The sequence below is a fragment of the Meles meles genome, chromosome 5 (genome assembly GCF_922984935.1).
Source record: "Meles meles chromosome 5, mMelMel3.1 paternal haplotype, whole genome shotgun sequence".
Lineage (NCBI taxonomy): Eukaryota > Metazoa > Chordata > Mammalia > Carnivora > Mustelidae > Meles > Meles meles.
This window is the reverse complement of record NC_060070.1, coordinates 73,870,304-74,978,625: the sequence shown is the minus strand read 5'-3', so window position 1 is coordinate 74,978,625 and position 1,108,322 is coordinate 73,870,304. Positions and strand designations below refer to the sequence as shown.

Genomic DNA, 1,108,322 nt, shown 5'->3' with positions numbered 1-1,108,322 from the left:
GTAATAATGTAAAAAACCAACTTTGTATCTTTGCCCTTATATCCCTGTGTTTTTGTAGAATGGATATCCAGACGTCAATACTGATTGAAGTATATATTCCTTTAATTTTTTCGAAAATTTGCCCTTTTACTTTCTAAAATGTCGTTAATACATTTTCCTACAAACAGTACATGAGAAAAATTATTGTTCCTTCTTTTGTCAAAACTAGATATCTTTTTAATTGTTGCCATTATGTTACATAAAAAAAACTGTAGGTCATATTTATTTAATACACATTTCCCTAGCATTTAGTAATATTGAGCATCTTTTTATATATTTTTTATATTTAAATTGCCTCTATCTCTTTTACTTATTTTTAGATTAGATTCAATTTTACTTACTGACTTTTAGGAGTTTTTTAATATTCTGAATAATAATTTTTCTACATTCTTTTTTTTTTTTTTAAGATTTTATTTATTTATTTGACAGAGAGAGAGATCACAAGTAGGCAGAGAGGCAGGCAGAGAGAGGAGGAAGCAGGCTCCCTGCGGAGCAGAGAGCCCGTTCTACATTCTTTTTAAAATGTTTTCTTCAGACTGACTTTTGCTTTATGACTTTATGATATTTTGCACAAAAGTTTTAATTAGTATGCCCATAATTTTTTAATCATTGTGTCTTTAGTTGTTGGGGTTTGTATCTAGCTTAGAAATGTCTTCCCATTATAAAACTATAATTAAATTTCCCTGCATAATTTCATTTCAAATACAATTTTGTTTTATTTTTACTTTGAACAATCAGTTGTTACAAATAGATCTGGAAGTTATTTTTGTGAATGATGTGAAACTGATTTAAGGATGTTTTAAGTAAATGGATAAACCATTATCCTTTCTCCAATGGCCTGATAATAGTAATGGATGTCTTCTGATGATGATGATGATGATGATGATGATGATGACGACAGTATCTTTGATTGTTATCTAGGATTGTTTAGTCTTTCAAGTGTTTTATGTGAATTAACTAATTTAATTCTAAAAATAAGTAGGTAGTGTTATTATCCCCATTTTACACATTAGGAAAATTAAAGTTTAGTGAGATTAAGTAGTTTTCCTAAGGTGACACAGCCAGTTAGTGTTAGAATCAGATTTGAACCCAGCCAGGCTGGCTCTAGAATGTATGCTCTTAGCTATCAGGCTATGTTTATAATACCCTAAATTCCAATAATAATAGATGTCTTTTCTGTACTAACCACTTATATTGTTGATCTATTCCTATGTTAATGTATGCTACTTTAATTACTCTAAATTCAAGATCATTCATTGGTATATGGTAAGGCACATCCCACATTGTCTCTCTAATATTACACTATTTTTACATAAGAACATAAGCTATTCATTGCTTTTGGCTTTTTAAAAATTTGTCCTTAACAATGTTTCTTTTCTTCCTTTTGTTAGGTTTTGTTTTGTTTTTATTGTTGTAGTCTTGCACTTTTCTTTTGGTTTAATTTTCAGGTATTCCAAAATATTTGTTTTAGTTGTAAACAACATATTTTCAATGATATTTTCTGATTATGTATGAATGTAATTATGTATGTAGGAAAACTATAATTAGTTGATTTTTGATTCTGCCATGTAGCTGAAAGATCTTGTAAATTCTGTGTTTCCAATTACTATTTTAAATTTCTTTTAGAAGTAAAAACCGTGGAGATCTTTTGGCTTTCCTTAGAAATGAAGAATATAAAATTGTTACACAAATGAATAATTTAAAAAAGAAAGACACAGAGGACTATTATGTTTCTTGAATTTACCCATTAAAGCAACTAAATTTTATGTATTTTGAGCTAGCCTATGTGGGTGTGAAACAATTTTCTTCACTTGAATTTTTTTCTTTGCTGTCCTTTTTTTTCTTTTACATAAAAAGTTCTAAGAAAAAAACCTATATGTCAATTTACATTATTATGATAATTTCAAATCTTGCTTAATCAACTAAAAGGTTTCTCACTCAAAGAAAAAACATTAGCATTGTGTAATGATTCCTTAATGATTTGTCAATCTCAGCATCTTTAAAAGGCAAATTCTTCATCCTATGAATGTCAATGATGGTGTGAGACAACCTAAAGAGTATTTCATCTAAAGTACAGACACACACACACACATATACACACACATGCATGTATGTACCACATTAATGTACACCTCTGAAACATGAGGAACAAAATCAGCAAACGACAAACTGGTGACAGCTATTATGAATAAAATGCTCCATTTTGACCAAGACCATCTTACCAGGAGATGACAACTAGCATAACAGCAGGTTTTAGTGGTTTATTAAAATATACTACTGTTAAAAGAGTTCTTCTTCCACCAGTGCCCACAGTTCTTGGTCACACAACTTCAAAGAATGAAAAGGTAGACCAGACCAAGTGGTGGGCAGCAAAGCAAAGTTTACTGAACAATAGTGAATTTATAATACAAGCGTGCCCAGGAAGGAGGGGACCCAAGAGGGTTGCCACTATCCTTCATCACTACCTTTGCAGAATACCTCAAACTTGATCGTGTTTCCAAACATTGCTATTTTAAAAATCCTTACCACAAAGTGATAGTGGTTTAAATCAGAAATATTTCAGAGAAAATTAAAACAACATGCGGTGCCTGATAAAAGGAATATTTACATCTGAACTCTACCAAGGGACTTACTAATATTTTCCTTTAAATAATTAAATTCTATCTTCAGATAATTAAGAGCTATTACTAATGTGAAACTGATGATATAGCTTTGAGTAGAGTTGATCAAAATCAAAAGAAAGGAAAGAAAGCATTTGTAAGGGGAGCAAATAAGAGAAGAGGAGGCAGATATTGGAGGTAAGGGATCGTATGGTAGAGTAACGGAAATGTGTATACCAGGGAAACAACAGATAGGAAAGAGGAAGCAAATGGGAGACAGCACTTGGAAAAAAATAAAATAGATTACTTGATTGATGATTATATGGAAACAGAGAAGCAAGTTCAAAAGCTAAGTTGAAGGAGAGGTTTCTATCATTTATAAAAAAATTGTGTTAGACAAGAACATCTCTTTTTATTCAAGGCACTGTAAAGAGAATGAAGTTTCATTGGAAAAAAAAATTCTTTCTAAATTTCCCCAACAATGTACATAATAAATTATGTTTTCTCCATATAATGCAATTATTTTGGTTGTTGTAAAAGAGAAAATATTCACAACATATTTAGTTGTAAACCAGGTGATAAAATTATGTATTGTAAAACCCATCTAAAAAATATGTTGTGTAAGTATGCTCAGTAGAATGCAAAATATGTTGACACCCCCCAAAAAACCCAAACCCCCACACATCCCATAACTCATAGAAATTGCACAATATATGTGCAAATACTACATTTGTTTGATTTTAAAATCTAAGGACTAAAATTCAAGACCAAATATTTGACTGTCTCTTGAACATTTAGTGGATTATTATTTTGGGCTGAGAAGAAACACACACACACACACACATATGCACACACATATATACATACACATATTGCATACAATTTCATATACATTATACACACACACACACATCCTAAAAGGGTGAAGTGTTCTGTACTTTTGGGGAGACCTCCTTACCCTCCCCTACTCCTTCTCCAAAAGCATTTTAAAATAATGTAAGATGGTTTATAATATTGATGCATAGTTATTTATTTATTTATCTTTTTATTTATTTTAGAGGGAGAGAACAAGCTGGTGTGAGCCAGGGAGAGGGGCAGAGGGAGAGAATCTTAAGCAGGTTCCTCGCCTGGCGCAGAGCCAGATGCAGGGCTCAATCTCACAACCCTGAAATCATGACTTGAGCCAAAATCAAGCGTCAGATGCTTAACCAACTAAGCCATACAGGCACCCCATACCCATGCATATTTTATAACTTTCTCATGATATTTATTTAGTGTTTTTAAAGTTCAGAGGAAATTAATAAGATCAAGCTCCTGCTTTCAAGTTGACATTCCACAGTATAACTAATACACGTCTAAGAAACTATACATGTAAGTGCAAATCTGGCTACTGCTGATCTGACACAGGTGCTGGGGAAACTCATGGGCAAGGCACTTAGTTAAGGAAAGTAACATGGAATATGCAAACTCAAGCGATCTTGAGCCATCTATTGAATTCCCGTGGCTGATATGATCTCTTTCCCCTTTAATTCTCATGTCTTATGGTTTTCATTTTTTCATTTAGCACCTATTTAAAATCTCTTATACCCCACTGTGAAATGGTAACAGCACTCAATGAATTTTCAGCATATGTTACAAGAGTCTTGAGAACAAGGGCCATGTTTTGTTCATAGTTATATCCCTGATGTACCTCTGTACCTATTCACTATTCCTTGCTCACAAAGGTAATTTATTCATAAACATCTGCATTTTTGAATTATATTGTTATGTTACCTCAAATAAGTATATTATTTTTCTCACATAGATTGTTAGAAATGTATGAGGAATCTTACATGTTTTCATATCCTTCCAGTATCTAGCTCAGGACTTTGCAAGTATCATAATAGTCATAAATATCCTCAACTGAATGAGCTTTGTGGCTTGGCAGATGGATCAAACAGAGTTACATAGGAGATACAGACAGGTAGGGAAGGAGCCAAAGTGAAACATGTACAATCTTTCTGTTAAGGAGTAGTTGGTATCTTCAGCCCTTCTCCAATATCAGTTAGTAGAAACTCTGTCTTTCCAGTCACTTAATTCAAAATCTTTGAATCTTCTATTTCTCCTCACATACCACCTCAAGCAATCATGTAGTCCTGTCAGCTCTAAATACATGAATTCCAAATAGACCCATTTGTCATCACTTGCTGCTAACCACTGCAACCCAAAGGAAAATCATTACTTACCAGAAAGGATCTCCCTGCTCCCGCCTTTGTTCTCTTTCTTATATGAGTAATGTTCACATGGTGACCAGAGGGATCTTTTCAGTTATAAGTCAGGTCATATCACTCCTCACTCAACCCTTAAAAATAGCTTGCCAATTCTCCCAGAGCAAAACCCATGGCATATACGTGGCATGAGCAGCCCTATATGCTCTGGATCCCCTGTTCTCTCTGTCCTGCCCTCTTTTCACTCTCCCTTTACACTAGCCTCTTTACTCTTCCTTAACACTACAAACACATCCATGACATAATTTTTGAAGCACTGTTTCCACGCTGTTAAGTGTCTGGGTGGTTTAGTCTGCTGAGCGCTGGACCCTTGGTTTTGGCTCAGGTCTTGTGATCTGGCCTGGATAGTGGCTCTGTGCTTGGCATGAAGTTGGCTTCAGATTCTCTCCCTGTCCCTCCCACTTACTCTCACTCTCTCTCAAATAAATAAATACATAAAATCTTTACATTTTATTTTTAAAAAATATTTTATGTATTTTTTTGAGAGAAAAAGAGCATGAGTGACAGGGAGGGGCAGAGGAAGAGGGACAAGAACCACCCCCCCAACTTGGGGCTCCATCCCAGGACCCAAGATCATGACCTGAGGCAAAGTCTAGGTGCTTAGCCAACTGAGCCACCAATATAAGAAATCTCTTCTCCAAAATATTAGCTTGCTTCATCTTCATATCTCTTCTGGTCTTTTTCAAATGTCACCTTTTCTGACTGTCCCAACATTTTGACTTCTTTATACAAATATATGTCCATTCAACAATCTCTACCTTTTCTATTGCATTTTAGTTTTTTCTTCATAGCACTTAGTTCCATCTAACAGTTTCTATATTGATTTGTTCCCTGTCTGCCTCCCTGCTCTAGAATGAGAGGTCCAAGATGGTAGAGCTTTGTTTTTTTTCACTGCTCTATTCTTGTGACTCAGGAAAGAGGACTATAGTACGTGCTCAAAAGTGTTTTTATTTATGGAATGAATGAATGAATGAATGAATGAATGAATGAATAAAAAGTAAATGCATGAATAAGAAAGAGAGAATTGATGGAGGTTTCAAATGTCAAAATAGAGTTTTGCTTTGATGTGAAAAACAACAGAGGTCCTCTATGGGTGGTTGAGGAAGGAAGTCAAGGTTACCTGCAGTCAGAGAGAGAACAAATTTGAGAAAGACAGAGAGTAAGGGAGGGATTGTTGTAATCCAGTCTGAGGTCACTGAAATCTGGTTTGGGAGAATAGTTATGGAAATGGAGAAACAGCAATGAATTCAAATGGGACAAAAAGTGAATTGGCTGAATTAATAACAGTGGGTGGAGGGAGGTAGTATTCTTAGACATTCCAAACACGGTGACCTTAGAGAACAGTTGTGCCACTACCAACAAGAAAGAAGTTGGAAAGGATGACACGGCTGTTATAGAGAAAGGACTATGGTTAATGATAGGGTTTTGTTTTTTTTTTTAACTGCAGTGGCGTAGAGAAGAATGAATGAAAACTTTATAGTCTTAAACGACTTTTTCAAACCATGTTTTACTTTTGTATTTCATATTCCTCTTCTGTATATCAGACAGCTGTAATTTGACTTGTAAACTAATTAGCAGAGGAGTGATTCTGTACTTCTCCAAGTTAATTTAGGGTATGTTCCTACTGGATCTGAAAGAGTATTGAAACTCAGAGGTGAGCTCCCAGGTTCTCTTTGGTCTTACCACCCCAGCGAATGGATACATTTTAATGTGCTTTCAGAGACAGCACATTGGGATTATGGATTCTCAAGGTCCTACATTTGTACACTGAGATACAGAAAGAGAGAGAGAAAGACCCAAACTGTTTTCTTGCTTTGCACTAAAACCCCAATATCTTTGTTATTTTCTTTAGTATTAAATTTCTGAGAATGTAAGAAATACATGTCTGCCCTGTTGGTTTATAAGGGGGTAATCAAGAATACTGTAAGTTTATGGAATAAAGGCATACTACTTACCTGCCCTTCAAAACCTGTAGCAAGATGTCTGGAAGGGCTGAGCCGTCTAGTCTCGTAAGACTGAAGTGATGGTTGTAAGAAATAATATCCATTTGCATTTCTGGGGGAGTTGTATCCCTTCAAGATTCTAATTGTTCCTAATGGATCATAAGCTTTGAATTTATTCTCCCTATTTTGGGAGAATTACATACCATGATATTATTACTTACAATGGTAGATAGACTTGAGCAGATATTAGGTTTGGTTGCACTTTTGAATGGATAGAATTAAGTCACCACCTTGATTAGTAAGAATTCTTTGGTCAAAGTGATGATAACTCAATTCAAATACCTGTGGCAAAAAGGAGTATTTCCTGGAGGGACATTTTGTTGTCAAGTGTGGTTAAACGTAACTCATCAGCCTCTGGGAGGGCAGAACTGTCAAGTGACTGATGCCAGGAACAGCTGGTACTGGGGACATGAACACTACCAGGACTCAATCTTGGCCCCTTGTTTCTGCTTCTCTGTTGTTCATTTTTTTCCTATTTAAGACCAGCTTCCTGCCCTGCTTCTCCAGCACATGCAGGAAGTACTAGTTAGCTTTCTCCAATTCCAGTTTGAAAAAAATCCCAGGAGAGGATGCTGAGTTGTTTTTAGGTTCGAGGTTCACCCTTGCCATATTCACCCAGATCCCAGAGGTCATGATGTGGGGTCCTGCAAGAGAACCAGGAGTCTTCTGGTCATTTCATAGACGGGAAAACACAGATGAGGCATAAGGAGGATAACTGACTTGTTCAAGGTCATTAAGGAAGTACAATATTATTTCATCAGTGTCTGTAGAAGTCATTAAATAAATATTAATTATCATTGGACTTGCAATCATTAAAAAAGAGCCATACTGAAAGAACCTAAAACAGCAGCAAAACCAAGGAAAGTAGACTACATTTACTAGGTTTTATAGTACCATCTAGTGGTAATCTAAGAAATTTCATCATTGTTCCTATTTCACACTAATAACTGAGCAAGATATATTTTGCTTCATGTAATATTTAAAAAGGCACCATAAATGGGAAAAACATTTATAATCAACTATGTATACATTTTATGGGCCCAGCAAGAGAACAGCATATATTTATTTATTTACTATTTATTCAGTTTTTCATTTTTCTGAAGATCGATTGATTTATTTATTTGAGAAAGAGAGAGAGAGAGAAAGAGAGAGGAGAGGGGCAGAGGGAGAGAATCAAGCTGACTCCTGGCTGAGTGCAGAGTGCAATGTGGGGCTGGATCCCATGATCCATGAGGCCACGACCTGAACCAAATGCCAAAGTCGGGCACCCAACCAACTGAGCCACCCACGCACCCTGAAAACTACATATATTTAAAGGATTTTTCCAATTTATATTCAAGAAATCAGCTTTCTAGTGCTGTTGTTGATAATTATCTTGAAATTTTAAGAAAATTGGGATAATTTTTCTCATAAAAAGTAGGCATTTGCTCTCAGCTTCAGTATAAAGTGAGTCAGATTTTAAGGTTTGCAACAGTCTGGGATGTGAGCCCTCTTTCTGGGAAATAAATAGTTGTTAATAAGAATGAAGTAAAAAAGGGAGTGCTAGGGGTCCTTCCTGAGGATGTTCTCACGTATCCCTCAGGAGGCCCTGGAGTTTCTCTGGGTTTGTTGCTAGGATAAGACTAGAGGGAGGCACAGGGCACAGACCAGGCCGGTCAGACTGCTTGTGAATCATGTTCACTCTGGTCCCAGCAACAATTTTGATACAACACAGCCATGCTCTTCTCTTTTATACATGCGATATTCAATAACATGATTCTGGCATTTTTAAATTTCTACATATTACAACACAATTTTAAGGTAAGGGAAACCTGATAGCCTTTTATAAACATATTAACCATTTGACTGAAAATTTTTAAGATTATGTTTAGTTCATCATTTGATGATTTTTAGTATAAACTTACACTCCTACTGCAGAAATATTTCTGGTACACATGATCACTTAATTTGTCCCTGGAGCACTAGACCTTTAGTAAGAGATTTTACATATCTTTAGAGAGTTCTCCAAGCCATGTTCTATAAGATGAAATCAAGCCAATATTCATAACTCCAGGTTTTTGGCGAGGTCATTCAAATCTTGATATGCTCCACAAGGGAAAAGTCATGAGAACCTCCATAACTCAAACATGTTGTTTTCTTATCTTGAGGTAACAAGACTTGATCATATGTGGAAAATATTATTATACCTTTTCCCTGGGTAAAAAAGAGCTGCTTCTCCAGCTAGCTAATTAGTTTAACCTTCAATTCCTGTATCAACCACCAACACGGGAATAGTTTTTAGTGATACTGGTAAACTAAATGCTAATGGATACAATTGATTTAGTAAGGTTTACAATTAGATACACTTTGAGAGTTAATCACACTTGTATGGAAGGGAAAGATTTTTTATTTTATTTATTTTTAGTAGACTCCATGCCCAGCAAGGAGCCCAAACAGGGCTTGAACTTACAACCCTGAGATTAAGACCTGAGCTGAGACCAAAAATCGGATACGTAACTAAAAGCACCCAGGCATCCCTAAAAGTTGTTTTGTTGCTGTTTTAATGGAGTCTCAAAACAAAATATACCTGTAGTCTTTAACGTATTTCTTCATGATAAATTCGTGGGTGATATATATCACTAGTATATCTGGAACATTATTGAAACCATCTGGCTTCCTAGTATGTAATTTTATCTTTATTTTTATATTTTTAAAATATTTTATTTATTTGACAGAGAGAAATCACAACTAGGCAGAGAGGCAGGCAGAGAGAGAGGAGGAAGCAGGCTCCCCGCGGAGCAGAGAGCCCGATGTGGGTCTTGATCCCAGGACCCTGGGATCATGACCCGAGCCAAAGGCAGAGGCTTTAACCCACTGAGCCACCCAGGCGCCCCTGTAATTTAAAAATGCATCAGGTTAACCATAATTTTTAAAATGTTTCACATGTAGTAGAGAAAGTAGCAGCTCTTGCAGTAATTTCTCCTTTAACTCATTCTTCGCTTGTAGAGAAATTTGGAGGCAACATAGAAATCTCCTGGGAATCATCATTCATCAACTTGCAGAGCCTGGAAGAGTAGCTTTTGGTCAGATTCTCCTGACTGGGTGAAGCGTGCTAGAGAGCCCTTCTATATCCAAGCAGGAGGAAGGAGTCTGGGCCATCTCAGAAGCATGTTAGGTAACCTTACACAGTGAAGAGAATGAATGCTGTTGTTTACTTAATTTTCATGACAAAGCATAACTTAATTCTTATCTCAGTCATAGATTCTTCTAGACTGCCCTGCATGGCTACTGGTCAAGTGTTTCAGGGCAAACGCTAGCAGGACTATATTTGTGCAGACGCTGAGAAAGGTTTAACTGAAGACTTAAGGGAGAATTGTTAGAACAGCTCTATCTGCTCAGCCGCCAACACAACAGCAAAGTCTTCATTTACTTGCATTGAGAAAGGTCCCAATTTTAAGACCATCCAATAAATTCTGGATTTCAGTGGGTTCCCATGTCTCATTTTTCTAATGTCATTCTCATGTTTAACAGGTTTTTTAAAATAACAAAAATCTTGATACGTCCATTATTAGTTTCTGCTCTTGGTGACATAATTTGATAAGCTTCTCTCAATCTGGGGCTATTCAGCAATATTTTATTTCAGTATTTCTTCAGTTACATGTTTTCATTAACTCTCTCAAAAACTTTTTTCTCTTTTGCTTTGATGTAGAATTTATTTTTCTGAGGTACTGATCTACCGTGACTTTTTTTTTCCCATTTTATTTATTTTTTTCAGCATAACAGTATTCATTGTTTTTGCACAACACCCAGTGCTCCATGCAAAACGTGCCGTGACTTTTAATTACTTAGACCAATATACTCATTATCCAAACAACCCAAACTGGTTTGAAAGTTCTTTTTTATTATATACCAAATTGTTTCAAGTATTTGGGTCAATTTCTGTTATTTTCTTTTCTGTTCCATTTCTGTTTTTTTTTTTTTCTTTTCTGTTTGTTCTTTAATCATTACCAGTGTCTTGTTTACTTTTCTACTTTGTTTGGTTTTATATTTTGTTTTATTTTTCTCAGGTATAGGAAAGACTTAAATTTTCTCCTTTTGTTCCAGGAACATGCCATTCCAAACTCTCATCTGCACTGATAGTTCTTTATTTGATTTTCTAGGTAAATTATTTTATTGCTTGTAAATAATAAATTTGACTCTCCTTTTTTCATACATATACCCTATTGATTTTTTTCTCTTTTTATTCCTCTGTCTTGCCCTCCCTTTCCCCCTTTCTTTCTTTCATATTCTTTCTTTCCTTTTTCCATCCCTCCTTCCTTCCCTCTGTTTCTTTCTCTTCCTTCCTTCTATGCCTCCATTCTTTCTTGGTTAAAACTTTCTAAATGATGTTGAATAACAGTGAGCAATGGTGCAGTCTCATCTTACTTATATTATTTGTGATTTTAATGTGATTAGCTAGATAAGTTTTTGCTCTCTTTTTCAATAAAGTATAATATTTGTTGTTGGCCTCACTTTCCAGGGTACCATCTGGGCCAAGTGCAAGAAAGGAGTGATAGAGCCTGAGGACCAGTTCCTATAAGACATAAATAGAGTAAGGTTGAAAACTGCCTTTCCCGGGGCGCCTGGGTGGCTCAGTGGGTTAAAGCCTCTGCCTTTCGCTCAGGTCATGATCCCAGGGTCCTGGGATCGAGCCCCGCATGGGGCTCTCTGCTTGGCAGGGAGCCTGCTTCCTGCTCTCTCTCTCTCTCTGCCTGCCTCTCTCCCTACTTGTGATCTCTATCTGTCAAATAAAAATAAATAAAATCTTAAAAAAAAAAAAAGAAAAAAAAAACTGCCTTTCCTCTCCTCACTCATCAGGGGCCTTGCTTCAGGTTAGGCTTCTCTGCACTCCTCTTACCTTGGAACTTAACTGTCTTTTCAGAGCTTTCTGAAAACTCTCCATTGATTCTGCTAGTGAACTCCTGGATGGTTTGCCATTTACCAAGCTAATTCATCAGTATAATGTCTTTCAGAAATGACTTGAAGTCACCCTTTTCTGATTTTTCTTAAATTGTTACAAAATATCTCTTTGGATTGTGAATGGAAATTAAGTAAACAAAGCAGTTCAGCCAACTAACTTGAAATGGTTAATGGTTCTTTTGTAGAATAAAATCTATCATGTTCGATTCTTAAGTGTCAAAACATAAGTGAAACTTCTCTTAAGTAATAAGGACAGATGGAAATAATACATTGAAACTCAGTTCCTCTCCACATCAGTGTTGGTAGCTTGCTTTAAAATGTTATTCCGCTCAACTTAATTAACACTGAATTAAGAACAGTGATTCCAAAATGAAATTATGAATATAAATTTGTTATCTCTTTCCAAAAAAAATGAACACTAAGCACATGTGTTGAAGGAGTTCTTTTTATTAACATTGGTCTATGAATTATTTTCCTTTCTTTTTATGTTGGCAAAGAACCTTCCTAAGAAGCAACATTGAATTTTAGATCAACACTGCATAGTAATTAGGGGGAAAGGTCCTCTTTTATTACTCTCTCTGAATAATAAGTATTTTTCCAGGAGAGGCACTATAGATTTGTGTATATCAATGCCTGATTTTTCAACAGATTTGCTACTCTGATCTATGTTTTGCAACATTCAGTCTTACTGTGTCTTTTACAGTGAAATGTCATCATTGTTTGCATTACATTTTTGGCAGGACAGTGTTGTTACATTTCACAGGAATTGTGGGAAGTTGAAAAATGAGGGAGGTAAAGTTGTGTAAGAAGCTTATCCTTGGAGTCTTGTTTTGCTGTGTAGAAAATTTGCTCTTGAGCATGATGAGAGATATGAAATATTTCCCAACGCCTTGATAAAGTTGAGTTTCTCACAGCAGAGGGATTACACACAACAATAAGAAGCTCTTTTCTCAGTTGTTTCTATGCTTTTAAACTTAGTTCAGAATTCAGAATGAGTTTGATTGCAGCCTACAATCTATACCACTGCACCCCACCCTTGTTCTCTTGCCTCCCTTCTTCAGACAAGCCATTTTCTTATTTTGTTCCTTCAATAGAAAATAGCACTTTGGTCCCTGACAGAGAGAACCAAACCTGTTCTCTCTGTCAGCCCTCCATGCTCAGAATCTCTCTGGTTTTTCTTTATTTATTCAACTACTTCTCTGATTTCTATGACTCATTCCTCTGGTTTTCCAGGTAAAAATTGGTTGATCTGGGTGCCTGGGTGACTCAGATGGTTGAGCGTCTGCCTTCAGCTCAGGTCATGAGCCTGGGGTCCTGGGATTGAGCTCCATGTAGGGCTCCTGGGATCGAGCCCCATGTAGGGCTCCCAGCTCAGCAGGGAGTCTGCTTCTCCCTCTCCCTCTTGCTTATTCTCTCTCTCTTTCTCTCTCTCAAGTGACTATATAAAATCTTTAAAGAAAAATCGGTTGATCTGTCAAACTACCTCTAAGTCTATCCATGGACTCCTATCTCTCTATGCTATAGTCTCACATTAACTCACTATTGTGAATCTATGTTAAATATGTGACAGTAAGAGAGGTGTTGTTTTTCAGGGGCTGAATACTTGGTTTGACATCTTTGTCCTGAACAGCCTGGAAGTTTACCCTTGTTCCCATGTTTTCAATCACACTGAAGCTGATATATGACTAACATGTTATCCAAATGTCATCTCTTCTCCAGCTTCAAATTGAAGTTAATATCTCACAATTCTACAAAGTACCCAAATGACACAGACCTTGGTTGTAAGGTTGGCCATTCTGTAACTTCTCAGGCTGATGGAAATTCTTTTCAAGAAGGGAGCTGCGTACCTTCTGCTGGCAAGCTGCCTCTCTGTGGGGGATACACTGCTGGTCGAAAGGCTCATCTTTTCCCTAGAACTGTTTCTTCTTCCACATGGTGGGGGCCATCTCTAGCTCACTCTCCTGATTGATACATTATTACAGCTTTTTAAGTAGGGAATGTCTCTTGCAAACAAGTATGCCTGTTAAAGAACTATAATATTTCCATTTAGTGCATGGTTCCTTACAGGGTTGAGTTGGGTCCTCATTTCTTGTCTTCTCAATGAAAGAATTCAGTTGAGAAATATTGACAGTGAAGCAGGAAAGAGGCTTTATTGACGGAAGTGGAAGTAGACTCTCAGGAAGGGATAGTGGGCAGCTTTGCAGACGGCAAATATGCTCTCCTTTTGTTTTCCAGTCCCATGTAGATTCTTGATGGGGGATGTTTCTCAGGTTTCCTCCCTTTTATGATTGACAGGGATTCCTTTTCACAGGGTGCTTGTGCTGGCCTGCCATTTTCCCATGATCCTCTTGAAAACCCTAAGGGGAGGGAAGGAAACCACAGTGTAAATAACACGGTATTTATATGTTAATTATGTTAATGCCAGGATACCTGAAGGTTCTTTCTGTGCATGTCCATCCTTCCAGGATGATCCTGTGGTTGTTTATGTCCTGGTTATTAGGATGTTGGTGACAACAGCCTAGCAAATTCTGAGGAGGGCTTTTGACTAATACGTGTGGTCTGCCATGGAAGCTGGCCCCATCTCATCCCCCTGGGTCCTCTTCTGCTCATGCCTAAACTTTCTACCTAATAGTTCCATTTCTAACCCAATGTGTGATTTGGGGCAAATCATGTCTCTGGACTGTACCTCAGTTTCATGAAATGAGTGTTTTGAGTTATATGATATTTCATGTCAGTTCCTGTTCTAAAATGTAAAACTCTCACTCCTCTCAAAGTGCTTCTCTATCATTTATAGCTAATTATCATGGTCCATTGGCTGCTGGGAGAGGGAAAAAGGCAGGGAGGGTAACTGTTCTTTCAAGACGTTAGAATTAAATCCTAATACAAGTATGTATTTTATTTTTCTCCTCTAGAACACTTCATTTTTATTTTTTAATATTTAATAACCCCTTCACTCATTTCTTCCACCCTCCAACCCCTCTCTGCCTCTGGCAATTATTAGTTCATTCTCTGTATCTGTGAAATGTTCTTTTTTTGTTTGTTTTAAATTCCCTATATTAGAGAGATCATATAGTATTTGTATTTCTTTTACCAACTTACTCCACTTAACATAATCCTTTGAGATCCAACCATGTTGTTGTAAGTGAAAAGATTTCATTCTTTTTTATGGGTGAATAATGTTCTATAGGGGTGTATGTGTATGTATATATATATATGTATATATATAAACATTTGTTTATCCACTCATCCACTGATGGACATTCAAGTTGTTTTTATACATTGGCTATTATAAATAATGTTGCAGTAAATATGCCAGTGCATATATCTTTTCAAGTTAGTGTTTTCATTTTTTTCAAATAATTACCCACAAGTAGAACTGCTGAATCATATGGTGGTTCTATGCTTAATTTTTTAAAGCAATTCCACAGATTTCCATAGAGGCTGCACCAATTTAGATTCTTACCAACAGTGCATGAGGGTTCCTTTTCATCCATATGCTTATCAACACTTGTCAATTTTTGTCTTTTTGATCATTGCCATTCTAACAGGGGTGAGATATCTTATTGTTTTGATTTGCATTTTCCTGATGATTAATGATTTCCTGATGACTAATGATTTCCTGATGACTTCTTACTTTGATTCCTTACTCTTTATCTTTGTGTATCTAGGTTTTTATTTTGTGGTTACCATGAGACTTACATATAACAACATATCTATAACAGTCTATTTTAAGTTGATTAAAAGTCAAGTTCAATCCCATTTCAATACTCAACTTTTTTACTCTCCCTCCACACTTTTTGTTTTTGAGGTCACTTTTTGCATCTTTTTAATCCTGTGTATCCTTTGCTAATTACTGTTATCATAGTTATTTTTACTACTTTTGTCCTTCAGCCTTCATGCTAGCTTTGAAAGTGATTAAACTACTACCTTTACTATATATCTACCTTTCTACTGAGATTTATTCTTTCACATTTTTTGTTACTAATTAGCACACTTTCCTTTTGATTAAAAAAAAAAACCCTTAATATTTATTGTAAGGCAGGTTTAGTGGTGATGAACTCCTTCAGCTTTTCCTGCTTGGAAAACTCTTTCCATCTACTTCAGTTCTGAATGAGAACATTGCCCGGTAGTGTATTCTTGGTTGGGAGTTTTTTCTTTTTCTTTTATTTTGAACATGTCATTCCATTCCCTTCTGGCCTACAGAGTTTCTGAAGAGGTTCTGAGTATTTTGAGAAATCTGTGGTTATTGTTATGGGAGTTCTCTTGTTTTTCTCTAGCACAATCACTATGTTGTACACCTGAAACTAATGTAACATTGTGTGTCAACTATACTTCAATTAAAAAAAGTTGTTTTTGTCTTGCCGATTTTGATTCCTTTTTTTGTCTTTAAATTTTAACATTTTAATTATAATGTATCTTAGTGTAGATCACTTTAGTTTCCTCTTATTTGGAACTCTTTGGAATCCTCAGATCTGGATATCTCTTTTCTTCCCTAGGTTAGGGAAGTTTTTAGCCATTATTTCTTCAAATAAGTTTCCTGTCCATTTCTCTTCCTTCTCCTTCTAGGAATCTTATAATGCAAATGTTAGTCCACTTGATGTTGTGCCATAGGCTGCTTAAGTTATCTTTACTGTTTTTCATTCTTTTTTTCTTTCTTCTGCTCTGATGCATAAGTTCCATGTCTTTGCCTGTAACTTCACACTTATAGATCATTTTATTTATCTAATGATCAAAAGTTAAAATAGTGGCCTATACTTCCTTCAAGAGGATTTTATTAATCCAACTGGAATGATAAGTTTCCTTAGGGGAAATTATACACAATCTAGGCTGCGTTTCCTAACATCAAATTCCAGATGGTGGCTGACATGTTTAGACTAAAAGATGATCCACATTTTATTGATCCTGAGTGAGAATGGCAGACCCTGGGTTACCAGAAAGTGAGGAAAGCCAGGAAGTCAGAAAAGGTGGTTGAAAACCACTATGTTTCTAGTAACTGGTATGAAGACCTTTATACCTTAGATGTCTAGGAATTCCTAATGTGTTAAAGTTTTTATAGTCTCTGAGTAGGATTTGAAGTTATCTAATTCCTGAATATTCAGACAGCATCAGAGATGAAAAAGCATCATTTGATTGAAGTTAAAACACAGGCAGTTTGTTTGTTTGTTTAACCATGCATTTATTAGTCAAAAATGTCTGTGCAAAATGGAACTGGAATTTCTGATTCTCTGGAACTCACCCTATTTGAACAGTGGAGTAGAGTTTCTGGTTTTTGTTTTGTTTTGTTTTGTTTTGTTTTTTTACTTCTTCTCATTTGTCCAGGCTGCCATCCCTTGTGGACCACTAATCAAGTAGGCCAGTTATAGAGCCACTGGGAAGTTCAGAAGTTGTGGTATGTCAAAGGAAGGACAGTAGCATAAAACAAAGCTGTGGGATGCCAAAGCCAAATATTGAGATTTCTGAAGAAAAGACACCTTGTTATAATAACTGAACTTAGATGTCTTAGGAAGATGGAGATACAGAAATGGAGTAGCAATCTTTGCCACTACTCAGCGAGTCTTCTTGTTTGAGCCGATCTGATGCTGTTAGGCCACTTTAAATAAAATCAATTTATTTAGAAACCAAAAGCTAAAATTCAGACCAACATTTTTGGAATCATTTAAATGCCATACAGTTCATCTTAATTAAAAACTTAGAACAGCCACTGATTTCTGTACATTGACTTTGTATCCTGCCACGTTACTGAATTGCTGTATGAGTTCTAGTAGTTTGGGGGTGGAGTCTTTGGGGTTTTCCATATAAAGAATCATGTCATCTGCGAAGAGAGAGAGTTTGACTTCTTCCTTGCCAATTTGGATACCTTTTATTTCTCTTTGTTGTCTGATTGCCGTTGCTAGAACTTCTAATACTATGTTGAACAAGAGTGGTGAGAGTGGGCATCCTTGTCGTGTTCCTGATCTCAACGGGAAGGCTGCAAGCTTTTTCCCATTGAGGATGATATTTGCTGTGGGTCTTTCATAGATAGATTTTATGAAGTTCAGGAATGTTCCCTCTATCCCTATACTTTGAAGTGTTTTCATCAGGAACAGATGCTGGATTTTGTCAAATGCTTTTTCTGCATCAATTGAGAGGACCATGTGGTTCTTCTCTCTTCTCTTATTGATTTGTTCTATCACACTGATTGATTTGCGAATGTTGAACCAACCTTGCAACCCAGGGATGAATCCCACCTGGTCATGGTGGATAATCTTTTTAATGTGCTGCTGGATCCTGTTTGCTAGGATCTTGTTGAGAATCTTTGCATCCATATTCATCAGTGATATTGGTCTGAAATTCTCCTTTTTGGTAGGGTCTTTGCCTGGTTTGGGGATCAGGGTAATGCTGGCTTCATAAAAAGAGTCTGGAAGTTTTCCTTCTGCTTCAATTTTTTGGAACAGCTTCAGGAGAATTGGTGTTATTTCTTCTTTGAAAGTTTGGTAGAATTCCCCAGGGAATCCGTCAGGTCCTGGGCTCTTGTTTTTTGGGAGGTTTTTGATCACTGCTTCAATCTCATTACTAGATATCGGTCTATTCAGGTTGTCAATTTCTTCCTGGTTCAATTTTGGGAGTTTGTAGCTTTCCAGGAATGCATCCATTTCATCTAGGTTGCTTAGCTTATTGGCATATAACTGTTGGTAATAATTTCTGATGATTGTTTCTATTTCCTTGGTGTTAGTTGTGATCTCTCCCTTTTCATTCATAATTTTATTAATTTGGGCTTTCTCTCTTTTCTTTTGGATTAGTGTGGCCAATGGTTTATGTACAGAAATCAGTGGCTTTCTTATACACTAACAATGAATATACAGAAAGGGAAATTAGAGAATCGATTCCATTTACTATAGCACCAAGAACCATAAGATACCTGGGCATAAACCTAACCAAAGAAGTAAAGGACCTGTACTCGAGGAACTACAGAACACTCATGAAAGAAATTGAAGAAGACACAAAAAGATGGAAGACTGTTCCATGCTCTTGGATTGGAAGAATAAACATGGTTAAAATGTCTATACTGCCTAGAGCAATCTATACTTTTAATGCCATTCCGATCAAAATTCCACCGATATTTTTCAAAGAGCTGGAGCAAATAATCCTAAAATTTGTATGGAGTCAGAAGAGACCCCGAATTGCTAAGGAAATGTTGAAAAACAAAAACAAAACTGGCGGCATCACGTTACCCGATTTCAAGCTTTACTACAAAGCTGTGATCACCAAGACAGCGTGGTACTGGCATAAAAACAGACACATAGACCAGTGGAACAGAGTGGAGAGCCCAGATATGGACCCTCAACTCTATGGTCAAATAATCTTCGACAAAACAGGAAAAAATATTCAATGGAAAAAAGACAGTCTCTTCAATAAATGGTGTTGGGAAAACTGGACAGCGATATGTAGAAGAATGAAACTCGACCATTCTCTTACACCGTTCACAAAGATAAACTCGAAATGGATAAAAGACCTCAACGTGAGACAGGAATCTATCAGAATCCTAGAGGAGAACATAGGCAGTAACCTCTTCGATATCAGCCACAGCAACTTCTTTCAAGATAAGTCTCCAAAGGCCAAGGAAACAAAAGCAAAAATGAACTTTTGGGACTTCATCAAGATCAAAAGCTTCTGCACAGCAAAGGAAACAGTCAACAAAACAAAGAGGCAACCCACGGAATGGGAGAAGATATTTGCAAATGACAGTACAGACAAAAGGTTGATATCCAAGATCTACAAAGAACTTCTCAAACTCAACACACACAAAACAGATAATCATATCAAAAAATGGGCAGAAGATGTGAATAGACACTTCTCCAACGAAGACATACAAATGGCTATCAGACACATGAAAAAATGTTCATCATCACTAGCCATCAGGGAGATTCAAATTAAAACAACATTGAGATACCACCTAACACCAGTTAGAATGGCCAAAATTAGCAAGACAGGAAACAACGTGTGCTGGAGAGGATGTGGAGAAAGGGGAACCCTCTTACAGTGTTGGTGGGAATGCAAGTTAGTGCAGCCACTTTGGAGAACAGTGTGGAGATTCCTGAAGAAATTAAAAATAGAGCTTCCCTATGACCCTGCAATTGCACTGCTGGGTATTTACCCCAAAGATACAGATGTAGTGAAAAGAAGGGCCATTTGTACCCCAATGTTTATTGCAGCAATGGCTACGGTCACCAAACTGTGGAAAGAACCAAGATGCCCTTCAACGGATGAATGGATAAGGAAGATGTGGTCCATATACACAATGGAGTATTATGCCTCCATCAGAAAGGACGAATACCCAACTTTTGTAGCAACATGGACGGGACTGGAAGAAATTATGCTGAGCGAAATAAGTCAAGCAGAGAGAGTCAAGTATCATATGGTCTCACTTATTTGTGGAGCATAACAAAGAACATGGAGGACATGGGGAGATGGAGAGGAGAGGGAGTTGAGGGAAACTGGAAGGGGAGATGAACCATGAGAGACTGTGGACTCTGAAAAACAACCAGAGGGTTATGAAGGGGCGGCGGGAGGGGGTGGGGTGTGGTGGGAGGTTGAGGAACCAGGTGGTGGGTAATAGGGAGGGCACGTACTGCATGGAGCACTGGGTGTGATGCCAGAACAATGAACACTGTTATGCTGTAAATAAGCAAATAAAAATAAATAAATTAATTAAAAAAAAAACTTAGAACAGAATTACAACATTTTTTTAAAGTGACTACATAAAGATCTTTTTAAACGTTATTGATATTGCTTGGAATTTACCCTTTAATTTTGTCTTGGCCAGTCTTGCTAGAGGTTTATGGGTCTTAGGGACCTTTTCAGAGAATGAGCTCTTATTTTCGCTTATTTTTGATATTGTTTTCCCATTTTCAGCTATTTAAGTCTATACTCTCATTTTCATTATTTCTTTACTTCTAGTGCTTTAAATATAATTTTGTCATCTTTCTCTAATTTCCTAAAGTAGAATTGTAGGTTATTAATTTTGAATTTTTCTAATTTTATTTTTAAAATATATGCATTTATAGTTATAAATTATCTTCTAAACATCATTTTTACTGTATCTTATTAATTTTCATTAACTGTATTTTTACTTCAGTTTAATCCAAAATATATTTTAATTTCTTTTGAGTCTTTTTGTTTGACCTCCATATTTAGAAGTGTATTGTTTAATCTCCAGACATTTGGGGTTTTCCAGTGAACTTTCTGTTATTATTTTTAGGTTAATTCCATTGTGGTCTGAGAACATAGTTTGTCTGCAATTTATATTTTAAATGTGCTATGTACAAAAATAATAAAAATAAAAGCAAAATTTTAAAAGTTGGAAATAAAGAATACAGAAAATAAATGAAAGCCTTTTGAAAAGATCAATAAAATGGATAAACATCTAGTAAGGTTAACCGAGAACCAAAAAAAAAAAAAAAAAAAAGGAAGAATAAGAAGAAAGAAAGAAGAAAAAAGAGAGAGAAAAAAAATTACCATATTGCAAATGAAAGAGGGATCATCACCAGTGATCCCATGCACATTCAAAGAACAGAGAGGATAACATGAATAACTTTTCCCACAAATTTGATAACTAAATTAAATGGACCAATTTCTTGAAAGATGCAAAAACCAAAACTCATTCAAGGAGAAAAAGAATAACTTTAATATGCCTCTATATATTAAAGAAATTAACTTCATAATTTAAAATCTTTCAAAAAAGAAACAGATCTAGATGGTTTCACAGGCAAATTCTATTCAAACATTAACAAAGAAATAACAGCAATGCTCCATAATCTCTTCCCAAAAATAACAGAAGAGGGAACATTTCCCAATTCATTTTATGATGTCAGCATTACCTCAATACCAAAACCAGATAAAGACACTACAAGGGGGAAAAAACCCTACAGAATAGTATTTCGCATGAACATAGATAGAAAAATCCTAAACAAAATATTAACAAATCAAATCCAGAATAAAGAGAATAATATATCATTACAAAGCAGTGTTCACTGAACAAATGCAAAGTGGGTTCAACATTCTAAAATCAATTAATGCAATAATTACATCAATAGGCTAAAAAAGAAAAATCATATGTCATATCAGCAGATATAGAAAAAACATTTGACAAAACTCAATACCCATTCATGATAAAAATATCAGCAAACTAGGAATGCAGGGAAACTCCTTAACTTGAGAAAAGATATGTACAAAAAAAATCTACAGCTAACTCAATCGTGACAAACTAGATTATTTTCTTTGTAAAATAGGGTAGAAAGTAAGGATGTCCTCTTTCACTACTTAACATCTTACTGGAAGTCCTACTTACTGCAATGAAACAAGAAAAAGAAATAAAATACATACAGATAGTAAAAGAAAAAATCTTTATCTGCAGATGACATGATGCTTTATGTAGAAATAAACAAGTATATCAAGGTTATACAATACGAAGTCAATACATAAAAGTCAATTTCTTCCCTATACTATACCAATAAATAATAGAAATTAGAAATTTTAAAAATACCAAAAAAACCAGCACTAAAAACCCGAAATGTTTGAGTATAAAAATCTAACAAAATATTTATGGATGTGTATGTGGAAAACGCCATAAACATGCTGAAGGGAATCAAAATGACCAAAATAAATAGACAGGTAGTCCATGTTAATTCATTGGAAGATTCATTATTGGTCCCAACTTGAACTATAGATTCAAAGCAATTGCAATCAGAATCACCGTAAGCTTTTTGTAAATATTAATGATCTGTGCTATTTTTTTTAAAGATTTAATTTATTTGTTTGAGAGAGAGACAATGAGAGACAGCATGAGAGGGGAGAAGGTCAGAGGGAGAAGCAGACTCCTCATGGAGCAGGGAGCATGATTTGGGACTCGATCCCAGGACTCTGGGATCATGACCCGAGCTGAAGGCAGTGGCTTAACCAACTGAGCCACCTGGGTGCTCTGATAGGTAATAAATTAACTAATTTAAATTAATAAATGAAGGAAGCTAGTCTGAATAGACTACGTATGGTATGATCTCATTTATGTGACATTCTCAAAAAGGCAAAATTATAGAAATGGTAAACAGATCGAATGTCATAAGTTTGGGGAGGGGGGAGGATTGATAGATGAAACAGGATGTTTTCGGGTGGTTTAATTATCCTGTATGATAATGTAATAGTGGATACATTATGCTATGCATTGAACTTCATATCACAAAGAATACATTTTACCAAATTAAAATAAAAGAAATTGACTAAAAGTTTGGGAGACACCAGGATGGAATGCAAACTGCTACATTATAGAATTATGAATACTCTCACTAAAGGGTATGAGGTCAGAGGGTGATAACTGAAGTCACTGTGGAAATGAGTGGAGACCTTTAGCTCCAGTAGTATGTAAACACTATACTCTAGTTGGCAACATTATTTCCCATGGGGATATGGGTTAGCAATTCTAAAATCACTGTACACATGCTGGAATTGAGTAATTGAGTAACTGGAATTGAGTAACTAATTAAATGAGTGGTGGATAGTGGGAGTTAGGTTTCTCATTTTTATAATGAGAGACTGTAGACAAACAAAGGAAGAGGGCTAAAACTGTGTGTTGTAATAGATCAGAAGTCAAGACATCAGTATGAACTCATGCTTAGTTTAATATAGATACAGGTGACTATAGAAATCTTTATAGAAACATGCATTAGTATATATACATATTTTTCCTCATCTGTCAGGTAAGAGGACCTAGAAGTAAGGACAGCTTGGTAGTAGAGAGACACCCAGGGCCCACATCTTCGTTTCTTTTTTCTTTTTTTTTTTTCAAGATTATTCATTTATTTATTTGACAGAGAGATCACAAGTAGGCAGAGAGGCAAGTAGAGAGAGAGAAAGGAGGAAGCAGGCTCCCTGCCAAGGAGAGAGCCTGATGTGGGATTCGATCCCAGGACCTGAGATCATGACCTGAATGAAGGTAGAGGCTTAACACACTGAGCCACCCAGGCACCCCTGACATCTTCATTTCTAATTCTATTCTTCAGTACAAGGAAGCGAGGTTTCTTGGTGGAATGGCTGATTCTAAGACTGGGGAAGGAAACATACATGGTAAGCCTAGAGCATTCCATGGTCCGAGAAAGCAAGGAAGTGCTCCAATCACTACCACCCCCTCATAAAACAAAACAAAGAGCAGAAAAACCCTGCAACAATCATGAAACACAATGATATAGATATGTCAAAGAAGCATAGGAGCCAATTAGAATAGCTCCCTGTAGTTAAAGCTGAAACAGTTTGAGGGAAAAAAAAAATAGCAGAGTACTGGATTAAATCCAAAATATGAAACAAATATTAATGAGTCTATACTGATATAAACAAATGTGTGATATAAACATAAGTGTGGGCTGTGCATGGTGACTCCTTTCAAAGAGAACAGGAAAAGAAAGGAGTAATTTTACAATGGAGAAAACTCACAAATATGACCTCAACCAGCTGATCAAATTTAACACCAGCAGTGACGTCCTATTGATAGTATGTACACTTGACATGAAGTCATGAGAGTGATACTGTACCTATGTGATCTCCAAAATCCATAATCTCAGTCTAACCATGAGAACTATCATACAAACCTCAACTGAAAAACATTCTGCAAAATATCTAACCACTCTTCCTCAAAACTTGCAGTCATCAAAAGTAGTGAAAGCCTAAGAAACTATTACAGTCAAAAGCATCTAACGGAGACATGCGAAATAATTGTAATTCTAAATGAGATCCTGGGACAGAAAGAGTGTAAGGTGAACACTAAGAAAATGAAGGATAGGATATGCTTTAACTCACCAAGTACACATCTGTATAGGATGACCTACCGTTTTCTGGGTCCAAGTTTCAATTCTTTAATTATCCTAACCACAGTAAATTTTCCATTTCTCTCTTATATAGGTTACTTCTCCCCTTCAGAGGGCCACTTAGGGAAGTTCCTTACTGGGGTACTCTTTGTCTTGCCTGAGCAAGCAAAAAAAACTCAGTGTTCATTTTATTGATGGAATTGTTGACACTCTTTTAAAAAGAGATACCAGTGAGTGAACTGGTTAGCTTTTCTTCATCCAGATCAGGGTTTCTCAACCTTGGCACTATTGACATTGTGGGGTGCTGTTCTGTGCACTATGGGACACTTAACTGCACCCCTGGCTTCTGCAAATAGATGCCCATAGCACCCTCTCTTTCAGGTATGGGATTACTAAATGTCCCCTGCTTGGCAAAATTAACCCATTGTTGAGAACCACTGGTTAAGAGCAACACGGAGCTTGAAGTGTCCATGATAGGGTCTCTTGAGTCCCTGTTTCTGGCATCTGCTGTTCTTAGTGAGTAGCAAGTAACTCCACAATAGCAGAATATTTATTACTTTCCCCGATTTTTGGGTTTTGTCCTAGCCAGCAATCTTCTGTTGAGTGATACGCAAGGTCACCACGTTGTGAACTGAACGTTTGTTGATGGAGCTCCCATCCTTGGTTTGTGGTCTGTTTGTACATTAAATTTCCGTAGGGAGAATAGTTTGTCACCAGAATTTGAAATATAGCATTAGTGGGCGTCTCACTCAATCTGTGCCTAGTCTATTTGCCCCCTGCATCTTCTCCCCATCTCCCATGATGTATAGACAGACCAGAATTGGCCAAAACATTGACTAAAAGTCTGTTGCTCTGTGTCATGTCTTTTATGTTAACTTTGTAATATCTTGCTAACTTACCTCCTGATTCTATGTTAAATGTCAGGGAAGGGGTGTCTCCGAATTCAAAAGCATCAACAATCCCTTGAAGGGAATCCCAGTTCCTAACAGGTATATTCTTTACATTTTAATTTATGTGCTGATTGGTTTATCGTGGCAAATATATTGCTGAAATCATTTTGGAAAAGAGCAACTGAAGGAATTCTAGAAAAAAATATTTCTCCCAAATTAAAAAAATATGTTGATCTCTTAAGAAAAACGTTTTTTCTTCTAAAGTTGATCTTACTAACAAAAGGACTTTAACTGAGTCAAGTTAGTGGCCGTGTTTTAAAATATTACTATATAAGAGTCTATATCACACTGGGAAAAAAGACTGTGAAGCTTTCTCTGTGTGTTACAATCTCATTGGCCACCTGTGTGTGGCCAGGCTCAACCACATGGCCTTTGCTCTACAAAAGTTAGTCTGTGAGGATGGGAGAGGTCGCCCTCTCTGTAAGAGGTGGCCCTGACCAGTCAGTTTGACAGTCGGTTTGATTCTCGATGCTTGGCGAGAAATAAAGCTTTGCTTGACCTTTGCTTTATATAAGTCTCACTCCTTTGATTAGCGACCCAAGACAGATAATATCCCCAAATTTGGTAAATACTTAGGAATTAGACTGGGTTGATACTATCTCCTGATTTTCTCATAGTTTTAAGATAATGTTAACTTAATACTACAGTTTAAGCAAGAAATAAAGTTATATTTTTAGAGACACCTGGACAGGCTAACATGACTTTGACAAAATTTTAGGATTAGGAACATACAAATATATGTGTTTAAGGAAATTGAATTATAATAGCCAATATCTTTATAAAAGGGATTGATTCTTAGAATTTGTTTTTAAAATATTTTAAAAATAATAATTAGTCTTCTTATTTTCTGACCATCTTAATTCAAGGGCAAACCATATGCTCAACTCATAGTAGATTCAATGAAGACACAACTGTATCAGAAAAATCTAATAATAATAATGATTTTTGTATCATTGTTGAAATATCTGGTCCACATCACAGAGAAAAATTTAATATCCATTCCATAGTATACAAGGGCATTGTATAAATCCTTAAGGAAAAACCGGATAGAAAAATAGGTTGAGAAATCAAATAGGCAATTAATCCAAGAGAGAAGAGCTGACTGAAAATCATTTGCAAATGTTGTTATTCTTACTAAAGGGAAAACAAAACAAAAAAAAAAAAACAATTAAAATTGTATTTTATCAGTCAGAACTGCAAAGATTATAACACTTTATAATAGCATTGCTCAGAACTCTTGGAGTGTGCAAATTAATCAGTAAGTGTAGTAGTATACATCCTTCCTTAAGTTCTATGTGATAATGTCTCTCAGAATTTAAAGTTATATATATTTTGACTTAAAGGAAAAGGTTTCCTATTGCAGATAGGTATTTTTTTATTTAGTAAGTGTTTATTGCCAACTATTTTGTGTCAGATATTATATGACATACTGGGAATAAAGTGATAAATAATACAAAACTTTGTAACTGTTTGATAAAAATTTAATCAAGTAGAATTTTAAAGATCTAATTGGCATTATTTTGAATCATGAGTTGGGCAGCATTCCATCTAGCAAGGAGGGAAGAACTCCACCCCCAGGGAGTTTGGGGATTGGGCCTTTCTTGGCTTACTGATTTGGGGCCTTAACCTAAGTGGTGCCATTTTGGGCTTGCAGTTTTCTTTTTAACACAACCAATTAAAATTTCCATGCTATGAGGCTGGTTTGTATGTACTTGCAATGTAGTTTGTTGTGAAAAATTGAAATGACTGGAGCCATTTTAAAACAGAGCAGGAATGTCCTTTGCAGAGAACAGCCCTAGTCTGCTCTGTTTGAACCGGGCCAAAACCTTTGGACTGGGCAAAGCAGCAATTGTTTCAAGTAATTGCTTGAGAAGTCCACAAGAATGATGGTTGTAGACTTTCTGAAAATAAAGTCAGTAGTTGATTAATGGAAAACCCAAAGTAGCTTAACTTGTTACCACCTGTAGAAAAACTTTTTTTCCTCTTTCGTTCAACTCATGTAATTGCTCCCCTTAACTTTTCCTCACAAAACTCCTTGTTTTCAACCTATAAGCGGGAACACTAAATTTCCACCTGAATCTCTGCTCCCTGAATTGCAATTCTTTAATCTCAAATAGATGCTCATTTGTCTCTCATTGCAGTTCTTTATTTTCAGGTTGACATTCTGTCAACCGGAAGAACAAAGTAAATCTACAAGTACTGGCATTTAAAATACATTTATTAATATCTCTAGATAAACATATAAGATTAAATTACATGTTACAAAAGTAAATTGAAAAATCGTATGATAATATATATAATGTCATTTGGGTGAAAGAAATTTAAGGATGTGTCAAAAAGAATATGAGGACTATCTACTGAAATTTTGCCACCAAATTGTTAAATAGTTTTTTATTTTTATTATCATCAGATCACATCTCAGCCTTTTGGCTAAGATCAAGTATATTTTTATTACCATCGGGATCACTGGCCTAAATCAATGAATAAATAATTAATCAATAATTAATTATATAATATATTAATTATATAATATATAATATATTAATTAATAATAATTAATCAAGGTTAAATTTTTGATAATTTAATTGCCTGCTTTCTGAATAGTATTATTCTTTAATTTTTTTCTCCAAATAGCATGATCAGAAAACCATGTTAGAAACAATTAATAGAAAGACTTTGCATGTAAAAATCAGTCTTTAAATGTCTTCAAGGTGTAGTAAACCTAATATATTCATAGTTATTTAACCTTTGGCTGTTGGGGGTCGCAAGGAGGGGGAGGTTGTTGTGGGACGTCCTCAAAACTTAGAATTAAGTGCCCCTGGTTGTTTCTCTTTCCTGCTTTTCAGCTGGGATCCAGTACCTGCTCTCTTCTGCCACATGGTGGCAGCATCTGAACACTGCTGCTCATTTCCTCTCGCTCATGCACACATTGTCAGGTAAACGGATACTACAATGTGATTCAGGGCGTATCTAATTAAGAGCTCTGTGCCTGGACCACTAGTGTCCTATGTCATGTCTTCCTATTAAAATACTGTCTGTCCTAAGAAAATAGTATCTAGCGTTTCATTGCCATGTATACAAATTAAACATATTTTAGAACATTTTAACTTTTAGAAAAACTTTAACACTAATTTAGTAGCCTTCAGAACAAATTTTTGTAGTCCTCGTGCTTTCTACAGTTACTTGTGCTTTTTGGTTTGTTTTTGTTTTAGAAGATTTAGTATTCTTAATTCTTAATTCACTCCTGCTGTCTCTTATTAAAAAGAAAGGTAAAATATGGTTCATGTGTTTTCTGGGGAGGATGAGTAAAATAGGGAGAAGAACTCTTTTAAGGTAGTATAGTTTAGTTTTAGAAAAGGTAGTATAGTTTAGCTTGCCACCATGTGAATGTGTCTGTAGGAAGGATGATACAAAATTTTCATATTTACCATTCTCTTCCTGGTACCTAGAGTGGAATGAATGAATAAATTAATCATGGCCTCTTATTCACCGTTTGATAACTCACCTTTCCTGGAGCTGATGTTTTGATTAATCCTTAATATCGTCATAGAATGATACTTAAAATTATTTATTAAAGATACTTCTAAAATGGACTTGCCTTTTAAAAAATATCTGTAGCACATGCATTAAATGTTCATTGTAAAAAATCATTGAGGGGCACCTGGGTGGCTCAGTGGGTTAAAGCCTCTGCCTTCAGCTCAGGTCATGATCCCAGGGTCCTGGGATCAAGCCCTGCATTGGGCTCTCTGCTCAGTGGGGAGCTTCTCTCTCTCTCTCTCTCTCTCTCTCCCTCTGCCCTCTCTGCCTACTTGTGATCTCTGTCTGTAAAATAAATAAATAAAATCTTAAAAAAATAAATAAAAAAATAAAAAGTCATTGAAAGACTTCTGCATTAGTTTCCTACAGTTTTGTTTCACCTGTTAAACTTGTAGCTCACAGTGAGAACATTGTATGAGATGGCTGTACATCCACATTGATTAAAAACATCCACAATGATTAAAAAATCATTGGGTCAATTAAGATTAAGAAAGTATGTCTTTGTGTTAGACGTTCCAAATTTCAGTTTTACTCACTTAAATCATCTTGTCCAAGATACTTAAATTATTTAAAAATTTAGTTTCCTAATGCATTAAAATAAAATTTGCTTAAAAGCCTGAGCTTTAGGAGATGGAGTAAGGAGCCTTTTTACCATTTCTGTTTTTTTCCCTCATGGCAGTTTAATTCTGCCTTTTATGGTGGGGGAGGTCTTCTCCCTCCCCAAGCTTTATTGAGATTTAATTGACCTGTTATATTGTGTAAGTTTAAGGTGTAAAATATGATGATTTAATACACATACATGTTGCAAAATGATTACCTCAATAAGATTAATTAACATACTCATTGCTTCACACAATTATCTCTATTTTGTAAGTATGTGTGGTGAGAACATTTAAGATCTATTTTCTTAGCAACTTTCAAGTACATGATATAGTATTCTTAGCTGTAGTCACAATGGTATGCATTTAATCTCCACAAATTATTTGTTTTATAGCTGGAAGTTCATAGTTTTTGACCAACATCTCTCTATCCCCTCCAACCCTCAGCCCTGGAAATTACCATTCTACTCTCTGTTTGTATGGGTTCAAGAAGTTTTCTGCCATTATTCTTTTAAATATACTTTGTCTCTTTCACCTTTTCTTATAAAATTCCCATATAAGAATTTTTTTTCATTGTGTTTCATAATTCCATTCACCTTTCTTCATTTTTCATTCTTTTTGCTCCTCTGACTGGTTAATTTCCAATGTCCTATCCCTCAGGTTGCTGATTCTTCTGCATGGTTGAGTGTATTTTTGAAACTCAGTATTGAATTTTTCAGTTCAGTTATTGTGTTTGTCAATCCAAGATTTCTGTTTTTTCTTTTTCTTTTCTTTTCCCTAATGGCTACTATTTTCTTGTTGAACTTCCCATTTTGTTCATGAATTCCTCCCTCCCAATTTCATTGTCTGTTTTCTTGTAGTTCACTACACTTCTTAAAGATGATTATTGTGAATTCTTTGTCTGACAGTTCATAGATCTCCATTTCTCCACTCAGTTATTGGAGCTTTATTAGTTTCCTTTGGTCATGTCACATTTATCTGAATTTTCGTGATCCTTGATTTCTTTTTTTTTTTTTTTATCCTTGATTTCTTATGTTCGTATTTGTGCATGTGAGTAATGTGGCTTCTCTTGCAGACTTTGCAGATTTGCTTTGGTAGAGACAGTTCTCTACCAGTTAGCTCAATTTGGGTTTCTGGGTAAATGTCTTTGGGCAGGTGGGCATTGTTATTATGGTCTGTTTTGAGGGGAAGCAACTATCTGATGTCTGAGGATGCAGACAGAGAGATAGGCCTCTGGCTGATTGGATAGGGCTGCTAGCCTGGTTCCCTACCCACGTGAGGCTCTGGCCTGGGCTTCGTGGTTGCCTGGACTCTGTGGTCAAACTTACCAGATGGTTGGGATGGGGTACTATAGTAGTTGGGGCTATGAATTAGCTTCCTTGTGCTGACAGAGCAGCAGGTCAGGGCCCAAGGCCTGCACAGCTCATTTTTGGGGACCTGAAACCCCTGGTTAGATGAAGCCACTGGTTTTGCTCTGCAGAAGGGCTATGCTCTCTGTTCAAGTGCCACTGTACAAAGGGTTGTTGAATGACTACACAGTCTTCCATGTGCTCTGGTTAGGTTTCCTGCTCAGAGGGGCTGAAAGCTATACTAGCAATGACTGGGGCTGGGAATTGTATTCTCTGCCCAGGCACAGTGGGAGAAGCAGCTCTAAAGTTGATAAAGCTCTCTATTGTCTTAACTCATGCCGACCCACACCCCACATTCTGTGGTTGTACAGGACCAGAGGCTCAGCTTTGCAAACTATTTCTCTATCTACCTTTCTCTGAACTTGCATGCTACTGGCCACAAAACATTCAGGTGTTTTTTCCTGCCCTTCTGATCTGATGGGGCTGGAAGACATTCTCCACAGCAGGTGGGACTATGTCTTAGTCCCCTTGCCTGAATGGGAGGGGGAGGGGATCCTCCATGCTACACTCCATTTCCCAAACAGGCTTTCTGGCTGGGCTGGTCTGAGCTGGGCTGGGATCTACCCTCAGCTCAGCCTTGACTATGAATTAATCCCCTGCCTGTGTTGTAGTAGGAAGAGAAATCTCCATTCTTGGTGCTGGCCTTGCTCTAGGGTGGATGTGCTCTATCCACTTGCCACTTAGCTCAAATGCCCTTGGGTTGCACAGTTTTCTGGATTGACACCAGCCCTCTGGTTAGATGGAGCTGGAAGGAACTCTCCCCATGGGTGGGGCTGTGACTCACCGCCTTACCTTGGTGTGGGCAAACTGAGCTCTAGAGCCACAAAACCCCTTGTCTGAGGATCTGAATAAGGAGATCTGCACCCCACCTAGTTCCCTGGTCAGCATACCCCTCTCCACATGAGCAAAGCTGCTGGTTGGGATTACTATTTGGGGACTGCTGGTATGAACTTTGTCTGTCAATCTCCATGTGCTGGTTATTATAAGCCCTCCCCACTTCTCTATCATAGTGAGATTCCCAGGGGCTGGCCCCCCCCCCCCAAATTTCTCTGCAAACCCTGTGGGTAAGATCAAAGGAGGGCTCCCAGAAAGTGACCCACAATGATGGGAGAGGCTAGCCATTGCCTCTGTTCCTTTCTCCCACTGGAGGAATGAGAGGCTCAACCAAGGCCACTCCATGTGGTGCTGTGCTGGCCTGGGGAAGGGGCAGAGGAGTCAAATGTAGCCTCTTCTCTTATCTCCAAATGTCTCTGGTCTCTGAGGTGCAAGTGGGTATTTCACCCCCACCCCAGCCTTACCTCAGTGGTATCTTATTCTTGAACAGAAGTTAGTTGTTCTTCTTGTGAGGGGAAAAAACCACGAGCTATCTATGTCACCACCATCTTGGTGATGTCATTCTCCCTATACCACATTTTCTTTCTCCATTCATTTGTTGATGGACATTCAGGTTGTTTCTGTATCTTGGTTATGGTGAACAACACTGCAGTGAACATAAAAATATCTCTTCCAGACAGTGATTTTTATTTCCTTCAGATGTAGACCTGGGAGTGGGTTTTCTGGATCCTATGCTAGTTCTATTTTTAATTTTTTGAAGAACCTTCATGCTATTTTCCATAGTGGCTGCAGCAGTTTGTATTGTGATGGGGAGGCTCACATGGGAGTGAGATTTCTGTCTCTCCCCAGCAGTAGATCTTTCCTTTGTATCAATATACATCATGTACATGAAGGGGTTTTTGGTCCCTTTTCCAGGGAAAGATGCCTTTTTTTTTTCTTTTTCTCCATCAGCAGCAAGCCACCTTTTCCTGTGCCCTGGAGACAAGAAGGTTTTCTGCCCTCCTGTGGCATCAGAGGATTTGTGCTTCATATGAGATAATGGCCTAATACTGTACCTATCTATCAGCAGCAGACAACAACCACTCACAGTTCTAAACTATGGAGGGAACTCCTGTAGGTCTCCTGGCTGGCACCACATCATTTTCATGAGCTATGTGAGGAAGCTCAAAGAGAAGAGTTGCTGAGTGAATCTATATTCTTATCGTGCCAGAAGACCCAGAGATACTAAACTGTCTCATTTGCTCACAGAAAACTTTTTGTTAACATTTCAAGATGACTGGGTAGCTCAGTTGGTTAAGCATCTGCCTTTGGCTTAGGTCATGATCCCAGGGTCCCCGGATTGAGTCCTGTGTTGGGCTCCTTGCTCAGCAGGGATCCTGCTTCTCCCTCTGCCCTTCACCCTGCTAGTGTTCTCTGTGTTCTGTCTCTCTCAAATAAATAAATAAAATCTTAAAAAAAAAAAGAATTTGACATTTCAGTTGTTTGCCTCTTCCCACATTCTGGCTACCACTTCCTACCCGGTGCCCTCCAAAGACAAGACTGTATATCTCATCTTTCCCTGGAAGGGCTTGATATTCTCTAGAATTTAGTTCACTTCATTGCCTTTGATTGCATTTCTCCAATGGGTTCAGATTAAGCTATGGTTTTGTAGATCATATGATTTTGTTTCTTACTGTGAGAGTGATATTCTCATATGGCTTCTACCCAAGCATAACAGAACTCCTGCATGTTTATATGTAGAGTATCTTGGTTACCTCAGTTCATTGAATTATTAAGTAATGTAAAAAAGACACCGCTTTTGCTATATAATCTAAAATATAACAGTACATGGTATAGAAAAAGTAGAAATCCTGAAGCCCTTTCCTTTTTACCCCAATATATGTTCAGGAAAGAAAAGAATAGCAGTAAGAAGTCATATGCCATAATTCTTTTTTTTCTCCTAACTTTTATGTTTTCAAGATTTATAAAAACATTCAGATATATTTGAGTAAACAAAGGTCATCAAAGGATAGCTCTGTCTAGCACAGAGGGAAAACTGACTGGAGGAAATCTCATAAGGAGGCTTCTGATGTGGTATGGGGTGAGAGAGGCTAGTGAGACAGGTCTGAGGTGGCACTCTTGCTTCCTACTGGGAGCAGAAGGATCAGCAATTGTTGCATGAGGAGACACAGAAACAAATCATCCATGGCATGAAATTGCATAATTCCTAAAGGTCAGAGGAATGAAAAGGAAGGTCTGTTAGCAGAACTGGTAACAATCTCTAGGCAAGAAGAGAGGTGAGAAATCTTTGTCATCCTACTTCTTCCAAGAAGGAAAAGTTTATTATTTTCCTTTTCAAATTTTTATTTAAATTCTAGTTAGTTAACATACAGTGCAATATTGATTTCAGGAGTAGAATTCAATGATTCATCACTTACATACAATACCCAGTGCTCATCAGGACAAGTGCCCTCCTTAATATCCATCACCCAACTAGCCCATCCCCCAGCCCACCTCACTCCATCAACCTTCAGGTTGTTCAGGTGTTTAAGAGTCTCTTACAGTTTGTTTCCCTCTCTTCTTTTTTCTCTTGCTTTCTTTCCTACCCTTCCTATACATTCACCTGTTTTGTTTCTTAAATTCCACATATGAGTGAAATCATATGGTATTTGTCTTTCTCTGACTGACATATTTTGCTTAGCATTATACACTCTAGCTCCATCCGTGTCATTGCAAATAACAAGGTATTGTTCTTTCTGATGGCTGAGTAATATTCCATTGCGTATATGCACCATATCTTCTTTACTCATTCAACAGTCAATGAACATTTGGGCTCTGTCCATGGTTTGGCTATTGATAGTGCTGCTATAAACATTGGGGTTCATGTGCCCTTTTGAATCTGCATTTTTGTATCCTTTGGGTAAATATCTAGCAGTGCAATTGCTGGATCACAGGAAAGAAAAGTTTAAAATTTCAGATAGACTCTAGCAGTTTATTTCTCTAAAAATGACTCATTTTCTGACCATTTTGAGTGGGTATAGCAGAGTCTGAAAATATTTCATAGCTATAATAATGATAAAGTAATTCATTTTTAAGGCCTTATGCACTAAAGAGGCAATTTCGGCAGGATTTGGTTGATATAAGTACAATATGTAGATGAAGTGATCTGATACTTTTTTGAGATCTTGGATAATTAAAAACAAATGATATACTCTTTCATTGCTAGAGATACTTAAAAATAAGAATTTCTAAGATGATCTTATGTTACATATACAGACCTCTACCAGCCATCTACGATATTCAGCCATCAATATTATTGATGACCCATTATATAACTCCCTGAGTTTGAGCAGTGATGACAATAATAAAAATAAAAAAATAAATCAAAGGTTGCAGGGAAGCCACTGAACCAGAAACAAAGATGTCTCTTTTCCGGGGAAATTTTCTATACAAAATTAACCTTTTGAAGCTGAAAAACAAGAGGGATGAATTAAGAGAAAAAAAAAAAACAACACACCCATAAACACAATAAAGACACAAACTTAGAAAAGTGGATTTTAACATGCTAGTTTCAAGTGTAGTGCCCATTTATAGCAGAAGTGCCAAAAATGCATTAAAAGTGACAAAAGCTGTATAGCTGATTAAAAACACTAGCGATCAGCGGTGATAAAAGGTAGAACTCTGAGTATGCTCTGAGCAGCCTGGATATAATTGGCAAAACATCTAAAAAGCTCATTGTTTAAGCAATCCTGGTCTGAAAATGGGCCATCCACGATCACATGCTTGTGGCATTGGACGAGCAGAATGTGTTTGACTACATATAATAGCACCGCACATCCACAAGCTAATTCAGGTAGAGCGGGTTATGAAAACATGAACAGTACAACAGAACGTGGAGGCACTTCCTTTGTCATCATGACAAGCCAAAGCAGAATACAATGAAGTACTGTTACCGGGATCTTAGGTTGCTCGCAAGCGATAGAATGTAACAACGTAACATAAAGTTATAATAAATTGAAGCAAGAGAAAAAAAAAAAACTAATGTCAACTTGAAAGTCAGGCAGAGAATATTCCCAATGGGCCAATTCATACATATTTTATAAAACAGGACTCAATAGGACAATTGGCAAAATATGCCTCTTATAGAACATGAATAAATGCCTGAAAAATGAAATTGTTAAAAAAATACATTTTGCCGATATACGGTTGTAGAGATAAAGTTGAAGAAGCAGAGAAATTATCATTAAGCAGTATCACTACTTTCTAATTTATAAAATTCAGTAAGAAAATGCTAAATAGGCTCATAAGAAAAAGTGGGCAAAAGATAATAATAAATACAAATGGCTGATAAGCTTATAAAAATGTTTATCATCACAAGATTAAAAAATGAAGATGAAAATTTTTTTGATTTATCAAATTAGGGGATTACGTCTAGAAACTGAGACCAGTGTTAGACCTAGGGGAGAAAATAGACACTGTCATTAGCAGCTATAAGGCAAATTATTGCAGATTTTTTTCAGAACAATTTATGTATGTATCAAAAACCTTAAAAATGTTCATGTTCTTGGATCCAGAAATCCCAGTTACAGGAATTTATTTAAAAGACATAATTGAGGGGCACCTGGCTGGCTCAGTAGATAGAGCATGTGGCTCTTGATCTTGGGGTTGTGAGTTCGAGCATGTTGGGTGCAGTGATTAGTTAAATAAATAAACTTAAAAAAGAGAGAGACATAATTGAGCATGAGTAGTAATATAGACTGGCATGTAGGGAAATTGGAGAAAGTTCTAATTAGATTTCAGTTTTGTTTCCTTTTCCTACCAAAATGCTGAATTTGGATAATTCCTGGCTCCCTCCTCCAAGATTAACCTATAGAGAAAACACCAAGAAAAAAAAAAGAAAAATGGAGAAACTCTGGAGTGACTGTGGTGGTGATGGTGGCTTTTACCTAGAGCAGGAGGCAGCCAAGCAGAGAGAAAAAGAACCTACCTTAATTCCTGCCATTTACTAAGGAAGAAATCAGGGCAGCATACAAGACACCTGCTTAGGAGTAGCTGAGGATAACAAGAGGGAATGGATTGACTTCTGGAAGTCACATCCTCATGTTTCTTCTTCCAAACTACCTGGATTGATCAACTATTATCCTAAAGAGAACCTCTTCCATATTCTGTTTCTCTCTGGGGAACAAAGGATAAAATCCTCAACTGAAAAGTTGTTTTACTAGGTAAAAAGTGACTGATTGGGGTTTTCTGTTGAGGTTGCCTTTTTCTACTTAAGGCTTATCTACTACTCACCCACAAATGCAGTCTGATACTATACAACAAATGGAATTAAGTTTCCAGGAGAACATGAGCTTACAGACAAAAATACAGTGGGCAGAGGTATTTCAAAGGAAAAGTGATATACTGGATCATGGCTTACATTAGACGTGAAATCATTAGAGTAAATGGTAAAAGAAGTTGTAATTAGCTTATAAACATACTGAACAAGAAAAGACATTACTAGCATAACACAATAAAATATAAAAAAGGACCCAACAGAACATTGGGTATGAGAATTACAATGGCTGAAATAAAAAACACACTAAATCAGATAACAGAACGGATACTCTTGATGAACAATTTTATGAAATTGGAAACCAGATGATGAAACGTTTACAGCGATGAAAAAGACAGAAAGAAAATGTTAAAATAAAAGCTAAGAAATAGGAAGACTGCGAATACCCAAAGAAAAATGGGACCAAAAATGTGTTTTAAGATATTCAGATAAAAAATACATTTCTCAGAATTCTTAAAAATGAGGGAAAACAAAGTAAAGTAGAAAAAAGGAGGGGGAAAAATAGAAAGTCATACTTAGATATATAATAACGAATTTAAGAATATAAAAAATCATGATACAGTCTGAAAACTTGCAAAGAAATATCAAATTGCATATAATAATCAAGTGTCTTAGATATTTCACCGCTAAGTGCATACAAAGGGACAATGGAGTAGTGTTTCCACAGCAATGAAGTAAAACGCTTAGATCCTAGAATTTTATATGTAGTCAAACTGTCAATTAAATTTCAGGAAATAACTAAATATTTTTTCTGAGCTCTAAGACCTTCAAAATTTTACACAAAGACTAGCATTGAATAAGTTTTGGATCAAGTATTTTAAACAAGAGAAAGGGTAAGTCCAAGAGATGTTGCCAGAGATCTATGAAGTTCATGTGGGCAAATGAATAAAATTAATCAAAACCTTGGTAAAATTTCTTTTTACCAAAGATAAATTACAAAAGTTTATATGTGTATAATGTACATTATAGATATATAAATATATATGTACATATTTTATATACCACATATTTATATATAAGCCTAACTTAAAATACATGTATATAACCAAAATGAAAATGGTAGATAGTATCAACATGATGGGACCTGGAGGGGTTGGAGAATGAGTCAATATATTATTGAAGTAGGCTATATTTTTAAAGTAGAGAGAAGTCTCAAATTCTGATAAACTGTGAAAAAAATGAAATAAAAAATTAAGATGGTAGGAATAGATGAACCAGAGAGTTCTTATATCTATAATATAAAATAAAATAATCTCTACAACATAAATTATTATTAAGATAGGAGACAGTCATTACATATATATTCAATCACACTGGAACACTTGATGAAATAGATAAATTCATAGAAAAACATTTACCATAACTTACTTAAGATGAAGTATAAGGCTTCAACCATCTTTTCACTATTTTCTTATTTTTTTAAGATTTTATTTATTTATTTGAGAGAGAGAAAGAGACAGAGTGAGAGAGCATGAGAGGGGAGGTCAGAGGGAGAAGTCGACTCCCCATGGAGCTGGGTCCTGATGTGGGACTCGATCCCAGGACTCTGGGATCATGACCTGAGCTGAAGGCAGTCACTTAACCAACAGAGGCATCCAGGCACCCCTTTTCACTATTTTCTAATTTAAAAAGTAGTTAAACATTTTCATACATAAGAAACAGATTGTAAGGCAGGTTTTGCAAAAATTTTAAGACGCATATAATTCTGATTTTGTTTGAACTCTATAATGGAATAATGGATTAAGTGAGAATACTCTCAGTGTATTCTAGAACTGTGCTGTCCAATATGGTAGCCATTAACATATGTGACTATAGAGAATGAAGCAAAATTCATTTCCCCAGTAACATCAGTCACATTTCTAAATGCTCAATAAATATCTGTGATTACTGGGCATCATACTGGACGTCACAAGATAATAGAACTTTCCCATCATTACAGAAAGTTCTGTTGGGCATTGCTTTTCTAGAGATCAGAACCCTAATAACAAAAACAGCCAAAGCTATCACGAGAAAATAAAATAAAAAACCCATTTTACCTATGAATATAGATGCAAGTGTCCTAAGCAAATCATTACCACATTAAGTTAAATAGGAACTAAAAAGAGAAAAAAACATAACAGGTGTAACTAAAGAATATAGGGATTGATTAATATTAGAAAAAATCATATCTGAAATTTTTCATGTTAATAGATTAAATAAAATGTAATTATCCAAAGGTAAAATAAGATATGATAAAATTAACATCTGTTTGTGATTAAAAGAACAATTAAAATTTAGTAACTGAGAATATAAAGTAACTATTTTTAACACTGGTAAAATGTGTCTACAAAAGATTAAAGACTATCATCTTCTAACCATGTTAGACAAGTTGGCACTGAATTTGTCTTCTCTTTGTAAACACCTGAAAAATGAAACAAAATAAACAGTAAATGTGGTTTTGGACACAGGGTCAGGAAACACGGTACTGCTATCCCCAAGAAAAGCAAAACACACAGGATGAGCTCTCAAGGTGCCCAGGCTTCCTGCCATGAGGCACTTTCCTGACCAAAGGGAAAATAAGGGGAGCCCAAGCAGAACATGGCAATGTTCAGGAGGTAGAGAACAGAGTTTACAGAGGGCAAGAAGCTGGCACTTGCATCATAGAGCATCAGAGAGGAATCCAGAAGGCTGTATAGAGTTCCCTGGAGGTTACGCCTTGACACAACCTAGATGAACATAAGGTGAAACGTCAAAGGGCTGGACAAAACCAGCCCCAGCCCCAGGTAGCTGAAGCTTAACAATACCCAAGAAGAAAGGGCACTGGACATGATATTCATGTGGAAAATATGGAAGACCTTTTTCTTCATTAAAGAAAAAAACCCTTTAAAAGGTAAGTGACTGTTTAAAGCAAGAATAATAATTAGTTGGCATGGGTGGTTTATAACACATATAGAAACCAAATGTATGACAAGAGTAGCATAAAGGCTCAGTGAGGGTGGGCCTCTCCCACTGGGTCCCAGACTCACCATGACTAGGTGAGAAGGAAGTACATGCTCAACCCCTTACCTGAAGTTTGGGGGATGCATTTCTTTTCCTGCCTCCCTATGGGACCAGAAGTCTCTACTGGTCTGTGTATCACATGTGGGGCAGGTGCAGAGGGAGAGGGAAGAAATGACCAAACTGGTATGAGAGGGGTCAGTGCTTCGCGGCAGATGATGGTGGCAAGCCCTAGACAGTCCTCTGGTTGGGTCCAGTTGAGAGATTTCTGGTTACTGTGACCGTGTGGGTAAACTAACAAGCTGAACTGTCCAGTGTATCAGTATTTTCATGCCTTAAAACTTGAGAAAAGTTATTTATTTCTGTGGAGTACAAACAGGTCTTCAACTTCTGTTGTACCTCAAATTACTACTCTTTATTCTATTTATTTTCAGCATAAAGATGAGCAATGGACAATGAACATGGAGAGGTTTGCAGAAGTGCATGTAGTATTGTAATTGGTGTAGGTCCTACAGGGCTTTCTGCAGCTGTTCCTCTAAAGCATGGCTACTAAACACGAAAAGGACATCTGTGTGTGTCTAGCAGAGAACGCCATTCAGAGCATATAATTCAGAGCTCAGACATTCTCAGGAGCTTGCCTTGATTCATGTGCTTTTGAAGGACTGTTTCCAGACTGGAAGGAGAAAGGGACTCGACACTTTTGTAACAAGAAGTCAGTTTTGGAATTTTAACAAAGAAATATATAATTCCTAGGCCGTATCTTTTAATGTATAATCATGGCATTGTAGTTTACACTTAAGACATTTGGTGACTTGGATGGAAGAACAAACAGAAGCTCTGGGTGTTGAAGTATACTTACCTGGTTATCCTGCTGCTGAAGTCCTTTTCAGGACACTCAGCATTGTAAGAACACACAATTTTTTCAAGTGCTATTGAAATATTCTGTAAGATAGACCATATGGTCGACCAAAACAAAAAAACAAACAAACAAACAAGCAAAAACAACAGCGAGCCTTGATATAAAAAAGGCTTTAAAATGTGTAATATATACCCTATACAAGAACTCATTCCAGAGACTATAGAACTAAATTAAAAATTAATTAAAAAAGATATCTGTGGGGCGCCTGAGTGGCTCAGTAAGTTAAGCTTTCAACTCAGGTCATGGTCCCACAGTCCCAGGATCAAGCCCTGCATCAGGCTCCCTGTTCAGTGGGGAATCTGCCTCTCCCTCTCTGCTTCCCCTGCTTGTGTTCCCTCTTTTGCTGTCTCTCTCAAATAAATAAATAAAATCTTAAAAAAAGAAAAATATCTGGAATATCCTCCCTAATATTGAAAAAAATTACAACACACCTTTAAATATTTCATGAGCTAAAGAAACAAGCATAATGTAAATTAGAAAGAATTTGTTCAATGAAAATAAGTACAAATCATTAAAATTTGTGAGATGCAACTTAAGTAATGCTTAGGAGAAAGTACCCTTGTATACTCATAAAACTTACATTCTTATGTGAGAATTTTTAGAAGGCTCACAATTAATGGCCTAAACTATCTTCTGAAACTATGAAAAGGACATCAAATTAAACACAAGTTACAGTAAATAAAAAGGAAACACTAAAAGGTATAAATCAATTAAATATAAAATAGGTGAACAACAAAGAAACTCAACAGAACCAATGAATTTCAAAAGTCAATACAATTGATAAATGTGCAGTTTGATTGTGAAGAAAAAAGAATAGAACACAAATTACTAATATCAGGAATGACGAGATATCACTACTTATTTTACCAATATTTAAAAGATAGTAACACAAGGGGCCCGGTTGGCTCAGTGGGTTAAAGCCTCTGCCTTCGGCTCAGGTCACGATCCCAGGGTCCTGGGATTGGGCCCTACATCAGGCTCTCTGCTCCGCAGGGAGCCTGCTTCCTCCTCTCTCTCTGCCTGCCTCTCTGCCTACTTGTAATCTCTGTCTGTCAAATAAATAAATAAAATCTTAAAAAAAAAAATAAAAGATAGTAACACAAAAATTTGTGCAAGTTTGAAAACCAGTAAAATTGATAACTTTTTTGAAAGATTTAAACACAAAACTGGCACAGAAATAAATAGAAAATCTGAATAGTAATATGCTAAATAAAGAAATGGGAAATATAATTAAAAAAAATCTTTCTCTGCACACAATAAAAACTTTCCAGGCCCAATGTTTTCGTTAGTGGATTCTCTCAGACATGTGAGGAAAGAAAAATACATTCTTCCCCAAACTCTTTCTGAAAATAACGGAAGAGAGTAATTATCAAGTCACTTAGGAGGATTGTCTTACCCTGTTATCATCAAAAACAAGAACAGGAAATTACAGTCCAATGTGCCTCATGAGCAGATACAAACAAACTAATTGTAACATTACCAAATTGAACCCGACAATATATAAAAAGGGTCCCTGGAGCTTCCAGGTTGGTGAATGCATGCAGGGGCTGGAAAGGTGTCGCATCCTGAGCGCAAAGAAGCTCCAAACCCCCGCCCCCACCCCAATATCTCGGCCAGATGCATCTTTTCCATTTGGCTGTTCCTGAGCTGTATCCTTTATAATAAACCAGTAAATGTATATGTAAAAAGGGGGGGGGCTCCTACATTATGGACAAATATAGTTCATCCTAGCCTAGTAGCTTAACTTGCTCTTTGAAAATTAACTAATATAATTTATTATATTAACAGGATTTGGGGGGGGGATGTAAGATCATCCTCATAGGTTTAGAAATCCCACTTGACAAAATTCAGCACATTTTGTGATTAAAAATAAGACCAGGAATAGAAAGTTACTTTCACAAAATGAAAAAGTACATCTGTGAAAAATCTATGGGTAACATTTAATGGCAAGGATTGCATTTCACTTAAGACCGGAATCTAAGGAAAAATATCCACTCTTACCACTTCTGTATTTTGTTGGATGCCCCAGGTAGTACAATAAAATAAGAAAAATTAAATTGTGTAGATTGAAAAACAAAAAACAAGTGTCTTTATCCTCAGACAACATGATTTTGTAGATAAGAATACTAAGAAATCTTAAAAAAGAAGTTACTGCTTACATTTAGCAAGACCAAAGGATATCAAGGTGAATATACAACGTTTAATTGTATTTCTCCATACTAGCAATGAGAAACTGGAAATTACATTAATTTTTAAAATCTGCTTACAATACTCTCCCAGACATAAAATTTTTAGGGATACATGTACCCAAATATTTGCAAAGATAAATACTGACAACTGTAAACATTGTTGAAATTACGGAAGACTTATTCATAAATAGGTGAAAAGATATACCATGATTATCAACTAGAAACCTCAATGTTGTTAAATTTTCAATTCTTTAATTAAGTCCAATTCTAATTAAAATCCCAGCAGACTTTTCCTAGAAACTACAAAAAAGTAAATTTGTTAGGAAGAAATAGCAATTATAAGTTAATTAACTTAAAATGATAAATATATACACCTTTATGAATAGAGCACCAAAATAAATAAGACAGAATCTAACAAAATTAAAAGAAGAAATTTACAATTCAACAACATTAATTGGAACTTCAGTACCATACTCTCAATAATGGAGAGAACAAGTAGGAAGAAAATTAAGAATGACCCAGAAGAATTCATTAACATCATCAACCAATCGAGCATAATTCACACCTATAGAACATCACCCAACAGCGGAATTACATATGGAATTGTAATTGTTAGACACAATTAAATCTCATTAAGACTTGATAAGTCATGGAATGCATCAAATAAAATAGGGTCTACAATGGAAGCACCTTGTGAACACCAACACTTTATACTTTAGGTTGTGTGAACATGGATTTATTTATTTATAATGATTGTTTATACACCAAACAACATCATGAGAGCCAGATGGTATCTAAATATAAATTACAACACAACAATATTTAAAGTGCTCATCTAGTGGTCTAATACCTGAGCTTAGAGGAAGAAGAATTCTCCTGTAGATATGGAAAACTGCAGACAGGAGAAGGGATTGTGCTGTGTGTGGAAGGTAGGTTAATATTTTTAAAATGGTGATCAGAAAGGAAGCTAAATACCATGCAGAAAAATGTATACTAATCAAGAGGAAAGACTTCCTTTAGCGTCTATAGGAATCATAACGCCTAGTTTGATTGAGAGAGCTGTTTCAAAAGTTTTTTTCTTGTGTGTTGTGTTGTTTTGTTTTAGTAAGCTCTGTGCCCAACATGAGGCTTGACTCATCCAGGGATCAAGAGTCCTATGCACTACCAACAACTCAGCCAGTGCCCCTCAAGAAGTTTTTAAGGTCCGGATAATGGCACTTCCGAACACTAAGCTAAAATATTGGGAGTTAAAGAAGGTTGATAGTAAGTCTTAAAGTCCTAAGGAAAATGACTTAGAGATTGTGGTTCTATGCAATGCTCTTAAACTGACTCATCAGTAATTCTTCTAGTCATTTCCAAACACCTTATAGTTATTTTAATGGTGAAACATTAATTAATTGCATCAATGTCCCAGTCTTTAATATTCCAGAATTTTGCAGGTTTTTCAGTTTCCGTTTAGAGTATTCCTCCCCTAGTTTCCTTGGTTAATGTCTGCTTATCCTTGACTATACTGCAAAGTCTTCCCTGACTCCTAGTTTGGATTAGGCCTTTTTCTTATTTCCTAGTCTAGATTAGGTCCCCTTCTTATTTATTGCATTATCTCAAGAACATAGTTTATATAAGAAGAATGATTAGAATTCACTTAGGTACTTTGTTATTAATTAATCTTGGTTTAATTGTCTAAAGTAAATATTAAAAACTAAAGATAATCCTATGAGAAACTTCAATAAAAATCGTATCTAATAGTGCATAACGTGATTTTTTTTCCAGAAGTGTTCTGTAGGTTACTGTGAAGTTTCTTACCAACAATAAAATATCTAACTAGTATGTAAGACTGTAACCATGCACCTGTTCTGAATTTCTTAACTAATAGGAAGAGTGCCAACTTGATGTTAATATTAATACCATAACTATGAAGAGAGTTTTGATGATGATGACGATGGTTTTCAATGGGAGGGAGAAAAATTGAGTTTGATTACCTTGTGAATATGTGTAATAATTTAATTGCCAACCTTGCAAAATGTGCTTTTATTAGTGAAAACATGGTTATGGAAGTTGATTTGAAAAGAGACTGCTTAGTGGGGTGGGGGTAGGGAGAGGGTGGTTGGGTTATGGACATTGGGGAGGGTTATGTGCTATGATGAGAGTGTAAAGTGTGTAAACCTGGCAATTCACAGACCTGTACCCCTGGGGTTAATAATACATTGTATGTTAATAAAAAATTAAATTAAATTAAAAAAAAAAAGAAAGAAAAGAGACTGCTTAGACAGAAATCTGTGCTGAGTAGATAGAAGGCACTGAAAGAAGTTTTAACAAAGCCTGCCTATTAAGTGTTGCTCCGTACTTGAAAGTCGTGTTCCTGACACATCCTCAGATGTCTAATATTAATCTAATGATAATGGTCATGCCAACAGTGGTAAACTCTATTCCTTAATGTCCTCAAGTGACCAGAATCAATGATATTTAGTGTATATATCTAAATATATCTGTATATATTTATGCATATACGTATATAGATCTTGGATTAAACCTGAATTACATTTTTTATGAATAAGATGTGCTAGAATATTTATAGTCAATATTTATCCTACCATCTTATTTAACAGTCTTATTTTATATAAATGAATCATAATGCTATGTATAGTCCTTATTTAACTACTTGAGTGTGAATGCTCATACTTTCATTACATATATTTTAGTGTGTTTGATTACAGGATATTGTCTCGGACTATACTTAAGGTTATAAAACACAAATATTACCTTTAAATCTGAAAATTTTTTTTAGTCTGAATTACTAGTATGTTTGTATCAATTGCCTATTGCTATGTTACAAACCACCCCAAAACTTAGCAGCTTGAACAACATTCCCTTATGAGCTCAAAATTTGAGGGTCCACGGTTAAGGTTAGGCTTAGCTAGGCAGATTTCTGTTAGTCTTATCTTGGCTCAGTAATGTGACTTTGGCCAGCTGGTGGCTAAATTGAAATTGGATGGTCTAAAATGACCTCTGTTTTGGTAATTGATGGGTTGTCGTCTGATTCTCCACCATGTGCCTCTTCCGCAAGCTAGCTGGAGCTTGGGCTCACATAGTGTCTGCTCTCTAAAAGGCCAAGAGCAGAAACTGCAAGGTGTCTTAAGGTCTGGGCTGAAAAGTGACTCACCATTGCTTTCACTGCATTCTATTGGTCAAAGCAAATCACAAATCATCTAACACTTCCACCTCCCCCAGGCTTACACATGTCAAGTAAAAGAAAGTGTGAAATACCACTATGGGATCTAAACAGGCTGACTCTCCCTGAAGAATGGCACGTCACAAAGGGAAAAATCTAAAGATGAAGATGGAGAGAGACTTAAAAGAAATTGTCTGGCAAACGGGCTCCCAACATAAAACACAAAGTATCATTACGGGAATTCCAATTGTGGCTCACTGAGTGCAACCATAGTAACAAAACAAGTATCACATCCCCACTAAAGGACTAACAGAAAATTCCGTGTGCCCACATTCAAGCAAAAACTATTTAATTCTAGTATTTATCTCAAAAACTATTTGTCATTTTCCAGCTTCAGTATTTCCTTGCCCTGAGATGACCTAAATTCTGATAGCTCAGAATTTGTACAAAGACAAATTAATACTTGTTATTCCTTTTGCTATGTTGCCATGTTCAAAAATTTGAGGCGTAAGAAAAGTCAAAGAAATAAATGTACTCTAAAGCTACAAAGAAATTGGCATCAGACTCAGAAATATCCTGGAAGTTTAAGCCATTTCAAAAGGAATTTAAATATGTAGATTAATATGTTAAAGTCTCTGGAGGAATAGGTGGTCAATATAAGCTCATACAGGTAATTTCAGCAAAAAGATAAATAAATGGGAAAGTTAAAAATCAGCACAGTAACAGAGATGAAGAATGCCTATGACATGCTCATCAAGACACTTTGCTGAGGCAACAAAAATTGGTGAACTTGAAAATGGGTGACTAGAAATTACTCAAACTGAAATGAATGAAAGATAGAGTACGGGAAAAACAGAACAGAAAAAACAGAATGGGGTGGAAGAAATATCTGAAGTACTAATTGCTAAGAATTTTCTGGAATTAATGAAAAGCATAAAACTGCAAACTCATGAATTACAGAAAATAGCAAACAAGATTCATAAACAAATAATTAGTATATTACATTCGAACTGCTGAAAATGAAAGACAAAGAGAAACTCCTGAAAGTATCCTGAGGAAAAAAGATAACATCAGCCGTTAGTCTTCAGAGTGACTGAGCTGCTCCTTCTATCCCTGACCCTCCTTACTCTGGCCTATTCAGAATACATCTCATTTGCTAAAGAAAATGAAATTAAGAACTTTAAAGGGGTTACCTACTGCAGGCAAAGCACTGTGCTAAATCATAGAAGATTTGTGAAGGGCAGAAGTTGAGCTGACATAAAAAGTATGATAGTATTAAGTGGAGATGAAAAGGGGAAAGACACAATCAGAGAGTGAAAAGAACAAAATAGCTTATTCAAAGAAACAATGAATGCATTGTTTCTATGATACAGAGAACAGCTGGACAAGGTTGCAAAGCTCACAGGTAAGCAAACTGTTGTAGTCTTGGCTTGGTCAAGTGGACGGTAGGGTTTAAAGGAATGTTTTGAGTGGTCATAATAAGATCAAGGCAGTGCTGAGACTTATTCAGAATGCAGTGTAGAATGGATTGAACCAGGAGGGCAAAGGTTTAGGGGCAACAGTACCCCAACTTGTCAGTGTTCCAGGAATGGAGTGGTAACTCTTAGAATTCAGTTGTCAAGAATGTAAGGTAAGGTCAGCAATTAAGAAAGGGTGGGGGGAGATTTCAAAGAGATAATCAATAAGACTTGTAGAAAACTGATGGGAGTCATGGGGACAGTGCCCTCTATCAAGAAATAAGAGTTAGATAATCAGAATCATGTCAGTATGATTTATTTTGCACTTTCTTCTTTTTTCTTCTAGGATTCCATACTGGTGTCTAGTGATAGTCCCCTGTTGTGGCTCCAGATCTTACAGAAAGTTTACCCTGCACCAGTCAGGGTACATTTTTACTTTAAATACGTTTAGAGTCTATAATTTTCAATACATCCATGTCTCTGTTCCAAAGAAGATGCAGTTTTGGTGTTTTTTGTTTGGTTGTTTGCTTTTGTTTTTCCTTTTTCCCTTTATAGTTCATGTCGTTAAGGGAGGGACTAAAGATAACTTTGCACAGGAGTTAGTAAAATCCTCTTTCAGACAGACAGAAAGTATATCCAAGAAATAGTTAACCAGGAAAAATATGGCCTGTATACTATACAATTACACTTGTATAAATATATTTTATGTGATTAAAAATGCTATAAAGTGTATTTTATGTGCTCTTAAGTATCAGTCAGGTAAGTGTTTGGGGATATTTTATTTTAGAAAAGTCAACCATATATTCTTTTTTTGACAATTTGAAATTGTCAAATTGTCTCAGAACTTTTATTCATTACTATGACAAGAAACCTTGGGCTTTATATACAAAAGAACTTTTAAATGTTTCTACTGTTTGATCAAACATGGAGAATAGAAGGATGAAAGCTTCGAAGTAATTCAAGAATATAGTCAAATCACGGATAAGTCAGGCACATACTCAGAATATGGAGGTGGGTCAAATATATACTCAACCAGGATATTTATTATCATTCTAATAAAAATGGCTTTAAGATTTTATTTTTTCAAGGGCTCATACTCTTTCTCCCTTTGTCTGCATCTTTTCCTCTATGTTTCCCAATGACTGTACAGAAGCAGAAAATGGTTTTATTGTCTTTGTTTTGCAGAAAAAATTTAGAATGAGAGTCCCCAAGTTCACACTGCTAGTGCAAGGTTGAAACGAGGACACATGTCTCCTGGCTTTAATTTTCTGGCAGTTTCCACAAATGTTTGTCATTTCACACTTTCAGTCAGCATTATAGGCAAAGAATCTTGACAAGTGCCTTGATATGAATAAAAGGCTGAGTTGCTTAAGCACAATTTCTTTCTTAAATAAATTTTTTCCTGTAATACAATTTGCATTATTATTTTGTGGCACACTATAGTATAGCCTACAAAAGCCTTGGCTTTGACCTCAGGCAGACCTGGGATCAGACTTTCCCATCTGCATCCTGAGTGACTCTGGGTAAGTGCTTTGATCCTGATAAGCCTCAGTGTCCCTATTATGAAGTAGGTATTAGTGTTCATCTCATGTGAATCTTTTGGAGTTTGAGTTACTGTATGTACGCATGTGCTTCAAACACAAATATAGATGACTTGTTTTCATGTTCGTGCTCCACATTTAAATACAAATTTCCTGGGATGCCTGGGTGGCTTAGTGGGTTAAGCCTCTGCCTTCGGCTCAGGTCATGATCTCAGGGTCCTGGGATCAAGCCCCACATTGGACTCTCTGCTCAGCAGGGAGTCTGCTTCCCCCCACCACCACCACCCCGGCCTTGCTGCCTACTTGTGATCTCTCTGTCAATTAAATAAATAAATTTTTTTTAAAAATACAAATTTTCTATCCAATAATCGAATCCAAATTTTCTATGTTATCACGAACTTCCAATAACTTGAAACAGTAATAATTAGTGGATATAAGAGTAGGTACCCTATGTCTAGATTATAGTTAAGGAAAGAGTCCGAAAGATACTGAAAGATGTCATTAGAGTGTCAGTTCAGATTAGTAACAAATCCTGCAAAAAACATTATCTTGTACAAGATAAAATTTCTTTTTCTTTCTTTTTTTTTTTTTTTAGAAACAGTAGTCCAGAGGTGGGTGTCTAGAGCTCCATGAATATCAGAAACCTAGGTTCTTCTATGTTATTGTTCTGGCACCCTTTTCACTACTTCATAGTCTAAGAGGGTTTGTCAGTCTCAAGTTATTCCAGCCAGTGGAAGGAAGAAGGAATAAATAAGAGACAAATTGTCATTTAAGGAGGTTTCCTGAAAGTTGCAACATCACACTTTGGCTTACCGTCCATTGGACAGAACTTAATCACATAGTCACATCTTGCTGTAAGTGAGAGGAACTAACATAACCTTTTTCCTGGAAGGACTGTCCTGCACTAAAACATCATTGTTGCCTTACCAAGAAAGAGGGAAAATGACTATTGGTGTAGGTACCTAGCAGTCCATGCCATGATAAATTGAATATTCACTTGGGGCTTACCTGTAAGCTTCTAATTATTTTCTCTTTGACTAGTTCAATACGCCTGCCTATACTGTTCAGAGTTTTCTGGATTCGAAAATCCAGTTTCTTCTATTGACTTTATGATTTCTTGTAGTATCTTTAACAAATATCTTGCTTCAGTATTCTTATTTTCCCACTGTATGTAGGAATCCAACGCCTGTCACATCCATAAGGACTGCGCAGATCTATTGTCTGCAAAAATAATGTCTCTTCCTCACTGACAATTTTATACCTCTAATTTCTTTATCTCTGCTAACTTAATTGTATGGTATCTGCAAAGAAAAGTTAAATGATTTTAATGATAGTGGTTAATTTTTATCCTATAGTTGACTTTAAAGGAAATACTCTTCAGAATTCTCCCATTAAGCATGATGTTGGCATTTGTTCTAGAAAAATATGTCTTATAGTATTCATCCATATGTTAACTTTTTTATACACCTGATCTTAGCCAAAAGGCCGAGAAGCAATTGTTAACTTTTTTATAAAGATGGAATATATTTTCTTGATATACAGAATGCTTGGGTTCTTGATCCAGATTAAAAAATAATTTTTGTCACTTCCCCTTTATATTAGTATATTTGGAATGTGGAATAATCAGTGATCAGAAGACATTAGGATAAATAAAATGACAGGAGTAAAACAGTTATATCCTGTTGAGGGATATTCAGTGTGGAGCATGCCAAAAGTCAGCCTCACTTTTGGCCTGTGGGGAAACAGAGACTTCTAATGATGCTACAAATTAGACTTTCCAGATGTACTGCTTATTTGTGAGGACATTATTTTTACTATGTGGAGGTGAAACCCAAATAACTGTGATGGAAATAAGAAAGTTGTTTTTGTCTCAGGTCAAATCCAGATGTAGGGACTCAGTTACATTTCATGCTCACACAGCCTTCCAGGATTCTCACAATCTCCAGCTTTGCATTCTGATAACATCAAGATAATATCATTGTCCATAAGCATTGAAATGGAATTGTAGCTATCACATCTACAACCCAAGCCACAGCATAGAGGAAGGGATGAAATAGTGACCTTTCCCTTTTTTAAAGAGCTACATGGACACCATTTCCATTCATGGCCCAGTGGTTGGCACTTACTAATGTGGTTCCTTATGCAAGGGATACCTGAATTGTAGCCTTAATTCTGGATACCCATGTTCCCAGCTAACAGTCCAAGGATGAAAGAAAGCTGGGAATTAACTAGAAGTTTTTGCCAATAGACTGGTTTGGTCTATTGGATACATAAGCTCACTGCAAGCTTCTTCCTTACAATAGAAACTTCTACTAAATGGAACATTCTTTTTTTTTCCAATATAGATTGACACATTATTAAAATCCTGGTATATCGACCTTCATATTATTTGTGCAACACATTAAAGCTTTTTTTTTTCAATGATAAGTGAGTACCCCAATATCATTGGTGATATAGTTTGTAATCACAATGTAGGTTAGGAAACCCTGGAAGGTGCTGTTGAGAGTAGTCCTATCTATAATAATATAGGCCAACCTAACCTATTTCTGAAAGACTTTATTTATTTATTTGACAAAGAGAGAGAGTGAGAGAGATGTTGAGAGAGGCAACACAAGCAGGGGTATGGGAGAGGGAGAAGCAGGCTCCCTGCTGAGAAGGGATCCTGACACAGGGCTCAATCCTGGGACCCTGGGATCATGACCTGACCTGATGCTTAAAAACCGAGCTACCCAGGCACTCCCAGGCTAAAAACTATTTTTTAGATTCTGACACGGAAGCAGTTACAAAATTCAACTATTTTATATGCTAGCTAATATATCAATTTCCTTTACATTACCCCCCAAACACTAGTTCAATAGCCTCTGCATGGGGGAAAACTCAGTCCTTTAAGGCAGTCCATTTCTTCATAATGAAATTATAATCACAGAGAATTTCTTTTTTATGTTCTTGAAACTTATACACCTGAAATTAAAACCTGTTAGACTTTGTCTTATCCTCTAGGGTCTAGAGATACCTAATGCAATATGGGGGCTAGAAGTTTTTATATTCACTAAACATACCAAATAAATGTTTAAAATGTTTTTTCTTAGCATTTGGGGAGAGATAACTAATGGGTATCTGAAGGTTTTCCTTCAGGGACCTCTGTTTAAATATGTTCTAGAAGACATACAAGATTCAGCATGTAATTATATTCATGGCTAAGGTTCTTATTGGGATATAGTAAGAACTCACAGCTGAATGAAAGGGGAAAAGACACAGGCAGAGTCTGGAGGAATGCATATGTAGATTTCTATATGCTATTTCCCTTCCATGAGAAGTCACACAGAGCACAGTTTTCCCCCAGTAACAGAAGGACAGCATATATATGTTATGTTTCTGTCCAGGGATGCCCACTAAAGAGGCAATACCTAAGCTGCTTCCTGGGGGCTGGGCATATATGAAAGTTCCAGACTCTGCAAGGAAAGCAGGTGTTGAGCATAAACCATATGGTTTGCACAGTCTAGGTACAGTGAATCATTCGTCATTTAACTGTTGACTAGGAATTTTGAGAGCCAAGTAGACAGATGCCAGCCAAGGGCCAATCTTGCAAGTCAATTTTTTTAAAATAATAACCTTTTCAGGCTTGCTATATAAATTCTTTTCAGCAGACATAGGTAACTGCCAATATCTTTAAGTTTCTAGATGAATAAGGTCAAGATATACGTGTAGGAGTGTATTTAATTTAATAGGCATAAAAACACAATGTAAACTTCATAGCAGTTTTTTGAAAGTGTTTAGAATATTTATTTATTCAGCAATAAAAGTTTCAAAAGCTTGGGGCACCTGGGTGGCTCAGTGGGTTAAAGCCTCTGCTTTCAGCTCAGGTCATGATCCCAGGGTTCTGGGATCGAACCCCACGTCGGGCTCTCTGCTCCGTGGAGAGCCTGCTTCCTCCTCTCTCTCTGCCTGCCTCTCTGCTTAGTTGTGATTTCTCTCCGTCGAATAAATAAAATATTAAAAAAAAAAGCTTGTTTGGACTATCATGTGAATAACAAACTATATTGATAAATTTACTATCAATAAATCAATTTATTATTTAGCAAGAGAAGCACCCTATTTTCATTGGTAAGGCCTTTCCATCTTCACTCTGTCATCTTCAGGGAAAAGAACAAAAAGTGTTGACATACTGAGATATATGCAAATACCATGACTTCTTCCTCCATTTCCCAATAAAAGCCTGGCCACAGTCTCAGTCCCCAGCTTTGGTACAATGGCTTTCCTTCCTCCTTGGACCTGTGTGCTAGTTGGTTGCTTTTCTGCTTCTCTAGCAGGAACATATAATATCTCAGATCTGTATCCCCTGCTCTGGAAGAAGAGTCCTGGTCAGCTCAGTGACTACAGGGTAGAGAATGGAATGTACCTCATTGATCCCTGGATATACCCTGAGAGAATGGGGATGTACAAAATCCTAGTGAACAAGACAGCGAGTTATTTTGAAAACATTGTAGCTAACAATGAACAAAATATTTTATGGGGTTTACCTCTCCAGCATGGCTGGCAATACAGAACAGGTAAGAGTGACTCTTGTTTTCATCCTGATGATCTACTAATATGATCACGTAGTAATTGGGAAGTAAGATTCTGTATATACCATAGCATGTTTTTGAAAATTGATTCTCTTCTTTTTCCTTTTTCCCCTCATAACCATATTTTTCCACTTCTCCTCCATAAATCCTTCTTTTACATGCTTCTGTCTTGTCTAGAATCCACAATGAGGCATAAAGGATAGTTGCCAAACACAAAAAGTCTTCATATTAAGTCTATTGAAATCTATTGAGCATACTTCAAGTATTTATTGAACTCCTGCTAGATGCTAGATGCCATTCGAAGCACTTAGATGAACAAAACACTCAAAAGGATATACATTAAAAACAGAAGGTGATGTCAAATTAACTTGAATTTTTTTGAAGTCCCAATTGTGATTACCTATACATGGAGATAGGGCTGATAGGTAAGGAGTGCCATCTTGTTCATAAGGATGTTTCTCTGCAAATGATTGATTCCTCTTGAAAATACATTCTAGTGTTTAGTTAGGAGATATGTTGTGGGCCAAGGATTCATAAATTAGATATTTTTGTTCTTGCCAACAGAAGAAGCTCATGAAGGAGTTTATCCACACTGATAATACCACCAATAAGGAAATATGTTCTTTTCCAATAGAAAAAATATGGAGAGTAGATTATGGTGGATCTTAAGTCTGAGCAGTGGTCATATTCAGGAGCTCCTGAGGAGGACAAGTCATGCTTCTTTGTTAGGGAATGTCCTGAGACCCAAATCTACTCCTATTTATCTGGCATTCCTGGGGGTCAAAACAACTCTTGTCCAAGAGAAATCATTAATATAAAGTCTACTATGGGAGTCATGCCACCCTCAGGGGAGATACGGAGTCTGAATGAGCTGGTAGATTAATGCTCTTCTTTCTCTTTCTTTTCATTCACACATCAGGATCAAGTCTGACTAAACTCATCCATTGATGAGCTGATAAGTGTCCAGCATTTACAAAGAGCAGTGGAGAGATGCGGTGTGAATAAGTACTTTCAGACAGTTTCCCTGCCATCAAAGAATTTACAACACAAGTGAAATAGGAAAGATAGCAGAAATTAAATAGAAAACAATAAACAATAACTCTTGGATAGACATTAAAAGTGCAAAACAAGGGCCAGAGTGGAGTCAGCTGGAGTAAACAGAAAAAAATGAATTTAATCTGAGACTTGGAATGTGGATGAAATTTTACTGGGGAAATAGAAATGAAATCTACTAGGAAATAAAAGAATGAGCCAAAGCAGTGTTTCTCAGTCATGGCTGCATATTGAAAATAACTTCCTAGTTAAAACAAAACAAAACAAAACAAGTGTTTAAGTCCACCTGAGAAATTCTATTCTAATTTGATAATATTGGAAATTAAGCCAAAGGACAAGACCTGGAAACAAGATGACATAGAAACATGTGCTTGACTGTAGGGTGGGGGTGTGTGTGTGTGTGTGTGTGTGTGTGTGTGTGTGTGTGTGTGTGCGCGTGTGTGTGTGTGTTTAAGGAAGGGACAAGAAAAGGAAGGGAGAGAGGGATTGAGTGTGAGGAACTTTTTGGGGACCAGTGAAAGAAGAAGAGACCAAATTAAAGCAAAATATTTATTGATATTCAAGAATTAATGTTAGTATATAAAAATAATCCCTGCACCCTCTTTTTTCTAGGAAGATTAGCTGATCCCAGACAAAGGAAAGGCTGTGGCTATGAATCGGGAGATCATTTGTGTATCTCTGTGGACAGCTGGTGGGCTGGTAGGTTCATTTATTTTTATTTTTTAAAAATATTTTATTTACTCAACAGAGATCACAAGTAGGCAGAGAGGCAGGCAGAGAGAGAGGAGGAAGCAGGCTCCCCACTGAGCAGAGAGCCCAATGTGGGGCTCGATCCCAGGACTCTGGGATCATCACCTGAACCGAAGGCAGAGGCTTTTAACCCACTGAGCCACCCAGGTGCCCCTGGCAGGTTCATTTAAATGGCAAAATAGGTAATAACCATTCCCAAGGAAAGTATTCAACCTAAAATCTTAGGGACAGAGACAAAACAATACTATTCCTTTGTAAGAATGAATCTATTTCATCATGTACCTTGTGGCCTTTATGCCACATTCTAGAATGTAACAGCCATAATGTCAGTAATGATTCCTCAGGACACATACAGCTTTTCACAGAAGGATTGAAACAAGGAACTGCAAAGGACCATGGCCTCTGAAAGCCCAGCACTGGTAGTCAGGTGGGAGGTCCCACGAGAGACGGGGAGTCTCCAGAATGAGGAAGGATGAGAAATGAGAGAACAAGCAAATAGTGCTTTGCCTCATTTTGTTCAGACCGAATGTGTTTGACTTTAAAGCCATAAATGTGTCAGAGTAGTGTACCACAAATCATTTTGTCAATCCGTAATCGAAGGCTCAGTCAAATATTTAATACAAAAATAATCAAAAGGTTATTTTCTAATTCTTTAATTCTATTTTGTTTTTTAGTAGTAAGATTAATTTCCACATAATTTCTTAGAGATATTTCCCAATAACTAGAGACAAGAATATATTAAGTTTCACTTTCTTGGATTTACACACATCACATAACACCTTTACATGTTTTTCTAATACTGTGCAGACTGGTTCTTTTCAAAGACCCACAAACAGTCATGGCCATGGATGTAGAACTCAGGCTTCTTTATTCTCCAATTGATTTAGTAGTTTGGAGTGGCATCCTGTTCCACTGGGGCGTAGAATTGCATTCATAAGTGCATGTCTTATCATAGACAATGTTCCGCATCACCAGTGAGAATCAGTATAAGCTTTATAGCCATCTAAATTAGAATGTCTAAATCTGATGGAATAGATTATATTTAGAGAGAAATAAAAAAGTTAATTCATTGTCAATTTAATTATCCAAAGATCAACTGTCAACACTTACCCAAAAGTTTTGCTTTGAAAACCCAATATAAAACAAGGACTTTGTGATATCATGGTTGCACATTAACTTGGCTAAGTACAAAGTACAAAATGTTAACAATATAGCCACATTAAAATGTTTTAGAAAAGTATTGTTATGATAAAGCTTTAGTTAGAGGTGTATCATTCTATGCACAAATAAGTAATTTTCTTCCTTTTTTACTTAACACTTTGAAAAAGTGGATATTAAGTAATATTAAATTAATATGAAATGTCAATGTTAATTTTTATTTAAGATATAGACAACAGCTTGAGTCTATATTTATGATTCTAGGTTTATTAACAAAAGCTATGTGTATGATCCTTAGGGAGATTTTAAAATTTTTTTGGTAGTGACTAACTTTTTGGTTTCTGGACCTGTGATTTTTGCGTACTGGTTTAAATATTACTTAAAAATATTCTCTATCACATTTGTTAGTGCTTGTGGTAATAATAAGTATTTTTGCTGTTACAGATATGAATTACTTTCTAAGTGCATTACCTTTCCTTGCTGCGGTTGATTCTGGCATAATGGGGATATCATCAGAACAAGTCATGCTTTTGCCACCACCTAAGGATCAGACGAATTTTTGCCTTAATGTTTCTAGTTGTCAATCATTCTTTCCTGAGATAATGAGCAAGTGGAATGCCTTTTACCAGGTTGCTTTCTTAAGTTTTATAATTTATTTTCTTAGGAGGTGATAAGAGAATTTCCTTTTTTGTAAAATGTTTTTTGCCTAGGTCTTTGTGTTCATCATATAATATTTTCCTAAGTGCAAAAATGTAAATTGTTATGCAAATTATATTATTACTTTACAGTGGGGCATTATGTGCCATTAACACCCTCTGAACCAATACAGCATTAACACAAAGTCTATCCACTCATTTAACTTAAATTGTACATAAATGTGAGAGCACAAAATGTATCTTACTAAATGAAAAGAGTATTCTGCTAATTGAACCTGCATGGCACCCAAAGGTTAACTCTTGGGAGAAATACAATTATAGAGTTTGTTTTTAGAATAGTCAATTAACTTATTTCAACTGAATTAATAAATGATCATATATAGGCAGAACTAAACAATTATGTGACAATCAAAACCAAATATTCAATAAGCAAAATGCAAACATTGGCTAAACATAGAAGTGGGCTGAGGTCCACAATAAAAAGATAGATTTACTAGTTCTGTAGATTTTTAATTCACTACTTTAGATATGATTGAATTAAATACCCTAATAAAAATTTCCTTTTTTTCTTAATTTTAAACTTTTGTGGTAATTTCTACTGTGGTTGCAGAAAAACAAATTGACAAACCAAAACCAAAATCCTCCTGGCCAGTATAAAATACTGACTCTTGTAAAAATTGTTGCAGCTCATTTCTTATAGGTGCATTTACTAGTATTACTTATAATAGATATTTATTATACTCTGTTATGGAGTGTTATTCACTAAGAGCCTGCATAGTTCTTAGAAACAAAAATTCTCCTCTCTTGTAGAATATTTCTAGCTTATATATGGGATTCAATGAAATGTTAAGGAGAGGAATTGTTATATTTTCTCAAATACGAATAAATGTCTCCTTTGCTATAGCATTTGCAGTATCCTTCTAGTAGCTTTGAAGACCTGTTGAAGTACTTCTGGGCTGCACATGTTTCAACCTTGGAATATGCTAGTAAAATATTTGAAGATAGGTAAGAATGGATCCCAAATCATTTCTATTTAAGATGGTAAATGATTTTGGCCTTACTTATGCCTTTTTATTCCTCTTCTAAAGTGATGATTAATCTTCCTATTAAATAATATTATTCACTGAGTATTTTAATGATGAAGTATAACTCTTTTAGAATGATTAGATTAAAAAGTGTCTTATGAAGAAGGGGTAAAATTTTGTGGGAAAAAAAAACCCCATCTTGTACTAACCAACTGATAACTAACAAAACAGCTGGCCAACCAACCAACAAATAAAACACACAACCAATTTCTCTATATAAAAAAAAAAAAGAAAAGAAATTTTCTTCATTATTTTGACCATGGGCACATCATATGGTAGGTACATACTTAAGGAAAAAGATAAACTAGCATCAGGATTAGCACACAGGATAGCTTAGAAGATTATCAAGCCACTCTACATGTTACATCTACATGTTACACTCTATATCTCGAGTGCTTAGTTGTGAATGATAATGTATTAGTCAGGGTTCTCCAAACAAACAGTGCCAAAAGGAGATAGTGTTAGATAGATGATAGATAGATAATAGATTAATAGATTAGCTAGATGATAGATAGACAGATAGATAGATAGGTGGAACCAGGAGAAGCCTATCTTTCAGTCTGAAGACCATCAATCAAGAGAATTCTCTTACTTTAGGGAAGGTTAGACTTTTGTTCTAATACACCTTCAAAAGATTGGATATGGCCCACCCACATTAGGGAAGGCAATATGTTTCACTCAGTCAACTGATTTTGGAAACTAAGATTTCCCAAAAAAAACCTCACAGAAACACCCAAAATAATGTTTAACTAAATACCTGGGCACCCTGAGGCCCAGTCAAGTTGACACATAAAATCAGCTATCATGGACACTGTCTGAGGGTGAAGTCAACCACTTTGAGCGAAGTGTGGGGTAGAAATCTGGGTATGGTAAAAAACAGGAACCAAAAAATTGGGGTTCTTGGTACTGTATAAGTAGACTGGTAAAGCCAGGCAGGCATGAGTGCCTCTTAATTTCACTGGTTGTTTCTCCCACTGACTCCCACTGACTCCATCAGTTAGGTAAATAAATCACGTAAGTAGCAGATTCAAAGCACGTTTCCTCCTTTACCTCCTTTATTTTTTTTTTTAAGATTTTATGCATTTATTTGACAGAGAGAGATCACAAGTAGGCAGAGAGGCAGGCAGAGAGAGTGAGAGGGAAGCAGGCTCCCCGCCGAGCAGAGAGCCCGATGTGGGACTCGATCCCAGGACCCTGAGATCATGACCTGAGCCGAAGGCAGCGGCTTAAACCACTGAGCCACCCAGGCGCCCCTTTTACCTTCTTTATTGATATGGTTTCAAAAACGAGATATTAAGTTAGGCAATGGAAGAGTTTTCTCCTGGGGCAGTATCAGTGATAGGATTTGGGGCTGCAGTTGTAACTCAACTGCTTTTTCTATTCTGATGACAGGAAATAGGAATGAGATTATTAGACAACGATTGCCAACCTCAAGATATGACTGATAGCAAGTCATTGCTCTAGATTACTTTTTTCATTTACAGATTTCCAAGTTCATATACAAAGATAAATCACTAGAGAATCCAACTTTGTCCCTAAGAAATATAAGAGTACTTCAGTTAAATTCAAGGAGATTGAAGAAACTTTTTTCTTATAGGCACATTTCCTGTCTCCTGTGGACTTAGACTTAATCTTATTGTATTTATTCCTATATATGTAATGGAACTGCTTTTGAAAGAAATATCATATTTTTAACGGGTGAAATTTATTTAAAAACTCCAAAATCACAGAGCATATGAATTTTTGGTGAATAATCTTAAATATTTACATGACTATTTTGATCACAAGCATATGACCTAAAATTTTTTTTCTGATAGTGTTAGAAGCACTTTCCTCACTAATTATAACCAAAAAATTGCTTTTTTAATAACTCTTTTTATTCTCTGAAATTTGATCCTTCTAACTTGACCTTCTATTTGGGTATCAACAAATGACTCTCTCAAATGAGTTTTTTAAACAGTTACTGTTTCTCAAGTACAATAAGTAAAAGAAATTTCACGAAGTATCTTAATATAAGATCTCACCTGAAAACACCTCCTTTCTTTAGATCCCGAGTATGTAGTTGAGCTGTTTAGGAACTTTCTTAAAATGTTATGGCCAGGGAGTAGCAGGGCTAGTATTCAAATTTCTCATGACTCCATAGCTCATTTTCTTATCTGCAAGCTGTACTGTCTGCAAGGTGCATGGCCTACAAACTCATTTGATGACGTCAGTAACTACCAAGGTTCTTCTTCCCTTCTAAAAAGATATTAAAAGCTATTAAACAATAAAAAAATGCTTCCATCTTTTCAATATATAATGAAGCAGGAATAAAATATAATATTCACTTCCTTGATGAAGAATCTTTCAGTTCTGGGGAGAGATGAACCATGCAGGCAATCACCTAATTGAACAAAATATCATTCTTACCTCTTCTCCCTCCCTCTAAGTAGGTTAGCAGGCAAGTGAGTGTGATCAGGGGCTCCCCGTCCTAGGAGTTAGAATAGTGGATGGATGGTCCTTAGACCATCTATGGGAATGGTCTGTGGGAAGATCTTAGCATCTTCCCACAGCTGCTGCTATCTCTATTTCAGGAATTCTTCAGCGATCCATCCATCCCTCCCTCCCTTTCTCCCTCCCTCCCTTCCTTCCACCCTCCTTCTCTCCCTCCCTTCTTTCCTTCCTTCCTGTTCCTTTAATTCACACATTGAATTCAGGTGTGCTTTCTTATTTTTTTGTTTTGGATCACTTTTAGTTTGTATATTATCCACTTCTTATATGTCAATGATTTAAAGAGTCATGAGTTTCTATGAGATTTTTTCCATCTCTTCCACCAAAAATAAATAAGTAAATGAAACAACTGTATCCAGGGAGAATACAACTATAACCACTGGTTACTTTGATATTTGGTACTATATTTCTAAAAATAAAAAATCCTATAACATTTCCTGATTTGTAGATTTAAGTATAATCCTTTTTATCATGACCATAGAAAATAACCACTTAGTTCCCCTCACCTGCACACCACACAAATTCTTCCCACTTCTCACTTTCTCTGCATGATTGTTTAGTGATTTGGATTGGGTCAATGTTCAGTGGCTACATTATTTTAACTATTAATTGCTCTTCATATCACATGTACTAAACTGATTATAATTATTTTCCTTTGTTATCTTATTCCCTTTAGCATTGATAATTTTTTGCCCGTTTTTGTTTACTTTGTATTGTACACAATGCTAATTACTTCAAGTTGGCAAACCAAGGAAGTTTCTTCTCAACATGTTTAAAAGCATCTGGAATTATATCAATTTTTTCTTCTTGAAGATATTTCTTTTGGAGCTGTTGACCTGTTCTACTTTGCCTAGGTGGTCTGAGAGGATTCTTAGGTCTCTAGTATCTTTGTACTAGATTTCCTTTGTCTCTTCTTTGAGTTGAATCGCCCATTTCCAATAGCCTGTATCTTTTTATTTCTTGGATTACTTTATTTGTTAGGACTTATGTACTAGTCGATTCAGAACAGTTGTATAAGAAGAAAAAACTGTGGGTAATTTGCAATCTTACAGTATCATTATTCTATCACGATTTCTGACTGAGGCTTTGAGTGATTACAGAAACCTAGGCTGGTAATACTTAAGATTTTTGAAGGCATATCTCCATTAATTTTTAGCTTCAGTTTCATTGTTGAGAAGTCTGCAATTTATTAGGTGTGTTGCCCTGTATTTCATTTTGTTTTCTTCACGAGACTGTAGCACAGGTGATAACTACTAAATCTCAGTGTTATAGACAAGTGTTTGTTCCTCACCTGTTTAAGATTCAGCTGGGCAGGTCTGCTGATCATTCCTGGGCTCACATCATGTTAGCTGATTTTGATTGGCATCCCAGGGTTGAGCAAAGCGAAGCTCTGCTCTACTTGTCTTCTCATTCAAGGCAAGAGAGAGAAACCAAATTGTGAAAACATATTTCAGGCTTACAGGGTGTCAAGTTGGCTAATATCCTATTGGCCAAATGAAATCTTATGGCTGAACCAGGATCAGAAAGTTATGCCTCTCTCCTTCCCACCTCCTTCCAATGTAACAGGGAAGGGGCATTGGGAAAAAAACCAGAGATAGAAAGAGTTTGAAAAGCTGAAGACATGTTTGCAATCTACTACATATTGGGATATTTCCTTCAAATCTCATATGTTACTTTTTTAGGTAAAAGAATATAATAGGGTATTTTCTTTACATGAGACAATACTGAACTCTGTATGGTCTACATATACTTAAAACTGTTGGATCTTGGATCCTAAGATTGATTGGTGCACATATATCTGTATTTTAAATTAAAATGAGTCTCTTAAGGTGTACTTTTATTTTTTTTACTTGGCTACATCTTAACTGAAATGTTAGATGAATTGTCCAATAACACATTCAGTTAAATCATTTGAAAGGATTCCATTTAATCTGACTTTGCTTATATGCTTTTGTGCCTTGAACTGGTGCCCTCACCTCTTTCCTAGTGTTTATTTAAGCCGTTGTTCTTAGGGCTTGATGTTTATCTAAGCCATTGCAGTTTATTTAAACCATTGTTTCTCACTTGTGATGAGCACTGGGTGTTATATATAAGTGATGAATCACTAAATTATACTCCTGAAACAATATTACACTATATGTTAATTAACTAGAATTTAAATAAAAACTTGAAACTAAAAAACCAAAAACAGAAATAAGAAAATAATGAGGTTGAAATTCTGAATGGACTAATTAAAATTGTACCTGTTTCCACTTGTCTTTTAGGCTGGAGTATTATTCTAAACCAGAAGCAAATTTTGGAAGAAATTGGTGTGTGGCTGTGAAATATTTAGCTGCAGCCCTCTTTCCAACAACTTTGGTCAGAACGTATGAATTCCAGAAGGGCCTGCCTCCACGAATACTTGTTAATGGGGATAGAGCCCCCTTCATCCATGACTTTACTGACTTTCAAAACATGGTTCTTCTTGTTCTAAGTTTTCTTCGCCAAGTGGATAACTCTCCAGGTAAGAGCCTTGTAAACAATACCTTAAAGAAAATTAATATTTCAGTGAATAAAGGAAGAAATAATGATTTTATTGGATACAAAGCTCATCATAACACATACTGTCAAAGAAAGTAATGATTTTCCATGGGTATCCATTTCACAGTTTTTGGTCCTTCTAAGGGTGGCCTGTCCTTTCTTATGCATCTTTATTGATCCATGAAGCCATCAGACAGCCTCTAGTCCCCTTTTCATCCACAAACCCAGGTACAGTCTTTTGCTGCTATTATAGTATTCCTTTTTAAAAAACCTTACACACTGCTCTTAAATTTAGAAAGAAAAAAAAAAAAGAAATCTCAAAAGAAAACGTGCCATGATTAATGGGAAAAACTAACAAATTGACTTATGTGAGCTCACTTGATCTAGTCTTACTAGCTGTGGATGAAATATTCTGCTACAGCCCCTCAACTGTAGGGCTTCCTTCAGAATGAAAAACAGAAGGAACCTATAATTGTACCTTCGAATTACCACATCATCTCAATTTTCTAGATATGGTCTTATGCAGTGAACCAAGATGAAAACATTAAATTTAAATAATTAAAATATTACGATTTTTAACCCCTCCTAAAGAATCTGAAAGATACAAAAGCAAAGTAAACATAAATACATTAAATATATGTTTTGAAATCTTATTTGTATTAATTTGAGTAAGAAATAACCCCAAACATTTAAGACTTTCATGCAATGGCAGTTTCTTCTTGCTGTAGTAATGGTTCCAGTGAAATATTCTCAGTCAATGGCCGTTTCCCTTTACACAATGAGTAGAGGAGTAAGTCCCCTTCTATCCATGCTTGTTCCAACCCCTGACTTCTATATAATCTACATCCCACCAGCAGAAAGATGCTCTCATGTTTGGAGAAGCAGTGGGGTAGGGAATTAAACTGTTGTCTAAGGACTACCTTTGTGTGACAAACTATACCAAGAAAGGAGAAGCATGAATTTTGTTAATCTCCTGCCAAATTATCAGATGGCATAAATTGCATAGGCTTGAGTTGTATAAGCTGTATCTTTCCTCTTAAGATGTACAAGGTGAAGAACTGAGTGGAGAGTGAAAGTTATTTCATTTAAAGCTTGAAAGTACCATCATACAAGATTTTATTACAGATTAAGTTTTACTGAAATTTGGCTTTGTGTCACAAGTTTGAATTGCTTTCACAAAAAAAAAAAAAATGGGAGAGTAAATGTTGAAAGTTACTGGTGAAAAAATGGTGAGCCTAGATAGAGTAATTGTATAGACCTTATATAACGAGGTACTTACTGTTGTCAAGTTGTCATTCTCATGGCAACCACTCTCCACTGACACTCAGAATTCAGTCTGTATCAAAGGCCTTGGAGTTTTCAAATAAGCAGAGAATAGAGAAAACAGATATATTGAAAACAAAGCATGAGTGAAAAATAAATACTGATACTTTAAAATGAGCATTTTCAGTTAATCTTTGATAGAAACATATGTATACATTTACAATAAAGTTTAAAAGTGTCATGTAGCTACTTTTTAGTCTCCAGAAGGATTTTCCACAAGAAACTTAAGCTAAGTACATTAAATTTAATCTACAAAATAAAATTAACCTTTTCAGGCTTCAAAATAGCTTTTTAACATTTTTGCTGATGGTAAGAATTGGCATGGAGTTTTAAATTTTTAATTATGTAAAATTCTGAACCATCTCTTTATATATAGTGGCATCAAGTTTTAATCCTTGACTATACATATTCTAAGAGTAAAGTTCATATTTAAGTTGAAAGATAACATTAGGTGTAAATTATAAGAAAACAAAGCTTGCCTAGATTTTCTTACTTTATTTCCACATGGGTGATATTTAAAATGAATAATGAAGACTGCATGAAGATTTAAAACTGTCAAAAGCTGATATTCATGTTAATATAATTTTAAAATGCTTTTAAAAACTTGTTGAATTTCATGATTCAAGACTGAGGCCAGCAGCCCCTTTTGCTGCCCCTAACCTGACCAAGAGGTTTGTTACCTCCTACTCTTTTGCTGCAATGGTCACTACCTCTTCCTTTCTTTGAATGAGGACGACTGTTCGCTGAAGTATGATATATGGTTGGGTGAGAGGAAATGAACTTGGGTATCTCAGAAGCTGCAGTGAAGATGGTGACACAGGAAGCTCCTGAGCGTACTCCTTTCACGGACACCAAACTGACAGCTACAGACAGAAAAGTTCACTCTGAGAGAAATCCAGAACCTAGCTGAGTGACTCTTACTCTTTGGGAAAAAGAGGAAAAAATCCACATCAGTGCAGGAAGGAGAGGCTGAGACACAATCTTGCCATAAGCCCCAGCCATGGTGAAGCGACACAGAATAGGGAGAGATCTCACAACTCCCAGCTTCTCCTTAAGGAGTGATGAGTTTGGACCCCACATCCATCCAGCCATCCAAACCCCAACTTCTAAGATTTCCATGTGAGAGATGCATTCTCAAACATCTAGCTTTGAAAGCCAGCGGCTTGGATCCACAAGACCCAGAAAACTATAGCAAACTAGGAGACAATTCTTGAAAGGTTTGTGCAGACTCACTGTGGCAAATTCCCAAGGGTCCAGAGCAGAGGCAGCAAACAGAAACACACCCAGTCTTTTCATGAAAGAAGGCTGTTTGTTCATTCTAATAGTTATGGACTGAGGGGCAGCTTTCCAATTTAATACTGCAACACTATAGAAACCAGGAACTTGGTTTCTATACCAAGATGGTGTCATCTTGGCATTCTCTCTTTATTTTGTTTCAGATTAAAGGTATCTCCTGGAAAAGAACTTGCACACACATCTGTGCCATGTTTTTTTCAGAGGATACCCCTTGATTGCATGACTCCAATGGCCAACAGGGCTTAATTAAATTGATGGATTCCATAGGACTATAACAAATAAAAACTGCTACCTGAGGATCCAGCTTAAAACCATCTGGCATTCATGTGTTGACTGAGCTCTGCCTCTTTGGGACACTGATAGGTCTTGGCCCACCTTCAGCTACTGGGGGCCATTAAGAACACACTACACAGTCTCACAAAGAAATGAAAGACAGCCAAGGGGAAGGGCAGGGTTGAATGGTAAGATTTATCTTTTATACAGAGCCCTCTTCTTCAAAACTGGGAGAAGCGGCTGTTTTGTCTAATTCATAGAAACCAGCACAGAAATGCAAGGAAAATGAAGACACAGAGGAATACATTCCAAACAATAGAACAGCATAAAACCTCAGAAAAAGACTTTACTAAAATGGAGATAAGTGATTTACCTGATAAAGAGTTCAAAACAATGGTCACAAAGATGCTCTCTGAGGTCAGGAAAACAATTCGTGAACAAAGGAAAAATTTTAATAGGGAAATATAAAATATAAGAAAGTACCAAACTGGGGCGCCTGGGTAGCTCAGTGGTTTAGGTCGCTGCCTTTGGCTCAGGTCATGATCTCGGGGTCCTGGGATCGAGTCCCGCATCCTGCTTCCCTCTCACTCTCTCTGCCTGCCTCTCTGCCTACTTGTGATCTCTCTCTGTCAAATAAATAAATAAAATCTTTAAAAAAAAAAAAAGAAAGAAAGTACCAAACTGAATTCACCGACCTGAAAAAATATAATAACAGAGCTGAAAAATTCAATAGAGAGCTTCAACTGCAGTTTGGTTGAAGTGGAAGACAGGATCCAGAACTTGAGAAAAAGACAGCAGATTTCATCCAATGAGAGGAGCAAAAAGAGAGAAGAATGAGAAAGAATGAAGATAGGTTAAATACATGTATAGAACAACATCAAGTGGACCAATACTTATGTTGCAAGGGTCCCAGAAATAGGAGGGAGAAAGGAGCAGAAAATGTATTGAAAGAAATCATGACTGAAAATTTCTGTAACTTGGGAAGGACACAGACATCCAGATTCAGGAAATCTAGGTTCCAAATAAGATGAACCCCAAAAGACCTACACCAAAATACAGAATTAAATTGTCAAAAGTTAAAAACAAAAAGGGAACCTTAAAAGCAATAAGAGAAAACTCATTTTGTACAAGGGAACCTCCCCTCCCCCCATAAGACTCAGGAGATTTTTCAGGAGAAATTTTACCAGTCAGAAGGGCAGCATGAATTATTTAAAGTGCTGAAAGAAAAAACTCCCAACCATGAATACTATACCTGGCAAAATTTTTCTTCATAATTGAAGGAAAAATAAGGAGTTCTCCAGACAAACAAAAGCTGAAAGTGTTCAGCACCAGTAAACTGGCTTTATAGGAAATGTTAAAGGGGCTTCTTTAAACTGAAACAGAAGAGTTGCTAATTATAACAAGAAAACATACGAAAGCATAAATCCCTCTGATAAAGGTAAAATACAGTTAAATTCAGGATAATCTAATGTAATGGTGGGTGTTCATAACCTATAAACTTATAAATGAAGAAAAACAATTCCATTTACAATTATATCAAAAAGAATAAAATATCTAGAAGTAAATTTTATCAAGGAGGTGAAAGATCTGTACACTGAAAACTGTAAGAGAGTAATGAAAGAAATTGAAAAAGACACAAGTGAATGGAAAGAAATTCCATGTTCATGAATTAGAAACATTAATATTGTTAAAACAGTCTACAGATTTAATGCATCATGTATTAAAATTCCAGTGTTGTTTTCCACAGAAATAAAATGATCCTAAAATGTGGATTCAACCACAAAAACACCCTGCGTAGTCAACGCAGTCTTGAGAAAGATCAAACCTGGAGGCATCTCACTTACAAATTTCAAGCTATACTACAAAACTATAGTTAGCAAAACAGTAAGGTACTGGCATAAAAAGAGATATATAGATCAATGGAACAGAAGAGAGAGACCAGAAATAAACCCACACATATGTGGTCAGTTAATTTACAGCAAAGGAGTCAAGAATAAACAATGGGGAAAGGACATTCTCTTAAATGAATGGTGCTGGGAGAACTGGGCAGCCACCTGCAAAAGAATGAATTGGGCCATTATTTTACCTCAAATGCAAATAGATTAAAGACTTGACAATGAGATCTGGAGCCATAATCCCCTAGGAGAAAACAAAGGGTAAGCTCCTTGACATTGATCTTAGTGATGAGTGTTTGAATTAGACATCAAATGCAAAGGCAACAACAAGAACAAAATACAAATGGGACTATATTGAACAAAAAGGAAGCAAAGGAAATTAACAAAAAATTAAAAAGGAAAAAAAAAAACCCCTACAAAATGGGAGAAATTGTTTGCAAATCATATATATGATAGGGAATTAATATCCCCAAAATGTAAACAATCTGATTTAAAAATGGGCAGATCTGAACAGATATTTTTCCAAAGAAGACAAAGAGATGGCCAACAGATGTTTGTAAAGGGGCTCGACATCACCAGTCATCAGGAAAATGCAGAGATCAGGGAAAACCACAATGAGATACCACCTCATACTTGTTAGAATGTCTATTACTAAAAAGACAAGTAACAAGTGTTAAGGAGAATGTGGAGAAAAGGGGACCCTTATGCACTGCTGGTGGGGAAAGTAGATTGGTGCAGTCACTATGAAAAATAGTAAGAAGTTCTCAAAAATTAAAAATAGAATTATCATATGATCCAATAATTCCACTGCTGAGTATTTTTCTGAAGGAAATTAGGTCACTGTCTCAGAAAGAGATATGCAGCCCCAGATTCAGTACAGCATTGTTTACAGTACCTAGGCATGGAAACAATGTAAGTGTTCATAATGGGGGAAGAAAATGTGATGTATACATATATGTATTCATACATATGCATCAATTATATAAAATGGAATATTGTCAGCCATTAAAAAGAATAAAATCCTGTCCTTCACAACAACATGGATGAAACTTGAGGGCTTCATGCTAAGTGAAGTAAGTCAGAGAAAGAAAAATACTGTCTGATCTCATTTTAGACAGAATTTATAAAAAATCAAACTCATAGAAGAAGAGAGATTAGTGGTTTTGAGAAATAGGGGGTAGGGGGTGGGTAAAATGGGCAAAGGTGGTCAAAAGGCACAACTTCCAGATATAAGATAAATAAGTCATGGAGATGTAATGTATGATATGGTGACTGTAGTTAATAATATCATGATTATGTATTTGCGAGTTGTTAAGGGAGTGTATCTTAAAAGTTCTAGTCACAAGAAAAAAATCTGTGACTATGTGTGGAGACAGATGTTAACCAAAGTTATTGTGGTGACTTTTATTATATATATATCTAAATTTATAAAATTACATTGTACACGCAAAACTAACGATGTTATATGTCAGTTATATCTCAGTTAAAAAAAATTAATAGGTTTTAAATCTGATAATCTATTGCATTAAATTGAAAGAGCACAGTGGGGTGCGATGTAAGGTAAAGTGGTTAACATGCAAAGTTAAGGGGTTAATGCCTATTTATTAAACACCTACCATGTGCCTGAAGTTGTGTCAGGTGCTTTTCTCCCCCTTGTCATATATAAATATCAGTACAATACTTTTATAAAAAATATTGCCACGGCTGGAGCTGACCATTGACATTTGGCCTTCAAGAGACACTGCAGAGCTGGTCCTGCTCTCAGCCAGTCGCCCAGAGTAGGGCAGTGGAGGGAATATAAATGTTGGAGTTGCCCAAAATGAGGTGAATCCAAGTACCCATGTAATGACCAACCAGGGTAGGTGGCCGACATATGTGTCAGCAGTTGGCTTGCTTCGTATTGTCTTCCTCAGTAGTCTCTTCTTCAGTGATTTTAACAAACATTATACGTATTCTGGGATGTATGATTTTTGCATGCAATCAAAGAAATACCTTTTGAAACTCCTGACCAGGGTGAAGCAAAGCTCCTAACTCCCTGGGAGCAATGGACTGTGGAATGCAGTTTATATCTGCACGGATGTTTTGTACAGTTTTTCCAGTAATTCTATATTGTCTGGCAAGCCTGTATACAAGGTATGATCCAATTCACTTCATCCTAAACACAGCTTCTCTCCTGAGTTGCTATTTCCAAAAATGCTAAAGTTACATGGTGTTTGGTTGGTTGGAATTAATAACTATTAAAATGTTTTGAAGCCGAACAAAGTTTTTATAATAGCTCCTGAGTTTTCTGTAAGGAAGGAATGGTTGGTAAACTGCACTGTTTCTGTGATAATGTGAAATGAGAGGTATTTAATTCGAGGACCAGTTGCTGGTTCTTCACATGCTGTTATGAAGTGCAGATTTTTACTAGATGATGCCTCTGTTCAATGTATCTGGGATCTCTCTGAAGAGAGGCTTTATAGACAGGCCAGGCAGGCCCAGCTTATAAACTAAATGGCTATAAAGTGAGGGTGTAATGGATAAATTCAAGGAAATTCCAGATTTATAAGGAACCAAGACCAGTTTAGCTTGTAATGAAAAGGATTATGTTAGGAGAAGAAAATTTACAATCATTTTGTCATGGTCAGTTTAAGTAGACTTACATGTAAACCAGAATCATCTCTTCACAAGTTTATTACAGATTGTTTTGATTACCATGTATATTCCCCTTGCATTATTTAAAAGGAAATATACGCTCTTGTTTTATACCAGCCAATCCCTACCTTTTCTTTTCTTTCTTTCTTTTTTTTTTTTTTTTTTGCTGGCTCCACATTGAGTTCATTTTTACATTTATTAAGTTACTGAGTTAATGAAGTTCCACTGTCATGACTGGTGTTAGAAGGCTCTGGGCATCTTACAAACAGCCTGGGAGTCAGTTTTCTAATTGGGGAACAAAGTGGCTTTTGCTACCTTTCCATTCACAAGGCAGCTAAACCAGTTAAGAAAATAATTTGTTTCCCCCTCTCTCTCTGCCTGCTTCTCTGCTTACTTGTGATCTTCTCTCTCTGTGTCAAATAAATGAATAAAATCTTAAAAAAAAGAAAATAATTTATTTCAGAGTTGAAGTATATGGTAATTTAAAGGCCTCTGTTTATTTGGTTGATCCATCAAATTGTTAAAGTCTGCCACTTTTAGAAAAGGAAATAAAATGAACAATGATATAGCTGACCTGTGGTCTGGCAGAAACCACTTCTCCAGCAATAATACCAGGTAAATAATGGAGTGGGGTTTTTTTTTAGCAGGTTCAAAGTAAAAGAAAACATCTTTTCTTAGTCCTCCTGCTCCAACCCCCATATTTTGCCCATTAATATTTACCTTTCAGTAATACATGAGTCTTTGTAGGTAAACCAAAGTGGTAACTATTAAGCAGCAATTATACTGAATTCTTGACTTATAGAAGCTTCTCATAGTTGCTGATGTTAACTCCAAGAAATAACTACATAATACTTCGAGAAGTAAATATGTCAAAAAACAAAGTTCTGATATGAGATGAAACTGAAAAACCTAGTAACATTTGTAGATGAAACAGTGAAATGAGTTTTAGACCAACATAAAAATCAATTTGTTTCAATAAACTGATTTTTTTGGGGGTAATGATCATTGTTTTGTATTTCAAAAGTATTGAGTTTAGAAATCAGTTGTATGATAATGCCTTTGTATATTTGTCTTTTCCCATGCATTTTTAAATAACCAGTAATCTGTACTTTATTAAAATTGACTGACTCAATATTAATGAAATTAGCCTAACTTCCTCACTAGTTTAAACAGAAAGAAGAGAAAAAGAGCTATTTTAGTTCTTGGGACTTCACAACAGATTAGCTCTAGCCAACTGAGAAACCAGAGCCAAATTCTCTCACTCTCCAATCAGATAACATGCTCCATCTCCATGGAAAGGACTAAACGATGTTAACGAGAATAGCTCTTCATGGAAATTAATCTTTCCATCCCTAGAGTGTAGGAAGAAAACAGAAGTAGATCTGGGACCAAGCATTCTGGACACTTTCAAACTATTAATTCTCGTATGTTAACAGATCTAACCTGAAATATTTCTTCTCTTCAAAAATCATTTTTAAAACTTTTATTTTTTCTTTATTTTTAAATTGTTACTTTTACTGATTTATCTTAAACTATAATGTAGTCAAACTTAAAAAGTCTAAGTGCATCAATACATTAAATGACAATTAAAATCTTCTTCCCCACCTCTCTTCATTTATACCTCTTGGCTCTTCACCAGTTTTCAAAAGTGGTGCAAATTGTGTTTGGACATAAAACAGTGTATACAAATGGATAAATAAGACCTGTGCTGTTTGCACAAATGAAATCATACTCACTGCTTTGCACTACATTTTTTTACTAGAAAATTTTCTTGACGCTCTTTGATATCAGGGTGTATTGATCCAACTCATTCTGTTTAAAGGATATGTAATGTTTCATTTAATAAATTTACTATAACTGTAGAAATTATTTTCTGTTATAAACTAATGGTAATAATGTAACAATTGTATTTTATGCATGTTTTTCTTGGCAGAGTTTATTATTTTACCAATCAATTTGTAGAGAAGAAATGAATTAAAGTCAGTGAGTCATATATTGCTGAGTGATACTTAAAATAGTTTTCAGGAGTTTCGTTTTGTCATAAAGCTGAATTAAGGTTTTTGTTTTCTCTAAATTGCTATCATATAGCAATTTCTCTAACTTACATTAGTTTCTTATGTAGAAAATGCTACCTCACTGTTGTATTAATTTTTTAACTTAAATTCATTAGCCAACATATAGTACATCATTATACAACATATAGTACAACACATAGTACATCATTAGTTACAGATAGAGAGTTCAATAAGTCGTCAGTTGCATATAACACCCAGTGCTCATCACATCATGTGCCCCTCTTAATGAGCATCACCCAATTACACCATCCCCCCACCCGCCTATCCTTCCAGCAACCCTCAGTTTGTTTCCTATAGTTAAGAGTCTATAATGGTTTTTCTCCCTCTCTGATTTCTTCTTATTCAGTTTTCCCTCTCTTTCCCTATGATCCTCTGCACTGTTTCTTACATTCCACATATGAGTGAAAACATGATAATTGTCTTTCTCTGATTGACTTATTTTGCTCAGCATAATACTCTTCAGTTCCGCCATGTCATTGTAAATTGTAAATAGTAAGATTTCATCCTTTGTGGTGGCTGAGTAATATTCCATTGTATACATGAACCACATCTTTACCCATTCATTGGTTGAAGATCTCAGCTCCTTTCAGTTTGGCTACCACGGACATTGTTGCTATGAACATTGGGGTGGACGTGCCCCTTTTTTTCACTATATCTGTATCTTTGGGATAAATACCCAGTAGTGCCATTTCTGGGTCATAGGGTAGTTCTATTTTTAACTTCTTGAGGAACTTCCATACTGTTTTCCAGAGTGGCTGTACCAGTTTGCATCCCCACTAACAGTGTAAAGAGTGTTCTCCTTTCTCTACAACCTCGCCAGTGTTTGTTGTTTCCTGACTTGTTCATTTTAGCCATTTTGCCTGGTGTGAGGTGGTATCTCATTGTGGTTTTGATTTGTATTTTCCTAATGGTTAGGGATGTTGAACATTTTTTCATGTGTCTGTTAGACACATGAAGTTGTATGCCTTCTTTGGAGAAATGTCTGTTCATGTCTTCCACCCATTTCTTGAATAGATTATTTGACTTTTGGGTTATCTGATATGTCATTTGCAAATATCTTCTCCCATTGTGTAGGTTGCCTTTTAGTTTTGTTGATGAATTTACAATTCTTTTGATGTGTTTGTGCACTTTCTTAGTTTTCTGATTATTTGTATTCCTTAATTAATTTTTGTATGAGTTTGTCAATGAATTTTAAATTTAAAAACTTCATGTGTATAATTATCAAGGAACAAATACATAATTTTTATATGCAAAATACATAGTTTTTTTTAAAAAGATTTTATTTATTTATTTATTTGACAGAGAGAGATCACAAGTAGGCAGAGAGGCAGGTAGAGAGGGAGGGGGGAAATAGGCTCCCTGCTGAGCAGAGAGCCCAATGCGGGGCTCCATCCCAAGACCCTGGGATCATGACCCAAGCTGAAGGCAGAGGCTTTAGCTCACTGAGCCACCCAGGCACCCCACAAAATACATAGTTTTATTTAAAATAAACATTTTAACAACTAAGTATTAACTTGAATTTACATGTAATAATTTTATATCTTTTCCAGGTTTATTTTCATTGACTGCATGGAAAATTTTAATGAAGACAGATGCAAGGAAGGAAGTTCTAGAGCTTTTGCAAATAATTCTTGAAATCTTTAATCCAACATTTCTGAATGTTCCCAATGTTTAATTAGTGAACTAAAGATGAAAAATTCTAATTTGTTGAGCAACAGTAATTTCAAAATTTTAATATGATCATAACCATATAGTTTTCTTGTTTCTGATTTTTTGATTTATGCTCATTTGTTAGGATTTTATCCATGTATTCTAACTTTAAATTCAAATTAATGCTATGATTATTTTGCTTGATTAATAATTCTTGAGTTTTAAAATTTATCAATGCAGGGGCGCCTGGGTGGCTCAGTGGGTTAAAGCCTCTGCCTTCGGCTCAGGTCATGATCCCAGGGTCCTGGGATCGAGCCCCGCGTCGGGCTCTCTGCTCTGTGGGGAGCCTGCTTCCTCCTCTCTCTCTCTGCCTGCCCCTCTGCCTACTTGTGATCTCTGTCTGTCAAATAAATAAATAAAAAAATCTTAAAAAAAAAAATTTATCAATGCATAAAATGTTTAGGATCTAAAGAAAATTGTATTAAGCTATCATAATCTATGAAATCAATAAACAGACATTAAATTTATATGACTCTTTTGTTGTTACCCTATATAACCTAATTACATGAAATTTAGAGGAATATGTCTTGCTGATTTATAACCAAACTCCAAACATTTTAAAATAAATACTGACAGTCAACTAAAATTTTTAAAACTCATTAAACAGAACTGACAGAATACGTACCTGATTTGTCTTTCTGTGTGTGTGTGTTTCCTGTCCTAGGGTCCACACTTGATAATGAATGCTTCAGTGTCAAGTTCATCAGTGTTACTCTCTTTCAGGAGAGTGGTGACTTCCAGGGCTGAAATGAAGCTTTTGTATGTAGGTTTTCCCAGGGCCTCATCCACAGACTGAATCTATCCTCTAACTGTTGGAAAAGGAAATGCTTCTACCCTTGCTCTCTTTCTGATGTAAGTAATGTCCATATCATGACCAGAAGCATCTTTTCAATTAAAAGTCAGATCATGTTTCTCCTCTGCTCAAACTTAAAATGGCTTGCTCTCTCAGAGTAAAACCCACAACATATATACATGTGGCTCACACAGCTGACAGGATGTAGTTGTATTAGGTCTCACTCCCTCTTTCCCACTCTCCTCCCACTATCCCCTTTCACCACAGCCTCCTTGCTCTTCCTCAAACACTGAAATGCACTCGTGACTCATGATTTTTAGAACATTGTTTCTTTTCTGTCAAGAATGCTCTTCCCCGGGGCGCCTGGGTGGCTCAGTGGTTTAAGCCACTGCCTTCGGCTCAGGTCATGATCTCAGGATCCTGGGATCGAGTCCCACATCGGGCTCTCTGCTCGGCAGGGATCCTGCTTCCCTCTCACTCTCTCTGCCTGCCTCTCTGCTTACTTGTGATCTCACTCTGTCAAATAAATAAATAAAATCTTTAAAAAAAACAAAAGAAATCCTTAAAAAAAAAAAAAAAGAATGCTCTTCCCCCAAACCACTGCCTGCCTCATCTCTCCACCTCTTACTGCTCTTTTTTCCAATGTCACCTTCTTTGACTGTCAGGATATTCTTTGACTTCTTTGTGTAAATTTGTTCCCACACAGTAATCTCTATCCTTTTTATCCTGCTTTATTTTTTTCTTCATATCACTTGTCTCCACCCATCACATGCTCTATTAGTTTCTTTGTCTCTTGTCTGCCTTCCTACACCAGTGTAGGAGCTCCGTGATGGTAGAGCTTTTTTTCTATAATAGCTGCATCCCTAGGACTCAGGACAGAAGTTTTGGTAAACACTCAATTATAGTCTTGTTTGGATGACTACATGAAAAATAAAAGAATGTTTGAATAAATAAAAAAGAATTGGTGGAGCTTTCAAATACTAACCCGAGTTTTGTTTTAATATGAAAGCCACAGACATATGCTATGGACACTGAAAGAAAAGAGCAGAAATTACCTGATAATCAAAGTGCATAATAAATTTCAGAAGACAAAATCAGAATAAGCAAGGAATTGACAATATCCAATCTAATCACTAGTATATTGTTGAGGAAAATAGTTACAAAAGCAAAGAAAAAGTAAAAAAAATCAAATGGGACAAAAAAGTAAATGACTGCATTAACTAATAGTGGGTAGAGGGAAGGAGCATTTCATGGACACACCTAATACCGTAATCTTTTGAGAAGTGTAAAGTACTGGGGCCATTCCCACAAAGGAAGAATTTAGGAAGTCACGCTTGTTTGTGAGAAGTGACCCTTCTGTGTATGGGGTGGGGAGGGTTAGTCTCAGTCCTGGTCTAATACTTTTTAAAAATACTTTTTAAAAAATCATTTTGAACCCATAGTACACTTTACTGCAATGATGCAGAAAAACTGAATGAATAGAAATTTTTTCAGTAATTAAAAAAACAGTGTTTTTTAAACCATGCTTTTATTTTTTATGTTATTCCTACACGTATCAGCTAACTGTAATTTGATCTGTATATTCATCAGTAGAGGAAAGATTCCATACTGTTCTTAATTAGTTTAGAGTATGCCCTTTCTGTGTTTAAAAGAGGCATAAAACTAATAAATGAGTCTCCATTTCCTCTCTGGTCCTATGTCCCAGTCACATTCTTATTTTAGGACTCTGCTTTTGCAGGCAGCACATTGGTATAATGGAATCTCATGATCCTACACTATTTCCATTGGAACAAAAGAAGGAAAGAGAAAGAACCAGAGGAAGAGGTCATCTGAATTGGTTTATTGCTTTAGGATTGATTTCACACAAGAACTAAGTCTACTGAAATCCCTTTAGTCTTGAATTTCTGAGTTTACATATCTGGGAAATATATGTTTAACTAATTGGTGTACAGGGATTGAAATCAGGACCCTTATAAATTAATGACGTCAAGTCACTCTGACTCACCTATCTCTAAACTAATGAAATCCCAAGGAGCAGAACGTTTGAAGTGCTTAGTCTTACTGTTCTTGAAGCCATGCACCCATTTGCAAAGTGCTTGGCATTTCTGGGGGCATGCATCCCTTCAACATTCTAACTCATCCTGATGAACCATAACCTTTGAACATATTAACTCCTTGTCTTACCTTTTGGGTGAGTCTTTTTTGGTATTACACCCATTACTGTGAGAATTAAACCCAAACAGATTATGGGATGACAATTTACACTCAGCTACACTTTTGATAGAAGGAGCAATTACCTGGGTTAGTAAGAGTTCCTTTCGTTAAAGTGACGATAATCCAAACTACCTGAGGCAAAAAGGGGGATCTAGTGGAGGGACACCTTGTTGTCCAACGTGATTAAAGGAGAGTTTTAAACAATCTTTGAGCCATGAACACTTCCAGGACTCTCTATCCCAGCCTCTTGCCTCTGCTTCTCTGTTTTTTAAGCTTCATTTTCTTCCTATTAGAGGCTGCCTCCTTGCTCTGCTCCCTAGCACCTGTATCCCACATGTTGCTTCTCCTTCTACTAGGAGGCACTGTCTGGCTTTCCCCAATTCTAATTTGAATAAAGCCCCAGGAAAGGATACTGAGTTACTCTTTTTAGGTCATAGGACTACCCCTGGTGTATTCAGCCAAGGCAAAGAGCCCATAGTGCCATGACTAACCCAGCCTGAGTCTGGTGCTGAATCCTGGACTAGTTAATATCACAAGAGATGTTGGGACTTGGAGATCAGATCTGAAATAACATAACAGCTCCCATTCAAACCATGTGGCCTACCTAATGGGATAGGGAGACCGCTCCATGATGTAGGAGAATGTTAACCTAGAATTGCCGGCAAGTGAGCCCTGTGACTACATTCTGAATATGGAGAGATTTCAAGGAAAATGAGAAGGCCTTACTGTTTCTCAAAAATTGGTGTCTCATGTGAGTGGGTTTTTGAAATTCCACACTAGGGATCCATGTATTTCTTTGATTTAAGGAAGCATCCATACTAAAAAACAGGTAGGGACACCTGGCTGGTGCAGTCTGTTGAGTGCCCGGCTCTTGGTTTACCGGTCCAGTTATGATCTCGGGATCATAAGATGGAGCTCCTCATTGGGCTCTGTGCTCAGCCTCGGAATATGCTTAGGATTTTCTCTCCCAGCTCCCTCTGCCCCTCCCACCCCAACATAGGTTTTAGGGAAAAAAACCCGAAGATCTATTTTTGGGGCAATGTGCCACCACTCAGAATGACCTGCTTGAGGGTTATCTTATTCCACCTGTTTTCCTTGCTGGCAGAATCTGCCTCTCTCCGTAGAAGCTGAAAATGTTCCCTGAAACTACTGTCCTTTTCGGTTCATGCTGGGCGCTTAATAAATGAAGTACTGAGTGGTTATTGGAGATTGAAGGCTTCAGGAGCCCCAGCCCAGCACACTGAGAGACCATGTGCCTGGGAATTAAGTCCACAGAGTTTGGAGTCATGCAGATATTAGTTCAAGTCTCACTTCTGATCTTGGGAAAGTTAAAATTTGGAAAACATACACATGTATACACATTTTATATCAAAGTGTCTGATAGAGTATCTGGCAAATAATAATAGTAACAAATCTATTAGTGTCAAGGACTTCTCTAAAGGCTTACATTTGTTCACTCGCCTCAGTATCACAACAACTCTTATGAGCTAGGTAGGTACACTTACTATTTACATTTTATAGACAAGGAAACTGAGAACAGGGAGGATAAATGACTTGTCTAGGTCACTACTGGGCCATGTCTTTAAATAAATATTAATTATGATTAGACATGCAATCATTAAGATACAATTTGGAAAGAAACTAAAACAAAATGGGGAAAAAAAAGAATATATTATATTTAGGTTTTTGTTGTACCATCTAGTAATAATCAAAAGAATCTCATCCTTTTACATATATCACCCTATGTAATAACTGAGGATATTTTATTTTGCTTAATGCAGTCTTTAAATAGGTATTATAAATTGGAAATACATTTACAATGACATGTTTACATATTTTATCAGCCCAGCAAAGAAAATAGCACACATTTCAAGGATCATTCCAATTAACATTCTAGAAACCAGCTTTCCAGTGCTGATGTGGATAATAACTTTTAAATTTAAAAAACATTGGCATATATTCTCTTGCAGAAAATAGACGTTTGCTCGCTGCTGCAGAATAAATAAGCCCGATTTCAAGGTTTGCAACACTGTGGTTGATACGTGAGCCTTCTTTCTGGGAAGTAAATCACAGCTAACAACAAAGTAAGAAGTAGGTAAGTGCTAGGGCCCTTCCCGCGGATGTGCTCACTCCTCCCCCAGAGGGCACTGGAGCTGCTTTGCAGTTCTTAGCTATAGGGTAAGAGAGAGGGAGCCACAGGGCACGGAACTGGCCAGCCAGCATGGTTCTGAATCCACCTGTCCACCAGCAATTTTGATACAATGCAGCCGTGCTATTCTCTTTTATAAATGTGGGAATTATAAGAGCAGGATTCTAACATTTATCATTTCTTCACAGTGCAGCACAATTTTAATGTGATACCTGACAGCTTTATATAAAATATTGATTTTGGTTTGAATATTTTAAAGATTATATCTAGCTCAACATCACCTGATGATTTTTAGTAGCAACTTATATTTATATTGAAGAAATAATATTTCATAGTGTATGTGATCAATAAATTTTCCCTGGAGGACTAGACATGTACTGAGAGCTTTTACGTGCAGAGAATTCATCATACCATGCGCTAGAAGCCTAATATCTGTCTACCATTCTTTTATCTTGTTATTTGATTAGGTCTTTACAATCTTGATATTATTAGATAGCAAGGAGGAAAAAAAAAGAGAAAGCAGGTAACTTGTACATGACGTTCTCTTTCCTTGAGATAATGATACTTGATGTGTGGACATAATTTTTTATCCTGTCCCAGGTGAAAAGAAGATGTTACTCTAGCTTGCTACAATTACTTTAATTACCAATACCTGTATTAAATGTCAGTAAGGGAACAGTTATTTGTGGCATAGATAAACTAAGAGCTAATGAATGTCATTGTTTGCAACATTTAAAAGTTGATACATTTTGAATGTAAATCTCATTAGTGTCAAAAGAAATTTGAGGTTTTTTGTTTTTTTTTAATTTTTTTTTTAATTTTTCAATTTTATTTATTTTTTCAGTGTAACAGTTGGGGAGAGTTGAGGGTTTTTTAAGGGTGCCTTAAATAGGAAATATATACATGTGTCATCAATATATTTTTAGTTGATATAAATGTTTGGATGATAATGTATTTCATTAAATAAATCTGTTATATCACAGAATCATCTGGTATCCTGCAGTTCTTTAAAAATGTATCACCTTAATAAAAATTTTAAAAATGTTTCTTTGGGATATAGAAAGCAGCAGCTCTTGCAATATCTTCATTTCTATCCCATTCCCTCCTTCAAGAGAAATTAGGAAGTGAGCAGGAAATCACCCGAGATTTATCAGAAATCAATATTAACATACACACACTCAGAGCTCAACACCTCGAGAAGCCCAAAAGCATGACATTTAGTCATATTCTCCTGATAGGGGAAAATACACTGGAGAGCCTTTCTGTGTCCAAGCAAGATGTAAGATTCCTGACCATCCTATAGGTATGTTCCATAACTTACAATTAAAATTAATTGAGCACCATTATTTGCCATTTTTTTTTTTGGCAAGACATAGATTAGCCTGTTCTTGGCAATGACCAGAAACAGTTTGGCAAATTATTCAGGGACACAAGAGACAAGTCAGCTCAGGTATGGCTAGAATAAGATCTAAGCAGGTGTACTGAAGAGCGTGGGATTATCTGCTCATCTTTATCACACTGTCAGAGTCCTTCTCCAAGCTCTGGTACAGTGGGTTTTCCTTGTCTGGGTTAGCTGTGCCTGGTCCTTCCTCTTATCTGAGCTGAAGGTTTAGAAACACAAGGGCCTCTGACTCCTTCTCATGAGAGAATATATATTTATATGTGTGTGTGTGTGTGTATCTATATCTATATCCATATATCTATCTCTATCTCTCTATCTCTCTATCTATCCTATCTATCTATATCATCTATATCTACATATCTATATCTATATTTTTATCGATTTGACAAGAGAGAGAGAGAGAGAGATCGATTACCAGCAGGGGAGCAGCAGGCAGAAGGAGAGGGAGAGCAGGGAGCTGGGCACAGGGCTTGATCACAGGTCCCTGGGATCATGACCCGAGTCAAAGGCAGATGCACAACCATCTGAGTCGCCCAGGCACCCCGAGGGCAAATATTTGAAAGGAGAGGTTTATCACGTCCACTGACAATACTGACAAGATCCCAGGCTTTAGCGGAGTTGGGTTTATGATGGAAACCACATTGGCTTCTTTCCCCAGACCTTTTGTAGGATAATTTGAAACAGGGAATGGGAACAGGGTGAGGGTGTATTCTAATCCATTTTATGAACCACATCTCTGATGCATATGGCCTTGGTGTCCCTCTGTGTAGGATTGACTCTGCCAATCGGTGTCTTTAGATGAGGGTCCTGATACTGATATCTCCCATACAAAGATCCCCCGGAGACATCACAAAATTGTCTTGATCTCCATATCCATTTCCCATATTTTCTGCAATACTATGTTTCTTGCTGGAAACCCACAGGACTATCTCCTTCAGGAAAACTTGTAAACTATACTATTGTAAAATCTGCCATGCTTCCTGCAGACACAAATATTTCTATCCCATATCTATCTTTTCTTCCATATTAAGTTCCTGGAACCCCATGTAACTCTGTCTTCTACCAAGATGTGGGAGATTATTCTTCACCAAGGTATTGTACAATGGAGAGACCAGTCTATCCACTGAACTATTGTTCTAGTTCCCAGAGACTGAGATTAGGGCTTTTGCAACAGGTGATGGTTCATTTTTCCGATACCTAGCTTTTTTTTCCTGGAAACAAGTGTAAGACAAACGATAGAAAGTTAACTTTAGGAAATGCAATGTAAATCAGAGGAAGAGGCAGAGATAATTTTTGCATAAAAACTCGGGAATTATACTATAAAGAGGCCCTTTTTTGTCCTTACTTGTTCTCCCACTGCTCCACCCATAACTCTAGGTCCTTGGAAATTGATGAAATTGAACACTTGACAACTTGTACCAGGGAAGGCTGAGGAGAAGAGGGATGAACTTGGGAGGAAGTAGAGGAATCGAGGGACATACAGAATTATGATCAGTGGAACCAGAAAGGAAGTTTCCTTATTCTCTAGTAATTACAAGAGTAGCGTCCATGTTGAGTAGCCTTAAAACCCAAAGTCTCAAGTCCTTTGGGACTGAACATGGTTTGTACAGAGTAGAAAAGTACTTCAGATATATTGATGTTGAAGATGTGATTCAAATCTGAATCCAAGGATTGTTTAACACATTCCTCTAGACTCCAAGTGTGTGATAAAGAAACCGATTGTTCAATATGGGAGTCTAGGGACACCTGGGTTGGTTTTAGCATCTGCCTTTGGCTCAGGTCATTATCCTGGGGTCCTGGGATCCCTTGGTCTGTGTTGTTGGACACCCTGCTCAGTAGAGTCTGCTTCTCCTTCTGCCTTTGTAACCTTCCCCAATGCATGGGTGCTCTCTCTCAAATAAATAAATAAAATCTTTAAAAAAAATATGGGAGTCTATCTTCCCTCTTTTCCACATTTAGTCCATGGAACCATATTATATACTTTTATACAACACTCTATTAATCAGGTACCATCCATTTCCTCTTGGGCTCTTCCAATGCATGCCAGGAAGAAGAAAACTGGATAACTACATTTCTAACAGGTTTTCCTCACCCTTGCTGCTGTGTCGTGAAAGACTACTGGTAAGTTTCACCAATCCTCTTCTAAACCAGCTCTTGGACACCTTGATCTTTATGCAGCCAGACCTCTGGGGAAAGCACAATTACATTAATATCCAAGAGAGAAATAGAAACATACTTCTAGAAATTTGTGAATAACACAAGTTTCTAGAGATACCTTTTGTGCTCTGGTTTCTTCTGATAGCAGACGTACTAGAGTTGGCTTGATTGTCATAACAACCAGAAATCACTGCTTATCTAAATAACACATTTTACAAGCTTCCTTGCATGGCTCCTGGACCAAGTATTCTGGGAATATTATAGCAGCACCATATTTGGACCCAGACTGAGAACTATATATCTGGAAGACTATACCTGAATTTTCCTGAATTGCTCCCTCTGTTTGAATCACCTGGAAAACACAAAACAAAATCTTAATTCACTTGCAATGAAAAGACCCCCGACATAGTAAGAACAGCCACTAAATCCTGGATTTCAACAGGTTTCCACATCATTTTCCAAATTTACTTCCATGTTTTCTGTTTTGTTTTAATGAAAAAAAGAATCTTGAGCAGATCATAATTGTTTTCTACCTTTGGTGACATTAACTTCAAAGGGTCTTTTAACTTAGGGTTATTCATCAGGATTTATTCTAGTGTTTCTATGATTATGTATTTTTCAAACTCTCTGAATTACCAAAAATTCAGGTTTTTTGCATTGATACATGACTAATTTTTTGAAGTAGTGATCTACCATGATTTTTAGTTATATAGTCTAAACTTTATTGAAAGATCAAACTGATTTTAAGCACCACTTTTATCCTATACCAAATTGTTTCACATACTTGGGCCAATTTTTTAAATCTTTTTCTGTTCCATTTATCTGTTCTTTCACCATTGCTACATATTTTGTTTAGTTTTCTGATTTCTTTCTTTGGGTTATCTGTTTTCCCCTCAAATACAGGAAAGCCTTAACTTTTCTATTTTGATTCTAGGAAGCAGTGGCTGTTTTAGCTCTTTCATCTGTGTTAACGTTTCTTTATTATCTTTGACTTCCCAGGTACGTGATCTTATCACAGGTAAATAATCATAAATTTGATTCTTTCTTTTCCATATTTAAACCCTAATGATTTCCTTCCTGTCTCACCCTCTGAGCATCCTTCCCTCCCTTCCTTCCTTCTTTGGTTAAAACTCCCTAAATAATATTGAACAATAGCAGGCAATTATGCAATCTCATCTTGTTTATACTGTATTCTTCACAGCCTAAATGTGTACAATTCAGTTTGTTTTTCCTTTTGCTTTATCCTTTAAACAAGTATTTGGTACTGGTTTCATTTATTTGTATGTCTTCTGTGCCAAATGCAAAATGGGAATGATAGCCTGTGAGCCCCAAATGGTGTGTGTAGGGCAAGGTTGAGAACTCCCTTTTCTCTTCTTCACTCATCACCTACCCAGCTTCATGGTAGGCTTGTCTGCGTTCCCTGCACCTTAACTGTGTTTCAGATCCCTCTTAAAACTGTCCATTGACTCTCCAGGTGGGTTGCTGAACTGCTGGGTGGCTTGTCATTCACCAAGTTAAATTCATCAATATCATATCTTCCAGATATTGCTTGAAGTCATCTTTCTCTAATTGCCCTAATCTCATTTCCTTTAGAATTTCAATAAGAATTTATTTAAAAATTCAGTTCAACCAACCACTTGGACCAGTTAATGGTTCTTTTAAAAATAAAATATATTCAATTCTCTCGTATTGAAGCATAAATGAGTCTTCCCTTAAGTAATACAGACAGATGGAAATGAAGCATTAAAACTCAGCTCCTACCACACATCAGTGATGATAGCTCCTTCATAATTGTTATCCTGCTTGGCTTAATGAAGAATAGTAAAGAGGTTTATTTCCAGGGTGAAAATACATATATGAATAGGTTGTCTCTTCCCCCCAAAAACTGAAAACTAAGCGCTCGTGTTGAAGGAGTGCTCTTCATGCCATTTATTCTCCAAATTCTTCTTCTTTTTTTCTTAGGTTGGCAAAGAACCTTCCTAAGAAACAATGATGGGTTTTAGATCAACACTGTACACTAATTAGAAAAAAAGAACTCTTAATACTCTTTGTGAAAAACATGTATTTACCCAAGAGGACCACTGCAGGTTTGTACATATCAGTGCCTGATTTTCAAAAGATTTCATACTCTGATCAATGTTTTGCTACACTAGGTCTCATTGTCTTTCACAGTGAAATGTCATCATTGTTTGAATCACATTTTGGGCAGGATGGTGGTCTGTTACATTCCTTAAGAATCAACAGAGGCTGAGAGAGAAGAGAGAGAATTCTTTTTACCTACGTTTTACCTATGAAGCTGTCAACCTGAAAATGAAGAGCTGAAATGAGAGGCAAAGAGCATTTATTTGGGATTAAAGAATTGCAATTTGGGAAGTATGGATTTCCGCAGTAACCAGAAAAGTTATCTTCCTCTGGGGTGAAAATAGGAGTTTTGTGAAAAAGAGGAAGGGGACAACTGCATAATTTGGATAAAAGGGGAAAAAAGTGGTCTATTGGTACTAAGAGGCTGAGCCACTTTTGGTGACACACAGATTGATTATTCTGTGTGTGTTATCAAATGAAACTATTCCTGGTCTTCATTATTAATTTCTCTGTCTTCAGAAAGTCCATAATCAACAGACTTAGGATTCAAGATGGCTAATGTCCTGTTAACTTTTCACACAATTGCCTAAAACAATCGCCGTTTAGCCCAGTTCAAAGGTTTTGGCCCAGTTCAAAGATGGGTAAGGCAGTTTCTTCATGGTGTTCTCTCCAATTCTGTTTTAAGATGGCTTCAGTCATGTCAATTTTTCACAAATTTTATCCTCAAAATATCTCCTGGTTTTTCTTTCTCTTTTTTTTAACTGAAGCATATTTGACATGCAATGTTAAATTAGTTTGAGGTATACAACATATTTGCTTGATATTTTTTTACTTCACTCAACTTGTTCTTGGATTTCTATTATCCAGGTCCTTGATTTCCAAGGTAAAAGCTGATTGATCTGTCAAACTGCCTTTAAATCTAGCCATAGTCTTCTTTTTCTTTCTGCTTTAATCTCCCATTATTATGGCTCTTTGCTAAAAATGTGATAGTATGGAGAGAAGATGAGGGAAGAATAGGGGACCTGTGTTTCATCGGGTCCCTTGAATTCAGCTAGTTATCTATCATCTTATTCTGAATACCTGTGAATTCAACCTGAGATCTAAGAAAAGAATTTCTGCAATTCTACAAATAGAAAAGTGACCACTTCTTGCAAGCTAAGAGATGTGGAAATGACAGGATATGTCAGAAGATAAGTTGCAGAGGGAGAGAGTCTCTGTAAGCTGGCTACCGGAAAGTGATATAGCCCTGGAATGCAAAATCAGAACTTTTAGAAGTCTGCTCCTGTGAGGGACATCCCTGCCTGAAATGTGCTCAGATGGCAAAGCAGGGTAGAATCCTAGGTGGGACAGTGTAGTCTCAGGATCCTTGGGGTCACAGAAAGAATGGGGTTCCTTAGTGTAGCAGAATCCATAAACGTTAGAGTAGGAGAGCGGGCTATAATTACTGAGCCTTGAAGAGGCCTCTCAGCTAGGTGCTGCCATAAATCAGAAAGCAGGGAATGATCGGGTGACCACTGTGCAAGTAGGGGTCCTGAAAGCAGCAGAAATGGGGGAATCCTCCTCTTTTCCCCAAGAGGAGTGACATGGGTGCACACAGGATTGGGAAACTGCTCCTGGGCAGGGGGGAGTGAGCAATGGAGCCTAGGTGAGCTCATCCTCCCTCCCCTGGGGGGAGTGGTGTGGTTGTGCACTGCAGGAGTCAGCAGAGTTTGGTGTACACAAAAGAGATTGACTGCTTTTCCCTGAGGGTGCACTGAAGAGTGGAGACTGCTATCATTCGCCTCCAGGGCTGGAAACTGGAAATCGGGTGGTGCCATTTTAATTTTTTTTTTTTTAACATCCTTTTAAGTCATGAGAAAACCTTCAGGAAAGAAAGCCACAAAGAACAACTGGAAGCAATTTACGCTGAGCCTGACCCCCAGGCAAGGGGTGGTGCAACTGCACCCCAGCAAAGACAGCTAAGAATCAGTGCAGCAGGCCCCTCGCCAGGAGATCAACAGAAACATCAGTTGAATACTAAGTTTATGGGTCACTCAGAACTGAAAAACTCATATGCTAGAGGAAAATAGCATAAAGAATTGAAGCTTCTTTCTCATGAGTCTTTACTCTTTCAGTTTAAAATTCTCTTTTATCTCTTCCTTTTTCTTCCTTTTCAACTAGTTTCTTATTTTATCAACTCTTTGTTTTTAAGTCTTTCTTAAATTTTCATTTTTATATTTACATTTGTAGATATTGTCTTCATTTTTGGCTTCCTTTCACTTATATATATACATATATATAGAATATATTTTCTGTATTTCTATATTATATATATATAAAATATAATATACATTTTCTTTTCTTTATCATTTTTTTCAGTATTTTCTAACAGACCAAATACACCCAGGACCAAGTGGACCACCCCGTTTGGTCCACTTGTGAAATTATATACTCCCTTCCCCCCAACCTTTTTTCCCCTCTTGTTTTGGTTTCTAACCTCTTCAGATTTGTCTAGTGTGGATTTCTCTGGGGTCTTGGTTGATATTTTTTATTTTGTTCTCTCATTCATCTATTCTTCTCTGAACAAAATGACTAGAAGGAGAAATTCACAGAAAAAAAAAAAAAGAACCAGAAGTAATATTCTCTGCCATAGATCTAATCAATATGGACATAAGTAAAAAGTCACTAATCGAATTCAGAATAGTGATTATAAAGTTACTAGTGGGCTTGGAAAAAAAGGATAAAAGACATTATAGAACCTCTTAGTGTGAAAATAAAATCTAATCAGGCCAAAATTTAAAATGCTTTAAATGAGATGTAGTCTAAAATGGATGCTCTAACAGCTAGGGTAAATGAGGCAGAAGAGAGAGTCAGTGACATAGAAGACAAAATGATGGAAAAGAAAGAAGCTGAGGAAACAAGAGAAAAACACCTAATGGACAATGAGGGGAAGTTATAAGAAACTGGCAATACCATAAAGGAAAACAATATTAAAATTATTGGGGTCCCAGAAGAAGGAGATGGAGGGGCAGAAGGATATTTGAAGAGAGGGAATAAGGCCACCCGGTTACTGTCAATTCATAATTTTCCAGATTGCTAGTAAATTAAATCCCGGCCATGTATGTGTTTTATTTTTCTTTTCTAGATAATGTAACTTATCTCCACCCAGTGATTAAAAACTGAAATAGCAACCCATACATGGAGAATAAGGGGATTTTATTACCTCAAACCCAAATGATAAAATTCCTTGGGAAATGTACAGTGTATATAGGCCATGTTTCCTAACAGCTGGTACAGATAATGGCTGTCATGGTTGGACTATAGGATGATCCTCCCCTACGAATTCTTGTGGGAATGACAGGGGTTTGCCTGTCATTGTCATTGTCTTGTGGGGTTTACCTATTTGGCTAGAATGTCTGAAAGGAAGTTAAAAAAAAATCTATGTTCTGGAAGACAATAGAAAGAACTTCTTTCCTTCAGATGAGTTGGAATTCATTTCTTTCTTTTTTTCTTAACTGAGATATAATTTCCAATAATATTATATTAATTTCCTGTGTACAACATAATGATTTGATGTTTGTATATACTGTCAAATAATCACAATAAGTCTAGTTAACACCCATCACCATACATAGTTACAGAAATTTTTTCTTATATGAGAACTTAAAAAATTTACACCCTTAGCAAATTTCAAATATGCAATACAGTATCAGTAACTAGTTCTAGTTCTAGAACTCTGCTGTAACTAGCGACTTCCCATTCTTCCTTCCCCTCAGCCACTGACAACCATCATTCTATTCTTTGAATCTATGATTTGACCATTTTAAATATCTTGTACAAGTGAAATCATGCAGTGTTTGTCTTTGTGACTAGCTTATTTCACTTAACGTAATGTCCACAAGGCTCATCCAAGCTGTTACATATTACAGAATTCCCTTCTTTTTAAAGGTGAAATAGTATTCATTGTATATGAATGAGACATTTTATTCATCCTTTCATCTATTGATGGACACTTAGCTGATTTTCATATCTTGGCTACTATGATAGTGCTGTAACGGACATGGAAGTGCTAATATCTCTTGAGATTCCGCTTTCAATTTTTTTGTATAATTACCTAGAAGTGAGATTTCTGGGTAACATGGCAGTTCTATTTTTTATATTTTGAGGAATGTCCATACTGTTTTCCATAGTGACCTCCCAGTTTGCATTCCCACTATGTGCACGAAGGTTCAAATTTCTCCACATCCTCGCCAGTGCTTGTTATCTTTTCTCTCTCTTTTTTTATAGTAGCCATCCTGACAGGAGTAAGATTTCTTATTATGGTTTTAATTTCCATTTCCCTGGTGATTAGTGACATTAATCATTTTTCAAGTTGAAATATTCAGATGCAACAACAAAATTTTATAAACCAAAGGCTAATTTATAAAAGTACTATTGTTCGAAGTTACCCTTTGGATTTTTATTTTATTGCACATTATTAGAAGCATTTAATTAAAGGGATGGGCCACAAATTCCAAAATCTTTACAAAAAATTTTCTTGCAAATTGGAACCTCATTAAAGTTTCTATATTACCAAAGATAAAGGTCCTAGAAAGATAGTAAAGATATTAAAAAGTTATATTTTTCTCTCCAAATGTTGACAGTTTGAAAACAAAATTCAATTTTACTAATTTAATTAGTGCAAAATTAATGTAAGTTGATACACGTTTTAAAATAAAAACTAAATATTGATATTTAAAATTAAGTTTTATGTTTTGATACTAAGACTTATAAGAAACAAAAGTATGTACATGAATAATGCTCTATACATGTAATCACAATTAAATAAATGATAATCCATAAAACATTGAAATATCATTTGGTAAGATTGCAAGCCTGTGTTTTCTTATAGTCCTTGCCTCTCTGATACATTGTGGTATCTATCAGTGAGGGTCCAGGGATTTTCCTGTAACTGCCATTTAATAATGGTTTAACTGATACAAGAAAGACTCATTATTTTGTTTTCTTTCCTTAAGTACTTCCTCTCTCCCTTGTTTGTCTTCACTCCCTTATTCAGATTCCTTTCCTATAGTAAGTGGTGTGATTTTTTTTTAAAGATTTTATTTATTTATTTGACAGATAGAGATCACAAGTAGGGAGAGAGGCAGGCAGAGAGAGAGAGAGGAGGAAGCAGGCTCCCTGCCAAGCAGAGAGCCTGATGCGGGGCTCAATCCCAAGACCCTGGGATCAAGACCTGAGCGAAAGGCAGAGGCTTTAACCCACTGAGCCACCCAGGCGCCCCAAGTGGTGTGATTTTAAGTAGATCCTAGTGTCAGAAAAATCAGAAAAATTTCCATTGAAAAAAAATCCCTGGAGGGCGCCTTGGTGGCTCAGTTGGTTGAGCAACTGCCTTCAGCTCAGGTCATGATCCCGGACTTCGAGGATGGAGTCCGCATCGGGCTCCCAGCTCCTGGGGGAGTCCGCTTCTCCCTCTGACCTTCTCCTCTCTCATGATCTCTCTCACTCATTCTCCCTCAAATAAATAAATAAAATCTTAAAAAAAAAAAATCCCTGGAAGGGTTTAGTTTTGCTAGGGAATGGAGAAGGCAAAGATGTTTTTACACAATCATATTGAAAAATGGAAATTTTCAACCTAAAAAAATATAATTAAAAATTTTAAAATTCTTTTTTCTTTTTTTAAATTATTATTTTCAATTAGCCAACATATAGTGTTTTGATTTGGGTCTTCTGGATTTATATGCTGAGATGGAGTTTGGGGTACAACACATTTATAGAGACTAACAAACCAGAAGGAAGAGGAGAAGTAAGTAGAATTGGACAGAGATACAAGGCAAACTGTGATGCAGACCCTCCCCCTACCCAAAGCCACAGCCAACCCAAGAGAATCTTGGGGGGCATATTGCTGAGTATAGGCTTGCATAAGAGAATAGAATCCATGGGAGCCTCAGACTTAAAGTCACGTCTTATGCAATAAAATGTTCTTCTCCATGGGTCTTCCTGGGTATTTGCTAGAGTTTGGGGACAAGGCAGGGACTGAAAATGCTCCTTCTTGGTGTGTGCCTGGAGGAAGGGAGACTGCCAGAAAGGCACACCCCACTCAGAGCTTTCTCCTCATATCTATTCAATGGCACAAAATCCTTAATCTGCTGGTAGAGAGGCAGCAAGTCTGACTGCCTTATTCAGCTGGGAGAAGGCACAGAAAACAAACAAGAACAACAACAAAAAACCTAGCTCTGTGGGAAAGGCAGGGAATCAACCTGACTTTAGCTCATTAGAAATGCTTACCTTTAAGTGGGGTTCAGTCACTGCTAAAGTTCTGGCTTGGAGAGTCAGCAATGCAAGACCTGACTAAGGCCCAGGATGAACCAGGACAATGGAGAATGACTTATCCCAGGCTAACAAGCATCAAACTTATAACCTTAGAGGAAGAGAAAAAAACATAAAAAACCATAAAGAGACCTTCATTGTGGCACAGGCTGATGCAGAAAAAAATCTAAAGCTGAGGGAGCATTGTTGAGTAGAATTTTCCTGCAGTCCTGTTTACACCTTAACCACAAGAGAACATTACAGAGTAGTGATACAACAACAAAACAAAAGAGCTCAACCCTTGGCTAGAATTGCTCACCTCTTCCCTCCCCAGTTCTGAGCATAAACACTCTTTATTCTGCTTTCTCTGGTCTTGCACATGTGTTGGGCTTTCAACCAAAAATTATGAGTCACCCCCAAAAAATAAGAGGCACAGAAATCAGCAGAACCAGTCACTTAGGACGCAGATGTATGTGCGTCCCTAGATGGCAGGGAATTTAAACTATAATTATAATATTAAAGGTTTTAGTGGAAAAGAGAGATAATTGCTCAAATAAATGGGTAATTTCAACAGAGAGATTAAACCCACGAGAAAGAGGCAAGGAGAAATATTAGAAAAATTTTTAAAATTACATGGTAATAGAGGTGAAAAATGCCTCTAATGGGCTCATTAGTAGAATCTACATGGCTGAGGAAAAATTAACAAACTCAAAGATAAGTCAACAGAAATTAATCAAAATGAAACTAAAGAGGAAAAGAGTAGAAAACCAGAACAGAACATAAAGGAGATTTGTGATTAAACAATCTAACATTGGTGTACTTGCAATCTCAGAAGGCGGAAGGAGAGAAAATGGTGCAGTAATGTTTGAAGAGATATTGGTGGAAATTTTTTTTTAAAATAATGAAAAATATTAATCCCTTAGAGCTAAAAATTTCCAAGAACACCAAGCAGAATTAATATTAATATTAATTAATTAATATTCCTCCCAAACACACCTGGACACATCTTACTCAAAGTGATGGGACCCAAAGATAAAGAGAACATAGTGAAGGCTGCTAGACAGAGAAGCAAATTACATAAAGAAGAATAAGTGTAAGGATTCCAACAGACATCCTATCAGAAACCATCAAGTCACTAGACTATAATGTGAAATATATGCACTAAAAAATTGAGAAATAAAGATTTTCAATGAAACAAATGAAAGCCAACATGACTATCATGCTACTATTGCCATTACCACTACCAACAACAAAATGGAAGCCACCGCCTGAGGTACTGCATTACAGAAGATGGTAAAGGAAGCTCTTCAGACAGAAGGAATTTAATACTATACGGAAAGTAAAAAACAAAAACAAAAACAAAAACCCCACAAAACACTGCTAGATATGATAAAAAGCAAGTTAAGTATAAAATGTGTGTATTTACTAGTAATTTCTCTAAAAGACAATTGCCATTTAAAGAAAAATTATGGCAACTTGTTTATCCCATATGTATAAGTAAAATTTGTATCAACAGTGCAAAGAATAGGATGAAATGGGAATATTCTAGTACCACACACAAAGTGACACAATATCTGATGGCAGACTAAAGTTGTGTGTAACCATCCTAAGCACAACAGATTGTTACTTTTTTTTTCCATTTTATTTATTTTTTCAGCGTAACAGTATTCATTCTTTTTGCACAACACCCAGTGCTCCATGCAAAACGTGCCCTCCCCATTACCCACCACCTGTTCCCCCAATGTCCCACCCCTGACCCTTCAAAACCCTCAGGTTGTTTTTCAGAGTCCATAGTCTCTTATGGTTCGCCTCCCCTTCCAATTTTTTTTTTAAATAAACATATAATGTATTTTTATCCCCAGGGGTACAGGTCTGTGAATCGCCAGGTTTACACACGTCAGATTGTTACTTTTAAATAATTTGTATTTTTAAAGTGGCATGAATAGCAAATAAGCAAATAGTAGAAATAAAATGAAATCATAGAAAAAATACTCACTGCAAAAAAGAAAGGTAGCAAGAGGCAAATGTGATAACAAAGGGACATACTTCTTAGCTATAGGTAGTTTTAATTTAAACATTTAAAATTATAGTAACTGATGTATAGTAATCAATGGTCTAGTCATAAAAGTTAAAGACACTGTTTGGATAGAAAAATCAAGACCCAATTACATAAGATGTAAGCATAAGATAAAGATAAAGGTAATATAAGAAAATAAGATAATCAGGAGATTAATGTGGCATAAATTTCAGTCTCTAAAATTTTCTACTTAAAAGTTTAATTTTCTTAAAGCAATAATGCAAATATGAGACCACAAAAAAACTTGCATTTTTGGAGTCTTCTTTCATAGATGTTTAAGAAAATATGTAAATACAGATATGTCTTTCAAATATATTCTGTATATATTTCCTGTAAATTTTTCAATATTTGACCTGAACGTCAGGTGTGGGTGGCCATCTGTGAATAGTCTGGACATAACTGTTGAGTGCATATGCTCTTTTGCAAAAACAACTCACTCACTCTCTACATAAAATGGTTGATTTTACTCTGTGACTATATTAGCCTTTGTCCACAGCTCATTGGAGCTAGTGTGCATAACTAACAGGGAAATCAGTACAGGGAGTACATTCCACCAGATGAAATCTATCTCCAGGGACTCTGTGCATTGACAAGAATATGAGCTTACAGCCATAACTTGTAAACTGATGTAGACTCTACAGCTTTAGTCAGAAATGATAAGTCATGTACAGATGGAGAAAGGGAAGCAGTCTGTGTATAGCAAGGAAAGAATAAATATAACGCCCAGAAAGAAAAAGAAGTGAGTTCACATAAAACTGAAGAATATATAAAGACAACTTTGTTAGGTTTGTGATGACTTTTTAGCTCTTGTTCTAACAGCCAATGAAAACCATTTGTTCTTTGGTCCCACTGTTTCCATGCAGTATTTTTGTACTCTTTACATAAATCTTTCTCCCTTTTTGCTTAATTTTTTTTTGCAATTTCACTCCATGAAATTGAATTACTCTAATTTTTAATTAGTGGAGTTGTTAACAATTAAGATATTGCCAACCACCATTTCAGGTATACAATCCATTCCTACTGCATCACAGCCATCAATAGAAAACACACCTATTACTTTGTAATGATATACTCAGAAATTTATTGTGTGTTTATTGCTATGCAACTATTAGGTGTCATTTTCTTACATCTATCTTTGTTTCTTTTCATTATGTTCAATTAGCCAGCATATAGTACATCATAAGCTTTTGATGTAGTGTTCAGTGATTCATTAGTTGCACATAACATCCAGTGCTCAAACCAAAACGTGCCTTTCTTAATACTCACCATATGGTTACCCCATTTCACCACCCACCTCCCTTCTGTAACCCTCTTTGAATGCATACAGTACAGTGATAGTATTATGAATAATGTGGTATCAAAATAATGACCCCCAAAAGATGTCCATGTGTGAACTCCAGAACACATGAAGATGTTCATTTAGATGACAAAAGAGATTTTGCAGATGTGATTAAATTAGGATCTTGGGATGGGAGGATATCCTGGATAATTTGGGAGAGCTCATTATCATCATGATGATCCTTGTAAGTTAAAGAAGGGAGGCAGGAAGATCAGAATCAAAGAGAAATTTGAAGATGCTGCTCTACTGGCTTGAAGATGAAAGAAGAGGCACGAGCTGAAGAGTGAGGACAGCCTCTAGAAGCTGCCGAAGTCAGGAGACTTAATTCTCCCCTGGTGCTTCCAGAAAAAACAAGGCTTTATCAACCCCTTGAGTTTTGTATAGTGAAATCCATTTTTGATTTGTGATCTCCAGAACTGTAATATAATAAATCTGTTATATTAGATCCTCCAAGTTTATGGTAATTTGTTACAATAGCAAAAGGGAAATAATACAAATGATTAAAAGTTATTAGCAAATGAATATGATTTCTAGGAATGGTAGAGTTGTAGTTTGTTACATGTATGTTTCATGCTTTGGGCTTTCTGGAGTTTTGATTCAAGTTATCTTATTGGTGTCTTATTCATCCAACCTATATTTTGTATCACAATTACTGTATTGTAGGTTTTAGATTGGATGCTCATTGCCTTTTGGTTATTAAACTAGCCAATTTTTAACGAGAGGGTATTATGCTGAGCAAAATAAGTCAATCAGAGAAAGACAATTATCATATGATCTCTCTGATATGAGGAATTTGAGAAGCAGGGTTGGGGGGCTGGGGGATAGGGAAGGAAAAAAAATGAAACAAGATGGGATTGGGAGGGAGACATACCTTAAGAGACTCTTAATCTCACAAAACAAACTGAGGGTTGCTGGAGGGTGAGGCCAGGTAGGGAGAGGGTGGTTGGGTTATGGACATTGGGAAGGGTATGTGATATGGTGAGTGTTGTAAAATGTGTAAGCCTGACAATTCACAGACCTGTACCTCTGGGGCAAATAATATATTATATGTTAATAAAAATAATTAATTTTAAAAACTAGCCATTTTTTAAAAAAGTTTTTATTTATTTGAGAGAGAGAAGGAGCCGTGGGGAGGGGCAGAATGAGAGAGAGAGAGAGAAGCAGACCTCTATTGAGCAGGAAGCCCAATGTGGAGCTCAATCTCTGGACCCAGAGATCATGACCTGAGCTGAAGGCAGAAGCTTAACCTACCGAGCCACCCAGACGCCCCAAACTAAGCCAATTTTTAGAACAAAAATCATGTGGACTCTTCATTCATCTTCATTTCTTTCCCATAATTTTCATTTATTCAATAAGTATATTGAGGTACAGGAGAATCTGATAAATTGATTGGGATTAACCAGTTGACACTGGTTGGAAAATGGCAGAGCTTAGATGTAAACTCAAGTCTTTCTGATATCAGTACTGTATTATTTTACCATACAATCTACCTGTTGGCTCAATTTATTCATTTTGTTTTACCAAATAGTTTGTTAGTGAATACATTTTGCCTGTAGTTGGAGCCCTATGTAAAACCTACAGCAAGTAAAACCTGTCAGCAAGCTATGGAAGGAAAGTCACCAAGAGGACAAGCAGGAGGGAAGCCACCTTCCTGTCAGGACACATTGTTGCCTCTTAAAGGAGATAAATTTGAAAAAAAAAAAAAAGGAGGGGGGAGAGAAATTTACCCTCTGTGACCCTAAAGTGCTCATAATAAGTATGAACTAAGAAAAAGAGAGAGAGAGAGAGAGAGATATGAGAGGAACATAATTTTTCTGAAAATAACAACCTCCCAAGGTATTGATGGATCAGGTAATACATCTAAACCAATAGTTCATTTTTAAATGTTTTAGACATCTAAATTCATCATCCAAATTTTATTTAAAATCTTCTGCTTCTTACCTATTGACCATGAAAATCTATTCCTCTAAATTTCACAAAACTGATTTAGATAGAATAACATCCAAAATTCCAATCAGGTTTTATGACCTTTATTAATTTAATCAGCATTTGTCAGTTATTCAACTGAATCTACATTAAAAAGTATACATTGTAATTGTTGGTACTTATCCACTAATTATTAATTAAGCAAATTAATGGCAATATATTAATTCAAACTTTAAAATATAGACAGACAATGACAGAATTATGCAAACATGCAACATCTAATTTTGGGGAATATCGTTCTTTGAGAAATTATCATTGTAGATTTTTATTTTATACAATTTCCAGAAGCATTTAATTAAGAGTGAAGGATAAATTCCAAAATCTCTAGAAACAGTTTCCTTGCAACTGTTGACTTCATTAAAGTTTTCCATAAAGTTAAAGATAGTGTTCCTAGAAAAATAGTAAAGATATGTAAGAGTTTTAGCTAAAATTTTAATTTTGATCCCTAATGTTGAAATTATCTAAAAACAAAACTCAGGGGGCACCTGGGTGGCTCAGTGGGTTAAAGCCTCTGCCTTCGGCTCAGGTCATGATCCCAGGGTTCTGGGATCGAGCCCCGCTTCGGGCTCTGCTCAGCGGGAAGCCTGCTTCCTCCTCTCTCTCTCTGTCTGCCTCTTTGCCTACTTGTAATCTCTGTCTGTCAAATAAATAAATAAATCTTTAAGAAAAATAAAAACAAAAATAAAAACAAAACTCAGTATAATTAGTATAAAATTAGCATGTTTTCATATAAATTCTTTAATAAAACAATATTTTGTTCTTTAAAATTATGTCTTTTAAATTTTGCCTTCATATTCAAACTTCTACATAAGTTTACTAAAGAAAATAATGGATACAGCAGTGATTGAGGGAATGAAAACCTGTAAAAAAATGAGGTGTCATTTTTCTCGTATCAGATTCTTGAAAATTAGAAAGTTTGTTAATATTCATTTTTGGTGTCTTGAAGAAATATGAACTTTAATAAATAATTTGTGTTGTTTTGTTTTTATTCTTATTTTGACAAGAATGTAATCCATAGCACACTGTTTAATTGCCACTTGGTAACACCTGATCCATGAATTCATTTCTAGTAATATAATCTATCACTATCCCAACAAATTAAACTAATTAAAGTACACAGTGAAATTCACTTTTTCACTACCTAAAACCAAAAAGAATATCAGTCCACTCAATGGAAAGTTATATATTATTTAGAGACTAATGTGTGTCAATATTTGCTGACTTGCTAATATCTCAAATACATACAGCTACTGAAAAATTTATAGCACAGAACAGTGCCATACATATAATCTCATTTATGCAAACAGCACAGTTTTTAATCCAATTATTTGTTTATTTTATATCTATTCACTACCTCATGTAAATGTTTTTTGGTAGGAATAGGCCTAAAATTTAAACAATTAGAATCAGGAATCAAGGAATTAAGATATGGAAGTTAAAAGATGATGGAAAGAGGATAAATTTTACATGCATTTAATAACTCTGCAGCATTTTTAGTAACAGGCATATATTGGACACATTATTAAAATAAGTATAAGTGAAATTATAGTAAAAAATGAAATATTATTAAGAATTGGAGAAAAGGTGTTTAGTAATGTTATGAATTTTCAGTAAGACAGATGTATCAGAATGGATTGATAAATTGATGAGCAAAAAAAGAAATACATAAAAGTCATGAGCCTGGAGCTACTGACCTTTTTTTTCTATTGATTCTCTGTTAGGAAGAGCATGTTTGTTTCCCATTGCTTTATTTTATGTGCAACTATTTCCATTAATATCCCTGGACTCTTGGCTCATCCCTGGGCTCTTGGCTCCCCATGGAGGTTCCTGATTGGTGGCAGACCAGTGCTTGGAGCTTATATGTCAAAAATCTCAAGTCTCAAGAATCACTCATTTACCTGTTGTTCTACACCAGCAGTGAGGCAGATCAGACATACGAGTGGTCTGTTTTGCAGACTAAACTCTCCCTGCATGGCTTTTCCCAAGTCTGGTTGTGGAAAATAAATATTTTTTTAAATGTCAAAATATGGAGATGTGAAGACTTAAAAATATCAGGGCACAACAGCTAAAGTATAAGGAAATGCAGTCCAGTTTCCAGTGTCATGCAAAAGCTAAAATGTTCTGACCTCAAAAACGTAGCTGAATGTTATACTAAAAAGTTGGTTCAGTGTATGTTTACTGACTATACATCAAACATTACTGACTATACATCAAACATGTTCAACTGCAGAACTATTTTTATTAATGGTATCCTATTTTTTCTATTCTTGAATTAATTAAAAAATATCTGCTAAGGCTTAAAGCACTGTTTCTGAATTCTGAGTATCAATGAGTGCATGCAATTAGTAAAGGAAGATAGGAAACAAGGTAGCTAATTTAACTACATTCCAACTTGTCTTTGTGTTTTTGTTTTTGTTTTTTTTTTTGTAGCCCATAGAGTCAATTCAGAATTCCTTAACAAATCCAGAGCTAATTGTAGTAAAACAGGAATTAAAAAAAAAATCTAGAAATCTGTTGTGCACAATCTTTACAATATGATTAATTTTAGCCATCCATTCTGTGCCTCCCTCTACCTACTAGGCCAGTAGAGTTTGTTCATATCATCTGAGCCTACATTTTACTTTCTATATCTGACAATGTGGCAAAGATGACTGGCAATCAATACATTTTGTGATTCTGCTAACAGTGGGGCTCAGGCAAGAATTAACTTTCCTAAGTCCCTCCTATGCACCATCTAGTTGGGCTGTATTGCCATTCTTACCAAAGTTATGTGAAATACAAATATTTCTGTATGTCACTTCTATTTTGTCACTTCTAGTCTAGGCTTTTCTTTTTTTTTAAATTTTTTTAAATTTTATTTATTTGACAGAGAGAGAGATCACAAGTAGGCAGAGAGGTAGGCAGAGAGAGGAGGAAGCAGGCTCCCTGCGAAGCAGAGAGCCCGACGCGGGCCTGGATTCCAGGACCCTGAGATTATGACCTAAGCCGAAGGCAGCGGCTTAATCCACTGAGCCACCCAGGCGCCCCCTAGTCTAGGCTTTTCAAAGAGGGGCCCTCTTAAGCTAATTCCTTAGAATTACTTTATAAGGTGGATATAGTGAAGCTGTGAAGGAGGATGGAGACAGAGATGGAAAGATCCTAGGTCTCTGAATTACCATGGAAGAAAGCCTCCTACCAATTGAGTTAATATCCTACATCATCATTATGTGATCCAGAAATAGAATCCTTTGCGTTTTCCAACTACAATTTGAAGATTTGTTTATTAAAACAGTGAGTGTAAAAAAAAAAAAAAAACAACAGTGAGTGTTACTCTAAGTAATACACATACAAGTTTTACATTTAAAATATAGTGCATTCATTTTTATTTTGACTCATATCTTTTTCTGATTTCTGCTTTAGAGAATATCAGTGGAACATATAGACACACACACACACACACACACACATACACGCATAATTTTTTTTCCTCAGTAAAATAAGGATAAATGGTATTTTGGAAATTGAATGACAAAGTAATTTTCAAATTTACCTTTATGTAATTTCTTCTATGTTTTCCATTATTGGTAAATGTAGGATTTTGAAATTTTGAACAAATATACCTTCTTCAAAACCAGAATTTTGGGGGGGGTCAAGTTTTTTCTTTATGTCTACAATCATAAATGATGAGGATGAGGGAAGTTCATAAAACAACTTATTTAATAGTTCTGTTAGTCATGGCAAGTGTCATTATTTGTTTAGTATCTTTCTCTTTTAAAAACAAAAATAAGATAAAATAGTAAAATTTATCCAAGGAAGAAATAGAGATTTCCATTGTCTCCTTGTCAAATTAGTGTGTGGTGATATTGATCTGCTTTGTGTAAGGGTCCCAGAGGAGAGGACATGCTAAATAAGGGAGGGCCTGTAATACATGCTCATTAAATGAAGACAATCATAAACCCATAAGGATTATTGTTAAAACTTTGAAACAGATATCAGTATGTATGAAAGCAACACAACATAAAGAATTCACACACACAAAAAGTTCTCTGTTTCTCTTACCTGTATACTATGCACTTTGTGGAGAAGATTTAGGGCAAACAGGATTGTGTTTTGAAAGCCACAAAATCACTGATAAAGGGGACTTCATCTCCACTAACAAGCATGCATCTTGGCAGCTCCTTCTGGAATTCATATGTTCTAATTAAGGTTGTAGGAAAGCGTGGTGGAGCTAAATAATACACAAAGCCCAGCTTCTTGCAAAATCAGCTTCTTGTTTAGAATAATATCTTAACCTAATAGATAAGTGGGGAAAAGTATGAATTTTGAATTAGTCTACTCAGAATTTTGTGAACTCAATTTTCAAAATAGATAATTTGTTCAAAATGACATTATTCTACTTTTTAGAGTATAGATCATAGAAACTTGGTGTTGATTTTTTTTACCGCCTAGATATTAAAATTTGAAGAGATGATATTAGGATTTTAAATTTGGAATTACCATCTCAAAACATGTGTGTTTTTAATCATATTTTTCCCTTTTCATAAAGCACCTATATTACTTACATAAACTCTGAAATGCAACCAAGTCTCATTATTTTAAAACGTAAAGATGGAGCACCTGCGTGGTTCAACCAGCTGAGCCTCCCACTCTTGGTTTAAGCTCAGGTCATAATCTCAGCATCATGGGACACTCAGCAAGCAGTCTGCTTGGAATTCTCCTTTTCCCTCTCTCTCTTTCCCTCACACTCTCTTTCATTCTCTCTAAAGTAAGTAAATAACTAAAATACAAAGATAAAAGTCAATGAAAATTGGGAAAATTTATGCTGAAATTAGGTATCTCTTAAAGAACATATAACATATAATCTTCATTTCAGGCAACCACTAAAAATGAAGTAACAGAATTTTTCTTGCTTTTTAGGTAGTTTTTTTTTTCTGGTCATGTATACTAGAAAGCTAACTTTTCTTTCTTTTTTTTCAGGTATACAATGTAATGCTACTAGAACTCATACAGCAATTCAGTAATGTGGCAGGATATAAAATCAATGTACAGAAACCAGTTGCTTTCTTATATACTAACAATAAAACACAGAAAGGGAAATTAGAGAATCAATTCCATGTACTATAGCACCAAGAACCATAAGATACCTGGGAATAAACCTAACCAAAGAGGTAAAGGATCTGTACTTGAGGAACTACAGAACACTCATGATAGAAATCGAAGAAGACAGAAAAAGATGGAAGACAATTTCATGCTCATGGATCAGAAGAATAAACATTGTTAAAATGTCTCTACTGCCTAGAGCAATCTCTACTTTTAATGCCATTCCGATCCAAATTCCACCGGTATTTTTCAAAGAGCTGGAGCAAACAATCCTAAAATTTGTATGGAATCAGAAGAGACCCCGAATTGCTAAGGCAAAGCTGAAAAAGAAAAACGAAACTGGTGACATCATGTTGCCTGATTTCAAGCTTTACTACAAAGCTGTGATCACCAAGACAGCGTGGTACTGGCATAAAAACTGACACATAGACCAGTAGAACAGAGTAGAGAGCCCAGATATGGACTCTCAACTCTATGGTCAAGTAGTCTTTGACAAAGCAGGAAAAAATATACAGTGGAAAAAAGACAGTCTCTTCAATAAATGGTGCTGGGAAAATTGGACAGCTATATGTAGAAGAATGAAACTCGACCATTCTCTTACACCATACACAAAGGTAAACTTGAAATGGATGGATAAAAGACCTCAATGTGAGGCAGGAATCCATCAGAATCCTAGAGGAGAACATGGGCAGTAACCTCTTCGATATCAGCCACAGCAACTTCTTTCAAGATATGTCTCCAAAGGCAAAGGAAACAAAAGTGAAAATGAATTTTTGGGACTTCATCAAGATCAAAAGCTTCTTCACAGCAAAGGAAACAGTCAACAAAACAAAGAGGCAACCCACAGAAGGGGAAAAGATATTTGCAAAATGACAGTACAGACAAAAGGCTGATATCCAGGATCTATAAAGAACTTCTCAAACTCAACACACACAAAACAGATAATCATGTCAAAAAATGGGCAGAAGATATGAAGAGACACTTCTCCAGTGAAGACATAGAAATGGCTATCAGACACATGATTTTTGTCTATATCGTGAAATGATCCCCACAAGTCTAATTAACATTTGTTACCAAACATAGTCATAAAATTTTTTTCTTGTGATGAGATTAAGATTCAGTCTAAATATGCAGTACAGTAATATAACAATAATGACTGTGCTATATATTACATCCCCATGAACTACATATAACTGGAAATTTACACATTTTGACCCCCTTTACCCATTTCACCCAGCACTTCTCTCTCTATATATATGCCATTATAATATATGATACCATTGTAATATATATGATAGTATTATATATTTTTATCTATTCATGCATTGATAGATAGTTAGATTGTTTTCATAGTCTAGCTATTGTAAATACTACCACAGTGAACATGTATATCTTTTTATATTAGTGTTTTCATTTTCTTTAAAAAATACCTACTTATGGAATTGCTGGATCATATGGTAGTTCTATTTTTAATTTTTTGAGGAATCTCTATACTCTTTCCCATGGTAGTTGCAATAATTTATGTTCCTGCTTTTTCTTCTTACTGAGAAAAAAATTTTAATTTCAAATTTTTAGTGAATGATTTTATCTATTTTATTTATTTATTTGTTAATCTCATTACTTAATTTAATTTAGAGAGAACACAAGTTGGGGAGGGGAGGGACAGAGGGAGAGGGAGAGAGATAATTTTTTTTTTTTTTTTTTTTGAGAGAGAGAATCTTAAGCAAGCTCCTCACCCTGCTTGGAGCCCACTGTGGGTCTTGATTTCACTAGGCTGAGATCATGACCTGAGTTCAAATCAAGAGTCAGACACTTAACCAACTGAGCCACCCAGATACAGCTGTATGTATGTGTATATATATAGATAGATATACATATACAAACACATAATTATTCTCTACAGATACATATATCTATATAATCTGTATCTATTTATATATATCTATATGTATAATATAGATATATAATCTGTATCACCTGTTCTGGCAATCTTCTGACCATGTAAACAACTTGCTATTTTGAACTGTGCTTATTCCTTTTGAACCATTTTACATGCTGTTTCTTGTTCATTTTGCCCTATGTCCTTCAAGTCTTATTATGGAAGTTATATGGTTTGTTACATTGCCCCTGGAATTACTCTAAGTAATACATACATCAGGGTCTAGGTATTATGGATTCAGAAAGCAACTAGAACATATCCTCCAGTTAATATCTGTGAAAAAAAAAAAAACATACCTGTATATACATGGTTCATTTCATATAGAGCTATGGGAGTATAGATGATGAAATAACAAACTGTCCTTGATTATAGAAAAATTGGTAGGCTGTCCATGCTCTTATCAAATTGCAGCCAACTCTCAAATTTAAGGAGAAAACATGAATACATAAGGATATTAAGTTAAGGGTCACACAATTTTAATAGCAGCACAACTAGACATTGTATAGATTGTGGGAGAGCCAACAGGACATAAAAAACATATGAAGACATAAGATTTTCAGTTCTCTCCAATATTTGCCTCAGAGTGGAATTGCTGAGTCATAAATAACACTCAGTTAATATTTTGAGGAATTGTTAAACTAGTTTCCAAAGTGGTTGCACCATTTTCCATACCCACAAGCAATTCTAAATACTCTATACCCTCTCACACTTGTTACTGTTTATCTTTTAGATTTTAGCTAATCTAGTGTTTGTAAAGTGGTATCTTATGGTTTTGAATTTTATTTCCCTAGTGCCTAATGATTTTTAGCATCTCTGTATGTACTTATTGGAGAAATACCTCCTCAAATCAATTTTCCATTTTAAAAAATTGGGTTATTTGTCTCTTTAAATTGAATTATGAAATATTTAAAACATATTTCAGATGCAAAACTCTTACAGATATATGATTTGCAAATATTTTTTCCCATTCTGTTTATTGTCTTTCACTTTCTTGATGGTATCATTCACAGCACCGAAACTATTAAGCTTGTAAGAAATGTATTTTATCTATTTTTATCTTTTGTCCCATGTGCTTATAGTGTCTCATCTTAGAAGAAAATGACTAACCCAAAGACCAAAAGCTTTAGTCTGAAATCTATAGGCTTAGCTCTTACATTTAGGTCTATAATGCATTTTGAGTCAATTCTATTGTTTTAGGAGACAAACTTCTTTCATTGTATGTGGATTGCCAGTTCCCCCAGCACCATTTGCTGAAAAAATTATTCTTTACCCATCAAGTTGTCCTACACTATTGTTGAAAACAGCTTTTGTTTCTGGACCCCAATTCTATTGATCCATATATCTATTATCATGTATCAACACTCTGTCTTAATTACTGTACTTTTGTAGTAAGAGATTAACAGAGATTGCATTGAATCTCTGAGTAAGTTTAGTTGCCATTTAAACAATATTAAGTCTTCCAATCCGTGAACACAAGAAGATTTTCCTTTAAATAGTTCTTTCATTTCTTTCAAAAATACCTTATATTTTTCAGTGTATCCAAGTTCTACAGTTCTTTTGCTAACTTGATTTCTATATATTTTATTTTTCCTGATAATGTTGTAAATGTATTTGTTATCTTAGTTTCATTTTAGGATTTTTTTAATGCTAGTACATGGAAATATAATTAATTTTTGGATGTTGACCTTGTATCCAGCTAGGTTGAAGACCTCATACATTAATTATAACATTTTTAGTGGATTTCTTAGAGAGAAAGTATTATTTCTTCTCTTCCTATCTAAATTACTTTCATTTCTTTTTACTGCCTAATATTCCTGGTTCAAACCTCCAGTGAAATCTTGAATAGATGTAAGAATGGGCAACCTTGACTTGTTTCTCACTTTAAGGAGAAAGCATTCAGTCCTTCACAATATGAAGTTAACTGTAGGTTTTTCTAGAGGCCCTTTAACAAGCTGAGAAACCTTTTTTCTATTCCTAGTCTTTTTTTTTAATGCTTTTATCATAAAAGAGTGTTGTCAAATGCTTTTTCTACATCTACTGTGATGATTTTGTGATTTGTGTCCCTTATTCTATTAATATACTGTATTATTTGGTTATCAGATACTAAATCAAATTAGTATTCTTAGAATAAATTCTATATGACCATGGTTTATTCTTTTTATACATGGCTGGATTCTGTTTACTAGTATTACATTGAGGATTTTTATGTCTGCTATATTCACAAGAAATGTTGGCATGTAGTTTTTGTGTAATGTCTTTCATTTTACTATCCAAGTAATATTGCCAATTTGTTTCAGTTCTTATGTCTTGTGTCTTTGTCCTCTTTTTCTTCATTACTGCCTTCTTTTGTGCTAAATGGATATTTTCCAGTATAAATGTTTTTCCCCATGCTTTCTTTTCTATCATCTCTCTCTAATATATCTACATTTTAACTTCTTAACTCTTCCTTTTTGCTGGTAAGATTACAATTACTATCTATCTTGAAACAATTTGGTTCATATTAATAGTAACATATTCTAACCATTTACATAAATTTTGCTGCAATACAGTTCCATTTCCACTCTCCTGCAGGTCTGCAAAGCTCTCTTTATTTTTCTTCATTCTTTTTTCTTTTTGTTCCTCACACTGGGCAATTTCAATTTACCTATATTCAAGTTTATGGATTTTTTTCTCCTGCCAGCTTAAGCCTGCTTTTGAATTCCTCAAGTGAATTTTTCATTTTTGCTATTATAATTTTCAACTGCAGAATTTCTATTTTTTCTATAAATTCTACCTCTTTATTCATAACTTCTACTTAGTAAAACATTGTTGTCAATTCACACTTTCCTTAAATTCTTTAGACACAGTTCCTTTTTTTTTAAATTGAGATAAATTTTTTTTTTATTTTCAGCATAACAGTATTCATTGTTTTTTTTGCACCACACCCAGTGCTCCATGCAGTATGTGCCTTCCCTATTGCCCACCACCTGGTTCCCCAACCTCCCACCCCCCCGCCCCTTCAAAACCCTCTGGTTGTTTTTCAGAGTCCATAGTCTCTCATGGTTCATCTCCCCTTCCAGTTTCCCTCAACTCTCCTATATTTATTTGCCATCACATCCTTTTTGTTTACAGACATCAGTTTGTGTTAAAACAACCTTAAAAAAATCTTGTACTGCTGAATTCATTTTGTTTTATTGCTGTTTTGTGGTACAAACACACTTTTCTTCATATATTCCCCTGCTGCTTGTAACACGGTTTTGAACTTTATCCAATAAGACATTTCCCATCACTTTTCTCTTTATCATAATATGTCCTCATGTTTGACATATTGGTGAATAGGTAAACTGAAAAAGCCTTTGATGAAAAAGATAGTGTAAGATGGAAAGATTGTTACCATATTAAAATAACATTTTTTTCTTTTCTTATCTTTACTTTTCTTTTTTTCTTTTCTTTCCTTTTTTAGAGAGATAGAGTGTGAGCAGGCAGGGAGAGGCTGAGGGAGACAGAGAGGGAATCTCAAGTAGGCTCCATGCTCAGTGTAGGGCCCAGCATGAGGCTCAATCTCATGACCCTGAGATCATGACTTGACCAGAAATCAAGAGTCAGATGCTTAACCAACTGAGCCCCCCAGGTGCTCCTAAACAAAATAACTTTACATCCATTCTTACCTATTTTGAAAATTTTTACGAGCAACCTCTAAAGATGAGACATGTGCAGCCCATAAGTACTCCAACAAGTCATCAAAGCTACTTTGTGCTTTGATGTGAATTTACATGCTGCCAAAGACAAAAAATGTTATTGATATTTAGGCAATTATAACAATTTGTCTTCTTGAAAATCAATTCTATTTACAAATATAATTTTTCAACATTCTAAGTAAGGGGAAAACATTTTTTTTCTAAGAGTTCAGGTATGAAAGATTTAATGCTAAACACTTCCTGAAGACATTAATATCAAGCATTTTAATTACTAGTGATACTGGATCCATATGAAAGGAATAAACCATGTGTTTTTAGAAATGTTCAGGATTTCACACTGCTCAGAACCACACCTTTAGTGTTTTATGCATTTGTTTTTCTCTTGCCATGCAATGAACTTCCCATCAAGTGTCAAGTGCAGGAGTGTTTTATCTAATCATATGCAATTTAATGAACAAAACTAAAGGGAACTGAAGAGAACTAAAGGGAAACCCATCTTTAGTCATATACTCTTTCACTCATGGCACATTACTTTGGACATCAATATTTGATTCTGACTGTTAAATGCTAATTCAGTCAACTCATATGTGATTTTTTTTTATCAAGACAGTTGAAATAAGCTGATCAAATTCATTACAACTTATTACACAATTGTATTTCTAGACCAGTTATTGCTCAGTTGACCTGAAATTATCATGAGCTAGGATACTTCATGCACTGTTAAGTCATAATTTCTCTGGGCTCACATGTGTGTATATAATTTATTTGGTATGAGAATAGTAGATGGCATGACCTTGATACAGAATTGGTAATGAGGATGTTAATGAGGTATGATGTCATGCAGCAATCCACTCATACTAATACTGTTGTGACCACAATAATTTCATATTAGCAACTTTTTTCATTAGGAACAATTGCTCAATGTATTAAAAAAAAGCTACATTAAGTACTATTCAAAAATTATCTGGCTACCTTTGAAGAGTATTAATTAAAACACTAGGGTCACCTGGGTGGCTCAGTCAGTTAAGTGCCTGCCTTTGGCTCAGGTTATGATTCCAGGGTCATGGGATCAAGCCCTGCTTCAGGCTCCCTGCTCTGTGGAGACCCTGCTTCTCCCTCTTCCTCTCTGGTGCTCTTCCTACTTGTGCTCTCTCTCTTTCTGTCAAAATAAATAAATAAGATCTTAAAAAAAAAACTAAAAAAAAAACCTGGTAAAACTCATTCCTCTTTTTCATTGCTTCTGGAAATGATGAATGGCAGTTAGAAATATTGTAACAAAAATTCATCTGATCCTTGGATGGTGGCAGAAAGGTGACCTTGTCTGATGATATCCCCATTATGCCAGAATCAACCGCAGCATGGAAGGGCATTGCAGAAGATAATAATTAAGGTCTGTATAAAAAAAATTATTAATATTGTTAACACACAAAAGAGTCTTTTTCAAAGTAAAGGAATCTATTACAAAAGTAAGCCTAAAGATCTAGAAATGTTGTGAAACTTAAGTGGTAATTTTGGGAACTTTGGAAATTTTATCAGAAATTTCCCCTAGTATTTTATGCAATTTGAATATGCTTCTCCTAAAAACCATATTTTCAAAAAGCAAAATTGATACATCTTGTAGATTTATTATTTTAAATCAGACAATAATTGTACTGGAATTTTAAAATATTAATTAAATTCTAAGGCATAGTAAGTGAAAAATTTAGAAATTAGTAACAGAATTAACTAACTAGAGTCTAAATAAAAACTTGAAACAAAAAAATTAGTAGCAGAATTCTATACTTCTCTGTTTTTATTTTAAATCTGAAAATCTGATGTAGCTTTATAATATTCTAATATTTAATCTAGATATTTCTCTTGTTAACAAGGTTTTATCTGATAACATAACAAATTCTTATTTCTGTCTTATGTATTTAAATCAAGTTTCGAGGTTACTGATTTTCCCTAATTGATATTTTTATAATTGGTTAAACTAACTGGTAAATTTAAAAAATACTTAACTCAAGACTCATTTTCAAAACATCCAGATTTGGGTCAAACAGATGTCTTATGCAATGATTCTGGTTTTGGTTTTTGTTTCTTTAATTGGAATCCTAGGTTAAATTGATTTTTTATGGAAAGGTCATCAGTTTGAGGTTTGACTGTCACATTGAACTCACCAGCCCACCAACTGTCCACAGAGATACACAGATGATCCCCAGACTTAAGGCCACAGTCTGTACTTTGGGTAGGATCAGATAATCTGCCTAAAAGAGAGGAAACCCAGAGTTGAGTTTACTAGGCACCTTTCTAAGCTGTAGATACAATACGTAACTAGACACAATATGTTTACAGGAATAAAGAATTGTATCAGCCTTCCCATCACTGTCTTTCCTTCGCTTCATGACTTTCTGTTTTCCATCTCCCATTTATATTTTTTCCTTTTCCTTGACATCTGTACAATGCTCTATTCCCTCTCATAGGCTCTATTTTTTTTAGCCTCTGCAGTCTGTGTCTTACATTTACTAACTACTCTTTATTTTCAATATTAGGGAGTGACTATTCATGTATAATAAGCAAGATCCAGGCTCTACTTGCTTAAAATCAAATCCTTTTTCATTGCTTACCTACCTACTGTTTGACCCTGAATAAATAACTTCTGCAAGCCTCAGTTTTCTCATGTACATACTGAAAGACTAGCAATAATCACTTCATAGAGGTTCGGGGTTGTTAAATGAAGGGCACAAAAAAATGCTCAGCTCAGAGAACATGTGCTTCCATAAACATTAGCCATTATTGTATTTTTATCTCTTTTTTCTTTGTCAGTCTCTCTCATCTCCTACTTTCAAAACATCCCATTCTGTTTCATTCACACTTGAGTTTTTTGTACCTTCTGCATATACTCCCTGCAACTCCCTTCAACTATCTCTGACTTTAAGCCCATCTCTTTCCCTGTTTCCACCATTTTCAAACTGGCTTATTCTCTTTACTCCTGCTAACTTCTGTTATCTCTGGCTTCACCCTCACACTGTCTTGGCTCTTCACTTGCCAATCCAGCTTCTCTTTTGCCCAGCTACTGGGTACCTCCCCTTCTTTTCTCCCAGTGCTCTTTTCCTGCAACATTCACTTATTCTTCTTTCTTGTTCCTCCCCTGTGTTCACTAGATCATTTCTTTTCACCGGTTCTGTTTCCCATGAACCTGTGTTTTTTCCCTTTTACTTTTTCATTCTGGTTTCTCATTTGGCTCTTCTTGACCTGCTTACCCTTCAGTGGGCAAGAGGAAAAACCTGGGTAATTTCTGTTAATGCATGGAAATTTCTCAAAATTGTTATTCCTCTTCTGAACTGGAATAATATCCAAATATGTGAAACCTACCTCTCCTGGTTCTTAGGTTTTGCCTCATCTGGGAGTTTTGAAATCTGTTTCTAAGACTCTCTGTCCTTTTTAAACCACTCCATCTTTAAGGATGTTTGCCCATGATGCTAATCTAAGGATTTCCTTATGTTGTTAACTTCTCTGTCTTCTCCTCTACAGTCCTCCTTAATTAGGAACTCCACATCGCCTCCAACTGCACATGCCTGGGACTGAGCCCTTGACCTTGACAGTTAAGGAAGATTGCACCCTGAATTTCCTGTTAAGAGTTTCGCTACTGTTCTTGACATCTTCAGCACTTTCCCCTTCTTTACAGTTAAGCTGGGCCTGCTTACTGCTGTTTTATCTTCTGAGGAACTTTTTTTCTTTGTCTTCCCATGGCAAAAAAATACATCATTCTCAATAAACTTGACTAAAACTATTTTCTGTCATACCCATTTTTCCAGAGAAAAATTAATGTTATATTTGTTACTATTCAAATCTAATTTTTTGTTGTAAATTTACTGTATTTTTTCAATTATATTACTTCTGTAGCATACATTATGTATCTCCTGTCCTCCCAACATTTCCGTTTTTGTCTTTTTCTCACATATACCACGCTAACTCCAAACTCTGTCCTTTAGTTCATTCTATTTCTTTCTTCATGGATTGCTTTTTTTTTAAAGCTCTTCAACGTTCTTTTTTCCAAGATTTACTTCAAATCTTACTCTATTCCCAGATTACTCTAACTCACAACATTCAATTTATTCTAGTACCTAATGCTTCAGCTCTTTATTATCTTATGGCTATATCATTTCGAACTCTCCTTTTTTCCCCTTTTTCTTTTTTTAATTTAAATTCCATGAGCCAACATATAATGCATCATTAGTTTATGATACAATGTTCAACAATTCATTAGTTGCATATAACACCCAGTGCTCATCACATCAGGTGCCCTCCTTAATGCCTTCTTAACTATGCTGCGAGTGCTTCAACAGCAAGCAATGATATCTACTACTAATTTCTTGCATGCTTGCCATAGTCTTCCCTTTTTTCATCTATTTTTCTCTTTGGTGTCACTGCCTTATCCTGCTTCAGACTCCCAGTATTCTCTTCCCAATTCAAACATTATTCTAATTAAAATTTTGGCTAACCAATAAAAATGAAAAATACTGACATATGCAACTAGGCAGATGAATCTCAAAATAATCGTGACAACTGAAACAAAACAGACTAAAAAAAGAGCACTCAACTGTCTATATGGAAATTCTAGATAACGCTGTCTAAACTGCAGTGATAAAAAGCAGATCAGTGGTTACTGATGAAGTTGAGGAGTGAGGGGCGTGAGAAGCTAGAGGAGTGGGAGGGCTGGGAGAGACCAGACTAGGGAAGTCCTTGAAGGTGAGAATACAAAGGGGAAAAGAAAATTTTTAGAATGACTTATATGTCCACTATCTGTGCTGATAGGTTCAAGGCTATGGATATATATCAAACTTCCCCCAAAATACATTTTTAAATGTGCCATTAGTATGTTTATTGTATATAAACATATATTGTATATAAATATACATATATTGTATATTGTATTTAAATATAAATATATTGTATATAAACATATTATATATTGTATATAAATGAAACTATATATTTTTTAAAACCTCTGCTAAGCAACCTAGAGGCACTTAAAGTGTTTAAGTATTTTGTAAGCGTTAGATGCTTATTACTAAACTAAATCATATTGCTTAGGAGCCCAATTAAAACTGCCCAGTCTGACTTTAAAGACATCTCTTTAACTGACCCTCTTCGATCATCTTAAATTTACCACCCACTACTCTTTCACATTCCAGTTCTCCTGCCAATCTGGTAGTCTTCTGGTTCAACCTGCTATCATTGCCATCTTTGTAATTTGTATTCCAGCACTTTTTTCTAACAATGTCTCCATCAAGCTCTTGGGCCCTACTTTCTTCCCATGATATTCTCAGCCCATAGGTGTCACTCTCCTTCCTGAGCTACTCTTGTATTTACAGTTCTTATCTCATCTTTGAGACATAACATACTGTTGGTGAAATACTTTTATGGGCTAATTTCATAACCTGTATTTCTGTTTTGGTTTTCTCCGGTCATATTGCAGAGTTCAACTCAATTAAATACGAAGTGAAATTGAAGTGAAATTAGCCACTTAAGAAACAGCAGAATCTCTTATGTTGTATTCTAAAATGAAAATGAAATTTTAAAAGTACCGTATCTAATATTCTACTTCACTATTCACTCATTACTGGCTCCAGGACTGAAAACTTTCCTAGGAATAGATGTGTGCACCCTTTGGGGGAACTGGTTATTTTTTCCAGTGGACTTGATGTTTAAATGGAAATTATATTGGATGTCCGGAGATTCCCTCACAAGCTTGGTTTTAACGCTAGCTTAGAATGTCATCACAGACCAGACCTACAGTCTCTTCGCACCTTAACTGTTCTGTTCCTGTATGTACTCTTCACTGCTTAGAACTAGGCAGACAAGAGGTAGTCCATAAATACTTGCTAAAAATTAAGAAAGAGATTATGCAAATGTTGGAAAAGTCATAGGAAAGTGAGAAAAAAATTAATTTTCAAAAACATGATGCTACATAGTATTCCAATTGTGTATATATATACTACATCTTCTTTATCCATTCATCTGTTGATGGACATCTAGATTCACAGACCTGTACCCCTGGGGATAAAAATACATTATATGTTTATAAAAAAAAAATTGGAAGGGGAGGCAAACCATAAGAGACTATGGACTCTGAAAAACAACCTGAGGGTTTTGAAGGGGTGGGGGTGGGAGGTTGGGGGAACCAGGTGGTGGGTAATAGGGAGGGCATGTATTGCATGGAGCACTGGGTGTTGTGCAAAAACAATGAATACTGTTACGCTGAAAAAAAATAAATAATTAAAAAAAAACAAAAACATGATGCTAAATGTACATGTACTACTTCCTAATCAATTCACACTTAAAGGGTCATTGTGATGAAAAAGAGACTTTCTTACCCATATGATGTACAGGCAGTCCCCATAAAATATTTTGTTCATTTTCTGGTGAAAATTTTGCAAAATACTTGGTTGTCTTGTTCAGGAGGATTTTATATGACCCCAGTCTATCGGGGTAATGCCAGAAGTTAATGGTGTACTTTCCATTTTCTGTCTTGTACTCACTGAACTGACCAGGACTTTCTTTCCACAGAGGGAGATACACATCAGAGATATTAGATGCTTTTGTTAAAGAAGCAAAAATACAACCAGTTATTACACAGACCCAGGAAAGATGGAAAGCCATGGTGTTTAGCCTGGAGATTGACATTATGGCAAGATCTTTATTGGGAAATAGAAGAGGAAGCTATATTGTTTTTCCGCACCTTGATTCATCAACACTTAGAATTCCCTTCCATGGCAGTAAGAAGGTGGAGGTAAACAAATGCCTTACCAAACAGATTAGGATACCTCCCTTGTTAATCATCTCCCAAGTAAAAATTGTTGATTATATATTAGTCTCTAGAATTTTTAGTAATTTTTAGCAGAAATTTTTTTAAAGAGGATTTGAAAAAAATTTTTTAAAGACTTTATTTATTTGACCGAGAGAGATCACAAATAGACAGAGAGGCAGGCGGGGGGTGGGGGGGGAGAAGGCTCCCGGCTGGGCAGAGAGCCCGATGTGGGGCTTGATCCCAGGACCCTGGGGATCATGACCTGAGCTGAAGACAGAGGCTTTAACCCACTGAGCCACCCAGGTGCCCCTAGCAGAAATTTTTTAGTAAGACTTATTTTTTTTCTATCTTTTTGTCTGTTTTTCATATTAATCATAATAATAAATTGTATATCCTTCCCAGAGTTACTTGAATTTTAAAGGACAGCTGTTTTTATCCAATTTAATCTCTAATTAGCGGGATTTCAGCCACTGGTTAACTAACAATTTTTGATAGTTTTTTAAGACTTTTTAGTGATATTTGGGACTTTATCAGCTCTCCTTGAAATTTTAGTCCATGTGTAAGTCCATACTTGTATGTCTGGGATGTCAACCCAAATTCCACGTTAGCAGAATCTGAGCCAAAGATTTATGTGTGGGCCATTGGTTTGTGGCTATAGAGCAAAAGTACAGGAGGGAGGAAAAAAAAAAAAAAAAACCAGAAAGGAGGAAAAGTAAATACAAGGAGAGACTATCAGTTAGTCTCCATTAAGGGCATGAGGTGCTTAATGTTTTCTAGAAACTAATGAGGAACACTGGCCTTGAGGATGGAATTGAGAAGCATTTGTTCTTTTTTCTTTTCTTTTCTTTTCTTTCTTTCTTTCTTTTTATTTTTTTTTTTAAGGATTTTTATTCATTTGAGAGAGAGAGCACAAGAGAAGGGAGGAGTAGCAGGTGGGGAACAACCAGACTCCTTGCCAACTGCAGAGCCCGAGTGAGGGCTGGATTCCAGGACCCTGAGATCATGACCTGAGTCAAAGTCAGATGCTTAGCCAACTGAGCACCGGGACCCCAGCAAAGCATTTGTTCTTATCATTCCCTGGTCAAAGGTGACTCACAAGTAGAAACGCTCCCGTAATTCTGGTTACACAGACCTGTGAGGTAAGTGGATTCTTGCAAGTGTCTCAGGCAGCAACAGTGGCGCAGAAGCCCAGGGCAGTAGATACAAAATAAAAGTAGATACTGCAGTTAAGTTGCACACTGCATGCGTGAAGCAGGTCAGAGCTTGGTGTGGAACTATCCTAGCAGCAGTAGCTACAGTCAGCAGAGAGGATAAGAGGATTCAGGAGTGATGCACAGACATCAGTTCAGAACCGTTGTACTATGACCTGATCATGAGCCATCATTGGGAATATGCAGGCCATGGACTCTTGCAGACCCAGCCCTTCTCTATATGCAGGTGCTGTGTTTTTACTATAATCACAGTGAGTTGCCAGGGAATTCTTTGTCAGATAATTAATCCCAAGCCTCAGACTTCATTCAGTGGATATTTATTGAGCAGTGTCCTTTCTCCTGGTGCTCCATCACCACTGGTCGGCCATGGTGAACTGGGTAGGAGAGATGCTTGTCTTTGAGAAGCTGAACAAAGGATTACTGTTAAAGAAAATAATCTTTAGTGAATGTAAGGAATTTGAATATGTAATAGAAAAATTTTACCTTCTTCTAACTCAGCCCCTTCCCTTCCTTTCTTTTTTTTTTTTTTAAGATTTTATTTATTTATTTGACAGAGAGAGATCACAAGTAGGCAGAGAGGCAAGCAGAGAGAGTGAGAGGGAAGCAGGCTCCCCGCCGAGCAGAGAGCCCGACGCGGGACTCGATCCCAGGACCCCGAGATCACGACCCGAGCCAAAGGCAGTGGCCTAAACCACTGAGCCACCCAGGCGCCCCCCTTCCCTTGGTGGGGGGCTTCTCTTTCTCCCTGTTGCATCCATTATTAGCATAGAGAATGACAGGCTGATATGCCAGTCAGTTCCAAGTCTTATAATCTCTATGGCAGTTCCAAATCTTATAATCTCAGCATTGCTTTCCTGTGGTGCAACCTCATTGCACGCCGAGGTGAACACCTGGCCCTTGTTGCAACACCCTGTGGAAATTAGGGCATGAGGAGCCAGCACCAAGATGTTCTATGAGTTATGAATGTCTGTTTTCTGATCCAGAGGCACCTTGTTTCCTGCCAAAAATTGTATATACATGAAATAACAAAATACACAAATAAACGTATGAAATAGTTCTTGGATATAAGGAAGAGATTCCGTAAGGGACAGAGAGCTGATGGGCACATGAATATATTAACCAAACCACATGCTCAACTGGGAAATATCTGAAACAACTTTTTTCCCCTTAATGGAAGAAAGTGGTTGAAGGTGGTTAAAACAAGTAGCCTAAGTGAGAGTTTTGGTTTTTCTTTCTAAGTGGAGCAAGAACACGTTTATAGATACTGAAATTAGTGTTGATTTTATGCAGAAAGAAAACATTAGAAGTTTATTGTCTGTGCTCCTCCTCAGGCTGGAGAACAGACGAGGAAGTTCTAAGAGCTGATATAGGGATCTGTATGGGCTAAAATCATAAACCCATGGAGGCTTTTTTTGTTTTTGTTTCTGTTGGTTTTGGGTTATACTTTCTTTCCAGATAGGGAAATAGATTAAGTAGTTGAAAAAGCTAAACGGAGAGCTTTAAGCGGGCTGAAAACTCTAAGTGTGATACTTTGCTCCACCTTGAAGATAAAGAGGAATTCTTGCGGGTTTGGAGACCCGTTCGCTGCATCCCACTAATCCTCTGCTTCCTCCCTGCATGACCTCAGCTGGTCCAAGAATTAGAGGTGGAGACAAAGTCTCCTTGTCCCTCACAGAACCGAAGACCCTACTTATACTGAGGAACACCAAAGGCAGGGAGGGACTGAACTCTTTATAGCCCTTTTGGATACTGGGGTCATGCTCAGTCCCATGTGAAAAAATGATGCTGAGCAGAGGTGGCCAAAGCTATGGACTCTAGAGTGGAAACCACAGTACCAGGTGAGAGAGCAGAAATAAGGAGCTTCTGAACCAGAGGACTTTCTAGACACTGAAAAGTACACAAATGAAGAACCAATGAGGAGGAAAGCTTCTCCAATAGCTCCAACCATCACCTCTAGTCTAACCCACCTGCCAGTTCCTGCTTCCCTAAGTCCTAGGTAGGAGATAACAGTGTCCTGCAAGAGTGATTGGATCTCTTGAAGTAAGTTGAACTGATAACAGATCAGTTTGTAAGAAATTTTTATCAGAAAATAATTCCTAAGCCTCACACCTAATTTCACAGGTGTTTATTGAGTGGTGACTTTTACTCTTGGTGCTATATCAGCACTGGTCTGCCATGGTGAACAAGGTAGCAGAGATGACTGTCTTTGAGATGTTGTTGGTTCACAACCTTCTTAGGAACTTCCCCCATATCCTCTGAAACATGAGGAGAGCAGGGAGAAGTGGAAGAAGGAGACAGGCCACTCAAGGTTGGTAGATAGCAGCTTTCCTAAGCAGTGGAAACTTACATAGGAGGCTTGTTTTGGACAGCAGCAAGATAAATGTATCCCTGCATCCAACTCCCAAATCTTAAAATTTATGAAGTGGCCTTAACAGGATTTAGTCACTTTTATCATGTAGGTGTTTTCAACACCTACATCCCTTTCTCATGACAATGTCCTTGGAATAGTCTCTGGGAGTGGGAAAGGCAAATGTAACCCATATTCCAAGGACAGAGGGACAGAGGTGGGGGTGAGGAGCTGCTGAGGCTCTGAATCCAGCTCATGGGTCAACTGGTGGTTACACTTTTTTCCCCCATGTCTTTAAAAATGTAATGTCTCAAAAAAGAAGGTCATTTGATTTGTAATAGATGAACTTTTCCTTAAATTTGACTTTTTTCAAGTTTTATTGAAGTATAATTGACAAAATTTGTATATATTTAAGATATATAATGTGATACCTTGATCCATATACATATTATAAAATGATTACTACAGTTGAGCTGATAGCCATCCATCACCTCCCATAGTTACTGTTGTGTGTGTGTGTTGACTAAAGATCTATTCTCTTAGCAGATTTCAAGTATAAAATGTACTATTGACTATACTTGCCGTATTGTACATTAGATCCCCAGAACTTACTCATCTTATAACTGAAAGTTTGTGCCTTTTGACCAACATCTCCCCATTTCCTCCACCTTCCAGTCCCTGGCAACCACCATCCTACTCAGCTTAGGTGAGTTCAACTTTTTTAGATTTCACATGTGAGTGGGGTCACGTAATAGTTGTCTTTCATGTGTCTAGTTTATTTCACTTAGCATAATGTCCTCCAGGTTTATCTATGTTGTCACAGATCACAGATCCCCCTCTTTTCTGTGGCTAAGTAATATTCCACTGATAAGTTCTCACAATTTGTGTTCTAATAGAAGGGAACTAAGTGCATATGCAATGCTGGAAGACTGCAAAGGAGGAGGAAACCTCTGAATGTCTAAGAATCCTGACAGTGGAGCAAGAATGGCTATGCATCATTCATTAGGTCTGAAAAATGTTTCTTTTTCAATTATGATATATTTAATAATATTATCTTAGTCTTTTAGGCAATATTGGCATTGCTAATCCTAAGAATTCAGGATGGCATTTTAAACAACCATGAATCTAGATGTAATGCTTTTTATTTCTTCTGGAAGAGGGATGTTGCTTTATTTTTTCATTTATTCTTTGACTAATTATCCATTTACTGAACATCAGATAAGTGCAATATATTAAGGAGAATGAGAATTTTAAAGGAATCAGTTCATGTTTTTTTTTTTTCAGGAAAAAAATGTCTTGAGAAAATTATGAGCAAAGAATTATGGAAGTTCAGAAAAGGAGTGATATCTGTAATTTTTAGATAACAATGGTATCACCAGATAAGAGAAGATTTTAGGGGTGCCTAGGTGGCTCAGTCATTAAGCGTCTGCCTTCAGCTCTGGTCAGGATCCCAGGGTCCTGGAATTGTGCCCTGCATTGGGAAGCCTGCTTCTCCCTCTTCTACTCCACTGCTCATTGTCTCTTTCTCTGTCAAATAAATAAATAAATAAAATCTTAAAAAAAAAAAGAGAAGATTTTAAAGATGAGATTGTATATGAGTTGGAACTCTTACACTGAATTCTATGAGTAATAAATATTCTGTCTTCTGATTCAGAGGTATCTTGATTCATGTCAAAAACTGCAGATACACAAAATAATAGAACACAAAATGACACACATATGTACATGAAATAATTCTTGGACACACACACAGCTTTAATTTTATTTACACACAATAGCTTTATTTTATACACATAGCTTCTCTTTCCATGTAACTTGTTCAACTCTGGTAAGACGTGTTCCAGAAGCAGATGAAAATACACTGTGGTAAGAAGAATACAGTGATATGCACAGCATGAGGGAGAACTTATTTGTATGTGTTCAGTTGAGTTTTAGGCATAAGTTGGAGCTTGGTAGGGTACTAGTTCAAATTTCTGTTCTTCCACAAATCTTTCATGACACCCATATTGCTATGTACACAAACAGGCCTTCCTCCAATGTATCTGATTGCACTTGCCATTAGCATATAAGAACGTATTCTGGATATATTGTAAGTAGGCCAGTAGCAAAAGAAAGAAAGCACTCAATAACTCTTAATTTTCTATTCCAAAGAAATTGTTCTGGACAGAAAAGCTATGTCTAAACTTTTTTGTTGCCCTCCAGAGTTATTAGTTCTCCTGATATATGCCAGTTTCACAAGTCTTAAAATGAAACTTGATGTCTATTGGTGATCCTCGCACTGGGTAAAGACACAGGCCAAGAAAAGTTTGGCTACTCATTGTTAAACATCTACTTACGCAGAATTTTAATATGACTTGGCAGTGAAATCAGTTGAAAGTTCATTTAGTTGCCAATATTTTTTCTTGGTTGACTATTCATAAGTACCTAATAAATATTTTCAACTACATAGTCTTTGTCAAATCCAATATGTCTTCTAGCATTCTTTCTGGTGAAATGTCTTCAAATTTACCCAAAGTTGGTGTTTTGTATAAAGGGATGACATAGTGATATAGATTCATGCTGACACTGAAACAGAAGTAGCCAAAGAATTATTTAAGGACATCACCGTAATTTTCCAGGACATGAGATGGTTTACTCTATCACAGATACCAGGCACAAACTAGGATTCCTTCACTTTGGTTATATCTCTCTTGCAAAATTGAATAGAGATAGTATAAAACTGTAACTAACCTGTTTGAAGGGGTACAGTCTTCCATCAGAGGTGTGTGCAAGTGTGTTTGTGTGTGCATATGTGTGTATGTGTTATATGCTTTTAGGTTCGTTTTTTATGTTATCACTCAATTTTGCTTTTCAATCCAAATTAATTTAATTTTATTTATTTTTTAAATTTAAATTCAATTAGCCAACATACAGTACATCATTAGTTTCAAATGTAGAGTTCAGTTACCCATTCCCTCGCCCACCTCCCCTCCAGCAACCCTGTTTGTTTCTCATTGTTAAGAGTCTCTCATGGTTTTTTCCTCCCTTTCTGATTTAATTTTATTTTTCATGTAAATTCTTAATATTTTAAACCAAAATAGTGTAAGAAGATAGACTTAAAGTTTCGTTCCTTTTCCTTTCCCTCTCTCTTTCCAACCTATTTCCAGACTACAGAGTTTCTGGTTTAACCATTCTGAGGGAGTTTTATCTTTTTGTAAAAAAGATCTATCTATTTATCTATCTCTGTATTTATATACTTATCTCTTACTTTCCCTTTATTTTTTCTACGAAATGTAGAATACTATATATACTCTTTAGCACCCTGATTTTTTTCACTTATTTTTTTTCTGAGAAATTATGTCCTCATAAAGATTTTGCTCAACTGATAAAAAAGTTTTGTTTTGTTTGCTAATACTTAGTACTTCTCTGTATGGATGTTCACTACTTTATCCAACCAATATCCCATATATGGCCATTCAGATTTTTTCTTAATATTTTTCAAACACAAATAATAGCATGGTGAATAACATTGGATGTATATTGTTCTGTCTTCCATTTCAAAAGAGGTCAAAATTCTAAGTAAATTCCCAAAAGAGGGATTGCTTGTTCAAAAGATGAGTGCATAGGAACTTGTGGTTCTGGAATACAAACACATTTCCCCACTCCTCTGTATCTAATAAAATGCCTAGAAATTACTCTAAAGATTGTAAAAAAAAAAAAAAAAAAAAAAGGAGGGGGGCCCTGAAAGCTGAATAGTAGAATGTAAACTGACTAGAGACTTCAGGATTTTAGAAATGACATTGTGCTGAGTTCCATGGGTTTTCACTTACCTCCTATGTAACCCCCACACAGGGGGAGACCTGCAACCTGGAACTGCCAACAGGAAACACAAGAACAACAAGAAAAATGCTCTCTCTGGTCAAGCACTAGGAAAGGGAAAACTCAAGAGAGACCTAGTGGAAACCCAACCACCCATTTCACAACCTGAACACTTCCAGGCAGTCTAAAGTACAGGTAGGAGCAGGAGCAGTGGCAAGAGAAGATTCCAGGTCATTCCAGCTCCCACTCCACAAATAAGGCATGAGTGGGTGGTCCCATCCTCCAGTTGGCCTGTGACATGATACCCCTCTGTGTCCCTATGACCTTCACACCTGCAGTATCTGTACGTCCCTCAGTGACATTAGGTGCCTCAAGGAAGTGACTTCTGTTCCCGTAGATGGGACCAGTAGAGTTTGAGTGGGAGCCCAACAGCATCAGAACACAACAGACCAGAAGAACTTTGTAAAACTTGAGAAAGTTAAACTGTCATTGGAACTAAGCTCACAAAAGTGGACTGGAATCCATATGCTAAGCCTAAACAGGGTGATTTCTTGCTAAAATGGTTTATATAGGATTAAGAGTATCCTAACATGATAATCAGAATGTCTAGTATACAATCAAAATCATCGGACAGAGTAAGAACCAGAAAAAGCACCATTTTAACAAGAAGCTACACTCAACAGATGCCAATACTGAGATGAATCAGATGTTGAAATTATCTGCCAAGAATTTTAAAACAGCTATCATAAAGATCCTTCAGGCCCTAAGGGACATTTGTAGACATTCCACCCAGTAGGAGTAGAGTAAAAATTCCTTTCAAGTGCCACAAAAATAGATCATTGCCTGGACAATAAAATTAACTTAACAAACTTAAAAGAATTTTTAAAATAGAGAGTATGTTCTCTGACCACAATGAAATTAAGCTAAAAATCAATAACACAAGGACAATGGGAAAATCACCCAGGACAGAAAATGAACAAGCACAAACCAATTGCATTTCTATACACTAAGAAATGTAAACTAATTTCTGTAAAGTGCCATTTACAATCACTCCAAGGAAAATGAAATACTTAGGTTTACATCTAAAATGAACATGCATTATGAAAGAAACTTTAAAAAATGACCTTAATACTTGTAAAGATATACCATATTCACTGTTTGGAAAACTCAATATAATAAAGATGTTAGTTCTCTCTAAATTTATCCATAGGTTAAACACAATTTCTACCAACATCTCAATAAGTTTCTTTTGAGATGTAAACAATCTTATTCCAAAACTTATATGGAAAGGAAAAGCCCTAAAATAACTAAAAACTCTTTTGAACTAGAATAAGTGGGAAAAATATTTCTTCCTGGCTTACCACGTAGCCAAAGTAATCAAGTCAGTGTGGTGCTATTAGAGGAATAGACATATGGATCAATAGAACAGAATAGGAAAACATGAAATAAATCAGCACAAGTATGTGCAAATAATTTTCACAAAGTTGTAAAAGGAATTTAATGGTGAAGGGATAGCTTTTTGAATAAATAGTGCTGAAGCATTTGGACATCCATAGGCAAACAAATGAACCTCAATCTGATCTACATACCATATAAAAAAATTAACTCAGTGTAGATCAAGGACATAAATGTAAAACTATAAAACGTCTAGAACAAACATAGAATAAAATCTTTGAGACCTAGAACTAGGCAAAGAGTCTTAGATTTGACTCCAAAAGCATTTAAAAGTGAAAATCCGTAAAAGGAAATTGAAAAATTGGATTTACTAAAAATAAAAAAAAATTGTGAAAGATTCAATTAAGATGATAAAAAGTTAAGCCATACGGCATCACGTTACCTGATTTCAAGCTTTACTACAAAGCTGTGATCACCAAGACAGCGTGGTACTGGCATAAAAACAGACACATAGACCAGTGGAATAGAGTGGAGAGCCCAGATATAGACCCTCAACTCTATGGTGAAATAATCTTCGACAAAACAGGAAAAAATATTCAATGGAAAAAAGACAGTCTCTTCAATAAATGGTGCTGGGAAAACTGGACAGCGATATGTAGAAGAATGAAATTCGACCATTCTCTTACACCGTACACAAAGATAAACTCGAAATGGATAAAAGACCTCAACGTGAGACAGGAATCCATCAGAATCCTAGAGGAGAACATAGGCAGTAACCTCTTCGATATCAGCCACAGCAGCTTCTTTCAAGATATGTCTCCAAAGGCCAAGGAAACAAAAGCAAAAATGAACTTTTGGGACTTCATCAAGATCAAAAGTTTCTGCACAGCAAAGGAAACAGTCAACAAAACAAAAAGGCAACCCACGGAATGGGAGAAGATATTTGCAAATGACAGTACAGACAAAAGGTTGATATCCAGGATCTATAAAGAACTTCTCAAACTCAACACACACAAAACAGATAATCATATCGAAAAATGGGCAGAAGATATGAACAGACACTTCTCCAACGAAGACATACAAATGGCTATCAGACACATGAAAAAATGTTCATCATCACTAGCCATCAGGGAGATTCAAATTAAAACAACATTGAGATACCACCTGACACCAGTTAGAATGGCCAAAATTAGCAAGACAGGAAACAACGTGTGTTGGAGAGGATGTGGAGAAAGGGGAACCCTCTTACACTGTTGGTGGGATTGCAAGTTAGTGCAGCCACTTTGGAGAACAGTGTGGAGACTCCTGAAGAAACTAAGAATAGAGCTTCCCTATGACCCTGCAATTGCACTGCTGGGTATTTACCCCAAAGATACAGATGTAGTGAAAAGAAGGGCCATCTGTACCCCAATGTTTATTGCAGCAATGGCTACGGTCGCCAAACTGTGGAAAGAACCAAGATGCCCTTCAACGAATGAATGGATAAGGAAGATGTGGTACATATACACAATGGAGTATTATGCCTCCATTAGAAAGGATGAATACCCAACTTTTGTAGCAACATGGACGGGACTGGAAGAAATTATGCTGAGCGAAATAAGTCAAGCAGAGAGAGTCAAGTATCATATGGTCTCACTTATTTGTGGAGCATAACAAAGAACATGGAGGACATGGGGAGATGGAGAGGAGAGGGAGTTGAGGGAAACTGGAAGGGGAGATGAACCATGAGAGACTATGGACTCTGAAAAACAACCAGAGGGTTTTGAAGGGGTGGGGGGGGGGGGTGGGAGGTTGAGGAACCAGGTGGTGGGTAATAGGGAGGGAACATACTGCATGGAGCACTGGGTGTGATGCCAAAACAATGAACACTGTTATGCTGTAAATAAACAAATAAAGGAATTAAAAAAAAAAAAGTTAAGCCATAGAAGGAAATTGACCAATTGGACTAAAAAATAAAAATAAAAAATCCACTTCTGTGAAAGATTTTGTTATGAGGATGGAAAGATAATCTACAGACTGAGAGAAAACATTTGCAAACCACATATCCCACAAAGGACTTGTACTGAGAATATATTTTAAAAATTCTCAAAACTCAACAACAAATAATCTCATTAAAAATGGGCAAAACAAGATGGGATTGGGAGGGAGACAAACCATAAATGACTCTTAATCTCACAAAACAAACTGGGGGTTGCTGGGGGGAGGTGGGATTGGGAGAGGGGGAGGGGGCTATGGACATTGGGGAGGGTATGTGCTATCGTGAGTGCTGTGAAGTGTGTAAACCTGGCGATTCACAGACCTGTACCCCTGGGGATAAAAATACATTATATGTTTATTAAAAAAAAAAATTGGAAGGGGAGGCGAACCATAAGAGACTATGAACTCTGGAAAACAACCTGAGGGTTTTGAAGGGTCAGGGGTGGGAGGTTGGGGGAACAGGTGGTGGGTAATGGGGAGGGCACGTTTTGCATGGAGCACTGGGTGTTGTGCAAAAACAATGAATACTGTTACACTGAAAAAATAAATAAAATGGGGAAAAAAAAAACAAAAAAAAACAAAAAAAAATGGGCAAAAGACATGAACAGACGTGTTACTGAAGAAGAGTGACAGCTATCAAATAAGCACATTAAAAGATGTTTAACATCATTAACCATTGAAGACATTGAAAATTAAAACCACAATGAGATATCACTAAACGTCCATTATAATGGTTAAAGTAAAAAAAAAAAAAAAATAGCGGTAACACAAATGCTAGTAAGGATACAGGAAATTGGACCTTACATATGTTGCTGTTGGAAATGTAAAATGAGCAACCATTTTGGGAAATCGTTTGGCAGCCCTTGACTCTGGGAAATAAACTGAGGGTTGTAGAAAGGGAGGTGGGTGAGAGTTGGGGTAACTGGGTGATGGGCATTAAGGAGGGCACTTGATGTGATTAGCACTAGGTGTTATAAGCAACTAATGAATCATTGAACACTAGACCAAAAACTAATGATGTTGGTTAATTGACTTTAAATTAAAAAAATAAAAATGAGTTATGTTAACATGTAGTGGGTTTACTTTTGCTATTCTCAAATGAAATAATAAATATTTCAAAAAATAATATAACTAAAGATGAACTTACCATAGACATATGACTCAGCAATTAAATTCTTAGGTACACATACCAGGAAAATGATCATTTATTTTAACACAGAGAGTTGTACACACATATTCACAGCAACTTTATTTGTAATAGCCCCAAGCCATAATAGCGAAAAACCCAAATAGCTTCAGGGGATAAATAAAAACAAATGGCACATCTCTGCCATAGAATACTATGCAGTAATAAAAAGAAACAAACTATAGTTGACCTTTGAACAACATGGTCTTAACTGTGCAGGTCCACTTCGATGTGAATGTTTTTTCAATAAATACTTTGGAAAATTTTTTGGAGATATGCAACAATTTTAAAATTCTCACAGATGAACTACATAGCCTAAAAATAATGATAAAATTTTTTTAAAAGTTAAGTATGTTGTGAATGCATAAAATTTATGTAGACACTAGTCTATTTTACCATTTGCTAGCATAAAAATACACAGATCTATTATAAAAAGTTAAGATTTATCAAAATTTACACAAATACTTACAGGCTGTACATGTTACCCTTCCCAGTAGAGAAAAACGTAAAGAAAAGTGAAAATGCAGTATTAAATCATAACTATAGGTACAAAGCTACACCAGCAGAAATGAAAAGTTTTCACTTTAGTGAAATATCTTTTTATCTCACACTGAAAATGCAATTTTTATATGGGTGCAGGATTGCTGTAAGAAAGGGATACCTATAGATTGCAATTTGATTTGCAAAGTTATTATATAACACTTTTAGCAAAAGGAAGGTGAAGAATCTAAAGCTGGAAAATTTAATTCCAGAAAAGGATGGTTTCATAATTTTAGAAAGAGGCTTGGCTTAAAAAAAGGTCACAATAACAAGAGAAGCAGCTTCTGCCCATCAAGAGGCAGCACACAGTTTCCAGGTTTTATTAAGAAAATCATTGAGGAAGGGGTGGGGAAAAAAAATCATTGAAGAGAAAGGATATCTGCCTGAAGAGCTTTTTAATACAGACAAAAAAGTGCCCTATACTGGAAAAAATGCCACAAAGGGTATATTTGTTAGTAAGGAAAAGAAGTGAGCACCAGGATTTAAGGCAGGAAAGGATAGGCTACCTCTACTGTTTTGTGGAAATGCAGTTGGGCTTATGATCAGGACTGCCCTTATCTATAAAGTTGCTAACCCCTGATCCTTGAAAGAAAAGGTAAACACCAGCTGCCAGTCTTGTGGTTGTACAAGATGGCCTGGACAATAAGAGCACTGTTTCTGCACTGGTTCCATTGATGTTTTGCCTCTGAAGTCAACAACTACCTTGCCAATAAGGGACTGTCATATATATACACATATATACATATATGTATATATAGGTAATTATATATATAATATATATGTAATATATATTATATATATAATTTTATATATACAATTATTTATTATTAAATCTCATAAGTCAAAAGCTGAGTGTTAGTTACCTTGATGGGCTTGCTCATATTTCTGCAAGTTTTTAAAAATTTTTAAATTTAATTTTATTTTTTCAGTGTTCCAAGATTTATTGTTTATGCACCACACCCAGTGCTCCTTGCAATACATGCCCTCCCTAATACACACCATCAGACTTGCCCATCCCACCCCTCTTCCTTCCAAAACCCTCAGTTTGTTTCTCAGGGTCCACAGTCTCTCATGGTTCATCTCCCCCTCCGATTTCTCCCAATTCACTTTTCCTTTCCTTCTCCTAATGTCCTCCATGTTATTCCTTATGCTCCACAAGTAAGTGAAACCATACGATAATTGACTTTCTCTACTTTACTTACTTCACTCAGCATAATCTCCTCCAGTCCCATCCATGTTGATACAAAAGTTGGGTATTCATCCTTCCTGATGACGGTGTAATATTCCATTGTATATATGGACAATATCTTCTTTATCCATTCTTCTGTTGAAGGGCATCTTGGCTCTTTCCATAGTTTGGGGATTGAGGCCATTGCTGCTATGAACACTGGGATTCATATGGCCCTTCTTTTCACTACCTCTGTATCTTTGGGGTAAATATCCAGTAATGCAACTGCAGGGACTGTCTTTTAAAGGTCTTTTGATATTGGACAATGCCTCTCACTACTCAGAACCTTATGAGTTCAACACCAAGGATGTCAAAGTGGCTTACTTGTCTCCAAACATAATGTCTCCAGTTCAGCCTCTAGCTCACGGGGTCATGAGGACCTCATTATACACAATGCTTTATAGAAAGGATTGTCCATGTTATGGAAGAGAACCCCAATGGGGAGAACATCATGGAAGTCTGGAAGGATCATACTATTGAAGATGCCAGTATTGTTATAGAAAAAAAAAAACAACACATGAAAACCATCAACCACCGACAACAAATTATTGCTGAATAAAACTGTGTCCAGATGCTGTGCATGCCCTCACAGGATTTATAATGGAGCCAATCAAGAATATTATGAAAGATAACATGGATATGGAAAAAGAAAATAGTGGGTTAGTAAAGAGTTTCAAGATATGGATCTTGGAGACATTCAAGAGTGAATAAACCCCACATCAAAGCAATTACCAGAAGACGACCTGGAGATGAGTGCTTCCAAACCAGTGCCAGATGTTAAGGAAGGAGACAAAGAATTAGTGCCAGAAAACAAATTGACATTAGACAACCTGGTAGAAAGTTCTGTTGCTTAGGACTGCTTTTGTCTTCTTTTATGACATGGACTCTTCTATGGTATGGACACTGAAACTAAAGAAGACAATGGAAGGACTGGTATCATCTAGAAACGTTTTTAAAGAAATGAAAAAGAAAAAAGTCAGACAAAGATTATGATTTATTATATAAAGTTATACTGAGTGTGCCTGTCTCTCCTGTCTCCCCTTCCTCCTCCTCATCTCTTCTTGCTCTGCCATCTCTAGGACAGCAAGATCAACCCCTCCCTGCTCTTCCACTTCCTCCTTCTCCTCAATCCACTCACTGCGAAGATGAAGGCGATGAAGATCTTTATGTTGATGAGCCACTTCCTCTTAAATAATCATCTTGCCATACCTGCAAATAAACTTTTCTGTTCGTAAACTTACCTGTTGTGAGTGTGACTGTCTGTGTGAAAATCTAATAACTGTATGGCAAGAATTCTATGGGACATTTTTGTGTCATGATTTTCATCACTTGAGTATTCATCATGCAGAAAACCATGTGTAAGGCTTGTATGGAAGTGCACAGCCTACCCTTACAGAGGCAAAAGGTAAGTGATATTTAATATAAAATTAATAATGTATTAGTTTTCTTACTGTTTTATACCTTTGGTTTCAAAGAATTACATTGCTGTACAGTATGCCCCTCTCTCTTATAATTGGAAAAACTGTATATCAGCCTATGGTCATAGGTTTTTTAAAAAGTGTAGCAATGTTTCCAGTATTGTATTATGAATATTACTATAATAGTGTGTGCCATAATGATTCATTCACTAGTGTACACGCTAGACTTCCATGAAGAAATTGTATCAATTACACGATGCTACCATCAAGCAATAATATTGCTGCTTCTTCATTATCAACACATGAATCATTTACTTGTAAATAAATTTAAATTTCTTTTTCATGCTATCTTCTGCTTTTTATATTTAGTATTAGTAATACATATGACATCTACAGTGTTTTATATCATAGACAATACTGTGGTAGATACTAACAGATGATTTGACTTATAAACAGATGATGTAAATTTATGGCATTGATAAATGCAGAACAGTAAATGTATTTTCTCTTCCTTAGGATTTTCTAAATAACGTTTTCTTTCTCTAGTTTACTTTAAGAACACAGTATTTGTTATATATAATATACAAAATATGTGTTAACTTATTGTTTATTTTATCAACAATGCTTTTGGTCAACAGTAGACAATTAGTAATCAAGTTTTTAAGGAGTCAAGTTATATGTGGATTTTTAACCATGCAAGGGGTTGGCACCCCAATCCCTATGCTGTACAAGGGTCAACTGTAAGTATAAACAACAAAACTGTAACAAAAATCAGCTGCTGTTCATTCTTCCTAATAGCAATTAAAAAATGCATTTTAACTGCTTTTGAATTTAAGAGAACAATTACATTTTAAAATGACGAAGATATTTGGTGTATTGCACTTGACATTTTTCTAAGAATTGAGATTCCCATAATGAAAATATAAATTATTTTGTATATTATTGTTATTGTAGTAATTATAGTAATAATTATTGTAGTAATATCATTACTATGGTGTGATATATCATTATTAATTATTTTCAACAAAGTATTGTCACATACTCACCCATTCCTTTCTTCACAAATTAAACATATAGCTACACCTCTTGAAGGATGGAGAAAGAGGTGTTTAGTTTAATTGAAATTTCAAATCCAGAAAGGCTAATTCTCTGTGTAGATATGATGGTGAACTTGGTTTTTGAAGATTTGATCAGAAACAATTTTTGGTACTTAAAACTGAAACATTAGTTGGCCAAAAGTAGAAAGTAGACAAGGTCTAAATTTGATTATGAAAACATGTTTATTATGCTTTTTTATAGCCATGTTTTGGGGGGATATCTTGGATTAAATGCTATATTTTTTCCTCAGTTCGGACAAATTCTATTCTTCTAGCAGAAAAAAAACACAAGCATGTCCCCCAAAATCTGGTTCTATCTATCATGAAAACTGATCCACTTTGAAAGCATTTCAGCTCATTCTCCCAGATACATATTTATTTATTTTTTTAAGATTTTATTTATTTATTTGACAGAGAGTGAGATCACAAGTAGGCAGAGAGGCAGGCCGAGAGGAGGAAGCAGGCTCCCTGCTGAGCAGAAAGCCGGATGTGGGGCTCCATTCCAGGATCCTGGGATCATGATCTGAGCCTAAGGCAGAGGCTTTTAACCCACTGAGCCAGCCAGGCGCCCTCCCCACCCCATACATATTTAATACCACTGAAATGATTTCCTGTGTTTTAAACATAAAAGGTTTTATATGTATGTGACAACCACAAATGGTGTTCTTCCCTCATTTACAGCATTGTAAAATTATATGTGTACAATTTTCAGTGAGAGGGATTTTACTGTTGCACAAATATTAATCAGATTCTCCCCCTTGGTTTAGCATTCACAGGCATCTTCTAGGAATTTGATTACTTTGTTACAGGGGTTTGATTATTTTGTTACAGGGGTTGCAGTAGAGAATTTGAAAGAGTAGAGGAAAAAGGTATTTTTTCCCCTACAGGAAAAAATAAACAGGTAAATATATAGTCCCTATGGAGTGAGAAGTATGGAGGAAAAGGAAGTGATAAAGTCAGCTCTGGGGGCACAAGGAAGTCTCCTGAAAGATGTCATATATCCCCAGTCTTAAAGGATGAATAGGATTTCATCTAATGGAAATTAACAGCAGAAATAATATCACATAAAACAATTTACAAGGAAAGCTCCTGCTGCATGTCTGGACAGTCAAGTGGACCCACGTAAGCATTTACATAGTTGCAACACTATTCACTCACCTTAATATTTATTTTTTTTCTTAAGATTTCCCTTGAAGAAATTCTGTCTTTTGGATTGGAAAAACTAGCTTTTGGGTAGATTGCCACTTGAAAACTGTTTAAGAAGGAATTCAAGTTCTACTCAATGGTGCTTCACATTCTTGATTTTAGCAAAGCAGCTCTACTTGAAAGATTACCAGATTCTAGCAGAAATTTTGCTTCAGCTTCTTTGCTTTTAACTCTATGTTTTGAGCATTATTTAGTCAAGGCTTTAAACATTGGTTTTATTCCATTATACTATATGAGAATATACTATATTCTCATATATACAATATGAGAATATACTATATTCTCATATATACTATATGAGAAAAATAAGTAAAAATTAAACATTTGATGAGAAAGTCTTTAGAGATTTAAAGTTTTAATAATCTCATTTCATGTTTCCAAAGATGGAAGCTTAAATCACCAACATCTTCCAAAATAATCATTCTACTGAGTGGACTCATATCCTTGATTTGATGGCAGGTACTATCTTATTTTCCTACTCAAAAATTAGGGAAGGTGAGATTCAGAAAAGTCAATCAGTATGCATTTATTTCTACCTTTTTAATATTCGAATATTATGAAACAGAATAAGCAAAAAGCTGGCCCATCTTTGTGGACTGAAACACTCATTCCTATAATATTGATACAAAATCTTTTTCTAAAGGACCTATCACAACGGATTCTTGTTACCGGAGTTAAATACTCCTTCATAGTGGCTTTGCTACCTTAAAAGACAGTGTTGTCTGATTTATGTTTCTAACACAAAACACCTGATTCTACATGTTCCCCAGATTCTTTTATACATTTTACATTGTATGGCATGCATGGGTAACAAATTAGACGTTTAATCACACATATAAATCATTGTGATACATCATTTTAAAGAAGGAAGTGTGACTTCCTCTAGAAATGTCATCCGATGTCTGCAACAACGGTTCCCGGGCACGCTTAAGGCTCTCCTGAAATCATACTGCTCTCTCCATGGGGTGCAGGCAGCATGTCTCCTGGAACATGCCCTTTGACTGACCTGGAGGTAATATGTAGCCCTTCTATTCCTTTCCTGGGGCTCATTACTTTTGCTGCCTCGATTGCTTTTGAACAGAAAAGTTAAATACAAAACCCTGCTGAACAATGGAAGTAATAATTACAATTTTTTTTATCAGAATTTTGCCCATCAAGTTCTGTAGATTTCAGACATAACCAAAAATCCTTTTCCCAAATCCTACTGTTCTGTACCAGGCCTTCCCCAGCTCCTCGGTTATGTAGCAAAGGAAGAAACAGAAGCACACTATAGTTGAAAGTTTGAACTGTTCCAGAATAAATGTACCCTGTTGAACCAAGCTAAAACAGGATTGAATCATTTGTAATCCTCTTGGCAAAAATATCCAAATTAATATGGGTATGAAAGGTGGAGGTTATACATTAAAATTTATATTAAGAATCACTTTTTAGATATCATAACTATATTCCAGACTTGGCTGGTACAAACTCTTGCCTTTTAAGATATAATTAAAAGAGATTGAGTGGGAAAAAAAAGAGATTTAGTGGAGAATTCAAAGTATTTTTTTTTTACTTTGAGATGTTACAAGTTTTAGCTTTTTATACGTTGTGATTTTACTGAAAGTGTCAGATTAGGTATCGTGTCTGGAAAACATTAGTGAAGAAATATAAGGTATAGAATTGTCCAATCACTATGCTGCACACTTGAAACTAAAATAACATCATATGCCAACTACACTTTAAGAAAAAACAGTGAAGTATGGATGCCTAAAAGGGAGAAGCAAGCTTTCGAAAAATAGGGCCGCTTGGATTTATGAACTAGATGACTAGCAACATCTAGTGGTCATTCCTATAATCAACCCCGCTCTTCATTTCTCCACTGTTGCTTAGAATTCAGTCATATGACAAAATTTAGCAGGTATTGTGAATTAAGTAAAATTAAAAAATTAAGCTGTTGATGACGTGATTTCTCTGGTGCTTCTGTTCTCAAGGGCCAGCGTGTCTGCCATCTGCCCCTTGCCAGACCGTTCACTTCTGTATTGAAAGCTTTCCAGGACTTCAATAAAATAGTACATGCTGTCTGCAAAATAATAATGTTACTTAATTCTTTTTTTAAAAAAAAGATTTTATTTATTGGTTTAAGAGAGAGAGAGGCCATACAAGCAGTGGGGAGGGGAAGAGGGAGAAGTAGACTCCCCACTGAGTGGAAAGCCCAGCACTGGACTCAATACCAGGACCCTGAGATCATGACCTGAGCTGAAGGGAGACGCTTTAATGACTTAGTCACCCAGGTGTCCCCTCTAATGTTATTTAATTATTAAGATATTATATTTACAGTTAAATTATGTATTTTACATTTTATTTTAAAATAAAAAAATAAAATAAGGCTACCTGGGTGGCTCATTCAGTTAAACGTCCAACTCTTGATTTCAGCTCAGGTCATGATCTTGGGGTCATGAGATCAAGACCTGCATCATGCTCCTTGCTCAGTGGGAAGTCTGCTTGAGATTCTCTCTCTCTCTCTCTCTCACTCCCTCTGCCTTTCCCCTGTGAAATAAAGAAATTTTTTTTAAAAATGAAATAATAAAATAAATAACAGGAAACAACATAAACTGCAATCTAAGAAGTTGGCTTTAATACACTTATATAGTATAGATATACAATACCCATACTATTATTTACAGCTTTTGGTATATGAGCTATAGAATTTAATACATTGAAATGTGAGAGTGTTACTTGTCATGAGAAGGGTGGTAACTTTGCTAAACCCGGGAGACTGGTCTTAATTTTGCCAACTTTAGCCCTAAAAGTTAAACTAATATTTTAAGACTCCTGTTACAGAATCTCCGTTATTTTAACTGATTAAAATGGCATGCATGGATTTTGAACCATTGTTTATTTTACTCAACTGTTGGAAATCAGACAATAGGAACAGCAGGTTTCAAACTTTGAATACACATAATCTGGCAGAGAGGGCTCATATACATACAAAGAAGTAATAATAGCTGATAATTACTTGGCAACAAAGTATTTTATTTAATTTATTTAAATAAATTAAATAAAATTAAATTAAATAATAAATAAAATAAAATTAAATAAAATAAATAAAAAATTTTTATTTAATTTATTTAAAATAAAAAATGAATACCAATTAAAAATTACTAGGAAATGGATGATTACTATTAACAGAATTCAAATGCTTTAAAAGATGATATCATTCAAATTTTTATAATATTTATTATTGATACTGGAAACAGAAGCAGGATTGCAAGCTAAAAACGGAGGGGAATGAAGAAAGAGACTGATGTTGACCGTGTACATTTCAAGTACCAGACACTGGGTGGCTCCTCGTGTGCATCAGCCATCTCTAAATCTCCATGACACTTCTGGAGACAGATGTCAACAGCTGGGCGACCCACCCCATTTTATAGGGAAAGAAATGTACTCCTGTTCCTGTGATCATACAACGGGTAAGTGACAAAGGTGGATCTGAATTCAGTTCACTCTGACTTCAAAATCAATGCTATGGTAGAGAGTGCTGCTATAAACATCTAGGTGCATGTCACCCTTTGAATTAGTATTTTTGTATTCTTCGGATAAATTGCTAGTAGTGCAATTGCTGGATCATAATGTAATTCTATTTGATCTTAGTACAATTAACATAGTCTGGGTTATTTCAACCCTTTAAAAGATTGCCTTATGACCCAGTATGTAGACAATTTTACATAGAATGTATTCTCTGTATGTCCACTTGATTAAGTTAATTAAAACTTTTTTAAAAATCAGCTTGTTCGGTGGTGGGTAATAGGGAGGGCACGTTTTGCATGGAGCACTGGGTGTTGTGCAAAAACAATGAATACTGTTACGCTGAAAAAATAAATAAAATGGAAAAAAATCAGCTTGTTCTATGATAGAGATTGGTATATTAAAAATCACCCATTATAATTGTAGAACTGCCTATTTTTTAAATTTCTCGTGAAATTTTTAGCTTTATCTATTTTAAACCTAAGATATAGAGGGTTTAAGTACTTACAGTTGTTAAATTTCTATTAATGTGTTAAATTTATAGTCTAATTTTTTTATTGTGACACATAACCATTTTATCTTTGACATTGATTTGGCCTTAAATCTTTTTTTTAAATCTAATTCCAATAAAGCTTCACTAACATTCAAAGAAAAAAAAACTATGCTTTCAGTGCTTATCAAATTTTCATATATGTACACTAAAAGTAAACTCTGGGCAAAATGCTCTAAATACAATATCAACAATTTTTAGTTCTCTCATTTTTTCACAAGCCTTAGGAAAAAAAAAATAGCTCCTAGGTCACATGTTGTCTTGAAGGCTGACCCACTGCTCAAGTCTGACTTTTATTCATCAATGAACAAATTTCTTCATTTCACACTTTCATTCAACTATTATGTTAAGCATTCACGAGACTGGAGAAAGCTTAAGATACAAATCTAAGTTAAAGGCAACATAGTGTATTGAATTTATACAGCATTAGAGATTCATCTATTTAAAAAAACAACAACAACCATGTATTGTGTATCTACAATGTGACACGGCAGATACAAAGACCTGAATACCGGAAATCACTGAAAATATTCACAAGTATGCACAACCCTGAAGACACATTGTACTCTATGTACTATATATAGTGGTTGAGAAGAGGTAGGAATGATGACGTCTGCTTGAAGAACGTCTTGCAGAACTTACAGAGATGTTTGAAGTCTGCGGTACACTAACCTGATTGAGATGGAATGGAAGAGGAGTACATGGGAAGGCAAGAAAGAAATTGAGAGACGTATATGGCCTTGAAACATAATTAGAAGGTAATACTACATGGTGGGTAATGACTCTTCATGGCTTTAGAATAATGAGAAATAGACATCACTACTGAGATGCAGGAGAGTTTGATGCAGTGAGAAGAAGCTCTTAATTTCTTAAGTTAATGTTAACTTAACAACTCTTAACACATTAGCTGGTCTAACCTGACATGTTCTCTTTCCACGACATTGTTCCCTAGCAGTTACTAATCATTCATTTCCTATTTTGGCAACACTTTCTATTTAATATAGTTGAAACACTGTTCCTTAGTTATGTTGAAGCTGTAGTGTGTTTATTGCCAAAGTTAATAATATGTCTATAATTTAGACCCTCAGTCATTGCTTTACATAGTGGCAAGGAACCATAAAAAATGTACAAGATGACGTTGCGCAGTGATCTTAACTGTCAATGAGAATTTTAAAAATTGTTCCATGATCTTGGGGTGCCTGGGTGGCTCAGTGGGTTAAAGCCTCTGCCTTCGGCTCAGGTCATGATCCCAGCGTCCTGGGATCGAGCCCCGCATCAGGCTCTCTACTCAGCAGGGAGCCTGCTTCCCTCTCTCTCTCTGCCTGCCTCTCTGCCTACTTGTGATCTCTGTCAAATAAATAAATAAAATCTTAAAAAAAAAAATGTTCCATGATCTTAACAAATTTTGCCTAAACATGAAAACAACTTACTGTCAGTTAAAAATACGTAAGGAAATGAAAAACAATAGTAAAACTCATATTTGTCTAGTACACTGTAAGTGAAAGCATTGGGAACATTGAGAACTAAGGTGTCCTATTTCTTTGTAAAAGGCGTACCAAGAATAGTGTGGCCAGTCCTTGCCCCCTTCTCCCCATGTCTCTTACAATGCAGAGTGAGCATATCTTGGTGAATTGTCATTTTCCTTTCTAACTTTGAATGACTTCCAGTGTTGCATCCTTACAATGTGGTGAAATATCCCAGAAAGCTCCTCTAATGTGCAGGTTTGTGCAGTCTCCACCTCCTTCGCTTCCTCCTCCTTTATGCTGCTCCGTTGGCCGTCACCAGGTTGTTCAGGCTGCATACCTCGAGTCTCCGAGGCAGCCAAGTCAACACTCCAATAGTCAGCTACACTTCCAACTGCATTCACATCTGACTCAAATTTTCCGGCCAGTGTCACTGCCTTTCCTTTCTTTGCTGCGTTCTCGTTTTCGTTGGCGTCTTTGACACCCATTTTGAACTATCTAATTTTCTAAATGTCAGTTGAGTTTATCACTGGGAGACCAGGGAGCAACACAATTACATGCGTGGCTGTCCTGTGTGAACACAAAGAATGACAGATGTGCCGTGAGTGAGCAGCCTCCAACATATTTCAAAAGAAATGACGTGATTAGCCACTGATCAATATGTACATGTGTTCTTTACATAGAGAATTGTGGAATGAAGAGCTAGTAGCCCTGTTTGCACTTTGTAAACATAGCTCATTGACTGTGATGCTAAAATTTGAACTGTGTTATTAGGGGAGTGTTATTATTTGGTATTATTTAACTAAACCACGGTAGCTGAAAATTATGCAGTCACACAATGCAAGACACACACACACACACACACACACACACACACACACACACACAGGTTTAAGCACACCAAGAATGGGGAACAACTGAAAATCTTATATGCAGCTGATTGAAATGAACATAGGATAATTTGGGGAAACATTTTGAGAGTTTCGTAAAAAGTTAAATATATACCTACTGTATGACCCAGACATGTCATTCCTAGATATTTACCCATCAGAAATAGAAGCATATATAATAGAAGAACTTGTAGACAGTTGTTCCTAGTAGCTTTATTTGTAATAGCCAAAAACTGGAAATAATAAAAATGTCTATCAACCTGTGGATGAACAAACAACTTGTGGTATATCCACACAGTGGAACACAGCAAGACAAAGGTTAAAAATTGTATATACGCAATATAGCATGTATGACTCTCAAAATAATTACACTAACACAAAAGTAAAAGAAAAAAGTATAGACTCTGTGACTCCACTTATAAAAAGTTTGGAAAAATGCAAACTGATTCATAGTGATAGAAAGAGGACAGAAAGCAGTCAGAAAGAAGTGACCGAGAAAAGTAAGACCAAATCAAAGGTACATGAAGAATTTCTTGGCATTATAGACATGTTCATTATGTTGATAGAGATGGTGGTTTTAGGGTTTAAATATGTGTCCAAATTAATCAAACTTTCCATTGTAAATATGTGCAGTTTGTCTGTCAATTATATCTCAACAAAGCTGTTGTAAAAGTAAATATATAAATATACTTCATTTTTCTTTGTCTTTTACTGTCATTAACTTTGCATATATTTTAAAATTGTGTTGTTTTACACTTGTTTAATGGTGTTATAAATTAACTGAAATAAATTTGGTTTAGCCATTCCTTGAGGCTGTGGACTGTGGGCCATCAGTGAAGGATCTCAAGACGGCTGGGTGAAAACTTGTTCTAAAGTTTCATTGACCGGGTGACTTTTGGAGAAATCATATCCTGAAACCAGAAGGCCATTTTTGTCTCCCCAAAATCCTGGAAAGAGACACCTACCTCCAAATTGGCTACTATCCCAAGAAACCACCTGCTATCGCATGGGCTTACTAGAAGGCCAATGTGGCAAATGCTGGGTTGGTAGATGACTTTGAGAAGACATTTAACGCCCTGAAGGTTCCTGTGCCAAAGGTAAATAACTGTTGGGATGGATGCTGAAGGAAAAGAAGATGTGAACAATTGTGCTGACTTTTTGTCTTTCTCAAAGGCCAGAATTAAGAATATAAAAAAGAGCTGGAGAAGATGAAGAACGTAATTCCATTTGATTAGTTGACCATTGAAGACCTGAAGGAAGTCTTCCCAGAAACCAAATTAGACAAGAAGTATTCCTATTGGCTTTAGAAGCCAATTGAAAATATATAAACTTGAGTTGCGGAGAAAGCTCTGGCCCTCATATTATAAATGCTGGACATTAAAAATAAAGATATGATACATAAAATAAAGTAAATTTGGTTTAACATTTTTCCAAGAATTTGTTCTGATCTTTTGTGTTATAAGACAAGAATTAATTATTGATACAATATAGTTTAAGTTCCATGCCATTCTTACTATCCAGAAAATTTCTAAAAATAAGTAATGAAATCTGTAAGATTTTTAGACTTTTTACCTTAATTATGTGCCTAATAGATCCATATAATTTTATCTTTAAAAGTAGTTAAGGAAATCTGAAAGATTATTAAGCTTTTTATCTTAATTGAGATCAGTGTAATTTTATCATTAAAAGTATTAATAGAGCTGCCAGCTGTTAGAATAGGAACCTAATTGGTCACAGAAACACTTAAAAATAAAAACTGAGCTTCCTTTTTTCCAGTGGGGAGTTTCCAATTACTTTAGAGAAAATAAATTAGGGTAATTTAAAATATAGATTATAATTCTGGGCATATTATTCAGTTTAAAATAAAATAAAAAATTTTACTAAAATTCCCATTTATGATTGGTTTAAATATACTCTCCAGAAATGACATAAATGGTTGGTATCCTAAAATGAATTTACTGAGCAAGACATTTGAAATAGTATTTTTAAATAAGTATCAGTAAGTTTTATACTTGCAGAAATCGGGGGGTAACATAGGCCTTCTCATAATTTATGAGAATTATGCTCCTCATAATTTATGTTTAAGCCTATGTTTTGACATCACTGAGTCAAACTTTAAGGTGGACACATCTATGAATCAGAAGAGAAGCAGGTAGGAGACAAGGGGCCAAATCTAATCATTCATGCTTTCTTGTTGCTGTTGCCAGATGGTAATTGGGTGTTTGTGGCCCTGATTGTGGTTAATGGTGAGGTATTCTTGCAAATAAAATTAAAATTAACACATTTACATGCATAGTTCACTTTATATAAATTGAAGAATAAGTTTAAAAATATCAAGTTTCAGAAGCATTAAAACTGTTAGTTGTTAGTTTTGGCATATGATTCTGTGGAGTACTGTTAACCTCACCCAGAGGCTGGAATGTTACCGTATCTTAGTAATGTTGCTTGGCATTTCCAGTGATTAAATATTTGCTCTAAGCTATAGTTCTTTGTAGCTACTTTAACAGAAGAAGTGCAAAAAGAAGACAGGAATGTTGTTGAATACCCCAACATGAAATCAGAAACTGATCTAAATCTAATACAGCCTAAGCAATATCAAAATCAAGGTGACAAAATATTTTCACTGTTGAAATGAGGGTATAGGAAACAACATGTACCCTAAAAATTCATCTTAATAATTCAACCAACATTAATGCAACATTTTCTATGCCTGGAATATTTGTCTCAGAACAAAGATCAAGATTATGGATGAGGACAATTACTGCCTTTTGTGTTGTAAAATTTGATTTTAAGAATAATTAATGTTAAACAATAAATAATTGCTTTATTATCATTTAATTTTAATGATTTTTATTTAACATTTATTTCATTAATGTTCCCTTCTTTAACTTTTTTCTAATAATCAAATACCTATTTCAAGTAGATATTTTTACATTTTATCACAAGATATTATCTCTTAAGAATAATAAATCATGCATTTATTATCATCTCTTTATTTTTTAACTAAAAACCTCTGAAACTAAAATTCTGTCACACAAAATGATTTCCTATTTATTATTATGGGCATTTATTGTTATTTTCAAGCATATGGATAAATTAATCATTTTAAAACATAAGAAAAACTTGTGATTTGGAGAATTCCCTAGATTCCCCACAAATTCCAGTTTCCTATGCCCAAATTCCCAGTATTAGTATCCATATGGAATTTGAAAGCACCTTGTTAGCAGTTTACAGTCCTGTATATATAGAGTTATTCGAAGTCTAACTTCACCTTTAATTTCCATGACTTGTATATTATTAGTCCTGGGTTATCTAGTTGTTCCAAGATTTTAAACCCATGTTCAAAATTTCCCTTCCCTATACTTTGTTATGAGAATATGATGTAGTAGTATTTTGAGTACATCTTTTCATACATATATCAAAATGAAATAACTCAGTTACTCAAAACATTCTACAATGACAAAAATCACCAAAAGTAACATAAAACAAAATACATGGTCTAATTCTCACTCTCATAAATGAAACATATTTGTAACAGACTCTGATAAAGTGAATTAATATTTTAGACTTTTAGGATCTAAATGAGAAAAAATATATGGATATATTTTACTTTTTAATACTTTAAATATATGAACCAGTAATCCAGATGAAATTATTATCAGGGAATTATTTCCATGTAATGAGAGATGAGAAAAGATTTGGCAATTCTCCTCCAATGGCATAGTATGAGTCTAGTCAAGGATATGACCACTTAAAACAGTTTTGCCACTAGTTCACTATCAACCCCTAACTTAGAAATAAGAATTCCTCACGTATCTTAATATTCATTGTAAGTACGCAGACCAAGCTTGAGGTTTCCTCATATTGTACAAAAATAAATAAAAAGAATTCAATTAAATATTAGGGTTATGTCCAAAAATGTATAAATACCGTTATTTGTTAAATACTTTGATAACACTGACTAAAGAGTTTAGCTTTTACTTTTGAATACTGCATAAGATAAGAATTTGGCATACATTGTAGAAGGCATTTATTTTTAACAAAATGATTTGGGGGCATCTTAAGAAACATGCTGAAGAAAATGTGTTTCTTATCTTTTATTAGTATGTGGGATAAATATATGAAAATATTTATGAGATTATCCCAAGGGAAAAATGCATTCCAGCAAGATAAAAGTATATGCCTACTAACAGAGTAGTAGAGCAAAGGCAGAGCAAAAGTATGTGCCTAACATTACATACAATAAAATAAAGTGCTTGCAGGGGATTATAATGTGCACTTTCAAGGAGGTTTGCTGAATATCTACTTCCTTTGTTAGCCACATCAAATAGCAGGGTTTTACTTATATCATTTTTCTTATATTTATTAGGAAATATTTCATATATACAAAAACCTAAATATAACATGATATAATATACATATCAAATGAATACATACAAGAATAAAAAACATACACAGACACACGCACAGCATAAGAAATAGAACATTACTGATATACTCGAAGTCCCTTAGGTTCCCATCCCAGTCCCTCTTCAAATTTCATTGTAGGTTAAGTACTGTTCTGAAACTTATTCTTGTCATTCTCTTGCTTTATCATATACATGCAACAAAGCACAAAACTGCTACATGTAAAGCTCAATGACTTTATATCTATGTGTATGCTCATGTAACCAGAATGGGGATTAAGATATATTAACATTTCCTGTACCCCCAGAAAGCTCTATTGTATCTCTTCCCAGTCATACCAACCCCAATGCTGCAAATAGCATACTTCCTTCTATTAACATAAAGTGGTATTGCCTGTTCTTAAAATTAATATAAATGGAATCAGAAAGCATATAATATTTTTAGAGGGTGGGGGAAGAGCAGAGGGAGAGGCAGAGAGAGAGAATCTTAAGCAGGCTCCATGCTCAACACAGTGCCCAATGTGCCCAATGCAGGGCTTGATCTCACAACCTTGAAGAGATGACCTGAGCTGAGATCTAGAGTCGGACACCTAACTGACTGAGCAACCCAGGTGCCCCCAGCATATACTGACTTCTACTATTCAACGCTGTGGCTTTGAAATATATTCATATTGTGTGTATCATAGCACTCACATTGTTGCTGCCTCATTTTCCAGGATTTGTCTGGTCTACAGCTCATGGGCATGGATTATTCCCATTTTGGAGCTGTTATGAGTAAGGCTGATACAAAAATATTTGCACCTGTCTTATTGGTAGTCTAATGCATTCAGTTTTGTTGGATTTACACCTATGAGTGGAAATTCTGGGTCAGAGGAAGGTATATGCTTATTTTTAGTAGATACTGCAGTTTGCCAAAGTAAATGTATCACATTAAACTCCTACCAGCAATATGTGTGAGCTCTGATAGCTCCACACTTTCTTCAAAACTTATTCTTTTCATTTTTTTCTTTAAATTTTAGCCATCTGGTGGATTTGTAATGGTGCATGTCATTGTGGCTTTAATTTGCATTTTCCTAAAGACTGCTATGATTTTGAGAACATTTACATATGCTCATTATCCATTTGGATATCCTTGTACATGAAATGCCTGCTTAAGTCCTTTAACTTCTCTTAAAATTAGGTTGTCTGCCTTTTACTTAATGGTTTGTAGGAGTTATTTTTGTGTTTGGGATATAATTTTTATGTTGAATGTATATACGCAAAAAATCATCTCCCATTCTGTAAATTTTCTTTTAACATAACCATTCCTTCTTGATACTCAGATCTTTATATCTGGATTTATTTTCTTTCTTAGAGTACACCCTTTGTGTAGTCTAGTACTGAGAATTCAAGTCACTGCAAATCCTGGTTTTGATTACCTGTGAAAGTCTTCATTCTTATTTTTTAAAATTATTTAATTTGGTTCACATTTCTTGAGAGTTTTTCCCCTAGAACCCTGGCTTTTAGCTTCTGTTTTGACCTTAGAAAAGTCTACTGTTTTCCCAATTATTGCCCTAGCCTTATCTTTGTACTTATCTTCTCAAATTTCACTATAATATGTGTTGGGAAATTACTTTTTTATCTTTCTTGAGATAGGATACTTTTAATATTTGAGAATTAGAATCATTTATCAATTCTAGAAAATTCTCACATATCATCTCTGAATATCGCTTCATGTCAGCCTTGTACCACTCTCTTAATTACATAAATGCAATGCTTTCTTGAACTCATCTCGACATCTTTTAACATCTCTTTTACATTTTGTATTCTCCTTCTTTGATGCATGTTGAATGTATATATGCATAACTTAAGGTCTACAATCTCATCAACTTTCTCTTCTGTTGTGGCTAACTTTTAAAAAAATTATTATATATTTTTTGTTTCCTTTGTACTCTTGCAAGGAAAACACCACTGAATCTCACTTTCAAGTTGCCCATCAAATATATGAGACACCATAGGTTCACCCAGCATCAAGTTTATTCAGCTTTAATAAAGGGGAGAAAGCAGATAGGAGCACTACGTGAGAAGGATAACTCTAGAAGCTGCAGACACTCAGGTGCAGCATCTCATGTGCCCAATCATTTGCATTCTTCTAAGAACTGACAAGAAAGTGGTAAGAGTGTCAATCACATCAGTGTAGGGAAGCCAGAGAGGCTAGAGCCCCTCAGTACAAGTATCTTTCTGGTCACCTAAAGCGGTATGTAGCTAGCTCCCATTCTTTAGCGTGGCTTCAGTACCTTAATGACAGAGTGTGAAACAAATAAGAATAACAGCCATGCAGAGAGTGCTTGAGTTTATCCTTTCCTAAAGTAGATCAAGTAATAGATGGAGTCTTCTGGCCCAAGTCTATTTCACGGTAAGCTTACTGGTTCCATAGATACTACCAGTGGTCGTTCCCTCATTTCTCAAGTTATAATCAAAATAGACATACATAGTGGCTCTAGGAACCACAGCAATGGTCCCTTGCTCTGTGGAGCAAGAGCTATTCTAGTAGAAAAAGCTGAGATGAATCCTTTGAACCCCTTCCTCACTTTCTTCTGACCAATATTGTGAACATAGAACAAATCATATCCCACGTGTATTGGCAGAAATCAGTGCCCCCCTAAAAGATTTGAAGATATATAATATGTTAGATAGGAATAATCCTTAGGGAGGAAAGTCAAATGAACTGTGGAAGGAGATAGGAAGAACCAAGTGGGGTTGAGGTTATAATTTGAGTAAGTGTCTTCTGGTCAGGCATTTGTACAGAACCCAAGGGACTGAGGTGTGTGGATATCTGGTCAAAAAGCATTTCTCACAGAGAGAAAGCAAATGTGAAGGCCTTGAAGCCAGACTGTCATGGCATGTTTCATAAGCAGTGGAGAGGCCATCATGGCTTGAGATCGTTGACTGAGAAGAGGCCAGAGAAGTGACAGCAATAAATCATGTGGGACTTTGTAGGTCATTTTAGGAATTTGGGCTTTTACTCTTGAGCGAGGTGGGTAGCAATGTGGTGTGAAATAATATGTGTGTTTTTTTAAAATATGTGTTTTAATGAGATCATGCTGGCTACGTCATTAAGAATAGACTGATTGGCAGCAAGAATAGGAGACTGGCTATGGGGTTAGTACAAGTGGAAGCTGTAGAAGTGGTAAAATTGTGGAAATATTTTTATACTTTCATTCTATTAGATTCAGTTGTTAGTATCCCAGCTTCTTGGGAGATATTCCCACAAATTTCATATATCATCTTCCCTTTAGAAGGACATGTATCTTGAGCCTTTGGATAAACATCCAGAAGTCTCATTAATGTTGACTTTGATCTTAAAACAAACGCTTTTTATATTAAAATCCTGATTATAAGAGCCAAACACATCTCAAAAAAAAAATTTACCTTTGTTCATTTCTCACTCCCTTCCATCCCCTTCATAAAATTGCTTGCCTGATTCTATTAAGAGGAGGGCAATATTAGTAATTGGGAGTTTGGGCAGCTATCTATACAGCCTGACCGTACAGTGAACTTTGGTCATTGTGTCCAGCATTCTGGGTCCCTGTTTGTGGCAGAACGGCAAATTCTGGGTCCCTGCTTGTGGCTTCTTTAACACAGGAGACCTTCTTCTTAGTGTGAAAAGCTGAATTTAATTCCAGTTAAAGAATTTTTAACTTAGTTTTTATAGGATGAGTCGTTCCACAGTTAAACATGATAAAGGACACACATACACACACACATACATATACACACAAAAGAAAGTTAGAAAATTTATTTTCAACCTTCCAAAATTTTCCACAGATGAACTTGACATTGATTAACACTTTTCAATAGCAATAGCCCTAGAAGCAAAGTACCTAAAAGGATTTGTATTAAGTTAGAGATGTTTATAGATGATGTCCCCTAGAAAGACCCTGTTGGTGGTTTCTGACCCTGTTGGTGGTTAATGACCAAACCTAAGACATGCACTCTCTTGATTTTCCTATCAAAGGACTGTACTTACTAAAAGTATTAATTTAATTCTTCTCATATACCAAATGAAAACCACTAATTATTCAGTTTTCTGAAAACAGAAAATTGGCCATGAATTTTAGAAGTTTGTCAATATTGCTCAATTGAGAAAGGATTCTCTGTGGAATTCAAATGTGGGGACGTAAGCTTTGAAAAGTTCTTGTTCTTATGGGCACAAACCAGCAAAATAAGTAAAGGCGAAACCATCTCAGAAAATTCAGAAGTCATAAATAACAAACTATAACATCACTTCGAGTCACTAAATGATCTTTAGGGTACTGAAAATCAGAATTCATTTCTGCTTAAAAAGAAAAACAGGTAAGGGGAAGTAAGCTATAATCAGAATATAAGCATTGTGTGAAAGATCTCTTACTGTGATGTTGTTTTTTTTTGTTTTGTTTCCTGTTGAAAAGATGTTTCATGATTTGTTGTCTTCCAAAATTCTTTGGTACTAAACCAATGAATAATTTTTCTATCTAATATAAAATAATTATGAGATGGGGATTAACCAACAGTTTTTGTGTGAAGTATGACCTATGAACAAAGCCCAAAGCTTGCCATTAAATTCCTGTGTAACTAACAAGATCATTTCTCTGTCTCTTCATTTTACTAAGGGCAAAATAGTATTGTCCCTCTATACTTAATACATAACAATACATAAATGAGATTGTTTTCTTATAATCTTAACAAGCATCCATCTAAAGTGTTATCTAGTATACAGTACATTAAAAATACAGCATATTATCAGATTTTCAATGATACTGCAGTTATGAACTCTGGTTGTAAGGAGTTAGGGGAGAAAGTTATAGAGAATTCCTGACTCATGGTAGTTTTGGCTGTTAAGCCTCAAACACTTATTTACAAACAAACTGAAAATGTGAAATCAAACTAATTTTCACAGCTCCAAGGAGATCAGATAAGATACTTAGGTATCTTAAGTCACTCTCAGATATAATTATTTTTAAAGTTATTTTTAGCACAAATGATGATAATTCTAGAAAAATGGCAAAACAAATCCTGAAAACTGAAAATATTTGGTGAGCTTTCATCCTATTTTCAACTGGTTTTTACTCAGAAACTGAAAGATAAAATTAATTTTCAATTTTCTCATGAGTGGAAGGGACAATAAGAACTGCAAAAAAGTATGCACATTAAATAAATATGTCCTAAGTAACAATACAGCAATATATACAGATTTGGGCACAATAGAATAGACTATGTGAATTCCATATCATAGGTTTCTCTTTAAGTATTATCTGTTGAAACTTTTGAGGTTGGTTTTTTTTTTTTTCCTTTGCAGTGGCCAGTTTCTTCTGAGGTCTGTTGGGGAATAGTTCTCTTCACTTGAAGGCTAAGCTTACTTTTCCATTGCAACATTTATGTTCACTGCCCAGCTGGCTTCAGTGGCATCTCATTATTTTTGATGTTTTTTACTTTTGAAGATTTCTGTAAATAAAAAAAAATAAGAGGGGTTCATCGGAAATATGTATTGGAAGTAGCCAAGAAAGAAACTATGTGCTTTCAAATACTGTTTATAGTACACTCACAGGCATGTATGTTTTTTGAAAAATAATTGGGAGCACATTAAGAAGAGGCAAACACACAAAAACAAAACTGAAGTAAACTAGACTAAACAAGGAAGAAATGTAAACTCAAGGCAGAAATTTCTATGAGGTAGGACATAATACCTTAAATTTGCAAAGTGTTACACAGTGCTTTTCTTTACATTTTAGTTAATCTTTTTTTTTTAATATTTTTTTAATATTTTATTTATTTGACAGAGAGAAATCACAACTAGGCAGAGAGGCAGGCAGAGAGAGAGGAGGAAGCAGGCTCCCTGTGGAGCAGAGAGCCTGATGTGGGGCTCGATCCCAGGACCCTGGGATCATGACCTGAGCCGAAGGGAGAGGCTCTAACCCACTGAGCCACCCAGGTGCCCCTACATTTTAGTTAATCTTTATAAAAAACTCCAGTATGCAGATAGCATAAGGTAAAAAACTGAATCTGCAATGAAGAGACCTGCCCAGCAATCACACAGCAAATAAGAGACTGAAGCTTGAGTGTGCTCTAAAAGTGTCTGATTGCAGGGGCACCTGGGTGCACATCGGGCTCTCTGCTCAGCGGGGAGCCTGCTTCCTCCTCTCTCTCTGCCTGCCTCTCTGCTTACTCATGATCTCTCTCTGTCAAATAAATAAATCTTTAAAAAAAAATAAAAATAAAAAAAATAGAAGTGTCTGATTGCAGATGCATCACCTTGGCTGTGTCACGATGCCTGCAGAATGGAGGCCAAACCTACTGGAGTTCTAAAGACTGCAGAGGAGGAGAAGAGTAATGATAAACATCAAACTGAACAGGTCTCAAGCATAAACAGAGTGACCTACCCTCTCATGAGCATATTCGGACTTGACATTAATGTACAATAACATCATATCAAACCCTCAAGGAAAGCAAGCTACACTGCAGATAGGAATTCTGTGTGTTCAAGCAAGACACTTCATTCCATTCCATTATGGCTTTGTGGAACATGGGGCATGGGTGGTTTAAAAAAATTCTAACAGCATGCACTATAATGGTCAAGAGGTACAGAAGACCAGTCCTCTGGAAGTCCTCCATACTTCCATTGTACTAGTGATCTGTTAAGTGTTAGTCACATGACTCTGAAGAAGAACACTCTGAGGCTCTTGACTCTGAGCTTTCATCTCCCCTCCTTCCCTCTTTCCTTTTCTTCCTCTTTTCCCCTCCATTTCTTCCTTCCTTTTTTCCTCCCTCCATCTCTTTCTTCTTCCTTTTGTTTTTTCTTTCTTTCTATTCCTCCATATCTCCTTTTCTCTCTCCTCTCCTTTCCCCTCCCACCACCCCCTTCTTTCATTCCTCCCTTCCTTCCTCTCTCCCTCCATTCCTTCTTTCCTTTGTTCTTTCTTCCTTTTCTGCTGTATACTAGCTTTATAATCTTAAAGAAGTTACCTAGCTTTCATGCACCTCATTTCCTCATCTTTAAAATGAAGAAGGGGAAGGGATAATAATTCCTATTTTACAGGGTTATGACAAAGATTAAATGAACCAACAGATGTAAAGAATTTTACATTTAACACTAAGAAGTTTACTGTCTCCCCAACTGTTAGCTATTTTTATTATAGGTGTGAAATATAAAGACAAAATATAGCTTCGTGACCTCTGAGGAGCTCATAGACTAACTGGGGAAGAAGAAAAGAGATGTCAAAGCAGAAAGAAGTAGAATTTCTCCACACATCATGTTAATTTCCCTGGAAATCTCAATTTATGTTCTTGTGTCAACACTTCCCAGTGTTAACTAGGGCTGGGTTTGGGGATACATGGTGGGATGCGGGTAGTCAGTGGTCTAAAGAGAGAAAGCCTGGATTCCATGGTCTTCTTGATTTTATTCTCATTATCTGCTAGCCCCAGCTGCTACCTTTAGATTTTTAGGTCTTTCTCACATCACAAACAGTAATAAAACTACCCACCATCGAGTATACATTATAGATGAAAGAACACGGGCTTTTTAGGCAGTATGCCCAGATTTAATTCCCACTTCTATCACCTACAATCTTTGTGACTTTATCTGTAAAAAGGGATAACGACATTATTTCTCCCACAGTATTGCTTTTCTTGGGAAAGGGGAGGAAGGGGAGGAGGGCAAATAAAATCAAGATATTGTAGGACAGAGAAAGGGAATCTGAAGAACTAGGTTTGATTCCTGATTCTAAGACTTACAGACTGTATGTCTGGTGGAATGTCTGAATTCCATTTCTCTATCAGAGAATGAGTTGTGATAGTAATAAGTGAATCACAGAATTGAGGAAATATCAAATGAAATAATGGTCCTGCAAGTGCTTTGCACAACATAAAGTGCTACAGAAATATTACCTGCTATTATCATCTCATATTCACAGAAAACTATAATAAGCCTGAAGTCTGAAAGTTCAATCTGTCATCTTGACAGTTATTAGTCTCACTCTCCCTTGTCAATAAACTGATTTAAGATAGGTCATAGTTAAGCAGAAGAATAGGAGGTGAGGGAATCAGAATAATCAGATTATCTCAATATAAAATAATAAAATTTAAATAATCTTTGTTTTGGAAGGGACCTTACAAGTTGCCTTTCCTTGCCTGATCTAGCCCAATCTTCCATCTAGTGTCAGAAGTCCCCAAATAACACTTGTGTTCTTGTGGCAGATTCAGGGTGACAGAATGGATTTTACATTGAATAGAAACTGAGTTCTTTATTGTGTTAAATTGTAAGAATCTCAATGTGTGCAGGAACTGATTTTCCTGACAATAATTTAGATTTTAAAATTCAAATTGATTTAAAAGCTTCAACTCTTTCAGCATTCATCAACTCTTTCTTTGGGAAATGTGACAAACCTAACATGGAGGTGATGTTTCTTACATTGAGTTGAATATTCAGATTGCTTTTGAATTCACATTTACTTAAATAATCAAATTAACTGAGGGGTGTGGAATCGAGTACACTCCTTAGAGATCAAGCCAAACACTTGATCCACAGAAGGACAGATAAACAATGCAGTTTAGTTTTGTTTTTCTCTCTAAAAAGTATCCTCTGGTAGTTAAAATCTGCATCTTTGTAAGAATAGCCTACTACTCAATCCACAAAATAAAGCTTTATATGCGTAACATTAGATGAATTTTTTTGAATGAGAAGATTAAGGTGAAAGGCCTCCATTTCCTCTTACTTTATAAAAATCAAGTTCAAGTATATCTAAAATTGCCTTACATTCTCTTCTAGAGCCAATGCTTCCTAAAGAGTGAATTTGAACCACCGCTAGCTAACCACCACCTGCTCACTTTCCTTTTCAGGAACTTTGGGATCCAGTCGCCTCAAATTGCTCCAGCTGATGATGAACAGTAGAACCTGAAGCAAAACACATCTATTTCTTGGAGGGGGCAACTCAACTGCAAAATGCAATTTTCTGGAACCTCTTCTGAACATTTTCAACTGGATTTTCACCCATATACCTGATGAAGTTCTAGAACCTAGGTGAGGTTCGGTGGGCTGAGGTCCAGAGCCGATGACCAAGAAAGAATTCTTGAGACATCTTTGGTGCAAAATGGTGGTTTATTAAAGCATGGGGACAGGACCCGTGGGCAGGAAGAGCTGCTGCCCTGGGTTGTGAGGGATGGCAGGTACCCTGCGGTTGGGGGAAGGTGAAGAGAAGGGAGGTTTCAACGGAGTTTTCATATGCTAAAGAGGGCCTATGAGGTCTTGGGAGTATCCTGGAGGTCTTCCAGGGATACCAGATACCGGAGTCTTTCGGCTTAATCAATGTTGTCTTTTGGCAAGCCATTAATATCAAGATAGTTGGGAGATTCCTGGTGGGATGTCACAATCCTGCTATCAAGCATCTTTGTTAGTGAGATTTAGGTTCAGAAGAGATTTAACTTTATTTACATTTCCTCCTACCTCAGCCTCCTTCAGTTTTGTGTATGGAGGGAGGGCTTGAGGAACTGAGTTATTTGCCTCTGGAAATTATCAATAGCACAAGGTAACTTCTTTGTTTGTAGATCTCTAGGACATTTGTAAACCAAGGGGAACTATTTGTTTCTCTCTTATGGTGGTCAGGGGTGCCTGAGGAATGCTACACATATTACCAAGGGGAGCGGATGGAGAGAGGGGAGTGGATGGAGAGAGGGGAGCAGATGGCGAGGGGGTGCAAGGTGCCAGCTTTTGCTTTGTCCTCAGCCAGCCTCCTGCTCCCTCATCATACCTACCCACTCTCACAACAGTACCAATCCTCTCCTTGCCTTTTCTTAGGATCTTTTGTATTTAAATCATTGGTTGAGATTGAAATATCTGCTTTATTCTTCCTCTCATCATATAGCACCATTTTCTGGAGGCAAGTCTTATATTTATATTCCTGGCAACTGTTTCTGCACACAAGAAATGTTTGATGGTTCTCACACATTATCTGCCAAGTTCAAAATGGGAGTCTGGGTCTCATTTCTCTGGTCAAGAAATATTTACAAAGAACCTACAATAAGGCAGACACTCTTTTAGAACCTGAGGATACAGCAAATTGATACAAATCCCTGCCTCCATGGTACTTTCATGTGGGAAAGGTATAAAGTAAAGAAGTAAAATGTACAGTATATTGGATGGCATATGGGAGACAGGCAGCCCCAGACAGGAAGGTTAGAATTTTAAGTAAAGTCTCTGTAGAAGGGATCACTAAGAAGGCAATGGCTAAGGAAAGACCTACAGAAGATGAAGCTGGAAGTCATGTCACTCTCTGGGGGAAGATTACACCACTTGAAGAAAACAGTCTGGGTAGTTGTTGAGGATGGAGCACACCTCTAGTTTTGGAGAAACAGCTGGGGGGCTGATGTAGGTAGGTAGTGGGAAAGGGGGAGAAGTAGAGAGATCTTTGGAGGGTTTGGTAGAAAGGTGTTATATGATCTAAGGTTTTCACACACTCTCTCTGGCTGCCATATTGAGAATGGATGGTATGAGACAAGGGCAGAAACAGACTGACTAGGAAGGAAGTTTGTGGTACAAGAATCCAAACAAGAAATAATGATGACTTAGATTTGGTTGACAACAGTAAACATGGTTAAAAAAAGAAAAAAGTCATATTCTAGATATTGCTTGAGGATAAAACCAATAGGATTTGCTGAGAGAGTGGGTGTGATGAGTGGGAAGAGAGAGTTATTCATAATCCTTCTACCTCGTTGTTTTTCCAAGTGTGGTCCAAAGACTCCCTGCCTCACAGTCTTGCAAAAGACATGTCAAAAGAGATTCTTAGTTTCTACCTGGGAACTACTGAATCAGACTGTTAAGAGAAGAGTTTGGAAAACTTTTATTCTAAAGGGTCCAAAAGTAAATATCTTAGGCTTTACATATGGTTTCTGTCAAAATCACTCAATTCTGCTGATACAGTATAAAAACAGCCATAGGCAACATTAAATGAATGAGTGTGGCTTTTGTTGCAAGTCAACCTTATATAGATAATGAAATTTGACTTTCATGTAATTTTCATGTGCCAGAAAATATTTTTTTTAATCTTTAAAACACTTAAAAATGAAAAAACAAAAGTTCTTATCTCATGGACATACAAAAACAGGCAATGGGACAGACTCTCCCACTGCTAGTTTGCCCATTTTTCTCTAGAGAGCAGATTCCAGGAATATGTATTTTTAACATGCTCATTAAGTGACGTTTTTTATACACAACAACTTAGAGAATCACTGCAATAAGTTTTGAGAGTTATTGTCATCTGTTCTTTTTTCTTTTGCTTTGTTCATTGGTCAGAATAAAAACAGATTTCTTTAATAAAATGAGAAACAGAATTGGTTTGGAATAATGGATAAAAGCAAGATCCTCATCTGCCAACAAGAAAAAAGGTTAGAAGTAAAGAAAAAGGAACTGAAAGTTAATTATGAAAATAATTAGGGAATTGGGGAGAGACTCAAAAACTTGTTTTTTAGAAGTAAACTATAGTTTAAAAATGCATTTATTAAAATGAAATCTTGCCATTTGCGACAACGTGGATGGAACTAGAGGGTATTATGCTTAGCTAAATAAGTCAATCAGAGAGAGACAACTATCATATGATCTCCCTGATATGAGGAAGTTGAGAGGCAACATGGGGGATGTGGGGGTTGGAAAAGAATAAATGAAACAAGATGGGATCAGGAGGGAGACAAACCATAAGAGACTCTTAATCTCACAAAAACAAATTGAGAGTTGCCAGGAGGAGGCCGGTAGGGAGAGGGTGGTGGGGTTATGGACTTTGGGGAAGATATGTGCTATGGTGAGTGCTGTAAATTGTATAAACCTGGCGATTCACAGAACTGTATCCCTGGGGCTAATAATATATTACATGTTAATAAAAAATAAAAAATTATAAAAAAACATACTGTAAAAGAAAAAATGCATTTATCATTAAAAGGGATCAATCAATGATTTGTGCATGATTCCATAAAAGTCAAAGGCAGAGGTCACCATATGTATCTAGTTTCCTGTTCTACACAGGTTAAGGTACTGTCATTGGTCTGGAGAACAGTAGGATTTTGCCCTATGAAAGAATACCACCTATCATAATTTGCACACCACGCATGCAGCTCATCTCTGCTTGTAAGCAACCTTGTGGTTTAGGTCTCAGATAGCATATGAATTTGCACCACGACATCTCTTTTTTTTGCTTGATCATCTAACATTTTTGATTGCTCTTTCTCTCTAGTGTCACACTCAAATCATAAGAAAATATAGGGGAAACAAGAAAAAATTAATTGACTTAAACAGATCTCTTAACCATAATCATAGTATGAAAATAGGGATCATTTTGGGTTTAAAAAATTGACTTTGATTTTTCATTTAGTATTTCTCAACTTCATCCCTCCTTTGCTGTCATTCTATTCTCTTCTTTGTCTCAAGATTTAATTCACCAATGTTTCATTTCTGAGACAGAATCAAATAGAAATTGACAATATTTATTTCAGAGAAAATAATTTTCAAAAATATAACTCAAGTGCAGTGTCAAGTCCTAATAGGTAGATACAAAACTACTAGCAAACAGCCTTTGGGTTATCTCAAGAATTTATTGGTGAAAAAAATAATAGGTTTCTAAGCATTTAGTGAGCATTATGAAGACTATACGAGTGGAGTGAACAGAAAAAGGAAGTGGAGAAGAAGACAGGACTTCAAACAGGCTGCTCAATAGTCCATCCTGGTCTAACACTCCTGACTCCTGACAGCTGGAAGCTATATTTCTTCAAATCTCTGTTAGATTCTGTAGTAAACCCACATGAGATGTGGTTAATATGATGCCACAGCAATCAGTACAGTGCTAACCAAAAGCTGTTGATTGAGTCTATGATAACAATAATAGTAAATTTTTTGTGTCTACTCTGTGCCACTCGCATTCACAATTTCATGTGAGGCAGGCATTTTTATTCTCGTTTTACAGATAAAGAAACAAAATCACAAGAAAATGTGACACTCTTCAAAATAAGAGTTCAGTCTCAGGTCTGCCTGATTGCAAAGCCTGCATATTTCCCTCTGTACTTCACTGTCCTGCAGAATGTTTCCCCAGTGATTGATGTTCCTGTCCAACCACAGATTGAGGATAGAGTGGAGTGAAAAGAAAAGAGAAGAAAGAAATGAAATGACATGAAAAAGATTGTTTGCTTTGAGAAGTGTTTTTTCCTTTTCCGTATGGTATATGATTTTACTTTTATAATTAAGATTCTGCTGATGAGATCTCCCATTGGGGAAGGCTGACGAGTCCGATTTTTCATGAAGAACAAGCACTGCAGGAAATAAATTAATCTCTAGGGAAGAAGAGGGGCAAGACTGTCAGTACTCACACAACTGCCTAATAGGAAATGATATTTCAAGATGGTTGAAAGAATGAAATGACTATGGGTTCTCCTGCCAGCATATTCTTTACATTTAAACCTTCCTGAGAAGAGGGAAGTAAATTGCTCTAGAATGAAGAGCAACCTTGTAACATTTCACTTTGGGCTGTCAGTACTTCCAAGCTAAGACAGTATTCCCTAGAAACGGGAAAGAAACTCTACCGTGTCGTTGTTTTGTCTGTATGATGAAAAATCTGCACTGTTGTTAAATAGAAGGATGAATAATATACCAGATTTTTTGATGACCAGTTTGAAATTATCCAACATTTTATGTAACAGGCTTTCTAGTCTTTGGAGTAAAAGTAATTATTGTGCTTGGAATTACACACTATTTACAATAATGCTGAATTATTGAAGGGTGCTTTTATTAAGATCGTGAAACAGTAAAATGTTTTATGATATCGAAAGTACCTGTCTCTTGATGGCCTGTATTCTGTCATTCATCAGTCAAGGTCTTTAAGATGGAACACTGATCTTGTCTAATTCTCAAAGTCGTTCTCATAGAGAACCACCTCATGTTTTATTCCTCATAATATATGTAAAATCTGAAGTTTAGATTAAATATTAAGGTTAAGTTAAAACCCAGTATAAAAATTGGGGTGGCACCTGGGTGGTTCAGTGGGCTAAGCATCTGACTCATGATTTCGGCTCAGGTCATGATCTCGGGATCATGGGATGGATCCCCAAGGCAGGCTCTGTGCTCAGCTGGGATTCTACTGAAGATTCTGTCTCTCTCTCCCTCTCCCGGCTCACTCTCTCTCTCTAAATTAAATAAATAAAATCTTTAAAATTCTTTATTTTCCTGTGGATCCATTCTTCATTTGTAGCTTCTACTTTGACCTCAGTGATGAATTTTTCCATGGAGCTTGTCTTCTCTCCCTCATTTAATGTACCACAATATGTAGCTTCCTACCTGTGGTGAATTACTTCTATGTGAATCTTGCTTAAGGAAGACCAACAGTTGCATCGCTCGATGGTTATCAGAATAGACCACAGAATCCCATGCATTCAGAACTGACAGGGCACAAAGATTACTTGGTATGCTTCCTATTTGGGTGAAGAAAGTATAACTCAGGAAAATGAAATGGTCTATGAAGGGCAAAACATCTAGCTGTGGCAGAGCAGGGACTAGACCTTAAAGTATGTGGTTTTTGTTTTCTGGCCTAAGGCTCTTCTCACTACTTGACAAGTTGAATTTATGGAGGATATAAGTCATGGCATGAGTTTAATCTGAAGATGGAGGAATAAATAGAATGACATCTGAAGTTTCAAAAGAAAGGAAATGTTATTTGATAACTTTGTTCAGGATCGAGTATAAATTTTGTTCAGTGGAGAACATTTATGTAGGGCAAAAACAAATAAGCATATTTAAATGACTATCTTTTCTGGCAGAGTGCAGTTTCTAAGAGGCACAGAAGGAGGAAACCCCTGTTCAGCCAGTCAGACCACCAGAAGCGATCTCTGCAATTCATGAGTGACCTACATAATAGTCAGGTCCTCTTTACAGCTTGATGGTCATATTCTGATACCATGAGACTTTGTCCTCAACTGAAGGAAGCCACCTCACCCACAGCCCTTCTCAGAAGCTGCAGTATCCAGTGATTGAGTGATGCAGGGGCTATAAAGGCCTGGCCCCCTCCCCTCAACACAGCACAATTCCGAAGAGCCACACCAGCTCCAGGGCTTCGGGTGGGATCAGCAAAGGTCTTTGTCATGACTATATGATAACTCAGCTTCCCCCTCTGCCCAGACCTGCTTTTGTCCCTCTGCTTTATGTGTGGTTTCTGAGATCATTTCCCAATAAATGTCCCAACCAGGGAATGAGGCATGAAACAAGTCGCTGAAAACAAACATTGGGTCTTCACACATGTTGTCTACCAAAAATAATAACCAGTGGAGTCCTGTGCTATTCCTGAGCTACTGCAGCTGGGGGAAGGTGGGGAAGTTGTCCATTAGGGAAGGTCAGGACTTCCAGGCCTCTGCAAAATTGCACTATTTCTTGGACTCAGACGAGTCAGTGACTCATCTTCAAAGAAGGGTTCCACTTGCTATCCATGACCACGGAATTCAGAGGCTCCGTGGAGTTCCCAGGAGGATATAATTTTCAAAGGGAAAAAGTGCCAGCAGAAAATGAGGAACCACAACAGCCACAGCACGTGGGCACAGCCAGCACCGGGCAGAAGATACCATCCGGAAGCCAAGTTCTTCTTAGCAACCAGCTCATAAAGATGCAGAAGTTAGTTCTAACAGCTACGCCTCAACTGGAGCCTGTGATGTCCTATACGAACTTTAACCTATTTCCTCTAATGTAGTCTTCAAAATAGCCGATGGTGTAGTACTGTTATTAACCCGATTTCAGAAATAAAGAGACAGAGACATTAACAAATTGCTCGTGGTTTACCACTCGCAAGTGGGAGCCGAGATTTAAACCCAGCAGTCTGAGTTCAGACTCCAAATGTTAGCCACTTAATCATCCTACTTTCAGAGGACTGTTCTTTTAGTAATTTATGGACAAAACAATGTACAGACTTAGTAACAAGGTTCCTAAAATAAGATGTGGGCATTGCCAAGCTGCCAAGCAACCAGAGTGAATCAAGAACCCACAGAAGAAGGTCATGCAGGAGATGGGGTGAAGCCTTTTCATCAGTTGCTTAGGGAAGAGGAGCTGGGCCTGATGGCGTGATCCTGAGGTGCAATTTATTGCCCTCCAGGCTGCAGTAGAGCAAACTCTCCTCGCATGGTGTGCGTGCAGCCACTCACAGCGAAGCTTCTAGTTATTTCTGTTCAATTCCAAAATAAAGAATTTCCTTCGGTATAATTATTAGACATATATGTGAATTGGTTCTATGTCATCTAACTGAAAGAGTAAGATCTGGGTGTCCAGAAGGAGCAAACCTGGGGAAGCAGCACCCTGGTCTTAATAAGATTTTTGGTTTTTGTCCGGGATGTACTACAAAGACTCTAAAATTGCCCTTCTCACCCAAAAAGAATTTAGGAAATAACTGACTTATGTCTAAGGAAGAAAAGGGGGAAAGTTCAGAAAGGGTATCATTTGCTCCTCCTGAACTCCAGGGTGGCTACTGGATATTCTGAGATTAGTGAATTAGGGAACATGGTAAATGTTAAATAGAGTTCCAAGGAGCCTTTTTTTCTTTTTCTTTTTGCCAAATAAAGACACATATATTGTATTGTACAAGACAAAAACAAAATTTGAAAAATTTTATTTTTGTTACACCTGACTTCTGTATTTTTACATATGGAATTGTTTTACCCTCTAATTCCTAATGAAGACAGATTCTGTAATTGATTGTAATTGCAAATGGGAAAGAAAGTGAAGCTATTTCCCAGATGAGCATGATAAATAATTTCTAAATAAATGCATGTCAAAATTAACCTAAATAGGGAAATGTCATTTTACTCTTCTTAAATAAAGTTAAGAGTCTCACTTGCTTAAAACCACTACTATAGGGGCACCTGGGTGGCTCAGTTGGTTAAGCATCTGTCTTCGGGTCAGGTCATGAGCCCAGCGTCCTGAAATCAAGTCCTGCGTTGGGCTCCCTGCTCAGCGGGGTGCCTGCTTCTTCCTCTCCCTCGACTGCTTCCCCTGCTTGTGCGCTCTTTCTCTCTCTCTCTCTCTCTCTCAAATTAAACAAACAAACAAATAAATAAATAAAATCTTAAAAAAAAACCCCACTATTGTAATTCCAGGTCTTCTTTTTTCTTAAGCCACCACTTACAGGCAACATGTTCCAGCAGGTGCTGCCCTGGTCTGGAACACCCCCGGCACTATCCATCCAGGGGACAAATCTGGGGCTGTCCCACACCAGCCCGGAAAGACGCACACACAGGATAGATCAGATAAGTTTCCCATGATTGAAACAAAAACTTTGATCTCAGGAATTTTACTATCTGGTACTTTTTAGGATCCATAATCGTAAGGGGGAAAAAAAAGTTTTCGATGAATTAATAATGGCTTGAGACTCAACACGCTGTAGCAATATTCACTGCAGTACTTGTTTCTTTATAGTCATGCTTGATTAGTATTTGAAATTTGCAGGAATTGCAATATGCATGGTTTTCAAAGCCCTTTCCAGGATTTCATTTTTATCACTCGACAAGAGTCAATGAAAAGGCAATAAGAAAAGCTCTATGGGATATTTTTATACAAGTGTCAAAAGCCAGTAAGCTAACTACATGAAAGAACCCAGATTGAACAGACAGAGTTTGAGCAGAAACACTTCAGAGACTTTATATCTAGTATTTTGACTTTTACATGCCCTTGGAGGGGGAAAAAAAAGAAAAAGTGCTAGCTACAAAACCAAATAAGGAGGGGAAAGGAACAAACCATATGCTTAAGAATAATTACAATTTCCATTTTCCTACAAACGGAATGTGAAGTTTCAAAGATAAAGTGTGATAGAAATTGAGCTGCTTTGGTGTGTCTAAAATATATCCAAGAAAGAAAATTCTCATTTCCCTTGCTAACTCATCCCAGATTTCTACAATATAGAAGTTAGTCTGAACGTTGTCAACTTCTCCAGAAGTCCATTTACTCTTATTTTGCTTTTAGTAGAGATAAAAAATATCAGATCATCTCATCTCTAGAAACAAAACTATTGTAATTCAAATCTACATTAGGTTATTTATCTGACACATCTTTAAGTTAAGACATCTCAATTACTATAACCTTTTCTCAATCCATTAATCCTTTTGTTAATTCTACCAAAAATTTAAAAATATTACTGTCACGATAATACAAGCAATATTAAACACTTCTTGGCCATGAAAACCATAAATGAGAAAATGCTAATAAAAAGGAAAAATGAACAGACCTATCATTGTGTTTAATATTATACTGCACTTAAAACTACATTTCTTGGGCACCTGGGTGGCTCGGTGGGTTAAAGCCTCTATCTTTGGCTCAGGTCATGATCCCAGGGTCCTGCTCAGCAGGGAACCTCCTTCCTCCTCTCACTCTGCCTGCCTCCCTGCCTACTTGTGATTTCTGTCAAATAAATAAATAAAATCTTTCTTCAAAAACTACATTTCTTTTTTTAAAGATTTATTTATTCGAGAGAGAGAGAGAGTGCACACAACAGGGTAGGGGGCAGAGAGAGAAAGAATCTTGAAGTAGACTCCCCAGTGAATGCAGAGCCCACCACTGGGCCAGATCCTAACACCTCAAGATCCCAACGTGAGCTGAAATCAAGAGTTGGCGGGCACCCAGAAACCCCTAATATATTTCAGTGAGATTTGTAGTTGAGGCAGTCACGCTGACAGAGCCTTATATTCCAAGCAAAGTGGAAGTTAGAATCTGTAAATTAGGCTTGTGGCATGTAAACAATTAAAACCAGTAACATGTGGCTTCACTGACCTGTGGTTACACTGGTGGCTGCTAGTTGAGCTGCCCCACTCTTGCTTCTTTCTTTCTCCAATTCGGCCAAATTACTTTGACAACCAACTGGTACTTTTGAATCCAGGCCAGCTTGATTTGAGCGCAGTTTTTTGGATATGTCTACATGGAGACTCTGAAATGACACAGGCCAGAGTGACTGATTTCACAAGTAAATTATCAGTCCAAAATAAATGCTTCCCAGAGATATGACAAGGATAAACATTTATCATATGGCAAGCTATGTTTGTATATCTGAATCAGAACATTCTATATGTCAAAGTGACTTACAAGTTACACTTTCATCAATATATTTTGGTAATCTAGGCATGGAATTTTTGAAATGATCTAAGTGACCAGAATAAGTCATCTCAGACTCAGAAAATCATCTTCAAATCCCATTTGAGTATATCATTTTCTTCTTGTGAAACTTAGAAGATATTTTTCATTTAAAACATTTTCACTCAGTTTTTATTATTATAGTTAAATTATCCAGCATTTCATTATATATCACATAATTACATATTGTATAATGAAGAACAGGTTTCATTTCTGCATTATCTGTAGACTTTTTATAAACCAAATCATAACATCTAGTTTAAATTAACCCACATTTGTATCAGCATTATTCAAACTTGACAAAGCTCCTCCAATAGTTTAAGAATAATAATTCATCCTAACAATGAATTATTAAGGCACAACATCAATGGACCTTAAAACACATCTCCCATATAAGAGATGTCATAGTGTTTGATGTTATTCTATCATATTGTATGCTTCAAAAGAATCATCAGATAGGAGCAAAAACTAAAGACATAAGTAGGAAGTGGAACTTTCAGCACTTTGCTTCATATCCAAATTCAGATTAAAAATTTTTCAGTTTAAATATGGCTACATAGTATTCAAGATTCATGCAGTCAAATTTAGCCAGTCAACTTTGGCCATCCATATCAACCATTTTGGTTCACTAAAGGATAGGATGATGAACATTCTCCTTAAGTTCCTCCTACAGACCATGTGTAGCATTAAATTTATTAAAAGCTTCGTTAGAAGCTAGATTGAAAGGCTTTTAAAGTTTGGAAAGGGTCAATAAGGAAATTACAACCCACCATAATTAAATAACTGGCCCAAATAAACAGAATGAATGGTGCCGAGCCTTAAGGATATGTCTCCCAACACTTAAGAGTCCAGTGCTCTTCATGCCACTCTACAATCCATTTATTCATTTACCCATTCAGTGTGGTGGACTGGTCACACTGATGGCCCTGGTTCTTCACTTCTCTCCGTATCCATGTCCCCTCCATGTAATTTTGCCATGCCCTCCTACTCTGACTTTTGACTCATACATGTGACTTCTCCTGGATTAATAGGATATTGGCACATGGACATAGACAGAGACTTGAAAGAAACTTGCACAAGTGACTTTGATCACTCTTGTCCTTTTACTATGCCATGCCTAGACTAGATGCTGGAAATTCGGCAGGACAGAGAGTAAAGTCAGTTTACCCTAGGCATCAGAGCTGAGACAATCAACAGCCAATGGAACCCAGATATCTGGATGAACCCAGCCTAGGTCAGTTGAAACTAAGTCAGGTCAGCTGAACCCCACAGCTTCAAGGACTAAATAATGTGGTTTTAGCTAAATGCAGTAAGTTTTTCTGGTGAGTATGCAACACTGTGTGGCAACAGATAAATGATATCTCCAAGAGCCATTTATCTATAGAATCCCAGATACTGGGTATGAGGAAACAAATGTAATATATAAAATGTAATATGTAAATATGACATAATCTCAGACGTTAAATGGTTTAAACACAGTTTCTTAAATTGTTTAAGTGGAGAATTAAGCTAGAGTGTGTGGGATGTGTGAGTGCCTCAGTCAGTTAAGTCTCTGCCTTTGGATCAGACAATGATCCCAGGGTCTTGGGATTGAGTACCACATCGGGCTCCCTGATCAGCAGGGGTCCTGCTTCTCCCTCTGCCTACCACTCCCTCTGCTTGTGCTACCTCTCTTTCACACATACACACAAATAAATAAATAAAATCTTTTAAAAATACGAGTGTGGTAAGTCACTTGTAGATAATTCTCAAATTCCTTCTTTAATAACAAAAGTTGAGATCCAGATAATACGACAGAGGGTAACTCAAAAGATCAGAACTTGAACATCAGCATTGATCAAAACAAAACTACTACACCTGCTTATATCTGATTCATCTACAGCCCACAAAAAGGTAAGTCCATCACTCAGTTTGAATTTTTAAATTTATTGTCAGGCCTGACACATAGTTTGTCTTAACACATAGCTTTGAAAAGAAGCAGATTCAACCAGCATTTAAGTACTTTCCTGATTTTGATATTAGATGCCTTTGGAAAGTATATTATTATTATTTCAAATGATTAGATGAGTATTAAATCATAGTTTTTCAGTACTAAGCAATAAACTAGATTAAACAAGAAATGTAGCTTCTTGCTTTTTCATAGCAATTTCAATCAATATTAAAATTTCAATTGACAGGATTAAAACAATTAGCAATTTCAATTGATAATATTAAAACATCGAGGGGAAAATGTAAGGTCATGAGAATTTCATGTATTATAATATACCCCAGACTTCAAAGAAGAAACACAGAATTTCAATAAAGTTCTTAAACTTGAAATCTGTAACTTGAAAGGTTGAGCAGATCAAGACTGATTGATCATAATGGGTTAAATACTACACAGGCCTGGAGCATCTGGGTGCAAACCTCTGGCAGATTGGATACTTTATGAACACATTAACGTTTCAATAATTAAGAACCCCATTTTTCTAGAGGCATCCCTACAATGGGGTCTCCTCTATCTAGTCAAGCCATGTCAAGTTTTCCACTCTCTCCTTACCTTTACTTGGTACAGATGGGCTCCTGTTCCCTAGTCTTAATGTAGAGGGAGGTAGATGTTTCTTAAGCTACTGACCCTGTCATATTCTCTCAACCTTGTCTACTTATAGTTAGTCCCTCCCTCCAGTTCCCTGGTTCTCCAAACCATTCACAGATATCAATTTTCCCCATGATGCTCCATTCTTCACTGCCCAATCACCTTCCATTAAGCATCAATCCCTTCCTCTTTCTCTCTCTTCTTTCTTATCCCTTGGATTTCTCCACAGTGCCTTCAGTACTTTGCTCTGTAGTTTGCAATTTTCACTGCATATTCAGCTTTGTTTCAGAACATTGTCTCTACCTCTCTACCTTGACTAAAATTCCATTCTCCATTGAAGACAGTATTTCTCCTGCAAACAAAGATGGCTGCTTATTCCTCCACACCCTAGATACTCTCAGGTTGGTGATATTCTTACTCATTGTACTGTCCATTTCTTTCCCTCTTTGCTAAATATCCCTGCTTCTTTGATATTCCTGCCAGCTAGATATGCACCATCTCCCCTCTTGCTGGAACCAACTATCTACTAATCTCTAGTCACAATCCATCCTTCGTAAAAAGACTAGATCATAGTTTTCCCTTCTAGCCCCAAGATCCTGTTTGATGTTCACATCTACACAGACATTCTACTCAATATCCTGACTGGATTTCTTTATTAAAAATGAACTTTTCATTTCTCTACCTTAGACTTTCATCCCCAGAATCACACCTGAAACCTGTCGTAACCTCTTCCACCTCCAAAATGACTAAGTGTGTTCCTCTCTCACCTAATCTCCTATCCTTTATTGTCTGTAGTCCAGCCAAGCTCCCATCTCCAATACTGCTTTTTCCACCAGGATAGTTCTTGGGCCTCACCAGAATCCAAGCTCCACTCACCCCTTTGCTTTCTCTATATCCACCAGCTTTCTAGGTTCATTTTCCTTTGTTCTCTACACAATATCCATCCCACTTTGAAAACTTTCATCTGGCCAGTAGAGTGTCGGACTTAATGCTGCTTTACCCCTCAGCAACATTTGACATGTCTAGTCACTCCCCTTCCTTGGCCTTGGTGTCCCTACTACCTCTCTCACTATTCATTCTTAGTCCCTTTTTTGGTCTGACCTTCTTTACCTAAACAATTGACTGTTAAGACTTTCTCAAAGTTTTGTTATTGACCCAGTTTTCTTTGTACCATCCTGGATAATTCCAATAATCACATGGCTTAACTTACTGTCTATGTGTTTATGACTCCAGGGGTAAGGAGAGATTTATTAAATGAGATGACTCTACGCCTGTGCGCCATGATCAGCACTCTAGATTCTGATTCTAATGTCTTTTAGCTCTACCCTTACACCACTCTTCCTTCCTATCTTAAGGCTTAGCTTTTCTGTTTGCCTAGAACATTCTTCACAAACTCTTCCCCTTAATTTTACTAAGTAAGTCTCAAATTCCTGCAGGTTTTCCCTCACCATGTAGCATTAGCCAGCACCTTTGTTCTCTAGTCTTTGAGTATCTTGTAGTGCCGTGATGCAGTTTTCACAATATAATTAAATAATACCTGGTTTAGTGTTTAATGTCTGTCTCTCTGGTTAAAATATAAACTCACTCAGAATAAGGAATATGCTTGTCCTATTCGTTGTTCTCAGTCCTTATTGCAGTATCGCAGTGCTTTTTAAAAAAAATTTTTTTAAAGATTTTATTTATTTATTGAAAAGAGAAAGAGATAGAGCATGAGTGGGGGGATGGACAGAGGGGGAGGAAGAAGCAGACTCCTTGCTGAGCAGGGAGCACCTGTGGGACTTGATCCCAGAACCCCAGGATCAGGACCTGTGTTGAAGGCAGACCCTTAACTGACTGAGCCACCCAGGTGCCCCTAGCTCAGTGTTTTAAATATAGTAGTTATTAAATAACTACATGCTAAATTAATGGAAAAATGCATGAATAAATATAGACTTAATTTTTATGACTTTTTCTTTGGCTAGTCTATCAATGGATACAACAACGTCACACGTTCCTATGTTAGAAGTAATATGCAGTCACTTTTAACAGTAGCACTTAGCATGTATTTGAAAGGAACACATATTTTAACTTGTTTGATCTGTTAAAAAAACACACATTGCAAATTTTGTGGTTTTAAATAAATTCACTGTTGCAGTCCTTGCAAACACTATACGGTATCCCATCTATTTCTGTGGCTCAAGTTACATTGGTTACTATCTATGAAAATTATAAATCAAAGAATGGTTATATTAGAGAAATTGAGAACTTAGTATGTATACACATTGGCCCCATATTCCCTAGGGAAGAAATTGTGACCTGACAATAATGGAAGAAATAAAACTCTGCCAGGTACTACTTCAATGATGTCAAGCCTTCAACCTGAAGATTAAGTTCAGAGGAAAACGAGAAAAATAAAATGTGTGCAGAGAATAGAGAGGAATAGAGATAAATTTGAACTGGCACACATCAAGTCTTTCTGATCATTCTATAGGTGTAGTTCAAAAATAAACCCTGTTTATTTTGTGTAATTTTGACTTAACTTGTCATTGGAAATGAGTCGTTATAATCCTGCCTGTTAACATAAAATGATTATTGAATTATTTTTCATGTTATTCTTAGCTTGGAATTTGTATATTGCTTTTAGGGTTCCTGTTGAAAGCAATGATCCAATTATAAGACACTGAATAGTTTTCCTATGAAGGAAGAAAGGAACAAATAAATATTATCCCCCCAAAATATTTTCTTTCTTCAAATCCATCTTTCATCTCATACCTATGGCCATGTTGTTGGGAAAAAAATCATCCTTTTCCAAACAATTCATTGAGATTCCAGATTCGTGATTACATTCGTTCATGTCCCTTCTCCCCAAGGGCTAACCTCTTTTTTTTTTAGAAAGTCACACAGGGCCTGTCTTGACCCAGGGACTAACCGTCATTCACATTTTAAACAACACAAAGTATCCCAGATAACATATTTTACTTTTTACTTGGTTAAAAAAAAAAAATCAATCACTCTCCTAACAGACTAAAAAAAGCGTCCTCTTTTCTCCTTATATAAACAACTGCTCCTTTCCACAGTCTGTACTGTTTCACTTCAGAAAAGTGAATTCAAGGGATATGTGGGAAGACATTTCAAGTGATATTTGGGAGGAAATTTCTCATTAAGTAACTTTCTTCCTCAGAATTAAATTATACTTAAGAACAGTGGTAACAGTAATTCAGAAACTATATATTAAAATAAATAAATGAAGTTCCAAATCCAATCATAAGAAACACAGGTTTGAATATTCAAATTATCATTCCAGGAGAACATGTAATCCTCTATGCATCTGTCTTTTAATGTGTATGTGTGTTTTCTCTTTTGTTTGTTATATGGTTGAATCACCATAAATAATTCAGAAGATTATTAAGTGGTTTAAAAAAACTAATAAATTTCTCATGGTGCATTATAAAGACCCAATTAAATGGAGGCAAATGTTTGGTTTTTCTGAGGAAAATATTTAAACAAGCAAGAATCTAAACTGAAAAATAATTTGAAGTTGATCATCCATATAAACAGTCCTCTCTTTCAGACAATAACTTGAGGTTTCATAAAATCATCCATCTATACTAATAAACTGTCTTTTATGCAGAATATGTTCTTTTTTTAAAAAAAAGATTTTATTTATTTATTTGATGGAGATCACATGTAGGCAGAGAGGCAGGCAGAAAGGCGGGGGAGCAGGCTCCCTGCTGAGCGGAGAGCCCGATTCCGGGGCTCGATCCCAGGACTCTGGAATCATGACCTGAGCTGAAGGCAAAGGCTTTAACCCACTGAGCCACACAGGTGCCCCGAATATGTTTTTTATACCAACTGCAAGAGAGGCCTTTTGAGCTTGTCCCTCCCAATCCCGACAAACCATCTTTGGCACCTTTCCTGTCCCTTGTAGCCTTAGGGGGTTTGCCCAGTGCTGTGTTTGGCAGGCTTCATTTCACCAGTGCATCAAAAGCCCACTGTCACCTCTCCCACCTGTCCCAGAGTTTCAGCTTGTGGCCCTCCCATGTGAGACTCTTTGCTAGTATCCCTTACCCTCTTCAGCAAGGGCTTCCCCTACCCCGCTTCAACCAAACACACCTTCTTCAAACGGGACCATGCTGGCTGGACTCTGAACTGGCAGCTAACTGGGGACCTCGGTAATAACAGATCATGTGGCTTGACACTTAGACACTCTCGGCCCAATTGTAGGGAACTAAGTGGGACAGATCCCTTTCTCCCCTGCTGCAAGTACCACCAGAAGTTCAGGACATTGAAGATTTGGGGTCTTCTATCTGCCCTGCTCTTTCCCTTGGATCAGAGAAGAGGCAATTGGCCTATGGGGGGAAAGATGCCTGTATCTGCTTCCCTACTTGCTCTGATGAGGAAAAAAAAATGACAGCTTTCCATCTCAGCCCTTCAAGAACTTCTTCTACCTGGCGAATTTACTAGACCAGATCTAAGAAAACAAATCCCTTCCTGCTGGAACTACTAGAGAACTGGAACTATCATCAGGCATCATATATCAAAGATTATACTATGTTCCCTGGGAAAGAAATCATTCATTGTTAAGACTCCTTTAAACCCTTATTTTCAAAGACATCTTTCCAGAACATATCATGTATTAGGGAAAGATATTATTAGTATGCGCATATTTCAGTTGCTTCTTTCTCTATCTTCCCTGCTGAAAACAGGGAACTAAATAGATTGACTTCTAGAAGTCCCAGCATCCTGATTTGATGTTGATTTGACCACCCTCTTGGGAAAAAGCAAATCCTAGCTCATGAGAGCAGGAAGAACTCAATACAATCACACACTGTGTTTGATTTAAACAAGTTTAAGAATTTTCCTTCAGAGTACTCAGGGTAAAGAACCTCTTCACACCCTTTTGTCAAGCTCAATTCGATCTGCCTCTTGCTATTCTGATCTTCTATAAATTTAGCCATAAATGAAATGGACACTTGAAGCAAGGCTTAACCAATATATCTTTATTTGAAAATGAGGCCAGAAGAGACAGCTAATCTGTACATTTATTAATCTTAAGGAGATAAATGAGAGGTCCGGCTGCCCTCAAGCCCTCAAAGACGTTAGCAACGTCACTCCAGATAATGGACAAGCATGCCAAAGGGTTTGCTGTATCAGAGTTGCTATGGTCAGGGCATTCCCTACGAAATGCCAAGGTCAGCTCACTTACAATGATTCATGGACACTGGAATAATTCTGCATATAAATAAATTTTCTTCTTTCTCTTTATTTTGTCTTCCTGCAAACTGTAAAATTACTAATTCCCATAACTATTGTTCGAACTTTCGTAGCTCCTATTTTAATTGGAAAATCGTAACTCTTAGATGCTGTGGGGACAATCTGTGGGCAAAGGGCAGGAAAATTAATCTTGGTCTGAATTAGAGAAACAGAAATTAGAGTAGAATAAAGTATGTGACATATTTTTTGTTTAGATTAGTTTTTTGTGCAATTAGTTTTTAATCAGTAGACATATGAATAGCATTTGAAAAGTATCCAGCAGAGCAACACTTGCTGCAGATGGCAGATGGGAAAGGCAGTGTACCATATAATAGTTCTGTGTCTAGGAAAAGTATTCTAAATTCATTTCTTAAAAAATTACATTTGAAATCATCTTAACCTTCTGGGTATGAAAACACAGGCTTCCATGTAAGTCTTTGGAAGGTATCTCTCCTGGCAACCTGATGTAAAACACTGCTATATTATTATTTGAGTTAGAAATGATTTTGATGAGTATGATTCATCTAACCCTTATGTTGCCTGGTTATATCTAGGTCCTCAAGTGTTCTCAGTTATCTGAGGATTCCTCTTTTAGCAAACTTGCAGTCACCGCCTGGCATCCCACAATCTTAGGAAGTTCTTTAATCATGTAATTGATTGAGATTGTGACCATCTGAAATCAATTCCCACAGCTTTCCCTGGCTCGTCTTAGAAACGCACTTGATCTCTCATCTTTCTTACAAAGGGTACTGTCCTCTCTAAAGTCAGTGCCTCCTCCTTTGACTGCGACCCTCCCCCCCACTCCCCCTTTGACTTTATCAATTACTCTGCTCACTTGCATTGTACTCGCTGACCCTGCTCTCCACTGCCTCATTCATTTTCTGCCAAGCTTTAGTAAGAGTAATCTATTCTTCCTGGACTTTTTCTTTCCCTCCCACTCACTTAATATCTGGGTATTTATAGAGCACAATCTGGTTTCTGTTCTTACCACTTGACTGAAAATATTTCCGCCAATAACTTTTTAGCCATCAGTCATAAATCCCATGGCCTTTTCTCAGATCTCACAGTTCCTGAGCTTTCTGCTGAACGTCACTCTGATAACCATCTCATCATCTGAAAAAAAAAAAAAAATTTCCCCTCAATCTCCAGTAACACTGTTTTCTCATCTTCCTTTTATCTCTTGGATCCTTATTCACTCATCTGTTTTGCCATCTTTTCTCTTTCCGCCAACCTCTAAATCAGTGATCTCTGAACTACTCTGATTGCATGTGCCTAATAAAAACTTGAAGCATAAGACATAAATGCCACACATGTATATATGCATAAAATTATGTATGTGTGTACTCTACTAACATATATAATTAGGCATATTTACTCTACTGATAATATATCATGTGCATTACAAAACAAATTCAAAGTAGACATTTTAAAATAATAAAGTCGATTAAAGTTGAAGTAAAAATATTTTAAGCAAAATTATTTATTACTAGTATTGAGAGACATGATTGAATCATTTTTGTTATTTTTTAAATCTTGATTTAACACTTTGTGATACAGCAATTCAGTAGCTTGTTTCATAATTCAGTGGATTGCTATACTGGGTTTTCGTGGCTGTCACTGCTAAAAATGATACTTCACAAAGGTACACAGATCCAAATGAGAAAAGTACATTGTTAGTTGCTGTAAGTCATGATAAATCTTTTCAATGATGCCTACTAATTTTGCAAAGACACTGTTGAAATTGGCTAGTAAATTCCTATCTTCCCTGATGTCAAAGTGATGGTTAATGAATTAATATTTAACTATTGAATTTTTTAAAGGATTTTTTTTATTCACTTGTCAGGAAGAGAGAGCGAGCAAGAACAAGCAGGAAGAGCGACAGGCATAAGGAGAAGGAGTCTCTTCGTAAGCAAGGAGCCCCATGTAGGACTCGATCCCAGGACTCTGGGATCATGATCTGAGCCCAAGGCAGATGCTTAAGTGACTGAGCCACCCAGGCATCCATAACTATTGGATTTTTAAATTCACTATTTATTTGAAAGAGAGGGAGTGTGCGCTTGAGCAGGGGGAAGGGCAGAGGGGAGGAGAAGAGAGAGTCCACGAGCAGACTCCCCAGCTGAGGGCACAGCCTGATGCGGGGCTCCATCACAGGACCCTGAGATCATGTTCTGAGCAGAAATCAAGAGTCAGCCACTTAACCGACTGAGCCATCCAGCTGCCCCTAACTATGGAATTTAAAACACACTGAAGGGGGCGCCTGGGTGGCTCAGCGGGTTAAGCTTCTGCCTTCGGCTCAGGTCATGATCCCAGGGTCCTGGGATCGAGCCCCACATCGGGCTCTCTGCTCTTCAGGGAGCCTGCTTCCTCCTCTCTCTCTGTCTGCCTCTCTCTCTGTGATCTCTCTCTGTCAAATAAATAAAATATTTAAAAAAATAAATAAATTAAAAAAAAAAAAAAACAAAAAAACACACTGAAGGGGTCCCTGGGCGGCTCAGTCAGTTAAGCGTCTGCCTTCAGTTCAAGTCATGATCCCAGTATCCTGGGATGGAGCTCCACACTGGGGTCCTTGCTCTCGGGGGAGCGGGCTTCTCTCTCTCTCCTGCCTGCTGCTCCCCCTGCTTGTGCTCTCTCTCTCTCTCTGCCAAATACATTTTTTAAAAGATTAAAAAAAATAAATAAGGGGCGCCTGGGTGGCTCAGTGGGTTAAGCCGCTGCCTTCAGCTCAGGTCATGATCTCAGGGTCCTGGGATCGAGTCCCACATCGGACTCTCTGCTCAGCAGAGAGCCTGCTTCCCTTCCTCTCTCTCTGCCTGCCTCTCTTGTGATTTCTCTCTGTCAAGTAAATAAATAAAATCTTAAAAATTAATAAATAATAAATAAAACACACTGAAATTCTGTGGAAGATTTTATAAGTGGTTAGAAATTCTGTTTGCAAGTTTTTAAAGTTTGCGAAATGAGAAGTTACATTGTTTTTAGCTATGGAAGCACAGAACATCAGAAATATTTGAAAACAACTCATTTTCGAAATATTCTAGATAGGATAATTGATTCTTTTGTTACAGCTGTTTTTGCTCCTTTTAACTGAAGGGTCAGCTCCAGTACCTATGTGGGCATTCCTCTAGATGCTGACTGCTGACAGGCCCCCATGGATAAGGTAGACAAATTTGAACAGTCACCTTTTTGTAAAATAAATTTTACTATTAGTACATCTTTAATTTGGAGAAAAATGATCTGTCACAAGACAATCAGCAAATCTTTAAACAGTACAAAAGTGTACCACAGTTACTCCTCATCTCACAAAGTATCTGAGGGTCCTACTATACTTTATACTTTTGTTTCTATAAATCAACCTCCTATTTAAAATATTGTCCAGAACTTTGTAAACTTCTGGTTACAATTTCTTTGCTGTAGGAACTTGTCTATGATGACACTGGGAATACATTTCAGAGGTGGAGTCATGTCGTTAATCTCCCTTTACAATCACCTTTCGCAGTCTAGGCAGCGCCTTTGCTCTAACAGCAGTTGTGCTGACTCCGTTCACCCATAAGGCGATGCTTCTGCTCAAGAGGTCATTAAGGGATAGAACAGTGGTTTTTCCCATGCATTAAAAAAAATACCTCATGGATTTTATTATTGAAGCATAGTCTAGCAGATACAATGAACACAGACATTGGGGGGAAACCGAGCTCTCATGCAACTTTGCAGAAAATCTCCCTTACTGAGTCATTTGTTCACACAAATAATTGTAAAAGCTAACAGTTATTTTGTGCTTACCAAATTCCAGGTACTATTTTGTGCCTGTTACCTATATGAGCTTATTGAATTCTTCAGCATTTCTTTCCCAAGCACCTTCCAAGAGTATTTTCAGAAAAAGAAATGGTTTTGTTTTTCACCATATTGCCTCTTTGTATTATTTTAGCTATTTTAAGGGAGGACTGGTATACTTAATAGTATGAACTGGGTTTTTTTTCTTCATCTCTATTTAAAATCTCAAAAGAGTTGAACATTAATTTTAGTGAGGTTTGAATGTAATGAAGTACTGGATTGGTTACAACATAATTACAAACAGCACTGAAAAACTGTAAACAATTGTCTTCACGTTCTTTTTGCTGAGTTTGAAAATATATTGTTAACCATGAAGGCTTCAATTTCCATTTGTTAACATCACATAACACAGTATAAACTATGGTGAAATTCATTGTCACTGAGGATATTTGTAAGTCTTCATTTCAATTATCTTGAAATTTTCAAATTTTTGGCTAACATCTTGATGGGTATGATTAGTTCATCTTCTTTTTTATAAAATTTTTTTTTAAGATATTATCTATTTATTTGACAGAGAGAGATCACAAGTAGACAGAGAGGCAGGCAGAGAGAGAAAAAGAGGGAAGCAGGCTCACTGCTGAGCAGAAAGCCCGATGCGGGACTTGATCCCAGGACCCTGAGATCATGACCCGAGCCAAAGGCAGCAGCTTAACCCACTGAGCCACCCAGGCACCCCTGATTAGTTCATCTTCTTATAGTTTTTCCTCTTAATGTGGCTGGTGGAGAAATGAGAAGTGTGAGAATTGTCAATTCTACTTTTCTTTTTTATTGCTGTTCATATCATATCACTTTTGTTCATATTATAATATTTTAACAAACTTATCTTTGGAAGTATGTAATACTTTTAGAAAAAGCATGACTAATGACAGCACAGTGACTTGATACACACTCAATTCATCTGTGTACGTACAACTGAGATCTAGAAGTAGAATATTGGTAGGTCCCAGCAGCTCCATCATGCCTTAACCCATCACATTTCCAACCCCTCCGCCCCAAAGCCAACTAGTATCCTGACTTCTAATGTCACAGATTAGATTTCTCTCTTGTTTGGAAGTTTTATATGCTCTAAATCTTAGAGTATATTCTTTTCTGTGCCTGGATTCTTTCTTTTTATCTCTAACATCAGAGTAGTCCATTGTATGAATACCCCAAAATTTATTTATCTGCTCTACTACAGAAGAACATTCGAGTTGTTTCCACTTTATAGCTATCATAAAAAATGCTACTATGAATATTTCTACACATGTGCTTTTGTACACATACGTAAACTTTTTTTTTTCACATATGCATAAGCTTCTGTGGCTTTTTTTTTTTTTTTTTTGGTAAGCACTTAATTGTTGGGTGAAAGTGAGTATGTATGTCTGCCTTTAGTAGATTCCACAAAGTGGTTTTCCAAAATATATTCTCACTGGGAGTACACAAACTTCCAGTTTCTCTACAATTTTGCTATGATTTAGTACTGTCCAACTTTTCACTTCATCATGCTACAATTCTATAGTATTACCTCGTCGTGGTTTCCATTTACATTTCCCAGATGACAAGATTAAATAGCTTCAGTGTTTTATTGGTCATCATGAAACACCAATTTTGTGAAGTACTGTTCAAGTATTTTGCCCATTTTCATTATTGGGCTGTCCGTATTTTTGTCACTCGTTGGTAAGAGTTCTTTACGTATCTGAATACAAGTCTTTGTTAGTATGCTTTACCTGTTTTGCAAATAAGCTTCCCCCTCTGTAGCCTGCCTTTTCACTCTCTTAATGGAGTCTTTAATAGTATCATCTTTGACGGATGGGGGTTTTTGTATTTTTTAAAAACACTTGTCTATTTTGTCAGATTCAATTTTGCTTGAAGTAGAGAATACAATTTCCAAACAACTTGACTACACTCATTCAATCTACAGCATAGTGTGATGCTCTCAAATGAAGGGGGCCTAGTCAGGCTCCCATTCCCAGATACTCTCTGGAAACAAAAATAAGATCCAGTGGCCAGAACTGCTCTATATTTTTAGGTAACAATGATCATCAACAACTGGTAATTTTATTAAAAAAAATACAAACAAATAACAATATCAGCAACAAAAATCACCAGATGCTATGAATCTCTTGATAGAAAAGACACAGCACTCAGTATGGAGTAGTTTTCCCAGAAAGTCAAACCTCAACCTATCAAGTTTCAAAATGTAATTCTTAATTCACAGGCAAACAAGTCAGAAGGACATCTCAGTAGGAAGCAACTCACGGGCAGAACAACTCCAGAATATATGACATAAAGAATATATATATTTCTAGAATATACGGCATATGAAGAAACCGATAGACAAAAATCATATATGACGGACGAGAAATTGAGGAATAGAAGGTGTTTGGAAAACAGCAAAGTGCACTAAAACATAACAGTCCGTTTCTACACAAGCTGCTCTAAAAAACTCGCAAAAGAAAAACCATTTCCACCCCTCCTCACTGGCAATCATGATCAGCAGAATTCATGTTTTGGGAAACTCTATAGAAGGAAGCCAGTTTCTTCAACCAATTTGAAAAAACATAGGAAGAATTCTATAGGTTAAAAGAGACTTAAAACGTGTCATTCAATTGCAGTGTGTGTACCTGACTTAGATCCTGATTCAAACTGTAAGAAAACATTTTTAGGAGACAACCAGGCATATCTGAATTCTAACACGAGATCTGATATAGTTAAGAAACTATTGCTAACGCTTCCGGGTATGATACCTATATTGTTTGTTTTAAGAATCACCTATGTTTCAGAGGTATCCAGCTGATAAAATTAAATGAAATGATGTCTGCTTTTATAGTCAGCGGGGCTGAGTAGTGAGGGATATAGGTAGAATAAAATTAATCTTGAGTTTATAGTTGACGAAGCTGGATGATGGGTGTCTGGAGGTTCATTATGCTAGTCTCTCTACCTTTGTATGTACTTGAAATTTTCCAGGATAAAAAGTAAAAAAATAGCTTGGTCTGACTTGAGATCAAGACAATAGCAGACTTATGTACAATGTGAGGACACACAAAAAATATACTGTATGGCAGAGAATAGGCTATAGTTCCTTGAGTCATCTCATCTGCCTAAATTTGGAGTTGGGTTAGCACTGACTTGGCTAGTATGACGTTGCTGGATCTCTTACACTCTCAGAGGAACATTTCAGAGACTTGACTTCTCCTGAAGCTACACAAGAAGCTGCAATATGGACAGCAGTGCATGAGTTGGGGGAGGGGACGGGGTCAGAGAGTAAGGTTGCAAGGTTAGCAGCAAGGCTGCAAGGCCTGGGGGGATTTGCTGGTGGACAGTAACACGGACCAGATCCTCCCCTGTGACCAAACTCACCATTTAACGTGGCATTTGCTTTTGGTTAACTACAGGGAATAAAGAGAGAAATGAAGAATGTTTGGGCCCAGCTGTCTTTTCCCATCTATACCCGAATTTCTCACTTTATAAAGAATGAAAAATTTAGACCTATCCCTTGGTATTTTAGTAGTAGTGAAAGTATTGAGAAGAAATTAATTTTATTATGGTGTTCGTATATTGAGCAGAGATTTTATTTATTTATTTACTTACTTATTTTTATTTTTTATTAACATATAATGTACTATTTGCTTCAGGGGTACAGGTCTGAATCATCAGTCTTACAGAGTTCACAGCACTCTCCACAGCACATACCCTTCCCAATGTCCATAACTCAGTCACCCTATCCTTTACCCTCAGAACCCCCAGCAATGGTCAGTTTGTTTCCTGAGATTTGTCTCCCTCCCTGATCCCATCTTGTTTCATTTTTCCCTCCTTACCTCCCAGGAACCCCCCCACCCCAACCGCCTTGCCTCTCAAATTCCTCATATCGGACAGATCATATGATAATTCTCTTTCTCGAGCAGAGAGATTTTAAATTCATACTTAAAAAATACTGACTATGAAATGTCGTTCACACACACACACATCGAATGCATATATACATACCACTTAAAATTCGACAGAAATGTTTCAACTCACTCCCACGTTACTTTGAAAAGAGAAAAATTCAGTAGACAGTAAATTGATGATAAGGGATATTTAAGAGCCGAGCATTTGTCGATATCTTTACAACACTAAAATCTAGCCTCAGGATCATATAAGCACCCTAAATACATTAAAACCTCTACACAAGTTCTGTGTGCAATCTGTCATTATCATCTGCCGAATTAAAACTCAGCTGACAGGCAAGCTATAACAGTCAAAGCTGAGAAATGCAACTCAAGTGCTAAAGGATTAAACAATATTCTCAAATGCAAACCAGACTAGAGTCGAGGCTAAAGGCTCCTTGTTTTCAGACCTATGTCCAGATTCTTTTTCTTTCTTGCCATTTTATTCATTTCTCCGTATTCTTAACCTCCCAAAGTTGTCAGCGTTGTGTATTACGTTGCCCTTATTGTAATTATAGAGTTTATCTCAGTTTCTGAAAACTAGAAAGTGATGAGTAAGGAAAACTGAATAACCAGATAGAATAAAAGCAAAATATCTGTCCGTTCCTTCTTTTTTTCCTATGTCGGAGAAAAGGTAAAACAACAGAACAAAAACAAGAGAACAACTATAAGCCTATAGTTATTAATTAAAGCTTGACTCAGGTGGTGTTTAATTTAAAATGTCATTTCCTTTTGCGTTAAAGGATAGGCGGTCAACAAATACTTGAGAAAGCAAGGGGGGGCTTTCGACTGTATTTTAGCAGTAACTGCGTGTCCCCACCAGATGGCAGTCTTCCCCAGACCTTTGAAGCTGCCTCCAGAATCTAGCTATTCACGGCTGACAAAGCAGTGAGATTTTATCTAAGTACCCGGTTTGAATATGGGAAATCTGCCAGGACTCCGTGGCTCCAGGATTAAATGTCTCTTATTTGAAAAGAGACTTCCATGGGCAGAGGTTTTTATTTATTTATTTTTTTTAAGTCATACATATTATCTTCGGGAAAAAGGCTATTTACATAAACTTGAGGCTAAAGTTGAGCTTCTCAGGATCTCAGTTGGCACTTTTTTCTTGATGCTCAGCACCCCAAGAGGCTGGTAAATGCACTCGTGAATGTTTCAGAGTATTGTATTTCTTAAACCAGAGCCAAGGAAGAAGTATTCAAATGCCACCCATATCTCAAGTGTTCTCATCTAATCTCAGCTCCTAGAGTATTTACTTAAAACATTTTCATTTTCTTGGCAAGGAGCTATGTAAATACATTCAATTTTACCTTTTTTTTTTTTTTACATATATCCTTGCGACATTTTGACTAATGTGTTAGGTTTGAGAATTTTACTCTCAAATATATCATATCGTGCATATGTGCACAAATATATCATAAACTAATTCTAGAATAAAAGGCTTATCTCAATAACCAGTGACATTTGCACTCAGGAATTATAAGCAATTGAGAATTCATCTACTCCCTATATTCCTAGAGAGAAACCTGATGCATCTTCCACTTTCGTATTTTTCATTTGTGTTTCTAACAAATTCATATCCTTGGTACAGATCAGTATTAGTGCACTCCTTTTTCAATACAGGAATTCACACAAGGCTAGATGCTATCTATACCTTAGATAGGGAGCAGGTTAGGAACATTCTCACAGGGTGCCTGCACAGGGCAAAAGGTGAGGCTCTGGGAGACTTCTCAGGCAGGAAGAGCATGATGGTGATTCAGGGAGGCACATCAGAGGTGGGACTCTGTCCTTATTACCTTGGCTTTTTCCTACTGGAGGGCAGCAGAAAATGTTATCTCCAAATAGGACAACTGCAGGAGTTCAGGACAGGTCACCCCCAAAGATGCCACTTTGGGATATTGATTACCTTGAGCTGTAGGCACTTTAAAAAAAAGAAAGCAAATTGCAAGGAGAGACTATCTCTGAGCTCCCTTTATCTTCCTAGAGACAGATCCTCCCATCGACCATAAGACTAACTTTTACCACAGAAGAGACTAGACGGTGACAACACACCCAGACAAAGTTTGTCACAAATTGCCACGCCTCCCACCTATTTTTGTAAAGGCCCATTCATTTTCCCTAAAAGTTATTTTTGAAAATCATTCTTCCTTAAGAAGCCTGAATCATCTAACCCTTTTGGCCATTAAGATGGTATTTAAAACTGAATTTAGAGCTACCTGTGTTACTCGGTTTCCCTAGGTATCTCCCTCATATAACATGAGGTCTACATGTTGGTAAACTTCTGTTTTCCTCTTGTTAATTTGTCTTTTATTGTATGGGTCTCAACCAAGAACTCAGAAGGGGAGAGGAGAAATTATCTTCCTTCCCCTGCCCTACTTATACCTAATAGAAAAAAGTGCAAGCCAGTGAGAAAAACTAGGGGTAAATTCCACCCTGCCCTAGATTCTCATTCTCTCATTCTCTCCTCTCGACCTGACTCCACACAATGCAGCATGCTGCAGATCTAGAGATCTATTTTTCATATTTCATATGCATAATATAATGCAAGTATTAGAATTCAGTATAACTTTTGTTTAAAAAAAAAAAAAAGTACTCATTACCCAGAACTAAATTCACAGCCATTCACAGAGAACAATTCTGTAATCCAGTTGCCAAATAATGTAGTGTATGTGGATACAATTATGTATAAAAAAGGGAAATTTTCTATGGATGGGGAATTTGGGACAAAATTACTCAGGTAAACAATGCAACAAGGAGAAGCTATAGTATTATTCATGGTAGTTGAAAACAAAGAGTTCTATTTCAAAAGTGAAAAGTCATACGCTTTTCTTATAAAATTAGAGTTTTTAAAAAAATGCCTCTATATTTAAAATGTATTTAAAATTCCTCTATAACTCCTATCCTGTAGCCCGAAGGATTAATTCCAGAACGCTTTCTGTGACCTTTAAGATGAGTCTACAACTCCATTTCATGGTTTCCCCTTCTCTGCTTTTGCTCTGTAATTTCCTGAGTAGGTTGTGAGTTTCTTATTTTCAAGTCCATCCTGCTAGATAGTATGATCCTGGCTATTCTTCTGCTTGCTTACCTTTGAAATTTCCAGTGAGTCCTTGAGAGAAATATATATATATATATAGATATAGATATTGACATTATTATTGATATATATTGATATATATTGATATATATATTGATATATATATATACATATATATGTATATATACATATATATACATATATATAATGACTTATATATATATAAGTCATATATATATCATATATATGTGTTATATATATATATATTATATATATATAAGTCATATATATCTATATATATATAGATATATATATTGATTAATGAAGTCATTATATATATATGTATATATATATAATATATATAATATATTATATATATATAATATATTGATATATATATATTGATTAATGAAGTCATTATATATATGTATATACATATATATATATATCTATGTATATACATATATATAATGACTTCATTAATCAATATATATATATCAATATATATATCAATATATATCAATATATATCAATAATAATATCTATATATATATCAATATATATATGTATATATCAATATATATATCAACATATATATATAATGACTTCATTAATCAAGATATATATATCAATAATATATTGATTCATATATAATATATTATATATATATAATATATATTTATATATATATTTATATATATATTTATATTTATAAATATATTATATTTATATATATATAATTATATATATCAATATATATATCAATATATATATCAATATATATTGATATATATATCAATAATATATTGATTCATATATAATATATTATATATATATTATATATATTTATATATATATTCATATATATTTATATTTATAAATATATTATATTTATATATATATTTATATATATAATTATATATATTATATATATATAATATATTGATTCATATATAATGAAGTCATTATATATATATACATATAAATATATATATATATATAATGACTTCATTAATCAATTAAGTAACTCATGGATAGTTTTCTGACTATGCTATTTCTGTAAAATTCCAGAACACCTGGGAAATATATGCCTATTCATTTTTCCCTGGGAAGTTCTGGAATACCTGTGTGTTGCATTAGTTCCCTGGGGCTTCTGTGGCAAACTACTACCAGCTGGGTGGCTTACAGCAGCAGAAATCTCTTCTCTAAGACTTCTGGAGGTCAGAAACTTAAAATCACAAGGCATCAGCAAGGCTGGGTGTCCTCCAGAAGCTCTGGGGGAGAAACCCTTTTTGCCTCTTACAGCTTCTGGTTGTTGACATTCTATCGCGTCCCTTGGGCCCTGGCCACACGACTCCAAACTCTGCCTCCGTCTTCACGTTGTCTTTTCCTCTATGGTTTTGCGTGTCTAAACCCCTTCATCTCCTCTCTTGTAAGATATGCATAGCAGTGTGCAGGGTCCACCAGTTCAGCCAGGATAAAATCCTCCTCTCAAGATGCTTACTTTAATCACCTCATTGCCAGAGAAGGAGATACTCATTCTTTGGCCATATAACGTGATAGTCAGATTTTCAGGTGATTAAAGTGTAGGCTACTTTTTAGGGACCACATATAACATACCACAACCTGAGAGTAAATAATTGAGACTGTGAGGATACAAAGTCAAAACTGGGTTCAGGCTACCTATCACCAACACTATTTTCTTCGAGACCTAAACCCAGCTGTTTCTATACCTCTGATATGGAACCTTTACGTAGAGTACTCAGGTGGATTGCTAATGTGAAGGGAGCTTTAAATAAACTGACATTTCCTAGAGAACAAAGGGATGCAGAAGACAAAAGTAGAGAAGACCCTGCAGATAAAAGGTAAATGGGGAGACAGATCTGCTCAAGGCCCTCTGGCCCTGCACAGTGGCAGGCCGGCACTGTGACCATCTGGGGATGAAGACCTCAAATGCATAGAGTCCAGAGAGAATCATTTGGAAGGTGATCCAAAAGGTGCCTAAAAAGTCCAAGATGAAAAATTAATTTTCATTTCCCAGGAATAAAAGCGTTGAGAGAGCAAGAGCGAGCAAACTGGGGGTAAAAATAAATAAAAATTAACTCCAGCTACCTCGAAGGGCTCAGAACAAAGGAAAAAGCATCCTGTGGGAAGGCAGAAGTGCCATGTGAAATGCTTGGGCTTGGGCAACCTCTTCAGCGCCATAGGCCTCACAAATTGTTCCAAACACTAGAACTAAAATAAGGTTTTATATGAATCTGCAATCTGTCTGCCACTTTGCCAATATTCTTACACTCTGAGATTCCATTATACTAATAGTTAAAAACACAAGGGGGTTTTGCTACCTTTCGCTGAAGGGCTCACATTCATACCGAGCAGACCAGCCTCGGTTCAAGTCACATTCTGAACAGCTAGTGCCCGTACTGATCTTTTCTGGGGTCATCTCTGGAAGCATGGGCATGTAAGGATGGGGTTGCAGGGGGAACCACTGGAGAAGGGCTCCCTGGACCCTAAGAGAGAAATTCACCCCGATTCCTCCAGGGGAAGAAGTATGAAAATAACAGAGCATTGGCAATAAGAAACTCATTTATTTTTATCACAGCAGACATCTAAAATCACTTAAAAGTACCCATATAATTAGGTGCTGGAAACTCAAACATGAAGCAGGGTTCAAAACAGATAATAGAAGAAAAAGTAAGGACGGCGTTTGTGACTGACTCCATGATTGAAGTCACCAGTTTGTCACCCTGGTTAATGACAGTATCTTCTCAGAAAATACGACTGGTCTGGAAACCTCTAGTGGACTTGAACATTAATAAAATCTCTATTGGATATAAAGTTCAAATTCTTCGTAGAGCCCAGCGATTAAAAAAATAAAACAAAAGTGATTAATTAGGTGATTTTAATTAAACTCAGTTGCATAGCCAATCCAATTGATTCTTTTAAAAGTGTCTCTTAATTGGTCTAAAACCTCCCAATGTCATTAAAAAATGGTGACTGTAAAGGCCAGCCCCATTTTGCTGAGTTGCTGCAAACACACGTGAGGTCATAAACAACTTTACCATTTTTTTCCTTTTTTTTTTTCTTTTGCTATCTGAAAACTGAGCAAGTATGTAGTTACTTATGGCTGTGGAGAAGTGGATGACCTATTTATTAAAGCAGTCTGTGATGGACACAGCATTATTCCCTCAGACAGCATTTATGAGTTACTAGGACTCCAATATGCAAACTAGAAAAAATTTACTACAATATTTTTTAAGAGAAAGGAAATAGGAATTTAGGGAGTATTTTATTTTGTGTGTGTGTGTGTGTGTGTGTGTGTGTGTGTGTGTGTGTGTGCATGTATACATATATTATATTTCCAGCAAGGGTTCAAACTAAAAATCAAAAGCCTTTTAATAATTTTGCTCTTATAATCATGTTTGAAAATATTTCCACCTTTCTTCCTTCATCATTTGCACATGTTTGTTTGCCTATACCTGAAAAGTACTTAAATTTTATAGATACCATCTATGAGAAACCAGTAAAGTCCTACAAATATTGTAACTCTGTAGAAAATTCAGTTATAAACCTGGAAACCTACTATTCAACTTCTCTATTTCTCAAAAACATGTAGTTAATAGACACAGAAGGAGGAAAAGATAACAGTATCAGACACAAATTCTAAACATTTGGGCAAGATCACCATTTTCCTTAAACTTTGCCAATAAGTCTTCTGGTGTGTTTTCAGTACTTTTAAGGGTCAAATAATGACCTTCACCTCACTTAAACATAAAAGTATCAATTTTATTTCCTTTTGGATTTCATCTGATCTTGAAACTAGTTCCTTGAATACCATTGTTTGCTGTTGCTTATCAAATTCCATTTACAGTACTGACTTATAATCATAGAGGAGTACTCTCCCAGATATGACACACATTTTATTCCATAATAAAATAAAGATGGAAATGAAGTGAATACGGAGGATAAGCCAAGTAAGGAATGATTTCTTAAGGCTTGAAGCGTAAAAAAATTGGAGACACAGCAGAAAGTGGTCAGCTAGGAATTCAGAAACTCTTTTAACCAGCTTCTCCAATTCCCTAAGTGACTTATGAAGTCACTTATGTTTCTTCTGCTTTTCAGTTAATCCTTTACTATACCAGCTAATTCTCATAACAGATATGCTGATCTGATCTATTTCTTAGTCTGCAAAATGGGAATAACAGCTACGGGCTGGCCAAGATAATGGGTCAAGGTTACATGGGGCTGGTCAGGCTAGATAAGAGAAGAAGAAAACATTGGAAATCAGATACTTTCTGTCAGATGACACTTAATCCCCAAGCAAACAATAATAAGACCAGTGAAAAAGTACCCCCAAAATGACTGCCACAGAAAAATTAAGGGAAAACAATTTACAGAAGTTCTTTGCAGGACAGACACATTACTTTATGGGAGGGAAGAGGGAAGAGATACAAATCACTATGGAAAACAGTGTGGTGCTTCCTAAAGAAATAACATAGAATTATCATTTGAACGAGCAATTCAACTTCTGGATATACATTCAAAAGAACTAAAATCAGGAACTCAGATAGGTATTTGTACACCAATATTCATAGCAGCGTTATTGACAATAGTGGAAGCCACATAAGTGTCTATCAACAGATGAAGGGATAAACAAAATGTGGAATATCCATCCAGTGGAATAATGTTCAATCTTAAAAAGGAATACAATTATGCCACACATTGCAGCATAGATGAGCCTTAAAGACAGTCTGCTGAGTGAAATAAGCCAGACACAAAAGGACCCAAAAATATTGTGTAATTTCACTTATATGAGGTACCTGGAGTAGTCAAATTCATATAGACAGAAAGTAGAAGGTGATTGCCAGGTCCGGGAGGATGGGGGAATAGGGAGCCACTGTGTAATGGATACAAAGTTTCAGTTTGGGAAGATATAAAAGTTCCAGAGATGGATGATGGTGATGGTTGTACAGCAATGTGAATCCATTTACTGCCACTGAATTTTACACCAAAAATAGATAAAAATGGTAAATTTACACTGCGTGTATTTTATCACAATGAAGAATATTTCTTCCTGAGTTTTACAAAGTTGATTTATGAAAAAGGCTACCATAGAAGAAGAGAGCAAATTATTTTAAAGATAATACACAAGATATGAAAGGTGAGAGAAAGAGAAATTGGGCCATTTTCTTGAGGAAGGTCTGCATGCTTATGCATGGCCCAGAGAGGGCTACAGGCAAGAAGCACCTGTAGGTTACTATCTTCTCCAGATTAAATAATGAGATCTCCAGATGGCCAACAGACACATGAAAAAGTGCTCCATATCACTCGTCATCAGGGAAATACAAATAAAAAACACAATGAGATACCACCTCACACCAGTCAGAATGGCTAAAATTAGCAAGTCAGGAAATGACAGATGCTGGCAAGGATGCGGAGAAAGGGGAACCCTCCTACACTGTTGATGGGAATGCAAGCTGGTGCAACCACTCTGGAAAACAGCATAGTTTCCTCAAAAAGTTGAAAATAGAGCTGCCCTACGACTCAGCAAACACACTACTGGGTATTTACCCTGAAGATACAAATGCAGTGATCTGAAGGGGCACATGCACCTAAATGTTTATAGCAGCAATGTCCACAATAGCCAAACTATGGAAAGAACCTAGATGTCCATCAATAGATGAATGGATAAAAAAGATGTGGTATATATACACAATGGAATACTATGCAGCCATCAAAAGAAATGAAATCTTGCCATTTGTGACAATGTGGATGGAACTAGAGGGTATTATGCTTAGCAAAATAAGTCAATCAGAGAAAGACAATTATCACATGACCTCCCTGATATGAGGAAGTTGAGAGGCAACGTGGGGAGTTTGTGGGATAAGAAAGGAATAAATGAAACAAGATGGGATAAGGAGGGAGACAAACCATAAGAGACTCTTAATCTCACAAAACAAACTGAGGGTTGCCGGGGGCGGTGGGGGGGGATACGGGAGAGGGAGGGGGATGGTAGTTGGGTTATGGACTTTGAGGAAGTTATGTGCTATGGTGAGTGCTGTGAAGTGTGTAAACATGATGATTCACAGACCTGTACCCCTGGGGCTAATAATACATTATATGTTAATAAAATAATGAGATCTCAGTTCTGAAGACAGTTTTACTTTACAGCCTCTTAATTTCAAGTTTATCACATGGCTGCTGATCTTCAGAGCACCAAACACTCCAGATACGAAGTCTAAGCTAGAGAAAATGTCATCACCCTCATTTTTTCTCCCACCCAAAGCCAAATTAAATGAGAAAGTCAGCTTGGCATTTAGAAATTTGTGGACGTGAATGGAATGAAGGAGGTTCATGTTAGAAATATGCTTGGTGGTTAAGAGGAGTTAAAGAATGAGATATTTGGAAAAAGAATAGAGCAGAATTATTTTGTTCAGAGGATCGGCTATTCAGTCCTTAAATGTAATGGGGATGGAGTATAAAAGATTTCCTAAGCTAGAGTCTCTTAAAGAAAGGTGTACTTGTGTTTCTTAGTTGCTATTGTATTAGCTTTGTGGGCAGATGCTGAATTCAAACAAAACTCAAGACATCTATCTTATTGTGCCCCAGGCTACTTGACATACGTGATGATGAGGATGATGATTAAATCAATTCCCTTCATAAATCTTAGCCTAAATTTCCCAGGTACATAATATATCACAAAAGCAACTCTTGTATTTAGAATAAGTTCTATTGAAAACAATGTATAAATAGTGAAAAGCAAATCTATGTTTTGCAATATTATTTTAGTCATTTCTGTATTATGCCTACAGGTGTTCCCTTAGGTAAAAGAACAACAGCTCACTAGTTTTACTTCCAACAATCTAATATGTTACCCTTTGAAAATTGCTTTTGGCCCAGAAAAAAATAAAAGTAGATAGTGAAGACAAATAACTGAGATTTTGAAATAAAACTTTTATTACATCATTGAAATTGACCAACCTTCCAATATCTGATATAGGTACAATGACCATAGTTGCCCCTAAAACACTGGATTTTTCATTGCCTGCTCCAGGCAATTATTCTCCAATAAGTTACAGAAGCTACAAATATCTTTATTGGATTTGCCAGAATCATCTGGACTTACCTCAGGAAGTTAAAGAGGGGTTGATCTTTCAGAAATTTCAGTGGAAAGAAAATTTGTCGTTAGTAGTCTCTCCTTTGCTCATTCTCCCTTCTTCAATTCCCCAAATCCCCTTATTATCTTCATGTTATCCCAGACCCTTCATACTGTATCAAATGTATAACTGACAAATATGAGAAGGAAAGAAAAACATAAAGAAATAAAACACAGTGGTACTTACATAAGGATGGCTCCTGAGCTTTAGAGATATTTAAGCAGAACCCACTCCTTAACTTCACAAAGAAATCAGCCAAAGTGACCAAAACAGCACTCTTACACATTCTAACTAGGGACAGCTTAAATTATTCCCTAATCTTTATTAAATGCAATTTGGAGACATGTATCAAGGCCTTTAAATATTACTGTACCCTTGACCGATAATTCTACTTGTGGGAAATATGCCTAAGTAACTAATCTTAAACATAAAAATTTTTTTTTAAAGATTTTATTTATTTATTTGACAGAGAGAAATCACAAGTAGACAGAGAGGTAGGCAGAGAGAGAGAGAGGGAAGCAGGCTCGCTGCTGAGCAGAGAGCCCGATGCGGGACTCGATCCCAGGACCCTGAGATCATGACCTGAGCCGAAGGCAGTGGCTTAACCCACTGAGCCACCCAGGCGCCCCAAACATAAAATTTTTTATACAGAAAAATTAGAAATAATCATTCAAAAGACAATTAAAATCCCAAGTAATGCAGAGTAACTAGGGAAACTATAGTGAATCCATAAGGTATTTATTGAAAGCCATTTAACAAGGGGATCTACAATACTTATAAATATCTTCATGCTATAATTCATATGGAAAAAAACAAATAATAGTGCAGGTAATATTATAGAATATGTTTGCATTATGGTATCAAATTATAAGTACTGACCTCTTGGTGTCAACATAATAGATTAGTAATTTACCCTATAGATTTGGATTCCAATTCTAATTCAACATATTCAACTATGTTACTTAAAGTCAAAAGTTTTTAACATTTTGTCTAGGTCAATTGTCCTATATTTACAAATGTGGGTAGAATGGTCAAAGATTATTCAAACTACTAGAATAGATTTGGAAGTATAAAATGCCTAAAGTTAATACCCATACTTAGAACATTGAAATCACTTGTTTCAAGTTCAGTTTCTATCCAGCTATTTCTTTATTTCTTCCCAAATTATTCTTTTACCCTCTTCTATTTCCAACAGGTAATATTCTATGAAAAATTATTAGGTTTGGTTACCAGTGAGAGAAAACCCAAAATACTAGTGTCTCAATGGAGAGACTGTATTTCTTTTTCACAGAAAAATACATCAGAGGTAGTAGACTGACCAGGGTTGATACGAACTGAACAGTGTCAGGCTTGCAGGAGTCTCTGCCTCTCTCTTTCCTTCTCACTCTCCCTCATTTAACACCCTCAAACTCTTGCTTCCTCCTCCTCAAGACCCACTCACAGCTCTAAGTCGTCACTGTCACTCCAGGAGCCACGCCCCCCCCCCCCATTTTAGAGACACTTCTTGGCATTTATGAATACCATGTCCTGCTTCTATCTGACCAGTCATCACTTTGCCACATAACCAACCTAGCTACTAGGAAAAGCTGGGAAATACACTATTTAAACTGGCAGCCATATCCTAAAAGCCCAGGATTCTAGGTTACTGAGGGGCAAGTGCAGAAGAACAATTAGAAAACCATCAGCAGTCGGCTACACAGGCCTTACTCCCTACTGTATTCTCATGGCACCTATCACAGTGCTTTGCACAAGGCAGATGTACAATTAGTATTCCACTGATAGTATTTTTCAAATTTAATTTGACTGATAGATACTATCAGTCAGTCACAAATTTGGGAACAGGATCTAGAAATGCCACTTCTAGTCATATATATATATAAATATATATATATATATATATATATCAAGTAACAAATCAAGGATGTGCTTAGGAATTTAACAAAATACACTGCTTATTAAAATATTCTCTTCAAAAGTAAAAAGTAGGAAATAATAAATGGCCAACAATATAAGACTGATTATGTAAATTATTATATATCTCTAAAACATAATATTATACATGGGAAATGTTGGCTTGATATTAAATTAATTGAAAAGAGCTAATTACAAGTCAGACTGAGCAGAGAGTAAAGAAACTGAAAGGAGATTTATCAAAATTATTAAGGTAATTAGCTAAGTAATGAATCACAGGCAATTTTATGTTCATGTTTGTTTATCTCTTTTTCAAAATATTTTCCTCATATATGCAGAATCTAAAAAATAAAAACCAATAATAAGCTCACAGAAACAGAGAACAAATTGGTGGTTGCCAGCAAGGGGGCTGGGGAGTGGGTGAAATGGGTGAAGGGAGTCAAAAGTACAAACTTCCAGTTACAAAATACATAACTATAACAATACTGTGTTGCATATTTGAAAGTGGCTAAGAGAATAAATTTTAAAAATCTCATCACAAGAAAAAACATGTAACTGTATTGTTACAGTATACACATATACAGTATAGTTATACTGTATACTGTATATAGTTATATAGTATAACTATAGTTATACTATACTATACTATATTATACTGTAGCTATGTATGTTCAGATGGATGTTAACCAGACTTATTGTCGTGATAGTGTTATAGTACATGTAAATGTGAAATCATTATATTGTACACCTGAAACTCATATAACGTTTTTGTCAGTTATACCTCAGTATAAAGAAGGAAACAAGGATATTAATTTCAGTTTTGTTACTACTACTACTATATAGTCTTGGGAGAGTCACAATTTCTCATATACTTAGTTTTCATGTTAACCAATTATAATATATGATATTTATATCCTTTACTGAATTAAAAGTTGAGATACGCTCTTCAGATTATTTCACAGAGAAAAGCAGCCTTGGACTGAGAGCTAGGAGATTAAATGTCCATTCTCAGTTCCAGTCCTAATTTCTTATTGATTCTAGGCTAGACAATGTATTAGGAGCTAATAGCATGTCTGTATATGAAGAAGTGGGATATGACAGACTCCAAAGTCTCAATGAGTTTAATATTCCATGATTCTTTGAGTATGGCCTCTATAACAATTTCATATGTCAGAATATTGCCATTGGCAAAAATTTCCTCATATGTAAAAAAACTTGATCCAGCTCTGATGCCCTGTTGAATCTAGAGCTCACTGCAGTGTGAAACCTATACTTCATCTGGAAAAGCACATAATTATTCAGTCTATGCCCCTCACAGTGTGTATAACTTCTCTAAGTCTCCCTTGTTCAAAGATGACAAGCACATAAAAATGTATGGTGATTGTAAACTGACCATAAGCCAAACAACTGAATTTGATATTTATTCAGACCCCAGGATTGATGCTGTCTGTGTCAAGTTAATGGGGAAGAAAAGTCTTCATGAAGCTGGATGTGAAGCATTGCACATCCGCAGCTTATTCTGAAAGAAGATTTGAAACAGAAAAGAATGATTCATATTCATAAAAAAGGCTTTATCATATTTTCCATTCTCCCTTAGGATCTTTGCCACATGTTCCCCTTGCCTTCACGGGAAGTGGCGTCTCTAATGAAGCAAGAAACGTACAGGTGAGTCTGAAATAGATGCTGTGATAGGACCAGAGACTTTTTAGAGAATTTGTGAAAAGAGGTTAAGACTCCAATTAAGTAATCGTATTTTGTAAGACCCCGACAAAGCATTACCAGGCCACAGGTTAAGTGTTCCTGGACCTTCCTAGATTGAACATGAAGTTTAAGCCATAAAATAGGCCTCATCCCCTGCACATGCAGCTGAACTGGAAGTTTATTAGAGCATCACACAGCATGGAGAAAAGCGGCCAGCTCCACTGACCACAATAATACCATGTCATTAGTTTTGCAGAACACAGAGATAGATCTGGAATTTTTAGTAGATCAAGGGATTAAGAAAAAAGCACTTTGCTTGATATTTTCTGGGGGCACTAGTAAAAAGCCATTCCTAACCTCTATTCATTTCTTTACAAATGAGGGGCATGGTTTCCTAGAGCACTTGAAAACACTCATCAGAAATGTTCTGCATAAACAAAGTGTCAGTGTTCTCATTATAATCACTGTTATTAAATGATATTACCATGCTCTGTCTAGGTCTCAGCCCACAAACTTTATTGGTTGTGATAAGAAAGCTGTCCTCACAAGGAAGAGGAAAAATTACAGTTGTCTTTTTCCAACTAATAGCATGTTCTGATCACCTGCAGTTGAAAAAACAATTTTTTTCTCAAGTGGGAGAAAAACAAAGACATATTTTAGTTTAGCTATCATTCTTTTGAGACACGCATAATTTTTTGTCAAAGTCTTGGCCTACATGGAAAGTATCCCTTTACATACACATTTTAAGCACAAATTCTGTTTATCTGTGTTTATATGTACCTCATACATTATTTTGTATGGTTACTGTGAAAAAGAAAACACAAAACAACTAATTAATTACAGGCACAATTTCATGAAAGCCTGATCACAAATTCTAAACCAGGATGTAGATGCATCATTAATATAAGAACTGTTCTTCCAACATACGTTTTGATTTGGATTTCCAAACAGCAGCCCAAAATATGACTAAACTAGATCTTTTTACCTAATTTAAGACAGGAAAAACTTGGTTCATTCTAAGACTGACTGGAAAATTATTCATATAATTTTAAATTCGTGGTTAAAAATTATGCAAAAGTTAAAATATTATAAAGTAGCCGCTTAATATTCCTTTCACATCATTTGAGTGCTTTACAAATGTTTAAATTACTTAAATACTATGCAAATTAAGTGCTTTATACAAGCAGTCGCCAACTTGTGCAGGGATTGTATTCCCACACTTGAATAAAGTGATTTGGAGAATTTTTCCATAAAAGCATTCTCAGGCATATGCTGAGGGTTTAGGACTTCTTCACAACCGTGGCTTTAATGTAGTTGAACTTTAGTACAAATATTTTTAAACTGATATTTAACCCATAATTCTTAATGGTGAAATGTGTATGAAGTTGAAAGTCAGGGGGCTGTGGTCCCGTGATGCTGTCATAGATCCATCTTATTACGGTCTCTCCACTCTGTCATTTTTAGCATGTCAGTTTTGTCCATCAGCCACTTCCTCCATGGACACAGGACAGCTACCAGTAGCAACTCAGCAAAATGCTTCTTAGTTCACATCCACTGGAAGACAGGGAAATCTCTCCCTCAACTAAGGAATATAACGTCCTCCCTTCAGTCCTCCTGGACAACCTTGCAACATGTGCTCACCTCCAGACCATAATGGTTTGTCAGGGAAACTGCCTTAACTGAATCATGAAGTAACCCTGGAACTCAGGACAAAGGTTTCCAAAATGAGAGAGTTGTGTTAAAAAGATGGAAGAGAGCAATGGGCTTTGGGATTTAGGATGCAGCTTTAGGGATTGGGGAAGAACAGCACTAGAGACCGTAAGAAGAGATGAGGAAAGAATGGTGAATGGTAACAACTGTTCAAATCAGTGAATTCTTTGTAAGTTATCTGTTGACAGTTTAGGGAATATTCATATTTTCTTAATAAAATATGTATGTAGGGTCATGTTTCCAGAAATTATTGCAACTAATTGGAGAATCTGCCCAAAAAATCAGGCTAAGAATTATCCTAAAACGCCATCACATCTGTTCTTTTCAAAGGCTTCCTTAAAATCCTGGTTGCTGGTATGGAAGGTTATCTTTCCTCTAAAACTGTCAGCATCTACAGAACATTTCTTCCAGGAACACATGATGCTCCAAATTTTTACCTGGCATTAGCATTACCATTACCCGTTAGACTACACAATTTGAGGTTATAGCACATGATAGGCAATGACTCCCTAAATAAAGATGACCCAAATACTTTTCAAATTAAATGTTACAGGGAACTGGTTAGTTTGGCATCTCAGTCTGAGCAAGTTGGGTTTATACTGAGAAACCAATGGAGATGTCGAGGAGCAAGAATTATGATGTTTCCGATACAATGTTTAACATTTTATGTTTTGATTCAAAATATACATTTTTTCTCATCATCCTACAGAATGCTGGAAGGAACCATAGAGTATAACAAGATACCATTTTTTAAAGTTTTTTTTTTTTTTAACCTTTGGTATCAATGTACTATAACTTTAAATTGTGGGTTGTGCAAGCATTTGCCACAAAGTAGTAGTAGAAAATAAGGAATATTCTCATCCTACATGTGATGCTTTAGCTATCAATATCCAACACTAACTCATCTAAGTATAAAAAAGGATTCATGACAGGTAACAAAGGTATGTCCTGAAATAATGCCCCCCTCCTTTTTTTTTTTTTAAAAAGGAAAGCTCTATCATCATTGTCTTTTTAAAAAAATAGGCATTTTATTTCAACCCTGTTCAATTTAACTTTCAAGATATCTAAATGTTAAACTATCAGTATGCAAGCAGGTACACATTTGTATGATTTCACAAGAACGATTGTACAGAGTGGCTGTCAGTTTAAAAAGGGAGCACATAAACATCTCATTAACTTGTAGATCAATACCACAAATGCAACTATAAAATCATGGACAAATTTTATTATACCTAAGGTTATTACTAATCAATTTCACTTTTTGCAGAAACAAAAAAAAGATGGAAACTCTTGTCTGACATTCTCTAACAGAATACTTCCATGACTAAATTCAATTTTATTCAAGATGGTTGTATGCCCATTGCCTCTGTTGGCTACTTTTAACAAGATGATAATAAGAATAAAGAGGTGAGAATGATTAACATACAAACACTTCAGAAAGCATTCGGGCATTTTTAAATGAAGTTTTTGGCTATTTCCTCTGACTCCTCTGTCACTCAATGGCATCCTCTAGTATTAGTAATTATTAATTACTTACTAATATGACGACTACTTTATTTAGCTGAAGAAATAAAGTTTAGAATGATACTGTATTTTCTAGTATTTTAATATGCTAGTTGAGTTCATTTCAAAAGTGAGTTTTATCGAGTGGGTCACTTTAGCTTTTGTGAGGGAGAAGTAACATCACTTTGAATTCCAAAATGTGCGTGCTCTGCAGCCCAGTTATTTCTATCCTAACAGAAAATGCTGCTACAATTAATCTTGGGGTTTTTTTTTTTCCTGTTAAGTGGACAATATATAGTGGCTTTTTAATTCAGACATTTCTTGGTTAGAATGTTTCTGCTGGGGCACCTGCGTGGCTCAGTCGTTAAGCCACCGCCTTCGACCTAGGTCAAGATCTGGTCAAGCGTCCAGCATTGGGCTCCCTTCTGGCGGGAAGCCTGCTTCTCCCTCTCTCACTCTGCTTGTGTTCCCTCTCTCGCTCTCTCTTCTTTCTATCAAATAAATAAAATCTTAAAAAAAAGTTTCTGCCTACTTGTGAATTTTGTGGCAATAATAATAATAATAATCAAATAGTTTCATAATAAAGAAATGGTCACTACCTTATATTAGAAAGAAGTAGGAAGTCAAAATAATCTGTACTACAAGAAAAAAAATTCTTCTGTTCAATAATAGATCTTTATAATAGAACTTTCTGTGAAGATAGAAATGGTAGCTATCTGTGTTATTTACTATATTAGCCACTGGCTACATGTGGCCATTGAGTAGTTGAAAGGTGACTGAATGAAGGGACTATATTTTTAATTTTAGCTAATTTGAATTTAAATAGCCCCACATGGCTAGTGGTCATAGGAGCCATGATCTATGGTGTAATATGTTACTGGTTTCTACAATTTCAGAATTACTGATAGAGCTAACTAAGCCTTTGTTAACATATATAAATGTATTCTTGAGTAGGCAAAAATGTACTAAAAATGTTATAATCTCTAAAGGCACTAATATGTTTGGGTACTTTATATTTAAAGAGACATCAATTTACTTCTTACATATATTTACATAAATATACACACATATATGCATGTATATGTTTATTAGTATCAACTGTATTTGCTTAAATTAATTGTGATATCAAGAATCATCAATCTTTAGTACTTTGCAATAATATAGGTTTGTTTCCGACTCTTGTTTTTCAGGATTTAGTTGTAAGTGGGTTCTGGGACCAAGTTAAAGAAGGGGCTACTATCAAAAAATTACCAATTTCTTGGCAGAGAGAACAGTGGTGGAACCAAACAGGCTCTCAAAGTTTTTGTTTGCTCATTTGAATTTAAATAGCCCCATACGGCTAATAATAATAATGATATTATTATTATTAAATTCAAAGCTTTTGTTCGGAAGTGGCATATGTCACCTGTGTCACATTTCAGCAGCTAAGTCAAGACACATGGACAAGCCTGATATGAGTGGTGCTGAGACTATTATCTTCCTTCAGAAATAACCTGGTAGAGAAGGATCTGATCGAGAAGGGCAGGAAATATCTTGACAATAATATAATTTATTTTATATATATTTTTATTTTATATATTTTATTTATATATTTGTATATCATATATTTTATTTTATATATTTTATTTTATTTTTATATATTTATTTTATATATAAAGATACAGATATGGATACACCACAAATATTATATATTTTATTTATATATTTATGTATATTATATATTTTTATATATTTTATTTTATTTTTATATATATATATATATAAAGATACAGATATACCACACATGTATAAGTATACATATATGCTTACACAGTTTCATTACAAAAGATATTTGAATCATATACATATATATAACAATTATACATAAAACCAATGTAATGTCAAAAAAATGAAGAATTGAGAATACAAGAAAAATAAGATATAGTCAAAAAAGAAGAAGTATATAAATATCAAATCACAGGCCCTTTACAATTGGTAGAGTTGGATTGTAAAATGGATTCCAAACTTTCTAGTATATTAAAAGAGGGATACATAATAATTTCTTTCATTTATATCAATGATAAGACAAAAATAAATCCACTTGCTAGAGAAACAGCTCTTATTGGTAAAACAATTTATGAAAGCACTATGTGATAATGAAAAATATTACCTCAGAATAAATATATCCTAAATACATACCACTACAATAAATAAATAGCCCTAATGCCTAGTAGGCATTCAGCAGATATATACTGAATGAGAAGAAAAGACAAGACAAGACAAGACAGAAATGTCATTTCCTGTAAAAGTAACGTGGAAAATTACTTAATGTGTAATGTTAAGGCTCAACAAAATAAAATATCTTTTACAAGAAGGCAAATATATAAACAATTATATGACTTGAAACAAGTTTAGCATGTATAGAAGAATGAATGGACAAATCATTTATGTAAGAAAGGAAGAATTATTAAATCATTTCATGGAAAAAAATGATTCTTTATTGGTTAAGTAACATCAGAATCATAATAAAATTTTACGAGAATGTTTAATCTAAATTGTACACTTTAAATTGGATACTTGGGTAGTTGGTGTAGTTCTACGTACATTTTAAGAACTTATAAAATACCTAACTATCAAAAGAATTCAATGCTAGAGATGCCAACAAGTCTCAAAAGAAATGTACTAAAGGACAAAAGGCATATTAGATATTTCCTTATAAATATCTATGTGCTACATACAGAAATTGGTTATAGTGTCAGAATCTAGGAATTTCCTAAACTAAAAACGTTTAATATATTAAATAATAAATTTATGTTAAACTTAAATAATTGCAAATAATAAATTATGATAATATTATGCCTATTTATGTTATATTTATTTATTCATAATAAATTATAATTAAAGAATTAGAGAGGGCTTCCTTTACTTAGCTCATTCTCTCTTTATATAGGTCTGCATTATCCAGTATATAACTACTAGCTGCATGTGGCTACTGAATGCTTGATTGCCAGTATGAACTGAGATGTAAGTATAAGATAAACACTACATTTTTTTAAAGAAGCTTTTAACTTAAAAGAATGTAAATGATCTCACTAGTAATTTTATATTGATTACATATAAATAAATGAAATTACTTATATTTTATAAATAACAGACTAAAGCATATAAATCAAATTAATTTCACCTTTTTTGTTTTTTTTTTAAATATGGTTACTAGGAAACTTAAAATTGCATATATGACTAATGTTTGTGGTTTACATTATAGCACTAATGAATGGATAATTCTGAGAGGAGACATGATAGACCAATTTTACACATTCTTAAATGCTGGTTCAATTTAGATTAAATTTAGAAATAGATAAACAAGAGCACAAATGTATCTTATCACAGGGCAAGACACAGGGAAGTGTGCAACATAATCTGTATCCTAAGATTGGCTGACAGAGGCCTCAATTATTGATAACATTTACTGAGTGCTTACTAAGTACCTGATATAGTACATACGCCATCCCATTTAATACTCATAAAACTCCTATGAGGTAAAGACTAAATCAGGACCACAGGCATTTCCTGTATATTTTTCCATGGTCATTTGCCAAAAAATATATAATAATAATAGTTATTATTATTATTATTTTGTATTTAGTTAAAGTCTGCAAACTTGGGACTCTTTTATTTCAGTATCTTTCCTTTAGTTTTGAGATAGAGTTAATAGTAAAGAAATGTTAAAACATTAAAAAGTAAAGGTGGTTAGGGAATGTATGCTTGCAGAAGAATCCTGTGATTGACAAGATTAAAACATAAAGTAAACTAATTATTAAGTAAGGAGAGAGAGAGAGAGCATAGCCTCAGAGAAGGACTAAATGGGACTAGTCCATTGACACTTTTTAAGACCCTATTTCCTAAAGTAATGCACTTGGTTAAGATCTCGGACAAGCCCCAAGGAAGGGTATTGCATGCTGGCCTTAACTGGAGGCAGTGGTAATCACTGGTAATTACAATGTGAGTCAGTAACAGATTTGTGCATTTGTTTTACTCTGCATTCTCTCACTCCATCTTTGAGTATCTATATTTTCTCACCTTTTATTTAAAATTTCCAGAAGTTGTTCTAAGTCCACTTTTCTTGAAGAGACTAGTATAAAGGTTATTGTTTGTTTTGCTTTCTGTCTTCCTCATTATCACAAAATCAGAACCCCCAACTGCAATAGGAGTTTATACTATGTTTTGTTCTGACATCTCCTTTTGTATGGGCCACCACTAGGGAAACCTCCTTAACTGTGAATTTTAAAGCTTCAGGTAAACTACAAGTGTCTCATAAATCTAATCCTGTTATAGGAGACCCTTAAGGGTCTCCCACTCTTAAGGGATACCCCCTGAGACTTTCAAGAATTCTCAAAGTCAAGAGTACTATGATGGCACATAATTTATTCCTTAACAATCCAAAATGCAGGGGAAAAAAGTATGTAAGTGGATCTCTTCAGACACTTAACAGTTCTACAAACACAAGGCCAAAATCATGTACGGAGCTGTTTGAGAGATAAGAACTGTTCTTCTTAGGTCTCTTATACTGCTCACCAACATTATCACCCAGTTATTTTCTGGAAACTATTTCACAAAGCAACAAAGTTTCCATCATGTCATGAGTGTAACTATTTAGAAGATGATGAAGAGAGAACAATTAAGCCCAAATTGACATAGTTTGCCAACTAGAAAAAATGGGGTGGGAAGATAACCCCAACCAACTTCAAAGCATGAGATTCAATTTCAGTTGTGGTAAATCACAAATTATTACATGTTATTGTGCCTAAAGATTGTTTGCAAAATAATGAAAAGAAATTTGTTTAAGACCAAATGTAAAGGATTATTCAAGCAATTTAATTGAAATTGAATTGTATTGTGGTATATTTGAATGCTAGTTAACTATTATAGCATTCCTTAGAAAAGTATGTAATTATTATTAAACCTTATTTATGCAATCTAGAGCAAGGTTTTATTGAGTGGCTAATGTAGAAGCAAATAGATCAAAATTTCGTACCCAAAATTCAGAGCACCTGCTCACATGACCTTCCAATTTGTGGGACATATTTTAATCACTCTTTCATTTTCTCTCTCTATGGTCGGTTAATATAAGAATTCTAATAAACTCTTAATCCTCATCCAATGAGCCCATTATCTCTCTGAGTTTTAGCCCTTCTAATAACTGCTTATGTCTTTGTGATGCCCACCAGAAATCCCCTAAGTGAATTTCACACATGCCATGTAGCTTTAATGTTTGTCTGATGCAATAACCAACAGATTTATTGAATGCAACATGAACCATGAATCAATATTTGTCTTTGTTTTAAAAAAGGTTTAATGATTCTATTGATAAAAAAAATAGTTGGTTGTTAGACACATATTTAGCCCCTTTTCTATTCTACTTCTAGAAATAAGAGAATTCCCTTCTCAGGTAAGCAAAAATGTAAAATATGTTCTTCAACAGCTTCAATATAACAATTGATGAGTTCTTTATTAATGGCTTATGATAGAACCTCCAAATGTTCACAGATAAATCTCCCGCTTTCCTCTTACCATCTCTTTCTCTGAACCATAGCACATTAAAATGCACACAAACACAATTCCCTCTATTTAGTTCTGCACCTAGGTATTTAATGATTTTTCCATTCATACAGATTATAAATTGGTAGAATACTATGTTCCTTTCATTTAATTAGAGAAGTGCATTTGCAGAGTGAAATAAATGTTAGCTAACATTATTTGTATTCCAGGGATTCATTTTCCATCCCTTCTAACTAACTTAAATGCCATGCTGCGTTTCTGGATTCGTTAACAACTCCAGGCACATTTCCCTCCACTTGCCTCTGTCAACCCAGCAAGCTGTTCCTTTTGACTTCAAAGTGTGAATATTTTTGCTTCATCATCAGTTTTGTAATCTGAAGGGAGAGTTGGCTTACCTAAAAAGAAACCATACTTTCCAATGAAAACAATAGAATAGGGATGTTAATTACCACTTCCTTTTAAAATATGTATGCCTTTTCCTCCAAAAAGAAAAAGACAAGGGAACTTTCTTTTGTAAAAGAATAAAAGCAAAGTGTAAAAGAGATCTCCAAACAGTGTTAATTATATTTTTAAAATTCAGGGTATTAAAATTACAACACAATATCAGCTGAATTATTTATGCATTCAGACAATTATTCAGATCAGAAATTGAACAGTTTCAAAAATATTAAAATGTTGCTAAACAAAAGCTCCCAAGTTGCTCATCATTTCTGCAAAGTTGCCTGGATATACCTCAATGCCCGATGTAAAAGTATCACTTTGTATTCATTGTATTGGCTTTGCTTTCTACTAGCGGGTTCTAATTGTTTTGGCAGTTCTGATTTTAGCTTCCAATGGCACATAATCCATCTTGCTTGCTTACCACATAGCCAACCATGAAGAATCTTTTCACCTTACAGAACACAAAGTTGAGTTGAATCTAAAATGCAAATACTACAGTGTTTCAAATACTTATCAGAAAACAACATTCATTTCCAATTCACTTTACTGACTTTTTTCCCTAAGTGACTCTCTAAATTTTAGTCAACTTATGGCTCTGCAGGAAGATGGAAACATTCATTATACTTGGAAGAATCATTTGATTTCTTAAAGCTATACTTCAAATAAAAGGTTTAATAAGGAAATAAATAGACTGAAATAAAACTACTATTTTTTAAGGCTCCCATTGAATTGGGGAAATCATTAGAGTTAGTGCTCCAGAGCTTTTTTCACTTTGTTCTAATCAGTCATTTAAATTTCTAAGTTAGTTATATTTATTATGAATAAATGAAAACACATGCTAGTATCTGAGGACTTACATGCTTGGCAGTGTATAAAATGTTTTCTTGCAATATCTTCTTTGATCTCCCCCAGGAACTTATAAGGTATATATCATCTCTCCATTTTATAAGTAAAGGAAGACTGGCACAGAAGTGAAGCAACATGTTCAATGTCACTAAGCCCATACGCTCAGGCTTTGCTCTCTACTGCCAATCATGCTTATTTCCTTGGCTTAAGAAGATTTTATTTCTGCTCCATTAGATAAAGGACCTTACAAACTACCTTTATATTCTATAGTAATTACTAACCTCACATTGAAATTTGGAACTGCAGAAGTGTTTAATTATTTATGGTTCATCTAAGCATAGTTTAATTATGGTTCACCTAAGCATAGTTTAAAACCAAAGATGGGATTTTTTTAAGTTGCACTTTGGATTTTTTCCCATTCTTTTTATTTCTGCATAATTACAAAACGAATACATGCATAGCCTTTACTTCACTATTTCTCCCTACCCCCCTCTCCAGGGTCACTGCCTTCAGAATAATATGTGTGTATCACATCATATATATTTATCAGAATACAAGAAAGATCATATGAAAATAAGTAGTTTTGTTTTGTGATTTTCTCAATAAATGGAAAATACTGTGTATTTCATTCTGCAATTTTATTTCTTCACTTAATAATACGTCTTGGAGAATTTTCACTACATCTACATTTGTCTCATTATTTCAAAATACATAGTATGGATATTTTTAGATTATATAATCATTCTTCTATTAATAGATATCTATATTGCTTTCATATGTTTATTATTTGGAACAATGCAACAATAATTGTTCTTATGAATGCACCCATGGGCGAATTTTCTAAGACAGACAGTGGTAAGTGGAATTGCTAGGTCAAAAAGTTATTCATAAGGAGCAGAAGAGAAGTTATTTCTTCATATAATATGATTAATTTTTTATCTTTCTTTTTTTTTATTTTGTCCTTGATGAATTAAATAGCTTATTTTAAAATTTGAATAATTTTTATCTTTATTAGGATTAACAACTGCTTTATGTATTTATTGGTCATTTTTATTTCTGTAAATTTTCTATTCCTATAATTTGCTTATTTTTTTCAAGGAGTATTGTTCATTTGTTCATGGAGGATTTTTAAGGAAGATTCCATATATTTGAGCTAACAAAGTATGTTATTAAAAATTTAATTGTTAAAGATTAAGTTCTTGGAGTCATTTTTTGGTAAAAAAAAAAAAAAGAAAAGAAAGCTTGGATGTGATGTCTTCATTTCTGTATAGCCAGAATCACTCGAATATTTTCCATTCCATAGATTATACTCTTCTTTTAATAAGTATTCTTTTCAATAGATTTTAATTCCTATGGCTTTTTTTCTGAAAACAATAGCCATATCTTTTAATTCTAATGTGATTTTGATGTTTCTACTCCCAGAGAAGTCTAAAAGCGTAAGCAGTTTCGTGAATGATTTAGAGATCCAATCTTTTTGCTTAGGTGGTTCACTAAAAGGGTAGGAAAACTCAGTCTTCAAGGAATTCTTATCCTATAAGAAGTAAAATGCATTTATTGGACTCCTCTTGGCTCTGCCAGTCATGAACTACTTAACAGACAAATGAAGTTATACTAAGTCAAGTGGATAATACTGGATAAGTTCCAGAACTCAAAGTCTGTCTTCATATAAAGATATGCTAATTCAAATGATATACCTAAAGTCTTGAAGTTACTTATAGCATGATTTTGAGGAGAGAAAAATAATTAAGAAGCTAGAGGTAATTCCAAGATTCTGCTGGTAAGAGAATAGAACTTTGACCTAAAATGCACTTCCTTGGGGAACAAGGCAAAGAATCTAGCTTGTTTTCATGGTCTCACATAATTAAGCTAATGTGTGAGCCTCAAGACTTAGAATGTTTCTGTCAAGGATCACTGTTTCTGATCATCACACATCCTCTGGATATAATTCAGTGTGACCACTAGCACCGCAAGTTGTACACTAGAAATATCCAAAGGAAGAATTCACATTTTTAGAATGTGCATGAGCCTCTTTACCCCATTTTCTACCATTATACAGAAAACAGTTAAAATATGCAGAGAGATCTTAAAATTCTTTATGTATTATAAAAAAAAAATTACCTGTTTTCTCCTGACTGAGAAGCAGCTACAAATTTATACTTCCATAAAGGATTTTAAAGGATTTTTTATTGACAACAAGAAGATTATGGATAGTTCTATCACACACAGGACATCTGGTATCTTCTTCCTTGCCAAGATCTATAAATGGCTTAAATTGTCACTTAATATAGTAAAAGCCAACTTTTTTTGAAGCCAAACAATAATAGTCAACATAGCAACAACCGTAGAAGACTCCACTATTAGTGGTTATAGAATTATATGCCAGAATAAAAGGTTTAAGATTAACTCAAGTTCAAAGTAAGACTACAACAATAGCCAATTTATTCATTTTATTATATAAAATCTTACATCTTTATACACAATTTATGGCTTGTATACATGTCTTAGCTATCTACTGCTGCATAACATATCATCTCAAAATGTAGTGGTTTAAAACAGCATTTTGTTATCTCCACCATTCTGTGAATCAACAGGCCCAGTTCCCTATCATATTATCTGGTCTGCAATGTCTAAGAATGCTCACTACAGGCAGAGGACTTTGGTAGAGAAAGTCAGGCTCTGCTGGGATGTTGGACATCCTGGTGGTCTCTCCAACAAGATAGCGTTAAGTTCCGGGTATGACTTCCCCAATGGGCTGCATGAAAAAATCATCTCCCCTCTCTCCCAGGGCCTTTCCCTCATAAACTCCTTAGATTAGACTCCTGAAAAGCTTAACAAAACCTCACTCTTCTTTGGTTTAAATTGAGCAATTTAAACTTAGCCTGAGAACCCCAAAGTCCTCCACCCAGGGACACTAATTAAGGCATGTGCCCCACTCCTCCCAGTTCTCTTTGCTGCACCTTGCTTTGACCTCCCGTGTGGTCTCTCCAGGCTTGCTATGTATTTTCTCAAAGACTTCTCTATTTCAATTCTCTTGTGGTCTTTTGTTGAACCTCAGCTGACCATCTGACACCCTAGTGTTTAACTTAAAAAATGTTAATCTAATAAAATTACGACAGAGGCCATCTTTGGAGAATAACTACCACAGTTCATCCTTTGGCCAAAGATAATACCCATCTCTTCTCCCATTGCCAACATACACTTACCAGACTCCCTAAACCCTCAAAGATTCACCCCATTTCAATCTCTGGATTACACTTTAAGTCCAGGTTCACATGATATAAGGTTCTGCTGTAGTTGAGGTTACTTGTGGGGGACCACCTCTTGATCAGAAGACAAAGCACAGTCGCCATTTCACTTCGCTCAGAAGGCAGGGGTCTGTTGCTTTGGACCCAAATATGTTTTCTGGGTGGTCCTTCTTGGCTGCTGGTCCTGTGATCTGGAGTTTTGACGCTACACTCTCAGTCATTTTCTTTTCTTAAGAATAGCTCACAGGTGCCTGGGTGGTTTAGTCGGTTAAGTGTCTGCCTTTGGGTCTTAGGCCTTTGATCTCAGGGTCCCGGTGTGAAGTCCCTCACCGGGCTCTCTGCTTACAGAGGAGCCTTCTTGTCCCTCTAAATCTCCCTCTGTGCTTGCATGCTCTCCCCCCTCCCCAAATAAATAAATAAAATCTTCTAAAAAAGGAAAAAAGAAAAGAAAGAAATAGCTCGTGTTTGCTGCTGAATAGTGTTCTCAGCCTGTTTCCTGCCAGGAAGAAGTTTGGGGCTCAAAGCCTTTTTGTTTTAAATGCTCTGTTCCTTTCTGTCCCAACGGTTATAATTCTTTTAAAACCTGTGGATTTGTTATGTATAAATTATAATGAAGTTCACTAGACAAAAGTGACAGTCACGTGTTTTCTGAGTGGGATCTTTATTTTGGGTCAGTAGTGAGGATACGCAGGCTCACAGCAGAGAAGGTGAGTATGTTTTAAGAGACTTAGATGTAATTTCTACTGAGAGAAAAAAACGAGACATTCTTTTACAATTTTCTGAAGCCTCAAGAAAGTTCCAGTCCCCCCTTTGGTCTCATCTTGAACTAGAGGCCACAATACTTTACCGGTAGCATTCTGGCTTTAGTATTTTTTCCTAAATTAAAAAATTTTATTTTCTATTATCCCCCAAGCCAAATTATTTCATACCTGTTTGCAGTGAATGCCTCCCACCGATGGAACAATCAATTTTGCATTTCTAGATTTTTATATAAAGAAAATCATTTATTGTTTGCTCTCTGTCTTCTCTGGCTCAGCTGCATGCCTTTGGGATTGACTCATGCCTTTGTATTCCTTTTCATTGCTAAGTAATATTCCATTATATGGCTATATAACAGTATGTTTATCTATTCATCTGTGAAAGAATATTAGGTTGTTTCTTGTTTGGAGTTACAATAAATACAGAAGATATAAATATTTATGTACATGTCTTTGTGAGGATATATACTTTATACTTTCATTCCTCCTCAGTATTTTCCTTCAAGTCAAATGGCAAAGTCTTACAGAAGATTTATACAGAACTTCTTTTAAAAACTTGTCATCTAGGGGTGCCTGGGTGGCTCAGTCAGTTGAGCATGAGCTCATGGCTCAAGTCATGATCTCAGGGTTGTGGGATCAAGTCCCACATTAAGCTCTGTGCTCAGCAGAATGTCTGCTTGAGATTCTCTCTCTCTCTCTCCCTTCTTCTGTGTCCTTCCCCCATGCTCTTTCTTGCTCTTCTTGCTAAAATAAATATATCAATCTTTTTAAAAAATCTGTCATGTGGTTTTTTAAAAAGTTGTATCATTTAATTCCCATAAGCATTGTATGAGAGTTCCAGTTCCTTCACAAGCACAGCAAAAGCTGATCCTGTTAGTCATTTTAACGTTAGCTATTTGGTAACTCATTGTGATTTAATTACTGACAAAGGTGATTTTAAATGTAGAGCAGTTTTTTGGTTTTTGGTTTTTTCCCCAAACATTTATGAACCATTTTGTTTTTTTTTTTGTTTTTTTTTTTTTTTTTTTATATTTTTTTTTTTTTTTTATATGAACCATTTTGAATGCTTCCTTTGTAAACTGGTCAAATTTGTTTTTCTTTTTCTTTTTTTTTTTTTCAGTTGTGTTGTCCTCTCATTGTTGAGTTGTAAGATATTTTTTTAATGTATAAGAAATACACATGTTTTTTAGATACATGTATATAATATTTTCTCTCAGACTAGGGCATTTCTTTTCATCTTTAATAGAGTATCTTGAAAAGAGAAAACATTTTTATATCTGGTGGCAATCAACTTAACTTTTTAAAAATGGTTGATTCTTGTTGTTTCCTATTTTTTAAAAATCTTTGCTTCCCAAATTACAAATATTTTATTTTTGCTTCTAAAAATTATGTAACTTAGGATTTTTGATTTGGGTTTATGACTCATCTTAAGTTATTAAGTTATTTTAAGTTATTTTTTGTGTATAGTGTGAAGTTAAGGTGGAGGTACATTCCTTTTTCCCAGGAAATATCAAGCTGTTCCATAAATACCAGTTGTTTCAATACCTTTGATAAAAAGATTATCTATTTCCATTGAATTATGTTGGCACCTTTGTCGAAAATCAGTTGACTATTTATGTGTGTATTTCTCCGCTCTTTCATGCTGCATTGATTTTAGGCTTAGCCTTATTCTAGTACTATAATGTTTTGATTACTGTGGCTTTATTAGTAGTATTGGAATGAATTTCTATTTTTATGAACTCAGCTGAGTTTTTATTGGGATTGAGTTAAATGTATAGATCAATATATGTTATACATTATAAATTATTTTTTCAGAATGAAACATCTTAGAAAGTTTTCTATCTAGTGTACTTCTCTCTTTTAGATCTGATTTGGTGTTATCTTTAATATATGAAAATATTTTTAAAATGTAATAGTTAAAATATCTCATTTGAGTATTAAAGATGAAGAAAAATTGCTGAACCAATATAGGCATTTTTCAAAAATCAGAACCTTAAGAATACTAAGAAATATAGCCCAAAAGAAAAGAATATCTTTAATGAAGGGGATCATTAGGAATATTGTGCTTTATATATACATATATATAATGTATATATTATATTTATTTATTTTTTTTTTAAGTAGGCTCCATGCCCAGCATGGAGCTCAGTGTGGGACTTGAACTTATGACCCTGAGACCAAGACCTGAGCTGAGATCAAGAATCAGATACCTAACGGACCACCCAGCTGCTACTATTATGCTTAATAATAACTTATAGAACAATAGGCAAACAATAGGTAAATAATAATTTATAGAACAATAGGCAAATAACTAATTACTTTTCATAATTAATTACAATTGTTAAATTTTCTGAACTGGCCATTATGACTGTACATCAAACTTATTCATGGAATTCTCATGTGCTTTCTCTGATAGGCTGAAATTTGCTGATATTTAAGGCACTGAAAGAGCCCTATCCACTCTCCCTTAGTAGGGAATGGCGTAAGGAAGCATATTTGTCATAAAAATTTATAACATTTTATTAAAAACATCAGCAACTGATAATTCTAGGTATTTCATAAAATATTGTAAATTTTATAGTTAGCACCTGAGGCAGTCCTCTCAAAAAGTGCTATTTTATAAACCATGTTAAAAAAAAGTACAAGGAGGGGTTGCCTGCATGGCTCAGTGGGTTAAGCCTCTGCTTTTAGCTCAGGTCATGATCTCAGGGTCCTGGGATCAAAACCCGCATAGAGCTCTCAGCTCGGTGGGGAGCCTGCTTCCCCCTCTCTCTCTGCCCTCTGTGTCAAATAAATAAATAAAATCTTAAAAAAAAAATGTACAGGGGCTTCTGGGTGGCTCAGTTGGTTAAGTGTCTGCCTTTGGCTCAGGTCATGATCTCAGGGTCCTGGGATTGAGATCCTGCACTGGGTTACCAGTTTAGTGGGGAACCTGCTTCTCCCTCTCCCTCTGCTCCTCCCTCTCCGTTCCTCCACGTGTGCTCTCTCTCTCAAATAAATAAAATCTTCAAAAAAAAAAAAAAAAGTACACGCATAAACAGACTTATTTTTCTGAGGTAACAAAAGGCAAAATTACCCTGTTTTACTATGGTTTTCATCCTGCTTATCTGAACAGTTAGTATAATCATAATGTCTTAAACAGCTTGGCCATTGGTTATTGTTTCAAAAGGCTTCCAGGAATATTCAATATAATAGAATCGAAATCAGGATCTCAAAGAGATAAATGCATTCTCATATCCATTGCAGCACTATTCACAATAGTCAAGATGTGAAAACAAGCCAAATACCCATTGGCAGGGGAATGGACAACGAAAATGTGGTATATGCATATAATGGAATACTGTTCAGCCTTAAAGGAGAAGAAAATTCTGCAATATGCAAAAACATAGTTGAATCCTGGGTACATGATACTAAATGAAATGAGCCAGTCATAAAAAGAAAAATACTGCATGATTCTACTTATAAGCAGTATTTAAATACTCAAATTCATAGAATCAAAGAGTGGAATTATGGTTGCCAGAGGCTGGAAGGAGGGGAAAATAAAATTATTAATCAATGAATATGAAGTTTCAGTTAAGGAAGATGAAGAAGTTCTAGGGATCACCCATACAACATTGTACCTGTATTCAATAATACTGTATTATACCCTTGATATGTTAAGAAGGTAGGTCTCTTGTTAAATGTTCCTACCACGGTAAAGAAAATTTTTTAAAAACCTTATTCTCAGATTATTGTCACTGTTAAACCAATCTGGGAGCTCCCTGGAAAAGCTCCTTTTATAGCCTGACTCCATCCAGTCTGGGAATGGCCCTATCACTAGACAATTATTGAAAACAATCAGCAGCAATTATTTAACATTGCATCTTCCTAAAACCGTGATACAGTTTAAGATACAGGTGAAGTCTCCATATTCTAAATACCCTCAACTTTCTTGTTTGATTTATCTCTGACTCTCTCCAGCACTCTTGCATGAATACATACTCCCTCCAAACCTCACCTTCTTCCTTTAGCCAGAAAGCCAAAATCTTGCCTATCTATTCATGCAGATAAAAAGCCCCAGAAATCACTAAGCCATGGCGTTGCGCTGCTGCAGTCACCATGGTTTTCATATGACATCATCATTATAATAGTATGTTTCAATGAAATTGAAATAGTATGTTTACATACTATTATATACTATATATATACACATATATAGTATATATATGTATATATATAGTATATATATAATATATATATACTATTACTCCTGCAAAGGAAATGCTTTTCCCTGTTCATCTCAACAGTCCTGCTGTGTGTGTGTGTGTGTGAAGAACTCCATATTTATACACACACTATTTCTGGGGTCTCTTTTTTGAATGTATCAGAGAGAACAAATGACATACAGAATATCATCACAACTAACACAAAATGTGTCTCATTCCTTATCAGTACAAATATCAACATGGCATAAGTCTCATAAAGGGAAGACATCAGTGTTTATTCTGAAATTTAAGAGTCTGAGACAATGTTCTTAAGATAAGAAGTCAGTCTGCCACAGTGTCAGGTAGATAGGTAGTTGGAGGATAGATGATGATTGATGATAGATAGGCAGACAGATAGATAAATATCCTGACAGGAAACACAAAGGTTCTTTAAAAAAAATTTATTTATTTATTTGACACAGAGAGAGAGAGATCACAAGTAGGCAGAGAGGTAGGCAGAGGGGGAGGGGGAAGCAGGCCTCCTTTCTGAGCAGAGAGCCTGATGCGGGGCTCGATCCCAGGACCCTGAGATCATGACCTGAGCCGAAGGCAGAGGCTTAACCCACTGAGCCACCCAGGCACCCCAAACACAAAGTTTCTAAAACAGAACACAGTTTATTCTCACAGAGCATCTTAGCACTGGTGAGGCTATAAAAGGCATCACTACTAAAATCATTCTAAATAAATGGCAATAATTGGCTAATTATTTAGGGGAAACTGAGGATTTTGCACAAACAGAAGGACTGTACCACAGACTCACAAAAGTATCACACTCAGAGCTTGACTGGCACACTGCCCCATCCTCCCATCTGGAGAGGGAGAGGCTTTTATTCTGAGATATAAGCAACTACTACAGGAGAGAGAAGTCTCTGAATCTCTCTGAAGGAATATAACTACCTTCCAGAACATGTTTGCTATTCGATCATCCTTTAACCAAATTTGCCAGTGGTCATTGCTCAGAATGTTTAGACCATGAAGAAACATGAAAGCATTCACAGAGACTGGCCTTTCAACAATCAGATCTAGGGATTGAAGCTTAACAGTCTAGTGACCTTTACTGATTTATTTTACTACTTACTATTACTGAATAATGAAAAGTTCGGTAGGCTAATGTGTAAATGGGAAAAAAAATAAAATGCTTTCTTCACCATTATTGAAATTTTGATTAAAGAAATCAATGATATTCATAATTATTGTCTTACTCTAAGCTACCTGAACTTTTAGAGTTAATCACTTACTGGTAGTAACCTGATACTAAAATATATTTTCAGACTGTAGTTCTCATTTGAAAATAAGGTGTTTTTTTTTTAACATTTTTATCCCTAAATCTTTTCTTGAAACTCACAACAAAAACAATCATGCTTCAGAGATTCTCTCTTGTTATTACTGAATAGGTAATACATTTTTATATCTTACAAATTCTGTTCAGACCAGGTTATTTTACTTGATCCTTGTTACCTTCTGCCCACTTGCCCAGAATATGGCAAAACATTAGAAAAATAAAGTTGACTTTATTTACTTTGATATAGCAAAGATATTTTCAAATACATTTCAAAATCAAAACAAAATATCTCTAATATCTAGGTCACACTTTAGAAATAAAACTTCAGTGTCCTGAGCATTACTAATGTTAATCATTTAGGACCCTCTCACAGCCATTGTGATTTTTTTGAAGATTTTATTTATTTATTTGAGAGAGAGAGAGTGAGTGAGCAGGGGGAGAGGCAGAGGGAGAAGCAGACTCCCTACTGAGCAGGGAGCCTGACAAGGGGTTCAATCCCAGGACCCTAAGATCATGACCTGAGCTGAAGGCAGACACTTAACCACCTGAGCCACCCATCTGGGTGGTTCATCATTAACTAGAAATGATAGAGTTTGGTTAAGCCCTTAGGCAGAAAAGGAGAGGTCTGGAGAGAGAACAACCTCTCACTATGAGAGCCCCCATAGTGATTCTTTTTAAAGTATAAATCATATCATGCCACATCTCTGCCCCCACTTTTGACGGCTCCCCATCTTAGTCATAGAAAAAAATCAGAGCCCTTTCAATGGCCTAGAATAGCTTTCATGGTCTGACCATCTCGAGTGATAGCTGTTTTCTGTTTCTTTTATTTTGTTGTATCTACACATTCCAACTAATTGATGGATGATTTGATAAATTCAGTATGATTGGCATGTAGCCTAGAAATGTCCTAGAGTTATTTAGCTCTGCACTGAAACTGAATAAATTCTGTATGTAATCCAACTGGTTTCCCCTGGGAGGTTTTTTAATTGTCATGAAAATGTGTTCTCTTGCTCAGCCCCAGACAAAGACTTATTAAACTTCTTTTCAGGACAGTCATACACTCATGCAAGACATGGTATCTGAAGTACAGACTATCCCAGGTCTAACAAAGGAGCTAAGCTGTGTACATCAATATTAATATTTGCAAAGTAGCAAAAGAAAGAAATGAAATCCTAAGTAATTCAAGGGAACTGTTGTGAAGATTGCTTGATTACTTGCCCAAATGGAAAATTTTCCTGAGTGAAGTTAGGAATATCTAGAGACATAGTTCTGCTCTATCTCAGAGGAAGACAAAGCAGCAGCAGAGCGACACTAATTTTATAAAGTTCAAACAAAAAGTTAGAAGTGATGCCTATATACATACAGGTATACTGGCATAGCATAGTCTTTGGTTACCTGGTTAGCACAAAGAACTACAGATTCAGTGCAGATCCAACTAGGAAAATGGCATACAACACCTGTCTCCCCCAACAATGTGTCAGCAACACCATTTTTGTGTGAAAAGAAAAATGTGGTCGTTTCTAAACTTATGCTACTAATGTACCTATTCACAATGCCTTTCAACTAGAGGAAGTGATTTTATTTCAAATCATGAAATTTGCATACAAAATTGAGCTTTCAGGTGAGGTCTCATAAATTCCCTTTTGATAGGGTTTTTCTTTTCTTTCTTTTTTTGTTTTATTTTGGTTTTTTTTTTTTGTTTGTTTACAATATGTGTTATTTCTTTGGATTTTGTCTTTACAACCACCTTACGATGAAAGTACTGTTGCTCTGCTCTGTCCATGATGAAAACAATAAGCACGGATATAAAGCAAGGAGAAATAGTGCAGAAAAGTTGCTAGAGATGATCATACACCACCTTTCTGGGAGACACCACAGGACCATAAGGAGTGCCTGGACTCTCCTGACTACACTGGCTGCACTCTAGGAACTTTGGGCAAGTCTCTTCAGCTATGAAATGGTGACAGTGATCCCTATATCACAAGGTCGTGTTACAGGAGCTAAATGAGGTGAAGTACACAAAGCCACGGTCTACTATTATCATAGTTCCTAGGAAAGCACAATTTAAAACATGTGTGTGGGCATATGTACCAATAACCCAAGTGCTAGAAAATTCTGAGAATCATCATTTTGGACTGAGTTTCTGGCTTTCTCCAAATGCTTCTCATTTTGAACTATTTCCTGAAAAGCCTATGTTGCCAATCAAATCTGAATTACTGCTTACCCCTACAGACCACTTTCTTGAAGACTGATTACCTTTTAACTATGATTTGAGATTTAGTTTTCATAATAGGAAATACCAGTTTTGCAGAGTGGCCTGGCAGGGCTCTATAGAACGGCTTCAGTCAAGCTGACATGCGCTTTTATTAACCATATTTCCTGTAGCTGCACAGACAATGAGAAATCCACTTCTGTGAGCAGAACCAATTATAGCTGAACAGGTACACTTTTTCTCCAGTCTGGTCATGATGTCAAATGTTTGATTAGAAAGGTCTTGTGCTTTCAGCAAAATGGGGGTGAATTTCTTTCCATTTGCAAGAACAAGCTATGTTTGCCTTTCATTTCATAGTCTCTTAGTATCTTAATTCTGGTCTCTCAATGTCAAATAAGAGTTGCAAATGCAACGCCCTTGAGATGGGGAAACAATATTGCTATATGTGTTTCAAAACAGACTGAGCCAGCTTCTGGGTGGAATAAGCAGCACTAGGGTATGAATCAGATGTACTGTGGGATCTAAGAGAGAAGAGAGACCAAGGTGCACATGAACACTATGTTCCAGCGGAGGCAATATGGGGATGGACCTGGTAGCCCTGGAGAGGAATCTTGAGAAGACTGTCAAATATAGGGAAATGTTAGCATGAAACAGATAAAAAGGCGCATGGAAATATTGCCTGTGCGTATATAATATGGTGATATGACCACAGCAAATCAGGTTTTAGAAGTGCAGGACTGAAATAAGGAAGGGCAATTCTAAAAAGAGGCAGTTTGGGGGAAAATCCTCTCATGGAAGGTTGAAAAAAAAAAAGAGAGAGAGAAAATGTAGGATTCCCACTAAATGTAGGATTATAAAGACAAATTAGGCTACATGAAATCAAGCATTACAGACAAAGGCCCCTCTTCAGCTGCCCAAAAGAGAAACTTAACAGAAATGTCAAGGATGACCACCATCTCCCCAAAATACTGTAAGCTCATTTTTGGACTTCCTCTTCTCTTAAGAATTCTTCAGCTATAGAAAAGCAATCTGTTGATATTTCAAGGGTCTCAAATGAAGATTTTTCAGTTACTTTTAACTCTTTACTGACCAGAGTATAAATACAGAATCATAGATTGGTAGAATAATTAAGCTAAAAAAATCGATAATTTACTCTAACCTCATTTTACAGTCAAGAATGAAGAATGTGAAGATTATCCCATATCCCATGGCGAACCAGTAACATAGCCAGGATAATAATCACATCCTCCTGATTTCTAGACAGTATTTTTTCCCCCACAGTTCTCTAAAATTAAATTTTCAATATTTTCAAAAGAGAATTATACCCATATAAAGTCCAAGAGAAGAAACTTCTGTTAATAAAGAGAATCTAGGTAGGGATAAGCTAAATTTAAAGGGTCAGCAGCAGAGAGTTATGAAATGAAGATTCTTTATTGAAAGTAAGAGGAGAAAAATGCAACCCAGAAAGAAAAACCTTTTGCTTTGTACTTTAATATACATCTACAACTAACCATTGCTGCCCTGTAGCTGCCCAAGAAAGCATCATGTATAGCAATGTCCCCCTAGTTGGTTTCCCTGTTTCCATCCTTGCTCCCCTATTAACAGCAGCACAGAAGTAGAATGAGTCCTTTTAAACGTAATTGTCACTCCCCGACCCAATCTTCCAATCGCTTCTTGTCTCATAAAGTTAAGCCAAAATTACTACATTTGACCTACAAAGACCTACACAATTTGCTTCCCCCATTTTTCTCTCAGAACTCATCCTCTTTTGTCTCCTTGGTCATTATATTCCAGCCATTCTAGCCTTCCAGCTGATTTTTGAATATGTTAGACACACTCCTGCCTGCCTCAGGTTTGTACCATCTCTTTCTTCTGCCAGAAGTACTTAGCCCACTCTGTCGGCATAGCTCATTTTATCCATTCAAGTCTTTGGACAAGTGTCCTGTTCCCAGTAAGGGGCGCCATAACCATCCTATTTAAAGTTATTCTCTTTGCCTTACACTCTTAATGCTACTTATCCTGCTCTATTCTTTTGTACATAGCACTTATAATGCACTGCCATTCTGTATTCTTTACTCCCACTAGAATGCAACATGACATAGAGTATCAAGCCATTTACTAAGATGTTTTGTTATTGATGTACATGCAGCATCTAAAACAGTACCTGACCAAAAATTACCTGCTGAACGACAGACTTTGCCAAAAACAGATGATCCCTACATTAAAACCCATAATCTCTGGTTTTACTCAAATGAAAATACAGAAGTTCTACACAGGAGATAGTACAACACACCTAACTGTTCCTAACTCTGAAGGGAGAGGTTTAATGTAAAGAAATGGCAATCTGAAGAAATGTCAGAAATACATCAGAGATTGTTATAAAGACAGTGCTCACTTCAGCAGCACATATACTAAAATTGGAAGGATACAGAGGTGAGCATGGCTCCCCATAAGGATGGCATGCAAATTCATGAAACAGTCCATGTTTTTAAAAAATGTTATAAAGATATACAGGACTTTTATTACAAGATTTGATTAAACGGAGTACTAAACCCTTTGCCAAGATGGTAAAATAAAAATTCATATTCTCCCAAGTTAATATTTAAGTTTAATAAAATTCTGATCAAAACCCCCCACGATGTTTTCACAGAAATTAATGAAGTGGCTTAAAAGTCCATTTGAAAGAATGAGGAGCTGAAAACCTAAATAATTAATGACAAGAAGAAAAAAATGTATACCGTTATTATAACATATTAGAAAATACGATTTGTGAGCTACTGATTTTAGAAAAGCCAGGTAAACCAAAGAAATAGAATTTAAAAAAAAAATGAGAAACTGCCTTCGGAACAGATGAGGAAAGAATAGTCGAGTAAACACCTGGAACTGGGAAAATGGTTTAACCATCTGTTTAAAAGAAGTTTTTTTCATACAACACATAATATACAAAGTAAACTCCTCATGAATTAGGATTTAAAAATCAACAACAAACAGATTTAGAATAATTATAAGTGGGTCCGATTATAAGGCAAGTCAAGCTCTCCAAGCTTAAGATTACATAACTAAATTATGAGATAAGCATTTTTAATGCATTAATAATTATAACATTGCTGTTATTAAAAAGCAAAGAACCCTATGCAGTCATCAAAAGAAATGAAATCTTGCCATTTGCAATGACGTGGATGGAACTAGAGAGTATCATGCTTAGCGAAATAAGTCAGTCGGAGAAAGACAATTATCATATGATCTCCCTGATAATGAGGAAGTGGAGATGCAACGTGGGGAGGTTTGGGGGGTAGGAAAAGAATAAATGAAACAAGATGGGATCGGGAGGGAGACAAACCATAAGAGACTCTTAATCTCACAAAACAAACTGAGGGTTGCTGGGGGGAGGTGGGTGGGGAAAGGGTGGTGGGGTTATAGACACTGGGGAAGGTATGTGCTATGGTGAGTGCTGTGAAGTGTGTAAACCTGGCAATTCACAGACCTGTACCCCTGGGGCTAATAATACATTATATGTTTATAAAAAAAATTTTTAAATTAAAAACAAAAAAAAAGCAAACAACCAATATGAGGTAATCCTAGAAGGAAAGGCACTAATTCTGTGAGATGAAAGCCTAGAGAGGATAAGGGTCAAGGATTAATCATTATTAGGGTTTAGGACTTTCACTTTCTGTTCCTAGCTATTATCACCAGATCTTCAGCAAGTTCATTTCTACCCACAAATGCACTGTTAAGCGGCCCCCTGAAAAATCAAAGAGAATAAATTGAATTCATAGTTTGGGGTACTAAAGGCCAGAGCAATATGATGCAAGTTGGATCACCACTACTGAGTCAAAAATAACCATAAGAGACTATGGACTCTGAAAAACAACCTGAGGGTTTTGAAGGGTCAGGGGTGGGAGGTTGGGGCAACCTGAGGGTTTTGAAGGGTCAGGGGTGGGAGGTTGGGGGAACAGGTGGTGGGTAATGGGGAGGGCACGTTTTGCATGGAGCACTGGGTGTTGTGCAAAAAGAATGAATACTGTTACGCTGAAAAAATAAATAAAATGGAAAAAAAAAAACATGAAGTAAGAGTGAAAAGTGAAAAGTGATCATAAAGGGTGGCAGGAAACTTTTGGAGGTGATGGACAGCTTTATGGCATAGACTGTATTGATGGTTTCATGACTGTTTACTTATTACTAAACTCACCAAGTTATGTACATTAATTATGTATAGCTTTTTATGTCAAAAATATAAAATGAAATAATAAAATCCAGAAAAGAAAGAATGAAGAATAAGAGAAAAAAGGAGACCAAAGGAGAATATATAAACCTCTTACATAAATTTTGGAAAGTAAAGGAGGAGGGCACTGGAATGCCAAAAATTGTATGAAATTGGGGCTTTTTAAATTTTATTTGGACATTAAAAAAACTTGACATCCAAAAGAATGCCTGGAAATAACTGCATTTCACACACCCACATTTACATACTCATATACAGAGATATGCACACATGGGTGTACAAACACACAAACTTATATAAGCATTTATTGAACAAATTGGACTTGATAGGATGTAAGAAGGAACCAACTTCATTCTTATTCTTTTATTTCCCTTCAAGTTTCTATAAACTGGTGCTTGTTCTAATTCTGCATAAAATCTGAAGGCAATCCCATAGCTTTGAGGAACAAGTAGTTTATAAAAATCCACATTTTTGAATGAGACACTTAGATCCAGTCCAGTTTAGTATAATAAGCAAAGCTCAAAGAGCTTCTCTAATTAAAAGCATCTTCCTGTAGTAGCTTAATCTCCCTTGAGGCTTCCAGACCTACAAATAGAGAAGAAAGTATGGTTGACTTCTTGATTATTGGCTCTTTCCATCTCCTTCCTCTACTCACTAATTTCTTTTTTACTTCTCCAGCACAGGGTCTAAGAAGAAGAGAGAGTAAGGAGAAAGGCTACACAGTCTTGGGTTGCTCTTATCTCTGTAATTTGGCCATGGCAAATGTTAAAAACTGACCCCATCCATTCCTGGGATACTATAGTAGATTACTTGGAAACCATCCCAGTTGGGAACCACACTGTAACATCTTGCCCAAGGCTAGCTACTTACAACAATCACCCTCAGGTCCTGGACTTCAGGAAATACATCTATTGTGTAAGGTCCCTTCCCCTCTCTCCAGTTCACATCTTGTCTCTAGAGAACCCATTTGCTCCGCCATTGATGGAAGCAAAGTTTACTCTTAATATCATTTACCCTGGAGGGGAAAATCTCCAGTTTAGAGCCTCTCACATTTAGACTTTGTAGATATGGGTCAAATGTCAGTTCTTACTTTCCTCAAATTCCCACAGCCCAATGACAAGGCCCTCAAACAGATTACTTGAAGACCCCATCACGTAACTTGAGATAAGAAAGAAAAACTCAACTTTCTTTACCCATAATGTTGGGGATAGAATCTCCACAGGGTATGATTAACTCTCTGCAAAACAAATCTTTCCTCAACTTTTTAACTTCTTAATCTTTCTCTTTCTTGCGGTGAGCAGAAATGCTCTAGCACTTACAGAACATTTGTTCCTGGCTTCCAATGCTTTGGCTCTGACTGTATGACCTTCACCTTTCAAGTCTTGCATAGATAGTCTAGCAACGTACTTGTGGAGGTTCATGGGCTCACCTTCAGTTCTGAGGTTTGGGACCTCTGGAATAATTTCAGGGCAGAGTCAAATGTAACAATATGTTAGACTACACACATGTATATGTATGCATGTATGTACATATATCACTTTACCACAGATACAAATGCAAAATCATACATGTATGTGTGCCTGAGGCTATATGTTAATGAATAATGGAAGTACAATATTTATGGAAAATATATTAACGTGAAAAAATTACTAGTGACTTTTTCTTCTTTTGTTTTTCTCTATTTCCTAAAATAATATGCCTTACTCTTAAAACCATTTAAAAAGTATATCTGTATACAAACGCATAATAATGGATCCTATTTTTAAAATGCAATCTTGATTTCAAAATAAAAGATTACTGAAACAGAATGAATAACCCAGAAACAGACAAATATAAAGAAATTTATTATATGCTAAAGGAAATATCCGAAAATTAGAAAGAATTACTTAACACATGGCATAGATATATTTTGGAATTACCTTCATAATAAAAGTCAGATGGGAGCTCAATAGTGTATAATACATATAAATATATATACACACACGCAGACATATATGCACACCTATATACACATATCTATGTATGTATGCATATCTGTGTGTGTGTGTATATATATATATGTATATATATATATATATAAAGTATATATATGAAATCAAATTCTAAAAAAAATTAGAACTAGGGGCACCTGGGTGGTTCAGTCAGTTAGGCATCCAACTCTTGATCACAATCTCAGGTCATGATCTCAAAGTCTTGAGATCAAGCCCTGCATCATCAAGCCACGCTCACCACAGAGTCTGCTTAAGATTCTCTCTCTCCCTCTTCCCCTCCCCTGACTCACAGACACTAAATAAATAAATAACATTTTTTAACAATATTAGAACTAAATAGAATTGAATTGTACTGGATCAATTTAAAAAGTTTAAAAACAATAAGAATAAGCATAAATGAAAAGGTCAACAGGTTTGGCTTTGCAAAAATTTCATAATTCCACCCAGAAGTATTAAAAACCAGTAGTTTAAAAATATCCCAAAATGTGACAGGTTTGCAGAATATTTTTAATATATGGACACAAAGGAGTTTACTTAGAAAAAAACCACTTTCCTCCCTCTTCCATTCCTCCCTCCCAGAAATATTTATTGAGTGATTGTTCTGAACCAGAAGCTTTAATAAAATACCAAGGAATCATAAATAAATATTATAATACATTTATATTATATATATTATATATATAAATAAATTTATTTATTTATATTTACATCTATATCTCTAGGCCTAAAGAAACAAAGTATCTAATGGGTCTGACAGATAATAAGAGAGATGTTCTAACACTTAAAGGTAAATATTATGATAGCAGTTCACAAGGCCTGTTATGGAAACCCAAATTAGGAGCACTGAACAAGGACCCGCGAATTAGCAGATGGGAGGTAGGGTGCCAAGGAAATTTCCTTAGAATAGGTAATAAGAGATAGTAACTTAGATGAAGGACAAAGGATAGTTTAGAATTCTAGCTCTAACACTTACTGATAGCTCTCTTTCCATGGGCAATTATTCTCTGTGCCTCAGGTCCCTTGTCTATAAACCGGAAATGATAATAACATTTATATGGACATGGAAAGATTTTAATAAGAATTATTTAGTTATTTAGCATTTAGTAAGTCCTTAATAACTGGTTGTTAAAAACAAACAAAAATTAGGGGCGCCTGGGTGGCTCAGTGGGTTAAAGCCTCTGCCTTTCGCTCAGGTCATGATCCCAGAGTCCTGGGATCGAGCCCCGCATCGGGCACTCTGCTTGGCAGGGAGCCTGCTTCCTCCTCTCTCTCTCTGCCTGCCTCTCTCCCTACTTGTGATCTCTATCTGTCAAATAAATAAATAAAATCTAAAAAAAAAAAAAAATTAAAAAAAAAAAAACAAACAAAAATTATAAAATGCCATTTGGAAAGATTGGGAACTCAGGAGAGAATAGTCTTTGCAAACTGCAAATCCACTATGGTAAAGTATAAATGTGAGGTATGGCATGGAGAGAAGTAAGGCTTGAGAATGAAATAAGGGACAGATAATAAAAAATTTAAAGGAGGGCGCCTGGGTGGCTCAGTGGGTTAAGCCGCTGCCTTCGGCTCAGGTCATGATCTCGGAGTCCTGGGATCGAGTCCGCATCGGGCTCTCTGCTCAGCAGGGAGCCTGCTTCCCTCTCTCTCTCTCTGCCTGCCTCTCTATCTACTTGTGGTCTCTCTCTGTCAAATAAATAAATAAAATATTTAAAAAAAAATTTAAAGGAAAGTCACAAAGAATGTTTAGCAAGAGAATCACACAGTAAGATTTTTCTTTTATAATGTTAACTGTATCAGTGATGTGGATAATAAATTTGAATATAATATCACCAAACATAAAAAGACTAATTAGGAATGGTCTCAATAATCCAGAAGAGAAATGATGAGAACCTGAAGTAGAGCAGTATATATTTAAAAATGTTAAGGAAGTAGAATCCATAGGATTCAATGACTGATATGTGGGAAGAGGCAAAAATAGGAAGGACTGTTCCTAGATGTCTGCTTTAGGCTACTCAATAGATGCTAGTGACCTTCGTAAAGATCAGAAACATAGAAGAAAGATTAATATGTTAATTTTTTAAAGATGGTATAGCTGTCCTTTTATTGTTCAGTATTATCTGGTTTCCCTCTACTTTGAGGGGTAAGGGAAAGTTATACTCACCCTAAAATAGACATATACTGCAATTTTCTATAATTAAATGACTTCTTTTGTCTCATATTTTGGATTTCCTCACAGAAGTACATCTTGTTTTTCCTCGTGAGCTACACACTCTCCAGTTTCATCTCATCCTCTCACAGAACTTCATTTACCATTTATATTTGCTGACACCTGAATCACCAGATTCAGCCTGGAATTCTTTCCTCAGCTATAGACCATCATCAACTTCATACTAGACATCGCAGCTCAGACATCTCACAGACATTTTAAACTGAGCATACTTTAAATGAAACTCTTATCTTGCCCCTGAAAAACCACCCTTCTATCTGCGTCTTGAGCTCCTTTTTTAATGAGTTTCACCACCATCCATGGTGATGATGCTTACATCAGAAATCTGGATATTTTCCTTATTTTGTGCCTTTCTTATTCCCTACACTTAGTTAACCATGGATCATATAAACACTATCTCCTAAAACCTCTTGAATATTTGTCTTCCAGTCACAGAGGCAGTCATTGCTCTCTGTCTGATACTGGTAGTTTGGCTTTCTAATGTTCTACGACTTCTATCTGAATTGATTATCTGCTCTATAATTAGATTTTTCAAAATGGACATTTAAATAGATTTATTAAGGTATAATTGATGTTTTCACCATTGTAAATGTACAATTCAATGAATTTAATAAATGTAAAGGGTTGGGCAACCATCCAGGTGTAGAACAATTTCATCATCCAAAAAATTCCTTCATGACTGTTTGCAGTCCATCTCTAATCCTACCCACCTAGTCAACCATTTACCTGTTTTCTGTCTCTATAAACTTGTCTTTTCTAAATGTTTTGTATCTAAAACAGAAATTTTATTATTATTTCCCTACTGGGAACTCTAAAATACCCTCCATTTTTCCTCTATCCTCTTATAGAAAGTACAGATTCTTTAAAAAATAGACCAGTTTAAGGAAGGACTAGACTTTTTTTTTTTAATATGGAATACAACTGATTTTGTTGGTCTTCATTCTCTTTTGTGCTAGAGGAATGCACCATTTCTTTTAGGAGGGTGAGGTGAAAATGGGAACTAGCTTGTTTCAGGTGCTAATGTTTTAGCTGTGGGCTTAATGGGGCACTAGGGTCTATTGTCAAAAAAGGAGTGGAAGTTCAGGAAAAACAAAACAAAACAAAGCCAAAAAACAAAAAAACGGTAACTCGTGGCAAAATAGAAAGGAAGAAATGACTAAAAAGTTGAAAGATAAGGGATGGTGGGTGGAGTTCCCAAGAGCAGAGTTAGCAATCTTTAAGAGATTAGCCCAGGAGAGAAGGGTCTATAGTCATACGATCACTTCATGGCTGAACCAGGCAAAGGAGAGATCTAGTAACAGGAAGACTGAGCCCTGAAGGCTGGGAGGGCACAGTGTGGCAGAGAACCTAAGAAGTTGATATTGAGGGAGTTGAATTCCTCACCTGGAACAGAATAATTGACAAATGAACCAAACTAGTTATGAGCCTGAACTAAGAAGCTTGGTAATGACACACTTTTCCTGATTCGGCCCTATTTGCTCTTCCACCCTCATAATATCGCTCTACACTACAGCCATTATAAACCTCTCCAGGATCCTGATAGAGTTATGTCTACACACTATCACAAACACCTGAGACTCCTTCTGGCTGGATCACAGTAACCATCACTGTACATCTAATTGATTTACTTGTCTAAACTCACTTACTTCAACCGGACATCCAAATATCCTTTTCTGAGCTCAATCCCAATTTTTGATACATCATAATAAACTGTCCCCCAAATCCATGCTGTCTCCAAATAAGAACATTCTTGTCTTCCAGTTTTCATAATGAAATTATCTTCCTGTGTCTAATCCATTAGACAGAAAGTCTTCTGAGTTTAGACACTGTGCTTCATTCTCTTAATGTGTCTCCAGTGCTTATCATAGCAAATGGCATGCAATTAAGGCTTTGCATCTATGGAGCTAAAATAAGTGTAAACAATTATAATAATAATCATTATCTTAACATTTTAAAATAATTACAGATATAAATAATTAAAGAACATTTTACATGCAATATACAATTATAGTAATATCTAAAGAAATGCAAACAATTTAAAATCTTTTTTAAAGATTTAAAATCAATTTAAAATCTTTCTCCTCAATCTTTTATTGCAATTACATAGTTCTAGTTTTCTCTATGTAGCAGTAATACACTCTGAATTTTTCTTGGCTTAATAAGGATGTGTCCATTATTCTGAGCTCTTTAACATAGTGATCCATATTAGTCCTCTTTTCATTAATAAGGTCATCTCTCCCTTGTTGAAGAAAAGTCTTGATAGTCTTTCTCGACCTTGTGTTATCACCTACTTGGTGTGGAATTCCAAAATGACTGGTCCTAGTCCTTGTTTGCTGTCCAGCTCCTGACATTTATTTCAGTGAACTTTAATTGTTACTAAAAGTTTTCTGCTGATGCCAAGAATGGCCTTAGGCCTTCCGTAAAATTCTAACATCTCTTACATAGTTTAAGGTACTCTCCAACTTTTTGCCACTGAAGCAGTTAAAGAAAAAAAATCCTAAGCATGATAAACCAGCATTTACAAGAATAACATCAAAAGGAAGTGTCTGTCCTCCCCGATCACTTTTCTGACCTCTGATAATTCCAACAGACCAGACACAATGTCACAGACTATGATTTCTCAAAAACCGAACTTTCTTTAGAAGATGACATCTAAGCACATTAAAGTAGGTTTTAAAGGAAAAATATGAGTCTACTTCCAGTTGCTTTTCTTAATAAATCCATACATGTGACTAATTCTGAGAGCATTTTATAGGTATAAAATAAGGAATTTGTGAGTAAGGATGGGGACTTAAAAAGTGAGCCTTCAGAGAGAGGATACTAAGGATTAAGCTCTAAAGCACTTAAGATACTTACAGTTAAGGGAGACCACAAGAGGGAGAGACAGTGAAAAATCCCAGGGGAAATTCAACCACTACAGTACAAGAAAACCAGAAGGGTACAATGTTCCAGAAAACAAAGAATGGATTTCAAAAAGGAGGGAGTGTTCAACTATGCCATTTACTGTTTTGTATTCAAATAATATAAGGACTTTGGACACTAACCCTTTATTTGATACATCATTTGCAAAATCTTCTCCTATTCAGGAGGTTGCCTTTTAATTTTGTTGATTATTTCTTTCACTGTGCAGAAGATTTTTATACTGATGTGGACCCAATAGTTTACTTTTGCTTCTATTTCCCTTGCCTTAAGAGACATTCTAGAAAAATGTTGCTATAGCCAGTGTCAGAAGCATTACTGCCTGGCTCTCTTTCAGGATTTTTATGGTTCCAGGTCTCTCTTTTAGGTCTTTAATCCATATTAAGTTTATTTTTGTGTATGGTGTAAGAAAGTGGTCTAGTTTCATTCTTCTGCATGTGTTTGACAAGTTTCCCCAGCACCATTTGTTGAAGAGACTTTTTCTTATTGTCTATTCATTCCTCTTTTGTTGAAGATTAGTTGACCATATAATTGTGGACTTATTTCTAGGGTTTCTATTCTGTTCTATTGATCTATGTGTCTACTTTTGCATCAGTACCAAACTGTTTTGATTACTAAAGTTTTGTAATATAACTTGAAGTCTGGAATTGTGATAATTTCAGTTTTGCTTTTCTTTTTCAAGATTGCTCTGGTTATTTGGGGTCATTTGTGGTTCCATACAAATTTTAGAACTGTTTGTTCTAGCTCTGTGAAAATGTTGTTGGTATTTTAATAAGGATTGCATTAAATGTGCAGATTGCTTTGGGTACTATGGACATTTTAACAATATTTGTTCTTTCAACCCATAAGAATAGAATGTTTTCCCATTTCTTTGTGTTGTCTTCAAGTTCCTTCATAAGTGTTTTATAGCTTTCAGGGTACAGGTCTTTTACTTCTTTGGTTAAGATTATTCCTAAGTATCTTACTGGTTTATTTTTTTTACAGATGTGAATGAGATTGATTCCTTGATTTCTGCTGCTTCATTATTGTTATACAGAAATGTAACACATTTCTGCATATTGATTTTGCATCCTGCAACTTTACTGAATTTCTTTATCAGTTCTAGTATTTTTTTTGGTGGAGTTTTTCAGGGTTTCTATACATAGTATCATGTTATCCACGAGTAGTGGAAGTTTTACTTCTTTCTTACCCATTCAGTTGCCTTTTATTTCTTTTTATTGTCTAATTGCTGTGGATAGAACTTCCAGTAATTTGTTGAATAAAAGAGTGAGAGTGGACATCCTTGTCTTGTTCCTGTCCTTAGGGGAAAAGCTCTCATGTTTTCCCCATTGAGTATGATGTTAGCTATGGATTTTTCATATATGGTTTTTATTATGTTGAGGTATGTTCCCTTTTTAAGAACTTATACAACTCAGCACCCCCAAAATAATCCAATTAAAAATGGCAGAAGACATGAATATTTTTCCAAAGATGTACAGATAGCCAACAAACATATGAAAAGATGCTCAACATCACTTATCATCAGGGAAATGCAAATAAAAACTATAGTGAGATATTTCACATTTGTCAGAATGGCTACAATCGAATATACAGAAAACAAAAAGTGTTGGTGAGGATGTGGAGAAAAAGTAACCCTTGTGCACTGTTGGTGAGAATGCAAACTGGTCTAGTCACTGTGGAAAGTATTGTGGATGTTCTCCAAAAAGTTAAAAATGACTACTCTGTGATCCAGTAACCACACTACTGGGCATTTACCCCCAAAATACAAAAATACTAAATCAAAGGGACAAAAGCATGCTGATGTTTACTGCAGCATTATTTACAATAGCCTAACTATGGAAGCAGCCCAAATATCCATTGATAGATAAATGGATAAAGAAGGTGTGAGATTTCGTATATACAAAATCACTCAGCCATTAAAAAAGAATGAAATCTTGTCATTTGCAATGGCATGGATGGAGCTAGAGAGTATTATGCTAAGTGAAATAAACCAGTCAGAGAGACAAATACTCCATGATTTCACTCATATGTGGAATTTAAGAAACAAACCAAATGAGCAAAAGAAAAAAAAAAGAGAGAGAGAGAGAAACCAAGAAACAGACTCCTAACCTTAGAAAACAAGCTGATGGTTATCAGAGAGGGAGTAGATGGGGGAATAGGTGAAATAGGTGATAGGGATTCAGGAGTGCTCTCATCCTATTGAGCCCTGGGTGATGTATGGAAGTTGAATCACCATATTGTACACCTGAGTCTAATATTGCACTGTATGTTAACTACACTGGAATTGAAAAAAAAAATATGAGAACTAAGGACTGACCACAAAATTTGCCAACCAGAACACACTACATACCTCTCAGTCTTATTCTTCTCATCTGCAAAATAGGGATACAGCATCCATTTCATAAAGCGTGTGAAGGACTAAATAAGATAATAATACATGTTAGCACCTAACATCATGCCAGGAACAGAGGAAGAGCTCAGTAATGGGCAAGTAGTTTTTTAATTACAGAACACTGAGCAGCTTGGATCATAGACCTTGTGATATTTTATTGAATGCAGGATGCCTCTCAACCCTGTGAGAGCAAATTTGGCTCAAGAAGAGTCTAGTGTGAATGGAAAAATACAGAAATGATTACAGCTCAGGGGGTAGCTAGAACCAGAGACAATGAAGAGAAAAATATCTTGGGCAGGGCAGTTCCCATCCTTTGATTACACAATTCACACGACTTTGTGTTTTATCCTATTTCACAACTAGTAAGCATGCACTTTTTAAACTTTAGTTAAGGTTTGGGCGGTGCCTGGGTGGCTCAGTCGGTTAAGCGTCTGTTTTCCGTTCAGGTCATGATCCCAGGGTCCTGAGATTGAGCCCCGCATTGGGCTCTCTACTCAGCGGGAAGTCTGCTTCTCCCTCTCCCACTCCCTCTGCTTGTATTCCCTCTCTCGCTGTCTCTCTCACTGTGTCAAATAAATAAATAAAATCTTAAGGTTTGGAAAGCACTTGGAAATGACAACGAATTTCCAATAAGGACAAATGATATATAAAGTTTAGTGATCTAAGTAAGTTTAATATCACAAGTTAAAATTACTTTTTTCTCTCTTACACTAGAACAGATATTTCTTGCTTTTATATATTGTTTAATTCCACAATTTTACAATCAGCACTTTTCAATTCTTTGAATAAATAACAATAGACTTATTATACATTACTTGTGGTCTATGAGATATAGATACACACACACACACACACACACACGTATATATATATATATTCCATTTGGCTAATTTTGTTGTCAATGGCCATATATATATATAGATAGATCTATATAAACATAGACCACTATATATATATATTTTTTTTTCCATTTGGCTAATTTTGTAGTCAATGGCCTTATGATCTTATAGGATTTCCTCTTATTTTTTTCTCTCCTCACCAGATTTTAAAATAGCTATGTGATTGGTTCATGGTAAATATCTTAAACAATGGCATGTCTTACAAAATATCTAAAAGCAACTTGTTTTATTAGAAGTGTATATTGAAAACTAAGCACTAGGTAGACATTTTCCAAGACATGATGATCATATTGAAGTTAGATTCTGGAAAAAGTATGATAAAAAAAATTTTTAGTGCTATAATAGGCTGGCTGAAAGATTGTCCTTAAATAATGCATTAGCATGAATCATATCTTTCTCTGAATTTTTAGAGTTTTTATGGACCTCTAGTCTCTTAAATTCTATGTTCATTTTTACTTACTACTCTCCTCTAGTAGTGAGATAAATCTTTTTCTTCTTCAGTTTTCTACTTATCAAATTAAAAAAAAATACTGATTTTAGGAAGACTCTCTTTAAGAATTCTTTCATAGTACTCTTGTGCTCATTTTCTATTTTAACATTTACCCAGAAAATTTGGTTTGGGAAATAAAACATAAATGTTTTCATTTATATAGGCCTGGAAACACCACCAAAAGATTAAAAGTAATGGTTCACTTGCAAGAAACTGAGTTGTAGCAAAACTTATTTGCTTAAATATATAGCCTATGTTTTATCAATTTATTTCTAGGTAAGGTTTTTATTCTAAAATGAATTCAGAACTGATATAGAAATGGAAAACTCAAATAAATCAGATTTTGAAAATGCAAAGCCAGCTGGAACTAACCTAACCTCCTTTAGATTTCTCCAACTACTCATTAGATTTTTTGAAAATTTAAAAAATGAAATTGAAGGAAGTGAGCTCAAACAACAGAACTTAAATATCTAGTGAGCCAACACTCAACTCAATCAATCAATGAATCCCTATAGGGATTACAGGAAGTGGGTAATTCACATGCCCTTACTTTATACATACTGTGCAGTCAGCATTTCAAATTACTGATTCTTCAGTGATAACCGGTCATTTCTAAACAGGGATTTCCAGGTTATGAATGTTTTTTAAAAATGAAAACTAACCTAATCTATGTGAAAGCCAGAAATCTAATGTGAAATGATTTACTATAAATTTCTTTCAATCATTTTGCCAATCCACTGGAAAAATAAACAAATTTTTAAATGACTTTTTTTTTGTAGCTAAAAAATAATAACCACTAACACTAAAAATGTGATAATCACATATGTGGTGATGTATTTAGTTCTTGACTCCACAGATGGGAGAGGGAGGCAAGGAGCAATATTCACTAATGTTTTTCATCAGTCTTTCCTCACTCCCCTGCTGAGAATATTGTCAGTTGAAAATTCAAAGAGGGCCAAAAGTTTGGTTAATTCAAGTATTTCCGAGTAGGATTATACTTCAGCCTCGCAGAAGGAAAACAGTGTTCTTTGGACATAAACTCTCTAGAGAAAATAAGTATTTTATTATTAGTTGAGTAACATTCATTTTTTGGTTGACATTTCCTAAAAATCAGGCCATCTCTCCTTAATGCCTGACTTTAACTAATTTTTTTCATTTAAAAGTCATTTAAGCCATTCTTTGGCTATCCAGCTGTAAGTATTAGTACAGTATATATTATACCAGAGGAAAACTTTAAAAGTTCTGTTTACTGTCTCACTTCCAGAAGCACAAAAAGAACCTATAACTATTCCACACTTCCTATTGAGTACAGAGTTCTACCTGCAGGGTTTCAGCTAAAACTTGAGTTTGGCTAATTTTCAACTCAGCACTTCCTTTATGCATCCTTTCCCTTCTCCATCCTCTTTTTTTACTTGCTCCTACTCTAGTTGACTGTTTACAGGCTCATGCCTTTAAATTAGGCTACAGATCTTGGGCAACTCAAAACCCATGGTGTCTTAATCCGTATGTGCTTTAACCTCGAGGACAGCTCAAATATCTGCTGGAAATATGCTAAATTTGTCAACATTTTAAAGGAAGATCATAAGTTCCCTCTTTCTTATTTCTCAGATTTAAAATCCCAGCTTTTTATGTATGTCCATGTTCCACCATTTTTTGCCTTTGGTCTCTGAAGACTGCTAAGACATTACTTTTCCCTATTTGCAGGGAAACAGACGTACAGCTTCTATGTTAGATGGAGAGAATGCATCACGTGTAGATAATCTTCAGAACTGCAGAGTTGGTTACAAACCCAAACACTCTTAATGTCTTTACACTCCAACAGGTTAACACAAACAAAAGCACAGGATATAATACTATTCTCTAACAATCTATATTTACCCTAGGAGCATGGTTCCTTTAACACTTTTTAGCCACTAACTGTCACACTGGATCAGAAGTGAGTCTTAGCACCCATTAGCAGCTGGTGAAGTGTTGTCTTTGCACCTCCCAGAAACTACTGCTTCCCTCTGTCTTTTTCAGCTCTCACTCTAATTCTGGTACCGGGCTTGTTTTCTGCTCAAATCACACCACCTTGCCATTACTGCCTCCCTTGCTCCTTGCCTTAATGTCTCCTGTGGGAGTTCTTGCTCGACAGAAATCTAGAAATTCCGGCAGCAAAGTAGACACTTGGGCATTAAATGGCCAAACAGAGTTAGTGAAATGCAAGATTTCTGGTCCCAGGTGCAGTCTCTGAAGGAGTGGAATATCTCATCTTTCAGCCAAAGGTTTGTTTTTCTATCTGGTTATAGGCCCTTTCATCAGAAGACAGAAGTTACATTTCTCCTATGTGGCATTCAGAAGTCATAGCCATATATATCCACGACAGGCAAAAACCCCAGTGAGTACATGTTCTTTCAAACTATCTGAAACTACTTCTGACATAGGAACTAACCCTCAGGAAAGGAGAGTCTACCCCACAACACTGACATTTAGAAAACAATTTTAAGCCCAGCCATTTATTTAGCCATTTTATGACACTGTTCTCATCTGATAAGAAACAGAATGCAAAGATCTTAAAGATGTTATGTCTACACTGTCCTAAGCCCAAAAAGAATGTTGAGGGGTCACTCAGGACATTCTCATCCCTTTGTTCAGAACCCATCCATTATCCCCCCTAACGGTTATCACGTTTTCAAAACAATAAAGTCCTTCCATGGAAAACTTCCCATGTCTCAAGATGTGCTGTTATCTCCGGGGATATCTACCGCCCACACACCCTACACCTGCCCCTGCTCATATCCATATTATCATTCTCAAAGCACTACTACAGTCGATCCTTCCTTATTCTAGGCATTGCTCAAGCTAGAGAGCAGTTGCAATTCTATCCTGGAAAACAGTTCTTTCTATTTACCTGTCTCTATAACCTGTCCTCAGACAGTCTTAATTTCTAAACTTCTTAGATGAACCTGTAGGATTCATCACTGGCGGTGGATATCTGTACTCTCAGTTAACACATGCATCCATCCTGTTGTTTCACAGCGCAAGAAATGATCTCGGAAAAGTAATGACCCACTGGGAAGGCATAAGTAAACTTACATAATGAGGAATCCGATATTCTTATCTACATATAGAATAAGGTATTTTAAGGAGTTAAGTGGGTTTGAATATTTAAACTCTGAACAGACCTCCGCGTTTAAAGCAATATTCCATATGCAAGTTAAAATCTTAGAGGCTTGTTTTCAATGACTGGTTCCTGCCTGTGGAGTATAAAAAGTGTTTTAACCGATCACTTCTAAAAGCATACATAGATAGAAGAGCTTTAATGTAGATATGAGAAGAAACATAAAAGAAATATATGAACGGATGACACTGTGGTGATAAGAAATAGTTGGTTGCAAGACTTTTTAAGTAGATTATGCAGAAACTGACAGAGCTTCTGTTTATATTTCAAAAATGATCTGCTAAGCAGATTTCTATCTTCATGGTAAGAAAAATTGTTGAAAATGAGGTCAGTAGGTCTGAGCACTGGTAAATTGTAGCATTCTCTCCCATTTTAAAGTGATTTCAGAGAAAATATAATTCTTTATCTACTACACTAGCATTGACGAAACTACTTATATACAAAGAATTATTGACCCTTCTCAACAGACTGATAAACTTTCAGCTGAGCTCAAGTGTCCCAATAATATCTCTAACCTAGGGTTTCTTAGCTTCTGCTTTCACCTTTTAGGGGACAAGGAATCTATTTCCACATATTACACACCAAAATTGTCTTCCCTTTGACTCTTAGCCAATATTATGATAGAAAATAAGAATGTATTCTTTGGGGGCACCTGGGTGGCTCAGTGGGTTAAACCTCTGCCTTCGGCTCAGGGTCCTGGGATCGATCCCCGCATTGGGCTCGCTGCTTGGTGGAGAGCCAGCTTCTCCCTCTTTCTCTGCCTGCCTCTCTGCCTGCTTGTGATCTCTCTCTGTCAAATAAATATATTTTTTAAAATTATATTTAAAAAAAAAGAAAAAAAAAGGAATGTATTCTTTGCCACAGAGTAGCTCCTTAAATGTATACAACAGTATTATTCAAGTTTAATCCCATAGTTCCCTCAACTATTTCTCAGATGAAAATGGCTTTGGGACTTTTTAACATCTTAACAAATAACTCAACATTTAACAAACTTCTATGACTCAATATTCTTTAAAGTAGGATTCAGAGGGGTGCCTGGGTGGCATAGCTGGTTGAGCATCTGACTCTTGGTTTCGGCTCAGGTCATGGTCTCAGTGTCCTGAGGTCAAGCCCCATGTCAGACTCCATGTTCAGCACAGAGTCTGCTTGAGATTCTCTCTTTCTCTCTGCCCTTCCCGCTTGTGTGTTCTCTCTCTCTCTCTCTCTTTCTGAAATACATAAATCTTTAAATTAAATTAAAAAGTAGTGAGATTCAGAAATAGACAAAAGAATCCATTTATGGTCTGACCAGTGAACTAGCAATTAGTGATTATTAAGTTGATCTGGAATCCTACACCTATGAATTTAGTCAAAGATTGCATTAGTTTTATTTTAGTAACTGTAAGATAGTAGGAAATGTATATACTGGTCTCTATCCTTGGTTCCTGACACAGAGGTCCTAAATCCTTCGGAATTTCCTGAGTAATAGGAATATTTTCTTATTCTAACGAGGTGACTCTGGATGGAGGCTGTTCACCAGAAAAATCACCCCATAATTAGAAGCTTGGAATTGTCAGCCCATCCACCACTGTCCACTCTGGAATTCTGCAGAGAGGAGAGAGGGACTGGAAATGGAGTTAATAATTGATCATCCCTATGTGAGGAAGCCTCCACAAGAATCCCAAAAGTATGGGATTTGGAGAGCTTCCAGGCTAGCAAACATTTCCATATACCAGGAGGGTAGTGTATCCCAACTATACAGGACAGAAGCTCCTATGTTCAAGACCCTACCAGACCTTGCCCTGCATATCTCTTCCTCTGACTATTTATCTTTATTCTTTATCACATCCTTTAATAAACTAGTAAACCCAATTTCTGAGTTCGCTGAGCCATGTTAGGGAGCTCACTGAACCTGAGGAGGGGCTTGTGGGAACTCCATTTGTAGCCTTCTCAGATGGAAGTTGTAGGTAACCCGAGGACCTACTACTTGCAATTAGCATCTGAAGTGGGGGTCAGACTTGAGGGACTGAGCCCTTAACATGTGGCATCGGATGCTATCTCCAAGTAAGTAGTTTCAGAATTGAGTTAAGTGGTAGGACACCCACTTGGTGTTAGCAACCTGTTTGGTGTCAGAAAACTCACATATCTGGTGTCAGAAGTATTGTGATTGTGGCATTTGTGTGAATAAAAAAGAAACTGAGGAGGGGGTCTGAGGGTTTCTCCAAGTCAGTAACCTAGGTATAACTTACTGTTTTGTGAGTTTCTCTCCTAATAAAACACTTGGATCATTTTCATCTGACATTCTGTGAAATGACATTTTTAAAACTTGTAGCCCATATTTTTTTCTATGAATGCTTTCTTAGTAGTTTAGTTTTTAGTTTAGTTTAGTGTTCGACTCCTTCCTTTCTGACTGTAATGGATATCTCCAGTTCTTCACATACTACACACTTATCTCTACCATTTGAGACATAGTCCTCATTCCTTTCCCACTAGTTTTGACTGTAAGTTGGGACAGCCAATGAATCGACTGAACCAGGAAGTAGGCAGGTACTCCAAAGTCCCCCTCTTTTTAAAATGGAAACAAACAAAGAGATGATATTCTTCTCAAGTGGTGAGACTATATGATGCTGGAACCATTATCATAGTGTGCCTTGTATGAGTAAAACTAGTCTGTGAAAGTAACTCTGTGATGAAAAGCAAAATCTACTTTGGCCACATTCAAAATTCTCCTTCCAACTGTCCTTAGGACAGTTAGCTGTACCTTTACGTTCTCCATGAGTACATGAGCTGATAAATTCATTTAAAAGAAAAAGAAAAGCCACTTTGCCAAAACAAAAACAAAAAAACAAGTTCTAACTTAAATATAGATTTTTCTATGCAAAATTTTTACTTATTCCTCATGCTTAACTTCTGTCTTATATTAGCTTTCTATTGCTGCTGTAACATAAACTTGGTGCCTTAAACAATACAAATTGATTATCTTACAGTTCTGTAAGTCAGAAATCCTACATAAGTCTCACTGGCTAAAATGAAGGTGTTGACAGAGCTGAGGAAGATACAAAAGACTGGCTGAATCTTTCTTGGTCATCGGCTCCAGACCTCACTCCACCATACCTCACCTATATTCCAAAACCACATCAGAGCTGTGTTCCTTTCTGGAGGCTTTAGGGGAGGATGTTTTCTTAAATTTTCTAGCATCTAGAAACTATCTGCCTCCCTTGACTCAATTCTCCCTTCCTTCATCTTCAAAGCCACAACACTGTCTCCCTGTGACCATCTCCTGAGTCACATCTCTCTGACCCTGACTTCAACTGGGAAAGGTTCTTTTAAGGATCTGTGACTAAGTGGGACCTATCTGGTTAATGCAGAATAATCTCCTCATCTCAAAGTCCTTAATTTTGAGCACATGTACCAAGTCTATTTTGCCATCTAATGTAACATAGTCACAGGTTCTGGAAGATTAGGCATGAACATCTTGGGAAGGTATTGCGGCAGGGGGGTGGGGGGGGGAATTATTCTACCTACCACTAAAAATGAGACCAGCATTCCATCTCTTACATCATTCCATTCAGCAATAAAAATATATTAAACAGTAGAAATCAGACACACTCCACATTAATAGCAGCCTGTTAATCAACATTATTTGGGAACAATTTTTTAATTTAAAATGACTCCTTCAAGATTGTTTTTTCTGGAAAGGAAATTTCTGCTCCTTTTATCTTTCTTCTGAAGATGAGCTTGAAGATTCTTTCCAAAATCCAGCATACACTCAGAATACACTCTTTGAAATGTAGAATTAAAAGTATTTTCATACCCACATACTTGAAGCCTGAGGCTGCTATCATTCCTGAGTATAGAGAGTAAACACAGCATCTCTCTTTGTTTTACTAATTGCTTTGTTTCCCCAAGCTGCTCACACAACATCTGCCAGGCCAGAATGCACTCCTTCCACACACCACAGCACCACTGCCGGCCAGATAAACGACCTAACACTCCATGGTGTACTGACAAGTGCTTTCCAGGCACACAGCAGGCAGTTTTCAAGAAGCACAGGCTTTAAGTAGAAATGAAGCTGAAACCCCTCCCTTCCCCAAATCTTTCCAATGGTTATGGAGTTGTTGATTCTGTTATGATCTCACACTGTCTGCAATTTTATTGATTTTGTTTTTCAATAGAACTGTTAAAGATTACAATCCTCAGATAGGCAGAATGTGGGCAGATGCTCATATGCTCACACACAGTTCTGCCAAGATATTTTTACATCTTTTTGCACATAAAACAAAATGAAGACATGTGTTATAGATGCATGCTACTGGTAACCCCCCTGAAGAAGGAGGTTTATTGTATGCTCATTTCCTGGATGAAGTATTAAAACAACTCTACCTAGAAAAAAGAACAGCACTTCCAAAATAAAAGAGGTTTGCTTCTGAGACAACTTATCAAACATTCCTAATTACCAAGACCCATTGAGACGGCAGTTTGGGTCATCATATCCAAATGTCATCCCTGCTATTTCTAATTCAATACAAACTTCTTGTCACATCTACTGGTTAAGCATCAAAATACAAAATGCTGCAACAGCTTATGCTCTGTTGATGTTCATTCATCTACTGTGCATCAGAAAGGCTCATTTCAAATATGGCATGAAAGAAAGAAAAGTAAGCAAAAAACAAACCCGGAGGAGACTTGAAATAAATTGCCTCAAGAAAAATGCTAAAAAGGAAAAACTACAAAATCATAGCCTTACCTTGGGAGACTTAAGCAGACCCACAGCCCTGTTTTCTGCTAATGTGAACGGGGTTAGCTTTGTTTCTTCCACTGAGGGATGTTTGGGAGGGCGAGGTGGGGGGTGGGAAAAAGAGCCTTCATATCTTCGCATCATGTAATACTGTTCTTCGGTGATCTCTTCAACCAGACTCCTGACGAGAACTGATCCTGTGTCCCCAGAAAAACTATTGACTAGCTGAACAGTCATATTTAAGCGGCTGACAGGAATTTCCCAGCACTCCTTGGGGCTGGCAAAGTCACTTATGAGTAGATAAGAGTCTGTGATAGCTTCCTCCAGCCGCAGTCCTGGTGTAGCAGCCAAAATGTCTTCTTCGATGGAAAGATCTCTCACAGATACCTTCACGTTGAAGGGCAAGTGGAACTGTGCACAGAGCTCAGAAATCTGGTACTGTTTCTTATCGTGAATCACCTCTACGAAACCTCCTTCCATGTACAAAGGGAGCAGTGTTGCCTCATAGGATTTTTTGAGGATTTTTTCACAGGCCAGTACATTCACCACTTTTTTGATTCCCTCACAAAGGACTTCAGTCGTCTGTGAGTGATGCACTAGAAACTGGTCCCCGACAGATACGGATGATAGCTCATCATGAGGGGGATGAAAGGCTTTGGTGGCCACCACGTGGAGAGGCTCCTTTTCACTCTTTGCTATCTCAAGGTCATAGGCAGTTGGGAACTCCCGAGGTCGCCGCTTGAATTTGCCTTTATAACTAGTGGGGATCAAGAAGTGCCTTTTAGGAAAATTGCTTCGAATTTCTGAGGCTAAGATTCTCGATGCCTGGTACTTTTTGTGGATCACAATGGTTTTCCCAGGCTGTAAAGTGTTTCTGGGCAACTTGTTTCCCTGAGGTGCCTCTATGACTTCAGCCACTATGGGGAACTCTTTACTGGTCATTTCAAAGAGATCTTGTGTAGATAACAGCTGAAGAAACCAGTTGGCGTCATAACTGTCAGTAATGTCTTTGACTTCAACATCTAAACTGGGGAGGATGCGAACTATATCCTTTCGGACTGAAAGAAAAAAAAAAGATTATGACATTTTGTCCATCAAAATATTGCTCTGAGATGGTATTAGAATCCTTACTGGCGTCATAGATAAATTCCACTGGGGAAAAAAATCAGACATTCATGATGTAGCACTTCTTATGTGACTTTCATTTTTTCACATTTTAGAATGAAGTAGATCGTATGTAAAATCAATTCCCATAAGCTCACTGCTCAGCTTACAAAAGAGATATTAAGTTGTCCCTTCCTTGGAGCCCTATGAAGCTTATCAAAATTTCATCCGCCTCATTATAACTTAAGGATAACTATTTTCCTGATTCTAGAGTTAATCATTCTCCTGTTTTTAAAATAGTTTTATCTTACATAACATAGATAAATATATGTGCATATTTATAAGTATATATCTGTTTGTATATATCTTTTTCAGAAGGTTTATAATATCATTTGAAGTCATGCTCTTGAGCTCCAGCCATAACATATGAAATTATCTTAAAAGAAATTTTCAGTACTTTGAATAAGACCCTTCCTGCATAAGGCCCAAGACAAACATTCTTCATGCAAAATTCCATTCTCTTGCAGAACAACACTGCAAGATCATGGGACATAAGATACTTCAGACTAACATATGGAAGTAAACAACAAGATGCATGCTTTTCCAATGTGAAAGTTATTCTTTCTCTGCTGATGTTCCATTAACCTGGATAGAAAAGGGGAGTCGCAGGATGGGTCACAGAGAAGCCCTTCAGGGGTCTTAGGTAAGCTGGTGGGTACTAACCAGTGTATTCTTTTCCTAATGTGGCACTGAGGACTAATAAATCTCAAATTCTTTCTAAGCACCCACTATCCTAGAAGTCTTTGTTTGAGACTAGAGAGACACTTAAAATATTGCTCTAAAATTATTTATCTGCTCTCCATGCAATATCCCACATAGATTGTTAAAATGGTCTTGAATTAGAAATACAGTTTCTATTAACAGAGTTGTATAATGATTTATATTTTCTCGACAGTTTCCTACCATGTAATGTTTTATAGCATTTTCACAATCCACTGTTGTTTCCCAATATCTCCAGCCATACTTCTATCAATACAATTTCTTCCTTGCATGCTTTTGAAAACAAATAATTTGGAAGATTCTGAAAACAGAATTTTCTCCGTTTTATATTTTAACTTTATGCAGCATCTGGAAACTATAACTTTATAAGTTGTGTTATATTATCTGCACATACTGTGTAACAGAGTTCCTGAAGGCATAACATGAAAAAGCAGTATTTTATATTCTTGACTAGAGAACAGAAAAAAGGGGAAAAAATCAATGGTTGTCTATAGGACGAAAATCTATAAAAATGCTTCATTAAAAAAAATTAAAAAGAAGGCTAAAAGAACTTCTTACCTTCACCAATTCATTGTAAAAAATTTAGCATACCAAAACTTTTTTAAAAAAAGATTTTATTTACTTATTTGACACAGAGAGAGAGAGAGACAGAGAGAAAGAGACAGAGAGAGAGAGAGAGAACGAGCACAAGCAGGGAGAGCAGCAGAGGGAGAAGCAGGCTCTCCTATGCAGGATTTGATCCCCGGATGCTGGGATTATGATCAAAGACAGACGCTTAACCAACTGAGCAACCCAGGTCCTCCACATACTCAAAGTTTTAAGATTATTGCCACAGGCTTCCCTGCATCTGAAGGTAATTTTAAAAACTCTATGATCTCAGCAAGTTGGATAGAAATTAATGAGGTCTAAAAATTGTAGCACTAGCATTAGGTAAGCATCATAGTCTCATGCCATTTCTCAAGTTGAGGGAACAGTGAAACATTGGTAGAACAGATATCATTAAGGGCTTTCTGCAGGCTCTGAACTGATCCATCAGAACATAGGGACCCTAATGTAACCTTGGTCCCAAACTATATTTGGGCACTACAGGTATTGTGGGTATAAGAATCTATGGTTATTTTGTTGACCAACATATCCCAGTGTCTCAAATAGTGCCTGGTATATAGTAGGTACTCAATAAATGAATTGAATAAATGAAAAATTATTATCAGAACAATGTCCTTGACTGAGCATTAAAGGATGTGATCTGTTAAATAAGTAGAGTTCCACATAAAATTTACTTGGGAAAAAAATTTTCTACTGCTAATACTCTTGTTATTTGTCATAGAAGGTATTGTATATATCATTTAAAACATGCCTCTGTGGGTTGTAGTTTATCTTATTCAATGGCTTTTCTGGTGCAATAAGTATTTTTACTTTTATTGTTTAATTTCTGTAGAACAACAATCTAGACATTTTAAGGCATAAAAATAATAACAATGAATGTGCCTTAGTAGAAGATTCAATAAGGAACAATAGTGCATGCATTGAAAATCAACAACTCCTCTTTGATCCATCAGAGAATTGAGGTTACAGAGCAAACCATCATCCCCAAAATGAGAGAAATAGGTTAATACACATTTACTGCTTATTGGCAGCAAAAGCTTCCACTGGATTCAAGAACTAGTAAGAACAATTTAAGAGTAATTGACTACTTGCTGGAGACAAAGCCTAGACAAGTTTAAGAGATAAAACTTCTGGGGTCCATGTTTAGGGGGATTCCCCCCACACTTTCTTGTTTATTCCCAAGAGACCACCAGGTTCTCAGGGTGAAGATCAGAGAATAGCAGGATATTATCCTGCTATTATCTAGCAGGATATTATCCTGCTATTATCTAGCAGGATAATAGAAAAAGTCACAGCATTCAGTTTTCCTTAAAAAAAGGTCTGCCCTCAAGGAAAACTATTTTACCACAGCCTAACCACCTTGGGTTTTACCAGAGTTGAACTGACGTAGGGGAAGGGAAATACCCAATTACAACCTATCTTTCCACATGGGGAAGGGAAATACCCACTTCCAGCCCCCACTTGCCATATTCTATCTCATCTAAGGAGGCATGGGGAAGAAAGCTGAGAAGCACTTGTGAAGGTCTTAGGGCACAGTGCCATGAAAAGACTCAGACCTAAATACAGGATTATAGAATGCATCTCTTCCCCTATACCATAATAACCATATCAACAGGATTATAACTGAAGCATTTATATTTCTGTTTAAGAAGTGGTCTCTAGGAGAAGTAGCAGGCTGAGACTACATCAGGTAGCAGGAGATCAGCTCGATAGCTTATCTAAACATTGCAAACACCTACAAATCCAACGGGAGATCGAAGAGAAGAAGAACAGCAATTCTAGAAACAGAAAATCAACCACTTTCTGAAAGGTAGGACTGGAGGAGAAGTGAATCCAAAACGACGGGAAGATAGACCGCAGTGGGAGGGGCCGGCTCCTGGCAAGTGGCGGAGCAATGGAGCACAAAATCAGGACTTTTAAAAGATTGTTCCACTGAGGGACATTGCTCAAGAGGCTGAACCAGGGTGAAGCCCACATGGGGTCAGCATGGCCCCAGGTCTCACAGGGTCACAGGATCGGGGGTGTTGGAATGTTGCAGAGCTCACAGGTATTAGAACGGGGAAGCCGGCTACAAAGACAGAGTCGAGGACTGAGCTCTCAGCTCGGGGTTACCTTGAACCAGTCGCAGGCTGGGTGAGCTCAGAGCGCGGCTGGAGGCTGGGGATATGGGAGTGATTGGGTGCTGTTCTCTGGGGGTGCACTGAGGAGTGGGGCCCTTGGCTCTCGGCTCCTCTGGGCCAGAGACTGGGAGGCCGCCATTTTCATTCCCGTCCTCCGGAACTCTATGGAAAGCGTTCAGGGAACAAAAGCTCCTGAAAGCGAAACCGAGTGAATTACTTATTCCGCCCCTGGTAAGGGCGGTGCAATTCTGCCTCGGGCAAAGACACTTGAGAATCACTACAAAAGGCCCCTCCCCCAGAAGATCAACAAAAAATACAGCCAGGACGAAGTTCATCTACCAAGGAAAGCAGGTTCAATACCTAGGACAGCAGTGGAATTCCAGAGGTGGAGAAAGCAAAGCACGAAACTCATGGCTTTCTCCCCATGATTCTTTAGTCTTGGGTTAATTTAATTTTTTTTCAATTTTTTTTCTTTCTTTTTTCTTCTTCTGCTAAATTTTTTTAAACTTTTACCCTTTTCTTTTTTAACATTTTTAAATAGTTTATCTAATATATATATTTTTCTTTCTTCTTTATATTTTTTCTTTATTTGTTTTCTTTTTTAAATTTTTTTCTTTTTTTTTTCTGAACCTCTTTTTATCCCCTTTTGACCCCCAAGATTTGGGGTCTCTTCTGATTTGGTTAAAACGCATTTTCCTGGGGTCTTTGCCACCCTTTTAGTATTTTATTTGCTCCTTCATATACTCTTATCTGGACAAAATGACAAGGCAGAAAAATTCACCACAAAAAAAAGAACAAGAGGCAGTACCGAAGGCTAGGGACCTAATCAACACAGACATTGGTAATATGTCAGATCTAGAGCTCAGAATGACAATTCTGAAGGTTCTAGCCGGGCTCAAAAAAGGCATGGAAGATATTAGAGAAACCCTCTCTGGAGATATAAAAGCCCTTTCTGGAGAAATAAAAGAACTAAAATATAACCAAGTTGAAATCAAAAAAGCTATTAATGAGGGGCAATAAAAAATGGAGGCTCTCACTGCTAGGATAAATGAGGCAGAAGGAAAAATTAGTGATATAGAAGACCAAATGACAAAGAATAAAGAAGCTGAGCAAAAGAGGGACAAACAGCTACTGGACCACAAGGGGAGAATTCAAGAGATAAGTGACACCATAAGACGAAACAACATTAGAATAATTGGGATTCCAGAAGAAGAAGAAAGAGAGAGGGGAGCAGAAGGTATATTGGAGAGAATTATTGGAGAGAATTTCCCTAATATGGCAAAGGGAACAAGCATCAAAATCTAGGAGATGCAGAGAACCCCCGTCAAAATCAACAAGAATAGGCCAACCCCGTCACCTAATAGTAAAATTTACAAGTCTTAGTGACAAAGAGAAAATCCTGAAAGCAGCCCAAGAAAAGAAGTCTGGAACATACAATGGTAAAAATATTAGATTGGCAGCAGACTTATCCACAGAGACCTGGCAGGCCAGAAAGAGCTGGAATGATATATTCAGAGCACTAAATGAGAAAAATGTGCAGCCAAGAATACTCTATAGAGCTAGGCTATCATTGAAAATGGAAGGAGAGATCTAAAGCTTCCAGGACAAACAAAAACTGAAAGAATTTGCAAACACCAAACCAGCTCTACAAGAAATATTGAAAGTGGTCCTCTAAGCAAAGAGATAGCCTAAAAGTAGTAGATCAGAAAGGTACAGAGACAATATACAGTAACAGTCACCTTGTAGGCAATACAATGGCACTAAATTCATACCTCTCAATAGTTACCCTGAATGTTAATGGGCTAAATGCCCCAATCAAAAGACACAGGGTATCAGAATGGATAAAAAAACAAAACCCATCTATATGTTGCCTACAAGAAACTCATTTTAAACGCGAAGACACATCCAGGTTTAAAGTGAGGGGGTGGAAAACAATTTACCATGCTAATGGGTCTCAGAAGAAAGCTGGGGTGGCAATCCTTATATCAGATCAATTAGATTTTAAGCCAAAGACTATAATAAGAGATGAGGAAGGACACTATATCCTACTCAAAGGGTCTGTCCAACAAGAAGATCTAACAATTTGAAATATCTATGCCCCTAACGTGGGAGCAGCCAACTATATCAACCAATTAATAACAAAATCAAAGAAACACATCAATAATAATACCATAATAGTAGGGGACTTTAACACTCCCCTCACTGAAATGGACAGATCATCCAAGCAAAAGATCAACAAGGAAATAAAGGCCTTAAATGACACACGGGACCAGATGGACATCCCAGATATATTCAGAACATTTCATCCCAAAGCAACAGAATACACATTCTTCTCTAGTGCACATGGAACATTCTCCAGAATAGATCACATCCTGGGTCCTAAATCAGGTCTCAACCGGTATCAAAAGATTAGGATCATTCCCTGCATATTTTCAGACCACAATGCTCTGAAACTAGAACTCAATCACAAGAGGAAATTTGGAAAGAACCCAAATACATGGAGACTAAATAGCATCCTTCTAAAGAATGAATGGGTCAACCAGGAAATTAAAGAAGAATTTAAAAAATTCATGGAAACAAATGATAATGAAAACACAACGGTTCAAAACCTGTGGGACGCAACAAAGGCAGTCCTGAGAGGAAAATATATAGCGGTGCAAGCCTTTCTCAAGAAACAAGAAAGGTCTCAAGTACACAATCTAACCCTACACCTAAAGGAGCTGGAGAAAGAACAAGAAAGAAACCCTAAACCCAGCAGGAGAAAAGAAATCATAAAGATCAGAGCAGAAATCAACAAAATAGAAACCAAAAAAACAATAGAACAAATCAACGAAACCAGGAGCTGGTTCTTTGAAAGAATTAATAAGATTGATAAACCCCTGGCCAGACTTATCAAAAAGAAAAGAGAAAGGACCTAAATAAATAAAATCATGAATGAAAGAGGAGAGGTCACAACTAACACCAAAGAAATACAGACAATTATAAGAACATACTATGAGCAACTCTACGCCAACAAATTTGACAATCTGGAAGAAATGGATGTATTCCTAGAGACAAATAAACTACCACCACTGAACCAGGAAGAAATAGAAAACCTGAACAGACCCGTAACCAGTAAGGAGATTGAAACAGTCATCAAAAATCTCCAAACAAACAAAAGCCCAGGCCAAGACAGTTTTCAATGGAGAAAAACTGAAAGCTTTTCCATTAAGGTCAGGAACACGGCAGGGATGTCCATTATCACCACTGCTATTCAACATAGTACTAGAAGTCCTAGCCTCAGCAATCAGACAACAAAAAGAAATTAGAGGCATCCAAATCAGCAAAGAAGAAGTCAAACTATCACTCTTCGCAGATGATATGATACTATATGTGGAAAACCCAAAACACTCCACTCCAAAACTGCTAGAACTTGTACAGGAATTCAGTCAAGTGTCAGGATATAAAATCAATGCACAGAAATCAGTTGCATTTCTGTACACCAACAACAAGACTGAAGAAAGAGAAATTAAGGAGTCAATCCCATTTACAATTGCACCCAAAACCATAAGATACCTAGGAATAAACCTAACCAAAGAGGCAAAGAATCTATATGCAGAAAACTATAAAGTACTCATGAAAGAAATTGAGGAAGACACAAAGAAATGGAAAAATGTTCCATGCTTCTGGATTGGAAGAATAAATACTGTGAAAATGTCTATGCTACCTAAAGCAATCTACACATTTAATGCAATCCCTATCAAAATACCATCCATTTTTTTCAAAGAAATGAAACAAATAATCCTCAAATCTATATGGAACCAGAAAAGACCTCGAATAGCCAAAGGAATATTGAAAAAGAAAACCAAAGTTGGTGGCATCACAATTCCGGACTTCAACCACTATTACAAAGCTGTCATCATCAAGACAGCATGGTACTGGCACAAATACAGACACATAGATCAATGGAACAGAATAGAAAGCCCAGAAATCGACCCTCAACTCTATGGTCAACTCATCTTCGACAAAGCAGAAAGAATGTCCAATGGAAAAAAGACAGCCTCTTCAAAAATGGTGCTGGGAAAATTGGACAGCCACATGCAGAAAAATGAAATTGGACCACTTCCTTACACCACACACAAAAATAGACTCAAAATGGATGAAGGACCTCAAGGTGAGAAAGGAATCCATCAAAATCCTTGAGGAGAACACAGGCAGCAACCTCTTCAACCTCAGCTGCAGCAACATCTTCCTAGGAACATCGGCAAAGGCAAGGGAAGCAAGGGCAAAAATGAACTATTGTTATTTCATCAAGATCAAAAGCTTTTGCACAGCAAAGGAAACAGTTAACAAAACCAAAAGACAACTGACAGAATGGGAGAAGATATTTGCAAACGGTATATCAGATAAAGGGCTAGTGTCCAAAATCTATAAGGAACTTAGCAAACTCAACACCCAAAGAACAAACAATCCAATCAAGAAATGGCAGAGGACATGAACAGACATTTCTGCAAAGAAGACATCCAGATGGCCAACAGACACATGAAAAAGTGCTCCACATCACTCGGCATCAGGGAAATACCACAATGAGACATCACCTCCCACCAGTTAGAATGGCTAAAATTAGCAAGTCAGAAAATGACAGATGCTGGTGAGGATGCGGAGAAAGCGGAACCCTCCTACACTGTTGGTAGGAATGCAAGCTGGTGCAACCACTCTGGAAAACAGCATGGAGGTTCCTCAAAATGTTGAAAATAGAACTACCCTATGACCCAGCAATTGCACTACTGGGTATTTACCCTAAAGATATAAACGTAGTGATCCGAAGGGCCACGTGCACCCGAATGTTTATAGCAGCAATGTCTACAATAGCCAAACTATGGAAAGAACCTAGATGTCCATCAACGGATGAATGGATAAAGAATATGTGGTATATATACACAATGGAATACTATGCAGCCATCAAAAGAAATGAAATCTTGCCATTTGCCACAATGTGGATGGACCTAGAGAGTATCATGCTTAGCGAAATAAGTCAATCGGAGAAAGACAACTATCATATGATCTCCCTGATATGAGGACGTGGGGATGCAACATGGGGGGTTAGGGGATAGGAGAAGAATAAATGAAACAAGATGGGATTGGGAGGGAGACAAACCATAAGTGACTCTTAGTCTCAGAAAACAAAGTGAGGTTTGCTGGGGGGAGGGCGGGTTTGAGAGAGGGGGAGGGCGGTTATAGACATTGGGGAGGGTATGTGCTATCATGAGTGCTGTGAAGTGTGTAAACCTGGCGATTCACAGACCTGTACCCCTGGGGATAAAAATACATTATATGTTTATTAAAAAATAAGAAATAAAAAATTAAAAAAAAAAAAGAAGTGTTCTCTAGGGGTGCTTCGGCTGTTCAGTGGGTTAAGACTCTGCCTTCAGCTCAGGTCATGATCTCAGTGTCCTGGGATGAGCCCTGCATCAGGCTCTTTGCTCAGCAGGGAGCCTGCTTCCCCCCTCTCTTTCTGCTTGCCTCTCTGCCTGCTTGTGATCTCCATCTGTCATATAAATAAATAAAATCTTAAAAAAAAAAGAAGTGGTCTCTACGGAAAAACAACAGGGAGACAAAAAACAAGGACACTGAATAAAATTTTAGCCTCCAACATCTATTGATATAGAAAACAGTAAACACTAACTCACAGCTAGAAAAACATAAAACCTCATATTAGAGGCTTTTTGCATCAGTTTCTTTTATCTGATACATCGTGTCTGATTTAAACAAAAAAATTACAAAGTCTATTAAAAGAAAAAGAAAAACAATGTTGTCTGAAGAGAGAAAGCCAAACTCAGATATGCAGAGATTTTGGAATTTTCAGACTGGGAATTTAGAATATGATTAATATGCTAAGAGCTCTAATGAAAGAAAATGGCAGAAAAGATGGTGTAATATAAGCAGAGAGATGGAAACTTTTGTAAAGAATTGAAAGGAAATGCTAGGTATTAAAAAAACATACTAACAGATATAGAGAATGATTTTGATGGGTTCATCACTAGAGTAGACATGGCTAAGGAAAGAAATCAGAGAACTTAAGGATATACCAAGATATATCAACAGAAAATTCCCTAACTGAAAAGTAAAAGAAAAAGAATGAAGGGAAAAAAAGGAACAGAGTATCTTAGCACTGTGGGGTAACTACAAAAGGTAGAACATGCACACCACAGTGATGACAAAAGGAAAACAAGAGAGAAAAGAACAGTAACAATATCTGAAGTAATAATGGTAGAGAATTTTCCAAAATTGAGGAAGCTCGAAAACAGCAAGCATGATAAATACCAGAAACCCTACACCTAGGCATATCATATTCAAAATTAAAAAAAGAGAGAGAGAGAAAACGTGAAGAAGCCAGAAGAAAAGAAAATCTTACCTGTAGAAGAAGAAGGATAGAAATTAGATTGTACTTCTCTTCAGAAAGCATTCAAGCAAGAAGAGAGTAAGTGGCATACTTAAAGTGTTTAAAGAAAAGAAACTCACCAACTTAGTATTCTATCTCCAGCAAAATTATCTTTTAAAAGTCAAGGATGGCAGAATATGACACCCCAAAATAAATCACTTTGGAATCAAGATTATTTTGAGTTGGGGCGCCTGGGTGGCTCAGTGGGTTAAAGCCTCTGCCTTCAGCTCAGATCATGATCCCAGGGTCCTGGGATCGAGCCCCACGTGGGGCTTTCTGCTCTGCGGGGAGCCTGCTTCCTCCTTTCTCTCTGCCTGCCTCTCTGTCTAGTTGTGATTTCTCTCTGTCAAATAAATAAAATATTTAAAAAAATATATTATTTTGAGTTAAAGGCACTTGATAAAATATCAGGTGCAAGAAGGATATTCTAATCTTTACTTTTCTTCCTGAAAACAGGAGACAAAACTCCGATGTGAAAGATGCCCTCCCTATACCAAGAGAGAAGAAACATCCTTCCACAGGGAGTTAAAGCCAAGTGAATTCTGTCCAAACAGACCTTGTTAAACTAATTCGTATCTTCTTCTAGTCTCCCCACAATACTTAGTTTAGTAACTTCTCCACAGTTGCCTCTTTCATTCAACCCAATATAAAAGCATGTAGGTTTTGCCTTTTTGGGAGTCTTCCCTCCCTTTTGAGGACTCCCCTTTCACATAAAACATGTAAATCTTTTCTCTATTTAATCAGTCTAAGTCAATTTAATTCTCAGGCCCAGCCAAAAAGCCATAAGAGATTATTGTTTCTACATATTTTTTTTTAAAACAAGTTTGTCAATTCCAGCCCTGCAGTTTCTCTTCAACTGACATTATTATTTAATAATAATAATTCTTTTATTTGTTGGAAATTTTCACTAAGTTTGATTTCTTTGTCATTTACTTTCCAAGATTATACTTACATTTTTCTTAAAAGTGTTTTCATATCTGATTGCTCAGTGAATTGTTTTGTTTATATTTTTGTATCACATTATGCTCTATATAGTGATTATTAGATGCACTAATAATTTCCAAACTTTGCCTTATTCTAGGCTTTTAAATTAAAATTTTCTTTATAGTTCATCCATTTGGTCTCAATTTTCTTTATGAATATTCTATGAATTATCTTTTTTTTCCATTTATTCAGCTTCATTTCAACTTAAGAGATTATGCCATCAATTTCATTTTCTTAGATAGTTCTTCCCTGGTTCTATCGTTGTTTGTATTTATGAATAGAGAAAGTGCCTTTTGGGTTGCTCTCTAACATTTGTAGCAGAAAAAAAAAATCATCATGGCCTTCACTCAGAAATTAAGAGTCATTTAAAATGAATATACTTATATTTACTATGGGCTAATTTATAATAGTTTTCCTTTCGTATTTTTATTTAATTTATAAAAGCTATGAGAAGTGACTAGCAATTTTCTTATCTGGATGACACACGTCAACAAGGTTCTCCAGTGATGTTCGTGATGGTTATTATCTATCAACTTGACTGGGCTATAGTACCCAGTTACTTAATCAAACACTATTCTAGGTGTTTCTGCAAAGGTATTTTGCAGATGTGGTTAATATCTAAATCAGTTGACTTTGGGTGAAGGATGTTACCCTCGATAACATAGGTGAGGCTCATCTAATCATTTGAAGGCTTTAAGAGCAAATACTGGAGTTTCCCAGAGAAGAAAAACTGTTGCCTCAAACAACTTCTGCCTGAGTTTATAGCCTGCCAATCTGTCCTATGAACGTTGACCTTATTAACCCCCATAATCATATGTCAAGTCCTTAAAATTAATTAATATGCAATTTTGTTTATATTATACAACATAATTATATATAATGTGATAAATATCTTCGGTTTTTCTGGAGAACACTGGTAAAATATTTACAGTTGGTAGTATAAGAATAAATATTTACAGTTGGTAGTATAAGATAAATAAATACACATATAAATTGTACCTTATACTGCTTGCTGTTTGATATTTCTATTAGCAATAAGATTACTTGCCTAAAGGAAGAAAATGAAATGGAAGTGGATTAAAGTATTCATTGCTTCTAAATATCATGTTAAGTCACAATATTTTCATAGGCACATTAGGAAAGCATCACTAATAAAAATTGAACCTGTTATACAAATATAAATGATACAACTTTGGTGCCCTGAAGTGAATATTCTTTCTCCTTAGCTATTAAATTCATAAATATGTTATCATAATAAATCATATCTGGATATGGTGAGGCAGAAAACTTTTCTTGTTACCTAAATAGGAACTTTGTACTATGCAGTATGTGTGTGTGTGTGTGTGTGTGTGTGTGTGTGTGTGTATATACATACATACAGAAACAGATATTTTAGTTGCTTCATTAATTCATGTATTTGATTTTTTTAAAAGATTTTTACTTATTTGACAGAGAAAGAGAGATTATAAGTAGGCAGAGAGAGAGGGGGAAGCAGGCTCCCCTCTGAGCAGAGAGCCCAATGCAGGGCTTGATCCCAGGACCCCAAGATCATGACCTGAGCCAAAGGCAGAGGCTTTAACCCACTGAGCCACCCAGGCGCCCCTCGTGTATTCAATTTATTCAATATTGAACATTTACTTATCTCATGCATTGAGAATATAAAAATAAATACATAAGAAACTCACTCTGATATGCTTATAAATTACTGAAAATTATGTTTTAATAAAAATATTGTTTATAAATTGTTCTTCTCTTTTAGCAAAATTAGCAACCAGTTCTCTCAAGATTATTCTAGGTCCAGAAAAAGTTCTGGGCTGGTACTAGTTTAAGTAAATAGTGAGTTTATAGGTGAAATATGTGTCTTTCCATCCCCTCTTTTTTTTTTTTTTAAGATTTTTTATTTATTTGTTTGATGGAGAGAGACACAGAGAGAGAGGGAACACAAGCAGGTGGAGTGGGAGAGGGGAAGCAGGCTTCCCGCCCAGCAGAGAGCCCGATGTGGGGCTTGATCCCAGGACCCCAGGACCATGACCCTAGACGAAGGCAGACGCCTAACGACTGTGCCACCCAGGCACCTCTCCAACCCCTTTTTTCCTCAAATTTAGCATAAGGGCAAAAAAAAGAAAGAGAAAGAAAAAAAGAGAATAAGATTCAGCAAATCTAAGAGATATCTACAACCCTTACATGGAATGAAGGTAGAGCACAAATGGCAGAATGGTCAAAATTTGGTAGAAAAGAAAAAGGAAAGCCTATGTTCCTAAGAAGCCATAGTACAATGGAAAGCTTGTCCCATGAGATTTCAAAAAGGCTCATAAATTGGAGACATAAGGCTCTTGTGACCTGTGGATGAGAGTCTAGGGGGCAAAGGGGTTATTTGAATGTCTGAAGCGTGGTTAACTCCAGGTCTCCAACTCTATTCTGGGGAAGACAGGTGGTCACGCCTATGACCTCTCTCTTTGCAGGAAGCAGTTGATGCAGAGTCACAGAATCTGGAAGCTAGGCACAGGCAATCAGGGAAGTAACAGGGGGACTGAAAGCAAAGAAGTTAAGTCTAACCCTATGGGGGAATGGTGAAACCCTCAGCAAATTCCCCACTCAGCTACAAAAGTTTCAGAAGGCCCACAAGGTATCAGAAAGATTCTTCTCAGATGAAACTGAGCAAGTCCTAGAGGAAAGACTTACAGAGCCTGAATTTAGGGAATGCTCTGATGACAGAAGTTGGCAAAATTAAACCTAAAATTCAGAAACAAAGGGCTATTATGTAAACATGCCTCACTTGTAAATTAAAAAAAAATTAGTGTCTCACATATAAATATGAACAAATGGCAAATAAGCACCAGGCATTTGAGGAAAACAGTTAATGAGAGTGACACAGAGCAAAACTTCTTTTTTTCCTCTTGGGGGAGGGAGAGAGAGAATCTTAAGTGGGCTCTATGCCAAGCATGGACCCTGACTCAAGGCTCTGATGACCCTGAGATCATCACCTGAGCTGAAATTTAAGAGTGGGACACTTAACACACTGAGCCACCCAGGAGTCCCAAACAGGCAGATAAAATGCAAGGAACACAGAAAACTTTAAGAAACTGTAAAATAGTCTCAGAGAGATAAGATATTGCATTCTTAAAACAAGAACACAGTAATATTTAAAAAATGATGTAAGAAATAACTCTTGGAAATTAAAAATATGATAGCTGAAATTAAAAATTCATTAAAACAGTTGGAAATGTAGTTAAGGAATTTTCCCTGAAGGTAAACCAAAGACAAGAAAGATGTAAAATAGGGAAGAAAATAGTCCTAGATCAGTATGGGAACTTCAGCAAAAGATCAGAAGTTACAGAACGAGAAAAGAGAAAAAAAAATAGTCGAAAGGAAATTATCAAAGAAATTATCTAAGAAATGAAATATCTGAGTTTCCAGACTAAAAACTGCCATCACAGTGAAAGAACAGGACCACCCAGATGGTTTTAAATGGAAGTCTCAAGACAACCCTATCATGGATTAAATGTTTTCATCCCCCAGTATAAACATATTGAAATGCTACTCCCCTCCACCAGGAAAAAAGAAAAAGAAACCCTATTCCCCAGTGTGATGGTATTACAAGGTGAGGTCTTTGGGAGGTGATTAGAATTTGATGAGGTTGCTAGGGTGGAGTCTTCATGAAGGGGATGAGTGTTCTTCAAATCCTATATAAAGTCAATGCCTTGAAAAATTACACTACCTTTACCTTATTTGGAAATTCAAATGTAAATACAAGAAAGCAGAGACAAAATATTTAAAGTAGTTACCTCAAAGTAGCAGAACATGAGGAAAATTTGGGAATGGTCAAGGGATCATTTTGTTATAAATCCTTTTGCCACTACTGGACTTTTTGACTTTGATAAATATTGAGATTATTTTTAAAAATAAAATGAAAGAAAGAAGTCATCTCAGGGGGGCACCTGGGTGGTTCAGTGGGTTAAGCCTCTGCCTTTGGCTCAGATCGCTATCTCAGGGTCCTGGGATCAAGCCCCACATCGGGGCTTTCTGCTCAGCGGGGAGCCTGCTTCCCCCCATCTCTCTCTGTCTGCCTCTCTGCCTACTTATGATCTCTCTCTGTCAAATAAACAAATAAAATCTTAAAAAAAAATTAAGAAGTCATCTCAGAATACTAATCAACCAATGTTTTTATTTGTTTGTTTGTTTTTTGCTATTGTTTATCACCTATTATTCAAAATTCAGATACTGCTTTTCTGGTACCACCTTTCTGTTTGTGTGATTCCAACCTTCAGTTTATAAATGAGTTGATATGTCATATAGCTAAGCAAAAATGGTACCCTTAAATTTTGGAAGGCATTGACGTTTTTACCTAAAACAAAATGCAGCTTTTTCGATTCTTGAAATTTTCATCAGGAGAAAAGTAATTATCAATCTGTACATCAAAACATAAGACAATTAAGAAGTTTTAACAAGCAAGATTTCTTATTTTTAGTAACAACTTTAAATAGATGACTCAGTTTTTCATTTGTAAATATTATGCATTCCAATTGCCACATTAACATGAATTTTATCTTCCAATGAAAGACACAAACAGATCTTACTACGACTTACATGAGACTAGTAGTTAAAGGTCCTGGGTGGTTATTTATATCTATTTTCCAAAGAGATAGAATGTTATACAAATCATGAAATGTATAGTGAGAGTCAAGAGGGGCTTCAGGCCTATAATGGGGATTATGACCAAGAGTTTCCAGGAACTAATATTTCATGTAAACATGCCCTGCTACTTTTTTATGATGCCTAAATTTTCACATCAATAACATATTAAAAACCTAACACCAGGAGTAGAATATGTTATATTCCTTCTTTTCTTTATTTACTTACTATGTTCTCTTTTCAGCAAATCAATATTTCAAACCTTCCCATAGTTCTCAGTCTTTTTCATCTTGCTTTTACCCCTAAGGTTTCTCTAAAATTTTCTAGCCTGCCTCAGACCTATTCTTCTCCTTGTCCCTTGAGAAAGGGAGGACTTGAGACAAGAGGGTTTTCAAATATGACTAAACTCCAGGCCATCGGAAAGTAACTTAGCAAGCGATATGCTGTTGACTTCAAGGCAAGTTTGGAATCTTTTAATATAAGATAGAATAATGTAAAACAAGACCACAACTGATTTTAAAAAATAGCCTACATTTTATATTTAGAAGAAAAATGCCTACAACAGTAATTTTTAAAATTGGACTTTTTGTGTTGGGACACCTGTCCTCTATTTCCAGAGAATATTCTGCAGTCAGTACACGTGCAAAGCAGTACCATAACAGCATCTGTCCTGAAATTGTTATACAAAAAGAACTAATGTTTAAAATAATCCCTAAGAAAGTAAAGACCCAAAAGAAATCAAAATTTGCTTTAAATACCATTAAAGAATGGAAATTAGACTAAAATATTTTGGAAACGATGCTAACTTAACCAAAAGCATTCTTCTGGGGCCTTGGTTAGCATGAAACCATACATAAGTCCATCTAAACAGTTGTGTTAATATGTCCTGTTCATTTGTCAATGTTTATATTTAGTAAACTGTATCACCATCCAACTAGTAGATCAAGTCAGCAGCCTGCAGATCAGGTTGACTTCTTTCCTCCTTCCAACAGACCTCCAAATCTTGTTGGTTGTACTTCTTAAATACCAATTAGGAACAAGTGTTCTGCTGATATCACTATTGTGCTAACCCCCCAGTACCCTGCCATACACCCAATGGCCTCCTTACACTCCTCTGTCCTGTCCCTTCCACTGAAACCTTTTATTAATTTGCCCTTTGGACCCCTTAACATGTATGTCAAGACTCTCCATGACTGATTCCACTACCCCGTTGCATGTTTTGATACTTGTCTCAACTGATCCTCTCTTTTCTCACACCAGCTATACTGAAGCTCCAATATCTTGCTTACTTGCTCCCCTAGAAATTGCTATCACTTCCTTCAATGTTGTCTCCTTTTTCTTTGCCTTACTGTCTCCTACTCATCCTCAGGTCTTAGTTTAAATGCTGTTTCCTCAGAGAAGCCTTTGTTGATCTCTAATCTAAATTCATAAAATGCAGTAGCCACCTTATTCACATGCTTACGTTCTGAGTTGGCCTACATTTGCAGCTGTGTGATAGGAGATGCCAATGGTTTTAAAAAATTAACAAATTTTAAAATGAGAAAATGCTATATCCATTTTTTATGAAAAGTGAGGAAAACTCAATTATCAATTTCAATTACACATCTTGGGACAGCTAACAAAACACTAATGTGAGGTCTAAAATTTGCTGCAACATCCATTTTTTGTCATATTAAAAAATGATCATGCTGTGGCCTCAATTTTTTACAGTATTAAAATATAATCACTACTTGAATGGAATTCCTTCCTTGTAACTTTAATTCAGATGAATTAATTAATTTCTTGTTAAATCACTTACATGTAACAAAATTTAATACGTAGTTCTAAAACCTACCCAAAGATTCACAACAGTTTTTTCATATTTATGTAAGTGACCAACAACCAACAGTATTTATAGGAGCAGAGATAATTAGAATTTGAGATATCCGAGGAATAACCTTTGACTAAACATTTTTACATACTGCTTTTTTTTCTCAAGTGTTATACACAGTACCTTAATACAATCTTATTTCATTCTTAAAACAATTCTAAGAGGTAGGCAAAAGAGGTATCATCATCCCCTTTGCAAAGTCACAGTTTAACGGCTCACTCAAAGCCACCAACTATTAAGTTACTGACCGAGAGTCAGAATCCAGGACTCCTGACTACCTACAGAACTCTTTGCTCCATGGTTGCTCACTTAGTGCCATGATCTTGAAAATTCAAAGTATTAATTCCTTTAGGGTTAAAATGGTCTCTCCAGCTATTCCTATTTTTAAATACAAATAATAATCCTATAAATAGTATATATTAAAACACACTTATGTGTGAATTAATTTGTCACATCATTTTCCCTTGAGTCAGAGGGACTCCTAACTAGTAAGATTTATGACCAGTGGTGGCTAGCTGGGGGAAAAAAAAAAAAGCTATTACAAAAAAGCAGTAAGGGACATATTAAGGAAACTTTGCATCCTTATCACTTTGCTGACCACCTTCATACAAGAAAGGCTCTTTCTAGCCAAATATACTCTATCTTTAAAAGTAGCTCTTTTCTGACCATGTTTAACTGGCAGTGATAGAAATGAATTAGTAGTGGGGCGCCTGGTGACTCAGTGGGTTAAAGCCTCTGCCTTTGGCTCAGGTCATGATCCTAGGGTCCTGGGATCGAGCCCCACATCGGGCTCTCTGCTTGGCAGGGAGCCTGCTTCCTCCTCTCTCTCTGTCTGCCTCTTTGCCTACTTGTGATCTCTCTCTGTCAAATAAATAAATAAAATATTAAAAAAAAAAGAAATGAATTAGTAGTTTAACCTGTCTGCACCTGCCAATTACTGCATTTACATTTCGATAGCACCCCACAATTTACAATATGTATTTATATATATTCAATTTGACCTTTGCACGAAATACATGGTTTACTTATTTACAGATGAGAATCTAACTCTCAGTGGTCTTAAAGGACAAGTCGGGGACAGGGTCACATTCTTCAAACTCTAAAGCCTTCCTCCTTCCCAAATCCCACAGTGCTCACCCTCATAGAGCATCATTCTCAGTGGATACTTACATTTCATCACACCTTGAATCTCATAAACAGGCTTGAGAACCAGAGCGCCATAAAAGCCTTTAGGGAATGGATTTGTTAAGTCCCACTTATTTGAAAAACCAGTAAGCTTCACCGTTCGTGTTCTGTTCTTTGGGATCTTCCATTCAACAATCTCCTTTAGGGTATAAATATGTTCATCTTCACACTCATAGAATTCTCCTTCTTGTGACAAAGGTAAAGTAAATGAGTGATTCTGTTGATTCCTTACCACTCCACAGTTCACCATTATTTCTCCACTGATCTCTTCAACTGAGTTGAGCATGATTTGCTCACCATGTTTTACAATGAGATTGTCTAGCTTTAGATCCTTCTGATGATAGAAGCAAGGATGCCCTAGTCTACTTGATCCAATGTGAATGGTCCTTGTTATTTCTTCCATAGTAAGGTATGGTGTTTTATCAGCCACAATCTTAAAAAGACCTAAAAACAAAAGAATTATGTAAATTAAAGAGAGTTCTTACAATGAAAGTTCTCATAAGAAAATCACAATGAGAGAGTTATAAAACAAATACAATGTAGCTTTTTAAAAGTAATGTATTTGTTTTAGTCCTGAATTTTTCAGGTCAAATTGTAATGTATTAGTTGAACGTTATTGGGTCTTTGGATCCAGGCAACACCAATGGAAACAAGGGGGAAATACCTTGAAATAGAAAAGCCCTGTTCCTAGAAGTGGGAAATATGAATGAGATACTGACTGTATCCCATGACCTGTGTAATCTTCAGTAAGACATTTAATCTCTTAAAATCAAATTTTCTATTTTCAATGTTTAAATTGAGAGGATTGGATTAGATCATTGTTTCCATAAGTTTATTTTATGGACATACCAAAATTAAAAGATATTCCAGAAGAAAACTGTTTGATGGTCAAATTAACAATCAAAAAGTTATATACCTGGAAGGAGACAGTTGTGATGATTATATAACCTGGTGAATGTACTTAATGACACTGAATTGTACATTTTTAAAAGTAAATTTTATGTTATGTGTATTTACCTACATATTTCCAATTAAATACTTCTCAGAAACTTTTGATGCCTTGCAACTCCCAAGAAGAGAATATAACATGTAGAATTTTGAAAATTTAATTGTAAACTCTTGGGGAAACATCCATTAATAAATTATAACATACCATGATATATTGGTGCTCCATGTAACTATCCTTTAAAAAATGTCAGGTTAGGCAGCTCCCCTTGATTGAATACTCTTGGTGATATATCATTCTTTTCATTGCTTCTCTAACTTTGCCATAGTTTCACTATTGGAAATTTTTTCTTCTAATTCTATTGGGATAATCACTGATACAGTGAAATTTTACTGTTTAAGATATAGCTATTGAGGCTTGCATGTTTAATTCTCCTCTTTCAATTATGTTTATTTTATGGGCACATCTGCTTTGTAGCATTTTCAGAAATGACTTTATTAAAGAGGTTTTAATAAATTCCAGAGAAAATAAGAACAAAGAAGAAAAGTAGGTAATTGCTCTCTTAACACAAAAGTAAATGAATGACAGTATTATATACTAGCAAGAATTAAGAAGATAGATCATCTTGCTAGATACTCATTAGACAATGAGACAATCCTACTGAAATTCAATATAGCTAGAAATTATTATCATTTATTAGTTTACTCAACAAATATATTCCAATTAAATTCATCTACATATCAAATAATTATTAACAGATTATAATGTCTCATGTCTATGATGGGTTACTACACAAATGATCAGTTATTTTTGTAGCTAATCTTTGCTGAAACAAAAAAAGGATTTGGGTTATTTTTAGACATAAACATCCTGAAAAAGTCCCAGTGATGCAATCCTGGCAAAAAGTAAAGTAGTATATGTAATCTGTCCTGAAAACTTTAGAAATTTGACTAGGGTTCACTCACTGTATGGTGTGTTTGAAGACAGTGAAGCAAAGAAATATTGACTTTGAGGGAGCTTCTTATTTTATTAGATCTTGTATCAGGTAAAATCCAGTAAGAGAATATTCTTGAACTCTGATAATAAATGAATTTGTGTGTATGTGTGCATGTGCATACCTATGTTTTATCTCATTTGTCTGTATGTGAAGATTTGTTTCTAAGAGCCTACAGTCATTATCAGGGTATATAACATTGAGCAATTTTTGTGAAATGTTTTTTTAAAAAGCTAGCTAGAATCTCATAAATGGTAGAGGCACATAGTTTTATTCCTTTTCTAGATATATTGATGACATAAGTCACAGAAGAATTAATTCAGCATCTTCTTTCTTGGGGAATTGTGTTCACCTAAGGTAATAACAGACCTAAAATGTTACAAAGCAGAAAAACCTGAAATCCTAAGGGCCACCATTTATTTCAAATTAATCAATACTTCAGAGCTGTCTTGTTGGATGTCTCTATTGCAAGAAAAATCTGTCTATGAACCTGTGTGTTTTCTCTTAGAAGATGATTAAGTATACAGTTTAACATATTAAGTGGTAAACATAGGACGATATCTTTGATTAACTTATTTCTTTATCTACTATTGCCACCAATCCAGAGTTTATCCTTCTAAACAGCCACTTGATACTATACAAAGGCAAGTTTTTATATATGTGTGTATATATATATATATATGATGCAATATTGAAACTTTAATTTCACAATAAACTAAAGTATCATAAGCTTGATCAGCTTTATATTTCATCAATTTTTCTTCCATCTTTTCACAAAGAGTACAAAAATTTTACACTGGAGAAAATATAATTTGCTGTTCATCGCCCCTCACCCAAAACACAATTCAGGAACTGAGGGATCATAGGGTGATTATAAAATAAGGTAATATGTAAACTTCATAAAGCAAGCTACAAAGCAGAAAGAAAATATATGGCAATTTCCAAATTTGATTGTCACCTATTAAAATAGATATTATTACTTTTAAATTAGGATAAATTCATAAAGAACATGCATTTGAGAAACAAAAATTATAATTGGTCTATTGAAAATTAACTGATGAGTGAATTTAGTCTTTAAGATCTTATCTCTGAAACTTAAGTTTTTGGAGACACTAATTTTAACCAATTCTTAATGATCCGCCATTTTAGTAGTAGTAACAACTGAAATTTGTTTGGAAATTCACAAGATTGAAATATTTTTTTCATGCATCATTTATCCTGACAATAATCTTTTCAGGACAATATAACAAATGTTATCACTGAAGGATATAAAAATGGTCATGATTTTCATTGTCATGGCTCTAGAATCTCAAATCAGACCTTTGGCATCCAAGTTTTATGTTCTTGCCACCGTACTAGGCTGCCTCCCCATCCTGCACATAACTCACAAGGACATTGCTCAGGAAAACATGTTTGTTCTTGTTCACAAAATATGTATATGGGTCTCATTACCCATTTCTCCCTTTGCATTTATCAGCCTTTCCAGAGCCTTCAGTGTAAGAAGAACAAGAGTAATTTCCTGATTCACTGTGCATAATTTACGCTCATCAGATTTTTTTCTACCTTTTAAAATTTTTTTAAGTAGACTTCCTGACCAATGTGGGACTTGAACTCACGACTCAGAGATCAAGAGCTATATGCTCCACCAACTGAGCCAGCCAAGCACCCCCACAATATAAAAAAATATATAAAACATAAGATCACCATGAAGATTTTACAATCATTTTCATAGACTAATATCTAGCCTGCCTTGCTTTCCCAGTTCCAACCAAAAATATTCCCTCCACCTCTGAGATAAGGAATCTTAGAGTGAACTCTGCCTACTAATTCTCTGAAAGTAATGGCCCAACACAGGGTAAATAATCAGTCTGTTTTGTAAAAGCTTGGATGTGTCCTAATTGTTAATTTCCACATCCCCAATTCTAAATCCTATGGTTCCCTCTTCCCAGGAATACCCAAGAGATAAAAATTAACATTCAGTAACAGTCATAAATCTTTCCCATTCACTCAAAAACACTAATTATTTTGTTAAAGTTAAGTTGAATGATCTGTTGAGAGGTAAGTGGTAAGTGTCAAGTATGAAATATGTACACATTTTTCACATTGGATGGCACGATAAAAGCCATAGGCAATACCCCTAACTGAAATCTCGCTATTCAGAACATAATACAACTGAGCTATGACAGAGGAGAGGAATCAGGCAACACCTAAGAATGCCAAGGACAAAACAGTAGCACCAGATTGCTGTTGTATACAGTAATATAGCTATGTTATGTACAAAGTTACATGCATTGACTCACTGGAATCCTTGAGTCCCCACTAACCAGATGTTTAAGAAGTAGAAAGGGGAATTCACAGGAGAGTGGTGATTATATGTGCTTAGCTGAAAGGATAAAAAGCAATATGTATTGCCACATATGATAAAGTCCTCAAAAGACCTCAAAAGACTGCATACAGATGTGTAAATTGTATTATTCACATACATCATCAAAATGATCACAATACTGTAATTGAGAGGAAAGAAAGGTAACCAAAGAGGTGAAAGACCAATACTCTGAAAACTATCAAACTCTGGTAAAAGAAATTCAAGATGATGCAGAAAAAATGGAAAGATGTTCTATGCTCGTGGGTTGGAAGAACAAATATTGTTAAAATGTCCATACTACCCAAAGCAATCTACACATTTAATGCAAGCCCTATCAAAATACCAATGTGCATTTATCACAGAACTAGAACAAATAATCCTAAAATTTGTATGGAACAACAAAAGAACTCAAATAGACAAAGCAGTTTCGAAAAAGAAAAGCAAAACTGTAGATATCACAATTCCAGACTTCAAGTTATATTACAAAGCAGTAATAATTAAAACAATATCATACTGGCATAAAAATAGACACATAGATCAGTGGAACAGAATAGAAAATCCAGAAACAAACTCCACAGTTATATGGTCAATTAATCTTCAACGAAAGAGGAATGAATATACAATGGGAAAAAGACAGTCTCTTCAACAAACGGTGTTGGGAAAATTGGACAGCAACATGCAGAAGAATGAAACTTGACCACTTTCTTTCACCATACACAAAAATAAACTAAAATGGATTAAAGACTTAAAAGTGAGACTTGAGCCTCTGCCTTTCACTCAGGTCATGATCCCAGGGTCCTGGGATCGAGCCCCGCATCGGGCTCTCTGCTTGGCAGGGAGCCTGCTTCCTCCTCTCTCTCTCTCTGCCTGCCTCTCTCCCTACTTGTGATCTCTATCTGTCAAATAAATAAAATAAAAATCTTAAAAAAAAAAAAAAAGTGAGACTTGACACCATAAAAGCCCTTGACAAGCATACAGGCAGTAATGTCTCTGACATTGACCTTACCAATGTTTTTCTAACTATGTCTCCTGAGGCAAGGGAAACAAAAGCAAAAATAAACTATTGGGATTACATCAATATAAGAAGTTTCTGCACAGCAGAGGAAATAATCAACATAACTTAAAGGCAAACTACTGAATGGGAGAAAAATATTTGCAAATTACATATCTGATAAAGGGTTAGTATCTAAAATACATTTAAAAAAAAAAACTTAAAACAACTCAACACCCAAAGTACAAATAATCCAGTTAAAAATAGGCAGAAGACACAAATTGACACTTCTTCAAAGAGAACATACAGATGGTCAAAACACAAATGAAAAGATACTCAACATCACTCATCATCGGGGAAATGCAAATCAATACTACAATGAGCTGTCACACTTGTCAGAATGACTTAAATTAAAAACACAAGAAACAAAAGTGTTGGGAGGATGTGGAGAAAGAGGAACTCTCTTTCATTGTTGATGGGAACGCAAACTGGTCCATCCACTGTGGAAGACAATATGGAGGTTCCTCAAAAATAAAAAATGGAGCTACCTTGTGATCCAGGAATTGCACTACTGGGTATTCACCTCAAAAATACAAAAATACTCATTCAAAGGCATACATGCACCCCTATGTTTATAGCACTATTTATAATAGCCAAATTATGGAAGCGGCCCATGTGTCCACTGAGAGATGAACAGATAAAGAAGGTGTGGTATGAGTATGCACACATACACACACACGCATATATGCACACACACATACACACACATAAATATATTATTCAGCCCTTAAAAAGTGAAATCTTGCCATTTGCAGCAACATGGATAGAGTTAGAGAGTACAAGGCTAAGCAAAATAAGCCAGCCAGAGAAAGACAAATATCGTATAATTTCACTCATATGTGGAATTTAAGAAACAAAACAAATGAGCAAAGGAGAAAAGAGAGAGAGAGACAGATGTCATAAAACAGACTCTAAACTATGGAGAACAAACTAATTGTTAGCAGAAGGGAGGTCAGTGGGGCAATGAGGGGAAAGGGTGATGGAGATTGAACAGTACACTTACCATGATGAAAAAAACTAATAAAATAATGAAAAAAACAAAAATAGGATTATTAAAATATGCAGCTTAGAATATGCTGGAAATGTATATGCATATTTAATTTTCGGAATTGCAGTGTGAGGTAGCTACAAATAAAACACATACATTTTACAGATAAAAGGACATGAAAGTTTGAAAAGATGCCATAAATCCTCTATCTCCCCATACCTCACAAGATACATAGTAGGTTTTTATGTCTCTAAAGTTCAAGGGCTTAATCACAGTTACACATTTCAATCTTTCATTATTATTATAAATTATAAACTGTTTGTTTAGCCTTTCATTAGCTAATGAAGAAAGTTTCCTCCCTTTGGTTGCAGAAAATCTTAGAGCTTTTTAAATCAAGCAACATAAGAAAATGAACTTCACTGATATTTAAGATGTTGATTGGCACTAGTCTCATCTGTCCATGTGTCAGATGGCCAGGTACCTGGAGATGCAGTAGAGGCCTCTGAGGGAGGTGTGGAGACTACATAAAGTGAGGGGTTTGACAGGGCTACCACACAGGCTCATGTACTTCCAGTGTGTGGCAGGTCACGTGGCCATATTTAAGTGGGTTTTAGAATACGTTATCACAGTTTTTAAAGAAAGTAACTCAGACAAAATTGATAAATGCCTTTAAACATTACTTGCAAAGAACCCATATATTGAAAATAAAACCAATATAAACACAGGTGAGCAACAAAGAAATGAAAGAGTTGACATTTCTACTCTTACTCAAAGTTTTCTTCAACCATATTATGAGATAAAACAAGAATACACTATGGGGCGCCTGGGTGGCTCAGTGGGTTAAGCCTCTGCCTTCGGCTCAGGTCATGATCTCAGGGTCCTGGGATCGAGCCCCACATCGGGTTCTCTGCTCAGCGGGGAGCCTGCTTCCCTCCTCCCTCTCTGCTTGCCTCTCTGCCTGCTTGTGATTTCTCTTTGTCAAATAAATAAATAAATAATCTTAAAAAAAAAACAAACAAGGATACCTAGTCTAATGATATATAAAGTGGCTGGAACTTCTTTAACATCTCAAAGTTATCAAAATGCGGGTTCATTTCCATGATCATCACAAAGAAATTTGCCTTTAAATTGGAGGTAAAGATATGTCAAAGATGCACACACAATTTTGAATAAATACATAGATATTTGAGATGCATGTTCAAAAATTTCTAATTAACTGAGCTATATGAAGAAGAAGATTTGGAGATGAACCAAACCACTACACATTTGATTATGTGTCTTTTCTCTGCCAATGATGTGAAGTGCTTCTCACTTATTTTTGTGGGTGTGTGCTTCCGCGTCTTTAAAAATTATAACTGCACTCTCTCCCGCAGTCAAATTATTAACATCCTTGTTATTTTAAATGTATCTAAATAGATTTCCCATTTCTCATGCTTCCTGTGGCTTTTCTATCATTTTGTTATGTTTCCAAGACATTTTTTAGGTCAGCATATCCTACAAAAACAACTTAATCCAACATTTCCATGAGAAATTCTAGCTCAAGCATCTTTGACCAACTTCAAACTGAAATGGGGTGCATGAAATATCTTATCAAGGCAAAAATCATAATCCTGAGCAAAGTATTGAGATATATAATAATAATAATAATAATAATAATGTCCAAATTGTGAGAAAGTTCTCTAGATTTCTCAGAATCAATTATCGGATTATTAAACATCTTCAACAAATGAATGATTCCAAAAATCTTCATAGACAAAGACAGAAGAGTCTTGATAGAACAGCAGAAACAAGAAATGTTAAGGAAAGTTAAAGTTCATGATAAGAAAATTTGGCCTAATAATATACTGAGTCTTTGGGAAGGCAGGATTCTTATCAAAGATGGCAACTGCATCTGTTAAATGTTAGAGGAGATCAAGTGAGACTGTAGAATTCCTGTGTTTGAACATCTTTACATTTACAATGGGATCAAAATTGTCTATAATAGCTATTAGCTATTAATAGTTCTTTTACCTGGAGATAAAAAGAATAAATCATAAAACTTTCATTCATCTTTATCTTTTTGGTTCAAACTTTGCATTAAAAAAAAAAAAGAAAAAGCAAACAAGCAAAAACGTCTTTTTCCCAATAACACTTAAACTCCTTGAAAGAACTGACTATGTAATATTCAATACATTTGGGTTAACAATCTACATTAATAATGTTAGGCCTTGAAATCAAATGATATAACTTGATGTCTATGCCTAAAGCTTTGTTATAGTCTTGGGTTACTAACAAATGGGGTACTTGGGTTACTTGTTCATGTTAAAGCTTCTCTCCACCAAGCACTGAGGATGAGTAACAGTCTAGGAGGAGGTGAGAGAATGTGAGAACTTCTCAGAAACCTTAGCAAGAGCACAGCTCCTTGGACTGTGCAGGGCATTGCTCCTTGTATTCTAAGAAGACACACAGAGGCATCGGGACTGGAAAGAACCGCCACAGACCTCAGCCACCCCAAAGTCTCTCATTAGGCTTTTTTTGGAAGTTCTTCAGAAATACTGCATATTTATTATTCCTGACTTTGGGTGACTTTAGGCAGTAGAGTTTTCAGGACAAGCAAAACACAACTATCCCAATAGTAAAATGGAGTGGCTTTTAAAAATGTTAATTATTCATTTCAACAGCCTGGGTTTAATTCTGGCTTTAGTCCTTGCATCACTGTGTAAACTCAAAAACTTACACCCCCCCAGGGCCACAATTAATTTCTTTCTCTGCATAATGGAGAAAGTTATATCATCTACCTCATAAAGTCAATGTGATGATTAAAGGAGCTGATACGTGTAACATGCTTACACAGTACTTCACACATATACATAGCAAACACCAAAAAAGCAAAATAATAAGTTATTCTTTCTCCTTATTTTCTTTTACTCTGGAATTCTAATCCTTTGTGGGATGGTTAGAAGGTCAGAGAGATCAGTATTTATGGGGCCAAAGAGGACAAAGTAAATATTCCAATCTGGATCAAATCAGATGAGACAAAATATGTAGAATCCACAATGTAGCATTTGACACAGACTGAGCAAAAAATCCTAGCAACAATCATGTCTACAGATTTTGTCAGAGTGCTAGAATATGGAAATCAGCCTTAAGTGACCTCTTAGGGTGGACTGCTTTTGCTCTGAAGAGCTTGTCTGACCCCATGCTTTGATAAATTGCTTAGAATTTAACCACCATAATTTTATGTCCATAATGAGCAGATTATAGGGAGATGTAAGCACATTTTAAATGCAAATATTGTGCTGCTTGTAGTTATTCATAAGGTATACATTATGCACAGCTACTGAAGTTCCCTTGAACAAAAGAAACAGCAATATGCCAAGGCATTTTTGGAAGTGTGTTTTATTCATGGCCCTGAAAGGTAGTTGAAGCCAACTGACGGAGGAGGATACCCTCCCTCTTATTTTAATGATCTTAATTTTGCTAATGGAATGTTAGTGGAAGGAGTTGGGGAGCCATGTGGCGCTGATTGCGTTTTTCAGTATTGCTGTTGCCTACAAATTAAATGTACCTAAGTAGCCACCTGTTTATGCTTACGATTATGTAAAGCCCCATATGTTTCCCTCTCTACACATGGGAGGTAAATATTGAAAAAATTATTCTGGTGTGAAGGGTGAAAACAGCAGCAATTCTTCTTTAACTGTCAACATATGCTGTGGTATTTCCTTTAATGTTGTGCTTTGTCTGACATATTTGCTGATTTTTACCATGCAATGTTCAAAAATATCTGTTACTCATGGTTATATGAAACAATTAAAAATCAGTTTACATTAAATTCAAATTAGGAAGAGATATAATTTCCTGATGTAACCATAAGTTTTAAATGGATCTCAGAGCTTATGATTTAAATAGATTTTGATTTGCACAAAAAAGAAAATGGAACTTCTTCTTTTTTTTTTTTTTTTTTTTCTAAATTCTCCAGCATATAAAAAGGAACATTTTCTTTCTAGGCACATCCTTTTGCTTCCATATTACTAGGCAACAAAAAGCCAACTTGAATGACATGAATTTGAAAACTGGCAATGGGTTCTTCAGATAGTTAGCCTACCTCTGTACCCACTGGATTTGCTCTGGAGAGCAGCTTGCTGGATCCCATACAGACGATCTGACCTGGTACCCGGTCAGCAAGAGTTCCTGAGAAGTTCCGAGATGAATTTCCTTAGAGTATTAAGAAATCTGGTGCAGAAATGACTATGGAACAGCCTCAGGCTATTCAGAGATTGGCCCAGATGGTAGCTAGCTGGAAAGACCAGAGAGACTGGACTTGCTATTGTTGATATTTTAGTCAGTGAAGATAAATGAATTAGAGTTTTATATGGTTTATATGAGATCAAGAGGAATTTAAATATCACAGTCTAGCAGCCTAGACATAAAAGCCCCTAACTTCTCTTTCTTTTGCAAAGAGACACAGAATGTGAGAGAAAAAGATGAAAACTAACCACACCATCAAAAACTAAGAATAATACCCTAAATGCCCCCAAAACCAGAAGAGTTACTTTCATAATGATGCATAAAAATATATAAATTATATATAGCTTTATGAAATATATATATTTATATATATAGAATCCAAAATATATATATTATATTATATATATATAGAATCCACTATATATATTTTTTCTATATGTGTATATATTCATATATATATATATCATAAAGCTAGAGCTGAAGTAAGAACCCATGCTGGGTGTAATGAAACAAAGCAGCCACTCTAAATTTTTAAAAGATAACAATTAAAGTAATAATAAGAATTTTTATAATTACTTTAAAATTATAGAGTAGTTTCTATAGACCAATGTTTGTAGTATGCACTTAATGATCACTTCATTTCATTTATTTATTTCTTGGAAGAATTTTATGACATAAAGAGCACTGATATTAATTTCATTTCATTTCATTTATTTCTTGGAAGACTTTTATGACATAAAGAGTGCTGATACTTCCTAACTCTATAAATAAGGAAATTAATAAACTGATGCACTAAAACACATCAAGGAGATCATCCAGTCTTAAAATTTTGGTAATTTTTTTCAATCTTGACATACATTTAAAAAAAATTTTTTTTTAAGATTTTGTTTATTTATTTGACAGACGGAGATCACAAGTAGGCAGAGAGGCAGGCAAAGAGAGAGAGAGAGGAGGAAGCAGGGTCCCTGCTGAGCAGAGAGCCTGATGCAGGGCTCAACCCCAGAACCCTAAGATCATTACCTGAACCAAAGGCAAAGGTTTTAACCCACTGAGCCACTGTGTCCCTTGACATACATTTTGATAACTACAGACAGAAATATTTTAACACTGAAGCTATATCATATACATTCATTTGGATTCCACTTGTTTCATTAAACACTGGCCCATGATTACACCGAATGTTTTAAAATATTTTTCCTAAGTATGATTTCCAATGACTGTAAAAACGTCGTAAGGAATGTATCATGCTTATCTTTTTCCGCACTATTGGGCATTTAAATTGATTCCATTATTTTGCTATTACAAATAATTCTATGATGATTATTCCCTTAGAGTTTATTTTAATATGTGGAACCACTGAATAAAAGGCCCTTTTGCAGGCAGACTACCAGTTCCGGGAGACCAGGGATCAAGACTTAAAGTGGATCTCTGTCATCAATCACTATCTTTGTACATGAACAAAAGGAACATTTTGCGAATTGAGTAGCAGATGGCTCTCAAAACAGAATATCAAATTTACATTCAGAAAGGTTATAACATTCTATATACCCTTCAGCTGGGTTTGAGAGTCACCATTTGACAGTATCTTTCTCAATTTTATTATCATAATTATAAACCTTAGTTAACAAATACATGGAAAAGTTGTCATTATTGTTTTAATTTACACTGACTCCAAACTAATTTATAAGTGGTTATAAGCCATGTGAGTTTCTTCTGTCCTTTGTCCAATTAGTGTTTCCCAATTGATGTTATACTAGACTATTTAATTGATTTTTTTTTTTGTTTTACATTTTAGTGCTATCTAGTCTTTTGGAAATTGTGTCAGTTTGTTATTAACCTTTTTTTTTTTTTTTACTGTTTTTACTTTTCTGGTATGCAGAAGTTCCACTTTATGTAATAAAATACATTGTTTCTTTATGGTTTTTCATTATATTTATAATCTGAAACTTGTTTCAAATAAAAGTTTTACTTAAAATGTAACCTTTTCATCTACTTCAACCTTCCTTTGCTATGTGGTATTAAGATAATGATCCAATTTCATTTTTTTGTTCTAAATTGATAATGATTCTATGATAATTTACTAAATAACTCTTTCCCTAACCTCAGATGTGCAGTACTAACTTCATCAAATAGAAAGTAACACTCCATATTAAAGTCTTTCTCAGAGCTATAAACAAATGCCCAAATTCAGTCACTAGAGTCAAATTCAAGGAATTACTTTGATGCTTCTAATATCTAGTGCCACTGTTATTAATTCATTAATTCAACTTTTGATTTTCTATAAGTAACATAGAATAACATAACATAGTATAATTTACTAAAACTTCATAATGGGCTTTAATATTTGCAAGATAACTATCCTTATTTTTTTTTTCCATTTTATTTATTTTTTCAGCTTAACAGTATTCATTCTTTTTGCACAACACCCATTGCTCCATGCAAAACGTGCCCTCCCCATTACCCACCACCTGTTCCCCCAACCTCCCACCCTTGACCCTTCAAAACCCTCAGGTTGTTTTTCAGAGTCCATAGTCTCTTATGGTTCGCCTCCCCTCCCCAATGTCCATATTTTTAAAAATAAATATTTTCTTGGAAATTTTCACTTGCTCATTTTCCCAAATGAACCTTAGAATTAGCTTCATAAGAGCCAACAAAATAATAATTATGATTATAATAATTACGACTATATGTGGAAATTATGCTTACCATTGTGTTAATCTCACAAATTAATTCATGTGCAATTTATACACCCACACACACAAAACATTGTTTTCTGATTCAAGCACCTAAAATGTCTTTTTATTTCTAATAAATAAGAAAGCCTTTACAATTTTTTTAAAAATTAAGTAAATCATAGGTTAAAGTATTCTAATATTTCTTACACTAGTTTCTAAAGATATTAAACTTAGTTGTTCTGTATTTACCTTGTTATTTTAAGTAGATTATCCTTACAAATTCTAAATGGTGATAACTGGAAAGTTATAACTGTGTTTATATATTCTTCTATATATAAATATATATTTGTGCATGTACATGTTTTGTATATATTTGTTTTCTATGCATTTTTTATTCTGTCATCCTGCTAACTGCATCTGCACTGCTGACAATGCGACCTTCTGCCACTCTCTGTCAGGCCTTCCATTTTCTAGGATTTTAAACGTTTTTAAACTCATGTTGTTAAAAACAAATGAACAAAAAAGCTGAGATAGGGATACTAAAAACTAATGAATTACATACTTTAAACAGATGAATTTTATGCTATATAAATTATAGCTCAATAAAGCCATTAATTTTTGAAAATCAGAGGGGGAAGGAATAAATAGTTAAGTAGTAGATTCAAAAAAGCAGTTAGATTGGTCCTTTCATTAGGTCCTGGTGGAATGTTAATTGGCAGAGTATTTACAGGATGTGATTTGACAGTACACATCAAAACCTTTAAAAACATTTTTATTTCTGAACTCATAATTTCATGTACATGAAATTATTATAATAAGCAGAAGTGCAGACAAAACCGGTTAAAAGGCTGCTCATAATGGCATAAATTGTAGAAGTGAACATGTTTGGGATGGATTTATTAATTATGGTATATGCATGTGAAAGACTATTATAAAGAAAATAAAAATTATGTTCTAAAGAAGAATGACATGGGCAAGTCCTCTGAAACAGGCTTATTTCCCATCACATTAGAACATATGTCTATTTGTATGCATGTGTATAATGTACTCAAAAACAAAGGAAGGAAATGTACCAAATATTAATGCTAGAAAGCTCTGATGATAAGATTATAGGGAACTTTTATTCACTTCCCTGCATTTTCTCCCATTTTTTAAATCTTCAAATACCCAAGATGTATGTAGTATTTGTAAAATTGAAAAAAATCAATATATTTTATAACTTTAAAGAGTTGTGTTCCTTATGTCCAAACAAAAACTTGCACATGGATGCTTACAGCAGCTTTATTCAATTGCCGAAACTTAGAAGTAACCAAGATGTCCTGTAGCTTCGCCAGTATGGATAAATAAACTATAGTACATACAGACAATGCAATATTATTCAGCACCAAAAGGAAATGCGTTATTAAGCCATGAAAAGACATGGGGGAAACTTGAAGGCATACTGCTAAAAAGGCTACATACTCCATGATTCCAACTGTATGACATGTTGGAAAAGACAAAACATTTTGGAAACTGTAAAAAGATCAGTGGTGCCAAAGGTTGTCAGAGAGGAGGGATAACTAGGAGATGCACAGAGGATTGCTAGGACAGTGAAAATACTTTGTGATACTTCTGTAATGATGAATATATGTCATTATACATTTGTCTAAACCCACAAAATGTACAACATCTAGAGTGAACCATAATGTAAACCATGAACTTTGGGTGTTTCTGATATATCAAGGTAGCCTTATCAATTGTAACAAGTGTGCTACTCTGGTATGGGGTATTGATAATGGGGACTATGCAGACTTGGGGGCAGGGGCATATGGGAAATCTGTGTACCTTCTGTTCAACTTTGCTATGAACCTAAAGCTGTTCTTCAAAATAACGTCTATTTTAAAAAAGCTTTTGTTCCAATGGCAGACCTGCTAAATCATTAATATGTAATTTTGTATAAATACAGTCATGTGCTTTATCAGTGCTCAGTTAAGAGAGTCAAGGAATTGAAGACCTATGTAGACAATGTTTTAAGGACAACCTGATTCCTCTCATCAGAGTCCCTTTATGGTGATACCCTGGAGATAACACTATAAGAACTTTAGAGGAATTATGCATGTAGAAAAGGGGGATGGGAAGAGCAAAACGTGATGAGACAGATTTTTAGAAGATGTACATAAAATAGTAATACCATGAAAACTTATAGAACAGTGTCAGTTGTAGAAAAACCCATTTTAAAATAATCTTTATGACAAAATTCTGGTCTGATGCTAAAATGTACAAAGGTGAGTGAAAAGAATATTTTAACCTAGAACTGCAAAGTGTCTTTGTCTTCCGGATAATATACATTTTCGTTATCCAAAGACCAAGGACTTAGAGAAATAATTTGATCACATGCTAAAGAATAGAAGAAAAATAGCCAACACCCCCCCCCCCCCCACAAAGGAACTGAAAATTAATATAAAATTCTGAATTCTTGTGTATTTAGATTACTTCAGATTTTCTTGCATAGTATATGCAAGATATCCCTTTTTGTTTAGGAAAATATTTTGTATAAAGACATAGCTCAGTTTATTTTGCCTAAGTGAGCACAGTGGGAAGAGATGCCTTAAGAGAAGTTGACCCAGAAAATTTGGAAGAATACCCCATGAGTCCCTGAATAGCAAATTATCCAAAAGGCAAGGAGCCCTATTTCAGGCTTCTCTGAATCATATGTCATCATAACATCCAGATGGAAAAATAAGAGCAATTTGTGCCCTATATCTTGCTTCTTTTAACAAAAGTCCTTCACACAAAAAGAAGATAAAAAGGTTTTTCAACTATAAAGCTGCTAAATATATTTTAGATACTTTTTGCATAACACTTTTCCTATCAGGTCCTTTTAGAAACTGATATTTTAGGGGCACCTGGGTGGCTCAGTGCGTTAAGTCTCTGCCTTCATCTCAGGTCATGATCTCAGGGTCCTAGGATTGAGCCCTGCATTGGGCTCTGTGCTCAACAGGGAGCCTGCTTCCCCCTCTCTCTCTGCCTGCTGTTCTGCCTACTTTTGATCTCTCTTTCTCTGTGTCAAATAAATAAATAAAATTTTTAAAAAGAAACTGATATTTTAGTCAAATAAAAAAAATGCCTACAATCATAAGATGGCTAAACATAAAAAAACATGAAAGATTTAATTATTTCAATGGTATATAAAACACAAAATGAATGACCACTGAAAGTATGATATGTTGTCTAGCAATTAAGTATACAGTTTCCCAAATGAAACAATGGGAAAACTCATTTTGAAAAATGTAAGTATTTTTCATACGGCATAAAATAACAGGTTTCATAAATTTTAGTCATTTAATCTTAATTGATTTCTTAAAGAAAAAATTCTATTATTAATCCAATTTTGCCACTTTTTTTTAGTACTTTTCTGTATTTTTCACATTTATATTTAAAATTATTTTAAAAGAATCTTACTGTTCAGAAGAGATAGAGATATTCTGGGAGCTAATTCTCCATGACATGTCTACGTGCTTCAGAAGCTAGAGGTTTTGTTTACTGACCAGGAGAAACAAAATGGAGAATTTCTCTCTTCTGAGAGACATTCTGAGATAGCAAAGTCTTCTTCCTTCTCCCTAACAAAGAGTTTCTTACATTCCAGGATAATAAAAAGAACGTTTTCCTAGTAGGCAAAGATTGGCAGGTTTCCAGCAGTCCCTCACATTTTTGAGATTTCCTAAACTTGGTGTTTTTATGCCATGCATTTAGTACCCACCTGGTCCTCCTCTATTGTCACCCCCATGAGACATGGAGCTCAAGGGACACTAAGACATGAAGATAATGCTGTCTGTTATGCCATGAGAACTAACCTGCTACATTCATTTGGGCTGTTTCATTACTGACCCTATTTATGGAAGAGCGGCACATCAGCATGGCAGCTACAACGTTACTTAGGAATAGATTGTCCACTTGACATAAAATTCTTTTATCCCTTTATCTGATAGAAATTCTTTTCAGTAGGAAGCACTGCCTTAAGCTTGTCTTTAAAACATGGTTTAAATACATTAAAATTATGAAGGAAATTTTATATTTAATGAATTTTCTAATAGTCATCTAAAAATTCCTATTTCGTGTTATTTTAAGAGAACAATCAGTTTAGATCCTTTTAGTATTATAATGCTTACTGCACAGAACAGAAAAATTAGAAAGGATGACACATATCCAAGGGATCTGTGGATCTTCATCCTAACACTGATGCTGGTTGACAAAAAGACCATTTCACTCTTCTTCTATGATTAAGCAAGAAGTGCTTCAGAGCACAGACTCAGGAGCCTTACTGTTTATACCCGTATTGGTACTGTCCAATACAACACCACTGTTAGAGGCATTGTACTGAGCGTTTGAAACATGGCTACTTGAAATTAGCATAGCCTGAACTGAGATGTACTATGGGGGGGAAATATGTCTGGATTTTAAAGACTTGGCAAGGAAAATGCAAAATATCTCAATAATTTTTATAATGATTATATGTTAAAAAGATAATATAGTTATAGATTTTAATAAAGTATTTAATTAAAATTAATTTCATATGTCTCTGGCTCTCTCTGTTTTTGTTTTGTTTTGCTGTTTTTTAACTTATTTAAATATCTGTGCCCGGTAGCCTTCATGATAGCCCTCAGGAATTCCTGCCTGTTGGTAGTCACACCCTTGTACAGTCCCCTCCTAGAGTGTACCAGCAGTTCTCTGGGCAATCAAAAGAATATAGCAGATGTGATAGTATATCATTTCTGAGATTAAGTTATAGAAGACTAAGATTTCTATCTTGGGTTTTCTCTCACTCTCAGGTCATTCACTCAGGAGGAATTTTATGGAGTCTGGATGTGTGGAAGAACTGAAGCCTCCTAGAATAGCCACATAAATGAATTTAAATGAATAAACATGAATGTATAGTCTCACATTATATTTTATATTATATTATATTAGACAGTACTAGCATACATTCATCGCAACCATTTACCCACTATTTGGTCTTGGGCAAGTTCCTTGTTTTCTTATATGTAAATGTGAATTCATTTTATATATATATATATATATATATACACACACATATACATATATGTATATATAAGTGTATAATGTTTATATATATTTATATATAATACATATTGTATATACAAAAATATAAAACATATATTCATTATATATAAACACACATATATATTATGAATAATATATACATACACATAAAAGTGTTTAGAACAGTTTTATATGTAAAAGTTTTTAGAACACTCTTCAGAAATCATCAGGATTCTAATTTGAGTATGTGTAGGGTAGTAGAGAATGTTCCATCTCTAAGTTTTACTATCACATGCTTCCTCTCTCCAGCAATATTATTCCTATACAGTAATAAAGTTCATAGAATTTTAAAATTCAAACAGAAAACTTCACTGTGGTTATGTAATTTTAGCAGTGGTTTTACAGATGCAACCACAACCTTTCTTGGACATGGTTTAGAGACACATATGTAAACTTGCTTTGGTGGGAGGAAATGGGGACTCTGATTATCAGAAAAATGTATTTCTTCTTTGTAACACTTCCTCCCAGGAAATTCATTATGGCTAGAGATGGCAGTTAGTATTCATGCTTCATAAGGATCCTGCCAGGAAATAATCCACAAATTTGGAACTTCACTACAACCCAAACATTACATCAGTTACTAATCTATGGGGATAATGTACTTTACAACCAAATATCAATGTATTTTTGTTGTACTTGGCAAAAATGGCACATTTTCTAGCTCAGAAAAAGTTTCAGTTAAGAGTGCTGTCTTCTAAAGGAAGAAATCAAAATTTTTAAAGTAGTATGTTTATATCCATAAAGAACTTAAATAATTGTTTTTTATTTTTTAATATACTGAACAGTTTTTGAAGTGACAAAATAGAGACATATGGAAATATAACATTAACAAAGCATGCAACCAGGGATATATATTGCAAGTTTAGTTCCCCATTCACATTTTGGCAAAAATCAACTTCCATTTGCACCCTAAAATTATCCTTATAAAATCTCTACAAAGGTTTCCTTTCTTGACTGTTTCTTGAGCTTCCACTTACTGGAGCTGCATCTCTAAAGCTATATTTACTGATTAAAGTCTGGGTATCTTTTTACAATAGAGCATCTTTATTTGCAAAGAAATCATTATAAGCAACCTTGCCAAGTTTATGACCACCTTCCTCAAAACTTTCAAATTACAATGAGAAATTAAGGATCTCTGTTAATATACTTTAACATAGTAGGGTAGATGATGTCAGCAAATATGGTAGAATAAGGACCTCTGAAAATTATCTCTTCTTTACAAAAGCAGTGGAGAAACTAGTTAAAAATAAATGGTCAGAATTAATTTTTTTAGAACTCTGGAAATTAGCCAAAGGATTGCTGTAACCTAGGGAACATTTATTAAAGAAAAAAAATGGTTAAATCTTGGTAAGATCAGCAAATTTTTTGACATTTGAACTTGCAGTATTCCATTCCTCCCACCCCTTCAACTTCATACTGAAAACTAGTAGCTTGCAGTCATGGCAAAACCAGCACTGCTGCAGTCACAAGAGGGAGCAGAAAGGAGCTAGAATTCTTTCAAAGTTCATTCCCAGATAACTGTTATTTTTTGATATGTCTGGTAACTCCCTGAAAGATTCTACTTGCAACATTATCTTTATTTGATCTCATTTTGAGCTCACTCAATAGGAAAAGACAGTATTTGTCAAAATAGTATTAATATTTGATAGTATTTGATAGTATTTGTCAAAAACAATAAGAGATAATTATTTAATTGTTGTGGCTGCCTGTAGTCATGTATAACAGTTGGGGGAAAAAATAGGCTAACCAAAACAGTTTAAAAGGAAAAGCTGAGCAATGAGATATCCGTAAGAACATTGGAAAGTTTTGATATATTCCTGGTAATCTAGAAGACCATATACATATGCAGGACTGTGCACATGCCTCAGACTGTATGTTCAGGAAAGACCTGAAAAGGTCCTAAACTCTCAACTCTGGCTGACTTTGAGGCTCCACATGAGCAAGCAAGTAAGAATTTTTACCTGCCAAATTGAGTGTTGAAGGCATGCCTTCCAATGAACACCGACCCCTCAACAAAGACTGGGAGACCTCCTGGTTCCAGTTGTTTAAGAAAATCTGTGCCAAGGCATTAGTTACCCACTAAGCTAACTGAGCAGAGACTTCAATGGCCCCATATGATGAAGAATGCAGATTTTACAGATACAGTTTAGAAAAGCTACTCAACAACTTGCAATAACAACAAGCCCTGAGATGGGGAGAAAATTAAATTTTTAGAATCTTCACATTATATTGTTTAAAATATCCAGCTTTCAACAACAAATTATGAAACAGGCAAAGGAACAAGAAAGTGTGAACCACCCACCAGGGGGATGGGGGGGTGGCAGGGAACAGTCAATAAAAACTATTTCTGAGGGGAAGCCCAGACATTAGATTTCCCAGAGAAAAGAGTTTAAATAAACTATTTTAAATATGATCAAAGAAATAAAGAAAACTACATATAAAGAACTAAAAGTAAGTATGAAAATGAAGTTTACCAAATAGAGAATATAAATCAAATTTAAAGATAAGTCAGGTGGGATTATTCAACTTGAGAAGCAAAAATAAAAAAGTGTAAAGAGAAATGAAGAGTCTCAAAGATGTATGTGACACCATCAAACATATTTATATGGGAATAATGTGTGCTCCAGAAGGAGAAGAAAGAGAAAAGCATAGGAAAAATATTTAAAGAAATAAGGACCAAAGTTTCCAAATTTGATGAAAAACAGTAATCTACACATTCAAAAAGCTCAACACATTCCAGGTAGGATAAACTTGGAGACTAATGTCATCCTGATCAAGCTACTGAAAACCAGACAAACAAGGAATTTTGGAAACAGCAAAAGAAAAGAGATTCATCAAGTACAAGAATTTTTCAATAAGATTAAAAGCCAATTTCTATTCTGAAACCATGAAAGCCAGAAATCACTGGGATGACATAGTTAATGTATTGAAATAAAAGAATTGTGAACTAATTCTCTATTCCAAAAATTTATCCTTTAAAAATGAAAGTTTCTCAAAAAATTAAAAACAGAAATACCATACGTTCCAATAATTCCACTACTATTTAGCCAAGGAAAATGAAAACAATAATTCAAAAAGATATATGCACCGCTACATTTATTGCAGCATTATTTACAATAGCCAAGACATGGAAGCAACCTAATAGTTCATAGACAGATGAATGGATAAGAAAGATGTGATATATATGTGTGTATAAAGATTATATATATATATCTATATATATATAGATATATATATCTCGCAGCCATATGAGATTGTGCCATTTGCAAAATGTATGGACTAGAGGGTATTACACTAAGTGAAATAAATCAGATTAAGAAAGACAGAAACCATATGATATTGCTCATATGTGAGATCTAAAAAACAAACAAGCAAACAGCAGAATCAGACCTATAAATAGAGAACAAACTGATGGTTGCCAGAGGGAAGAGTGTGTGTTGGGGTGGGGATGTAAAATGGGTGAAGTGGAGTGGGAAATACAGGGTTGCAGTTTCAGAATGAATAAGTCACAGAAATAAAAGGCACAGCATAAAAAATATAGCCGGTGATACAGGGAGCTATGCTAAATACAACACAATGTATGAAATTGTGGAGTCACTATGTTTTACACCTGAAATGAATGCTAACATTGTGAGTTAACTACACTCAAATAAATAAATAAATAATAAAATGATGGAGAAGTTCAGATATTTACAGGCAACAAAAACTGAGAGGCTTTATTACTATCAAATGTACCACATAAGAAATCTTTTTTTTTTTAAAGATTTAATTTATTTATTTGACAGACAGATCACAAGTAGGCAGAGAGCAAGGAAAAAGCAGGCTCCCCGCTGAGCAGAGAGCCTGATGTGGGGCTCAATTCCTGGACCCTGGGATCATGACCTGAGCCGAAGGCAGAGGCTTAACCCACTGAGCCACCCAGGTGCCCCCCACATAAGAAATCTTAAAGGGAGAAGCACCTGGGTGGCTCAGCATGTTAAGCCTCTGCCTTCCGCTCAGAGCCCTGGGATCAAGTCTGCATCTGGCTTTCTGCTCAAAAGGGAGCCTGCTCCCCCCACCCCCGCCCCTCTGCCTGCCTCTTTGTATGTCAAATAAATAAAATCTTTAAAAAAAATTTTTTTTTAATTTTTAAAAAAAGAAATCTTAAAGGGAATCCTTCGGGCTGAAGGACATAAGACAATAACTTTATTCTGTATCAAGAAATAAAAGTAACTATAAATGGAACTATAGAAGTAAATATAAAAGAAAATTTACGTGTACTTTTTATTTTTAAATATTTTGTCCTAATTTAAAAGACAATTGCATAAAGAATAATCATAAATCTATGTTGATGGACACATAATCTTTAAACATGTAATTTTTATGATAATAACACCTAGAAAGATAGGATAGGGAATAGAACTACAAAGAAGCCAAATTTTATACACTACTGAAATAAAATTAGTTAATCCAGTCTAGATTGTTATAAATTAAGACGTTAATTTTAATCCCCAGGCAACCACTAAAAAGTAACTAAAAATGTATATGCTTAAAAAAAAAAAAAGCATTGGGCTTCTGGGCTCTGGCCTACTATACAAAAAGTCTGGAAGTTGGCACTCTGTCCTACAAAAAGTAAAAAGCCAAACAAACTAAAAAAATCAACAACTATTCTTAAATCTCTTAGAGAAGTGAAATCAGAGGATAAACTGATGCCTCTAAAATTGAAAAGACAGATAGGCAAGTACAGAGAACCATAACTTACCAAAGAAACCTATATAAGAATGAATACCAGGCTAGGAAAATTCTAAACTATAATTGCTGAATTGTTAGACACTCAGAATGGACAAGTCTGAGAGTAAAATATCCAGGGTCCTAGTGATAAAGGAGCTCCCATAATTTTATAAATTTTACCCCTAGGTCTTGACCAGACTCTCACAGTAAATATGAGAGAAAAATCTCCTCATACTTCCATCAGGGGAAAGGTTAAAAACAAAATTTTTTTTTCAAAATAAGTCAGAACAATCTATTCTTCTTAATAAGCCTTTCCCTTAAAAGGCACTATTGGTGTTTTATTAGGACTAACTGACCTGGGAGAAGGAAAATATATAACTAACACCCACTCTAGCCTTCCATTCAGAGAAAATGTGCAGCTAAAGCCCACTCTAGTCTTTCCATTTAAGGAAGTAGAAATACCCAGATCCGGCCTGCTCTTGTCTTCCACATGTGAGAAGAGAAATGCTCAACCCACTGTAACCACCCTTTCCCACTCAAGGGGTGGGGAACAAGACTGAGAAACACTTAAGAAGTTCATGGTTCAGAGGTACAGGACTGTAAAAATACTGATATCTAATCGTAGGGCTATAGAATGCTTACCCTCCTACTACAACTTATTGTTAGATTACTAAAGTCTTATTAACAACAGTGTCTTTCTATCCAGTTCATCATGTCTGGCTATCAAGAAAAAATTACAAGGCATACTAAAAGGCAAAAAAGACAATTGAAGAGACAGAGCAAGCATCAGAAGCAGACTCAGATATGGCAAGGATGTTGGGGTAATCAAACCAGGAACTTAAAACAATTATGATTAAGATGCTAGGGCCCAAGTGGATAAAGCATAAAAGGTGGGCAATGTAAGCAGAGAGAGAGAAACCTAAGAAAGAACCAAAATGAAATGCTGAAGTTCAAAAACACTATTAACAGACATAAATAATGTCTTTATTTGATGGGCTCATTAATAGACTGGAAATAGCTGAAGAAAGAATCCCTGAGCTTGAGAATATAACAATAGAAATTTCCAAAACAGAAAAGAAAAAACAAAACCAAAAATACAGAACAGAATATCCAAATACTGTGGAACTACAAAAAAAAAAATGTCTAACATAATCATAATGGGAATACCAGAAGGAAAAAAAAAGAGAAATAAGAATGGAGGAAATACTTGAAGCAACACCTGAGAATTTCCCCCAAATTAATGACAGGTGACCAAAAACAGTTCCAGGAAGCTTGGGAAACACTAAACTGGATAAATGAAAACAAACAAACATAAAACACCAACTATACAGGAATATCATATTTAAACTGTAAAAATCAAAGATAAAGAAAAAATCATGAAAGAAGCCAGAAGAATAAAACCCCTTGCCTACAAAGGAACAAAGAATTACATCCAACTATTCAGAAACCATGCAAGCAAGAGACTGGGCTGAAATATTTAGTGTTAAGAGGGAAAAAAAAAAACACAACTTAGAATTCTGTATCCTGAGAAATAATTCTTCAAACATAAAGGAGAATTTAAGACTTTCTCAGACAAAAAACAACTAGGAATTTGTTGCCAGTAGATCTGCTTTGCAAGAAATTCTTCAGAGAACTGAGAAGTTATTCGGGTGAGAAATTTGGAGCTACATAAAGAAAAGAGAAGAAGAACATCATCAAAGAAATAAGTGATGTTTTTCTCATTATTAATTGATCTGACAGGGGTGCCTGAGTAGCTCAGTCAGTTAAGTGTCTGCCTCTAGTTTAGATTATCAGCCCAGGGTTCTGGGATCAAGCCCCACATTGGGCTCCTTGCATGGCAGGGGAGTCCACTTCTCCCTCTACTCTCCCTCTGTGCTCTTGCTTTCTCTATCTCAAATAAATAAATTTAAAATCTAAAAAAACCCAGTTCATTATTAATTGATCTAACAGATAAAGGCTTATTTTTAATAATAATATCAACAATGTATTTAATTATGTATGCTTAGGTATAGATATACCCTTGTGTGTGTTTATGTATACGTGAAATAAAATGACAGGATTGGTACAAGAGATAGGAGGAATGAATTAGGAATAGTTTGTTATGTCTAAGATATGTTATCTTAGGAATATGGTCTTACTTGAAACTAAACTTGTCTTAATTGTAAATGTATATCACAAATCCTATGGCAACCACTAATAAAAGCTAACTTAAGTATAATAAGTATAATGGCTATGCTAAGAACAGAGAGAAAATGGAATCATACAAAATGCTCAAATTAAACCCACAAAAGGGGACACCTGGGTGGCTCAGTTGGTTAAGCCGCTGCCTTCAGTTCAGGTCATGATCCCAGCATCCTGGGATCGAGTCCCACATCGGGCTCCTTGCTCAGCGGGAGGCTGCTTCTCCGTCTGCCTCTGCCTGCCACTCTGTCTGCCTGTGCTCACTCTGACAAATAAATAAATAAAATCTTTAAAAAAAAACCCACAAAAGGCAGAAAAATTATGGAAGACAAAAATAAGAACAAAGAACAAAGGCAACAAATAGTAACAAATACTGTAGACATTAACAGAACTATAGTTGACCCTTGAACATCATGGGTTTGAACTATGCAGGTCCATTTATACACAGGTTTTTAAAAACAATTTATTTTCTGCAGCTTACTTTATTGTAAGAATACAGTATATATACATATAACCTACAGAGTGTGTTAATTAACTATGTTATTGGTAAGACTCCCAGTCAATTGTAGGCTATTAATAGTTAAATTTTTAGGGAGTCAAAAGTGATATGTAGATTTTTAACTGGGTGGGGAAAACTCTGCGTTGTTCAAGGGTTGACTATATAGCAATAATGACTTTAAATGTCAATGGTCTAAGTACAACAACCAAGAGACAGATTATCAGAGTCAATCAAATAACAAGATCCAATTATATATTTCCTATAGGAAATCCATTTTAAATATAAAGACACAGGGGCCTGTGGGTAGCTCAGTTTGTTAGGCATCAGACTCTTGGTTTCAGCTTAGGTCATGACCTCAGGGTCATAAGATTGAGTCCCGCATTGGCTCCAGGCTCAGCATGACGTCTGCTTGAGATTCTCTCTCCTTCTCCCTCTTATTCTATGGATCGGCATTACTCTAATACCAAAACCAGACAAAGATATTACAAGAAAAACTACACACCATATTTCTCATAAATGTAGATGTAAAATCTTCAATAAAATATTAATAAATCAAACCCAACAATGTATAAAAAGAGTTAAACACCACAACCAAGTGGGATTTATCCTATTATGCAAGGATATCTATGAGATATCAAAGAAAAACAGAGGAGGGGAGGGAGTCTCCATAAGCTGGCTACTTAGATTTATCCCATCTGAGAGACAACTAATGTAATTCATCACATTAACAGGTCTCAGAAGAATATATATTCATATCAATAGACACAGGGGAAAAAAGTGACAAAACCCAACAACCACTCAGAATAAAACAAACAACAATAACAACAAACTTCTCAGTAATTTAGAAAAAACCAAACTACCTCAGCTCAATAAAGAAAATCTTTAAAAAAAAAAAAACCTATGGATAGCATACATTATGTTAAGTAAGTAGTTTTCTCGCTAAGGTCAGGAACAAGGCTGCCCCCTCTCTCCACTTCTTTTCAACATTGTTCCAGAAATCCTAGCTAATACAATAAGACAAGGAAATAAAAGGTATACTGAGTGGGAAGAACAAAATAAAACTATGTTCACAGGTAATATGGTTGTCTATATACAAAATCTGAAAGAATTGACAAAAAAACTCCTCAAATTAATAACTGAGTGTAGAAAGATTATAAGATAAAGCATTAATATGCAAAAGCAATCACTTTCTTATATACTAGCAATGGACAAGTGGATTTTAAAACTAAAAACATAATACCATCTACATTAGCACCCCAAAAACAAAATACTTAGGTGTAGATATAACAAAATATGTACAAGTTCTATGTGAGGAAGCTTACAAAATTATGATCAAAGAAATCAAAGAAATAAATAGATATTACATGTTCAAAAATAGGAGAACTGAATATTATTAAGATGTCAGTTTTTCCCAACTACATCTACAGATTCAATGCAATGCCGATCAAAATCACAGCAAGTAATTTTGCGGACATTGAAACTGATGCTGTAATTTATATGAAGAGGCAAAAGACCCAGAAGAGCCAACACAATACTGAAGAAGAACAAAATCAGAGAACAGAGTAGTGTCAGTTCATCTGATACTACATTTGATAAACATTAAGTTTATCAAAACTTAAGATAAAGCTACAGTAATCAAGATAGTGTGGTACTGGTGAAAGAATAAACAAAGAGATCAACAGAACAGAACACAACCCAGAAACAGACCCACATAAATCAGTCAAATGATCTTTGACAAAGGAGTAAAGGCAGTACAATGGAGAAAAGAAAGGTTTTCTTTAAATGATGCTGAAACAACCAAACATCCAAATGAAAGGAAACAAATATGGACACAGATCTTACACCCTTCATAAAAATTAATTCAACATGGATCATAGACCTAAATGTAAAATGCAAATCTATAAAACTTTGAGAAAATAACTAGAGAAAATCTAGGTGACCTTGGGTGTGTTGATGACTTTTTAGTTATGACACCAAAGGCACAATCTATGAAAGAAATACTTGATTAGCTATGCTCCATTTAAAAAAAAAAAAAGTTGTGTTCTGTAATTAATACTAAATGAAAGGACAAGCCACAGAATGGGAGAAAATATTTGCAAAAGACATATTTGAAAAAGCACTTATATCCAAAATATACAAAGAACACTTAAAATTCAACAATAAGGAAACAAATGACCTGATTAAAAAGTGGGCAAAACCCTGAACAGACATTTAACCCAAGAATATATACAGATGGAAAATAAGCATATGAAAGATGCTCAACATCAGATATCATTAGGAATTGAAAATTAAAACAATAATGAGATACCATAGGTATATATGTATTAGAATAGAAAAAGTCCAAAACACTGACCCCACAAAATACTGATGAGGATGTGGAACACCAGAATCTCCCATTTATTGCTGGTAGGTAAGCAAAATGGTGCAACCATTTTGGAAGACAGTTTGGCAGTTTTTTTTTACTAAATATATTCTTACCATATGGTCCAGCAACTATGTTCCTTTGTACTTATACAAATGAGTTTAAAAATTACATCCACACAACCACCTGCACATTGAATGTTTATAGTATTTTTATTTATAATTGCCAAAACTTAAAAACAATCAAGTAGTTCTTCAGTAGGTAAATGGCTAAATGATCTGTGGCACTTCCAGACAATGAAATATTATTTAGCACTAAAAAGAAATGAAGTATAAACCATAAAAATAAATAATGGTATTTTGATAACAGGGAAGCTGTAGCATATTTGGCCATAGCTAGTTGATGGAAAAGCTCTGTACCTTCTGCTTGATGTTGCTATGAACCTCAATTGCTCTATAAAATGAAATTTTAATTTAAAAACAGACAGGGAAGGGAATTAAAATGGTACACTAGAAAATGTTCATTTCACAAAAAAAAAAAAAACCACACAAAAAAAAGCCTAAGACATATGGAAAACAAATAGCAAAATGGTAGATGTAAATCCTACTTTACCAGTAATTACAATAAGTATAAGTGGATTAAACAACATTCCAATTCAAATGCAGATATTGGCAGAACAGTTTTAAAACATCATCTGTTTGCTGTCCACAAGAGATACTTCAAATTCAAAGACATAATAGTCTGAAAGAAAAAGAATTTAAGAAGATAGAACAGGGATTAAGCAAGATGGTGAAAGAGTAGGGGACTCTATTTCATCTGGTCCCTTGAATTTAGCTGGGTATCTATAAAACCATTCTGAACACCCCCATGAAGTCAGCCTGAGATATAAGAAAATATATATGCAATTCTACAAGCAGAAAAGCGACTGCTTTTTGCAAGGTAAGAGGTGCAGAGTCATCAATCTCAGAGCCATCAATCTGTGGGGAGATATCAAAGATAAACAGAGGGGGGGTTGGAGTCTCCATAAGCTGGCTACTAGAAAGTAATATAACACCAGAGTACAAAATTGGAACCCGTACAAATCTGTTCCAGTGAGAGACATCATTTTCTGAAAGGGAGTCAGGGTATGAAAAGTGCAGAATTCTGGTTGGGTCATTGTGATCTCAAGATCCCAGGAGACACAGAAAGAAATAGGGGTGCCTGAACTGGTGGAGTGCCCAAGCAGTGGAGCAGGGAAACTGGTTATGGTCAGCTAGTCCAGGAGGGACTTTCAGGTCGGGTTGCCATAAACCTCGAGCCAGGACAGTCAGATGACTGCTCTTTGTCTGAGCACCCTGAAAAGGACTGGAATGTGTGGGCCATTTACCATCCCTTGGGAAGGCTGAAATGGCTGCACCCACGACAAGGTGACAGCTTTCAGGGCAGTGGTAACCCCTGGAAAGGACAATAAGGAGACACTCAGCTGTGACCCAAGAGCAGCAGAGCAGCCTGCATGTGTGAGCCTGCAACTGCTAGCAGTCCCAAGGACACAAAGGGCAGTGGTGCCCCAGGAGGTGGTGGTTCCCCAGGAGGACTACAGGGGGCTTGCCCTGCAAAAGTCTATGGAGTTTGGTACACACAAAAGTGAAATATGTTTGTCTCAGAGAATTTATTGAAGAGGGGGGACTGCAATCTTTTGGCTCTCCATGGGAGATCTAGAATAGCCATTTTTGCTCTGACCCTCTGAAGAAGAGCAGAAAGCCTCTGGAACAAAACCCACACAGAAAACTAGCTTATGCTGAGCAAAGCCTCCTGACAAGGGGTGGGGGAACTCTGCTCAGGTAAAGACACCTGAGAAGCAGCACAGCCATCCCCTCCCCCAGAAGACAGGCAGGAAGCACAGGTGGACTACAACTTTATGGATCCCACAAGACTGTAAAACTCCCGCACCAGGAGAAAATAGTATAATGAGCTCCAGGTATTTACTCATGACTCATTTATCTCTCACAAAAATTTTCCTTTTTTTTTTTTTACCTTTACCCATTTCAACTAGATTTTTATTTTACTAACTTATATTTTTAAGTCACTTTTTAACTTTTATTTTTTACATCTACATTTTATAGATATATGTGTCATTTTAGTCCTTTTTTCACTCTACTCAATTACATATATATGTATATATATGTATAGAGAGAGAGAGAGAGAGAGTTTTGTTTTCTTTCAAATTTTGGGATGTAGTGTCTTCTAATACAGAGACCAAAATTTAATCAGAAACAAGTGGTGGATCACCCTGCTTTGTCCAACCTGTGAGAATAGTCTCTCTTCCCCTCACCCCCTTTTTTGTTTTGTTTTGGTTTGGTTTTGTTTGCTTTTCCGTGGTGCCTTCCAACTGCTTCAGATTTGTCAAGGGAGCACTTTGCTTGGGTCATGGTTGATATTTTGGACTCTGATCATTCAATTATTCATCCTTCTCTGGGCAAAATGACTAGAAGGGGGAATTCACAAGAAAGAAAGAACCAGAGACAATGTTCTCTGACATAGAGCTAATCAATATGGATATAAATAATATGTCAGAGATGGAATTCAGGATAGCAATTATAAAAATTAATAGCTAGGCTTGAAAAAAGCATAAATGACAGTACAGAAACTCTAAGGGTGGAAATGAGATTGAATTAGGCCAAAATTAAAAAGTCTATGAATGAGCTGCAGTCTAAATTGGATGCTCTAACAGCTAGGGTAAATGAGGCAGAAAAGAGAATAAGTGATCTAGAGGACAGACTGAAGGAAAGGAAGGAAGTTGGGGAAAAGAGAGAAAGATAATTAATAGTCCATAACAAAAGGTTTTGAGAAATTAATGATACCCTGAAGCAAACTGATGTTGGAATTACTGGGGTGCCTGACAGGGTGGGGAGAGAGAGCGAGAGCGAACCAGAAGGTATATTTGAGCAAATCTAGCTGAGAACATCCCTCCACTGGGGAAGGAAACAACTATTCATGTCCAAGAGGCATAAAGGACACCTCCCAAAATCAGTAAAAATAGATCAATACCTTGACATTTAAGAGTGAAGCTTGCAAATCTTAGAGAAAAAGAAGCTATCCTGAGAGTAGCTAGAGAGAGGGGTTCCTTACATATGGAGGGAGGAACATCAGAATAAATCCGACATATCCACAGAAATCTGGCAGGCCAGAAAGGGCTGGCAACATACATTCAGGGTAATAAATGAGAAGAGCATGCAGCCAAGAATACTTTAATCGAGGAAGGCTGTCATTCAGAATGGAAGGAGAGATAAATAACTTCCAGGACAGACAGAAACTGAAAGAATTTGTGACCACCAAGACAGCCCTGCAAGAAATATTAAGGGAGCTACTGTAAGCAAAAAGTAACCCTAAGAATAACATAGACCAGAAAGAAATAGAGAAAAATCTACAGAAACGGGGAATTTATAGACAATACAATGACACTAAACTCATATCTTCCAATAGTTACTCTAAATGTAAATGGGCTAAATGCTCCAACCAAAAGACACAGTGTATCAGATTGGATTTTAAAAAAGCAAGAAACATTCATATGCTGCCTACAAGAGACCTATTTTAGACATAAATACACCTCCATCCTGAAAGTGAGCGGGCCAAGAACAATTTACCATGCTAACGGACCTCAAACATAGCTGGAGTAGCAATACTCATATAAGATAAATTATATTTTAAACCAAAGACTGTAGTAAGAGATGTAGAGGGACACTGTATAAAGCTTAAAGTGTTATCCAGCAAGAAGATCTAATAATTGTAAATATTTATGCTCCCAACATGAGAGCACCCAATTATATAAACCAGTTAATAACTAAAATAAAATAATATAGTAATAGTAGGGGACTTCAACACCCTACTCACAGCAATAGTCAGATCATCTAAGTGGAAGATAAACAAAGAAACAAGGGGTTTGAATGATACACTGGACCAGATGGACTTCATGGATATATTTAGAGTATACCATCCTAAAGCAACAGAATACACATTCTTTTTGAGAGCACATGGAATATTCTCCAGAATAGATCACATATTGGGTCATAAGTCAGGTGTCAAATGATACCAAAAGATTGAGATTATTCCCTGCATATTTTCAAACCACAATGGTTTGAAATTTGAAATCAATCACAAGAAGAAATTTGGAAGGAACTCAAACACTAGTAGGTTAAAAAGCATCCTGCTAAAGAATGAATGGGTCAACCTGAAAATTAAAGTAGAACTTAAAATATTCATGGAAACTAATGAAAGGGGAACATATTTGTTTAAAACCTCTAGGATATAGCAAAGGTGATCCTAAAAGGGAAGTACATAGGAACACAAGCCCCTTCAAAAAATTAGAAAAATTCCACATACACAAGCTAACCTTACATCTAAAGGACCTGGAGAAAGAACAGCAAATAAAACTTAAGCTAAACAGGGGAAGAGAAATAATAAAGATTAGAGCAGAAATCAACAAAATAAAAACCTGAAGAACAGTATAAGAGATCAACAAATCTAGAAGATGGTCCTTCAAAAGAATTAATAAGATCAATAAACCTCTGTCCAGACTTATCCAAAAGAAAGGGGAAAGGACCCAAATTAATAAAATTATGCGTGAAAGGGGAGAGATGATGACCAATACCAAGGAAATACTGACAAATGTAAGAACATACTATGTACAACTATATGCCAACAAATTAATGAACAACTATATGCCAACAAATGAAAGAAATGGATGCATTCCCAGAAACTTATAAACTAACAAGGCTAAAACAGAAAATCTGAACAGACCAATAACCAGCAAAGAAATTGAAGCAGTAATCAAAAACCTCCCCAAAAATAAGAGTGCAAGGCCAGATTTCTTCCCAGAGGAATTTTATCAAATATTTAAAGAAGAATTAATACCTACTCTACCGAAGCTGTTGCAAAAAATAGAAATGGAAGGAAAACTTAAAAACTGATTCTATGCGGCCAATCTCACCTTGATCCCAAAACCAAAGACCCCATCAAAAAGGAGAATGACAGACCAATATCCCTGATGAATATAGATGTTAAAATACTCACCAAAATATTAGCCAATAGGATCCAACAGTACTTTAAAAGGATTATTCACCATGACCAGGTGGGATTTATTCCTGGGATGCAAGGGTGGTTCAACATTCACAAATCAATCAACGTGATAAATCACATTAATAAAAGAAAAGACAAGAACTATATGATCCTCTCAATTGATTCAGAAAAAGCATTTGACAAAATACAGCATCCTTTCGTGAATAAAACTCTTCAAAGTATAGGGACAGAGGGAACATACCACAAATTCATAAAAGCCCATCAACAAAGAGCCCACAGCAAGTATCATTATCAATGGGGAAAAACTGAGAGCTTTTCCCTTAAGGTCAGGAACATGACAGTGATGCCCACTCTCATCACTGTTGTTCAACATAGTACTAGAAATCTTAGCCTCAGCGATCAGACAACAAAAAGAAATAAAAGACATTCAAATTGGCATAGAAGAAGCTAAACTCTCTCTCTTAGCAGATGAAATGATACTTTATGTGGAAAACCCAAAAGACTCCAACCCAAAATGGCTAGAATTCATAAAGGAATTCAGTAAAGTGGCAGGATACAAAGTCAATGCACAGAAATCAGTTGCATTTCTATACACCAACAGTGAGACAGAGAAATTAAGAGAAATTACAGAATCAATCCCATTTACATTTGCACCAAAAACCTAGGAATATACCTAGGTAAAGATCTATACTCTAGAAACTACAGAACACTTATGAAAGAAATTGAGGAAAACACAAAGAGATGGAAAAACATTCCATTCTCATGGATTGGAAGAATAAACGTTGATAAAATGTTTATGCTGCCCAGAGCAATCTAGACGTTCAGTGCAATCCCTATCAAAATACAGAGCTGGAGCAAACAATCCTAAAATTTGTATGGATCCAGAAAAGACCCCATGTAACCAAAGGAATGTTGGAAAAGAAATCCAAAGCTGGTGGCATCACAATTCCAGGCTTGAAACTACATTACAAAGCTGTGATCATCAAGACAGCACTGTACTGGCACAAAAACAAACACATAGATCAATGGAACAGAATAGAGAGCCCAAAAACTGGCCCTCAACTCTTGGCTCAATGAATCTTCAACAAAGCAGGAAAGAATTTCCAATGGAAAAAAGACAGTCTCTTCAATAAAGGGTGCTGGGAAAATTGGGTAGCCACATGCAGAAGTGAAAGTGGACCATTTTCTTACACCATACACAAAGATAAACTCAAAATGGATGAAAGATCTAAATATGAGACAGGAATCTATCAAAATCCTAGGGAACATAGGCAGTAACCTTTTTGACCTTGACCGCAGCAATTCTATGCAAGACATATCTCTAAAGGCAAGGGAAATAAAAGCAAAAATGAACTATTGGGAGTTCATCAAGAGAAAAAGCTTCTGCATGGCAAAGGAAACTGTCAACAAAACTAAAAGGCAACCTACAGAATGGGAGAAGATATTTGCAAACGACATATCAGATAAAGGCCTGGTACCCAAGATCTATAAAAAACTTCTCCTATCCCCCTACCCCCCCATGAAACAAGATGGGATTGGGAGGGAGACAAACCATAAATGACTCTTAATCTCACAAAACAAACTGGGGGTTGCTGGGGGGAGGTGGGATTGGGAGAGGGGGAGCGGGCTATGGACATTGGGGAGGGGAGGTGAACCATAAGAGACTATGTACTCTGAAAAACAACCTGAGGGTTTTGAAGGGTCAGGGGTGGGAGGTTGGGGCAACCTGAGGGTTTTGAAGGGTCAGGGGTGGGAGGTTGGGGGAACAGGTGGTGGGTAATGGGGAGGGCACGTTTTGCATGGATGTTGTGCAAAAAGAATGAATAAATAAAATGAAAAAAAAAAAGAAAGAAAAGCTGTATTACACACACACACACACAAAAAAAAACTTATGGAACACCCAAAAAACAAATAATCTAGTCAAGAAATGGGCAGAAGACATGAACAGACACTTCTCCAAAGAAGACATCCAAATGGCCAGCAGACACATGAAAAAATCCTCCAAATCACTTACCATCAGGGAAATACAAATCAAAACTACAATGGCATACTACCTTACACCAGTTAGAATGGCTAAAATTAACAAGACAGGGAACAACAAATGCTGGTGAGGATGCAGAGAAAGGGGAACCTTCTTACACTATTGGTGGGAATGCAAGCTGGTATAGCCACTCTGGAAAACAGTATGGAAGTTCCTCAAGAAAGTAAAAATAGAGCTACTCTAGTACCCAGCAATTGCATTACTGGGCATTTACCCCAAAGATACAGATATAGTGGAAAGTAGGAGCACATGCACCCCAATATTCACAGCAGCAACGTCTACAGTAACCAAACTGTGGAATGAGCTTCAACAAATGAATGGGTAAAGAAGAATGAGTGGGTTCATACATACAATGGAATATTACTCACTCATCAGAAAGGATGAATACCTACCATTTATGTCTATATGGATGCAACTGGAGGGTCTTAGGCTAAGTGAAATAAGTCAATCAGAAAAAGAAAATTATCATATGGTTTCACTCATATGTGGAATGTAAGAAACTATACAGATGATCATAGTGGGTAGGAGGAAAAACTGAATGGAAAGAAATCAGAGAGGGAGACAAACCACAAGAGACCCTTGACTCTGGGAAACAAACCAAGGGTTGCAGAAAAGGAGGTGGGTGGGGTGATGGGGTAATTGGGTGATGGGCAGTAAGGAGGGCATGTGATGTGATGAGCACTGGGAGTTATAAGCAACTAACAAATCATTGAACACTATGTCAAAAACTAAATGATGTACTGTATGTTGGCTACTTGAATTTAAATTAAAAAAAAAAAAAGATAGAACATGCAAGTAGTAACCAAAAGAGAACTGTAGTAACTACATTAGTATCAGACAAAATAAACCTTAAAACAAAAATTTTACTAGAGACAAAGAATACTATAGAACAATAAAAGGGCCACCTTATCAAGATGAGATAACAATTAAAAGTACATATACACTTAACATCAGAGTCCCAGAATACATGATGCAAAAGTTGGCAGTAATAGTTGGAAACTTCAATAACAGTTGGAACTTTCAATAATGGATAGATCTAGACAGAAGATTCTCAGGGAACTGGAAGACTTGAACAACACTATAAACCAACAGACGTCTGTAGAACAATCCACCAAATAACAGCAGAATACTCATTCTTCTCAAGTGCACATGGAATATTCTCCATGTGTTAAGCCATAAAACAAGTCTGAAAAAATTTAAAAGAATTGATAAAGTATGTCTTCTGACCACACTAGAATGCAGTTGAAATAAATAACAAAAGAAAATTTGGGAAATTCCCAAATAACAAAGGATGTTTAAAATATATATTAAAGTACTTTTGGAGTTTGATATCTAACTAGGAGTTTAAATTGACAGTTTTAAATACAGTGTAAATAAAGAGATGTTTCTGTTGAAATTAATTTAAAAATGTTAATGGCCTTAATTTCTCTTTCTCCCTAGTGCTAACATAGAAGAATTACTTCTATACTCGATCTTTCATCATCACCTCAGAGACCTCTTTGAAAGAAAGTATTCTGTAATCATCACTAATCACTTTTCCCCTCCACATTAGTCCTGATCCATACATTAAAACTAGCTTTGTAAATAAATTTTTCTAATTGTTGCTCAATTATGCAAGCTTATCATGTCAACTGAAGACAAAAAATTCTAAATGGTAACTCCCCAAACTAAACTGCTAGTCAAAAGCTAAGTGGGAAATTGGCTTTACAGATTTTAGATTTGCCAATTTCCATAATCAGGTGAGCTAATTCTCCAAAATAAATATATAATATATATTCTAAAATAAAAGAGGGGGAGGTGGGGGTATGGTTTGTCCCAGTAATAGGTATTAAGGAAGACATGTATTACATGGAGCACTGGGTGTTATATGAAAACAACGAATCCTGGAACACTATATCAAAAACTAATGGCGTACTGTATGGTGACCAACATAACACAATAAAAATTTTAAAAAGACTAAAAATTAAAAACGAAGTGTTTTCACTACTCTCGTAAGAAACACTCCTTCTACTAGAAGATTCTAGTCATTTTAACTTACTAAATATTCATATACATCTTCTCCTAAACACTGTGGGGATCATAGCAATAAGTCAGATTCAGATTCTGTTGTTAGCAATGTTGTAATCTGTTAAGCAGTAGTCCACAAATGACTTCAATTACATTCAAAATGTAATAAATGCAATCATTAGGACATGAAAGACTATAATTATTCAAAAAGGGAATTGTTACATTCAACTAGAATACTCAGGGAAAGCTTTTCATAAATCAATGGTCTGCAACCTTGACTGCTTATTAGTATCGTCCTGGTCACTTTAAGATACTTTGGTAACCAGACTTCATTCCAGACCAAATAAATCAAAATATCACAGGCGAGTGTCCTGAGCATCAGGATATTTTAAACCTCCCTAGGTGATTTCCAGTGTGCAGCCATGTTTGAGAACCATTGCTATAAAAGATGGGGTTACATAAGGAAGGAGTCATTAGAATTGAAAACTAGGTAAAATTCCAGTAGAAAGGAAGAAGATACTGGAACATTTGGAATAATCCTCTTCTCACATAGCTAATTTATTTTCATTCTCCAAATCTAAGCTCAAGTATAACATTTTTCAAAAGCTTTGAAAAACTTGACTCCACTTGATAATAACAGTATAAAACCTGACACTTGCTATGTGACAAGTACCATTCTGAACACTTCAAATATATTTCAATGTTCAATCCTCTCCAAAATACTAGAAGACAGATAGTATTATTATAACACCCATTTTAAATGAGAGGAGAGTAAGTAATTTGGCAAGGTTATACAACTAACAAATGGCAGAGTTGAATTCAAATATATGTAATGACTCCAAAATCTATATTCTGAAACATGACCAACAGGAGTTAGATATGCCTTATCAAGACTCTCATGGAACTCACGCATATCTCTCCTCCCCCTCCTCCCCCCATCCCCCTCCCCCTCTCATCCCCCTCCCCCTCTTCCTCTGGAAACCAAGGATATTTCAATCACACCATGAATCACATAATATTTTAAGTGTTTCCTAGATTTTTCTCCTCCACTAGCCATTCACTCATTTCACTCATTCATCCATTCAATAAGTGACTACTGAAAAAAATGCTTGGTAATATATATAAAGTCACATATGTCATACTTTATTTGCCAAAAAGTTTTAATCTGGAGGAGAAGTCAACAAATTAAAGTCCACGGGCCAAATTCTACTGGCCAGCTATTATTGTAAATACATTTTTATTGGACCACAGTTACATCCATTGGTTTATGTATCATGTTTAGCTTCCTTCATGTTACAGCATCAGAGTGGAATGGTTGTGACAGAGATCATCTGGTGGCAAAGTCTAAAATATTTGCTATCTGGTTCTTTATAAAAAACATTTGCCAACCTCTGGTCTGGAGAATAAGACCAATAAGAAAATCATCAATGACTACCCAATGCTATTGGCAAAAAAGATATTGGGAACATAAAAGAGAGATACCTAGAGTAGGTTAGGGAAGCAGCAAAAGCATTACAGAGGATATGGTATTTGAGCTCATTTTGGAAAGTTGAGTAGAGTTAACTAGACAAAGAGGAGCAACCAGATGTGTCAGTAAGATCAGACTCAGAAGTTTAGCAGTGATCCAGGGAGCCAGATTCTACTTACAATAGGAATAAAGAGAGTACATATATTTAAGAGATATTAGTCCTACATAACTTTGCGAAATATCTTTGATTTCCTCATTCTCACTGGCATAGTAAGTAATGCATACAGTTAGAACTCATTAAGTATTTGTTAACAGATAATATTAAATCCTAAATGAAGAATATTTATTAAAAAGGGGAGAAATAATTTACCTTCTAGTAGTCCTTATAAAGCACTGATGTGAAGAAAAATGAACCCTCATGCACTATTAGTAAGAATGCAAATGGGTGTAGCCACTGAGGAAAACAGTATTGAGTTTCCTCAAAAAAATTGAAAACAGAGCTTCCATATGATCCAGTAATTCCACTACTGAGTATTTATCCAAAGAATACAAAAATACTAATTTAAAAAGATGCATGCACCCCTATGTTTACTGAAGCATTATTTACAAGAGCTAAACTATGGAACTATGGAATCAGCTCAAGTGTCCACTGATAGATGAATGGATAAAGAAGATATGGTCTATATGTATATATATATATACACATATATATGTATATGTGTATATATATATATAGGAATATTATTCAGCCATAAAAAGGATGAAATCTTACCATTTGCAATAACATGGATGGATCTAGAAAGTATAATGCTAAGTGAAATAAGGGAGTTAGAGAAAGACAAATACCATACGATTTCACTCATATGTGGAATTAAAAAAACAAAACAAATGAAATAAAGAAAAAAGAGACAAGCCAAAAACAGACTCTTAACTATAGAGAATAAACTGATAGTTACCAGACAGGAGGTAAAGGTGGGTGACTGGGTGAAACAGGTGATGGGAATTAAGAGTATACCTATCAGGATGGGCACTGAGAAATGTATTAACAGCTGAATCACTGTACTGTACACCTGAAACTCATATAACACTGTATTTTAAAAAATAAAAAAGAATTCTAGTTTTTTTAATCCATTACCCTAGATTGAAAAGAAAGCTACCACTTGTTTTCAACTATATAGATGCATATTAACCATAGCTTTATAAATGTGAAATAATTGCAATATACTGTACCTGGAAAATTCATAGGCAGCTCAAATGGTTGTAGAGACTCACAACCCTCAATGTGTTCAGAAATTTCAGCTATGATCTTCTTAATTTTGAGACCAGTAACTTTAATCACTTCTCCTGTTGACAAACAGCATTCATTTCCAAACATTTCATAAATGGAACCTTAAAAAAAAAAAAAAAAAAGGAAGAGTTAAAACAGCTTAAAAAAAAAAAGAATTAAATCAGGGAGGATGAAGTAGGAGTCTAAAGCTTCATAAAAGTGTTTTTATTCAGTTCCTCTCCTAGCTACCTACTAAACAGGAATTTAATCAAGCTTGGCAAAATGGACAGAATGTACCAAGAAAAATATTAGATTTTCACTTCATCCACTGGGCAAAGTATAAACAACCTTATTTTTGTTATTATTGTAAATTAGATTTATGGTTTCCTCAGTACCTTTAGCTCATCATTCCAAGGTCAAACTACAAACATACCTTCCCTTGCTGGGATTTATGATCTATTTTTGCTGGGTCACTGAATTAGGCTCATATGAGTCAACAGTGATCTAAGTATGTATTGCCAACAAGGTTGTAATACAATCCAAGATTCGAAGACAGAGCCTATACACCAGAGCCTTCCTTATATTAAGAGCATCGTATCTATTTATTAAACCTGTTTCTCTTTGTCATCATGAATATAAGACTTTCTGTTCATTCTCTCTCTTGATTTTTGACAAGTTGGAAATATCTCTTGGTATCTTTATGGCAATAGGGGGCAGAACAGCCCAGATAAACTGAAAAGCTTCATTTCAGTTCAGAATTTCAGTCTCTTTCCTAACAAACCTCTTACCATAGATACTAAAGCTAAGCTTTTCACCCGTTTACTTTCCTTTTAGATCTCCTGATGGAAGAAGAGTGAACAGTGAAATAACCAGAAAATGAGCAACAGAAAAGAGGAAAGGCAAAAATCTGGATAATCTGCCCAAAGTAAAAAGAGAACAACTCCAAAATTACATCTTTAATATTATTACTTTACAACTGAGCATTAAATGAAAGGTTGATGTAAAGAAACATTACAGAACTGTGGGGATTTAAACATATCAACTTTTCCCTACCTCCAATATAATTTATATCCTTTTTACCACACTAAAATGTGAACAATAGAAGTATGAGATTTCAGGTTGGTTTGCTTTCCAAATTCTTCTCTATTGAACCCCCTCTCACAGAATCTTACCTCATACATAGCGCCTAAAACATTTTTGTAGCATTAATGATTATCATAAAAGTTATTAAGCCTGTCATCCAATCTAGCATTAAACAACTCCATGATTGTATCAGAGTGTCAGCAGGAAACAGCGGCACACTCAAATTAGAATAATTTAAGGAGATTTTAACAAAGGGGCAAATTACACAGAGGCACAGCCAGTACTAGGTAACACAAGAAAATAAATATTCTGATCTCACTCTTCTCTCTCCCTCTGATCCTTTGCCAGGGTACCCTCCTTTGGCCAAAGTAAGCCAGAAGCCAGGGGACAAGGGAGCTACTGATGCCACCACAGAAGTCAGCCTCCAAGGTAGAGAGTGAAAATGGAAGTCCAGCACACCATCCTTACTGCCCATTATTGAATGAGGGCCATTTTTGCAAACATGCTAGTATATCTGCTCCCCAATTTCTGAGTATGTACTTCCATAACTCTCTGCTTTTCTAATACTATTCCCTTAACTATATATGTGTTATTAACTCTCATTAATTCCCAAATACGGTATTGTCAGCTATCTCCAATCTTTTGTGGAACAACTGAGGTATTAAAGATAGCAATAAATCTATAGTGACATTTTCCTCCAATAAACTTAGAACAGTTATTTTCTATGATCCTCATTTGGCAATTAATCATATACTAACATTTTATACCTTCAGTATTATCTCATCCTGTACTTAACTTTTTATGACTTTAGTTTTTATTACTCTCAATTCAATTTAAACTTCATGAAAGACAATATTGCATCATATTATTGCATAACTACAATATACCAACTGCCCTTCTTTATTCATTCAGTAAACTTTAATGGAAACCTACTATGTGTCAAGCACTGTGATTAGCAGTAGGTAACAGAGATAAAATGCATAATCTTTTCCTCCCAAAAAGTGCTATCCTGAAGCAAGGAAACAAGTAAACAGTCTCGACAACAGATTACAAGAAAGTTATAACATAGGAAATACAGGGCATTGTGGGAGAATCCTGGAAGCATTTAATTAAACAATTACAATGTAGAGATATTAGGGAAGGATTCCTGAAGACCACAGCTGAGCTGAGGGTTTATTTTTTCTTTTCTTTTTTCCTTTTCTCAGATTTATTTATTTGTTTGAGAAAGAGAGAGAACATGGCCAGGGAGGGGGAGGGGTAGAAGGGGCAGAGGGAGAGGGAGAGAGAATCTCAAGTAGACCATGTGCTGAGCATGGAGCCTGCCATAGGGCTTGATTCCAGGATCTTGATATCACAACCTGAGCTGAAACCAAGAGTCAGACACTTAACTGACTATGCCACCCAGATGCGCCAAGTTGAGCTGAGTTTTAACGGAAGCAACACAAGATGTTGGGGCAGGCAGAGGAAATAGTATTTGAAAAGGTACTCAGATGTAAAAGAGCTTGACACATTCTGGAAATTTCAAGTATTTCGTTATGTCTCAAATGTAAGTAAGAATAGGATAAGAAAGGAGACTAGAGAAGAAAAAGAAGTCCAGATCATACAACATCTTTATGAGATTACCAATAAACAAAAAGGTCAAAGTCTGATGCAAAGTCAGAAAACCTAAGTTTTCTGTTATCATGATCCAGGAACTAATACCAATTTAATAAGAGGTCATATGTATCTAGGTGCTTGCTATCCAAAGTGTGGTCAACTGCAGTACCTGGAAGTCTTGTTAGACTCTTGGCCAGACCCCAGGCGTGCTGAATCAGAACCTGCATTTTTAACGAGATCTCCAGATGAAAGCAGCGATCTGGGTTACAAATGCATAACTGAAAGTCTCTGTCTTGAGACTGTTGCAAAACTAACCAGAAAAGGAAGGACATGCCAAACAAAAGCACTCAGTGTCATTGAGGTAAAAGATGTTGTAAGTGGGGACAAGTAAAATGAAAGATTTTAAGTAGGGAATTGATATGATAAGATTTTTCTTTGTCACATGAAATAGAATATTAGCTGAAGCCTATTGGGCTCAATTTCAATGCAATGAGTGTCTAATTGTAAATGTAAAGTATATCAAACTGACTGACTTGGAATGCCATCTTTCTCTCAAAGGTTCCACTGGAATTCAAAATTAAAAGATGAATTTATGTGAGATTACTTATCAATTTACAGGAATAGAGGCCAGAGAATTCTAAGAAGAGAAAACTCTATTTTAGTCACCACACAAGCTTTTGACTCTTCAGGTCTCTTTCCAAGAATCTCTAATTTTGGTAAAAAAAAAAAGTCACCTCTTTTAGTCATATAAGGAAAAGAACCTCATGCAAATACTAATCTTTTACATTTATCTTTAATTATATGTGACTTTCAATTTTCTCTACCCAAGTATGACATTAATTCATTTTTAATAAAGAAAGTGGTTGCTGATACACAACACTTAGAAGTTATGTCCATGAAAGGAGACAAGAACATACAGCAACTTCAAATCCCTGAAACTTGAAGGGTTCCTGTCTTTTGTTATCACCAATATAATGTCTCCTAAAATATATTTTTTCCTCAGTGAAAATATAAAATGGTTAATTTTTAAAATAGCCAACTTTCATAATCTTAGAACAAGCAAATATAACATATGTAATTGCTTTTTAAAAATTTGCTGATATGTCTGAACTACATGTTTATGTATAATACAGATGTAGATATTAAAATAGTTTTCATTTCATTTCAACCATGACATGTATTTTGAATATGCAAATCTAAAATCTATTAAATCTTTATAGACTGATTCTTCCCAAGTCAGAGCATATGTATTCAGGATAATGCCAAACATCAGAGAAAGCTGGAACAAAGCAGGCTGTTTTCAGTGATCAAACATTGCCCCTGAAGGCTGTAATGAAAGAGCCATGTACCTTTGAAATCACCTTTCCTGTAATGCTACTTTGCTCAATAAAAATGACACATTAATATCCTTTTATGAGCTCATCCCTTATTTGACAATTCATACAAGGACTGCTGTGATCACACTGGAACAGCCAAGACAGTTGGTTCAATAGATTTTCCTCCATTTCCGATAGAAAGTTTAAAACTTACCTTGTTTAGAGGCTCTTTTTCCCCTTTTCTCAAGATGTACCCATTCCTTCCATTCTTCACTGCTTTCCCCTGTCCTACCAGGCCTACTCACCCTCTTACCTCCCCACCTTTCAAAGGTCAATCAATCCTGAAGATTCAGCTCATATCCATCATCTTCTTCAAAGTCTTTCTTGATCCCTACATCTTTGTGAGAATTAATTCTCTCCTCCATCCTCTAAAGCAGTTTGCATATATCTCCATTATAGTCCCTATGTGATTATTATCACAGCCTGCTATTGGGATATCATTTCTATCCACTGAAATTATGAATTTTTAGAATTTATCATGAGTTCCTAGAGATATCTCTTAACTATATTTATACCCATCCTCACAATCCACACAACTAGTAATACAGTTTTTGACACTTAGTAGATCCTTAGTGAACGTTGAATTATACATAGCTTAACTTTACTGTAAAATGACAATAAATTATTGTGAAGTAGTAGAAAGCATAGTCAACCAAAGCTTTGGCACGAGTTATGTTTTCTTTTGGTATGTTTAATAGCAAATGTATAAGCATATATGAGATTAGTTAGACAAGGCATATTAGAATGGACTATTCTAATATGAATCTCTTACTTATTAAGTTTCCCACTTTACCATTAGGTTTACCATTTTTATATTGCTGAACTTGAGCCTGGTGCTCATGAAATAATCTGAGATAGGTTTAGAAGAGTTAAGAAATTACATGTGCAATGCTTGGTTGATATTGTATGATAGTGTATATAGGGCCATGTCAGATTGGTATTGCCGGTGAAGATGTGTCTTTGCTCCTCATAAACAGGTGTGATTATTCTTTCTTTGCTTAAGGGTTGTGCAAATTACCAAGAAGAAGCATTCCCACAAAGGAAACATATAAGTGTGAAATAATTTTATTATCAATGCTGCCCCTAGACTTTGTGGTTGATAAGGCATTCAGAGACCATTATAGTAATAAATTCAATTTTCCAAATGAATCTCTAGATAGTTTACCATAGGCATAAAGCTTGAAGTGGCCTATGACTGTGACAGACATTTACATAGCCAGCCAGTCTTCCATAAAAAGACTGTCTCTATCCCCTGTAGAGCAGAGCAAAGTTATTCTCACTGTACGAAGAATATGCCTAAAAATAGACAAGCATGATATTGGAATGCACTGTGGAAATAAATAAGCATGAAACAACAGTCTTTCAGTTTTACTAGGGCTGGATTCTACCAGTTGACACTGGATATCCACAGTGAGGTGTATAAATCTGAATGTTGACAGGAAACGATCTCAAAAGGTCATACAGGCTCTCTTAACCCATTGCTAAAATACCAGTATAAAGTATACTGGTGGCCATCATCAGATGCCCAGCAAAACGTGGGCATCAGGTAGTAAGAAAAGTGATGGCCACACTAATAAAAATTGAGGTATAATAATCTCTCTCACTTCTAAGAATATGGGGTTCTTCTTGTGAGGTGGAAATTGAAGTGTTATGCAGGAAGTCAAGCCTAAACACAGAAATATGCTAGAAACTGTAGTGAATGCTGTTGAGTCTTAAAAAGTATAAACATGAGGGATGCCTGAGTGGGGCAGTCAGTGAAGCATCCAACTCTTGATTTTAGCTAAGGTTGTGAGCTCAGGGTTGTGAGATCAAGCCCCACTTTGGGCTCCACACTCAGTGGGGAGTCTGCTTGAGATTCTCCCACTCTCCCTCTGCTCCTGTCACCGTCCCCATGTTCTCTCTCTCTAAAATTAAAAAAAATAATTTTTTTAAGTATAAACATGGAAGAGTAATGAAAACCACAACAGGCTGGAAAGGCTGAGGCCTGAGAACCAATATAGCAAATTAAAATAGTAGTGAGTCCAGAAATTAGAAAATGTCCGCTTTTCAATCAGTCTGTGTGATGTGTGTGGCACTTAAATGACTAAGTTTTAGTGGCTGAGGAACAAAAATGCATAGTTTCAGATGCTAGCTAAAAACTTGATATTTGTCTAATGGCAGAATCAATGTAATAGATTCAATAAACTGTGATGAAATTTTGCATTTTGGGTATTAGGACAGAAGTCATCATTGTGTCTCTTTGTATTAACAATTATCAGAGCAAAGGGATTTGGGATGTGTATCTATGAAATGAATATCCCTCCTATACATCAATGAAACATTTCCCTATGGTGATGAAACAAATCAATGATTCTACATCTCTTGACACCACCATTGACCAAATATTCCCCATGTTTTACCCAAGTTTTAACCCTCAAAATGATATCATAAATACTATTACAATTTTTTATATGAACAATGTTTCATTGGGAGCTGACTTATTATTTTAGGAAGAACTTGGTTTCAAGTACATTTTATGTACTTTAATATAATGGCCTATGCTTTATATCCTAAATATTAAATATAGCTACTACAGACCTCTATAGCCATTTAAAATAATAAACCTGTTCTCTTCATCTCGTTTAATGAATATAAATATACTGATTGAATTGATTATACATGGGCTCCAATGCACTGTAATGTGTTCATCCAATGCATAAAAATTAAGCTTCACTGTATTATAAATTTTCCTTAAGTTCATTAGCTTTGAACACCTCATTAAGTATTCTGCTTATGAAATATGGTTTAGACATTGAGAGTAAAGGTTTAGAAACTTTTATAAGAATTTTGAAGTTATTTTATGCCCACTGTATTAAATAATAAAAATATGTTTGTATTATGAATGTTTTTCATTTTTTAATGTTTTAATAATAACCATTCATATTGCATCTTCTTAAAGTACCAGTCCATAATGGATTGGGAAAACAAAGAAATTGGACCTTCAACACAGTAGTTTGACCCTAAGCCATTAAGTACAAATGTATGACCATAGTCAGTGCAGGAATCAGGAAGTAGTCTTAGAAAGTTTGAAAGTTAGAGTGAAATTTGAACACACTGGAAAAAGAAAGTTATAAATGAATAGACTAAGTCCTAAGCAGTATTATTAACTAATCTATCTCAATGTCACCAGCTGCCTGAGTGCCCTGACTAAAAAACACAGGAATTTTAATCAACTTGACAGTAATAGTTCTAATTGAAAATTATTACATTGGCTTTCTAATTTGTACATTATAATCTTCTGATTGTATGAGGCAGTGCTTGAACCTAATTGACCCTGGATGCTTTGAGGTTTTGGACCTACACAGCTAAGGTTCAAAACCCTGAGCAGGTGAAGTCTCTAGGGAATGAATTCCATGAGTTCTATCTAACTAGAGTGCCAAGTATTCCGCACGAGAGAGATGGCAGACATCTAGACTATATTATACCATTTTCTCTTTCCAGCACTAGTCACCCATGGCACATTTCCAGCTGAATCAAAAATGAGGCCTAATAATCCTCCTCAACGTGAAGTTCCAGGTGACTAACCATCAAGTGAAGACAGCATACTTCAGTATGCTGTATGAATTACTTCCAGCCCAGTCCTGCACTATGACACCTTGCTTTAAGCTTCACTGGCTGATGAGATAGATAGATAGATAGATAGATAGATAGATAGATAGATAGATTTTTAATTATTTTTATTTTATTTTATCGCTATTTATTTTTTATATTATTTATTATAGTTATTTTTATTATTTTTATTTTAAAGATTTTTAATCCTTGTTAAGCTAAATTTTTAAAGGATTTTATTTATTTCTTTGTTAGAGAGAGAGCACAAGTAGGGGAAGCAGCAGGCAGAGTGAGAAGCAGGCAAGAAGTCTGATTGGTATTCTATTCCAGGACCCTGGGATTATTATCCGAGCTGAAGGCAGGCGCTGAACCGACTGAGCCACCCAGGCATCCAGATTGAGCTAATTTACTACCACAGGCTTAGTTACAAGAAATCTGGCAGAAGAATACAGACTCCCTGAATCCATCTATTTTCCCAGGGCAGCTGTCTGTATTGAGGTATAAAACACTTAACTTGATAACAATCGCAACTTCATGTAGCCCGATAGCAGCCACAGGATATGTTTCAATTTCATTTACGTCTCCAAGCACAGTGCTGCAAATTCTAAAGATCTCTTGAATCACTGAGTTTCAGTGTCAGACAGGAGCTTAAATACCATCTTATCCTATCAATGTTATTACAAAAACTGAGTCCCTGTACAATATCTCTACCAAGTAGTTGTCCAAACTATATATGAACACTTTCACTGATTGAATTCCAACTATTTCAAGGTAAACTACTCTACTTTTGAGCCATTCTGACTGTAAAAAAGCTCTGCATTTTATTAAGTGCAGTATGTGCTCTTATAGGATATACCCATTAGAACTATTTTTAACCATTGATATCATACAGAAAACATTTCTTTTTTTAAAAGATTTTATTTATTTATTTGAGAGAGGAGAGAGTATGAGCAGGGGAAAGGGCAGAGGGAGAAGCAGACTCCCCTCTGAGCAGGGAGCCCTATGTGGGGCTCAATCCAGGACTTGGGATCACGACCTGAACCAAAGACAGATGCTTACCCAACTGAGCTACCTAGGTGCCCCTTTATTCTTCTTCTTCTTCTTTTTTTTTTTTTAAGTGTTATTTATTTAACTAAGCTGTATACTGAAAGAGGTCTCGAACTCATGACGCCGAGATCAAGTCACACACTCTTTGGAATTAGCCAGCCAGGCATCTCCCATTTAATTCTTCTACAAAGCAGCCTTAAAATATTTGAACATGGGACTGTTCAGGTTTTCTATTTCTTCCTGGTTCAGTTGTGGTAGTTTATATGTCTCTAGGAATGCATCCATTTTTTCCAGATTGTCAAATTTGTTGGTGTAGAGTTGCTCATAGTATGTTCTTATAATTGTCTGTATTTCTTTGGTGTTAGTTGTGACCTCGCCTCTTTCATTCATGATTTTATTTATTTGGGTCCTTTCTCTTTTCTTTTTGATAAGTCTGGCCAGGGGTTGATCAATCTTATTGATTCTTTCAAAGAACCAGCTCCTAGTTTCATTGATTTTTTCTATTGTTTTTTTGGTTTCTATTTCATTGATTTCTGCTCTGATCTTTATGATTTCTCTTCTCCTGCTGGGTTTAAGGTTTCTTTCTTGTTCTTTCTCCAGCTCCTTTAGGTGTAGGGTTAGGTTGTGTACTTGAGACCTTTCTTGTTTCTTTTTTTTTTTTTTTAAGATTTTATTTATTTATTTGACAGAGATAGATCACAAGTAGGCAGAGAGGCAGGCAGAGAGAGTGAGAGGGAAGCAGGCTCCCCACTGAGCAGAGAGCCCAATGCGGGACTTGATCCCAGGACCCCGAGACCATGACCCGAGCCTAAGGCAGCGGCCCAAACCACTGAGCCACCCAGGCGAAAGGCTTGTACTGCTATATATTTTCCTCTCAGGACTGCCTTTGCTGTGTCCCACAGATTTTGAACCGTTGTGTTTTCATTATCATTTGTTTCCATGAATTTTTTCAATTCTTCTTTAATTTCCTGGTTGGCCCATTCATTCTTTAGAAGGATGCTGTTTAGTCTCCATGTATTTGGGTTCTTTCCAGCTTTCCTCTTGTGATTGAGTTCTAGTTTCAGAGCATTGTGGTCTGAATATATGCAGGGAAAGATCCTAATCTTTTTATACCGGTTGAGACCTGATTTGTGACCCAGGATGTGATCTATTCTGGAGAATGTTCCATGTGCACTAGAGAAGAATGTGTATTCTGTTGCTTTGGGATGAAATGTTCTGAATATATCTGTGATGTCCATCTGGTCCAGTGTGTCATTTAAGGCCTTTATTTCCTTGTTGATCTTTTGCTTGGATGATCTGTCCATTTCAGTGAGGGGAGTGTTAAAGTCCCCTACTATTATTGTATTATTATTGAAGTGTTTCTTTGATTTTGTACCACAACTGAACCAGGAAGAAATAGAAAACCTGAACAGACCCATAACCAGTAAGGAGATTGAAACAGTCATCAAAAATCTCCAAACAAAAAAAGCCCAGGGCCAGACAGCTTCCCAGGGGAATTGCACCAAACATTTAAAGAAGAACTAATTCCTATTCTCCTGAAACTCTTCCAAAAAATAGAAATGGAAGGAAAACTTCCAAACTCATTTTATGAGGCCAGCATCACCTTGATCCCAAAACCAGACAAGGATCCCACCAAAAAAGAGAACTACAGACCAATATCTTTGATGAACACAGATGCAAAAATTCTCACCAAAATACTAGCCAATAGGATTCAACAGTACATTAAAAGGATTATTCACCACGACCAAGTGGGATTTATTCCAGGGCTGCAGGGTTGGTTCAACATCCGCAAATCAATCAATGTGATACAACACATTAATAAAAGAAAGAACAAGAACCATATGATACTCTCCATAGATGCTGAAAAAGCATTTGACAAAGTACAGCATCCCTTCCTGATCAAAACTCATCAAAGTGTAGGGATAGAGGGCACATACCTCAATATTATCAAAGCCATCTATGAAAAACCCACCGCAAATATCATTCTCAATGGAGAAAAACTGAAAGCTTTTCCGTTAAGGTCAGGAACACGGCAGGGATGTCCATTATCACCACTGCTATTCAACATAGTACTAGAAGTCCTAGCCTCAGCAATCAGACAACAAAAAGAAATTAAAGGCATCCAAATCGGCAAAGAAGAAGTCAAACTATCACTCTTTGCAGATGATATGATACTATATGTGGAAAACCCAAAAGACTCCACTCCAAAACTGCTAGAACTTGTACAGGAATTCAGTCAAGTGTCAGGATATAAAATCAATGCACAGAAATCAGTTGCATTTCTGTACACCAACAACAAGACAGAAGAAAGAGAAATTAAGGAGTCAATCCCATTTACAATTGCACCCAAAACTATAAGATACCTAGGAATAAACCTAACCAAAGAGGCTAAGAATCTATATGCAGAAAACTATAAAGTACTCATGAAAGAAATTGAGGAAGACACAAAGAAATGGAAAAATGTTCCATGCTCCTGGATTGGAAGAATAAATATTGTGAAAATGTCTATGCTACCTAAAGTAATCTACACATTTAATGCAATCCCTATCAAAATACCATCCATTTTTTTCAAAGAAATGAAACAAATAATCCTCAAATTTATATGGAACCAGAAAAGACCTCGAATAGCCAAAGGAATATTGAAAAAAAAAGCCAAAGTTGGTGGCATCACAATTCCGGACTTCAAGCACTATTACAAAGCTGTCATCATCAAGACAGCATGGAACTGGCACAAAAACAGACACATAGATCAATGGCACAGAATAGAGAGCCCGGAAATAGATCCTCAGCTCTATGGTCAACTCATCTTCGACAAAGCAGAAAGAATGTCCAATGGAAAAAAGACAGCCTCTTCAATAAATGGTGCTGGGAAAATTGGACAGCCACATGCAGAAAAATGAAATTGGACCACTTCCTTACACCACACACGAAAATAGACTCAAAATGGATGAAGGACCTCAAGGTGAGAAAGGAATCCATCAAAATCCTTGAGGAGAACACAGGCAGCAACCTCTTCAACCTCAGCTGCAGCAACATCTTCCTAGGAACATCGGCAAAGGCAAGGGAAGCAAGGGCAAAAATGAACTATTGGGATTTCATCAAGATCAAAAGCTTTTGCACAGCAAAGGAAACAGTTAACAAAACCAAAAGACAACTGTCAGAATGGGAGAAGATATTTGCAAACGACATATCAGATAAAGGGCTAGTGTCCAAAATCTATAAGGAACTTTGCAAACTCAACACCCAAAGAACAAACAATCCAATCAAGAAATGGCAGAGGACATGAACAGACATTTCTGCAAAGAAGACATCCAGATGGCCAACAGACACATGAAAAAGTGCTCCACGTCACTCGGCATCAGGGAAATACAAATCAAAACCACAATGAGACATCGCCTCACACCAAGCGATGGCTAAAATTAGCAAGTCAGGAAATGACAGATGCTGGCGAGGATGCAGAGAAAGGGGAACTCTCCTCCACTGTTGGTGGGAATGCAAGCTGGTGCAACCACTCTGGAAAACAGCATGGAAGTTCTTCAAAATGTTGAAAATAGAAGTACCCTATGGCCCAGCAATTGCACTACTGGATATTTACCCTAAAGATACAAACGTAGTGATCCAAAGGGGCACGTGCACCCGAATGTTTATAGCAACAATGTCTACAATAGCCAAACTATGGAAAGAACCTAGATGTCCATCAACAGATGAATGGATAAAGAAGAAGTGGTATATATACACAATGGAATACTATGCAGCCATCAAAAGAAATGAAATCTTGCCATTTGCGATGACGTGGATGGAACTAGAGGATATCATGCTTAGTGAAATAAGTCAATCGGAGAAAGACAACTGTCATACAATCTCCCTGATATGAGGATGTGGAGATGCAACATGGGGGGTTAGGGGGATAGGAGAAGAATAAATGAAACAAGATGGGATTGGGAGGGAGATAAACCATAAATGACTCTTAATCTCACAAAACAAACTGGGGGTTGCTGGGGGGAGATGGGGTTTGGAGAGGGGGAGGGGTTTATGGACATTGGGGAGGGTATGTGCTGTTGTGAGTTCTGTGAAGTGTGTAAACCTGGTGATTCACAGACCTGTACCCCTGGGGATAAAAATACATTATATGTTTATAAAAAAAAAAAAGAAAGAAAGGATGAATACCCAAATTTTGTAGCAACATGGACGGGACTGGAAGTGATTATGCTGAGTGAAATAAGTCAAGCAGAGAGAGTCAAGTATCATATGGTTGCACTTATTTGTGGAGCATAACAAATGACATGGAGGACATTGGGAGATGGAGAGGAGAAGGAAGTTGAGGGAAATTGGAAGGGGAGGCGAACCATAAGAGACTATGGACTCTGAAAGACAACCTGAGGGTTTTGAAGGGGCAGGGGTGGGAGGTTGAGGGAACCAGGTGGTGGGTAATAGGGAGGGCACGTATTGCATGGAGCACTGGGTGTTGTGCAAAAACAATGAAAAATAAATAAATAAATTTTTAAAAAACCAAAACAAAACAACAACAACAACAACAACAAAATGTTTGAACATAGCTGTCACAGTTGTCCTTTCTAACAAAGCTGTCAAACAACTGAAATATGTTCGGGGCCACTCCTCAGAGCATAGGCTGCCACATTATATAACTACTTATAGCACCACTTACAAGGATGTGAATGGCATTCTCAAAGGTGCGTAATGTGTATCCTGCCTCTCAAAAGGCATGCCCTTGTGCATGCCAGGGAACGGTCCATCATGTCTATTGAGGATGAAACTGGCCACAAAACTAAAATTCTTTGTGCAAGTAATAAGGCAGCTATTTCACACTAGCAACGTTTGGCTTTACCAACCAGTGAGTCAAAGTAATTTCTATAAAAGAAAAAGTTAAAATGTCCTACAGCTGAGTAGTAAATTTAAGCAAATAATTCCTCACCAGTAACTGGATTCCTCTCTGTATTTCTTCTACCATTAAAGCCAGGACATGAAGTTTATTTCTCCAGTCAAGGAGAGAGATTTAGTCTCCTTTTATTTAGGTGTGAGACACAAAGAATTTTCAATACTTGGGGAGATTATAATCCTGAAAAGAGAGATTTTACTGGAAGAAGACAATGTTTTTTTTTTCTTTTTTCCCACAACTGCCAAAATCTTTGTATGTGACTTAAGAATCAAATAATGGAAGATTATCATATTGTAGATTGTAGACAAGGGAGACTCAGTGCATGACATAAAGGAATTGTCTGGCTGCAAAAGAATTAGGATTTTTTTTCAAATTGCAAAGATGAAAAAAAAATCTAATACCCTATTTTTTTATTTCCAAAATTTGCTCTTTGTGCCATACCAGGAAACAAATTAGTTTTGTAAATCAAAGCTTTTGATTTATAAAAGCTATTTCTTACTGAGAGAAGTAAAAGCCAGGTTTTAAAGAGAAGGTCACAGAATTTATGCTTTGAAGGTAATTTGTAAAGAAAATAGAGGAATCCAAGGCTGTCTTTTGAGAGGCTACTGGGAAGAAGAGAGTTGAGTTCAATGGAGAATCATCTTGGAGATTAGTTGGGGAGAGGTACAGAGACATCCATAAGCAGCCTACCCAATGTCCTTTATGATCAACTCCAGGAATCTGTAATTGCACTCCCAGATAAATCGCCATTATAATAAATACTACATATACATGAAAAAAAAGCCCAGTTTCTCAGCTTCTTACATCTTTTAAGGTCCTTCCTCAATGAGGCCTGAATGCCCAGTAAAAATTAAGTCGATCCATACTTACGGAGGTCTTTATGTCCACCTTCGGGTTTGACGACTTACTAGAAGGACTCATGGAATTCAGGAAAGCTGTTATACTTACACTTATAGTTTATTATAGACAAATGTTACAGATTAAAATCAGCAAAGGAAAAAGACACAGAGGGCAGAGTCCAGGAGACAAGTTTCTAGTTGTCCTCTCCCAGTGGAGTCACATGAACAGAATTTAATTCGACCAGCAATGGTGGATGACAGCATATACAAATTATTGCCAACCAGGGAATTTCACCTGAGGCTTGGTGTCCAGGGATCTTATTTAGAGGTCAGTCAAATAGGTATGGAGTATCCATAAGACTGACCTTAACTACTCAATGTTCAGCAACCCCCTCAGAGGTCAAAGTAATACAGCATGTCCCAGGACCCCAGCCGAACAAGAACTGGCATTCACCATAAGCCACATCATTAATAAAGCCATCTAGAATAGCCCAAGTTCCAAAGTATACACTCTTATTAGGCAGGATATTCCAAAGGAGCCAGTCAAAAGTCAACCCTTTCTTTAGATTATGCAGAATTTGAACATCCAAAGGCTGTTGAGTTAACCCTTTACTATACACCATGGATCAAGATCTTGTTAAAGCTTGTCAGAAAAAAGTTGTCCAAGACTTGTATAGAGCAAAAAAGAGTAAGAGCTGTCCTTCTAGTGGAAAGCTGAGTATCATCTAGCAGACCTTTTAGAAATTGTCGGATTCTATAGAGATATGCATCTTTGAATGGCACTAAATTGACTTACAGAAAATTGATAGAAATGTAAATGTTATTTAGCTATAGCAATGCAAGTGATTATTTTCCACTTAAATAAAAATAAATTTCCCCACTATACATACAATTGACCTATGCCTTGTACAAAGATAACCCTAAACATTACATATTCAAGGATAATCAGGTTTGAATACTGGAAAATTCATTTCAGCATTTCTGATTGTATTTTTGAATGTGTGTATGTGTGTTTTCAAACTGGTTTTAATATATCACCTGTCCTCTCATTTACTGAGTTTAATAAAATCTTTCATGTGTTCATTTTATGTTTCAATGAGTGATGTTTTTATCTTTGTGAAAAAATTTATTTTATCAACCTCACATTAGTTGCACAGTGTTTGCATTCTCTTTTCAGTATGTTTACTCATTTGTAACAGAGAGTAGGATCCTTGTTTCCCAGAAGTGCACTGATAATCTGATAAGGAAAGTATTCAATGCCTATATTTGGGTGGAAATGCAGTGGTGAAACTCACTCCCCTTACATATGTAAAGTGTTATGTATGACTTATACTGAAAATTTCCTTTCCTTTTTTTTTTTTGTTTGCCCTGCTTTCCCATCCCCTGTTTTCTGATTTACTGAAGAATTTAAAAAAATAATTGATAGGTGAAGAGAGACTAAAGATCTATATTGTCTCCAAAATATATTAAACTACTCTAATCCTTCTATAAAGTACAATATTCATTATAAGGTAACTATCCAAAATGTCTATAGTTTTACTCAGTGAATAAAAATTTTATTTTTTTAATTTTAATTTGAGTTAGTTAACATGCAGTATTATATTAGGTTCACATGTACAGTATAGTAGTTCAACACTTCCATACATCACTCCGGTCTCATCTGGACAAGTGGACTCCTTAATCTCCATCACCTATTTGACCCATCCCCCACCCTCCTCTCTGGTAACAAAGGGTTTGTTCTGTATAATTAAGAGTCTATTTCTTGATTTGTTTCTCTCTCTGTTATTTTTTTCCCTGTGCTTATTTGTAAAAATTTTAAAATAAGCACTGATTAACATCATTATATAGTTATGTGACTTTAAAATATATTTTTTACAGATCAAATTATTTTTCTTATATGTTTTATCATTAAAAAAGTCTGCAGCAGGGGCACCTGGATGGCCCAGTTGGTTAAGCAACTGCCTTCAGCTCAGGTCATGATCCTGGAGTCCTGGGATTGAGTCCCACATCAGGCTTCCTGCTCAGCAGGGAGTCTGCTTCTCCCTCTGACCTCTCCCTTCTCATGCTCACTTTCTCATTCTCTCTCTCTCAAATAAATAAATAAAATATTTAAAAAAATAAAAGTCTGCAACAGATTAAATTTTAATATAATTTTTAAGAATAATATTTTTAAATTTTATGTTCAAAAGAGACTGAGAAATTTTAAAACAAGAAAATTCTAAAGTACATTCTAAATATTAAATCACCCTATGTTAAAGAGCTCACTGTCCTCATATCTATGAAGTTTTGAAAGCAATCACACTTAATTGAGATGACAGGTATAATATTTAAAGAATTTCCAGTATTCAATCTTATTAATCAGTAACTATCATCCACTGAGAACCTATACAATTCAGAGTGCACAATACCAGAAAATAAAATACAAAAAGCCAACCGACCAACCAAATAAAGAAAAACAAAAATCCCTTTAGTTTAGGTTCTAGATAACTAGAAGTGAAAGGCACATACAAATGGTAAAGAATGAAAAAAAGTGAGCTAGTAATGGTAAAGAATGAAAACTAGGGCTAGGCACAGAGAACTGTGGCTAAGCTTACTAAAGTTTTTTGATATTTAATAGAATTAATAGTAGCCAAGGGAAAAAAGGGGGGGGGCTTCTGTGCTATAGAAAAGGAAATGTGACTACTTTCTTTTTGAAGACTGTTCCTCTCTTTTGGGTGGGAAAAAACAAACAAACAAATCATGAAGAGCTCCTTTACTTATATAAGTCATTATTGTTGGAAAAGCTCTGAGGCAACCACTGACTTCCATGCAGCTGTGCTTAGCCAAATGATTTCTCTGTAATATTAATTGATATGTTTGAGGCAAAAGTGTTTCCTCTACACTGAGAAACAAAATAATGAATGATTGTAAATTCACCCCAAGAAGCTCAGTTCAGCTGCTGAAGCAAACTGCAAAACAGTTGCTTAAACAAACAAACAAACAAACAAAAATATGTCTATTTCTCTCTCAACAATTCAGTGGTAACTTGTCAGGATTTACATGAAGTCATTATTGGTTCCAGCTTTTTCTATATTACAATTCTCACCTCTTCAACATGAGGCTTTCCTGTTAGGTTCTAAGATGGCTGCTCCCACTCCTAATAACATGTCTAAATCTTCAGTTAGTGAGAAATAAAATATGAAAGAGAGACGGAGAAAAGGAGGAAACATTTCCATTGTTTTACTGGCTTGCAATAGAAATTTCACACTTAAATACTTTAACAACCCTTGGCCAAAACTTAATCAAATGTCCCAAACAGTTATCTTTAACTGGGCAGTTGTGTTCACAGATGAAACCTTTGTTACTACAAAAGGAGAGAATGGATATAGTTAGGGGGACAGTTAACAGACTCATCCAAAAGGCGAGGGAAAGATATGTATATTTCATGATTTAAGTTAAGCTGCATTGTGACTGTAAATCTTATATTGCCAGGGTGGGGAGACATGTATTTTTCTTTGAAACACCAAATCTAGGAGGTCTGTTGCTGAGGTGAGAGTGCAGATTGGAATTTCAGGGCTAATCTTTATCTCTTTTGAAAAGATATAACTATCAAACACACACACACACACCAGCACATGCATAAAATTCCTCTCTTCATTCATTCATAGGCATTTAATTATGTAAAATTCACAGATAAGAATTCCTCTAGAGTCGGGTTAAAATTGAGGATCTGTCTTTAAGAGATGTATGACCTCAGGCAGTATCTTCATCTGTAAAATGGAGATAGTGCCTCAATTTCCTTATCTTTAAAATGAGAATAGTAACATTACTTTAAATAGTTACTTTGAGGATCAAAGAAGATAATTTTTTGATGCATATGGATCAGCACCTGGCATCTATATAGGGCTTAACAAGTATTAGCCATCACTGACATCATCATTATTATTCCCTATGATGTTAAAACCAAACAAATCCATATAATGTTATATTATTATAAGCTGGTGTGATTTTTCCTGGCCAAGATGAAAGATAAGTGTGCTCTTATAGATGAAGGTAGGGCTTTCCCTGAATTAAAAAGTCACTATTCCCTTTATCATCCTAAGAAAGAGAAGATTGTGGAAGAGAAAATAGAAACTTGAGAATGGCAATAAAGCTTATTCCCAACTTGTATCAGTGAAACTTGGTATGCTACAAATTTACAAGGGTGCCAAAGAATTGATTTCCTCATTCCCTGAAGTGACCAGTTGAGGTGGGTCTGAGATGACCATTGGCTTTGGCTGGTAACCTCTGGTTGTAAGTTGCCTTATCTATTTTCCTCATGTGTCAAATAAATATTGCTATTATGTATATGTGTCTGACATAATTTAAGGAGTTGGGAGGAATGGTCAAAGAACACTCCTAATGGAAAAGATAAATGCTCTCTCTCATATGGAAGTTGTTATGCAGGGAAGGTTACAGGTCTACAGCCATTAAGAAAGGCACCCTGAAAGACAGTTTATTTGTGTCTTTATCAAATTATTCATTTTTCATTTTTAATCTATTCAACAAATTAATTGAATACATGCTGTGTGACAGAAGAATTATGATAAATTCTAATGATATAATGTTATTTGCTCAATGGTGAGCAAATGACATGCAGACTCAACCTTCATGAAATTTTTAATATATTAGAATGAAAGATATTAATAAAAGAATCATACAAATACATGATTAAAAAATGATAATTCAGGGGCACCTGGGTGGCTCAGTGGGTTAAGCCTCTCCCTTCGGCTCAGGTCATAGTCTCAGGATCCTGGGATGGAGCCCTGCATCGGGCTCTCTGCTCATCAGGGAGCCTGCCTCCCTTCCTCTCTCTCTGCCTGCCTCTCTGCCTACTTGTGATCTCTGTCTGTCTATGAAATAAATAAATAAAAATCTAAAAAAAAAAAAAAAGGTAATTACTATGAAAGAAAATTTCACAATACTAGGAGAAGGACCCTGGGCTTCTGGGCTCCTTGAGTGTAATATCTGTAGTATATTTATTTGTTAAACCATTCAACAAATATTTATTGAGTGTCAAGCATACTAATCTCAAGGTTACAGTAAAATTTTATTAAAAGATTGCAGCTGGGACTTCTGTTTCTGGGAAGATGAAGTGGACATAAATTTTCCTAACCTCATATATCACAGTCTTAAAGGTGAAGAAACTGGCAACCTAGAAATGCCAATGGGTACAGACAAAAACAAAACAAAACAAAACAAAACCTCCACAAATCCTGTTCTCTCTAGCTAAACAATCAGGAAAGGAACAGCATAGTAAGAAAGAAAATCTTTTGACAACTACCTTATACCACAGAAAAGAATTTGGCTCACACAGGAAAGAATGTATGGAGATCTTAGAATTCCACCCTTGATTAGTGTAATTAGACATTCACCCACCCATTGCTGGGATGATATCAAGAAAGATAGAGTTGAGATGGGACTTACATTATTGTGAGCCAGTAATAAGCCCCTGATCCCTGTCAGGGAAACCATGAAAACAGTCTGGACTTTCACCCTCACCCATGAGTATTGAGGTGCCCTCTCCCCTCACCACTGGAGTGATGTCAAAAGATGTCTACTGAAAAATCAGGACTTTCACTACTGTCCAGTGTAATGAGGCACCTCCCCAGCATAAGGCCATGTGAGTTATAATAATGAGGCACTGCCATCCCTCTCATCGAGTGGTGCCAGTGAAGGCCAAATGAGGAGCCAGTGCTTCCACTCTGGCCAGCAGGAAGGAGGATAGCTTCCCCTTCATGTGTCAGGAGAGGATAAAGGGGGAGACTGAACTTATAAGCCCACCTGACAATAATGAAGCAGTGCACTCCATGCCTGGTTGGAGAAACAAAAACCAGAAACCAAACAAAAAACTAGAGATATAATGTTGATTTGAGCCTTGATATATCAATGTTACATTAAATGTAAATGGTCTAAATGTATCAATAAAAAGACATAGCTTGATAGAGCAGATTTAGAAACATGAATTGATTATATATTAATTCCAAGAGACTTATTTCAAGTATAACAATAGGCAGGTTGAAAGAAAATGGATTTTCATTCAGTTCAGTTTATGTGTATATATGTACACACACTTTATATATTATATATGTATACAGTGATGTGTATATATGTATACACATGAACTGTATATATGTGTATATATGTGTATATGTATATACATATGTATATAAATAAGGTGATCTGAAATGAAAATGAAAATACAACACATCAAAGTTTGTGGAACACAGATAAGGAAGTACTAAGCAGGAAATATATAGTACCAAACGTTTATATATTAAAAAGGGCAGGGGCACCTGGTTGGCTGAGTCAGAACACAAGCAACTCTTGATCTCAGGGTTGTGAGCTCAAGACCAATGTTGAGTGTAGAGATACTAAAAAGTAAATAAACTTTAAATAAATGAATGAATAAATATGATAAATAAATAAAAATTTAAAAGGGCAAAAAGTCTCAAATCAATAATATAAGCTCTTCAGGAACTTGGAAAGAAAAATAATTTAAAAAAAAAAAAGAGAGAAAATCAATGAACCAAAAAGAAGATTCTTTGAAAAGATCAATAAAATTAACAAATCACTAGCAATTCTGAAAAAGAAAGAGACAAAATACAAATTACCAATAAGAATACTAAAACAGAGGAGATAGCTACATACCCTCTGGCAATGTGCAGAAATTTGTTGCATTTCTATGCACCAGTAACAAAGTAGCAGAAAAAGAAATCACAGAATTGATCCCATTTGCAACTGCATCAAAAACAGTAAGATACCTAGGAAAAAACCTAACTACAGAGGTAAAACATCTGTACTCTTGAACACTATAGAACACCTATGAAATAAACTGCAGAGGACATAAAGAAATGAAAAGCATTCCACGTTCATGGATTTGAAGAACAAACATTGTTATAATGTTTATACTACCAAAACCAATCTACACATTTAATGTAACCCCTATCAAAATATCATCAGCATTTTTACAGAACTAGAACAAACAATCCTAAAATATGAATGGAACCACAAAAGACCCCAAATAGTCAAAGAAATTCTGAAATAGAAAAACAAAACTGGAGGCATCAAGATTCTGTATTTCAAGCTATATTACAAAGATTTAATCATCAAGACAGTATGTTATTGGCACAAAAACAGACACACATAGATCAACGGAACAGAATAAAGAACCGAGAAATGGACCCACAACTACATGGTCAACTAATCTTTGACAAAGCAGGAAAGAATACTCAATGGGGTGGAGGGGGGAACCATTCTCCTCAACAAATGGTGTTGGAAAGCAGGGCAGCAATATGCAGAAGAATGAAACTGGACCATTTTCTTACACCATACACAAAAATAAATTCAGAATGGATGAAAGACCTAAATGGGAGACAGGAAACCATGAAAGTCCTAGAAGAGAACAGGGGCAACAATCTCTTTGACCTTGGTCATAACAACTTCTTACCAGACACATCAACACAGGCAAGGAAAACAGAAGCAAAAATGAACTACCCAGACATCAAGATAAAAAGCTTTGCACAGCAAAGGAAACACTAAACAAAATTAAAAGGCAACCTATGGAATGGGAAAAGATATTTGCAAATGACATAACTGATAAAGGCTTAGTATCCAAAACCTATAAAGAACTTATCAAACTCATCACCCAAAAAACAAATAACCCAGTTGAGAAATGGGCAGAAGATTTGAATAGACATTTTTCCAAAGAAGACATAAAATGGCCAACAGACACATGAAAAGATGTTCAACATCACTCATCGTCAGGGAAATACAAATCAAAACCACAATAAGATATCACCTCACACCAATCAGAATGGCTAAAATTAACAAGTCAGGAAAAAATAGATGTTGGCAAGGATGTGGAGAAGGGGTACCTTCTTGCACTGTTGGTGGGAATGCAAAGTGGTGCAGCCACTCTGATAAATAGTATGGAAGTTCCTTAAAGAGTTAAAAAGGGAATTACCCTACAATGTAGCAGTTGTGTTACTAGGTACTTACCCAAAGAATACAAATATACAGATTTGAAGGGGTACATGTGCCCCAATGTTTATAGCAGCATTATCAATAAGAGCCAAACTATGGAAAGACCATAGATATTTACTGACTGACAAACAGGTAAAGAAGATATGGTACACACACACACACACACACACACACACACACACATACACACACACACACACAGGAATATTACTCGGCCATCAAAAAGAATGAAATCTTGCCATTTGCAACAATGTGAATGGAGCTAGAGTGTATTTTGATAAGCAAAAAGTCAGAGAAAGACAAATTCCATTTCACTCATATGTGGAATTTCAGAAACAAAACATGTATATATGGGAGGGGGATAAAAAGAGAGGGAAACAAATCAAAGGTGACTCTTAATGATAGAGAGCAAACTGAGGGTTGATGGAAGGGAGGGAGGTGGGGGGGTGATGATGGGTGGTGGGTATTAAGGAGGGCACTTATTCTGATGAACCATTGAATGGTACTCCTGAAACCAATACTGCACTGCATGTTAACTAGCTACAGTTTAAATAAAAATGTGAAAAAAATTTTGAAATGACAAAACCATAAACATGCTTAACAGATTAATGTTTGAAAGGGGTTAAGGAGGGGATGGGGGAAGTGGGGAGGAAATGGGTGCGGCTATAAAAGGGCAACTTGAGTAATGAGATAGAAATATTCTGTATATTGAATAGATCAATATCAATATCCTCACTGTGATAGTGTTCAATTACTTTGTAAGATGTTACAATGGGGGGCGCCTGGATGGCTCAGTGGGTTAAAGCCTCTGCCTTCGGCTCAGGTCATGATCCCAGAGTCCTGGGATCGAGCCCCACATCAGGCTCTCTGCTCTGCAGGGAGCCTGCTTCCTCCTCTCTCTCTGCCTGCCTCTCTGCCTAGTTGTGATTTCTCTCTGTCAAATAAATAAAAAATATTTAAAAAAAAAAAAGATGTTACAATGGAGGGAAACTGTGAAGGATATGTGGGATCTCTGGATCACTGCTTATAGTTGCATATGAATCCACAATGATCTCAAAATAGTTTGACTTAGAAAGTGTGTGCATATCTGCAATCATCTCAAAATAGTACAATTTAACTGAGTGTGTGTGTGTGCGCGTGCGTGCTATGCACATACTGCACTGCAACTTTCCACATCAGTGACAGACTGAGAAAGCCTGAGTCGAACACAAACACATTCAGACAAGGTAAAGTGGTAGAAGCAGCCAAGAAAATTTATAACCACAAAACTGCAGTAAGTCCTTAGGAGAGTGGTAGCAGAGGTAGAGGCAGTGGGTTATATTAATATTAGAAGACATGTGAGCCTCTTTCACCTTTGGGGCTCCCTGAGAAACTCTGGAGCAGCACCATCCAATAGAGCTTTCTTTAGTGATGGACATAGTATAATGTAAGCTATCAGCACTGCAGCTAATAGCCACATGAAGTTCATGAGCACCTGAAATGAAACTATTGACTAAGGAACTTAAATTTTAAATTTACTTAATTTTAAATGTAAATTGCACCATATGGCTAGTGGCTTCTATACTAAATAGAATTTCCTTTTCCTACTAAGGAAAGGCGGCGGGGGGGGGTTGCTTAGAAGAGAGCCTAGATTTTGTTGTGGATAAAGTGATTCAGAGCTCCGTCAGTTTGGGCATCCTTTTAGCACCTTGATTGTCCTCTCATGTTAATGAAGTCAGCAACAAACAAGTTAGAGTAGACTCTCTTATACATGTAAGTAGTTAAAATGTGATTATGGCCAAAAGGAGTCAATCTGGATGGCTGGTTATTAAAAATGATGGAAAGGGCATTCCGGAAAGAAAATATATCACTTTTCAGATTTAAATTAACAGGTGTTAAAGGATTATCCGACGTCAAATATCTTTCCAAGATGATCTGATTACAAAATAAAAAGTCAGGAGTTGGAGAAAACTTGACAGTAATTTGAACTGCAGGCAATGCAGTGCTATGACTCTACGATAGCTTTCCCAGGAGCTGCTTGCAGAGTCACAAAAGACCAGGGGCAATGAGACGTGTTACAGGTACCGCTGGACAAGAGCCTGAATAGAATGGCAGCTGCAAACCTGAAATGGCCCTCCATAAACTGGTAAAAGTAGAAAAATGAGCCAAAATGACTTCCAGACTGTGAAGCTGGGGCACTGAGTGAATGATGATTAACAAGAAGAAAAAAACTGGCAGGGGACCAAGGAGCTCAGTTCTTGATATATTGTTTCTGTTATCAAATGCTCATCCTCAAGCAGAGATGGTCCCATCTAGTTCCTCTTAAACAGCTCTTTGCCAATGGGCTGCACAAAAACTAATCAGGAAAAATTAAAAAATCCAGATTCTTGCACTATACTTTAAGAATTCTAAATCTGATTCTCTGGGGTGGAACCCAGGAGAATTTTTTTTTTTTAAGATTTTTTCTTTTTAATTTTTAAATTCCCCAGTAGATTCCAAAGTTTACTTGGGTTTGTGAAATACTGTTACAAATCAGTAACTAGGTAAAGAGGAATCCAGACTACATATGTCAGCCTGAGAAATCCTACAAATTTAGGACTTAGATAAAACTCTAAGAGCAAAACCAAAAAAGCAACTCTAAGGATAAATCTCCACTGAGAGCTAGAAGAATAGAGTATCTGGGACATGTATGAAGACATGACCATCATGTGCATGTCATTTATTTCAAATACTTCAGTATAGACAGTGAGGTACCTATGTGTATGCTCATTAGTTTTAACCTATAGCCCCCCTAGGGAAGACATGAGGAACGTGTTAACATTTGAAGCACAATAATCAGAAATATAAACTCAAGGTGACTAATTAATACACAAAAGATTAATCTGAAGTCCATATTCTTTAAACAACTACCACAGGTCTCACCTACACTTATCTCCTATTAACACAGAAGTTTCTTTTTTTTTTTTTAAGATTTTATTTATTTTTTAGAGAGAGAGAGAGAGAGAGAGATCACAAGTAGGCAGAGAGAGGGGGAAGCAGACTCCCTGCTGAGCAGAGAGCCCGATATGGGGCTCAATGCCAGGACCCTGAGATCATGACCTGGACCAAATGCAGAGACTTAACCCAATGAGCCACCCAGGTGCCCCCAGAAGTTTCTTAACTAGAAATATGAATATTAGTAATACTACTTCATTGGTGAAATGAGTGATGTTGAAACTATGTTGATTAATTCTAAAGGTAACATGGACATGCCTGCCTTGCAAAGGGGTAAAAGAATCTAGTAAGTTCAACATGGGCTCTATGTTTCACAGCCCTGATTCAGTGGCTGATTCAAAGCCGTTCTGACATTAATTAGAAAGGTAACTGGATTCCACTTCTGGAATATTGCTGACATCTCTAATGAACCATTCCTGCAAGGTGTTATCAGAGCTTGTAAAAAGACAAACAACCAGGCCTACATCGAGCTGACACCCAGGTCATATAACTGTTTTTATGCCTGGCTGCAAATAAGTGTTTCACATTTCACAAAATTTGATCTAAGGTTTTATTTTACTGCACGTGACCATGTGTTTCCAAGGACTGAGGGCAATACATGTTTATCAAAAATAACCTAATAATGGTGAGTGACCAAATCAATTCTGGTCAGTTTGCAACAACATTCATATTCTCCAGCGGGATTAGTATGATTTTTTAAATTCTTATTACACAGCATGAAATTAATATTCATCAATGGTTTACTTTAATAAGTAAGAGCTGCTAAATTTTTTTTTGAAGATTTTATTTATTTGACAGAGAGAGACACAGGGAGAGAGGGAACTCAAGCAAGGGGAGCAGGAGAGGGAGAAGCAGGCTTCCAACCCAGCAGCAACCCAGCTTCCAATCCAGCAGGGAGCCTGATGCAGGGCTCCATCCCAGGACCCTGGGATCACCACCCAAGCCAAAGGCAGACACTTAACTGGCTGAGCCACCCAGGTACCCCAAAAGCTGCTGAATTTTAACGGAGCGGTGAGCCTGTGTTTTTCTTTAAAGCATGATATTTTCTTAATAATTCTCCTTTTCTTTATTCAAAGGAATATAAATTAGAAAAGCAACTAGCATGAAGCCCAACAGTAAAAACACAATGCCATAGGTCACTTGTTAGATGAATGGCATCAATCACTAGTTAATTTCACTGTCAAATTTTTAATGAGAATTTGCAAATGAATGGCTCAGTATTCCAAGTAAGAAGAAAATGTTCTTAGTAGCAGAAATTAAAATTTTCATTCTTACTTCTATCTCTAGTGGTTACTTCTATCACTCATATAAGTTTTAAAGCATGTGTTACAATAATAAGTAGCTTATTAAATGTCCACTTTAAAAAATCTACTTCAAGATAATACTTTTATACTGAAAAAAAGAAACCTCCCTTAGGCACATTATCTGAAAGTTCAAATGATCTAATAGTGCACAAAAACTGTGGCAATCCAGGAGTGATCACAAAACCTGTCGAGCATATGTTACAAAAAAGCGTGTCCTGACATGGAATAAATGCACAAAAACATAACGTTAGCTAAGTGTCTGCCTCTATAAAACAAGGTTCGTTTCGTTGCTCTAGAATGCTGTCTCATTCTAAAAGGAGTAGATTTACTAGAAATGTAGAAAATTACGTTTTAAAAAACCGGCACTTTATTCGGGGACAGGGTGTAGGGGAAAAAAAAGAAAACGGATCCTTAGGGCTGTTAGGGAAGGAGGGTGAGTGAGCTGCTTCAGTCTGCTGAGGCGGCTGTGCCTGCGACACCAGGCGGGAGGGGCGGCAGAGGCGGGGCAGCCGCATCCCGTCCGCCCAGCCTATGGCTGGTATTTCAGGAGCTGGAGCTGTCCGCCCAGTGCTCGGGTTTCCGACCTGACGTGTCTAGCTGAGCTGGTCTTCCAGGATTTACAATCTGCCGTCCCCCGGGCCGGTCCTCTGTTTCAGATTTTCCCCCGGGGGCCACGGAGGTACAACTGCAGTAACCTTCCTCCGGAGGTCTTAATCTATGACTCCTGAGCCCACTTCTGCCCCAACTCCTGGCCGGGTCTAATTGAATCACTACGGTCATAACCACCGCGTTCTTCTGATTTTTTAAAAGAACATAATGCCTGTATAGTTGATCTGGAATATATATATTGGATATATTTACCAATGCTCCTTAACAGTAAAGTACTTTGAGTACCCGTTATGTACTGTAGTAAAACATGCGGGGGGGCGGGGGTGGTATAAAATAAAACCCAGTGTTTTCGTTCAAAGAAAGCACAAATAAATTAAGAGAACAATAATGGAGATGACACCTACTGTATAAATATATTATACAATACATTACTGTCAAAGACCTGTATATCTCTCCGATCTCATTTGACTAAGGTACAAAGGGGAATGGAAGGAAGAGAGAATGGGAAGAGTTAAGGGTCAGCCTGTTTCTGACCTAAGACAAGTTCAAATTTCCATCATTTTCAAGATTCTATAAATTCTTTTAACATGCTAAATCGCTGCAGATTTTAACTTCTGTAATAAATTATATACACTATATTTAAATAGAATTTTAAATTACTATGGTATTAATGTTCAAAAGCAGAGTGGTTTCTGACAATGAATGGTTAATTCAAAACTAACATGATTTGATTTCAGGAGTTCTGGAAAAAAATTGTTGAGGTATGTTTTAAGCTTTTCCTGATGTCAATTGAGAAGTCAAAAAAAAAAAAAGTACTTGAGTTTGTGGTTAGAATTGGCGCATTGTTTACGGGTTAGGTGTTCTTTCCCTAACTGACACAAATGCTGAATCACTAAAACCAACACTTCTACCCTAGACTAAAACTTTTAAAATCTAATTACTGTTCAAAAGAATCAGAAAATTGGATAGCCAATTTCATTACACAGATTGGTAGAAAACTTGCTCCATTTTCCAGTAAATTATTTTTCTTTAACAAAGTTTTAAATAAGGACCATTCATTACCATTTAAAAAGCATTATTTCATGTAAAAAAAGATATGTTTCTTATTTAAGTAAATGCCATCTTATGGCTTTTAAGTCTTAGTTTTTAAAAAGGGAAGTGATTCTAAATATTTACTGGTAGTAAACAAAGCAGATGTGCTAATTAAAATGTAAAGTTTTTAAATTCAAGAATTTGGACGTTGCACCAAAGACATTTCTAAAAATAATTTTTCAGATTTTTTTACACATTACTTGAAGTTACTTTCTCTTCCATTCTCAATACTTATTCACTAGTCACTTAGCAGTGCCTAAAAAAATTAATCAGTATCATAATATACAAAAATATTTGTATACATAATATACAAAAACATGAACTACCACACTTAAGGCAAAATTTCTATATTCTCTTCCTTTTGTAAATCTTGCTCAATGTGAAATAATTGAGACCAATAATTTTTACCAATTAAAATGAATTTAGGAGGGCGCCTGAGTGGCTCAGTGGGTTAAGCCTCTGCCTTTGGCTCAGGTCATGATCTCAGGGCTGCATCTGGGCTCTCTGCTCAGCAGGGAGCCTGCTTCCTCCTCTCTCTCTGCCTACTTGTGTTTCTCTGTCAAATAAAAAATAAAATCTTAAAAAAAATAACAAGGTGGTGGGTATTAGGGAGAGCACGTATTGCATGGAGCACTGGGTGTGGTGCAAAAACAACAAATACTGTTATGCTGAAAAGAAATTAAAAAAAATAAATAAATGCAATCAATCTGTAAAAAAAATAAAATAAGATAAAATGAATTTAGGAAATTAATATCCCAAACCAAAATGCCCATTTTCATAGCATCTGAAAATCTAGCAGACAATACAATTTTTACTTAACCTCTTGCTCAGTCATTTCTTTATACTTACAAAATGAAGTAAGCATGTGAATAATCTGTATTTACATGATTATATGCAAAACATATGCCAGCATTCCATTTTTTAACTTTGTATTGCATAGTCAAGATCGGTACTTAACAATAAATAGGTTAGAAATGTTTAAGTGTGAATACTCCACTACAGATGTGAATAATGTACTCCATTATACAAAAATGTCCACATTTTGGAACATCTCCACTTAAGTAAACAACACAAAAATTTTTCTGGCAGTTACTTTGCTCTACAGCTTTTGTTTGTAATACAACTGCAATTACTCTTCTCTGAGCTGCTTTTGTTTGTTGTTAATGTACCTATTTTAGGACTTTCTCCTAAAATAAGCCCTGTTTGAGCTAAATTTTAAGGAAAAAAGTATTCCATTCAAGCCCACAAACCAAAAAGCATTGAACTTTTAAAATTCTTTTACATTTTGAAACTTCAAACATTTTGATTCTTATTTTTTTTAATGTAATGTTTAATTTACACTGAAAGGGTACCTTCTCATTGACCCATAGTGTATGGCCTGAAGGCATTCTAGGAGCCAAATTATACAGTTAACTGAGGTGTCAAGTCCGAGATAACAAAACAAGGTTCCACAGTTTTCATAGAAAAAAATTCAACATAATTTCAAACAATATTACGCTGTAAAAGAATGTAGCTACAAGTGTAATTTTTGCATATTACCAAATATAATTTCAATTCATATTTTTTAATGAAACTAAATATTTAAGTTTTCTGAATACTCACTTTAGTGTCCAGCTATATATGCCAGTGGCAGAAACAAAGCAGATTTCCATTTATTTCATAAATCATTATCAATTTTAAATTTGGAGATATAATGAGCTTTACCTCATTTTAAAGCTCTGGGTGCCTGGGTGGCTCAGTTAGTTAAGCATCTGTCCTCAGTTTGGGTCATGATCCCAAGCTCCTGGGATCAAGCCCCATGTTCTCTGCTCAGTCGGGAGCCTGCTTCTCCTTCTCCCCGCTCAAGCTCTCTCTCGCTATCTCCGTCTCTCTCTCTCTCTCTCTCAAATAAATAAACAAAATCTTAAAAAAAAAAAAAGCTTAGATATAAAAAGTTTTCAATTTTCAACATCTGTGAACTTGTGCTGTCCTAACTCTCAACCACAGTTTCATGACTGTGAAGCTCAACAGAACATGTTACAAACATGCAGAAAAACCCCACTTTAGAAATATTGTTTTCTTGTCTTTAGTAAATATTTATACATATACTGGGCGGCCCAGATGGCTCAGTTGGTTAAGTGTCTGACTCTTGGTTTCGGCTCAGGTCATGGGCTTGGGGTCATGAGATCATGAGATCCAGTCCCACATCGGGTTCCTGGTCAATAGGAAGATTGCTTGAGAATCTTTCACTCTCCCCTTCCCCCAGACCCTCCCCATGCTGTCGCGTGCACACGCTCTCTCTAAAATAAGTAAATAAATCTCTTAAAAATACATAAATAAATAAATATATAAAGTATAAATTCATGTAGATAAATACTGGTATTCTGTTTTGATTTGCTAAAATTCTTTTTTAAAAATGTGGCAGGCCATATTTCCTTAGATTTTTGTATAATCTCATTCCTCATAAGACCACATGAAAGACTATCACTGTTGTGATAGTGGTTTCTCAAAAAGAGAAAAAAAGATTTTTTGTGCCTGAATACTTTAACCCCATGAAATATGAATAAATGCTTATTTTTTAAAATATTTTATTTATTTATTTGACAGATAGAGATCACAATTAGGCAGAGAGGCAGGCTGAGAGAGAGGGGGAAGCAGGTTCTCTGCTGAGCGGAGAGCCCGATGCGGGGCTCGATCCCAGGACCCTGAGATCATGACCTCAGCTGAAGGCAGAGACTTATTCCACTGAGCCACCCAGGCGCCCCTGAATAAATGCTTATTGAAAGCAATGCCATAATTTTCAGATTTGCCCTGCTTTTACTATCATGTCCTTAGCTGAGTAAGCCTAAAGAAAATTAAGTTCAATTAGCCATAAATAATTATGTTGGCATTAAAACAGGTGTAATTTTTTGCCATATGAACTCTCATATATGCATCAAATCCATAAAAGTCATGTTCATATAATGCACAATTCACTAAGTATCATTATTCACTGTACTTATTCAACCATTTTTAGAGTTAATTATTTAATGTCATACTTATCAAATTACAATCACAGTCATTAATCAGTAATAAGTTATTAAAAACATGGATGGTCTATAATGATAGGATTCACTACAGAATTTCATAAGCTCTTCGGGTGAGCAGAGCAAGAAAAAAGCCCTAAGTTTTATCCTTGGGCCAGAGGCAAGTGATAATGGCAAATAGGTGGTGGTCTTGAAAATGGAAATAATAATAATCATCTCACAAGATACCTCCAAGGATTAAATGTCTTTATAAACATTATGAATTATATTTACACATATTAACACTAAATTTGTGTACAGATAAGCATATATAAAGTTTCATTTATTTGCATATGTCATGTTAGATATATTTAGATATATTTATGGATAGACAAACACATATAAAATATATTTATATATGAATTACATACACTTACACACCCAAATCTATATACAAAGGGCAGAGCACAGTGCCTGGCCCATAATAAGGCTTCAGGATATAGGGCTACCATTAAAATTAATTACCTACCATAAACCATGTGCTGAAAGCAAACATTTATCCCTGACACTCTCTTAATCTAGTGCTTTATGCCATTTCTTTTCATCATTGAACTACCTTACTTTTTCCTGCTTCTCCACCAACACACAGGAGGATTTGAGGGTTTGGGGGGTTCTGTTGTTGCTGTTTGGCTTGACACGCTCCTCCTCTGTCCACACCTCCAATGTGGTCTTCACTGAGACCCACATATTTCTTCGGACCTGACATAGGGACTATAGGACAATCCCTGAAGAAACAAGTCTTCTTTCATCCACTTACGAATTTGTAATGATAAACCTGGTAATTCTACTACTCCTTTTAAGTCAGACATAACGTTTTTGATGGTCCAATATTCATTTGCATCTGAACCTTCTGTGGCAGCTTTAAACTCATTGGACTCTAACTGAATCATGCCTCCATCTTCAAAACCACTGCTGCTCTTGTAATAACTCTTCAAAGTCATATTTTTAAGTCATCTACCACATTTACTTAATCCAGGAACCTCAGGTCTGTCATCAGCTCCTCCCAGTTGCTCACTGCTTCTCATATACTTTCAAGTTCAGAAGACTGTACCCAAAAAGACCAACAGATTCTGTCTAGTCCCCATATTTAGAGCTGCTTTTAATTTCTGGTGTTTGTCTTACATCTACACAAACTAGCATGGATGGGGGGGGGGTTGTTGTTTTTTGGGTTTTTTTTTTTTTGCCTTTTTGACTTTTTGTAATCAGAAAAACACACTACAAAGTAACATCTTTTAAAAGTCCTATTGATTACAGAATAAATTCAGTATCTTTATTACAGTTCAGAAGCCATTCAAAATACGTCCGTAATTACCTGATTACCTACTATTCCCTGAGCTGTTCCTGAGCCATATTTTGAATGTTCAAGCTTGTAAAACACTCTAAGCACTTTTCTCTCATTCTGAGAACTTCTTACTTACCTGCTCATCTTCCACATAGGCTGTAGCACGAAGCAAAAAATGCCACCACCTCCTGTCAATCTTTCTCGGACTTCTTGGGTCATAAGCTGTGCTCTCCCCAGTGTTCTCAAAACAGTTCTTGTCTAGTAGAGCACCTTTTGCATTGTTTCATAAATTTTAAAAGCGAATTTTAAAATTTTAAAAACCAATCTCCTTTTACTGACTTATGGAGTTCTTAAGGACAAAAGCCATATTTCATTCTTTTATAGAAGGAAGAAAGAACAGAAGGAAGAAATGAAAGGAGATAGATATGTAATTTTAAGAAATAAGTTCCATGATTTTGGAGGGAGAAAAATAATATTTTTATATTCAAAATATGATGCTTAAAAGTTTTATCTCCCAAAAGGGGAAAAACATCTTCACAATATTTAAATTTTGCTATAAGAAACATATTTGAACATTGTATTTATGGACTCATTGAAGCAAAACTATGCTCTGACTTCTGCAAATGTGTGGTTTTATCAGCATTGTCCTTCTTGATAAAGAGTGAGAAAAATGGGTGATGGTGTCTAAATTCATTGTGAAGAGAATTCTAGCATTGTTTTAGTTGTTTTCCTAATTTAGATTGGTATGTCCACATTCCCGATTCTTTCAAGAGTAAATTGGAATGTACAAAGGCCCTTATATGGGGCTCTGCATGATTTCCTCTCTGATATAATTTCTGATCACTCTCCTCTTCCTTCCAATCTCACTGGTTTCTCACTTTTTTCCCTGAAATATGTGAATACATCCTTGCCATAACATTTTGCTGAAGATGTTCCCTAGGCTTGGAAAGCCATTCACCCAGATACCTGTTTGAATAACCCTCTCATTCTCTCAATTAGAGTGAACATTTTCTAACCTGAGTTGTTCCTGTGTAGAGATTTGCTTAGTTCTTCCATTACCTGAATTTAAGGCTTTAGAAAATTCGAGCTAACTCAACTAGATCCTCGATGTAAAGATAAGAAATAAAACTCTTCTAAAAGAAAACTATGCAGTAACGGGTTGAAATGCTCAAACCCTGGACATTCCAAAGAAAGGACTAGCCCTTTGACAGGCTTCTAAGAGATAAAACCTAAATCCTTGGAGTATCCTCCCTGAAAATAGTATTTCTGTACATCTGGATTCTTGGACTACACCAGATAGTATATGATAACAATGTGATTTATGACGAATGCCTGTTTTTATTCACACTGTTTCACCTGACCTTTACAGAGACTGGAGACTCAGTAGCTAGGGTCTGTTAACAAATATTCTCTGCCTGCGTGACTGCTCCAATAAAAACCCTGGACATGAAGGCACAGACGAACTTCCCTAAACTGGAGATACTCTGTGTTGTGACACATTAGTGCTACGAGATTTAAGTACTTTCCATATACCTCCACCAGGAAAGGACAACTGGCAGGTTTTGCCTGTTTTCTCATGAACTCTGCCCTATATTATGCCATTTTCCTTTCCTGATTTTAATCTGTATCCCTTCCCTATAATATACTATAACTGAGTATAACAGCTTTACTGAGCTCTGTATTCCTAAAAAAATCATCAAAACTGGGGGTCATCTGGGGAACTCCTCCAACATAAAGCATAGGGAGAAGCTTTTGTGATCTTGGGTTAGTAACATGAGAATAAAAACATGAGCCCTAAGGACAAAAAAAATTGATAAATTTGACTTCATCAAAATTTAAATTTTGTGTTTCAAAAGATGACATTAAGAAAATATTTGCCATTGTATACCCAGAATACAGAAATGATTTTATACAGATTTTTATATAAAAAAATAATAATTTTTTAAAAGATTTTATTTTTTTGACAAAGAGAGAGACACAGCGAGAGAGGGAACACAAGAGGGAAAACAGGCTTCCCACAGAGCAGACAACCTGATGCAGGGCTCCATCTCACCACCCTGGGATCATGACCTGGGCCGAAGGCAGCCACTTAACTGACTGAGCCACCCAGGCATCCCCCCAAAAATAGTAATTTTGTATACAGAATAACTCAATAACAAGAAGACAAAGACAGGCAAAAAAATTTGAAGAGATATTTCATTTTAAAAAGGACAAATTGCTATTAAGCACAAGAAAAAAAAAGTTCAACACCATTTGTCATAAGAAAATTAAAATAAAACTACAGTGAGATACTATTGAGCAAAATATAAAAAACAGACAATACAAAGTTTCAGTAAAGATTTGGAGAAACTGAAAAATCTTAATACATTGCAAATGGAAATGTAAAAATGATACAGTATTTATAGTATCTCCAAAAGGGAATAATACAAGAGTCCTTTTACTGGGTGTTGGAAAACAAAAGTGGTCTATCCATACAATAAAATACTAATAACAAGGAACAAAATACCTCTATATGCTACAACATGAATGAGCCTCAAAAATTATGCTAAGTAAAAAGAGCTAGATGCAAAAGACTAAATACTGTATGTGAAATGTGAAGGAAAGGCAAGTCTATAGATGGAAAGCATATCAGTGGTGGCCTAGGGCTGGAAATGCAAGTGACCATCATTAAGAAAGAGTCCAAGAGACTTCTTTGAGGAGATGGAAATGGTCTACAATCAGTGGTTCTTGAACAACTCTATAAATTGTACTAAAAAATCACTTAATTGTACGCTTATAATGGATGAATTTTATAGGCTAGAAAATTATACATCGATTAAACTGCAAGAAAAACCTTGTAGGAAGAGACAGAAAAATAAACAACAAGTGACTTACATGGTATGTAGGAAAGAGATGTTCCGCTACGAACAAAATGAGGAACATGATAAGAGAATATAGAGAAGGAAGATGGTAAATTTGCAGTATCAAATAGGGTGGCCAGGGTAAGCCTCATAGATAAAAGAGCTAGCCAAGGGGTGCCTGGGTGGCTCAGTGGGTTAAAGCCTCTGCCTTCGGCTCAGGTCATGATCTCAGGGTCCTGAGATCAAGCCCCGCATTGGGTTCTCTGCTCCATGAAAAGCCTGCTTCCTCCTCTCTTTCTGCCTTCCTCCCTGCCTGCTTGTGATCTCTGTCTGTCAAATAAATAAATAAAATCTTAAAAAAAAAAAAAAAAGAGTTAGCCAAGGTGGCATCCGGTAAAAGAGCTTGCCAGGAGCATGGAAGAGCATGAGCATAGTTTTAAGTTAAGAGCACATCCTTGGGCGCCTGGGTGGCTCAGTGGGTTAAGCCTCTGCCTTTGGCTCAGGTCATGATCTTAGGGTCCTGGGATCGAGTCCAGCATTGGGCTCTTTGCTGGGTGGAGAGCCTGCTTCCTCCTCTCTCCTCTCTCTCTCTCTCTCTGCCTACTTGTGATCTCTCTCTGTCAAATGAATAAATAAAAAAATCTTTAAAAAAAAAAAGAGCATATCCTCAAGTCTGAGGAACAGTGAAGAGGCTGGCATGGCTGGAAGGAGACTGCTAAACAGGAATTCATATAATTAATGGGAGTAAGGAGGGAAAAATAGAGGGCCTTATTACTCATTGTAAAGTTTTTACTTAAAAAAAAATGGAGAGCCATTGGAGGCTTTCTGCCAGGAGTGGCATAATCAGATGTACAACTTCAAAGTGTGACTCCGGATACTATGTTGAGAATAAATTTTAGATATGAATGAGTAGAAGCAGGGGGACCTGAAATTCAGCATATATTTTGATAATCCTGGCAATAAATTATGGTGGCTTAAACCAAGGAGCTTGTGGGGGAAAAAACAAAACATGGGAAAAGGAATTTTGGCATCAATTTTTCTCTTTTTTAAAGTTAATTCCAAATTTCATAAATATTAGAATGCATAAAATATTAATAGTATTTCTCTGATGAAGTAATTGATAATTTCATGTTTCTGCATTTGTCAATTTGCCAGTCATGTGTATACACTATTTCTATAAAGCAGAAAAACCAACTGTCTCAAAATCCAGTTCATTGAATGTGATCATAATGCAAGCAAACTTCCTTTTTTGCCAAATTTTTAAGTCAAAATGGTTACACAAGTGAGGCAAACGGTGATAAACAGTAATGTTAACAATATGGAGAGTAGCTAAAGAAGCAACGGACAATGTTTCCTGACCCAGAATGGTGAACTCACTTTCCCATGAACATGCAGTAGCATTATTACCAAGTAACTTTTCTGGCATTACAGGACTGTCTCCTTTGTATGTCTGATGTTTAATTTTTTTAAATTGATAATAAGTACAGTTCTAATCATAATAAATATAACCTGTATCAATCAGGGAAGTTAAGATTATGCTCATATAACAATATCAAAGTCTTAAAGATTTAAACAATAAAGGTGTATTTTTTATTCCATTACATGTCCACTACAGGTGGATGAGGGAAACCTATCTAATTATTATAGTCATTTAGGGACCCAAAGTGTCAAAGATTCCATTTTGACATGGTCTACCACAATGAAATATGTTAGATTATGAACAGGTTCATAAAACATCTCCCTCCAAATGATATACATTACTTCTGCTCTCATTCCATTGGCCAATACAAGGCCTATGGCTACAAAAGTCAGGAATTATAATCTTATAATGTACTCTAAAGGGAAAATTGGAATAAATGAATACCATTTTTTCTTTCTTCTTATTTGTTCCTTGGTGATAAACTATTCTTTCAAAGAACTGAACATGATAAGGTGACACAAGTCAAGTAATCTACAATTATAATTATTCATGAACTAGCTTACCCAGGCTTTAATCTGGGATTTATGATGACACTTAACGTTATCTCCTAACACAGATCTCTAAAGTAGGCTACAACACTCCATAGAGTATTAAAGATGTGAGGTAAGAGAATAAAATATGGGCTTCAATTCATGTTCATTTCTATATTAAACAAATAGGAAAATTAAGTTATACTAGTAGTTAATATAAGTGTTTCCTAATATTTAACTTTTTTTTTAAAGTTTTATTTATTTAAACAATCTCCACACCCAATGTGGGGCTCAAACTCACAAACCCAAGATCAAGAGCTGCATGCTTTTCTGACTGAGCCAGCCAGACATCCTTCTAATATTTAATTTTAAACTTTACTAATATTTACTATTAAAAAATCCTACTTTATTCCTACATCAAATGGTCACATGACAAAAATAGGCTACATTATACTAAGATTGGGAATTCCAAAAAATGAGAGTTAAAAGAATTGTCCTAATCAAGAAAAAGGAACCTTTGTGCACTGTTGGTGGGAATGTAAACTGGGGCAGCCACTGTGTAAAACAGCATGGAAGTTCCTCAAAATATTAAAAATAGAACTACCCTATGATCCAGTAATTGCGCTACTGGGGGTTAACCCACAAGAACATAAAAACATGAATTCAAAGGGTTATATACACACCCCTGTGTTTATGGCAGCATTATTTACAATGACCAAGATATGGAAGCAGCCCGTGATGACTGTGGTATAAAGATGCGGTGTATGTACAATGGAATACTATTCAGATTTCAAGAGTGAAATCTTGCCATTTGCAACAGCATGGATGGATCTAGAGAGTAAAATACGTAGTCAGAGAAAGGAAATGCTGTATGATTTCACTAATCTGTGGAATTCAAGGGGAAAAAAAAATAAACAAAGGGAGGAAAAAAGAGAGAGAGAGAGACAAACCTCCAAACAGACTCTTAACTCCAGAGAACAAACTGATGGTTATCAGATGGGAGGTGGGTGGAGGTGATCTGGATTAAGAGTACAGTTATCTTGATGGGCACCAAGTGATATATGAAACTGCTGAATCACTCTATTGTACACCTGACACTAATGTAACAGTATATGTTAACTACACTGGAACTGAATTTTTTTTTTTTAAATTGTCCTAATCATTCATTGACTTGCAATACTTCCATATAATGGATTTTTTATGCATCAAGTTAAGTTGATTTAAGAATTATTATAATCTAATTTTAACTATACTAACTCACAAAATAGACAATAACTTTTCAAGAGGCTCACAAAGACACTTGAGAATTGAAGACTACAGAGCCCATCAAGAAGAAAAGGGCTGAGTGACACATCTATTCCTAGTACTAACTTGTCATCAGCTGCATACAACTACTATCTAAAGAAGCTGCCAAAATCGGATTTATGAAGAGTATTTCACATATAGATTGACAGTCACCAACAGTAATGAAAATCTGCTCTAAGCATATGCTATATATAGTGCATATTGCTAATTTTCTCTTTACTTCTCTTACACTTTTTATTACAGTGTATGTTTTAGAATGACCATAAATGTCAATAAAGAAATGCACATATAAAGGGTACTTGTTCATTTTTTTTTAAACTGATGAATTCTATGATCAAATAAAGTCCTGATCAATTAAGTCACAGATGGGGCATTCCAGCCATGAGATCATTCTGTGGCCAAAACTGGCTTTTCAATTGTCTACCTGAAATTTCTACATGGATAAATAACAGATATTTATATGTCACATGACCACTACAGAGCTTTTGCATTCCCCACTGAAGCCCTCTTCCCCTGGTCTCCACAACCCCTCTATCGAATGCACAAACATCTATCTTCTCTTATGACTTTCCTTTCTGCTTTCTTCTCTATGTTAGAGGTGACAGGAATATTTTTCTACTCCCCAGACTAAGCTCTTTTTGGTCTCCAGATGTTTACACTAGCTTTTCACTTTGTCCGAAACATTCAACTCCTAGATCTTTTCTTGGCTAATTGTTCCTCAACCCTCAGGCCTCTGCTCCTAGATCAGTTCTTCAGAGTGGCCTTTCCTGATCACTTTATGTTACAGGCCCCCACTGGCTTCCCCACCTGCCAGAAGAATACGTACACCTAGAGCCTTCAAGGCCTACACAATCTGTGTCTACCCACATCCTCAGCCTCATCCCCATCAGCCTCCCTTCAGCTTCTTTCTCACCGGCTTCCTCCGAGTTGCCTGATTAGATGAAGAAAGGGGTTAGGTGGTTTGCACTTGCTCTGTCCTCTATGGGAATGTTCTTCCAGATCTGTGAAAGGCTTATTTCTTCAGTTTATTCTGGCCCCTGCTCAAATTTCATCTCATCAGAGATACTTGCCTTAATCATCCTATCAAAAACACATCCCTGGGGTGCCTCAGTGGCTCAGAGGGTTAAGCCTCTGCCTTTGGCTCAGGTCATGGCCTCCAGGTGCTGGGATCAAGCCCCGCATCAGGTTCTCTGCTCAGCGGGGAGCCTGCTCCCCAGCCCACACTCTGCCTACTTGTGATCTCTCTCTGTCAAATAAATAAATAAAACATCTTTAAAAACAAAAACAAAAACGCATCCCTTCTGTCTGCCTGTTTAGTTCCTAGGTAGTTTTCATGGCACTTGTAAATATTTTAAATCAATCACTTGTTTGTCATTTGTTCAATGCACTGGAATATAGAATCCAGTAGGATAGGGGCTTTCTGTTTTTCCCCCACTGTAATTCTAGCCTGTTGAGCAATACCTCATCAATATTATCATACTATTCCCTACTGAGCTTCACTTGATATTTCTCTGTAAAACAAGCTGTTAGGATCACTATAGTAGAATCATTATCCTTGCTTTATATAATTATATTTTAAGTTAATTTCTAGGAGTCAGATGTTTATACATATTATATATTGACAAATACTGCACAATTGATTCCTAGAAAGTCTATAATGGTTTACATACCCACTGATCATGCCTCCTCTCATTTCTATACATTCATGCCTACAAGTTTTGTGAATCTTTTTGATATCTGTGATCTCAGAGGTGATTAAGAATGATTTATTACTTATTAGCATTTTATGATTAATAAATTTGAAAAATTTGGGGGCGCCTGGGTGGCTCAGTCGTTAAGCATCTGTCTTTGGCTCAGGTCATGATCCTAGGGTCCAGGGATCAAGGCCGGCATCAGGCTCCCTGCCCAGCGGGAAGCCTGCTTCTCCCTCTCTCACTCTCCTTGCTTGTGTTCTCTCTTTTGCTGTCTCTCTCTCTCTCTCTCTCTCTGTCAAATAAATAAATAAATAAATCTTAAAAAAATTTTTGAATAAATAAAATAAATTTGAAAAATTTTTATATAATTTCTGGCATATGAATTGCCCTTTACATATTTTTCCATTTTAAAATTCTTATTCATTTTTTTTTTTACCAGACAGAATAGATTTTATTTATTTATTTTTTTTCAGCGTAACAGTATTCATTCTTTTTGCACAACACCCAGTGCTCCATGCAAAACGTGCCCTCCCCATCACCCACCACCTGTTCCCCCAACCTCCCACCCCTGACCCTTCAAAACCCTCAGGTTGTTTTTCAGAGTCCATAGTCTCTTATGGTTCGCCTCCCCTCCCCAATGTCCATAGCCCGCTCCCCCTCTCCCAATCCCACCTCCCCCCAGCAACCCCCAGTTTGTTTTGTGAGATTAAGAGTCATTTATGGTTTGTCTCCCTCCCAATCCCATCTTGTTTCATTTATTCTTCTCCTATCCCCCTACCCCCCCATGTTGCTTCTCCATGTCCTCATATCAGGGAGATCATATGATAGTTGTCTTTCTCCGATTGACTTATTTCACTAAGCATGATACGCTCTAGTTCCATCCACGTCGTCGCAAATGGCAAGATTTCATTTCTTTTGATGGCTGCATAGTATTCCATTGTGTATATATACCACATCTTCTTGATCCATTCATCTGTTGATGGACATCTAGGTTCTTTCCATAGTCTGGCTATTGTAGACATTGCTGCTATAAACATTCGGGTACACGTGCCCCTTCGGATCACTATGTTTGTCTTATTCATTTTTGTTTATTGTTTTTTAATGATTTTATGAACATTTATGCATTTTTTAATAAAGAAGTTTTCTATTTCACAAGTTCAGTTTTTCATTTTTTAAAATCCCTAGTTTAATATATTCTTCTATGGTTTCTCTGAGTGTTTTTATTGTTAATGTTTTAACTTTTAATGTTTTTTTCTCCATATTTAATTTATGTTGGTACATGTAACAGCAGTGGAATTCAGATTAGTTTTATTTTACATTTTAGAAATTATTATTATTATTTTTTGAGATTTTATTTATTTATTTGACAGAGATTACAAGTAGGCAGAGAGTCAGGCAGAGAGAGAGGAAGAAGCAGGCTCACTGCCCAGCAGAGAGCCCAATGCGGGGCTCGATCCCAGGACCCTGGGATCATGACCTGAGCCGAAGGCAGAGGCTTTAAGCCACTGTGCCATCCAGGCACCCTGATCTTAGAAATTATTGATCAGCTTTCCCCATTATATATCAACATATGGCAATCATAATAATAGTTAAGATTTCCTGTAAGATATCTATGGGCCAGTCATTTTGCTAAGTATTTTACGTACAATAGCTCAATTAATCTTCGTATCAATCTTCAGGGTTATGATGAAGTCCATTTTTCTTGAAAGAGGGACAGAGAAAATGTCAAACATTGTAAGTTGACTGTGAAATCATCTCTCATTTGTAACAGCCAGGAGGCAGAGTCTTGAGTTTTTAACCTAATTTTATGCATCATATCAATAGTGCGATTTAATATGAGCAACATATTATTAGAGTATCATCCTGCCTATTATTACTGTGGTTAAGTGGGAGCATTCAAACCAGTGCCACTTTTTCTCAAGTTCCCTCAAACCTTTCTTCTCCCAAAATCTCCTGTCATGGAATCATAACCACAAGATAGGCAAACCCTGGTTCGACTTTTTATACTACTAGAAGAAGCAAAAAGAATACAAAGAATATGTTTCCCTGAACTAAAAATAAGACACCAAAATACTGAGTGTAGATGCTTAGAAAAAATATTCCAAAAGAAAACTGGAAAAGTCATATTATTATCTAACAAAATAGACCTTAATAAAAAAATCATTTGGGAAAAGGATGACAAAAGTAGAGTAAGAAGCTATAACCCTCATTAACATAAGCACATGCAACAACTCAACCTCAAAAATAAAAGAGAGAAATGAGGAATGGTCTAGACAAGTGAACAGAAAAAGGATTTCTTTTATATAACCCTTTCAGAAAATGATAAAGCAGATGAAAAATACACAATGAGAGCAAGATTCAAAAACAAAACAATGAAAAACTCAAGCTACTTGGTATATATGGGGAAATGTTATACCAAACAATAAAACATATGCTTTCTTTGAACACATGTGAAATACTTCCAAAGTAGGTTATGTCATACCATAAAGTGATAGAAGTCTTAATCAATTTCAAAGAAACAATGTAGTACAGATTATTATTTTCTAACAGACAACAAAATTATTAAGGGCAAAAGAAAAGCTAAGAATAGCTAAATAGCTAAAGAAATCCCATATTATCAGTAAATAAATAAAATAGTCATTAGATTAAAAGGAATAAACTGTGAGCTGCATAATCAATCCTACCTGACAAAATTCACAAGACACAGTTAAAGAAGTACTTAAAGGAAAAATTACAGTTTTAAACTACAACCAAGAGAATCATGAAATGTCTTTAAAACGACTACTGATTCAACCTAGGATACTAAAGAATAAGCAAAGGAGCAAAAAGAGAAATGAAAGAAAATAATGAAAATCAAGTCGGAAATCAATGAAAGAAGCAAAAGAAGAGGGCATATTAACAAACCAAATTCTGATTTTCCTCCCCAAAATTCTGTGGTCAGTCAATAGTTCTTATAGGGGAGTCCTACCAAACTTTAAGGAAAAATTCCAAAGTTTTTTTTAATTACCCAGAAAATAGAAAACAACAAAAATCTCTATAGCTAATTTTAGGAAGTTAGTGTTGCCTTGAATTGAAAACAGATGAATTTATTGACTCATTTCAAATGTGATTAAATGTAAAAATCTTAAATATCAATTCTACAATTGTATTTTGAAAATGTATATATAATATGAAAGGATCTTCAACTTGAAAATTCTTTTTTTTTTTAAAGATTTTATTTATTTGACAGAGAGAGATCACAAGTAGACAGAGAGGCAGGCAGAGAGAGAGAGAGGGAAGCAGGCTCCCTGCTGAGCAGAGAGCCCGATGCGGGACTCGATCCCAGGACCCTGAGATCATGACCTGAGCCGAAGGCAGCGGCTTAACCCACTGAGCCACCCAGGCGCCCCGAAAATTCTTTTTTTTTAAGATTTTATTCATTTATTTGTGAGAGAGAGAGAGAGAAAGAGCATGAGTCGGGGGAGGGGCAGAGGGAGAAGCAGTCTCCCCGCTGAGCAGGGAGCCCCATGCAGGACTCCATCCCAGGACCCTGGGACCATGACCTGAGCTGAAGGAAGATGCTTAATCCACTAAGCCTTCCTAAAAATTCTTAAAAAAAAAAAAAGATTTATTTAATTTATTTTTTAGATTATTTATTTGACAGCGAGAGAGAGAGAGCCCGCCTGTGCATAAGCAGGCAGAGCAGCAGGCAGAGGGGAGGAGAAGCAGGCTCCCCAATGAGCGGGGAGCCTGATGGAGGACTCAATCCTAGGACCCTGAAATCATGACCTGAGCAAAAGGCAGAAGTTTAATTCACTGAGTCACCCAGGCACCCCAGATTTATTTTTTTTTCTGAGAGAGAGAGCATGTGCATGTGAGTAGGCACGCAAGTAGGAGTGGGGGTAGAGAGAGAGAGAGATTCTTCAAGCAGACTCCCTGCTGAGCACAGAGCCCCATGCAGGGCTTGATCCCAGAACCCTGAGCTCATGACCTGAGTGGAAACCAAGAGTCAGACACTCAACTGACTGAGTCACACAAGCGCCCCTCAACTCAAAAATTCTTTAAAGGTAATGTACATTAATAGACTAAAGAAACCAAAGTACATTATTATCTTAATCAATGAAGAAAAAATATTCATGGAGTTCAATATCTATTTACTATGAAAATACCTAGAAAGCAAGGAATAGATGAAAACTTCCTTAATTCAGTGAAGGTTAAATACCAATCTTAGAACATTAGGCTTAAAGAAATTTTTTATGTATTTTCTTTATGATAGGAATTAGACAAGTATTCCCATTATTGCTTAAATAGTTTTGAAGGCCCTGGCCTACAATATAAAGATAAGGGGAAGAAAAGGTTGCAAAACATAGTAGGAAAGAGATGCAACTCTTGATACTTTCTACTGGTATCGATATCTATTGGTTTTAGGAAAACCAACACAATAAAAAAGATAAGCTATTAGAATTAACAAGAGTTCATCAGTACCACTGATATTTACTTGATTCCTCTATGTCAGTGATAGTCCATGAGAAAACAGAAGAAATATGATTATCAGTCAATATAGCAATACATATATATATGTTTACATTTGTGGATTCTAGAAACTAATCTAGGAGACATTTTATTGAACTCTAATACTTTATCTAGATGGGTTTTGTTTATGTTTTAATGAGAGAGAAACTATGCTTGCACATAGGAAGACCTTACTATTTAAAAATCTGAATCATAATTAAAAGATCTCTATATTAGAAATCCCAGGTCAGAATGGCTTCATGTGGAAGTCTACTAAATATTTAAATGAGAAGTAACACTAAATTTGCATATTTTAGAAGACCCCATCCAAGAAATTCTATTAATGTCAACATAACTCAGTACAAAAACATGGTTAGGAAACTATAAGAAATAAAAATTATAAGCTAATTTCGTTCTCCAAAAGAGATACAAAAATCCTAAAAGAAAAAAAAAATTAGTAAACCAAATTTAGTGCTATATGACCAGGTTAGTTTTATTCCACAGGGAAAACGTTTATTCAACATTTTAAAAATCAATATATACAAAAAACATATAATCATCACAAAAGTCACAGAAATAATATGTGATAAATTAAACATACATTCATGACTTAAAAAATTATCAGAAAATGGAAACTTATTTAACTTAAAACATACTTCAGGATGAATTACTGAAACCTCTTTGTGGTTGTGCCTTTTTTATCATTATTCCTATTCAGTATTATAGTAGAAGCACTAGTCAGTTCCTTAACTGAAGGAAAAAAAAATACAATAATTGGAAGGAATAAATAAGATACATCAATATTCATATAATAATAAATCTGTACATAACAAATCAAAATAACCTAAAGGTATTATTTTTAGAATTCAAAAAACAAAGAAAGAGAAAATGAAAGTTTCAAAAGATATTATTTATAATGGAATGAAAAAGTCAAATTAATAATAAAAGGAGGTACAAGAACTCCACAAAAAAAAAGCTATAAAATGAAAGGAGATCTATATAACTAGATATCTATACCAGGTTTACGGGTCAGAAGACTTAATTTAAAATGATGCCAAGTCTCTCTCAAGCAAGGCATTGCTAAGCAAAATGCCAAGAAGACTTTTGTGAAAGTTGATAAGTTAATTCTAAAGTGTAAACAAAAATTCAAACTGCCCAAATTGAAGGAGAATAATAAATTGGAAGAACTTATTCCATAGTATAATTCTCAAATTTGGCTGCATATTATAGTCATCAGGGATATTTTACAAAACCTGATGGTGATACTGTATCTTTTACATAATCAAATCCTTATCTTTAAGGAGAAATCCAGCATCGTTATTTTTTTATATTTTCCAGGTGTTTCATGTGCATCCAAATTTGAGAGCCACAGCTTTTGCAACATATTATCATATACAATATAAATTATGTATTATTCCAAATATGTGTTAATTAAGATAGGGTGAAACTAATGTAAGGATAACAATTAGTCGAATGGGACAGAATAGAAGCTATGGAAAGAGACCCACACATGTATGGACACTGTTTATGACTAATATAGCACAGTAAAGCAGTAAGAAAAAGACAGTTTTTCAATGAAAGTCATTGCACCAATTGGTTCTATGGAAGAAAAAAATAATCACTGATCGCACTCTCAAATCATATACAAAAAATATCAATTCTAGTAGACTGCAGATCTAAAGGAGGGAGTAAACAAATAGGATAGATGCTAAGAGAACATCTTCATGAACTTAAGGTAAAGAAAATCTTCTTTGACAACACACAAAAAGGAAAATAATTATTAACTGACTACACTAACACTAAAATTAGAAACTTCCATTCATCAAAAGCTGCCATTTAAAATATAAAATGTCAATCTATAGACTAAGAGAGGATATTTGCAACACAAGTTGATGACAAAAGGTCAGGACCCACTATATATATATATATATATATATACACACACACACACACATATGTAAGTGTGTGTGTATAATCAATAAAAAGAAGTTACAAAATCCAATAAATAGATGAGCAAGGGACATGAAAAATGTTATCATAAAATAGCATTTCTGGGGGCACCTGGCTCAGTCAGAGGAGTGTGCAACACTTGATCTCAGATTTGTGAGTTTGAGCCCCACGTTGGGTGTGGAGATTACCTGAAAATAAAATCCTTAAAAAAATAAAATAGTATTTCCAAAAGGCCAATAAACATATGAAAATGTGACCAATCTCATTAGTCACCGGGGAGATTCAAACTCAAACCATGAGCTACCATTATACTCTAACCAGAATAACTGCAATCACAAAGACTGATAACATCAAATGTATTGCCAAAGACGCAGATTACTTGGGACTCCCAAACACATGCTGCTAGTGGGAATGCAAATTAGTATAACTACTTTGAAAACCTGTTTTACGTATCTATCAAGGCTGAACATACACATACCATATGACATGGCAATTCCACTTATGTATATACCCAAGTAAATGCACAGACATGTGAACACACATGTACAGACATGTGAACATGCTTGTACAAGAATGTTCATGACAACGTTACTGGTAACAGCTCCAAACTGGAAATAATCCAAATGCCCATGAGCAATAGAATGGATATATAAATTGTGGTATAGTTAACTAAGAGAATATTATACACATTAAAATGAATAAGTTATATAGAACATCATGGACGGATTTCACAAAGATAATGTTGAATATATATGCCAACCAAAAAAGAACACATACTATAATTTTTTCACTTATGTAAAGTTCATAAATGGACAAAAGTCAGGATAATGGTTACCTTTGAGGAGGATGGCAGATAATGATTGAGAAAGGGCACAAACTGGGGCTTTTAGAATATTTGCAATTTTCTATTTCTTGACTTGAGTGTTGGCTCTATAAATGTGTTTACCTTGTGAAAACTCATCAAACTGTACATTCTTTTCTCTTTCTTATTTATTTATTTATTTATTTGACAGAGAGAGAGCGCGCACAAGTTGGCAGAGCAGCAGGCAGAGCAGCAGACAGAGGGAGCTTCTTGCTGAGCAAGAAGCCTGACATGGGGCTCATCCCAGGACCTTGGCATCATGAGCTGAGCTGAAGGCAGTTGCTTAACCAACTGAGCCACCCAGGTACCCCTGTACATTCTTTTCTCTTAACTGAAGTATAATACAGTAGTAAAATATTTAAGAATGATGATAGTCAGAACACATGGAGAAATAAGCTATCTTCTTTTGTAAGACTTAATATAAAGATGTTAAATTTTCTCAAGTTAATCTATAAACTCAATACAACCTGATGAAAATTCTAGTAGAATTTCTTCGGTAACAAAATTAATTTCTTTGAAAACACAATTACACGTCTATGAATAGCTAAGTCGACATAGCAAAAAGGAGTAAAAACAAGGGTCTGGTCTCTACATGAAATATATTACAACGCTTAGCCTGGAACCATTGTTACACACATAGGGTGATTTGAGAACAACCGAAAAAAAAGACGAGTGGAGTAGAAGAAATATTTCAGAGACAGACTAATCCAGATGTGAGCTCAAATATGATTTAAAGTAGCAACACAAATAAATTGGGAAAGATGACTAGCTTAGTAAATGGTACTGGGAAATCAGGTTTATTATATGGAAAAATCTAAAATTGGATCGCTCTACAATGTATCACAAAGTGTCTTCCAAGTGGATTAAAAACTAAATGAGAAATATAAAACTGTAAAGTTGATATACAATAATAAAGAAAAATATCTTTGTAACTTCTCATGCAAAGCTTCAAAAGCACAAACCATGAGACAAAAAAAAAAAAAAATGATTTGGGGCCGGCTTAGGAACAAAGATACATTTCATAATATGGTCTGATTCCACATAATTAATTTACAAATGAATTCAACAAAACCCTATGTCAAGCTGATAAGGACAGCAGGTAGGTGTGTGTATGTGTGTATGAGCTAGATCTGACATTTGTCAATCTTTATTTCATAATATAATATCTAAAACACTATTCTATCTATGAATGGGACAGATTTGCCTACCAACAGTTATTTAACTTAATTTCCCAGTAGTTTTTTTGAATCTAATTCTACCACTCTTGTGACTAGAAATGTTTATTTTCCTAGAAAATAACTCTTTGTCTTACATGTTTTCAAACTCACTCCTTAAAGATTCTAAGGTATATTCCGTAGGATTTAACATTCCTTTAATGAATTAATACAGTAAGTCACTTCAAAACACACTAACTTATTATTCAAGAATCTTAGCTGAACTCTAACTTTTCAACATAGATTCTTACAAATCATTTTGATTAGCAGATATTAATTTCTATGCCTTCAAATCAGAATGTCATTATTTAAGGAATTAGAGGAGTTAGGCCACTACAGAAAAAGTGAAAGAAATGTTGGCATAAGCAACACTGCAAAGTGGTTAAGAGTTTGGTTAGTTTTTCTTTCTAAACACTTTGTTTTTAATCGCTGTTTTATTAAAAAAAAACACTAAATTTTATTTTGCATATTCTAGAGATATAAACAGGCATAGTAACTCTTCACTCTTGGAGTATAACCCATTTCAAAGAAGAGACATGTTGGACTGTTAAGAGGCCTACAAAAAAGCTCAAAAAGCTTCACTTAATTCCTTTTCCTTTACCTACCCCGGTCTCCTATCTAGTTTATTCTCTCTAGCACTCTGGGATTGTAACCACCTATCCGTTAATTACTTTCTCTCTCTTGTGATCACCTTTCTTTCAACAGAACTCACATATTTTCTATTAAAATTTCCCCTCCAGTTCCTTATTAGCAGTTTCTAGCAGCCAAGGGAGAAGAGGGTGCTTACCTTCAAAATAGATGCCTGACTGGACTTCTAGGACCCTAGGAAGGGTCCTGAGGTCAAGGGAGTGAACAAACTCTTCCAGGGACAATGCCATGGCTTGGGTCTTGCACAGTTCAAGCACTTACAGAAGCTCCTGCCTTCTGGGTGCCACTTGTTTGCAAATGTTGTCCCTGCTGGTCATTCCTCTTTCAGGCAGGCAAGGATGTCACACTAGAGTCCCACTAGGGTGGAGTAGCTCTATGTGGGGAGGACTGTGAGGAGGGAAGGAGGAGGAAGGGGACAAAAGGTGTGACAGCTCTTTTGTTCTCATTGTGGCTTCATTTCCTTCTGACACTGAAGCAGAACAGGATGGGGGGGGGGCGGTGAGCATGTCTGAACAGACAACGCCAAAAAAAATCAAGAGTTGGTAAGTAGCTCACTCTGTCTGTTGCCAGCCCAGGTGCGCCTCTACAACACTGGCAAGACTGTTGGGAGTTAGGGCTGCATGTGGCTTTTTGAACCAGAAAAGAACAGGAATACAGGACTAGAGTCTAATCTTAAAATGGCACCATGTTAATTCTTTATGTCTTTAGCTCATTTCTAAAGTTTGGCTTTGTGCCTTATTTGCATACTCTCAGTGCTTTCACAATAAATTTGGTTACAAAAGTGCTCTGTGTCAGCTCTTTTGAGAAATCTGATACTCTGAAGAGAGAGGATCGAAACCACTTTATATTGTTCCACATTAAAAATTTTGCTGAATCTTAAAGGAGGGTGGGGGAGGGACACAATATGCAAAATGATACAGTAAGTTAATCCAGTAGGTTAATACGAATTTTCTAATCACTACAGAATAGTGAAAGTATCTAAATCTGTTGTAAGGAAACTGGGTTTCCTGGGTTTAACTCTCTTTAGATGTATAGGTGACTTCAGCCTTATTGTCTCTGTTCGTCATTTGGCTCAATTATTAAATGAAAAAAAAAAAAAAAGTAGAAGGAGTCAATGAATCAAGCAATTTCTCCCCAGACTAAAATTCTGCATTTCAGATTCTGTGGTCCAAATAGTAGGGAGCGGGAAATGTCCAAAGTCAAAGAAGCAAGAGAACCCTTGTTGAAACAGATCCCTTAAAAATTCCCCCTCTCAGGGGTGCCTGGGTGGCTCAGTGGGTTAAAGCCTCTGCCTTCGGCTCAGGTTGTGATCCCTGGGAGAGAACCCCACATGGGGCTCTCTGCTCAGCAGGGAGCCTGCTTCCCCCTCTCTCTCTGCCTGCCTCTCTGCCTACTTGTGATCTCTGTCTGTCAAATGAATAAACAAAATCTTAAAAAAAAAAAAATCCCCCCCTCTATTCTTTGTATTTAGCACAAACAATGTTTTATACCTAGTTTATACAACTCAAGTTGATATTTTCTTTCCTTTTTTTTTTTTAAAGATATTATTTATTTATTTGTCAGAGAAAGAGAGCACAACTGCAGGGGAACTGCAGGCAGAGGGAGAAGCAGGCTTCCTGCTGAGCAAGGAGCCCCCATGAGGGACTAGATCCTCATGACCTGAGCTAAAGGCAGCCGCTTAACCAACTGAGCCACTCAGGCATCCCTCCAGTTGATGTTTTCTAAGTCTCTTTAAGGATTAAATAAAGGAAGACTCGTTAGTATAGATACAGGTGAAAGATACTAAGAAACTGCACATTCTCCTTATAAACTGGGGACTCTGACTATCTGTTGGGAAACTGTTATAGCTTCAGGCTGCAGAGTATAGCTAGACCGAGGGGGTCAGGGCTCACCCCAGCTCCACCATTCCCTTCACATAAATGACCAGGCAATAAAAACACAACCTTATTGTGATATAGAGCTTACAAAACTCTTTCAGCTAAAATCATATTTGACATTTGCAATAATCTGCTTGGCTTCATTTCTTTCTTTACAAAACTAGAATTTATGGGGTCCGATTCATAGTTTTTCACTAGTAGCTTCTACTTCCTCACTTGGAACTATTTTGTCCCAAAAATCTCCCAAACTTGATCAGTCTGCCTCCTGCACACCCAAGCTCAGGCTCTTCAATTGGCTGCAAATACTGTTTACAACCTAATAGCATATCTTACATTGCAGATCATAGTAAAAAAGGCTGCTGACGGCTCCTTAAAAATCATACATCTTTTAGAACTGGTGCCACAACCAATTTCATTTCAAACTTACTCCAAGCTAGATTTTACTTGCTTTTTTGTTTGTTTGTTTTTATTTTTGTCTTTTAATTTTCCCAAATCAACTTTCTATCTTACTAGCCAATAAAGCCTTTTTGAAACATCACCTGTATCTTAGTTATCTATGCTATCCCTGCTTCTGTTCTTCCAACAGATAACCCTTGGTTTCCGCTATAATCTGATTCTCTTATGTTACCAATCTTAGTTAATGACACTACCATTCTACCAGTTTCCCAAGCCAGAAGGTTGCATCATGGGAGAAGCCATTTCTGGCCTCTGAATCCCTCAATCCCTCACTGTCACTCATTCTGTTCTTGTTCTGTATCCCCACGGTTACTACTTTAGTCTAGACAGAAATCACTTCTGACACCGTAGGCAAGGAATTCGTGACATGAACACCCAATACAAAACTGACAAATAAAAATTTTGAGAAGGTACTTGAATCTAAAGTGGATGACTACAGCTGAACAACTGAAACAGTAAATTACAAGTGCAATAATAATGATCTCATATTAATGAGAGCTCAGAAACAAACCGGAGTACAATGATTTCCTATATGGAAAAGGTGAAATTCCAACGCAGTAGAGAAAAATGTTTTATTCAACAAATAGTTGTTAAATATTTTTTTAAATAAGCTAGTTCCCTAACATTCTATGCACCAAAATTAAATTTAGATAAGTTTAAAAGTTAAGCTTAAATAAAAATAAAACAAAGGAGAAAAGAGAAAAATGTCTGAAGAAAGTAAGGGAAGAATTTTTTAAAGCATTTAATGCAAGGAAAAGACTAATAGATTTGATGACAGACATAGGAAATATGTCTATAAATCAAAAAGAAGCTTTAACAAAATAGAAAATACACACACACACTTTAAATTAAGAAGTGATGTCTGGGATGCATGCACATATTAAGTGATATGCAAATAAAAAATATTCAAGGCCTTCTGCTTCTGGCTATGAGCTTGTATCTGACCAACTCTCCAACCAACGGCAACAAGAATAGTTGTTAGGGCCAATTTAATGTTAAAACCTGTTTAACTATTAGGGCCTGCTTAGCCAGAGCGACTCCATATTGCCTAGGTAGCTGTATTGTTGTTTACATCCACGGACTTCATTCGGGAATAAACACCCCCGTAGTTCCTGGTATGGTGCCGGGTATCAATTCCGGGAGTAAACGCCTTAACAACAGAAGCCACATACCTTGGGTCTGCGGTTATGCCCTATAAAACCAGCCTGTGAGATTGGGAGGGGGTCACTCTCTTCAGAGGCGGCCCTGGCCGGTCAGTCTGACTTCTAATGCTTGGCATAGAATAAGGCTTTGGATAACTTTCACTTTGTCTCAGTCTCATTCCTTTGATAACGGACCCCAACTGTAGTGAATGGTTTTATGACACTCTTGTTTTAAGGAATAGGAGAGCTATCAGAGCAGTTGGGACTTGAGATGCCAAAACCAGAAAAACAGGGAAACACAATGAGAGGAACCCAACCTCCCACCCCTTTTTTCCCCCTCAAGGCATGTGTGCATTAATATTTGGCATCAAAAGAGAAGCTGAGAAGCAAAGCGTACCTGGTGGTTAAGGGGGACAGAAGCCGAGTTGAATTTCTAGCAGTTTCAGATAGCTAAGGAGATAAAAAATTGGAATTTGGGGCTAGCAAGACATCTAGGGAAACAGAAATGAGTAGTTTAGCACCATTTTCCCCCTTCTGGGTTTCGCGCATTCAAAACCAGCATAGAGTTGATTGTATGACACTGGTTAGAAAGTGATCTGTAAAAAGCTGACAAAACCAAGCAGCACTTTCTGGGGTCTCATTGGCGGGAAAACACACCCTGCTAAGGGGGAGGAAGGAGCTCTGGTAAATACCCTGTGTTTTTGGCTGGGTTCCCTGAAGCCTAGTCCCTATAAGAACAAACGGGTTGACTATAAATAGGCCTTACAATATTGAAGGCCAGATCAAAGTTAACCTCAACCCCTGATTGGATTAAAGCGATCTGCCCCATTTGAGATGCGGGACAAAAGCAAACACCCTATCACTGGGGAAAAGCAGCCAGAACTTCTACAGTATTTTAAACACAAGGTCTAGGATTTAATAATTTAAAAAGCTCAGATATGGAGTTATGAAGCGTGCAATTTAAAATAATTTTGATTAACATGTTGGAAACTAAAAGACAAGGAGAATTTCAGTACAGAAGCGCCATCTATTAAAAGTATCAAATTAAATTCTAGAGTTGAAAAATAACTGAAACGAAGACTTGTGGACATACGGTAAGAGAAGGTTGGTAAGTGGACCATCAAGGAAAGAAGAAAATAGTCTCTATTAAAGAGAGATAAAAAGAATTCAACATATAAGAACAGAAGAGACATTTTAGCCACCGTGAAAAGGTCTTATGTGGACCTTGCCTCCTCACATGGAAGGGGAGACGGCATAGAGGTAGAAGCAGTATTTCACGAGACAATGGCTAAAGGTTCTCCAACATGGTCCCGGGTGCAGCCCTGCGGTGGGGGTTCCCGGGGATCCATCTCTTGCTACAACAGTGTGGGGGGATGGGGAACAAACTCGAGGCCACCCCTTCCGGCAGCCTCGGGCCACCCTCCAACCTCTTCTCCAGTCGCAACCTCCAGAGTCATTGTTGCAGCCATCCCCTGCCTCCAGGACCAGTCAACACTGGTGTTTTGTTTTCTTTGTTTTGTTTTGTTTTTGTGCACTTCGCTCCTCACTGCCATCAACCATGAGCCCCAGATTCACGGGAATTATCCCAGCGACAACACGCATCTGCGGGGCTCCTACACCTGCCTCTCCCTGGGCCTCTGTTCGCCTCGTGACGAAGTGGCTCTGAAGGTCTCGGGCCATGTCCTCTGGCGTCGACTGAGAAGTGGGAGGCCTCTGAGCTCTCCCAAATGCAAAACCAGCTCGGAAACCGCGCCCTCTTCCCGGGCCTGCATAAGCTGCCCCAAGACAAGAGGTAAAACCCAGGCCGCCCCGCAGCCGCCACGGTCCTGGATGAGAACATGCCCCGGGCGCGGGGCATCTGCAGGCCCTGGGTTCCGCCCAGGCAGCCAGACCCCACCTCTGATTCCCTGAAGAGTGGCTTTCCGGTTAAGAGGCGAAAAGCTTCAGGAAGTAGGCGGCCACCCCACTCTCCTCTGCAGGCTGGCCTAGGCCAGTCTCTGGAAAGGCTCAAGGTCAAGCAGGAATTAGGAGTCCCCAGAGCCCAGCGGGCCTTGAAGGGTGCCTCTGGCATTCCCCTGGTGTTAGGGCTTCTGCCTGAGCCTCTCCCTTCCGCCCCTGACAACTTTTTAATGACCCTGGAGCCCTTTCCCTAGCCAGGGGTCTCCCTAGCCAGGAGTCTCCCTAGCCAGGGACCTCCCTAGCCAGGGACCAAATGGAAACAAGGCAGCTTTTTTCAGGGGGGATAAAAAAAGTGTACAAGGGGACCAGTGCAATTCAAACCTGTGTCTTCAAAGGTCAATTGCACTCAGTAGCTGAGAGAACAACCATGTATTTAATTCTTAAAACCCGTGTTTTGCTGAGGATGCAGTATATTGGCCTGTACTACAAACTGATGTGATCTATTTTGAAATCAATTTGATCTAGTAATTTTACATTTAAATGCAATCAGATAAAGATTATACACACAAAGATTTATTTATACCATTCATTGAAGCATTTATTACTTTTAATGGCAAAAAAAAGGGAAAGAAAACTAAAGTACAAGTATAGAGTTTATTTATATGTTATTCACATGATTATATACTAAGTTGCCACTAAAAAGCATGTTTTCAAAGAAAATTGTTGACGTGAGAAATTTGCCAGCAACGTAATGTGAAAAATTGAGGATAAAGGATAAGCAGCATAGAAAAGAAAGTCTGGAATAGGTACTAAATTATATATTTTTAATATGCTTGTGTGGTTTTGTTTAAAAAAAATTAAAAAGATTAAGAGTCAATGAAATAGTTTTCTTTTGAATAAATAAAGATTACTTTTTTAATTTTGTAATTTCTAACACCTTCATTTCGCTGTTTTCACCTAAGCTACCTATTACTCTATCCCTCTTTATTACATTTGGTGGACATTTTTATTCTTTGTCTTACCTTTATACGCATGACCATGCTCTTTACGTTGAAATGCTCTCTTTACTTGGATTCCCTCAGTTTTCATTCTATTTTTCTACTTGCCCCACCTAAGTCAAATTTGCAGTTTCCCTTTTCTCTGCTTTTTAAATATTGTGTTCTTGCTTGTATTTACTTGGGGGTAGTCAACTGCAATTTCTATCTAAAATGCAATGTATAAGGTAATATGAAGCACCAAAAGGGCCAAGTTTAAAAAACAAATTTTCTTGGACAAAGGGCCTTATGGAGAACAGGCTGTCCCATCCCTTGTTGTTGTTGTCAGGAAAAAATATAAGGCCAATGGTCCTGGTTTTACAAAATTTTCAAAAAAAAAAAAAGAAAGAAAGAAAGAAATGGGGGTACCCAGGTGGCTCAGTGGGTTAAAGCCTCTGCCTTCGGCTCAGGTCATGATCCCAGGGTCCTGGGATCAAGCCCCGCATCGGGCTCCTTGCTTAGCGGGTAGCCTGCTTCTCCCTCTCTCTCTGCCTACCTGTCTGCCTATTTGTGATCTCTGTCTGTCAAATAAATAAATAAAATCTTTAAAATATAAAAATAAGGGAAAAAATCAAAACTGATGTTTTCCTTGTGAATTCACTTTTACGTGCAACTAATTCTCATTTCTGAAAGTGATGGCCAAGTTAATATTTTTATGTGAAATTGCTTGATCCTTTTACTAAAAATTTGCGACTTATTCTCAGAAAAAGGAAATGATAACCGAAAATCAATCAAGGGGCTGTCCATTATGACCTCCGACCTGTACCAGAAGAATGATGGCTTCTAAGTCTTGTCTCTGGCTCTAATTCTTTACTGAGATCCCAACCTGTATAAGACCTTCTGGATATTTTTCAAATTTTATATTCAACAAGCACAAAATTGAACGGTTCATTTTTTCTGCTTTCTCCACCCCCTCCAATCGCCTATACTCTCTGTCTCAGGAAACGGCAACAAACTTCATCCAATTTTGAAGTCAGAATCCTGGGTCTTTTGATGACATTTTCCTCTCTGTCATACCCTCTATCAAACAATCAGTGAGGAAATCCAGGTCTATTGCTAGGATATTTTTCAATACCTCTCCCCAAGGCCACTGGCACCTATGTAATGAAGGCCACCACCATCTCTTGCCTACATGAGGGTAAAAGTTCTTAGTTCTTAAACTTCCTTCCTCACTGTGAAGTCCGTTTGACCTTTCTAAAGTATTAATCTGACCAAATTCCTCCCTTCATTAAAACACTTCTTTGAAATGAACATAACATTTTTTTTGTCAACTATACCTCAAACAACAAAACTTTCGCAGGTTAGACTTCAGCGGTTATTATCTGGAGACTGTTGCAATGAATAGATTGCAAGTGACAGGAGCTTGACTCAACTCAAACAGTGTGCTCCATACAACTTGTGGCCACAACCTGTATGAGACATTTGGTCCTTTCATTTAGGAAAAGTTGGAATAAATACTTGTGGCTGAAAGCTTTTGTTCTCAGGTAAGCATCACCAGGGTTTGAGGGCATCTCTCTCAGAAAGATGCATTCCACATTATTCCGGTAACTCAAACATGCTTGGAAATTTCCTGCAGAGAAAAATCTCTGTTCAAACACTGAGCTAGCCCCTTAACGATTTTATCAAAGAACAGAGATGACCTTGCCCATTAACCAACCTAAAAGGAAACGATAGAGTTATAGTTAGTCATCATCCCATCATTGCCAGTCTTATCTGCCCTAAGAGAAGTATGTTGGAGAAAAACAAAGAAAAACAAAGAAAAGCTAAAAACAAGCTTTGCTCAAGATGTTCATTCCTTTGTTAAACACTCAGAACCTATTTTCCTAAAAACTGAGTACAACTAGATGAACACAAAAAACAAATAAGAAAACAAAAACTCACTACATAAACTACAAAACAGGGGTTTAAAACCAATATTTGGGGCACCTGGGTGGCTCAGTGGGTTAGGCCTCTGCCTTCAGCTCAGGTCATGACCTCGGGGTCTTGGGATCGAGCCCCGCATTGGGCTCTCTGCTCAGCTGGGAACCTGCTTCCCCCCCCCCACCCTCTGCCTGCCTCTCTGCCTACTTGTGATCTCTGTCTGTCAAAAAACAAAAACAAAACAATAACAACAAAAAAAAACTTAAAAAAAAGTTAAATCCAATATTTGAATATTTGAATATTATGAGATAATACTTTTTAAGAGGAGACTAAACTTAGAGATGGATCATTTTGACTGGTATCTAAGCCTCTTAATTTTCTAAAACATTCTCCTCATAGTTTATTTCTGAAATAATAAAAAAGTAAGCCTTTACTAGAAAAAAGGAATTGCTCCCTAATGTGGAAATCATTGTTTCAAGTCACTGATGTGTTAAGAACCAATTCTAGGGGCGCCTGGGTGGCTCAGTGGGTTAAAGCCTCTGCCTTCGGCTCAGGTCAAGATCCCATGTCCTGGGATTGAGCCCCACATCGTGCTCTCTGCTCGGCAGGGAGCCTGCTTCCTCCTCTCTCTCTCTGCCTGCCTCTCTGCCTACTGTGATCTCTGTCAAATAAATAAATTTTTAAAAATCTTAAAAAAAAAAAAAATAAAAAGAACCAGTTCTAACTACAGGATAAACTGATTCCAGGCGATCAGACAACATCATCAGGGCATCAGGTTCAGATTTCTTATGCATGGGTTGCATTTCAGGGAGGTCATGCTGCTTTGGCAACACCTGGCAGCTCAAGACTTATATCGGCATTGATCCAAGTGCAATGGAAAGAGTACTCCTTTCTCCTACTTATACCAGGAAAAATCCCAGGATAAGCTGGGATTGATTCACTTTGGGTTACATGTTCATCTTTCAACCAGTCTTTGTGACTGATGAAATGAAATATGCTAGTTGCCCAAGTCAAATTCATATATTTTTTATTAGGCTGTTGTCCCTGCTAAGTCACAATAATAGAGTTGGGAGAGGACAGGTCTCAAAGGAAGTGCAGCATGCTATTACCAACAAAAGGAGAAATTGGTGTTTGATGGGCAAATTCATAATATACTTACCATAAGCGTTCCCGGTGCTATATATGGCTTCCTATTTGCAGTACTTTGATTACCACATTCTTCCATCTCCAACTGGAGATAGAATTATATACATTCTTAATTTATAATTTAGTGTAATTTCTAATTTAGTATAATTATGTACATCCTTAATTTATAAATATGAATTATTTTAATAATCCAGAAAGTATTTTAATAGTCCAGAAAGAAAATTAAAACCTGCTACAAAACTATTTAATTATCTTGTCAAAATCCACATAGGCATATCTTTAAAAGGACTGCTAAATCAAAACCTCTCCCTTCTCCAGTTACTCTGTGTAAATATCTCACAACCTGTGAGTGTGTGCCTTCCTCAGGGCCTCATTTTCTAAGCGCCACCTTCTAGCATTCTAATTCACCTTTTTTTTTTTTTAAATATTTTATTTATTTGACAGAGAGAAATCACAACTAAGCAGACAGAGAGGAGGAAGCAGGCTACCTGCGGAGCAGAGAGCCCAATGCGGGGCTCGATCCCATGACCCTGAGATCATGACCTGAGCCGAAGGCAGAGGCTTTAACCCACTGAGCCACCCAGGCGCCCCTCTAATTCACCTTTTGAATGAAGCTCAATGCAGGGCTCGCATTTCTTCCCAGGTAGGTTCATCATGGTGGTTACCCTTTTTTCAACTCTAATGCTTGTTTTTTTTCTGCAAACATTTGTTGAACCTTCTTCTCCATCTGTCATTATAAAAGGCACTGAGAAAATAAATAGCCCTTAAATAAGATTACATTTTAGTAGACCATGCACACAGCTTAAGAATCATGATCTAATATACAAAATTCTCCATAGAGATGAACAGGCTACTCTATGGGAACACACAGGAGGGACACTCAACCCTGGGACTTGAGAGTTAAGAATGGTTTCTGCTAGGGACAGTGTTCCTGAGCTAATTTTAAAATTCAAGTGGTGGTGAGCTAACTAAACCTGCTCACAGGATTCTGCCTATTACCATATAGTACAGAGCAAGAGCACAGGTTGAAACGGGAATGTTGCAAAGAAGAATGACCTGGATATTGGCATCATGTGACTCCTGCACGGACATTGGCCTGGCTGTAGAACTTTCTTCAAAACCTTTCTTCAAAACCGTAATGACTGACCAAAAAGAAAACCCCTTCACTCATGAAATATATTCCATTCTCTCTCTCCAAATAGTGAAGTTTCTGTAATGCTATAACTCTACCATTTTCTCCTGATGTTTATATGGCATTATTTAACAACTCCAATATGTCTGTAGAAAAGATATTCCCATTTCACCAGGTCTTTTCTCCTTTTCATATATTTGCTATATCTGAAAGATAATCAGGGATGTCATTTATATATAAGTGTGATAACATACTAGAGTCTCTGAGGAACAATTCAATCCTAAGCATTCGAAAACATAAATTTTAAAAGAGTCACAATAATTTCTCATTACAAATTAAATGTTAAGTTTCAACCACTTTAAAAGATCAGGGCTTTCTTTTCAGACCTAAAATTTTTAAAATATATTAAATATAAATGATATTGTAAAATAAAATCTAGAGAAAAATCAAATACTAAAATGTATGTTAAATATAAATTATTTTGTTTGGCAAATTTAAGTAAGGTTATGTATTTCTTTAACCCAAGTCAGTTTCATGAGCAATAGACCTTCTGTTTAAACTGTCATATATATATATCATGAGCTTAATAGCCATGGACAAAGCTTATCCATTCCTTTGGATGCCTTACTCAAATCCTGAAGCATGTACTTAGCTTAACAGGGTTGAAAAGCTATGGAAGTCACCTTATTATTCCAATTTTCCATATCATCTTGGACTCAGAATCCCTTATGTCCAGGACTAGTTTGAGAAGTTCTCACTGGAAACCGGAAACTTTCTTTGAGAAAACTTCAACCTCTTGACTATGATTTGCTTCCATGGTCCAAGTTGATTATTAATAGACACAATATATAACTGAAAGACATTTAAAAGCTCTAAGCAAATGCAAAAAAGAAAAGCTATGATCTTCCTGAAATTATGACAAATGTCATATGCCTTCTGGTACTCTAGAGCAGAACCTTTCAAACAAAAATAATTTTTTCGTCTCACAAAGTCCAATCCATTTAGTATGGAAGTTAAGGCCTCCAGGAGCTGGCCTGAAGTTACCTCCTTTCCAGTGCTTCTGTTATGAAACCCATGTTTAAGTGACATGAACCTCATTCTTTAGGAACATGTCCCTTAAATAATGGGGAAAGATGGCTCTTGCATGTGTTTCCTAGCATTCTAACTAGGTGATGCATCCGGCCCTGATTTCTGTCCAACCTCAGTGGCCACAGAACTGCAGGGCTCTTTCTGGCCAGGTCAGATCATAGCCCAGTCCTGACACTTGATATAAAACAGCTGGATAGATAGTGAAGTAAGAACTGATTCCTCAGAGAAAGGCAAATAGTTCCTGGGCGTGGGAAAAAGTGTCTCCTCCATTCATCATTTAAGTTCCCACTAGAATTCTTTTACCTCCCTGAAGGCTTTTTTGATCTTTAAAGTATTTTCGAAAATCTCTGTTCTTTCAAAGAAGTTTCAGTAACCGACCATCTCTTACTACCTGGACTTTTGTATGCTTTTCTCTCTTTCTGGATTTAAAATTCTAAGGGGAAAGCTCTGTGTCTAATTCAGCTGCATGCACTTCATAGCTCCAAGCACTGTGCTAAGAATATTTCCCAAAAGAACAAATGAATGGCTTTTCCGTATTTGTTGTATTTAATGGAATAATGTGAAGCTGATCCAGGTCAAGTTCTGCCTCCACCCTCCTCTTCTTTTCCTCAACATAACAGAGTAAATTCCTGATCAAACCCCAACACAGGCCAATGCTAAGGCATTTGTCTCACCAAGAGACTTCTCTGTTGAAGTAGGACTATAAATTTAGGTTTTTAATCCCCAAAGCACTATTTACTCTGCATTTGAAGTAAATATTGACCACATAAAGATGCTAAATATTTTCCTCCTGAGTAAGATTTTATAGCCCATACCTTAGAATTCAGTCACATGTGCTATATTCCTAGACTATTGTTATTGAATTGGTAATGACAATCAAGGGCTGTGTTATTTCTTTGGACTTAATCTAGAGGAAATATTGCTCTCAAACTCCTTCCTAAACAGTACAGAGAAATGGTAGATGCTAAGTCTTATACTGCTATTCCTATAAAGGTCTATCTGTGAAAATACTATGAAAACTGTATATTCCATTTTCTTTTCACTTTGTAAATCTCTACAGCATGAATCCCTTATATTATCCCTGTATATTATTTCACATAATGATAGAGTTTAAGGAATAAAAGGAACCTCAAAACATAACTGTATGTCCTCTACAAAGTCTTATTTTGTTAGAAGTAAAGTAGTATTATAAATAAAATTCCAAGTACAATATTTTATAAATGCACATAATTTGGTTATCAGAAGAGTAACTGACTTTGACTTTCTTTATATATTACCAGTGAACCTAATAATCGCTAATTTTTGTTATTGGATTCTTTTTAGAATCAGCTACACTTTATTTTTTTCCAGCTTTACTGAGGTATGGTTGAGAAATAAAATTTGAAGTTGTACACTGTGATGTTTTGATAAATGAACACATTGTGAAATGATTAATGCAGTCATTAATACAATCACAAACATATCCATCACCTCAAATAATTACCTTCTTGTGTGTGTGATAGAACACTGGAAATCTACTTTCTTAGCAAATATCAAGTTACAATACACTATTATTAACCATAGCCACTATGCTATACATTAGATCGCTAGAACTTATTCATTTTATAACTGAAAATTTGCACTTTTTGATCAATATATCCCCTTTTCTGCCACCCCTAGCCCCTAGTAACTATCATTCTACTCTCTATCATAATGACTTCAACTTTTTTTTTCTTTAGATTCCACATATAAGTGAGATGATGTGATATTTATCTTTCTGTGTTTGGCTTATTTTACTTAGCATAATATATTCCAGATTCATCCCTGTTGTCATAAATGGCAGGGATTTTCTTCTGTTTTGAGGCTGATTCAAATGGAATATGATTATATATATTACATACCTCACATTTTTTAATCCACTCCCCCATCAGTGGACACTTAGGTTGTTGCCATATCTTGACTATTGTGAATGAAGCTGACATGAACATGAGAGTGCAGATACCTCAAGATCCCATTTTTATTTCTTTTGAATATATACCTAGAATTGGGATTGCTGGATCATGCGGTAATTCTAATTTTTTTGAGGAACATCTATTCTGTTTTCCATAATTCTTGTACCCAATTTACATTGCCACCAACAGAGCACAAAGGGTCCCTTTTCTCCACATCCTCACCAGCACTTGGTACCTTCTGACTTTTTGATAACACTCATTCTAATAGGTTTGAGATGATATTTCCTTGTGGTCTCCATTTGCACTTTCTGATGACTAATGATGTTGAGCATATTTTCAGAAACCTGTTGTGCATTTGTGTGTTTTCTTTGGGAAAATAACTATGGGTTCATTTACTGATTTTTATTTTTATTTTATTTTTATTATTATTTTTTTAGTTAAGCCCTCCCCTCAATGTGGGGCTTGAACTCAGAACCCTGAGTTCAAGAATTGAATGCTCTACTAATTGATCCAGCCAGGTGCCCTTCATTTGCCCCCCTTTTTGGGGGAGACAGATTTATTTATTTATTTTTATAGAGAGGAGAGAGGGGTATGGGAAGAGGGAGGGAGAGAACCTCAAGCAGGCTCCATGCCCAGTATCGAATTGGATACAGGGCTCCATCTTATGACTTTGAGATCATCACCTGAGCCAAAACCAAAAGATGGATGTTTAACTGAGTGAACCACCAAGGGGCCCCTCATTTACCCATTTTTAAATTGAACTTTTTGGTTTTTTGCTGTTGAGTTGTTTGAGTTCCTTATATATATGCGGTTATTGCCCCTTAGGCAATGGATAGTTTGCAAATATTTTCTCCCCTTTGGTAGGTTCCCTTTTCATTTTGTTATGACTCCTTTGTTGTGCAGAAACTTTTTAGTTCTATGTAGTGCCACATCCTTATTTTTTCTTCTGTTGTTTGTGTTTTTGGTGTCAGATCCACATCATTGCCAAGACCAACATCTAGTAGGTTCTACCCTATGTTCCCTTCTAGGAGTGTGATAGTTCAGTCATTAGGTTTAAGTCTTTAATTCATTGTGAGTTGATTTCTGTGCAAGATAAGGGTCCAATTTAATTCCTGTGCATGCAAATATCCAGTTTTCCCCACACCATTTATTCAAGATACTACCCTTTCCCTATTGTGTATTCTTCACTCCTTTGTTACAAATTAATTGCCTGGGTATGTCTGGGTTAATTTCTGAGCTCTCTATTCTGTTCCTTTGGTACATGTGTCTTTTTCTATGAATACTGCACTTTCTTGCTTACTATAGCTTTGTAATATCATTTGAAATCAGGAAGTAAAATGCCTCTAACTTTATTCTGTTCAAGATGACTTCTGCTATTTGGAGTGTTAGGCGGTTCCATACAAATGTAAGACTGTTTTCTCTATTTTAGTGAAAAATGTCATTGGAGTTTTGATAGGGATTTCATTGAATTTGTAGATTGCTTTGGGTAGAATAGATATTCTAACAATATTAATTCTTCTAATCCATGAACACAGGCTATCTTTCAATTTATGTGTGTCTTCTTTGATTTCTTTGGTCAACTTGTTATAGTTTTCATTGTATAAATCTTTGACTTCCTTGGTTACATTTATTCCTCAGCACTTTATTTTCAACTCCATGTTACTTTAATTTTACATATATTAAAATCCCACTATAATAGTACCTGATTGATGGACCCATTTTTGTCCTTTTCATGGGAAATCTACTTTTAGAAGAACCACAGAAAAACGTTTTAAAGCTTTTGTTGGAGTGCTGAATGGGGTTTATTTTACTTCCCTTTTGGAAACAAACAAAACTGAAAACAGACTTTAGAAGCAACATGATCATGTTGTTTCATTTGGTGTAGCTGAGCTAAAGAACATAACTGTGACTATTACCTAAAAAGCTAAAAGTAGAGCCTACCATCACCTTCCACCAAGCCTAGAGTTTGGAATTGACAGTTAAGAGAGTTGAAATTTCAGATTCTAAATTCAGGAAAATTCAGAGCCTCCTTCGCAAGTCAGACTTTCAGGCCTATCTCTAAAAAACAGGCCTCAGGCCCTGACTTGGTTAGGCTTACCAATTAAAGGCAAGGCGGAGAAAGACAGAGTGATCTGACTGGGGCAGGAGCAAGAGACAGACAGAGGGGGAGAGAGACAGGCAAAACCTCACATGAACCTTTATCCCACTCCTACCAAAAATGAAACTTCTTTTATGGGAGGAATAAGTAGGGAATAAAAATGGGTAAACTTTTTCTCCAGCATTTAAAATGGAGTGCAGAAGTTCCTATTTTATATGAAATGGACATCTAGAAAGAGTCAGAAAATCAGCCCTATATTTGTTTAATTTTAAAATTATTTTATATTAGAAACTGAGAGAAAGTGTTAGAAGGAAAATCTGTATTTTTTTACATTGCAATTAAATTCCTTTATTGAAAAAAATAAACTTAAGGAAAGAGTCAGAAAGATGACCAAAGCTAGAACCATATCCTCTCTGTGGGAAACTTAAATGTTGAGAGCAATAAGACAAAGGGAGTAAGAAAAATAAAATGGATGGCCTTCATTCATTTCAGTGGTTTGGATAAAATAGTTAATTCCTAAGTATAGCAATGTTAGCTTCTAAATCTTGTACTTTCGCCTTCTGATAGAATCAGTGAACTCTTCAATCTGCTTAAAATAAATCTCTTTGCATAAATGAAACAAGATGGGGTCGGGAGGGAGACAAACCATAAGAGACTCTTAATCTCACAAAACAAACTGAGAGTTGCCGGGGAGAAGGGGGTAGGGAGAGGGTGGTGGGGTTATGGACATTGGGGAGGGTATGTGCTGTTGTGAGTGCTGTGAAGTGTGTAAACCTGGCAATTCACAGACCTGTACCCCTGGGACTAATAATACATTATATGTTTATAAAAAAATAAAACATTAAAAAAAATAAATCTCTTTGCTTAAACTAGTTAATTTCTGTTGCTTGTAGCCAAAGATCTTACATAATATGCTACGACAATTGTTTCAGATTGCCACATAGCACAGGACAAGATGGAGGCCATTAAATTGATGGACAGGTCAAAACACCTAGTCTCAAAGCTGCTGATAGGAAACAGAGACTCTCAGGCCAGGACTAGAACTGAAGGATTTGATTCTGCAATATCATTTGTTTCAAAATCCAGTCCACCTCTGGTCCAAGAAATGGAAATAGACACAAACAATGGAAAAATCTTAAAGGGTTGTATTTCTAGCAAAAACAAAGCCTGGAAAATGACAAAGTATTTATAATCCCAAATCTCACACACTGTAGAGGAAGAGTTACAAAAATGGGATAGTTTCCAAGCCTTCCCCAGAACCATCTCAGAAATGGTCTGGAAGTCAAAGTCAAGAGAGCAGAGTGGAGTCAGTCTTCCAGTTACATTTTGGGACTGTAACATGGAACAGCTTCTTCTGGTAGCAACCTCTGTATTATTTATTCCTTTAGTTGTGAGCAACATGTAAGAATGATAATTAAAATTAAAAAGGTGAAATTTATTAGGAGGATAACATATATAGAATTGATCAAATACTCCAACAGCACAGGAACCAAGCAGCATAATCGGGAATGGATAAGCACTATACCTAGGCTTTCACATTAATCCTGAAATCATTAGTTTTAAATGCTTCCCTGAGTCAGTTCCTCAGGAAGAACATTGTTTCAGATATTTTTTTTAATCTATCTGCCCAACCCCTGCACATAATTCCCTTCTTCTTGGAATGAACTGCCGGGAACCCCCTCTCAGTGATATTATTATGATCACTTTGTGGACCACAGTTGACTGAAGACGGACCAACACCTATCCAACTGGGTCAATGAGATTCTCTTCACTAGAATTTAGAATTTGATCTAAAAGACATGCTAGAAATTGGGAGATGTCATTAAAGTGAGAATTTTTAAAGAACTAACCATTAATCCTTGTCTCCAGGATTTGTTTTTCCTGGTTGCCACATTCAAAAGGCTTAATTGTTCAACATTCCCTTGGATTTCATGAGATGTTATAATTATTTCTAAAAAAAAAAAAAAAAAGGTTCTCTTTCTGTAAGTTAGCATGAGTCAGTTTATGGCATTGATAGCTGGAGAAACCTAACCCCTACACTGACTAGTTAAGTTTCTTGTTGTAAGATTTGGTGTTGATGTTTAAGGAGCAGGCCTAGCTGCAGTAACATTAGAAGCCAGCTTCTTGGATAGGCCCTAATCGCAGGATAGAGAGTGCCTCTTTGTTAATTCCAAACTGATGCTTGAGACGCCAAAGGAGAGTCTCCCACCATTAAAAATAAACAAATAAACAAATAAACCCATGTATAACACATTCCCTGAGATCAGCATTTTAATCCTAAAGGAAGAAGAGAATTATCAATCTGAGTCTGCTGGTGACAGTAATTTTTTTAGAGAATTTTTTTTTTCTGGACTAATCTCCTTAATTGGCTATCTCGAAGAAGAAATCCCTGAGAGTATAAATATGACCAGTGATAACTGTGGCCCTCAGATGTCTGTAAGAAAGGGATTATTCCACAAAAAGCTGTATGTTTGATCAGATACTGGTGTTAAGAATCATTATCTGTGTAAGGGCATTGGAGTAGTGTAAGTCTTCCAGTGTCCTGGAGGAAAGAAGGGAGCCATGAAGGACCCTTCACCCCTTACAGCAGCAAAGGAGACCAATGCAAATATAAACTTTGTCAATGTAAATATAAACTTTGAGTCTTCGGAATACACCATTTGTGAACCTGGTCTGTCTACAAAGGGCATGGAGCTCTTAAATCTTGGTATGGTTAAACTCAGATTGGACCAGACTTGGTATTTCCTGCTGTGTTAGCTGAAAAGTAACAGTCCCCAATTCCAGTTAGAGTAATCTGAAGAGTAAAACTATTACAAGGTTTCAGAATTGTTTAAAGGCAGGCTTGCAGTTGGGGAGCAGGTGAAAACTAGAACCACAAATCAAAAAGCCATCTGGAACTTAAATTGTCCTCTCTCCATCTTTCGTTTTTATTTTCTCTGCCTGTCATGAAAAAATGTAAGTAACCCTCCCACGTTCACTCAGCCAGTTTGTTATAGAGGCAGAACTGCAATTCCAAGCTTCCGACTTCCGGTTTTGAGCAATTTTACTTCACTGAACTCTCAGCCATGCAAATCTAACTCCTTCCATATTTTACTGACTGGTAAATTGCCCCAAGTGAACAGGTATTAACTGAGTTTCAAGGAGTAGTTGCATGAAGTCCCATATATGCCCCTCCTTTCACCTGTCTGCTGCTTTTCCAAAATAGTGTAGTAGGTGGAGTCATTGACCAAGAAGTCACCTGGTCCCTCCAGGTCCCTCATTAAGCAGACTGTAAGCAAGTCATTTAAACTCTCCCAAGTCTGGCTTTCTTGTCTTTAAAGCAAGGTAGTAATCGTATCACCCATGGAGTATTGCTGTGAAACTAAAGTGAAATATTGCACACACCTGACGTCCAGTAGCGCACCAGCACGTGGTGAACCTTTTGATGGTACTAGAGCTGTTAGTATCGCCATTCCCATGTCAGTCCTCCCATCTCCAGTTCGAAACAGGAACACCACCACCGCCTGGAGCATTCTCCAAGCAAGATATTTACATTGATAAAAACAATCTTTTAGTGTCTTGGTGGAGGTGGAAATGAGGGGAAGAGATGAACTGACATTCATTTGCAACCGAATGTGGGAGTCAAAGTCTTGTTTCCCAAAGACAATGGCCAGTATTTCTGGGCAGCTGTCGCACCTCCCCAATTTGCACAGATGCAACAGCACCTGCTGAATTAACCTGTGGCATTTGCCAAAGCCAACCTCTGCCAGAAACAAATTTCTTTCCTCCTGGCATGTTGAATAAGAGATAGGAATGCATTAAACCTTTACTGAGACACTTCAAGATGGTCTCAGGTAACAGGAAGTGTTTTGAGATTTATTTGGCATACTTTAAGTGCACATAAGACAGCAGGAGATATGCAGGGAATGTTCCTGAGATTTTTTTTTCTTTTCAATCAGCTTCCTCTGTGACTTTTACACTGTAATTTATTTTTAAAGAGGCATCACAGTTTTCTGGGTGCCATAATAAAGCTAAAATAAATGTTTTCACCCAGATAAGCACTATTAAAAGGAAAGGATACTGAATTCATTTAAATACATTTGCAAATGATTGATTTTCCCAAGAGAGTGTACATATTCTATTTCTTTAATTATTCTTGAAGTTTTGCCTATCAACTGACAATTTCCTACAGAAGGGAAGCAAAACAGCCTGGCTTTCCTGACAGCAAAGAGTTATAATAATACTAGAATGAAAACAGGTTTGTCACTTTCTTTATCTGTTCTAATGTCTGAGTTTTGGGAGTCAGAAATGAAATAACCCACCCCTCTCTAGTGAACACAATTGCTAAGAATATATTAAACCGAAAATTAAATTCAAAGTCAACTTTCTCTAGTTTTTAAAGCTTAGGATGCTCATCTTTAACTGTAAGTAACCAGTAGGGTAAGTTATACAAAATTAGAGTAAAAGGTGGTCATACTTACTTTACTCTTGTGACTACTTTAAAGCTTCTCTAAAACCCAGCTCCTGCCTTGGTGGTTGTTGATAGCAGTTTTCTCAGTAATACATAAGTAACCCATTAAGCTCCCCCTAGCTCTTTTGCTTAACCTAGGTCACCAACCTCAAATCTTCCTATCTTAGCATAGTTCTTTCAAAGCCATGGTTTCTTTCTTGTCATTGAATTTGGTTCAGATCTCCCTGAACCTGGTCCTCCCCCAAAGGCCATGATCTCTGTTGAAAAGTAGTGTTGGTTACACAACATTTTGAATATAGCTAATGTACAACATTGTGATTTGTTCACTTAACCATGGTTTAATAACAGTAAATATTACATTATGCATATTTTACCACACACAAGAAAAGTAACTGTCTCTAACTTTATTCCTAGGTAGCAGAGGGGCTTTTATCTCAGAGGACCCTGGCCAGTAGAGTCCACCTATTTGTTTCCAACAGGTCCACCATCTCTATCTTTGCATGCCAAAAGCAAAAGCTTTTTGTGCTAAACATAGGTATACAAAATACATCTATGTCTTTATACCCTTTCCCTTCTCCTTCGCAAGATGAATACATTTCCCCCCTGGTATCTATGTGGACTTATGACTCTCTTGAAACCAACTGAATGTCATAGATACCATGCTGTGTAAATTTTGAGGATAAATGATTAAAAGCAATTCCTCTTTCTTACTTGCTCAAACTCTCAGGTTAGCTTCCTCAACTACCACGTAGGCAGTCGAAGTATCCTGGGGCCACTATGCTATAAGGAAGCCCAAACTAATGAACACAGAAAGACCAATGGAAAAGCTCAAACACTGCAGGAAGTCAGAGAGATGTAGCCCTCAGCTGTTCCAGCTTCAGTCACTCTCTGACCACAACTGCATGAGGCTTCTGAGCCAACACTATACCCTCAAGCCCTTCCCAAATCCCAGATTCACCAAACCACAAGAGGTAATAAAATTACTGTTGTCAGTTTGGATCCATAAATTGTTATAGAGCAAATAGAGAATTGGAACAGAATTTGGTACTCGAAAGTGGATGCCATAATAAAACCTAAAAATATGTGACACTGGGTTTAAGACCAAGCAGACATCAGAAGAGCCTTGATGAGACTGTTAAGCTTAAAGGACCTGGAGAAAAGTTCAGCGGAACCTTAAAATATCTCAAGAAGCCTATCTGTGGAATCATGAAGAAGAGGAGGAAAGTATTATTAGAAGGATAAGGAAAGAAGATCCTTCCATGTAGCAACAGAAAGTTGAGCAAAGCTGTCATCTGAGGTAATGTGGAAAATAGCAGATGTACTTAATGAACTTGATGATCTGGCTAAGGAAATTTCCAGGCAGAATGATGAGAGTGATGCTTGGTTTCTTCAAGCTGCCTATCAAAAAATGAGAGAAGAGATGAACTAAAAAACAAATTCTGCAAATTTTGAGTTGGATTTAGAAAAGATCCCCAAAATAGGCTTTTTGGTTAGCAAAAGCTTCTCAAAATAAGAAAGGGTCTCGGGTCAAAGATCAAATCCAAAATGCCACTATAGGGTTATCAGAAAGACCTAAGTCAGGGCCTCCTGGCACCTTTCAGACAGACAAAAGCGCCTCAGAGGACCTTAAGGTCATGGCTCTGAGTTAGACAAAGATATTCCTGAGAGTCTTAGAGCCTTGTCCCTCATCAGCCTCTCAAGTAAACCCAAGGTGGAAAGGGGCTTATCCTGAAGAAATCTGTGGCTGTGGCTTTGTCTACTGAGATAAATTAGAATGAATAGCCAGGAAGCCTCTGCAACAGTTCAAAAAAATAATAATAATATTTGAGAAAACTGAAAATTAAAAGAGGTTTTTGAAAGTGATCCACTTGGTAGCTTCTTGTTTGTCTTTGAGATTTTGTGTATCTCTGAGCAGGAGCCACAGAGAGGCCCAGTTCATGAGAGAAAGTCTCAGGAGATGCCCCAGAAAGGGTCCCTTTTGTTAACTGGTCATTCAACTAATTATTGTCCAAAGTCAAGGATGTCTCACCCACATCATCAATTAAAGGGACAATGTGGAATTGTATTTAGTTTGGGAGCCCAGATACCTGTATCTGAAGGGAAGCAAAAACAACAAAATAGAATTGTACTGAGATTGGAAATAGAAAAGCAGAATGTGAGGACCAAGCCAAGCTCATAACCCAAAAGTAAAGGTACAGTGAAGCAGAGTGGTCCTGGGATATTAAGAAGAAATACCTAAAAACAGATCACTGTAAAAAGATTTAATATGCCTACGTATCTGGTTCTAACTCACCCTCTAGAAGCCCCTGAAGGTCAAATCCACATCTTTCCCCATAGGGTTTTAATGAAGTGGATATGGAGGTATAATTTTGATCCCTAACCTTGAGGCCCTAGGAATGGAAAGGGTTTTAGACACAAACATCACATTTTTCTTTCTTTTTTTTTTTCACAGAAAACCTCATGTCTGATTTCATAAATTCAAAACTTAGCATGATACATTTAATTGTAATTTCTTTCTCGGCCTAGGTAAAGTTCAATCTGAAACAATTTCAGAGTGTTTCATTTTAATGATTGAAATGTGTATTCAATTCCTATAAAAATCCAAAGCTCCATTCTGAATGCAGTTGACATTCTCCAGCACATCATTTAAATCTCTCCTAGTAATTTTCTGCCTTCTGTGAGACAGTGATATTACATTGCCTCAAGGCATTTTGCATATTTTGTTGATTTTAACATTTAAAGTCCTGGTGGTTTTTACTCTCTCATTATGTCCCTGTTCATGTCCCATATTCCCCTCTACTCCTCCCTAGAGAGCAGTGAGAGAGTTGAAATAATTTGTGTGAGTTTAAAAAGCAATTTCTCTGAGATGGGGACAGATGAGGGTTTGAGACAGGAGCACTGATGAAGATGGAAGAAGTAAAGGAAGTTTGCTCTGGTTACGATGGCCATGAGGATACAATAATTGAGTTCTTCTACCTACCATGTAGAAGTTCTCAAAAAAAGATGGAAACTGAATATTAGAGTCACTTTCAGCATTTAGGGAAACAAACGAGTTTGTAAAACCACTATATTATTTGCAATTTCTTAGGCAAAAAAAATAAGACTGGCATGGGGTAAAACTAATAGAGTATACCAGGTCTCTCACCTTTCAAAGGTAAACTCTATTGAGGAGAGAAGAAAAACTTGAATGAACACAAGAGAGAAGAATAAGCTCATCTGATCAAAAGGCAATGTCAAGAACCATTATATCTATTATAAATTTTCAAATACCTCCATTCCAATGTATTACAGAAAAGAACCTGTCTCATATCAAATGATTACTGTATCTATGTATTGCATATTTTACTTACATATTTGATAACTTAATGTCTAGACCATGATGCGTAATGCTAGGAAATTTTACACTTTATATAGTAATATTCTTTATAAATATTTTCATTGTTAATCTTAACCCATCATTTCCTCTCATTCATCTTTCTTTTGCTTACATCTTTTTCATTTATCTATCCATCAATCCACCCACCCATCCAACACCTACTGAGGAATGCCAGTGTGGTAGATTCAAGATGGTCACACATTTTTTGACCCTTTCCAATTGAGAGCTAGGATCTATATCCCCTCCTTTTGAATCCAGATCGGTTTTGCTACTACTTTGACCTATTAGAATGATTGGTCAAACTGAATTAAAGTTGCTTCATCTTTTTTGAGCCAGGACTTAAAAGATTGGGGCTCTTACTTCCTACTTGTCCGGGGATGAGTCAGTCACCTTGTGAGAAGTTCAATGCCCCTGAGTCTACCATGGTATGAGGAAGCCCAGGTTGGCTAACATGCAGAGATCACATGGAGAGAGATGACCAACTAGCCCTTGAGATAGACATGAGTGAGGAAGCTTTCTGACCCCAGCCATAGGTCATCTGACTGCAAACATGAGTGACCCTAATAAACAACCTACCACAGTGTCTATCAACACTCAGGAGAGATAAAAATAATATATTGCTATTTGAAGGAACTATGTTTTGGAAAGGATTATTATACAGCAATAACCAGGACAACTATTGATCACATGGAGTGTTGGGAGCATACAAAGATAAGGAAAATAAGAACACTTCCCTCAGGAAAACAATAGAAAAAATTTTTAATTCACATAATAAGAAGCATTACACTTTTTTTTTTTTTTCTCTCTCAAGAGAGAACACACACATCCCAGACAGGGGAGGGGCAAAGGGAGACAGAGAGAGAGAGAGAATCTTAAGCAGGTTCCACACCCAGTGTGGAGCTCAAGGACAGTCTCACCACCCTGAGATCATGACCTGGGTTGAAATCAAGAGTCAGATGCTTAACCAACTGTGCCACCAGGTGCCTCACTTCTTTTCATGGTTAACTAGAGCTAGAACGAGGTGTCAAAACAGGCTCACTGGTGAAGTAAAAGAGAGAGGTGAATTTCACTGTGTGATTTAGATTATCTGAGTCTTGGTTTCCCTATCTGTAAATCTTGTAAAGATTAAATAGATCAATCACGCACAATACTTAGACTATGGTCTGGCCCCATAGTAAATGATCAATATGTGTTAGCTGCTATTATTATTACTATTTCTGTTATTATCAGCAGTACCAGTGGCAAAGACACCTCCATCCTAAGATTAACTAAAAAGGCCAATAACTTCTCATGTTAGTTCTGCTGGCCCTTTGTGGGAAACAGATCCATAGTTAGGCTTCTGCATCCCATTCTAATGTTCTTTTGAGCATCTTTGACCTTCAATAGCCTCCAAAATGTTGTAGTGTTGTATTGCCTTACATCATGCTAGTCTGTCTAAAATCATTGTTTCTCAAAAGTACATAAGGGGAGACATTATGGCATAATGTTTAAGAGTGGGTTCAAATCCTATTTTGAACATACATTGGTTGTGTGACTTTCTGTGCTTTGGCTCTCTCATCTTCGAAACAAAACAAAATTCTTTTTCTACCTCAAGAAGTCGTAGAGAGGATCCAGCAGGATAATATGTGTAGAGTCCTTAGCATGTATTGTGGAATAAATCTTGCTATTATGATTATTATTATTATTACCACTGGCAAGTACAAATAATACAGTCTCTACTACATGCAAGTCATTTTTCTATATTATTAATGAGCCATTCTATAGCCTTTGATCATAATTATTACCAGTGCTATAAGAAAACTGAGGTTCAGAGACAAATTACTTTCCCACTGCCCGCTAGCTACGAACTTAGAAAGTCGGACTTTAGTCCACTTCTGTCTGATTTCAAGCCTCATTCCTTTGCTGCTATGTCATTCCTTCCTTCTTGAAAACACAGTAATATTTACCAGAAACAGGAATTAATATACATTCTTACTTTATTTGGGTTGCCAGATTTATCAAGTAAAAATTTTAAAAAATATTCGTTTCTTTAACTGAAATTCAAATTTAACTGTATGTGGTAACCCAGTGTTTTTCTGTCTTTAAACTTAAAAGCATTTTTGCTTTTTTCCTAGCCATTGAAAACCAGAGATCTTGCCTTTTGCAACTTACATTTTCATTTTGTTAGATGAAATTTGGTTGAGGGAAGAAGCACATTTTTGTAACAGATGTCTCCTACCCTTAGAGTCACAGATTATTACCCAAGCAGTTTGGAAGTGCCCCTTGGAGAAAAAGGCTTTTCCTCACTCATGTTTGTGTCTTCCAACAGTATCTATAACATATCTGGGCACTCAAACAATGCTTGTGGAATGACAACAGCCGTCAAGGTTCCTAGGGGTCCTTCAGAAGAAAGATTTGAGCTGTTAGAAAATGTTTACTACCAAATTGTGTGCATGGCAAATATGAAGCAGCAAGAACTTTGTGTAGCTGTTTGGCAACTTAGAAACTGACATTCTCTTTCCCTTCCACGACCAAAAGAAACACCAAATCCATTTATCCAAGCCTTAGGTAAATCCTTTGACTGCTTCCTTATCCATGTTGAAGCTCTAAACTGTTAAAATAGACTAATACTAGCATACCTAAAATGTTAAATACTTTGGACCAAAGTTTGATTCAAAACTATCATAGCAGGAAAGCGTCATCATCATCATTGTCGTCATCATTGTCACTCCTATCTGCCCACGGCATCATCTTTAAGATTCCATTCCGTGAGAACATCATAAACTAAGGAAACACTTTGGAGCAAGCCAGAGAAGTACTGACTAAAGCTCAAGCACAGGCATAGACCGTGGGGCCCCAGGAATAAAGTTACCACAAGAGACAAAAACAGTGTGCTTGGACAGAAGGAAAAGAAAAAAAAATTGATCTGTGAACTGGAAAAAATGGGAGCTCTGACTCAGAACAGGCTGGAGAAGTACATGCATCTAAAAAACTATAATCCTGACAGACTTGGCCAGCTTTTGCCTGGGGATCTCTGGACACAGTACCTCAGGAGGGGTGGGGTTATCTGCTTTGCCCAGGTCAAGGATCTGAAGTAGCAGCCATCAGAGTGGCAAGAGATACAGAATAATCCAACCCCATTGCCATGAACTTGACCATCCGTGACGGTATAGTTGACCTTTGAACAACAAAGGAGTTAGGGATGCCAACTGCCAATGCACTCAAAAATCCGCCTACAACTTCTGACTTCCTAAAAACATAACGACTCAACCAGAAGCATAGCCAATAAAATAAGCAGTCAATTAACATATTTGGTATGTTGTATGTATTATATGCCATAGTCTTACAATAAAGTAAGCCACAGAAAAGAAAATGTTACTAAGAAAATCGTAAAGAACAGAAAATACATTTACATCACTGCCCTATATTTATTGAAAAAAAAAAAATCCACTTGGAAATGGACCTGCATTGTTCAAACCTGTGCTGTTCAAGGGTCAAATATATGTATTTACTGTGGACAATTCTCTGCCTTATATGATCTTGTATAACTTACTTAACTTCTCTGTGTCTCTATGCTCTCATCTGTAAAGGGGGGTTAAAAATAATACCTATGTCACATCTGTCATACAAGCTAAAGTTAAGGAACAATATTATAAATGCTTACTGTTAGTATTACTATTTTTCTGTAGGCACTCTAGTATGCAAAGACATTACTTTCTTATACTAAAATAAGCTGTAGTCTTGGGACCCCAAAATAGCCTGGGTCTGGAATTCAAGGGAACAAAAGGGAGCTTTCCTTTTGAAAGCCCACCTATCCTGGGCAGTAGGAAGAAACACCTAATTCTTCCAGTCTACCCCTCCAATTCTGACATCAATTCTCAGGCCTAGGGTCTAGCAGAATGCCAGAACACCTCAAAAAAACCCCAGAGTACAATGGGTGTAGGGCATTCTCCAGTCTCAGAGCATGCTCTTTGGGGCCAGCACCAACTCTGGGATCTGGAGTGAAGAGGACTGGCACCCCTGGCCAATGCTAGACACACAGGAATTCCTGAACATGGAGGGGTCAGAAGAGTCCCTGATGAGGGTAGGCAGCTGTTTAAGTTTTACCCTTTGACCTGCCATCTCAAAGTATCATTCCGCCCACCCAACTGCATGGACACAGAAAAGAAAATAGTACTACCAGGTGCCTGGGTGGCTTAGTTGTTAAACAATTGCCTTCGGCTCAGGTCATAATCCCAGAGTCCTGGGATCAAGTCCCACATCAGGGTTCCAGCTCCATGGAGAGTCTGCTTCTCTCTCTTTCTCCTCTCTCATGTGCTCTGTCTCAAATAAATAAATAAAATCTTTAAAAAAAAGAAAATAGTACTACCGATTTTTTTTTTTCTATAAGGAAAAGAGGGACCTGTGGACAATGCATGAAAAGATACACATTGCTGGGGTAAAGAGAGGAGAGTAAAATGTATTCTATAAATCACTGATATGAAATCTTCCTGTATTTTGCATTTTAATTAAGGAAAAAAGGGACACAACCTCTACATCTCCTTTTTCAGGACCTGATCCATTTCTTTACTAGGTTTTGGAAGCTTAACTTAGATTATTTTTATTTTTTCATTCATGCAGTATAGCACATTTTTAATTGTCACCAAATCCTGGATATGGCTAGGGTGAGAAGTTTGATGATAGCAGTGCGTGACATTTGATTTTTTTAAAGAAATTTCAGAACATTCTTTTACCCTTTGAGTAGACTTTGTTTAAATTGCTAAGAATTTATTCAGAAAAATGAAAAACCAAAAGAAACAAAATAATTTTCTATCTGTTTCTCAACAATTTTTTTCTCCTGTTGATTCACCTTATTTTTGTTTGGCTGACTCACTTTTTCTCTGAGAGTTGGGAGCCTAAAGTAACTAACTACTTTAATGTTTTTTTTGCTCAAAACAAAAATCCAGAAAATAAACAAACCACAGTTTCCTGGCTAGAGCACATTTACAGAGATTTATTTTTTTCTTTCCCCATCAGCACTTATCACAAATACAGTACTTACAATTCATAAAATGACAGCATGCACTGCTCTTTTCAACACTTTCAGAAATACATTTAGTGGTATGTTTGTGGATGGCAAAATGATGTCAACACATTTATCCATCTGCCTTTCTACTAAATTGGAGATCAGCACAGGGTATTTGATGTATACCGTGGATTATAAGTGCTGTCCTCAACATTTCTGAAAATGGGTTACACCAAACGCTATAAACATGAATTCACGATACTTTATTTAGAATTGGAAAACCACAAATATCAGAATAGCTTATTCTATATTGATCCTTTTGTGGAAGAGATACAATCTTTGGAGATTATGTTGGCTAGAATTTTCTCTCTAAAGAAACAAAGCAAACAAACAAAATAGTGAAAGTCCTTTTTCTTATCGAGAAGCACTTGCAAGTTTTCCTAGGAACAAATAGGTAAGAGCTCATCACATGAGACTTCTATTTCTACTTCTGTGTATAATGTGTGTGTGTACGTGTGTGTGTGTGTAATTTTGAAGGTTTGGGGAACTGCTGAGGTACACAGAACTTGAGGATCCAAGTTCTTCAGCCACCACGTAAGTAGTCCAAGTACCCCTAGGCGACCATGCTGTGAGAAAGCCCAAACTAGACCCCAGAGAGAGTCCATATGGAAGGCCTGAAGACTACCTGAGGAGGGAGACTTAAAATTACATGACAAGCCAGTACCCAGCCGTCCCAGCTTCCACTCCCAGCTCCACATCACCGTCTGACTGAAACCTCCTGGAAGCCTCTGAGCTAGGAACTTTCCAAGTTTTTACCCACAGAAACTGAGAGATAATAAAATGATTCATGTTGTTTAAAGGCCCACACGCGCGTGCGTGCGCATGCACACACACATACGTGTGCACGCACACACACAAGATAGAAAACTGACATTTCCCTCAGGGCACTTGCCAATTTTTGGAGCATAGTGAGAGACCAAGAATCTGGATGCAGAGTCTAACCAAGGGCAATTGCAAAGAGGCAAAGAACCCTGAGAACTTTTTAGAAATCAGGGTGCTGAAGAGACAAAACTTTGGAGACTGTCAGGCAGCCAATATTTATAATTAAAAGATGGGTTTTACACCTTATTGACTGCTCTTCCCACCTCACACCCACAAAAATGGCTACATTGAAAAAGACTGATGATAACAAGTATTGGTGAGCATGTGGAGTGGCCGGAATTCACATACACTGCTTGTGAGGGTTGACAGCGTAACAGGCACTTTGCAAATCCATTTGGCACTCAGTATCTGCTAATGGTAACCAGATATATTCCAGTCCTAGATATGCTCTTAAATATACACTTAGCAGAAATGACTACATCTACTCATGAAAAGAAAGGTACACTAGGGCATAGCAACGCTATCTGTAATAGAGAAAACCAGGAAACAATCCAAATGGTCATCCCATTAGAATGGACGAATAAATGATGTTATGTTTGTACAATGAAATACTGTGCAGTCCTGAAGGTGAATGAGCTACTTCTATATGGAAATAGCTTAACCTAACAAACATTATGTTGATTAGAATAAAGCCAGACACAAAAGAATTCCTTCTTTTGATTTTATTTATATAAAGCTCAAAAACACACAAAACTAATCTGTGCTTATTGGGTATTTACCCCAAAGATACAGATGCAGTGAAAAGAAGGGCATCTGTACCCCAGTGTTCATAGCAGCAATGGCCACAGTCACCAAACTGTGGAAAGAGCCAATATGCCCTTAAATGGATGAATGGATAAAGAAGATATGGTCCATATATACTATGGAGTATTATGCCTCTATCAGAAAGGATGAATACCCAACTTTTGTATCAACATGGACAGGACTGGAACAGATTATGTTGAGTTAAATAAGTCAAACAGAGAGAGTCAATTATGGTTTTGCTTATTTGTGGAGCATAAGGAATAATAACACGGAGGACATGGGGAGATGGAGAGGAGAAGTGAGTTGGGAGAAATTAGAGGGGGAGATGAACCATGAGAGACTGTGGACTCTGAGAAACAAACTGAGGGTTTTGGAGGGTAGGGGGTGGGGGGATGGGTGAGCCGGATGATGGGTATTTTGGAGGGCATGTATTGCATGGAGCACTGGGTATGGTGCATAAACAAAGAATTCTGGAACACTGAAAAGAAATAAATTAAAAAATTAACCCCCCCCCAAAACCCAAAAAACAAAAAAACTAATCTATGCTGTTAGAAGTTGGGATAATGACCTCTGAAAGGGTAGTGACTGGCAGTGGTCATTAGCAGAGTTCTGGGTAGCAACATTCTAGTTCTCGACCAGTTGCTAGTTCCATGGGTATTTTCTCTTGCTGAAAATTTATTGAGCTTTACACTATAACTTGTGTCTACCAGTATGAAGGCCATACTTGAATAAGTAATTATTTTTAAAATGTAAGACCTCACCTCTACATTTTTATGAGTTTTATTTCTGAGAGTTTTCCAGGTTTTCACAGTGAAGAGCCAAGATATATCCCTTCATGGCTCTGGCAGGGGGAGGAAGAGTAATCATTTTGAAAAAGAAAATACAACTATCATATTCTACATAACAAAGGCCTACTCTCCAGGGGCAAAGACTTTACCAGAGCCTTCTCCCAGGTAAAGTTAAGAGCTTTTACCTAACTCCTGCTACTTCTAGCCTGGAGTGGGTGTGGGGATTGGGATGGGGGCAGGGGAAGGGAAAAAAAAAAAACACTTGTAACAAAATAGGATGGCGGAGAAGTAGCAGGCTGAGACTACATCAGGTAACAGGAGATCAGCTCGATAGCTTATCTAAACATTGCAAACAACTACAAATCCAACGGGAGATCGAAGAGAAGAAGAACAGCAACTCTAGAAACAGAAAATCAACCACTTTCTGAAAGGTAGGACTGGTGGAGAAGTGAATCTAAAACGACAGGAAGATAGACCGTGGGGGGAGGGGCTGGCTCCCGGCAAGCGGCGGAGCAACGGAGCACAAAATCAGGACTTTTAAAAGTCTGTTCCACTGAGGGACATTGCTCCAGAGGCTAAACCAGGGTGAAGCCCATGCGGGGTCACCGTGGCCCCAGGTCCCGCGGGGTCACCGTGGCCCCAGGTCCCGCAGGGTCACAGAAGGATCGGGGGTGTCGGAGTGTCGCAGAGCTCACAGGTATTAGAACAGAGAAGCTGGCTGCAGAGACAGAGCCGAGGACTGAACTCTCAGCTCGGGGTTACCTTGAACTGGTCGCGGGCTTGGTGAGCTCGGAGCGCAGCTGGAGGCTGGGGATATGGGAGTGATTGGGTGCTGTCCTCTGGGGGCGCACTGAGGAGTGGGGCCCCAGGCTCTCGGCTCCTCCGGGCCGGAGACTGGGAGGCCGCCACTTTCATTCCCGTCCTCCGGAACTCTACGGAAAGCGTTCAGGGAACAGAAGCTCCCAAAAGCGAACCCGAGCTGATTACTTACTCCGGCCGCCGGTAAGGGCGGTGCAATCCCGCCTCGGGCAAAGACACTTGAGAGTCACTACAACAGGCCCTTCCCCCAGAAGATCAACAAAATATCCAGGCAGGACGAAGTTCATCTATCAAGGAAAGCAGGTTCAATTCCTAAGACAGCAGCGCAATTCCAGAGGAGGAGAAAGCAAAGCATGGAACTCATGGCTTTCTCCCCATGATTCTTTAGTCTTGTGGCTAATTCAATTTTTTTTTTCTTTTTTCAATATTTTTTCTTTTTTTTCTTTTTTCTTCTTCTGCTAAATTTTTTAAAACTTTTACCCTTTTCTTTTTTAATGTTTTTTGACTAGTTTATCTAAATATATATTTTTTTCTTTTTTATATTTTTTCTTTATTTGTTTTATTTTTAAAATTTTTTTTCTTTTTTTTTCTGAACCTCTTTTTATCCCCTTTCTCCCCCCCACAATTTGGGGTCTCCTCTGATTTGGTTACAGCGCATTTTTCTGGGGTCTTTGCCACCCTTTTAGTATTTTATTTGATCTTTCATATCCTCTTATCTGGACAAAATGACAAGGCGGAAAAAATCACCACAAACAAAAGAACAAGAGCCAGTACCGAAGGCTAGGGACCTAATCAACATAGACATTGGTAATATGTCAGATCAAGAGTTCAGAATGACGATTCTGAACATTCTAGCCAGGCTCGAAAAAGGCATGGAAGATATTAGAGAAACCCTTTCTGGAGATATTAAATCCCTTTCTGGAGAAATTAAAGAACTAAAATCTAACCAAGTAGAAATCAAAAAAGCTATTAATGAGGTGCAATCAAAAATGGAGGCTCTCACTGCTAGGATAAATGAGGCAGAAGAAAGAATTAGTGATATAGAAGACCAAATGACAGAGAATAAAGAAGCCAAACAAAAGAGGGACAAACAGCTACTGGACCATGAGGGGAGAATTCGAGAGATAAGTGACACCATAAGACGAAACAACATTAGAATAATTGGGATTCCAGAAGAAGAAGAAACAGAGAGGGGAGCAGAAGGTCTATTGGAGAGAATTATTGGAAAGAATTCCCCTAATATGGCAAAGGGAACAAGCATCAAAATCCAGGAGATGCAGAGAACCCCCCTCAAAGTCAACAAGAATAGGTCCACACCCCGTCACCTAATAGTAAAATTTACAAGTCTTAGTGACAAAGAGAAAATCCTGAAAGCAGCCTGGGAAAAGAAGTCTGGAACATACAATGGTAAAAATATTAGATTGGCAGCAGACTTATCCACAGAGACCTGGCAGGCCAGAAAGAGCTGGCATGATATATTCAGAGCACTAAACAAGAAAAACATGCAGCCAAGAATACTCTATCCAGCTAGGCTATCATTGAAAATAGAAGGAGAGATAAAAAGCTTCCAGAACAAACAAAAACTGAAAGAATTTTCAAACACCAAACCAGCTCTACAGGAAATATTGAAAGGGGTCCTCTAAGCAAAGAGAGAGCCTAAAAGTAGTAGATCAGAAAGGTACAGAGACAATATACAGTAACAGTCACCTTACAGGCTAATAATGGCACTAAATTCATATCCGTCAATAGTTACCCTGAATGTTAATGGGCTAAATGCCCCAATCAAAAGACACAGCGCATCAGAATGGATAAAAAAAACAAAACCCATCAGTATGTTGCCTACAAGAAACTCATTTTAGACGCGAAGACACCTCCAGATTTAAAGTGAGGGGGTGGAAAACAATTTACCATGCTAACGGGCATCAGAAGAAAGCTGGGGTGGCAATCTTTATATCAGATCGATTAGATTTTAAGCCAAAGACTATAATAAGAGATGAGGAAGGACACTATATCCTACTCAAAGGGTCTGTCCAACAAGAAGATCTAACAATTTTAAATATCTATGCCCCTAACGTGGGAGCAGCCAACTATATCAACCAATTAATAACAAAATCAAAGAAACACATCAATAATAATACAATAATAGTAGGGGACTTTAATACTCCCCTCACTGAAATAGACAGATCATCCAAGCAAAAGATCAACAAGGAAATAAAGGCCTTAAATGACACACTGGACCAGATGGACATCACAGATATATTCAGAACATTTCATCCCAAAGCAACAGAATACACATTCTTCTCTAGTGCACATGGAACCTTCTCCAGAATAGATCACATCCTGGGTCACAAATCAGGTCTCAACCGGTATCAAAAGATTAGGATCATTCCCTGCATATTTTCAGACCACAATGCTCTGAAGCTAGAACTCAATCACAAGAGGAAAGCTGGAAAGAACCCAAATACATGGAGACTAAACAGCATCCTTCTAAAGAATGAATGGGTCAACCAGGAAATTAAAGAAGAATTGAAAAAATTCATGGAAACAAATGATAATGAAAACACAACAGTTCAAAATCTGTGGGACACAGCAAAGGCAGTGCTGAGAGGAAAATATATAGCGGTACAAGCCTTTCTCAAGAAACAAGAAAGGTCTCAAGTACACAACCTAACCCTACACATAAAGGAGCTGGAGAAAGAACAAGAAAGAAACCCTAAACCCAGCAGGAGAAGAGAAATCATAAAGATCAGAGCAGAAATCAATGAAATAGAAACCAAAAAAACAATAGAAAAAATCAATGAAACTAGGAGCTGGTTCTATGAAAGAATCAATAAGATTGATAAACCCCTGGCCAGACTCATCAAAAAGAAAAGAGAAAGGACCCAAATCAATAAAATCACGAATGAAAGAGGAGAGATCACAACTAACACCAAAGAAATACAGACAATTATAAGAACATACTATGAGCAACTCTATGCCAACAAATTTGACAATCTGGAAGAAATGGATGCATTCCTAGAGACATATAAACTACCACAACTGAACCAGGAAGAAATAGAAAACCTGAACAGGCCCATAACCAGTAAGGAGATTGAAACAGTCATCAAAAATCTCCAAACAAACAAAAGCCCAGGGCCAGACGGCTTCCCAGGGGAATTCTACCAAACATTTAAAGAAGAACTCATTCCTATTCTCCTGAAACTGTTCCAAAAAATAGAAATGGAAGGAAAACTTCCAAACTCATTTTATGAGGCCAGCATCACCTTGATCCCAAAACCAGACAAGGATCCCACCAAAAAAGAGAACTACAGACCAATATCCTTGATGAACACAGATGCAAAAATTCTCACCAAAATACTAGCCAATAGGATTCAACAGTACATTAAAAGGATTATTCACCACGATCAAGTGGGATTTATTCCAGGGCTGCAGGGTTGGTTCAACATCCGCAAATCAATCAATGTGATACAACACATTAATAAAAGAAAGAACAAGAACCATATGATACTCTCCATAGATGCTGAAAAAGCATTTGACAAAGTACAGCATCCCTTCCTGATCAAAACTCTTCAAAGTGTAGGGATAGAGGGAACATACCTCAATATTATCAAAGCCATGTATGAAAAACCCACCGCAAATATCATTCTCAATGGAGAAAAACTGAAAGCTTTTCCGCTAAGATCAGGAATACGGCAGGGATGTCCATTATCACCACTGCTATTCAACATAGTACTAGAAGTCCTAGCCTCAGCAATCAGACAACAAAAAGAAATTAAAGGCATCCAAATTGGCAAAGAAGAAGTCAAACTATCACTCTTTGCAGATGATGTGATACTATATGTGGAAAACCCAAAAGACTCCACTCCAAAACTGCTAGAACTTGTACAGGAATTCAGTCAAGTGTCAGGATATAAAATCAATGCACAGAAATCAGTTGCATTTCTGTACACCAATAACAAGACAGAAGAAAGAGAAATTAAGGAGTCAATCCCATTTACAATTGCACCCAAAACTATAAGATACCTAGGAATAAACCTAACCAAAGAGGCTAAGAATCTATATGCAGAAAATTATAAAGTACTCATGAAAGAAATTGAGGAAGACACAAAGAAATGGAAAAATGTTCCATGCTCCTGGATTGGAAGAATAAATATTGTGAAAATGTCTATGCTACCTAAAGCAATCTACACATTTAATGCAATCCCTATCAAAATACCATCCATTTTTTTCAAAGAAATGGAACAAATAATCCTCAAATTTATATGGAACCAGAAAAGACCTCGAATAGCCAAAGGAATATTGAAAAAGAAAGCCAAAGTTGGTGGCATCACAATTCCGGACTTCAAGCTCTATTACAAAGCTGTCATCATCAAGACAGCATGGAACTGGCACAAAAACAGACACATAGATCAGTGGAACAGAATAGAGAGCCCAGAAATAGACCCTCAACTCTATGGTCAACTCATCTTCGACAAAGCAGGAAAGAATGTCCAATGGAAAAAAGACAGCCTCTTCAATAAATGGTGCTGGGAAAATTGGACAGCCACATGCAGAAAAATGAAATTGGACCACTTCCTTACACCACACACGAAAATAGACTCCAAATGGATGAAGGACCTCAATGTGAGAAAGGAATCCATCAAAATCCTTGAGGAGAACGCAGGCAGCAACCTCTTCGACCTCAGCTGCAGCAACATCTTCCTAGGAACAACGGCAAAGGCAAGGGAAGCAAGGGCAAAAATGAACTATTGGTATTTCATCAAGATCAAAATCTTTTGCACAGCAAAGGAAACAGTTAACAAAACCAAAAGACAACAGACAGAATGGGAGAAGATATTTGCAAACGACATATCAGATAAAGGGCTAGTATCCAAAATCTATAAGGAACTTAGCAAACTCAACACCCAAAGAACAAATAGTCCAATCAAGAAATGGGCAGAGGACATGAACAGACATTTCTGCAAAGAAGACATCCAGATGGCCAACAGACACATGAAAAAGTGCTCCACGTCACTCGGCATCAGGGAAATACAAATCAAAACCACAATGAGACATCGCCTCACACCAGGCGATGGCTAAAATTAACAAGTTAGGAAATGACAGATGCTGGCGAGGATGCGGAGAAAGGGGAACCCTCCTCCACTGTTGGTGGGAATGCAAGCTGGTGCAACCACTCTGGAAAACAGCATGGAAGTTCTTCAAAATGTTGAAAATAGAAGTACCCTATGGCCCAGCAATTGCACTACTGGGTATTTACCCTAAAGATACAAACATAGTGATCCAAAGGGGCACGTGCACCGGAATGTTTATAGCAACAATGTCTACAATAGCCAAACTATGGAAAGAACCTAGATGTCCATCAACAGATGAATGGATAAAGAAGAAGTGGTATATATACACAATGGAATACTATGCAGCCATCAAAAGAAATGAAATCTTGCCATTTGCGACGACGTGGATGGAACTAGAGGGTATCATGCTTAGTGAAATAAGTCAATCGGAGAAAGACAACGACCATATGATCTCCCTGATATGAGGACATGGAGATGCAACATAGGGGGTTAGGGGGATAGGAGAAGAATAAATGAAACAAGATGGGATTGGGAGGGAGACAAACCATAAATGACTCTTAAACTCACAAAACAAATGGGGGTTGCTGGGGGGAGAGGGGGAGGGGGTTATGGGCATTGGGTAGGGTATGTGCTATCGTGAGTGCTGTGAAGTTGTAAACCTGGCGATTCACAGACCTGTACCCCTGGGGATAAAAATATATTATATGTTTATAAAAAAAAAAATTGGAAGGGGAGGTGAACCATAAGAGACTATGGACTCTGAAAAACAACCTGAGGGTTTTGAAGGGTCAGGGGTGGGAGGTTGGGGGAACAGGTGGTGGGTAATAGGGAGGGCACGTTTTGCATGGAGCTCTGGGTGTTGTGCAAAAACAGTGAATACTGTTACGCTGAAAAAATAAATAAATTAAAAAAAAATCAACAAAATATAAAAGAAAACAGTACAAAAGGAAGAGAGGAACCAAAAAGCTACAGGACAGATGGACAATATTAACAAATTAGCATTAGTAATGCTAGTTACTAATTAGCATTTCTTATTAATAATTTTCATTTTTAATAATTTTCTTATCAATAATTTTCTTTTCTTAACAACAATTACTTTAAATAAATGGATCAGATTCTCCAAAAAAAAAAACCCAGGAACACAGGCTCAGTGAATGGCTGAGATTTAAATATAAGATTATAGGTCATTTTCCCTCCCCTACACCTTACTTACCACCACACCAACAGGCTGTCACAGTAACATTAGATCACAGTTAAGAGCTGCACTGGACAGACTCTATTGAAGACTTCTTAGGAAACCCAAGACAACAAGGAGTGAGGACACTAGAAAAATCAGAAGCCAATGGCACCTATAGCTAGCTATTGCTAACATTAAACACAGCCCAATTCCTAGACAGACTAACATAAAACCTCAGATTAAGGCCTGTTTACCTCAGGTTCTATTATCTCATGTCTAGCCTTCAACAACAACCAACAAAATCACAAGACATGCTACAGGGTAAGAAAAAGGAGGGTCTCCAGGCTGGACCAAGACATAGTTTTTTTCATTTTTTTTTTTTTTGTTTTTTGTTTTTTAAAGATGTTATTTATTTATTTGACCGAGACACACAGTGAGAGAGGAAACACAAGCAGGCGGAGTGGGAGAAGGATCATGACCTGAACACAGACGCTTAACAACTGAGCCACTCAGGCACCCAAGACATAGTTTTTACATACAGTATAAATTGTCTCTGAACAACTGAATTAATCTACGTGCATTGAGGTAATTTTTCTTCATTGAATATAGGGCTTAATTACCTGTTTGAGTTATAATAATACTAAACTTTTAAAGATTATAATACTGAATTTAATTAACACATTGTCTGTTAACATGTTGAATAATATTCTTTACCTCAGCTCTCTGATCAAATGTCATGTTCTCGGTGAGTTTTTCCATCACTTAAAGTAGTGGCACTTCTCTACATTCCTGATCTGTTATCCCTGCTTTACTCTTCTTCATAGTTTTTTTTTTTTCTTCATAGTTTTAATCTTTGTCCAACACATTGCATATCTCACTCAATTGTTTATTGTTTGGCCTTTCCCTACTAGAATGTAAGCTTCATGAGTGTTCTCTGTTTTATTCATTACCCTTCCCACTTAACCTATGATGGTTAAGTGTTTGGTAAATATGTGTTGAATAATGAATAAATGTACAGTCCATCAGTATTTATCTATACTTAGATAAATACACCAGATCATATGATGCTGGCTAACATTGATTGAATTCTTACTGTGTACTAAGAACTGTGCTAAACAGCCGTGGATTTCACATGGGTTACCTTTTTTAAGCTTCACAACAATGCTACACATCAGTGCTATTAACTTCTCCATTTTGCAAACTAAAAAACTGAAAACAAAGAGATAAGGTAAATTATCCAACATCTTCCATAGATAAATTGGACATTTTTTTAAATCTCTTAGAACTTTGGTTAAATTACCAATATTATAAGCCATAAATGATAGGAACTCACTCACTCTAAAGAAGAACCAACATACACATCTCTGTAAGATCTTTTTTTAAAGATTTATTTATTTTAGAGAGTGTGAGTGGGGGAAGGGGCAGAGGGAGAGAGAGAGAGAATCTCAGACAGACTCCCCACTGAGCACGAAGCCTACACAGTGCAGTGAAGAGACTGATAGCTTTACCTGTGTCTCTAGCATTTGGAACCATACATGGACATAGCAGCATGTCTCTAACTTTCACCTGGATAATCCTGAAATTAAACTGATAGCAGAAGTAGCTTCTGACGGCAGGGCCCAAAGATAGGGAGCCACACATAACCATCACTCCCAATCATTTGCTATGACAGAGCAGGGATTAATCCTAGTTAAAGTACCCCACTTATGAAGGGGGCCTTTTGGGGCAGCAGAAGCTCAGCAGTCAGAGACCATGGAATGAACCCACCAGATGAAGGACCTGAGTTGAGCACAACCATATGTCAGTCAGAGATCAGATATCACAAAACCAGGCCAAAGTCCTCAAACGTTCTCTAAAGAATGAAATGCTCCACATACTGACTGTTGGATGTCAGCTCCAGAGTAACTGTAGCCAGCTTATCAGGGGTAGCCAAGAAAAAACAAAATTACAGGACCAAAGAAGCAAAAGATAAATGCCTAAGAAATTTATACCCAGTTCTAATTTTTTTTTTCTCCTTCACAGTGTTGGTTTGGATTTCTTTTACATCAGGCAAGAAGGAAGAAGACTAAGTGAACAAACTCTACACTAATGTAAGACCACAAGCCCAGGTCAGCATGAGTTGGGATAGTAAAGGGAGTTGCTTTTAACTGGATTAAGATTTAAGTCATTGTGGTCTGTTCTGGAATTTATAACTCCTAAACTTTTAATTGAAAGTTCTCAGGAAGCTATGGGATCCATCTGCCTTGGATATCATCAAGAAATGAAGGCAAGATCAAATCATGTATGTTGAAAGTGATAATGAAGAAAAATTAAACTTTCCTGTTGTACTCTACCAAGATTAGATGATTCTATATATGTTACAAAGACAGCGTTCATACTATATATATTCTATCAAAATAAATAATCAAAAAGGAATATAAAATAATTCTCATGATCTCCAAAAACTCTAAAGTATGGCACTGTCTGGACTGAAATCAACTTCCTATTTAGTATAAAGGGTTTAGGCTTGTAGTGTCAGTCCTGCCACAAACAGGTTATTTTTGACACAGAATCCATGCTTAATCTCACTCAACTCAACTCAATTTTGCATCTGCTCCAATAGCCGTATGTGAAATTAAAATATGTAGTAAAGATTAACACAGTAGAGAGAACATGATGGCATATCCAATCTGCTAAGATTGTAAGATTATCAAAATTACATGTGAAGGGATTAACATACAGTGTTATGTTAGTGTACAATATGATGATTCAACAGTTCTATGCATTTCTCAGTGCTCATCATGAGTAAATGTACTCTTATTCCCTTTATCTATTTCCCTCATCTTGCCACCTATACCCTTCTGGCAACTATGAGTTTGTTCTCTATAATTAAGAGTCTGGTTTTTTTATTTATCTTTTGTTTGTTTATATGTTTTGTTTCTTAAATTCCACATATGAGTGAAATCATATGGCATTTGTCTTTCTCTGGCTGAATTATTTTACTTAACATTATATTCCTAGGTCCATCCATGCGTGTTGCAAATGACAAGATTTCCTTCTTTTTTTTTTTTAAGGTTTTATTTATTTAACAGAGACAGAGATCACAAGTAGTCAGAGAGGCAGTCAGAGAGAGGGGGAAGCAGGCTCCCCGCTGAGCAGAGAGCCCAATGCGGGACTAGATCCCAGGATCCTGAGACTATGACCTGAGCTGAAGGCAGAGGCTTAACCCACTGAGCCACCCAAGCGCCCAAGATTTCTTTCTTTTTAATGGCTGAGTAATATATATATAATATGCATATTATATATATATGTATAAATATATATATATATATGTGCACTACATCCTTTTTATCCATTCATCTGTCAATGGACACTTCACTTAGTTGTTTCCATATCATGACTATTATAAACAATGCTGCAATAAACATAGGGGTGCATATATTTTTTCTGATTAGTGTTTTTTTGTGTTCTTGCGGTAGTAGAATTACTTGATCATATAGTAATTCTATTTTTAAGTTTTTGAAAGACCTCCAGACTGTTTTCCATAATGACTGTCCTGATTTACATTCCCATCAACAGTGCATGAAGTTTCCTTTGTATCCACAACCTCACCAACACTTGTTATTTCACTTGTTTTGATTTTAGCCATTCTGACAGATGCGAGGTGATGTCGCCTTGGGATTTTAATTTGCATTTCCCTGATATTGGTGATATTGAGCGTCTTTTCATGTGTTGGTTGGCCATTGGTGTATCTTCTTTGGAAAAATGTCTATTCAAATCCTCCACCCATTTTTTTAAAAAGATTTATGTATTTATTTGAGAGAGCATTATGGGAAGAGGCAGAGGGAAAGGAGAGTGAGAATCTCAAGCAGACTCCCCTCTGAACACGGATCCCCCCACCCAGGGCTTGATCTCATGACCGTATTATCATGACCTTAGCCAAAATTAAGAGTCAAGCTTAAATGACTGAACCACCCAACCCCCCAACACCCATTTTTAATTTGGATTTTTTTTCATGTTGCATTACATAATTTTTAAAATATTTTAGATATTAACCCTTTTATCAGATATGCAAATACCTTCTCCTATTCAGTAGGTTGTTTTTTCATGTTGCATTACATAATTTTTAAAATATTTTAGATATTTTTATCCCCAGGGGTACAGGTCTGTGAATCACCAGGTTTACACACTTCACAGCACTCACGATAGCACATACCCTCCCCAATGTCCATAGCCCCCTCCCCCTCTCCCAATCCCACCTCCCCCCAGCAACCCCCAGTTTGTTTTGTGAGATTAAGAGTCATTTATGGTTTGTCTCCCTCCCAATCCCATCTTGTTTCAGTTATTCTTCTCCTATCCCCCTACCCCCCATGTTGCTTCTCCATGTCCTCATATCAGGGAGATCATATGATAGTTGTCTTTCTCCGATTGACTTATTTCACTAAGCATGATACGCTCTAGTTCCATCCACGTCGTCGCAAATGGCATGATTTCATTTCTTTATATGTTTATTAAAAAAAAAAATTTGGAAGGGGAGGCGAACCATAAGAGACTATGGACTCTGAAAAACAACCTGAGGGTTTTGAAGGGTCAGGGGTGGGAGGTTGAGGGAACAGGTGGTGGGTAATGGGGAGGGCACGTTTTGCATGGAGCACTGGGTGTTGTGCAAAAAGAATGAATACTGTTACGCTGAAAAAATAAATAAAATGGAAAAAAAATATTTTAGATATTAACCCTTTTATCAGATATGCAAATACCTTCTCCTATTCAGTAGGTTGTTGATGGTTTCTTTCATTGTGCAAAAGCTTTTTGTTTTGGTGTGATCCCAATAGTTTAATTTTGCTTTTGTTTCCCTTGCCTGAGAAGACATATCTAGAAAAATGTTTGTATCATGAATATCAAATAAATTACTGCTTATGCTTTCTTCTAAGAATTTTGTATATGTATTTATACACATACACATACATATATAAAAGGCATTTTATATATGTATGTGTGTGTGTGTGTGTGTGTGTATGTGTGTATATAAGCGTATGACCACAATCATTGATTGAATGATGCCAGTCCCTGTACAAAATACTTGACTCATTTAATCTTCACAGTCAACCCATGAGGTGGGTATATTATCATTCCCACATATTTCACATATGAGGAAACTGAGGCATACAAAGACTTAGAAACTTGTCACCCAGTTAGTAGTTAGCAGATAGGATCTGAGCCCAAGCAATCTGGAATCAATGTATGCTTCCTTTAATATTTATGTAAAAAGGATGCCTCTAGTGGCAAAGCAGAACTAGTCAAAATTCTTTAAAAGTAGTTATAAAATTATAAGAGTTGCTCCCCTGTGTTTTCTTAAGAGCCCAGAACTCGTAATGCCAGAGGTGTCAGTTTTGAAAAATTTCCTCTGTCCAAAGTTGATTATAGCATTATTATAAAATTCTCAGTGCTTATCTCCTTTGGATCTTCAAACCCAGTATGGTGGGCAGGGATTTCTTTAAAGTCAAATTTAGCTGGAGGGGAAATATTAATCATTAAAGGTGGACTGGCCCCAAAGGCTTAGTGTTTCTGTTCTTTTATCTTTACACTTACTTCCTGTAATACAAATATTACAAGATGATCTATTTTCTTTTTTCCCTTTTTTAAAAACCTAAATATATATTGGTTTCATACTTTTTATTATTATTTTAGTAACCCTCTAGTTGAAACAAATGTGAAATGCTCGGAAGTAATGTATTCACTCCCTCAGCTACTAGGAGTATTGCTGGCAATGGCTCCCAATTGAATTTATCTCTAGCAATTATCCTTGGCTGAAAGAAGTAAGCTCAGTCAATATTAAGACATGTCCTTGAGGGCTGTTTGAATTTAATAAGTAGTCAAAGTTATGGTACAAAGCTCTTGATACCCTTGGCTCAGTTGAGACAATTCTGAAAGGCTATCTCAGTTTCAGAAACCTCTGTAGCATCAGGTGAGGCCTCTGTTGCAACTTATTACAATTCAATTTTATCCTCTGCCCTATTTTGACTCCCTCATCCCTAACTGGTGAGGTTTCTCAGTAAATGCACTCCCAATAAAACTGGATGCAAATCCCAGAGTCTGTTTCCTGGGGAATCCAACCTAAAAGAGGTGGTACTGGGAGCATACCTAGGAAGCAAACTCAAAAATGTGATTTTGGAGCTAGATATTCCACTGACCACGTGGCAATAAAAGCCCATCACCAGAGGTAGGTAGTGTGCTCATAGCCCCTGGCATGTATTTGCACTGGAACTCTTAAAATTTTTACCAGTGGTGCACAAGGATGAGCTATTGGTCAAATGGAATGTGCTGGCAGGTGCAGTATCTTAGGATTTTGAGTGTTTGGGGGAAAATAATAATTATAAGAATGATGGAATCAGTTATTGCTGGGTTAATGGACATAGTGGGAAAAATCATGAAAAACTGATGGTAATTAATCACTAGCACATGGGAGAGTGGCAAAATCTGTATGGTCTCCTCGACACCATACAGAGACTCTCATTTCCTTTAGCTAGAGAGCAGAAAAAGCTGAGAGTCAGACCTCGAACTTACTTATAAAAGGATCTGCTCCAGAGCAGGTTGAATTCTTAATCCCAGCAGGTCTAATATGCCAAGAGCAGGGCACTGATTAAGAGAGAATGTGACCCTGAAAGTTGGAATGGGTACATCTGGGGAAATGTACTAAGGATCCTGAATCTCCAGAGTCCTCAGAACCACTAAGCTTCTTCACCAAAGGTTAGATCCCCTCCTTCTGGGTAGTCTGCAGCCAGTGATTAGTCAAGGCAGGCCTGTAGAGGCCGGGCCTCTTTGCCTCAGTTGGAGCAATTCTGCAACTCTGAAGGGCCATCTCAACTCTGCTGAACACAGCCTAGGAGATCCGACATTTACTCATCTAATATTCAAAAGTGTCATAATCTATTTTCTCTATTTCTCTAGCCTTGACATAAAGAAAACCCCTGCAACAGCTCCTTTTAATATGAAACAATGCATAATCTTTACCAAAGCCACCAATTTCCTGTACCTTTAAGCCTCTTTGTCTCATCTCAAGAACCGCAAAACACTATCATTAACAAAAGCCAACAGTATTTCTCAACCTAAATTCAAATTTGATTTTTCAGTTTAAGTTTACTATAAAAAACATCTTCAGAAGAGTGTTGTTAAGAATAACTTTTCATTGACAGCAAAATAAAGTCCACACTCCTGTCATGTTAGGTCCTCCATATTTTAAATTAATCTTCAGCTAAACTGACTGATGGTTCACTGATATGTCTTGTCCAAGAAAGGGACACTCTTGGGGGTGCTCTTCTCTCTTACAACTCTCCCACCCATTAGACAAACCCATCTCTTGAGTCATCTCTTCTACCAGTTTTCATGACTAACAGCAGTCATGAAAGTGTCTCCCATTGCTCGTGGGAGAAAACCCTAATCCTCAAGCCAGCTCAGAAGGTCCTGTACAGCCTGCCTCCCCCAGAACCCAGCTTTCTGTTGTACCTTGCTCTCTATAGCTACACTGGAATTGTCTCTCTTCATACCACCATGTTCTTCCTCTTAAAGTGTTATTTGCATACCAGCCCTCATTCCTCTGGCCTGAAAGCTTCAGTCCTTGCCTGGTTAATTCTTACACTTTTAGATCTAAGATCAGTTTTCCCTTCCTCAGGGAAACTTTCCCTGATTCCCCCAAACAGATAAGAATTCCTTTATTATACACGCTCACAGAACACATCATTCCAGTCACGGCTCTAGCGAGGCATGAGTTAACTTTGTTTTCCTTATTGATTTCAGGGCTTTTCTGATTGACACAGTCAAGGTCTGGGTAGATCAGAAATACCTTCTTGAGGTGTTCCCAGGAGGAAGGGATGGAATATAGGAAAGCAAGGCTTACACAAGTCTTTGGAAATTTGGGAAGAATGAAGCCTGGGGGGAAGCTACCATTAGAATTCAGGAAATTATAACATGCAATAGTTATGATCTCCACTGGGCTTCATGGCTAATTCACAAGGGAATACCTAGAAGCTGTTGACAAAACCTGCTCTCAGCTGTCTGCCAAAGCTCTGAAGTTTCTTATACTCTTTAGAAAAAACTATCTTGTGCTTCTTTTCTTTCTTCTAAGTCTCTTATGAGTACCCTTCATTAGTGAAATTGAATCTACAGGAATTTGGGGCAATCCAGTTCCCAGGTTTCTAGATCAGGTTTGACCCTTTTTTTTTTTTTTTTTTTTTTTTTTTTTGCAAAAGACCAGAGAGTCAGATATTTTAGGCTTTGTCATTATAGCTCAGAAAGCACACAGAGGTGCTAAAATTTGAACTTTTACATGTCATGAACTCTTATTTTTATTTAGATTTCCCCTGAACCATTTAGAAATGTAAAAACCATTCTCAGTTGGGAAGCAGTACAAAACAGGTGGCAGCCTGAATTTGGTCCACAGGCACTTTTTTTTGCCAACCTTTGTTCAAGAGCCAGCAAAACAAGTAGGGTGGATATGGCGACAAGCCAACAGACAACCTAATCACTGACTAATAAAACCATGATGATTTTAGAATCTCAATGAGGCCATAGGCATGAGTTTGCCAGAAGAAGTGAGGAGTAGAAGCAGATGTCGGGACACATCACTTCTGAGACGTACTCATGGCTTCTTGACCTGCTCAGGCTCAGTCTTCTATGTACCAATCACATTTCATACTGGAATGCTGCCGCACACACCCAAGTTCATAATTCCGTAGACCAGAGGACACTCAGATGTTGATGGTAACTGTTTTTATAGTCCATTGTCATAGCCACTGGTGTTCCATTCCGTAGTGCGCTGCTCTTTTCCGGTAGTGGCAAATTCAAAGCAGCTCATAGTAGTTGGCAGACAACAAAGTCGCCTTTCTCCAAAATCTCAGGGATCTGCATTATGACGTTCCCAGTACTGGCTACACGTTTACCCCTTTCTGCCACAAATTCTCTAAGCACCACTCACTTAGTCTGCTGGGTCAAAGGCCTAAGTGGCAGGGCAGTCTGTGCAGAAGCATGGACCTGATGCAGAATCCTTGCTGCACATAGAGCTTAGAAAAAGCCTTATCTGGTAGATGGACTAGAGCAGTACACCCATATACAATCTCTTAGATATCCTAAGTGCTAGGGCCCTTTTGCTGTGGGTTATGCAATATGAGATAGCGTATCTCTCACTGAAGAGGGAATATCTTGATATTTCTTAGACCATTGTCCTATTAGATACTTCATAAATATCACAAGTCTGTGAACGTTCACTTTTTTTTTTCTCCCTTCCTCAATCATGCTTTTTCTTCCTAAGGCATCTAGTTGCTAGTTTCTTCCTAAAGACATGGCCAAATTAATACGCCCCAACATGATATTCTGTTGCATATCAAAATGATCAAGGTCCCTCCAGACCAGAATAACAGCTATTCAAAGTACCTGCCTGCAACAGTGAGGTAAAGAGTTTGCATCCAAATGTAAATCAATGCATATCTCCCTCATCAGAAAGATTTGCTAAGGAAAAAAATCTGTGACTGGACCTAAACATACATAGTTTCATGTTCTGGTGCAAACTCTTTAATTCATTGGGGACAAGCAAGAAGCAGGGACCAGAAACCAGTTCACAGACGACACCTTGAGGATCTACAAAATGACAGAGATCAGATAGAGCTTTGATAAAAGACAGCAAAGTGTACTGCTGAGCCACTGGACAAAGGTGAGATGTTGCAGGTTATACTTACTGATGGAAACTAAAAGGAAAGTATTTTGCTAGAGCAATAGGTTCATATCACATGCCAGGGGCAAACTGTTTTAGTAAAAATACCAGCTATAGCTTGCCCCAGGTTACTAAGTTCCCATTTCCCTCTGGGGAAGGATGCACTCATTAAATGTATGCATGACCCAACTCCATAACCCAATTTGATGGACTGTGTCTTAGAGCCACTTCTGGAACCAATTACCGTATCAGTCAAGATTTTGACAAGAAATGGAAGGTATACTTGAGCAGTAAATTGAGGGATTTAAAAAAAAAAAAAAAAGATTGTTTACAGTGGTGCTAGTAAGTTTAGGAGACTGCAACAAAGGTTTCTAAAGCACCCAGAAAGTAACAAGAGCTGAAAGTCACTATCATCCATAGACCAAATCATAAAGCATGAAGCAGTGTTGCCGGAATCAGGAGAGCTAAAACCATGGGGTGAAATGCTACCCTCCAGGAGGCTGGTAGAGGAATGTAGCCCCTATGTAAAAGTGGACCAGCAAAGGGAAAGCACCATTACTTTTTCTCCCAGCTGATCTTCTTGCTATTGGTGCCTTGCAACACCCAATTCTGAGTCAGAAAGCAAGGGAATCCTGGTGATGCAATCACAAGAGGTTAGCCTCCCATGACACACAGCCAGGTAGAGAAAGCCTCTGGAGAAGCCAGCAGAGAAAAACACACGCACTCATGAAAGGAAACAGAGAATAACATGCATTCATTCACAAAAGAAAGTTTTGATGATAAAATAGGTTCTATTTCTACAATCCAGTACCATAAAGCAATTAAAAAAATGAACTAGCTTTCCAACATAAATACAATTCAAAAACATAATAAGTGAAAAACAGAAAGCACCTGCAGGATATCCACACTATAACATTTATATAACCTTTGAAATCCAATAAAACCATGTTTTATGGAATCATAAATATGTAGAAAAAGATGTTCTGGCAGTAACCACTGGGGATGCTGTTCTCTATACATCACTGTTATGGGTTGAATATGCCTGAAAATATCCTCTTTCTACCTTCCTCACACTTGAACAATTTGGTGAGGTGTATTAGTTATCTTGCTATGTGTTGGGGGTTCAGTTGCATCCTCCAAGAAGGTATGTTGAAGTCCTAACTCCCAGTACCTCAGAATGAGAACTTACTGGAAAACAGGATCATTGTAGTTGCAATTAATTCAGTTAAAATGAGGTCATTATGCAGTAGAGTGAGCCCTTAGGCCAATATGACTAGTCTCATAAGAGGAGAAGAGACATGGGGACACTGTGTGAAGGTGTAGACAGAGATTGGGAGTGATGCAGCTGCAAGACAAGGAACGCCAAATATTGCTAGCAAATCTCCAGAAGCTACAAGAAACAAGGAAGGAGTCTCCCCTACAAGGTGTCAGAGAAAGCATGGCCCTGCTGACACCTTGATTTTGGACATCTAGCCTCTAGACCTAAGACAATAAATTTCTGTTGTTTTAAACCACCCAGTTTGTGGTACTTTGTTGTGGCAGTCCTGAGAATCTAATACTAGAATCTAATCTCAGGACTCTTCCCCAGAGTAACTGATGTGCTTCTGGGCCATGAGGCCCCTTTAGGTAGAGGTGGGCATTTCGATCTTTCAGTCCAGGGTAGTCTGCTTTTCTCCTCCCCTGGAATGACTCAGGTCCCAGATGTGCAGACACAGTGTGATCCAGAAACCCAGCTTGGCTATGGTTCTCTATATGCCTTTCAGAAAAGCCTCTCTGTTTCTGATTGATGAAATTTTCATTTCTAGTTTTCATAGTAGGCTTGGTGTTTATAAAATATGTTTATATGCTGCTATCATTTATCTGTTTAGACTGGAATAGAGAAAGATTTTGTTTATGTTCAATCAGTGGTATTGAATTGGATGAATTGCCATAGTCTACTTAGACCCAGATTTATTTTTTGTTTCTGATGGTCCTGAGTCATATTACTTACTAAAGAGCTCATTGAATTCATGAATACTATAAATGAAGTGCCAAAGTACTTAGGAGAATGAACTACCCAGTGTACTCAAAGGATAATCCTGGAAAGTGCCAAGGACCAGATGCCTGTGGGTTTCATTTATTTATTCTGCTTTTTTAGAAGAAGAGACACTGTATGATGTTGTGGGGAAAACGTCAGAGAAGAAAGAAGAAAACTGGATCCTAGTTCTGGCTTAAATTATATCTAACAAACATTTATTGGTATCTTCCATGTGCAATGCAATGCAGTAAGCTCTGGATTATATAGTATGAAGGTAAAAAGAATGGGAAATTTAAATGAATAATATCCAAACTCTTGGCTCTGGCTTACCATGCCCATATGCTGGACCACTCTGGATGACCTCACTCTGTACCCCTCTCCTCAATGTGCTTCAGCCTCACTGATCACTTTGTCATCATTGCAAACACCCAACTTCTTCCCATTTGGGGGCCTTGGATTGAAAATGTCCTCTCCTTTATTCTCCACAGTGACTGATGTCACTCGTAATGCCATCCATTGTAATCCTCTGCATAGCGCTTATTACTATCCATTTGTCTTGGTCATCTGCTCTATGTATTTTTTGTCTTTCTGTCCTTTCTACCTGGTTTTACTCTTTTGGGCATGGTTTTGGAAAATCAAGATTTTGATTAAAATCCTATCTCATATTTCCTTCCTTTTGAATACTATTGCTATTCTGACAGTCAGAAAAGAAATAAGCCAGAAAACGGTACTTTCTCTGCTTAAAAAAGAGATTATGGACCCAGGTGTTAACGACTATCTAATATTTTCCTCTAGATTGTATAAGTAGGAAGATGGCTTTGGTAATTTGCCACTGGGGAGTGGTTGAAAAAATTTTAGTCCCGTGTTGGATAAATTGAATCACTTGGGAGGGATATATGTGCTATGGCATATCCTTTGGTCGACTGAAGAATTTCTGCCTTCAAGCTTCATCTCCAAGGAAGCTTTTCTTTTCTTGTTTTGTTTTTTTTAAAAGACTTATTTATTTTAGAGAGAGTGTGCATGTAAGCAGGGGGAGGGGCAGAGGGAGAGAGAGAATCTTAAGCAGGCTCCCCACTGAGCGTGGAACCCAAGGCGAGGTAAATGTGGGGCTTGATCTCACAACCCCGAGATCATGTCCTGAGCTGAAATCAAGAGTCACATGCTTAACTGACTGAGCCATGCAGGCTTCCCTTCAGGGAAGGTTTTCAAACTGATATACAATATGACAACCAAGACATAGACATTAATACAATTCACCAAACTTACTCAGATTTACCCCGTTTTACTTTTACTCTTTTGTGTGTGCATGTGTGTTTGGTTCTATGCAATTTTGTCACATGTGTGAGTGAGTTCATGCATCACCACCATAGGCAAGATACAGAATGGTTCCATCATCATAAGGATCCCTGTGCTGCCCTTTATAACTACATCACCTCCCACTTACTACCCCACCCATTTTCCTAATCCTTGGCAATAACTACTCTGTTCTTCATTTTTAAGATTCCGTCATTTCAAAATATAGCATAAATAAAATCATACAGCATATACTCTTGGGATTGGTTTTTTCACTCAGTATAATTCCCTGGAATTTCCTCCCTTCCTACCTTCCTTCATTCCTTCCCTCCCTCCCTTCCTTCTTTTCTCCCTTCTTCTTCTCTCCCTCCTCTCCTCCCCATCCCTGTCTCTCTCCTTTTTACTTTTTCTTTCTCTCTTTTCAAAGAACTAAGAAAAACATACTTTCTTTCTTTCTTTCTTTCTTTTGGTGTCTACTATAGCAAGGTCTCAAAGAGCCCAAGCAATCTGTTTTTTGTAGAAATCTCTTGATCAGATTTCTTGACTTTGACCATCTTCACCTGCACAGGGCATTCAGTTGTCACTGTGGCACACAAGAAACAGTTCTTTTTCTTTTTTCCTGCTTTGCAGACATTGGCAATACTCAGCGGGTGTTCATCATTTGGTGTAAAAATGTCTCTTTGAAATGCATGCTTGATTGCTGTCATTTTTACTCAGTGCAAAGTGGGACAGAGCCCAGCTGTGCCAAGGTGGGTCCTCCAAGACAGAGACAGGACAGGGTTGAGAGGCCACCAATACTGGGATGAACCTGTCAGTTCCCTGGAGATCCTTTCAAGTTGTTACCTCTATCAGTAGCTTGTTCCTTTTTATTGCTGAATAGTATTCTGTCTTACGTATGTACTGTAATTTGAATAACCAATCACCTATTTCAACATCTCTGGACTGTAGTTTGGGGCTATTACAAATAAAGCCGCTATGAATATTTTTATACAGGTTTTTGTGTGAACATAAGTTTTCATTTTTCTGGGGTAAATGCCCGGGAGTGGAATTGCTGAGTTGTATATGATTCCATATTTAATTTTGTAATAATCTGCCATACTCTTTTCTAGAGTGGCTGTTCCATTTTTCCATTTTCCATTTCTACCAGCAATGTACACACAATCCAGTTTCTCTGTGTCTTTGGTAGTGTTTGGTGTTGTCATTATTTTTTATCTTAGTTATTCTGCTGTGTAGTGATCTCTTAATTTACATTTTCCTAATGGCTAACAATGTTGAACACCTTTTCTTTTTTGAAGATTTATTTAGGAGCACCTGGGAAGCTCAGTCAATTGAGGATCAGCCTTTGCCTCAGGACATGATACTGGGGTCCTGGGATCAAACCCTGCTTCAGGCTTCCTTGCTCAGTGGGGAGCCCGCTTCTCCCTCTCCCTCTGCCTGCTGCTCCCTCTGCTTGTACACGCGCACTCTAGCTTTCTCTCTCCCTCTCTCTCTGTCAAATAAATAAATGCAATATTTAAAGAAAAAAAGATTTATTTATTTATTTTAGAGGGGAGAGGCAAAGGGAAGGAATCTTCAAGCAGACTCCCCGCTGAGCTGGAGACAGATGTAGGCGCTCAATCTTACATCCCATGAGATCATGACCTGAGTAGAAATTATGAGCCACCCAGACATCCCTGTTGAAAAACTTTCCATAAGCTCATTTGTCATCTGTATATCTTCTTCAGTGAGATATCTGTTCACATCTTTTACACAGTTTTTAATTATGTTGTTTTTTTACTACCAAGTTCTGAGAGTTCTTTATATACTCTAGATGCTGGCCCTTTTACCAGAATGTAGTTTGCAAATAATTTTGTCTAATTTGCCTTTCATTCTCTTCATATGGATTTTCCCAGAGTAAAAGATCTTAATTGTGATGAGGCCTAAATGATCACTTTTTAGTTTTAGGGATTATATTTTGGGGACAAGTCTAAGAATTCTGCTTGTCGTAAATCTGGAAAATTTTTTTCTATTTTTTTTTTCTGTTTAAAACCAATATTGCATTTTTCTGAATAACATGCCAAAATAGTAAGCTTTAACATTGGATAGAGCAATTTTTCTTACTTTTTAATTCCTTGTCAAGATTGTCCTTCTGTATGAATTTTAGAATAAGCTTGTCTGTATCTATAAAAATTCTTGTTGGGATTTTTATAGGAATTACATTAAACCTATAGATCAGTTTGAGAAGAGAATGGTTTTTAGTTTTTGAAACTTTCAATGCACAAATGAGTATATCTCTCAATTTATTTAGGTATACTTGATTTCTTTTATCAACATTTTATAATTTTCAACATGTAGATCCTATAGATATTTTAATAAGAATATATCTAAACATTTCATTTTCAATAGAACAACTGTAAATGGTATTATATTTTTCAGTTTTATGAGGTTTATTGTTAATATATAGAAATGCAATTGATATTTTTATATTGGTTTTGTATCCTGTGAAATTATTTAACTCATTTATTAATTCTAGGGCTTTTTTTTTCTAGATTCTCTGGGACTTTCTGCATAGACAATCAAGTCATCTGCAAATAGGGGTTATTTTAAGCTTCAAATCTGTGTGACCTTTGTTTCTTTTTCTTGTCTTATTGCATTACTAGAAATTCCAGTACTATGTTGAATAAAGTAGTGAAAAAGAACATACTTGCCTTGTTCCCAGTAGTATGGAGAAAGCATCCAGTCTTTCACCATTTATTGCAAAGTTAGCTGTAAGTTTTTTAGATATTATCAACTTGAGGAAGGTTCCCTGTAGAGAGTTTTTCTCATGAATGAATGCTTTCATTGAATGCTGTTTCTCAGTCAATTAGTTATAATCATGTACCTTTTTTTTCTTTAGCTTGTTGATACATGGTATATAACATTGACTGATTTCTGAATGTAAAACCAGTTTGCATATGTGGAAATAATTTCATTTTGTTATGTGCATAATTCCTTTTAACTTTGTTGGATTCAGTTTGCTAATATTTCATTGAAGAATTTTATTTTAATTATTTTAAGATTTTATTTATTTGATGAGAGAGAGAAAAAGAGAGGGAGAGAGTAGCAGAGGTAGAGAGAGAAGCAGATTCCTTGCTGAGCAGGGAACCAGATCTGGGGCTTGATCCCAGGATCACAATCTGAGCTGAAGGCAGACACTTAACTGCCTGAGCCACCAGATGCCACACACTGAAGAATTTTATATAAGATTCATGAGACATATTCATCTGTGCTTTTGTTTATTATCATTTTTGTGCTACTTTTGTTTGTATATTTGAGACCTTATCTCATTTAATTAATATAAGCATTTAATTCTGTAAATTTCCCTCTCAGCAGTGCTTTAGTTGCATATCACAGAATTTGGTGTGTTGTACTTTTAAAAATTATTATTAACATATTATGTATTATTTGTTTCAGGGGTACAAGTCTGTGAATCATCAAGCTTACACAATTCACAGCACTCACCATAGCACATACCCTCCGCAATGTCCATAATGCAGCCACACTATCCCTCCCCTCCATGCCCCATCAACCCTCAGTTTGTTTCCTGAGATTAAAAGTCTCTTATGGTTTATCTTCCTCTCTGGTCCCATCTTATTTAATTTTTTCCCTCCCTACCCTTCACGAACCCCTGCCCTCCCTCTCAAATTCCTCATATCAGAGAGATCATAGATAATTGTCTTTCTCTGATTAACTTATTTTGCATAGCATAATATCCCCTAGTTCAATCCATGTTTTTGCAAATGGCAGGATTTCACTTTTTTTTTTAATTTTATTTATTTATTTGACAGAGAGAGATCACAAGTAGATAGAGAGGCAGGCAGAGACAGAGAGAGAGAGGGAAGCAGGCTCCCTGCTGAGCAGAGAGCCCGATGCGGGACTCGATCCCAGGACCCTGAGATCATGACCTGAGCCGAAGTCAGCAGCTTAACCCACTGAGCCACCCAGGCGCCTGGATTTCACTTTTTTGATGGTTGCATAGTATGCCATTGTATGTATGTATGTATGTGTGTGTGTGTGTGTGTGTGTGTGTGTGTGTGTATATATATCACTTCTTCTTTATCCATTCATCTGTTGATGGACATCTAGGTTCTTTCCATAGTTGGCTATTTTGGAAATTGCTGCTATAAAATTCGGGTGCACATGCCCCTTCGGATCACTACATTTTTATCGTTAGGGTAATACCCAGTAGTGCAATTGCTGAGTCGTTGGGTAGCTCTATTTTCAACTTTTTGAGGAACCTCCATACTGTTTTCCAGAGTGGTTGCCCCAGCTTGCATTCCCACCAATAGTGTAGGAGGGTCCCCTTTCTCCACAACCTTGCCAACATCTGTCATTTCCTGACTTATTAATTTAAGCCATTCTGACTGGTGTGAGGTGGTGTCTCACTGTGGTTTTTATTTGTATTTCCCTGATGATGAATGATGTGGAGCAATTTTTCATGTGTCTCTTGGCCATCTGGATATCTTCTTTACAGAAATGTCTGTTCATGTCCTCTGCCTATTTCTTGATTGGATTATTTGCTCTTTGGGGGTTGAGTTTGGTAAGTTCTTTATAGATTTTGGATACTAGCCCTTTATCTGATATATCATTTGCAAATATCTTCTCCCATTCTGTCAGTTGTCTTTCGGTTTTGTTGATTGTTTCCTTTGCTGTACAAAAGCTTTTGATCTTGATGAAGTCTCAACATTCATTTTTGCCCTTGCTTCCCTTGCCTTCGGCGATGTTTCTAGGAAATATTTGCTGTGTCTGAGGTTGAAGAGGTTGCTGCCTGTGTTCTCCTCAAGGATTTTGATGGATTCCTATCTCACATTGAGGTCTTTCATCCATTTTGAGTCTATTTTTGGGTGTGGTATAAAGAAATGGTCCAGTTCCATTCTTCTGCCTGTGGTTGTCCACTATTTGTTGGACTGTCTTTTTTCCATTGGACATTCTTTCCTGCTTTCTCAAAGATCAGTTGACGATAGAGCTAGGGGTCCATTTCTGGGCTCTCTATTCTGTTTCATTGATCTATGTGTTTATTTTTGTGCCAGTACCATGCTGTCTTGATGATTACAGCTTTGTAATAGAGCTTGAAGTGTGGAATTGTGATGCCACCAACTTTGGTTTTCTTTTTCAGTGTTCCTCTGGCTATTCAGGGTCTTTTCTGGTTCCATATAAATTTTAGGATTATTTGTTCCATTTCTTTGAAAAAAAATGGATGGGATTTTGATAGGGACTGCATAAATGTGTAGATTGCTTTAGGTAGCATACACATTTCACAATATTTGTTCTTCTAATCCATGAGCATGGAACTTTTTTCCATTTATTTGTGGCTTCCTCAATTTCTTTCATGAGTATTTTATAGTTTTCTGAGTACAGTTTCTTTGTCCCTTTGGTTAGGTTTATTCCTAGGTATCTTATAGTTCTGGGTGCAATTGTAAATGGGATTGACTCCTTATTTTCTCTTTCTTCTGTCTGGCAGTTGGTGTATAGAAATGCAACAGATTTCTGTGCATTGATTTTGTATCCTGACACTTTAATGAATTCCTGTATGAGTTCTAGCAGTTTTGGAGTGGAACCTTTTTGGTTTTCCATACAAAGTATCATATTATCGGCAAAGAGTGAGAGTTTGACTTCTTCCTGGTTGATTCAGATGCCTTTTATTTCTTTTTGTTGTCTGACTGCCAAGGCTAGGACTTCTAGTACTATGTTGAATAGCAGTGGTGACAGTGGACATCCCTGCTGTGTTCCTGACCTTAGGGGAAAAGCTCTCATTTTTTTCCCATTGAGAATGATATTCACTGTGGGTTTTTCATAGATGGCTTTGATGATATTGAGGAATGTATCCTCTATCCCAACACTGTGAAGAGGTTTGATCAAGAAAGTATTCTATACTTTGTCAAATGCTTTTTCATCCTCTATTGAGAGTATCATATGGTTCTTGTTCTTTCTTTCATTAATGTATTTTATCACACTGATTTAGTTGCAGATGTTGAACCAAACTTGCAGCCCAGGAATAAATCCCACTTGGTCCTGGTGAATAATCCTTTTAATGTACTGTTGGATCCTATTTTGTACTGTAATGTACTGTTGGCTAGTATTTTGGTGAGAATTTTTACATCTACGTTCATCAAAGATATTGGTGTGTAATTCTCTTTTTTGATGGAGTCTTTGTCTGGTTTTGGAATCAAGGTAATGCTGGCCTCATAAAATGAGTTTGGAAGTTTTCCTTCCATTTCTATTTTTTGGAACAATTTCAGGAGAAGAGGTATTACTTTTTCTTTAAATGTTTGGTAGAATTCCCCTAGGAAGCAGTCTGGCCCTGGGCCTTTGTTTATTGGGAGCTTTTTGATGACTGCTTCAATCTCCTTACTGGTCATGGGTCTGTTCAGGTTTTCTATTTCTTCCTGGTTCAGTTTTGGTTGTTTATATGTCTCTAGAAATGCCTTCATTTTTTCCAGATTGTCAAATTTGTATATTGTGTATTTTGTAAATTGTGTATAGTTGCTCATATGTTCTTATAATTATTTGTATTTCTTTGGTGTTGGTTGTAATCTCTTCTCTTTCATTCATGATTTTTTTTTTTTTTTAATTTGGGTCCTTTCTCTTTTCTTTTTGGTAAGTCTGGCTGGGGTTTATCAATCTTATTAATTCTTTCAAAGAGCCAGCTCCTAGTTTCATTGATTTGTTCTACTGTCCTTTTGGGTTTTATTTCATTGATTTCTGCTCTGATTTTTATTATTTCCCTTCTCCTGCTGGGTTTAGGCTTTCTTTGCTGTTGTTTCTCCAGCTCCTTTAGGTGTAGTGTTAGATCGTGTACTAGACAACTTTCTTATTTCTTGAGAAAGGCTTGTATCACTATATATGTTCCTCTCAGGACCACCTTTGTTGTGTCCCAAAGATTTTGAACATTTGTGCTTTCATTTTCATTTGTCTCCATGAATTTTTTTTCAATTTTTCTTTAATTTCCTGGTTGACCCATTCATTCTTTAGTTGGATGCTCTTTAGCTTCCGTGTATTTGTTATTTCCAACTTTCCTCTTGTGATTGAGTTCTAGCTTCAGAGCATTGTGGTCTGAAAATATGCAGGGAATGATCCCAATCTTTGGTACTGGTTAAGACCTGATTTGTGACCCAGGATGTGAACTATTTTGGAGAATGTTCCATGTGCACTAGAGAAGAATGTATATTCTATTGCTTTGGGATGGAATGTTCTGAATATATCAGTGATGTCCATAGGGTCCAGTGTGTCATTTAAGGCCTTTACTTCCTTGTTGATCTTTTGCTTGGATGATCTGTCCATTTCAGTGAGGAGGGTAATGTCCCCTACTATTATTGTATTATTGTTGATGTGTTTCTTTGATTTTGTTATTAATTTGTTTATATAGTTGGCTGCTCCCATGTTAGGGGCATAGATATTTAAAATTGTTAGATCTGGGCGCCTGGGTGGCTCAGTGGGTTAAGCCACTGCCTTCGGCTCAGGTCATTATCTCAGGGTCCTGGGATCGAGTCCCGCATCGGGCTCTCTGCTCAGCAGCGAGCCTGCTTCCCTCTCTCTCTCTCTGCCTGCCTTTCTGTCTGCTTGTGATCTCTTTCTGTCAAATAAATAAAATCTTTAAAAAAAATAAAATAAAATAAAATTGTTAGATCTTCTTGTTGGACAGACCCTTTAAGTATGATAGAGTGTCTTTCCTCATCTCTTATGATAGTCTTTGGCTTAAAGTCTAACTTATCTGATATAAGGATTGCCACCTCAGCTTTTCTTTGATGTTCATTAGCATGGTAAATGGTTTTCCACTCCCTCCATTTTAAATCTGGAAGTGTCTTTGGATCTAAAATGAGTGTCTTACAGAGAGCATATCAATGGGTCTTATTGTTTTTTTATTCATTCTGATACCCTGTGTCTTTTGATTGGGGCATTTAGTTCATTTACATTCAGAGTAACTATTAAAAGATATGAATTTAGTGCCATTGTATTGTCTGTAGGGAGACTGTTACTGTATATTGTCTCTATTCCTCTCTGGTTTGTTACTTTTAGGCTCTCTCTTTGCTTAGAGGACCCCTTTCAATATTTCCTGTAGGGCTGGTTTGGTGTTTGCATATTCTTTCAATTTTTGTTTGTCCTGGAAGGTTTTTATCTCTCCTTCTATTTTCAATGACAGCTTAGCTGGATATATCCCTGACTGCATATTTTTCTCTTTTAGTGCTCTGAATATATCATCCTAGCCCTTTTTGGCCTGCCAGGTCTCTGTGGATAGGTCTGCTGCCAATTTAATATTTCTATCATTTTATGTTACCAACCTCTTGTCCTTAGCTGTTTTCAGTGTTTTCTCTTTGTCACCAAGACTTTTAAGTTTTACTCTTAGATGATAGTGGGTGGACCTATTTTTATTCATTTTGAGTGGGATTCTCTGTGCCTCCTGAATTTTGATGTTGGTCCCTTTGCCGAATTAGGGAAATTCTCTGCTATAATTTGCTCCAATATACCTTCTGCCCCCCCCCATTCTTCTTCTTCTGGGATCCCAATTATTCTAATATTGTTTCGTCTTATGGTATCACTTATCTCTTGAATTCTCCCCTTATGATCCAGTAGTTGTTTGTCTTTCTTTTTCTCAGCTTCTTTATTCTCCATCATTTGGTCTTCTATGTCATCAGTTCTCTCTTCTGCCTCATTTATCGTAGCAGTAAGAGTCTCCATTTTTGATTACACCTCATTAGTAGCTTTTTTTATTTCAACTTGGTTAGGTTTTAGTTCTTTTATTTCTTCAGAAAGGGATTTTATTTCTCCAGAAAGGGATTCTCTAGTATCTTCCATGCTTTTTTTGAGCCCAGCTAGTACCTTGTTAATCGTCATTCTTAACTCTAGTTCTGAGACATTACTAATGTCTGTATTGATTAGGCCCCTAGTTGTCAGTACTGCCTCTTGTTCTTTTTTTCAATGGTGAGTTTTTCTGCATTGTCATTTTATCCAGATAAGAATATACACTTACCAAATCAGAAGAGTCCCAAAACTGCAGGGAGAAGAAAGGAGGAGAAAAAGAAAAAAGAATAATATATTATATATATATATAATATTATATAATATATATAATTAGATATATCTATTATATCTATATCTATTTATTATATAACTATATATTAGATATGTCTAATATATATATATACACACACACACACACACACACATATATATATATATATGAGACTGGTGAATAGAACAGAGCCACAGACCTGATTTTCAGTGTATTTTGGCCTGTTAGAAGAAACTACCTCCCAAAATTTTAAAGAAAGAAAACCTTATATATATATACAAAAATAAGGGTAATCACAATGAAGGGATGAAATACGACTGTAAAGATGAAAGTTAAAAAAGATTCTAGAAAAGGAATTGATAGGTAAGAAGTTGGTTGAAAAAAGAAAAAAAAGGTGAAAAGAATGTGATCAGGGTGGAGACTAGAACAAAGCCATGCACTAGATTTAGGGTATATTTTGATCTATTAGAAGAAACTGTATCTCAAAATTTTTTTTTTGTAAAGATTTTATTTATTTGACAGAGAGAGATCACAAGTAGATAGAGAGGCAGGCAGAGAGAGAGAGAGAGGGAAGCAGGCTCCCTGCTGAGCAGAGAGCCCAATGCGGGACTTGATCCCAGGACCCTGGAATCATGACCTGAGCCGAAGGCAGTGGCTTAACCCACTGAGCCACCCAGGCGCCGCTGTATCTCAAAATTTTAAAGAAAGAAAAACCTATATGTATACAAAAAATAAGGTTAAATACAATTAAGGGATAGAATATGACTATAACAATGAAAATTTAAAAAGATTTTTTAAAAGTTAAGATAAAATAGTTTAAAACATAAAAATAGGAAAGAGGAAATTTTTTTTAAATAGAATAAGAAAAAATAAAATTAAAAAAATTTTAACTTTGAAAGACTAAGGAATCATGGGGAAAAAACTATGAATTTTATGTGTGGCCTTCTCCTAGCTCTGGAGTTCCGCAGATTGGTGAACTTGGTCTTGGCTGGACGTTCTTGCTGATCTTCTGGGGGAGGGGCCTGTTGCAGTGATTCTCAAATGTCTTTGCCAGAGGCAGAATTGCACCTCCCTTGCCAGGGTCCAGGCTAAATAATCTGCTTGGGTTTGCTCTCTGTATCTTTTGCTCCCTGAATGCTTTCCATGCAGTTTGGAGGACAGAAATGAAAATGGCAGCCTTCCAATCTCCAGCCCTGTAGGAGCTGGAAGCTCAGGGCCCCACTCCTCAATGTGGCCTCAGTTAAAAGCAGTCCATCCCTCCCACCTCCCTGGTCTCTGGCCACTCTCCAAGCTCACCCAGCCTGTGACCAACCATTTCTATCTCAGGTGCACGGCCCAGTTTGGAGTCTCCGAACCCACCAGATGCATGCTCCTGCACTGTTCCTCCCAGAGGAGGAAGGAGGGGAATCTCCCTGGATCTGTGACTTGTGGGGTCCCCGCTTGAAGAGCAGTGGTCTGACTGTGCCTTGGATCACGGATTAAGGTAACACTGAGCTAAGAGCCCACTCCACAGCTCCGTTTCTGCAATCGGCTTCCCGGGTCTGACATCTGAGAGCCACCCTCAGACAACCCTGGTCTTTTTGTGACCTTGTGGGTCCTGAGACCACACTGTTCCCGCACAGGTTTCACTACCACACCGCCCCCCCACCCCCACCCCTCTCCAGCTTAGGCTTTGGAGCGACCTCTCTTAGTGGAGCAGACTTCTCAAAGTTCTGATTTTGTGCTCTGCTGCTCTACTGCTTGCCAGGAGCCGGCCCCTCCTTCCGTGGTCTATCTTCCTATATATTGCCTTGGATTCACTCCTCCACACAGCCTACCTTCCAGAAAGTGGTTGCTTTTCTGTTCATAGAATTGCTGCTCTTCTTCTCTTCAATCTCCTTTTGAGTTTGTAGATGTTCAGAATGATTTGATATCTGGCTGAACTCCTGGGATCTGATGATATTTAGGTCTTACACTCCTCTGTCATCTTGCTTCTCCCTCTCTACTTCCTTTTTGTTTGTTTGTTTTTCTGGTCTGTTTCTTAAAATTCCCTTTGAAGGGGCGCCTGGGTGGCTCAGTGGGTTAAGCTGCTGCCTTTGGCTCAGATCATGATCTCAGGATTCTGGGATCGAGTCCTGCATTGGGCTCTCTGCTCAGCAGGGAGCCTGATTCCCTCTCTCTCTCACTCTCTCTCTCTGCCTGCCTCTGCCTACTTGTGATCTCTGTCAAATAAATAAATAAAATCTTAAAAAAAAATTTTCCTTTGTAAACTTCTTGTCCTATGAAATATTTAGTAGTGTGTAGCTGAATTTACATATGTTTAGAGATTTTCCTGTTGTTTTCCTGTTACTGAATTTTAGTTTGATACTTTTCTGGTCAAAGAACAGAGTTTATAGAATTCTTTTCAGTTTGTTGAATTTTTAAAAAAAGATTTTTATTTATTTATTTGACAGAGAGAGGGAGCTAACAAGCAGGGAAGCAGCAGAGGGAGAGGGAGAAGCAGGCTCTCTGCTGAGCAGGAAGCCAGATGCATGGCTCAATTCTAGGACACTGGGATCCTGATCTAAGCTGAAGACAGTTGCTTAACCAACTGAGCCACCCACGTGCCCTCATTGAGGTTTGTTTTATGGCTCAGGATATAATCTCTCTTGGTCATGTTCCATGGCTGTTTGAAGAAAATGTGTTCGGCTGTTCTTGAGTAGCATATTTTAAATTTTTCAATTAGACCCTGTCAGTTGATTGTATTGTTCTGATCTTGTATGTCTTTGGTGATTTTCTATATACTAGTTCTATAAGTTGCTGATAGGAGGGAGTGTGGGGTATGAAGTTTCTACATATAGTTGTGGGTTTGTTCATTTCTCTTTGTTTCATGCATTTTGAGGCTCTGTCGCTTTGTGTGTATGCATTTAACATCATTATGTCTTCTTTGTGGATTGATCTTTTAATCATTATGTAACATCTCTTTATGTAGTAATTTTATTTGATCAGAAGTCTATCAGATATCAATAGTAGCTACTTAATTATTTTCAAAATTGAAAGCTTACATAGCATATCTTTTAAAATTCTGTTACTATTAGCCTACCTATTTTATTGAATATATAGTGAGTTTCTTTTATGTAGTTAGCTTCCTTTTTCTTAATCCAATATGACAATCTATTTTTATATTGGCATACTTAGACCATTTAAGATAATTATTGATACATTAGCACTTAAGTCATTCGATTATTTGTTTCCTGTTTATTTTATCTAGTTCTCACTCCCATTTCTCTTCCCTTAATTTTCTGTGTTATGTTAGCATGTTTTAAGATTCCATTTTGATTCATTTATAGTGTTTTTGAGCATATATTTTTTTTTTTAAGATTTTATTTATTTATTTGACAGAGAGAGATCACAAGTAGACAGAGAGGCAGGCAGAGAGAGAGAGAGGGAAGCAGGCTCGCTGCTGAGCAGAGAGCCCGATGCGGGACTCGATCCCAGGACCCTGGAATCATGACCTGAGCTGAAGGCAGCGGCTTAACCCACTGAGCCACCCAGGCGCCCGAGCATATATCTTGACATAATATTCTCAGTGGTTTCTCTAGGCAGTTTAATATACACATGGGACTTGTTATAATTTAGTGGTATCGTTATTTTATCACTTTGAGTAAAGCATGGAAACCTTATTTCTTTTCTTTTTCTTTTTTTATTTTTAAGATTTTATTTATTTATTTGCCAGAGAGAGAGAGAGCGAGAGAGAGAGAGAGAGAGAGAGAGCGTACAGGCAGGCAGAGTGGCAGCAGAGGCAGAGGGAGAAGCAGGCTCCCTGCTGAGCAAGGAGCCCGATGTGGGACTCGATCCCAGGACACTGGGATCATGACCTGAGCCGAAGGCAGCCGCTTTACCAACTGAACCACCCAGGCGTCCCAGAAACCTTATTTCTATTTAGTTCCCCTTTTCTTCCCCATTTTGAAGTAACATTTTCTTGAGTATCATATGGTGTTATAATTTTTGTTTCAATCATCAAATGCGATTTGTAAAACAGATATATGAGGAAAATGATTTTCTATTGCATGTACCCATAATTCTGTTCTTTCCACGGTTCTTCCTTCCTTTCTGATGCTTGAAAGTTCCTTCCATCCTTTTTGGTTGTTTGAAGAACTTGCTTTAAACATTCTTTAAAAGGAGGTCTAGCAATGAATATAACAGAAGCCAATGGCCTGGAAATCTCCTAATATTTACTATCCGAAATTTTCCCATTAGACACATGATGACTCTTGGCTTTATTTTTTTTTTAAGATTTTATTTTTATTTATTTGACAGACAGAGATTACAAGTAAGCAGAGAATCAGGCAGAGAGAGAAGAAAGCAGGCTCCCCGCTGAGCAGAGAGCCTGATGCAGGACTCGATCCCAGGACCCCAAGATCCTGACCTGAGCCAAAGGCAGCAGCTTAACCCACTGAGCCAGTCAGACGCCCTTAATTTCTTAAACTTAACAATAAGAGCATTGGATTTGATAATCTTAAATATCCCTCTACCGTCTTTCATTTCATGAAGGAATCAATCATGATTTCCCATGTGAGGGAATATTTTTTCCCACAGTGACCACATTTGAGCTCAGAGAATACAGAAGTTGACATTGGAAAGTAAATAAGGAACACTTACTCACTTTATCATACTAAGAACTAACCGGAGGGTGTAAAGAAATCAAATTCAGTCTGCTGACTGTGCTTCAGGTAACTTGATTTATGGAACTGGAGTTCAAGTTCCTACAGTGGTCTGACAAGAGCCCATACTGTTTTGCACCTGCCATGGAAATCAGCCTGTACCATTACCATCTGGAAGTGTGGCGCTTCCACAAATGCTTGCCTGCACTTGTGACTAAAACGGGTCAGGCCATCCCATGGCTCACAGACCAAGCACTTTCTTTTGACGTTCTCAGTACTGTAAGAATTATTTTCTAGTCATCATTTTGGGGCTGCTTATTAGGTGTGAAATGTGTGATTTACCTTCTGAAATACACTCTTTTGCATTTAGTCCAGGTAGGAGGGAGCAGAAAGAGATATTGACCTTCGTTTTTTTTGTTTTGTTTTGTTTCTTTTCATCTTAGGGGTCAAGACTCATCTACACATATTTTTAAAACAGAAAAGAATGTAAGAAGAGAAGGTAAATTGGATAAGAATAAATACGAAAAAATAGTCATGATAGCAGTTTTAAGAGAACTAAAGCTTGCATTTCTTTAAGAATATTTTTAGAAGGTTGAATGGTAAAACAACAGGTATTCTACAATGGAAGTCAGAACTGGGAGACTGTGTTTCTTCCAGACCACATCAGATGCAGCTTTCTGACAAGATTTTTTGTTTTTGTTTTTTTTTTTTAATTTTGCACAGGGTTGGGCCAGAGGTTTTTTTGTTTGTTTGCTTTTGAATTATTGGTTGTTAACATTCAACGGTCTTTCAGAGTCTATGTAAAAATGCAGTGTTCCGCACTCTTGAGAGATGAGACACTGTTGGGTCCATATTCTCATGCAGCAAACGCTGCTGGTAGGTAAGTATCATTTTCTTTAGGCATCACATTTGCTTTCGAGTCCAAGTTGGGGTTCGCCTCACCACATTGTTTCCTCTGGTTCCCATACCGAATAGCAGTTGTCAGTTATCATTAATCTTATTATTTTGTTTTTTAATAGTAAGAACTGAAGATGGCAGAGTAGCTCTAGTATCCATTTTTCAATCAAAATTGGGAAAAGGAAAGCTTGGGGAAATATTTTAAAAAAGATTTTAGTAAGTAACCTCTACACCCAATGTGGGGCTCAAACTTACAACCCCGAGATCAAGAGTTGCATGCTCCAGCCACTGAGCCAGCCACGGGATGTTGTTTTGATAAAAATGGGAGATCTATTTTTGTAGAAATGAGAACTATTTCTATTAGAAAACGCATAAGTTAAGGATGTCTGTTTTAATAATACAAGAATGACCATTCTGAAATCCCTGTCCTGTTTTCCCCACTCACAACCTCTATTGGCCCTGCTGGCATTTGAGTTTGCCTCTTTTATTTCTCAACAAATAACAAGTGGATGTCATGCTGGTCTTATTTTTGTCTGCTCTTCCGGTTTGATTTTTTTCTGAGACCAGACAAATAGTGGGAATGTATGGCCTTTGCTTGTCTGCACATCTACCATCTATTTAAGAAAAGAACTCTTTGGTGACTCAATTTAAATATTCTTGTTCTTCATATTCTGTCTCTACTTAGATTGCATTTAAGTACGGAAACATTAAAAAAAATGTTTTTTGGCTTCCGTGCTATGTATCTCCTAAGGGCATCAAGACTAAAGCTTATAAGACTAATAAGACTGTAAGACTCATGAGACAATTACACATCAGAATCAGCACACAATATTCTGTGTTAGATTTCAGGTATTGTAGCTTTTCTACAATTGCCTAGCACCTCATGGGAGATGGTATCTGTCACAAAATCTCTCTCCCCGAGCAGACTTTGACATTAAAAAAGGGACTTTCTGGTCCCCAGTAGCGACTTCATGTTTGCTTCAATGGTTTAGAAACCCCTTCTACTGGTTTCTTACAGGATTTGATAACAACAGTATATCTCTGTGTTTGTTTTCTTTCAGGTTAGCATTTCAATTCACTCTGGAGGAGGCTGAAGTTCAGAAGTGTTATAGATCTATCATCATTGATTTTTGGACAATTTATATTCCAGAAGCCACTTATAGCTTACTTAAAGTAGATCCCAAGACAGAGCTTTTCCTTTTAGTTTCAGAGAGATAATATTCTAATACTCTGCAGACCACTTGAATAGACCAGAGTTATGAACAAATTCAGATAATATTGCTCCCATTCTGAGCATTCCCATTCCCTAAGCTGTGGGGAAACTTTATGAAATAACATGTAAGTAGAAATTATTATAGGAGGCACAGCTGGCCGTCTTTGGTCTTCACATAGGAAAGTATTGAGTAGAATAGCATGTTGCCCCTACATCAAGTAGGGGGGTGTTTACTAAAACACTGAAATGTGTCTAGGTAGGCTGTGGAGTTTCTGCCTGTGGAAATATTTTGTAAGTATTCTACATATTGCACTGGGGTAGGGGGCAGAATATTGACTTTTAGCTATTTTGTTATGAAAAAGGACTGCTTGCTGAAGTGCACAGAAATTAAATTAAAAATGTAGAATTGTCACTTTCCTATTTAAGTTAGGCAAATCTCAAAGGCATTCTTCCAAAGCTAAAAGATTATCTCATATTTCTAGTTGAGCTAGTGATTTCTCTCCTGCATCCTAATATTTCTTGTCGTCTACTATGTTTTTTAGATGCCAGGAGCCTCTTCCCACCATTTTCTAGCAACAGAGTGGATTTGAGAGGGAGCAGCTGTTGACGTCTGCCTTCCAAGCTTATTACATGAGTACCTGGAACTCAGGAGAATCTCAATAAGGGGAGGATTGAACGAGCACATTGACACATCACTTTAGGGATAAATATGTTTCTTCTCCCTCTTTGTCCAGGCAAAAAGATCTTTCTCTCAAAATGAGATCATTTAGTTGTGATACAGCAACACATTCACATGAAAACCTTTTCTCCAAAGACCAAATATTAGAAAAAGTCTACACAGCTCAAACCAGAAGCCTCAGTTATTTTCAGAGGATTTTGTTAAAACTCATAAATTCCCAAGTGTTTCTGTGTCTCTTCCAGCATTTCCTTAGTGATAACATCTAAGAAGAGGATTATAAAATTTAGCTTCATAACTGCCATTCAAGGAATAACTGATAGGGAGGTAAGAGGCCTTTCACTGTGAAAAGCATGACAACTTTTAAAAGTTGTGCCAGGACATCGCCTGCCCAGAGGGACACGGCTGAGTGGGACATGGCCGTCAAGCGCAAGTCTGCTCAGGGAGTGCCACAGGGTACTAAGTAGGACTTTCTGAACAGGAGTTTTGAGGAAAAGAGATTTATACCTCCCCACATTGTCTCCTGCTGGAACGGCTTCTGTGGTGCCCCCAAGGAAGCAAACACAGAACTTTCTTGTCAGAGAGAAGGAGGAATCTTTTTGTTCTTTGCTTAAATTTTGGAGGCCACACGTACCCAAGAGTATTTACGGTGATTTCGGTGAAGTGTGGACACAATCAGGTGAGAGGAAATGAAATCAGGGTTACGCAGCAAAGCAGAATCCTCTGTAGGATTAACGTCCTGAAAGTTATTGGGTAAAGTCTGGGAGGAGCTTGTGGATTTTTTGTTAAATGCATCCATGTTTAAATGTAAATTAGTCTTTCCAGGAAAAGATAAAATTTCTTTGTCTAAATTCTTACTAATGAAAGTCACAAATGTTCTAATAATGTACACAGCAAATAGAAGTTTGAAGATACCCATAGTGAGACTTTATGAGAAAATCAATTAATGAGGAACAATAAGAATGAAGTGCCACATTTTGTCATGCCATTGGGGAAGCAGTGTGTTTAGTGGAAGAGAATGAACTGCTCAATCAGACTCAGATATGAATCTGCTGACAAATCATTTACTTTCTCATTAGCTTCAACTGCAACATCCATAAAACAGGAATGGTACTTACTTCTCGTTTGCTATAAGAAGTATGAAAATGTGTATTACATAAAAAGATAGTGATGTACATATATAGCAATTAAAAAAATTATGTCAATCCTCTGGCCTTTTCCCCTCCATTCATCTGGACTCGTTGATATTCAATTAAAAAAAAAAGATACTAGTGCTTGGGGATTCATTTTACTTTTAACAGAATTTTGGGGGTATACTAGTATCAAGGAGAAGAGGTTATTTAATTGGGAATGAAGGCATGAAAATTAAGAGAAAATAGGTGCAAACAATTGTTGTAATTATAAAAACTTTATTTCACGCTTCCTTTAGTTAAATCTTTATGAGCACCATGTCATGTACTGGCAATCTAGGAGGAGAGGACTGGAATGCTTTAGTCAATAACAAACTGCAAGCTGATGATGTGAAGTTACAGCTACAGGGAGCATCTGAGCAAGACCACATTTAGAAAGGTTCCCTTGCCAATCCCATGACAATGCACAAACAGGAATCTGGCATCGATTTGTTCACACTTCCCATGGCCAGAACCCAGAGCTTGTGCATGTAAACATCCAAAGAAACACTCTATCATCTTGACAGTTTACAGTTTGCTGAAACTTGACTCTGAAAGCGTGAATGTTGCCATCTTGTTTTCTTGACCAGTGCTTGCTCATAGGCTGACAAAATCAACTCCTTTAAAATTTAAATGATGCTTAAAGGTGTGTTCAGCATTGCGAAAGTCATCAGCAAGGCCTTTGAATGTGTGCAGTTCTCAAGTATGATCACCAAACCATGATCTACCTAATGAAATTGTGAAAAACTACACATTTTCAGCAAAACGTTTGAATTTGGTCCTATATTAAAAGACCCAATTGCCAAGGTGTTTTACATAAATTTAATTCACGAGCATGTACACAACAGAATCACTATAAAGAACATTGCTTCCTCATTTATGAATAAAAAGTTTATCCTCTAGTTACACTAAAACATACAAAAAATAATCTACAAAAATCGTTTACAATTGATTTTAGTGAAAGAAAAAGCTTTCTTCAGAAAAAAAATGATCGTGTGGTGGTAGTATTTTAGCCATCAAAAAGGAATGTAAGTAACCAATAAATATAATGTGCTTTCTCCATATAGACATATTTACACTTGAGTCTTTGGCTTATGTTTTTTTTTTTTTTCTCCTAAAAAGAACTTTAAATGATCCAGCCATCATTGCACATCAAAAGAAAATAAGCCAGTTTATATATATTTATATATTTATATAGAGATCTGCTACACTGGAAACATATAAAAAATGAACTTTACTATGAATTTGCACAGCTTTTCATACTTCTGCTTAAAGGTTTAACATCTTTTATCTAAAAAAAAAGGGAGAAAAATGCCACATAGAAAGTATTAATTCATGCAACATGTGGTGTTGCCAGGCGAGAACCAGGCGAGAAAAAGCTGCGTATTCACTGTACAAACACTGATAAGCTCTCATTGGAATCTGTTCTTATTAAATATAATTCATGTGGCACGAAATGTTGATGCTTTCATACAGTAATAGAAACTAATTGAGTCCTTTTTATTAAGATACACAACTTCATAAGAAAAATACTTTCACTTCTCGAATGTAAAAGCCTCCCACCCCCCACATTAAAATCTTTCTGCACAACTGTAACAGGTACAATGGCTGCTGGCTCAACAGACGAACAGGCTTCTGGGTGGACGCACTCTGAGGTCTCACCCAACTAAGAAGATTCCAGGTACTCCAAAGCGACATCATAGCAGAAACGGTACTGCTCCTGGAAGAGGCAAAAACATAAGAGTTGAGAAAAGTTAAGAGAAAGGAGACTAATGTGAACCATTGCCACCAAATGAACACCTAGCCACCGCTTAAAATTATTCAAAAATTACCTATTAGTTTTCCTATATAAAGTTTTCCTATATAAAGAAGCTTAATTTCATCCATGTTTTATGTTTGAGTCTAATGCTTCTGTTTAAAGAAAAGGAACTCGATGTAAAAAGATATATTATCTTTGCCTCATATTTTCTATTAATTTTTTGAAAATCTCCAGTATTTTTTTATCCAGTTATAATAGTAAAACCTGATCACTACAGAAAAATTGCCCAGTATAGGAAAATAAAAGCCATCAGAAAAAGAATTCCATAATTCTATTACTAGAAACAATTATTGGTAGACTACTGCCTGAGTTTTGCTCTAGTCCTTTTTAAGGCATGGTTGAAATAATAATTATTTTAGACCAAATATAATTACCCTCACAGCTTTGAGAATACAAGCTTATATTTCATTTTCCTTTAACAGTTATGTATCTTTTTCTTATGTTATTTAACATTTCTTTTCATACTACATAGAAGTCTAACATACAGATTTGACTATTAGATTGTTTTTATTTTCTCTTTAATAGAAATAAATGCTATAGTGAACATGTGCAAATATTTTCTAAACGTCAGGTAATTTTTCTTAGCAGGAGGGAAAAAAAGTCATTTTAAGCTGCCATTCACAATTTCAAGTTCTTAATTTTTGATATAGCTTTTCATTTGTCAGAGTATTTAGGTAAATTTTAAAAAATGGTTAGTGGTTTTAAGATTTTTTGAGCTTATTTATATCTGAAAATTTATTTCTGCTGTCTTTATATATTTAAGACAACTTGGTTGACAAGTTCAGTTAAAACTTCCTTTCCTCGGGGCGCCTGGGTGGCTCAGTGGATTAAGCCGCTGCCTTCGGCTCAGGTCATGATCTCAGGGTTCTGGGATCGAGTCCCGCATCGGGCTCTCTGCTCTGCAGGGAGCCTGCTTCGTCCTCTCTCTCTGCCTGCCTCTCTGCCTACTTGTGATCGCTCTTTCTCTGTCAAATAAATAAATAAAATCTTTAAAAAAAAAAAAACAAAAAAAACAAAAAAAAAACTTCCTTTCCTCTATCTATGCACTTCTCCATTATAAGAATTTAGAGAAAATCAGACTGTATTACAAGTTATGACTTATAATACATCATTAAAAACTTCTCAACTCAGTCCAAGTGGATAAAATTCAGGCTGGAATGGAGAACAGTCTAAAATGCATATTATTTCTAAAGAGAACTTCCAGGTGTCTCCAGCAATAAACGAGGATAATAAAAAACTTCCCCAAGAGATCTTTATCAATCCTACCTTTAATTATCAAGTAGGTGTGATTTAAATTAGCCTACCACTGTGGCAAGTGCATCTGAAGAGCCAAAAAGTGCTTGAAAACAGTTATGTCTCTTTAATCTGTCATTAGCAATTTTGTTTACACTCTAAATTTTCTTACCGAACTTGTCAGTTCAATTCAGCAGCACACTGAACTCATCATTAACACTGATTAAACACAAATCAGAGGGTAGGAGTTCAGTCAGGATTAATGGGACATGAATGTAAACATACACAGAAACTTTTTGGAAGGTTCTAGAATGGCTGAATTAGACTAGAGATTTTTCTTTTTCCTCCCTAAGTTATTGTAGGAAATCAGAGTTAAATTTGGAGGTAAAATTTGAATTCTGTTGGAGAAGTGAGCCCACTGAGGAATTTAAGAAGACACGATATTAGACACAGAGGCAGAATTTACATTAAGAAACCTTCAGATAGCAAAGAATCAAAGGACATAACCACTACATTCTGTAGGAAGACTTGAGAGTTCTACCTCAAAAAATCCTTCAGATCCACCCCTCTTTCTCTATCTCCACTGCCAGTACTCCAGTCAAAACCAACATCACCTTGTCCCAGACAACAGCAATAAAACCTAAGGGATGAGCTGGAGAAGGGACGGTTTGAGGGGTCTTAGAAGGGGGAAACGTCTGTTACCACTTGTAAAAGTGAAACGGTATAAATGTATCTCTTCAGATTTTGTCTCAGGAAGCAATGTACTTTTTGTGTGAACAATCCATGAGCAGGAAGTGGTAAGAATACTTTAAAGGTTTATTGAATTGCTCATTCTAGTTATCTGATCATCTTGATAATGTAGGGCAAGCAACAATTTTGCCTTGGTTTTTCTGGTTTACTTTTGTGTGAACATAAACTAACTACGCAGCTGCTCCTGACCTTATCCCACCATGTACATACGTGTAACCCACAGACATCTCTCTTTAGAAGTAAAGTGTGCTCGAGGAGTTTAACTTTTCTTTCTTACTGTTCACACAGCTCCACCCAGCTGAGCTCCCACATACCCATTCCTACCAGCTCTTATTTTGCGAGCTGTGGTCTGATTTTATGAGCCCTGGCAAATTCGGGTGGCACCATCTGAACCACTCACTCTAATTTGTAAAAGCTGAAAACTGTCAATGATGACAGTTTAAAATTTATGATTTGACCAGAAGTGAAGAATTATAGGAAATGACTAAAATAAATATCATTTGCCAGTTAAGGACAGACATTAGGTGCCTAAGTGCTGATACAACTTGGGAATATATCCGTTGGATGACTGCTTTACCAGTTAACCTAGATGCTTTAAGAAATTAAAAATAGACAAGAAGAAAGACTAGAGAGTAGAATTTATTCTTATTATAGATCTATTTGCTGAAGCTTCTTACAGCAGATATTTATGGTCTATCATAGGAAAAAACCACAATTCTATACATTTCCCAAATCAAGTGAAAATAGTTTTCATCACGAACATTTGTGATATGTGATTAGGATTCTGTGGGTAGAGAGAGATACTCAGCAGTTCATCAGTTAGGCAGGAAAGTCCCCACAAAGACTCACACATCTTATTCCCTTGGGTGTATGAAGTCAACCCAGTGAGTAGGTTAGGATTGTCTAATGTCTCTGTTCCCTTCTGTGCCTGAGACTCTTGACTCACCGGGGCTTCCACCATGTTGGGCTTGCTGTTCCTCAGGGTCTTGACTGCATGGAACACGTCCACCACATTTTGCCGCTTCACCATTTCAACAACAATGCCTATAGCACAGAACATACCGCTTCGCCCACCGCCATTTCTGGAAGCAAAGAAAGCCAGAGCATTTTTTTTTTTTTTAGAGAATTTTTTTTTTAAGATTTTATTTATTTATTTAGTCAAAGAGAGAGAGAGAGCACAAGCAGGCAAAGTAGCAGGCAGAAGCAGAGAGAAGCAGGCTCCCCGCTGAGCAAGGATCCCGATGTGGGACTCGATACCAGCACCCTGGGATCATGACCTGAGCTGAAGACAGTGGCTTAACTGACTGTGTCCCAGCCAGGGCATTTTAAATGGCAGCTTTTGGTCACCAGAGGTCACACAATCTTATAAATTGAGGAAATGAAAACATGATCTTTATTTTTTTTTTCCATTTTGTATTAATTTTGCTTCATTTGTGTGCATGTATGTGTAGAGGGCAGAGTGCAAGGACACATGAGGATGATGTCAGCTCTGTAGCTTATGCTTAGGAACATTCTGGAGCCCCCAGCTGCTGCAACTTTTATCCCCAGAAATTTTGGTACATTTGTACACTGTGTACGTTAGGAAAGTGGTTCTGAGTAGTGTTTGAAAAGAGTTTAAATCATGTGACAACTATATAATAATCAATTTTGAAAAAATATGAAAATGAAAGTTGGTAGTTAATTATAGAATCACGAGACAGGATGATTATTTAAAATGCTATCGATGGAGATCCATAAGATCTTTTATGTGGAAAACATGAAGTCTAGTGAGGAAATGAGCACCAAAGCCCCAGCACGGCCAAGCTGAGGCGCCATACTCACAGGCAGTGGATGATGGTTCGGCCCTCCCCTTCCTCGCACTCCTCCTGCCATTTTTCCACCTGCAGTATCAGTTTCAAAAATGACCGTTTGGAGCCTGGCACTTCTCGGTGAGAGGCCCACCCTAGATACTGAAACTGCTGTACCATCAGATAACCTTCTTGTGGCTGTAGAGGGAAAAGCATTTTTCTGTAAATAAGTTGGGACTAGAATTTTTACTAAAAAGTAAAGGTGCATAAAAATTTATACCATGACACAAATGCCATTTACACCGGAATGAGTCTAGATGGTAAGTCCAAAATAGGTACATGCTAGTACAGAAACATTCTAAGTTACAGAACCAAGAAACATGAGAATTACTTTTACATAAGCTTCTCCCCTGCACCCCATATCCAATAATCAATCACACTTCTTAAATAACTTTCAGATCCTTTCTACTCTTTATCACTGCTGACATCATTGCATTGGCCCAATCACCAGTTATGATACTTGCTTCCTAGTTGATCTCCTTGAATAAACTTTGATCTCCTTCCAAATCGTTCTTACTGCAGCATCATGATTATTTTGAAATGCAAATATGATCTTGTCATTCCCCTGCTTTAATGGCTTCCAAATGATCTTACATAAAATCCAAATTGCTGCAGTGGCTTAAAAATTCTTACATGATATGGCTCCACTTCCTTCCCATTTATCAAGTCATTTCTTGCCTGGGAACTTTGCACAAACTCTCTATTTGGTCTCGAAGATCTTCTTCTTTCTTGTACCTCTTAATCTCAAATACAGTGACAAATTTGTCTTGGGTTTGCCTGGGGCTCTTCTGGTCTTTGAACTGAAATTTGTGTGTCCTGGGAAACCTCTCTGTTCTGTGAATGCCAAGATAGTTGGTTCTCCCACCGCCCCAAAGCTCCTATTGGTTTTCAAATTTTGCCTGAAAGATCACTACCCCAATGAAATCTTCTCTAGTCAGCTGTGTCAGATAACCCAGACATTCTGGATTTTGTCTTTTGTCTAAAATTTCTCATATTTGTAAATAAATGATTATAGAATGAGTTGTTCAGTGCTTGTCTTCCCTGATAAAATATGAATTCTTTAAGGATGAAGAAATCTCTTTCTTTCTCCCCTAAACTCTATATTGCTAGAACCTAGCAAAATACTGTATCGAAAGAATAGTACTGTTGAGTGAATGAAGCAAAACATTAAGCCCCATATGAAAATGTAAGAAAGAATTTGCAATACATGAGTAAACTGTATCATAAGGCATCAGATCTGAATTTCCATATGGCAAGGGCTCACACATCACAAGGACCTACTAGTACAGTACCCCAACTTCTCATTGGTGCATATTAAAGATCTCATGAAGTACATGATATTAAGTGAGACTGGGAATAGAAAAAAAAAATTAAGCACTAGTAAGAACCAGAACACCAAACATAGAGGAAGATAAATAAACAAATACGCTGACAAAAAGACAGATTTCAGTTTCCATCCTTAGAATATTCTTCACACAAACAGCTCAATAAAAAGACAAGTCTTACTTTCTTAGTTTAGCAGCTATGGTTTCTCAGCGAAAATATTACTAGAACCATAATGGAACAGATGTGCAGACATAATGAGACTCCATTTAAATTAACATCTAAGATATGCATGAATATTATGACATGATTTGAAGTTATCTTTTTTTTCCACTGAAATGAGCGACAGAATTGGCGAGGACTACATCCTCTGCTTATAGTTATACATATAGCCTTATTAACCAGAAACACATATAGCTATTTCGATATGAAAACACTGAAACATGACAATCTGAATTACACACTTAAAATAATACACATATGTAAAGCTGTTGAGCTAAAAACAGAGTAATTCTCTTTAAAAAGAGAGTAATCTCATGGAAGTTACTAACGATTTCTTTTCAAATTCTGCTTGTTATTTGGTTACACAATCTAAACAGTTTTTATTAGTTTTTTTTTTTTTTTTTGAGGAGAGACCCTAGACTTAATTTGTCTTTTAGTGTAAAATATATGAAGACTCAAGGAAAGAAAGATTTCTAAACACAGCTGCTGCTTTGCTCCTGGGAAAAGTGGTACCAGTGCTGGTTCTACAAATCTGGGCAGAGCCAGATACTGATATGTATAGGGAGATGAAATTATAGGTAGAAGGGGAATCAATGGTGGCTGTGATTTACCTTTTCTCCTCACGTGTGGGGTTCTCCCTTATATGCAATAGTGACATGGAACCTGTCTATAATGGCTGATCTGACATATCCCTTCCTCCTGAGGTAAAGCTTTTTATTCATCATCATCATTATTATATCTTTATTTTTCAATTATATGCCTTTTCTGGGCTGGGTATCAATACTAGTATCACATGTAGTTGACCTTGACCAAAGTCTACATATATGCAGAGACCAGGCTCAGACCATCGAACTCAGTTGAGTTAGTGCATCTGATTTTAGTTTCCAGATGTAATAAACTAAGTAACTGACCAGGAAACCCAGCTTCCTGCATTCTGCTTTCCTATTTTTAGAATGTATTTTTCTTCTAATACTAAGATATAAGATGATTACTAGCTTTGGAACTGATTATGCAACACCTTAGTTCCACTCTTCTTGGTTCCAACACCAGACTCCTGTCTGCTTGGAATTGTGCCCCAGCATGGTTATGATCAGTTGCTCTTGATCAGCTCAGGTAAAATATTAAGGACTTACTCTTGTTAGATTGCATATCCTAAAAATCCGGTTTATCACATCACAATCCATTGAACAAGACATACATTCCACTTGGATAGGGCCGTATCTTAACATCCCTTCCTCTGGCCAGTACTGAGGGCAGCCCTAGATGATGAATGTTTGGGAGGAAAAAAAAAAAATGAGCATTATTTTTCTCTATTGAGGGTAGTATGAAGTGGACTTTAACTTTCATTACTACTTTATTAAGTTGTCTGTGACTACACAAAAGCAACTCATAGCCACTGACCTGGGATAAGTCGACTTCATTCAACATCACGATGGAGGTACAGCCATAATCATACACTAATCTCCAGAAGTCTTTCACAGTGTTCGGCAGAGGGTATTGTGTGACGATGAAAGCAGCTGGTTGCCTGTAACTCTGTGAAGAAACAAGGGAAGTGGGAAAACATAAGAATTTAAACTGAATGATCAGTTGTACAAGCCAATTCAAAACATTTCCGTGTAGGGCCAGGTGAGCAGCTCCACGTGGAGAGGGAGGCAGACGCTATGTAAGCCATAGAATAACAGATGTGGGCTGCTGGAATGTACTGGAGCTAGTATGTGTCGATCTGATGGCAGGACTTCAAAGTCTCAGCAGCAATTCAAGTTAAGACTTTAAGTTTTATTTTGTTGAGAAAAGTAAACATAGGACAAAAACAAAAGAAGAAACTCAAGAACTTCTTAAGGTTAAGATCCTCCATGAGGTACCCATCCCATGGGCTCTTTCAGATTTTCAAAGCTAATCAATCTGAGAGGCTGAAGGCACAAAATTCCCCGGTGTATGTGTACATCCATCTGCATGTATCTATCCACCCATCAAAATCTATCAACATATACATCTATTATATATATTTATCTGTGTATTTTTATATATTTCATATATTGTATATTTTATATGTATTATATACTTATATATTTCACATATGTGTGTGTGTGTATATATAAAACTGCTGGGTTCTCTTCCATTTCAAATAAGAAAAACCACATATGCTTCAAACTTGTGTGCTTTTATATTATATGGATATTATCAGCACATTCTGCTCATCTTGCAGGACCATCCCAGTTTCCTGGACATTTCTAATGCATATTAATGGTCAGAATGACAGTTTCAATCACTTAAGATTTTTCTTAAACTAAAATGCACTTCTTGGTGAAGTGTATTCCCTCCACCGTAAGGGAATGGCTCCTTTTTTACGAAGTGCCCCCTGACTGGGACATGACACATTATCTCTACCCAGAAGAAGAGGGTATGCTCATCGGACCTGGGCAACCTGTCATTCTGCAGATGAATGATCTGTATTTCTATGTATTAAATAGTTTATTAAAAAAACAACAACGAGAAGTAGACAGATTTCCTTCATGTGGATAAAAATTGTCAGTGATCCCCTAACTCACTTTTACCACATAACTCCTTAAATCTTTCAAGTGTCTTAAATGTTAGTGTAGAACCAGATTCCCAAACATTGATTATATCGCCATTTGGGAAATACTGCTAACCATGGCATTTAACTCCATGGAAGACTGTGGGATAAATCCGAGTGCTGACAGTTCAAATGGCTGCTTCTGAATGACCTCAGGCCTCACAGAGTTACACCTGCACCTGAGGTGAGTGTCTCCTAAGAAAGGTATGAAGGCTCATCAAAAAGGGTCAGGAGAAGAATAAATGAAACAAGATGGGATTGGGAGGGAGACAAACCATAAATGACTCTTAATCTCACAAAACAAACGGGGTTGCTGGGGGGAGGTGGGATTGGGAGAGGGGGAGCGGGCTATGGACATTGGGGAGGGGAGGCGAACCATAAGAGACTATGGACTCTGAAAAACAACCTGAGGGTTTTGAAGGGTCAGGGGTGGGAGGTTGGGGCAACCTGAGGGTTTTGAAGGGTCAGGGGTGGGAGGCTGGGGGAACAGGTGGTGGGTAATGGGGAGGGCACGTTTTGCATGGAGCACTGGGTGTTGTGCAGAAAGAATGAATACTGAAGGCTCATCAAAAAGGGTCAGGAGAAATAAGTAAAACTTCCTTCTAATCATATGTCTGTTCCATGGGAAGGTGAGCTCTTTATTCAGGTTTTGAGTCACAGGGGAGGGGAGATGGATAAGATGATGTGAGAGGATAGAGTTGCTTTCCTAGATCCTTCCTCTGTAAGGACAGGAGCACATCTGAGGCTTTGAAATCACAGAATCCTCGGCCTTACCTCCGAACTCTTTACAATCATGGCACAAGGGTGTATAACACTGAGGACGTTGCTAGAGGACAAGGGGAGCGGGGAGTGCTGATCAGTGAACCTTGTTCTTATAAGACAAACCAAACCTAACTTTTCTGAGGCCCCCAACTATACTATTGAATCTAGTGGATGGTCTCAATTATGAAATATATCTATGTTAAATCATAAGGAATTAAGCAGAGAGTAGAAAGAGGTAGAGAACAAGTTTCAGTCTTCATATTGACTAGAAAGCAACCTGGAAATGAAGAAAAATTTGACAGCGATCGATGCCAAAGAGAAAAAATGCCTCAAACATACACCTCATCAATCTCTTTCCTAATGGTATTTTCTCCTTCCCTTTTCCACACAGTCTTTTAAAATTCCAAAACTAGACTCAGAAACAAAAAGATCTTGTGTGTTTTCTCTGTATTTAGTGTATTTGTCTTTCCAGACAATTAAAATGGGAAGAAAAGATACAGTGAGGACCCAGTGTGATTTCAGTGGATATGATTAATGGTCAGAACTTTTCACTTGAGCTTGTCTTTAGACTATTCTGCTCTGCAGCATAAAAGGAGCAAAATAACTGACTAAAAGACTGGTATCAGAAGTAGAAAGTAGCCTTTCTAAGTCTTTAGTATCAGAAGCTAATTTGGGAAAATGCAATAGGAGTAATATTGCAGAAAGTATAATTATTAGTCACACAGGAATGGCCCCTGACTTCTAATTTCTCCTGGCTATGGTTCCACATATGAAAAGGCAAAACCTAGAAAAGTTTATAAATGAAGATGATGAGCTGTTTAAAAGGATTCTGAACCAGGAGAGCCTTTTACTTCTTTCCATGGTAACCCAGCAAGGTAGCCAAGGACTGACTTAAAACTCTCTCTCCGTGTTGTTCTGTCTATGAGAAGCTAACCTCCTAAGGAAGTACGCTACCTTTTATACTTTGTGATGGCTGGAGTGGGGCAAGACAGTTCTTTCATTAATGATGGACGTATTAACAGATATCTTTGATGCTTTCCTAGCTGTTTATAAAGGATCTCTATTAATTACTGGCTGATAAAAATAAGTTAGCCATAAATTACTGGAACTTTAAATGTCAGAGATAAAGATTTCCCAAATTAACACAACTTCTATAAGATAAGGCATTATGTGATTATGTGGTTTAAAAAGATTCATTCCTCACTTAACAATACACGAGCATGATTTTCTTTTCTGAAAATAATTGAGATGAAAAATATTTCCATGTAGGTATTTCCTGTACAGAATATCATAATATTATAGTTCCTAAGAATCCCTGTAGGGAGAATTCAAAATCATTCTCCGAGAGAAACTTGTATTTCAATGAAAATTTCCAATTTTCCTTTCTAGGCCCTTTTAATTTTCTTGAAAAGAAAACAAGCCAGTGTTCGTCACATTACGTAGCTTTTCACGACACTTTATCCTAACAAAGACGGCAGTCTCTTACGTCCATAAGAGCAGCATTGATGTAGTTACTACTCTCCCCATCAATTGTAATTAAAAAAGGCAGACATCTGTCAGGTGGCAGCATGTCCATAAAACGATTCTTGTCATGATTCCTTGGCAGGCACGCTATACTGCAGTCTTCAGCTTGTAGTCGAGGGGTGACTGAATTTAAAGTCTAAAAAGAAAAGGGACCATAGGTTAAAACCAAGTGACCCATTTAATAGCACAAGGCAGATCCATCTAGGATCTGGGAGGCCAAGTACAAAGTGAAGGATCTGTACAAGCCAATAGCATTTGCCATGATGACAGGCTGATAGACTTTGTAGTTAAAGCTAATGAAGCCTGAGAAGTGACAAAGAAACAATACACACATTGTTCACTGTGTTTCCTAAAAGGAAAAGGGAAGCTGAAAACCATTGCTACCTACAAAATGCAGTGTCTAACCAAAGAAAACAGAGTTAGAGTGGGCCATAATGATGACCCATCATCAAAGTTGGAAACTATCATTTGTAGTAATGTTTTGCCATGCCGTATTTGAAGACAGGCTGTAACATGCTAGAAAGAGCACTGCACAAAGGATCAAAGTATGAGGTGTCCAGAGCTACTCTTGACTTCACATTCACACACCTTCAGGGATGTCTTAAGGGCAGTAGAAACACTTGGGGTTATATAGGGACAATGTTTAGTACAAACTTCAGCTATTATTATTAATATGCTTGATTTCACATTGTGAGTGACACAGGTTAAAATCCATATGACTGCATATAAATACACACAAATCACCAAGTTTGACTTTTATGATACCTTTGTCCATACCCCTCCCTGAGTCTGAACTCATTTCAGAGACAGCAGATATGAGCTCATTACTACAAAAATGACTCCATAATATGTAAAATGAAAGAGATAGATATTATAATTAAAATAGGGTCAAAAATGATCAATTTGACATAAAAGACCTTCCTTAGAGGAATTAATAATGCACAGAACACACTGTAATAAGTTGCTCATAAAAGAAACTCTAGAAATAAGTAAATACCTGGAATTCATCTTTGAGATGTGAAGAGTTAGTCTGAGAGTCTATTCTAATCATATCAAAATATGCAGCTTTAAATTCGCAGACAGGTATGGCAGTTTCTCCACATAAACAGGCTTCTAGAATGGCATCATGAATAAAAATGTACTGTTCCTAAGAAAGAAAAAAAAACTATTTTAATAAAAATCCTCTGTCATCAAAGGTAGAGGATACAGAGAATTTTCTCTATATAGAAACATTACTAATGATATCAATATTTTCCTATATGACTTGATGAGGTAATACTGATTCTATGTGAAAAACATTTACTGTTTTTGATAAATGTTGGAAACCAACAACAACCAAAAAGAGGTCATTAGAGATCACAAGCAACATACCTCTGTCTGGACCATATTGATACGACGAGATCTTAAGGCTTTGACACAGTTGTAGATGTCCACAACACCCTCTCTTTCAGCCATGTCCAGCATGATGTCGATCACAATGTAACAGCCAGTTCGTCCAGCACCAGCACTGAAACAAATTAAACGAATCTGAAGAAGTGCAAGATTTACGTTCTTGTAATCTTATTAAATATTCTTTTCGACTGTCAGTTGGAATCAAATTGATTCAACAAACTGCAAGATGTAATTTGTATGTGTTATATAAACACTTATTTCATGTACAAATAACTTCAGGTAGAGTATTTGTTTTGGTGCAAAATGAAGACGGGAGCAGGAGTTTGAAATTAAAATGATAGACTCTGGATATCAAATTGTGTTTTAAAAATAATGTACGTATGTTGTTCAAGTTCCATAGCTCTCATAAAGTCTTCATTCTCTGGCAATCCAGGGCACATGATTTCAAGCTCATAGAAGTGACAAAGGGGTGCATTTGGGCTTTAAAATTTCACCTCAGAAATACTCTTACTCATATACTTGTGCGTCCTCTGGCAAAATGCAAGAATGCTGGCTTACTGTTTCGGTCTGACAGACTCTTGTATATACCAAGGCAAAAAAAAAAAAAAAAAAAAAAAAAATTCCAAAACTTTTACTGGGAAATCTGAGGAGTCAAAATTCAGAGGAAGTGTGGGATGCCTGGGTGGCTCAGTGGGTTAAAGCCTCTGCCTTCGGCTCAGGTCATGATCCCAGGGTCCTGGGATCGAGCCCCACATCGGGCTCTCTGCTTTGCAGGGAGCCTGCTTCCTCCTCTCTCTCTGCCTGACTCTCTGACTAGTTGTGATTTCTCTCTGTCAAATAAATAAAATATTAAAAAAAAAAATCAGAGGAAGTGTTAATCATGAGGGTGGGGAGGGAAATGGTTATCAACAGGGAGGAGACCAATAGGAGAAAGAATATTTGAATATTTGAATGGTGATCTGAAGGAAAAATGAAAATGAATAGTTAGGTATAGAATATAATTCTTAACAGGTCACAAAGACAGCCACTATCTTACTGTATTCAATTCAGTCACTGAATCTTAATATACTACTGATTATTTTATCTTTTGGAAATGTTTCTTCAATTTTTAAAAAAGATTTGATTATTTTATAGACAGAGAGTGTGATGGGGAGGGGCAGAGGGAGAGAGAGAATCTCAGAGACTCCCTGGTGAAGGGAGCCCAACGTGGGGGTCAATCTCAGGATCCTGAGATCACGACCTGAGCTGAAATCAAGAGGCAGATGCTTAACCAACTGAGCCACTCAGGCACGAAAATCGGTGGTGCAAACAAGATATAGTTGGGATTTGGCGGGGGTGGGTGGGATTTCACTTGGTAGTCAGCCTCCTCTTTTTTGTATATTCATGGATACCTGAGTAAAAGTGAAAAATGACACTTCTGTTTAAGAAGTATCTGAGAATCTTGGAGCACTTCTGAAGCAGGCAATTCATAGGGAAGTAAACCTCTATGATAAGTCAAGACACTCCTGAATTGAAAACCTATTTATCTCATTTTCTAATGCATAGAGGGGCTATTAACATTATACTTTGTTGTCCAGATTTAGTCACTTCTCTCAAATACACTGTTCTTTAAGAAATTTAATTAAAAGATATTGTGGGTATCTCTCTCTTTTTCTTTTTCTTTTTTCTTCTCCCTTTGCCTACCATCTTCTCAATCACTGTTACCAGGGTTTGAGACAGGAAGGTAATTGAAGAGTACATCAGATTTCCTGAGGAGGGTTGAATTGAAGATTTTTTTTCAGGGTACACAGTATCTGATCCTTATGGGATCCCTTATTTTTATGTCATTCTCTGGGCTGTTCTCCCTCTTCCATACATGGTCATTTAAATTCTGAATAGATCGGATTTTCAGGAAAAAAAAAAAAAAAAAAGCTTAAGTACAACCTATTATGTTGCTTGGAGGGGACAGCATTTGAGAATGGTGTGCAGCATTTAGGAAAAGCTTTTCAGATTAAGTACATACTTTTCTGTTCCCATCTCCAAATGAGGCCATGTAATTTGCTTTTAGTGTCTCTGAATGCTTGTTTTAAGAGAAGTTTCTAATCAGAAGGAAGCCTGGATATAGTGTTCACATTTTTCTGGCATATATTTGCTGGCTCTCACTGATGTAGTTTTCAAGGTCCTCTGATGGATGGCTTTTTTTTTTTTTTTAAATTCTTAAATAGCTGTTTTATAGCACAAATTCTTGCAATTTAGGCCATTTAGTAACTCTGTATGCCTCAAATTTAGTTTTAAAAGCTGGGCTTCTATTGGGAATTTACTAGATTGGCAAGAAATCTGTATTTTAACCTCCCATTCCATACAATATGGGATTTGCAAAAGTGATAAAAAAAAGACACAAAAAACCCAGACACAGATGTTGCCACTAAAACACAGAGATTCCACACTCCCATTTGTGAACAACACTACACATATTAGGATGAATGTATTTATTTTTTAAGTTTTTATTTTATATCCTCCTTTGAGCTAACTTTTTTTTTTTAAACCTTACCCGTAATATCATAAACCGGAACCTTATAAGCATGCACTAGTTCTATGCTTGAAGGCCTTGTCTTCCCACTATAAAGAAGCTGGCCGTATACAGTCCAGAGTGTCCGGTCCAGTACTCACCTGCAGTGCACAACGATGGGGCCGGCACTGGGAGGGTTGGAGAACTTCACTCGCCGGATGAAGGAAAGGAGCCCTGTGGCATGGTAAGGTACTCCGTGGTCAGGCCAGCCGGTGAAATGGAACTGTTTCACTTCGCGGATCTCATTGTAGCCCCTCTGTGCAAACATGTAAACAAGCGTGTTCAAAAGTGCCCAAAGAAAGCCATTCAACACCAACCACAGGCACTAGACCTGGCTGCCAATGGAAAACAAAAACAAAAACAAAACAACAAAAAAACAAAGAATCTATCAAAGATCAGGATTTTTCTGAAAAAGAATGCTGGCCTGACATGGTTGGGGAGCTTACCTTATTGTCAGACACCTGCCAAAGAAAGAAAATTAGAAGTCTTGCTCAGTTCTGTAACTCCGTGTAAATTTTTATTTACCTTGACAGTTTGTTCCTTACTTGGAATGACAACACATAAAATTATTAGGAGAAAAGGAAAAAAAAAATGGGAAAGCTAAAACGCTGCCCTCTGGACCCGAGGCACTGAGTTTTCAAGTGGTGCATAAAAGCAACTTTCTCGCTTCTCACCTCAAAAAGATTTTAATGCCTTGCTTATCCATGTTGAAAATGGTTTTGAAGCCCAGCATGCAGGGATTTTCCAGGACAGAACTACTTTAGATTCTTTTGTAAAAAGAGCTGGCTAAACTTCTTTAGGCAAATGATTTTTCCTAATTCTGTGAAATAATGCAGCACCAAATATTATTTATAGTAACAAAAATACAAAATAAAAGGGAACCATCACGAGTATGGGTGCTAAGATTCTCAACAAGATCCTAGCAAACAGGATCCAGCAGCACATTCAAAAGATTATCCACCATGACCAGGTGGGATTCATCCCTGGGTTACAAGGATGGTTCAACATTTGCAAATCAACCAATGTGATAGAACAAATCAATAAGAGAAGAGAGAAGAACCACATGGTCCTCTCAATTGATGCAGAAAAAGCATCTGACAAAATCCAGCATCCGTTCCTGATTAAAACGCTTCAAAGTATAGGGACAGAGGGAACATTCCTGAACTTCATAAAAATCTATCTATGAAAGACCCACAGCAAATATCATCCTCAATGGGAAAAAGCTTGCAGCCTTCCTGTTGAGATCAGGAACACGACAAGGATGCCCACTCTCACCACTCTTGTTCAACATAGTATTAGAAGTCCTAGCAACGGCAATCAGACAACAAAGAGAAATAAAAGGTATCCAAATTGGCAAGAAAGAAGTCAAACTCTCTTCGCAGATGACATGATTCTTTATATGGAAAACCCCAAAGACTCCACCCCCAAACTACTAGAACTCATACAGCAATTCAGTAACGTGGCAGGATACAAAGTCAATGTACAGAAATCAGTGGCTTTCTTATACACTAACAATGAAAATACAGAAAGGGAAATTAGAGAATCGATTCCATGTACTTTAGCACCAAGAACCGTAAGATACCTGGGCATAAACCTAACCAAAGAGGTAAAGGATCTGTACTCGAGGAACTACAGAACAGTCATGAAAGAAATTGAAGAAGACACAAAAAGATGGAAGACCATTCCATGCTCTTGGATCGGAAGAATAAACATTGTTAAAATGTCTATACTGCCTAGAGCAATCTATACTTTTAATGCCATTCCGATCAAAATTCCACCAGTATTTTTCAAAGAGCTGGAGCAAATAATCCTAAAATTTGTATGGAATCAGAAGAGACCCCGAATTGCTAAGGAAATGTTGAAAAACAAAAACAAAACTGGCAGCATCACGTTACCTGATTTCAAGCTTTACTACAAAGCTGTGATCACCAAGACAGCGTGGTACTGGCATAAAAACACACAACACAGACCAATGGAACAGAGTAGAGGGCCCAGATATGGACCCACAACTCTATGGTCAAAAAATCTTCGACAAAACAGGAAAAAATATACAGTGGAAAAAAGACAGTCTCTTCAATAAATGTGCTGGGAAAACTGGACAGCTATATGTAGAAGAATGAAATTCGACCATTCTCTTACACCGTACACAAAGATAAACTCGAAATGGATAAAAGACCTCAACGTGAGACAGGAATCCATCAGAATCCTAGAGGAGAACATGGGCAGTAACCTCTTCGATATTAGCCACAGCAACTTCTTTCAAGATATGTCTCCAAAGGCAAAGGAAACAAAAGCGAAAATGAACTTTTGGGACTTCATCAAGATCAAAAGCTTCTGCACAGCAAAGGAAAGAGTCAACAAAACAAAAAGGCAACCCACGGAATGGGAGAAGACATTTGCAAATGACAGTACAGACAAAAGGTTGATATCTAGGATCTATAAAGAACTTCTCAAACTCAACACACACAAAACAGATAATCATATCAAAAAATGGGTAGAATATATGAACAGACACTTCTCCAATGAAGTCATACAAATGGCTATCAGACACGTGAAAAAATGCTCATCATCACTAGCCATCAGGGAGACTCAAATTAAAACCACATTGAGATATCACCTTACACCAGTTAGAATGGCCAAAATTAGCAAGATAGGAAACAACGTGTGTTGGAGAGGATGTGGAGAAAGGGGAACCCTCTTACACTCTTGGTGGGAATGCAAGTTGGTGCAGCCACTTTGGAGAACAGTGTGGAGATTCCTCAAGAAATTAAAGATAGAGCTTCCCTATGACCCTGAAATTGCACTACTGGGTATTTACCCCAAAGATACAGATGTAGTGAAAAGAAGGGCCATCTGAACCCCAATGTTTATAGCAGCAATGGCCACGGTTGCCAAACTGTGGAAAGAACCGAGATGCCCTTCAATGGATGAATGGATAAGGAAGATGTGGTCCATATACACGATGGAGTATTATGCCTCCATCAGAAAGGATGAATACCCAACTTTTGTAGCAACACAGACGGGACTGGAAGAGATTATGCTGAGTGGAATAAGTCAAGCAGAGAGAGTCAAGTATCATATGGTCTCACTTATTTGTGGAGCATAACAAATAACATGGAGGACATGGGGAGATGGAAAGGAGAAGGGAGTTGAGAGAAATTGGAAGGGGAGATGAACCATGAGAGACTATGGACTCTGAAAAACAACCTGAGGGTTTTGAAGGGGCGGGGGGTGGGAGGTTGGGGAACCAGGTGGTGGGTAATTGGGAGGGCACCTATTGCATGGAGCACTGGGTGTGGTGCAAAAACAATGAATACTGTTATGCTGAAAAGAAATTTTTAAAAAGTGAAAAAAAAAAGGGAACTATTACTGTTATGTCTCTTTCCTATTGGGTTAATTTGATAGAATTTTCAATGAGCACTTCAAAGCTTTTACCCTTTGGTTAAAGCAGCCTGTAGATTGTGTTAGCGCAGCTCAGAGAGCATAGATAGAATGCTACGGAATTTATTTTTAAGAATCCACATTTGTAACCCCACAATAATCTATATAATGCCAATGGCTCTGTGAGCTATCTGTGATATCTCCATCTCACTTGTTCAATCAGAACAGTGAGAAAAATGTCAGGAAATAAATGAACCAAATTGAGAAAGGTTAGATTCTGTCCTATATGGATAGATAACCAATAGCACCAAAAACTTGGAAGCCAGTGATCAGGTCTTACTATTCTTTCTAGTTCCAATTCCTACACAATACCCTATACAAAGCGGCGCTCAACAGATAATTATAATAATGACAATGATAAACACTCTCATGGAATCATGAATGGAAAAATCACCTTTTTTTTCTTTTTCTTTTTCTTTTAAAGATTCTATTTATTTATTTGACAGAGAGAGAGATCACAAGTAGGCAGAGAGGCAGGCAGAGAGAGAGTGGGAAGCAGACTCCCTGCCGAGAGGAGAGCCCGATGTGGGTTTCAATCCCAGGGCCCCGAGACCATGACCTGAGCTGAAGGCATAGGCCTAACCCACTGAGCCACCCAGATGTCCCGAAAAATCACTTTCTTTACTACTTTTCAAGTCAACTCCAGTGAGTAAGATCATAAATTTTTCCAAGACCTGATTTCAGACAATTACCTTACCTCCTCCATATTAATCCACCACTGGAGGTGCTTGCCATAAGGGTCTTGCTCTTTTTAGTAAACTTCAGTTAAAAGTTCTTTTTAGTATCTGGTGAGGCACGTTCCTTTACTGCTCTTTCTATTTAAATCTTCCTGAGTCATTTTCAAATATGTGATTTAAAACAAACAACCCCCAAACTACTCTTTTACAGTTTTAAATAATAAGACAGATTAAAAATAAAAATCCAGTGATGTTCTAATTAGTATGACATTAACTACAGAAAGTGGTATGAACGTAAAACATTCCCATTCTGGGCCATAGTGCGTGTCTCTACTTATTGATTCACATCATATTTTACGTCCTTTAATACACTTTTGAGGATTTAGTCACTTAGGACTTCTATCTTTGTTGAATCTATTCCTAGATACTTTAGAATTTTTTTATTACCGTGAAAGAGATTTTTTAATGTCTACTACTGTTTACTGCTAATATACAGAAAAGCTATCATTTATGAATATTTATCTTGAATTAGCCACTTCAATGATTAGTAGTTCCATTTTAAAATATTTCTAGTTTTCTTGGTATAAAATCATTTCTTGTTAAAATAGTCTTATCTTTTCTAATAGTTAAGCAATTTATTCCTTTAGTTGTCTCATTTCATTTACTAGAACTTCCCCCAATTTTGAATACTAGTGAGACCGATAATCCACATCACACTCCTGATTACATAGCCATACCTTTAGGATTTTCACTCCTTAATATGCATGCTATTAGTTACTGTTGAATCACCTTTATAATGCTTAAATAGCCTCCTTATTTTCCTATTATAGATTATTTCTATAAATGTCTTTTAAGCAAAAATAAGTATATTACAGTATCTATTAATAAAACCATATGTTTTTGGTCTTTTGACAAAGATGCGATGAAATGTTTGGCTAGATTTCCTACCACAGGTGTAATATCCTTGCATTCCTAGAAAATAGTCATTATAGATCATGTTGTGACATTTTCTTAATTCACAGCTGGGCTTCAAATTTTCAGTATTTTATTCTGAAGTTTTTTTCAAGCATGTTCTTGAATGAAATTGGCCCGCAAAGCTCTTGTGCACACAGAGAGAGAGAGAAGGGGCGGGGGTAGAGAGAGAGAGAGAGAAAGAGATTTAAAAAAAGACAGAGAGGAGAGAAGAGCTTGAGAGAGTGCCATCTTTACCTGTTTCTGTTATCACAGTTATGTTAGCTTTTAAAATATATTTATTTGGTTTTAACGGTCTATGGTCTAAATAGTTTTATTAACATAGGCATTAACTATTTTTTAAAACTTAAAGAAACCTTAAACTATAAAGTCATAGTGAAATTTCAATGATATATTTTAAGATTCTATTTTCTTCTATCATCTGCTCAGGTTTCTAAGTCTTCTTGGGTCAAATTTTTAGAAATCAGTGTTTGCTAGAATATAAGGGTATTTAGACTAAAATCTGTCTCCAAGTTTACATGTAATATTTTTACCTATTTTCCAATACCAAGTATAACTATAGTTATATCCTTTTTGTGTTTTCTAAGATTGCATAGTTTTGACTGTCCCTCATTTAGAATTGACAGTGGTTACTGATCTTTTCAAGAAACCAGCCTTTTGATCTTACTTATTCTTTCCTGTTGGTTTTTGGGTTATATTTGGCTTTTTTCTTTTATGCTATTGATTCTTCTCTGATGTTCTAGTTTTGTGATTTTTCACATGATTCTAGACCACCTTTCTAAACAGAAATCATTTATGTATTTAATGTGTATCCTGGGGTTTACAAACATAACTGGCACTTGAATAAGTATTTGTGGAATGAATGAATGAATGAATGAATGAATGAATTTTATAGCATCAGCAAAACAAATCTTGATGGGACTTTATGAGAAAAAAAAATTTTCCATAAACATATTTTAAAGAAAGAGAATTTAGGGTACTTACCCTTTCTAGAGTGAATGTCCTAACTACATATTCAGCAAGTGGCTCCATTTCCACACAAGTTACTTTGAAGTCACCATAAACTTCAGTATCATCAGGCCAATACTTGTAGCATTTAACCTAAATGACACAAAGGGTATATACATGGGCTTGAATATACATGAACCAAAATGATTAATTCCAGTGGTAACTCCTTACGTTATAATAAAAATATGGTTAAAAAAACTATATATGAGATGAAAGAGTCTATTACACAATAAATAGAAAAACGTTGTATAGTCTTATTATAATATACAAGCCTGATGATGCGATTAGAATCTAGTATAAAATCAAAGTTTCTTTCATTACTCAATAAGAAATCAAATAATTTTCTCAGCCAAGGAGCACTCCGTTGAAACGATCTGCATACAAATATTTAAAACAATATAGTGAGTGTTATTTTAAGTTTGTTAGGTTTGGCTACTCAACTTACACTCATGTTTTGTGAACAAGGAAAAAAAATCTTTTTTGTCTTACCCGGCCAACCTCAACTAAATTTGTAACCATCACAATGCAGGCAGACTGTTCTTGCCAGATCATTCTCCAGAAATCATATACTGTTTCATGAACAGGGCCTTTGAAGAAATTAATTTGAATATTATGTTATCAGAGAAATTTTGTGGTTAGAAGAAATAAGTGGTAAGAAGTATACATAAGGCACAAATCACAGTAAACTAAATAATCCAAAAAATAATATTAAAGGTCTAATACAAAATGTCACTGAAATTACTTAAATTCAGTTTGTATCTAAATTCAAAAACATACGCATATACAACTTTTTTTTTTTTTTTCAATTTACCTTCTATACTTCTCATGAAGAAGACATCACTAGATTCTAGGATATTTATACCTGTCACTAAATTAGTTTGATGTATCTTCAAATACATGTTAAAAATAGGAAGCCTTATTCCACTATCAACCAAACAGCACATATTACCAATTAAATATACCCACATCATTTATAAAACAGTGCATGTTTAAGGGTTAATGAAGAAATATCCATACATATAAGCACAAATGCCAACCTTCTATTACCATCTCCAGACTACGAAAGTGTCTACTGGGTTATACTCTGCTCAGTGCCACAACCAAACCTAAAACATTGTACACCTTGGATGATCTTTTGATTTTAAAGAGCTTATAATTCAAGTATCTTTAATCCAAAGATATGTGAGAATACACAGAAAATAATCTCTGTCAAAACAGCAAACAGAGCTTTTGCCCTGCCTTCCTCTTCTAAGAAATAAATAGATATATAGGTTTCTCTTCTGATGGCCAGTGGTCAATCTGGAGAGATAACTAAAGGTGCTTTAGGAGGCTCTCATTCCCCAGGATGCCACTATAACAAGATTCCTCTGCCTTTTTCTTATTTTCTACACAGAATGAACTTGATGGAGTTCCCTTTAGCCCTTCATTTTGTCTCAGTCTTGACTTGTAAAAAAAACTTGCTGAAAGACAGTCTAACATCTCATTATAACAGTATCAATCTTGGATGATATACTCCATTCCAGGACCACAGACCCTGCTACCCACCACCCCCCCCAACCCAAAAAAGGCCACTTATACAAGGTAAGACCTCTCTAGCTCTTTTTTTTTTTTTTTAAAAGATTATTTATTTATTTATTTGAGAGAGAGAGAGATCACAAATAGGCAGAGAGGCAGGCAGAGAGAGAGAGAAGGAAGCAGGCTCCCTGCTGAGCAGAGAGCCCAATGTGGGACTCGATCCCAGGACCCTGAGATCATGACCTGAGCCGAAGGCAGCGGCTTAACCCACTGAGCCACCCAGGCACCCCAAGACCTCTCTAGCTCTTATCAAGAGTATTCCTGTGTCCAACTCTAGTGACTAGTGTGCTCTGGGACATCAGAATACCAAAACCCAGACCACACATCAGCAGCTTCTCTTTTATTTTAATTAAAAAACAAAGCAAGCTTTAATTTATGTGTTTTACACAGATAAAACAATTTGTATTATACAAATGAATAAAGAGTAGTCTTACTCAAATGATCTGATCTTTTTTTTTTCAGTTAGGTCAGATAAAATGGCAAAAAAACCGCAACCCCCATGCCCAAACCCAAATCGACCCCATATGGATGAATAACCAAGTTTGGTTGCTCTAGAACATTTAGAAAGGCCATGTTTTACCTTGAGTTGCAATATAGTGGCTTGGTCTCTGGTAACCCTAAAATAGGAGAGCATATTGGTTATCATTTTATATCAGTATCAGAAATAAATGAATGAAGGCATAAAAAGATGAAGACAACCACCTGTTAAGATTAAGTTATAGTAAAAAGTCCAGAAATGAGCAGTGAACTCAGAGTTCACTTCTCAAACCTAGGTTATCTGAAAGGTAAACATAAAACAAAAATTAAATGTTTTAAGGGCTCAGATTAGAATATGTATTGCATAATTGAGTTTTGTTTGCTAGGGCATAACCTCGTAGATATTGTTTGGTTTTACTAAAATGTTTATGCCTTCATGTTAATCTTTAGTCATTCACTTCTAGCAAGTTGTGTTCAAAAATATTAATTCTCATCTTATCATCCAAAAGTACAACACACTGCATTACAAATGGACAACGACATATTAGAACCATAAAAAAATAACAGAACATTCCAATGTTAGAGCTGGACAATGCATGTGTGCATTCAGTCAAAGTCCTGCTGAGCTATTTTAGAGAATATTCCTGTATATAATATGTTCAGGAATCTGCCAAAACTATTTTGTGTGTGCTGATAATATTAGTTTACACACACATAGTTACAGGTACACACATATATAGGGAAAGAAGAATTTTAAATAAAATGCATCTCATCCTGAACAAAAAATTTAGCACTTTTTTTCTTTTTAGTAAGCCAAGAGCTTTAGATGGTTAAATATTTAATACTGTTTCAACAAAGAAATTATTTTCTGGTAAGAAATAAGTTGTTAGTTGCTTTTAATTGATTTGAATTCTGGTACATCATGAGTAGCACAACTGTTAACGGTATCATAGAGTTAAGCTTTGGGTTTGTTTTGAATTTATCAAAGGACTTTAGCAAAAGCCTCTGGTACAATTTGTCCACATCTGGTGTGGGCAACTCGATGAGCATATTAATGCACATAAACTGAGATCTCCAATCTAAGACTTAATAGCCTAAGCATGATACTGATGCCAATTTGGAAGTTTTCTCTTCTTACACCAAATAGTACAATTTTTCATGGAAAAATTTTTTCCAAGCTCTATAAGGATTTCATCTCCCGTTTTTCATGAAAAATTTACCAATTACAGAAGAGTCTTAAATGTAATAAACTAACGGGAAAGGGAACATTATGGAATTGTGCTGTAATCAGCCAAAATACACTGGGGTCTTAAAAGAACGACTGGGTAACAACACAGTCTCATTTAGAACACAGTTTTACCATATGAACCATAAAGTAGTATTATAACAAGGCTCCAGTGTACATGTCTTGGCAGAAATCCAAGGTTAAACTGAATAGGTAAGAACAAGTACAAATTTGTCACAAAACTGTTGGAACTTTTTATTCTAAAGAATGGACCATTAGCTTACTCTTTTGAGATGTCTGATAAATTTAAAATATTGAATAAGAGTCAAATGATGATAAAATTTTTACCAATATACTGAGGCTGTATGTAATAAAACTAATTAATTCAAAGCTATCAATGATGACAGTTCACAAAATAACTACAAAACATGAACTTAATAAATGTGACAGAGGTCATTGCCTATTTATGGAGATTAGACAAAGTCGGGGCCTAATTTTTGTATGTTTTATAGAAATATAAATGTGTACATCATATATACTGCAATATTTGATACTTCTACCTTTTGCCTTATAATTAGTGCAAGTCTTAAACTGATTAATCTCAGCACACCAAGGACTGAATTATTTAAAAATAGCTGATGTTTTATGAGTGCTTTGTATGTGCTAGATTTTGTGCTGAATGTTCAACATGCATTACTTTATTTATTTCTCATAACAGAATGATGAGGTTCATACTATTATTATCCCCACTGTAGAGAGAAGGAAATTGAGGCACAGAGAAGGGAAGCAACAGTACCAAGATTCCCAGCACGATTTTGAACCAGGAAATATGAAAAATGAGCCTGTCTTTCTTACACGTAATGTAGTATTATTACTTCCTTGACAATATTTTGTCTTTGATTTGCTAACTACTTTCCATTAAATCAACAATTTGCACATAGATATGCTTGTAACCAAAATGTAACAGTGAAAATCTGTGACCAAAACCGCTTTTTGGTTTGCATGATTCGATATATATGTGTGATATGCGTATTTTACAAATGCAATTTAGTAATGATTTTGCCTAATTAATTTTAATACTTTAACAAGCCAATACCACACACCACAAAATAGTCTTCCTACCCATTTTTAACATCAGAAGTCAAATGTCAAATGTCAAATTTCAGAAACACTAATACACATCATACTATCCAGCTTCTCACATGTTTAGGGAAGGGGAAGAATAAAAGCCAGAAACAGAAATCAACAACAAATAAAACTCGAGTACATCATAACTTGTCAAAAGCTAAAAATGGTCCTGTTTTTCTAAACATAGCAAAGGGAAGGAGGTAAAATAGATCTTCACACATGTAAAGGAGTTACAAAAAAATGAACATAGATATACCGTATGAGGCTAATTAGGTGAAGCATGCAGAGGTAACTAGTATTAAGCATTAGTAAGAACTGTAATTAAGAGTAGTTATAGTAAAGATTTATAATAGGGTGCTGTTATTTACATATAGTGGTACTTACATCCCTGTACAGCCAAATCTACAGCCCAAACCAAAGTCAGGTGTGAAAGAAAGCACAACAACGTCAGTGAGTACTAGGACGTAGAACAAGGAAAAGTGTACAGTTTGTTCTTTATTTTAAAAAGCTAGCAAACACTTTATAGGCAATAACAAGCAAAAAGATTCAGGTGGATAAGCCAACAAATTGGGCTCACCGAACTATACAAATACTTACATCTATATAGTTGGCATTAATGTAATCTGATGAAGGATCATCCTCGACAGGTTGCAGAATTACTCTGGAGTGGTCATCTACGGTTTTTAAACAACAAAATAAAACAACAACAACAACAACAAAATAAAGCTATTAAATTTCCCCTCTGTTCCTCAGTAGAAAGTTAGAGTAATTCAGGGGTTGTTGATAGCTTCTCCATAATAGAGGGCTATTCAAATTTCCTTAAAGGAATACAAGAACTCTTTTTTCATTGTGTTATGTTAGTCACCATAAAATACATCATTAGTTTTTGATGTGGTGTTCCAAGATTCATTGTTTATGTATAACACCCAGTGTTCCATACAAGAGCTTTGGTGAGTTCCCTACTTATTATAATATTCTGTTAATAAAGCTTCAAGGACTAGCATCTTCATAGTTGGTAGGTTTTTAGGGAACATGGGAATGTCAGATGAATCATCATTGGATTTGTCTAACTGACTGAACTTGTTGTAACTTCTAATTCTGCTTCTTAGACATGGTTTGAAATGGATGGGATCCATTCCTGCTGCTGTGTACAGAGAATGAGCTGGAGAACTAGAGAGTGAATTTTGAATCTCTGCTCTCAACTACTTATTTCTTGAAAGTCAAGACTGAATTCTGATGTATTTGGAAGATATTTTAAAATAATTTAAAGTAAGATTTGAGTGGGCCAAGTATATCACTAGCTAGTCACAAACTAAGCTATGCTACTTTCCTTACCGCTCCTGTGGTTTCAAGGATAACCAATTTATTTATCCCAGGCAAACACCCTGAAGACTTAATGAAGTCCCTAATGACAAGTAACACGGAGTGGCAGGAGTTCAGCCATTGGCTCCAAGGAAGACATAAAGGTTATATGGAAAGAATAACACTCTCACCTTGAATGTTTGGTAGAAGCGTTACAGCAATTTGTCACTGAAAAGACCTTCCTTTTTCATTATCCTGATATTCTCAGCTGTCAATAACACCCCCATGCATTTACATGCAAACGTAACATCAAACAGCACGTTATCTCCACAGGCTGAAGAGTCTGAGTCAATTTAATTAATGAAGATGACGACAACTTCAGAGTCACTGCCAACAGCCAATGCTGCTTTAATATTAAATAGATCACTTTACAAACAGATGTGCCACCCTCTGGGATTTTTCTTAAAGTTTAAAAGCATGTAAGGAGGACTTGCCACTATTATTTATCTTCTACACACAATATTTACACTCACCAAGAACTGTATGAGAACTTACATGCTATAATGTTTCCATATCGATTTTTTGCTCTATTTTGATCTTTTTTAGCTACATCCCAAGATGCGGACTGTCCTTCAAAGAAGCTCTGGGAAAAGAAAAAGTAAGAAGAAGACTGAATTTAACTCCTTTTCCTGGATCAGGTTTATCTGTTCTAAAGACCAAAATAATAAAAGCCACTCTTCTCAGGGAGGAAGGGAGTACTAGAGGAGTAAACAACTTCTCTTTTCAGATCTCAAAGCTTGTTTGTTGGTCTCCTACTTGTTCATTTTGGATTGGACTGAGTTCAAAATGAGGACAAAAAGCAACTTTAGGGGAAAAAAAAGGAGCTTGAAATGATTTCAAATTTAAGATTGCTGCAACTCTGAGAAATGGAAGTAGAGAAAGCATCAAAACGTCAAAACTACCTTTAATGAGTATCTTTCAAATGTTTTTCTCTTAGCATTTGTAACAGGAAAAAGAAAACCTGTTTTCCCCCATAATTATTCATTAAATCATGTGCAATACATCACATTTCAGTTTCTTTGAAGATCATGAAAAGGACTGAGTCTCTACAACAAGGGACCATATGAAGATTAAAAAGAGTCCCCATATCCAAGGATATTGGAACAGATGAATTTGCTGATTGATTTAATTACCATATGCAGCAATTCGAAATATGGGTATAGATTTCTTTTTGCAGTAACACTTAAACTTTGCTCAACACAGGAAATGGGGTCTTCAAAGAATCAACGGTTTTTGAAGTGAGGTACACAGGAATACACACGAAATGAAGAAAAAAACCCAGCTCTGGCAGAATCTTATAATTCCTTGCACTATTCTGTGGCCACAGCACAGTGTTTCCGGTGTGTCTCTAAAACCAGCTTTCAAAATTCACAGCTAATTTTATTTGCTCCCAAACTGAGGTATACAAGCCATCTGCAATTAAAATACAGAGTTCAGAAGATTCTTCATGCAGTCAAACTCATTTTAGATGGTCTTTCAAAGTCAAGCACTGCTTGGATTCTTTCACTTTAAATGTGTGTACACGGTAGTTTTGAGTATGGCGGTAGAAGAGCTTCCTTCTATGCCCGAGGCTCACGCTTCTCAGTAAGTGCCAAGTGGCAAAGGAAATTTGTCCTTTTGGCTATGTTATGTTTATTCAGATGTTCAGTTTAAACCACTTCCTGGGCAGTATGACTTATACTTGTATTTTGGATTTAGTAGGAAGGGGAAATCAAGTTGGAAGAAGAATCTCCCACATCCTTCTTTTGGCTTCTTAAAATTGTCTAGATTTGCAGTGCTCTGTTTTTCTTCCTGGCCACTTTCAACCAATAAGCCACAAAGAAAACTAAGAGTGACAAGCAGTACATTTAGAACACAAAGATCAACCCCACTTCTCAGTAGATGGCCAACAAGCAAAGGGGCAGAGAAGTACCTCCTGCTTCCATCATTTAACTGGTTGAATCTGTAATGATACATTGGGACTCAAAGGGTCCTGTTAATGGATTTTCCAGGGGTGAAAGATAAGATCTAACATAGGGGTCTTTAAATAGCCCAGTACAATTCTGGAATCCAACATTTAAGAGTTCTTCAAGTGAATTTTGACCCAGAAAGTGCCCTTTCTTTCAATTCTGTCTCCCCCTTCTCCCTGCATACACATTTGAGGATATTCTCAGAGACCCAAGATTAGAGTCTACAGAGTAGATTCCCCTCCTTGTGACAGGAAAGGGGGGGAGGGGAAGTCCAATTCTATTCTTATCATTAGAAATAAAATTTAACATAACAATGAAACTTTCACCTCATATTCCTCTTTGAACCCATAGCTGTCTGATGTCTTCATGAGATTAATGTGCTGCAGTAAGTCGGCAACCCTGATGGCTGGGTGCAGCTGTCCCGTCTGGTAAGGGGATTCTGTCCCCTCACAGAGGTAGCGAGGCACATCTAGAAGACGACTGGACTCTGCTGTGGCACTGTGGTTCTCATCTGGTGGTTTGCAGATTCCAGAAGATTAAAAAAAAGACAAAGTTATCTTGTTTAATATGTATCTTTGCAAAGAAGATTGTAAGAACTTAAGATTTTTCTGATAACAGGGGGAAGAAAAAGAAATCTAGCAAAGATCTAGGGCGGCTTCCCTATAAAGACCAAGCCTTTTACATCAGCTCTAGTTAAGAAGTCAGAGTATATTATATTTAGGTCAGTGAGATAACAGATGCTGTGAGACGTAGACAGCTGATCCACTTTCAGAAAGTCTAAGTGGAAGATTTTGCTGCGTTCTTCCTTTTTCTTGTATCTGCAGTCCCAGCAGCATAGAGTAGGGCCAGAAGATCAAGTTGTCAACTTGGAGAGGTGTTTTCATTGGTGGGTAAACTGAACAAACTCCTTCCCCACTGTATCCCAACCTTGCTCACAGACCCCATCTAGGCAACCCATCCCCACAGGGCTGCTCTCCGTGGGCCTACTCTGCCACCTGAGGCCGCTGAGCATAGCACAGTCCAGACTGGGAAACATGGGTCTTCTCCAGAATCATCCCCTGGCCGCACTATGTCTGCCAGTCAGGTTACGCATGTGTTTATACTCAGTCTCTACACTTTTGGTTTATTATGATGGTTGTTGTTTTTATTGTGCATATATTTTGACTTTTGTGGCCACTGTGTGAAAGAAACTACAGTATGTCTCTGGGCAAAAGGCGTAGGTTTTTCCTCTGGAATTCTTCCCTGACCCATCATGGTTGAGCCACACGGCTGCTGCTTTACGCTCCCATGGCCTCCTGTTCTTTGTGTCCTTTCTCTGACTCTATATTTTAGTCATTTGTCTCCTGATCTCTTTCTTTTCACTAAACTCTGAACATTTAAAGTGTAGAGACAGAGTTGTAGCTGTCTTTTTGTTCCTAATGACCAGTGCAATGCAGTCACTCAATAAATATGTCAGTGAATAAATTCGTTAAAATAAGCTGAATCCCTCACCACCCACATTTAAGTGTAGGCCCCATCCCCATTGTGTTATTAGTTGAAAATGAAACTTTAAAGTCTCTTTATGTCATAAGGAAGAAATGAACAAGAACATTATACCTATGAAGAATATATATTATTTTAATGACCACAGCACTAATTATTACAATGAGGAAAAGCATGCTTATATTTACCACATTTAAACTTACCACTTAAAAAAAAAAAAAAACAAATGTTTTAAGGGGTGTTACTTTGGAAAGCATTATACTGCCATATTCATTAACAGAAGAGAAAGTACACTCTTAGGGGAACTTTTGTTTTTAATGATAATGCATACTGTAGAGAATGATATTTAATTAACAGTTAAACATATTTCAAGTGCTGGTACATTTGCCTGTTCTATCACCAACTCTACAAATAGGATATGGCAAAAAATGAATTGTTGTCCCCATGATAAACATTTTTTCTTCCTGGAGAAAGGAAAAAAAAAAAAAAGAACCCCACAATCAGATTTGTGTGCGTCTGTAATTTAGTTTGATTGCATTTAGTTTATATTCCCTTGTTAGGCTGAATGCTTTTTCTTTTTCTTGGGGGGGGGCATTTATTTCTAAAAATATCACATGGAATCCAAAAAACTCCTTGTGGATTCTTTTGTGACCTAACCACCCAACTCAGGTTTTGCCCACCCCTCTACACACCAACATTTGTTAGCAAACGTGATTTATGAATTTCCTTTACTTTCTATGAGACTACACTCAACTGATCTGTCTTTGCTACAATATTACAATCAATACACTGACATAAAGGTTAACATAAAAATTAAACTAAGAAGCCACTGATTTGGGCACTGTCACAGAATATGCAGCTTAAGATGAGAAGTAAAGAGGACAGATAATGTTAGAGACACAAAATGTAATCAGCCAAGCCAGACTAGGATAGCCCAGGCTCTGTGGAGCAGCCCCAGAGCTCATATCGTACCTCCTGGTGCAGCAGAATATTTACAATTATAAAAGGCTCAGTGAGAAACAAAGAATTCACTCATATTCCAAATCTTACATGGTATGTGCAATATGAAATAGAGAGTATTTTCTGTTTTGCATTAAGCTTTAACACATTAATACAAGGAGCAGTATTCATTAAAATAATCACATATGAATTATTAATCTCAATACATTTCCACCTCATTATACCACCTAATAATGTCGCTAGTAGTGAGAGTACATGTTCTAATCATTATCCTTATTACACATTTAAGAATAATAACTCCGTATACTCTTGATGGAAAGGTTTTCTAGAATTCTTTGCAATGCACTTACCAGTTATAGGGACTTTAACCCAATGAAGCAGTAAAACACACAAAAAAAACACAAAAATATGAATCAATATGAAAAGTTTGAAGTGTTTTTAAGATCAGTATGTAGGTATTAATATTAAGCAATATTTGAAGTGATCTCAAAAATTGTTTCACAAATACAAAATCAAGTGGGTGAAAATAACCATAAACACTATGATTCTAAGAATGATGAAAAATGCAACAAATAATTTCTACAACTAATATGATTCATGAGATTTAGCTTTTAAAGATATTTAAAAAAAAACAACAACCAGCTTGACTTTCAAAATGCAATAAAATGCATAACAATTGCGTCTATGGATAGATTTTATGACTTTTGTGTTAACTTTAGCCTTCCTTAAACATAAATATCCCTTTTCACAGGGCAAGTTCTTACAATAATCTTTTAAATGTTATAGTTTGTAAAACTCACATATATTATTTCATTTTCTCTTTATAAAACTGTGAAAAAGTTTACAGATGGGAAAGCAAAGACATAAGGCAGTTTCATGGGTTCATACTGTGAGTCCCCAGGAGAACTGAGACTTGGACCCAATTCAACATTTTCTTAGAATATTACTGTAATGAAATTTTAACATTTAGGTAACTAACTTTTCCTCAGTGAGTTTTTAATATTTTAAGTGGATTTTACTTATTAATTTTGATGGTGACAGCATTCTGCTTAACAGAAGATGACATTTTCAGAGGCATTTGGTGCCATCCCAATGATCATGATTCCTAGCTCCTCCTTACATGATTGGTTTACCCATTGGGATGAATTCCCTAGTTTACTTCCCTGCCATTATTGGTGTGGAAATCAAAAGGAGAGTTCAATCAGAGAAAGAGAACATTGACTTTCAGATTTTTTTCAGAATATATATTCTTTATATTATAAAATTGTAAGTTTAAAAATTATTTTAGTAAAAAAGAGTTGTGTTTCACTTAACTGAATTAGTTGAACTGTTCCCAAGTATTTTAAAAATATATTTAAATCTTGAATACATGGATAGTAAAAACATGCATAAAATGTAAGATAAAGTTTTTTGTTGCAAGAAATTTGAATTTTTATATTTAATGAGAGATTGGTAACTTTTAGGTATATTTATCAGGCAATTTCCGTATTTCTTTGGTTAAATCTTAAATTAAACACGAGGGTAAAACTAATACAGAGCTTCTTAACATATATGCAAGCTGGTCATGAATCAGTGGTATGTAATTAGTCAAGGAATAGAGTACAAATTAAAATGAAACTCATTCCATTCTTAAATATACAGTTAAACATTAATTTTACATTTGAAAAGGCCTTATTCATCATAAGCAGTACCATTGGTCTTAGATGTTGTATAGTGGTAAAGCTTGGTTCTTCTAGATATCTTGAAGGATAACACATCATGTAAGATGCATATAGAATGCAGAACTCCACATCAATATTATAGTAACTTTACCTGCATTTATAAATTCTTAATAAAGACAAAACTAAAGCAAATGCTCCTTGGAAATGTGTTCTTTATAAGTTGCTGTAAACTTAGGAGGATTGAGAAAAATCTTTCCATCAAGCAGATTTCTTTTATATAAACTAATCATTCAGGTAGCACTGGTCCCTGAGATGTGTACATTTGCTTCATTCTGCGAACCTGCATATGCAAACGTTAGCCATATACTAAGGGTCACTGTACTTTTGCTCCAAATCTAACAGAATCAAGACTTTAAAAATATGTTGATTTAAATAAAGCATTTTACTAATTTGAAATCCACTAGCTCTGATTGGTTTGATGACACTTGCTCTCTTTGATAAGATCATGACTTAGTTTTCAAAATAAAGCTGCTTCCTACACTGTAAATAATTACTATGTAGACAAAGCTTTAAGTCATGCAAGGATGTGTGATCCATGCAAGGAAGAATGATAAAGAATTAGGGCCTCACCTAACACAGCAGTCGGCACGAGTGGATCATTGGGCACTGCAGGAAAACAGAGCTCATGAAGGAATATATTGTCCTCAAGTTGTACTTTACATTTTTCCTTAAAATAGATTTATGCTTTCTTAAGAAATATAACTATTCAACTTTGATTATTATAACCGGCAAAGGCAAAATTCTCTTTTTCAGCTTGGGTTATCTCAAAACACCAGGAAAGGTGCATCTATAATTAAAGTTCAGTTTTCTGTTCAATTTTAAAAGCCAGGAAGATTCAACTTGACATTATAAAGATTATAACATGGTGGTGGGGGGGGAGACCCATTTAAATCTCTCAAGTGCAAGTTACTTGGAGAAATAATTATCTCACATTCATTCCAAATAAATTTTTTTTCAGCTAGCTGTAATAAATAGAGTTTATCCTTTTTCCAAGTTTGTAAGTGGATATCTACAGTTGGTTACACTGCTGAATTCAAGCTTCCTAATAAAGTACTAACATAGGCAATAGGTAGAAGAGTGTGGGGAACAAAAATGCTCTCAAATGTCTTTTGATTAATGACTAAATGAAGTGGTTAGAGACATGGTACATCTATATTTTCAGCAAAACTTATTTTCAACAAAACCAGTATTTTATATTTTTCTCTATCATATATATTACAGTGAAATAGGAGTAAAATAGATAAAAAGACTCTATCATGATTAAAATTAAATTCCCAAATGGCCCATACAGCATTACAGCTATTAATTTGGTGACGATATATATCGAGGAAAATGATGCCTGCTTATAGGGCCAGTAATTACTGAAAATTTTCACCAAGCTGAACACTGCAGGAAAAAAAACCTTCCCTTTCTGAAAAGACATACATACACACAACCTACAATCCCTTATTTTCTTAACCTCCCCACTACATATGTGTATAATCTGTATAGGAAATAATATTTCTTTTGTTTGCTTCTTTCCTTATATCCATGTTTCAAACCGGAGTAGGCAAATTTCTGGAATTTGAGAATGCCTCTGTGTATACATGTCCAGGCATAAACATGATTTGTTTTCCTCATGTATCACTTGTACTTGTATCACTTTGAAAGAACAGGTAATTTCACTTAAAATTTAAGTACCAAAATAAACACAGTGCTATAGAACAGAATACAAAATTCATAGGAAATCTGAAGATAAACAGTAATATTGATTATGGGGCAATTATTCAAATCATCTGCCATGAAGGAGTACTTAAGCATAAATGTTTTAGAAGTCCTGCCTTTATAGATCAACATTAGGAATTTTTAATATGGATGAACAGATGGATGGATGGATTTTGCCATTCCCTGCCAATCCCCCGCTTCAAGTAAATTTTTGGATTTCACATCAGATACTTAAGAGCATGTTGTCTCTTCTTTCCCCTAGTTAACATTTTATTATTGAAATTCTCCAGGAGTCATTGTAGAATAATAGAATAATTTTACCCGTGCCATTAATTCCCAGAAAGAATTACGATGTTCAAGTTCTAAAGGAACTTTACCTTACACAAATGAAGACTCAAATGGCAAAATAATTATAAATAAGTTCTGAAGTGAGCTAATTTTATGTAGGCAATCAAGTATTTCAACTTAGAGCAATGACATATGATTTGGTATTAAGTAGTACATGAATATCTTTTATGATACAGTAATAAAATTCATACAATTTGCAGCTCAACGAAATCCAGTATCAAGACTGAATGCAAGTCCTCTTAAAAATTCCATTATATTCCCTAACATGTTTCTCTTTCTGGCTGCTTTGTCCATTTCTGTCTTACTTTTCCTCACCATTCAAAATTAACGTTTTGAATTCAAAGTGACTTAAAAGGGCTTCAAAATCACTTATTAAGATTTTAATGAAGAACTTACATCTTGGACTGAAATTATGCTGGTCCATGAAGGTGATGGAAAGAGGGTCTTCTGCATGCAGAGTGCTCTGATCAGCGTAACTTCTGTCCATAGCATTCACCATGTGAGTCATCTCCTGCCGGGTGTTCCCCATGGCGTCTTTGCGTTTTTTAGCAAGCTTGCTGCCAAGGCAAATACAGATGGGAAACCTTAGTGTGAGGCTTGAAGGAGAGTTGACACCAGCAGTAAGTAGTTCAAGAAAGCCCAAGGATAAGAATACATATAGATGTAGTTTGGAATCTCTAAGTTTCCTAATTTCAGGAATTAGGTTGGATATTCAAATGACACCTGCTGGTAGCTATACAACTTTTTGTCATATGGCTATTTCAACATTCAAGCGCTCAAACGAAGTCTTTCATTTCTTGTATCATTAATACAGTCATAAATTGTAACTATGCTTTATTAAAGCCATAAATAAACACTTCCTTAGTACAACTGTTCAAGGAAAATTTAAGCTAAAGCTAAGTTTTGTTTTTCGGGTGATTAATTCTTTTGATCACCTTTTAGAAGTTCTTCCGGGGAATAACATGACTAGTTTTCAAAGTTTAATTTACTGGAGTTACCCAATTAAAATGCACAAAGAAATCTCATTCTTCGTCTACGGCCATACCACCCTGAACGCGCCCGATCTCGTCTGATCTCGGAAGCTAAGCAGGGTCGGGCCTGGTTAGTACTTGGATGGGAGAAATCTCATTCTTCATTCTCTGTTTTATCACTCAGGGAAAATGTAACATGTGTAGCATTAACATATTTAGCAGCATATTTATAACATTAATTCCCAACTTAATCTGGAGAATTGCAGAATTTACCACTGCTAGATTTAATGCAAATACACAAATATATGGAAAAATTATATACTGTGTAAGAAAAGTACCCTGAGAAAGGCTGAAAAATATAATGTTGACATATTATACAAATGATCATAATCTTGAGTTATAGCCATGGTCAAATCCTAAAAATGTGTTTTAGAACCACATGGCAGAGTCTTAACTGAAGAAGTGCCTTACAAATGCAGCAGGTCAAATAACTGAGGGGATTTAGAAATTAGTAGAGTGAGACTTTGGAACTACTCAAATATTGACATCTTTATCTAGGATGTGAAACATATTCTGGTTCTTTGTGAATGTTACACATAAAACATGCAATAAAAGACTATTAAATGTATATAAAACATTTATATCACATTAACAAGGCAATTTATATATAATATAAATAAAGGCATTCTAAAAGCCTGTAGTAGCCGGATTATGTTTTATGGCAGCAGTTTATGTTGCCTTGGAATTATTCCTCAGTTGTCTGAAGAATGCCATCTCTCAGCTAGATCATTAACAAGGACATATTCTTCTGATTCTCATTAGAATCTATCCTAGAGTAAATATACTACAAATATTTTTTTTAAGGTTCATGTAATGGTTGTGTTTGTGTCCAAGGGCTTTTCTTTCAAAAAATGAATGTGGCCATTTGAGACCTAGTCTGAATTTTTCTTCCCGAGTACTATAGTATTTGGCCTCGGTGGGAGGTTCATATCCAAGACACCCAAGACATTTATATGACAGATTTGGCACTTAATTAAAATAGTCAGAAACTAGGCTTTAAGATGCAAATGGCATTATTTTTTTTAAAAGAAATAACAATAATGGTAATGACAGTCCTAGTAACAGGACAACAATGACAAACGTGTAACAAGAACTACCACCACCACCATCACTACCATGACCATTACCATCCTCATTTATGAGTAATATTTGTTGCATTCATTGAAAGAGTTATTATCTCTTTTTTCCAGGCTAAGGGGTAAAAACACTGCAAAATCTTATAGGTTTCAGACAGGGAAAACAGATGACTGCTGTTGCTAGTGCTAAGACATTGTGTGGAAGGGTAGGGATGGTGGAGAACTGGAAAGCCATTTAGGGGGCAACTAGGCCTAAGTGACTATGGCATTTAATCCCAGTGTTGAGCTTCTGATTTTAAAAATTATTTTTAAAGACAAGTCATGAATCTGAATATTTATGTTCAATTTCCTGATTTTTTTTTTCAAGTCGATCTATTTCTTAAGACCATGTATGGGGCACATGAGACATCAGCAGGTCATATTTTAAGTGTGTAGACTTTACTTTGCAAACTTACCTCTAGACCATCATATAAGGTATTTGTTCTTTGACCTACAATGTTCCTTTCCCTCTAATATCTGGTGCTCTTCCATTCTGTCTCACTGCATCAGGAGGCTTCTCTGATCCCAATACAACCTGCCTCCAGTTTGGTTTCCCTGCTAGGTGGTTTTTTTTGTTTGCATGTTTGTTTGTTTGTTTAAAGCTAGGCATGGAGCCCAACACGGGACTTGAACTCATGACCCTGAGATCAAGACTTGAGCTGAGATCAAGAATCGGATGCTTAACTGACTGAGTCACCCAGGTGCTCCCCTGCTAGGTATTTTTATAGCACCATGTTTTCTGCCTATGACATACACCAATCCAAGTATCACTCTGTTTCCCCACTGTGTGTTCCATGGAGAGAAGACGATTACTCCTAGCACTTACGGCATCTCTGGGACATAGCAGAAACTCAATAAATGCTTTTTGAATGGATGAGTTAGGCTTGTTATGCTTCACACTTTTCATTTGTTAATGCAACTAATTCTCAGATCAACTCACTGAAAAAGGGATGAGGATTCTAATTGCGTAGATGAGTTCACTGAGGCTCAGCTAAGTTCAGTAACTTGCACAAGGTTATAATCTAATAAATAGTGAGGAATGACCTGGTTCTAGCCTAAACTGTTACACTATATCCAATTGCTGACACTTTTTAAAAATGCCACATTACAAGTACATAATATGAAGCATCTACTAGGCTCTAGGAATTAAACATTAGTTGTCATAAATTTGAGAAAAAGAATGTGAATACAGCCAAATCTTTTGCCCCTTAAAAGTGTTAAAACAGTTAAAAAAAAAAAAAGTACAATTTAACAAATAACTCCCAATCTGTTTCTTGGGCAAGAAGAATGAATTCATCCCTCAAAAAATTAGAGACTGAACTGGATAAAAATAACACAATTTGAAATATGGATTAAAAATAATGTTAAAATTTTGAGGATGGGCAGTTCAAAGCATTTAGAAAAGACAAGTTTAAAGTTTGAGGCTTTACTTTAAAACATATAATTTATATGTACATTTTGTGATTAAGAAAAAATAAGAGGCAATTGTCAAACGTACAACAGATAAAGTTTTCATGGCAATGGAAGACTACAGATTCACAAACCTTTGTTGGATGACAAATTATTGGGGGGGGGTAGTATAAACTTTGTTACTATTTGCCAGCCATGCATTATCAACTTGGTTTTTTATACTTTTAACCCTCACAACAACCCTGTGAGGTAGGCTTTAATTCAGGTTATTACAAAATAAAAATTAACATTAGAGTTAAAGTGTTTTGGTCATGAGTGACAGTCATTACGACAATGCCAATGAATGTTAGGTCAAAAATCACAACTGATTTTCTTTTAAATTTTATTTATTTATTTACTTTTATTAAAAATTCTCCAATTCAGGGAGGTATGTTTAGATTAGATATCTTTAGATTTAGATTAGGTATGTTTAAACAGCTTTAAAAATCACATATCTGTGACATTCTTTTGAATTATAATTATTAATGTTAACAGTCCTAAGTATTATAGTAACAGTACCATAACCTACTATATAGCCTAGAATAAAGAAATGTTAACCATCCACTAAGAAGCGAATCCCATTCTAACATTATAGGTATATCAATGGTTAATGGTAAGCTTACTGACATTCTTATCAATACTTATTGATTCCTGCATGTTTGATGCTTTTTTCCTCTCTGAGCAATATGTGTGTGTGTAGAAAATATATGTATATATGGTACACTTCAGGACAATCAGGCAATTCATTTTGCAACTACTTGAGTTTGACAGATGTGCAAATGAGTTTCATTATCTAAGCAGCCAACAGCATAAACTTCTGCAGGTGGATATATGGGTGGGCTATAAAGAGGAAAAGTGTTCCATAATTGTATGAAATGGTACAGTTAATTACCTTTGGCTTCATCAAACATGATTTAACAAGGATATTATGATTCATCACAATAAGCTAAGAGCACTGTTAGTTTACACCTGCTTGTTTCAGCAGATTATAAGAAGCCAAGCATTTATGATATTTAAAATATTGGCAGACCTCTGTTATAGTCATTGAGACTCTTACCAAATTTTATTGTAAAGCTAGCTTAAATTTACCTCATAAAATAAATACTGTGGGATAAATGCCCCAAACATACTTAATCACAACCCTTAAGTCTTAGAAGTTGGTGCATCAAAATTGATCAAGCAGTGTCCAAGAATATTTTTTTATATCATTCCTTTGACTTTGATGAGTACCCGGGCATCTCAGGTAAGAAACTGAAGATGACTAGAGAAATAGAAGGAACAATATTCTCTGTCCTTATTCAAACTAACGGTCCATACCTAAGTATAGAGTGAGCTAAGGTTTTGGAAGAGAAAAGGAAAATTGAGGACACCTAGCTGTGTTTTGTGTATGATAAGAGGGTTCTTTTGGTCTTGGTTTTTATAAAATCATTGCCCTGTTTAAGTTATAATAAATTAACTCAATTTTTATTTTCTAAAAAGATATTTTTTGTTTCTTTGTCATTGCAACATTATCATTTTATCTATTTGTTTTTAGAAGATTTTATTTTATTTTATCTATTTGTTTTATCTATTTCTTCCTTAAACAAGAGCATACTCCTTGCCTAGATGGCCAGACCAAAGGTGTTCTGAAGTTATAATCCATCCTGGATTCCTGGAATGTGGAGAAAGATGTTATCACAGTTAGACCTGACCTGATTTGTAGTATGAGGTACCATGTTTATAAGATACAGGTTTGACTTAAGTAAATAAATGGTGTTTTGGGCTGTAGTCTAAAGCTACTAGTGGAAAATTATAAATAAAATTAAAAGTAGCTGAACATACAGAAATACAATATCCCTTTTTAAAAAGATTAACAAAATAAGTTAATGGTTAAACTTTATATTTTAGAGTCCAGAAAATATCACCAAAATCAGAAACATTTAAAAATATTTTTTGTTTTTGTTTTTTGAAAAGGGATACTGCATCTTTAACACATGTAAAGTTGTATATCACCCGTTTTCTACTTACAGGTAGTAGGAGTAAGAATAGTAGCTCCTCCTGGCAAGCAAATCACAGACAGTGGAAAAAGAGAAGCAATGGTGAATGAAAAGCGTGACTCTGTCACATTCAATAAAGCAGAAAAATGTGCGTTAAAAAATAAAATGAAATAAAATAAAGTAAAATAAAATAAAAGTCATGTTTTTTTTTTTTGGTTTGCATTTCAATTTGCTCATGCATTTGTTTAGATATTTTTTTTTTTGCCATGCAATTAAACAGACAGATATGCAATAGAAAAATAAAATTTAAAATACGTAATTTGGAAAACAGCATGCTGATATTTCTCTTGCTGCCAGAAAAATTTAAAAAATTAAATGGATTGTGTATTTCAACATGCAGTTAAGCATAATATTATCTATTACCATCAAAAAAGCCATGACAGATGGAACTGCTGTGTATAGAACCTGTACACTAAATTGACTATTTTTCTTCAAATATAAAACATAAGTATCTATTAAGTTAATATAGACTATATGCAGAGTGACGTCCAAATTTCTAAACGAGTTGTTATATCTTAATGGTACAGGGGTGCATACATATATTATGTGAATATACATATGCCCCATGCACTATATATACATGGAGATATTTCCACAGTAGATGTATGTGAGCATAATATCATACACAAGCATTTACTGTATTGAAACATAATTTCAATTTATGTTGGGAATTAATAATGTATTCATGCTGCACATTTAAAATATAATACATAACCAATGAAAAAATGGCATACATTTGGAAATAATTCAACAGCGTTTAAATTAAAAAAAAAATGACATTGCGTTTTGAGAGATGCACTATCCCTTTTCTTAGCCTAAAAACTTACTTGATATATACCCTCAGCTGCAGAATTTTACTAAATTAAATTTCAAACCATATCTTTACACAAAACTCAAAAATACATAGAACTTTATTCAACATGAGAAATATTCCTATGTCTATTATTCCCAGCGAGGGTTAAAGTCTTGAGAAACTAAATTTCCCATAAAAATAAAGATCATAAGAGACTAAAATAGTTTGGTCTTATATTAGTTTTATTATAAATTTGTATATTAAGAGGGAAACATTATATATTAAAATTGATTAAGCTTGGTACTATGCAATATGTTGTTATAAAATCTGTGCCTTTGTGTATGTATAATAAAGATTAGTGATTAAATCATACATGATACATGTGAGACATACTACATATGAATAAAAGTCATTACAAAGTTGCTTAGATAAGGGATTCACATAATTTAGTTCCAGTATTATATACTGGAAGGAAGTATATCTAAATATGTAACTTTCTCTGTCTATAAAATTGCAACTTTTCCTTCATAAAGGTTGTGGTAAGGAAGAGAAACAAAGGCCCTGGTATACTTTCTATCAAAAGACAATCAATGCATAACTATGAAAAGTCAAACATGAAGCATTTTAATAGAGAGGCCAACCATTTAATATATGAACCAGAAAAAGAATTTGTACATTATGCAATTTTAGACAGTTGCCAGAGCATTTTACCCACACAAAAATAATCGCGCTTAGAGATTATTTTGGTTTACTTTAGGAAATTTATGTTTCACATTTTTTTTGTTGTTGCTATTTCTGAAACAGAGGGCCATGGATAATGAAGGCTACTATAACATTTAAATAAGTGTTGAATAAATAACAAATAAAACCAATAAGCTTAACCCAGTTCTAACTGAGTGAGGACATAATCAGAGGCCAACTTCATGCGCTCGTTTCCAATCTGAAGGGACTGGAATGGTTTTAATTGTGAAGCAAAGTTTAGTTAACTCTCTATAAACAGTTTAGTTAACTGCAAATATAAATTGAAACTAAATAGAGACATAAGATCTGAGAGATTACAATCAGCCATTTTATTAACCTTGACTGGCAAATTCATATTACTAAAATACTTAAACCTTCCTGTCTCAATTATAATGTATTCTCCAACCACAGAGGTAGACAACAGCAAAAAGAGAAAGCACTACTAGGGAAAGCACGTATGTAGCTAATTTAACACAAAACACTATAATGCATACCTAATGTTTCTAATGCAGATGTGTCTTCTCCAACATATATATCTCCAGGGGATAATTGTAAAGAGGCAATACATTAAAATAAACTCTGATGGATTGATTAAACATGTAGTATGAGTCTTATCTATACTGTTAATGATTTGAGTATAAAACAATCCTAATAGTATATGATTTAATGTAATGTAAGCAACATCACTTAATATTTGATATAATCACAAATTTCAAACACATCTATACACAAACTATTTTAGGACTGTACTCTGCATGTAAAGACTTGTTTAAAAGTCCTTCCAAATTGCAGTATAATCTAAAACATATGATTGGAAGAATAGGAGAGTTATATCAGTTTTTAAGATATGCCTTGCAGATAATGACATTTTATACAATGGAAAGAAGTTCAAGTTATAAAGACTGTTTACTTTGAAATGTTTTTCAGCAGGAGTATACTTTAATCTCCTGAATAGAGTTTAGTTTAAATTCCAGTAGGTCTTAATATCTTCATAGAATTCCAGGAGATGGCGGTATTGGTTGATATTGTATAAAAGACTGATGTTCAATTAAAAAAAAAAGACTCTTCATATTAATGTGCTGAAATATCTAGTCAGCGAATATTTAATATACAATTTCACAAAATAATATTTAGATTCTTCTCATCTCTTATGTGTAGCCAACATTTAGAAAAATAGAGAAAGAGTACAAACTAATTCACAGGCCATAATCCAAGTATCATAATACTTTTGCTATTATTAGTAAATACCACTTCAAAATGTAAGGAACGAGTATCTCAAGTTTCTCTGCATCTGAGAAATTTAAATTCATACATTAATTTCAAAGTTAACTTGATGAAAAATATACCTTTATATCCAAAATCAAACTGCAAGCAACTGATAGGAATTTATTTAAAAACCATGAGAAATAGACTCAGATGCTGGCAACATTGTCAAAATTCAATTCTTGTTTGTTCTATTTCAAAAGAGCTCAGGGAAATAAAACAGTATTTGAAAAGTACTGACATAAATGGTAGGTGAATGGGACAGAACAAAATCAGGTCTTACCTTTTTTTTACAATTAGTATGACAACTAGGAGGAGGAGGATGAACACCAGAATTCCAGCACTTATTCCTGCTATTTTCACCACTCTGTCTGTCTGCTTGGCTGGGTCTGGAATCACTTCTGGTTCTTCTGTTGCTGCTGCTAAATGAATTTAAAAAATAAGTTACTGAAAGCAGCTAATTATCACAGAAGTGGAAATTAGTACCAGCCAAAAATACTACAAAAAGAGAACTTGTTTTATTTTATTTGAATAAAAAACCTGGATATATAAATACAAAAGCATGCTGAACTACAGCATAAGGGATTTAGGGTAGAGATAAGGGGAAATAAAGTCTTCTGAATAGGAATTTTGTTATCACATAAAAATAAAACAAAACCTAGAAAAGTCTATCAAAGGGAATGGTGAACTACTTTTCTCCAAATGTCTGTAAAAGTCAGACACAAGATTTTTAGCCTAGGACACGGAAAGAGATGGTGTCAGATTTAGGATTCATTTGTTTGCTGGGCCATTTAGCAAACACTTCTGAACTCAAGCACTTGGTGCTGTGCTTGGCCCTTCGCGGTAGATGTCAATAGCTCTTGGCTGGGACACAGGAGGTTAGGTGAAATAACGCCTTGTCTTACTAGTGGAGGTGTCAGGTTATGATTTGATATAAATGATTTGAAAGGAATAGTTGGTTTGGAGGAAAAGAAAAACAAATACATCAAGCAACATTTTGCATTCTCTTTAAAAATAAAACCCAGATGATAAACTTGGGAAACTGAACTTTGAAAAGATAAAGTTGTTTTATTTTTATTTTAAAAATTCTTTATTTCCAACCCCCCCCCCCCAGCTTCTTTTTTATTTAAATTCTAGCTAGTTAACATATAGTGTAATATTGGTTTCAGGAGTAGAATTTAGTGGTTCATTGCCCTCACCCCCCTTTTTTAAAGTAGCCTTTATGCCCAGCATTGAGTCCAACACAGGCCTTGAACTCACAACCGTGAGATCAAGACCTGAGCTGAGACCAAGAGAAGGACGCTTAATCAATGAGCCACCCAGGTGCCTCACAACAAGTGCCCTCCTTAATACCCATCACCCATTTAGCTCATCTTCTGCCCACCTCCCTCCAGCAACCCTGTTTATTCCCTATAGTTTAGAGTGTCTTATGGTTTGCCTCCCTCTCTTTCCCCCCTTTCCCATATATGTTCATCTATTTTGTTTCTTAAATTCCACACGAGTGAAATCATATGGTATTTGTCCTTCTCTGACTTGTTTTGCTTAGCATAATACACTCTAGTTCCATTCACTTCATTACAAATGGCAAAACTTCATTCTTTTTGGTGGCTGAATAATATTCCGTTGTATATATATGCACACGCACATCTTCTTTATTCATTCATTATACCTCTAACTTTCCCTCTTTCTCAAAGCCACTCCCATCCCCCACATATATACACAAGCAAAAGCATAAACCTTATTAGTCAATTTACAAGTTCCACTAACCTTCTGAAGCTTTTTTCCTTTTACCTTATTAACCTTGAAAACTGGCAAGAAAAGTATTTTACATTTTGCAACTACAAAAGCTGAGGTTTAGAGACACAAGAATAGATTATAAACTGCTAAGTATAGTAACAAAACCGAACACATCTTCCATCTTCTAAAACAGCATTTCTCAATGTTTCCAGATCCATGGTCCCTCCTTGTTAAGAATCTGGGTGACAACAGTATGGGTGACTTTCAGAATTAGGTACTTTGGGAAACTGCCTTAAAGCATCCACAACAGCATGAGGAGGTGGTGGCTGAGTGAACAAACAAACCCCTAAATTGACCTCATACCTTTCCAATGGATAATTTATAAATTCCTTTAAAAAATGATCATTTTGTTGGGGTGCCTGGGTGGCTCAGTGGGTTGAGGTCTCTGCCTTCGGCTCAGGTCATGATCCCAGAGTCCTGGGATCGAGCCCCGCATCGGGCTCTCTGCTCCGCAAGGAGCCTGCTTCCTCCTCTCTCTCTGCCTGCCTCTCTGCCTAGTTGTGATTTCTCTCTGTCAAATAAATAAAATATTTTTAAAAAATTAAAAAAAATAAAAATAAATGATCTATTATATATTTTAATTCTTTCTTTAGTGTCTCTGTCTTGGCTTCCAAGCCCCCTCCCTATGCTTTGATTCCAAGTTTGCGTATCTGCACATCTCAATATCTGTTCCACTTTCCTGACCAGCCACAGTTTCTTCCCAAAAGAGATGGACACAAGATTACTAATTTTTTAATTTTTCCAAGTAGGAAATTAAAAATAACTAATATATCTAATATCAATATCATTTCATAAAATGGTAATTTAAAGTAAAACCAGTAGGAAACATAGTTTGAGGAAAAGTGTTAGAGAAACAGTTTACTTTGTAAAACAATTCACTATAACTATCTTAATTTATCTGATTTCAACTGGAGAGGATAAAACCTCCCCATGGTTCCATATTTCGTAACTGTTATTCTCAAGTAGGAAAAGCAAGCTTTCAGCTTGTTTCTTCTGGTAAGCAAGGGAGCTTTCCTTTCTGACATGACACTTTCCATATATCCAGGCTTCAGGAAATTTCCAATCTCATTAATTATGAATAGAGGTAGTTCAATGCTTACCACATTTCAAACTATACATTACGGTTCATTTCATCAAGTCATGTATTAAATATATTGCAGATCTCTTCTTTCCCAAGAATAATTTTAGAAATATAGTACATATATGTGTATGAAAATAGGTGGAATATATTTCAAAGTTGGATATAAAGGTAAAGAGGATGTATGTTGATTGTAATTCTCAAGTAGACTGGTTTAAATAGCTTCAAATAGGGAGACAGAATGATGTAGAAATCTCCAGGAGAAAACTTCAGTGCATACAACAATTCATCATTATTCATTAATTAATGCTTATTCTCAATAGGTTCTAGGTTATGCTTGCCTTTCAGATGGTAATGATGATGGCTTTGTGATTTGACATATCTCACAGATTTAAATGATTGTGAAACTCTTTGAAAGAGCAATTTTTGTTCAGTGAGGTTAGTATATATTTAATACACCATTTTAATTCAACAAATATAGTTATGAGCTACTTTTCTAAACATATTATGCCATAAGGAGCATGTATCTCCTAAAAATCTTCAGAACTGCTAAGCCTACCAGAAAAATCTCAGAATATATGCAGATGCAAATATAAACTCTGATCCTGAAGTATTAACCGGCAGTCTTTTTTTTTTTTTTAAGGTTTTTATTTATTTATTTGACAGACAGAGATCACAAGTAGGCAGAGAGGCAGGAAGAGAGAGAGAAGGAAGCAGGCTCCCTGCTGGGCAGACAGCCTGATGCTGGGCTTGATCCCAGGACCCTGGGATCATGACCTGAGCCAAAGGCAGAGGCTTTAACCCACTGAGTCACCCCGGTGCCCCTTAACAGGCAGTCTTAATAGTTGCTAGGATTACAGTCAGAATGGCTAAAATTAGTAAGACAGGAAACAACAAATGTGGGGGAGGATGCAGAAAAAGGGAACCCTCTTACACTGCTGGTGGGAATGCAAACTGGTTCAGCCACTCTGAAAAACAGTATGTAGGTTCCTCAAGAAGTTAAAAATAGAGCTCCCCTATGACTCAACAATTGCACTACTGGGTATTTACCCCAAAGATACAAATGTGATCTAAAGGGGTACTGTACCCCAATGTTTATAGCAGCAATGTCCACAATAGCCAAACTATGGAAAGAGCCCAGCTGTCCATCGACAGATGAATGGATAAAGAAGACATGGCATGCATGTATACATATAATGAAATATTTATTACTCAGCCATCAAAAAAATGAAATTTTCCATTTGCAATGATGTGGATAGAGCTAGAGGGTATTATGTTAAGTGAAATAAGTCAATCAGAGACAATTATATGATTTCCCTCATATGTGGAATTTAAGAAACAAAACAGGAGCATAGAAGAAAGGAGGGAAAAATAAAATATGATATAATCAGAGAGGGAGAAAAACCATAAGAGACTCTTAACTCTAGGAAACAAACTGAGGGTGGCTGGAGGGGTGGGAGGTGGGGGGATGGGGTAAGTGGGTGATGGGCATTAAGGAGGGTACATGATGTAATGAGCACTGGATGTTACATACAATTGATGAATCACCTAACTCTTCCTCTAAAAGCAAAAATACATTTTATGTTAATCAACTGAATTTAAATAAAATTAAAGAGAAATACTAGCTGGGTTTAATAAATAACAAAACTGACATAAAGATGGTGGGTAAATAATTTCAAATTCAGAGATGGAAGAATTCTTATAAGTCTTATTAAATAACATCGATTTGCTGATGAGTTGATCTAAACATATTTTCAGAAACAAAAAGCCAAATATGAAAGTAAATTTCTGGCTAAAGACACTGATAACCTTGCAAGTAAGTGTATTCTGGATATAAAGTAATGAAACTTGTATAACCTATTATGTAAAACAATGTTGCTATTTTAAAGTCATAGTCTATATGTCTTTGTTAAACACTGGACTTCAATTAATTTTTCCCAAACAGTTAAAGAAAAAAACACCAAGTTCACTCATTTGGGTTAAGTAAGGGTGCTTGTCTGTCATGATTACAACTCTGGTGCAGAATTGCTCATCAAAGCTTCAACATGATTATTAAACTTGAGTATAAAAGACTAATCAAATTCTCCAGGAATATATGATTTGGTGTCTGTTTTCCCTTGATTGTGAATCCCCCTTAAAAATCTCTAGCTGTGACATTTACTATTATTATTATTACCAGTATTTCTTATTAAATGTCTGCATAAATTTATTACTTTAGATACTTTAATCACACCTATTTTTTCTAAGTTCTTGGCCTATTAGAACCAAGGAACATAAATATCCTATTTAAAATCATTCAAGCTTAGAAGATTCATTAATGGAAATACAGAATAACCCCTAAGTGAGCATTTTCTGTTTTCTTCAGGAGAGCAAAAAGCTATTATAGTGACTGAACCCTTGCGCCCTGTTTATAATTTATGCACATACACAAAGGCGATGTGGAACACCTCTTTCAGAAATGCTTTCCTTTGCCATAAATCTTTACCTTTTTTATCTGTCAAAGAACATTCGGAAAGTCCCATTGTTCTGAAACCAAAGGCAGCATAATTCTTTGGACAGTGAGAAAGAACTAAAGGAGTATTTCCTTTTAATTGAGCAAATTTATGTGTCGCATTTTTTTTTCAAAATAAAGTGACCTCATAAATTGTGTCCTTCCTCCCACTATGTAAAAATAATTTACCTAAAAACTTTAGGTAAAAAAATTTGGATTAAAAAATACACAAATACCACCAAAATATATAAATTTACCTAAATTTAAAAGCTGTGGTCATAAAAAGCAGTCTTCCATTTTCATGATGTATTAGAGGTGGAAGCCACTAAGTTCAATATATCAGGTGATCTTATAACAGCTTTAGAGGCACCATTATCCTGTAAATTCCACAAATTCTCCAGGTATTTCATTAGTGCTTTCTTTCCTTCTCAGTTGTAATTCTGAAGATTGTTTACACTCACTTCTCACTCATTAATTTAAGTGCTACAATCAAAGGGAGGAAGATGGCAGAGGAGTAAGGGACCTAAGTTTTGTCTGGTCCATGGAATTCAACTACATAGTTACCAAATCAAGCTGAACACCTGTGAACTCAACCAGAGATCTAAGAAAGAATTGCTGCAATTCTACAAATGGAAAAGAGACTGCTTTTTGCAAGGTAGGAGGTGCAGAGAGGTGAATCTGAAGGAATATATCAAATGATAAAGTATAGAGGAGGGAGCCTCCATTTCCCAGCCACTTGGAAGTGGTATAGCAGCAGAGCACAATATAAGAACTTTTAGAAGTTTGCTCCAGTGACGGATGTCCCTGCCTGAAAGGCACACAGGTGCTTAAGCAGGGGTGGAACACTAGGTGGGACAGTCTGGTCTCAGGATCCCTGGGATCACAGGAAGACTGAGGTGCCTGAGTGTGGCAGAGTTCCCAAGCACTGAGCGGGGAAGCTGGCTGCAATCAGTGAGCCCTAGAGTGGACTTTCAACTCAGGATTGCCATAAATCACGAACCATGGCATGGTCAGGTGACCCCTCTCTTATTAGGGACCCAGTAAGCGGCAGAACTGGGGTGAGCCCCCCTCCCTCCATGGGAAGGTCTGCGTGGATGCCTGCTGTAGGAGTCTTTAGGGTTTGGAGACTCCAGATGGGGTCATGTGTCTGAGATAAAAATGCTCAGTCCCAGGCTGGGTAAGCATGGAGTGTGGACAGAGACAAAGGAGACAGAAGTGATTGACTGCTTTTCTGTGAGGGTGTACTAAGGAGTAGGGCCCTGAGCTTTTGGCTCTGGGACTGGAGATCAGATGTTGCCATTTTTATTCCCATGCTCTAAAGCAGTGCAGAAAGCTTTCAGGGAATAAAACCCATGTAGAGCAATCCTGAGCAGATTACTTAGCCTGGCCCCCTGGCAAGTGTAGTGTAGTTCCGCCTCAGGCAAAGACACTTGAGAATAAGTGCAAGAGGTCCCACCCCCAGAAGATCAGCAAGAACATCCAGCTAAGACCAAGTTTACCAATCACATAGAACTGCAAAACTCCAGCGCTAGGCGAAAATAGTATATAGAATTCATGTTTTATTTTCCTCATGGTCCTTTAGTCCTCCAGTTTATATATTTTTTCTTTTTTCCTTTTCAATTTCTTATTTAATTAACTTTTAGAAGTCTTTTTAAATTTTCTTTCTTACAGTTACATTCTATCCTCACATTGTATTTAAATTTTATTTTTCTATATGGAAGTTTTTCTTTCCTTACAATTTTGGGATCTGGTTTTCTAACAGACCAAAATACATCCAGGATCTAGTGTATTGCTCTGATCTGTTCACTTGTCTGATTATATTCTCTGTTTTTTATTTTATTTTATTTTCTGTTTCAGATCTCTTCTGATTGGTTTCCTGTATATTTCTCTGGGGTCATTGTTGCTATTTTAATATCTTGTGCTTTCCTTCATCTACTCTTCTCTGGACACAATGACAAGACAGAAAAACTCACCTCAGAAAAGAGAACAAGAGGCAGTACTGACTGTGAGGTACTGAATCAGTATGGATATAAATAAGATGTCAGGACTAGAGTTCAGAAAAATGATTATAAAGATACTAGTTGGACTTGAAAAAATCATAGAGTACAGTAGAGAATTTCTTTCTGGAGAAATAAAAGAACTAAAATCTAATCAGGTTGAAATCAAAAGGCTATTAATGAGATGCAATAAAACATGGAGGCTCTAACTGCTAGGATAAATGAGGCAGTAGAGAGAATTAGTGATACAGAAGACAAAATGATGAAGAATGAGGAAGCTGAGAGAGAGAGAGAGAGAGAGAGAGAAACAACTACTGGATCATGAGGGGAGAATTTGAGAGATAAATGATACCATAAAGCAAAACAATATTAGAATAATTGGGATCTCAGAAAAGGAAAGAGAGAAAGAGGAAGAAGGTATATTTGAGAAAATTATAGAACTTGAATTGAGTTCTCAATTATAGAATTGAGAACTTCCCTAATCTGGGAAAGGAACAGGAATTCGAGTCCAGCAGGCACAGAGAACCCCCTTAAAATCAATCAAAATAGGTCAATGCCTTAACATATAACAGTGAAGCTTGTAAATTTCAGAGACACAGAGAAATTCCTGAAAGCAGTTTGGGACAAGAGATCCTTAAGTTACAAGTGTAGAAACTTTAGACTGGGAGCAGACCTATCTACAGAGACTTGGCAGGCCAGAAAGAACTGGCATGATATATTCAGGGTGCTAAATGAGAAAAATATGCAGCCAAGAATACTTTATTCAGCAAGGCTGTCATTCAAAACACAGGAGAGATAAAGAGCTTCCAGGACAAACAGAAACTAAAGGAATTCATGAACACTAAATGAGCCCAGCGAGAAATATTAAAGAGAATACTTGAAATGAAGGGAGAGCCCAAAAGTAACATAGACCAGGAAGGAACAGAGACAATATACAGCAACAATTATTTTGTGGGTAATACAGTGACACTAAATTCATATCTTTCAATAGTTACTCTGAATGTAAATGGGCTAAATGCCCCAATCAAAAGACACAGGGTATCAAAATAGATAAAAAGGGCGCCTGGGTGGCTCAGTGGGTTAAAGCCTCTGCCTTCGGCTCAGGTCATGATCCCAGGGCCTGGGATCTAGCCCTGCATCGGGCTCTCTGCTCAGCAGGGAGCCTGCTTCCCCTCCCTCTCTGTCTGCCTCTCTGCCTATTTGTTATCTCTGTCTGTCAATAAATAAATAAAAATAAAATCTTTAAAAAATGGATTAAAAAAAGCAAGACCCAAAGATATGCTGTCTACAAGAGACTCATTTTAGGTCCAAAGACAGCTCCAAATTGAAAGTGAGAGAGTGGAAAACAATTTATCATGCTAATGGACATCAAAAGAAAGCTGGGATAGCAATCCTTAAATCACAAATATTAGATTTTAAACCAAAGATTATAAAAAGAGATGAGGAAGGACACTATATCATAATTAAAGGGTCTCTCCAACAAGAAGATCTAACAATTGTAAATATTTGTGTTCCTAACATGGGAGCAGCCAATTATATAAATTAATTAAAAACAAAATTAAACAAATACATTGATAAAAATAAAATAATTGTAGGGGACTTTAACAACCCATTCCCTGCAATGGACAGACCATCTAAGAAGAACAACAAGGAAATAAGGGTTTTGAAAGATGCACTGGATCAGATGGACTTTACAGGTATATTCAGAGCATTCTATCCTAAAGCAACAGAATACACATTCTTCTTGAGTGCACATAGAACATTCTCCAGAATAGATCACATACTGGGTCACAAATCAAGGCTCAACTGGTACCAAAAGACTGGGATCATTCCCTGCATATTTTCAGACCACAATGCTCTGATGCTAGAACTCAATCACAAGAGGAAAGTTGGAAAGAACTCAAATACATGGAGGCTAAAGAGCATGCTACTAAAGAATGAATGGGTCAACCAGGAAATTAAAGAAGAATTTAAAAAAATCATGGAAACAAATGAAAATGAAAATACAACTGTCTGAAACCCTTGGGATGCAGGAAAGGTGGTCCTAAGAGGGCTTATATAGTAATATAAGCCTCTCCCAAGAAACAAGAAAGATCTCAAATACACAACTTAATCTTACACCTAAAGGAGCTGGAAAAAAGAACAGCAAATAAAGCTTAAACCCAGCAGGAGGAGAGAATTAATGAAGACTAGAGCAGAAATCAATGAAATAGAAACCAAAAGAACAGCAGAACAGATCAACAAAAGTAGAAGACTGTTCTTTGAAAGAATTAATAAGATCTATAAGCCTCTGGCCAGACTTACCAAAAAGAAAAGAGAAAGGACCCAAATAAGTAAAATCATGAGTGAAAGAGGGGAGATCACAACCAACACCAAGGAAATATGAACAATTATAACATAGTATGAGCAACTATATGCCAACAAATTAGGCAATCTGGAAGAAGTGGGTGATTCCTTGAAACTTATAAACCATCAAAACTGAAACAGGAAGAAATATAAAGCCTGAACATACCCATAACCAGCAAAGAAATTGAAGCAGAAATTAAAAAATCTCCCAATAAAGAGTCCAGGGCCAGATGGCTTCCCACAGGAATTTTACCAAACATGTAAAGAAGAATTAATAGCTATTCTTCTGAAGCTGTATCACATTGTATCAATGTATCACACTGATTGATTTGTGGATGTTGAACTACGTCCACAATGGAACAGAACAGAGAACCCAGAAATGGACCTTCAGCTCAGTGGTCAACTAATCTTCAACAAAGTAGGAAAGAATATCCAATGGAAAAAAGACAGTCTCTTCAACAAATGGTGTTGGGAAAACTGGACAGCTACATACAGAACAATGAAACTAGACCATTTCTTTATACTATACACAAAATAGACTAAAAAAAGGATGAAAGACCAAAATGTGAGAGAGGAATCCATCAAAATTCTAGAGGAGAACACAGGCAGCAACCTCTTTGACTTTGGCTGCAGCAACTTCTTGCTAGACAAGTCTGCGAAGGCAAGGGAAACAAGGGCAAAAATGAACTACTGGGACATCATCGAAATAAAAAGCTTTTGCACAACAAAGGAAACAATAGATTAAACCAAAAGACAACCAAGAGAATGGGGGAAGGTATGCAGAAATGTCTTATCAGATAAAGGGCTAGAATCCAAAATCTATAAAGAACTTATCAAATTCAACACCCTAGGAACAAATAATCCAATCAAGAAATAGGCAGAAGGCTTGAAGAGACACTTCTCCAATGAACACATACAAATGTCCAACAGACACATGAAGAAATGCTCAATATAACTTGGCATCAGAGAAATAGAAATCAAAAGCACAATGAGGCACCACCTCACATTGGTAAGAATGGCTAAAATTAACAAGTCAGGAAACAACAAATGTTGGGGACATTGTGGAGAAAGGAGAACACTTTTACATTGTTGGTCAGAATGAAAGCTGGTACAGCCACTCTGGAAAACAGTATTTTTAACTCAAGAAGTTAAAAATAGAGGTACCCCATGACCCAGCAACTGCACCACTATTTACCCCAAAGATATAAATGTCATGATCTGAAGGGGCACCTGCACCCTAATGTTTATAGCAGCAATGTCCACAACAGCCAAACTGTGGAAAGAGCCCAGATGTCCATTGACAGATGAATGGATAAAGAAGATGCGGTATATATATGTGTGTATGTATGTGTATATACACACACATATATATATGTATATACACATATATATGTATATACACACACACATACATACATACATACAATGGAATACTCCCAGCCACCAAAAAAAAAAGAAATCTTGCCATTTGCAATGATGTGGATGGAACTAGAAGGTATTATGTTAAGCGGAATAAGTCAATCATAGAAAGACAACTATCGTATCATAGCACTCATATGTGTAATTTAAGAAACAAAACAGAGGAGCATAGGGGAAGGGAGGAAAAAATAAAACAAAATGAAATCAGAGAGGGAGACAAACCATAAGAGACTCTTAAATCTCAGGAAATAAAATGAGGGTTGTTGGAGGGATGGGGGTAGGGAATGGGGTAACTGGGTGATGGGCATTAAGGAAGGCATGTGATGTGACTGAGAACTGGGTGTTAAATAAGACAGATGGATCACTGAACTTTATCTGTGAAATAAATAATACTCTATATGTTAATTAAATTTAAATAAAAAATGGAAAGAAAATAAATGCTATAATCAAGCTTGTGTCTCACAACGTCACAACTCACTATCACCAATGTCGCTGGTGACTTACTAGTTACTGAGTTCAATGTATAGTTTTCTCATCGTACGTGAGCTCTTGATAGTATTTGACATTACTCTCTCTCCTTTCCTTGAGCTTTACTTGTTCATCTCCCAGCTTTTGTATGACCTTGACCTTTCTTTTCCAGATCACCTTTGTGAGCCCCTCTTCGCGTCCCTTAAAAATAGATGTTGCTTTGAGTTTCCCCGGGGAAGTGGGCCTCTTCATGCTTTCTGGCTTGGTGAATTCATCCACCGCCATCATTTCAGGTGCTATCCATGCTGATCACTCCCGAATCAATGTATCCCTAACCATGAGTCAGGGCTCCAAGCTGAGCTCCTGACCCCTGTAGTCAGCTGGTTCTTGTTAAACACCTTCACTTCAATTAAGACAGTTACTTTAGACACACAGTACCCATTCTGAACTCAGTCTCCTCCCCATACCACTTTCACCTCCAATGAACCGTCTTTCAGTACATGGCACAACTATCCACACAAAAACCTGAGCAAAATTCTTGAATCTTTCTCTTATTTCCAGGATCAACACATCTTTATCAACCAAACTGAGATGCTTCTGAAAGTAAAAGGGGATACTATTAATAATTATGATAGGACAAAGGCAAAAAATGGAGCTGTCCTTTTTTTACTACACTTTTCTTTCTCATACAGTTAGAGTACTGCTACTTCCTAAATATCTCTTGTGCCTACTTTTCCCACCTCCACTGCTACTACCTTAAGTCAGGTCAACATCACATCTCACCCAATTTACAGAGCAGTCACCTATTATGTCTCCCCAACTGCACTCTGCCTGTTCCACATTAGCTCATGGGTGTAGCCCACAGTGCATCTGTGGCTTCAACTGTATCAAGTCACTCCAATGATAAGAACCCGCCAGTGGCTTCCCACTCCTATTAAGATAAAGCCCATGAAAGCAGGAACCATGTTTGCTTTCCTTAGCGTTGCATTTCTAGTAGGGTCTGGAAAGCAGCAGCAGTACAAAGTACTGGTTGAGTAAGTAAAAGAACAACAGTAAGGCTGCTTATGGTAGCTTATACTGACACACAGAAAACTGCTTTTCTTCCTAAAAAACAAGGATAGATTTGATCGATATGCATAATCTTGTTTTGGATGCCAGCATATGCTCCTGAATTGTTTCTAGAAACTTCTTACCCCTCTGCTAGCGACGATACATACACAAAGTTAACTGTTTCTACCATCTGACACCATCTACCACCAAACCAAAGCATAGGGAAATTTCAGTCATGGGAAGTACAAGAAACTTGCATCAGTAAGGCCTTATTTTAACTCGCAGCTCCTTATTCTCTTACTTGTTGTGCAACAATGAGTAAGTTGGCATCTGTGAGTTATTATTTTACCTATAAAATAAAAATAACAGTAGCTATATCATACTAGCTTTTAAGAGTATCAAGTGACACAATGATGGGAAAAGTTCCTGTAAAATGTGGAACACTGGTACTAATAGTAGTAACAGAGGTCCTGCCACCCTGGGTGGAAATGGCCCAGATATCAGCCCATTGGGCCCACCACACACAAAAAAACATTAAAAATTATGAATAAGGGAACTGACAGGACTAGAAAACAGTTTTTTAAAATCTTAACAGTCTACTGCATAAATAAGTAATGGTAAGTTTTGTCAAGTACATGTTATTAATTAAACAGTCTGCCACAGTGGACTTCTCAGCCTTACAGGCATCTTGAAGCGTGCATTATTTAACTCCATGATTCTTTGAAGTCTTGTTGCTTCATCATGCCATATGATCTTATGAAACCTGTCCAGTCTCAGGGGGTTGGCAGTAAAAAACAGGATCTACTGGAGTTTTATATAGGTGAAATCGAAAACAGATATAGTATGTATTTTCTTTTAACCGTTAACTAAAATACGTCCTAAATACGTTTTATTCTTGTTTAATTAAGGTGTGGATATTACCTGAGAACTTCTGATGTGGAAAATAATAGTTCAGAAGTCTATGAAGCCTTTAAATAACTATGAAATAAAAGTACAGAATAACATTACAAAGATTTAAAATTCATTTCACACTGCTTACACATGACATCTTGTAGTCTTTGATTCTCTACTTTTTAAAAATTTTTTAAAAATTTTTAAAAATTTTTTAAAAATTTTTAAAAATTTTTTAAAAATTTTAAAAACCACAGTTTAAGTTTTACATAAAATCCTGAAGAAATGAACAAAATGCTTTTTTAAAAAGTAACAAAAGAACTATCACGTTTTAGAAAGGTACTTGAAGGTTAAAAAACATGTTCAATATTTTTTGCTTCACAACAACTTAATGAAGGTCAAATATTTTACATATGAATTTTTCATTAAGCTTCCCATTCAGTTAAATTTATTCAACTGGGTAAAATAGAGTCTTAGTGTTTTCTCTTACTTCTTTTTTTTTTTTAAACATTTTATTTATTTATTTGACAGAGAGAGATCATAAGTAGGCAGAGAGGCAGACAGAGAGTGAGAGGGAAGCAGGCTCCCCGCTGAGCAGAGAGCCCGATGTGGGTGGGACTCGATCCCAGAACCCTGAGATCATGACCTGAGCTGAAGGCAGCAGCTTAAACCACTGAGCCACCCAGGCGCCCTTTCTCTTACTTCTTAAACATGGTTAAGTCTATCTGCTATGTTATGTCTGAAGTCTGTCCTTAATTCTCCATTCCATTTTTTCAGTGTCTTACACAAGACCCAGCTGTCTTGCTTTTTCACGAAGCCTTTCTGCTCTCCTTAAAGGCCTCCTCAGATTTATCCTTTCTAATGCCACAAGAATGAGTTTTCTCAGATGCAAATGTGACTAAATGACTTTTTAAACTGCTTCCCATGGAAGAGGAAAGGCAGAAGTTCTTGGTATAACATAAATAAAGCCTTTAAGGCTCTAATCAACCTTTTCCATCTCATCCACTGACAACTCAACTCCTTTAGGCTATCACATACCCTAATCATACAAAAGCACTAGCCCTTCCCCAAATACTCCTCTATTTCAGGGTTTGGCAAACTGTGGCCCCCTGGGTTGTACGTATCCAGCATATTTGGACTGCAACTATTATATGCTTGCAAATATTCAGCTTTACAAGATAATGTTAAATCATGACCCAATTATATACCCACCAGCCGTTTATATAAACTCGATTTAAATTACATCTTAACACTTTGTATTACCACACTTCATGATTTTTGCCAATCTAGTGGTAGAGACTGACATCTCATATGCATTTGATTATTGAAATTATCTTTTGAAAAAAAGAAATTATCTTTTGAGATACTTATACTAATATAAATATTTCTTCACTTTGCATGGTGCAAAACTTTGGCACATATTTTTCTATTTAATTTTCATCTTTTCTTGTTTACGTAAAATATTTTGTGTATGGATAATAACCTTTTGTCAGTTACGTGTTACACATACTTTCTATGGGGTGATTTTCCTTTTATTTATGACAGCCTGATGAATAGTAGTTCTAAATATTAATGAAGTCAAATATATCAATCATTTATTTGAATTCATAGAAATAATCTCTTTCTCTAAAAGTTTTAAAACTATGCACTTCCTACTTAATCCTGCATCCATCTGAAATTACTTTCTGAATATGATATACACTAGGAAGACATTTCAGGTCTAGCATTCCAATCCTTCACAAATAAGTATTCAGTTATCTGTGGACAATTTTTGAATTTATTCGGTCATCTACAATCCAGTTCTATCCTATATTCTAACTACATAAATGCATGAATTCAGTTTCTGGATTTTCCATTATTTTGTAGGAGGCAATATATTTATTCTGTACTGATATGACATGGTTTTAATTACCACAGCTTTATAATACATTACATGATGGGCATGTTCCCAGGCCTTGTCCTCTTCTTGAGCATCTTGGCTGGTCTTTACACTTTGCTGCGGCTTCTTTGGATTAAAGTTCAGCTGATTAATTATCTTTACACGTCTGTCAAAAGTGCTCTGTAGTCCATCCAGAGAGTTTTTAAAATTCGAACAATTTGTGCTTTTGCTTCTTCAAAGTTCCATTGGGGTCTTTGCAAATTTTCCTTGGTTTAGTTACTCTTAATATCTTATTGCTAAACTTCATGATTTGCATTTTGCCTCTCTGAGTGTTTTGTACACCACTCTTTTGTATTCCGAACCGGACAATCACAATTTCTGCGGTCCTTTGAGGATGTAGATCTGTTGTTTCTGCTAACACTCACAGTGAATTACTTCCAGGAATGCTTGGTGACCTTTAGTTGTGAGTTAATGGCTTTATGTTAGTCTGTGGGAATCCTGCAGGCCTAAATTGATCATTTCTTTCTTCTACAGTAACCCTGAGGGACCACCGGAATCAGACCACCTCTGCTCTCCTCAAGAGTATCAGCTCTATACGAGAGTTCAGGCTAGGCAACCCTCTTATTATCAGCACAAGCACCTGTGTTTCAAGGGCAATATAGCTTCAGTATCCCTTCAAGGACTACCAACCTCTCCTTGTGCCTATTGCTCACTGTTCTTACCTCCATGCACCTACATTTTTGGGTGGGGGACAGAAGCAGAATACTAAGTCCTTAGTATCTCCTAGGTACTGTGAGGCTGGTAATGTACCTAAAGGTGTGTCCTATCTAGGTAAGCCGTTCTGCAGACCCCTTCAGAGCACCTCACCCGCCAGATTTCCAAAAATGGAAGTCAGACCATGGGATTTTATGTTTTTTCTTTAGAGCTTACTCAAGACCTTAATCCCTAACTACCCTTTCATCTCTAAAACAACAGTTAATTATTTGCCCATAACCCATATGTAAAATTGGATTGCAAATATTTTTAATAAATCTATAAAATATGCTAGATTAGAAGCTAATTGAGGGTAGATATAATCGCATTCATCTCTTATGTCCAATGATTTACAGTGACCAGCAGTTTAGTTTAATGAATGAGTAACAAAAATGTTCATCTGTCAAAGAGTACCACCTACATAAAAGTGTGTATCATATAGCATAAAAGCATGTTTAAAGTTTTAACATTTTTGAAATAAACACATTAATGCTAAGGTTAAATGAATTAATTTATGAAATCTATAATTATGTTTTAAAACAAACTTCTACATAGCAGAAATTGCTAGGGAACCTCAATATCTGGAAAAGATAGTGATAAGGGACACTCTAATCAGGTGGCATTAAATATTTTTGTAATAACAAAACCACTGATCGGGTTGGAGTTCCAGGTCTGCCACATACTAGTTCGGGGGCCTGAAGTAAGCTACTTAACCACTGTGTTCATTTTCTTATTGGTACAATGGAAATGATAAAGATATGTATCTTCTAGGCTGACAGAAAGTCTAAACATGTTAAAATGCATAAAATACTTAGGATAATAATAAAGCCTCAGTAAGTATTAGGGTAAAAATAATCAAAGTCAGATAAAATCCTTTTTCCAAATCTAAATTTCCAAAAATGGAAGTCAGACCATGGGATTTTGTTTTTCTTCAGAGCTTACTCAAGACCTTAATCCTTGGGGCGCCTGGGTGGCTCAGTGGGTTAAAGCCTCTGCTTTTGGCTCAGGTCATGATCCCAGGGTCCTGGGATCGAGCCCCACATTGGGCTCTCTGCTCAGGGGGAGCCTGCTTCCTCCTCCTCTCTCTCTCTGCCTGCTTGTGATCTCCCTCTGTTAAATAAATAAATAAAATCTTTAAAAAAAAAAAAAAAAAGACCTTAATCCTTAACTACCCTCTCATCTCTAAAACAACAGTTAATTATTTGTCCATAACCCATATGTAAAATTGATTGCTAATATTTTTTTTTGCATCACATATTTGTTGAATACCTTAGGGGTAAAAAGATTGTACTAGGCTAAAAACCAGAAAGATGAACAAATGCTCCTCCTCCAGAGCATGCATAATCTAGAAGTGCAGCCAAGTACTTACATAATTGTACTTAGTAGCAGAATATGGCAAGTACCAAAGAGGTACAGGTGGGACTCTGAGGGAGATGAAATCGTATCTAGTTTGTTGACATCCTAAAACATTTCTTAGAACCGTTCAACATCAAAGTCCAACTTTTATTTTTTTTATTTTTATTTTAAAAGATTGTATTTATTCATTTGACAGAGAGAGAGAGAGACAGCAAGAGAGGGAACACAAACAGGGAGAGTGGGAGAGGAAGAAGCAGGCTTCCCACTGAGCAGGGAACCCAATGCTGGGCTCAATCCCAGCACTCTAGGATCATGACCTGAGGCAAAGGCAGACATTTAAAGACTGAGTCACCCAGGTGCCCCAAAGTCCAACTTTTATTTTATTTTACCTTTTTTTTTTTTTTAAAGATTTTATTTGTTTATTTGTTACACAGAGAGAGAGAGAGGGCACACAGGAAGGGGGAACAGCATACAGAGAGAGAGAGAAAAGCAGGCTTCCTGCTGAGCAAGGAGCCCAATGTGGACCCGATCCCAGGATTCTGGGATCACGACCTGGGCTGAAGGCAGACACTTAACGGACTGAGCCACCCAGGTGCCCCCAAAGTCCAACTTTTAGATAAAAAAAACTTCTTAGATAAAAAACTCAGAGGAAGTACACACCTTTTTCATGGTCATGGTATTAGTTATTGGCACAATAAAAAATATAGCCCATGCTTCCTGACCCCCATCTGGCACTTTCACTTGGGAGCAATGCGGTTAGCCACTTAGTTAGGAGTATCTTTTACCACTGTCTTCTCAGAGAACGAAACCAGAGAGGTATCAACCTCAACCACTACTTTCAAAAAGAAACAAAGCTGGAGAGATAAAAATACAAATAAATTGGTAGCTAGCTCAAACCTTTCCTATAAATATCAGAGATGGGTATATAGATGGATGGATGCAATCTGGGAGTATTCTTAGAGGAAGCTTAAGGACTTTTTAAAAAAATAAAATTATAAAATATAAATTTCACGACCCATCTCAAATCCATGAAGAAGGCATGGGTTTCCTTCCTTTCACCAATAAATTATTTGTTGTTCCTGGCATGTTCTCTATTCATTTCTAGGCTCTGATTAAACGTCACCGAACAAGACAGAGAATATCTCTACTCTCATGCAGTTTGCATCCTTGTGTTGTGAAGCAGATGATACATAAGTAAACGAGCACCTGACAGTGAGAAGTTCCATGCCAAAAATTAAAGTAGGGAATGAGATAGAGCATCACAGTGACCTTTTCAGGTTTGAAGGGGAAGGAAGACCTCTCCGAAGGAAACATGGAGGTGGATGATGTGGTTTTTATTGAGATGACAAAGGCTGTAGCCTATCAATAGCAAATACTTTGAGTGCCTATATTGTAGGCATTAAAGTGAGTTCAGAGATTATGAAGATGTCTAGTTGATTAAAAAAAATCTTTTTGAAAGTAATAAAGGAGATCAGAGAATAATAGTAGAGTAGTAAGGGCCTCTGGCTGGTTCATTTGGTAGAGGAGGTGACTCTTGATCTTGGGCTTGTGTGTTCAAGCCCCCTATGGGGTCTAAAGATGACTTTAAATAAAAACACAATAGAGCAGTAAAAATTAACTTGAGGAAGTAAAAAAAAAAAAAAAAAAAAAAGACAACATAATGCCCTAACCCTGGCCCACATTTATACTGAAGGTACAGGAAAGGGAAACTGTAAATGATGAGGAACTACATCTTCCATATAGTGATTAGTACATGCGGGACATCCAAGCAGGAATAGGAATTACCTATTAAGACTAAAAGAGGTTGAGCTGAGGCTTACTGAAAAGTCAAAGGAGTAAGTTAAAACTAATGATGCTGGATCACATATCCATATATGGGGTTTATAGCAAAGTAGTCTATGGGACAGCCAAATTTGAATATTAAATTAAGATGTTTATAAAATGATAAATACAGGTATCTGGAGATGTCTGGTAAAAAAAAAGCTTCATGATAATGTCAGTGATTTTTTTTTCTTCTATAAACTACAGGATCAGAAGAGTCTCTCCTTCAGGGAAAAATGTGGAATATTAAAATCCGGGCAGTGCATGTAATTAAAAGGCAAATAAATGCACTTGACATTTTTGTTGGCACAGAACTCAGAATGCCAGATCTAGGCCAGTCATCCAAACATGCCATTCAAAGCACAAACAGGAAAAAAATATGCATTTGAATGTACTATAATTTGAAATATTAGAGAAAGAAATAGAAACCAAACAAAACCTTTAACAGCGCTCAAGTTAGAAGGATGTAGTGTGATCTAAAATAATAAGTATGGCTTATCTTTTAACCTATTTATACTTTCCTTATTTGTAAAATGAGGAGTTAAGATTAGCTGCTTTTGGGGCTGCTTTTAGTTATGAATTCCACTTTCATTTTCAGCAGGTCATTTTCCACCAAGGCCTGGATAATTCATTAATCTGGCATATCTCAGGAGAACACACGCATGGTTTAAATCATATTAATAGAGGTTGCACTGCAACTTTCACAGGTGTTTATTTACTAAATTAAAGACTGCCTTAATATTGCACAGAGGAGCCAGATTAAAAAATGATTTTATTTGAGTTCCAGCTTTTCCAGGATAATTTAGTTTAAAGTCTAAATTATTAATAAATGTTTTAGAATTTGAGATTGGGTTTTTAATCCTAAAAATATCTTTTGGCCTTGGGTGAAGAGACAGGAGCCACATTTTTTTTTTTTTTTTAAGATTTTATTATTTATTTGACAGACAGAGATCACAAGTAGGCAGAGTGCAGGCAGAGAGAGAGAGAGGAGGAAGCAGGCTCCCAGCTAAGCAGAGAGCCCGATGCGGGGCTCGATCCCAGGACCCTGGGATCATGACCTGAGCTGAAGGCAGAGGCCTTAACCCGCTGAGCCACCCAGGTGCCCCAGGAGCCACATTTTTTAATGGTTCTTGATAGTCTAAAATGATCTGAGTGTGGACTACATTTCACAATTTCGTAATCAAAACATCTAGCAAACACTTACATCCAAGACACTTTAACCGATTACATTTTGCCTACTTTTAGATAATGAACTTTTTTTTTTTTTGAACAGTCAAAGCCCTTCCCTTGTCTAAATAGGATCCTTTTGGTAGAGAAATTTCAATCTGTTCAGTGAAGCCTTTCCCACTGCTTCAATCTCACTTGCCTCTTATATTCCTATGCACTTATTGGTCCTATTTCTTCTCTGTACTTGAAATCATGGCCTAAAAAAGGCAGGCTGGAGTTTTTGGAAGAGCAAGGGTTTCGGAGGTCACCATTCACTGATCATATGGACTTGGGGAAGTTACCTAACATCTCTGAATCTCAGTATCTTTATCTATAAAATAAACAATAATATTCTTCCATACCTATTCTAAGTATTAAATGAGATAATCTTAAAGAAAGCTCCTAAAGATTTGTTTCTGTATTTTCCCTATCTTTCTTCTTGGTGAGCACACACTAACACCTGCACTCTCCAGTATAGCTAGGGATTCGGGAAATATCTGACCTCCAAATTCCTCACTTGCGTTAGTGTTTTAACCACCAACAATCTGCATGCCGCTCTTTGGCAAAGATTTCACAGTATAAATGGAAATAGGCTACTTAATCTTTTGCCCACTATTTCACTGATGCCCATCAGTGAAGCCTTCAGCTCTCCCATACTCTGAACAGTTTCTTTTCCTCCTTCATCCCTGCTTCATATTCTATTGGAAGCAATTTTTAAATTGGGTTTTTTTTTTTTTGCCATCCCAACCTCTGGTCTCTTACGTTTCTTCCCTTAACATCTAATTCTCAACAGCCTCCCAACAAGTGGTTTCACTTTTCTTTGACCTTGGTTTATTTACTTTTTCAGTTACCTTCAAACTCACTGAATGTACTGTTCATTTACTTCTCCCACGACTGCTTTGAATTCCTTTCTAAGCGCCTCACTCCCAATGAGTCCTGCTATTGTCAAGGACTTCTAGCTGATGAGAGACAGACAAACCTGTGTATGTTCTGAAGAGATCCCTGAGGATCTCTCTGATGCTGTCCCCTGTTTGTCCAGCGGATCACACAGCCTGGCTTCCAGTCCTCAGTATTCTCTAGAAGACTTACCTTTCTTGGATGATGATGATCAATCCTTTTCCATTGGCTTCTGTGTGAATTTGCTCTTTCTCATGGAATTCACTAAGCCTTAGATTTTATGAATGTACTTCTTTTCTCTCTCCCCACCCCCCATGGGTTTTCCTATTTGGGGAGTATAGAAAGCCAAGTTTTTTCAAAGAATATTTTGAAATACATACTTGGTAGATTAGGTGTGGAATCCTGTCTCAGCTTAGCTACTTGATATCACTGCATCAAAGAACATGTTCTGACACAGATGAAAAACTTATAAAATCCTACCCTCTAGACAATTTTCTGCATTAAAAATATTGAACTCCTCTTCTTTATAGTGAATGGAGTAGTGGGATCGGCAGAAGCAAGGAAAAAGGAGAGGCAAGGCAAAGACTGAAATCTGGAAAATCAAGTATAATTTGGGAAAAATATCTGTAAAGATATTCAATAGATTATTAATAATAATGTCATGTGTTGGGGCACCATGACTGGATGGCTCAGTCAGTTGAACATCCAACTCTTGGTTTTGGCTCAGGTCATGATCTCATGCATCATGAGATCGAGCCTTGTGTCTGGCTCTGTGCTCAGTGGGGATTCTGCTTGGGTATTCTCTCCCTCTGCCCCTCCTCCCAGCACGCTCTCTCAAATAAATAAATAAATGTCTTTAAAAAAAAATGTCATGTGTGCACATTAACAATTACTCCAAAATTCTTAGCTGAAGACTGATTTCTAACTACCTGGACAAAAAACAAGCTGAAGTTCCAAGTGAAGAATCAGGTGAAATCACAGGATCTTTTTCTTTTCTTTCTTTTTTTTTTTTTTTTTAAGTTTTTAAATTCCAGTTAGTTAACATACAGTGGAGTATTAGTTTCTGGTATACAATATAGTGATTCCACACTTCCCTACAAGACTCGGTGCTCATCACAGCAAATTCACTCCCTAGTTCCCATCATCTATTTAACCTATCCCCTCCCCCTTTTCAGGAACAAAATAATTTCTTCACTTTTGCAACAAAATAATTCTTTCACTTTTGCAACAAACTAATTCTTTCAATTTTGCAAGGATAAAGATTAGCCTTTCTTCTAATTCTTTCATTTCCTTTTCTTAACTTTTTTCATTTCCTCTAGATTATTTTCACTGTGTTCCATCTCCTTTTCATACTGTATTGGATCTATGAGAGGTCACCAAAACAATCTACTTGTGTCTGCAGGAAACAAGGCTCTCCAGTCATCTGCACATCCATGTTGCCTCTGTGGTTTCAAGCTGGATTTACAGGGGTGGGGGATGGACTGGCAAAATTCCACCCACTTCTATTTCATCAGAAGTGGACCCAAAGTCAGAGAAACTCAATCCAAGTTGGCACATGAAGGCTGGCCCTGTCTCTTTCTGATAGCGAAATAAATGGGCCTTGATAAAGGGTGTGAATTCTCCTGTAAACATGCAGGTCTCAGGTGATGCGAACAGAGCCCACAGTTTTTTTTTCTGTTTGCTTAATTGTGGACATGTTTAACTGCTGATGGGCTGTGGGAATGAGTAGGTTTCACTAAACAATGATGTCAAATCCATGTTGATGGAGACCTATTCTATTCTGGGTTTCAATTGTATTAAAAAGAAAAAAATATTCTTATCTTTAGGTATCTTAAACCACAGAGGGGTTTAATAAAGGGAACCAAGCACAAAACCATCCCTGGAAAGGAAACCACACTGGAATTAGGTTCCTCTAGTCATGATATTATAACCCACCTCAATTTCACTCCTTACCCTCCACTAACCTACCCCACAGGCCTAAAGAAATGGAACAGCTGGCTGGGACCTAGGGCTCCAGTGTGTAACAAGAAATGATCCAAAGTGTAACACATTCTTTTGAGGGGACATTGGATGGTTTCTTGAAGGAGTGAGAGTCTGAAGCCTCTCAGGTAGCTCTAAGAAAGAAGGAATAGGGAAGGAAGGAAGAAGTGATATCCTTAATGAAAATCTCTTTTCTTGAGGTCTAAGAAGAGAAGGATACTTCTCACTGGTGGTAAAGGAACTATGATATATTCAAGTCAGCTAAATTCCCTAATGTTTGCTCCTTCTTTATATACGTCTATAGTCTTCCTTCAGGACAGAACCTTGGATAACTGGGTTGTTGTTAGAACCATTTGGTCTAGTGGAACAAAATGGGATGGGTATGAGGCCAGGAAGGAATGGACCTGATGTCCTTCATTGTCTTGCATTTGGAAAACCATCTGGCTCTCAAAGTGGATCAGCAAGTCATGATCTTAGGAATCCTTTTGGTTCCCAGAAACATTCTTTAAGGAAAAAGATAAGATAAATGGTTTCCTATTATATGTATGAAATATAATAAATAAATAAGTTTAGTATCAAGTTTTAAAAAGTGATACCATTTTCATAGTATGCAAAACTAAAACTACATTTCAACTAACCTCTGCAAACTACTAGAATTAACAGGGAATTCTAGGCAACCCACCAGAGTAAGGACAAACATTTTTGGTTGTTCTGCAGAGCTAAGTGAAGATAACCACTCTTGGACAGGAACAGGAAGGGTGCCCAGCTTTATTAGTGTTCCAATTAAGATTTGAGAGGAAGGGGGGCAACATTTATCTGAGATCAGTGGTCCCCACTCTCGAGAATTTGTGGGATCTAAGCATAGATGTGGAAACCAGTACCCCTCTTTTAGAGAGCACTTGACAACCTCAGATCTCTAGTCCTCCTGCATGTACTAACTTCTGACCTTGAACTCACACTTTCCTAAAGTGAAATTTTATTTATCAAACCTATCTAGAAGATATATTCATGGTTTTTAGCCCCAACAAATTTTCTCTGTTCTCCTTCAGTTGTAGGTCTGGTGTTGCCACTCTTCTCTTCCTGTGGTAGTTAATTTTGTGTTAATTATGACTGGGCTACAGGTCCCCCAATATATGTTAAACATTATTTTGTGTGGGTCTGTGAGGATGTTTCCAGAGGAGACTGGTCTCCCCAATGTAGGTCGACTTCCTCCCATCCCCTGAAGGCCTGATGAGAACAAAAACACAGAGGAAGGGAGAACTGGCTCTCTCTGCCTATTGAGTTGAGAGATGTTGATAGGTCTTCTGCTGTTCTTGGACTGGGTATCAGTTCTCCTGGTTCATAGGCCTTTGGACTCAGACTAGAACTATACTTTTGGCTTCCTGAGTCTCCAGTTTATAGACAATAGATGAGGAACTTCTTGGCCTTCATAACCACGTGAATCAATTTTTCATAATAAATCATGATAAATCTTCTTTTGGTTGTTTCTCTGGAGAATCCCAATATACTACCCTTCATATTAACTCCACTTCTGAATTGGCCCCCACGATATGTATATGTTCTACATTTTGCAATGGTTTCCCACTAAAACTCTGCTGGAAAGTATTCTTTTCATAAATATAATAAAAACAAAGGAACAAACAGTTTTCATCTAGTCTATTTTAAAACAGAACTATTTGATCTCTTATTTTTACAAATAGAGAACATCTCTAGGGCAATCAAGTAATTCACAGATTTTAGTCTCTGTCCACCCGTATTTTTCTATTCCAAATAGGCATTTAACCTACTCCTGAAGTTAAAAGCTATTTAAATATTCCCAGTCCTAACAGTAATTCAATCCTCTAAGCATAAAACATTTCAACCCATATGAACCCACTAAAACAATTCCTTGTAAGCACTGTGTAAACATCTGGACAAATCTTATCCTATCACATCACCATGTACTTTAGCAATGGAAAGTCTATTCCAAGCACATGACCACAACTACTTGCATTGTAAAGGATCATATTCTCAATAAAAGATTATGTTGCTATGGCGTCAGCAAACCATGATCTTATGAACCCTTTTGTTTGCCAAGAACACTTTTAATGGAAAAAAAATATTAACGGTTCTCTATTATGCATTTGCATTTATAATAAATGTAAATTTAGTTAACAACTATGGAAATTCATTGACTAGTTTCTCAGTGTATAAAACCAGAACTACGTTTTAGCTAATCTGATAATTCCCAGAATTTACCAGTAGACTCTGCAGCACTACCACTATTATTTTTGCAGCTCATTAACATATGCTGATAACATGAACAGGAGAGAATAATATGTAAACTGCATTATTTACCTTTTCAGCTAAGGTCACGTGCAGTTCTAGTTTATTTGTAGTACAATAAGTTTATCTTGGACATATGTGGAATAAATTTTATAAAGCTAAAGGAATTTGTCCGTCCTTTTATTTTTTTTTTTTTTTTTTTTTTTTTTTTTTTTTTTTTTTTTTTTTTTAAGATTTTATTTATTTATTTGACAGAGAGAGATCACAAGTAGGCAGAGAGGCAGGCAGAGAGAGTGAGAGGGAAGCAGGCTCCCTGCCGAGCAGAGAGCCCGATGCGGGACTCGATCCCAGGACCCTGAGATCATGACCTGAGCCGAAGGCAGCGGCTTAAACCACTGAGCCACCCAGGCGCCCCATGTCCGTCCTTTTAAATTAGATTATCTCCAGCTATTTCCAAATCCCCAGCAAATAGTGAAACAGAGTTTTGCATTCTGCATGTATGAACTTGGCTGATGACACAGATTTGCATAAGACATTCTTTCCCTATGAGGCCAAGTTTGGTTTTTCTTCATTAGTTTCTATGAATTCACATTCCAAAGTCTCTGATTCAGATAGATTGTTTTCTCCAACTTTTATTATATCAAAGTTATGTAAGCTGAACCTCAAAGGAGACAAGGCATTCTTATAAACCTTTTGCTAAATTTTCTACCTTATAGAGGAAGAATACTCAAACTCATTTAAAAGAAGTTGAAAATCAACAGTCTGTAGATGAGAAAACCCTGGTTCTATCTGTGCTCCAGATACAATGCTGACTAAACAGCTACACCTCAGGGAAAAGGGCATAAAATAATTTTCTATCTATACATTTGTTTCCAATTGCCATCTAACAAATTTACACAGACTTGGCGGCTTACAACAACATACGTCTATGCTCATAGAGTTCTGGGGACTGGAAGTCCAAAGCAGGCTCACGGGGCCAAAACCAAGGCACTGGCAAGGCTACACTGTCTCCAGAGGATAGGTTTCTTCTTCTGCCTCTCTCGCTTACAATGTACATGATTGGATTTAGGGTCCATTCGGTTAATTCAGGACAATATCCCCAGGTCAGGAACTTTAACTTCATCACATCTGCATATACATTTTCCTTATGAGGTAACATTTACAGGTTCCAAGGATTAGGAACTGATATATTTGGGTAGCCCTTATTCATAAAACCTATTTGCTGGGGCGCCTGGGTGGTTGAGTCGGTTAAGCATCTGCCTTCCATTCAGGTCACGATCCCAGAGTCCTGGGACTGAGCCCCACGCTGGGGTCCCTGCTTGGAGGGAAGCCTGATTCTCCCTCTCTAGGTCCCCTGCTTGTGTTCCCTCTTGCTGTGTCTCTCTCTGTCAAATAAATTTAAAACAAAAACCAAAAACCCAAATCAAAAAACAAACCTATTTTTCTTTCCAGTGGGTCTTAATCAGCATTTTTCAAGGTACATACGTTAGGTAATCAAGAGAATCCCATAGGGGGATGCCTGGGTGGCTCAGTTGGTTAAGCAGCTGCCTTCAGCTCAGGTCACGATCCCAGCGTCCTGGGATCGAGTCCCACATCGGGCTCCTTGCTCCGCAGGGAGCCTGCTTCTCCCTCTGCCACTCTGTCTGCCTGTGCGCTCTCTCTCTCTCTTTCTCTGACAAATAAATAAATAAAATCTTAAAAAAAATTTTTTTTTGAAAAAAAAAAAAAAAAAAAAAAAAAAAAAAGAATCCCATAGGAGAGAGAACAAAGTGGGGTTACCGAGAGGCAAGGAACAAGGAAAGAAAGATTATCACTGGCCATGTTGGACAGATCTTGTAGGCAGGTCTGCTTCTCTTTACTCCCACAGTTGTTTCTGTTGTCAATGACCCCTCCTCATACTCCACAGACTCCTACACATGGCAGCTACAGCAGGTCCTGTGACTTGCTTCAATACTTTACTCTTCTATGTGTATTGTGTATATGCACTAAAGCTATCTTGCTTTAAATCAGGTAAGATAACACAATCCAGGCATGATAGTTGTGGCTCAACAGCTGAAGGACTACCACTCGAAAGGGGATGACAATCATCCATGCACTCCAACCTTATTTTCACACAGTCCTTACTATAATTATAGGAGTCCAATACCCCTGTTCCATGTGCTTCTTCATATGTTCTAAGCTCATCTGCATACCCAGACTTTAATGGGTCTACTCTTTGGCCCTACCCTCTTCTGCAAGTCTAATCTCTTTCATTCCTTCAATGTCTACCTCAGATCTAGTCCTTCCATAAAGCTTTCACCACTTGCCCTAGGAATAGATTATGCCTTTATATATCAGAATCTCATGGTCTTTTAAGACAGTTTTGATTATTCCTTGTTTTATTCTTAAATGTGTGTATATTGTCTCCACTACACTACAAGCTCCTTAAAGACAAGAACTCTCTCACACAGAATGGATGGTCTTGGCCCTGATCCCATCAGTATCCATCCACCTCCAGCGACAGAGGCTTCTATATAGCTGAGACTCTGTTCAATTAATTAAGCTTGCTCTTTACTTTGGGCAAAGTATTTCTGACTATATGACTTGGCTTCCCTTGTGAAATTATAAAGCAGAGAGATTATCTCTTCTAATTCCTGGTTTAAAAAAATAGTTATGAGACACAGAATACATATTTATTTCTTAAGGGTGTGAATTCCTAAAGAGGAGCAAGCTCTAAACTTGAAATTGGTATTTTAAATAGCTACCCAGAATGAAAATTACCTTTTCAAAGAGGAGAAATAACAGTTAAAGTAGTACCTTATAGCGCTGGCTTTAGTCTTTCAAATGACAGAATTTCTTTGGAAAAAAACAAAACTATTTTAAAAAGTAGATTCAGATAATATGTGGAATTCAAATGGCAAGCCTTATTTTTTATTTTAACATTTCAAAATATAGGAGATCACAGATAAATATATTTTATCCGAGTCATGAAGTACAGAATCATTATTTGTTAAGCAAATACTTAAGTATTTTTGCAAGCCAAGCACTGGGTACATGGGGGACGTATCGCCCAGTAAGACGGAGAACCGAAGTTTTTAGCTTAGAGATGGAAAGAGACCAAAAAAGAAAAAAAATTACAATGAACTGTGATAAATCCTCCGACATAAAAGAGAGGGCATTATGAGAACACATAAGAGAAGACTCTAGTCGAGCTTGGAAATAAGAAAAGATAATTCTATCAAGGCCTAAAGGATGTGTGCCAGTGAGACAAAGAGGTTGAATGTATAGATATTGCAGTCAGAGGGCTGTAACTCTGTAGAGAGGTCCGAGATAAGAGAAACAGGTTTGCAAGTCATTTTAAGTATAGAATAATGTGATTGCAGCCATAGTGAAATCTTGTGGCGAGAACATAAGAGGAGAGGGTCAGCTCCAAGACCTGAGTTGTAGTTACAAATGAAGGAAAAAGGGTGAGTAAGCATTTCAGACAGGTTCAAAGGTCTTTCTGCAACAAGCAATTACAGACAGCTTCCTGTGGCTAACTAGTGAGGCTGACGCTGAAATCCAGGGTACAACCAGATAGTGCAGGACTCTGCAGGCCAGACAGAAGACTTAAACTTTTATTTTAAGAGAATTTGGAACTCAGAATAATAACTGAAAAAGAGTAACAATATTTTAGGCAAGTATAATCAGACTTGCATTTTTAAATGCTCTCCCTGGCTCTCATTACGGAGAATCAATAAGAAGAAGGCAATGGGAGATGAGGGAGGAGAGGCTGCAGGGATGGTACGGTGGTCCAGGTAAGAGAAGAAGGTGTCTCACTCTTAACCAATAGCAGCGGAAATGGGGGAAAAAGTAGATTTAAGAAGTGTAGGTAGTGGACCCAGTAGTACTTGATGACTAGTCGGCCAGAAGTTAAGAGAAGAGAAAAATCAACCATCATTCCCGAGTAGCTGAGCCATTCAGTGGACAGCAGTCATATAAACTGAGATAAGAACATCGGGATAGGAGATTTTAGGGGGGAAGCATCATATTAGTTGTAAAGTTCTGGAGTCTGATGTGCCAGTGAGAAGGAAAAATTGCAGAGATAGGGCTGTAACTCAGAGGCGATATCTGAGATTAGAGAAACAAGTTTGCAAGCCATCCTAGTACAGAACATGATGGCAGCTATGGTGAAATTTTACAGAGAGAATACAAATAAGACAAGAAGAGGGACCATATTCAAACCCTGAGGAGTAAGAGCTAGCAAAACACACTAAGAAATTGTGGGTGGAAAAAAGAAAAACCCATGATAGTAGGTTACTACAGAGGAAGCCAAGGAAAGCAAAACTCTTGGTTTAGTCCTATTTTAAGTTTGGATAAACAGGGGAAGTATTTACCCAAAAGGCTATTTTTAATTGTTATTTTTAAGTCTGAGAACTAGAGGACAAAGAACATGTTTATCTGGACGAAACAAGTTGCATAAAAGATTTAAATTCTTTATTAAATAAAAAAAATAAATGTATTATTTTAAATCTCATGCATCGAACAAGTCACTAAGCATCATTTATCTGAAGTCTATAATCTACTTATAGATTCCAGCTAAGAACTGACATGGAGTATTTTCAGGGCCAAGGTGAAAAAGCAGTGATAAATTATCAAAAATTTCCAAAAGTTTATGGTCCATGAAAATTTCATCTACTATGTGCTTTTGTATTACTATAAAGATGAAACACATTATGTCTAGCTGGGATTTCTCTAAGACCTCTCCTGAATATCTGAGAATAAGTATACTGGTTTGTTTTTTTGTTGTTACACTTGCCAAAGGATCAGGTATGACACTGCTTTCCAGATCAGAGAGGCAGCAGAAAAAACCTGAGTCAGGAAAAATTGCTGTGTACTCTGTGGAAAGTTACTCTGCTTTTTGGGGGGTCTATGTTTCTCACCTTTAAATGGCATAAATAATTCTTGCTCTCTGGGTTTGTTTCACAGATTATTGAATACATAAAGTGTCTGGAAGTGCTTGGCACAAAAAGGAGCTTAATACGTAGTTATTAGCATCAGTATCAGGGAGTAAAAAATTGCTGATATGCAATACATCATATATTGTGTCAGGATTCCATAATTTTGAAAAATATTACTGGCATTCTTTTTGCACGTGTCCCAGGCAAATCCTTTTGTTGTTTTTAAAACAGAAAAAGGATTCAATAGTAGATAAGGAAGTTTTTATTCATTTTCTATAACTTTCATTCCCACTAGGGGCACCTGGGTGGTTCAGTGGGTTAAGCCTTTGCCTTGGGCTCAGGTCATGATCTATGGGTCCTGGGATCGAGTCCTACATCAGGTTCTCTGCTCAGTGGGGCGCCTGTTTCCCCTCTCTCTCTCTGTCTCTCTCTCCGTGTCAAATAAATAAATACAATCTTAAACAAACAAACAAACCCCAAACTTTCATTTCCACTGCAAGATGTAGAACATATCCTCACACTGAAATTGTGGCTGGTCCAACACTCTAAGCAGTGTCCCATTTCATTCACTCAAGTTGTATTTTTTAATTCATTTGATAAATATTTTTCAGCATCTGCAAGGTACCTGCTACAGGCAGATTCAAGTCTGACCCAAGTCCTGCTCTCATGGAGCCTGCAAGGGGAGAATGGTATCAAGCAATTAAAATTGAGCTCAATGCCACAAAGAAAAAATGTATTCCTCTTCTAGAATTAACTCATATTTCACAGGGCCCAGAGGGCTTGTGGATTCTTCTTGATGGACCTCACGGCTTCATCTCGTCCTTTATACCAGTCACCTGCCTGGTCCACGAATGTAAAATGACAAGAGAAGAAAATCCTAATCACCATGTGATCACTGAAGCATTCTGACTTTTCCATCATCTCTTGGAAAATTGAGTCTATCATTTCCTTTAAAAGCAGACTCTACTAGCATGTTTCCCATAGGATGGAAGTGTGTGTCCATCGAGCAAACAGGTAATTACTGCCTGGCTGTTCTTTAGTTTATTCACCAAAGAAATATGTCCGTTGGGCAATAATGTAAGTCAGGAGGGGTAGTTAGCAAGTGATGATGAATAAGACAGCACCTATCTTGAAAGAGTTCAAAAAGTCTTTCAGGAAATCGTGTGCTTAAAAGTCAAAGTGACCTTTAAAATTTTTTCCCCACAACTTCCTCTCTTGAATGAATGACTATTTAAGAGCTTCATAAAGGCCAAGTTCTTTTAATATATTAAGTTTTCAATTAACTTTCACAAGCACCTATGAGACTTGTAGGGCAGGTGTTTGTACCTTCTTTTATAGATGAGGGTGAGGACGCTGAGGCTGGTATTCCTTCTTTCCTCCCTACTGAAGCGTCTGACTCCAAGTCCCACTCATCTGGATCCACCTGCAGATTTCCTGTGTGGTTTTCCTAACACACAAATACAATCCAACTACTGCCTTGCTTAATAGCCTACAAAACTTTCAGAGAGAATGAAAACGAGAATTTGAATTACATGTAGTATTTATATCAGTGTTCACTCACTTAAAATAACGAACACACATAATAACGTAGAAAAAACCTACAGATACAATTTGCAATCACAACCATGGAAAATATTTGTGCAGGCATTTGACACGAGAAAGGAAAAACGTAATAGTTGTTTCTAGGATATTTTTCTAAAACACTTTTTTAATGTTACTACATTGTTTTAATAGTTGTTTTTTTAAAAAGATTTTATTTATTTATTTGACAGACAGAGATCACAAGTAGGCAGAGAGGCAGGCAGAGAGAGAGAAGGGAAGCAGGCTCTCCGCCGAGCAGAGAGCCCAATGTGGGGCTCGATCCCAGGACCCCGAGATCACAACCTGAGCCGAAGGCAGAGGCTTAACCCACTGAGCCACCCAGGTGCCCCTTAACAGTTTTTTAAAGCAGAAAAGAGAAGAAGAAACTGTAAAGCACTGTTGATAGTTGGCCCTCACTCTGAAGCTAGAGTTTAATCCTGAGTCTTACTTTCCTTCTGTCTTTCTAGAACCCTGCATCAATATACCTCGTAGCCTCATTTCTCACCAATTTTTCTACATATTCTTCCCCAAATAGCCCACTAACTTGCATGTCTACATACATTTGCTCATGTTGTTCCCTATGTCTCTGATCCTTTCTACCAGCTGATCTCAAGTGTCATTTTGTAGGGAATTCTGTTTTATGTCTTGGTACCCTGTATCACAGTTAATAGCTCATCTGTCAGGGTTCTCACTCCTCAACTCCTTTAAAGCATGAGCTACATCTTCTTCTTTTTTAAATGTTTTTATTTATTTATTTGACAGAGATCACAAGTAGGCAGAGAGGCAGGTGGGGGTGGGGTGGGGGAGCAGGCTCCTACTGAGGAGAGAGCCTGATGTGGGGCCTGATCCCAGGACTCTGGGATCATGAGCTGAGCCAAAGGCAGAGGCTTTAACCCACTGAGCCACCCAGGCGCCCCCCACACCGCCAATTTTTATTTTCTCAATATGGCAGAGAGTAGGTGTGCACCAAAATTTTGTTAATTATTCTTATACATTTAAAAAGTGAGAACATTTTTATTTGACATGATTTTTTCTTCCAAAAGGCATGATGACTTTCATTAATTTCAAAGCAGAAACAGAATGAGCAAATTAGAAATTCTCCTTCAACCTCTATACAATTTTGAGTCCGGCCCAGAAAGTCTACCTCAAACTACAGATTATCCTGAGAAGCCACTCTAATAAAATGAACAATTAGAAAGAAACTTCATAACAGTTTAGAGAGAGTTCAGTGATTAAAGCAAAGCATATGATATTTTGTTAAGTAAAGAAAACACAGTTTCTTTCTTTCTTTCTTTTCTTTTTAAATACGCTGTTTTGATGGCTTCTGATTCCAGGTTAGGATATTAAATGAATTCCACTTTGCCATTATCCTGTCTCTGGTCCCCAATTCTGCCACCATTCTAATTCTTCAGTGAGCTGAGAATTCGGATTCAAAGTAAGGCTGGAATTGTGCTGGACTACTTGTGAGCAGTTGGCCAACAGCAAGGCAAATTTCTTACCTTTCCGACTCTTCAAAATACTTGTTGAGTGTCATGTTCTAGATGTGCTGGAGATGAAGGGTGAAAGATAAAAGATGACGGGATCTATTCTCTGAAATATATCACTGTCTTAGTTTAGCTTCCCTGGAAGCAGAGCCCGAGACCCGGATTCTGGTGCATATGCTTTAACGGAGGGCTCTCAGAAGAAAGGAGAGAGGGAAGCAGGGTAGGACTGGAAAAGGAATGAAGTTAAGCACGTGGTCTCAGCCAGAGTCTAACCTCGGCCTGCTCCGATGGGGGATGAAGTGCTCCAGAGTGGACCTCATCTTGAGCTGAGGGCTTGGTACCTCCATGGCAGTCATTGACTTTAAGCTGACAGGTTTGGCAGGTGGGCACATGAGGCCCAGGGCAAAGCAATTTTTTTTTTTTTTTTTAAACTATGAGCTATTGTGAAGAATGGGGAGGAGCTGTGAATCGTTAGCAGCTAACATTCACAGAAACTGGGGAATGGGTCTATAACGTTGGTAAAAGATATCTGGTCAAAGCACCAAAAGTAATTAAAGTCATATGAAAGCACAACCTCGGGGTGACAGTGTCACTGGCCCTTTAAGAAGAATATAAACCAGTAAGAAAAGAGACATTTTGAAGACACACCTCAAAAGATTTCTAACACAGCCAGCAGTGTTTCTAGCTCAACCAGAAGTTGCTCATATTTATATGTACTCCCTGACATTGTGTCTGGTTCTTCCATTAGCTGACGTTGTCATGTGCGACATGGATGTTTCTTAGTTCCTGTTTTTGCCTGTGCATCTTGACATTGCTTCCTTGGATTGTTTTAATCTTATCAAAGCCTTCATAAATGTGATTCAAACTGACAAAGGATGGTTTCTTCATTTCTACAGAACGGTCCCACATGACCAGAGAGCCGCTGATTTTTTCTCTCAAAAGCAGCTCATTCTCTGCACAAAACATGTGCATGTTGGGTTTGCTTTCTATTTCCCTACGTCAGAAATCATGTTCAAGAAGAATTTCAAGCTGACATGAAAAGACTTCTCCTCACAAGTCAAAAGTGTCATTTGCTAAACTTTTCACACAGAAACTGTTGTGAAATATCTGAACATCATCGCATGATTGGGCCACAGCATTCCTTCCCCCCACCCCTATCGCATATTTTTTCTCTTAAACAAATATTGATTAGACACTCAGTCCAAAGAAATACAGTAAGAGATATGGCAGATAAAGTGATGATGTAAAATGAAACTTCAAGGGGCACCTGAGTGGCTCAGTTGTTAAAGCCTCTGCCTTCGGCTCAGGTCATGATCCCAGAGTCCTGGGATCAAGCCCCACATCGAGCTCTCTGCTCAGCAGGGAGCCTGCTTCCTCCTCTCTCTCTGCCTGCCTCTCTGCCCACTTGTGATCTCTGTCTGTCAAATAAATAAATAAAATCTTTTAAAAAATAAAATAAAATGAAACTTCAAGTTTGGAAGAGATTTTAGACGGTATCACATCAGTGAAACTTTTTTTTTAGGTAGGCTCCACGCCCAGCCTGGGCCTTGAACTCACAGCCCCTGAGATCAAGAGTCCCATGCTCTATTGACTGAGGCAGCCACGTACTTTTAACAGCAGGAGAAATTAAGAAAAAAATATATTTTAAAATCTGATGCAGAAGCCCAAGATAGAAAATCAATGAGAGGGCAGACACAGTAGCTGAAGCAGTGAAAAGGGACCCAAGCCTCTAACTTCATTTTGCCCCACAGCCATAAAGCCCCCTCGTCCCACTGGAGTTGTACTCAGGAAACCCAGATGCTGACTGATGATCCGGCTATGGTCACACTGCTGGTTCAAAGAACCCAGGTCATTTGGTTCCACAGCTGGTAGATTTTCTTTCATAGCACAGCTAAAAATATGGTTCTTGCTCTCTTAATTAAACTTTGCACCTTGTCTGTAAAGAAAGGAAGTGTACAAAATAATACACGTGGTGTGACATTAATGCTATATACATACTATGGAGTAACTGTTGCCCATTCAGGAGAGGGGGAATGGTTCAGGAGAGAACCATTCTCAAGAGAAATTGGGGAAGTGATCTCAAGGTCTGTAAAATTTCTGAATGTCCTCTGTAAGAACAGATTACGGTCATTACCTTTTACTTGGGGAGTGGGTGGAGAGCAGGTCATGAAAAAAACGAAGTAACCAATACTTCAGTTCCATTTTTAAAATTACCTATGCTCCTGTCCCCTAGTCACCCATTCCCCGAATGTTTCTATAATCAAATTGAGCTTTGCCTCCTTTTTTTCTTCATCTTTTCCTGTATCTTTCAGTTTGTAAAGTTTGAACTAAGGTAGCTCAAGAAACCTGAGACTTTAAAATGGCAAAGACAAATGGTATTTCCCATTTGTCTACTTTCTTTCCCTATAAGAAAAGGATCTGGCCATATGGTCTAGTAAGCCTGTCTGAATCAACATCCTTCCTCACTCTCATGCATGGCCTTTTCCTCTACCCTCAGTGTCAGGACTCACAGGTGTGACGACTTACTAACTGCACTTGTTTCGGGTTCTGCTAGACGACAGTCTAGCAGCAGTCACAAGAACAAGGACTTCCTGTGGAAGGCAGGTGTTATTTGAACAGTGCAATAGTTTCTGGTTCATTGCACCTGCTGTGATCTCTCAAAATCCTACCTCATTTTGACCTCTGACCTGTTCCTAATTTCTAGCTTCTGCGTAAAACAAACTATGAAAGCTTCTCCTGGCTGTAGCCTTTTGCTCTCAGACTACACTTCAGCTCTGCCTCCAGCTTAATCTTCCTTCCAGGGCAAGGCTAGTTGGCTTCTGTCCCACACTACCCCCTGCTTCTAGACTCTGGGCTGTTTTGTCAGCCTCCTTGTGGTTTTCCTCCTTCTGGCTTCTGGTTCTGTGTGAGGGGTCATGCTGCTTCCCACAAGCTTCCCCAATCATCTAATTCAGTTCAGTTAATAGGAGACTTGCTATTTTGCTAAAGGACTGTAAAGGCCACAGCTGATAGCTTCATCAAGTCATACTTCTAGGAGACTGGGAGAGTAATTCTAAACTCTGATTATAATCCAAGAAATCTGCAACCAAACATATGGGTCATTCATAGTGTCTGACCTGCCTAGAAACTGACTGTAACCAGATTAAAAAAAAAAAAAATCCAATAAATATCAAACATGACCAGTCAATTAAATTCTCAGGGTGAAACCATTCACCTCTTTAAGAGGATGAATAGATGCAGTAATTCAGGTTTCCAAGGGCTGAAAGGTTCGGTGGGTCTACACTTTGTTTTTGCTTTTAAAACATCAGTCCAATGAAGAAAGGAGTCAGTGGGTAATATCTGTGACAGACGGCGGTTCGGTTACTGAAAACATGAGCAGCAGAGAGGTTCGTCATGTGAAGAGCACATTCAGGACAGTACTGTCTGGACCTGGGACCGGATGTGATTCCCCAGGAGGGTAAATATTCTTTAAAAGATTAATTTTGATAACCCCTGGGTATACCCTGTATTAGTTGTAAGCTATGTGGTCTTCCCAAGGAAAAGGCAGTGAAGTTTTTATGTCAGAACAATGAATGGAAATGTGGGTGAAGATGGTATGGGCTCTTGGGAAGGGAAGGGGCAGTATTGTGTGGAGACCTTAGAAAAAGAATGGGCACATTGTTCGTATTTCTAAATTGTTTCCAGTTGTTCATGTTCCTTGAGGAGTAGCTTGGAAAAGCAGTACTGATTTTGGTACATAAGGGTAACTAACACTTGGGGCCTGGCCCAGATGCCAGAGCCACGCTCTTCACTTCAAAGTGGATTTTGCTGGGCAATGTCTGGAGATCCTGAGGTACGGTGCACAGATAAATTTTGGTAGAAGGTAGCAGTTGCTGAAGTCAGATTGAGGGTATGAAAATCTAGCTGACAAATCTGCTTCCAAGGAGTTTAGTGCTATGTTCAAACTTGATGAGATCACAGCTATCTTCCCAATGTTCACCTTGCCAGATTTTCTGTGGATTTCAGAAGAGCATATGTATGCCATTATTGCATGGAGATAAATTTTCATTTTACTGACACACAGATGTAGAAGTTAAGTGAAATGGTGGATTTACATTTAATGAGAAATTATGTATTATAAGGTAAACTTGGTGAGAAAAGGACAATTTCCCCAGTCGGGAAGGGTTTTGTATACAATATTGGGTCTGATTATGATCCTATGACAGCCTACGAGGATCTGAGGCCTCAGGGATCACAAATCTTCATATAAAAAGAAATGCTCATGTACACTTAGGACCAGCTCCTTGAATGAAGACCAGTCCTCCAGTACAAGCTATGTCCCGGTCAATAACTGTGTAGACAATAACTCGGCCATTCTGAAAATGATGTTATCTGTATTATGTTTTTTATACAAAGGGCAGTACATTTTTAAGTGCATTTTAAAAAAATCAGCAGAAAGAACTATATGCACAGCTAAAGCAATTAGAGTCTAAATGTATCTCCTTATAGAGAAAAGCAGATAAGGCAGCTCAGTCAACTTCTTTGTTTTCAGAAATAATCTAACAACATCATAGAAAGCTATAACCTACATTTAAATTGATAATGGATTTTCGATCAACAGCATTTCAACCAAAGTGCTTAGTACAAGCTTCCCTTTGATAAAAGGAACGAAGAATCATTAAGATCTTCATCAAAGAAATATATTTGCATGTTTAAATTCTCATACTTGCATGTTTAACAAACAGGTTGTATTCATTTGCCTATCTATCTGTTCATGCAGTCAGTACAAAATTATTAAATATCCAGAGCACTGTAAAGTCAATGAGTCGGTGGAGAGACAGACACAGAGGAAAAAAAAGGTTCTGAGTTCTATGAAATCTGCAGTCTCCACAGATTCTAAAACAGGCCATCAACAATGTTTTACCACACTTTATTAAACTATTACAGTTTTATATTTTTGAATTCCTCTCTGGAGAATGAAACAGTTGCATCAGATGCTATTTTTGCTTTGTTTTTAATTTCAATGAAAAAGACTGGGAAATCGGAAGATAAGCAAGATTTGCTAACAGAGAGTTGAGTTGGACTATTTAAGTCTTTAATAAATACATGTGGATTAACTGAGTGAAATGTTTACATCAAAATGGTACGACCCGAAAAACTTGTTGAAGAAGCCCTAGCTGAAGGAACATTGTATTTCAGAGCTGTGTGAGCCCTGCGAGAAAGACACACCAGCAAAGAAAAAGATGCAAGTGGAAAAAGACACACAGATTTTGAAATGACTGAATGTTGTTTTGTTGGTTGAAGAAAATTCAGGGGCTTCTCATTTTCTGCTGCTTAAAAAGCTATCCTCCCACTCCACGGACATTATTGATTAAGAACAATTATTTTCTTTTTACAAAACATTACCAAATCCTTCAGTGAGTGGTTTTTGCCAACAGCAGTCTCGACACATGATGGTAACATGGTAATGATATAAGGAAATCCAGATTTTCACTTTATAATTTGCCACTTAAAGATATACTTATGAAAATATGTCATGCCCAAGTGTGGCATGTCTGGGTTCTGTTTTGGGGACTAAAAAAAAAAAGGAAAAATCTAAGATCTGTGGTCATAAAAGCTCCTCAGCAGGATTTTTCTTGGAGGAACCAAATAGAGACAAATACAAAAAATAAGCACTGATGTTGAAGATTAAGTTCCACGATGGTGGTTCTCAGTAGGGCAGACAGCACAGGCATCTAGAAAATGTGTAGGGAGATTTTGGTCTCCCAATGATTAGAACTGAGGCTCTCTTATATTTAAGGCTGGGAGAGGGAGGCAAGGCAGTCTGCATTAATAGTTGTTGCATTTGCAGAATCTGAGAATCGCAGCAGTATTCCTTATATCTTCATGTAGATGTGTCCAGTCATTTAGGTAAGGAGGTACCCATTATTTGAAGTTATTCACCTTAGCTCTTTTTTTCCCCTTAAGGTAGGAATTTTATTAATTACTTTAAATCATGTATGTTGGTACACTGGGTGGATATTATTTCACGAGGGTGAAGGTCTTAGAAAATAGTTCTATGGGGGGACTGCCCAGGGTGCAGAATCTGTGTTCCACAAACATGCCTCGAAATGTGAACAGAAATAGGCACAGACAACCGAGGCAAAGGGATTCCAAGGGCTGTGGGAGAACGAACCCAATGAAACTACCGAGTTTTATAATTTCAATATTCTGTGGTGGTCACATCCTATTCCTGGGAGCAGCTGCATCTGGGAGATCTTTGGAGACGGTGAGATGGCTGCTTGCAACATCATTACAGAGGGAGCACTAACTTAATGCATAAGAAAAAATCACCACACACACACACACAAAATATTTAAGATAAGTGATAGTTGTTATCACAGACGGAAGAGAAAAGTTTCATCAATGGAAAATGTCCTGATAAAGAAAGGAGGTGGAAAAGCAATGAATGGCTGAGTGCCTCAAGGACATAAATATCTCTTCTGCATCTTGAGACTGTTCATCCCTCATGTACACATGACAAAGACATAATAAAATGTTGAAATATGTACGGGAAATAAAGAATGAACAAAAAGGCATAAAACAGATACACCCCCCCCAATTATAGGGGATCTTTGAAAAGGACTACCAATCATCCCTGAATTTTTTTTTTTTTGGAAGTAAAAGTAAATGACCTGATTTCTTTCAGTCCTTCCTAAGTCATTCTTTTATTTGTGCTTGGAAGGGAGTCTTGTTCCCATTGCCACCACCTCCCCCACCCTTTTATTCTGGACTAATCAGATTTTTCTACCTTCTCTCAGTAAGCAGCCTGTATATTTCAGTCCTGTATATTTGATCACTAGAGCTATGTCTCTGTCACTGATAGATCCTCTTTGAGAGGAACAAGAGACATTATAGACTAAGTCATTTAAGTCATTCCAGATAGAGACTGAATGAATTTGCATCTCAGGGGAAATCTGAAACTGGAGTCTCCTATCCTGAGGTCCCTCTACTTCCTGCAGAAAAGTTAATTTAGGTCATTTTCCCAATACCCTGCATGACGAGCAACTGTTCGTGGGAATGGATCCAAATAAAAGCATGATTCAAATGTGAGGCAGGTCATTCCTCAGAAAGGGCTATCCCACTGAGGCTCCAGAGTTCTCAGCATCTCCTGGAACACCTGCCTATCAAGGTTAAAGAACGCGTATCTTCAAATTACACTTAGAAAATCAAATAGAGGTTTTCTTATTCATATGACACTTAAATGTTAGGAAGTCTAGCATAATTAGGATTTTACTCTGTGTTTTTTTTAATGGACTCTTTATTTAGATAAAGAAAAATAAAGAGCAGGCAGTTATATTTTAATTATCTACAAAATCATTTTAGCATCATTTTAGTCACTACTTATCTAGTGATCATGACAACAGATTGTGCTAGGGAGATGAGCACACGTCACTGGTTACGTGGCCAATTCTAAAACTGAATGCCTCTGAAACTAAAACAGAAGTAATCAGGAGTTTAGCAATGTGCAATATTCTATTTTTTCTGCAATCTATTAGTTTAGATGGCTGTATATATCGTGGTGAACTCTTCTTTGTGATTTTTACAATTGAGAGTAAAACTAAAATTTTTGCTTCACAAAGAACTTCCATGTGTTTTTAACACTGATTTCCAAAACCATATGTTCTTTATCAATAAACAGGATATATAGCTTAGATGTTTCCCAGACAGTATTATATTGAACACTGAAAAAAACTTCCATCAAAACATCTGGTAAACAGAAGTCAAACTGAACTTAAGTGGCAATGTGCATATTTTTCTAACTTTTTTTTTCCTACTTAGTTATATATCTCAAAAGACAGTTAACTCCTTTTTTTTTCCAGGAGAAATTTAAAACACTAATGTACTTTATGTGTTTTTTATGATTGTTGCAGCAACCATCTTTTCATTCTGCAAAGTGTTGTGTGAATTTTTCAATTAACTACTTTAAAAGAAGTTCTCTTAGCAGTGAATTTGAAAACACTTTCCACATTTGCCTCTGGCTTTCTTAATGAATTCCAACTTATTCCTCTGGTTACTCACGCCTTCTTCCATTTTGTTCATTTTTTGGATACATCTTGTTTGTTTTTAAAGAATAAAAAGTACAGTTTTTATGACCTTGAGGGATGCTGCACACAATCTGAGAAAGTCTGAAGAATTCTGAAACCAGAGACTGCTGGTGATTAATAAAAGTTATCACCAAACAAAACTATTTAGAATCTGTAACAGCTCAGGAATTGGGATAGAATGCTGTGCACTTAGATATTCCAAAGCAAACTAAAGCACTTCCAGGCTTTTCCTAAGCATCAGACTTCAATACAAGCAAGAGCTTGGAATGTTTGTTAATTTCTTTCATTCACTGATTTGGAACAAAATCCCTCCTATAAATTGAATAGTTAACTACATTCAAGTGATCATCTCTTCATTCTTTATGGGACAGTTTTAAAACACAGTGGTATCATTATGTAAATCATTTAAGAATAAAACATAATAGTAAAATCTTAACCATATTTTCCCATTAGATAAGCAAAATCTTAAAAGATTGGTATCAATTAGTAGTGATAAGTGTTGGAGAAACAAGCATTCCACTATATGGCTTGAAATGCAAATTTGTATAATTCTTTTTGATTATAATTTGGCTGTAATTCTTTTAAAAGACATACACATCAGATGACTTAGAAACATTGCTTTTAGAAATTTATCCTATAACAAAGAACGTAATAATCTTTGCTAAGATGTTTCTTCCATTACTGCATGTAATAGCAAGGAACATGAACAGCCTTAAATGTCTACCAAAAGAGGAAAGATTAAACACACATTCATATAATGAAATATCTGTATTTTCTAACTTGAAAATATTTTCAAGACATTTTAAGTTAAAAAAATGACTATTATTTTAGGATAACTGCAATTTCAAAGATCTGTATATTTTTAATCTATAGATAGAAATATAGATACACCTCCATCATCATAAGTAAGTCTCAAAAAGATCCCATATTAGGTAAATGTATAAAATTTTTATAATACAGCATTAGATTAGTGACTTGTCTTATAAAAGCTGAACCAAAAAGCCAACATAATTTTCACACAAGAATATCTTGTTTAATGGAGGTTATTAGCAAATTCTAAATTATAGCAGATCTGTAACATAGACTAAATATTCCCCCAAAATGAAAAGGGAAGCATCCTACTTCCAAGAATCCATCTTGGCAGAGTTGAGGACTCTCCATGAGGAGGAGGATAGTTCGTGATTGAAGACAGATGTGGCCAATGACTATTTTTGCCTCAAACTACTCTGCATAGTAACTACCTACAGGTGCCATGCCCTCCATCCCACAACTGTCTTTCTTGGAGCTCAGTATCTGGCTTAGAGCCTAACAGAGAATGAGCACACAATAAACACATTCTGAATGGATGACTAAATTTCCAATGTTTAGCAGCTGGTGAGATTATTAGGTATAGGAAATTAAGCAATGGACAAAGATGTATTAAGGGATGACTGTTGTTCACCACAATGATGTAAAATTTAAATTAAAAAAAAAATCACACACCAATAAAGTTGCTGTTACCATTATCACTTTGGAAAAGTGATGTGGCAGGAAAGCCTAGCACACAGCCTGAATTACAGGAGGTGATGTCTCAGCTACATATTCCTTGGGACCTTTGATTTTCTTTCTTCCTTATCTCTGTACAAACATTCTCTGATTCTAGTCTTTAGCGCACTGTTAGACCACCAACAATGAACGACGTTGACTTTAAACTATCTCCCATAGTGGCTAAAGTCGTCAGAAAGACAACTGGCCAATACCAAGCAGCGTTTTATAAAGGGGTCAACCCGAGATGATGGTTATCAAAGCGAGCAAAGGAAAGTTTTACCAGTATAGTGAAGCTCTCCCTCCAAAGCGTAGCCCCGTTGGATTTTCATCTGGGAAATAACAGCAGCAAATAGACCAGGAAAGCTGGAGGTATACAAGCATGGCTGGTTTCCTCAAAAGCAAAGGCTGAGATTTTTAAGAGGCACAGATGCAAAGCCAGGTGTAGTAAATAACAGCAGCCAGTAATTAGAACATCGTCTTTCTGAATCTGCAATATGGAAGGCACAGCTGCATACACAAACAGCTATCAGGAAGAGGGGCATTGCTGTAAAAGGATGATTTGTGTGTACTTAAGGGTCAGTGTTACTCCAACTGTGAACTACTACCAGGGATATACAAAATGTGGGGACTGTCACTGTCCCCTCGACCATCATATTTACAAACGGATGGATTTCTGCATTTCCTTAAAAAATGAAGTACAAATGACAATTTCTTTGCCACTAAATTCAGCAGAAGGTCTTGAATAAAAGAGAAAAAAAATGCAAGAAGTGAACAAGATTCCAAATTTTGAAGCTCAGTCGAGATCCTTGTCAAAACAGGAAGTGATAGATCTAGAACTATTTAGATGTTTGGGTGATAGCATTCACTTTCTGTATTTAAAATGAAAACACACTAAGCTATGTATGTGCTCAAGTATAGTGTGCTCAAGTATGCGACTTTCTTACATCTCATTTTCACGAAACCTGAGAAATTTTGATTTTTAAAAGAAATGAAAATTTCTCCATAGTTTTTATAAGGGTAATGGGGGCTACATAATTTACTTGAGAAAACTGATCACAGAAAAATACTAATCTAAAAGTTCAACACATAAATTCAAAAATATGTCATTTACTATCTTTTCCTCCTATCAATCACACATAGTGGTCACTGCTTATTCAAGAAAGATCCAATTAACTTTCTACTCTAATGCCATTTATTAAATCAGAGAGATAATCTTTAAAGTAATCCACATGTCATTAAAAATTGAATAGAATGCATAATATCAGACACTAAACTGAGAGAGGATAAAGAATACTTTGTCTACTATGGAACAAAAATCATAAACCAATGCTCTAAGACACATTTGCCGAGTGTTATAAGGCCAAACTGGATTTTAACCTTTTTTTTCCCCCTCCAATAGGATAATAATACAGAAAAAAAGAGAGGCAGAGTTCTTGTTACTATAATATTGCAATAAAGCTAATGTAATCCTTCTCATGTAGGGATTCACTCTAAAGACCTGTTTTTAATTGCTTAGAATTAAAAATACTTTAAGTTTTCTGTAATTTAGCATTTGCCTTCTTCAAAATCTAAGGATTAAAATAGGGGCTCTGTACCACCACTTTGCAAAGACAGTAATAACATCAACATATATATATACACGTATACATATATATATGTAACATGTGAGTGTGTCTCTGTCTCTCCATATATATGTACATATAACATGTGTGTTTTTATTTTTTATTTTTTAAAAAAGATTTTATTTATTTTTTTGACAGAAAGAGAGAGAGCAAAAGTAGCAGTGCGGCAGGCAGAGGGAGAGGGAGAATAAGGCTCTCCACTGATCAGGGAGCCCCATGCGGGGCTGGATCCCAGGACCCTGGGACCACGACCCAAGCGGAAGGCAGCCGCTTAATTGAGTGAGCCACCCAGGTGCCCCAACATGTGTGTTTTTAGAAAGGCTGCACCTTCAACACAGCTTGGAAAACTCCTCACCTACATAACCAAGTTCATTGTTTATAAATTTTGTTTCCCACACAACTATAGAACATAATTCAGCTAAATTTCTGCCACATAACAAGGATCCATCCCCTTTGCTTCAGTTTCCAATAGCCTGTTCCTTATTTTCTTCTGAGCCCTTGCTGGCAGAGACTTTAAATGTTCATATCGTTACTAACAGTCTGTTAAAGGCAACCTAGGCTTTTTTCTACCATGCTCTTAAAATTTTTCAACCCTCTGCCCACGGCCCAATTCCAAAGTCTCATAGCACTTATAGGTGCTAAAATCTGCAACAGTAACTTTTTACAATGAAACAAATTTTGACAAATTTGTGGGTCAAAACAACACAAAATCATTATCTTACGTTTCTAGAGGTCAGAAGTCCTGCAAGAGACTTGCAGGACTTAAATTAAGAAGGTGTTGGCAAATCTGTACCCCAATGTTTATAGCAGCAATGGCCACGGTCGCCAAACTGTGGAAAGAACCAAGATGCCCTTCAACGGACGAATGGATAAGGAAGATGTGGTCCATATACACCATGGAGTATTATGCCTCCATCAAAAAAGATGAATACCCAACTTTTGTAGCAACATGGACGGGACTGGAAGAGATTATGCTGAGCGAAATAAGTCAAGCAGAGAGAGTCAAGTATCATATGGTCTCACTTATTTGTGGAGCATAACAAAGAACATGGAGGACATGGGGAGATGGAGAGGAGAAGGGAGTTGAGGGAAATTGGAAGGGGAGGTGAACCATGAGAGACTATGGACTCTGAAAAACAACCTGAGGGTTCTGAAGGGGCAGGGGGTGGGAGGTTGGGGAACCAGGTGGAGGGTAATAGAGAGGGCACGTATTGCATGGAGCACTGGGTGTGGTGCAAAAACAATGAGTACTGTTACTCTGAAAATAAATTAATTAATTAAAAAAAAAAAAAAAAAGAAGGTGTTGGCAGGCCTGTGTTCCTCCTGGAGGCTTGAGGGGGGAGACAGTTTGTCTTCCCCATCTTCCCAAGGCCCTTTGCTTTCCTTGGCTCAGGGCCCCTTTCTTTTGTACATCACTCCAATCCTTGCTTCTTTCCTCACATACCTGCTCTGAGTCTGACCCTCCCCTCACCACTCATGATGACACTGAGTCTAGCTGCACAATCCAGATTAATTTCCCCATCTCAACATCCTTAACTCAATATATCTGCAAAATTTCTTTTGCCATGTGAGGTAATGTGAGATCAGAACATGGATATATTTAGGGAGCCCAATATTCCGCCTACCACAGAGCCCCACACCAAGAATGACTATGATTACAAATCACTTATCTACTTAATACAATATGATTCTCTAGAAATGATAACAGGTTCCGTTTTGATTAGCAGCTTGAGAAAAGGGATCGTAGGGAGAGATAATCCTATCGCCAGATGTTTTGCCATCTTTGCTCTGTCAGATAATGTTGCTTCTGACTGTTCTTCATAAATGTCTCTGAAATGTTATATGAGTTGTAAGGTGACTTCATTCTCTTTAGTCACTGAAGCAATAGTCTAGAATTAAGGGCAATAATTAAGACTTTGCTGTTGATAATGTTTGAGTGAAACTCTAAATTATAAAATTCTCCCTGATAAACAATTAACATCCTCAGTTTGACGCTATCAGTATACACTCCCAAATAAACATCTCTGAATTCTTCTTAATCACATTAGAGAAATGATTATTATAATGGCCTTCTGACAATCCTATTGCCCTGTCTTCATTGACATGAAGATGGGAACTGAACATATACTGATATTTAACCTGGTGATCCTAGACAGGAAGTGTGGAATGAGTGTGCCATTTTGTAAAAAAGTACAGGGGGTTCGTTTCTTTTCCTACACTTTCAATGATCTATTCTACTTTGGAAATCAAATCCTAAATGAAATCAGTTTTCTCATCCATAAAATGAGGGCATGAGTCAGATCAAGGATTACAAACTTCTTAGTGTAAAATCATTTTGTAAAACAAATACTAAATGGAATATATTTTATTAATGTAAGTTTGTAAGTTCAAATTTCTTACCAATACCATTTCCAGTATTTATAAACCCAATCAGTAAAAGTGGAAGAACCACTCAGTGTTAAATTTGAAATCGGGGGTTATGAATGGTAGCTGCAGTATGTTAGGAACCTATTTATTTTCATATTCTTTTGGTTGCACATAATCAATATCTGCATTTGCAAATGACACTACCACTTTACTCATTTTGCTATTTCAAGATATACTTAAAAACAGAGGCAGAGGAGAAGTTTTATTTTTACATCTTTTCAGAAATAAAGAAACTTAGCAGCACACCTTAAGGGAAGATATCAGTAATATATTCTGAATATAGCAGATTGGTGTATACAAGGATTTTTTTTTCTGTTTTAAAAGTAGTTTATGTAGAGTAAATGCTCTTGAAGTCCCTAAAGTACTTGCAAAATAAACTAGGAAACTCTTTGTAGATTTTCCTACTAGATTTAGCACCTAAATGGTAAAAATGATAAAATAATAAATAAGTATAATAATTAGATAAATAAAGTACAATTGGCTTAAGACAGAAATTAGAATTTATCACTTGCTAGAAATTTCATATCTGTAACCTTTGCTGTTTTTGAAAACTCCCCACTGCTTTAGTAAAATACTTATGCAATACACATACTTATATTACACATAGAATTTATATTGTATTTTTTCTATTCTTTAACTTTTCTCAGGCCATTATATGTGTCATGAATTGTATCATAAGCTTCTCAACGTCAGGGACTTCTGTATTATGTTCTTCTTCATTTACAGTACTGAAAAGACTTTCTGCTCAGTAGGGAGAGAGGATAAAAACTTACTTTTTAAACTTATTCTCTTTATGGAAAAAAAAGTAAAACTTAATATAAGAAATAATCATATCAATAACTGAGTTAAAACTTTCTATATTTTGTCCATTCTAAGAATATAGTATAGTTTAGATGGAGGGGGGAAGCAAGAGCTGACTGGAATACTAGCAGGGCAAGAATTTTATTCATATTAATTTTTTCTGTAGAAGAACAAGAAGAAAATAAACACTTCAAAATTATTTCTAAATTATGTCAATAAAATAAACATGAGTAGAAAAAAGAAATCCATATATCTTTAAGGCATTAAAAAGTAAAACAATTCTGGAAAATATTAATTTATTCATTCATTTATCCATGCATGCCTCCATCCATTCATTCCAAAGAGACTGACCATAATTATCTTAAATATCAGGCACAGATAAAACAAAATATAAACAGATTATCACCTGTAGCCTTGTAAACCCTATAGCCCATGCAGATGATTCTTCATTATAAGAGATTTCTGAATAATAAACAATTTGGACAATTTCATTAGAGTTTGAATCCATTATAGAAATATTACATTCTTATTCAACTCTAGTTTCTCAAAAACAAAAAGATAGCTTCATTTCCCAAACATGCTGAAAAATCCATTAGGTATTAATTTTTTAGTAACTTTTTATGAAAAAAACAAAAGAAGAATTTACAATGATAAGGCCTTTAACAAAGCACCAGGAAATACTGGTGCCTAACAGAGGTTAGTTCCAAGCCATGAACGACTGATTTAAGCTTTATTAAAATTGTGCTTGTTTCCAGCTTGGTTTCTCTTAGATATGCTTTCATTTCTCTCAGGCTGTAGTCTATTACTCTATTACTAATATATTTTTCTGTAATTTCTTCCCTTACAAATTCAAGAAAAATGCAACCTGAAATCAGATTAATTTCTAAAAGCTAGTACACAGATCTAATAGGTGGGAAGAATGAGGCACACTCATTCCCTTGCAGGAGAAAGGAGTTCAAGTGCCAGCAAGAGCACTTAGGCATTCGGAGGAAAAACAAAGTTATTCTCAAGGATTACAATTTGTCAGAAGAGTTGGCAGTTTTTTTGAAAGCCTATTTGGTTCTTGGGACCAAGAAAAGCCATACCCCTGCCCAGAATTTCTTTCTTTTTTTTTTTTTTTAAAGGATTTTGCTTATTTGCAGCAGAGAGTGAGAGTAAGGGAGAAAGAACGCAAACAGGAAGAGGGGCAGAGGGAGAAGGAGACTCTCGGCCAAGCAGGGAGCCTGATGCGGGGCTTGATCCCCCAACCCTGGGATCATAACCCAAGCTGAAGGCAGATGCTTAACTGACTGAGCCACACAGGTGCCTTTGCCCTGAGTTTCTTAATGGCTAGACTAACTCCCATAGCTGACCTTCGTTTCTATCAGTTTAAAACAGGGGCACAAAAGAATATGACATCTCTTCCTGATGCTTTACCATTTTCTTCAACATGTAGCTGGCAAACAGAAAGCACAGTAGTACAATAAAAAAAAAAAAAATTAAGGTTAGGATTTTAGATCCTGAAGCCCAATTAAATAATTTTTTCTGTAGACCTCACTCTTATTTTCAATCCACCCTCTACATCAGGTATGAGCTCTCTAAGAGATAAAGCACAGAAGTGCATTTTAAGAGCTGAGATTGAGTCCTACTCAAGTTCAAAGTCATCTGTGGTAATGAATTCAGTCAAGTGGCTTCTACACACATGGCAAAACCAACTAGAGCCTCTATGGTTTTCCTGCAACTTCTTGACAGACTAAGTTCTTTTTCTTCTCATGTTTGCTTTTTCTGAATGTCTAATTACTTAAAGAGGCACTTTTATCCATCTGCACACTCAGAGAAAAGGGCACAAAGAAAGATTTGACAAAAGCAGCATGAGACAAAATTAAGGTTATGAAAATGCTTTAAAAATCCCCTTTTTTATCCAGTAATTAGGGAATGACAGCAAAAGAGAGGAGAAAGAACAAAGTAAATTAAAATATTAGCAGTGTTTGTATATTCTAATACATATTTTGAATAAAATCTTCCACACACACCTACTCCTTCACGACAACTGAATTTTTCTTAATACTGGAAGGCATGTTTAAAATGTACACTAGCAGTGAAGTCAAGATATTTCTGAGGAATCTGGGAAGGATGCATATCATCATAGTTTAAAATAAGTGGTATTCTGAGTTAATAATCATCTGACTTAGACCATTCCCTGGACAGGGATATATAAAATGAATTACACCCACCTTATAGGCATCCTTCACAATTACCTGTCAAATTTAGGTCTATCAAAATAAGGAATAAACTGATAATAAGTAAGTGGATTAATGCAAATATGCACGCCTTAGCTTTTGGAATTCCCTTTCTTCCACAGCTTCTGAAACTATCCAGGTTCCTTCTTTCTAGCTCTTTCAGAAGGCCAGTAAGGATGTGTTCCTGGTGTTCTAAACTGACACCTAAAAGGAATTCCTTATTTCTTTTTTTAAAGATTTTATTTATTTATTTGAGAGAGCGTGAGAGAGTGTGACTGAGCCACCCAGTTACGCAGGGAATTCCCTATTTTTTAAATGCCACTGGTAATGATTAGGTTATATGGATTTTAGGTGCTTTCTTGCAATCACTGAATGAAATAATTGGTTCTTGACATATCACATTGGATCCTAACCACTACTTTTAAAAGATATTATTCCCAAGGTAAAATAAAAATCTAACATCAGCTCAGACAGTATTTGCTGCAGGGGACAAATTACCCACAAGTAGTGATTTTCATAAAGACTTGCTTTTTAAAACATTAACTATCTGGGGTTAAGGAGTTCTAGCAATGGGTAATTCAAAAATTCAGAGCTGTTTGGGTTTGGAGTTGGCTTATTTGTTTTCCTTGACTTTCCCTCCTTTTTAACCCAGTTGGCTCTCAATTTTCTAAATGTCACAACTTTACAAAACAATGCCCTGAGATAAGAAAGATGGGTTGAAGATTGCTCTTGGTTTTATAAATCAGGAAGGAACCAATTCGTTAGAATACCTGACAGAAGACAGATCCTTAGATCTCCCTGACCAAAACCGAGTAACACACAAAACCTGAAAGCAATCACTGGCCAGGTGCACAGGATTTGTTTGCATCAGTGGTTCTTTTTTTTTTTTTTTTTTTTTTAACAGGAGAGTGACAGCAGCTTTATTTAACCAGAAAATAACCAGTGCACAGGAAAAGCAACCAGGGCAAATATGAAGGCAAAATAAAGGGCAAATATGAAAATGTGTTTTTACTTTTCTGGGCTCCTTGTCTTTTTTAATTGCTCAAAGAATGAAATTTGATGGTGTTGCTGGGGAAAAGTTTACAACTCAACCACTCTAGTCTGCATGGGAGACACAATGAAGCCTCCACTTTGAATGGATATGGGGGGGGGGAAGGAATATTATTTTATGATAGTAACCCACTAGAAACTCTGGCTTTCTCTGTCCAAATCCCAATGGAGTATGTTTGCATCAGTGGTTCTTGAAGTGTGGTCCCTGGAGCATCAGCAGTAAACTTGTTAGAAATGTGCATTCTTGGGCCCCTCCCCAGGCCTACTGATATAGAAGCTCTGGGGTTAGGGCCTAGCAATCTCCTTAACAAGCCCTCCAGATGATTCTACTAACAGTCAAGTTTGAGAACCACTGATTTGGACCCATCTGATTCATCCCCTCGGTCTGAGCCTACCTTCTTTTTTTTTTTTTTATTCGTTTATTTGTTTATTTACAGCATAACAGTGTTCATTGTTTTGGCATCACACCCAGTGCTCCATGCAGTATGTGCCCTCCCTATTACCCACCACCTGGTTCCTCAACCTCCCCCCTCCCCCCACCCCCCGCCCCTTCAAAACCCTCTGGTTGTTTTTCAGAATCCATAGTCTCTCATGGTTCATCTCCCCTTCCAGTTTCCCTCAACTCCCTCTCCTCTCCATCTCCCCATGTCCTCCATGTTATTTGTTATGCTCCACAAATAAGTGAGACCATATGATACTTGACTCTCTCTGCTTGACTTATTTCGCTCAGCATAATCTCTTCCAGTCCCGTCCATGTTGCTACAAAAGTTGGGTATTCATCCTTTCTGATGGAGGCATAATACTCCATCGTGTATATGTACCACATCTTCCTTATCCATTCATCCGTTGAAGGGCATCTTGGTTCTTTCCACAGTTTGGCGACCGTAGCCATTGCTGCAATAAACATTGGGGTACAGATGGCCCTTCTTTTCACTACATCTGTATCTTTGGGGTAAATACCCAGCAGTGCAATTGCAGGGTCATAGGGAAGCTCTAGTCTTAATTTCTTCAGGAGTCTCCATACTGGTCTCCAAAGTGGCTGCACTAACTTGCATTCCCACCAACAGTGTAAGAGGGTTCCCCTTTCTCCACATCCTCTCCAACACATGTTGTTTACTGTCTTGCTAATTTTGGCCATTCTAACTGGTGTCAGGTGGTATCTCAATGTTGTTTTAATTTGAATCTCCCTGATGGCTAGTGATGATGAACATTTTTTCATGTGTCTGATAGCCATTTGTATGTCTTCGTTGGAGAAGTGTCTGTTCATATCTTCTGCCCATTTTTCGATATGATTATCTGTTTTGTGTGTGTTGAGTTTGAGAAGTTCTTTATAGATCCTGGATATCAACCTTTTGTCTGTACTGTCATTTGCAAATATCTTCTCCCATTCCGTGGTTTGCCTTTTTGTTTTGTTGACTGTTTCCTTTGCTGTGCAGAAACTTTTGATCTTGATGAAGTCCCAAAAGTTCATTTTTGCTTTTGTTTCCTTGGCCTTTGGAGACATATCTTGAAAGAAGTTGCTGTGGCTGATATCGAAGAGGTTACTGCCTATGTTCTCCTCTAGGATTCTGATAGATTCCTGTCTCACGTTGAGGTCTTTTGTCCATTTCGAGTTTATCTTTGTGTACGGTGTAAGAGAATGGTCAAGTTTCATTCTTCTACATATCGCTGTCCAGTTTTCCCAGCACCATTTATTGAAGAGACTGTCTTTTTTCCATTGAATATTTTTTCCTGTTTTGTCAAAGATTATTTCACCATAGAGTTGAGGGTCCATATCTGCTGAGCCTACCTTCTTGAGCAGCCAAGGACACATTCTTCTCAAGGCCTTTGCACGTGTTCCCTCTGCCTTGTGTGATCCTTCCCCACATGGATTACTCCCTAGTATCCTTGACCTTACAAGGGAGTCTTTTTCTGATAACGGTATGTGAAATAGTTATGGCCTAGACATGTGCCCCAGCATTTCCCATCCCCTGTTTACTGCTTTATTTCTCTCCAAAGAAGGTATCACCCTCTGACATATCACACATTTGTTTTGTCTGGTCTGTTTCCTCTACTGGAACTTAAGTTCTACGGAAGTAAGGTCTTTGTTCTCTTTATTTCACTGCTTTATCCCCAGAGCCTAGAACATTGTGTGGTAAATTATAGGCATTCAATAAATATTTGCTAAATGAATGATTAGAATACTGATATCCAAATGAAATTGGAAGAAGTCAAAGAATGGCTAATGGGTAGACAAACAGTCTGCCACAGCAGACTACTTATAAATGGAGATGTGGAATAAAATCCATGTGTGAAGTACTTTTTGAAAATTATTTGAGTAAATTTTGTTATAATTTATATAATATTTGCATAAATTGGTAAGTTTAAATCTAACCACAGAGGCATTACTTTTCTTAACTTCCTTAAGAAAAGAATAGTTATTGCACTATAAGTTATTTATGGCAGCAAAGCACAAGATCTTAGCTACTAATTTGCAAATAAATGTGTATATGTATATATGGATTTAGAGCACTGTTATAAATTATATGTAAAAGGGCAGAGAGCAAACTATCATTAAACAACCTAAAACACTCTTTTCAGTGGAGGTTAGAGAGACTTGCACACGGAGCATGGGAAGCTGCATGGCATTCCCACCTCACTGCACAAGTTAATTCCCAGTGCTGTCCTTCCTCTTTGAGATACCACAAAAACCTTTCCTGAAACTTACTCTCCTTTTGCTTTCCCAAGATACTTTTGGTTAAAGTCCTTTTCATAGGTCTGCAACAATTTTAGTTGGGGATATGTATTTTATAAATGGAATGACTTTCATGTTTCTCATGATAATTGAGATCAGCCCTTCCACATCATTCCCGACACAACTTCTCAATGACTTCTTACCCACACACAAGTCAGAAGGCAGCACCACCGATCTCAAATGCAATGAACACAACTTCCAGAACACCTCTTCTTTCGCTCCATAACATTTTCATACCACTCTTCATTTTAGACATTATAACCTTGATTATTTACTTCAAACTTTTTTTTTTTTTTTAAATAATCAAGCCAATGTCTGTATAGTCTTTATGGCCATTATGAGGAATGAATTCCAGTAAGGCAGGAAACAATATACACTGGACATTTTTTTGAACAATTCTCACATGTCAAAAAATTTTCAAAATCATCATGCTACTCTAGTGTGTATGCTAATTGTTCTTGGCTTTTATATTCTCTCACATTCCCAAAAGAATTTTCAGTGCCTTAAATTAGCACAATGTACACATATTTTATTTTTAAAGTAGGCTCCACACCCAGTGTGGGGCTTAAACACACAACCCTGAGATCAAGAGTCACCTGTTCTACTGACTGAGCCAGCCAGGTACCCCTACACATGTTTCAAGCATATAGTTCAATGAATTTTTACCTCTGTGTTTTCCTATGACATATTGAACCATTTCCTTGGCCAAAAGTTTCCTTCATGCCTCTTCCTCAGTCAATATGGTTATGCCATTTTGACTATTAAATCTGTCTTCAAAATGTTCTGTGAGAAACTTTTTTATTTTCATACCAAGAAATTTATTCCAAAGCTGAATAATACTTGTATGGTGTTAGTTCAAAATGTAATCAGGCAATAAATTGACTTTAAACTAAAAAGTGTGGTTTTTCATAAATGGAAAAATGCTAAACGTTCAGAAAAGGAATTAAATTAAAAACCCACTTTTTGCCAAGTAACCTCTATCACAAAAATTCAGTTTTGTTTTTATGTATATTTATTTCATAACTATATAACACAAATTACAGTAGTTCCCCCCTAATCCAGCTTTGTTTTCCATGGTGTCTGTTACCCATGGTCAGCTGTAGTCCAGGAACATGATCTGCTTCCTTCCTTACTGTCTGTCAGAAGTTCAGTAGTAGCCTACTATCATTCACCTCAATTCATCTCATCAGGTAGGCTTTGTCAAGCCACATCATCACAAGAATAAGAGTACAGTAAAATAAGATATTTTGAGAAAAAGAGGGGTCACAGTCACATAACTTTTATTACAGTATATTGTTATAATTATTCTATTTTATTATGATATTGTTAGCAATCTCTTATGGTGCTTATTTTATAAATTAAGCTTTATTATAAGTATGCATGGATAGGAAAAAAACTGTAGTATATATATGTGGTTTGATATTATCTGTGGTTTCAAGCATCCACTGGGGTCTTGGAATGTAGCTTCCACAGATGAGGGCAGAATACAGTATGTCCGTCTGAGGTAAGGTACACAATGATTGTAAGAATTATGATGATGATAAAATGGCAACTAACTTTTATGTAATAGTCACAATACACTAGGCATTACTGAAGCACTTCGTATATATAAGCTATTTCCATCCTCACAATAATATTAAGAGAAGGATACTCTAATATTCTTATTTTGAGGATGATTGATAAATAATTTGCCAAGAGTAACGAACAGTAAGGAGCAAAGTCAGGATTTGAACCTAGACAGTCCAGGGCCAGAGTCTTTTTCTCTTACTCATTAAGTCACACTATCAACCTGAGACTCGGAAGAATAGCAGGGATAGATTACTAGACAAAGCAGAAACTACCACAAATGAACTCTTTCTCACTACCTCTTGGTTTCTAGCAAATACTGTATGCCACATGGTAAGTTCAATTTCCATAATCTCACCTCTCCTACAGTCTAAATATCATGTGGTATTTGTCATTATAATTTTATATGTATTGAGATAGGGACAAAATGACATTTAAACAGCTTGTGTAAATGCAAATAATTCAATAACCAAATATGAAAATTTAAAATTTTAGAATCATTTATAGCTTTCTTTTCTCAGCTATAGAAACATAGAATGACCATATCTAAAGACCTTGTTGGAGGATAATGCAAGACCATTTTGTATTTCTGGCTCTATTTTAAATCTGGAAAAGCAGAGGTGATATATATCTAAATGTCTTCTGCCATTGCCTTCTAAAATCTGAACCCTAACTTTTTGATCTACAAGCTAAGCTTTTAAAATAAAATAAATGCCTGTACATTATATATATCTGTATATATTCTCTTCCCCTTCATTAAATATTGCCTAATTTTTAAAATTATGAGGAGACTTAGTATTTAAATTTTTTTTAAAAAGGCATTTTTTTTCTGTGAAGCTTTTTTATTACTTCTCATGAGTCAAGGGAAAAGTCTTTCTTTATTGCCTTTACAAATCACGAGTAAAACACAAATGCTTAATTGAGCAGATTGATGGTTAAATGGAGAAAAATGATGAAAGGAAAGATGCCAGTACAAACAGAATATGGCCATTCATTTCTACCCCAAATGAATCAACTACTGCTCATGAATGTGGGTTTAATACTAATTTTGGCAGAAACCACCCAGAGTACCAACCCTGTGCGGAGTCCCACGTCTGCATGGGGACAGCTTTTTCCTGTTTCTTTTGATAGAATACACTAAATAGCCCTCTCTCTCACTGGCACAAAGAACTCTTCAATGAAGGATTATAAACATAGTGAACGCAGGAGACTTTCTCATACCTGAACTCCACATACCCATTCAAAGATGGAAATGTTTCCCCCTAAAGAAACTAGGCAACTAAGCTGTAATATGCAACATCAGCAAGATTACCCTAGTCGTCAGCCATCACAGATCTAATTCCTTGGCATCAACTGGATTAAAACCATTTTCTTAAGTTAAAGAAAGGCAAAATAGTTTCAACTGAATTGCGCGACTCAGGAAGTTAAGGATCGGTCTCCACATCTCTGCTCTTACACATGCACGGACTAGCTCAGCTCCAATTAATGTCTTGAGTGTTTACCACAGAAAGTAACAGAGGTTTTTAAACAAGCAACTTGCTCTTTTGAGCTGATATTGCTGAGCTTTTCCTAATATATTGGTTGATCAGCAGCATAAGACCTTTCAGACACTAAATGGCAGAAATGAGCCCTTCTAAGGTTTTCTAAATCCTTTCTATCCTCACAACAGAATTCCTCCCGTCAAGGACCAGAGGATGGAAAGTAGCACCCATGAGGTGCTAAAGACACCCAAGTGAGTCAGAGAACTCAGCTGGCAGTGTACCTGGGCCCTACTACAAATACTCTGTAATAGAAGTGCCACATTTAATTAGCCCTGAAGCGGGAAACAAAGCTCTTTCATTTTAAAAAGCAGGCGAATGGAATCTCAGGAGGAAAAAAAAAAGGCAAACCTCTTACCTTTTGTAGCAATTCGTACACACTGGGTTTTAGTTTCCTGATGGAGTGAAATATGAAAGAGAACAGTCAGTGTATAGACAATGTTTCCTATTTCATAATCCCAGGTTATAAATTAGGTTTAAGAAGAGCAGAATTGCAATATCAAGGAATATTTTATTTTTGAAATGTTTCCTCAGAGAGATCTTTAAAAAATCTGAAGTAAGAACTTTTAAAATGGTTTCAGTATTCTCTAAAAATTCAGGTGTCCTGTTTTTATCTTGTAATCAAACAGGCTATCCTGTCTGGGACATGTAGTAAAGCACTGTCTTTGTACTTACGGTACTTTTTAAACAATTAGAAAGAAATATGCGTTTGCAAAGCAAATACAAATCAGACCCAGGCACCAACTTTATTTCCACAACACAGCTGTAGACTCAGACCAAAGCTGAACATCCCATACCCTCACCTGGATCCCGGGCATGACTACTGAGCTCAAGGACAGTAGTTAGAAAGATCATCCAAAAGTTGCATCATGGCTGCAGTATGATTTATCTGTTCTTTTTTCCTTTTTAATTTCGCTGTTAAGGGTTATTATGGATTAAAAAGATTTCTCATTGGGACTATTTTCCTACTCTTGCTAGACAGATGGAGTTGAGGAAGGCGAAGTTGAAATGGGAGAGGACAAAGATTATTTCAGGTTCTTTTTTGTTTTGTTTTGTTTTTCTTTTCTTTCTTTTTTTTTTTTTTTAATTGGGTGGTGTGGCACTACGTGGTGAACTGCACTTCTAGGCCCGCACCACACACCTCCAGGACTTAGTTCCTTCAGTTCGTATCTTTGAACATACCAGAGGCTGGAAAAGATGGTAAAGCCACTGAACAAAACACAGGCTATTTGTTTTTAGGAGGTACTTGTAACTCCACCTTGACTAGTTCTATATATTGATAAGCCAAGAGTTTATCATTCTCTCTTAATTATACAAAACAAAGCACTAAGGGGGAATTAGTAGTTAAAAATAAAACTTTGCATTCTATTACTTAATTGTGACTTGAGGCCTTTACAGTCCGCTCCAGGAGATTGTTTCACATTCCTACAAAGGCCCAAAGGGATTCTTATTTCCTAAAAGCAATTGCTGTTAATTCTGTCAGGATTTCCAGCCTCTGCTGGTAGGAACCACATTCATCTTGAAAGTATTTGCCAAGATAACTGTGAGATATATTGTTGCTACTTTGATTAAACCACATGTAGATATACTAACAATTAGAAGAGAACATTCATATCAAGGCTTTTAAAGAGTGCCAGAGAAAATCCTTTATAAGTAACATTCATTAACACTCCCCTTATACTACAGACCCAGGAACGAAAGTTAATTGAGAATCACTCATATCTCTAAAGATGAATACGCAAATGCAGAACTATGTTTTCTACCGCCATGCTACTTTATACTCAGAATGGAACAATAACTTCCATGGTCTTCTCTTTTTTGAGCAGCCCAGTTGTACCAGTGATGTGGAATGATGGGCATGTGGGAGGCAGGCAGCCAACTTGCCTCAAAAGACTCCCACTTACGTAAAAATAAACTAGAGAAGAGATAAGAATAACGTTTTCAACCACTGGCAGCCCATGGCTTTGAAGTACATCCTAGAAGATGCCATTGCATTTTTCTTCGCCATATACTGGCAAAGGAATATGGGTAAGCAGAAAGATAGAGCTTTCATTAGAAAGCAGCCAATCAATACCATAAGTTCTCATGACTTCATCAGAAAATCCAATTGGATTATGTCTTGTAAGTCAACTATTCCAAGGTATAATATGACTGTTGCAATTGGCTATCACCTATTTCACAATATCTCCCAGGAACCCACCTCAGGGACTCAATTACTCAAACCCAGAAACTTCCTATATAGCCACAAGTACACAAAAATGCCAGTCTTCTACTGGGTTTTAAATTGTAGGAGTTTTCTATTCTTGACATTGTTTTTTCTTATCCCTCTCTGAAAAAAAAAAATTTAAATAAGTTTTAGGAAAGAAAATCTTTCAAAGAGAAATAGCACGAGGCATGGAAGGCCAGGTTATTTCCCCCCATATGGAACCACTGGTAGTTTCTATCTTCCTGTTGTGTCTTCCTCTTCAATATTCATTTGGGATCAGTGGCAGTGTTCAAAAACAACTGTGTCCAAAATGGGAAAAGGAGGGGCAACCAGGGAAATGGAAAACAGACTTCTCTAATGGCACAGCACCCTGCCATCTCCAGGCAGCCTTCTGTTTAGGTTCTGGCAGATATACCACAGGCATCCTATTACTTTGTAATCAGAGGATTGTTACTTGTTATTTACTATTTGGCTGGTACCCTCTGAAAAGTTTATAAGGGTTTATTAGCCTGCTGTGGAACACACATTCTGTTTATCCTGCAGTAAATTTAATCTTCTGAAGTGTGCCACCACTGAGCAAAGGAGACAGAACAATGCCTAGTATTTACTGGGGTTGGAGTCCCAGCAGCAGAACACCCACCTTTTCCAATCCTTTTGCTCACACTTGTTCTGGTGGGCTTTCCTGAAGCAGGCTGCAGGAGAAGCAGTTACTAGGAAACAGGAATCCCATGCCACGGAACACGCTGGGCTCCTCCACCTGACAGTCCGCCTAAAACTGTACACACTGTTGGGAACAGGAACAACACCCCCTACACACGGGTGTGTTTTTTCCCCTACGTCTTTCTTTCTTTCTTTTTTTTTTTCTTCTCCCCCTGACAAATGCTACAGGGTATTTATAAAATTCAACTGCAGTTTTTCCTCAGAGCAGTGAAAAAGCAAATTTTGAAGGAAGCTCACCTTCTCCACACTGCTCATTGCCTGGAAATAGATGTTGTATCCTTTGCGTGGAGCCAAAGGAGGGTTCCAAAAGCCCTGATAGGTCCTATTGTCACCCACTGTGAATGGGGCGGGTTCTGGAAGATTCCCTGGGGGCAGTTCCGCAGCGAAGTAGTATGGCGCACCCCCGCTCAGGGCATTCTGGTATGTAACGGGGACCTGGTAGCATTCCATTGCTCCAGCTTCTCTCTTCGTTCGGTGTGGGTGCAACTCCTCCACAACAATCTGATAAGCACTTTTTGGAAAAAGAAAAAAAAAAAGGCACACATTTAGAGATTCTGTATACTAAGATTTCTCAAAAAAAAAAAAAGAGGTATTTAATACTAACATGCAACATTTCAGTCTTTAAAGTCCGTTTAACCCACTGCATGCTTTTTCCCCCAGCTATCCTGCACTAAAATAGAATTCCGTGGGGATTCTCCTTCCCTGTAACTCAATGTAGACACGAAGAAACTGGGAAAAAAGTAAGAAAAATCACTGCAGAATTCTACATATTTTTTAATGTTGAGAAATGAGCTTCCTTCTTAAGAGATCTGACATTAACGAGAGACACGTAACAGATTAAGTTATTTGATATTTTTAAATATTTAAAGTTAGCATTTTCCTTTGAGATCATCATCCAGAAGGCCTCGCTCTGAGGCCCAACAGAACTAGTGCCTCAGGGTGGGGCTCGGGCGCCGGTGTGGGGCTCTCATCACATTAGAGACAGAATGTTCTGACAGGCTTCTCCACCTCTTGACCTTGCCACGGCATCAACATTGGCTCAGAGCAATGCAGATCGAAAGCGCGAGTGGCATGCGGCAACACGGGCACAGATGGACAGAAATCTGTCCTCGCCACTGAAATAGACTGCTTCCTTCTTCTAGCGTTGTTAATAATAAAATGTTACAAATTGTAGAAACAGATGGCATTTGCCCTATTAAAGCTCGAACCTAAACCTTCTAATACCTTTCTTAAAATTCTCAAAACTTCTCCACAATAGCTATTATCTTACAGAGGAAAGTAAAGAAAAAAATAATGCAACTTTAAAATAAAGGTCTGCCTAATCACTAATGGTTGTTTTTTTTTTAAATCAATTGCTGAAACTGGTATATTAATATTGTTCTTTCCTTGTAGTATGTTCTTCAGGCAAATTTTTCTTAAGTAATATACACCTGAGAAAGTTGGCATTATTCATATATTTTATATGTTTTTAATGAATTTAAAATCCCTGAAAATTAAGAAAGAATGCATTGTCGTTGCTTATGTAAATTGAGTAGAAATAAGCCGTATGGAGGGTCGTCTCTAGGCAAATGTGCTCATTCTATTTAGGGACAACAGTCATTGAATGACTCTCCAGCAGGGATAGAATCTTTTCTTTAATGAACTTCTATAAAGAGAAAGAAGAGGGAGAAAGACAAAGAGAGGAGAGAGACAGACGGACATACCAAAAGAGAGACAGAGAGAGAAAAACTGAATTTGCATTTATGATAATTAAAAATAAAATTTTATATTGGTTTAGAATCTGGTCTAAAATTCTAACTTAGTATAAACTCTTTTATACCTACAAACAGAAAACCTTCAGAGGTTAAAAGAAAGAAGCTTTATAAAGTTTTTCTTTTTTTCTCTAGTATTTCAAGTTCCCATTTTCCATTAAAATATTGCTAAGAACTTGGTGGTTTGCTATCTGTTGCCTTTCCTGTAGAAATAGAGCAGAAATTGTATTAATGTCAGAAATCTAGCTTTGGGCAAGCAACTAAGGCAGAAGCCTGTGTTATCTGAAATCATGCCTAGTCCATTGTTCTCGATACTTTGGACGTTCTCTATACTTTGGACAAGTTGGGTCCCGAAGCTCCTAGGAATGCTATTGACAGGATACAGGCTCTCGGAGGGGTCCAAGGAACAGAGATCTGTCAATTTTAAAATGAAATAGGAGCACATGGTAGCTCAGTTGGTTGGGCCTCCGACTCTTGGGTTGTGGGACTGATCCCCACATCAGACTCCATACTGGGTAAGGAGTCTGCTTGAAGATTTTCTCCCTTTGCCCCTCCTTCCGCTCATGCTTGCTCTCACCCTCTTTCTCTAGCTTTCTAAAAATAAATAAATAAATCTTAAAAAAATAAAATAGAATACAGGAAATACATAAGCATAGCCCTTGCAGAGAAAGAGGAATCACAGTTGACATATGCTGTGTTAAGCAAACGTAATCTTTTTTTCAGTTTATCTTCAACTTAGAATCTATATTTGTATATTACACAACTGCGTATCCTGTGGATACATATTCTTCGGCAGACAGACGTACTTTATGCACACTCCCCAAACAAGCCTAACATCGTATTCTTGCCCTATTGGGCAATAATGATAATTGCTCATACCTGTTAATCATTTCACCTAATCCTTAAAAATAAATTTCTCATCCATTATCCCATATCTCTAGAAAAATCCAGAAAACCTAGTAAATAGTCTTAACTGATTCTGTTACATAGTTGACAAAAGTTGTACATTCCAAATTAAAGAATTTCATCCAAGACAGCTTGTCTCTCCGCATCTATTAGGAGCAAAGCAAACTGATGATGCTGGGGAGGATTAAAAGAAGAAATGGTGCAAGCTGGTCTTGGGGAAAGAGCTCACTGAATTTGAGATGAAATCCCAAACTAAAAATGATAAAATTCATTTTTTTAAAGAAATTTTCTTCCCTTCATTGATTAATCTGTGTGAGCAGGCTGTTGTCCAGCCACACACTTCCACTTTTTAAAAAAAGTCTGTTTTCACCATCTACTTTCTTATTTATCAATACAAATTAGCTAAAGGACAGAAAATAAGGAATGAGAAATCAAATTAGAAGTGATTTGACTGATTACATGAAATGGGCCAATGCTTTTCCATCCTTGTGGTTGTCTAGTTACTGAACGGTACTTAACTCCAGATGGATCTAAATATTGTTTGAGCTTGGTACTCTAGCAATTTAAAATATCCCAAAGTCACCTAAATAGTTGTATTCACTCTGCCCATATTTTGTATTTAATTAAAGTTTTAAAATATTTCTTTCTTTTTTTTTAAAAAAGATTTTATTTATTTGTCAGAGAGAGAGAGAGAGAAAAGAGAGAGACACAGAGAGAGCACAAACAGGCAGAGTGGCATGCAGAGGCAGAGAGAGAAGCAAGCTCCCTACTGAGAAAGGAGCCCGATGTGGGACTGGATCCCAGAACCCTGGGATCAGGACCTGAGCTGAAGGCGGCAGCTTAACCGACTGAGCCACCCCGGCATCCCTAAAATATTTCTATGATTAAGTTAAAATCAATATACTGGCATCATGAATCTTCACTTGATGCTGAAAATATGATTTCTTTATGTTAAAAAACTAAAAATGATTTCACTTTATTATACTTTAATTTGATTAGACATTGGTATGTAGCCATCTTTAGTTTTTTGGGAGGCCAAATGATGACTTATCATACAATTTTCCTTCAGTCATAAGACTAAAAAAATAAGGGGATTTTGCCATTAGCTCAAAAAGTGATTATATGATACATGTAGTAGATAACTTGCTTGGTTTCATGCTTAAAATTGTTGAAGTTGAAATAAAAATTACCTACAACTGCCTAATATATTTTTTTAACCCGTTAGTAAATAAAACCTCTGAGAATCTGGTCTTAGTTTTAGGTTGTGCAACTTCTTAGTGATAGCAAATAATGAATTATACAATTGTACCCTCTCATTTCATATCTAAAATGTGTCCTTAAATCTTCAGGAGAAATTTCCTATCTCCAGTGTTTTGCTATTTTTCTTATGAGCAGACTTCCTGAGATTGCACAGCCACCATAGCTCATATGGACCTAATGCAAATATTTTCAGGATCCACAGAGTAAAGACTTAAATATTTTGGTGATCATCATATTCCCTGTGCTTCATCTCTTAACTCCTTAAACATACAAGCCATGTCCCTCAGGGATTTCTTATTTCTGTAAGAGGTAGGATTGGTTTCTGAATCAATAAAGCTCAAAATCCTGGCATTAACTTTAGTAAGTTCTATTTTAACCATGTTCTACCTCCCTTGTAATATGCCATTTCTTTTCATTCCCACTGCTTCCACCATTAGGGGGATATTTACAACTTTACTTCCATATTACTGGTTTAGTTTTCTTGCCCTCATTTTTTTCTTCATGTTCTCCACGGACCCACCCATCCACCCATCCATCCATCCATCCATCCAAACTTCTCTCCATCCATTTACCCATCCACACATCACACCATCAATTCAGTCTCTAAATGCCATGAACTGTTCATGAAGAATGCAAAAGAGAACCATTTTTCAAAATGCTGATACTTTCCTAAACCACCACTTTGAGTATTAATCACTCTTCTCTAACTTTTTACTTTGTCAAAACTATGTGGAGCCCTCCCATTGTCAAAAATCTATACTTTTTGCACTAAGGTTAATATCTTACTACATCTCTTACCTTATCCTTCCACTCTTTGTCTCACTACCTCCTATTGTATATTCTTCATTTCAAACTTGAATGACCATTGTTACTAAACATACCGAACATCCTGTTGAAGAGCTTCTAGCTTTTCTACTTCTGCTATAAAACCTTCTCTGATTAGTTCATTTAGTGTTACTCTGTCTTCTAAACCCAATGGAAGTAATTCTAAAGGTGGAGGTAGGTATCAGGGATGAAACTAGAGTACAAGTTAGAGTCAATTGGGATGCTTTTTTAATTTAGTCCTCAATCCACCCACAAATTATAATGATACAGATGCATTGAGGAGACCATCAGCGGTATTTCTCAGGAATTCTGGGTTTGAAAAAGGCCCCAAACCACTGTCTTATAATATTTATTGTGATTATCACTGACATGCTCCATTAAAATATTATCTGGTATTTAGCTAAAGATAGTGGCTATCCTATTTTCAAGTCAAGTGCCTATTCATTCATTCATCAGATGTCTATTCAGTGCCATTCTATGCTAACCTTAAAGTGCAGAGGTTAGGGCAATGAACACAGTAATAAAAGTCTCTGCTCTCATGAAGTTTATATTCTAGTGGAAACACAAATAAATGAATTAAAAAAACACACAGTATGTCAAGGTAAGCACTCTAAAGAAAACTAAAGCAGGATAAGGGAAATAAGGAACAACAGGATTGAACATGTCTATTTTATATGCAGTGGTCAAGAAAGACCTATGTGCCCTTTAAGGAGAAACCTGGAGAGAAGGTTTCTGCCTATGTGGGTGTTTCTATCAGTTATCTCCTCCTGCAAAATAAATTACCCTAGAACTGTGGCTCAAAAGAATAAACATTTAATACTGCACAGTTTTAGTGGGATAGAACTTTGGGAGTGACTTAGCCAGATGGTTCTGGCTCAGGACTTCTCATAAGGTCACAATCAAGTTATTAGCTGGGGCTGTAGTCATTTAAAGGGCCAGAGACAATTGCACTACTAGGTATTTATACAAAGGATACAAACATAGTGATTCGAAAGGGAATGTGCACCCCAATGTTTATAGCACCGATGTCCACAACAGCCAAACTGTGGAAAGAGCCTGATGTTCTCTGGCAGATCAATAGATAAAGATACGGTATGTGTATATATACAATCAGGTAATATTATATATATATATATATATATATATATATATATATATATATATGTATTTGATGGGTGGGTAATATTATATATATAACCCACCCATCAAAAAATGAAATCTTACCATTGCAATGACATGGATGCAACTAGAGGGTATTCTGCTAAGTGAATGAAATAAGTCAATCAGAGAAAGACAATTATCGTATGATTTCACTCATAGGTAGAATTAAAGAAACAACATAGAAGAACATAGGGAAAGGCTGGGAAAAATAAAAGAAGATGAAATCAGGTTGGGAGACAAACTATAAGAGACTCTGAACCATAGGAAACAAACTGAGGGTTGCTGGAGGGGAGGAGGTGGAAGTATAGGGTAATAGGGTGATGGGCATAAAGGAGGACAAGTGGTGTAGTGAGCACTGGGTGTTATATACAACTGATGAATCACTAAACTCTGCCTCTGAAACCAATAATACACTATATGTTACTTAACTGATTTTAAATAAAATTTTTAAAAAAGGGCTGGAGAGAATATTTACTAGAAAGTTAAGACTTCTGATTTTCTGTTAGTAAAAAACATCTACCTACTGAGGTTCTGTAGAATAAATTAAGAGATTTTACTTAGACCATATAGCTTGTATATAAGGATAAAAGGAAGGCAAAATAGGGCAAAAAGATGATTTCTGTCTTAGTTTAAACTTCAAAGCATTTTTATCTGGAATTCAAGTAAGTTCGATGTCATAGCAGCAGTCAGAAATATCAGGTGCAACTATCTGATCTCTTTAAATTCCTGAGATGAAAAAGGATATTCTGCAAATGGAAGAGGGTGGTGGTCCTAATGTTTCAGGTTGTGTATCTGTGAACTGACCCAGGGAGCAAATCTAACATACAGTGTTTGAACTCCAACTAATACAGATACAGATATAAATGTTAATCTGTATTTCTGTTAAACTATCACTGGGCATCAGACAATTTCTTGACCTAATACAACTGTAGAAGAAACAGTGGTTTTTTAAAAGTTTTTATTTAAATTAAAGTTAGTTAACACACAGTGTAATATTATATGTAGTATTAGTTTCAGGTATACAATATGGTGATTCAACACTTGCATACAGCTCCTGGTGCTCATCACAAGTGCCCTCCTTAAGCTTTATCACCCATTTCACTGATCTCTTTACCCCTCTCTGCCTACCATCAGTTTGTTTTCTATGGTTAAGAGTCTGTTTCTCGGTTTGCCTCTTTCTCTTTTTATTCCCTTTGTTCATTTGTTTTGTCTCTTAAATTCCACATATGAGTGAAATCATATGGTATTTGACCTGCTCTGACTGACTTAATTTTTAAAAAATATTTTATTTATTTGAGAGAGAGAGAGAGAACACAAGCACAGGGAGGAGCAGAGGGAAAAGCAGGCTTCCCCCCGTGAATGGAAGCCTGGACTTGATCCCAGGATTCTGAGATCATGACCTAAGCCAAAGGCAGATGCTTAACCAACTGAGCCACCCAGGTGCCCCATCTGACTAACTCATTTTGCTTAGCATAATATTCTCTAGCTTCATCCATGCTGTTGCAAATGGCAAGGTTTCATCTGCTTTTATGGCTGAGTAATATTCTTTGTGTGTGTGTGTGTGTGTGGTGCATATGCACACATACATATCACATCTTCTTCATCTATTCACTAGTCGATAGACAGTTGGGTTGTTTCCATAATTTGACCATTACAGATAATGCTGCTATAAAAATCAGAGTGTATGTATCCCTTTGAATTAGTATTTTTGTATTCATTGGGTAAATACCTAGTAGTGCAATTGCTGGGTTGTAGGGTAGTTCTATTTTTAACTTTCTGAGGAAACTCCATACTCTTTTCCAGAGTGGCTGCAAAGAAATGTTGGTTTTGACTGCATTTCACGACTATCTCCTAATTACCAGCTAAGAATACATTGAAAAATTGGGTTCTACCTACAAAGTAAACATTTAGTCACCCTAGAATAGGTAGCTTCCTGGCAGCTTAAAATAGATAAAGCTTATATTTGGAAAATGCTGCAGTTAAATACACATTTATTTGTTACATCTTATAATAAACTGAGTTTACCACTGAGGGGCTCTTCCCTGTGTTTTTGCAATATGCTGCTGCTATGTTCATTATTTGAAAACACAGCTACATAGGGTCAATCTTTTAATAAGTGGGACATTCTACACACTATAATTTATAATTATATCTACTCAGGCTAGAATTTGAATCCATTTATGAAAAATGGAAAATGTTTTTTAAAAAAGGGAAAATAAATTATGCATTCTAGGGAACTGGTTCTAAATGTGGGTGATATTCATGCTGAACCATACTAATGATTGTCGAGTGATGCCAGTTTTAGAGATAGATCTTAAAATGTTGGTAAGGAGAGTCAAAGGTCTAGGTAAGTCAGATAGCAACTTTCAGCCTTTAGAAAAATTATATATTCAAAAATTAATTTTGTCAAAAAAAAAAACCCCTCACACTTGCCAGAATTGTCCTGCACATGTTTATATTCGTGTGTAGACATGTCAAGGCCAGTCTTAAAGGAGAACTGAAGAATACAGTGGTAGGTGATACGGAGAGCTGCATTATTTGCCCTGTGTACATCATGATGCCTTAGAATGAAATACAAAAAATATATAACATATATTATAATTTCTAACATCCAAAGAACTCATTCCAAAGAGAGCATGCCTTCTTTTTGGTTTTAGATAGCAATCCAATACAACAAATAAAAATATTTGTTATTACTTAATAACCTCAAAAAAAAAAAAAAACAACCCTTGAATTCTTAGATGACTTTTTGCTTTGCTACCACTTCTCAAAAATTGCTACCATTTCTCACCTTAAGTCTCCATTCCCTTCAGTTTCTCATAGAGCTTTAACTCTCCTACTTGTGTAAAACTTCGTGGAAGAGTCACAGCCTCGTGCATTTCCACTGCTTCGTCTTAATGTGGCCCAACAGCACCTCTTATTGGGACTGGTTTCCGTCTGGTTTACTCCCAGTTCATTCTCTACGTTTCTGTCAGAGTGATCTTTCCAAGAACATAAAATTGCTCATACTAGTCTCTGCTTTCAGTTGCTCTGTGGCCACCTTCAGTTGTTGGATTGGCACTAAACAGCCTCTCCCTCTGGCCTTTGCTTATTTCTCCAACCTCTCTTCTCCCACATGTCCTCCCCTCTCAATGATCTGAGCTGCCTGCAGTTCTGGAATGCACCACGCTGTCACATATCCAATCATTCACTTGCAGTTATTGGGGAGGGTTATTGTGTCTTCTCAACAACCACCTCCCTCTTTTAAACGACCCTTGGCTGAGCTCATTCTTACGTCTCCTTCAAAACTCAGCTCTAGTTCCACCTTTTCTAACTGCTGTCATTTTACTTCGGATACTGCATTGTTATCATTCATTGATTTCTCAGTCTGCAATTAACAGTTGAGGGCACATATTAAACCACTTTGTGTGGATTTCTGTCCCAAGTATCCAGTTCAGTCCCTGGTGCATACTGAATATCATTGGAATCAATACATTTATAGTAACTATTGGTAACTTTGGCTTTCTTGATAACACTACTGAACTCAATGTATGACTCTCTGTAACAAGGTGCCATGATAGAGGCTTCAGGAACTGGAGTTTGTTTGACATTAGGAAGACCACAGGAGAATGATTTAGGTATTTCCACTGGCCATGGGACAAATGGATCTTAGAGTGCAATCTGGCAGAGGCTACTAATATGGTGAAGTAGGATCTCAGGAGGTTTAGCTAGGTAGTAAATAGGTCTAGCTTTTATTGGGAGGAGAGAACATGGGCCGCATACTGAGTGGAATGGCAACAAGCATTAGCAGATAAGCGATTCTAATAGACCGACATAAATATGAATCTGGCTGAAAAGTAAAATAGCTTCAAGAATCTGAAGAAGTGATGGGAAACGAATCAAAGACTAGAAGTACCAGACATAAAAGTGCTATGAAAACTGATTACTTTAATTTGGGTCCTCATTTTCAAAGAATTTAGAGCACTGGACAAGATAAGCCTCAAGAGAAGGCTCCAGTTAATGGTAGCAATATCAAAGGTAGGAATGTGGTCAGAGGAAAGAAGACAGGACTATGTCCTGGGAAGATTCAAAAAACAAAGGAAGCAGGACTTATTTGAGGCCAGACTGGTCAACAAGACAAGTCTAGTCCTACTACCCGGTCCCCATCTACGGGTACTCCCAGATAGTTGAGTAAGTCACTGTAAAATACAGATGGACAAGATGGGATTAGAATATTAGCCAGAAGGCAGATTTTTTTCCCCTGTTAGTAACATTCTCTTAAAGTAGTTGTTTATATATAATTTAATTATTTCTTCTTATAGTATTCCTGGTTGTAAATTAATTTTTGAACCCTAATCTCCTACTATGTAAAATTTGGGAGTTCTCAGCCACGGGAATCAATTCCAGGAAAGGTGAAATGTCTTCCCAACAAATACATAGAAGTACATTTCTGTGTCAGAGAAAGAGGATATAGAATTATTATTTTTTAAAAAGATTTATTTATTTATTTAACAGAGAGCAAGAGCAAGAGAGAGCGAGAGCACAAGTAGGCAAGGAGCAGGCAGAGGAAGATGGAGAAGCAGGCTCCCCACTGAGTAGGGAGCCTCATGGGCTCGATCTTGGGACCCTGGATCATGACTTGAGCCGAAGTCAGATGCTTAACTGACTGAGCCACCCAGGTACCCCAAGGATATAGAGTTATTAAGGATGATTTTTGTATAGCCACTAGTTCAGCCTACATGAATTTTTGGAAATTAGACAATTTCTAATAAGAAAATGTAAAGGAAGTAAAAGAAAGATTTTGATTTCAAAACATGTTACTGATAACACATTCATTAATTCAACAAAGTTCCTCAACACCAATTATAAGCAAAGGATTTACAAAGCTACAGACTCCTTTGATTGTCCATGACAAATCTGGGCACAGGCTATGTTCTGTTGTGATCATTTTGTCTTTAATTTACAAAATTTAGCACAGTGCCAGGCATGTGATACAGAGTTAATGTCTGTGTAATAAAATGATTAAATGAATAAAGAGCGAGTGAAACTTATGTTATGCAGCATTCTACGTTGTATATGCAATTTAGACTAAGTAAAGCTGTATTCACTCAAATATCTAAGTCTTACAAGATAAATGCAAGTACCTGGTAGCTCATTCAAATAGCAACAGCAGAACTGAACACCTAGTAAGTAAATTTTATCACATGTAGGAACATGTGAATGACCCTGATTACTTGTCAATAGAAGAAGATGTTGAATGGAGGCATTTTCTCTTTCTCCTCTAGATCAGCAATCAGACTCACTCACAGATCACTGATTCATGAATAGCACTATATATGCACTTTTCATTTTCAAGGAGTCCGTGCTTCGTAAGTGTTTATATTACAAGTTTATTCAGTTGTCTCTCTTGTTCTCCAGCATGGTTTTCCCAAGATTTTAAGTCAGAACAGAAAGGAGTTTTCTTTATGGACTCAAGTTCTTTTAATAATTTTTTTATTATAAATTTTTTTAAACGGGAAAAGGTCTTCCTTTCCTATGATATAGGACTGTTTGAATAGTTCATATATGCTCAGAGGGTAAAAAGTATTTATTTTATACACAGAACAAAGATTAATTTTCTCAATGAATGTGTAAACAACTTGAGATGAATCAATTCTGAAATATCTGCATTGATTTCTGTGCCTCGATTTACTTCTCAAGGGAAGTACAAAAATAAAAGTATCCCCCAAATCTACAAGCTTCACATGGACACTTGCTTAAGTTTTAGACATTTATCTCATTACAAATGTGAAAAATTAAAATCATTGGAATAATTCAAATCACTTCTAGAAAATAACATGGCTCATAATCTGCAAGATGAGGGTAATATGGGAGATTTTAATATCGAAAGGAAATGGCAAATTGAATTTTAACATTTACTATGGAATTCCTGAGAAGCAACAATTTAGGAATTAAAAGGTCACATAAGCTGCATTCATTATAAATAATCTCCTTTTATTTCCTCAAAGCTTCCTATTTTTCAAGCGTTCATAAATTATTATAACAGATTTAATGCATTGGATAGGAGTTATTTTCCCTTTTTATTTCTAACAAATACCTTCAAAGCTCATATCCCATAGATATCGACAGAGGAAGTGACATGAAATGGAACTAGAGAAAAATAAAAATCAAAGAGCAATGCTCTTAAACCAGAGTACAGAGAATGGTTCAGATCATGAATAATCTCAAAAACCCCTTCAAACCTCACTCTTAAAAGTCTATCTTCAGGCTTTGTCCAAATGAAAAATAAACAAAACCAAACAAAACCAAAATAAAGCCTTTCTGACAGCTGTTGTCAACTGAATGTCTCTTAGAAATGAACCACTATATCGACCGTTAAGCAACTGTGAGAAGACATCTCTCCTGCTGTTTTTCCCTATTACTAGTACTTTCCACCTCTTACCTGATTGGTGCCCCTTTGGCCTGTGCAGGTCTCAACAATACAGTTATTGTGGTGGCCGTTTCATTGAGAGAGGCATCAACTCCTTCATAGTCAGGTAAAGTTGGAGCTGGTAAGTGATTAATGAGAGAAGAAAAAAGTTTCTGTCAAGTAACGGAATTATATCACGGTTCAGGATGAATGAATGATCTGGAATGGGGGGAAACCAATTTCATGTTAATTTTCTAAAATGTACTTCTGTCTATAGAACAACATTATTAATGAATGTTAACCCTGGGAACGTAAAGCAGCAGAAAATATGAAGCCACGATTTTTTGTTGAAATTCAAATTGTCATCTGGCAACTTGGACACACACACACGCCAAACATTTTGTGACGGTGCTTTGGCTTCTGGTTTCCTGAGACCCTGAAATCAGCATAGACAGGATGGGAGGTGAACAGCGTTGACTCTGGGGAGTCCTGGTTAAGGAATGCACAGGGAGAAGAGGAGGCAGAGAGGGTAGGAAGTGAGCCTGAGGCTCCATGGTGAGGCAGTGCTGGGTACCATGTAAAGGTTGTGGAATATGTGAGGTCCTGCTGCTGTCCTCCCACCCCACCCCTCCTTAGGAAATAAAGATTAAAATTAAAGTGGAGACTCCAGTTTTAATTTGAAATGTAATCACAGCTGCAGATATTTTTGATATTGGGGCCTATAAACTTATTTTTACAGATTTGAACTTTTCTAATACTGATTTGTAAACATTCCCTACGTTATTTACCTTAAACCTTTCTCAGAGCTGTTAAAAAATCCCATTTGCTACTTGTTTTTAAATTTTGTTTCTATTGAGGCAGAAAAGTATTTAATTATACAGGATTTTATTGATAGTTTCCTATTTCTTCTATTGCTTTTTTATGAGAAGTTCCTTCTGCAACAAAGTTAAGATAATTACCTTTTTTTTTCTACTTTGTAAGAAAAATGCTTAACTCTTTAATTGGCTCTTGCACAAAGTTAAGAAAAATAACTAGAAACCAATCGAGGAAGTGTGGTGGAGGGGAATGGGAACTGTAGTATTTATTTCGCATGAACTAGTACATAAGTTGCCAGATTCCTGAAAAGTAGAAACTTATAAATTTTCAAAATATTTGATAATAGTTGGGGTTGGGGGGAGGGCTCCCTAATCTTGAATTGGGTGAAAAAGTAACCTCAAATGGCTTTTGGTTATTTCCATGTAGAAAGATCTTTCAGGGAGGACATAACCAGTGAAACGTGTCTATTATCAGAGAAACTGGGAACAGATGGCATCTAATATAAATTTCAAAGTATTTCATTCACTCATTGAACATTTACTGAATATATACAATGTGTCAAATTTTTGTAAGTGTTGTGAGTATAAAGACAAAGCATGGTCTCGGACATTTCGAGAATTAAAAGTAGAGATTCACATTTTATCAAGAGTGAAAAAATGTTTTCTTTTTAAATATTTATTTATTTGAGAAAGAGAGAGACACAGACAGACAGACAGACAGAGAGCACAGGCAGGGGGAGGAGCAGGGGGAGAGGGAGAAGCAGACTCTATGCTGAGTAGGGAGCCCAATCCCAGGAATCTGAGATCATAACCCAAGCAGAAGGCAAACGCCTAACCAACCGAGCCTCCAGGTGTCAAGAGTGAGAATCTTAAACAAACAACAAAAAAAGTTATAGCCAAATTTTAGGTGACTTAAAGAGGAGTCAGTTCATTTGCTAAAACAGTGGTTCTCAAACTAGTGAGATCAGAAGCCCATGAAGGTTTCTTAAACCCCAGATTGCTGCCTTTCCCTCTTGAGTTTCTAATTCATTAGGCCCAGCAAGGAGTCTGATACTGTGCATTTTTAGAAATTTTTCAGGTGATGTTGATGTTTTTGGAGTGTGAACCACACTTGGGAGAACCACTAGTCTAAACCAGGGTTGGGAGTAAGAAAAATGGAACAGAGAAAACTTGAGGGTTTAGACAATGCTTGAGCTGAATATTAAAAGGGCAGTAAAAACTCATGAGGATAGGAATGTCTCAAATAAAATGCAGGAGATGAGAAAGAGAATATTTGAAGACATGATCCCATGAAAGGAGACTTTGTGTTATGATGGCTACAAGCCGTCTACTAGGCTTGGAACTTTGGGTTCATGGGTAGGAGTGGTGGATGGAAGGAACTATAAAATTAAGGGGCACAAATGTTAATCACGCATGGATGTTTGGGTTTTATCCTACTAAATACAACATATTAGACTCTGAAAAAATTTTGGAAATCAATATATTTGTACAAAGATTGATAGAAAAATACACTGAAGCAAGCTAAGTCTGAAGGCAAGGATAGTGCTTGGAAAGATTATTTCAATGATCTGTTTAAAATATGGTCCAGATGGAAAGGAAGAAACAGTGACATCTGAAAGAGATAAATTATCTGAAGAGTTATTTAGGAAGTCGAATCAACAGATACTAAGTATGTAAAATATGTATATACATGTAGATTATATATATAATATGTGTATTAAAACACACACACACCATGCTTCCAAGCATCATGCCTCCAATAACTTGATTTCACTTTTATTTAAATTGTTTTCAAAGTGCTGAGTGATATAATTTCTGTACTCGAGGGATAAATAACAATAAATTACTTTAAAATTTCAAGTGATGCTGAGAACCACACTAACCATAAATTTTATTAGCCTTAGCTTGATTACTACATGTTCTGAGGGTACAGAGATTACACTCAAGCTTTTGAAGTCCAATCAAGTACCCATGTATATGGGTTGATTCAAGTAAAACTGCAGTTAAATAATTCAAAGAAAATGTTAGATGGGTGTTCTGGTCTTTAATTATACATTTTTCATTCAATAAAAAACACCATTCCTAAACCATAATAAAATATGGTTCTTGACAATGCCCATTGTTCAATGTTCTCAGTTTTACAAGTTCATGTAATTTTGTAACTGTCTCTACTAAAGGATCTTATTCAAATACAGTACTACGGCTTATTCTAGTGGGTGGGAAACATATTTCACTGTACAATTCTATTACCAGGTCATATTTTCTAGTGATTCAATTAGTATTTTAAACGGGAGATTTAGAATTATTCCATTAGGAAGTGAACTGGCAATTTTAATATACCGCTATTTTCTAACATCATGGATGATATTTTAAAATCCTTTTTTTTTTGAATAAGATAAATAGCTCATATTGGAATAGCTAATATAATAGCTTTGTATTCAAAACATTTCCAAATAGAAATATTACATTTATAAATATATATTTATGTTAATAATCTTAAATAACTAAGATAAAACATTACATAAGCTCGAGTAGAATTAGGGCATATGACAATGCTAATTATTGGCCAAATTTAATCAGGTTTAACTGATGACTTGACTGAAGGAGAAATCATATCTATAAATAACCTAGTCAATTACAAACTGAAATTGTGAGCATAAAATAATGTGAAACTTAACTATATTTGTTTATCAGCTTAAGTTCTCTTGTACCTTACCATTCTGAAATTTAGGTGAATTTATGTGAGATTTCTAAGAGAAAGAATTACTCATGTTGCTTAAAAATATCAGAATGCCAGGGAAAATGGAAAAGAGAGACAAGATAGGTATGTGGCACTCTAACAGTGGATCAAAGCTCTGCTATCATTCTTTTGATAAAATCTGCTTCCAGTAGTACTGATACCATAATAATTACCAACTCCTCAAAGATATAATCAGTCTGTCTGCATTCATAATGAACTTTTAATACTTCTAATTAAGATAAAATGACATTTTTAAAAGGATCCCTGTTAATTAAAAGTGACTGAGATGTTTTTGGGTTTGGACATACAACCAATTGTTATCTGTAGTCACATAATTCTTTGTTTCAAATTTTTATTTAAATTCTAGTTTGTGAACTTACAGTGTCATATTGGTTTAGGAGTAATATTCACATAATTCTTTAATGAACTTCAATCAGGAATAGCTAGCTATACTAAAGATTTAATAAGTGAGATGACCCTTTTGAGTGCATATTCTCTAGGACACGTTATTACAAACCAATCCTGTTTGCACTTTATTCCTTTGCATACCTGAGATGTTAGTGGTCACATTGATGGCTGTGGCTGGCCCAAAGCCTTTGACAGTGCTGGCTCTTATCAAGAACTGGTAGGTGGTTCCAGGATGCAGATGCATAAAGACATGGTGTGTGCTGTTCCATAAATTTGATACAGTCTGGGGAGGTCCAGCCACTGGGACTGCAGGATCAAATGATCTTATGCTGCTGTAGCTGACCTGTTTTAAAGAAATATATTTGCTATTATACATCCAATATAAGTCATGATATAATCTAAATAAACCTCCTTTAAATAAGGTTGTATTCAAGGTTATCTCTGTGGAATGAATCACATTCTTCTTAAACTTCGTTTCCTTCTTATTTGGATATGGTTATTTCACAGTCATTCTATATCTAATGTCTGTCCATCTGTCCATCCAACCATTCATCCAGCCAGCCAGCCATAGATATACCTAGAGGTAATATATCTGACTGACCAATACGCATCTATTTTCTTCCATCAAAAGATATATATATTTTAAATATTATGGTTACACACACATCCACAATCTTACGGTCATATATGTTAATGTAAAGGAAACACAGAAAGTGTTCAATGAATGTTTGCTGTGAGTCATATCATCCCACACTTTGTCTGAGTTACCTAACAGATTTCATGTAAATAGCACATATTTATAAATAGCACATAAATAGAAATAGAAATAGAAATAGAAATAGAAATAACCCTGTGCTATAGCAGTGCCATAGCACTATAGCAAGTGTGCTAATGGAGTCATAGTTTATAAGACTGCCCTAGTGATTCCCATTCCCATGCTGCACTCTGTAGCCACTAGAAATTAAAACATTTTATGCTCTAAACAACATTGCCTATACAGGAACAGAACTACACATTTGTGCAATTATAATAATCTTTTCTTTCTTTTAGCTTCTCCTCTTTAAAAACAAGATAATGATTTATAATCAAAATTGAGATGAAGCTCTGGAATAGTTGGTTTATAATACATTTTGCTGTTTTAGTAGGAATCCTTTATTCTGAAACAACTGATATTCAATGGCCTCCCCTGATTATAGCATAAAATATGAGTATATTAATTTTATAAAAATTCATTCTTTATAACCATCAGTAAGTCTCTTCAAAAAGGCCTATCCTGGTGCTCGCTTCAGCAGCACATATACTAAAAAGGCCTATCCTGCTTCTCTGAAACAACTACAAAAACATACATTTACTTTAAGAATTAGAAAATTCTGGGTGCCGTCCAATATTTGTTTTGAAACTCAATTTTGGGATCAAGGAATCTGTAAAGTAAAACAGCAGAGTACTAAAAATGACTTTGATCCCCTAAGCCTCACTTACTTATTTTTCATTTTTTCTCTTTTTCCTTTTCCTTTCCCTTCAACCCACATTTCAATTAACTTCCTTATTCTCCCAATACCTCATATTGAGTGATGACCCCATTTGGATCCAGAGGTTCTTTCCAGTTCAAGAAGATCTTATTTTCAAAAGATGTTCCTTGAAGAGAACTGACTGGTACGGGGCCAGGCACTACAAATATATACAGTTTTGGTTACAACGATCCTTATGTCAGAAACAGAAAAGGTAAATACTGTAAGTTATATAAGTTATATAAGCCAAATTAAAAATATAAGGCAAATTAAAAATAAGTTATATTTTTATATATAAGCCAAATTAAAAATAAAAAATCGTGTCCTTAAGAAGAAAATAAGCTATGTGACCAGTTTTCTGATTTTAACAAACAGGAATTTAAAGTAATCTATAAGCTTCTAATGCAGACAACGTACAACTCCAAAGTTGTTTTTATTCAAAAGAATATTCTATCACCTTAGAGAGCTGAATAAATTGTATAGTCTAGTTTTCTCTGTTGTATACCTCTAATAACATGAAGATCTCATTTGTAATTTGTTTCAAGAACAGAGCTATAGTCCCTGAAAGATATTCTGAAGATTATAAGCCCCTACTGTGTCTCCATAAACAAATTTCATTAAATAATGAATTATAATAATAATTAATACTCCTCAACTAAAAAGCCAAATCACAGAGTACTGAATTGAAATGCCCACTATTGGTCAATCTGACTCTATTGCTATTCTTATTAAATTTCTATAACGTAAAAAAGACAGCATTCATTATTACAACTTAAAAAAAACTTTAAGACGAATAGGTTCAAATATCATTGCTTCAGTCTTTTAAATGAAATTCCCTTTTGTAAAGCTAAGAATCAAACCATTTTACAACATCAGACTTCTCTAGAACTCAACAATCAGCGTAACTAGTTCTGAAGTGTCCGCAGGTATGACAAGAGTTGAGAAACCTTCATACCAGTCCAGTCCTTATTTGCAAATGTCATATAACTGACAATACCCAGTGGCAGCAATAAACAATGTGTCAGTTTCTATTGACAAAATATAAAACATCAGATGCTTTTGCTCTTTGTTTTTATGTACTTTGTCTAAATATATAGTTACTACTTATTCACAAAAATATCAGTTTCTTGTTCTGATAATGTTTAAATATATATCCTGTTCATCTCTGCTTAAAATGTGTGTTTTCTTTTGAAATATTGACCCAATATTGGGCAAGTACTGCTTTTAATTAATATTTTTCCTTAATCTAACGTCTCAGTGAACTTCACACATGGCATTATCTAGAAATATAGTTGCAGAGTATACAGCAATTTTGTAAGGATTGAAGTAAATTAAAAATCACTGGATCAAAGGAAATGCACTACATCGTAGCTAGAAGCATCAAGAAATTCTGAATGATACGTCAAAACAGGAAGATTTATTTCAGACCACAAGGAGACGATGAATGATGCTATGACCTCTGGGACAACCAATGTAATTTGGAACATTAATAAATTCATAAAGAGAAAAACCATAAAGGAAAGAAACTCATAAACAGAAAAGATGCCAGCACTAAACTTTAGAAGATAATTACATGCGTCTGTCAGCTGAGGGTTTAGGGAGCACTTAACCAAAGGCATCCACTTCCTGCAAGTCCCAGGTCCCCTGTATTGGCAGAGCCTATACAGTTGACCAAAGCAGAGAGGCCATCACAGCTCCTGTGTGTACTCCAGGACACTTACGGAAGCTGCCACGGGCCTTCTTTGGTAACTAACAAGGGTGATAGGTGTTATGTCATTTGAGCAGAGTGAAAACAAGCTTATGATTGTAATTAAGGAAAAATATTTCTTCACCTTTCCAAAACTTTCATAGATGGTAGCTGCTAAAGGAAGGAGAAGGCAAGACCCCAATTAGTGAGAAAATGTTTATTTGATGGTATTGTAATTACTATCTGTGTTCATTAACCACAATTTGGCTAACAAATATATAAAGTGGTGTGGATGTATTTCAAATTGTTTACAAATAAAGACAGTTACAAATTTTGCGTAATTCTGCACTGGAAGAGGGGCAGAATTAAAGAGTATGTTTCCTAGAATTTATGTATTTCTCTGCTCTTCTTCTTCTTCTTTTTATAAGATTTGATTTATTTATTTAACAGAGAGAGAGAGATCACAAGTAGGCAGAGAGGCAGGCAGAGAGAGAGAGCAGGAAGCCAGACAAAGCCAGACATGGAGCTTGATTCCATGATCCTGAGATCATGACCTGAGCTGAAGGCAGAGGCTTAACCCACTGAGCCACCCAGGTGCCACTGCCTTTTTTTTTTTTTTTAAAGTCAGCTCCACCCCCAGCATGGAGCCCATGGGGCGTGAACTCATGACCCTGATGTCAAGACCCAGAGATCAAGACCTGAGTTGAGATTAAGAGTTGGACACTTAAGCTAGTGAACCACCCAGGTGCCCCCCTCTACTCTCCTTACACATATTCTACTTTGTCAGTAAAATTCACTTAATGTACCTACAGGTCATTATTTATAAGAGGGAAAAGTTTGTGGAAAAATTATGGCCAAGATAGACCATGCTATGGATCTTGCACCGGGACTAGTACAGTGGACAAGAGAAAGAAGTACACTTAAGTGAATGACAAAACACACATAAACAGGTGGGGCGGGGGACTGGGCACAGATAAATTATATTTAATAATTCTCCAACTGTGAAGGAGTACAATGTCTATATATAATGTCTCTATATACTTTTGATTTGTGTAAATACAACATGAAGTTACTAAGACCATCATCACAGCCGTCTTCGTATTGCAGGGAATGTCACTTCACATTTCCACATCAACAACTTTTAATGGAAGCAGAATGTTGACTTTCATTCCCCTGCCTGCGATTTATTTGAGAGCTGTTTCAGCTATTTGTGTGTGTGTGTGTGTGTGTGTGTGTGTGTGTATAAGAAAGTCCTTTAAAATATAACTCTCAAAATGGAAGAGAGGAAAAATGAAATGTGGGTGGGGCAAGATTATATTATATTTATTAAATATAATAAATGTACATTTAAAAATAGCTCTGTATTAGCAAAAAGTGTCCTCAAACCAGGGTTTTCTGCTGAGCTAACTTCATAATATTGATTTTTGTAAATGCTAGGATAAAAAATGGAAACAAAGTCTCATACAAAAAATTCTACCCATGCATTAAAAAATGTATGCAATAAATTAAATATAAATTCTACCTTAGGGTTCTGGTGGGAAATCATTTTAGCTTTGCTCTCATGATTTATGGATGTCCCTAGAATTCTTTTCATGAAATTATATTCTTTTATTAGATGGTTGATAATTTATTCTTTTTCTATGTATATAGGGCAGCAATAATTTAGTAAGACTGACTTAATTAGATCATCATAACCCATCGATCTTTGCAACAATAGATTATGATTTAGATATTCTGTCCCTCCTCTCAGGAACACTGAGTCATATCAAGTATTCTATTTAGAAACTGGAGCTCGTGTGAGCAGATCTTAAGACTGAGTTACTTAGAAATATACAAAGTTTGTACTGCAGTCATTTAGTTTTTTACATAAAACAAAGGAGAAGAAAAAAAATTCTCACAGTAGAAAGAATTACTTTGTGATCATGCTATGAAATAACATGCAACTCAATATCCTTACAGCCAGTAAAAAAGTTCTTCAAAACATACCTTAAAATAAAACTAGAATAAGAAACAATATTGAATTGTTAATCGTTAATTTGATCTTACAAAACTGTTTTTATATAAAATAGCACAGTCATGAAGTTGATGGATTTAGGACATAATTTAAGATTTCATAGCAATTCATTTCCTGATTATTAATCTAGTTGTAGGTGCACCCAAAAAGACATTTAAAAATTTCATGAAATATGAAAAAGTTATATGAGCCTGACTGCATTCTTTGGTTTATGGGAAAGAAAGGCAAACTAAAAGCCATGCCAAAGTATACCACCAAAATGAATTATATCATTAGAGAGTGATTGGCAGAAAAAGTACAAATGTAACTGAGTCTAAAATGATCAATTAAGGGGTGCCTGGGTGGCTCAGTTGGTTAAGCTTCTGCCTTCAGCTCAGGTCATGATCCCAGGGTCCTGGGATGAAGCACATTGGGCTCCCTGCTTCATGAGAAGCCTGCTTCTCCCTCTGCCACTCCCCCTGCTTGTGTTCCCTCTCTCGCTTTGTCTCTGTCAAATAAATAAATAAAATCTTTAAAAAAATAAAAAAATAAATAAAATAATTAAGAAACCAAGTTTTTAAAATTTTAAGGGTAGGTAATAAAGTACATTCTTATTACTAAAAACATGGCTTACAAAATGTCTAGAGTAATACAGACATTTTAGTATTTATCCCACTTTATGAACTGAAATAGAGAGTTCTCAGAGCTTTTGAATCTTAGACTTTCCATTTTTACCATCCATCTATGAAACAATTAGGCTAATTATTCTTTCCTATATAATCATGTGTTGGGGTTTGTTCTGCGTATGTGTGGGTGTTTATGAGTGCTCTAATAAGAGCAAGTTTTGTTGTTTGAAATATTATTAAGGCTTCGATTAGGTGCAAATGCAAACATGATAGTTGAGGTAATCATGTTTAGTTACCTTAGACATGACAAAATGCATTTATCATAAATAAGTCTTAGGTTTATTCTTTGAAAATTTTAGGAATATGAAAATAACTCCATGCATAATTTTAGGACAATATTGTTTTCTTCAAAATCTGAGCTAAATGAGGCTGAAAAGTTCTCACTTCCCTTTTAACAACAAAAATAACAGAACAAATCTGGGTCATTTCTACTTTTCAGAGTGAGAGAGCTTGAAGTGATATGGAAAAACTTCTAGAAACTGTGGTATATTGACCTATCTTAAGGCAATCTCATACTCGATAGTCATCCAAATATATATCTGTGCCTAAAGTTCCGGACTTGAGGGAAATGAAAACACCTGGGTATGAAATACATCCTGTTTTCTGAAATCCAAACAAAAATGTGGCCCTACTGACAGGCTATTCAAGGAGAAATTCAGAAGGGGATGGAACCTGAGAGATAGCTTACTTAAACTTCCCATATAAAGATGAGGAATGGAAATCTAGAGGAGTAAACAGATTGGGTAAGGTGACAGAATTATTACTGCCAGGACCGAAAACTCAGGGTTCCTGACTCCCAGGGTTCAGCTTTGCCTCCATTCACTAAAGAGGTCATGTTTTTTCTTTTTTTCCCTTCATGCTTCCTTTCATAATGGTAAATTTTGAAAACGAAATGTCTAATATTGAAATAATACATTATTGTTATTATCAGAGTATCATCATTTGTACAACTTTTGGGTACATGGCACATTTCTGTTCAATCAAGAAATGTACTTATTCACACTAATGACAAACTATAATGCTATAGCAGGTTTGGGTAAATTATAATATTAATATAAATGTTTGTTCCTATTAATAATTCTGAAGTGACACAAATAGACATTGGACATTACATAATTAAATTCCTTGGGTGGTAATAAAATGGATAAAAGATGACAGCTTGCCGAATTCTGATAAGGGCATTTATTGGGATTTAAATATATGAATATCAATCTTCTTTTACATTTAAACTTACATGAAACCATCTAAAAATGAGTGGAAAGGCAAACGATGCTGTTTTCAAATGTTAAGGAAAATGAAAGCTGCTATTATTGGTTTGTAAAATGTAAAAACCTAAATTTTAACCAAGTGCATTTCACCAATAGGTAAATGATGTAATGCCATGAATAGTGAGAATTATTTTTGTATATTTGATAGGAAAAACTTTATTTAAACTTTAGTGTAGTTGTTATTTCTCTAACATATAAAAACAGAAAACAGTAGAGGTACATTTCATCTAGTGTTTGATGCTACTCTGAAGAACATTAAGCTTTTTAGTTAAAGGCAAACTCTTTTCAAAGTTAAACTCATTAAGAGTATTTAGCAGATTTTGGAATCCAATTCAATTTTGGTGACCCTAGAGAAAACTGTAAGCAATGACATAATCTGATTATACGATTCTCCCTTTTTAAAATAACGAAATATGAACATACCATCTTCATCAGTTTGAATAATCGTCTCTTCACTCTCCTTCCTCCCTTCTGGATTGGTTAGGATCATCTTGAGGCTGACATTTGTATAAGGTGGCAGATGGTTCACAACATGCTGAGGGGCTTTGGGGTCCATGTCCAAACAGTCTGCCTTGCTCTCGTTGTGACCACGGAAGTAATGGTAGCAGATAGTGACATTAAAAGTGTGGCAACGAGTAATGTTATAACCCAAGGATTCCCAGTCCACAGCAATGCGTCTTGCCTGTATCTCAGCAATCTTTAACGTCTTTGGAGTTCGCATAGGTTCTGAAAAATAAATCAAAGATGCAGATGGCTGTCAACTTCACAATGAATAATCTTGGTAAAATCAAACACTGAGAATGACATAGCAGATGTACACCTAGAAAAACGTGGAAATCATCTTTTATTCTCATTTTATTTACTCATCATCTTATTTCTGAAGGTTTCGGTCAGGGGCTATGATTTACCAATGGGAAAAGAAATGGAAAATGTTAACAATCCACAGTACTCAGGAACATGGCAGAAAGACAAAACCATGAAAATGTGGCCATGATGCTTTTTATAGTTGCTGTTGTTACTGCCCAATTCCCCGTCTCTCTTTTCTCTTGTCGTTACTGAGCAAGTCAATTAGCTAATACATCATAATGGATAAGAGTCAACACGTTCTGCTCTATGATTTGTCATGTCACCAGCTATGGTGTATACTAATTAGTCTAATTGTAATACTAAACTACCATTTACCAAAAAGTGACGCAGATATTAATTAACATTTATTATTTCAGTAATGATGTTGTTCATCAAAGCAGAAAAATATCTGAGAAAAATTGCAAGAACACATGTGGATATTCGCATTGTCATCGATCCTTCTTGATCTCTTTCTGTCTTTTTCTAGGAAACACTCAGGTCTGACAGTCCATTCACTGTCACCCAAACTAAACTGGGAGGTGAATTTCCATTCAACTGGAAAATGCTGGCAGAACTAAACACTCTGAAGACTGGAGTCCATCCATCACTGCTTCCCAAGTGTATTCTTTCCTCATGCAAGACCAACTTTAATCGTCTAACTTAATCAAAATAATTACTCTATGAAAGTCATGGCCATGGCAAAGTCTACACAGTAAACAAACCAAAACACAGATAAGCTTTCATACGTTGATTGAACAAAGAGATTAAAATGAAGGCCTAGGTCAAAGCCACTTTGGAACCTCCCTTAACTCACTAAGAACAGTCAATGCCCTTGATAAATGGGAGTAAGTAGACAAAAAAAGAAGGAAAATAAATAATACAAAAAACCCAATTTGAGTGTTTTTTACAAATTTTCATTTTTGAGGTTAAAATCTCAGTTCTGTAAAAATAATCAGCATGGTACACAGATGGCAAGCCCAAACTGGGATTCTAGTTCAATGTATTTTATGTGTCATCTGAAATACACTCTGGTGGCCATTTAAAACCTCAAAACTACAAAAATACATACATATACATGCAAATTAATCCATGGTAGAATCCAATGCTTGGGTTTTAAATGCTCTGTGCCAGTCTTCTGATTACTCACAGTATCCAGTCTCCTTATTTTATCACTTTTGTTTTATGTGGTTTACATTAAGCACTGTAAGTAGGTTGGAAGAAAGATGTGGCTTTCTAATCATTAAAAAAAAAACAAAAAAACAAAAAAACCTCTTTATATGTCTAGCTCTATGCTCACATTTCCCCACGAGGCACAAGAGTGAGGTCATGACACAAACTTCAGTCTACAGTTTAGTGAAAACACGTTCTTTGGCACCACTGACCACCAAGATGAAGGGCAGTTTTAGAGAGCATCATCTTAAAATTCCCAGAGAAACTAATTTTACTGCCTAATGGCAGCAACCTGATAGAATTCAGAGGTCATGTTCGCATTAGGCCATCCATTGTGACAAAAGTCTAGACTAAGAAAGAAAGATTGGGGCGCCTGGGTGGCTCAGTGAGTGAAGCCTCTGCCTTCGGCTCAGGTCATGATCTCAGGGTCCTGGGATGGAGCCCCGCATCGGGCTCTCTGCTCAGCAGGGAGCCTGCTTTCTCCTTTTTCTCTGCCTGTTTCTCTGCCTACTTGTGATCTCTGTCTGTCAAATAAATAAATAAAAATCTTTTAAAAAAAATTCCAAGGCATTTTTGAAAGAAATAGAACAAACAATCCTAATATTTGTGTGGAATTAAAGACCCTGAACAGTCAAAGCAATCTTCAGAATGAAGAACCAAGGTTAGAGGCATCACACTCCCTGATTTCAAATTACATTACAAAGTTACAGTAATTAAAACAGTATTGTATTGACACAAAAACAGACACATAGATCAATGGAACAGAGGGAATTATTTACAACAAAGGAGCCAAGATTATACAATGGGGGAGAGAACAATCTCTTTAATAAAAGGTGTTGGGAAAGCTGGACAGCCACACAAAAAGAATGAAACTAAACCACTATTTTCCACCATATACAAAAATTAACTCAAAATATATTAGACTTCAATGTAAGACCTGAAACCATAAAACTCCTAGAAGAAAACATAGGCAGTAAACCCCTTAATACAGGTCTTGGTGATGATTTTTTGAATCTGACACAAAGAAGTGAAAGCAAGATAAGGAAAAAACAGAGAGTGGAACTGCATCATACTAAACAAAATGCTTCTACATAGCAAAGAAAATCATCAACAAGATGAAAAGACAATCTACTCATTGGAAGGAAATATTTACACCTCATATATCTGATAAGGGGCTAATAACCAAAATACATAAAGAACTCATATAACCCAACAGCAAAAAAAAAAAAAAAAAAAAAAAAAAAAAAAAAAAAAAAAACTAATTACAAATGGGCAGCAGATCTGAATACACATTTGTCCAAAGATGACATATAGATTGCCAATGGATACATGAAAAGATGTTTAACATCATTAATCACTAGGGAAATATACACAAAAACAAAAACAGAAACAAAACAAGCCCAAAAACAAGTGTTGGCAAAGATGTGGAAAAAAGACAGCCCTTGAGTACTGTTATTGAGAATGTAAACTGATGCAATCACTATGGAAAACGGAATGGAGGTTTCTCACAAAACTAAAAAATAGAATTACCCTATGATTCAGCATTTCTACTTCTGGGTACTTATACAAATAAAATAAAACACTAACTTGGGGGGCGCCTGGGTGGCTCAGTGGATTAAGCCGCTGCCTTCAGCTCAGGTCATGATCTCAGGGTCCTGGGATCGAGCCCCGCATCGGGGTCTCTGCTCCGCAGGGAGCCTGCTTCCTCCTCTCTCTCTGCCTGCCTCTCTGCCTACTTGTGATCTCTCGCTCTGTCAAATAAATAAATAAAATCTTTAAAAAAAAACAAACAGTAACTTGGAAGACATATGTACCCCTACATTTACTGCACATTATTTATAAAACCAAGATACGGAAACAAAGTGTGCATGTGTTTGTACATTTAAAAACAGTGAAGTATTATTCAGTCATAACAATAATGAAATCTTGCCATTTGTGGTAGCATGAATGGGCCTCGAGGGTATCATAAGTGAAATGCCAGGCAGAAAAAGACAAATACTATATGATTTCTCTTATATGGGGAGTCTAAAACAATAAAAAAAATAGAAAAGAAAGAAAAATGAATGAAGTTCATAGATGCAGAGAACAGACTGATGTTTGCTACAATTGGAGTATGGGAGATAAAAAGTAAATTTAAAAAAATGTTACTGTGTTAGAAATGTATGACCTAACTTCATCGAAGAAAGTGGGGGAAAATTACATAAGTAAATTATGAAATGAGTAGAGACAACGAGACAAGAAACCAACAAAGAAACAAAAACAGCAGATATTCCTAGTAATAATCTAAAGTTTACAGATGACTTTAGGGTACAGTCATCATAGTGACACCATGGTTCTGAACAGCAAATGTAGAGGTCTGTTCAAAGAAAACGAAAACCTGTCAGAAAACCTGTCACGCCTGTCAGAATGGCTAAAATCAAAAACACAAGAAACAACACAGGTTGGTGTGAGGATGCAGAGAAAAAGGAAACCTTGTGTGCTGTTGGTGGGAATGCAAACTGGTGCAGCCGCTGTGGAAAACAGTATGGAGGTTCTCCAAAAGATTAAAAATAAGAACTACCCCACAATGCATCAATTGCACTACTAGGTATTTACCCAAAGAATACAAAAATATTAATTTGAAGTAATACATGCAACCTGATGTTTATAGCAGCACCTACAATAGCCAAATTATGGAAACAGCCCACACCCCATCAACTGCTGAGTGGATAAGGAAGATGTGGTGTGTATATATATGTATAGAATTGTTCATCATTAAGAAATAACGAAATCTGGGATGCCTGGGTGGTTCAGTCGATTAAGCATCTGCCTTTGGCTCAAGTCATGATCCCAGGATCCTGGGACTGAGTCCCACATCAGGCTCCCTGCTTGGCGGGAAGTCTGCTCCTTTCTCTCTGCCTGCTGCTCCCCCTGTTTTGTGCTCTCTCTCTTTGACAAATAAATAAATAAAATATTTTTTAAAAATACACTGGAATTAATGTTAAAAAAGGAAATAATGAAAATTTGTCATTTGCAACAAGAGGGATAGACGTAAGGAGTATAATGCTAAGCAAAATAAGTCAGAGAAAGACAAATATCATATGATCTCACTCATATGGGGAATTTAAGAAACAAATGAGCAAAAGGAAAAATAAAAGAGAGAGAGACAAACCAGAAAACAGCCTCTTAACCACAGAGAACAAATTGATGATTACCAGAAGAGAGGTGGGTAGGGGGATGGGGGAAATAGAGGATAGGGATTAAAGAATACACTTACCATGATTAAAAAAAAAGAAAAAAACTAGAAAAAATAATAAATTAAAAAATAAAGTAGACATGTGAACGTGAAAAAAGTAGAAATGAAAAGTAGTAAGGAAAAAGGAAACTAACACTTTCTGGACTGAGAGCCTTAAGAAGTAAATCTTAAATCTTCTTGTTATATTACTGACTATACATTTCAACATTTTCTCCTAAGCTAATCATAAAATAATCAGATAATTAATTTTCCTATTTATAGATTTAAGTAAATTATAGAAATAAGTAGAAATGTTCTTCTAACTAATCTGATTATATCCAATTTCTTTTTGCATTCTGGCTTCCTCTATAAAACCCCTCTATAGAGCACTGAAAACAGGGAATGTATGTGCTATTTAATTCTGCTCCAGCTGAATTGCTATTGGAACTGCTTGAAGAAGCTCTGAATAACCCTAGAGCTAAGGCAAAGTATGCACAAACTTGACATTTCTTTAGGCCTGGAAGAATAAGTCCAGATGCAAATGTATCCACATGGAGGGACTCAATGTCAAAAGCAGAAGCTACTTGGCAGCAAGAGAAAGAAAAGCAAAAATGAACTATTAGGACTTCATCAAGATAAAATTCTTATGCACAGCAAAGAAAATAATCAACAAAACTAAAACGCAGTGTATCGAATGGTAGAAGATAGTTTCAAATGACATATCTGATAAAGGGTCAGTATCCATAATCTACAAAGAACTCATCAAACTCTATACTAAAAAAACAAATAATCAAGTTGAGAAATGCCAGAAGACATGAATAGATATTTTTCCAAAGAGGAATGTCCAAATGGCTAACAGACACATGAAAAGATGCTCAACATCACTTGGCATCAGGGAAATACAAGTCAAAACCACAATGAGATACCATCTCACACTAGTCAGAATGGCTGAAATTAACAAGCCAGGAAACAAATGTTGGTTAGGATGTGGAGAAAGGAGAACCCTCTTGCACTGTTGGTGGGAATGCAAACTGGTGCAGCCACTCTGGAAAATAGTGTGGAGGTTCTTCAAAAAGTTAAAACTAGAACTACCCTTTGATCCAGTAATTGCACTACTAGGTATTTACCCAAAGGATACAAAAATAGAGATTTGAAGGGAAGCATGTACCCCAATATTTATAGCAGCATTATCAACTATAGCCAAATTATGGAAAGAGCCCAAAGGTCCATCGACTGATGAGTGGACAAAGATGTGGTGTGTGTGTGTATACACGTTTATATGGATCTACAATGGAATATTACTTGGCCATAAAAAATAATGAAATCTTGCCATTTGTAACAATGTGGAGGGAGCTAGAATATATCATGCTAACCAAAGTCAGTCAGAGAAAGACAAATACTGTATGATTCCACTCATATGTGGAATTTAAGATACAAAAAAAGATGAACAGATAGGAAGGGGGAGGGAAGAGAGGGAAACAAACCAAAAGAGATTCTTAAAGACAGACAATAAACTGAGGGTTGATGCGGGGGAAAGGGCTGCATGGGTGATGGGTATTAAGTAGGGTACTTGTTATGATGAGCACTCGGTGTTGTATATAAGTGATGAACCACTAAATTCTACTCCTGAAATCAATATTACACTATATACTAACTAGAATTTAAATTGAAAGTTGAAGAAAGAAAAAAAAACAGCAGAAGCAACTCACTACACTTTACTTTCTTAATCTCATATTCAGTAAATAAATACGTAGATAGATAAATGCTCATAGTTTATACACTGGAGAAAAAAACAGCTCTACATCCTCAATTATTTGAGGATATTTAGTATTTATATGAATCGGCAAAAATTCTATTATGTAGTATGTAAAAAAATACCAAGGGTTCAAATCTGACAGTAAGAATTTTGCTTTGGTGTATTAAGTGCTGCTCACTTTGACCCTCATATAAGTCAAATTTTTTAAATTCTCATTTAAAATTAGGGGAGGGTAGCTTTATAAACTTATACATTTGTGAATAAACCACTACCATAATTTCAGTAGTATTTTATTAACTGGTATACAAAAACACAAAGACTTGTGGAAAGAAATAGTTTTCTAAGAGACAGAGATTCATTCTACAAGGTCAATATAGTGTTTTTACATCTGTATTTTTTCATAGCTGCTTAATAAATGCTGCGAACTGCACTGTTATTACTAAAATAGTGACTTAAAACATAATTTTACTTTCACCTTTCACCTAGTGTAATATTCAGAAACACGCATTCAACAAAGTAAACACACACACAGAGCACAAAACTCAATTATTTTGAGCTCTATGGCATCTGTAATAACTCAGAGGACATCACTGTCTAATTACATTTTCTCATAATTGGCTTGTGCCCTTTATTCCCCAGTTTTTATTGAGGAGGGACCTTTTCAGCTACACACACACGTATTTGTGATGTACATTTATATACATATACTGTCCATACGATGGGCACTCTGCTATGCCATTCCTCCAAATTCAACTAGGTCTGAATGGGGGAGCTGACTACATACAGATGAATTTTTATATTAGAGTATAAATAGCAGAGACTCGAGAATGTTCTACTACTATGACATTAATTCAGAGAAAATTCTATCAAAGAATTCAACAATAAAATTATCTGAAGTCTTCACAATGGTCCATTATTCTTGTGCCTTACCAATAACTTCTTTTTATTTCTGACATATGAATACATGAAATTTTTCATTTTCTAAATTGAAATAAATAGTCATAGAATAACCTGAGGTAGAAGGATATTTCTGAAAACTAACTATGTTATATATAAGCTGGGTACAAGTGCTGTTTTGAGGACTAAATAATTGAAAAAAAAAATGACCTAGCATGGTGAATGGCACACAGGGGCATCACAGGAAATACCATCTATAACAAACAACCTAAGTAACCATAATGATGATAAAACAATGGAGTTCGCATTCATTAATGCCGTCGAGTGTTCTGAAATTTATTAAATGTTCTTTCTTCCCAATTTTTTACTTTCCATTTTTAAACCCCTATTAGGTATTCCCATACATGTGATTTTATAAAACAGTTCTCTTTCCTTGTCTCTCTTTTACATTTCTGGTAAAAGAAATTCGGGACAGAAACAAGAAATCGAAGAAAGTCGTGGGGCAAAATTTTGGCAGAAACTTGGGAAGAAATACAGCAATGGAGTAGCCTTCATGCAGCAAAGGACATTAAAATATTTTGTATAAGTCATTCACCTGTTATATAATAAAAACAGATTGCCTCTTACATAAAGTTGATGATATTAGATACTGTGGAGCATGTTAAAGTGAAAAAAACAATAATGGGCCTCAAGGAGCTCACCATGATTTAGCAAAGATGTTAGCTAAGAAAAAAAAGATAAATAATTAAAACAATATGACGTAAGTGGTATATGAATAGAATAAAATACTATAGGAATTCAAAAGGGAGAAAGAATTTCCTCCTGTCAAATGGAGGAGACATCTGGCAGCATTAGATTTCAATGGATAAGGCAAGACAATCCATAGGCATAGTTTGGGTAAATAATACAAAAAGAGAGGGAAAATAAATGCAAATCCTGTTTGGTTGCTGAACAAGTTATCTAGTAGGAGATTATGTAGGAAAAACTGATTGGGAAAAGATGGGGAATATGTTGGATGGCATGGTAAGAGATTACACTTGATCTAAAAGGTTACAGAGATGGGGTGGCGAGGAGGCTCGATGGGTTAAAGCCTCTGGCTTCGGCTTAGGTCATGATTCCAAGGCCCTGGGATTGATCCCTGCATGGGGCTCTCTGCTCGGTGGGGAGCCTGGTCCCCACCAACCCCGCCTATCTGCCTACTTGTGATCTGTCAAATAAATAAATAAAATCTTTAAAAGGAAATAAAATAAAAGGCTACGGAGAGTCACTGAGTGGGCAGAAAATTGATATAATGAATTAATTACTTCAGAAAACTTAATTTGGAGGTCATATCAAGGGCAGGAGTGGTAGAGAAATCCAAAGATTGCAGTGTGTTAGGGGAGAAGAAGTAGTGTGACTTCAGTAGGGATAGAGGTAACTTTGGGTTGGAAATTGGTGAGCCATGAACAGTTCAAAGTTAAGTTGGTAAAAAAAAGAAAAACAAAAAAGAAGTCAAACTCTCTAGATCATTCTACTTTTTGAAATCTGTGTTCAGTATATACCCTAATCCAACTCTTTAGACCCTGAGTCATCAGTCGGGGGGGGGTTCAGACTGGGTGAAATCTGTGACATAAGGACTGAGGACACCAGCAGTGGAATGAAAAGGTTTGTTTGTTTGTTTATGAGAGAATGCATGCACATGCGGGGGGGAGGGGCAGAGAGGGAGGGAGAGAGAGAGAGAGAGTATCTTAAGCAGGCTCCATGCCCAGCACAGAGCCCAATACAGGGTCCATCTCACAACCTTACAGTCATGACCTGAAACACAGGCTCCATCTCACGACCTTACAATCATGACCTGAGCTAAAAAAAAAAAAATAAAGAGTCGGACGCTTAATTGACTGAGCCACCTAGGCACCCCTGGAATTAAAAGGGTTATAAGGTAAGGCCATTCATGATAATAAATGGGTTGTAAGGTATTAAAAAGAATTAAAAGGGTTGTAAGGTAAGGCCATTTGTGATATACTTGGAAAACAGGGTTGGGGGAGTCTACATTAAGAAGCAGGTAAAGAAATTAGAACTTCAAGCAAAATTTAGTCCTTTCCCATTCTATTCTTTAGCTGATGAATCTCAACTCCTTTTATTAACTGCCCTGTGGACAAATATGCAACCAAATCGGCATCGAGCCCCCTTCCATTCATTCATTTCCAATAAATCCTAGGAAAATACTAACCCTTAAATTGGAAAAAATATGTGATGAGAAATGTCAGTTTTATTAGATTTTCTTTGTTTTCCCTGCCAAATGTTCATCAGCCAATTTTACTAACTTTTCCCATTCCTTTTTTCCTCATATTGCTTACCTACTTCCTTGTTGTAACAGTGAAAGTGGCCACATAAAAATCAAGAAAAAATAAAGACAGGACAGAAAATTGACATATCAAATCTATAGCCAGGATCATACAATTAGCAAGTAAACAAAGAAGTTCACATATCACTGCCCTTACTTAAATTCTAAACAGATCAAGCCTGGGCTTTATGTCTGTAACAATTTTTGTGTCAAATATTTAACCTAACTTGATAGGACAATATGAAGAATTCCTTAATAATTCTCTAAAGGTTAAGAAAAATAAAGGCAACGAACAGACAGAACATGTTGACTTTGAGTCACCTCTCAACAGCAAGATGATTTAATAAGTGGTTCTAGATAGTAGATAAAAGGGAATTCAATTTTTTTTGGTACTTGCTAAACAACACGTGACATGACAGGTCAATATCCATGTCCTTTTGTAGTGATAATCTCTAGTTATTCTGAAAGAGTTGTGAAAACAAAAGCTTTAGCAGCTACAAGAGAATCAAGAGCAAAGATCGTCTTTCCCTAGAATCAGTTTTTAATGATAAAACTTATTATCCAGCTGTCAGTCAGAGAAAAATAGAAGATGTCCCAAAGCTCACGCCAAGGAAAAAAAAAAGATCTTGTCAAAGATGTACACAAACTAAGAACACTAAAGCATGACAGGGAGCTTCCGTGCTCCTGGCTGCCTTTCCATCAAAAATCCTCGAAGCTCACTGCAAAGCACAATTTTCATTCCATTTATCAAAACAAATACAAGGAAAGTGAATTTCCTGACTGCCAGGGAAAATATTTGTTAGTGTAAAGTAAAAAAATAATTGAGATGAAATTTCTGAACAAAGGTGAACTGAAAGAAAATAAAAAGGAAGAAAACACTGGCATACCTTGGGGGAGGAAAAACTTAAGGACTTTGGAAGAGACTGTCTTTACTTTTTCCTACTGATGCTTTGTATTTTTATTCTTTTCCTTGTGCTAAGGATTGAGGATAATCAAGGTTTTACATAGCACATCTTTTCAATCTCACAGAATCATTAGTCTTGCCAAAAAGATTTCATCTCTGCTCCCATGGGTCAAATCGAGTTAATGATAAGTTGGCGAGATGACTTGATTAGTACGGTAACATGAGGGAGCCTCAGGTCCAGGAATAATCACAAACCAACTGTCAGCTCTTCTGGCTTTCTGGCTGTGTTGTTAAAATGACAAGCTTGGACTCAGGGGATATAGAATGACAGGGTGTACGGCTCACTCAGCCCTCCTGCAGAGTCACAGAAATATTTATACAGCACCATCAGAATAGTACTAAGCACATCATCAAATTAAACCAAAACATGTCATTTTCACTGCTTTCGAGAGTCTGACTGAAGTTTATTAGATAACTCTAATAGCCTTAACATTTGCATGCTCTCTGAAATAATATTAAGGAAAGCATCTGATTTTTAGAGAAGAAGAATACCAAACTGACAAAGAAAAAAGACAAAGATAATTCTTTTTCCAATAGATAAATCTTATGGAATGTCTTATCATGAACCCTTGTTCCAGAACAGGAGCAGTTGAAAATTTGGGGACTCTTTAATGCTTTTTCTCTTAAATGTTTATGTGATAATATTAGACTGTATTGGAAGAAATAAGATTACTATCAACGAGTCCACTTCATTTCATCTCTGATATTGGATATTCTACTTATGTGTTATAAACTAAATAAATTTTTTTTAAAAAAGTGTCTCAATAGATACCTGCCTATACTTGAATAAAGCATAAAATAGAAAAAAAAAGGCATTTTCTTAATTTACGGAAGGAAAAAAAGAGAAAAATCGACTCCTACTTTAAAAACAACTTTATCTTTCACAAAAATATTTAGCAACAGCATTAATCAGACACAAGAGGTAGAGTGATTTTTATATAACCCTAAAAAAACACAATACGGAAATATAATACGTAGTATAAAAAATGAGATGGCTTTAGAGGAGTTGTATAGTGATGACAAAACTCCAGAGGTGATTTTCAATGCCCTTTTTTATACCTAAAAGGAGATACATGGCATAGTCCTTAGGTTGTCCGAAAACATGAGATAAGTATTTTGTATACCAAGCATGCTGGTTGACCCATGGTATGTGCTTGGAAATCTTATTTTCTGAACAGTAAAAGCAAATCGTTTTAATATATTTTTAATGTTAAAAACCTAATGAAAATAGGGCACCTGGGTGGCTCAGTGGGTTAAGCCTCTGCCTTCAGTTCAGGTCATGATCTCAGGGTCCTGGGATCGAGCCCCACATGGGGCTCTCTGCTCAGCAGGAAGCCTGCTTCCTCTCCTCTCTCTCTGGCTGCCTCTCTGCCTACTTGTGATCTCTGTCTGTCAAATAAATAAATAAAATCTTAAAAAAAAAACACAACCTAATGAAAATAAAACCTAAGAACTCAATTCTGTGTAGTAGTTACAATGCAGGTTCCAATTCTTTACTTCTTGTAGTCACACTATTTGCCATGTGACTTCGCTCACATTGAGGAAGTGGGGTCTCTTTCTCCACCCTTTGATTTGGGGCTTGCCTTACGACTTGCTTTGGGCACAGAATGAGGCAAATGTGATGGCATGGGGTTCTCATCCTGTATCTCAAAAAGTCCTGTGAGCTCCTGCTTGTTCTTAACCTCCACCATCCCTTTTAGAATAAGAGAGACAGGTAGAGCAGAGCCTCATTGCCCTAGCTGTAGTCCAGACAGAGGCTGGTCTGGATCAGCCAAGAGCCATTTAACCAGCAGGTCAGCGAGACAGCCATCAGAGGCTCCTAGCCTTGCATGCCAGAGCGTGAGCAGCACATGCTTGCTCTGTGCCATTTTGAGACTCTGTGGTTAGCTGAGGTTCAGCATTTGGCTATAATTTCTATTCCTTATCTTTCCACTTGGTAAATCACCTTAATATTTGTGTGAAGATTATGTCCATGATCTCTCCACTGAATGGTACTTTACAAATTTTATTGCTCCACAATGGGTTGTGCTGAGCCACTACAAGCTTATTTAGTATTCCTTTTTTAAGTGTTTGCCATATGCAGATACTACGGTATATAATATATGTTTCAAAAATTACTTTAAATGAATTTGTTTTTGTCTTCACTGCCTGCTCTTCGAGGACAGGTTCATTTGCTCACTATGCTCCCACAGATACTAATATATTGAATGTTGGACCAATAATTCTGAGTAAGTCACGCCAGTATTTTATTCTAAGCCATTATAACTGAGCCAGTCAATTTCTGGTTCCCTACTCCATCATCATGACATAAAATTTATTAAAATTGCTTAGTTTTTCATATCTATATGACTTTGTAGGTACATATAAATGTGAATCTGTAATATATTTTAATTTTTTTTCTTTTGAATGGATAGGTCTGACAGGAAAAAAAATGCACTTACATGTATATTTTTATCCCAACATTTCTGACACTGCTCCGATGCAGAAATAGTACATGTTTTCCTCAATTATTCCCTTGTAAACATCTTACAACTGTCCTTGAATGTGTCAGTCAATTCAAACTAGAAACCTTACTATGAAGAATATTAGTTAATGAAATGTTAAGAGGGTCCATTTTAACAACAATGACATTATAATGATTTGCCAAGTATGTATGGACCATTTTACAAAGACCATGATTTTTACTGTGTCAACTTGGGTCCTTCTTTCATTCCTTCTGCAAACATAGTCAATAGACTAATTTGCTTTTGATCCCAAATCTGAAGAAGAGAAAACTTCTAAATTATATGTAAAAAGTGACAGTGCACAAATTTCAAAAGTGATAATGGCTATTGACACACTTTAACACATCATTTGATTTTAAAATTCAAGTGTCTGGTAACATGCTTGCTTCAGGGGAATAGAAAGACAGGTAAGGACTGTAGGGGTGATGATTATTTGTTCATTTCCTTTTCTGAAGCCACCATTTATCCTATGCTTTCATGCATGATTAACAGCTTGCAGATCCTTCACTTGTAATCAATAGTTGTGAAGTTTTATATTAGGTGCAGAGATTAGACAGCCTTGATTATAAATTTTATCGATTTGTACAGCTTAGCTGCAGAAATCCCTGTACATTTTTCAGAGATTAAATTAAAAGGAGATATATGGCCTACACACACTAGAAATGCCAGTGCGATTATAAGGTGTGACCTCTTTATACTCATTCCTCTAGATGAATAAAACCTACCTAGTGCACTAAAACATGAATCAGCATGTCAACGAGCATCAAGCTGAGATAGTAAACACAGTGAAAATGTGACAAAAAGAATTACAAAACTGCAAAGAAACCTGCCTAACACTATAATTAATACAGGAGACTTGCAAGAATTAATTGCTTCAGCTCATTTGTAAATTAGGAAATTGACAGAGATAAGAAAAATGAATTCCTTAACTTCTACCTGGAAAATCTGAGACTATATTAAAACCGAAGATTTATGATCTCTTAAGATAAAGGAACCAGGGTAATTTTTTTTTAATTACTAGAAAAACAAATATGGTCATTTTAAAGTTAGTGAAAAATCTAACAACTGTAAAATTCGTAACCAGGTCAGCTTTATGAATATTTCCACCTTTAAAACTTTTAAAGCACTGTTTATTTTATGTCCATTATTTTAAAGTCTGAGAATGTCCAGGAAAAAAATTAATAAACATCTTTACACTCAACAAATGCAGAGGGGAGAGCTAATATTTTCCAACTTCAAAACCTCATTTTACTTTTTTAATATTCTATTATGGATTTTCTATTATGTCTATTATAGCCTTTCTTCTCTTGTGAAATATCTTTTATTATACTAATTGATTTTGTCCCCGGATTTGCATTAAGTTCCATATATGATGACATAGAAGGCAGGAATAGGTTATAGGTGATTCATCTTGGCATGCATTCTGAAGCACTCATTTCCTTACCTTTGGAAAGTTATTCAACAATTAGGCTTAGAACATGGACTGAGCCTTGAGCCAGTCTATAGGGTTAGACAAACGTTCCAGTGTGTTTTATATTGGCCTTAAAAAAATGAAATCCCCTTAAATCGTCTAAGTAAAAAAGCACTCTATTTATCATTAAATACTTTATGCAAAATATTCGATGAAGAGGTTTTCTGTTAAAAGTTACTAATATTTTCAAATGATTCCACAGCAACACAAAATGGTGACAACATATGGAAATGAAGACCAAGGACATTGCTTTCCTTTGTTCCTAACAACTAGTGCTAGTAAGGCTACATTTTAAAGTATTACATAGAAGCTCCTAATTTCTAGATAGTCACAGAAGAAACAGTAAAAGTACAAAAGCACTAAGAAATTATTTTGTTTGTTCTTAGTAGCCTTGAACACTTTGGTTCCTCTACAAAAATCTTGACAATATTATGGGCTCTTCTGTTCCTCCCTTAGCCCCTAATCAGTGACCCAATCTATTTACTGCACCATTTCATAAGATCTATGGCATTTCTCTGTCCATCTCTTTAATCCAGGGCCTAATCCTCTCTCACCTAAACTACTGGAAATTCTTGCTACTACCAACACTCCCCAGTGCTTTCTTCACCCAGACCTTCCAAAACACAGTTCTCATTACATAACTTGCCTATTCAAAACATTGTGGAAAGTTTCCTAGGTTAAACAAATAAGTTAAACAAACAAACAACACCTCTTAGAAACCAAGGAACTCCAAATACAACTTTATCTCATATACTTCTCCCAATACCCTATACTCCAGCCGGGCTACTCAACTGACTCTAAAGCTAATGGGAACTGCCCAACACACGTACTACTGTTCACTTCATTCCATCTACTTACAGTATCTTCCTCCTATAGATCTCCCTATGGAATCTTGAATGCCCTGTTAAAAATACACTATTTTGGGGCACCTGGGTGGCTCAGTGGGTTAAGCCTCTGCCTTCGGCTCAGGTCATGATCTCAGGGTCCTGGGATCGAGCCCCACATCGGGTTCTCTGCTCAGCGGGGAGCCTGCTTCCCTTCCTCTCTCTCTGCTTGCCTCTCTGCCTGCTTGTGATTTCTCTCTGTCAAATAAATACAAAAATAAAATCTTAAAAAAAAAAACACTATTTTCCTAGTGCAAGCCTGCCCCAGGATACCTTACAAAGTAATAAGTGATCTTTAATTCTCAAAGGCTTTATCTGTACTTCTATTAAGGCATTTAATGCATAATATCTTCCATTCATCTTATATGTCTGTGTGTTCAGGTCTCCTGTATTAACAGGTAAACCTGAAACCAGAAACTATGCCCCATATGGACATAAGCAGAACATGTAAAATGGGCCTTGAGGAAATAGTGCTAAATAAATAAATGTTTAAATAATCAGAAACAATGTTTGAAATATTTTTAAAACAGCATAAACTACAATGCCAATTTTCACTAGAACAATTAACTTAAACAAAAATTTAGCGAGTAAATACCTATGAGCCAGACCAATTCTGTAGGATATAAAAATAAGTAAGATATGACCTCTTTCCTTGCAAAACTCATAGTGTGGTGAAAGAACAGGCACACATACAGGTAAATTGCACTTTAATGTGGTAAAATTAAAGCATACTGGACCAAAGAGGTTAATGAAATTTTAGTGATGACAGGGACAGTAAGTTGTTCCACTATAAGAATAACAGTCAAGCTCTTTTCTGAAGGATGGGGCGGGGGGGGGGGGTGTTTTCATTGCAGAGGGAGTGAATATGAAGAGCCTCCATAAAGAATAAGGTTGCAGGGAATCCTCACTGCATGACGGACAGCAAAGGAAAATTTCCACTCCTCGTATATCACTGTACTTCTCTATCACTGTATTCGTTCTTGCCAGGAGGAGCAAAAGCCTTTGTGGTGAAGGTGAACACTTCTGGGTAAACTTCCAAAAGTGTTGGTAAACACTTCTAGGTAAACTCCTGGGATCCAGCAGTCCAGGGAAACAACAACCACCCTCCCCACCCCCACCAGCATCCACTCTTCCCTAATCAGGCCCACCTTAGAGGAACCTATGGCTTCATTATAATAATTTACACTGCGGTTTTGATCCCCACCTGGTGGGGGATGGCTGCCATGACAGTTCCAACAAGAACCAAACTGGGCCCCAAACTCCCCCTACCCACAGGTAGAAGGCTTCCCTTAGATGACTGGAGGCAAACTCCCTCAGAGACCCATAACCCCTGTAAATAGAAAAAACAAGTCGGCCTTGACCCCAGCACAGCCACTTCCCTGGACCTGCCCGCTTCCCACCTTGAGAGTGCACTTTCCTTTCCACCACTAAATGCTGGCTTGCTTAAGAGCTTGGCTCTGAATTCTTTCTTGGCCCAACTCAGGAACTGAAGCCAGAAAACAGGACCCACTGCTAACAACCCTATCCCCACCCTCAGATCTTGTGGCCTCAGACCCACTATTCCCCGTCTAATCTACTCTTTAGACTCTATTCAAACAAGCCAGGCACATTGTTTCCTCTTGCAGGGGCTTTACACTTCCTCTTCTCTGGGTCTAAAATGTTCTTCTCCAGAACAGCCACTTGTGTCACTCACAGCTTTACTTAAATGTCACCTTCTTCGTGAACTTTTCCTTAACCATCTTTTTAAAAATCCAAGATCCACCAATGCTTCATTTATCTCCCTACACTTATTGCCATCTAATATCATTAATAATTTATGTTTTTAATCTTTATTGTTTCCAAGCTCCCCATACTAAAATGCCTGGTACAAAATCACTATTCAATAAATATTTGGGTTGATGAATGAATGAATGGATGAATATATAAATTAAATGGATTTAATACAGTCAGTAAGTTCCTGGAACATAATAAATGAACTATAAATTTTTGCTGATTGAAGGTTACTTTAATAACAGAAAAGCCACCATTAAAATTCTATGTCTGAATTTAGTTGTAAAGTGAAATTTAAACTACTGACCATATGTATTCTCTGGAAATAGCATTAACATATTTAATGCTTAAGAAGCAAAGTAACAATTTCAATTTGAATAACAAAAATGTCAAATTACTGGGAGAAATCAAGTGACAGGAGGGGAAAAGGTTATTGCAGAACCTTTGAAAAACCGAAGGTGGAAAATCTTTGACAGAAGGAAGTGTATACCTAATGTTGGAAATTTGAAAAGTGCTTAAAAAATTCTATCAAGAATATCGGGCTAGTATAATGATATTCATTTTGAATCTCTTTTATTGTTTTCTGATCTTTTAAGTATTTTTTCTTATTTTCCCAACTAGAGAGCAAGTTTCTCCAGGGCAAGAAACATAGTCATTACTTCACTTATTTCTTATTCAGAGCTAAGCATAGAGTAAGAAAGCGATGAATATATTAACTTTAAACAATTTTACCCTAAAGGAGTTGTTATGAAATCTAAGGACTTTGAACATTAAAAAACAAAATAATCCTCATCAAGAGAGGGGAAAAAAAAATATCCTTAAAGTCAATGGATGTTATTTTTCAAAGCATAGGAAGAATAAACTTTTAGTATCTTGGATGATTTGATATTCTAACTTAAAATTTAGATGTTCTGTATGAATTTAATTTATAAACAATTTATTGTGTTTTAGGTTACACTATAGAACAGATGGTATCATTAAAAGCATATTAAACATATTTATCACTCCTATGGAGACCTAAAGAATTGGTTCTTTAATTGGAACCTGCATCTATAGTGTTTATGTGGATTTACCGTCAATCATGCTCTGTGATTCCTATGGATAAGAACATTCCTATGGATAAGAACATTCCTATGGATAAGCACTGCTTTTATTTATAGTAGCCTGTTTCATTGGTTTAGAACAAGTTTCACAGGAATATTGCCTAGCCTCTATGCTTCTACACATGTTCTATTAACTAAGTTACTGAATGTAGCCACAATAGGAGAGTCGAGACTTCTATTTGTGAGCCCATGTATGAGTACGAAATAAATTAAAGGGCATGAGCTATGGAATGGGACTTCCAGATACCTTTTTTTTGTTGTTGTTGTTTTTTAAGATTTTATTTATTTATTTGACTAAGAGAGAGACAGCTCACAAGCAGGAGGAGCGGCAGGCAGAGGGAGAGGAAGAAGCAGGCTCTCTGCTGAGCTGGGAGCCTAACGAGGGACTCGATCACAGGACCCCAGGATCATGAGCTGAATGAAGGCAGATGCTTAACCGACCGAGCCACCCAGGTTCCCCGACTTCCAGTTACTTAAGTGCAAGTTACTTAACATCCACATGCATTATTCCTAGATCGGTGAAAAGGGGAAAGATGGTATCTACCTCGAAGTATTGTGGTGAGGATTAAATAATATGCTACATGTGAAGTGCTTAGAAAAATACTTGGCACATTGTATGAATGGAATGTGGCTATTAGTTTTATTATAATTCTGTATTAGGGGTCTAATAACATTATCACTTACAAGAATAAAATCCTGAAGGCGGGGGTGCCTGAGTGGTACAGTCAGTTAAGTGCCTGACTCTTGGTCTCGGCTCAGATCATGATCTTAGGGTCGTGAGATCAAGCCCCATGTTGGCTCCAAGCTCAGTGTGGAGTCTGCTTGAGTTTCTCTCTCCCTCTCCCTCTGCCTCCCCTCAGTTCCACCTCCACTCTCTATCTAAATCTTAAAAAAAAAAACAAAAACAAAACCTTAAGATTTTTTGGAAAAGGTTGTTTTTTGTTTTTCTCCCAAACTGGATTACATGTTACCTGTGGCTACTTAACTCATCTTCTACCCCCATATAGAAAATAAAAGCATTCATTTATAATTTCCAAAATGTAGAGTTAAATAATTTTTGGGAAAAAAAAAAGTATGTTTCTGAATTACTTTGCCTGTTTTCAGGTCCTTGAAGAATACGTGTGTAAAGCACTAGGGAAAACATCTAACCTGAAATAAAAACAGCCCCCAAATCTAACAGAAATCTAACAAATAGAAAACTTTAAAAAGAATAGATAATACTGCTAAACATAAAGTTTTCCTGTTAAACTGAATCCCTTGAGCCCACCCAGTCGTTTTCATATGTGAATGCAAACTCCTTTTCTCTGCAAGTGAAGTCTTCAATATATCATTAAACACTAGTACTGAAAATTTCAAAAATTCTGGTTTTGAATGTAAAGGGTTTTGTTGCTTATTTATCTTCCACATGAATGGTTGCTCAAGGACATTTCCAGCAACCAAATGTCATGATCAAACTGTAGCTATTTATAATATTCTAATTTACTCTAATGCTTTCTTGGAACATTCTGGTATGACTTTTAAAATGTAAAAAGAGTATCTGGTAAGCACAAGCCATCTGAGCAACTAGTAAAAGGTACCTTACCACGAACTCTTCAAAACTGGGTTTAATTTAAAGAAATATCCAAGTAATTAGTTTTTGATTCTTCTGAAATTGCAATGATTTTTTTTTAGATTTTTATTAACCCACTGAGCCACCCAGGCGCCCCTGTAATGATTTTTCTTGAATGAGGGCTGTATATCCAGTCATCTACTAATAAATTCTCATAAATAAACTAAATTTAAAAATTCAAATAATTATATTTCCACAATTAAGGTTACTTATACACTTATACTTCACTAGCACATAGGATTTTTGCTTGCTTGTTTTTTTAAAAAAATATGCAGTAAGTGGAAGGCCTTAAAAAAATCATTAAAATGTAATCAGCAACTGAGGTATAGTAGTTTCATCTCATTTCTTTCTTCTATATGCTCTGAGTATGCATTTTTGTATGTATTTTCTAAAATATAACTCATTTGTCCAGTTCATCAAGGAATGAAGTACATCAGAAATACGTGTTTTAAAGACATTTTGTTACATTTTACTTATAATTATTTAGGGAATCCTTTTTCAAAAATATCATTCGTACTTTCCTGACACCTTAAAAACAGTATACTGGGGGTGCCTGGGTGGCTCAGTGGATTAAGCCGCTGCCTTCGGCTCAGGTCATGATCTCAGGATCCTGGGATCGAGCCCCGCGTTGGGCTCTCTGCTCCACAGGGAGCCTGCTTCCTCCTCTCTCTCTGCCTGCCTCTCTGCCTACTTGTGATCTCTCTCTCTGTCAAAATAAATAAAAAATTAAAAAAAAAATAGTATACTGAAAATACTAACTAAAACAATGATTCAAGCTCATCATCATGGCTGAGGCTTTTAATCTTACTCTCCTGGTAAAATACTGTCTAACTCAAATGCTTTTTAGACTTTTAGAATGCCTTCTCTCTTCCAAGGGGACTGTGCATTTCACAAAGATAAAAATCATGCCATTCTTTGCATTCATCACAGATTTAAGCACAATGTCACATAGTAAATGCTCACTTAAAACTCACCTACCAAATGAAGAATTACTTCATTAGTTTTCACAAATGAGCATATTAAATCTGTTTCCTTTAAAGACAATCATCTCATCTTTTTGATGTTCCTTGGGTGAGCAGAAGCATGTATTAGGTCCTCTAGCCCAAAGGAGTACAATGCACAAAGTGATGGGGGAATAAATGGTATTTATTCTATCGATGTCTTTAAATACTAGTTATGTCCAAGTTAAAAAAAAACCCAATGATGTTTATAACTAATTATAAACAAATTATAAATCATCAGTTATTTTATCAAAACCTGAAAAAAAAGGAAAATGTTCATCATATGTCATTTTACACGCATCACAGCTCTTTTAAAAATATAATGAGGGGCGCCTGGATGGCTCAGTGGGTTAAAGCCTCTGCCTTCAGCTCAGGTCATGATCCCAGGGTCCTGGGATCAAGCCCCACACCGGGCTCTCTACTCAGCGGAGAGCCTGCTTCCTCCTCTCTCTCTGCCTGCCTCTCTGCCTACTTGTGATCTCGTGTCTGTCAAATAAATAAATAAAATCTTTAAAAAAATATATAATGAAAATATCTGTGTTAAATGATAATACCAAGACATTTTGGAAAAGCAGGACTGTCAAGCTTCTCCAATAGGAAGGCTGATTCCCTCACTGCAGCTCCTTATCACGGGGTAAAGACTCACATTGAGAGACATAATTGAGATGACACAGCGTGCTGAGTGACAGAGCAGCCCCCTGTTCATGGATGCATGCCAAGGACCCTGCAGCAAGAGGCCTCTACTTTTCTCTTTGACACAATTGCATTTCTTTTCATTTGTCAACCATCTCATCATTGCAATTTTCTTTTCATTTCACATAGATCTGAAAGTGATCTCAACTGCTTCATTATGTCACCAGGTCATGCCAAAACCAAACCAAAGCCCTTGATATCAGCAAAAACATACTCACTCAGAATTAGTTGTTCCAAGCACATTGTTAAGAGCCAATAGTGTTTTAGTGCCAATACTAGACTGTTTAAAAATTATACTAATTTTATTGCTCCCTCTATATGATGCTAAAATAATAAGCTCATCTAATCATTTCAGTGAATAAAAATTAGCCCAAACAATTAAATATCATCGATAAAAACCCAGTAAAATAACAAAAGAAGCAAACCAAAATTTTTTATTGATGTGATTACACAGTGAGGAAAAAGACATAGAAGCATTTAAGTATTAAATCTACAGTATGTGCTACGGAAAAATATTATTTCATAGAATGTTCAGAGCAACTCTAAAAGACAGGTATTTTCTCCCTACCCCCACAATTTTATAAAACATGAAACTGGAATAGGAGGGGATTGTGTTACTTATTGATGGTTTGGCTAGAATTCAATCTAATTTTGGCAACTCAAAAACAACACTCAGTTTCTTACAGTGTACAGAATTTGTATTAAGAAATCTGGAAAACAGAAGTAGTGATACATATCTATAGATATCTATATAATGTTTTCCACAGAAGGAGATTAAAATTTAGTAGTAAATTTTTAATGTAAAATACTGACTATGTTCCCTTAGTTATATGTAATTTATACTACTGTTATTATAGCTCTTTAAATAGTATCAGAGTAGGGACTCTGGGTGGCTCAGTTGGTTAAGCATCAGACTTCAGCTCAGGTCATGATATCTCAGGGTCCTGGGATCAAGCCCCACATCAGGGAGTTGGCTTCTCCCTCTCCCTCTATCCCCCTCCCCCCATTCATCCCCTCCCTTTCTTTCTCTCAAATAAAGTCTTAAAAATAAATACCATCAGAGTAGCTAAATGCAAATGAACAGCCACATCAACCTTCTAAATGAGCCCCATCCTTCCCATCTTTACTTCTTTCCACATGTTTCAGAAGTTTAAAATCTAAGATTATGATTTTCAATGAACCCACTTACATTCTTAATAACTGCCACATTATTAATGGCACATACCTGCCATAAACACTGTGCTGGTCCAGGTCTAGCATCTAACTTATTTTCAAGCCATGTGCGTTATTATTCACAGATGTTAAATTTGTGTGTGTTTTTTTTTTAAGATTTTATTTATTTATTTGACAGAGGGAGATCACAAGTAGGCAGAGAGGCAGGCAGAGAGAGAGGAGGAAGCAGGCTGTCCGCAGAGCAGAGAATCTGATGCGGGGCTCGATCCCAGAACCCTGGGATCATGACCTGAGCCAAAGGCAGAGGCTTTAACCCACTGAGCCACCCAGGCGCCCCTTAAATTTGTTTTTTAAATTTGTACAATTTTTTGCTCTATGGGCAACAATTAAAAATGTATCAATGTCTCAGAATTGGTTCATCAAAGCCTAAACCAATGATGAACACATCCAGGTCCTTAACATATAGAATGATCTAAGAGTCAAGTGTCAATATATCATGGGAGTCTCTTCGTGGTCAGACAAGCAGTGATAAAAAAGGAAACAAGCACAAAAAGTGAAGCACAACTTGAGTACCTGATTTTCTTATATTGGTGACCCATTCATATCTAGGTCTCACGGTCCTCTCTGTGATAAATCACTCTTAAATAGTGGCTTACGTCTATTGATACATTCTCATCATTTTCAAAACAAGCTCAGTAACCTTTGTAGTAAACCAAACACGTTCTTACTTTACAGAATGAGAGCAAATAATGTTTCCCCTCATAAAATTAATAACTTTAATCAACAAAGAGGAAGAAAGGCCAAAAGTAGATTTCAAATTCATGATATTCTGAAAGGCCTATAAAGACACTGAGAAAATTAATTATAAATATTATGGACTCAAAAAATCAGGAAAGCTATTGACAAAATGTCCGCATCGATGAACATCGTTAGATATTACTTAATGACAACGTGGGGGCCCCATATGCTATCTCTCGTAAGCAGGAGCTGACATTCCATTTAACAGTTGAACAAACCACTGACATACAGAGGATGAGCTCTTGATGAATGAGTGGAATAAACTTGAGGGCACAATGCTCCATAAATTCTGGTACCAGTCATCCCCCAAAACCCAGGCTACATACAGATGAAGAAATAAGGCAGTGAATTCAACACAGATAGAACACAGCTAGTAATGCGGAGGGGAATGCTGGCACTTTGAAATGAGTTAAATAAAACGTCAATGTCAATATAGATATTTGATTCTTGAAGAACAGGCAAGAGTCAAGCATAATGCTACCTGATTCTGACTCAGTATTGAGGGAAATAATAAAATAAGGAGTATAATTGCCTTCCATTTTCCATGTTTTGAGTGAAAAAGTGGGCAGTGAATATAAGACTGCCTTTGCCATACTCAGGTATATGCTGATTAGGGAGGCAATATAAGCTCACATAGGTTTTCAAAATGAAGACTGCAATAAACACATTTCTTCCTGACACTAATCATGCTATTAAAGGGCATTTCAATGATTTCAAGTGGCATGCCCAAATATCCCGATTTCAGCAATATATTCAATTTATTTAATAGTCTAACTACTACATCAGGGCTAAAAATCACCGTATTTCATTCTAAGGATCAGAAAGATTTCTTAGGATGACTGAACAGAGGTATAAATAACACAATCACAAGCAAGTTTAATCTAATTCAACACATATCGGTTTTCTGTATTTGTAGATGAAGAGATTGGTTTCCTATTGGTAGGCATATTTAAAAATGCTTGCAATACTGCAATGAAATATAAAAACATAATTTGCAGTGCTGAAAACAAGGGGAAAAAAGTCCATTAAGATCAATTTATTAGGGGCGCCTGGGTGGCTCAGTGGGTTAAGCCTCTGCCTTCGGCTCAGGTCATGATCTCAGGGTCCTGGGATCGAGCCCCGCATCGGGCTCTCTGCTCAGCAGGAAGCCTGCTTCCCCTTCTCTCTCTGCCTGCCTCTCTGCCTATTTGTGATCTCTCTCTTTCTCTGTCAAATAAATAAAATAAAATAAAAAGATCAATATATTATTACGTCCTAAGTTAAAACATTTAACTTTCCAGCTTCTGAGTAGGATATGCTTGCCAAGTGAGAATCTGATAGTTTGCTAAAAGTACTTTCCAAAAAAAAAAAAAAATCAATATTCATCATTCCTCATTAGATCCAAACATTCAGACCTGACAGTCACCAAACACTTGCTAGAGATCATTCCCATTAACCTATAAGTTATTACTTACTAAGTTAGAGGAAATAAGGAAAAGAGAAAATACAGAATATATCTAGAACTTAGGAATTAAGACATTTCCAAGAATATTTATCTTTAAATCTACAAACAAGTATTAATAAAAATTGCAATTAGTGACTTTTTTTCACATATGAAACAAATACCATTTTCAGTTTAAGGTAAAGTTTTACTTTAATTAAAAATTTTCCTATACCTATGTTTTCCAAGTTGCATTAAATGCCCTATGTCATCTGTAGATGCCAAAGTTATGAGTGACACTGATCTATTGGGTAAAGTTCAAATTCTTTAGTGAAGTACATAAGGCACTCATTGATCCTCTTACTTTTTCATGGTCTCTCTCTTCGTGTCTCTGGATTACCAATGTACCTATAGTTCTCCATACCCACATGAGCATTTCTTGCTTCACGATTCTGTTTTTGCTGTTTCTCCTGATGTAATATCCTGCCCTCTCTGATGGCCCCTCCCCCATTCAACCATTTCATCTGGCTAATTCCTCCAGTCATCCTCTAATATCATTTAGCTCAATACTATCACTTAGACTTTTTATTTTTATATTAGCTCAGATGCTCTCCAAGAATCCTTCCTTGATGCACATATAAAAGCACAAATGCTTTTATAATGCCTTTTGATACTAAATTTAAATTACTATCATATATGCTTATCTTTACTACTGGAATGTGAGCACCTCTGTGTTGGCGTTTTGTTTTGTTTTTTTAATTCCCGACCACAATATCTACCACATGGTAGGTGTGTCTATAAGCGGCTTAGATGAAATGAATGCTCAAGTCTACCTGTGAGGTTGGAGGAGAGGGTACTGGTAAAGGTATTATGGTCATAACACATTTCTTCTTGAAGTCGCTGCTCTCACTATCCATGTTGGAACATGGTGAAGTGAATCCTGATGAGTCAAACAGCTAGTTATGAGGATAGTTACAGATGTGCTTGACAAAGATATTATTTTGGAAACTGATTCTAGCTTAATATTCAAAACTTTTAATACAGAATGCTTAATTTGTATTTTATTTTATAATTTTATAATTTTTTTTAATGAACATCTAATGTATTATTTGCCCCAGGGGCACAGGTCTGTGAATCATCAGGCTTACTCATTTCACAGCATTCACCATAGCACATACCCTCCCCATTGTCCATCACCCAGCCACCCTATCTTATTTTAATGACACCAAACCCTTGCTTCCTGCATTTTGTTTGGATTACACGGAACAGAAAGTTAAGGAAGAAAATGGAGTTAAACATGCAAAACAACTGCATTCAGGACTGCATATATGATACAGTTTTCTGTATATATTCTAACTCTTTTAGATGAAAACACAGCACAAGGAAAACCAAGGTACTGAAAAATTAGTACTTTTTAAAGTTAATATGAGATCTTGGCATTTAATTTTATGATGGGGAGAATACATTTTAGTAAGTTACAATGAATTTTTGACTTAGCAAAGGGAGGCCATTTGTTTATAAAAATTATGGTACACTAGAAGCATGTGACAGAGCCAACATAAAAATAAATGTATCAAGGTTCAGAGCTGTGGGAGAGTTCTAGACAGGTTATCTGGGCTGGCAATTCCCTTGCCTTGGCAAGATCATTTTCAAAACATAGCAGACAAATGCATCTGAGTACTTAAAAAAAATGCCTCTAGGGGACGAGGAGTCATAATCTCCCTTAATAATTCAGTAAGCCTGTTTTAGACATGGTACCTAAATATAGTTTAGCACATAGAGTTCAGAGGCCATATTCCTTTGCTTTCAGCTTAGTGATGAATTAGAATAGCCTAATTCACTCAGTAAATATAGTTTGATTTTTGACAGGCAACTCAAAAATCATGTCAGCATCTGAAATCATCATCTTTCCCCCCTATCTCCCTTCCCAAACTGGATCCTCTTCCCATAGTCACCTGCTCATTTGATCAAAGCCAACAGTTACCCTGGATATATTGGTTTTCCCCCTCTTCCATACACTTACACCAAGACCCAAATCTTATTGTCTTATAAGACCAATACTTATCCCGTTCTTACTCCTAGGTTTCACTTAGAACAATGAAATATCCTCCTAACTAACCTCCTTACTTCCAATTCTCTATGCTTTTCCTTGTTCCTAGTTACACAGAACAAATCTCTTATTATAACTGTCATACAAAGAGGGACACAAAACATATCTGTGGTGTTTTTCCAATTAATAATACCGGGATACAATACACACAAGAACACCCAGATAAGAGAAAAACAATCAGTAAGAATTACAAAGTGTTGTTATTAACTGTGTGTGAGTGTGTGTGACTCTTTGTGTCTTTGGGCCAAACACACTTGTCCCCAGGATCCCCAGGCTCCTACACATAGGATGATCAGAACCAAGGTCCCAGCTCCTACAGCAAGTCCTCCAGGCAACACATCTGTGCTCACACATATAATTAGGATTCCCCACCCCACCCTGTTCTCACACATGGGAAAGCAGAAGTGTAAACAGCTGCAAGGGAAATAAACAAAGAACACGGATTATAAAAATGAACTTTGGAAGCACCTGGTATATAACAGAAGTCATTTAGGAAAATTAAAAGAGTGAAGAGAGAAATTTCATACTACAGTTTTATGGAAGCATTTTTCTATAAATAAAATGGGACTAATAATAACCTATCTTACAAAAGCTCTCAAGCTTGATATGACTATTACGTGGAACAATATATGAGAGGGATCTGAAAACTATGTCTAAAAGAGTATTTTATTATTAGTTTTGAGTTTCTTTGATCATGAAAAGGTCATGCTACAAATACATATTCATATATTGGTAACTATGTATCTGAGGGAAAATCAAGAGTTTGTTCCCCAGTCATCTTTCAAACAGAGAAGACAACACTATCAAAGAAAAACAGGTAAGAAGTGGCATAACCAAAGAGGAACAAATCCAAAGCCTGAATTAAAAATAATTAAATTATTCTTTCTAAGACTGCAAAGGACATCCACAGTCCTCTACCTGAACTAGCATAACTAGCATGCGACATACGATGCAGTAGATAAGAGCAGGGTCTCTGGAGCTGGACGGTTCCAATCTGGACCCAGGACTAGCTGTGCCATCATGGAAAACTTACAAGCCTTTCCAAGCTTTTGCTCATGCATCTGTCAACTGCTGGTAGAAAAAGGATCTTGTGTTGTGCAACGTAAGAAGAAAGTTGTTACTAAAATCTACTTTCAAATTTCAAATTTATAACATGAAAATTTTAAGTATAAATTAATTCAATTATTAACTATTAATTTCCATTAAGAAATAGCAAAACTATTCTGCTGAACAATTTTATTTGGATTTCAGAATTATGGATGACAGCATTCATGATCCCCTCAAGTTTTTCCAGGAATACAGAGTTTTGTAAAATACAGTTTGGAAACCAATTTTCTATACTCAGCTTTGTGTGATAATAATTTATGGTAATCGTCAATATATATTCAATAACAACAAGTAAAACAAATTGATTAGATAACAGTGTTGAAAAGAGTGTAACATTTTTTGTTGTGCTGACTTTCAAGCTTTAGGAGGAAGAATCTCAAATTAATAAGTTTAACCATATTAGCTATAGTAATAGGTATTTCCCAAAGATGACATTTTATAATCGACTATATTTACATTCTGCAGCATTCTGTATTTTCAATCTCCAGGCTAATTTACTTATATCCATTAAGATCTACATAGCTTTCTTTTTTAAAATGTGGTCTACTTTTCACGATATAAGTATTCATATTGTTCTAAATGTTCTTGTATTTTCATAATTAAGCTATTTATTTCCGATTGAGTAAATACGATTCAAGAGTCCGAAAATGCACAAGCACCACAAGGGGTTGCTTTAGTGCAGAACATAGAAGTAATGTAAACATTATCTAAAGGTTTTCTGATTATAACATTTATAGGCAAACAACAATGATGATAATAAAGAACAGTCTTAGTGACCTATGATCCAAAAGACCTCCACTTATTCTTCTAGCCATCAGATTTTCCCGTAAAGGGACCTTTGACTCTATATGCACCCAATGACAATAAATCTGGGTATGGGTAACCATGGACTTGCACTACGGCATGTGCTTGTTCAGCAAATCCCATGAACTAGTTAGTATCAGCTCTCCAGTCCCAAATCTGAAAGTACAAGAAATAGGTAGTTCTGCTCTATACACAATTTTGGTGTGTATGTATATATTATTTTCCTTAAATACAGATACTACTTTTGACGAATATAGGATACAGAATTCAGAAAAGCAAGAAGAAAGCAGAATTACACATCGTTTCTTCTCTTATGTTAATAATGAAGCTTGAAATATTTTCCCTGGTAACATGCAACTATAGGACAGCCAAAAGTTTGAGATTGACTCTTTTCATATATATTTTTTTAATAATGACCAATGAATTTAAAAAATGTACATTTTCTTTCAGTTGTGTTCTTAGTCTTTCCTTGTTTTTACTATGAAAAATAAAATGATGACATTAGCAAAACTCCATCTCATCTTCTAAATCATTAATAGATTTAATACCATCAATACTAAAATTGATCTTGAGGGCACCCCCTATTAACCTCTTTCCACTTGAGAAATCAACCTTTTCTTTCTGGGCTAGCTTTCCATCCACTATAGTTTTAAATCTGAGAAGGAAATTTTCCTGTTAATCCTTGGTCATCAGCTTTCTTTAGCTTTGTTTTATTAAGAACTTTACCAGAAGTTCTGAACCACACTAGCATATCTCTTCCCGATACATGAATTTTGTCAATCCACTTCATTTATTGGATTTCACTCAGGTAAAGGTCTATTTAGTCTTGAACAGAACAGTCAGAAACATTATTTAAATACTCTAATAGAACAAATCAGCAGCTTTGAAAAAGCCAGGCGAACAAATTAAAGTGACATGAGTAAATTTAAATTTCACCCATCTGCTAGACTAATGCATAATCCATTAATTAAATGAAATCTACTATGAGTAAAACATACTTTTATGGGCTTGATTCTCTCCAGTAATAAAAATGTATTTTTAAAAACTTTAGCATGAACATATAATGAAACAAAAAATAAACATGCCAGGGATCTATTTAAAGATATACTTTTTGATCAGTATTCCTTTAATTTTCAAAGATCAAAATGACATCCTGTTTTAGCTGACTGTTCCCTTAAGTATCAATTGTATTCTCCAAATGAAGAATACAAAGTCTCTTAGAATATAAAAGGTTTTGCATATTTAACTCCTTGCTAAAAAATATTGAACAAACTTTCCTAGGTATACTGAAAAAAATTGGAACTATGTAACAGAGGCTTGAAAATATTTTCTCAAAGGATTTATTTCTAATAGTGCTGCTGGCTTTAGCAGTTATTTCTAGGAATAGGCTAAAGCTTCCTGTAAGAAAATAATAGTTAGAAAAGTAAATTTACTCAAGGACCACACTGACTTCATCCCAAAAGAAAAAAAAAAAACTTCAGTTTTACAAAGGTTTCTCAATCATGATTTCCCCCCTATTTCCATATTAATTTCACAACACTAGAATGAGCTTAAGTGTAATGGAAAATAAGTAACACAATGATTATGAGAAAATCTTATAATATATTTGTTAGATATTCCCCATTTTCAGTTGAACTAATGGACGTATTTTAGAAATCAATGAATGGCAGCGTGTATAAGCAAGAGCTCTGAGCCGGGCACTTACTTAAGTGCTTTATAAGTCATTCCCTTTAATTCCAACAACAACAGGAGATGTTCTTATTGCTATTTCTCGATTAGAAATAAAGTTAATAAATCCTTTGCCCAATGCCACGATAACGCAGAAAGAAGTCTATATTGTAATCCAAAGACGTCTGAAAAAAATGTTATCTGAACTAGATGTTCTTAACTAATTTACTAGAGACTTCTCAGTTTTATAACATTTAACTAATTTATTAGCAACTTCTCAGTTTTATAATATTTTGTTCTCATTATACAATTTTAGAGTTAATGCTATTTTTAAGGATGATGCTATTTTTTTTTTCACAAACCAATTCTTGTGTTTTTTTTGTTATGCAAATCTCTTCTCATAGATGTGGATAAAAATTGAAATTGTATTCCCAATAATGGTCTTGGTATTTTGCTCTTAATATTAAGAAATATTTGAAGATATTATTCTTAAGTCTTCTCTCCAGAAATGCAACATCCTTCTTTTTCAATGAGTCCCAACTCAGAACCTTCTTAGCTGTTTCCACCCTAAAACAAAGGTGTCATTGAACATTGACCTTTATGTCAATTTTAGATTATTTGTTTTGAATACAGTAATTCCACTATTTGAAATCTATCAAAAAGATACTGGCTACACATTGCCATGTGGGTGGAGTGACAATTTTTTAATGCTAATGTATTACTACAACCTAGAAACCAAGTAAGAGTGAAGGTGTGTGCTAATGATTGTATTTTATGTATGTAATGCTTGCAGTAAAGTTTGCTTATCGACTGGCTTTCACCATAATCAAGGCAGAAAAGTATAATATTCTTAACTTTACAAGAAAAAAGGAAAATTAAAAGCATCAAGTTTGTTGATGAATATTTTAGACAATGGAAGTCAAACCCGCTTTTTAGCTTAAATTAAAAAAATTAGTACTTAAAAAATTAATACTTGATTTCAACTGTTATCAGAGGGAATATAATGCTAAAGGAAAATTATGACATATTTTAATAAAATAACATTTATATTATTAAAAGATCAAAATTTTCAGTATAAGGGAAAAATGATACAGCACAATAAATATGTCCCCCATAACCATATGTCTCTGTATGTTAGCTGGACAAATTAACGACTTTAAAAGGATGTTACCAAAAATATATTTTACAGTAATCAACTCATTGAAGGAATATTTCCCCCTAATTTGTAGGGGAAAAACTCCATTCCCTTTTTCCTCTGCAGAATTAGAAGATAAAAAGTATAGTAAAAAACTAGTTATTTAGAACAGGTTTTTATCAATCAATCAAAAACATTTATCAAGGGGCGCCTGGGTGGCTCAGTGCGTTGGGCCTCTGCCTTCGGCTCAGGTCATGATCTCAGGGTCCTGGGATCAAGCCCCACATCGGGCTCTTTGCTCAGGGGGAGCCTGCTTCCCCCCCCCCCCGCCTGCTTCTCTGCCTACTTGTGATCTCTGTCATATTCATAAATAAAATCTTAAAAAAAATTATCTAGTAATGAATATTACTCAAGTAATAAATATTAAAGATAACTACTTGTTGTCCAATAACAAATAAAATACCTGAGAAGAGTCATACTTATGTTCAAAGACTTTACAAAATGATTATAAACTATTACTTTGTAAAACAATAAAAACAATAACAAAGAAACCACCACTTCAAACAAATAAAGGAAAGTAATAGAAATAAGCATGAAATTATGGTGCTGAGTATAGCTCACATTCAGAGACTAAGAGTTGACTAGAGGTAGAAGGGAATGGAGGCAATTTCCCAGTTTTAATCAGATGACATCAATACCAGTGGCGAATAAGATTCATCTGATACTTCCCTAGGCTCACAGCTGCAAATGATCGAAATGTTAAGTGGGAGCTCCAAATATTTACTCTTCACAAAACAAAAATAAAAGTGGTAATTCTTGAATGACCTAATTTGTGCATGTGTGTGTTTATCTCGGTTTTCAAATATTTCTGGTCAAAATGATTACAATATAACGACATTAAAAATTATATTTGCATTCTAGCATAATACTCTTTAGCATATAAAGAAACATATACAAACTAATCTATACAAAAGCTTTTTTTTTTTAATTTGAAAACAGCATTAGAATGCTATTTTGCACATGAAACTCAGGTAATTTTTAAAAACTCAAAGGAATACTTTGTAACAGCTGCTTCCTTCTCCCTAAACGATTGCCTTTTGGACTTTGTACCTTCCAAATGTCGATTGTATTTTAAATGTCTCTTAATGTTCAGAGTTTTTTTTTTTCCCACCCCAGCAATCAACGTTAAGATTATACCACACCTGCTCTCCTGTTCAAGTTTCACTTTTTTTTAACTTAGCACTAGACTCTAAGAACTGAATTTAGCTTTCTGATTCATGTCTAAAAAAATGAGCTACTAGGATTTTTACTAATTTGTGGCCATCAGTCATTTAACTGGGCCTCTCTAGTGTTCAGAGATGTCTCATTCCGTGATAGAAGGGCAGTTAACACCTGTAAGGTAATTATATCTACCAAATGCTGTTGGCCAGAAATCTGAATATATAATTGTTCCTGCCATCTGTTAATTGTTCTATTTGAATCACTTATTTCATCTTATACATTTACTTGGCATCTACAGGCTTTTGCTAGCCTTTAGAAATACTACATTTGCTTGTGGTTTATATGTCTTTACATCATTCAGATGGGATTTTTAACTCTTTGGGAGAAGATGCAAATTAAATGGATAAAAAGCATGTGTGTGCATGTGTGGGCTGGGGAGGAAGAAAATGATATTGGTGAGAGGGAACCCCAAATAAGAAAAGTAAATCCTGGGGCACCTGGGTGGCTCAGTGGGTTAAACCTCTGCCTTCAGCTCAAGTCATGATCTCAGGGTCCTGGGATCGAGCCCTGCATTGGGCTCTCTGCCTAGCAGGGAGTCTGCTTCCCTCTCTCTCTGCCTGCCTCTCTGCCCACTTGTGCTATCTGTCAAATAAATAAAAAATCTTAAAAAAAAAAAAAAAAGAAAGTAAATCCTTTTCAGAGGGTAATAGAAAATGAACAGTGATTTCAGGGTGCTGGGATCTAGCTCCAGGTCAGGCTCCTTGCTCAGCGGGGAGCCTGCTTCCCCCCTGCCTGTCATTCCCCCTGCTTGTGCTTGCTCTCTGTCTCTGCATCTCTCTTGCTTTCTCTGTGTTAAATGAATAAAATCTTTAAAGAAATTCATTAAGAAAATGAATAGAGAAGGTAAGAGTTGATGGGATGATAGCTGGATAACTGAGAAGCAATTCTACTTGACATCCTAGAAATTAAAGAAAAAGCATTACTGATCTCTGTCACAGGGAGCCCCCAGCTAAAGGGATTGATAAATCTTCTTCACATCACGCAGCTGAAAAAACATTCAGTGCCCTCCAGGGATCTAAGCCTTAAAGTGGAATCCTCAGGTTGCCTGGAGCATTTCAGAACTTCTACAAATGTTTGATATACATTTTATTTGCAGTATTTTAACATAATAAATACTATTAACAGGAGTCTGAAATTCACGAGCTTTGTGATTTTAGGCAAGTTTCTTCACAGTATCTCAATTTCAGCATCTATAGATCAAGGAAAACTAAACAGGAAGCCTAAGAGAGATAATACAGGTGGAACACTCACATGGGTACCCAACATATAGGGAGAGCTCAGTAATGATGACCTCTCATGGGGCACCTGGGAGACTTGTGGCTCAGGTTATGATCTTATAGGTCCTGAGATGGAGCCCAGCGTCGGACTCCATGCTCAGTGGAGAGTCTGCTTAAGATTCTCTCCCTCTGCCTCTACCCCTACCCTTCTCCCTTACATCTGCTCTCTCTCAAATAATCTTTACAGAAATAATGATTACCTAATTTTATTACAATCATCACTAAGACAATTCTAACACTTGGTAGACAACTAGTATGTTCATTTTTACTGCAGATTAATTTTTCTACAGGCTTCTTTAGCCATCCAACTGTTTGAGTACCTTAAGCAGATGGCATGGCCAAGTGGGCTGAACAGTGGCCCCCAAAACAGATATCACTCTCTGGAACATCCGAATGGGGCCTCATTTGCAACTAAGCTCTGTGAAGAGGTCATTAAGGAGAGAATTTCTACATGAGATCAGCTTGGATTAGGGTGGGCCCTGAATTCAATGGTGAGCATCCTTATGAGACAGAAGAGGAGAAAACACAGACACCCAGGAGCGAAGGCCATGTGCACAGGACGCAGAGATCACAGCTACGCATCTATAAGTCAAAGAGCTCCAACAAAAGCCAGAGGCACCAGAAACTGGAAGAGGCAAGGAAGCATTCTGTCCCAGAACCTTCTAAGATGAACATGGCCCAGCTGACACCTTGAGTTAAGGCTTCCGGCCTCCAGAACTGTGAGAGAGAAACTTTCTGCTGTTTGGTCACCCAGCTTGTGGTTATTTGTTAAGCCAGCCTTAGGACATTAACACACATGACTAAGAAGCAGTTTGTTTGCACGGGGCTTTTTAAAGTCAGCCCTGAATGTTCACCCCAGTAACACTGCACAAGCAAGATCATTGTTCTTTTTTTTTTTTTTTAAGATTTTATTTATTTATTTGACAGACAGATCACAAGTGGGCAGAGAGGCAGGCAGAGACAGAGAGAGGGGGAAGCAGGCTCCTGCCAAGCAGAGAGCCTGATGTGGGGCTCGATCCCAGGACCCTGGGATCATGACCTGAGCCCAAGGCAGAGGCTTTAACCCACTGAGCCACCCAGGCGCCCCCACTGTTCTTTTTTAAATACATGATTATTTTAGACTAGTTATGGATTTAAGAAGACGTGCAAATACAGTACAGATTTGCCATATATCCCATACCCAATCTCTGTTATTATTAACATCTCCACTGATACGGTACCTTTGCCACTTAAAGAACTAATATTGATACATTATTAACAACTAAGCTCCTTACTTTATTCTGACTGAATTACATTCACTTGGCTTTTATCTATGGTCATTTTTCTGGTCCAGACTCCCATCCAGGAGACCATGCTACACTTAATCAACATGCCTTCTTTAGCTCAAGTCTGTGATAGTTCCTTAGCCTTTCCTAGTTTTTGATGACCTTGACAGTTTTGACAAGTACTGGTCAGTTATTCTGAAGGATGTCCTTTTACTGGAGTTTGTCTGATGTTTTACTCAGGATTAGACTGGATCTGTGGGTTTGGGACAGGAGACCATAGTGGTGAAGTGCCATTTTCATCACATTTCATATCAAGGGTACAGAATATCAGTGTGACTTGTCACTATTGACGTTGACATTGATCACTGGCTGAAGTCATGTTTATCGAGGTTTTCCATGGCAGTGCTACTCTTTTTCCCTCCACTTTGCAAACTATCAGCTCTGGGAGGGAGTCACTGTGGAAAGCTCAACCTCGAGGACAAGAGAAATCATGCTCCATCTCTGTGAAGGTAGTATTACCTACATAAATTATTTGGCATTATTCTGCATGGGGGGGTTATCTATTCTTCCTCATTTATTTATTCAATCACTTATAGCATTATAGAGTCTTGTTTGTTTGTTTTTAATACTCAGGTTGTAAATCCAAAGCTAAGCTACTTTGTTTGCCTGAAATTGTTCCTGCTTTGTCTATTGGGACCTATCTCAGTTGCCTCCTGTCCCTTTGACAAATTACCCTCTCCCTCCCCACTCACTGTGGGTTTTCTTTTTCTTTTCTTCCTTTTTTAAAGCATTTTCTTATTTTCTGACACTATATGATGATCCAGGCTCATCTTGTCTTTTTTCCTGCCTCAGTCCTAGAATCAGCCATTTCTTCAAGAAGCCCTGTTTCCTGATACTGAAAACCAGTACTGGGTGGTAGGAGGTATGCTCATGACTACCAGGGCGGCATTGCTCCTATACCCTCTCAACTGACAACCTGTGTACATGCTATTTTTTTTTTCTATTTCTTTTTTCAATAGTATTTTTATAAACTCTATTACATATATATATATTTTTGGGGGGGGGCATGAAAAAGGGGGAGGCAGAGAATCAATCTCTGGTAGACTCTCCATGGAGCACAGAGTCAGACACAGGTTTGGTCTTATGACCCTGAGATCATCACCTGAGCCCATATCAAGAGTCTGGTGCCTAACTTACTGAGCGCCCAGATGTCCCCCCACCTTTTTCTTCCTTCTTTCCTTCCTTTTTTTTTTTTGGTCTTACAGCATGAGCTAGGACTTTTAGTATGATAGTGAATAGGAGTGGTGACAAAGGACATCCTTCCTCATTCCCAATCTTAAGGCAAAGATACTACTCTCATATATGTTCAGTGCATTCAGTTAAATTTCAAGCCAAGCTGAGGTGCATACCTTTGGCTCATGTTCTTGCCGTGGTGAGTTTTTTCCCCTTATTATTACCATCCCACATATTATATGATTGGCTTATTTACTATGTTATTGGCCCAAAGGGCAGGGATCTTTGTTTTGTACACTGTTGTGTGCCAAACACCTTGAACATCTTCCTGGCACATATCAAGGTGTGATTAATACTTGGTAGAATGAACTGGGTACATTCTTGGGTTCTTGTGGGTACTGCTTATTTAAATTTTAGTATTAAAACATTTCACGTGAGTCAAAATAAATACTACTAGAAAATTTCTATATAAACTTGATGATGGAAGAGTCAAGGCTGTAAAGATCAATAATAAATAACAAATCATATTTGGACAATGTGATTTTTCAACCCATGTAGATAATATTGGCAACTGTATAAAAGCAATATACCCCAAATTATTACTCAGAGCCAAAGGTTCATCTATAATATGAAAAATTTTATAGGTGCTTCTTGTCATCTATGTTCACTATTTATGACAAAAACAAGTACTTGAGACCTTGGTGTGTAGAATTTAACGAAAATCTGCAAAATTATTTCATGGAGAAATAAAACTGACGCATGACCATGAAACAAAACAAAGCTCTAAGTCTGCGTTACCACATATTCTACGATGTGATGTTATTAAAAACAAACAAAATTTATGTCTGACATTAAATATGCACTTAATTTCCATAACAATGGTGATAACAATAGCTACAATTTGTTGATTACTTACTGAATTCATTTCTAGGGATGCTGTAACAAATAACCACAAACCGATGTCTTAAAAGAACAGAGAGGGACACTTTCACAATTACAAGTCTGAAACCAAGATGCCGGGAGAGTTGGTTCCTGTGAAATGCTCTGATGGCTGCAAGTGATCCTTGGTGTTCTTTCACTGGCTCATGTCAGCATAACTCCAATCTTTACATCTGTTTTCACATGGCCTTCCTTCCTGTGTGCCTGTCCTCTTCTGAGGATAAGTGACTAGATCGAGGATTCACCCTAACTCAGCATGACCCCATCTTAACTTATATCCTAATTACATCTGCAAAGACCTTATTTCTAAAGATTTTATTTATTTGACACACACAGAGAGAGAGAGAGAGGGAACAAAAGCAGGGGGGATGGGAGAGGGAGAAGCAGTCTTCCCACTGAGCAGGGAGCCCAATGTAGGGCTGGACCCCAGGACTCCGGGATCATGACCTGAGCTGAAGTCAGTTGCTTAAACAACTGAGCCACCCAGGCACCCCCAACCTTATTTTTAAATAAAATCACAGTCACTGGTACTGGGGATAAGGATTTGAACCTCTCTCAGAGGGGATACAATTCAACACTATACCTAATATCTGCCAAGAACTAGGCTAAGTATTGAACAGATGTCAGTTCTTCTAATCCTCACAACTATTATTACAAAATAGTACTAAGGTTATGAAGTACCAAGGGTTATCATATTATCTCATTAGGGACCTGAGATACAGAGAGGTCTAGTCAGTTTCCCAAGGCCATGCAGTGAAGCCTCCTAAGAGAATGCTAGGACGATAGCAGGAGAAACCAGAGTGACAGCTTGTACAGAAGTGAGGGTCTCACTGTGTTCAGGTGGCTGTAGCCAGCTGCACCTGCCAAGTACACGCTGTTCAGTAAGTGCAGCACCTTTCCAAACACTGTGAGATAATGGCCTACAACTTGTACTTCACATTCGCATACAGTCTTTGCAATACGGCAGTAACTTTTACAATGTCTTCCTGCAAACCAAAGCTTACCCCTGTTGGTCATGAGTCCAAAGGTGGACTACTGGAAATGAAAAGAATAATTCCTGCTTTATTTTTGCTGAAGAGACATAAAGATCTCAATTAGATCATAGACACAGGGCTTTGGCTGGCTTTTGACTAGGATTTTATTTAGTGGAACAAGATCACTTTCTTGAAGCAAGGCCAAAATGTTACCTACAGGGAATGTGTCTTTGGTGAAATTAAAAGTTGTAGTTAGACTCAACATGCAAAGTAAGGTAAAAATGACATTGCTAACTCACACTAAATATCTGATGTAGCAGAACACTGACATAATTGAGATGATTTTTAAATGGTACCTTATAACACTCTGCTTTACCTCACCCAAATTGAACTCTTTGCTAGTAAGCACTGAGAGCAGCAGATAAATTCTCTTAGTAATTCAGGACTAAAACAGTTTCCATTGATTCTTCTTTTAAGCTTCCAGACCAGCTTTATAACAGATTATCCTGGAATTGCAAAATAAACTATTAAAATACATTTTTTTCCTAATTACATGAATTATCTACATGAATCCAGATTTTCCTGACACTATGAAACCAAAACAAACCAAAAAATCAACTGGATGTTGAGGTTAACAAGACAGCAGCTGTCATCCAAAACCAATAAAGTTCAATTTTTCAATCAAAATACTTTTGGCTTATAAGTAAAGTTCATACATTTTTGAAATAAATATATATTTATAGAAGTATTTGTTGGGCTTTCATATTGATTTCATTAAAAAAAAAATGGCTCTCAGTGTTCAATCACTTACATACTATATGAGGACCGAAATCCCTGGTTTCCATAGCTAGCCAAAAAGGTGATGGTTATTCATCTTTTCATCATCAAATTTAGATACTCTCACCCCATCCTCCAGCCATACCGCTTATGCATCTGTAGGCACCTTCCTTCAGATTGGAAGGCCCTCCTCTTCTTTTTCTCAGGCTGCCAAAGGCACGCCTATCTTTCAAGTTCAGCTGGAAAATCTCCCTCAGTGGACACAGAGCCAGCCATCACCTCCTTTCTTGGGGCTCCCATAGTACCCCAAGCAAATATCATTTCAAAACCTCATGGCAAACTCCATAAAAGCAATATCTGCATGTTACTGTGCTTCTCAAACAAGGGTTTGTGTGTGTCCACAGGAGACAGGAGAAAACTCACTTTAATTATGGCCACCCTTCCCTGAATTCCAAAGATTTAGGGACAATGTCCTGTTAAAATGACAGAAGAAAGAATGCAAAATTCACATAAATTTTTAAGAAATGGCAAGAAATTCCCAAGGAATTTTCCTGTTGGAAATTAAAAAGTCAGGCTATACCTCAACACTCTCAGAGGCAGTCCCTCCGCTAATGCTGAAGATCTTTGATGGGAAAGTGTGACAATGAGGTCACTTGTATATATCCATAAGCTAATATAAGGCATCATGTTTGTGGAATGAGTGATAAATGGGAGCTAAATAAGCCACTGACATAAACCAATACTTCAATGTACTACAGCAGGAGTTCTTTCTATTAAAGCTGTTACCAGCACCCATTTCTGAAAAGTGAGGCTAAAGGGGCCTATTGATTTCATCAGGAAATATTTCTAGTAATTGCATTTACTGCTTATTAGACTCATGATTTGTACAGCCAGAGATCTTGGCTTAGCATGGGTCTTCTTTCTTGCTTTGAAAATCATACAATTTGTCACAACTTGATTTATCTTTTATCTGTTTAACTTGGATCATGATTTTGCCTACACTTATTTCTTTCTTTTTGTTCTGATTATTCCACACAGGCTCACTGTCTCTGCAATGATTTTTCCACACATCTCAGAGTAAGCATCTCTTCATTGCTTTTAAGGTAAAATGACCAATACTGATCATGTGTGGCACATTTTCAGTAATAAACTTGCTTACAGAAAAAATTTAAAAAAAATTTCTTCCCTTATTGCACTAGAATCTATTGTTTTCATGTAACATTGCTAGTTACTTGTTTTCTTTTGATCACCGATTAACTTTGATCACCAGAAATTAAATATTTGCCAAAATTAACTTGGTGCTCTCAGATTCTTTCCTCCTTTTTGTTACACTCATGCAAGAGACAGTTTCACAGTATTTTAACAGAGAAATTAGTTAACAGAGAAATTACTCAATAAATGTTTGCCATATTGAACTGAAGGGAATAAGAAATGGCATCACTTTTCTGAGATATTGAAGTCAAGGCAAAAGTGAGGTGATCTATCACTGCTAACAAAAACAATACATGCACATAAATGTAAAAACATAATGGCATATTCAACCCATTTACAAGTTGAACATCATTACTTCCAACACAATCTCAAACTAATAGTATTTAGAAAAATATTAAGGTAGTGCATTTTATTAGGCAGATCCCTACTCCCATTTCATACACACTTTATTGTCATTTCATGACGAGATGTGTCATCATGTCAGTTGAGAACATTAATCTTGCTTAGACTCAAAGGAGAAAAAAAGATGCCATCCAAGGAAAGCAATGAAGCATTTCCCTGTATCTTTTATGTTTAAAGGCTTTCTGAGTGTCATCAGATAATGTCACATTCAGACAATCATCTTGCCAGTTCTGAAGGTACAGCTCTGCTCCTGTTGCTGGGCAAGAAGTTTTTAAGAATACAGTAGGAATTATAACACGGTATGTAACAGGGTTCTAACATGGCTTAAATTAAAGAACATTTTAGGGGCGCCTGGGTGGCTCAGTGGGTTAAAGCCTCTGCCTTCGGCTCAGGTCATGATCCCAGGGTCCTGGGATCGAGCCCCGCATCGGGCTCTCTGCTTGGCAGGGAGCCTGCTTCCTCCTCTCTCTCTCTCTGCCTGCCTCTCTCCCTACTTGTGATCTCTATCTGTCAAATAAATAAATAAAATCTTTAAAAAAAAAAATTAAAGAACATTTTAGAAGACAATACTGCAGAAATTAAATAACTGCTTAAGTCAAAAGATTAAGGCATCTTAATGTGGAATAAAACGTGTTTTAGGTATTCGGCTTATAATTTTTCTATCTCATTTTTAAATTGTTTTCTCACATAGCTAGAATACCAAATCTGTTTCTGCAAATAACACGTTTCTTCTAAAGATGTGCTCTCAGTAATAAATCCTGCAATGTACTTACTGATGTGCTTTTCTTCAAAGAAAGTTTAGTCCCACTTTGCTGCCAGGACACATATGAATGTTGTAATATACACGCAGTGCCCATTCTCAGTGAGTGGTACCATCGACTAATGAATTTTAAGTTGGAAATCTAAGAGCATGGCTCCCCTTACCTCCATATTCCTCCCTCAAGTCCTATAAATTTTTCCTTCTGTGTCTTTTAAATCTAAGTAATTCTCTTACACAAATGTTGATCTAAGATAGTGAGATAAAAATAGGTATTATGGGGCAAAAGGGTTTTATTTAAGAAACGCTGGGTTAAACAAATTGAGGTTATTTAACATACGACTTACTGAGCATTGAACGTATTTACTGTCAATTTAACACTCCGTACCACATTTCAAAAATTCATTCAGCAAAGACATTTAATATTTGGGAACTATCTGAACAAATAATGAACTATTTCTTCAAAAATAAAAGGCTTGCTGTGGTTTAGAAAGTATATAAAAATGGAAACAGTTCATCTCGAATTTAAGATCCCTAAAACTCTGGAAACAGACACATTAACAAATGCACTAGATACAAAACATCCAAACAAATGAATAATTGAATTTTATTTTAAAGAACTTGGTTTGAAAGCAAAAGGTTGTGGGGTCAGCTTCTCCACTCCAGAATTACATAATTTGCTGTTGCATGAACGAGCAATTGTTGTCTTCTGTCTTATAATTTCCATCCATTTCACAACCTCATGGGACTGGAAATGCCTACTCTCTGCTCCTCTGCACAAACACCTTGTGCCCTAATTTTTTCTTTCTTTCTTTCCTCCATTTTAAGACGAGAGAACTGAGGGGAAGGTGGTACATTGAAAAGAAAAATCAATTCCCTAAGAAGCAGTAAAAAGCGTAACTGAAATAATACACTACAAATTGTGCAGGGACGGAGCTTTGAGCATTCAATTCATGCTGGGGCTTTCTTTCAAAGTCACTGGAAGATAAAGCAGCAATTGTGATTTTGGAAATCTTCCAAATCTCAGCTGTGCGTTGCTTGAAAAACTACTTCTGTGGTGACAAAACATGAGTGATCAGGTGGGAGCTGAGCAAAGGACACATGACCTAATAAAAATCTATGGGGAGCCATGTTGGAGGAGAGACCACCACTAGGAAAGCTCTAGTCTGCCTCTGCTTGTGGGGGGATGACAGGTGTGCAGTAGGACACAGGTAGTCTTTAACTACTGTTCAATGTAAAATTAGCTCTTGTCTGTTCTCAGGCATCTCAGCATCTCAGTATAGAACAGATATCCAACTTTCACTGCAGTTTTGGCTGAAAAATCATCCAGGGCCCCACCAGCCAGAAGTGAAATTAGGACACCTGCAGAATAAATGCCCTCCTTCAAGTCAAGTGGAGTCGTATAATAGTGCTATCATTTCCCCTTAATAAGAATGGGTTTTAAAAGGGATATCCCTAACCTACCATCTCCTAGTTTATGAGAAAACATGATTAACTCTTCAAGGATTGGTTTTCTCACTCTATTTATATAAGATTGTTAAGTTAGAGGTAACAAATGCTGTGATAATGTAACTCGAAAGTTACCAACTGCCACCAATTAGTGTTTTTAGCTGAGCTCTGATTTCTGCCCTAAATACAACTACAACACTCGTTAATAATTTGTATATAAAATATTTAAATAACTATTGCCACTGATATACACAAATTATGTCTTCAAAGGTCAAATACCTTTTCCAGGCAAATCATTACAAAGCACTGTATTGCCCCCAAAAAACGAAAACAAAAAACAAAACCAAAAACTACATCTGTAATTAAAGCAGCAAAATGAAATGTATACTAAACATATTATATGAAAGGTCAAGTATAGAAATAGCGACAGGTGTGCATTTTTAGAACTAGAACTAATGCCATCAGTTACAGTTGCTTCCTCTGATTCTCTCTTGTTCTAATTAAGGCCCACTCCAGAGAACAGTACTAATATCAAGCTTTATCACAGGTCTTTCCTGAATCACACAGATGGCACCACCATTACCTGGACACAGGGTAAGAGTCACTAGTTAAATACATGGCATACATGAAGTCAGGAAATGACAGATGCTGGCGAGGATGCGGAGAAAGGGGAACCCTCCTACACTGTTGGTGGGAATGCAAGCTGGTGCAACCACTCTGGAAAACAGCATGGAGGTTCCTCAAAAAGTTGAAAATAGAACTACCTACGACCCAGCAATTGCACTACTGGGTATTTACCCTAAAGATACAAATGCAGTGATCCGAAGGGGCACATGTACCCGAATGTTTACAGCAGCAATGTCCACAATAGCCAAACTATGGAAAGAACCTAGATGTCCATCAACAGATGAATGGATAAAGAAGATGTGGTGTATATATATACAATGGAATACTACACAGCTATCAAAAGAAATGAAATCTTGCCATTTGCGATGATGTGGATGGTACTAGAGGGTATTATGCTTAGCTAAATAAGTCAATTGGAGAAAGACAACTATCATATGATCTCCCTGATATGAGGAAGTGGAGATGCAACATGGGGAGTTTGAGGGTAAGAAAAGAATAAATGAAACAAGATAGGATTGGGAGGGAGACAAACCATAAGAGACTCTTAATCTCACAAAACAAACTGAGGGCTGCTGGGGAGAGGGGGGTTAGGAGGGGGTGGTTGGGTTATAGACACTGGGGAGGGTATGTGCTATGGTGAGTGCTGTGTGTATAAACCTGGCAATCCACAGACTTGTACCCCTAGGGCTAATAATACATTATACGTTTATAAGAAAATTTAAAAATTTAAAAAAACAATCAAAATAAAACAGAAAAAAAATGGCATACTTGACTCATCATTTAGTGTATGAACATCACATTCATTCTATCTTCCACCAAAATCTTCCTCCCACACACAACCCGAGATCTACCTATGTTACCTGCTGATCCAATAGCCTTTTCTCGTGTAATTTTGTGAAGTTTGATGCCACACAAACCAGGGAATGGCATGACTTTCCTATGACTTTCCTATCAGCCAGATTTGAACACCTGGAGTCAGCATCTTCCACTCCAGTTAGAGAGCAACTCGCCATAGAGAGACACTCAAAAGCTACTAAGATTTTCACATTTACTCACATTATCTCATCAGGTAGAAAAGGAAGTGAAACTGATATGTTTCATTTCTTTAAAAAGAGCTATTTAAAATCAAATATTGAAAAATTAACATTTAGAGCTTAGGCAGATAATTTATGATTAGTGTGATTTCATTTGCTCTATATAATACATTTACTATGGAAAATATGAGTAGAATGATGTGATTTACAGGAAATGATACTGACAATAAATCTCTCAGGTCACTTCTACTTTAAACTTTATATTGTTCTGATACCTAATGTAAACATCAGAAACAGAACATTTTCATGCATGAAACACACAGATCATAAGATAAACCTGAGAACATTAGGAGCCTTGATGTTTCTCATTCTTACGGACAAAATTTTAAAAATAAAATGTGCAGACCTATTTTTTTTTTTCATTCTGGAACATCCTTGCAAGGTGATTACATTTGACTTAAGTGTATCTATCCATAATTGGTGAGCAAAATTACATCTGAGATAACAATGTTAAACTTCTTTGGAGGATAAAAAAGGTAAGAGTTTATAGTTTGAGGGAATGCATTTCACAATGTAAAAATTCATACTGGATATCTTAATTGGTATGCTGTTAAACAGGAAAGCCACAAGTAAGTATAAAATAATAATATTTTCACAGCTATCTGTATGGAGTAATGACTAAAGAAAAACCATCCAGGTAAAATTATAATATATGTGATGTACTGATTCTCAAATACTTACACAAACCACATGCCCTTTATTTCCCAGAATGGTCCCAATGTCAAACATTCTAGTTTTTTCTACCCACAAATCATTAGAATTGTATAAAATTCCAAATATTTTAAGATTCAAACACTGCCCTTTGTAACCAAATTGGCAAAACAATTTTGGCAAACTACAAGTTGTAATATTTTTACATTAATATGGTTCCAACAATAATATATTTACCATACCTATCAGCAAAATTATTCACCCATAATTAACAGAAAAAACTGTATGCGTGGTGATGCATATGTTTCTATTTCCACACCTAAATGCATCTATATGATGCCAAAACAAACATACATGCCTATTTACACCTTCTCTGAGGCATGCATGACCTTAAAAATTACTCCTGAATTCTAACTGTTCCTAGTCTCAAAGGCTTTATTTTTTTTTAATTCTGCTAACAATACGAATATGATATTTAAAGTGGTTGTGTATAATACTGTCAACACTATGTTCTATTCATGCATTGTGAGTGTTGTATTCTTAATGAATTAAATTTTAGGAAACTGACATATAGTCCCCTGAGTTAGTTAATTTTAGATGTCAATTTGGCTAGAGCATGAAGCCTTACTACCTGGCAAACACCAGTCTAGATGTTGCTATGAGAAAACTTTTTAGATGTGTTTAGCCTTTAATCAGTAAACTCAGTAAGGCAGATTACCCTTCATAATGTAGGTGGGCCTCATCCAATCAGTTGAAGGTCTTAAGAGAAAAGACTGAACTCCTCCAGAGAGGAGAGAATTCTGCCTCCAGACTACCTGGAGCTCTACCCTCTTGATTTGGCAAGTCACTATGCCAGGATCCACATTTCACTTTGGCTGAGGCTCTCCCAGGTATAAGCAGTTGCTCTGTCTCATCAACTTTTTGATGCTTGTACAATAAAAAACTCTGCTGATTATCTGCTTATTAACACAGACATATGAATGCTGGAGTCTCCCAGAACTGCTTTCTGTGCTGTTAAGATTCAGCCTAGGAAGTAAGCCTGATGTCCTGCCCATTGTGACCCCTTAATACACTTGAAAAGTGGACACTTTCAGTTAAGTTGCACTGGGGACTACACCACCCACTTTCTTTTAGGAGAAAAGCCTTCTTAGCTCATTAGATTTCTGAGTCTGCCAATGCTGCTAATTTTGAATCCTATTGTTTTGTAACAGTGCAATTAAGCATATGAGATGTGCCCTCGGTTTGCCCCTCAGTGTGAAAATCATGTAAAGAGGCTGACTCTTGTTCTTAAGTGCTCCAAAAGAATAGTATCTGGGAAAGTTTTAAGAGATTATCAGGTACATGAATAAATATGGTGTTATGGGCTGAACTGTAGCCTCCTATCCCCCACCCCAAATCCATATGTTGAAGCCCTGACTCCCAGTACTTTAGAATGTAATTACATTTGGAGACAGGGTCTTTAAAACAGTGACTACACTGAAATGAGATCCTGCTTGTCCTTATAAGACGAGGACATTTAGACACACAAATGCCGGGGATAAAAGTGCAGAGGAAAGACCACACCACGTGAGGACACAGTGAGAAGGCTGCCATCTGCAAGTCAAGGACAGAGCACTCAGGAGAAACCAAGCCTGCCCAACAGCTTGATCATTGAACCTCTCATTTTCAAGAACTGTGGAAAGGTAAGTTTTTGCTATTAAAGCCACCCAGTTTCTGGTATTGTTATGGCTTACCTGACAAGCGAATACCTACGGTGTCAGAAAATGAGGAAAAGTACATCTGAGAAAGGGATTTCAGACAAGGCTTAAAGTTCTTCCTGGGCCACATGGTCTACCTATCGAATGCACATCACAACCAAGTTCCTGAGACCTGGAATCCAAACATGCGAGGGAAGACCCCAACCACTGAAGAGCAATGGCATCTTCAAGCTCCCCCTTTTTTCATAAAAGTTGCATAAAGGTATATTTCCTAAAATCCTGCTTCATAAAAATGCCTTTTTGAGGCCTGCTCATCTGAATACTAATTTGATCTGCTGGAAAATTCTCAGCTCATTAGTCTTCCTCAAAACAATATAGATGCTGTTGCATTTTCTTCAGGTATTTACTGTTGCCTAGTTGTTCTGCCGTATGTTTGTGAAAAATAAAAAAGCCCCATGCTACTTCTTTCTGTATGTGTATTTTTGGTCAAGTCCAGAGCTAAATGGAACTTGGGTGATAGCTTACAAATAATGCATTCTTTGCTCTCTGCACCCCGCGCTGCCATGCACCCTCTGGCATGGCTGAATCCCTTCTGCAATGGACAACTGGATGGCTGGGTGATGTGCACAGTTCCTACCCAAGCTTCAGAATCTAGCAGACTACAGTTGGTGGGAGCACCTTGGTCCTGAGGTAGATACATCTTCTCCTCCCACTGTCCAGTGATCTAATGTTCAGAACAGCTGGAATACATGACCAACTAGAAGCTCCTGCATAAACTGCCACATGGCCTTTTCCTCTCTCCTTTGCTTTCTAGTGTCCCACTTGTGAGAACTTTGCTCTGTAGGGTGCAAAATGTAACCACAGAGACTTTCCATCCTATTCCTTGTTTACTCTTTCAGTTAGTTTCTTAGATGGATTTTAAAACCGAGAGAGGTATTTGAAGATGGCATTTTACTTGAGAAAGCAAAACTTCTTCAATAGATGAGTGGTTGCCTCTTTTTTCACTTTGAAGAAACTTTTGATTTTAGTCCAGTTTCAATACACCTTTTATGTCTTGCTTCAGGGTGAGCTCACTTAGCTCTATTTCCAGAAGCATAGCACAGGTGACCCAACAATTCCATTTTGTTTTTTATTTTTTTATTTTTAAGTATAGTTGACATATAGTATTATATTAGTGTCAGGGGTACAACACAGGGATTCCACAGTTCTATACATTAGCCAGTGGTCACCATGATAAGTACAGTTACCATCTGTCACGATACAAAGTTGTTAGAATATTACTGACTATATTCCCTATGCTGTATGTTTCATATCTGTGACTTATTTTATAACTGTAAGTTTGTACCACTTAATCCCTTCACTTATTTTGCATACCCCCCTCTCATCTCCCCTCTGGCAGCCACAAGTTTGTTCTCTACATGTATGAGTCTGTTTCTCTTTGCTTGTTGTTTGTTCATTTGTTTTGTTTTTCAGATTGCACGTATAAGTAAAACCCACCAACTACATTTTAAAATCCAGTTCCAACAGTAGAGATATTTATATCTGTATGACCAAACAAGTAGAATAAAATGATAAATAAAATCTTGGTGGTGGGTACATAGTTGTTCACAACAAGGTGATTTCAGCTGCTATATTCTTGAACTTTTACATAACTAAATACAGGGAAAAATCCAGATTCCTTCTAAATTTTGGCAGTAAGTTGAACATCAGACTATGTTTTCTATATCACGAATTGTCATTTTTTTTCTGGGCCTTCATGGTTAATTTGGCAGCAAGTTTAGGGTTATGATGTCTAGGGCTGCTAGCCAAGCACCATTTAAAATAGAAATCTTATTATCTCTTAACAATAACAAATACTTATTTACTGAATCCAAACAGCATCCAGGATACTCTTTTTGAATCAAAGAGAGGTACAATTTAATGAAGAAGAGCCAAAGCAATTATATTAAGTGTTCCCACAAGCTAAATAATACAGTAATGCAAAATTTAGTAATCACATGAAATTTTCCAAGCACTGAATACAAAGATTATATATCTCCTATGAATCATTTAAAAAAAAATACCAAGTATGAATCAAGAAAAATAAATGAGGATTATCCCATAAAACTGGTGTCTCCCATTTCAGGTATTTTCTTGTCCATTTCAAATATAAACACCTGTCACAGAGTCCTTAAGAAGCTGGTATTTCATTTTCACAATATGTAGCTATAAAAATAAGGGCTTATTATTATCAAGGGCAGATATGCATCTGGATCTGTGCCAAACCGCTTTTCTTTAGAAGAGCTAGTATACAAGTCAGTCCAAAATAAAAACAGTAATTATCTACATGTTCTCTTGTTTACGTATTAAGACACATAAAATACATACTGAATTTGTCCCATCACTGTAAATACCTAAGACTTGACAGAATAATTTTATCTTGCCTAATAGAGGCTGTTTTGGGGCTAACCCTAGATGAACGTAAAGTAGTTATGCAAATCATATAATTAAATTACATGTCTCACTTCTTTTACTGATTCTTACCTGCCTTTCACTATGGAAGAATAGGTATACAATCTGGGTACAGATTTTTGAATAGTGATCAATAAAGATGGGGAAAGCTCATGAAATCTCACTTACAGATTTCCATAATTTTCTTTCTTATTCAAAATGGTCTGATGTTTCTGTTACATTCTAGAAATGATTGTATCACTGACTTTCCAAAACTTCTTAAATGCTCCTATCATCATCTTGTTTTTGGAAAACACTAGTTGAATTCTCCCCACCTCTCCTTCTGCAATTAAGTTAACTCATCATTTTTCTTTACTACTTTTCATTTGTTAAGTGATTTCATTTTTATACAGAAACAATTATTTTTCTACTCACTATTTAGGTGTTCAGGGAACTACACATCCTGTCTTGGAGGATCAGCAATCCTAAGCCTTTCAGATCTTGTTTAGTTTTCAGAGTGGCAAGGTAATGGGAGATAAAGGGTCTTATACTGGGGAAACTTAATGGACACATTCTATAATCACCTGAGTGCTTTCTCTGCAGACAGCCCTCCTCACTGCAGCAGGGATGTGAACAACACAAAAGAAATGACAAGGCTTCCATTTCCCCAAGAGACTACAACCAAAGGGGATGAGTGGTAGGCAACTGAGAAACACATGCAGGGCTACCTATTAGTGCAAGTTCAGAGAGAGGGAGAGTAACATGAGCTGGAGCAGCCTGAGGAAACAATGTGAGCAGTCTTGTGGGCAAGGCATGGTGAGCAACGAAGACAATGTATCTACTGGGAGTTTAGACTCTGGTCAGTGACCAATGGAAGGTAAAGTAGAAAGTGAACAGTCACAGTATTGAAAATCTTAAACACTAGATAAAGAATTTGGATGTGCTGCACAAAGGGATAAGTCTTCATAGGTTTTAAGCACGGGAATCAACTACAGGTAACCCTCTTCTTTTTGTGCTTCACTTTTATTAGATTCGCAGATGACACATTTTTTTGTTTTTTGTTGTTATCGCTTGTCTTTTACAAATTGAAGGTTTGTGGCAACCCTGTGTTGACCAGTCTATTGGGGCCATTTTTCCAACAGCATCATCCACTTCATGTCTCTGTGTCACATTCTGGTAATTCTAACCAAATTTCTAAGTTTCTCTTTATTGTATTTGTTATGGGGATCCGTGATCAGTGATCTGGGATGTTACTACTGTGACTGTCTTGTAGCATCATGAACTGCACCCACGTAAGACAGAGAACTTAATAAATGTTGTACATTTGGACTGTTCCCCATCTCTCCTCTTCTCCTTCTGACCTCCCTATTTCCTGATTTCCTGAAACACAATAATGAAATTAGGCAAAGAGCCCTAGACAGGGTTCAGGTGCAGAGCTCTAAGAGCACCAAGGGTTCAGGTGAAAGGAAAAGTTACATGTCTCACTTTAAATCAAAAGCTAATATGATTAAGCTTGGTGAGGAAGGTCCATCAAAAGCTGAGATCGGGGGCACCTGGTTGGCTCAGTGGGTTAAAGCCTCTGCCTTCAGCTCAGGTCATGATCCCAGGTCCTGAGATCGAGCCCCGCATCAGGCTCTCTGCTCCTCAGGAAGCCTGCTTCCTTCTCTCTCTGCCAGCCTCTCTGCTTACTTGTGATCTCTGTCTGTCAAATAAATAAATAAAATCTTTAAAAAAAAAAAAAAAAAAAAGCTGAGATTGGCCAAAAGCTAGACTCCTGAGAAACAGCTTAACTGCAGATATGGAGAAAGTCTGAGTGGGCTGGACAAGAGATCCTTGACATTCTCTTAAGCCATTATAGTCCCTTAAGCTGAAGCCTGATCCAGAGTAAGGCTGTGACTTTCTTCAATTCCATGAAGGCTGAGAGAGATGAGAAAGCTGCAGAGAAAATTTAAAGCTAGCAGAGGCTGGTTCATGAGGTTTAAGGAAAGAAACCGTCCCATGACATACATAAAAGAGCAAGGTGAAACAGCAAGCTATCCAGAAGATCTAGACTAGATCATTAATGAAGGTGGCGACATTAAAGAGCCGATTTTTCAATGTAGATGAAATAACCTTATATTGGAAGAAGATGCCATCTAAGACCTTCAGAACTGGATAAATGTCAATGCCTGGCTTCAAAGCTCCAAAGGACAGGCTGACTCTCTTGTTAGGGGCTAACGCAGCTGGTGAGATTAACATGAACAACCAGTGTTTATCTACCATTCCAAAACTGCTAGGGCCCTGAAGGAGTTATGCTAAATCTACTCTGCTCTCTATAAATGGAACACTGAAGCCTGGATGACAGCATATCTGCTAATAACATGACTTACAGAATATTTCAGGCCCACTGTTAAGACCTACTGCTCAGGGGGCGCCTGGGTGGCTCAGTCGGTTAAGCCTCTGCCTTTGGTTCAGGTCATGGTCTCAGGGTCCTGGGATCAAGCCCTGCATCAGGTTCTTTGCTCAGCAGGGAGCCTGCTTCTCCCTCTGCCTCTGCCTACTTGTGATCTCTCTCTGTCAAATAAATAAATAAAATCCTAAAACAAACAAACAAAAAAAGATCTTTCAAAATATTACTCCTCATGGACAACGCACTTGATCACTCAAGAGCTCTGATGGACACATACAATGAAATTACTGTTATTTTCATGCCTGCTAACACAACAGTGATTCTGCAGCCCATGGATCAAGGAGCCATTTCAACTTTCAAGACTTACTATTTTAGAAATACATTCGTAGGACTATAGCTGCCATAGATAGTGATTCCTCTGATGGGTCTAGAAAAGTATGTTGAAAACCTTCTGAAAAGCACTCACCACTCTAGATGCCATAAAGAACATTCATGATTCATGGGAAGAGGTGAAAAGGTCAACATGAACAGGAGTTTGGAAGAAGCTGATTCCACCCCTCATGGATGACCCTTGGGAGTTCAGAACTTCAGTGGAGGAAGTAACTGCAGATATGGTGGGAACAGCAAGAGAACTAGAACTAGAAGTGGAGCCCAAAGATGTGAGGCAGGCTCATGATCAAACCTGAACAGATGAGGAGTTGCTTCTTATGGATGTTTTGTGTGATGGGATCTACCCTGGGTGAAGAGGCTGTAAAGATAGCTGAAATGACAACAAAGGACTCAGAGTATCACAAAACTTAGTTGATAAAGCAGTGACAGGGTTGGAGAGGACTGAATCCAATTTTGAAAGAAGTTCTATTGGAGCCTTGCACGCCAAAAAAGAAATCATTTGTGAAAAGAAGGAAGTGATGCGACAAACTTGACTTATTTTAAGAAATGGCCACAGCCACCCCAGTGTGTAGCAACCACCACTCTGATCATCAAGCAGCCATCAAGGCAAAAACCTCCACCCGCAAAAGATGAGGATTCACTGCAAGTTCAGGTGCTGGTTAGCCCTTTTCAGCAATATGGTATTTTTAAATTAAGGTATGTACATTTTGAAGTCATAATGCTATTGCACGCTTAATGGACTATAAAATAGTGTAAACATAACTTTTATATGCCCTGGGAAACCAAAAGATTCATTTAACTCATTTTATTGTGCTATTCCCTTTATTGAGGTGGTCTGAAACCAAAGACACCGTATCTGTGAGGTATGCCTCTTATGTTAAAAGCAGTATAAGGAAAAGGTAAATCTGTTGGTATATAGAATAAATTTCAGTTTTGAGGAAAGCCTGGAAAAAGGTTGTCTTGGAAGCAGCTGCAGTGGTCTGTGTGAGAAGCAGTGAGAGCCCAAATAGCTTTACAGTCATCTCAGACATCTTAAGAATAAAATGTCATGAAAAGACATGTGTCTAACATCTAAAACGTGGAATTTCAAGAAACTATAAATAAAGAGCTCCTATCTTCTTTTTGTTCTCAAAGTTCCCCTATTCAGATCAGAGTTATGAAAACAGACGCTTTATGCTAATGAAGAAATATACAACTTTGAGGAAGGCCTTTTTGAATAACTAGGGTTCCTTCTGATCATTAAGTTAATGCAGTCAATAAATCTCTCTCCTATTCTCTCCCTCTTTCTAAGACTAATCCTACTATACAAACATACCTACAGCCAGGTCTCCCTTCACTGACAGTTCCTGAAGAGCAGTCTGGACTCTGGAATCAACATCCAGGGGCTCTGGGTAAACTCCGGGGGGACAGAAGAGTTGATGAGAGGGGACCCCAAATTCAACTGATGTCACATACCATGTTCAGTTTGCATTTTGTACTTTGGATACAGTAGTTTTGCTTCTGTTTCTCCAGCAACAATTTTTTTCTTTTTTTTTACCCAAATAAACTGGCATTGAGCAATTAAAAATAAAACTGAGAGAACAGAAGCAGGCTGCACAAATGCTGTGAACAGCCATAGGTTCCTCAGACACTGTCATTTCAGCATTCCCTTCTCTGCAGTGGAGAAAGACATCTCCTCACTTCCTGCTTAAAAGAGGATTGCACCCTTGGCTTCCACGCAGATGCCCATGTTGCTTCCTGGCTCTTGAACGCTGACGTTATGTAGAATTCATCATATACCTGGCAATCTAGAAGTAAATGAGTAATGTTTATGACGGCTAAATGTATCATTCACACCACTTGGAAGAAAAAACCCTAAATGTGAGGTTTCATTTACAGTTGATGGACAAAATGAGGAGATGATATTATAATCCTATGGGAATGAGACAGAATTTGGAAAAGGGGGCATTTGAAATTGTAAATTAAGAAATGTATAACCATTGCTTTTTCCCCCTTAACTTCAAATACTATCTTCAAAATAAGTAACTCAAAGTACAGTTAACGGTAGTCAAATATCTCACAGTAAATGTCAAGAGCTTGCCTAAGACATCTCTCCTTTACCAGTCCCATCTTCAGCCTGAATTATTGCTATGGTGTCCTTTGCTTCTAAGATAAGTGCAACAAAACTGATTTGGATATTGACTAGAGTCATATGCATGTGATTTTTCTATAATTTGTGGGAAAAATGACCTTTTCAAGAAGGAGTAAGGTGATTATTTGAGCTACTGAATACACTCCCAGCATTATTATGGCTAGAATTTAGTATGTCCATGTATAGGCAAAGATTTTCAGGGTAACAGACTAGATCCAAATGAAGTAGGTTGCTAAATGCAGTTGGACTTTTGGGTTTAATTTCTTCCTTGGCTTTTGCAATTTAATGTACTTTTTTTTTTTTTTTTTAAGGACTGGGGCACGTGGATGGCACAGTCTTTTGGGTGTCTGACTCTTGGTTTTTTTTTTTTGTTTGTTTGTTTTTTTTTCATTTTATTTATTTTTTCAGTGTAACAGTATTCATTCTTTTTGCACAACACCCAGTGCTCCATGCAAAACGTGCCCTCCCCATTACCCACCACCTGTTCCCCCAACCTCCCACCCCTGACCCTTCAAAACCCTCAGGTTGCCCCAACCTCCCACCCCTGACCCTTCAAAACCCTCAGGTTGTTTTTCAGAGTACATAGGGGATAGGAGAAGAGTAAATGAAACAAGATGGGATTGGGAGGGAGACAAACCATAAATGACTCTTAATCTCACAAAACAAACTGGGGGTTGCTGGGGGGAGGTGGGATTGGGAGAGGGGGAGCGGGCTATGGACATTGGGGAGGGGAGGCGAACCATAAGAGACTATGTACTCTGAAAATTTAATGTACTTTTAAATTCATACAAAAACCCAGTTTCCACTTAGTGAAATATTCTTATATTGGCAGAAGTGATCTATATCCCTTAAATATGAAGATTAGATCTAAAGAGGACCACAGCATTTTGTTTTGACTAGGCAGCAGATGACTCCATTCAGAAGCGGGTAGCAAAGAAAACCGTTTCCAAGGCTTTAAGCCTATCTCGTGACTTCTCCTGTCTTCTAGAAAAGCCTACTGACTTGCATTTTTACACTCAATGCATTTTGATTATTTATTAAATGCATCTTGGTTTCTTGATTGCTGAGAAAAAATTAAGCTCATGAAGGCTAGATGCCTATTAAAATTAAAGTACAAAAAGGATGATCTAGATTATTTTATCTTGTGTGGTATTTCATTAAATCTCATTTAAAACTGTTATACCATAAGTCAAACTTTGAAAATGTGTAACTAACATTTTATCTTGTTAGTTCTGGTAATTCAAGTTTCTTTATAGCTCAAGGGAAAAATCTTGACAAAGAAAATTAAAATTTCAATACAAATTATTGACTAATATCATATTTCCAAAGATAAAATAATATCCTTCTAGATACATCGAGGAAGAGCTATATATTAAAAACAGAGACATACCCTTATTTATATGTTTGACTATTACCATAAAATTTACAAAAAACATATTGAATAACAAGGTTTTCTGAAAGAAAGGAATGTAAGAAGATGATTTTAGAATATTTTAGTCACAAATATTACCTTAAAAAGAAAAAGAAAAGCAAAACAATATAAATCTCAACTAAATCCCTAAGTACTCCACAGCTAAAGTAGTATCAGAGATACAGGTCTAAGGACAAATTTGAGGTACAGCCTCTGACTACCTTTTAGAAAGCTTTCCTATGTTCTCAAGCACAGTTTTGAGTGGCTAGAGATATATTAATTCCATTTTGGCTGCAAAAGCATTTTATATTTATTTGTTTTGATTATAAAATTGTTGCATATCATCTTGGCTTTGGCTCTCTGATACGCTGCCCTTTTCTTAATGTACTGGGATGAGTTTTAATAATCTGTTTAATTCTCACTTTCATACAGATACTGGAAAAAAAACATTTAAATGATTTTCCAACTTTACCTTCAATTTTGTAAGTCTTGTTCATTTTTCAACACATATGGTACAATACATTGCACCATCTAAAATAAGATACAATTTTTCTTCCAAGCATCAAATTCTAATAATCATTAATCAGCTCTTCTCCCTTATTCCTCAAATGTCTCAAAAATGCATTAACATACATGTGTGCATACAGGTATATATCAGTGTGTGTATTTATACATATAAGTAATGTATATATAAATGTCTACGTGCATATGCATATAAAGACCATACAGATATAATACAAACATTATGAATGACAATCCACGAACTTGCTTTCTATTCATTAGTCATCACCCCAGAACCAGAGAGCAGACGGAGCTCAGAACATGGGCTCAACAAGCAAAACAAATTCATTCAATTTTACTTTAAAATTCAAATTGAGAAGCCTGAAGAGAGGCTGATAAGCTGTCTAGTAGAGTATAAAGTCGACCACAGGCCTTAAGATCTTACACAGGTGGATTATGTGTAATGAAGTAAAAGGAATAAATGTCATCTAAGGTGAACAAATCCATCACAAGTCTCACCCAGACAAGTCAAACACTGGAAGTGCTCTGGAAATTATGAACACAACATTCCATGGGATGTGACAAATATAAATACCACAAAGTATATGTATTGCTTTCACAGATATGTGTCTTCCAAATGCAAATATACTTCTTCTTAAAGAGATAATAATATAGAGGAAAAATTGGAACTTTTTTTTCATAGAGAAGTGGACTCAGGAAAATTAGAATGTATAAATAAAAAGAAAATACCACTAAGTCTTAGCCATAACAAAAATAAAGCCTAAATTTAAAAAGGTGTGAATGCTTTTCTATTCACACAACACCTCATCTAAGTACCCTGATATCATACATATAAATGCATTTTTCACACACAGGAGGAGGGTTTTGGCAGTATCACAGACAGGAGAGGCTATATTTTAAGTCACAGCAAAAGAGGGGCAATTTGGTACACTGCTTCTTAATATAATTTTATATTATTGTAGCATAACTACTCAAGTTATTTATGGTCTCTGAGCTAAAATACTAACTTCTCAAATGCTTTTCAAAACTTATCTACTTTAAAGGAATTAGAAAATTCTGTATTCTTTTTCAAAACTGATTGGTCCTGAAATTTATTACACTGTTCCCTTTTTATCCCATAATTCAGATCCCTCCATTCTAAGTGCCTCCTCTCCATTTCCCAGACATAAAGGAACTAAAGTAAACAGCAAAGGATTGGCATGGAACTACATGAGAACAGACACAAATATTATTTACTTCAGCTCCTTACTCTCTTTCCTTCCTTCCAGTACTCTCACTTATCACCAAACACAGAACACAGTTTACTTCTCACAGAAATCGAAGGGAACTATACATTCACTTAATAAAATCATTTGATGAAAACCTGATTATTTGATTTGAAACATTAAATGTCATTAGTACACGTAATACTTTTAATGGTGACTGACTTCTAAAGCATGAAAGTGTAATGCTATGCTGTTCTATGTCATTCTAAAAAGGAGACTCTCCATTAGTATTTCAGCATATAACCACAATTGGTGATTTCTTTACCTGATCATTACCAATTATTCTGCTTTCAAAGCACCGATTTGACCATCCTTCTCATTGACTCGTTCTCCTCACCCTTAAGGTCCTGGTCTACAAGGCTCCCATTCCAGGATTTCTTTGACTTCCCCGAAACTTCTAGTCCACTGACCCAATGACCTGCTCATTGCCCATCGTCCTCTTATGACCTCTTTCCCCTCCTTATCTGGCTTAGATTCTTAGAGCATTATTATAATCACATCCTTTCAGAAGCTCTCAACTCTTCTGTTCCTCTTAATACTTTCCCAGAGAAGTCCTATTCTCAGCCTATTCAGCACTTGTAATGAAGTAGCTGAAAGTTGCTGAAGGGAAAAAGAAAAAGCATAACCACAATGACTGGCTTCACATTTGATTTTTAACCAAAGATCTGAGGTGGGTTGTCAGCACAACCTGGCTACTATACCATTTCTTGACCTAGTCACTCTCCTGGAGGACCACTTCACATTTTCCCTATCCTCACTCTCACTCTTAGCTTAGCTCTTTTTCACTCAGAAGAGAACCTCTTCATCATCCAGCAGCTAAGTGATCCAAAGTCCTCCTTCTCCTAACTCACACCACTGGTTCTGCTTCTAAAATTGTGCGTGCCGAAGGACCAGCACCAGCCCTTGTACCGCAGTCTAGTCTGTACCTATATTTTTGTAAAATGCAATAAAACAAATTATTAATAATGAAATAAAAAGTAAAGGCATGCACCATCTATCAAATACAAGACTTAACACATACAGGGGCACCTGGGTGGCTCAGTGGGTTAAACCTCTGCCTTCGGCTCGGGTCATGATCTCAGGGTCCTGGGATCGAGCCCCACATCGGGCTCTCTGCTCAGCAGGGAGCCTCCTTTTTCCTTTCTCTGCCTGCCTCTGTCTACCTGTGATCTGTCTCTCTATCAAGTGAATGAATGAAATCTTAAAAAAAAAAAGAAAAAGATTTAACACATATAATTACAACGTCAAATTTCTATGAAAACTTCCTCTCAAGTTCTGTCTTATCTTGTTGCAAATCAATAAGAAATAGTTTGCTATGGACACCAGGCCAGTGTTCACATTTTGAATAACGTCACCCATTTCAGACCCAGCTCTGGTTGTTTCCTTTGCTGGGATATTCTTTCCCCAGAGAGCCACAGTCTTGCTCGCTATCCTACCCACCTCAGCTATAATATCACTACCTCAAAGAGGAATTCCCTGACCATCATAGGTTACCTGTCAAAATAAAAGCGTGCCATCACTTCCCATGCCCTCACATTATTTTTCCTCCAGCTTTTATAATTTACTTGCCATTCTTATATAATTATTTTTTATTGTTTGTTCTCCCAAGATGAGTTCAATACCATAAAGTCAGTGACTATCTTTGTGTTGAGTTCCCAGCATTTAAATTCTACCTGGCACATAGTAGATCTTCAATGGTATTGAACAAATGCATGAATTTCACCAAATACATAACCAAAGATAACATGTATGGTATTATCACAGGTATCTGGATCATGGTGAAAAGTTTCTATGGTTTTGTAAATACTCACTTGCAACTTCTTGACAATGTACCCTGAAATTAGGAGTGGAGGGAAAGCAGAGATCAGCTCCATCTCTCAGGAAAGGCAGTACTATGGTGGTACGGATTAAATTTTAGATGTTAGATGAGTTGCTTAAAATAAATTCTACTGCACAAAAGCCACCTAAGAACTAGGGTCTACAATGTTAGGATGCTTGGGGGAAAATCAACGGTAATGAGCTTTTATACAAAAGAAGCACCTAATGAAATGAAGGCATGAACAATTAAAACACCCTGTTTTATAAGAAAAGTAGAAGTGAATTCATTAGATTACTACTCTTTTACTTATGAAGGGACCTGAGTCTATTTGACTTTAATTCAAAGCTGATTTGAATGTGTACTCATTACATTAGACAAATACATTGATGTAAAATTTAGAATAATAAGAAAACAAAAGGGAAAATCGTATTTCTTATTCTGGAGGTAAATAAGCAAGAATAGAAGTATTTATTATATATGGAGAAATTAAAAATAAAAAAAGAGTAACCTTATTTTTTAATAAATATTAATCACCAATTCTTTCAGATTATACTTGCATTATAAAAAATTTTACATTAGATATAATGTATATTCTATTAATTTACAATATATTTACAGTTAACATATTAAAGAAAATTTCCTATTTAAAAATTGTAACTAGCTTGTTGAAAGTTAATTTTTACCAAATTAGCATAATAATTGACCTTCATTATTTTATGTTCCCAGAATTCCAAGCCAGTGTCTTCAGGAACAGCAACCATCCTCTGGGAAATTCTCCTGCTTCCCTCTATTTGATTCGATGGGTGCTCACAGACCCAGCCTTAGCCACAGCTGGGTCAGGTATGGCACGTGACTCTCCACATATAGTTGCTGGGGGAAGAGTGGTCCTTGATCTAGGCCAGGCAAATCAGGGCCCTTCTAGTGGATGTGGAGTTAGAGGATCACTCCTTATTTTTTTCCAAGATGGAAGACAGTAAGCTACTGAGGTTGAAACTTGACTACAAAAAGGCAAGAGGTGCCTTTTTGGGGTGATGAAAATGTTCTGTATGTGGATTATGGTAGTGATTTGTATAAGTCATATGGCTATATACTGAAAAAGACAAACTAGTCTACATAAATTATACCACAATTAAACTGATTTAAAAATTTAAAAACCCTTTGTACTGCTTTACAGAAATCTATTTTTGTTGTGTCTTATCATACTGTTTTAATATATATACCAATTTGGTAAAACTGTATTTTCCCACAATCTAATATGCAAATATGATATAAGAGGCCATGACAAGGTATTAAAATTAATACTTTAATATCATTCTGTGGAGCAGTGTGTAGTATTCAATAATTTTATATCTCATTTGCAATAATCTATAAGCATCACATAACTGTTTCAATTAGAAACATGTTTTAATACAAATGAATAGCTTGAAAAAACAGGCACTAGAGAACTAAAATGGGAACATTTTTTCTATTCCAATCTAATTAGCTCATTCTTCTACTTCACTTTGCTCTCCTGTTATCTTCTGAGGTACTGCTTTGTATAAAAAGTTTATTACTTCCATTTTTAACTATTTGCTTAAGTAGTAAATATATTCTTACTTATCAAATATAAAAATGTATATGGCATAGAACATGAAATTTATACACAGTTCATGTGAACAGATATAGAAAACATTTATGAATAAAAATAATACTTAAACATTCTAGTAGAGTCATAATCTGCTTAAGGCTAAGTAGCTAGATTTTTTTTTTCTATAGTTCTTGTATTTAAAATTATAAGAAGCCATCTTTCTGGCACTAAAAAACAAAACCCTAATTCTTTTTCCAGGATGGTCCTTCAGACATCAATCATTAAAACAAGTTCATTAATGCCACTCTTCCAGCAGAGAAGCATCTTCTAAATATCTATGAATTTTGCAGAGTTCTAAGATGGTACAACTGATGAAAACATAATATCATTAGGAATAAGTACCACGCTTTGAAAAGAAAATGGATGTCATAAGTAAAGGTCAATAGTTTTCACTACTCATACAGAGAAATCTTCATTGGCTCTTCAATGACGGCTGAACAGAGTACTGCAGTTGTGTTTTTAAAACTCTCTCATTCAAATAAATGTGTAGATGCCCTGGCTCAACAATAGTTCATATGAAAACAACATAACATAAAAAACCAAACAAACAATAAAACCTGAGAAGTGACAAAGTGTTCTGCATAGGAAATTATTTAACAGAAAGTCACTAGTATTTATAGTTTATAGTCATCTCTCCTCCTTCTATCCACTAAAGCAAAGGTTTTTCTTCCTGCTAAATTTCTTCCAATTCAGGGCCCTTAAAATGTACAGAATCTTCTTTGTTGTGGAGAAGTTTAAAAGGTTTTTTCAATATCATCAAAGCCACCTATGAAAAATCCACAGCGAATATTATTCTTAATGGGGAAAAACTGAGATCTTTACCCAGGTCAGAAACACAGCAGGGAAGTCCACTATCAATACTGCTATTCAACATAGTACTAGAAGTCCTAGCCTCAGCAATCAGGCAACAAATAAACAAATAACAAGGCATCTGAATCAGCCAAGAAGAAGTCAAACTCTCATTCTTTGTAAATGATATGATCCTTTATGTGGAAAACCCAGAAGACTCCACTCCAAAAGTGCTAGAACTCATACAGGAATTCAGTAAGGTGTCAGGATATAAAATCAATGCACATAAATCAGTTGCATTTCTATACATCAACTGCAAGACAGAAGAAAGAGAAATTAAGGAGTCTATCCCATTTACAATTGCACCCAAAACCATAAGATACCTAGGAATAAACCTAACCAAAGAGGCAAAGAATCTATACTCAAAAAACTATAAAGTACTCATGAAAGAAATTGAGGAAGACACAAAGAAATGGAAAAACATTCCATGCTCCTGGATTGGAAGAACAAATATTGTGAAAATGTCTTTGCTACCTAAAGCAATCTACACAATCCTTATCAAAACACCATCCATTTTTTTCAAAGAAATAGAACAAATAATCCTAAAATTTATATGGAACCAGAAAGACCTTGAATAGCCAGAGGAATGTTGAAAAAGAAAGCCAAAGTTGGTGGCATCACAATTCCATACTTCAAGCTCTATTACAAAGCTGTCATTATCAAGACAATATGGTACTGGCACAAAAACAGACACATAGATCAATGGAACAGAATAGAGAGCCCAGAAATAGACCCTCAACTCTATGGTCAACTAATCTTCGAGAAAGCAGGAAAGAATGTCCAATGGAAAAAAGACAGCCTCTTCAATAAATGGTGCTGGGGAAATTGGACAGCCACATGCAGAAAAATGAAATTGGACCATTTCCTTATACCACCCACAAAAATAGGCTCAAAATGGATGAAAGACCTCAATGTGAGATAGGAATCCATCAAAATCCTTGAGGAGAACACATGCAGCAACCTCTTTGACCTCAGCTACAGCAACCTCTTCCTAGAAACATCGCAAAAGGCAAGGGAAGCAATGGCAAAAATGAACTATTGGGATTTCATCAAGATCAAAAGCTTTAGCACAGCAAAGGAAATAGTCAACAAAGCCAAAAGAGAACTGACAGAATGGAAGAAGATATTTGCAAATGACATATCACATAAAGGCTCGTATCCAAAACCTATAAAGAACTTATTGAAATCAACACTCAAAGAGCAAATAATCCAATCAAGAAATGGGTAGAGGACATGAACAGACATTTCTGCAAAGAAGACATCCAGATGGCCAACAGGCATGTGAAAAAGTGCTCCACATCACTCGGCATCAGGGAAATACAAATCAAAACCACAATGAGATATCACCTCACACCCGTCAGAATGGCTAAAATTAACAAGTCAGGAAATGACAGATGTTGGCGAGGATGCAGAGAAAGGGGAACCCTCCCACTGTTGGTGGGAATGCAAGCTGGTGCAACCACTCTGGAAAACAGCATGGAGGTTCCTCAAAAAGTTGAAAACAGAGCTACCCTATGACCCATCAATCGCACTACTGGGTATTTACCTTAAAGATACAAATGTAGTGATCTGAAAGGGCATGTGAACCCAAATGTTTATAGCAGCAATGTCCACAACAGCCAAACTATGGAAAGAACCTAGATGTCCATCAACAGATGAATGGACAAAGAAGATAAAGAAGATGTGGTGTGTGTGTGTGTGTGTGTGTGTGTGTGTACACACACACACACACACACACACACACTGGAATACTATGCAGCCATCAAAAAAATGAAATCTTGCCATTTGCAACAATATGGATGGAACTAGAGGGTATTATGATTAGCGAAATAAGTCAATCAGAGAAAGACAATTATCATATGATCTCCCTGATATGAGGAATTTGAGAGGCAGACTCGGGGCGGGGGTTGGGGACAAGGAAGGGAAAAAATGAAACAAGATGGGATCGGGAGGGAGACAAACCACAAGAGACTCTTAATCTTACAAAACAAACTGAGGGTTGCAGGGGGGAGGTGGGGTATGGAGAGGGTGGTTGCATTTTATACATTAGGGATATTATGTGATATGGTGAATGTTGTGAAGTGTGGAAGCCTGATAATTCACAGACCTGTACCCCTGGGGCAAATAATATATTATATGTTAATAAAAATGATTTTAAGAAAAAGAATTTCTGCTCAAGCAATGATGTGGCAAGTACCAGTGATTCCTGCGTTGGGTAACTTTAGAAGGTAACCCTCCCTTTATAGGGAGAAAATACAAATGTTCCTCTATAATCCATTCCAACTCAAATGGTGAATGCTGACCAATAGCACTGAGTTATGTATTTCTTGAAGAGACGTGATATTTTTAATAGGTTACTGATATATTATTAGCATTTTTTCAATGTACCAATTAGAGCAGAAACCAAGAATTGGCAAATTGTGCAGTAGGAATATCAGCATTCCATTTTTTATATTTGTAATTTTTCCAAAATATTTTAATATTATGAAAAAAATGTTTTAAAGTTCTGCTTTAAAATGTTTCTAGCTACACTGATTTACTTAGCAAGAACCAACACTAGTGTGTCGGAAATTTATTTGCATGTTAATTAACTTTGGGGGAATGAGATCTGGTTTACTCTAAGATTATATAATGTCTTTCCAGGAAAAGAACAAAGCCAAAGTTTGGGGAAATGACAGAATTTAATTACCTGTTTCCATGATTTCAAGGGGAATTCATGTACCATATTGTACATAAATGGTTGATGCATTTTAATGAAAAGGAACCATGAACTGAATCAGCCTGCTTGATACCACAGCATAGGCAGGCACTGATTATTATTTAAAATCTCTATGACTTCAGATAGCTAATGAAAAATTAACATTGATGATAATAATAGTAATCACACTAAAATAATCATATTAAATGTGCAACGTGCTACAAATTAGATTTGTCTGACTTAGGAATAATATTTTAATGTTTGAATGCCTATTATGTTGCAGTAGCAATGTAGTGTTGTCCACATGCAGTGGACAGTTTAGAATCTGAAGGTATAGGTCCAATCTCAATCTAGTATTCACTGGGTGATACTTATCTAATCTTGAGAACATTGTATCTTCAATATCTTCATTTATTTTAATAATACATATATCATAGGGCAGTTGTAAGAATTAAAATAGATAAGGTATGCAAAGTACTTGGTAAAGAACCCAGCACTTGATAAAGTCTCCGTAAATGGAGGCAAAGTTTCAATAAATGGAAGCTTTATATAACCTAGTATAATTTTCTATATTGGGACATTAAAACCCATTCCTCTCATCACTTCTTCCTCCCTCTACCTTTCAGCCCCAAGTAAATCAGCCTTGGATTTTTGTGCAAATAAATGATAGGCAAGAGAGGAAATAATCATTGCCGAACTGAGATGCCCTTCAGCTACTTGCAGGCCTTGACTACATGGAATGGTATTCTGAGCATTATCACATGCCAGGAATTCATAAGAATTCTGAGATCTTCCTCAGTAACCCTACATGATTCTTATCATTCCCTTGGGTGAAAGAAACAGAATGCTTGCTCCAGCGCTGGAAGCGGGGTGTAGTCTTAAGACATTCATTAGTACCAATTTGGGTTACAGAGGATGCCAAGAAGGTCAGTGGATTTGGCTGTGATTTCTTGCTACAATCAATACAGCAGCAAGCCAACAAGTAAAACCCCCAGGCGTTGGGGTGAGAATGAGGTAACAGATCTATAATTACTATATGGGGCTGAGTGCTGCTTTTTTAAGCTTTTAATATTATATAAAATCACTTCTGATTTTACTCCCTTTGACTTTCACAAATAAAAACAAGGCAATGGGCCAAATAAATTGAGTGTTTAAAAAAACAAAACAACTCGATGTGAGAGAGGAGCTACATAACTCTTCCATTGTTTGTGAAGCAAATAATCAAAACAACTAAACTGGTATCTGTCCTATATTCTAGGTTCACTGGACTCTGAAGAGTCTGTACTTTGCACTCACCATTCTTTTTCGCGGGAGTATGTCACCCCTTCCCTCTCTTGCCTGCCTTGCTCATCTTTCCAGAGGCATCCCAAATGCCACTCCTTCTGTTCAGCCTTCCCTGCTTTCCTGCAACTTTCAAACAGTTGACTGCTATCAATGCTCTCAAAATGTGCTCTGTCATCACATTACATAAACATCTGTTTATCTATCCCTTCCTTCCCTGATCTCACATTTTTATTAAGGAGTCATAGGCTTATAAATATATAAACATGGGAGAAGGGATGTGCTAAGCTTGAAAACAAATTCAAGGTCACACGTGACTGAGTCTAGGTGATCTAGGAGAATTTAGTTAAACTTTCTACGTTTATTCTGAGTCCCTCTGGGAGGACAACATCGACTTTCAAGTTTGTATTGAGAGATTAGATGTGAGGTATGTCAGGTGATTAAGCATAATATTTGGGAAAGAGAAGTATGTGTTTAAATGTCAGCTATTATTATAATTAGTCAATAACTCAAATGTGGAATATCACGTAATAGCGCTTTGGTTGGAGCAAAATAAAATACTAAAGGAATTCAAGGTAAAAAAGTAATTTTGATTGAGATACTGGAAGTGTGAAGCCTGTCATTTAGGAATTCAATAAATGTTCGTTAAAGTGACTTGAATTTCCAGATCTCTTGAAAGCCGAACTGGAAGTTTATAGACAGAATTTTGAAAAGCTAAAATAGAAAAATATTTTTCCCAATTTTATGGATTTCAGCTTTACTCCAGTCCATTTGTCAGGTATTCCGAACAGTCACAACTCAAGAAAGTCCTATATGCTTGTTATACTATACCATTTAATAGATTTATACAGCCATATAAAAATAATCAGGCAAAGGAGGGAAGGGTGGAGAGAGAACTCATTAAGATATTCTTAAAGAAAGATAGTCTTTCATTCTAACGTGTAGTTTTAGGCATTTCCTTAGCACATTATTTTGTCTATCAGATACATAAAGAAAATAAAAATAATAAAAGAACCCAGACAGAGATCAACACACATCTAATGAGATGATCCCCACCAGGTGATAGGAAAGACAATATATTCTTCACAGATGAAATCCTAGATCAAATCTTCAACAGTAAACACACACACACACACACACACATACACGCACCCCTACCGATGTGGCAAGTGACATGCATATTCTATAAACCTATGTTTATTGTATTTTACACAAAAACCTCTCTAGGGAGGGTGGTATCTAAGAGAAATGAGTTACAGTGGCCTATTAGAAGGTTATTACAAACTTCTAAAAGAAGTTTTAATGGAGTGGTCAAAGAAACAGAATAATAGATGATGAATGAGTGAGTAAAAGCTATATAGACAAAAAAGTAGAGTATAAAAAGGAAATTCTTTTGAGACTTCTATTAGTGAAGAAAGAAAAGGACAGAGCACTGTGAGGAAAAATTGGGGTCAAAATAAAAAATTTTTTTTTCTTTGATAAAAAGATTTAAGAATATGAATATTTGTAGGCTATTTGGAAGAAGTGGTGTAATGGGTGGAGAAAACTAGCTAAGCTGAAATATTTGAAGGAAAATGTCTCTGGAAAGATATAAGCAGCTAAGACTAAGTGGACTCTGGAAGGGGTTATTACACCTGGAAAGCACAGAGGATGCACTAGCCACAGGGTCAGGAGGGAGGGAGGAGGAAGTAAATTCTGAAAAACATTTTACTGAAGAGAGAGAAGAAAGAATAATCAGTTGAGAGCAGATGACTTTATTTTTCCCATTAGAATCAAAAGTGAGATTTTCAACTAAGAGTTAAGAGAGAGGGTGGGTGTTTAAAAGAAATCTGTTTAAAAATACAGATGAACGAAAGTGCTGATGGTAGACTGGGCTTGTACTAAAGTCAGTCCATACAGGGACTTCTGGTCACATGGTATCAGGAAGGGGGATCCTGTAGCTTATTGAAGGCTGAGGCTTGGCAAGCTAGCCAGAGGGTACAGTAAAAAACAGTCAAGTACCAGAACCTGATGCAGGGGAGGTGGGCAAGCTAGGAGAAACCATCAAATTGGGGTTTATAATGAGAATAGAAAAAATTAGAATCTGAGTCATGGAGAGAAAGAGCTTGAGGCAGTAATTTGAGATATCAAAATGTCTAGGAATGCATGGATAGATGCATTTAAAAACAGATACTCTTAAGAAATGAGCTGTCTGTTTTGGCCGACAGTTTAGACACCAAAGATGGTGGTAGAGGTAAAGAAAAAAGCATGACCTTGGTGGCAAAATGGTAGAGAGTAGCCTTTCTATGTTGTGATTCACAAAGTGGGAGCAACTTGGGAAGAGAGAAAGGTGACAGAATTCTCAATATGCATTACTTCAACCGGAGGGAGCACTTGTGACCTACCTGGGTCTGGTATGAGATCTGAACCCACAATTCTAATATATACCAATTGCTCTTTTGTAAAATTAAATAATCCAACTCAACTACAATCTGTCACAAGCCTTCCAACTTTCTAATATAAGTTGATTAATGAGAAAAAATACAAATAATTGGTATGTATTACGTGTGAAATCACAATCAAAAGATCAGAGACAAGAGAGAACAGGCAAAGGTGAAAAATGGCAGGAGGGTGAACACTGCATGATTAAAAGAGACAATTTTCTCAGTAAGGTATATAGAACAATGTGCGGCAGCCCCTGGGACATAGTTGAGAAAGCTATTAATATATAGTATAAGAAAAATAAGTAAATCCATTTAATCATGTTCATCTTTCTCTAGCTTGTGGGTTTTCCCATTATTAGTTAGAGCATATTATGTATTTGCTCTCAGAAGAAAGAAAATGTTCTTTGCAGAATTCGATTTAGATTACTGGGGTATAAAAAGGTACTACCAGAAGGTGACTGGACCATTCAAACTACAATTAGCATGACATTTTTTTTTTTTTTATTTACCACAGTTCTATAGATTGAAATCCATCTTTCGGGTCACAATGAATATAAGTAAATATGCTCTCCCCCTTTAAGAATCAGTCGGCTTAGAAAGAATTTAAGATAAGTGTATTATTACATTGCTGGTCTGTCAGACAATGGCGTTTTAGATACAATGCCTGCTAAATGAAAAATATAAAATTCAGCAAGGCCTTGTTAATCATTTCATTTGATGGAAATTTATTCATTCAATATTCCCGTGAAAAAAATGGCCCTTTTCCTCTGAAATATTAAAATAGCTAAAAAAGGGATTATGACAACCAGTATAAAGGTGTAGTTAGGGCCTCCATTTATCAAAGTAAGCTTCACTCTCCATGGTCCCAAGAAAAAAGTGAAACTCCATAAATACTATCAATAATGATGATGGAAGATTAGGGATTCAGAGGCATGTATTCTTTAGCTAAGAACTGATTTATGACTGGAGCAGGCTATGAGTATGATGAAAAATTCCGTAAGGAGAGAGAAAGCTGAGTCAGGGTTATCGGCTAAGACTTAACAGATAGGTCATGATTATGTAAAATTTAGTGATCTAATTTGCATGTCACATTTACAGGCATTTGTTAATAATCAATATATTATTAATTAATAACAGATATTATATATTGACAAAAGAGACAATTCAATTTGTAATAAATGATTGTTAATCATTAATACTTATGAAGATTATAGTATCAGAATAGCAATAGCAAAAATTAGTGGAAAAAGGAGAAATTAATTGAAATTCATTTTTATTGATAATGATCATTAACATTTCTAAAAGATCACTATAACCAAAAATGATGTAGAAGACATTAATAATATAATGACAAAGAAGACTGAATAACAAAATGCCACTTTTTAAAAGAGAGGAATCCACATATCCATGCAAAAAAAATCATTTACTTGGTTAATGAATAAAGATTTAATAAACTCTGAACAGGCATAAGTTCCACTACCTCATTTTCTGATCACAGTAAAATACAAATAATTAAAACCAACTGTAGATTTGAAAAAAATAAATGATTCACCTAAGGAATTACTTCACCAAAGAGCAAATAAACATGCAACGAGATAATTTCAAAAATAATGAAAATGATAACCCAATTCCAGCTATTACAAATCCTCGAAATTTGTTACTTGGGTAGTGGTACAAGAGGAAAATATAATTTGATGCACGAAGTTATATTTCATTTTTATATTTGTCATGGAAATGTTAAGCATATGGAAAAGTAGAGAGAAAAATATAACAAACCCTCATTGTACCTAGTTTTAATTATTAGTTGATGCGTTCAAATCTGGATCTAAATAATGTCCATTTGGTTAATACATCTTTCAAGTCCATTTTAATATATAAGTCCTCTCTTTCATATCGATTCTTCAACAACTAAGAAACTGGGTCATTTATCCTATAGAGTTTCCTATGTTCTAGATTTTCCTGCTTATATATGCTTAGTATTATTTACACATCTCCCAGTGCCCAGAATTTCCTATAAACCAGTAGTTAGCTATAGCAGCTGGATCGGATTTGGGCTTGAATTTTTTGGCATGAATATTTCATAGGTGCTGTGTACATCTATCAGAGGCAAAAAATGTTCAATGGCCACTCTTTATGTGGTATTAATAGTCATTGATGACCAGTAGAGCCATTCTTTCATTGAGTTTTGCAAAGTGGAAATATTATAATTCTCATTTCTTCTTTATTCCTTAGGCTGGAATAATCCTTTAAAGAGAGTTGTCTAGGGCACCTGGGTGGCTCAGTGGGTTAAGCCGCTGCCTTCGGCTCAGGTCATGATCCCAGTGTCCTGGGATCGAGTCCTGCATTGGGCTCTCTGCTCAGCAGGGAGCCTGCTTCCCTCTCTCTCTCTCTCTCTGCCTGCCTCTCTATCTACTTGTGATCTCTCTCTGTCAAATAAATAAATTAAAAAAAAAAATCTTTTAAAAAAAAGAGAGAGCTGTCTATCTTCAGCTGGATACCCTGAATTATAGCTAACATAGGAAAGGCAGGTTAAATGTTTGATGTATTCCCTAGATTTACAAGTTTTCAGAGTAATGTGTTGGTTTCCTAATATCACCCAAAGATTATTAATGTCAATTTTTAAGTATTGTTATGAACTTAAAACTTTTAACATATTTCATACAATTTAATCTATTACAGTTCTTTCCTTCCTTTCTTTTTTTCCCCATTCCCTTCTTATATTATTCTTTCCTTCCTTCCTTTTGGTTTTTTCTCAGAATATCCTAATTTTGGCGAGTGGAAGCAATTTCAAGCTCTGTCACTGTGACACAACCCTAGCAACCTTTCACAGCTTCCTTAGTTTCTGGTGTTAGGAGACGTTTCGGGCTCCATCTGTGTATTTCCTTTTCCAAATGTAGTTATCAGTCATTTCTCCAAAGGGCCACAAAAGCTTGGATAAATTAAAAAGTGCAATTCCAGGAACATAATACTACAAACTGTATGATTATTAAAAAGCAGTCCTCAGTGCTGAGAGAGACATGAATAAGCACGATTCAGTTGTCAGTTGGTCAGTCTATATATCTCTGGATGCAAACACCAGGTTTAACTGTAAGTTCTATACCCATGTAGCAATTATTGTAAAGTCTTAAATTTTATAGTTTTGATTATGGCTTTTTCTCATGATTTATTGTGAGTATGTTGTGCTTGCTCATATTTAACATTTTGCTGTAATCTGTCACAAAGTTGTAATTCCTAGTATAAGCTAATGCTTTATAAATTGTACCTGAAATTTAAAAAAAGATGTGTAATTTCCAGAAACCCAAACTATTAGAAGGTATATATATAACGTTCAATAATATTTATTAATATGGACAAGAAAACTTTATGTCCACTAGCAACAAAAATTACATACAACATAAAGTAGTTATTATAAGAATATAAACTTAATTTAAGATAATCCCATAAGTGTATAGAATTTTCAGGACCCACTTTTAAATGACTCTTAATTTATTGCTTGCTTACGTATGTGTCTGCCTGTATGCATGCATGTGTGTCTGTACATCAGAGAGACAGCAGAGTATCAGGATTAAGAATATGGATTACGGAGCCAGGCTGCCTCAGTTTAAATTAGGGCTTCCTCTTTTAGTAACCCTGTACCTCAAAAGGAGTCCCCTAACTCCTCTCTGTTTTAATTTCTTTGCCTTTAACATGCCATTATTGTGAGAATTTAAATGAATACAGGTCTATAATTGCTTATTCTAATTCTGAACTATGATGACACTGTTTTTAGGTTTTCATTGTCCCCCTTGGTTTTTCTGTAAAATGCGTCTGATCACAGTATGTTGCTACAGACCCGACTGCAGAATTTTTATGTTTCCATGTCTGAGCACAGGCTATTGATCTTTCATATTCTCCTTAATTTTCTTGATTATGATTGCATCTTTTCCACATCCATCAGTCTCTCTTTTTAAAGGGAAAATGAGGGCACCTGGGTAGTTCAGTCAGTTAAGCGTCTGCCTTCAGCTCAGGCAGGCTCCCTGCCCCACTCCCTCCCTCTGCCCCTCCTCCTCACTCATGTAAGTACTCTCTCTCTCCCTCTGATAAATAAATAAAGTCTTTTAAAAAATGGAAAAAGTATTTCAAGACTGGGCAGGATTATCTCATTTCTGAAAACATATATATTATTTTCCTTACTATCATTTATTGATCTATATTATATTCTATTGGTATATACATGTAAAGTAAACATATGAAGTACTTCATATTTGACTAAAACACAAGCAGAACCAAGAATGACATTCCTCTAATATCAGTGATTTGATTGTCTGTTCTGGATTATTAGGCAGTTTGTGAATGGTCAAAAGCATTACACAATCATTGGAGTGTCTAATTTTATCTTTCATCCTAAGATATTAAATATAAATAGTCAAGAAAAACAATTTTTAAAGCATCCATGATAAAATGTCAACTTTTTAAATGAATGGCCTCTCTGTCTATTGCTTATTGACTTGCTGTGTTCACCCTGGAAAGTGAACAAGACACACATTTAATAGTGGAGGAACAAGGCCACTGAGGAAAGTCTGAATGCTTTATCCACAACACACAGACATTTTAAAATAAATCACCAGGTGTTAAATTGCAGAGGTCTACATAAACTTCCCAGTTTCTACTTTTCATTTCTCATTCTTTTTCTTCATCAAACCCACATGAAGCACTAGTGCTCTCAAATACTTGACTCTCTAAGTAACTCAAAACATCTTTGCACAGCGGCCACTCCGAGTTCTCCTCTCCTCTTCCCCGACCTTTATCAAATAGTCATTTATTATAGCTTTTTTCTTCCTTGCCATTTGAAATGGAAACCTATTTATTTCTTCCATTTCATTCTCTTAGATATATAGTATCTCTCTTTTCTATATGCACCTGAAAAATGTAATAGTTGGCAGCGTCTCATCTCTCAGGTGATAATTTCTGAAGTTCTTTGAATTCCGGAAGACTAATATACACGAAAACCATTTTGGGGGCCAAATGTGGGGCTCTTGATTTACTGTATAGCACTCCTTTTAATTTCTGAATGTATATGGAGTTGTCAATGAGGTCAAAATTAGTTTTGGGTGACAAAAGATACTACTGCAATGCCTCTCTTTAGATTTGAAGGGCTATAAAATTCAATAGAGAACAAAAATGACTTTCATGAAAAAAGAAGTAGAGGCCATTATAAAAAGAAGAGACTCTGAAACCTAAGTTGTCAGTTTCATCTATCTGAATAATTGAATATTGAGTGTATCTCATACCAAAAGGTATGAAAATCTCAAGATTTAATTTTTCATCTTTTTGATCCAAGTAGATCAAAGTCCCCGACTAGAAACTTTCCACAGTCTACATATAGAAGCTCCAAAGAACTTTTGTCAGCCAGTTTCTTTACTGGTATAACAATCCACCAGTGAGGTTTACTCCTAACTGCTATATTTCTGTATAAAAAATGGTAAAGCTGGATGACTTTGGTTAGTACAATTTCTAAGCCAGTGGTACAAGCTAATTTTATATTTAAGATATACAATAAAAATTGTATAAAACACACTATCTGAACTCTTTTTATAAAACATCATAATCCAATATGGTTTTTGAAAGAAATCACAGAATGAAAAGTTCATACAACTTTCTGAAAAAGTGATTTCTAACTTTTGTATTTTAAAGGAAAATGAAATAAAAAGAGGTCCAATAACACTTAAAGTCCACTGGTGCCAATAAAGTCTATTTTTTTTCTGTCAAGATCCTTCGAAACCTGTTGTGAAGACAGCAAGAAAAATGTGAAGTGTCAATCATTTCTATGTCAATACATTGTGATGTCAAAACAGAGGAATGTGGATTTCTAATAAGAATGGGCTGTAAGTAAACACAAAATTTGGCATAGCATCTACAGAATGGACAAAACAGACCAGATCACCTTCATTTATATTCTAAGTTTCTCTCTCTTTTTTTCCAAAAGCACAAATTATTTCTATAGCACTAGTAAACTTGACTTATGCCCTAACATTTTACAATTCTTCAAAGTTATTCTTCATATTTCAAGACACTGAAAAGCTCACTGATTTAGAAATATACCTCATAGTCTTAACAAATAAAAATATCATTCATATCAAATAAAAGAAATGTACACTGAAGCAGTCAAAGAAGTAGAGTAATAGAGATATATTGCTTTCATCCTCAAGGAGAGACAACAGGTACGTGAAGGGGACAAAAATATTACTCTTTTGAAAACATACATACAAAAACAGATACCTAGTATATTTCGGAATTCTTATTTTATGGAAGGAGATTAAAAAGCAATTCTGAAGTAGCTCTGGAAATGGGTGATAATGAAAAAAGACTGGGAAACACTGAACATAGCCCCATTAACTAAGAAAAGAAATTAGTAATGGGATGCAAATGGTGGGACCATGAAATCATGGAAATTTAACTCAGAGACAAAAGGAGTTTGAACTCTAATACTGAGGAGATAGGTCGATGGAAAAGAGTCAGGTCAGAAAAATTTAGGTTTAAATTTTTCAACTTTTCATCAGACATGTGCCTCTATCTAATTACTTACCTTTCCTGAACCTCATTTTCCTAAATCTATAATGAAGATAAGAAAGAAACTTCCTAGATTTTTTAAAAGCTTACTAGATTTTTGAACTCAATGCAATAATGTAAACAAATACTAAGTACAGCGTCTAATACATTGACAATAACCAATGGTATTAAGTAAATATTAAGTACATAGTATTTCTAAATTAAAAATTTATATTGACGAACTGAAACACCAAGGCAATATCTAGTCTTCAAAACCCTACAAAATGACATTAAAAGATAGATTCAAATTGCAACAGTTTGAAAATAAAAGAGTTCCTTAGCAATCAGAGTGCTCAAACTCAAATTAGTGAAGAAAGCTTTACAACCTCTATTTCTATAAAATTTTAGGTGACTACACCTCCATCTGTTCAAGATGATTTATACATTCATGAGCCTTAAGGAGAGGGGCTAGACCAGATGGTCTGGAATTCTCTTCCATCTCTATTATTTTCAAACCTCAAATAGTTTGTATTAAATACGCCAGCTTCAAATCATATATAATGGATCTAATGGAAAGGAGAGGACTCTAGCCCATGTTCTAAAGGACACAGTAACTTACATTTTGAAACAATTTGTTTAGCGTGTAAAATTTTGTCAGAAATAACAAATGATGACTGCATTCATAATTAACAGTTTCAGGGCTATCTGGAATATAAATCAGAGAGAAACAATATTTGATTAATGCATTACTGAAAGTTCATGTTCTCATAGCCCTATGTGAATTGTCAGTGTGTATTCCACAGCTCGTTATGATTTATCTTCATCAGCCATAGGCCAAAATTACCAGACTCCAATTACTTTGCTTCCCAGTTTCAAGAGAAAGAGAGAGAGAAAAATTATGTCAGTCTACCACAGGAGATGGCTTAAAATGCCTGAGGTAAAGAAAGTAATCTACTGTTCTCTGACATTCACTGCCTGAAAGTCATTCACATTAACAACCATTCAAACTTGTTTAGTGCAAGCCAATTGCTTCTATTTCCCTCTTGTCAGTTACATTAGCTTCAATTCAAATTTAGCTCTTATAAAATTAAAAAAAAAATAAAACTTTGGCAAAGTCTGACAGGGGCATATATGGGTCCTGACAGAACATAATGCTTTTGAATTTACCAAGTTTAATATAATAATTTTCAAATTTTGATTTTCACAAACAACAGTCTACCCTTTACAACATATGCTCGTTTTCATTCTCTTATTTTTTGCCCTTAAACCAGAGTGTGACAATGGGCAAATAAATGTGTTTATCCAGATAAAAAGAAGAAAAAGAAAAATCCTTCACTTATTACTAAGCACGGCAGCAGCAGAAAAAAACAAATATCCTTAATCTGAACAAAGACTATGCCATTATTTATTGTTATGAGATAGAGATCAAGTTACATTTCAAACTGCAAAATATAATCTAATATTCTTTCACTAAGAACTATTATACTCATATAACAGACCATTAACTTCCAGACAATTTAGAGCTCACAAGGTTAACATCAGCACTACAAAAAGGAAAGGGGTGACATTTAAATAACAGTAAGTGCCAATATACTATGACACAACCTAATGGAGATATTAGTTTTGATGTTTATCTATTCTGTAGCACTGCAGGACTTTGCTGTTTGACAAGTGGATTAACTAATTATGGGCATTATTCAGGACATCAATCATATATGTGTGAATAAAAATGTATGATATATACATTATACTGATATATACATACTACCACTGAACTGAATCTACCCCCCCCCCCACTTTTGCTGTGTTTTATCTTGTTTTCTCCTCTGTGTCTGTGGATGAGTTTATAAGTTTGTATGTAAGAGAGAAAAGACGTTGGAACAGCTATTTCTAGGTTTACCAAGTGTGTCTGTGGTGGGAAAAGCCAGAATTTGGGCACAGTTGGTAATACTCACTAAAACAGCCTTAAACTTCCCATATGTAGAGAAAGAGCCTGAGGTAAAAGCAATAGATCCAATTATATTTAGAAATAATTAATTGTCAAATCTGGGGTGAAGGCTGCATTTCAATTCAAGAATGAGTCAAATATTTCTTTCTGTGTTCAATTAAAAAAGAAAGAGTAGACTCTTTCCAGGTAACTCTACCTGGGTGAGGTCCATTAATGTTTAAAATCTAACAGTGAAACGTTAAGGAAGCTTCAAACACTGAAAAGATCTGCAACAGTATCCTACTCAAAGATGATGATCGAGACCTCATAGAAAAATGGAACATGGACATCAACACTGACAGTCTCCTCTGTTTCCTTTTCTGTGTGATTAGCACAATTTTAGATATCCTCATTACTTTATCACTGTATCACACTTTTCTTCATAAAGTTATTTCAAACCATCACCATGAAACCTAAAATAAGGAATATAACTTGTGATGTTTCTCTGCCATCATTTATTAAAACAAAATCCTTTCTTCCCTCATGAGAAATTTTTATAAATGCAGTTACATTCTGCCCTTTCTTCACTGTGATGTTTTGAATGTCTTTGGGCTAGAATAGATGTAAATAAGTTACTGCTTTTTCTTTCCCCCATTATATGAGGTATATTTATCCCATAAAAAATATGAGACAATGTGATTAAATAGCTCAGTAAAAAAAATATGTCTCAACTTCCCTTAAAATTTATGCTTGATGGCAGAGAAAATGGAGAAGTGTCATATTTGAAAAAGAAGGTTAAAGGCAAGCTGAGTTAGCTTAACAATTACAGAAAAAAGTTCTTACACTTTTTTATGCCATGACTCCCTTTGACAGTCTAATGAAGTTAGACTTCGGTTAGAGTAAGGTTTCCAAAAGCATAAGATACAGAGAATTGCACTGGAAACCAGTTATAATGGACAATAGCTACTAAATTATGTTATATATGTAATACAGTAATAAATGTATTAATTTGGTAATGCATTAAATAGAGGCAGGTCTTAAAACTACTCAAATCCCAAAGTAGTGATAAGAGTAAATGATACTCTATATCTAATGCTGTCTATAATACCTGTAATATGATATGAAAATACCTGTGATGTTTGTTGGAAACCGAGTCATCAATGTTACTAATACTATTGTAGGTTGTGGCCTTTATTCACAATGAGAGGAAACATTAAATTACAATTGGAGATTAGTGAAAATAAGATGTAATTTTTTTCATGTACAAATCTTCAAGTGGCCTGAGTTCAATTTAAGAACACCCAGGTTTAAGAACCCATTTGAAAGAAATAGTTTCCTATTTCTCTCCTCCATCATCTTCTCTTGAATAGCTCACTCCTATCACACACACCAATACTTTACTGCCTATCACCTTCTGGAGGACACCTCGTAACCAACTCTAGGTTATTCTTCTCCCAGTAATGGCCAATGCTGAACTTATTATAAGGAAACCCTTAAATACATATATAAACATCCATATATAGATAAAGATATTAGAAAGGGAACATTAATGATGAACGAGAGACAGAGGCAATACATTGAGGCAATAGTTCAAATCCAGGATATAACTCTCATCATGAAGACATGGCCACTATTTTTTAATGAAGCATAATCCTATTCTTTGTTATCACAAGTTGTAACCCTATATTTCTTTCTCAGACGCTTCCTCCATAAAAGAAAATCTTTACCCACTAGTTATACTGGATTACTAATTGCTTTATACTTTAACTGGCTTTTGTGTACAATATTACCATGAAACTGGCTGTCCAACATACTATGGTTTCTTCTGGTAAAACTACAACCCTTCAACCCTTCTAACTAGTGATAAAAAAAAAAAATGTGCATCTGCTTTGACACCATTAATACTGAATTAATATTTCCATTTAAACTAATTTCTGGATTTTAATTATTAGCTGAGATGAACTGGTTTGCTGATGTGTATTTAATAGATGCAGCCTCAAAAGAGCATAAAATAAAGATATAGATGGGGATTGTGGAAGATTAAAAAAACACTTAAAAATCACTGCAGGTGGAAGGAAGGCGAGAGGAAATAACATGTGTAAAAAGGCAGAAAACAGACATAAAAATAAAATTTGCTAAAGAAAAACAGGGAAATAGTCAAGTGTTCTGCATATTTTCAAATACAGGTCAGATAATAAAAATGTTCCAATTGTAAACAATGAAAGTTCAAAGAAGAGAGTATAAAACAAAAAGAGATGACACTTAACATTGCCACATTCAACTAAGAAGAAAATCCAAATGGCCAATGATCAGAGGTGATGTTTAAGCTTGGGATAATTAGATATACAATTAAATAAGTATGACTAGAAACACAAAAACAGTTTTACACTCAAGCTACCAAAAGTTAACATCTAACACTACTGAATATTTGTGAAAAAGTCTAGAAATTGGGACTTCAATAATTTTGATGTTAAGAATATTAATGAGTATCATATTCATGAGACTTTGGAATGCAATTTGATAATTTCTAGGATTGGTAAAAATGGATATACCATATGACAGTGTCATTTCAACTTTAGTTATATACCATAGAAAAACTTGCATATGTTTACAAGAAGGCATATACAGTACAATGTTCATTAACATCATTGTTTATAACTGAAATAAAACTGGAAATTATTCAAATGACCACCTATAGAAGACTAATAAACTAATAAACTAGATTAATATATTTCTAAGTGGATAAATATTATAAATAGGATATGAATAAGATAAAACTAAATAAATATTATAAATAGGATAAAACCTAAAACCAAGAGAAAATGTTACTTCTTATTTTTTTTATATATTTAATACATTTTTCTAAAATACCTTCAAAACACTGCATTCTCTAAAATAACCGACTGGAAAAAACCCAGTCAAAAGGGACATATGAAATAAAGAACACATGGGTTGGTAAGTCATGGTAAAAGGACTAGTTAAAAACACCTAAATTTGGAACTGGGCTGAAACAGGAGAGACAATATTGGCTACAAAATGGAAGACAAATGTTATATAATACCACAGTATAAAGTAACAATGTTTCTAACACATTATTAATTACTAATTATGTAGCAGTGAACTAGGATGTTCATGTTTATAGTAAAAAGTTGAGTTACCATCCAAAGTAAAAATATAGAAACTGAATTTCAGAAAATAATTCTAATCTTTTAATATTTTTCATAATCCAATTTCTTAAATTGTGTAAATTAAAATACACTTGACCTCATTACTAGATTAGTCTTCCCACATTATAACAAATACATGTTCCTTCAGACAGATCTCACAGGAGTAATTCTACATATGTTTGCATGGAGATATATACATCCTGCAAATTCTGTGCTTGCGAGGTCAGGTTTAGAACTACCGTGAAATCATCCAGGACTTTCTGGCGCTTTGCATTAATAAAATATAATTAAAGGAAGGAACCAAAGGAGGGAACAAAAGAACACTAATGATGGAAAAATCTTACCTAGCTGATAGTCATCATGTCAGTTTTACTTAGTTTCCCACTTTACTGTTATATGAAAAAATTAAATATGTATTGTGAAGAACTAGTGTGCATGGAATACATTTTGCAAATTATTTTGTTTGATCATTCACCTTTACCCCTCTTTCTCCTCTTTACATACATACCACACACACACACACACACACACACAGATGTATAAAATGAAGTTCACCAGAAAAGCTAATGATCATTTTTTTTTACATGATAGGGATTTTAGGTGATTTTGGTTTTTTTCCTTTGTACACTTGCTTTCCACATTTAAAACTGTGATAGAAATGTAAGAAAAAATTAAATTAACTTCGGTTACTGAAAACAATTAGTAGAAATAAATTTTATGTTTAAAACATTTGCATACATAAAGTAATATAAGGCAGACCTAAAATGTATGCCCAGCTAGGAAAGTAAAATAAGCAAGATTTTCGGGGCACCTGGGTGGCTCAGTGGGTTAAGCCTCTGCCTTCGGCTCAGGTCATGATCTCAGGGTCCTGGGATTGAGCCCCGCATTGGGCTCTCCGCTCAGTGGGGAGCCTTCTTCACCCTCTCTCTCTGCCTGCCTCTCTGCCTAATTGTGATTTCTCTATCAAATAAATAAATAAAATTTAAAAAAAAATAAGCAAGATTTTCATAACTAATAATAAAAGGATTTAAAAACTTTTTTCACATTGCCTTCACTAAGAAAAATGTTCAAAAATATCTCTGCCTTAATAAAATCCATAATAAAATTTATTATAAAATCATATGGTACTATGAATGAATATTCAAGTATTTATTAAAAATTAAGAAACTAAAACCAAATCTATCTTCTTTGTAAAAGTTTATATCATAAAACATTTGCAGTTCAATTGGTTAAAGAAAAGAAGAGAAAAAGGAAAATGGATATGTAAAAAAATTTAAACTAAAACACCATTGAACATTTATCAAAATTCTGCAAAATAAATGAATTTCTAGACTTAGTTGTCAGTTATAAGAGTATTTCTTCTAGATCTTGATAAGGACAAAGTTAATAAAATTCTTACCAACAGGTCTTCCTTTTCGCTTTAGTATTAACTGTTCATAATCAATTTGCTCATAGCTTCCGGAAAAAATAATTTGATAACAACACAGAACAGAGAGTATTCACAAGGATTGCCTGAAGGATATGCATCTGTAGACATTCCTCTAGACAAACACCACTGTATCCCTGAATCAAGCCTGAACCCCATAGATTTTTTTTCTCTTATGAAGGTATATTTTTCTGAAGTAACTAATATTTTATCTCATGAAAACTAACTTCTGTGGATAAGGTTATGGATTTTGGAGACAGCATTATCTGGATTCACATCCCAGCTCAACCAGTTAATAGTAATGTGACTTCAGACAAAACACTTGATTTCACCGAGAGTCCTTTTCTGCATAGATAAAATAGAACATCATCACCACTTTGGAGATTCATTGCAACAATTAAATAACATAATCATATTACAAAGGCCGAGAACAATTCTTAGAATACTATGTGATTGATAAACATTAGTTCTTGAATCATAAATAATACTGAATAGTATCATATTTACTGATTGATACAAATTTTGCTTTTACTACTAATGAACTCAGAACACAATCTATGATCTTCTTTATTAATACCAGATTCTATGACATAAATGTTTATTTTCCTATTACCCTCTGAATTTATCTATGGTTTTTCTTCCCTGGGGTCCCTTTTCCCTCATGTTATTTATCAGTTTAGTATTCTGTTCAATCTTGTATATTCTAGTAATTACTCTTGAAATTAAGAAGCATGTAGAAAATACATACATACTTTTGTAAGTATATAAGTAATAAAATAAAGACTGGGTTTTTAAAATTATTAAGTAAACTCTATCCCAAACATGGGCCTCAAACACATGACCCCAAAATCAAGATTTGCATGCTCTACCAACTGAACCATTCAGGCACCCCATAAAGACTGTGTGAATAATGTTTTATATCCTGTAAAATTAACATTGGTATTATGTTTTCTGTTACCAAGATCAGATTATCGATATCATCAAGAAACAACTAGGAATAAAGTATTACCATTTCAGAATAAAATATTCAATTTGCCCCAAATTAAACGACAATGATAACAAAAAACTTACTTGAAATCAGTCCAGTGTTTTTACCTGATGTGCTATGGCTTATACATAAATATGTGTGAAAAACTCACTGTATTACAAATACTATTCCAGCTTGGGTGGTGAATAAAGCAAAATGGTACAGAAACATATATACAGCTAGGGAAAAAAATTTAATTTTAATAGCAAAGATTACATTAACATATTGATTGCTGGCAAGCACTCTAACAAATATTATAAATCTTAAACATACAAGTTTAAATTTAAAAAAGAAACAAACTATACCAGAAGTTTAAAAAAAAAGCTTTCTGACATTACTATTTGCCATTGAAAATAAACTGAACAATATAAATTATTTTCCAATTTGTTATTCTAGTGTCTTTTTCATAATACTCTCACCTAGACCTGGTAGGGTTAAGTTACATTTTTTTTTAAAAGATTTATTTATTTATTTATTTGACAGACAGAGATCACAAGTAGGCAGAGCGGCAGGCAGAGAGAGAGGAGGAAGCAGGCTCCCTGCTGAGCAGAGAGCCCGATGTGGGACTCGATCCCAGGACCCTGAGATCATGACTTGAGGTGAAGGCAGAGGCTTAACCCACTGAGCCACCCAGGCACCCGGTTAAGTTACATTTTACAGTACATGGTTAGTATCCAAAGGTAAATGGGTCAACAACTAGATAGGTCATAGCAAAATTTCTACTTATATGCCTTTTCCAAATATAACTTAAGGACTGATTTTTATACACTGCACCTGACCTAGCAATTTACTGAATTAAGTACTAAATAAAATTTGCCAGTGCAGGTATTATCACAATATATCTTTAAATAAAAACTTAACTGAAATTCTAGTCCAAGGCCAAATATTTTTAGTTTTGAAATTTTTAAGAATCTACTTTAAAACAACACTGTAAAGCAGAGTAAAGTGGTATTTTTTAAGCCTGTAAAAGGAAAATGACACTCAGAAGTTGAAATCCCCTCCAAACTAAGTTACTGGAATGAAAAAGCTGCTGAATGATCCGTGAGTGCCAGAAAATATGTTCTCACACCGGCGAGATCTTAGATGTAAATCTTGAGATATGTCCCAAAATGGAGCAGTTAATTTCATTCTCTCATGCATTTTGATTGAAAAGGAAAAAGGGTTTTGCTTGAAATCAAACTGCCCAAACCTAAATTAATTGTAGAGTTCAAAGAACATGACTTTATAAAACCCTCAATTATACCTATTCACAGAAAAATGTGTGTGTGTATCTTGAACTAAATTTTCAATATTAACTTGCAACATCATTAGCACATTTAGTCCTTAAATGGATCCTTTCTGTTAATATGAATCATCCCAGTTTTAAAGCTATGGAAAGTAAGGTCAGAAAATTTAAATGAACCATTAATTAGTTCCATTCATGTCCATTGCTAAACACCAATCTCTTCTTTCTACTTTGTTTTTGGTAAATTTTCTTCTTAGTATTTATTTTTATAAATAAATGACTTTAAATAATGTTGAAAGGCAATAAAACTAACTGTAAAATTATTACCTAATTGTTCTTATTTCATCATACCTTGATTTTCTCACTTACCATACTGTATTCAAATTAAGACTTTACACATATAATTTCACTGAGTATGCAATATTTGATACAGAGATGGCATAACTTATAAAATTATTCCCTTACTGTTGACTAGTTTCTTTCCAATTTCCACTACTCTATACCATATTAGTTTAAAAATATGTGTGTGTAGGGGCGCCTGGGTAGCTCAGTTGTTAAATGTCTGCCTTCGGCTCAAGGTTATGATCCCAGGGTCCTGGGATCAAGCCCTGCATTGGGCTCCCTGCTTGGCAGAAAGCCTGCTTCTCCCTCTCCCACTCCCCATGCTTGTGTTCCCTCTCTTTCTATGTGTCTCTCCATCAAATAAAGAAATAAAATCTTAAAAAATATATATGTGTGTGTGTGTGTATGTGAGGGTTTTTTTTTTTTTAAGATTTTATTTATTTATTTGACAGAGAGAGAGGTCACAAGTAGGCAGAGAGGCAGGCAGAGAGAGAGGAGGAAGCAGGCTCCCTGCGGAGCAGAGAGCCCAATGCGGGGCTCGATCCCAGGACCCTGAGATCATGACCTGAGCCGAAGGCAGCGGCTTAATCCACTGAGCCACCCAAGCGCCCCGTGAGGGGGTGTTTTAAGGTGAGTTATCACAATGGAGATAACTGACCTAAACATTTTTATAACAAATTTCACACACTGTCTAGAACATGGGAGAAAATTATTTACATTTGTTTTCAAACAAATTAGCAGTGACAAAATGCTGAATCTATGGAATGAATATTTTCAGGTGATCAAGGAGGCTTCTTCTGTTTTAATTGCTTTATTACTCAACGTTATTTAAATTAGACTGTGAACAAACTTTTTAAATGACACATGGATTTCTGGAAGTATTAGTTCAGATACTATAATTAAAATTTTAATTTTGAATAACTCAAAATTAAAAAAAAAATTAGAAACTCCATGCCACGATTGCTATTAAGTTCACAAAGGCTCTTCCCGATTGCTGCCTGCCCATAGGAGCGTTGAGCATTCAGGAAGGGCGAGAATATCCACATCCCTGTATCTCTGTCCACATTTAATTTCTATCTACCCACATCGATATCAATACTATAACGATTTCTATGATTTTGTTCAGCACAGTCTACTCTACTGCCACTGGGAGAGAATGATAAAGAGACTGAAGACACAGGTAATTCCTGGCCATCTTATTTGGGAAATTAGGAAAACTATTCATTTTAGTGGGCATTTTCTAAAGACCGTATCCTAAATCGATGACTTTGTTTACAATACAGACCTTAAGTGCTGTATTCAGCTCCCAGAGAAATAACCTCTTTCTCAGGATTCCCAGTTTGGGAGTTAGCCCTGAGAATTCATAGGTCATCTTCTAAAGACATAATGTAATGAGCCTTTTCCTGTTTATTTCAACGTAATAAACCTTCGCTCCATGAGAAGATACAGATGTAACAATTAAAGAAGAAACAATTAAACAACTACATCCATACCATCCATGACTGCAAAGGACATTTTAGGAGACAAAAACCTCTAACTATAAAATTACAAAAGCAAAGTGGCAAAATGTTCCTATTTCACACCAACTGACAGATTGTGAAAAACTTTCAAGAGGCTAGGGTTATAGAGACTGTATATTAGGCCTTCTTAGAAAAAGAGCTCTCAAATGAAAGAAAAAACTTTGTGAATCCCTCTATTGTACACTGGTGTGCATGGGTACATGTGCACACATGTAATTGAGAAAAATAGTAAAACAAAGAAGCAAACTACATACTTCTAAGAAAAGCTACCTCCAGTCTCACTGTAAAATATTTCCTTGGTACAATGATACAGCTTATAAAAGAACAAGGAAGAAGGCTGAATCTAAACTCAGGGCAAGAGTGAGGGCAGAATGGGGTCAGGACAGAAAGAGAGGGGAATGGAAAAATAACACCTTAAGTAAAATTTTACTTTCCTCAATACAGTTAATCCAAAGTCATTTCAGCCAGCATGTCACAACCCACTTATACATCAACTGGGTTTGAGTGACAAAAATTTGCCAAGCCAAAAGGGATGCAGTATTTGTCAAAAAGACTGAATTGCACTTTCATATTAGTACAAAAAACGACAGTGCATGATGATTGCCACAAGCATGAGGTTGTTTAGGGGATAATTCGGGCACCTTAACAGTAGGTAGTAATGGAAAATGTCTATCTCTTTTTCTTTCCTTTCAAGGTAGGCACTTGTAATGTGCCTTGTTACACTGCCAAACCATTTCTCACTCCAAACTCCTTAAATACCACCTGTCCAAGCTGAAAATATATATTTTTTTAACTAAAGACATATGCACTATTCCTTGCTGAAAACCACAATATAACAACTGTTTTATTGCCCCCAGGAAAATTAAAATATCATGCACTATCTGTAATATAGGAGCAGCTCTGTTTCACTGTTCTGTTAACATAGGCACACATTTATTTCTCTGTTTTGTTTTTTTTTTTAATTTTGATGACTGGTCTATGAAAGGACTGTAATAATGCCCTTCTACTTTTTGAAAGAACATTTCTAACTCTAGAAGAACTGCTTCATCAGATCAATTCTTAATTTTAAGATAATACCACTATTATCCAATTTTAACTTTATTATTACAAATATATGTACACATATTTCTGTCAAAACATATTTCCAAGCAGATTTCCAAATCTGACACTTTCTCTCATAGCCAATTTTCTATTAGAGGAGATACCCATGTCTTGTTAAAATATAGTAAAGGAATTATCAATTTAAAATATATTGTGAGAGTCTTTTTTACTAAAATTGCATACAACTAAATAACTGATTAGACTAAACATGGCTTTAAAAAAGACTTACTGATTATAAAATTATAATTATAAAAATATCGTAACTGAAAGAAAAAGTGGCCAGCTAAAAAAGTAGAACTCCAACTTAACTAGCCCATGTAATGAACATTACACAAAGACTAATGAATTATTTAAGGAATGAATCACTAGAGATTACCCATTTTTGTTTTGATAACAGGCAATTGTGGAGTCATTTCCTTAAATGACATTTGTAGGGCTGTTCTATAATACAGTCTCAATCTTGCTGACCTACTTTTTAGTTTATAAGAACATTCCACTAAAATCTGACAGAGTAGAAGCACTTATTTTCTGTTCCTCGCTGAAATAGAGAGGTGCTCGATTCTCCATCTCTGGGGAAAAATCCTTGGAAAGTCTAGATATTTAACTTTGTCCTAGAGAGTCTTCTCTTTTAAAGGTTTAGACAACCAGACTAATTATTTTTAGCTCACTTTCAAACTCACATGTAGAATTTGATACAACGCTGGAGAGAACAAGTTGTTAGAACTCAAAGTTCTAGTAAGATATCTGTTCAAGACTGTCCCATACTAGCTTTGCAGAAAAGGAGCACACCAACACTGCTGTTAACCCCTAGTACACATGACCCGCTCCTGTCATGGTGTGGGGGATTCCTGCAGAAAAGCACCATGAATCTTTGAGGCGAGGTGCTATGCAAGGTCAGCGAGCAATAGAGAAAAGAAGATACAAGTGAATTCAACAGGGTTGAGTTGGGTGGCTCTGCTAGTTATGCGTCTGCCTTTGGCTCAGGTCATGATACTAGGGTCCTGGGATTGAGCCTTAACAAAACCTTAAAAAGAAAAAAAGACTTGAACTCAACAGACATAAGCCTATTTGCAAGTTTGCCCAGAATCAGCTGGTGAAAACCAACAGTAAACCACATTTTGATTCTGCCCTCGGCACAATGCTCTGAGTTGCCCATTATGGGAAACACTTAAGTTGCATCTAAGGATGTCACAATTAGACAAACTCATCAGTCTTTCTAAAACACACTGAACGAGCTTAATGTATTTGTAAACATAAAACACTGTATATTTTAAAGTTGGTTCTTTGCAAAAACATTAACAGTTTGAATAAACTGGACACATACTAATGCATATAGTATAAAATAGTGTAACAGTACATTCTCCCCCCAAAAGAGTATAATTTTTTCATGTTGTTGAATAAGACATACTTGAATTTCTAATTCAAGAAGAGCATACCCATGACTCCCAACACCATGAAGGAAAGCGTGATGACACCCAAATCCTTGTATCCTGCTCTCTACCTTCCCTACTTACCTGTAGACCCATGAATGTTAACTGCCTACACCCAATATCTTACTGCATAAACTAAACATGGTAACGTCTCTTCTAACATTTTCCCGAAGGTTTAACTTAAGACCCGTCACACTATACCTTAATTTTCCAAGCCACGATTCACTTCCAATATGTCACAAAATTTGACTGATTGCATCTCTCAAATCTCAACTCTGTCTCCTCATTGAAATTCTTATCTCCACTGCTTCAGTTCAGGCCCCGATCAATTTTTCCTTACACTGAGGTAACACCCTTCTAATCTCCCTGAAATCTTTTGATCCTTTTCCTAAACCACCACTAGAGAAATATTTCTTTAAAAAAAAAAAAAAAGATTTATTTACTTGAGGTGGGGGAGGGACAGAGGGAGAGAGAATTCCGAAATACACTATCCGCTGAGCAAAACGCCAGATGTGGGCTCAATCCCAGGACCCTGAGATCATTAACTGAGATGAAATCAAGAGCCAATCACTTAACTAACTGAGTCACCCAGAAGCCCCACTAGGGAAATATTTCTAAAATATCCCAAATCATTCTAAACATTTTAATTAAAGAAAATAAAATTAATTATTCTTTTAAAAATCATTCCCTACAACAAAATATTTTAATGTTCTAGTGAAAAAAATTAAGATGGACAGATGGACAAATAAAAAATGGATAGGTGGACTGATAAGTGATATGGTAAATATAAAGAAGGGTAAACTAAAGTGATAGATGTATGGGTATTCACCATATAATTCTTTTAGATTTTCTGCAAATTATAATTTTTGAAATATCAGAGAAGAGCTATTTTTAATGAAACAGCTAATATTTATTGTGTAGTAATGTAGTAATGGCTAATATTTATTGTGAGCTTCTAATGTGCTAAGTAGCATTTCTCCAAACATTGTTTCTAATGGTGTGCAAAAATATTTAACATTTTGGATGTTTTTGACTCTCCAGAAAATAGAGGAGGTGGTGAGGGGAAAATGCTCTGATTTGTTGCATTTGCCAACATCCATGCTATAACACTCTGGCTACAGTTTTTAAGCTTCCCAAGACCGAACTGGAAGAGATATGCATTAGTGTATCATCATATATTATCTCCAACATACACATAAAATAGACATAAATAGCTGGAAGAACATAGATAATGGTGCAATATATTAAAATAAGTAGAAAGCTTGAATACACATTAGTTTTGTACAAAATATAACTGGCATAATTTTAAGTTTGTATAATTTTTAATAATAATTTAACAACTGGCTGGCAAAATTCCTAAAAATTTAACAATCATTTTCTGCTTTAGCACATCACTGATTATCTGACAAATATCAAATTGGGAAGTTTCAATTTTTGATCATTATTTTACAAATGACAGTATAAAACATTAAAGAGACTTAAGTTACTTGCCCAACAGTAATTACTACAGCCAGTTTTCAATCTAGATTTTACTGACTCACAAACCTTAACTCGTAACTACTAATTCTCAGAGTCTTCTGCCTAATGAAATCCTACTCATACTTCAAGGCTCTTTTGTGCTCCCAGAGAGCCTAAAGCACCTCTATTATACCACTTATCAGTCTAATTATGTACCTGCATGCCCATATTCTAACCTCTCCAGGCAGCTCTGCATAGAAATTCACTCAGGCAGCCTGGATTTGCACCCAAGAGTTTATACTAGTGCCTGACACTTAGTAAGTACTCACTACATGTGAACTATTATGACCATGATTCCTTAGACTTCAAGAGGTTACAGATCAGAGTCTTTACCTTAGAATATCCGACACTTAAGGCAGTGTCTGGGACATAGGAGACAGTCATGTAAAAAAAAGCAAGAAAGTACAATAGCAATGATAGTCTTGGTTTTCTCATCAAACAGCTTTTTGATACTGATCAAATCACTTCACACCGGTATCCAAGTGTGCAGAATGGTAATAATGGGGAAATTGGACTTGATTAATTCTCAAGTATTTTCTTGTACAAAAACTTCATGGCTGCATGCATGTCCTTGCATCTGCCAGTAAAGTGCATTGATATAATACTTACAAAGTAACTGAACAATATGCATCAAAAGTTTTTCAGCCACGTAGAAGAATGATACGTGCAAAATCTTACTGTAGCATGTACAATGGCCAATCACTGGAGTCCAAAATTTCAGTAATAAAAGAGTGGTTAAATACATTCTAGTACAAATTTCTAATGGAATATTATGCAATCATTAAAAATGATGGGTAGAATGTTCTACAGAAATGAATTAATAGGGTGGCAAGTAAAATAAGCAGAATGTAAAACTGTGTCTGTCCTACACTTACAACTTAAAGGAAAAAACAGAAGCATGGAGAAAAATAATACTGCATTGACAAAAATAACAATAGTTTTATCAACACTATAGCATTAGAAGTGTTCTTCGAAAAAATTCTATTTGCAAAATGTTGTGTAATGTTCTGTTATACATAATTTATAAAAACAGTTTGGGTGTTTGAATTCCAATGGAGTCTTTACAAAACCTGGGACTTCCAGCAAGGGGCTTCTAAAAAAAATAAATAAATAAGCTTAGGGATAGTTAGTGCACCCCTGGCACCTTTTTTCCTCCTATGGAGAGTGGGGCTGGTTGCTTTACAGAGCAGACCCATTCATAACACACACACACGTATTTGCTGCAGAATTCACCAGAGAGGAGAAAGAGAACTCCAGAATAATGATTCTGCTTTTTTAGTATTCCTCAGAAACGTCATTTTTAACACAGTGTCCAAACTGTTAGAACTGATTGCAAAATTTTAAGAAAACCTAAGTTAGTTCAATTAAGCTTAAAAAACAACCATTAATTCGATGAGCCGATCTTTTCCAAAAGTAACAGGTTCACTGATGAAACTTAACCTTAAAAATGAGTTTTTCTCTCAGTGGAGATTAAGCCAGAAGTAAAGAGGAGACAGAAGTTAAAGGATTATCTAAGACAGCTGGAAGAAAGATTCAGAGAAAACCTTTGCTCCCAGTTGATTCCAAAAACAAGTGGCGTTCTGTATTCTGATGGGTTTAATGTGAGGTGGCAACATGGGGAAAAATAAACAACCCCAATGGAGTGAAACTGAATAGAATAAGGAGTTGCTTTCTACATCCTGTTACTTGTTAGTAGTGGTCTATCTCCATATTAACCAAGTTTCCTGTTGAAACTGCTTTTAAAAACAAAACAGATGAGAAATATTGTCTTCTCGTCACTAGTTTATGTCAAGCTCTCCCAGTGTCTGGTAGGGGTTCAGAATTCATTGACTAAATCGTCAAGGAAAACAAAACCATCAGCCCAACCCATCAGAGAGTTTATGTTATTAATCTGATATAGACAGACTGCTTTGATTTAAAAGGACAAAGCTTCATACTCTACAGCAGTATTGTACTTCATGATGGCGTCTCCCTGAACAGAGAACTGTCATCATCTTCATTTTACAGTTCTTCAATTACAGAGCAAGTTTCAACGTACTTGTCCAAGTTCGCAAATTCATCAATATACCAATTTGTTTTGCAATCACAATAGCTTTTTCCCAAAAGCACTGTGCTTTAAAATGCCATCATGTAAAGGTGAGAAGATGAATGACAGCTTAAGATAATATTGTTTAGTATTGGAGAAATTAAACATTTTCTTAAATTCCCTATGTTGTTATAATTTACTGAGTGGCAAAAAAGGAGTTCAAAATCAACAGTTTCTAGGGACGCCTGGGTGGCTCAGTCACTTAAGCGTCTGACGCTTGGTTTCAGCACAGGTCATGATCTCATGGTGGTGGGATTGAGCCCTGTGTCGGGCTCTGCACTCAGCACGGAGTCTGCTTCAGATGCTCTCCCTTTCCCTCTCTCAAATAAAATAAATAAAAATATTTAAATAAATATACAAAAATCAATGAAATATCTAATGAAAACTTTGCAAAGACTACTGCCATTTATATTTCAATACTAGATACCCGTTCCTTTATTTACCTCCTAAGGTCTATCATGGAGTAGAAAAATCTCTAGAAAACCCGAATATTATGATTTCTAGTAATTGTTACCATGAGTGTTGAGCAAGTACTTCAGGTGCTCTTGACTTAAAGGAAATACCTAGTAATTGGTACAGAAATTAATTACTGTTAGAAGGGGCGCCTACTATATATATTGTTTTGATAATAAATTAGGACAGATGCACATGCAACATCAGTACAAAATGCATGATGTGTGTAAATTTTGAAGGGTGGGTATAACATGACTGACTATAGTATTTACTTAGAAATAAGGTAACACGTAAAAACAAACTATTTTTCCGAATGATTATTATTCTTCATTGTGAAGGACTAAGTGTAGGTGGGAAATAGCAACCAAGCTAGAGAATGACACATGAGTTATTTCAACTCAGACTTTACCCCTATGATTTGGCTAAGACAATTAAAATGGACATCACTCAATGATTTCTAGGCCATATCATATGTAGTGACAGCTGAATTTGCACAGATCTTGCTTAGGGTGACATGAAAAGCATGAATTTCTGCCCTTTGAAGTTCATTTTTATTGGGTTCACAAAGTATAATACAATTTACAACACTCCAGATTAGAATTCACTCATTATCTCTTTCCTTTGAATATGCCTTTATCCCCTCTGTAGTTTATACACAGGCTGGCGGAGAGGAAAGAGTACCGAAGAGCATCGCAACAGCAATTATTAGCTATAATACGACCACATCTTGTAGAAAGACAGTGAAGACCAGGAAGTGAGATTCTGTGATGACCCCAACTTCAGATTTAGCTAAGAGTCAAGTTAAATGATGAAAATAACGAGATACATCTTTATAGAATCATTTTTTTTTCTATACAAGAAACTGTACAGAGTGACTAACACTCTCCAAAAACACTAATTATAACTAGGAAGAGTCTGGGTAAGTAAGTTCCAAAATAGTCATGAAGGCCTACTCCTCCTCACCAACTCTGCCCAAAAAAATGTGATGCATTTTTGTTTGTTTGCTTGTTTTTGTTGTTGTTCTTTTTATGTTTTGTTTTTTGGGTTCGGGGGTGGGGGGGAGAACCTGATTTAAGAGTTTTCTTCCTTATTCCAAAGCAAAGAAAATAAATTCTAAGTCAAAAAAGGAAGTAAACAGGGAATGATAATTAAAAGCGGAGGAATGTTCTCCAAGTAAAAAGGAAGAATATCAAGGGCAAGTCTATATGCATCAGTGTGACCATCTAAGAGAGGTCTGAAGCTTACAGGTTGTCTTTGGAACCCATTTTCATAATTAACATATCCCTTTGTGTTTACCTGGATCCATAGCTTTTTAATTCTACCTAGGTCAGATTCTTCTCCAGACACTCTTTTGTCATTATCATTAAGACATTATTAACATATCATTTTATTTTTATTTCTATTCCCCGATATCAAATAAAAGACCTAGCGTTGGAGGGGAAATTCAGGACATTTAATGCGACCGATGTTGTTACTTAAATCATTTCCACCTGTCAGATTTACTGTAGTATGCAAAATTCAATAAAAACAAATGAAGCCAATAAAAAGAGTACTTAATGATACTGTTAACAGACTCAGCATGTGGTAAAGTACTATGGATAAATAAAAAGTGTCATTTTCACTGGTTACCAAATGCCTTCTGGCAACAAAGTTAAGTCAGAAGAAGACAATTTTAAGCTGAAAGCAACACAACTCTATTTAGTTAATTATACAGCTACTAATCAAGTACCCTATAAGGAAATGTGCTGTGAACTGTATGTATGGTTAACTGTACACTCCCTGCATGAGGTGAAAAACAAAAGACTTAGTAGAAAAAGTGATATCATAATTGTTCAACTTTCATGAACCTTATGCTGGGAGTTCCTAGCATTACAGACCATTGGAAGAGTTAACAAAAAAATGATTATATTCTAAATCTTTCTTTCTCTCCCTTCCTCTCTCTATGGAAATTTTGGAAAAAAAAATATGTATACATATATATATCTCATGGAAATTTACAGTAACAGTTCTATAATCCATGGGCCCCAGATAATTCAAAACAACCAAACGAATTTCTTTGATAATTTAAATCAGGGTGTGACTTATAGTTTTCATTTAATACCTCCATCTGTGCATATGCTTTTCCTATGTGTTGATACAAAGGAAAGAGTGAAGGCAAATCACCCATATGGTGACTATTGGCTGTGCATTGTTTTATGCATTGTTCCACAGTTAAGGAATTAGGAATAAGGTCATTCATCACAAGTGTCAATCCAGCTCTGTTCAGAAAAGAAAGGTTGATACTGTTTTCAAACATACTGTTGGAAAAAATTATTTTCCAATCAGAAATTATCCTTCTCAACCCTGGATTTCCAAAGTACCCTGTATTTCTATTATACCACTTACTACATTCTTCTTCTTATTGTGGTTCTAACACTAGATTGTCAGTTCCTTAAGAGCAGGAATCCTGTCTTATGAATGTTCTATCTTCTGCACTCTGAAGTGCAACAATGTATACAACTTTGACCCTCAATAAAATTTATGAAATAAATCAATACTCCATCAACTACACAGTAGCTCTTGAATTTCTCTGCAATCTTTCACAATTTTCTCCTCTAAAATAATGTGTCATGTCATGGAAATTGCATGCATATTAATAACATTGGACAACCAACTTATCTGAAAAAAAAGTAAACCAAACAATAAAGTTAGATCACCTAAAATGTCTTTAAAACCTCTTTAATAAAAGGAACTTTCTTGATTAAGAATAACGATATGACCCAGGAATTTACAGATATCCTCTTTTGGATCTAAGATGAGAGAGACATGGTGTAGAGAACACTATGACGTGGGTAATTTTTTTATTATTATAAGCATGTTTTTGTGGTCACTCTGCCTCCGTCTTTCCTTAGTTCTAACTCATCTTCCACAGAGATGGAATAATCTTTCTGAAAAGCAAATCTAGCAACGTTAGTCTTCTTCTTAAATACAACTGGAGAGCAGTCTGGATTATCTTAGACCTCGCGACATGCCACCTGTGGGCTCGGTTCTACCACTGCCCAGAGTTACCCAAAGCTCTACCTTATTTTCAGAACCAAAAAAAAAACATCAACAGGATTTACAAATGGGTTAAACATAGGTTTCCTCTGTTTTTAACTCTATTTTCTGATTTCTTTTTTCTGCCTTAAAAATTCAAAGTCAAGTTTTAAGGTCCATCTTTCATGTTTTAAAGCCATCCTTTCTTGGTGACAGCTTCTCTTAAATACTTCTTCTCCTAAATTCCTATCATTTTGTATTTCACTCCATGTTTATAAGTCTGTCCCTCAAGACTACAAGGGGCTTAAGTGCAAGACATTGTATAACTTTGAAGACCTAGAACTTAACCCGTGCCGCTAACAAAGAAAGAAGCTAATAAAAGTTTTTCTGAATAAAAAGGAAAGAAATCTAAAAAAGGATTTTAGGGAAGAAATAACAAGTGTTGGTGAAGATACAGAGAGAAGGGAACACTTGTGTACCATTAATGAGAATAGATATTAGTGTAGCCACTATGGAAAACAGTATGGAAGTTCCTCAAAAAGTTAAAAATAGAACTACTATATGATCCAGCAATTCCACCACTGGGTATTTAACCAAACAAAACAAAAACCCAATCAAAAATATATGGGCACACTTCTGTTGACTAAACTATTATCTACAGTAGCCAGGATATGGAAACAACCCAGTGTCTGTTGATGGATGAATGGATAAAGGGATTGTGGTTTATACACATGTACACACACACACGCACATACACGGATACTACTCAACCATAAAAAGAATGAAATTTTGCCATTCACAACATTATAGACGGAACTAAGTGTATTATGCTAAGTATTATGCTAAGTGAAATAAGTCAGAGAAAACAAACATCATATGATTGATTTCACTTATATATGGAATCTAAAAATCAAACTAAATGAAAAAAAGCAAAACTCATAAATACAGAGAACAGACTGAAGGTTGACAGAGGGGAGATGGGTAGGAGGGTGGGCAAAATGGGTAAAGGGGATCAACAAGTACAAACTTGTTAATTATGTTACAAACTTGTTAATTATAATTATGATGTAAATAAGTCATGAGTGTGTAATGCATAGGTTGATGACTATATTAAATAATATTGTACTACATATTTGAAAGTTGCTAAGAAAACTGAAGAATTATTTTCCATGACTTTTCTTATGGCTTTTTATCTTTAGCTTTTCTTTACTTCAATATTAATAGTAATGCCTTTTGAAATTCTTGCTCAAAAACAAAGAAGCTGTATAAATATCAGATATAAGAAATTAACACTTTAAAAAAATTAAAACAAGCATTAATTATAAGCCTTCAATTCAAATCAAAAAGAATGTCATCCTTATGCTCCTAAACCATACAAATTCTTTTAAGAATTGTTTATTTTGTTTTAACCTCAAGGCTGAGTTTCAATGATAACTAGTTGTTGTGATTGATAACTATCTTAGATCACAGTAAAAATCAATAAATGGTTTCATTTTGCTGAAAAAGCTATAGCCAAAAGGCCAAAATTTAATTCCTCACCTTGGGTTTCCTGAATATGCCTGAGTATTGTTTTGTTTTCCACTGTGGATTTATGAGGAAAAAAATGCATTTTTAGTAAATGCTTACCTCTAAAATAACACATTCTCCTCGTCAATGCTTCGTAGATCTACATGTTTCACTTAAACTTGCCAAGAGCATTGAACTTCAGTGTAAGAGTAAAAAGTAGTTTTCCCAACTGTGTAAATATATTACGCTCTGGACACCCTGAACTCTTGACCTTCCCTATGAGGGAGATGTGCTAAAATGTCAGTTAATCATAAAACAGTACCACAACGGGTTACCCAGAAGCAGTAGGCAATTTAAAAGAGCAATTTTAACATGCAATTGCCAAAGCATGCAATGAAGACAATTTCTGATGATGGTATACTTTATTTCCATTTAATAAGAGAAAAAGAAACTGTATTTTCTTAGCTTCTATACCAGATGGTATACCCAGAGGAAATTGACACAGAGAAAAAACAAGCATACTTTCTTTGATTGTTCAGTGGAGTTTTTGAATTACTTCCCATTTAAAACAACTTCACATTTATACCCTTTTTTTAAATTCATAAAATGCCTGAAGAAGCATTATATTAACAATAACATGGGTTAGGCTGTAAGCTAACAGTGCAATAATCATACCCCACAGGTGAATAGAGAAGCGTGAGGCAAGCGTAGGAGGCCACAGCCACCAGAGGCTGTAATTACCACCTCTTCTAACTTGAGAGACCCTGAAGCAGGTAATTGCACTTACCAAATGATTTAAATGTACTTTAGAAAGAAAACAAACAAACAAAAAAATAGCTTTGGCAACTAGGCAGGGCATTTTCAGAAAAGGAAAAAATAAAACAATGTTTTACACCTCTTCAACTGCTTAAAACATTTAAAACACAGCATATATTTGAGTGTTAAGCACACTAATCAATTGTGCTTTCAATAAAAGTGAAGTGGCAAGCATTTAACTATGTTCCTCAGGGAGTAAGTTAGCCGTGCAGATACTCTTTTGTAAAAATATACATTCCTCCCAGATTTTACCTGTTATACTTTCATTTAGGCATGCCATATTCTTCTGAATGGGAGAGAAAAAAATCACCCATACTAGGAGAAAGAGCAAAAAGAATTCAGGCTTTTCAAATACTAGAAAATGTGTTTTGAGTCCTAGCTGCCCAGTTTTCTGACAATAGGTAAGTCATTGTTTCATTTTGTTTTGACTGAGTCTTAGATTAACCAGCTACAAAATTGGTAAAATAATATATCTACCTCACCGGTGTGAAAATAAAGTATCATGATGTAGTCACTTCATATGCTGATTATAAAACAAAAATAATGAATACTTTACTATGAAAATCTACATTTCCATTTTTAAAATACAAAATTTACTTGTTAAGCCACACAAATAAGACCATTTGACTAACTTACTCTAAAATTATTTATTGACAGATATCTGCCAAGAAAATAAAATTTACTACTGCCAGAAATAAAATTTCAATGGCTTGCAAATATTAAAATGGGATCTTTAACATAATAAATTGTAATGAATTCACTCTTTGATTGGTACTCAGTAGTCAGAGAATGTTCTGTGATACACCAAAACAACAAAATTTCTAAGAGGCGAAAATAATCCTCATTTGTTTGTTATTTTACAAGAAATTCATGTGAAATTTATTTCAGAACAAAGACATAGCTGAGAAGTTCTTATACTTATTTTTAAGGCTTTCTGATTGTCAACATGCAGGGTGTATTAAAATAGTTATGTCATAATAATCAGCATTTATTCAACCATATGATATTAATACTACAACTACAGTGTGGCATTCCCCTACCCTTGATTAAAGTGGAATGTAGAACTTGCAATGTAAAATGGAATGTATGCAGAGCTTGCAAAAATTAATAGAATGAAATGGAAACTCTTTCAAAGGTTATTATTGGGATTTCAAAGCAATCATTTCCACAGCTTGTGAAAAAATTTTAGACTTCTGAAATCATTACTAAATACCAGCTACTATCACAGTTAGCATAAACTGTGTTCTATTTCGTGTTACAGAATAGCAGGCCGAGGCCAGTGGAGGTGCTGGTTAAGGCTGAGAGATCTTAAATTTGGTGAACGGAGTATGCATCTTGAAGAAGGGAAGTAGAAGGACATCATACTTTCACCATCAATACTGACCCTGTATTTAGATATACAATACTTATCAATTATCTACAACTTCGGCTTTTCAGAGATTGTTTAAAAATTAACACAATATATATTTTCATAAGCTCGCCTCCCTTTTCTAATAATAGAGAGCAACAATAATAGACATTCCTGATAAAACAGTAACCAGTTTCTCAAATCTACAATGTATTTGAAAATCTAAGCACTTTTCTTAGCCATAAAAACATGCACCAAACACATCTTCTGAGGACATTTATAAATGAAGAAACATATGTGACAAAGACTCAACACATGTGAAAGATAGTTTTAAAAACAAACTTTCTACAGTGGGAAGTAAAACTACAAGTGTTAGTGAGCCTGACACCATTTTATGCCACAGGGCCCACAGATTAAATGTTTCTCAAATAAAGAATTAGAAGAAAAAAAGCACCGTAATTCCAAAATGTCAAGACATTTATAAATTTGAAAGCAACTATGAGTGTAAGTTATTTTTACTCTATTCCCTCCCACATAGATAAAGTTATTCTCAAAATAAACTACCTCAAAACACCTTATAGTCATATTTTTACTTATTACAATCAATATGCATTCTCAACATAAGCAGTCAATAGGGATAAATCAATGCTCCTTAACATGCTGTTTTCTCCACTTAATACAGCATAACTAGCTTTAAAACACAACCTCAAATACTTGCAGTCTCCATTAGCTCACACATCAATGACCAATTTCAAGTAATTCCTGGTTAAACAAAAATCACATGATATTAACAATATATTGTACGGCACAGCTAAATTTTAATGGTCTACTCTGAAGAAACCCTTTAAAAAATAAGAACAGATGAGATATTTAAAAGAAAGAAATTTGGCCACAGAAGTCAAAAAGAAGTTATCAGCAAGAACCAAATTATGGAAAGAGCCCAAATGTCCGTCAACTGATGAACTGATACAGAAGATGTGATATATATTGAAGGGAATATTACTCAGCCATAAAAAAGAATGACCTCTTGTCATTTGCAATGACATGGATGGTGTTAGAGAGTATTTTGCTAAGTAAAATAAGTCAGAGAAAGACAAATACCATATGATTTCATTCATATGTGGATTTTAAGAAACAAAACAAATGAATACGGCGGATGGTGGGGGAGAAAAAAAGAGAAGCTAACCAAGAGATAGACTCTTAGCTATAGAGAACAACCCCAGGATTACCAGAGGGGAGGTGGGTGGGAGAATGGGTGAAACAGGGTGATGGGGATGAAGAAGGGCACTTGTGATGAGCACTGGGCGTTGTATGTAAGTGATGAGTCACGAAATTCTACACCTGAAACTAATATTGCACTGTATGTTAACTTGCTGGAATTAAAAAAAAAAGTGGGGGGGAACCACCTGAGGGGGGAAGAAATCAAAAAGAAGACACTGGAATAGTAAATTACTGTTCATTATTTTAATTTGTATATACTTTATAAAGATTAAATATAGAAGGGAAGATAGTTTTATTAGGAAATACGTGAAGGCAATATCCTGAGTAAAATGAATTTCATTGTTCATCTTTTTATGTTAACACGGGGAATTTAATTTTGGAAGACAGAGTGAGCTATTCCTCAATGTCCACAATGTCTCCTCTTTAAATTATTTCTCTGAATCACTGAGTTGTGGAGTCTACATGCCTCTCCTTCAGAAAAGTCACCTACTACCATCAGAATACTTTGCCAGATACCTAGAAGAAAAAGACTGAGCTGCAAGAAAATTTAAAAAGGAAATTGTGTGCTTTAGGCTGAGCCATGGAGACTTAACCAACATCTTCTAAGTCAAGCTGCCTACCCAACCACAGAATTTAGAAACAAAGAACAAATTAGTAAACTCTCTGTTGTCTAAATCTCAGATTAATAATTGAGCAGTTAAACTATCTGTTAGTGAGCATCTTCCAATATAAATATTTAAAGATTTATACATAAACATTAATATATTAAAATTGAGTCAGAACTTAAAATATTTAAAGATGACAGTATATTAGGTAATTTCATGGGTTTTGCTTTGATTATAGATCAGTTTTCTTGGTGAGTAGCCCCGGAATATTGTAAAAACAAAAATACTATAAATGCCAAACACATGTTCAAGAAACAAAAGACATTTTATAGGCATTTACATTTTCATAGATCCCTACAGTCTTAGTTTTCAATTTTCAGAACCTAAATGACTAAATGTTCAGGACACATAGATCCATGCACTAACTCTGCAGGTGTTTCAACATAATACTTGATGGTTAAAAAATGGCTCTTCCAACTAAACTAAAAATTAAGCTACTTTCAGTAATAAAATAAACAGTGCACTAAAAATGCTCTCTAACAGAGACAGTTAAACTTTTCAGTGGCTTTTGATAAATAGCTAACAATTTCTCCCACTATAACAACATGGTATAATTAGGAACTGGGATCTATATTTATATATTACTTTTTATTTCCTGTTTCATCCTTCCTTCCTGTTTCGTGCTATTATTTTCATCACTTCGTTTCAGGCACCGGGAGGGCAATTAACAAACCTCTGTATATTGTAGAGTTGGGTGTCAAATTAATCCTAAACCACAGGTTTTCTGAGTAAGAGAGTAATCTCACCAAGGCCGGCTTCAGAGTAACTTTTTTTTTTTTTTTTTTAAAGATTTATTTATTTATTTGACAGCGAGATCACAAGCAGACAGAGAGGCAGGCAGAGAGAGAGAGAGAGAGGGAAGCAGGCTCGCCGCGGAGCAGAGAGCCCGATGCGGGACTCGATCCCAGGACCCTGAGATCATGACCTGAGCCGAAGGCAGCGGCTTAACCCACTGAGCCACCCAGGCGCCCTCAGAGTAACTTTTTAATCTATATTATCAGATAGGGCCTCTGCACTGCCCGTAACAAAGTTACCAAGGGAGACAATCTCTACATAGCCGAAAGGTGTTCAGCACTTGCTGAATTGCCGAAGTTTCCTCTCTCAATGGTAATGATACCTTCACCAGCATCTGTCAGAGATTTTGGACTGAAATACAAGCAGGTTGAGCAAAACTGCCGCTCAAGAAAAGATTATGAATTCATCATAATACTGAATAATAACAGAAACACACTGCTCTTAAATTAGTCCAATTATGACATAAAGCTACAATTTACCAAGTTCAATAGAACTCTTAGTGTGACTGCATCATGTGCCAAATAATTAGAACATTTAATAGTGCATTTATACTAAACGTCTAATGCTTGATCCCTTCACGAGGCAGGGAGCCTGCTATTCAGTCTTACCTGCACATTTGGTTCTGGTAATTAATGGAGGTCCTGGGAGCCCCGTTCCACCTTCACCAGGTCTTGTAAGTAGAACACGGATCTCGTATTCAGTGTCTGGGTCCAAATGCCATAATTTATAAGTTGGAGCATTGACTGCGTGCGTTTCTGTCCAGGACCCTGATGTCATCCGGTACTCGACTTCTTTCAGAATAATGGGACCATCGCCAATGATGGAGTTAGCATTTAGCTGAATCAGCAAATAGGTAGGCCCAACACCAAGCAGCTGGGGAGGAGCAATGGGTCTTGGTGGTTCTAGGAGAGATGAAGGTGCAACCCAATTAGTTAAAAATCCAAAAGACTAAATAAAATGCATAGATATATTAATGTCTCTCAAAGCTGAAAAGTTTAATGTGTAATTTACTTAGGAGCACATAATAAATTCTTAAGGAAAACCAGAACATGAGTGATCTGAAACTGAAGTTTTATTTTTTTTTTTAAGATTTTATTTATTTATTTGACAGAGAGAGATCACAAGTAGGCAGAGAGGCAGGCAGAGAGAGCGAGAGGGAAGCAGGCCCCCTGCCAAGCAGAGAACCCGATGCGGGACTCGATCCCAGGACCCTGAGATCATGACCTGAGCCGAAGGCAGCGGCTTAAACCACTGAGCCACCCAGGCGCCCCTGAAACTGTACTTTTAAAGAGTAAATACTTTCATTGATGGGATATGACCCTTTTTACCACAAGCTTTCTTTTATTAAAAACATGTCTCTCCAGAAGATAAACTTGTACAGGCTCAGTAACCAAGGGAAATAAAGGGAAAATAAGGACGGATAGCTCTGATTAGCTACTAACAAAGTACAGCTGGATCTTTGACATTCTTGAGGTCCTAAGACCTCAACAAATCTCCAAATTAATGAATACTGTTATAACTCTTTATTTCATTCATGAAATATGGCAAAGCAGTACTTTGGTTTTCGCTTTGTTTTTCACTTCTGCAGAGTTCCTGCAGAGGAGATGAGAGGAAGGAACAACAAAGCTGAACTTAGAAGCTGATCCCAAGTGCTGACTTGTTTCTGCATATCCACCACAGAATTTAAGAAAGTGAAACTTAATACCGAGGCAAAATCACAAGTCACTACATATCACTAGCCTTTGGGAATAGCATGCAATAAGGCAATGAATCAAACATTAAACTCAAATGTCAAAGGTACAGTGCAATTTAATTTTGGACAGCTTAAATATTTCCTTGAAAGAAACTTTGGCAAACATTATTGTAATATCTGAACTTATAGAAACACTGAAAAATAAATTAGGGTCCCCCTTTTATTTTTCATTTAACAATGATGTAAGTGAATTTGATACTGGACTTTATGAAGGACTCTATTGCTCTAGCTCTGTCTATGTGGTCCCTCTATGGCAATCCTATGTCATGAAGATGCTCTAATTAGTACCTTGTGATCAGATTCTTCTTTGAATCTCTTGAACAGCATTTCTCAGGGAAGCTAAAAGACTTTAAAATAAAGTGTTAATTTTCATAAAGTAGTAACTGCCCCAAAACCGATTTAAAGGTTTGTGTGTTCCTATGTAGAATTTAAGAAACAAAACAGATGAACATATGGGAAGGGGGGAAATAAGAGAGGGAGGCAAAACATAACAGACCCTTAATTGTAAAGAACAAACAGGGTTGCTGGAGGGGAGGTGGGCGGGGGAAGGGCTAGTGGGTGATGGGCATTAGGAAGGCACATGTGATGACCAGTACGTGTTATTGTAAGCGATGAGTCATTTAGTGATGAATCACTAAATTCTACTCCTGGAATCAATATTACACCATATGTTACCTAACTAGAATTTAAATAAAAATTTGAAACAAAAAAATAGGGGTAACTGTTGGCAAGGTAAGAAATACATAGTAACTTTCTGTATTTTCTGTTCAATTTTCATATAAACCTAAAATCTAAGAAATAAAGTCGAGTAATTATTTTTAAATGTGTGTGTTTTAAGAGATAAAGCAATATATATGAAGGAAAACTATTTTTTTTAAGATTTTATTTTTAAGTAATCTCCACATCCGACGTGGGGCTCAAACTAACAACCCTAAGATCAAGATCGTATGCTACACCAAATAAGCCAGCCAGATGCCCCAAGGAAAGCTATTAAATGTAACCACACATTGCTTCCTCCTTTCCCTCAGTAGGGGTGGACTGGAGAATATGCAAATAGAAGAAAGTTATGAAAAGACAGCCAATATCGTTCAAACTGGATTTTCTATTTTAATGGCAACACACACTTGGAATAATATACAGTGCAAAACAAACAAACAAAAAACCTTCACAGACAGGTTTTACTTTCTAATACAGGTTTAAATGAAGCAAGGGTTTTCAGCTGTAGCCCAGGACTTGCTTTTAAACCTTAAGAGTATAAAAAAGTATACTTTCCATTTTATGAATCCCTGAGTTACAAACATCCCTAACATAAGGAGTAAGACTAGCTGGCCTAGATCTCTAACTATACTAAAGTCACTTTCAGTAATGGTCCTCCAAAATTCATATGACAAATATTTACTGAGTAACTACTAATTGCTAGTCTGTTGTATACATTGGTTAGTCATATAATACGGCAAGGGAGATGGAGTAACAATAAAACAACAAATTCATTATTTTAAAATGAGAATCATGTAGAAAACAGATACAATGATATTGTAATAGCACTGTATGGTGAGAGACGGTAGCCACCCTTGGGTTGAGCACAGCATAAATCATAATAGAGCCTTACGGAATCACTACTTCGTATACCTAAAACAATGGAGCATTGTGTGTCAACGATGCTCAAATAAAAATTAAAATTGGAAAAAATAACAACATGGGTGGAGACACCTACTGAGGAACACCAATTTTCTTCTTTCTATCCAAAAATATTTGAGGCATATTAAGTTAGTCCCATCAGTAATCATGGCTCATCATGGCAATAGCTTTCAAACTCATTATTGGCAGAACCATAGGAGCTTGTGGTTCACGAAAGTGAAAATAAAACTAAGATCGTATAAGATAATGTAAGTACTATGTAAAATCTACATGTAGAATTATTTCCATTTCTATGAAAAAGCAGTTCTTAACATCTGATTTACAAACTTTACAATATCTTTTCTTTATGGTTTAAAAATTGTTTCGGGGGCGCCTGGGTGGCTCAGAGGGTTAAAGCCTCTGCCTTCAGCTCGGGTCATGACCCGGGGTCCTGGGATCGAGTCCTGCATGGGGCTCTCTGCTTGGCGGGGAGCCTGCTTCCCCCCTCTCTCTGCCTACCTCTGCCTACTTGTGATCTCTCTCTCTCTCTCTCTGTCAAATAAATAAATAAAATTAAAAATTGTTTCGACAACATAAAGTCAAAATTGTGTAGAGGGCGAACTATTCCAACTTTCACTACTGACTTCAATTGAGAAGCTACTCACAAAGTAGAAAGTTTAAATAAAACCAAAATAGTTCGGAATTTTCGTTTATCTGCTAAAGAAAGATAAAGCTAGACATTTCATATCATAAAATTTTACCAACTAACGACTTGTATGTTTCAAGTTTACAAAAGTCTTAGTAGACAGAAAGAGAAAGTTGACATATTTTCTAAACCTTGAGCTGAAATGAAACTGAATAGAGAAATGAGCATAATAGAAGAAATGCAAATATCTTCCCAGACTATCTCAATGTTGCACATATTTTAAGAAGCAGTCTGTACTTTGTGAATAAACTGAGTTGCCTCATATGTGCAATGTTTGTTTTCATTCCAGATGGCTCATATACTGACTAATTTAAGTAGTAAATGAAGCTAAATCCACAGCATCCTAGGGTTCTAACTCAAAGCTGCAATGCTTCCCATACAATACAATGGAACAACTTGAAGAGGTCTCATACTTAACATGACGGAGTGATTTGTCAGATGAGATATGAATAACAAACCTTGGTTAATCTATAAATTTGCAAATATTCTGAAACCTGAACTAATAACTGTATATTGAATGATAACTCTCATCCCATTGCTCTCACACCATTGCTGTGGAAAATAAGAAGCAAACAGAGGAGGAGAGCTGCAGGGAGAGAAATGAGAGGGAAAGAGTGACAACAAAACATATTAGAAACACGTGAAAAAGTAAAGCATAATATTTCTTCTGTCATTTCTATCTTTAAGGAAATGACATGTAAAAGAAAATGAAATTTGAATCAGGAGATTCTACGTTCACAAAATGCACACACGAATAGCTGGGTAAATGTGAGCATGTTATTTAACTTCTTGACATTACAATTTCTTCACTGGCAAACCAGGCATTATTTCAAAAATTGCTAAAGACTTTACATTTCTAAATGTGTCAACAAGCCCCATATTGGCTGTTATTTTGTTTTGTTTTTCCAGAGAGCATGTAAATTTTAAAACCAAAAATTAATAGTCATCACTAGTGTTTTGTGTACATGAAGAAATGACTTTGATAATAATCAGGTGCTTAGCTGGAAGAAGGGTAATAATTCACCCTGATCAGGTTTATATCTCACTTGCTATGGTCAACAATAAGGGTAGTGCAGTTGCCAAGGCAGTAGCTCAAATTTGGAACTGTGACAATGTTCAGAGAGACTTAGAAGCATATACCTCGTTTAACAGCATGACTAGAGTGGAATCTAGCATTAATGAGACTAATACACCACTACATATTAAATTTTTTATGTTAGAAGTATTAGCATATGTGTTTTGATTTTAGGCCCTTGAGGACAAGAAGGCTTATTTATAAAATCTCTATTCATTTCAATAAATTATGCATGAATTTTAATCAGCTAGCAAATGAACAAGTAATTGTTCTGCAGCAATATTAATATTCTTCATAACTTAATACACTATCAGACCCAGAGGTGTGGTGCGAATAATTCCCAATTGTATACTAGGTATCAGCTGAAGCATGCAATCCCCAAAATACAGGATAAACTTTGCCAATGTTACCAATTAACTTTCAATTAATGACTTACATTCATTACTCTAGATCTAAACCTATTATATAATCGTAATTGTACATTCAAATCACTTTATTTATTTTATTTCAGATAATTTCAAAAAGTGCCTTGAAATCAAGATAAGTCATTATGAAACTATATCCTATCCAATTATTCCTATTACAACACTATTTTATAAACCTATGTATCACTTATTAACATTTGGTTAATTAATAAAATGCAAAATCAGATCTAGAAGTCACTAAGCCATTAAACATCAAGGCAAATGGTACTTCTACATTCACCTTTCCAAATAAATCAAATACCTCTCAGTCCTATCACCTTCCAAATTGTTTCATTTACTCATCAAAGAAGCCTTGATTAAAAGTTTCTCAAGGGGCACCTGGGTGGCTCAGTGGGTTAAAGCCTCTGCCTTCAGCTCAGGTCATGACCCCAGGGTCCTGGGATCAAGCCCCGCATCGGGCTCTCTGTTCAGAGGGGAGCCTGCTTCCTCCTCTCTCTCTGCCTGCCTCTCTACCTACTTGTGATCTGTGTCTGTCAAATAAATAAATAAAATCTTTAAAAAAAAAAAAAGTTTCTCAAGATTAGCACTCTTACCATCAAAGCAGGCAAGGGCACTGAACTTGTCCCCTTATGGCCACTGTAACAAATGATCACTCCCTGGATGGCATAAAACAACAGAAATTTATTCTCTCATGGTTCTGGAGGCCAGATTTTCGAAATCAGTATTGCTGGGTCAAAATCAAGGTGGCACGGGGCCATACCTCCTCCAAGTGACTAGGAAAGAATGAGTTGCTTTCTTTTTCCAACATCTGCGGCTATGGGTATTCATTCCTTGGCTTGTGGCCACATCACTCTAATCCCATTGTTCACACTACCTTCTGCTCTTCTCCTTGTTGCCAAATCTCCTCAACCTCCTACTTAAGGTCACCTGTGACTGTACTTAGGGTCCACACATATAACCCAAAATCTCCCATATCAAGACCCCTCAATCCCATCTTCAAAGACCACTTCTCCTGAGAAGCCAATAGTCATGGATTCCAAGGATGAGGACTTTGTGGTCTTTGGGGCCATTTTTCAGTCCACCACAGAGACATACTATGATCTCATCCTTCTTCCTGGGAAATACCTCAGCTCTATCTTTTCTCCAGTTGTTTCGAGCCCTTGAGCAGAAAATACTTCTAGGAAAGTTTCATAGTTAGGTTCCAAACAGTGGAAATTACCAAGAGCAAATAATTTATCCACACTGCCTTTTTTTTGCTATTTATATTTTTAAGGAAATAAAAATAAAGATGAACCTTATCACTTCGAATGACTACAGGAGTGAATGTTCCCTTACCATATCTAAATTCCTGTAAAAATCAATATTAGACTGTTTGCCTTGGAGACAGATATTTTATTTACTATTATTTATTTTCCATTTATCCATTATTGAATGGATCACTTCAAAATCAATGTTATTCTATTTCTTTATCATCCCCCTCTTCAAAATTCTGATCCAATTCCAGTTAAAAAAGAAAATTCACTAGTTTGTGCTTCATGTTGTTAATTTTCTTCCTCATCACCTACTAAAATGCTGAAGTAAAAGGAGACAGACAGTAGAGACTGTGAGCAGGAAGAATGACATCAATGCACCAAATTACTCAAGCATTTATTTATCACCTACAGTCTCATAATTTTAAATCATTTAAAATTATACCCTAAAAAGATAACAGCATAATTTAAGGGTACTTGAGTGGCTCAAGAAACCTGAAATAGTAACGTTGTTGAATAAGAAGATGACCTTACTTCCCATAAGAAATGGAAAGCAAGGTATGGATAATTAGAAACATTTTCTTTGGGCATTTAATATCATATGCATGACAACATAATTTGTTTAATTTTTCCTTAGATGTTGAAATGTAAGATATACACATTTGAAAATTTCAGATTCATGAACAAGGTTTCTCACAGATGCACACTTTATGAACTGCAAAGCAGATATTATGAGAACAGTAATAGTTCTTTCATGATTTTCACTCTGACTTCCCTGATACTTCAGATTTCCAGGCCTAATAAACTCCTTAAAGAGCCAAATCCCTCTCCATTCACTCTTCTGGTTTAATTCCATATTTTTTGCTGATATCAATGATGTAATTAGTAAATTCTATAAATTATCTTTCAGATAAACTACTATTTTAGTTATGTTTAGAATTTGTGCATTAAGAGAATTTTTTTAAGCAAAGTGATCTTAAAATTTAATATATTAAAGTCCCTTTTTAAATCCAACAATCCATTGATGGATACTTTTTCCAAGTCATATCATTCAGATGGCTCCTAAGCTTGACCTGGTCAAATAAAGTTAATACTAAGACAACACACAGTTTGGATGTTGTTAAACCCAGGGTTCCTATGCCAGCACCTGGACCCAGTATCAATTAAAAGGTGCTACTGTCATCTGTTATCATCTGCATGAAAATTAGAAGAGTGTTAGTGTACACTTATGGTAGACTATGGAAAGAGTGTGCACTATGACCCACTGCCCACACTCACAACACTACACATACCAAAAACTTCTGAGAACCATGAAATAAATATACATGATTTCTGTTAAGTATGTAGAAATACAATGAGAAAATGAGAAACATGAGGAAAAAAAACTTTGAATAGCAAAGCTCTCATTTAGTGATATGTATGTTTGTTTATAGTACATATTTTTTTAAAGATTTATTTATTTACTTATTTTACGGGGAGGGAGAGAGACAGCATGGTGGGGAAGGGCAGAGGGAGAGAGAGAAACTCAATCAGACTCTGCACTGAGTGTAAACCCCCGTGACCTGAGGTGAAAACAAGAGTGGGTTGCCCAACTGACTGTGCCACATAGATGCCCCAATGTTATGTATTTTTTACCCATGAATAGTTATGGAGAACTAAACAGGAGTTTCCTCATTCCCTCCCAGTGGTTTTTCCTTAAGGGCAGTTGCTCAAATGATTGAGGAGTGCTAATGGTTTTGAGTGGGCTGAGAAAAATTACTTAAGTTTATGAAATGCACAGGATAGTCCCACCAAATGAAGAATTCTCCAGTCCAAAACACCAACAGCCTCCACTAGAGAAACACAATGACGATGTTAAAAATAACTTACACTCAGCAATCCATGGCTTAGGCTTACCTAAAATCATATCACTTCCATTCCTATTTCTCAACAGGGCAGTGGAGCAGAATTTTGAAGAAGAGGTTGCAAACCCTGAACAGGTGACAGTATTCGCACAGCCTTGACCATGGTTAATGGGACATAACTAAATGGCATTTGATGATACAGCTTGCTTATGGGCAAGTGAACTGATAATGTTTTTGGAAAACGATCTACCAATATAATATCACAAAATAAAGATGTATTTAAAAAGTATAGTAGGGGCGACTGGGTGGCTCAGTGGGTTAAAGCCTCTGCCTTTGGCTCGGGTCATGATCTCAGGGTCCCGGGATCAAGCCCTGCTTTGGGCTCTTTGCTCAGCAGGAAGCCTGCTTCCTCCCTCTCTCTCTCTGCCTGCCTCTCTGCCTACTTGTGATCTCTGTCTGTCAAATAAATAAATAAAATCTTTTTAAAAATAAATAAATAAATAAAATAAAAAGTACAGTAGTCTCACTTCTGGGAATTTAATGTAAGAGGAAAATTTAAATCTTTGTTTAGAAGAGCAAAAAAGTAAACAACCAAAATATTCAACAACAGGAAAACAGAGACACAAATTACGGTATATCTTTTCAACAGAATTTCACACCAACTTCAAGAACTGAAGTTGTTAAGTTTATATAATACCTGTCAGGGGACTATTAAATATTTACGTCTATCAGAGCTTGCATTTTAAAAAGTATATCCCCATGGTAGAAAAAATGAAAACCACCAACCATCACCACCAGAAGGAAATATACCAAAAAGCTACCAGCAGGGGTGGGCGAACTTTGGGACCATGAGTGGTTTTACCTTGTATCTCTGCTTCCAGTAAAATTTAAAATGTGCTTGTAAAACTTTCTTATCATTACATTCGCAGTATTTACCAGTGTCTAACTAAGTTCAATAATATCATTGGAGAATGAATTGCTGGCTCAATAACACCTTGAGAAAAAAAAAGTTGCTCATGCCACTATAAGAAAAAAACGTATCTGTATAAATTCTATCTACTCGATACAAGAAGATGTAGTCTACAATTTCAGTGTGAGAGCCATCATTTGGAGATGGCAATACTAAAATTCCGTATATTTGTTTATTAATTTGTTTAATTTATTTTCAGATGATGAAATTAAGTCCTCAAAATGTAGGATTTACCACCTTGAGCTTTGAACCATATAGGTAGCAGATTTCTCTGACATTGATACACAGCACCTACAAAGTGTTACTATTTAATTAAAGGAGTTAGTTGACTGGAACAAAAGAACATTTTCTAAGCAATTGCTTAGTAACCAAGTGGCATCAGATGATTTATCCAGCTTGTGAAAAAAATAAATAAATAAAGGGCTCAGCTACAAACATATAATAATTCTTCGTCTTTTAACCAAACCAGATCAATAAATTTTTAAAAGGATTTTCCATGTGAAGAAAAAGTATTATATATATTAAAATCTGACTATACAATATTGCTTAGAAATGTTATCAAAATATACAGTTGCACTCGGGGCGCCTGGATGGCTCAGTGGGTTAAGCCGCTGCCTTCAGCTCAGGTCATGATCTCAGGGTCCTGGGATCGAGTCCCGCATCGGGCTCTCTGCTTGGCAGGAAGCCTGCTTCCCCCTCTCTCTGTGCCTGCCTCTCTGCCTACTTGCGATCTCTGTCTGTCAAATAAATAAATAAAATCTTAAAAAAATATATATATATATATACAGTTGCACTAATATCAGAATAGACCAAGAACTTGAGTTTCTTGAACAAAATTTAATTCAGGGTAGGAAAAAAATTCTGAAAATAGGCCACTCTTCATAGTAAACAGCCATTTTGTCTTTCAATCCCTGTGTGACATGTATTCGGTTTTGTTTTTTTTTTTAACTGGAAGATCTGTAGAATTACAGTATTTAATCTCAATGACATGGCTCTTTTCTGCTGCCTAAAGTGCTGAAATAAGAAGAATCATTTCAGCAATGAAACTGCAAATTTTGCATACTGAATTTTATCTCCTATGCATTACCATGGCATTTTATTCATCTTGATTTGAAAACATTGCGGCAATAACTTTATCACCTGCTTGAAATAAAAAGGCACAGCAGCAGCATGCTATTTTAGGTCTGCCAGCAGGAAGTGAAAATAAGGTTAAGTTCATATTTAGGGGATGTGAAAAGGTGAAGGGATTCTGAAAAATGAAGTTTATTTGCTTTTTGACCCATATAATTTAACTCTGAGAGGACTATGAATTTTTCTCTCATTTTGTCCCCAAACTATACTCTGTCTCATTAGTATCTATGCAATGAATTGGTTCAGAGTTAGGAATTACTACAATGATCAAACAACTTTACAAAAGCATCCTTCAGTCCCACAATCCAAATGGCAGCAAATCACCTATGTTAGGATAAAAATTATGGATCCCTTTGATTGAATCAGAAGTTAATACAGAAGATTTCTCTTATGGGCACTGAATCCCTTATTTCAGCTCAGTCAGAGCTAAAACTGTTCATGCATTTAGAGGAAAGAACATCCAGTTGATTCTAAGAATAACAATCAGGTAAGTAGTAAAACTGGAAAAGCCTTCAACTCTGTTTGGTTCCCTTAAGTCTAAGACCATAAATAGATGGTAACCATATCAACATCTCACCATCACCTATATGAGGTAGGAGAATAATATATACATTAATACATACATACACACATATTTTCAAGAGAAAGGAGGGAAACTGCATTTGTCAATGACAATGACATGGTAAGATGCCTAGGTTATACAGGCTATTATTCCATTCTAGGTTAGAGGCTGAAGGACTTAGAGCAATGCCATTTATATTTGTTTTACATTAATATGAACTAAGATATAATGGCTGACTCATAAACCAAGAGGTAGCAAATTAAAAGAAAAAAATCTATTGCATAATCTCTATAATGAGATTATATACTTCTATCTATCTACACACAAGTACACACATGTATACATGTATATGTACATGTACATATAATCTGTTTACCGTAATTAGAAAAAAAGTATTATTTAAAAATATCCTGGCGTGCCTGGATGCTCAGTCAGTTAAGCATCTGCTTTTGGCGCAGGTCATGGTCCCAGGGTCCTGGGATCGAGCCCCATATCAGGTTCCCTGCTTTTCCCTCTCCCTCTGCTGGTCCCCCTGCTGTGCTCTCTTTCTCTCTCTCTCAAATAAGTAAAATCTTTAAAAAATTAAAAAAAAAAATTAAAAATATCCTGACTCTTCCACAGTTAGAATATAAAAACATGGAAAATCTCATGAGCCTAAATTCCAAATTTTAAAGTATTTTAGCATTATGCAATTAGAAGAATTTTCCAGCATCTAATTGTAATCAAACACAACCTACATTTGCCAACTTGATCCCTGGGTCTAAATAATCTGTTGCACTGACTGTTTATAATATAACACATAATAAGCACATGTTCACTATGAATATGTACTTTGTAATTATTCCAAGTCAATTCAAAGCAATGCATGGAGTTTTTATGTATGTGTAGCTGGCAACAGATGGCCATGAACAAATGACTTAGTGTAGTCATGGAATCAGGAGATACCGTTCAATGATCCTGGTTCCCATGCATGTAAAAATCCAAAACTTTACTTATCTCAAGTTAATCAGGAGAACTATTATTTATCTCTTATTTCTACATGACTCTGGAGGATACAGAATGGGCATCTTTTAGCTAGGCATATCCTTCTATGTACACAAGTGCTAGATTGACATTTTTTAATAAAAAATAATTTGTGATGACATGGGGAAAACAACGGAATAAGACCTCAGTCATAAAAAAAAAGACTTCAGTCATATAAATAATTCCTCTAGATAACAGGCTTTATATATGCATTACTAACCACAGAACAGGCATAATTTTAAGATGCTTTTTTGTTCAAAAAGCATAAATCTTCAGAGACTTTAAAGATCTTCATAGCAAAGAAACTATGTCATTAGCTTAAATAGCAACTCAGTTTCGTAATGTAAAGATTTCCAATACAGATTTATTCCGAAGGACAAATGATGTAACTTAGCAATTATAGAGCATTTCCTCAATTTTGAGATAAAACAAAACAAAAAACAATTATGTGCCCTACTGAGTTAGATGTTCTTGATTAAATTGGGAGATAGAGAATTCACCAGATGCCATTAGTGGCTCCAGAGCAACTCTCCCGGATGTAACCAGGTAAAAGTCAGGCAGTCTGAACAGGGGATTAGAGGACAGAGCTCTGTGCATCTCTACTTAAGTCTCTGAACCAAGAAAAGCAGGTTTCTATGGGTAATTTGAGAGTTTACAGGCATAATGATTTAAAAAAAGGCAATGTTGTAAAAATAGAGCCATCAATGTGGTTACTATAATTACAAGGACATCTGAATACCTATTTTAATCGCGCAGTTCTATTAGCTTTCCTTTAGGGGACAAAATACCTGTCTCTAATAGTTGAAGTGCCATCAAAAATAAAGTCACCACACCTAGTTTTACCATCAAATGGAAATAGGTAGACAAGAATAATTACAGACCTCACTGATAAAATAACAAGATGGTGACACTCTAAAGATACTGAACCATGTAAATGGTTACCAGCCAAAGACTGGTGTGACAGCTCCACCAGAAAGAGAATTTTAATTTTCATTCCCTTTGACCACCCCTATTTCCACACCATAATGCGGTATCTGGACATTCAGAATATCAAAATAAATTGTAGTATATAAAACATAAAATATTGGAAGGCAGCCCAAGTTGTGAACCATCAGTGCACAGAAAGAGAAAATAAAGTGTGTCGAGACCATAAGTACCACAATTATTCAGCAAACGGGCTGCGCTCTTCTTTCGTAGCTACTGCTACTAAATGGCAAGAAACCTCACTATTCTACTTTGACTAAACATCCTGCCTTTTAAAAATAATGACATGAAATGGCTACTGGCCTAGACTGTTCATATAGTCTTTCTGTGAACTTCAAATTTTCCATCCTTCTGCAACATTAGGCGGATCAACTGAAAATTTGCTAGAGGAAAAAATAATGCGTAAAATGTGCATTTTCATGGACATTGAAGTATCTTGTAAACATTACTTTCATCAGTGGACTGAAGATAACTAAGAATTGGGTAAGGAAATTTTAAATAATATAAAGAGGAGAAAAAAAGTATGCTTCTTTAGCATAAATTTTTATAAAATGACACACATATTTAACTTGATAACTGAGAGATCTCCCTATTATACCTGAAGGCCACCATTTCTTGTTCCAAAGCCACATGCTTTAATTTTCAAATATGTATGTTTTTGTCTACACTCAAGATTGTTGTTGTTGTTGTTTTTTTAAGATTTTCTTTACTTATTGACACAGACTGAGAGATCACAAGTAGGCAGAGAGGCAGACAGAGAGAGAAGAGGGAAGCAGGCTCCCTACTGAACAGAGAGCCTGATGCAGGGCTTGATCCCAAGACCCTGGGATCATGACCTCAGCCAAAGGCAGAGGTTTAACTCACTGAGCCACCCAGGTGCCCCTACCTTCATGTTTTAAATTAAGAGTTTGACACTGGGCAAAGGTCCAGAAGATTAGTTTAGAAATTAATCAGATGTATACCAGATATATTACTCCTAAAAAGCAGAATGATGTGTTTAAAATGTCAAAGCTCTAAAGAGAGAGAAAGAGAGAGAGAGAGAAAGAGAGAGTGAGAGCATGAGTGGGGCTGTGGGGGGTGGGGAGTGGGGGCAGAGGGAGAGAGAATTTTTTGTTGTTGTTGTTTTAAGATTTATTTTATTTATTTATTTATTTGGGGGTGGAGGGGTAGAGGGAGAGGATCTTTAACAGATTCTGCACTGCATATGGAACCCCAGGCCTCAATCTCATGACCCTGAGATTATGACCCCAGCAGAAATCCAGAGTAGGATGCTCAACAGACTGAGGCACCCTGCAGAGAAAGAATCTTAAGTAGACTCCATGCCCAGTGAGGAGCCCAACTTGGGGCTTGATCTCATAACCCTGAGGTCATGACCTGAGCTAAAAATCAAAAGTCCGACACTTAACTAACTGAGCCGCTCAGTGCCTGGGCCTGGATATTTTTAATATTGTTTCAAAAGTTAGTTCATTTTAACATATAAATGCACATCATATTAAATAGATACTTTACTGATTGTAAATGTAAATTCTCTTTATAAATTCAAATGTCAGTTATGTGGGGAGTAAAAGGACAATGGTCAAGTCTGCATTCCTTAAGCCATGATGCCAGTAACTTTTCTTGAGGCTTATCTAAATATTTTTTTCCTTTCCTTCTTTAGTTCTTGAGCACCTAGAAGGTAAAAATTCTACATTATTTGTCTTTGAGTTTGTGTTTTCAGGGCTTGGCATATTAGGCAATCAATCAATGGCTGCTAAGTAAATACATTTATGAACAAATAAAGAAGTGAACAATAAGAAGATAATTAAAAATAGAAGGTAGGGTAATACCTAGTCTTGGTGAGGATATGGGACAAGTAGAACTCTCATGTTTCAAGTTGGACTGTATATTAATACAACAAGTTTTTTAAAACTCTGTAAGTCACTACAAACTAAAGCAGGACGTTAGCCTACCCGATTATGTGGAAATTCCACTTCCAGATATAGGCTCCCCTCAAAACGAGTACATCCTGTTCCTCAAAAGTCATGTACTAGAATATTCAAATACCACTATTATAAATAGTTCAAAGTGAAAACAAATTACATGCCTAACATCAGTAAAATGAATAAACCGTGGCAGTCACCAGATACAAGATTTTATAACAATGATGTCAAATGATCCACATGCAACAAAAGGAATGAATTTCATGAACTCAGAGATAGAGAGGGAAACCAGATAAACTATAGAATTCCACTGATTTAAGTTACTCATTACTGTTAGAAGCCAGGGACAGTGGTTACCCTGAGGCAGTGGGGGAGTGATGTGAAGGGAGGGAGGTGGGCTTCTGGGGTACTAGCAATATTCTTTTTCAAGAATTCTTTTCTTTCTTAAGATTTATTTATTTATTGAGAGAGAGAGAGAGGGCAAGAGCATGCGGGGGTAGGAAGCACAGGGAGAAAAATCCTTAAGCAGATTCCCTGCTGAGCACAGAGCCTGATGCAAGGTTCAAACTCAGGACCCTGAAATCATGACCTGAGCAGAAACCGAGTCTGAAGCTCAACCAACTGAGCTACTGAGGCACCCCCATAGCCTATCTTTTAAAAAAAAAAAAAGTATTTTATTTATTTATTTATTTGAGAGAGAGAGAGAGAGAGAGAATGAGAGGGCATAGGTTCAGAGGGAGAAGCAGACTTCCCACTGAGTGGGGAGCCCAAGGAGACTGGATCCTGGGATGCCAGGATCATGACCTGGGCGGAAGGCAGTCATTTAACCAACTGAGCCCTGAGCCTTGAGCCACTGAGGTGCCCCCCCCCCCCAATATTCTACTTTTTGATGTGGATTGTGGGCATACTTAGTTTGCGAAAATTCATCAAGCTATACATTTATAAAGTCATATTTTTTCATGTACAGTGTTATGTCTCACTATACATAAATAAGAAACTAAAATATAGATAAGGAGAAAGATAACTATGTATCTAATTGGTCCAAATCTCCTGCTCATAAACACACCTCCACCACACAACTTAGGGACTATCAATACAATCTGAGTCTCATCCTAACTGAGATTTAAAATTCTACGGCAGTATTTATGGCAAAATCCAATTTAGTCAGTTTCTCTTGAAAATACCTAAATCATCGGAAAAGACTATTTTTTTTTCTACACTTCATTGCATTAGCTCTTTTGACTTCTAAAATTTTAGAATATCTGTCTTCAGAAGGATGTCTATCTGCGAAAGTATGGGTATTAAAATCTTCCTGCCTTTAAGATGGGTCAAGTTCATCTTGGAAGGAGTAGTTGAGTTCCACAGTCACCTCTGAATACTAAGTACGAGGTCACTCCATCATATAAGGGCATCAAGTAAACTTACTCTCTGCTTTGTAACTATAAGTTCTTGAGAATTATTTATTTGAATTCATTTATATATTAATACTATTTTTGCACAATTCATACATTTCCCATAGCATCTATTATAATTGCCTTTTATTTAACATTATTCTAGAATCATACCAGTCTTAGGTAGTCAACAGTGTCTTGACATTATATAAACTTCAACTGCATTGCCTTTGTCAGTTCACAGAAAAACTCTTGTGAGTTCACCTAATAACATCTCTCTAGATTTTAACACGAGCTAGGACACGGAAATGGAGCTACTCTGTAAGTGAGTTGTTTGAAAAAGGGAACTTGGCCTATGATTTGACTTTCAACATAATGAATCTGAGCACATCCCTACCTTGAATATAAAAATAGATTAAGTGAAGGAGGAAGCTTCCTCCAGAGCATACATTAAAAATTTTCTAATCCTCTTACAACCAAGCTGAAATAAGTAAGATAATAGAGGTAATCTGCAAAGAAAGGAAAATAAAAATAAAAAAATAAGCCAGAGAGTCTGAGATATTCATGTGATTTGATCAGAGATGGTTGGACCACAGAAAAGCCCACCTTGCTAACGGTGTCCAGGGGACTGTCTAAAGTTGTTAATATTCATGTGAAATTAACAGCAAGTCTGGATGCACCTTCTTTGATTACCAAACACTGTAAGACCAGAAAGAAGATAGGTTATTGAATTCTGAATGATTTTTCTGCCCACAATCAGGGAAGCTTTGGAATCCAAACAACCATATGATATTATTAAAGACATATTAAATATTTCCAAAGTTTTTGTAGAAATATAGAAGCAACTCATAATTCGTGGTATAAAATCCAAGAGGAATGCTCAGGGAAGAGCAGCAGAAGAATGCAGGAGGAATTTTAGAATAGTTTCTTAGCTTTTCAAAACCACCCTATACCAGTTATCTAGGTTCTAACAAAACCTTGCTAGGCTTGCTGGAATCCAAGTTCAGTGAGCAAGTAAATTTGCTTGGGTGTGCACGTTTAAGTTAGTACCTCAGAATCTGGGGAAGTGATGTGTGGGAACTACAGTTTTTTAAAGATCCTGTATTTGATTTAAAGAGGGTTATATATCTCCTGCTCCTCTATCAAGAACCACTGCTATAAAGTAGTAGTTTAAATAAATAAAAATAAATAAAATGGTAGCTTATAGCCATAATGCTACTTTTGTTGGGATAGGATGTGGTTAAAAACAGTAGCCAAGCAACCTGAAGTAAATGCACTATTTCTAAAATGACAATTGAACAATCACAGTGACATAGTCGTTAGAATGACTGAAACTTAAGAAAACTCACAAATCTGTTTCTTATTGATATCTATCTAAATCTTCCTTCAAATAGTATTTTTCTAAATACCGCTATGTAAATTCAGTTAGTTTATATACTGTATAATGTTACTGTGGCGCAGTGAAAGAAAGAGCATGAGCTCTAGAGTCAGATTTGGGTTACAATCTGGGGACAGCCCCTAAGAGCCACATAGTCTGAGCAACTCTACCTAAGAGCCTCAGGAGGTAAACTGGGGATATTAAGAGTTGTCATGAAACTAGAGAAGTAATGTATGTAAACCTTCTGTAACAGCACCTCACCCTATAAATGTATTATGAGTGCTTTTTTAAAATTACAACTTACACTAAGCATTCATATTCTGTTTCACTTAATTTATATTTACTAGAAGTAATCAATGTTTTAATCATGTTCATTATGCCCCATTATAGCAATCAGTTACTAAAATAAGCTTATGAGTTGGTGCTCTAGCTACCTTCATCACCAATATATATGGAAAGTACGGAAATTTTAAGCAAGAAATTTGAGAGGAAAACCAGGTCTCTAGGGCCAAGCCTTGCTTACTGACATATTTCATTTAAAAGAACAGCCATATTGGGGCACCTGGGTGGCTCAGTTGGTTTAACCATCTGAGTCTTGGTTTTGGCTCAGGTCATGGTTTTACAGTTGTGGGATCACATCTGGCTCTAAGCATCAGCTTCTCTCTCCCTCTCACCCAACTCTCTCTCTCTCACTCAAATAAATAAATAAAAATCTTTTTGAAAAACCCAAAAAAACAAAAACAAAAGAAAATCCATATTTCCAGATCACTTTGAAATTTCTGTTTTGCTATTAACTAAATCTGAAAAGTTCCATTTTCATTGTAAATGGAAAGAAGAGGCGTAAACAGTTTGTTTACCCCTCACAGAAAGAAAGTAGAACAGAGGAAGGAATTAGTATCGGGTAAAAGGAGACTGTATAATGTTAAAACTTCAAGACTAGATATTTCCACAGCTACATATAGACTTATAAGACCCTAAAGATTATATGTCTTCTCATTTTTTATTAGCAACAATATGATGATTAACCTATAACTGCTTAAAATTGTTAATAAAGTCAGTGAATAAATTAAGAGTGCTTTTATGTTTATAATAAAACAATTTTGCTATTTAAAGTGAACTGAAGAGAAGTGAGAGGGAAAGGGCAAAACTGATGATATTTAACACAAACTCTATTTTATTCCGGTATTTCAGATACATTCCCATGTAAGAATCAAAACAACAACAACAACACACACACACACATTCAGCAAGAGGGCACACTTCCATAACCCAGCAGGAAGACACATGCTGCTAATAATAGAAGATATTCAAAAAACAACTTCAATTGTATTCAGTCAAGGCAAGGGCAAGAACAAAATGTTATTTTCAGTACCCAAAGAAGATTATCAGTATCAATTGCTTAAAATCATTTTAGATAAACAAGATACTTTCAGAATATAGGCAAGTAAGGCAAGAAAAGAGAAAATTTACAGTATTGACTATTTTTAAAAAATAATTGTCAGAAACTTTTTATAATCATCTCAAGAGTAATTTCATTTAACACCTTAAGTTCAAGATGGTGGTAGGTCACTAAAATATTGCCAAACACATTTTTATGAGATAAATTTAATTATAATTGTTGCAACTATTCCAGCCACAATATAGACATAGAATCCAATTATCCATTTCATTTTCATTTATACCTCATACGCTAGATCATTTATCATGTTTCATGATAATGATCGGAAGACACATGGAAAGTGATTTCTGTAAGCTATTAGCATAGCTTACAAGATCCTGTCAACAATTACTATGCATAAATATGAGGTAATTAAATTTACAATGTGCAGGAGTATGTGATATGCTACTTGTTTCCTTCGCAGCTGCCAAAAATCTGGGCTGCTAAATGCAGCAAACCTTTTTGGTTGCAAATCAGGAATCATTATGACCCAGGATATCAACAGGTAGCCAGTATGCAGTGGCTCAAGATGCTGAGATGCATCTTTTATCACCTGGTATTATTACTTGCCACCAAACTATCCATCATTACTGCAGAGACAGGTTGGAACGAAAGTCCTGGACCTTCACATTACTGCTCCTTGAACTCTGCATCATCCATCTTTTACATCATTCCTGATTCACAACTAAGTACCTTCTCTTGGCTGCAAAACCAAGTGTGAAGTTGTAATGCCTTTAGCCGACAGTGCTTCTCTAATAGTAATTGATTTCTCTTTATTATGGAGCCACTGTTCAGAAAAGACTCATGCTTGCTTGCTGATGCCAAAAGATGCTTTTTACTAGTCCTGAGTTACAGAATTCCAACACTTATAGGGAAAGAGTATCATTTTTGTTTCATTTCGTTTTGTAAGTGAGCCTTCAAAATTGCATTAGAATTTCATTTTTATTAATATGTATTAATATTTATCCATAAAACTCAGAAATACAAACTTAGATAGACACAGATGCCTCTGCAGACGAAGGTATAGACACTGAAAAGGATTGACAGCTAAAACATGTGTACAAATGCAATTATTTCAATCTGAAATTCATTAATCAGTGTCAAATATGTTGGATAGTCAAAACCAGAACTTTAAGGTACTTAGTATGTTAAAATCACAAAAAACGTTGTTTATCCTTCACACAACACAAACAAAAGAGAAGGATTTAAAGTTAGATACAATAATATTTGTGAAAACTGCCTTTTAAAATAAATCACTTACACCCATTTTTTTTTTCCTTCTTCACCAATTGTTGAGAGAACCTTCAAGAATGATACCAGTTACATAGTGGTTGGCATGCCATAAACTATCCAAGACTAAAGGGTTTTAATTCCGCTCCATCTGAATGCTGTTATAAAAGTTTAATAAATCAAAATGATCAAAATGTTCCCAGTGGCAGATTGGGATTAGGTTTCCAATTCAAATTCCCTTTAATATATGGCTTCTCTGACATCTTCCATTTCTGCCATCTACATTGAATCCCAAACACCTGGCTTTTCATCATTACCATGCACCAACCAGTCTGGTCATGGTAACTACTTTTTTTTTTTTTTTTTTAAAGATTTTATTTATTTGACAGAGAGAGAGATCACAAGTAGGCAGAGAGGCAGGCAGAGAGAGAGGAGGAAGCAGGCTCGCTGCGGAGCAGAGAACCCGATGCGGGGCTCGATCCCAGGACCCTGAGATCATGACCTGAGCCGAAGGCAGCGGCTTAATCCACTGAGCCACCCAGGCGCCCCCATGGTAACTACTTTTTAACACTCCTGCACAGTACAAAGAAATGTCATACCTGGTGGGGGCTTTAAGACAGGAATATTACAGCAGACGAGAACTCTTTATCTACCTCTAAGTAAGTGTTTTTAAACTACCTGCTGCAGTGAATGACATTCTTTCAGGATTGAGAAATGCCGCTGGCCAAAAGTCCTCTTAGAAAGAAAATCCCCACTCCTTTCCATGTTTTTAAAAACTGATGCAAGAAAAAGGTATATTTAAAAGCATCATTATCAGGGCAATCAAATTTCTGAAGATCAGAGAAAGTGAAGTCTTTAGAGAGCTTGCCTCATTTCTATGAAGTATAAAATTTTAACATGCAACAGGAAAAAGAATTTCACGTAGCTTCAAATCCGACCAGAAATCTACGTTGAACTAGCAGGGGACAAAAATTACACATGATATATTTTACATGTGTTTTTATATGTGGACAATGTCAGGAATAAAGAAAAAAAGACATCTCTAAACAGGGTTCTCTTTCTAAATTTTCCATTTAATTGAATATATCTGTTTGTATCCTAAGTTGAACAAAATGAAAAACTGTAAAAATATTGGCTAAAGGCTATGAAATGGGAGCTTACAAAATACACGTGTTTCTATGCCCTAAGTATTTATTGTTTAATTCATCTTTTATTAAATCCCTATTCAACACCCTACAATTAGTTAAAACATTTCCCCACATGCTAATGATTTTAAAATCATCTCTCTAGTAACACAAACAAAAGCTTACAACTAAAATTATGATCTGTGCTGTTAAATAAATTTTTCTACAAGTCTTCTGACTTGTAGAATTTGTATTAATTCTGCTGTCCATAAAATCATATATCTCACCTAGTATCCCAGGCTGACCGCCCCTTCCACTATCATCATCTCTCACCCTTGACTTGCTCTTTGTACCAAACACTCCCTCAAAGACACCTCACCGTCTCAAGCTCTTACGGCATTTAGAGTTCCTATACTGACTCCCTGCAATTTTACCCTTCTCCAAATCGTCTCTCATCCTCGTTTTCTAAGACAGATAGGAAGACATAAGTAACCTATTGTCAAAACCCCCCAAAGTCCCCAAAGCAGATTATATAATGTATGTATATTTCTTAGTCTGGATTCAAATTCCTCCACAATTAGGCCTCAAAGTGCACCTTCAGGCTCATCTTAGACCTTTCCCCTGGAAAACGCTACACTATAGTCAATACTTAACATTGTGCACAAGAACATGTGTTCTCCCATGCCCTCTGCTTGAAATTCCCTTTCTTTATCTTCAACTATCAAGATCCCGCCCCCTCCACCAAAGCTGTGATGAACTGCCGAGCAAAGGTCATTAATGAGGCTGTCCTCCTCTGCCCTATACATCAGGTCCAGGCCTTTCAAAAGGCATTGTACAACCCATGTTCTTTTCATCTCTTCAACAACAATTATTTGATTATATCTGCTGGGTGTTGGCCATGGTGCTGGCTACAGAGACACAGTAATGAATGAGCAAAGGGAATAGTTCTTAACTTTGCCAATCGAGGGCTGGATGTTAGGAACACAGATATATTTTGAATACTGATGAGGAAACTCTACAGGCAGAAAAAGCAAAGGTCCTAAGGCAGAAGACAGCATGCTGTATTAAAGCAAGTGAAAGCAAGCCAGTGCTGCTAAAGTTTGGTGAGCAAAGGAGACTCTCATGAAGGACTGAAGAGGAGGGCAGAACCAGATGAAGGTGGGCCTTGGGGTCGGTGATATGATATCTAGAATTTATGCTACATGAACAAAAAGCCATCAGAACCTGGGGAGCACAGTCTTACTTTGTGCAGTCTGAGCTGTCTGACTGCCAAGGGAATACTGACTTGAAGGAGGGAAGTGCTGATGTGGACAGAGCCATGAGAAGACCTTTGAAGAAGAAGTCAGCGATGAAAATGACGGGAGTGAAGTTAAGAAAAGCACTGGGCACCTACAAGATATGTAATAAAATTCAGACAAATGAATGAAATAGTTTAGTTAATACACATATTTCTGTATACTGTATCTCACCCAACAATGAAAAGATATTTGAGACTGCTGTCCTGTACAAATTTTCATTCTGCACATACTAACAGAAGGCATTACCTAAAGATGTTTTGAGAACTTAGAGCCAAATAATTTTGGAGAAAAAATCTGTAATACAAAATTAATAATTCTCCCCTGTTCTGGAAAATAACTATCATTTGGCCTTCAGGTATTTTGGAAAAAACTGAGACAAAACTGGAATGAAATAAGAATATAAAAGCACGAGTGTGTTTGAGGGAAAAAAAGAAGCGCAGTTGGGGGTGGAACAAGAAATACAAAGGCCCTAAGGCAAGAGCATCCTTGAAGAGTCAGCATGTCTGCGGCGCATTAAGGAAGGAGGTGAGTGATAGGAAACAAATTTTGAGTGATACACAGAGGATATGTCATTTAAGACTTTGTATACCAGAAAAGGGCTGTGATTTCTTTTCTCCCTTAAAGTGAAGAGAAGCTGTTGGAGGAGTAACATGGTAACATGAGAGGAGCAATGGTTCCTCCAGATATATTTGAAGATGAAAGGAAATGCCAATGGCAATTAGGAAAATGTAAATAAAGATGTGGGTAAAATTTCCTTCTAACAAGGGAACAGGTAACTATTCATTCCTTTTTCGTTTGTTTGTTTGATTGTTTTAACACAATGACAGATTCCATGCTTAAACCACTAAATCTGACTCCAAACTGTGTAATACTGCAGAAAGACAACAAAATAATTCTCTTAGTTTAAGGCTCAGAAAGGAGAAAATGGAGAGCAAAATAAAGTTAACGTTCAAATTATATCCTAAATTTAGAAGCAACCCTTTCCTTATACCTGGTAAGAGATAAGAACATCTGTAAGCCATGATTTCTCCAAGAACATCGGAGCTTAGATAAAGCTATAGAAGAAGAGGTTGTTGTCGATTTACGTGTTAAGAAAAACTGCCCGTATTTTGTCACAATTATTTAGTCTCTGTCCAGTTCTCAGTCCTCACACCTCACTTTTAACACCAAAATGGTAAAACTTTTCCTTTTTTATAAAAGCTACTATGAAGTAAACACAGGCCATGCCGAGAACTAACAAAATATAAATCTTTACTTGTTCTTATTTGTGTTGACTTTACAATTGTTTTTAATTCTTTGTAGAGTAAATATTTCTTAGAAAAGGAAATAACATGATTTATATTAATCCAGATGGAAAGAAAAGTGCTTTCTGCAGTAATACAATAACACTTTGTTGAACAAGCTGGTTTTGACGGATTTACCGAACATTTGACGTCTCCTTAATATTTTGTGAAAGCTTTGTGTTTGCTGTGTATTTCTTAGTTTGTATTCTTAGTAAGTCAGGCTCCTGATGACATTTTACAGTAAGCAGAATGTGTGTTAGCTAGCTTTTAAAGGATGTGAACATCTCAGTGGTAAACAGTTTATTGTAACTGTAAAAAGCTAAACACCAGAACTCACTGACCTGTCAGTCATACACTGGTAAGGGGAGCCCATTAATATGGAAGTCCTGGGAGAGTAGAATAGACTCCAGAACTAAAACTAATGAAGTAATGTCCCCATCCCTCCACAACACATTGCCATCTTTACTCATTGCACTGCTAACAATACTATGAGTTAGTTCTATGCCTCGCTGATTGATTTCAATCTGTCAGCTACAGAGTTTCCATTTAATTAACATTCTGTAAGACTCTCACAGTACATTATTTACCAAAATAGTGCTTAATAAAGGGCCTTAATGGAATAGCTCCTTAGATGTGGTATTTTCTATTTGTTAGAGAATCTTGTTTTTTTTTTTTCCTATAGAATTAGAAATGTGACTAAAATCAAGGATCTGTGCCAAAATATCCAATAACTCTACCTTTTTTTTTTAATAAAATTAATTAAATTATAAATTGCTTGAGAGCTGGAATGAAGTCTGCTGTTTCTTTGTAATTTCCTGGTACCTATTACTCAACCATTTTAAGTACTCAATAAAGGCTGCTTGCTGATTTTCCAATGAAGTTACAAAGTGACTTCATTGCTTCCTTTTTGGTTTGGAGTAAGGAAAAGAGAAATAGTCAGCAGGGAGGAGAATATAAATTCCAAAGACACAGTTAGTTCATGAAGTTGATATAAGTCCTCTGGAAGAAATGGGCCCAAATTACATTTATCACAAACTCCAAGAGAACGGAATTGAGAAACTAAGAAGCAAAATACAGGCCTAGGAACAGTGCTCCAAAAGCAGATTCCCCAGAGCTCACAGGAAGAATCATTTGGCATGCAAATTATCCTGCTTCCTCTTTGATCCTTCTCAAATTCTTAAGAAGTAAGCTCCAACAAAAGCAAACTCCCCAAAGATTTACTACAAAAAACAGTGACCAGCACCTCAACTGCTAAACATTATGTAAAGCTCTACACATGAATCACCTATGAAAACACACTCAAAACTCCTTTGGGAAAGAATTCAGATTGGGTTTTTATTTTTAAAGCAAACAAAATAAATAACATGAACATAACCACGTGGGCAAAACAAGCTCTTCATGCTGCCATTCTCCTGCAGTAGCCTAAGAAAACTCAGAGGAGGAAATTAATAGAAAAAAGTACTTGAAATAACAGTGGTTAGAACAGAGTCTCTGTAATAACATACTACCTAAAATGAAGACATCTAGTATCCTTTTGCTCATTTAGAATTTAAAAATGTACCAGACACCTTGTACATTGAATCCTGAATTACAAGTAGCTACAATGAATGAGAGGAGACTCCAAATGTTTCTTTTATCATACTCAAGGGTAGCAAAGTGAAATTTTAAAATATGCAACATTTGGAGTCTCCTTCAAATTTGAGACATTTGATTACCCTCCCCCCAAATCCCACCCTCACCAACTGCACGTCCTTTCCTAACGATATAAGGGACCGTTGGGGAACATTAGTGTGTTGTCAATTTATATGTTCTTAGACTTTCATTATTGTTCAGATTTTATTAAATATAGATGCTTGCACTGAATTCTCCCAGATAACTCCAAATTTCCTGTCAAGGTGACTAGTTTTCACAGTAGAAACAAAGAAAAGAGATCTTCAAGTGACCATTAAGAAAAAGGATCTTTATATGAATGCATAAGTCTGACAGCTGTGCTTTTAAAACTAGTTAAAAATCAATAGTGTGTGGCATTAAGCAGCATGCTGATGGACTCAAGCTAGAAATTCCACAGACTTTAACCACCAACAAGCAACGTTTGTCATGTTTCCCACTTCCCAAATGTCCTTGCTTCTAATACAAAAACATTTAAAATGAAATATTCAGACCTGATTTTTAACATTATATACAAAAAAGACTAGAGTAGGAGATATTGATTTTTTTTTTTTTTTAAGATTTTATGTATTCATTTGACAGACAGAGATCACAAGTAGGCAGAGAGGCAGGCAGAGAGGAATGAAGGGAAGCAGGCTCCCCGCTGAGCAGAGAGCCCAGTGTGGGACTGGATCCCAGGACCCTAGGATCATGACCTGAGCTGAAGGCAGAGGCTTTAACCCACTGAGCCACCCAGGTGCCCCTCAAAATTATTTTTTAAGTGAAAGAAAAATCATGCCTAACTTAAAGTGACCCTTACTAGTTTGTAGGAGAAGACAGCCTGATTCAAACACTACAAAAAACAGTTGCTACCATACTTTCCCGGATGCCAGAAATTTCCATCCCCTGTGTAGACCAGGTGGCCTGTGGCGCATCATCCATTCCCTTTGTCTTTCAGGGTTAGCCTCACCACTGACTTCAACCAAACAATTTTATTTGTTAATTGTTAGAGAAGTATCGATCCTCTTTGCAAAAATATTGTGGCAGGTGCTGTAGCAAACAAAGATAAACTAGACAGGCTGGGATGGAACAAAAACCACAAATGATTCTGATAGGAGCAGAACCTGACAAGTCCAAATGCAAATGCAGTGTTAGGTTGGACTTGTATCCTTCTTCACCAGTATAGTGGGTAACTGGTACAGGGCAAGTGAGTCCAGTAACAGCTTGCCATTCACCAAATAAGCTGTGATCCCACTCCACACTTTTCCTGACTTAGGAAAACACCTTTCTCCTGCAAAGTAAAATTCCAAACTGTATGTCCTTCAGAATTAACTTGTATATTCTTTTAAAATACTTCCTCAAGGGCGCCTGGGTAGCTCAGTGGGTTAAAGCCTCTGCCTTCGGCTCAGGTCGTGATCCCAGGGTCCTGGGATTGAGCCCTGCATCGGGCTCTCTGCTCCGCAGGGAGACTGCTTCCCTTCCTCTCTCTCTGACTGTCTCTCTGCCTACCTGTGATCTCTGTCTGTCAAATAAATAAATAAAATCTTAAAAAAAAAAAAAAAAACTTCCTCAGTTCCTATCTTACCTGCATAGAATTAATAACTCTCTATGAATAACACTGCTTGTGCTCTGGAATCCCACGTACAAATGTTCTCTACTGGATATTCCAGGTGTCTCTCCACATGCAACCATACTATCTTTGATAGTTGTGAGAGTAACCTCTCTAACCCCAAGTGGATGGGACCAAAAAGCATGTAAGTACACTGCTATCCTATGACCATGAGGAGACACTAGTTTAGGATGGAAGACAAAACTATGGACTACAGTGAGAAGAACTGGAAAGAACGTGGATCTTCCAAGACTAAATGAACCAACCCTAAAGCCTATTTCAGTACTTTCCAGGTACAAAGGTCAGTAAATACCCTTATTTTTAAGCTAAGTTTCATTGTTTTTACAAAGGGAAGTATGAACAACAATCCAAACCCCTTATCATCTTAAACACCAAAATTTGTTTTTACAGGTCCACCTGCTACACAGAGTAAGGTTGGGAACAGACATCCACCCTACTGACTCTACAGCTAGAGGTCACTAATACTCACTGAGAATAGCTAAAAATATTAATGGAATATATTTTACGTCCATAGCATTTTTTTTTAATATTTTATTTATTTGACAGAGAGAAATCACAACTAGGCAGAGAGGCAGGCAGAGAGAGAGGAGGAAGCAGTCTCCCTGCGGAGCAGAGAGCCCGATGTGGGGCTCGATCCCAGGACCCTGGGATCATGACCTGAGCCGAAGGCAGAGGCTTTAACCCACTGAGCCACCCAGGTGCCCCCGTCCATAGCATTTTGATGATGGTTGATAGTTGGTGCTAAAATTTAAAAATCAAACCAACACCAGAGACAAAAGAACAAAAATTGTGTTTTTCCCATTAAATAACTTAAAACATGACTGGAGTTTCACTGATAAAAAATAGAAAAGCATCACTAACAAATAGGAATAGAAATTGAGCATCCGTTGCATCAGACAGTGAATTTCACATAAGTTTATTGTGAGTCAGTTGGTCAGGAATGTAAGTGGACCCTTGATTTAGAGGTGGGAAAGAATGGAAAAGATGGTAAAGGATGAGAATCCATAACACAACGTAGGCTACAAAGTCAGGGCTTTCAGCTTGTAAATGCCATTTCAACCTGTATTTCACATTTTTTACACTTCAATTTTGTAGAAACACTGAATAGAAACATCTGCTCTTCATCTCATCTCTGTAAAAACTTTTTGTCAATAAAGATTGGCTTCCACAAGCTGAAGACATTATCATTACTCAAAATGATATGGAAGCAATGCTAAAGTCATGACAAAGTAAATTCTGTTTCAGCATACTATTTTTTTCTTCTTCTTCTGGCTGTAGGAACACAGAGATCAATACTCTTCAACATGAGAATTTTGCAGTGAAATTTTCATTTGTAACAAACAGTAGCAAAAGAGCCTTAAGCAAGCCCTGTCACTTTCAGTTTAGGAGAAAATGCACTAATAAACTCTTACCCTTGGGTCATTTTTGACAACAGGCAATACTATGCCAGCTCTTATTAAAGACTATTCATATCACTGCCCCAAAAATTTCCTTTAAAATTACCATCTTTAGTATCGATGTAACAGGATGTCAGTTTTAAAAGTGCCAATGAGAGACAGGACCTGTCACCATAGTTAATTCTCAGCACTGTTTTAACACCAGGACAGCTGATCCCAAAGGGTGGGGTTTTGGTTAACAATATTTATTTGGTGGTTATCTAGACAAAAAAGAAAATGCATTCCCTCATATTCATTTTCAAATAAAACAACAAGAAAAGTATCACCTGTAAGTATTCGATATATAACAACCTAAATACGTTGAAAAGAAAATAAAACTGCCAAAGTGATCAAAATATGTTTCTAAAATGTTGGCGGACTCTGGATAGCAAGATTCAAAGCACCATTGTATTTTATAACCAACTAGGTACCATATAAAATCTGAATCAAAATGTAGGTTAAATGGCAGAACTTTAAAAAGGAAAAAAAAGTTAAACTTTTCTATGAAATCCAAAGATTCTCCATTTTTAAGTCTTACTGAAATATTTATTCCACAAGTAACCCTCCCAGAGCAGCCATAATACATTGTCTCCAGGTAAAGAAAACCAAGCTTCGATAAAACGATAAAATCTACTTTTTTTTAAAAAAGATTTTACTTATTTATTTGACAGAGAGAGATAGCACAAACTGGGGGAGCAGCAGAGTGAGAGCGAGAAGCAGTGTCCCCATTGAGCAGGGAGCCCCAGGTGGGGCTCAACCACAGGACTCCGGGATCATGACCCGAGCAGAAGGCAGACGTTCAACAGACTGAGCCACCCAGGTGCTCCAATAAAATCTACTTTTTGACTCAGATCAACAAGAGAGATCTGGTAATGCCAAAACAAATCTCTTTGAAAATACACAAATATAAAACAGCTATATGAGAAAGGGAAATGTATCTTTTAAAAGGGAGTGCCTGGACAGAAGCTTCAACCCTGCTTTCTATAAACTGTTGAATATACCACAAGACCACTTCCTCAAAAAAAGAGTATGTATGCACGTAAATATACATATATATACACACAGACATAAACACATGCAGACAGACAGAACACACACACATATAAACAACTACAGTATTCAAAAGCACTCCAGTTGTACCATGAAAGGCCATCAGATCTTCAGCGGCTGCACACCAAATGCCCAGAGGACCATACAGATCAGTGAACACACCCAACCTCCTCTCTCCAGAGCATACTGATCACTCTGAAGACCACCTAAGGACACCTTCAGGCTCTCCAAAGCAGGCTCAGGTGAGAAAGAGGCCGCAACAGGCTTAAGAGAGATGAGTATACAGCATCTACGAACATAAAAACTGCCTCTCTGCCTTAAACTTGCCTGGGCACTGAACACTTAAATACTATCCTATCTTCACATTATTCAATTAACTGGGACTGTGCTTTCATGAACTTAAGCAGATGATATGAGCTGCCTCTGGAGATACAAGAGAGGTCTTATTTAATACAGAGTCGTATCCAGTCCACAAAGATAAACTTAAAAAAAAAAAAAAAAAAAAAAAAGATCTATAGGATCTCTCAAGACAAAAAGCATTACAAATGGCTAGTGGCATTATTTAATCGTGATAATGTGAGATAAAGCTATGTTGGAGAAGAAGGAGCCCAGCATCAGGACTCAAGAAACACAGGGTTAAACTCTGGTTCAGTCAATTATTAGATTTTTGTGGCTCTGGGCTATTATCAAATAGTCTGAATTTCAATTTTCTTCTCTCTAAAGCATTAAAGGTTAAAGTATTAAAATCAATTAAATCTTAAAATGAAATAATGTATGTAAAAGGCATTTGATGTCAAGCATTTCAAATAGATTAACTTGAATATGAATGTCTCTCATGTTCTCCTTCCAGCCTCCGGGCCTTGACACATGCCTTGTTCTCTGCTGGCACTTCTGGTAGCATTTATTTCTCTTATCCCTGCCCCCACATCCACACCCCTCACCTGGATAAGGGTTCTCAACCTTCAGAGTCTATCTCAAAGAAAACTCATTCACAAGGATCTTGCCTTGATGTCTCGGATAAATCACAGTTCAGGTTAGACATTCTTGTTAGGATCTCCTAAACTTGAGGAGACTTCGGTGGTTTATAATTATTTTCATTTGTGTCATTATTGATTGATGCTGGAGTCTTTTCAACACCTGTATTTCCTCTAATTTTCACATAGGAAATAGGTTCCTCGTTTTTATTTATTTATTTATTTTTAAGATCTTAAGAGAGAAATAGAGTGAGCAAGAGAGAGAATGCACAGGAGCCAGGGAAGGGGCAGAGAAGCAGACTTTCCTCTGAGCAGGGGGCCTAATGTGGGACTTGATCCCAGGGATCTGGGATCATGATCTGAGCTGAAGGCAGAGGCTTAGCTGACTGAGTCACCCAGGTACCCAATTCCTCATTTTTAAGGGTTCAGCTCAACCACCCCCTCTCAAAAAGATCTTCCAAACCACCCTAACAAAAATATTAATCACACACAAAAAATTTTTAAATAAAAAAAATTAATCACTGTCATTTTGAGTGTTTATTTTTCTTCATGGCATATACCATAATTTGATATATTTTCAATATTTTTCTATACAGTGTACCTAATGCACCTCAGTGTTAAACTCTACGAGATCAGGGACATTATATTTTATTTATGATTTTATCTCCACAAACTGGAATGGTGTATATGTTTCATAGTATCAGGAATGCAGTAAATTTTGAATGAATTTAATACACGTTGTATACTTGTACTTGTCAAGCTAAGCTAAAACCACTTAGCAAGTCTAACCTTCTAAGATCCTCTAGGAGGCCAGAATTGGTGAACATCCACCACCACTGGTTTTGATACCATTAAAATTTACAATTCTCAATGGGGACAAAACTCTGACCTTGACCTCATGACCACAATGCTTTAAAGAACAAAAGTGGTATCTGTGGAGCTATTTTATTTTATTTTATTTTTATTTTTTAAGGTTGTATTTATTTAGTTGTTAGAGCACAAGAAGGGGAGCAGCAGGCAGAGGTAGAGGAAGAAGCAGGATCCCTGCCAAGGAAGGAGCCTGATGTGGTACTCGATCCCGCGACCCTGGGATCATGACCTGAGCCTAAGGCAGCTGCTTAACCTACTACAGAGCCATTCAGGCATCCCTGTGGAGCTATTTTAAATAGGAAAAGCAAATCTAAAATTAAAATGCAAAACTAGGTGGTTGCAATATGGAATAAAGTGTTCTACATGGGTAGCCCTATTAGAGTTTTTTAAAATAGATTCCTTTCTATGGAAAACACTTGTTGAAACCTTGTTCGACAAACGTATGACGGTATTACTTTATCTTAAGACATTAGCAGAACTTTTTTTTTTAAGTTTTATTTATTTATGTAATCTCTGGACCCAATGTGGGGCTTGAACTCATGACCCTGAGATCAAGAGTCACATATTAGCAGAATTTTTTTTTTAAGAATTTTTAAAAATTTTTTTATTTATTTGACAGAGAGACAGAGATCAGAAGTAGGCAGAGAGGCAGGCAGAGGGAGAGGAAGGGAAGCAGGCTCTCTGCTGAGCAGAGAGCCCAATGTGGGGCTCAATCCCAGGACCCTGGGATCATGACCTGAGCCGAGGGCAGAGGCTTTAACCAACTGAGCCACCCAGGCACCCCATTAGCAGAACTTTTATATGATATAATTTCTTGGTGACTTGAAATGAAGAGCAGCAGGTTTAAAAATCAATCAAAATCTCTACAAGGTTGCTTTGTTTTAACCAAGCCAAGCAATTTCATGAAGTGAAAGTGACTTTACCTCTTACAATGAGTTGAGCAAAATTGGACACACCGGAGCCTCGTTCTGACTGAGTTACACAGCGATACAAATCCTGGTCAGTTTTTGTCACTTCCTGCAATCTAAAGGAAGCAGCAAATCTTCTGTGATTGATGTTCTTAGTCTGGGCTACTGGTATATCTTCTCCATTTCGTCTCTGCAAGCAGAAACCAATCTTTTAAAAAACAGGTTCTTAATATTCCATAAATCTAAAGCACCTTAGCAACCAATATCTGTGATACATTATTCTCGTTCCTAAATTAGGAGGAAAATGTCTATGTAGTTCCACAAATCTCTTCCATTGTCATTCATCCCAAAAAAAGCATGGAAATAAACACTGACATTATAGATTACTACTATTTTCCATAAAATGGTTATTAGCTCACAGTATATGAATTAACAGAAGAGTTAATGGCCCCAGGACATATAATTCACTGCCCTCCTTCTCCCAAAGTATACATATGGGAGCTTCCTTTAGCCCTTATTCTATACTGCATGTGCTATATAATAGGTTTGTCCCATGAGAAGACCAAGAGCATGCCCAATGCATCTTTGTGTTCTAAAAGTATAGCATGTGACCAGCCACCGAATGACAATAAAATACTGATGAATAATTTAGAGTCAAACCAAAATCTCTCCTCTTTGCAAACTTTATCTCTTTGGCATTAATGACAGCCAATTTATACCGTTTAAGAGAAGTAATCAAAAGAACCTAAATGTTAATAGCATATCTGTCAACTTTCAAAACGAAATACTGAAAAGCCTATTTACAACATCAGGGTACCTTGCACAATACCAGCAAGTGTAAGCTATAAAAGAAATGGTTGAAAAATTCAACGATAATAAAATTTATAACTTCTATATGTTGAAAGACAACATAAATAAAGTGAAAAAAGCCACCAACTATGATAAGATATTTGTCATGGAAATAATCCATCAAAAGATAAATAGCCAGGTTATGTAAAGATCTTCTACAGTTCAATAAGAAAAAAGACAAACAACCCTATCAAAAAGTGGACAGACTATAAAAAGGAAAAATGTATATGTCTAATAACCATGAAGAGAGATCCTCAACCTTAATTTTAAAATGTCTATATGTCAAAGATAGCACAAAGGGCAAAGAAAAGTCATAACTATGAGAAAGAACTGGTCATGATCCTCGATCTCATCTCTTGTTGGTGAAATGCCAAGTGTCCCTGGTATCCTTTCATAATACTTAAAAATCATCTCATACTCTAGTTGTGGGAAACAAACCCCCTAGGATTACTAATGGAAGTATAAAATACTACAGCCACTTTAAAAGATAACTTGTTACTCTCTAGAAAATCTGAAGATGTACATAGCCTAGCATCCAGTAGTTCATGTCTACATTTCTACATCTGAATCACTTTTGCATATGTGATCACGGAAATAATGTACAAGAATGCTGAACTCAGAATCGTCTCAATATAGGAACAGTTCAATATGGGAAAGATCCAAATTTTCCTGAATAGACTGAGATTTGGCCATCCAATAAAATACAATATAGAACTTTAGGCAAGCTAAGGCCAGCAGTGTGCTGGTAAAATGCTGAACAGCTCATTCGTAACCAAAAATATAAAGTGTTGATTTGTATCATATCTCAGTTTCTATGGTGTAAATCGTCTCACTGTGGCCACTTTCAAATTACCAATGTAATATCATTTGGCTCCTAAAAGTACTGAAAAATCAGCAATAGTCATCACAACCAGTTCCATTATCCTGTTTATGTGAAATACACATACACATGCTAAAATCTCAAATAAAATTCTTTAACAAAAATTAGTGTATGAAATAAAAATGCAAACTTCAACTTCTTTTAAATTTGGTGGGTACATTTGTGGTCATTTACTGTTTTCTATAATTTTTTCATGACTGAAACACTCTGTATTTTTTAAAAGAGTGAATAATAAAAGGATCATTCTATTACTTAAGTAATTTTTTAAATCCTAAAATCCACTATATCTGGAATCATTTTTCTCCACATCTGAAATGATTTATCTGTGCATACTGTGTAGTATATAGTCATGTATGGGTATGCATACACATACATATATACCTAAGGACACAAAGTCCCAACTATGATTTTACCATATTCTATTCATTCAGCTTTTTAAATAACTCTTTCCTTACCCACCTATTCCATGATTTTTTGCACCAAGATCTCTGATCATTCTCCTGGATAATATTGAAGAGAAACTGCTTATATTATATAGAGGGGCCTATTTAAGGAGATCCAGGAGTACACAAAGCTGATTACATGACATTATATTTATATTTGTGTTTATTAATATACTAACATAAGTACAAAATATATATGCTTACATAGGATATACATTGTTTATATAATTAAAGAGCATAGGAGACATACATGCTATTTACCTCTTAAAATAACAATAACCATTTGTCATACCATTATGCCTTCATAATATTCAGTCTTATCTTCAATAATCATTTCATAAATGCCTCCATGTACCTGATGGTATATAGGCTATCATCTCGGTGCTGCCACTGCTCTCTCAAAAAAGCCTATGTGATAGTTATTTCCATTTAAAGATCATAAAATCCAGATTCAGAAAGATTAGAAATGTGATATGTAGCCTCTTAGTAGCAGGATTAAAACTCAAAACCAGGTTTACTGCCACAAAATCTAGCAGTATTTCCTCTAAACTAAACCAAAGCTGCTTTTTTTTCCCCCCATTTATATTCTAGGTCCAGTCCAATGAATTGATTATTTGCTGTAAAGCCTTGGTCAAAGCACTGTACTAATGAGAAATATAATCTACTATACTAGAGAGTGCGTTATTTACTCAGCTCCCAGTAATGCATTACAGTTAAAAGTAGTAAATGAGGACGTACATTTCAGAAGTCAAAAATAATGATAACTTTTCCTTTATAATCCAAAATAATAGGTCTTTGTCTGACTACAAGCTATCAATTTAGCAGAATGCATAGCACTATGAAGGAAGAAAGAAGCAGTGTTAAATTTCTCCCTTATGCAGTAGTGTTTACATATAGTTTTCTGCTTTTACGTTCTTCAGTTCCAGGCTCTTTATCCTGTTTTGAGTTTTTTATATGATTTTACCACTGTAGATATCCCCAACTTTGAGAAATACTGAGAAACCAACCACAAAATTATATGATCAAAGGATTCTATCCTAACACTTGGTCTTTTTCTCTTCCCCCCTTCTCATACACTCGCCATGCTTTCTTATCTGCTGTGCCTCCAGTACAGGTTGCTGAGACTTGTCACTAAAGGCCCTGAGTATTATTACTCCTCTGTTTAACTAAGTAAGCTTCCTTATGCAGGCCATATTCAGTGTTTACTTGACAAGTTCAATTCCTGGCTTAAAGTAGTGTAGTGATAATATTGGTTAATTCTCAATACCTATAATGGCCAAGTTATCAATCAAACCCCTTGCTACACCAAGTGTGGTCTACAGACCACCAGCATCAGAATCCCCTGTCAAATCATTACAAACCCTAAGCCTAGAGATCACTCTAGACATACTGAATCAGAATCTACATTTTCATAGATCCCTAGGTTACACACCAAGGCATTACAGCTTGAAACACAGGGGCAGAATACAATCATGGAGGTCTTACTCCTAATCATAGTGAGAGTTGTAAAACCGGGTGTGTGCTCTGATTCTGGCTAATGAGATTCTACAAAAATAGGCCAATTCACTTCCAGAAAGGTTTTTTTCATACTTCTAGAGAAGACACAGTGGGTCCTTTTTTCTTTTTCTCCATGTCATGCCTAAAGCTGGAAGAACAGACTTGTCGATGTGAGAGAACACAATGTGAGGGAAAGTGGACACACTGAGGACGGCACCTCAGGGATGAAGACAGAATCAGGTTCTTGATCAAGTGTCTGAAATGGTATCAACAACAAGTCTCTCTGGAATTCCTGTTAAAGGACACAATACACCTGGTTTTATATTACTTTCAGCTAGAACTCCTAACAGTTAATATGGTACAGTTAAAACATGATACAGTTTATCTCAGCTTTTCTTTTCAAAGCTTGAGGAACAGAATTAATCCAATTTAATTTAAAATTAAATAATGTGGTTCTTAGAATGCTTGTGGGGATTATTTCACTCTGTTGACTTGAAGAAAATATTAAATTACATTTATCGTTTTATTTATTTTTCACTGTCTTTCTTGGGCACATGATGATATATGATCCCTCCATCCTCTTATGTCAGAGAAACTGTTAAGAGACTGTTTCCCTACGTTTGGTATTTAGGTTCCTAGTGAATACAATAAGAGGACTAAGAGGGTGGCATATGATTTGTTGGTACTTGCCCTTTTGTCCAAAACTAAACCCAAAGTAAATTTGCACAGTATGATTAAGTAAGGTTGAAGTGAATCATACAATAATCCAACCAAATTAATGCCAAGGAACTGAGGATTCCTTACCAGGGCTTGTCTACCATATGAATGTTTTTTCTTTCTCATCAGTTATTATTATTATTATTATTATTATTATATCATTATAGTTATTGAACAATTAAACCAAAAATTTTAGAAACACAAAAGGTTTTATGGCAAAATTAAAGGCTTAGAAATCTAGACATTTCTAAGATTAGAAACATGTTGCTGTTTTGAGAAAAGCACTTATTTATAGCCACTAGAAATTATTATATTTATTTCAACAGATTGAGCATTTAATAAGAACACAGTGTTCCTTTAGGAAAATTGCACTAAAATGACAATACTAAGTTGGCCGACATATTTACTATTTGGCACTGAAAGGACTGAACATGGTGAAAGATACTTGACCAGAAAAAAAAGACAGGTGGCGTATGTAATTCTGATTTTTAAAAAGCAGGGTAAAAATGTGGGGAGGGGCGCCTGGGTGGCTCAGTGGGTTAAAGCCTCTGCATTCAGCTCAGGTCATGTTCCCAGGGTCCTGGGATCGAGCCCCACATCGGGCTCTCTGCTCAGCAGAGAGCCTGCTTCACCCTCTCTCTGCCTCTCTGCCTACTTGTGATCTCTCTCTCTCTGTCAAATAAATAAAATCTTAAAAAAAAAAAAAAAGTGTGGGGGACAACAAATTCCTAGACTCAATCACTACCCAAGTTCAATAAAAAGTAAATTCAACTATTAAACAAGAAAAAGAGTTTTAGCCTATGAAGCATAGGTGTCTTTGCAGCATTGCGGTACGAGGGGCGACACAGAGAGCATGAGAAAGTGCACTGAACCCCGCTGGATGGAAGATGATACCTAAGTTCCATTCTGAAACAACAACTTAGTAGCTTCACAATTCTCAGTATTTCTCACATCTCAACCTTTTTATCTAAAATTGGGGGTATCTATTTGTACCTGCTATTCAATACAGATGTTGAGAATATTAATAAGACTACTTGTACAAAAGTCCTCATTGCAAATCTTGATAATAGCAATATAATGAAGATAATAATCAACACATTATCTAAGTGAATAACACATTTAAAACTGTGGTGGTCTTTTGATAATCAACTTGCTACGTTACAGCCCCAAGTTACTTAATCAAAGTAGGTGTCCCGGTGAAGGGATTCTGGAGATGGAGGTGAAGTCTATAACCAATTGACACTAAGTAAAGGAGATTATTCTAGATGATCTCGGTGGACTTGATCCAGTTAGTTAAAATGGTTTAAAAGCAGAGCAAAGACTTCCCCTGAAGTTGAAGAAACTCTACCTATAAATAGCAGCTTGAGTTTGTGCCTGAGGACACCAGCCTGCCCCTCCAATGGTTGGACCTGCAGATTTTAGACTTGCCTCGCCAGACCCACAATCACATAAACCAATTCCTTGTAATAAATCCTTTTAGGATTAAAAAAAAAAAAAAGTGGGTGTATATATACAAACATACACCTAGGCTTTTCGTGTTTGAACACTGACTGATACAGATGATTTTGTTACCAGAAATACTTCTGGGAGAACAGATTTTTTAAGACTAAGTTTCCTGATCTGGTTTGGTTCTGAGTTTTCTAGAATTGGTTCTCTAAATGTGATTAGATTTAGAGGCAATAGTAACTATTTTGCCAGTAGTAAAGAAGACATTGCTAGTCCACAACATGATGTAATAAAGAGATGCAAAATATTACCATTAGATATTCCTAAACAAATACCTATAGAAGGTAAAGTTCTGGGTGACCATGCATTTGTGACCTTAAAACATTTTAGACAAACTAAAGAATATAAATAACAGTATTGGCTGGTGGCATCAAACTATACTGGAGAAAATGGGGAATATAAAACATGTGACTTTACAACTATAAACCATACCATTCAGAATAAAAGGGAAGTTGAGTAGAGCAAAGAGACCAATACAATTAAAGCACTACATTTGAGGGATTCTGGTAACTTGGTGGCAGTGGGATAATTTTTCATCCCTTCTGAATCTGCCACATAAAATCAGACAAAACAACAAGAGGAAGTATGGAATGAAAAGATCCAGAAAGAGTTTGGATGAGAACAAAATCAAGGGGTGGGAGGTTGGGGCCACCTGAGGGTTTTGAAGGGTCAGGGGTGGGAGGTTGGGGGAACAGGTGGTGGGTAATGGGGAGGGCACGTTTTGCATGGAGCACTGGGTGTTGTGCAAAAAGAATGAATACTGTTACACTGAAAAAATAAATAAAATGGAAAAAAAAAAAAAAAGAAATCCCAGAAAGCAAGTGGCCATATTTTTAAACATAACTCACAAAAACAAAAGAGGGATTCTTGAAATCAGGAAAGTTTTCCTGAACTGCATATCTCATTTTAAAATTTCAAGACAACATAATTCACATAAAAATGAACAACTTAAAAGTATCAAGGTCAAGTCCAACATAAAGTTATCATAAGTTTAAAACAGAATAAGGAGCAGAGTATAAACCCCAGAGTCTCTGAAAGTAAGTCAGGAAAATATGCCCACAAAACAGATCAAAACTGAAACCTAATATTTCAAGCTATGCTAAAACATATTAAGAAAATGATTCATGACATGAAAGAATAATATAAATGTGAATTAATAAAACTCATAAATAAGATGACAGAACTCAAGAAAAATTAGAAATGAAAGAAAAATATCACTTCAGAAATATGATTAAATAGAGTAAATAAAATCAACAGATGACGTCTTAAGCAAAACAGAATATGGGGAAAAAAGAGACTTTTAACTTAAAGAGAACAAAAAGGATTCCAGAGAAAATGACTATTAATGATGAAATGCAAAGAAGATCAAACACAGAGATAACAGGAGTCCATACAAAAGCAAGGAAACAAAAAAAGTACTAAAATAATAATTAAGGGGTGTCTGGGTGGCTCAGTGAGTTAAAGCCTCTGCCTTAAGCTCAGGTCATGATCTCAGGGTCCTGGGATCAAGCCCCGCATCGGGCTCTCTGCTCAGCGGCGAGCCTGCTTCTTCCTCTCTCCCTCTCGCCTGCCTCTCTGCCTACTTGTGATCTCTGTCAAATAAATAAATAAAATCCTTTTTAAAAATTAATTAATTAATTATTAAAACTACCTTCTGAAAATTAAAAAAAAGTTTTAAAAATACACAATGGAAGAACACACCACATACCTGAGAACAGTAACCTAGAATGACCCACAGCAATACACAGTCTGATAAAATTAGAATCTTAAAAAAAAAAAAAACAGGAAAAAATCCTTTGAATATCTAGAAAAAGCAGACAGATGACTTGTAAGGAAACAAATATTCTCAGACTTTGATAACAAGGCTTTATGCCAGAACAAAATGAAATAACATATTAAAGCTACTCAAGGAAAGAAAATGTGAACAAAGGATTTTATATCCTGCAACTGACTTAAGAAGGGCACAGGAACACCTCAGTGGCTCAGTCAGTTAAGCATCCGACTCTTGATTTCAACTCAGGTCATGATCTCAAGGTTGTGAGATCGAGCCCTGTGTCAGGCTCATGCTCAGAGCAGAGTCTGCTTAAGATTCTTTCCCTCTCCTCCCCATGCTCATGCTCATGCTCTCTCTCTCTCTCTCTCAAATAAATAAATAAGATCTTTAAAAAAAAGGATCAAGGGCACAAAAATATCTATCAAGTTCACAAACTATAATCAACATTCAAGAACTCAGGAGTATCAATTCCATGCTAATCCTGAACAATTTACTAGAAAATGATTTTTAAACAATCAAAGTTACTGGGAAAACATGAGATATAAGCAGATGGTGATCGTTAAGAACACAGTTACCTGAAGAACTAATAAGGGCTACATGAGAGAGAGGATAGTATGTAATAGTTACATGCTACAAGTTACATGGTGGAAGTACTCAAAATGACATCAGATTTTAAAAATGAGGTGGAGTATTTGAATTCTCTCTTTCCCTGTGTCATTGAGACTCAAGAATAGTAGCATGGAAAAAAGAAGCCATAACTGACAAACTGTAAGAGAGAAAACATTAGGTGAAAATCTTTAGGCTTGAAGTTGAAATATAAAGAAGAACTCATAGAGACATTATCTTTAAATATGCATTTTACTTTAGATCTGTTCACTGAAAAGGTCTAACAAAATGAGTACCCTTCAGCATCCACGTGATGGTCCTGAAATACATGATCTCGCTAAAACAAACCAGCACTGGCTCTGGAGAACAAAATGTACAAAAGAACGAAGGAACATCTCACCATATCAGACAGCAGGAAACTACCAAAAACTACTGAAGTCATATCAAAAGAACTCTGGAGCCAACTTGAAAAGGTTCTCATTAGCCAAAGATGGGGCAGTTTGAATTTTAATAGTAGTAATAATAGTAATAATTACAACAAACTGAAGTCAATTAAACAAGTTTAAGTCTACAAGTTCAGAAGAAGAATCAGTTACCTTTGGAGATGATATGGGATCAACTCATTATATTGACAACCAACAACTAAAACAAAGATTTGAGCCTTTATCCCCTCTTTCCTTAATGAAGTATGCTACTGGGTAGAGAAAGGTAGATGAGAAGTTTTTCTTCTTTATAAACTAGTACAAAATAGATAATCATACAAAATAATAGTACGAAATAAATAATAGAATTAGAATATCACAATTTACAGCCTGAATAATGAATACAGGCATTAAGCATCAATGGCTATGAAGAAAACAAAACAAAGGGGGGGGGGGGGAGAAAGAGACATTTTGTGCCTCTTGTAATCATACCAGGCACCATCTCTAGCATTCCGAAGGATCAAACTTGACTCTGGATGTGGCTGCCGATTTACAAAAAAATTCAGAAGAACATGTTAAATAGAAGAGGACATTAATATGCAATCAGTAAAATGACTATGCAAAACTACAAGTCAATGGTCTGGGTTCCTCCTCAATGGACAAACTGTAAGGAAAAGAAAGGGATAGAGGACAAATCCACAGATTAAAAGACACTTTAAAAACCCATTCTAAAAATTAGATAAGACTAATCTGGAGTATTTAGGAATGTACATATAAGTGAAAAAAAAAGCTATGAAAAAACAAAGGGCTAGAAGTGAGGAAAACCATTATTTGCAGCAGCAGGGAGCTGGCTCAGGTGTGGCTGGGACTGAACCCTGGGAAGGAGCCCATAGGATGGCTGGCAAAGTCCCTTTCTTGTCCTGTGTGGTGTGATAGTTCTTATTTTTGTGTGATTTTCTATGTTTTGTTGTACCATAAAATGATTTTATAAATATTAGATTTTTATATCAGATTGCTTTTCATAAAGAAGAAACCCAGCCTGCTACCAGAGCTTCCACGTTGTAACACTGATCACAGGAAGTCAATGGAAAGTTGTAAAGTGCTTGATGTGACACACTTAGAAAACACACCGAAGGGCAGCTTTAGGAACAGCAGAAGAGTACATTATTCTTGCACAGAAAAAGCAGGAAATTGTTATTTATGGATATCGATAGGAAGAAATCCTTGAGCTTCTATGACTGCCGGGCTTTCAGTCATGCTCCAGGGATAGATAAGAAAGATAAAGTCTTTTCCACACATTATTCATTTATAATCAATTATGTAATCTGCAGACAATAAACCCAAGAGTTTATAAATTATTGAAGACGGAAAAGAATGCACTCTATCTTCAAGGCATTGAACTCTTTATGGTAGAAAGCCACAGAAAGCCAACCAAAATGACCTCAGGGATATTTAACAATCCAAAACATTAAACATGATTAAATGTTCTGATGTTCACTATTTACATACATACACACCCAAAATGCCAAAGATAAAAGATAAACATTACAATCCATGATACTCAGTCAATGATTTTACTTCAAGACCAACAGCCATAATTCTTTGTATGAAGCCATGAAGGAAGAATATAATGCCCTGAACTCAAATAAACCAACGTCCTGAGGAAAAGCAGCAGACTGACAAGAGTGATAGCTTAGCTACCAAATGGTACATGGTCTCTCAAGTAAAACAGAAATAACTGTAAATCAGCATAAACACAGAAAAAAAATCACTACTGCTTAAAGTAAGAATAGAAAGAGACAATTAGAATTAAATAGCACGCTACTGTTTATCAGTTTACAAGAAATCAGGGAAATACCACAGACGTGGTTAACACTGCTCTAGGACATTACTCTGTTCTGTGAGCCACAAGGTAGAGAAGCAGCCAAGGGTAAAAGCACCAACAGCCTTCCAGTGGATATCAGGACCATCCACAAGCTTCAAACTGTCTTGACAAACCTTAAAGCTCAAAAGAGCCAAAAGGAAGGGGGAATGTCCTCTCACCTTTCACTCCTATCCAGATAACTTATATGCAATTATGAACGTAGGAAAAAAATATAAAAAATAAAAAAGGAAACAGATGGGTCTAACAGAAAAATCGGTCCCGAGACAGAAAATGAGAAAACAAACTCACTGACTGGCTTTAAAAAATAAACTTTTGAGGAAATGTGGAAAGCTGTCTTGATCATTTCACTCACATCCTCCCCAATTCTGTCAACTGGTACTTCTTTCACCTATCCTTCTCCTTGGCTATTCATGTGTTTTTCGATTCCACCAGGAATGGCTAATCCCAGGCCCTTCTGGTTTATGTCTTCATCAGGGCCCAGTCCCAACCCTGCCAAAAACCTGTCTTTTCTTCCACTTCTCATTGAGAACCTTCCACTAAGAGAAGCTCCTTCTCCAGACGTTCCTATCCCACCCATGCACATACACTAACCTGCGGTGAAAACCGTGTTCACGTATCTTTGCTATTCACGCCCTATAGATCCTTCAAAGACTCAATCAAATCTTCCTTAATGATCTCACCAAACATTCCATCCGATGCAGCCCTCCCTCGACTCTCAAACAGTTTAGTGCTTTGATTCTGTATCATCTTTTCTTATTCAGTTACAGAAGCAATTCTCGGGGCTGGAGGGATCTTAAAATGTATTCAGCCTCATGCTTAAACATCCTCAACTGCTCTAGCAAGTGCTTATCCAGATTATGCTTGGATACTTCCACTAATTGTAGTTTTACTACCTCCTGGAAGAGCTCAGACTAAGTTTCAACAGCCCTGCAATTACAAAGTTCTCTCTTATAATCAGCTTATATCTCTCACCACAGAGCTTCGAACTATTAGTTAGTATTTTACTTTGGAACCTATACAGAGCAAATTAAATCCCTCTTCAATATTGCCAATAATCTAAGATTTTAAGAGTTTATCTGTTCTCCCATGAATCTCAAGCTATATCTATTCCATATTATTTTAACCATTCTGACATCATGTTTTCAACTTTATTCACTGTCCTAGTAATTATATGCTGCCTTGGTTAGTCTAATATTTTAGACATGAGTCAGCCACTCTTAAGGCCAATGACTTAGAAAATGTCAGGACTTTCACCAAGTCCGGACAGTAGGACAATTTTCACTATAACTCCTTCCTTTTTTTTTTCCCTCTTCTTTTCATGGTATCCAATATATGCTAATCATGTATGTTTAGTCAATCAGGTTCTGAAACACTCCTCTCAAAGTAGTTTTCAATGAATTGCCCATCATAAACTTAATTGTTCTAGGCCATAGATCAATTTCTTCCAAGAATTTTCCTTCATTATAATAAATACCAAATTACCAGATTTTTTTTTCTCAAAAGGAAATCCTATCAGGGATACTAACATCTCTTGTAGAAATGCAATATGCTACAAACATCCAGGCACTTCATGTGACAGTATAAATAGGCGTGGAAAAATACCATAGCACGGAAGCATCAGAGGGAGCTCTGTGAGCAATGACTATGTGGCATTTGTAATTGTGTAGTGAAGGGTTTCATCAGCTAAAATTTTTATACTTTCGAATTAACTCATTTTGTAAAATACCATGTTTCTGATCTGATTTCCACTGCTTGCATGATGCCATTCACCTGCAGTACAGGAAGAAGGCTATGACATCTCCCTGGACAGACAAAACACCGTATGCCCAGAAGTTTCAGACCACCCATTTTCATTAATCCTCAGCTGACAACAACTGGTACTGCAAGAGGTCGGCCTCTCCTTGGTTGTTTTTTGACTTTATTTTTAAGAGCAATTTGCATTTCATTTTACTAATTCTACTCTCCAATTATTACTCTCAATCCATTGCTTGAATTATCTATTGCTCCATAAGGAATGACATTTCCTCTGGCTGAGAAACTAGCTGTATCATACTACATTAGCGGTGACAAATCTTACCAAGTGCAAAGTGATGGCTGACTTTCCTGTTTTGGCAGACCCACTGAGGAGGCATAGGGCCAGCACCTGCGGCAATTACTGACAGATTGGCCCAATTGCCACAGCTTTGATGGCAATCTGCATAGGATTATCAGTCACACATTAAACAGCCTCCTTTCAATTCACCAAAACAAATGGTGTCACCAAATCTACCCACACAATTCCCTACTTTCAATAACTCCACTGTTGAATTTCTCTGTCCAATCCAATGATGCATGCCCGCCAAGCTCTGTTATGATGGATGGAGTCGTTAGCATTTTAGCTTCTACACTGAACCTGAAGCCAAAGCATATGGTCAGACAGATGTTCCAGCAGTGGGCTCTATTTGATTTGCCATGTAGGTATCCACTTATACTGGACCTTCATAAAAGAACACTAAGTCATAAGTTACAGTCCAACCCTGTTTCAACTCTTTTACACCCTCAGAATTTTAACATGTTCTGATAACAGAACACTCAGAACATGTTTTATTCTGTATTTCAACATAGACTAAATATTACCCTCACACCTAATCAAATAACTTCAAATGCACAAGATGGACAAAAGGCAGCTAAATGTTTATAGGCTATTGCCATCTATGGCTTGATTAGTAATGCCAGAATGTACCACATACTCACTTTGCCTCGTTTATTATTGAGGTAAACTGCATACACACTGAATTATGGAACTTAACGTCTAACAAATGTATATGCACCCATTGGCCCAACACCCCAGTGAATATACATGACATTTACATTACATTACCATCAACAGGAAGTTGCCCCTGTGCACTTCCAGTCCCTCCTCATCACCCACAGTCAAATACTGTTCTGACTTCTATCACATAATTCAGCGTTATTTTTTGTGGTACTTCATGTAAATGTAACCATACAGTATGCACTCTTTTTTATCTATCCCCTTTCCAAAAACATACTGTTGCTGAGATTTATCCACATTGGTAATTCATTCTTTGTTATTGCTGAGTAACATTCCATTGCTTGAATGAACCACACATTGTTTGTCCATTCTCCTCTTAATGGACATTGGGGCTCCTTACAATTACTGGTTTTTATGAATAAAGCTGTTATAAACACTCTTACACAAGTCATTTTCTGAACACACGTCTTTATTTCTATCATGTAAATGTCTTTATTTCTATTGTGTAAATATTATGTAAATATTTCTATTGTGTAAATATGGGAGTGGAACTATTGTGTCATGCTAGTTATTTCCTTATATATTCACTTTTTGCCACCATCACTTTATTCTTCATATCCGTAAACACTACAATGAAAGCACATGACTAACATTTTTAACCTAAAAAAATATATATAACCTAACTTTTCTCTTTCCTGTGAGAAAATTATGACACTTCTCAAAATATATAACCAGGTTTTTTATTATTTTATTTCAATATAAACTGTACATTAAAATTTCATTTGTGATCTTATTTCCTATAACCTGTGTTTACCATAAACCCTATTTTATAATCCACAAAGTCCCTACCATGAGAGTTCCTTGAAATCACAAAACAGCACAGTTCTAAAACTTGTTGGAAGCACTAGAAAACATCTGTTCATGTGGGGAAAAAATTGCAAATCGTTAACCTGACAACAAATGTTGTACTTATATCTGGAATGCATGCTACTTCATTGAGTTTTATGATCAAAAAGGAATTTGGAAATTCTCTACAAGAGACTAAAGTCTTTATTCTAAGTCCCTGTTCCAACATGAATGAGCTTAACACACCATTTTAAGCTATGGCCCAAAAAACCTCATAATTTTACAATATCGCTAGCTTTTTGACACTAAACAGACTTCTAAAAACAGTCATCCATGTTGTTTTACGTATCCCTAGTTCACTGAGCTTGTACAAGGAGGTTAATTTAGGTAATGAATTTTGTCATTGTTTTCTAAATATCTAGAGTGAATGACCTAATGTTTAGACTCAGTAATTATACTGAGATCTTACAGAAAAGAACACTCCCTAAAGATACATCCAAAAACCACTATGATATATACCTTATGAATTATCCAAGGTTAGCTCAGGGAACTCAAGTGTTTGCTTTTGTGTGCTCTATTTTTTAATTCACCTAGTAATTTGTATGTCATTTTAAACAATAAAAAATGACTGACAAATCAATTGTGAGCTAAAGAAAATGAACAAGTGAGAGATTTATCTTTTTAAATGTATTTCCATACATAGATTATTTTATTTATTTATTTGTTTGTTTATTTTAGACAGAGGGAGAGAAAAGAGGGAGCAGGGGAGGGGCAGAGGGAGAGAATTTTCAAGCGGACACCTCGCTGAGCGTAGAGTAAGACACGGGCTCAATCTCACAACCCTGAGATCATAACCTGAGCCCAAACCAAGAGTCAGATGCTTAAAGGACTAAACTACCCAGGCACCTCTCCATATATAAATTATTTTAAAAGTCAAATGCTATCAGGTATTATGGTTAAAGTATTTGTAGTATATCATTTTTCCTTTAAAACAGAAATTTGGCTGCTTTTCTGTTCTTTGGTATTTTACTCCATATTTAAGCATTTATCAACTGACACGTAATACTGTATAATGTAAGTGATTTCAAAAACATAAAAAGTCGATTGCCATTTTTTAATGACACCAACCATGGCAAGTATAACAGCTACTCCACTATCCCATTACTTCTGTGACAGGATGCAGTGACCTTTCATTTTGGGTTGCTTCCAATACATTCTCAGTACTGTCCACAGGTATTTTAAGCAGCTGTTCTCACAATGGTAGTTAATTTCAGGGGCCATTTTTACCCATACAAAACGAATAACATAAACAATTTCACAGTCTTACATCAAACAATAAGGTCATGCAGGCCATGTCTCAGGTCATTAAAAGATAACGCAAAGACTTTAGCGTCTTATAGCTGGAAGGGATCTTAGTTTCTACCCACATCTCTTTTCATAGATAAGGAACTTATCTATAAAATAGACTCAATAGTTCAATGAATTCTCTAAGTATACACACTTAACTGGGTTGGAAGGGTTAAAAGCTTCAAATTAAAGTTAGAAATAACAGTTTGGCCTCTTGATTTCTTGAAGTCATTCTGCACCAAGTAAACAAGACTTGACATCAATTTTTATGAGTTGGCTTGCAGATTCATTATGGAATCCAGATTCTTTCTGCTTTATTATATTTCTACCACTTTAAATCACTGCCCACATTCTGACTGACTCACTATATTTATATAAAATAACTAGTCTCAATTCATTTGAAAACATCCCTCAACTAAGTAATGGATAGTTTTCAATATTAAACACAAGGAAGGTAGATTTAAAAGAATGACTTAAGCAAGCAGAGAGAGTCAAGTATCATATGGTTTCACTTATTTGTGGAGCATAACAAAGAACATGGAGGACATGGGGAGATGGACAGGAGAAGGGAGTTGAGGGAAATTGGAAAGGGAGATGAACCATGAGAGACTATGGTCTGAAAAACAACCTGAGGGTTTTGAAGGGGTGGGGGGTGGGAGGTTGGGGAACCAGGTGGTGGGTAATAGGGAGGGCATGTATTGCATGGAGCACTGGGTGTGGTGCAAAAACAATGAATACTGTTATGCTGAAAAGAAATAAAAAAAAAAGTGAAAAAAAAAAAGAATTGCTGCACACTACATATTCCTATATGTTAAAAATGCAAGTAAAGGTAATTCTTTGAAAACTAAAAAAAAAAAAAAAGAATGACTTAATTTAAGTGGTATTACTGAGAAAGTAGAAATGCTTTTTTAAACAATAAGGCAAATATGTAAACTGCTGAGGATCTGGGTAATCTCACTGTCAAAACACAAGAGAAATACCCAAATTCACCTTAGGATGTGTAAAGAAGAGGAGAAAAAGGAAAGCAGATTAGATGTTTAACAGAATTATTTTTTATCTCTCCTCTTTCTTTGAAAAATGACGGAAGGAGTATTTTTTAAAACTATTCTGAAATAGGCCAATCCACAAAGTAGGAAACAAACAATAAATGAGCAGCATTTTGACTGCAACCCACTCAGGCCAGCAGGGCCAGAAAATCTTTGTTGCCACAAGGCAGCTGGTGTCTGAGCACACAAAACCCTTTTATTTCAATGCCACATTAAATCCTGGGGCATAAAACCAGAGGCAGACTGCAGAGTCTCTAGTTCCCCCAGACAAGACTGTATGGATCACAACTAAAGTCAAATGCCAACTAATGTCCCCACCTAAATCAAAGAAAAATTAACTGATTAGGAAAAAACGTCTAAAAATTGTTTATTTAGTCAGAGAGAGAGAAAGAGGGATTCTGACTTCATGCTTAGCTGATAAAATTGCTGCATATTATATAGTACCCTCTCTATAAATAATTATCTTTTTTTTTTTTTAAAGATTTTATATATTTATTTGACAGACAGAGATAGCAAGAGATGGAACACAAGCAGGGGGAACGGGAGAGGGAGAAACAGGCTTCATGCTGAGCAGGGAGCCTGATGTGGGACTCGATCCCAGGATCTTGGGATCATGACCTGAGTCAAAGGCAGATGCTTAAGGACTGAGCCACCCAGGCACCCCTATAAACAATTATCTTGTATTTCAGTATCTATAGAGGAAATCAGCATAATCACAGGAAAAAAAATAGGGGCTTCGTTTCCTTTTCACATATTCAGGATGATATCCCAATACCTGCAAATCAAATGAATTACAAAAATAGTGATAATTAAGTCTATAGAGTATATGGGTTATGACATCCAAGGAGATATGAGGATTTGGTAAGAAATTTATAACCTCTAGTACAATATTAGATACTCTACTAGGTATGACTTAAAAAATCATTTATTGGGGCGCCTGGGTGGCTCAGTGGGTTAAAGCCTCTGCCTTCAGCTCAGGTCATGATCTCAGGGTCCTGGGATGGAGCCCCGCATCGGGCTTTCTGCTCCGCAGGGAGCCTGCTTCCTCCTCTCTCTCTGCCTGCCTCTCTGCCTAGTTGTGACTTCTCTCTGTCAAATAAATAGAATATTTTTTAAAAAATCATTTATTATAATCATGACCCCAACCTCCCACAACCTAATGATTATCCCCAACACTAATTTCACCTCTTTAAAAAGATGGCAAAATAAATGCTGAAGTCTATGTCCAAAAAACTATGCTCATCTTACAAAGATTTTTCTCTTTTGGTCCCTATTGACAGTCTCGGGAATTTAGTTCTAACCAATTAAATCCTTTCCTTCATTCTGATGCAAATGGCAACCAAAATAAGAAGTGCTCAGAGAATATTATTACATGTGTTCTAGCCTCAAATATTTAGCTCAACAGCCATCTTTCTTGGGCCAGCCTCCTGACTTTAGAGCTGCTCTCAGCTCCTCCTGCCCCCACTCCCAGTGTCCCAGGACTGGCAGATACTCTCTGAAGACACAGCATCTTCCTTCCTCTCTGAAGACATGGCACATGATCTCTGAATCTTTTAAAGCTCTCTGTGATATACCCTTTACATTTCCCCAACATATGCTAAATTGTAATTCATTAAATACATATTTACTGAGGATTTAATATGTGCAAAGCAAATGTCTTGACCTCATATCTGTGATTAACCCTTATACACAAAAGTTCTAAAAAAAATTTAATTGGCCCTCTTCCAATTCATATTTCCAGAAGTACTCCCAAAGATTTCTTAAACTATTTTTTTTTTAAGATTTTATTTATTTATTTGACACAGAGAGAGAGATCACAAGTAGGCAGAGAGACCGGCAGAGAGAGGGAGAAACAGGTTCCCTGCCGAGCAGAGATCCTGATGCAGGGCTCGATCCCAGGACCCCGAGACCACGACCTGAGCCGAAGGCAGAGGCTTAACCCTCTGAGCCACCCAGGCGCCCTTAAACTATTTTTTTAAATGTACCAGAGTATGACAGTTCCTACTTAAGTGACATGCTCTTGTAAGTTGAGTTTTCAAAACATTAAATGAGGAAATTTTCATTTTTTCCTACTTTGAATGGATTTAGAAAAACAATAATTTTTATAGTCATACATAACTTTAGAGAAACGTTAGTTTTCACTAGAAACTAACCCAAATATTTATTAACTATATATTGTCATCTACTTATTCATCTTCTCAAAACAGAAATATCTAAGATGAATCTGCTTTCAATTAAAACAAACCTACACAAGAGAACTTGTCTCTCTCTCATACACACACAGGAATGACACCAGAAGCAGTACTCTGTGATTTTTTAAAAATCAAGTGTACCCGTTAGTTCAGCTATCCACTTGGCCTTACCTGCAGCCATAACTTGTTATGCACGGCATCTCTCCCCGTAGCAATACACTGAAATGTAGCATTCTGCCCTGCATTGACCTCCACGTCCCCCAGACGGAGAAAATGAGGAGACTTATCTGTGAAGGCAGAAAAGAAATGTATTATTTTCACATGAAGAAAACATGCCATTTTACTTTTTCCCAAGAGAATAATGATAATAGTTTTACCTTTGACAAACACGAATACCATACAGAAGAAAATGGAGTTTTCTTTGTGATGAGAAACACACCCCCCCACAAACTCTCCCCTCCATTATTGCTAGAGCATTGTTGTATACAGAGACAGCAGTCATACTGCTGATGGTTGGCCACAGCATGTTGTGTATGGGTGATAATAAAATAATGACACGTCAAAGAAAGCAAAAGAGGTCAAATAATCACTGAAAAAGAATCAATCAAACAGGCATAAATAGCGTAATAGAAAAGTATAATGAAAACATACAACGATATCTAACATTCTGACATAGACCGGTTGTCAAACTATTAATTTACAACTTAACCAGTGAGATCGCCTCTCTTTCAAAAAAACTTTTTTTTCAATAGCTGTAATTCCCTAGTACTTCAAAGAACAAGAGAATATTTTTGTTTCTCTCAAATGAAATATTTGCTTCACCGTTGCTAAATCTACTTCTTATTCCTTCATAGTTGGAAGAAAGTTACCCTAAAGCAGTATCAGACCAACAAAAACTGATGACTGTAATCAAAACCTACATGACTTATATAACTGTCAAATTAGTGTTCTCTACAATTACCCTTTAAAACTGAAGCTTACTGATGTTTTCAACAAAAAGAAAGTAAACATACACAGGAAAAGTGAAGCCTCGATAAGGGAAAGCAAGCTCATAGAGGACCATATCACAGTAAAACTGCCGCTGTGCTTAATTCCTATTTTTATTTGTTTACTTCTGAGAGCCTTTCTTTTACATTGCTCTTCCAGTAAGTGTAAACAAACAGTAGACAGAAACATCACGCTCACATACGAATGGACTGAAAGAATTTATGAGCAAACCAATTTGAACTTTGAATGAGATGATTTTGCTCCTCTTTTTCTTAGGATGTACTGAATGGAATCACTTGTTTGACCCTTGCCCACTACCTCTTTCTGCAGCACCTCGTCTTGGTGTAGCGTTTAAAAAGGGAAATGCTTGAACGAGAATTCGAAGCCAGCAGCTGCAGCACCACCAGGGAACTTATTACAAGGGTAAATTTTCCGGCCCCACCCCAGACTTACTGAATCAGCACCAAGGCGAGGCCACACAAACCGTGATCTGCCACCCCTGTAGGAGATGCTGATGCACAATGGGGTTTAACAAGCTCTCAACAGGAGCACAGCCCTGGCTACTGGCATAGTGCTCCCCTCCCCATTCACAGTGCTTACAGTGTGTGAGAAAATTTCCACTGGGAGGATTACGGAACAGATCATCTAGAATTCATGGGCCCTGTAAAATACCGCTGTTGGGAGATAAAGGTAAAGTCTGAATTTATGCCAGCTGTTTTATGTCTGCCTGGACTGAATGCATGTAACAAATATCTTTCAGGAAATGTGATATGCACACAAAATTAGTTACACCATCTGAAGATCAACTAATGGGCATCTAAAGACACAACAAAACCATGTGTTCATCCACTGAGCTCTTTGTTTTGTTTGCTTTCTATCATCTTGTTGTTTCATATGGATTAACCAGATACTTATAAAATTAGTTTGAAGCTTGGAATATGGTGAACTAATTCATTCTCTTCCCTTCAACTTCCTTTTTTGAAGCTTGGAATATGGTGAACTAATTCATTCTCTTCCCTTCAACTTCCTTTTTTTTTTTCTAAGACTTCATTTATTTATTTGAGAAAGAGAGAGAAAGAGCAAACATGAGCAGGGGGAGGGGCAGAGGGAGAGGGAGAAGTAGACATCCCACTGAGCAGGGAGACCAATATGGGGTTCGATCCCAGGACCCTGGGCTCATGACCTGAGCTAAAGGCAGACACTTAACTGACTGAGCCACCCAGGCGCCACTTCCCTTCAACTTTCAACTGAGCACATCACATGTTAGTGAGGTTTCTTTTAGTTTCCTTTCAGTTGAACTCTGATTTGTTATTCTTCTGTGCTTTCCTAGACTACTTAATAAAACCAAAAGATGGAGTCTGCCCTATCTAGAGTTTCATTTACATTTGCATTCTGTTTTCAGTAATTAAATAATTAAAAGAACTCTTCAGTATGTGTATAATTAGTTGCAATTCTGAAAACTATTTGAATCAAAAATTCTAGAAATACTTCAGTGTTCTTTTAAAACTGAATGGAAGGTTAGGACTAACAACAGAAGAGATAGCCACAACCAAGTGATAAACAGTCAACAGTCACTGCCAAGTGTTGTTGAAAGGACAGAAAAATACAAATCTTAATCACAACCTACCACAGGGATAGCTTAGTGCTGTCCCTGAAAGACAGGGACAGTGTTGAAAGGACATAGAAAAATACAAATCTTAATCACAACCTACCACAGGGATAGCTCAGTACTTGGATGTCATCAATGGCAATATAACCACTCCTCCCTCCTGAGACTTCAGCTTCAAATATTACCTGTCAGGAAGAAATCAAAAACATTTACAATCATTTTTAAGGAATTTTCACAGTAAAAGAAGAATAGCTATGGCATACTTAGGAAAATTAAATTTGAGTTTTATCCTGTAAGAATTAAAAATTTATTTATACTGTACAGTAATTTCCTAAATCTTGTTCAGTGGGCAAACAAAAACATTACTGAGGTCGAGCAGCTAAAAAAATTATTCAAGCAACTGTTACTATGTGTTAGAATTCCTGAATGGGCATCATCTAGGCAGAATGAATAGACAATACAGCTAATCTCATATCCCTGAATTTTCTCTTATTGATTTTCTCCATTTTTGTTATTTATTTAAAGAATAATGAGCACATACAATGTATCAGGCAGTAGTAAAAATACCAAATGATCTTTTTTTTTACCTTATTTTTTAAAAGATTTTGTTTATTTATCTGACAGAGAAAGAGACAGCGAGAGAGGGAACACAAGCAGGGGGAGTGGGAGAAGGAGAAGCAGGCTTCCTGCAGAGCAAGGAACGTGACACAGGGCTTGATCCCAGGACCCCAGGATCCTGACCTGAGCAGAAGGCAGATGGTTAACAACTGAGCCATCCAGGCACCCCCTACACTTTTAAATAGCTAAACCTTCAAAGACAGAGGCCATCGGCTAGATTAGCAGTATTCCAGGCAAAAGGAACAATGTACAATGGAATAGAATAGAGGCATGTTTGGGGGGAGCCAAATTAATATCATCTGTATGGCTACAAAGGTTCAAAAGGGAAGAGGTACGATTAGAGAGCTAGGCATGGAAGACCTTAAATACCATTGGACGAAAATCAGGAATACATTCTGTCGATAATTCCACATTAATAAATATTAAAAAGAAACGTTTCCATGTTTACATATAAGCTCACATTATAGAGTTTTGTTGTTATAATCGATAGAAAAGATTCATATAGCCTTTGATTTTTTAATAATATGTAGTGTGACTTTTCAAGAGAAACCATATTTAGCATGCCACATTTCAACATTTTATTTGACTATGGCCTCCTTTATTCATGGAGATACATAGATTATTTTTGGAGTATTCTGCAAAGCATTTTGGGAAAGGTGCTGGAAATTAATGCTTAAAGTAGCAATGCAGTATATTAGAAACATATATGCCTGTAAGGTGGAGGATGGACTAAAAGAAACCAAGACTGGAAACAGTCAGGCAATGAGCTAGTAGGAGTGGACATAGATACGAAGAAAAAGGAAAGATAAAAATAATGCTAAGGATATGGATAAAATAAAACTTTTTGGCTTGTCAGTTGTGGTAAAATACAGGGCAATTCTAACTCCAGGCTTGCACCACTAGGTGAATGGTATTATCAGAGTCCCTAACCAGAACCAGCGATACAGAAAAAGGTACAAATTTGAGGGAGAAGAAGACTAAGCACATTTCAAATCTGATTTGTCTAGGGTACATATGGGGTAAAGGCTTACAGCATAACTGGACAAACATATCTCAAAAATAAGAGATAGATCCACAAGAAAGCCATAGATTTGGAAGTCATCATCACGGAAGTGAGTTACAGATTTACAAGTTAACATGATCGGTGATTAAGATGGCACTGGAGAAAACCACTGAAATAGAAAGCAACAATACAACAGCAGAAGTAAAGCCAACAAAGTATGGTTCAGACATAATGTCCAAGGAAAGAAGAGAAGTATCGGGAGTTTGGGGGCAGGTCAACACTCCCACCAAAAAAAAAAAAAAAAAAAAATCCTGAAAAGTAATGACCGTAACTTTAAAATATCAGATATCTGCATCAACAATGGCATTTAGATGAACACAAATTTTAGGAGGGCAGAGCATCTCCAATGTGACCCCTGATCTTCGGCCATGTCTCCTTTCCCATGGGAATTATTTGCCAATTCCAAGAACAGAGTGTGGTTCTAGCTTAGCACAGACAGCAGGTCCTCTGCTGGGGGAGTGTAAACAGTAACACTTGCTGTGCAGCACTCCGGAAATTTGGAAGTCAAGATTAAAAAAAAAAAAATGTTGGCTGTGGCATAAAATAAGAAATATAGGGGAGAGGTCAAGAAAAACCAAAATTAAAAAGTATCAATTGTGGGGCGCCTGGGTGGCTCAGTGGTTTAAGCCGCTGCCTTCGGCTCAGGTCATGATATCAGGGTCCTGGGATCGAGTCCCGCATCCGGCTCTCTGCTCGGCAGGGAGCCTGCTTCCCTCTCACTCTCTCTGCCTGCCTCTCTGCCTACTTGTGATCTCTCTCTGTCAAATAAATAAATAAAATCTTTAAAAAAAAAAAAAAAGTATCAATTGGAATTAACTGTTAGGAGTTTTCCGGTACTGTTTGGCAGACAGTTTTACCAAACAGAAGGGGTAGAAGATTGAGTGACTGAATTGATAGCGACTAACATTCACTGAAAACTTATTATTTACAAGAGACTATCTTAAGCTAGCATGCACAACATCACACTCACATATGTCGTTCTCTCTCGACTCCCCTGCCACCCAGACACACACACACACACACACACACACACACACACACTCAACCCTCACTACAATCATGTAAGGTCAGTATTATTTTCATCCTCAATTTAAAGAAAAGTTAAGTAACTGGACCAAAGTCGTAACCATTAACAAGTGGCGGGGACAGGAAAGAGCTGAGCTCAACTGCCTCCAGCTTCTATTGTGCCATCAATTTTACTACACTGTCAAGATAAAGAACCAAATGCAGAGAGAGCATTTCTTTATTCTTTCTTTTTTTTTAATTTAATTTTTCAGTGCTCCAAAATTCATTGTTTATGCACCACACCCAGTGCTCCATGCAATACGTGCTCTCCATAATACCCACCACCAGGCTCACCTAACCTCCCAAGCTCCCCTCCAAAACCCTCAGTTTGTTTTTCAGAGTCCACAGTCTCTCATGATTAGTCTCCTCCTCCAATTACCCCCAACTCACTTCTCTTCTCCATCTCCCCATATCATCTGTGTTATTCCTTATGCTCCACAAGTAAGTGAAACCATATGATAATTGACTGAGAGCATCTCTTTTAAACACGCTTTAAATTTCTTTAAAAAGTCTAAAAAATTAAACTTTAACGATTAACATCATTCCAAATAGTACTTCCTTTAAACATTATACTGACTAGATAGCAGTATCATCAACATTACACCCTTCCCATTATCCTCCTGTACTCCTATACCCACCCCAAAGCCAATGCCAAGGCGACGTAGTAGACCAGGTGGCTGGTTGGTCTCCCATCCACCCGTTCTCATTACAGACCTTCTCCTGTGATACTTCGTTCCTACTTTGTTTGTCCTTTGTGACTATTGATGTCATTGGCATAAGCTGAAGCTGAGAAGGAGAACAGGGTCTTTGTGGGAAGAGAAATACTTCACAATGAAGGATGGCAAATCTATGAACACAGAAAGTGTGTATGTGCCTGTGCATGCACACATGTGATTTACATTTCATGTAAGTATATCTGAAATGAAAACGATTGTCATGCCACTCTCCAAATACTGGAACAAAGGCTTAGCAAGAAATAGAGGTGAGAATCAGAGACGTTAAATAAAGTGTAACTTGGAGTGGCTGTGGTAGAATTCCCTTTCCTGGTGCTGAGAAAACTTTTACCTGACTCCCAACTCTCCTGTTTACTGATTCTTGAGCAAAGCCCATAACCTTTTACAGCCAAATCCCAAGTCCTTATCATGGATATAATGCAACTTTCATTAGAGAGTTTTATGAGAAGTAAACAGTAACAGACGTAAAAGTGCTATATAACCCAAAGGGTAAACTCATCAACACTGTTAATGTATGAGATTTGTCTAAGTGTATCCCACGAAAATAAGCTTTATTTGCTTGAATAGTAGTTCAGGAGAAGGGAAGGTAGAGAATGAAAAAGTCAGAAAACTGTTTTTGAAGAAATAAACTTCATTTTTTAATGAATAGTCCACATAGTTGTGTAATTAATCATTGTTGGTTATTTCACTTCTTTTGTAGCCAACATTAAATTATTTTAATTTCTTAAGTTTACCTTAGTTTTACTTTCTCCAATTGTTCTATTTCCTTTGCTTCATAGAGGTGATGAGCTTATATATGTTTACTCCATCCCCTGAGACAAAGTTTCTTACTTGTTCATTTAAACTGAGCTTTTATTCTGGACAATAAATTTAGGCCTGGATTTAAAAGAGGAGCAAAAGAATCAGCCCTTTATTAGAGAAAAGTGGTGTTTCTGTTTTTAGTGACCTCATTTTCTCTGCTAAGTGTTGTCTTTGCCTCATTAACAAGAGCTGGAGGAAATTTCTAAGATCAGATTCCTTTACTATGAAGGATCTAATCAGTTTTATCATTTCAACGGAGTCCTCACCTTGTAAGGCTCTTGTGTCCAGTCAGGGGAAACAAATCTCAGTAGCTTAATTACGCAAAGCTTGCTTGAGCAAATGCTCAGGTCAGATCTAATGCCTGGTGTCAGGTAGTCAACCAGGGCTTCCCACAAAAAGAGAGCAAAGGAAGCCATACCAGATGTCAACTTTCACCTATCTAAGAGGCCAGCCTGGGAACAGAGTGGATGGACTCTGCTCTGCATGCTGTTTTCACTCCACTCCATTACCCGAAATACTGAAGGTAATGATTCCAATCAAATTTTTGCTACTCTAGCAACATTCTTGGATTATTAACTAAATAAGTGAAGTAAGGCTGAATTAAAATAGGGGAAAAGGCTAACCCTAAAGAACAAGGACTTTATCCTTCAGCAAACTAAACTAATGCAGAGAACGTACCTCATATAAAGGAAAGCTGAACTCTCAGTCAGGAAGCCTATGATCTAATTGCTATCACCTGTAACCCAAGCAATTGATTTAACTGGGTCTTCCTCCTTCCTCCCCTCATCTGGCCCATACTGGACTTGCTTACATCACAAGTTTGTGGTGAAGACTGAATAATATATGCACAATGATTAAATGATACATGAAATACATGTAATATAAGATATTATAGATATGAGAAAAATCTGGGGGAAAATACCTACAACATTGTCCTTAATTTTCTTTCAATATTATCAGTGTTAGGAGTATAGGCCCCAAAGTCAGAGACATTAGCTTACTTTTTTTTTTTAAAGATTTTATTTATTTATTTGACAGAGAGACAGCGAGAGAGGAAAGACAAGCAGGGAAGCAGGAGCCAGAGAAGCAGGCTTCCCGCTGGGCAGGGAGCCCGACATGGGACTCAATTTCAGGACCCTGGAATCATGACCTGAGTCGAAGGCAGATACTTAATGACTGAGCCACCCAGGTGCCCCTATTTTACTTTTTTTAAGGGTAACTAACTTATGAATAAAATGTATGTAAAGTTGTACCTGAAATCACCTTTGCAACTTTGCATATAAAGTTACTTTGGTGACTTATGTAAAATCTAAGCCTCAGTTTCTTTTCCTTTTTTTTTTTTTTAAGATTTTGTTTATTTATTTGAGAGAAAGAGAAACAGAGATAGCAAGAGAGCACAAGCAGAGAGGGAGATGGAGAGGGAGAAGCAGGCTCCCTGCTGAGCAGGGTGCCCAACATGGTGCTTGATCCTAGGACCCCAAGATCATGACCCGAGCCAAAGGCAGATGGTTAACTGACTGAGCCACCAAAAGAGAAACTGTTAGTAACCACATCAGGGCTTAAGGAAAGACTAAATGAGATATGCACATGAAATATTTAGCACAGCCCCTGGCACACAGTAAGTGAACTAGGTTAAGGAGCACTATCATGGGAGAAAGCATCCATAATGAACATACGTAATAAAGTGAAATTTCTTCTCTTTCCCTTCTCTTTCTCATCAAAAACTTTACCCTCTGCCCCAATTTGGGGGAAAAAAGTAGAGGCACCTGGCTGGCTCAGTCCTTAAAGCATGTGACTCTTGGGGGCGCCTGGGTGGCTCAGTGGATTAAGCTGCTGCCTTCGGCTCAGGTCCGAGCCCCGCATCCGGCTCTCTGCTCCGCAGGGAGCCTCTCTGCCTACTTGTGATCTCTCTCTCTGTCAAATGAATAAATAAAATCTTAAAAAAAAAAAAAAAGCATGTGACTCTTGATCTTGGGGTTGTGAGTTGAAGCCCCATGTTGGGTGTAGAGATTATTTAAAAACAATTTTTTTTTTTTAAATGTGGCTATACTATATATTATGAACAGAAGTATGTCAGAATCATTAAATATAATTGACCTCTCTCTCTCATGTGGACTTTAAACACGGCAGCTTCTTAAGGATATGGACTAGGCCACCTTCTCTCTTTGCCATACCTTCTACCATGATAGGATTGAGAATGATGAGCCTGCAAAAGGATGAAGGTAATTGAAAAAAAGAAGAAAAAAGTGTGTAGAGATATTAAAGGGAAGTGAAGGTATACAGTGTCACAAAAGCCAATTAAAAAATATCTGAAGTGGAAGAGATGTCAGAACCAAATCCTGGTAAAACACTAAGTAAAATGAAGATTAAAAATACCCTCTCATACATCTTATTAACTCCCTGACCAATATCTCCCCATGGCCCCAAGCCCTCAAACCCTAGTAACCACCATTTTAGTCTCTCTTTCTGTAAGTTTGGCTTCTTCAGACTCTATGGTATAAATGATATACCACCAAAGAGTACACACTTCCAGTTATTAAAAAGTTCTGGAGATCTAATTTACAGCAGGGTGATTAAAGTTAGCAATGCTGTATTATATACTTGAAAGTTCCCAGGAAAGTAGTTCTTAAATGTTCTCACCTTAAAAACAAAAAGGCATTAAACGACATGATGGAGATGTCAGCTAAGGCTATGGTGGTAATCATTCTGCAATATATAAGTATATCAAATCAATACACTGTCTGCCTTAAACTTACACATGTTATATGTCAATCATATCTCAATAAAGCTGGGAAAAAATACCCTTATATGTGCCATTGAGGTTAGGAATGACCAAAGGAAGAGCCACCTGTATGAAGCAAAAGAAATGGAAACCAGGGGTGCCTGGGTGGCTCAGGGAATTAAGAATCTGCTTTCTGCTCGGGTCATGATTCCTCGGTTCTGCAATCAAGTCCCACACTGGGCTCTCTGATCAGCGGGGAGCCTGCTTCTCCCTCTCCTCTTAACTTCTCCCCCCTGCTCATATTCTCTGTCAAATAAATAAATAAAATCTTTAAAAACAAAAAAAAAAAAAAAGAAAAGAAACGGGGACCATATTGGACAATGATGAAGACAGCAGAGGAGTGAGATATAAAAACTCCCACAGGGAAGGAATCTGAATTGGTGGAGAGAAATTTACCTAAAAATGGAAGAAGAGGGGTACTGGGCTGGCTCATTTGGTAGAGCAGGTGAGTCTTGATATCAGGATTCTAAGTTCAAGCCCTTCAATGGGTATAGAGCTTACTTTAAAAAAAAAACAAAACACTAAAAATTAAAACTTAAAAATGGAAGAAGATATGGGATCAAGAGAAGTGTTTTAATTTATTATTATTATTACTTTTTAAGGTGGGAAACAAATATTTAGAAATTGATGAGGATGATTCAGTTTGATATGGAATTTTGAGTGTATGTGAGAAGGAAATGATAACTCTTAGTTTCAGATAGGAAAGGACAGGATCCAAATCATAAATCATATGAAGGGGTTCTAGTTTTTTATAACACAAGGGAATATGAGGATGAATGAAGACATGAGTAAGTTTGTAGGATTGGTAAAGGGAGTTTCTACTACATGGCCTCAATTTTCTCAGCTCTGTGGGATGAGCTGGTAAAAAGAAGACCAGTTAGAGATTGGAAAGTATTGAGTGGAGTAGAATGGAGAGGAGGATTAGAAAGGGAATTGAAGAGAAAAAAGTAGTTGGATTTCCAGGAGTGGTGTGAGCCCATTCCATTTGCAGTTGAGGACCATGAATTTCTAGTAATCCCAACATGAATTTCTTCTAGTAATCTAACATGAAGTGTGTGATTTTTAAGCAGATTGCTTGTTTTAAGCTTATAAAAACTAGCTTGGGGGAGGCGGGGAAGCAAACAAGGAGTTTACAGAAATGGCAAACGTGACCAAAATGATTATGATGAAATCAAACTTTGATACAATAAGCAAGTTGTTGAAGAACTGGCAAAAGACAGATGGTTTGATGACCTGGAGCTTCCCTTGAGGTTGATGGATGAGTTCATCAAAATGAATGAAGGAGAAAGAGATGAGTTTATGTGGTGGTCAGAAAGTGAGATACTACATGCAATGTTAGAACACTTGTGAGATATTACGAGATCCATTTAATCAGAGCAGCAGGTTAAAATAAGGTAGAGGATTTTGGAGATGAAGAGGTGAAAGAACTGTCAATGGATTTATCATAAAGACAGCAAAGTCGGGAGGAAGGTGGGCCATGGCAGTGGAGAAAGCAACTCTAAATGATGCCAGTAGAAAAGTTTATGATGAATGGAAGAAAATGACTTAGAGGAAGGCTATGGGAAGGCAATAATGAAGATGATGGCATGCGTGAAAGAAAAGAAACCCAAACGGGTAGGAGTGTTTCCTATCCTCTGACTTAATCCTAAATTACACGGGGATTAATATCTGCTCTGTAAGAGACTGTTTGGGAAGACATGTCCTCAGGCTAGAGCTACAAACAGAGCACAATCATAATTACATAATTCATTGCAGAAATAAATTTTTGAGATTCATCTCCCCTACTAAAATATAAACTCATTGAAAACAGTGACTTTTCTTGTTCCCCACAGCATCAGTGAACCAACCATAAGAATCCTATTGAGAACGGAGGCTGGAAAGAGTTCCAACGTGTCACAAAACAACTAAGTAATATAAGTGGATTTTAGTTAATAGTTTTGCCTCATGGGGAAATATGGGATAAGGTATTTAGTTCACTTTTACTTAACTCATAAAATTTTGTTGGCATAATAAAATGACTCTCCCTTGAGAAAGTTCCAAATAATTTTCCCAAGCTAATTTGCAAATCATGAAAACATAATTACTTCCTTTGAATAGTTAAATACTGTAAGGAATAAATTTCTGGTTATAGGCCCCAGAAGATCTTCTATTGAGTAAGTCAAATGTCTATGTGGAAACTTCAAAATCTAGAATCTAGTTTCTTTTCAAATGTAGAAATTTTCTATTTCTGCTCACACTTAAAGATTAATATACACATAACTGGCAGGTGATAGCAAAAGTCTACTGCACACTGTAATGGTGTGTGGATAGATAACAGAGAGAGAGAGAGGACTGTATGTGTGTGACAGAGAGAGAGAAAGAGAATATCTAAACCCATAGAGAAGCTTCCACTGAGTGGCAGATCCCGTAATTTCAGAAAGACTGTGTGTATTCAAGTAACAGAGTGTAGATTTCAGAATCTCTGAAACCTTTATCGCTTGCTGTCACCCACTGCAGCTTCTCCCAGGTACTGTCAATCTGGAATTCTGCTTTCTAAACTGAAGTTTCGCTCAGAGTGTTGAAGAAAAGGAGCTTCTCCATGCCAGACTTGAGTATGGCAGGCTGGTTTGCCTATTGAGTCATGTAATGGTTTATTTATAAGAGTCTAATATGCAAAAAAATGCCTTTAGTAAAATGCCTTTAGGGCTCTCTGAAACTAATAAATTCTTTTTTTTTAAAGTAATGAACTCTTAACAGTCCTTCTCTATTGGTTGCTGACTTGCTTATTTATTTCCTTGAAGAAGAGAAATACCTTCCATTGCAACAGGTATATAGAACATGGAACCAAAGGAAATACTGCTACATTTTGACTTTAGAGCTGCTTCCAAGAATAATCACAGGATTCTCATTATATGTTACCTAAATGTGGGAGAAAATTAAGACATATGGTCAAGCCCTAATTGATTCTTCATCTAAAACTCTTTCCTATTTCAGATTCTAGATACCCTTAGCGCCTCCAGGAATCATAAGTGCATAAGTGTTCAAAATCAGCTCTTTTCCTTAAAATGTCCTAACATTAAATATGACCAGCTTCTTAGGAGAACTAGTCCTGTGTCAAGACTTCACATTAGGACTAAATTGTTTGCAGAGAGTAATAAGGGTTCCAGAGATTCCAAAACCTGTACTTAGTTACCTGAACACACACAGGCTTTTCGTAGTTATAGGGTCTGCACTCAACAGAAGCTGCTGTTTGGGTTCAGATATTCTCTTTCTTGCGCACGTACCAACAGGCACGCGTGCACACACACACACATACACCACTCCTTTCTATCTATCCAAACACCATTATAATAAGACTTGGGTTGATTCTAGGATGCAAATTCTAATTGTACTATAGCCCAATATTCTTGAATAAAATGTCAGTATTACAAAAACATCCCGAGGCTTAGCATTACCAATGTTTAGGTTATAAGAAGGCCTGCTATATTATCTAACATGGATGAACATATTAGGTATAACAAGATCATACTTGCGTGAAAAGCAACTATGCCATCCTCCCACCTGTAATCCTTTGCAGACTGGTATTGTATTTGCCTGATCAACAACAAACATCAGTCCAGGCACACCCCAGTGTCCAGGAAACAGTAAAAATGCAGGCCCAGAGAGCCCCAGAGAAAATAAAACCTAAGAGATTTCATGCCAAAGTAGCCCACATAGAAGAAAAGCCCAAAGAAGACAATTTTCAGAAGGTTCCACACTGAAATGAATATGCAAGCCTAGTACATTCCTATACTTCAAATTAGCCCAGGGAGTTGGCTATCCCACCAAAGTATCCAAAAGATCTAAATAAAGAACTAACAATAATCATTTTTAGAACTCATGCTAGAATATTTAAATTGATAAAAGTCTATGAGTTATTTAAAATTAATTTTCATTCCTAAAATCTTACACTTGCAAAATAATTGTCAATGACCTTTTTAGTTTGCACAGATACTGATGCAGGGTAGTATGTATCAAAAACACATGACTCCATAATGTGGCTAAGAGAGATCCAGACAAACATTTCATCTCTCAAAGCAAACTAAAAACCTGTACCCAAAATAAATAATAATCACAATATAAAAACAAGAGGAGTTTTTTTCTCTGCACAAAAACATGCTCTCTGCATGTTTTCTATTTCATTAAGATATCTTTGGGGGAAGAGGCATACGCAGCTTCTGGGAGATGTACATGCCCTTTACCATAATGGAGATGTCCATACACGGACAAGGACACACCAACGTCAGGCAGAGCCTCAATTCTGTGTTGAGGTTATAGGCCTCAACTCAAATCCCTGTGAGGACCTCACGGGGCCATTGAGAAGATTCTCCATTAACATTCACCCTTTCCTCCCTTCTCCAGGGACTATCATAGGTAATGATGGCACAGCACCCCAGCCAGGGAGAAAGAAAGAGGCAAGAGGCCAATCCCACACGGCACTGATGCTGGAGACCATGAGAAGTACCTCTGAGCTCTTTGGTAATGCAACAAACACACATGCTACCTTCCTAATCTCTACCACAAAGCATTGTGAACAACCCTACTCCCATCTCATTAACCCACCCTTAGAGGACTCCTCCTTCATTCAGTTCAAGGCCCAGTGGGGTAAGAAGGCTGAAACTACAGACGACAGAGCCCACTTCCCCTGCTCTCTGTAGAGGCATCCCCAATTCCGAGGCAGGCAGGCAGACAGAGCCCATTACTATATTTTGAATGCCTGTAATGTGTTCAAAAATAAATTGAAACAGGGCCCACTGTTCATGGCACAACCTAATTTATGTTACAGGATAAGTTTAGCAAAAGAGAGAAAATAAAAAAGGCAATTAGAAGAGGGAAATGAACAAAAGTTAAGTGAAATAATCCAAGATCTAAAAATGCTATAAAACACATTTTTCATCCTGTGGGTCTGTCCTTAGATACATAAGCAAGCAACTTACACCATAAAAGATTTGGTATAAGATTGAAAGTAGAGAAGCAAAGGGTTGCAGAAAATTCATCAGCAAAATGTCATTTCTGTATCTTTACTATCATAGCTCCACCATCTGGGTTATATTTTATAGTTAGTTGTCTGAGCCAAAAATAAAAGATGACTGGTTAAGGTTGCTATTTCTATCAACATGACACTGAATTACAGTACTATTTTTCCTCACTTCTAGAGATGTGCCATTTGTCTTCCTACAATCCACAGGCAGAACCTTTTAAATTTTAGCACCAACAGTCCAATCTTACACATAGCAGAAGTAGATCACTTTGCTTGCACAGCTATATCTGAAAAAATGCTCTCCAACTAAACAGTAAGTCTGTTCCTCGCCAAACTTGTGACTCTCAAGAGCTTCAATTGATAATTGCAGAGCTCAATTTTTTAAAAAATTAAAATGAGTAGTGAAACCTATACATACCGTCACACTAAATATCTATTACATATGAAATCTGTTGGTAGTACATACTGTGTTAGAGAAAAGCAATCATTAAGAGCCACTCAACTGACAGTATAACCAGATCAGTCCACGTCAAAGCAAGTTCAACTGGAAGCTAAAGTTGAATTCTCACATCACAAATGCAAACATACTAATAAGTAATTGTTTGGGTAAGACCACATGGGGAAAAAAAAAAAAAGAGCTCTTTGCTTTCATCATACGGGTCTAAGAACTAAATAATTTCAAAAGTACTATAAACTTTCCCTCCTGGAAAAATAGGTTAGGGTTAAGGTGGGGAGAGATTATGGCACAAAGTTAATTAGAGTAATCAGTCTGTGTACTCCTACTTGAATTCAGGGATTAAAAAAACAAATAAACAACAAAAAAACCTCCATGATTTATTTTTATTTTTTTCCTATTTTATTTTACAAGTAAATGGTCAAGTACAGTGATATCTTTGACTCTAAGCACTAAATAGCAAATATAACTTAGCTATTAGTATATAATTTAAGACGTAGTGCTTTTAGCTAGTAAAAAGCCTGGTGAGCACTCAAAAATATTTACTAGGGGGAGTACTGAACAATACATTTCACAGACAGCTTCTACAGAAGACAACAATGGAACTTCAGAAAATATTCTAGCACTATAATAGGGCCAGGCATCCTAGCACTGCGAAAGAAAAGAAAAGAAAAGAAAAGAAAAGAAAGAAAGAAAGAAAGAAAGAAAGAAAGAAAGAAAGAAAGAAAGAAAGAAAGAAAGAAAAGTGCAGGGGCACCTGGGTGGCTCAGTGGGTTAAAGCCTCTGCCTTCGGCTCAGGTCATGATCTCAGGGTCCTGGGACCGAGCCCCACATAGGGCTCTATGCTCAGCAGGGAGCCTGCTTCCTCCTCTCTCTCTGCCTGCCTCTCTGCCTACTTGTGATCTCTGTCTGTCAAATAAATAAAATCTTTTAAAAAAGAAAGAAAGTGCATACACATAAAAATGAACTCACATATTTACTTCAACTTTAAAAAGAAATCTTATTTGAGATAATTAACTAAAAGTGTACATTTCATTCAATTCTTTGCAGAATATCAATTAACAAAACAATCATAAGTTTGTAAATCAGCAAAGGAAATAGTCTTCCTTTAAGAATACTTCTCCTAAAATCTTTAAGACAAAAAATTGTTGTGTAGGATATTCAGAAATCTAAGTTACCTAGTACTGAAGCCTCAAATTTCAGTGTAAAAAAAAAAAAAAAAAAGGAAAATGGCATCCCTTTCCATATCATAAAGTCAACATCATTTCTGAAGAATACATATAACCCCTCTGGGTGTCTGACAATTAATAAAAATGGTTTACCTGAGGCAGAGAATTTTAGAAATTACAATACAGATGAAAAGAAACCCTGGGAACTCTTTATACAGTTACAAAAGCCTGAAACTCTATCCACCAAAAAAAAAAGGTGACTGATGACTGATTCACAAACGACTTTTATTATCCATACAAGACAGAAGGAATAGAATAAAAATGGACTTTAAAAATAGATGGAGAGAAATGAACTCTATCATCCCTGAGTACAGGAGATGGAAAAGGAGGGAAAGCCTAATTCCACTGGCAGGATTTAGTTACAGGTGAGGGAAAGTGATAGAAGCTGCCATGACCAAATGCCTCCTTTAAATAAAGACCCTAAAGAATAGAAAACAACTTCCAGTGACTTGAGTGACCTGAAAGAGTCATTCGGATAAATCTAGAAGTAACTTATGGAAACCAAAGACCTCTTAGAGACCTCAGGAGGTATTTAACCTAGTTAAACTTTGGATTGCCTCTACATATTGTCATTAAAGTATCAACAAATTAGAGAGACCAGCCCAGGATTCTCAACATGGGATCTGTCAACAGTAGCATCAGCAACATCGAGGCACTTGGACGAATGTATATACCTGAGCCCACGCACAGAGTTTCCATGGGTGGGGGGCCAGGGATCCACAGGCCCTCTAGCTGATTCTGATGCAGCCCACTGTCTGAGAAACACTCATTTAAGCTGATTTACCTTAGTTTGAGATAAAGAAAATTGGCTGGAAATCTTTGTCCTAATCCTACAGTTTTTAATGGAAGGGCTGGTTCTAAGAACAGTCTTGTTTTGTTATCTTTTCATTTGCATGGAAAAGCACGTCACAGTGGGATTCATGGGTTTTCTTTTTCAAATGCCAGTTAAAATTAAACAAACAACAAACAAAACGCCTAAGGCTGTATAAAATACTAATTTTTTTAAGAGTTTAAACAGTTGGCCATTCGCTTATTCATCAAAAAAATATATGCAGTGCCCAATATTTGATAGATGATAAAAGGAGAGAAATACCTAATTTTTTTAATCCCTGTCCTGAACAAAGTCACAGTGTGGTAGAAGAGATGAGTGTGTTAGGCAATAAGTATGGTACAGCTCTAGGTGATAAAAGAGAGTTAGAGAGATAGGAGAGGGTTCAGAGGAGGGAGACTTGCTCTTCCTGGGGGGAGAGCCAAAGACTTCAGAGAAAGTGACCTCTGAGTGATGGTGTGGTCAAAGGATTCATCCTCATTCCCCAAGCACTTAGTGAGCACACTCTAAATCCCCCCCAGCCACTAGGGATATGAAGATACAACAAGACAGAGCCACAGCAGCTATGAAGGAAGATCTATAACGTACACAGAGCACTAGCATACAAGGGAAAGGGGCTAGGAATCATTTTCTATCTGGGAAAGCAAACAGTGACTCAAAAAGGAAATGATTCCAGAGCAGTTTGCAAATATAGGGCTAACAGGAAAAATAGAAAAAAAAAGGGGGGGGTATCACAGAGCAAATGAGGTGCATTTGCAAAAAGCAGGACAGCAAGAAACTGCTTGACCTATTGGCACAGCAATTTATAGAACTTTTAGGGTTAGTTAGAACAGTGGAGATAAGGCCTACAAAGTAGGAGGCTGAGAGCTAATCTTGTAGAGACCTTTATGCTGGAAGCAGGAGTCTGTCCTTTATCCTGAAGGTACTACAATGCTTTTGAAGGGTTTTCTAAATGAGAAGATGTGACAGATAGGTACCCAAATAAAGGACACTGTGGGAGCAACAAGTAGACTGAGGGCTGGAATCTTATAGAAGGACCTAACATGCTTGGGTATTAGCCAGCCAGTCAAGAAATATTTATTGCACACTGCTTATGTGCAATGATACAAGATTTTATTACTACACTCATGTATATATTTATGGAGCAAATAAATACATATTATTATATTGCCAGGAAAACATGTGCGTGCATGTATGCATATAGTTCATTCTTAAATCTAAAATTGCACTAACAAAGGAACAGTGTTCAATGCAAATAATCTTAGAGACTTCACTTTTTTTTCAAGTTTCTATTTAAATTCTAGTTAGTTAAAAAAAAATTCTAGTTAGTTAAAATATACTATCATATTAGTTTCAGGAGTAGAATTTAGTGATTCATCACTTATGGTAACACCAAGCGTTAAAGACTTTACTTCAATGTAATAAGTATCATATGTAATATGTAACACGTATTATTGTTTCAATGTAATATTGTAATAAATGTCATAAAATTGTTAAGATTTATATAATTATAAGTGAAGTTGATGTTATAAAATAAAACTGCATTCCTTTCACCCTATGTTAAATCCTGTTTTCATAGGAGAGTGGTCAAAATTTATCTTTCAGTTTGTCTATACAACATGTCACCAAAACCAACAACGATTCACTGAGCTAATCTAATTCAAAGTTCCAACTCTCAAAAATCAGAGAAGCCTCTGATATGTAAATAGACCTAAACTTTACTGTTGATATGCTCATAATGAACAGATCTTGGCAGAAAGAATATAAGCCAGAATACAGTTTGTTCAGAAATCAATTAGAACCACTGAAAATTATTTAAATACGATTTTGAGGAGAGACACAGGGAGGAATGTTAGAGGAAATAAAATCATTTCCTTTTTACTTAAACTACAGTTTTAGTTATTTTTAAAATAATACTAGTTTAGCTAGTTTAGTTATGTCTATACTCTTTATAATCTTTATTCATCCTCACTCCCCAAGCATTTGGTGAACACACACTAAATACCCTAGCCACTAGGGATATGAAGACTAAAACAAGACAGAGCCACAATTGCTAGGAAGGAAAAGGTCTATATATATTTCCTTTGGTTTAAAAAAAAAAAAAAAAGGAGGCCATGAGAAATCCCTTAAAATTTCTATAATAGGATCACTACATAATGTTAAATCAAGCAAGGTAATAATTAAAACTTCCATTTGATTATGTTAAAAAGATCAAAATATTTTATACACCCAGTGATACCAAGAGTTAATCATGCATGGCTTACTTGGCTAATAGATTAACTAAGTCTTGAGTTATATTTTCCTTTACCTGTCCCCAAATTACCCACGCTAATACTAGAGAAATCCAAGACAACTGGAAAAAGGAAGTAAATGAAACAAATATGGAATGAAAAGATCAGTTGCATTGTCTAATGACCCTTTTAGCATAACATATGCATTTGTTTATTATATAACTATTTATTGACTACCTAACATGTATAAGAGATAAATAGCATTCTAACAGGGAAGAAAGACAGCAAGTAACTACAGTATGGTAACAAAGTTTTATCGAGGCAGGGAGCTATAGGACAAAACAGTAGGAACCCAGTAATCAGGGAAATCTCTCTGAAGGTAAAATATGAGCAGAGACCTGAATGTGAAGAAGAAAGGAATACCATTCCAAGCAGAGGGAATAACAACCACAAAGGCTTTGAGACAAAACAAACTTGGAACATTCCAGAAGCACAGGGCAAAGTGAAGGAGGCATACAGCAGTGGCCAAATTAATTTGGAGTTAGCCAGGAGTTAAATTCATGTTAGAGAGGGCGCCTGGGTGGCTCAGTGGGTTAAGCCGCTGCCTTCGGCTCAGGTCATGATCTCAGGGTCCTGGGATTGAGTCCCACATCGGGCTCTCTGCTTGGCAGGGAGCCTGCTTCCCTCTCTCTCTCTCTCTCTGCCTGCCTGCCTCTCTGCCTACTTGTGATCTCTCTCTAGCTGTCAAATAAATAAATAAATAAAATCTTTAAAAAAAAAATTCATGTTAGTGATATGGATTTTATTCTAAATGTGTTGAGAAGCCATGGGAGAAGTTTGCGTAGAATTCTTAATATCTGACATGTGTTTTCAAAAGATCAGTCTGCTGTGAGGAGAACAGCCAACCAGGGACAAAAAAAGGTCAGCTGGGAGAAATGCTGGGAGGAGATGTTTGAGGTGAGAGAGGTGCGAAGCCTGGACTTAAGTAGTGCTTCCCTAACATTTTCACATTATTGGGGCGGGGGGGGGGAATTATCTGTGAAATATCTTAGAATAAATGGACAAGGCTGTTTGTAGCTCGAGTCTCCAGATAGGCTAATTTGTCCCAGTAATGCACTAGATAGATAAAAAAAAACAGATGTGTATATTACATATAAATATATATGTATATATAAAACACACATATATAACATATATCATATAGCAAACATACAATATGAATGTAATTTCATAGAAAAAGGTCTTACACAATATAGATCCAACTTAAGATAGCTACCTTAAGGGAAGTATTGGATAGAAGGGAGTGGAATAATACGAAGAAGGAATTTCACTTTTTTGCTCTATTAACTTCCAATATTTTAATTTTTGCAAGTATTTATCAATGTATTCATTATGTATTTTTTAGCCTTCTGTATTATATTACTTTTCTCTGAATTATACTTTGATGACATGGCTTTCTCAAAAGTATATTTGAAATTTCATTTAAAAAATTGAATTTTATCCTAACTGTAATGGGACAGGCCTACAGCAGAGGAGTGACATAATCTGAATTATGATCTAAAGCAGCTTATTGTGATGACTATGGAGAGAAGAGGTATGTGGGACACTAAAAGCAGAAGCAAAGACAATATTAAGGACACCATGGCGGGTGTTTAAGGAAAAGATGATGGTTTGCACTATGGGGATGACCCAGGAAATGGAGAAAATGATCTTATCCTTCCTTATCTAATATCCAGCAGAGCAAATGGTATGCAGCATGCTTTCCATACACAGGTAAAAAAAGAAGGAAGAAGCTGTAGCATACTGCTTTTCTATCTTGAGGTAGAGAGGTAAAAACTTTTTCTTGAAATACTTGTATAATGTCCATTTCAGAGAGCGGTTCATCAATCCCCCGGGTAAAGATTTCTATAACTACTATTAAAACAAATTAATGTTGGAAGCAAGTAAAGTGAAAATTATTTTGAAACAAACTTCTCAGTTTAATTCCAGTATTAAAATATGTTGTCACTGAAGTTTCAAATATTTTGGAAGATATTACAAAACTATTGAGGTCATAATGAGTTACTCTGAAGGCACCTAAGAAATAGTGTTTTAAAAGTTTAACATTTAATGGTACAATTCCTCTCTAAAATCGGAAACAAAATTAACCTAAATTACAAAACTGACTGACATTCTCTTAGCTTTTCCATTTCTCTTTGTAGATTATAGGCTGAGATGTCTCATCAGTTTTTTAATCTGGGCTTAGTTGGCCGTAATTTCTATTTTATATCACTTGCTCCGTCACTCTGTCCGGCTCTGAATTTCATTTTCTAATTTACCTACATAAATGTAAATCCCATCTTGTCATTACTCTTTCCATGTATCAAACCTAATGCTTAAAATTAAAATCTCAAAAAAAGACAAAACCTTCAAGTTTTGTTTCAACATATTAGATGATTCATTGTTTGATTTCTTTGGATCATATGATTAAAGATGTAGCAGCAGACATCAATATCCATATGGATTTCTGAATACAAGTTATATGGATTTGAAATTTTCTAGAGAGGAAAAAAAAATGTTACAAATAACAAATGACAGTTAATTTTCTAAGTTAGCCCTTAAGATGTTTCAGTCCATAATATAGCTGAAACACTATACTTGTACTTGAATTAGCAAAATACTTACAATACAATCTAGCCACATGTCTACAGTTATTGAAGGGGGGGTACTATATGGGACACTTCAGACTGTAGGTCCAAACTGTTCAACAGAACTGTGTGCCACAATGAAAGTTTTCTCTATCCGTCCTATATGGTGACCCAGTGGCATGTGGGCTCTGAGTACTTGACATGTGGCCAGTGTGACTGAGGAAACAAATTTCTAATTTCATTCAATTTTAATTAAATTTAGATGACCACATCTCAATAGAGGCTACCTCAACTGGACAGTGAAGGTCTGAAATATGGATAAAAGCACTTAGGAGTTCTATTAATGATAGTGAAACCAAAAGTAAAAAGAAGCAACTGAAGGGGCAATGGGTGGCTCAGTCAGTCTTGATTTTGGCTCAGGTCATGATCTCAGGGTCGTGAGATGGAACCCCACCTCCAGCTCTGCAATGAACATGGTACCTACTTAAGATTCTCTTTCTCTCTCTCCCTCTCCTCTTCCCCCCACCCACCAAAAAAGAAAGAGAAGAAAAAAAGAGAAAAGCAGCAACTTGAGTGTCACTGTAAATTTCCATGTAAGAGTAATATGAGTTCTCTAGGAATCATGAACGTAGGTTCTACCCTTAAGGAAAGCTTTGAGTTGGGCCCTTATATGGTGCACTAATTATTGAATGGCCCCAACAAGCAAGAATGTCAGGTCTACATCTAGAAACCAATGCCAGTAGCTACTCAGCCTGAGGAAAGTCTTTCCATGTGTGCAAATGACAACCAATCAAGAGCACTTTATTTGGATAGTGCAAGGCTGGGCGGTTCACTATCATAGTCAAATATTACAAGTTTGAATTTCATCCCAAATATATGGATGGATGACAAACTAAGCAGAAAGTTATACTACATACTACATACTACAACACAAAATTGTTGATACATTTGTTTTATCTCGTTTCCAACATATTTGTTCCCTAGATTCAAACAATGTGAGACAAACTCAAGATTAAATTATTAAAACCAAGTAAGTTCACACAGTGAAAACATATTACAAACGATACTTTCTGGACTGGAAATTTTTATCTTAAAGAGAGTCAGATTAAGAATCTTAGTTTTATGGATGCCTGTGTGGCGCAGTCAGTTAAGTGTATGCCTTTGGATCAGGTCATGATCCCAGGATCCTGAGATCTCGTCTCCCATTAGGCTCCTTGCTTAGCAAGGAGCCTGTTTCTCCCTCCCTCTGCTTGTATTCTCTCTCTCTCTCTGACAAATAAATAAATCAAGCCTTAAAAAAAAATCTTATTTTTAAATTAAAATGTCAATACTGATCAATATCAGTAGCTTAAAAACCCAAATAGTCACCTTTTGTTTTTTAAACTGCAGGAGTGAATTCTTTTTAATTCTTTTGAATGTTAAATTCTCTGCATGCAAAGAGAATACTAACTTCCCCAGGGAAATAAATTAATGTTTATTTACTTAGGTTATCTTTATAAAAGATAAACCCTAAACTGTCCCCAATCACAGGACTATGGAGGGATACAGGGCAGAGAAGGAGAAGAGAGACTGATATTTCACCCATACTCATCTAAACTCTCAGTTGCTTTTGGAAAATCCACTTAAAACCACAGCCTTACATTCTACTTTAATTAATTTACATGTCAGTATGAAACACCGACATGAAAAGTCTATTTTGTGAAATAACTAAAAAATATATAATATTATGGCTCCTTTTGTCTCTTTTGTAATACAAGGTTAACAGGTACTCTTCCCCCCCCCCCCAAGAGTTTGCAGCTGCAGTACAAAATGTGGCAAAAATGGGCAAAAAAATGTTCTTAGTACTTTACACTCTAGAGAATTCATGAATACCTGGAACCAATTTCCTTCAGTGTTTTCTGACCAGTGGCAGACCTGGTCCTACTACACCCCACCACCTCCCACACCCAAATGATCAGAGCAGAATGTTGGGGACAAGGGAGAGAAGTGCACTACTGACAGTCATGGGCATCCCTACCTCTGGAAGGGAGGGGAAGCAGGTGCCTACCCCACTGGAACCTTCCTGGGGCCAAAAAGAGGAAGGTTCTAAAAGAATCACTCACCAAGATTGGGAGTACCTATGAGAAAGGGAGGCCGGCAAATGGCTCCTAGACAAATCCTTCATGAGGGAGTCCTTGGGGAAACCTGGCAAACATCCCTGAAGAACAAAAAGGCTGTCCCTTTCTCACTGTTGAGACTGTTAATGCAGAGACATTTGTGGGGATGGCCTATAGCAGTAGGACCAGAAGGGGCAAAATGTGAGCTCAGTGGTCTGCTGGTAAGTACTCAGCAAGTGACTGGGAAATGACAGGTCCTGGTTGGTGGCCCTTGTTGATTTCAGGGACAGAAATCCTCTCACCATGGCCAATTTCGAGTTACCAATGCGAAGCTACTGAAGGCACAGTGAAGAGATGGGCAGGAGCAGGTTCTCGTGCGGTATTTCTACCATAAAAAGACAACAGACACGAACAACATCAAGAGCATAGATGATTAAATAAAATAAAACAGGGAGTATTAAGTTTTGAGTATTTACTACTTTGTTTTTAATATAACCCATCTGATTATTCACTTCTATGATGTAACTAGTAGTGCCCATGTTTAATAGCAAGATCACAAAATACCTGAAAATTTAACAATTCGTTCTTACAAGCCAGTATAAGCCAATTACTGCATACCGCTAGTGTGCCTAGAAGGTGAACAGAAGTTTCTCTGGGGACATGGAGGAAGTTCGCCTTTCTCCATATGGAGAATACCTTGTAGACATGGTGCCAGGGCTCTAAGTTCTTTCCAGACAACAGCTAAGTGAGGGATCACCCCTGCTGGAAAGGTTGAACTAGTGGTCCACTTGCTGGAAGTTCAGCAAGGACGTAACAGCCTCTTTCTAAGGAGTACTCTGAGATTAGAGCGGGCTGGTGTGGAGCAGAACACCACGCCAAGCCAACCAACCCCACAGCAGCTAGGAGGAAAGACCACACCCATCATCAGAGCTAAAAAGCTATCTGACACAGGTCCAGTTAAGAAAGAAGACCTCTACCTCCTTTATGTCTGCTTCTAAACTGGTCCTTGCAAGGGGAAGACAGAAGAAACTACTGACTACCTACTGACTCCGTGCCTTCAAAAGACAAGCTGCAGGTGTAGGTGACGATGGGTGGATGAAAGACAAAGTAAGAGCATGTACATTTAAACTGAACCGAAGTGGAATTTAATAACTGAAAATGAATAAAAGCTAAGAAATTTGTCTAAGTGTCATTAAGAATCAGGTCAAAGAGAACTGATTAAATATAACTGAAAAAAATGGCCAGTAGTAGGAAAATAGGTTGTCTTCCCTGAGTCAAAACTTCTCAACAAACTGGTTGCATATACACTTAAGGTATCACTACTTAGAATATTGTGCTAGGTATCCAATGCTAACAAGACAACTAAAATAAGCAACTTTTCCTTTAAAGAAAAACAGCCTGCTATTTCAAATACTGATGATATATTCAATCCTGCTTTTTTTAAAAAGATTTTATTTATTTATTTGACAGAGATCACAAGTAGGCAGAGAGGCAGGCAGAGAGAGAGGAGGAAGCAGGCTCCCCGAAGAGCAGAGAGCTTGATGTGGGGCTCGATCCCAGGACTCAGGGATCATGACCTGAGCCGAAGGCAGAGGCTTTAACCCACTGAGCCACCCAGGCACCCCCAATCCTGCTATTTCTATGTGGGCATCATTTCTCCACTACACAGTGACACCAAATGCAAAGAGGTGTGGGTACTCAAAAATGCAAGGCATCCTTATCAGGAATAGTAGCAACAGCATATCTTAATGTACATTCTTTTATTTGATTTTCACAGAAGAGCTGCAAGGTAGACAGGACAGTTATTAATAGTCACTCATGTCTTATAGATATTAAAAATGAAGCTGAGAGAAATTAAATGATATGCTCCCTTAAAAGCCAAAACTTGACTACACTACACTATTAGCTAAGGAACAGTGGCTTTAGAAGTCAGGGCCAGGTTCTAATCCTGGTTATGCCACTGGGTCAAACATTCTCTCCAGGCCATGGTTCTTTCTATGAAATTAAATCACCGGACCACAATATCTGTAGGTCTCTTCTAGGATCATGATACTATTTCATCAACAGGAAAGGCAAGATGTCCGGAAGGCCAGAGTACATTACACAACTAAGCACACAATGATGCCAAAGGGAAGAATTCAGGCAAGGCTTATGGGGTGCCAGAAATAAAACAAACTTGTGCTAAACCAGCTCTCAAGACAAGCTTTGATGTGCTTCCTGAAAATAATGCTTCCAAGCATTTCCAAGTTTGCTGAACCAACCGGGCTTCCATGTGGAAGAAAGTGAAAACCCAAAATTGAAGTAGCACAGGAAGACATATAGACGAAAGGAATTTCTGAAGAAAACTGCTAAGCAATTCATGTAAAAATTATCTCACTCTGTTCTAGAAATTGCCAGTAAGTATTATAACGAAATGTTTTATTATTTATTACGATATTCACTAGTAATTTTACAAGAGTCTAGCTAATTAAATATTCATTTTGATATGTAGGTTGTCAGGAACAAGCAGAAACAAAATATACACATATTAATGCATATCCGGAAAATAACAAATCAGTATCAGTGATGAGTCAGTACAGACTAAATGGAAAAAATTTATCTGCATTATCCAATTTATCTGCATGCCATAAATGCATCTTTGAACAGGCAAAATGTAATGCATTTCTTCAACCAATTTACCAAGAATAGAATTTGCAAGGTGAATCAATAAAATATGAATTATTTTATGTTCTTTCTTATATTTCTCTCTCATTTATTATTTCACCAAAACCCATTAACTGCTCTTTTAAAACTCAAGTGTTCTATGGGTGATGTGGAAGTGAAGAATCTCTTTCTTATTTATATTTGTTCATATCTGTAATAAAATCAGAATAAAAATATGTGGGCACATACATATGTAACATATAAATAAAAAAATAGCCACAGTTAACTAATTCAGTAAACATGAGATATTCTCATCTAAAGTGATGAAAATGTTCTAACCAAAAGAGGAATCTTTCAAATTGACCCTGAAAATGGAGCCCAGCTTTTACACTAAGTTTACAATACAGCCTTGACCCTCCTGGGCTGTGATCCCAGGTCATCACTTACTGTGTGATTCTATAAATATCACATATGCATCCCACACCCCCGATCATTCTGTGAAACACAGGGTTGATTCGAAGGGGTCATGTGATAACACATGAACTGTTCTAACATAGGACTGGCACTCAATACATTCATCTCCTATCAAAACCCAGCTAAGAAAGATCTTAGCTTCAGTGAGGCTTCCTACACACTGCAGCTCTCAGCAAAGGCCTTTCGTCTGTTGACAAAAAAAGTCATACTGACCGAGTTCAGGAATCTCTTGAGTTACTCATGTTATCTCCAGGAATACAAAAATAACTGGATATCCTGATTCCTGTTGGTTATACAAAACTATTAACCATTTCCTCAAACACGCCTACCTGCCCATCCAACATACATACTCCAACTAAACTTATGGACAGGAAGGCAAACTTCGGAGAGAAAAAACAAACAACTGCTATTCACTGAACACTGATCTGCCAGACAGTGCCGTAGGCAATTCTGAACAAATTTGCAGCCTAGACACGATAAATAAGTTGTACAGAGAAAGAGATAGCAAGGGATTCAGCTGGGATTTTATCATAACTAGATTTGATCCTAAAGCCCATGGTCCCTGAAATTGTGCAACTCTTTCTCCCATATTTAACTATTACCAATAATGCACAAAACGGCTTCCCAGAAAAGTTTATACTAAGTAATTAAACCAAACAGCACACAAAACTCCACACTTAACAACAACATATCCAACTCCCTTGTCTGTGACCTCCGGACTGTGGCTATGCACAATCCTTGAAACACTGAGTATAATATTCATTTCTAGTTTAAATATTCCAAATAGTATGAATCCACACAAACAAGAATATATTTCAAAACTGTCAGTAGCAATAAAATATAAGTTGAAATTGGAGATTTCTGAAAAAAGATTTGGGAGTAGTATTGGGAAAGGTATGAACAAAGTAGCCTATGGAACAACTATTTTCTCTATTATATCAACTACCTGGGCTAAAGGACCATTCTGATTTCCTTTTGATTATAAGGAAATGTACAGTTCAGCTGAAATATATACTGAGCCATCACAAAACTTCCAGCATCATATTTTAGCACATGAGAAAAATTCTATTATTCCTCTTTCAGCCTAATAGAGGAAAAAATGAGATAGTGTTGGCAGAGAAGACTGAAATGGAAGCACTCGGTTATTATGAAATAATCATTATGTCAAAGGAATAGATACATTTGCCTGTACCTTTCCCATGCTTATGCCCTAGAGGTGTGTGATTATCTTATAATCATTGCTGTTTCCCAGAGAAACACATTTTGCTTCATGATACAATTTTTTAAAAGTGAAAAACGTATTACCAGAGGTGTTTGTTAAATTGATGATGATGACTTAAATTAACCTACATTTGTCACTAAGTTTCAAGGGTCATCCATTATTGAGCACAAAAAGACATATTTTCTACATGAGGGGAAACATAAAATGCAAAGAAAGTGAGAGAACCATTAATTAGAGTTTATGTAAAAGAAGACAGAGAACTATTAGAAATACCTATGATTTCAGCCTTTTTTGGGGAACAGGGTCCATATTCAGAAAGATAAAGCCATCAATGGTAGTCAAAAAAGGAAAGAGGTCTACTTACATTTGCTGAACACATTACCAACAGAAAATCATTATTCTGCAATAATCACTGTGCCCTAGTGAACAGTAAAATTATTTTTAACATTTCATTTGTTTTACAATCTCTAAAACACAATGGCTCTAGTTAAATTACTGTACAATAACCCGATCATTTAATTTTAAATCAGTATTTTATCCATCGTACTAAGTCCTCTTCTGATACAAATGTCATCTAAAGGAACATATTTTCAATATATTGAACGCACCCTATTTTATTCTTTGCTGGCTACATATTCTCTTAAGACAAAACTAGATAATTAAAGTGTTCAGCGATGAGTCTATTAACAAAAGCAAAAGATTTAACATAGTGCCTTGAGAGAGACTTTGCAAGTTTCTTTCCTTATCTTGGTAGGCAAGAGAGAACTATATTTTTAACACTCCTGAAGGGGATAATTATAAGTCTTATCATTTGCTTCCTGCTGATAAAAGGTAAATACGAACTCTTAATGAAGATGACTGTGACTATTCCTCCATCGTGGGATCTTCTTCAGTCATTTCCTGTGCTAGAACCCTCATCAAAAGAAACAGCCAAGGTGAAATCATAAGCAGAAAGCTATCACTCTGATGTCACACACAGCAAGAGAGATCACATCAAACAGTAATATTCTTGTCCAGTGAGAATCAGACAGAAGAACGATGTGGTAATAAATGGCTCATACCTCATACGGTAAGGGCTAATTAGTTCAAGAAAAGTCCCAGAGGTCAGGGATTTATTTTCTACCATAAAATAGACAGTTTAATGAAATGTCCTCTAAAATTCAGCTCTAAAATTCCAGTTTATCAATCTTATAAGAAAAGGAAACTGGAATCAAATTATCCTGCAAAAATGTAACTGCCTCATTCATTAAATTTATTAATTTCTCCATTAGGGTAAGAATTAAATTGCCTGGTTTAAGCCTGCAACTAACTAAAAGTAAATGCTATGAATCTGTCATGAAAATACATGAAGAAAAGCTAAATTTCCACAACTATATGTATAAAAAGTATGCTGTGATATTTCCAGTAACAAAATTAACAATGTTCTGAACAGCTAAATATGTGTGGAACAAACATCATTACATAGCATACATCAAGAATGCGTAAATACTTAAAATGAGATAAGTACTCAAGAGGCAATTCTTAATTTTAGCACCTAATTTGTGCCCATTCCTATAAAGCCAATATGGAGAAGAGAGTTAAGGTAAAACACAGAGATCCTGTCCTCAGTAGCAGAAAACTTATTTTAAATAATATCCACCAGAGACACCTAGGTGCTCAGTTGGTTAACAGTACGCCTTTGGCTCACATCACGATCCTGGAGTCCTGGGATCAAGCCCCACACAGGGCTCCTTGCTCAACGAGGAGCCTGCTTCCCCCTCTGTCTGCTGCTCTCCCTCTCTGCTTGTGTTCTCTCTCTGACAAATAAATAAAATTAAACAAACAAACAAAAAGCATCTATCTATAATGTGTCAGCAAGTGCATCGGGGTATTGGGCTGTAAAGCTAAATTAAGGACAAGCCCGACGGTCGAAAAGCCAGAGACAGGGTAAAATGAGGGTAGTTACAAAACGACATTAGATGCGCTATGATTGATGCAGCTACCTAAGTCTGCTTAAACACAAAGGAAACATTGAATGTCAGGGGAAGCTGTAGAGGCTCAAAAGAAGGTTACATTTTAACTCACATGGAAGCAAAAAGGGGTATGTTTAGAGGCCTCAAAATCAGGGAAACCATTTTGGTTCCCCATGGTATTTGCAGGATACCCAAACTCTGGATAATGATGGCAGGGAGGCCAGTTTATCAAGAGAATGGCACGGAGAAATCTAGGTAAATGGTGGGAATGGCAAACTTTACCATATATGAACCACACTGCAAAGACAATGTAGCTCATTAACTGGCTTTGATATGGAAAAAGGAGGAGAGGTTTTGGTCTGTGATGAAAGTTGAGTCAGTTCCAACCACAAAGTTTCCAGGCGGAGGGATTCTGAGAACGATGTCTCACCGACAGAAATACAGAAACTGATATACAGTTGGAGTATGAAGAGTAAATATAAACAATTCATGTCTAAATTCCTGATAGCTGAAAACATAAAATAGCCATGCAAAATCTCACTCATGCAAAATCACTCATGCAAAATCTTCCTTTATTTACAGCATTCCTTTGACTACCTGCTGAAGCTCTAAGGAGAAGAACTGACAGATGTTAAATTTGAAATTGTTGTTTTCAAGTTTCTTAAAAATCATTGGTGGTAGTATGTAGAAGGTAAAATATTCTCCAGAAGCAACTCCAGCTATATAATGAATGTGCTGCACTTTTTCTATGTAATAAGGCAAAATCAATTTAGCATGCTCTGTGGCTGCAAGAAAAGTCTTTAAACCAATTAAATTAACTCTCCCTTCTGCTGATTGTACTTGCTAGTTGATTATCCTTAACCCATAGCAGACAGTGTTTACTTCTGGGCCAAGATGGTTTCCTGGAAACATCTTACAGACATAACTGTAAGGGAGATTATGCTTCCTCATAGGGATGACACAATCTGAGATGATTTTTTTTGACATCAATAAATTTTGATGATGTCAATCATGTATTATTAAAACAAAAGAATGCAAATTATAGTCATATACAAATATAATCATTTTAAATAATAAAATTATGTTCCAGGTCATCTCCTAGAATTTCAGTACTGAAGAAACCTCAGAAAATTTCTAAATTGAAACACTGTATTTTTTCAGACAAGAAAAGAGACACATATTCTATGACACTTCACCTCCCAACTTTATAAAGTCACATACAATGACCATAAGTAATTAGCACTGCTCTCAGAGAGCCAATGGCAATGCCACCATATTCAGTTTGAGCATTTTCCACCTACAGGATAGATGCGGGCAATCATTTATATAAGCTTTGTTTTTTGTTGCATCTATGCTGTATAAAACAAAGAGGACAGGACTGAGTGACCAAGGGTTTGTTTTTTTGTTTTGTTTTTCATCTGATAGAACTATGATTCTAACTTCAATTCTAAACTTTTGGCAAGTAAGACATGCTTTATTCAGGTCCTTACCACCAAGGGCATCAGGAGCAGCCTTGAAGGAATAAAAAGGGACAGGGGCGCCTGGGTGGCTCAGTGGATTAAGCCGCTGCCTTCGGCTCAGGTCATGATCTCGGGGTCCTGGGATCGAGCCCCGCATCGGGCTCTCTGCTCCGCGGGGAGCCTGCTTCCTCCTCTCTCTCTCTGCCTGCCTCTCTGCCTACTTGTGATCTCTCTCTCTGTGAAATAACAAATAAAAATCTTTAAAAAAATAAAAAAATAAAAAAATAAAAAAATAAAAAGGGACAGACAAAAGGCTGCCTGAGCACTGTGGTCTATAGATGGAAGGAGGGAATAGAAGCTGCTGCCCTTTGCCTTGATAATAGCAGGAGAAACATAAACCCTAAAAAAATAAAATAAAAAAATTTAAAAGTCTTCTGTAGTTAATCTAAGGGGATGGAGATGGCTGGCAGAAGACCAGGTGCTGAAGAAGCCACAGCTATTGCCAAGTTAAAAGCAAAGGAAACATGGTTACCCAACTACCCCAGAGTCAAAGCAGTGATTACTAGTTAAGTGCTTTAAACTTTGACAGGGATAGAGAGGGGACTGACCAGGTGTCCCCACTGTAGCCATGGTCCTCCCTGGTTCTTAAACAAATCAAGATGAAAGCACCAGAGGGAGGTTGAAAGCAGATGATTTTATTCACCCCCACCCTGTTATCAGCTTTATAAGAGCTGTAGCTGGAAAATGGCTGATAAAACCAATGTAGTAATCTCTCCTGCTAGGCTTTGATCTGGTTTTCTGCCAGAAGCAGCTATTATCCACACAAAAAAAGAAAAGTCTGATCAGGTGCAAATCTCTATTGGCACCCAGGCCGAAGCTCAGAAACCCCTCCTCCTTGATCAAAGTTTAAGGCATTCACAAAACACTAGCGCACTGGTGTTCTCAACTTTGAAGAAATCATTACTCAGATTTTGCAATCTGTGATTAGAAGATCTCTGCTTCCCTTCCAAGGTACTGATGCATAATCTCTGGCCAATACCGTGTGTCCTTGGGTAAATGACTAGATTGTTCACTTTATTTGGAAGAGTTGGAACAAATGAACTTAAAATTAATACCGAACTAAAAGGTTTAACGTGGAGCTTATCAGAAAAATAGGTACTATCATATTAACAGCACTCATTATTTTAGTAATTCTATTTCCTAAAATAAGAACCTGATATCAACTATAATATCTGGCATGGGTTGATTATAATGGACTTATTCATATATGAATTACCTATTAAACCTTAATTTAAAAACAACAGACAATGGATTTTTTTAAAATATTAAGTTAAAGAAAATATCAAGTGCTTACAGAAAGCATAGTATTTAATCTTGAAGCCCCAGAACCCATTCCATGAAAACCAAAGATCCTCCACCTTAATGAAGAATGTAAAATTGAGTTTACAAGCCTTTCAGGTTCAAAATTGGACAACCTAATGAGCCAGAGGCCCCAGATTATGAACCTAAATCTCCAAAATTCCTTCAAATTTATAATCTAACCTGCACAGTCTTCTGCTGTAATCTCTTTAAGATTGAACTGTAGACCAAAGCACGCCTGAGGGACAAGGGCCAACAATCCTTCTATTTTGCACATAGGAATGTCCACAGTCATCGGCCTTGAATATACTTATGGAATTTCCAATTAAAAAGCTTTCTAGTAGAGGACAAATGGGTACTGGTCAATACAAAAGTAGCAATTTGTTACTGTAATGGCTCAAAAACCTCATAATGGTATGACGCTTAACAAGCACTCTTCTCGTTATAAAAATCAAACAACTGTTCAGCAAATTAAAAAAAAAATTATTACAAAGCAAAGCTATACCCCCCTCTTTCCCAACTACATACATACATAGATAAGCCAGGGTTCCTTTTTTATTATTATTAGGGAAAGCATAGTTATTAAATTCATTATAGCAAGAGTGAAAACAACAAAAACTATTTGACAGGTATCACTAAAAGATCAAGATTCCATTTTGCAAGATGCAAATTTCCCCTCTTCGAAATGTTTAAATCCTACCTTTATAATATAATTACGATTTTAAAAGTTAGCAAACAGAAAAACAAGTTTAAATAACGCCCCTCTATTTCAAATATATTACAACACCAAAATATTATTACTTACTTGGTTATTGCTTTTTAATTTCTTGAAAGAAATGCATTCCTAGGACTTCGGATATAGGGTTCATTCTCCTGCCTAGACTCGGTTTCTGATAAACTAAATCACATTTTCCAGCTTTTAAAGAAATTCACATTCTGTAAAAGTCAGAAAATTACAACTCCAATCAAGTGTCAAGCTAAGTAGATTATCACTATAGGCCTATTAAGGTAATTTAGTAATTACTAAAAACATGACTTGAAAATACTTTTGAGAACATTTTAAAATTTACTATCTATGTTATCATAAACTATTTCCTGTGATTTACTACTCTCCTAAATAAATTTAAAATTATATCACAGTCCCATTGGCAGATAAATTTGCATAAATCTGACATTCACACCCAGATAAAAAAAAGCCCAGGTTGTTCCATTGGTCACAACAGAAACAGACCTGCAAGCATTTTTATTCTGGGTCCAGACAAATGATTTCAGAAATAACTCCTGAAAGTTACAAGTTGGTTGGCCTACTATTAAATTTGTAGGCCAACTCATGGAAGAGTGTAAAGTAAAATAGTCTGATTAAGCTAAAATGAATGTCTGTCTCTACCATTTTAGATTATCACAGAAAAAGTCAAAAAGCAAATTTCTGGTTTCAGCTAACCAACAAAAGCAATACAAATGAACATGGCCTTTTTGTTGCTGGTGAGGTCTGATAACTAAAATTATTCAATTGAATCAAATTTGAAAGCCTCTTGCAATACCATCAGTTCAATTACCCCATAAACCACATTACGCTCCTGTTTCCAAAGTGAAAAGTAAGTAAATCCGTGTGACTGCAATATATCAGATGTCTGGCAGGTACCCTGAATATTACCTTGTGCTTCAATAGCACTGCATAACACACAACACTATTTCATTGCATTCACCGTAACATACTTATGATGTAGGTATTATCGCTATTTTAAAGAGGACACAGTAGGCTTGACTAACTTGACAGAGTATACAGTAAATGAATTCCAATGATTCCAAAGCCTGTGCTCCTGTTTTGTGTGCAATGCTGCAAGTATTGTTTCCATATGCATCTGTTTACCATTTTCAGTGTGAAGCTGAGTGTTCAGAGCCTTGAGGGGGTTAACTGTTTGTTTACAAACTTTTTCGTTGTTCATTTATTTATGACCAATAAACAAATTCCATAATGTTACCTTAGAAAAATAAAGAAAGAGTTCAAGGACCTACAGTCCCTTCTGGGTCTATTTGTCTGCAAAGAGAAAAGAGCTAATATATTGATAAGTGAGGGCAGTAGCCATTTAATTTTGAGTGGTCACAATACTGAAGGACTGAAAGAAGAAAAAAAAAAAAAACAAAACATTGCACCAGGAGTTGAAGTCCCTGATGGTAGTCACTGGGTTTTAATAAGGATTAGACTACTCCACTCTATTTGAGGTTTTACAGGGGGTAAGCTTGGTCCCATTGAGTAGACTTTACACGGGGATTTCACATTTATTTGAGTGTTCTGGAATTAGAATGGACTAAGACAACAGGAGATAGGGCCTAATACAAAGACAACTGGACTGGTTATCCAGAGACAGGACTTTAAATCTCACGATCAATAACTAATTGTATAAAATCACATAAGTGACAAATTCAGGACCCGAACTATTTTCACCCATAAAATGACAGAGCTGGCCAAACTGCTTTCCAAGGTTCCTCTTGGTACTAATATTTCATGAGGTTAAAAGACAACTTGTTATAGATGATGCATTATAAAGAAATTCTTAAGATTAAGGAACTTATTTTTCTTTGTCACATGATGTGTTTTCCTTTCTTTTTTTTTTTTTTTTTTGGCAAATTAAAATGCAACCAAGGCTCTCAAATGGGAATTATATACATATACAGTGTCTACTTTGTAGAATTCAATCAGCATGATGGTATATGTAAACCTTTTTAAAATTTTAAATATGCACATGAGATAGTGAGTATTTAATACTGAATGGTTAAATGTTAAAATCCTTTGTTAATATAAAATAGTATGTCTTAATTAGAAATGCCAAGGTACTAAATTGTTGAATAAACAAGAGCATTAAGATTTGCTCGAGGCAACATACGTAAAGTTCTATCCTATCTGTAAGCAGTTTAAACACAAATTTCTGTATATATGTGTAGTAATAGCATTTACGAGGACATCTTATTTAAGACAGCAAAAATACTGTCTTTAACCACAGAAGTTCAAGAGAAGTTCAAGAAAGAAAACAAATTTATTTATTTCCTAATTATTCTTTTCTGCTTACAGATGTTTTGTATTCCTTTATTTAGATACCACCCCCCTTTCTAGAAAAGGCAACGGAAAGAATATAGTAACCACAAGTAAATTCCATGAGTATAAAATCAGAGGGAGGAGAGGAAGCGGGGGAAAAAAATGAAGACATCATTTAAAGTGAGGAATAAAGCTCAAATATGTTTACTAGAAACATTTATATACTTCATATTAGAGAGTCATACATGGGCTCGAAGCTTTCTCACAGAAATGCAGCACGCAGCTCCGGGTGTAATTTGATTCAGTGATACAATTCTATTGGGAGGCAAATTGATGGGTTCCTTGTGCTCGTCTCCACAATTGTTTGATTTGGCAATACATTTTAGATAATATAGGAAAACTAGAGGAAGAAAGGATTGTACATCTTTTAAACAATCTTCCCCAAATACTGTTTCTTTAAACTGTGGGCTCCAATGAGTTCAAGAGTACTCCCTCTCCAGAAAGGTCTGTGGCATGAAACTATTCAACAGTGCCATTTAAATGCAGACACGCGTTTTAATAAACTCTAAATTTTAAGAAATTACATATACAGGGTTCATATACTCTTATGAGACTTAAGATATCTAGCCTTAAAAACACTTCACCATGTCCAAAAAGGTATCCCTTCTCTGATGAGGCTATAGCACAGGAACAGATCTCCTTAGAAAAGTTTTTCTAAATCTTCTCCAAATGAAAGATTATGCATGACCCACTGCCTGTAAAGTCTACACTTTATTTCCTGGTACAACAGAGTGAATCTGAAGAAAAGTGCCACTAATGTGAAAACAGCTGTCTGATTCAGTTGATTATTAAAAAAAAAAAAAAGTAATTCAATAAAACATACATTGAAAGTTTAACTTGGAATGAAGCTTAAGTAGTGCTACCTCTGATAAACCAAGGAAACCTGGAAGGGTCTTTTAAATAAAAGACAGCCACAGCACATTGAGAACGGAAAATAACCCATCAGCTGTAGGAGCAGTTGTCACTGGATGCCACTTTCAGACTGAGATAACAAAACTATGAAACTATCTATAAAAAAACAGTTTTATCTTTTGTCCTCTATTAGAGAACAGGCATGCAAGAGCTCTGGCAAAACAGTGAGATTCAATTTAAAGAGAAAGGAGGTCAGAATACAATCACATTTTACCTTAATGAAATATGTGACCTGCTCTCTCAAAACAATATTCCTACCGACCGTGATTCTAGAAATAGTAATATAGAGACAGATTCAGAAATGAGATCAATAACTGGAGTGGGCAGCATAGCTCATAACAGACTCCTGACCAAAGAAGTAAAGGTTGGGGAAAGGACAGACATTTTCTTTGTGGTTAGAACAACATTCTGGCCTGATTTAAGAAACAGCTTCAGCCAATCGCTTAGGCTTAAATTGATAGCTATCATGAATGAATTCTAGCCTCCTAATCCAAACAAATTATATCCTAAGTTATAGAGAAAACTTGCAGAAGTACTTGATCCCCTCTCTAATACTTGCAACTATCTGAATGAATGGCTGAATGATCCAATGTGCTATTTCCTAATTCTGAGAATGATAAAATGACATGATATGTGAGCATGGAGGACAAATACAGTCCTATTATTTTAAAAACTGAATAAATTGAGTCAAAAATCCTATAAAACAGTGTTTCCAACTTCTCAGTGAAATTCTATTAATATTATTAATATTTTAAATGAATATTTTCTGAGTATTTCCAAAGAAAAGCTAGTAAGTACCAGAATAACAGATAAAGGAAATGATACAGTTCTTAATTTGTCCATATTTCAATAAAACATTTGGCAAAATCTCTGGCACTCCCCTGATGGGCAAGATGCAGAAATGAGAGATGGATAATAACACAGCAGTGTTACTTTCTGACTAATCTAACCTCTATACTGGAAAAAGAGTTGATTAATACATTGTTACCAACCAGGAAGAAGGCATCCTACAGGAGGCCACCGGGCTTGGTCTTTAGACTTAGTCTCTTTATTATTATTATCAAACACTTGAAAGGGAACATAACCAACTAATACTTATCAAGCACACACAAGACTAGAAAGCACACCTAATGAACTGGCTGAGAAAATCAGGCTAAAAAATTCTTAATAGGCTGCAATAATTAGATACATCCAACAAGACAAAAAGTATTGGGGACAACATACAATCTTTTGTTTAAACCCAAGCCTCCTTATTTCTCAGATCAGTGCTCTTATTACACTCTAATACATTCATACCTTTAAAAAAAAAAAAAAGTGAAGACTTCTACTTAGTAATAATAATTCAGGAAGGGGACCTGTGCCAAGAGGCCAGGGATGGGAGTAGAATCCGCCTGGTTTGCTCTGATCTTCAGTCCACAAAGTGCTGTTTACCTTTCCCACTCAGTCATTAATCACCCTGAGATATGGCCTAAGCACTTATTTAGACTAGAAGTAGCTCACATTGTGAGCCATTAGAAGTTGAATATAATAGAATTCAGGGCTGGAAATCATACCAGCCTCTGGAGAAAGAATTCTCCCAAATTTCTACTGAGGGCAGATTTTTAAAAGATACCTGGAAAAACTGCTTCGTGCTTAAGTCTGTTTTTTGAATGTGTAAAAACCTGATTTTAATTAACAACAACAAAAATAATATAAACCAGACCCTAGATTAAAAAAAATAAATAAGAATTGATTTGTGATGTTTGAGAATAGAGGAAAGCAATAGGCTCTCTAGCATTAGACACCTTTAATTAAAAACACAAAGTAAATGGACTCATTCCCCAGTGAATGGCTTTCCTTAGACTACAGAATTGCTTATCAGTTAAATCTGTTACAGCAACAGTCATTTTGATAGGGATCAATGCAGTTGAAATCTAAGTAGATATACACGCCAGTGGTAAACCAAAAAATTATTTGGGGTTTTTTGCTGTTGTTGTTTTCTGTTTGTTTTTTTTTTGGGGGGGGGTGTTTTGTTTTGTTTTTAATTGAAACCACTGGAAGAAAGTACTCTTCCCAAGTTTGTTTTTTTTTTTTTTTTTTGGAAACCTTTCAGATAGGCATAAAAAGGAATGCAAAAATGCATCCCCAAAGCAACTATTAAAATATTATTCATTCCAATGTTTTCAAGAACAGCTATGTATGATCTCTGCTACATGTTCCCTGACCACATTTTAGACGGTGGGTAGAGGAAAGAATTCATGGATGAAAGCTAAAGTTTTATTATAATCACTTCTCACACTCCATCCGGAGCCCTATCCAAGCATCTCGCCACTAGCATATTTGTAAATAATAGTTACTAGCAGCTTGAAAAGCCCATGACCAAGCAGAAAAGGCTGTATTAATTAACGACTTAGAAAAGACCCAAAGAGAGAGAGAGAGAGAAACGGGGACAGAAGCAAAGACAGAAAGAGGGAGAGAGGGAGGGAAATGCATTTGATATTTTCCTCTTAATTAGTACCAATAATTTGTCAAAGATCATGTCAAATATCAAGAATTTTAATATATCAACCTCATCTCTTCTCCTCAGTCTCCTCTGGGCTTGTAGGGTTGGGGTAGGGCTCTGTAGACTCATCCCTGGGCATGGCATCCAGGAAGAGTAGCTTCTCAGTGTCAGTGAAAACATCTTACAACTCTGCTTATTTATGACCTTAGTGGCCATGAAACAATCACTATCCTTCTCTTTGTGAATCTCATGTCAGAAAATATCATCAAAGAAGAAAATAATACTATCTAATAAAACAGAAGTTTAAAAAGTAACTGGCGGTGGACAACACTTTTAGAAAGAAATTTAACAATACAGTTTATAAGCCATTCTCTCTGAGTTCAAATGCATCATGGGGGAATTAAGGTCTAAGGGTATGATATAGTATATGATAAAATAAAAAATGTACATGTAAAATTTAAAAGGAAAAAACACATGAAATCAAAAGGATAAGTCAACTATAAAATTTTCTTAAGTATGTTTTCTAGTCTGAAAATTATGGTCATACATAGAGAACTGTCAAAATGACAGGGTAAAACGTTATCACACTCAAACATTTTAATTTCTAAGTAGGATATGATAGTATACTATGATTACAACTATATGAAAAACATACTTAGAAAAATCCAGAAAGTGTTAAAATATTAATTGTGGTTATGTTACATGTTTGGAACTTGAAATAGGTAGCAAATTACCTGAATAATTCTTTTCAAAAAATACTTTGTATTGAAAACTTTTAGGAAAATATCTAGGTAATAGTGATTTCCTGTTTGATCCTATAAGAGGATTAGACGTGCTAAAATAAATCTATATTTGCAAACATTCAGTCACATTACATCACAAGGCAGAAATTATTTCTCTCCATCAGTACAGGAAGACCGTTTGACATCACATTGACCCCACTAACATGATCCACTCTGTGGAACCGTTGAGCTAGTTAGGGCTCTGCCTCCACTGCTAAGAGGGGTAAACAGAGAACAGGGCATGCCCACATGGGACTTCTCCAAACAAGAAAAAGGCAGGAGGTAAGGACTTGAGTTTTAGGGTCTAATGGCAGAGAAAAAAATCTTTAATCTTTGTCCAAAAATAATCAGTATCTTGAGCATATTTAATAAAGAATACAATCCTTTTCACCCTCCACCCAAATATTCCCTCCAAATGCATACTGAGAAGGACCTTAGAAGTACAACAAAAAGGTCCTTTGAGGGTACACTGATGATAAATCTGTTTTCCCTTCATTTCATTTTTATTACCCCACTTAAAAGTCCTTAACAATTTCTAGGATCTCCTTTATGCCTGGCATTTAAGTACTCCAGAATCAAGGATTCTGGAATATCAGAATCTAATTTTCTGTAAGTTCTACTCAGGAAGAGTAGAACCCCGTGCTAAGAGAACCCCTCCCTCCCATCAACCCCTGTGCCTACAAATTAACACCCCTTATCTTTGCCCTTACAATCCCACCTCAGGTCCCTCTCTTTGTAATCCTATCAGAAAACAGAAAGGTACCCCGCAGTCAGATACTCATACACAAACTTAATTTTCTTATAACTCCCAAGCTTCTCTGATACATAAAAGAATTCCTATCGGAATTAAGTTGCTATCTTTTTGTGTTTAGATGGAATGGGAATCCAGAACAGTACTTTCCTTCTTGTTCAATAACTGCAAGAAATGGAAGGGGGTGGGGTGGGGAGAGAAAGGTGACATGCATAAACTGAGCCAAAAGAGAAGAGAAGCAATAAGAAAGACCTCCCTCCCTAGCCTTCCTTTTCCACCCTGTGGCTTGTTATTTTCCCAGTGAATCCATATGACACAGTGGAGGAAACACTAAGACACCCTAGGACCATATCTTGCTTTCAACTGAGAAATATAATGGAGCTCCTCCCTTAAGGGGAAAAGTCTTCAGGGTGTTTCGTTTTGAAGAAAGGGTGATCTAGATGAGCCACATCAAAGTCCGTAAAAAAACACCTGCCTCTCTTTCAGTAAATATTATCAGGATCGCAACATAAAAATACTTCAGTCAATTAAGCTATTATATACATGTATATGAGCCACACACATGCCAGAGGGAGCTTGCTGTAATTTTTAAATGCTTTCAAGAACCTGAGCTTGTCACTTGCTGAAATCCCAGTTCAGTGGCTCACTGCCCCTCCCCCGTCCCCCATGAGGCAAAATAAAGGAAACAATCTACCCAAAAGAGGTTTAGTATGCAGATCTGGAATAATTCTTTAAACACCAGAAGTTGGTAAAGCATGCTTTACAATTGCAATTTTATGCTACAGGCATGTTCACATTCTTGCCAAGGGATTTGGTTTACATCAATCTCTACAAATTTATGTTCTCAGTGTATAAACATTTTAACATAATAATAATCCTCTATCATAATAGAGGCCACATGGTCTAGTGAATTCTGTGCTCAATACCTTATCTACCCAGCCCTATCTACCTCATAGGAATGCTGTAAAGATTAATTAGGAGATACCTCTGGAAAGCACTATGAGTTTTTTTTTTTTTTTTTCCAAAAATACCTTACAAACACAATGCAGTCATTATAACTGAAAGAAAAAAGGAAAAGAGACAATAATGCAGCTATGAGAATAAAAAAGAAATGGCAGTTGGGATCAAAATGAGTTGAACAAGATTAGAGGGAACACTAAATATGAGAAATATGGGTGTATTCATTCTACAGATACAACAAAGGTTGGTGCTTCCCACAAGGGTATGACAACAAGGGTTAAAAGAGGCTTGACTTTCCCTCAGCCAAGTGCCCAATTCCTCCCAGGAAGGCAAGGGCAGCCAGGACCCTTGTCTTTGACCTGCATTCACCCCTAGACTCACTCCCTACCTGCCTTGATGGCCAGACCGTGAGAGTACAAACATCCTTCACAGATCATTTCCTGCAGCGGAGCCCCTATCAATTTAGGAAATGACAAGGGTGACCGGGAACCAAGAAAAGGAGAAGCTTTGCACTAAAGTCCAATCTAGTCAACAAACAGGTGTCAGAAATATATATTAACCTGGGAGTAAAAGTTGTGGGGGAGAGCTAAAAATACAAATAGTACATTTTTGATTTATGAGAAGAGTTTCACAGTTATGTAAGCCACATCGTATCAGAAGTATTGCTTTGTTTCGGGGGGAGGGGGTAGATTTTTAAAAGCATACAGCTTTATGTGCAAATCATTACTATTATAAACTCACAAATGTTGCCTGGTAGGTTAAATAATTTTTAATATTTTACTCCATAAATGAATCATTTATGGATACAGCTCAAACTTGTTAGCCTGACATTCACATCTCTTCACAATCTGACCCCATTCAACTGCTATGTTCTCACTGACCTCTGTTCTAAACGAATCCTAGATTGTTTTGTTTGGGCTTCTATAACTCACTGAAAAAGCCCATCTCCCAACTCTCAAGACACTTTTTTTTTTTTTTTTTTTTTTGCAAATAGCAAGAGGATCTTTATTGTAACGCGGGCGCCTGCGGGTGAGACACCTTTTTTAAATGCCACTTCCTGTCCTTAGGAGTAAACCCTAACAATTCAAATGCCTCCTCATCTTTACTATCTTTTTACATTATGGTGATTAGATATCCACCTCCCTACCCTCTAGTCAGAGCACAAACCCTGCACTTATCACACCATACTTTCACTCACTGATCTGATTGTAGGTACTCATCCATGTGTGTTCTGAAAGGAAAGAAACTCTGCCTTCTACAACTCTGTGTCTCATGCCCTCCCTGCTTCAAATGTTGACTCAATGAATGGCATCAAATGCAACAATGAAGTTCTACTTTTCACCAAAACTTCTAAAGATCATTCTCAAATTCATTGGAGTTTGGAAGGACAAAAACATAATGGCCTAGTTTTTAAAAATCTGCATGATATTTATAGGAAAGGCACTTTTACAGACCATTTTATCAAGTACATGGCATTTAAAAATTATTGTTCATAATACTTACAAAGTAGGTCAAAAACATCATCTCCCCTTTAAAACTAAGGAAAGCAGACTGCAAGTAATATTTCTATACACCTTACCATACAACTGTGTAACAGAACTTCAGGCCCTTGTTATTGTGTTTAGCTCATAAGTATGTGGAATTTGTTTTACATTAAAAAAAAAATCTCAATTTACTTTTGGTATTAAAGAACTGTCAACAATTAAAAGAGAGGATGTAAAAGTTCATTAAATATCTTACCAAGAGGGGGACCTGGGTGGCTCAGTCCGTTAAGCATCTGCCTTCAGCTCAGGTCCATGATCCTGGAGTTCCAGCATCAAGCCCCACATCAGGATCCTTGCTCAGTGGGGCATCTGCTTCTCCCTCTGCCCCTCCCCCAACTCGTGCGCAAGCGCACGCTCTCTCTCATAAATAAATAAAATCTTTAAAAAAGATAAAATAAATATCTTGACCTAAATTATGGGCCCGGGATCGTGCTATGCACTGAAAATAAAGTTGAATAAGAAACAAATATAGTCTCTTATTCTTTCGAAGTTCACATATTGATACTCTCTATATACATAATACTAAGAAGGAGATAGTTCTCCCTACCAGAATCCTACAAGAACAGCTAAGAATTGATTTTTGGCCTCCCTCTGCAAATACAAGCAAACCACATCCATTGTCCTGAGGCCACAGTGGTCACTGTCTGAGGATCTCAGCCAGTTCTAACATCAAAATGTCATTGAATGAAAATGAGAACATGGACGCTATTTATTACAATGCTGGCAATCGGCAGGCACCAGGTAGTACTTCCTTCTCATAGTTCTACTCGATCTCAATGACTCCCTTCCCTCTCTCTCCTCCCCCAATCCCCAAAAATCCTATTCTATGGGTTCTCTGAAAGATCACTGCCATTGTTACATTTCTCTCTGGGTGGGACCAAGTCACTCACCTGTGAGCACTGCTGGTTGCCTCAACCCACCCAAGGGTGAAAACAGGAGTCCAGCCTCAATTACATACCCCTCTCCCAGAGCAGAGCCAGGATTGTGCTTTTTTTTTTTTTTTTCCTGAATGCTTTTAAAATTGTCTCTTTATCTCTGGTATTCAGCCACTTTATTATGATGTACCTTGAAATGGTTTCATTTACATTCAATCTGTTTAGAATTCCCTGTATTCTTGGAACTGTAGGTTTACAGTATCCACCAAATTTGGAGAGTATTTGGACATTATTTTTCCAAATATTTTTCTGTTCTCTCTCTCTCTTTTTTTTTTTTTTTTTTTTTTTGGCTTATGGGACCCTACTTACAGATTAGACTACTTGATATTGACCCACCATTCACTGAGACTCTGCTCATCTTTTTCTTTCATACGTTTTCTCTCCTTGTGTCCCTTCTGGTAGTTTGTATTGTTATGACATCATAACAATAGGAATATCCCTAGAAGTGCCATTTGGTCCATTTTTGTATATTCCATTTCTCTCCTTATTATGTTTATATTTTCCTCTGTCTCTTGAACATATGGCACATATGCATATAATAGCTGTTCAGCATGTTTGTTTGCAAATTTCATCATCTCTGTCTTTCCTGGGTATGTTTCCATTAATTATTGTTTCTGGCTACTAGTTATAGTTCATATTTTTCTGCTTCTTTACATGCAAGGTAATTTTTTTTTAAAGATTTTGTTGGGGCAAAGCCTCTGCCTTTGGCTCAGGTCATGATCCCAGGGTCCTGGGATCGAGCCCCACATCGGGCTCTCTGCTCAGCAGGAAGCCTGCTTCCCCCTCTCTCTCTGCCTGCCTCTCTGCCTACTTGTGATCTCTGTCTGTCAAATAAATAAAATCTTTTAAAAATAAAAATAAATAAATAAGTAAATAAAAAGATTTTGTTTATTTATTTGTCAGAGAGAGAGAGCACAAGCAGAGGGAATGGCAGGCAGAGAGAGAAGCAGGATCCCCACTCAGCAGGATGCTCAATGCAGGGCTCGATCCCAGAACCCTGGGATCATGACCTGAGCCAAACCGAAGGCCGATGCTTAACAGACTGAGACACCCAGGTGTCCCGCAAGGTGACTTTTTAATTAGATACTAAACATTGTGGATTTTACATGTTTTGGTGCTAGATTTTGTTGAATCTCTTTAAAAGACTATTGAGCTTTTTTCAGTTTACTTGTATGTGTGAATCAATATGATTCTCTGGTAGGCTGGTTTGTTAGAGTGGGTCCAGAGCAGTCTTTAAATAAGGCCAATTTACCTCCTCTAATAAGGCAGTATCATTCTGAGGACCCTACCCAAAGCTCTGGATATACTGAAGGCTCTCCATCCCGACTGTTGAGGATAGAAGTTAGTCCCAACTCTGGGGGAATTCTGAGAATTATTTGTCCTGCAGCTTTCCAGCATTCCTCATCCTGCTCTTAGAGTTCCACCTGTGTATCTGCTAATTTGAAAGGACCCCCTTTGCAAATCTCTGGAGTTCTTTCTTTCTATGCATGTGTTTCTACCCTTTCTGTCCTACAAATTCTCACTGCCTTACCTTCCCCAGCTCTAATCTCAGATCTGCTACTCAAAGTGCTGGATTCTGTTTTGGTTCCCCTCCCTGTGCTAGGTGTGGATACTACCTCTGGGCTATAAACTGGAGTAATTTGAAGAATCACCTCATTTGTATTCTCTTCCAGCTTGCTAAGTATGGATGTCACTCAAGATTCATTTCTTTGCCTTCCCCACCCCACCCCCACACACATGTGCCTTTTAAGTCACGCTGCTGACCCTTCTTCTTTCTTATCATCAGTATGTTGACCTTTGTCCATTTTCCTTCCGAATCCCATCTTCAGTGATCCATTCTTCCTCCCATCAAATCTATGTGCCAACACGACCATAACCTAGACCAATGTTTCTCAAAGTGGGGTCCCTGAATCATTTGTATCAGAGCCATCTAAAATAAATGATGTAAGTGAATATTTCTAGGTTCTACTGAAGACCTCATGCATTATCTCTGACGGTTAAGGCCCCCTGGACTTGCATTTTTAAGAAGCAAACCAAGTGATTCTTAGGTACTCTGATGTTTACAAACCACTAGGGTCGGCCTTCAATTCTAGAGATTCTTGTTCCCATTAGAGTTCTAGGAGCTTTGTCTATTTCATGGTACAGAAATGCACAATTACATTATCTCGCCAGGACATTACAGTCAACATCACACCAAATACAGCTCATTAATTCATTGTCTGTTTTAAGTGATACCCTTCTAGGAAATGAGCCACAAATCGAATTTATAAAATCTAAGCTCACATAAGTTCAAAAGTATTGAAATAGAATGTCTGACTTAATAAATCACCCAAAAGTTCAAAGTACTTCAACAATGCATTTGATTCTCCATTGTTCAATAATGCAATGACATTAAACTTCTTTAAAAAATTATATATATATATATATTTAAAAAGCAATTGATTCTGTAGGGCTATACATTTTTAACAACATACTCGAAGGTTATAATGAGACTTCTCTGAGATCTTTTTCCTCCCTTTAACATATTAGTCTCTTACAACATAGATAAATACAGAAAATTTGATCCATGCCCCCTTAGTATACTTTATAGAGATGAAATAATTTTTGGAAAGTTATTGTAGGGTTCTATATCAAAGTAAATCTGAGTTTAAAAATGGCACAGATTGTTAGTTATTTTATAGTATTATATCTCAAGGACATTTTCAAGGATGTGTCAAACATTATTAATTTAACATTTTATTTTTCATGCATAAACATCATGTTGCAAAACACTAGCACAATGTTTAGTAACTTCAAGACAGTATTATTAAAAGACACTTGATTTGTGAAGCAGTAACACAATCGGATAGCGAACCATTCAGTTTTATGATTTTCACATTGAAAAACAGCCTGCCACAATGACTAGAACAAAGAGATAGGGAATAACCAAAGTATCTCTATGAACCCTCATCAGATACTCTTCCTTGGCCAGAAAGGAAGAGATTTCTGATATCTACTTTATGGTTAAAATTTGCCTTATTTCAAATAACAATGTTTTAGACAAAGGATTTGCATTTTGGGATAAAGAAAAATGTTCTGTTTCCATTAAAAATTAACACTTTCCACCACAACACAGATCTTTTCACTATTGGGGGAGCTTTCCCTCAAACTATAAAAACAAAAATAGCCAAACAGAGCCGCACTTAAGTGCACAGTGGAACAAAGCCAATTTTCTTCATGGTTATTTCTAGAGCAATAGTTTCCGAAGTGTGGTTACCAATCAAAGCATTCAATGTGCCCTGGGACCCTGTTAGAAATGTGAATTCTCAGGTTCTTCCCTGGTCCTGCTGAGTCAGAAACTCTGGGGGTGGGGCCCAGCAATCTAAGCTAACCAAATCCTCCAGGTGGTCTAATTCCTGCTTAAGTTTGAGGACACCGGTATCGAGTTTAGTGGAACAGGAGCTTTAGGATGTAGGAGAGAGAATTAAAGGATGTTTTAAAGCATTCTACATATAAGCAATTTAATTCTTAAGCTCTCAAAGTTTCTAACTTATTTAAGCTCCTCTGTATGCTTCTTGGTATATTTAAGATGCAACACATCTTAACTCATCTTAACACATCTTAAACTCCTTATCACCTGAATAAGATTGATTTTAGAAATGGGAGCTTTTGCTTATTTTTAAGGAATAAAGGGCAGTGTAATAGGACAGGAAATTGAGGAAACAAGAAATAAGCGCAGATACCAATTTACTGAGTTCCTACCATTTACCAGGCACTAGACATGGCATTTAATACACATCTCTTCTGTTAATCTTCACAACAGTCTCATTTCACAAATGAGGGAACTGAAAATAAAAACTAAGTATATTAAAAAATAAACAAACAAAACAATACAAAAACTAAGGATTAGTAGGCAGAATAATGGCCCCCAGAAAACATCTGGGGCCTACTAATCCCCAGAACCTATGAAGATGCTGTTACATGGCAAAGGGAAATCAAGACTGCATATGGAATTAAGGTTGTAAAAGGGGATTAAGGTTGCTATCATCTGGCTTTGAGATGGGGAGGGCACCCTGGATTACTCAGGTGGACTTAACATAACCATAGAGTCCTTAAAAACGGAAAAGGAATATGAGAATCAGAGGCATGGAATTACAGAAGGAACCAGAGGGATGCAATGTGGGAAGAATTCAACCTGCTGTTGCTGGTTTTGAAGACGAAAATGACCATGAGCTAAGAATGCATGTGAGCAGCCTCTTGAAGCTGGAAAAGGCAAGAAAACATTCCTTCCTAGGTAGAGCCTCTGGAAAGGAACACAACCCTGAACAGAACTTGATTTTAGTACAGTGAGACCGTGTCATGCTTTTGATCTACAAGAACAGTAAGATCATGAACTTGGTAGTTTTAAGCCAATAAACTTGTGGCTGATTTGTTACAGAAGCACAGAAAACTAACACAGTAAGCAATGTGCCACAACAATAGGAAGGGGCTGACCGATATAATGTGAACTCAGATTCTTTCTATTGGATCCTGTTGCTTTCCCATCAATACCCATTGATATTCAGGTCTTAACAGCTCTTACAGCATACTGCTATTTCTAATGCTGCCCCACTTACAATTAACAATATCTTCAGGAGTACTAGACTCTTTCCCAGTGGGGATCACCTATCAGCAGTCCTTCACGGGATCAGGCTTACAGATGTTCTGTGATTGACTGATGCAGTGTTTTAGAAGTCTATACTCCCTACTTCTCCAGTTCTGTCATTTACACTCTTCTTACAGGTGGCCCGGTTCACACATTTATACATGGTAAGCATTTTTTTTACTATTCCTGTTGTGGATAAAAAGTGAAGTTCTCTCATCACAACTTTCAGCTCATTTTACTACCTGGGAAAAACCCATGGTTTTAGAAGTTCATGCCAATGTACTAGAGAGTGAAATATATATATATATATATATATATATATATATATATATATAAAACTGTTAGAAAGGAAAAGATCTAGATGGCATTCTTTGCAGAAGATATCACCGGCTCCCAACAAAGTACTTTAAAACTTTTTTGGATCAAATGAATTGGCTCACAAGAAAAATCATTTTATATTTTGTGAACTTGCAAAAAGTAGTTAAGAATACAACAAGAAATATACTAATACAGAATTCATTTTAAATACACTGATATTGGGGCGCCTGGGTGGCTCAGTGGGTTAAAGCCTCTGCCTTCAGCTCAGGTCATGATCCCAGAGTCCTGGGATCGAGCCCCACATCAGGCTCTCTGCTCTGCAGGGAGCCTGCTTCCTCCTCTCTCTCTGCCTGCCTCTCTGCCTAGTTGTGATTTCTCTCTGTCAAATAAATAAAAAATATTAAAAAAAAAATACACTGATATTTACACCAAAATACACTAATATAAATATTAGTTACATATATACAGGTAAGTTTTAGATAATTGGGTTGTCGATTCCATGACTGCAATCCATACATTTCTCATGGAAATAATGCCAAATATTTTAAACATACATCTTTTAGTATGATACTTGAAAAAAAATTCAAATACACTTTTTTAAAGAGATGAAAAATACTGATTTAGATGAAGAACAGAGTATTTTAAAACAAATTAAATGGCATTCTTGTTGATATTCTAATTAAGTTTTATCAAAACTAAAATTTGGTATCTATATAATTGAAACTTAATTTTTCTTTTCTCTTTGAAACACTGACTTATATATCTAATAGTCTTTTATATTTATTTTTCCAAGGTTCCAGACACAAAGAAATGCAATTCCCAAAATATCTTTCATAACTCTAGATTTATGTGCTGTATTCTCTATCTATAATGAAGTTCCCCCTTTTCCCAAAAAGAATGCAACGCTCCTTCTAGGACAGAGAGCATCTGCCCTATCAATTCTTCTTTTGCCAATCTCAGGCAACATGTAATCTTGCTCTGTATTCCCTAGAACACTGACGCATGTCCAGTATAATACTTGAATTTTAATGTAATTATTTGCTGACTCCTTTGCATCCCTCCACAAAACAAGAAGCTACTCTAGGACAACACCAGTGTAATTCATATTTCTATCCCATCTAAAAGAATTCCTATCTGGCAGAAAGAATTACAATAACCTTAAAAAAAAAAAAAAAAACAAAACAAAACAAAAAAACACCTCCTTAGGGGTTAAAGAATAGTCCCTGGAAGGAGACAGTTTGGGGTAAAATGCTTAACTAACTTTCCCTAATTTTGTGGCCCTGGTTCAGTAAATTTCACCGTCTTCAGTTTCCTTCTTCATAAATTGGACATAGTATTTCACTTCATCCGGGGCACCTGGGTGGCTGAGTGGGTTAAGCCTCTGCCTTCAGCTCAGGTCATATCTCAGGGTCCTGGGATGGAGCCCTGCATCCCCCATCAGGCTCCCTGCGTAGCGGGAAGCCTGCTTCCCCTCCCCCCCTCCGCCTGTCTCTCTGCCTACTTGTGATCTCTCTCTGTCAAACAAATAAATAAAATAAAATAAAAATCTCACTTCATCCATTGTTGTGAAAGTCAAAGCAGGTAATACAAGTAAAGATATCAATATAAAATAGAAGTAGTTGTTACAATAATGACTCTAACAACAGATAAAAAACTGTGGGTTGATGGAGGGGTTGGGGGGGATGGGCTAGATGGGTGATGGGTACTGAGGAGGACACTTGTGATAAACACTGGGTGTTGTATGTAAGTGATCAGTCAATGAATTACACTCCAGAAACCAATATCGCTCTGCATGTTAGCTAAAATTTAAATAAAATAATAATAATAAATGACTCTGCGGGGCGCCTGGGTGGCTCAGTGGGTTAAAGCCTCTGCCTTCAGCTCAGGTCATGATCCCAGGGTTCTAGGATCGAGCCCCGCATCGGGCTCTCTGCTTGGCAGGGAGCCTGCCTCTACTCTCTCTGTGCATGCCTCTCTGCCTACTTGTGATCTCTGTCTGTCAAATAAATAAATAAAATCTTAATAATAATAATAATAATAAACGACTCTGTATTCCAGTCTTTTATAGAATTTTACTTTATTTTAGTTGGTTGAGATTTCTGAAACCTTACCAGAAATACCAAACATCATTTACCAGACTCTCACTACAAAAGTAAAGTGCCTAATAAAATTTTAGGAAAAGCAAAACTCGGACTTTACCACAGAAATATAACAGGCCAAAACACTTTCCAGAAATCTCCTGACTTACAAGTTGTTGGGTCTACTAAAATTAAATAACAATAATAATTAAACTGTCTGAGGAAAGAAGAGATACCCCATTAACTGAAGTAGAATTCAATTCATTTCAGCCATCTTTCTGTGACGGCTTAACATAGGTAACACATGTACCAAAAGCACAGGGGGGTGTACAAAGAGAAGTACAAAGAGAAAGTACATCCAGTTACCTACCCACACACTGTAATCAGATGGACTCAAGCAGACAATAATGCAGAATTTGAGAAAGCCTATTTGATATACCAGTGACAGAGCCTTTATGCTTATAGATGTGGATGATGTTTTTTTAATCCTTGCTTTTACCTGATTTCCCAGTCTCTATCATATTACATATTTTCCACAAGGACAAATAGAAATATTTCTATTTGACACACTGGTATACAAAGTACACTCCTTAAATTTATTTTGTAATTTTATTTTACTAAATTTAGGTATATGTAAACAACTATTTTTTTAAAAGGGCAACCAATAACTGTTTGCTGTGCATGTCTCATGAACAGAGCATTTTGTTATTCCTAACCCTGGTACCAATAATCAGTATTTCCAGAGTGACCAATACTGATTAAATCACCCTTTCCTCAAGACACAGTTTCTTTCCCTCACATCTCTTGGTATGATGTATAAAGAAATCTTTCTCTTTTTTTTTTCTTTATCCAGTGTACCCTCAAGTTAAAGTGTTATTAGATTTCTGTTTCTCTTCTGTCACTTGAATTACCAAACTAGTCTTCTTTGGGGACTCCATGGGTTTCAAAAACACCAGCTTCTCATTTCTGTCCATAATTATTGAATTTTGCAAACACCTGCCTGCATTTTATATATTGGGTTTTATTACTAAGTCAATTAACTAAATTAAGGTTTTAGAGCAAGATATAAAACTTGTTACTTTTCATCTCTCTCATTTTGGCAGACAGAGAGTATTATCTGAAAATAACCTTAAGTATACCAACAACAACCAATGAAATTTTAAGATTTAGCTAAATAATACATTGGCAAGGAGGCCAATTTTTGCTTATCCATTATGATGGCTTAAGACATGCTAAGAGTAGAGCTTACATATTTGTGTAATATATATTCTGCCTCTGTTTTATCCTAAATTCAATTAAGCTTTCTTAAATAATTTATGACCATAAAAATTATTATCATTTTGCAAATATGAATAAATGACAGAGGGCTGACCAACTCAAGAAGGAAATCACAGGCCTTTGGGAACAAAGCCAGAGTCATTAAAAATGTATTTGTGCAGTTACGCTGAAAAAAATAAATAAATTTAAAGAAAAAAAAATATATATATATATATTTGTGCAGAATTACGGTAAAAAACAGGAATATCCTACATAAACAAGTATAAAATCGCATATGGGATTTACATTATCCTTAAGTTCTTAGTAACAAATTCTCTTCCACAAGCTACCCGTATGAATAATCTGCATCTGAGGCAGACTAGATAATAATCTATATGTGTGTCACCATATGACTATTTTCAACTACTATTCTCCAAATTTAAAATAATGTAATGAAAACTTCATAGCACCTACATTGTATTTGCTGCTTAAAAAGACAAAAAGACAAAAGAAACCTTGACTAATCCAAGAAGAATAAGATATTTCAGAGAAATGAAATGTAAAATACCATTAACCATTCTGCACAGCACAGTCATTTATATATAAATGCATAGAGAATATTTTATGTAGGAAGGCCAGAGTAGAAAAGGGGAAATGAACATTTGTGTACTAAAATACACTCAGATATATGCTGAGAGTACAATACGCAGCCTGCATAACTGTCTAAGATTCCACTTGCTTGGGCTAGGTCTGCAGCTTGGAGGAGACTGCTACAAGGTTCATTCAAAGACAACCCCCCTCTACTCTCTCCTCCATTTATGGTTAATTACCATAAGATAGGGGAAGAAAAGACCTTAAATTCACGAAGGACTACTTTAGCAATGCCACTAAAGAAAGTGTTGTCAGTTTGTGGCCTGGCTGGATCTGGATCATTTGAGAGGAGAGTCTTGTGCCCCACCTCATAAGGATGGAATTTCTGGGAGTGATGTTTAAGAACATGGGTTTAATGATTTGGGTGAATTTAACTGTAGTAGTTGAAAATATCCATATGGGGGCACACACATAGTTTATTATAGAGTCCTTATAGGGTCCTGAAGTCTTAGAATGAAATTCTAACCCCATGCAATTCTATACGCACAGCAAAGTTTGAAAAGCACTGCTCTAGGACAGAGGTCACCAAACTTTTACTTAAAAGCACCTGAGAGAAAAATTTTAAGGCTTTGAAGGCCTTTTGCTCTCTGTCACAACTTCTCAATTCCACCATTATAGCACAAGAGCATTGTAGACAATATGTACAGGAATGAACATGGCCAAGTGCCAATAAAGCTTTGTAGACGGAAACTATAATTTCATATATTTTTCACGGGTTATGAAATCTTCTTCCTTTCTTTTACAAAAACCATTACTAAATCACAATGTACAAAGACTGGCCAAAGGCCAGATTTGACCATAATTTGCCAACCTCTGCTGCAGAATATGGAAAAACCACAGGGCAGAAATCAGTGTGCATAGAGGGCAAGAATGTTTAAAAATTGGTCCTGAGGAGGAAAAAAAAGGGGGTTGATTATGATGTAGCACTTCACAGGAAAGACGCAGAAGTAGAAGCAGTGATATACATGGACCCAGGCAAAGAGCTGTGTAAAGGTTGCGGGAACAGAATTTAAGTGGGGAAAACGGCCTGGATTAGAACAAAGTCAGTAAGGGACTGAGTCCAAATCTGATCACAGTAGCTAGTTTTCCATTCCTGTTTCTCATTCTCATTTATAGTCAGGAAACCTAAACACTAATCCTAGTTCTGGCAAAACTAACCAAGTAATCTTAGGCAAATTAGTTTTCATATTACAAATTAAGGTGATTGTTTCAAATACATCTTAATTCTTCAAAATGAAACTTTCAGAATTCTGAAAGCAAGGCATATGTGAAGCCAACATACCTTCAACTTCAGGACCCTATAAGGTCACTTGCCAATGGCATACATGAACAGCAGATGCCACTGAGGCAATTATTCATAACATACTGTTAGAAACATTAATAAGGAACATGTAAATAATGTCGTTTAAATTTACATCCTTATACAGTGTGTGCTCAAGAACATGCAAACAACTGAATTCACCACAATCAAGTATCTCCTCTACACAGAAGAATCTAATTCATCTCCAAGTCCTCTGAGTGAAAGTCAAACTCCCAGGCACGACAAATGTTCAAGTCACTGGAGCCAACTGCCTCCTCAAGCTAGTTTCTTTCTGTTATCCACCTGGCTCCTTGCCCTCCAGCCTCAGTGGCCTCCACAGTGGCTATTTCTGGACACACTAGGTAGGTGTCCACCATATGACCTTTGATCTGGCTCTTCCCTTCCCTGAACTACTTTGCTGGTAGATGTCCCTGCGGCTCGTACCCTCACCTTCTTTACACCTTTGCCCAAGACCCTACTGAGTGAAACCCACCCAGACTATTCAGTGTAAAATTACCCCACCTGTCCCTGCCCTCACCTCTCGACAAGCCCCCACCATCCCACTCTATCCTCTTTTCCCCAGCTATTACTACTTTCTAGTCTTATTTAGAATGGGAGCTGTGGATGGTCTCCTGTGACACTGACCCCCACAAAAGCTTCTCCAGAGAACTAATTAATGTGTTCCTTTTATTCACTGGTGCATTCTAAGTATCCAGCACAGTACCTGGCATGAAAAAGGTGCTTGAAAAATACTTACTGAACAAATGAATTAATGTTTGTCTTCATGGAAGGCAAATATCACTACTTTCAAGCCATAGGCATAAAAATAGAACAATAGCTCCATTGTAAAAAAAAAAAAAATTTAGCATCACTTTAAATACAATTCTATTTCCCAAAATAACAATGTTTTTACTCACAGTGTATTTTTTTTTAATCTAAAAATGAGAAATTTTCTTGTCAATTTTTTCAAATATCCTGATGTCTGGTGCTAAGTACAGAAACCAAAATAGTATTTTTCATCACTCTCAATGTTTTAAAGATGTTAAGTAAAAGTATGCATCACATTCAAGTGCAGGAAAATTTTATGTTTAATTGCTACTTGCTTTAAAATGTAAGATAAAACACAAGTTAAAAGAAATGTTAAGCACAAAAGCATATTATGTTTTCAAGCATTATAATATCTGCATTCAAAAACTAAAGCTAATGATGTACTGTATGGTGACTAACATAAAATAATAAAAAAAATTTCTTTAAATTCTAAAAGCAAAAAGTCTTTTTCCTTCTTTTTAGAGGAAAACACAATTCTATAAATGCACATCTATTATACAGTTTATACAATTTTGTGTTAATATGCATACTCTTTGAATCCACTTTAGAGTTATCATTGCTGATACATTCTTTGATAACTAGACTGCCTTGTTTCTGCTATGAGAAAACTCTATTATTATATTCTTATTTTAGATAAGGATATTATCTCAATGATTTACATCTAGATCTACCTAAACTAAAATAAAGCAGTTTACTTTTATTGCCTTGCCTGACATAGGTAGATTATTTTCTAGCACATTCAAAAATGTCCATTAAAAACAGACAGTGCAGATAGTTCCATTCATTCTAAGTCCCTACTACTAAGCTAAAAAACAAACAAAAACACACCAAACCCCTCCTCATTTTTAAAGATGCCAAGGAGGGGGGGGAACCCTGAGTATCCTCCACCTAAGGACTATTTACCCTCTTTTTGTTCTATTCTACTTAGTCAAAACATGTATTTGGAAGAAGTTAAAACTAAAGTCTTCCATGCTGCTGTCAATAAAACCTTTTACTCAATCTTCTTTGAAATTTCTTCACGATTTGATATTCTTATCCTTTCCCTTCTTGAAATGTTCTCTCCCCTTCAGTATCCTGTTGCTCAATTTCATAGTTTTCTCTTAATTCTCTGAATCTCCCTTCTGTCTCCTTTCCAGGCCTGATTTGCTGGACTCTTACAGATTACCATAAGTGCAGGTGTTCATGAGAACCGTTTTTGTAGTTAAGATCTTTCTCCTGACCTTTAGGATATTCAAACTATGGGTCAGCTGCACCTGGATGATACACACCCCCCCCTTACACAGTAAGTACCATCCACACCCCCCCTTACACACACAGACACACACACACACACACACACACATACTCTATCTGCCTCCTTTCAAATAACCCATATCTCAAAAATGAAATCACAATCCACTACACTTGCACAGTTAGGAAAGAGAACATCACCTCTGCCTTCTTTTTAATCCCATATGTCAATCTATAGCAGATGACTTTGCTGGGTGGAAGGGTCTATGTGTGAAGATGTCCCTATGGCTGAAGAGTGGGACAAAGAATAGGTACTTAGAGATCACATCCATTAATGTATTTGTCCTGTTATATTTCTCATATAATATATGATATATATATATATAATATATATATATATATATATATATGCCACCACCTGGGTTACTTTTATAACCAAAAAAAAAGGGATTTAATATGGATTGGAGAGCATTCGGTGTTCACCCGTATTACTCTGTTATAAATCATGTATTCTCTAAGTAGAAATGACTTTTGCTACCATAAGAGGTTAACGTAATCTCTTCTATAAGTGATTTTCTTAACCTGGAAGACTTAAAGCTGTGGCATGAAGATTCATTGCTTCATTTTATTCCATTAAAATGTTCAAACACATTTCTTTCTAAAGTGGAAACTTTTTCTCTAAAACACTTCGGGGACACCTGAGTGGCTCAGTTGGTTAAGTGTCTGCCTTCAGCTCAGGTCATGATCCCAGAGTCCAGGGATCCAGCCCCTCATCAGGTGCCCTGGTCAACAGGGAGTCTGCTTCTCCCTCTGCTTACTGCTCCACTTCCTTGTGCGTGCTCTCTCTCTCTCATTCTATCTCAAATAAATAAATAAATAAATAAATAAGTAAATAAAATAAAAAAATAAAACAGTTGGAACATTTTCACATAGAATTTAAAGAACATAGGATCTCCACTGTTGTTGTAGCTCTAAGAGCTGATTATCCCAATTATAACACTCATTCAACAATTATTTGAAGTCTAGGTACCTGTTGAAACAACAGAGGAGTTTACCATCAGAAGACAAAAACTGCACTGTAGTCAGAATGAAAAACAGTCATGGAACATCCTATTAGAGCCCATGACTTATGCAAGCATTAAATTCACTTTGAATATATTCCATATTTTGCCTGTGGCTTTCTTCAAAAGACTAAGAGAGCAGCACTGTGCCTTCTGTTCTTCAGTGGTAAACAGTGATGTAAGAGCTCTTTCCACATAATCCTGTCAAGCAAAACCAAAGTGTGATACTGAGAAGGAGGAACATAACTGCTTGATGGAAAAAAAAATCTGAGGATAATCCTCAAAATAGCAAGTTTTCTTAAGTTAGTATAACCACGAAAGATAACAGCATTTACCATCAGGGAGGCAAAACTTCACCAAATATATTTTAATGTCTTTAACTACTCCTGATTCGTTATATCTTATAGAACAAGTAATTTCAATGGATACAAAGGATAAAATTACATAAAACACACTGTGACTGACTTTAAGGGAAAAGAAAGTTATTTGATTGTGAAATGAGTAAAATATGAAAGTTATCTTAAAAGTTCAACAGAAAGGAAATCCTGGCCCACACAAATACCTTTCCACAGATTGTGTGGTCTCTATGAGTCTCCAAAAGCAGGGGGTTGAATAAAATAATCATCCAAACCTTTCAGTTTACAGCATGCATAACACTACCAACTGATAAGGTTAAAAGCCATCTTAACCTCTACTGAAATGCAACACTGCTATTAAAAAAAAAAACAAAAAAAAAAAAAAAAAACCAGCATTTCCAGATTTACTTATTCAAGAGAATGAAAAAGAGTATTAAAATTCCCATAGAAATCATCTTAACATAAAATCAGTATATGACTCTAAATCCTGCTAGAAGGATACTAAGGACAATAATTTAGAGGGGAAGAGACAAGAAATGAATACTTTATAGAATAAAACTTAGAGAAACAAGTCATTCTAATTGACCATAGCAGTGTAAGGAATGGATTAGATAGCACACCTCCCTGACTATTTTGCTATTTCTGTTTCTTTTCTTAAATAAAATTGTTTCTGAATATAAAAATAGCTCTTTATTCTACTTGTCTCCTAAGTATTCTCTTCTTGATTGCTATAGAGGGAACTTAAATAGTAAGTTTCAAAAAGAAGAAAAAAAGAGGTTGATATACCCTTTTAGTAGATTTGTAAAGAACCCCCTTCTCAAAGCCAGCATTTCATTGATTTATCAAGGTCGTTTCAGTGTAGACCAATTAATAGCTAAAACAAAGTTGACTAATGGAAAGGCTTGAATGAGATTTTCCCTTTTCTTTTTTTTTTCCCCTACTTTACATGAATCACCAAAGAACACTGGATTCACCCTCTACATCATTAGTAGCTTAGAGAATTTAAAGTTTCTGTCCACCTTCTGACTTGAATAGTTTAGTCTAGGTAGTCTCACTATTACTTGGCCTTTTATAGAAAATGGAAAGGTCAGAAAGTAAGTCTGTTAGAATCTGGAAGAATTATTTCTATGGAGACAGTGAGAAAGTCAATGAAGTCACAGAAACAAAGAAAAAAAAAGTCGAGAGAGGAAAAACAGAAATTAACCACTTATATACAGTTAGCATAAAAAGATACATAAATTCAGGAAGAAAAGACTCTCCATGGAGATTGAAAAATTGATTCTCTCACAAAAATACAGAATCTGTCGATTATCCTAAATATAGCTATCACATGGAAATGCTTAAAATCCAACTCCCCGAATCAAATAAAACTTTAAAAATTCACCCAGGACAACCCAAATAAAATTGTATTGTGTAATATTAGTATTCCTCTACTAATAAACCCACTGATATTTATTAATTACCTATTGTATGCTAGGTATTGTAAGAGATGCTACAGGAATACAAAAAATAGATAAGAATTGGTAACTTGGTTCAACAAAAATAGTCAGGAAAGTTTTAATTCAGTCAATAATGAATGCCAAAATAATGGCAGAAAGGGCTTGATTTAGATTTGCTAGAAAGTTGAACAATAGGTACAAAGGAATGAAATAATAAATAAACACAAATAGCACAAGTCAATTTAAAGAGAAACTTTAAAAGGGAGATTTTCCACTGGAAGATAAAGGAAAACAGAGAAATACTTACATAGTGTTGGCGTGAACACCAATTGTTCAATCATTTTAGCAAATAATTTCTCTGTATTCAAAAATATAATACCGCAGTGAAAAAGAAATATAGCTACACAAAAAATATGGGAATTAGTGTAGGTAGGGATGGATCAAGTGGTCAAAACTGTACAAAACAGGATACCATTTACATAATAGTCTGTAAATATAAAAGTTGACAAAACACTTAAATAAGGTAAGGAAAAGGGAAGAAAATGATAACCACAAAATTCAGAATACGATTTTCCTTAGAAGAGAAGTTTTAAAAGAAAGAGACTCTCAGGGGATTCTACTGATGTTATTTTAGTTATTATATTGGTACATGTACATTTGCTTATTGTTCTTTATATCTTCTATACAGTCATATATTTAGAAAAATATTTCCTACTATGTATATTTTATATATAATTTTATATATCTTTATTTTTATATTTATTATTTATATGTTTATTAAATATTTTCTTTGTTTCATATAAAAATAAATATTTATAAAACTGACATACTCAGAATGAGAAAGACCAGAAAAAGAGAGGGAGGAAAATGGTCAAAGTCTTGTTTTTTATTGTTGTTGTTTTGTTTTTAATAAAAGTACAATATAGGTTTTCAGATCTAAGGAAGGAAAAGATGGTCAAGTAATGTCAATGTTACACCAAAGTCAAGAGAATAAGGGCTTAGAAAAAATCAGAGCCCTCTCACCATCAAAAGATGATAATTTTCAGATCCATGAAAGGGATAACAGTCAAGCAATAACGTATCAAGCTATTAGGTATAAGAGAATAATTCTGAGAGAAACTAGAGGCGGTAAGTAAAAACTCTCCTCCTCCAGCAAGTTTGGCTATGAAGAACAGATGTGCACAGTACAGTGAAAATTTTTTTCTGCTGGATGAAACCTTAGATTTGCAGAGTGAGGTAGGTTATCAGTGAACACATGGTATATGTTGGGTTGCACTGATCTGGGAGAAAGAAATCAAAGATGCAGAAGAAAGAAGATAATCACAGAAATTATATGGGCACTTGTACATAAATAATAGTATAGTCTTTAAAAGTCAAAATGGATGAAAGACCTAAAGTGAGACAGGAATCCATCAAAATCCTAAAGGAGAACACAGGCAGCAGCCTCTTCAACCTTGGCCACAGCAACTTCTTGCTACACATATCCCCAAAAGCAAAGGATACAAAGACAAAAATGAATGACTAGGACTTCATCAAGATAAGAAGCTTCTGCACAGCAAAGGAAAGAGTCAACAAAACTAAAAAGCATCCCATGGAATGGGAGAAGATATTTGCAAATGACATATCATATAAAGGCCTAGTATCCGAAATCTATAAAGAATTTATCAAATTCAAAACCCAAAAAACAAACAATCCAGTCAAGAAATGGGCAAAAGACATGAACAGACACTTCTCCAAAGAAGACATCTAAATAGCCAACAGACACATTAAAAAAATGCTCACCATCACCTGGCATCAGGGAAAAACAAATCAAAACCCAATGAGATACCACCTCAAACCAGTCAGGATGACTAAAATGAACAAGACAGGAAACAACAAATGTAGGCAAGGATGTGGAGAAAGGGGAACATCCTTAACACTGTTAGTGAGAATGTGAGAATGCACGTTGGTGCAGCCACTTTGGAAAACAGAATGGAGGTTCCTCAAAAAGTTGAAAATAGAGCTACCCTATGACCCAGCAATTGCACTACTGGGTCTTTACCCCAAAGATACAAATGCAATGATCCAAACAGGCACCTATACCCCAATGTACATAGCAGCAATGTCCACAATAGCCAAACTGTGGAAAGAGCCGAGATACTCATTGACAGATCAATGGATAAAAAAGATGTAGTGTATATATACACAATGCACCACTACTCGGCCACCAGAAAGGATGACTACTTACCATGTATATCGACGTGAATGGAGTGAAATAAATCAATCAGAGAAAGACAATTATCATATGGTTTCATTCATATGTGGATTATAAGAAACAGGGCAGAGGACTATAGGAGAAGGAAGAGAAAACTGAATGGGAAGTCACAGGAGACAAAGACAAATCATGTGAGACTCTTAACTATAGGAAACAAACTGAGCATTGCTGGAGGGCAGGCAGGCGAGGGGTGGGGGGGTTTAACTGGGTGATGGGCATTAAGGAGGACATGTGATGTGATGAGCACTGGGTGTTATAGGAAACTGATAAATTACTATAAGCTACATCTGAAACTAATGATGCATTATAAGTTGACTAATTGAATTTAAATTTTAAATCATAAAAAGTTATGATTCTCTGTGTTAAATGTCTCACTCCACAGTCAGAAAATAGTCAATAGGCTATCAATTACAACTCTGCCACATAACTGCTTCTTAGTTCAAAGGGTTAATCTCTCATTCCATTTTAACTCCCCATGAAGTCTAATCCAACTGAGCAGTCACTAGACTTTTTAAAAGTGTCTTAGTAAAGGGTAACTCAGAGGCATCACCTCTCCCACTCCCCAGTTCTTCTAGCCCCTAGGACCAAGAACAAGATTCTTCCTAAGGAGCATTGTTTCCCTTCAGGAAGAAGTGGTAGGTGTAAATGGGGCCTCCTTGAGCAAGGCAGAGACAGAGATGGGGGGAGGAATCCAGAGTCTAGGAGGAGTCAGAAGACTCTAGGAACCATCCGGAACAGTATGGAACTATCCAAGACCAGGTGCAGCCATCCAGAAGTGTAAGCAAGGCTTACCCTATGCAAAGCAATGGCCATATTGGGATATGGGGGCTGCTCCATAAAACAGCTTGGACCTCCTCTCACTAAAGTTACTGCCTCCAAAATCTGTTACATCAGAAGCTCTGGTTAATCTTTATAGGCCTAACCACTTGGTATTGCTGAAGAAGAGAACTATATTAATACTCAGGAATTAAAGCATTTTTGTGTAATCTGGTTACCATAAAAAGCACAAATGTCTTTCTAATGCATATTTTCCAAATGATTCCCTCCAAATTAAAATATTCATAATTTTTTAGTTTCTTCTTCTTCTCAAATTTAATAAACACAATTTTAACAGAAATTTCCCATTCTCAGATTAATACCAGTTCACTCTCTCCGGGCAATCAGATCACAAATTTAAGCATAAGTAATCGCTTTTATCCACTGTCTTTTTAGTAATGGTTATAAGATGAAAAATATAAAAGAAAAAGTTCCAGTCTATGATTCTACAAACCAAAGTAATCCATTTATATGGTAGCTAATCAGAGATGCAAAGGTACTAGAAAATGAACAGCCTTTTTCTTTTTCTTTCCCTCTCTTTTTTTTTCCCCAAGCTTAGTGAGCTATACCTTGTCTTGGCCTAACAGGCACCAAGCTTTACCTTTCCAGCCTTTTACTTGGAGAACAGAGGTTGTGCCTTTCTTTCTGATTCCCAATTATTCCCTAAGGTGGCTGATAGACACACATGATCCCACTGAGTGTGGAGACGGTTTGCAAGGAAGGTTTACACAGCTAGGTGAGAGGCATGTTTCTGCAACCCGAGCGCTCTCTGAACTCCGTGGGGTTCGAGGCTGAAATTCAATGCAGGGCATAACCTCTCGACAAGGCATCCCACTGAATTTCAGTTAGTACAGTGATAACTAAGAAAGAGTGGGTAACTTTGCCTCCTGTGTTCTTTGCTTGACCCTTTTCCAAAAAGAACCCTGACTAAGATCCAAAAACAAACTCATTTCGAACTTCTGTGCCTTACCAGTCAGGCCAGCGACTAAATAACTCAACTGGCTCCAAACTGAGTGGTAAATGGCGATGTGAAAAAGGAGAAAGGCCTTTGGTGGCATCGCAGCATCACAAAGGCAGCACAGGGACAATTCTCAGAGTCTAGGAACCCAGCAAAAGGAACTCTCAATGTGAACAGGGAACTTACTGCTGCCAATCAATAGGGCACTCCTGGCTGTATGGTGAGTGAATGCCATTCACTAAGTGGTTGCATTAAAAACTGGCAAGTTCATTTGTGAACAGCAACTCACTTTATTATCCCAGAGATCTTGGGGCATAGAATGCCCTTTTATGGCACAAGGGAACTTACTTGCTGCACGTGACATGGAACTTGGAAGCACTGGGAAAGAAAGCAAATAAAGGATTAGAAGCCACCCAGGTGTAGGAGATTAAGGGTTTAACAGGCAGATGGAAGAAAAGAGCATCATCTGGACACCCTTCATCCTTTATAATAAGGGAAAGTTCCCCAGCGATCCCAGCAGAAAGAATAAGCTTAAATGAACCAAATTTAGCAATTCTGTTGACAAAGGCAGAATCCTTGAATAGATTTTTTCTTTCCTAATGTTAGTCTGTCTGCCAAAACCTGATTACCTTTCATAACAAATAAATCTCTACCTAGCAGAAAGGGAACTAAGTAACAAAAGTATGCCTTGCCCCCCATAGGTCATCCTCCAAACTGTCGAATGTCTCAACTCCAAGAGTCTAGTTTGAACAGATGGGGCATGGAGAATAGGGTGTGGGGATGGTCAGAGAATGCTAAGTCAAGTCCCACCTTTGACCTGCTGAGCTCTGTCTTCAAAGAATGACTTTTAAAAATCCTGACTCACCACACTGTTCTTGCTAAGAGACTCTTCTGAGTGAGCCACAAGCAGTTAGGAATCGAAGTAAAGTAAATAAATCCCTTGACCTGGATTTGGAGACTTCTCAGTATTAGGGTCTAACCTATTCAACGTAATCTACCATTCCTCCCAATTTCAAAACCCTGACTTCAGCCAGACAAGTGTGTCTGTCCCCTCACAGTGTGATCATTTTTGTTTCAGAACAGCTGAGGGCGCTATCTGGGCCTTGTAACTGGGAAAACTAAACCTCCTTTTACTCCTGCCTTTACCTAAATACAGCTTCGTTTTTGTCTGACCAAAGAACCCATGTGTTGCTTCCTTTTTGGAGTTCCATTAATTTGTTTTCTTCCCTCCACTGGACATTTAATTAAATAACAATACAAGGCAGCCATTATGGATGGCTCATCTCCTTCTAAAGACGTGGGGTTTTTTTTCCTATTATTTTATCACAGCATTTCTAAACATACAAAATTTTGAAGTAATCATGTAAAAAATCCAATTTATCTTCAGTTACCACAAAAACTTATAAAACACATGGCCAATCTCCTTGGTGAACTTTATATTCCCTAAATAAAAGTATGAAATTATTTTCATACTTGTTTGTTTTCTCCCCAAATTTAGCCTGTAGTTACAAACTCAATAAATACTTTGTTCATTGTGAAAATGAACTAAAATCCATTCCACCAAAGTTCTGAGATGCCCCCTTAAGTATTAAGCTTACTTCATCCAATCAAATCTTGAACAGACAAACCATAAAAATACTTATTTTTTAAAGAAATATTAACATATACTATTAAGAAAATGTCTCCTAGGGTGCCTGGGTGGCTCAGTCGATTGAGCATCTAACTCTTGATTTCAGTTCACATCATGATCTCAGGGTCCTGAGATGGAGCCCCACACGAAGATATTTCTTCTCTCCCTTTCCCTCTGCCTCTCCCTCACTCTCGCTCTTACGCTCTCTTAAAAAAAAAAAAAAAAAGGAAATGAAATTAAATGAAAAGAAGAAAACAAAAAAAGAAAATGTCTCCTGAAATACTACATGAAAGTGAAAAAATTAAAACCCTACTCTTATTCCATCACTTACTATTTCATCAGCAAGCCAATTTTCTTTTGATGCCAAAACTGGAAAGTCATTATCAATAAACAGCCTGGCACACTAGAGAGATACTAGAATTTATCCTTTGGGGGACCTAACTCAATTCTAGCTAGTAAGATGACCTTAAATAAGTCACTTATATCATCTCTCAGTCCTTATCACTGAAATAAAAAATCATTATACTCTTCCCAGTGACCTCATATTATTGTAAGGCTGATTTTTTTTTCCAATTTGTCAAACTGTTTTATAAAATACAAAGCACCATATAAATATTACACTGGCCTCATGGCATACCTAGTCCCCTTTTAAAAGAGGATCTACAGTCCACTTGGAGGCACAAGACACAAAACTATCTGAAATATTACAAGCTAAATGTCTAATTAGCGTTATAAGCAACACAGACATGAGAACTGAAGTGCCTAGCAAAGGCTTCTTGGTAGCAAGGGAAAGGAAGAAAAAAAGGCACTTCAGAAGGTGGATATACTGTGCGCAAATTCACGTACACTTGCAAGTGCCCAATTGGTCCAAAGCACAGCTAGAGCAATTTGGAGCTTACTAAAACAGATGGTGTCAAGAAAAAAACAGTAATGGTACAGAGATTGAAGCAGTTGACTGAAGCTAAATTATGAAGGACTCAAATGATGGCCAATCATTTTGACTTTCAAGAAAACAATGGCCAAATCTGAGGAATGCAACATCAGCAAATCAGCATACCAAGAAAAGTAACTGATTTATAAAAGAGTCAGGAAAACATTACCATTATCAAGATGGAAAACAACAGGAGCTGTGATTGGAGAGTAAGCACTGAGAAGACTAAAGAAGAACATACATTTAGAACATGGTTAAGATGAGACCCAAGTGAGTAAATAGAATCCCTTGACGACAGTCTTCATAAAGTGTTCAGACTCTTGGATTTCCCTTGGATTACAAAGCTTCCCATCTTTTTTTTGTTTTTTAAGATTTTATTTATTTATTTGATAGACAGAGATCACAAGTAGGCAGAGAGACAGGCAGAGAGAGAGGAGGAAGCAGGGTCCCTGCTGAGCAGAGAGCCCAATGTGGGGCTCGATTCCAGGACCCTGGGATCATGATCTGAGCCAAAAGCAGAGGCTTTAACCCACTGAGCCACCCAGGCACCCCCAAAGCTTTGAGCCCCAGACCTGTCATTGTCCCTTCACCATGCCAATCTCCTCCCAGATTTAAGGACCTTCATTTAGCTGTTTTCTCTGTCTCTGGTGCATTTTCTCTGATCTCAGTGGTCCTAGGTCCTTTTTGTCATTCAGATCTCCAGGTGAAGGTCACCTTCTCAAACTCACTCTTCCTGAACTACCTGGTCTAAGGTGGTTTCCAATACCTAACTGTCCTACTACTCTACCTTAATTACCTGCAGGGTGCTTCTTGCATTCTAATCCTTTTCTTGTTTACTTACTTATCCCTCCCACCCACCCCCATCCCAAGACTAGAATTCTGGGAGAACAGGACTTCCAGATTTCAGGATGGTGCATGCCCCAGCAGCCAGAACAGTGCCTGGTGTAGATTAGGTTGCTTGATAAATAGTTGTCAAACTGTTAAAGAAAGGAGTTGTTCACTGTTGACCTTCACAGAGAAAGTCAAAGTTGCTATTGTCCTCATGGCTACTCCGGGTTCCATGTCTTCTTCTGTGACTGAATCCCAAATTCTTTAAAGTCTTATTCTTTTTTACTTTACTAACTTTAGTTCCAGTTTTTCATTTGTAAATATGAGCTTTAAATAGACTATTTCCACAGCTTCGTGACTTCCTGTGAACCTCATCAAACACAGGTAGACTAGCTAGCATCCCATATTGCAGAGACTGAAACTCAAAAGGTCCCACAAAATAGTCACTCAGTGAACAAGGAGGTGTTGACCACTGGATGTGGAACGAACACAGGCCAAATGACATCTAGTTTAAACTTTTACCCAGTATATGGGACGCCTGGGTGGCTCAGTTGGTTAAGCGGCTGCCTTCGGCTCAGGCCATGATCTTAGCGTCCTGGGATTGAGTCCCACATCGGGCTCCTTGCTAGGCAGGGAGCCTGCTTCGCCCTCTGCCTCTGCCTGCCACTCTGTCTGTCTGTGCTCTCTCTCTCTCTCACTAATAAATAAATAAAATCTTTAAAAAAAAAAAAAAACCAAAAAACAAACTTTTACCCAGTATATAAAAAGAAGGCCCCTACCCCATATTACACTAACATTTAAAAAAAAAAAAAAAGTAAGACTTAATTCTCATGTAGCATGTCAGAATACTTAATGTTTTATATATATATATATAAATAAATAAAATTACTTGGTTATGTGCTTATTGTCTGCTTACAATTCCCCTTCCACAGAGAGAGGGGAGAAAAACAGGGAAATGGAAAAACATAACAGAAAAAGACAGCAATCAAAAAATAAATAAATAACAACAACAACAAAGAAATTCACCCTGGTATTTATGGGGCTAAGTGGACTTCATCCCTTTGTAAGTCTTACATTACTGAAGTTCACAACCAAACCATAAGTGGTTTTTGTTTTTTTTTAATAAATATTAACCCGGAGACTCATTGTATCTGTTTTCAAGTATTGTATTTGTGCTGTTGTTGCAAAATACCAGGATCTAAAGATGTTTAGGTTTGAACTAAACTTTGATCTCTAAGTGCTAGAAATTTTCCATTCGATATTACTTTACTGAATTATTACTTGGTATAAATTTATGACTACAGACCTTATTTTTAAACATAAAATGAGAATTGATTTACTGCTTCCAGGAGAATTTATTGCTGAGGAGAATGTTTTTTTAAAAGATCATTCAAAGAGTATTAAGAATTTAAATCTCATCAGGGAATTCCAGTGGTGTGCGCAATGGTTATTTATATAACTAAATGCAGAAATAACATGCAGCAGCTACTTTTATAATGACAGCTTTAAAAATGCCTTTTGAAAATGAAAACAACTAAAATTAATCACAAATTTTCCACTAGATTTCATAAGTAGATGTTTTAATTTACAGAATCCAGTTTGTTTCCCTTTATATTCCAACTTGTGTTACTAACAACAGAATAGATTTCTATGTAATATCATCTAAAGGAATTATAAAATAGATACAAACTCTAACTATGTCTTACATTTCCCTTGTATTTCCTTCCTACTACACTCTCTCCATTGAAAAACTCATACTAAAATAGATAATTATATCCTTTTATTTTTCCATTATGCTCTAAGAATAAAAATTGAAATCCCTACAGCATACAAGTTAAATTTTAAATAAAAACATAACGTCACTCAGTTTTGTTTTTCCTGTGAAGAGCCAACAATTTTGTTCACATACTGCATGTAGTCTAAAATTAGAGGAAAAAAAAAAAGAACAGTCTTTGAAATGGAAATGGACAAAGAGGTCACACAAAAATTCAAGTTGTACAGAAACTTGAAAGCACCCCCCCAACAAAAAGACCACTTACAATTAAGTATCAAAGTCAGCAGACAAAATAACTACAGGAAGAATTTTTTTTTAATTGTTGTCTGTGCTTTTTCTTATATGAAATGGTACCACATTAATTAATGGTACAGCATTGTCAGAAATGTCATTTAACTGATTAGGAAAACTAGCATTTTTTTTTCTGTTTAAGCAGGAATCCTGCCCCAGGAGGATACATTTTTTTTTTTAATCTTGGTACACGAAGATGAGCCCATTAAATGTACTAAATGCTAAATACATTAAATGTATTAAATGCTAAATAATTAATAAAGAGGTGTGGAAAACAAGGAAGCAGATGTGTGTTAACACAAACCCAACGAGCTGGGCTGAGTGCAAGGAAGTGAGCCAGCAGAGAACTGGCCCACGTCTGCTACTCTTTGGAGCATCTGTCTTCCCCAGCCCCCTTGCATGAATCAAACTCCTAAAGAAAAAAAAAAAGTCATACATTGAACAAACACTGCCTAACTCTCCTTACTGCTCATTATTTTTCAATCCACTAGTAAAAAAGAAGTGAATTAATTTCAGGGAAATAGTTCTCAAAAGAATTAGTGAAGGGGCACTTGACAGCTCCCACTTACTCTAAATAAAAACAGGTATGATTTAGTAAAATAACAAGAGACCTCTGTCATCTATTTGCAGTAATTATTCTGTTAACAAGCAGGACTCTCTTCTTCCTGCTTGTAAGTTTACAAACTTACAAACTGTAAGTTTCATCAATGAATCAATTACAGAATCTAAAGGAAAAGTAAAGCAGATGTTTTATAGTAAAAGCAAATCACCATCAGGACGGAGGGAGAAGTCATTCTCACAGGGTTATAAGTTTTACGAAAACAATGACTATAATAACATGGGAGTTTTTTCCAAACCCATTTGGAGTACTTTAAATGAAACAAATAGGAAATCATTAAGATTAAACATCAGCAGCAAAAGGCTGCTTTGTTAATAGCCTATCAAACAGAAGGTATTTAGACAATGTAAAAATGAGCCAAGTGCCCATGTTAGGCAATTAGAGTTGCCTTAAGAAGAAGAAGCCTAGGGGCACCTGGGTGGCTCAGTGGGTTAAGCCACTGCCTTTGGCTCAGGTCATGATCTCAGGGTCCTGGGATCGAGTCCTGTATCGGGCTCTCTGCTCAGCAGGGATCCTGCTTCCCTCTCTCTCTCTCTCTGCCTGACTCTCTGCCTACGTTCTCTGTCAAATAAATAAATAAATAAATCTAAAAAAAAAAAAAGCAGCCTATCTAGTTGTGACTAAATTCAGAAGTCACTGATATGGCTAAAGTCCAAGCTTTTAAGAGCAAAGTTAAATTGGTAAAGAGGAAAAAAGGGGGGGAATGATTTTGACCACTATATAACCAGCAACTCATGCCATGTATGAAGATAAGGAATATTCATTTAGCATGTGATCAAATATTAAATCAAACTGAAGAAGAAAGAAATGGAATTATCCAGCCCAGTGTCTAAGACATGGTAGACACCCAACAAATGATCTTTCCTTCCTTCTTTTCTTTCTACCCCCTCCAATCATTGACTCATTGCCTTATAGCCCCTCTTGACATTTTCAAGTATATAGGTCTGTATGCCTGGACTAAAGAATTGTTTCATTCATAGACAGATATGTGTTCTTTTAATTCTACCATATGGCTCACAGGTGCTATCCACAAATGCCATGGATTATAGGTGGGACTGCTTGAAAGCTCAAGAAAGATATGACAGGGTATATTAGGATGCTCTTGTCTGCATCAGAGAATACTCATCTAAAAGTCATTTAAAAATAGTTTTTATCTTAAATATTATTGTCGTCATTATTTTGCCTGAGGTAGGACGCTAACCTCTTTTCCTTACTTTGTTCTGTTACCCTAGGTTTATCACCTTCCTCATAGTTACAAGACAATGGAGCAGTGCCAAGTATCATGCTCTCAGGCAAGAACAGGACTCTCTCTTTTTTATCAGGGACAAACATCTTTCCCAGAAGTCCCCCAACAGATTTTCCCTCATAGTTCTTCGACCAGAGCCATGTCATATGGCCACTCCCACCTGCAAAGGAAGTTAGGACAGCAAGTAAGTTGGGAGGGAATCCTGCCAGCATGCAAGAAAGAGAGGAGAATGAAGACTGAACTGATAATAACTGCAACACTGTTACAGAAGATGATGAATTGGGTCATTTATAGTACTTATAAATAAGAAAGTTGTAAGTATAATATACATCTAGTCCTATCGACTGAATTCTTTCCTCCAAAAATTTATGCTGAAGCCCAAATCCTCAATGTCACTGTATCTAGAGATAGGGCCCTTGGGAGTTAATTAAGGTTAAATGGAATGATATGGGACCCTCACCAAATAGGCCTGGTGCCCTTACAGGAAGAAGAAAAGCTGTCTCTTTCCAACATGTAAGAACACAGTGAGAAGGTGGCCATCTACAAGCCAGGAGGTAGCTCTGACCAGGAGCCCAAAATGGCCAGCAGCTTGGTCTTTAGACTTCCCATCATGAGTCCATTTCTGTGGCTTAAGCCACCCAGTCTGTAGTACTTCGTTATGGCAGCCAAGCAAACTAATACACCTAGGAAAGAAAAACCTTGCCACCCTGCTTTCTTAGTGGGACCCTACATGGCCAAATGAGGAGTAGTACAAATTGGCAATATTCCAAGAGCTCTTTTCCTTCCTCTTTGCGTGGCTCGTTCATGAGCATGCTCCTACTTCAGCCCCATCCCCAAAGATCAGTCTTTGAGAGGTTTTTTTATTTAAGTAACCAGTCACTTGGTTTAAGTCCTAATCTTTTTTTTTTTAAAGATTTTATTTATTTATTTGACAGACAGAGATCACAAGTAGGCAGAGAGGCAGGCAGAGAGAGGAAGAAGCAGGTTCCCCGCCTAGCAGAGAGCCCGACGCGGGACTCGATCCCAGGCCCCTGGGATCATGACCCGAGCTGAAGGCAGAGGCTTTAACCCACTGAGCCACCCAGGCGCCCAAGTCCTAATCTTCTTAGATCCAAAGCCAGCAGTATCTCTGGAGTGTAACAGTCATTCCATTGCCAAAGTATCAGTGCAATATGTGTTAACATAAAGCTTTAAAAAGGAGACAAAAACCAGAAAATCCCATGCCCATCCATTCTTACATTTTTTTCAAGCCAAGAGAAAATGTTAAGAAGAAAACGGTTGCAAAGGTTCAGTGTTCGTTTCTCAGTGAATTAGGGAACCCAAAAAAAAAAAAAAAAACAAAACAAAACCACATTGTGCTATATTATCACTTTCCAGTTTCTGGCCAAACCCCTGTAGTTTTCATCATGCATCATTTTTGTGATTAATGATGTGCACCCAGTTAATGGAAAACAGCAGATTAGGTTTCCACTAATAGTTTTGAAGTTATGTCTGCCTGCCTCATTTAGTAACAACCTCACTGTTCAGTAAGAAACTAATGGATTTAATCCCAAAGCAGAACTGAGTTTTATGCATACAAGACAGGTCAGATTTCCAGACTGGAGAAAATTACACTTTTAGAGGTGTGTTGATCTTCAGTCGAAATTTAACACTGAGATAATGCCTTATAATGTTTTGGGTATTTTTTTTTTTCTTTTTACTTCTATTTGGTGATCAATTTGAAATTTTATAGTACTCACTTGAGCCCTATAAAAATAGGCAGAATTAGCAATTTGTAACCATGGCAAATAAAAAAAATATATGATACTTCCTATAATTAGTATACTGAGCTGAAAAGACATTTATTGTTCTAAAGACACAGGTGAGAAACAGTTCCTTATATATTAGTATATCATTATAACACTTAAGTCATAAACAAAATTTACATTAGCCTGTTCCCTTTCATTGTAGAAAATGTTGGCTCCAAATTACTGTATTTTTAAGAAAAACAATGTGGTACAGTGAAAAGTATACTAATCTAGAAATATAGGAATCAAGAGACAGTTATTAGAGTTCCATTTCTGCCTTAAGTTACTTTGGAAACAAATCTATCTTTTGTTTTCATTTCCTCCACAATATTTTACACTTATCTGTCTTAAGTCATTTAACAAATGCTATGTTGTCTCAAGTTCTATCTCTGTGTATCTCACATTTCCCATCTGGACTAGGCCCCCTAATGGCAGACCCCACATCTGATTTACATTTTTATCTCCTCCAGTGCCCAGACAGAATGTAAGCTTCCGGAGAAAAGGGACTTGCCTATATGTCCCCAGGGGTTAGGATGGTGTAACCTCACATTAATAAGCTGTCGAATAAGTGGATAATTTATTTTTATTTATTTGAGAGAGGGAGAGAGAGCATAAGTGTGGGGGTAGGGAGAAGGAGATTCCTGCTAAGCATGGAGCGTAAGATGGGGCTCGATCCCACAATCTTGAGATCATGACCTGAGCCAAAGTCAGACACTTAACCAACTGAGCCACCCAGGCAGTCCAGAAGATATTTTAATAAACACAAAACCTATAGGCACCTGGGTGGCTCAACTGGTTTAGCGTCTGTCTTTGGCTCAGGGATCCAGTACCACAACTGGCTCCTTGCTCAGCGGAAAGTCAGCTTCTCCTTCTCCCTTTGCCCTTCCCCTGCTCCTGCGCGCTCTCTCTTTCTCAAATAAATAAATTAAACACACACACACACACACACACACACACAGAACCCCTAGGGTTCTGGATCAAACCCTGTAGTGGGCTCCCTGCCTCCCTCCCTCTCTGCACCACACCCCCAGCCCCCGCTCGTGTTCTCTCTCTCTGAAATAAATAAACAAAAATTTAAAAATAAATAAATAAATAAACACAAACCCCAAAAAGAATGACATGGAGGAGGACAGATGAATAGGCAAAGCACAGAGAATTTTTAGGGCAGTGAAAATCCTCTATGACACAACAATGATGGATACATGTTATTATACACTTGTCCAAACTCTTAGACTGCACAGCACCAAAAGTAAACCCTAAAATAAAATTACTATGAATTTGAGTGATTACTACTTGTCAGTTTAGGCTCATCCTTTGTAATAAATGTCCCACTGGTGGGGGATGGTGATAATGGGGCAGGCTGTGCATGTGTGGGGACAGGGGGTTTATGGGAAATCTCTGTACCTTCTCCATTTTGCTGTGAACCTAAAACTGCTCTACCAAAAAAAAAAAAAAAGAAAGAAAAACAAAAGAAAAGAAAGAAGTCTTGAGGGGGGAAAAAAGTGAACAAACAAAAATGGCATGTTTTCAAAACAGAAAAACAAATGCAGAGAAAGAAGAAAATGCTGAGCATATATTAAACCCAATAGATTTTGCCAATGTTTTATCTACCCATCATGTTAATCTAACTTTATGCTTTATGCTATCTAACTTTATGTAAATACATGCTTTGTGTCAGATACCTTTCTAACCACTACATATATGTAAGATACGTATTATTGATTTTTCAGATAAGAAAACTGTACTCAAAAGAAATGCTACAGGTTGTACAACTGCTAAATAGCAGAGTCAAGATTCACCCAGAAAGAAATGGCTCCAAAGTCCATGAGTCTTATACTGATCTAGCAAGTAACCAAAACTCATAAATTGGCCTCTATTTCATGATTTCACACATATTTTTTTTTTCCTTTTTCAAATAAGAGTTCAACTTTCTTGAGGTTAAAAACTAGTATCTTCTCATTATTAAACAGTCCACAAGATACTTAATTTCTTATTTGGGCATCTTCTGTTTAGGCATCTAGCTAGTTGAAATTTCTAGGAAGGGTAAATCACACCAAAGGTAAACTATATCTGTTTGAGATTTTTCAACAGAAAAAGGAGAAAAAGGAAAAAAAAAAAAAAAGCTAGCTTAAAGAGAGGCTTTTTTTTTTAAATCCACTTCTAGGAGTATGATTTTTATATAAAAATTATCCTATACTAATTAAAAGTAATAGCACCCTGGAGTAATTTTCTTTTTGATTGTTGTTGTTGTTGAAGTGGATGATAAGGAATGTATTGGAGGGATGGTAGGTAACTAATGGCTCAGGCAAAAAAAGACAGGATTTTCCACTAGAAGTATGAAAGGGAATCTGCCTGTGCAGATAAATAAATAAATAAATAAATAAATAAATGAATAAATTTAAAATAAAATAAAAAAAATAAAATAATAAATTTTAAATAAAAATTTAAAAAAAAAACTTAAAGGAAGTCTCAGAGAGTGTAAAATCTCTGGAGAATTGTAGTTGAATAAACTGTGGAACCCAGAAAGAATAGTTTCTATGCATATCACAACTTACTTAATCTATAGTCTAGGAAAAATTTTAAAAAATGCAGTGTTTCTTTAGGAATTAAAAAGTAGGTAGTAGACTTCTAATATACATAGCACAATGTGATGCCTACATTTTAATTTTTAAAAACCCATAAAGATTCTGCATTAAGTAATAGTCAAAAGTTTTTCATGCTATTTCCTAATAGCAAAAAGTCTTACATAAATACAGTTTATGTTATGCTGGTGTTTCTAATAACTGATATACAGGTACAACTAGTTACCTAAATGACAGAATCAATGTAATCATCAATCAAGTAATCTATTGAGCACGAAGCACATGAATAAAAATTATTCTACTCCGTTTTTGTTGTCATTGATTGTTAAGTTTTGCAGGTTAAGGAAAAAAGATGTGGAAGTAAAGTAATTAATCACTTAAGTAATGATCTATTGCTCAAATTTCAATCTGCAAGAAAGAAATGTTTACCCACAGGTTCCAAGTTATATAGTAATCTTTTTCTCTGATAAGACATCTCCAAAAAGATCTCACTGGCCAGGTTAAAACTTGCACACGTACTTTTTGCCCTGCTTACTTAAAACACCATAGGTACACGTAACCCTAGGGAGCTTTGTCATGCAAAAGAAGACTGAACAAAGAAGCATCCAGTCCATGACAGTGTAACTCAACATTAAAATTAATATTGCAGAAACGTGTGCCATAAGAAAATGTTATTAAAATATCAATGACTCAAAGATAGACCTTGCAAAAATAAGGAAAGGTAATTAATTATATGTACACTATTTCTTAGTCGTGAAGGCATATTAGCATGTTCCCTAGATAATTTGTTGGATTTATCAAAATCCACTTCTATGTTTTTCTTTAAAGATATAACTAACAATCTGATTCCTTAAAAACAATCTATACAGATAGCAAATAGCAGTGTTGAATACAGGCAATCTGACTCCAGAAATCAAATTTTTAACAATTTTGCTAATTTGTTATTTGGGTTTAAATTTATTTTAAGGAGGCTGAACCTGCTGACAGTTTTCTTTTGTTAAATCAGAGCTTTTTCTTTTCAGTAATAAGCTCCAATAACAGGTTCTAGTAAAGTCACTGAAAGGACAGTGGATTTTGAGGGTAAACCAGCAAATGACGACCCACTGTTGTCAGAGATGAGCCCACTGATCTTGCTTCCAGTGCCTTAGCATTAGTTTCATACACTTCCAGCCACCTACCTACCACGTGCTGCCCTCCCAGAGATGGGGGCCCTGGAAAAGCAGATAGCTTTCCTACACTGAAGAACAACATCCTTCAGCTCAGGAATAACAGAATCAAGCAGTACCTGAAGAAAATCCATTACAATCTCAATAGACACATAACCAAAGAACCTTACCTGTAGAATGATACCTATGAAGTAAGAGACTTTTTAATAAAATAGAAAAATCAACTCATGACAAAGCAATTAAAACAATATATTGTACTTCTTCCCCCAGGAATAAAGACAAGGTCCACCTGAAGAAATTGTTCATTTTTTTAAAAAAGCATAAATGAATTGTTCTTAGCTTATAAATTACCCAATGGCCACAATAAAATATACTTTCACATTATACATTCTCATTAGGTTTTGTAAAAAATTATAAATAGATTAGTATTTTAAATCTCAAGACCTAATGCAAAAGTGAACTTTCGAAAGAGGTAATTTTAATTTTCTGTGTCCAGGGACAGGTTTTCCCCGCTACTGGAAGAACGGGGTCCTTATGAAACTTTTCATAAACCTAAACAGAGAAAGAAGCAATTACATTAATTTATATGGAAAATTTTTTGAGCATTCCCAGACCCAAAAATAACTCTTTGCCTTTTCTGATACCTTAGGACACATCTTGCTTACAGATGCGCAAAATAAATGCAGATAAAGCACAGATGTTCACGCAGTTCAAAGCTATGGTAGCTTGATGCTAAGATATTGAATGTAGTTCCTGGAGAAGGAGCTTGGCGGGACCACCCTTGCAGCTGGGCTGTGTGCTGGCTGCTTCCATAATGGCTGGCTACAAAACAAAGTCTGCCCACTATTTTAGCTTTTCACTTTTCTCAGAAAAGTGGAAATCCTTTAGATTTCTTTCAGTTAACTAATGGTTTACTAAAACTTCACTTTAGTAAAAGCAAAGTGGCGTAAGGCAATATTTCAAAAAGCAGGTGGATAGTTCTACTGAACCTTACAGGGAGGATTTTGAACAATTCTCCAAACTGGTAAATGATTGGGTTTCTTTGTTGTTGTTAAACCATATAAAATCAGCCTCGCAAAATATAAAGTAGATATATTATGCATTGTCCAGTTTAATCATAATTAAATGAAGTATTTCTGGGGAGAAAAACAAAGACATGTGGACAACTTTTCCTTTTTTGTTTGCTTATTTTGAAACTACATGTAACTGATAAAAGTATAAATAATTATTCAAAATGCCTCCCCCTTGGATAATATAATTCATGAAACACTATTTCATGTTTAGTTTCCAAATGTTATTGTCAGAAGTCAGCAAACCAATTCAGTCTGAATAATGCACTCAAATAAAAAGGACTTTTTCTTCCTGAACAGAGACAAGGAAATAAATCTGTCAATAAGTAGCTCTTAGTCAACCAACAAATTTCGTACCTAAAACTACTGTTTTTCAGTATGTGGAAATAGTCTCACTACTTTGAAGGTTGTGTGCCAATGTTTTAAACATTTCCTCAAGAACAGGGCAAAAGGAGGGCGGAAGAGATGATCTCTGTTCCGAGGTGCTAGTATTTACCTCTTAGTATTACACACACAGTGAGATCCAATGACATGAAAACATAAACCAGAAAAGCATAGATGATTACCTGATATTCATTGGGCCAAAAGGTGCTCACGGCTAGCTCTGCCCGAAGCCAATCTCTACCTGTGAATCCAGTCACATTCCAAATTGGATTGGCAAGAGGTCCTTTATTCACCCTAACCAATATGTTCAAAGTGCCAGGATTCAACCCTTTCTGGCTATATAACAGGTAACTGAAATCAATACAGTGAGTGTCGTTCTCCTTCATCGTAGGCAGCTGAAGTCTGGCTTTTTCTCCAGGGTCATGATCTGAAGAGTCCACTATCATATAGGAACCTGAAATGACATTACATATAATAGAGCTAAATAGACACATAAGCAAAAGGGATCTCTAATAACAGGAAAAAAATGCTAAAAATAATACGAATCCATTCTCTTCATTATATTTAATTCAAAAGGGCTATTTTCTAGAACAGAACCATAGAAAAATAACAAACAAGTGGGTGAACTCAATTTTTAGTAACAGATATTGTTCAAAGTATGTAATACGTATCAATTCATTTGCTCTCTGAAACAACCTGTTTTACAAACTAGTAAACTGAAGTACAATTAGTAACTTATTCAAAGTCAAATAGAGTAGGTAGAGTCCGGTTCAAATCCCAATCCCAAATCTGTGGCCTAACTAAACAAAGGTCTTTCATTATCAAACATGCAAACAAATAGAAGCAATACTTATTCGGCCTGGCTTCCATAGAGGGGGCATCCTTCCCTTTCCCTATCATACCAGTCTTGCAGAGAGATGGCTTAACTAAGTGTCGGCACAATCCTTTCTGATTTCAGATCCCAAGATCACCATTTACATAACCTGGGTGACTAACCACTCTGATCTTAAGTTTAGGGAATAAGGATACTTTGCAGTGTACATGTGAGGAGAGAAGTTGAAAATGTCAATTTTTTAGATCTGAGAATCTGACATGTGGTGGATATGCCTACTTCTTTAAGCCTTGCCCACTAAGCTACCAGCTAACCATCATGGCCGCTGGTCCCAATTCTGCCACAGTCCTGCCATTAAGCCCCTCGCAGCTGCAAGAAACCTGCCTTGAAAACATTAGTCTAACTCCATTACCTTTGATTTAATAAATATTTCTTGGTTTGTCTCTCATAGGACATAAGAAATGCCAACCTCACAGCACCTCACAGTTCCACTCTCAAACACACAGTCTTAGTGATAAGTACAAACATGGGGCTTGAACATCAGCTGCAGCTATTAGTCCAAGGACCTCTGCAGAAAAACCACCAGATTTTCACACATCACTGTGGATTTTAAGGAAGATGAATCACAAAAATGTCAATATACCTATTTGTCACACTTAATGTAGACTGCAAAATTTTACTGTAATGTTCCCCCTAGGATGTAATTTTAACCAGAAAATATTAGGTGTAGGATTACAGAATCCACTGTTACAAGGATTACACCTGGACCTCTCTTCCTGACCAATCAAACCTGTTTCCTCCTTAAAACGTAGTCACTTTCACATTATACACTAAATATTCATTATTTACCAGTCTAACTAGTTCAATGTACCCCCCAAAGCAAGTTCAAATCATGGCAGATAAGAGGACTTTTACTACTTAAGAAACTGAAATTCCAAATCTGATGAATTCTCATTCTAGAGCTCAGAACTTAAGTAAAGATTTCCTATGATAACACTACCAGTTACCAGGCAAAGTGCAGAATACGTTTAGGATAGTGGTGGTTACTGATATTACTTCCACTTGATTTTTCTCCGTTTCTGAAATTGTCTTTTTTTTTAATTTCTTCTTCATTCTCACAGATTGCAGGCAGAGTAATAGAATAAATTGGTCATGTTTATTTTTGGAGAAATTATGTCTTTTTTTCTTTTTAAACAGGATATCCTGGATCCCAACCCAACTTGTACAAGCAGGATGTCTCTATTCTTGGTTATACTCACATTCTGAGGTCCATGTCTGATTTGCCAGGATGTCTTTCAGACTCACCAAAGCAGAGCCGACCAATGACCAGGCCTAAGATCTTAGACAAGTTACTTACTGTTATTGGACCTCAGCTTCTTCACAAACCTGTGACTTATTTCTCCACTGCCAGACAGATTTGTTTGTTGTTGTTGTTCTTTTCAGTGATGTTATGGCAGTAGTGAGCTTAAATTATTCTTACAAGTCTTCATCAATTATTGCTTCTGATTGTCGATTTCAAGGTAGTGCTCTTTAATTGACTTATGGGCTTTTAAATAGTTATTTTTTCCATTATAAAATAAACTGGCATAAAATATGCTTTGTCAAACATCTTAATTACATACTGTGATACTTGCCATTAAGACCATTTAGCAATTTTCATCCAGTTGCACTTTTAAGTTATGATAATTTTCTTATTAAGGAAATGGGATGAGCAAACTATATTAATTTATAGGAATTACCAATTGAATCATTAGAAAAGACAAAAGCCACAAAATAAAAGCTTGCTCAAACTACTCCGGCATTTCAATACAAGTTAATTAAAAAAAAAAAAAAAAGTGCTGCTATTTCATTTCTATAGAATATTTAAGCTAAATGAGCTTCTTTCAATGCAGTCTTATTATTGCTACATTTTCTGAGTGTTATCAAATAATATGCATTTATTGCATGGCTCCAGAAAGGAAGAAGCAAGCACTAGCACCAAAGAGCGAACCAAATACTTCTGCCAGCTGATTTCATACAGTGGCAATTTACCCAGCAGGCACCATGGAGGTAGCTGCCTATTTGACATAAGAGTTACTTTCATATTCCCAAACATAGAGAATACTATGCTATTCTTATCAAATTCTAAAAATTACTTCTACAGTCTCCCAGAATAACTGGCTGTAACACTTGAGTCAGGAAATTCTACAGTATACATTTCCCTCACTTTTATGTCCTAATTTAAGCTTACTTGCTACAGTTCTGTCACCAGCTAACTAATCCCTCAGGTTTCTAATAAGAGTTCAGTTCTATTTAGTTGTGATTTACCTATCTCAAGACTTAATAATGAAACATCTGTGCCAAACATGTATTATGTAGTAACTTTTAATCAATGTGATTTCTTTAATGCGGCCTTACAAATATTCCCTACAGTCTCTGGAGCAACAGAGGTATAAAATATATCATTTAAGACATAAAAGAAAAAGTATTAGGCTTATGATAATATTTTTTAAGAAGTATAAATTTCTGAAGAGCATTCTGACAATGAGAATCAAAAACCTGAAAAGAAATAGATGCCCTCATAATTTGGAGGATTTGATCCACCAAACCAAAGGATGTAAACTAGATAAACAATCTGTATACATACAAAGATATAGCTTAAAAAAAGATGTCCATCTCATCATGACATTATTCAAAACAGAAAACAGGGGCACCTGGCTGGCTCAGTCGGTAGAGCACTCGATCTTGATCATAGGGTTATGGGTTTGAGTCCCACTACTGGGTGTAGAGATTACTTAAACGTAAAATCTTTTAAGAAGTATAAAATAAAAAATAAAACAGAGAAAAGCAAAAATATTTTAAATGTCCAATAACAGGCAACGTAAGATTATGATAAATCAGTTTGATGAATAATTCTGCAGTCATTAAAAACAAATAACTAAAACCACTTGGTGGAAAATATCCACAACATGTTAAGTAAAATAAGCAGGTTATAAAATATTATACACATTTTGAAAAACCATATATATAAACTAAATACAATTGCGTAAATGTGTGTATTCATACAGTACATATACACATGTACATATGACAAGAAAAAAGAATATATAACAAAGAGTTAACTGTATTATCAAAAGGGACCTATAATTGTCATCTTTTTCTTATCTTCATGTGCATTCACTGAATGTTCCATAATGAACATGCAATAGATTTGTACTTTATTTTTTTTTAAGATTTTATTTATTTATTTGACAGAGATCACAAGTAGAGAGGCAGGCAGAGAGAGAGAGGGAAGCAGGTTCCCTGCTGAGCAGAGAGCCCGATGCGGGACTCGATCCCAGGACCCGGAGATCATGACCTGAGCCAAAGGCAGCGGCTTAACCCACTGAGCCACCCAGGCGCCCCAGATTTGTACTTTAAAAAAAGAGAGACTGCGTGAAGACTATCTTATGTAAGTAACATCAAATAATGATAAATACTTAATAAATAAACATAGGTATTTGCCTTTTAAAAATAAATCCTATTTGTATCCTACAGATTAACAGCACCTTGGCTTTCCAAAAAAACACAATACAAATATCAGAAACTCCTTATTAACATTCATTAAAAGAGGGGGGCAGTGAGTAAACTAAATAGCAGTTCTTATTTAAAAAGAATAACCAAGAAAACAAGTCCCATATTCAAAAATGCCACAGTCTAATATCTGAATAAGTAAATCATGTCCTATGGATTCTTTGTATTAATGAAAATCTTATCTTTAAGATATACTTCTAGGAATAACATAATAACACAGGAAATGGGATTAACTGCACAGAAAACAATGAATGATAAATAGGTTCCCATATTTCATCTTAAAACCCTTTATTTATATATCCTTTAGTACACTAGCAGAATATTTTTGTTAAGTTGATTCTTATTTAGAATCCACTGAAGGTACCCTGTTAAGTAAAACTGAAAGAAATGTCCACTTCTCAACCTGGTACTGACAACCCTCCATGATCTTTGCCATCGTAACCCCTCTGACTTCTCCAGTCTGACAGAGCCCTCACTACTTTCCCCACACGCCATGCCAGTTTCTTCTTCAGAACAGGCTCAGCCCTCCCTAAGAAAGCCTCCTTCATCTCATCCCTGTGCCAGCTCTTGCCCGTTGATCTCCCTCATCACCCCGTCCTTCTTGAGCTTTCCCTGAATTTGAAGCTCTTTGATACACTGTCTGCCTTCCTGGTTCTGGCCCTTAATTATGCACTGCTTTTGTACAAATTTTAAATAATTTATACAGGTATTGTTTATCCCTCTCAGAGGAGTGATAGAAAGTGCCTAATTTATTCAGAGTCCCATCAGCAGAGAGAAGCCACACAGAAAATCTAACAGTGAAAGTGTAATATAAGAATCATAAACTATGAGAAGAGAAACTCTAAGTTATAAAGAGAACCCTAACGCGTAACCACAATACCGCAGGAAGGACAGACGTGGCAAGGGGAGGGTGGCTGCTGAGAAGCAGATCTCCTTTTAAAGAAGGGGTAGTTGGCAGCCCACTGGATGGTGAAGGAGGTTGCTGGGACACTCAGGCCAGGGCTGGTCCGCGAGGAGGAAGACTCCCATGCATCAGGGTGCCATGAGGCCGGGGATGGGCTGCGCACATGTGGGGAGGCCCACGGCGAGGTGAGCAGGCCCGGGCTGGGGCCAGAAGCACACTAAGGGGCTGCATGTGCTGTGCACATCACTGGGCCACTGCCAGCTCTTCAATATTAGCATGAAAAGAACATAGAAGCACAATTCAAAGGAGTAGAAGCACCTTCCTGCTAAAGTCCCTTCAGCACCCTCTATGGACAAACAACAAGACACTGCAGGACAAACTGCATAGTGTTAACAACGCACTAGCTACAAAGGAGAAATGTTTCAATGGTCAACCTCCACTATCCCAGAGCAGGTAAGAAGGGGTGGGTTTGGAGCTGCAAAAGCAATGATCTGAAAACAGGCATAGCACCGAAGGAGGGCCTTACATGTTACAAGTTCAATAAGTAGTTATTAGTTGGTCATCTGGATGACCGAATAAACAAAGAGAGAGACACCAGCTCTCAGTTACAGTAACATATGACTGTCAAGGCAGTGACAACTTTACCTTTATGTGAGAGAAATTATCAGAAGATGTCAAAAAAACAGCAAAAAACCAACTGGAAATGGTTTGTGACACTTTCAAACGGAATCGTTCGATGAAAGAGTATAATATTTGGAAGTACATACTTAACATTTTTACGACAGCTACTCTTGTGTATATGAAAAACCTTCTATTAGAGCAAAGGTTCTGTAATGTTTTAGTCTCAGGACCACTTTTACACTCTTAAAAATTATTGAGGACATTTTCAGAGAGCTTTTATTTCTATGAGTTCTAACCGTCAATCTTGACCATAATAGAAATTCAAACTGAGAAACTTCAAAAGGCTTATTAATTCTTTTAGGATTAGCAACCATAAATCTATTATATGTTCATCTGAATAGCATATTTTTATAAAAACTACTATATTTTCTAAAACAAACAAAAAGTAATATGAAAAAGAGGCACCTGGATGGCTCAGTTGGTTAAAAATTTGCCTTCCGCTTAGGTCATGATCTGAGTCCTGGGACTGAGTCCCACATCAGGCTCCCTGCTCACTGGGGAGTCTGCTGCTCCCTCTGCCTCTGCCACTCCCCACCCCCTGGATCATACTCTATCTCTCTGAAATAAATAAATAAATAATCATTTAAAAAATGAAAAGAGCATTGTTTTACATTTTTGTAAATCTCCTTCATGTCTGACTTAATAGAAGACAGCTAGGTTCCTGTTTTTACTTAACCACTCAATCAGTTGTAATATCAGATATCATGTAGCTTCTGGGAAATTCGACCATATACTCATGAGAAAATTGGAGAAAAAAGGGAAAGACAATATCTTACTGCTATTATGACAATAGTTTTGACCATGCTGAACCCAAAAAGGGTCTTAGAAACCCAGGACCACATGTGGAGAGCCACTAAATATTAATATACACAATCCTTTTTATCTTTATGATCTAATGAGAACATTATCAGTGATTTTATTTATATTATGTCTACTTCGCTCAGTCTCTGCAGGGTATAAAGATGTACTCTAAAATGAAAGTCTTCACTGGGATGACAAAGAATAAAAATCAAAAATGCTGAATTTTTATATATCAATATAAATATAAAGGTTCTATTGTAACAGTCAGGCTTCATCAGAGAAACACAGCCAACAGGACACACCACACACATAAATACATAGAAAGAGATTTATTATAGAGAATGGTTTACATGATTATATAGACTAAGAAATCCAGGCCAATTATCCATATATAGTTCCAGTCAGAGTCCAAAGGCTTAAGTAATAGTCTATCTTAATAAGAATTTCTGTGTGTTCTAAGGACCATTTTGAATAGCTACCAAAGCACCAACACTCTGTGCAAAACAGTTACTTCTTAGCATTGAGTGAGATTTTCCTAGTAGGAACAAAGAACATGCCAGAAACTGTTGGTACGAAAAAAAATCAGAGATGCTGTACAGTAACATAGTTTTGTGCCTAGACAGCTTAAGAAGCAGCAAACAGGATCTCTGGATAAAGAGAACAGTGACAACTGAAATTGTGTTTTGGGGTCCCAGCTCATCCGGGGTGATTTCTTTGTTGTAAAATTAACGTCTCTTAAGCATTTCTGCTGCTGTTACCTTTGTGCTAAAGACAATGTCACTGTCTACTTTTTCATGTTTCAGCTTCATTTCCTTTACTGAGGTTTCTTCTCCTCACCCCATTTTTCTACCTCTGATTAGGTGGCAATGTAATACAGCAAGTGACTAAAATTAAGAACCTAGGAATCAGTTTGATTTTTCCCTGTCCTTCAGTTTCCTCTTATAACCCACTAGAAGTTTCTTTGGTCTCTACGTCCAAACCATGTCCTCAATTCATCCACTTCTCTTCATCTTCACTAGTTTATCCAACTCCTCTCATCTCTCAGGGGGACAACTAGAACCACTGCCAACAGGTTTCATGACTCCCTACTCCTTTCATGGTTCCCGACTAGCAGTCCTACAATAGCTTTCTACAGACACCCAGATCCACTTTTCTCAAAACATACAATTACTCTTTTTTCAGCTGTGCAGTGCAATGAGAACTAAATCCAAACTCTGCACTCTATAGCCTATCAGCTTCAATACAATCTGGCCCCTGCCTTCCTCTCATGTTATCTCCTTCTCCTTTCTTCCCTCACTCAACATGCTCCAGATACAGTGGGCATCCTTCTGCCCATTAAAAATCCAAGCTCATGCCTGTCTCAGGTTGGAGTACTCTCCCCTCCACTGGATTACTTTTATCATTCAGGTCTTGGCACAGTACCATGCTGCCTTGGTGATCACAGCTTTGTAGTAAAGCTTGAAATCAGGTAACGTGATGTCTCCAATTTTGTTTTTGTTTTTCAACATTTCCTTAGCAATTCGGGGTCTCTTCTGATTCCATACAAATTTTAGGATTATTTGCTCCAGCTCTTTGAAAAATACCGGTGGAATTTTGATCGGAATGGCATTAAAAGTATAGATTGCTCTAGGCAGTATAGACACTTTAACAATGTTTATTCTTCCGATCCAAGAGCATGGAATGGTCTTCCATCTTTTTGTGTCTTCTTCAATTTCTTTCATGAGTGTTCTGTAGTTCCTCGAGTACAGATCCTTTACCTCTTTGGTTAGGCTTATTCCCAGGTATCTTATGGCTCTTGGTTCTATAGTAAATGGAATCAATTCTCTAATTTCCCTTTCTGTATTTTCATTGTTAGTGTATAAGAAAGCCACTGATTTCTGTACACTGACTTTGTATCCTGCCATGTTACTGAATTGCTGTATGAGTTCTAGTAGTTTGGGGGTGGAGTCTTCTGGGTTTTCCATACAAAGAATCTGTGAAGAGAGAGAGTTTGACTTCTTCATTGCCAATTTGGATACCTTTTATTTCTCTTTGTTGTCTGATTGCTGTTGCTAGGACTTCTAATACTATGTTGAACAAGAGTGGTGAGAGTGGGCATCCTTGTAGTGTTCCTGATTTCAACGGGAAGGCTGTGAGCTTTTTCTCAGTGAGGATGATATTTGCTGTGGGTCTTTCATAGATTGATTTTATGAAGTTCAGGAATGTTCCCTCTATCCCTATACTTTGAAGCGTTTTAATCAGAACGGATGCTGGATTTTGTCAAATGCTTTTTCTGCATCAATTGAGAGGACCATGTGGTTCTTCTCTCTTCTCTTAGTGATTTGTTCTATCACACTGATTGATTTGCGAATATTGAACCATCCTTGTAACCCAGGGATGAATCCCACCTGGTCATGGTCTTGGCACAAATGCCACTTATTGGTGAAGAGTTCCTTGGCTTGTTAACTAAAGTAGTTCCTTCTAAGATACTTTTTTTTTTTTTTTTTTTTTTTTTTCTTTTAGAGAGAGAGAGAGAACACATGAGCAGAGGAGTGAGGCACAGAGGGAGACAGAATCTTAAGCAGGCTTCATGCTCCATGTGGAACCCAACTGAGGGCTGGACCTCGGGACCCTAAGATCATACCCTAAGCCCAAACCAAGACACTCAACTTCTAAGAGTCTTCCTAACATGTCATTCTTTGTTACTTCCTTCATAGCACTTGCCACTTAGTGAATTTGTTTACTTGAGTGAAAAACTCCACAAAAAAATTCAAAATTCATGTATCTTGCTCGTCTAAAAATCTAGAACAATGTCTGAAGCATTGGTATGAAACTGAATGTCTTTATGAAAAAATCTGACAACTCTTTATTGCTATTTCCTGTTCTGCATATCCTTAGCATTTCTATAATGCACTCTTATATACCAAATAAACAATATCTATCGGTGCATCTGCCCACCCCAGTGTAAGCTTTTCGAGATCAAGAACTTTTTTTTCCCCACATTGTACCTAACAGAGGGATTTTTGTAGCTGTAAACTTTTGATGAACTGAATTGAAGGCAAAAAAAAAAAAAAGGAAGAATCTCAAAAATGGTAACTGTGTTGGTTTTAATTCAAATATAAAACAAAGAGGAAGAAAACAGAGAATGTGAGAAATGACCTTAAACAATGTTCTCAATCTTGACAATTCCCCTAGAAGGTTACAACACTTTGGTAAGGCCAAGATAGGTGCTCTCACTTTTTTGCATGATTATTATTAATTCTCTAAACTTTCATATTCTATTATTTCTTAAGATTATGCGTCTCTTCTAATGGAATTCACTCCCAATGTCATATAACTTGTTTCCAAAAGAATCAAACACCCATTACAAAATATCAGGGTGGGAAAAACAAACTTGTCTCTCAAACTTCAATACAAAACTACTGACTGTGGGGGCGCCTGAGTGGCTCAGTGGGTTAAAGCCTCTGCCTTTCGCTCAGGTCATGATCCCAGCTTCCTGGGATCGAGCCCCGCATCGGGCTCTCTGCTTGGCAGGGAGCCTGCTTCCTCCTCTCTCTCTCTCTGCCTGCCTCTCTCCCTACTTGTGATCTCTATCTGTCAAATACATAAATAAAATCTTAAAAAAAAAAAAAAACTACTGACTGTGCATCTTAGCCGATGCAAACAAGTCAGAAAACAAATTTCTGTCCCCAGAATGTCCCTTCCATTGCCCTGGCAAAATATGAAACTGCTTCATTCATATTCTGCAGGAATAAAATTTCTTGTAATCCCTGAGAAGAACAGCTTTGTATTTGTCCTGGGTATCCAACTGACATTTGAAAATAGGACAGATGCTAAAACTTTCAGACAACACAAAACACTAAAACGAAGGTTTCACGTAAAATTAGCACAATTCTTGGCAGAGTAGGGAGTTTACCTGCTACATGTTAAGATTTAGGAACTGGACCAAACATTGTGCTATAGTTTAATCTCCTTCCCCTACAACATCTTAGAAAGTAAAAGCAGGAATCTACCTGGCACTTTCTTTGACCACCAGAATTTTCACTTTCCTCTGCAGGACACAGAAAACCTGTGCAGTAGGATTATTAGATGTGTTACTGAATACCACCTGCCCCCTCATCAGAAGAGGTAGATTTCACAATCTGCTGGGCTTTTCTCTCCAGGGTCTTTCAGGAGTCCAGTTTTCCTTACCTCTTACCCATCGTCTAGCTTGGGCAAATAATTTAACTTTGCTCGGTCTTAGTTTCCATTTCTTGAAATCCTTCAACCGTTGCAGTCTGCTCTTAGGACTAACTGAGATCATCCACATGACATGCTAAAGTCCTTATTATTTGTCCCTTCAGACAGATTCATTCCTTTTTCCATCAAATAGTAGACAAAATAAAACTGGAAAATGTAGGAAAAGAACATTTTCAGAGATAAAAACCGAGATGACAATGTTATGGAGTAGTATACTTAAAATCTTCCAATTCGCAGATACTTGAATGTTTCTCAAGCTTTCTGTTTACAACCTACCCAACCCCTTATGTCCCAGTGTATCAATCCTCCTTCTCAGCTCTTTCCTTCTATTCCTCTCTAACCTTCTTTTCTTACTTTCTTCATTATTTTTGAAATCTCATGTAAGCATAGAATACTTTCCCCAGAAACACACATACACACAAATGTTTACCAACAACTGTAAAGAACCACAGATCTAAGTTTAAGATCTCCTCTTAGATTTGTCTAATTTCTGAAATCCTGGCACTTATCCCATAGCTCTACAACCTACCTAGCTTTTATGTACTGTGGTACTGAAATGTTTTGAGAAGTAGTTGCTAAAATGAAAAGCAACTTTAAGAGAATGATCAGAGTTACATTACCCCAAAAAGTAAAGGAGTCTTTGTACTGTAGCCAATTTTGTAATCACTTGCCTTTTCAAAGGAACCCAAATTGGAAAGAACAGTGGAAGGTAAGAGAAGGTAGTAGTATAGCCTGTGCTCTCTGGAAACTGTCTAATGACTAAATATCATACTAACAATTCCAGCCTGTTGTTTGGATATACTGAGCCCTGTTAATAATAGAAGGCCAGAACTTACAGTTAGTAGAGAAGGCCTGTTCAGTGCTCTATATTTTCATATAAATATATTTTTTCAAAGTCAAAATACTCTACTTCATAATCACAGTATGTCTGAAGGTAGCAAAAATTTATTTTAATATATTACAAGAACTGGCTCTATTTGAGTCAACATTAAAAGAGATCATAACAACTATTCCTGAATAGGCAACTAGCATGTAATGATCAATTAGAGAATTCAGGTTGAGCAAAATTTCTCAACTGAGTTCTCAGGTTCAAGGGGAACCAAGCTATAGGAGCAACTCAGCTGACAAATCAAGGAAGTTGCTTCTTTTATCAAAGTACAAGGACCATGAAAGTTCCTGACTACACTAGAAGACGCGTCATAAAAGGTTCAAAAGGAAGGCATAGCATATACCCACCCATCACCCAAATAAAAGCATATTCCTAGCTGTGAAATGGTTTAAGAATTTGTGCTCTGAAGCCAGAGACCTGATTTTGCTGCCTAGCTCTAACGTTACCCACCCCAACCATTCACGTCTCCCATCTACCATGTCTCCCGTCTACCACTCTACCGATGAAAATGTGAGGCCCAAAGAGATAAGTATTTTAGTTTGAAAGGATTATTGCAGGGATTACGGAAATGGGAAATAGCAAAATAAAAACATGTTCCTACTTTTTTTTATTTACAGAGTATTATCTAAACCAAAAATCTATCTACTTGTTTTTGAAAACAGTGCCTCTCTTAGAAGCCCATGACAAACAAAGGAAAAGAAAACCAAAATGGTATGAAAGCATAAAACATGAGGGAAAAAAGTAAGAAACTGAGTTTACAGAAAGGAAGAAAGAGTCCAAGTGAGAGGAGAGAAAAACAAACTGCTTACACTGAAAAGTCTAAGATGCAGGAAGACAGGACATCAGAGGGAAAGACAGAATTTTACAGAAAATGGGGTTATATTTACTTTCTGTCTTCCCAAGTAGCTTCACAAACCATCCAAATATGATAAAAGAAACTGAGGCCCCAGGAGACAAAAAGGCAAAAGAACAGTATCATCACCTCAAATGTTGAGATTGGTGTTTTTGTTCACAAGATGTTCAATCATCTATAATTTGAGGATTTAATATAAAATAAAATAATACCAGAGATCCATCCATTTATTACTGGCTCTCCTGAGCCTACATTAATTTAAGGTAGTTCTAATGGAATTAGTGGTTCACTATACTAGAGCAAAGTAAAATACCGAATCATATCACTCTAGCTTAGGCCAAACTATTCCATTTCTGGTGCTGCCAATCCAGCTGTTATTTAAACAAACAAACAAACAAACAAACACACCTTATCAGCTGTGAAATGCCATACTGGCCAATGGGGGTAAGAACAACATACAAATTCTTCTCTGACTGTTGGCAGACAATTAATTCAACTTCCTCTTAGCAAATACAATCGCCCAAGGACACTCCTCCAACAAAACATTCCTTTTAAACATAGTCAGAAAAGCTGCATCATGTAAGTGACCTCCATTCCAACAGTGCTCTTTTGCCATGAGAGCATCTTAGGACTGTACTTGAATGTTTTCATAAATGCTAACTTAAGGCTCAATGGATGAACACAAACATTGAGAAACTGCAGAGTTTCAGTTCCCACACTAACTTTTTAAAGTTTCCCTCTGGGGCGTACTGTAGAAGCAAAAATAGAAAACAGTTCCAGCCAAAATAACAGTGGGAACTCTGACCAACAATCCAGCACAGGTGTTTCCCAACCTCCCCCAAAGAAGGAGGGTCTTTCCTTTATGGAAAAGAGAGAATTTTCAATAATTTCAAAAATTTGATTTTCAGATCTATCTATCTACTATGAAGATGCACTTTCAGCAAGTTAAGATAAATGGAAATACCTTAAGTACACAGAATAAGATCAAATCTCTCTCCTTGAGAATAACCAGAAGAATAAGTCCCAACATTTTCTTCTTCTAACTACAGCATTATCACATATCTCCCGAAGAGCTCTTTACATGACTTTTAAAAAGAAGGTAATTAAAAAAAAAAAAAAAATAGTTCCTACAAACAGTGACTAAAGCCTGTAAGGACCATGAGCTGGCAGTAATCATGCCAATCACGGTGATCTACATCAAATTAGATGCAACACAAATCTATTGGCTGAAGAATCGACCATATGCCTCGACAGAGATAAGGCAATATATTCTAACTGATACTCAAAATCCTTACATCTGATCCACAGAAATCTTGCACTGCTTATTTGCCATGAATTACCAGCATGAATTCACAGTTCGTAATTCATAATGCTATAATATGCATTTTTTACCCCACCTTTTTACTTAGAAGGCTGGTAGTCTCTCCTTCTTCCCTAGGGAGCTCAATTTCCACCTTCTCCATGAATTCCTATAATTGACCATACAACTCTGCAGGTGATTCACAAATTTTACATTTCCTACCTCATAGTGTTATGATGTGCTGAATTTTCCAAACTCAATAGTAAACTTCTTAAGTCTATTGCCTCTCATTATGACTTTTTGCATAGTGATCTATATATAGCAAATATTCAATTAATGGAAATGATGTTGGAGTCTAACTGGAATATATTAATTAACAGAACTGCTTAATCTTATAAAAATATCTAGTAATCCAATCTTCCAGTGAGAAAGAAAATAGATACGTAAATTGCTAAGCATTACATAGAATATGAGTTTGAGAAAAGTTAAGTAACTTATTCAAATCTCAATCCAAATCTAATACTATAACCTTTTGCTTTATTATACTGACTATAAAAGTGAATAAGAAGTTTAGTTCAGGGGCACCTGGGTGGCTCAGTGGGTTAAGCCTCTGCCTTCAGCTCAGGTCATGATTTCAGGGTCCTGGGATTGAGTCCCACATTGGGCTCTCTGCTCCCTCTGCCTGCCTCTCTGCCTACTTGTGATCTCTCTCCCTCTGTCAAATAAATAAATAAAATCTTTAAAAAAAAAAAGTTTAGTTTACAAAGAAGTAATATAACTCAAATATTTTCAAACTACATGGAAAACCTAGTAAACATGCATTTAAAGTTCTCTAACAAATACAATCTTAGTACTTTTCCTTCAATGGGGCTTCTTCCACATCGATGAGGTATGACACAAAAGAGCAAAGCATCAACAAACACATACCAAAACAAACCTGTGCCAACCTTTGTAAAAGAGAGGCTGGTTATGGGATCATATAATGCAAAGATATGACCTCATCCAAAAGGCCTGAAGGTATTTCCAGGAAAGAGAATTCGGAGCTATGGTCTGAAGAATGAAGGTTATTTGAAGACGAGAAGAAAGAAGATCATTTGAGGTGGTAGAAACCAGTAGCGTGAAGGACCTGGAGCAGGGCAGATTATAACAAATAAAAAGACTGAATGTTTGGCTGGACTGGAGAAAATGAGAGCGGTAAGGATGGAGATGCAGAAAATAAAAAGACCAAGAAGTTCTTATAGACAAATATATGGAGTTTTAAATGTTACAGAACATTAAAAAAAAAAAAAAAAAATCAAGCTGTGGGACACAGAGGTTAGTGTCCTAAGTCAGATTTTGGAAAATAACTCCAGCTACATCTATATAGAATAGATGGCCGATGGGGGAGAGTGAGCAATCAGCTGCAGCACCCCAGTAAATACATATATATATTTAATTCAGGTAGTAGATGATGGGGATGATGTGAAGCAACCATCCCAAAGCTGCAAAAGATGTAAAAATTAGCAAGACTTGGTGTTGCATGAAGTGTGGAAGTGAAGAAGAGACAGGTGCTCAGAATGTATAACTATACTTCTTGCTCATACACCCAGATAGACAGTGGTGACATTCCTTGAGTCTTGGGACACTGGATAAAGATCAATTGGGGGGGGGGGGTCAAGGAGGGAATCAGTTTAAGTTCTTTATTTTAAACAGTAAAATCTACTGTATAATTTTCAGCAAACAAACAAACAAACAAAAAACATTATTAAAGGATATCAGGAGGCCCAAATAATGACCAAGATATACTCTAGGATCCCTCCACTGGGGACCCACTACTGGGCACAGGTAACACCACTCCCAATATCCAGGCTGGATCCTAGACTTTGCTGCCACTAAATGTCTATGCTTCCACTTTCTGCAGAAGGAAATCCTCATGGTGCCTCCTTTCTGCAATCAATAGTTTCCTAATCAAAGCTCTTTGGGTTGCCTAAATAGTGCATATTTGGTCACCTGTTGATCTCATAACTATAAGGATGGCTGGAAAGGTAAGTATTCAACTTGCTACTGAGACCATGAGAATTCAAAAGGCAAGAAATCCACCACATATAGGAAAGGCTGCCAAAAAGAATAATAAATATCATATGAGAAAGAAGAGGCATTAATTTTGTTGTGACATACCAGAGAAGATGTCAAGTAGGCAGTTGGATATATGATTCCAGATCTCAAAGGAAAGATTTTGGCTATAAACACATTTATAAATCGTCTGCATATATATTCCATAGCACTATTGAGGGGTGAAGAGTTTTGTTTGTTTGTTTTTGTTTTTTGCTTTATATAAACATTTCAACAAAATCTTAAATACTTTAGAAACCTAATATAACAGTAAATGTAACTAGTCAAATTAATGTCACACCATATACTACTATGGAATACAGAATACAACAACCTTGTTGCAAATCTTTTTATCACTAATAGGGATAGAAAAACTGCAGGAGGCACGGGAGAAATTCATTCATAACCCTCTAACTTATATGGCTAGCTCTTATAACTAAGAATGTTCTTACCATCTTCTACCAAAACATTATTTCAATAGCAATTAACAATTTGGATGACTTCCAAGACCCCACAACAGACTCTGTCTGCAGCTGGATGAAAGCCACTTAATCTTGCCACCCACAAGCACACATGACTAGTTTGGGTACCTCGAACGGATCCATCTCTTTGACCCTCTCTAAACCTATCTTTGAATCTGAACAGCCATCTCCTAATCGATTTTTTTCAAATACGAACCCAGAATTCCCTGTTGAGTGTGTGTATATTTACTCTGATCAACACTCAGCTGAAAAGACAATGTGTTCCGGAAAATTTTTAAAAATTGACAAGATACTAAAACAGACATATGTATCCGGAGGGGCAAAACTGGAACTAAATGTGATGGAAACATCATTGTGATTATCCTCTTCACAGTAGTTTTGGCCTAAAATTGCCTCCTGGAACACAGAAAAGCTCATAAATATCCTTCTACACCTGAAAAATTAAAATAAATAAATGAGAATCTAACGAACAAGTCAGTCCATGGTGACAAAACAGCTTCAGTGACATCTGCTGCGTGAAGCAATTCACCCTGCTTATCAGTACTGGGCTTCCAGCAAGGCCCTGGGCCTAAGGACTTCCTTAGGCTTGGAAAAGCTCCCCACTTGGGGGGCAGTCACAGCATCACACCTCTGAATTCTTCTTTTACAGGTAGAAATGGCCTCAGGATCAATTTCCTTAGGGTAGTGATGTAAAGAGTGGTTTCACCCACTTTTCTGGTTATCCAGCATATCTAGAATGCAATGCAAAAGTCACAATTCCTACCCTAACCGCCCTCCAGGAAAAACCCAGACCCGGAGGGTGGTGGCAGGACAGAGGCAGCTAGGGAGCTTGGCAAAGGAAAAAAGGAGGAGCCTGAGAAATCTAATTCAACAAACTTAATAGATTTGTTCAGATGACCTACAAGAAGGATAAGACTTCTCCACTGGCTAGAATTTCCTCCTAAAATAAGTCCGTTTGTTTAAGTATAAACTATTTCTTGGTTCTCTACCAAATCAGTAAAAATAGCCGAGAGTCCATGGGTCTGAAGTGTCAGAGTAAACCCAGAAGGCTCGTAACATAAACATGAGACCAGACAGGGTTTCCAGACTTTTGCTGTTGATGAACATTTCTTTCAAGCACCAGTCTCACTATGTTGGTTTCCTTAAGGAGTGCTCATTCTAGCAGACCCAGCAACTGGGTAAGCATTATTACTTTTACCTTAAAAACCTCTAAATGTGCAAGAAAGCATGCTCGGTTAAATCCCTATGGACATGAAACCGTTTAAGAGTAAAAGTCCTGATTCAGTGTTTCTCAAACATGAGTAAAATACCAAGCTTTAAAAAGGAAAACTTTCTCAGGGACCCTAGTGTTAACTTGCAGACAGATAATCTCTGAGTATTATATTATTATAATAAGTTCATTCATACAAACAAATGTAAAAATCAATAAAATTTAATTAACATTTATTTAGCATAATAAATTATGTTCTGTGGAATCAATGTTGCAAATATTACATTATTAATAGTGAAAATATATATACTTGTTTGTTTTATATTTTATATTTCCCTTTTGGGTTGGATTCTTTTCATTTTGATCACAATGAAATATCACTTGAGTCGCTGTTATTATAGTATTTGTTACTTTTCTTTGATAGTGATTTTTAGCCACTAACCCATGCTTTTGATGAACCAAAAAATTTAAGAACACATTCCAAATTACAATAATAAGAAAAAGTTAAAGCCACTTACTAAAGTTTTTTCATGATTATTATATTTGTTGTTAACAAAGTTTTTCAAGTTCATATGTATAAACTCAGGAGCTGTACAATATATATGATAAAAAAAGTATATCAGCTGATATAAATATCACAGTTTACTTATTTTATGTTTTCTATGCTTATGACATGTATTATCTGCCACATAGTACCTAAATTCTCCCATCACTTACATCTATATGAACTACTGTTAAACCTTCATGAGTACCCTAAAGTATAATACAATTCATACTTTAGCAAAGATTTGCAAAGTCTAACAAAGACATAACATCAGCAGAAAGATAAATAATTTCTCTGAATTATTCCTTAATCATCCAGATCATCTTAAACACATATGATTTTTGGACTCATAAAAATAAAAGCTCCAATTTTTAAAATTTTCACAGAACTCAGAGAATATGCCCACACACTGTAGTTTGAGACAGGCTGCCTTGGCTCACTTAGTAATAAATTCAGCCTCAAAGAAAATTTATCATTTACAACACAGATAACTGTAGACAAGTACCAAAAGGCACACTGGAACAAAATTATGTTGACACAACCCTAAATTCATTTTCTTGTTAGAAAACCCATAATTCTCTTTAATTTTTCTGAAGAAAAACATTTTTTAAAAAGATACTTAGAAGGATTAAACCCGTTAAAATAAGAACCACTGCTTTATATTCTGTGCCTTCCTCTTTGAACCCAGCTTTAGAATTTAATACTAACTAGGAAAGGCTTTGTTTCTACTTAAAGTAGTGTAGAAAAAAATAGGTAACTAATTTCTGTGTTTTCTTTTCAAGCTGGTACCAGGAAGCTTAGCATCTAATTTGATGTCCAACTAGAAAAACAATGTAGGCCTCAGTGGCGGAAACATTTAGGTTCATTGGCTATACACTGGATTTTACAATCATATTTGCATTCTTTATCCTTATTTATCTTTGCCATTTGGATAACTATCTTGGAGGTAAGTCACCTCAAATTATTTGTGTAACAATGCAAAGTAAAAGAAAGTACATAAATTAACTAATGCATGATTAGAAAATGAAGGCAGCCCCAACACATTCATAAGACCGAGTTTTCTATAAGTGTCTACCTCACCTTGTCAAAAGCCCAAAAGTCACTTCTACATAAAATTGTGAATAGACAAGTTAGTCAACTGTGATTGCCTGCTAAGCTATACCTAAGAGTAAGTAAAACCATCTACTGGCTGTCTCAATATTGAAACACAGTTAGGAACACAGTTATGTCAAGAAAAATATGTAGTTACACCTCCACCCAGTCATTGGCTCATCTTCCTTGAATAGTGCGTGTTGCCTATGGAATAGCGTATACTAAAATATATCAAAATGTATTAAAAAATTGTGAATTGATCCCCACTTGTAGAAGAAAGTAGGAAATCCATATTATGAATAAAATTAAAATAGTAGAACCACAGGGGAAAAAATAAATTCAAAGGAGAGTTTTAAAAATCACCTTTTTTATTCTAACAGATTTTCAAAGAAGAAATCTTCTGATTAGAAGAAATCCTTTAGGGGTGCCTGGGTGGCTCAGTTGGTTGGGGGACTGCCTTCAGCTCAGGTCATGATCCTGGAGTCCTGGGATCGAGTCTCACATTGGGCTCCCTGCTCAGTGGGGTGTCTGCTTTTCCCTCTGACCCTCACCCCCTCTCATGCTCTCTCTCTCTCAAATAAATAAATAAAATCTTTTAAAAAAAAAAGAGAGAGAAAGATCTCTTTCAATTCTGAAATCTTTCTATCCTACCAAAATCTACAATGATCATCTTTCCATTGGTGAAAGAAAATTCACAAATACTCCTTTTAAAATCAGAAATGGAAGAAAGAGGTCCCCTATGTTTCTAATGAATGTTGTTCTGGATATACTGGACAAGGCAGTAGGATAGATGATATAAATAAATATCACTAGATAGTTTGTTATCATTAATAAAAGCGATACAAGGTTTTCTAACATGTAAAGAATAAACAAAGAAACAGAAGATGACTGGATTTACATTTTTAAAAACGTTATTCTTATAGGTTAACTCTACAGTACATAAAATAGATATTAACAAATTCCCTTAGAATAAAAAAATTTAAATAGAAATTTGGCTGTTAAATCCTTTGTCCAAAAATATTTTATAAATTATGTGAAACATAGTTGTTTGCATTTTTAGCTGCTTGGTAAAATATACAAGGGCAAAGTTCTTATTTCTCCCAGGTCCAGCTGAAATAAACAAATCAGATCTTAAGCTAAGAAACATCTGCAATTTTGTCTATTTTTCTAAGAGTCAGATCAAACTTGGTTTATTCAAATCCTAACTGTAGCACTTTAAGTGATTTTCACAACTCAGTTCCCCTTTTATAGACTCGACCTCTTACCTGCAAGAGAGTTAACACCACCTGCCTTATAGAACTTTTGAGAGGTATACACAGACAGCACTTAACCCGTTAAATGTTTCAAATATTTCATAGAAAAACAAATTTCTGTGCTTTGTTGTCTTATCTTGAAAATAGGCCCTCACTTTCCTCACCCAAAGGACGGAAGAGATCTGTCCCTCTCACGGATCCTCTGTTGCAGACAAGTCAACAAGTGTATCCTGATCAACAGAACCAAGATGGAATGTATCCCTGAGGCCATCCTCTCTGCATGCACCTACGGGGCTCATTCTTTTAGAAACCCTTCCTTCACCACTTCTCCAAAGAAGTCGCACTCATCTCTCAAAAACCAGCTCAAGTCACATAAGGATCTGTATCCTGAATTTGCGAGCAATGGGAGATCTGTTTGCCAAAACACATAAGGTGATACCTCCCAATCTAACACATATGCAGCCTGACACAAAATTAAACCAAGGTTATTCACAGTCTTTCTCCCAATCTCTGCAATCACCGCTCATTTCTAAAGACAGCTTCTGTTTATACTTCTCAGCTTCTGTCATACTCCTGGAGGACAGCGAGAATAAGATGGGAAGCTGTTAAATTACTCTAAGGAAACTATACATTTGCTTATTTAATATAGGGCAGAAAGCTACAGAAAAATAGTATCCTGCAAGTAGAAGAAGTGAAGAAGAGTTGCAGAAAATTAGAGCCACCGTGCTATGTGATGTAGAACAGCGAGGAGTCATATAGAGTTTTTTTAAGCAAGTTTTCCACTTATAATGATGCATGGCATATACACACACAAATACATTAATACATACATCCACCACATAAATCTGCAGAAGACTTAGTGAATGCACACTATTTTAAATGCTTTTTGATACTGAATATATCGATGCTTCTCTTTGATATGACACCAAACGGAACTAAGCCTTCATGTATGAACAAGAAGATGAAGCTTTGTCCCCATTATATATATGAAAACTTAACTCTGAGATTGCTACAGAGTATCCACCGAGTGGTGGCTGCTCTCATCCTACTGTTTATTCTTTATGTATTCTCTCTTTTTTTCCCCATATCCTCAAGAAGACAAGACATCTTGCTGATGACCATATCTTACACCACTACAAGCTCAGTATCCAGCACCGTACTAAAGAAGGGGTCAGGAATCAGTAAGTATTGGATAACTGAATCACTGACATTTGAGAAAATCCAACATCTGAGACAGAAATAACTAAGGTTACAAGGTGAAGCTCAGCTTCAGGAGAAATAAGAATGTTTTCCAATTTATTTCTCCTCCAGCACCATCTAGGTTTCCTCCTCTGTACATAACTGGGATTGGAGAGATAATATATGTGCTAATCCTCATGCAAAGGAAGAACACACTACTTGTATTTGTATCCCATATCACTGATACATCTTATAACCATGAAGGTGTTTCATACAGCCTGGCCTATATATTGAATGCCCTGATATAATGAATCAAAATGTATAAGCCAAAAAAAAAAAAAAAAGTATAAGCCTATTTCCATTAGAAACATGTATCTCAAATAGAAGGACTCAATTTTAATTACAAAAGAAAGTGGTAGGTTTTTTTTTTCTTTTAAAATCCACTGTATCTATTTTCAAAGAATATATATTTCAAGAAACAAACACCTTACCTACTTTTACCTTAGTGAAAAGCAGAAAAGAATGTGCTTTCACCTTAGTATACACCAACTGCCTCAAAAATGTTCGAATGAATAACAATCCGAAGCAGGAAGGACAAGAGAAATCCAAGGATATTATTATACTGCTATGTTTCCCTGTTACGCTCTGAGTGGCTAAAATCCCACAAAATTATGTGGGTTTTACAGACCTCAGAAATCACTCCATTCGCTGTATGTTTTATAGATTAAAAATCTGAAAAACACTGACTTGAAGTGACATGTCTAAATGACAAATATTCAAGGAAACAAAGGAAAACAGAAAGATGAAAACTGAGAACAAATCTTTTATTTTTGCCTGATAGTGAGTAATCCTGTCATAAGAGTTGAAGTTTTTAGCCAATCTTCCAGTATATCCCTTTGTATAATAAACCTTCAATTAGTTAATTTCCTAAGCACGATGATTTTATTAATAGTCTGTTATAAAGTCCCAATCCAAAAATTTCATAAATTATATGAAATAGAATTGTTTTCCTTCTCAGCTGCCCGACAAGTTAATCCAATACAAATTCTATTTCTCTCAATAAAGAGACGGATCTTATGGAAAGATAAAACATTTATAAAGCTTATAATTATTCCCAACAATAGGGAGGGGGTCAGAACAAACTAATTTAGTCCACGTTTAGTGTATATTTGCGCACATCATTTCTCCTTTCTAAAACACAGGTCCTTCCCCTATTGAACAGGGATAATATAGCCTGCCTCATAGGACTGGCATGTAGAAGATATTGGAGAGCATCAGCAAAGCACTCAGCACAAGGCTTGACATAGAGCAAATCAAAATAAACGATAACCCCGTGCTTTCTATCCCTGTAACAATTGGAAAGGAATGATAAAATATTAATTTACATGCCTCAAAAGTCTGATCTTAAGTGTCAATACCTTAACTCTCAAGCACACTAAAAACAGTAAATGAGGATTCTAATAAATGACTATTACAGTGTTGTCTCATTGGCAACAATAATATAAATAGTACTTTAATCTTAAATCTACGTGAAAGAGATCTTAGTCACACACCAGTAAGCTTGGTGGGGCAGTGGGAGCACTGGGAAAGAAGGGGAAAGAGGTTGCTATCGTGGAGGCATTGTCTCCTGACCCAGAGAGAAGTCTGATTTCGCCCTCTCAAAACAATGAGAATATCATTCTGCCTTGCTAAAATGATACCATAAAAATGGTGCTGATGCAGGCAACTGAAAAAAGAACTAAATTCATTACAGAGTCAATACCTAGCATTCTGAGGTACCTCTAAACTTGTAGAAACTGGAGCTAAATCTATAGTGAAGAAAGACCAATAAAATGTGTTGAGATTATTTTTTTCATTATTTGCTTACATGCTTTTAAGAAACACAAAAGTCAACCTGTATCAGAGACCTTTCAGTTTTTCAATTCATCTGTGAAAGTCTGTATAGGAGTATGTATGTGAGAGGGAGGTGCATGCAAAGGTAAAGCAATCTCTTATCTCATATGTTTTCTTTTTTTTTTTTTAATTTTCTTTTTTCTTAACATATAATGTATTATTTGCTTCAGGGATACAAGTCTGTGAACCATCAGTCTTACACAATTCACAGCACTCCCCATAGCACATACCCCCCAACCAATGTCCATCACCCAGCTACCCTCTCCCTAACTAACCCCCACCCACCAGCAATTCCCAGTTTGTTTCCTGAGATTAAGAGTCTCTTATGGCTGTCTCCTTCCCTGGTCGTCTTGTTTCATTTTCCCTCCCTTCTCCCACACTCCCCTGCCCTACCACTTAAATTCCTCATACCAGAGAGATCATATGATAATTATCTTTCTGATTGACTTATTATTGTTTTTTTTTTTAATTTTTTTTAAGATTTTATTTATTTATTTGACAGAGAGAGCTCACAAGTAGACAGAGAGAGAAAGGAGGGAAGCAGGCTCCCTGCTGAGCAGAGAGCTTGACACGGGGCTCCATCCCAGAACCCTGGGAGCATGACCTGAGCCAGAAGCAGAGGCTTTAACCCACTGAGCCACCCAGGCACCCCAACTTATTATTGTTCTTATCCTCACGTAAAATACAGTTAAAATACGTATATACTAACATTTAACCATTACATATTCAGCTAGTGAATCCCATTATTTGGAAATAAATTCTTGAAGAAAATTAATTAAAAGTCTCCTACATATTATGTAATATTAACACTTCAATCTCTACATTGTAGGTATAAGCACAACTCAGCATCAAAATATAATATTCCATGAATTAGCAGTTCTCATTTTTGCTCAAAAGGTTTATGCTATGCTCTTAAAATCTTGCTTTGTCAGAAATACAGTACCCACAGAAATTAGATTATATCAACAGCCCAAAGATTATGACAAAAAAATATGAAGACATCGCTCTCAATATATAGCTCATCTATTGTAGATTTCACAGAAACACAGGTGCTTTGGTAAAAAACTGTAGAGAATAGTAATATTCAAAAATCACTATAGCATTAATAGTTTGAAAATATGAAATGAAGCTATATTATTTCCAAATATGTGTTTGCTTATATAATTTGCAAAAAAATATTTCTAATGGACTCATTATATTAAAAAGAAATGTAATATAAATAACAAATTATAAAATTATGCCAAAATGAGTTATTTTTGTCAAATACTAACATAAGAGTTCTAAATAAAGTTTTTAATTCACTAGCTACTAACTACGGCCATACTACCCTGAACACGCCTGATCTCGTCATAATTCACTAGCTACTATCTCTAGGTTGATGAAATAGTATCTTCTACTTGCAAATAAAATAATTGTTAGATCTATTAAAAGATTTTTTCTATTTACATTAAAATAACAAAACTCTCTCCCAAATCTTTAAAACATAACTGCAATTAAAACCTATCTTTATTGCATTTGATTCACAGTGAATACTAAAGCCATAACAATTTATAAAAAAAAAAATCCTATGGGAATTACAATCCAAATATTCATTTGTAAATCAAAATATTTCAGTTTATTTTAACAAAATACATAATCAATTCCTATTTTTCCTATTTTCATTATATGAAAAGTTTTACTAGAAATATAATCCTAGCAGTCAAATTGAAGAGAATTACTTTTCAGTGAGTTATTAAGTATTTTTAGCAATGCTTTTAATAAGTCATGTATAAAAACTTGGAAGCTTTATAAGAATTTGTTTAACTTCTAAATTGGAGGTGGAGCAAATCAAACATCCTGTTGAACACTGATAAGAAAAATAATCACTAATTTGGCTACTGATGAATAAAAATATGTGGGCACCACAGCACATGAATGACTGTGTCCTTATTAAATAAGAAAGTAAATGAAAACCCACCTATCCAAGAATGCTAGTAATTGCTATTGGCTTTTGCAAACAGAGATTTCTATACCACACCCAACCTGCCTTATACCACACAAGAAAGTGATTATGGGTAAAGAAAGAAATGAAGGTAAATGAGAAATCATGAAAGGAAGTATGAATAAGGCATAAGAAAAAAATTCTCATGAGTCCACCAAAGAACTCTACTATGAGATATAGAGAGAAAAAAAAAATTCACAAAACCAAGGACAATGGGAAGTACTACCGCAAATCTAAAAACATGGGATGTTACTATTCTTCACACACGTTAGGCTCATTCACTTAATCAAATGTAAAGCAGGAAACAAAACACAGAAATCAATTTGCCTGTAAATATCCCCTAGTGGTTTTTTTTGTTTGTTTGTTTCAAGAATTAAATCCCCTGGACAGTGGTTTATAATTGAATGTACAATTGCAGATGAATGAGAGATTTTATCAACAGGAAAACACAGAAATCCATTCTAGCTTTATGCTTTCATGATCCCTGCTTTCTTATCTTCTTATTATTTTATCAAATGTAAATAAATGGATAAATGAAACGTGCCGTGAATTCTCCACTGGGACAATTTAGGTAAGCTGCTTCTTCTATTTTATTGCCTTAGTTAACAACAAATATGCATATCTTCAGAAGCTTATGCTGCTAAGAGGGAAAGAAAGGTAACCCAGCTATATTCACATTACTCAGCAAAGATCAATGTACATCACAGACTTTTTTGTTTTTTAAGATTTCATTTACTTATTTGAGAGAGAGGGACTGAGAGAGAGCATGAGAGAGAGGAGAAGGTCAGAGGGAGAAGCAGACTCCCCACAGAGCTGAGAGCCCAAGATTTTGGGATCATGACCTGAGCCTAAGACAACTGCTTAACCAACTGAGCCACCCAGGCGCCCCATCACAGGTTTTATTTAGAAAATACATGTAGAATTTTGATGAAAAGAAATGCTGTTGAATAAATGTAGGTGTTATAGTCTGTTTTGTTTTAGTTGAGTGATAAGGAAATTTTATACATTTCGAATCTACTTGAGCACTGGGTTTGGGCTAGATTTCCAAGAGTTGAAACATGGTGATAATTTTAAGAGAAGAGGCCTATGGGTAAGGTGACCATATAAGTCTTCCTCCAAGCCAGAACAAAGAGTAAAATAGGGCACTACTAATAAAGCATCAGGTAATGGGTACAAACCGGGACTGTCCCAGGACAATCAGGACACATAAGCCCTCTACTCACAGGTTTCAAAACACAAAGCAGTATTTTCCTTGTGGCTAGTACCGAGAGAAAACTGTGTACTAAATCCATGTGGATGGACCTACCCATGCATCCACTTGATGGGGATGGCAGAAAGGAAGAAATAAAAACTTAAGGCAACAGGGCCACAGCCAGAAGTAACAGACCAACAGGAGGAGTTATGAGATGAATAAAGACACTTAATTTTTCAGGAGGTCCTAACAGGCTCAGTCAGTGGAACATGCAACTCTTGATCTAGGGGTTGTGTGTTCAAGTCCCACATTGGGTATGGAGATTACTTAAAATTAAATCTTTTAAAAAAAGGACAATTTTTCATAGGGTACCTATGGATTAGTTCACAGCCACAGTGGACACTAACAAGGGTACCAATCAGGGTCAGATACTAAATGTTCTGAAACTTCAAAGGCTTTAGTCTGTCATAAAAAATAAACCATCATATATTATATATATTGGAGGGGCAAAGGTAGAGGATGGAGAGGAAGATAACTTTGTTAAAATTCGAGAACATGTAGACTCATCGACACACTATCAAAACACCTCAAAAGAAAAGAGGATAGAGGGTAACAATGAGCATCTAAGGAGGTCTCTTCAGTTAAGCCAACCTTGATACAGTCTAAGTGTATACAGCAACAAGGTTTTCAAACTGATAGGCTAAGGGTGCGAACCTTCCACAAGAATGTTCTGTTTGGTGCTCGCTTCAGCAGCACATATACTAAGAATGTTCTGTTTGGCCTGCACAACATTTTATAAATATTCAAGCCAATATTTTCAAATGGAAAATTTAACATAAAAATCAAGATTTTAGCTTCTCTAGAAAACCTCAAAGTAACAGAAACATTAGGTCTACCTTTCTGTGAAGCAAAAAACTGTAGGATCGGAGTACACTTTAACATTTAAACTTCAAATGAAGAAAGTATGAGGCCAGCTTTTATTACCTACTGGCCTAGCAGATTTTTGAATGTGCAAACCACATTAATTCCTTTGGAGCCAGAAAGCTACCCTTTCATCTCTTGTTTAATGTGGTACTCTTTTGCCCCTAACTCTCTAACCCAGAAGTTAAAAAGAAAAAAAGAAGAAAAATGGGGAGGGGGGACAGAAAAGATGATTTCATGCATCTTCAATTCTAAGCACCTCTACATACAAGGATGTGTGATGGTTTGCTAGGTGTCAAATTGTACCAGTGAGGCCTGTCCTGAAATGGGTCAGGAACCTGTAAGAGACAGCGTTGAGGCTATGGTTGAAAAATCACTCATTCCATCTTGAAGTTATAACTTCTACCACATCTTTCTCCTTGAAGTTCAAGGACCTGAACAGTGAAGAATCTGACCAAGAGTTAGGAATCCCACCACTTCAAGGAAATATAAGATAGCATCATTGTGTCAAAATTAGCAGTGACGTGATATAAATATAGAACAAAAGGATCTGCAAATCCAAAAACAACAGTAGTCCTATTTTATATAGGCACGGGGATTCATGTGTTTTATGTGGTAGAAAATGAAGTGTGAATTTAAACACATGTTTAGACAGGTAGAATAGAGTGAAATCGTCACTCTAATTCCTTAAAGATCTGAAGAAACATCTGATAGATAACTGTTGTGGACACGAGAATTTAAACTTCAAAATCAAAATATATATATATATAGATCTCTCTGAGGACAGATCATCAGCTTCTCACATAATTTTCACAAGTCAAATTGATTAAATGAAAGTTCCTGATAGTTCATTTTCTCACCTAGTTCTTAATAAAAATGTGCTTCAGAGTTTAAAATTTCCCTTCTCTAAATTAGAATTTACCAACCTGAATTCCCAAAACCTTAAGGGTAATAAAGACTTTCAAACATCTTTTTCACTGAGAATTTTTTTGTAAAAATGAAATCACACAATGAAACTGACACAAAATAAAAGCTACACTGGCAAGGTTAAAATGGTAACGGGTCTCCTTCCAAAGGCACTCCAACCTTCAGTGGACTCGGGTTTGGAGAGATAGAGGTCAGGATGGGGTTGAGAGTAGGAAAGGGGTATCAGGTGGTGCCCTGGCATCTGGACCACCCATTTTAAGCAGAGTAATCAGCTCTTAGCAGTTTTACAGTTTGATATGGGGTCTGCTAGTAAATAACCATTTCAAACATAAGATAAAACATAAAAAACAAAAAACGTAAACTAAAAATCATCTGCTACTCATCAACACCAAAACAAACACAAACACTTAAACATCTTGGAATGTAAAACATTTCTACCAAGTAGTAAATGCTTTAGTTGAGTTTTCCTATAATTCATTCTCCATACTACATTCAGAGGGATTTCCGTGAATTATAGATTTAATTAGATCTCTCTCCTGGCCCTTGGAGAAAGACACCGTGTTTCACGACATTCTGGTATCTTTACGACCCTGCCTTCTCCTATCTTTGTAGCTTTTCTACTGCCCTTCTTACACCCTATGTTCCAGCCACACTGAACTTCTTTTATTTCCACTGAAGTACCAGGGCTCTCTCATTGCTCCAAGTCTTTGCATATGTAATTCCTTCCGCCTCAAACATCACCCTACCGCCTGTCTCTGCCTGGTTAGCTCCTACTCAGGAACAGACTCCAAGTGAGACATCATTCTCACAGGCTATGTGCTCCTACAGTAGCTTGTACACCCCTCATAAAGCAGCTGTCCCATTTTATAATGACAACAGTTCTCTCCTTGCTCAGCAGTATGGGACTGTAAAAATGAACGTGCGAGGTGCAATGGTGCAAATAAATCTGGATAATCGATGAGAAAACATATGATTGTCCAAGGTCCTTTAAAACTTTTTGTCAAGACTTCAAAATAATTCTTATATTTTCAGTCATAAATTTATGTCAATGAAAAAGTGAAATTAATAATTATTTAATACTCAATTATTAATTGATTATTTAATAAATTTAGGAGGGAACGAAAAGGTAAAATTAACAATTACTTAATAGTTAATAATTATTTAATAAGTTTATAAGGAAATGTAAAAGTGAGATTAATGAATATTTAATACTTATTTAACACTGAAATATAAAATATTAGAATTGTTGAGAAAACTAATTAAGGACACTCAAAGGTCAACACTTAAAAAAACAATCCAATAAGAAAATGAGCAAAGGAAATAAACACTTCAGTAAAGAGACTTCACAGATGGCAAATAAATACATGAAAAGATATTTAATATTATTAGCCATTAGAGAAATGCAAATTAAAACCACAGTGAGATCACCAGACAACTGTCAGAATGGCTAAAATAAAGAATATTGCTAACACCCAATGTAGAGAGGATGCTGAGAAAAAAATGGATCGCTCATATCTTACTGGCGGGAGTGTATAAAATAGCTCAGCCACTTTGTAAAATAGATCAGTAATTTTTAATAAAACTAAACAGGCACTTACCATAATATAGAGCAACTGCACTCTTGGGCATTTATCCAAAAATAAATAAATAAATAAAAACTAATGTTCACACAAAACCATGTAGACAGGGTGTTTATAGCAGTTTTATTCGTAACAGCCAAAAAGCAAACAACAAAAATATCCCTCAGGGAGAAAATGGTTAAAAAAAACAGGGGTACATGGTGGCGAGGATGTAAGAGGAAAGAAAAGGAACTCTTGCACACTATTGGTGGGAATGCAAACTGGTGTAGCCATTGGGGAAAACAGTATGGTGGCTCCTCAAAAAACTAAAAATAGAATTATCATATAATCCAGTAATCCCCCTAATGGGCATTTACCCACAGAATATGAACACTAATTTGAAAAGATAAAAACACTGCTGCGTTTACTGCAGCATTATTTTTACAACTGCTAAATATGGAAGTAAATCAAGTGTCCATTTATAGATGAATGGATAAAAAAAGTGATAATAATGAATATTCAGCCTTTTAAAAAGAATGAAATCTTGGCCTTTGCAACAACATGGATGGATGCTAAGCAAATAAGGTAGTCAAAAAGACAAATACTGCATGACCTTACTCACAGGTAGAATTTAAGAAAAAAAAACAAATGGGCAAAGGGAAAAAGACAGACTAACCAAAAAAAAAAAAAAAAGACTCTTAACTGTAAAGAATAAACAGATATTTACCAGAGGGGGGTGGGGAGGATGGGTGAAATAAGTGAAGGGGATTAAGAGTACACTTACCATGAGGAGTACTGAATAATATAGAATATAGAATATAGAATTGTTAAATCACTATATTGTACACTCAAAACTAACAGAACACTGTTAACTATACTGGAATTAAAATTTAAAAAAGAATTATTGAATAAGTATATTGTAACCTGCAACTAATACAACACTGTATTTTAACTATACTGTTATTTAAAAAAAAAGAAAAATACAAGGGAGGGATAAAAAAGAAAGTGGTACATCCATTCTACAATACACAGCAACTTGCACGTCTCTCAAAGAAATTATGCAGAGTGAAAAAAGTCAAACCAAAAAGAATGCTATATATACAGAGTGTGTGTGTGTACTCATGTACATACACACACCCATTTACATAACATTTTTTAAATAACAAAACTACTGAGAAGGAGAAACAATTAGTGGTCCCCAATGGGTAGTAAGGAAAGGGAGGAAGATGTGACTGTGACTCTGAAAGAGTAGCCCAAGGGATCCTTGTAGAGACAAAACTTCAGTATCTTGACCATATTGGGGGTTACATGAATCTATACATATAATCAAAGCTGCACAGAGCTTAATACACACACACACACACACACACATGCACAAACACATATACACACAGAGGAGTTTGCGCAAAACTGGAAAAATCTGCCATAAAGTCAGGTTGTGTCACTATCCATTTCCAGATTGTGATATTGCACCGTAGCTACACAAAACCTAAGAGAGCATCATTGGGGTTAACTGAATGAAGGGCATACAAGAGTGCTCTAGATTATTTTTTAAAACTGCTTGTGAATTTACAATTATCTCAAAAATAAAAATTGAATTAATTATCAAAAGTAGTTTGGACAGTGCTTGCCTTCTTTCCTTCATAAAACTTACGATATGTAACTAGCTAACATCTTTCCAAGCCTTAGCAAATTGTCTTGTTGTTTTCTAAATCTGGATTAGCCTCCAACCTTGCAACCCCTGCATCTTCGTTGTCACGAAATAACCCCGAGAATTCCTTTGCTGTGAATATTCTTGCCAGTGTCACTTCTTCTAGAACAACTCTTCCTCTTTATCGTGACCATTTCCTTCACTGATCCCAGTAAGTCCACCTTCATTAAGTTCCTCCTATCACGGATCTAGCATCTCTTAAATAGTGGGAAGGTCAATATCCCCATGGTCAAAAACGTCTCCTTGTAGATTCGATTCCATGTAGGTTCGATTCAAACTGGACTTCCAGCATTATCACTTTGTTTCTTCACTGTACGTTCACCTTTGTCAGCCAACTTCCACTTAAATTACTCATTTTTACCAAATGTCACGCAGGGAGACAAAGAGACAATACAACTCCATGTTTGTGTACTGCCTGAACTGCCCAACAGATGAGCAGGGACCATTCGCCAACAGACTTTGAAAGAACTGACATGGCTGGTCACCAATGATGATGTACAGCTGTTATATATGTAGTGATTTGTGAGCTGAAGACCTAGCAATAAGATGTGTGCTTTACACAATCACTCACAATTAACAGACCATGGTAACTGAAAATCGAACCATGTTGCTGGAGGACCAGTAAACAGTAGGACAAGTGAGGACTGCTGGCATTTGTTCCATATACTACTATACTATCCCCAACTTTCCTAGCATGCTTATCCAAAGATTCTTTATCCTAACCGTTACTTCCTCATTATGTGAATACCTACATTTACTTGGATGAGTGTTCCCGATAAATGTGCACTCTCATAACTATTATGAAGACATATGCCTGAAAATAAATATACACAGCCATACTGGTATTAATAACTGTGTCAACACTGAACTCCAGTGAAAGAACACTATATAAATTCTGGGTCTAAAATCATCTCATGATTATCTACTGTTAATAAATTAAGAAACAATAACAACAAAAAACTCTCCAGAAATAATTTATATGTGTTTGGCAGTTTTTTGGTTTTATTTTGTTTTCTGTCATTTTAACTTTACTTTTCTCTCCTTGGCAATTTTCCATGCTAAAATGCTGGTTTTCACTCCGTGAACAGACGCCCAATGACATTAGGATGAGCCACTTCAAAAGTGTGCTGCAACGTGGTCAAAGAATCTTATCCCAGGACATAAAATTGGCTAAAAATGTCCACTTAATTACTATGCTCACTGATGAAATCCAGAAAAGTGCTTCCACTTCTTAGAAGAGAACTGCATCCCAAATATAAAAACACTCCTTTTAATACTCTAATTAACTTTGTATTTAATTTCCCAATATTTCATACTTAGAATGATCTGTATTATTTCATAACATTTGCTACATATTTTTATGAAAGTAATACATATTCCTTAAAGAAAATATGAAATATGCAAAAAAGTTAAAAGAAAATTTAAAACACCCATAACCATAACATCCATAGATAATCTCTGTTTATATTTTAGCATTTGTTTTTTCTGGTCCTGGAAAGAATTTTTCTGCGAAACAAAATTAGATTCCTAGGATACTCATTCTTATAAATCACATATCTTTACATAATATATTCTCAATGTGTTATATCTTTTATTCAATTTCCTTTTACTACCTAACATTGGAATCAATATAAATGGCAATAAGAATGGCTAACATCATTAGAAAGAGTAGGGCAATGTGCTAAGCGGCTTATAAGTATTAACTGATCCAATTCTCATGACACTGTGAGGGTACTAACATTATTCTGATTTTATATGGAATATGAGGTCTAGAGAGTTTAACTTGCTCAAGATCACACAGCTAATGTATGATGCAGTGCAGATTCAAGCTTGGGCCACTTCCATCTAGACTGCCCTGTAGTCACACAGTCTCGGTCTCTAAAACAAACACAGCCCCCACTGGTTCAAGATCAGTTTGAATTAATTAGGTCCAAACTGTAGCATGTCGCGGGTGGGATATATATATATATATATATATATATATATATACATACATACAGATATGTATGTATGTATAGTCATTTACCGGAAAACATTTAATAAAAATTAAGGAACTAGACATAGTAGACATTTTAATGAATTTAACACTTTACTGAAGGATTAAGATTATTTTTACAGAAATAAAAGCTGTTTTTTTCCTTACAGTAAAAGCTAACTCTGAAGTTCTTAAAAGTATATTGACTTCACTGTTGTGCAGACATTTGAACGTTCTCTCTTTATTAGTGTTGACGGTATGAGTATTATGTTGTGAAGACAAAAGTGTTTTCCCACACCTACATGCAAAACAATCGAGTTCAGTGAATTACACCATATCCAAAAGTGTGGAAGGGACAGGGTGAAGCTGCTTAGCAAACTATTTTAACAAAAATTATAGAAAAGTACATTTCTAGCCATGATGCTCAAATTATTTGAAATTTAAAATAGAATTGAAATACTTAAGGTTTAGTATTAAGTCAGTCCTTTACTTTCTCTTTCCCTTCTTATCTAGAGAAAGAATATTTTTAATGCTTTTAAACAAGGTGCAGTGGAAATATTTTTATAGAGAGCCTAGCATGTGTAGAGTAGCCTCTCTATACCAATGAGACTGAGGGTGTGTGGGTGTGTGTGTGTGTGTCATATTGTATAATTTTAGCAACTGTAGAGCAAAGAAAAAATGCAGGTAACTTTTCTAAAATATTTTCACCAAAGTTCCCAATTTTTATGTAAACATTTTTTCCACTAAAATTTTATAATCTGAGAATGCTGTTGAAGTTAATTTTTTCCTAATCATTCTCAAACCATCATCTCTAAATTTGTGAAAAATCAGTGAACCAACCAAAATGTAAATTGCTTTGGGATAAGTAAACAAAAGGAAAAAATCAGTCCACACAAAGTATATAACTTAGCCAAATAAAGAAATATCTAAGTCACAGGTCTTACTCATCCTGTTCGAAGTTGAGCCTTCTTTCAAAGCGTAGGATCTCATCCTTTCTGGATCCTCTCCCCCACCAGTTAACTCCTTTCTCTCCTGTTACTTTAGTCTATCTCTTTTGACTGAACTAGACCTTGCAAATAGTCTCCTCCATCTTACAGCAACAATAACAGCCCCTCCATTTAGGTCCAAATTCTTCCACCCAAGAATATTGAAGGCATAATCAATGGGGTTCCTCAATTGTACAGCAAACTCACTTCAATGCAACTGTGCTTTCATTCCCTCCTGTGGATGAAACTATTCCCATTAAGGTTACCAATGAGTCCTTAATTCATTAATCTATTAGGCATTTTTCATTTCTCGTCCTAGTTACATCTTTCCATACAACAGGAACTATTTACTACTCTTCTGCCTACTTGAAATTCTCACCCCCATGTGCTTGCACTCACTAGTGCTGTTTTTCCTGCTACCTCTCAAAGTGCTTCCTCAATTTTCTTATGGATTCCTTTTTCTCTGCTGACCCATCAATTAAAAAATTTTATCTAGGTTTCTTTCTTCTTTCTTCACATCATAAATTGCAACGTTTTGCAGACAACCTTCTACACCTATGGCCTTAGCCATCAATTCGTGTTGACGATACATAAATTCACATTTCTACTTCTGATCACTTTCCAAACTAGTATGCACAATGTAGGTCTGGAAATTCTTGAGTCCTACATCACACAGGTAACCAGATTCAGAGCTGAAACTGAAAGCCATGCCCCCTAGCTCCACTTTAGTCCAAGCTTTTTCTACCATGGTGCAAAGCTTCTCCAGGTCCACAGGGAGGAAATGCTGAAGTTCCAAAGAAGCAGTGGAAAGATTTCACATAAGGGTAGTACTTCATGGCAAAGTGGGGGCTTAGAAATTAGGAAGGTTTAAACTTTCTAGACACAATTTAAGAATGAGACGGAGCCTGGAAGTGTTGGGAAATAAGAGCACAACGATCCATGTTTCATAAATCAAGAAACTGAGACAGTTTTTCATATTCCACATTATTCTTCTTACTCTATTTTCAGTTACAGAATAAAGCAATGCAAGGTAGCTCCTATCACACTATTAAATCTGAGCTTTAAGCATAATCATTCTATAGCTGTAACTTAGGAGCTATTTAATCAGCTATGGATCAGAGATCACATTTTAATAGTCTCATTTGATATCACAATATTAAGCAGCAGAAAAGAAGCAAAGATAGAGATCACAGACCTGTGATTACTAACTGCCTTTTACAAGTTGTATAACATGATCTAGGAAGCAGTCATTTCCCTTAATAGGCAAGAAAAGCAAGAGTAGGAAAGAAGTATGGAGAGATCAATCTTTCAGGGCCTTGAGGGGGAGCCCCAGCTCCCAGATATCTAGTTCTATCACCAATGTTAAGAATTAAGCATTTTTGGCCATTGGCACAGTACACACCGTTCCCAGCCTGTCTATTTATATTTATAGAATAGCTAGCTCTCTGTAGCCAGAAGACAAGACCAACACCACCCAAATAATTATAAATATTCATGCTTATTATTCATAATGATTAAATATAAATATTCAAAAGCAACTGTCTTTATTTTTCAAAGTGTTAGAAAAATGATACAATATTTCCATTTCAAGTACTTTACTACAATTATCTTATCACTGATCACATTATATTGGTACTATGTTTTATTACACTGTAACTATTATTTATTTTCTGTTTACCTGGACTACAAACATTTCTTTCATCAGTGTGTTCTTTTCTAGGAGTGTAAGACACAGCATCACACTTATGAAAAGCTGAAGTATTAATATGTTTTAACAGGAACTCATACTGATGTTACATAGCCCTTATTCTATTCTTTCTGCCATACCTACACTCCTATCCAAATTTCTGTGAAATACATGAATAACTATACCAAATGGGACCACACAAAGAGCCTGTATCAATTATGATTTTATTTCTGACCTATAAATTAATCTCCAAGTTCAACTCAATGTGCTTTTATAACCTTTAATCCTCAAATACATCAAAACAGGTATAACATCCAAAAGGTAAGAGTTAAATGAAGCCAAATGAAATTCTAAGCAGTCGTGATAGAGCAGAGACCAAATTCTACTTGATCTGTAATAACCACTCTTTACTATACTGGTCATCAGCCCTGAAGGAGGGAGCTTACTCAGGCTGGAGCCTACAATCCTATTCAGACACAATCAGTAGAGGGGCCTGGCGGTGCCCCCTCACACCTTTGTATGCAAGCTGACCCTTCTTCTCTCCATGCACCACAACTCATGACTTCTGCAGAACTCAAGGAGCTCAATACTTGCTACCTATTCAGAACACCAAGCCATGTGGAGCTGAAAGAAAACACTGCTCCAGTGACATAGAAATGTTATTAGAAGGGGATCACACATCCCTAAATTTCAGCCAGAGAAGAAGAACAAGAAAAAGATGAAAGAGGAAACTTCCAGCACAGCTCCCAAAGCCTGGGAGGTTTAATCGACCATAACTTCTCACTGGACAGTGGGATAACTCAATGACACAATGCTGTCATCAGGAACAGACTACCTGCAAGTGAGACATCTTTCTACATCTGCTATTTCAACACAAATAATTGTCCTGATAAATCATGCAAATAGAACTCTTCTCCAGCTGAATGACAAAATATCCAGCGCATTATCTCAACACATGGGTAGGCAGAAAGATAATACAAAATGAGATGCTTATTTCAATTTTTAAATATCTGCAAGCAGCAGCTGGAAAGCAATATATTTCCATGGGGAGGAATCAGTTCTGAAATTATAATAGCCTGGTCAGATTTAAAGGCGGAAGGAGAAGAGTGGGGAGACTGACATACATATGGATAAAAGTCTTTTCCTATGTAATATCTATACTCATGGTTTCCATCGTGTGAGCTAGTTAGAAAGGGTGTGCAATGCAGATCATAACCTATTTAGCTTTGCTTGTACCAAGATACAAATTCCTCCAGGATACTGGCACTCCAGGATTCCACTGGAAGGCAAGCACACAACCCAACCCAACGGTTGTTCACTAGAAAATATGATTTCCAGATATTATAACCTAATTTGGGGGCCCAGGAGTCCCCCTTTAAAATAAGCACCCAAAGAAATCCTGATGTATGAGGTCCCCAGGTCACACGTGGAGAAACAGGAACATGATTTCTTAGTACTCTGTGCCCTCTCTATCATTGGCCACCTAAGAAAACATATAGCATATAATTTTAAAGAAGTTTTAGGAAAATTGGCTTATGTAATGATAGAAAAATTATAACTTTACTGAGTTTTATCAAGTAGGAAACAGTTAATTTTAGAAATGATTTCTGTTTTCCAGTTTGATAGCTACATGACATTTTTTCATTTATTTCATGCTTGCATTTTTGTGCCTCCTGGATTACGAAATTCCATTTTATTTTATAGACATGATTAAATATTTAAGAATCATGCATTTCAATTGCTTACAAAAATTCTTGTTATAAATTTGCAACAGTATTCACACATTCTATAAATTTACTAATATTTTCATTTTATTCCATTTAAAGGAGTATTTTCTACCTGTGAGTACATCTAATATTACTCTCTATATAATTCAATTTTCCCTAAAGAATAAAATTTTTATAACATTTAATAATATTCCCAAAGTGAAAAATATTTTTCTTTTGTGTTTGCACATCTGTGAGTGTGTGTCTGCCTATTACCCTAATTGGTGAGTGAGAGAAATTAATCGTACAGAGTAGAATCTCAGTACGCTGCTCAGAGGGCATTATCCTTTAGTCTAGAATCAAGGAAATGTTGGTCTTTTTCACAGATATTTTCTATTCATTGTAGTTCTACTCATTGTTTCCTGAGTAATGCCAGTTAGGAGAAGACCTTCCTCATTAATAAATATTTATCTAAAATAAAAGAAAAACATTTTTTTCTCCTCAAATACAAATACTTTTGCATTTATTGCTGCTCAAAGTTAGATCCAACAAAGGTTTTACAACAGAAAAAGCCATCTGAAACCATGCATGATCTTTTGAGAATGATAAATCTCATAGAGAACAGCTCTGAAAATTCCATTCCAGCATAAATAAAAGAAAGTTTAAGACACTTAAACTCCTCTCATTCCCAAAGTTTTTTCATTTTACTATCAGAAAAACAAGCAATGATTTTTTTTTTACTTCCTAATATGTATAAGGCCACACTACTAAACCTTGACATGTATTACTTCATTTAATCCTCACTTAATCCCATACTTCAGATGAGAAAGTGATGGTCTTAAATTCGCAGGCCTGTAAGTGGCACAGAATGGATTGCCAAACTTTGCTCTATTCAAGATCATTTTCTTAAATTTCATCAAGCAGTGTCAAAGAAGTAGAGAGCACTAAGATGTGATGACAACTGCTACTACTTCATGTCAAGGTTGATCAGAAATTGGCATTTGAGAAACACATCCAGAGTATTAACCTAATATGCATGGTAAGTGTAAAGCCAATTCACCTCCAAACCCATTCTTCATTTATCTTTTTATTTACCCATTCTTCTATGTCTTCTACTACCCTTGGCAGAAATCCTAGACTAATTCTCCAAAGTGTTCATAATCCAGAAGACCCAAGTGATTCCTTTCACATTGATTTGAGCATTGATAAAACTTTAATGTGCTTTTAACATGCTTTTAGATAAACACTGATAAACCTAATAGCTAGGAAACCAAACTGGGTTGGATGGCAATATTATTCCATACCCCAACCTACAACCAAAATTCTTGGCTATATAAATACTGCCAACCCAGAGCTTCTGAGTAACATGTAATTTATGTCACAATTTTGAAATAATATAACTTCAATAAAAATCAGAGAATAGTGATGCTTTAGACGGCATAAAAATTTACAATGTGAATATACAATAGCTTCTAGATTTTTTTAAAAATATATTGAAATGAGACATTGGACACCCACTGTCCCTATTATTGCTTTCTTACACTTAAGCATTTGAAGCGAATTGAGAATCATTAGGTACTTGAAATAGACATCAGCAAGTGCCAAGTATCCAAATCTATAAAGACTAGCTTTTCAGTTATTTAGAATGTTTTATGATTAGCACAGTTTATAGGTATTCCAGAATTTATTTCAACTATTCAATCTGTAAACTCTGCATATACGTAGTCCCTGGACAAAACCAAACACATAAAATGACTCTCTCGAAAAATATATATATTTATCTATAAGAAAATTCTGCTCTCCCATTTTATGCTTATGAATGTTTACCTCTTTTCCTCTGTGCAACTATACTTCTGTTTCCCCATTAAAAAAAATTAAAGCCAGGGTCCCCTGGGTGGCTCAGTCAGTTAAGCATCTGCCTTAAGCTCAGGTCATGACCTCTGGGTCCTGGGACTAAGCCCTGCCTCCAGCTACAGCTCAGCTGTGTGTTTGTTTTCTCCCTCTCCCTCTGCCTCACCACACCCCCTGCTTGTGATCTTTCTCTCTCTCTCAAATAAATAAAAATAAAAAAATTTTTTTTTAAATTAAAGCCAGCATCTAACTACTTTTTGTTATTTTGTTTTTATTCTGTTATAGCACAGGTGGGACTCTGTGGATCATTAAGCACAATGGAAGAAGATTCTTTATCTTAAAAAATGTATAACTTTCAATTAATAGAGAACATTTTATGTATTTAAGTAATATATTAAGGAGATTGTTTAATTCATCTAAATAAAAATACAAATAGCAAATTTCATAGTTTCCAGCTCATTCCCACACACCCATACATTATCTCAACATTCCAACAGAATATAATGTAAACCAATCAGAGAAAGACAATTATCATATGATCTCCCTGATATGAGGAAGTTGAGAGGCAACATGGGGGGTTTGGTGGGTAGGAAAGTAATAAATGAAACAAGATGGGACTGGGAGGGAGACAAACCATAAGAGACTCTTAATCTCACAAAACAAAGTGAGGGTTGGGGGGGGGGTTGTGCAGCGGGTGGGGAGAGGGTGGTTGGATTATGGACATTGGGGAAGGTATGTGCTATGGTGAGTGCTGTGAAGTGTGTAAGCCTAGCGATTCACAGACCTGTACCGCTGGGGCTAATAATACATTATATGTAAGTAAAAAAATATATAATAATAATAATAATAAAGAATATGAATTAAACCAGATACCCACTGAAATAAATCCACTTTTCATATCTTAGAGCACAGAAAGGAACCTTTCATGTACTTGACTTGTCTTCAAATCCATGAGGAGTCCACAGATACCATCAGGTAATTTTAAGTATTTGAAATTCTAGAGAGGGTTTATGAACAAGGATCTAAATTATACTCTTAAGGTGATTTATCAAGGTCAATCTTTTGCTTCTTCTTAGCCAAAAACTTAAGAGAAAGAATGGCTGTGTCACTTTTTGCTAAAGCAAAACAGAAATCCTGGTTTTTACACTTGAAAAGGCAGACTGTGAAGCCCTGAACTTCTGATTTTACTAAAATGAATTTTAAACATTGAATTAAAATTTTAAAAGGGCCAGCAACAAATAAAATAGCATTTACAAATGGAGGTAATGCCAAATTTGCAAAGAAAATAAGTGCAAATTAGAATATAAACACATGTGTGATATTTTTCTACTAAGAGAGCACAAAATATAAGTTGGGCCAATCAATTTAAATGTAAGTTTCAAATGTATGAATACTTTCTCTTCAAAGAGATGTCACTGTGCTAATGACACAGCATGAATTGAAATTTGGCTTATGAAATAAGTCATCATAAGCTGAAGAAAACTGGTACCTAATGCAATCTGTTTGCATGTTGCTTTTTGATAGTCAATACCTTCCCAAATGACATTCCCCTAGTCACATTCATCATTAATTACCTTATCAAAGTCACAGCATTTCAGAAGTAGGAAGAGCAGATTATTTTGCCAGCCCTCCTTCTGTCATATAGATGAGGAAACCAAAGCCCCAGAGGTAATAATTAGCAGAGCAAAAACCTGAACTTTATGGTGTTATTATAACCTCCAAATTAGATAGCTAGTGATTTATGCAATCAAGGGACCATATTCAAATTTTATTATCTCAGTTATTATTATATAATTACAGTAGTCCAATGTGAAAACTTATTTTATACTATATTATATAATAAAGGTCTAACATATTGTGATTCTGAGTCATGACAGATTTGTTCAAGGCTTAATTTTTCTTAAATATTCTTAATCTTAAAATTGCAAAATTTTGATATATTTCTTAAAAGCAAATGGCATTCTAACAATTGCATTTTATTTCTTGTGCTATTACAAGGGGCAAATGATCCATGTATAAACTCTGCAGATTCATTACTTTTAGTAAATTCAATACATATTGTATGTTAAGACAGGATAACTGTAAAAACATATCATTAGAAACACATCACTGGGGGCGCCTGGGTGGCTCAGTGGTTTAAGCCTCTGCCTTCGGCTCAGGTCATGATCTCAGGGTCCTGGGATCGAGCCCGGCATCGGGCTCTCGGTTCAGTGAGGAGCCTGTTTCTCCCTCTCTCTCTGCCTGCCTCTCTGACTACTTGTGACTTCTCTCTCTCTGTCAAATAAATAAAATATTAAAAAAAAAAAAAAAAGCTACCAGCGTGGTAAACTTGCACCCTAGAATGATTTAATTAGTTGATTAATTTAAAAAAAAAAAAAAAAAAGAAAGAAACACATCACTGATTTGTCACCTGCATGAAAACAGGTTGTTTATTGTCATGAATGTCTCTCACATCTTGATAAGTTATTGGCAATATTCAAAAAGGAAAGTGAAGGCATTACAAGTAAGCTTCATCAAAAGTCAATAATGATCACTGACTCCTTCAAAACAAATTAAACATACAAATAAATAACCTCCTAAGCATCAATGCTTAGATATTTTATTTTAAAGTACATGGATAATAATTATCTCACTTATTTTTTTTCACCTATGTAAATTAAGTTCAATGCACACATATTAGTTTAAATTGAATAATGAACAGTCACAGCCTTTTTACTGTATACTGATTTTCCTAGTATGGCGACCCACAGGCCTACAAGATCTTTAATATTCTGAATCCATTAAAAAAAAGAAAGAGAAGGAAAATTTTTCCTGCCAGCTCATATATCCAAGTCCGAGTTTATTAAACAGGATTACTATGGTAGAATCAAAGATTTCATCTTTAACTAGGCATGGTGGGATTGCGATGAACTATGTATTTCAGTATCGGGAGTGGTAAATTTGAGGGTGGGCTATTATAAACCTACCTCTCTATATATCTGCATTACATATATTTGGAAAATGGCAAAGGAATGTCTGATAAACACTGTGATTCAAGTCTATCACTAATTTCTTAAAAGTGTCCTACAAAACCTAGTACAATATGCCACATGAAGTGCATACGGACATAGATAAAAACTTGTAGGCATCATATGCCAAATTCAAGTTCTAATCAGGGTTCAATACACACACTCAATTTTCTTTCTCTTAACAACCTTATCTACATCTCTATAGCCATGAACAATCAAAGATATTTAGTTTATAGTCATTTCTGAGTTTAAAGTTTAAGGGCCCTAATGTGTCATTTGAGACTTTCTTTCATTTGAATATGGGTAGAGGTGAAAGGAAAATTGAGGTCATATTTAACTATGAACAAATACTGGAGAAATACAAGTACTTTCAGAGGATCAAAAATTAGATTAGAGAAGTCTTTCCAAAGTCTTTTACAATGAAAATGAAGTGGAACTGGCATTTCTTCTAGCCAGTGACCATTCATATTGACATGCCATCAAGTATTTCAATGGGCCATAACCACCAGCCATGGTGTCCCTATCTTCAGCTACTGATAGCATCTGGGCACTCTGGAACTGTATTTATGGTTTGTTATATAATTTGTAAATATTAGTCTTTTATAACAGAGAGAACAGTTCCCTGTTCTAGTTCAAGGGTTGGGTATTTCCCAAGACAATGGACTTGTCTAATGTTTAAATTAAATCAAGAACAAGGAAAACCTGATAAGACCGGTTTAAAACCTAACCAGGTTTGATACCCAAATGTTAAGTCGTTCTTGAGTACTCCCAAAGAAACAATCAACAGTGCTATAACTATGATAATTGTCACCCACATCTCGAGTCTCGGAGTAGTGTTTACCTACTCTCTCAATCTTTTTGCAAACATTGTGGAAAAACTGAGACAGAAGATTTCTTCTGTGTTCAAATCAGTCCAAAAAAATGAGTTATTTGAGTAGAAGACAGATAAGCCTTTCCAAAGAGCACACCCAATGGACGAGCCCTACCTATTAGAAAAACTTGTCAGCACAGGGGTCAAACAGAAAAGCCCAAGGTAAGCACAGAAATGAAATGGACCCTAGATGCTTCTGGAAGTAGTTTATCACCCTGAACAGCTCTCTCACTGACAAATTGTTAATGTTAGGCACACTTTTGGAAAAGTCTGCAGAAAAAGAAAACTTGAATCACTGAGGCAAAAACACTGCCACTGTCGCTGTCCAAAGCAATTCTAACTAAAACAACAGATTTAAAGAAACGCTGAAAATTTGGGATTTATACAAACAAATTATGTCTCACACTTCTTCCATTGTGATGCATTAAAATTCCTATAATTTTAAGTATTTCTTAATTTTAAGTATTAAATAAAAACTGCTGCTCCTTTGCATAATAACAAAATATTTCTGTTCACGAGGCATCTAAATATAGCAAATAGTAGGCTGAGGGCTATACACAGATGTCAAGCCACACAAGATCCCTACAAAGTAGATATCATTTTATCAACTTTATGGCTTAGCGAAGAAAGGCTTAATGAAGTTTCGGGTTAACTTCTCCACTACATGAGACAAGTTTGAGAAATGAGCCGGGTCTTTCTGACCCCAGAGCCTTTGTGTTCATAATGCCTTGCAGCTTCACAGCAATAAGGGCACCCAGTGAAGATAAGGAGACACCTCAGTTCTATCAAATTAATTGTATAAGTTAAAGACACAGAAAAGAGTGAATTACAATCATGGCAGCATTTTCCCTGCTTTTAGATTTCATGAGCATGCACATGAGACAACAAAGAGGTCTGTTCTTCCCTTCATCTCATGTCCTTCCTACCTCTCACATTATCCGATTTGTTAGATGCAGAGGATGGCTTTGGTGTTAGAAGATATGTGTCCTACAGAAGCACGTTTGTCCCTCCCAGCAAACTACTCATCTGATGTTCTACTTGCCTAACACTGCAGGATAGGACCTACTATCCTACAGTATCCTATCCTATCCTGCAGGATAGGACCTACAACCTACAGTAGGTTGGACCTACTGTATGATAGTACCTTGGGCACTATGTGGCATCGTCCTCAGTCATCTAAACTCTCTAAGGAAAGAATGGTTTAGTATTCTGTTCACTTTTCTAACCCCTGTCCCTGGTATGCAGCAGGGCCTCAATAAACATTTGTTGACAGGTGGTTAAATGAAATGTAATTCTACTGTATGCAGTATTCTTCATATGCATTATCTAACATTGGTAACAGGTGTACTGAATTATCCACGTACCCCCAGAACCTGTGTACCATTGGTTTACCTAGTTTGATAACATTTAGTTAAAATATTACCAATATCACAGAATTTTAAAATTTTAGAGAAATGTAAAATCATTCATTAGAATACCCACGTGAACCCAAAATAGTAGGTCGTGTTGAACTCAGGGATTCCCCTAGTGTATCCAGTAGTCTCCATCCTGACAACTCTTGGAGTACTTTTAAAAATACCAGTACTCTAGTCCTGCTCCTGGGGTTTTGAATTTAACTGCTCTCAAGTGGGACAAAAACTGGTAATTTTTAAAATTCCCCATAGAGTCTAAGAAGTCAGGTTTGATCACCACTGCTCTGCTGAATCTCTGAGTGATGCTGATGAAGGCCTATAATTAAAAAATGATAGTACTAGGGTGTCTGGGGGGTTCAGCCAATTTCACATCCATCTCTTGATTTCAGCTCAGGTCATGGTCTCAGGGTTGTGAGATGGAGCCTCCATCAGGCTCGGCAAATAGCAGGGAGTCTGCTGGAGACTCTCTCCTTCTCCCTCTGCCCCTCCCGCTGTTCCTGCTCTCTCTCATTCTCTCTCTCTTTTTTGCTCTCTAAAATAAATAAATAAATCTTTAAAAAATAATTCTAATATATAAATAAATAAATGACTGCAGTACTAAGTATAACAATAGAGAATCAAACATGGATCTCTCAGCACGTAATAGCAGTGCTAAAGTGGAAACCATTAACTATTATAAAAAATACAAATGCCCTATTTGAGAGTTTGAGAGAACCTTCAGGAAAAAAAAAATCTTACTTTAATGAGTTGCAGTGTTAGTTCGATTTTATAAAGCAATTAAATGAAGCAAATCCAGGACCTAATTTTTGAGATTTGACTCTCTAATGTGCATACATAGACTTCCCCACTTCTGCGATCAAAAATAATGCGAAATGCATAGATGTCATCTCATTCTAGAATTGCTGGGCTTATTTTATAAGTCACTGGGCTTAAATCTACAGATGTCAGGAAATGATGAAATCGATTTCACTGAAATTTAGATGTGGAAAATGAAGGGTGTAGGGAGTAGGCAAGGAAAACAAAAAGCAGGGACTGAAGGAGAAAAATAACCAAATTTAGGATGACAGAGAGCAGAGAAAATAAATTGAAGGATCTGGAATGAAAAAAACGGGGCGGGGGGGGGAACGGAGGGAGGATAAGGCCATGATACACACTTACTCTATTTAAACAAACAAAACAAAATCAATAAATGTAAGAGCAATTCCAATAAAGGGAGAGGTGACTAAACAATTAAGTATTCTGTTTAAAAAAAAAAAAAATGCAGGCAAACCGGTGACAAGGCCAATGAGCAAGATCCTGTCTTTACCGGTTGCTTCCTCTGACTAGCTGCAGCTTCCTTTGAGTAATCCTAATTTTTCCCCAATAAAGCTTTCTCATTCTTTTCAAGTAACTTCCAATTTATTTTTAACACACGAAAGTGCTACTGACCCAAGATTGCTACTAACTGGAATGAGGAGTATATGAATCAGAAGTCATTTTGCTTAACTCTTTAGGCTCATAGGACCAGAGTAGAGGGAACAGCCAGCCCAGTTATAACCTATCTCTAGGTAATTTTTTTGATCTTCATCAGGCAATTACTGCTAATTCTCTGGAACTGAGTTTTCGTATCTATAAAGTAAGGAAGTAGAACTAGTTTTCTAAAGCACTGCCCAGTTCCAAAGTACTGCAAGCAAGATGATAGACTACAATAAGTCTTTAAAATTCAGGTACTAGAAATCTTTCCATTATTCAGAGAATATGTAAGAATAAAACTCTTCACTTCTTTCCAAAAGAACAAAAATCACCACAGAACTAAATTGCACAGCTAACTCAATTCACCGTCTTTTAAAGAGCCTTGGCTTTCTATGTGATTTGAATTCCACCACCTCTTCACAAGTCAAACTTTCTGTCTTGGTGATATCGCAGGCATTTCACCAAAGAGGGGGAAAAAAAAAGCCTGAAAATATATTTCTATGCTGATTTTGCCTCCTTACGTAAGTCCCACGACCCTTAACCAAAGTTCCACTGATCATTTTCTACTTTGATATTCTGGAGAAGAGATGAAGTTTTCAAGGAGCTGTGATAATGATTTTAGAAAGTAGGCTTTTCTCCAATGTAGAAAATGAAAAGGTGCCGCAAGGAAATAAGGCTCAACAACTGGGCAGTTTAGGTAAAACCTCAGTAGATATGGATGGATGAACATCTTGTAAGACATGCAAAATATATCGGCCCCCAGTCTGATGATGTAAATTTAGTTTTGCCTTTCAGCAGGTGAAATAAAATGCTACACGTGAAAACTGAGATTCTTCCTCCATAAATGCTTGACATGGATGCGGATAGTTAAAAGAAATTAACATGCATTCCATATCCAAAGAACTAAATTCAGCAGAGTAAATTTTAATAAACCTATAGAAATTACTTCCTTTCAAACCAAAGTACATTTATTGAGAAGCTGGATGGACTATGAAAATTTAATAAATGAAAAAAAAACAAACCAGAAATTCTTAAAAATTTATTTAATTTCTATCTCTTTGATTTCAGCACATGCCACATAGAGGTGGGTGCCATGTTTCTGAAGATTATTCTACGGCTATTATGTTAGGAAATCTATTCCGGGACTGAGCACTGTGTTCTGATGATGGAAGATAAGTAGAAAGTACGACTCATGGGTCCCTTTCCTCTGACAGCCTAGTAAAGAAACAAACCATTTGAAACAGGAGAGAAGCAAAAATAATAATAATAATAAAAACTCAATAAAACAAAAGCACATGGGAGACTGAAAATCTGAGGGGAAAACAGTTTAATCATGAAGGAAATAACAGTGAAGGTAAATAAAGTTTAGAGGTCTTGTTCAAAACAAGAATCCCTCCTATTTCAGCTCGTCTCCCCCATACACACATACATAAACACTTTGTTTTAAGGCATCCTTAGAAGACTGCATCCTTCATACTTATGATCTAAATAAACATTTGCTGATTATTCCCATGTAGAAGATTCAAAGTCTTGAATAGACAGGATGCAATAATGAGTAAGAAATGGAAGCCGCATTTCAGGGGCTTAGACTCTACCAGGAAGGATGTATCATTTGGTCCCTGGCACATAACAGATCCAAAACAAACATCTTTCCAAACAAACATTTAAAAAAAAAAAACAAGCAGTTCAATAATAACAGCTTGGCCTCATACTGTAGTCCTTGCCTTCCCACCTACAGAGCTTAATGCACTAAATAAACATCATCCACTGGGGCATCCCTGTTATTGATGTAGCTGGAAAGTATTATTCATTCTTTATCCAAATGAGGGAAAGGTTTTGGAAGGTTAAATTAGTTGCTCATAGCTACAGAATTAACGGTAAAATGGGGAATAGAATTCAGAGTTCCCTAAGCTACTGCTCCAGATTTTTTTTTTTAAATCTCCTAAAGAAAATAAGTAGTTTTTCCTAGTAATATTATTCATGAACCAGTGCCTTTTGAACATCAAGATAATTCATCATAACAAGTTTACATTTTTCTATTTTAAAACCTACTTAAATGAATATTATTTTTTGATGAAAATTTTCCACTCATGAAATCTCTAAGTTTTAAATTCTAAATGATCATCTAAAATTCCAAATCTTTATATAGAAGTCCCACCCCTCCTCCAAAGTCAACATTTTCTAAGCTAGTCTTAGGTATTTGCTACTATATTTCTTCAAGAAAGGAATCAATTGGTCTCATTAAAAAGAACATTTAATTTCTACTTCAAGGATCAAAAGATTAACTTCATGATTTATAACAAAAATATTCACTCTAAGAATGAAGTCCGTTTACCTTGGAAATAACTTGAAGTATTTGGTTCCAAGAAATAGCACCAACACTTAAACACAAACTATGTTTTCCCATTCTGCCCTATGTTAACATGGCAATAACTTTACCATGTCTTGTGGCTATTGTTTCAGTATAATTGAATTCTTAGAAGATTTCATTTGCCTCAAAACATTTCAAGAGCACAATATGAACAACTCAATTATAATCAGACAACTCAGTGAACTGAAACGGAATAAATAGAAACACTGGGATTTGTCTGAATCGCCCCACACTTTTGCACACTCTAGTACTCCCAGCATCCCCATCAGCAAGAAACCCAAAAACATTGCTTTGTCTTCAATTCTTCCCCCTTGCAATTATTGTCCTGCCAATTCATTTTATTAGTTACATATGTCTAATCATTTTGGACTCTATCTGTACTATACTGTGGAGTTAGTAAAAATAAATGATTACTTCACTATCAATCACATGAAATAACACTTTTATTACAAAGCATTTCAAACCTAAAATGGATAGCTCATTAGCATATGTTAATTTTATATATTCTCATAAAAAGGGTATTTTAATGGGAATCAGTTTAGATTTTGACCACAGCTATAACACTGTCATTACCCTTACAGGTCTGAACTAGTAGTTACTATAAAAACTTGGAACACTTCAAAATCTATTACAACCCACCACTGTCCTCATAATTCATCAGTGTATTTCCATCCTAGCTCATTTTTTGACTAAGCAGCTGTTTAATCCCCCAAAAGACCATCCATTCTGTTCATCCTTTATCCCAAATTCTCAGCCCTTTAATCAGTCTTTTGAAGCTCTGAGTTCAATGGCATTTTCCTGCAAGGAAAAGTGCTTAGAGATTAGAAACTCTGGGGACACACAACTGCATGGAATGGGCATTGGCCCAGTTGTCCTAGGTTTGCCCCCATTACCTCAGGCCTACCCAGTTAGGTTAAAATTATGTTCACCCACAAGATCATCCAAGAACCAAAGACTCAAGCCAAAATCTTAGGCTACAGCACATCTGAAAATTCAGTGTATCCGGGAAGACCAAATGAAAAGGGATAGTGATACAGTAGGCATGCTGTATACATTGTCCATTTAATCCTGGAAGAGAATTTCCAGAGTAGCAAAGTTAGTCAGAAACAGATAAGGACAAGTAAGGCTATCAGGAGTTGATTTTTCCCACTGATTTTTAAGTTATTGAAGACAGATAATGATAATGAGGATAAATAATTTTAGCTAGGTTATATTATAACATGCTCCCTGGTGAGCATAAATGACTGGTAGGAATGACCACTCCATGGGACATTAAACAGGGCCTAACCCTACTCTCAGAAGAGTATGTTTAACTTCCTAGTATGTCACAAAGACATTTCTGGTAATTCAGTGTCATGAATTATTTTACTCCCTTTCACCAAATTTTGAACAGAAACATGGAAGGGACAAATGAACAGAAAATACTGACATATATGTACATACAGATTTGGGCTGTATATAAAACTGTATGGAAGCATCATACACTTTAAATGTTGGAAAATAATGAGAGGGGTAATTTCAAGACAGGAAATGGTGACCCAAGACTGAAAACATTGTAATACATTTTTAGTGAATATTTCCAAGTCAAAGTAAGGTACACTGGCACACCATGACGTCCTCCCAAAATTTTTGTACTAAGGCTGCTAGTCAACGAATTCAATTTACTCCTACTTTTCACATATAATTTTTTAAAAATTTTTCACCAAATGATCATATGCTTAAATATAATTTTAAGACTTGGGGTGCCTGGGTGGCTCAGTGGGCTAAGCCTCTGCCTTCGGCTCAGGTCATGGTCTCAGGGTCCTGGGATGGAGCCCCGCATCACGCTCTCTGCTCAGCAGGGAGCCTGCTTCCTCCTCTCTCTCTGCCTGCCTTTCTGTCTACTTGTGATCTCTCTGCCAAATAAATAAAATTAAAAAAAAAAAAAGACTTAAGCCTTGGACTTTATCCCTACACAGTTATGTTGATTCACATTGTAATGTGCAGTACACATACATCAATCAGGCACTAATGCATATTCAATACATCTAGAAACAAAAACAGGATGATTCATTGTATTACAAAGTACTAGAAATGGTTTACACAAAGCACACACAAGCACTTCCTTTGCTTCCATTACTTTGATGTTTATTCCTTTGGTGTTGCACACTAGAATCACCTGGGGATTTTAAATAAATATCTCCATGGCAATCAGCTCTGAGAATCAACATTCCGTAATTGTCTTGAAACAGTCCCTAAATATTACTCATAATTATCTTCCCTTCTAGACGTAGAATCCTATTTTTTCTTTATGCTAATAATAATATAACACTATAAATTACTAAAGGCAATTATACAATACATATGTGTCCAGGTATAGTGGTCTAGTATGTGGGTTTCTCCATCATCTATTCATCTTTATGTCAGCGGTAAATGCAAATTTATGTTTGAGACAAATCTTTTGCCTGACTATGGGTACCCCTGAGTTGCTCAGTATTTTAAATATTTATCATTCTTTTGAGTAACAAATGTGTTTCTATTGTATGTTCATCTCTTATCATATGTTGCAATTAATTATATTTCATTTTTTTCTCTTGCTACCTTCACCAAAAAAAGACTCAGAAACAAATATGTAGTTCCCATCCTCCAATTTTCTGGGACCTCTCCAGTGTACATTTAAGTATTAATTTCATACCTTATTTTGTATCACTTTCTTTTAATGAGAAAGAGAGAAAAGTAGATTTTTAATTCTATACTAAGTTCATCTGCATCATTTCAATATCCATTGCTGTTTTTGTCAATACGGTACATGTTCCTCTGATGACACTGGCCACTGCTTCTTAGTTTCCATTGTATATTTCTCCTCATCTTTAGCTCTACACATTGGAATAATGCTTGATTCAGTCCTAGGAACGCTTCTGCACTCTGTTCACACCTAGCACTGTAATCTCTTCTAGTTTCATGGTTTCACATATTGTCTGTATACTAAAGACTCCCAAACAGTCCTCTCCCCTGAATATCAGATTTTGTTATCAAATAAGTATTTCAAATTTAACATCTCTAAAACCCAACTCCTCCTCCATTCATGCCCATCTCAGTTCATGCCTAATCCATCCTTCCAAGTGCTCAAGCCAAAAGCTTCTTATTCATACTGGACACCATGACTCCAATCCCATCAACCCTAATGTTGAATCACCTCTTTTGATAACACCCTGGTTCCAAGTCACAATCCTCTCACCTGGGTGAACCCAGCAGCCTCCTAACTGGTCTCCCCGTTACACTTTTGCTCCATCACCACGTCTCTCCTCCACACATCCTATAGTCACTCTGACCCTGTTAAGGCAGAAGTCAAATCATGTCACTCCACTTAAAACCTTGCAAAGTCCTGTCCATGAGCCTACTTATAATCCCTTTACTATCCTGACCCTGTCTTCTACTGCAACCCTCAGACTCACTCTCCTTCGGCCAAACTGGCAGTATTACTGTTTCTCAAACACTGGCATGTTCCTCAGTTAGAGATTTCCCTCTGGCTAACCCCTTTGCCTGGGATACTTTTCCCTGAGACTTCTGAATGGCCTGCTCTGTCACGATCTTGTTAAGTCTTTTGTTTTCTCCATGGCACTCAGAAATACTGTATATTTTACTTTTAACTTTTTATTATCCTTCTTCCCATCAAGACAAAAGCTCCTTGAGGGCAAGGAATTTTATCTGTCTTATTCATGAATTTTTCAAATGCCTGAAAGAATGGCTGGCTAATATACTATTAAATAGATATTTAAGTGAATGAATGAACAGATGAATGAATTGGCAAGTAATAGGTAACTAAAACTGACTAAATAATCTTCATCATAGTACTTTGATTTGTTATGCAAAATCATGAGGAAAGTTAAAAGGAATCTGAAAGTGACCAACTTCATTAAAAGAAGAAGAAGCCAAAGAAACAGAATCAAAGTTTACTAGACAAAGAAAACGTACTTAGCTCCAAAATAAAATGAAAAAATGTCCTAATTAACATGGAAGGTCAACTAAAATGAGAATTATATGCAATTTTCATTCACTCTACAGACTTTAATCAACTTCAGAACTGTTATAAGCATATAAATTAGGTTGTATCTTAAACACATTAAAACTCTTCCTTTCTTAACGTGAAAAAGAAGTCTTGTTTCTGGCTCTGTTTAACTCTATCAGTCAGGAATTATTCTTGAGATGTAATCTGCAGACAGTGTGCCTTTTAGGATCTGCAGCTTCACAAATTTTTACAGAAATATAATAAATTAGCTATGCACATTAAAGTGAAAGTTGTTTCAATGCATACGGATTATAAATTGCTTTCATTTATATATATTAAGAACTACTGTATTATATAGTAGAGAGCAAATATTGTAAAGTAAGATAAATAAATATGCTATCCTTTGCTCCTGGACAAAACTGAGTAGCTCCTATTGAACCAACCCTCTCAAAGATAACAATTAGAAACTATAGAAGTCTTGGATATTTATTGCAGCATTAATTATAATAGACAAAAGAAGACATAATATATACCTATAGCATTACCGAAATTTTTGAAAATGTAGGACACTTTTATATGATAAAGAATCAATATACGTCACCCATACCAAGTTATCTTGGAATATGAGGAAAATAATAATCCTGTATTATCTAATAAAAAGGAGGAAGTATCCTACATGCTATATCGTCATGGTTTCATTACATAAACATACATACACATACATGAAGATGTACATACAAACACCACATACACACAAATATAGGCTGTCATGGGGGGGTGGATAAAAATAACATCACAATATTAATAGTGGTTTTCTCTTGGTTTTGAAACTTGTGTATGATTTTAAATGGTTTTCTGATTTATTTAAATATTTGTACATTATATATGTACTAGCTTTAAATTAGAGAAAAAGGGAGTATGACAAATATCCACAAATAAAGAAGAACTCTTCAAAAAAATATTTTTCAGGAATGTGAAAAGAAAGACTAGACTCCAAAATACTTACTATTAATGTATATGAGAATCTCTCTTTTTCAAAGAAGCCCAAAGAATTTCATGTGAACTGTGCTATATAACTAAAAGTTATATACATTTCACTTTGGGAGAATTTTACAGAGCAGAATTTTATCACTATCACTTTCTGGTGTCACCTATTTTCTCTTTTCAAAGCCTATTACTTATGTATAATTATCTTCTACCTTTATCCCCATTCCAGTATAATTGTTACACTAAGTTCAAATAAGATTGAAAATAACAGAATGACATAATGAGTTATTTGTTACGGCTAAAATGACCTTAGAGACTAAACCTTAAGAGGCTCTTTTAATTGTTGAATATTTATCGCAGTAAAGTACTATCATAGGCACTATGAGGAAAAGAAAGAGTAAGATACAGTAGCTAATTATTGCTCACTTTGCTCCACTCCCTAATAGTCTTCTATTGGTCTGTCTAGTTTTTGACTAAAAATTCGACTCTGTGAACTTCTGTAGCTCCCTATTCCAGCCACTTTATTTCCACATATTCCAACGTACCTGCCTCTTGCTTACTGCTGTCTCTCTACACTCTGTTGTTGCTACCTATTGTCATGGGATAAAATACCGTTAAGCAATTAAATGATATACAGTGCACTGCTGTGACCATGTAATTCACTCCCAGTCTTTGAAGTATTGATTAGTAAAATGACATGGAATAATTAAAGATACAAGGTCCAATGTATTTACATTACCCATACAATACACTTGTTACTTATTGGCTTATTAAGATCTACTTTCACTGTTTCCAAAGTACATTCACAACCATATATTATTTTAGTCCTTACAAGTAAGTACCCTCTGGGAAAGGAAAGGCAACTATTAATTTCTTGATTTTATTTTCCAAAGGAGAACCATTCTCCAAATCACGTGGATGTATACCCAAGTCACAAGTCTTAGAATCTAGAGCCTGAGTCTTCTGAAATAATCTCTTGGTAAAATACCCTTCAATTACTTTCTTTTCTTCATAAGGCATTGGGTTTATGTCCCCAAAATACCAAATCCTTCACAGGTTGCAGATATTCTCAGACTCTTGGAAAATGCTTATTAAGTCATATATGTTCTCTAACACTAGTTGGCTAGCTCAGAGAGAAAAACTTTGGAATTCCAGGGTATTCATTTCATAAAGTAGAGAGAAAACTCCCTGGTGCTTATTTTGTCATCTAATATTTGCTAGCTAATATTCTGTTGCCTAATGATGTTTTTGGGTTTGTTTACTTTGTTTATACTTATGGCTTTTCCTGAAATAATCAACAGTGAGTTAAGGAAATGGAGGACACAATGAAGCTCAAAGTAATTTATCTAAGCTTTCCAACGGACAATAGGTAAGCGCATGGAAGAAAAAGTAGGAAAGCTATGTCCTAACTCTTGTTCAGCCTGGATGCAAATCCCTGCAAACTGGACTTCAATCCCAACACTGTGTGGCAAGAAGAATATTTTAAAAATGGGTTAATCTAGTAATAGAAAAACCTACAAATATTACATTCTTGGGAGTGAAAATATTCAGAGAAAAAAATCCTTTGAAAATAAAGGATTTTAAGTCCTTTAAACTCTGGATATGACTCTCTTTGAAATAATGGAGATGAAATTAAAAGGATTTGAGAGACTCTGTAGAAACACATGATCTCTGAGTCAGTATTAAAACACCAGATCAGGAGGTGAACAAAGTATAAATTTTGTTCTCCACTATGAACTCAACTTTCCCCTAAGGACTGTGCCTTAAAAAACTCTCCAGTTCTGGACTCTAAAGAATTCTGTACTATTCAGTGTGGTTTATCTAATATTCACTGCCTAATGTTTTCCTGGAAAATTACATACATACCTACACACAGATAAACACACACACATATACAATACTACAACTTTCAAGGGTTCAAAAACTTCTAAAAACTCATTAATATAATATGTAGATGAGTATTAAAAAGGGCAAAGAGAACTGAATTTACCCTTTTCTCACTTTTAAAGAGGAAGTGAAGCCAAAAGAACAAGAAATCACAACTGGTAACCTGGATATACCTTTAGTCTATTAAAAGGTTAAAAAATTTCCCCAAATATGTAGGTGCCAAATGAGTACTTATACAAGTTCTATGAAACCAAAATCAGTTTGCATGATAGAAACTTTGGATTTAAAAATAATAATAACAAGTCATATCAGACAGAATCTGATTTGATTTTTCAAATCTAAGTATTTGTTAGTGCTTGCTTAAAGATTCTTATATAGTAGCAGACACTCAGTTTCTGTAGCATGAGATACTTTTAACAATTTTTCCAGTTTCTCCATGTTTCAAATGTTGTTGCATGTCTTCTTCCTATGCCTTTATGTCATTATAGGCTGCAACTGCTTTTGACATTAAATAAAATCCAAACCTGGACTTAGGGTGAGGAATGTGACTTAATAAAATAATGTCCTTCATTTTTAAAATGTTGAAATAATAATGATCTCAAAGCAATTCAGGAAGTCAAATTAAAAATAATGTATAAAAAGTCTTAAAGAGCTGAGAAATAATAAACCTTTTTCCAAATTATTACCATCTCTTAAATATCCTATCTCTGTCAAAAATAGTATTTGAAAATTCAAGATGACCTATAATACTGTTCTATGGAAATCATTTTCAGACATCATTATGTGTCATAGTCCAAAGCATCTGCATTCAGTGAATAGTTATGTAGGAAAGGTGATTTTCTGAATTGGACATAAAATAACTCCTAATGAGTAAGCTGAAAAATTATAATTGGGAAATGCAATTTACTTCTTGCTAAAAAAAAAAAAAAAAGTAAGTGAAAGGAATTCAAATCAATTTCTTACAGATTAATGAGATTACTAACCAGCCATGTCACCCTGGGCCAGTGGAAAGAAGAGAAATAATATTTATTCAGTATCAACTACCATAGATACTAGCAGATACTACACAAACATTTCCTTCCCTGGTACAACAAAATTAAGAGAGAGATCTTATTATTCCTAATTTACTGATGGGAAAATGGAAGCACAGAAAGATTATTATGTCATAACCAAATAGCACGCAATAGAACCTGGCCTTAAATTCAGGTTACTGGAGTTCCGGTCAGTTTACCTGCTTTTACTCTATTTTGTTTGTAAAATGACAGGCTAAATTAGAAATCATCTCTAAGGTCTCTTCTAGGTATAATGGAAACCCATTTTGATGATGTTAAGGGTAATGTTCCGGTGTTACCACTCAAACAATTTCTATGATATACTGAATTTGGGGACTTCATGTGTTAAAACACAAGAAAAACTGAACACAAAGTAACATGTCTTCTACTATGGTATCCTATTATTACCGTTCAACCATGTACAGCCAAGTGTCCATGAAAAAAGGGTAGTACATATTTAAAAGCAGCATAAAGGAAATCTACATGAACACTGTGACCAGAAAAACCAACTTAGGGTGAGGAATGTGACATAAAATAGCAATAGTCAGCTCTTCTCACTGGCTTACTGTCCTCATTGATTTTAGTTTTGAGTAAAAGAGAAAAGAAGAAAGAGTCACCTCTACGAAACTGAGGAGACTCCTGTTTCTTGATTTCATTGGTAATGAATCTACCTAAATAATCCATTTAAAAAAAAAATCAAAATCAGTGTCTGTCACATAAAGCAAGATTTCACTGTCACAATTAGACTCTCAACAGCCAAGATAAACTATAAAGCGTAACAAAAAATATCACCTCCCACTATTGCTGTAAAAATCTAAAATTCCAAAGATTCCACATAACACATAGAAAAAAGCATAAACAGGAACAATGAAATATTATTATAGTATTAACCATTAGAACATGTTTAATAAGAAAAGTGATAAGGAAAAAAAAAAGCATCAGAAATCATTTCTACATACAGAAAGAGGAGGAAATACAACAGGGTTGGAATTAAACTCAACCCAACTCATGGGATGGGTAACTAGACCCATCCCATTTCTCCTTGTGGAAATGCTTCAAAGGGCCAATTTAGAAACTGCAGAATATATTAACAATAGTTAATTCAAATCATTTCATAAAACATCCCTTTTTTTCTTTTTTCAGCAATATTATCATTCCTTCTATTTCTTCATTCAAAAATAATTTGCATTTCAAGGTAATTAATAGATGCTCTCAAGAAACAAGTTGAGAAAAATCTCATTTATATTTTTAAAAGATTTTGAGTGATTCTGTGTTGATGGCAGTGTTCTTAACATAAAGATACCTTGTCATGTGATATATTCATTCATGATGGGCTACTTCTCTTGCAGTCAAAAAGCAAGGAAAAGTATTGCTTCTTATATTCTCAACTGTTATTTTTGCTCTAACTGGACTTCTTAGGAGAATTTTATATTTCTTTTGAATTATATTAAACACATAGAAACAGATCACTTTTATCTCTATTATTAGCTGTATGCATATTATAATACCATGTAAGTTCACCTAAATTGACAAGCATTCCAAACTTTCAGATCAGAATAATTCAAAAACATAAAAACAAAGTTAAAAAAAAAAGCCTTCTTGGAGAAGAAAAGATTTTGAATCATTCACCAATTATTGATTGCAAGTCCAAGTGCCAAAAACAGTGCTAAACTGCACAGAAGTGAATCATGGTATTGTTTCAACATATTCTTAAGTATCAGTCACTTAACTCTGTTTTCAAGAAGTATATCATTTTATTAACACTAGCATATCCTTTAGCATTGTTTTAGATATCATTGTTCTAAGCCACAAAACTGGTAAGTCAAAATCAATAGTAGGATTACATTAAAAAATCTTCTACAGTTTAAACAAATTTTTTTTTATTTTATAAAGATTTTATTTATTTAAGAGACAGAGTGAGCAAGAGATAGCACACGAGCAGGAGCAGAGGGATAGGGAGAAGCAGACTCCCAACTGAGCAGAGGACTCATGCAGCTCGATCCCAGAACCCTAGGATCATGACCTGAACTAAAGGCAGACACTTAACCGCCTGAGCCACCCAGGCACCACAAATTTTTATTTTCTATGTAATTCTATATTATTTTTTAGCCCCATAAAGAGCAAACAATAGAACCCTGAGACAAATTAAATACCCAACTGCTACCTACAATTAATACTGAACTTATTTCTTAAACATTTCAGAGAAGGATTATCTATTTGTAACAGTAACTACTAATTTAGGGAGCATAATCATATCCTAATAGTCTGGTTCATTACCAACAATTAGATCTAGAATTTCAAATTAACATTTTCTTGTTTTAAAACTTATTCCTTTCTCATTGAATAACTTTGTCTTGACAAATGGTGTCTTGACAAACTTTGTCTTGACGAACTTCTAATTGATGCACTCTATACATAGGTATATCCTACAAAATGTTTCCCTTGTTAGAATTCTTATCAACACAATGATTCTGGGTTAATACCCAACTTAATAGAGATCAATAATCAATACACAGATTTTTGGCCAACCTTTTTTTTTTTTTCTGAGAAAACTTTTTACTTATTACTCAAAAATTCAATAGAGTAAATGAATTAACCTATGCATAGAAAGAATTGTGAATTACCTCATTCTAATATAGTTAGTAAAACACCAAAATTATATATATATAACTATTTGGAAAGCTCACAGTAACTATAAGTTGCAGGTGGGCAGATATAATGAAAATACAGCAATGTATTCCATTTGAAGTAACTACAGTAAATTTAATATTAATTGTTTGGATCACAAAACAATGTTTTAAGCATTAACTTTAGCACCTAGTTTGAAAACCTACTCTGTATGCTGTGTTTTAGTTATTTTTTAATTAACTAGTCAGGCATTTTGGTTAGCAGTCTCACACATTACAATTTTTCCCATCTAAAATAATAAGAAATTGACAGAGTATCTCATTTTCAGAAAAAGACTTTTACATTAAGTGGGAGAAGCTTATAACTAGTGATAACTTATTATGTGCCAAGGAAAAGACAGTTATTTTGTCTTAAAGAAAAAACACATATGACTGTTTCAGAATATGAAAGAACATAGTCAAAAGCAGAACTTCAATGGCTATAGTAAACTATAACAAGTGTGAGAGAAGTTTATTTATCCTAGGGTATAATACTTACAAGTGATGCATCCTAAAAAGAAGCACTGAACTGTGTTAAAACTTTTGTCAAAGTTGACAAAGTTTTGATACGCTTTTTTACAACATTTTTTAAAGCTTTTAATGCAAGATTTTGCATTAATGCCAGACTGGAAGTATCTCTTCTTTCTGTTAAAATAATGAATTGATCTTAGTAATCTCAATCTCCTCTGAACAAGAGGCTGTAAAAATTAATCTTAACGTTCTGTTTGAGCAGAGGTCTGTATCTCTCTAGAAAAACATTTTGTGCATTATATCGACTTTATTATAGCTTTGATTATTAAGAAAAAACATAACTTCATTACTTCTGAAAGAGCTAAGTTTTCTTAAAATTGTGTTATCGTCTATTTTATTTTTAAATGCTAAATATTAATACAATTAATATATTAATGCAGTTACTATTATAATAAATATTAATATAATGATAATATTCCTTGTTCTCAGGTACATATGCCACTATCTTAATCACGTCTCCAATCTCCTATAATAACTTTAGATTTTGCCTGCTAAAGATCCTAAATTCAGAAAAATTTTAATGTCAAGAAGTCTCTTATAGACTGTGGAACTCCCTCTAGAGCTTTGGAGAACCATAAAGATACGGTCCTTTACTTGATAAGACCAGGGAAACTAAAACTCAAGTTTGGTATGCTCTACATTTTTTAAGTAGCTCAACAACACTGTAAGGATTGCACAGGAAGAGCTTTGAATCAGAAAAGTTCAACATTCTGTACATTTTCTTCAGATAAATGTTATTAAAATAAAATACATGCCCAAGATAATACAATGTATAGGAAGAACTTGAGCTCTGTTACTATCCTCACTGTCCATATTTCCTTACCTCAAGCGAAACAACAACCAAATACTTAGGAAATAGTTAAGTCCAGTATCCCGAAGGGGAACTGTTCTCTTCTCCACTCAGGTAGTACTGGTTACTGCAATAAATTAATCACAGCCATTCAGTCTTAATAGCAAGTGGTTTATGCTTTTTTTCCCATATTTTGCCTGAAGCCTCTGCTAAAAGCTATAGGCTCTAGCAATTGGGTCCTCAACTAATGGTCTCAAGGGAATGAATGGACTAAGGTAGATTCTTCTATAATGTCTTCAAGGACTAGCCTCATGGGTATAGGCTTCCGTGTTGACAACACGTATTAGCAAGACCATACCAGGACACAGAGCCAGAATTTCCATGAATAATGACTTCCTGAAGTAGAATGCTATCCTGAAATTCGAGGGACAATGAATTAGTTAGGCCTAACTTAATGAACTAATGAGGGAAATCTAATTGGAATTATTTGTTTGGAAGATTATTGGTATATTTTTAATGGTCTTGATCTTTAACCCAGTTTTCTTAAAACCTGAAATGGTAGCTTGTTCCTACTGACCACTCAGATATACAGGAATACATTCCTTATCTAAGTTTCTTTATTGTTTGGGTATTGTTAATGGTAAATACAAGAAGAGGCTCTTCCTTTTCACTGGAATGTAATCTGACAAATGAACTGTGCAACCAACATGTTTAAATGTTATGGAGTGTTATATTTAAGAATAGTGCTTATTAAAACACACATAGTAAGCCCTCCAAAGTAACAATATGTGGAACCAATGCCTAACAACACCTCCTCAGTAATCAGATCTACTACTTGGTCTAAGTTTGCAGGTTCTCTGCTTGAAAGAAAGACCAATTTCTGACAGGCTAGGAATTCCAGCTGATTTCAGACACAGATAGAAATTTATCCACATTTACAGGTACTTCAGGTAATACCTAGTAGATATGAGTAATGTGAGTTTGGTTTCTTAGTTCCTGGATAGAAGAGTAAATAAGGGCAATTTTTTAAAAACTTTCAAGTGACAGAAGTTATTAAAAATATAATTCTAGGGGCACCTGGGTGGCTCAGTGGGTTAAAGCCTCTGCCTTCGGCTCAGGTCATGATCCCAGGGTCCTGGAATTGAGTGCCGCATCGGGCTCTCTGCTCAGCAGGGGGCCTGCTTCCCCCCCCCCCCCCCCCCCGCCTGCCTCTCTGCCTACTTGTGATCTCTATCAAATAAATGAATAAAATCTTTAAAAAAAAAAAATCCTAGATTTCTAATAACATCCCCAAGCTGAAGTTAATTTTCTGCCTTTACTGGTTGTTTAACTTTCCAAAGCACTAGATACTATATATTTTGATCTTACTATGAAGCTTGTATCTGTTAGTAAACACTTCTTGTTGTACCTGTAATGCTGTACCTTCTTTTGTACATGTAAATGAATCAAACCAAAAAAGAAAGAGGAAGAAGGAGGATAAAGAGGAGGAGGAGAAGGAAAAGAAAGGAAAGAAAAATCATCTTTTTTTTTTTTAATCAACTTTTTTGTTGTTGTTTTTATACGAATTTATCATTGGAGAGTATTTATGATCATAAAAGGAAAACGGAGGGAGAAAAAGTACAAACCTTGGAAGTAGACCAAAAAAATGACTGGTTATCCTTTACTCAAAGAGCATGTAAATTTGTTGGAGTCACTATTCACTATTGATTAAAATAATTTATAAATCTGTAAGAAATGTTAATTTGTAGAAAGTTCATAGTAATACAAATTATACTTACAATAATAGCCCTGCAAATAAATTTGATCTAGTAGAGAAGCAAATGACACCTGTTTATAGTGAAGACAACCTTAAGCATCTCAGATTTATTGCCCTGTTGGACATTAATCTATTTAGTATAAAAGTAGGAATCTTATCCCAGCATTCTTTTTTTCAGTGAATTATAAATGCTTCCCTTATTCCTACAGTCTTTTGAGCCAGTTATATTATACTGCTGGTTCCCTCATTAATAAATTAAATATAACTTCATCATACATTCATCCAATGTACATAACACTCGACTCACTTTTAGGTTTTGAGTTTTTCATAAAGCGTTGTTACTTTATTCCTTCCATGTCATAAAAGTCAAGGGCAAAACAGGAGAGAATTTTAAAAAAAAAACAACCTCTCAATAGTAACATTTGCACGTGAGAAAGCTAAAATAAATTTACTGAGGGCATGAAGATTTCCCACTTCTTGAGTTATAGATCTAATAAATACTTTGAAATAAAGGAAAAACTGACACTAAGCTGACAATGCATTAGAGAATGTCATGCTGCTCTAATAAATGCTTTATTCATCCACTCTTCTAAATTCCACAGCCTCAAAATTCTACCACCTACATAGCCATCTTACTATATCTACATTGAATAGTTCTGTAACCGACGCTATTGTTTACCTACCCAATATCCACCCCATTCTTTTTTTTTCTTAAAACATTAAAAATTTTATTACGATTTAACATTAGATATAAAGCCCTTAAGTCTGTTGTAATTACTATCTGAATTATACAATTTTTTTTTAAGGTTAAAGTTGGTTTTTTTTTTTATTCGTTTATTTGTTTATTTACAGCATAACAGTGTTCATTGTTTTGGCATCATACCCAGTGCTCCATGCAGTACGTGCCCTCCCTATTACCCACCACCTGGTTCCTCAACCTCCCACCCCCCACCCCCCGCCCCTTCAAAACCCTCTGGTTGTTTTTCAGAGTCCATAGTCTCTCATGGTTCATCTCCCCTTCCAGTTTCCCTCAACTCCCTCTCCTCTCCATCTCCCCATGTCCTCCATGTTATTTGTTATGCTCCACAAATAAGTAAGACCATATGATACTTGACTCTCTCTGCTTGACTTATTTCGCTCAGCATAATTTCTTCCAGTCCCGTCCATGTTGCTACAAAAGTTGTAGCACACCATTCTTATTCCATTACAATCTGGCCTGCCGTGAGCCTCAGGGGAAGCTGGTACTGACTTCAACCTCATCTCCAGCTGGGAGAGGAGGATGGGTCTGGAAGTAAAAGCCAGTCACACCTATTGTCCCCATCACTCATTGGTTTAGGCATGGATAGGTGACATAATTTTGGCCAATTAGACAAAAAGATGAATCTATTGATGGACACCTCAGAGTTCTTTATGCTTATCAAAAAACAGACATAATGAAGAGATGACCTGTTTTTCTTCATTTCTGAAATTAATACCTTAATTTATACAGATCTGAAACCCAAGAGAGGAACTAGCCTGAAGTAAGAAGATGACCTATCAAAATGGAGAAGCAGATAGACAAAGCCAACAAAGCCAATCCTGGACATTTTGTTATGTGAAAGCAGCTTTCCCTATTGTTTAAAGGCATTTTAAGTTGGCTTCTTCATTACTTGGAGCTGGAGAAAGCATTAAGAGATACAACTTCGACCATACTTCCAAGTCAGTCCTATACCTTTTTTTCCTGTAGTCTCTAAAGAAGGATCTCTACTTATACTTGTTTAGACTTCAAAAGCTGGATCTTTTCATCTTCTATCTGTACATACTTAAGATTCCTAACCTTGACTTTCCCAAGGCATGAAACCTCTGGTGATTTATTTCACCTCTCTGAACCCCATTTCCTTCATTTATAGAGTAAGGTTAATACATACCTCAGAGGGCTTTTATAAAAGTTAAGTGATGGGGTCCCTGGGTGGCTCAGTCAGTAAAGCACCTGCCTTCTGCACAGGTCATGATCCCAGGGTCCTAGGATCCAGCCCCACGTTGGGCCCTGCTCAGTGAGGAGTTGTCTGCTTTTCCCTCTACCTCCTAACAACCCTTACCCCCAGCTCACGCATTCTCTCTCTCTAATAAATAAATGAAATCTTTAAATAAAGAGAGAAATAAAGAAAGAAAGAAAGAAAATAAAGAAAAATTAGGTGAAATGCAGTATTTTTTTAAAATGCCTGAGATTAGATAAAAGTGGTCAGGAAAGCATCTAACCTGGCTTGGATAAAACCATACACTCAAAATATAACTTTTGAATAGCCAAATTGACATTCCAATTTCCTACTTAACTCACCAACTATCTAAAATCAGGGGGGAAGGAGAAGGTACAGAAATATATGAAATGAAGTTTGTGGAATTGTTCTATTTAATTTTCTTCTCATCAACTGCTTAAGAAACACATCAGCCTATTTCTCTAATCTATGTCCCTAGGTGAAGAGTTCATAAGAACTCTTCATAAGAGTTCATAAGATGCTGCTGGCATTTATAAGGTGCCAGGCACTCTAAGTACAGAAAACATTCATTTTTTTGCTGAGAGATATTTCCCAATCAATAAGTTGCTCTTTGAGGGAAGGGGAATATGTCTATACGACATACCATAGTACGCTCAGCAGAAATTAGATTTGAAAACTGACAAAACTCTGAGATTTAAAAAGCATCTTTTTATGTAATGACAAGTACATAAGCAGAGCTCTATATTTTTTATAATATCAACTATGAGATAAGTAACATCACATATTCTTTAAATAATCTCTAATTTAATTACTTATCATCTGTTCTTTTTGTAGACTTTTCTCTTCCTGGTATTCTTCTTTTGTTTGAAAGATAATAAGCTTTTAAACTGGGACTAGGAGAATTTCTTAGCCACCATGAAGCAAATTTACTTTTGGAGAGAAAAAGTATAAGGTCATCACAGCACTTGCGGTCACACTCCCCCAAGGAAAAGTAATTTTGTTTCTTTGGACTATGTACTGATTTTAAGATATATGTTAAAGGTACCTGTATAGTCTTTGAAATTACTCTGTATTCTTACCCTAATTCATTTAAAAGGCTGACACTTCTCTAGCCTGACACCAGTATTAATTTTTTTCTTTCTTCTTTCTTTTTTTCTTTCTTTCTTTCTTTCTCTTAATGCTAACCTGTTTTTTTTCCACTGAGATATATTGGGACATATCTAACTTTGATACATTATGTACCTGAAATATCAGGAAAATATCCCTGTCTCAGCATGCCATTTCTGTCCACAGTAATTTAGACATTCTTCATGCTGCATTTATGTCCAAAAGGGTAATAGTCCTTACATTAAAAACCAGCCTTCAAGAAGTATTTCACCCTTCATGAAGTCCATTACTGCTTTTCTCTCTCTGACCCTGCACTGCCTTCAACTCCCACTGTTTTTAATAAGCAACTCAAATGTGGTAAACTATCTTCCCCGTGCTGAGGGCAAAGGCACCAACAGATACATGATAACATGGTTTGGAAGAACACACAGAAATAAGCCCATAATTCTAGTCCTAAAATACCCCACCGCAAACAAAGTCTTAAAATTATTTTCAAACCCTAAACTTTAGTCCGATTCCTGTAGTCCACTATTTTTTCTTCTGTCATATGTGCTCTAATGAGATAGCAGATAATATAGGTGTTTCCAAAGGTCTGCTTAGACAGACATGGGGCAAGTGTTCATCAAATCACTAAAAATAACATACAGGTAAGTCAAAGAGAGGACAAAGTATCTCCCTAGGGACTGACAGTCTCAATTCCAAACAAATCTCAGAGCCCATTTCATGCAAAGATTAAAAAAGAGACAGTCATTTACAGCTTTTAAATTTTGGAAATAGTATTTTAGATGAAACAGTAAAAAATCAAAACAGTTATCTCATTATACAGTGGATTAAATGTCCAGGAGCAACTCAAGGAAACGTATCAGCTACACTATGATTACAAAGCAGGATGATATTGTGGCAAGAGTAATTTTGATATTAGACACATGAACCTAATTTCAAATCCCATCCCTGGGGGACTTTAAGCAAGTTATTCTCTCTACTTATCTCTAAAATATCCCTAATTTGTAGGGTTCATGTGAGGATTAAGAAAATATATCATGTCCCTAGTAGAATAAAACCCAGTAAGCCACGAATAAGTTATAGCTAATGGTAGAGTAAGTACCTTCATCTCTGCACACTTTATGTTGAGTGTGCACCAAACCACTGTTTGCAAAGTGTCTCTTGGAGATTTCTATCACAAAGTGTTTTTCACAGAAGCCATCTTGATAGAGCTGGGGTAGTGGAGAAGGGGGTAGGGGTAGGGATATAGGAAGTACAGAGCAAACAGGTTCTAGGATCATTAGCTCCTTGTGGCTGATTTTATATATGTGAGTACTGGGAAATATTATTTTCATAAAAAGAATTCTAGTACTAAAAAAGAAAAAACTGAAAATCATCAAATGATGCATGGCCTTACAGTTTTAAACCTGTAAGGTTTCAGGCTCTGTCACCTTCTTAGAATCTAATGTCTATTGGGATGCCTGGGTGGCTCAGTTGGTTAAGTATCTGCCTTTGGCTCAGGTCATGATCCCAGGGTCCTGGGACTGAGTCCTCCATCAGGCTCCTCACTCAGCAGGAAGCCTGCTTCTCCCTCCGTTTGCCCCTCCCTCTGCCTGCTGCTCCCCCCTACTTGTGCTCTCTTTCTCCCTGACAAATAAGTAAATAAAATCTTAGATAAAAAAAAAAAAAAGAATCTAATGCTTATATCCACTAGTTAAAAGTTTTCCCATCTGCGTTAATGAACTGATGTTAAGCTATTCTCTTATTCTACTCTTGTCTGTCCTCGTCTCCCTGTCTTTCATCTCCACTCTACCACCCATCTCTCAATTATCCTTAAAACAACTGCACAGGTTCACACACATACACACATTATCTTTAGTCATATTAATAGACAATGATAACTAGACAAAAAGAAAATAAACCAACATTTTGGCCTGATTTGCTCTATCCTCTAACACAAATAAAATCAGCCACAATACTACAACTTACTATCTCTATTAACCAACACTATATACCAACACGATATACAACTTTATCTTACCATCTCTGCCATCCTTTGACTTTGGTAAATTTTCTGTCAAATAATTCTGTTCATTCAGATATGTGAGATTTTGGCAGCTATGACCTTGTAGAAACCTGTGTCTTACTATCAATTGTTTATAATAGAGTGACGAAAAGATTAGGCAGGTGATCCACTCATTTTTGTAAGTGATTATGGTTCCAGAGATAGACTTACAGGTTAGAAATGGTAAGTCAATGCAAAAACTCCCTTGAAATTTCTCTAGAGATATATAAAAATGTGAATCACTGCATACATAATAACACCATTTAGTAAATTATGACTTTAAGTCTTCTCCTATAAAACTAAGACATTATCATCTTAGCATAAAAAACTTAGCTGGAACTGTATAACCTATAAAATGTTACCATATGCATCAAATTGTGGAACTCAATGTTTTATTTGACTTAAACATCATACTATCAGAAGAAAGCCAGGCACACAATCATGTGACCCATGCACACTCCCTACTAAATATACAAACACATTTAGTCTCTCCAAATAAATATTTGAAAAGGGCAACCTTTATTTAACCACCCGGCTAATAATTCATGCTTGAACTCTGAGATTAAAAAAAAGGGGGGAGAGGGATACACAGTTCTAAATGTAATAAATTAATATAAAGATAATTTCTTTTTTTTAAGATTTTATTTATTTATTTGATAGAGATCACAAATAGGCAGAGAGGCAGGCCGACAGAGAGGAAGGGAAGCAGGATCCCTGCCGAGCAGACAGCCGGACGCAGGGCTCGATCCCAGGACCCTGGGATCATGACCTGAGCCAAAGGCAGAGGTTTTAACACTGAGCCACCCAGGCACCCCTAAAGATACATTTCTTACCAACATTGTTCATTCCTCATCCTTCTCTGTGTAATTTGTTCTCTGTGTAATTTATTTTAGTTTGGGGGCTTGACAAGGGGGCAGAACTAAGATCTAATAGGTTCTTAAACTAATGAATGACACCTCACTAGGTTTTATAACAAAGGAGGAATGTTTTCTTACTTCAGTCTTCAGATTAATTTAATGACAGAGAGTCTTATTTTTTAGTGTCTACATAGCATGTATGCATTTTATAGAAGTGTATATACTGATTTACATTATTATTAGTGAAAAGTACCAGACTGAAGGTGAGATACAACATAGTCATAATTTTAAATACTACCAAAGGGGTACTCTAGAGACTCTAAACCAAAATTCAATTAGTCATTTTACAAAAAATGTTCAAAAAAAATTTCAAAAAAAAAGTATTCAAAAAAATCAGTTATAATTACAGTAGATGATAAATGTATTGAGATGTCAATTATGATCCCCAATCTCAGATCTAGGCAGAACATATAGCAAAATGGTCAAATGAGTTTGCTTCATGAGGTCATAAGCTTAAGAGAATATCTGACAAAGAAGGTCACAGACACAGATGTACTTGAGATCAAAGAATAATTTCTACTTCTATGTAACATCTCTCATTCTCATTCCAGGCTTCTATGGAATAAAAGATTGAGATGAATTTGACATGCAAAAGACAAAGGAGAGAGAGAGAAAACCTAAAGCTCCTTCTTGGTGGCATTAATAACATTAAAATTATATTTGAATTAATATAATTAAAATTATATTTGAAATAAATAGGTAAAATCATTTACAAAGGCAAAAGCCATATGTTAATAATTGTATGACGATCTTCTAATCACATTAAAATCTGAACTGAATATAATGTCCCAGAACTAGGGCATTTGTTTTATTCAGTTAAATTTTTAGCAAGTGAAAGAAAAATTTTGTTTAATCCTCGACCAAAGTATTTTAAAAAATATTATATAAGTTGACATTTTTGCTTAAATAAAACGAAATAGTGTTTTGGGAAATCGAAGAAAAAAAATACAGTTTATGTTCATGAAGAACTTATAGTTTATAGGAGAGAATGACATATACAAAGATGATACTCTAACAGCTACAACTGAAATGTGTATAAAGTGCAGTGGAAAACATTCAGATATGAGGACAGAAAAAATATGAGTTCTATGCCAATCAGAAAAATCTTTCCAACACAGATGGAACTTGAATAGACACAGTAAGGATGGGTAAGAATTTGGTGAGCAGCTAAGTGTACAGAGAACTGTCTAATCAGAGGGAAGAGAGCATACAAAGGCTCAGAGACGCTCAGAGACAACAGTTTCTTTGAATGTTGGGGTGCCGATCCAGAACGATGGAAAAGAGTTTGAGTCCATTTGAGATGTCCTATGATACATCTTTTATTTTAATCTATAACATTTTTAATTATTAGTTCGGTTTTCCCATGGCATCCCTGTGAGCACTGGCTTTATTTTGCTTTATTATCTGCCACTTTTTATTAATAAATAAGATATACAGAGAAACGTCCCGAGGTCATAAATATACAGCTCAATGATTTTTCAGTTTGGGCATACCCATGAAAACACCATCCAGACAAGAAATACAGTATTTATTGCCCAAAGAGAAGGCCCACCATGCCACTTTCCAAGCACTAATAATCCCTCACCCATCACCCCCTCCTGCAAGTAAATAATATCCTGACTTCTAACATCATCAATAGTTTTACCTGTCTTTGAAATTTATATAAATGAAATAGGGTACATATTCTTCTATGTCCACTTTCTTTCCCTCAACGTGATGTTTGTGAAATTCATTCATATCATATATGGCAACAGTTCATTCCTTTACATTGCTGTGTAATATTCCCTAAGATGAATGCACCACCATAAATGCATATTTATCCACTACACTATTAAGCAATATCCTTGCATTGTTTTCAGTTTGAGCATGCTATGGACACTGGTGCATTCCTGCACATGTCATTTGGAGAACATGTGTATACTCAATTCTATGGGGCTTATATCCAAGAAAGGATTTACTAGGTCATTAAGCTGTACAAAGAGCTTGTACAGATTTATACTCTGACCAGTAGTATATGAGAGTTTCACTTGCTCTATACTCTTACAAAACCTGAAATTCTGATTTTCATCTTCCTGCTAAGTGTGTAGTAGTATCTAATTGTGAATATAGTTCACATATCCTTGGTGACTGAGTTGAGGAGATGCTCATATTTTCCTATGATTTTTGGCCATTACCCTAATACTAAATGGCCTAAATTAATTCTTTTGCATACTATTTTTAATGCATTTAGCAGGCCTTTCAGTCACATCATTGTCACCTGACAAAGGGAGTGTTGGGGCTACGGACTGCTGAAGAACATTTTAAACAATTATTGATAGCAATATGTCTTTAAGAAAGAATTTTCTTCTTTCCTTTTTCTTGTTTCCTACTCATCTTTATTCTTCTATTATTCTAGTCTATTTGTCCACCCAATCTGTCTTCTTTCCTTCTCTGTTTCCAGTCCAAAAAGGTCAATAAATAGAAGGCAATTAACAATGTCCAAGCGCTGTCTAGAGAGTTCAATAGATCAATAACAAGTTTACATCTGAGACCTAGCCTTCTTTCTTAAGGGTTGCCAAAGGTTTGAGAGTTTTTGTTTGTTTGTTTGTTTAATAAATGAAACAAGTAAGCATGGCTATCTATTTGAAAATAAATGGACCCTTCATAAAATTTTAACAGGATAAATATAAATTTCTCCTTTTTGTTTTAACTTTTGTTATGAACAGTGTTTAAAAAAAAAATATCAGAAGCATTGTAAAGAAATATCAGAAGGAAAGTGGGGAAAAAATGGTATCTATTGTAAAAAGAGAGCAATAAAAGAAGATACACCATGGTGCTTTCCTTCACTCTCCCTAAAGACCAAACAGAAGTCACATTTGGCAAAACTAAAGTAGCCATGACCTTTTCCCTCCTCTGCATGATTAATTACTTAATGTCCTATTAATTGGAAGATGTGGCTGAATTTCAAACACTTTCATTTTCTGTGCATATCATCCTGTACTCTAACCAGCGATTAAGCTGTTCATCAAAGGTGAGCCAACAAGGTCATCTGAGCAGTATCTCTTCAGCTATTCATTATCCATCTTCAGTGGTAATTAACAATGGTAACATTTCCATAAATCAACATCTTCCTGATTATTCTCTGATGATAAACAGTCAAAATGTGTGCATCCCAGCCCACCCCTTTTAATTTTATATTTAAAAAAAATTCTAAATATACCACAGAGAAAACTCAGGTGAAATATTACAGGAGTTTCTTCAATTAAAATGTATGAAGAAAATAAGGTTCTGTACCTTTGAAAGATAAATACACACCTATGCAAAAAACTAAATGGGTGTGCTGGCAACACAGGAGACATACATAAGAAGCAAAGGATGTCAGCCACCTAGTACCAATTTATTCCTCTGGCAAGAAAATTATGGCTCAGTTCAGCTTCTGAGATAACCATTTGCCTACTCAGCCATGGAAGGTGACAATTTAAAATAGAAAGCAGATTTACTTCACCTTACTCTCAAAATACACATTAGAGGGGGGACCAATAAAAACCTGCCAAAGAATATAGTAACTATATTCTTTTCTGGAACCATAATTGGGAAATGTAATTTTTAGGTATGGTTTTGTTTCCTTTGTGCACTTGTGGTGTATTGTCGTTTACTGCTGATGTTTTAAGCTTTTTGGCTCTATACATCAGATTACTTAGTAAATTCAGAAATGCTACTGATAAAACTTTCTTCCTTGGTTCACTTGAATTTTGATGACATTTTCATCTCCAGTGGCCAGTCTAAAATTGTCATTTCTTTTTTTTTATAGATTTTATTTATTTACTCAACAAACAGAGATCACAGTAGGCAGAGAAGCGGGCAGAGAGCAGACTCCCTGCTCAGCAGAGACCCCGATGTGGGGCTCAATCCCAGGACCCTGAGATCATGACCTGAGCCGAAGGTGGAGGCTTAACCTACTGAGCCACCCAGGCGCCCCTAAAATTGTCATTTCTAAAGTTCACTCACTACAGGAATGTCTTTCTGAATTTGTAGAAAATTAATTACAAAGTATTTTTTAAAAGATCATAATAACACTAGGTGTGGTGCATAAACAATGCATCTTGGAACACTGAAAAAAAATTATTTTAAAAAGATCATAATAAAAGAATTGAAAACATGTGTTAAAACTTAGATTATTAGCAACAGGTAATCAGCTTATCAAATACATAGGATTATGTATAATAATTGCATAATGATTATATATTACTACATGGCATATTAATATATTATGTTGTTAAATATTATGTTGTATATTACTATATATACATGATTATATATAATGCATAGGTATAAACTGTATTTATTTCTAAATATTAGAAGGAAAATAGTTCATGCTTTTTAATATTATATTTTAGTATTCCTGTTGAAATTTTTAATTTTTACAATTTAATAAATTATTGCTAAACATATACATACAGAGTTTGGAATTAACCCCAAATTAATATGTAGAACTGAAGGCACATATATTAGTCTGATAGTACTAATAAATGATGCATTATAAAATAATATGTCTAGATGGCTACTGTACATTAATGTGTTTTTCACAAGTAAGAGAAAACACAACTCAGACTAGCTTAACCAATAAGACGCATTATTTCACAAAACCAGAAATCAAAGGATATATCAAAGCCTAGATAGAGAATGAACAGGGCACAGCCCTATTTATCTAAAATCTACCCAGAAAAGACCTCCTCCTCTCTTTGACAATTTTGTGTCTTGGCTGCCTCTCCTCAGAGCCACTTGTATGCTTGAGAGCAGACCGACAATGAGATAAGGCTTCTCCCCATCATGGACTATAAACCCTTCCTTTCGGTCTGATTGTACTAAACCCATGTCATTTAACTGAATAGGTATTAAGTAATTGATCCTCCATTTCAGATTATTTTAAAAGAATTTTGTTTGCTATGCTTTAATGGGTTTTTTTCTTAGTTTTGTTTACATTTTGTCTTTTTATTAAATAGGAAAAAAAAAACAGGGGCGCCTGGGTGGCTTATCCAGCTGGCCTTCTTCCTTCTGAAGCTCATGTCATGTTCTCGGGATCTGGGATCAAGCTCAGCATCAGGCTCCTGGCTCTGTGGGATACCTGCTCCTCCTGCTCATGCTCTCTCTGTATATTTCTGTCTCAAATACATAAATAAAAATCTTAAAAAAAAAAACAAAACCAAGAACCACAAATACTTATATTTTTCCAGTCAGATATAACAAAAACATAGCGAGCATTCTTGAAGAATACAGGATTATAGAAAAGTTATTGAGGGAAAGGCAAAGACAAAAATAAAGCTCTTAGATGTGGTCAAGTAGCTTGCCCATTAGTATATTTACTATATTTACTATAACAAATGATTGTGTTACACCTAAAGTTAGAAAATGATACATATTCCAAAGCCATTCCCTCAATACTGGGTAAACAAAATGATTCTCACCTTGAGGCATCTCAGGTGGCAGATAATGAGGTTCTTGGGCACTAACATGTACCCATTCGAAGTCATCATATAGATCCTGGTGGTAATCACAGGCCCCTAGACCATCATCAAAAGTACAGCCACCTAAGAGAAGAGAAAATTTATTGTTACATTCTATACAGATTTGCTAAAAATTGAGAACGTGCTGGAGGAAAGATTATTTTGAATATGTAAAACGGCACTCAATAATAATTGGTACTCCTGTTTTTGACTATTCCCATTAAATTTTCACATAAAATGAATTTCTATCAGTAGTTTCTGTTTGAATAAGAAACCAGTTTGAGCCTCAGAAGGAAGGCTAAGGCACAGATTCTGAAAGACTAAAAATAGTAAAAGATACTTGTATAGCGAAGCTTTCCTGAAATATGCAAACCACCTGAAATCAAAATAGATTTTAACAACTTTGGTGCAGAGAAGGGAAAAAGTAAAAACTGTCTTTTTTCATGATGCAAGTTCAAAAAGGTGAAGTCAATATTTAAATCTTACCAAACTCCTTGCTTGAAAAGAACACTTTGAAAGAACATTTGAAGTAGCAAATGAAACAAATAAAGCTTTAAAGCATTTATAAGTGTTTGAGGTCAGTGATACGTTCATTCTTCCATACCTTATTTAGATTACTTGCATACACACTTATGACTTAAAAGGAGAGAAAAAACTAAAACGTAAAACTGATCAGATTTAGCCTGTAATTACTCTCACCATTACCACTTTATTTAATAACCTTTTTTCAAAAAAATAAATGGAGGTAGCCTTTCCCTTTTATATCAATCATTTTTCCTGCCCCCACCCCCAGGGGTAATTCTATGGCAGAAGTAAAATGATTACTTTTTCTTCTCAATGTACATATACAGGTACACAAAACTCAACATACTTAGTTTATTCATTTCATGAAAATAAGAATTGGCCTGTATGTCTAATCTTGAAAGAAAATGGATTAGAACTAATGAAAATTCAGCAGTGGGTTTAATGAGAAAAACCAACAACCTGTCTCCTTTCAAGTTATTTGTTTAGTTTCCATGGGGATCTCTGTGAAGAAATTCAGTGAATTCTCTGACCAAATAGCAGACTACGGATTGTTAAACTTCTGGCTTATAAATTCTTCTCCATAAACAAGGAATTCTTTTTTTTTTTTTTTTTTAAGAAAAGTTTGCAGCTTATATATGAAAAAAAATCGCATTCCTCACCAATGACGGAGGTAAGCCAAGGAGGCAAGATCAGATATGTTCAAATGACATTAATGCCCTAATAACCGGTTTTGAAAGCAGACCATGGATGTGGGCATCCTTGAATCATTCTTATGACTACATCAATCCTTTAAAATAATCAAACTTCAGTAGCTTGAAAGCTTAATAATGTCTTTTAAATATCCTAAAATAGCCTCTTATAAATGCTTTCATGGAAAATGATGTACATCTTAATTTAAAATTAATCAATGGGAAAAAAAAAGGTTGCTAGGAAATGCATCTTCACATAGCAAGGGGAAAGTTTTTCTCAAGATACAATTTGCTATCATAAGCCCGAAATGACTTACTGCTTTGTAACATAAGCCTTCAGGGCCCCCAATGCCCTTTATAATAGTGTAAGTGGCCTCTGTATATAAATTTAAATTACCAATGGAACCTACATTGGCTCATTTGGAAGACAAATGACCTTAATTGCTGCCCTTCATAGCCATGGTTAATTTTAGACTCCAGGATTCTGACTAGTAATAACCACTGGAAGTATCTGTACAAAAGAAGTGGGTCAACCCCTACTATTTGTTGTTGCACATCACTGCCCTATCAGTCAAGAGTTTTGGAAATAGTTACTAGTCCACTTGACTTGATTGATAAGAAAATTTTCAAAAAGATTATTTTTACTACTGCAGCTAACAATAAATTCTAATCTGAGATGTACCATATATCTGTTTGCAGCACATAGGGCATATCAATAAATCTCTCATAAAACATTTTAAAAAATCTTTTTGTATTTTATATTTTAAGGGTAAATACTTATACTGTGTACTGAACTACATGACAGGAAATTTAAAAAAAACTGTTCCTGGCCAACATAGTAGCACACACACACACACACACACACACACACACACACACACTGTGTTACTGTGGAGGTCAAGAAAAACAAGGCTGTACCCACTCGAGTCTAGCCCTGACATAAGTGCAGCCATCCTGATGTTCCAGATTATCACAAAATATTTCTTGGGTTCTGACCTACTCAGGATAGCACTTTAAACGGTCCCTCTCTCCTGTAATGATTGATTTAAGTCCCTGGACTCAGCTGCCTCTGTCTTTCATAACTCTCCTATACATTCCCCAACTGATCAACATTGACCCGAGTAAGTAGGGACAACTCTACACCCCTACTCAGCAGGAAGTTACAGAAGATGAGACCTTCCACCTTCAACAACCTTAAAGATTTAAGGGTCAAAATTGTTCAGGAGGAAATGTGGAGGCCAAGAAAATCAAGGCCATCCCACCTCAGGTTTAGCCTTAGCATAAGCACAGCCATCTTAGCTCAGGCAGCCATCTCAGACCCCTGTGCCCAAGGGCTGAACTTTCCCCCACCCTACTTTAGTAACCCCCACCCTGTTTTGGTTCCAGGAATCCCCACCCTGCTTTAGTAACAGGAACCCATAAACACCCCTGCCTTAACGAAGCTCGGGGTCCAAGTCCCTACTCCACTGCATCGAGTATACTTGGGCCCAAGCTTAAGCATGTCACCTCAGGGTCCAAGTCCCTACTCCGCTGCGTCGGGTATACTTGGGCCCAAGCTTAAACTTGTCAAATAAACCCTGGTGTGATTGCATCGGTGCCTGGCTCTTTGGTGGTCTCTCGGACGCGAAAACTCAGGCACAACATTATAAAGGATGATGACAGCATGACCAAGGTCAAAGGGAACACAAATGAACTGGCTACCTACACCAGCGTGGGTTAGAGAAGGCTGCATGTCCTTAGGCCTCTTAAGACAAGTAAAGATAATGCTGGGCCAGAATGGCGATGGGACCAAAATTAAAGAAAAAGCGAGAGCAAAGGCATGGAACTCTAAAGAAATATGAGACTTTGACGATCTCAAATATCCTCAAAAATTTCTGTGTTATGAAAATGAATAAAAGTATGTAGGGGACAGTCAGAAATACAACTAAATATGAAAGATTTTAGACATAAAATGCTTAGATGTTAATCTGTAGTTGTACTGAAGACATCAGAGGATTTTATCCAGGAGTAGGAAAAAATTCAAGCCATGCTAAAAATAACAGCAACAACAATAACAGTCACGCATAGTTTAAAGAGGAATGGAGGAAAATGGAGATAGAATGTTAGAATGTTTGTCTCAACCTTACAGCAGATAACACATAACACAAGAAAATACACCCTGAGATAATCCCGTTATATACAAGCCCTGTTTACCATTTAAGGCTCACTAGAAAGTCTTATAACACAAAGTCTTCTATTACATTGTCTTCTCTACACATGTTCCTGAGTTCAACACACCTTCATATACACCATTAAAATCTACTTAAAGGAGAAGCATCTTAGCAAGATTCTAATTCATAAAAACGTAACTAATGAACTTAACATTTCTCTGAGCTAGACAGCACAACACAAAGAGGCAAGATGTTAAAGAACTTTAGGTAGAGGGGATGAAAAATCAAGGAAGCAGCCTACATTTCAGTTGTTGTATTTGCCACCAGTAAGACCACAATGAGTATCTGCAAATCATGTCAGAGAAACCACAATCACAAGTTCCTTGACCCTTGGAGGAAAATCACTTCTGAAGAGCCATTTCACAGATTGTTAATTCCTCCCTACCAATCAATCATCTAACTACAGCTGCAATGGTCAGTTTCCTCTACCGCAATCCACTTAGGTGACTTTGCAAACTGTTCACCTAAAGATAAAAATCAAGCTAATTTGGATTTGCCTGAATTTCTTTCCATTCCTCAGATGCTCACTGAAAGGCCTGGTACTAGAAAAACATCAGTATCCCAACCCCAAAACCACGCTGCCTAAACATTCAGCATTTAAACTCTTGACTCTTTATTTAAACAGATGGTGACAGACTTGATGAAAGAATACTAAACGCAGTCTTCTCTGATGTCAAACTTTTCAATTAAAACCATTATTGGGGTTAATTTATAAACAAAGTTAAATTGGAGAAAAATAATCTCAGAAAATTAAAAATAAATAAATTAAATTTTAAAAATAAAATTTAAATAATTGGAGAAAAATAAAAAGTCAATAGGGCCCCAGACAGCTCTGAACATTTTGTAAAGGGCGTTCTTTTTAAAGATATTGTACTAGGGGCACTGGGATAGCTCAGGGTCAGTTAACCAATTCCTGATTTGGACTTGGGTCATACTATCAGGGTCCCATGATTAAATCCTGCTGCCCTCCCCCCCCCCGGGGGGGGGGGGGGCTTCTTGCCCAGTGGGGAGTCTGATTGAGGACTTTCCATCCCAATTTCTCTGCCCCTCTTCCCACTGACCTGCGCCTGGGCTCCCTCTCACTTCCTCCCTCTCTCTCTCACACACAAATAAATAAATCTTAAAAAAATAAATAAATAAAAGATATTGTACTAGGATATTCCACATTCTCCCCCTCCAGAGCACTTGCGCAGTCTTAATTTCCTGACTAACAGAACAGCAAGAAACTTACAAAATTTTCTTTCATGGTTCTTTACTATATATAAAGAACAAACTTCATTTAGTTGAAGACACAGATTATTTTTCTTTTTATTTTCTTAAATATTTAGAATAACAAGGTTTTAAAAAGAGAAACTCTTGGACAAAATATGTTGGCAAACACAATATCCTTAGCACAGCTGTTTATGATCTTCAAAAATGGACACAATCTTTTCCAATTGTGAATTAAGCTGGGATATAAATTTGCTCATGTAAGTGATCATCAACTTTGCAATGATCCTTCTTCCATTAAGAACAAAAAGAAAGATTGACACATGTTACATTAGGACACATGGAATACTGAATTAAACTAACTTTAAATAGATCATCTTTATCTATGCTAATCAGAAACCGTAAGTTTACTGATATAATCCCCAAAATTCATTACAAAGAGGCCAATACATTTCACCAAAAATTTCAGAAGGACAGAAAAGGAATTTATTACTAAATATCTTAAATGTTAATTCTACGTATAATCTGAGACAATACAGTCTATTCCCAGAAAAACAGATTATTGGAAAAAGGGTAAAAATTAATGCTTTTATATAAAGTTCATATTTCTTCTGAAATCTACTGGGTTATCTTAATGGCTTTTTGGTTGTTTTTCTTACAATTCTGGGACTACTGAAGTTACAAAATAAGAATTAACAATGCCAGGGCGCCTGGGTGGCTCAGTGGGTTAAGCCTCTGCCTTCAGCTCAGGTCACGGTCTCAGGATCCTAGGATCAAGCCCCACATCGGGCTCTCTGCTCAGTGGGGAGCCTCCTTCCCCCTCTTTCTCTGCCTGCCTCTCTGCCTACTTGTGATCTCTATCTGTCAAATAAATAAAATCTTTAAAAAAAAAATCTAGGGGCGCCTGGGTGGCTCAGTGGATTGGGCCATTGCCTTCAGCTCAGGTCATGATCTCAGGGTCCTGGGATCGAGCCCCGTGTCGGGCTCTCTGCTCCGCGGGGAGCCTGCTTCCTCCTCTCTCTCTGCCTGCCTATCTGCCTACTTGTGATCTCTCTGTCAAATAAATAAATAAATAAATCTTTAAAAAAAAAATCTAAATAGATGCAAAGTACAAATGCCTTTGGGAGCATAAATATGAGCCGCTGGTCATAATACATTGCTCTGATTCAATACTAAAGAGGATCTACTGAAGAAAAATTAGAAAATCCATGTAAAAGAGTTGCTTAAAAGATAATCACTTCAAATAAAAAAAAAGTCTTTTACCCTGCTAGTAACTAATTAGTATGTGAAAATATTATTTGAGCCTAGTTCCTACATAAAGGAAAAGAACTTGAAACACATTTGTGGAAATCCAAACCCATCATTTATTGATAGATACAAATGATTCTTAATGATCAGAGAAGAGCTCATTTCAAACACACCCATAAATTATCTAATTGTTCATCCCTAAAGTTCCATTTCTAGCCAAGAATATATGTTTAATATATATAATCCAACATTATTTAGCTCGTAAGACTTCTATTCAAACTGTCTGTGATTCAAAGCAAATGCTATACTCCATCTGAGTAATCTTCCTTTAATAAGACTGAATTAGCCAGAATAGAATAATAAACCCAAATTCACTCCCCTCCATCTTTGCAGAGGCAATATTAAAATCTCCTAAACTTCAATGGATAAAACTTAAGGAATTTCAGGATGCCTGGGTGGCTCAATCAGTTGCTCAAGTCATGGTCCCAGGGTCCTGGGATCAAGCCATACATCGGGCTCCCTGCTCATTAGGGAGTCTGCTTCACCCTCTCCCTCTGTTGCTACCCCTGTTTGTGCTGTCTCTCTATCATAAAAATAAATAAAATCTTTAAAAATAAAAAAAACTTGAATTTCAAGGAACTGACACACACACCAGTTAGGTGGTAGGAGAGAGACAGTTTTGAGGCACAGCAAGAAGTAAAGGTTCAACACATACATAGCTTTGCTATTTTACTTCTATGAGCTTTAATCTCCATTCCAGTAAAGTCACGACAATAATAGCTACAGTACAGTTAATTGTGTGAGTATTAATGGTAATGCATGTAAAGCCCCTAACACTCAACAAGTTTTCTGTTAACAGTAGCCTTCTTTTCTCATGTCTCATTCTTGACAGTTTATTATCTATATATGCTGTACAGATGCAAACCTATGCCAATATCTAAGTACTAAAGCCTAAACAAGAAACTTACAATTTCCATATAATTTACCCAAAAAGTCGAAAGCATTTCCATAAAGGCAGTATTACCATATTATCATCATCAGATATGCTTTCACTTAGACAATACCTTCCTTGGGCACCTGGGTGGCTCAGTGGGTTAAAGCCACTGCCTTTGGCTCAGGTCATGATCCCAGGGTCCTGGGATCGAGCCCCTCATCAGGCTCTCTGCTTGGCAGGGAGCCTGCTTCCTCCTCTCTCTGCCTACTTGTGATCTCTGTCTGTCAAATAAACAAATAAATAAAATCTTAAAAAAAAAAAAAAAAACCTTCCTTTAGATCAGGGGTCAGCAAATATTATCTGTAAAAAACAAGTTAATAAATATTTTCAGTTTTGCAGGCCTTACCATTTCTTTTTCTTTTAAAGATTTTATTAACTTGAGACGCCTGGGTGGTTCAGTGGGTTAAGCCTCTGTCTTAGGCTCAGATCATGGTCTCAGGGTCTTGGGATCCAGCTCTGCATCAGGCTCTCTGCTCAGCAGGGAGCCTGCTTCCCCCTTTCCCCTCTGCCCACCTCTCTGCCTAATTGTGATCTATCTTTCTGTCAAACAAATAAATAAGATTTTAAAAAGAGAGAGAGAGAAAGAGAGAGAGATTTTTCTTAATTTATTTGAGACAGAGATAGGATAAACAGGGGGAGGGATAGAGGGAGAGGAAGAAGCAGACTCCCCGCTCAGCAGGGAGCCCACAGCAATGCTGGATCCCAGGGCCCCAAGATCATGACCTGAGCCAAAGCCAGATGCTTAACCAACTGAACCACTCAGGCACACCCAGGCCATACCATTTCTGTCACAACTATATGTCACTTAAGTAAGAAAGCAGCCACAGAGAATACCCACCAAATGGATATGGCAGTATTCAAATTATACTTCTATTTACAAAAATGTGTGGCAAAATGGATTTGGCTTCTGTGCCATAGTTCAGCAACCCCTGGTTTAGATCACTTTGATCATTTTTTTTCCTATTCTGATATTTATTTATTTATCTGAGAGAGAGAGACAGAGATAGAGACAAAGAGAGCACATGGCAGAGGAGAGAGAGAAGCAAGCTCCTCACTGAGCAGGGAGGCTAGTGTGGGGCTTGATCCTGGGACCCTGACATCATGGCCTGAGCCAAAGAGATGCTTAACCAACTGAATCACCCAGGTGCCCAAAGTATTCTTGAAAATTATATGTAATATTACAGTCTGGTTAAAAGCTTAGAACCAGTGGTGCCTGGGTGGCTCAGTGGTTTAAAGCCTCTGTCTTTGGCTCATGTCATGATCCCAGGGTCCTGGGATCGAGCCCCATATCGGGCTCTCTGCTCAGCAGGGAGCCTGCTTCCCTCTCTTTCTGCCTGCCTCTCTGCCTACTTATGATTTCTGTCTGTCAAGTAAATAAAATCTTAAAAAAAAAAAAAAGAAAAGCTTAGAACCAACGGTCTTTCATTTCTGCACCACCTCTACAGGACTGAATTTTTTTCCCCATATATCAAGATAAGCAGCAGTGGTCCACAGCCAGGAACTGAACTGAATGAGTTTGAATGACAGAATTACATCTGAAACCAAATCAGATTATATGGCTGGGCAGAGATTCAAGTCAGAAAGTGAGAATATGGAAATGCCAAAGAAATTCTCAAAGTCCTCTAGTCTGGATTCCAAACTTTTAAGACACAAAGGGAAACAAAGATATTTTATATCATGATTCAGTTTCTACATGCATACAGGCATGCAAATATTTATATGCATAGTATGTGTGAGCAATGACACTCTTTTAATCATTCATTTTCTCATTCTATGGATCACTAATCCAGTGTTCTTTCTACGAATAAAATAAAATGAAGAATAGTTGTATGAATCAGAGGAGTAGACAGATATGAAAAAAAAAGGGGGGGACTACCAATCCTTTGTCTCAAATACATGTGAGTACCTGTCCAGAAGATAGGTGTGAGCAGTCCAAGTTTCCATACCTAATTTCCAGGGCTCAAGATGAAGTCCAAAAATAAGCCTCTGAGAGAATTGGGCAGCCTGGCAATATGTGACCATCCAACTTCATTATGGAGCTAATGGAGGTTACATGCCAAACAGCCATAGAAATGGTATCACATATGAAAAGAGGTTTATTTAAATATAAGAGGAATATATTAATGAAAGGCACCTCATAGTAGAAAAAATTAAAATTGCCCAGTCACAGATCAAGAAACTATCAGAGCCAAGATCTGAAGCTGGGCACTGTGGGTTCTTTACTCTTAACCTCCCTACATTAAATGGCTCCTCAAAATCAGGAGAGATTAGGTATTTTCCAAATCACTCAGCACAGATCCCTCCACTGGTCAAATCCTCAAGGTATTACTCAACACAGAGCACATTACCTATCCCACCCATACATATGACGTTATGGTAGTGCTCCATCATTTGAACATAAAACAATAGCTGGATAGAGCTATAATAGCCTAGCTGATTAACTAGTAACTTTGGCAAAGAATTTTATTGAAATAGGGTCACTTCAGGCTGAGAATTCATATGTTCGCAACACTGTCCTATCCTCCTTGCTTAACAACCTTTACTTCTCACCTCATCTCCCCCAAAACAGGTATAAATAAGAAGCTTTTCTATCTTTGAAAACATTAAAATAAATCAAAAGCAATTTGTTCTGGAAATTTTTACAGTAGCCTTCACATTAATCCTACTTCTAAAAGCCAGGTGTTTTACCCAAGATCATTAGTGTATTTACACAAATTTCTCTTCCTATTTTTTATCCTTGTATCTATCCCAGTAAAATCTCATCTTTTTTGCTTAGCGTTAGATACACAATCTAGACAAACCCACTGAACAAAGTAATGGAGAATAAATGGGCTGAAAAATAAAATTCCCAATTGAAGCCATATTTACATTTCAGTAAAATTGGAAAACCACCCAAGCTCACACTTAAACATTTCTTTGTTTTGTTTTGTTTCTCATGAAGGGATTGCTGGTGGGTTCTACTTCACCGATATCAGACACATCCTGGTTTATTTCAGCCCTTGCTCCTGACTCAGCTCAAGCATGATGGGTAACAGACCATTTTTCATTTATGAAGGGAGTTCTGTGAAATGCTGAAGTCATGTAAAACGGAATTCCACAACCCACCCTCCTAGAGGAAGGGTAAAGATCTGCTTTGAGGCTCTGAATTTAAAGATTTACATCAGACTGGCAAAGGAATCTTAAATATAACCCAGCACATTTTAAGAAGGTCAACAATTCCGTTTTGTAACACTGTGAAATACACTTCAAGGAAATGATAATCAACTAATTTAGGGCAATAATTAAAATGCATCCCGAAATTTTAAAAAAAATCATTAGCATGAATCCCCTTTCTTATCAAAATGATTCTAGACTTGGTGTAATATATAAGGCATACAGGTCAATGTTTGGGTTTTCCATAGTTTTTATTTAACTATTTATTTGAGTGGGGAAGGAGCACAGCGACAGGAAGAAGCTAGACTCGCAATGAGCATGCGCCCTTTACAGAGCTGGATCTCAGGACTCTGAAATCCTGATCATTTGGCTCATGACCTGAGCCAAAATCGAGTGTCAGATGCTTAACTGACCGAGCCACCCAGGCACCCCAAGTTTTCCATAGTTTCTAAAACACATTCTTAAAAGAAAAATTATATTTCTTTCTGCCATTATCTTTATTTAGATAAAGTTGGGTATGGTTATTTCAGTCTGTATATACACTACTGATACTGGCTGCATTAACCACTTCCTGTCATTCTAAGCATCATTTATACGGTGTTTGGCATCTTGCCAGGTCCACAGCAAACAAGCCACTCCTACAAACCACAAGTAAATCATTCGGTTAATACTGAGCGATACCAGAAACCATATGGTCAGGAATTTTTGCCCCTTTCTTCATAAAGTAAGCATTCCAGGCTTCAACCAAAATTCTGGTACAAATTTTACCACAGTCTTTTATCAACTTCTAACCAAACCAGTGTGGCAGCCTGAGTCAAAAAAACTTCCTCTTCTCAAGGTTCCTTTCTCAGCTGAGTGCACACGGTTACCAGTCAGAGGAATTGCCAGGAAAAATAAAGATTTCCCAAGTAACAAAAAACACTGCTACTCACGGATATTTAAGTGACATGTAAGTCAAGTCAATGGCCATTCTGACCTAACAGAGAAAGTCTTTTTTTCTTTTTTTTTTTTTTTTAAAGATCTCATCTATTCATTTGAGATGGGAGAGGAAGAAGCAGACCCCTCACTGAGCAAGAAGCCCAATGGTGAGGCTTGATTCCAGGACCCTAGGATCATGAGTGAGCTGCAGGCAGACACTTTAACGACTGTGCCACCCAGGTGCCCCAATAGAGTCTTAATTGGGAAAATATTGAGTAAGGTTTTATACAGGGCCTCATCAAGATTCAGACCTGCCTGTATCTTCATTTTCTTATCTCTATACCAACTAAAATACACCCAATTTGGCTTTACTTTCCCATCTCTACTTCCACCTACTACATAGGAATGCTGTGCCAATTAATTTGAAAAATCTCTCCACAAAATCCTGTGGCATTAAAGCTAAATGCTATACACACCTAAGGTATCATTAAGTTAGAATTTTAGTTAGCAAAACATGTAGGTGAAATCTCTATTCTTGTTTTACACTTACATGAAATTTTTAGAGTAATATGGCCAATAATTTGGAGGATTAAAAGAGGGAAGATGAGCTTACAACAATATCCCATCATTCATGGGCTTTTGTGAAAAGATAAAGCAGCTGTATGGTAACAGACTCAGCTGTATGTCAGAAACTCATGCTACTCCCCAGTAGAATTCCTAAAATATAAACTACCACAATCTAACTACTCTTACATAACAAAAATATTTTAAAGATGTTGACTCTGCCTATATTAGAATTTCAAATGAAACTCAAAAATATTAAAAAGTGCTTCAGTGCAGAAAAGAGGTCTGGGCATAGAAGAGTAATTTAATAAAGATAAGAAGTTAACTTTCTTTTGTTGCAAATTCCATGCAGATCAGAGCAGTAGATACATCATCTACGGACTTGCAATAGCCTTGTCTCATCATGTTTAGATTGGCTGAAGCTTTATATCCCATTTATTTAACATTCTTATTTTAATTTTCCCTTCAGTTCTTGCTCTAAAACATAATGACTGACTTTAAATCTATCCAACTGTACAGTTTACTGATTAAAGGCAAACACATTTCTTCAAAAGGAAACATAAAAACCTGGAAATTTCTAATTCCAAATATGAGGGGGTGAGAAGCTGGCAAATAAGATTTGAATAACAGATTAAAAGCGGCAGCATGTGAGGACAGCATATGAAGTCTGGGATCTGCTGTGCAGAGTAGGACAGCCTTCCTGTCTCACTGTTCACCTCAACCTAGAGCTTCTATTTTGGAATTTTCAACTCTCTAGAAACAGACAAAATAAAAAGCATTATTACAACATGGAGCTGACAAGGCCATCCTAGCAAATAATTAGTAAAAAACAAACTGCCCCTAATTAATGTCCCAATAAACTTAAGCAAAGCCTGTCATGCTCACTATTCAAATTCGAGTAAAGGCAAATTCCAATAAAATGAGCAATGTTTTGGCGACAGCATTTGCAAAATGTCAAAGGATTGTTAATATCTAGTATTGATAGTACATGGAGTAACAATAGGAAGGGCAAAGGGCACTTTGGTTTTATATACCAAAGTTGTTAATCACTTACTTTCTAAACCAGCAATTATACTTCTAGAAACTTACCCTACAGTGCTCGCTTCGGCAGCACATATACTAAATTGAAACTTACCCTACATAAATGTTCACATATGTGCAGTCCTGAGTACTACAAATACAACCCAGGACTACCAACTCCCCTGAAAACCAAGAAAAATTACTTATGGGGCTCTCGTGAATCCCAAAGACAACAAGACTACCTCCAAGCCTGAAGGCACTTCCAGCAATAGTGCTTGCAAATAAAATCCCAAACTTCAGGCTAATGAACACTAGTAAGGTATTATAATAGTTATTTTACACAGGGAACCTAAATATTCAACATTATCAACTAGTGAAGATAAAAACAAAGCAAACTTTAATAAGCAATATAGAATTCAGCAATTATCCGGCAAATGTTGAGAGAGTCAATTAAAATATCTTAAGATATTAGGCAAAGAAATGCTAACTCAAGTGCACAAATGGAAAGAAGAAGGTGTCATAGGAGATCGATGATGTAAAAGTATCCCTCCCCAGCTACCAATTTTCACCTGGCGACTTAAGCACATTGGGAAAAACAAACACAGGGAAACCACTTAGGAGAAGTAACATTTTATGATAAACCATCCAAGATAAGATTGATTACAGCAATAGCATTGTAAGTCAGCCAAAAATAAAATTATCTGAAAGAATGGCTTTGAGTATAACTTCCTAGTATTTTCCTGACATCTAATAGCATAACTTAGCTCCTTTTCACTTATCACTTCAGCAACTTCAGGCCGCATCTGAAAGTACAACCAGAATGCAAAACAGATTAGGGTATAATAGAGAGCTAAACATGTCAAAAGCATTTCTGATGTTACTTTATCTGCAAAGGATAAGTTTATAACTTTGTGAGAGAATGCATTTATGTACATATTTCCACATGAAATGATTGGACCATGATTGGGACTATCTAGCTACTACCCATAACTTTATTTAATTCAAAAATTTTCTAATAATCTAGTAAATCTAATAAAATAAATAGCAGGGCAAGCTGCTAAAATAAAAATCTATTCCTAGAAACAGCGTTTTCAATTTGTGAAATACAATAAAAATCAACTAGAGAAATCACATGATACATTTATTAGGGGAAACAGAAAAATATCCTCCAACTTCAAGTACCTTCCTAAATCCTCTTATCTCTCAAGTTCATGTTTATCTTTAGTCTATAATTGGGATGTTAACATAACTTTTATTTAGATCAATGTGATGCACGAAGGAAGTAGGGCTAGAGGAACCAGAGCATGAAAATCATAGTAGAGAGCAACAATTCCTCATTGGGAATTCCTCATTGGGAACCAAAAAGTGGTTTCCCTGTGTTTGTTTTTCCCAATGTGCAACATTCCTGATAGTTGTATGTGACTAAGATTCTATCAGGAGACAGTCTATAGAATAGGCAGTAACAGGAAGAAGGGCTCCTGGATTAGAAAAAATAGGTAATAGAGATCTGGAGCAATGAAAGCATCTCTTGGGGAAGGAACAGAATCGGGGATAATCGAGTGCTGGGCTAAAGACTAAGAGATTAAAGAGTGCTAGAGTTTGGAAGGTGGGGGATCAGAGACCACTGAGGTGAGGCCTAAATAGACAGAAGAGAGGAGTTTGTGACCTACTCAATCTAAATAGCAAAGCCATAATCCAGGTATTAACTTGCAGACTGCGCATGATACCATGAATTGTGTGAAGTTAAGAATTTTAAGAACTGCCTGTATATACATACACAGCAGGTTTTCAGATAAGTAAGAGGCATTAGGATTTTTGCTCAAGAGGTTTTAACCTCCAGCCTGGTAAGGACAGTCCACATCCAAAAGGAAATGTATGAGGTTAGAAAGCTTCTTCCTGCTGTGATCAGATGAACAAGCAAGTATCCCTCCGACAAAAGGAGAATCACCCATTTATAGGATTCTGCAGTCCACCTCCACTCCTCCCCTTGATAATCCATAAAAGCAATTGGCTATGTTTCACATTAAGATTTGTTTTTCATGTATTTGAGGCATCTTATAAAAATAGAAAAAAGGACTTCTTTTTACTGTGGAAATATTGGCAATAACATGGTCACGTGTTCAAGAAAAATTATTTCTACCAAAACATCAAAAGGTATTAAAAGTTAGTGACCAGTCATGTGGCCTCACTCCAAGCTGCAGCAATGTCTACAGAATACAGCCTTGAACTAAGGTATCTGTGATTTCTTTAAGACAACAAAAGCTCAATGAGTGAAAGGCTATCAAATCTGACTCAGTAGCATTAATTACACCTCCAAGGGTGAAGTGAGAATTGTGTGAGTCAAAGAATAAAATTTTATAGTACTATAAAACACTGGTCTAGAAGTCACAAGGGAAGGGAACTGCAGGGTAAGTAATTGAAGGCAGGAGAGTTGACTTCCTGCCCAATCACTAATTTGGCTGAGCCTTTAGTGGTAAAACTTTCTTCCCAGCCTTAAATTTATATTCACAGTAACAACCACAGCCTCCAAAAGAAAATCAAATGAACACTCTCCTCTTCTTAAACATTTAAGATACAATGTAAATCTCTCCAAGGATCCAGGGTGCCAGGCATATCATACCTCTTCCAAATCTCAATGTTACCATGGAGAAAAGTCAGATCTAAACCATTCAACATTATTCCACACATTATACACCAGATCATACAAATAAGTGTTTTCATTCAGAGAACGGAAAAGGAGGTTTTTAAAGTTTTCATTCCTAAATTGAAAGCAGTTTTATTTCAACTGTAGGATCAGATCTATTCTTTAAATATGGACAGCTTCAAGTGATATAAGGAACAGCAAATTACAATATGCATCATTTGGTATGCAGTTTTGCAATTGCAATCTTTAGATAAATTGGAATTCACAAACAAGATTCAGACAGGCTTTATGAATCTCAAAGGGGATTAATGAAAATATCTGGCCAGAATACAAAGTATAGCAACAACAGTTATTATTAACATACAAAAATATTTAACACAATTGACAGCATATTAAACTAGATAAACATTAGTATTTTTTTCAATTTAAAAATCATATATATCCTCACCAACCAGAGATAACCAGTGCTAACATTTTCATGTGCATTTCTTACTAGGTTTTCCAACATTATATTTTCTTACTGCTTATTGACAATATTTAGGAAAGTCACTCACTTTTTTTTTTTCCTAATTTAGCATACCCAAACATTGTACAAATGCTCTCAGTCTAATAATGTTACTAGTTGATGTTACTGGGACTTCTAAGTAGAAATTCCTATTGTCTAAATAATGCTAAATTTGTTCTCCTTTGTGTGTATTATTATTTAAATCCACAGGAATCTCTAAACCAATATTAATAATGGTGATATTAAATGGATCCTAATTGATTAATGCCCCTCCTACTAGCTGGAGCATGACTTTTTCAGTAGGTTAGTATCTCTCTCCACTCATCCTCGGTGCTACTTCTGATCAGGCAGGTATTCTTGAGGCACTAGGCAGACAAGTGATAAAAGCCATGGCAGTGTCGGAGGTGGAAAGAGAAACTGCTGTCATAACAGCAGAGGAGAAGCCACAGCAGCCCTAGCTGCTAATGCTGACCAAGCGGCCACCATGTACTGGGACCTACTCTGAGGAATTGATGCGAAGTAATTCACCTAATCCTCACACCAAAACCTAAAAAGGTGGCCCTATTAGTACGTCCATTTTAGAGATGAAGAACCTAAGGTAAGCTTAGTTTACCTGTGATTTGTTCAAGTCACACTGCTGGTAAGGCACCAATCCAGGATCCAAATCCAAAGAAGGTGGACATTTCAGAACTTCCTTCAAATGGATGAAAGGAAGCACTTCAAAGGGAAGAGCAGCATCAAACTCAAGGAGAAAGCCAACAGGCAAACTGGGTATTACCAAATCAAAAACGCAGACTGGACAAGCAGTCACAAACCACAGGCCAGATACTACCACCGCAGCCTACAAATACTGGATTAACACAAGATGTTTTTGCACAAACTATGGCAAATCACAAGAGTTCCCTTAGGAGAAGCAGATTTCATGCTCCAAACCCTCCCATGTAGTCAAGTAATGGTTTCTTCTTGGTTCAAGCCAGTAATTTTTTTAAAAGATTTTATTTATCTATCTGACAGAGACAGAGATCAGAAGTAGCCAGAGAGGCAGGCACAGAGAGAAGGGGAAGCAGGCTCCCTGAGTAGGGAGCCTGATGTGGGGCTCGATCCCAGGACCCTGAGATCATGACCTGAGCCGAAGGTAGAGGCTTAACCCACTGAGTCACCCAGGCGCCCCAAGCCAGCAAATTTTAAGTAAGCAATTGGCACTGGCCCTCGATTGTCCCTGTTCCTTCTCTTGGAGAGAGGAAGGATGCCTAGTCTCATTTCAGCAGCTGTGACTCAGCTGTCCATTCTACAAGCCCACACCAAAAATGTGGACATCCTTTCAGAGATGCCATTTACAGGCAAGAAATTGTTGGGAGAGCAAGGATACCCGCCTGTTTCAGTTCGCAACTCTTTTGTGTAATAAATATCCTTAACCCAGCTTACCTCAGCATCTACAACCCCTACATTTCTTCAGTTCTTTACTAGAACTAGCTATTTGAAGATGAGGACTATATTTAAGCCCGCCTACATATTGCTAAAGCAGGGCAAGGCAGTGACCTTCTAACCTGACTCCTGATAGAGTTCAAAGCAATCCCATAAAGAAGGAGAAACACAATATCAAGGGTATCTGCCAAGTGTCCATCTGCATGGAGTGCTGCTCACTCACTGCATAAAAGGAACATTCATGTGTCCCGTCCCTCAAGAAGTCCACCTTAGTTTTGTTTCTTTGTTCGTTTTTAGGAAAATGCCAGGCTCCATTTGTTCTAAATGTTCATTTACTTAAAAAGTGAAGTTATTTGAAAATGTGAAGAGTTGCAAAAGATCCTGAAGCCCATTGAGTACGATTCTCCACCCAGTACAGGAATGTCTTCTAGCATTTCAGGACAGATGGCCTCACGGCATGTGCCTGGATATTTGCACACCCTTCATGGTAAGGCAGGACCTCTGGGGTATCAATGGTATGCCCCCATGATGGCTTTGAAATCCCTTGACCACTGGCATTGCAATCGCATGACATTTGTGATGACATTTTCAAAGGCTACATCCTATAGAGTGCCGTATAACTATTAGACTTCAGAACTGGAAAGGACTCTAGGGGTCATTTAAGCCCAGGTCACTTTTTGTTTAATCTAGACCACAGCCTAGGTTCAGTGACGCCTATAGGTGCACATAAGTGCAGCTTAACCTCTAACATTAACTATACAAGGATCACCCTCCCATTCTGAGCCAACCTCTCAAAACAAAGCCTCATTTCTTTTTTTTTTTTTTTTTTTTTTTTTGATGAGAATTCACTGGGTCTCACCAGGACAGTTTGGCTTATAATCTGTCTTAGCCAGAGCCCAGGCAGGAGGGACTTCAAAAAGAGATGATTCCTCCTAAGTGCCAAGTCTCTCAAAGTTCAAGGGCAGGAAGTCATTTGCATCCCAGATGGGAGGAAGAGAAGCAGTGGGCTGGCCCCAGACTGCAGAGGCCCTGGTTTGGGGCAGTGGGCACACAGACCTGGCCTCCTTAGCTCTCGAAGGGTGCTAATTCCTCTTTCTATTGAGGAACAATGAACAGGTAGGCAGTTGGGGTAAGGAAAATGAACATGGGACTCTCGGCAGGTCCATATACAAGTATACAACCTCTCCTTTGGCAAACACACAGACACAGACAGATAGACACACACACACACACTCACACTCACACACCCCTCTCCTTGCTCCTACTTCCCTTTATTTTCCCCATAAAGGTCTGTTTCACAAAGCTTCATTTCTGTTGACTTTTTCTTATTCAAAGTGAAATCCATTTGTAACTTTTCTCTTTCCAGCCTATGTAATTGACAAGGAAATGGCAGGGACTGCATCAGAAGCACACAGTCTAGATTAGGTAAATGGTCCTAAATCCGGTAATTTCAGTTTTTCTCTGATAAAATTTCTTTAATTTCCGCTCACTTGCTCACATGATTCAAGGGTCAACACAACCTGGTTGAGCTATTCTCTGCATGTCATCTTCCAAATCTCCTTCCTAGCAACCTCAGAATTCTCTGATGCCAAGGCTGCTATGTGAAAAATAAAAAGGAAAAAAGAGACTTTTCTTTAAGAAATAATCGTATTTACTCTTAAGAAAAATTTGGATGAGGCATTATATAAAAAGTTGTGCTTCATGTCCAAGGCCACAAAACAATTACCATAATTAAAGAAAGCCTTTCCTTTTAAAGAACGACGGTTTATTATTTTAATAAGCACAAAAGAACTGTATTCATATTTCAGTTGTGAAAAAGGTGCCATTTGAGACATAAACTGAGAAGTTAAAAAAAATCCTTTTTTTTTCACCTATCACTCTCATAAACCACTTTGGTGAAGATGCCTCTTGAGGATAATTTCCATTTGTCAAGTCCCCTTCTCTTCTGAAAAGGACAGACTTGAGCTAAGGAGCAGTATCTGAAACCAAGAGGCCACCGACGAGCCTTGCAGAAGAGAAAGCCATGAAAAAAGGACCTTAATCCAATAATTGTTACAATTACAATTACATTAAGTCCCCATCTATAAAAGACTCTCAGTGTTTATTTGTTCAATCACAGTAGCCTGTGTGAATGTAGCAAGATCCATGGCACAAAGGGAGGTCTGAATAAAAACTGATGAAATAATTGAAATTATAAAATGAAAAACGTCATTCTTCTACATGATTTTAAAAAAAAAACTTGGCTGTATTAAATTTGTGATGGTTAGGATTAAATAATTGGGGCTAATAATATCTTTACAGGTGACATTAGAGCTCAATCAATCTACTTACCAATAAAGAATTCAATTCAATAAGCATTTATTGAAGAACCTATAATACTGGTACTATACTAGATACTGAGAATACACAGACAAAAAAGTGCCTGACATAAAGGGGGATACAGATATGTAAGTAAATGATTATAATATGAAAAATATACATCATACGTATAGCAATAGGACAATAAATGATCAATAAGCACTATACTTGGGTAGGCAGTCAAGAAAAACTTCTCCGTAATGGACATATTGAACTAAGTTCTGAAGGAAGAATGAAGACCAAAGAAAACAGTACAAAAACAGGGATGACCAAAATCGGATTAACTTTGTTTTGTGGCAGTATTAGGTTCAAGAGAGGGATGCTAAGAGAAGACCTGGAGAGATATACAATACTCAGTAATACCTGGCATTGTGTGTCATGCCGAGGATCATGGACTAATCTTTGTAAGTAAGGGACACAGTGAAATTTGTTTTAAAAAGACCTCATTGGCACTAGTACAATGAACCAGCTGTAGAAGGCCCCACACAAGAGACAAAGACAAGATTTAAAGAAGTGAATGCAATAGTCTGGGTGAGAGTTGGTGATGGTTACCAAGGTTTAAAACCAGATCTACTATTAGTATAGTGGTAAAGAGATGTTCCCTTTCTTGTAAGTGTTGGGGAAAACCACATAGGAGCACCTGCATGGCTCAGTCAGTTAAAGTGTCCTACTCTTGATTTAAGCTCAAGTCATGAACTCAGGGTCGTGAGATCAAGTCCCGTGTCAGTCTCTGTGATGGGCATGGAGCCTGCTTGAAAGTCTTTCTCCCCCCTCCTTTTGCCCTTCCCCCTTTAAAAAAATGAAAAACATGTAAAACTATAAATTGATAATTGAAATCATTTACAAATTCAATATGTCTTGGCTTTCCTTTAGAATTAAAATCAGAGGAGAAGACACTGATACACAAACACATTTTAAAGCAAATGAGAATTTCCTATCATTCAGGAGACATTTACTAAGCAGAGACAAATCATAACAGAAGCAGAAAATATTATCTAAGATTCATATCTTCCCTTGTTTTTAACAGTACTCTGTCTGGCACGCAAAGAAAAAATAATTATTTCTTTTTCCCTTAGGATAATGTTTTACATTTGCAGAATATGAACTAGTTAGGCTTAATATATGGTCCAGGATTAAGGATATGTGGTATGTGTAAGGGTTAAGAGAGCCTAGGAGTTAAAACAGTAAGATAAGATGAGCCATTATAGTCATAAATAGGAAAAAAAAAAAGAAAGTTAACTCTAACTTCAGAATTGCTCTATGGATAACAGAATTCTTCTTGAACCATACACAATGAGAGGCCATTAAATATCAGCACCTCCAACAAGAAGATTATATACTATTTATACATAGAAAAAAATATAATGGTTAATAACACAAATTCAAAAAACAATAATGTTACAATGTAAAATAGGGAGTCATTTGATAATACTAACAGGAACACTTCACCTTAGTACAAGAAAACTAATTTGTCGGAATATCATTAGAAATTCTTTCCTAATATATTGTATCATAAATCACTCCAACTTCACTAGCAAATATTTAATACTCAGGTAATAATACTGAGCCTTCCATTTTGATTTGCTTAATAAAAAGAAAAATTTCTTTCATCATAGCAATATTTTTGTCAGTCTCTGTTCCTTAATTTTTTCACTTCTAATAATACTGCCATGAATTGAGGGTCCACTTTTCTTCCTTGAGGAACAAACAGCATTCCACAGTGAGTCTCATTTACCTGATGTGGATGAGAAAAAACAAAAAGAATATGGTCCTTTTCATCTCTAATTCCCAGAGACATTCTCAGCAACTCTGCTTCCACCCTTCACAGTCTGGGGTAATGGAACGCACTACTTCCTACCCATACCCACCAGATGAAAGGCAAAGTAAAAATAGTTCAGCTGTAAGTGGGTGTGTCTGTTTATTGAGATTTTTTTAAAAATATATATATATATAAAGGATAGAAGCTAACATTTCATTAGAAACTCTATCTGCTCACCAAAAAGTTAATGCATTTTACTAAGAGTAACATTTTCTGAATTCTACTTAACATAAAGTTATGATGATTTAAAATCCATTAGGTACCATTTTCTTAGCATAATCATAGTTCCTTTAAACTCTCCCTCCACAAAATTCCAAATACCCTCAACAAAATTTTCCTTTAGGAAAAAAATGTGGTTTGAACCAGAGACCACAGTCCTTATTAAAACATTTTTTGGATGTCCTAAAGCATGCATTGCAAGCACAGACCTGCTACATCTTGCAAAGGTGTCCTTGGGGATCAGCCTGTCTCTTCCTCAGTACCAGAACACTACTAAAAAGAAGCAACAAGGAACTAACTTGGGCATATCATAACTCTTCCAAAGTTGAAATGTTGCATAGAGTGTCTGACTTTTTAATAAAACCACCTTCTTGCCTACACCATTCTCTTTCACTATGCCCATTTTTAATGTCTTCCCTGCCCACTCTAATGATTCCCTCTAGCTCTGGAAAGCACAATTCACACCTTTCCCTCAATACACTCCATCAATTATATAAAGACTTTGCCCTCTTTCCTTTCTGAAATTCTTATCAAAATTTTGTGAAGAAATCCCCAAATGTCTATAAATACCCAGAATCCAATGATCCCAAATAAAGTATAAAGAGTACTACTAGGGTTCTTTTTTATCTTACCATATGAAGTTCAGAAAACACTTTGGGGTAAAAAGCCTTTGGGGCCTGGGGGTCATTATTTGAAACTGGAGACCCATTCTATTCAATCTGTGTATTACAGATCAATGAAGGAGGAAAATGGAGGCTGAAACTTTAGTTTGGTTAGTTGACTCTTTCAAATAATGAAAAGTGAAAAAACAGAGAACTAAAGTTCAATGGGAAACCAACCTGAGAACCTGCAGAAGACTTCAATTTCCAGGCGCCCCTCACCGGCAATGCTGAGGAGCCAGGGCAAGACCAATTCTGGATTGGAAAGGATCACTCACTGTCTGTGTCCCTCCCCCCACCAAAAAAGCTGTTAAGCAAAAGTGGTGAGGAAAACATCTGTTCCTCCAAAGCCTTCCCTCCAGAAAAGAAAGCCCCAAGAGCTCTCAATGCTGTGTTTCCACCCTTCCCAACATCAACCTTTTACTCTTATGGAAATCAGGAGGTGGGTTTAGTTAGGTACATAGCAAATGAATAATCATGCCAACATTGAACATGCATTAGATTTACTTTGTTGTGAGTCTATGCCATTACCTTTCCAAACTTTTGTTCATATACACTTAGTCCACCTTGTACATGGCTTAAAATACGGTTGCCTATTCTCCCTAAAAGGGGGAAGGGAATGCTGTCATTGGCTGTAAAGTTTACAGAGGGAAAAAAAAGAGCCAACTTAAACAACTATACTAAATTGACAGAAAAATATCTACATTGTTTCAGTGAGGCTGAAACTCTGGGAATAATCTTTTATTCTGACACAGAGTAAAATTAATCATTTAATCTAAACACAGATCTCCAAACTGATTTGCACAATTATGCCTGAAAGTCTTCCTAGTAAAAAACTAAAAGGTATATTTTCCCTTCTTTGATCTGTGAATCAACAGTTGTTTCAAATCAATAAATGTTTAATTACCACCTACTAAATGCAAGACTCTACACTAGATACACGGAACATGCTTTGACAAATGAGACCTTGTTGATGCTCTCAGAGAGTGTAGAGCTCCATGGAGAAGCCTGGGCAAGGGTACAAAACAGAACCACACAGAGCGATCTGTGGTAATTACAAAGAAAGTGTGAGCAAAATTATGTAAGTGCTCAGAAGATGGCAGGGAAGCAATCCTACATTTGCCACTTATGGTTGAGAAGATTTTATGGAAATGGCAGCATTAAGACTAAGCCATACACATTTTTGCCAACAACAGCTGAAGGAGAACATTCAAACTGTGGGAACAGCATAGGACAGAAAGCCACAGGGTGATGGGGAACCATGCATTATGCAGCTTATACCCGAGTCAGAAAAACATCAGTAAAGATAGAAATTAGGTGGTTGCTTTTAGTATAATCATCTTCAACTCTGGCCAAAATGACAGAATCCAGTTTCAGTATTTGGAAGAGATTCTCTACGCCCAGGTGAGAGACCCTTACTTCCTACGTCAGTGGCCCGTCTGTGTCTCTCAAACTTCACCACTTCTCCTACATCACTTGCTGGTTGCTTGTATACCACACAATCATTCATTTTCAGATTCTTTAAAATCACTATTTTGATATGACAGTAAACAAAAATTTACTCTATTTTTTGTACATGAACTGGTAGAGAAAACCAGTACAATAGTTTACCTTTTTAAAAAATGATAAAGCAACAAAGTTTGGGGTAGAAAACAATCTCACCACATAAAATAAAACTAGAAAATATAATTTTGGAGTCTATGAACTTGGAAAGCTAGAGCAAAAGGGGGAATGAAAGCAGAAGAGTGGCACCAGCTCTCAGAAACATCTCATGAGTAATTTTTTCCATTGGCGATTGTGTCAGAATATATTAGGTGGTCTTTCATCCAAAAATGTAGAAATAAAATAAGAGTGGGAAATAAGAAATTATTGTGCGGTTGGGTGTTTTCCTTTCCTTCTTTTTTAATCTAACAGAAACACTGTTCTGATAAAGATTTGAAACATGTTAAATAGTAAGAACAGGATTTTTTACAAAGCACTTAAGACTATCTTCTCAGGCGTTCACCCTTCCAGAGTTACAATCCATTTCATGAAGGAGAGACTTGGTAAATATACAAGAAAGCCCCTCTCTACTTCCCACCCCACACAATAAACCCAAAATGAACTGCTAAATAGTAGAATTAGTCAGAAATGTTGTTCTTCTTTAGCTGGGATCACAAAGATCTGCGTACAAAAAGCAGAGCTAGAGGCTGATTATAATGACAGAATTATCATCACATAATAATTCTTCAAGCTCCATAATAAATCTGAGAAGCTACAATTCTGTTCTTAAAATCCATCTGGTATAAAAAGGGTCTGGGTTTGGTTACCGTTCTGGCAGGCTTGCAAGAACACCTTACTCTTATAAACTAACAATTCATGATTCATGAGGCTAGATCCATTCAAACACACACACACACACCCCACACACACATTGCTAAGCAACATACAAAGGCTTACCCACCTCTGAGTCCAGGCCAGCAACCAGGAGCCAACAGAGCTGCTTTGTACGGAGTTGCTTCAGCCTACATCCCCGGTTGTACACTGTAAATTTTCTAAAGTGCGTTGATAAAATGTTACGTTTAATTTTTCATGATGCATTATTTTCCCCATGCACATGTTTTAATCTGTTATTTAAGCTATGAACTTAATGTCGTACTTCTCGTGTATGTGCAAGCATATGTATGTGTACAAATGATTTTATTACCTTATAATCACTATAATAAAAACTCAATCTTCTCCACTTCCCTGCAACAAACATAACTATCTGTGAACTGAAGTACCACAAAAATTTCTTATCCTCACTTTGGAAAAATAAACATGTGCCACTATGAAAATTCATCCAGATACAAGTACTGACAATTTATTCAGAAAACTGCAAACTAAGTAACATATGCAAGTCATTATTTTTTACAGCGGCCACACATGGGATTTGAGCCCAGCCCCCAGCTATCTCGAGGTGGTTCTATTGCCTCCTCACCCCTAATCAACAAGCTTATTCAGGCTGCTGCACCGTCTGGTCCACAGACCTTGTTCCCTTACCACAGTGAATTGGAACCAGGGTGGGACCAAACGCAACGCAACAGGATTCTCTGCCTGGAATTTTGGACCCAATTAAGACTCACTCCGCTGACAAAAATCACGACCTAAAATCTGGGAACTCTCAATGATCCTACCATTGTATGAGAAAGGGTGAGAAAAAGGGTGTACCTCAAAGAAAGAAAACTGAAGCCAACACACAAAGAGAAATAGAGAAGTAAAATGAAGATGCGCCCTAAGGGGTTTCGTGTCCCAGTTCTTCTCGTTCCAGAGGTCAGACTGCATGCCTGGCGTCCCCATGGCTGTTGTTTATTTTTCAGTTCATCCCCGGACTTCATTACATTCCTATGTAGCTTTCTCATATATTCCCTTTCCCCTCTGAACAGTCATACCTTTGTCTTTAATCAAAAGATCTTAACTAACACATCGGTCCTATGAATGCTTTTTTCCCCAGAGAACTCAAAATAAAAAGTATCACAGATGTCTTTTAGAAAATAAACTGAGCATTGCTGCTCTTTAGAAATGTTGAAAAACAGAGGTTAAGAGGTTGAAGTGACTCACATAATAACCTAGGCAATCAGTGGTATACATACTGTGCTAAAATAAAAATTTTCAAAATTACTCTTCTTTGTTCCCTAATCTATGTGGTTCAAACTCAACCCTGGCACACAGTCATCTTAAAAACAGGTTCCGCTCTCTCTGCCAATTAAAACCCCTTTGATGAGTCAAGTTGGGTGTGGTCTTTTCTGAGCACCTAAGATCACATTAAAATGTCTGGCTGGAAAACCTGGGAAAGTCCAGCTTTTCTGATTTAAAAAGTGGAAACTATTTGGGAATTCTTTTCCCCTCCTTCCCTCCCACCCTCCACCAGTTGGTCTGTCTGTCTGTCTCTCCCAGTGCAAGATTTGGCCATTGGTTAGTAATAACAGCTGTAAGAAACAATGAACCAAAACTACTTTCAGACTCTTCTCATGAACTGGAAACGTTATCAACCTAAAATTTAAAAGAGGGCTTAACATTTTATGAAGTGACTAAACTATCAAACCATTATGGACAGGCTCTGAGACTTTTATTTTTTAATAGTTTTGTTTCATCAAAGCAGTGGGGACAGCGGAGTAAGAGAAGAAAAAAATATGATCATGAGTTTCATGACATTAACTTTTATGCAGGTATAAAGAGTCGAATAATATATTTCAGAGCAACTTAAGAATTATATACCGAATAAACCTTTTGCCTCTTCATGATAGTCCGCTGGATCAATATTTCTGGATAGGAGGGAACTGGTGTTTTCTAATAACTATTTCTTGAGTTTTGTAGACCTACAGGAATAGAATGTATGGGAAGGAACACATATATTTCCATTTATTTGAATCTTAAAGAAAAAAAATGAACCACAGCAAATGAAATGTTGTGATACAAAAGGTTTTATTTTTACAGCTATTGTTTAAAGAGCTACTGAAGAGAAAGAATGGCAGCCACTGAAAAAGCATTTTTAGACAAGAAGTTTGGTTCGGCTCACCTCACCAAGTTAATATCTGGAAGACTAAGGGTAAGGTCTGTATCTTTCAACAGAGAGTATTTGCCTAACATCATACTATTCACAGCTGGATAAAATAGGACTAGGTAAATAAATAAGTGAAAGTTCAGAAGGATTCCCTTGCTTGTTTTGACAGCTTAAAAAGCCCATGACCAAAGTCATGAGGGAATCCTGGTCCCAATGCCTTGGTCGCTCATTTTCTCTGAAACACAGCACATTTCCTTTGGCCCCAGTGACAAAAGGACACTCTTCCAGTGTCCTCTTCCTAAAAGGAGTGGCCAACATCACACCAATGTGTGATGGGGAATCTAAACCCCAAGCTACTCTCTGGCAAACATTATTCCTTTATCTTGAAAGCTCCCTTGACAACAATGGTATTTTCACAAATCTCACTTTATATGCCACTCAGAAAGGCACTGGCAACTAAACAATGACTAACCGCTAAGATACTTTCTGATTTCAAAGATGGTAAAATGGAGGGTGGAGGAGATTTTTAGAATCAAAAAGCCAATCTAGACTCTGTCATATTTGCCACGGTCCACTGACATCAAAGAACTGCTGGCTCTTCTTCCAGAAGCTCCTTTACGTACCAGCCCAGACGAGACCAACATCACTTCATATCTAGTCTGCTGGAAAAGACATATTACTGAATGCCCCTCCATACATCTCTTCCCAGTCTCCAATCCATCCCATTTCATGCACAGTCCCCAGATGAACTCTCCTGAAGAGTACACCAGACCATGACTCACCCACATCAGAAAGCTTTACCCTAATGTACAAACCTTCCACCACCTTCTCCCAATCTACCTTCATGAACCAACATCTCCCAGTAAGGGTCTACCTGAAATTGTTTCATAACATTTTCATGCGATTTACTAAAAAAAAGGGTTCCATGATTTAAAAAGCTATCGTAAACAATATTAAATACTTGTTTTAATAGAAGATATCTCAGAATCTTTAATACTGGACCATCTGTAGGAGGCATACATAGTATATAAAGTTTCCCAACTGAATTTCACCATAAAAACCTCTCTGCACATATTACTTCTCAGGATTAGCATTCTTGAGAAATAAACTATGACTTACTACTTCCCATAATCAGTCCTCTAGTCCTTGCACATTCTAGTCCCTTTGACAAAAATGCTTTCCCCCTCGTGACTTCCAGTGCGTATCCATTCAAGGCCCACACAAACACCAGTTCATTTTTTAAGCTCTCCTTGAGGTCCCTAGCTGGAAGTAATACCTTCCAAAGATCAATGATTGTACTTTTCTTTCAGTATCTACCGCTTTCTACTTTCTATTAAAGCTATTTTTCTAGTATTTTATTCAATCCCTATAATCCCTTTGAAAGCAGCATCTAGGCCTTATTCATCTTTTTATTCTTCTCAGCACCCAACAGTGGATTTTAATTATTTCTTAAGTGAAAAATTCAAATGTAAGCCTAATCCTTATAACTTCTTATAACTCCCTATGACCCCATCACACACCATGCTCTTCCAGTGTTTTTTGCTTTGAGGAAAAAAAGTGAATATAAAATCAGGATTTCCAGTATTCACCACATCTTTAAGATCATATAGGAATAAAACCTAACAGTTTCAAAAGAAGATTCTACTGAACATTTTGTCACTTCATCTTGTCATTTGTAATTAAAAAGACTCTTATAACCCATGTTTTGGGGGAGGAAGTGAAAACAATGAAAAAGGAAATCATTTGTTCCTGCATTAGACAAGCTTATAAAGTCATCTTTTTTCTTGATTTACCTGAAATTAATACAGTGTTCCCAATCCAAGGCAGAACTGTCAAGAAAACTTTTTTTTTCTTTTTTTTTTTTTTAAATAAACTGACACACTCTGAAGATTCAGAGCCTTTACTGTTCCTAGTATTCATCCATTTCGGCCTTCCAGCAGGGAGTTGTCCACCAAGCTAGCATGGCCAGGAGTGAGATACAAGCTCTCCTTTCAAAACATGAAACACCAGAAAGTTGAAAGATTATGACTTTCCTTTACTTTACTATATCTCCCCATCACGTGCGTTGTTGGTTTTTTTTTTAAGATTTTATTTATTTATTTGAGAGAGAGAGAATGAGTGAGAGTGCACAAGAGTACAAGAGTAGAGTCAGAGGGAGAAGCAGACTCCCTGCTGAGCTGGAAGCGGGATGTGGGTGGGACTGGATCCTGGAACTCCAGGATCATGACCTGAGCCGCAGGCAGTCGCTTAACCAACTGAGCCACCCAGGCGCCCCACCAGCCCCTTCGCCCCCATCACGTGTTCTAATGTGCATCAGTACTGGACAGGCACAGGTTAAGTGTGAAGAGCCAGCACAGACTGTATTAATAACAAGAGCAAGGAGAGCTAACACTTCTGTCACTTAGGATGTGCCAGAGAGTGGTGTGCTTATGTGCTTTACAGATATGATCTTATTTAACCATCACAGTAGCTCGAGGAAGTAAGCACTATTATTATTTCCACAAATAAGAAAACATAGGGAGATGTTATATAACTCGCCAGTTCACACAACTAGCAATGATAGCTCCAGGACTTAAGCCAGGTAGTCTGATTCCAGAGCTCCTCTTCACCATGTTCTCCCACCTGCCTTATTAAGGCATACAAGAAACACCAGGCAATTACATTCATGATCGGAGAGCTACTCCTCTCTGACAGCACACTTCTTACCATTACTGACAGTCTGAAGGTTATGTCAAGATATGGGAAAGCAATAATGTCCACGTTGCTTCCGAGATAAAGGCAGAATGTCTGCTAGGAAGAAGACACAGTGTAAACTATGAGGAGGACTTTCAAAAACTTTTGCGCTTTAATTAACAGATCTATGGGTTAATTAGATAGATTTATTTAATTTATTAATTACCTCGAAGTAATTACTTCCTTGAAGTAAAATCAGAAATCTTTGTCAATTCTTGGATGACTACCACAATAGAATCAGTCCTTTCTCTTAACTTCTCCATCCACCAGCCTCCTCACTTCCTGTACCACCTATCACCATCAGCTAAAAGACATTATACAACAAAATGTTTAACGCTGCCTTTTCCATATACAGAGAAGTAAATTGTAAAACAATTTGTATTTCATTTTCTTTTCAGAAGAATTTCATGGATTTACTTGCTCAGGGACAACACTGAGTCCATTCTATCAAAGAATTAGCTGCTTGGAATTCTAGAGCAGGATTGCCCCATTACTAAGCATTGTACCCCTAGCCGAGGGGGAAAGCAATCCCGGCAATCTAAAAATGCACATCGTTAGTAGACTACTGAAAAGGCCATAAGCCTACCATTAGCTGTACAAACTTCCAGTTTGCTCTGAAAATGTTTATTTAATGCTAGGCACTATTCTGAGCTTACCAAGATCAACAAGACAATGAAATTTTCAGGTAGAACATGGCAGGTGATCTGTGAATGTAATGCCAAGCAGTAGAGAGGATACCTCTCAAAGAAGAGCTGGAATGACTAGAAGAAGGAGAAAATTGTGAAGATCTGTGGTTGACTCATTCCAGGCAGAGCAAACCTCAAGGACAGAGTATCTAAAGTAGGAGCAACCTCTTAGGAACCACAGGGTATCCAGCAGGTATAAACCTAGGACTTCAAACTCACTACTGCACTATTCCTAACAACTGAACAAGTCACCACTATCAAAATTTCCAAGGCATTCCTGATAAAAATAAAGATTCATATTCTGTGATCCATTCCTACTAATTAAAAATAACAATAACCTGGAAATAGGGTACTAAAATTTACCTTTATGACAGCAAAGGCTAGACTATGATAAAACAAAGGTTAAAATACCACTTTCAAGGTAATAGCAAAATAAAGCTTGGCAACTAGAAACCTACCCCACCCATCTCCTCTATGAAATAAAATTCCCTTTATAATGCATTCTAGTGGTAAGACATTGGCAGAGAAGGGTTTAAAAGAAGAGGGTATCTGTTAATAAGAAAAAAATAATAAAGTCCTTTCTAGAAGTTTACCTTAATGACTTAGAACACAAACTTACTCTTCTCAATGAGGTGTGAATTAGATGATTTCTGCCTTGAAAGACTTACAGTAATAAAGATCAAATACAACTGAGAAATTCCACCATGATGAGTTATGTCTGCATAACAGCCAATGCTATATAAAGTTTATTTTACATTGCAGGTGTAGTTTTCATGTTTTTAATTCACTTCTTAAGTATGACCTTTTAGTCATAAAGGATCAGAATTCAAACCTCAAAAGTTGGTAAGATTTTACATGTGATTGTGACGATAAAAAGGTTACCTATAGGAATAATGGAATCACCTCGATAAACGAGTGCAAAACTGGGTATATCTTTGTAATGAGCAATTTAAGCAAAGACCTTAGATTTGAAAATAGTAGACTCTATCATCTCAGCTTAGCAATGATTTAAGAAAGCAAAAGGAAACAAAATCTACAAAAAAAAAAAAAAAAAACTCTCAGGAGATAGCTTAAGACAGTCTGATAGGAGACAGAAGAGGGAAGAGCCTAGTTCTGCCCTCATTAGCCCCATAGGTTCCTTGTCTAAGGTAAAACAGTAATAGTACCTCCTTTGTCCCAAGATTATTTGAAATAGTATAGAGGTATTAAATTCTAAAGTAACCAGTGAATTGCTAAACATAGATTAGGTAATCAATATATGTTAGTTCTAGTCCCAAGTCATCCTCTTTTGAACCCCGTTTGATTTCATTTCATTCAACAAGCATTTATTGAGTGCCTATTACATGTCAGAAAGTATATTAAGTGCTGGTGATGCAATGATGACTAAAACATGTCACAGATCTTTAATGATAGCAGAAAAGAAAGGACAAAATAACTAATGCAGCATGGTATGTACTACAGGAGAGGATAAAAAAAGTATATATGTGTGTGTGTGTGTACACGCACACATATACACATAAAATTCTGCTGAAAACAAAAAAGAAGGAAAGCCACAACAAAGTGACTTCTAGATTTAACCTTGAAATATAAGCAAGAATCCATCATGGCAAAAAAACAAGAAAGGCCACATAAAGAAAAAGGAGTCATAAAATCAGTAAATATTGGGGGCACCTGGGTGGCTCAGTGGGTTAAAGCCTCTGCCTTCGGCCCAGGTCATGGTCCCAGGGTCCTGGGATTGAGCCCCGCATTGGGCTCTCTGCTCAGCAGGGAGCCTGCTTCCCCCTCCTCCCTCTCTCTGGCTGCCTCTCTGCCTACCTGTGATCTCTGTCTGTCAAATAAATAAATAAAATCTTTAAAAAAAAAAATCAGTAAATATTGATTAAGCAGCCTAGTGTGTGCTAAAACCCCAGTCTAATACCAAGCATGCCGAAGCAAAAGTCTGGAGATATGCATATACATGGCATCCTCCAGAAAGAACAAGTATATACTGTGAACCCCCTCCCTAATGCCTATCCCACAATCCCACATAAAAATATTAATCAGCACAGTAGTCTTTCGTAATCTTAATTATTGCGTAAATGTGCAGATCTCATATTGTTGACAGTGTTCTCCAGAGTTCTTTATAAATGCTAAATAAATGTACAGTCTTAAAACACAAATATCTACCATATCTGAAATATTTTGAAAAAGAATACAAACTATCTTGGTAAGCTAAAGAGTCTGAAAAATGTTTTATTCAATAAATAATTAAGACAACAGATTCTAATCTCTCCAGCTCAACTAGTGGTCACAGCTGATGATGTGAGAATGAAATCAGTTTCTTAAATACATTTTAAAATTTATCAGACGCTACAAATAATGCCAAGAGTATATCAACCGAAATGAAATGCCATTTCAGTTGAGGCAGCCTCATTATGAAGCTCAAGACATGTTCATGTTAAACCATCAAACGGTCTAGCCTTCTACTGGATCTAATTGCTTGTTTTTCTTTCCTTTTTAATGAAGCAACTGTCTCTTATAAAATCTCATTTAAGTAATGGAACAAACTGAATCTTAACATGAGATCTCCTTTTAAATCACAGATATCCTTGTAAAGCCAGGAGAAATACCCAACTGAGTAAGACCTAATCTAAGGATGGGGTGTAGCTAACATGGCATCCTAACATTCTCATGAAAAAGTTTACTGTTCTCCACTCGCAGTCTTTGTAGAAAGATACGTATGTTCTTACTTCTGATACTGGATGGGAGGAAGGAAGGAAGGAAAAAGGAAAGGAAGAGGGTAAGTCTGCTGAAAACATAGCTCCTTACAGTTTTACTTAAATACAATTTGTGAGAACTGCCATAAACCACCATGGATCATCGCCTATATAATCATTTTCAAAGGATTTTGTTTTTAAAAGCTCAAACAGAAATTCAAAAATCCCACAGAAAAATAAATGTTATTCCTTACTTAAAAAATAGGTAAATTGTGATAATTTGCTATTGTATGAATACTCTGGTATTTTAAACAGGATTTGGGTTTTTTTTAAATAATCTGATATAAATACATCTTTTACGAATTACTCCTGTAATATATAAAATCAAAGTCCACCTTTGGTACATTTGCAAATGCAATAATGTAATTGAGAGGAGTTCTTAGAGACACAGCTAAACAAATACAAGTTTTTATTCTAGGACTCTGCGCATTTATTGTTCTGTAGCAATGGGCTTTGACTAACATGTTTTATATAACAGTAGAATCATTCAAACACCTTACAAATTGCTGAGATGATCAGATTTCATTCAAACCATATAAAAATATGTCTATGTCTCTATGTTACTGCCAAAATCAAACTATTTCAGGTAGGCCATCAATTCAACATTTTCTAATTAATACGTTCATAAAGAGTTCAATTGAGTCATCTGACCAACAGCATGAAGCTTAAGATTAGTCTAAACCAATGTTGTGTTCACAAATAACACACGTGACTCAAGGTAATTCAATTCTACTTTTGTATTTTTACTATAAACTTTTATTTTAAATTTTCTTTCTTAATCCAAGTGTATTCATTTAATTGTTTTCTGACTTTGTAACTTTATTCTACCCTGCTTTTAATATTATTTTAATTTTTTATTTCTAAGGCATTTTCTAACAGTTTGGAGGTTTCTGCTTTTTTTTTTTTTTAAAGACATTTCTAAGTAATTTTTATTCCCTTTTGAGTAAATATAGAGAAGTCACCTGGGCACATCAGATAAAAGTCACAGGAACACAATGCATAAACCGTAACTGAGAAAACAGGACATCTTTCTTTTAAAAGGTTTTATATAGAGTCATCCATCTCCCAAGTCAGAAATCTCCTAGGCATTCCTAGACAAGATATCTGATCCCAACCATCACTAACCAATCATTACTGAGAGAACTATTTTCTAGTCCATTTAGACAACAGTCTTAGAATAGGAACTACATGGGTAAAATTACCCCTGTAGGAGGACAACAAACTAGCCTACGGAAGAACGCAGATGAGCTGCAACAAAAATATTATTCTGTCTTTGGAACAACTCACAGCCTCTCTGAGGAGGCTGATGGATATAGTAAAAACCACAGTCTCTGAGCATGACTGTGGCTTTTTCTTCAGAGCAAACCAGCTGTAGATAGAGAAGGCACGTGGGACTTCCCTTAATAAGTCTTTCACTCCATTTCAAGACAACACATACTAGGGCTTAACTAAATACTTCTTAACACCCTTCCACCATTTTTGGAGAGACTGACACTAGAGAGGACAGCAGAACACAGTTGTGAGCAATAGCAACGCAGACTCACCACCTGAGGATTCTATGACCTTAAGTGAACTTCTTAACTTCCAGAAAACTCAGTTTATTTACTTGCATAGAACTTGCCATATATATACATATATTTCATATATATATATGTATATATATGAAAGTATTTAATAGATATATATTAAAGTATTAAATGAGTATTAAATGAAGTATGATAGCACTTCAAAACTCAGTATGTGTAAACTAATTTAAAAAAATCAAATCCAAAGTACTGGAATCTCTCTTAGCTAGTCCTTTCCAAAATGAACCTGGAAAAATAGTATTATTTCATTTCAAGAAAGAAATTAAATATTCCTCATGTGTAAACCACACCAGTCTTCTGTCTTCATCACAAAAATCAAGAAGATGACTAGGACTAAGATTCTCTCAAATGGAATCTACAGTTGTTTAAAACCACTTCAAAGCTTAAAACTTCCAAAAGCTAGATTTACAATGGTCATCCTGATAGGGTACAGTATTTTGAGACCCATAAACATGTAATTAAATAGCTTATCCTAAATTAGTTGATCTTCTAAGGATGAAAGGTTTGACTGGAGGTGTATGATATAACTAACTCTAACAGTATGGGTTGTTGTTGTTTTTCTTTTTAATTTTTAACAACTTTTTTTAATGTGAAATTGATCTCAACATAATTGGCCAATGACTTAAATCTGAGTCTACTACAGCATCTAGGCAGAAGCTAGACAAGGACCAGCAGTCCCACAGAAGAGCCTGGGTCAGTTGATGAAAGGAGAAGATGATAGATTTCCATCTTGCTAGTGGGTGACTTTAAAGTAGTTCCTTAACTGTTACTTGAAAGAGACATGATCATTAGAGCTTACTCTTAAGAGACAAGTCACTAAGAGTTGATGGATCAAAGGGCAGGACAGCAATCACGACTGCTTGTGAAGAAGTAAACTCCTGTAGTATCAGAATAGTCTGGCCACTATGTGAAGCTGGACAGAAATTTTCAGAAGACTCAGCACTCAGAAATTATAATGAAAACAAGCTGTTATGTGTTTTCTAGTGATCAAAAGTCTTCTAGTAAAAATTGAGCTCTCAAATAAACCACACCAGAAACAAACATTTTGGCATTAGTACTGCAGTTTAGGGAAAGAAGCCAACTAATGGGCTTGCCAAAAAAAAAAGACAACATGAAAGACAAGATTTATACTTCTTAGGAGTTTTGGAGAATCACAGGTAAAGGGACAAAGAATGTAAATGAAAAAATAATTTGTCAGTTGTTCAATCAACTTTGTTGGTTGACTGGAGTCTCAACCAACATTTTTCCAAAATAGTATATAAAACTCCTAAAAACTGGTAGGTAGTTTAAATCAAGTTTTAAAAGATACTTTTAAAATTCTGTATTTAAAGTGGAATATGACAAAGGAAAAAACATGAGAATTAAAACACTAAAATGATCCAAATGAAGGAATCTTTTAAAATATATCTCACCTGCTACAGCTTAATGAAAAGTAAATTTGAAAATTTGTGGAGGAGGAATATTTAGAGATATATGAAGTTTCTGAAGACAACTTCTGACATTTCCCTCACTTTAGAAATTGAGGTAAAGCTACTTTCTCTAAAACACCTTTTCTTTTCCATGCTTTGAGTATATCCTGACACTAATTTCATCAACTGAGATTATTTATGGCACATAAATGAAAGGGCAGAGTGGCAGCTAAATAATAAAAGCTAATAATCACTGAGTAACTTTTTCCCATAAAATGATATGCTGAACACTTCACATACATTATTTTATTTTAGCCTCAAAATAATCCTGTAAGGTAGGTATTGCTTTCCCCATTTTATAGAAAGCAAAACCAGAGTACAAGCTAACTTGCCCAATATCGCCAGGTAGGAAGAGAATTAAAGCCCATGCACTAAGACTCCACAGCCTTAACCATCACATTATCTTGCTTCTGTGAAAGGTTTTCCCCAAAATTTAGCTGGCCAAAAGAGAGAAAAGAATAGAGATAAAGAAGTTCCTGCTAGAAAGAAATGTAATGAGATAAAATTAAATGTGCAGCAGTTGAAGAAATAATGAAGGCACACCCAAAAGTAACAGTCTAGGCAGTGCAGAACCCACTGCGCTGGGGAGTGGGGCCACAGGGATATAGCCTATGTGCCCTGCGTGAATGAGTTAACTAGAAAAAGACAGTTCCCACTATTGGCCAGAAGGTGGCGCTACTCCTAGAAGCGCAAGATTCAATGGAGCCCAAGTTCCTTAGGGTCCCCTGATTAGCTTTATTACTGCTTCACTCACAGAGATTGCAAAAGAGTCTTGTCTGTGGGTGACCCCCACTAACACTTCCACTCTGCTCAGTTGTGAAAAAATAAATGAATTTTTGGCATGCCACTTTTAAATGGTTGCCAATTTCTGGATCTTCACTCTACCTACTCTTACACACACATTAAGACTCTAAACCATAATACTTCTTCTACTGGAACTTTCTTCTTTGAAACAGCAATCGCCAGCGGGGATTTCTCTAAGAATAATGTGTTTTATCACTGCCAGGGCACAGAGAAGTTTGAATTAGGGAAGCAGCTCGCTGCTTGCCATAGGCAGGGAATGGGGAAGAGAGAGACACTCGCACTTATCTCTACTTCTGTCCAACTAACTACTTCTCTCTTCATGTGCCTTCATCTTACCTCCTTTGATTTGGGGATCAAATCAAAGAGCTGCTGTCCATCTCAGATGCAACACTCTATCAACTTAAAAAGAGATAAAAAGAGTTAACTAGGGCTGCCCCAAGTGCCAAGCTATGCTGAGAAAAACCTAAAATGTATCCTGAGGGCGAAAGCTAAGAAAAGCCTTAAAAAGGAGTTACTACTCCAAGCCTGAAACTTTAACACACCGCCCACTACTGGCTAGCACTTACAGAGCTCCTATTGTATGCCAGACACACTACAGATACACCTCCAACTTTTACATCAACTCTGGGAGGTAATTTTTGCTTTCCCATCCAAGTACTAACCAGGCCCGACCCTGCTTAGCTTCCGAGATCAGACGAGATCGGGCGCGTTCAGGGTGGTATGGCCGTAGACAATTTTTGCTTTCCCATTGAAACTGAAGTTCAAAGAAAAGGTAACTTAAATAGGACCATTTAATCACTGTAATGGATCAGTATTCAAATCAGATCTCCAAATCTTTTGTTCTTTCCATTAGACCGTGATATATTTCTAATACCAGGGGCACACTGAGATGTGCTTACAAAGGACTTCAAGGCAATCAAGGGATTACTTTAAAAAATGAAAAAAAAAATTTTTTTTAATTTATTTATTCATTTGAGAGAGAAAGAGAGCATGAGCCGGGGGAGAGGCAGAGGGAGAGGGAGAAGCAGACTCCCCGCTGAGTCAGGAGCCCAACATGGGACTCGATCCCAGGACTAGAGATCATGACCTGAGCCAAGGCAGATGTTTAGCCATCTGAGCCACCCAGGTGCCCCATAAAAAATTTAAAAATCTCTTAAGAGATCAAGATTCTGATTAATGATTATAAAGTTATTGACTAAATGGGACTGAATGTTTAGGGAGAAACAACAGTTGAACAACTATCCATCTTTCCCCTCCCCTCCTTCTTTGAAATATTTTACATTGAAATTATCAAAGGGGGTGTGGGGACTATGAATAAACACAGATAACACTTTAATCTGTAAGATCACAAATTAAATGAAGGCAGAAATTTTGTCTAATTCACCAGTGAATTCCTAGAGCCATAAATAAATTATGGCGCCTATCAAGAGGTCAATATATATTTTTTAATAAAATAATTTAAGAAAAGTGAAAAATATTCACACTGATACAATTTGAAACAATCAGCCTTAGTACAAAGGCTAATTCAACTGTGAAATAATCACAATCTCCTTTAACATACTATCTTCATGATTTCTTCTCTAAATTCAGAATTCTAAAATCTTTCCTTTGTAGGCTAAAGAGAAAGTACTAAGAAAACAGGCCAAACACCAAGGAGTAAAGTCCACAGTGAATGACAGGGTCTATGACCCTGCAAATGATTACATGCTGTTACCAATTAGTCTTTCAAATGTCTGAGAATTAGTTTGTTGAAAATGAAAACTCAGCTGCAATCAGATACAGACTTCGAAACATTAGTAAGGTTCCCAGAGTAGATAATTAAATATATTTGGCCTGTAATAAACCTCAACCATGTGCTAATACAAAGAATTACTTTAAATCCTGATTCTGAATCTGATTTAAATTCTGATTCAAACAAGAAGCAGGAAAATGGAAATGGAGGAAAGTCCTCATGCTAGGTATTTGCTTCGTTTGGAGTCTGCTGGCTATAGGCAAAATTCCCAAGTAGTTTAAATTAGCCTTTGGCATCCCTTTACCTCCAATTTCTTGCAAAGCTCCTACTACCTAAATTTTTAATCTCCAAAGGACATCAAGATGCCCACGTTGTAGGGTATGGACATATCCTGTCTCACCTGAGGATTTAATGCCCTGCAATTTGTTCAGGTCCTCCTTCCTTCCCAATCAACTACACCCCAACTCCTACCCCCAACCAAGTGAAACTGATTTCAGATGAGTGTTAAAAAGGAAACAATGTCATTAACTCACACCAACTTACAGTTTTTGAATTTAATTTTCAATAGATAATGTATTTGCATGATTCACAAATTAAAAAAATATATATATTAAGGGAACACAGTAAAACTTCCCCCTTCCACAGATACTGCATTTTGTGGATCCTTCCTAAATTTCTTTGTATATATATATGCACGAATACAAAAAGTAGGAATATACCTTATTTTCTCTATTTATTGGAAAAGCTAGCACACTGTATACGTTATTGGGCACCTTTTTCTTTGCCCCCCCTTTTTTTAGAGAGGGAACAGAGGGAGAGGGAGAGAGAGAGAGACTCTTAAAACAGGCTCCAAGCCCAGTGTGGAACCCAACAGCAGGCCTGATCTCAGGACCCTGACATCGTGACCTGAGCAGAAATCAAGAGTTGGACGCTTAACCAAATGGCCACCCAGGTGCCGCCTTTTTTTCTATCTTTAATAAATTCTCTTGAAGATCTTTCTATATCAGTATTTTGGGACTGCCCCTTTTTTGAGAAAGACAGTGAGGGAGGGAACTCAAGCAGAGGAAAAAGGAGGCTCCCCTTTGAGCAGGGAGCCTGACAGGGCTCCATCCCAGGACCCTGGGATCAGGACCTGAGCCTAAGGCAGAAATTTAAAGGTGCCCCTCTTTTTTTTTTCCCCAACTTCTAGAGAGTACTTCACGGTATGAATGGACTAAAAGTGATTTAAGTACTGCCCTGTTGGTGGACATTTTATGTTTTATGGCTTTTCAATCTTTTACTATTTAAAACAATAAGGCAATGAACATCTTGCATATAACTATTCTGAATAAATTCCCAGGACAGGTATTATTGGCTATACCCATCTACATTTGGATGGACAATGCTAAATTACCCTCTAGAGTGTGTTCTATTTTACACAGCAAACAACAGCATGCAAGAGAGTGCCTGCTTCCAAAACCTGTCCCAGAGACTGTTATCAAATTTCTGGATATTTGCCAACTTGATAAGTAAACAAATGGCATTTCTCTGTAATTTTAATTTGCATTTCTATATTATAAGGGTACTGAGCATCTCTTCATCTGTTTAAAGGTTTGTATTTCCTTTGTCATAAAGATTTTGTTCATAGCCCACCTAAAGTATGAATTTGGGGTAGCCACTTAAGTCTCTGAAAGGCATTTGATGTTTTTAAAGGAGACTTAATCACTGAAATTAGTCCTCAAGTGGACTATTTCAGGAGAATATGAAAAGGTGAAATGAAAACTTTAGGCAGTGCAGGGAAACAGACTACTGGGTAGAAATCATCAAGAAAGAGCTAAGTCAGTCTAGTCTAGGTGTTCTGAAGTGCTCTTTTATGAGTAAGAAAAACCAAAGATTAGAAAATTAAGCCAATTGGGAAGAAGTGTTTGTTTTCATGCTGGTGAGGACCATGGCTCACACTCAAGGCTCCTCTCCCAAAGACTAGCCCTCATTCCCTTCAATTAAGGCCTTATGTTTCTCCTCTAGGCAACCTAGTAAAGTATTAATTTGTGTAAGCTTGGGGATCAAACAGATCTATCTTCCTTGAATAAGACATAATAAAGGTATAACACAGTTCCAAAAACAAAGGATTAAAAAAGACAAATTCACACTAAAACTGATCTCCTAAGAGGTAATCACAAAATTAGTAATTTAAGCAGGTATGTCCAGGGTGGTTACATAGGAAAGCCAGGAAGCTGGTGCTATTCACTATTATAGTAATAAGACAGGTTAGGAAAGCACAGATAGTCCATACCATCACCCTAAATAGAATCATCAACAAAGAAAGCCTAAAAACACAGCTCAGAAGAAACCTCAGCCCAGCACCAGCATTCACACCTATGCTAAGTCCCATTTCTAAAGAGGAAGCATCACTAACCCTTTGGTCATTCAGACTTCCAAACCGAGGCTAACCAACAAGTCTTCAAAGGCCAGTATTAGGTACTCAATCAATATCTGGATAAATATCAGCAAAGACGGGCAAAGATGAATACTGGGCGGATGTGTCCTTAAAATACTCCAGAATACTATTTACAATTCTGAACAGAGATGCAGCTCTGTAAAGTTTAAATATGCAAAACTTAGTTCTGGAGCCATAAATACACTAAGCAGGTGGACAGTCCTTACTGAATTCTCTTCTACTCTGCCAGAAAAATCCTCCTAGCCCTGCCACCACAGTCACCTCATTTCTGTCTACAGCTCCTACTCCCTTCTGAACTACAGTCCCTTTGTACCACCTGCTTTCACTATTCTATCTCTGTCCGTATTCTCTTCCTTTCTTCCGCATTGGTGGAACCAGAATATAGGGATATATGGTCTCACATCTCAGCCCCCTTTTCTCAGGTCCCCAGAATTACCTCAGGGAAACTACATTCCAAGTAAATAATCATGTACATGCTATCAAATGCCTCTTCAAAACAAGCCCCTCAGCCTCCCACCCACAACCACATAACCACCCACAAGCCTCTCCTTTGTAGAAAACTGGGCCACCAGTGCCCATAAAATACACCTACTTGACTTTAAACCCAGATGCTTGCATGCTACCAATTACCTATGTTAGTTCTCCTACGCAGTGGTGAAAGTCTAAATAATAAGTGTATGTCTTTACAAATGGCAAAAAAATATATTCAAATTGAAACTGTATAAAAATGGTGAGGCAGGGCACCTAAGTGACTTAGTTAAGCAGCTGCGTTTAGCTCAGGTCATGATCCCAGCGTCCTGGGATCAAATCCCTCATCAGGCTCTCTGCTCAGTGGGGAGCCTGCTTCTCCGTCTCACTGTCACTCTTAAATAAATAAATAAATAAATAAATAAATAAATAAATAAAAATCTTTTTTTTTTTTTTTTTTTGGAAATGGTGAGGCAGTCTCCACTATGTCCTTAGTAAAGCAACTGAGGACATTCACAGGCACATAAAGGGTTAAGGAAACAGCTCTAATTTATTCATTAATTGACTCTTGCATTTTCATGGCTCTAATTAGTGTAGCCAGTACATTAATACGGTATCAGTTAAGTAACCACCAGGAACCTTAATGACTAATTAAGAAGAAAAATCAAGATTTATTGTAAAAGCAATTCAAATTCTGATAGCATTGGTGAATAACACACATATGTGTATTTTTAGCAGAACTATAAACCCCAGAATTTGAGAAGTGGCAAGTTTAAAACAAATCTGGCAAATCAAGTTACAATAACATAGTAATAATAAGAGAAGCTCATTTCACAAAGAAAAAATAGATTAATTTCCTTAAAATGGTGGTAGCTAAAAACATTCTGGTCATTCTCAAAAAAGAACAACAGGTAATTTATACACTGTCTTTAAATAAGTTCAGTCTAAATCATTAATAAGCTCCACTTAAACATGTAAGTCTTCTTCATTGCACTTGATGGGCACCTGGAGAAGGGGAAGAAGGCAGGAAGAGCAAAGGGAGGAGAGGGATGGGGAGGAGGGAAGTGGGGAGGAGGAGGAAGGAAGGGGAAGAGAAAAGTAATATGATCATAATTACAATTCAAAAACATATGCTCTATGAAGAATAGATTGGAGGGAACTCTATGTGAATTACAGAGCAAGTCCAGTAATCTAGGTGGCATAGACTAAAACAGTTAGGTTTGGGTAAATGTAGTAAGGAGAAAGACCTGGTAATAGAGTAAAGGGAGCTTACCAAGGAGAGGGACAGAGTAAGAGTGACTCTCGGGCTTCAGAGAGTAGACACTGTGGCTAGATTAGCAGTGGGGGTTGGAGGAAGAAAATATTGATTTCTACAGGAATTTGACTATTTCAGTTTGCCTAATAAATAACCAAAGATACAGAAGGAGTGAAAGGAAGGTCGGGGGCTTGACAAAGATTAACTCCTTGACCAAACTTGAGAAAGGCTCCTTTAAGCCCTCTTCTCAATTTACCACATCTGCATAGCCCAATTTTAGCAAAACTCCTGCTGAGTCCGTTTATCCAGAATCCCTACCCTCCAAAACTGATGAACCTCCGTATCTGATCAAATCCCTCATCCGCCACCACCCTCCTTGGTGGTATCTCGACACCCTGCCTGCCTTCCGTGAGAATCCCGTCAAGTCAGTTCAACCAGAATCCCCCCTTACCTCTGAGACTTCCTCTTAGTAATTTTCTCTCCATCGACATGCACCCTGCTCCTTGGCGCTGAATCCCCACTTGTTCCCGCTCACTTAGGAATTGAGACCAGGTCTCTTTTTCTGTGTAGTTATACAATAGTTCCTGAATGAAATCTGGTTTTATCACTTTAAATACTGCCCAGCTCTGGTTTTAACAGCTCAGAAGAGAGGTCAGGACTTAAAAGACTTATATTTAGAATAATTAAAGGGCTTATAGATGGCACTGGTAGCTATGAGATTAGATAAAACAATCAAGGAGAAAGTATAGAATAAAAAAGAGAAGAGGACCACCCTGAAGGACCAAGGACATCAAACTAAAATTTCAAGTTGAAAGGGTAATGACTTTCCAGTTGGAGCTAAGCAGAAGTGGCCAGAAAGGTAGGAGGGGGAAAAAAAAATTTGTGAAGTTTGTAAAGCTTAAATATGCAAAAGTTAGTTCTGGAACCATAAATACACTAAGCAGGTGACAGTCTTTGCTGAATTCTCTTCTACTCTGCCAGAAAAAATCCTCCTAGCCCTGACACCATAGAGAATGATATTAGGAAAAACAAGGCAAGTAACTTTTTAAGGAGTTTGTTTTCAAGAGTATTGTCCAGGGCACCTGGGTGGCTCAGTCAGTTAAGGGTCTGCCTTCAGCTCAGGTCATGATCCCAGGGTTCTGGGATTAAGCCCCACATCCGGGCTCCCTGCTCAGCAAAAGTCTGCTTTTCCCTCTCCCTCTGCCTGTTTTCTCTCTCTCTCTCTCTCTCTCTCTCTGTCAAATAAATAAACAAAATCTTAAAAGGAAAAAAAAAAAAAAAGAATATTGTCCATTTGAGGAAAAATAGAATTTTCTCCAAAACCAGAATTTTCACATATGACTAAAATAGGCAGGTAATCACTGAGGAAAAAAAGACAAGTTTGAGCCTCAGTTATTTGTGTGTAAAGAATATGCCATTGGACTGCTAGGAATGTGTATATATATATGTTATATATATATTTATATATGTGTTATATGTGTTATATATGTAATATATGTGTAATATGTTATATGTGTTGTATATGTGTTGTATATGTTATACATGTAATATATACACACGTGTGTGCACATGTGTACATAATTATATATAAATTATATATAATATAAATACATTATATATGTATATATAATGTGTGTATATATATATACACACACACATACAATGTGTGTGCACATAATGTGTACATAATATCTGGGACATACTGTGGCTCAAAAATGAGAATTCCTTTGTATTATAAATTGAAAGGCTGAAAATAAAAATGCATTAAATAAGTGTACATCTATTTATGATATACATTTTTTCTTTTTTTAATTTTCTTTTGTAAAGATTTTATTTATTTGACAGAGAGGGACATAGTAAGAGAGGGAACACAAGCAGGTGGAGTGGGAGAGAGAGAAGCAGGCCTGCCACTGAGCAGGAGCCCGATGTGGGACTTGATCCCAGGTCTGGGATCATGACCCGAGCCAAAGGCAGACGCTTCACGACTAAGTCACCCAGACGCCCCTACATTTTTTCTTCTTAACGATGGGAAGGCCACACCAACAGATGCCACTTTGGCATACTAATCATTTTGAACTAAAGTTACTTAAGAAACCACTGGTGCAAGGAGAACATCAGACCCTCCTCTGTCCTCCTAAAAACAAAAATAAATTCTCTATGTGAAGTTACCCTTCCTGCACCTGGAGGGTAATAGGCATCCTTATTGCCAGAGGTCAGGAATTTAAGGCCAAGAAGGCTATCTAAACAAGCCTGTTACTTTTTTACTAATTTACTACCCTAAGTCTAAACCCTTTTGCTTGTCAATTCTTCACAAATTTACTGTTTCTTTGTCTAAAAAAATATAAAAGATGCTTGCTTTGGTCACTTCTTTGAGACTCCTAGTCCTACAAACTCCCGTTTGTACTAATTAAATTGCTTTTCTCCTGTTAATCTGTGTTAGGTCCATTGAATCATGAGACTAGTCAAAGAACCTAGAAGGGAAAAAAGGAAAAGTTTCACTTTCTCCTACATTAATGTGTGACCAAGCTGGAAAAACCATGGAATGGCAATAGGTATACATTTTCATATCTTGATTTTTTTAATGACTGGTAATTTTTTAGCTTTCCCTTAGGAATGTATACTGACATTTATGTTACCACTATAGTTGTACGGCCCCAATAAGAAACACTATATTAACAAGGAGATGTTAATTCTAATTTCAGAGGGTCCCCAATGATTGTGGGATGAGTAACAAACACACTGCTCACAATGCCAAATTCTTTGCCTCTCTTTCTCTGGGTTTTTGAAACTGAGCAGCAATTAACCTTGATACAGTTGCCAGAAACCTCCATGTATATAGATACGCCTAACACGTTCCATCTTGTCTAGGTTAAGACTGGGCCAGTTTTCTTCACTGATAATCCTAGGCTGGCCTCTCACCAAAAAGACAGGCTAACTGAAGGAGAACAACAACAACACAACAAAAAACCCTGCAGATTTCTATAAGTAACGGTGATGAACTCACGTATGACTTTGTAACCTACCACTTCTCCATAATGTTTCGAGATGTCTGGCTGGATAAGAGATTTCCAGATAAACAAGAGAAAGGGTAAAACCTCTCTCAGAAACTCCCTCAATTAGCAATCACCTTCATTTAGCAGCAGCACCTCCACTATGCCAGCTGCAGGGGAAATTAATTAAATTTAATAGAAGCCACGGGGGAAGTAATTAAATTTAATGAAAGTCATGGATTCCAAATGAAGATAAACTGTATTTGTAATCAGACCTACTGTGTCACTTACTCAACTCGTGGGTTCGTAAGAGCGTGAGCCAAGTACAAACCACCTTCTGCGGACACACCAAGTTACCTGGAATCCCTCCCTCATTCTCACCTCAAAATGTACAATGATTGATGCAACATGCTATGCAAAGTATCCGTAACTTTTCTGAAGTTCCTTTTTTCAAAATAAAAAATCTGCACCAGCGTAACAAGTCAATTATGTGTAAACAAGCCGATCTGAATAGCACAAGCCATAGCACAGACAAGAAGTAATGAAAGGTTGGCATGTTTGCTCTGGGAAGCAAAACTAGCGGCCCATTCATCTAAATGCAGTTATGTTTCAATTTAACTAAATTACAAGGTTTGAAATTAGCAATGCTTCAAGCGCTCCGGGCTACCGCTCCCACCAGAACACTTCATCTTTAATACCTGCTCCAGCTTGCAAATAAAACTAAGGAAAACAGTAGGGGAAAATGCTCAAAACATCTCTTAACAAAGGCCTTTCTAACAACTGCAATCTTACGGTTTTTACCCCTCAGAAAATCTAAAGCTTAATGGAGTCAAAGCTAAGTAATACTTGATCCTTTATTATTTTTTTTACTATACATTCTATGCATGGTTATTGAAATATTTTATTTATCATGATAATTTATAAGCTACTTAAGGACAAAAATATTTTCAGTTTCAAGTTTCTTATCTCTAGAATACTTAGCACAGTGCATTGTACACAGTGAAGGATTAGAAAATATTTATTATCCCACTTTAATGGCAAAGAGCTGGATAGCATTACTCTCTATGAAATCATTACCAACACTGGTTTGAGCAGGCATGCTTTTCTTGGTTGGTAGTACAAGGCCAGGCAAGAATGCCAAGATTTCTACCTAACCTATGAAAAAGGAAAAAACTCTATTTTGGAGTTATTTTGAGGACTAACTGCTATGTGGTTTATTAAGGCACTTTAAGACAAAATAATAAAAAATAACATATAACAAACATCTAACACATGCCAGGCACCATGCTAAGCACTTCACATAGATTATGTCATTAAATGCTCACCAAAACCCTAGAAATTACCCACTATTTTCATCTCTCATTTATAGGCAGAGAAAGTACAGTTTAGAGGAGTTACATAACTGATTCAAGAACCTAATAGCTAATTAGTGATGGGACCAGGGTTTGAACCAGGCTTAACCTGTTATGGGTGCTTGAAGGTAATGGGAAAATCCTGGCCACTTTTCCAGTGTGCCAAATCAAGACAGTGCTCCTTAATGATAAGAAATACAGCACAAAAGCAAAGGCCTCTTTTTATTTAAAAATAGCAGTGCCGGGGCGCCTGGGTGGCTCAGTGGGTTAAGCCTCTGCCTTCGGCTCAGGTCATGATCTCAGGGTTCTGGGATCGAGCCCCGCATCAGGCTCTCTGCTTAGCAGGGAGCCTGTTTCCTTCTCTCTCTGCCTGCCTCTCTGCCTACTTGTGATCTCTGTCTGTCAGATAAATAAAATCTTTAAAAAAAAAAAAATAAATAAATAAAATAAATAAAAATAGCAGTGCCAAGTACATAAAAAAAGTATTCCATGACTCAGTAAGCATCCTTCTTCACTTTGTGACAAACATAAATGTCTTGGTGATGTGGCCAGTCACAGGCCATATTTGGGGTTAAGTACTACAATTTTGGGGGGCACGTACTACCTCATAGTGAAATTATGTGACTCTCCCGCTAGACTGCAGCCCAGTCAATGATAAGGACCATGCCATTCATGACAGTATCACCAGGGCCCACCGCATAATAGATGCTTTATGAACATTTGTGGGCCAAATGAAGAACTATTAACTTTTTTATGACGTTAGTTCTAGAGTCCTAGAGAATCAATAAATGATGGCTACTTATAATTATTAAATTATCTGAGTATAATTCCAGCTGGCCATTTGTTCTAGAAGGGACTTCTCTAGTCTTTTCATTTCATACACTCCTTTCTCCATAAAAGTCAAATTCTTACTGAGTGCCCTGTACTATTATAGACCTCATAACACTTTTTCCTCACTTATATTCCCCATGCTCTCCCCTTGTTAAACTACAAAGATCTTATATTATTCCTCTTTTATCGTTAGAACCGAGCATAGTGCATGGCATATATGAGCCACTGAATAATTATGCAGAATAATTATTTATGTATACAGCTCTTTGTCATCAGGAATTTTTTTTTTTAACCTTGTGTGTTTGGAAAGGGGTAGGGGCAAGAAATTACAAATGTCATTTACAACCTAAACTGTAATCATTAACCTAGCACAAAAAATATTAACCAAGCACAACCCTTAAAAGTGGACCCCTCACAGGGCACCTTTAAAAAGATTTTAAAATCTTTTAAAAAAAAAAAAAAAGTGGACCCCTCACAAAATATTTTACCTTGGCTAAGTAGCAAAGATCACATCGATTTCTTGTATATTTCTTTCTTTTTTTTTTTAAAGATTTTATTTATTTATTTGACAGAGAGAGAGAGGTCACAAGTAGTCAGAGAGGCCCGATGCGGGGCTCGATCCCAGGACCCTGAGATCATGACCTGAGCCGAAGGCAGAGGCTTAAACCACTGAGCCACCCAGGCGCCCCGATTTCTTGTATATTTCTTATGCCAGCCAAGTTTCACAAAATGTGTTTCCAAGTTTTTGCTCAAGTGATTTTTTTTTTAAAGATTTTATTTATTTATTTGACAGACAGAGATCACAAGTAGAGAGAGAGGCAGGCAGAGAGAGAGAGAGGAGGAAGCAGGCTCCCCGCCAAGCAGAGAGCCCGACGTGGGGCTCGATCCCAGGACTCTGGGATCATGACCTGAGAGAAAGGCAGAGGCTTTAACCCACTGAGTTACCGAGGCGCCCCTGCTCAAGTGATTTTTAAACATAAACAACTACATGCATCAGGAAGGGGCTTTACAAAACCTTATGCTACACATGGGTGACAACAGGCTCCTTTAAAACCCAGTTTACAATTTATTTCTTTGTCTACAGAACTTTACATTATTTAAAACAAAAACTAAAATCCAAACTTTATTATTTCATTAGAATTTACTATTTTAGTCACTCTTAGTACTTCGTATCAGCTATACAACTGGTTTAAGTTCTTAGTATACCTGCAGAACTTACAAAGAAAATGTACTGTAGGCGTTCTTATCACAAGAAGGACATTTCTCTTATGGTTCCATATAACATTTTAGTGTTGCTTTTTTTACCACAAGAGAAACCTGAAAGAGAAGGGGAAACCCAGGAAATACCAGAAGAATGTACATAATCTAATATGTTTCCCAGGTTAAAAAATGGTATTTTTCCCAACATGTGAATTTTTTTAATGGACTGTTAATAAAAATTAGGAATAAAGATTTAATACTTATATGTAGAATTGATCATATTTGAATTCAATAACTTAAGAGTCAAACACATTCACCCTTATTTTTGCCCATATACTTACTGTATGATATTGAACAAAAGAAGCAGAAAAATCAAACCAAGAACTCTATAAACAGAGAAATATTACATTGACAGCGAAGAAGTATGTCACCTGCTCATACCATACGTGCTTCTAAGGAGACATACAAAGTTATAATAATGAGTGAGATCACAATTAAGAAATTCACTGTGAGGCATGATTACACTTAATTTATTTGAAAATTAAAAACAAATTATCCTCTTCTCTAAAAAGCAACTTAATTTTTTCAAGCTGTTAATGAACCAATTAAACAAAACCATTCATTCTAACGCACAGAAGAAATTCCATGGTTAGAAATACATACAAAGAGAATATTTTTTACATATAAGAACTGCTTTACCTGTATATCACAACCACTCCCCTAAGCCAATGATACTCAAAGTATGAGTTCCAAAGACCCCTCTAGGAATCATGAGATCAAAACTAGTGTAAAAAAGATACTGAGACAGTGTTACCCTTCTCACTGAAGATGCTATAGCAATGGTGGGTCAAGCTGTTGATGCCACTAGCATGAATCAAAGCAAGGGCACAAAATTTTACTAGTAGGTATTTTACTATTTGTTGGCACGCAATTAGAGTAAATAAAATGCAGTTTCTTTAAAATGCCTTTGGTGGGGGAGGAGTCAAGATGGCAGAGAAGTAGCAGGCTGAGACTACATCAAGTAGCAGGAGATCAGCTAGATAGCTTATCTAAACACTGCAAACACCTACAAATCCAATGGGAGATCAAAGAGAAGAAGAACAGCAATTCTAGAAACAGAAAATCAACCACTTTCTGAAAGGTAGGATTGGCGGAGAAGTGAATCCAAAATGATGGGAAGATAGACAGCGGGGGGAGGGGCCGGCTCCCGGCAAGCACCGGAACAACAGAGCACAAAATCAGGACTTTTAAAAGTCTGTTCCACTGAGGGACATCGCTCCAGAGGCTAACCGGGGTGAAGCTCATGTGGGGTCAGCATGGCCCCAAGTCCCACAGGGTCACAGAAGGACGGGGGTGTCAGAGTGTCGCAGAGCTCGCAGGTATTAGAACGGGGAAGCCAGGAACAGAGACAGAGCTGAGGACTGAGCTCTTAGCTCGGGGTTACCTTGAACCAGTCGCAGGCTGGATGAGCTCCGAGCGCGGCTGGAGGTCGGGGATACGGGAGGGATTGGGCGCTGTTCTCTGGGGGCGCACTGAAGAGTGGGGCCCCATGCTCTCAGCTCCTCCCGGCCGGAGACTGGGAGGCTGCCATTTTCATTCCCATCCTGTGGAACTCTACAGAAAGCGTTCAGGGAACAAAAGCTCCCTAAAGCGAACCCAAGACAATTACTTTGTCCAGCCCCTGGTAAGGGTGATGCAATTCCGCCTCGGGCAAAGACACTTGAGAGTCAAAACAACAGGCCCCTCCCCCAGAAGATCAAAAAAAAAAATCCAGCCAGGACGAAGTTCATCTACCAAGGAAAGCAGGTTCAATACCTAGGAGAGCAGCGGAATTCTAGAGGACGAGAAAGCAAAGCAAGGAACTCATGGCTTTCTCCCCATGATTCCTTAGTCTTGCGGTTAATTTAATTTTTTTTTCAATTTTTTTTTCTTTTTTTCTTCTGCTAAATTTTTTTTAAACTTTTACCCTTTTCTTTTTTAACATTTTTTAACGAGTTTATCTAATATATATATTTTTTCTTTCTTTTTTATATTTTTTCGTTATTTGTTTTCTTTTTTTAATTCTTTTATTTTTTTTTCTGAACATTTTATCTTTTTATCCCATTTATCCCCACCCCCACGATTTGGGCTCTCTTCAGATTTGGTTAAAGCGCATTTTTCTGGGGTCTTTGTCTCCCTTTTAGTATTTTACTTCCTCCTTCATATACTCTTATCTGGACAAAATGACAAGGCGGAAAAATTCACCACAAAAAAAGAACAAGAGGCAGTACCGAAGGCTAGGGAGCTAACCAATACAGACATTGGTAATATGTCAGATCTAGAGTTCAGAATGACAATTCTGAAGGTTCTAGGTGGACTCGAAAAAGGCATGGAAGATATTAGAGAAACCCTCTCTGGAGATATAAAGCCCTGTCGGGAGAAATAAAAGAATTAAAATCTAACCAAGTTGAAATCAAAAAAGCTATTAATGAGGTGCAATCAAAAATGGAGGCTCTCACTGCTACGATAAATGAGGCAGAAGAAAGAATTAGTGATATAGAAGACCAAATGACAGAGAATAAAGAAGCTGAGCAAAAGAGGGACAAACTGCTACTGGACCATGAGGGGAGAATTCGAGAGGTAAGTGACACCATAAGATGAAAAAACATTAAAAAAAAAAAAAAGATGAAAAAACATTAGAATAATTGGGATTCCAGAAGAAAAAGAAAGAGAGAGGGGAACAGATGGTATACTGGAGAAAATTATTGGAGTGAATTTTCCTAATATGGCAAAGGGAACAAGCATCAAAATCCAGGAGGTGCAGAGAATCCCCCTCAAAATCATCAAGAATAGGTCCACACCCCGTCACCTAATAGAAAAATTTACAAGTCTTAGTGACAAAGAGAAAATCCTGAAAGCAGCCCGGGAAAAGAAGTCTGGAACATACAATGGTAAAAATATTAGATTGGCAGCAGACTTATCCACAGAGACCTGGCAGGCCAGAAAGAGCTGGCATGATATATTCCAAGCACTAAACGAAAAAAACATGCAGCCAAGAATACTCTATCCAGCTAGGCTATCATTGAAAATAGAAAGAGAGATAAAAAGCTTCCAGAACAAACAAAAACTGAAAGAATTTTCAAACACCAAACCAGCTCTAGAGGAAATATTGAAAGGGGTCCTCTAACCAAAGAGAGAGCCTAAAAGTAGTAGATCAGAACGGAACAGAGACAATATACAGTAACAGTCACCTTACAGGCAATATAATGGCACTAAATTCATATCTCTCAATAGTTACCCTGAAGGTTAATGGGCTAAATGCCCCAATCAAAAGACACAGGGTATCAGAATGGATAAAAAAACAAAACCCATCTATATGTTGCCTATAAGAAACTCATTTTAGACGCGAAGACACCTCCAGATTTAAAGTGAGGGGGTGGAAAACAATTTACCATGCTAATGGGCATCAGAAGAAAGCTGGGCAATCCTTATATGACATCAATTAGATTTTAAGCCAAAGACTATAATAAGAGATGAGAAAGGACACTATATTATACTCAAAGGGTCTGTCCAACAAGAAGATCTAACAATTTTAAATATCTATGCCCCTAACATGGGAGCAGCCAACTATATCAAACAATTAATAACAAAATCAAAGAAACACATCAATAATAATACAATAATAGTAGGGGACTTTAACACTTCCCTCACTAAAATACACAGATAACCCAAGCAAAAGATCAACAAGGAAATAAAGGCCTTAAATGACACACTGGACCAGATAGACATCACAGATATATTCAGAACATTTCATCCCAAAGCAACAGAATACACATTCTTCTCTAGTGCACATGGAACATTCTCCAGAATAGATCACATTCTGGGTCCTAAATCAGGTCTCAACCGGTATCAAAAGATTAGGATCATTCCCTGCATATTTTCAGACCACAATGCTCTGATGCTAGAACTCAATCACAAGAGGAAAGCTGGAAAGAACCCAAATACATGGAGACTAAACAGCATCCTTCTAAAGAATGAATGGGTCAACCAGGAAATGAAAGAAAAATAGAAAAAATTCATGGAAACAAATGATAATGAAAACACAACGGTTCAAAATCTGTGGGACGCAACAAAGGCAATCCTGAGAGGTAAATATATAGTGGTACAAGCCTTTCTCAAGAAACAAGAAAGGTCTCAAGTACACAACCTAACCCTACACCTAAAGGAGCTGGAGAAAGAACAAAAAAGAAACCCTAAACCCAGCAGGAGAAGAGAAATGATAAAGATCAGAGCAGAAATCAACGAAATAGAGACCAAAAAAACAATAGAAAAAATCAATGAAACTAGGAGCTGGTTCTCTGAAAGAATTAATAAGACTGATAAACCCCTGGCCAGACTTATCAAAAAGAAAAGAGAAAGGACCCAAGTAAATAAAATCGTGAATGAAAGAGGAGAGATCACAACTAACACCAAAGAAATACAGACAATTATAAGAACATACTATGAGCAACTCTACGCCAACAAATTGGACAATCTGGAAGAAATGGATGCATTCCTAGAGACAAATAAACTACCACAACTGAACCAGGAAGAAATAGAAAACCTGAACAGGCCCATAACCAGTAAGGAGATTGAAGCAGTCATCAAAAATCTCCAAACAATCAAAAGCCCAGGGCCAGACGGCTTCTCAGGGGAATTCTACCAAACATTTAAAGAAGAACTAATTCCTATTCTCCTGAAACTGTTCCAAAAAATAGAAATGGAAGGAAAACTTCCAAACTCATTTTATGAGGCCAGCATCACCTTGATCCCAAAACCAGACACGGATCCCACCAAAAAAGAGAACTACAGACCAATATCCTTGATGAACACAGATGCAAAAATTCTCACCAAAATACGAGCCAATAGGATTCAACAGTACATTAAAAGGATTATTCACCATAATCAAGTGGGATTATTCCAGGGCTGCAGGGTTGGTTCAACATCCACAAATCAAACAACGTGATAGAACACATTAATAAAAGAAAGAACAAGAACCATATGATACTCTCCATAGATGCTGAAAAAGCATTTGACAAAGTACAGCATCCCTTCCTGATCAAAACTCTTCAAAGTGTAGGGATAGAGGGCACATACCTCAATATTATCAAAGCCATCTATGAAAAACCCACCGCAAATATCATTCTCAATGGAGAAAAACTGAAAGTTTTCCGTTAAGGTCAGGAACACGGCAGGGATGTCCATTATCACCACTGCTATTCAACATAGTACTAGAAGTCCTAGCCTCAGCAATCAGACAACAAAAAGAAATTAAAGGCATCCAAATCGGCAAAGAAGAAGTCAAACTATCACTCTTCGCAGATGATATGATACTGTACGTGAAAAACCCAAAAGACCCCACTCCAAAACTGCTAGAATTTGTACAGGAATTCAGTAAAGTGTCAGGATATGAAATCAATGCACAGAAATCAGTTGCATTTCTGTACACCAACAACAAGACAGAAGAAAGAGAAATTAAGGAGTCAATCCCATTTACAATTGCACCCAAAACTATAAGATACCTAGGAATAAACCTAACCAAAGAGGCTAAGAATCTATATGCAGAAAACTATAAAGTACTCATGAAAGAAATCGAGGAAGACACAAAGAAATGGGAAAATGTTCCATGCTCCTGGATTGGAAGAATAAATATTGTGAAAATGTCCATGCTACCTAAAGCAATCTACACATTTAATGCAATCCCTATCAAAATACCATCCATTTTTTTCAAAGAAATGGAACAAATAATCCTAAAATTTATGTGGAACCAGAAAAGACCTCCAATAGCCAAAGGAATATTGAAAAAGAAAGCCAAAGTTGGTGGCATCACAATTCCGGACTTCAAGCTCTATTACAAAGCTGTCATCATGAAGACAGCATGGTACTGGCACAAAAACAGATACATAGATCAATGGAACAGAATAGAGAGCCCAGAAATAGACCCTCAACTCTATGGTCAACTAATCTTCAACAAAGCAGGAAAGAATGTCCAATGGAAAAAAGACAGCCTCTTCAATAAATGGTGCTGGGAAAATTGGACAGCCACATGCAGAAAAATGAAATTGGACCACTTCCTTACACCACACATGAAAATAGACTTGAAATGGATGAAGGACCTGAACGTGAGAAAGGAATCCATCAAAATCCTTGAGGAGAACACAGGCAGCAACCTCTTCGACCTCAGCTTCCCAGCCAAAGGCAAGGGAAGCAAGGGCAAAAATGAACTATTGGGATTTCATCAAGATCAAAAGCTTTTGCACAGCAAAGGAAACAGTTAACAAAACCAAAAGACAACTGACAGAATGGGAGAAGATATTTGCAAACGACATATCAGATAAAGGGCTAGTGTCCAAAATCTATAAGGAACTCAGCAAACTCAACACCCAAAGAACAAACAATCCAATCAAGAAATGGCAGAGGACATGAACAGACATTTCTGCAAAGAACATCCAGATGGCAAACAGAGACATGAAAAAGTGCTCCACGTCACTCGGCATCAGGGAAATACAAATCAAAACCACAATGAGATATCACCTCACACCAGTCAGAATGGCTAAAATTAACAAGTCAGGAAATGACAGATGCTGGCGAGAATGCGGAGAAAGGGGAACCCTCCTCCACTGTTGGTGGGAATGCAAGCTGGTGCAACCACTCTGGAAAACAGCGTGGAGGTTCCTCAAAATGTTGAAAATAGATCTACCCTATGACCCAGCAATTGCACTACTGGGTATTTACCCTAAAGATACAAATGTAGTGATCTAAAGGGGCACGTGCACCCGAATGTTTATAGCAGCAATGTCTACAATAGCCAAACTATGGAAAGAACCTAGATGTCCATCAACAGATGAATGGATAAAGAAGATGTGGTGTATATACACAATGGAATACTATGCAGCCATCAAAAGAAATGAAATCTTGCCATTTGCCACGATGTGGATGGAACTAGAGGGTATCATGCTTAGTGAAATAAGTCAATCGGAGAAAGACAACTATCATATGATCTCCCTGATATGAGGACGTGGAGATGCAACATGGGGGGTTAGGGGGATAGGAGAAGAATAAATGAAACAAGATGGGATTGGGAGGGAGACAAACCATAAGTGACTCTTAATCTCACAAAACAAACTGAGGGTTGCTGGGGGGATGGGGGGTTGGGAGAGGAGGAGGGGGGTTATGGACATTGGGGAGGGTATGTGCTATGGAGAGTTCTGTGAAGTGTGTAAACCTGGTGATTCACAGACCTGTACCCCTGGAGATAAAAATACATTATATGTTTATTAAAAAAAAAATAAGAAATAAATAAAAAAAATTTTTAAATGCCTTTGGTAAGCCTCTAAATTAGCTAATTTTAAAAATCATAATCCTTGAGTACATGCCCTATGTGATAAAGAGGGGAAGCATATATTAAGCATTTCTGCTGCAAATCAAAATACAATGGGACAGTTGTCTCAAGAACAGCACTTATTTGACTGAGATATGAGGTGAACTAGCCATTCTTTTCATGAAACACTATTTTTATTTGAATGAATGACTGACGACAAACTATTAAGAATTGGGGATGACTGACATTTGTGGGAAAAGAGCAAGCTAGCCTGTCACTTCGAGGAACATACCTGACAGTATCTGTTGCCAAGATAAAAATTGAGCTTTTAAGTGAAAATTAGTATCTTGAAAATTTTATCCATCATCCCCAGCTTGACAGCTTTCCAGCACTTAAAACATTTTCTGATATTAACAAACGTGATTGTTTGATTTTCTATAATGAAATGTGTCAACATCTGGAAGATCTGTATAACTCACTGGACCAGAATTTTCCAACTGACCAATGCAAGGGTAAAAGATCTACACGAAGTACAAAGAATAGCAATATACTTTAATGTAACAAAGTACAGAATGTTCACTGATAAAGTTTTCAATTCCTTATTGAAACTAACTTTTAAGAAATTACAATTGATTTTAGTGTAGTATCAAAGAAGAATACCAACAGTTATTTGGAAAGTCTATTAAAATACACCTCCCTTAGGGCACCTGGGTGGCTCAGTGGGTTAAAGCCTCTGCCGTCGCCTCAGGTCATGATCTCAGGGTCCTGGGATGGAGCCCTGTATCTGGCTCTCTGCTCAGCCGGGAGCCTGCTTCCTGCCCCCCGTCTCTGCCTGCCTCTCTGCCTACTAGTGATCTCTGTCTGTCAAATAAATAAAAATCTTAAAAAAAAAAAAAAACCTCCCTTTCTTTCATATACTATACCAAAACAACGTATCACAAGAAACTGATTACAGAAGCAGATGCAGAAACCTACTGCCTTCCATCAAACCACAAATTAAAGGGAATTATAAAATATGTAAAGAAACTCCAGTCTTCTCACTAAATACTTCGTTTTGGAAATGTGGCAGGTGGAGAGGGTTCCCACAAGTAAATGTTTTATGTTAACATGTAATGAATGTTTTAGTTACTGTTTTTTAAACTTTTCAGTTTTAGTTTCTTATATGGTAAATATCAATAGACATACTCCACATAAACAAAAGTTCTTTTGAATCCTCAGTAATTTTTCAAATCATAAATGGTTCCTCCGTCCAAAAATGTTTGATAGCCTTTGACCAAACTAATGCAAGTAAGGCTCATTATCTATCTTATAGTATGCTTTTCTAAAGGATTTTGACCAAACCCCTAATAAAACTAAAATATGCTTTTCCTATGCACACTTAAAAAAGAGAGCCTATAAAATATCAAGCATCATATGAATTCCTCATGATGTATGATGAAAGTGCTTAGTCTCAAGTTGCATATAATCTCACAAGGAGATGTCTTAGTCACCTCAGGACTATTTGGGGCCAGGCCATGTGACAGCTAGAACCATTCTCAAAGCTGACACCACTCTTCTTCCAGTTCAGAACGTTTGTTACCAGTTCAGGTGCCACCATTAATCTCTACTGAATATATTTTCTGTGTCTTTTGTGTGTGTTGGCCTTCTTTCTCCTTTTCTAGGCCTTCTAAATTTCATATAAAAGGTCCCTTTATAAAGGGGTGTGCCCTTTAAATAAACAAAGCTATCCATCGGAGACCACCCCTCTTTTCACTTAAAGTATACACAAGTGTGTTCAGTATAACTTTCAGATCACTTTTTATTTCCTGAGTTAATTTGTTGCTGGCTACTGATTATGTCTTCACTACCAAAGAATGTTGCAGGGGTTCATTTTATGAGCTTTTAGGTTTTAAAAACTTTGGATTAGGTAAAATTCTATACCTATAAAACCCAAGCTTTAATTATGGGAGAAAGTAATATAAGCTTAATTTTCTGAAGTTCAAACTCAACATCTACAATGAGGCAAACCATACAAGAATAAGATACAGCAAGATCTGTTATTGAGATCATTTCCAAGTAACAAGTAACACCTACTGAAAAATCACAGCAAAATTCTGAGCAGATCATAATTAGTCAACACCCCATTCTTTCACTGTTCACCACTACGAAGTAATGAAAAAGTGAGAACAGACTATAGAGATATGACCAAGATCTATCACTGGGAAAGTTAATTGGACCATACTCTCTAAAATTCATGTTCGCTGCTATGTAGGTCTTCTGTATTGGCTGAGAAAACACATTAAATGGCTTCTGGAGAAGGTTCTGTGCTACTCTCCAAAGCACTCTTAATTCCTATGAACTCTTCCTCTATCTAGTCAGCATAATGTGACTAAGAATAAAGACTGAGCAGAGGAGCCCCAGTTCAAAGTTCACTACTTGACAATGAGCACTTAAATTCCTTAAGCCTATTTCCTCAGACATAAAAAGAGAGCTAATAACTAACCTGCAGATTTTATGACTGAATGACATCATAAAAGTAAGTAACCACATTTTAACCATTTGGAAAATGCTAGCTAAATGGTCCAATCAAAATTCCAACCATTATATACAATTATACATATATCCCTTTTCCTATGGCAGAATCTGAAGATTAAAAATAGTCATTCCATTTCATTGCCCAAGAATGGAAAATAGAAAAAAAATCCACATGCAGAATGGAATTAAACATACACAATGTCCTACGCTGAGAGCAGAAGAGTACTGGGTTCCACTACATAGGCTCTAGGTCTCCCAACTGTCTGCACCCCTCAGCCTCAGCCCTACCCTTTGCTAATCCCATAATTTTAGACAAGTAGGTAAATTTCAGCTTCCACTTCCCCCTCCTTTGCCTGAAGAATTAGATTACACACTCCGTAGGGTCAAATGGACCAATGATTGCAAAGGGCTAAGCGCAAAGCTAAATACAGAATGAGCCCTGAATAAATGTTAGCTATTCCATTAAGATTTTCAGGTTGCCTTTGGAGCTTTTTCTATGATTCATTTACTTTATAATTTAACAAAAATAAGCAAGCACTTCCCAAAACACTCCTACATATGTTGCTTTAAATGAACTTCATATACTGTGATAAAGTGTGGCAAAAAATTGTATCATGTAGCTATCTTGTAAACTTGCTTTTATATGTAATAAAACTTTGGGATTTGGGATGTATCCAAGTTCCAGCTTGGGACTTCTCTAGCCCAGCAACATCTAACAATCACCTGGAGAGATACCTTTAAAAAAAAAAAAAAAAAGGCAAACTGAGGGCCTCAGTGTGCTGGAAACAAATACATAAAGAATTGTCCCACTCTCCCATTATGAACTGTATTTCAAGGTAAACAAATAGTCCTAGCAGATAAGAGTTCTTTTATATAAAACAATTCTAGATCATATACAGAGAAGAAATAATATAATAAGGAAATCTCCATTTTGCACCCCTAAAAAAGTGAGGCAATACTCCTCAATGAATGAACCAAACCATTAAGCGTTAGGTCAATGAGGAATCCCTTAACAAAACAATTGGGCTTTTACCACTTGAAGCCACTACTCTAAGTCCATCTTCCCACTGCTACGTGTGAGACAACTGGTCCTATATCCCTGGAGATAAGATGCGACAGAAGTAGTTGAGGGAAGGGAGGTGACAGGATAGGAAGAGTGGTTTGGAGAAAGGAGATGCACAACAGAAAGAGAAGGGGGAAGGGATAAGGGAGAGAAAGAGGTAGGGGAAGCAAAAGGGAGGAAAAAGAAAAGAGGCATGAAGGGAAAGGGAGGAATACAGGAGAGGAGAAAGGATACAGGATGGGAAGAATAAGTGAGGAAAGAAGGGAAAGGAGAAAAGAGAGGGTATGCTTGAAGCAGAAAAGGCAACAGAATCCAGTCCCTGACTTGACCTGATCCTGAAACTCACTGTGTTATTGTCCTTTGGTAACTAGGCACCCCAACTGCCTTATGATCAATTTTTCTGTTTGCTAAAGATAACCAATACCAATTATATAACTTAAAATCTTCAGAGTTCTGAATGCAAGTAAAATTGAGAGACCAGAAGAGGGATCAACTTTATTCCTAACTTAAAACATGGCAATTATAGGGACTATTTCAGATTGATTATTGATAGATATCCCAAATGACAAAACAGAAAATGAATGCAATCAATACTTTAACCACATTGTGAAATGATTCAATCCAGTGAGTCTAAATTTGAACTATAACAAGAACTTAACGAAATAATCACCAAAGAAATTAAGAAGCCGAAAATCTACGTAAGACAAACACATTCTCTGCTCTTTCAGAAATATAAATCTAGGCTAATGGACAGATGGATAGATAGAAAGAAAAGAAGGAGGAAAGGAAGGAAGAAGGAAGGAAGGGAAGAAGAGAGGGAGGGAGGGTAGGGAAAACACTTAAGCCCAGATGCTGCTTAACAAACTTTAATGATATTCAAAAAGGAATGTCTAATGGTAATTTGGGTAATGAAAATAAAATGCCTCAAAAGACACAAGTTCTAGACCAGGCTCTGGCTAACGAACAATGCTATTCTGAAGAAATCATTTTACTGTTCTCCTTTCACATCAAATTGACAAGTCTGAAAAACAAGGGTTCTTCTGAGGCTTAAATGTGTTGCTATACATGAAGCTATTTGCAAAGAACTGATCCCTTATGTAGAAAATATTAAGGTATTTCAAAAGTCAATTGATAGCATAAAAAAGATTTAAGGCAGAGTACTAATGTAAAATAAACTATTCTAATAAGTAACTCAGAAGCTTAGTTTTCTTAGCTCCTAAACGATCGGCTAATTATATGTATCAGAAAAATAATAAAACTTAATTTCCATAAAATTATTTTGCAATTCAGACTTCCTTAATTCAAGACAGGTGTTGCCCACAATTTATATAAATTAGCAAGTTTTTACTGAAATGTTATTAAGGTGACTGGGAAAAAAAAATAAATGAACCTAAAATGGGTATATGAGCTCATTTAAAATCTCACTATAAATTCTTATCATTAAGTACACTAATTTTCTTCTAGCCTTATGCCAATTCTCTACTTCTGTGCCCTTGAAAGCAGGAATATGATAGGGAGGAAACTACCATTCCCTCTTAGGTGCTACAGTGAGACATTTCTCAGAATCTGGAAACAAGTTCGCCTTCCAAAATTGAAAATAAAAATTAAAACATAAGCAGCCTATTCCACCGCCAAAAAAATAAATAAATAAATAAAATTTAGAGAGTGAAGGTCTATCCCTCTGTGGAAGTGCCCCGATTTTAGAAGGAGCAGAATCAGATTCAAATCCCAGCTGCTCCACTTATTTCAGGATGTGACGTGAGGCAAGCTACTGCACATTCCTCGACCTCTCCTTCCCTCTCTATTCCATGAGGAGATCGAGAGTAGCTATCTCCTAAGGTATTAAAACAATTTGAATGTGATATTGCACATATAAAGCCCTTAGCACCACATCAGGCACAGAAGAAACTTCTGTCAGACACTGCAATCGTCATGACACAGTCCCAGGGTGGATTCTCAGGAAGGTTAGAACAAGTTTTGACAAGTTGATTCACACTCTATTGTCTATAGAATAATTAAAGGAAGGGCAAAGATATGCAATTCCTCTTAGGAGAAATGGAAAACATAATTACTAATGGTTCTATGAGTCAGAGTTCTCAAAAGACACAGAACCAATAGGTATATGTAATATAATATACACATGTACATTTACAGAGCCAATAGGATAATATGATACATATATGTATTATATATTTATAATGGAACTTACTACAGAAATCAGCTTGCACAATTACAGAGGCTGAGAAGTCCCATAATCTGCTGTCTGCAAGTGAGAGAACCAGGAAAGTCAGTGGTATAATGCACCCCAAATTTCAAAGGCCTGAGAACCAGAGGAGCCAATGATTTAAGTCCCAATCTACGTTTTAAGGCTCAAAACTTGAGGAACAAATGGTTTTTAGTCCTGATCTGAGCTGAAAGTCCAAGAGAAGGAGAAAGATGTCTCAGCTCAAGCAGAGAATAAATTCAGCCTTCCATGCCTTTCTGTTCTAGTCACGTTGGAGCAAAGCAGTTAATAGACAGATAAAAGGGCGCCTGGATGTCTCAGTGGGTTAAGCCTCTGCCGGCTCAGGTTGTGATCCCAGGGTCCTCGGATCGAGCCCCGCATCAGGCTCTTTGCTCAGCGGAGAGCCTGCTTCCCCCTCTCTCTTTCTGCCTGCCGCTCTGCCTACTTGTGATCTCTTTCCCTCTGACAAATAAATACATAAAATATTTTTAAAATAAATAAATAAACAAACAAACAGATAAATAAAGAAGCAAAACAGATGGACAATTGCCAGAGACTACCCCTACTTTACCCAGAGACCGCCCCAACTCTCTTGGACCAATCCATTTTGCAGTTAAGCGCTGATTTGGGAAGCAGAGGCTATGGGCTACAGGGACCGGCCCAACTTTGGCGCATGAGCACTTAAGAAAGACCGTGTCTGCCAGTAACCCAGAGGTGATTACCATTTTCAGAAAGGGAAAATTTGAGTCACATGTTGGACTCTGTGGATCAACAATACATGACGCAAAGTTTATGTTTTAAAACTGTAAACGGCAAGAACAGAAAGCAATCCAAGGGACCGCGCACGCACGTGTGCCTGCGTGTCTGTGTGCGTGTTAAAGGAAAGGAAGTGGGCAAGTAGGGAAAAAATACACGTTGAGTCGTCTTTCTTTTTTCAAGATTTTACTTATTTATTTGCAGAGAGAGAGACCACAAGCAGACAGAGCAACAAGCAGAGGAACAGGAAGAAGCAGGCTCCTGCTGAACAGGGAGCACAATGTGGGCTTGATCTCAGGACCCTGGGATCATGAGCCAAAGGGGATGCCCAACTAACTTAGCCATCCAGGCACCCCTGAGTGGTCTTTCTTATGCTGCAACTAGAATTGCATCCTTCTTCCTCAACTCTTTGAAGCTGTAGAGCTTAAAATTCCTAGGGGATTAAAAAAAATAGTAATAATATCATTATAAAATCATTTGCATTGTGGTTTGGGCTCCTCTGTGGATTATGCCTAGGCACTCATGGGAAGATGACTACCATCGATTTGTGCAAAGGGCTGGAGGGCAGGAAACCAAGGCAGATTCAAAGGTGGAGTGATAATAACAAGATGGAAAGAAGGAGACCCAATAAACCCCCATAAAAGAGCACAGTGAGAAACTCAGTGGGCTGCCACCCATCCTGAGGGTCAGTCTCTCCTCTGTCTCTGGAGTGTACTTTCCCTTTAGAAAATTAAACCTTTTGCTGCTTTAACTCTCTATTGGGTCTTTCCCTGAACTCTTTCCTTCAAGAAGACAAGCAAGGAATTCCACAATCCACCACCCAGTCACAGACTCTCAAAAGACTGGATGATGCCGGCTGCCCAGCCGGGCTGAGGGCAATCTTCTCTACTCCGGCTGCAGTCAAATGCTAATCTCCTCTGGAAACAGCCTCACAGACACACCCAGAAATATTTTACCAGCTGTCTGGGCATACCCTTAGCCCAGTCAAGTTGTCACATAAAATTAACCATACAGTGGTATTGGTCCAACACAGCTCAGAGGAACAGAACTTTTTCATCCTAGAGATGGTTATCAGACACCTACACAGAAATGTCCAGAGATAACTTATACACAACCAATATACCTTTGAATACCTAATTCACCAAGTTTCAGAATCTGTTTACACAGGAGCCATCTAACACATAACATAACCCCTTACATGGACTTTGTCATCAGAAGAAGTTAATAGAGAGAATAAGGGAATTATCTCCAATTATACATGGCACATCATTCTTTTTATTCAGTTTGCTTATGACTCATTCTCCCTAAAACAGATAAAAACAGAAGATTAAACCTATGAAACTTAAAACCCAGCAGTAGAATGGACACCATCAATGTTCTGAAAATCTATCATGCGCTGAAAACCCATTAGACCACACCTGTTTTTCAACTGATGTAAGGTACCCAATATAAGCCAGACACTGACAGAATAAAGACAGCCCCTGTCTTTTCAATCTAATCACAGAGGCAGAAGCCCAAACAAACTTAAATATAGTGAGAACAGCCTTATGACAAGTTACATACAAAAGGCTATGGAACAGAAAAGTGTTAGAAATAACTTAAAATCTAATAAAGAAGTTTGTTCATGGGAATCAAATCTAATTATTTCCCCTCAGCATTAGCAATAAAGAATAGGTAGAATCACATTTGGAATAGGTAACAGAATACTAACTACTCCTCAGTGGAGCACAAAATAACACAAGAAGGAAGGCAAAGTACCACAACATCTTTGATATTATGCCAGCCATAGAATGGAGAGGGACAACTCTAAGTCTGAGATTCTAAACCAAACAAAGAGAGATTACATAATTGAAAGTTGAGGTACAAAATATTGATAGTTTAATATACATTACTTAACTAAAAGTAAGATGGTTCTGGGCCCTTACCATTCTGTACTACTGAGAACTGCTTGAGCCTTGACTCAAAGTTTTTGAGTGAACAGTAAATCAGATTCAAAGTCTTACTGGCAACTGTCACAGAGAGTATATGTTTGTGTGTATGTGTGTGTGTGTGTGTATACATATAAAGATAGAAGAGCAGTATTCATATAGTTTATGTATAGTTTTATGTTTTCCTCTTTAAAATTAAACAATTTTTTTAAAAGCTTAAAATTATTTCCCAAAAATATTTCTATTTCTCTTTCTTAAAGACCTGTGATTCAGTAAGAACTCCCAACCACACTGTAATCCAAATTCTATTTGGTCCTGCAGTGAAGTCAAATGTGAGATCCCGACATCAATTTGTTGCCATGGAAATAATTGAGATGTCAATGTTTGTGCATTATGACTGTACTATAGGAGCAGATGGGCTGAGAAAGGAAAAAAAAAATCTTTGCAAATATCCCTCTAATAATTAACCAAAGTGTCAGGCATTACTTTAAATTTACATTATTAAAAAACTTGAGAAAGATCAATTTAAACAGTACAAAATACAACCAGTTTCAACTTCTGAATTTTTACTAAAAAAGACGTCTTTAAATTATACAACTAGAAGGGCTTGCATATTCTTTTATTCATTTGATGATATTTCCTTGCTTGTTGGACAACTTTTGTGGTGCCTAAAAATACATGTGACCAAGTAACTCATAGAGTCAACCATTTACAATATAGTTCTGCTACAAAAATGCCTGTCTAAAAAAAAAATAAAATAAAATAAAAAATTAAAAAAAATAAAAAATAAAAATGCCTGTCTGGTTCTATATTCGCCAATGTCCAATGAATTTGTTCCAGAAAATTACTTACTTGAATACAAAAACCATATTCCTTTCTGGATCCTCCATAGTAGTTAGCCATGTCTCCTGGGCTAAGCTGAATGAATAGTCATTTGTGCATTCCCTTACAGAGGATTTTTTCCTAAAAGTAATTAGTAGGAACAGACTTAAATAAAATAGGCCAGGCAATCACTTATAGGTGCATGTATGTGCCATTCATGTCTAAATCATGAGGTATAAAACTGTCACTCTCCTAATCTTCACAAGGTATTGTCACTTGGAACCTCTTACTCTGCCACCCACAGTGAGCCCGTTTTATCCAAACATAAAAAACGTTGTTCTTCCCCATTGTGGGCTAATTATACCATCTGTTTAGCCACGGTACTATTAATGTTAACTCCTTAGCATTCCCACATGCACCGCCCTCAAACTCCTTATACTGTCAAATGTGCAAGTAGTAGACAAGGCAAGGAAATCAGTGTCCTGATTTGTACTCTATTTTCTGTGCCTGGGCAACGCTCCAGTCTCCGTAAGGGACCCAAGCATTTGGACAATTCCCCTGCATCTCACCTCAGTTTAATGGTGCTAGATGTAAACATAAGTAACAACAACAAAAATCAAACCCCATCCCTCCACTAAAATGATAAACTGAAAAAGATATCAATGTTTTGGAAAACAAACGGGATCAAAATCAGGAAAGGGAGGGAGATGAAGAGTAAGTCATCGGGCAACCATTGCTGCCCCTTGAAATTAAGCCAATCACTTTATTTTCTGTATTATAAAATAAAGACAAAATGAAGTTAAAAATAGGTATAAATATCCTCACAGATTAGAGGTATGTGGCCATATGCCTACTACAGATAATTAGCTAATTCTACACTAAGAAATTAAAAACATAACCTCAGGAAAGATCATAAACTTGATATCTGATTGTTAACTAGAAATAAATGGCTATCTTCTTTAAATTGCTCACACTACAAAAGCAAACCATTTGAAAGAAGCAGAGCCTTTTAAAATTTAATTCTTTATTAAACTTATGAAAGAAATTTCATTACGCTCATCTTCTCCGGTGCTCTTTAACTATCTCTAGTACCAGTAAAAAGGCAAACACAGAATGATCTATAACTTTTCTCATGACGATTTAAAAATAAATACATTCTTTTGATTATTAAAGCTCACAAATTTTGGAAATATACACACTTACCTTAAATTTATATGCACAAAATGGTGCATGCGTGGCTCAGTCAGTTAAGCATTTGACTCTTGGTTTTGGGTTCAGACTGTAATCTCAGGTTGTGGAACCAAGCCCCACATCCCCCTCTCCTCATCCCCCCCATCATCAGTACCATCTGGCTCTGTGCTCAGCAGGGAATCTGCTTGAGATTCTCCTCCACTCCCTTTGCTTCTCCCCCAGTTCGTGCACTCTTGCACAGGCACACACTCTTTCTCTATAAAATACATAAATAAACCTTCTTTTAAAATTACATGCACATAAACAGCTAACCTCATAGCTTAAAAACTATGGGTTAAAACTATGAGGAGTGTGTTATGAAGGATTAACTCTATGTTCCTTAAACTATAAAGCTCCTTATAGTTAGTGTTACACTAATTAACATATCTAGTTTCTACAAAGGTCAGGTCATGATACCAAAAGTTGGCAGATTTCAGCATACCCTGTAGTTTTTAAGCCAATTGCTAGAATGAGAGAAAAGAACAAAGGACGAAGGCAGGAAACGCACAGACATCCTTATACCTTGTTCACCTCACACCTCACCAAGACTCACCCTGGAAGCCAATGATACAGGCCAACTTCCCACTCTCCAAGTCCTTTCTTATGAACTCTGGAAAGTTGGCTTTGAAACCTTTGTACCCAGAGCTGCTATTGCAAAATAAACTGACACCCACAAAAACAACAAATAGAGTCATCTAGACCAATAAAGCAGCACAGGTCTTCAGGTCGGCTCTATCCTCTACAGACTACAAGAAACTATTATTCTTTAAGATTCTGCAAGTAATAAGCCTTCATGGGTTGCCATTATTAGGAAATACGGCAATAATGGTGCTTATCTCTCAAATGAGCAATATTACATTGAAGATAATAGTAGAGTCTTAGTCCATTTAGCTGCTGTAACAATACCATAGGCTGGGTGGCTTAGACACAACAGAAATTTATTTCCCACATTTCTGAAGGCTGAGAAATCCAAGATCAAAGCCACCAGCAGATTCTGTGTTTGGTGAGAGCCTGCTTCTAGGGTCATGGATGGTTGTCTTTTCATGGCATCTTCACATGGCAGAAGAGGGTAAAGGAGCTACCTGGGACCTCTTTATGAGGGCACTAATCCCTTCATAAGAGTTCTACCCTCATGACCTAATTACCTCCCCAGGACTCCACCACCAAATACGACCACACTAAGGGTTAGGTTTTAACATAAATTTTGTGGGGATATCAACATTCAATCTCTAGCAAGTAGCCTATAACTAACTGGAAAAGATGCAAAGAAGTCAAGACTCATAATGCATAATTGATTATATATTTGTTATATGAGCCAACCATGGCTTGAAAATCATAAAGAATGATTTTTCCTCCCCAAAGAAGTAATATTAAGGATAAACATAGTTGCAAATTTTGGGGTTCCTTGCTCATTAAGTCATGGTAGAATTCAAGAGATTACAAAATTCTTCAGGAGAAATAGAGATTATAAAATCCATTAGGAGAAACAAAGCACTCTTAATTTAAAAGAGTCACAACTGCAGCTGATGGGAAAGATGTAAGAAAAAAGCTTCCCCATTGAAGATGCTAAACTTTTGTAATGAATGACAAACTTACCAAACTTTAATTTCTCCACATTTGTCTTACTTTAGGACAAATGGATCAAAGGGGCAGATAGCACCTGTCAAAGTTTACATTACTTTTGTTGTTGTTGTTGTTGTTGTTGTTGTTTTTTTTAAAGATTTTTAATTTATTTATTTGACAGACAGAGATCACAGGTAGGCAGAGAGGCAGGCAGAGAGAGAGGAGGAAGCAGGCTCCCCGCTGAGCGGAGAGCCCGATGCGGGGCTCGATCCCAGGACCCTGAGATCACGACCTGAGCCGAAGGCAGCGGCTTAATCCACTGAGCCACCCAGGCGCCCCTACATTACTTTTGTAACAGTTTACTTATATTTAGAAAAGTAAGCATCTCAAAATGGTGGACAAATGTAAAATAATGAACACTTAGAGACATAAAGGTAAAAATAATACTTTCTTAAGATATTGCCACTTGTAGCCATCTTTAAAAGAAAATGGTGAAAGGAAAAAATGCAGCTTAAAAATTTTTTTTTCAAAAAATAGTTCCCCAATAATCCTTTTTTTACTTCTTATAATGGGCCACTTTAATCAAAATGTTTCTTTTTGGCACCAAGATCCATGTATTGTCCAGGTGTTAGGAAAAAAAAAATATGTATTTAAGCACTTGTAATATAAATAGATATGTGTACCATTTGAAAAAAAAGATTTTTTCTCTTTTATTTTATATATATTATATGAATCCCAGATGTCCTAATGAAAAGCCACAATTCATCAGATGTTGGACCATCACAGAGGTAGAAAGGAACAAATAAAAATGACACAAATGCATTAAATGACACTGAAATACATTAGCCTAATAAGTCCCTTTAGGGGGAAACCTGCATTAAGATATCTGTTTTGCACATACACCAATTTTAAAAAGGGACCGTAACTGCTTACAAAAGTCTCAACACACTGACTGATTTTTTCATTTTTTTTTTTATAATGAAAGCCCCTGACTACTACTAACATTAACAAGAAAATACACTTAGTTTCTGGGAAGGTTAAATTGATTAAAAAAGATAAGGTAAATTTGCCCTAATTCGGAAAAAGAGGAGCAGAACAACAAACAAAACCAACCCATAACACTTTGATGTAATGAGAATGATCTAGTATTTATGAACGACAACTTAACCGACATATAATTCTCATAACCATAAAATTCACTTTTTAAATTTTTTTAAATATTTTATTTATTTATTTGACAGAGATCATAAGTAGGCAGAGAGGGAGGCAGAGAGAGGGGAGAAAACAGGCTCCCTGCCGTGCAGAGAGCCTGACTCGGGGCTTGATCCCAGGAGCCCGGGATCATGACCTGAGCCGAAGGCAGAGGCTTTAACCCACTGAGCCACCCAGGTGCCCCAAATTCACCCTTTTAATATAGTGTACAGTTCACTGGTTTTTTAGTATATTCAGAGTTGTGCTGCAAACACCACTATGTGATTTTACATTTCATCTTTCCTAAAAAAAAAACTAGCAGTACCAACCAGTAGAGTAATTCCCCACAACCCACTTCCCCACCCCTATGACATAACAACTGATCTCCTTTCTGCCTCAACAGACTTACCTATTTCGGACACTGCACATAACTAAATTCATACTGTATATCTTATGACTGGCTTCTTTCATTTAGCATGTTTCTGAGGTTTATGCATGTGTTCACATGGATCAGCACGTCATGGTTGCTATTGCTGAGTATTCCATCTAATACTGATTTGTAAAGACAGTTTCAAGAGATCTGCCTTTTTTCTAATTTCTGGACTCTGTGAAAATATTGGGGGGTGAGGGGTGTATTTTAAGCCAAAGGTCAAATTACAACAAACACAAAAGCTGGATATAGCTTTATAACAGTTGTTTTGAGGTGGAATCATTTTAAAAGTCTCAAATTCAACTATTAAGTTAGAGAGGCAGTCTAACCACTACATGGAAAGAAAATGCTAGCTCATAAACCAGATAAATACTGACATGGAAACCAAAGTAAATTGCTTAAGATCCTCAGAACTTCTGAAAAAGAAAGGAGTACAGGAAATGTCCATTTGTGGGATCTGCCTTAGCAGACATTAAAGAAAGCTAAAAGTGAATGTGGATAAAACCAACAAAGCAGATCTCTAAAAATCTCAAAAAAAAAAAAAAAATCTTTTTAATGATGCTCTACTCATAGAACTATAAATCAAAAGTAATAAACTGGCTGGGATATCTGGGTGGCTGAGTCAGTTAAGCGTCTGCCTTCAGCTCAGGTCATGATCCTGGGGTCCTGGGACTCAGCCCTGCATAGGGCTGAGCAGGGAGCCTGCTTCTCCCTCTGCCTACTCTGCCTGCCACTCCCTGTGCTTGTGCGCTCTCTGTCTCTGATAAATAAATAAATATCTTTTTTAAAAGTCATAAATCAGCAATCTTTAAACATCTCATTATTGTATATTTCACAAAATGCCCTTTAGAAGCTTTATTTTAGTTAAAAAAAAAAAAAAAAAAAAAAACATGTCTCGAGCACATTCCCCAGCGAGCACCTGTAACACCAGCATGACCAATTCTTCCCACTCTTGACAAAGAAGACAACTCAAATAGTGACACCAGTATTTTTTTTTAATTTAGAAGAAAATAAGGTCATTGAGGTGATTTTTTTAAAAGAAAACAACAACAAAAATATTGCCAGTTCACATGTGTGGGAATATGAGAGGTCACAAAAGCTATTGATGGAAAGATTAAATCCAATTTGTTCTCTCCATCTCTTGGGTTTGATTTTTGCTCCAAAAAAAGGCTTTAGAATTTGCCCCAGGCAACCCTACATTACTTTTTTGTGTTAAAAGGCCCTGTGCAAAGCAAATATGGCCTTCAGTAAAACAATCAAATAAAACATACATTTTTCAACAAAAGCAGATTGCTAACTTAAGTCATTGAGGGTAAAAGAGCAGCTGAAGGTGCAGTGGGAGTCAGAAAAAGGTTGTGATAGTACAGAAAAACTGAACTTAAAATAAGTCTCCAAATACAAAGTAAAAATATATAATCATAGTTTTTTAAACATCATGAAAAAGAATCTTTAGTAAATAATTACTATCCAACAGCTTATTTTCCAATAAGTACAAACAATTGTGCAATATTTAGTATTAATTTTGTAAATTCATATTTGAAATTCAAATTCCATTTGTTACTACTGTGAGGATATAAAGAGCTCAACTTCAAAACCCTTTTTTAATGAAAAATAAATTTAAAGACTAAGACCATGATCTGTGGAAAAATACTATTGTAAAATAGTTGGTTCTAATTATAATCAAATCCATTTATATACCATGTTTCAAAAAAACTAAAAATTTTGAAAACTTTTACCTTATTTCTAATACAATCAATAACTTGACAAGGGGAAGTTAGTTTCTAGGCACTAGTTCACTATTAACAATTGGCAGGGCCAATGACATAATTTGACCAAAGGAAAGTGAAAATGCATGTCCCTTATTTACACATACAAGTAAAAATTCTTTTACCTTTATTCCTTAGTGTCTCAACTTGTTGTTGGGTTTTTCATTTGCTATTTAATGTCAAAAATTCTCAAGTGTGGGAATACTCATAGGATGATTACAGATCCTCACAGGTGCCTAAGGTCCTGTACTATAAACTCAAGAAGCAGGAGGCATGTGCTAGGTTCAACCCTTGCCCCATCTATACCCATATGCCCTCCAGGGGCAGAGGAGTCACTGAACTGGGAGGGGGACAGGAGAATGAATGGCCAAGAACCCAACCCAAAGGGGATGGGAGATGATGGGAGGTGGACCATGTGTGAGGTTGGATTGCAAACCTCAATTTCTTGCCCAGGTGTCCCATTTCACAAAATCGAAATCAAAGAAAACTTGGTAAAAATTTCAAAACAGCAATCATGGGGCATTAAACCTCAAGGGTGGGCCCTCTTCTGAATTTGAGACCCTGTGTGACTACTTTGGTTACTTGCCCACCAAACAAGGCCTGAAAACTGTTATTCGAACTAAAGAAAAAATAACTGTTTTGTTTTGTTTTGTTGTAGCAGCTACTGCCAATTTACTTGGTTAAATCTGTCTTCATAATATCTACCTCCAAGTCTTCAACAATCACAATCACAAATAAGAGTAATCTGATGAGAAAATATATATACTGCATATGCAATATCTTATCTATTAATTCCTATGTCAGACAATCTATCAACTACAAAGCAAACTGTCCTAAAATTTAAAGAAGACCACAGGAGTACCAGGTGGCTCAGTTAGTTAAATGTCCAACCCTCGATTTTTGTCTTAGGTCATGATTTCAGGGTTGTGAGATTGGGTGCCAAGGATTCTCTTTCTTCCTCTCCCTCTGCCCCTCCCCGACTCTCTAAAATAAATAAATAAATAAACCAACCAACCAACCAACCATAGTATGGGCCGGAACAGCAAAGACAAGTATGCCAACTAATAATTTTGGATTTTTTAACCTAGAAAACAAATATACAATTTATTTATAAATACACAATCATAGCTGAAGCACCTCCTATGTGTAATGTTCAAGGGGCTCCTACTGATCCCAGGGTAACAACTGGCAGTAGATGCATTCAGACCTTTGAAAACCATAAAATGAACATAAATTTTTGAAAATCCTTGAAAAGCAAAGTGATGAGAAGACAAGTAGGTTTCTTCCTGATAACTAGGAGGGGAAAGAATAGTATGTAACATCAGATATAGAGACATTTAAAAAATAAATTATTTTTAACTGGGGTGGGGAAATAATTTTTATGAGTTCAAAGGAAAGGGACTAGGCTCTTTCTAACAAAACAAACAACTGAATATGCAATTAAGATGAACCAACAGAAAAGGCAGAACATGCTTAAAAACAATGTATGGTCCTTTCTTTGACCAAGGTATGTAACATACACAAAATCTGCACAAAACTTAAGAGACCAAAATAATACAAGTGAAATGTACCCTCAAATAATGTCGGGGAGACTACAGCTGAAAATAGACTAAGACTCAAAGAAGATACGAAAAGTAACAAAAGAAAATTTTACTATTGTATTTGACACAAGAAACAAAGAAAAGATGTTGAAAAAAAGAAAGAAAAGATGTTCATACCAGGACAGATAATGTATTGTTCACAATGGCAAATCCTATTTCGCAAATATCATTCCATTTGGTTTTGAGAGGGTAAGGTAAGTATCACAAAGAATGAATGAATTCATTAACACGAGAGTGAGTGAATGAATTCAGTAAGAAGACAATAAACCCGGCATTTAGATGAGAATTCCACAAAACAACTTCTGGTAAGCTTAAGTAGCCACTCCCAGAAGAATTACACCCACCATAAGAAAACTTGCAGGTTCATGCCATTAAAACCATTTTGCCTAAAGTCTCTGATGACTTTCATTTCACTCACGCAGCAACAGGCATTTTTCAGCCCTCGCTATTCTTCACGTTTCATCAGAATTCAACACTGATGATCACTCCCTCTTCACATTTTTGGTCTCCCTAATGTAAACTTATAAATTTCCTCCAAACATTCTGGCCACTCCTGGGTTTGCAGATTTATTTTTTGCCTCTTATTGGCCATTTAATGTTGGAATTCCTCATCAGTGTCCCTTACAAGCCAACACAGATATAACATAACGTCTCTGACCAAATATTTCCTTTATACTCTAGACCTATATATCCAACTGTCTAACTGAGCTCTCAATTTGTCCGTCACAAAGGTATTTTAAAACACATCCATATCTATGCTTATGATCTGCACCCCCAACCACAGCCTCAAATGTGGTCCCTTCCTAGACCTCTCTCTCTCGGGGTAATATCTCATCTCATTCAAATAAAGAGAAACCCAGAAAAAAAGGCAAACAAACAAAAAACCCAGATACATTCTTGACCCTACCTTCTCATCCTCAGTCCCTCACCAAATCTTGAGATTTTAACCTTGTAACTTTTCCTCAAATCCATCACCTCCTCTATATACCCTGCAATACGAAACAAGTAATGAATTTCTCTCACTCAGGTAACTGCAGATATCTCAACTCATCCCCCTGTGGTCAATCCTACCTGCTTCCATTCTGCCTTGGACATTGTAGCCAAAATGATCTTTTGAAATCCAATTTTATCACCACCATGATCTACCTTATTACAACCCTTTACTGATTTCCTGCTACCTGTTCTCATCCTGGGTATCACCTTATTCTCCATCCTCATATCACTCAACACTTTCTTCCACTCTATACTCTGTGAATTCCAACACCTTCCATAGTCTTTACAAAAGCTGTTTCCTCAAACTTGAATGCATTGTCCTCCCCAATTCATCTCTCTTCACTGTATTACTTTCTATCTATCCCTCTGATCACAGCTCACCTTTTGGGGAAAGGTTTTCCAGATTCTCATAGCAGCATGGACCTTATTGATGTATGATTAACCAATTAAAATGTAGCTTCCCAGGTCTCCTGTGTGACTCGGTCAGTTAAGCGTCTGACTGTTGACTTCAGCTCAGGTCGTGATCTCTCGGTCATCAGATGGAGCCCCACATCCGGCTCCACGCTCAGCTCAGTGCAGAGTCTGTCTGAGATTCTCTCTACCTCCTCCATCTGCCCCTCCCCCCACTCAGGCACTCTCTAGACAGATAAAATCTTTATTTTTTTTTTAATTTTATTTATTTGACAGAGAGAGACAGTGAGAGAGGGAATGCTAGCAGGGAGAGTGGGAGACAGAGAAGTAGTCTTCCTGCCAAGCAGGGAGTCCGATGTAGGACTCGATCCCAGGACCCTGGGATCATGACCTGAGCTGAAGGCATATGCTTAACGACTGAGCCACCCAGACAACCAGATAAAATCTTTAAAATAAAAAAATTAAAATGTAACTTCCCCATTGGACTATAAACTGCATAAGGTCAGGGACTAAAGTTGCTTATATTCAATATCTTATATCTACCACGTAATATAATGCCAGGCAATCAATTTCTTGTCAGATAAGTTAAGGTTGTTCTAATTTGAGAACTCTTGCTGGACAATGAAGAGGACAAGACTTTTTTACTGGTGATTGAGTCATCAGGACGACCTAATTTGGAACTCACAGTTTCTAGGAATATTAACAGGTTGATATTTCTATATTTACTAAATACATATGCAAAACACACATACCATCTTAGACAAAATTTCAATGTGGCAGCATCAAACAAATCTTGAATTTCAAGCTTTTAGTTAACTATAGTCTTCAGCAGAAGTTTATTAGGACCTCCATTTAACTCCCTGTCAATACCACAACTTGACACTTTTTAGCATGTAAGTTTATTTTCAAGTAGTGTAATTTGTCTCCATTTAGACTGATAACCTTTTTCTTTTCAATGCTCAAGTTTATTATATTGTTGAACCTATTATCTTTGATGTCATCTCATGAGTACAAAATTGTTCTGGAACAGATTTACGGACTCCCAACAAACTCATCAGTAATTCCACAACTCCCATGGACAGCATCCAAATCCCCTCACTGGCCATTCATTTTTGGACATGTCTGTTTATTTCCACCCCAAGAAACAGATTGCTAGGGGTGTCTGCGTGGTTCAGGCAGTTAGGCATCGGCCTTTGGCTCAGGTCATGATCTCGGAGTCCTGGGATCAAGTCCTGCATTGGTTTCCCTGCTCAACAGGAAGTCTGCTTCTCCCTCTTCCTCTGCCTCTCCCATTGTTTGTGGGCACTCACACTCTCTCTCTCTCTCTCTCTCAAATAAGTAAAATCTAAAAGGAAGGAAGGAAGGGGAAAAAAAAGAAAAGAAAAGACTGCAACTAGTTCTGTTCTATTTTCTCTCAATTATCTTTTACCTAACTATTATTTGGAACTTTCCTTTAATCAGAGATTCCTCCAGTCCTTTGAAAACTTCCAATGTTTCTAATACAAGCAGAAAAAATTTACTTAAAATCTGTGTACCAGACAGAAACAGGGTCTCAGACTGGGGAAATTCAGTATACACACTAAACACCTTTACAAAACAAAAAAAGTCTAATGTATCCGATTCAACCAATACAGTGCAAATTCCTTTCCCACACAAGTTCCCTTTGATAAATAAATCTCACAGCTTTGAAACAAGGTAGTTTGTGGATAGAAATGATAAATGTACTTTTCATATCTGTAGAAAAATAAGATCATAATATCCATGGCAAGATTAACACAACCAGACCAGTATCTAACCTTGTAAGAAATAGAAATGACCACTATAAATGACTGCTTTCCTCCATTTATTTTATCTAGCTAGAATGCATATATTAAGCCATCTATCAAGAAACAAAAAGGTTATCTTGTATACTTAGCTGTAGATGTATGCCAAGAAATGTTGTCATTACAAATTGGTAAGATAAGAATGTGCACAAGGAGAGCACCCCTGATTTGCTCAACTTCTAATAACTTGAAAATACCTCCAAAATAATCTATATCCTGACCCAGAAAGCCAATTCAAATACAGTGAAATAAAATGCTAGCCATTTCTTATATTGGTGTTATTTATTAATGCCCTATAGTAGCTTTATTCTAACATAAGGGTTGAGAATAGGGGAAGAAACAGGAACATTAAACAATTAAATTCATATCTGTGCCTCCAAACAAATAAGCATTTAGGTGCTTCTAGTCATATTTTTATCTTAACATAAGTATTTAGATTAGAACTTGTGATAGGCAAAATAAAAGCCTCCCCAAAGTGTCTATATCCTCACCCCTAGAAACTGTAAATATGTTAGATTATGAGACAAAAAGGAATGAAGGCTGCAAATGAAGTTGAGGTTACTAATCAGCTGACTTTGAGATAGGGAGATTTTCCCGGATTGCCTGGGTAAATTCAATGTAACCCTGAGTGTCCTTATTTGTGCTAGGAGGAAGTAGAGGCGGAGAACCTGAGAGATAGCAATCCCTGATCTTGCAGGCTTTGAAGATCGAGAAAGGAACCATGAGCCAAGTAACGTTGTCTTGGCTTGAACCTACAAAAGGCAAGCAAATGATTCCTTCCCTAGAGCATGAGAAGAAGCCCAACTTTGATTTTAGCCCACTGAAACCCATCTGACCTCTGACCTCAAATAATGTAAGTTAATAAATTTTTGTTTTAAGCCACTACCTTTGTTGCAATTTGTTGCAGCAGTCACAGAAAACTAATACACTAAATACTTTGCAATGACCAAAAACTAAATATCCTATTTCTAAGCATAATAATAAATTAACCATTTTACTTTATATACCTTGTAGTTAAAAAAAAAAAAAACAACACCTCAGAGTCTACTTCAGACCTCAATAAAACAATTAGTTACTTCTCCTTAGGTCATAGTTTCCTTCTTTTTAATATAATGGAATTTGTTGGAACGTTGTTAAGGTTCCTTTGAGCTCTAAAGTTCTTTGTGTCCTTGTCTCATAAATGCTAATTATAAAGAGTTGTCTGAGCTTTGGCTTTTTCTATGAAATCATTTTGTTAACCTCTAATGAGCTTTTTAACAAAAGTAGTCATGTTAAAATAAATCTGATGTAAGTTCACAAAATTATTCATAATAACCTACTGCTTTTCACTTGAGGTCCCTAACAATTTCTTTGCTTTACTATGGCACTTCTCTCATCTTTCAAAAAGACCAGTTCAAGTGAAGGAATGTTTCGGTTAGGAACTGCTTGCAGCTTTTTTGCTATTACCTCAGTAAAGACAAGGGAGAAAAAATCAGTACAGTGCAGAATTCTGCTTTTAAATAATTCTTAACACACAGATTTTTAGGGGTTCAATAAAGCATTAGAGAGATGAAACAATATTATTATCTCCATTTTAAATACCTAAAAAACCTTCCCTGTAAACTTTTACAAGTCCTAGATATATCACTTGATATGTACAGTCTAAAAAAAACAAACAAACAAAAGTACTCATTTTCACTGCATTTAACCATAGTGAATCTCTTCCTCTTCAAAAAAGAGAGTATGTCATATGTCACCAACTGAAAAGAAGCCAAACAAGGAAAGTTAAGTCACATTACATAGTGGGCTGCTAAGTGTCCTTTAAGTTGAACAGTCAAAATATCATTAGAATACATAATAGTGCTTTCAATAAACACAACTGAAGGACATCATTTGAAACTAAATTTTATGCAGCAATGTTCTCCTGACATTAAATGAATTTAACTAACCAAGTAACTGACTGTTAAGACCAGTAGGTGAAAAAATTCAGAGGGTACACATGTGCCACATTTTCTCATTCACAATCATAAACATGCCAAATGGTAAAGATATTTGCAGTTTTCTGTAACTGTCATATCTGTTGTGTAAAATTTTACTGAACAAAATAAAATGTTTGATTTTCAATAGATTGGAGGGCATAAAATGAATAGGGACAAAAAATCAGGCAGAGGATTCTAAGTATTATGGAAAATGAGCAGAAAAGGTTGAGACAAACCTCTTGCAAAAGAAAACAAAAGACGATTTTTAAAAAGACAAACTCACACAACGAGAGAATAGAATGGTGGTTTCCAGAGGTGAGGCGGGTAGAGTAAATGGGGAGATGTAGGTCAAAACATATAAGCTTTCTCTCTTTTTTGTTTTTACTTATTGTTTTTAAGTTTTTATTTTAATTCCAGTTAGTTAACACACAGTGTTATATTAGTTTCAGGTATACAATATAGTGATTCAAAAATTCCATACATCACCTGGTACTCATAAGTGTCCTCCTTAATTCCCATCACCTATTTGACCCCTCCCCTAACCCACTTTCCCTCTGGTAACCATCAGTTTGTGCTCTATAATTAAGAGTCTGTCTCTCTCTTTTTTATCCTTTGAGTGTTTGTTTTGTTTTTTAAATTCCACATATGAGGGGCGCCTGGGTGGCTCAGTGGGTTAAGCCTCTGCTTTCAACTCAGGTCATGATCTCAGGGTCCTGGGATCGAGCCCCGCATCGGGCTCTCCGCTCAGCAGGGAGCCTGCTTCCCCCTCTCTCTCTGCCTGCCTCTCTGCCTACTTGTGATATCTCTCTGTCAAATAAATAAATAAAATCTTTAAAAAAAAAATTCCACATATGAGTAAGATCATATGGTATTTGTCTTTCTCCAATTTATTTCGTTTAACTTTGCACTCTCTAGCTCCATCCACATCATTGCAAATGGCAAGACGTCATTCTATTTTAAGGTTGAATAATATCCCACTGTATATATAACCACATCTTTATCCATTCATTTATCAATGGACACTTGGGCTGCTTCCATAATTTGGCTATTGTAAATAATGCTGTTATAAACATAGGAGTGCATGTATCCCTTTGAATACATTTTGTATTTTTATTGAATTTTGTATTTTGAATTTTGGATTTTGGGGTTACATACCCAGTAGTGTAATTCCTGGATCGTAGGGTAGTTCTATTTTTAACTTTTGGAGGAACTTCCAGATTGTTTTCTACAGTGGTTGCACCAGTTTGCTGTTTATCGACAAACTTTCAGTTATAAGATGAAGTTCTATGGATCTAATGTACAACATGGTGACTACCATTAATAATACTGCAATGCATACTTGAGAACTGTGCAAAGAGAGTGTATCTTAACTGTTACCATCACATACACACAAAAATGGTAACTATGTGAGATGATGGGTATGCCAGTTAACTCGATCATGGTAATCATTTTACAATGGATACTATGTCATTACACTGTACACCCTTTAAAAATAAAATGACACTGTTTTACATGCCAAAAAAAAAAAAAAGCTGTCAGGAAGTTTGGGGTAAAGTGTAAATGGGGCAAGAAAACCGTGATGGAGGCTATATTATTGGAGGAAAGAGATGTCTCAAAAGGGAAACAATTACAAATAAATGGAAATAGAAATGAAAAATGCATTTAATAGAAGAAAAAAAAAAACCCTCCCAAACCACACACACACACTCCCCTAAATCAGGCCAATCAATAAGGAGAAAATGGCCTGGCTGTGAAATGGACCAAGCTAATGCACAGGTGAACCACATTCTTTCTTTTTTTAAATCATAAGCTAAAAATCCAGCACCTATACGTAAGTACCTGTGGAGTTAACACTGGATGTTTCGTACTGCAGTTTTGGAGCTAGGTTCCTAATGATTTGAACATAGTTGTGCTGATTATGGTTTCTCTACATTGATTTTAACTCAGGTGATGTTTAGTAAGAATATATCAGAAGCAAATCCATATACTACCTATCTTATGAGATAGAAGTAGAGTTTGGGAGAGAAGGAGAAGACTTAAAAAAGGCTAACAATGGGGGTGGGGGGGACAAAAAAGAGGAAGAGAGAAGGGGAGGCCTTGAGAGGGGAGGGATTGAGAGGAAGGTAAGGAAGGCAGAGCAAAAGCATCAATACCTCCACATTTTGCTTTCGCCCCAAGGTTTTGTCCTTCAAGAGAGCTCAAAGGCCAAATGAGGTTCTGCTGAGCCTTTGTTCCTAATTCAGTTCTTTGTTTACATCTTCCTCATGAATTCTGCCTTTTAACTGAATAGTCCCCCAGAAGCCTGGTTTTGTAGCTTCTGTTTATTCACATGGCTCTGTATGTCACAGATGGTCCAAGACTGCAAGTGGGTGTGTGTGCACATGTATGTTGACTGTTAAGTTTTTTTTCTTGCTTCCTTCCCCATTTTAGTGTAGGGAACTCTTAATTTGCTTTTATCTTTTTATTTTGAAATAACCTCAAACTTAGAGAAAAGTTGCAAGAATAATACAAAGAACTCCTGTATAGCCTTTACTAACCAAATTCAATTTTCAACATGCTATCACATTTGTTCTCTCTTTATCTTTCCTATGTTTAACATTTATTCTATATAATTCTATACATTTAGTCTATATAATTCCATACAACTTATTTATACTTCCTAAACAATTTGACAGTAGATGGCATACAACATGCCCTTAATCCTCCAGTGTTTCCATGGTATATATTTCCAAACCACAGAATATTCTCTTACATAGCCTTGATACTATTATCAAATTCCAAAACTTTAACATTGACACAATATGATTACACAGGGCAGAGTTCAGCAACCCTGTGGGCCAAACCCTGGCCTGCCAACTGATTCTGTAAATAAAATTTTACTGGAACACATGACCATTCTTTGTGTATTGTCCATGGCAACAATGTGAACAACAGCAAAATTGAGTATTTGTTGCATGGAGAGCCAAATGGCCTGCAAAGCCTAAAAAATTTATTATTTGGTCCTTTACAGAAAAAATTTGATCACAATATAATTCATAGTCCATATTCCACTGTCAATTGTCTCAAGAATGTCCTTTTTAACTGTATTTCCCAGTCTAGGATTTAATCAAGGGTCATGAATTGTACTTAACTGGCACTTCTCAGAGTCTCCTTTTATCCAGGATAATTCCTCAGCCTTTCTTTGTCATGCATGATATTGTCATTTTGAGGAAGAAAAGCCAGGTATTTTTTTTTTTAAGAAAAAAAACCTATTTGGGGTTTATCTGACATTTCCTCATGATTAGATTCAGATAATACACTTGTTGTCAGAATGTTAAAAAAGTGATTTTATGTTCTTCAACGTAAAGAGGGCCCCCCTCTTTAATGATGGTCATTTTGATGTCGTTTCTCCTTTATATAGGTATTTTTTTTTTGTACTTGCAATTAATAACAAATCTATGTGAGATGCTTTAGGAGCATGTAAATATTCTGCTCTCCATCAAACTTCTCCTGCCCCCAATTTAATATCAATTGATGATTATTTCCCAAATCAATGTTTACCATTATTAATGCAAAATGAAAATTTCCTAATTTGTTTGTAGTATCACAAAATCCAAGATGCTATCAGTTTGTGATTAGAAATCAGATGTTCAGAAATACTAAATGATTTATCTATGGCTACCTATTTTTCAAGTAGCTCTTTCGAGAACGTTATAACTTTTAAAAACCTCTTGAACTTCCGTGGTCCTAAATTCTCTCACGCTACAGACTACTAATTCAGGCAAATGTTCTCAGGACTCAAATAATCAGAATTTCTTGCACATCAGCATATAAAACCTATCTTATGAAGCTACCACTTGTGCTCAAAAGCTATGTTTTTAAACTTCCACTGTTTTTTACTTTATCTTTTTTCTCATTTAAAGATTTTATTTATTTGGGAGAGTGAGAGAGAGAGAGAGAGGGAGAGCGAGCGAGCGCAGGCGTGGGGAGAGGGGAGAGAGAGGGTGAAGCAGATTCCCTGTTGAGCAGGGAACCCAATAGGGGCCTGGATCCCAAGACCCTGGGATCATGACCTGAGCCAAAGGCAGACACTTAACTGACTGAACCATGCAGTTTCCCCCGTTGTTTTTGCTTTAGAATGAACTTCACTTCTATAGCAGAGAAGAAGTAAAGTAGAGAACAAACACCCACAACAACCAACATGGGGGCACTTAGCTGGCTCAGTCAGTGGACCAAGTGACTCTTGATCTCTAAGCTGTGAATCTGAGCTCCATGTTGGGTGTAGAGATTGCTTAAAAATAAAATCTTTAAAAAAACTTTTTTAAAAAACTAACAAGTTTTGGATAATATCAATTTTGAGTCTGCCCATAAATCATCCCTTTCCACTTAATCTACCAGGGCCACAAATCACGGTTCAGTAACCACTATCTCAGGCTTAAGCAGTTAAGGCATAAAGTTTACAGACTATATTAGTTTGCTAGGCTGTCATAACAAAAAACCACAGACTGTATGACTGAAACCATTGAAATTTATTTTCTCACAATTCTAGAAGTCAGAAGTCTAAGATCAAGGTGTCATAGGTTTAGTTTCTTCTGTGGCCTCTCTCCTTCACTTACAGATGCCCTCCTCCTCACTGTATCTGTCTGTGCCCTGATCTCCTCTAATAAGGACTCCAGTCATATAGGATTAGGGCTCACCATATGACCTCATTTTTTTTTTTAATTTTATTTATTAATTCTGACAGAGAGAGATCACAAGTAGGCAGAGAGGCAGGCAGAGAGAGTGAGAGGGAAGCAGGCTCCCTTCAGTGCAGAGAGCCCGACGTGGGACTCGATCCCAGGACCCTGAGATCATGACCTGAGCTGAAGGCAGCAGCTTAAACCACTGAGCCACCCAGGCGCCCCGACCTCATTTTTTATACCTACTTAAGGCCTTCATTTTAAGTACCTCTTCAAAGGCCCTGTCTTTGAATACAGTCACATTCCGATGTACTGGGAGTTAGGACTTCAAACACGTGAATGTGGAGGGGACACAATTCAGCCCCTAAGAGGGACCCATAACTAAGATAATCGCCATAAAACTATGACTTTTCTAGGACACAAAACTATACCAACTTATATACTAGGCTCTTCTAATTTCAAGTGAGATCATAATGGTAAAAAACCTGAAAGTCATCCTGTGGGTGGAAGGAACATGAATGTTTACTTAAAGGAGAGGTAGCAAGTAGGGGAGGTGTGATGGTCACCAATAAAGAGATAAAGGGAAGGTGCATTTAGAAATTTACCTCTTTTAAATCACTCGCAAAAATTTGAACTTGACCAAGCATTCATTTTTCAATGAAAAAAGTGATTTTTCTAACTTATCTGACACTAGAGGGAAAATGAGTGATGTCAGAAAATAGGATAAAGCTCAGAATAAACTGTGGATTGAAAGAATAGCAAAGAGTGGGAAAAGGAGGCTGTGTATTCGGATTTATATGTTCCTTTTCTCAAATGAAACTTAACTTTCAGAAAGAAAGCTTTTGATGGCTCCATCCATAAAAATTTTAAAAGTTTTCTCAACTTCTACAACAACTGAAAAGTCATGATTGCCTCAGGCAGAAGCAAGAAATGAAATATCCTCATACCAAAGGCTCAGTGTCATTATATTTTTCTCTGGAGCAAACTGTATGCCCCAAACTGTCAATGACACAACGTCAGGAAAAGACACTGCTAAAAGAAAAAGATCATGTCCGAGTGTTGCAAAAGCAGTTAAAAATGATTCAACTACAACTGAAGCCATACAATGCACTAATAGCTTAAGAACGATTAGTAATTATGACATACCACCTCTCAGGCCAAGAACCGTCCATTGCCTTTCAACATCATTTTATACTGTAATTTTTAAAACAACCTCCTTTACAGAAAGTGGGTCTGTGATGATATAAAATGAGTACATCCTCTCTGTTCACTTTGAATTTCAAACCTGGCCTTTATGGGAAGCTAAGTTAGAAGTATCACAGCACAGTGTTTGTGGACAAACAGGGGATCTAGCATCAGGCTGTCTGGGCCAAATCCTGGCCCTGTCATTTATCAGCTACTGTGAGCCTGGGCCAGGCACTTAATCTCTCTGTGGCTGTTTCCTCATTTGAAAAATGGAGATAATAAGAGGTAGTAAGCACCTCATTTACTTGCTGGGAGGATTATACAAGATAATATATTTAAAGAGTGCCTTATACATAGAAACAATTTAAGAGGCAAGCTATATTCTGTTGGCAATAGGGAGGCAGTGAACATTTCAGACAGGGCTCACATGACCAGATTTTTGTTTCAGATAACTCACTTTGAGAGCACAGTGAAAGATGGATTGATGAGAGGTCATTTGGGCAGCCAAAGTAGGAGACCAGATAAGAAGACTACTGCAACAGTCCCAAGAAAGCTATTCTGAGGGTCTTAACTGAAGCAGCATTTGGAACAGGCCGGAGGTACAGATAGGTATGTGAGATTTTAAAGAGACAGTACAGGATTTTGTGTAAGAAAGGAAAGAGGAGGAATCAGTTGGGTAACTGGAACTAGGAAGGATTATAATGAAGCACACTTGAGAGCAAATGATACAACTGCTTTTAAATGTGGTGAGATTGAGGGGCACCTCGGTGGCTCAGTGGGTTAAATCCTCTGCCTTCGGCTCAGGTCATGATCTCAGGGTCCTGGGATCGAGCCCTGCATAGAGCTCCACATCGGGCTCTCTGCTCGGCGGGGAGCCTGCTTCCTCCTCTCTCTCTGCCTGCCTCTCTGACTACTTGTGATCTCTCTCTGTGTCAAATAAATAAATAAAATATTTTTAAAAAAATAAATAAATAAATGTGGTGAGATTGAGATAAACTCCTGGGCATCCCCGTGGGATACTATCTTAAAAAGATCTAAAGCATAAAAGAGAGGCCTGAGCTAGAATACCATTTTATTGACAATCATATGTTACTGATGAGAAAAACATTTTAAATTTATTTTAGAGAACAGATGGACTTCCTAATAAAAAAAGAAAAAAAGGATTTACAGCCACATCCTAGTATAAAGTTTGGTGTCCAGTATTTTTGTACAGTATTTTAAAATAATATCAAAGTCATTCGATCAACATCACATTCGTTCTTCAAAATCAGGACTGGTATTGACAGACCAAGTCCTTTTCTTAAAAAAAAAAAAAAAAATGTAGGAATGGGGCACCAAGGTGGCTCAGTAATTGTCTGCCTTCAGCTCAGGTCATGATCCCAGGGCACTGGGATCCATCCCTGCTTGTGTTCCCTCTCTCGCTGTGTCTCTGTCAAATAAATAAATAAAATCTTAAAAAAAAAAAATAAAAGTAGGAAGGATATTTTACAAATACAAGTTTTCTGCTGTTCCATTCATTATTTCATTCTGTAACTCCCAAAGAGGACATTCACAGTGCAGATCTAATTCTGCTGCCCAAGAACTACACCTCCCTGTGGCAACCCTTGTGTTCACCAGCACTTTTTCCTCTCCTTCCAAGAAAGGATCTAGTTTTTATTGGGACCATATAAACAGACATTCAAAAACACCTCACATAGTGTCTTGGTCATGAATATATGTTCAGCATGTCCTGTGCACGGAGAAGCACCCTTTTTGTGCGAGGTCAACTCACGTGAAACTATGTCAGCAGTATTGTCAGCTAGGTGTGAATCTTTGGACAAAATACATACAAGTAATTCATTGGAGAATCTTAAACTCAGTTTAATAAAGCAGGTTCAGTTTAATAAGTATCTAAAATATATAGATTTAATTGTTAGTTTTCAACCCTTTTTACTATAATTTGGTAGTCTTTAAGTAATTTAGTTTCATTCATGGGTAAGAAAATACCATTTCATTTTGGTTTGATTCCACGAATTACTGTATATTTTTCAGGTTTACAGTTGATTACTTATTTAAGTCCTAGAAACCTTTAAATAATTCCTGAATAACTTGGACAATATGACATTAAGTTCTAGAAGAGATGATAAATGTCATCAACAAGCATGGGTTTCCTTCTAAACTGTTCTAAAAAATCAATCTGGAGATTTAAAAAAAATCAAATCTTACTAGGTTGTAATAACAACCTAGTAAAATCAAGATGCTTCCATGTGTTTAGTGTTCCAAACACTTAATAAAAAGGCAATGAAAAGTTAAAATGTGATTTCCAAATTTTATGAGGAAGTCAGAGCAATCAAGCCAGGAAGAATAAAAATGTTTATCCATTTCGGTATGAAATTATCCCGACTTAAAATGTAAGAAAAGTAACACACGACTAATAAAGCAAGCCAACTTTATTTCAGGAAAGAAGTTAAGAAATTCTATTAAAGAAAATGCACACTGTTACACTTTGGAATCTCTAGCAGATGTAGCCAAGAGAAAGAGAGACACAGAGAGGGAATAGGTAATAACATTATTTTCATAGTTGCATTCAACATTTACCAAAAAGCTGCAATCTCCTTTCTATAAGCTATAAATTAAAGTCTAAAAGCTAAACTTCAAGAGAACTAATTACCACAAATCAACTAATATTTAAAAGCACCAAGAAAAGGCTACATTCACCCAGTTCTTTCTAAAATACTCAAAAGCGAAAAACCCTTTTGTTTAAAAAGCAGTTGATATTTGTGATGTAAACTTGACACATACAGAATGTATTCAAATATACAAGTGAGACACTGACGATTTTTTTTCCATTAACAATAGAGCAGAGTTGATGACAATTAAAGTTCCTACTTAAAAACACCCTCTTTTCACAGGTGTATGAAAAGAGGCACAGCTCAATTCCGAGGCATTACAATAGCTCTTCTTGCCATTTTTTTCCCAAATTCCATTGCCACTGCCAGCAAATGAAAGGGCCTGGAGAGAAGAACTATGCACTCCCTGTAATAAAGGCATGTTTAACCATCACTATACTTAGCGCGTATGTGCTAATGCTATTTAAAACTGGCTGAAGGGGAGCGTGCGCCATTCCTCCCTACTTGGCATTAATGAACGCAGCCAATATTTGCAGACAATGTTTTGATATCGGTGTTCAGTAGGGAAAAGGGTTAGACAAAGATTAAAGGGTTTAAGACTGGCATGATTTTGCTGGAAGTTCATGGATGGCTTCCCACCTTACCTACATCTCCCCTCTGCATGCCACTGTTTTCTGATACCGATACCTGTGTACACTAAGAGCTGCACTTTTGCCCTCCTCACTGGATCCAGGCCAATGTGTCCTTGCATTGGGGGCTGCAATGGGACACACGCCCTCCCCCAGCAGAGAGAGACTCCTGTGGTTTATTCGCCCTCCTCGTGAACTGCCTGGTAGCTGGAGATCTGCTTGGCACCCTACCCTATAATTGTGCCAGGATTGCCTGCATGTACCCCTGGCCACCTATCTACTCTGGGAAGTAGAATTCATGTAACCAGTGAACCCTCATTCCCCTCATTTGACCTTTATCCTGATAAAGATAAACAAAATAATGCTATGACACAAGAGCGCAGATACAGGCCATTTTGCATGTTTATGGTCTTTTTGTCACTTCAGGTGAGAGAGGATCTCAAATACATGTGGGGTTTGATTGGTTGGTTTTTTTGGCCAAAGGAAAGAGAACTGTGCCTTGGATTTCCCTTACTTAAAACAGTTTCATAGTTGCTTTGTGTTCCACCTGCCCACCTCGAAGAAAAGCACTATTATAGCTAGAAAAAAAGTTGTTTTTTTTTAAAAGAGTATTTTAAAAGTTTTGTTAATTCGCTGACAAATTAAGAAGTGCTCTCAGTTGTAGGCTAAAATATATTGCTAGGAAATAAAATCCCTAGGATACCAAATTCAGCAGCTGTTCGGTATAGCACTTCCTTTTCCTGGACGAACAGGTAAGTGGAGCATTCTGTTCCACACCAGCTTCACTGCAGCTCCCTCCTGGCTTCATCCTCCTCACCCAGGCAGCTGGGTTCCCACTCATTCCTGAGGAGCTGCAGAGGAAGCCAGCTATTCCCTGTGGGTAAAAAGAGATGAGCCTGAGGCTGGGGTAACACCTCAGCACACACAGACCATACCAGGGTGGCCCTGGGATTGTTCCAGCTGCCAAAAAGTTGTTCAGCAACGTGCCCACACTCTAAGACGCAGAAGACTTCTGGTCCTGCACAATGCTAGACATGTGCTCAGTGGTGCAGGTGTTCACGAGAGCTTTACTCCCCAGCATCAGTAAAACAGTATAGTTCTGGTGCTAAGTCATTACAACTAATTAGATGTCTCAGAAAAACAAAAAAGAAAAAAAAAGCACATTTTACTTCTGAAATGATATTGGCACTTAAAATATTAGTGGGGGAAAACAGTCATCCTGGCCAACCTCCAGGAGATAATTCTCACTACAACATCTTGTTTCAAGTTCTTATTTACAAACTAAACAAAGTCATATAAAGCCCTGTATTGACTCAATTCCACTGTCCAAATTCCACTGTAACAAAATCCATTGTAACTCACACAGAGTGTTTACAGATCAGGGTGGTCAAACCAAGCTTGCCCAGGTCCTCTTTGTAGTAAACAGATGGGAGGGTAGGGTTAATCTCAGTGGTTGTGAGTGGGTGTCACACATAGGTTTTCTCTATTTCCTTTAAGGGAAAGGCTTTGTTTGGGTAGACCATAGTGTAGTTTTGGTAGGATTTGAAAGAGGAATGATAAGAAAGAATTGTTAATTGCTCACTGAAGACAGAACAAAAGGAAGAGAAAGTCTTCCTTTTCTCTTGGCACACTAGAAAATTTAGTGCCTTAATTTTACTTAGTACTATTTATTTTCCTACTTATTAGAGCTTCTGCATTCTGTCTTGTGGTTAAAATAAAGAGTCTATTCTTCCACAAAATTCTTTCTTACACTTGAGTATTCTGGAAATAGTCCAAGGACACTACCTGAGGCCATCTACTATCACAACCAAATTCAGTGGCTTTCTCAATCTCTCAGTTCCCTTGGCTTTCTCCCACTCCTCTAACTTGGTTTTGTTCTTACCTTCCACACTACTGGCTATGAATTAGATGAAGCCTTTTCGTCCCTCCTCAGTCCAGCCTTAGGCCAATGCTCCCCCACTTTTCCCATTCTTCCCTCAAGGAGCTGGTTCACTTTAAGTACTACAGAGAGCCTGTGGCTAACACCCAGGAACCTCCCTCATTCGCCTTTCGCTCTTATACTTCCAAGTACTTGTAGGACATCTCACTCAGATGTCTGCTAAAACCTGACATGCAACTGTGTCAAGTGCTTTCCAATGTCATATCCACCTCCCGTGGTCAAGGCCCACTGAGTCTTCATGCATCACACTCTACAAGGCCTAAAATACTGCACCATTCAAGCCCTTAAAGGTACATCTACTTGTTTCTCCAAATTCACTTCTTATAACTCATCATTATGACCCTCTTTCTTAGGTCACTCTCTTTATCATATCAATACCAATAATATTTCGTGTTTTTTTAAGGATTTTTTTTAAGTAATCTCTACACCAAACATGGGGCTTGAACTTACAACCCTAAGTTGCACCCTTCACCAACTGAACCAGCCACACACCCCTATACCAACATAACTTTAAACCCCAGTGCTGGCTTAGTGTACATACAACACCCTGCAAGCACTGACTTCTAATTCTGATACATTGTTAAGTCCTAATAACAGTTTTGAGACAAATACAGGGGTCAAATAGGCTTACATTTCTAATTCTAATTTCAGAGAGCAAAAACTTTATTTAAAACCCTAATTACATCTTACTTTTGAAGTAATTTTGAAAGCGTTATTTTCATCTCATACATATTTTTTAACTTTCTTCTACCATTAAAACTAAATATATGGCCAATTACTTATGTTCACCTGTTCACTGACCATTTCCCTTATGCCTCATTTACTAACAGTTTTGCCAAGATTTAGAATGTGAGATCCTTTAACATTTTTACAAGTTAGCAATTTTGCATACCAAAGGTTTTGCCTTCTTACTGCTTTGTAGCGTTAGATGCTTACAACAAAACAATCTTCAAGAGACTAGCCATCCAGATCGTAAGACAGTGAGCTGAAAAACGATGAAGGACCAGAGACACACTTTTTAAGCAATGGGCTAATTCATGATTCTCCGGCTTCTCTGTGCACCATCTGCAATATTGTATTGCGGGGACTGTAGTAGCAAGGCTCCCTTCATGAAGAAAACATTTCACACCTTTTCCTCCTCCAGTTCTATATCTCTCCCTCTTCCTTGACCTAATTCAATAATTATTCCTCAGTCACCTTAGAGATATTCTGATCACATTATATCCCTTCAATTTGTTGTAAACTGCAATATTGTTGGGGCACCTGAGCATTTCAGTCAACTACAGTGTCTGCCTTCAGCTCAGGACATGATCCCCAGGGTTCTGGAATTGTGCCCTGAGTCCCCACACTGGGCTCCCTGCTCAGCAATGAGCCCGCCTCTCTCTCTCCCTCCCTCTGCAGCGCCCCACTGCTTGTGGTCTCTCTCTCTCTCTAAGAAATAAATTCTTTAAAAATAAATAAATAAATAAACCACAATATTGTTAACTCAGTGAGAGCTAGTCCTCAATTTCTACGGAGAATTTTTATAAATATACATTTCAAGAGTCCCGACAGGATTTACATACTTAAAGGAATGGGGTCTTAGAAGTATTTTACCTCTTCCAAGACTGCACAGCATCCTAGCTTCCAGAAGTCAAGCACTCAATAAAGGCTTGTTAACTCACCCAAGAGGGGCTCTAAAATGGACCATCTGGCTGCTGTGTGTTTTCTTCTCAGAATTTAATTTTGTTCTAATCAAAATGTTCTCAAAAAAATAAAATGTATAAAAATAAATGAATAAATAAATCCTGCTGATGTGGGTTTTAGACATGAACACAAATTAGCAACTTACAGGTTTCTTTCCTGTTGTTTGCTTGCTCTTACTCCTCCCCCTTAGTGGCAGGAAGCCTGACCCGGAGTCCCAGTAGGACCTGGGCTGAATGGGATTCAACAGTACAAATGACCCTTGAATGGCACGGGTTTTAACCATACATGATCCCCAGAGATGTACATTTTCTTTTTCAGTAAATATAGTACCGTACTGTAAGTGTATTTTCTCTTCTTTATAATTGTCTTTACAGCCATTTCTTTGCTCTAACTTCATTTATGATAAGAATACAATATATAATGCATATATAAAGTATGTGTAGTTTCTTGGTATTGATGAGGCTCCTAGTCAACTTCTAGTAAAATTTCTGGGGGGTCAAAAGTTATACATGGATTTTCAGTGGCACTGGGGCCAGTGCCCTCCAGCCCTGTGTCGGCTGTACTCCCCAGGCTGAGGAAGGCGTGAGGCATCAAGTGAAATAGCCAGGGCTGTAAGATGCACCTTAGCTTGTAAGTAGAATTGAAAATCTATTCCCTGAGACCCAGCCCCCTCTCTCTTTTCTTCATAATTCAAACCACCTTATCGTTGATTTGTTTTTACCCCCAATGTACCACTTAACGTACTCTGAAATAAGAATAAAGCAAAAGAAAATCCTGATTATGAATGTTTGCTCATCAGATGAGAAATAGGAGGAGGTAGAGAAGGAAGACTGGAAACAGACCAGTTTAACATAAAGTGTATACATCAGAGGTGCCTGGATGGCTCGGTCGGTCAAGCATCTGCCTTTGGCTCAGGTCATGATCTCAGGGTCCTAAGACGGAGCCCTGCATGGACTCCCTGCTCAGCGGGGAGTCTGCTTGTCCCTCTACCTCTGCCACTCCTGCCCCCATACTCTCTTGAGCACATACCCGTGCACTCTCATTCTATCAAATAAATAAAATCTGAAATAAAAAATAATAAAGTGTATACATCAGAAGACATAAACAGAAATATACTGTGGGAGGCAGGTTCGACAGAAATGCTACAGATGAGCTAGCAACGTGGCCATTTTTAGATACTGTGTGCTTATGTCAAAGTAATAAGATTAATAGCTAAATCACAGAAAAGCAGTCTCTCTTCAAAAGCCGCCAATGTACCATTTCAGTTAATCAGTGCAGTTTTTGCTACCGATGTACACACATGAACAACAACAGCAACAAAAAACCAAGGTGTGAGAGAATACAGAGAATCCCTAGTGTTTGCAATCAACAAGACACCAATTGTTCTTGGTTGAATGACTTATTCTGGGAATTATTCTGACAGGAGAGATCAGATAGCATCTGTCTCTACAAGTAGAGGCATTAAGCCAATGAGCAGTTCTCATTATCCCAAACAACAATAAATGAAGTCAGAGCAGGGAGGAACCAGGTAGTATATGCCACTCATAAAACCACTTGATGCATCCACACCACGTTTTTTTCTGAGCCTAGCCAATTTGGGGCTGACTCCTTAGATGCATGATACTTGATCAAAATAAAATTTTACTAATCTCAAGCCTAATTAGTAAGTATTTAAACACGGCCCTTAATAGTGTAGTAAGGCCATCAGTACTAGGTCCAGCATGTCTCTATTCATTATCAAGACCTACAAGAGCAGTATTTTTTTCCCACCATTGGGAATTTTATTCTATTGACTCATTTATATCGCGTTTTCTGCCACTCAGTGTTTGAAGGGGAAAAAGCAGCATGACTTTCATAAAAATAATCTAATTCAAAAGTAATTTAATTCTGATTTTTCACTTCCTTTTCCTTCTCCTTTTCTCTTCCTTGGACATTATGAATTAGATCTAAGAGTAGTAATATTGAGCCTGACTCTGAGTAACAAGGAAACAGGAAAAAAAAAATAGTAATGGAAATCTAATGTACTAAAGGAACTCACACTTTTCCCTAATGCTCAGGTCACAGACACTAGGCTGTGCATTCAATGTCATTTTGTACACAATCACGGCTCCCACTTGAAGATCCAGTCCTAAATAAAATCTATTCACTCTATCATCACACAGTGCCAACAACTAGTTTAGAATTATAGCGTAATTAAACTGAAACCCTAATTAAAAGTACTTGGCTAATGTGATATGAAATGTCCTTTATTATCACAGGCCAATTATGTCTCAGTATCCCACTGTCCTCGAATATGTATAAATTTTATCTTTTTATAAAAATAATGGAGCACAGATTTGGAATGACATCCTGGACAGGATCTCCTCGTAATTTCCAGGGTCAGTCGTTTCCTTCTAAATTTATTTCTCCTCTTCATAGCTCTGTTATAAATCCCCAGTATTCCTTGATTCCTTGGAACGTATCTTAGCTACTGACCAAAGTATCCTTCAAATACAGTAACTGGTGAATTCTAGATATAGACATTACAATTGCCAAATTTATCAAAGAAAACAAAAGCTTTTTCCTTTTCTCTTTTGGTATTAGTGAGCTTATACACCATTCTTGGTCTTAAATTATTTCCAAGACAGTACAAAAGAGGTTTAATAGGAAGTAATCTTTCAGCAAATTTTATTTTCTTCAAGAACAGGGATTTCAGTTCCATTAACCTTTCTTTCTACTTCATTCTATAGAAACCCTAAAAATCAAGGCTCGGCAACATTTTGAACTCCTAACAGTAAAATTAAGATTTAGTTTTTTTGGAGAAGTAATGCTTTTCTTGAGGTTATTCTCAATTCTGTCTATAACCTTAAATTTTTCAAGTGAATAATTAGCCTTCAATAAACATCTGTCTCCAAGTTTTAACAAGTTAACAATCAAAATACTAGATATAACAAATTTGAGTAAGACTGAACGTGCTACTAATTTCATTGCTACTGAGCCAGTTATCAAATGATAATAGCAAGACCTTTATGTTCCCATGCTCAGAAGTAAACTGAGCAAGAAAATATTTCCTGAGTAATCTTTTACAAGGTAATACAAGGTAATTTACAAGGCACTTGTAAATGACTTTTGTTATTACCCTATTTTAAAAACAAAGTTTTAAGAAAATATTGTTATACTTTTCAAATGCAAAGAGAGGCAATGAAAATTTATCACCATTTACATTTTTTCTGATACTGTCCTGAAAAATAAATTCAATTAGCATGGTTCGTTCAAATCAAATCATATTTTTAAACTCAATACTTCCCTTTCTTTCATAAAATACAAATCAAATCCATAACCCTAACTGCTGTAATTTCAATTTGTTTCAAAATACATACAAACCTCATAAAAATTAAATTTCCATTTTAACAAGCAGACAATCTCAACAGAATGCTCATAGGATCAAAAGCATTAGAGTGGAATCTCTGAGACCACAACAAAAAGGAAGAATGATCTACATACAACAATGTCAATTATGTGAAGTTTTAATGCTACTCACAAATAAATACAAGCCATATACTTATAATTCAACTACTATATGGTTAGGAAAATTATCAGAAATACTAATAGTATATAAAAATGTTAACCTATGGTTTTGTTGTAATCAATTCATAATGATATTTTTTAAATAACTTAAGTAATGACATTCTAAATACAGAACCATTGTTTATAATGGCACACATCGCACATTTATCGTCTGGTTCTAAACAAATAACAAGCACTCATGCTATTTAGTCTTCACTCAGTTCTGTTGCCATCAAATTTCTAACAATTCTCTTCACTGCGGGAAAAATAAGAGTGGAAAGAGAAAAGCTGCCTGTCATCTCATGTAGGGTCATAAAGATCCATATCATTAAAATGTTATACCTAACAAATTATTCACTGGGAACACGTACAGATGACTATACTTAATACTGTACTGAACACTAAAAATATGCTAAAATAGTAGATTTCAGGTGCATTCATCACACACAAACATGTTAATTATAGGAGAAAATGATGTTAATTAGCTTGGCTGTAGTAATCATTTCACTATGCACACGTTTACAAATCATGTTGCACACCTTAAATATATACAACTTTATTTAAAAATATATTGATAAAGAAAAAACTGCATATACATACATACATGAGTAATACCTCGAATATGGAAAGCATTATTATTACAAATACAAAGTCCCACTGGTGGAGAAGAGACATTGAACTAACTCACATGTGTTGCTACAATTAAAAAAAAAAAGAAAGAAAAATGAAGTAAAACAAAAGAAGAAAGAAAAGAAAAAAGGACTGTTTCGGCTACAGTTGCACCAGTGAGGGGTGCCAGTGAACAAAGGGAGAGCCCACAGAGCAACTGAGAGGCGCTCTGCAAGGAGACCAAGTCTGGAGGTGATCATTACATAAAGAAGACCGAAGCAGAAGAGGGAAGTTGACTGGGTCCAAAAAGAAACAGAACTTTGCTCCTGCTGGAAACATGTTTCAAAGAATACATTAACAATACTCAGCCAAGCAATAATGGAAAATATTGTCTAGAAATGAAAATAATCAGCAGTTTTTCCTGAGCATTGAACATACTTTTTTTAAAAAATCTATGTACCATTTTCTTTTTCATTTCATCTTTTCAGAGCCAGAAAATAGGGATTTTCCCTATTTTTGACAAAGAAGTTAAATAAACGCTTTAACTAATGTAACTTAGTTTGCAATTGGCAGAGTTTGGATTTACATTAACTTTAACTGGGCTCCAGAGTCCACACTTATTCCATTATTCTGAATTCTGGGACAAGATCAACAAGTGCTTAGCCCCTAACCCCAACACTACTGTGCCATACATTCGATTTTCTCACTAAAGTCAGTATTTGTTTGGGGACAGAGTACACCTAATGTGAATGAGGGCTCTGTCCAACTTATAGAATTCTTAAGTATTCTAGAATACTTAATTGTATTAAGTATTGTCTCACATCCATATTCTATCAGTGAACCTTGATCCTCTGAGTAACCATGAACCAAGTCTACCCCCCAAAAAGGGAAGGGAATTATCTAAGGATACAGCCCATAAGAAGAAAAGATACTCCCAGAGGTACTGAAACTACTTATAAGCCAACAAAGACAGATCCTCAAAAGTAGACAAATTGCACTGGTTTCAAGGGAAGGATACACCCGGTGCATAAACTTCTTGTAATTATTTACACCCTATGTGACAGACACCATGCTAAGCATGCATTATACCACTCTAACGTGAGTATTATTATCAATTCCATCTAGATGAGTCAATTGAAGATTTATTATCTTCTCCAAGATTGCACACTTAACAGGTGATGGAGATGAAACATGACTGGCAATGGAAGAGACCAAATACATTAAATGTTAGCTAGGAATTTATTCCAATAACACCGAAGTAAATTGATAATGGGCTGAAATAGAGTAAAAGTAGTAAAAATTAACAGAAGGGGAGATCACAGAGTCTAAACAAAAACTTGATAAATATTTAAAGAATTTAAGTAGCTGAATACAGAATGCGTTATTAAAATGTATTAATTTGGGAAGCACTGGGTGGCTCAGTTGATTAAGCATCCAAGTCTTGATTTTTGCACAGGTCATAATCTCAGGGTCATGAGATAGAGCCCCCCCCTCAGTATCCATGCCCACTTAAGATTCTCTCCCTCTCCCATTGCCCTATCCCCTTTCTTTCTCTCTTTAAAAAAAAAAAAGTTAACATGCATTAATTTTTTTTTAAAGATTCTTATTTATTTATTTGTCAGAGAGAGACAAAGAGACAAAGAGAGAGAGAGAGGCAAAACAGGCACTGCAGGCAGAGGGAGAAGCAGACTCCCTGCTGAGCAAGGAGCCCGATGGGGCACTCGATCCCAGGACCCTGGAATCATGACCTGAGCCAAAGGCAGATGCTTAACCAAATGAGCCACCCAGGCGTCCCAACATGTATTAATTTTTTAAACTGTAATAAACAAAGCTGATACAGTTGTGAATAGTAGAAGTTAGTGCTATTTTCAATACAAATGTGGAATATCCATTTAGGAAACAAGTATGAAATTACATTACAGAATATTAAAATAGTCTCAGGAACTAAGGTGGCTCAGTCAGCTAAGCCTCCAACTCTTGATTTCAGCTCAGGTCATGTTCTCAGGGTCATGAGATGGAGCTCTCCATCCAGCTCTACACTCAACCGGGAATCTGCTTGAGATTCTCTCCCCCCCCCTCTGCTCTTCCCCCAACTTGCTCACATGCGTGTGCATGCCCACTCTCTCTAAAATAAATAAAATCTTTAAAAAAAAAAAAAAGAATATTAAAACAGTCTGGGCCTCTCCCTCTCATGCTCTCTGTCACTCTATTTCTCTCAAATAAATAAATACAACCTTTAAAAAATAAAAAATAAAAAAATAAGTCTTATCTTTTCCTTGATAATAGAGCTTTTAGAAATTAACCCAGGGAATATTATTCAAAATGCACAAAGTTCCTTGTTATTTTTAATTGTTTAAAAAAAATTTTGCAGGAGCACCTGGGTGGCTCAAAGCCTCTGCCTGGGTGGTTTAAAGCCTCTGCCTTCGGCTCAGGTCATGATCCCAGGGTCCTGGGATTGAGCCCTGGGTCAGGCTCTCTGCTCAGCAGGGAACCTGCTTCCTCCTCTCTCTATGCCTGCCTCTCTGCCTACGTGTGATCTCTGTCTGTCAAACAAATAAAATCTTTAAAAAAAATTTTTTTTCAAAGGTTTGAAAGGAAACCTAAATATTTAACATAAGTTAAATAACAAATCAAACTACAATAAAAATTCACCTATCTGACAGGTCTTTATAACACATAGAAAGAAAATGTTTAGGGAAAAAAAGCATACATTTATTGGATGAATGAACTGGGGGGAAAAAACAGAAAACAAAATTGTATATGTGCTGTGATTATAACTATTGGGAATAATTTACAGAGAGGAGAGAAGAAATATGAGCATGCACAAAAATAATATGAGATGATTATCAATTTGGTTTTAAGTGACTGAAATTGAACCCAAACTAGCTTAGGCAAAAGGAGAAATGCACTGACTTGCAGAATCAAAGGAAATGTTGAATAATTAAACCATAAATACACAAGGAAGAAATGTTCTCATAAACAGTTGAGTAAAAAAATTCAGAGGCACCTGTATGGCTCAGCCGGTTAAACATCTGCCTCAGCTCAGGCCATGGAGGCCTGAGGTCCCTGGCTTCTCCCTCTACGCCTCGCCCTATTTGTGCTCTCTTTCTCTGTCTCTCAAATAAATAAAATCTTTTTTAAAAAATTCAACTGAGCAAATTTAAAAGCACTTATTGGCTTTATTCAACACTTCATGAATCAGACAGCATCCAATCTAATAAAAGTAAAGGAACTCCAAGGAGCTGTACAAAATGAAAGACTTGCATAGACCGCAGGAAGCAAGAACAGGAAGTTATACTAGACAAAAAAGTGGGTTGGTTATTGCCAAGTCTATGAGGCAGATTACCTGATCCTGATCAGAAGATTCCTGGTTGACTGGTTTAAGAGATCATTTCTGGAAGAGCTGGAATCTGTAATAAGTATTGGTTTGGTGACATAGTAAGCAAGTCCATTTTAGGCCTGGTGTCTTGTTTTTAACAGTTGGAACCAGGGACTTTTAAACATGGCAGGGACTCTCCAGGTCCTCATTCTAACATCCTTCTACTGCTTTCTTCACAAGGCAGAAAAAACGAATGCCACAAGCTCTCTCATTTGAAATCCTAAAATTTTCTCTACCTGTTAGGAAATGACTTTTTTGATCTGTTGAAGAAATCCTAGGGTAACAAGAAACAAGTGTTGGCGAGGATGTAAAGAAAAAGGAAACCTCTTACACTGTTCGTGGGAACACAAACTGGTGCAGCCACTGTGGCAAACTGAACAAAGGTTTCTCAAAAAACTAACAACAGAACTAGCCAAGATCCAGGAACCACACTACTGGGTGTTCACCAAAAAAATACAAAAACACTAATTCAAAGGGATACATATACCCCTATGTTTGTTGCAAAAATATTTACAATAGCCAAATTATGGAAGCACCCCAAGTGTCCATAGATAGATGAATGGATAAAGACAGTCAGATACATAGACATACCTGTGCGCGCGCACGTGCGCGCACACTCACACACACACACACACACACACACAGAGAGGAATATTATTCAGCCATAAAAAAGAGTGAAATCTTGCCATTTGCAACAACATGGATTGAGCTAGAGAGTATAGTGCTAGACAAGTCAGAAAAAGACAAATACAAATGATTTCACTCATATGTGGAATTTAAGAAACAAAACAGATGAACATGGGGGAAGGGAAGGAAAAATAAGATGAAAACAGAGAGAGGCAAACCATAAAAGACTCTTAACTGTAGAGAACAAACTAAGTGTTACCGGAGGCGAAGTGGGTAAGGGATGGGCTAAATGGGTGATGGGCATAAAGAAGGGCACTTGCTGTGATGAGCACTGTGTTTTATGTAAATGATGAATCACTAAATCCTACTCCTGACACCAATACTATATTGTATGTCAACTGCCTTGCATTTAAATAAAAACTTGGGGAAAAAAAAAAGGGAAGAGGTCAGAGAAAGACAAATACCATATGATCTCACTCATATGTGGAATCTAGGAAATGAAACAAATAAGCAAAGGAAAGAGAGACAGAGAGAGAGAGAGAGAGAGACCAAAAAACAGACTCTTACCTATAGAGAACTAACTGAGAGTTACCAGAGGGGAGGTGGGTGGGAAGATGGATGAAACAGTTGGTGGGGATTAAAGATGGGGATGAAATAGGTGATGGGGATTAACACTTATGATGAAAAAAATAAAATGATTTAAAAATAAAAACATTTATATCTTTAAAAAAAAAAAAAAAGGAAAGAAATCCTAGAACAGGGCTTTTATTTTCCTAATGTAGCTAAGCTACCCACCACCTGGATAAAGGAGGGCAGGACACCTTGGTTGAAAGCTACTCCAAGACTACACAGAATGAAGTGCTATCATTTACCAAAGTGAAATCTGGATGCTGCTACTGGAATAAGGAATCGATGCGAGGCATCCACAAACCACAACTGCCTACTTTGGGATAATTATCTTTGAAACATGCTAAGCATTCTGATACTGTGATTTATAAAAAAAATATAATCTTCATCCCTGTTTCTGACACAGAGCTTCTAAAGCCCTTGGAATTTCCTAAGCTGTAAGAGTAATAATGGTATCTTGATGAATCACTTCAGAGAGTTTCCAAGTTGGTGACCATGTGAAGGAAGATTCAGGGAGCATGGCAAGGCTGAAAAGCCTTGCCCCTTTCTCCACACCCTGCCCTACGCTTCTCTTCCATCTTGCTGTTCTTGAATTATACCCTTTTATAATAAGTTGGTAATCTAGTAAGTAAAATGCTTCTCTGAGTTTTGTGAGCCATTCTAGCAAATTAAACAAATACAAGGAGGAAAATGAGGGAACCTCTCATCTGCGGGTGGTTGGTTAGAAGCAAAGGTGACAACCTGGACTTAACATTGGCCTCTGAAAAGAAAATGGGGACAGTATTACAGGACTGAGGCCTTAAGCCGTGGGATGGGATGTTACCTCCAAGTAGATAGTGTCAGAACTCAGTTAACTGCTTGGTTGAAAGAAACACACATAGGAACTCGTGTCAGAATCAGAAGCAGTCTAGATAATTCCAAGCAAAACTTGCTGGAATGTAGAGAAAAACCTCCTATTACAGTTAGTTTGGGCAAAAGTAACCCAGAGTTAGCATTTCTGAGAGCTGGTATTGAGGGGATGAGGTTCAAGAAGAAAATCATTATAATCTATATTAGTGTGGTATTGATGTTTTCAATAAATAAATGTAAATGTCATTTATTTAAAATCTGATGAGAATTCTTAAAATAAAAGTGAATTTCAGCTACAATAAAAAATGCAGTGATTACTTTCTTTGACTTTTCACTGGCAAATAGAATGCTTTAAAAGTAGAACAAGTTTACTGATATAAAAAAAAATTTACACTAACACATAAAGCCATTGATCTCTAAAGTAAAAGAAAAACTATTCTATATGAAAAAAATCTTTCTCATAAGTTACATTCTCTCAATTTATTGTGAGTAGGCATGGGAAAAGAGCATGCTTTAAAAAAAAAAAAGATCATGTGATTCTCTGATACACTTTCCACAATCATCTAAGCTTAGGCTTTTGAAAATATTTCCACGGCAACCACTTTTGTGCCGTAAACTGAAGAGTATACATTCAGGTATTAAACAAACTTATAAAGACAAATGTAACTTACAAAGACAAATGTCTCGTTTTGAAAATGGAATATATTTCCTACTGAAATGGACACAGAGAAATGCAGAAATAACAAAGTGGTTCCATGACAGGAAAAAAAATTTCATAAATCATTCCAAAGGCAATATGCTTGGAGTTTCACATGTAACGAGGGAAGTGCAACACATACACTCCTGTTTCTTCTGATCCTGGTAAGAGTCCTGCTCACAGGGCAGGTGATGGGTTGGTCCCTGAGCAAACTTCACTAGGAAACAATGTACATTCTCAAGCCTCTATCAAAACACTAAATGAAATAACAGTAACATGGTTTCAGAAACTAAATCATCCTAATCATTAGCTCTCAATCATACAAAATTAGGCAAAACATAAAACATAAAAATTTAGCCCTCAATCATATAAAATTAAGTAAAACATAAAACATAAAAATTAATCAATAAAATATAATTTTATCATTTTTTAAAGATTTTATTTATTTATTTGACAGAGAGATCACAAGTAGGCAGAGAGAGAGTGGGAAGCAGACTCCCTGCTGAGCAGAGAGCCCGATGCGGGACTCGATCTCAGGACCCTGAGATCACAACCTGAGCCGAAAGCAGAGGCTTAACCCACTGAGCCACCCAGGCGCCCCTAATTTTATCATTTTTATGGTTCTTAGTATTTGTATCAAATGGCACTATTATATAAAAGGCACCTGATGATGCACACAACTAGTCTTCCTTTAATTACATTATAAATGGAGGATCAGGAAAGGAGTCCAAGTATTCATTATAAGCCTGGGTGGCTTGGTCAGCTGGGCCTCTGACTCTTGGTTTCGGCAGGGGTCATGGTCTCTAGATCATGGTCTCTGGGTTGTGAGATAGAGCCCAAGTCTGGCTCAGCTGGGACTCTGCTTTCTCCTCCCTCTCCTTCTGCACCACCCCCGTCTTGCTCTTGCAAATGAATAAATAAATCTTAAAAAAAAAAAAATTCTATAGCCTTATATAACTTACATAATTACAAACTCATAAATGTTTGATAAGCTCTGAGGTAAACTTTATTATCTCCCAAACCAATATACATATATTTTCAGGAAAAATCCCACAACTTACCCTCAATGGTCACTTTATTGCATTTTTACAACCACATGATTTCTTTAGGTTTACTGAGGCATAAGATCCATACTACCGTATTTTAAAGACCATTTTAAAACATGCAAGATACTAAACATATTTTTAGATAGTGAAAAAGTACTCAATTCACCAGTTAGAACAGAGTTGGACATTAACAATCACTTTAATTCCAAAACCTTTTCTTTTCACTCCCTTTCCTTCTTCAGAAATCCCCTGGCAAAAGACAGAAGTCAGGGAAATACCACAAAAGCAGCCTTTAACAGAAATAATGAGACTAATGCTGGAGGGGAAAATGAAGGTGAGTTTTGCTATTATTTGAAAAGTTAATGCGTGACAACAAAAATCTTAACAGTGTTTGCTGACCCTGTTCATTCTGAACCATGAAATTGCTTGAGCGACACACAGCAAATTGTCAGCCGTGATAAGTGTAAGGGATTCTGCAGATATATCATTTCTATACAGTACAGCCCAAAGTGAACAGTCCATGAATATCGCACACTAGAAAGCAGAGGGGTGGGTGGAGTAAAGAAGGAACCAGAAAACGCCACAGGCAGTATGGAGTCACAACACCCAGGCCCAGGTACTGGGAGGCTCTACCTTCAAGAGATCCAATATAGAAAAGTGGTTAACCACACTGATTATATAATCACACTTCCCAAGCACAAATCTTGACTATGTCTGTGTCTTTTTTTTTTTTTTTAAGTTATATGACCTTAAGCGAGTTGCTTAATCTCTCTGCCTCCATTTCCCTGTATGCAAAATTTGTATGTATTAATCTGTTAGGGCTGCCATCACAAAATACTACAGACTAAGTAACTTAGAGAACAGATTTCTTTTCTTGCAGTTCAGAAGGCTTGAAGTCCAAGATCAAGGTGCTGGTAAGGTTTTCCAGAGGCTTCTCTCATGACTAAGTAACTTAGAGAACAGATTTCTTTTCTTGCAGTTCAGAAGGCTTGAAGTCCAAGATCAAGGTGCTGGTAAGGTTTTCCAGAGGCTTCTCTCGTGACTAGCAGAGGGCTGCCTCCTCTTGATGTCCTCAACATGGCCTTTTTCTTCTGTGCCTGCATTCATACTGTCTCTTTCTCTTCTTATGAGGACTCTGGTCCTATTGGATTAGAGTCCCACTGAAGATCTCATTTAAACTTAATTACCTCTTTAAAGGTTCAATCTCCAAATATAGTGACATCAGGAATGAGGGCTTCAACACATCAATCTGGTGGGGGGGACACATAATTCAGTCTGTGAGAATAACATCTAACAATAACATCTACCTCAGACGGTAGTGAAGATTAAATGTGTTCATTTACATAAAGTGTCTGGCACATGGGAAGGGCTATGTAAGTGCTTACTATTAGGCTAAGCTCCATTAAATTTCCATTTCTAACAAGTACCCACAAATCACAGCATCAGGTGGATTAAAAAACAGACATTTATAGTCTGTCTTTAAAAGATCCTGTACTGCAATGGTGATATCTTTGAGAAAAATGTAGGACACATCTTGCTGGAAACATTTATCTCAATTCAAAACCGGGGTGGTTAATATAGAAATGTTAGTGGTTCCTAACCAGGAGCAAAACCAATCTAGAGGTTTGATTTTCTCACATTCCCAGTGGGACACAAAGGCTTTTTGTGTCTCAGGATTATGTGCTGATAAAGAATGGGGAAAGAATGTTTATGAGGAAGCAGACAAAAGCAGCCTGGCTCCCATGTATCCACACTTGGCAGCTGTAATGTAGTTTGGGTTATACCAATAATTTCCAATTATTTTACCTGTGGTCAATTCCTGAGCTGGAAAACTGTGATGAGAACATCAGCTTAATTTAAACAGACTCAAGGACTCATGTGAACACCGAATTCTAGTACCAAAATAAACATTAGGCTTATATTAATACGTATTTTTTTCTCTTGTTCGTTTTTCAGTCTCCCTGCATGATCCTGGCTGGAGCACCGTGTACCACAAACATGATGGATGCAGAAGAGAATGGTGGGTAGCAGCAAGGCCAAGGGTAGCAAAAATTACAGCAAGCACAGAAGGGTAAAAGCAAAGGCTGCTAGGTAACTTAATAGCCCAAGCGTTAAAGCAGGAAGAGAGCTAGGTGATGAGGCTTCCCGTGGGAAATGATACACCAATGTTCCCAATTTTTTTTAATAAATTTAACATAATCTTCTAATTGTGAAAATCAGATCTATCACTCCCTTACCTAAAATCCTTTAATGTTATCAGGTGTCCTCTAAGATAAAATCAGTGCTGCCTGGCACAGGACCCAAAGGTTTCATGGTCTAGTCCCAACATCCCACCACATTCCTCTGGTGCCTTCCTTCCAACAAAGGCTGGTCTCCCTGCCTTTCTAAACCCTCTTTGGCTCTCTTCACTCTATGAATTCCTGCACATTCTTATACTGGTAGGTAAATTCCTTCCTAAGTAAACTCCATTCATTCACCCCCTCCACATGAGTACTAGGCCTCGGCAGTATGTTCCCACAATGCCAAAACCTAACTCTATTACTGAATTTATCACAGTCACTCTGCAAATATTTGAGCCACTCCCCTGCTCTTCATCTGGAAACTCCAACGGTAAGAACACAACCGCTCCTTCATCTAGGATACTTTTCCCAACTTTTCCAGAGTACAGTCAGTCCCTGCCCCCTGCCCCGCCCCCATTTGTCTTTCAGCACTTCCTGCCCAAGTGATCTGTAACATTTATCATCAAGTACATTTTCCTCAAAAGACTGAAGCTGCTGGAAGGCAAAGTCTAAACAGAAGGAACCTAACACAGTGCCTGACATACACTCGTGGCTTAACACCTTTGTCATTAACTATTAATGATGAAAGAATAAGAGTAGTTACTAGAACTAGAACCTGCTATTTGATGAATTTGCTTGAGGTTTCTTAGACTAGGCTTTATCCTGAAGTTCACCATAACCATTTTTTTAAAGGATGTAATAGTTTAATGAAATTAGATTTTATATTTTAAAAAAAGTAAGCTGCATTCTGGTAAGTGTTGACAAATATCTCTTGTCAAAATATATCCCTTAAAACTAGTATATTATACTTCAGATAAGACTTAGGAAGTTTTCGGATCAGCCAGAATTACAGTGTGTAAATAAGGAACAACTTTGAAACTGCTACCCAACAGCTGGAGGACGCAGCAGGAGCACCAGAGTAAGAAAACACTTTTGTTTCCCCTGGGGGTAAAAGGTTAGAGCCAAACACAATGGTACAACAGAAACAACAAAACGAGAAAAAAGGTTTACAGGATTTATCTTGACTCTTTGGGAAGGAAAATAAAATATTACAAGCCTTCAATCCAAGTGGCACCATGCTGTCATGCAATCCAAAAGCATTTTAAAATCTGCCCACGATGTTTTCTAGTAAACATTTCCGAAAGAGACTGAGACTTGATTTATGTGTGTGAAAGGGAATTAGAGTATACTTCCTACATTTTACAATTCACATTAAAACTGTCATAATGCCCTTAAAGTATGTGGGGGGGAAAATAAGAGTGGAGTCCCTATTTTTTCTGACTTTAGTAAGCAGCCAAATGGTAGAATCTTTGCTTCTCTTTAAAAAAAAAAGAAAGAAAGAAAAGAAAAGAAAAAGAAACAAAAAAGGAAAAATTCTCAGTTCTCAACTTTCTATGTGTCCATTTCCTAAGGAAATCCATTAATTTTTTTTAATTTTCTTCCTTTATCCATATTTTATTACACACCAACTCAGTGCCATCTAAAAGAAACTGTATGTGTGGATAAACAAATACATACATATATACATATATGTATATATATATATATATATGTAGCTGTATATATTCTAAAGAAGAGAAAGTTAACAGGAAAAGAACTTCAAAAGTAGTAAAGCATATTACTCAGGGAAGCTAAAGTATAAAGGAGAGAAAACCAATATGGAAAGGTGCCTGAGGGCAAGAGCCCGGTTGTTTGGAACTGAAATGGGTAATTTTAAACGACTAAGTTTTCAACAGATACATTTGGCCAAATCCTTACATACATACCTTCAACCGTAATTGAAAAATAAGAATATTCAGTCATGATACCTAAAACAGAATCTTGCAGGGGAAAAGTAACATGCAGACTTGTTTTTAAATTCTCAGAGCCTTAAGGCACCTGGGTGGCTCAGTCAGTTAAGTGTCTGCCTTTAGCTCAGGTTATGGTCCCAGGGTTTTGGGATTGAGTCCATATCTGGCTACTTGCTCATCAGGGAGCCTGCATCTCCCCCTCCCTCTGCCTGATGCTCCCCCCACTTGTACACTCACACTCTCTGTCAAATAAAATATTAATAAATAAATAAAGTAAAAAATAAATAAATTCTCAGGGTGGCAAAGGCCCCCAAAACATAACCTTAACATTCCCTCTCTTGGTAAACGTTAACGCTTCAAACCCAGTGCTTAGACAGCACCTCTCATTCTCCCTCTCACTCATCTATCAGCAAGCCCCATCATCCCTGTCCACTTCTCTCCCACCTTACCCTCAAGAGGTACCATCTCTCACTTAGATTCAAAAGATGTCCTCCTAAATGCTCTCAAAAAAATCCCGATGGCTCCTTCCAACTATTTTTTGCACTGTGCTCAGAGTGATCCTTATAAAATGAAAATCCAATCATGACTTTCTTGGGTTTTGGTTCCAATTTTTTCTTTTAATAAAATCCCCACAATTAGTGATAGTCAAGCTCCTCTTCCCAGTCCCCTCTCCAAGTGTGGTGGATTTCTGTCAGTTGCTGCAATATACCATATTCTCTGTACTTGCCATGCAGGTTGTGCTCTTTTAGAATCTTCTACCCAGGTTCCCTCACATCAAGAATTTCTGTTCACTCTTTTATTCTTAGCAACTAACTCCAAGGCAAGGACAATCTTCCTAAAGAGACATGGCAGTGGCTCCTTTGCAATACCTTTACAAACTTAGATTACTTATTTACAAGCATCTGGTTAAAATCTGCCTACCCTAGACCATAAGGACCATAATAAAAGTTTCATGCTGAAAAGGATCATGTCCTCATCCCTAAAACATGCTATAGTGAAGGTGCTCAACATATCTTTAAGGATTCTTTGAATACGTCCTCCAAAATCTTAGAAGAAGACAGAGCTAATGAGGAAGTCTCATCTTAGGGTCCAGCAATGAGACAGCTAAGGGAAAAAAATTTTTTCCTCAATATTGAGGTAGAAAAGTAGGACAGACAAGTGGCTGGTCCTAAAACCCTATCCAGTAGCAAAGTGGAAAGCAAATGATATTAATTATAAAATTCTACCTATGCTTGTTAATCATTAAAGAATGTATCATGTATTTGGGGCACCTGGGAGGCACAGTCAGTTAAATGTCCAACTCTTGGTGTCAGTTCAGGTCACGATCTCAGGGTGGTAAAATCGAGCCCCATGACCAGCTCCACACTCAACGGAGGGTCTGCTGGAGATTCTCTCTCCCTCTCCCGCTGCCCCATCCACCCCCTCAACCCCTGGCCTCTCTCTCTCAAACAAATAAATCTTTAAAGGAATTTATCATATATTTTATATTCTGACAGTTTCTCACTAAGTACACACACACACAGTTAGTATTTAATAAATGACTTTTTTAATGTAAAATGTTAGGCCAGAATGAGATACTAGAACTTAAATTTCATTTAGGATCTTGGGATGTATGACCAGGTCTAGAGGTTCAGATTTAATGCTTTTGTCCCAGAGGATCAGAAAGACTGCAATCTTTGAAATAATATAACTTCCTCCAGCTTAACCATTAGTAATAATATATAAAGCCCTTTAAATTACTATCCTTTAAAATTCACTGTATCTTAATGTATAAACAAATAAATATTATATAAACCAACCTAACTGCTTCTAGATCTATAAAAAGTGTAATGTGATGCAAGGTATGATAATGAACTAATGGTGATGTCAGGTAACATTTTCAGGTGTGGCTTGTAGAACTGGTCTTTATTTTCATCATGATAAGTGTACTCTTTAATTCCCCCACCATCGGTTTGTTTTCTATAGTTAAGAGTCTATTTCTGGGGGGTCACCTGGGCAGCTCAGTTGGTTAAACGTCTGCCTCAGTTTCAGGTCATGATCCTTGGGTCTCGGGATCAAGCCCCACATTGGGCTCCCTCTCAGCACGGAGCTCCGTGCTCAGCTTCTCCCTCTATTCCCGCTGATACTCTCTCTTGCTATCTCTGTCGCTATCTCTGTCTCTCACTCCCAAATAAATAAATAAAATCTTTATTTAAAAAAAAAAAAAAGATTTTTTTTTTTCTTTCCCACTCTCTCTTTTTTTTCTTTTGGTGGAATTATTCTTATGTTATAAAATTATAAACAAAGAAGATCATAATTTCCTTTGGAAAATTTTACTCAAAATATGTTTATAGTACTTGGCATCACAGTAAATTAAATAAGGCCAAGGTGGCTTTAGAATCAGTAAAACATTAAGGGTAACAAACATTAGGTTGCTCACAAGATAAAAAGGGTAACAGCCAAACAAGCTAACAAAATAATTCTATGCCATAACCCTCCCACATACACAGTAACAGCATGTGATTAATCACTTATAAAATTGCCTTATATCAACTGTCAACATTGGAGATGGCTGTGTTCTATAGTACCAGCAGCTAAGTTTTCACTTCAGAGGGACAAAATAAACATGTCAGTGGAGTCAGTAGCAGAACACTAATCTTAATCTTGATAGTTTTAGGATTCCAGGGAATGAAGGGAACAAATAACATTAAAAAATAAGCCCCATTTTAAATATCTTTATTTTAATTATCCCTGGCTGTACACTAAAAACTACTTTTAAACCAACTAGACAGAAATAAAATTGTTCTAAATACTTGAGTAAAAGTAAAATTTCACAATCCCATAAACAACAAAATGAGTTATGCATTTAAATACCTCAGCATTCCTGTTTTGACTGAATTCTTCCCATTTTTTTCCCTCCTTTATTTCTTACTCCAACACCCTTACACATTCTCTCCCAATTTTTATTCACCCATATTTTAATGATCCCTGTTCTCGTAGTCTGGATCTAAAGCTTATGTGATTATCACTTACCAGAACTGTTTTCCCCTATACATGTACCTAACACATAAAATCTCATTATTTGAAAGTGGGCTAAGGTTATTCAGTGAATTGTTTTAAAATCTGAATTGCAGAGCATTTTTAAAGAATATGTTTTTATACTTTGAAGTATTTTTTTTCTAATAGTGAGTTTTTTTTAACATGTTGACTAACATAACTCCCCTAGAGAATTTTTTTCATGAATAGGTATGGATGCTTTCCTATCAGACCTGAAGTGTGAAAAAGTAAAACAATTAGTTCTCTTAGGAACCATAAATAAATCCCCTGAAACTGTAATCATCTTATTTCCTTAACTCTCTCTTTCTGTCAAGTTGTTAAAAAAAAAAAAAAAAAAAATCACAGCCTAGCTTCCATTCCAAGGAGCCTAACTTTCAAACTATGGACAAGTCCCAGTTTCCAAAACAGATCATCCTCTCCACCTGGGCTACTGGATGGGGAGGAGCCTTCAGGCCTGCTCCTCCCACCAGGACCCAGGGAATCTACATTCGGGGTAATTCTTTGAGAAACCTCAGCACTTGGAAGAACCCTTGCTCTTCCTGCCCACTTAAACCAACCAGCTCCAACCCACTGGGGAAACATTTACTCTGTTCAATAAACAACACTTGGCAAAGAGCCTTCCTTCACCTAATTTGCATCCCAATATCCTTCTCTGCTTTTCCTAAGACTACATTAAAGGGCTGATGGAGAACAGAGGCATCAATGCTCCTCTGTCCAGATAACTGCCTGTTCCTCTAAATGTCTAATTATGATAATATTCATAACTCTAAGACTTCAGGATGTACACTGAATTATGAGGTTATGCCATACTGACATACAAAATGCAAAATACACATATTTGTATCATTATATCCTGGGATTGGGCTGCAGAATAAATATGGAATAAACAAGAAGTTTGGGTAGATGGGTACATAGATAGAAAGATGATTGAGAGAAAGAAAGAATGATAGAAGACAGGCAGAAGACAGACAACTAGCTATTTTACTAGCTTTTATTTATTGAACTTTCTCCACTTGCAAGTTGTACAATCAACTGAAGGTTTCGTATTTGTTTTTTGTTCCATGGCTGTTGTTTTTCATTAAGTCTTGGATATAGATTTATTCAGAATTTTTTAGATGTTCACTGAGTATCACTTTTTTTAAATCAAATTTTATTTACATAGTATTTTCTTTTAAATCAAGATGCAGGTTTATTTGAAGACAAATGGAAATAATGAGTTTGTACAGGTATGTCCAAAGTACATTTTCCTTCTGTTGTTTTGTCAAGAGTAACACCAAAACAGGAAAAGTAAATATAAATAAAAATCATAGCTTCTTCATTCACTACAACATTCTGTCATAAACAAGAAACAAAAGCTATAAAAAGTACCCAACAGACGTGATCTCTACTCCTGAAACACTGTATTGTAAACTTCTCAGTTTGAAAATTACCTTTTTTTTTTTTTTTGGTAATCTCTACATCCAGCATGGGGTTTGAACCCCAAAATTAAGGGTCACATGCTTTACAGCCTGAGCCAGCCAGGTACCCCCTGAAAAATACTTCAACAAAAGATACTTAATTCAATCATCTCTAGTCAAACCTGGGACTCAATTAGTATTTAAAGAGCCGAAGAGTGAGTCATTATAATAATAACTTACATTTGTACAGATCATTGAAGGTGGAAAGCATATTCACATAAATTACATTATTTGATCCTTAAAACCCTCTAAATAGTGAGTGTGGTAGTTGCATCATCCCCAAACTGAGGATAAGGAAACAGACCCAGGTAAATTAAATCACTCATTCACCAAATTAGGCAAACCTGCATTCTTTACAGTACATCAAAAGTGCCACAACAGAATTTATAAATTGTGTGACTTTGCACACACCGCTTGCCCTGGGTTACCTCATAGGATTATTGTGACCATTATATGAAAAAGTGTGGTGCTTTCCGGCTTTTTTTGCAAGACCCACAGTGAGAAATTCATTTCACGCTGTGACTCAGTACACAAAGAAAAAGATATATAAATCTATTTAATTAAAACCAAAGTTCCATGAAATAATACTTCCTCCATGGTATGCATGCCTATTTTTACTATTGTTGTTATAACCTCTTCTATTTCACGTTTGTTTGTTTGTTTTTTAAGCTGGCTGTTACCTACAGAACTGAATTCCATACCCACAAAATGGGTGGTTACATGCAGTTTGAAAATATTGAACTGATCCTTATAAAGTACTTAGCCCAGTGCTAGACCCAGTAAACACCAAAATTTTAGCTACTGAAAGTAATATTTTTGGAAGTTAATGTCACTATAGGTTAAGGCCCTAAAACATTAAAGAAAGATTTTTTTTTTTCTCCTTTGAAAAGACAGTCTAGAAAAGACATGTAAAGAGCCCAGAAAAATGGACACCAATGGCTCCAGGTTCTGACACAGTATCAGGTAAAATCCTAATGCCCACACATTGTTGTCATATTGTCAGGCTTCAACAAAGAAACAGCCAGCAAAGGATGCCTGAGTGGCTCAGGCATTAAGCACGGGACTCTTGATTTTGGCTTAGGTCATGCATGATCTCAGCGTTGTGAGATCAAGCCCCACATCCATCCCTGCATGCGACTCCTCGCTGGGTGTGGAGCCTGCTTAAGATTCTCTCTCTCCCTCTCCTTCTGCCCCTCCTTCCCCTCCCCTGTCTTTTAAAAAAAAAAAAAAAAAGGAAAAGAAGAAGAGGTGTTTAAGACAGTGAGAAACAAATTACAGATCTTTATCAGGCCCTGATGAACAGTGCTGCCACAGAAAGTAATACTAAGGAGAAGTTGTCTCAGCGGGTTAAAGCCTCTGCCTTCAGCTCGGGTCATGATCCCAGAGTCCTGGGATCGAGCCCCGCATCGGGCTCTCTGCCTGGCTGGGAGCCTGCTTCCTCCTCTCTCTCTCTCTCTGCCTGCCTCTCTGCCTACTTGTAATCTCTATCTGTCAAATAAATAAAAAAAAAAAAAAATCTTAAAATGGTTTGTTCTAGATAATGTAATAATCATTCGATTACCTCAGAAATAGGGGCGGGGCGGGGGGAGTAGGGGAGGTACTTTCACTTCAGTCACTGTGGCCACTATTGGTAAGCTTTCCAGACTTATGAATACTACTTACGAATACTACAGTATACCTAACATAATTAAATCTCCTATTATGCTTAGCTAATTCAGTCACCATTCTGAATATCAATTAATAGCTGCAGTATTATAGGCAAAAAAGAGACTGAATTTAACATTTACTGATCCCAGTCATACAGTAGGAATTCATTGTAAAGTAAGTCCCTAAGAGTTTATATTAACATATGCCTCTTTCCTATAATCATGTTTAAATGCAGAAAAATAAAACGTCCAGCCAAATCAGTACTACAGCTTTATTAATAATACTAAATAGTATTTGTCTCTATCTCTTTTCCCATTTGGTTTCTTCAAGGAAGAGAGACCACTAATTAAGAATTAAAATCTAGGGGCACCTGGGTGGCTCAGTGGGTTAAAGCCTCTGCCTTCGGCTCAGGTCATGATCCCAGGGTCCTGAGATCGAGCCCCGCATCGGGCTCTCTGCTCAGTGGGGAGCCTACTTCCCTCTCTCTCTCTGCCTGCCTCTCCGCCTACTTGTGGTCTCTGTCTGTCAAATAAATAAATAAAATCTTTAAAAAAAAAAAAAAAGGAATTAAAATCTGTATTTTGTTTTGAATGAGAAAAAATTTTTATGAAATCTAGTTTTAAATCATAGTCTGGACAGCTTCCAAATTCTTAAAATTGTCCTTATGTGAAGGAGAAAAGATTTTTTTCCAAATATGAGATGAAAGATTTTATGTTAAGATATACAGAGAAAAGTCATGCAGAGAGAAACATATTTTGCCAAAATAAGTTACTTGAGAGCCTTGTAGCACTTTGTCATTAGATTACTAAACTTAATTCACACACACTTAAACACACACACACACCCCCTCCTACCAAAAACATAATAATTTTTTTAATCCCACTTTAAGCATTTACCATATGTGTACATACACAACATATACAATCTGCCAATTTCACAAAATAGCTTACAATATACTCCCTACGTATGAATATCTAATTTTTAGACACCAACTTTTTTATGGGAAGAGCTTAACAAAAGCATACAGGACACAAGAATTTTCATTTAGCACCAAAGGATTAACTTATATGACATTTTTTAGAACATGAAATACTCTTTTGTCTTATGGAAATAAATTTAAGAGCATGTGTTAAAACAACATTCCACTTGTATGTGACACTGGGAGAGATTAAAAGATGAAAAAGAATTTTAGATCAGCAAAGTTGTTTCAGAAGTAACTGTGGAAACAACTGATAATTCAGTGAGAAATAACAACAAAAGATCATTAAATCAAGAACTCAAATACAGGGGCGCCTGGAAGGCTCAGTGGGTTAAGCCTCTGCCTTCGGCTCAGGTCATGATCCCAGGGTCCTGGGATCGAGCCCGGCATCTCTCTGCTCGGTGAGAAGCCTGTTTCCCCCTCTCTCTCTGCTTGCTTCTCTGCCTACTTGTGATCTCTCTGTCAAATAAATAAATAAAATCTTAAAAAAAAAAAAAAAAGAACTCAAATACATTTAAGAAATATATGCCTTATATAAAAAAATATAGGTTTTGTAGCTATAAATTTCATATACATCAAAAAAAGCCCATCAAAGCAACAATGTAAAGCACACTGGGATTCACTTTCACTGGCATGTTTATTCTTCAAATATTTCTGAGTAACTTAAATGTTGGGTGCTTTTGTCTGCCACAGTGATATGTTATTATAAGAATTACATAATAATTTTAAAGCTCTATTGGTTGGTTGGAAACCCACCACCTACTGTGTAATATTCTGGAAAAGATGGTGCTTAGCATGAAAATGTACATAATTCAAAAGCATTTAAAAACTTAAGTATACTTAGCAGGGCTCTATGTTAACAGTCCTTAAGGAGAGTGACTACTCACACCAACACTCATGACCAAAGATATTCATCCTGTGAAGTGAGAAAACTTCAATTCAACAGACAAAAGTCTTCCTAGGACTTTTGCTGAGAGTAGATGCCATAGCAGATGGCTTCCAAAGCCTTCTGACCTCAGCATTTCCTCTCTATGAACCTAGGCCTTGTTAGAAACTAAATCCTCTCCAATGTGTTTCAATGTGAACTAGTCTTTCTCACACTAAATTCTGCTTTACTGAGAGACTGTTATTGAAAAGCCTCATAGTTAAAGAGGATTCACACTCACTGTACCGAACTGACCCATATTCAAGATTATAATGCAATGAGTGGGTGCTAGAGCCAGCCCATACCAGCTCCTTACCATCAACTGTTAAAATTTCCAGCAATTTTGTCATCCAGTTGTTATTCAACAGCCATTTTCAAAAATTAAATTATCTCAACTTACAGTTGAATAAATTATACTTAAAACAGCTGTATTAACTCAAAATACATAATTTCCCAAATATTTTACTACATTTTACTATTATGATATTATCTTTATGTTCTTGAAGTTATTTACTTCTCCTGTATTTGTATTGTGCAAACACTGTATAAAGGTGTGCTACTACTCATCTCTTCCCAACTCTGTGTTTGTTGATGTCACTCACATTGGTAATTTGATATCAGCTATAGTGGTAGCATTTACAGCCATGGAAATTGGCAAATGCTAAAACCTGAATGTGAGTCTTTTTTTTTTAATCCCACTTTAAGCATTTACCATCATCACCATTATTTCCCCAGTTTTCCATGAGCACAATATGGCCATTGTTCTTGAGCATTTGCCATTGATTACCTTCTGATCCAGAAGAGCCTAACTGATCAGCAGTGAGTGACTATCCTTTCCCCATATCCAGATGGTACTTTCTCATTGTACTTCCCACTCTGAATTATAACTTATTTATTTCCAGATCCTCCAAATAGTCTGTGAGGTCCTTGAGTGCAGGGACTTGGTCAACTTTTTCATTTTTTGGCCCCCTTTGCTAAACACACTGCCTGGCACAAAAATGGACAATAATTCAATATTTGGTAAACTTAATTAACGTGAAATGAGACAAGCTCTGCCATATACATCCTATTGAATGAAGAAGCCACTAGCTCACCAGTCTCTCTAACAGGGATCCTAATCAATCATACGAATGCACAAATCAATGTCATCTGTCCCAAACAAGGCACTGCCAAAAAGAATATGCTAATAATTTAGACTGGTATCACAAGCTCATAAGGATGTTATATTCAAGAAGCTGTCATACAGTGTTCAAGTCCACTGCCATAATGCACCCAATAAATAATATCATTTTTCTTATTGTTCACAAAAAAACATTGCTGGCTGGCTCAGCTGGAAGAGCATGTGACTCTATAAAAAAAAAAACTTAAAAAAAAAAAGCAATGCTTGATGTAGCTCTAATTCCAACAATTAATGGGAGTGTTAACAATAATAAGTCTCCACCTCAAAAGAATTCTCTTAACTGCCTTCACGGCATGGTACCTGAATAAGTAACTGCTGGTAGGACACCCTGACTTCCGTTCTCTCCTACTCTTTATTTGACCGTATTTGAAGCAACATGAGATATTCTGTTTTTTTATAGAAAGAGGGCACAGCGAGTGGGGGGAGGGGGGGGGCACAAAGGGGAAGGGAGAAAGAGAAACTCTTGAGCAGGCTACATGCCCAGCCAGCACTGAGCCCCACTCAGGGCTCAATCTCATGACCCTGAGATCATGACCTGGGCCAAAAATCCAGAGCTGGATGCTTAACCGACTGAGTCACCCAAGTGCTGCAACAACATGAGATACTAAAATTACATGCTTTTTTTGGTTTGTTTATTTATTTATTTAAATTTTATTTATGTATGTATTTTGTATGTACTATGTATTTACACATATTTTATTTATATAATCTCTACACCCAACGCGGGGCTCAAACTCACAACCCCAAGATCCAGAGTTGCACATTTTTCTGATTGAGCCAGCCAGGCACTCTGAAAACTACTGTTTTTATTTTTACTTTTTTCAAGTAATCTCTATAGCCAACATGGGGCTAAAACTCATGACCCCAAGATCGAGAGTCACATACTCCATAGACTTAGCCAGAGAAGTGCCCCATGCTCTTCAAAAATGTGCTGCAACTGGGGAAGTTGTGGTATAATTATGAATGAGTGATGGGGGTGGATGAAGTGCCTCTTTCTAGGGGTATCCTGACTCCACAAACTGTGAGCAAATTGCTGTGAGACCTGGAAAGATCTTAAACGGTATGTTAAGTGATCGCCAAGGTAACTGTGGGAAATCCAGAGCCTTTCCCTATAGATTCCTGTACCTAAGCTAAAGAAGTGAACAACAGCCCTCAAAAAAATTCTCAGTCCTCACCTGGGATCTGTCTTCCTGATAAGAATGAGCCAGAAACTTACTTTGCAAAATCTAAGCAAGAAGTCAAAGCACCTGGGTCCTTCTGATATATCTGCTCTAACATTCCCTAGTTATGAGCTTCTCCAACTTCCTCATGCCAAAAGACAAGAAGGCCAGTCTAAACCACACTGGTTAGAATTTACAGTTCCTATATTTTACATATATTTGTTTTTGTTTTTTGTTTTCCAAGAGGCTCTACTCCCAGCATGGAACTTGAACTCAGGACCCTGAGATCAAGAATTGCATGCTCTACCAGCCAGCCAGGCACTCCAGGTCCTATATACATTATATTTAAGTCCTATCTGCTATATACTGTTTCCATTCCACACATAGATCTGCCATTCTTAATCTTTTTCCAATTCAATACCCTTTAGGTACATGTTGTGACATATATTAGAACGAATCTGCTTTCCAAAAAACAGCTGGGTCATGATTCCAGAGCACAAAACAGGCAGTCCACTATACAGCCCCTTTTTGAATGGTTCCATATTTAAGTTTACAAATGCTACAAGAGTTTGTTTTGTTGCTTTTTTATGCTCCTTTCTATTAGACTATGAACTTGGTCAAATGTTGCATCAAAATGACATCTTAAGTAATTTTTTAAATGGAGAGGAGCTTATAAAAACACCTGCCACCATAATCACAAAGACCTATGTTAGTAGGAACATCCAGTCAGGATACAAAATAACATTATTATGGTAAATTGAATATTATAGAAGTATTTATGTCAGCAAGATTCAAACCTGCAGAGCAAAGAGCTTCTCTGATAAAAAGTTGACAGGAATTTTTAATTATTTCTGGAGAGCAAACATTTTCATCAGTATAACTCAAGGAAAAGGGAGGTTTATTTCAATTAAAGCTAGAAGAGGTACAGTAAGGAAGTGAGAATATAAGAAATCTAAAGCTTGAGTGGAACATAAAATCCTTGTTGCAGTTTAGAGAGGATTTCCTCTACAATGACTGGCCACAGAGCAACTCTGTAACAGAGCTAACAATTGTCAAAAGTTTAGGCAGATCCTCCAGCCATATGCCAGGATTCTAAAATGGCTTTTCCCTGTTGACAGTGGCTTGAAAAAGTCTTGGGGTTTAAATGGATCTGAAACTACCTGAGCTGAGAAGATTAAGTATCAAGAGCAACCTTCGCAAAGAAAACAAAAACGTTAGAATTCACAGGGACATAGACGTTCTAAATACTAGTAATTCATTTACTCAGCCAGTGTTAAATGCAAATGGTACAGTACAGATACCTTTTTCTCATTCCATAACCCTTGGAGAAACAACATTCTTTAGGAACTAAAGAGGCATCTCTTCATCTCTTTATCTTCTGCTAGTACCTATTATCTCATTTCTAAATCTGAGTGCTGGTCCTAGCTTGGACAATAGTATCACTGGGATGGACACTTCTTTTAAGTGGCAGAGATTTCACTGCTCAACTGCCTGCTCAAATGCGGGTTTTAATCGTATTCCCAAGTTAGAATTTTTATCTGAGATTTGTCCAGGCAGTAAACATGCTTGTTTCTGGAATGCACCAATTTTCCCACCTTCTCCAACGTGGATAAGAAATGCTAAATGCATCTTGCAAAGATTTCTGAGGTATTTATACCCAAAAGTTAATGCTTCTGGTACTCTCACTCTACATAATATAGATTTGGGGTTTTGTTTATTTGTGTTTTTTTGTTTTTGTTTCAGTTTATTGGTCATTTATCCTAAGATTTTGGTTCTTTAGGAATCAGTATAAATTTGCCATTTGTTTTCATAAACATTGCATGATATTCTTTCTAATGCTTGCTTTGGTCTTTGTTAATGAGTATACTGAGTTGTTTCAGGTATCCTGTTGTCTATTGTCTGCTGGGGTTTTTTTGGTTTTTTTTTTAAGATTTTATTTATGTATTTGACAGAGAAAGACACAGCGAGAGAGGGAACACAAGCAGGGGGACTGGAAGAGGGAGAAGCAGGCTTCCCCGGAGCAGGGAGCCTGAAGCGGGGCTGGATTCCAGGATCCTGGGATGATGACCTGAGCCAAAGGCAGATGCTTAACTACTGAGCCACCCAGGCACCCCTATGCTGGTTTTATTTTAAAGTAAAAGATATTCCAGTTATTTTTAAAGAAAACAGCCTGGGATAGGATATCGTGCAAACATGGGTTAATTTAGTCCACTCATTAGGATGATGATAACACAAGCTGAAGTGAATGATTTATTAATGTGTCAGGCACTCTCCGAAGCACTTTAACTCAATATTCTCCCCCCCCCCCAAAAAAAACAAAAAAAAAAAAACCAACTTCCAAGACAGGTAGGTGACTTATATTACCCCATTTCACAGATGTGGTGTGGAAACTAAAGGAACATGGTTAGGTCCCATAGCAAGAAAATGTTGGAACCAGAATGCACACTCAAGCACAATCAGGTTCCAAAGTCTGTGATCATAAACATTATGCTATATATTTTGCAAGTAGAGATAAGCATTCCACTCCCCCTTGTGTAAATGTAAAATGGGCACAAAATGTTACTGATTCAACTAAATTAAAATAAGTTTTCTAAATCTGGGGGGCTCCGGGCTAGTTCAGTCAGTGGAGCATGTGACTCTTGATCTCAGGGTTGTGGGTTTGAGCCCTATGTTAAGTATAGAGATTACTTAAAAAAACAAAATCTTAAAAATAAAATAGATCTTCTAAATTCTAATTTTTGAAGCTTGGGCTTATGGTATTTGGGATTACTTTTCCTTAGAAAAATGTACATATCCAAAATTACCTATCTCTTTCATTCACACACTGCAGGTCATTTGGGCCTCCTCTAATACAGAGGTTCAAAATCCCCATTTCCTGGTAAAGCAACAGGTATATTTAAATGACAATACTGTTGCCCCTTCCAAAATGAATGACTAAAGCACTAGGAATTTAATTTGACTCTTCCAGGATGCAGGTGCAGGGACAGTCTGGGGATTATCTCAGCCCACTGATTCTGGGCCTCCAGCCCTCTCTACCAGCCTCTGGCCTCGCTTCCGAGGGGCTGCCCACTCCTTGGGACAATGATCTTCCCTGAAGCAGCAGCAGAGAGAAGATCAGAGACTAATGAGGCAGTCCATAAACAGCTGTACGTTACAGCAAATATGAATCTGCAGCCAACCAACCAGGGCCTCTGCATCAGAACGCTGTGAATGTATATTTACATACAACCTAGATGAGGCTGCCCTCCAACAACCTTCCTGCTCAAGTTCCCAGAGGGAGAATAAATGGGTGACTGTGAGCCCCTAGGAAAACAAATGTGCCCTCTCCTCTGCCCAACTTGTTTACACTTGCGTACACTTCCGATTACTCAACTTTTGGGAAATTCCACTTGATGGAATTTTATTATCATTGCAGCAAATTTTTGCATAATGCCTCTTTTGGTAGGCTTCTAACTTTTTGTGTGTAGACTCAAGGATATGGAAAGATTGCTGACACACTGGATTCTCCCAGGCAACATCTAAAGCAAACCAGCAAATTGTGAGAGACAGCGTGCACTTTGAGATTTGCCAAGCCACAGGGCAGAGGTATGGTCAGTTACTGAATAGCCCCAGGCTTCACCCATGCATCACTAGATGTGCAGCTATGCAAAGATTACCACTCCTTAATAGTCATAAAAGTGACATAGATTGCCGAAGTTCAAGGACCACACCTGGCTTGCTTGCCAGCATACCCAAGACCTGACACAGCATTGACACTTAGCAAATGTTCAAAAATATGGAGAGTAGAAGAATTAAATAAAGACATACAGGGCGCCTGGGTGCTTCAGTTGGTTAAGCAACTGCCTTTGCCTCAGGTCATGATCCCAGAGTCATAGGATCGAGTCCCGCATCCGCTCCCAGCTCCATGGGGAGTCTGCTTTTCCCTCTGACCTTTTTCCCTCTCATGCACTCTCTCTCTCTCAAATAAATAAACAAAAATTTTAAATAAATAAATAAAGACATACAAACCAATCTTGGAACACTACATCAAAAGCTAATGATGTACAGGATGGTGACTAACATAACATAATAAAAAATAATAATTAAAAAAACAAAGAACAGACCTACATCTGGAACAACAACAACAAAAAAAAGACATACAAACCTTATCTAAATCGTGCTCTCGCCAGCCAAGCACACCAGGTTCAGATATCAAAAGGATTTTCTAATTCTTCATGTAAATACACAAAGGAAAAACTATTCTGTACATTAAACTTGCTGTATATGATTATAGCCCTTAAAACATTTGGTTAAAATTTTTTCAATAAAAATATTCCATAATCACGTAATCTTCACTAACATATTTGAAGAAAATACAAATACTATTTGGTAGCATCAGAGTAAAGTTGACTTATATATAGAGAAAACAAGTATACAGGTGAAAATTAATCTGGGGGGTTCATTGTATGATACATAATGACAAATTTTCTCAGCGTTCACAAGAACCATACCAACTTCCTTATTATACCACTTTCTCCAAACCTTAGATATGCAAACAGATATGCAATGTATAACTGCAAATATACAAAGCAGCTATTGGTTTCATTTCCATTGTTCAGCATATTATTTTTGCCTTCCATGACAATTTATCAAAATTTCTACTCCCCCAAAATAAATTATATTTTATGGCAGTTTACAATTTAAAAAATACTTTCACATATACTTCAATTTTACCTTTCAAATTGTCCTACTGAGTAACCAGATAAAATATTATCATAATTGTCCTACTGAGTAACTGCAGAAGATATTATAATCACTCTTCATTGCGGTGCACCTAGGTGGCTCAGTGGGTTAAAGCCTCTGCCTTCGGCTCAGGTCATGATCCCAGGGTCCTGGGATCGAGCCCCCATCGGGCTCTCTGCTCAGTGGGGAGCCTGCTTCCTCTCTCTCTGCCTGCCTCTCTGCCTACCTAAGATCTCTGTCTGTCAAATAAATAAAATCTTAAAAAAAAAAATCACTCTTCATTGTAAATTCCTATTTTAATGATAAGGAAATTAAGGATTCAGCAGAAAGGAATTTCCTCCAGATCTCAGTGCCAGAAAGTAACAAAATTAAGACTGGAACAAGGTCAGAGCAAGCCCGATGCTCCATGCACTCAACGGACTCTTACGTAGCTCTCTAAAAGAACCTTTTGCTCTATCTCAAGCTGGTCGCTGCCAACCTCTTGACCTCATACATTACCTAAGTATTTAAATGTCAGTTTAGATAAAGCGGCAATAATGGGCCAACCCTAGATAGCACTCTGCCTCAACCTGCCAGGTTGTTAGGCAAACTTACAAAACTTATCATTCAAGGAATCAGAGTTGATAAGAATATAAATAAGCGGTTAAAAAAAAAGTCACAGAAAAAGCAGGCAATACACAGGGGAAAAAAATAATAATTCAGTAACTTATTTAAGATAACACTCAAAGGTGTGTGAACAGAAGCCTCCAGTGACAGAAAGAAGCATACTCTAGTCAATAAATCTTTCACAACCACTGTCTTCACCCCTACATTGCCAGGCCAGCTGCTCTAGCCAGAGCAGGGCCGTTACCAGCCATAGACGTGCCTGGAGATAATACTCTCTGGTCTAAACCAACAGAACCACATTTGAGCCCCTGGTCTTCAGTCACATTCAGGTTTAGGCCACCAGCACGGGTGTGTATCTAACACAGGCTGGATAAATCTTTCCTTGTAAGTGCGGGAGGCTGGGCAAACAGCTGCTACTTCCCAACATTTCATTCATTATCTAGTATCCTAATTATCATATAGCAACTCTTGAATATCCCATGTGGTGCAGATATGCATTAGAAAGTTAGACAGCAGAGGTGTGAAAATCCAAATTATAACCAAGTTCACCTTTGCCTCTTGAGTTTTTTAAAAATTACTTTCCAAAGTGAAGGGTAACTAAGTTCTATTTCTCTATGTCAATTAGCATCATTTACCAGAGGTTAGCTTACCCTCTGGCTTCTATTAAAAATAAACAAATGCATGCATGCAAATACCTACTCATGTACATATGTAGGATATATAGGATAACTGAAAACCAAGCAGTTATCTAAAATGGTCTCTTTTATTCACAGATATATTAATTATTATCACCTCATATTTGGACTAAAATTTTAATTAAAGCCAATCATTAAGTCTGCTTTGCTTTTGGAAACATTGTTTTAGAACTTTAAAATACAAACCAAAATAATTAAAGAAAATTCTAAATAATTAACCACCTATATAAATTACCATTAAGCAAAACAATGTATATGTTGGCGACAATGGGGATCTAAAAATAAAAATGTTGAATCTGAGGAGCACCTGGGTGGCTCAGTCGGTTAAGTGTCCAATTCTTGATTTCAGTTCAGATCATACCCTGAGGGTCGTGAGATCGAGTCCCACGTCAGGCTCTGCACTCAGTATGGAGTCTGCGTGAGATTCTCTCTCTCTCTCCCTCTCACCCTGGCCCTCCCCACTGCCCTCGCTCTCTCTTTCTCTCTAAAATAAATAAATAAACCCTTAAAAAAAAAAAGAGAGAGAATCTTGAATTTAAGCTAAGTTCTTCCAAGCTGTAGGACTCTGGACAAGTGATATCAAATGAAGGGGCAATAATGTCTAAAGTCCCTTTCAGCACTCAAAACTCTGTGTATTTTTAATGTTGCTTTATTCAATACTGAGGCAAAGAAAAGAAAATAGTGAAAACAATAAAATTCATGCTTTAAAGCACAGCTTAGAAGGTAAACAAAAAAGAAACACTTTGAAAATTGTGAAACGCTGATCTGCAAGGCACACAAAACTGCCAGGTGCAAAGTACATCTTTCCCTTCTATCTCCCCCACCCTCTTCCCCTTAAAGACTACAGCTTAGGCCACCATGTCTTCTTAACATTACTACTTAGTGATCCAGAGCTGGGAACCATCTGATGCAACTGTCTTTTCCTCACCATATACTCTCTTCCCCTCCAAAGATGCACCCCACTTTCTTTGCTTTTACTTCTCAAGCCTCATTTAATTCCATCTTGAGCAACCATACAGTAGTTTGGTGCTATTTCCAGAACCCATCCCTGTATCTGTTGATAACTGATGGTTTGATCCACAGTGCCCCGATCAGTCCATGTGACCTCGGTGAGGATCTAGAGCTGTATCCAGAATCCTGTGAACTAAGCCAATGGGGGCACTTACTTCCCCTCAGCCAGAGCCTCTGATTCACTGAATCTGATCAGTGAACTTCAGGGCCTTTGCAGGTGCAACCACTGCATAAAGTATACATTTTCATACCAGACTTGAACCAAGAATCTTGTGGTATGGGAGCTGCCAAAGCTACCATGCTATATATGGAGCCTGAGAATGAACCTCCTGGAATGCCCCACAAGGAAGCTGAGTGGGCAGAAAGAGGTCATACCCCAGTGGAACTATGTGAACTCTAAGTCAAGTTATACCTGAATCATCAGTTAGGAGAGAAAATAAATTCCTCTTTTGCTGTAAACAGTCTGAGTTGTATTTCCTGCCCAAAAAAATGCCTAAACCAAAAATGCCTCCAACCAAAAAAAAAAAAAAAAAAAAAAAAAGCCTAACTGCTATATATATGTATATATTTGATAATGAATTTTGGTTCCAGTAGTTCCTCACACTGTCACCTGAGGCAAGTTATTATTTAACCTCTCAAGTCCTCAGTTTGCAAAGTGGAAAGGATTCCAATCTTCAAGGATTCTCACGAGGATGTAAATTCAGGTGAAACACTGACCATGAGGCCTGGCAGGTCGTCAGCACTCAACACATGACAGCTCCTATTGTTTTCCAACTGCTCTTCTCCAACGTGTGAGAGAATAAATGAACCTAATTATTGCTGACAAGAATAAAAGCAGCAGCAGTACAAAGAGAAAGCTCTAGAATTTGTAGTAAAATTGAAAATGTAACAAGTCAGACTCTAAAGCTCTTTAAGATGTATGGAAGTACCTTCTGGGTTTTTCTCCATCACTAAGCTCCACTCAAGCACTTACCTATCTACGGTTAAACTTCTTCCTTTAAATGCCAGTGTCTAGAATAAGTAAATGGGGAGATCATTGATTTGTAGCTTATTTATGAATCTAGCAACTATATATTTTGTATTTCAAACAACACAGGTTAAGAAACTTTCATTTCCTGTCAAACGTGCAGAGAATTCTGCTGTGCCTTGCCCCAAACTCCCGCTCTCGACAGCATACTACAACCATCATGGGTTAACATTAATTTATATTTCTTGTTTTTCATTAGTCTCTGCCATAACCATGTCATTATGCCAGTATATTCTGAATCACTAGTGAATGGCAAAAACAAATATAGCAGTCGTGATTTAATCAGAGACTTCACTGTTAAAACAGCCAGCCAAAGTAGACACGTTTAGAATAGTAAATGGATAACAAAACACACTTACAGCCTCATTAATAAGAAGGCAATTAGGTCTTCTGGGAAAATTCATTTTCTAAAAGAATGCTAAAGCAAGCTATAAAATGCGAGTAAAACTGTGTTTTGACATGAATACTGTACACTGTCTATTTCATCATAATTTTTCTCTTGAGAAAACTGACAAGAATCTGTTCTTAAGTATTAGCACAAAAGATAGTAAAAAGAACACCAGTGATATTTAATGCATTCTACCTAACTCCCATTTATTAAATTTGACTGTCCCATAAATGAGCTCCTCATTACAAAGATCCTTATATTACACTTACAAGAAAAAGAGAAATATAAAACAAGAAATTGCTTCTACTATTACTACAGAGGGAATATCATTTCCTGTATCAACATATCAATATGCTAAATAAAAATTATTGGCCCAAATTATGTTTGGTTCCTTGATAATATCTTTACCTTTAAATATTTCTCACACAACACATTCATAGTCAAAACTATTTAGCCTTATTTTTATTCTCCTATGAAAATACTTCTTTCAAAATCGTCTGAGTATTCTTTTTAAAAAAAGGGAATAGTACTGTTGTTTTGATATGTCTAGGGCATTAAATTATAATTAAGAAAATACTGATCAGAAATATGATTCCAGGGAAATTTGTTTCATATTGTAATTAATCCCTTCACAATACTCTTACAATTATACAGTAAAGTGCATGTGACAAATCTTCTCAGGCTGAGCTTTCTTTGTCCTAAAGCAGTGTTTCTGCAAAATTACCCATTTAAGCAAATCACCTGGGGTTTTTATTAAAATGCAGATTCTGAGTCAGTAGCTCTGAGAAGAGCTCTGATAAGTGACCACAAGATCATCCCAAGTTCCCAAGACTGATGTTGCTGGTGCACGGATCACAATTCAAGCAGCAAAATTCTAGGGCCCCTTGGAGTTAATGAATCCACTGACCATGAGGCAGTCAGCCACCAAACCCTAGGTGAGCTGTGAGAGTACAAGAAAGGCTTCCTCTCTACTCTTGAATTTGTTCAATGACCTAAGGAGAATCACATTGAGGAGTTGTGGCTGAGGAGTTGTGACCATAGAAAGCAGCTGCTAGGTCACCCCACCACCCAACAAGGATTAGGGGAATTTCTGTAGCTGGTCAGCTGCTGCTCTGGATAGGGTTTGGAGAATCAGCCTTTGGCAAGCAGCTGGTAAGGAGCAGGCTGCAGTAGGAAGGATTTATATAAACAGATACCAATCCAGAGAAAGGTTTATTATTTTCTCATTAAAAGTATAGTACAATATATTATAGACTATATAGTTTGTTTTTCCATTTCAGTTTTTTCATCTATGAAATAGGCAAAGTGATTATCTGTTTTCAATACTCTTTCCAAAATATGAGTACAGGAGTTTGATTCTATCTGTAGGTGTCCTTAGCTTCCTTCTCATCTGAACCTTTGGACAATAAAGTACTATCACTATTAAGATGTGTGTGTGTGTATCTACAAAATACATTCTTTTATCTTTCAGCTTTCCCAGCAAAATAAATGCAAATAATAACTCATCTGGACACTCTTTTATTTGGCCTTATTTCTATCTGCATTCCTCTTAAGAAGATAATTCCTAGAATGACTAACCTGTAGAAAAATTCAGCCAGCATTGCTCTGCTCATCATTTTTATTAACAGAGCTCTACAATCATATAAAGTGGAAACATGGATTATTTCATTCAGGACTACTTAATTTGCTCCTAAAACAATTGTAAGTGACAAAATAAGCCACTCGTAATTTTTATGGATTATCAACACACAGCCGAGAATGCCAAAAAACTCCAAGCAGAGTAGAGTGGTGAAATGGCAACGTTCCAAGACAGGATGGATACAATCTTCCACCCCAGCCACTGTTTTCCCAGAACCTCAACATTCTGCAAAACCTCACAAAACTCTTCAAAAAAAAAAAAAAAAAAAGACTGTGGAATAAATGTTCTGATAGAAACTTCAAAAAAAAAAAAAAAAACCTCACAAAACTAAGTTGAATTACGTACGTTCAGTTTTTATTACCAAAATATTAAATACAAAAGAATTCCCATAAGAGTACTTCAGGAAAATAAACAACCCTCTCTCAACAGAATCTTCGTGGAACTAAGAAAAACTTTTGTGTGGAATGAAGTTTCTTTAAGAGCATTGCTCAAAAAAACACAGCCTAAAGTTTACAAACTACCTCCAGAGTTCTCACCAATCATCAAAGATTCAAACATGGGTTTTTTTTCCCATTTTCCAAAGCATAGTTGTATGCTTATTTCACCATTCTCAAAATAACAGGCAATATGGTCCTCAAATTTGTCCTGTCCCCACCTACAAAGAGGAAAGTCTCTCTTCCATTCAGAGATACCTATGTACAAACACTCTGAGATATTAAAATCTCATTTCATGGATTTACAACTTTATTTCTGGCTTCAATTAAAATTAAAATTAGCCTGATGGACAGACTGATTTACTTTGTTATCAAATACTAGTTTAAGACATCGGGAAGATATCACTGAACTGGTAAGATATCGTTGTTCAGTAAACCGTGACAAACAGCATGAGTTTTGGTGAAAAAACAAGTCATATTCAAAAGCAATTATAACCTTTTTAGGGAAAGAGAAACACCATTTGATAAAGGAACACAAAACAAATACATATGATCAAAGGATAAAGTCTGAGAGGAATACATAGAGGGAAATTTTTACATCTACAGAATAAGAAATGAATGTGTTTGGACGAAGGCGAAGGCTGACTCCAATAAACAAATCAAAAATAAGGTGCTTTTTTCCTTCCTTAGAAAAGTAAATAGAAGATCAAACGCGTGCCCCCCACCCCCCGCGCGCGCGCGCACACACACACACACACACACACACACACACACACAGAATCCTAGTGTTCTTTGTTTTGTCTTTAAGAACAATCTGTAAACTCTCTTGATGTTTCCTGCTCCCAGTTGTGCAGCAATCCTCTTCCTGCCCTCCATGAAGAGCAAGTAGAGGAAATGGGAATAGCACAGGGCAGATGAGGACAGCATTTTCCATGCCTCTGAGAAGTACATCCATATTTAGCATGACTTACACTGTTTTTAATACCACCTTGAGGAGACCTAGATCATGGCACTTCAAAAGCATTGGTAGGCAACAACACAGGTTCTCTATATAGGACCATATCACACGAATTAAATGCTTTTTAAAGGCCATAAAAATGTATAGTAAACCATCACCGGTAGAAATATGAGATTTGATGGGAAAACTGGCGTTCGCACTGGGTAGCGGTCGAATCATAGTTCCAGTTTTTAAGAACATGTCCGGCACCAGAAGATATTTAGCGGGAACAAAAAGACTATGATGTGTATGTGTATGCGGGCTTTGTTGTTGCTAAAGAAGAGTGGGAAGGAGTGTGGAGAGGGGCAGAGCCGCAGAGGGGTTGATTTATTTTTCAAATTCGCATTTATGAATACAAAGAGAAGAGCTGTCAGCAGCACACATGCCAAGCCCACATAGCAGCCAGACCTGCCTCTTCCCGTCTGGGTAGGCCAGACACAAAACGACATCTTACAATCCAGGAAAATCAGCAGAGTCAGATATATGGAGAATAATGAGAGAAAAAGCAGTTCTGGAAATGTCCACTTATATATCATTACTACTGTTAGAATTTATAGTCTTAATGAACTGAGGGATTGAGCAATTCTGGTCAATCAAAACCAGAAAATCAGCAAGCAAACCTTGAAACAAGCTGTTTCAGATTTATTTTCCTAGTAGGTAGTAAGTATGAGAGGAATTAACTTCACATATAGAGACATCCAGGAGTCAGACACCAGGAAAGGGGCATTGTTTAGATGAGCTGCAAGGTCATAAGGGATCAAGTCTGAGTGCACACTGACAGTATGACATGCCAGGAACTAGATCAAGTGAGGAGGATCCTGAGCTGCATTTCCAGGCTCACATCATACTAGAGACACAATAGTCCCTCTCTAGGTCATTGATAAGACTGCATCTAAAATGCTGCATATTTTTTTCTCCATACTCTGATAAAAAAGCTGAACAACCAACAGTTGAACAAACAGCTAAACAAATGACTAAAAATATATTTTTTTCTATTGCTAGAATACTGGGAATGTTAATAATGACTTTTCCACAGATATAGCTCAAATAACAATTTACACGAGAAAAGCAAAAAAATAAATAAATAAGAATAATTTCTCTCAGTGTACTGATAAAATTATAGTCTGGCCAACAGAATATTTATGTTTAATAATGATTAAAATGAATGACTGGCAAAGGAAACATACACACACACACTCCTAAACAGCCCATCCTTACTCGGCAAGTGTGGGAGCAAGCAAAGGAGACTAAAGCCAAGGCACTTAGTTACCTTAATGTATGACGCCTACACCCCAGAGAGCTGCATAATACTTTACAACTTATAGTGCCAGTTCACATAAATTATTGCATACCATCCTCATAAAAACCAGGTAGAAAGGTCAGATATTATTATCTCCATTTTACAGACGAGAAAGCTGAGTTTCCAAGTAACTTCTGTGTGACTGGTTTTGTCAGGCATCTGAGTCCCAGGACAGAATACTGTCTTACATTATAATACCAAGAGATAACAGCTACATAATCCCATGAATGTCAGTGCATCTTTGTACTTCTATGCCTCAGTTTCCCCAGATATGACATTGGTATCATTTTAAGTGAAAGATTAGGCTAAAATAACATAAGTTGATATTTACAGGCTGTTCTGGTTTTAAAGAGGCTCACCATGCAACATGTAGCATTTTTACACTTTCATTCCAAAAGCTAAGGAAAAAGTCACAGTGATAAAAATATTATTAAATTTGTGGTTTAAAGAAAGCACAATGGATGAGTATATGACATATCCAACAATCCTTAGTATTTCAAAATTTGCTTTTGAAGTGTATTTCACTAGAAACCACATGATGATATCTAAAAGTAGTGATTGGTCTTAATGGATGTGATTTAAAAGACCTATTTAATAGGATATTTAAAAATTCTGAATATATATTTGTTTTAGACTTTTAAAGCATTTTATTCAAATTTCTCAAAAGAAATAACAGTTCATTAAAGTAGAATCTAAGAGTAAAAAACAGCAAGAAAGTATACACCTCAGTCTCTGAATCTATGTATTTACAACAAATCTGACTGCCATAAAATCTGATGATAGTAGAATATCAAATGGCTTAGGATAACCAGAACACGAAAATGTTTACAAGACAAACTTTTAATTCATGATGAAAAGCAGATTCACAATCTGACTTTAAATAGGGGAAATAGAAAGCATTCATTTCTGGGCATATATGTAAATCCTGAATAGCAAATTTTTTTAGATACAGTCCTACAAGAATTGCTTTAATTAGGACTGTACATTCTCTTACTTAAACGTAACATAAAGTCAAATGTTTTGCTTTGTTCCTAAAGCAAAGCCAGGCATATTTGGTAAAATTACTTAGAACTGGATATCTAAGAACACAATTGTTCACTAGAGATACCTAAACTCCAGGGTTCAGAAAAGCTCATCTGCACATTCTGTTGGAGGGAGTTCAGTATTTACTAAAAGGTAAATAACATTTGAAAGGAGAAATATAAACGTTTCTTTACTGCTGAAAATATATCCATCAGCAGTTGAGGCATTAGTAGTTGCAACTCTGGGATACATGTAAATCTAATCATGCAACTGGAAGAATCCAAACTTTCAATTAACAAACTACATGCCTTTTGAAGCGTAGGCTCTCCATGCAGTGTCAAACACTGTGCAGAAATCAATACCCACTCTAACTTGCCGGCATATAATGACTTCCATCAAGCATGGTTTCAATACCAGCCAGCATTATATGTCAGAGATGCATTCAGCAGTAATGCTTACTCCAGAAAGAATTAAATTAAGCCATCGGATCATTCACTGCATAGATCTGTCGTCTGCATACATCACCGATATACACAGCTTTTCCTCTACATGCTGCATTTCATAATATGCCTTAGTGCACAACACATACTGCCACCTGAATCTGTGGTCTAACTCCTTTTACAGCGTTCTGCCAGGGAGGTGGGGGGATGTAAGGGAAATAAACATTACTCCGGATCACAACAATCTGAGTTTATTTCCAGGAAGCAGAGCAGCCACAACAAGGAGAGAAACTGACAAGCGCAAAGTAAGTTCGTTCTCCGCATTCTGCGGCCTCAGCCAAGAGCGCGGCTGTCACTTGCAGGGTCTTCTCCATCACCCCTCGGCCACCAATGTGTCTCCATCTGCACCAAGACCCACGGCAGCAAATGCGCTTGCCAGCAAAGCTGAGCTGGGTGAACTGGCCAGAAAAGTTGTCAGGACAGGCGAGCAGCAGACAAGCGCCCGGGAGCCCGCTCCCCAGCATCCACCTGTGAAACTTCAGAGCCCCCAGAGGAGAGAACGAAAGAAGCAACTAACAAAAAAAGATAACAAAACTGGAAGCGTAGAGGACGGGACTGGGAGAGACGGGGTTCCACGGACTTCTCTGAGTGGCTTTACCAGGAACCCAAAGAGCCAACCTGCGAGACCACACCACATCCCTCCCTTTGGGCTCAGCGGGTTGTCGCTAGCAGCCCCCAGCATCGAGGCGGGCTCTGGGGGTCACCGCGTCAGCTTCGCCGTGCCTCCGCTGGAGGAGTGGTTGCCACAGCCGGGGTCAGGCTTCCCCCGACCGGCACCCAGACCGCGCTGCCCAGGACGGCTCGGTGTGGGTCCTTAGAATCATATTTCAAAACATCTTACAGGCTCCGCCAGCACACACACGGAACGTACTCCACGCAGCGCCCTAACCCACAGGGCAAAACCAGGAGCAGCCAACACTGGGGGAGGAGAAAGGGACTGGGGGAGGGACGGGGAAGTAGTTAGACAATAGTCAAGGGAGGTTATTCCCGGGACAAAAAGCACCTGGCAAAGCGCGCGGAGGTCAGTCCCTTCCAGTCTCCACATTTCTGACAATGGCTTCCGGGGGGTGGGGGGTGGGGGGTATTCCTTTTTTTTTTTCTTAAACGCTCTAGAGGCAGACTGCAACAAGCCCACACCACGAGCAACAGAGTAGCCCGTCCCCAGAGTCGTAACTACTTTTTCCTTCTCTCTTCCCCAGCGTGGTGCAGCGTGCGCTGGACGCGGAGGCTACCAGTTTCCCAAGAAAAGCAATGTCTCCCCACACTCCCGGACAGCCCTGCCAGCCTTGGCCCCGAGCGAGCCTCCGACAGGAACAATGGGTCGCGGAGATGAAAGTTACCTGCGCCAAGTGGCGCCCAGCGCGGTGCCCCGCGTCCCACCTACCACAAACTCTGGGGACATCTCTCCCTCTGCCCTGTGCCCCCGCCCGGGCCGCCAAAGCTTCCCCCGAATCCTTGCCCCCCCCGGCCCTGGCGAAGAGCCGGCTTCAGCCCCCGCGAGCCCCGGGTCGGGGGCATTCGTCGGGCATTCGGAAACCCTTCCCGCTCCCACGCCCATCTTCCGGGCCACTCACCTGCGGAGAACTGGCCTTGGGCCGACCCCAGGGGAGACCGAGGGGAGAGGAGCAAGAGCGCCACAAAAACAGGCAGCGCCGCCGCCGCCGTATCCATGTCGACTTTGGGAGAAGTTTCAAGCAGCTTTGCAAAGAGCTGCGCGGAGAATCACCGCGAAATCCACTACCGAGGTGCCGGCCGGGCCTCGCGGGATGAGGGCGGGAAGTCCGCTGCCGCCCGCCGGCACTTTTTCCTTCTTCGCGGTCCCCAAACTACCTCAGGGGAGCGAGCGTCGCCCGCGTCGCCGGCCGGCCGCGGCGGCAGCTCTCCATGCTCAGCGGAGGCTGCTCCTGTTAGTCAAGAGTTACTTTGCTCGGGGAGGGACGGGGGCGGAGCCGGGGGTGACGTCGCCCCGCGGGCTCCGGGAGCTTCTGAGGAATGCAGGCTCCCGCGCGGCGCCGCCGCCTCCTGCCGGAGAGACGCGCGCTTGCCCCGGCCGCGCGCCCCGCGCCTCTCGCCGCCTTTGTTCGCCGCCCGCCGCCGCTCAGAGGAGCGGGCGGGAAAGGGGACCCGCGCCGCTGGCTGCCCTGTTGCAGAAATAGGAGTCTGAGATGCGAGTGTTTGGTGAGCCGTGTAGCGGGACCACAGAGGACGGGCGCGGAGAAAGCCCCAACGCCGGATCAGAGGCGCCCTGGGCTCGTGTCCCCGCGTGGAGGTCCCGTCGGAGCGGATGTCGGTAGGAAGAAGCGCGAGTGTTGAAGCGCCCTAAGGAAACACCCACCTGCATGGAAAACTCACTGTTCCTGATTCTGTAATGAGGACTAAGACACCCCACCCCTACAGAAAACTTATTATTCCTTATGATATAAAAATAAAACTTGAACCAAAATAAACGTTCGGTAACTTTCCAGTATGAGCAGCTGGCGTGTCTCCTTTCTGGTTTATTTGTCATTTGCCCAATATTTGGATTTACTCTCTGCTTCGCTGACTGCTTGTTGTTCTGAAACCTTCCGGCCTCTTTCCGCTTCTTCCCTCAGGAAGAACCTAAGAACTGCATCAGGGTTTAGTATGTTTTCCTTTCCCGTAGGTCTGCTGGAGTAGAAAAGGTGTTTTTCTTTGTTTTTAATATCTAATGGGTACTTAAGACAGAAGTATTTAACAAAAGGACTTTCCATTGACAATGAAAATGGCAACCAATGATTTCATCCGGAGGAAAATGATGTTCTATTATGACAGTAAAGTATTTTACAGTTTGCTAGTTCTTCAGCAGCTTGAAGTGGTTTCACCATATGCCACATTTACTTGCTTCTGTGAGACTAGTTGTGCCCTATATTCATTTTTGTAAAATTTTCAAATAAAATAAATGTCACAATTGAATAGATATTTTTATTGAGAATTTTACTGTCATATATACAATTCCTAGAACAACAGACTCTTGATTGACATCTGTCAGGTACTCATATCTTCAGCCTTTGTAAACAAGACAATGTGAAATCCAATTTAACATTCATATAATTTATTTACCAAGCAATATATCCCTCCTCTATACAAATTAAATATATGCTATTAATGACCAAGTTTATGATAGAAGCGGAAATATATATATGTATGTGTGTGTGTATATATATACATATATGTATGTATAAAATCAGGAAGAAAAAGACTTAAAAATTTTTGCTAAAGAGTAGAAGCTTGATTAAACTGAATTTGGAGTCTTCTGGCTGGCTTATTAGCATACTGACTTGCCCAGCGCTTGTCAATTCAATTCAGTACAGTAAAATTCATTTTTCCTTAGGGTACAGGGTATAATTTTTTTTTCAACTCACTAACTTAGAATTGTTCACATATCACTGTTCCTATTTCTTTGATTGAGGGATATTCCTAAATCCTAAGTAATAAAACTGAAGGTCATATATTTTCTTTTTGAAGGAGTAAGCAGAACTTCATAAAATTTAACAGGAATATACCTCATGAAAAACAAACAAAAAACACCACCCATATACTAATACTTTCTTGAAAGAAAGCTGAAGGAAGTTCATGACTTGGTAGATTTGTTTAAGCACACCAAATGCTTGTTTGAAAAATAGACATATGGTGTCAGGCAGAGTCCACATACAGTTTTTACCTTGCTTATTCCTTGGGTCAACTGACAGAAGATTCATTTCACTTTACCTATCCTGTTATTAATAACATAACAGGCAATGTTTACAGAGCACTTAGAGCGTGCTAGGCTCTGACTTAAGATATGCAGTGTCTCACTGAGTTCAGACTACAGTTCTTTGACATTGGTACAATTATTACTCCCATTTCACAAATGAGGAAACAAGATTAGGGATTAAGTAATTTGGTCATCAGCACTTCCATGAGTGAAAAGTGGGTAAGGGGAAACAGGCAAGAAAATTCTTGAAAAGGAATCAGCAAACTAGCAAGAATGACTTCTCAACAGAAGTCAAAGGAATAAAATAAAACTTTTAGATAAGTAAATCGGTCCTTTTGTCCTTAGTTGTCACAAATGCTAGCCATAATAACTAATGCTGGCCAGAGTGGATTGAAATCCTTTGAGTAGAGTATATTTGTCTCCATGACGTATTTGGCAAGTATTTAGAACTTATTAGATCTCCGTTTACTTCACAGAAAATAGAATAAATGAATATATCAATCAATCCACAGAAGAAGTATAAATTTGGTATAACTTTTAGAAAAAGTTAGTCAACATGTATTTAAAAATGACTAAAATGATCATATTCTTTGATCTACTGACTATTCTAAGGAAATAAGCCAAAATATGGAAAATGCTATATACACAAAGGTATTTGTCATTTCCAAAAAGGAAAAGTGGAAATCACATAAATGTCCAACAACAGGCAGATTCACAAACATTATCTAGATAGAATATCTCACAGCCACTAGAAATGAAAGTTATAAAAAAAAAAAAAGGAGCAAGTTGCAACATAAGAACATGCACATAATAAAACATTGGGTAAAAAAATCAGAAGACAGTGCAAAGTTTCAGTTTGGGAAGATGAAAACGTTCTGGAGATGCACTGTAATCACGGTTATACAACAATGTGTACCTAATGCCACTGAACTGCATATTTAAAAATGGTTAAAATGGTAAAATTTTATGCAATATATGTTTTACTACAATAAAAAAATTAGAAGACAAAAATCAAAATGTAGTACAATTACAACAGAAATAATGAAGAATGGAAAAAAATTAACTATGATATTGATAAAATTAGTAGTAGATATAGACTAATAAAATTTCATAATTGCCCTTCTCTATTTTCTTACCATTTGGGGTGTCTGATGAGAGTATATCCTTTAAAGAGGATAGGTTTTTATTCTGATTGCAGATTTACCACACAGTAACTCCAGTCATGAATTTAGATCTGTATTTGAGAAAATGTTTTCTGTGAAATCCCAGTTTTATCAAAATTTCCCAAGTATGTTTGGAAAATAGGGTCTGAAGATCAGATAAGCTTGGAGAACACTGAAATGAACAAAGTTAAAAGGTTCCTTTACCAAAACAGTCTTCTTTTCTTTATAGTAGTTTCTCTATGGTTATCAATATGGTATTAGGCACTGTAAGCTGGAGAGGGGAAAAGAATGCAAAGTTTCTCAAAGTTTTGGACCATGGAACTCTTTAATAAAGAAGTATTTCTCACAAGTCAGATTTCAGGGAACAGAGTTTGGGAAGCACTGTCAAGTAACATTTAATATCTCTATATCTCAATTCCTTAATATGAAAATGAGGCTAATCAATCAGATTTTCGGATAACTAAATGAAATACAGTGACTCAAACTCAAGGGTTAGAGGCACTGACCCCCTGCACAGTGCCTAGTCAAAAAGCCTCATATAACTTTGACTCCCGCAAAACCTTAACTAATAATAGCCTTGACCAGAAACCTATGGCTAGCACAAATGGTTGATTAACATATATTCTGTATGTTATATGTATTATACACTGTATTATTATAATAAAGCTAGAGAAAAGAAAATGTTAAGGAAATCATAAAAGAAAATACATTTACAGTGAACTGCACTGTATTCATTTAAAAAAAATGCATATAAGTGGATCCATGCAGTTCAAGCCCAAGTTGTTCAAAGGTCAAGTATATAGATTTTGAATATAGATATAAATTCAATTATGGATAGAGATATGAAAGGGCCTGGATGATAATAGTTGCTGAATAAATATTAGTTTCCTTCTTTCATTCCACTGATGGATTAGGCACAAATCTATACCCAGCTGAAGCAAAGTTTTTATTTACCCAGTGACAGACCATGAGTACCCACAGCATGTGTTTATAAGCAATTTGATAATATTCTCAGCTTGTTAATAACAATTAATTGCTTGCATATGCTTTTCAGTTTGTAATACCTATTCACCCACATGATCACAATCTATCCTCCATCTATCAAACCCCAGGAAGACTGAAGCCAGGGCAGGTACTATTACTAATTTCACTTAACTGACAAGGAAAACCGAAGCTTTGAGGGATTAAAATTAGCCATGTTTTGACGCTGGTCATTAAAAGAGTTATCTCTTGGACCTGGGCGTTCTGACTACGAATTTCATTTCTACCTTCCCGCCAATGACTACTATGCACTTCATTCTCATCTCTAAAAATGTTCATTTGAGTTAGAGGCAAAATCGTCAATGCCAATTCACCAGACTGAGCCTCTTAGACAGGCAGGTGGAAATGAGTTTCTATTTTCTCTTTGCAAAGAGAAAAAAGAAAAAAACAACCGAAAAGCATTTCCTTGCTGTAATATTCTTGCATGGGTATGTATATATTCAGGAAGGGAGGGGCAGGGAATTTCTGACAAGAAAGCCCTTGAACAGAGCAGGGGCTTCCAGAAAAGGAAAAAAAAAAAGTGCCTGTTACGTCTGTGAAACTATTGTTCTGGGTGGGTGGTGGGTCTTCCACTGTAGGGCAAACCCCAATTGCTCCCTGGAGTAGTGCTGGGACCTGGCAAATTACTACTTACATATTGACATCAGAACATCCAGGAACAAATTGAATAGTGATTACTGTGTGCCTAAGTCTCTAAAGAAACTCTTCTCGCTATATATTCTTACGTAATTTGGGATCAGATGGAAGAAATGCACTGTATTCAAAACCGGAGTTATTTTGTGAGTCTCTTGAACCCTTTAAAAAACCCATAACTTGGGATTAGTTCAGAAACACTAGTCAAGAAAATGCATGCTCCAAAGGTTTTATCCAGGGAAGAAAAAAAAAAATTTGAACAGCTTGAGAGCTCGGTGTTGCCAATTTGGAAGAGCAATTTGCCTACAGCTGGATATAATTAACAAGCATGGGTCAAAAAGGAAGCCAATCATAAAAGTGTGAATTGGATAGAGGTGGAGGGATGGGGACAGTGACAGTCACTTCAGAACTGTTGTATTCTGACTTCAGAGTCTCTCCTCAATTTCAAAAAGCCTAGTCTAATGATTAATAAAAGATTGAATTCAGAGGGAAAAAAATCGGGGTCTTCATAGTAATGTGGTTGATAAATTATCTTTTCTGGAACACTATAGGTGCCTTATCCACCCTTTATACTAGCAAGTAATTTCCATGCCAAAAAAGAAAAGAAAAGAAAAAGTTGTTTTGTTTTGTTTTTTCCTCTCTCTCTCCTGGCTCACTAGAGGAAAAAAAGGAATAAAGGTATGAGCAATATATTATCTCATTGAATACTGTTTGAAATCTTTTAGTCTGAATGGACCAATTATCCTGAGATATTTTGTATGTTTGTTATTTTAGTAAAACCAGGAAAGAGGATAACTCTTACAACTAATTAAATTCATCATGTATTCAGTAATACATTTTGCAGGGTTAAGAGCTCATATGCAAAGTTGCAGCCCGAGGAGAATTAACACAGCTGAATGAGAAATCCTCTAATGATTATGCTCCTACCTTCCTCCTATTTACTTCTGAAGGGGGTTGGGGGCCAGCTCCACACATGGAAGGAACACTGTGGATCTTGCCATCTTTCTTCACTGCTTAGTCTGATCTCGAGACAGAAAGAAATAGAATTCTGAACACACAATGTGGTACTTCCAAGGCTCTGGAGATTTTTCTAATCCTCCAAATGTTCTCCAATAAAATCTTCCCTTTACATTGTTGGTGCTGCCACAGCATTCATAACCAGAGGAAGTCTGACAAGAAAATGAGCCATTAAAACCTACACACAAACATAGGGGCTCATTTCAGTGCTGAAGTCCTCTCAAACTAAAGCAAAGAATTCAATTTGTCATTTGCAAGCATTTATTAAGTGTACAATACAGTGCTAGTTACTCTATGGGAGATACAGGAGAATTAGTAATTAACATTTGAATTTAACAGACCAAAAAAATAAGAGAAAACAAACTATATTGTTGTGTATGTGTGTGTGCATAATATATATATACAATCGCATGTATAACAATACACTTGCACACACGCATATCTCTTTAATGTGAAAGAAAAGAAAACAAAGTATTCGGTCATGGTGGAGTACAGTTAGAGGGAAAAGCTTTTGGGGGCTGACTAGTTTTGAGCTACATCTTGAAAAAAGTGACGGTTGTGGGACTCCTGACTGGCTTAGTCAGTGGAGCAGGTGACTCTTGATCTCAGGGTTGTGATTTCTAGCCCCACATTGGGGACAGAGATTACTAAAAAACAAACAAAAAGAAAGTGATGGTTGTGACTGGCAAGAAAAAAAGTCCCAATGCGTAACCAGTTTTTGGAGGTTGAACTCCTTTTTTTTTTTTTAGAGATTCTGTTTATCTGAGAGAAAAAGAGAGAGAGAGAGAACAAGAACAAACACAGGAGTGGGGTGAGGGGCCGAGGAAGAAGTAGGCTTTCTGCTGAGCAGGGGCCCCAGTCCGAGACTCGATCCAGGATCCTGGGATCATGACAGGAGCAGAAGATAGACATTTAACAGACTGAGCTATTCAGGCACCCCTGGAGTTTGAACTTCTCACTCAAACTGGCTTTCTGTGAGGTAGCTTGCTCTTGATAACTGACCAAAATGTGTCTCCCATTGACTTTGATAGCTGCCTATCCTGGAGACGAGTTCTTATTTTATTGCTGAATGTTTTCAAATCACCTAAGAAGCCTTGTTGGAAGATGCCTAAAATACAGATTTCTCATAACATCAGTTTGTATGCTTTGAAAGCTTCACAATTGCCTAAACTACATAAGCCCAGGAAAGAGTTCATTAAGAAGTAGGCTTACAAGCCCAGTAGACTATTAAAATCACATGCAGTTTCTTTGTGGCCATAATGAAATAGTCAATTAGCCCTTTTACTTGTTGACAACTACTGCTGATATAAACCAATGGTCTCAGCAAAAAGTCAGAGACCAAAAGCTACAATAGTCTGGGGAAACAATCGAGGCTGAGTTGGTCTAAAACTGGTTTTATTTCAGTTTCTGCATGTGAAATGGCCACATAACTATTTTGTATAAACTTTAGAGAAGCTCGTTGGATAAGGGGAGCATACATAAGAAATAATAATATTAGAAAATTTTTTAAAAACACTTCACTTGCAGTGTTAGGAACAATAATGACAATATACTATACCCCCCTTCCCAAAATTCATGTCCCTGGAACATGTGAATATGTTCCTTTGTATGGCTAAAGAGACCTTGTGGGTGTGATTAAGGTAAGGATCTTGAAAAGGTAATACATCTGAGGAATATCTTGGTGGGCTCAATGTAATCCACAGGGTTCCTTTAAGAGAGAAGCAATAGAGTAAGAGAGATGTAAGCATGGAAGCAGAAATCTGAAAAGAGAGAAAATGCTACATTGCTAGCTTTGGAGATAAAGGAGGGGACCATGAGCAAATGGCTCTAGAAGCTAGAAAAGTCATGTGAATGGATTCTTCTTTAGAGCCTCCACATGGAAGGTAGCCCTGCTGACACCTTGATTGTAGTCTGGTGAAGACCACTGCAGACTTCTGACCTGCAGAACTGTGAGATAATGAGTGTGGGCAGTTTTGGGGTTTTTTTTAAATAAGATTTTATTTATTTATTTATTTAACAGACAGAGATTACAAGTAGGCAGAGAGGCAGGCAGAGAGAGAGGAGGAAAGCAGGCTCTCCGCCGAGCAGAGAGCCTGATGCGGGGCTTGATGCCGGGTCTCCGGGATCATGACCTGAGCTGAGGGCAGAGGCTCCAACCCACTGAGCCAACCAGGTGCCCCGAGTGTGTGCAGTTTTAAGTCACTAAGTTTATAATAATTTGTTACAGCAGCAATGAGAAGCTGATATACATGGGTTATCTCATTTGGTCCTTATAGCTATTAGACACATCTTACATGCTTAAACAAGGAGTGAGAAAACTGATACTCAAATAGATTAGGCAATCCTCTTAAGTAAGCGATGGAGCTAACAGGCAGACTCAGGCCCTGACTCCAGAGTCTACAGGGTTATGAAGTATGCTGTTTCAAAACACTAATTTTGAATGGCAAGAATATATTGAATTACCACAAAAAAAGTGATTGTGATAGAAAATTTATAAAATTTGGGGGCGCCTGGGTGGCTCAGTGGGTTAAAGCCTCTGCCTTCAGCTCAGGTCATGATCCCAGGGTCCTGGGATCAAGCCCCGCATGGGGCTCTCTGCTCAGCGGGGAGCCTGCTTCCCTTCCTCTCTCTCTGCCTGCCTCTCTGCCTACTTGTGATCTCTGTCTGTCAAATAAATAAATAAAATCTTAAGAAAAAAAAAAGAAAATTTATAAAATTTTAAATATATATTTGCAATTTTCTCTCCTGTATTTGCAATGAATACAGATCTTAGCATTCTGTTACTGTTCCTTTGCTTTAAATGCTAGCAATCACATCCTATTCTGATATAATCATATTGTTTAATCAGAGAAACACATAAACTGGAAGATAGCCATTGTCAGTAGTTATTTGGAAGATTTAACCATCATTTACATTTGGTATATTTTCTGTCATAACTATCATTACGTTGTCTTCTATAGACTGTGAGCTATTGAAGGGCTGGACCTATAGTTGCTCTATTTTCTACAAGGCCCGTACCCACTTCTCTCCATACATTTGCTTTAATATTTTATATGTGAATCTTTTGGTCATAAATTGTAGGGATCATTACCTCCTTAGGAATCTAACTTTAATTGGTGAATAGGCTGTCACTCTAATTTCCTGGAAGTTACAATTATTTGTCATTGTATCCCTGCCCATAAAACAGGTACTGTTGTAGAGTTGTTCAAATAATGGTAGTTGAGGGATGGATGGATGGATGAAAAGACTTTTCATGGTCAAGTAGTTTAATAGTCTGGCAGGTGAAGGTGTAGAATTCTGAGACAATTAAGGAAGAAATCCCTGGAGAGAACATAAAAAAAAAAAACAAAAAACAGAGTAAGAAAATCTTAACTTCCATACCATTTGAAGTTTAAAGTATCATTATGATACTTAAGACCATTTTTCCTTTATTCCTTTTCTATTTTTTTTTTTTTGCTTATAGCTGCAATATTGATCAAGAATGGCAACTTTTTAGCTTATACTTTTGTGTTCTTTCTGCTGATGAAATATTTTCTTTTAGGCATGACAAATAACTGTCAATATCACTTATTTACACCCAGAGATATTGATGGTTTATAATCACATCTCATCGTTTGATACTCAGAACTCCACTCCTATTATAGCAATGAAATCTGTGAATCTAAATCCAAGGCATCCTGGGTAAAGTGAGATTGCACCCTCAAACAGTTTAGGGATTTTTAAGTAGCCTCCATGCCCAATGTGGGGCTTAAACTAACTTCCCTGAGATCAAAATTAACATGCTCTGCTGACTGAGCCAGCTAGGTGCCCCAAGTGTAGGGCTGCTTAAGTCATCTAAGATCTTAGTGTTTGGGATTTTACCCTTCCTACATAGATTCAAGAAGGGAAACCTAACTTCATAATCCTTATTCAAAATGTTGCCTTTAGGGGGTGCTTTGGTGGCTCAGTGGGTTAGACTTCTACCTTCAGCTCAGGTCATGGTCTTGGGGTCCTGAGATCAAGCCCCACATCAGGCTCTCTGCTCAGCAGGGAGCCTGCTTCCCCCATCCCCCTGCCTACTTGTGATCTCTCTGTCAGAAAATAAATAAAATCTAAAAAAAAAATTGTTGCCTTTTAATCATAAAATATTTTAGGAAATAAATAGTGATCAGGTTTATGGCTGAGGATCCAGTTACTGGTTACAAATCCTTAATTTGGTGGTTTGAGTAAGATATCTCTCCTTTCAGCCTGCCCTGCACAGCCTAATTTTTTTTAGGCTAATTTTTTTAGCCCAATATTCACTGTGCACCTCACAGTGCTGGGTACAATTCTAGGTACTGCTTATACAGTAAGGTGCAAAGTAGGCAAAAAGAATCTCTGTACTATGTTTATGATCTAGCAAAGAGAGATGGGCAATAAACAAATAAATAAAACATTACAATTAATATTGCAATATCTGAAAAATATCAGAAAAAAGAGAGGCTTTTATTGCATTTTGTTTTTGAAACTGAGACTAGTTTCAGTATAAAAATGTTACTAACATTAAAATTTTGACTCTGTATAAGAAAGGAATATACGGTTAATGGGTAAGAAAAAAATTTTTTTCTAAATCATGTGTATTTCTATTTCATGAAAAATGTGTAACTATCGGGGTTTTCATTTTTACTTTGACTGCTAGAGCTAAATTTGCAGTTATATATAGTAATTATGTAGTTTGTTGGTCTACTTTGTTATATGTTAAATTTCTAATGATCTTATTTTACTGGTCTACCCTATTTTCCTTTCACTTTGATTTATTTACTCATTTATATTGTAATGTACTAGTTCCATTTTTGTAAACTAAGAGCTAAGTCTACCACTAAATAAGCAAATTGATCAATCAATTGATCAATCAATGGGTCTATTCCAGGAGAATGAGTACTCAAGTTTTGCAGATTCACAGAATAGATCAAAAGGTTCTACCTTCCTGCTTCTTAAATCTTTCTAGATGAAAAAATGTCAAGTCACAGAAAGTTAGGGTGTCTTATCTGAGATTTCATGGTGCATTCTTAGAGCATATGCTAATTAACCACTTGTCAGGGTGAATGGAATGGGGATGGTTTCTGCATTATGAAAAGCTATTGGTTACAACGTAATTTACAGTTATACATCTCCAAATCACAGAATTCTACTAGCTTTTGAGTTTCTATGTCCTCTACATGACATTCTGCTTGTTATTTTTGGATTTTGGAGAGAAAGAGATTAGGATGACCCACCAGGTCCTCCAGATTCTTAACAAAACTGTCAAGAAAAATAAATCTCGGTACAGAATCTACAAATCTTAGCAAATGGACATGTTTGAGACTAGGTAAGACACTAGAAATGCCTTTAAATTATTGTAACCTACTCCTGCATTTAAAAAAATTTTGTGATTCAGATCTAAAGATATGATTTCTCTCGAAGAAAAATGACACCTGAGTTGATAAATGACAAGACCCATCACAGAGGTATTTTGTCCAGTAGTAATACAGCTGCTGATCAGTTTACTAAAGAGCCCAAGGGGAGATTAATTATTTAACAGTGGAATAAATTGCAAAGTTGGCCCTAACTACTTCAATACAAATTGAAACACCAGACTCTGCAAAATTCTCAGCAATAATCACAGAAAAGGCAAGTGAATTTGAAGCTTGGTTTTCCAATTTTTCTATCATCAACATCTCCTTTTTCTGCCTCTTCACCCTCAGCCTCCATTTTTCCCACTCCAGCCCATCCAATTACCTCCACTCCTCCATCACATACACCCACTTCTTGTTAACCAGAACTTTCTTAATATGGCCATTCCCCTCTGCATCTTTCCCCCTCCCTTCCTTCCTACAGGAAGGAAGGGAGGAATGTCCCTGTGTTGGGCATTGAGGGAAAGAGAGATGGAACACAAAGAGCTATGTATCTATCCAAGAGCATAAGTTGCCGTCTAACTTTTTTTTTTTTTTAAAGATTTTATTTATTTATTTGACAGAGAGAGAGATCACAAATAGGCAGAGAGGCAGGCAGAGAGAGAGGAGGAAGCAGGCTCCCCATGGAGCAGAGAGCCCGAAGCGGGGCTCTATCCCAGGATCCTGAGATCATGACCCGAGCCGAAGGCAGCGGCTTAATCCACTGAGCCACCCAGGCGCCCCATAAGTTGCCGTCTAATGTTGAGTATGGGACCAGGGAGAATGACATGGGAAAAAAGAATTAGAAATAAAGGCAAATATGAGAGGCACAATAAAGGTACAAACAACCTGCTGTAAAAACACAGCTGAAGAAGCAATTAATTTCTGTCATTTTCCAGCAAGGATGGGTGACAAATATCTTTACTCTGTGTACTCCCCTCCCATCTGTTTCTCTCACTTCTAATGGGGACAATTTGGGATCTGAGTTGTCAGTTTCTGCTACGGAAATGTGAAACTGGAGGATGAAATTTATTCTGATGTCAACCACAGAAGAAGCTGTCTTTAACTTAATATAGTGAGAAAGCAGTTTGGTGCCCAAATCTCCATGAGCAACAATGATCCAAGGTCCCTGTTGCCAGTTACGGCTTTAGGACGCCCCCTACCCCCATACTAGTTGCTTCAGTCATGTTTTCTCATCTCTCCCTCTCTCTCCTAACTTCCCAATGCCTTCCTAGGATTTCCCAGTGTTTTGCTTTTGCTGCCTCCTAGTTTCTCATCCCAGACGATTCCAGCTGCTGTACACTTCAAGTACAGACCAATCGATGTACCAGGATGACCTTGAGGACCTACAGGTTATGAATTTGGGGGCACTCTTTAGAGTCACTTTGCCTAAAATGCCATCATCTTGTGTGTCTTGTCAAATGTTCAAATATTCCCGTGAGGGTAGAGCAGAAGGTCTATGTGTTGTTTATACATCTATTGGAATTATTTCCACCATCTAGAGGAGATGAGCTACATTCAGAGGCTAATTCACTCATTCAGTCACTATTTATTTAGCATCCTCTTACAGGTTAACTTGTTACAAAACTGAGTAAGATTGTCAGTCCTATACCCTGGTTGGGGAAAGAAACACAACTTTGATTTTAATAAGTGATAATTATTGGGAGGAGAAACCACCAATTGCTACCTTGGGAACTGGGTAAAAGCTCCAGCGAAAGGACTACAGATTTGAGGTAAATCTTGAAGTTTAAGTTGGAGTTGGCCAGAGTTAGAGAAGGAGGGGGAAAAAAATGGAATTATGAATACTTTGAAATGGGGAGGTTTTGGGTGAAGGCCAGGATAGAGACTTGAAACAGCCAGGAATAGCATAAGACACTGTGGGTAGGGGAGAAGAGATAGATTCAGAATCTGGGAAAAAATGCCAGAAGGGAGAAGGGAATAGGGGAAGATTATAAGACAGTCTGTGACTATTTTAGACTTTTACCATTGAGAGCTTGTTTTAAGAGGCAAAGAAACAAGGCAGCTGGGATTACATTAGTGGGATAATTTAGAAGAAATTTGAATATGAATAATGGAACTGACAGTACATGAATTGTCAGCATTCCTTTTAATTGACCCTTCCCCCAGTCACCTAAGATCAGCATTGTTTGTTATACAGAAATATGTTAAAAAGCACAGAAGTCCTGGTTCTATCATTAATTCGCTGCTTATGAGTACCCTAAACTCCCAGGGATCTGCTTCTTCATATTTCACAGGAAAGCATGGGAAATGATGATCCCTAAGATCTCTTTTTTAGTCCTAAAGGCTATGGTTATTTTTAGGTCTTGGAAGAATTGTGCTGTGTATAACACTATCTAAATAGATACAATCTCCTCCTACTAGGAACAAGAGCGTTACCAGAACTTTGGCACCAAAGAACTCAGGGTTTTATTATATTAAATTTTAAAAATAACTTTTCTTCATTACAAAAATAACACAGAAAAATTCAAAGAAAGAACTTTGTGACACATTACAACTCCTACCCACTTGGACACAACCATGGTTAATACTTGGTATATAGCCTAAGAATACTGTTATTTCCATATCATATCAATAGTGAATTATTCTCTACTAGAAAAAGCTGTTTGTTTGCTTCTTCTAAAGCCAAGAGATTTTTTATGCACACACACACACACACACACAACAACAACTGAGCACTTCATGGGACTCAACAAATCCAAGCAGATTTCTTTCTTTTTTTTTTTTTTTTAAGATTTTTATTTATTTATTTGACAGACAGAGATCACAAGTAGACAGAGAGGTAGGCAGAGAGAGAGAGAGAGAGAGAGGAGGAAGCAGGCTCCCTGCTTGAGCAGAGAGCCTGATGTGGGGCTCGATCCCAGGACCCTGAGATCATGACCTGAGCTGAAGGCAGAGGCTTTAACCCACTGAGCCACCCAGGCGCCCCCAAGCAGATTTCTTTCTTACTAAAAAGTCACTCACTGTACATGACGTAAAGGTAGAAGAATTACAACTCAATACAAATGTCTTCCCTGTGATTGCAGATTAATGATGCTTGTTTAAAGTGCTTTCAAGGAACATACTCAAACATTAATAGGTGTGATTTATGGTATATGTGCCATGTGTCAGATACTGTACAGAGTACTTCCTTTGTGCTACTTTTAAACCTCGAAATACTATCTAGGGCAGGTATTGTGACCCCAGTTTCACAGATAAGATTTCAAAGGCTTGAAGAGGTTAACTGACTTCATAATGGCCACATTTCTAATAAAGAGCTGACCCATGATTTGGACCCAGAACTTCCTGGTACAAATGTCATCTTCTTACCACAATACCAACATTCACCAAGCTGTTATCCAAATAATACTAGTGTCCTGTGAGATAAGACTGTTCCATGAAAAAAGGCTTTATTGTTTGCAAAACTATGTTTGCAAAACATTACACTGTAGGAAAGAAGCATTTAACTTAACTCTTGGTTTCTTCTATATCTTTATATATATAAAAGAGTACATACACACACACACATTCTTTGTAAATATATATGTTTGCCATTTATTTATTTATTTACTTATTTATTTTTATTCTTTTATTTTTTTGAGAGAGAGAGAGAGAGAGATCATGCAAGCCAAGTGTGGGGGAGGGAGAGGGCAGGTGGGGAGGAGCAGAGGGAGAGAAAGGGAGAGAATCCATACTGGGAGTGGAGCCCAACCTATGGCTCAATCTCACAACCCTGTTCTCTTAGTCTCTTAATCTTACTTGGGCACTACACTTATATTTTTCACTGATGGGCCTTTAGCCACATCACCCTAGAGACCAATGCCAGAAATAATGAATGAAGAAACCCAAGAACTATTCAGTGATCTAGGTTTTTCACTCTACAGTCCAATTTAAACAATTATTGCCCACTGGGAACATTTCAGACAAGTTCAGGGAACCCTGCCTAATAAAGCATACAAATACCAGAAGTCATTATTTTCTTTGAAGTCTCAAGTACAAACAGAAAATGATTTATCATAAAGTTAATAAAGCTTAATTTATAAGCCCCATTTCATGGACCCCTTCCAAAACCCTGAGAGGTCCCTAACAATAGTTCATGTAATCATGAGCTTTTTGTAACATTTGCAGAAAAAAGATATTATACCCACAATTGCTTAAGACTTTCTCTCTTTTCCCTTCAGTTTGCCCTGTGCTGTGTTTTGCCCTGGTGAGTGATATTGAAATAGTGGTAAAGTTTTTTTGGTATTCAGTTAACTAGACATTTTTGGGTGTCATAACTGGGGTGGGGAGTGAGAATGTTACTGGTATATAGAGGCCGGGGAAGATGCCAAGCACCTGGAATTCACACCCACCAATAAAAACTGATTGGGTCCTAAATGTCGATAGTGTCAACTCAGATAAATCCTGGGTGAGTGGAATAAATTTTTTGTGGTTTGCAATTACTTTTATATATAGTTAAGTTGTTCCTGGTTGTCCTGGTATAGAAACAGCTTTCATGAATATTCAGTACTGATTCACCCAGGGTCATTATATGGAGACAGAAGAACAGAGGTTGTATATGAATTGGCCCTATAGTCATTGACACTAGAAGTGTATCAGACAATAGAAGGGTTTGTAATATATGGAGCCAGAAGCTAGTCTGAGATAAGTTTTTCAAATATTGAACATTTAAAAGTAAGAGGAAGATCCCCACTCAAAACAGAAGTCTTCTTCTGATAAGAATTTACTCACTAATGCAACATGTACAATTATAAATGTAACATACATTCTTTTTTTCTTTTTCTTTTTCTTTTTTTTTAAGATTTTATTTATTTGACACAGAGAGAGAGAGCACAAGTAGGGGAAGCTGCAGAGGGAGAGGGAGAAGCAGGCTCCCCACTGAGCAGGGAACCTGATGTGGGACTCAATCCCAGGACCCTAGGATTATGACATGAGCCGAAGGCAGACACTTTACCAACTGAGTCATCCAGGGGCCCCCGTTTTATCCTTTTTGTTGAGAATTATCTGCAATGGAGTTTATAGAACTCCTCAGATTGTAGGACACATGCCTAAAGCAGCACTGCGAACATTGTGTCTGTTTTTAAGGTCGCCTATTTTTAACACATGCCAACATAAGGGCATCATGGCATGACATTGCCAACCATGACTTACAAGATGGAAATAAAGTTTTCTAAATTAAAATTAATTTAAAACTCATTTGATCTACCAGGTTAGAAGACAGATTAAGTGATTTTTTTCATTCCCTTTATGGAAAATACAGGAATTGTCATATAAAGAGGTGCTGGGTGTAAGGTGAGTTAAAATTAAGCAATAATTCATAAAAATGTTATGTTTTCCTTGAATTTTTGTGGTTTGTTTTACTTGTCAGCCTTCTAAAATATATAATTTGTTGTGATTTCTTTCATCATTTTAAATATTCACTTTGGAATCTAATTTTTAAGCTTAACTTCTTTTCTTAAAAAGTGTCCCCAAAGCTGTATTAAACATCAGGCTCCACAGAGCCTAGATATTCTTCTATATATACATTTTATTTTGATATAAAATCCTGAATTGGTATTACTTTTATTTCTTTAAAGACAGTGTTTGCTTCCTACTCATGGCTCATTGCATAAAGCAACCCCACTGAGAAGTCCATTTTTTCCCTCTTCTGCTCTGTCTTACTAGGACTGAAATATTCTCTTCCATTTCCTTTACTTAATGGAAAATGAAGATGCAAGAAAAAAAAAATCCCATTTCCTCTGTGAAACCTGCTGCCCTAGAGTCACAAACATAATTTATGGATTCTGGCTATGCTTGCATTCCTTGCCATGCCAATAAAGTTTATTGAAATTGGAATTGAAATTAAAAAGCTTAAACCAAAAGAACCATTCCAGAGGTCAGAAAAAAAATATATATATAGGCTATAACCAAATAAGAATGTTGCTCTACCTTCAGACAGACTGTAATGCAAGTTAGCAAAAGCCATTCTGTTTTAGTTTTTTAATCCAAATTAATCATGTTAACATTGAGGAAAATTTTCATTTTTATTTAATATTTTATGATCTAATACTTGTCATTCCATATTAGAATAAGGATCTAAGAAAAAAAAAACTTTTTTTGCCTTATGGCTCAGAGTTCTGGGGCTTTACGATTTATAGGGAACATGACAAAAAATGTCTATGGTGAGGCTAAAATTACTAGTCAGGGTGAACATTATAAAAATGTAAGTAAAAATGAATTTAAAAGTGATATGAGTACATTGAATTGGTTGAAACGTAAAATCCCACAGAGAAGTATTTGTGGATTGCTGCAGGGAATCTACATTAAAGTACATTATTTCATGCAGAGAGAATCTTACTGAAATTATAAAGTAGTCCTATGGCAAAAAGGAAAGAACAACCCACAGCTTTACAACAGCAGTCAGGGTAACAGCACACATCTCAAAATAAATCTCTCACACTTTCAGAGGAATAACTCCTGCTAATCAAATGTCTCAAAACATCTGGGCACTACTTGAAGTTCCTTGCACATTCTGGCCACAGAGACAGAAACGTAGGTTGCAATAGGGCATGATAATATTTCAGAGATGCTGCTTTAGAAACATTTCTAATTTCATTCAATCTTAAAATGCCCCAATCTGATAGGGAGACACAAAGCTGATGGACATCAAGAGCCCTAGATTTCAGATTAGGGAATATGTGAAACTAAAAATAATTAATTGGCTGGATGTATGGGGGTTAATAGCACAAATCGAGCATTTGGGTTCCTGATTCAGCTTCTTATACTCTACTTTGTGTAGTTCTGGCGTGATTGGATAGGCTTGCTGCCAGAAACTTCTGGGCAAAATCTATATACTTCGATGTTTTAGTGGGATAATTTGGTCAAGAACTCTATTAAGAGCTCAGCATTAAGAAAAATATGTATGTGATTCAATGGTTTTTCGTAGAATCAGGAATAAAGGGAGTAGTCCAATATAAAGAAATGGCTAGCAATCTAGAGACAGAGAAACTGTACATAGCTGGGTAAATTTCTTCACCTTATCTGTTAAATAGATGATAGTACATGTATGAGTTTATTGTGCTAAATATGAAACAATAGTTATGTACGGTGAAGTGACTTCACATGGCACCTGGAACAGAATGGTTTTGTTGTTGTTATTTTAATAGTTATGTCCTTCTCTTCTTTTATTTTATTAATTTAAAATTATTTTTCAAAAATTTGTTTATTTTTGCGAGAGAGAGAGAAAACACGAGCGGGGGAATGGGGAGGGGCACAGGGAGAGGAAGTCTCCATGTTGAGCAAGGGGCCCAACTCAGGACTTGATCCCAGGACCCTGGGATCATAGAAGGCAGACACTTAACTGAATAAGCCACCCAGGTGCCCCTCTTCTTTTATTTTTTTAAGATTTTATTTTTAAGTAATCTCTCCACTCAAGGTGGGGCTTGAACTCATAATCTCAAGATCAAGAATCACATGTGTTCTACCCAATGAGCCAGCTGGGAGCACCTTCTCTTCCATTAGCTACACGTAGGTGATTATGTTTAAGAGAACATTGTTTGTCTATCATATTTTGAAATTTAATCCTAATCATTTTGTTTCTCTATATAGATAAACATTTTGAAATTCGAGGAAGAACACATTAACAAAATGAAGAGAAAAATTTATCAGATGATTCACAGAATAACATCAGAATTCATACTTGAATGAGGTATGGAAATGGGGATGTGACATTTTAATAGTATTTTACCTTTGTAAGTACTCACACTACTTTATGTATTCAGCATTTCTTTTCAATTTGTGGAATAAGTCCAACCCAACCTGAATAAAAATCAAGTTTCTGAGAAACAATATTATATATGTAAACCATGCTGAAATTAAGTAAGTGCATATTTAAGCAGGAAGGTTGAACTAACAATTCCTACCATAACACATGAAATGTCTAATACATTACTCACCAGAATGAAATACACTGAGATTTTTTCCTTCCTTCCATCCTTTCATTCATTCGTTGATTAATTCAAAAGTTTCAGATAAAACACAAGTCAGTTGGACCTCAGACTTCAATATACTACATTAAACCTAAAAGATTTCACTATGTTGATCTATAAGGTTATTCTACATAGACCCTGATGATAGTATTGTAATGAGATTTCAATGTAATAGGAATATAATTTGCTATTTTAAATATAAGAAATATATAAAAGTATATCTTAAGTATGCCATCTTGAATATGATATATTACAATTTTTATAGTTCGGCCTATCATACCACTATCATAATTCTTGAGTTTTTTCCTCCAATACTTACATTGGTTTCACAATCCACAGGCACACTCTTCAAAAACTAACGGCCATTCGCTTAAAACTCCAGGAAGATGAAACTGAAGTACAATAGTTGAAATTTAACAGCCGTCTATGTTATCAGCACTTTGAAAGCTAATGGGAATCTGTTAAAATGTATACATGTATTTTTTTTCACACTTAAGCCCATCTTGTCCAGTATTATGTCACCATTTTCTTCTTTTCAACATACTGAAATTAAAAAATTGAATCCATATTGTCTTATGGATTGTCTCTGCAAATTGGAAATGCAAAATAATCTGAACACCAAAGGTGTTTTGAAACACAAAACAAAACCAAGTTTTGCCATGAGGTTATTGATAATCCCTATTTGACACATTTATGGATATTTACACATTTCCCTCCAAAAATAGCTGTGTCTTTGATTCCAGTGCTTCCGCAGACCCCTTTATGGAAGTATGCGATATATGGTATATGCACCACATGATTGTTCTAGAATGCTAAGAGTTCTTAACTTTGATGCACTTCTTGCTCCATGGATTTCAGGAAAGAGACAGTAGACCTGGCCTTCCTTCAGGATTACTTTTGTTGTATTGGTTTTCAACTTTGCTTCCTCATTTCTATTTTTAAAAATTCAATAAACTTGGATTATATTAAAGGTCAGTTGTGTTTAGAAATTGATCAAGGGTTAATAACTCAGGGCCTCTTTTGTGAGCTATTAAAAGTGGAATTAGAGTGATTTTTATTAGAGAGCAGGAAAGAACACTAGATGTCAAACAGGATTATGCATTTGAAAATAAACAAACAAAGGGATATTATTTCTTACCATGGAGGGAAATAAAATACTAAATTCTGGTAATCTTATTTAAATGAAACTGGTACACCTTAGTTTCATTCAACTCATCTCAAAAAGCAGATGCCTGGCACTGTATACTGCCACCAGTCCTCTGCGTTTCTACCATAGTCCAGCTGTTTGCAAAGTTTTTGATAGATGGCTCTTAGTGTTCTGCCACCCTGCTCCGCGAATCATGTAATTGTTTACTGTACTGGTCCATTTAACACCCATTTAGTACCATGTCTCATACATACTCACAGTATTTCTATTTCCTTTCTTTGGCAGATAAAAGAAAACATTTTATATTTTCTATATATGGGATTTTAGAAGTAAAGTTATTAATGCAAAAGAGACGATTCGGAGGGAGTCTATGTTAGATCCTTTCCTTCCTTCTTACGTTCCTTCATTCCCCTTCCTCCCTTCCTCCTTCCTTCCTTCCTTCCTCCCTTCCTTCCTTCCTTCTTTCCTTCCTTCCTTCCTCTCTCCCTTTCTCCTTTCCTTCCTTCCTTCCTTCTTTCCTTCCTTCCTTCCTCTCTCCCTTCCTCCTTTCCTTCCTTCCTTCCTCTCTCCCTTCCTCACTTAATTCTTCCCTCCTTCCCTCCCATTTGGTCTTTCTTCCTTCAAATGAATATTATTTTTAAGGAACTTTGAAGCATGTAAAGCTCTTCTCTTAAAATAATAATGCTTTTTGCCCATGTGAAAGTTAATCACATAAATATAGCCCTATTTAAAACAGTTGTAGCGAACTTTTTTCTTCAATTATAAAAATATTATTAGCATTTGATCAAATGAAAATATGATTATGTCAACTAAACAAACATAGATCATATGTTAATGACATTTGGTCTGGATAGAAAAATAGGAATTTGAAAGTAAATTTCTCTAACTTTGTAAAAATTTTCAAATCACCTCAGATAGATGAAAATATCATATAACAACCTGTATTAAAGTACATAATCTGACAAATTTTGACATATGGATACACTTGTGAAAACATCAACACAATCAAGATAATGAACATACCGATACATCACCCACAGGAATTTCTTTGAGATTCTTTTCACCCTTTCCTTCCACTCCTCTTGGCCTCCTCCCCCATCTTATCCTCAGACAACCACTGATCCACTTTATGTCACTGCAGATTAGATTATACTTTCCATGAGTTTATATAAACAGGATCATACAATATGTACTCCCTTTTTTGACTGAAATTCCCCTTAGTATAATTATTTTGAAATCCATCCATACTTTTATGTGCATTAATGGTTTGTTCCTTTAAATGTTGAGTAGCATTACATTACATGGGTATGCCACAATTTCTTTATTAATTTACTTGTTCATGAATCAAATTGGCTATATTACAGTTTCTGATATTACAAATAAAACTGCCATGAACATATTTGTGTAAGTCTTTGTATAGACATTTGCTTTCGTTTTTGTTTTTGTTTTTTTTAGTAAATATCTAGAAGTAGAATAGATGGATCATATGGTAGGTGTATATTTAACTTTTCAAGAAATTGCCACATTGCTTTTCAAAGCAGTTGTACCATTTTACATTTCCCTCAGCAGTGTAGGAGAATTTTAGTTATTTTGCATCTTCATCAACATTTGGTATGGTCAGCCTTCTGGTGTGGGACATTCAAGTAAGTGGGTAGTGGTATCCAACTACGGTTTTAATTTGCATTTTTCTACTGACTAATGATGTCAAGAATCTTTTCATGTGACTATTTTCCATCTATATATCTTATTCAGTGAAGTGTTTTTGCAAAGTTTATATCCATCCTTTAAGAATAATTTATTTTTCAGAAGTTTTAGTTTTACAGAAAAATTGAGAAAACATGAGTTTCCATGTACTCTGCATGAGTTTTTTCTAACATTTTATATTAGTATGGAACCTTTGTTACAATGAACCAATATTGATTCATTATCCTTAACTCTATTTATCTCTATATCCATATTCTATTTAGATTTCCATATTTTTTAACCTAATGTCCTCCATTTGTTCTAGGATCCCATCTAGAATATCATACTATATTTATTTCCCATGTCTCCTTAAGCTCCTCTTGTCTGTGGCAGTTTCTTAGACTTTCCTTGTTTTCAATGGACAGGAGTATGGATCCAGTATTTTTTTAAATAAGATTTTATTTATTTATTTGACAGAGAGAGAGTGAGATCACAAGTAGGCAGAGCAGTAGGCAGAGAGAGAGGCAGAAGCAGACTCCCTGCAAGCAGAGAGCCCGATGCAGGGCTCGATCCCAGGACCCTGAGATCACGACCTGAGCCAAAGGCAGAGGCTCAACCCACTGAGCCACCCAGGTGCTCCTGGATCAGGTATTTTATAGAATGCTCCTCTAATTGAATTTGGTATTTTTCTCATGGTCAGACCAGGAAAACAGTTTTTTCTGGAGAATACTACAAAGGTAAAATACCATTTTTATCATATCATATCAACAACATATACTATAAACTTGATGTGCCACTATTGATGCTAACCTTGATCACCAAACAAAGGTAGTGTTTGACAGATTTCTTCACTCTAGGGTTTCTCTTTCCATCCTGTACTCTTTGCAAAGAAGTCACTATGTGCAGCCTACACTTAATAAGTGAGAAATTACGCTCCCCTTACTTGAGGGTGAAGTATTTATGTACATTATTTGGAATTCTTCTGTATAGGGAACTTGTTTGTTTTTTTTTTCATTTATTTATATAATCATTTATTTATATAAAGACGGACTTATGAAAATTTATTTTACACTTTGGCTTATAAACCAGTATTTCTTTTTTGTTGTTGTTATAGCTCAAGTTGTTCCAGCTTTGGACATTGGGAGCTCTTTCATTTTGTTTTTGCATCCCTTCAACATGACTGCATGTTCTGAGCATTTTACTTTTTGGTTACACATAAAAGATGGTCCAGCTTAATTTTCCTTATTACTATTTTTAAATTAGTTTGTTGTTTCCTTATCAATGAGCTTTGAGTGTTCTTTATATATTTTGGATGTAAGCCCTCTACCAAATATAGAATATGCACATATCTTCTCTAAGTCTCTGGCTTATCTTTTCAATCTCTTAACAGTATCTTTTGAAAAGTAGAAGTTTTTAATTTGACAAACTCCAATTTATAATTTTTTGGGTTATGTTTTATGTATGATACTTTCACTATTATATCTAAGAACTCTTTGCTTAATCTAATGTCATACATTATCTGTAATTCTTCTAAAATCTGTAAAGTTTTAGGTTTTATCTCCTGTTCTCTCTCTCTGTCAAATAGATAAATAAAATCTAAAAAACAAACAAACAAAAAAACAGAAAGAAAAGAAAAGAACAGAGGCACTTGGATGGTTCTGTTGATTAAGCAACTGCCTTTGGCTCAGGTCATGATCCCAGGGTCCTGGGATGGAGCCCCACATTGGGATCACTGCTCAGTAGGCAGTCTGCCTCTCCCTTTCCCTCTGCCACTCCCCTCGCTTATACTCTCTGCTCTTTCTCTCTGTGTCAAATACATAAATAAAATCTTTAAAAAATAGTTTCAGATTTTACTCATAAGTCTATGATCCATTTTGATTTTTTTCTGTGTATGATGTGAAGTATGGATTGAGGTTCCCTTTTGTTAGCCATGGGTATTCAATTGTTCCACTATTATTTGATGAAGAGAGTAACTTTGTTTCTCCACTGGATTATATTTGTACCTTTGCCAAAATACAATTGCCATATAGGTGTACCTATCTTTATACACTGTATTTTCTTCCTTTGGTCTATAGTTCTTTTTAAAAAATATTTTAGGGGCGCCTGGGTGGCTCAATGGGTTAAGGCCTCTGCCTTCGGTTCAGGTCATGATCTCAGGGTCCTGGGATTGAGTCCCACATCGGGCTCTCTGCTCAGCAGGGAGCCTGCTTCCTCCTCTCTCTCTCTCTCTCTGCCTGCCTCTCTGCCTACTTGTGATCTCTCTCTGTCAAATAAATAAATTAAATATTTAAAAAAATAAAAAATATTTTATTTATTTATTTTGAGAGAGAGAGAGTGAAAGCATGGGGGGGGGGTGAGGCAGAGGGTGAGGGAGAAGCAGACACTCCAGTGAACAAGGATCCAGATGTGAGGCTCAAACCCAGGATCTAGAGATCATGACACTTAACCAACTGAGCCACCCAGCCACCCATCTATATTTCCATTTTTATACCATTAACAAACTATCTTGATTATGTACCTCTATATTGTTTGGAGAAAATGTGATCTAATCCTTCTAGCTTTATTCTTCTTTCTCAAAAGTTGTTTTGACTATTTCAGTTTCCTTAAATTTCCAGATAAATTGAATCAGCTTCTTAATTTCCACAAAACAAAAATACCTGGAATTGTGAACTGGAACTACACTGAATCTATACTTAAATCTGGGGAGAATTGACATCTTAATAATATTGAATTTCTGATCTATGAACATAATTTATCTCTCCATTTGTTTAGATTTTTTATTTCTCTTAGCATTGTTTGGAAGTTTTTAGTGTCTATGTCTCACACAACTTCTGTCAGATTTATTCCTAATAATTTTATACATTTCATGCAATTGCGAATGTCATTTTAGAATTTCAACCTCTGGTTATTCATTAACAAATAGCATATAGATATATAATTGATTTTGTATCTTGATTTGTATACTTTAAATTGCTTAAATTATTGACTCTAGTAGTTTCTCGTAAATTCTAAAAGATTTTCTTCATATGACCATGCCATCTGAAAATGAAGATAATTGTATTTTTCCTTTCCACTCTGAATTCCTTTTATTTTATTTTCTTGTCTTGTTGCACTACCTAAAATTCTATGTTTATTTAAAATAGGAGTGGTGAGACAGTCATTCCAGCTTTTTTTTCCTGAACTTAAGGAGAAAAAATTTTGTGTTTCTCCATTTAGTATCATGTTACCTATTCCATATCTTAACCAGAAAGCATTCAAAATTTTACTTAAAGTAGCCACAGGTTAATTAAAAATTGTGGACTTAATCAGATTGACGATTTCCCTTTGATTCCTGGTCTGTTGAGAGTTTTTACTGTGAACAAATATTGGATTTTGCCAAATGTTTTTTTCTGAATTCATTGAGATGTTAATAGAATTTTTCTTTTTTAATCTGTTAATATGATGAATTATGTGATTGACTTACATATTATTGATTACTATTTTGCAAAAATTTTAAGAATTATTTCATCTATGGCCATCATAAACATTTGTCTAGTTTTGTTATTAACATAATAGTCCTAGTATCATAGAATGACATAAGAAGTATTTCTTCCTCTTTAACTATCTGAAACATTTTGTGGAGAATTGCATTATGTCTTCAATAAATGTTTTGTGGAATTCACCAATTAAGGTATCTAGGACTAATATTTTCTTTCTAAGAAAGTGACTAGCTATGAAATAATTTTTAAGGTAAATATAGAGTGATTCAAAGGGTAAGTGAAATTTGAGTAAGACAAGCACAAAGAAAACCACACAAAGCCACATCAGTGTCAAACTTCTGAAAAATCAAGACAGTGAAACCTCTTGAAAGCAGAAAAAGAAATGATTCTTCACAGTGGATTTCTCATCAGAAACCACAAAGATCATAAGAATGTGGCACAATATTTTTTAAGTGGTTAACAAAAAGTACTATTAACTCATAGGTCTACACCCATTAGTTATATCCTTCATGAATATAATAGAAATCGAGAAATGTTCAGGGGACCTGGGTGGCTCAGTCAGTAGAGCATGTGACTCATGATCTCAGCTTTGGGAGTTTGAGCAATGCACTGGGCATAGAGATAAATAAATAAATAAATAAATAAATAAATAAAGTATATGTTCAGATGAAGCAAAACTAAGAGAATTTGTTGTCTATAAACGTATTTTCAAATAATGGCAAAAGTAAGTTTTCTAATAGGAAGAAAATTATAAAAAAATGAATATTGAAACATTAGGAAGAAAGAAAAAACAATGGAAAGGTAAAAATATGTTTAATTGCAATGATTTTTCTTTTCTTCTTGAGTTTTCAAATTGTGTCAGACAGTTCAAGTAATAATTATAAACATTTATGTAGAGGAAATATTCTAAATTTAACTAAATAACATCTAAATAATTCATGAGCCAAAGAAGAAGTCTTAAAAAAAATGAATACATTGAACTGAATCAAAATTAAAAAAGAAAATCAAAATGTGTGGAACATAGATAAAACAACATTCAGAGAGAAATTTGATGCACTAAATGTGTATTAGAAAAGAGGAAAAGTGTCAAATTGATAATCTAAACTTCCACCACAGGTGCCTGCCTGGCTCAGAGGAGTGAGTGACTCTTGATCTCAGGGTCATGAGTTTGAGCCTCACGTTGGGTGTAGAGAATACTTAAATAAAAACTTAAAAAAAAAAAAAAAGCCTCTCACCTCAAGGACCTAGAAAAATAAGAAAAATAAACCCAAAGTAAGCAAAAGGAAAGAAATAAGAAAAAAACAAATAGTAATGTAAGGAGCAGAAATAAGTGAAATTGAAAACACAAAAGCCCCCAAAAAATTAAAGTAAAAAGAAGTCATTCTTTGAAAAGATCAATACGTTTAACAACTCTAGAAGACTAACAAAAAATAAAGGTACAAATCACCAATACCAATAATGAAATAGGTTATCACTACATCACTATCACATCTTGCAGCTGTTAAAAGTACAGTAAAAGAATGCTACAAACAATTTTATTCTCATAAATTTGATAGCTTGGCAGAAGTGAACCATTTCCTCAAGAAGCACAAACTAATTCAACTCAATGTGAAATAGATAATTTGGATAGAGGATAGACTTATAAATATTAAGGAAATTAAATTTGTAATTAACCCCCCCAAATATTTAGACTGAGATGGTTTCACTGCAGAATTCTACCAGACATGAAAAGAAGAATTAGTCTTAATTCTATACAATCACTTCCATAAAATAGTAGAGGCAGGTATACTTCCTAAACTATTTTATGAAGCTAGTATTTCTCTGATTCCAAAACCAAAGTAAGATGGTACAAAAGAAGGTGCCTGAGTTGCTCAGTTGCTTAAGCATCTGCTTTTGGCTTGGATTGCGACCCCCAACTTCCTGGGATCAAGCCCCACATCAGGCTCCCTACTTGGCAGGGAGCCTGCTTCTCTTTCTCCTTCTGCTACTTCCCCTGATTGTCCTCTCTCTCTCTGTGTGTGTCAAATAAATGAATAAAATCTTAAAAAAAAAAAAAGATGGTACAAAAGAAGAAAAATATAAACTAATATCTCCCAAAAAGATAGATGCCAAAACTCCTAAGAAAAATCAGGGAATAGAATTCAGCAATGTAAAGTGAACTATACAGCATTACCTAGTGGGATTTATTCAATGGACACAAGGCTAGGCAAATATTTGAAAAGCAAAAATATGATTTACCATATTAACAAGATAAAGTAGGAATAACATATGATCTTATCAATTAATATAGAAAAACATTTTAACAAATTCAAAACCTATCTATGATAAAAACTCTTAGAAAACTTGGAATAGAAGTGCACTTCTCAAATTGATGATGAACATTGACAGAAACACTGAAACAAATATCATACTTAATACTTAATGTTTAAAGATGAATGCTTTTCCCATACAATCAAGAACAAAACAAGTCTATTCCCTATCACCATTGCTAGCCAACACATGAAGTTCAGAAATGAAATAAAAAGCATACAGATAAAAAAGGAAGAAATAAAGTTGTTTCTATTTGCAAATGCTCTGCATGATGTTCTACACATACATTTCTAGGAATATACAGAAAATAAAGCAAAACAAAACTCTTAGAACTAAGAAGTGAGTTCAGCAAGGGCACAAGATAAAAGATCAAGACAAAAAATCAGCTGCATTTTTATATTCTAGCAATGAATATGTGGACACTGGAATTAAAAATACAACACCACTGGAGAGCCTGGGTGGCTCAGTGGGTTAAGCCTCTGCTTTCAGCTCAGGTCATGATCCCAAGGTCCTGGAATCCAGCCCTGCATTGGGCTCTCTGCTCAGGGGGAGCCTGCTTCCCCCCTCTCTCTCTGCCTGCCACTCTGCCTACTTCTGATCTCTCTCTCTGTCAAATAAATAAATGAAATCTCAAACAAAAAAAATACAATACCACTTAAAATTGCTCAAAAAAATTCTTTTGACTCTAAACAAAACATATATAAATCTTGTAAGGTGAAAATTACAAAATGATGGAGAAAGAAACTTTGAAATTTCCAAATAAATGGAGAGATATAATCTTTTCATGGATTGGAAGTTTCAACATAGTGTAAATGTTAATTCTTTCCAAATTGATATATAGTATAATGCAATTGCTATCAAAATATCAGTAATTTTTTAAGATATGGGCAAGAATTTTATAAATTTATATAGGAGGCAAAGAGATTAAATCAGCTAAAACAATTTTTAAGAATAAGAATAAAGTGGGTCTCAGGTCCCACGGGGTCATGGAAGGATCAGGGTGTCTGAGTGTCACAGAGCTCACAGGTATTAGAGCAGGGAAGCCGGCTACAGAGACAGAGCCAAGGAGTGAGCTCTCAACTCGGGGTTAACTTAAATTGTGATCCATGGCACAGGCCACTGCTCAGTGAGCAGGGACCCCACAAAATCCGGGGAACCCCCCGGGAAGAATGGTAGGGATCTGCTGGGTTTGGAGACTCCAAATGGGGCTGTCTGCCAGAGACTGAGATGCTTGTTACAGGCTGGGTGAGCTTGGAGCACAGCTGGAGGCCAGGGAGATAGCAGTAATTGAGCCTTTTCTCCAAGGACACACTGAGGAGTGGGGCCCTGAGCTCTTGGCTCCTCTGGGCTGGAGATTGGGAGGCTGTCATTTTCATTGCTGTCCTCCAGAATTCTACAGAAAGTGTTAAGGGAACAAAAGCTGCTGAAAGTGAACCAAGCGGATTACTTAGTCTGGTCCCTGGTAAGGGCAGTGCAATTGCACCTCAGGCAAAGACACTTGAGAATCACTAAAACAGGCTCCTCCCCCAGAAGATCAGCAAGAAATCCAGCCAAGTTCACTTATCAAGGAGAACAGCAGAATTCCAGGGGAGGAGAAAGCAAAGTGTGGAATTCATGGCTTTCTCCCCATGATTCTTTAGTCTTGCAAAGTTTTTTTAATTTTATTTTTTTCTTCTGCTAAAATTTTTTTTAACTTTTACCCTTTCTTCTTTTAACATTTTTAACTAGTTTATCTTAACAATACCTTTCATTAAAAAAAAATCCTTTTTGAACCTTCATTATTATAGTCATATTTTATCCTTAATTCTATCTAACTTTACTTTTGTATACACATAGGGTTTTTTCCTCTAAAAAAATTTGGGGTACAACTTCTTCTAATAGATCAAAATATACCCTAAATCTAGCACAAGGCTTTGTTCTAGTCTCCAGCCTGAGCAAATCCTCTCCACTTTCTTTTTCCTTATTCTCCCAACCAACTTATCAACTCCTTTTTTGTAAATTAAAAAAAAAAATTCATCTTTATAGTCATATTCCATCCCTTCATTGTGATTATCCTTATATATGTTTTTCATTATTTAAACTTTTGGGAGGCAGTTTCTTCTAAGAGACCAAAATACTCCCCAAATAATGTGGTGACCCTGTTCTATTCACCAGTCTAATATGTGTGTATATATATATATATTTCTTTTTTTATATTTTTCTTCTTTTTAAAATTTTTTTCTGAACTCCCCCCCCCCGATTTGGGCTCTCTTCTGATTTGGTTAAAGCACATTTTCCTGGGGTCTTTGTCGCCCTTTTAGTATTTCATTTGCTCCTTCATATATTCTTATCTGGATAAAATGACAAGGCAGAAAAACTCACCACAAAAAAAAAAAAAAAAGAACAAGAGGCAGTACTGAAGGCTAGGGACCTTATCAATATGGACATTGGTAATATGTCAGATCTAGAGTTCAGGATGATGAATCTTAAGGTGCTAGCCTGGCTTGAAAAAGGCATGGAACATATTAGAGAAACTCTGGAGAAATAGAAGCCCTTTCTGGAGAAATAAAAGAACTAAAGTCTAACCAAGTTGAAATAAAAAAAGCTATTAATGAGGTACAATAAAAAATGGAGGCTCTTACTGCTAGGATAAATGAGGCAGAAGAGAGAATTAGTGATATAGAAGATCAAATGACAGAGAATAAAGAAGCTGAGCAAAAGAGAGACAAACAACTACTGAACCATGAGAGGAGAATCTGAGAGATAAGTGATACCATAAGATGAAACAACATTAGAATAATTGGGATTCCAGAAGAAGAAGAAACAGAGAGGGGAGCAGAAGGTATATTGCAGAGAATTATTGGAGAGAATTTCCCTAATATGGCAAAGGGAACAAGCATCAAAATCCAGGAGGTGCAGAGAACCCCCTCAAAATCAATAAGAATACTTCCACACCCCGTCATCTAATAGTAAAATTTGCAAGTCTTAGTGACAAAGAGGAAATCCTTAAAGCAGCCTGGGACAAGAAGTCTGTAACATACAATGATAAAAATATTAGATTGGCAGCAGACTTATCCACGGAGACCTGGCAGGCCACAAAGAACTGGCATGATATATTCAGAGCACTAAATAAGAAAAACATACAGCCAAGAATACTATATACAGCTAGGATATCACTGAAAATACAAGGAGAGATAAAAAGCTTCTAGGACAGTGATGATGAACATTTTTTCATGTGTCTGATAGCCATTTGTATGTCTTCATTGGAGAAGTGTCTGTTCATATCTTCTGCCCATTTTTTGATATGATTATCTGTTTTGTGTGTGTTGAGTTTGAGAAGTTCTTTATAGATCCTGGATATCAACCTTTTGTCTGTACTGTCATTTGCAAATATCTTCTCCCATTCCGTGGGTTGCCTTTTTGTTTTGTTGACTGTTTCCTTTGCTGTGCAGAAGCTTTTGATCTTGATGAAAAAAAAAAAAAAAGCTTCTAGGACAAACAAAAACTGAAAGAATTTGTAAACACCAAACCAGCTCTACAAGAAATATTGAAAGGGGTCCTCTAACCAAAGAGAGAGCCTAAAAGTAGTAGAACAGAAAGGAACAGAGACAATATACAGTAATAGTCACCTTACAGGCAATACAATGGCACTAAATTCATATCTCTTAGTAGTTACCCTGAATGTTAATGGGCTAAATGTCCCAATCAAAAGACACAGGGTATCAGAATGGATAAAATACCAAAACCCATCAATATGCTGTCTACAAGAAACTCATATTAGACCCAAAGACATCTCCAGATTTAAAGTGAGTGGGCAGAAAACAATTTTCCATGCTAATGGACATCAAAAGAAAGCTGGGGTGGCAATCCTTATATCAGATCAATTAGATTTTAAGCCAAAGACTATAATAAGAGATGAGGAAGGACACTATATCATACTCAAAGGGTCTGTCCAACAAGAAGATCTAACAATTTTAAATATCTATGCCCCTAACATGGGAGCAGCCAACTATATAAACCAATTAATAACAAAATCATAGAAACACTTCGACAATAATACAATAATAGTAGGGGACTTTAACACTTCCCTCACTGAAATGGATAGATCTTCCAAGCAAAAGACCAACAAGGAAATAAAGGCATTAAATGACACATTGAACCAGATGGAAATCACAGATATATTCAGAACATTCCATCCCAAAGCAACAGAATACATATTCTTCTCTAGTGCACATGGAACATTCTCCAGAATAGATCACATCCTGGGTCACAAATCAGGTCTCAATTGGTATCAAAAGATTAGGATCATTCCCTGCATATTTTCAGACCACAATGCTCTGAATCTAACTCAATCACAAGAGGAAATTTGGAAAGAACCCAAATACATGAAGACTAAAGGGCATCCTTCTAAAGAATGAATGGGTCAACCAGGAAATTAAAGAAGAATTGAAAAAATTCATGGAAACAAATGTTAATGAAAACACAATGGTTCAAAATCTGTGGGACACAGCAAAGGTAGTCCTGAGAGGAAAATATATAGCAATACAAGCCTTTCTCAAGAAATAAGGAAGGTCTCAAATACACAACCTAACACTACACCTCAAAGAGCTGGTGAAAGAACAGCAAAGAAAGCCTAAACCCAGCAGGAGAAGAGAAATAATAAAGATCAGAGCAGAAATCAATGAAAAAGACACCAAAAAACCCAATAGAACACATCAACAAAACTAGGAGCACTGGTTCTTTGAAAGAATTAATAAGACTGATAAACTCCTGGCCAGACTTATCAAAAAGAAAAGAGAAAGGACCCAAATAAATAAAATCATGAATGAAAGAGGAGAAATCACAACCAACACCAAAGAAATACAAACAATTATAAGAACATATTATGAGCAGCTCTACGCCAACAAATTTGACAATCTGGAAGATATGGATGCATTCCTAGAGACATATAAACTACCACAACTGAACCAGGAAGAAATAGAAAACCTGAACAGACCCGTAACCAGTAAGGAGATTGAAGCAGTCATCAAAAATTTCCCAACAAACAAGAGCCCAGGGCCAGATGACTTCCCAGGGGAATTCTACCAAACATTTAAAGAAGAATTAATACCTGTTCTCCTGAAACTGTTTCAAAAAATAGAAATGGAAGGAAAACTTCCAAACTCATTTTATGAAGCCAGCATCACCTTGATCCCAAAACCAGACAAGGATCCCATCAAAAAGAGAATTACAGACCAATATCTTTGATGAACACAGATGTAAAAATTCTCACCAAAGGGGCGCCTGGGTGGCTCAGTGCGTCAAAGCCTCTGCCTTTCGCTCAGGTCATGATCCCAGGATCCTGGGATCGAGCCCCGTGTCAGGCTCTCTGCTTGGCAGGGAGCCTGCTTCCTCCTCTCTCTCTCTCTGCCTGCCTCTCTCCCTACTTATGATCTCTATCTGTCAAATAAATAAAATCTTAAAAAAAAAAAATTCTCACCAAAATACTAGCCAATAGCATCCAACAATACATTAAAAGGATCATTCACCATGACCAAGTGGGATTTATTCCAGGGCTGCAAGTTTGGTTCAACATCCACAAATCAATCAATGTGATACAATACATTAATAAAAGAAAGAACAAGAACCATATGATTCTCTCAATAGATGCTGCAAAAGCATTTGACAAAGTATAGCATCCATTCCTGATCAAAACTCTGCAAAGTATAGGGATAGAAGGTACATACCTCAATATCATCAAAGCCATCTATGAAAAACCTACTGCAAATATCATTCTCAATGGAGAAAAACTGAGAGCTTTTCTGCTAAGGTAAGGAACATGGCAGGGATGTCCATTATCACCACTGTTTTCAACATAGTACTAGAAGTCCTAGCCTCAGCAATCAGACAATAAAAAGAAATTAAAGACATTCAAATCAGCAAAGAAGGAGTCAAACTATCACTTTTTGCAGATGATGTGATACTATATGTGGTAAACCCAAAAGACTCCACTCCAAAACTGCTAGAACTTGTACAGGAATTCAGTGAAGTGTCAGGATATAAAATCAATGGGTAGAGAATGGTGCATTTCTTTACACCAACAACAAGACTGAAGAAAGAGAAATTAAGGAGTCCATCTCATTTACAATTGCACCCAAAACCATAAGATACCTAGGAATAAATCTAACCAAAGAGGCTAAGAATCTCTACTCAGAAAACTATAAAGTACTCATGAAAGAAATTGAGGAAGACACAAAGAAATGGAAAAATGTTCCATGTTCATGGATGGGAAGAAAAATATTGTGAAAATGTCTATGCTACCTAAAGCAATCTACACATTTAATGCAATCCTTATCAAAATACCATCCATTTTTTTCAAAGAAATAGAACAAATAATCCTAAAATTTATATGGAACCAGGAAAGACCTTGAATAGCCAGAGAAATGTTGAAAAAGAAAGCCAAAGTTGGTGGCATCACAATTCCGGACTTCAAGCTCTATTACAAAGCTGTCATCATCAAGACAGCATGGTACTGGCACAAAAACAGACACATAGATCAATGGAACAGAATAGAGAGCCCAGAAATAGACCCTCAACTCTATGGTCAACTAATCTTCAACAAAGCAGGAAAGAATGTCCAATGGACAAAAGACAGTCTCTTCAACAAATGGCGTTGGGAAAATTGGACAGCCACATGCAGAAAAATGAAACTGGACCATTTCCTTACACCACACATGAAAATAGACTCAAAATGGATGAAGGACCTCAATGTGAGAAAGGAATCCATCAAAATCTTTGAGGAGAACACAGGCAGCAACCTCTTCTACCTCAGTTGCAGCAAATTCTTCCTAGGAACATCGCCAAAGGCAAGGGAAGCAAGGGCAAAAATGAACCATTGGGACTTCATCAAGATCAAAAGCTTTTGCACAGCAAAGGCAACAGTTAACAAAACTAAAAGACAACTGACAGAATGGGAGAAGGTATTTGCAAACAACATATCAGGTAAAGGGCTAGTATCCAAAATCTATAAAGAACTTATCAAACTCAACACCCACTTGCTCTACTGGGTATTTACCCTAAAGATACAAACGTAGTGATCCAAAGGGGCACATGCATCTGGATATTTATAGCAGCAATGTCCACAATAGCCAAACTATGGAAAGAACCTAGATGTCCATCAACAGATGAATGGATAAAGAAGATGTGATATATATATATATATGTATGATATACATATATATATATACACACACACACAATGGAATACTATTCAGCCATCAAAAGAAATGAAATCTTGCCATTTGCGATGATGTGGATGGAACTAGAGGATATTATGCTTAGCGAAATAAGTCAACTGGAGAAAGACAACTATCATATGATCTCCCTGATATGAGGAAGTGGAGATGCAACGTGGGGGGTTTGGGGGTAGGAAAAGAATAAATGATGGTAGGAAAAGAATAAATGAAACAAGATGGGATCAGGAGGGAGACAAACCATAAGAGACTCTTAATCTCACAAAACAAACTGAGGGTTGCTGGGGGAGGGGGATAGGGAGAGGGTGGTGAGGTTATAGACAATGGGGAGTGTATGTTCTATGGTGAGTGCTGTGAATGTGTAAACTTGGTGAATCACAGACCTGTACCCCTGGGGTTAATAATACATTATATGTTAATAAAAATATTAAAAATTTTTTTTAAATGTCATAGCTTATATAAAATTTAATTCAAAATGGATCATCAATTTAACTGTAAAACACAGAACTACGAAATGTTTCAAAGATTATACAGAATATAATCTTTAGGACCTAAGACCTAGTAGAATCTTAGGTGTTGCTCCCCAAAATATGATCCCTGGATAAAAGGAAATCCAATAAGTTAGACTTCATCAAGAATAAGAACTTTTCTCTTCAAGAGATCCAAGCACAATGATAAAAAGAGAAGCTATAGACAGAGAAAATATTTGTAAATGTCATAAGGAAAATGACTCATATTTGAGTATACAATGAATTATCCTAACTCACCATTATAAAAAGAAACAAATAAAAAACAATACAATTAGAAAATGGACAAAATACATGAAGAAACATTTTGCTGGAGAAAACATACAGATGTTCAGCATCACCAGCTACTTAGTGAAATGGAAATTAAGACCATAATGAGTTATCACTTCACATACATTAGAATAGCTAAAAGAAAAAAATAATAGTGACAATATCAAATGCTGATGAGGTTGATGAGGTTGTAAAGAAACTCAATATCTCATGCTTGTTGGGGATGTAAAATGTTACAGCTGCTCTTGAAAATATTAGGACAACTTCTTTAAAACTACATATGTTTAATGAGCACTAGGTAATGTAGGGAATTGTTGAATTAGTATATTGTACAACTGAAATTAATATAACAATGTATGTTAACTATACTGGAATTTAAAATCTAAAAAAAAGAGGGGGCCCTTGGGTGGCTCAGAAGGTTAAAGCCTCTTCCTTCAGCTCAGGTCATGATCCTGGGGTGCTGGGATCAAGCCCCACATCGGGCTCTCTGCTCGGCAGGGAGCCTGCCTTCCCCTCTCTCTCTGCCTGCCTCTCTTGCCTACTTGTGATCTCTGTCTGTCAAATAAATAAATAAAATCTTTAAAAAAATAAAATAAAATCTAAAAAAAAAAAATAGCAAGATTGATAACTGTCTCTCCCCCACCCCCCAAAAAACCAACTTACATTTACCATACATTCCAGCAATTACCCTCCTGAGCATTTATCACAGAGAAATGAAAATTTATGTGCACACAAAACCTGTCTATGATTGTTTATAGCAGTTTTATTTGTGATAACCTCAAACTGGAAAAAACTAAAATGTCTCCCAAAAGTCAAATCCCTTTCAAAAGTATATGTATTCTGTAGAATACTACTCAGCAATAAAAAGGCATGAATTATTACTATATGTGAAAATCTGGATGGATCTCAAAAGCATTATGCTAACTTTAAAGAACCAAATCCAAAGGTTACAAATTCTATGATTCCATTTATGTAATATTTGCAAATGAAAAATTATAGAAATGGAAAGTAGATCAGTCCTTTTTAAGGTTAGAGATAGTGAGGAATACATGGTAAATGTTGACTATAAAAGGGTAGTCAGAAGGAGATCTTGGAGGTGATGAAATAGTTCTGTATCTTGATTACAGTGGCAGTTACATGAATCTATATGCGTCATAAAGTGAGAAAAAAGTATACCCAAACAATGTACCAATGTCAGTTTCCTGGTTTATATTGTAGTATAATTTTGTAAGATGTAACCATTGAAGAAATTTGGTAAATGAGACATGGAATCACTCTGTACTACCTTTGAACCTTTTTGTGACTCCATAATTATTTGAAAATACAAACTTTCTTAAACATAATAATAGAGGAGTCAAAATGTAACAGCAGAGTACACAGAACTTATTCCAGAACCATTCCTGAAGTGCCAGGCCCTGGACAGTGTAGGACCTCTTTTTAAAATAGTATTATTCTGAGGTACAGGAAATATAACAATCTTTCACAACATGCAAAAAATAGAAACTTAGCCAAAATGGCAAGATAGAGAATTCTCCCCATAAGGAAGGGTAGGAAGATATCACAGCCAGGGACTTGCTGAAACCATATATAACAATATATCTGAAAAAGAGTTTAGATCAAGAGTCTTAAAACTACTAGTTGGACTTGAAAAAGAATAGAAGACAATATACAAACCCTGACTCTGCAGAGATAAAAGAGCTGAAAAAAATAGGCTGAAATTAAAAAATGCTGTAACTGAGATGCAGAACAGCTGGATACAGTCATGATGAGGATTGAAGAAGGAGAGAAGAGAACAGGTGATATAGAAAAGGAAATTATGGAAAACAATGAAGCTGAAAAGAAGAGGAAAAGAAAACTAATAGAACATGAACATAGATGTAAGGAACTCAGCGATTTCATAAACCAAAATAATAACAATGTCATAGGAGTCCCAGAAGAAGAGGAGTAGGAAAAAGAGACAGAAGCTTTATTTGCACAAATTATAGCTCAGAATTTCCCTAATCTGGGGAAGAAAAGAGGCATTCAATCCAAGAGACACAGAGAACCTCCCTCAAAATCAATAAAAATAAGTCAATACCAAATATATCATAGTAAAGTTGCAAAATCCAAAGATAAAGAAAGAATTCTGAAAGCAGCTAGGGAAAAAAGTTCCGTAAAGAACAAGGGTAGAAATATAAGGCTAACAGCTCACCTGTTCACAGAGACCTGGCAGGCTGGGAAGGAGTGGCATGATATCTTCAATGTGCTAAATGGGAAAAATATGCAGCCAAGAATACTTTATCCAGCAAGGCTGTCATGCAGAATAGAAGGAAAGAGAGTTTCCAAGACAAGCAAAAACTAAAGGAGTTTGTGAACACTAAAGCAGCTCTGCAAGAAATTTTGAAGATAGTCCCTCAAGAAGGAAATAGAAACCAAAAGTAACAAAGACTGCAAAGGAACAGAGACAATCTACAGGAACAGCAATTTTATAGGTAATACAAAGACACTAAATTCATATGTAATTACTCTGCAGTCAAATGCTCTACCACTGAGCTATACCCCCATATGTAATTACTCTGAATGTAAACGGATTAAATGCTCCAATCAAAAGACACAGGGTATCAGAATGGATTAAAAAAACCTAAGACCCATTAATATGCTGCTTATAAGAGACTCCTTTTAGAACTAAAGACACCTCCAGAGTGAAAATGAGGGGGTAGAGAACGATTTATCATGCTAATGAACATCAAAAGAAAGCTGGAGTAGCCATACTTACATCAGATAAACCAGATTTTAAAACAAAGACTGTAAAAAAGAGATGAGAAGGACACTGTATCATACAAGAAGATCAAATAACTGTAAATTATTTATGCCCTCAACTTAGGAGAAGCCAAATATATAAAACAATTAATAACAAACTTAATGAAACTCATTGATTAATACAATAATAGTAGGGGACTTTAACACCCCACTCACAGCAATAGACAGATCATCTAAGCAGGAGATCAACAAGGAAACAAGGGCTTTAAATGACTCACTGGATCAGATGGACTTAAGAGATACATTCAGAAAACAGCAGACTATATATTCTTTTGAAGTGCACAAGGAACAAAATAGATCACATAATGGGTCACAAATCAGACCTCAACCTGAGATGAAAGACTGAGATCATACCATTTATATTTTCAGACCACAGGGTTATGAAACTTGAAGTCAACCACAAGAAAAAGTTTGGAAGGACCACAAATACATGGCAGTTAAAGGACATCCTACTAAAGAATGAATGGGTTAGCCAGGAAATTGAAGAATTTTAAAAAATACATAGAAGCAAATGAAAATGAGAACACGACAGTCTGAAACCTTTGTGATGCAGCAAAGGTGGTCCTAAGAGGGAAGTATATAGCCACACAGGCCTTCCTCAAGAAGCAAGAAAAGTCTCAAATACACAACCTAACCTTATACCTAAAGGAGCTGGAAAAATAACAGCAAATAAAGCATAAATCCAGCAGGAGAAGGGAAATCATAAAGATTAGAGTAGAAATCAATGGAATAGAAACCAAAAGAACAATAGAACAGATCAGTGAAACAAGGAGTTGTTTCTTTGAAAGAATTAACAAAATTGATAAACCCCTGGCCAGACTTTTCAAAAAGAAAAAAGACCCAAGTAGATAAAATTATGAATAAAAGAGGAGAGATCATGACCAACACCAAAGAAATACAAATAATTATAAGAACATATTATGAGTGTTGTTGAACACTACATCAAAAACTAATGATGTCCTATATGCTGGATAACTGAACATAATAAAAATAAATAAATAAATAAGAAAAATGAAACTATTAGGATCAAGATGTGAATTCTTGACAAAAAAAAAAAAAGAATATATTATGAGCAGCTATATGCCAACAGATTAAACAATCTGGAAGAAATGGATGCCTTCCTAGAAACATATGAACTACCAAACTGAAACAGGAAGAATAAATATATATCCAGCAAAGACTTTGAGTCAATAATAAAAAATCTCCCAACAAACAAGAGTCCAGGGCTGATGGCTGCCCAGGGAATTATACCAAACATTTAAGAAGAATTAGTACCTATTCTTCTGAAAATGTTCCAAAAAATAGAAATGGAAGGAAAATGTTCAAACTCATTCATGAGGCCAGAATTACCTTGATCCCAAAACCCCACTAAAAAGGAGAATTACAGACCAATATTCCTGATGGACATGGGTGCAAAAATTCTCAAGGATTTATTCCTGGACTGCAAGGGTGGTTCAATACCCATAGATCAATCAATGTGATATACCACATTAATAAAATAAAGAATAAGAACCACATGATCCTCTCATAGATGAAGATCCTCTCAATAGATGCAGAAAAAGCATTTGATAAAATACACTATCCTTTCCTAATAAAAACCCTCAAGAAAGCAGGGATAACAGGAATATACCTTAACAGCATAAAGGCCATATATGAAAAACCCATAGCTAATATCATCCTCACTGGGGAAATACTGAGAGCTTTTCCCCTCAGATCAGGAACGCAATAGTGATGTCCACTCTCACCACTGTTGTTCAACATAGCACTGGAATTCCTAGCCTCAGCAATAAAACAACAAAAAGAAATAAAAGAAATCCAAATCAACAAGGAAGAGATAGAATTTTCACTCTTTACAGAATACATGAGACTCTATGTAGAAAACTGGAAAAACTCCACCAAAAACTTGCTAGTACTTATACAGGAATTCAATAAAGTATATATAAAATATATATACAATCAATGCACACAATCTGTTGCATTTCTATACAACAATAACAGAGCATCAGAAAGAGAAATCAAGGAATTGATCCCATTTGCAATTGCACCAAAAACTGTAAGATACCTGGGAATAAACCAACTAAAGAGGTAAAAGAGGGGTGCCCGGGTGGCTCAGTGAGTTAAGCCTCTGCCTTCAGCTCAGGTCATGATCTCAGGGTCCTGGGATTGAGCATAGCATTGGACTCTCTGCTCAGCAGGGAGCCTGCTTCCCCCTCTCTCTCTTTTTGCCTGCCTCTCTGCCTGCTAGTTATCTCTGTCAAATAAATAAATAAAATCATTTTTTAAAGAGGTAAAAGAAAAAAAGGTAAAAAATCTGTACTCTGAAAACTAAAGAACAGTTATGAAAGAAACTGAGGAAGACACAAAGAAATGGAAAAATAGTCCATGCTCATGGATTAGAAGAACAAATACTAATAAAATGTATATACTACCCAAAGCAATCTATACATTGAGTGCAATCCCTTTCAAAATCCCCCAACATATTTTCACAGAGCTGGAACAAAAATTCTAAAATTTGTTGGAACCAGAAAAGACCCTGAAAAAGAAAACCAAAGCTGGAGGCATCACCATTCCAGACTTCAAGCTGTGTCACAAAGCTGTAATCATCCAGACAGTATGGTACTGGCACAAAAACAGACACATAGGTCAATGGAACAGAATAGAGAACCCAGAAATGGACCCTCCACTCTGTGGTCAATTAATCTTTGACAATACAGGAAAGAATATCTAATAAGAGAAAGACAGTCTCTTCAACAAATGGTGTTGGGAAAACTGGACAGCAACATGCAGAAGAGTGGAACTGGGCCACTTTCTTACATCATACACAGAAAGGAACTCAAAATGGATAGAAGTTGACCTAAATGTGAGACCGGAAACCATCAAAATCTTAGAGAAGAACAGAGGCAGCAACGTCTTTGACGTTGGCCACAGCAACAACGTCTTAATAGACACATCTCCAAAGGCAAGGGAAACAAAAACAAAAATAAACTATTGAGACTTCATCAAGATAATAAAACTTCTGCACAGCAAAGGAAACACCAACAAAACTAAAAGTTAGGGTAACCCTCTTGGGTCCCCTCCCTCTTCAGGGAGAGTGTTTGATATAGTCCTGTTGTGGAAAGTTTGTTTTGTTAAAAGATGGAACAAAAAGAATGAAATCAACTGTTAGCAATTAAAAAGAGATGGACAAATTTAAATATCAAAAATTAGTCATCTAAACTGCAATAAACCAACATATTTATCAATATCAGAGTTCAGAGAATAAACTATAAAGTGAAGAGTAAAATACATAATTCATATTTTAAAGAATGTAAGTTGCTTAAAGCATAAACTCTGGAAGCTAACAAGCTGGGTTCAAATCCCACCTGAAACTACCACTTTATTACTTATTAGGCTTTGGGCAATTTATACAAGCACTCTGCCACTATCTATCCACCTATCATCTCTCATCTATCTATCTATCTGCTTATTCACTAATTTATTTAATTTATCATGACATTATTTTATTTTAAATGATTATAAATATCCAAGACTAAAGAGGACATGAGAAAAATAAGCATTCCTATATAAACCACCGAAGAGAGGGTAAATTATCAAATTTTGTTTTGTTTCCTGTGTTAAACATTGGAGGCTTTCCTCAAATGTGTTCCGATCCATAACTCATTGCTGGTATTCTTGGAGATTGGCAAAAAAGAGAGTTGGTGGTTGATGGGAAAGGAGCTAAATCTATTCAACATTTAGTCTTTCACTTACTCTAATTCTTTGTTCAGTGCTATGCCTCCATGTCCCTGATTAAACCTGGGGCCTTCTGTGGAAGTGGGAGAAACTGATGTCAGGACACATGGGCTCCAGGGCACACCTCTCCCTGGACCAGTACTGGGAGCCACTGTGGTCCAGGGCTTCCTGGGATTCTGAGGGGTGAGTCTGCTAATATTTTAATATTCTCCTTTGCGGGTCTTAGATTACATGTTCATCTTGCTCTGCCAATTTGCTTACTCTCCATCTGCTTTCATGTTCTAGAACTTTGTTCACATCTCTTGCCTGCTATTGTCTTCCCTCTAATTCTCTTTGTCCTTGCAGGATTATTCTTCTATCCGCACTACTTTCATTTCTAGAGGTAGTAGAAATAAGCACAAGAGTTCAACATATGGTGCTCAAACGAAACTTGTTTCTAAAATTACTGCAAAAATATGTCTTAATTTTAAAATGAAAAGTTAAAATGAATGTTCACTTTGATGGACGAGGCCACCTCCATCTCTATATTTCTATGATTCTTCAGTTAAACATGAATTAAATACAGAGTAATTTACTCTTCTATGATGTCCACATCCCATATATTTACCAGAGCTCTATCAAGTATGTTTTTCCTTTTAGGGTCAAGATTTGCTTCTCAATTTGTCGAATTGTTGCTTATGTTGTTGTAGGACCACAGCACACAGAGTGGGGCTTACCACATTGAAGAACTAACTGTGCACCATGAAGGAAATCCTCAGGGTTAGAATCAGGGAGCAGTTGTCTAATTTGTATTTTTTCAAAGTCCAAATTGTGTGGAATTTATGGAAGAGACAATTTAGTAACAACATTAGAAATGTAAAAATGCCAGATAATTGCTAGCCGTTCCAGGAAACTGTTAATTGGAATAAAAAAAAAGATAGGAACGCCTGGGTGGCTCAATGGGTGAAAGTCTCTGCCTTCAGCTCAGGTCATGGTCTCAGGGTCCTGGGATTGAGCCCTGCATTGAGCTCTCGGAGCCTGCTTCCTCCTCTTTCTCCACCTGCCTCTCTGCCTACTTGTGATCTATGTCTGCCAAATAAATAAATAAATAAATAAATAACTTTAAATAAATAAATAACTAAATAAAAACATCCTCCACTTACATAGGATGTTATTGATTTGTTAGCTTGGGTGGACTTTCACAGATGTTTCCTACAAGATTTGAACACAGAAATTAGGTTTAACTAGTGTCATGTGGTGTGCAAATACCTACCTTATGCATGCATTTGTCACTTTATATACCTCTTCCTCAACCAGAATACAGTACTCTTAAAGAGGAGCTTTATCTCTTCTGCTCTATAATTGTTTTCATTTCCATTAAAAGAGAAAGATACAAATAATAGATAGAACGAAAGCATGTAATCTATGTTATGTCAGTAAATCCTTGATGTCTATTAAACCCCCCTAAACTTGCCATTCCCTTGACAGAGCACGTAGCAAGGCCTTTCTCCAGCTGCTGTTTTTGCTGATGAGATGCCAAATGTCTTTACAGATACATCTCAAAAGAGAGAGAGAGAGAGATGAGAAAGCAATTATAGGAACTCTGTTCTCAAAGGAAGTAATTCAGAGAAGGTCAGTGGTTTTTATACTTATTGGATCACTACACAAGGATAATTTCAAATGATGTTCATTAACAATAAAAAGATAATTTTATCTGATTTTTAAATGTTGATTTATATCTAATAAATAATGTATGAAATGTCCATCAATTCTCCTCAAAACTGTGGAGCTTCATCCTGTCATAATTTTTTTTAAAAGATTTTATTTATTTATTTGAGAGAGAGGGACAGACAGATGTAGTGAGAGAGAGCTTGAGTGGGGAGGAGAGGGAGAAGCAGACTCCTGCTGAGCAGGGAGCCTGATGTGGAACTCGATCCTAGCATCCTGGGATCATGACCTGAGCTAAAGGCAGATGCTTAACTGACTGAGCCACCCGGGTGCCCCCATAAATTTCCTTTTGTTTAAAAAGTCTTTAAATTGGAGTGCCTGGGTGGCTCAGTGGTTAAATGTCTGCCTTCGGCTCAGGTCATGATCCCAGGGTCTTGGGATCGAGCCCTGCATCAGGTTCCCTGCTCAGTGGGGAGAGTGCTTCTCCCTCTCCCACTCCCCCAGCTTGGTTCCCTCTCTGGCTGTGTCTCTCTCTGTTAAATAAATAAATAAAATCTTTAAAAATAAATAAATAAAAAATCTTTAAACTTCGAATATTTTTCTCATTTACCTTGAATCCAATTTATGTTTATACAACAATACTCATGAGTTCTACTCTGAACACTTGTTATACCACAATGAATATAGAGCCAATCAACATGTAAATATTATTTATTTTCATGCATATCATGTTTTTATGGAAATGATGTAAGAAAGGTAACATTAGTGTTGTAAACTTAATGAACTCTATAGTCTGAAACTAAATTTCAATAATTTCCTTTCTTATTTTTGATTAAAGAACCCCAATACCCAAATAATTTTCATTACTTCTGCTTCTCAAACTATCCACCTTCCAAAGAGCTTGCTCCTTATGTATAAGGATGTTAGTTTAGATAAATATTCATATTTGTGTGCATATTATTTGCATTAATAGTCTTTAATGAGGATCAGCAAAACATTAGAAATTTGTAATGTCAATTTTGAGGTTTCAGAAATATTGACTGTTTACTTATTGTTGTAGTCCCCAAAAGTTTACAATCAACATTACAACTTGTTACCGTTAGGACTCAATAAAAAGAAATCTTGGAAGGTAACAACAAAAAATAAAACAAAATAACTTGTTTCTTTCTCTCTCTTTCTCTCTCCATTCTCTTTTTTTTCTCTCTCTCTCTCCCTCATCTTTCTTCTCTCTCTTTCTTCTCTTTTTATTATAGTAAACATAGCAAATTGAGTTCACAATTGAGATTGGATATTTCTTATTCATCCTTTCTAAGTTAGCTTACATATCTATTCTTTAAAGCATCAAATTGTTACAAAAGTCTATAGAAAAAATAAAACTACTTCTGAGGCTGGGTGATACATTTTTAGTGTTCTTGAATATAGGTGTAAATTGAAATGAAATAAAACAAGCAAGAGCAAACAGGGTAAGAATTAAAAACACTTTATCTTTGTTCTTTCATTTCCTTTACTATGGAGCGCAATCAACACTTTACAACAGGGTTAATACACTCTCTTCAAACATGCTATTATTCTTTCACAAGAGCACAATAACTTTATTAGTTATGCTGTCTACAGTCTTTCCAAAGTGACAAGACTGTGTGGGTGGCTAGATCACGAGCAATTCTTGGTGCCCTCTGTTGGAGTGTTTTCAGTGTACACCAACAATAGCAGCGAGAACCGTACAGCTGCAGGTAATTTTAATGGTGAAGTTCTAATTTTAATTAGTATAATTAACTGAAAGAAAGAAAGAAAGAAAGAACCCAGAGGTTCACTCTTTCTGCTCAGCAGTTATTGAATATTCCGATCTACATCTGCTCTCCATTCAAGCAAAGCCTGAGTTACATCACTTTGTTTTAAAGTAGTCTAAGTTGGGGCGCCTGGGTGGCTCAGTGGGTTAAGCCTCCGCCTTCAGCTCGGGTCATGGTCCCAGGGTCCTGGAATCAAGCCCCACATCGGGCTCTCTGCTCAGCGGGAAGCCTGCTTCCTCCTCTCCCTCTCTCTGCCTGCCTCTCCAACTACTTGAGATGTCTGTCTGTCAAATAAATAAAATTAAAAAAAAATTAAAGTAGTCTAAGTTTTCTTTCATAAGAAGGCAGTATCTCAACTTCTTGGATCTTTCAGCTTGGTTCAATTTACTGTATCTGGATTTTTGTGTTTCTAAAAATATTTTTAAAAATAAATGCAAAAATATGATTTGAGCAGCATATAAAATATTGAGTAACACATCATTATTAAAACTTGTATTTCAACATGTTTTTTGCAGTGAAAGCAGAAAATCCTTTCCTGTTGCTTTTCTTATTATTACTGTTACCACCAAAATAACTGATAGTAGAAAGCCTTATAAGTGCAGAAATCAAAATCAAATACTATGAATTAAGCATCTACAGTATATATAACATCATATTTGATCATTCATCACTGCGGTTTCAAATGAGAAAAAATTGGGAAGGTATCTCTTTATGGGCTGAATTGTGTCAACAAAGTCCTAACCCTGGCAGCTATGAATGTAACCTTACTTGGAAATACGGTCTTTGCGATGTAATCAAATTAAGATGAGATCGTACTCGATTCAAGAGGACCCAAATCCAATGGCTGACATCCTTGCAAGAAGAGGAAACAGAAAGAGACACACACACTGGAAGAAGGCCATGTGAATACAGTCAGAGACTGGAGCTATTCTTTTTTTTTTTTTAATTTGAATACAATTGATTAACATATACTGTATTATTTGTTTCAGAGGGAGAGTTCCATGATCCATCAGTTGTATATAACACTCAGTGCTCATTACATCACCCATCCTCCTTCACGTCCATCACCCAGTTATCCCATCCCCTCACCCTCCTCCCCTCCAGCAGCCCGCAGTTTGTTTCCTCTGGTCAAGAGTCTCTTTTGTTTCGTCTAGATTGGAGCTATTCTGCCGTAAATAAAGGCATGCCAAAGATTACCAGCTACCACCAGAATCTAGAAAAAGGCAAGGAAGGATCCTTCCCTAGAGCCTTTAGACACGTCAGCTTTGCTGACATCTTGATTTCAGACGTTAAGTCTTCAGAACATTTCTGTTGTTTTAAGCCCAGAGTTTGTGGTACTTTCTTATAGTAGCCCTAGGAAACACATACAGTATCCTCTGGCTAAATGGGATTGGTTCTAATCAAGGGGATTCTGTTATATGGTACAACCCGTAAAGCCCTACAAGCCACACAATTTGGCTGAAAATGTAGGTAATGCTGAGAGAACAGTTTGTAGGAGAGGAAGATACATAAACTGATTTTGTGCACAATTACAGGAGGACAATAACCTACACATAACTGACGAAGCCATAAGATATACAATAATGGGAGACATCCTGATGCTCTTCAAATACTGAAATTCTAAGAAGGGAAAATGTAATATGTGTATCATCACTTTATCAACTACTTAACACAGGTGACGTTCTCCCTTAAAAACATTTTTTGAGCAATTAGCAAAGCAGGGAATTACAAAATATACTGAATGAAAGTTTCAAATAAGTTTAGGGCTGGAAGTCTTAACACAAATATTGGTAACTTATTACTCTGTTTCCCCTTTCCCTGGCCCTTGCTCTTCTGTGTATTGTTCTGACTTAATACAACCAAGCACGAGCTTCTAATATTAGTTGCAAATAGTAGGAATCCCCTAATACTGAAAGAGCAAAACATAGATGAGCCAGAGAGGATAAGGTATTAGATTAAGAGAACAGAAGAAAAAGATAGAAACAAAATTTTTACAGATGGACTGGATACAAAATAACTAAAAGATGGCACATTATATCAAGGAGAGGAAATGCATATTGGAAAGGAAGCAGGGGAAAGGAAGAATCAGAAACAGTGTCCTGGAAAAACAAAGAAGATTGAAACAATATTAGAGGCAGAAGAAAGAAAACAACAATACTAAATTGCATTTGAGAGTAGTATTTCAGAATGACATATAGAATTATAACTTTAATTATAACTTCACAAAGATCTCTTTGAAATGATAATTTGATTCAAAATAACTATTAAATAATTATGCAAATACATATTTTGATCAAATACATGATTGAAGAGGTTTATAATACATTTGTGAGAACTATAGAAGAGATATTTAGTTATAACTATCAGTGTCTATATATAATAGAAACCCTATTGCTAATAGGAGCTTCTATGATATGTAATTAGTATTTATAAAATACTTTAATCATTTTTGAAAAATGTGAAATAGAATGTTTTCAGAGTTTTGTGTATACATAGTGTGTGTGACAGGATCTATGAATAAACCATATAAATTTTTTCAGAAAGCCTTATCTGCTCAAATAATGTTCACACTCAATGACTCATATGATGAGAACAAAGTGATCTGCTCCAATGAATAGATAAGAGGCACAAAGTACTTGAGAAGAGAATGCAGCAGAAGAAACAGTTCATAATTTATCAAGATCTGCTATAAATTATTAAAAAACATAATTGTTACTACTATTTGGTTATTCCATTCTGTTTGCTTTTCTCTATGCTCTTCTCCCCCCCACCCCACTTCTCAATTACTTTCCTTTTACTACATTTTGTTACCTTAGACTTCAAAATCATTAAGTTTCCAAAGTACCACAAGCCTAGAAAATGTATATTCTCACAATGCAGATTAATCTATTAATCCATTAATCTCATCTCCCTCTCTCTCTCTCTCTCTTAGCCTTTTTCACCTTCTTTCTGTTGCCTGGAGAACTATGCATGATGTCAAAATTCTCTCCACAGTAATTATAATTACTTATAATTCCATAATGGTAAGAATGGAGATGAAGGATGATGCATATTAGATTTAATTCAAATCTCCTAAATTTGCTTTAGATTATGAGGATAGAAAATATTCCTTTGGGAGAACAGGGCATATGTATGCTTCTTTACAGAATACATGCAAAACAAACAAACAGATAAACCAATAAACAAATAAAACAATAAACCAAGAGGTGCCTCTCTGGGTCCGGGGTAGACAAGTATCCTTGGCATCTCTAACTCTTCCCGTCCTTTCTCTGAACACCCAGTGCCAGGTGCCTTTGTCTAGCTGTCTAGAAGGAGTTGTACAAGTGTTTTCTGTTTAAATGCAAAACACATTAATCTATTATCAAGTGGCATTTTCGTGGGGATTATCCATTATTATCCAATGGCAGTCTCTGGGGAAAGAGATAGGGCCCTAAGAAGGCAGAGAAACTGGGAGATTAGAAGGATTCCAAGGGAAGGAAGGTGTGTAGAAGGAAATACCGACAAACTGCTTTGTCATTTTTTAAAAAAGATTTTATTTATTCATTTGACAGACAGAGATCACAAGTAGGGCGAGAGGCAGGCGGGGGTGGGGATGAGGGCCGGGGGTGGGGAGTGAGGGTGGGGGTGGGGGGTAGGAATGGGAAGCAGGCTCCCTGGCGAGCAGAGAGCCCGATGCAGGGCTCGATTCCAGGACCCTGGACCACAAACACCACAAACACACCAAGCCACCCAGGTGCCCCTGCTTTGTCATTTTGATAGTCTTGCCAACTGAAAGTGCTACAACTGCCCCATTGAGAGACAATTTCTTGAATATTCTATATTTAATTCTCATCTGTTGCTATAATTTAGAGTTTCTCTATTTTAGGTTTGAGAGCACAGGTAGATTTTTTTCCTCCCAGGTACTTTTACTATGATACCACTGAAAGCCTATATTTGTTTGTTCTGTGCCCAAATATATTAAACAAATTTGCTAATTGAAATTTAGCAAATGAATGAAATGAAATGAAATGGGGCACCTCCGTGGCTCAGTCAGTTAAGCATCTGACTCTTGATTTCAGCTCAGGTCATGATCTCAGGGTGGTGGGAATGAGTCCTGCATAGGGCTCCTGTTTAAGATTCTCTCCCACTACCCCCCCTCCCCCCACTGCTCTCACTCTCTCTCTCTCAAAAAAGGAAAAGAATAAGGAAGAAAAAAAAGGAAACATGATATGAAAAGCTCATCATAAACACATGTGTCTTCATTTTGGGTTTTATCATAGTTTGACTTCTCTAAAAGATTTTTTTTCTTTCTGAGTTCAGTGACCATTTCCATATTACAACCCTCAGTTCTGTTGCAATAACTTTCACACAGTGACTAATTTTACAAACATGTCTTTTAGTTCCTTCTTTTCTTATTGTTTTTGCTTGCTTGTTTGTTTTTTCACCTTTGGCCAATATCTTCCCAATTTCCCCACTCCGTAGCCCCTGGTAACTACCATACTACTTTCTGTTTCTATAACTCAGGCTTTCTAAGATTCCACATATAAGTGACATAATACACGATTTTTCTCTCTCTGACTTATCTCACTTAGCATAACATCATCAAATTCCAAACATATTGGGGCACCTGGGTGGCTCAGTGGTTAAGCGTCTGCCTTTGGCTCCGGTCATGATCCCAGGGTCCTGGGATGGAGCCCCACATTGGGCTCCCCACTCAGTAGGGAGCAAGCCTGCTTCTCCCTCTCTCCCTGCTTGTGTTCCCTCTTTTGCTGTGTCTCTCTCTGTCAAATAAATAAATAAAATATTAAAAAATAATTCCATCCATGTTGTTGCAAATGGCAGGACTTTCTTCTTTCTCATGGCTGAATAGTATATATACATATATATGTATATATATATACACACACATATATATACACACATATATATACACACATATATATATATACACATATATACATATATATACACATATGTGTATATATATATGGCACATCTATATTTCTTCATCCATCGACAAACACTGGGTTATATCCATAGACAAACATTAGGTTGTTTTCGTATCTTGACTCTTGCAAATAAGGATTCAATAATGAGTTTAATTTTTTTTTTCCCCATGAAATCTCTATTTGTCCTAAGTTTTGTAAGATGTTCAAAGTCAGTTAATTAGGGAACAGACCTTTGCTCATTCTTGTTTGTCTCTCTTTTTCAAGCTCTCTATAACCCATCATGCTTTTCTTGGGATTTGAGTACTCAGTTATGTGAATAAGATAAAGCCTTATTTATTTTACTTATTTACTAAACACAGCAGGTACTTATAGGGGTTTTTTAAAAAATATTTTATTTATTCATTTATTTGAGATCAGGATGGGGGGAGGAGAAGAAGGAGAGGGAGCATACTCTGTGACCTGAAATATTTTGGGGGTAAGGAGTGATTCTGGTGTTTGGAGTTCTTCATTTTAGTCATTAACTTCCCACCTGCACTCCCTGATTCACCAAGCTGATACCTTGGGAAATAAACATTACCTGGCAGGCTGGCTGATATTTTCAGACCAGTGGTTCCCAAATTTTGTTGCCCATTGGAATTACCTAGAGATATTAAAACAACAACAAATATACAAACAAAAAACCATTAATGCCTGGCTCCCACTCCTAGATGAACTTATTTAATTGATTTGGTGTCAGACCTGGCTTTGGCCTTTTAAAAAGTTTCACAAGTAGTTCTAATGGGCAACAAAGCTTGGGAAACAGCCCTAGTGAAAAAGAGATCACAATACAAGAGGATATTTGAGGAGCATAGCCATTTCAGAACAATATTCTGGATTGCAGACAATCATAGGGTAGAAATCTTAAGAAAACCAGATTGTGAATTTAGAATTAGGGAAGAAGGACACCGGGCTGGCTCTGTTGGCAGAACAAACAACTCTTGATCTCAGGGTTGTGAGTTTGAGTTCCATGTGGGTGTAACGATTACTTAAAAAAATAAAAAGGAATACAATTATGGAGGATATTAAAAGATGGAGAAGATTAAAAAAAAGGGGGGGGGGGACATCTGGGTGGCCCAGTCTGTTGAGCATCAGGCTCTTGGTTTCCACTCAGGTCATGATCTCAGGATCTTTTGATGAAGCCCCATGTTGGGGTCCACACTTGGCTGGAATTCTGCTGGGGATTCTCTTCCTCTCCCTCTGCCCCTCCCCTGTTTGTGTGCATGCTGTCTCCCAAATAAAAAAATAAATAAGTCTGAGAGAGGGAGAGAGAGAGTAGCCAAATTCACACCACATAGATATACAAAAATTTCCAGAGCAAAGCACCAACACAGAATCTAAAATCAGATTTACCAACAGAAAACACTAACTGCAAAAAAATAACAAAGGGATGTTTTTATAAGTAATAAAAGGAAAAATATAGAATTTTCAAGCCAAACTGTTTTCAGATATGTCAACATAATAATAAAAAAAAAAATCCTCCGGCATGGAAAGTCTTGAGAGGATTGTCATGCAAAGTCTTATATGGACAATAGTTTTAGGTAAAGTAGAAGGAGAGAAAAATCCAAGGAATGCTGCAAAAGATATCTGGTTAAAGGTGATTAAATAGCTTACTTTATTGTAGCTGTTTATTTAAGACCAAATAAAAAGAAGAACTAATTCTAAAGTACTCCAGAATTAGAAGTCTAGAAAAAAATTACATGATGGGCATTGTTGTTGAAGAAAATTAAAGATTTTAAGAATTGCTAATTTTTTGTCTTAAAAGGGAGGATTAGTTTTTTTTTCTTTCTTTGAAAGGAGAAAGCATTAAAAAGAAACAGAAATGGAAAACAAAAATAAGGTTGGAGAAACACGCCCAAGTATATTAGTAATAATGATGACAGATTAGACTCACACATTTAAATTCCAATATTTTAAAATCCAATATTTAAAAATCCATATGTATATTATTTATGAGACACATCAATTTTCTTTGTATCCAATATAAAACAACAGGAATAAGATTTAGTCTTCTATCTGAAATAACTAAAAAAATGACACATATAGAAAAGAATGGGTTTTAAAACATTGGTCTTAAACAACTAAGGACAATGATTTCTGGCAGGTAGGAAAAAAAATGAGGTGAGTTCTATGATTGCTCCACATTTGAAAGAATTTCCAGATTATAAGTCAGGTAAGAGATCAATGGACTCCCTGATTTGAGGAGATTGAGCTAAGAGTTCAAGGAGAAGAATACAGTTAAATTTCACCGCGCAGCTAAGGGAGTCTGGCTGTCTTGGTCGGTAGAGCATACCACTCTTGATCTTGGGGGAGTCTTCATCTTGGAGTTGAGTTTGAGTCCCACCTTGGGGATAAAGTTTATTTATTAAAAAACAAAAAAGATTCACAAGGTAGCTAGAGTACCAGAAAAGAGACAGCGACACAAAGAGAAAAACTCTGGACAACTACAGAGAATCATCCTCTGATATTCATCAAAGTACTGATCAGGGCATCCATTTAAGAAAACTACCTCACTCTATAGTAATTGAAGAGCACCCAAAATGATTAAAGAAAACAGGACCCAACATTCATGAAGGTTGGGGAATAATGTGTCTTACTCCCAGCCACACTGGAAAACTACACAACACACAAGGCTCAGGTATAGGGTCTAGTCTTGGTACTGGGAATATTTAGATTACACATGGCTCAAGTCTTGCATAACAAATCTTAAAAGCAGGACACCAAAGGATCAAACTGTTTCTAAGTGACTTAATTTTATCTCAGAAGAAGCTCAAAAATATTTTTAGAATGCAATATCCACCACTTCACAAGATAAAATTCATCTTGCCTGATAGCTAATAAAAAATTACTAGATATAAAAAGAGTAGGAAAAACACATCCCATAGTTAGGAGAAAAATCATGTGATCAAAACTAATCAATCAATCTATGAGAGCTGACAAAGATGTTGTAATTAGCAGACAAGGACATTAAAATACTTATAACTCTATTCTATATGTCAAAGTAGGTAGAAGAAAGATTGAATGTGATAGTAAGAAAGTTGGAAGATATAACAGAGAACCAAAGAGAATTTCTGCAGATGAAAAATACAATGTCAAGGCTGAAAAAATACACTAAGTGGTATTAACTGGATACAAAGCACTGTAGGAAAAAAATATAGTGAATTTATAGATACAGCCATGAAAGCTATTCAAATGAAGTAAGTAGAAAAAAGACTTTAAAAGAAAATGAAAGGTGTATCAGTTGGGTCTGGGACAATTTCATATGACCTAGTCTACAGATAATTGGAGTTTCCAAAGGGAGAAGGAAGAAATAGCCAAAGAAGTAATGGTCAAAAACTTTCCAAATTTGATGAAGGCCGTGAACCTGCAGACCAAAAAAACCGTTTGAGAGAAGACAATTTAGTCCACAACAGTTTCCGACCTGTATATTTTAAATTCATTTTGTAACCTATCAGTAGGAAATCTGTTTTGAAAAAGCAAAGTGAAATTGTTTATATAATTTTAGGTTATCCATTTAGATTTTTCAAATTTTCATACTGCTCCTGGAGATAATTGCACATCTCCATAGACTCTTACCAGAGTCTATAGAGCAAGCAATTTGTATGCTTGCTTCTTTCCTCTTGATGCACCCTTCACTTCACAAAACCAATAGAAAGATGTACATCAAGTTCTTTTTTTTTTTTTAAGATTTTGTTTATTTGACAGAGATCACAAGTAGGCAGGAGGCAGGCAGAGAGAGAGAGGAGGAAGCAGGCTCCCTGCCAAGCAGAGAGCCCGATGCGGGGCTCGATTCCAGGACCCTAGGATCATGACCTGAGCCGAAGGCAGAGGCTTTAACCCACTGAGCCACCCAGATGGCCCTGTACATCAAGTTCTAAGCAGAGTGCCTAAAATATGTCTTGGAAGGTAGCAGGCTACCAGGAAATGAGACACACTTTTTTTTTTTAAAAGATTTTATTTATTTACTTAGGAGAGAGAGAGAGCAAGAGAGAGCATGAGAGGGGAGCAGAAGGAGAAGCAGACTCTGCAATAAGCTGGAGTGGGATGCCGGGCTCAGTCCAAGGCCCCTGAGATCATGACCTGAGCCAAAGGCAGACACTTAACTGACTGAGCCATGCAGGCACCCCTGAGATGTATTTTCTGTGATAATATGTCTCTCTCTCATTCCAGGCCATAAAATAAGAACTTATTTTGACTCCATATTTATAAAGCTCAGGCCATTTGTGAGGGTAGCATATACCCTTTTTTCCCCCTCCTCTATGAAAGTTTGTAATTTGTCTTGACTTGTCATCCTTATTTCAATTATGTCTCTCTTTCTCTTATCATATAAGTAAGATTGGTGCGTTTATTTATTGCATTAATTTTTTATTGCTGTTGTAACAAATTACCACAAACTCAGCGGCTTCAAACAACAAACTTCTTACCTTGCTGCTCTATAGGTTAGAAGACTGACATGGTTCCCCCTGGGCTAACATCAAGGTTTTGACAGGACAATGTTTCCTTTTGGAGGCCATGGGGTGAATCATTTCCTTTCTTTTCTCCAGGTTCTAGGGGATGCCAGCATTCCACCTTCATAGCTGGCAAAGACGAACAGAGGGTGTCCTTTCCACATCACACCACTCTGGCCTTGCTTCTGTCTTCCCATCTCTTCGTCTGACTGATTCTCTCTTCCACTTTTTAAGACTCTCGTGATACCCAGACGATCCAGGATAATCTCTCTATTTTAAGGTTAGTCGGTTAATAATCTTAATTCTATACTATTTTTTCTTTGCCATGTAGCTTAATATATATATTCACATGTTCCAAGGATTAGGATGGGGATATCCTGGGGAGGGGGAAGGAAAGAAGGGGCATTATTCTGTCTACCATATCTTTGCATAACACCAGTTTTTGTTCTACTGTCCATATTTATTGTCCTGTTTTCATTCTCCTATATTTGTACAAAATGAGTTCACCTCACCATACCTGTCATAAGTCATAACCATTTCATGTATGTGCGAGTATCTGAGTTCATACATGCTGAAATAGAAATTACTTTATTTTCCTATTATGACTCTAAAATTGTATAGTTAGGACTTCTTTCCTTCCTTCCTATTCTCCCTCCTTCACTCCTTCCCTCCTCCTTTCCTTTCTTGAAATTATACATATTAGTAGGTCACATTATCTATGAACTTTATTTCAGAATCCTAGAGAGAGTAACAAAATAATTACAACAAGAAGGAAGGGTTGTTACCACCAGATTGAGAGCCACTGTGTTAGAAGTAGAAAGTTGATTCTGAACAATAAATTGAAACCTCTTCAAGACTAATTAAGTGTCCCTCTCCAAAACAAAACAAAACACCACCAAAACAAAACAAAACAAAACCAAACCAAAACTAACAAACAAAATAACCCCAAACAAACATAAAACCAACATAAAAATATCACCCACCCAATACATACCTCCAAATACTTTGGATATTCAAGCAGATCTAGAGCTACTGTCAGTGAAGATATGGACCTTGGTTTGTTATTTATTTTAGTTTTATAAAGAACCTCTGCTTGCAGACCTGTAACGAGAGTAGAAATAGAGCTTATCTAATACATTTGTTAAAGGTTTCACAAAGCAATAGCAGAAACTGAGCAAATTAACTGAACAGCTCAAATAAAAAATGGGCTAGTTTAAGGAAATTATTTAGATAAAAACTTTACTCCATTATTTCCTTAATGCTCACATTGTGTGATTAGACTGTCATTATTTTAAAGAAAGGAAATCAAAGGACATTAGGAAAGTAAACAACTCTCAAGATGACAGACTACATAAATCACAAATCCAGTAAATGAACTATGATTGTTTAATACTAGTTTGCCCAATTCATTCATTCATTCATTCATTCATTCACAAAATATCTGAGTGCTTAATATATGTCAAGCAGAGAGCTGGGTATTGAGAATGCAATGGTCAACAAGACAGTGAGTGAAGGTGCTTGACCTTTGGGAACATAAAATCTACTGAGGGGAATAGATATAAGCAAGGTAATAGATTAAGTAGTTAACAATTCAATGATAAGCACTGGTTTGTAAGTGATGAATCACTGAATTTTATTTCTGAAACTAATATTGCACTGTAACATAACAAAAATTTAAAAAGAAAAGTAGTTAGCAATTCATAAAAATTTTTGATTAAAGAAACAAGGAACCCCTGTAGGGAAGAAAGATATTCCAAGTAGAAAGTTCAGGGAAAGAGGGGCACCTCGCTGGCTCAGTTGGTAGAGCTTGTGACTCTTGATCTCAGGGTTGTAAGTTTGATTTGGCTTTAGAGGCATATTTTATTTAAAAATGAAATTTTTAGGGACATCTGGGTGGCTCAGTCGCTTAAGTATCCAACTCTTGGTTTCAGCTCAGGTCATGATATCGTGGGTCATGAGATCAAGCCCCAGATTGGGCTCTGCGCTTGGCTTAGAGTCTGCCTGAGTTTCTCTCTCCCTCTCCCTCTGTCCTCTCCTCTTTCTCTTTCTCTCACTCTAAAAATAAATAAATAAATAAATAAAATTAAGAAAAAATGAAAATCTTTAAAAAGAATAAGAAAGAAAGAAAGTTCAGGGAAAGTGTCTCTGAGTTGGTGCCACTTAAACTAAGTCTTTAGGAAGACAAACAGGGGGGCAGGGAGAGAGTGTAGGGGCACCCATAGTCTCCTGGTCCCTTACACAAACCAATGCAGAGGATGAATCCCATGTGGTTTGTAAGACTGGAGAGGTCATATACGTAAAGCAATTTTTTGGGAATATAATTTGAATATACATTTAAAATATGTTTTAAATTTGCTTGGATATTGTACTTTGTTTTCTTGTAGGCTTATAAAAATATTCTTGCATATGTGAAATAAGCTACTTCAAAAAGCAAATAAATCTTTTCCTTTCTTAGGGTAAGGAGGACACGGGATCCCAGGTTTTGTTGATGCTTTTTCTTTTCTTTTTCTCTCCTCTGGGCTATAAGTTACAATGCTCCATTTGGGATTTTTTCCCTCTACTCTGCAGGCAGTCACTGATAGAGATCTTTCCTGGAATAGTAATAGGAAAAAAATGTACAGCAAGCTGCGCACCACATTCTGGGTTGTATTGGAGGTGCAATCCTAACTTTCAATTAAAAAAAAAAATTTATTTTGGTAAGATAATATCTTTCCAGCTGTCCTAACAGATACCAGTGAGAAATGCCCGCTGTGGACAGAATGGTGGTGGGAGGCCATCCCACATCCCCAGGGGTGTGCCCTTGGGGTGGAATCCTAGAGCACTCAAGCTGAAGGGTAGTGAGATTGCTGCTACACCAGTAAAACCTGCTTTGTGGGACTATAACAGGCTAGTTTGCTATTTGGGCTTTCGCTTTCCTTTAAATCGCTTTTCAGTTTCTGTTTCTCAAGTCTGGAAGCAGCAGGCAGGTAATTTTGGTAGAACATTTCTCGGCGAGTTTCTAGTTGTTTTTATTGTTCGTTTAGAGTGTGGGGGTGATTAATAATGAAGAGACTAGTACCCTAGGTTAAGACTGGGCAAATTTCCATTTGTAGGTCTGCCAACTCTCCACATTCTAGGAAAAATGGAGAGGTAAGCCAATTGCCCAGGTAGTTGAGGCAAAAAGGTATAAATAGAGGATGATTAAGTGCTTCCTCCTCCTCCTGCTTGTGTCTTTGAGGTAACTGACACAATGTTCTGCTTTAGTCTGGCTGTAGAAACCTGAGCCTCTCATGGCTTAAGTTGACTTCTATTGTGAGACTAGACTCTGTCCAGCTCAGTAGGCTGTGACTTCTTTTTATGCGGCAAAAGAATGTGTACACACACACACACACACACACACACACACACACATATATTTAAATATATATATATATATTTTTTAAAGATTTTTTATTTATTTATTTGACAGAGATCACAAGTAGGCCGAGAAGCAGGCAGAGAGAGAGGGGGAAGCAGGCTGCCCGTGGAGCAGAGAGCCCGATGCGGGGCTCGATTCCAGGACCCTGAGACCATGACCTGAGCCGAAGGCAGAGGCTTTAACCCACTGAGCCACCCAGGCGCCCTATATATATATTTTAAATATCTCTGAGAGTGCTTTTTTTTTTTTTTTTTTTTTAGAGACTGGGGGAGGGGCAAAGGGAAAGGGAGAGAGAATCTTTTGTGTGTTTTTTTTTAAAGATTTTATTTATTTATTTATTTGACAGAGATCACAAGTAGGCAGAGAGGCAGGCAGAGAGACAGAGAGGAAGAAGCAGGCTCCTTGCTAAGCAGAGAGCCGGATGCGGGGCTCTATCCCAGGACGCTGGGATCATGACCTGAGCCAAAAGCAGAGGCTTTAACCCACTGAGCCACTCTGGCGCCCCAGGGAGAGAGAATCTTAAGTAGGGTCCACACTCAGAACAGAGCCTGACACAGGGCTTTATCTCACAACCCTGAGATCATGACCTGAGCTGAAATCAAGAGCCTGAGACTTAACCAACTGAGCCACCCTGGGGTTTCTATGGCAAAAGGAATATATAAGATTTCCTAGGATATGTAGATAGACATGATCTAATTCCTGGTATAAAACTTAACCCTATAGCTTTGTTTCTTTTGCTTTTTTATGTTCTTAAATCTCCAAACATTATTTGGCATGATTTACTTAGTTCTATTAAAAATTCTCCAGGTTTTGGAGGGCCTAGCTGGCTTAGTCAGTTAAACATCTGCCTTTGGCTCAGGTCATGATCCCAGGGTCCTGGGATGGAGCCTTGCATTGTCTGGTTCCTTGCTCAGCGAGGAGTCTGCTTCTTCCTCTGGCTCTCCCCCTGCTTGTGCACTAGCACTCTCTCTCTCTCTCTTTCTTTTACAAATAAATAAATAAAATCTTAAAAAAAAATTCTCCAGGTTCAGATCACATGATCGTTTGCAGTTAACTGTGACTTGTATTCACGTGACTTTTTATCCCTTTCCCTTCTTCCTTCCTTTCTTCTTTCCACATTTATTTAGTATATATAATATTCCAGGTACCGTTACATATTAGAGAAACAAAGCCAAACAATAATCCATATCTTAGTAAACTCAGACTACAGTTGCTGGGGAGATGGATAAGTAAATTAATAATTATAATAAGCTGTGGATGAATATTTAGATAGAAGCTGCTGGAAAACCATACATGATAATATGAGAGTACTCTGTATAATACACTCATGCATGGAGAAAATACACAAAACCAATAAAAACAAACGAAAAAATAGTAAAGCTCCCCAGAAAGGAAAATCCAGATTATTGACCCAGATGCATATCATAAGATTTGGTTGTTTTAGTTTTATAAGACATGAACCTGATACATAATTATTAATGATCTAGGAAAGAAGATTGTCTAGATAAAAGAAGTTTAATCTCTCCTCTTTCACTGAGTTATAAACTCCATTATTGTATGGGATATATTTATTTCTTCTTTGAATAATCTATATTTCGTAGTAGTTTCTTAATTAAAATGTTTGGAGGAAAGAAGTACCACAACTCTAAAAAGTAGTGATGCTTTTTATGAAGAAAAAGTATTTATGAGACATATTACATACCTCTCTGTATTAGTAAGGACAACACTGAATATAACTTATCATTTCTTGAGAATCCAGAGTCGCTATTATGAATAATAACTATTTAATTGAAATTTTGAAATTTAGGTGTGCATGCAGATAGAGATATAGGACGTAGGAACAAAAGGATAACAATATGAGGAAGTACATCACATTTTGTTTCTTGAAAAGATCCCTAGATTGCTGAATGATTGCTTTTAGTTTATTTTCATAGATTTGTTTTCTTTCTCACCTATGTAGAAGAAAACCAAAATATTGCTTGGCACTGAGGGAAATACAATATGGCTATTTTTTTTTTCCAGTTTGTTGTTTTTCCAATTTGTTTTTTTTCTAATTTTTTGTTGTTGTTTTGTTTTTGGAGCCCAACATGGAGCTTGAACTCACAACCCTGAAATCAAGACCTGAGCTGAGATCAGGAGTGGAATGTTTAACTGACTGAGCCACCCAGGCACAATTCGAATGTGAATCATGGAATAAAAATACACTGTTTCCTCTCTAATGATTTCCTTACCCTCCAGAAAATTCTTCACTCTCATTGCCAGCTGATTTCTCAGCACACAAATCATTATCTTTTTTTCTTAACCCGTCACTACTAACATATAGACTAATATATTTTTCCATATATTTATATTAATATTTATAGAACACCCACTATGTACCAGGCATTGTTCTAGGAGTTCAAGATACATCAAGAAACAAAACAGTCAGAATCACTATCTTCATTGGGTATGTAATCTGTAATATGTATAACTTAAAAATCTCTGTTTTAAGGATTTGTATTAGTGTAATTGGGACAAGAACACCTATTATTTAAAGATTTTATAATATTTCACAGTTGACAGTGCTGTTTAGAGAATATAATTTTATTAGAATCTTACAGATAAGATACATGGATAGGTGTTAATATTATTTATTTTTTCTGCAATATACAAATGCAGAAGTTGGGCTTTAACAAAGTAAATGACTTCTCAAGGTCACAAGGTCACACAGGTGTAAGTGGCTGAGCTGCTTGAATCTCAAATTTTTAAATATTATAAAACTGAATACTTTTTAATTTAGAAAATATGTTTATATTCATTATTTAATGTGCTCTTCACAAAGCTCTATGTGGTACTTATTGATTCTTAATTTTGGTACCTGAGAGTGTGGAATTGGGTTATTTGTCCAAGGTCATCTAGCTGGTAATGGCTGAATGATTGCTTTTAGTTTATTTTCATAGATTTGTTTTCTTTCTCACCTATGTAAAAGAAAACCAATGTATTGCTTGGCCCTGAGGGAAATATAATATGGTAATAGCTGGTAATGGTAGAACTGGGAATCCAACCATGTTCATTTAAAAAAAAAACAATCCCTTTCTGTTAAACACCAGACAAATATTTTCTTTAATTTCTTTATATTCTTTTAGGCAAATGTAATCCTAAAAGTTCATCATTAATATGATAGAAAGTTTTAAATTCTTTATAGATTGATATCCCATTAAATTGATTTTTGAATAACATTTCAAACTCCGAATAACAGTTTGAATGAACATTTCATACTCCGAATATACAGTTTGAATAATGAAGTGTCAGAGGCAGGCAGCAAAACCACAAAAATATTATGCAACACATTCTGCTTTTCAGAGTGTATTCTATGATTTTCTTAGGTGAACCTATCATTCAGACCAGGCTTTTAAAAAAGTACGTTGTTGATGCCAAAATAAGGTTAAAGCAACCAGAAAAAAGAAAAACAAAATAAAACAAAAAAGACAACATCCAGAAAATCAAAACATAAGTCTGGCCTCTTATCCATTAATATGTACCTATAACTATAGAGTTAGAGGTAGAAATGTACATTTTAAAAAAAATTTTAATTGATGTATAGTTGGCATATAATTAGTTTCAGGTGAATAGCATAGTGATTCAACAATTATATACATTATGAAATGTTCACCATGGTAAATGTAGCTACCATCTGTCATCATACAAAATTATTATAATATTATTGAGTATATTCCCTGTGCTGTATTTTTCATCCCAAATGTACATATGTATATTATTTTTGATGGATGGGATTTCTAATAGTGCAGTTTTTATTACATAAAAGAGAGCAAGATTGATATATGCAAAAGCTATTAAGGTATCCCTTTCCTCGCTCCCTTCCTTCTTTCCTTCCTTTTGAGAGAGAGAGAGAGAGAGAGAGAGAATTCAACTGAGGCTGAGAGGGGTAGAGGGAGAGAGAGAAAAAAGAATCTTAAGCAGGTTCCAAACTCAGCACAGAGCCCAGCTCAGAGTTGGATCTCACGACCCTGAGCCAAAATCAAAAGTCCGACTTTTAACCAACTGAGCCACCCAGGCGCCCTGGGATCCTCTTTCTTCTTCAGCTCAGTGGTTTGACATTATTTCTGTTTGGTGAATGGGAGTAAATGGGACCACAATTTCACCTGCTTTGTGGAGGTATTCTAGGAGACTGTATTAATAAACAAGTTCTATAACGCCACGTAATTTTCGTGCAGCTTTATTTTTTGATGACTTACTTTCCTTGGACACACTCGGCCCTTAGGTTTCTTGTCCCACTGTGAAATATGAAACCTGCTTGTTGAGAGGCACATAAGAGCTTCTGCACTTTTGTTAATAGAAAACACTTTGCTCCTGTGAAACTATTTGTTATCCTTCTTGTATACACATGAATGCTGCCCTGGATATCATTATGATTTCCTTTGCCAGTAGATACCCCAGTGGAGGGCCCCTTGCCCAGTACTGTTTAGGAGTAACCTCAAAATTTCAGCCCATCTAATATGGCAATGCCCTTGAGGCTTGTCCAGTCAGTAGGACACAGATTGCCTTCCTCCCTGAATAGCCTAAACCATCTGTTGAAACATAACTATCTTATATTTTGTTCTAAGAAGCTATTGAGGCCTTCAGGGTAAGAGTAAAGTAGTTATTTAGTTTTTGTTGGTAAATATAGAGCATATCCAGATAGAAGTAAGTTTGGTTAAGGTGAAATTTTGTAAGTGTGTTGGAAGTAAGCTTCCTAACTGGTTCTGCTCACTCTTTGCCCAAAACTCTGTTATGATAGGTAAATTCTATTCAGTCCAGACATCTGTTTGTAAGAATATGTTAGAATGTTTCTTTTCCTTGAGATTTTATGATGTTGATCAAAGAATTATTAAGAATGACTCTCTACACTTTAGAGTGGAGACTGCCACTCTAATTCTGTATAGATTAGTACAGATTAGTCTAACTCCTGGACCATGGACATAATTTCTACAAGTCATTGTTCTGGATATTTTGTATCTTTTCACCATTTTGTTGATTTATCCAGGTTTTACTACCTGAAATTGATACTTTGTTTCTGAACACTTACACTTACTAATAAGATCTTGGTGCTTGCATGTAAACATAGCCAAAGTCCACTTTATTTATTTTTTTGAGAGAGAAAGTGAGCGAGCACAAGCAGAGAGGGAGGGTGAGAGGGAGAGGGAGAAGCAGGTTCCCCGCTGAACAGGGAGCCCAACAACATGCGGGGCTGGATCCCAGGACCCCAGGATCCTGATCCAGGATCATGACCAGCCACTTTACAGACTGAGCCACCTAGGTGTCCCCAAAGCTCACTTTATTTATTTTTTTTATTTTATTATTTATTTATTCATTTATTTATTTGACAGAGAGAGATCACAAGTAGATAGAGAGGCAGGCAGAGAGAGAGAGAGAGAGGGAAGCAGGCTCCCCGCTGAGCAGAGAGCCTGACGCGGGACTCGATCCCAGGACCCCGAGATCATGACCTGAGCCGAAGACAGCAGCTTAACCCACTGAGCCACCCAGGTGCCCCCAAAGCTCACTTTAAATAGAATGTTTATCAGAGGATTTCTATGGAAACTTTCCATTCTCCCAATATGCTTGCTGCTTGATTTAATTACTAGTTCTTGTCTTTTCCTTCCCCTATTTGTACATATTTAGGTAGGGGGTTTTTTGTTTCTGTTTTTTTTTTTTTTTTCTCTTTTGACTTGTGTGTATGTGTGTTTGTGTATGTGTGTATGTTTTTATATTTTTAAAGTTATAAGAAGCCCAACTCCAAATGGCTTAAAAATTAAAAATGGTTAATCAACTCACATAATTGATAGTTTTAGTAGGAGTGTAGGCTTCAGGTTCTGTCCAGTGAAAAATCTAGCTCTAGTTTTCTGTTATTTTCTTGGCTCTGGTTTTCCTGCAATTTTAGGTTTGCCTTCTGTCTGGCTTGTCTTATGATTATTAATGACTGCCAGTAGCTTCTGGGATGACCTGTTTCTTCATTCAGGTTTATAGAAAAGAATGAAACCATTGCTTTCCAAATCACTGAAGTTTTCCTCTGAATAAACCATGGATGCTCAGAGGAAATGAATTTAACCTAACTGATTTATTCTAATCAAGGCTCATCCTTGGAGGAAGTCAGCTGCACCAGAAATGCATGGTTTCTATATAACGGAGAATGACAGATACTTGTTGGGAAGTAATCCAAATGCCAAACATACTGCATGAACTTAAACTGTAAAGTTGTTTATATTTTCTTTGTTGTTTGTTTTGCTACTAACACTGGAGCAAAGGTTAGAGGAAGGAAGGTTTTGGGAATCTTTTTCATAAGAAAGTTATATTCTTGGGGCGCCTGGGTGGCTCAGTGGGTTAAGCCTCTGCCTTCGGCTCAGGTCATGATCTCAGTGTCCTGGGATCGAGTCCCACATTGGGCTTTCTGCTCTGCGGGGACCCTGCTTCCTGCCTCTCTGCCTACTTGTGATTTCTGTCTGTCAAATAAATAAATAAAATCTTAAAAAAAAAAAGAAAATTATATTCTTAATGGTAACCACGATGAACAGATGTTCTCCTTTACGTAAGTACTGAGACACAGTGTGGCCAACTGCTTTCTGCAGCAGTTGATAAGGTATACCGAAGAGGTTTCCAAAATATGCACACACCCTCTTCCCAGTTGTGGCAGGTATCTCCTGAGAATCTTTAGAAACACAAAGACTAAAACAGAAATTCCGAGATTGGGACAAATCTGAGTTTTAACAAATACTGCAGTTGATTCTGATCAAGTTAAAGTCTGAGAAACATTGGCTTAAGAATTACTTCCACTGGGAGGCAAACCATAAGAGACTATGGACTCTGAAAAACAACCTGAGGGTTTTGAAGGGTCAGGGGTGGGAGGTTGGGGGAACAGGTGGTGGGTAATAGGGAGGGCACGTTTTGCATGGAGCACTGGGTGTTGTGCAAAAACAATGAATACTGTTACGCTGAAAAAATAAATTAAAAAAAAAAAAGAATTACTTCCACTGTCATTATCCTGTAGTTTCCACGTGTACTTGAGAGGATCATTTACTTTCATTTAATTCCTATTTGAGATTGGGATTTATTTGAGATTCAACCGAATCTCAGAGAAATGATTTTTTTGTTATATTGTGGTACATACCAATAAAATTTTGATTCAACCAACATTATACAGCCAATTCTGCTATCATGGTTGTGTTTTAAAATGCGGATTTCTTCCAATGCCATTGATTTATTAAGAAACAAGTTTAGGGGCACCTGGCTGGTTCAGTTCTCTTGATTCTGGGATTGTAAATTCTATCCCCACACCGGATGGAAAGATTTCTTAAAAATAAAATCTTAAGAAAAAAGGAAAAAGTTTAGCATGAGACAAATTTTGCATTTGCTTATACATGATTTCATCTGCTAAAAAAATTAGATGAAAGCAGATATGAAAATTAATAAAGGGAAATCTCACTAAAATAATGTCAGGACGTTTCGCACGGGGAGCTGTCATGTCCTACTACTCAGAGTCAATTGTAAACTCAACAGGGAGAGACAGACCTTGAGAGCCAGAGCAGCTTTGCTATCCCCACAGGTGGAAGAAATGTTTTCCTTCTCCCCTGGCAATAACCCAGCCAATGAGAGACAGTCACAATCCAGCCAATGAGAAACCGTTATACCTCAACTCGCAGTTTACTACAAGGAACTTTTTTGTTGGTAACAGCCCTCTCCCGACCCCAGACTTCCCACTTTCCTCTATAAAAGAGCATTCCTCTCCTTTGTTTGGTGAACATGCCTGTGGTTTTTGCCATAACTTGCTTGTCCTGGGTTATAGTTACTGCTATTCCCCAATAAGCCCATTTTTGCTGATAAAATGGCCATTTTGTTTTCAATGTTAGCTTAAGAAACAGCACACAGCTCAGCTGAGCCTTGTAGTACACACAAAATGTGCACACAATCAGCAGCCCACCGTGATCCACATCTGGTGTTACAACTTCCAAACCTTCCTTGCAACATTTCACAATAACTCACAAGCTGCAGCCCTTCCACAAACCAACCTCAGGCCGTTGTTTTAGGTAGAGTGCCGTGTCTACTGTACTATATATGTATTTCTTATCTATTTAACAAGTATAAAACTGTGCGACCATTTTTACAAGGTTCTTTTCTATCCTTTTTTCCTTTTTTTTTTTTTTTTAGTGTTCTACTTGACAAAATTTTTTTTTTTTGACAAATTTTTTGAGTATCATGCCCCAGTTGCATTATTTTCCAGAGTGTGGAGATTTTTAGAAACACAGATGTTGCATTAAAGCAGAACTGAGTGTAATTTGAACAAAATTTACCAGCTTAGAACTGTTGCAATCCTTGTTTCAGGGTAAATTTTTTTGTTTTATAATCATAATTATTTTGTTTCCTTATTAAGGCCCACAAAACCGAATTTAAAGTTTTCACCGTCAGAGATTAACAGGCTTAAAAATATTTACCGCTTTTTATATTGATATATTTTGTTTGAATCTAAAACTGCAGGTTTTAGATACTAAACTATATTACTCTATATTAGAAAACATTCCAAAAACATTGAGTTCTCCTTAGTTTCATCTCTTTTTGATAACCAGTTATCATTGTAATATGCAAATACCTGAAAATGCTCAAATTATTCTTATCTTTTTAGAATAAAGATTTATTGATAAGATCCAGAGGATAGTTAAAGACTATTAGGAGTTTAACATTAGGAAGATTTAATAGCAAATGCTGTTATTACTATCATTATTACTATTATTATTTCCTTGAATATATATTTCTTTTTGTTATTTACCCTTTCCAAAACATTATTCTTTTTTTAAAAAAAATATTCTATTTATTTATTTGACAGATCACAAGTAGGCAGAGAGAGAGGAGGAAGGAGGCTCCCCCGCTGAGCAGAGAGCCCAATGTGGGGCTCGATTCCAGGACCCTGAGATCATGACCTGAGCCGAAGGCAGAGGCTTTAACCCACTGAACCACCCAGGCACCCCAAGATTTTTATTCTTAAATGTTTAATCAAGTCTTTAAGGAATGCAAAAAATATGCTTGTCAATTATAGTCATCTGTTACTTTATGAAGGAGGAAAGTTCTTTGGTAATTAGCTGTGTATATGGTATGTGCTATTAAAACAATTAGCTTAAATGTTGTACAAAAGTGACTCTGGATTTATTTGTTTCTCAGTGTGTGCCTCATCCTGTCTCCCCCCGCCCCACCCAGTGATGTGAGAGAAGTATGATTTTTTGAAGTAATGAGAGCTCAGTGAGGAAATAATAGCACCTGATGGCCCATTAAAGCATTTAGCAGTCAAAGGTAGGTTGTCCAAAACGTACTTACCCCAAACAGAAATACAGCAAAACTGCTAAGCTTTATCTTTATAATTATTCATTGCTTATGATTTTGGTTTCTGCATATCCTCTATGTTTTCTAGATCAGTATTAACTGTCTTATATTACAATCTGTCTTGATCTAGACTCTATTGCCTAAATTGGTCTGTCAATTATATGCTTTGTGATTATGATGAAAAGCATCATTATAACTCTTAGAACAGAGGTCTACAAACAAAGCTGTACCCCATGGAAAGCAGCTTCCATCACTGAAACATGGCTGTGTACAGTCTGTATAAGCGTAGAACTGACATCACTCAGTGCAGAACAATCACTTACATGTATCTTTCAGTACATGTCTGTACATGTCAGTACATGTCAGTACCAGGTCTGTGTGTGTATATCTATGTATTCACTTCTTATTTTATGACAAGAGAATAAGATTTAAATTAGGTTATACAGGATGATCCATTAATACATTTGTCAACTGGGAAAATTTTGATGTCTTTGTTGATTTCCTATGGTTTGATCTCTTAAATCTGTAGTCTTTATTTTCACTAGTGATGCACAGTAAGTATTGAGTCATTTACATCTATAAATATATCTTAAAATATCCTATTTTGTACTTTGTACAATGAAAAAGTCCCATGCGGTAGTCTCAATAGCTTCCATTAATATTTGCTCAGAATCTAATAAATCATTAGACACAGGGTCCAATATCACCAACAAAATAGTCTTTTCTTTTCTTTTTTTTTTTTAATATTTTATTTATGGGCACCTGGGTGGCTCAGTTGGTTAAGTGTCTGCCTTCGGCTCAGGTCATGATCCTAGGGTCTTGGGATCGAGTTCTGCATCGGGCTCTCTGCGCAGCAGGTGCCTGCTTCTCCCTCTCCTTCTGCCTGCTGCTCTGCCTACTTGTGATCTCTCTTTCTTTCTCTGTGTCAATTAAATAAAAAGAGATTTTATTTATTTATTAACACAGATAAAGAGAGAGAGAGCATAAGCAAGAGGAGCTGCAGAGGGAGAGGGAGAAGCAGGCTCCCCGCTGAGCAGAGAGCCCAAGGTCTTGATCCCAGGATCCTGGAACCATGACGTGAGCCAAAGGCAGACTCTTAACTGACTGAGCCACCCAGGTGCCCCCAAATTACTCTTTTCCAAAATAAAAGTAACAGTATTTATAAAGATGTTCACATTTAAAAGGTAAATCATACACAGTTACATAAATCAGGTCAATGGGCCAGAGTCAGTTCCTAAAAATCACAAATTTGTGACTTCTTTAAACAGTCTATAAAAACCTCCAAGGAAACATCAAGTCATTAGCTTCCTTATTTTTGAAAGATTTTTTTCTTCACTGAGTTTGTAGTCTTCTACTTGTCACCAAATACCAACTGGGCTTTAAAAAAGGGAAGGGGGGGGCACCTGGGTGGCTCAGTGGGTTAAAGCCTCTGCCTTCGGCTCAGGTCATGGTCCCAGGGTCCTGGGATTGAGCCCAGGGATCAGCCTCTCTGCTCTGCGGGGAGCCTGCTTCCTCCTCTCTCTCTGCCTGCCTCTCTGCCTACTTGTGGTCTCTGTCTGTCAAATAAATAAATAAAATCTTTAAAAAAAAAAAAGGAAAGGGGGAAAAAAAAAGCAACAACCCATACACAAAGGTCAATCATGCATGTAAACTTTTGGCATTGTATAATGAAGTACCCTTAAACTCTTGGTGAATAAACATCTTGAATGCCAAGTGGATTTTCAGTGGACACACACACTGACATTCCTAAAGTTCTAAAGCCAGTTTTCAAATTCCAAGTTATTCTTTCATAATGTACAAAACCCTTTAGTCTTCAACAGAAAGTCCTTATTTTAATTAAAAAAAAACCCAAAACCTTGAAGTTTGAAAATAAAAGCATATTATTTTAGAGAGTTGATGAGGAAAGAACCTGTGAACTGTTGCTTCTTTAAATATAAACTGCCAGAGGGACGCCTGGCTGATTCAGTCAGAAGAGCCTACAACTCCCTATCTTGGGTTTGTAAGTTTGAACCCCACACTGGGTGTAGAAGTTTCTCAAAAATAAATAAGTAACTTCAAAAATAAATAGATACATATAAACTTGGGGAGAAAATAAGAATTTTAAAAGACAACAACATTCTGACGTCTCAAGGTGATGTTGCCTTGATGAGTGTGCGTTTTGCAGGAAGTCTTTGTTTTCTGGTTCTGACTTGTTCACTGACTCAAGATTCGACCTTGGGTGGATCATTTCATTTCTCAGGTCCTTGTTTCTCTTCTGTCAAAAGAAGAGGTTTGTCTGCAGAATCTTAAGGTCCTTCTGTTTCCAAAATGTTGTAAAATTATCATTCAGACATCATGATATTATTTTTAAAAATTATTTATCTGTTTACAGGAAGAGATTTGGAATGCACATGCATAGGGAGCTACTGGGTTGAAAGAAGCTAAAACAATTTTAGAGGCGTCGCGGAAAGGCCTGTTGTTCTGAACAGACCACGACTGGAAAGGGGTGTGTAATTTCTCCTTTAAAACCGGTTTATTTGCCTCAAATACTGATGGAGGAAAGAGTACACGAATGTCTATTGTTAAAACAAAATTAGATATAATTTATCATACAAGATCTGTAGATAACATGGACCATTACCTATAGATTACTTGTTAAATTTAATGCCCTCTAGCGCTCAAGTAATTGTATTGAACTTCTCATTTGTGTATGTTGTTTATCTTGAGTAAAGTTTGTTTCAAAGATCAGTGCCCCTGAGTTAGTCAGGAAAAGGTCACAGCTCTTAAATCTGTCTGATGTACATGAACTAAAAGCCTTGGAACTAGTGGCACCTCTTGTTAGAGCCTTTCAATTGCAAGGTAGAAAGAGAGAGAGAGAAGAACCCTAAGGCAGGTGTTTTTCTATAGTAGTTCGATCCAGTGATTGTGAGACTAGTAAGCCATTAATTGAATATAAAAACATTGCAAATACATATTTTTGTGCTTGTTTTAGGGCTATCTGCCACTTTGACAAAGAAGAGGAAAACAATGCATTTGTAGGAGTAGATAAACCTTGCATCTCTGAGTTTCCTGGGCCTCAAATAATTGGCAGCATGACTCTGAAATGCAGACACAGAAAGTCACCTTTGATTTAATGCCTTTTTTTGGTCTTTTCATGTTTTTATTTTGGTGCATTTTTTCCTCTGATATTTCAAATATTACTTTGGTGCTAAAAAATCAAGAGGGGAAAATTCAGGCAGAAAAAAAGGAGAAAAATCAGCTCATTACTCCTGTCCCACGTATGATTGGGCTCATGTGATTGGTACCTTGGACTTTGTACTGTCATTTCACTCCTTTCTCCGCAGACATCAATCCTAGGAAATTAAAAGCAAAATTTGGAAGTGTGAGGAAAAGCACCAATTATTTATGTATGCACATGGTTTGTGAGGATTCCTAACTATTGATCTGCAGGTAGGTGTCTAGGTTGACGTAGGTTGAAATGTGTAGGTGGCTGTGCTATAGTTTTACATTTGTCATAATTAATATCTAAAACAGGAAGGAAAAGGCCAATTGTCACTCTTCTTACTTCCCCCATTTGCCTCTGCAAAAGTAGGAGAGAGGGGATTGCTTTCTATCTACTTGAAATAAGACATTTAAACCATAGTGAATTCAAAAATCCTTAGGCATTTTCCTCAAAGTTTCCTTCAGTGAAAACTGATATGAATCAAAAATTTCATATTAAAAAAAAAATGGCAGGACCATTGCTCCTAGCAGAGTTATCTGAATGATTTGCTAGGTCAAGCAATCTGTCAACTATTTTCCTCTAGATCAGAGGATTAGTATATCAGGCCAGATTCTTATCCTGTATAAAGTGGAACAAAGTTATTTTTGGAATCTGAGAGTATATGATTTGACACTCCTAAAGGAGACTTTCTGAGACTCTACTTCTAAAAATGAGTGGGTATTATAGTAAAATATAATTCCTATGCTTAAGTACAGCTGTAAAATCTAAAATGCAGTTTGAATACATTCAGAGTGAGTCTTCAACGCTTTCTCCATTAAATAAAGAGATTGCAAATTAAAAGTACTCAAAAATTGCAGTTGACATTCAGGAACTCATTAACTTCATTCTTTTCCAAAATCACCATAGCAATTAGTCTAAACTTTAATTGACCAAAATTGTTCATCATTAAAACACTGATTTTTAAGAGACTATTTCTTTTTTTTTTTACTTGGACTTACATTTTTTAGAATTTAAAATCCATTACTCTGAAATGATCAAGCATGTTTGCGTTTGCATTTTATTTGTCCAGAGAAGACCCTCTTATGCTGACCTCTTCTGCTTGGTCAGATGTCAGTGAGCATCTTGTGCCAATCAACTATAGATTTCATGACAATCTCTATTTCCCCAGAAAACAGGGGAAAATGTGTATACTGGGATCCAATTTATATTTAGAAATCTTGATAGGATCTTTTTGTTAATTCTTAAATATTTCTTTATGATACAATCTTTATCTTTTTATCTTGTTTAACTTTTTCAGTTTAAGATATCACTTCCCTATGAACAGATCGACCACCCTAAAACTTCAAATATACGAGCTCTTATAATCCTTCCTTCATGTGTTCAGTTAGTCATTTGGTCATTCAACAGCATCCAGTGTTGACACTGACAACATGAAGTAAGAAGAGGAAAGGGATGTGTTCTATGATTCAAAGTGCTTATAAAAGTCAGGTAAACAACTACGTGCATTTAAACGTTAAGAGAACAAAGGCCAGGGTGACCGGGTGGCTCAGTGGGTTAAGCCTCTGACTTTGGCTGGGGTCATGATCCCTGGGCTCTCTGCTCAGCGGGGGGCCTGTTCCACGCCCCCCTTCCCCTCTGCCTGCTTCTCTGCCTACTTGTGATCTCTCTTTCTCTCTGTCAAATAAATAAATAAAATCTTAAAAAAAAAAGAGAGAGAGAGAGAGAAAGAACAAAGGCAGCAGAATATGCATGTCATGCTTGGGGCCCAAAGGAAGGTATGGTTTTTACCATCTGGGAGTGGGGAGGGGAAAACAGAAAGCTGTGGGTGTAGTTGATGCTTGATCTGAGTGTTCCAAGGTGTTTTCGCCAGATGGTCAATGAATGAACTGCTCTCCCTACAGAAGGAGAGCCAGAGGAAGAGGAAAAACCATGAGACTACAGAGTGAATTTAAGAAACAAGTAGCTCAGTCAGGCTAAAGCAGAAAGAAAAACAGGACACAAGGCTGAGGCAGGGCCCAATTACATAGATATTACCAAGACCAAGAGTGTAGATTTCAAACAGCAAAATCTAGGTCATGGGAAGAATTAGCAAAGTTGAGCAAGAAAAATAATTATGACATAATGTATTTTTTTCTTTTGAAAAGAACACACCAAATACTGGGAGATATGGAAATAAAACATTTCAGAATCTAGCTTTGGCTTCTTGTTTTTTTTTTTTTTTAAAGATTTTATTTATTTATTTGACAGACAGATTTCAAGTAGGCAGAGAGGCAGGCAGAGAGAGAGGAGGAAGCAGGCTCCCCGCTGAGCAGAGAACCCGATGGGGGGCTCGATCCTAGGATCCTGGGATCATGACCTGAGCCGAAGGCAGAGGCTTTAACCCACTGAGCCACCCAGGCGCCCTGAGGCTTCTTGTTAACAAAGTCTCCACTCTGGTCCACGGAAACCGGAGGTATGGAGGAGAGGGAGAGATGTCGCTTTCCTTCCTGGGATGAAGGTGGACCATAGAATTCTGGGAATGTGAGGTCCTTAACTCTGCCTTTTTCACCAGTGCTAAATAAATACCTGAGTAAACATAAAATTATATTCAATTAGTTTCTTTAAAAGTCATATGACAAAAACAAAAATTATAAACTTAAGATAAGAAAATAAACCACATAATTGAAACTATATATTTTTGTAGACATAATATATATGACAATAATGGCAAAGGGGACAGTGAACTCTTATTTGATAAAGTACTTACCTTTTATTTGGCACCTTATAAAATTAAGTCTAAGTAGATCATGTTCAGTTAATGATGTATCTTGTAATCCCATAAATATCTACTGAAATAATGCAAAGATATATATTTTTTTAAAAATAGAGGAATTCAAAGGTGAAAACAAATTCAGTTAGCTTAAAAGAAGACAAGAAAGAAGACAAGAACAAAAAAAAACCTAGTGAGACAAATAGAAAACAAATAAAAATGTTTACTTTGATCTTATTTATTTATTTTTTATTTTAGGCTGAGAATCTATGTCTTTTAATAAGAAGAAATTAATTTATACCTAATATGATTATCAACTTTATTAGGATAAAGTTTTATTAAAAGATACAGATTCTTAGCCTGGATAAAAAATGTAAGGTCCAATTTCATCTTCCCATAACAAAAAAACTTGCCATTAAAAAAAAATGCACATTGAGGGGCACCTGAGTGGCTCAATTGGTTAAGCATCTGCCTTCGGCTCAGGTCACTATCTCAGGATCCTGGGATCCAGCCCCACATCAGGCTACTTGCTCAGCAGGGAATCTGTTTCTCCCTCTAACTCTGCAGCTCCCCATGATTGTTCTTGATCTCTCTGTCAAATAAATAAAATCTTAAAAAAAATAATATATTGATTGAAACAAAACAATGGAAAAAAATCATACCATGTCATCAGTCAGCATAGAAAATATGGAGTGGCCCTATTAATGCTAGACAAAATAGACTCTGAGACAGTGTATTATCAGATATAAAGAGGAACATTTTGTAATGATAAACTGTTAATTAATTAAGGAAATATAGCAGTCATATATATGTGCATAATAAAAGACCTTTAAAATTCTTGAGAAAGCACCTGACAGAACCAATAAGAGAAATAGACATATCTAATTATCATACTGTGTTTCACTCATTAAGGTAGAACAACTAGGGGTGCCTGGGTGGCTCAGTGGGTTAAGCCTCTGCCTTCAACTCAGGTCATGATCCCAGGGTCCTGGGATCAAGCCCCACATTGGGTTCTCTGTTCAGTAGGGAGCCTGCTTTGCTCTCTCTGTGCTGCTCTGCCTACTTGTGATCTCTCTCTGTCAAAGAAATAAATAAAATCTTAAAAAAAAAAAAAGATAGAACAACTAGACAAAAATGATCAGGAGTTATATAGAAGATCAGAATAATATCAGTTACCTTGGACTAACCGACATCCATAGAATACACCTAGCAACCGCAAAATATACATTCTTCTTAAGTGCCCCATAGAATGTTTGCTAATATAGTTGATGTGCTAGGCCCTAAAATGAAATTGAATAAACTTCAAAATATTGCAATATTCCTGAGTATATTCTCTGACCACAATGAATGTAATTAGAAATAAACAACAAGATGTCTAAAAGAGTCTGAAAGATTTGGAAATTAGCAGGTTTTTAATAATAGATGGGTCAAAGTTAAAATCATAGGGATTATTAGAAAATATTTTTTAGATGAATGATAATGTAGGTACAATACTCACTCTAGCTTGTGGGTTCTCTCTTGCTCTGCTCTCTCTTGCAAATAAATAAATAACATCTTTAAAAATAAATAAATAATAAACATTTCAATTAAAAGATAAAGTCTCTCAGATTAGATTAAAAACTGAGTACCCAACTACATGCTGTCTGTGTGAGATAGAATTTTAATATAATGACTCAATTTTAAATGTGTAAAAGAATGGTCAAAGATGTACTAGGCATTTGAAAGCAATTAGGATACACTGAGGAGAACGTGACACCACTTCTGTGATAGTCCTGCAAAAATGTGTATCTTGAATTGAGTTATGGGGAAATATTAGACAAACCCAAACCAAGGGGCATCCCACAAAATAACCTGTCCTGTTCAAAGTTCTCAAGGTTATAGAAGCCAAGGAAAAACTAAAGAATTGTTCCAGACTGCGGGAGGGTAAAGAAACCTCCATGAGATGATTCTGAAGCATATCTTTTATAAATGTAAATATTAGTGGGACAACTGACAAAACTTGAATAGGGTCCAAAGAGGTGTCCTAAAGAATCAAACTGAACGAGTTAAGTGATAATATTGCAACTGTGTTAATTTTCTGATTTTGATGGCTGCATTTTCTTCTATGTTGAAGAATAGAAAATATCTTTGTAGGAAGCTATATAGTAAAGTAATCAGGATCGTGGGGCTTAGAAATGATAACTTTTTCTCCAGTGGTTCAAGAAAAAATTCATTGTGCTAGTTATGCAATTTTTACATATATTTGAGAACTTTGAAAAATTTTTTAAACTTTAAAATTGACCCCAAAAAAAGGAACAATAATTAGAAGGAATAATATTGAACTTCTCAACAGTGATGAGGGAATAGAAGGGTAGCTGAGGACAAAGCACAAGCTGACAACCTGCAACCTCCCCTCACTCCCCACTTCTGGGTGGGACATTCTTCCTGGGATCTCCCAATTATCTTAATGTTAATACCTTGCTAGAGGGGAAAAACAACCTTAACCTGACAATGGCAAGACCCCTGGTATCTTGAAGGTTTCTTGTAGGTTGGTCCTCTTTAGCATATGAAAGTTCTTTTGAAACAGACCTTTTCCTTAAGTTCCCCAGCTCCCAAGTACGTAATCAGCAATTCCTCAAGACCCTGGGGAAGTAGCTCTTTCTGCCCATGGGTACCATCCCCATGCTTTAATAAACCACCATTGTGCACCAAAGACATCTCAAGAATTCCTTCTTGGTCCTCAGTTCCAGATCTTACCCCACTGAACCTCACCTATATTCCAAAACCACATCCAGAGTAATACTAGATGTTTGAGATACCTGAGTAGTGCCTTTAAAATCTAAGGGGAGGGGTGCCTGGGTGGCTCAGTGGGTTAAAGCCTCTGCCTTCGGCTCAGGTCATGATCCCAGGGCCCTGGGATGGAGCCCCACATCGGGCTCTCTGCTCCGCGGGGAGCTTGCTTCCTCCTGCCTCTCTGCCTGCTTCCTCCTGCCTCTCTGCCTGCCTCTCTGCCTGCCTCTCTGCCTGCCTCTCTGCCTAGTTGTGATTTCTCTGTCAAATAAATAAAATATTAAAAAAAAAAAATCTGAGGGGAATCACAGAATTCAATACCCAGACGACTATTAGTCAAGTATGAGGATAGAAGAGCAATGTTTACAGATACACAAGAATTCCAAAAGCTTATCCTCTTTATCACACAGAGAATCTATGCTATAAAAATCAGGAAATTAAAAAACAATCTGTTCTTGAAGAGAACGGCAGTGTTCAGTTGGCCTGAAGCATTAAAAGAGGGGCCCTAGAATAGCCAGACTGGGAGGTGACCAGAAGTATATCTGGAAATCACTCTTCTTTAGTCTAAGTCTTTTTTATTTATTTTTTATTTTTATGTTATTTTTTACACCGTGAAAAAAATTTTAATGTTTATTTTTTAATCTTTTATAAAGTTTTAATTAATTTTAAATTGAAGTATAGTTGACACAGTGTGACATTAGTTTTACATGTATCATGTAAGTCTTTTTAAGTAGGTACATGTATTATTTGAATGATGTTAAATAATTATATTTAAAATGAATGAGAAGTGAATGAGTAAACAAAGATGGTAAGTGAAGGCAGGTTTCCTTAATCAGAAAAGGAGAAAACAGGAAAAGTAACTAGAGAAGAACTTAGATTTGAGATTTTTTTTTTTTCTTAATAAGTTAAGACAAATAAGCATGGTGCTATATTCTGAGGGAAAACCAGAGGAGGAGGTAGGTGACCAACCATGCTGGCAGTAACAAGATGATGTCCCAGGTAGATACAATTGATTCTGTTGTCTTGTGTGCTACAGAGAGTCGCACTTTCCCTCACAGAAGAGCCTATGCTAAAATAATAGCACGTCTAGAAGAAAGAGGAGTGTAAAACTTGGTGAAGATCTGAAACAACACTGGCGGCTTATAGCTGGGGGAGCTGCAAGAGGGGCACACAGGATGGCCAAGCATCATGCATGGCCCAGCTGCAGAGATGAGTGTCCACAGTTAGGAGCATTAGCCACACCTATGCTTGTTTATTTTTCCTCAAATGTTATCACAGCCTGGGTGTAGGTACTAAATTTAGATTTGGAATTTGCCCAGTGGGAGTGAACAAGTGATAAGGCGGGGGGGGGGGGGGGGGGGGGGGTGGTGGTGGGGGGGGGGGTGGGGGGGGTGGTGGTGGTGGTGGTCCAAAGTGAGGAGAAAAGGAAGTGAAGCTGCAAGATTGACAGACGCCATTAAGAAGAGGGGGCTGAACGACTGGAGGGCAGACTGCATTGAAACGTCAGTGAGTGTGGGAGTAAAGGAGCCCCAAACTGGGCTGATGGGACCTTGGAGTCCACGGAAGAATAGAGTGGGGGAGGGACTGACTGTTCAAAAGAATTGCTGTTTGGAGAAAGCGGCTGGCGGAAAAGACCACCAATAAACACTCAGAGCAGCTTTTGCGGAAGGAAGAAAATCAGAGAGGTGCATAGGGAACGGAGGAGCTCTTCAATTTTGGAGAAGTTAGGCCGACTAACAGCCTCTTTGCTGTTTCCTTGCATTTCCTTCTTGGGGATGATATTTCTTGGATGAATCAAACTTCCATCACATTAAACTATCTGTGGGCGATAAACCACTTACTGTGAAGTAGGCCTTTGCCTGGTTTGTACCTTGGCACCAATTTAACACCTTAGTCCTTTCTAGCAAGGTTATTTTTTATTTACGTTTTCGATTTCCTCTGCATTTCAGTGATAGTTGTCTTGGCACACAGTCCCAGCTGCAGACAGCTTTTATTTTTAGGTTTCCCTATTCAGAAAGAGTAGTCCGTGTTTAGGGATTTCGCTGTCATTCTAAGCTTTCCACTGAGCTACGACCCTGCAGCTTTCTTCAAATTCAAGTCACTGGGGAGGCCTTTTGAAATGCTGAAAAGACAAGGCAACATTTTGTACAAAAGAGGAAAAGCAACCAAAAAGAGACTCCAGAACCAAGAAGATATTGGAAAAAGGACAGGGAAGTAAAGACAGTGACAGGAGCCAAAAGGACAAAAGACAATACATCAAATCCTTAATAAGCCAACCAGGAGCACCAAGACCAAGGGCAATAACTTATAGCTAGAGGTTTACCAACAGGGAAGGAAATTCTGGTTTCATAATTCCCAAAAGTACCTCCCAGGGTATTAGAGGTCATAAAAATGCTTTCCATTGTTAAAATAAGGAAGTTATTTTCTGGTCCATGATATTAGTGAACCGGTTAGTTTTGAGGACTCTTCTTCTTTTTTTTTTTTCCAAAGATTTTATTTATTTATTTGACAGAGAGAGATCACAAGTAGGCAGAGAGGCAGGCAGAGAGAGAGGAGGAAGCAGGCTCCCCACGGAGCAGAGAGCCTGATGCGGGGCTCGATCCCAGGACCATGAGATCATGACCCGAGCCGAAGGCAGCGGCTTAATCCACTGAGCCACCCAGGCGCCCCATTGAGGACTCTTCTTGAAACTCGTTCAGGTATAGATATTTGAAGAGGTAATAACCTTGTCTGAATGAAACACTCTTATGTTGAGTCTATATTTTAAAAAGGAATAGTGTAGTTAGGTAATGTGCGTAGATGTTAAACGTATATTTATCTAAGCATTGCCATATCTTATAAAGGATGTTAGAATTCCTTTCCCCAATATTTAGCAATCCTAGCTATGAGAACAAGCTGATATGCTGTAAAGTAACTGTAATCACATATAATGGTCTGGTTCAGGACAGGTACGGTTGGCCTCTGAATATGGATGTCAGAAGCAATAACTACTTCACAGGATCCCCAAGTACGCCACCTTTCGGTCTGTTTGAAGAGCATGAAAGTAGTGATGGTCAGGATGGGATGCAGAAAGCGAGTTGTAGTGCAATTGCAAAGCTGTAGGAGGAAAATCCTGGGTAGTCTTAACATTCATGGCTTCCAAATGAGTCCCTTTTTATCCTAGAAGATTTTAAGAGTGATTTTTCAATCATTTCTTAAAAATAGAAGTGTTTTAGTCTAAAAGGCATCAGCCACTTTAGGTGACTCATAAGAAACATGGGAAAAGATCACTTTTGTGCCTCTACTAACCATTTAAACTAACTCAGCCAGATCACTTACTGCCCCCACCCACAGATCCACTCCTGGTTACTGTCCTCGCTCTCATCATTTGTAGTAGCTGCAGGGGGAGAGGGAGCTCAAGAAGCAGGGGCAGGAGAGCTACTCAACCCAGGGTCCAGCCCTGGCTTGTCTCTTCCCCACTGTCTGTTTCTTTGACTCTCCTGACAGTTTCTGACGGCCTTATTATTGGTCAACACATTTTGCTTTTTCCACTTCCATTTCTGCTGATCATCCAAAAGCTGTTTGCCGGGTCCTCTTAACTTGCTGTGGCTGTCTTCCATATTTATTCCTGTTCTCTTGAGTCTTCTTTGTTGGGTTTCCCTTAAAATGTGTTTCTCCCCAGTTTTAGCGCTTCTCTTGACCTCCACGTTGCTCTGTTCCTGGATATCCTGTTGTAATCAGTGGCATTAAGTGACAAATTATTTCTGGGGGTGTATGCTCAAGCCCTCCATTCAGATCCAGTAAGTCACAGGTTCCTACTTTTGGAACGGTATTAGTGTTACCTCATTTGCAAGTATCAGCAAGAATTTTGAAGACAAACCACAGTTACTACAAGTTGTAGCTTTGGGATAAACTAGGCTTCTATCCTAGCTCTACTATAACTTTGATCAGGATAACAATAATAATACTTTCCCCCAACTCTTATTGTAGAGCTTGGTACATACAAAGTGCTCGTATGTATTACTCTTTATGGTGTTGAGTAAAAATGTCCAATACATTGCCAAGATTTAGACTGACTTTTAGAGGGATCTTCTTTTGCTGATGCCTGGGCTCCTTGGTTTCTCATGTCTATGGCATTCTCTCTAACCTTAGAAAAACGTATCCATATCCTTTGTTGACCGTGCTATTCTCTAGAATGTCTGTATCTATACTTCTGGCATCATGGAAATACTGTCCCTTCCAACAGTCTCTGCCCACAGGTCTTACCTGGTCTGACAGTCCCTGTCCATCAGATGCTTTCCTTCTGTGACACCTCCCCTTGACCTGTCTGCTAGAGGTATATCTCACATAGTCAGGAACCACTTGGAAAGTTTCCCTCCTGAATATGACAGCACTCATACCTCATCACCAAAGACCATCGGGAACAAGATCAGTAGGAAGATGGCATTCACCTCTTTTACTGTCTTTATTTGTTCCTCCTTACCGTGAGCCTCCCACTCCATACGCCCTCCCCCTTGAGTTCTTCCTTGGCTCTTCCAGCACTTGCCCCTGGAGATTGTAACTGTTTTTTTTCAGCATGTCTCTCCTTCAAGATGTTACACTTTATGAAAACACAGAAAATATATGTACCTCTTGATTATTTTTATTACTGTTTCTAGCCCAGGGGTCGGCAGTCTTGAGCAGCAGTTAAGAGTTTGATCTGGAGCCAGGCTGCTTGGTTCAATTTATGACTCCTCCCCTGCTGTCTGTGTGAATTTAGGCAAGTTACTTAAATTATTGGTACTTCAGCTTACTTGCCTGAAAAATAGGTATTTTAATAAGAGTGTTTACCTCTTAGGGAAGATTAAATAAGTTAATATGCAAAAAGCACTTCAGATAGTGCTTGGCACAGAGCAAATAGCTATTAAAGTAGGTGCTCAATAAATATTTGATGGATTAATAAATGCCACAGTAGGTCCAGTCATCAGCGTGACGCAGACATCATATAATCAATCTGAGTAATGTGGGCTGCCTTGCGAGGCCCTTGGTTTTTTTTCACACATGTTTTCCATTTACTGCCTTTTAGGCATTATTGTATTTGTGTCAAATCCACTTGTCTAAACATTTAAGGAAGCAAAACAGTGCTACATAGTTTTAAAAACCATTATGATTTGACTTTATGGATTTCTAGAACTTCATATACAACATGCCTAATTGCTTCTTCTGAGCTTTTACATGGCTGATCAAATCCATTTATTTAATAGAAATGTGGTCATGTGGTGTGTAAAGAAGGATGCTAGATTAGTGTGTGCGCGGGTGTCTGTGTGCATGCCCACCTCTGTACATTTGCCTGTGCCTGCCAACGCCTCTGTATATTTGTCTGTGTGTGTTTTGGGAGTGAAGCTGGCAATGCCAAACATGAACAAGATGAAGTTTCTGCTCTATGGAATCTTGAAATTTAATAATGGAGATAACCATGCAAACGTCTAACTAAATCACAAAGCCCAGTCCTCTGAGAGTCTGTGGATATCTGCATCCTGCTCTGGAAAAGCATAATCTCTCTGTCTATAATTTTACCCAGGCTGGCCTCTGAGTTAGAGTGTAGGCTCCTAATGTTTCACTTTATCAGTTTGTATAATGCCCTCCATCTCCATACACTGAAAAACACATTGCTCTACCAGCACAATATGAAAAGAATGTTTTTTTCCCCTGAAAGGAACAAAAAGGGTGCCATGAAGCTATAGAAAAAGATAAGTCCCTTAGTAAAAAGACTTTTCCTAAAGGATTTCTTAAGAAACATTCAAAAGTATTTAAACAAACAACTAGACAAATAAAACATGATAACTGATTAGAGTTTAAGCGTGTGTCCCTTCCATACTCTCTCATCTTGGTCCCATTGACCTTTAGTGATTCACTTCTTGGATTATTTATTTCCACCACCATTTTATTGTAATACTAAGAGAATTCCCAGAGGGGAGACTATAGAAGTCTGCCAGCAGCAGGGTCTCTGCTGGCAGGAAAACTATTCTATAAAAGAGAAAAGAAATGGATTTCCTTTCCCTGTAGTTCAATATTTTCTTCCTCTATACATTGGCTAAATTCCTCCATCCTATTTCCTCACAAATGTCAGGGTTGGGTTGCCCCACTCTCAGACAGCTCTCTTCATTATGATTATCAGTGTTAATGCCATGTCATTAATCCTCATGGGTGTACGGAGGCCTCACACTGAATGAATGGGGAAGGTCACCATGGAAACATTTGTCTCCATAGCTGACTCACTGCAAGCCCCGTAACTGTTGAACCACATCCTGCCGACCATCTGAACTGCACTGGAAGAAGCCACAAATTTGGCATCTCCTACAGGACCGTATTCTTCACGGAAGCTATTAAAAATCTATGCCAAGGAAACATTCCTCAGACGTAAGGTAGTAATACCATTTGAGATAGCTTTAAGTGGGTGATGCTCTACAATTACCTGTTAGCACCTTTTAATAAACACATGCGGTAAACAACCTGTGGTGTTTCAGCTCCCAGTTATTGCGCGGGCTTCTGGTCTCTGGAGATAGGCATTGGCAAGGAAAAAAGCACCCACCTAGAAAATAAGCAAAACACCTGCACTCTCACATTTCAGAAAGGATCCCCCTCAGGGGTTCATGTGATCTATCAGTCTGTAGCACAGTAGAGGGGAATAAAATGGTCTTTGCTGGATTTTCTTTGGCTGTTTCAATGAAAAAAAAAAAAGCAAGCAAGATAACCCATGTAGAAAAATCACATTTGTGGACTGCAGACTTTTCAGTTAGCCTTATCATGAGAAGGCAGGATATCATTATTTCCTAGATGGGAAATTAGGTCTATGCTGGGAGATCTCAGGCTTAAATGAAATCACATGAGAACTACCGTGCCCTTCCCAGGAAGCACAGCTCAGCTAAACAGAACAATCTGTCTGGGCTTTCCGTGTTCGGCTATGATTATACAACTCTAGGGCCAGCAGGAGAAGCAAGCATGGAAGTGTAAGTGGGATCAGACTATTTCTCAAGCTGTGTGTGGCCTCTATGTCTTCAGAGGCCGGTAGGTCCTCATCTCTCATACCTCGGATCCCAGGTTGAAGTCTAACAGTAGACGTTTCTACAGTATTTGCTTTAACATATGCCAGGCTGTACGTATGTTATCTCATTTGATTCTACGGATTATCCTACGGGGTAGGTAGTATTCTTGATTTCATCTAACAGGTTAAGAAACTGAGGCATGGAGCAATTTCATGATTTCCCCATGGTCACGTAGCACTTAAGTAACTAAGTTGGGACAAAAACCAAGGTGGTCAGCTTCCAGAGTTCATTTACTTAATCATTAAGCCATATCTTAATCTCTTGTGGAGTTCTATTTATTCACCCCTATCCCTGTCTTTCTCTTTCTCTCTCTCCCCTCCTTCCTTCTCTCCTCCCCTCCCCCATCCTTGATTGGTCTCTCTCTTGCCTCCTTCCTGCTGCCGTCCCCCAACTGCCTCCTTTAGGGCCAGCCTCATTCCCTCTTTGTTTTCCCTCCCTCTCATCACAAAGTGGACAGCTGATGGACTGCACCTGGGTACACCAGCTGGTTCTAGGACAAGGGAGCTTAATCTCTCCCAAACTAACTTCTACCTATAAAGCAGTAAAAGCTAATCTTTGCTTCCACATCCCTCCCAACCCACCACTGTCCTTCTGCTACCTTTTCTTCCATAGGTTTCCAGTTCTCTTGTATTCTTTTCCCTCTCAATATTTTTCTCAGAAAGGACAGGACAGCTTAAACTCATACAGTGAATTCGGTCTCTGTTTTTATTAAAATGTTCTCATTTTATGAACATTTGCTTCTTTTATTTATTTTTAATTTAAACTTTGCTATTGAAATATACCATATATGGTGCAATGGATTGAAATGTGTGCCCCTTCCCCCAAATTAATAGGTTGATTGTGACTGTATTTGGAGATGGGGCCTAAAAATGTAATTAAGGTTAAATGAGGTCACCAAGGAGGGGCCTTAATCCAATAGGATTGGTGTCCTTATAAGAAGATCAAGAGATCAAAGAAAAAGCCATGTGAGGACATGCAGAGAAGTCAGCTCTCTGCAAGCCAAAGAGACAGGCCTCAGGAGAACATTGTCAGTACCTTGAGTTTGGACTTTCAGCCTCTAGAACTGCAAGAAAATAATCCAGTGTTTAAGCCACCCCATCTCTGATAGTTTGTTATGGCAGCCTTAGTAGAAAATTACATGTGGAGAATACAGAAATCTTAAGTGTACACCTTGACAGCAGTTTACATATTTATAGTCTCATGAAATCACTGCAGATCAAGAAATAGACTATTTTAAGTACGTAAGGAAACTCTCACGTCTCTTTCCACTCACTTTGCTTTCCACACTTTCACTTTCCACTTGCTTGTGCCCGTATTTTCAGATGTGCCTACATGCCTGCAGAGAGGGTGTGCTTAGATCAGTCCTCTGTGGTGTAGGGGGCGGGGTGAATGAGTTGATTTCAGAGACCAGATTTATAGCAAGGCACTTGGCTCAAGATCTAAAGCTGCATTCTCCAAGCTATTTCACAAATGCTAAAGATGATGTCATAATCTTCATCTGATTTCTCTGTGTATTCTCAACTGTTTCAGAATTGGAGAGAGGAAAGAGGACCCTTAGCATCTTAAAACCTAACATCCTGGTGCTTCACTGAGCCCAAGTTTGGAATTTAAAACAAAACCAAAAAACTTCTTGTTTTTATCATGAAATATTTCAAATATTCAAAAATATGTAGATGCTAATATAATAAACCTACCACCAGATTTCAATAAGTTGAGATAATTTACTACATTTACCTGTGGAAAAAAAAAATTAATTTAAACTACTCTAGTAAATCCCAGTTTCTTTTTATTATGTTTGAAGTCCAAAGGCTTTGGGTCTTGCAAATAAGGAGTGCCCCTAACTGAATCAAATAAAAAACACAATACAAAATTCCCCAACCTCATTTTTATCTTTTCCATCCTGTTGCATATCATCTGTTAATCTAATTAAATGCCCCAAGGCTCAAATTGATAACCTTTAAAACTTCTCATTTCCTTTGAAATATGATGAGGATCTCGGCTTGATTTGGATTAGACCTCTGGTGAAGGAAATGGGAACAACTGAAGTTTAAGCAGATTTGGGACTGGCCTGCATGACTAATGTCAGTTGTCTCAATTCCCAGCTGCCAAGCAGGAATGGTCTTGGGATCCGTTTACTTTCCTATCAATCACTTCAATGATACATAGAGGAGGACCAAGTGGTGAACCACCCCGTGAAGATGGGGCAGCAATTCCAAGTGATTACAGATAATCTGAATAGATTTGAGAGGGGGTAAGCAGCATAAACTCCTCAAAGAATTGCTGAATGAGTTTAGAGTTGGCAAAACTATTACTGGTGAATAGTGTGCATGAAGAATCCTTTGTCCTGAGGGAATATGCTCAAAATGTGAGAAAATTGGGACTGTGAGGGAAGACAGACAAATGGAGCTATATTAAAGGAAGCCAGGCAAAGGATTACGTTCGGGGTAGGATTTGTTATTATTTTGGGGGGATTATCCATTCTAGGATGGTGAAGGTGAACTGTGGATGGTTCTGAACATAAAGAACGTAATGGCTTCCTGTGGTTACCCTAGAGTTCTAAAAAGGATGTGGGAAAATCAAATGGCAAGGCCTGGAGAGAGAAATTGAGAGATCATGAAAATGGAGAAGAAATTAGTCACTGAAAGCCTCCAAATGATAAGAGCCCTACATAAAATAGAGGAGAAAAGAGACCAATGTAAGAAACAGGTGAAACTGTTAAAGGGTACATGCCTTGATTATCTTGTGCAGTCATCTGTTAGCTCTGGATTTATCGATGTGAGCGATAGACGATGTGTACTTCAGTAATAAGAGATCCCAGGCTACAGCTGCTAGAGAACTTACCACCCATCCCAGTGTCTGAGTAAGATGTTTCTGCCAAGACAGGGCAGTAATTGTAGAGAAGTAAGTATGGAATTTAACTTCTTTAAAAAAATTAACTTACAAAGGGAAGGTAATTGGATTTCGTACTTTCACTGTTTGGACTCCCATTTGTAAGGAAATTTAATTTTTTTACTTTAGTTTCTTCCAGGGTACTTCATAAGAGAGGTAGATCTAAATTGTTATATTCCTTTGTTGGCATTAGTACTAGAACAGCTTTATGTCGTCATTTAGTTTTACTGCAGAACTTCTGAAGATCTATGTCCAACAATTGGGCTGGAAAGAACTTGAAATAGGAGATAACATAAGAAATGAGTAGGGTATGGTGTGATTTGGAGTTAATTTATTCAGTGAATCTGACCTGTTGTAGACCCTTCTTGGATATAAAGTCAGCTATCCCTTAGTGTTCATAGGAGAATGTCCAAATGAGCTATGGGCTGTTAGGGAGGGTCCTTAAGAAGAGAGGAATAAGATTTTTCATATAGATTTTGGTTCTTTGACAAGGGAGTTGCCATTTCTGGTTGCTCTATTTAAGAATAATGAAATAAGTGAACAAAAGCTGTTAAATGTTAAAGGAGATTGGTCCTGTGCCAGGGTAATTCTTCCAGTCTCTATCCATCTTTCATGTTTACCTACTCTTAGGAAAGGAGAAACTTAGATTTGTGACTTTGGGCAAAGTAGTCAAATCTAATCAAGGCAGCTTCTTCCCGTCTTTTACTGGAGTTGTTATGCCCGGAGAAGAGGTATATTGTTGTCAGCTCTTTGCCATTTCATAAGGACCTTGCCCCAGTGTGATAGGTCAGCAGCTTTCTGGTCCTCCCTGTGATCAGTGGAGGAAGGGGTTAAATTTGTACATTTCAGTGATACAGTCTTAAGTTCATTCTGCACATAGTCTCTAATCACCTTTGCTGGATACAAAAGTGATTTTTTTTTATATTATTTAGTCCCAGACGTATACACACAGAGGAGAGATCTTATTTGACAATACCCTCAGTAACATTCTTCATACCCAATACCCTCAGTAACATATCCCATAAATGACTGAATAGAACTAAAATAAGTTTTCAATATATATACTATTATACATAAATAAAATAATATACTATTATACATAAATAAAACATCAGTAGTATGAACCTATAAATTAGGAGGCAGAATATAGACTTGGACAAGGTGGGGAACAGAATATAGGACCTTACATAATGATCGTAGTAATAGCCAACATTTGCTAAGTGTTTATTCTATCCAATAAATTTTGATAATATTGGAAGTCCCATTTATTTTATTTTATTTTTCTATTTTAAATTTTTTTATTAACATATAATGTATTATTTGTTTCAGGGGCACAGGTCTGTGACTCATCAGTTTTACACAATTCATAGCACTCACCATAGCACATCCCCTCCCCAATGTCCATCACTTAGTCAACCCATCATCACCATCCCCTTTCTCTCCAGCAACTCTCAGTTTGTTTCCTGAGATTTAAGAGTCTCTTATGGTTTGTCTCCCTCTTCATCTTGTTTCATTTTCCCCTCCCTTCCCCTATGATCCTCTGTCTTGTTCCTCAAATTCCTCTTATCAGTGAGATCATATGACAATTGTCTTTCTCTGATTGACTTATTTTGCTTAGCATAATACCCTCTAGTTCCATCCCCATGATTGCAAATGGCAAGATTTCGTTTTTTTTTTAATGGAAAGCACCATTTATTTTTAAGATTTTAATTATTTTTTTGAGAGAGAGAGAGCACAAGCAGGGGGAGTGGTAGGCAGAGAGAGAGGGAGAAGCAGGCTCCCCACTGAGCAAGGAGCCCGATTTGGGGCTGAATTCCAAGACCCTGGGATCATGATCTAGGCTGAAGTCAGAGAGTCACTCACTGAGCCACCCAGGTTCCCCGGAAGTCCCATTTTTAAGATGAGGAAACGGAAGCATAATAAAAGTAAATGACAACAACCAATGAGAGGTAAAGCCTGAATTCATAATCAAGTTCCTGGGTGGTTAGGTTTAGGTGTCAACCTGACTGGGCCAAGAGGTGCCAGAGGGCTGGTAAAACATTCTTTCTGGGCCTGAGTCAGGTCTGGGTGTGTCAGGTGTGGGTGTGTCAGGTCTGGGCAAGGCTCGGGTCTGTGGAAGAGATTAGCATTTAGATCAGTAGACTTGAATAAAGAAGATAACCCGAACCAGGGCAGGTGAGCCTTATTCAATTTGTTGAGTCCCTAAATAAAATAGAAAGGGGGAGGGGGAAGAGTGAATGCACTCTCTGGGCTTGAGCTGAGACATCCATTTGCTTCTGTGCTCAGATAATCAGTACTCCTGGTTCTTAGGCCTTTGGACCCAGACCTGGTCTTACACCATCAGCCTCAAGACCGCCAGACCTTTGAACTTGGATGGAATTATACCACCAGCTTTCCTGGTTCTGCCACTCTAACACAGCAAATTGTGGGATCTCTTAGTCTCCAACATCACATGAGCCAATTCCTATAATATATTCCTAAATAAATATCTATATGTATCCTATTGGTTCTGTTTCTCTGGAGAACCCTAACACATGGTTGAACTCTGAGTGGTACTTCTATCTTACAATACACTGGAAATTTATTAAAACAAATTTGTTTCGAACCTCCTGGTAGGGGAGTCTGTTTTTCCCACTGACCTCCCCTCTCATGCTCTCTCACTCTGTCTCTCTCTCTCTCTCAAATAAATAAAATCTTAAAAAAAAAAAAAAAAGAACTTTCTGGTAAATGAAACTTGTTATAAGGGCTAACACTTCTTCTCTTTTCCCTTTTTATATTAGGATAGAGTACCAAGAGAAAAATGAATAATTTAGTAATCTCTTAGGACATTCTGCCAGAGTTTATACCAAAAAGTTCACCCAATTGTACCTGCCCATAACACTATGTAAAGTATGCAATTTTAACACACCTTGTCAAAATAGGCTATTTCATTTCATTTCAGTCAGGATAAAGTATGTCATCCAAGTAATAAGCAACCCCAAATCTTCAGTGATTTATAACTTAGGTTTATATCTTGCTCAAATTACATACCTTTTTTGGGCCAAATGGGCACTCTGCTCTGTCATCCTTCCTGGAATCCCACCCAGGAGACTCTGGAGAGTTTTGCATCAGCAATTAAATGTTTTGGCCTAGAAGTGAAAAATAATCACTTATGCTCACCACCCTGTTAGCCATAACTAATGCGTGAGGCCAATCTCAATTTGCCAATGTAAGGCAATCTACCATGGACTTCCTTATTCGGAAGAAAGCTAGAAAATACTTCATAATCAGAACTAGGATTGTTAAAATTTTTCACAAATTTCATAGCTGAAAAATGACAAATTGCTTTGTTTACACTCTTATTACAAGAGACATTGAAAACTTTTTCTCTATGAATTCTTTGTTCAGGCTCTTTTGTTCTACATGTTAAACTGAGTATGCTGGTGGAGTCCAGTAAAAAAGTTGGTTGAGGAATTTAAGTTGTTCCCAAGTTAAGATCAAGATGTGCCACTCTCCCACCTTCCCCAAGAAATTCCATCTAGGGAAATATTCTGGAGGATAGCGATCACCTGATCTGCAACACAGTATAAACAACACTGTATGTTAGAATTGTTTCAGTAGGGGCATTGACAATTGACAATGTTTGTTAACCTATGACTGATTTATATTTACGCCAATATAACATTAGTCATTCTATGTTACATACTCTGCCAAAGGTACCATTTTTTCCAAGGTCTGTTTTTTAGGCCTCTTTCAATTGAAAGTGACAGAATTCAAATCCAACCTAGTTTAATAAAACAAAAGCGCATGGCCTCAGGTAAAAATTATGGGGGCTCCCTAGGTTTAGGCATGGCTGGATATTTGTGGTCCATTGACACCATCTAAATTTTCTCTTCTTTCCATCTCTTATGCCTGTTTTCCTTATGTTGATCCCTGTAGGTTTTCTCTACATGGCTGCGAAGAGAAACTTGACAGCTTATGGAGAAGCTTCCAAACTTGTATCATCTTTGGAACTAGGAATCTTAGAGTAGACCTTCCTTTTTCTACATTCTTACCAATCCTCAAAAAGACGAATCTTAAACTTGCTTGAAAAGTATACCCACAGGACCAGCCTCTCTCTTTAGAGGCACGGGATATACTGATTGGTGAGCATTGGTTACAATAAAACTCATATAATGAAGTTCTAACTTTATCTGTCCAGGATATACCTGTACTTCTTGAAATAGTTTCTTTTGGGAGGTAATTAAGTTAAAATAAAGTCATTAGGGTGGGTTCTAATCTAATATGACTGACATTCTTACCAAAAGAGGAAATGTAGACCCAGACATGTACAGAGGGGAAGACTGTGTGAAGGCACAGGGAGAAGGCCATCTGCAACCCAGGAGGGAGGCCTCAAAAGAAACCAACCTTAGTAATACATGGATCTTAGACTTCCAGCTTTCAGAACAACAAGAAAATGCATTTCTGTTATTTAGCTACTAGGTCTTTGGTCCTTTGTCATGGCAGCCCTAGCAGATGAATACACATTCCCAACTCTGTGGTATGAAAAGATAGGTGTGGCTCTTTGATTATCCCCCCGAACTGCAAACTCCAGAATGGGAGACAGGCTGTTCTCAGGAGGAACAGAGAGGTTCCAAGACCCAAAAAAGGAGGAAATGATGCTGGACACACCATAGTTGCTGATGTTCCCACAGATGGAGAATAACCAATCTCCCTTGACCCAAAGATATGATTTCACATCACCCTTCTGGAAAAAGAGTTTACGATTTGTGATAGATGTCTCACTGAAATTGTTCTAAAAATTTTGAACCTCAGCTTCAACCACCACAATTTTTTATAGGTTGGAATGTCAGTAGAGCATAGTGGTTACAAGGCTTTTGGATCAGTTGTGTTTGGATTTGGATACTGAGATTGTCTACTAAGATTACTTTGGGAGCTTATTTGAATCTATGTTTTGTCACTTATGAAATGGAGATAATGAGAGTACTTTTCTCCTACAGTTGTTGTGAGGGTTGTTTAAGTTAATTTGTGTAAAACTCTTAACAAAGTGTTTAATGCATTAATAGAAATAGTAGATACTGCCTACTATTGTTTGCACTATATCTATTATTACTGTTGTTATATATATAGATTGTTCAACACACTAAAATGGCCTAATTGTCTATAAGTCATTCAGAGTTTTGACTCTTAGCTTGACCTTATCATTGACATGCAAATGAAGGTAATGGATATAAAAGCTTTGAAGCTCATCCTAAAGCATGTTTTGGGAAGAAAATAGAAATTATACTTGTCACATTCCACACACTTCAGTATTGAGGATCTTGAATTTGAGGTTTCTATATGATAACAAAATGGAAATACCTAGTTTATAGCTAAAGTCCTGATACCGGACCTAAAGATAGAGGTCAGGACAGTTGATATTAATTCAGGAGTCATTTGTTTATGCCAGAGATGGCAAATTAGCAACCTTGAGAAGTGCATTTTTTTCCCTTTCTAAGTAGGCTTTAACAAATGAATGGGCTACCCATTTAATATTCTTGGGGAAGAAGACCTTCTGCCCTGTGGTCCTTTTAGCTGGACTTAGAATCAAATTAACATGAGACAGATTAATAGGAAAAATCAAATTTAATAGTCATATGTATGGGATGCCTCTGTGGCTCAGTTGGTTTGGCATCTGACTCTTGGTTTTGGCTCAGGTCATGATCTCAGGGTAGTGAGACTGAGCCCCAAGCAGGGCTCTGGGCTAGGCATGGAGCCTGCTTAAAATTCTCCTTCTCCCTTTTTCTGTGCTCCTCCCTACTCCCTCTCTAAAACAAACAAACAAACAAACAAACAAACAAACAAACAAAATCTTTGTCAAACTGGCCTCTTGGGACAGTGTGCCCTGCGTCCCTACATTATTATCTTACATTAAATAAATAAATGGGCTACTATTTAATATTATATTACATTAAAAAAGATTGGGTGGCTTTTCTTAATAAATCAAATGATCGGGCATAGCGCTTGGCATTTTCATATGGCAAATATCAAAGGGAACTGAGGAATAGCTGCCCTTTTTGGTCATGAATCCAACTCTTTACTCAGGGTATGCATGTGCATATATTCCCATTCATTTGGCCATCTCCCTCCTTTCTGGAGGCATGTGAGCGAGACCCTTGATGAAACTTATAGTTGAGGAGATGTAAATGAGATTGGCACATGGATAAAGAAGGAAAGGAGCCAGTTATGGAAGGAGGTGGAGGCCAAAGAGTCATCCAAGAAACTGAGCAGTTAATAAAAATGTCTAACCAGTTAGTAAGAAGTTAATAAGTTAGTAAGAAGTTAGTAATAGTAAGTAATAGTAAGAAGTTAGTCAGTTAGTAAGAACACCAGAAAAGAGCACTGTTATCACACTCAAAGTGGCAGATAGTGTTTAATTAGAGGAGGGATGGTCAGTCTCATATTTCCACAGATAATCTGGTAGTAGAATGAAAAGAATCTACTAGTTTTGTCAACTAGAAACTCACTAATGGCATGTAATAATGAAAGTAGTTCATTCTTATGAGTGGGCAGAAATCTACAATGGGCAGAGGAAGCAAGCAAGTCCTTTCTTTTCTTTTTAAAAATCTTTCATCTAGGGAGCCTGGGTGGCTCAGTTGGTTAAGCTTCTGCCTTCTGCTCAGGTCATGATCCTGGAGTCCTGGGATTGAGTTCCGAATCGAGCTCCCTGCTCAGAAGGCAGTCTGCTGCTGCTTCTGCCAGGGGCCCCTCCTCACGCTTACTCTCACTATCTCACTGTCTGTCTGTGTCTCTCTCTTAAAAATAAATAAATAAAATCTTTAAAAATCTTTCATCTAATGGAGTGATAGCTACATGAGGTTTTATGGGCATTTATTATTATTATTATTATTTTATTATTATTATACAATAAAAAAACATTTATTGATAAATGAAAAGTAGTTCAAGTAGGAGATGCAGCAAATAGAGCAAAGGGAGAAACAACTGAAGGAGCCCAGTTCTAGCCAGCTGAGACCAAAGAACAACATTTCAGGAGCCATGCTATTCTTCTCTGTACTGTTCCAACTTTACTATACAGAGTGCTCATATATGTAATTTTGGAGGCCTACTAGTCTTGCTGTGAATGTCCCCATAAGTCCCTGGAGCTCAAAAAGGTTAAAATTAGTTTCATTAATTGATTCTACCCATCCTCAAACATATTTCTATTCCTATATCATCTCTCCTAGTTATTCAATCTCCCAAATTAGAAGTCTGGAAGTTATTTTAATTTTCTTATTCACCACGTCAGTTCTGCTCACCCTTCTTGCCACCTCTTACCCAATCAGACACAAAGCCCTATTGATTCTTCTCTTCAGTTTGTCTGGAGTCTTTTTTCTTAATCACAGTTTTCTATTTTGTGATATCACTGAACTGGAGGTTCTTTGAGGATGAGACCTGTTCTTTATGTTTTTCCTCATTTCAACTCCTAAAAGTACACATAAAACATATTATAAATGTTTGATAATTTTTGAGGAGATGAACTAAATGATCGCCCAGTTTCATGTCCTGTTATGCTTGGATCTTACACTCCAGTCACACACACACAACCTACTCTTTCTCCTATCCCAGTACTATTACACATTTCCTTGTATTATTTCTGCCTGGATACTCTTCACAATGCATTGTCCACCTGGAAAGTGGACCAGGTTTCTGAAAAGTTAGTAGAAGAATTAATACCCCTGTGAAATTGCTCTTCATTACTCTGCTTTGGGGCAGACCTTGCTGCTGATTATCAATTACATTTCTTTTTCTATCTAACCCATCACAAAATACTTTTCAACCTCACTTGTTTGACATGGCCATAGAATGTGAGTAGAAAAATTGTGTACATTCTTAGGTTTAGCCCATAAATTCCTTCTTATTGTCATCCTCCATTCTGTTTTCTGCTTTCGGGTGGTTGGTTTAAAGAACCCCTCAAGGGGATCTCAGGAGGTGTATGTCGAAGATGGTAGAGCTATTATAAAAAAGGAACCTAGGTCCCTGAGTCATTGGTTGGAGGAGAGCTACCCAACAATCAACTCCTATATGGGAACATTGTGAGAATGAAAAATAAGCTTTGTGTTAAACCACTGAGAGTTTGGAATTTAGCCAGCATAGCCACTATAAGGAAGTACCATTTACCACTCCAAAATATGTCCCTTTGAATTAAGGATTATTTTTTAAGAAACTGCGAACTTAGGAGCTCTGAAAACCAAACAGAAGTTACCTTTTTATAAGAGACTCAACATGTATAAGGAAAAATCTCTATTTGTAGAGATTTTAAATCTCTATTTGTAGATCCCTTGCTCTACCAGGAAAAGGGGGATAACTCAATCTTTAGAAACTCTTACCAATGGAGAAGGAAAAGACTTAAATGTGGATAACAACCTTATCCTTGTGTACTGTGCTTTTCTGGGTAACCTCTCATAGCTGACTCTCCATCCCCAGTATCTTGTTTTATCTTTAGCTGAAGATGGTTTTAAGGTGATGGCTTTGACCATTTCAGACACTCAGTTTTTCTGGGTCTCTCCCATGTATATGTGTTACTAGACTTTTTTTGTTGTTGTTGTTTTTTCTTTTGTTAATCTAATATCAATGTAATTATTAGACTATCCAAGGAACCTAGAAAGGAAGAAGAAAGAACTTTTCTGCCCCTATAGTTTTGGCAACCTGGATGGGATTTTCACTGGCTAGACCCTACTGGCTCTGGGGCTGCTACAGCCAAGAGATCCTGGGACCACTAACAAAAAGCTGGCAGAAGTTAAGAATTCTTACCATGCCAGTTTCCAGGATCTCTGCCTGCAGGATCCAATGGAAGTGAGAGTATTTTTTTCTTTTCTTTTCTAACTGTAGGTAGTCTAAAATATTTGTGGAACTAGTTCCTGGGGTATAGTGACTCTTGTAAAGATTTGGTAGCAAGTATTCTTGTTTTCTATTTTTTTTTTCTTCCCAGAGATGTTCTTTATTTTCTTTTGTCTGCTTTATGACCAGAGAGAATATTCTCTCTGGTCTTTACCAGTAGGAGGATATATATTCATCTGAGGAACAGCTGAGTAACCTATGGATCCAAACTTAGGAAATAAAAAGTTTGGGGAGATAGAGACACGTGTGATTCCCTGGGTTTGGAAAAGCTATTTAAAACTGGGCCCTTTATGATTAGTGTCTCTGCTTTCTTAGGCTAACTCTGGGAGCAATTTTTCTGGATCTTGTGAGCCCTGCATCTCTTGCATTCTCCTTTGGGATACCTCTTGTGTCCATGGTTAACCCACAAAAAGACTTATTGATAATTTGAGTCCCCATTAAGATTAATAGATCCTAGTCATCAATGACCAAATGATGGAACCTTTGGAGAAACTTCTAGATTGAAAAATCTTTTTAGGCAAGCCATGAACGACTCTTAACTTTAAGAAACAAACTGAGGGTTGCTGAAGGGGAGTTTGGTAGGGGGATGGGGATAACTGGGTGATGGGCATTAAGGAGGGTGCTTGATGTAATGAGCACTGGGTGTTACATGCAACTGATGAATCACTAAATTGTACCCCTGAAACTAATAATGCACTATATATTAACTAAATTGAATTTAAGTAAAAATTTTAAAAATATTTAAAAAATATATTTTAAACATAAATGATTTGACACACAAAAAAGTTTTTTAGAGTGGTCTGACCTAAACAATTGTCTTATTGGTACTTATGGAAAGGCTAAATTAAAAAAAATATAATGGCTAACCTTAGGGACTCTCTTAACAAGATGAAAGAACAGAAATTAGACAATTTTAGAACAAAAATTAACATTCTCATCCAATATAAATCCCATTCTCAAAATTTGGCTCTGATGCAGGCAGACCAATTCTCAGGACCCAGAGGCATCCCACAGGAACAGCCAAGAGAGTCCTTGGTTATGTGCAGAATAGAAATGAAATGCAAGTCAGCAGGAAGTAAGAGCAGAGTTTATTGGAGATAGAAAGCAGATACAGACAGAGCATCTGGGAGACTCAGAAAGGAAAAGAAGAACTGAGTCTCATCTTTGCTTGGGGCCTGGCGTTTTTACTAAGGACAGTGGTCTGGAGTACATGAACTCTAAGGCATCCAGGAACTGGTCAAACAAGGACGAGTGCTCTTTGGAAAAGCACTTGTGTCCTTCATAAGTTCCTTATGCCCTGGAGCCAAGGGTCTTGGTGAGTCAGTGGTCTTGAAAAATATACATTAAGACCTGGCCTGGTCACTCCTTAGATGTCATCTATTGTGCTGGAAAACTCCAAAGAAATCATTAACTTATCTTTACAGGGAGGACATACATTAAGACGTGTGAGGTGAGAGTGCAGGTCCTACCAAGAACAGAAGCAGGAAAAAGAGAAAAAAAAAAAAAAAAAAAGCTCCCCCCCCCCCCCCCCGCATGGGTTTTCTTCAGTTTCCCTGTCTTAGTTCCATCTACTTATTTTCACTTCCCTTTCCCTAAAAGATTTATAGAGAGCACTCCAGCCCAGTCTCCCATTTCAGGTATGTAGGTTAGTCCTGTGAAGACTGAGAGTCAGGAAGTGAATTCAGCAGAAGCTCCTGAGACTGGTGGCAGTTTGCTTTGCGGTCACTCCCAATCCCTCCTACTTCTCAGCGTTCTGGAACCAGGCTCTGCCTCTTTTAGGCCTTCCCATGCCATGTCCTTTGTGGAAGTGTTCTGGAACCCCCACCACAAAGAATTCATGTCCCCTGGATATCAACAGATCTAAATTATAAAGTTATTTTGTCAGAAATCAAATCTCCTTGATACAAATAATTAAATTTAGTTGGAAAGGGGGCCAGTCCCTTGATATTCAGGCTATAATCCCGATCTCTGGGGAATGGGAAATGACATTTTTGTCTTGCAGCTCTCTACAAAACCAAAAATGTGGCTCTAGAAACAGTTCAAAGCTCATCGATCTTTACCAGTTCCAAGCCTCCCTCCACTCATCTCAAAATGCATGTAGATATTGTAAAATATCATAATATTGGAAACAGAATTGTCTTGCACTTAAGAAAAGGAAAAATTTAAAGTGTAATTACTCCAGACCTCTGATAATATCCCAAAGTTCCTGGTAGAAAACCGGTATATTTTCCCTGTGCCTCTGTGATGTAGATTTTCTACCCCATCTTCTCTAGGACTTAAGAGCCATTCCTTGAAAAGCAAACATTACGGAGATGTTTCTCATTAGGAGAAAAAAAAAAAAAAAAGGCAGGGGAGCAGGAAGGTATTTGGAAATTAGGCTAATGAAAAATCTCAGGGGTGCCTGGGTGGCTCCGTTAGTTAAGCATCTGCCTTTGGCTCAGGTCATGATCCTGGGGATCCTGTCTGCGTTGCGCTCCCTGCTCAGTAGAGAGTCTGCTTCTCCCTCTACTCCTTTCCCCTGCTTTCTCTCTCTCTCTCTCTCTCTCTCTCTCACCCTCTCTCTTTCAAAGAAATAAAGAAAGATCTTAAATTTCTTCTCCACAAATGTTAGTAGATGGCTTTAGCCATCTGAGCAAGTGGACTTACTCCAACTGCCAAAAAAACGAAACAAAAAAAAATTGAATACAACTATCTTTTGAAACTGGTGAGTTTTGTGTTGTGCCTGACTCATGGCTAAAATTTTAAGGCAATAACTGTGGAGGGTCTCTCTTGTGTCTGTATGTATCTCTCTCTCTCTCTACTGTGTGTGTGTGTATAGTGTGTGTGTGTGTATGTATGTAAAATTACATGTGTTATATTTTTCTTTTTTTTTTAAAGATTTTATTTATTTATTTGACAGATAGAGATCACAAGCAGGCAGAGAGAGAGGAGGAAACAGGCTTCCCGCTGAGCAGAGAGCCCCATGTGGGGCTCGATCCCAGGACCCTGGGATCATGACCTGAGCCGAAGGCAGCGGCTTAACCCACTGAGCCACCCAGGTGCCCCATACATGTGTTATATTTTTCTACTCTGGATCATGTTACCAAAATTAATTTGTAAAGAGCTCTATTTAATTGGGTTAAAATTAAGTGCTTATAGATTAAATATTCCTAATGTTCTTAGAAATATAACAAACTGACCCACTGTTTTTCCTGTTTACGTGACCTGGAAATATATTTGGTATTAGAGCTAGTTTAATTTCGTTGGTTTAATTAAAGTAGACATGTCCTTAGAGTTATCAGCATTGAATATAATGCAGACATACAACTTTTTTCCTGCCTGGGTTTACTAGTCTAGTAAGTTTATGTTATATCTTTGTTTCAAAATTTGTCAGGAAGAAATAGCTTGGGATGATGGCAAATTTTGTCTAACACTTCATGAAGTTTTCATGGAAAGTCTAAATTAATTTTTGGGAGCAAGTGATTTAGATAGATGTATGTGGAATAAGAGTTTTTGGGTGAACTTGTCAGCAATAATTATACTGTATGGTATATATACTTAAGAATAGCTTTTGTTGGGGCGCCTGGGTGGCTCAGTGGGTAAGCCTCTGCTTTCAGCTCAAGTCATGATCTCAGGGTCCTGGGATGGAGCCCCGCATGGGGCTCTCTGCTCAGCAGGGAGTCTGCTTCCCCCTCTCTCTGCCTGCCTCTCTGCCTACTCATGATCTCTCTCTGTCAAATAAATAAATAAAATCTTTAAAAAAAAATAGCTTTTGTTAACCTTAAAAGTTAAACTGCCAGTTATTTTACCAGCAAAAGATGGGTTTATTCAGGAATTGCAGAGAATTGCAATCTGGGACAAGCAGCTGAAGGGAAACCATTGGCAACTCTGCCAAAAAAAAAAGTAGAGAAATGCTTTTCAGTTGATTAAGTGTCTGCCTTCTGCTCAGGTCATGATCCCAGGGCCTGGGATGGAGCTCCCTGTTGGTCTCTCTGCTCAGAGGGGAGCCTGCTTCTCCTCTACCCCTCCCCACTGCTTATGCACTCTTTCTCTCTCTTGCAAATAAATAAATAAAATCTTTTAAAAAAATAAAAATAAAAATAAATAAATACTCTCTCTCTCTCTTGCAAATAAATAAATAAATAAAATCTTAGAAAAAGAAAAAGAAAATGCGATGTTTGGAAGGCTATTATCAAGAAAAAGTCCATTGCAGTAAACTGGGAGCTGGAGGTATAGTGGCTTTTCATTGGCCGAGTTGGGACCATCTCTCATTGGCTGTGCTGTATCTGGGGCAACGAGGAAAGCCTTTCTCCCTCCTCTGGGATAATCAAGTAATATCCAAAGTAGCATCCATGTGCAAGGTGGTTCTCTGGTTGCATTTGCAATTAAAGATGAGTGGTAAGGCATGAGAGCTCCCCCTGTCCAACCTCCCAACTCAAATTTAGTGAAGTTTCTCTTAAATCATTTTCATATTTTTTCCTTTTGATTGAGATCTTTTTTTGAAAGGATTGGTGACAGGTGCTTATTCTTTTTTAAAATTAATTAACTAATTTTTGTGTGTATGAGAGAGAGAGAGCAAGCTTGAGTATGAGTTGGGGGAGGGGCAGAGGGAAAAGCAGACTCTAGTGAATAGGGAGCCTGATGCAGGACACAATCCCAGGACCCTAGGATCATGACCTGAGCAGAAGGTAGAAGCTTAACCAACTGAGCCACCCAGGTGCCAAGTCAGCTTCTTTATACCAGTGGTTTTGTACCTCAGTGCCAGGAATGACCTTTGCTGGTTGTCAGGTCCTATGTCAGAGTGAAAGTGCTTAGCAGTTGGAAACCACTTAAGGTCATTTTTTTTTTTAAAGGTTTTATTTATTTATTTGACAGAGAGAAAGAAATCACAAATAGGCAGAGAGGCAGGCAGAGAGAGAGGGGGAAGCAGGCTCCCTGTTGAGCAGAGAGCCCGATGCGGGGCTCGATCCCAGGACCCTGAGATCATGACCTGAGCAGAAGGCAGAGGCTTAACCCACTGAGCCACCCAGGTACCCTAAGGTCATATTTGAGTAAAGGGAAAATTAGGAGGGAGAATCCTCAGGTGTTTCTCATCTAAAGGCTTTTTCTCAAGGTCATAAGTATCGGGGTTCGTCTTGAAACACTAGCATCACCTTACTGGGTACATCTTTAAAAAAAATCAACAGGCAACCAAAGGTGAAACTGAAAATAATTTTGCAAAATTTCTTGGGCATTGGGCTGGCTCAGCTGGAAAAACATGTGACTCTTGATCTTAGGGTTTTAAGTTCACCAAAATGAAAACAAAAGAAGAGTTTCCCCCTTTCACAAGGGCTTGGGAAATACAGACAAGGGCCTTGTCTTTCTATGAAAGAGAAGCAGGAGCAACAGTGAGAAAAAGGCCTGGCCTGAACGTCTTGGGAGAGCTGCCTCAGATGTCATCTGCTTCAACTCCAGAAAATCTTTACTTTCAGGTCAGCAGGTGGGGTGCAGGTCCAGTCAGGGTTTGATGCTTTCTTTACATGTGTCATGTGAATCCAAGAGTCTATTCCCTGGTGTTTGGCAGCACAAAGTTTGGTAAACAGTTCCTGGTAAAGGCCTTTCCAGTGATGCTGAAGTGTCTTTCTAGAGATGTCTTTTTCCAGGTTGCAAGGCGTGATGCTTATTAACTCTCAAGAGTATGCTGTAAATACATTGCTGTACCAAAGAATTGTTACTTTCAAAAGATGGAACTGGGCCTTCATGCTATTGATGTCTATTTCCTGTTATCAACTATGAATAAAAGGAGGTGGGGACCAGGTATATTGGATGTCCTGGGACTATCTCAAAGTCTGAGATTCTATGAATTCCCAGGGGGGTGGATTTGAGATTTAAAAGACCAATAGCAATGCTTTAGGCCATGGTAATTGGAGGGTTTCTGCAGATTTTGCCAGCTGAGTCTTAGTAATGTCATTAGTACATTTTACTAATTCTGAAGACTGAGGACAGTATGTGCAATGAAAGTGTTGTAAAGTAGCACAGACTTGTCAAGGCAGCTGACCAATCAATGGGTTCCCTGATCACAATGTAGTTTGAGAGGGGTTCCCCAGGTGGGATAATTTTTTCTAAAGAATTTTAGCCACAGAAGAGGTACTGGCTTGTCTAAAACAAAAATCTTCAGTCCAGTGATAAAACACACAAACCATGACTAAAATACATTTATGCCCACGAGATGGGGGAAGCTGCATGAAATTCATTTGTCAAACCTCAAATGGTCCATTGGGCAATTTAAAATACCCAGGAGTGTTAAGGACAAATTTCCCAGGATTATACTTTGGATAGATAGACAAGCAAAGGTAGGTATTTTCTGTGGCCTTAGTAATTTTCCCAACCAACACAGATTCATGAATGTTAAATTTTGTCAGCAGACCAATAGTTTAATGCATGTACCATTGTAAGTATTGGGAATTTTAGGATTTCTGATAGGGAGGGCCATATTGGTATTTGGATAGTTCTTCATTTTTATTGAATCAACAATTATTAGATTTCTATTAATGTTTCTCCTTTCTGGGGACAACTATTGGGCAGCTGTGGTCAGCTTGTCTAAATTGTCATTTAGGAGAACATCCTCTTGTACTATGACAGAGGCTTCGTTATTGGTTTCCTTGAGTGCAGCATTTTTGTGGAAATATCAGTGAGTTGGATTATTCTGGCTTCCAGGGAGTTGAATCTGGAATGTCTATGAATTTTTATTTTTTAAAAAGATTTTATTTATTTATTTGACAGACAGAGATCACAAGTAGACAGAGAGGCAGGCAGAGAGAGAGAGAGGAGGAAGCAGTCTTCCTGCCACGCATAGAGTCCATGTGGGACTTGATCCCAGGACCCTGAGATCATGACCTGAGCTGAAAGTAGAGGTTTAACCCACTGAGCCACCCAGGCGTCCCCATGAATCTTAATAATAGTTTGAAGCCACTGGCAAAAGTATGGCATCTAATAAATTTTGGACAATAAGAACCATTTTTACTTTTAGTTTTTAAAAATTTTTTTTTATTTTTTTAAAAAGATTTTATTTATTTGACAGAGAGAGAGAGAGAGCACAAGCAGGGGGAGTGGCAGGCAGAGGGAGAGGGAGAAGCAGGCTCCCTGCAGAGCAGGGGAAGCAAGATATGGACTTGATCCCAGGACTCCGGGATCATGACCCGAGCTGAAGGCAGTGGCTTAACCAACTGAGCTACCCGGACGCCCCAGGAGCCATTTTTAATCTTATTCCCATTGGAGGGAAGGAAATCTCATTTCCATAACATTCCAAATTCATGAGCTACTCCAAAGGTATACCCACTATCATTATAACTGTTACTCGTTTTCCCCTTGGCTAAAGTACAAGCCTGGGTAAGCGCATATAACTCAGCCTGTTGGGTGGAAGTAGCCAAAGGTAAAGGTGCTGTGTCAATGACTTCAAAGGAAGCGGTAATAGTATCTCCAGGATGATGTTTGCCATTTAAAAAAAAAATTTATCTGTATTTTTATGTTGGGGGAAGGAAGTAGAAAAGAAACCCCTATAATAGGCCCTACTCAGTGGCTGCTCCTTGTTCCAGAAGGTTAAGGAAGACTTTGAGGAAGTAAAAGTTGCTTGGAAAAATCCTGGTGTAGTTGCTTTGTATGTTGTGATGGTAGAGGGATGAACTGAAGTGTGAAGGCCCCTCATACCCTGCACCTTACCTCAGACTATGTGCTGGAAACCAGGGGCAGAGAAAGTGCCAACCTCATTCCTGCCTCTTGGGATTGTTGACAGTCACGTAGTGGTAGAGAATGACAAGCAGGAAGAGTGACACGCCCAGCATGTTGGCAAAGATGGCAAGATGGTGAGCAGCATGTCTCCACGTGCGATCCTCCTGATCAGCTGGGCTCCCCGCGATGCAGTCTGCATACTGGCTTGATTTACCATTTTTATACTTTAAATAAGAATCCTTGGTAAACCATGCAAAATCTGTATTGGTTAGAAAATTTTCCATAATTATCACGGAGAGTCAAAAGGTAATCTATTAGGGTTAAGCAGGTATCAGAGGTTTCATCGGGGGGCAAATGTAGTCCTATTCTGAGATCAGATCCCCTAAGTATCTAATCTGAGCTTGAGCAAGCTGCAATTTTTTCGGAGACTTTACATCCCTTTAAGGCCAAAAGTTTTAACAGGTAGATGTTGCCTCCTGTGAATAGATTTGAGAAGGACAGCAGAGAAGCAAATCATTTATGTATTGTAACAAGGTAGATCCTGCAGAAAACTTTTTATCCTCCAAATCAGCTTCTACGTTTTGTGAAAAATAAGAACTCTTTAGAACCCTGGGGGCATTATTGTCCACATGTTTTTCTATCCTTCCCAAGTGAAACTAAAAAGATGTTGGCTATCCTTATCAACTAGAATACCAAAAATGCATGGCACAGATCAATCACAGTGAAAAAGTTGCTTTCACTGGGAATGGATGTTAGTCGCACCTGGGGGTTAAGAACAATAGCATACGAAGAGATAACTGTTGTTTATTGCTCAGAGGTTGTGGACAAACCTCCATCATCAGACATGGGGTTTTCTCACGGGTAAAATAAGAGTATTACAGGGACTAGTAGAGGGGATAATGAGGCTCTGAGACTTGTAATCTTCTATTATGGGCTTGATGCCCTAAAGGGCTTCTTTACCACAGGGCCTTGATTAATTCTGGGAAGAGGTTTTGAGGGATCTATTTGAATCTTGATGGGAGGTGCACTATAGATTCTACCCACATCAGTTGAAGATTTTGCCTATAAAGAGAATAGTAGCTGATCCAACAGGAACAAATGATGAGTGTCCCCACACTCCTCTATAATGCTATCAAAGATGGAGCATAGAAAAGATGCTGAAGGGACATTTAATTCTTCTGGTTGGTTATTTATTTATTTTTTTTAGATTTTATTTTTATTTATTTGACAGACAGATCACAAGTAGGCAGAGAGGCAGGCAGAGAGAGGGGGAAGCAGGCTCCCTGCCGAGCAGAGAGCCCAATGCGGGGCTCGATCCCAGGACTCTGGGATCATGACCTGAGCTGAAGGCAGAGGCTTTAACCCACTGAGCCACCGAGGCGCCCCTGGTTGGTTATTTTGAATACTACTCTGAGATTCTAGAATTATTTCTCCCTTTTGGAGAAATTCTGGCATGGTGGTTTCTATAAAATCTCAGCCCAATAAATTAACTGGGATGGAAGAATTAAGGAGAAAAGTGATGAGCATCTGTCCAAAAGCCTAAACCAAAGGTAATAGTTTCAGAAACAGGAACCCGTTGAGGTTATTAGAACCCTCCACTTGTTGAACTGCTTTAGCGTCCTGGGGCAGGAGCCGCTTCACAGCAGTAGAGTTGAGCACTGACAACTAGCTCCAGCGTCAATACAAACAGAGACTCATTCCCAATTTGAAGAATGGTTTCTCTAAGCTGATGAAGAGAAAGGACTGGGAAGAACCCATGTAGGGCACCTGGGTGTCTAAGTCAGTCCAGTGCCCCATCCCACTCTTGATTTTGGCTCAGGTCATGATCTCAGAGTTGTGGGATCAAGCCCTGTGTGGGGCTCCATACTGAATGTGGAGTCACTTGAGATTCTTTCTTTCCCTCTTACCCCTCTCAAACAAACAAACAAACAAACAAACAATCTTAAAAAAAAAAAAATGAACCCGTGTAGTTCCTCAGAGCCACACCATTGAGAATTAGGACGACCCTGGAAAGACTGGCTAGAGGGCGAGGACACCAAAGTGCTTCTTAAATTTGTAGGTCTTTTCCTCAGGCCCTGGCCCTTTGTAACAGCAACAAGAATAGAAGGTTTTTGGTTTTGTTTAGGGGCGTTCATTTGCCAGAGTTGCAAATTGAGAATTTTAGTGGTCTTTCTTTTAGGTGAGTCATCTAGTATGTGAGCAAGCTGGTTTGCCATATTAACTAAACCTGGAGTGGTCAATTTCCCATCCTGGTCCTTTTAACTAAAACAGAAAGATCCCAACTCAACTCATTAGTAAACATAGAGTTAAATGCTGCCTGGGTGGATTCAACATTTAAAGGAGGATCAGAACATTCTTAAAAGAATTTAAACCGATTCTAAGAGTTATGGACAGTTTCATTAGACTTTTGTAGGCAAGCCTGAATTTTGTTCCAGTCAGCAGGTGGAAAATGCTCCTGTAGTTCAGTGGAGATTTCCAGGGAGTGTGCCAAAAGTTAGAGGTCTATTTCTCTAAATCCCCTATTGGATGTTTCCTTCAGGGTAGTTTCATCCCTTGTTTGACCTGGTCCTTACCAATAAGCATGTGGACTAATGTAAATCTGAGAAACCAGCTTGTTAAGTTTGAATAACTGTGTTAAATTCTTCAGCAAACCTATGGGGGTCCTCGGTCACTTTAGGAAACCCCTTCACTATGGCCCACAATTTGGCCCTAGTCTAGGCAACATAAGAAATTTGAAGTTTATTTAGATCCTCAGGAGACTTAACTTTAAAAAGGAAGTTTGACTCGGCTTAGGAGAGGAGTGAGTGGGGAGAGATTCAGAGGAAAAAGTAAGTTCAGTAGACAAAACAGAACAAAATGGTACTGGAGGTGGGGTCTGAGCGCAAGGTAGCCACCAGCTGTCTGCAGACAAAAAGATGGAAAAGAGGAAAAAGGGGCCTTAGAAGCCATTTTGCCTCTTTGAATTGTTTGCCTCAGTTAATTTAGAAATAGTCTTTTGCAAAAAGGAAATTTAGAATTCTGAAAACATCTGGAAGCTTGAGATACCATTTAAACTTGCCATCCTGGGCTGCCTGGTGATGCATCAGTTAAGTGTTGGGATTCCTGATTTCCACTTGGGTTATCATCTTGGGGTTGTGAGATTGAGTGGTGTTTTGGGCTCTGCATTGGGCCTGGAGCCTGCTTGGGATTCTCTCTCTTCTGCTCCCTCTGCCCCTCTTCTGCCAAACAAAGGTAAAGTAAAGAAAATATTTTTTAAAAGTAGTTATTGTATTCAGCATTTTTTCTTTTCCTTTTCTTATATTTTAAGGAACCATGGCTTTCGGATTCAGTTTTGAGTAAAACAAGTGTAAGGAGATCAAAAATTCCCCATAATAGCCACTGAAGTTTTAAATTACTTTTGGTTAAGTCAGCCCACTTAGTTATAAATGTGCGTACAGAGTGGACCATGGTTTTTAAACATAAAACTGGCCAGTCCCAGCTAGGAGTGGGGGTGGGGAGGCATGATCAAGGCATTTTGATGACTGAAATCCCATGTCTTAGAGATTTTTCAGGGACAACCTGATTCTAGAAGGAATCAGACAAAAGGACAGCACAATCCCAAGCAGGAGTTGGATGGAAGGCTAGCACACTTCCAATGGGCACAATTCCAAAGGGAATAATCCAATCCCCAAAAGGAGTCAGATCAAAAGCCAGCACAGTTCCATCAGGAACAGTCTGATTCCAAAGAAGAGTTGGACTAAAAGCCAAATGAGTACTCTCAGAGATCAAAACAAAACAAAACAAAGCAAAAAACCCCCCAAACCAAAACAAAAAACAAAAACAAAAACAAAAAAACCCTAAAGGCCTTGAAACGGAACCCAAATAAAGCCTGGATAGCTCAGACACAAAGTGTGGAGCTCAAAATCTGGAAGAAAATTTACCCTCAAACCCAAGGTCGGCAAGAAAGCAGTAAGCCTAGTTGGCTCTTGGGTGTAGCAAACTGTAACCTGTTTGCTCACCAGCCTTAGGGCTGTTGGGGGTCAGATGGGCCAACAAGTAATGTTAACCTTAACCATCAAACTGCCAGTGATTTTACCAGCAAAAGATGGGTTTATTCAGGAATAGCAGAGAATTGTAATACAGACAAGCAAGTTGTGGCGAAATCATAGGCAAGTCTGCCAAAAAAGGAATGGAATGCTCTTTTACAGAGGAGAGCAGAAAGTTGGGAAAGAGGTGATCAACAAAATGGAGTAAACTGGGAGCTGGAAGTATAGTGGCTTTTCATCGGATGAGTTGTGACCGTCTCTCATTGGCTGGTCTGTTGCTGGGGTGGGGGGCAGGCTGGGGAAAGCCTTTCTCCCTCCTGCAGGGATAGTAAAGTAGTATGCGAAGGAGCTTCCATATGCAAGCTCCGTCTATTCCAGTTGGATTTGTAACTGAGGATGAGTGGTAGGTAAGGCATAAAACCCCCCACCCCCACACGCCCCCTCCCCACCAAATCTCTTGACTCAATTTGAGAGAGGTTTCTTGTAATTAATTTCAGACTGTTCCAAAATCTTTTTGGTAAGTTGAAACTTTAGAGTTTTACTAAGTTAAATAATAGAAATTCATTGAGTAGAGCATTTCCAAAGAAAATAGTGAAACATTAGTTACTGAACAAAGGTTTATCTACATTTGGCTTCCTTATTACAGAAAAACTAAAGATAAAAACATCTTGTGTTTTAAATGAAACAAGATGGGATTGGGAGGGAGACAAACCATAAATGACTCTTAATCTCACAAAACAAACTGGGGGTTGCTGGGGGGAGGTGGGATTGGGAGAGGGGGAGCGGGCTATGGACATTGGGGAGGGGAGGCGAACCATAAGAGACTATGGACTCTGAAAAACAACCTGAGGGTTTTGAAGGGTCAGGGGTGGGAGGTTGGGGCAACCTGAGGGTTTTGAAGGGTCAGGGGTGGGAGGTTGGGGGAACAGGTGGTGGGTAATGGGGAGGGCACGTTTTGCATGGAGCACTGGGTGTTGTGCAAAAAGAATGAATACTGTTACGCTGAAAAAATAAATAAAATGGGAAAAAAAATAAAAAAAAATCTTGTGTTTTATTGGAAGATTATACTATGAAGTAGCATATGCTTCTAGAAATTATAAAATATTTCATAAATTTGTCAATCTAAAGAATACTAGTATAACAAACAGTTTACAACTGTTTACTTCTTAGTTTTTGCTGGAAATTAAGGTTTCTGAGTTAAGAATTTAAATTAGTATATGTAACTAAAAATATTAGAAATATTAAGGGAAACATCTCCATATGCAAGGAAATTAGGATGTGTGTTTTGAGTAAAGGAAAATATGAGAAATAAAAACACATTTTTATGAAGGAAAAAAAAGTAAATTTGTCCTAAAGTAAAACTGGTTATTTTTATTTTTATTTATTTATTTTTAAAGATTTTATTTACTTATTTGACAGACAGAGATCCCAAGTAGGCAGAGAGGCAGGCAGAGAGAGAGGAGGAAGCAGGCTCCCTGCCAAGCAGAGAGCCTGATGTGGGGCTGATCCCAGGACCCTGGGATCATGACCTGAGCCGAAGGCAGAGGCTTTAACCTGCTGAGCCACCCAGGCGCCCCAAAACTGGTTATTTTTAAATGGGAAAGAAGAACATCATGGGAGAAAATCTGAAAGTTTTAGGTTTGGGAAGGAGATCCTTAGAAAGGAATTTTATGCATGCTCCAGACTGGCTCAGACTGGAATTAATTTAATTGAGTGAAAGAGTTTTAATATCAAAAGTAAACTAGTACAAAATTAGAATTTGGTTTTCTCTTTGTTAAAAGAACAACATTGCCTTGTATTATTGGTCTGCTTTTGATGAGAGATTAGAAAAGGTTTTATATTATATTATTTTATTTTATTTTTTACCTTTTAAACTAATCTGCCTAAAAAGCAAAGATTTTATTTTATCAAAATAATTCCCTGTGCTTCATGTTACCTTTATCATCAGGGCTTTAATTACTTGTGTAAACCTAATTCTCTTGACATTAAAAGAGCTAAGCTTTTCTCAGAATAATGTAGCCTTATATATTTACCTGTGACGTCTTTGTCGTTTTGGTTACATAGATAACTTAGTGTTGTTTCACAGTGACCTATGTTCCTATTTATTCAAGTGTCCAAAACTTTTCATATTTTTGACAAGATTCCCAAAATAAATTCTTTCTTTTTAAAAAAAGATTGTATTTATTTATTTTAGAGATAGAGGAGAGAGCATGAGAGCAGGGGGAGGAGCAGAGGGAGAAGGACAAGTAGTCTCCCTGCTGAGTCCAGAGCCTGACATAGGGCTCAATCCCATGACTGTGAGATCATGACATGAACTGAAATCGAGAGTTGGCCACCCAACCGACTGAGCCACATAGGCACCCATCCAAAAATAAATTCTAAATTAAGTCTTTTTAGGGGCATCTGGGTGACTCAGTGGGTTAAGACTCTGCCTTCAGCTCAGGTCATGATCTCAGGGTCCTGGGAACAAGTCCCGCCTTGGGTTTCTCTGCTCAGCAGCGAGCCTGCTTCCTCCCCACCCCCCACACCGCCTGCCTCTCTGCCTACTTGCGATTTCTGTCAAATAAATAAAATCTTTAAATGAAGTCTTTTTAACCTGTGATATTCTGGACTGTACTTGGAACATCTCAAAAAACCCAAAAAACAAAAAACAAATAAGTAACAACAACAAAAATCCCTTGTTAAACTAATTAAGCTTATTTGGTATTTTAAACTACCTGGAAAGCATTGTCAATAAAGTGATACTAAACCTTCTTAGATTATATATTTATTTAATTTAATTAATTTATTTATTTGACAGAGAGAGTTCACAACAAGTAGGCAGAGAGGTAGGCAGAGAGGGAGAGAGAGAGAGAGAGATTGGAGGAAGCAGGCTCCCTGCTGAGCAGAGAGCCTGATGTGGGGCTTGATCCCAGTACCCTGAGATCATGACTTGAGCCAAAGGCAGAGACTTAACCCACAGAGCCACCAGGCACCCCTAAATTATATTTTTATAGATATATATTAATAAGTGTTTTAGAAATGGTATGAAATTCCTAAAAATATGCTATGCTCTGATATAATATTATCACTTGTAATTCTAGTTATCTCAAAGTGCTGTGTGTCAAGGAAATAACCACATTTCCTTGTCAACTGCATTGTACAGAATTCTCATTAGATCTTTAAACATGGCAATTTTTAAGTTTTTATCATTTACGGAGAGTTATTTCACTCTGATGCTTTTTCAAAAGTGTTTGCAAAGTGCCTTATCTTCAAGGAGACTCATGGAAGGTCTTCTAGAATACAGGTTTCTGACAACTGTAAGATTATAAAACTGAACTGGGTAAGAATTTCCAGAAACAATGGTAAAGTTGGGTCTAGGCAGAAAAAAAATTTATGGGACTGAATGAACCAATGAAGATGATTGTGATTTTTGTGACTTTTTGTTGATTTTTAAAATGTTTTGTTTTTCCCAATTTTAGAAAAAATTTTCTCTTAAGCTGACTATCACTTACAGAAGTTTGGTAAAATACAACTTCATGAACATTCAAATATTTGTCTTTTTCTCCCTACCTTGTCCCTTCAGAATCAGGAACTTTCAGTAAGGACTCTTATATTTTCATGGTTGTATATTTATTTTCATAAGTTCAGTAAGAATCTCTTCTCCATGTAATAGGATACAATTGGAAACATCAGTTGTTATTGAGGCTTTATGGAATCTTGTATTTGAGAGAGACATGCTCAAAAGAATGAGACAGGAAAATTTAAGGAACTAAGATTGACTTTATGGAGTCAATAAAGCCCCTTGGAAAAACAGCCGGGTACCTTGTTTACAAGGTTTCTAGCTCCCTTACCAGATGAGGAAAGTCACTTCCTAGCAGGTGCAGGAAACTTTAGGATATTTTGGGGACTTCAAAAAGATTGGAATTCACCCAATCTATATGCATTGCATGCGTGTCTAACAGCAGATCCTTGGCTTGGCTTCCTGGCCTTGAGAGGTGTTTAAAAGTTCAATCTGAGACTCCTTAAAAAAAGTTCCAGAAAAACAGATTTAAAAAAGGACCTATATAGGGGCGCCCGGGTGGCTCAGTGGTTTAAGCCGCTGCCTTCGGCTCAGGTCATGATCTCAGGGTCCTGGAATCGAGTCCCGCATCGGGCTCTCTGCTCGGCAGGGAGCCTGCTTCCCTCTCACTCTCTCTGCCTGCCTCTCTGCCTACTTGTGATCTCTCTCTGTCCAATACATAAATAAAATCTTTAAAAAAAAAAAAAAAAAAGGACCTATATAGACAATGCTATTCTTTTTTTTTTTTTTTAATTTTTTTTTAACATATAATGTATTATTAGCCCCAGGGGTACAGGTCTGTGAATCACCAGGTTTACATACTTCACTGCACTCACCATATCCCATACCCTCCCCAATGTCCATAACCCAACCACCCTGTCCCTATCCCCTCCCCCCCGGCAACCCTCAGTTTGTTTTGTGAGATTAAGAGTCTCTTATGGTTTGTTTCCCTCTCGATCCCACCTTGTTTCATTTATTCTTTTCCTACCCCCCAAAACCCCATGTTGCCTCTCAACTTCCTCATATCAGGGAGGTCATATGATAAGACAATTGCTATTCTTTTTTTTTTTTTTCTAAGATTTTCTTTATTTATTTGACAGACAGAGATCACAGGTAGGCAGAGAGGCAGCCAGAGAGAGAGGAAGGGAAGCAGGCTCCCTGCTGAGCAGAGAGCCAGATGCGGGGCTCCATCCCAGGACCCTGGGATCATGACCTGAGCAGAAAGCAGAGGCTTTAACCCACTGAGCCACCCAGGTGCCCTGACAATTGTTATTCTTATTGCACTTATGTAATCAGGCCAAGTTAACTGAAATTTAAATGTTTTGGCAAACAAATTCGTCTTAATTTGCCTATCTTTGTTGGAAATGAGGATGATTTTATTTTTGTTTGTTTATTTTTTATAGTTCACAGACTTATTGTGAGAATAAAAAGGAGAGGGTAATAACATGTACTCAGCAAATATTAACATAGTAAACAAGAAATGAATTCCAATATTACAATTATGATGAGAGAGTTGTAATATATGTATTACAAGTAACATATGCATGCATACATAACATGAAATATTTAATATTCAGCAAAATTCTTATATATGTGTGTATATTCTTTTTTGTGTATATATTCTTTTAAATCCAATATTCTTTTTTTACATTTTATTTATTTTATTTAACAGAGAGAGAGAGAGAGAGAGCACAAGAAAGGGGAACAACAGGCAGAGGGAGAGGAGAAGCAGGCTCCCTGCTGAGCAGAGAGCCTGTGTGGGGCTTGATCCGAGGACCCTGGGATCATGACCTAAGTCAAAGGCAGACGCTTAACTGACTGAGCCACCCAGGCACCACTAATTTAACAAATTTTTAATTTAAATTCAATTTAGTTAACATACAGTGTATTATCAGTTTCAGGGATAAAAATACAAACTGGAGCAGCCTCTCTGGAAAACAGTATGGAGTTTCCTCAAAAAGTTAAACATAGAACTACCCTATGATGCAGCAATTGCACTTCTAGGTATTTATCCAAAGGATATAAAAATTGTGATTTGAAAGGGCACATGCAAGCCAATGTTTATAGCTGCAATGTCAACAATAGCCAAAATGTGGAGAGAGCCCAGATATCCACTGACAAATGAATAGATAAAGAAGATGTGGTATAATATATATATTATATATAATATGATTATTATATATACACACAATGGAATATTATATAATAAAAAATAAATAACAATTATTATACATTCTATGGACTATTACTGAGCCATCAAAAAGAATGAAATCTTGCCATTTGAAATGACATGGATGGAACTAGAGGGTATTATGCTAAGTGAAATAATTCAATCAGAGAGAGACAAATACCGTATGATTTCACTCATATGTGGAATTTAAGAAACAAAATAGATGAACATAGGGGAAGGAAAGGAAAAATAAAATAAGATAAAGAGAGGGGGAGGCAAATCATAAGAGACTCTTGGCTCTAGGAAACAAACAGGGTTGCTGGAGAAGAGGTGTGTAGGGGATGGGGTAACTGGGTGATGGGCATTAAGGAGCACACTTGATGTAATGAGCACTGGGTGTTAAATGCAACTGATGAATCAGGAAATGAGAATGATTTTAGGGAGAAAAATTATTTTAGTAACACACCTTTGTAGGTATTATATTCTAGTTCTGATGAATTGTCTTTAAGCATTTGTTGTTTGCCTATAAACCAAAGTGGACCTGGAATTCTTCTGGTTTCCTCAAATATCTATGATTCTTCAAACTAATGTTTCCATTTTTTTCTCAGTCTTTTGATTTGGAACAAGTGAGAACTAAGCCTGCCCTTTTTCCTGGAGCTCTGCAAACTGAAGCTAGACGACTTGGTATGAGCTTTAGTGAAATCGTCACAAGAGCTTATCTTTAGATAAGCTTGTTCCTGTGTGGGCCACTCAGAGTTTACCTGAACACCCAATGACATCATCAGAAACATTCAAACTGCAAATGATGCTTTGACCCTTATATCTGTCAATGGCATGTTCTGTTTCTGGCCTCAGTTCTTGAGCTCAGTCAAGAAAGAATTCAGAGCCAAACTCTTAGGTAAGCAAGTGTTAATAGCAGTTTAAGCGAAAGTATACCCTCAAGGGGCGCCTGGGTGGCTCAGTGGGTTAAAGCCTCTGCCTTCGGCTCAGGTCATGATCCTGGGGCTCTGGGATAGAGCTCCGGGGCTCTCTGCTCAGCAGGGAGCCTGCTTCCTCCTCTCTCTCTGCCTGCCTCTCTGCCTACTTGTCATCTCTCTGTCAAATAAATAAATAAAATCTTAAAAAAAAAAAAAAAAAAGCGGGCGCCTGGGTGGCTCAGTGGGTTAAGCTGCTGCATTCGGCTCAGGTCATGATCTCGGGGTCCTGGGATCAAGTCCCGCATCGGGCTCTCTGCTCAGCAGGGAGCCTGCTTCCCTCTCTCTCTCTGCCTACCTCTCTGTCTCCTTGTGATCTCTCTCTGTCAAATAAATAAATAAAATCTTAAAAAAAAAAAAGTACACTCTCAAGATAGGAAAGTGTGCAGGCCCAGAGGTGGGAGCTGCATGGGGGCGGGGGGGGGGGGTCAGTGTTGTCTTTTCTTTTTATGTTTGGATAGGTTATGACTCATAACTAGGTCAGTTTCTGACTCAGGTCACAGCCAAATCATATAAGGGACTTCCCCTACTAGTTGGGAGGGGGAGTTTTGGCTCTATATGGTCCTTGTTTGAACTGTCCTGGCAGCCATTTTCTGCAAGGTGGGTTAAAACCACAATGTGAATGTATTATAATGAAGTTATAGGTTACTATAGGGCAGTGGTCATACGGAAGAACACACAAATATCCCTTGGGGTCTGTCCAGGCTGTTTGGAGCTTGGCCTCTACACCCTTTCATAGGCTGCAAAGCATTTGTTTCCTACTCATACCGAGCTAACTGCCTCCTCTATCACATCTAGAAATCTCTTCTCTTGCGTGCCCTCAGGACTCAGCTGGGTTTATAGTCAACTCCATTCATTAACTTTTTGTTTTCTTTTGCTTCTACAGAAATACCTTAATAAATACCCAGTTTCTCACACAATATAGACCTAACTTTGGGAGTCTTTGCAAGGAAAAACCTGCAAGACCCACCTCCTGAAATGAGACACAACCGTTACACTAAACTGACCTCTTCTTTGGAATAAGAGACTGGGTCAGTGAAATGTTCACTCTATCAACTTCACTTCTGGACTATGAAACTTGTTGGGGAAATTTCAAAGGCAAGACCGTAGGGGAGCAGAATTTGCCACCTCCTAATATTTCTCTTTGGTGTAAGGATTGTGCTAGGCATTTTTTGTTTATTTGTTTTTAGAATCTGCAAACACTGGAGAAGCTCTGAAAACCAAGTTATACTTCAGTAAGGGACATTTACATGTATGTATAAGGCAAATCTCCATTTGTAAAGGTGTCTCCCTTGGCTACACCAGGAAGAGGGGATAAAGGTCTCAGCCTGTAAAAACTCTTGTCAGTGGTGAAGGCAGTGACTTATATCTGCATAACAACCCTCCCCTCCTAACCATGCTTTTCCTGGCAACCTCCTGTACCTACTCTTCACCTCCAACATATTTTTTTTTTGTCTTTAGCTGAACATGATATTTAAGGTGATGGCTTTGGCCATTGGGGAGAGTTATTCAGTTTTTCTGGGTCTTGACCACATGTACATGTTACTAAACTGTTGTTAGTTTTTCTCTTGTTAACGTATCTAATATCAATTTAATTATGAAACCAGCCAAAGAACCTAGAAGGCAGGAAGGGAAGACTTTTTTACCCCTATGCTACTAATGTAATCTGAACTAATATAGCTTTCATTGCATCTTGTACTCCATTATAACTCATTTTATTAGACTATAATACTTGGTAGGATATGTTTGTCTCCCATCCTGACTGTACTTGTCCTATAGACATGATCTCTATTAGTGTTCCCCAATATCTGCTACAAAATGTATACTGTTTTAAAAATACAAAACTTAAATTTTATATGAGAGCCATGATTTACTATATTGGTCTTTTCTTGAATTATTTTTTGGGGGTAGATTTCATAAAGACAAAAGGAGTCCTCATAATTATAAGTAACTAGATTTTTTTGCACATGAAATTCTCTTACTAGAAAACATGTCAGGGAATGCCTGGCTGACTCAGTTGGTAGAGCATGCAACTCTTGATCTCATGGTTGGGTGTCCAAGCCCCATATTAGACATAGAGCTTACTTAAAAATAGATGAATGAGTAAATGAATGAATGAATGAATGAATGAATAAATAAATAAATAGAAAACATATCAGATGTAAGCAATCATATGTTTACCCAGTTACCACAGACATTTCCTTCTATTCAGAATGAGTAACAGATTTTAAAACTCAAATGTAGTTTTAAAATGTTTAATTTGTTATTTGTATTTTCATTAGTTGCAAGTGATGGTAGTTTGTGTCAATTAATGCTCACAGTAGGAGTGTTTTAGTGCTATTGAATGTAACTGTGTGCAATCTGAAAGGTAATTCCATTATGGCAAACTCCCTGGGAAAAACAAGTGGCTTGACCATTAATAGAATTAGGAGCAATACTTAGAAATTACAAGTTTATTGAACAATAAATATGGTAGTCGTTTGGCCTTTAAAAGTGGAGTTTTGAATTATTGGTAAAAAAGAGGTAGTTTCATACAGTTCTTTTCATTACTTGTTTCTTTTTTTGTCTAAATTATCAAACCCTGGATTGGAAGTAAGAGTTGTGAAGGGAGCAAAAGGGTAATTGTTGTTCAAGTCAAAATATAGCTCCTTTAGTTCTTTCTAAGCTTTTCCCTTCATTCCAGGGCAAAAAAGATATTTTCAAGCCAATTTAATTATAATAAATGATTGTTAAAATAATAGAGAACAGAAAATTCCTTTGTTATTTACAATTACTCTAGAAAGTAATTAGTACAAATAGAGTTAGGAAGTACTAGTTACTAAAATTTAATATATATAAAATATATATATTTTAATAATATGAATATTATTGTTTTTTAGAATCTTATATTTTATCTTTAGAGTAAATCTCATTAATTTAAATTGGTAGTCATTTAGACTTCATAAGTCAAATATTTTAGTCTGAGGTTCAAGATGAAATTTCAGAATCTTTATTTACTTAGTGGTTTACTTTATTTATTTATTTATTTATTTATTCATTTATCAGAGAGAGAACAGAGGAGGAGTGGGACGGAAAAGCAGACTCCCTTCTGGTCAGAGAGCCTGATGTAGTATTTGATCCCAGGACCCTGAAGTCATGACCTGAGCCAAAGGGAGATACTTAACTGACTGAAATACCTGGGTGCCCCTACTTAGTGTGTAAAAAGAAAAAAAATGCATAGTCCTTTTTATGAAATTAATGCCAGTTATGATGGATTCATAGCTATTTACCAATGTAAATACAGGTTTTGATACATCAATAATTGAGTTTCTGTTATTATACATTCTTGGGGTGAGTGCAATTACATATCTTTTAAAATATCATAGAATCTTACTTTTTTGCAATTTATTCATATATTTCTTCATTAAACAACAAGGGACAAGCAGACAGATTAACATTAACATTAAGATTAGCATTAAATCTTTGCTTGCTGGGAAAAATATCTCTAAGTTAATATGTAAAGATTTGAAACAGAAGTTTCTAGGAAGACAGTGCTCTGAATTGGTGTTCCTCCCTTCTATACCTACTCCATCCAAATTGTCTGTCTCTCTTGATTCAAATGGTTGCTGGAACCCATTGAACAGGTGGGTGCGACAAGTTCCCAAGACTATTAAAGGAGCCTTGAACTAAACTGTTAAAATCCCTGGAATCTGTAGAGAGCATTGCCCTTAGAGATTAGTGGAAACACAGTAGAAGATCAACATATTTGCAGGCCTGATGGTCATTGGTTTCTAAAGAGGAAGACTTTCTATTCTTTTTTTTTTTTTTTTTTGTTAAATAAAAGAGAATTGGACTCTCCTCAGACTTCTTCCATGTACTCAAGCCAGGGAGAGAACAACAGGTGCTTTAGCAAGCAGTTTTTAATGGCTGCTGTACTACAAGAAAGGCCTCCAATATTTGTCCCCCTTTCTTCACTTTGGTATACTCAGCCTCGAGTGCCACTGAGCAGAAGGAAATGCAGCAAGCCAAAAACTTCTAAAAAGTCCTGGTAACTAAAGAAAGTCCTGGTAACTAGAGAGACGAAGATCACTCAGAACAAACAAAACATGTCAAAGGAAAATGACCTCCTGGAAGAGGTAGACAGTAGTTCGAACTGAAACACAGAATACTCAAGGAGATTGAAGTACTTCTCAAGACATCTTTTTGGGGAGTAGAAACAAACAAGCAAACAAAAGTAAAATTCACTCCCTCCCCAAAAAAGATTTCCTCACCAAAGAATTTATCAGAAGAATTAAAAGAGTGGTAGCCTTTGGTGAAGATAACAGGACTGCTATGTATTCCGTAAGACCCGGCCTCTTTGTTGTGGGCATATAAGGTAGTGTTAAGGAGGAAGAATTCTTTGCCCTTCAAGTTCGCTCTAGCTACACCAGGAATTATACTGATGTGAGACATTAGGAGAAAACTCTAGTTTAAAAGCATATGTACAGAAAATCCACACAGACACAGGAGCTGTAAAGGTAGTGAGGCAACATGATGCTTATATGAGCTAAGAAGCAGGGTAGGGGATCTGAAGGAAACAAAGGGGAGAAAGATCCTAAGTGGGAAAGTGAGAGGAGATGTTGGAAAATAAAAGTTGCCACATTATGTAGATAACTTTCCTAGATAAAGAGGAATTTGTTAACAGCTCTCTTCCTGCTATAAGCAGGCAATGGAGGGGAAGGTAATATAGCTTTTCCTGAATCTGCTGGGTTTTGATTGCCTTTAACTCAAAATTGTGTTCATGCTAAAATGGCACATCTTGGAACAACCTGACCTTGGTCCATACAGTAGATTTCATTCCCTAGCCATTTTTGCACTTAACAAAGGCCCATACAGTCAAGTTCTTGCTAATGAAGACTGAGAAGTAATGTGCATCAATTATAGAACTGACATGCCAACTTCTAATGGCGATTCCTCACTCTCCCTATATCTTATCTGGAGGTAGATGCCTGTGGTGACCTAGGAAGCCCTATGTAGAAGGTGAGAAGTCTCCATCAAACCAGGTTGACTGAGCAGAGCTGACTACCACAATTTCACCATTTACACTTTATATGATTAAGAAATACAATGCTTAATTGCATTATGGAACTGAGTTTATCTGTTATGTTTCAAGAATAACTTAATGGATACAGTGAGCTGAAAAACAGTGATCTGAAAGGAAAGAAATATTTCAATGTATCATTTATGAAAGTAGATTTATAATAATTACACAACATTTGTAAGATAACTATAAAATGTAAATAAATGGAGGGGCACCTGGGTGGCTTTGCTGACTCTTGGTTTTGGCTCAGGTCATGATCTCAGGGTCCTGGGATCAAGCTCCACATCAGGCTCTGCACTCTGCTGGGAGCCTGCTTGAAGAGTCTCTTCCTCTCCCTCAGCCCTTCCACCAACTCATGTGCTCTCTCTCTCTAAAATGAATAAATAAATCTTTTTAACAATGTAAACAAATTGAGTTCCAGAAGGAGAACAAAGAACAGAGAGAGAAGAGAAATGATTAAACCAATAGTAGAAAAAGTCTCTGATGAAGAGACCCAAGAGAACTTAGCTATTTTCGAGTAGAATTGATGAGAAAAGACATGGACATAAAGATTTCATGGTAAAATGTTTAAAGAAAGATTCTTATAGGGCACCTGGGTGGCTCAGTTGGTTAAGCATCTGCCTTCAGCTCAGGCCATGATCCCAGGGTCCTGGGAACAAGTCCCACCTCAGGGCTCCCAGCTCAGTGGGGAGCCTGCTTCTCCCTCTCCTCCCTGCTCATGCTCTCTCAGTATCTCTGTCTCTCTCTCTCAAATAAATAAAATCTTTTCAAAAAGAGAGAAATATCCTTATAAGCCTCTATCCAAAAAAGGAAAATAATTTTTTTATAGATTTTATTTATTTATTTGACAGAGAGAGAGGTTGCGAGAGAGGGAACACAAGCAGGGAGAGTGGGAGAGGAAGAAGCAGGCTTCTCGCCAATCAGGGAGCCTGATGTGGGGCTGGAGCCCAGCATCCTGGGAACATGACCTAAGCTGAAGGCAGACACTTGACCGACTGAGCCACTCAGGTGCCCCAAAGAAGGAAAATAATTCTTACAAAGGAAAGAGGATTTGACTATCAATGGACTTCTCATCTGTAAGAGGTAAATATAGAAGAGATGGAATAACATCTTGAAGGGAGAAAGACTTCAAGCCAGGAATCCTAATGTACTCATAAAAGATATATTTCAGGGCGTGAGAAAAATACTTAAGATTATGCAAACCATGGAGTATATGCTGCATTAGAAGAAAATAATTGAGAAAACAATGTATTCAAACAATAGGTAAAATAGAAGAGAGACTCTGTGATGGAGAAGTTATGTAGCCATATAGCTAACCCTGTATGGATAAGAGTACCCTCCTGATTTGTAAATGCTAATTATGGAATCTTGAAACTAAAGGAAATATGGGGATTGAATATTAGCTTACAACCCAAAGTACTACATTATTTGAGCAAAACCAAAGAATTTGCAGTGGGAGGGAGAAGAGAAAAGTAAACACATTTAAAAAGCTTTGTCTGGGGGCGCCTGGGTGGCTCAGTGGGTTAAGCCGCTGCCTTCGGCTCAGGTCATGATCTCAGGGTCCTGGGATCGAGTCCCGCATCGGGCTCTCTGCTCAACAGGGCCTGCTTCCTTCTCTCTCTCTCTGCCTGCCTCTCTGCCTACTTGTGATCTCTTTCTGTCAAGTAAATAAAATCTTTGAAAAAAAAAAAAAAAGCTTTGTCTGGGGCATGCAGAAGAGGGGGAAAACTAAGCATAACTCATTTGGTGTGGGATGTGGGTCTGAGGGTGTGTGTTTGTGTGTGTGTTTGTGTTTATGAGTAAGGGTAGAAAAGCAGGAGCTACAATGGAATTACAGCACCTTGGTTGAGAAAAAACTTGCCATCTGATTTAAAAAAAATACTATTAAATACTCATCCTTTATTTTAGGTAATAGATACAAATATGGCATGTGCATAAAAACTAAATTTGTGGGTTTTTTTTAAGATTTTATTTTTAAGTAATTTCTACACCCAATATGGGGCTCGAATTTACAACCCTGAGAACAGGAGTTGCATGCTCTGCCCACTGAGCCAGACAGGTGCCCCAGACATCTGCTTTTTTAATAGTACAAAGATAGGAAAGATAGGTGTCTGATTAAGAGTCTCATTAATATAACCATTAAAAGGTGGAAAAATAGATTAATTAACATGAATAAAAGCAGAAATAAGTTCATATGTAACCAGCAAAAATAAGGAAAAGGAAAAAGAAGGAAAGAGAATATAAAAATACAGTCAGTTCTATGACTCAACATATTCGTTTCCAAAATGATTGCCTTCTACAAATTCATGGAATTAAAAAACCACAAGGCTTATGGGGAAAATGGGGTGAGAACCACAACACTCAAAACCTTTATCAGCGATAATAAGAAAATTAGAACCTAATAAAAATGGGCAGGACAGCTTAACATGCCAAATTGTTAAAATAGTACATAAATACTACAATAAATATCTCAAATTACCTTGAAAAAGACTGCCATTTACTTGTGAAAGTGGGAGCTGGAATGGTTGCAGATTGAATTTCTGTAAAGGGGTAGAAGGAGGGCTATCAACATTTGCAGTCTTTTGCAGCATTAAATCTGGAAGCATGTTTGTCTTTGAGATGTAGTTCCTTCAAGGCACATGTTTATAATAGATAACTTGTTTCATCAGTATTTAAAATTTCATCCAATGCCTGGCCTTCTCTTTGACTGACTTGGGTATCCCTGCTGGACAGACACCATCTGTGGTTTCCTCATGTGCACTCACAGCTATACCAACAGGGAATGGTAGTGATGTTTAGAACCACCCAAACAGTTGCTAGTAGGATTAAAAGGAGCCAGCTCTGCAGGGTTTGGTGATTGAGGTCTTTGTATATAGTAAGTAATGCTTTCTCTTTGATTGTGAGAACTCATTGTTGTACTATTTGATCTTTAATTTTTATGCTCAACAATCCTTCAATTTCTTCTTCTTCCTTTTTTTAGGTCTTGTTCTTATTGACTTTCACAACACTTGGAGTCATTCCAGGCACAAACATTTATTCATTTATTTTTGGTTAAGGTCAACCAGTAGTTTTCTGCCTTTAAGGCTATTACTCATGAAGTGATTCATAAGAAAACATGAAATTTATTTCCAAAGTTTTCCCTAACATGTCAATCATATTGGAACAAATTCATATTTAAACAAAATCACCATACCAGAATTGACTATACATGATAAACAAGTAACATAAGGGATAAAATGTTCTGTCATTGCATCAAATGTTAATTGACTGAGAACTCCCTTTACAAGAAAGAGACCATCAAATTGAGACAAAAAAAGCACAGCTCTGTACTGACTTTACAGGAAACATGTTATAACAAAGGGATCAGCAGAGAGATATGACGTAAGTTCAAACAAATTAGGCAAGAGTAGCATTATAAATATCAGAAAAGTTGAAATTTAAGGATAGTGACACTAATCAGAATAAAGATATTCTATAATAATAAAATTACTATTTATAAAGGAGATATACTGATACCTTTTATGTACCCAGCATAGCAACTAAATAGATAAACTAAAATCTATTAGAAATTAAATTAGATCCAGCAGAATTTATAACAAAATTTTAGGATAATGTTTTCAATCTTGAATAGGTCTGGTAGGGAATAAATAAAAATTGTTTTTAGTAAAACAATATTGTATGTATATGTATATACATATACATGTATGTGACCATAAATATAACATTTTTATATCACTTAAGAAAATAATATAGGTCAATCTTGTGTTTTAACAAGTAAAAGAATCAAATATTCCAAAAAGAATTTTTATAATTTATAGATTAATATACTATGATAAAAGTTTTATTTTACCAATGGATGGTGATTTATTATCAGGAAATCTGCCACCAAAAATTAATCCATGATTGAATATAAAACAAACTTAAAGAGAATAAACATGTTCATAACAATGGATGTTGAAAACAGCATTTAAAAAATTTATTAGGTATTTCCAGTAAAACATTTAGAAAAAAACACATTACAATCATAAAGTGCATTTACCAAAAACATAGCTGAAACATTTCTTTCCTAAATGGCAAAAGGCTAAAAATCCCTGAAAAGGGGGTGCCTGGCTGGCTCAGCTGGTAGAGCATGTGAGTCTTGATCTCTGCCCTGCATTTAAGCTCCACATTAGGTGTAGCGCTTACTTAAAAAAAGAAATAAAATAAAATGTTAAAAATCCCTTAGAAAATCATTGAAGGTATTGCTTCTAAATGAAAAAAAAAAAATGGACAAAGGACATGAGTGGACAATTCATAGTACAGCAAATGCAAAATATCAGGGAATGAAATGATGATCAAACTCACTAGGGGTTGAAGATGCAAATTAAACGAACTGAGATAGCATCATAACCTGGTTAGATTGGCCTAAATTAACAAAAATAACAACAAAAAAACCCAAAACACTGATATCTTCCTATTGCTTGTGGTGGAAAAGAGGAGTTTCAGAAATTGCTACTGGATGTGTGAATTCTTAGTTTTGGGGGGAAAAGGATATCTAGTAACAACTATCATAATTAAAAAGGAAAAAAAAAAAACCACCTTGTATTCCCTTTTCCGAAGTAATTTCATCCTGGGTAGTTAGGCCATAGAAATAAAGGCACCAATATATAAGTATAAATATATAAAGATGATTAATTGAACTTGTTCATAGTATTACAAAAACAGGAAAAAAAAGAGTGCTTGGGTGGCTCAGTTGGTTAATAATTTGACTTGGTCTCAGCTCAGGTCTTTATCTCAGGGTTGTAAGTTTAAGCCCACAATGGGCTACATGCCTAAAAAATGAGGTGCTGGGTGGCATGTTCAACTCTTGGTTTCAGCTCAGGTCATGATCTCAGGGTAATGAGATCCAGCCCCGTTTGGGGTTCCACACTAAGCATTGTGTCTGCGTGAGATTTTCTCTTCCTCTCCTTCTGCTGCTCCTGCTCATGCTCTTTCTTTCTTTCTTTCTTTCTCTCTCAAATAAATATATAAATAAATATTTTTTTAAAATGGGAAAAAAGTGAATATCCGCTATGATGGTTAAATTTTATAGTTGTATATAATGAATTATTTTTAAGCTATTAAAAATGAATTAGAGCTAGATTGAGGTACTTTGCCGAATTTCTATGAGGTATTATTGGATTAAAAGGAAAAGAATAGAGAAGTATATGTAATAAGATTTTTTTGGTAGCAAATCATGAAAACAATCTATGCATGTGCATACTGAAAAATATGGTGGAATAGTACTACATTTTTAACATGATTTTCTTGGAGAAGAAAGAATAAATGTTGTGAAGAAGGGAAGGAGGGAAAGGTGGTATCAAGAACCAAGAAAAGGAGGGGCGCCTGGGTGGCTTAGTCAGTTAAGCATCTTCTCTCAGTTCAGGTCATGATCCCAGGGTCCTGGGATTGAGCTCTGCATTGAGCTCCCTGCTCAGCTGAGAGCCTGCTTCTTCCTCTCCCTCTGCTGCTCCCCACGCTTGTGCGTGTGCTCTCTCTTCCTCTTTCTGTCAAATAAATAAATAAAATCTTAAAAAAAAAGAAGAAAAGGAAAACAAGAATAACAGACTCTAAGGAACCAAAATGTCCAAGATATGATCACATTTATTCATCTGTGTAAAGCAGTATCATCTATTCTTATGCTTTCTGGAAGAAGAAAAAGATTGATATTTCACCATTAATAGACTTATTTATAAATGCAATGAAAGCCCCAATAATGGACAGGCAGCTTTACTTTATGAGAATATCAGGTTCCAAAAATGTGGAATTAAATGGAAAATTTGGGTTTAAGAAGGGTGTGGTATGTCTAGGCTACATTTGTATCCTGCAGATCAGAGAGGGCATAGGCAAGATGCTGTCCTTACTTTGACCTTACCTTACCTGGAACAGTAGTGATGAAGGCAGGGCTTGGGTTTCTCCAAAGGGAGAACTCTACACATTTCAAAAGGAACCAGCAAGATTGTATTTACATTAGGGTCTCATCCTGCTGCTTTGCTTTCTCCATTGACAGCTGGAGCCAATTGTATGGAAGGCTGTGGCAAGCGGCCATCTGTATACAAGAATATAAACAAATTTCTGCTTTGCGGAAAGTTTCCCTAGGTTTGAAAAAACATTTTGAAGTCTGGGTCCCAAATGAAGAGATTCCGATTCAATTGGTATGTGATTGGGGTTGGGTTTTTAATATATAGTGGTAGAGAAATATAGACTAGAGGGAGAACTTAATTCCCAGGTCATTTTATTGCTCAGATGGAATTGTAGAATTGTAACCAATTTCAAATCTATCTAATTTTTCCGCTATTACACACCATTACACATCTAGCTTAGTTTCTAGAAGAGCCAAGATCCAATGAGGACTGCATCATTTAATGCTCACTAGTCAGTAAACTAGGGCATAGGTTAAAGATGGATTAAAAGGGAATGGTGATGGTGATGTTTGTCATCAAGTTAGTATGTATGAGGCAAGACACGGACTAACATGAAAGAGCTGAACCTTTTATTGTGGTCAATGTTGACATTACATTGGAATCACCTGGGGGACATTAACTACTACTGATGCTTCCCCTCCCCCAAGGTTCTGAGGCAATTGAACTGGGCAATTTTATTTTTTTCTTAAAAATTTGTTTATTAGAGAGAGAGAACATGTGAGGTGGGGAAATGGGCAGAAGGAGAGGGCGAGAGAATCTCAAGCAGATTCCCTGATAAGCATGGAGTCTGATGTGGGGACTTGATCTCAGGACGCTGAAGTCATGACCTGAGCTGAAATCAAGAGTCAGACACTTAACCAACAGAGCCACCCAGGTGCCCTGGTCTGGGCAATTTTAAAGATTGCCAATTGATTTTATTATGTAGCCAGGGTGAAAAGCCACTGATCTAAGAGAGAATAGCATTAAAAAA

General features: G+C 36.6%; 3 protein-coding genes, 1 non-coding gene and 2 pseudogenes across 14 annotated transcripts; 4 read left to right on the top strand and 2 right to left on the bottom strand.

Moving 5' to 3' along the window:
* The first annotated feature begins 53,820 nt into the window (after nucleotides 1-53,820).
* C5H6orf58 (chromosome 5 C6orf58 homolog) lies at nucleotides 53,821-64,921 on the top strand. Its single transcript, XM_046006065.1, has 6 exons — nucleotides 53,821-54,121; nucleotides 55,802-55,888; nucleotides 57,542-57,726; nucleotides 58,658-58,758; nucleotides 63,593-63,831; nucleotides 64,890-64,921. The coding sequence occupies exons 1-6, from the start codon at nucleotides 53,821-53,823 to the stop codon at nucleotides 64,919-64,921; spliced, it is 945 nt and encodes a 314-aa protein (XP_045862021.1).
* A 1,025-nt stretch (nucleotides 64,922-65,946) lies between these two features.
* On the top strand, nucleotides 65,947-70,876 carry LOC123942159 (annotated as a pseudogene).
* Nucleotides 70,877-138,533: 67,657 nt separating this feature from the next.
* LOC123942158 lies at nucleotides 138,534-140,164 on the top strand (annotated as a pseudogene).
* Nucleotides 140,165-147,005: 6,841 nt separating this feature from the next.
* Nucleotides 147,006-346,250, bottom strand: THEMIS (thymocyte selection associated). The gene is made up of 6 exons (XM_046004350.1): nucleotides 345,988-346,250; nucleotides 296,124-296,282; nucleotides 256,210-256,668; nucleotides 236,532-237,580; nucleotides 162,027-162,180; nucleotides 147,006-148,705 (listed from the first exon to the last, which is right to left on the bottom strand). Exons 1-6 carry the CDS (start codon nucleotides 346,076-346,078, stop codon nucleotides 148,674-148,676), a joined length of 1,944 nt encoding a protein of 647 aa, XP_045860306.1. The 5' UTR covers nucleotides 346,079-346,250; the 3' UTR covers nucleotides 147,006-148,673.
* On the top strand, nucleotides 215,893-215,995 carry LOC123942891. Its single transcript, XR_006818521.1, has one exon. It is a non-coding gene; the product is annotated as a U6 spliceosomal RNA (small nuclear RNA).
* Nucleotides 346,251-414,684: 68,434 nt separating the features above from the next.
* Nucleotides 414,685-982,653, bottom strand: PTPRK (protein tyrosine phosphatase receptor type K). 11 transcript variants are annotated; one of them, XM_046004500.1, is made up of 35 exons: nucleotides 982,338-982,645; nucleotides 849,252-849,374; nucleotides 774,902-775,173; nucleotides 699,247-699,328; nucleotides 696,719-696,834; nucleotides 677,801-677,975; nucleotides 645,478-645,771; nucleotides 542,887-543,189; nucleotides 536,880-536,989; nucleotides 535,463-535,664; nucleotides 531,392-531,497; nucleotides 519,305-519,578; nucleotides 516,500-516,536; nucleotides 459,197-459,335; nucleotides 458,145-458,186; nucleotides 456,088-456,117; nucleotides 450,882-451,042; nucleotides 449,004-449,039; nucleotides 447,063-447,074; nucleotides 444,597-444,781; nucleotides 442,817-442,904; nucleotides 441,557-441,633; nucleotides 441,344-441,361; nucleotides 438,710-438,746; nucleotides 437,044-437,141; nucleotides 436,531-436,647; nucleotides 430,558-430,712; nucleotides 427,888-428,023; nucleotides 427,514-427,663; nucleotides 426,479-426,652; nucleotides 423,057-423,188; nucleotides 422,789-422,914; nucleotides 420,085-420,248; nucleotides 419,210-419,345; nucleotides 414,685-416,181 (listed from the first exon to the last, which is right to left on the bottom strand). In XM_046004500.1, exons 1-35 carry the CDS (start codon nucleotides 982,432-982,434, stop codon nucleotides 416,128-416,130), a joined length of 4,458 nt encoding a protein of 1,485 aa, XP_045860456.1. In that variant the 5' UTR covers nucleotides 982,435-982,645; the 3' UTR covers nucleotides 414,685-416,127. The 11 variants fall into 11 exon arrangements, with proteins under 11 accessions (XP_045860456.1, XP_045860457.1, XP_045860458.1 ...); XM_046004501.1 differs by having other exon boundaries at nucleotides 459,197-459,332; XM_046004502.1 differs by lacking the exon at nucleotides 441,344-441,361 and having other exon boundaries at nucleotides 982,338-982,644.
* Between the last annotated feature and the right edge of the window lie 125,669 nt (nucleotides 982,654-1,108,322).

Bases quoted from the DNA above. Each gene is read 5' to 3' on its own strand.
- C5H6orf58 (XM_046006065.1), top strand. From the start codon at position 53,821: ATGGCTTTCCTTCCTCCTTGGACCTGTGTGCTAGTTGGTTGCTTTTCT. The intron at 55,889-57,541 runs GTAGGTTCATTT...TTGCTGTTACAG, and splicing joins TGTGGACAGCTGGTGGGCTG to ATATGAATTACTTTCTAAGT. The intron at 57,727-58,657 runs GTTGCTTTCTTA...CCTTTGCTATAG, and splicing joins AGTGGAATGCCTTTTACCAG to CATTTGCAGTATCCTTCTAG.
- PTPRK (XM_046004500.1), bottom strand. From the start codon at position 982,434: ATGGATACGGCGGCGGCGGCGCTGCCTGTTTTTGTGGCGCTCTTGCTC. The intron at 775,174-849,251 runs GTGAGAATCATT...ATGTCATTTCAG, and splicing joins GCCACCTGAGATGCCTCAAG to GTTCCTATATGATAGTGGAC. The intron at 535,665-536,879 runs GTATTGGGAGAA...TCTTTAAAACAG, and splicing joins GGGTCATCACTCAATATGAG to GTCAGCTACAGCAGCATAAG.
- THEMIS (XM_046004350.1), bottom strand. From the start codon at position 346,078: ATGGCATTGTCCCTGGAAGAGTTTGTTCACTCCCTTGACCTCAGGACC. The intron at 256,669-296,123 runs GTACAGTATATT...TTTTGTTTTTAG, and splicing joins GCTGCCTATGAATTTTCCAG to GTCTTTTTAAGATTGTGGCT. The intron at 162,181-236,531 runs GTAAGGCTATGA...GTGTCATTTCAG, and splicing joins GTCTGCTTAAGTCTCCCAAG to AGTCTCCATGTAGACATATC.